Genomic DNA, 1,153,433 nt, shown 5'->3' on the forward strand with positions numbered 1-1,153,433 from the left:
TGATGTATATTCTCCAGTCCTAATGTCTCATGTGATGCATATCCTTCAGGCTCAGTGTCTCCTGTGATATACTGTATATGTTGCAACACCAATATCTCCTATTGTATATACTCAAGCCACAGTTCCTCCTATGTGATGTACAGTGGGTAAAATAAGTATTGAACACGTCACCAGTTTTCTAAGTAAATATATTTCTAAAGGTGCTATTGACATAAAGTTCTCCCTATATGTCGGAAACAACCCATCCAATCCAATGTCCATAAATTAAGTTATCTATAATAATGAGAAATGACACAGGGAAAAAGTATTGAACATGCTTACTAAAATTTATTTAATATTTTGTCCAAAAGCCTTTGTTGGTGATGACAGCTTCAAGACACCTCCTATATGGAGAAACTAGCCGCATGCGTTGCTCAGGCATGATTTTGGTCCATTCTTCCACACAATCATTCTTCAAATCCTGAAGCTTCCGTGTGCTCCTTCTATGAACTCTGAGCTTTAGTTCCTTCCATAAATTTTCTACTGGATTCAGGTGATTGCCTGGGCCATTCCAGAAGTTTTATTTTCTTTCTCTGAAACCAATTGAGAGCTTCCTTGGCTCTGTGTTTGTGATTATTGTCTTGCTGAAATGTTTCATCTTCAACATCCTGGTAGATGGCAGCAGTTTTTTATGATGAATGTCTCTGCATATTTGTCCATTTAATCTTTCTTCAAGTATATAAAGTTTATCAGTGACGTATGCTGAAATGTAGCCCTACACGATAATGTTCCCACCTCCAAACTTCACTGTTGCTATAGTGTTCTTGAGGTGATATGCAGTAACTTTTGGCCTTCAAACATGGTGTTTACTATGGCAAGTAAAGAACTTGGTCTCATCTGACCAGACTATATTCTCCCAGCATTTCACATGCTTGTCTAAATGTTGTTGAGCAAACTTTAAATGCGCTTGAATGTGCCTTTTGTTCAGCAATGGAATCTTATTTGGTAAGCGTGCATACTTGGCAGTGAGGTTGAATGCATTACTTATTATTTTCTTTGAAAAAAATTTAACCTGCTGATCCCAAACCTTTCTGTAGCTCTGCACAGATGGTCCTTGACTCTTGGGCAACTCTTCCGATAATATTATTTTCTCTCATCTGTCTGAAATCTTGCAGGGCGCACCTGGTCGTGGATGTTTTAAGGTGAAAGGATATTCTTTCGACTTCTGAATTATGGCCCCAACAGTGTATCTTACATACATCTATGGTAATTACAGAGAGCTGTTGGCTGAAAATGAGTTATTGATTGAGGGTGGAAAGGAATAAGGAAATTCTTGGTTTCTGCTCCATTACATTTCATCTGTATGCTGTTTTCAACTTTATTTCCACCTGTCTGACAAGCATAAGCAGAAAAACAAGGCTCGAGAACTTCATTGCGTGAAAAGTTGTCAGTCTTCTTTATTTATTTATTTTTACGTAGAGTTCTCTGACTGAAAACAAGGGGAACAAAGCTCATTATTTGGTTTCTTCTTTTGAACACAAGTTTGTTCAGGCTTTTATAAACTGCACATTTCTTCAATGCAATGAGGGGAGATGAGTCACTGGCAGTTTGTCTAAATGGATAATCCTTTCCTAATCTCAATGAAAAACATCCTGTTAACATTGTCATATTCTAAGGATTGTTCTTACAGAAGCAATAGCATTAAATGATTAATCCGACACCGCTGGGTCAGAATTATTGTCACAGAAGACAATTTCTCTATGGTTCAAAGATTTTGTAAGGAAAATTAAGTGAATGCGAATGTGTGCAGCAAGTTAACGCATTCACAATGTTTGACATGCAAGTTGAATACCTGGGCAAGTAAATCATTAGAATTGTAAAGAAAACATCAGTGAGTATGGGTGCAATAGGCAAGTAGATGATAGAATATGGATGGATCTAATGACTTGTGACCGCTTTAGCGAACACTGCCCAAAACTAAAATAAGTTTCCAAGAAGAAACAAACTATCAGCCAAAGATCAGTAGCTCTCAGACTATGAAATGATTCACAGATTCATACAAAAAAAACGTCAGTTTTAACTAAAATCTGCCATCTTGTAAAGAGAAGGACTTATTAAGTGAAAGATCTTGTTTCTCCCACATTTGGCTTCAGGAAACTCATTTGCCCAAATATACAGTATATATTGTGGCAGGGACTGGCTGGCAAATTTTGGCCTGGGGGGTAATCTCAAAGCATTGGTGCATAAGTTGTGGGGGGCTATTTTAACCTGCTGCATAAAATCAGCAGAAGTAATAAGGCTTCAGTTATTGGAATCGTACAGACGTGCAATCCTATTTACATTATCGAGCTGTTAGTAACATTATAATCAGTCAGAAGGAAAAAGAATTAGTTTTACTTATTTTCTATTAGTTTTAGGTGATGCAGAACAAATCCATCTGAAATATATAATTTATATACAGTACATAACCTTGCTTGTAAAAAACCTGGATACATTAACATACATGGTACGAATCTAGAATAAGGCGTTTTATAACAAGGGCTTTACAATAGCAACATCAGCCAAGTGAATACATTTGAAAAATACATAAAAGTATTTGATAAGTAGCTCTCTTTAGACTGAATCAGCCACGCTATTAATGCTGACATTCAACTGTATTTATGCCAGGTGTATGTTTTTTTAGCAGTATATTACAGTCATGACCGAAATGGTTGGCACCCTTTAAATTGTTGCAGAAAATGAAGCATTTGTTGCAGATTTTTACAATTACACATATTTTGTTACATAGATTTTTATTTTCTTTGAGTGTATTGGAGCAACAAAAAATGAGAAAAAAGGGAAAACTGGACATAATTTCACATTAAACTCCATAATTGAGCTGGACAAAATTCTTGGCACCCTCAACTTAATATTTGGTTGCACACCCTTTGGAATAGATAACTGCAATTAATTGCTTCCTATAACCATCAACAAGCTTCTGACACCTCTAAACTGGAATTTTGGACCACTCTTCGCAAACTGCTTCAGGTCTCTCATAATTAATGGGTGTATTCTCGCAATAGATATTTTATGATCTCTCCACAGGTGTTCATTGGCATTTAGATCCGGATTCATTGCTGGCTATTTCAGAACTCTCCAGCTATTTTTGGTTCCATTTATTTCTAGGTTCGTCTTGAAGTATGTTTGGGGTGATTGACCTGCTGGAAGACCCATTACTTGGACATAAACCCAGCATTCTGACACTGGGCAGTAGATTGTAACCCAGAATCTTTGAACCTCCACCATGTTTGACTGTAGAAACCATGTTCATATCTTTGTAGGCCTCATTCTGTTTCGATAAACAGTAGAAGGATGGGCTTTACCAAAAAGCTCTATCATGGTCTCATCTATCCAAAAGACTCTTTCCCAGAAGGATTTTGGCTTACTCACATATATTTTGACAAACTGCAGTCTAACTTTTTATGTCTCTGTGTCAGCAGTAGGGTCCTTCTGGTTCTCCTGTCATAGCGTTTCATTTGATTCAAATGTCGGTGGATAGTTCATGCTGGCACTGATGCACCCTGAGCCTGCAGGACAGCTTGAATATCTTTTGAACTTGATTGGGGCTGCTTATTCACCATCCGGACTATCCTGTGGATTTCCCTTGTGTCCATGTCAAGGGAGATTAGCTAAAGTTACATGGGTTGTAAACTTCTATGGGCAATTCCCAAGCCATTTAACTATCTCTTGCCCTTAGTGTACTAAATAGTTTAGGGCAAGAGATAAGTGTACTAAATAGGTTCCCCCCATGTACAGCCCTCCCCAATCCCCAGGGACGGCCTTGAGGTAGAACCTCCAGGAAACTGAGACACAAACCGGATTTAAGGATAAAATGCAGATTTATCCTTAAAAAAGCATGTAACAAGAAAACATACATATAAAATTGAATTCTTTCTTGCCACAACATCTTCTTGAGCACATATGCATACGTATATAGTTCAGGGTTGGACTGGGACTAAAAAAGCAGCCTTGGCAAGCAAACCCACAACAGTCTACATACAATATCACCCCTGCATAGTGCTCAGTGGGGTAATATTGCTTTATTTGGTCATTTAACCAGGAATATATAACTTAAAGAAAAAAATAGATTATTTATATTAAGACCTTTGCGATCTCTGGAGCTCCATTTGAGAATGAACAAAGCAGAAATGCGCATGCTCCACCGCTATTACGCTCATTCTTGGGATCATTGGGGGTCCCATCTGAAAATTATCCCCTACTCTGTGACCCAACCACTTTAAAGGGAACCTATCAGCTGATTCATGCTGCCCAAAATAAGAGAAAAAGTCCCCCAAATGATTTGAATACAAAATTAATATCTTTATTGAACGATACAGAACAATATCTTAAAAACAATAAAAAAACACATGGGCGAGGATTATGAACCATGAAAGAACAGTACACTGGACAAAAAAATAACATTCCACAGATGCAGTCTGGCTGAAATATCTTAGTCACATCTAAACAAATATATACACAATCAAAGTTAATTAGCCATAAAGTAGAGGCTTATAGAAAATGTCTAGAAAATAAGAATTATTCTTAATGCAATGACTCCCATAGACAAGGTATACATGTGCCTCCTAGTGGTTAAAAAGACATAAATTATAATGACATATACACATGCAATATAAGGGAATCAGTGCAAGAAAGATCCAGGACATCATCCATGGTGGTCAAAACCATGTAGCTTCATAAGGCATCTGGCGCATAATAAATGTTTTATGTTATGTAAGCAGGTCTATGAGGCAGGTCCTAGAGGTTCTATCACAGAAGCTAAGCATCAGGAAAACGGCAGTTATACATGGCAGTTAGTCAAGGAAGGAGTCAGGTAACCCACACTTTGCTCTCCCCTTTAACCATGTGCTTTATTTTTATCCTCCTGTGTTCCCTTGCCATCCACATTTACCACATTTACCACCCTATCCCCCTCCATCCCGACTCATACACATCAGCCCGTCTATACTTCCCTTTCCCATGTACAGCTCCCATGCACTCCTCACCTTTCTGAGAAACCTCAGCCCATCTTGCCCAAACACATCGCAGAAAAAAACTACTTACAATTCCAACAAATATTTGCTCTTTATCTTCCTACTCCTACTGATTTTAGGGGACATCTCCCCCAACCCTGGTCCACCATCCCCCAACCTCAACCCCTACCTTATCTCATATTGAAACCATAATAATCTTATTAATATTACTTGCACTCCCTCATCTCCATCTTTTAATTGTGCCCTCTGGAATCCACGGTCTGCTTGTAACAAGCTTCCTTTCCTACACAACTACTTTCTGATCAACTCTCTTAATCTGTTGGCACTCACTGAAACCTGGATTCAGAATTCTGACACTGTCTCTTCTGCTGCCATTAACTACGGTGGCTTACAATTCTCTCACTCCCCGAGACCCACAAACAGACATGATGGTGGAGTCGGCTTACTTCTGTCCCCACAATGCACTTTCCAGGTCATCCCCCCAATTCCATCACTCTTATTCCCTTCTTTTGAGGTCCACACCATCAGGCTCTTCCGTCCCCTCTCCCTCAGAGTAGCGGTCATATACCGGCCCCCAGGCTCACCCACCCACTTCCTTGACCACTTTTCAGCCTGGCTGCCGCACTTCATGTCCTCAGAACTTTCAACCCTTATCCTGGGAGACTTCAACATCCCCATTAACAGCCCTACTTCCACATCTGCATCCCAGCTTCTATCACTAACCACCTCTCTAGGCCTCTTGCAGCTTTCAACCTCTGAGACACAGAAGGACGGGAACACCCTTGATCTGGTCTTCGGCCGGCTCTGTTCAATCTCCCACCTAAATAACTCACCGCTTCCACTCTCTGAGCACAACATTCTCTTCTTCATGCTCACAAACGCTCACCCACCCTAGCTCACTCCTACCTACCACACAGTCAGAAATCTACAAGCCATTAATCCTCAGACACTTTCAGATTCCCTACACTCATCACTGTCCCCAATCTCCTCTTTTTCCTGTCCTAATCTGGCTGTTCATCACTACAAAGCACCCTTGACCAAGTAGCTCCCCTCACCCTCAGAACCTCCAAGCACAGAGTAAAACAGCCCTGACTCACATCGCAAACTCAACTTCTCAAGCGATGCTCTAGGAGTGCTGAACACCTATGGAGAAAAACCTGCACACCAGAAGACTTCATCCACTTCAAATTTATCTTAAGAACCTATAACGCTGCCCTTCACCTCGCCAAACAGACCTACTTCACCACCCTGATCTCCTCACTAGCCAACAACCCCAAGAAACTTTTTGACACTTTTCACTCCCTCTTCAGGCCAAAAGCACCATCCCCTATCACAGACATTTGTGCTGATGACTTGGCCTCCCACTTTACAGAAAAAATAGATAATATCCGTCAGGAAATCTGGTCCCAACCACCAAGTGCTGTGACTCCCATCCCTTCCTGCATCTCCCCTGGCTCACTTTCCACATTTGATCCCATCACAGAAGAAGACGTCTCCAGACTCCTCTCTTCTTCTCGTCCGACTACATGCACTACCAACCCCATTCCCTCACATCTCCTCCAGTCTCTCTCTCCAGTCGTCACAACCCACCTAACTACAATCTTTAATCTCTCCCTCTCCTCGGGAATTTTCCCATCCTCCTTCAAACACGCCATCGTTACTCCATTACTAAAGAAACCCACTCTCGACCCATCCTGCACAAACAACTACAGACCAGTCTCCAATCTCTCCTTCATCTCTAAACTTTTGGAGCGCCTAATTTACTCCTGCCTTACCCGTTACCTCTCCACTCACTCCCTCCTAGACCCTTCACAGTCCGGCTTCCGCCCCCTAAATTCGACTGAAACTGCACTCATCAAAGTGACCAATGACCTTCTGACAGCAAAACGTAATGGTAACCACTCTCTGTTCATTCTTCTTGACCTATCTGCAGCTTTCGATACTGTTGACCATCATCTCCTACTCTCTAGGCTCCAGTCACTAGGCATTAAGGACACTGCTCTCTCGTGGTTCTCTTCCTATCTCTCTGACCGCTCCTTCAGTGTTTTGTTCTCTGGCTCCACGTCATCTCCTCTTCCTGTTGCTGTCGGGGTACCTCAGGGCTCAGTCCTTGGCCCCCTTCTTTTCTCTCTCTACACGGCCCCAATTGGACATACCATCAGCAGATTTGGCTTTCGGTGCCATCTTTATGCTGATGACACACAACTATATACCGTACATCTTCCCCCGACCTTACCCCGCTGTACTACAGAACACCAGTGACTGTCCGCAGTCTCCAATGTCATGTCCACTCTCTATCTGAAACTCAACCTCTCCAAAACTGAACTTCTTCTGCTCCCGCCATCTACTAACCTCCCTAAATCTGACATTTCCCTCTCCGTGGGTGGTACCACAATAACACCCCGGCAACAGGCGCACTGTCTGGGTGTTATGTTTGACACCAATCTCTCCTTCACATCCCATATGCAATCTCTTGCCCGCTCTTGCCGCTTACACCTAAAGAACATCTCTAGAATCCGCCCTTTTCTCACCATGGAAACAACAAAAACCCTCACTGTAGCATTGATCCACTCCCGCCTGGATTACTGCAACACTCTATTAATTGGCCTCCCCATCACTCGACTATCCCCTCTCCAGTCCATACTTAATGCAGCAGCCAGGGTCATCCATCTGGCTAATCGGTACTCGGACGTGTCTGCTCTTCATCATTCATTACACTGGCTACCCATTCATTATAGGATCCAATTCAAAGTACTTGTTCTCACCCACAAAGCTCTCCACAGTGCGGCACCCTCCTACATCTCCTCCCTCATTTCTGTCTATTGGCCTAGCCGATCGCTGCACTCTGCAAATGACTTTCGACTAACCTCTGCACTAATCCGTACCTTCCACTCCCGACTCCAAGACTTCTCCCGTGCTGCTCCTATCCTCTGGAATGCTCTTCCCAAGAAATTAGGACTAACCACAATTTGCATAGTTTTAGGCGCTCCCTCAAAACACATTTGCTCAGAGCAGCCTATCACGTTCACTAATCAAAGTCATTCTATGTGTAAGTGTGCATGTGTAGCCCATTCACTATCTCATCCATCCTTCACTCCCTCAAGATGGCTGGACCTTTATTGTAAATACACAATTGTAAATACACACCTGTACTTTGTATCTCCCTAACCTCATTGTAGATTGTAAGCTCTCACGAGCAGGGTCATCTTATTTCGTCTTATTTTGCTTTAATTATTGTATTGTTAACATTGTTACTTATGACTTGTGTTTTTGAAACTGTTAAACTGTAAAGCGCTGCGGAATATGTTGGCGCTATATAAATAAAGATTATTATTATTATTATTATTATTATTATTATTAAACAAGCCAAAGAGGCTAGAGACCGAAATAGTAAGGTGCTTAAGTCCTATGTGATCTCAGTACATAGTTCATTTACCAAATCAGTAACTCATAACCTAGGAATCCAATGATAGCTCTATAAAACATGTATAATTAAATGTCCAACCCTTAGCAATAGAGTATAAAGTGCATAGTGCTGTAGTATCATAGTATGCCAGTCAGTCAATACCTAAGTTATCCAGGACTTGATAAAGAGCATAAAATACCCAAACATGCAGGTCCACCATGGTAATGTCTAATCCAGTACCCCTTGATGCACGTTTCACATCAAGCTTCATCACAAGGGGTTCCTAGACTAGATAGGTGCAGGAATGTATGTCTTCATAACCCCCTTCAAGCCGCTACCAATTTCCGTTATTGTGTTTCCTTTCTTACCTCCCCTTATTCTCAGAGCCATAGCTCTTTTATTTTTCTGTCCACATAGCCATATGAGGGCTTGATTTTTTGATGGACGACTTCTACTTTTACATAGTAACATAATAAAATAGTTATTAAGGTTGAAGGGAGACTTTAAGTCCATCACTTCAACCCATATCCTATCCTAACTTGCCCTAACATGTTGATCCAGAGGAAGGCAAAAAAAACCCATGTGGCAAACAGTAAGCTTCACATTGGGGAAAAAAATTCCTTCCCGACTCCACATACGGCAATCAGACTAGCTCCCTGGATCAACGCAATATTAAGGAAACTAGTGCATATGTGGCACCCCTGAGGCTTCAGTCGCCACAGAGGTACTGCACCTTCTCCTAAGGTGTAGTGCCCCACCATCCAGGTAGGCTGGGAACTCCTTTCCGCATTCCACACCTGCACCCCACACACAGGATAGTTCAGCAGGGACCCATCCATGCTTTAGGAGTTAGATATAAAAGCGAGGGAAGAGTGAAAGTTAGTGGTTAGTTGTTTAGAGGAGAGAGAAGAGAGAAGATGGGTGTCTGAGGGACGTGCTGATTGGATCTTTATGTCTGGCAACAGACACCGAAGGAGTAGTGAGCCGCTAACGCCTTGCTCCCATCATAGACTTGGGATACAACAGCAACTGAATAGAGAGCCGGGACGCAGTGAGGAGTCCCCGAAGCAGGCTACAGCTGTCTGTCATACAAGTAAAGACTAGGAACATCTAGAGAGAGGCATTCCAGGGTAACTAAGTACTGGAGTGCTTCAGACCTAAAGGCGCATTGGAGGAGTCGTTCAGTAAGGTATATGTTGGCAGAGTGTGGAAGGGAGAATCCTATCCTGCCTGGAGGTTGGCTGGAGCCCTGACCTGGAGAACACAGTACGGAGGCAGGCAGGTGTGTTAACTGCAAACAGTGAGTAAAGCTTTGGAACCGCATACTCTGGTGTCCTCCAGTTATTCCCGCACCGCTACATCTGGGTAACAACATCTGTGCCATTCAGCGCCTCTCCTCATCCATTGCACCTACACTGCCCTGGGACTACAGCTCCACCTGTGGGGAACTATACCATCTCTGCTGCACCTCACCATCAGTCCCAGTGGATCTGTATGCAGCGTTGGCTTACCATCTTACTTGCCAAACACCACGGGTGGCGTCACGAACTATTCATATAAACTTTAACACCATTAACATCACCGCCATTGATATTGGGCGCCCAGGGCCATGGACCGGGTCACCGCTGCTGTGACACATTCCCGCCTTGACACCGGCCCGGTATCGAGTACCCCGCTGCCCTGGGTGTGCGAGGGCGACCCATATATACCCTGTAATATTATACTTTTCAAGAAAGGCATCCAGTCCCTTCTTAAATTTTAGTAGGGAATCACTCATTACAACATCATATGGCAGAGAGTTCCATAGTCTCACTGCTCTTACAGTAAAGAATCCGCGTCTGTGAGTATGCTTAAACCTTCTTTCCTCCAGACGTTAGAGGATGCCCCCTTGTCCCCGTCACAAGTCTAAGAGTAAAAAGATCATTAGAAAGGTCTTGGTATTGTCCCCGCATATATTTATGCATTGTAATAAGATCACCCCTAAGCCTTCGATTCTCCAAACTAAATAACCCCAAGTGTAATAACCTGTCTTGGTATTGCAGACCCCCTAGTTCCCTAATAACCTTGGTCGCTCTTCTCTGCACCCACTCCAGTTCAGCTATGTCTTTCTTATACACTGGAGACCAGAACTGTACACAGTATTCTAAGTGTGGTCGCACTAGTGACTTATATAGAGGTAAAATTATGTTCTCCTCATGAGCATCTATGCCTCTTTTAATGCATCCTATTATTTTATTTGCCTTTGCAGCAGCTGCCTGACACTGGCCACGAAATGTGAGTTTGTCACCCACCCATACACCCAGGTCTTTTTTCAGTGACTGTTTTCCCAGTGTTTTACAATTAAGCACATAATTATACATCTTGTTCATTCTACCCAAGTGCATGACCTTACATTTATCCCCATTAAAGCTCATTTGCCATTTATCAGCCCAAGCTTCTAGTTTACATAAATCCTCCTGTAATATAAAATTGTCCTCCTCTGTATTGATTACCCTGCAGAGTTTAGTGTCATCTGCAAATATTGAAATTCTACTCTCTATGCCCCCTACAAGGTCATTAATAAATATGTTAAAAAGAAGCGGACCCAAAACTGACCCCTGTGGTACCCCACTGCTAACCGTGACCCAGTCTGAGTGTGCTCCATTAATAACCACCCTTTGTTTCCTATCCCTGAGCCATCTCTTAACCCACCTACACATATTTTACCCTATCCCCATTGTTCTCATTTTATGTATCAACCTTTTGTGTGGCACCATATCAAAAGCTTTTGAAAAGTCCATGTACACCACGTCCACTGCATTCCCTTGGTCCAGTCCGGAACTTACCTCTTCATAAAAGCTTATCAGATTAGTCTGACAGAAACGGTCCCTTGTATACCCATGTTGATATTGGGTCATAAGGTTATTTTTCTCCAGATACTCCAGTATAGTATCTCTTAGAAAACCCTCCAGGATTTTACCCACAGTTGAGGTTAAACTTACTGTACTGGCCTATAATTTCCAAGTTCAGTTTTTGTCCCCTTTTTGAATATTGGCACCGCATTTGCTATACGCCAGTCCTGTGGTACAGACCCTGTTATTATGGAATCTTTAAAGATTAAAAATAATGGTCTATTTATGACTGTGCTTAATTCCTGCAGTACTCGGGGGTGTAACCCATCCGGGCCCGGGGATTTGTCAATTTTAGTGATTTTTAGACGCCGCCGTACTTCCTGCTGGCTTAAGCAGGTGACATTAAATGGAGAATTTTTATCCCTGATCATGTTATCTGTCATGGGATTTTCTTGTGTAAATACTGTTGAAAAAAAGTCATCTAGCATATTGGCTTTTTCCTCATCCTCATCCACCATTTCACCCAGACTATTTTTAAGGGGGCCAACACTATCATTTTTTAGTTTCTTACTATTTATGTAGTTAAAGAATATTTTGGGATTATTTTTACTTCTACTTTTGAATGACACTATTCATTTTACCACAAATTCCAAGTGTGGTGAAATTGTGATGTACATTTTATGATAAAAATTACCCTGCAAGATGATTCTCCTCATTATCGCGATTATGGTGATACCCAACATGTCTAGTTTTTTTTATTATTTTAGTGGTGAAAAAAAATCAGAAGTTTGCAAAAAACATTTTTTGGGTTGTGTTACCATTTTCCAAGTGCCGTAACATTTTTATTTTTCGGCTGATGGAGCTGTGTCATGGCCTATATTTGTGGGCTCAAGACAATGTTTTTATTAATACCATTTTGGGATAGATGTGAATTTTTGATCACTTGTTACAACCTTTTTTGTGGAATTACGGAGACCAAAAACCGTCATTTTGTCAGTCTCAAATTTCTTCTATTTACAGTGTTTACTCATATATTTCTGAATGTGGTGTTATTTTTTAAATACGGTATTTATTTTCAATGGTGAAAAGGGGTGATTTGAACTTTTAGATTGCATACATTTTTTTCATTTTTTTTAAACATTTTTATTTACTTTTCACTGTTCTTGTTAGTCCCCATAAAAAACCTGAAGATGAGATTTTCTGATCGCTTGTGCTTTATACAGCGAAGCTACAGCAGCGCTGTATGTAGCAGAAATCACGGCCTCCTGTGAATCCCAGCTACAGGCAGGGATTCAAAGGAGCTATGTCATGATAACCCATCAGTGACTCATGATCATGTCACGGGCGCTCTGATGGGTGGAGAGAATGACGAACACACATGTCAGCTCGTGTTAAATGCTGCTGTCAGAGATTTATAGTGGCATTGAACAGCACAGATAAGCAACACTTCACCCACAATTGTCAGCTACACGTCCTGGCTGTATTACATAGCCATCATCTGCCAGGTTTGGGTTAGGCTTGCTGCAGGAGCCCATTCCATACACCCACTTCCAAAAAGCGCCGTACATGTAAGGCGATATACTAATGACACTCGGATCAACCTCTGCTGCGAGCATGAGCCGAGTGTTGTATGAGAGAATCGCAGCACAGGTGAGGAGGAGATGGAGAAAGTAATTTCTCCTTGTCCTCCATTGCTGGCGGAGGACTCTCATCTATGATATTCATATAAACTAATAGAAAAAATGATCTAATGAACTCCATATAAAACAAAAGAAAAACATAACTCTATTCTAGTCTTTTCTTCTTCACCATAGATGTTGAGTCTTTTTCCTTTCTTACTGTCATATCATAGCTGTGCTGTGGGATCTGAGACAATATTTTCCTTGTTGCTCTTTCTCTCTCTGTTATGCTATGTGAGAAACTGCTGCTTCACTATCCCCTTCTCCAACATACTCTCTGTATTCTATTTCTGACTTCAATTATGTAACACATACCTGTCATTTCAGATTACTTTTCATAATACGCTGTAGTGCGTGTACATGAAGAATAGCACTATATCTTAATATTACAAGACTCAAGTCACAGTTTTCCTCACTGAGGGCTCTATCTCTAATTTACTGTTGTCTCTAAGCTAGAGAGTGAACACTAGCAGCTATGATATCTTCCATACACAGCAAGATAATATTGTGGTACCATGTTAGACAAAAAAATAGATGTAAATACTTATGTCCCCCCCCCAAAAAAAAATTGAGAAAAGTATTCAAGGAGTGATACCTTTATTGGTTAACCAGATAAATTATATTTGCAAGCTTTCAAGGCTCAGAAGGCCCCTTCATCAGGCGTTTACTGAGAAGAAATGGCAATATTTATATAGGAATTATATGAAGACATGAGATGATGCTTGCTAGAGATAGGCCAAGGAAATCAAATTAAGGTTTTTGTTATACATGTAGATGAGGTGGATTAGACATCTGAAGATCTTCTTGTAGAGGTGTGAAATGGAAGTGTTCTGTTAGACATTTGGAGACCCTTTTGTGGAGGTGTGAACTGTGTCCATGTACTGAGTCATGAATCCATGTGTCAAATTGAGTCATATTGTTAGAGATTGAAACATATTTACAAATTTGAACTCCCAATTTTTTTTTCTCTGTCACTATTAAAATGACCTTTCAATATTAGAACTTTTAGATCTGCCATACTGTGCCCAGGTCTAGAGGCGTGTATTCCAACAGGTGTGTCCAGCTCATTTTTTATCGTATGTCTATGCAGATTCATCCTTGTTTGTAGTTTTTGTTTAGTTTCTCTGATGTATGTCTCTGCATTGCACCTTGTACATTGTGTATGGTACACCACATTGGAGGATGTACATGAAAAATAGTCCATGATCTTATAGTCCTGATTTGTGTTGGGTATGGGGACTTTATCTGTTGGTGATATATGGGTGCAGGTCTTGCATAATTGTCTTGCATAGCGATACTGCATTTATTTTTTTTTGTTATCTTTTGGTGATTTTACACAATAAAAACTATTTTATAGAAAAAAAGAATTGCTTTTGCATCATTTTATTCTGAGAGATATAGCTTTTTTATTTTTCCTTTGTTGGAGCTGTATGGTGGCATGTTTTTTTGGCAGGACAAGATGACGTTTTCATTGCTATCATTTTTATTTCAATTTAACTTTTTGATCACGTTTTATTCTGGGCGGTGGCTTAGTGGTTAGCACTGCAGCCTTGCAGCGCTGGAGTCCTGGGTTCAAATCCTACCCAGGACAACATCTGCAAGGAGTTTGTATGTTCTCCCCATGCTTGTGTGGGTTTCCTCCCACACTCCAAAGACATACTGATAGGGAATTTAGATTGTGAGTCCCATCGGGACAGTGATGATAATGTGTGTAAAGCGCTGCGGAATATGTTAGCGCTATATAAAGATTTTTCTACTTTTTGCTTGGCGACATCATGAAAAAGCAAAGGTTTTTGCTCTTTTTTCGGTGTGCACTGAAGGAGTTACTATTGTAAGAATCTTATAGGTCAGGTCACTACAGATGTGACAATACCATATATGTGTACTTTTTTGTTTTTACATAAATATATGTATTTGCAAGTGTAATATTTTTAATTATTTTTTTATTTATTTTGTGATTTTTTTATAGTTTTAAAACATTTTTTTACTTTTTCTTTTCTACTTTTTTACTTAGTCCCTGTATGGGACTTCATTTTTTATTTCTCTGATCACTGGTCTCATACAATGCAATATATGTATGAGACCTGACAGTTTTACACTGCCAGATCACTTGTGAGATTCAGCTGCTGGATGAGTCTAACAAGCCACTGTAGCTGGCAGACACAGAGGTTTTCACATGATCAATAGCTGTCATGACAGTGCGAGATGCTCCGTGATGTGATCAGATCTCATTACAGCGGCGTCGGAGAGGTGAGTACATTAGTGGTCTCTCTCTGCTATCTTCTAAGTGCCGTGATCACGGCATTTAGCAGATATAAAAGGGTTAACATTATGGGTAGAGATGTGGGAATATTTCAATGTTTGGTTTTGCTCACGATTGCCGAATTTGCAATATTCGTCGATTTAATTGTTGCTTAAATCACCGAATATAGCCAAAAATAGACTGTACAGTCCAAAAGCCGGTGTTTCCCAAGCTGTGAGACAGCATGGGAAACACCAACATAGCACTACTGATCGGCAGTGAAATCATCCCCACCGGACAGATAGCCACAGTTGCCACACTGTCAGAAGGCAGTGTCAGCCCGCAGCTGTGATCGGAGGTAAAAACTTTACCTCTGGTCACTAGTGTCAGCTGATGGGACTACAGCTCCCATCAGCTGCCACTAATAACAGTGAGAGCAGGAGAGGGCTGCTGTTTTTAGGCTGGGGGGCCTATATCAATGGCACTTTACCAGCCTGAGAATACAAGCTCTCAGTTGTGAGCTTTAGCAAGGCTGGTTGTCAAAAAGGGGGGGACCCCATTCCGTTTTTTTAATTATTTATTTGAATAATTTAAAAAAACAGCGTGGGGACCCCTCTATTCTTGATAACCAACCTTGCTGAAGCTGACAGCTGAGAGTTGCAGACACCAACTATGAGTTTTGCCTGGTTGGTTCAAGAAAATAGGGGGAACCCACACTGGGTTTTCATTAACTTATTTTATTATATCGCAGGCGGTGTCTGAGGAATACTCCAATCATCCGCTCCTGCTGTCACTGTTATTAGCGGCAGCAGGTGTTAGATGATGGGAGTAAGAGTCCCAAAAGCCCACACCTGCTGCCATCATTCTGACTTTAAAATAACTCTCATGAATCCCCTCTGCTTGCGCCGATCACCAGGAAAGCAGGGGAGAATGATGAGAGCGGTCTTCAGAACATGCCGCCGGGGAACAGCGCTTACTGTAGTGCTTCTCCCCCGGTGCCAATGTGTGTCACATGGAGGATATTAATGTGTGTTCTCTATGTACACGTGTGCGGAACGTTTTTCCGGTAAAAAACAGACATGTCTACGTGTGGGGCACATGGACACATGGTCCGTGGAAACACAGTGACATGTGCACAGATCCATTCATTTTAATGGGTCTACGTGTGTCAGTGTCTCTGGTACATGTAAAAACTGTCACCACACATACCAAAAACAGGGATGTGTGAAAGAGAGCTGGAGCAGATTATGGAAGTATTCATTAGCCGCTCCTGTGCTGTAAATACATAATTGGAAAAAAAACCTGCATGGGTTCCCTCTATTTTTGATAACCAGCCAGGCAAAACTCACAGCTGGGGGCTGCAACCCTCAGCTGTCAGCTTCAGCAAGGCTAGTCATCAAGAATAGAGGGTACCCCATGCTGTATTTTTTAATAAATAATAATATAATATTTCTTATAAATAAATAATTACAAAAACGGAGTGGTTTCCCCCCATTTTTGACAACCAGCCTTGCTAAAGCAGACAGCTGGGGGCTGGTATTCTCAGGCTGGTAAGGGGCCAAGTATATTGGCTCCCACAGCCTAAAAATAGCAGCCCACAGCTGCCCAGAAAAGGTTCTTCCCGCTTGCCCTGTAGCAGTGGCAAGTGGGGTTCATACTGTATTTGTGGGGTTGATGCCACCTTTGTATTGTCAGGTGACATGAAGCCCTTGGATAACTAATGGAGAGGCGTCTATAAGACATCTATCCATTACTAATCCTATAGTTATATGGTAAATAAATTGAAAGAATGACACAGACTCCTTTAATAATCTCAATTAAACCATACTTACAACCTCGCCTAATTCCACCAAAGCCCTCGTTCTTCTGTAATAAACCAAAAATAAAAAAAAAAAACACAATATACCATACTTGTCCATTGTTCTATCCCACACTGTAATTCATGTTTGGGGGATAATTAGTTTTCAACCTGGACAGTGCCAAGATGCAATGGTCCAGGCTGAAAACCACTGGTGAATAAACAGCTGCGAGCGCAGCCTCAGTGACTAGCGGAGACGTCACTGAGGCTGTAAGGAATAAACAGTTTGTGAGGATGCAATGAGTAATCAGAGACAAAGAAGCGGTTAACAAGGATTTACTGAACAGGCAATGACAAGTAGTACTCCATGCAGGGAGGAAAAGACAATAAGAAAAAGAATATACAAAACAAGACAACTTATCGTTTGCAGTTCTGGCAGGGGAAAGGCTGGAAAATCTCTTGGCGGCGTCTCAACTGATGTACAAAGTCTCTGGCTCTGCTATGGAGATACAAGTAGCACTGCCGCCCAACAGTGCTGATGGATTCAGTTCTGCTTGACTTGGGTGCGCCGAAACGTGGAAACAGTCCTTTATGTGGATTCCTCAGAAGTGGTGCCGGACACGGGTTTTGAGCACGTGTACAGGCCGCAACAGCCCGCGGTCTTACGGAGTAGTCTCTAAGCAGTTTGTCCGGTGTCTCGGGTAAAACAGGAGAATCCAACAGTGTGGGAACAGACGGTAACTTAAAAGCATCATGAGAAGTCTTAAGGTCAGCACACTGTTGGTATGGGAAAAGTGGAGTTGTCAGCGCAAGCAGCGGAGAGGGAGTCAACCATCTCCTGTTGTCTTCCCACCAAATCTGACCCATTCTCGTGCTCAGGTCTCCTTATATACCCCGTTCCCCCTGCTGTCTGACAGAGAGGTCTCTCCCTTTCAGAGGAAACCTCCCCCGCCAATAGTGGTGACAGCCCCGATAGTTCCGGTCTTAAAGGGCACCACACACTGCTGACTCCATCTCAACTCATCTTCTTACAAGGCTACGTTCCCAAACGGGATGAACTGACTGCGGTGACCTCTGTGAGATCCATGCTAGTACTGTGAGAAATTTGTAGGGTGCAGAGGCGAGTACCCTGGGAAAATCTCACCAGGAGAATTTCACTGTGGGGACCCTATGTCATTTTTTTTAGGGTCTCCCATTTTAATAGTCAGTAAAAGCTAAGTATACAGCTGTGAGCTGATATTAATAGCCTGAGAAGCTCCATGAGTATTACCCCCTTCCCAGGCTATAAACATCTGCCCCCAGCCTTCGGCTTTCCCTCTGCTAGTTACGAAAATTACGTGGGAGCCCAAGCCATTTTTTTTCAGAGAAATAATCTTTTATTAATTAAATACATATACAATAATTTGCACACACATTGTACTAATTGTATTTGTCACTGATATCTATATACTGTATCTGCCTATTCTATTTGTATTTACTATGTGTAATCCATCTCTTCTATCCTGTCGACTCCTGCTGTGATTTTACACTACTGCAGCTGTTGAATTATTGGCTTTTCTTCTATCCATTTATGTAATACATATACATGTGTGTGTCACTGACATCTATATATTGAGAGACAGTGACCGGCGTTATTGTGAATGGCCGGTATGAGTCACAGAGGTGAAGGTCGTCTGTGCTGTAAGCCTGGAATGTTACTCTGGAACCTGTAGTTCCATGAGCCTTGTTTAGTTTATAAGGGACTGGGCTTGCAGGGTTAAGCGGAGAGCTGGGCGGGTCTGGCTAATCACACACCTCCCATTAATGTGTGTGTCTCATTGGATATAATGAGACTGTTGTTTGGTCACATGGTCTCTGTGTTGGAAGGTCCTGCAAGGGGACAGGCTTCCTGGAAAACACATGGAGGAGGACATGTGCGTGCGGAGTCTGTGATGGCTATCTGTGTTGGGAAAAGCTACCGTCCTTTTGTGGGTCTGGAACTGACGGGGTTGAGCTTGTCGAGCAAGTCATCGTATGACTCAGTGATTCCAGTAAGGCAGCTTCCCTGGAAGCCAAGACTGACAAGAAGTCAGCGTGTGGAGCAAAGCTCCTGGAAGGCAAACTTGGACAACGGGGTTGTAGTAAAGATAGACAGGTGTATCTGATATTGCAACATACTGGTGGTCGTGTAGGGATGGTGACCTGGTGGACGGACGGAACTGTCAGTATAGAGAAGGAAAGGTTTGCATAGTTCAGATAGTTGTCAGTTACTACAGTGGGGAAACAGCTAGGAAAGTGTAGTGGACGTGCAGTACCTTGGGTTGACCATTAGAGGGCAGGGAGGAGTGTGAGCCAAGGACTTGACATCAGCTCAGGGCTTAGGAAACCATTGGTCATGGGGGGAGGAGTGACAGGGAACCAGGAAAGGTATAAATACTGAGGGAGGGTTCCAGAAAGTTCCAGTCCCCAGGGGGAGCTCAAGTGACAGGAGGACTACGACAGTCTGTGCACTCTGAAGAAAACCAAAGCAGGGGGGACTGAGGAGAGAGAACGTCAGGGGGGTGGTCCTGACAGGAAAGTACCGCAGAAAAGACGAGGCACTGAGGTTAAGCAGACCGTATTGAGAGAGACGACTGTTCAGTAGAAGTACTGTTGGTTTACGGGCCTAAGGCGGCCACAGTGACTGATCTGACAGGAGAGTCGAAGAGTGAAGAGGGGATGGTGTATACATACATGTCCCCAGTGTAAAGTACGGTGTGCAGGAAGCGGCTCTGGGAATGGAGGGCCGATAAGTAAAGTGAAGAAGTGCATTGAAGTGCGGTGTACTGCGGTGGCCGTCAAGTGGGCGGCAAGAGAGAATAAAACTTGGACCTGTTGTACCCGACATTTGCCTCTATCGTGTCTCTGTTACATCTCTGCGCGGTAAGAGAGGGACCACCCCCCAAATTGGCCCACCAACCCTACAGTACAGTCATAACAGGTTTCGTTGATGTAAAGAAATGGACTATGCTTCACGCGGCTTATGCTGTGTAAATAAGCCGAATAGACTGTTTAAATAGAAAATTGTTCCTTTGTGCCTTAATCTCTCTGCCAAGTGAGTGCTCCCCAACATATTCAGTGAGTGCTATCTCACAATATATATGTATTCTATGTCTAGATACCTATTCTATGTTTTGTATTCTAACCTGTCACGCTGTGATTTTACTGAGTTACATGAATTACCAGCTTTTATTCTATCTTTTACTGAATGTTACCGACTTTTAACGATCACGAATCCAAATGTACCATATTCGTGCCGAATTTATGTTTGGCGATCGTCTTCTGAACATATTCGCTCATCTATAATTGTGGGGTCCTGATCCAATCAGTTCCAGATAATGTCACCTGTCAGAGCTATTGCTCTGCACCGGAATTGCAGTGCTTGCAGGACAATAAGGGGTCCTGAACACTGCGAGACCACCAACTGCTGATAAACGTCGGTGCTGCACAGAGCCCAGCTAGCGCCAACGTTCATCTATAGTAAGCAGTCGGGAAAAGGTTAATGACCTGTGAGATGGCAGTCTTGATTTGAGCTAAATGTATTTTAGCTGTATTTCTTCGACTACAGTTTTTGCTTGCTATCTGGAAGCAAGACAATTGTCTGAATCATTCTTAATTATAATGTTTAATCAAGTGACTATCTGAAAGCAAAATATCATAAAACATCAGGAATGTTTATCCCAGCGGATAGATTGCCAGTTGGAAATTGATCCAATATTATGTATATGGCCATCTTACAAATAACTCTGAATGTAAAGCATTATGATTGACTTTCATTACAATAACACCTCGAAAAGGAAACTAAACAAATAGACATTTTATCAGTACATCGGTACACCTGGATTGATGTGATAAGCACTGACATTTCCTATAGCTGGAGCTTTCCAAGAGCTTTTAATATAAGATTCAGTATTGACCACATTGGTAAAGTGCACAAGTATATAACAATCTGTGTTTTTCATGATACATTATTTTCTTGTCATATTTCATTGTAAGCTGATTGATTTTCTGTTTTCATTCTTACTTTTAAATAGATCGCCCTTTTCCATGGTAATCAGCTTGATATGGCTTATTGATGTCATTTGGCTATTCTCAGAATATCACAAGCACATATGACAGCAGAATGGCAAGGTTCACCAGAAGGTTTTTGTTCAGCATTTGCTTCAAAAGGAGAAGCCACGTAGCTTGTACCAAAACTACCAATCCATTTTTTTCATGTGACTGAGGTTTTGATGTTGATGTTTTTAAACATCTATTCTGGATAATGTGCTCATTACAAAGAGCAAGTCAAGTGCATTCTTACACATCAAAACCGGCTTAGGGTATTAGGATGTATCTATAAAAAACAGATTTTTTTTATTTTTTAGATTCCCATACATTGATGAGAAAATGATTTCCCCCTACAAGCGGGCTCTATTATGACATTGAATGGATTCTAAATTCTAAACATAACTTAAATGTAACTAAAATATAAACATGACTAGAGACAAGATCAGCTCCAGGTTTCCGTGGGCCCCGGGCAAAAGAGTCTCTGTGGGCCCCTTCAACATATACCACAATTCATGATTAGAGTTTGGCGTCCATACAGAACACCTACTGTTCTGGCACAGACATTGAACACGTACTTCACCAGGAAGCCTGCTTTACTGTTTGAGTTCAGTCCCCAGAACACAGGGCGTTTGTTGCGCTGTCATGTGCATGACAGCATGGCAAACATGGCTTCTAATCAGCAGTAAAATCATTACCGCCGGTCAGACAACCGCAGTTCCCATGCTATCAAATGTTAGCGTGAGCCACCAGCTGTGATCGGAGGTATAAAGTTTACCTCCAGTCACTGGCGTGGGCTGATGGAACTGCTGCTCCCATCAGCTTATGCCTTCTGCAGCTAATAAGAGCGAGAACAGGAGCGGCTGATGGGAGTATTCATCAGTCAGAGCCTGGCTCTAAATAAATAGTAAAAAAAAACGTGGGTTTCCCGTTCCCCTGTATTTTTGATAACCAGCCAGACAAAACTGAAAGCTGGAGGTTCCAACGCTCAGCTGTCTGCATTAGCAAGGCTGGTTATCAAGAATAGAGGGTCCCCACACTGTTTTTAAAAAGAATTTTAAAAAACCGTGTAGGGTCCCCCTTGTTTTTGACAACCAGACTTGCTAAAGCAGACAGCTGGGGGACGGTATTGTCGTGCTGTTAAGGGGCCTAGGATATTGTCCACCTCAGCCTAAAAATAGCAGCCCACAGCTGCCCAGAAAAGGCTATTAGATGCATCAATTCTAGCACTTTGCCCGACTCTTTCCACTTGTTCTGTAGCGGTGGCAAGTGGGGTTCATATTTGTGGGGTTGATGTCGCCTTTGTATTTTCTGGTGACATCAAGCCCACGGCTTAGTAATGAAGAGGCGTCTATAAGGCAACTATCCAATACAAATCCTATAGTTATATTGTAAATAAACACACAGCCTAAATAAAGTCTTCTATTTGAAAAAAAACAAAACGTACTTTTCCTTTTTTATTAAAAAATAACAAACACAGTTCTACTCACCCAACCCTCAATCAATTGAATCCCTCGTCTCCTGTAATAAAACAAAAATAAAAAACAACAATATCCCTCACCTGTCCGTCCTGTCCCATGCCATAATCAATGTCTGGGAATTACTAGTTTCCAACCTGTACGGTACCAAATGCACCCATCCAGGCTGAGAACCACTGGAAGAATGAGATGCTGCGAGCACAGCATCAGTGAGCAGCGGTGACCTCATCAAGGGTATCGCAGGTAACTGAAGCTATGTTCACAGCCAGGCCAATGAACTGCAGTGACCCCCATCCGGTGAGATCACTGCTAGCATAGTGAGTAAGTTTTAGTTGTGGGAATCCCCATATGGGTTCAGAATAGACTGGTGGGTCAGGTTCCCACATTTGGCACCAGATTCTATTATAGCTTTTCGTTCTGACCCAGAGTGTCAAACTACAGGTTCACCAGTGAGGCCTAATCAGGGAGGAAAGCTTTATTCCATAAGACCTCAGAGAGATATTATTCATGCAGATTGTGGGCAAAGGGAATTCTGTTTTTTCAGTCTATAAGGACTTCTTATACCACTCACAGGCACATTAACACTATCTGATGCTTCTCACAGACAAGCCATGAAGCCATGAGATCCAGGGTGAAATATGAAGAGAGTTCATCATAATCAAAAGGGCAAGACAAATAAGTTAAAATGTCACAGTCTAAGGTCAGAATTCTGGGAAGGCAGCAGATTGAGACAAAAGGTCAAAGGCAATTTCCAAGGTTGGAACATAGCACTATAGAACAAGGCACACACACCAACAACTAGCAATGGTGTAACCATTGTCAGCTATCTAAATAGCCAGGCAATCATTCAGAATGGGAGACACATAGATAAAACCCAGCAGGCCTGATTTAAATGGGCATCTGCGTTGTCTCTTATAATACTGAGAACCAAGCATTCCCCTGTCACTGATTGTGCGCTTGAGCCGTCATTCATAAAACTGACAGATCAGCACGCTCCTGCAGTCTATAGAATGTCAGACGCATGAATGGCAGGATAATGGCAGTAATCCCTCTTCTAGGGGGGCACCAGACCCCCCAGGCTCCCCAAGAAAACTTAAATGGAAGGACCAAGCGATCGGCCCTCACAGATTGATTTGGAACTTAAGATCTCTCCTCAGGCCCTTATCCCCTAAAGTGAACAAAATATTGGACAGAATGTCAGTCTTTCCGAGAATCCACGATCCTCTGAACTTTGTACTCCAAACCTCCATCAGCAGAAACCAGAGGAGGCTGGGACAAGGGAGACACCACAGAAGGGACAAATTCTTTTAATATGGATCTCAGGAAGACATTCAGAATGTGAAGAGATGGAAGAAGTTTTATCGTAAAGGCCACTGGATTCACTACTTCAAAATCTCATAATGGTAAAACAAATTTAAGACCTAACTTCGCCAATGGTACTTTAAACTTAATATTTTTGAAAGATAAGCAAATCCTATAACCTATTTTAAATACAGGACCCTTTGAATGTTACTTATTGTCCTTCCATTTCTTACAAAGTTAAGACACCCCAACATTCTTTTGAACCTCCCTCCAAACATACTCAAGTTTTTGTATCTTTGCCTTCACTTCAGGACATCCAGAAATTATCCTAGGGAATTCACTAAAATGGGGATGAAAATCATAATTGCCAAAAAAGGTGAGGTTTCAATAGACGGAATGACCTGACACTGACACTTCATCCTCGAACCTGCTTTCACTTTCATGGCCGGGCCAAATTTTACAATTCTGACCATTGTTAATTTATGTGATAAAAACTCTGGGACGCTTCAATGGATACCACTACTTCTGAGAGTGTTTTCTTGTGACATATTGTACATTATAATAGTGGTAAAATTTCTTCAATTTGACTTGCGTTTATCTGTGAAAAAAATGTAAATTTGGCAAAAATGTAGAAAATATAGCAATTTTCAAACTTTTGATTTTGATGCCCTTAAATCAGAGCGTTATATCACACAAAATACCATATTTTTCAGACCATAAGACACACTTTTTTCCTCCAAATTTGGGAGGAAAGTGTGGGGTGCATCTTATGGTCTGAATGTAACATGTGGGGAGGAGGCAGCGGCAGAGTGGATCGCACTTGAGGAGGCAGAAATATGTCGCCGCTGCAGGAATCCAGCATGGTCCCTATGCTTAAAGGGAAGGAATATTCATTAGCCGCTTCCCCGCCCACCTGTCAGCGCCGAGCACTGGGAGGGAAGCACCAAAATATTCCATCACTTAAACAGTGGACACACATGGTTTCCCCAGCGCTGGATTCCTGCAGCGGCTGGGGAGATGGTGTGTCCAGTGGTGAAGGAGGGGCAGGAGCAGGGTGTCACAGTAGAGATCACTGCAATCGCATACCTGACAGCACAGCATTGGCTGATTGCTCCCATCATTATACAGTTGTGGCCAAAAGTATTGACACCCCTGCAATTTTGTCAGATAATACTCAGTTTCTTCCTGAAAATTATTGCAAACACAAATTCTTTGTTATTATTATCTTCATTTAATTTGTCTTAAATGAAAAAACACAAAAAGAATTGTCCTAAAGCCAAATTGGATATAATGCCACACCAAACATATAAAAGAGGGTGGACAAAAGTATTGGCACTGTTCGAAAAATCATGGGTTTGGGTTCCTGCAGAACTGGCCCGACTTCTCAGTTGGCTACAGGTTCTACGCTAGGGACGAGCTGCACCTCAATGGGGAGGGTGCAGCTGTGCTGGGGGAGAAAATGGCTAGAAGGTTGGAGGAGTGTTTAAACTAGGGACGGGGGGGAGGGTATTCCTTTTATAGGAGGGGAAGACAGTGCAGATAGAGACCTGGGCACAAATAATGACATTGGGGGTGGAGGTGGCATGGGGGGGTGGGGTTAGAACAGTTAATAATTTAAGAAAGAATAGAGGTACAGAGAGATACATAAAGTGCATGTATACTAATGCCAGAAGTCTCGCCAACAAAATGGAGGAACTGGAGTTAATGTTGTTGGAACATAATTATGACATGGTGGGGATATCTGAGACATGGCTGGATGAGAGCCATGACTGGGCTGTTAATTTACAGGGCTATAGTCTGTTCAGAAATGACCGTACAAATAAGCGAGGGGGAGGCGTGTGTTTATATGTAAAATCATCCTTAAAACCCATCCTTCGTGATAATATATATGAATCTAATGAAAATGTAGAGTCCCTGTGGATAGAGATAAGGGGAGGGGGGAAAAATAATAAATTACTGATAGGGGTTTGTTATAAATCTCCAAAAATAATGGAAGCTACAGAGAATATCCTCATAAAGCAAATAGATGAAGCAGCGACTCAAGGAGAAGTCATTATTATGGGGGACTTCAACTACCCTGAAATACATTGGGGAACCGAAACCTGCAGTTCCAGCAAGGGTAATAGGTTTCTGACAACGATGAGAGACAATTACCTTTCACAACTGGTTCAGGACCCAACAAGAGGGGGGGCACTGCTAGACCTAATATTAACCAACAGGCCAGACCGCATATCAAATGTAAGGGTTGAGGGTCACTTGGGTAATAGTGATCACAAATTAATAAGTTTTCATGTATCCTTTAATAAGATGTGTAGTAGAGGGGTTACAAGGACACTAAACTTCAGGAAGGCAAATTTCCAACGGATGAGAGATGATCTTGGTGCAATTAACTGGGACGATATCCTGAGACATAAAAATACACAAAGAAAATGGGAGACGTTTATTAGCATCCTGAATAGGACCTGTGCACAATATATACCGTATGGGAATAAATATGCGAGAAATAGGAGGAAACCACTATGGCTAAATAGAGCTGTAAGGGGTGCAATAAGAGATAAAAATAAAGCATTTAGAGAATTAAAGCAAGTAGGTAGTGATGAGGCATTAAATAAATACAGAAGATTAAATAAATTGTGTAAAAAGCAAATCAAGACAGCAAAGATTGAGACAGAGAGACTCATTGCCAGAGAAAGTAAAAATAATCCCAAAATATTCTTTAACTACATAAATAGTAAGAAGCTAAAAAATGATAGTGTTGGTCCCCTTAAAAATAGTCTGGGTGAAATGGTGGATGAGGATGAGGAAAAAGCCAATATGCTAAATGACTTTTTTTCAACAGTATTTACACAAGAAAATCCCATGACGGATAACATGATCAGGGATAAAAATTCTCCATTAAATGTCACCTGCTTAACCCAGCAGGAAGTAAGGCGGCGTCTACAAATCACTAAAATTGACAAATCCCCGGGCCCGGATGGGATACACCCCCGAGTACTGCAGGAATTAAGCACAGTCATAGATAGACCACTATTTTTAATCTTTAAAGATTCCATAATAACAGGGTCTGTACCACAGGACTGGTGTATAGCAAATGTGGTGCCAATATTCAAAAAGGGGACAAAAACTGAACTTGGAAATTATAGGCCAGTAAGTTTAACCTCAACTGTGGGTAAAATCCTGGAGGGTTTTCTAAGAGATACTATACTGGAGTATCTGGAGAAGAATAACCTTATGACCCAATATCAACATGGGTTTACAAGAGACCGTTCCTGTCAGACTAATCTGATAAGCTTTTATGAAGAGGTAAGTTCCGGACTGGACCAAGGGAATGAAAATAGAATTCAAAGATGGTTTAAAATAAAAATCACCAGGATGAAAAGGATGGTAAAAAATAATAACAATAATAATAAATAATACAATATAAAAATGCCTTTATTGGAATATTGGCACAACAATTAAATGCATTAAAAATGTGTATATATATAAAATAAAATAAGATAATATAATAGCATATACAACCACAAAAGCAATATATTTATGGACAATGGAAAAGCCAGTCCATAACAAAAGGCTTAATTAATGATCCAGGTACAAAAAAGTGCATAAATAAAGTGACATAAAATATCTAATAAATGTGCCCAAAGTGCATAAAAGTGCTGTTGTGCAAAAGAATTATGCATACAAATCGCCGTGAGGCGTGTGCAAGACACAAAATAAATAATACCTGTAAGCCAATTGGTGCTATATGGGTTGTGTAAGAACGCGTTCTTACACAACCCATATAGCACCAATTGGCTTACAGGTATTATTTATTTTGTGTCTTGCACACGCCTCACGGCGATTTGTATGCATAATTCTTTTGCACAACAGCACTTTTTTGCACTTTGGGCACATTTATTAGATATTTTATGTCACTTTATTTATGCACTTTTTTGTACCTGGATCATTAATTAAGCCTTTTGTTATGGACTGGCTTTTCCATTGTCCATAAATATATTGCTTTTGTGGTTGTATATGCTATTATCTTATCTTATTTTATTTTATATATATACACATTTTTAATGCATTTAATTGTTGTGCCAATATTCCAATAAAGGCATTTTTATATTGTATTATTTATTATTATTGTTATTATTTTTTACCATCCTTTTCATCCTGGTGATTTTTATTTTAAACCATCTTTGAATTCTATTTTCATTTATACCCGGATGGTCTGCCATCCTTTGTTTGGGGGATTGATTCTATCACACTTTTGATATTGATAATTGCATTATTATATACTCTTTTGAAATTATTGTATCTTATATAGGCATTGTGTGATTGGTTCTTTTCCCTTGTTTATTTGGACCAAGGGAATGCAGTGGACGTGGTGTACATGGACTTTTCAAAAGCTTTTGATACGGTGCCACACAAAAGGTTGATACATAAAATGAGAACAATGGGGATAGGGGAAAATATGTGTAGGTGGGTTAAGAGCTGGATCAGGGATAGGAAACAAAGGGTGGTTATTAATGGAGCACACTCTGACTGGGTCACGGTTAGCAGTGGGGTACCACAGGGGTCAGTTTTGGGCCCGCTTCTTTTTAACATATTTATTAATGACCTTGTAGGGGGCATAGAGAGTAGAATTTCAATATTTGCAGATGACACTAAACTCTGCAGGGTAATTAATACAGAGGAGGACAATTTTATATTACAGGAGGATTTATGTAAACTAGAAGCTTGGGCTGATAAATGGCAAATGAGCTTTAATGGGGATAAATGTAAGGTCATGCACTTGGGTAGAACGAACAAGTTGTATAATTATGTGCTTAATTGTAAAACACTGGGCAAAACAGTCACTGAAAAAGACCTGGGTGTATGGGTGGACGACAAACTCACATTTAGTGGCCAGAGTCAAGCAGCTGCTGCAAAGGCAAATAAAATAATGGGATGCATTAAAAGAGGCATAGATGCTCATGAGGAGAACATAATTTTACCTCTATATAAGTCACTAGTGCGACCACACTTAGAATACTGTGTACAGTTCTGGTCTCCGGTGTATAAGAAAGACATAGCTGAACTGGAGCGGGTGCAGAGAAGAGTGACCAAGGTTATTAGGGAACTAGGGGGTCTGCAATACCAAGACAGGTTATTACACTTGGGGTTATTTAGTTTGGAGAATCGAAGGCTTAGGGGTGATCTTATTACAATGTATAAATATATGTGGGGACAATACAAAGACCTTTCTAATGATCTTTTACTCTTAGACCTGTGACGGGGACAAGGGGGCATCCTCTACGTCTGGAGGAAAGAAGGTTTAAGCATACTCACAGACGCGGATTCTTTACTGTAAGAGCAGTGAGACTATGGAACTCTCTGCCATATGATGTTGTAATGAGTGATTCACTACTAAAATTTAAGAAGGGAATGGATGCCTTTCTTGAAAAGTATAATATTACAGGGTATATACACTAGTCTCCTTAATATTGCGTTGATCCAGGGAGCTAGTCTGATTGCCGTATGTGGAGTCGGGAAGGAATTTTTTTCCCCAATGTGAAGCTTACTGTTGCCACATGGGTTTTTTTTGCCTTCCTCTGGATCAACATGTTAGGGCAAGTTAGGATAGGATATGGGTTGAACTAGATGGACTTAAAGTCTCCCTTCAACCTTAATAACTATGTTACTATGCTTCTCTAATTTGTGTAATTAACAGCACCTGTAACTTACCTGTGGCACCTAACAGGTGTTGGCAATAACTAAATCACACTTGCAGCCAGTTGGCATGGATTAAAGTTGACTCAACCTCTGTCCTGTATCCTTGTGTGTACCACATTGAGCATGGAGAAAAGAAAGAAGACCAAAGAACTGTCTGAGGACTTGAGAAACCAAGTTGTGAGGAAGCATGAGCAATCTCAAGGCTACAAGTCCATCTCCAAAGACCTGAATGTTCCTGTGTCTACTGTGCGCAGTGTCATCAAGAAGTTTAAAGCCCATGGCACTGTGGCTAACCTCCCTAGATGTGGACGGAGAAGAAAAATTGACAAGAGATTTCAACGCAAGATTGTGCGGATGTTGGATAAAGAACCTCGACTAACATCCTAACAAGTTCAAGCTGCCCTGCAGTCCGAGGGTACAACAGTGTCAACCCATACTATCCGTCGGCGTCTGAATGAAAAGGGACTGTATGGTAGGAGATCCAGGAAGACCCCACTTCTTACCCCAAGACATAAAAAAGCCAGGCTGGAGTTGGCCAAAACTTACCTGAAAAAGCCTAAAACATTTTGGAAGAATGCTCTCTGGTCAGATGAGACAAAAGTAGAGCTTTTTGGGCAAAGGTATCAACATAGAGTTTACAGGAGAAAAAAAGAGGCATTCAAAGAAAAAAACACTGTCCCTACAGTCAAACATGGCAGAGGTTCCCTGATGTTTTGGGGTTGCTTTGCTGCCTCTGGCACTGGACTGCTTGACCATGTGCATGGCATTATGAAGTCTGAAGACTACCAACAAATTTTGCAGCATAATGTAGGGCCCAGTGTGAGAAAGCTGGGTCTCCCTCAGAGGTCATGGGTCTTCCAGCATGACAATGACCCAAAACACACTTCAAATAGCACTAGAAAATGGTTTGAGAGAAAGCACTGGAGACTTCTAATGTGGCCAGCAATGAGTCCAGACCTGAATCCCATAGAACACCTGTGGAGAGATCTAAAAATGGCAGTTTGGAGAAGGCACCCTGCTAATATCAGGGACCTGGAGCAGTTTGCCAAAGAAAAATGGTCTAAAATTCCAGCAGAGCATTGTAAGAAACTCATTGATGGTTACCGGAAGCAGTTGGTGACTGTTATTTGGCTAAAGGTTGTGCAACCAAGTATTAGGCTACATTTGTCTGGCCCATTTTTGGAGTTTTGTGTGAAATGATCAATGTTTTGCTTTTTGCTTCATTCTCTTTTGTGTTTTTTTCATTTAAGACAAATTAAATGAAGATAATAATACCAAAGAATTTGTGATTGCAATCATTTTCAGGAAGAAACTGAGTATTATCTGACAAAATTGCAGGGGTGTCAATACTTTTGGCCACAACTGTTGGTTCTGGGGTAAGGTAATGAAGAGTGCGAGTTGGAGCATCACATGACAGCACAGAGCTCTCATTCTTTATTATGTCACCACAGGTCCTGCACACACTGCACTAGAAACAATGCAGCTTCCTCTTACAGGACCTGTGGTGAGGTAATAAGAAGGAGGGCTCTGTCATTTGATGCTCCAGCCCTTCATTACCTCACCACAGGTCCTGTAAGCTGTAGAGAGAGATACTTTCTTTTTCTAGCGTAGCTGGATGGCTGGCTGCAGGACCTGCACTCAGCACAGCCTGTACAAGTAAGAATTAATTAAAAGTTTAGTAATTATAACACATAAAAAACACTCTGCCACTCCTGTGGTGAACTATAACTCCCAACATGCAATAGGATCTGCAGGACATGCTGGGAGCTATAGTTCTCCCATGGGATCTAAAAGCAGCAATCCAGTTATTTTTCAGTTCTGGAGTGGTGCTTTAAACATAAGCCCTGTGCTCCCATTCTTATACTCACTTTGCATCGTCTTCACATAGTACTTTACAGACATCACACTGCTCCCACAGCATTGTCTTCTACCTGTAGCTTCCAACATAATAACATACTATTATATACTGTATATTAACACCACATATAATAGTACGGTATATTATTTATGTTATTAGATATTTTACCACATTTTTTGCTTCAAAATTTTTTTCCCCATTTTCCACCTCTTAAACCTGGCTGGGTGCGTCTTATAGTCCAAAATATAAATAACATTTCCCATATGTCAGCTTTACATCAGCACAATTTTTGCAACATAGTATTTTTTGTTAGGAAGTTATCAAAGTTAAAAGTTGACGAGTGATTTCTCATTTTTTCAACAAAATTTACAAAACCATTTTTTAGGGACCACATCACGTTTGAAGAGACTTTGATGGGCCTATAAGACAGAAAATACTCAAAAGTGCCACTATTATAAAAACTGCACCCCTCAATGTGCTCAAAACCACCTTCAAGAAGTTGATTAACCCTTCAGGTGCTTCTCAGCAATTTTTCGAATGTAGAACGAAAAAATGAACATTTAACTTTCTGTCACAAAAATTTTACTGTAAAATTTTTTATTTTCACAAGGAGGTTTCTGGATGAGGTGAACCTATAGCACTGCCCATGAACATCCAGTAGATACTGAGTAGAGTAGGTTTTAAAAACTTTATTTGCTAAACGTTTCAGTGCAATTCCTGCTCCTTCAGGCAAGCTCCTTCTTCTTATGCTTGCCTGAAGAAGGAGTAGGAACTAGCAAATAAAGTTTTTAATACTTACTTTTCTCAGTCTGGACTGGATGTTCATGGGCAACGCTCTAAGATCACTTCAACCAGAAACCTTCCTCTTGAACACGTTCTGGATCCTGTGGGGATCCAGCGGGTGGATCAGCAGCTCTAATGATTCACATGTTTACGAAAGGGTTGCACCTGGAAGCACAACCACTAAAGGTGAGCCTTTGACTAACCTTTATCATTGGTGGTCTTGGTTGATATGCACATGTTGTGCTTTCTTTCCTTCTTTTATATTATTTTCACAATGGTAATAGGAAAAAATGAACCCCAAAATTTGTTTTGAAATTTCTCCTGAGCATGCCAATACCCTTTATGTGAGGGGAAAACCACTGTTTGGGCACACAGCACTTTCGGAAGAGAAAGAGCACCATTTGACTTTTTGAATGTAAAATTTGGTGGATTAATTAGCAAATGCCATGATGCGTTTGGAGAGCCCCTGATGTGCCTAAACAGTGGAAATCGCCCATAAGTGACACCATTTGGAAACTAGACCCCTCAGAAAAAATATCTAGGTTTGTTTTGAGCATCTTGAACTGCCAGGTGCTTCACAGAATTTTATAACATTGAGCTGTGAAAATTAAATCGCATTTTCCCCACAAACATGTTTTTAGCTCCAAATTTTGTATTATGACAAGGGTAACAAGAGAAATTGTGCCATAAATTTTTTTGTGCTATTTCTCCTGAGTATGTTGCTACACAATATGTGGGAGAAAAGTACTGTTTAGGCGTACAGCAAGGTTTGGAAGGGAAGGGGTTCATTTGACTTTTTGAATGCAAAATTGGTGCCTAAACAGTGGAAACACCCAACAAGTGACAAAATTTGGGAAACTAGACCCCTCAAGAAACTTATCTAGATATGTGGTGAGCACCTTGAACCCCCTGGTGCTTTACAAACATTTATAACATTGAGCCATGAAAAAAAAAATCACATTTTCCCCACAAAAATGTTTTTTAGACTACTTTTACACTTACCGTTTTTTTTGCGCCCCGTTTTTGCAGGCCGTATTGCCGCGATTTTTACGGTCTGCCGCAATAACGGACCGCAAAAAAGCTTGTGGATCGCTGTTTTTTCCTTTTTCCAATACTATGGAAATAGTATTGGAAAAAAGAACGGCGTTCCTCAAAACCGGAAGTGACGGTGCACCTCAACAACAAACTTCAGTTTGTTTTTGTGGCCCCATTGATTTTCAATGGGGGCCATGTCCGTATGCTGTGAAAAACATCGAGCAAGCTCGATCTTTTATCACAGCCGCAAATACAGCCCTCATGGCCGTACGGCACACAGCGCTCCGTAGAATTTTTGCGGGCCGATTTTGCGGCCCCATAGAAACCTAATGGGGCCACAAAATCGGCCCGCAAAAACACAGTAAGTGTAAAAGTAGCCTTACTCCCAAATTTTGAATTTTCACAAGGGTAACAGGAAAAATTGCCAATTTGTTGTGCAATTTCTCCTGAGTATGCAGATACCCCATATGTGGGAGTAAAATACCATTTAGGCTCACGACAGGGATCAGAAAAGAAGGAGTGGTGTTTTGAAACACAGATTTTGATGGAATGATTTGCCGACCAGTGTCATGTCTAGTTTCGAGAGCTTCTTATGTGCCTAAACAGTGGAAAAAGCCCACAAGTGACACCATTTTTGAAGCTGGACCCCTCAAGGAATGCATCTAAATCTGTGGTGAGCACCTTGAAATCAGAGATGCTTTCACGTAGAGCAGTGAAAATAAAAAAAAATAACATTTCCCACAAAAATGTTGTTTTGGTCCCTTTTTTATTTTCACTAGAATAGCAGGAGAAAATGGACCCAAAAATTTGCTGCGCAATTTTTTTTGAGGCACAGTGCAATGCTCAGAAGGGAAGAAGCGCCATATTGGAGTTTTACCAGACATGTCATATTGGCAGAGTTCCTGAGGTACCAGAACAGCAGAGCCCCCCCCATAAGAGACCCCATTTTACAAACCGTACCTCTCAATGAATTGATCTAGGGGTACAATGGTTATATTGACACCACAGTAGTGTCACAGAATTTGATACCATTGGGCAATGAGTAAAAAATGAACAAAAAAATAATTATATTTTTACCATCAAAATTTTGTTTTACTCCCAGATTTTAAATTTTCACATGGGGAAATGGGTAAAAATGGCGCCAAAAATATGATACGATACACTTTATTGATCCCGAGGGTAATTCTGGAAAAATTGTCCCACAATTTTTGCTGAATGTAGAAATCCCCCAAATGTGGCTGTACAGTACTGCTTAGCTATATGGCGAGACTCAGGACAGACAGAGCGCTTTAGACAAATAGGGCTCCGTCCCTCCTGAGTCTCACCGTATGTCTAAGCATTACTGTTTTACAGGAAGCATCCTGGAGTGCAGAATTTTCTATAATAATTTGTGGGCTCCATGTACAGAGCCCTAAGTGCTACATTCTGCTAAATGAGAAAACCAAAAATAAAACACAAAACAAATATCCTGGAATAAAAAAGTAAAAAATATATTGCAAAAATTGCATGAAGGTAGTAATAATATTGTTTCAGAGTTGGAAAATCCATCCTGTCTGGCCTATACTATTACTGGTGGTTCAGTCCCTCCGTCCTTGTTCACATTTACGTCACTTGACAAGTGGAAAGGTTTTAAATACAAGAGTTAGGACTGTCCCACAGGTGTTGCCTTGACGTGGCGGGATGGCTTCTACATTATTTTGATCAAAATTATGTTAACTAAATACCCTTATTATTACTATTATTACTACCTTCATGCAATTTTTGCAATATATTTTTTACTTTTTTATTCCAGGATATTTGTTTTGTGTTTTGTTTTTGGTTTTCTCTGTGTGAAGGTCATGTGTTCATATGCAATTACATTTTGCATGCACATTAATTTACTTTCTTCTGCTCAGACCCAGTTTCTCATTCTGCTAAAAGAGCAGAATCCCTCCAAAAGTTACCCCATTTTTTGAAATTATACCCTTTTGGGAATTTATTTACAGGCCTCGCAATGATTTTCACTCCATGGGAGTTTTCCAGAAACAAGCAGCAGTGGATGTTGCTAAGTGAAAATTGCAAACTGCCATTGTAGTGACCAGTGCATTGCAGTGACCAGTACGTTGTAGTGCCCATACATTGTGCCCAGATCATGCACCTGAAAATTAGGCAGGCTCTCATCGGTACTAAGATGCCAAACCTTTGGATACTAAATATGGATTAGGCAATGTGGCTCAGAATGGAGGGGGCATTTGGATTTGGAATTACAGAATTTGCTGAATTTCTTTTGGGGGGCGAGGAGCCATTTAATTTTTCCAGAGCCTTTGTGCTGCCAGTAATGTGGAAGCTGCCTATATTTCCATTAACAGATGATGGACCTGAGTGGGGACTTGGTTTTTTTGGATTGAGTTGAAGCTTTTATTGGGAACATTTTACATAACAACTTGGATCACATTTATCAGGCACTCTAAGGCACTCTAAAGAGAGGGTGCGCAGATCGCATGCGGCCATGTGCGATAATAGGCGGTGATGTCAGGAGGGGGTGCGGCAGGGGGCGGGGCTTATCGGCGGCCGTACGCAGACGGTAGAAACGCTAGTGTGAAACTAGCCTAAGCTGTGCACTTACATTGCGGTTTCTCTTAACTTTAAGTGACACAATTCAGATGAAACCACTGAGGGAGCTACTCACTATAATGAGGCAAAAGAGTTACTCTGGACTTCGACTTCACAAGTTGATGTTTTTATTGGTATCATTTTCAAGCTCATGACATTTTTGATTGCTTTCTTTTCTAATTTTTGGGAGGCAGAAAAAATCAAAACCAAATCAATAATGCAGGAATTGTTTTTGGTTTTTTTTATGCCATTCCGCTTGTGGTAAAATTGATAAGCAGCTTTTTTCATCGGGTCAGTACGATTACATCAATACCACATTCATACTTTTTTTCTATGTTTTGGTGCTTTTACACAATAAAAACTATTTTATAGTCTCAGGCCGACTTTTCAATGTTTGCGAGCATCTTGAATCAGATGGCAGGTGCCTTTGAAGGAAATTTCTTTATTAATACTTATGGCTAGAGTTGAGCGAAACGGGTCGAAAAATTTCAAAAGTCGCCGACTTTTGGCAAAGTCGGGTTTCATGAAACGAAACCCGACCCTAGGATGAGGTCGGCCACGAGGTCGGCGACTTACGCGCCAAAGTCGCATTTCAAAAGTTTGTTTTGCGCTCTTTTTCAGCCAATCAGGATCCACGGACACTGTGGGCAACGTGATGACATAGGCAGGGGTCACCACCATCTTTCAGAAGGGCATGCAAGTGATTGGCTTGCTTTGGTGGGCATCACAGGGGTTATAAAAGGGCGTGCACGCCGACCGCCATCTTACTTCTGCTGATCTTAGCATAGGGAGAGGTTGCTGCTGCTGATTCTGTAGGGAGAGCGTTAGGCAGGGAAGAAGAAAAAAAACTGCTTCTGCTACTAGCGATTTTGCCTGTACAATACACCAGTCACTGTGTGTGCAGTGCAAGGGGAGGCTATATTGTGGTGGATCAGAGAAAACAGAAAGCAAAAAACACAAATATCCTGAACTAAAAGTAAAAAATATACTGCAAATAATGCATAAAGGTAATAATAGTAATAAGGGTATTTAGTAAACATAATTTTGATCAAAATAATGTACAAGCCATCCCGCCACGTCACGGCAACCCTTGTGGGACAGTCCCTACTCTAGTATTTAAAACCTTTTCACTTGCCAAGTGGCGTAAATGTGAACAAGGGTCGAGCGGCTGAACCACTAGTAACAGCTTGGGCCAGACTGGATGGCTTTCCCAGCTCAGAAAGAGGGCGGTCACACCCATATATGCACTGAATGCACAATGAAATGAATAAAAAACAAATCTGAACTGAGAAAAGTAAGTTAATGTGTATGCACAATGTAAGTGCATATTAACACATGACCATTAACCAGAGAAAACAGAAAGCAAAAAACACAAATATCCTGAACTAAAAGTAAAAAATATACTGCAAATAATGCATAAAGGTAATAATAATAATAAGGGTATTTAGTAAACATAATTTTGATCAAAATAATGTACAAGCCATCCCGCCACGTCACGGCAACCCTTGTGGGACAGTCCCTACTCTAGTATTTAAAACCTTGTTGTTTTTTATTCATTTCATTGTGCATTCAGTGCATATATGGGTGTGACCGCCCTCTTTCTGAGCTGGGAAAGCCATCCAGTCTGGCCCAAGCTGTTACTAGTGGTTCAGCCGCTCGACCCTTGTTCACATTTACGCCACTTGGCAAGTGAAAAGGTTTTAAATACTAGAGTAGGGACTGTCCCACAAGGGTTGCCGTGACGTGGCGGGATGGCTTGTACATTATTTTGATCAAAATTATGTTTACTAAATACCCTTATTATTATTATTACCTTTATGCATTATTTGCAGTATATTTTTTACTTTTAGTTCAGGATATTTGTGTTTTTTGCTTTCTGTTTTCTCTGGTTAATGGTCATGTGTTAATATGCACTTACATTGTGCATACACATTAACTTACTTTTCTCAGTTCAGATTTGTTTTTTATTCATTTCATTGTGCATTCAGTGCATATATGGGTGTGACCGCCCTCTTTCTGAGCTGGGAAAGCCATCCAGTCTGGCCCAAGCTGTTACTAGTGGTTCAGCCGCTCGACCCTTGTTCACATTTACGCCACTTGGCAAGTGAAAAGGTTTTAAATACTAGAGTAGGGACTGTCCCACAAGGGTTGCCGTGACGTGGCGGGATGGCTTGTACATTATTTTGATCAAAATTATGTTTACTAAATACCCTTATTATTATTATTACTACCTTTATGCATTATTTGCAGTATATATTTTTTACTTTTAGTTCAGGATATTTGTGTTTTTTGCTTTCTGTTTTCTCTGGTTAATGGTCATGTGTTAATATGCACTTACATTGTGCATACACATTAACTTACTTTTCTCAGTTCAGATTTGTTTTTTATTGTGGTGGATCAGTGGTGTTGGTTGTTAGGCTGCCTTCTAAGGCTTCCTGACAGCTGCATTGCTGTTTACCAACTGCTCTGCAAACTGCCTTTTTAAAAGCAATCCCAATTTTTTTTTTGTCCTGCTGAGGTACTGAGCGTGCATTTTTTCACACCATACAGCGGTGTACGCTCCTCACACAGTACCATGTAATGGCTGTTATCACAGCCACAGTTAAGCTATCTGTGTGTCACTCTGTGAGAATAAGTCGAGGACATGTTCCGTTCTTAGAGACCTGCACCTACTAGTTTTGTCTAGCTTTCAAACAGTTAAATATATTTGCTGTTTGATCACATTCAAAACTATAGAGAGACAGCGTGTGTCAGTCCGTATACTTAAAAAACACGGAGCTTGACAATTTTTACATACACCGGACAGCCGTGTACGTGCACGCTCCTCTCAGTACCGTGTAACGGCTGTTATCACGGCCACAGTGAAGCTATCTGTGTGTCACTCTGTGAGAATAAGTCGAGGACATGTTCCGTTCTTACAGACCTGCACCTACTAGTTTTGTCTAGCTTTCAAACAGTTAAATATATTTGCTGTTTGATCACATTCAAAACTATAGAGACAGCATGTGTCAGTCCGTATACTTAAAAAACACGGAGCTTGACAATTTTACGTACACCGGACAGCCGTCTACGTGCACGCTCCTCTCAGTACCGTGTAATGGCTGTTATCACGGCCACAGTGAAGCTATCTGTGTGTCACTGTGGAAGGATAAGTGGAGGACTTGTTCCGTTCTTACAGACCTACACTCTAGGGAGATTCCTATTCTGCCCAATTCTACATACACCTTGTAGTTTGTGATACACTAGCCAATTTCTGCCTGTGACATAGCGCTCTGATATTCAGTGGGCCTCACACAATCCAAAAGTGTCCAGTGTCCACTAGTGTGTGCAGAAATTCAAAATCTCCCTTATCCTGTAGTCATTTTTTTCACACCTGTGCCATCGAGCCTGTGACATAGTGCTGTGATATTCAGTGGGCCTCACACAATCCATAAGTGTCCAGTGTCCACAAGTGTGTGCAGAAATTCAAAATCTCTGTGATCCTGTAGTCACTTTGTACCTTGTTTTACATTACTATATTGTTTGTTGGATTTTGTCTACATTTCTACAAAAAATGAGGAAGGCTGGTGGAAGAGGCCGTGGAATTGGGCGGGGGTTGGCAATTGGTAATGATGGTGTTGGTGGTGGATCTGATGGTAGTGGCAAGAGCAAAATAGGACCGAATGCAGGAGGTGTTGAGCCTGCGTCATCGTCTGGCTCCATAAGGCTTCGAAAGCTTAGTTTTCTAGGAGTTGGCAAACTGCTTTTAAAGCCAGAGCATCAGGAAAAAGTTTTGTCTTACATTGCTGACTCAGCCTCCAGCTCTATCGCCTCCTCTTCTGAAGTTGTAAAAAATAAAAGCACTAAGTCGTCATTGGAGGCTCATGTTCATGAACCACACCTTTCCTTGTGTCCTTCACCCCAACCAAGATTGAAGGATGACGCAGGCCATACTACTGATTACTCCATGGAGCTGTTTTCACATACCATGCCTGGATTATCAAGTGAAATGGTGAATTACCCAGGCCAAGATGAATCTGACATGGAGTGCACTGATGCACAGCCGCTGATAAATGATTCTGCTGGTACATTCACTCAGAGCACTACATTGTCCTCGCAGTGTACAGAGCCAGATTCTGACCCTGATGAGACTCAGGTGCCCCTTCCCGCACACTATACCACCATACACGGTGACACAGAGGAAGGTGCACATGACATTGAAGAGGAGGTGATGGATGACCCAGTTGTTGACCCAGATTGGCATCCATTGGGGGAAGAGGGTGCTGCTTCCAATAGCTCAGATGAGGAGCATCCACAGCAGACATCGACATCGCAACAGCTGTTATCTGGCAGGCCCGGAGCACTCCAAAGACAGGTTCCAAAAATCAAAAGAGTTGCTGGACAGCTTGTCCAGAGGGTCAAAAGATCACAGCGTGCTAGGCCGCAAAATGTCTGCCAAAGTAGGAAGAGTGCAGTGTGGCACTTTTTTGAACAAAATCCTCATGATCAGGCCAAGGTTATCTGTAAGAAGTGCGCAAAGACCTTTAGCTGAGGGAAAATTCTGAAAAATTTGAATACCAGTTGCATGCTTAGACATTTAACCACCATGCACTTGCAAGCGTGGACACAACACCAAACCTCAAGTGCCACATGTGCAACTGATCACAAAGAAGGTAGTCAGCAACGCTACATTGTTTCCCCCACTGTAAGCCCATCGGTTAGCACAGCAGCAAATGTTGAGGTGTCGTTGCAAGGCCACAGCAGTCAGGGAATCCCACTGTTATATCAACGAAATACTGAATCTAGGCCATCAGAAAGAACACCAACTCCATCACCATCATCAACCCTCTCTCAGTCCGCCCTGTCCACCGCTACTTCCACCATATGCAGCTCTCAAGTCCAGCTCACCATCCCAGACACTATGAGTAGGTCAAGAAAGTACTCAGTCTCTCATCCGCGTACACTGGGTTTGAACGCCCACATTGCCAAACTAATCTCGTTTGAGATGATGCCCTATCGGTTGGTGGAAAGCGCAGCTTTCCGCGAACTCATGGCCTATGCAGTACCACGCTATGACCTACCCAGTCGCCACTTCTTCTCTCGCAAAGCCATCCCAGCCCTCCACCATCATGTAAAAGACCGCATTGTCCATGCACTCAAGCAGTCAGTGAGTGGAAAGGTGCACCTCACAACTGATGCATGGTCCAGTCGGCATGGCCAGGGCCATTACGTGTCCATCACTGCGCACTGGGTTAATGTGGTGGATGCAGGGTCCACAGGGGACAGCGGTGGTGGGACAGTGCTGCCTAGCCCACGGTATAGGAAACAGTTGGCTGTAGGCGTTCGACCCTCCTCCTCCTCCTCCTCCTCCAGAAGCGAAAGCTCGTCCACAGAGCGCAGTCATACGAGCACTCCATCTGCAGCTGCCACTGTTGCACACGAGGTGTCCCCCTATCGAGCAGCTAGTGTAAAGCGTCAGCAGGCTGTATTGCAGATGATGTGTTTGGGCGACAGACACACCGCCGAGGTGCTGGCCGAGTACTTGAAGCGACAAACTGAGTCATGGCTGGGCAGTGTACATCTTGAGGCAGGCAAGGTAGTTAGTGATAACGGCCGTAATTTTGTGGCAGCCATAGCCCTTTCAAAACTCAGCCACATACCTTGCTTGGCTCACACCTTGAACCTGGTGGTGCAGTGCTTCCTCAAAAATTATCCGGAGTTAACAGCCCTGCCCCAAAAGGTGCGAAGACTGTGCGCGCACATCCGCCGGTCGCCTGTACACTCCGTTCGTATGCAGAAGCTGCAGCGATTGCTCCGCCTTCCCAACCACTGCCTCATTATCGACATTGCAACAAGGTGGAACTCCACCCTGCACATGGTGGAGCGGCTGTGCGAGCAGAGGCAGGCCATAATGCATTTGTGGGAGGATACACGGCCAGGCACTTTGAGAGCAGACATGAAGTTGACAGGTGTGCAGTGGTCGAAGCTGAAAGACCTCTGTAAAGTCCTTCAGTGTTTTGAGGAATGCACATGGCTGGTAAGCGCAGACGACGCCATCCTAAGCATGAGCATCCCACTTATGCGTCTGCTCATGCAAACTTTGACGCACCTTAAGGAGCAGGCGTCTGCAGCCAATGTTGACGAGGAGGGAATCCTTGATGACATTCAGCCATTGTCTGCTCAGGGACCTCTCCTGGACGAGGTGGAGGAGGATGATGATGGGGATGATTACTTAGGGGAGGAGGATGCATCTCGTGGGGCAAGTGAAAATGTGGTGTGGCAAGGTCTGGTACAGGGTTTGTGCGTGACTGGAGTGATGTGGATTTGCCAGAAAGTGCTCCTCCAACCAGCACTTGCAGTGCATCATTGACACCGGGAACATTGGCCCACATGTCAGATTATGCCTTGCAGATCCTAAAAAGGGACCCCCGCATTGCCAAAATGATGAACGATGACGACTACTGGTTGGCCAGCATCCTGGATCCACGCTATAAAGGCAAATTACAAAACATCATGCCACAGGAGAACCTTGACCTAATATTGGCTAATAAACAAGCAACTCTGGTAAATCGGTTGCTTGAGGCAATCCCAGCACACAGCAGCGGTGATGATTCTCACACGAGCCGTACGGGACGGGGGCAGCTTGGCAGAGGTGTTCATGGTGCACACAGCAGAAGTGGCGTTGGAGACAGGGGTTTCATGACAATGTTGTGGACTGATTTTTCAAGTACCGCTCACACAACTGGTAATACTGCATCGATGGAAAGTGACAGGAAACAGCAGTTGTCAACTATGGTTACAAACTTTTCCTCCCATATTGATGTTCTCCCACACAGGTCATTCCCCTTTGACTATTGGGCCGCTAAACTGGACACCTGGCCTGAATTGGCACAATATGCCTTACATGAGCTCGCTTGCCCAGCTGCAAGTGTGCTATAGGAAAGAGTCTTCAGTGCAGCTGGATCAATCCTGACAAAAAAAAGGACCCGTCTGTCAACCCAAAATGTGGATGATCTAACCTTCATTAAAATGAACCATGCATGGATTTCTAAGGATTTTGTCCCACCTTCCCCTGATGACACATAGGGTGACAGAAAAATGGCTTGCTTTGGTCCACCTCTTCCTGGGACTTGACCTATTTCGCCTTTTGCATCAGCTGAATGTCCAACATCAACATATGCCACTTTCTAAAACTCCCTAACTGTGCTGCCCCCCCCCATGGCCGGGGTCACCACCTAGCGCACGACACCGTGCGAGTGCCGTTGCCCTGGACAGGTGGGTAGGCCGACTCTTGGGCGCGGGTACTGGCACAGGGTCCCTCATAGTGCAATCAAGTGTCTCTGACGGTGGTGGTGCACACCCGCCGTCAGACACACCGCCGTACTATGAGGGGGCCAGTGCCAGTACCGACACCCACGAGTGGGCCCCCCTTGCTTGGGCAGGGCCCCAGCATTTGCAATCTTTACCTCTCCCTGCTCCTCCGCTGTGTAGTCTGGGCCGTCAAATCCATACTGTGCCTGACACCGTCTGAGCCTGCCTCCTGATGTATAGACATATATTTTGAATGTGTACGCTATCCATACATGTTATCCGGGGATACGGTACCCTTTCTCACCTTTGTGCAATCACGTGCAATCCATACTGGGCCTAACACCGTCTGAGCCTGCCTCCTGATGTATAGACATATATTTTGAATGTGTACGCTATCCATACATGTTATCTGGGGATACGGTACCCTTTCTCACCTTTGTGCAATCACGTGCAAGCCATACTGGGCCTAACACCGTCAGAGCCTGCCTCCTGATGTATAGACATATATTTTGAATGTGTACGCTATCCATACATGTTATCCGGGGATACGGTACCCTTTCTCACCTTTGTGCAATCACGTGTAATCCATACTGGGCGTGAGAACGGCTGGCGAGCTGTTAAGCAAGCTACAGCACCTGTGGTTTGCACATGTAAGTTTTTCATTTTTTCAGGAATGACGGTTAGGCCTAGTTCCGGAACTGCGGTTGACCTGCACTAACTGGGAAATCATCGTTCGCGGGTAATAATTGTAATCAGTGATCCCCATCACTAACGTTGTTCAGCGGGTTATCTGCACCTGTAAGCGACAAACGCTGGCCTTTTCAGTGTAGCGCACATGCAGCCACGGACATGTAAGGGCATGACACACCAGTTATTGGCCAATCTCATGTGCCAGAGCCTCACGTGTCCCTCTAGTAAGCCGGACTCGGACCGCGGGGCATGACGGAGTCTCGTTCGTTAACGGAATTAAGCTTGCAATGTGTGCATCTTTTCTGTAGCTGGCATGGTTGAGGTTTCCCAGGTGGAGTCGAATTTAACCGTAGGCTCCACTCCTGGTGGTGCCCTTCTGGACATTCCTTTAAGGTTCAGCTTTGCAACCATACTGCCCACATAAAACAAACACTTTGCCTTCATGAACGCTGTTTGGAGGGTCATGACTCGTGGGAATAATGCCGCCCAATCAGATAACCTGCTAGAGAGATCCTTCGTTGCTCCAAGCATGACATCACACTCCCTAGGAGGAAGGTAATGCCACTGTGGAGACCGTACTCCTGGGGGCGACACAAGTGCACTGATGCCCAGCCACTGCTCGATGAATCTGCTGGTACATTGACCCAGACCACTACATTCCCCTCGCACGCTACACGGCCTGAATCTGACCCTGATGAAACTCAGGTTACCCTTCCCATATACAGTTCCATCTTACACGGTGACAAAGAGGAAGCTGCAGATGAAAGTGCAGGTTCGGCCCACCCGCCATCAGACACACCACCGTACTATCAGGGGCCCTGTGCCAGTGCCGTCACCAACGAGTGGGCCCCCCCTGCTTGCTCAGGATCACAGCACTTGCAAGGTTGAAATACTGTGCAGTGATATGGAAGATGGGGACGACGAGGAGTCCAGACTAGTACAGGGATTCCCTAGCGAGGAGACTTATTTGATTGTTTTCAATGTTGGGACAGCAATTTTTGGGGAGCACTATACTCTGGAGAATGATAGATGGGGCCCACCATACACTGGAACATTCCAAAGGTGGACATCAGACACTGGAGCAGCATTTACAGGACCCATTATACACTAGAGCATTAGAAATGGGGCCCATTATGTTTGGAGCATTATTTGGGCCCATAAGACAGTGGAGCTTCATCCATGGGGACCAACATATACTGTAGCATTATGTGGAGCTCATCATATACTGTTTCAAACATTATATGGGACCAATGATTCTGTATGGAGAAATAGATGGGCCTCGTCATGAGATGTAAAAAGTGAAGTATTTTTCATTGTACTATACCGCTATTTCTCTGCCGTATCGGAGCATGATGAGTTGTGGTATGTGTTAAAGGGGCGCTCTTTGGCCCAGGGCACATGAAAACCTGGAGCCAGCCCTACCCCCCCACAACTTTAGCCAAATAACCCCCATTTTTCAGTGCGTAACTTGTATTATGAAGTTAATTAAGGTTGACCAGCTTAAGTAAGAAGAATTGATGCTTTTGGCATTCAAATGGGCACTGTAGGTGTGTTTCCTGTCCTCCTCTCACTGCCGACTTTTATTCCCCATTGACTTACATTGGGTTTCGTGTTTCGGGACGACCCCGACTTTTCCCTATAATTGGCCGATCTTGCAAGACCCGACTTTTGGAAAAGTCGGGTTTCACGAAACGAAACTCGACCCTAAAAAACCAAAAGTCGCTCAACTCTACTTATGGCTAAAATACTAGATTTTTTTCATTAGTATCAATAGCGTAGCTACCAGGAGGGTGAGGGGGTCTTGGAGTGGGCGATCGCCCCAGATACTGTGCTCTGTGGGGCCCGAACATAAAGTTGAATTCTGCGGCAGAGCATGGAGACTCGATCTTCCTGCACTGCAACACTGCCTCTATGGGGCTGTGTATCGGCTGGATGATGATACAGTTGAAAGCAATGATGAGAGAGGGAACATCACACTCCCTCTCCTATCATTCCACCTCTGTGTCTGAGGTCACTGAAGCACACACTGACAGTGGGCACGATGACATCAGTGCATGGCTGTGCTAAGGTGTGCGGGTGTACGAAGCAGCAGAGGAGCGAGGAGGAGATGTGAGTATTGTATTTTTTTATGGGGAGTGCATGATACTATATGGAGGCCCATTCAGAGGGCATTATTTACTATATACTTACCTAAAATTGTCCGTCATCCACTACCGTCTGAAGGTCCTAGAATTCCATAATTCATTGCGCCGACCGGAAGCATGCTGACCGCCATATTGGAACACCCATGTAATGGATGTTCCAATATGGCACCCGCTGGTGGTACCAGCCCCTTGCACAGTACCACCAGCGGGGCAACGCTGGACCCCCGCCGCTGGAACTCCCCCACCACAAGGACCCCTCCCCACCGCTACTATAGCTACCACCAGGAGTATAAGCTAGCAAGCCAGCAAGCCAGCAGGGGAGGGGAAGCGGCAGGAGAGAGTAGCTGTGACAGCATACTCACCCACTCCTGGCGTGGTGGCTGCAATGTCCATGCATCTGTCTCTGACTTCCCAGCTTCCAGCAGCACTTGCTGCATTCAGCAGACACGTGGTACCGCTCATTAAAGTAATAGTTTACTTTAATGAGCGGTATCCCCTGACCGCTGAATACAGGAAGTGCTGCTGGAAGCCGGGAAATCAGAGAGAGATGCAGGGACATTGCAGCCACTGCGCGAGGAGGACAGAGGAGGACCGGGGAGGACGAGTGAGGACCAGGGAGGACGGATGAGGACCGGGGAGGAAGAGTGAAGACTAGGGGAGCCGAGCCAAGGCAAGCCATGCATACAGGATGGGACCAGGGAGCCACGCATACAGGATGGGACCAGGGAGCCACGCATACAGAATGGGACCAGGGAGCCATATATACAGGATGGGACCAGGGAGCCGTACATACAGGATGGGATCAGGGAGACGTAAATACAGGATGTTGCCATGGAGCCATGCATACAGGATGTTGCCATGGAGCCATGCATACAGGATGGGACCAGGGAGCCATACATACAGGATGGAACCAGGGAGCCGTATATACAGGATGGGACCAGGGAGCCATACATACAGGATGGGACCAGGGAGCCGTACATACAGGATGGGACCAGGGAGCCATACATATAGGATGGGACCAGGGAGCCATACATACAAGAGGGGGAGCCACACATACCAGGACAGGGACGGGGGGTTCCACGCATAGCAGGACAGGGACGGGCGGAGCCACGCATAGCAGGACAGGGATGGGTGGAGCCACGTATAGCAGGACAGGGATGGGGGGAGCCACACATACCAGGACGGGACAAGGGGACAATGCATATCTGACTTATACTCAAGTCAAAAAGTTTACCCAGTTTTCCGTGGCAAAATTAGGTGCCTCGGCTTATACTCGGGTTGGCTTATACTCGAGTATATACGGTACACGTCTCTGCTATTCCCATGCAGGCGCAGTAACAGCCACGTCGTTACTACGCATGCATGGGAATAGTGGTGACATATATATCACTTGCGCAGGCGCATTTCGTGGCAGCAATTCTCACACATGCGCAGCAACAGTCACAACCGCGCTGCTCCTGTCAGCACCACTAAGCATACACAGATGTTAATTTCACTGCACTCCCGATGTGATAGCATCGGACCTTTTTCTAGTACTATATAGAGACATAAGAGGAGTTCATTACACTACAGAAGCTTATGGGGAGTATGGAGAGTACATTATACTATATAGAGGCCTATGGGGAGTACACTATACTATAGAGGCATATGGGGAGTACATTATACTATATAGGGGCCTATGGGGTGTGCATTACACTATAAAGACCTATGGGGAGTGTGTTATTCTATATAGAGACCTTTGGGGAGTGCATTATGCTATATAGAGGCCTATGGGGAGTGGAGCATACTACTGTATATAGAGACCTAGGAGGAGTGCATTATGCTATAGAGAGGCATATGGGGAGAGCATTATACTATATGGAGGCCTATGGGGAGTACATTATACTATCCCACCATCCTGTAAATTGTAAGCCCGCAAGGGCAGGGTCCTCTCCCTTCTGTGTCAGTCTGTTATTGTTAGTTTCTTTACTATAAGTGATATTTGTAATTTGTATGTAACTCCTTCTCATGTACAGCACCATGGAATCAATGGTGCTATATAAATAATAATAAAAATATAGAGGCCTATGGGAAGTGCATTATAATATATCGAATGTAGAGCTATGGCTGACGCCTCTGCATGGTGTCCCCTTCCCCCTTCATGCAGAGACGCTGGCATACTCATCACCCTGGCCCCATGGCATGGTTCCCCAGCTTGCTCCTGCTTCCTGTTTTTTGCGGCATGCTCCCCTGCTCTTAAAGGGGCAGCCCGAGCATATACTAAATACTTGTGAACTAAGAGACATTTAGTATAATTAGCACACCTGCTGGATGGCTCTCAGCCTATTGCTGCGAGTCATCCTGTATAAAAGACTCCCTCCCCATTAGGGATTAGCCAAAGCAACAATATTCATTAATGTGTAGTTTCCCCTACTAGAGAGTTGTTAGGTCCCCTGGTCCTGATGCAGCCAGTCCTGTTTCGTAGTTGTAATCAGAATTACCTGGTTTGAATGCCACTCAGAAGTTTTGCATCCCCTGAACCAAAATCCTAGCTATGCCTCTGATTAGTATACAACGTCAATCAAGTACATCCACAGTTAAAACTATAGATAGCAAATGTAAAGCAAGCAATATACATGCTGCTCCAGATGACCTTTTCAACTTTTCCTTCACCCTAACATAAGCAGATTTAGTTTGCCTTAAAACCTTTAGCTAAGCAGTATATTCTCTGTTTATGTCTGCAGAGTCTGCAAACTGGTTGGAGATGTGATAGGAGTCTTTTTATGACATCTGCCTTATAGTATTAGAGCACAGTGTTCAGTGAATTGCAAATACAAAACAAATGCAAACAAAATAGAAAACTAGTAGATTTTACTTAGAGATTACTTTGAAGGTTAAAAAATGGTGTCAAGACTGCAATTCAAAAAGTGCAGTTACACAAAGGTTGTCTGTTTCAGATAATCACTTTTTAAGACTCATACCCATTTGCGAGAAAAACGGACGAGTGCAATCGATAAAAAATTGGATTGCACTCTGACCAATGTTATTCAATGGGTTACATCTCATCTGCGATTTTTTTTGTCAGCTGAAATTGGACTGAGCGAAAAATCGCAGCATGCTGCGTATTGCGGCATATCTTGGATGAGACTCGCCAATGCAAGTCAATGGATATGAGAAAAAAAATCACACAGCACTCACACCATGCGAGTGCTGTCCGATTTTTACGCATTTGTGTGCTTTGAAAAGCCTGCAATTCATCTGCGGCTACTGTAAAAACACACTGACAGCTTGGAATAGAAAACATAGAATACATATATATACAAAGAATAGGTGACACACACACACACACACACACATATATATATATACACTCACTGGCCACTTTATTAGGTACACCTGTCCAACTGTGTGTTAAGACTTAATTTCTAATCAGCCAATCACATGGAGGCAACTCAGTGCATTTAGGCATGTAGACATGGTCAAGACAATCTCCTGCAGTTCAAACCGAGCATCAGTATGGGGAAGAAAGGTGATTTGAGTGCCTTTGAACGTGGCATGATTGTTGGTGCCAGAAGGGCTGGTCTGAGTATTTCAGAAACTGCTGATCTACTGGGATTTTCACGCACAACCATCTCTAGGGTTTACAGAGAATGGTCCGAAAAAGAAAAAAAATCCAGTGAGCGGCAGTTCTGTGGCCGGAAATGCCTTGTTGATGCCAGAGGTCAGAGGAGAATGGGCATACTGGTTCGAGCTGATAGAAAGGCAACATTGACTCAAATTGCCACCCGTTACAACCAAGGTAGGCAGAAGAGCATCTCTGAACGCACAGTGCGTCGAACTTTGAGGCAGATGGGCTACAGCAGCAGAAGACCACACTGGGTACCACTCCTCTCAGCTAAGAACAGGAAACTGAGGCTACAATTTGCACAAGCTCATCGAAATTGGACAGTAGAAGATTGGAAAAACGTTGCCTGGTCTGATGAGTCTCGATTTCTGCTGCGACATTCGGATGGTAGGGTCAGAATTTGGCGTAAACAACATGAAAGCATGGATCCATCCAGCCTTGTATCAACGGTTCAGGCTGGTGGTGGTGGTGTCATCGTGTGGGGAATTTTTTCTTGGCACTCTTTGGGCCCCTTGGTACCAATTGAGCATCGTTGCAACGCAACAGCCTACCTGAGTATTGTTGCTGACCATGTCCATCCCTTTATGACCACAATGTACCCAACATCTGATGGCTACTTTCAGCAGGATAATGCGCCATGTCATAAAGCTCGAATCATCTCAGATTGGTTTCTTGAACATGACAATGAGTTCACTGTACTCAAATGACCTCCTCAGTCACCAGATCTCAATCCAATAGAGCATCATTGGGATGTGGTGGAACGGGAGATTCGCATCAGGGATGTGCAGCCGACAAATCTGCGCCAACTGTGTGATGCCATCATGTCAATATGGTCCAAAATCTCTGAGGAATGCTTCCAGCACCTTGTTGAATCTCTGCCACGAAGAATTGAGGCAGTTCTGAAGGCAAAAGGGGGTCCAACCCGTTACTAGCATGGTGTACCTAATAAAGTGGCCAGTGAGTGTATATATATATATACAGTGGGGAAAAAAAGTATTTAGTCAGTCAGCAATAGTGCAAGTTCCACCACTTAAAAAGATGAGAGGCGTCTGTAATTTACATCATAGGTAGACCTCAACTATGGGAGACAAACTGAGAAAAAAAAATCCAGAAAATCACATTGTCTGTTTTTTTTTCATTTTATTTGCATATTATGGTGGAAAATAAGTATTTGGTCAGAAATAAAATTTCATCTCAATACTTTGTGATATATCCTTTGTTGGCAATGACAGAGGTCAAACGTTTTCTGTAAGTCTTCACAAGGTTGCCACACACTGTTGTTGGTATGTTGGCCCATTCCTCCATGCAGATCTCCTCTAGAGCAGTGATGTTTTTGGCTTTTCGCTTGGCAACACGGACTTTCAACTCCCTCCAAAGGTTTTCTATAGGGTTGAGATCTGGAGACTGGCTAGGCCACTCCAGGACCTTGAAATGCTTCTTACGAAGCCACTCCTTCGTTGTCCTGGCGGTGTGCTTTGGATCATTGTCATGTTGAAAGACCCAGCCACGTTTCATCTTCAATGCCCTTGCTGATGGAAGGAGGTTTGCACTCAAAATCTCACGATACATGGCCCCATTCATTCTTTCATGTACCCGGATCAGTCGTCCTGGCCCCTTTGCAGAGAAACAGCCCCAAAGCATGATGTTTCCACCACCATGCTTTATAGTAGGTATGGTGTTTGATGGATGCAACTCAGTATTCTTTTTCCTCCAAACACGACAAGTTGTGTTTCTACCAAACAGTTCCAGTTTGGTTTCATCAGACCATAGGACATTCTCCCAAAACTCCTCTGGATCATCCAAATGCTCTCTAGCAAACTTCAGATGGGCCTGGACATGTACAGGCTTAAGCAGTGGGACACATCTGGCACTGCAGGATCTGAGTCCATGGTGGCGTAGTGTGTTACTTATGGTAGGCCTTGTTACATTGGTCCCAGCTGTCTGAAGTTCATTCACTAGGTCCCCCCGCGTGGTTCTGGGATTTTTGCTCACCGTTCTTGTGATCATTCTGACCCCACGGGGTGGGATTTTGCGTGGAGCACCAGATCGAGGGAGATTATCAGTGGTCTTGTATGTCTTCCATTTTCTAATTATTGCTCCCACAGTTGATTTCTTCACTCCAAGCTGGTTGGCTATTGCAGATTCAGTCTTCCCAGCCTGGTACAGGGCTACAATTTTGTTTCTGGTGTCCTTTGACAGCTCTTTGGTCTTCACCATAGTGGAGTTTGGAGTCAGACTGTTTGAGGGTGTGCACAGGTGTCTTTTTATACTGATAACAAGTTTAAACAGGTGCCATTACTACAGGTAATGAGTGGAGGAAAGAGGAGACTCTTAAAGAAGAAGTTACAGGTCTGTGAGAGCCAGAAACCTTGATTGCTTGTTTCTGACCAAATACTTATTTTCCACCATAATATGCAAATAAAATGAAAAAAAAACAGACAATGTGATTTTCTGGATTTTTTTTTCTCAGTTTGTCTCCCATAGTTGAGGTCTACCTATGATGTAAATTACAGACGCCTCTCATCTTTTAAGTGGTGGAACTTGCACTATTGCTGACTGACTAAATACTTTTTTTCCCCACTGTATATATATATATATATATATATATATATATGTCTTTATATTTCATAGAGAGATATATAGAAGATTATCCGGTAATTCATTTGTCGGCTTCTGTAAAATCAATGCAGGAGCCGACAGGATAGAGGATATGGATTGCATACACTAAAGAGATGCAGAAAAGTTAGATATATACGAGGGGCGCCAGAAAACTCCGAGGCCCACCCATGAAATCTTTTTTGCATGGTCTTGTTTTGCAATGCAATATGTTATTTAGTTAGTTGAATGGTCTCATGAGCAATCTGGATTTATTTTGATTTTTTTGTTTCCGTTACAGCATTTTAAAGTTGGGTCGCAAGGCTGAAATATGGAAATGGAGAAGTTGGCAAAGTTCACACATCGGCTGCTGCAATTCACTCCTGTGGTTTCCAACTGCTTCAGCACCCACCCTGTTCCCCTGATTTGGCTCCCTCGGACTATCACCTATTCCCACAGATGAAAAAGCACCTTGGTGGAAGGTGGAATTGCAGCCATTGCAGCCATTGCAGCCATTGCAGCCGCCGATGTGTGAACTGCTATATTTTTCAGCAGGTGGATTATTATATCTAGAGACATTTTGAATCTGTCATCTTGTGTGTTTTTCTGATTAATACTCCATGTGTTTTCTATTTTCTCTTATTATGGAATAATGGATTTTTGGTGTGTGCTTAATATCTAATGTATTAGTGGATTGTAGTGGATATATTTGATTTCTCTGTAGATGTTTTTCTTTTGCAAATATAGGGGTATTTACCCGTTGGTCTGTCATGTGCAGCATATATTTTTTTGACTACGAGATAAGTCCAACTAAGCTGCATTTCAAACTTTTTTTGACTCCGAGATAAGCCCTGATTTTGGGGATATACAGTTGTGGCCAAAAGTATTGACACCCCTGCAATTCTGTCAGATAATACTCAGTTTCTTCCTGAAAATGATTGCAAACACAAATTCTTTGGTATTATTATCTTCATTTAATTTGTCTTAAATGAAAAAACACAAAAGAGAATGAAGAAAAAAGCAAAACATTAATCATTTCACACAAAACTCCAAAAATGGGCCAGACAAAAGTATTTGCACCCTCAGCCTAATACTTGGTTGCACAACCTTTAGCCAAAATAACTGCGGACAACCGCTTCCGGTAACCATCAATGAGTTTCTTACAATGCTCTGCTGGAATTTTAGAACATTTTTCTTTGGCAAACTGCTCCAGGTCCCTGATATTTGAAGGGTGCCTTCTCCAGACTGCCATTTTTAGATCTCTCCACAGGTGTTCTATGGGATTCAGGTCTGGACTCATTGCTGGCCGCCTTAGAAGTCTCCAGTGCTTTCTCTCAAACCATTTTCTAGTGCTTTTTGAAGTGTGTTTTGGGTCATTGTCCTGCTGGAAGACCCATGACCTCTGAGGGAGACCCAGCTTTCTCACAATGGGTCCTACATTATGCTGCAAAATTTGTTGGTAGTCTACAGACTTCATAATGCCATGCACACGGTCAAGCAGTCCAGTGCCAGAGGCAGCAAAGCAACCCCAAAACATCAGGGAACCTCCGCCATGTTTGACTGTAGGGACCATGTTCTTTTCTTTGAATGCCTCTTGTTTTCTCCTGTAAACTCTATGTTGATGCCTTTGCCCAAAAAGCTCTACTTTTGTCTCATCTGACCAGAGAACATTCTTCCAAAACGTTTTAGGCTTTTTCAGGTAAGTTTTGTCAAACTCCAGCCTGGCTTTTTTATGTCTCGGGGTAAGAAGTGGGGTCTTCCTGGGTTTCCTACCATACAGTCCCTTTTCATTCAGACGCCGACGGATAGTACGGGTTGACACTGTTGTACCCTTGGACTGCAGGGCAGCTTGAACTTGTTTGGATGTTAGTCGAGGTTCTTTATCCAACATCCGCACAATCTTGCGTTGAAATCTCTTGTCAATTTTTCTTTTCCGTCCACATCAATGGAGGTTAGCCACAGTGCCATGGGCTTTAAACTTCTTGATGACACTGCACACGGTAGACACAGGAACATTCAGGTCTTTGGAGATGGACTTGTAGCCTTGAGATTGCTCATGCTTCCTCACAATTTGGTTTCTCAAGTCCTCAGACAGTTCTTTGGTCTTCTTTCTTTTCTCCATGCTCAATGTGGTACACACAAGGACACAGGACAGAGGTTGTCAGCTTTAATCCATGTCAACTGGCTGCAAGTGTGATTTAGTTATTGCCAACACCTGTTAGGTGCCACAGGTAAGTTACAGGTGCTGTTAATTACACAAATTAGAGAAGCATCACATGATTTTTCGAACAGTGCCAATACTTTTGTCCACCCTCTTTTTATGTTTGGTGTGGAGTTATATCCAATTAGGCTTTAGGACAATTCTTTTTGTGTTTTTTCATTTAAGACAAATTAAATGAAGATAATAATACCAAAGAATTTGTGTTTGCAAACATTTTCAGGAAGAAACTGAGTATTATCTGACAGAATTGCAGGGGTGTCAATACTTTTGGCCACAACTGTATACTACGAGATAAGTTTATAGCACTTTAGCACTTTTTTTGAATGAGACTATAGTGTCTCCTCACTAGGGGTATTTTCGGAAACAACTAGGGTGCCAACCTCCGCAGTCAGGAAGGGACTCTACTAGGGCCCAATAGGGTGAGAGTAGTTTATTTGCCCCCCCTAAATATATATATATATATATATATATATATATCTATGCTGACATTGATCTTGTACTTTGTTATTGGCCTTAGACCCTCTGGTATTTAGAATTTGTCTAGTATGATGTTTTAATCATTGAATTAAAAGCTATTTTTAGGGGTTATGTTACTTGTGCTTTCTTGTGTTTTTTTTTTATTTTGTAATCCCAAACATTTTTTCTGAGGTTTTTTTGCAAACTGTATATTCACCAGATATGGATTACAGTGTGGGACACACCAACGGAGAGGTGTGGTATAGTGTTGCTTTTTATTTTATGTTTATTACAGGAGAACGAGGGCTTTGCATGGATTAGGTGTGTTTGTAAGTATGGTTTAATTAAGAATAATAATGGAGTCTGAGTGTTTATTTCAAACAAAGGATTTTTTAATGGGTGCCGCATTATAGATTGTAGACACCCGCGGCTGGTATGCTGACCGCCGTTGGACTGTGTCTACTTTGGTGAGCGATCATTTATGCTCTTTTCCCTGCTCTCACGCCATTCACGCGGGATCTATCACCATCAGAGAATTATCGGACATTTGCCAGCACCTGGAGCCTGTTACCGGCCGGAACAGAGCTCGGTGTTTTATTTTATTTTTTATTTTTTCTACTGATTGAGAGACTTCCTAAATGATTAGCAAGTATATGCCGCTGGCTTCTACCACTCAAAATCAAAAGTCCGCTCACAGCGGTGAATCTACTGTTTAAAAGTCGATTCACATTATTGAACCATCGGGCGTTTCCCACTGCACTCCTATTCAGAGGTAATAGTCACAGTGGGGGTATGTGCAAGGTACATTTATAGCACTTTATGGTTCCCCCAGTGTGTTTGTTTCTGTTTTTATTTATGTCTGCATAGTTAGTTTTTATCTACTAATTGAGAGACTTCCTAAATGATTAGCAAGTATATGCCACTGGCTTCTATTGCTTAATAGTCAGCTCACAGCGGTGAATCTACTGCTTAAACGTCTGTTCACATTAGTGAACCACCGGGCGTTTCCCACTGCACTCCTATTCAGAGGTAATAGTCACAGTGGGGGTATGTGCAAGGTACATATATAGCACTTTATGGTTCCCCCAGTGTGTTTGTTTCTGTTTTTATTTATGTTTGTATAGTTATATGGTAGGTGTTTTTAATTAACTATTAGAACGCAATACCGACCATGCTCTTAGTCACTAGAGTCTAACCTGGACACTTCACTTTTTTTTTTTTTTTTTTATCGCTTTGCATTTTCAGATTTAAAACTTATGCTTTGTTTTGTCTTTTTGTAGTTTGGTCCATCAATACTCAGTACCCTCTAACATCTAATGCTTATGAGTTTATTGCCTTGATCCTACAGGTAACTATATACAGTGGGGCAAAAAAGTATTTAGTCAGTCAGCAATAGTGCAAGTTCCACCACTTAAAAAGATGAGAGGCGTCTGTAATTTACATCATAGGTAGACCTCAACTATGGGACACAAACTGAGAAAAAAAAATCCAGAAAATCACATTGTCTGTTTTGTTTTCATTTTATTTGCATATTATGGTGGAAAATAAGTATTTGGTCAGAAACAAGCAATCAAGATTTCTGGCTCTCACAGACCTGTAACTTCTTCTTTAAGAGTCTCCTCTTTCCTCCACTCATTACCTGTAGCAATGGCACCTGTTTAAACTTGTTATCAGTATAAAAAGACACCTGTGCACACCCTCAAACAGTCTGACTCCAAACTCCACTATGGTGAAGACCAAAGAGCTGTCAAAGGACACCAGAAACAAAATTGTAGCCCTGCACCAGGCTGGGAAGACTGAATCTGCAATAGCCAACCAGCTTGGAGTGAAGAAATCAACTGTGGGAGCAATAATTAGAAAATGGAAGACATACAAGACCACTGATAATCTCCCTCGATCTGGTGCTCCACGCAAAATCCCACCCCGTGGGGTCAGAATGATCACAAGAACGGTGAGCAAAAATCCCAGAACCACGCGGGGGGACCTAGTGAATGAACTGCAGAGAGCTGGGACCAATGTAACAAGGCCTACCATAAGTAACACACTACGCCACCATGGACTCAGATCCTGCAGTGCCAGACGTGTCCCACTGCTTAAGCCTGTACATGTCCGGGCCCGTCTGAAGTTTGCTAGAGAGCATTTGGATGATCCAGAGGAGTTTTGGGAGAATGTCCTATGGTCTGATGAAACCAAACTGGAACTGTTTGGTAGAAACACAACTTGTCGTGTTTGGAGGAAAAAGAATACTGAGTTGCATCCATCAAACACCATACCTACTGTAAAGCATGGTGGTGGAAACATCATGCTTTGGGGCTGTTTCTCTGCAAAGGGGCCAGGACGACTGATCCGGGTACATGAAAGAATGAATGGGGCCATGTATCGTGAGATTTTGAGTGCAAACCTCCTTCCATCAGCAATGGCATTGAAGATGAAACGTGGCTGGGTCTTTCAACATGACAATGATCCAAAGCACACTGCCAGGGCAACGAAGGAGTGGCTTCGTAAGAAGCATTTCAAGGTCCTGGAGTGGCCTAGCCAGTCTCCAGATCTCAACCCTATAAAAAACCTTTGGAGGGAGTTGAAAGTCCGTGTTGCCAAGCGAAAAGCCAAAAACATCACTGCTCTAGAGGAGATCTGCATGGAGGAATGGGCCAACATACCAACAACAGTGTGTGGCAACCTTGTGAAGACTTACAGAAAACGTTTGACCTCTGTCATTGCCAACAAAGGATATATCACAAAGTATTGAGATTAAATTTTGTTTCTGACCAAATACTTATTTTCCACCATAATATGCAAATAAAATGAAAAAAAAAACAGACAATGTGATTTTCTGGATTTTTTTTTCTCAGTTTGTCTCCCATAGTTGAGGTCTACGTATGATGTAAATTACAGACGCCTCTCATCTTTTTAAGTGGTGGAACTTGCACTATTGCTGACTGACTAAATACTTTTTTGCCCCACTGTATATATATATATTTTTTATTCTCCATTGATTCATAGCGCGAGTATCATTTTGTTTAAATTGTTTATTTTCACCCCTGGTGGTGTGGGGGTTCCTTACTCGCTGCTGAATCAACCCTGCACACTAGCGCCTTTGGTATATTGTATATATATTTTATCCTTTTTTATATTTTGTCAGATACGTATGTTTCACTACTTCCATGCTCTTCACCTTCTTTTTTACTTCTCCCACACTTTCACCTTCGTGATCCTCAGCAGCAGCAGCATCTTTTTCATCAACTTATTCTTCACCTTATTCATCTTCTTCTTCACCTTCTTCCTATTATTCTTTTTTTTCATTCTTCATATTCTTCTTATTCAACTATTATTCTTCTTCATATTCTACTTCTTCATCTTCTTCCTATTCTTCTTCTTCATCATATTCTTATTTGTGACAGGCATTCCTGTAGTTGTTATCTATAAAAGTTTGAAGATTACACCAGCCGTTCTGCCTGTCACAAAAGATTTACAACAGGATTTGTCCGCGTTCAGTTTAGCCTGCAGTAGCAGGCATTTTCCAGGGGCACCACGAGGAGGAACGGACTCACCCCCATACACTGCTTAGTCTTCTTCTGCTTATAATTTAGATAATATCTTTTGCTCTGATATTTAGTCTTATGCTTAATGTTCTTATGCTTTTTGTTCTTCTGCTTTTTGTTCTTCTGCTTCTTGGTCTTCTGTCTCTTGTTGTTCTGTATCTTGGTGGTTGTCTTCATGTTCTTTGTCCTCTTGGTCATCTTCTTCAGGGTCATCTTTTTGGTCTTCTTTGGGGTGGTCTTCAGGGTCGTCGTCAGGGAGATCCAGAGTGATTACCAAAAACCATTTCAAAAAGTTTGAACTTGGAAATGTAGCAGAAGGTACAAGAAGGCTGAGGAACTGCCGAGAACCAACTGACTGTACTGGAACCCGGATGGGTAGCAGAAGGAACAAGAGCTAATGGAACTACCGAGGACCAGCTGATGGTACTGGAACCTGGTTACTAAGCAGGAGGTACCTGTGCTAGAAAGCACTACCAAGGACCAGCAGACGTTGCTGGAACTCGGATACCGAGATGGAGGCAACTAAGCCAAAGGCAGTGCCGAGAACCAGCTCATGGTGCTGGAACCCAGATGGGTAGCAGAATGTACCCATGAAAAACAAAGTTGCAAGGTCGCGAGCCGGCCGCAGTTACCAAAACCCACAGTCCTACAGGGGGTGCTTGTCCTATTGGCACTACGGAACCAGCCTTTATTGCCAGAACCCACAGCCCACATAGGAAGCACCAAAACTGCAGGCACCATAGAGTCGGCTAACCCGACCGCAACACAACAGGACAATGTATTGGTGCCAAAGTGACGTTGACAATACCGAGAACCAGCTGATGGTGCTGGAACCCGGAGGGGCAGCAGAAGGAACAAGAGCCAATGGCACTACCGAGGACCAGCTGACGGTACTGGAACCCGGTGACTAAGCAGGAGGTACCTGTGCTAGAAAGCACTACCAAGGACCATCAGACGTTGCTGGAACTCGGATACTGAGATGGAGGCACCTAAGCCAAAGGCACTGCCGAGAACCAGCTGACAGTGCTGGAACCCGGAGGGGCAGCAGAAGGATCAAGAGGCAATGGAACTACCGAGGACCAGCTGACGGTGCTGGAACCCAGATGGGTAGCAGAAGCTACAAGAGCCAATGGCACTACCGAGGACCAGCTGACGGTACTGGAACCCGGTGACTAAGCAGGAGGTACTTGTGCTAGAAAGCACTACCAAGGACCAGCAGATGTTGCTGGAACTCGGATACCGAGAAGGAGGCACCTAAGCCAAAGGCACTGCCGAGAACCAGCTGACGGTGCTGAAACCCAGATGGGTAGCAGAAGGTACCCATGAAAAACAAAGTTGCAAGGCCGCGAGCCGGCCGCAGTTACCAAAACCCACAGTCCTACAGGGGGTGCTTGTCCTATTGGCACTACGGAACCATCCTTTATAGCCAGAACCCGCAGCCCACATAGGAAGCACCTATACTGCAGGCACCATAGAGTAGGCTGACCCAACCGCAACACGACAGGACAACGTATTGGTGACAAAGTGACGTTGACACCTCCCGGAAACAGCTGGCGTGCTGGAACCAGGCTGGCCAGGAAGGACTACCTGTGCCAAAGACACTTCTGAGCAGCAACTGGCGGTGTTGGAGCCCAGGGATTACAGGTCAGAGTGGAGGAAGAGTCCTAATTGCAGCAAGTTTAAAATCTTTAGTTGTGTGAGTGTGGACAGAGGAGGAGACCTTGTCGTACACACAGCTGGGGATCAGCTGACATTACTGAACCCCAATAACACTGGAGCATATGTTGACTGTGCAGACAGCACTTCTGAGCAGCAACTGGCGGTGTTGGAGCCCAGGATCAATCATGGAGTAGGCTGAAGCCTAATTGGAGCAAGTTTAATATCTGATGTGGGGTGAATTTGGAGGGAGCAGGAGACATTGCCGTACACACAGCAGGGGAGCAGCTGGCGTTACTGAACCCCACTAACACAGGAGCTAGTGTTTTTTCTGTGCAGACAGCACTTCCAAGTAACGACTGTCGGTGTTGGAGCCCAGGATCAATCATGGTGTAGGCTGAGGCCTAATTGGAGCAAGTTTAATATCTGATGTTGTAGTGTGAATGTGGAGGGAGCAGGAGACATTGCCGTACACACAGCAGGGGAGCAGCTGGCGTTACTGAACCCCACTTACACAGGAGCTAGTGTTTTTCTCTGTGCAGACGGCACTTCCGAGCAACATCTGGCGGTGTTGGAGCCCAGGATCAATCATGGTGTAGGCTGAGGCCTACTTGGAGCAAGTTTAATATCTGATGTAGTTTGAATGTGGAGGGAGCAGGAGACATTGCCGTACACACAGCAGGGGAGCAGCTGGCGTTACTGAACCCCACTAACACAGGAGCTAGTGTTTTTTTCTGTGCAGACGGCACTTCTGAGCAGCAACTGGTCATGTTGGAGCCCAGGGATTACAGTTCAGGTGGTAGAAACATGAACACAACAGGATGCCTGGATACTGTTGCCAACCAATTATTTAATCTGGAAGAGGACTGGCAAATTCAGGCGAGATCCAGGCCTTGTTCATTTTCAGAAAAGTAAGCCGGTCAACATTATCGGAGGATAGTCGCATGCGACGGTCTGTTAGTACACCACCTGCGGCACTAAAGACGCGTTCCGATAATACACTAGCAGCAGGGCAAGCCAGCACCTCCAATGCATACTGGCTAAGCTCTGGCCAGATATCCAGCTTAGAGACCCAAAACTTGAAGGGGGAAGAGCCGTCTGGTAGTACATTGAGAGGGCAAGACATGTAGTCTGTCACCATCTGCCATCTGACGGAAACGTTGCCTCCTGCTGACTGGAGCCGTCTGTGATGGTGTAGACATTTGTGGCGGGCACACAAAACTTTGCCACATTTTGACCATACTTGTCTTGCCTTGTGCTGAGGCACTGCTTCTGCTCCCTCTTTGTGCAGCGCTTCCTCCACTGCCTCGACGCACAGAGCTGCTTTGTAAAGCACTAGCAGCACTGCTGTCAGGTGGAATGGAGAACATGATGGAATGCAACAGTGTGTCTTGGTACTCCCGCATTTTACGCTCCCGGTTCAACGGTGTTATGAGGCTTTGCAAGTTGTCCCGGTAGCTAGGATCTAGTCTCCACCAGCCTGAATGAGAGCATTTCAAGGGCCAGTAGTTTTGCAATGCCAGCATTCAGAGCCTGTGCTCGGGGATGGTTTGCCGAGTATGGCCGCCTTTTCTCCCATGCCTGTACTACCAATAGCTGTAGAGTGGCCTGGGAGTGTGAGGATGACAGGGAACGTGGTGCTGTGGGTGGAATGTCACTGGGTCTCTGGACAACAGTGCCAGAGGTTCTTCCATGGCAATCCTGTGAGGAAGCCAAACCAGCTGTGTGTGAGCTGGAGAAAGAGGCTACAACACGAGCTGAAGAGGTGGTAGGTGGTGCTGTAGGTTGGCCTACGTCTTCAATGTGTCTTTGTAACTCCACCACGTGCTTGGTCCGCACATGTTTCCACATATTTGTGGTATTGAGATTGCTGACACTTTTCCCTCTTTTGACTTTCTGATTACACAGCTTGCATTTGACAAAGCAAATGTCATCTGCAACTGTGTCAAAAAAGGACCACGCCCTGCAAGTCCTGGGAGCACCCGTTTTGGGTTTTGGAAGAGAAATGCTCCTAATGGGTGCCGAAGTGGAGGCTACAGGCAACCAAGTCTGCCCCCTCCCTCTCCCTCCTGTTTTGGCCGTTCGGGGAATCTCTTCCTCAGAGCTGCTCCCACCACCTTCCTGTTCCTCACGCCATGATGGGTCAAGGACCTCATCATCTACACTCCACTCTTCAAACACCTGCTTCTCCTGGGTAGTCGCACCAGCACAGTACGCACCAGCTAGTGGCACCTGAGTCTCATCATCTGATGCGTACTGAGGTGTGCTGACCATAGGCACTGGCCCACCCGCCTCTTCAGATTCAGAGGGACAAAGCAGTTGCGCATCACTGCATACTCCCTCTTCTTCATATTCTAAAATGCTGCTTGGCTGGCCCCCTGTTTCCAAGCCAAGAGATTCAGAGAACAGAAGTAGAGATGGCTCCTGTCCAGGGCTCTCTGACTGCCTGGGCAATTTGGCAGGTGGTGAAGAGACAGATGGTTGCTCTTCAGTGCTCTGGCCCTGAGAGGATGTGGAAGTGATTGAAGTCGATGCGTTAGCTGCCATCCATCCGACAACGGCTTCAATTTGTTCATCCCGCAGCAGTGGGGTACGGCGAGGTCCTACAAAGCTGCGCATAAAGGACTGTTCCCTGGTAAAACTGGGGGATGCTGAGTCACTGGTGCCTACAGCAGGCGCAGAATCCCCACGTCCTCTCCCTGCTGAAACTCCACGACCACGTGCCTTACTCCCTGCCTTCTTCATCTTGGTAGACTGATAAAGATAGGTATTAAAGTACTAAGGGGGGCTTAGTCTGCTTATTCCTGAACAGCTGCTAATAGGTATAAGAAACACTAATTTTATAAAGTGTGTGGACTACACTTTAATATGAGCTAATGTGGCCTACACAACTGTCAAGTGGAGTGTTTGGTGAACTTTATTTACGTGTTTTTTTTTCAAAAAAACAAAAAGGATGTGACCAAAAATGTGAAAGCGATAGTATCACAAACTTTTTGGAGCTATTACAATGCAGGAAGGTAACCTACAATGCAATAGATGAGGCTCCAAAAAATAGGCTAATACTAATCTGGCTGGGGCTGTAGGTCACAAGCCAGAAAAAAGGCTCCTCTACCTACTCCTATATAGTGTTTGCAACCAATCTAGCTGGATACAGATTGAAGCACACTAATAGGAGAAATTCAGGAAAATTAAGCAGCACTACAGCAAAAAAGGACAATGTATGAGGCAATGACGCACGCTGAGCGGAATACAACCAGAGGTGGCTGCAGAACACACTACAGCGTGAGCTGCACTCACACACAGAGACCTCACAAACAGCCGTGAACAGTGCAGAGAACTATGCACTAGCACTGAAAGGCTGCAGAAAGGCTCCGCTGTCTACTCCTATATAGTGTTTGCAACCAATGTAGATGGATACGGATGGATGCACACTAATAGGAGAATTAATGAAAAATGAGCAGCAATAAAACAAAAATAAATATGTATGAGGCAGTGACACACACTGAGCGGCCTACAACCAGAGGTGGTGCAGGACACACTACAGCGTGAGCTGCACTCACACAGACCTTGCAGACAGCTGTGAACAGCGCTGCAAGGCAAAAGAAAGCTTCTCACAGGTGTTGCTAAACTAGCCTGGGTAAAGCACAATCTAGCAAATCGATATTTCTAACTGTCCCTCAGAGTCAGAAGAGCAGCGTCCTGTCCCTAACTGAATTCACAGCAGACTGAACCCAAAATGGCGGCGGCGGCTTTTATAGTGCATCATGACATCATTTCAGCAGCCAATCACAGCCATGCCATTAGTTAACATGCCTACATGCCTAGCAGGATGTGCCCACACTTCTTAGGATTCCTCATTGGCTGAATCAAATCAAACTGGCTCATAGCATTATGGGAACTTCCGATTCCGGTATTCGATATGCAAAAAGTATCGGAACTCAGTATCGGAATTCCGATACCACGAATATCGGCCGATACCCAATATTTGCGGTATCGGAATGCTCAACACTACTCACAGGTCCTCAACTGGCAGCTTCATTAAATAGTACACGCAAAACGCCAGTGTCAACGTCTGCAGTGAAGAGGCGACTCCGGGATGCTGGTCTTCAGGGCAGAGTGGCAAAGAAAAAGCCATATCTGAGACTGGCTAATAAAAGGACATTAGACAAAGGAAGATTGGTAAAAAGTGTTATGGACAGACGAATCCAAGTTTGAGGTGTTTGGATCACACAGAAGAACATTTGTAAGACACAGAACAATTGAAAATATGCTGGAGTTACGCCCACAAGGCTTGAAGATGTATAGTGGAATCACTAGGCGACTGATGGTGCAGTGGTAGCTGTATACCTGATACACAAGAGACAGGAGAATGAGGGTGTTTATTAAAGGAAACAAACAAATGGAAAAGGTGCCTGAGAGAAGAACCCTCTGGACCACAACACAGAACCGCGTAGTGGAGCACCGGGCAAGGTGTACCCCTATACAGGTGCTCCCCCATCGCAACACCATGTGACCTTAATGCCACGATACCCGGACCAAAGGGACAACCCATACAGACCGTATAGAGGAGGTGGCAAGAATCCCGGAAGTTCTGTGTAAACTCAGAAAGGCTGATCTAGCCGGCAATGATATCTGGATGATTCCGAGAGGAGAGCCTTGGTCAGTCTGGGGTAGAAACCGGAGTGTCCAGAAGGATCCAGGAGAGGGAACTGCCAACAGAGGATTCTGAGGAGACAGAGGTATTAGAATATTGCAAACAATAGCCTTCAGAATGCAGAACACAGCAGCGTGTGGCCTGAGTGGGAGGCAGAGATCCCACAGAATGAACACGTTACTCAAGGGGAGGATGTCTTTTATGCCAGAACATCACAGCACAGACAGCCCTAATAGAGAACAGGTGCCCTGCTGTTTTAAGCATGTGCAGGAAGCGGGGCGCGTCTCCTAAAAGCATTACCAGGACACCTGCCAAGAGGATGCAGGTTCTTAGCAGAGAAAGGAGCCGCTGATTGTCTGGAGCCATGGACAGGGTGAATAGTACCAGTGGAGCTGCGAGATAGGTGCCGGTCTCCCTGCGCAGCAGAGACTGGGCCTGCGGCTAAGTGCATGACAGCTGGAAGAGTGCCTGATGCCATCTGTCAAGCATGGCGGAGGTAATGTGATGGTCTGGGGTTGCTTTGGTGCTGATAAAGTGGGAGATTTGTACAAGGCAAAAGGGATTTTGAATAAGTTGGCTATCACTCCATTTTGCAACGCCATACTATACCCTGTGGACAGCACTTGATTAGAGCAAATTTAAACCTACAACAGGACAATGACCCAAAGCACATCTCCAAATTATGCAAGAACTATTTAGGGAAGAAGCAGGCATCTGGTATTCTATCTGTAATGGAGTGGCCAGCACAGTCATCAGATCTCAACCCTATTGAGCTGTTGTGGGAGCAGCTTGACCATATGGTATGCAAAAAGTGCCCATCAAGCCAAGCCAACTTGTGAGAGGGGCTTCTGGAAGCAAGGGGTGAAATTTCTCCAGATTACCTCAGCAAATTAACTGCTAGAATGCCAAAGGTCTGCAATGCTGTAATTGCTGCAAAGGAAGCATTCCTTGACAAAAACTAAGTTTGAAGGAGAAAATTATTATTTCAAATAAAAATCTTTTTTTCGAACTTTGTCAATGTCTGGACTAGATCTTAAATTCATTTGGCAACTTATTTGATCAATAAAAGTATGAGTTTTCCTGGAAAACACAAACTTTTGAACAGTAGTGTATATTGTTGCACTCACCCTTTGGATGTCTTGTATGTACATTCAATTGATCATTATGATTGATCCATTCCTTATAATCTTCCGGTATGCAGCACAATTGCAGAAACTATGCCAGCCTTTATCCAAGGATTGCATGTGAATACAATGATAAAAAAAATATAGATATCCTTTCTTGGTGCTTCCGGAGGACAAGGATAGTTTAGAGGTTGAGATGATTTGCTCAGTAACAAATTTATTAGGACACTTTAATAAGAACAAAACAACGTGTTTCAGCCCACAACGGCCTTCATCAGGTATAATATGTGCTTTTAAAAAATTTTTAAAAGAAAGTTTTCTTTATAGACTGGTGACTCCTGACGGGGTGTGCCTCAATTAATTTAGATTAACACTCCACCCCAAGTGAGTCAGTGTGATCTTAAACCAATCCTGCTATATCAGAATGGTCTTATGGTATATGAAAAAAAAAAAACAGGAAAAAAATATAAAAAAAAAAATAAAATAATAAAAAATATATATGCAAAACATATTATAAATTGTAAAATTACACAGTGGATCCTGTAGTCCTTTCCACAAGTATTTATATTACAAGTATAATTGTTTTATTTTTTTTCTGGGGGAGGTTTTCAGCAATTTTTCATTTTTTTCAAAGAAATTTACAAAACTTACTTTTTTAGGGACCTATTCAGTTTTGAAGTGACTTTGGCTGACCTATATTTTGTAAAATCCCCAAAAGTAAGACCATTTTTAAAACAGCACCCCTCAACGTATTCAAAACTGCTGTCAGGTAACTAGTTTATTAACCGTGATTTTCAGTAATTAATACAAACTTACATGGCAGGAAGGAAAAATGTTAATTTACCACCTAAATGTTGCTAACTTCTGAACAGGTCACTGTAGCTGGCAGACTCTAAGGCCGTTATTTGGCAAACTTCAGAACCACACAATCAAGATCTCAGGGGGCTGATGGGGTTAAAGAAGGAGCCCCTACACTCTGTAAACCATAATCACTGTTGAAAGCAGCATCTAAGGGGTTAAAAAGCCATGCTTGGTACCAAAACCAGTCAAGGCTGATACAGTGAGGTGTCTGCTATAGACTACAATTGACAGCTGATGCATTTTCACCAGTCGGGGAATGCTATTGATATGTGAGGTTTGTAAAATGATGTATTGGTTGTCACTAAGCGGTTAAGATACCCGGAGTGATAAGGGCCCTACTCCTGCACTGAGTGCTGGATGTCAGCTGTCAGAATCAGCTGACACTCGGCGGTGATCATGTGCACAGCCTCTCTGCGGCAAAATCGCCTAGACCTACTGAGTATATACAAGTTTGATTAAGGGGTTAAAGCTCTTGAAAGGGGTTGATAGAGCCCTAATACTCCTCAGAGTGTTACACACATCTTTTCAGGGTAATTCGAGCCTTTGCAATATTGTGATTTTTGGCGAATTGATTCGCTGTTAGTCAAACTTTTTTGAAAATTTCATCCAACATAGTATATTTCAAAATATTTGATTATCTCTTAATAGGTGTTAATTCAGTATTGTATGTTAAGATAATTACATTTCAGTTTTTTAAACCTTTACTAGATTATGAAGAGCACACAATAACAGGAAACTGAGAAATGGGGTTACTCAAGTTCTCACTAAGGGATGTACATTTTTTAGTCTTATGTTTATATTACTAAATACAGATTTATTACTGAAAGAGATTTTCTGATGTTGTTTTCCCACATTTGGTACTAAAAAGGGAAATTATATGTAGGACACTATGACCTGAGAAAACTCCATTTCATATGAGTGTCCCATTTTTAGAATTAAAGAAGTTTGAGGAATGTGGAAAAATAAATTGTCACTTAGCTCCGAGAAAAATATTGTCTGTCAAAAACTTTTCGTCATCAAACTGACCAATTACTTTTCACCATAATATTAAATGCAAACCTTGTTATTTAAGGTTATGTGCACACGTTTTGGAATTGCCACGGAAATTTCCGCGGGAATTCCGGAATTCCATTCCGCGGGAAATATGCGAGAAAACTGCATTTTAATTCCCGCCTATTTCCCACGGAAAAGCTAGCGATTTGCAAGCGTAATTAGCTTGCAGAATGCCAGCGTTTTCCAAGCGATCTGTAGCATCGCTTGGAAAACTGATTGACAGGTTGGTCACACTTGCCAAACATAGTGTTTGACGAGTGTGACCAACTTTTTACTATTGAGGCTGCCTATGCGGCATCAGTAGTAAAAAGATCTAATGTTAAAAATAATTAAAAAAAATAAAAAATCATGTTTTTCTCACCTTCCAACATCCTGCGCAGCGTCCCTGATCATCGCGATGCTCCCGGCAGGTCCCGTTCCCAGTGATGCATTGCGCCAATGACCTTTGATGACGTCTCGGTCTCGCGAGACCGCTACGGTATCGTGAGACCACAATGTCATCTAAGGTCATTGGCACAATGGATCACTGAGAACAGGATTTGCCGGGAGCATCGCTGAGGCCTGCTGACGCTGCAAGGGACATCGGACGGTGAGAATGTGATGATTTTTTTTATTTTTCTATTTTTTTGCAGGGATATGGTACCCAGAGCCTGGAGGAGAATCTCCTCTCCTCTGGACCGTGGATACCATCCGCAAATGTTCTGCTTACTTTTCGCATGGTGGGAACAGCCACATGCAGAAAGTAAGCAGAACAATGCATTCCTATTTGTGTGGATTTTCCCACGATTCCGCACAAAGAATGATCATGCTGCGTATTTTTCCGCGATGCAATTCCGCCGCGGAAAAATCCACAGCATTAGCACAGCATGTGTGGAATGCCATAGGATTGCATGAGATGCTTTTTTTTTGCGTTTTCGCAGCAAAATCGCTAGTTTAAAATCGCAGTGAAAACGCAAAAAAACGCTACGTGTGAATACAGCCTAACTGTTCTATAAAAGTGCACTTTCAGCCAAAAAGACAATAGTGATTATCCTCCTGAGGGCTTATGTGTAGTCAGTGTGAGTAAACAAAAAGGTGTCCATATCCCTAAATGCATTCTAAAATGTATGACTATGATATCAGGATACGTTTTTACAAAAACTGTATACCACACAGTTATCAACAATGAATGAACAGCAACCTCTGCTGAATAAGAGGAAGAAATTGCATGACAGAGCATGGTAAAATATATTGGATCATTCAGTATGGATTGATAGAGTGCTAGTTAAAAGGTGTACAGCTAACATTCAAGAAGCTGTACTGCTCTCTCAAGCAGCCAATTCATTCATCTAATTAGCAAAGATGCAGAGTGATAGACCTTCATCGATCTGATATTAATGGCGTAGCCTATAGATAAGCCATAAACATTCTGATTCTTGCTAACTCATTTAAAGAGAACCTGTCAGCAAGGTTTTGCTATGTATTCTGATGACAGCATGCTGTAGGGTGTGAGGGGTTGCTACGCTTAGATGTTTCTTCAGGTAGACACCAGAACACTTTGGTGGTGAAACACCTACTGGTTTATTCATATCAGCATACACGAAGGCAGGGTTCAGAAAAACAAAAGTAGAGCTGGCTTAATGGAAAACAAAACAAATAAAGTATCACAGAGTCCTTTATCTGCAGGCTTCAACTGGCAGTTAGCCCACACTGTCCTTTAACTCCTCAGGGAGCTACCTTGGAGCTCCTGATCTCCCAAGACACGACACCCACTGACTCTTATGGCCAGGTTTTTAACATCCCATGTGATGATCACATGCAGTTTGGAGCACACTACAGGGCCTTAGGTTACTCGGTACCGGGCCAGTAAGGTTCTTAAAGGGGATGAGTCACGGTGGCAGTGACCCGGTCCATGGCCCTGGGCATCCAGTAAAGATGGATGTTCAATGAGGGTGATGATAATAGGAAATGGTAGGAAAAGGGAAATCGTGACGCCACCCGTGGTATTCGGCAAGGGTAACCGACGCTGCAATGCAGATCCTCTGGGACGGTGTTAGGGCAGCAGAGATGGTGAAGCTCTCCATGGGTAGAGCTGTGTCCCAGGGCAGTTGAGCCAGGAACGGTGATGGTGAATGCGGTGTAAAGCAGGCGAGATGTTAATAACATGAAGGACACAGTTGGGTGCAGTTTCTGGGTTTTTACTCACAATTCTTGTGCACACGATGACCCGCTTGGCACTGTGTCCTCCGGGGGAGGGGTCCAGCAAACTCTCAGGCAGATTGGTGACACCTTTTTAGGACTCCTCTTTATGTTCTCCTTTCTAGGCCGTGTCTCTGCGCTGATCTCTCCTTTCCCTCCTGCCCTGCGCCTTCACAAGCAGTGTCCCCAAGCCGGCAGCCTTGAACCTTGCCGAGCGACGTGGGTCAGGCCCCGGGGTCCTCTATCTCTACGGCTGCCTATTTGGGGAACACTTGTGACTGCGGCTGAGGCATCTGAAATTACCTCAGCCTCTGGCTTGCTAGCTGAGACTTTTTTGTTATTCTCCACTAGGCTTAGGGGCCAGCTCCCCCCACTGTGGCCTGGTCCTTCCTCATCTGGATACGGGCCCCATGTGTGGCTTATCGCACTACCCGTGCCCCTATGACCCCTTTTCTTCTCCTTGGAGCTTTTTTCCTTCTAGATGTTTCTCTCTGACCATTACTCTCCCCACGTCAGTCCTGCTCCTCCCCAGTCCCATCACCAACTGACTCTTTCTAGAATGATCTACCTTTTACCTCAGCCTTAACTCTGCCCATAAACTGTCACTGATTGGATACCCTCTCTCACACCACTCACTAAGCTCTGCCCCTGCTCTACCTTTCCCACTCACCTACCAACATCCTTTCCTAGCCAGCTTGGGATGAGGCCATCCTCCCAAAGGGTACAGCCAGATGCCCTGACTGAACTAGCATGTGTTGGGTGGTGCTCCCTCCTTACCTGAGGGTGGGATACCACACCTCTGGATGAGGTGCAGTATCTCTGTGGTGACTGGACCCTTAGGGGTGCCACACCTTGACATCACACAGGTCCTGTCAGGACTCTGCAGATGGAGATATGGTGGACTCCCGCCCACCTGCTCTATGGAGGTCAACTTAATACAGCAAAAACATAGGTTCCTATTAACCCACTCAGCACTTATTGTGCTGGAGGCAAAAACACTCTGGTTTTACATCGCTGACTGCAGTATGCGCAGTGACACGTATCTCCCTTTACATACTATGCCAGTGACTCTGTCACAAGGGGTTAAAACACAGATATATGTGTTGCCTCTCTTACAATGCTCCATGATTTTGTTTTCTTGCATTGATTATTTTTGCACCAGGAGCTTATCATTGCTTGTACATAGCAGCCCCTGTCTCCTGGTCCACTCTGCCCTTCTATGATATCAGCTCAGTGTCTATAGTCATTGTATTTAGAGAACCTGATAAGGAAGGGGTTAGCTTTCTCTTGCTCTGCTTCATGCTACATCTAAAAATTGGGAAGAAGACACCAAAAACTGCTTCTGCTGCTAGCGATTTTGCCTGTACAACACACCAGTCACTGTGTGTGCAGTGCAAGTGGAGGCTATATTTTGCTGGATCAGCGGTGTTGGTTGTTAGGCTGCCTTCTAAGGCTTCCTGACGGCTGCATTGCTGTTTACCCACTGCTCTGCAAACTGCTTTTTTAAAAGCAATTCCAATATTTTTTTTTGTCCTGGTGAGGTACTGAGCGTGCATTTTTTCACACCATACAGCGGTGCACACTCCTCACACAGTGCTGTGTAACGGCTGTTATCACAGCCACAGTGAAGCTATCTGTGTGTCACTCTGTAAGAATAAGTCGAGGACATGTTCCGTTCTTACAGACCTGCACCTTCTAGTTTTGTCTAGTTTTTGAACAGTTAAATATATTTGCTGTTTGATCACATTCAAAACTAAAGAGAGACAGCGTGTGTTAGTCCGTATACTTAAAAAACACGGAGCTTGACAATTTTACATACACCGGACAGCCGTGTACGTGCACGCTCCTCTCTCAGTACCGTGTAATGGCTGTTATCACGGCCACAGTTAAGCTATCTGTGTGTCGCTCTGTAAGGATAAGTGGAGGACTTGTTCCGTTCTTACAGACCTACACTCTAGGGAGATTCCTATTCTGCCCAATTCTATATACAAATTGTAGTTTGTCATACACTAGCCAATTTCTGCCTGTGACATAGTGCTGTGATATTCAGTGGGCCTCACACAATCCAAAAGTGTCCTGTGTCCACAAGTGTGTGCAGAAATTCAAAATTTCCGTTATCCTCTAGTGACATTTTTCACACCTGCGACATCGAGTCTGTCACATAGGGCTGTGATATTCAGTGGGCCTCACACAATCCAAAAGTGTCCAGTGTCCACAAGTGTGTGCAGAAATTCAAAATCTCCGTTATCCTCTAGTGACATTTTTCACACCTGCGACATCGAGCCTGTCACATAGCGCTGTGATATTCAGTGGGCCTCACACAATCCAAAAGTGTCCGGTGTCCACAAGTGTGTGCAGAAATTCAAAATCTCCCCTGTCCTATAGACACCTTGTACCTTGTTTTACATTACTATATAGTTTGTTGGATTTTGTCTACATTTCTACCAAAAATGAGGAAGGCTGGTGGAAGAGGCTGTGGAATTGGGCGGGGATTGGCAGCTGGTAATGATGGTGTTGGTGGTGGATCTGATGGTAGTGGCAAAAGCAAAATAGGACCGAATGCAGGAGGTGTTGAGCCTGCGTCATCGTCTGGCTCCACAAGACCTCGAAGGCTTAGTTTTCTAGGAGTTGGCAGACCGCTTTTAAAGCCAGAGTTCAGGAAAATTTTTGTCTTACATTGCTGACTCAGCCTCCAGCTCTATCGCTTCCTCTTCTGAAGTTGTTAAAAATAAAAGCACTGAGTCGTCATTGGAGGCTCATGTTCATGAACCACACCTTTCCTTGTGTCCTTCACCCCAACCAAGATTGAAGGATGACGCAGGCCATACTACTGATTACTCCATGGAGCTGTTTTCACATACCATGCCTGGATTATCAAGTGAAATGGTGAATTACCCAGGCAAAGATGAATCTGACATGGAGTGCACTGATGCACAGCCACTGATAGATGATTCTGCTGGTACATTCACTCAGAGCACTACATTGTCCTCGCAGTGTACAGAGCCAGATTCTGACCCTGGTGAGACTCAGGTGCCCCTTCCTGCACACTATACCACCATACACGGTGACACAGAGGAAGGTGCACATGACATTGAAGAGGAGGTGATGGATGACCCAGTTGTTGACCCAGATTGGCATCTATTGGGGGAAGAGGGTGCTGCTTCCAATAGCTCAGATGAGGAGTAGGAGCATCCACAGCAGACATCGACATCGCAACAGCTGTTATCTGGCAGGCCCGGAGCACTCCAAAGACAGGTTCCAAAAATCAAAAGAGTTGCTGGACAGCTTGTCCAGAGGGTCAAAAATATCACAGCATGCTAGGCCGCAAAATGTCTTCCAAAGTAGGAAGAGTGCAGTGTGGCACTTTTTTGAACAAAATCCTCATGATCATGGCAAGGTTATCTGTAAGAAGTGCGCAAAGACCTTTAGCCGAGGGAAAATTCTGAAAAATTTGAATACCAGTTGCATGCTTAGACATTTAACCAGCATGCACTTGCAAGCATGGACACAACACCAAACCTCAAGTACCACATGTGCAACTGATCACAAAGAAGGTAGTCAGCAACGCTACATTGTTTCCCCCACTGTAAGCCCACCGGTTAGCACAGCAGCAAATGTTGAGGTGTCGTTGCAAGGCCACAGCAGTCAGGGAATCCCACTGTTATATCAATGAAAGACTGAATCTAGGCCATCAGAAAGAACACCAACTCCATCACCATCATCAACCCTCTCTCAGTCCGCCCTGTCCACCGCTACTTCCACCATATGCGGCTCTCAAGTCCAGCTCACCCTCCCAGACACTATGAGTAGGTCAAGAAAGTACTCAGTCTCTCATCCGCGTACACTGGGTTTGAACGCCCACATTGCCAAACTAATCTCGTTAGATATGATGCCCTATCGGTTGGTGAAAAGCGCAGCTTTCTGCGAACTCATGGCCTATGCAGTACCACACTATGACCTACCCAGTCGCCACTTCTTCTCTCGCAAAGCCATCCCAGCCCTCCACCATCATGTGAAAGACCGCATTGTCCATGCACTCAAGCAGTCAGTGAGTGGAAAGGTGCACCTCACAACCTATGCATGGTCCAGTCGGCATGGCCAGGGCCGTTACGTGTCCATCACTGCGCACTGGGTTAATGTGGTGGATGCAGGGTCCACAGGGGACAGCGGTGGTGGGACAGTGCTGCCTAGCCCACGGTATAGGAAACAGTTGGCTGTAGGCGTTCGACCCTCCTCCTCCTCCAGAAGCGAAAGCTCGTCCACAGAGCGCAGTCGTACGAGCACTCCATCTGCAGCTGCCACTGTTGCACACGAGGTGTCCCCCTATCGAGCAGCTAGTGGAAAGCGTCAGCAGGCTGTGTTGCAGATGATGTGTTTGGGCGACAGACACACCGCCGAGGTGCTGGCTGAGTACTTTCAGCGACAAACTGAGTCATGGCTGGGCAGTGTACATCTTGAGGCAGGCAAGGTAATTAGTGATAACGGCCGTAATTTTGTGGCAGCCATAGACCTTTCAAAACTCAGCCACATACCTTGCTTGGCTCACACCTTGAACCTGGTGGTGCAGTGCTTGCTCAATAATTATCCGGAGTTAACAGCCCAGCTCCAGAAGGTGCAAAGACTGTGCGCGCACATCCGCCGGTCGCCTGTACACTCCATTCGTATGCAGAAGCTGCAGCGATTGCTCCACCTTCTCAACCACCGCCTCATTATCGACATTACAACAAGGTGGAACTCCACCCTGCACATGGTTGAGCGACTGTGCGAGCAGAGGCAGGCCATAATGCATTTGTGGGAGGATACACGGCCAGGCACTTTGAGAGCAGACATGGAGTTGACAGGTGTGCAGTGGTCGAAGCTGAAAGACCTCTGTGTAGTCCTTCAGTGTTTTGAGGAATGCACACGGCTGGTAAGTGCAGACGATGCCATCCTAAGCATGAGCATCCCACTTATGCGTCTGCTCATGCAAACTTTGACGCACCTTAAGGAGCAGGCGTCTGCAGCCAATGTTGACGAGGAGGAAGAGGTGGAGGGAATCCTTGATGACATTCAGCCATTGTCTGCTCAGGGACCTCTCCTGGACGAGGTGGAGGAAGAAGAGGAGGAGGAGGATGATGATGGGGATGATTACTTAGGGGAGGAGGATGCATCTCGTGGGGCAAGTGAAAATGTTGGCGTGGCAAGGTCTGGTACAGGGTTTGTGCGTGACTGGAGGGATGTGGATTTGCCAGAAAGTGCTCCTCCACCCAGCACTCGCAGTGCATCATTGACACCGGGAACATTGGCCCACATGTCAGATTATGCCTTGCAGATCCTAAAAAGGGACCCCCGCATTGCCAAAATGATGAACGATGATGACTACTGGTTGGCCAGCATCCTGGATCCATGCTATAAAGGCAAATTACAAAACATCATGCCACAGGAGAACCTTGACCTAATATTGGCTACTAAACAAGCAACTCTGGTTAACCGGTTGGTTGAGGCATTCCCAGCACACAGCAGCGGTGATGGTTCTCACACAAGCCGTACGGGCCGGGGGCAGCTTGGCAGAGGTGTTCATGGTGCACACAGCAGAAGTGGCGTTGGAGACAGGGGTTTCATGACAATGTTGTGGACTGATTTTTCACGGACCGCTCACACAACTGTTAATACAGCATCGATGGAAAGTGACAGGAGACAGCAGTTGTCAACTATGGTTAACAACTACTTTTCCTCCCATATCGATGTTCTCCCGCACAGGTCATTCCCCTTTGACTATTGGGCAGTTAAACTGGACACCTGGCCTGAATTGGCACAATATGCCTTACAGGAGCTCACTTGCCCAGCTGCAAGTGTGCTATCGTAAAGAGTCTTCAGTGCAGCTGGATCAATCCTAACAGAAATAAAGGACCCATCTGTCAACCCAAAATGTGGATGATCTAACCTTCATTAAAATGAACCATGCATGGGTTTCCAAGGATTTTGTCCCACCTTCCCTTGATGACACATAGGTTGCCAGAAAAATGGCTTGCTTTGGTCCTCCTCCTATTCCACGAACTTGACCTATTTCGCCTTTTGCAGCAGCTGAATGACCCACATCTACATATGCCACTTTGTAAACCTCCCTAAGTGGGCGGCCCCCCCCCATGGCCGGGGTCACCACCTAGCGCACAAAACCGTGCGAGTGCCGTTGCCCTGGACAGGTGGGTAGGCCGACTCTTGGGCGCGGGCACTGGCATAGGGTCCCTCATAGTGCAATCAAGTGTCTCTGACAGTGGTGGTGCACACCCGCCGTCAGACACACCGCCGTACTATGAGGGGCCCGGTGCCAGTACCGATGCCCAAGAGTGTGCCCCCCTTGCTTGGGCAGGGCCCCAGCATTTGCAATGTTTACCTCTCCCTGCTCCTCCGCTGTGTAGTCTGGGCTGTCAAATCCTTCACTGGGACTGCCACTACAAATTGATTGAACTGAAAGATGATGGTTAAGATGTAGCTATGCCCTGTCCTGCTGGCTGGGCTCTAGCTCCAGATGATCAGTGGCTTCCATTTCTTATGGACGTCGACTCACAATTACATGCAGTGGTGGTTTATCATCAGCTTTCACAGTTTTCCTACTCACAAACGTGTGACATTCCGGTGCACATTTCAAAATGTGCCCTCTCATGCCAATCAAATAGAATTGCCTACGGCCTGTGGCTTCTGTCTTTTGCACTCCAAAGTTACGTGACAGATCATGATAGCCAGTGAGCACCATGTTTACATCGCTCCCTGTGATAAAAATTGGATTGAGATGAGTAACAGTGATGGAATCAACGGAAGTGCGATACAGCAAGACTTTATTCACAAAAAAATGTTTTCACTGTCTCAACACACAAATTAATTGAGGGTCAGCATCGCCTATGAGAATTGTGACGGAAGTTTTTCCCGTGAATAATAATTCCTAGATTTCTGCAATCAATAGCCTTTATGTCACTAATTGTATGCATCTCATTTCCTATTGCAGAGAGGCTGGACTGTATTACTGAGACAGAAATATATATGAAGATTTAAAAATAACACCAAAAGTATATAGTTGTGTACGCCTCAAATGCATTTCCTTTTTTCCACTTTTTAGATTGCTGTGTAATCCATACTGAGAACACGGAGATTTTACATGTTTAAACTATGCTATATATACCTGCTATCCAGTGATAAAGTACCCTTTCTCAACTTTGTACAATCTGGTCAAATCCATACTGGGCCTGAGAACATCTGAGTCTGCCTCCTGATCTATAGACATATATTTTTAATGTGTAAACTAGGCTACATATATACGTGTTATCCGGTGAAACTGTACCCTTTATCAACTTTCTACAATGTCGTTGAATCCATACTGGGCCTGAGAACGGCTGCCGAGCTGTTAAGCAAGCTACAGCACCTGTGGTTTGGACACGTAATTTTTTCAGGAATGACGGTTAGGCCTAACTCCGGAATTGCTGTTGACCTGAACTTACTGGGAAATCATCGTTCGCGGGGAATAATCTGAATCCCAGATCCCCATCACTAACAGAGTTCAGCAGGTTATCTGCACCTGTAAGCGACAAAAGCTGGTCCTTTCAGTGTAGCGTGCATGCAGCCCCGGACATGTAAAGGAATGCTAGACCTGTTATTGCTCGATCTCACGTGCCACAGCCTCGCGTATCCCTCTAGTAAGCTTGACGCGTTCTGCGGGGCCATGCCGGAGTCTCGGTCGTTAACGGAATAAAGCTGAAAAATCGCTAGCACAACTACAAACGGACATACCACACCACACACAGAATCGACAAAGCTTGCAAACTGTCCATCTTTTCTGTAGCTTGTATGGTAGTAGTTTCCCGGGTACAGTCCAATTAAGCCACAGGCTCCACTCCTGGTGGTGCCCTTTTGGACATTCCTTTAAGGTTCAGCTTTGCAATCATACTGCCCCCAGAAACCAAAAACTTTGCCTTCAGGGACGCTGTTTGGAGGTTCGTGGGAATAACGCCGCCCGATCAGCAGTCGGCATATGGGTCGCCCTCCCAGGGCTGTGGGGTACTCGGTACCGGGCCGGTGTCAGTGGGATGTGTCACAGCAGCGGTGACCCGGACGGTGGCCCTGGGTGCCCATGTAAATGGCATGGTATAATGGTAAAGAGTTTATATAGATAGTTTGACGCCACCTGTGGTGTTCGGCAACATAGATGTTAGGCCGACGCTGCATGCAGATCCTCTGGGACTGATGGTGTTGTGCAGCAAAGAAGGTGAAGCTCCCCACAGGTGGAGCTGGAGTCCCAGGGAAGTGTAGATGTAGTGATGGGGGAAAGGCACAGGCGGTGTAGGTGCTGGTACCCAGATGTAGCGGTGCTGGAATAACTGTAGGACACCAGAGCGTGCAGTTCCAAAGCTTTACTCACAGTCTGCAGGTTACACAGATGCCTGCCTCCGTGCTGTGTCCTCCGGGTCAGGACCTCTGCCAACCTCCGGGACCAGAATGGAAAGCTCCCTTCCAACACTCCGCCAACATGTACCTTCCTGAACGTCTCCTTTCCAGCGCTTGTGGGGGAAGCACTCACAGGACCGTGGTTCACTGAAATGCCTCCTGTCAAACAGATGTTCCTCAGACTTTACTTGTATGGCAGACAGCTGTAGCCTTTTCCTTCTGCCTCGCACACGTCGATGCTGGGGCCTCCGAGCCTTAGTTGGGTACAGAGCATTTATAGCTGCTACTTTCCCCGGTTTCTGCTGCAGGAACGTCAGTGTCCCCACAAACTCGGAGACCGGAATCCGGACCATGCGCTCCAGCTAGGAGTGAGCCTTAACTCTGCTCATCCTCCAGCTCCCCTTCTCACGTCCACACACTTCCTCTTCCCTGCACAGAGTGCCCTAACTTACCTCCTCCCGACCACAGAGAGCAGCTCCTCAGCAGTCAGGTTCAGAGGTCTCCCTGCTGGCCTGGAGTGGGAAATGTGTTGTATGTTGGTTTCACTGCTAGAGAGATCCTTCGTTGCTCCCAAGCTTGACAACACACTCCCTAGGAGGAAGGCAATGCCACAGTGGCGACCGTACTCTTGGGGACGCCACAAGTGCACTGAGGCCCAGCCACTGCTGGATGATGCTGCTGGTACATTGACACAGACCACTACATTCCCCTCGCACTCTACACAGCCAGAATCTGACCCAGAGGAAACTCAGGTTCCCCTTCCCGCATACTATACCACCTTACACGGTGACAAAGAGGAAGGTGCAGATGAAAGTGCAGGTTCCTTGAGCAGGTGGGGGGGCATACTCATGGGCGATGGCACTGGCACAGGGCACCGCATAGTACGCAAAAGTGTCTCTGCCGGTGGGAGGGCGTAAACAGCCAAGTGCAGTGAGATGGAAGATGGGGATGACAAGGAGTTCAGAGTAGTGCAGGGATGTTGAGAAGGCTGAACTTTTAAATTCTTATTTTGCATCTGTTTTCTCTCAGAAAGGAAATGTAACATCAACTGTTATTCACTGTCCTATTAAGGCAATAGAAGAATCCAGGATATCTATAAACATAAAGATAGTGAGGAAACACTTAGCTAACCTAAATGAATTCAAGTCTCCAGGTCCAGATGAATTACACCTCAGAGTACTGAAGGAGATAGCAGAAGAAATTTTTGAACCCCTCTCCATAATCTTTGAAAATTCTTGGAGAACAGGAGAAGTGCCAGAAGACTGGAGAAGAGCAAATGTTGTTCCTATCTTCAAAAAGGGGAAGAAGGTGGACCCAGGCAACTATAGGCCGGTGAGTCTGACTTCTATACCAGGAAAGATCTTTGAACAAATTATTAAACAACATGTATGTCAATACCTGGATAAGAATGAAGTGATTAAACAGAGTCAGCATGGGTTTGTAACTAATAAGTCATGTCAGACTAACTTAATTTCCTTCTATGACGGTATCACTGATTGGGTGGATCAAGGAAATGCTGTAGATATAGTATATCTTGACTTCAGCAAAGCATTTGACAAAGTCTCTCATACAATCCTTATTGCAAAAATGACTAAGTATGGAATGGACAAGGCAACTGTTAGGTGGATTCATAACTGGCTTAGTGATCGGACCCAAAAAGTGGTCGTAAATGATTGCACATCCAGTTGGAAGAATGTCTCAAGTGGGGTACCACAGGGCTCTGTCCTGGGCCCTGTATTGTTCAACATCTTTATCAACGATTTAGATGAAGGAATTGAGGGTAAACTGATTAAATTTGCTGATGACACAAAGCTAGGAGGGATAGCTAATACTAGAGAAGAGAGAGAGAGGATTCAAAAAGATTTAAATAAACTGGAGAAGTGGGCAGCAACTAACAGAATGGTTTTTAACAGGGAGAAATGCAAAGTACTACATCTGGGCAATAAAAATGAAAAAAGCATATATAGAATGGGAGGAATAGGGCTAAGTGACAGCACATGTGAAAAAGACTTGGGTATATTAATAGATCACAGACTGAATATGAGTCAACAGTGTGATGCAGCAGCAAAAAAGGCAAATGCAATTCTAGGATGTATTAACAGAAGCACGTGAAGTCATTATTTCCCTCTACTCCTCTTTGGTCAGACCTCATCTGGAATATTGTGTCCAGTTTTGGGCACCACATTTTAAAAAAGACATCAACAAACTGGAGCAAGTTCAGAAAAGAGCGACCAGAATGGTGACCGGTCTGCAAACTCTGTCTTATGAGGAAAGGTTGCAGGATTTGGGAATGTTTAGTTTGCAAAAGAGAAGACTGAGTGGAGACTTAATAGCTGTCTACAAATATCTAAAGGGCTGTCACATTGTAGAAGGATCAACTTTATTCTCATTTGCACATGGAAAGACTAGAAGCAATGGGATGAAACTGAATGGGAGGAGACACAGATTAGATATTAGAAAAAACTTTTTGACAGTTAGAGTGATCAATGAGTGGAACAGGCTGCCACGAGAAGTGGTGAGTTCTCCTTCAATGGAAGTCTTCAAACAGAGGCTGGACAGACATCTGACTGGGATGATTTAGCGAATCCTGCTTTGAGCATGGGGTTGGACCAGATGGCCCAGGAGGTCCCTTCCAACTCTACGATTCTATGATTCTAGGGATTCCCTAGCAAGGAGACTTATGTAATTGTTTTCAATGTTGGGACAGCAATTTTTGGGGAGCACTATACTCTGGTGAATGATATATGGGGCCCACCATACACTGGAGCATTCCAAAGGTGGACATCAGACACTGGAGCAGCATTTACAGGGCCCATTATACACTAGAGCAGTAGAAATGGGGCCCATTATATATGGAGCATTATTTGGGCCCATAAGACAGTGGAGCTTCATCCATTGGGACCAACATATACTGTAGCATTATGTGGAGCTCATCATATATGGTTTGAAACATTATATGGGAATAATGATTCCGTATGGAGAAATATATGGGCCTCATTACTCTGTATAGCGCACTAAGCGCTGGCCATAATACTGTATGGAGTTATATACTGTCCGTTTTTGGAGGTATTGGAGAATTTAAAATGGATATCAGTCATGAGATGTAAGAAGTGAAGTATTTTTCATTGTACTATACTGCTATTTCTTTGCCATATCGCAGCATCATGAGTTGTGGTATGTGTTAAAGGGGCGCTCTTTGGCCCTGGGCCCACGAAAACCTGGAGCCAGCCCTCCCCCCCCCACAACTGTAGCCAAATAACCCCCATTTTTCAGTGCGTAACTAGTATTATGAAGTTAATTAAGGTTGACAAGCTTCAGTAACAAGAATTTATGCTTTTGGCATTCAAATGGGCACTGTTGGTGTGTTTCCTGTCCTCCTCTCACTGCCGACTTTAATTCTCCATTGACTTACATTGGGTTTCGTGTTTCGGGACGACCCCGACTTTTCCCTATAGTCGGCCGATTTTGCTCGACCCGACTTTTGGAAAAGTCGGGTTTCATGAAACGAAACTTGACCCTAAAAAAACAAAAGTCGCTCAACACTACCCGTCACGTGATCCGGGGTTGGCGTCACATTGCCTGGACAACCACAGGTTTCATAGAGACCTCTATGGTTGTTCCAGTCAGATGGCTTTGAGCGCTGCCCAGTGGTCGGCGCTCAAAGCACAGCAGTAAATCTGCTACATATGGGCGATCTGCTCATCGCCCATATGTAGCAGAGCCGATCGGGTTGTGCATGCTTCTAGCCTCCTATGGAGGCTATTGAAGCATGCCAAAAGTTAAAAAAATGTTTAAAAATTAAAAAAATTAAAAAAAACCTAAAAGTTCAAATCACCCCCCTTTCGCCCCAATCAAAATAAAAAAATCCCACATGCACATATTAGGTATCGCCGCGTTCAGAATCGCCCGATCTATCAATAAAAAAAATTAAAATGCAATAATGGGCGATCAAAAGATCATATTTGCACAAACGTGGCATCATTGAAAACACCAGCCCAGCACGCAAAAAATAAGCCCTCACCCGAGCCCAGATCACGAAAAATGGAGACACTACGGGTCTCAGAAAATTGCACAATTTTTTTTTTTTTTAGCAAACTTTGGAATTTTTTTTCACCTCTTAGATAAAAGAGAACATAGACATGTTTGGTGTCTATGAACTCATATTGACCTGGAGAATCATAATGGCAGGTCAGATTTAGCATCTAGTGTGGGATTGCACTTTTTTTGCAATTTCACCGCACTTGGAATTTTTTTCCTGTTTTCAAGTACATGACATGGTAAAACCAATAGTTTTGTTTAAAAGTACAACTCGTCCCGCAAAAAATAAGCCCCACATGGCCATATTGACAAAAAAATTAAAAAGTTATGGCTCTGGAAAGAAGGGGAGCAAAAAACAAAAACAAAAAATCGAAAAAAGCTCTGGGAGTGAAGGGGTTAAAGTACTCAACAATTAGTGTTTGTAACTGTGAAAATCAACATTACCCCTTCACGACCTTCGACGCCACATAGTCGTCATGAAAAGTCGTGTCAAAACGAACCATGATGCCTATGTGGCGTCATGACTTTAAAGCCCCCCTGCGGGTCGGGTGACCAGGGTCACTGAAAGGTCACCTGACCCGCACACAGAGGACACCTTAGAGTTAACCCTGGGGGGCGTGGCTTATCCCCCACGTGCCTACGATCGCTCTGATTGGCTGTTAAAAGTGAAACTGCCAATCAGCTATTGTAATATTCCATCAATGAAATTTGATGAAATATTACAAATCCAACCATGGCCGATGCTGAAATAGCATCGGGCATGGCTGGAGACACTGAACCGACCCCTCCAACTGACTTTCAGCGCCGTGCGCCCACCGGGAATCTGCGACGCTGCAGATTCATTCATTTATTTTGATCACTGTCACAGTGATCAAAATAAATAAAAAAGTAAATCACCACCTCCCTTATCACCCCCATAGGTAGGGACGTATAATAAAATAAAGAAAATATTTTTATTTTTCCATCAGGGTTAGGGCTAGGGCTAGGGTTAGGGCTAGGGTTAGAATTAGGGTTAGGGCTAGGGTTAGAATTAGGGTTAGGGTTGGAATTAGGGTTAGGGCTAGGGTTAGAATTAGGGTTAGGGTTGGAATTAGGGTTAGGGTTGGAATTAGGGTTAGGGCTGGAATTACGATTAGGGCCGGAATTACAATTAGGGCCGGAATTAGGGTTAGGGCTGGAATTAGGGTTGGGATTAGGGTTAGGGTTGTAATTAGGATTGAGATTAGGTTTAGGGGTGGGTTGGGGTTGAGATTACGGTTAGGCTTGTGGTTAGGGTTAGAGTTGGTATTAGGGTTAGGGGTGTGTTGGGGTTAGGGTTATGATTAGGGTTAGGGGTGTGTTGGGGTTAGGGCTGGAGATAGAATTGAGGGGTTTCCACTGTTTAGGCACATTAGGGGGTCTCCAAACGCGACATGGCGCCACCATTGATCCCAGCCAATTTTGCGTTCAAAAAGTTAAACAGTGCTCCCTCCAATTCGAGCCCAGATGTGCGCCCAAACAGTGGTTTACCCCCACATATGGGGTATCAGCGTACTCAGGAAAAATTGCACAACAACTTTTGGGGTCTAATTTCTCCTAGTACCTGTGGGAAAATAAAAAATTGGGGGCTAAGTAATAATTTTTGTGGAAAAAAAAATATTTTTTATTTTCACGGCTCTGCGTTATAAACATCTGTGAAGCAATTGGGGGTTCAAAGTGCTCACCACACATCTAGATTAGTTCCTTGGGTGGTCTAGTTTCCAAAATGGGGTCATTTGTGGGGGGTTTCCATGGTTTAGGTACATCAGCGGCTCTGCAAGCGTAACATGACACCCGCAGAACATTCCATCTAGTCGGCATTTCAAAACATCACTTCTTCTCTTCTGAGCCCCAACGTGTGCCAAACAGTGGTCCCCCCACATGTGGGGTACCAGCGTACTCAGGACAATTTGGACAACAACTTTTGGGGTTCAAATTTATCCTGTTACCCTTGTGAAAATAAAAAATAGTGGGCTAAAAATCATTTTTTGATGGAAAAAAAATGATTTTTTATTTTCACTGCTCTGCGTTATAAACTTCTGTGAAGCACTTGGGGGTTCAAAGTGCTCACCACACATCTAGATAAGCTCCTTGGGGGTCTAGTTTCCATTTTGGTCTAGTTTCCAAAATGGGGTCACTTGTGGAGGAGTTCCAACGTTTAGGCACACAGGGGCTCTCCAAACGCAACATGGTGTCCGCTAACGATTGGAGCTAATTTTCCAATCAAAAAGTCAAATGGCGGTCCTTCCCTTCCGGGCCCTGCCATGCACCCACGTGCACCCAGGTTTTGTTGTGCTCAGGAGAAATTGCCCAACAAAATTTAGGATCCATTTTATCCTGTTACTGTCATGATCCAGGCTGGATCTGACAGTTTAAATGGACAAAGTTGAACTTTTTTTCCTTTGGCTAGGTGCCAAAGTGATGTGATTGCCCCCGGTGGCCATTAGAATTATTAAACGTGGTGTTTCATTCTAAGTTGCCCGGTGGTGGTGAGTGGTATTGCACCTTAGTTTTAGGGTTAATGTGCACGCAATTACAAATCAGGTGTTAGGCTCTATAAAAGGGAGCCAGGTGGGTTCAATCACTGTTGGTGATATTGTGTGTTAGTCATTCACAAGGAAGCCTGGGTGAAAGAAGGAGCTGAACATGAGTCCTGCGCAGCCCAGCCAGAGGAGACGAGTGGCAGCTAGGTGGTCTGCAAGAAGGGCTGGCATGGCGTGGTGGAGTCACAGTTTATGGTGTTGGCAGGAAGTACTTGCATGGCTTGGTGGAGTGACGACTATGGAAAGAGTTGCACTCAGCATGCGGGATTTGGTTGCTGAGAGCTGGACTCAAGCATGCTTGACTTTTTGGGCAGGAGCTGAACTCATCTTTGGGACTCTGTTACTGGACTTCTGCAATTGGTGGTGGACTCTGCTCCAAGGCTGCACTATGGTGAAGGATCCAGTTATGGTGATGGATCCGGGTGGAGGAGAAGATGCACACAGGTGGTGGGCTCTGTTGCTAGGAGCGTACGCAACAGAGCAAAGCTAAGTGGTGTTTTCCCCTGTATTGTCATTTTCCCTCATGTGTGTTTTAGTGCAGTGGTGGGATTAGTTTCCGCACCGACCAATTCCCTAGTGAGGGTTTAGGTCAGGACGAGCTAGGGTTTTTAGGTTCCTGTTGCACGCCCGGTGCGGTACCGGCATAGGGAACGTTAGGAGTGCAGGGACACTGGCTCAGGGGAACTCAGGAGGTCTCCACTTCCCTATTCCCTATCGCAGGGCCCACCATTGTTAATATTTCCCAGGTTTCCCTTATTATTTAAATTTGCCTTACTGGAGGCGGGGTTTCCAGGCTTGTATATACGTGTAATGTCTAAATTCGCCAGTTGGAGGCGGTGTATCCAGCTGCACGTGTTTATTATTTAAATTCGCCCCACTGGAGGCGTATCCAGGGTCACGTGCGTCACATGGGTTCGCCTTGCGGTACTCGCTGCTTCCAGACACACGAGACCATGACAGTTACCCAAGTGAAAATGATAAATTTTCTTTTAGCATCAACATTATGTTGGAAAAATTAAAATGTCCATTTTTTTCCTCCACGTTGCTTTAGTTCCTGTGAAGCACCAGAAGGGTTAATAATCTTGAATGTAGTTTTGAGTAGCTTGAGAGGTGCCGTTTTTAGAATGGTGTCACTTTTGGGTATTTTCTGCCATATAGACACCTCAAAGTGACTTCAAATGTGAGGTGGTCCCTAAAACAAATGGTTTTGTAAATTTTGTTGTAAAAATGAGAAATCGCTGGTCAACTTTTAACCCTTATAACTTCCTAACAAAAAAAAATTTGTTTCTAAAATTGTGCTGATGTAAAGTAGACATGTGGGAAATGTTATTTATTAACTATTTTGTGTCAGAAAACTCTCTGGTTTAACAGAATAAAAATTAAAAATTTGAAAATTGCAAAATTTTCAAAATTTTCATCAAATTTCCGTTTTTTTCACAAATAAATGCAAAAATTATCAACCTAAATTTACCACTAGCATGAAGCCCAATATGTCACGAAAAAACAATCTCGGAATTGCTAGGATGCGTTGAAGCGTTCCTGAGTTATTACCTCATAAAGGGACACTGGTCAGAATTGCAAAAAACGGCCAGGTCATTAAGGTCAAAATAGGCTGGGTCATGAAGGGGTTAAAACAAATAGCAATTTTCCCTATATAACACTAATGTTCTTTTCACAAAGGTGGTGTGACCAGTCGTGGGTGTCACCATGTAAGTTCTCTCTGCAACTCTGGCCTTAACGAGGTAAAGTTTTCCTGCTAGGCTGCAAGTATCTCTTTGATGTAGTTTATTAACGCACTTGGGCCTCACACGCACCAACTGTCCCGCTCCAAACTCGTTGTTATTTATTTTTAATAAATGTATTTATTTAGCCCCAACATATTCCACAGCACTTTACAACTAAGCACTTAAGGCAATAAAGACATAATTAAAAAATTAAGATCCCCATGCCTGTCATTACAATACTCCTGTGAAAGCCAGCTCATGGCTGACATTAGTAATCTTTTTTAAGAATTTTATTTTATAGCGCTAACATATTCTGCAGCACTATACAATTGGCATTCATAGGAGACTGTGATTTTAACTATACATAGCAGTGTTGCACTGCTATGTATAACACAAGTGATTGGATGAGTGCAGCTTCAGTTCCCACAAGGGAACTTTAAATAACGAGTAAAAAGAGGAAACAAAAGTCGGGTGTTGATGCGAGAGACTCTCTTGCATCACACACAGTAGTGTGATCTCGGCCTTAGTTTTAAGAATCTAGACTTCAGTGTTTGGTGTGCTCCAACTCTGCTCTTGAATACCTATAGCTCAGCAGGTTAACCATCCTTTTTCCATGCCTGCATTCACCATTGCTTCATCCCACTGCAACTGTACGTCTGGTCCAGAGTCTCCTGTGTGTGCTGAGTTCTTGTTTCCTGCATGTCTTACCTGCCTGCTGCACTGATGCACATGGCCCATGTGCCAACCCAGACTTGGGGCTTCGAAGATCAACCTCACCAGGTGAGTTGAAACAGATTATATCAGCTGTAGAATCTGCCTAGGCATCCATTGTCTTCTACAATGTTCTGCTGTCTCCAGTGCTGATGGCCCACACCCAGTCAGGAATCTACTCCATGTTCATCATGTCATTCATGCCGCAGTAATGCTGCGTAAGCTGCCCGTTCTGACCCTTCACCTACAGATATCTGTCACGAGTTTACTGTGACAGAGACGGGCCAGAAGACCGCGGTGTCTGATTTCACATACTTCTACTGATTAGAAGCACTGCACTATTATATTATACAGTGCCGGTTTCTGCCAGCAGTGCAGGGGTTAATCTATTCAATTTAGAGCTCCTGGCGCTTTCCTGCTATAATGTTCTGTTGTCCAGTGTTGGCTTCTGCCCTCTGTTATATATACTCCCGTCTGGCAATCAGGGATTGTCAATGCTTGTTTCATACTTCCTGGTTCTGGAGCTGGAGGTGTTGGTTGTTTGAGGAGGCATTTGGAGTACTGTTCAGAGACTGTTGCCTGGTGGTTTGTCTGTGCGCATGTGGTGTTAGCAGGTACGCAAGATGCAGCGTCGAGTCACGAGACAACTACGGTGCTGTTAAAGATTCGTTTATGGGACTTGAGGGGACTTCCCTCTGTCACGGCCTGATCACCGAAACAGGGGTAACACAGGTTGCCCACGCAGGGGCTCTAAACCAACAAACACGGTAATGTAGAACACGACTACTTCCGGTAACAGCCGGTCACTATAGGGCCACGGTGTGGCTGACTACGGGTCCTTAAGTCTAGAGTCTACTTAGCTGTCCCGACGTCCCTCGCTGTTCTGGCTGCTGGCCTTTCGACGGAAGAGTTGCTGGGCCCAGTTGTTGAGGCGCTGTTGGAGTCTTCGCGCTCGCTGGCGCGCTGAGGCCTTTGGAACCCTACGGGCCCCGGCAGAGTCCTGGGACTACTAGGCCGCAGCCCCCGGAGCCTGGCAGGCAGCCGGGGTGTATGGTGGCGAGTGACAGGCCACCTGCACAGCTATCGGCTGCGACGGGGAGTCCGTGGTCAGGAGTGGCCCGGCCCCGGATGCAGCCCAGAGTGGGACAGTGGTGGCCGCCGACGGCGCGGTGCTGGTCGCGGCCACTGGTGTGCACAGGGTGGCTGCAGGTGACTGGGCACGGGCTGCGGATCCGAGCTCAGGGGAAGCGGCAGCTGCGGGCAGAGGAGAGATAACAGTGGCCACGAGCTATCCTGGGGCCGCAGTGGCCGCGGGCTGTGGAGAGGCAGCAAGTCTGGGACGATTTGCTGGATACCGTCCCCCTGGATTCCTCAGTCAGAGTCCTCCCTGGCACTGGTCAGTCACTCTGTTTGGCAGTCGCTCCCATGCTCTCCTATTCTCTCTGTCCCGGTCTGCTGACTCATCGTCTGGGGAATTCCCCACCCCCTTTATACTGGTCCCTCCCCTAGCTCTCCTGTCTGTCACCAGGGTGCGTCGCTGAATACTGTTCCCCGGGGACAGTTTCCCCCGGAACCCAGATGACGGCCCCCTAGGTTCCGGCCCGGGCATCTGACAGGGGGGGCCGCTTCTCCCACACGCATATTCTCATCCTTTCCTAATTGTTTTTTCCTTCCTTTAGGCTGGTTTCACATTTGCGTTTTTTTTCGCGGTATTTTAGCGCTAAATAGCGCATGCGTTTTTTTTTCCTATACTTTGCATGGGATGCGCTTATGTGCGCATACACATGCGTTTGTACGCGTTTTTCCGCGCATGCGTTTTTTTGCGGTATGCGCTCGGGCGCACAAAATGCAACCTGTTGCATTTTTTGTGCGTCCGACTTGCCTCAAAAAAACGCATGCACGCGCAATGCGTTTTTTTACAGCAAGACACGCATTATAAGTCTATGGTGAGCATATGTGCGCATTGGCATGCTTATGTATGCGTTTTTTTGCACATGCGTTTTTTTTTTTACCATTAGTTTAGACAATGGAATTTAGGGGTTTGGGTTAGAGTTAGGGTTAGTTAAGGGGGTTTAGGGTTAGGGTTAGGGTCAGGGTCAGGGTTAGGATCAGGGTATGGTTTGGTTAAGGGTTAGGGTTAGGGTCAGGGTCAGGGTTAGGGTTAGGATCAGGGTATGGTTTGGTTAAGGGTTAGGGTCAGGGTCAGGGTTAGGGTTAGGATCAGGGTATGGTTTGGTTAAGGGTTAGGGTTAGGGTATGGTTTGGTTAAGGGTTAGGGTCAGGGTCAGGGTCAAGGTTATGGTTAGGGTATGGTTTGGTTAAGGGTTAGGGTTAGGGTTAGGGTCAGGGTTAGGGTTAGGGTTAGGGTATGGTTTGGTTAAGGGTTAGGGTCAGGGTCAGGGTCAAGGTTAGGGTTAGGATCAGGGTATGGTTTGGTTAAGGGTTAGGGTTAGGGTCAGGGTTAGGGTTAGGGTTAGGGTCAGGGTTAGGGTTAGGGTATGGTTTGGTTAAGGGTTAGGGTTAGGGCCAGGGTCAGGGTCAAGGTTAGGGTTAGGATCAGGGTATGGTTTGGTTAAGGGTTAGGGTTAGGGTTAGGGTCAGGGTTAGGGTTAGGATCAGGGTATGGTTTGGTTAAGGGTTAGGGTCAGGGTCAGGGTCAAGGTTAGGGTTAGGATCAGGGTATGGTTTGGTTATGGGTTAGGGTTAGGGTTAGGGTCAGGGTTAGGGTTAGGATCAGGGTATGGTTTGGTTAAGGGTTAGGGTTAGGGTCAGGGTCAGGGTTAGGGTTAGGATCAGGGTATGGTTTGGTTAAGGGTTAGGGTTAGGGTCAGGGTTAGGGTTAGGGTTAGGGTTAGGGTATGGTTTGGTTAAGGGTTAGGGTTAGGGTTAGGGTTAGGGTCAGGGTTAGGGTTAGGGTTAGGGTTAGGTTTAGGGTCAGGGTTAGTTAGGTTTAGGGTTTGGGTTAGGGTTAAGTATGGTTTGGTTAAGGGTTAGGGTCAGGGTTAGGGTTAGGGTCAGGGTTAGGGTTAGGGTCAGGGTTAGGGTTAGTAAAGTCATGGTTTGGGTTAGTGTGAGGGCCACCTAATGTTTGGAAAAAACGCAAACGCGGTAAAAACGCATACAAACGCATAAAAACGCTGCGTTTTTTTCATGCATGCTCATAAAAATGCTTGAAAAAAATGCAGCAGTTGTATGCTTTTGTATGCGTTTTTTCAATGCGTTTTTTTGCGGGAAAAACGCGCTGCAAAAAAAAGCAAGTGTGAAACTAGCCTTACTTCCCGGTATTCCAATCTGTTTGTCAGTGCATATTTGTATGATTGGTATGAATTTTCATTCATAACTGTTCTTCCCTTGTTAGTCTGGTTTGTGTATTCCTATGCACTACTTTTCCTCACTCCTCTGGGAGGGACAGGGACAGATAAGTGCTGATTTAGGAGCTCAACAGGGCACAGGGCCCCACCATCTTCAGCATCAGAAGTAAGTGATAGCTAGTGCGCCACTAGCTTTAGGGATAGGGAAGGTACTCCTAGCCCTGGAATACCCTGCAACAGTACCATGACAACATCTTCTTGCCTGTCCCGTCATATTTTTATCCAATGCGTCTTCTGCCACAACCACTGCTCAGTCTCATCAAGTACAGATGAGCTGGCTGCCAACTGGACTTAATGTATACTATACTGTAATCTATATATATAAAAATGAAAGTGTGTGTGTGTGTATCACCAACCAATCACGAAGCATCTTTCATTTCACCAGAGCTGTTCAAAAGAAGCTGAGCTGTGATTGGTTGCTATGAGCAACAGTTTTCCTTGCAACCAGTCACTAAGCATCTCTCATTTCACCAGAGCTGGTTAAAAGAAGCTGAGCTGTGTTTGGTTGCTATGAGCAAGTTTTCCCACTTGACAACACCTCAGCAGACACTGGCATGGTGGGAGAAATCTAGCATCCCCGTAAACATAAGCTCCCAGCCATTGTCTTCCCCCAGAAAGGAGAAGAGAGCAGATAACAGAAATGAATCCCCCCTCCCGTGCTCATATACCCATCACACATCCTCCATCCCGTAGGCACATCTTCCCTCTTAAAGGAATCATTGGTATGGAAGTCAGAGCAAATCCATCCAGCACTTTGGTTTTGACCCCAGGCCTCTCTTAAAGGGATCTCCGGTATCGAAGTCATGGCAAATCCAGCACTTTGGTTCTAACCCCAGGCCTCTCTTAAAGGGATCCCCGGTATGGGAGTCAGGGCAATTGCCTTCAAATGCTCTGGTACTGACCCCAGGCTCTCTTAAAGGGATCTCCTGTATGGAAGTTAGGGCAAATCCCTCAGCACTCTGATTCTGACCCCAGGATTCTATTAAAGGGATCATTGGTATTCAAGTCAGGGCAAATCCACTCAGCGCTCTGGTTCTAATCCCAGGCTCTCTTAAAGGGATCCCTGGTATGGAAGTTAAGGCAAATACACTCAGCGCTCTGGTTCTGACCCAAGGCCCCTTTTAAAGGGATCCTCGGTATGGAAGTGAGGGCAAATCCACTCTGCGCTTTGGTACTGACCCCAGGCCTCTCTTAAAGGGATCTCCGTATGGAAGTTAGGGTAAATCCCTCAGTGTTCTGATTCTCACCCCAGGCTTCTATTAAAGGGATCATTAGTATGGAAGTCAGGGCAAATCCACTCACCGCTCTGGTTCTAACACCAGGCCTCTCTTAAAGGGATCCCCGGTATGGAAGTTGGGATCGTTCCACTCAGCGCTCCGGTTTTGACCCCAGGCTGACGGAATAATGTGGGATATTAGGGGTAGTAGTCCGGTGGCTCTGGCTGAAGGGATGATGTGGCATATTAGGGGTAGTAGTCCGGTGGCTTTGGCTGATGGGATAATGTGGGATATTAGGGGTAGTAGTCCGGTGGCTTTGACAGGATGATGTGGGATATAAGTAGTCCGGTAACCCTGGCTGACGGGATGATGTGGGATATTCTAGTGAATGTGGCTATGCGGAGTGGGTGGGGCTCTACACTCAGCTTTATATATCTAGATATAATCATTATAATTTGTTAGTTACTATGCCTGGGCAGCGCCGGGCTCTTCAGCTAGTGTATACTATAGTATTGCTGTTGCTGGGATTGCCAGAGGTGAAATGCTGGATGTTTCCTGTCTACCTTATCCTATTTTATACTGTGCAGTTGCTACCACTGTCACTATTACTGCCACTGATGCTAGATGCCTACACACAAGTCTTGTGCTTGTAAGCATCAGCTCCCAAAAAATGATAATCTTTGGACAATTTTTACAATTAAAGTCTGTTAGTGCTGTATGTTGTTAAACACGCTGTTGTTGCCACCTGTTATCACCTGTTTATATGATGAGGATACTTTGACATTTCAAACGCTGTGTTGCAAAAAGGGGTTCAATAAAGTTCTAGGAGACCTCAGACTGCAGTGTTTCTCAACTCCAGTCTTCAAGACCCACCAACAGGTCATGTTTTCAGGATTTCCTTAGTATTGCACAAGTGATGGAATTAATGATTTAGCAGGTGTTGAAATCACCTGTGCAATGCTAAGGATATCCTGAAAACTTGACCTGTTGGTGGGTCTTGAGGACTGGAGTTGAGAAACACTACCTCAGAGTGTTCCACATCTTTTCTGGGCTTTTAAAGAAATTCATATGCTTCAAATCAAGTTTTTGGAAAAAATTCAGTGTAGCTAGTGAATTCAAATTTCAAAAGGACGGATCATCTCTAATGACATCTACATGTATGGAGCTTCAATAAATTTTAATTATTAGTATTATATAAATTATTATAAAACACATACTGTATGTGTGTGTGTGTATATATATATATATATATATATATATATGTGTGTGTGCGTGGTAATTTTTTTTTCTGCTTAAAGGAGCATTACTATTTATAGATACTATGTCAATCATGAGATTGTGATGCCTTTGTAGGGCCCCTGAGGGTTCAGTTGCCACAGAGGTACTGCACCTCCTCCTGAGGTGTGGTACCCCACTATCCAGGTAAGGTGGAGACACCTGACCACACTTAAACACTCACATCCCACACGCACACCAGTAGTGTAGCAGAGCAACCTTTGTGGCTCCCTGCTTGGAACACGAAGAGTGCTGGGAGGTGGGTGGAGCTTAGACTGCTCAAGAGAGCGGGAGAATATTTGGAAAAGGTCGGTCTGTGAGAGAAGATCCCCTGAGAGGGATGGAGTGAAGGAAGTGCTGCAGCAGACTCCTGTGACCTGGAGCTGCTGGCACAGGAAAGAGCCATAGAAAGCTTGATTCTTCAGAAGGAAGATAGTTTAGTACGGAACATAAGGAGAAGAAGAGAACTAAGGACTAGGGTCAGAGCAGAGCCCTTCCTCAAGTTTGAAGCGCATGGCCGGGGTCCGGTCCCCGAGGTTGTATGGATACTGATGTTCCTGCAGCAGAAACCGGAGGAATAGAAGTGGTCACCACTTTATTCCCATCTAAGACTTGGGGGCACAACAGCAACATGGGTGAGCCAGGACACAATAGCAAGAAGTTCCCGAAGCAGGCTACGGCTGTCTGTCGTACAAGTAGCGTTCTAAGTAACATCAAGAAGGAGGAACTTGAGTTTAATACGCAACTACAAGTACTTCAGATTAGGCGCTAGTGTGGAGACGTTCAGAGAAGGCACATGTTGGAGGAGTGCTGGAAAGGTGTACTTTACCTTGCCTGGGAGTTGGCTGAGCCCCTGACCTGGAGGACACGGCACCGAAGCGGGCATCTGTGTGCACCAGACTGTGAGTAAAGCCTTGCAACTACATGCCCTTGTGTCCTCCACTTATTCTTGCGCCTTACACCCGGCTCTGCTACATCTATTTCTTTACACCATCTCCCCACTTGCCGACCTCATCTACCCTGGCCTTGGACTACAGCTCTACCCGTGGGGAGCTTCAACATCATTGCTGCACCACACCATCTGTCCCAAAGAAGCAACCCTGCAGCGCTGGTCAAACTGACCAGAAACCACAGGTGGTGTCACGAATCATCTCAATAACTTTATCCCCATCACTCTACCCCTTTTACATTGACCGCCTGAGGCCACGGACCGGGTCACTGGCACTGTGACATCTCCCATTGAAATCAACGGGCCCGGCACCGAGTACCCCACGGCCTCTGGGGGGCGAGTCACTTTTGCCAATCTGTATATTTCTCAATTCATTGTTAATGCAGTACCATCAGTGACAGATGATGGTACAGATAAAATGAAATTCCATTGGCATTGTGTTAATGAAATTGCAGTGCATACGCACAGGTGTTCACAATTCATCCGCTAAATTGACTTATTTACAGCTCGGAAATGTTAAAAATGCAGCCTGCAGCGTTTGATCTGTCTGTACACATGAGATATAGTATGGAAAAATACAGACTTAAACAAATATGTGAACCAGCTAAAAATGTTCTGCAATGCACATAGCTGAAAGTTATCTACTTTGCGTGATTGTTCAGGCATTAGTTCCCTTTACCGGAATTAGAAAAGCAAGATTGATATACAATCATCCACATTCCTGTCCAGGCAGATGTAATAATGTTTAGTATTTTATATTCTGCCAGCATATTACTACATAATCAACAAAAATTCTTGGAAAAACATAATTAAATGATTTCTGATTTGATTTATCATCACATTTCTAGATAAGGACAATGTCTGATTAGTTAGATTTGCATTAGTAAAATGCAAATGGTATGTTTATGCCATCTGCTTAACAGCTCAAAAAAATTGTCATTGTCATGGAGCCAAATATTTCATCTAGCACCAGAGCTTCACTCTTATCTGTACAGTGGAGAGATTTTAATATCTTGACCCTTAAGGATATTCAGTCATTATCTCAGTAAATTAGAATACTTTATAACACCAACTTGAAAAATAATTTTAAAATCCGAAATGTTGGCCTTCTGAAATGTATGTTCAGTAAATGCACTCAATACTTGGTTGGGTCTCCTTTTGCATCAATTACTGCATCAATGCGGCATGGCATGGAGGCGATTAGCCTGTGGCACTGCTGAGGTGTTATGGAAGCCTAAGTTGCTTTGATATCAGCCTTCAGCTCGTCTGCATTGTTGGGTCTGGTGTCTCTCATCTTCCTCTTGACAATACCCCATAGTTTCTCTATGGGGTTAAGGTCAGACAAGTTTGCTGGTCAATCAAGCACAGTAATACTGTTGTTTTAAAACCAGGTATTGGTACTTTTGGCAGTGTGGACAGGTGCCAAGTCCTGCTGGAGAATGAAATTTCCATCTCCAAAAAGCTTGTTGGCAGAGGGAAGCATGAAGTGCTCTAGAATTTCCTGGTAGACAGCTGCACTGACTTTAGCCTTGATAAAACACAGTGGACCTACACCAGCAGATGACGTGGCTACCCAAACCATCACTGATTGTGGAAACTTCACACTATATCTCCAGCAGCTTGGATTGTGTGCCTCTCCACTCTTCCTCCAGACTCTGGGACCTCGATTTCCAAAAATGCAAAATATACTTTCATCTGAAAACAACACCTTGGACCACTGAGCAACAGTCCAGTTCTTTTTCTCTTTGGCCCAGGTAGGATGCTTCTGGCATTGTCTATTGGTCATGAGTAGAGTTGAGAGAAATATGTCGGCCAGATTCATAAATCGCCGACTTATGGCAAAGTCAGGTTTCGCCGACCAAAACCCGACCACAGAGTGAAGTCGGCCATGTAGTCAGCAAAACGAGCGCCAAAGTCGGATTTCCCAGAATGCTTGCACGTGACTTTTTTCAGCCACTGAGCAAGGACGTACACTGTGGGCAACAAGATGACATGTGCAGCGTCTGGAGAGAGATAGAGAAAGAGAGATTTCGCACACTTTAAAAAAGCGGTCCAGCAAGTAGGTGTGTTTACTGTCCTCCATTCCCTGCCGACTTTGCTTCCCCATTGTCTTGCATTGGGTTTCGTGTTTCAGTTGGACCTTCGACTTTTCCCGATAGTCGGCCGATTTCGTTCAACTCGACTTCTGAGAAAGTCGGGTTTCATGAAACCTGACTCGACTCTAAAAAAGGCAAAGTCGCTCATCTCTAGTCATGAGTGCCTTGGCATAAGTAATGTGACACTTGTAGTCCATGTCCTGGATATGTCTGTGGGTGGTGGCTCTTGAAGCAATGACTCCAGCAGCAGTCCACTCCTTGTGAATCTCCCCCAAATATTTGAATGGCTTTTTCTTAACAATCCTTTCAAGGCTGCGGTTATCCCGGTTGCTTGTGCACCTTTTTCTACCACACTTTTTCCTTCCACTGAAGTTTACATTAATATACCTGGATACAGCACTCTGTGAACAACCAGCTTCTTTAGCAATGACCCTTTGTGGCTTACCCTCCTTGTGGAGTGTGCCAATGATTGCCTTCTGGACATCTGTCAAGTCAGCAGTTTTCCCCATGATTGTGGAGCCTACTGAAACAGACTAAGGGACCTTTTTAAATGCTTATGGAGCCTTTTTTTGTTAATTATTCTAATTTACTGAGATAATGACTTTTGAGTTTTCATTGGCTGTAAGCCATAATCATCAACATTAACCGAAATAAACACTTGAAATAGATCACTCTGTTTGTAATTACTCTATATAATATATGCGTTTCACTTTTTGTATTGAAGAACTGCAATAAATTAACTTTTTGATGATATTCTAATTTTGTGAGACACACCTGTATGTGTCATACTTCTTCTGAACAATAATAATAAAACACTAACAAGAATCTACAAAAACAGTCACGGTCCTGTCAAGCAGAGGGCCAATGCCCTGGGTTATTCATTGCGTGGTGTATTAAGATATTCCTGTGTCTAGAAGTACATATGAATAATCATAAAGGCAGGCTGGTATTAACAATTAACTGTCATACCAAACATCAGGGCAGTCCCATATGAGAAATAGGGTGTCAAGATTATTTCTGTGCGGGTTATTGGACTAAAGGCTCCGACTGTGGGAAAGAGTTGAGAACTGTAAAGGTATGTGCATACGTTGCGGATTTGGCTGCAGATTTTTCAATGCAGATTTTGCTAAATCCGCAGGTAAAATGACCTGCGCTTTACCTGCGGAATTAGTGCAGATTTCCGGTGGCTTTTCTGCAGATTTTGTGCGGATTTCACCTGCGTTTTTACACCTGTGGATTCCTATAATGGAAAAGGTGTAAAAACGCTGTGGATTCCGCACAAAGAATTGACATGCTGCGGAAAATAAACCACTGCAAAACTGCGCGGAATTTTCTGCAGCATGTGCACAGCGGATTTGGTTTTCCATAGATTTACATGGTACTGTAGACAGCATGGAAAACCGCTGCAGATCCGCAGGACCAAATCCGCTGCGGATCCGAAGCCAAATCCGCAACGTGTGCACGCACCCTAAATTCGTCTAACCTGATAGTAAGTAGACAGCGTAGGTTTGGTCGGTGCCTATAGAGTATTCTAGCGCTCCATGGAGAAGATGAATGAGTGCTGGAATACCTATTAGCAGTAATATGCAAAGCTGAGCATAGTACAAATTATCCCACCCATGGCCGGTGGCGCGTGATGAGGCAATTACTGCCGGTTGCACTCTTTACTCATATGGTCAAAAGTGCCCCTGATTCTTGCGGTATGCTCAGTTAGTCCTGCGTGATGTCACTGTAATTCAAGCTGGAAAAAATTTCTGATGTTTTTCAAAAGCTTGCGGATTTCTTCCTCAGGGATGGCTCACTAAAAAGATCACGTTTTTTATAATATCGGGTATAATTGCCTCGCTACTAGATGATACATGCACACCTATTGGTCAATAGGTACTCACATGTGGAGATTCTTCATTCACAGGCAGTCATCTTTCTATTCAAGAGTGATCAAATCTGTATTAATTGGGCACTGTATAGCAGTCATAGTTAGTCACTTTATGATTAAGGATGGTTCTCATCTGAAATGCGTAGATCTACATTGTTTTTTATGGATTATTGTACTTGACATTTGATGTCTGAAATTTAACCCTTGGATTTTCTGTTAAATACATTAAATACCAAAAACCTGGCCAGCACCTCCATATAGTATGAACAGGTGCCTACTGTAATGAATACATTGCAAAAAGGAGGAACACAGCAGCACTCTGTAGAAACCAATATATATGCGAACACAAAATCTGTCATAATTGCTGAGTAAACGGCAATAAAAAGTAAAAAAAATAAAAAAAATTACTGACAAAAGTGAAGGTTCTTAAATTGGCCAAATCATGTGAGCCCATTAACCTTGACAAAGGTGACACTTTTTGTTACTGCCTTCTTTCTGACTCTGCACCCCACCCATCAGCCCAAGGGTGTTTATAATAAACTCTTGTTCCTACCAGCTTACTTTAATGTGCAGGTTTGTAACCCAGGAGAGGCATGTTTGCCCATTCACGCTGCAGACGTTTATAGCACAAGAGAAACATTTATTAGATGACTAGATGGAGGCCCGATGCTATCGCATCAGGAGGGCGGTAATGTCACGATGGGGGCAGGCTTTGCAGTGATAAGAATCTCTCCCCCAGGAGCTCACCCACCTATCCGCTCTCTCTTCCCCATGTGCTGACTTCTCCCATCTTTGCTCTCTTTTTTGACCTGTCTACCCCATGTGCTATCCCCCTTGTCTGCTGTCTCTCTCCTTCCAGTGCTGTGTTCTCCCCTCATGTGCTGTCCATTTTGAGCTGTCTCCTCACTGTGCTCTGTCTGTCTCACCCCTGTGCACTTTCTCTCTCCCTCATCTGCTGTCTTCTCCTCTCATGTCATCTCTTGTTTGACCTGTGTACCCCATCACTAAACAGTCAGTACACAGCATGTCAGGAGGAATTTCTATCTAAAGGGGTTTTCCCACGAACGAAAGTTAATTTGAAAAATTGTCTGTGTCTGTCCATGTACAGAGCATACCACAGCTCCTGGGCAGGGGAGGAAGCAAAAGACAATACTGACATTACAGAAGGAAATCGTAGAGGATACATTTTGTGAGGTAAAATATTGTTTAAAAAGAGTCAGTTAAATATTTTACCTCACAAAATGAATCTTCTGTGATCCCCTGCTGTAATGTCAGTATTGTCTTTTTCTTCCTCCCCTGCCCAGGAGATGTGGTATGCTCCGTACATGGTTAGACACAGATAATTTTTAAAATGAACTGTCATTCCTGGGAAAACCCCTTTAATGTGACCGGCTTCATCTGCCAGTGTGTGCGTGTGGTGCGATGGTGTTCCGCTGGTGGTACCGAGCAGTAGGTTGGTACCAGCAGCAGTTTCCATATTAAGGCACCCATCACTTAGGTGTCCCCAATATGACAGGCGATGAACTTCCTCCGCTTGGAATTCTGGCATACGATGACATCTGGACAGAACAGGAAATGAAAATATTACAAGGCAATTATGTAAATCTACTAGATTAAGGCCCGATGCTATCGCATCGAGAGGATAGTGACACACCTCTTGCCATGTTAACCCTCAATACACACACACCTCCTCAACATACACTCCTCTCACCTTTCACCATCTCCACTCACATCCACTCACTCTTTCACTCCACATACGACCCTTTCTCTCACTCCATCTCTCATACTCACACTGTCATCGTCGCTGCTCCACGATCCCCGACATCGTCTTCCGCCGGCGCCATCCTGGATCCCGACGTTGTCCACGCCGGCGACATGTTCTTGCGGCCATGCCATCTTGAGTATTCTGAAATCCTGTGAGTGGACATTAGTGGAGATAGTGAAAGGTGAGAGGAGTGTGTGTTGAGGAGTGGTGTGTTGAGGGTTAACATGGCAAGAGGTGTGCTGTGACGTCACCAGTTACAACTGGACGGAAGTTGTTACAACCCGGAAGCTGCTTAGCGCATTTATTATAGTAGATTAAGGCCCGATGCTATCGCATCAGGAGGATAGTGACACACCTCTTGCCATGTGAACCCTCAACACACAGTCCTCCTCAACACACCACACCGCCTCAACACACACTCCTCTCACCTTTCACCATCTCCACTCACGTCCACTCACTCTTTCACTCCACATACGACCCTTTCTCTCATTCCGTCTCTCATACTCACACCGTCATCGTCGCTGCTCCACGATCCCAGACATCTTCTTCCGCCGGCGCCATCCTGGATCCCGACATTGTCCACGCCGGCGACATGTTCTTGCGGCCATGCCATCTTGAGTATTCTGAAATCCTGCGAGTGGACATTAGTGGAGATAGTGAAAGGTGAGAGGAGTGTGTGTTGAGGAGTGGTGTGTTGAGGGTTAACATGGCAAGAGGTGTGCTGTGACGTCACCAGTTACAACTGGACGGAAGTTGTTACAACCTGGAAGCTGATTAGCGCATTTATTATAGTAGATTAAGGCCCGATGCTATCGCATCGGGAGGATAGTGACACACCTCTTGCCATGTGAACCCTCAACACACACTCCTCCTGAACACACCACACCGCCTCAACACACACTCCTCTCACCTTTCACCATCTCCACTCACGTCCACTCACTCTTTCACTCCACATACGACCCTTTCTCTCACTCTGTCTCTCATACTCACACCGTCATCATCGCTGCTCCACGTTCCCTGACATCTTCTTCCACCGGCGCCATCCTTGATCCCGACGTTGTCCACGCCGGTGACATGTTCTTGTGGCCACGCCATCTTGAGTATTCTCAAATCCTGCGAGTGGACATTAGTGGAGATAGTGAAAGTTGAGAGGAGTGTGTGTTGAGGAGTGGTGTGTTGAGGGTTAACATGGCAAGAGGTGTGCTGTGACATCACCAGTTACAACTGGACGGAAGTTGTTACAACCCGGAAGCTGCTTAGCGCATTTATTATAGTAGATAGATGTATCACACCTATGTTTTTATGTGGATAAGATATTTACATAGTGAGCCTCAAGAAGGACAGTATTACTGATGTATGTAAAGTGCTATTGAAATAATAGTACTCTATTAATAAATAAAAAATTAATTATTATTACCTAAGTTATGTAGGTATGTGTTAGCTATGTAGTTGAAATCTACGTATGTTTGCCTAAATTTTTTTTGTTTTTGCCTTTTTTTTTTTAATCTATATATACCTATACCTATGTATATTTTTATGGATTTAAATATGTCTATGACATATATGTGAAAGAGATAATTAGTGTAAGATATATCTATCTGCTTAAAATATTTATATATATAACATATATCAAGCTATGTATAGAAGTCTTAGAAGTCTATTATCTATATTTATTTAGAATGTAACTATTATTTATATATCTATAGATCTATCAATTCCAGGACCAACTTAAATAGTTTAAAGTAAGACATTTTTGTAAACGACATTTCTAGTGAAGATTTTTGGGCTATTAGGTAGCAATTGTCCTTGAAGTGGTGTATCCACCACTTTGACCCTAACGTTGCTGCGTTGCTTTACTCGGGAGAATGCAACATACAATTGTCCATGGGCAAATACAGGTTCGGGCAAAAAAATTCCAACTCGATTGAGGGTCTGTCCTTGGGATTTGTTAATGGTCATAGCAAAAGCAGGTTTTAGAGGAAACTGTCGACGTTTTAATTTAAAAGGTAACCCAGTTTCTGAAGGACACAAATCGATGCGTGGAATAAACACAATGTCTCCTTCAGCTGAGCCAGTAATCACTTTAGCCTGTATGATGTTGCGGAGTAAGGCAATGACAATGAGGCGAGTGCCATTGCAGAGACCTTTCTTGGTGTTTAGGTTTCTTAATAGCATCACAATGGTGCCAATTTTAAGTTTTAAGAGATGTGATGGCATTCCTGATGGTGTCAGAGAGTTTAAAAATTCAACTGGGTAGTTTTCACATTCCTCTGCCTCATCAGCATCGACAGAATCATCACTTGTATATACAGTATAATCATCACTAATGCGATCCATTACTTTACAGTTCAGAAAATCTACGTCATCATTTTTTGGACATAGTATAGCATGTGATGCAGCAGTGTCGAGGCTTTGTTGGTCATTAACATCAATGCAAATATGGTCTCCAAAGATCTCGGTTACTATAGAGCCAGTGCAAAGCATGTCTGGAGGAATTTCAATGACATCCTCTCCAAGGTTATGTTCATTAGACAGCTCACCATTTCCAAGTTTAAGCAACCAAGTGCTGTATTCAGGATCAGTGGAGCGCATGTTGTTAATTAGCGGTAGTCTGGTAAAATGTTGCCAATGTTCTGAATATTTAATGCAGGAATCTACAATGTCTATTCTTGTTCCATGAGCGATGACGGGAAGACATTGTCTGAAGTCTCCTCCAAGAACAATAACTTTACCTCCAAATGGTGTTTTATTTTTTCAGCAACATTTGTTGTCATGATGTCACGTAGAAGTCTATCTATCACATTCAATGCATGTTTTTGGACCATAGTGCACTCATCAATAATAAAAAGTTTTGTACTCTGTAAATGTTTTCCTGCATTTGTATCGTTTTTAATCCTGGAAACAGATGTTTCGTTGATCGGAATAGGTATGCCATATAGAGAGTGGATTGTTCGGCCTCCTTGTATCAAGTTAGATGCTATTCCTGTAGTTGCTGCAGGTGACACAATTTCTCCTTGTCCTCTTAAATGATGTGTAAGTAGATGGTATAGGTAGGTCTTTCCACTGCCACCAGGTCCATCGAGAAAAAAGCACTTTGGTATTAAACTGCTATTTTGTAAAGCTTCAGTAATGACATCATAGGCAAAAAGTTGCTCCTGATTAAGAGTTTCTTTCATCTCTGCAGCTTTTTTTAACTCATAATCCTTATCATATTGTTTAAGGAGTTGTTTAATATTTTTTGCTGGGCGTGGTAAATTATAATCAGCAAAAGTTTTTCCATGGACTATGAGGACATCTTGGACATCTTTCATAGCATATCCTTCACAATCGATACACTCTTCAGTGTTGCTGTGGTATGTATGACAATAGTCTTGTAAAAAAATGGTCCTTAAATTCATTCCACAATTCAAGTGGATTACTGGGGGGGCCAAAAATACAGATATAAGCAAACATGTCTCTAAGTTGGGAAGGCATGTTAAGAATGCAAGCATCTGTTAAAGTATGTCTCCAGATGCTATCATCGAATAATAATCCAAGTGCTAACGCAGCATCCTTAAAGGTTTCATGCATAACTCCATTGACGGTTTTAATGCTGTCAAAACTGGTAGCAGCTTTTACATGCAGTAACAACAAACGTAAATAATAGCGTTCTTGGTCTTTCACACTAACAGTATACATTCTTCCAATAACTGTGAGACCCCCTCGTTTTCTTTGTTCCCATGTGCCTTGTTTCCAAACGTAGTGTTCTGGAATTTCACGGTAGAAATAGTTATGTGCATTGTGGTCGATCTTATTAAGGTTGAAATACGCCATAAGTGTAGAATTGGAATTGAGCTTTTGATGGATGTTGTCTGCAGAGTCATTCTCATGAAAATAGAGTGGTTGAGAATTAGGCAGATGTACGGCTAGGCGAATGATGGCATGAGATTGTTTATGCATAGGAAAAGCAAATATCCGCCATGCAGCCTCAGGTGCACTAACATATCTGGTATCCGTAAATTGGTGTCTTTCATCATGTTGGATGTTATTTTGGGAAATTTCAAGGTTGGCTTTGTCATGTCCTTTGTAAACGTATTTAAATAAATATTTTACACTTTGAATGGAAGCACATATTTCTACATTAATATGGCACTTGTATTTGGTGAGTAAAAATGGGTTATATGGAACTACCCATGAATTGTCAATCGTCTTAGAATGGTGTTCATATGTTTTGCCAATGGGTCTGCGGTAAGTGGGATAGCCATCCTTTTCTTTGATGGTATATGGTTGGTTTTGTTTTGGGAAACCTTTGCTACACTTTCCAAGATCCATACAGGGAGAATTAGGATTGTGTTCTCCACAGGGACCATGAATCATGTGTTGAAGAACAATGTTATGGAGCTGAGGGTAGATTGTTTCATCAGGTATTTCAGCCCAGACTATATTGTCTATGTCCGCCTCAGTCCGTAATTTAGACAGGCTGTCAAGAATAATTAAAATATGAGCGTGTGGGAGACCACGCTTCTGAAATTCAATGACATGGACCATTGCAGTGACGTTTCCAAATAATCCACTGCTAATGTCTTTTAAGAGGGATTCCAGTTTAATTTTAAAGACACGTGCAACCAAGTCTGGTCTGTGTTCAACACGCTGCCACGGTTCTAAATGTGTAGTAATCTCATTCCACTTAGGATTACATGTCATGGTGATAAATAGATCTGGTCGACCATACTTCGTAACAATAGCCATAGCATCCTGGTAGCGCTGCTGCATGTTTCTTGGACTGCCTTCAAAAGAAGATGGTAAAATGACGGTTTTCCCAATAGGGATGCCCTTTTGAACCGATTTTTTGAGTAGATGTTCTTGAAGGAGGCAGTAATCCTCCACTTTTAAATCTTTTTGGTGTTTGCGGATGTAATGTAGGCGATTAGCTTCGATTTTGACATAAGCATCTACTAAATATTGCTGTGTTAGCTTACCACCATTGAGGAGTGGATTAAACTAATTTCTGACAGATAACATATAGCAATAGTATTGGAGTTGAGTGATCCTCCTCGAACTTTTGCCTTGTTTGAGTCCATCATGCCATCCTTGGTCTCCATAAGGGAAAAATATTGGATAGAGGAGGGCATCCAAATTGCTATGGAGAATACTAATTTGTTGTGTTTTTGGAGCTAAAGGGTTATGTGGATCAGGTTTTAAATGAATTAATATGTCTCTATTGAAAGGTGGCTCACCATTGTCATTTTGAAACACGACTGCTACTTCACTGACAGTGGGATTATTGTAGCGTCGAGTACGATCTTGTTTAATAGCCATAGTGATGTTTGGCATGACAGTTCCGTTTTGTAGAGATTTAATTTTTTCTTGTTCTTCCACATCACGTAACATTTGATAAGCTTCCACAAAAGGATTAATAGTTTGGATTTGAAGGGCAATAATGTTCATCAATGTAGGATGACATTTTTGATTTTCTTTACATCGTAAGCGTTGTTCGTTTGCGGTAGTGGTATCGAGAATGTAAAGTTGGGCAAATGCACGTTGCTGGTCATCTGAGGGATGTAGTGTTCCAGTTCTATGATAGATCTGGCCATGTATGCGGAAACAGTATGGGCCATATCCAGGAGGTGGTGAAATATTTGCACCCATGGAGGCAAAAGCAAAGGAACTGTTAATACTTCGAATATTATCCATGAAATTTTTGCTAAATTCACTTTGCCCTTTCAGCAAACGTGTAACGACATCAGGATATTGTAGTATGGGTACATGGACTTTACCCTTCTGACAGCAGAGCGTAAAGTTGTTATCAGAAGGTATCTCTGCTGCAAAATGCAAAGCTTCGCAATGCTCACATACATGGGTCATGTCACCACAGCTGTGTTCGGTAATACTATTTTCATCATTAGTGAAAATGTGAGGTTGTAGTAGAAGTGCATGTCCAACCGATGGGGTGCGCCTAGTTTTAAGACCAACGTATATTTGTCTTGGTTGCACTTTCTGCGGGCTAACTGCAGCTTGTATGTGAAGAAACTGTGCGTTGGTATTGAATGGTGGTATTGATAGGGCAGAAACAGATTGCTGATTAGTTATGTCAGTGAACGGCATATAGGATGAAGTGTGGTAGTAACTTGTTCCACATGCTGATGCATCCTGTTGTGAGTCTACTAATAATGATGAGGAAGAAGCCGTCTGTTGTTGGCGGTGATGGCGTGTAGAGGCTTCTTCAGCCAATGTAATAGATTTAGAGTTAGGGGATTCGTGTGTGAGACGACGGCGTTTATAAGCCTTAATCTTGTCAAGTCGATGCTGTTTTTCCTCAGGAGTCTCATTAGCACGGCGTTGTTTTTGTCGTAGTGCTAAAGCTGCTTTCCTTTCACTGGCATTGGCATACTGTGCATCGGTATTGAATGGTGGTATTGATAGGGCAGAAACAGATTGCTGATTAGTTATGTCAGTGAACGGCATATGGGATGAAGTGTAGCAGTAAATTGTTCCACATGCTGATGTGGAAGCATCCTGTTGTGAGTCTAATAATAATGATGAGGAAGAGGCCGTCTGTTGTCGGATTTAGAGTTAGGGGATTCGTGTGTGAGGCGACGGCGTTTATAAGCCTTAATCCTCTCAAGGCGATGGTGTTTTTCCTCAGGAGTCTCATTAGCACGGGGTTGTTTTTGTCGTAGTGCTAAAGCTGCTTTCCTTTCACTGGCATTGGCATACTTTTTGTTATGACTCATGTTGGCACAGGTAAAGGAGTCTATTTGGCAGTTATCTGGCAGTGAAGAAGGCGTCCTGGAGTATTGTAGAGTAAACAGATACTAATTGACCCTGTAATTGCCCAGCAGTAGTTATGAAGTGGTAGTGGCAAATTGGCCCTGTAGTTAGACACCGGCAGAGGTGCAAGGCAGCAGTAGTTATGGCGGTAGAAGCAAATTGGCCCTGTAATTAGACACCGGCAGAGGAGCAAGGCAGCAGTAGTTATGGCGGTAGAGGCAAATTGGCCCTGTAATTAGACACCGGCAGAGGAGCAAGGCAGCAGTAGTTATGGCGGTAGAGGCAAATTGGCCCTGTAATTAGACACCGGCAGAGGAGCAAGGCAGCAGTAGTTATGGCGGTAGAGGCAAATTGGCCCTGTAATTAGACACAGGCAGTGAACAGTCAGAGGAGCAAGGCAGCAGTACTTATGGCGGTAGAGGCAAATTGGCCCTGTAATTAGACACCGGCAGAGGAGCAAGGCAGCAGTAGTTATGGCGGTATTGGCAAATTGGCCCTGTAATTAGACACCAGCAGAGGAGCAATGCAGCAGTAGTTATGGCGGTAGAGGCAAATTGGCCCTGTAATTAGACACCGGCAGAGGAGCAAGGCAGCAGTAGTTATGGCGGTAGAGGCAAATTAGCCCTGTAATAGACACCGGCAGAGGAGCAAGGCAGCAGTAGTTATGGCGGTAGAGGCAAATTAGCCCTGTAATTAGACATCGGCAGAGGAGCAAGGCAGCAGTAGTTATGGCGGTAGAGGCAAATTGGCCTTGTAATTAGACACCGGCAGTAAACAGGCAGATGACCAAAGCAGCAGTAGTTATGGCGATAGAGGCAAATTGGCCCTGTAATTAGACACTGGCAGAGGACAAAGGCAGCAGTAGTTATGGCAGTATAGGCAAATTGGCCCTGTAATTAGACACCGGCAGAGGACAAAGGCAGTAGTTATGGCGGTATAGGCAAATTGGTCCTGTAATTAGACACCGGCAGAGGAGCAAGGCAGCAGTAGTTATGGCGGTACAGGCAAATTGGTCCAGTAATTAGACACCGGCAGTAAACAGGCATAGGACCAAGGCAGCAGTAGTTATGGTGGTACAGGCAATGCCAAGCGTCCGCACAGCAAGTCGGCGTGAGGTAAATGATGCAATTTCACGAATGCAAGATGGCGTCGGCGAAATCTCGCGAGATTTCGCCGACGTCGTTAACACCTCTTGCCATGTTAACCCTCAACACACCACACCGCCTCAACACACACTCCTCTCACCTTTCACCTCCACTCATGTCCACTCACTCTTTCACTCCACATACGTTCCTTTCTCTCACTCCGTTTCTCATACTCACACCGTCATCGTCGCTGCCCCGACATCTTCCTCCGCCGCCGCGATCCAGGATCCAGACGTTCTCCAGGCCGCCGACATGTTCTTGCGGGATGCCATCTTGGATTTCGTGAAATCCCGCGATATTCAAGATAGCGTCGCCGCAACAACATGTCGCTGGCGTGGACGACATCGGGATCCAAAAAGATGGCGTCGGCGAAATCTCGCGAGATTACGCCGACGCCATTTTGGATCCCGATGTCGCCCACGCCAGCGACATATTCTTGCGGGACGCCATCTTGGATGTCGTGAAGTCCCGCGATATTCAAGATGGCGTCGCCGCAACAACATGTCGCTGGCATGGGCGACATCGGGATCCAAAATGGCATCGGCATAATCTCGCGAGATTTCGCCGACGCCATCTTTTTGGATCCCGATGTCGTCCACTCCAGCGACATATTGTTGCGGCAACGCCATCTTGAATCTCGCGGGACTTCATGACATCCAAGATGGCGTCCCGCAAGAACATGTCGGCGGCCTGGAGAACGTCTGGATCCTGGATCGCGGTGGCGGAGGAAGATGTCGGGGCAGCGACGACGACGGTGTGAGTATGAGAAACTGAGTGAGAGAAAGGAACGTATGTGGAGTGAAAGAGTGAGTGGACATGAGTGGAGGTGAAAGGTGAGAGGAGTGTGTGTTGAGGCGGTGTGGTGTGTTGAGGGTTAACATGTGCGTGTGTGTGTGGTGACGTCACCGGTTACAACTGGACGGAAGTTGTTACAACCGGAAGCTGGTTAGGGCATTTATTATTATAGATAGGACCCATCAGAGAAGTGTCACCTTGTCACGGTTGATGGGCTCACATGAATTGGCCAATTTATGCGCTAAGAACCTTCACTTTTGTAAGTAATTTTTTAATTTTTTTTTTACTTTTTATTACAGTTTACTCAGCAATTATGATATATTTTGTGTTCACATACTGTATACAGTATATTGGTCTATACAGAATGCTGCTGCGTTCCTCCTTTTTGCAAGTTATGCATTCATAGCAGTAGGCAAGGCACCTGTTCACACTATATGGAGGTGCTGGTCAGGTTTCTTGTTCTATGCATTTTTCTGTACAATGTAGAGCTGGAATTTTGCCTCTTCTGCTATCTGCTACGTCTAAACAGCACGTTTCCTTACTCCAACGTGTTGGAGTTCCTTATGAGTATGAGCTGGACGCTATATATTACTGTCTTAAGGGATTGAGTGAAATTTGTGCATTATATGAAAATTGTATTAAGACATAAACTGAATATTATATCAAGGTATTAACTGAGGTGGTCTTTCAACACTGACTAGCAAGGATTGTAGTAGCATAAGCAATAATCGGATATCAAAATGTCATAATATGTATTTCTTCATCATAAACATTCTGGAGCATCTGAGATATATTGGTGTGCCTTTCTTCTGTTAATCCCCCTAAAACTGTAGGATTAAATTGACTGTAAGTCACATTCCCCCAGGCATCAGACCTGATGCTTTTGAGTTATACTTGACATTGATCTTTCCTTTATTACTTTCATTCAATTCATTGCTAAATCCTGTTGGCTTCACCAAAAATGCCTAAACTAGGGATCAGAAACTCAGCAGTCATTTTACTATTGCATGCCACAAAAAAAAATTGCAGGTGTATTAGGGAAAATGAGCTACTTGAGGTTAGGTTGTCAGTTGTGTTACAACCTATATGGTTCATGTTTACTACATTAGGGATACAGCAGCCTTTGATTCAAAATGTATTTTCATAAATGCAAATCAAAATTATTTTGTCCCTTGATGTAGGTATTTAAAACTTAAGATAAAAAGGTCACTCTAAATGCTAGGCAAGGTGCCCGACACAGTGGCCGTTCTAGGCAAAGGAACCTGAGCCTAGCCTCAGACACACTTGTTCTTTTTATTCATTGGTATTTTACTATTAAATTTATCTTGGCAATGTACATCCCACCTGTCTGATATTATATCCACCAAGTATTCCTACCGATAAAGGTTACCATCCTACTACACAGTCCGAGTGATGATCAATGTGGCCAAAAGTTGAGAAATTCCAGGACAGTCGGTAAAAATAGGGCACTTATTTGTCCTGCTCATAAAAAATATGGCATTCATGATTTTTCTTTTAACCTTAAGATCTTTTACAAATTATTTTGACTGCAATTATTATCATTTTACATTGACTGCACCTAATGTCTTCATATTAGATTTATGGGCTGGAGACATGTATCACTTATAATCACAATGATTTATTTGGTTTTTCACTGTGTCCTTAAAGAATATTATCTGTCTGTGATTTTTTGATAAACTGTCTAAGAAAAATAAAAAGTCAAATTGGCAATCCTGCTGTGATGCCAGAGTTTTAATATAGAATCATAGAATCGTAGAGTTGGAAGGGACCTCCTGGGCCATCTGGTCCAACCCCCTGCTCAAAGCAGGATTCGCTAAATCATCCCAGTCAGATGTCTGTCCAGCCTCTGTTTGAAGACTTCCATTGAAGGAGAACTCACCACTTCTCGTGGCAGCCTGTTCCACTCATTGATCACTCTAACTGTCAAAAAGTTTTTTCTAATATCTAATCTGTGTCTCCTCCCATTCAGTTTCATCCCATTGCTTCTAGTCTTTCCTTGTGCAAATGAGAATAAAGTTGATCCTTCTACAATGTGACAGCCCTTGAGATATTTGTAGACAGCTATTAAGTCTCCTCTCAGTCTTCTCTTTTGCAAACTAAACATTCCCAAATCCTGCAACCTTTCCTCATAAGACAGGGTTTGCAGACCGGTCACCATTCTGGTCGCTCTTTTCTGAACTTGCTCCAGTTTGTTGATGTCTTTTTTAAAATGTGGTGCCCAAAACTGGACACATAAAGGAACCTTGTTGTTAAAAGGAATAGTAGCTTCCTGTTGTCAATTTATTAATACATTTCCAGGAGCAATAACAGAGGAATGGCACAACATAGAGTAGTAAGTAAATGTGCTCAAGAGAAAACAATTATTTATTAAAACAAGCATGTCATGCATCCTAGACAATCACTAGCATGCCTAAAAAACTCACCTGTAGAAGTCAATGAGTCAGAAGCTGTCTATTGCTGGATGTGTTCTATGTGTCAACTCTACAGCATATCTGTCATGATCCCAGTGCAGGTTTTTGAGCTGCACACCGGGGGTTAATGTCTGGAGCTCTGTGCAGGTTTTGACCTGCACACTTGGGGTTAATGATTGTGGCCTCTTTCTGGTTCTGGGAGAGCTTCTTAAACCCCTGGGAAGCTTCAATCCCTGCCAGTTATACTTTTGCCTTTGGCCTTGTGTGCTGACCCCCGTGTGCCTGTTTGTTGCTATAGCTTGTTTATATGGTTCTGACCCTGCTCTGTTTGTGAGTTTGCCTGTTGATTTTGTACTGCGTTATTATCTCTGTGTATGACTCATTGCCTGTGACCTGACTACTCTCTGCTCGCCCCTTTGGTAACTTGCAGCTATCTCTGTGTGTGACTCATTGGCTACGTCCTGACTACTCTCCCTGTCTATGCCCCTTGGTAACTTTATCTCGCAGTTACTCTGCTAGGAATTCTCTTGCAGCTCCTGGCTCTGTAGAGTTTAGGCCACGCCTCTAGCAGTCACGTGCTTCAGGTCCTGCGGCTCTGAATTACGCATCTACTCGGTTGCTGCCCGATCCACAGGTATCTTTGAGCACTGTTTCGCTTTACTCAGGACACGCGCACTGGCTCAGTGAGCAAGTTCAGTGCGGTGTTCCTGACATTTTTACTGGCTTAAAAATTTTTTTTCTCTCCTCACTTCTGCAGCATGGACCCAATGTGTGCTTTATCTGAGCAGGTGAAATGCTTGACTCAGTCACTGCAGAAGCTTAGTTTGGAACACCAAGCTCTGGCCCAGTCCCAACGTCAGGTTGAGGACTCAGTTCAGGGGGTACTTTCCGCAGGCTTCCAGCAGGTGGGGAATAGAGATGTCATTTTAGTCCCACCTGAATCCCCGGTTAAATTGCCAGATATATTTTCTGGTAACAAGGATGATTTCAGGGCATTTAAGGAGGGCTGTAAACTCTTTTTGTCTTTGAGACCCCGCTCCTCTGGGGATGAGAAACAGAGGGTGGGGGTGGTGATGTCCCTGCTTAGGGGGTCCCCACAAGCCTGGGCATTCTCGCTTTCCTCTTCTGCCCCTGAGAGAATGTCTGTGGATGTGTTTTTTTAAGCCTTAGGGCTTATTTATGATGAGCCTGATAGAGTGCGGTTGGCTGAGGACAAAGTGATGAGTGTCTGTCAGGGGGAGCACTCGGCCGAGTGGTTCTGTACTGAATTCAGACGTTGGGCAGCGGAGATTTCCTGGAGTGATGCCGCCCTTCGGGGGCTGTTCCACAGAGGCCTGTGTGAACATCTGAAGGATGCTTTGGCACTTCATCCTCCGCCTGACTCCCTGGAGGATGCCATGGTCCAAGCGGTTCGCATGGATCGCAGGCTGCGGGCTAGAGGCATTATGCAATGGGAAACGCCCTTATTCTTCAGTGGAGATGAGACCCGGACTCTTCCTATGGCTATGGAGGTGAGCACTGTCACCTGTGAGGGAAAGGAAAGAAGACGCCGCCGTGAAAGGCAGTTGTGCTTCTATTGTGGGAAATCTGGACATTGGAAGAAGGACTGCCCCTCCTGTCCGTCATCCTCCAAGATGGTGGGAAACGACTAGGTCTGGGTAGTAGTCGAGGAGGCTACCCAGACCTTCAGGTACAATTTTCCTCATGTGCAAAATTGGTGCTGCAGGTGGAACTGGAACTTGGTTATGGTCCTGTTCAGACTACTGCTTTTATTGACTGTGGTTCTGCTGTGAGCCTGATTGATACCAAGGTTATGACTCTTAATAAGATAGGGACAGTCAGGCTTCACGATCCTGTTAAACTTGTGGCAATTGACTCGTCTCCTCTTACCCAAGACGGTATCTGTTGCAGGTCTGAACTTTTTTCTCTAAAAGTGGGTTCCACTCATGTGGAGAAACTAAGTTGTCTGGTGCTAGATAACTTGCCTGCAGGACAGGTACTAGGGATGCCTTGGCTTCAACGCCATAATCCTACCATTGATTGGGTTACAGGGGAAATCACTCAATGGGGATGCAATAATAAATGTGGTAACCAGGGACATCTTGTTAATGCTGTTAAATCCGTGTCTGTGTCGTCTGTCGATCTGGAAGGTATTCCCGAGTACCTGAAGGATTTCGAAGACGCTTTTTCCAAAAGTGAGGCTGAGGCTCAACCACCACATAGACCCTATGATTGTGCCATTGATTTAGTACCCGGAACCAAGTTACCTAAGGCTCGATTGTTCAATTTGTCTGGGCCTGAGTGCCAAGCCATGAAGGAGTACATAGCTGAGAGCCTCCGTAAAGGGCATATCAGGCCTTCTGTGTCACCTGTGGCAGTAGGGTTCTTCTTTGTGAAGAAAAAAGATGGAGGTTTGCGGCCATGCCTCGACTTTCGGGAACTGAACGAGATAACGGTTAGGAACTCTTACCCGCTTCCCCTCATCCTAGACTTATGTAACCAGTTAGCTGGGGCCCAGTGGTTCTCCAAGTTAGATCTGCGGGGGGCCTACAATCTGATAAGGGTTCGGGAAGGGGACGAGTGGAAAACGGCATTCCTCACATTAGAAGGACTCTTTGAGAACCTGGTAATGCCATTTGGGTTAACTAATGCACCCGCTATTTTCCAAAATTTCATCAATGTTGTGTTTTCTGATCTGATAGGCCATTTTGTTATTATTTATTTGGATGATATTTTGGTGTATTCCCCGGACAGTCAATCTTACTTGCAACATCTAAAGACAGTTCTCCAGAGACTCAGGGAGAACCAATTGTTCGCTAAATTGGAAAAATGTTCGTTTTTTGTACAGGAGCTGTCTTTTTTGGGGTTGATTGTGTCCTGTGAGGGGTTTCGTATGGATCCTAAGAAGGTGCTGGCGATCGCTGACTGGGTTCAACCTCGAGATCTCAAGGGGCTTCAGCGCTTCTTAAGATTTGCGAACTATTACCGGAGATTCATTAAAGGTTTCTCACAAGTGGTTAAACCACTCACGGATCTTACCCATAAGGGAGCTGATGTAAAAAAATTGGTCTGTACTCGCTAAGGAATCCTTCTTAGCAATTAAGAAATGTTTCATGTCTGCCCCGGTGTTGGTACAACCTGACCCGTCCAAACCATTCATTGTGGAGGTGGATGCTTCTGAAGTGGGCGTGGGGGCTGTGCTGTCCCAGGGTCCGGCCACCCTTACCAATCTCAAACCCTGTGCCTTCTTCTCCAAGAAGTTCTCTTCAGCTGAAAAAAAACTATGATGTAGGCAATAGAGAACTTCTTGCGGTCAAGCTGGCGTTTGAGGAATGGAGGCACTTTTTGGAAGGGGCGGCTCACCCTATCACGGTTGTCACGGATCACAAAAATTTGGCATACCTTGAATCGGCTAAGAGGCTTACTCCTAGACAGGCCCGTTGGTCACTTTTTTTTCACGATTTCAGTTCTCAATTACTTTTCGACCGGGGTCCAAAAATGTCCAAGTGGATGCCCTGTCTAGAAGTTTTGATCCAGCGTCTCCCCCTGAGCCGCCGTCCTCCATTCTTCCCCCAGGGGTGGTAGTGGCAGGGGTCTCAACTGAGTTGGAACAAGAAATCCTAAGGTCTCAGGCCCTAGCTCCGGCAACCAGGCCAGGCGATAAACTGTTTGTTCCAGATTCATTGCGGCCTAGACTTCTGCAGGAGTTTCATGATTCTGGGCTGAGTGCTCATCCAGGTATCACGGCCACTAGAGAGGCAGTAGCCAGAGGTTTTTGGTGGCCTTCATTAAAGTCCGATGTCAAGGAATTTGTTTCTGCTTGTGGCATGTGTGCCCGTTCCAAAAGCTCGCATCACCGACCGGCTGGGGAACTCATACCTTTAACGGTTCCTGATAGGCCATGGATTCATATTTCCATGGATTTTATTACCGGACTTCCACCTTCCAGGGGCAATACCGTGATCTGGGTGGTGGTGGATAGGTTTTCTAAACAGGCCCATTTCATTCCTTTGGCAGCATTACCTTCAGCAGAAACATTGTCAAGGTTGTTTGTGCAGCATGTGGTCCGATTGCATGGGGTACCCCTGAATGTTGTGTCTGACAGAGGTGTGCAGTTTGTGGCCAAATTTTGGAGGGAGTTCTGTATGAAATTGGGCATCTCACTCTCCTTCTCGTCAGCATATCACCTGGAGAGCAATGGTCAGACAGAACGCACCAATCAATCCCTGGAACAAATTCTCAGGTGTCTGACCTCCGTCAGACAGGAGGATTGGTGTGATGCGTTACCGTTGGCTGAATTCGCTTTTAACAACCGGGTGAGTCAGTCAACCAACATGTCCCCATTCCTGATTAACTATGGCTTTAATCCGCATTTTGGGGAGTTTTCTCGGGTGGATTCCGGTTGTCCAGGAGCAGAGGGGTCCATTCAACGGTTAAAAAACCTCTGGGCTGAAGTCCGGCGTAATATCTCTCGGGCCCAGGGGAGATACAAATATTTTGCGGACAAAAAGAGCCTCGGGAGACATGTTTCAGGTTGGAGAGAAGGTTTGGCTCTCCACACGTAACATCAACTTAAAGGTACCATCAGTTAAGTTGGGACCAAAGTTCATTGGTCCGTACGAGATTATGGAGATAACCAACCCAGTGGCATATAGGTTGCGTCTCCCCGCCTCCTTAAAAATATCTAATGTGTTCCATAAATCTCTGTTGAAACCCGCAGGATCTGTCAAAGAGAACTCTGAGACTGTTGTTCCTCCAGTGCTGGTGGAGGGTCAATTGGAGTATGAGGTCGGACATATTGTGGACTCTCGGCGGGTGCGCCGCTCTTTGCAGTACCTGGTCCACTGGAAGGGATATGGACCAGAAGAGCGCTCATGGGCCCCTGCTCGCTTGGTACATGCAGATCGCCTGGTTCGGGCTTTCCATGCCAAGTACCCGGGGAAGCCTGGGGGTCCTGAGGCCCCCCGTTTAGAGGGGGGTACTGTCATGATCCCAGTGCAGGTTTTTGAGCTGCACACCGGGGGTTAATGTCTGGAGCTCTGTGCAGGTTTTGACCTACACACTTGGGGTTAATGATTGTGGCCTCTTTCTGGTTCTGGGAGAGCTTCTTAAACCCCTGGGAAGCTTCAATCCCTGCCAGTTATACTTTTGCCTTTGGCCTAGTGTGCTGACCCCCGTGTGCCTGTTTGTTGCTATAGCTTGTTTATATGGTTCTGACCCGGCTCTGTTTCCCGTTGTGAGTTTGCCTGTTGATTTTGTACTGCGTTATTATCTGTGTATGACTCATTGCCTGTGACCTGACTACTCTCTGCTCGCCCCTTTGGTAACTTGCCGCTATCTCTGTGTGTGACTCATTGGCTACGTCCTGACTATTCTCCCTGTCTATGCCCCTTGGTAACTTTATCTCGCAGTTACTCTGCTAGGAATTCTCTTGCAGCTCCTGGCTCTGTGGAGTTTAGGCCACGCCTCTAGCAGTCACGTGCTTCAGGTCCTGCGGCTCTGAAGTACGCATCTACTCGGTTGCTGCCCGATCCTCAGGTATCTTTGAGCACTGTTCGCTTTACTCAGGACACGCACACTGGCTCAGTGAGCAAGTTCAGTGCGGTGTTCCTGACAATATCATGTCAAATCCTACAGAAAACTGGAAGCATACACCAAATATTGAAAAGGAAAATACATCTTTATTTATAAATCACATTAAAATAAAAAATCAAGAGGATGATGGATAGTCACAAGCCATCAAACAAAGAACTGCTTTTTTTTGTGCCAGAAGCAGTGCGAAAGACTGGTGGAAAGCATGCCAAGACGCATGAAAGCTGTTTAAAAAATCATGGATATTCCACAAAATATTGATTTCTAAACTCTTCCTGGGTTAAAACATTAGTATTGTTGTTTCTAAATGATTATGAACTTGTTTTCTTTGCATTATTTGAGGTCTGAAAGCACTGTTGCTTTTTTTTTGTTTTTTTTTGACCATTTTTCTTTGTTAGAAAAAAAATACAAAATTTATTGCTTGGAAATTCGGATACATGTTGTCAGAAGTTTATAGACTAAAAGACCAATTTACATTTTACTCAAAAATATACATATAAACAGAAAAATCAGACAAACTGAACATTTGAAAGTGGTCTCTCTTAATTTTTGCCAGAACTGTATATATACATTTATATGGATTTTGTTTACTTATTCTCATTATTCTATATGTGACTGTCTCATTAGTGCATATAATTATGCACTAAGAACCTTCTGTTGTACTAAGTGGTCTTTGCATATAAGCAGCTACAAATATTTAGAATTAACATCCAAAAGGATTGAGGAAGCATATAGCCATAAAAACCACATAGCTTTATTAAATTCAATACAAAAAGACATAGACAAATCTAAAATGAGATACATATCCAATATGATACTACAAAGTGCTTATGTCATATAGCAATGAATTACAGGCAACAGTGGGCCTGATACTGCATTATAATCAACAGAACACCACCTGTGAGCCAATAAGTTACATAATTGGTGCTATAGTATAATCAAAAGACCATTGCCACAGATCATACATAATGGTATGTTAGGATGATCAATAAAAGAAACCTGTACCATAAAACTGCTGAAAAATATATAAATATATCTGCTCAAGTAGTAGAGATTACATATATAAAGGTACAATACCAATAAGGGGACAAATAAGTCCTGTTAGATGCTTTTCAATATCGCCCCTTTAAATGTAGATAACGGCAGAAAAATAAATCTAACTGCTGATATAACAAAGGTACAGAACAGTGTTCATATTGTATCGGACAAATAGTGCCTATAGCATAACACCAGTTGGGCATACAAAAGTGTGTATCAATATTCCTATTATTAAATAGTGTCTGCAGTCTAGAGACAGTAGGACAAATACATAAACGCCAAATGGATAGAGTAGATATATAAAGGTACAGTGCCTATAAGAAACAGATAAGTCCTAGTATTGACTATTAGTAAATGCCCAACAAATGGCAATGATTAGACATAAAGATATATTGCAGTGCTCCTCTCATATAAAAATAATGAGGCATATATATCATGGAATGGTAGACATGCTCAAAATTAGCATAGGTGCCTGTATAAATCATCCATAGGACCCATAATATCTACCGCTACCATTCCTATTGCATATGTGCACAACTCCAAAGTGAAAAATGCACAAAGAACATACGACCTTGTAGTATCCCGGTCCCCGACGCGCGTTTCGCGTTAGCTTCATCTCAGGGGGTAAGTGAGTGTGACTGCATCTCTGATGTAACTATATATACCAATCTCCAGCCATAAAATTACCTTTCACATGTGTGGACATAATGCAGAAGCTCCCAGTGTGTGATGTCATACCAGAATGCATCTGCCCGCCGCTCAGCAACGCCCCCATCCGACATGTCAGGACAAGGAAGTAGCCGAAGCAGGCAGAGCAGAGCGCATCTCCTGGGCAACGCACAACATTGCGAGGTAACGTCAGCAGCCACCTAGCCACTCCTCCGTCTGACGTGTCCAGACAGAAAAGCCGCATCAGCTAGCCGGCGACCGAATCGCCCACAATGTCTGCCGGAAGAATACGGGGCAGTACATATTAATTAAATATGAAAGAGTGAATTATAATTAAATAAAAAGCACCAGCTGAATAAAGTGGATATCTATACCAAATGCAAATATACTAATGTATAAGTACTGTGCCAATGTGAAATATTACGGTGCCAATTAAAGTGATAGTGCCTATATAAGAATTATAAATAAAATGACATTATTCAAAATAAAAAATAATAATAAAAGTAATAAAAAGTGATAGTAACAATATAAATCATCACCACATATATTATATATATTTTGCCCCTCATAAAAATACCCAATATGGAGGAAAAACCTCCCGTACCATATTCAACACAAAGGCAACTAAGTGTGGGAGAAGGTACCAACAGTGGACAGAGATAATTCTCATTTCATTAGCCTAATTTTTTAATTATAAGAGTAGCCTAATACTCCCATGATTTTTGGGAAAGACTATTGATCATCCTAACATACCATTATGTATGATCTGAGGCCATGGTCTTTTGATTATACTATAGCACCAATTATGTAACTTATTGGCTCACAGGTGGTGTTCTGTTGATTATAATGCAGTATCAGGCCCACTGTTGTCTGTAATTCATTGCTATATGACATAAGCACTTTGTAGTGTCATATTGGATATGTATCTCATTTTAGATTTGTCTATGTCTTTTTGTATTGAATTTAATAAAGCTATGTGGTTTTTATGGCTATATGCTTCCTCAATCCTTTTGGATGCTATGTCTTTTTGGAAGTGCCATTTTTCTAGGCCAAATAACTGGGATTTATTGTAGAAATATTTAGAGTGTTAATTTTTGGACAGAACTTGTCAGCTATTGGTCTAAGTGTCATTGAATATTTTTCATGTGTGTTAAATGTGATATAATTTTTTCAAAAACCATATATATTCAGTATTATGACAACTTGATTTGATTACATAAGTACTTTATGCATTAGGGTAAAAACTTTTTAACCTGTGATAAGCAGTATTTTTTGCACAGGTATCTCCGTTATTTCTTATTGTAATGTCATTTCTAAATAAAGGTGTATTTTCCTTTTCAATATTTTGTGTATGCTTCCACTTTTCTATAGGATTTGAGTGTATTTTGGGAAGTGCCAGAATTAGGCCAGTTTTTCTGATAAACATTAAATATGTCAGTAGGATCAAACCTCCAAAGCCGTCGATATGGGAACACAGGTCATAGGAAGCTGAATAAAATAATATATTGATATCAGCAATCTGATGTATTATTCCAGAGATATCCAAATATTTCTTATATGTAAATGAGCTGTTCCAGGCTATGGGTCGGACACTGATCTCGCTGAGAATCTGCCTCCAGAGATTATATTATAGATTGCAAGCTTGAGAGTAGGGCCTCACTCCTCCTGTAACTGTTGAAAATGTGTTACTTTGTATTGTTTTTATTGTTTGTACATATCCCTGCATTATTTTAAAGTTGTCACGATTCTGTTGTCTGATAACCCAGGGCCAGGGGCTCCTACCCTGTCACTGACACTAGGGGTGCCCTAGCTATCCCTGCCCACCAGGAAACTTCTGATGGTGAAGATGCTGGGGCCACATACTTTGCTGTATTCCTGAATAAGCCCTTGTCTGTCCCCTCCCCTTCCAAGGGAAGTGGGGAGGAATAGTGTATGTATATACACAAACCAGACAAACAAAGCAGGACATAGAGAGATAACTTAATATAGCAATCATACAAATATGCACTCACAGACAACAGAGGGGAACACCAGGTATAAATGGTAGGGAAACTAAACAGGAGAGGATGAGATATTGTACACAGCTGAAACACCTAGCAACAGTCACAGAACAACTCTCTAAAATGCCTGTACCCAACATCGAATTGTCCACTCCTTGATCAGGCAGTATAAGACTTAACACTGGCAATCCAGATTGCCAGAGGCAAGAATGTATAGGGGAGGGGAAAAATATTCAGGATTGAGAGTCCTCAGTAGTTGATACCTTTTAATGGCTAACTGAAAAGATGGTAACACATTGCAAGCTTTCGAGACTACTCAGGTCTCTTCATCAGGCTAGACTAATACAAAATCTGAAGTCACATATTTATGCACAATACAGCCTAGAAAAAATGCAATAGATAAGACAAGTGACGTGAAGCAGAACTATCAATATGGGAGAGGGAGAAACATAAATATAAACATTGGACCAGTTCGTGACTGATGCTGCAGAACTGAGATCCTTCAAGCAGGAAGTTAGAGACTCCAAGCTGAACAATTTAATCTCTGCACTGCTGAAAGACACCTGCAACAATATGAGAGAGAAGTGCTTTTATTCAGTCAGGAGTAAGAGAACTCAGACGCTGAGGTCTTTTGGCTCCTCTCTGTTGCCGCAAACCCATGACAAAAGTGCTATGGAATATGTTGGTGCTGTATAAATCCAATTATTATTATTTATTATTTTAAATAAAAGGAGGTGTTACCAATGTGATGTGTAGTGGCCACTCTCTGCTCTACTGATCTCACTGCAGAGCTCTATCTGCAGGTTCCTCTCAGCTTCAGCTGCCATATCACAGGCAGGCAGTGTTGCAAGCAATATTGTTGCAATACAGCAGAGCTGTGAGAGCTGCAGCACCTAAAGTGTTTTTTTATCAAAGATCAGTTCTATTTTTTAGTGTTAATTACATGTCTTGTACTGGTAAAGCTCCTTTCATTTATAATAAACTCTGGAGTCAAATTCTCATGCAGATCAGTGACTGTCCCATAGCCTGGAACAGCTAATTTGCAAATAAGAAAAATTGTATATTTCTGGAATTAGAGATGAGATTGCAGATATCTAGGCGACATTTTATCCAGCTTCTTATGACCTACATGTGTGGCGCCCCTGAGGGTTCAGTCGCCACAGAGGTACTGCACCTCCTCCTGAGGTGTGGTACCCCACCATCCAGGTAAGGTGGAGACACCTGACCACACTCCAACACCTACACCCCACACCAAAAACTAGTATAGCATAGCACCCCTTGGTGGCTCCCTGCTTGGAACACGAAACGTGCTGGGAGGTGGGTGGAGCTGAGTTCACATAAAAGAGCGGGAAGAGTTGAGTGCAGTCAGTCAGTCATTCATTCAGTCAGTGAGTGAGGATGTAGGAGGACAGAGAGTGAGACAGAGAAGATCCCCGGGAGAGGGATGGAAGAAGGAAGTGCTGCAGCAGGCCACAGTGATCTGGGTCTGCTGGCACAGGAAAGAGACAGAGAAAGGAATCTTGACTCTCCATTAGGAAGAAGGATTAGCACGGAACGTAAGGAGAATAGGAGGACTGAGGATCAGGGTTGGAAGAGAAAACCCTTACCAAGTTCACAGCGCAAGGCCGGGGTCCGGTCCCCAAGGTACTAATGGTCCTGCAGCAGACACCGGAGGAATAGAAGTTGTCATCACTTTATTCCCACACAAGACTTGGGGGCAGAACAGCAACATAAGAGAGAGCCGGGACTTAGTAGCAAGGAGTCCGCGAAGCAGGCTACAGCTGTCTGCCGTACAAGTAGAGTTCATAGGAACATCTGATAGGAGGAACTCCAGTGTAACTCAGTACTGTGAGTACTTTACTAAAGGCGCTAAGAGGGAGACGTTCAGAAAAGGCACATATGTTGACGGAGTGTTGGAAAGGAGTACTTCCTCTTGCCTGGAGGTTGGCTGAGCTCCTGACCCAGAGGACACAGCACGGATGTGGGCACCTGTACCTGCAACAGACTGTGAGTAAAGCTTTGGAACTACATGCCCCGGTGTCCTCAACTTATTCCTGCGCCAGTCCGCCCAGCACTGCTACATCCCTTGCGCCTGACACTACACCATCTAAGTGTCACTTCACCTACTCTGCCCTGGGACTACAGCCCTGCCTGTGGAGGGCTATAAAATCATTGCTGCACCACACCATCTGTCCCAGAGGATCTGTCTGCAGCGTCGGCTTACATCTTCATTGCCGAACACCACAGGTGGCGTCAAGAATCATTCATAAACTTTCCCCCTTTTACAATGGACGCCTAGGGCCACAGGCCGGGTCCCAGCTACCGTGACATCTCCCATTGAAGCTCATCGGGCCCGATACCGAGTACCCCACAGCCCTGGGAGGGCGACCCAATTTTTGGCATCACGAACAGGATGACGAAGCCCGGTGCCACCGGGTTCTGTGTGCCTACAATTTATTGGACTTGACAGTTTGTGGAAATGTGCAAAAGACCCAATTTGATAGACTGTAAAATGAATGCTAAAAATGGCCGCCAGCGCAGAGAAGAAGGGCGTGATAACATGGGTGGTCCTAAGAGAAGACCACGAACTGTCCTGGGCCTCCCCTGTCTGAACTTCTATGCGACAGCAGCATGGCCCACCCCCGAGGGGTTCGTATACTGGCATGGTATGGAGGAGTAGGAAGAAGATGCCGCCCCCAGAAGGAGGGGCGGGAGCCGGTGGCGGGAAAGGAGGCGAGACAGAAAGAGAAAGGAGAGAATGCCATGATGGAAGGAGAGAGGAGGCCTGAAGAGCGAAGGGAGGTTAAGCTGAACCTCCACTGCGCAATGGCTGAAGGCTCTGATCTGGCTTCCCATCTGGACCATCAGCAGCTGGAGGATGAGAGAGCCCAGCTGACCCGCCATCTGCGGCTGAGACAAGAAGCCTTCTGGACTCTGAACCTGCAGTGTGCCCAGGAGGGGCCTACACCTGCGGTACCTTCACCACCGGTACCCATCGCCGCTGCACAAGCTCTACCCCAGGCAGCACCCTTGGAGCCGGAGGAGGCTGCAGCGCCCAACATCATCTCCGCGCTGCAACCGGCGCTGAGCGTTGTCTGCCGAGAGGAGTCATCTGAGGGCCTGTGGCCTGAAGCAGAAAAAGCTGAGCCCCTGCCTGGACCTAGCATGGCTGCGCAGGTCCCAACGCAGATCACTGCGGATCCAGAGCCACCATCTGCTCCACCGCCATCTCCAGTACTTAACCAGGCAGTTCCTACCGCCACCGCTGCCACTGGGAGCCGCATCGTGCCTGCACCGGAGCCAAGACCGCACTGCCAGGAAGCACCAGGTATGCCCGTCGCCCCTGAAGCCACTGAGTGCCTGCCAGCTACAGCGGCCGGACAGGTAGTGCTGGACTTGGTCTGGGACCGGGATACTAGTTCATGGGGGAAACACCTGAACCACTAACAGTGGTGCCGCGGTCCACGGTGGACAGGGGCCGGTCCCGGGAAGAGGAGGAGGAGACGAGAGCCCGATGCCAGGAGACCATCTGCCAGCTGGCAGCGGAGCAGAGGGAGAGAGAACAGAAGAGGCTGGCAGTGCTGGGTCCTGACCTGGACCGTAAGGAGAAGGTCCGTGCGGGACATTATGGTCCCCGGGATTCAGCAGGATGGGGTCGGGTCCTCAATGTTAATCAAGAACGGGAGTTTGGGTTCATAGCAGACCCCCAGAGGCTCTCTGACCTATTTTTCAGCCGGAGGGATGTCGAGTCTCACCTCCGGAGGGGACACCCAGCGAGTGACCTACAGCCAGGGGAATATGTCACCTTTACCCAGCATGAGGGGCTACGCGGCTGGTACGCCCTAAACATACGCCGCATACTGGAGGACTTATTGGCAACTTATCTGAAGGAGAAAGCATGTGGTCCCCTGGCAGAAAAACCTCCCACAGTAGTTACCAAAATTGTGTTTGTACCCACACCAGTGGCTCAGTCTACGTCGGTACCAATCCAGCATCCTTTGGTACAAGTCACCACCCCTGCTGTTCCTCAGGCAGCAGCCATGCCAGCTGAATACCGTCAATTCATCAACCCATCAGGAGGTGGACACCCAGAGCATCTCCCCTGGAAGCAGCAGTCCAAATCATCAGCTTCCAGTACCCCAGGAAGGGAACACCATTAAAGATAAATAACTAACTCTGTTACCCAGGAGGGTATTTGCACCGTTGTGCTTTAAAGTTATTTTTGTTTATGCATCATGTTTTTCCAGTTTTGTTGCCCAGCTTTATTGGCAGCGTTTTCTTTACTGAACTGTGGAGATCATGGACACTGAATGATCCAGAACTTTAATGTATATAGTTGCACCTCTTTAGGTGCCCTCTCTTGGTTTTACATAGCCCTTTTATGGATAAGAACTACCTCATCATGGAGCATGGCTAATACCAAAAGGACACTGCAAGAGATCCCGGCTGGGAGCGGTGTCCAGCACTTACAAGAATTATTGAAGTTTTGCTGTGAATTATTTTATAATGTGACTTATGACAGTATTAATAGAGAATAGCTTTTATATAGAATCTAATTAATAGCAATGACTCATAGGAATGTTTTAATAAAGAAATTTGAATAAAGATGAAGATTTGAAAAAGAAAATGCAGGTGACGAACCAGGCATCAACGGTTGTCACTTAAGGTTAATAAAAGAAAGTAGAAAATGTGAAAGAAGAAGTGATGAATGATAATGCTTGAAATAGCACTTTGAATTAGGAACTGTAGTAAGATATAGATAGTTAGTTAAAATTGTTTGCAACGTTCATGAATGAGTACCTCTCATATTGAGAAGATTAGTTAAGAACTGTTTATTTTGCATTACAAAAATTTTGTATGTTCCTGTATTTGTCTCTTTGCTTCTTTTGCAGCCCGTGGACGTGCTGTGTTTAACGGGGGGGTATGTGGCGCCCCTGAGGGTTCAGTCGCCACACAGGTACTGCCCCTCCCCCTGAGGGGTGGTACCCCACCATCCAGGTAAGGTGGAGACACCTGACCACACTCCAACACCTACACCCCACACCACAAAGTAGTATAGCATAGCGCCCCTTGGTGGTTCCCTGTTTGGAACACAAAATGTGCTGGGAGGTGGGTGGAGCTGAGTTCATATAAAAGAGCAGGAAGAGTTGAGTGCAGTCAGTCATTCATTCAGTCAGTGAGTGAGGATGTAGAAGGACAGAGAGTGAGACAGAGAAGATCCCCGGGAGAGGGATGGAAGAAGGAAGTGCTGCAGCAGGCCACAGTGATCTGGGTCTGCTGGCACAGGAAAGAGACAGAGAAAGAAAGCTTGATTCTCCATTGGGAAGAAGGATTAGCACGGAACGTAAGGAGAATAGGAGGACTGAGGATCAGGGTTGGAAGAGAGAACCCTTCCCAAGTTCACAGCGCAAGGCCGGGGTCCAGTCCCCGAGGTTGTATGGATACTAATGGTCCTGCAGCAGACACCGGAGGAATAGAAGTTGTCATCACTTTATTCCCACACAAGACTTGGGGGCACAACAGCAACATAAGAGAGAGCTGGGACTTAGTAGCAAGGAGTCCCCGAAGCTGGCTACAGCTGTTTGCTATACAAGTAGAGTTCATAGGAACATCTGATAGGAGGAACTCCAGTGTAACTCAGTACTATGAGTACTTCACTAAAGGCGCTAATAGGGAGACGTTCAGAAAAGGCACATATGTTGGTGGAGTGTTGGAAAGGAGTACTTCATCTTGCCTGGAGGTTGGCTGAGCTCCTGACCCAGAGGACACTGCACAGATGCGGGCACCTGTACCTGCAACAGACTGTGAGTAAAGCTTTGGAACTACATGCCCCGGTGTCCTCCACTTATTCCTGCGCCAGCCCGCCCAGCACTGCTACATCCCTTGCACCCGACACTACACCATCTAAGTGTCACTTCACCTACTCTGACCTGGGACTACAGCCCTGCCTGTGGAGGACTATAACATCATTGCTGCACCACACCATCTGTCTCAGAGGATCTGTCTGCAGCGTCGGCTTACATCTTCATTGCTGAACACCACAGGTGGTGTCACGAATCATTCATAAACTTTCCCCCTTTTACAATGGGCGCCCAGGGCCATGGGTCGGGTCCCAGCTACCGTGACATCTCCCATTGAAGCTCATTGGGCCCGGTACCGAGTACCCCACTGGCCTGGGAGGGCGACCCACATGCACATATAGATGGCTGATTAATTCCCAGTATCAGAACGTCAGACATAATTATGTGCAGAAAACATATACAACAATCAGACAATATAAATAAGTTAGAGAAAAACAATATGCATCATTATATGATTTTAATTATTAAAAATACTGTAGATATATACTTAGTGGCAGGGCTGGCATTTAAGGGGTTTGAAAAATAGGACATTGGTGTCTGTATATGTGAGACTCATAGACAGTAATTGTTGAGAATAGCGCACAAGGATGTTCAAAGACTCAACAAAGCTCTTTCAGGACTCTGCTGCCAAACCAAATGTGTCATCTTTAACTTTAGTCCCTTTATAGATCATTTCATCTGAAACGTGCTTAACTGTTCACAATAACAGTAATTTTGTCCAGGGGTGCCCAAACTTTTACATGCCACTTTATGCTCTTCAGTGATCATTTAATACAGATATTTATGTTTTAGCTTCAAGAGCCAATCACATTGAAGACACCTCCGATATCAAGAAGCCACCAAAGTAACTGCAGTTAATGTATGTATGTGATGTAATGTATAAATGTAGTATAAGATCATGATGTAATTAATTTTTATATTTTATAAAGAGTTTATAGAATTTTTTTATAAATTGACATGCATGATACAGCAGTTATGTGTTTGGGGGTTTCCCACATTTTCCCAAATCTGCAAGGATTAAAACACCACAGAATCACTCCACAGTGTTAGCTGCTGTCACAAATACTAGGCACTGTTTCTATGAACACTAGATTTTTCATATTTTATATGATATTTCTATTTGTAAGGATGTGGGGATTATGATCAGTTTCAAAGCCTGTCCAGTTTTTCTAACAGTCCAATGAAATGCATAATTAAAGCCCACGTCTTGCTATGGCTGGTCTATTAGCTGCCTCAGGGAAATCTTTACAACTCCAGCAGATGTTTTTCAGTTACAATGTAATAAATGACTTTAACATACATATGGGGTACCATCTGTAGCTCACACCACTGTACAGCAATGATTATTCTGTAGCATCGTTGGTCAGCTAGGCATTTTTATTTCTAACAAGTTAGTGCTGTGTGGAAGGTAGGCTCACTTAGCTGCTCCACGAGTATACACAGGAACGCATTTGGTTAAAGTCTCCGGGTGGTTTATTGCGTCATAAACCAATAAGCCCAAACTGGTAACAGAAAACAGCCTTTCTGGCTCAAATGAAAGTAAAAAGTTCATATAAAGTCCTTCCCAGTACAGCTTCTGCTTTCTGGGACAACACATATGGCAGCTCTGGCAGGAGCTTCAGTCTGGAGGTTTCCTTCCTCCACACAACACGGACCGAGGAAAAATAATTGGCTGGATATTTAACTCCCTTCAGTCACACCCTGAAGGTGGCGATATGGTGGGTAGGCATCCCAGCCATCTCTGACCTACCCACCTTGAAAGCCAGACCCATATAGCGACTGAGTTGATCTCAGCACATATCATGCCAGAGGAAAAACTTATGGCTTTCACATCACGCAGGAAAGCAATCTTTGCGACACATATCTCCCCTCACTTTCTGTGCCAGTGACCTTCTCACAGATGCTACATCGGAACTAGAGATATACAGATCTACATATCAATGCATGCAACGTGCTTTAAAAAACTTATTTTTAAAATGTTTCCTCAGTGGTGGTGAATAGAGATGAGCGACTTTGCCTTTTTTAGGGTCGAGTCGGGTTTCATGAAACCCGACTTTCTCAAAAGTCGAGTCGAACGAAATCGGCTAACTATAGGGAAAAGTCGTGAAACATGAAACCCAATGCAAGTCAATGGGGAGAAAAGTCAGCAGTGAGTGGAGGACTGTAAACACACCTGGCATGAATATTAACCCTAGAGGCGGCGAAATCTCTCTCTTCTCTCTCTCTCCCTCTCTCTCTCTCTCCCACTCCCACTACGCTACGCTCTGCTTCTCTCATTGGCTGAAAAAAGTCACATGCAAGCATTCGGCAAAACCCGACTTTGGCGCTTGGGTCGCTGACCGCATGGTCGACTTCACACTGTGGTCGGGTTTCGTTTCATGAAACCCGACTTTGGCGAAAGTCGGCGACTTTTGAATCTGACCGACCTGTTTCGCTCAACTCTAGTGGTGAACAATTCCAGGTGAGATCTGAGATGGTTTCTTAAAGTGTTTAGGCTGGGCTAGGCATGATGGTAGACAATAAAGACAGCACTTACTTTACAGATCTTACCTAGCAGATAACCTCACAAGGCTCCGCTCCAGTTTGCTCAACAGTAGCAATTACACTTACAAAAGTAAGTGTAAATAAATGGGTAAAAGAGGGTAACTGAGTTTTATTTAAAATAAAGGACTTTATTTTTATGCTGTGTCTTTATTACAATATGACTATGGAGTTCATAATGGGGTTGTTTTATAAACGCCTCTCCATTATTAATCCCTGGGCTTGATGTCAGCTGACATTACAAAGCTAACATCAACCCCATAAATATTACCTCACTTGCCACCGCACCACGGTAAGTGGGAAGACCCGAAGCTAAGCACCAGAATTGACGCATCTTATCAATGTGTCATTTCTGGGATGGCTGAGGGCTAATGTTATTAGTCTGCAAAAGGGCCAATATCCATGCCCATTTCTTAGGCTATTAATATCAGACCGCAGCTGTCTGTTTAGCTTTGGTTGGTTATTGAATATAGGAGGGACACCACCTTATCTTTTGGGGATCTCCCCTATAATAACAAGTAAAAGCTAAGCAAACAGCTGTGAGCTGATATTAATAGCCTGGGAACCTTTATAGATATAGGCCCGTTCCCAAAATATTAACAACAGCCTATAGCCATCAGCTTTCCCTCAGCTGGTTATTAAAAATAGGGGGAGCCCATGTATTTTTTTTTCATTTATTTATATTAGTAACAAATAAATGATAAATGGAAAGCAGACAGTTGAGGGCTGCAGCACCCAGGTGGATGCTTTCCTTTGGTTAGTTATCAAAAATGGGTCCATCCAAGCATTCATCCCTCCCTCATCCAGCCAGCCATCATCCATTTCACATTTTTTAATGCAAATCAATTAAAAGAACAAAGACAAATAAACTAAACAAAAAAATAGAGCCATGATGTAGAGGTCCAAGTGCAGTAAGGGATAGAGGTGGACAAGGAGGTGTATATGGAAGAAGGCGAGGGGACCTACACTATTTTTAACAAACAACAACCAAAAAATTAACAAAAATAAAACAAATTGAACCATGATGCAGAGGTCCGAGTGGAGGACAATATAACAGAGCAAAAAATAATACAAAAATTAACAACAATAAAAAATAGAACCATGAAGCAGAAGTTCAAGTGGAGGAGGGGGTGGAGGTGGACCTGGTAGCGTATGGTGAAGAGGGGGAGGGAGGTCAACACTGTTTTAATTTTTTTTGTTTCTTTAAATTTTGTGACATAACAAAATGAAATAAATGCAAAATACTGGATGTGGCTGGTATAATTGTCTAGTCAGCCAAAGGTACGGTCATGTCCTTTGTGATCCACGCCTTGTTCATTTTTAAGAATGTTATCTTCCCCACGTTGTCTGTTGATAGGCGGATGCGTCTATCTGTGATGAAACCACCTATAGTGCTAAAGACAACTCTGACATGACACTTGCTGCAAGACAGGCCAGCACCTCCATGTGTCCAATTTTGACACCCAATAGTTAAATGGGGCAGACCCATCAATTAGTAAGCAGATATGTGTGTATACGTACTCTTCCACCATGTTCTGTAACCGCGGTCTCCTGCTGATAACAGCACTATCACTTGGTGTTGTATGTTGTGGCATGCTCATGAAATTTTGCCACATTGCAGCCATGCTAACCCTGCCTTTCGAGGTGGTGGCTGTGCCAGAGCTGTGTGAGAGACTTCCTCCTCCGCCTCTCCCTTGTTGTTCCACTGAGTGGCTGCTGTCAGGTGGGAAAGCCATTCATATTTTCTCTATCAGTGAGCTCTTGTATTGACATGTTTCTTGATCTCGCTACACAGATAAAAGCAATTATAGTATGTTGCCCTTGTTTCAGGGATTTAGCAGGGTGGCCACCTAAGTAATCTGCACTGGTGACAATATGTGCAACTCGGCTGTCATTGCTCAGGCACTGCAGCATGTATTGGCTCATGTGTGCCAGGCTGCCCAGAGGCAATGACAGGATGTGCTCAGTGGGAGGTCTATCATATGTGTCCTCACTATCCCCCATCCACACTCCAGTGATGCCTGTGACCTGCTCTGAGAGCCACTCTGCTATGAATACAGCTGTTGTTCCACCTCTTCCTCATCGTTCTCATTCTCCAAAACTGTCCCCTGTACACTTGTGTTGACGATGACAGGTCTGATAACATTGCAAACGGTCCCTTCCCTCTTTCTCCTTCTCCTCTTCCTGCTCTCCCACTTCCTCATGTATCATTGCCTGTAGTATTGTTTCCAGCAGACAAACAACTGGTATTGCAATGCTGATGATGGTGTCATTAGCACTGGCCATGTTGCTGGAATATTCAAAGCAAATCAACATGTAACACACATTCCGCATGGAGGACCAGTCATTGGTGGTGTGGTTGTTCTGCAAAGCGGCTCATCTATGTATGCTGCAGATGAAAGTTTCCAATTGCCTGCTGCTGCTCATACAGCCTCTCCAGCACATGCTGGGTGGAGTTCCATCTTGTTGGTACATCACAAAAAACAGAGATCCGAAGGAGAGTGGGCATTCAGTGGTATCCTCTATGGTCCATGGCTATCAGATTAGAGCTGCAAGGGACTGGTGTTTGTAGTCATAACCAGGGAGGCACATATAGACAGCAGACCATAGGTGAGGCATACACAGCAGGTTTCGGACACAACTATTTCCAATCCCACCAGCTCTACCTTGGGAAGAGGGCCAGAGAGAATGTATAACCACCACAAGAAACAGCAACTACAAGAGCTGTGTCAGCTTTGATGGATTAAATATCAGGCCACCGACACTCGAGAAGATTTAATCCATGAACCACAGGGTGTGAAGGACGCCATGTGTGGGCGCAATGGATACGAGTCCGTTCTCGTCAATCACGTATGAACTTTATTTACAATTAAGACATGGAATATTCTCTTAGGAAACTGGATGATACAAAGTTTTGTTCTAATGAAGGTGAGACTTTTTATATTCATGTCTGTGCTTAAAGACATGGTGATGGGCTGTCCCCGATAAGTGGAGAAGAATTATTGAAAGCCTTGCATCTGGCTATTTAGAATGGGGGAGCAATGTGATGACACAGCATTTAACATTAATTATCCTGATGTTTATTTTCAGTAAGCCAGGATACATAGACTGCTATCTATATGTTGACTTTTGAATTTATGTGTTTGTTCTTTTGGTTGGTCAAGAAAACACAGACTTTTGTTCTTTTAAACCTGTAATATTAACTTTTAAGTTGACGATAGTTGTAACATATTGTGTTGTTATCCTGGATGACAGAGTTGCAGGGTAATTGAACAATAGATGTTTGTTAATATGTTGATTACACATTGTCCAAGCCTGCTATTTTGTTGACCTGCAAAACAGAGAAGGACAAACTATGCAAACTGATTAAAAACTCAAACAATGCACGTTAAGTTCATTACACCTTCCTCTTGACTTCTGGGTGATGGCTTGAAGGACAAAAGTTGTGAACTATAAAAGTGAGCTATGCTCTGTAACAGATGAGCCAAGAGATCCAAAGAACCAGAATCTCTTTTCAAAACCACAGCTAGCAACACTCCACAGGACAGCAGCCAGATCATCATGACCCCATCATGGGAGACACAGATTTTACATTCTACAGGATGCCAGCTTAGGGGACCATGGCCCTGGCTAAAATCATACAGATTTGCTTCATTGACCATCACTGCAACCATGGAAAAGTTTGAGGAAGCCAGGATTTGGACTCATCAGTCACCTGAGCCCCATGGATATTTTGGGGAAAGCCAGGATTGGGGCCCACCGGTCACCTGGCTCCATGGAGATGTTTGAAAAAGCCAGGTTGTGACCCTCCGGACACCTGGCCTTGTACCTTAATGGATTGTCAGCTTCCTAAGCTTGTCTTTATCTCCTCTCTGTCCATGCCACAGGTAGTGGTATTCAGCCTTGGAAGCTCTGACGTCACAGATGCTTTAATCTTTATGCCATCGAGTCAGCGAAAGGATGAAACTATAATTTTGCGCCATCTTGGGTATTTTGCTGGGACTATTCAATGTGTTATTTGCCTGTTATGTGGTTCAATAATGTATGGCCACTGTTTTACCCTCACCTTGTGTTGTCTGAGAAGTATTATGTCCATGATAAAAGAAGAGTGGGTGTTTGGTGGGATGATCCTTGCACCATGCGGTCTCGAGCCAGCTGACTAGAGTCAATATTACAGGCTTATATAAACAGAAGTCTGTGTTTTCCTGACCAATGAAAGAACAAAAACATAAACTCAAAAGTCAACCAATAGATAACAGTCTATGCTTCTGGGCTTACTGAATATAGAAGTCTGGATAATTAAGATTAGACAATGTGTCGTTCCGCTGGGGCTTCTCACTGTCATTCATGTCATTATCACTTCAGTTGGTGGATGGATTTTTCACTGCTCTTGGCCTCAATTATGATGACCTGGACTGGGTCTCCCTTGCGGAATCTAAACTACATAAGTTCCAGCAGAAAGATCAATCAGCAGAGGAATTTTGTTCCGAATTCTGTATATGGGCCATTTACACCCTGTGGAATGATCCTGCTCGTAGGAGTCAGGGCCTGTTTGAAGTGCTAAAAGATACATTGACACAGTGCTGATTGCCTGAGAACTTTCTCACGAGCACTGGTGTCAGTTAGTCACCAGTCGTTCATTGACGTAATCTTATTGACATCACCTCTCAGTGCTGCAGCTGAGTTTTCAGACTCATTCCAGTGTCTCCTGGATTCACAGCTGAGCAGTCGCATCATGCCACCGCTCAGCCAAGCAATCCAGATGTAGCAGAGTTGAAGCGTGTTGTGAGACATATGGATTATCGCCAAATAGATGTGGAATATGGTGTTTTTTTATTTTAACTTTATAGTTTATTAATGAGGGTGTCTTTTACATGCCTCTCCATTACTAACTTGTGGTCTTGATGTCAGCTGACCTTACAAAACTGACATCAACCCCACAAATATTACCCCACTTGCCATCGCACTAGAGAAAGTGGGAAGAGCTTGACAAAGCACCAGAATTTCTGGGACAGCTGTGGACTGTCATTATTAGGCTGGGGAGGGCAAATATACATGACCCCTTCCCAGTCTGAGAACACCAGCTGTCTGCTTTAGCTTGGCTGGTTGTCAAAAATAATGTAATTAATTTAAAAAAACAGTCTGGGGACCCCTCTAATTTTGAAAACTAGCTAAGATAACACTGACGCCCCCATCACCCTTTGCCTGTGCCAGTTAGCAAAAATAGAGGATTCCACGCCATTTATTAAATTTATTATCTGTGTTTATTTCTTGCACAGGCACCGACTGATGAATACACTCATCATCGTACACTTGCTCTCGCTGATATGAGCGAGGCCGGGTGTACGATTATAAAAGTACTACTCTCATCACCTACGCCTGTGACTGGCAGTATCCTTTTTACCACTGGTCACAGCTGCTGGCTCACTGGTAATTGACTTGCTAATGCAGAATATTCCACTTCTATGCTTTAACCTCTTAATAAACAAAGGTATTTTCATATTTGCGTTTTTGTTTTTTTTGCTCTCCTTTTTCCTAGAGCCATAACGTTTTTATTTTTCTGTCAATATAGCCATGTGAGGGCTTGTTTATTGCGGGATAAGTTGTACTTTTGAACTACACCATTGGTTTTAACATATGTCCTGGAAAATGGGGAAAGAAATTCCCAGTGCGGTGAAATTGCAAAAAAGTGCAACTCCACAGTTGTCTTTTTATTTTTACCATATTCACTAACTGCTAAAACTGACTTGACATTATGATTCTTCAGGTGATTGCAAGTTCATAGACACCAAACATGTCTAGGTTCTTTTTCATTGAAGTGGTGATAAAAAAAATCCAAAGTTTATATAAAAAAAAACAGAGTCCTGCAGTGCGCAGGCGTCGGGAGAGGTCTGGCACCTGCGCACTGCAGAATTCTGCTCTGCCCTCAACAGGGCAGAGCAATGCGCCGGAGCCGGAGCCATTTCAGGACGGGAGAAGAGGGCATCATCACATGAAGAACGGAGGCACCAGACCGCCCACCTCGGTGAGTATAATATAAAGTGTTTTTCTTCTTTTTCAGGTTACATCGGGGGCTTATCTACAGCATTACAGAATGCTGTAGATAAGCCCCCAATGTCTATGCCAGCAGCCAATAGGGCAAAAAAGGGTGACAGATTCCCTTTAAATGCTATGTTTAAATCTTGTTTTCACTGAATAACATTATGCAGGGGTGGTAAGGCAGGAAATTTAGTCCTTCATAGGCAGCGTCGGACTGGCCCACCGGAGAACCGGAGGATTCTCTGGTGGGCCCTGGCATCTGGTGGGCCCTGGCACCTGCTGGCATACAGGACCAGCAGTTGCCTAGGCCCCCCACTGCTCCAGGGGCCCCCAGCCAGTGGTGTGTCACACACCATGCAGCTGCTATGGGGGCCCCTGCCAGTGGAGCAGCAGCGGGTGATAGGAGGCAGGAGCCCCTGTCCCCGCTGCTAAAGAGAAATGAATATTCACTGCGAAGCAGTGAATATCATTTCACAGTCTCCACCCCCAGAGGCCCCACCCCCAGCCCAGTAAGCCGCTCTGCATCTGTAAATCAGGGCCGGTGCCGCCCTCAGTCCCCTCTGCTCCTGACTCACAGCCAGTGCGCGATGATGTCACTACATCACGCACCCGCTGTGTGTCTGGCAGAGGGGGCAGCTCCTGACACTGAAGCCGGCTGCCGGAATTAGCGTGGGAGCGAGGAGGAAAGATGAGTATTGTGGTTTGTTTTTTTTATATCGCTATCTCTCTCTATCTATCTAGATATCTATCTCTATATCTATCTATCTCTATCTATCTCTCTCTATTATCTATATCTATCTATCTATCTCTATATCTATCTATCTCTGTCTATCTATCGCTCTATCTCTTTATCTATCTTTCTATCTATATCTATCTCTATATCTATCTATATCTATCTCTATATCTATCTATATCTATTATCTCTATATCTATCTCTATATCTATATTATCTATATCTATCTCTATATCTATCTATATCTATCTATCTCTATATATATCTATATCTATCTCTATATCTATCTATTATCTCTATATCTATCTATCTCTATATCTATCTATTATCTATCTATATTATCTATATCTATCTATCTATCTATCTCTATACAGTGGGGAAAAAAAGTATTTAGTCAGTCAGCAATAGTGCAAGTTCCACCACTTAAAAAGATGAGAGGCGTCTAGTGTTGAGCATTCCGATACCGCAAGTATCGGGTATCGGCCGATACTTGCTGTATCGGAATTCCGATACCGACTTCCGATATTTTTTCAATATCGGAAGTCGGCATCGGAATCGGAAGTTGAAGTTCAAAGTTGATTGACAGCCGAAATGACGTCATCATGATGCGCTGTGTGTGCGCATCATGATGCGCCGTCATTTCGGGCCTTCCGGGGGTGTCTGCCAGCCTGCCGGGGGGCTGTGCCGGCCTGCCGGGGGGCTGTGTGGACTGCCCGGGGTCTGTACCGGCCTGCCGGGGGGCTGTGCCGGCCTGCCGGTGGTCTGTGCACCCTGTGGGGGTCTGTACCGGCCTGCCGGGGGGCTGTGCCGGCCTGCCGGTGGTCTGTACACCCTGTGGGGGTCTGTACCGGCCTGCCGGGGGGCTGTGCCGGCCTGCCGGTGGTCTGTGCACCCTGTGGGGGTCTGTACCGGCCTGCCGGGGGGCTGTGCCGGCCTGCCGGGGGGCTGTGCTGATGTCCGGGGGTCTGTGCAAGCATCGTCCGATGGGACTATAAGTCCCATCTGGCGATGCTTGCTACCATGACAGTGATTGACACATTAGCCAATGATGGGACAGTAGTAGTCCCATCATCCGGCTAATGTGTTAAATGTTAAAAAAAAAAAATACTACATACATACTACATGCATGCTACATACATACTACATGCTACATACATACTACATATATACTACATACATACTACATGCATGCTACATACATATTACATGCTACATACATACTACATATATACTACATGCATGCTACATACATACTACATGCTACATACATACTACATATATACTACATGCATGCTACATACATACTGCATGCTACATACATACTACATACATACCACATATATACTACATACATACTACATGCATGCTACATACTACATACATACTACATACATACTACATATATACTACATACATACTACATGCATACTACATACATACTACATACATACTACATGCATAACACATATATACTACATGCATGCTACATACATACTACATGCTACATACATACTACATATATACTACATACATACTACATACATGCTACATACATACTGCATGCTACATACATACTACATACATACTACATACATACTACATACATACTACATGCATGCTACATACATAACACATATATACTACATGCATGCTACATACATACTACATGCTACATACATACCACATACATACTACATACATGCTACATACATACTACATGCTACATACATACATACTACATGCATGCTACATACATACTACATGCTACATACATACTACATATATACTACATGCATGCTACATACTACATATATACTACATACATACTACATACATACTACATGCATGCTACATACATACTACATGCTACATACATACCACATACATACTACATATATACTACATGCATGCTACATACATACTGCATACATACTACATGCTACATACATACTACATATATACTACATGCATGCTACATACATACTACATACATACTACATGCTACATACATACTACATACATACTACATGCATGCTACATACAATACATTCATACAATACATACATAGACATACAGTACATATAACATAGAGTAACATACTTACCAATACTTGTCACATTGTTCCCCGAAGCCATTGTCTTTTACGGAATAAATATTAACATAACAAACCACAAAAATACTCACCCACGATCCGAAGCAGTCCACGAGTGTGTCCCACGACGATCTTGGGTAGAGAACTGCAGCATCAGCTGATGCTGCCGTTCTCTACGGGCTGCAGGAATCCAATGACGGAAGGTAGGTATCCTTCCGCACTGTATTCCTCCGCCACTTAAAAAAAAAAAAAGTCCCTAGTCTCACTTTATGCCATTGCTGCATGGGAAATTCCCACACAGCAATGGCATAAAGTGAGACTAGGGACTTTTTTTTTTATAAGTGGCGGAGGAATACAGTGCGGAAGGATACCTACCTTCCGTCATTGGATTCCTGCAGCCCGTAGAGAACGGCAGCATCAGCTGATGATGCTGTTCTCTACCCAAGATCGTCGTGGGACACACTCGTGGACTGCTTCGGATCGTGGGTGAGTATTTTTGTGGTTTGTTATGTTAATATTTATTCCGTAGACGACAATGGCTTCGGGGAACAATGTGACAAGTATTGGTAAGTATGTTACTCTATGTTATATGTACTGTATGTCTATGTATGTATTGTATGAATGTATTGTATGTAGCATGCATGTAGTATGTATGTAGTATGTATATAGCATGTAGTATGTATGTTGTATGTATGTAGTATGTATGTAGCATACAGTATGTATGTAGCATGCATGTAGTATGTATGTGGTATGTATGTAGCATGTAGTATGTATGTAGCATGCATGTAGTATGTATGTGGTATGTATGTAGCATGTAGTATGTATGTAGCATGCATGTAGTATATATGTGTTATGTATGTAGCATGTAGCATGCATGTAGCATGCATGTAGTATGTATGTAGTATGTATGTGGTATGTATGTAGCATGTAGCATGCATGTAGTATGTATGTAGTATATATGTGGTATGTATGTAGTATGTATGTAGCATGCAGTATGTATGTAGCATGCATGTAGTATATATGTAGTATGTATGTAGCATATATGTAGTATGTATGTAGCATGTAGTATGTATGTAGCATGCAGTATGTATGTAGCATGCATGTAGTATATATGTAGTATGTATGTAGCATATATGTAGTATGTATGTAGCATGTAGTATATATGTAGTATGCATGTTGCATGCATGTAGTATGTATGTAGCATGTAGTATATATGTAGTATGCATGTTGCATGCATGTAGTATATACACTCACTGGCCACTTTATTAGGTACACCATGCTAGTAACGGGTTGGACCCCCTTTTGCCTTCAGAACTGCCTCAATTCTTCGTGGCAGAGATTCAACAAGGTGCTGGAAGCATTCCTCAGAGATTTTGGACCATATTGACATGATGGCATCACACAGTTGGCGCAGATTTGTCGGCTGCACATCCCTGATGCGAATCTCCCGTTCCACCACATCCCAAAGATGCTCTATTGGATTGAGATCTGGTGACTGAGGAGGCCATTTGAGTACAGTGAACTCATTGTCATGTTCAAGAAACCAATCTGAGATGATTCGAGCTTTATGACATGGCGCATTATCCTGCTGAAAGTAGCCATCAGATGTTGGGTACATTGTGGTCATAAAGGGATGGACATGGTCAGCAACAATACTCAGGTAGGCTGTGGCGTTGCAACGATGCTCAATTGGTACCAAGGGGCCCAAAGAGTGCCAAGAAAAAATTCCCCACACCATGACACCACCATCACCAGCCTGAACCGTTGATACAAGGCAGGATGGATCCATGCTTTCATGTTGTTTACGCCAAATTCTGACCCTACCATCCGAATGTCGCAGCAGAAATCGAGACTCATCAGACCAGGCAACGTTTTTCCAATCTTCTACTGTCCAATTTCGATGAGCTTGTGCAAATTGTAGCCTCAGTTTCCTGTTCTTAGCTGAGAGGAGTGGTACCCGGTGTGGTCTTCTGCTGCTGTAGCCCATCTGCCTCAAAGTTCGACGCACTGTGCGTTCAGAGATGCTCTTCTGCCTACCTTGGTTGTAACGGGTGGCAATTTGAGTCACTGTTGCCTTTCTATCAGCTCGAACCAGTCTGCCCATTCTCCTCTGACCTCTGGCATCAACAAGGCATTCCCGGCCACAGAACTGCCGCTCACTGGATTTTTTTTCTTTTTCGGACCATTCTCTGTAAACCCTAGAGATGGTTGTGCGTGAAAATCCCAGTAGATCAGCAGTTTCTGAAATACTCAGACCAGCCCTTCTGGCACCAACAATCATGCCACGTTCAAAGGCACTCAAATCACCTTTCTTCCCCATACTGATGCTCGGTTTGAACTGCAGGAGATTGTCTTGACCATGTCTACATGCCTAAATGCACTGAGTTGCCGCCATGTGATTGGCTGATTAGAAATTAAGTCTTAACACACAGTTGGACAGGTGTACCTAATAAAGTGGCCAGTGAGTGTATGTAGTATGTATGTTGCATGTAGTATATATGTAGTATGAATGTAGCATGTATGTAGCATGTAGTATGAATGTAGCATGTATGTAGTATGCATGTTGTATGTATGTAGCATGTATGTAGCATGTAATTTTTTTTTTTTTTTTTTTTTTTACATTCAACACATTAGCCGGATGATGGGACTCCTACTGTCCCATCATTGGCTAATGTGTCAATCACTGTCATGGTAGCAGGCATCGCCCGATGGGACTTGTAGTCCCATCGGACGATGCCTGCACAGACCCCCGGAGCCTGTACAGCCCCCCGGCAGGCCGGCACAGCCCCCCGGCAGGCCGGCACAGCCCACCGGAGTCTGCACAGACCACCGGCAGGCCGGCACAGCCCCCCGGCAGGCCGGCACAGACCACCGGAGCCTGCACAGACCCCCTGGCAGGCCAGCACAGCCCCCCGAAAGGCCCGTACAGACCCCAGAGAGGCTGTACAAGGCAAAAACAGGGTTTTTCTTATTCCGATACCGGAAGTCCCATAGACTTGAATGGGACTTCCGGTATCGGAATCGGCGATACCGATACTTTTTTTTAAGATCGGCCGATCCATTCCGATCCGATACTTTGAAGTATCGGACGGTATCGCTCAACTCTAGAGGCGTCTGTAATTTACATCATAGGTAGACCTCAACTATGGGAGACAAACTGAGAAAAAAAAATCCAGAAAATCACATTGTCTGTTTTTTTTTCATTTTATTTGCATATTATGGTGGAAAATAAGTATTTGGTCAGAAACAAAATTTCATCTCAATACTTTGTGATATATCCTTTGTTGGCAATGACAGAGGTCAAACGTTTTCTGTAAGTCTTCACAAGGTTGCCACACACTGTTGTTGGTATGTTGGCCCATTCCTCCATGCAGATCTCCTCTAGAGCAGTGATGTTTTTGGCTTTTCGCTTGGCAACACGGACTTTCAACTCCCTCCAAAGGTTTTCTATAGGGTTGAGATCTGGAGACTGGCTAGGCCACTCCAGGACCTTGAAATGCTTCTTACGAAGCCACTCCTTCGTTGCCCTGGCAGTGTGCTTTGGATCATTGTCATGTTGAAAGACCCAGCCACATTTCATCTTCAATGCCCTTGCTGATGGAAGGAGGTTTGCACTCAAAATCTCATGATACATGGCCCCATTCATTCTTTCATGTACCCGGATCAGTCGTCCTGGCCCCTTTGCAGAGAAACAGCCCCAAAGCATGATGTTTCCACCACCATGCTTTACAGTAGGTATGGTGTTTGATTGATGCAACTCAGTATTCTTTTTCCTCCAAACACGACAAGTTGTGTTTCTACCAAACAGTTCCAGTTTGGCTTCATCAGACCATAGGACATTCTCCCAAAACTCCTCTGGATCATCCAAATGCTCTCTAGCAAACTTCAGACGGGCCCGGACATGTACAGGCTTAAGCAGTGGGACACGTCTGGCACTGCAGGATCTGAGTCCATGGTGGCGTAGTGTGTTACTTATGGTAGGCCTTGTTACATTGGTCCCAGCTCTCTGCAGTTCATTCAATAGGTCCCCCCGCGTGGTTCTGGGATTTTTGCTCACCGTTCTTGTGATCATTCTGACCCCACGGGGTGGGATTTTGCGTGGAGCACCAGATCGAGGGAGATTATCAGTGGTCTTGTATGTCTTCCATTTTCTAATTATTGCTCCCACAGTTGATTTCTTCACTCCAAGCTGGTTGGCTATTGCAGATTCAGTCTTCCCAGCCTGGTGCAGGGCTACAATTTTGTTTCTGGTGTCCTTTGACAGCTCTTTGGTCTTCACCATAGTGGAGTTTGGAGTCAGACTGTTTGAGGGTGTGCACAGGTGTCTTTTTATACTGATAACAAGTTTAAACAGGTGCCATTACTACAGGTAATGAGTGGAGGAAAGAGGAGACTCTTAAAGAAGAAGTTACAGGTCTGTGAGAGCCAGAAATCTTGATTGCTTGTTTCTGACCAAATACTTATTTTCCACCATAATATGCAAATAAAATGAAAAAAAAACAGACAATGTGATTTTCTGGATTTTTTTTTCTCAGTTTGTCTCCCATAGTTGAGGTCTACCTATGATGTAAATTACAGACGCCTCTCATCTTTTTAAGTGGTGGAACTTGCACTATTGCTGACTGACTAAATACTTTTTTTCCCCACTGTATCTATTTATCTTTCTCTGTCTATCTATCTATCTCTATAGCTATCTATTATCTCTATCATCTATATCTATTTATCTCTCTATCTCTATATCTATATATCTTTATCTATATCTCTATGTCTATCTATCTATATATCTATCTATCTATTTATCTATCCATCATCTATCTCTATATCTATCTCTCTATCTCTATATCTATCTCTCTATCTCTCTCTCTATATCTATCTCTCTCTATATCTATCTCTCTATCGCACTATCTCTATATCTATCTTTCTATCTATCTATCTCTCTATCTCTATATCTATCTATATCTATCTCTATATCTATCTATCTCTATATCTATCTATATATCTCTATATCTATCTCTATATCTAGAGTTTAGGGTTGTGAGACAGGGAGGATATGAGAGATGCGAAGTAAGTTTGTTTTGCGGCAGAGAGTGTGGACTTAAAGCTGGCAAAGGACTGCTTGTATGCATTGAAATGCTCAGTAGAATGGGTTCTCTTCCATCTCCGCTCAGCGGCCCTGGAAACCCGTCTCAGTTCTTTGGTCAGGCTGGTGAGCCAGGGCTGCCTGTTGATTGTTCGACGTCAGGCTGGTGAGCCAGGTCTGCCTGTTGATTGTTCGAGTTTTGCTCTGAGTGAGTGGGGCAGCCGAATCAAGCGTTGCTGTTATTGTGGTGTTATAAAAGGTGGCAGCAGCATCTGTGTCATGAAGGGAAGCTATGTCTGTAAGAGGGAGAAGGGATTCAGAGAGTGATTGTAAATTGAGGTGTTTGAGATTCCTGTGAGGGTGAGCGAGTTTATGGAGCGGGGGTTGCGCAGTTGGAGAGGAGAGGGAGGAGAATGTCAGTAGGTTGTGGTCAGACAGGGGGAGGGGTGAGTTATTGAGATTAGTGAGGGAACAGAGTCGGGTGAAGATAAGGTCCAGCATGTGACCATCTTTGTGAGTGGCTGCAGAGGACCATTGAGTGAGGCCGAGGGAAGCCGTGAGTGATAGAAGTTTAGAGGCAGCCGGGGTGGAAGTGTCAATGGGGATGTTGAAGTCACCCATGATGATGGTGGGGATGTCAGCAGAAATGAAATGGAGTAGCCATGTGGTGGAGATGGCTAGTTGGAGGTTGGAGGGGGAATAGATGCGGACGGAGTGCACCTCGAATGAGGGAAGAGTAGCAGAGGGTGACAAAGGAATTGGGGTAAAGGAGTAGGTATCAGACAGGAGCAAGCCAACTCCTCCACCACATTTGTTGCTGGGGCGAGGGGTGTGAGAGAGATTGAATCCACAATAGGAAAGCGCAGCTGGAGAGGCTGTGTCAGAGGGAGTGAGCCAGGTTTCAGTGATGGTGAGGAAGGAGAGTTTGTTGGTGATAAAGAGGTCATGGATAAATGATAGCTTGTTGCAGACAGAGCGTGCGTTCCATAGGGCTCCAGGTAAGAGGGTTGAGGGAGTGGGGGCTGGATGAATGGGTATGAGGTTATCATGGTTGCGAAGACGTGTAGAGGATCGTGGCAGGGTGGTAGAAGTGAGTGTAGGGAGGTGTTGAAGAGGGACAGGATTTGGTGATACATCGCCAGCAATAAGGAGTAGTAGACAGAGCATTATCTCTCAGAAAACTCTCTTCTCGACCCTCTCCAATCCGGTTTCCTCTCTTTACACTCTACTGAAACTGCCCTCACTAAAGTCTCTAATGATCTACTAACAGCTAAATCAAATGGTCATTACTTCATGCTAATTCTCTTGGATCTCTCTGCAGCATTCGACACTGTGGATCATCAGCTCCTCCTCCCTATGCTCCGTTTCATTGGCCTCAAGGACACCGTTCTCTCCTTTTTCTCCTCCTATCTCTCTGACCGCTCCTTTACTGTATCTTTTGCTGGCTCCTCCTCTCATCTTCCCCTTACTGTTGGGGTTCCTCAAGGATCAGTCCTAGGCCCCCTCCTCTTCTCTTTGTATACTGCCCCTATTGGTCAAACAATCAGTAGATTTGGTTTCTCTATGCTGACGACACCCAATTATACGCTTCTTCTCCTGACATCACACCAGCATTTCTAGAAAACACCGTCAATTGTCTAAACGCTGTGTCTAACATCATGTCCTCACTATATCTGAAACTGAACCTGTCAAAGTCTGAACTCCTTGTGTTTCCTCCCGCTACTATACCTGACATTGCCATTGCCGTGTGTGGTTCTACTATTACTCCCCAGCAACATGCCCGCTGTCTCGGGGTCATACTTGACTCTGAGCTTTCCTTTGTCCCCCACATACGATCACTGGCTCGCTCTTGTTATCTACACCTCAAAAACATTTCTAGAATTCGACCTTTTCTTACTTTTGACTCCGCAAAAACTCTGACGGTTTCTCTTATTCATTCTCGTCTCGACTATTGTAACTCCCTTCTAATCGGTCTCCCTCTTACCAAACTCTCCCCCCCTCCAATCTGTCTTGAATGCTGCTGCCAGGATCATATTCCTTGCCAATCGTTACACCGATGCCTCTACCTTGTGCCAGTCAATACACTGGCTACCCATCCACTCCAGAATCCAGTACAAACTTATTACCCTCACCCACAAAGCTCTTCATGGCTCAGCACCACCCTACATCTCCTCCCTTGTTTCAGTATACCATCCTACCCACGCCCTCCGTTCTGCTGATGACCTGAGCTTAGCATCCTCAACCATCAGAACCTCCCACTCCCGTCTTCAAGACTATACACGTGCTGCGCCAATTCTTTGGAATGCACTTCCCAGGTCAATACGATTAGTCCCCAATCCCCACAATTTTAAGCGTGCCCTGAAAACGCATTTATTCAGACTGGCCTACCGTCTCAACACATTAACCTAATCTATCCCTATGTGGCACAGCCAAAAGTTTTTTACCATAACCAGGTTCCCCGCATTATGTTCCCACATGCTTTATGCATCCATTAGCCCTCTGCATCTGTACTGTTACACACTTAACATTATGGCTGGTCCATACAATCAGGGCAACTGTTACCACCCACTTTTCGTGTCTGCCTTTTTTCCTCATAGATTGTAAGCTTGCGAGCAGGGCCCTCATTCCTCTTGGTATCTGTTATGATCTATGTGATTATTGTTATGCTGTAATGTATATTGCCTGTACAAGTCCCCTCTGAAATGTAAAGTGCTGCGGAATATGTCGGCGCTATAGAAATAAAATTTATTATTATTATTATCTATCTTTATATCTATATCTATCTATCTCTATATCTATATCTATAGCTATCTATCTCTATATCTATATATTATCTCTATATCTATCTATCTCTATATCTATCTTTCTCTATCTATCGCTCTATCTCTATATCTATCTTTCTATCTACTGTATATCTATCTATCTCTATATCTATCTATATCTATCTCTACATCTATCTATCTCTATATCTATCTATTATCTATCTCTATCTATCTCTATATCTATCTCTCTATCTCTATATCTACAGTATCTATCTATCCATTATCTATCTCTATCTATCTCTATAACTATCTCTCTCTATATCTATCTATCTCTATATCTAACTCTCTCTATCGCTCTATCTCTATATCTATCTCTATATCTATCTATATCTATCTATCTCTATCTATCTCTATATCTATCTATTATATCTATCTATCTATTATCTCTATGTCTATCTCTATCTATCTATCTCTCTATCTATCTCTCTATCTCTATATCTATCTATCTATCTCTATGTCTATCTCTCTCTATATCTATCTCTATCTCAACTCTATATCTATCTATCTGTCTATCTATCTCTCTATCTATCTATCTCTACTGTATCTATCTCTATATCTATTTATTTATACAGCTATCTTTCTATCTATTTCTACCTAACTCTATATCTATATATCTATATAGCATTATACCCTATGAGGGGGTGCATTATACCCTATGAGAGGGATATATTCTATGAGATGGCTGCATTATATTCTATGAGGGGGCTGCATTATATTCTATGAGGGGGCTACATTATATTCTATGAGGAGGCTGCATTATACTATATGAGGGGGCTGCTTTATATTCTATGAGGGAGGCTACTCCAACTCCTGCTACATAATTAAGATTTGTACTGCCTTATATTATACCCTATTAGTGTGTTTTACCACACAATTGGTGGTCTTGTATTTATCTCTATGTAGCTACATAGTGGGCCCTAAGAATGATTTTCTCTGGTGGGCCCAAGGTGTTCCAGTCCGACGCTGTTCATAGGTGAATGATGCTGGGTTGGAGGGCATGTGGGACCTGACAGGTTCCCTTTAAATAGTTTTAATATGTATATCCCTTTGAATTAATGTTCCAATGAAGGATTTTTACATTAATCATTGAAGAAGTCTCTTTTTTCAGTCGGATCTATAGAGATAGATAATAGAGATCATAGATATCGATAGACATTTAGACAGACATATAGACAGAGCGACAGCTATATAGACATACAATTGCACACCTCCATGATATATTATAAAATTGCAACCTATAGAGCTTATTGAACAGCTTTTTATGATTAAATAAATTAATGAAAAAAGCACCTTGAGGTTTTCACTTTTTTTGTGACATGTAAAGGTAAAGCAGACAGCTGTGAGCTAATATTATCAGACTGGGAAGGTACATAGTTATTGTGACCTTCACGGCCTAAAATACCTGTCTTCAGCCTCCTCAGAAGTGACAAATCACATTAGATGCGCCAATTTTGTTGCATCGCCTTGTCTCTTCTTGATACCCTGGTGTGGTGGCAATTGGGGCAATGAAGGTTGAGGTTGATGTCAGTTGTGAATTGTCCAAAAAGACAACTAAAATCAAGCCCTGGTGCTAGTGATGGAGAGGATTATATCACACTCCCCCATTAATAACCCAGTAAGTAAAAAGAAAAAACACATACAAAATGTTTTATTAAAATAAAAACTTCCCCACACTTTCCCTTGTTCACCAATTTATTAGAAACAAAAGTTCCCATGCAGGTCCAGCGTAGTCCTGCGATTCCTACGAAGTTCCCAGAATCTGTTGTTCAAAGCCTATGAAGCCTCATTCTTAGACTTCATATCATTTAACAGCAGCCATTCTGGGGTCCCGCTGCACTGAATGAGACCAGCAGTCTCTGCAGAGCGGTGATGTCATTAACGTTACCGCTCATCAGAGTCGTCGGGTCACACAGAGTGCAGTGTGACCCAGTGACAGCGATAAGTGGTAATGTTATTGATGTCACCTCTGTTCAAAGCCACGGGTCTTGTGCAGCACAGCGTGTTCCAGAAGAGGCTGTTTTCAAAGACTATGGAGTGTCAGAATGATTCTCCATAGGCTTTTTAAGGAGGATTTGATGGAATCCGCTGGAATCGCTTGGACTACTTCTGATTCGGCGGGCTGCTTTGGATCTGGATGGGACCTTTTTTTCTATAAAGGGGCGAATAAGGGAAAGTGTCTTTGTTTTATTTCTCTGTGTTTTGTGTGTATGTTCTTTTCAGGTTTCCATTTGCTGGACTACTTTGGTGGTTTACTTCATTGAACTAGAGAGGGATTTTTATTTTTATTTTATTAAAGTGGTGAACCAGAGAAAGTGTTGGGGAGTATTTATTTAAATAAAGTATTTTTTTGTGTGTGTGTGTGTGTTTTTTTATTACTTTATTAGTAATGGATAGACACCTCTCCATTCCTAACACCAGGGCTCAATGTCAGCTGTGTTTTCAGACATTTCACAGCTGACATCAACCCCAAACCCCATAGCCCCAATTGCCTCCACAACAGGATATCAGGAAGAGCTAAGGTGAAGAGTTAGAAATGGCACATCTATTGTGAGCTCTTAATTTTAGGCTGGGAAGGGCCCAATAACGAGGGATCTTCCCAGCTTGATAGTAGCAGCCCACAGGTGTCTGGTTTAACTTTTGCTGATTACAAAAAATGGGAAAATGGGATAGAACCCATGTCATTTTTTCCCATTTATTTATTTAATTATAAAAAGCTGTCCAATAAGCTCCACAGGGTGCAATTTTATTATATGTCAGGGGGTGTGCAAGTATATGTCTGTCTATATTTTTGTCTGTATCTTTATATCTTTCTCTCCCTCTATCTATTTACAGTATATGTCACATTCATTGCCATCCAAAAACACTAGTGAGATACACATTGAATACACAGCAAAAACTCTGCATTTTTCCTGCCAAGAGATGCAGAAATTGGGAAGAAATTCCTGCATCCAAATACTCATCGTGTTCACACATTTACCCTAAGGTGTATGTATGCGTGCTAGTATCATTTGTAAACACATAGTAAAATAGCAGAGCAAAGAAAGCAACAATTAAAGATTTGCAGCACCTAACAATGAGATGCTAAATACAGAAAGAGATAACAGCAGTCTGCCATCACACATCTGTGAGATGCTAAATTTACCCAGCATACTCTGAACACAAATAGAAGCAAGAACAGTGCTTTGTTCTCAAGACCAGAGCGGAAGAACATTGCAATCACAAAATGTACCCGTGTTCCTTCCAGTCACTTCCAGAAGTACAGTATTAAATAATTTCATCATCTTGCTGTAATGAAGTCTAATGTATAACTTACCAAGCTATTCTGTGGACATTATAATAGACAGATAGGTAGATAGATAGATAGATAGATAGAGTGAAGGAAATAATTATTTGATCCCTTGCTGATTTTTTAAGTTGCCCCACTGACAAAGGCATGAATGGTCTATAATTTAAAGGGTAGGTTAATTTTAACTTTGAGAGATAGAATATCAAAAACAAAATCCAGAATATCACATTGTATAAATTATATAAATTTATTTGCATTTTGCAGAGAGAAATAAGTATTTTATCCCTCTGGCAAACAATACTTAATACTTGGTGGCAAATCCCTTGTGGCAAGCACAGCAGTCAGACTTTTTTTGCAGGTGATGTTGAGGTTTGCGCACATGTCAGGAGGAATTTTGGTCCACTCCTCTTTGCAGATGATTTTTAAATCAATAAGATTTTGAGGCTGTTGCTTGGCTTCAACTTTCTCCATAAGTTTTCTATGGGATTAAGGTCTAGAGACTGGCTAGGTCACTCCATGACCTTAATGTGGTCTTTTTGAGCCACTCCTCTGTTGCCTTGGCTGTATGTTTTGGGTTATTGTCTTGCTGGAAGACCCAGCCACGACCCATTTTTAATGTCTTGGCTGAGGGAAGGAGGTTGTTACCAATGGTTTTCTTGGTGACTGTGGTCCCAGCTGCCTTGAGATCATTAACAAGTTCCCTCATGTAGTTTTAGGCTGAATTCTCAACTTCCACATGATCAAGGATACCCCATGAGGTGAGATTTTGCATGGTGCCCCAGATTGATGTCGATTGACAATCATTTTGTATTTCTTCCATTTTCTAACTATGGCACCGACAGTTGTCTCCTCACCCAGTATCTTACTTTTGGTTTTGTAGTCCATTCCAGCTTTGTACAGGTACTATGATCTTGTCCCTGACATCCTTATAAAGTTATTTAGTATTGCCCATGTTGTAGAGGTTAGAGTCTCACTGATTGAGTCTGTGGACAGGAGTCCACACAACATCCACACACAATTACACACTTCCATTCATTTTTTAGTTTTTCACTTTTATTACTTTTCTTTTGCATATTCTTTACTTTTGTTTGTTTCTTAATTTTTTCATGTGTTCTAATTGATCAGGAACTCTCTATGTGTCATCTCCACAAACTCTGTGTTCTAGCTCCTGCGAGCTGCTCATGCGCTTTCTCTGTCTCTTTCTCCTGTGCATCACGCTGGCTTCATTTACCAGCGCACGTACACTGGTGTTCTATGGGCAGAGACGTCTGCCCTTACTATTTGCTTTTTCCTATCTGTTTCCGGTTCCGGTCCTGATTGCCTTGACACACCGGCATATGCTGACCACCAATGACTAAGGTATTTAAAGCGCCCATTGACATGTTTTAACACTTCCCCTGATGAAGCCGTCTGGGTAACAGCGACATGTGCTGGGTGTCCATTCCCTCCCCCTCCCCCTGTCTCACCATTCTGTCCTTCGGCATGGACTCGCTTTAGGTGATTCTTTTCTATTTGGTTCAGCAGTTCTTTTCATTTACCTTGCTGGGGGAGTCTGTGCATTTTCTCACAGGTATTTACATGCTTATTTGGTACTTCCTTTGTGGCTAGTTTTTGCCACCAGGCTTCTATCTGCCTTTCATAGTGTGTTGCCTACCTTATGATACTAAATGATATTTTGACTACATGTAGCATGTTATCAGCATCAATGTGCATTATATAATTGTACTTGCAACATGGTCATTTATGTACTTGCTGTTCATTATTGCTACTACTGATGTATTAGGGTGTTAGCATTTTTTCTTAAGAATTGTCACTTTTGGTAATAATACAGTGAGCATGGGTGAGAGGGATTCTATGTTTTTAATTATGTTTTAACTTATTGATGTCAACAAAGCTTTCCTTTATAATATACATTACTTGTGTGCATAATGTGCAGTGGTCCTTTTCTTTTCTCTCCTTTTGTGGACAGGAGTCTTGTCATGATTCATTTTTGGATTTGTGGCAGCTCTGGTTCCTCTCACATTAAAACTTGTTTCCTTTCAGGCCAGCGGGGGTTAAATGCAGTTTTTCCCCGCTGGCATGCTGGTGTTATTGCAGTGCTGCTGGGTCAGCTGTTGTTGTTGGTGACCACTCCCACATCCTTTAAAATGTCATCTGTAGCATCAGCTGACTGTTGGTGATACAGTTCCTCTTTGGAGACCAACCTTTGCAGAAGCAGTACTCTGGTTTCAGCCAAGTCTGGTGTTTTGAGTCTTGTTGCTGTGCTATCTATGGTGTGGTGTTAAGCAGTGGTGTGCACAAGCTAAGTGTTGTATTTTTGTTACTTTTTGTTACATCAGGTGGAAGTGTACTACTGGGACCTGGAGTTCTAGGGTGATCCGGCCATATCAGGTGTTGGCTATTCTCAGCCTGGGGACTTTCCAGTTGGAGTTACCCCCAGTTATGCATGTACACAACGCATTCCCCAGGTTGGCACTCTGGAGATTTGTGTCACGTTGTTGTCACCTCCATTAGGCTGCATTTGCCATAAACCTGAGGGTCAGGTGACTGCCAAGGTGAACTCTGGTGGACTGAGGCATCCTCACCGTATGTTATTGACTGGTGAGGTCCAGTGTTGAGAGTCTAGAGGCCCCTCATTGAAAAGGGGGTACTGTCACAATCCATTTATGGATTTGTAGCAACTCTGGTTACTCTCACATTAAAACTTTTTTCCTTTCAAGCCAGCGGGGGTTAAATGCAGTTTTTCCCCGCTGGCATGCTGGTGTTACTGCAGTGCTGCTGGTTCAGCTGATGTTGTTGGTGACCACTCCCACATCCTTTAAAAGGTCATCTATAGCATCAGCTGACTGTTGGTCATACAGTTCCTCTTTGGAGACCAACCTTTGAAGAAGCAGTACTCTGGTGTCAACCAAGTCTGGTGTTTGGAGTCCTGTTGCTGTGCTATCTGTGGTGTGGAGTTAAGCAGAGGTGTGCACAAGCTAAGTGTTGTATTTTTGTTACCTTGTGCCTTTGGTGTCTATCACTTCCCCCAGTCTGTTTTATCTGCAGAGGTGAGGCTAGAGCTACTTTCCGATCACAGCACTAGCCAGGGCAGATCTAGGTGACAAATAGGGACGAGGTATCCTGACGTCGGCAGGGGGAAGGACCTGCATAGGGTGTTAGGTGCGAACAGGGACGGGCTCAGGGTGGAGCTGACCATCCCTGATTCCCTATTGTCAGGGCCTTCCTCTCCCCTATTCTATTGGCATTGTGTTGTTGTGCCGTTTGGTGACCGACCAATCGTTGGGTCATGTCACACAGGTCAGTCACTCTGTGACATTATCACCAACCGTTCAGTTTTTTTCTGGTGAGCCATGGCTCAAATGCAGGCCTTTGCCCAACTGCTCCAGACTCTCACCGATGAGCCCAAAGTGCAGCGTGGTGAGGTGGTGCAGCAGCTGCAGCAGTTGATGGGGTCCTGGGACTCTTGTGCAGTACCCAGGTTGTTGGAGGCCGTCATATCCCTTGCCATCCAGGTGGATAAACGCTTCAGGGAGAGGCATACACCAAATGTGCCCCCTGTAGTCCTTGCTAGGGATGAGGACACACCTGAGCAGGCGACCGAACCCATGCAGGTGGAAGGAGTTGGTTCTCAAACAGGGTTGCCTGCGGTTTGCAGTGGTGTGGAGGCATGTTTTTTCTGAAGGCAGACTGGTCATTTTATCGGGGCCTTCCCAGCTCGCACCAAAGTAGTACCATCTAAGAAGCCACGTCCCCCTGGTTGCGTAGAGGGAGGTGACCAGGGAGTGTATATTTCCTCCATTTTTTGCCGTCAGTGTACCTTGTCTGCTGAAGTGGTGGATGGGGGTAACTGAGAGTATACTGGTGATTGTGGACAGTGGAGCAGGTGTCAATCTGGTGGATGCTCACTTTTTCCAGACCCATGGCCTGAGGAGTAGGACGCTAGTGAGACCACTAAGCACCCAGGCCATTGACTCCATCCCACTCAGCCAGGGGAGGGTGACCCAGGTCGTGGATGATATACACCTGTGTATAGGGACTCATCATGAGGAGTCCCTGTCATGCTATGCCTTAGGGGGAATGCCAATGCCCATTGTTTTAGGACTCCCTTGGTTGAAAAAACACAACCTGGTGATAGACTAGCGGTCCAGGGATGTAGTCAGCTGGGGTCAGTCATGTGAGGACTGCTTTCCAGGAGCTTTGATCTGTTATGGTCACGCGTGGCTGGACACAGCGCCACCAGCAGGGCGGATTTAGATGACACACGTGACCCTGGATACACCGCCTCCAGTTGGGTGAATTTAAATAATAAAACGTGCAGCTGGATACGCCGCCTCCAACAGGCAAATTTCGGAAATAACCGTATGTCTGAAAACCGCACCTCCAGTAAGGCGAATTTAAACAATAAAAGGGAAAACATGGGTAACAATAACAATGGTAGCCCTGCGATCGGGAACGAGGACATGGAGACCTCCTGCACTCCCCTGAGTCAGTGTCTCTACACTCCTAACGTTCCCTAGGCCGGTTCCGCACCGAGAGCCGATCAGGAACCTAAAAACCGTGACTCGCCCTGCACCTAAACCCTCACTAGCGAAGTGGACGGTGCGGAAACTAATCCCACCACTGCACTAAAGCACACATAAGGAAAAGAGACAAAACAGGGAAACACCACTTAGCTTTGCTCTGTTGCTTATGCTCCCAGCAACAGAGCCCACCACCTGCGTGCATCTTTTTCTCCGACCGGATCCAACACCATAGTGCAGACTTGGAGCAAACAGAGTCCACCACCTGCAGGCAGCTGTCCAGAAACAGAGTCCAGCATATGAGTCCAGTTTTCCAGCATCTTGAGTCCAGCTTTCCAGCAACCGAGTCCAGCATCATGAGTGCAGCTCTACACCATAGCTGCCACTCCACCAAGCCATGCAAGAACTCCTTGCTGACACCATAGCTGCAACTCCACCAAGACATGTCAGCCCTCCTCGCAGACACCATAGCTGCCACTCCAGGACTCTCACTGAGCTGCCCGGGGCTCTCCTTCAGCTCCATCCTTCACCCAGGCTTGCTTGTAACTGAGGACTATCACCCACAGTGATTACCACACCTGACACTCTTTTATAGAGCAATCACACCTGTTTTATAATTACGTGCACAAAACTAAAGTAACCAAAGTGCAATGACCCTAATGGCCACTGGGGGGAAACTAGAACTGAAACCAGCACAGTGCAATGACCCTAATGGCCACCGGGGGGAAACTAGAACTCAAACCACCACAGTGCAATGACCCTAATGGCCACCGGGGACAAAAACCAAACTTTAGCACACAGCTAAAGGAAAAAAAAGGTTACTTGTGCATTTTCTCTGTCATATCCAACCTGGATCATGACAGTATCTCTGCAATCCTTTTACAATGATCCCCTTCTTTTCTGGTGGGGGCAGCAGAGGTGCTGACAGGGAGTAGGGGCAAGTCTCAACCCTCACCCCAAGCTAACCCTGTGTCTCAGAGTCCTTTCAGGAGAAGTGGTCAGGGGAGGGTGGTGGTTCCCTCTGAGCATTGTGGGGGTGTGAGTGTTGAGACACAGGGGGACACCTCTGTTGTCGGTTCTTCTAAGACTTCACCATCTTGTGGCAGAGGTATGCATGGTAATAAACATTCAGGTCCGGACCTGTGTGTGAATGAGTACATGTGGGTGTCCACCAAAAACATCAGGTGGAAGTGTACTACTGGGACCTGGAGTTCTAGGGTGATCCGGCCATATCAGGTGTTGGCTATTCTCAGCCTGGGGACTTTCCAGTTGGAGTTACCCCCAGTTTTGCATGTACACAACGCATTCCCCAGGTTGGCACTCTGGAGATTTGTGTCACGTTGTTGTCACCTCTATTAGGCTGCATTTGCCATAAACCTGAGGGTCAGGTGACTGCCAAGGTGAACTCTGGTGGACTGAGGCATCCTCACTGTATGTTATTGACTGGTGAGGTCCAGTGTTGAGAGTCTAGAGGCCCCTCATTGAAAGGGGGTACTGTCACAATCCATTTATGGATTTGTGGCAACTCTGGTTACTCTCATATTAAAACTTTTTTCCTTTCAAGCCAGCGGGGGTTAAATGCAGTTTTTCCCTGCTGGCATGCTGGTGTTACTGCAGTGCTGCTGGTTCAGCTGATGTTGTTGGTGACCACTCCCACATCCTTTAAAAGGTCATCTATAGCATCAGCTGACTGTTGGTCATACAGTTCCTCTTTGGAGACCAACCTTTGAAGAAGCAGTACTCTGGTGTCAACCAAGTCTGGTGTTTGGAGTCCTGTTGCTGTGCTATCTGTGGTGTGGAGTTAAGCAGAGGTGTGCACAAGCTAAGTGTTGTATTTTTGTTACCTTGTGCCTTTGGTGTCTATCACTTCCCCCAGTCTGTTTTATCTGCAGAGGTGAGGCTAGAGCTCCTTTCCGATCACTGCACTAGCCAGGGCAGATCTAGGTGACAAATAGGGACGAGGTATCCTGACGTCGGCAGGGGGAAGGACCTGCATAGGGTGTTAGGTGTGAACAGGGACGGGCTCAGGGTGGAGCTGACCATCCCTGATTCCCTATTGTCAGGGCCTTCCTCTCCCCTATTCTATTGGCATTGTGTTGTTGTGCCGTTTGGTGACCGACCAATCGTTGGGTCATGTCACACAGGTCAGTCACTCTGTGACATTATCACCAACCGTTCAGTTTTTTTCTGGTGAGCCATGGCTCAAATGCAGGCCTTTGCCCAACTGCTCCAGACTCTCACCGATGAGCCCAAAGTGCAGCGTGGTGAGGTGGTGCAGCAGCTGCAGCAGTTGATGGGGTCCTGGGACTCTTGTGCAGTACCCAGGTTGTTGGAGGCCGTCATATCCCTTGCCATCCAGGTGGATAAACGCTTCAGGGAGAGGCATACACCAAATGTGCCCCCTGTAGTCCTTGCTAGGGATGAGGACACACCTGAGCAGGCAGCCGAACCCATGCAGGTGGAAGGAGTTGGTTCTCAAACAGGGTTGCCTGCGGTTTGCAGTGGTGTGGGGGCATGTTTTTTCTGAAGGCAGACTGGTCATTTTATCGGGGCCTTCCCAGCTCGCACCAAAGTAGTACCATCTAAGAAGCCGCGTCCCCCTGGTTGCGTAGAGGGAGGCGACCAGGGAGTGTATATTTCCTCCATTTTTTGCCGTCAGTGTACCTTGTCTGCTGAAGTGGTGGATGGGGGTAACTGAGAGTATACTGGTGATTGTGGACAGTAGACAGGTGTCAATCTGGTGGATGCTCACTTTTTCCAGACCCATGGCCTGAGGAGTAGGACGCTAGCGAGACCACTAAGCACCCAGGCCATTGACTCCATCCCACTCAGCCAGGGGAGGGTGACCCAGGTCGTGGATGATATACACCTGTGTATAGGGACTCGTCATGAGGAGTCCCTGTCATGCTATGCCTTAGGGGGAATGCCAATGCCCATTGTTTTAGGACTCCCTTGGTTGAAAAAACACAACCTGGTGATAGACTAGCGGTCCAGGGAAGTAGTCAGCTGGGGTCAGTCATGTAAGGACTGCTTTCCAGGAGCTTTGATCTGTCATGGTCACGCGTGGCTGGACACAGCGCCACCAGCAGGGCGGATTTAGATGACACACGTGACCCTGGATACACCGCCTCCAGTTGGGTGAATTTAAATAATAAAACGTGCAGCTGGATACGCCGCCTCCAACAGGCAAATTTCGGAAATAACCGTATGTCTGGAAACCGCACCTCCAGTAAGGCGAATTTAAACAATAAAAGGGAAAACCTGGGTAACAATAACAATGGTAGCCCTGCAATAGGGAACGAGGACATGGAGACCTCCTGCACTCCCCTGAGTCAGTGTCTCTACACTCCTAACATTCCCTAGGCCGGTTCCGCACCGAGCGCCGATCAGGAACCTAAAAACCCTGACTCACCCTGCACCTAAACCCTCACTAGCGAAGTGGACGGTGCGGAAACTAATCCCACCACTGCACTAAAGCACACATAAGGAAAAGAGACAAAACAGGGAAACACCACTTAGCTTTGCTCTGTTGCTTATGCTCCCAGCAACAGAGCCCACCACCTGCGTGCATCTTTTCCTCCGACCGGATCCAACACCATAGTGCAGACTTGGAGCAAACAGAGTCCACCACCTGCAGGCAGCTGTCCAGAAACAGAGTCCAGCATATGAGTCCAGTTTTCCAGCATCTTGAGTCCAGCTTTCCAGCAACCGAGTCCAGCATCATGAGTGCAGCTCTACACCATAGCTGCCACTCCACCAAGCCATGCAAGAACTCCTTGCTGACACCATAGCTGCAACTCCACCAAGCCATGCCAGCCCTCCTCGCAGACACCATAGCTGCCACTCCAGGACTCTCACTGAGCTGCCCGGGGCTCTCCTTCAGCTCCATCCTTCACCCAGGCTTGCTTGTAACTGAGGACTATCACCCACAGTGATTACCACACCTGACACTCTTTTATAGAGCAATCACACCTGTTTTATAATTACGTGCACAAAACTAAAGTAACCAAAGTGCAATGACCCTAATGGCCACTGGGGGGAAACTAGAACTGAAACCAGCACAGTTCAATGACCCTAATGGCCACTGGGGGGAAACTAGAACTCAAACCACCACAGTGCAATGACCCTAATGGCCACCGGGGACAAAAACCAAACTTTAGCACACAGCTAAAGGAAAAAAAAAGGTTACTTGTGCATTTTCTCTGTCATATCCAACCTGGATCATGACAGTATCTCTGCCATCCTTTTACAATGATCACCTTCTTTTCTGGTGGGGGCAGCAGAGGTGCTGCCAGGGAGTAGGGGCAAGTCTCAACCCTCACCCCAAGCTAACCCTGTGTCTCAGAGTCCTTTCAGGAGAAGTGGTCAGGGGAGGGTGGTGGTTCCCTCTGAGCATTGTGGGGGTGTGAGTGTTGAGACACAGGGGGACACCTCTGTTGTCGGTTCTTCTAAGAGTTCACCATCTTGTGGCAGAGGTATGCATGGTAATAAACATTCAGGTCCGGACCTGTGTGTGAATGAGTACATGTGGGTGTCCACCAAAAACATCAGGTGGAAGTGTACTACTGGGACCTGGAGTTCTAGGGTGATCCGGCCATATCAGGTGTTGGCAATTCTCAGCCTGGGGACTTTCCAGTTGGAGTTACCCCCAGTTTTGCATGTACACAACGCATTCCCAAGGTTGGCACTCTGGAGATTTGTGTCATGTTGTTGTCACCTCTATTAGGCTGCATTTGCCATAAACCTGAGGGTCAGGTGACTGCCAAGGTGAACTCTGGAGGACTGAGGCATCCTCACCGTATGTTATTGACTGGTGAGGTCCAGTGTTGAGAGTCTAGAGGCCCCTCATTGAAAAGGGGGTACTGTCACAATCCATTTATGGATTTGTAGCAACTCTGGCTACTCTCACATTAAAACTTTTTTCCTTTCAAGCCAGCGGGGGTTAAATTCACTTTTTCCCTGCTGGCTTGCTGGTGTTACTGCAGTGCTGCTGGTTCAGCTGATGTTGTTGGCGACCACTCCCACATCCTTTAAAAGGTCATCTATAGCATCAGCTGACTGTTGGTCATACAGTTCCTCTTTGGAGACCAACCTTTGAAGAAGCAGTACTCTGGTGTCAACCAAGTCTGGTGTTTGGAGTCCTGTTGCTGTGCTATCTGTGGTGTGGAGTTAAGCAGAGGTGTGCACAAGCTAAGTGTTGTATTTTTGTTACCAGGGCAGATCTAGGTGACAAATAGGGACGAGGTAGCCTCACGTCGGCAGGGAGAAGGACCTGCATAGGGTGTTAGATGAGAACAGGAACAGGCTCAGGGTGGAGCTCAGGAGGTGACTGTCCCTGATTCCATATTGTCAGGGTCTTCCTCTCCCCTATTCTATCGGCGTTGTGTTGTTGTGCCGTTTGGTGACCGACAAATCATTGGGTAATGTCACACTGGTCAGTCACTCTGTGACATGTCTTTTATAAAGGTGACTATGTAAGACAGCTGTTTTTAAGGCAGGTAACGAGTTGATTAGGAGCATCTAACTGGTCTGTAGGAGCCAGAACTCTTAATGGTTGGTAGGTGACCAAATACTTATTTCACACTGCAAAATGCAAATAAATTTATATAATTTATAAAATGTGATTTTTTTGGATTCTATTTTTGATATTCTATCTCTCAATGTTAAAATTAAACTACCCTTAAAATTATAGACTGCTCATGTCTTTGTCAATGAGACAACTTACAAATTTCAGCAAGTGATCAAATACTTATTTCATTCATTGTACAGGGTGGGCCATTTATATGGATACACCTGGTTGCGCCATGTATACACCTAATTTAAATGGGAATGTTTGGTGATATCAACTTCCTGCTTGTGGCACATTAGTTTATAGGAGGGGGAAAACGTTTCAAGATGGGTGGTGACCATGGCGGCCATTTTGAAGTCGGCCATTTTGCATCCAACTTTATAAATGGCCCACCCAGGTGTATCCATAAAAAATGGCCCACCCTGTAGATATATAATACAGAAAGATAAAAGTAGGCAGCACTCTAAAATATGAAAAAATAGTGGAGTTTAATTAGCCCATGGGGCGTGGTGACTAGTGATGGGCGTGCGTGCTGGGCACTGCTCAAGTTTCGATCGAGCATCCTGCTGCTTGAGATACTCAGCACTCAATCAAGTATCCAAGTATTCTCTTGCCATGTGCGATTCCCCGCCCTGCATGTTTGGCACCTAATTCTCAGCCACTAAACATGCAGGGATTGCCTGCCTATCACAGAAATGCCATAGCCATGTTGGCTCCTGGCATTACTGTGATTGGCCTGCTAAATAGTGTCATTGACGCAGTGTCGCCATTTTCCTTGCATACTTGTTACAAACGAACATGGGTATGTCTGGCTGACGACACAACATATACGTACAATGGGATGATAAAGGGAGAGGAAGAACCTAACAGTAAGTAGAGCGAAATGGGACACCTGACACCAACCTGTGCCTGTCCCTAAGCTCCCCTAATGCCTTTTGCAGGTCATTCCCCCCACCTCCGTCATGTGCCTAGTGCTTGTGCACTGGCCAGCAAGGACACTAGCCTTGCCACTGCAGGTAAAATTACATAGGGAAAGAAACAGACAAGGGACTGACAGAAATAATACTTAGCTCAAAATCTGCTGCTAAGCTCCACAGCAGCAGAGTAAACAGCACCAGGTAAAAAGGACTCAAACAGCAGCAATACCAATCACAGGTGAGCTCCACACACCTAGCTGGTCTGCATATAAGTTACTCTATAACCAATGATCAGTTGATGGGTCATGTGACTATTTTAAGGGAGGTGGGAATGGTTACCAACCAACATCAGCTGACCAGACGAAATTAAGTTGCCAGCAGTAGACTGACAATAAATCTTGCTGGACCAAAGGAAAAATCTACATTTAAATTCCAACAGACTCAGAGCTGCCACAAATCCCTTAATCATTTGTGACAGTACCCCCTTTTCTACATGGGGCCTCAGCATTCTTAAGACCGGACTTGTCCGTAGTCACTTGGTCCTAAAGGTCATAGCAAACGCAGACCAATGGAGATGGTAATAACTTAGGCTATGGAGGTGAGACAAAGCTGAGCAATGAACTGTATAACACGTTATAGATATGCATCTCTGGGGGTAGCTCTAACTGGTAGGTCATAGGACTGAGAATAGCCACCACCCTATACGGACCAATCACCCAAGAACTCAGAGTCCTAGATGCATACTTCCACCTGATGTTTTTGTTGGCAGCGGATTATTCAGGATACTCTCCAAGCGTGTGACAAACAGGAACACAATACAGGAACAAACAGGAACACTAAATGATAAGCTTAATAGATCAGGACTGAATCATTCGTGTGTTTCTATCTGTGCATCATCTACAGCAGGCTGCTTCTTCTTCCAAACACAGGATAAACAGGAAATACAGTCACATGGTATCCCTGTGTGGGAGTTTTTTTTTTGTTTTAACTTTATGAACAGCATACAAATCTAGCACCTAAACATTCATAGACAGGAATGGAGTTGTTGCACCAAACATATTCCAACACCCCCTCAACAATTACTTATCCTGTTAGTCCCATTGCGCTTCTGAAGTCTACAAACTTGGCTCTTGATAATGGCTTTGTCATACCATCAGCTATCATCTTGTCAGACTTGCAATAAACAAACTCAAGTACACCACGTTCCACAAAGTCATGCAAGTGGTGATGTTTTACATCAATGTGCTTAGGCTATGTGCACACGTTGCGGAATTCCATTCCGCAGTAACTTCCGCGGGAATTCTAGAATTCCATTCCGCAGGAAAATCGCATTTTAAATTCCCACGAGTTTCTCGCGGAAAAACTAGCGATTTACAAGAGTAATCAGCTTGCAGAATGCTAGCGTTTTCCAAGCGATCTGTAGCATCGCTTGGAAAACTGATTGACAGGTTGGTCACACTCGTCAAACATAGTGTTTGACAAGTGTGATCAACTTTTTACTATTGAGGCTGCCTATGCAGCATCAGTAGTAAAAAGATCTAATGTTAAAAATAATAAAAAAAATAAAAATCGGGTTATATTCACCTTCCGGCGTCCCGCGCAGCCTTCCCAGGCCTCAGCGATGCTGTCGTTCCAGGTAATGCCTTGAAAGACCTTTGATGACGTCACGGTCTCGCGATACTGTAGCGATCTCGTGAGGAATAGGGACCGCTACATTATCGCGAGACCACGACGTCATCAAAGGTCTCGCAAGGCATTACTGGGAACGGGAGCATCGCTGAGGCCCGGGAAGGCTGCGCGGGATGCCGGAAGGTGAATATAACACGATTTTATTCTATTTTTTACTGGGATATGGTACCCACAGCCTGGAGGAGAGTCTCCTCTCCTCCACCCACTGGGTACCATCCGCAAATTTTCTGCTTACTTTTCGCATGGTGGGCACAGCCACATGCAGAAAGTAAGCAGAACAATGCATTCCTATGTGGGCGGAATCCCTGTGATTCTGCAAAATTAATGAACATGATGCGTATTTTTCCGCGATGCGATTCCGCCGTGGGAAAATCTGCAGCATTAGCACAGCATTGCAGAATCCCATAGGAATGCATGGTATGCTGTTTTTTTGCGTTTTTGTGGCAAAAATGCACGCTAAAAACCGCCACAAAAGCGCGAAAAAACCGTGATGTGTGAACGCAGGCTTAGCCCTTGCGTTAATCTTCTCACTGCTAGCAAGTTTAATGCATCTTTGGTTGTCCTCATAGATAACTGTTGGTTGAGCTAATGGCTTGCCGAAATCTTCCAAAAGTTGTTTCAACCAAATTACTTCTTGACTTGCATAAGCAGCAGACATATATTCTGCTTCTGTAGAAGATAATGTGACTGACACTTGTTTTCTGCTGGACCAAGAAATTGAATCTTTTCCTAACTTGAACAAGTAACCACTTGTTGATTTCTGATCACTTGAATCTCCAGCCCAATCTGCATCCACATAACCTCTGAGGTCTCCCGATGCAGATATCTTAAGATTTAGCCTTTGAGTTTCTTTAAGCTATTGAAGAATTCTCTTAGGCTAGTTTCACCTTAGCGTTCTTTTGCGCAGCGCATCGGGCGCATAAAAAACGCAAAGAAAATCGCAAAACAAACGCGCGTTTTTTTTACGTCATGCGCACGCTGATGCGTCAAAAAACGCAGCGTTGCTTGCGTTTTACATGCGTTTTTGCATGCGTTTGCGTTTTTATGCGCATGCGTTTTTAGGTGTGACATTTTTTCCATTGTCTAGAGAACATTCTAGACTTGTTTAACTCAAAAACGTATGCGCAAAAAAACGGAAGCGTGCGCAAGACCATGCGCACGCATGCGTTCCCATAGACTTCAATGTGTTGTTTTTGCGCATTCCGTGCTCAAGCGTGCGCATGCGTTTTTTTGCCGAGACAGGGCGCACCAAAAAATGCAACATGTTGCGTCTGGCGCGCCTGGCGCAAAAGACAAAAAAACGCATGCGCACGAAAACGCAAGTGTGTGCAAGACCATGCGCACGTCATGTTAAACATAGGTGCGCAGTGCGCATGCGCACGGGTGCGCACAAAAGCGCTAATGTGAAACCAGCCTTAGTTGCATTCCAGTCTCTTTGGCGTGGCTTGCTTACACATCGGCACAGAATTCCAACTGTGGCTGTGATATCCAGACAAGTTGTGGTTGCTATGTACAGAAGTGCCCCCACTGCTTGTCTGTAACTCTCATTGCTGGGTAGCAGATTTCCTTCTCCTTCCAACTTTAAGTAGGACGGATTCATTGGTGTTGATGCACCTTTGGCTTCTGACATTCCAAACTTGTTTAGGAAGTGTTCTGACCTTATAAGGCGTCTAGCTAGGATACCTTTGTTTGGCCAATCTGATCTCCTGACTGGAGGTTGACTTGGTTCTTCTGTGTCTTCCTTGGTGGCTTTAGTGCTTATCCACACTTCAGTGTTTTCTTTTTCAGTGTCTGGGTTTGGTGATTGAGATTCTTGTTCTTGATTCTTAGGTTGAATAACTGGTGTATCTTCATGGAATTTGAGTGATACAGAGATTTCATCAATCACCACATCTCTGCTGATGTTACTGTGTTAGTCTCTGGGTGCAGGATTCTGCATCTCTTTTGAGCTTCGCTATAGCCCCCCAGGACTCCTTGCTTTGCATGTTTCCTACTTGGAACGGTTTTCTTTGGGAACATACATAAATATTTTTCTTCCAAATATCCTGAGGTGCTTCAGATTAGTCTTCTCGCAGTTCCATAGCTCATATGGAGTTTTATTTGTGGCTTTACCTGGCACTTTGTTTTAAAGTTAGCAAGTTGTCATGGCGTCTCCCCAATACGTTGTAGGTAGATTTGCATTAAACAACATACTTCTTCCACTTTCACAGAGAGGTTCTTTTTCTCTGCAAAATGGATTGCACCTTACCACTTGTATATTCGGTTCAATTATCTGCACACAGGGCTTTTGGCATTCTTCCAAATTTGTTAAACACTACAGCAAGATATTCTTCAAGTTTCTGTGGAACTTCATCCTTACTGTGAAGCAGGTAGGTGACTGTATATCTGGAATAGTCATCAATAAAGGTGAGAAAATATCTCTTCTTGCTAGGAGTTTGAACACTCATTGGACTGCATACATCTGTATATATCAGATCCAGAGACTGTGCAGATCTAGTGGTGCTTATTTTAGGAAAGGATTTTCTGGACATTTTCCCTTTAAGACAGCTAGTGCACTTCAACATTTGACTACACTGGTTGATTTCAATACCATTTGCAAGTTGAGCTAGCTTCCTTACTGCTTCTGGGTCTCTGTGCCCAAGAAGTCTGTGACATACATGGATACAGTTCTTATGTAGATCTTGACTAGCACTGTAGACTCTTTCTTTGCATTTTAGCTAATAAAGTTCATCTTGGATTTTTCCTTCTGCAAGAGTGTGACCCTTCTTTGAGATGATGCAGCTGTTATCTCTAAAAGTAACTATATTCTAGATTGCTTTCAAGGCTGGGAACATAGAGAACATCCATTACTGATATCTTTCTGCTTTTTGCTGAGGAAACTGGATAGTGGAGGTAGCCTTCTCCTACTCCTTCTGAAGTCATATAGTGAACATTAGCTAAGATGACCTTTTCTGACTTGCTTTTATTAAGGTCAGTGAAGAAATCCTTGCTATTTGCCATATGGCTGCTTGCATCAGAATCTATACACCATATATGCTTTACAGATGGACCTGTACTGGCATTAAATGCAGCTTCAACACATCCAGAATCTTCCTTTACAGTTGTTTTGACTGTTCTGCTTTTTAAACTGACTCATTCTTGCTTTCCAAATTCTGCAGTCTGCTTTTAGGTGGCCAGGCTTTTTACACACAAAACGTTCATGAGTTTCTCTTAGATTGCTCTTATATTTAGGGAAATCCTGTATATTTAATGCTTTATCTGCTCCGGATTCATTACTGCTACTTACATGGTGCATTTTTCTCTTGAACTCATTCACAAGTTTGCCTTTAACATACTTTAGTGTCAACTCATCATCTGGCCGAGCATCTAGTGCGGTCACAAGTGTGTCATAACTCTCTGGAAGACCACTTAATAGAAGTGCAGCAACATGAAAATCTTTAATTTCTTCTCCAATACCTCTGAGATGCCCCCCAATCTCTAGGGTGTTTCTTATATAGTCCTGCATTTTTGGTACATCACTTACTGATACAGCTTTCTCATGAGATAAAGCTTATTGCTGAGATTTGATCTTTCATGCACTTTCTGTGACTCATCCCACATCTCCTTTTCAGTTGCATACTTGCATATATGCACAATCTGATTATCATCTACACTGAGGGAGATCGTGCTTTCTGAACCTTCTCTAGCCAAATATCTGGTAATGGATGAGGCATTTGTTTCTGAGTATATTTCCTCGTACCTTCTCTTATGAGCAGCATCTTCATCTTGAATTTCCAGGACTGGTAGTTTTGGTTAGTGAGGCATGGCACTGAGAACTTGACAGGTTTGCTGCTAGTGGACATCTTCTCTCTTGCTCTGTGATGCTTTTGCTTTGGGCTTCTGTTGCTGTGTTACCCTGAGATTCTGTGTCACTCTGGGCCCATAACCTGTTGGCAGCGGATTATTCAGGATACTTTCAAAGCATGTGACAAAAGAGCTTCTTTATTTAGGGACAAACAGGAACAATATATGATAAGCTTAATAGATCAGGAATAAATCATTTGTGTGTTTCTATCTGTGCAGCATCTACAGCAGGCTGCTTCTTCTTCCATACACAGACACAGGACAAACAGGAAATACAGTCACATGGTATCCTTGTGTGAGCTTCTAGGAGTTTTTTTTGTTCTAACTTTATGAACAGCATACAAATCTAGCAACTAAACACTCAGACAGGAATGGAGTTGTTGCACCAAGCATAGTCCAACAGTTAATGGACATCCACACATACTCACTCACACACAGGTCCAGACCTGTATGTTTATTACCACATGTATGTTTGGAGCAAGATGGTACTCTCCATGAAGGACAGACAATGGAGGCATCTTCCTGTGTCACAAAACTCTTACTCTCAGGATACTCAATGGGAACCACCACCCTCCCCCAACAAATCTTCCTGGGAGGACACTGAGGTCTAGAGTTAACCTGAGATATGGGTAGAGTCTTGCCCCTATTCTCCGGTAGCATCCTAACTACCACAACAGGAAAATAGGGGTAGATCTAATAAATACAGCCGATATAGTGGCACCGAGGCAACTGTTTTTACAAAAATTGCCCCAACTATTTCTCTGGACTGCCAATCAATGACCGGATTGTGTTTCTTCACCCATGGAATGCCTAAGACGATGGGAGTAGGCAGACCTTCCAAGACATAGCACAACAGGAACTCATTAGGTAGCATCCCTATGCGTAAGTTCACATTATGATCATAAGAATATCCAAAAACATATCTTAACTATAAAGGGGCTTTTTAGACCATAAAAATCAGTATCCCCATCATAATCAAAAGAGGGTAAGCGGGTGCTTTATGAGTATATATAACCTAAGAGAGGATACAGAAGTATCCAAAAGACACCACTCAAAGAAAAGTTCATCATGGGTAAGCGCTACACTTTATCCCTTTCCATGTGGTTGTTTTAAATTTTTTTTATGATTTACATTTATGCACTTGTCTACCATTTCTTGCATCCCTACCAATATGAGTTCATGTACATTATTGCTATTTCTACCCGCAACTTGATTTCACTCCACTCCACCACCTATTTTTACTTGATTTCTTCCTCTACTTTGATTACTCTTATGTGTTATGTTTACCCTTGATTCATGTCTTTTGAATGTCTATTACTTTTTGAATAAAAACATTTTATTTTATCTGTATCTTCACGGTCCGTGTACGGCTCTCCCTGAAGCATCTATCCACCCTGACAGCAAGGGCCATGTTGGCCTTCAAAGACCTTGGAGTAGCATATTGAAACAGAGAATCTTGAAGCCCAGCTGACAGACCCTGACAAAAATAACTCCTAAGGGCAGGGTCATTCTACTAAAGGTCAGTGGCCCAACTCTGGAACCAAGCAGTACTCCTCAGCCGACCAGACCCCCGCTTGATCTTATAGAGTTTAGACTCAGCTAGGGAGACGCCATCAAGATCACCATACACCAGGGCCAAAGCTGCAAAAACTCAACCACCTACCGCAAAGATGGAGAGTTGGTTAGCAGGGAGAAGGGCCAGAACTGGGGGTCAGCCCCAAGAAGGGAGATCACAATCCCCACTCGTTGATCCTCACTCCCTGAAGAACAAGCGCGGAGCCTAAAATATAATTTACAGGCTTCCCTGAAAACCATACATTTATCTCACCCTCCAGAGTCGGGGAGAGATGTTTTGGGTCTCGGTTGAGCCTGGGCATGAGCCAAGACCTAAAACCCAGACATAAGCTGAAGCTGGTGCAACACCTGTGATCGCAGTTCACTAATCTCATCCGTGCGAGTCTGAATCAGGCATGCAAAAGCTTCAGCTTGAGCCATAGATAATCAAACAACGGTGCTATTATAATGTCACGAACGAACATGGGTATGTCCGGCGGATGACACAACACATACGTACAACGGGATGATAGAGAGGAGGGCCCTAACAGTGGGGAGAGAGAGATGTGATACTTCCTGACACCAACCTGTGCCTGTCCCTATGCTCCCCTAATGCCACATGCAGGTCCTTCTCCCCGCCTCCGTCACGTGCCTAGTCCCTGGCTGTCACCTCTACTAACCCTGGCTAGTGCACTGGATGGCAAGGATGCTAGCCTTGCCACTGTAGGTAAAACTACATAGGGAAAGAGACAAACAAGGGACTGACAGAAATAATAATACTTAGCTCAGAATCTGTTGCTTAGCTCCACAGCAGCAGAGTAAATTGCAACAATACCACAGTCACAGGCGAGCTCCATGCACCTAGCTGGTCTGCACAGAAGTAACTCGATTACCGATGATCAGCTGTCATGTGACTATTTAAAGGGAGGTGAGAGTGGTTACCAACCAACATCAGCTGATCAGCCTAAAAGAAGTTGCCAGCAAGAGACTGACATTTACTCTTGCTGGTGTGGGGAAGGTGACTTGACGGACAGACTAGACTGAAGGAAGAAGGGACGGCTTGTGCACTACACTGTGTTCCAAATTATTATGCAAAAAATATTTCCTCATATTTTCTCTAAATTACCTATATGAATTGCAGTCATTGTTATTTTCCAGTCATCTAATATTCTAGTATAATTGCAATGTTTTTGAGCAAACTTCCTATGAAAACAGTACATTTTTAAAAATAAGAAACACTCAAAATGCATGTTCCAAATTATTATGCACAGCAGAGTTTTCAACCTTTTTATTTTTATTTTGAACAAAAAAAATGGTCAATTGTGAAATTATAAGCATTATCAGCTTATTACAAAATATCAAACAGTTTTCAAGTCAAAACTTTATTCTAGGTGATGTTACATTTGCACATAGGACCCCTTGTTCGAAAGCAGCTTCTGAACTCTCTCGTCCATTGAATTTGTCAGTTTTTGGATGGTTTGTGCTTCAATTGTTTTGCATGTGGACAGAATACCCTCCCAGAGCTGTTGCTTAGATGTGAACTGCCTCCCGCCATCATAGACACTCCTTTTGATGATGCTCCAGAGGTTCTCAATGGGTATGAGGTCAGGGGAAGATGGTGGCCACACCATAAGTTTGTCCTCTTTTATGCCCATAGCAGCCAGAGATGCAGATGTGTTATTTGCAGCATGATCTTGCTGCGGAAAGCACGGTTCTTCCTCTTGAACCATGGCAGGAAGTGCTGTTTTAGAAACTCCACATAGATTATGGAGTTCATCTTTACCCCTTCAGGGATCCTAAAGGGGCCGACAATCTCTCTCCCCATGATTCCAGCCCAAAACATTACTCCACCTCCTCCTTGTTGGCGCCTTAGCCGTGTTTTCATGGGGTGTCCATCAACCAGCCATCCTCCACTCCATCCATCTGGACCATCGAGCGTTGCATGGCACTAATCGGTGAACAAAACAGTTTGGAAGTCAGTCTTCATGCATCGTTTGGCCCACTGGAGCCGTTTCTGCTTGTGTGCAGTGGATAGAGGTGGTCGACAGGATGGCTTATGCACAGCTGCAAACCTCTGAAGGACCATGCATCTTGTTGTTCGGGGGACGTTGAAGGCACCAGCAGCTTCAAAAACTTGTCTGCTGGTATGACAAGGCATTTTTGCAGCTGCTCTTTTAACCTGACGCAATTGCCTGTTGGAAAGAGTCCTCAATTTTTCCTTATCAGCACGCACACGTGTGTGCTGGGAATCAGCTACATACTTCTTGATTGTGCGATGATCACGATGAAGTGTCTTGGCAATGTTGATTGTAGTCATGCCTTGACCTAAATACTCCACAATTTGTTGCTTCTCAGCAGCCGACACATCCTTTTTCTTTCCCATTTTGGCAAAAAATGTAGGCTGCTTAATAATGTGGAAATGCCTTCTTAAGTAGTCTTGCCTTTATTTGGACACACCTGCCAAACTAATTTGCACAGGTATCTGCAATTGCTTTCAGTGATATAAAGAGCCCTGACACACATCACCATCAGTGAGTTTAAATGACAAACAAAAAAATTCTAACCTTATCACTCCTAAACTCTTTTTACATAATAATTTGGAACACAGTTCATAGACGGATATTGGCAATGACAGAAGGGAAACAGCTGGGGAAGGTGGAAAAGGAGTGCAGTACCTAGATTTGACCACAAGATGGCAGGGGGAGCGTAGAACAGGACTTGACAGCAGCTTAGGGCTACGAAACTGCTTAGTCATGGGGGGCGGGGAGATAGGAACCCAGGAGGGAAATTCTCAAGGAAGGGGATAAATAGGACAGGACAGGGTTCCAGGCTAGGCTAGTCCCGGGAGGAGCTCAGGAGGAGAAGACTCAGTACAGAAGACTGACAACAGTGGAGAGCTCGACCAGGGGACTGACAGGAAGAGACAGTCGGGGGGGTGTCCTTGACACGAGGAACCGCAGGACAGACGAGGCCCCGGGGTTACCGATTGGACGACGACCTCGGACTGGTGAAGCGCTGGTGGTAGATAGGCCTAGGGCAGCCACAGCGAAAGATCTGCGAGGAACATCACTGCGACTGAAGGAAAGGTGAACGTACCAGGGCCTAAATACGGAGAGCTGTAAAGTAACTGCGGTGTATGGCTACGGTCGTCAGGAGGACGGCCAATAAACTCAGACCTATTGCAACCTAAATCTGCCTCCGTCTCATCTCTGTGGCGTCTGGTCACGGTAAGCAGTGGACCACCCCCCAATCTGGGCCCCTTACTACACTGGACAAAAGGAAAAAACTACATTTAAAATTCCAGCAGACCCAGAGCCACTTGCTGTAATGTTCACATCTGAGATCCGTTGCTCAAGCCGGACTCCAATGTGAGACAACCATGCCCGCAAGCTAATTGAGGATTTCTTTCAATATCAACTCAATATTATTTTTAATCCGTTGTGCGGGGCCCCTAAAAGATGTGGGGCCCATAATCAGTAATACTGGAATAGACATCAATTCAGCCAATAACTGAGCTCAGCAGCTGTGCCAAAGTTATGCATGATCAGTATTATCAATGTAAATATTAAATATATAAATATTATTAATTTGACATGTGATTGATGCAGCCTGGACAGCGGGCATCATTGATCAGACAATGGCTGCAGTATTGCTGCCATGCCTATTTTCACCCTTAACAGCATTTTTGGTAAGGCGGCTGGCCACACTGGAATGCAGATTAGCCTTATATTTGCAGGTAATTTGCATTTTCCAAGATGACAGGTTCCTTTTAAGAAAAATATTAAAATGTGAAAGTAAACAATGGATGCTCACCTAATTGGGCTATGCTAAAGCGAGCGCAACTCTATTTACAGCATGCATATAGGATTGACTGCCATAGATGTCTTATTTCCTTCACTATGGATACCAAGGAGGTGATTCACAAACTCACAAGTGTGCATTGGTGCTTTCATTAAATTTGGGAATAAACATCGCTTTCGACACCGGATTTTGATATTATGGACTGATTTTGAGATCCTATCCTCAGATGTTAAAAAATCTAGAGGGAGCATTTGTATGCCCTCTTCAATTGGCGAACCTATATGTTACAACAGTGACAGATTAGATTAGTAAATAACAACATTCTCTTTTCATATTTTTACAGTGGTTGGCATAAAAGCGTGACAGTTACATTAAGGACATATAGGACTGGGGCTATGTTATTCTGAAACATCATAATATGTAAATATTCAGTGACATTATTAGATTTCTTATTTAAACTTACTGAAAAAGAGCATTAGCGCCACCTACTGGGTATTTTCAATAGTTTACAATAATGGTATCTTTGCTTCTTTGCTACATTGAACATATTATAACTTATAACTAAACAAAATATAATTTCCATAGCAAATAAAATACAGTCATGTTGTTTTTGTTGGCTTTGTAAAACATGAAGAAGGCTAGTCATACCTATCCATTCTTGAATGCTGTATCATTAAACCGGGCTTTCCACTGCTTTGTCTATGAATTCACTTATCTATATGTTTTCTGTTGTTTTTTCGCTGTTACAAACTAAAGAATAAAAAGTCACCATATTGCCTAAAGAAAACTGACCAGGAAAAGGGGAAACATTCAACACTGACACTACAAGAAAACAGTACAAAAGTTATGGCCTACATGAGTAAATTAAGTGACTAGAACAGGGATGTCAAACTGAAATACAGAAACGGCCAAAATAAAAAAAATTGGACGAAGTTGAGGGCCACCCTTGATATCTATTAAAAATGTCCACAATTGAGGAAGTTTTTCCTTATCATCAAATATATCGATTAACCTTTTCCTATGGAAACAAACTTAACAGGATTGTTCCACAGACAAAATATAATTTAAGTAACATATCTTAAAATAAATAATACACATAATGACAAATGGGGCATACTGGAATAATATATTATGTTATGTAAGAGCAGGAAAAAGCATATCCCCAATGGCATAATATAAATATGTAATAATAAAGGATAAAAAAACCTTTGAATTATTAAATAATATAGATAATAAAGTAAGATGCCAACAAAGTTCCCTCCCAAACACAGTATGATACCCCCACAATGAATTCCTCCAAAGTACCATCCGCATGCACTGTATGATGACCCTATTGTACCCCCCAGCAAAGTATGGTGACCTCAACACAGTGTGAAGCCCTAACTGTGATCCCCACACAGTATAATGGGCTCCACATATTCCTCCGTATAGTATAATGGGCCCCACATAGTCCTCCATACAGAATTGGCACCACATAGTCCTCCATACAGAATAATGTGTCCCACACTGTCCTCCATACAGAAGTATGGGTCTCACATAGTTCTCCATACAGTATAATGGCCTCACATAGTACATAATATAGTATATTTGGGGGTGCTGGCATTACGGACCAAATATAATTATCCTGTTTGCTATATTTGGCCTGCGGGCCAGAGTTTGACATGTGTGGTCTAGAAGAACTATCTTTCTATTTGACTTACACTTTAAATTAAACTTTCTTGTCACTTAATCCTCCTCCACTTCCTCCTATAAACTGCGTTACATAATGTCTAATCACACTTATGTGATTTTTAGGATGCATGCAGGGTCACAACTCCACATATTACTGATCAAGGTTACTTTGTGGCTAAGATATCTTTTTACGATTTATAAAATTTGTGACATCGTACAAGTCCTTAAAATAAATCCTAAAACTGAAAATTGTATTTTTGAGAACAGCATCACACTTAGTATAGTCAGTCAGTAAAAAAATACATAAGTGTTTATTGAAAACTGAATATTTCTGTTATGCACAAGAGCACAGGGAACCTTAACAGCTGTAAAAGGGTAGTTTGGAATTTCCATATAAAAACACTTGTTAAACATATACAATTCAAACACAGTGGTGACGAATCAAGTAGAGCAAAGAAAAATCATTAGATCATTAATAGTGATGAGCGAGTATACTTGTTGCTCGGGTTTTCCCGAGCATGCTCAAGTGTCTTCCGAGTATTTTGGCGTGCTCGGAGATTTAGATTTCGTCATCTCATCTGCATGATTTGCGACTACTAGACAGCTTGAATACATGTGTGGAATGCCTGTTTGTTAGGGAATTCCCACATGTATTAAGCCTGTCTACAAGTCGCAAATCATGCAGAAGAGACAAGGAAAACTAAATCTCAGAGCAAGCCAAAATACTGGGAGATCACCTGAGCATGCTTGGGAAAACCCGAGCAACAATGCTACTCGCACATCACTAATCATTAATGAGGGTGGTTTTCGATTAGAAACATTGTAACTAAGCCCATGAAGCGTTTTAACATACATATCATGAAGTTGACTTCAGAATAGTGATGAGAATTTACTACATCATGGGCAAATGAGCAAGGACTATGTTGTTTTGAATGTTGAATAATACATATATCTATAAAGTATAAACAATTATGTATTTAGGGGTGTTACAGGTAAGAGTGTTGTTGTATTCTTCTAAGATGTGAAAACATGAGAACTAAATTTCTTTATAAAATGTTCTATTATTAACTAAATACCTGTATGGAGAAGGATAACTCATAGCAAAAATGAAGACAGTCATACAGTTTGATTGGTGGCCACTAAAGATGTGTGGATCTTTTAATATTTGAATTTACCGGTTTTGACCTATTTTACACCTAAATTCGATTTGAGGCAAATAAATTTGTGTGAATCTCAATACTGAAAAGCTTGTAATTGCTTGGAAAATACAAGTGAGGGAGAAGAGCAAGAATCTTGCTCACCATAACAGCCTACACACTACAGAGGAGAGAGAGGATCCTGCTGACCATTAGAGCTTACACTCTACAGGAGAGAGCGAGGACCTCACTGATAAGTGATTACACTCTACAGGAGACAGAGACTCACCCAGTGACTCTGGAGATGAAAAACGACTCTGCTGTTAAAACTATGCATCGCTGATATGTGATGGACCAGGTACTGACCACCACTATACATGGCATGACAATCTGCTAGATGTCATAGTTGCAGGTCTTTATGGGGAAGCCTCCCCAGTAGTGATGAGCGAGTAGCATTGTTGCTCGGGTCTCCCCGAGCATGCTCAGGTGATCTCCGAGTATTTTGGTGTGCTCGGAGATTTAGTTTTTGTTGTCTCAGCTGCATAATTTGCGACTTGTAGACAGCCTGAATACATGTGGGAATTCCCTAACAAGCAGGCATTCCACACATGTATTCAAGCTGTCTAGCAGTCACAAATCATGCAGCTACAGCGACAGAAACTAAATCTCGGAGCACGCCAAAACACTCGGAGACCACCCGAGCAACGAGTATACTCGCTCATCACTACTCCCCAGCAATGTGAAAAAGACATTTGCCCCCTCTCTGGAGCTTTAGCAATGATGCCAGAAAAGGTTTTACTTTTTGCAAACTGCAAAACGAATCTCGGAATGTTCGAATTTGCTTGAAACTACAAATTTTAAGAAATTCGACTCCAATCTGATCCTCCTTGGATCGATCTGTTCATCTCTAGTGACCACGACCTATATTGGTAAACCAAGTCACAGATGGCTTCCCCATTTTCACAATTTCTGATACCCAATTGTAAATGATGACATTTTTATGGTATTCATACAGATGCAAGTGGTCAACTCATTTTGTAAACAGTCATAATACAGTAGGGAGCTGGTGGTCTAACAAGTGTTACATTATATATATATATATTTAAAAATGTACATATCAATTAACAAAATTAGTATATACTATATTGCTGACATAAATTACTAAAATAATAAATTCACTGCTGGAAAATTGTATTTTAATTATAAGTGAGTGCTGTATTTAGCATCTGCATATAAATGTATGCTCAGGAATGTGTTCCGCTGCATCATATAAATGATCATATTTTTGAGATTCCAAATACTATACTCAATGCTATAGAGAAATAGAAATGCAACTCTGAGAAAACTGTATCTCACATACACTCACTGGCCACTTTATTAGGTACACCATGCTAGTAACGGGTTGGACCCCCTTTTGCCTTCAGAACTGCCTCAATTCTTCGTGGCAGAGATTCAACAAGGTGCTGGAAGCATTCCTCAGAGATTTTGGACCATATTGACATGATGGCATCACACAGTTGGCGCAGATTTGTCGGCTGCACATCCCTGATGCGAATCTCCCGTTCCACCACATCCCAAAGATGCTCTATTGGATTGAGATCTGGTGACTGAGGAGGCCATTTGAGTACAGTGAACTCATTGTCATGTTCAAGAAACCAATCTGAGATGATTCGAGCTTTATGACATGGCGCATTATCCTGCTGAAAGTAGCCATCAGATGCCTGTTCTTAGCTGAGAGGAGTGGTACCCAGTGTGGTCTTCTGCTGCTGTAGCCCATCTGCCTCAAAGTTCAACGCACTGTGCGTTCAGAGATGCTCTTCTGCCTACCTTGGTTGTAACGGGTGGCAATTTGAGTCACTGTTGCCTTTCTATCAGCTCGAACCAGTATGCCCATTCTCCTCTGACCTCTGGCATCAACAAGGCATTTCCGGCCACAGAACTGCCGCTCACTGGATTTTTTTTCTTTTTCGGACCATTCTCTGTAAACCCTAGAGATGGTTGTGCGTGAAAATCCCAGTAGATCAGCAGTTTCTGAAATACTCAGACCAGCCCTTCTGGCACCAACAATCATGCCACGTTCAAAGGCACTCAAATCACCTTTCTTCCCCATACTGATGCTCGGTTTGAACTGCAGGAGATTGTCTTGACCATGTCTACATGCCTAAATGCACTGAGTTGCCGCCATGTGATTGGCTGATTAGAAATTAAGTCTTAACACACAGTTGGACAGGTGTACCTAATAAAGTGGCCAGTGAGTGTATATTCCATTGCTGAATCTCACATTAACGAAATGCCTTATAAACTATTTTCTCAAGTAAATTAGTTGCTGCTTATTAAGTAGATGAACTTCGGTCACGTTAGCATATTTTGCTCTCATTTCCATTTCAAATATCCAAAAGACACTAAAAGGGATTTTATGTTGTGTGCTACCAGTTACAACATACCTATGTTTTGTGCAGATAATGGTTATTTATATACTTCTCGAAAACATACAATGATTTTAACAAATATCTATATTTCTTAAACAAAATCTAAAATATAGTACAAAAATAAGAGGAGTCAACAGCATAAGGCACTGCATATCTCCTAGCACCTTATGAATTAAGGAATCAGCTTCTGCTGCTGGAAAGGATCAGTGCATTATAACATTATGTAATTTCAAAGTGCCATCTTGTATGTAATAAGAAATCTAGTCTTGGTTGTCTTGCCTTTGGACAAGGACCATGGACAAGGATCATTAAGAACACAGTTAGTTATGTAAGTTCCTATAATGCACTTTACTGCTTTTCTTGTACAATAGTGAGGTACATTGATATAGTATTTGGCTTCTTGTATAACACAAATAGCACCATGTGTTGTAAAACTTTGGTCTTTATGTCTGTCTCATGCATACTTGACAGCGGCTGACATGTGTACGGAGGTCTCCAGCTTTGAGAGTTGACGGAGTAGGTTTTCTGTATAAATTAAAATTAATAGCAAATTAGTCAATGTAAATTACAGCAGTATTTTAAAGAGGACTTGTAACATGTGATAAATCTACTAACCGGAAGATATAGTGTTAATCTGCATAGTTAATACTGGTTGAGAGGTGCCCAACAGCCATACTGAAAGCACAGACCCCCCCGAAGGTGATGACAGATTCCCTTTAATAAGTCACAATCTTTTAGTATAACTCAGAAGTTGCGCAAAAATATTGCAACTTTTGGTGTTTGTACACCAGTCCCGGCAAGCTACACCAACATAGGCACAGCATGATCAGGACAGGACATGGCTACACCTACCTGTCAAATTCATAACAAGTTATGCCACTTTAGTGGTGTAACTTACTCCTGAAATGTACTCCAGTCTTGTACTTGTAAAACTCCTAATTCATTTGACCTTTATCCAAATTTTTCATGTTGAGATGGAATTTGGTAATAAAATAGTGTGGAATAAATAGTTTGTTAGTAATTTCACATCTACATTATGGAGATATTCGCAATTAATGCACTTTTGCTTTAGTTAAAAGGGTTTTCCCATGAACAAAGTTGATTTTAATCAACATTTTCATCAACAAATTGCTTAATAATATTGCCCACAATTGGATGTGTTTAAAAAAAATGTTCATGAGCTGAGACAATCTTATAAATATGTCCCTGCAGTGTACTGTGTATTGGCCGTGTCTGACTGTACAGGAACATGGTCTGATCATACCACATCTCCTGGGCAGGGGGGGAAGTAAAAGAGTGTACAGACAGGATGGGATTGCACCTGATTCATTCTGGGAGGTAATACATTGCTTAAGAAATGTTTTGCCTCACAAAAAGAAACAGCTGCGATCCCCTGCTGTAATGTCAGTATACTCTCTCTTGCTTCTTCCCCTGCCCAGGAGCTGTGGTATGATCAGACCATGTTCCTGTACGGTCAGACACAGCCATTACACAGTACACAGCAGGGACACATTTATAAGATTATCTCAGCACAAGGACATTTTTTTAACATCTAACTGTGAAACTTATTATTATTACAAGACCTAATAATTAAAATGTACTTTGTTAATTGGAAAACCCCTTTAAGACTAAGTGGGTGTTTTTATTTTAGGCATGTACATCGTCTCCCTGTACAAATTGTTATCTAATAACACTTTCTATTACTTAACAAAACATAACTCATTAGGTGCCAAATACTTTCATTGCGGATAATCTCCATAACGTGTAGGAGAATTTTAAATAAGCAAAAACATTAAATTCCATTCTCCAGCCACTATTAGATAGTGTGGCCAATTCAACTTGAAAAAAATTCGGTGAAAGGTCCTCTTTAATAAATAATTCAAAATTTACTCCATCGCCCTATTCATTAACACTGGCTTCAGCCATTCTTAATGGATCAGGGTCTTATTGTTAATTTTCCAACCAGATTTGCTGAAACCTTTTTCTAATCATCTAATAAAATACAATATTTCTTAACGTGCAATTTTGGCAACACATGCAGGTTTTAAAGCTATAATTTTTTTTTGACAATCGGTTATTTCCAAAAATGATGCATTTTTTTAGTGACACCAGCATTTTTTTTTATGTTAATATAATATTGTCATTTTTTGTGATATTAGGAGAATCAATTTTTGTGCAGCTATAGACATCATACAGACATATAGCAACATATCTGTTAGAGCTACATGCGGACTAGCGCGACGTCTAGAGATCTAGAGATCACTGGTCAGACAGCTGAGATATTTCTTTGTTGGAAGCCACACATAAGAGAAACATTTTATTTATTCAGATCTGATATTTTGACTATACAATTCAACTAATTTTATTGAAATTAACTTAATGAAACCAAAGTTTTAATACTGAATTGTCAACTCACTTGAACATTTCATTCCTCTCTATTGTAGCGAGCCAAAAGCTGTAGGTATTGGCATAGTAGTTGCAGGTTCCTCGTCCATGGCACTCTATGAATGGCACACTGCGGAATTCTTCTAAACAAGAGCCTGGTGAGGCCAGAGCTTGGCCTGAGCCCTCCGCACCAGCACTGGTTTGCTAGAAGTGTTAATAAAATATACATGTGAGAAAATGTCTTTTTCATTACGCAAACTTTTATCATGAAATCTACTTTAACACAAGGTAGAAATAGTGCATGAACGCTCACCATTACAAATGAATATCCAATCCACAGTGAAATCCATCCATCTGGACATGCTGGTAACATAATTGTTTGGCTATGAACCGCCATTACCATTGCAGGGGCCTCACAAACACTGCACCTATTGAAAATATTCATTGATGTTCATCATCAGTAAAGTATGAAGCTATTAACAAAATACAAGCAAAAATAGACCTTTTAGTCTCGCAATGAATGAAAGTAATCATGACATACCGTTCAAGAAGAGGTCAACTAAACTTAAAGGTTAGAAAAATAACTTTGAAATGTTGGGATTAATATTTTCTCAGAGTTACAAATGTAGGAGGAACATATGACACCAAATATTAATTCACTTAAAGGGCTTGTTTGGTTTGGACAACATCTTACTACACCTACGATTCTAAGGGCTCTCCACAATCAACTGGTGCCATTGTGGAATGTGTTAGCCCTTTTAATCATGACTACATTTTGTACTCTGTACACAGTAGTCTACAAGCATGCTGCATAGAGGGGATGCCGATGGGGCAGATTTGATCCAAATTTGTATCCTATTTTGTTCCATAGGGAATGTGTCATGATCTGACAGTTTTAAATTGGACAAAGTGAATTTTTTTACTTTGTCAAGTGCAAAGTGTGACGTGATTGCCCCCGGTGGCCGTTGGAATTATCACACGTGGTGTCTTTCATTCTAAGTTGCCCGGTGGTGGGGAGTGGTATCGCACCTTAGTGGTAGGTTTAATTTGTAATTACAAATCAGGTGTGAGGCTCTATAAATGAGTCTCAGGGTATTCAATCACTGTTGGTGATAGTTGTTCATTTGCAACCAACCTTGGTGGTGGAAGGAGCTGGAGAGATTGCTCAGCTTAGTCTGAGTCCTGGTGTGGAAGGAGTCACAGAAGGGAGTTCTTTGCAGCGCTGACTGGACTTGGTGGCAGCTATTCAGGAGGAAGGCTGCAGTCGGTTGCTGGACTCTGTGCTGGAGCATTTGCACAGAGAGAGCTAAGTTTTCTATTTCCCCTGTTTGTGACTTTCCTTATGTGTGACCTAGTGCAGTGGTGGGATTAGTTTCCGCACCGGCCAATGCCCTAGCGAGGGACTAGGTTCAGGGCGAGTCAGGGCATAAGGTTCGCGTGCGGCGACAGGTGCGGAGCCTGTATAGGGAACGTAAGGAGTGTAGGGACGCTGCCTCAGGGGAGCTCAGGAGGTCTCCACGTCCCTATTTCCTATTACAGGGCCCACCACTGTAATTGTTCCTGTGTTTCCCCTTATTATTTAAATTCGCCAGCTGGAGGCGGGGTATCCAGTTTTACGTGTACTTTTTAAATTTGCCAGCTGGAGGCGGTGTGTCCGGCTGCACGTCCCGGTATTATTTAAATTCGCCCCGCTGGAGGCGCTGTATCCAGGGTCACGTGTGTCATAAATTCGCCCTGCTGGAGGTGCTGTGTCTAGTCACACGTTGACCATTACAGAATGATTGGATGGCCAAATCCACCATAGGATAGTTAAATCAGTTGCAGAAAAGAATATACTAACTTACTAATATTTACATAGAAACCTTGCAAAACCACAAATGGAGAGGTTTTGCATGTCAAGCTCAGTGTATTCTTTGTATGTCATAGTCATTTTTATTAAAAAACAAAACAATATATTAAAGATATAATAATAATAATAATAATAATAATAATAATAGAGGTCAGCTTGGTTACCTGCTGATGAATGGTTCAATATTCTCCCCAGTTACTGGAGCCATGCTCATTGGCATTGGTTCAGGAGTGGATAACCAGTAGGAATAATCATTCCTTGATGCAAAGTTGCACACATTATTAATATTGCAAAATAGGAAAGGCATTGTGCTGAATTTACGAAGACAGCTTCCTGCAGCACCTAAAATTGAAAAAATATAATTGTAGGTAACTCAAACTAAATCTGAAAGTTTGGCATGACTGTAGAATTTATACAGAGATTGTATATAAAAAGCCAATGTTAGTATGAATAAATACAACAGTAATGGACATTTAATATAATAATTTCTTACCAAGATCTTGTCCATGTGCCCTTTCATTTCCTTGTACATAGAGAAGTGAGTAGCCAATGTAGACTGGAACTGTACCAAAGGGACATTGTGGAACTTCAGTTGTTTGACTGTGCCTTGTCACTAGGAACCCATGAGCCATAGAAGCTGGACCAGGTAAACCCATTGGACCAGGTAAGCCATCTGTACCTGGTGGACCTTGATATCCTCTTGGACCTAAAAGTTTAAAAGCATTGATACAAATCTATATGTATGTAATTATGCTTTAGTGATAACATGTTATCCAACCTAAATAAAAAAAAAATGGGTTACATGATCTTAGAGAATCTAAAATGTACAATAACATACCTGTTGGCCCCGTGGGACCCAATTCTCCTTTTTGCCCTGGAATACCATTTATTCCTGGCACTCCACTTGGACCAGGGAAGCCAACTGAACCAACTGGACCTATAGAAAATTAGGTAAAATGTTTATTTACAAGCTAGGGATGTATTTATACACAATTAGATTGAAGTAAAGCGAACATACTAACCTTGCTCTCCTTTAGCACCTGGAAAACCAGGAAAACCTTTTGGACCAAAGGGACCCTGTAGTCCAGGTGGACCAGGTTCTCCTTTGAATGTCTGGAATGCACCTTCAGGCCCAGGAAGTCCTTGTGATCCTAAGAAGAACAAAGATTTGTCACCTATTATATAAGTACGTCATGAGAAAAACTAAGCGTTCTCTTTAAATTCTGTGATTTTATGTATCAGGACAATCATGACATAATAAAAACACATTTTGTCATTAGAAGGTCATAAAATTAGGGAACTACAACACATGAGACCAACAACACATGAGAAAATTATTAATTTAACAATGATCATAGAGAAACACTTGTTGCTGCCCTTCAATCACGTCTATAAAGCCATGTCCAAACAACTGGAGTCCATCATTGTACAGTAAGAAAGAAAATCCACAAGTGGAAATCGTTCAAGAGAGCTGACATTCTTCCCAGGACTTGAGTCCTCAGCAAATTCACCCAAGGTCAGATTGTGCTATGCTCAGAGAAACTGAAAAAGAAACAAGAGCTACCACTTACACTCTTAAGGCCTCACTGGGCATGTTTAGTGTTAATGTTCATGAAGCACAAGTAGAAAAAAGACTGATCAAGTATGGCATATGTGGAATGGATTACAGGAGAAAGTATCATGTCTAAAAATAACATGGCAGCGTGGCTAAAATGTACAAGATTGCATCTGAACAAACCACAAGACTTCTGGAATAATATTTTTGAACAAATGGGAACAAATTGTAGATGTCTAGCTATAATGTCATGTGCTACTTGTGGTGAAAACTAAAAACAGCATAACAGAACAAACACCTCATACCACATGTCTTGCCTGGTAGTGGAGGGATGATGATTTGGGCATGTTTTGCAGCCACAGGACCTGGGCATTTTTCAACCATTGAAACAATCTTAAACGTCTCTATATACTGAAGTTTTATAGAGTCAAATGTAAGGCATCTATCCAAATGCCACAGATTGCCTAAAAACTGGGTCAGGCAAAAGGACAATGCTCTCAAGCATACCAAGAAATCTACATCAGAATGGTTGAAAAGGAAAAGAATCAACAAGTTGCAATAGACCAGTCAAAGTCCAGAACTCATCCCAATTGAAATACTGTGATAAAGTCATACAAGTTTGCCCTCACCTATTGTATCCTCACCCATCCCTTGTAGATCGTGAGCCCTTGCAGGCAGGGTCCTCTCTCCTCCTGTACCAGTCGTGACTTGTATTGATTAAGATTACTGTACTTGTTTTTATTATGTATACCCCTTTTCACATGTAAAGCGCCATGGAATAAATGGCACTATAATAATAAATATTAATAATATTTACTTTAAGTTATTGCTTCTAAAGGTGGTTTTACAAGCTATTTATTCTTGGGATGTACTTAATTTAGCACATGCTATTTCTGCATTTTGCGGTAGTTTTTGTTGAATAAATAATAATGACACAATGTAATTTGTGAAGTCAAACCTGAGGTTGTATTTAGATTTATTTATTTTATCCTTTTATGTAGCGCCATTAATTCCACAGCGCTTTACAGACATCATTGGGGCTCACAATCTAAATTACCTATCAGTATGTCTTTGGAGTGTGGGAGGAAACAGGAATGCTGAGAATAAACACATCCAAATATACAAGCTCTTTGCAGACAATCTCCTTGGTGGGATTTTAACCCAGGACCCCAGTGCTACAATACTAACCACTGAGCCACTATCCTACGTAATACATCATTTTTAGACCTTCTGAGGACTATATTTTTATAATTGTGTCCTGATACTTAATATTATGCCCTGTACTTAGTTTGTCTCATGACTGTAAATAAAGCAGTATGACTCTACTCTAAAGAGATAAGTTCTTCCATTTCCATAAAATAAAAACTAAAGTACCAAAATGGTATAATGTAAAAACTATAGAAAAAAGAGAGTGCAATAGGGTCTTATCTGAGTTACTTTTTGAAAGAAATAAAGGAATACACTCACCTTTTCCAGGAGAGATTTAGACACATAGGATCAGTTATCAGCTTGCTGCACGTCCAAAGGTCCGCTCCGTGACCGTCATACATTAAAACTTAATGGAATAAAAATTCATGGACTTAAGTGCGCTGCTGAACAAATAATGAATCCAGATTAAATGAAGGGATTAACCATTTATTTCCCAACGCGTTTCGAAGTAGATAATACTTCTTCCTCAGGGGATGACAGCGCACTTAAGTCCATGAATTTTTATTCCATTAAGTTTTAAAATGGTATAATGGGAATTAATACAATTTAAAAAAAAATAAAATACTCACTTGCGCTATTCCAGTTAATGGGGTCATGGAGCAGTTTATTGCACAGTGAATAGCAAGGAGTGTCAATAACAAGGGAAAATTTTTACATGGAATGTAGGACCAAAAATCTTCCAGGTCCTTTCATTCTCTAAATTGATAACATTCTCAGTGTTCTGACCTCCACTAATAAAAAAGTTATCAACATACCAGGAAAAAGTGGACTTTATCTGCGCTGCTTGATTGCCAAATACATGATAAGAAGGGCAAAGGTTAATAAAAATGGTTTACTGTCAACATGTTTCAAAGTCAAATCGATTCCTTCTTCAGGACAACCACTTGATTTTTCAATGTGGTCATCCTGAAGAAGATGTCTTTTTGACTTCAAGACCCGCAAACTAGAGATGAGCAAATGTGTTCAGAAAACGTTCGCCAATCTCAAATTCGGCATGAACATAGCTCAGTCATTCATGTTCGGATACCCGAGCATTTTCCCTCAAGGTCGGCAAAATTTGAGTATAGTTCGGTAAATGATCACGTTTCCTCTAATGCTTTTGCTAGTACTTTGGCTAGGCTAGTGGTGCTGTATGATGAGTGGGGAGACATGTGTTATGAGGGGAGGGAGTGTGTAAAGGTCAGAGGAGCGGCAGATTTTTTTTTTTAATTAACTTGAAACCATCCACAATGTCCAGACACAACAGCTTCTGTCATTGGCTGCTGAAGTCACAAGTACCTCTCCATATAAAAAGCGGACCTGCTGTTTTGCTTTTCACAGTGTAACAGCACAGAGAGGCCGCTCCTACTGCTAATGCAAGTTGTCATATAATTAGAGAGGATCCTGTCCTGTGTGAAATCGACCTTCCAGTATCTAATTAGTTTGTGCTAATAGTATTGTATGACCAGGAGTCCACATTTCTTTCTCAAAATCATTTAGGCTAATACTGTGTTGCAGTTAGGACTGAGGAGGTCACATTTGCTAATCAAAATTGTTAGGGCTAATATTGGGGTGCAGGCACCAGGCCCCATTTCCTAATCCATATCGTTTGGGCTAACACTGTGTTGCAGTCAGGACTCAGGAGGTCACATTTACTAATCAAAATTGTTTTCACTAATATTGAGGTGCAGGCACCAGGCCCCATTTCCTAATTGAAATCATTTTGGCTAATAATGTATTGCAGTCAGGACTCAAAAGGTCACATTTATTAATCAAAATCATTTTGGATAATATTGGGGTTCAGGCACCTGGCCCCATTTCCTAATCCAAACAGTTTGGACTAACACTGTGCTGCAGTCTGGACTCAGGATGTCACATTTACTAATCAAAATAATTTGGCCACAGCCAGAGTTGAGGCTGAGGATGTAGTGCTTGTCATGGTTGCATCAATCCGTGTCTGTGCAGCAAGCTGCTACTTAACTTCTTTGTCTTCCTCCTCCACCTCATCTGCTCAACTGCGTGCCTCTGGGTTCACAACAAGTGGGATCTACAACCTCATTGTCATCCTCTATGTTCTCCCACTCTTCACCCTGAGAGTCACCCTCTTCCTCTACCTGCCCTGACAGCACAGTACAGGCCACATGCACGTCAAGTTTCTGACTCTTATCAGGATCACCTCCACTCCACGGGGTTTAACATCTGGTGACAAGGGTCTGGATTCTGCTCAGACCCTAATTTGTCCGGCCCCGGATACAAATGAAAAAATTTTGTGTCATTGGTGCAGATGTTTTACTCCTCATGAGTCTGTGAATCTTTGGAGCAGACCTCTGATGGCCATGAAATAGTATGTGAGAACAGCTCTGCAGACTCGCACATCTGTGGTTCCCCACAGTCAGGTAGGTGGTTGGAGAGTTGTGACGCGGGGGAACCAAGGGTAATTAGGGTGTCACCACTGAGGACTGCACTGTATGTGATGTTAAGGTGGAGGAAGAGGAGGAGAGGTCACTTGATGCAACGCTTGCCATCCACTGAAGCACATGCTCTTTCAGGACCTCATCTCCAAGATCAAGGTGTTCCGCAAGCTCGCTGCCTTGGGGTAACCCTGGACTCTGATCTCTCCTTCAAAACACATATCCATGCTATTTCTACTTCCGGATGACTACAAATCAAAAATATTTGCTGGATCCGTACATTCCTTAATCAAGAATATGCAAAAACTGTAGTCCACGCACTCATCATCTCTCGCCTCAACTACTGCAAGCTCCCACTTTGTGCCCTCCCTTCTAATAGTCTTGCACCCCTCCAATCTATCCTAAACTCTGCTGCCCGACTAATCCACCTATCTCCCGCTATTCTATGGCCTCTCCTCTCAGTCAATCCCTTCACTGGCTCCCCAAAACGCTAACCATGGCAACCAAAGCCATCCACATCCTGTCTCCTCCATACATCTGTGACCTAGTCTCCCAGTACTTACCTGCACGCAACTTTTGATCCTCACAAGATCTCCTTCTCTATTCACCTCTTATCTCCTCTTCCCACAATCACATACTAGATTTCTCCTGTCGATCCCCTCTACTCTGGAACTGTCTACCCCAACATATCATACTCTCACCTACCACAGGAACTTTCAAAAGGAACCTGAAGAACCACCTCTTCCGACAAGCCTACAACCTACAATAACCTCCGCTCCACCATACCACTGCACAAGCAGCTTTACCCTCACCTACTTCATCCTCACCCATCCCTTGTAGACTGTGAGCCCTCAGGGGCAGGGTCCTCTTTCCTCCAGTACCAGTCAATGACTTGTATTGTTTAAGATTATTGCACTTGTTTTTATTATGTATTCCCCTTGTAGTGCAGTGGGGTTGGTTCAGTGTGAGAGATAGGCAGGGACCACAGAAAGTTCAACATAAACAAGAGTGATATCCTCCAGATTGCAGCCGGGTTTCCACACATACAGTTCTTGTTCAAAGCCTGTTGCCATGGACAATGGCACCGCCTTGTCTCTTAGGGGTGACAGCCAGGAAAGCCAGTCCCTCACTCTGTGTTAGCGCCACACAGACCTGTGTTGCACAGAGCCTCCTGCTCTGCAGCTTGCAAACTCTAAAACTGACATACCCAAGGCAAAACTGACAGATTTAAATGGAATAGTGGCCATAGAGCCACTTCCAAAACCCAGAGTGGAGAGAGGGATTCAAACACTACCAAACCTGCAAATCCCTATAAAAATATAAGCCCTTGACAGGTTTTCCTAAGAAATCTGAGACTGGGTCAACTACTTGGACCCAATCCACTCTTTCTTTTATTTTGCCTTATGATTCACATGTGTTCTGCTGTGAACACAAGGCACTCCAGCGGGTTTAATAAGACTCCGTCCGCATCCTGGGGGACATATATCGACCCATGCATATGATGCCCCTCACTGCCTCACACCCTTTTCACATCTTAAGCGACAAGGAATAAATGGCGCTATAACAATACATAATAATAATACCAATGTGCGGCTGCCAAAGAAAGGGAGTCGATTAGCCTGCACCATAACAGAAGCTGTCAAAAAACTGCGCAATTATACAATTTCTACTCTGGAGAAAGTGATGATACTTTGGTAATGTGTGGCAATAATTTTGGGAAAGGTTTGTACTCCAAGTTGGGTCTCTTCCATGTGTGTTGCCTGTAGTAGTAGGGCTTCCAGACTAGCAGGCATACACAAACTTTCAATCATTTGAGTTACTATCCTTAAAAGTTTCTACCACTAGTAGTCGATGAGGCTGATATTTGTGCCACCTGAGTGTGGCTGAGTAGAAAAGCAGTTTGAGCTGTTGCATGAGGTATCACAGCTATCAGCAAAGCAGGCTTTTACTTGTCACTCACTCACCTCGTATTAATTTAAACTTAAATTAAAAACTATAAATGCTGTCCCAGACCCTGATACTTCATGCATGGCTCATGGCTGACTGCTGCTGTGTCATTATCAAATTTCTACTGTGGATCAATTGATGCCACTTTTCCAGTTGTCTTCCCCTTATTTTTGGTAGTGTTTGGTCTCCAAGTTGGGTCTCCTTCATGTGTGTTGCCTGAATTTGGCAGGCCTCTCAGAGCACCAGGCCTACACCTGTCACTCATCCACCTGTTACTGATCAATGTTTCAGCTAGAAATCCTTGTACAAGCCCTGTCTCAGGCCCAGTCCCATGCACCCGTACATCACATCTTTAATATTTAAATATTAATTTAATTAAGAAAAACTGTTTAAATTAAAACAATAAAATAAATTAGTTTAAGTGTGTCTGATATTATGCATCCTATAGCACAAAAAAAATTTGACATTGGAACCTTAAAGGGGTTATCCCCTTTCAGAAAATCCCGGCCATCAGGCACAGTTTGTTATATAAAAAAGCAAAACGCACCATACTCTTCATTCTAGGTCTACAGTTGAGTCTCGACCGCTACACCTGTTACCTGATATTGGCTGCAAGACTGACATCATGTCGACAGCTCGGCATCTAAATCACAGAGCTCATCGGCTCTATCCTGGGCTCACTAATCTGCTGTCAGGACTTCAGTCAACATCAGATACTGGAATTATCAGATATTGGAAGCAGTGGTGGAGAGCCAGAGCTGGACCCAGGGAGGGTGAATAATGCGCAATTTTCTTATTGTTATATAAAAATATGTGTGTGTATATTTATTGTAAATGATATATTGCACGCATATATACAGTGGGGCAAAAAAGTATTTAGTCAGTCAGCAATAGTGCAAGTTCCACCACTTAAAAAGATGAGAGGCGTCTGTAATTTACATCATAGGTAGACCTCAACTATGGGAGACAAACTGAGAAAAAAAAATCCAGAAAATCACATTGTCTGTTTTTTTTTCATTTTATTTGCATATTATGGTGGAAAATAAGTATTTGGTCAGAAACAAGCAATCAAGATTTCTGGCTCTCACAGACCTGTAACTTCTTCTTTAAGAGTCTCCTCTTTCCTCCACTCATTACCTGTAGTAATAGCACCTGTTTAAACTTGTTATCAGTATAAAAAGACACCTGTGCACACCCTCAAACAGTCTGACTCCAAACTCCACTATGGTGAAGACCAAAGAGCTGTCAAAGGACACCAGAAACAAAATTGTAGCCCTGCACCAGACTGGGAAGACTGAATCTGCAATAGCCAACCAGCTTGGAGTGAAGAAATCAACTGTGGGAGCAATAATTAGAAAATGGAAGACATACAAGACCACTGATAATCTCCCTCGATCTGGTGCTCCACGCAAAATCCCACCCTGTGGGGTCAGAATGATCACAAGAACGGTGAGCAAAAATCCCAGAACAACGCGGGGGGACCTAGTGAATGAACTGCAGAGAGCTGGGACCAATGTAACAAGGCCTACCATAAGTAACACACTACGCCACCATGGACTCAGATCCTGCAGTGCCAGACGTGTCCCACTGCTTAAGCCTGTACATGTCCGGGCCCGTCTGAAGTTTGCTAGAGAGCATTTGGATGAACCAGAGGAGTTTTGGGAGAATGTCCTATGGTCTGATGAAACCAAACTGGAACTGTTTGGTAGAAACACAACTTGTCGTGTTTGGAGGAAAAAGAATACTGAGTTGCATCCATCAAACACCATACCTACTGTAAAGCATGGTGGTGGAAACATCATGCTTTGGGGCTGTTTCTCTGCAAAGGGGCCAGGACGACTGATCCGGGTACATGAAAGAATGAATGGGGCCATGTATCGTGAGATTTTGAGTGCAAACCTCCTTCCATCAGCAAGGGCATTGAAGATGAAACATGGCTGGGTCTTTCAACATGACAATGATCCAAAGCACACCGCCAGGGCAACAAAGGAGTGGCTTCGTAAGAAGCATTTCAAGGTCCTGGAGTGGCCTAGCCAGTCTCCCGATCTCAACCCTATAGAAAACCTTTGGAGGGAGTTGAAAGTCCGTGTTGCCAAGCAAAAAGCCAAAAACATCACTGCTCTAGAGGAGATCTGCATGGAGGAATGGGCCAACATACCAACAACAGTGTGTGGCAACCTTGTGAAGACTTACAGAAAACGTTTGACCTCTGTCATTGCCAACAAAGGATATATCACAAAGTATTGAGATGAAATTTTGTTTCTGACCAAATACTTATTTTCCACCATAATATGCAAATAAAATGAAAAAAAAAACAGACAATGTGATTTTCTGGATTTTTTTTTCTCAGTTTGTCTCCCATAGTTGAGGTCTACCTATGATGTAAATTACAGGCGCCTCTCATCTTTTTAAGTGGTGGAACTTGCACTATTGCTGACTGACTAAATACTTTTTTGCCCCACTGTACATGTGTCATTGGGGAGGCTAGTCTACATGTTGTGTGTTGGAGGGAATCCTATGTGTGGTGGTGGGGGTAGAAATAGTGATAGATCATTTGTGTATCCTTGAATTTGTATTGACTGTTTTACGTCCACAATGTCTGTCTCATCCTTGTGTTTCCTGAAATGAACTACAGCTTCATAAACTCTATGTTCATATTTCTGTTAGTCCAAATCAAAAGACCCATCGTTAGGCCATTTGTTGCAGCTGTAAAATGGCGTAGAATACGTTTGTGTGATTGCACCCTTATAGATAATAAAGTCAATGTTAGAATTACTTTTGGGGCCCTGATTATTGAGCTGTATAAGACCCAAGATTTTCCAATGGCTGATTTATTTTTTGTTAGACTCATGAGATCACCAATAGCCTTTAATCCTTTACTAACTGTAGATGCTCCTGTATAAGGAAGCTTCTTTCTCTTGAGAGAATTTACTCACCTCTTGGTCCAGGCTCTCCTCGGTCTCCATCTTGTCCTTGCTCTCCCACTGGACCATCTGCACCTTTAAATCCTAAAACAGGGTAATATAAAACGTGTATGTTGTTTTCAGTTATAGTTGTGAATTAATATTAAAAGGCTTGGCAATCTTATAACCTACCAGTAAAGGATATTGGCTAAAAGAAGTATAGGTGACTTAATAGCATATTTTCTTAAGAAGTTCTGTGCGATTTTCTTTCTGTCTGCTATCAAGTCTCTTTTCTATCTAAGTCTTTCTACCATACAGCAATGCCCCTCATATACTGCAAATGGCTGTTGACAGAGGTGGTGCAATTGAGGCAACTTCATTCAGTAGAGTCTATTAAAACTTACTGCACCTGTGCCCTTGTCAAAATTATTGTTATTGTGAATTGTTAAGCAAGATGACACATTTCATTTGTATTTTAGGCAAAAAACATATGTATTGTCATTTTTTACATTTTAAAAATTACAAAAAGGAAAATGGGCCAATGCAAAAGTTTGGGCAACGTTGGAGATTTGTGTGCTCTGATAACTTTGGTTATGGTTTCAAACCTTAAATAGCCTGTAAAGAGTTATGGCTTGTTCACTGTCATCATTAAGCAAGACCAGGTGATGCAAATTTCCCAGCTTTATAAAAACCCATTCTCATCTTGCCTTGTGCCAAAAAGCTGCAGCCACGGGTTCTTCTAAGCAGCTTCCTAGCACTCTGAAAATGAAAATGGTGGAGGCCCACAGAGCAGAAGAAGGCTATTAGAAGATAGCAAAGCGTTTTCAAGTCGCCCTTTAATCAGTTTGAAATGTAGTTAAGGAATGACAGTTAACAGGAACAGCGGAGATTAAGATAAAGTCTTAAATTCCAAGTAAAATTTCAATGAAAGGTGCTTGTGGGATTACTAGAGAGACAAATCAGAACCCCTGTTTGACTGCAAAAGACCATCAGAAAGATTTAGCATAATGGAGTTGTGCAGTAGCAAGGGCATATACAGTATAGCAAATATCACTAAATTATACAGTGTGTACAGAAAGTATTCAGACCCCTTTAAATTTTTCATTCTTTGTTTCATTGCAGCCATTTGGTAAATTCAAAAAGTTTTATTCTCATTAATGTACACTCTGCACCCCATCTTGACTGAAAAAAAAACAGGAATGTAGGTATTTTTGCAAATTTATTAAAAAAGGAAAAACTGACCATCTCACCAACCATTGAGCGTGGTGGTGGATCAACCATGCTTTGGGGGGATTGTGTTGCAGCCAATGGCACGGGGAACATTTTACAGGTAGAGGGAAGGAAGGATTAATTAAAATCTCAACAAATTTTTGATGCAAACATAACACCATCTGTAAAAAAACGCTGAAGATGAAAAGAGAATTGCTTCTACAAATGGATAATGATCCTAAACACACATCAAAATCCACAATAGACTACCTCAAAAGGTGCAAGCTGAAGGTATTACAATGGCTCTTACATTCCCCTGACCTGAACACCATTGAAAATCTGTGGCTTGATCTCAAAATAGCAGTGCATGTTTCACAAAACTGTAATAATTTTCCAAGGAAGAATAGGTGAAAATCCCTCAAAAAAGAACTGAAAGATGCTTGACTGGCTAAAAAAAGCATTTACAAGCTCATATACTTTCAAAAGGGGTGCTACTAGGTACTAACTATGCAGGGTTCATAAATTTTGGCATCGGTCCATTTTCCTTTATGTAATTTCTAAAATGTAAAAGATGAAAATATATATTTTTTGCCTAAAATACAATGGGAATGTGCCATCTTTAACTTTAGGTCTTTTAGATATCATTTTTTCCTCAACTTGTTTACTGTTCACAATAACAGTAATTTTAACCAGGGATGCCCAAATGTTTACATGCCACTGTACACGCTATGTCTTTTCTTTTTTCCTTATAGTTAGTAGTTATGCAGAGAAGTAACTTAGAGTTCCTAGGCCAATACATTTTATCTGTCATAGGCCACTCACCTACTAAGTGCCATATAAAAAAAAATGGAAGTGTTTTACTACGTGGTAAAATAAGTACTCTTATATGGCCCATATAACAATACCTCTTTCCTTCATAGATAATATACTTAGTATGCTCGCTTGCATTTATTATTTATTTATCATTTTTTATCATTTTACCTATATCAGTACATTACTTTTACTTTCTGTACCTGGTAATCCTTGCACTCCTTGAGGTCCTCTATCACCCTTTTCTCCTGTTTGACCCGGAAAACCTGCGTCTCCCTACAAAAAAATTAATTAATTACCTTCTACTTATTGGAAAAAATAATGAAAAAGATTGAAAACAGCTTTTAAACTGGGAAAATTACTTACAGGAAGACCCTGATTTCCAGTTTCACCTTTTACTCCAAGAAAACCAGGGGCTCCAGGCCAACCTCTTTCACCTTTGTCTCCTTTTGCTCCCTCCTGTCCTGGAAAGCCAGCAACACCCACAGGTCCAGGAACACCTAGGAAAATAGAATATGTAACTAACAAGCAGTATCATCTTTTCAGAGTTTAAATTTCCAGAAGTTGTAAGTATGAGTGGTTTCTAAGCATCAGTCAAAACTACCAGCAAATAAGACTACTGGATTGTCATGTTGTGATAATATATTAGGCACATTCCTCACATAGGGCAAAATGGGCTCCATTCGATGCTGTGCCATATTAGCTGGTAAGAGTTTTTTCCTTTTTCATTTAAAAGGATTTTCTGAAATGGTACATATTTGTCCAAGTAGAGGAAATGGCATAAAGTCACAAATAAACCTAAAATCACCTGATAAATCACCCAAACTGTCCTCTGCTTTGTACCTTACAGCGATCACATGCCAACACTGAAGTCAATTAAGCCCCCGTTACACATAGCGATATCGCTGTAACATCACCGATTTCGTGACGTCGCAGCGATATCGCTATGTCTGATACTTACCTCCAACCGGCTCCCCCGCTGGTTATCACTGGTTGCGCGAGAACGTCCTGAATTATTTCTCGTCGGGCACTTCCTGCTGGGCTTCCTGTGGCGCCGATGAGCGACGCGTGGACACGGGCGGGAGAACGTCAGGATCGCCGCGTCTGACAGTTAAGTAACGACCCCCGACCCCTGCTATGTCGCTGGTGAGATCTGCCTGTGTGGCAGCTCACTAGCGACCACTTAGCGATGCACCAGCAATCCATATCGTTGTCGGGATCGCTGGTGCATCGCTAAGTGTAACAGTACCCTTACTCTGCAGTCATTTGGAGATAGACAGCATTAGACCGCTGAGCCCAGTAATTAGCTGCAGCAAAAACTAGCTGCAGAAATCACAGAGGGTCTATTTGATGAGCTGAACACAGCCGTTGAACAACTATTGATTGGGTACATACAAACTGTCCGCAGTCATTTAATGCCGTGTTTAGCCAGGTCAACTGCACTTTGAGTCCAGGACAATCAGGAATGTAATCATATTGGTTACATAGAACAACATGTTTTTGGCAGCACATCCCCTGTTAACACACGGACAACATGCTGCCAAGAACAATATTTTTTAACCTTGAATAAAAATCATCCCAACCCACTAATTGAGCATTTTACTTTTTCGTTGGGTGATCACTGGGAAGTTAGAAAGGCCAATAATCAGGAAGTATTTCCATGAACACTCATTCTTTATTATTATCCTGTCTAAATGAACCCATAGTTAGACAAGGGATAGCTACAGGGAAGTAAACCAAGGCCGGTGAGGACTTCCGGGGCTGCATTGGAATGAAAAAGGATGAATATAGTGTTTTTATTTTTTTTTTCTTGCTATTTAAGGTCATATCCTCCCTTTAGGTAATGGTTTTGCTATCTGGGAAAGCCTCTTGTAGTAAATGAAGAAGCATATTACTGATACACACAATTTAAATACATATATTAGTAATAAACTGATGTTATACTGTTTAATACTAAACATAGTAAAGATGCACATTGCTAAATTATTTATTTGTTCATTCCTTTACCTGGAAATCCTGAAGGACCAGGCTGTCCCTTGTCACCTTTTGGTCCATCCATTGCCATTCCAGGAAGTCCAGGAACACCCTGTTGGCCACGTACACCTTGGTTTCCAGGAAACCCTTGATCACCTTTAATACCAGGGAAGCCAGGAGCTCCAGGTGAACCAGGAAATCCAGCATCACCTTTGAAACCTATTAAGTAAAAATTAAGCAAATTAAAAAAATATATTACAGAGAAACATTACCGTATATAATTAATTTCATTATATCCAGATCTGACTTTCATTTAATTTTTTCTTCTTCTTTTTTTATTTCCTTTCTTGGGGATTTTTGTAATTGAATCCTTACCTAGATATTTGCCAATAATGTCAAGTCATAAAAAAGATTGTCACATTTTTACAGTTTCAAATCATGGTCTCCAGGATCTATAAAGCTGATAGATAACGTCATTAGACCTGTGGTTGGCCTGGGATATTCACTAGTAATATGTGCATCTGTAGCAGGCCTGAAATGTACACCATATACATGGCAGTGTACACAAAGCACAAACACTGTAACTGTAGCTTCACTGTTAACCTATGTTAATAAACCTACTGTGTTTTTTATTTCAATATAACTGATGTAGCATAGTTGGGTAGGGCAAGGTTAAAACCCAGATCTGCAGTGTTTGATTAGAAGCGCCTGCTGTATTTCTCTACGAAGCAGGAAGTACATTCACTGTGCAGCAGTCTCCTGAAGGAATGTCCGTCTGCTGGATGTAAAGTTGAGTGTGCTACTGGTGAATGACCAGCCAAAATCTGAAAAACATTCTTACATAGCTGTAGCAGTGAGAGAGAGAAAGAGAGATAAGCCAGGGTCTCTTTCTGAATTGAGACTGCGCTAAGCAGTCTTTTTGTGAGAGCTGCAGGGAACCCGTGTGGAAGCTACAACCTGCTCAGTGTGAACTGTGCCCTGAGTTGAACATTACTATTTGGCACTGGAAGCTGCTGAAGCTCAAACTAAAGGGGATACCGCATATGGTGGGATCATTCCTCTTCTGTGTATGAAGTCTCAACCAGGAAAAAGGACTGTAATAAGTTCGGGTGAGCCCGCACATACATATGTGATCATGATTAAATGCACAGGCCGTGTGCAGAGAACCGCAAGTATCACTGGTTGCAATGGACAATAGCTGTTTTGCTTGACCGCACTGGGACTTGCACAGCTGTGTATGAGCAGCCAGGGTCTGTTCTGCTTAGCTAGTGCATGGACAAGGCTAGGGATTTATGTTTACGGTTTTGTGTTTGGTGCTGGGCAACCTGTGGAAAGCAATAAAAACTGCTTGTGTTTGGACCAAAACTGGAACTTTAACTGAATCACTACACTGACTAGAGTTTGAAAAATATTTTAGTGATTTGCAAAACAATAGTCAGACCTATGTCAATGAACTTGCAGGCAATATAGTTGTACAGAATTTTACCTTTTTCTCCGCGTTCCCCGGGGTATCCAGGAACGCCCCTCCCAGGTATACCTTAAAATACATAAATATTATTCAAATTATATTACAAAGAACAAATACAGTCTTACATAAGCACATAGTGAATAATTAACAAAATAATAAAATAGTTTACTTCTCCAACACATTAATGTTCTATTATATTCTATTCTAATACAAAATCAGGTATTGTGGAGCAAAGGCTGATTAGTATATCTCAGTTTAGTACAAGGTTAAAGGAGTTCCTCACTATTTTTTTATTGATGGACTATCCCTAGTATAGACATTCAATATATGATTGGTGGATGCATCAACTGGCCCTTCCATCAATCGGCTGTTGCTGATGACAGGAAGTTTTCAGATGCTGGAAGAATACAGCAGCTACATCAAAACTATAGAAGCCACACCCAGGGACTGCAGCTAATCGACAGGGATGATGGGTGTAGCATGCCCACTGATCAAATATTGATGACCTACCCTAAATATAGGCCAACTCCTTTAACGGTTTTCCTTACAATTAGGAAATTGTGACTGTGAAGTATACAATTTTCTAAAGCGTTTAAAAATTTATGCTAACAATTGTAATTGGAAAAAAAATCCGCTCTTTGGTCATGAAAAGTAGGAAGAATGCATATTTATTTATGAAATAAGGAGTTTATGCCTTGCATATTTTTGCATCTATCTACAACACTGCTGTTCAACGTGAAAATACCACATCCAGATTTTTTTCCTAAAAACCCCATTTACATCCCATTTTTTAAGAAATGTTGATGAATGTTTCTCAATCAATTGATCAATTCTTTGATGTGCTTTCACTAGTAGATGAATGGTGCCAGATGTTTCTGGCTTCAGCTAACCCACCTCTCCCTGTTGAAATAAAACTCCAAACCAAACATTCTTTTATCTGGAAGTCTTAAGAAAAAAGCGAGGAAGGAAGATAACAAATATTGAAACAACTTGACTTACCTGGTTCACCCTTTTCTCCTGGTGTTCCCGGAATCCCATCATATCCAGGTTCTCCTTTTTCTCCAATGGAGCCAGAAGGACCCTCAGTTCCACGTTCACCTACACATTTGCCCAAACTAAAACTCAATCTAACAGATTTTTTTGGTAAAAGTAATATCTGAAACAAAATGCTCATGTAAAGCTCAGCTTGTTGCTGATGCTGAGCTTGACAGCAGTACAACTTGGCAGGTTGAGGGAATTCATCAGACCCTGAGCTACAATAGAAACCCTGCAATTATGTCTTTAAAGTGCCAATAAGCATCTAGAATGGCACGCTACCAGGACCATGCACCTTAAATGAGGGATTTAGCTTAGCTCTGAAAACTGCTATTACAAGCAGGTGCTGGATAACACATACAGCATCTTCTAGGTATTGCATGCTCCTGAGCTCCAAACACCAGAACCCTACAAGAACCATACTAGTATGAATGATGTTGGAAAAAAGGTGTTATATGGTATTTTACACTTGCCAACCTATCCAAAGGATAGGTTATCAATATGAAATCCGATACCCAACACCCCAATCAACCAGCTAATATCTTCTCCAACAGTGGCTTTTATAATTGCTGTACGGAGCAGAACATTATAGCCAATATGTTGCTTTGTGAACGATAATGGTTACGCTCATAAAAATAATAACATGGGGATAAAGCTCAGATACTCTTATGAAGACATCAGTAGTATTCAAAGTGATCTGTAAAATGATTGTAAATTACAATAATAACAACAATCTCTACAAGTTTCTCCAGCTTGAAAACAATCATGAAGGAATCAATTTTGTTCAATGAACAGAGTTTTAAAGGATCGCTAGGAGATTACAGTCAACCCTGGCCTTATTTACGGCAACCTTGCTCTAGATGTACATAGATGATAAATGTACTTAATCTGGAAAACCCCTTTCTGTTCTGTTCCTTTATGCTTCTCACCTTGTAGTCCTTTTGTTCCTGGAAAACCATCTTGTCCAGAGAAGCCCTTCTCTCCTTTCTCTCCAGGCATACCCGGGTTACCTATAACCATGTTAAAGCTATGTTAAAGTTGTACTTCTCCTTGTTATCAAAATGTGCAGCTCAAATCACAGGACATCTAATCACCTGGAAACCCTGCAGAGCCCGTTGATCCTTTTGGTCCTGGTAATCCAGGCATTCCAGGGACACCAATGTCACCTTTGTCTCCCCTTTCACCTGTTACACCTTGAAGACCATCAGTTCCTGCATCGCCCTACATTCAAATGTATTTTAAAATAAAATTTAGAAACAAAATATAGGTGATACATATATTCACTTGCAAGGAAAAGCTTTTATTCTATGTATCAAAAACAGGGTTCAGTAGAAAACAACATAAATTCTATTGTGTTCATTTTTGGATAAGTTGATGCAGTCTTGACTCCTTCTAGACCAGGCAAATTTAGTTTTTTCCAAGACCTATCATTTTTCTCATAGGACCAATTTTATTTTTTATTTGCACCATTTAATTTTACCATAGAATGTACTAAAAACAGTAAGAAACTTCTTAATGAGGCGTAATAAATAAACACAAATCCGCCATTTTATTTGGATTTGTTTCAATGGCATTTACTGTGCAGTAAAATTGATGCTAACTTTGCTCAACTGGAGGTTTATTTAAACTTCTATATTTTATTTTTCGCTCTTCATATTTTGTAAAAATCATGTATGTATATATATATATATATATATATATATATATATATATATATATGGTTAGGTCCATATATATTTGGTTTTCACCCAAGTACTAGAAATGAACATTTTATTTACAATTATTTCATCTGTCCAATTACTTTTGGTCCCTTTAAAAACAGGGTGGCACATGTTAAGGAGCTGAAGCTCCTAAACCCTTCATCCAATTTTAATGTGAATACCCCCAAATGAAAGCTGAAAGTCTGAACTTCAACTTCATCTGAATTGTTTTGTTTAAAATTCATTGTGGTAATGTCTAGAACCAAAATTAGAAAAATGTTGTCTCTGTCCAAATATATATGGACCTAACTGTATATATATATATATATATATATATATATATATATATATATATGTATATATATATATATATATATTTATATCTATTTGGTCACTATGGAACCCATCAATATCCCGCAATCACGCTGCATGAGAAAGCAATTGTGTGACTCAAAATGATGTTGGTCATATATCTAAGGATTAAGTAACCACATCAAGCCAAAGAAGTGAGAAGTAGGTTCTACTGATTCTTACGTGTGACAGACACAGTGTTCTATGCAAAATATCTAATAAAATACCGTATGTATTTTTAAGGTAAAGTATAAAAATCTTTAAAAATGTAAAGAAGATCTATTAATACTGGCGCTTTGCATGAGCATTGAACAAGTCTTTCTCCCAGTGAAGCATGCACCACATTTATCATCAGAATTCATGCTCACAAAAACTACTCTAAAAATTACTCCGAACTTTGTTTTATACCAAATTTCTAAACAGAAAAGATTAATAAATAAATTGCTTCACCCAAACCACAAGCTGGCATTACTATATTGATACATTTCCTTATCAGCCTTGCACAAGTAAACAAAAAATAACAACAAATTATCTTTATGTCATTAAATGAGGTAACAACATTTACTTAAAAACTTATTTTTGTTATTACCTTTGTGCCAGGAGGTCCTGGTATGCCAATGCCAGGAAGACCTTGTTCTCCTTTAAGTCCTTTATCACCTTTGATTCCAGTAACACCCGGAAGACCAGGAGTGCCGTGAATACCATGTTCACCCTTTGGTCCAGTTGTTCCTAAACATAAAATTTGTGTTTCCACAACAAATTAAGTCAGAGAACCCCAAATATCTATCAAAGTGAATGGTCAAGTACAGGTTCTAATGTAAAAAAAATTGCAACTAAAAATGTTTACCTGGCAAACCCATTTCTCCCACAGATCCTTTTAGTCCAGGCATCCCAGGAGCTCCTGGAGTTCCTTGAAAACCTTTCTCTCCTTTTGGTCCTGTAAATATGTAAGGATATTACAATATTTAGGTTAGGATTTAACAACCAAAGCTTTTTACGACTTCTTGTCAGCATACAATGAATGCATGTAATAAAATTGTCACCTTGTTTCCCAGGCATTCCTTGCTCCCCGTCTTTTCCAGGCATTCCAGTGGATCCCAAATCACCATGCAATCCTTTTTCTCCCTCAAGTCCAATTTGCCCTGAAAATAATTTTTTAAGTGTTGTTAAAAAAACAGCTTATATTAAATATTTTTTAAGAACACAGAGCACATAAATGACTCTACCTGTTATACCCTGATCTCCTTTATCACCCTTCATATGTTCCATGGGTGGAAGTGTTCCTGGGGGCCCTTGCAAACCATGTTCTCCCTTTTCACCTTTTGTACCTGGAGTTCCTGTTTCCCCACGGAATCCAGTTGGACCCAGATCACCTACAAGTAATAATAATTAATAATAACAATGGAACAATGGAAATATAGGACTGCATTGGATGGAATGGCAACCCTTAAAAGCAAAATGCAAAGTAAATTTACACTTGCACATATTTTATATTAACAAGTTATGTCTACTAAAAAGTCAAGAGTTATACACATTCATCTTTCTCATATAACAATAGACTTGCCAAACTAATGTTTAATGGCCATACCAATGAGATCTTTATTGGTAGAACATTCTGATTTCCGCAGAAGCAGCCATCCCTCTAACATGCATTCTACCTTGCCCTCTGGCCACTGAGGGTTTTTTTTAGTGTTTAATTTCCGTTTGTTTCAGGAAACAACAGATGTACATAGCCACAATAGTCAAACCCAACCCTGCCTTTGTGTCTTTAATGCAAGAGTCATTGTGAATAGAGGGGGAATATGATCATCCGTTTTATTCCCTATTGTGATTGGTGGAACCTGTGTTGTAAACTGTGCTTACAGGTATTATCTGTCATTGCAATGCTGCCTTTATAATATGGAGGGTGGTTAAAGAATCTTCTGGAAAGGACAGGAAGTATGAGCCTAAAAAGCACCTATGGGCACTGTGAAAATTGCAAGATTGCTAATTATGTTTTTTTTATAAATATATAATATAAAATATATTATATAATATAAAAAAAAATTGCCAACATCTCAGAACAATGTCTTTCACTTGCACCTTAGCTCCATGGCTTTTACAAAAGAGAGTGACAGCAGATTAATACAAAATGTACTGTATACAATGTGTACAGATGCCATGTTGTATATGCCAGACATCAGAGTAACTTGGAAAGAAGGGTATTAGTGTAACACTGCTTAGAAAATATTGCACTTACGACAAAGCAAAACTGCCGGGCGGCGCTCATAGCAATCCAGCAGTGACAACCATAGAGGTCTGCTGGAGACGTCTGGTTGTCATGCCAACCCATCGGGGCTCATGATCATGTGACAGAGTCACTGTTGGACGGGATTTCCGGTGTGCTTGCCGGTAGCGTGAGTTAAATGCCCCTGTCAGAGTTTGACAGCGGCATTTAATGGATTAACAGCCGCGGGTGGATCGTGATTCCACCCGTAGCTGTTAGAGGCACATGTCAGCTGTTCAAAACAGCTGACATGTGCCAGAATAGACGCGGGCTCACTGCCAGAGCACACATCAAAGTGAGGGAGTTCGACATCGGCGTATATTTACGCCCGATGTCGGAAAGGGGTTGGACCAGGCACTGTGTGTATTTTGTCAGTATGTACTGCATAAAATAATTTACAAAACTATAATACCAAGTATGGAAATTATTAAATAAAAAATAATTTAAGATAAAATTAAACTGATAATATTCAGTTGAACATGTTTCAAAAATATGTTATTTTTTTGTTACAAGTGACAATAACGGTGTCTTAGATTTAGTTTACCTTTTTCTCCAGGCAGACCTGGATTTCCTGGTGTACCTGTTTGGCCTCGGATTCCTGGCACTCCCATAAAACCCATATCACCTTTTTGTCCTATTATTAATAAAAAATCACTGTTTATGTTTCTTACACTTTTTAGCTTAAATACATTTGCAAATTATGTATCATCTCCCACAAATTTTATATATGCTTACCTTGAAGACCTGGAGACCCATCATTTCCAGGTGGACCTTGACTTCCTGGTACCCCAGGCATACCCATTATGCCAGGTATGCCTGATGTGCCTTTGTCTCCCTTTGGGCCAGGCATGTCAGTTCCAGGAAAACCTGGATAGCCTCTTTCTCCCTTTGCTCCTTTTTCACCTGTAGAATATAGCAAAGTCAGACAATAACAAATAGTGACACAAAATAAATTTACCTTTGTGAGTCACTATAATATACTATTTAGGCTCCCATACATATTAGTTAGCTGTCAGCCAAACAACTTTTCAGCCAACAGCTTTCTTCTCCAACTCCCTCATACACGGGAACATTTGGCTTAGCCGAGCACTCCTGTGTTCTCTATAAGAGAGTATCCTATAAGAGAGTATCCTCTCCTGACATCAAGAGTCAAGAGGCTCCCATATACAATAGACTGTTAGTTTGTCCCGTCGATATTGGTAGGTTTAGTATAATATATATGGTGGCCTTTAGAGTTGCACATAGAATCATATTACAATTTAGCACAATAAAGTGAATCCTTATCCATTAATTAATAATTCATTCTCATCTGGACTATTGTAACTCTCTACTAATCGGTCTCCCTCTTACCAAACTCTCCCCCCTCCAATCTGTCTTAAATGCTGCAGCCAGGATCATATTCCTCACCAATCGTTACACCGATGCCTCTACCTTGTGCCAGTCATTACACTGGCTACCCATCCACTCCAGTACAAACTTATTACCCTCACCCACAAAGCTCTTCATGGCTCAGCACCACCCTACATCTTCTCCCTTGTTTCAGTATACCATCCTACCCGCGCCCTCCGTTCTGCTGATGACCTGAGCTTACCATCCACTCCAGAATCCAGTACAAACTTATTACCCTCACCCACAAAGCATTCCACGGCTCAGCACCAGCCTATATCTCCTCCCTCATCTCAGTCTACCACCCTACCCGTGCCCTCCGTTCTGCTGATGACCTGAGGTTAGCATCCTCAATAATCAGAACCTCCAACTCCCGTCTCCAATACTTTACACGTGCTGCGCCAATTCTTTGGAATGCACTACCCAGGCCAATACGATTAGTCCCCAATCCCTACAATTTTAAGCGTGCCATAAAAACGCATTTATTCAGACTGGCCTACCGCCTCAACACATTAACCTAACTATCCCTGGGTGGCCCAGTCAAAAGTTTTACCATAACCAGTTTACCCGCATCATGTTCCCACATGCTTTATGCCTCTATCAGCCCTCTGTGTCTGTACTGTTACGCACTTAACATTATGGCTGGTCCGAACAATGAAGGCAACTGTTACCACCCACCTTTCGTGTCTACCTTTTTTCCTCATAGATTGTAAGCTTGTGAGCAGGGCTCTCATTCCTCTTGGTATCTGTTATGACCTATGTGATTACTGTTATGCTGTTATGTCTATCGTCTGTACAAGTCCCCCTCTAAAATGTAAAGTGCTGCGGAATATGTCGGCGCTATATAAATAAAATTATTATTATTAAACAGATATTATATTAATAACGAAAGCAGCGAACCTGTGCTACAAAAATTCTATGTATTTATACCTTATATTAACATTTATAAACTGGTTGTGTTTCAGAAACTATGCAGAAAGTGTTGTTACAAGAGGTACTAAAGCTAACGGGCTGCAGAACATTACAGCAAGTGAAAAGTAACAACTAGTTAATGATACAGAGATGATGCTTTGCTGCATAACATAGTCCAGAAATACAAAATGTTCACATTTCAGAGAAGGACTATTGTTATGATATAAAAGATAAATGGAAAGATACGGCTATGGATGTTCGTACCAGAAACAATCAATAAGTTCAGTGCAGGCTTCAAATGTATCTGTCAAGCATGCCACTTTTCTAAAAATGGGTTGAGCATAGTGAAAGAGGACATGCCCTCCCTTGGTCCAACAAATTTACTATAATTTACACCACAAATTGGAGTATAATATGGCTGGTGTGTATTTCATTTTCTGGTACATATGGTAAGAAATGCCTTTAATTTAAGGCTTGGTTTACGCTTACACTTTTACTTTTAATTGACTGCTGGTCAGGTACATATTTGCTGATGGCAGTTGATAGCCTGTTTATATAGGCTGACTATACAGCAATCAGTAATAGATTATTCTATGGCATAGGCTGTCACTGTACTCGGCAGTAACAATGTGCTGCTGCGAATGATGTTTTCTTAAACAAGCTTTTTCTTAAACAAGCTTAAATGGTAGTTTTATGAAGGTTTTCTTAGGAATGATCGTCCTGATAATAATGCAGTGTAAATGCACTTTAACTCCAGTAGGCTCTTTATTAAAACCTCTCTTGATAAATTCCCCCTGCCTCATAATATATAATTTTCATGCTGTCCCTAGCAGATTATTTTTTTTCTTAAATGTACTTGTTGTACTTGTTGTGGTATCCCGGTACCCGTTCACTTTTTATTTTTTGTCAGTAAATGCTAGAACTGACCTGTCATGATTCTCCAGGTCATTACGAGTTCATAGACACCAAACATGTCTAGATTCTTTTTTATCTAAGTGCTGGAAAAAAATTCCAAACTTTGCTAAAAAAAGAGCCATTTTCCGATACCCATAACGTCTCCATTTTTCGTGATCTCGGGTTGGGTGAGGGCCTATTTTTTGCACACCAAGCTGACGTTTTTAATTATATCATTTTCGTGCAGATTCCATCTTTTGATCACCTGTTATTGCATTTCAATGAAATGTTGAGGCGACCAAAAAAACGTAATTCTGGCATTTTTACTTTTTTCTCGCTACTCCATTTACCGATCAGGTTAATCCTTTTTTTTATTGATTGGGCGATTCTGAATGCGGCAATACCAAATATGTCTGTTTGATTTTTTTTTAATTGTTTTATTTTAAATGGGGCGAAAGGGCGTGGTGATTTGAACTTTTGTATTTTTGTATTTTTTAAATATTTTTTAAAACTTTTTTTTTCTTTCTTTTGGCATGCTTCAATAGTCTCCATGGGAGACAAGAAGCTGTCATAACCCAATCGGCTCTGCTGCATATAAGCGATGATCAGATCGCCTATATGTAGCTGAATTACTTGCCTTGAGCACCGACCATTGTGGCGCTCACAGCAAGCCGGAAGTGACAACCATAGAGGTCTCCAGGAGACCTCCGACTGTCATGCCAACCGACAGGAGACTCACGATCACATTACAGGGATCACTGGTGGGCGGATTTCTGGCCCAATGGCCGGAAACGAGCGGTAAATGCTGCTGTAAGAGTTTGACAGCAGCATTTAACGGGTTAATAGCTGCAGGTGGATCGCGATTTCACCCACAGCTGTTCTGGGCACATGTCCTTGGAAAGATGTGGGCTCACCACCAGAGCCCACATCAAAGGGAGAGAAGCGACATGCGCAGTACTAGTACAGTGCATGTCGCAAAGAGGTTAACTAGTAATTATTCCATATTGCCATGCACTTATGTATATTACTTTTCCTCTGTATTCCTAACTTTGTCATTTGTACAAGGCTTCACTCTCCAACTATATGCCAAGTACGGCTTTTCTTAAGAGGGGGAGTTTGTAGAATCCTGATGACTCATAGATGTGCTTTGCTGCCATCTACTGGCCAATGTGTATATGAAAGTTAAGTGATTATTCTCCTCACAAGCTGCCATAGAAACAGCTGTGAGGAGTCTCCCAGCTCAGGACACACAGACTAGCTGAGAGAACTCCCAGCTTAGGACACACACACAGTTCCTGGGGTAACTTCCAGTGCTGGGCGGTTCAAGCAACCTGAGGGAGCAAAGACAACTATTGTTCCCATCATAGTTTTCCATGCGAGTCCACGCAGAGCAGACATCTTTCTCTACATAATTTCCTCCACAAAGGAGTGAAGTCTCATCCTGTCAGAAGAGATAAAGCTGCAAATGTGCTCTCCTGCATGCTGGTTATCCTGTTTGCTTCTAGCCAGGACCAGATCCACATGGCTGCCACACCACTAACTTTGCTTAACCTATCCCCTGAGAAAGGGAATGGTAGGCTCAAAACTGTGAATACTTCCACACTTTAGTGTGTTTACACAGAGAGCCAATCTGTGAAGTGTAATAATTCTTGGACTGCGCAAAGCACTTCCTCTAACAGCAAGTGAAGAGAACTCTGCTCCTGCCACCCTGAGAGGCCATAACCTTGCTTGTCTCATGAGGAGAGAATCATTACTTTCACATGCACAATATTCTGTGAACTTTGCCTTTAAGAGAGAGACTATACCTTGCTACCTCTTTCGGTAAAATTGTTATGTTTACAAGTTCACCTGCATGTCTGGCTGCTTGAGATTGCACAAACACTATGGGCGCTCCTAAACCTGCACCCAGACACTATCGCTACAGGAGTGCCCTCAGAGGGTCCATACAATCCACAAGTGCCACTTCCTGCTATTGACAATTTTTGAGGACATGAGGGAAGTGTTGAGGGGTCCAGTGACCCACTTCAGCTACCGTGACATCATTATCTGCTGCCAGTGGGACTACATGCCCCAGCTGGCCCTTCTGCAACATCTGGTGCCTACCCAGTGGCCCACCACATTGTCACCTGGAACTCCTGAGGATCCTGGTGCTCCTTGAGGGCCTGGTTCCCCAAGTGGGCCAAATCCTGGTACACCTGGGTTGCCTCTCATGCCTGGTGCTCCAGCTGGTCCAGTGTCACCTTTATGGAAGTAATGCAAAAAAATTATTTAGTTGCACATGTTAAATAATGGCAGTAACTTTCATAACAATGGCTTAAACTTTACTCACTAGTGTACATCATATACTGTGTAAAGACCTTACCTTTAGCACCAGAATATCCTGGAACTCCTGGAAGACCTTGCTCTCCAGGGACACCTGTGAGTCCTGTGCTTCCCTTTTCTCCAGTGGCTCCAGGAGGACCTGGTGGCCCATGTGACCCTTTAGGGCCTGGAAGGCCTAGTCCTGGCTCTCCCTAGAGAGTGCAAGGGCAAAATAAACATTAAAAAAATAAATTAAAAAATGAAAGATGCCCTTTTTTTCCCCAAAATTTTTGGGGAAAATGGGGGAGCGTCTATACCTTACCGGTACCATTGCTGCAGGCCACAGGCTGAGATAAGGGGATGTTCGGCGGTGCTGCGGGTGACTGGCGGTGCTGCGAGTGCCCGGTGGTGCTGCGGGGGTCTCTGATGCTGCTGCGGAGGTCTCCAGTGCTGCTGCAGGTGTCTCTGGTGCTGCAGGGACTCTGCCGACATTTTGTGAAAGGCCAGTGCCCTGGCAGACCCATTGTTTCCTGTGCGGTGGACTCCGGGAAAATGGCCTCCAAGGTGGTGCATGCACAGATGGAGATCACGGCACCAAGCTCTCCATCTGCGCATGCGCTGGCCCCGGTGGCTGTTTTCCCGGAGTGCACGCTCAGGAAAACATGGAACTGTAGGTGCTTTGGCCTCTCACAAAATGTCGGCAGAGCCCTGGCAGCACCGGAGACCCCCTCAGCAGCATTGGGTAGAAGCGCCAGACACCCCCATAGCACCGCCGGGCACCCGCAGCCCCAGAGACACCTGCAGGAGCACTGGGTAGCACTGTTAGACACCCACAGCACCGAAAGCACCTGCAGCAGCACTGGGCAGCAGTATCAAATACCCGCAGCAGCACCAGACACCTGCAGCGGTGTGCCGCACATCGGAACACCCCCTCATCCCAGCCTGCGGCCTGCAGCATCATCCCACTCCTGCCTCATCCAGCAGCGACCCTGGGACGCTTCACTGCAGATACCACCCCTGGTAAGCAATAAGACGCATGGATTATAAGAAGCACCACCATTGTATTAAAATAATTTTTTTTCCTAATTTTCTTCTCAAAATTTAAGGTGCATCTTATAATCTGGGGCGTCTTATGATCCGAAAAATATGGTAATAAATAAAATGGTGTCCTACATAGTAAACATATGGTACTGTAGGTAGCCAATAAAACCTTAGAGAATTGAAACAGGCCACTTTACAGGTTTTTTTTAATGATAACTTACATTAAGAATCAAAGTCAAGAAACTTTATACTCTGTAAATTCAGCAGCAATGTTTCCTCAGCCTTATACATACTATATACATTAATGTCTCCTCATAAAAAAAAATTTTCTCTCTTCTACAGTATATCTCCTGAACAACTACAGTGTAAGTTTGAGACGATATTTGGCACTATTTCCACAGAATTTCTTTGCTATGGACCCAAAAATGTCAATGTTTTGTTTACTGAGCTCCTTAGTTATCATTTTTATCTTGTGATATGATGCTCCGTCATTCTAGAAAAAGCATTGTTCATCACCAAATTGCGCCTGGATTGTTGGGAGAATTTGTTCTTGGAGAATATTTAGACATCATTCTTTATTCATAGCATTGTTCCAAGGCCAAATTGTGATTGAGCTCACTCTGTTGGATGAAAAGCAACCCCACACAATAATGGTTTCAGGATGCTTTACTCTTAGGTTAGCATGACACAGCATTCATGGTAGCGCTCACCTTTTCTTTTCCAGAGAATTATTCTTCCAGATGTTTTAAACAGTCTGAAGGGGGTTTCCATCCGAAAAAAAAAATAACTTTACCCCCAATCCTCAGCAATACAAATCATGTACTTCCAACAGAATGTTGGTCCATCCAGACCAGCCTCCAAAAGCTTTTGCCTCACTGTGTTAACAGATGCACTGACATCTGCCTGCTACCATGTCTGAGCAAGCTCTGCACTTGAGGCGCCCCTTAGGCTCAGTCGCCACAGAGGTACTGCACCTTCTCCTAAGGTGTAGGGCCCCACCATCCAGGTAGGGTGGGAACCCCTTTCCACACTCCAACACTCACACCCCACACAACAGGGTAGTTCTACACAACCACATTGCGGCTCAGAGCTTAGAGAGTAGCAGAGCACCTTTGGTGGTTCCCTACTTGGAACACTGGATGTGCTGGGAGGTGGGTATAGTTAAGATACATAAAAGAGTGTGAAAGTGTAGGATGTGAGGTTCAGTCTGGCAGAAGGTCAGGCGGGTAGGAAGTCACTCGGACAGGAGTGAGGATCCCTGGAAGAAGGGATGGAGGAAGGAGTGCTGCAGCTGCCTCAGTGATCTGAGCCAGCTGGCACAAGAAAGGAACAGAAGGAGAAAGATGTAGAACTGAAACCTAAGCTTCCATAAGAAAGAGAGACAAGTACGGAACGAAGGAGGAGAGAGAACAGAGAGGACATGGGTTAGAAGAGGAACCCTGCCTATAGATTTTCAGCGCAAGGCCGGGGGCCGGTCCCCGAGGTTGTATGGACACTTATGGTTCTGCAGCAGACACCGGTGGAGTAGTTGGCTGTAAATGCACTACTCCCATCTAAGACTTGGGGCACAACAGCAATTGTATAGGGAGCCGGGACTCAGGAGAAGGGAGTCCCCGAAGCAGTCTACAGCTGTCTGCCGTACAAGTAGGTTCTTGGGAACATCTGATAGGAGGAACTCCAGCGTACCACGGTACTGGAGATCTTCACACTTAAAGGCGCTATTGAGGAGACATTCAGGAAAGGTACATGTTGGCGGAGTGTTGGAGGGGAGCTTTCCATCTTGCCTGGAGGTTGACTGGGTCCCTGACCCGGAGGACACAGCACAGAAGCGGGCACTACTGACTGTGAGTAAAGCATTGGAAATACATGCCCTGGTGTCCTCCATTCCTTCCTGCGTCTGTCTGCCTGACACTGCTACATCCCCTGCGCCGGACACTACACCATCAAAGTGTCCCCCACATCTACACTGCCCTGGGACAACAGCCCTGCCTGTGGAGGGCTATACCATCATTGCTGCACTACATCATCGGTCCCAGAGGATCTGTTTGCAGCGTCAGCTTAACACCTCCCTTGCCGAACACCACAGGTGGCGTCACAAACTATTCCATTCCACCATTAACTACATTCCCCCATTGCTAGGGCGCCCAGGGCCATGGACCAGGTCACCGCTGATGTGACACGATCCCCTGACACCGGCCCTGGGAGGGCGACCCACACTGGTATTGAACCAATTGTGTAGGTGAATCTTTTTTAGTAGACAGTCCTGGCATTTGCGGCATTGGTCTTTCTTACTCTGAAACCTTCTTCACAGCAACTGAACCAGTATTTTTGACGTTCTTGATCATCCATTAAATGGTTGATTTTGAGGCAGTCTTACAAGCCGCAATGTCATTACCTGTAAATCCCTTTTAATGCAAATCAATGAGAGCTGCACGATTCCTTGAAGGTAGCCATGGTTAACTGAAGAAGACAATGACTTTTAAGCATCAGCCACCTTTTAAAGAAACCAGTTGGTTCTTATAATTTGATCAGAATGATAGAATGGTTTCATATGCTTTGTCATTGTTAACACTTTCTCCAGAGCTAATGAGAAGATCACTGAAATGATGAAAGCAGGTCATTTTGTGTCATGGATGAAAATTGGTGGATATGGGGTCTTTTGGATTTAGTTTGTTTTCATGGCAAGGAATGATTTTGCAATTTTTTTTTAGAATTAACCGCATCCCTCTTCATAGCAATCTAATGTTAGCGCACATTACCTTTGCCACTATTAAACTTAAAGCAGCCAACTTTGTGAAAATTAACATTTGCATCAGTCTCAAAACTTTGGACCACAACTGTACAGTAAAGCCTTTTTCAATCACTTAAAATTACAGTGGCAAATGGCCTTCCTAAAAATAAAAAGTGTAAAAAGTGTAAGAAAAGCATACAAGATAATAAAATATCAAACACGTGTTTCATATTTTTAGAGAGAACCTGTAAGAAAAAATCATGCTTCCCTGTCTGAGTTGGTGATAGGGCATGGTAGTTTAAAGAGTTACTTAAAAAAATATATGTGCTATGTTTAAGAATAAACCACTTGTGCGCTGGGTCACATCCAGTCACTCTTCTGAAATAGTTTTCAACGTATGGCTCTCTAGAATTTGTTTAATTTCCACAATATCATACCAGTATTATAGGGCAGACGGATAGTTGTAGTTTCACAGCACCTGTGGAGTCAGGTGGTAATAAACACTGCAGTATAGGAAACTACCTGGTATACAGTTACTGTAAACAGCTTTCACATGCTATACTGTATACAGTGTGGTACTCTGATTCATCCACCTTCCACATGAACATTATTTCTCAGCTGAATTATATTTAATTTGTAAACTTACCTTTATTCCTGCTACACCTGGTTCACCACGTAAACCTTCACGACCTGGCTGACCAGGGCTACCATCTATACCACGTGTACCCTCCATTCCTTGATGACCTAGAAAATGAACACTATGCATCTAAATCTTGACATTGTTAGCCCCCACACACTGAGTTTTGTATTGGAAAAATGCAAAACAGTAAAGGAAACTTTACAAGTGTTTTCCATGCCATAAGTTCAGTTTCATGACTTGGATTGTTTTGGGCCTTGATATCTAGAGCAAAATTTCACTTTTTGGAATGCTGCATTCTAAAGATTAATATTTTTTCACTCAATAGGGCTTTCTGATATTAACTTTTTTTCAGAAGTTATCTAGGGAAAAATCTTTCAGAAATAAGTTTGATTCATGTATGTACATTTTTACTTAAGAATCTAAAGCAGATGAATGAGCAACAGAAATGTAAATCAAATCAATATATGGTGTGACCACCATCAATTCTTTTAGGTACATTTACACCCAGATTTTGAAGGATATCGAAAAGGTTGTTTCAAACAACTTGGGCAACTAACCACACTTCTTCTGTGCATGCAGACTTCAGCAGATTTTTCTATTGCTTCATGTAATCGCACGCAGACTCAACATTGATTTCAAGGCTCTATGGGGCAATAACATTACTTCCAAGACTCCTTGATCTTCTTTACTTGAAGGGGTTTTCCCAAGAACAAAGTTAATTTTCGTCAACAATTTAATCAATGGATCTTTGAATAATAATAAGTTCCACAAAGATGTACAATGGGGGGAAATAAGTATTTGATCCCTTGCTTATTTTGTAAGTTTTACCCATTGATAAAGACATGAACAGTCTATAATTTTAAGGGTAGGTTAATTTTAACATTGAGAGATAGAATATCAAAAATAAAATCCATAAAATCCCATTTTATAAATTATATAAATTTATTTGTATTTTGCAGTGAAAAATAAGTATTGATCCATCTGGAAAACTAGACTTAATACTTTGTGGCAAAACCTTTATTGGCAAGCACAGCAGTCAAACATTTTTTGTAGTAGATGAAGAGGTTTGCGCACACGTCAGGAGGAATTTTGATCCACTTCTCTTTGCAGATCATCTTTAAATCTTTAAATCATTAAATCATTTAGATTTTGAGGCTGTCGCTTGGCAACTTGGAGCTTCAACTCCCTCCATAAGTTTTCTATGGGATTAACGTCTGGAGACTGGCTAGGCCACTTCATGACCTTAATGTGCTTCTTTTTGAGCCACTCCTTTGTTGCCTTGGCTGTATATTTTGGGTCATTGTCTTGCTGGAATACCCAGCCACGATCCATTTTTAAAGTTCTGACGGAGGGAAGGAGGTTGTTACTCAGGATTTTATGGTACATGGCTCCATCCATTCTCCCATTGATGCGGTGAAGTAGTCCTGTGCCCTTAGCAGAGAAACACCCCCAAAACATGTTGCCACCTCCATGCTTGACAGTGGGGATGGAGTTCTTTGGGTCATAGGCAGCATTTCTCTTCCTCCAAACATGGTGAGTTGAGTTAATGCCAAAGAGCTCAATTTTTGTCTCATCTCACCACAGTACCTTCTCCCAATCACTCACAGAATCATCCAGACGGTCATTGTCAAACTTTCGACGGGCCTGCACATGTGCCTTGTTGAGCAGGTAGACCTTGCGGGCACTGCAGGATTTTAAACCTTTACGGCATAATGTGTTACCAACGGTTTTCTTGGTCACTGTGGTCCAAGCTGCCTTGAGATCATTAACAAGCTCCCCTTGTGTAGTTTTAGGCTGATCTCTCACCTTCCTCATAATCAAGGGTACCCCACGAGGTGAGATTTAGCATGGTGCCCCAGATCGATGTCGATTGACAGTCATTTTGTATTTCTTCCATTTTCTTATTTTTGCACTAACAGTTGTCTCCTTCTCACCAAGTGACTTACGCATGGTTTTGCAGCCCATTCCAGCTTTGTGCAGGTCTATGATCCTTAGTAAGCTCTTTGGATTTGTCCATGTTGTAGATGTTAGAGTCTGACTAATTGAGTCTGTGGACAGGAATCTTTTGTAAAGGCGACTATGTAAGACAGCTGTCTTTAATGCAGGTAATGAGTTGATTAGGAGCATCTAACTGCTCTGTAGGAGACAGAACTCTTAATGATTGGTAGGGAATCAAATACTTATTTCTCACTGCAAAATGCAAATAAATTTACGGTATATAATTTATACAGTGTTTTTTTATGGATTTTATTTTTGATATTCTATCTCTCAATGTTAAAATTAAAAAAATAACCTACCCTTAAAATTATAAAAAGGGACCAGGATGGAGGACATTATACCAGGAACTGAACCAGGAAGGGGACCAGATTGGGAAACATTATTACTAGAAGGAGCGTCCCTTATTATGTATAATCCTCTTTAGTTAAGTACTGTATGTGGCAGTCCCTTATTATGTAGCGTGCTCTGTTATTATGTATAGTTTTGTCCCATGATTTTATGGATTTTATTTTTGATATTCTGTTTCTCAATTTTGAAATTAACCTACCCTTAAAATTATAGACTATTCATGTCTTTGTCAGTGGGCAAACTTACAAAATCAGGAAGAGATCAAATAATTATTTCCTTCACTGTATATATGTGCCCCATACTCATATATATGTCCCCATGCTCATATAATGTGCCCCATTCTCATATACATGGCCCCATCTTTGTATAATGTGCTCCATCCAGGTATATGTGTCACCCATCCTCATATATATGTCCATTATCATGGTATAATGTGACACATCCTGGTATAATGTGCTCCATCCTCATATATATGTCCCACATCCTGCTATAATTTGCCCTATTTTATAATATATTAAAAAACAAATGATACTGCTCACCTTCCCCCACGCTCCCACACTACGCTGTAGGTCTACTTCACTTGCCCTTGAAGTATCTGCCTATATTTCTCAATATTGAGGACACCAGGAAAAGGACTGTAGACGTGGTTGTCCAAGGAAACTTAGAGCAGCAGATAAAAGACCCATCATGCTTACTTCTCTTTGAAATCAGAAGATGGCCAGCAGTGCTATTAACTGAAAACTGTCATTAAACAATAAGGTCCACCTACACCCATCTACTGTTTGGAGAACATTGACCTGAAGTGGTCTTCTTGGAAGAACTGTGACCGAAAATCATACCTTCAATATGGAAACAAAGCCAAGTGGCTGAACTATTAACCAGTACCTGGGTGCAGAAAGATGGCAGCAGGTGCTCCGAATTACTTACTCAAAATGTGAAGTATTTTGCTTAACAAAAACCAGTTTGTTAGCGGAAAGCCTGGACAGCGGTGCAATAAAGAGTGTCTGAATGCAACAGTGAAGAATTGTGGAGGTTCCTTTCATGTTTAGGGGCTGCATTTTAGCAAATGGAGGTGAGAATGTAGTCAAAATTAATGGTGTCTTCAATGCAGAGAAATATAAATATATACTTACCCATCATAAAATACTATCAGGACAATAACAGCAAAAATACTGCCAATATGATTAACAACTAATTAACATCAATTATATTTAGTGTAAAGAAAAACAGAGTCCTGAAAGTGATGATATGGCACCTACAGACTCCTGATTCCAACATTATAAAATCTGAATAGGATTACGTGAAGGGATAGAAATACTATATATGCTACAACCACAGAAGATGTTTGGAATAACCTCACTTCTGAGTTCCTTCAAAAATTGCCTGAAAGTGTGTCTAGAAGAATTGATGCTTTTATATTGTTTTGAAAGCAATGGGCGGTCATACCAAATATTAATTACATTTAGATTTTCCCTTTGTTCATTCACTTTGCATTTTGTTAATTGATGAAAATAAAGTATTAATGCCTCTATCTTTGAAAGCATTCATACTATGCGGAACTGTTTTCGTAACTGCCTAAAACTTTTGCACAAGCTGTAATTATATGTGTGCAATATATATATATATATATACACATATATATATACACTGTATATATATAAATTGTATATGCCAGGTCATTGGCCATGTGTGTAGATGTATACCAGACATGTGGTTAGGTATGCCACAAAAGACTTTTTCAAATAAAAAGTTACAGGACCGTTTTAAAGTGAAAAGTGAATATGTAGTGAAATCAACCAAAATATTTACTGCTACTAGGAGGTCTCGCCTCATACAGTGCCGCTAGTGGGATTGGAATATTTGTCAGATTCTGGTAGTTGAGACATGAGTGCAGCTATGTATTAGCTATCATTCAGTGATGATCAAGTAGGCACATTAGCAATGACCGCACAATCAGCTTGGTGTAGTAGTACATTTACTTAGCTCAACCATCTAATGCTTATGTGGCGTGGGTGTGGGAATGAATTATGGGTACATTTTTACTATGGGGCATAAAAGCATAGAACAAATTATAACAATGAGTAGATGGTAACAGTCCATTAGATAACTGTGCCAGTTATATGTAGTGTATAGAAGACGCAGATTGCAATGTGTCGGCATTCCTCCCAGCAACCTCTACACTGGGAACCCCTGTTGTGTCATTAACAACAAAGTTTCCTAGCAGAAAAGCATAGTGGTATCAATGGCAACATGTAAATTAACCACTGAATTTTGTAAAAATAGGTTTTTATTCTGTCCATTGTATATTTAAAACCCAGGTAAAAAAAAGATTAAATAAATAATAATACATTACAATTAAAGTTTAAATGCTAATAATTCCAGGGCTAGGAGACACATCAACTTTACATATATATAACTGTAAATTAATTAAAACAGACATTATAAAAAAGTAATACTAGAATAATATAACAACAAATGCTAATATTCTATATAAAAGGGTTAGAAATTACTGCCACAGTTTACTATGCCAAAAAGATAAGTAGTCAATGGCAGGCATCATGAGAAAGTGATAAGGTTATATGAGTGAACAAACCTTTTTCACCAGGAGACCCAGGAGTTCCTTTCCCTTCAAGACCAGGCTCACCCTTTTCTCCTGGAAATCCAGGTCTCCCTGGAAATCCTTGAGGGCCCTTGTCACCTGGAGATGGCACAAAGTTTCAAGAAGGTTTACTTTGTTGGCTTATCTTTAGATATTAAGAGAAAGCAAATAAAACTAAACACAATAAATCGCACTGACTTAATACTTAGTGTTAACTTACAATAAAAATATAAGTAGAAAGTTATTCAAACACCTTCTCCATAATAATATAGCCATGATCAATGACACATAAGAGGGTTGAAAATAGGTCACCCACCCTCTTACACAAATTTTGAATAAATGCCACTAAATGCTCACTGTAAGGACCGTATTAAACATTAATGTGCTAAATGGGAAGCATACAGACAGCACAACAGAGTAAGGAGTAGTTGAAGAGATTTCTAGTAATGTGTATAATGTGCTGACCGTGATATACCACTCTCGTTGAAAATACCAACTGTCTACCTCTGTTCATACAAAGCTATAGCCTTGCTGCTACATGTAAGACTCCATAACCATTAAGCATAGTGCTTTCTCTGTTAGTAGAGCTGTGGTTCCATGACCTAAAATGAGTGCCCTCAAATGGTACTAGAGCTCATATAATTTGTAAAGGGCACATCATTGACTAACTATTCTCCTACAGATGAGATTAGCTGAGACTAAGCAGGGAACCAAACGTGCAAATTTAAGATTCACATGTTGGAAGAAATTTTTCAGTCACTGCTACGAACTGTCTCTTTCAATTGTGCTGCATATCTGTTCTACTTTTCAGCGGTCTCCATTATTATGAAGAAGGTCTCGTCTGACCGAAACAACAAATAAAATTGATGCTTTGGACCACCCATTATTATCTACTCCATCATTTCATTTCCTCAAAGGAGTGACGTGATTCTGCACTTTTTAAGTGTATAGCAATTTCCTATTCGTTCACCCTTTTTCAAATCAAGTAGAGTGACGTGTGGTCAGATAAATCTGAGTTAGGCTTTGTGCAATTCTGATGCCACTCACACTTTTTCCAACAATATTGGTATAATATTAAGTTTAACAACATTGCTATAATTCAGAAAAAGTGGCCCAAGATCCTCTTAAAATTGGCATTAGACTTGTACTCTATAATTTTTATAGTAAAATCATCGTATCAATCTTCCCCATGCTATTCATCTCCATAATACAAGTACCGAGAGTCATTGCCATGTTTAAGTGGTTTCTCCATTTAACAGTTCCATTGAGTAAAGGGTAATAAAATGATGTCAGTATGCTGAATCTGTCCTGGTGGTGTCTCCATTTGACTTTTAGTAATGCACATGGGTAATATGGGATGAGAGGGGAAGATCTTAAGGTGAAAATGTCAGGACTAGGTAGGTGAACATGGAATTACAGTATATAGTAAGTGCAGCATGGGGGACACTGAAAATTGGGTAGTGTAGAAGAAGGGGACAATATGGAGATTGTGACAGCATAAAGTTGGAACAGTGTTGAGGTTATAATTCATAATGCAGGAGCAGTGTGGAGGAGGAAGTATATGGGCGATAGTTCATAATGGAGTGAGGCAGTTTGGCATGATAGTTCATACGGGATAGGTCGATAATCAATTCCTCATTATCAGCCAGTGTAAGGCTGGGTTCACACGTAGCATTTTTTTTTGCGTTTCGCTGCGATTTTAAATGCGCGATTTTGCCGCGAAAACGCAAAAAAACAGCATCCCATGCAATCCTATGGGATTCCGCAATGCTGTGCTAATGCTGCGGATTTTCCCACAGCGGAATCGCATCGCGGTAAATTACGCAGCATGCTTATTAATTTTGCGGAATCGCCGCAATTCCGCCCACGTAGGAATGCATTGTTCTGCTTACTTTCTGCATGTGTCTGTGTTCACCATGCGAAAAGTAAGCAGAACATTTGCGGATGGTACCCATGGTCCAGAGGAGAGGAGACTGTCCTCCGGGCTGTAGGTACCATATCCCTGTAAAAAATAGAATTAAAATAAAAAAATATTGTTATTCTCACCTTCCAGGGTCCCGCGCAGCCTTCCCGCCTCTCTCCACACTCCCGGCATCTTCCGGTCCCAGTAATCCTTTGCGAAAATGACCGCGATGACGTCGCAGTCTCGCAGGAGCGCGACGTCTCGCTGTCATTCGCGCAAAGGATTACTGGGACCGGAAGATGCCGGGAGCATGGAGAGAGGCGGGAAGGCTGCGTGGGACGCCGGAAGGTGAGAATAACAATATTTTTTATTTTTTTATTATTTTTTACATTCTATCTTTTACTATTGATGCCGCATAGGCAGCCTCAATAGTAAAAAGTTGGCCACACTTGTCAAACACTATGTTTGACGAGTGTGACCAACCTGTCAATCAGTTCTCCAAGCGATGCTCCAGATCGCTTGGAAAACGCTAGCATTCTGCAAGCTAATTACGCTTGCAAATCGCTAGTTTTTCCATGGGAAAATCGCGGGAATTTAAAATGCGATTTTCCCGCGGAATGGAATTCCGGAATTCTCACTGTAACTTCCACGGGAATTCCGCTACATGTGAACTTAGCCTAAATGCACCTTAAAGAGTAACTAAACTTTTAGGTGATTTTCTATGTTTTAGACTCTTTAATTCTCAGTAGATCGGTAGGGATCCCTGTCCTGAGATGCAATCAATAACTCAAAAGACCTCTTAGAAATGCACAACTCTGGAGACAGAAGTGTACGCACACGGCATAGTACCAATGCAATAGAAAGTAATAGGATTTCTGTGGACTACTTAGCTGCAAACTTCACTTCTAAGGTGCCATTTGGGCGATCAATGACTTGAAGAGCATCTGTCAGTAGGATCAACCCTGTTCGATCATCCATATTTGCATGCAAGTCATAGGAAGCTGGATTGTCACCTGTCGGGGTATGCTATTCTCTTATTTCTCAGGTCAGTAAAAAGATGTATTGGTGGTCACTAAGGGGTTAAATGTTTAATACTGCTACTGACTATGTTTAATCAGTACTGTGATTCCTGTATAGTCCTCACTCTGATAATGACTGGTAACAACCGTTCCCACCATAATCTTCACATTGTTATAGGGGACCTGTCACTATCTAAAACAAATTGAGGTAAATATTTTATAAAAATCCCTGAGCTTCCCTGATTCTGCTGCTTTTTTCAGTTTTGCACTGAATCACTCTATTGCAGAGATAGATATTTATATTTCTGCTTGCACTTCAACTGGGCAACTTCTCTGGGTGTGTGCACCTTCAAGCCTCCTTCCCAGATGCAGCAAATCACAGCATGGCAGCTGATCTAGCAGTCTCAGATGCTATGATTGACATAATCTGGGAGGGAAAGTTGAAGACGCACACTCCCCCAGAAGGCTTTGAAGAAATGCCTAGTTGAACTACAAGCAAATATTTCACATACTACCCTCTAAAAGCAATAAATGTGAGTATATTTGCAATGGAGCGACACAGAGAAAACCATACGAATCACAGAAGCTCGGGATTTTTCAAGGTATATTTCATTCAATTTTTTTTAAAAAGTGTCATGTCCTCTTTACGGTTATAACGAGACTTTCAGGTCCATATGATACAAATGAATTTTGCAGGGGCTGACCTGACACTGCAATTGATCACTGTAGCAACCTTAGTGATGTATTCAAGTACTGAATGATGATTCTGGTACTACTTATAGGGCAGCATGGTGACTCTGTGGTTAGTACTGCAGCCTTGCAGAGCTTGGGTCCTGTGTTTAACCCCTTCACCCCCAAGGGTGGTTTGCACGTTCATGACCGGGCCAATTTTTACAATTCTGACCACTGTACCTTTATGAGGTCATAACTCTCGAACGCTTCCATGGATCCCGGTGATTCTGACATTGTTTTCTCGTGACATATTGTACTTCATGTTAGTGGTAAAATTTCATTCAAATAACTTGCGTTTATTTGTGAGAAAAACGGAAATTTGGCGAAAATTTTGAAAATTTTGCAATTTTCCAACTTTGAATTTTTATGCCCTTAAATCACAGAGATACAGCACACAAAAAACTTGATAACTAACATTTCCCACATGATTACTTTACATCAGCACAATTTTGGAACCAAAATTTTTTTTTGTTAGGAAGTTATAAGGGTTAAAAGTTGACCAGCGATTTCTCATTTTTACAACACCATTTTATTTTTAGGACCACATCACATTTGAAGCCACTTTGAGGGGTCTATATGATAGAAAATACCCAAAAGTGACACCATTCTAAAAACTGCACCCCTTAAGGTGCTCAAAACCACATTCAAGAAGTTTATTAACCCTTTAGGTGCGTCACATGAAATTTTTTGAATATTTAAAAAAAAATGAACATCTAACTTTTTTTCATAAAAAAAATACTTCAGGTTCAATTTTTTTTATTTTACCAAGGGTAACAGGAGAAATTGAACTGCAAAAGTTATTGTGCAATTTGTCCTGAGTACGCAGATACCTGATATGTGGGGGGGAACGACTGTTTCGGCGCATGGCAGAGCTCAGAATGGAAGGAGCGCAGTTTGACTTTTTCAATGCAAAATTGGCTGGAATTCAGATTGGACGCCATGTCACGTTTGGAGAGTCCCTGATGTACCTAAACAGTGGAAACCCCCTACAAGTGACCCCATTTTGGAAACTAGACCCCCCCAAGGAACTTATCTAGATATGTGGTGAGAACTTTGAACCCACAAGGGCTTTACAGAAGTTTATAACGTACAGCGGTACAATTAAAAAATCATATTTTTTCCACAAAAATGATCTTTTCACCCCAATTTTTATTTTCCCAAGGGTAACAGGACCCTAAAAGTTATTGTGCAATTTGTCCTGAGTACGCTGATACCCCACATGTGGGGGTAAACCACTATTTGGGCGCATGGCAGAGCTCGGAAGGGAAGCAGCGCCATTTGACGTTTTTGGCTGGAATTGAGATTGGACACCATGTCGCGTTTGGAAAACCCCTGATGTACCAAAACAGTGGAAACCCCCCACAAATGACACCATTTTGGAAAATAGACCCCCTAAGGAACTTATATAGATGTGTGGTGAGAACTTTGAACCCCCATGGGCTTCACAGAAGTTTATAACATAAAGCCATACAATTAAAAAATCATATTTTTTTCCACAAAAATGATCTTTTCACCCTCAATTCTTATTTTCCCAAGGGTAACAGGACCCTAAAAGTTATTGTGCAATTTGTCCTGAGTACGCTGATACCCCACATGTGGGGGTAAACCACTATTTGGGCGCATGGCAGAGCTCGGAAGGGAAGCAGCGCCACTTGACGTTTTTGGCTGGAATTGAGATCGGACACCATGTCGCGTTTGGAAAACCCCTGATGTACCAAAACAGTGGAAACCCCCCACAAATGACACCATTTTGGAAAATAGACCCCCTAAGGAACTTATCTAGATGTGTGGTGAGAACTTTGAACCCCCATGGGCTTCACAGAAGTTTATAACATAAAGCCATACAATTAAAAAATCATATTTTTTTCCACAAAAATGATCTTTTCACCCTCAATTCTTATTTTCCCAAGGGTAACAGGACCCTAAAAGTTATTGTGCAATTTGTCCTGAGTACGCTGATACCCCACATGTGGGGGTAAACCACTATTTGGGCGCATGGCAGAGCTCGGAAGGGAAGCAGCGCCACTTGACGTTTTTGGCTGGAATTGAGATCGGACACCATGTCGCGTTTGGAAAACCCCTGATGTACCAAAACAGTGGAAACCCCCCACAAATGACACCATTTTGGAAACTAGACCCCCTAAGGAACTTATCTAGATGTGTGGTGAGCACTTTGACCCCCCCCAGTGCTTCACAGAAGTTTACAACGCCCGGGCGTGAAAATAAAAAATTCATATTTTTTCCACAAACATGATCTTTTAGTCACCATTTTTTTTTTTCCCAAGGGTACCAGGAGAAATTGGACCCCAAAAGTTGTTGTCCAATTTGTCCTGAGTATGCTGATACCCCATATGTGGGAGAAAACTACTGTATGGGCACACGTCGGGGCTCGGAAGGGAAGTAGTGACGTTTTGGAATGCAGACTTTGATGGAATGGTCTGCGGGTGTCATGTTGCCTTTGGAGAGCCCCTAATGTACCTAAACAGTGGAAACCCCCCACAAATGACACCATTTTGTAAACTAGACCCCCCAAGGAACTTATCTAGATGTGTGGTGAGCACTTTGACCCCCCCAGTGCTTCACAGAAGTTTACAACGCCCGGGCGTGAAAATAAAAAATTCGTATTTTTTCCACAAACATGATCTTTTAGTCACCATTTTTTTATTTTCCCAAGGGTACCAGGAGAAATTGGACCCCAAAAGTTGTTGTCCAATTTGTCCTGAGTACGCTGATTTCCCATATGTGGGAGAAAACTACTGTATGGACACACGTCGGGGCTCGGAAGGGAAGCAGTGACGTTTTGGAATGCAGACTTTGATGGAATGGTCTGCGGGTGTCATGTGCGTTTGGAGAGCCCCTGATGTACCTAAACTATTGAAACTCCCCACAAGTGACCCCATTTTGGACACTAGACCCCCCACGGAACTTTTCTAGATGTGTGGTGAGCACTTTGAACCCCCAAGTGCTTCACAGAAGTTTATAACGCTCGGACGTGAAAATAAAAAAATCATTTTTTTCCACAAAAATGATATTTTTGCCCCCAATTTTTTATTTTCCTAAGGGTAACAGGAGAAATTGGACCCCAAAAATTGTTTTGCAATTTGTCCTGAGTAGGCTGATACCCTACATGTGGGGGTAAAACACTGTTTGGGCGCATAGCAGAGCTTGGAAGGGAAGGAGCACCATTTGACTTTTTCAACTCAGAATTGGCTGGAATTGAGATCAGACGCCATGTTGCATTTGGAGAGCCCCTGATGTGCCCAAACAGTGGAAACCCCCAATTCTAACTCCAACCCGAACCCCAACACGCCCCTAACCCTAGCCCTAACCCTAGCCCTAACCCTAGCCCTAGCCCTAACCCTAGCCCTAACCCTAGCCCTAACCCTAGCCCTAGCCCTAACCCTAACCCTACCCTAACCCTACCCCAACACACCCCTAGCCCTAACCCTAGCCCTAACCCTAATGGAAAAATGGAAATAAATACATTTTTTTTATTTTACTATTTTTCCCTAACTAAGGGGGTGATAATGGGGGGTTTGATTTACTATTTATGGCGGTTTTTATGTTTGGCGGCTGTCGCACGCTAAAAGACGCTTTTTATTGTAAAAATAGTTTTTGCATCACCACATATTGAGAGCTATAATTTTTCCGTATTTTGACCCACTGAGTCATGTGAGGTCTTATTTTTTGCGGGACGAGTTGACGTTTTTATTGGTACCATTTTCGGGCACGTGAAATTTTTTTATCGCTTTTTATTCCGATTTTTGTGACGCAGAATGAACAAAAACCAGCGTTTCATGAATTTCTTTTGGGGGGGGTGCGTTTACACCGTTCCGCGTGCGGTAAAATTGATAAAGCGGTTTTATTCTTCGGGTCAGTACGGTTACAGCGATACCTCATTTAGGTCGTTTTTTTATGTTTTTGTCGGTTTTATGCAATGAAAACTATTTTATATAAAAAATAATTATTTTTGCATCGCTTTATTCTGCGAGTTATAACTTTTTTATTTTTTCACTGATGATGCTGTATGGCAGCTTGTTTTTTGCGGGACAAGATGATGTTTTCAGCGGTACCATGGATATTTATATGCGTCTTTTTGATCGCGCGTTATTGCACTTTTTGTTTGGCGGTATGATAATAAATCATTATTTTTTGCTTCGTTTTTTATTTTTGTTTTTTAAGGGGTTCGCTAAAGGGGTTAACTATTGGGTCAGTTTTATAGGGCAGGTCGTTACGGACGCGGCGATACCTAATATGTGTACTTTTATTGTTTTGTTTTTTTTATTATTTTCAAAAAATGAATTTATTGGGGAATATTTTTTTTTTTTTTACTAATTTATTTGGCGATTTTTTTTAATTTATTTTTACACTTTTTTTTAATTTTTTTTTTACTTTATTACATAGTCCCAGGTGGGACATCACTGTCCTGTGACAGATCGCTGATCTGTCACATCACAGATCACTGTGACAGATCAGCAATCTGTCACAGGCAGTGCACAAGGCTTCCTCATGCCTGCGCTTTGCAGGCACTGAGGAAGCCAGCTTCCCCAGGCCCCCGAAGGCCCCCGTCGCCATCTTGGATCCGGGGGCCTGGAGGAAAGGAGCCCCCCGCAGCAGCGCTGCACATTGCGCTGCCGTGGGGGGCTCAGGGAAGCACGGAGGGAGCCCCCTCCCTGCCGATGCTTCCCTTTAACCCCCGGTACACCGCGATCATGTTTGATCGCGGTGTGCAAGGGGTTAACGTGTCGGGGGCGGTCCGTGACCGCCCCTGACACATTGTGCCGGGTGTCAGCTGTGATAATCAGCTGACACCCGGCCGCGATCAGCGGCGCTCACCACGTGGGCGCCGCTGATCGCGGTAGACGTACTATCCCGTCCCCGGTCATACGGGCCCGGGTACCGTGGACGGGATAGTACGTCTCATGTCAGGAAGGGGTTAAATCCCACCAAGGGCAACATCTGCAAAGAGTTTGTATGTTGTCCCCGTATTTGCATCGATTTCCTCCGGCGGGAACTCCGGTTTCCTTTCACACTCCAAAAACATACTGATAGGGAATTTAGATTGTAAGCCCCATTGGGGAGAGTGATGATAATGTATGTAAAGTGCTGCGGAATAAGATAGAGCTATTTAAGCAAAGTATAATAAAATAATATTTCATTTACTGTTGATAGTGCTGTACTCATATAATGATTATGATTTGGTTGATGTATTCATGTACTGATAGTCGTTCTATGTTCATGTATGAATGTTTGTTCTGGTGCTGTATTTTTGTACTGATGGTAGTTCTGGTGCTGTGTTCTTATTCTGATGGTGGATCTGGTGTTGTATTTATGTACTGATGGTAGTTTTGATTGTGTAATTATGTACTGATGGTGGTTCTGGTGCTGCATTCCTTTACTGATGATGGTTTTGGAGCTGTATTGAGGTACTGATGGTGGTTCTGGTGCTGTAGTCATGTATTAATTGTGGTTCTTGTGCTGTATTCGTGTAGTGATGGTTCTGGTGCTGTAATCCTGTACTGCTGATGGCTCTGGTGCTGCATCCATGTACTGATGCTGGTTCTGTATTCATGTACTTATGGTAGTTCTTGTGCTGCATTAATGTACTGGTGGTGGCCCTCATGCCATATTCATGAAATGATGATTCTATATTCATGCATTAATAGTGGTCTTTTGCTGTATTCATAAACTGATGATGGTTTGGAACTATACTCATATACTGATTATTTTTCAGGTGATGTTTTCATGTAATGATGATTATTCTATGCTCCTGTTATGATGATGTTTCTGGTACTGCATTTTTGTACTGATGTTCGTTTTGGTGATATATTCCTGTACTGATGATGGTTTGGGTGATGTATTCCTGTACTGATGATTGTTCTGGTACTTTATTCCTGTACTAATGGTGGTTTTAGTACTGTAATCATGTACAGATAGTGATTCTTGTTCTTTATTTCAGTACAGAGAGTGGTTCAGATCCTGAATTAATGTAGTGATGATGGTTCTGGTGGTGTATTCTTGTATTCATGATGGCTCTGGTCCTGTATTCCTGCACTTATGGTAGTTCTGGTGATATATTCATGTATCAATGGTATATCTGGTGCTGTGTTCATGTACTGATAGTTCAGGTGATGTTTTCATGTATTGATGATTGTTTGAGTGATGTATTTATGTACTAATGATGGTTCTAATTCTGTAGTAATGTAAATGTAGTAATTCTTAATTTGTCAGATAAAGTACTGAGAAGTTATGAATTATTGCATCTATATTTACACTGAGAGCATTAACATTTTGTATTTCTGGGGTAGGCAGAAAGATAAGAGTCCTGCCTCAGTGTGCTATGTAATCTGTGATGATTCTGTAATCTAGTGAAATACTTTTATAACACCTACCATATTAACAGTATTGAAAGAGTTATCACTTAGTATTATTTGTGGTGTTATATAGAACCATAGGGAACATCTACCATATTGCCTGCATGAAAATGTGGCTTTTGTTTTGGTTACCAATACTTTAATTTTATGTGTGAAAGATGGGTGTGTAACTGGATGTGGTATACAAAAAAGGTGTGATCTAAAAAGGGGCATGGTTTCACACACTCAAACAAGGAAACTGTTAATATTTTAATTCAACCACTGGAAAGATTAATTATTCATTAAATCAACCACACTAATAGTCCACCGTACCTTGTTCTCCCGGAAATCCAGGAGAACCTGCACCTCCCATTGGTCCTGGTGGTCCAGTTACAACACTTAACTTGCCAGGTTCACCCTTGCTTCCTAAAGTGTAAACATAACAATGTAGACAATAATTATTTGAATGGATTTCAATAAAGTTAATGTTGTATTATGAAATATTCCTTATACATGTAGGAAATGTAAATTTGAAACTTCACGTGTCATGATAGCATGAGACAGAATTCTTCTAATTTGATTTTTTATGACATGTAACACGTTAAGTGTCATATTAACCTTTGCTACAACTGTAAATATTTATCGTACTTACCTGGGTTACCAGGTAATCCACCAAACCCTGGTACTCCAGGTTCTCCTCTTTCTCCAACCTGTCCTGCTGGACCAATTCCTGGAGGTCCTTGTAAACCTCGCTGTCCAGGAATCCCAGGGAATCCACTGTCTCCAGGGGGCCCACGCTCCCCTTTGGCACCAATTGTTCCCTGAATTGTAGAAGTAGCAACACAGACCTTGTATTTGGACCATTTCTTGTCATGCGTTTTTTATAATAAGTACAATGTAATATGTTCAAAATATCTACTGGCTGAACACTACAGAGGTACATGTTTGATACAAACAAGAGAAATAGGAATCATAGACACTTTAGAAAATTACACATTTTATTTAAATTAATTAAAAAACATAATTAGCATGATACAACTATGATTTAAAGATTGATCACTGGTAGTATAGTGATGCCACAATGCTACATGAACAATCCCAACTGAAAATTCAGGGTATATACAGTAGTCAAATATAACTTAGGTTGCCTATATAAACTAAGCAGTTATGTACAGTATAAGATTGCTTAGAAAAAGCCAAAACAATATACATTCATACATATGTAGTTATTATGGTTCCTAAGTATATGGTACAATAAATCACCGGCATTTGAAAAAATGCAAGAGGTCAATGCCTCAAGATATTAGGCTGTGCAGTAGGAAACAGTACAAAGCATATACAGTCAGAAAAATGCCATGCAAGTCTAAATTATATTTGGTTATATACCCTGGATTTTTATTGGGACTTGTTCATGTAGCATTATCATGCCATACTTATATTGTATTCGCTATGAGTGTCAATGGGCTCCTTTAACACATGCCACAATTCATGATCCTCTGATACGGCAGAGAAATAGCGGTATAGTACAATGAAAAATACTTCACTTCTTACATCACATGACTGATATCCATTTTAAATTTTCCAATAGCTCCAAAAACGGACAGTATATTACTCCATACAGTATTATGGCCACCGCATAGTGCTCTATACAGAGTAATGAGGCCCATTTATTTCTCCATACAGAATCATTGGTCCCATATAATGTTCCATACAGTATATGATGAGCTCCACATAATGCTACAGTATATGTTGGTCCCCATGGATGAAGCTCCACTGTCTTATGGGCCCAAATAATGCTCCATATATAATGGGCCCCATTTCTAATGCTCCAGTGTATAATGGGCCCTGTAAATGCTTCTCCAGTGTCTGATGTCCACTTTTGGAAATGCTTCAGTGTATGGTGGGCCCCATATATCATTCTCCAGAGTATAGTGCTCCCCAAAAATTGCTCCCAACCTTTAAAACAATTAAATAAGTCTCCTCGCTAGGGAATCCCTGTACTAGTCTGGACTCCTCGTCGTCCCCATCTTCCATCTCTCTGCACTTGGACTGTTTAGGCAGAGGGCGTACAGACGTGATGTCATCACGCTCTCTGACCAGAATGGCACTGTCAAGAAACGCAGAAGACGTCACGGCGGTGGAGCAGGGAGAGGTAAGTATTTCAACTTTGCAAGTGCTGTGATCCTGAGCAAGCAGGGGGGCTCACTCGTTGGCGACGGCACTGGCACAGGGCCCCTCATAGTACGGCGGTGTGTCTGACGGCGGGTGGGCCCTCCCGGCGGGTGGCCCACCCCTCCCGGCGGGTGGCCCACCCCTCCCACCGGCAGAGACACTTTTGCGTACCATGAGGGGCCCTGTGCCAGTGCCGTCGTCCATGAGTATGCCCCCCCACCTGCTCAAGCAACCTGCACTTTCATCTGCATCTTCCTCGTTGTCACCGTGTAAGGTGGTATAGTATGCGGGAAGGGGAACCTGGAACCTGAGTTTCATCAGGGTCAGATTCTGGCTGTGTAGAGTGCGAGGGGAATGCAGTGGTCTGGTTCAATGTACCAGCAGAATCATCTAGCAGTGGCTGGGCATCAGTGCACTTGTGGCGCCCCCAGGAGTACGGTCGCCACAGTGGCATTACCTTCTTCCTAGGGAGTGTGATGTCATGCTTGGGAGCAACGAAGGATCTCTCTAGCAGTTAAACCAACACACAACACAGTTACCACTCCAGGCCAGAAGGGAGAGCTCTGAACCTGACTGCTGAGGAGCTGCTCTCTGTGGTCAGGAGGAGGGAAGTTAGGGCAGTCTGTGAAGGGAAGGGGAAGTATGTGGATGTGAGAAGGGGAACTGGAGGATGAGCTCACTCCTAGCTGGAGCGCATGGTCCGGATTCCGGTCTCCGAGTTTGTAGGGACACTGACGGTCCTGCAGCAGAAACCGGAGGAAGTAGCAGCTGTAATGCTCTGTTCCCAACTAAGGCTCGGAGGCCCCAGCAGCGACTTGTGTGAGCCAGAAGGAAAAGGCTATGGCTGCCTGCCATACGAGAAAGTTTCAAAAGGGGGAACTTTAGTGAACTCAGTACTTCGAGAACATCAGATAAGCGCTAGAACGGAGGCCACACTACCTATCTGCAGAGACAGAATTCCTAATTTGCTTCCAGGCTGACCAACTCCTCCATCTGTACTCTGGGTCCTGTACGGCACTTACCAAGTACAAGTAAAGGAACTGCACGACTTGGTCTATCATCTTTCTCCTGCGCCTGGCGCACGGCTCTGCTACATCCTGCACTGTATACCATCTACCAACTCTTTCATCTACCCTGCGACTACAGCCCTACCTGTGCAGGGCTTCTACATCTTAGCTGCACCACAACATCTGTCCCAGAGAAGCGACACTGCAGCATGGGTCAATCTGATCAGAAACCACAGGTGGTGTCATGTATCATTCACCTATAAACGTTATTCACCCCTTTGCATGGACGCCCATGCCCACGGACCGGGTCACCACTACCGTGACACATCCCTCTGAGACAACGGCCCGGTACCGATTAACCCTACTGCCCTGGCTGGCCACCCACACCCGATGTCAGATTCATCTTGGACTGGGGAATTCACGATTTGACTTGATAACCCAGGCATGGTGTGTGGGAAAGAGCTACATGGACTAATGTGAAGTGTGGCCTGCTGCATCATTCACTTTTGGTGGGGGTGAAGGACACAAGGAAAGGGATCCTTCCTGACCAGGAGCCAGCACTTGACGACTCAGTGCTTGCATTTTTTGAAACTTCAGAAGAGGAGGGCATATTTGCTGGAGTCTGTTTCGGCAATGTAAGCCAAAACCAGTTCCTGATACTCCGGCTTTAAAAGCGGTTTACCTACTCCCAGAAAAGGGAGCCTTCGAGGCCTTGTGGAGCCAGACGATGACGCAGGCTCAACACCTCCTGCCTTAGGTGCTATTGTGCTTTTGCCACTATCAGCAAATGCACCACCACCCCCACCACCATCAGTACCAGCTGGCAACCCCCCGCTCACTTCCACGGCCTCTTCCACCATACTTCCTCATTTTTGGAAAAATGTACCCAAAATACCACCAGCTATATGGTACTATAAAACAAGGTACAAGGTGTATATAGTATTGGGGAGAATTTGAATATCCCTAGAGATTTTAGGTGGCTGAACTATTATCTCAGGCCCACTATAGATTACACCTCAATTTTACAGGCTGAAATTGGCTGGTGTATGACAAAGTACAAGGTGTGTATATAGTATTGTGGAGAATTGGAAGCTCCCTAGAGTTTTTATCAGGCTGAACTATTATCTCAGGCCACTATAGGTTACACCTCAATTTAACAGGCTGAAATTGGCTGGTGTATGACAAACTACAAGGTGTGTATATATATCAACAGAGATCCATGTCTCAACTATTAAGTGAAAATTAGGGACCAAAAGAGTTTTAGCATAAAAAGATATAAATTTTATTACATAATAATTAAAAATAACAACAGAGCAACAATGCTAAAGCAGGCAGTGGTAGACATAAATGGTAGATAATATCTAGAAAAAAAAAATCCAAGTGGAAAGGGCATTGCTCCCTCAAAGTACTCACTGATAAATCACATCCATATAATGTCAATATAATCTAGAGTGCCTTATTCATGAATCTGCCATATTTTATATAGTAGAGAAAATAAGAGTATATCTTTTGCCAAGGAATTTATTTTAATAAATTCACAAGAATGTTAATTGTACCTGACGCCGTGAGCAGAAACCACCACACAGAGAGTAAAATAATTGGGTTACAAAAAGCTGCACCAAACGTATACGCTCACATAAAGTGGCAAAGGTTACAAATAAATAAAAATAATTGCCACAATGTGAGCCGGCATGTTCACGAAGAGCAACATAAATAAACAGTTAGTTGCTCAGCAGGATAAACCACATATTAATGTGAAAAAAACTAGGCACAAATTGAAAATGCAAACAATGACCTCAGCGAATATTGGCACAGATAAGCCCATACAAATGACCGGACTAAGGCCAAAGCAAAGTATTCTCTACTAGGCAGAAGAAAAGACGCCTCCTGAGGAAGCCAAGGCGCAACGCGCGTAGAGGCGGCAGGCAGCGGCAGCACATAGTCACTTCATGTAAGTGTTACGGTACTAGATTTTAATAGGTCTTTTCTTCTGCCTAGTAGAGAATACTTTGCTTTGGCCTTAGTCCGGTCATTTGTATGGGCTTATCTGTGCCAATATTCGCTGAGGTCATTGTTTGCATTTTCAATTTGTGCCTAGTTTTTTTCACATTAATATGTGGTTTATCCTGCTGAGCAACTAACTGTTTATTTATGTTGCTCTTCGTGAACATGCCGGCTCACATTGTGGCAATTATTTTTATTTATTTGTAACCTTTGCCACTTTATGTGAGCGTATACGTTTGGTGCAGCTTTTTGTAACCCAATTATTTTACTCTCTGTGTGGTGGTTTCTGCTCACGGCGTCAGGTACAATTAACATTCTTGTGAATTTATTAAAATAAATTCCTTGGCAAAAGATATACTCTTATTTTCTCTACTATATAAAATATGGCAGATTCATGAATAAGGCACTCTAGATTATATTGACATTATATGGATGTGATTTATCAGTGAGTACTTTGAGGGAGCAATGCCCTTTCCACTTGGATTTTTTTTTTTTTTTCTAGATATTATCTACCATTTATGTCTACCACTGCCTTCTTTAGCATTGTTGCTCTGTTGTTATTTTTAATTATTATGTAATAAAATTTATATCTTTTTATGCTAAAACTCTTTTGGTCCCTAATTTTCACTTAATAGTTGAGACATGGATCTCTGTTGATATATATTGTCTTTTGAGTTATGTCATTATTTATTTTCCATTAACAGGGGATTTTTTTGTACTTAAGGTGTGTATATAGTATTGGGGAGAATTGGAAGCTCCCTAGAGATTTTAGGAGGCTGAACTATTATCTCAGGCCCACTATAGATTACACCTCAATTTAACAGGCTGAAATTGGCTGGTGTATGACAAAGTACAAGGTGTGTATATAGTATTGGGGAGAAATGGAAGCTCCCTAGAGATTTTAGGAGGCTGACAATGATGCTCTCAGTCCAAGTATGGCAGCAGGTAGCCTAATAAGCAGGACTGCTGACAAAAAAGTGTGGAAAAATGAATGTTTGGTAACTGTGCAGAAAAGAGGAAGAAAAGTATTTTTGCTTTTAAAAAAGCAGTTTGCACAGCAGTGTGCAAACAGCAATGCAGCTATCAGGGAGCCTTATAAGGCAGCCTAATAACCAACAGAGCTGATGCACAAAAATATAGCCTCCCCTGTCACTGCACACAAACTGTTGTGTTGTACAGTGAAAATCGCTACCAGCAGAAGCAGTTTTTTTGTTCTTCTTCCCTGTCTAACGCTTTCCCTTATTCAGGATCAGCAGCAGCAACCTCTCCCTATGCTTATATCAGCAGAAGTAAGATGGCAGTCGGCGTGCACGCCCTTTTATAGCCCCTGTGACGCCACACAAAGCAAGCCAATCACTTGCATGCCCTTCTCAAAGATGGTGGTGACCGATGCCCATGTCATCGCGTTGCCCACAGTGTGCGTCCTCCATCACTGGCTGAAAAAGGGCGCTGGAAGCATCATTTGAAACGCGACTTTGGCGCTCTGGTCGCCGACCTCACGCTATGGTCGGGTTTCGTTTCATGAAACTCGACTTCAGCGAAAGTCGGCGACTTATGAATTTGACCGACCCGTTTCGCTCAACTATAATAATGATTATATTGCACATAAAAACATTTCACATCATATATTCAACACTACAGATTTGCAACACAAATTAACTAAACGATTACCCAAGTATTAATAGTATTTTATTTTCAACTCATTCAAGAGCCTTTTGATAAACAACATGTGTATCTGTGTATCTAACCCTATCCTGTGTGATAATGTCTGCTGAGCTGTGTACCTAATCCTCTCCTGTGTGATACTTTCTGCTGAGCTGTGTATCTAAACCTATCGTGTGTTACTGACTGCTCAGCCGTGTATCTAATCCTATCCTGTGTGATAATGTCTGCTGAGCTGTGTACCTAATCCTCTCCTGTGTGATACTTTCTGCTGAGCTGTGTATCTAAACCTATCGTGTGTTACTGACTGCTCAGCCGTGTATCTAATCCTTTCCTGTGTGATACTGACTGCTGAACAGTGTATCTAATCATATCCTATGTGATACTGACTGCAGAGTCGTGTATCTAATCCTATTCTGTGTGATAATGACTGCTGAGCCATGTACCTAATCCTATCATGTGTGTTACTGACTGCTCAGCCATGTATCTAATCCTATCCTGTGTGATACTGCAAGCTGAGCCATGTATCTAATCCTATCCTGTGTGATACTGACTGTAGAGCCGTGTATCTAATCCTATTCTGTGTGATACTGTCTGCTGAGCCGTGTATCTAATACTATTCTGTGTGATACTGTGTGCTGAGCTGTGTATCTAATCCTATCCTGTGTGATACTGTCTGTTGAGCCATGTATCTATTCCTATCCTGTGTGATACTGACTGCTGAGCTGTGTATCTAATCCTATCCTGTGTGATACTGACTGCTGAGTCATGTGTCTAATCCTCTCCTGTGTGATACTGATTGCTGTGCTGTGTATCTAATCCTATGCTGTGTGATACTGACTGCTGAGCTGTGTATCTAATCCTATCCTATGTGATACTGACTGCTGAGCAGTGTATCTAATCCTAACCTGTGTGATACCATCTGCTGAGCTGTGTATCTAATCCTATCCTGTGTGATACTGGGCTCCCCCTGCAGTCTGTGTCAGAGGGTGGTCTGTGTTGGTACGGTAATAAATTGTGTTATTTCCAGCTTTACAGCAGTATAATAACACCATAGAAATGATAAGAATAATAGGCAAAATTGTTTGGTGACTTGGAACACGCAGGGTTAAAATTTCACCTCACAACATAGCCTATGACGCTCTCGGGGTCCAGACGTGTGACTGTGCAAAATTTTGTGGCTGTAGCTGCGATGGTGCAGATGCCAATCCCGGACATACACACATACATACACACACACATTGAGCTTTATATATTAGATTTTATTGGATTATATTTGATCATTTATATGATTTATTTGGTAGTCCCTATATATATTTATAATTATTTTTATGAGTTGGTGTGCTGCATAGGCACTTTTTTCTTGCACTATTTAATCATTTTTTTGCCAATTGATTTCAATAAAGGCTTTTTATAAAATTGAGCCATCCCTCTTTTATGTGCTACTAGATTATGGCCCGATGCTATCGCATCGGGAGGATGCGATAGCATCACACCTCTTGCCATGTTAACCCTCAACACACACACTCCTCAACACACACTCCTCTCACCTTTCACCATCTCCACTCACTCTTTCACTCCACATATGACCCCTTCTCTCACTCCGTCTCTCATACTCACGCCGTCATCGCCGCTGCTCCACGATCCCCGACATCTTCTTCCGCCGGCGCCATCCTGGATCCAGACGGTGTCCACGCCGGCGACATGTTCTTGCGGCGACGCCATCTTGAGTATCGTGAAATCCCGCGATAGTCAAGATAGCGTCGCCAGAAGAACATGTCGCCGGCGTGGACGACGTCGGGATCCAAAATGGCGTCGGCGAAATCTCGCGAGTTTTCGCCGACGCCATTTTGGATCCCGACGTCGTCCTCGCCGGCGACATGTTCTTGCGGCGACGCCATCTTGACTATCGCGGGATTTCGCCGATCCAAAATGGCGTCGCCGCAAGAACATGTCGCCGGCGTGGACGACATCGGGATCCAAAATGGCGTCGGCGTAATCTCGCAAGATTTCGCCGACGCCATCTTTTTGGATCCCGAGTCGTCCACGCCAGCGACATGTTCTTGCGGCGACGCCATCTTGAATCTCGCGGGATTTCACGAAATCCAAGATGGCGTCGCCGCAAGAACATGGCGGCCTGGAGAACGTCTGGATCCAGGATCGCGGCGGCGGAGGAAGATGTCGGGGCAGCGACGATGACGGTGTGAGTATGAGAAACGGAGTGAGAGAAAGGAACGTATGTGGAGTGAAAGAGTGAGTGGACGCGAGTGGAGGTGAAAGGTGAGAGGAGTGTGTGTTGAGGCGGTGTGGTGTGTTGAGGGTTAACATGTGCGTGTGTGTGGTGATGTCACCGGTTACAACTGGACGGAAGTTGTTACAACTGGAAGCTGCTTAGGGCATTTATTATTATAGATTATTTTTTAATATTATTCTGTTATTTTAATTTGGGTCCAGCATTGTGATTATATATCGTATACAGGGCAAGTGGGAAGAACCGGGTAAAGTGCCACAATTGGCGCATCTCTGGATGCGCCAATTGTGGGGTGGCTGCAGGCTGCTATTTTTAGGCTGATGAGGGCCAAAATCCATGGGCCTTGTCAGCCTGAGAATACCAGGCCGCAGCTGTCTGCTTTTTCCTTGGCTGGTTAACAAAAATAGGGGGACCCCACACTGTTTTTTTTTAAAGGGGATCCCACTATTTTTGCTAACAATCCAAGGTAAGCAGACTGCTGCGGCCTGGTATTATCAGGCTGGTAAGGTTCATGGACATTGGATCCTTACCAGTCTGAAATACCAGCCCCAGTATTCTGCTTTACTCTGGCTGGTTAACAAATATAGGGGGGCCCCACACCATTTTCTTAATTATTATTATTTATTTATTAAAAAACAGGGGACCTCTCTCTGTGTTTTCCTCCACTTTCTGTGTCATGTACTTCCGGCTGTGTCACAAGATTCACCACTATGTAAATTAGTACACATGCATAGTAAGCTGCGTTCCCGCACGTAATATTCATGTGTCTAGGAAGATAATGCGGTTTTACTACATCTAATGTAAGTGTATGGGTAATTTACGCAGCGGAGACAGAGCATCTCCACTACATAAATTGACATGCTGCGGTCTGGAAAGACGCACCGCATGTGCATCTCTGCAGGTGAGCCGCGGGCATCGTTGCTCACAGCTCACATAGTGGGCATGGGATTTCAACTTGGAAATTGCGGTTGTATGCAGCATCCAACCCACAGATTTACTGACCATGGGAACACACTCCAATATAACTGCAAACAGGAAATCACTTTTTTTCCTTCCCAGAAGCCAACTTTCAATTAGCTTTATTTCAAGAGACAAAAAAAAGCATGCAAAGAAAAAATGCATCAAAAACACATCAAAAACGCATGTAAAAAATGCATCAAAAACACAGGTCACCTGCCAGTGACCTCAGATGCAGACTTGGTACAGATTTCACCTGTATCAAATCCTGAATAAATACTGAGCCATTCCTGACCATGGAAACATACCCAATTTAAAGAATGCTGTCAAATTATTTTTTTATAATCTACATATGAATCAAAACAGCTTGAAATGTTTGTATTTTTTAAAATTAATACCAGCTTTTATTACAGTACATATAAGTTTATTTTCATGTGATAACTGTTAAATGTTAGTCTCTATTTTTAATGCAACACTGCTTCAGCAAACTATTTACTCCCTGAGAAGGCGGAACTTTTAAATTCCTATTTTGCATCTGTGTTCTCTAAGAAAGCAATTGTAACATCAACTGATCTTTGCAGTGTCATCGAAGGTATCAAAGAATCCACACTATGTATAAACAGAGAGATGGCGAGGGAACACTTAGCTAATTTAAATTAAGTTAAATCTCCTGGTCCAGATGAATTACATCCTAGAGTTCTGAAGGAGTTATCAGAGAAAATTGTAGAACCACTAGCCAGAATCTTTGAAAAATCCTGGGAAACAGGAGAAGTCCCAAAAGATTGGAGAAGGGCAAATGCTGTCCCTATCTTCAAGGATGGAAAGAAGATGGAGCCAGGAAATTACAGGCCAGTGAGCCTTACATCTATACTGGAATCTTTGAACAAATTATTAAACAACATTTATGTAAGTACTTGGATAAGAATACAGTATGCAGTAATTAACCAGAACCAGCATTGGTTTGTAGCAAAAAGTCATGCCAGACTAATCTAATTTCCTTCTATGATGGAATCACTGACTGGGTGGATTAAGGAAATACAGCAGATATAGTATATCTCGACTTCAGCAAAGCATTTGATAAAGTACGCACAAAAGAAAATAGAATGAGGCACAGCTCTTGGTATATAGTTATTTCAACTTACTCTGCTTGTCCCCTTATGTTGTGAGGTCAAGAAACTTTTCAAAGTGCTTTATGATCCATGTAGTGCTGGACATCTGTTTATCTGACCACAACATTTTATTGGGTCCTGCTGTCTCAATTTAGTAACGAGAAGAGAGAGAGCACAAAAAAAAAATCTAAGCCTTAGCCTCCTATATATTCAGACATAGCTTGGGGGAGCATTTATGCAGGGAGCATTTATGCACATGTAATCGAAGTACATGTATCAAAGTACTGGCAGTTACAACATGGATGTTAGACAGGGCAGGAGACAGGTAAGACATTTATATACATCTACGCCCTGTACAATAGCAGTACAACAAATATATATCATATACATTTGTGTAATTTATATCCTGGCCGCTGCATTCACACACATCCACCGCCCTGGCATTAACTCTCTACACTCCATCCATATCGGCCCCTCACTCCTTTCCTCTCCTATGTATAGCACTCATGCTCTTTTCACATTGTTAAATTGCACACAACCAGTCAGTCACACCATTCAATATAAGAGACGCTCTCACAAATCACTTAACCATCTGCTCACTCTTTCTATCCTCCTTCTCCTAGTCGCACGAGACATTGCTCCCAACCCTGGTCCCCCATGTTATAGAAAGTCAAACCCCCCAACTGCTACACTCAGAAACCCCTCTAATCTTATTAATATTCCCTGCATGCCATCTCTCTCTCTTAATTGTGCACTTTGGAATTCTCGCTCAGTGTGTAACCAACTCTCCTTCACTCATGACTTTTTCCTTTCTAATTCTCTTAAGCTCCTGGCTCTTACTGAAACCTGGATCCAGCAGTCAGACACTACTGCTGCTGCTGCTCTTTCATACGGGGGACTACACTTCTCTCATACCCCAAAATCAGACAATAGAGCAGGTGGAGGCGTTGGTCTTGTTAGGCGTCGGATTCCTGGCACTGCACAGCGGGAATCCAGAGCCAGACATCCTGCGGTCTCCCGTTCCTCTCCGACCGCTCGGACTCCTGCTCAGCAATCTCGGCTGGCCAGGCATCTCCCTCTGACTAGTTCTGTGAGCCTGGATGTTGCTGCCACCTCTGGTGCAGCAATGGTGACGCAACCTGCTTTGCAGGGAACTGCTCCCGAGGCTAAGTCCTCATGCCGTGCTACTGGGCATGCCCACAACTTGTCCTCTCAGTGGAGAGCAGGGGTCACATGTGCAGGTCCTATGTCGGATCTGATTGGTCCTTCCTATAGTACTGGAAGGTCCCAGAAGCGCATGGCTATAAAAAGCCCGCATGGCGGCTCGGCCATGTGCTAGTGTAGCATATTATGCTGTGTGTGTATGGTGATGGATGCATGGACTGGTGACTGACTCATTTGAAACCCCTTCCCTCGGTTATTACGAATGGTGACAGATTGTTGGGTAGTCAGCTCCAGGTTGTGGCCAGCTACACGCCACTGTGCCTCCTGCACGACACACTAGCGTCCGACGGTGCTCGGTCGTTCCGTCGCCGTCGCTCAGCAGCGACAGTTATTGCCGCGCTGCCGTTGCAGCGTTCTTGGCGTCTGCGGTTGCAGCGTCATTCGCTGGGTATCCTGTGAAGTAAACAGGGTCAGCGTCCTCATACAACTCTGTTGTTTTAGCGACTCTGTGTGTGAACAGAGCCGTACTTAGTGTTCGGGTGACATTAACCCGAGCGCAGTACCTCACCTTTCGGTGCATCCGCCATTACTCAGCAGCGGTCTTGTCACCTACCGCACGGTGGACCCCGGGCGGCGAACGCACCTCCTATTATTTATATCTGGTGCGTTCCGCCGACCCTATCATTACACTAGCGCCAGGGTCTGGCTAGTAATGGCGGATGAACAGCGACTGCTGCAGCACATTCGGCAGCTGCAGGGCAGGTTTGCGGCTCTCGAGCGTTCAGCCTCAGCTGCGGATGTTACTGCAGTCGATGTTCAGGCAGCCACAGAGGCTGTTTCCCGTGTGACCACTGCCATCCCTGCCCCGACTTTGTCCCACCTCCCGCTGCCCGAAAAGTTCTCGGGTGATAGTGCAGCTTGTAGGGGTTTCGTAAGCCAGTGCTCTATACAGCTAGAGCTGCTGGCCGCCCGATTCCCCTCCGAGCGGGCTAAAGTGGGATTTATTATTTCCCTTCTGTCGGGCAGGGCTTTGGAGTGGGCCACACCGCTGTGGGAGCGTGGTGATCATGTGGTGCAGGGTGCTTCGCGGTTCTTAGACACTCTGAAACAGGTCTTCCTGGGACCACGAGTCACCCATGACACCGCGCTCCGGCTGCTGGCACTGTCACAGGGCTCGTCCATGGTCAGTCACGTCGCCATCCAGTTCCGGACGCTGGCCTCAGAATTAGAGTGGCCAGATAAGGTCCTCATTCCGGCGTTCTGGAGAGGTTTGGCTGGCCATGTGAGGGACGCTCTGGCCACCAGGGAGATTCCCGCTACACTGGAGGAGCTTATCTCTGTCTCCACCCGAATCGATCTTCGCTTCATCGAGCGAAGGTTGGAACGGGACCAGTGTAGGCAGAGGTTTAGGTTGGCACCTTGCTTTTCTAGACCTCCGGAATCCCCCGATCGGGTGTCCGAGCGTCAGGGGGCTTCCCGTGAGGGATCTAGACTCCGGTCCGCTCGAGCTCCTGTGAGCTGTCATATTTGTAGGCAGGCCAGTCACCTCGCCAACCGGTGCCCACAGCAGCAGGGAGAACGCTCGCACCTAGTGGCCGTAGGAGGCGGCGCACTAAAGCCAGCGACGTTTTCCTCCAAGCTGTCCTTTAAGGGGACTCTTGGGTTTAATTCTTCCACTCTGGCGGTGGAGGTTTGCGTGGATTCCGGGGCGGAGGGCAATTTTATGTTGTCAGCCTTCGCCCAACGGCACGCTATACCTCTGGTTATGATGTCTACACCAGTCACCGTCAGAGTGGTAAACGGCACCACTCTACCCTCGCAGATAACTCACCAGACAGTCCCCTTGGTACTCTCTGTGGCTCCGTCTCATCAGGAGATGATATCCCTCTTCGTCATGCCCGAGGGTATTGACCAGGTACTTCTAGGGGTTCCCTGGCTGCGGTATCACTCCCCCCATATAGAGTGGTCCTCAAGGAGGATTATTGGGTGGAGTAAGTCATGTGAGGGTAGATGTCTGAGGGAGTGCGTTCAGGTTGCCTCCACCAAGGTTCCCGCTGATCTCTCCTCGCTCCCCAAACACTATCAGCAGTATGCAGACGTGTTCTCCAAAAAGGCGGCGGAGACCCTTCCACTGCATCGCCCCTATGACTGTCCTATTGACCTCTTGCCTGGTGCTGAGCCTCCCCGGGGTCGAGTCTATCCCCTATCTCTCCCGGAGACTGAGGTCATGTCTCAGTACATCAGGGAGAATCTGGCAAGAGGATTCATTAGGAAGTTAGTGTCACCAGCGGGGGCGGGATTCTTCTTCGTCCAGAAGAAGAGTGGGGAACTACGTCCTTGCATTGATTACAGGGGTCTTAACGCCATCACCGTTAAGAATAAATATCCACTGCCCCTGATATCAGAACTGTTTGATAGGCTACGAGGAGCGAGGGTATTTTCCAAACTTGATCTGCGGGGGGGCTTACAACCTGATTCGCATCCGTGATGGGGATGAATGGAAGACGGCATTTAACACCAGGGACGGGCACTATGAATACCTGGTGATGCCCTTCGGGCTCTGTAATGCCCCGGCCGTCTTCCAGGGCTTTGTGAACGATATCTTCCGGGATATGCTTACCACCTCGGTTGTAGTCTATCTGGATGATATTCTCATCTACTCTCCAGATATTGACTTCCACCGGAGAGAAGTTTGCAAAGTTTTCGATCACCTGCGGGCGAACTCCCTCTATGCCAAGTTGGAGAAGTGTGTGTTTGAGCAGGAGTCCTTGCCTTTCCTGGGCTATATCATCTTGGCCCAGGTATTGGCCATGGATCCTGCCAAGCTACAGGCGGTGATGGATTGGCAGGAACCTCATTCTCTCAAAGCGGTGCAGCGCTTTATGGGGTTCATAAATTATTATCGCCAATTCATCCCCCACTTCTCGACTTTGGTAGCACCCTTGGTAGCCCTCACCAAGAAGGGTGCAAATCCCAAGTTGTGGTCGGAGCCGGTCTCCAAGGCCTTCTCCACCATTAAGTCCCATTTCGCTAGCGCTCCCATTCTACATCGCCCCGATGTAGACAAGCCCTTCATTCTGGAAGTGGATGCCTCTTCTGTCGGTGCTGGAGCAGTCCTGTTCCAGAAGGACACGCAAGGTCGGAAGCATCCATGCTTCTTTTTCTCCAAGACCTTCACACCGGCTGAGAGGAATTATGCCATCGGGGACAGGGAGTTGCTAGCGATGAAGTTGGCCTTCTCGGAGTGGAGACACCTCCTGGAGGGGGCTCGTCACCCTTTCCAGGTGTTCACCGACCACAAAAACTTGGTGTATTTACAAACAGCCCAGCGGCTAAACTCTCGCCAGGCTAGATGGTCCTTGTTCTTTTCCCGGTTCCATTTCACCCTCCACTTTCTCTCCGGGGAGAAGAACGTCCGGGCCGATGCTCTCTCCCGCTCCGTGGTGTCATCGGAGGAAGAGGAGGAGGAGCCTCGGCTGATCGTCCCATCCGAAAGCCTGAGGACTGTGGCTCCGGTTGCCCTTGAGTCTGTGCCTCCGGGCAAGACATTTGTCCCTGCCCGTCTGCGACCGGAGGTCCTCTCTTGGGCTCACTCGTCCAGAGTGGGTGGACATTTTGGGACAAAACGGACCTCCGACCTTTTGGCGAGGATGTACTGGTGGCCACATATGGCCCGTGACGTCAAGGACTATATTGAGGCATGCGTCTCTTGCGCCCGGAATAGGTCTTCTCGGCAGCGGCCCGCTGGGCTTCTTTTCCCTCTGCCGATAGCAGACAGGCCCTGGGAGATGGTCGGTATGGACTTTGTGGTGGGGCTACCCAAGTCCAGCGGCAGCACGGTCATTTGGGTTGTCACCGACCATTTCTCTAAGATGGTGCACCTGGTACCTCTCTCCCGGTTACCATCAGCGCGGGGCCTGGCAGTCTTGTTCATCAAGCACGTTTTCCACCTGCATGGCATGCCGGACAAGATTGTCAGTGACCGAGGTCCTCAGTTTGCGTCCCGGTTTTGGAGAGAGCTCTGTTCTCTACTCAGCATTGAGCTGAATCTCTCCTCGGCCTATCATCCCGAGACGAATGGGTTGGTAGAGAGAGCCAACCAGACCTTGATAACATATCTTCGACATTTTGTCTCAGCCAGGCAGGACGACTGGGCATCCTTGCTGCCGTGGGCAGAGTTCGCGTTGAACAATGCTGTGGCCGACTCTACCGGTCAAACCCCATTCCTCCTAAATTACGGTCAGCACCCGCGCGTTCCTGTGCCCATGCCCGTGTCTTCCACCGACTCCAGGGTGGCAGACTGGGCGGTGGAGGCACGTGACATTTGGGATCGCACCCAGGATGCTATCCGAGCTTCCAAGGAGAGAATGAGGATCTCCGCCGACGCACACCGGCGTCCTGCTCCAAGCTTCTCCCCTGGCGACATGGTATGGCTCTCTACCCGAAACATTAAACTGCGGGTTGAGTCGCCCAAGTTCGCGCCACGATACATTGGCCCATTCAAGGTCCTTGAGCGACTTAGCTCAGGGGTCTACCGTCTGGCTCTTCCCCCACATTTGGCCATCTCAGACGTGTTCCATGTGTCCCTCCTCAAACCAGTTCACATGGCCGGTTTTCCGAGCCTTCTGCCGGGTCATCAGACTTATCGTCTGACGAATTTGAGGTTAATGCCATCGTGGGGCGCAAGTTTGTCCGTGGCAAAAAATTTTATTTGGTGGACTGGAAGGGTCATGGTCCCAAGGTTCGGACCTGGGAGCCGGTGGAAAACATTCACGCACCACTCCTGATCGCGGCTTTTGAGCGCAGTGAGGCTCAGAGGGGAGGGGGCCCTAGGAGGGGGGGTAATGTTATGCGTCGGATTCCTGGCACTGCACAGCAGGAATCCAGAGCCAGACATCCTGCGGTCTCCCATTCCTCTCCGACCGCTCGGACTCCTGCTCAGCAATCTCGGCTGGCCAGGCATCTCCCCCTGACTCATTCTGTGAGCCTGGATGTTGCTGCCACCTCTGGTGCAGCAATGGTGACGCAACCTGCTTTGCAGGGAACTGCTCCCGAGGCTAAGTCCTCATGCCGTGCTACTGGGCATGCCCACAACTTGTCCTCTCAGTGGAGAGCAGGGGTCACATGTGCAGGTCCTATGTCGGATCTGATTGGTCCTTCCTATAGTACTGGAAGGTCCCAGAAGTGCATGGCTATAAAAAGCCCGCATGGCGGCTCGGCCATGCGCTAGTGTAGCATATTATGCTGTGTGTGTATGGTGATGGATGCATGGACTGGTGACTGACTCATTTGAAACCCCTTCCCTCGGTTATTACGAATGGTGACAGATTGTTGGGTAGTCAGCTCCAGGTTGTGGCCAGCTACACGCCACTGTGCCTCCTGCACGACACACTAGCATCCGACGGTGCTCGGTCGTTCCAGCGCCGTCGCTCAGCAGCGATAGTTATTGCCGCGCTGCAGTTGCAGCGTCATTCGCTGGGTATCCTGTGAAGTAAACAGGGCCAGCGTCCTCATACAACTCTGTTGTTTTAGCGACTCTGTGTGTGAACAGAGCCGTACTTAGCGTTCGGGTGACGTTAACCCGAGCGCAGTACCTCACCTTTCGGTGCATCCGCCATTACTCAGCAGCGGTCTTGTCACCTACCGCACGGTGGACCCCGGGCGGCGAACGCACCTCCTATTATTTATATCTGGTGCGTTCCGCCGACCCTAACAGGTCTGCTCCTATCACCAAAATGTACCTTTCAGGTTATCCCTCAACTACCCTCACTAGTCTTCCCTTCTTTTGAGGTCCATGCCGTCAGACTCTACACCCCCTTCTCCATGCAAGTGGCGGTGGTGTATCGTCCTCCCGGCCCCTCCCATCAGTTCCTGGATCATTTTGCCACCTAGCTTCCACATTTTCTCTCCTGTGATATCCCTACCCTCATCATGGGAGATTTCATCCCCATTGCTCTCCCCCGCTCCCCATCTGCTACTCACCTTTTATCTCTAACCTCCTCGTTTGGCCTTTCGCAGCTTACTAATTCTCCAACGCATGAAGATGGAAACTCCCTCGACTTGGTCTTCTATTGGCTTTGTGCAGTGGATGATTTTGCAAACTCCCCTCTCCCGCTCTCTGACTACAATCTTCTTTCATTCTCTATCAAGAACTGCCAGGCTGCTCAGGTCACCCCCACTGTCCATACTTATAGAAACATACAGGCCATTAACACCCAGAAACTTATGAAGAACTTGCAGTCTTCATTGGCCCCTATCGCCTCCCTCTCATGTCCTGATTCTGCATTGAAGCATTACAAAGAAACACTTCAAAGTGCCCTGGATGAATTTGCACCCCCTATAAATAGAACCCCACAACACAGACGGCGACAACCCTGGCACACCCTGCAAACACGTTTCCTGCAGTGGTGCTCCAGGTGCGCTGAACGTCTGTGGAGAAAATCCAATCTACACGAAGATTTCATCCATTATAAGTTTATGCTTAGAACATACAACACTGCCCTTCACCTCTCCAAACAAACATATTTCAACACCCTCATCACCTCACTATCCAATAACCCTAAATGTCTCTTTGACACTTTTCATTCTCTACTCAACCCAAGAGTACAGGCCCCAACCACGGAGCTCCGAGCTGACGATCTGGCCAATTACTTCAAAGAAAAAATTGACCAGATTCGACAGGAAATTATCTCCCAATCACCTCATACCATGCACTGTCCTCCCTCCCCCACTGCATCTAGCTCACTCTCTGATTTTGAACCAATCACAGAAGAAGAAGCAGGCTCCTTGCATCATCTCGCCCAACCACTTGCACCAGTGACCCATTTCCGTCACATCTCCTCCAGTCCCTTTCCCCTGCTGTCACCCCTCACCTAACTAAAATATTTAACCTCTCTCTCTCTTCTGGTATCTTTCCCTCCTCATTTAAGCATGCCATCATACATCCACTACTTAAAAAACCATCCCTTGACCAAAACTGTGCCGCTAACTATAGACCTGTCTCTAATCTTCCCTTCATCTCTAAACTCCTGGAATGCCTGGTCCACTCCCGTCTTATCCGCTATCTCCTTGATAACTCTCTTTTGACCCTCTCCAATCCGGTTTCCGCTCTTTACAGTCTACTGAAACTGCCCTCACTAAAGTCTCTAATGATCTACTAACAGCTAAATCAAATGGACATTACTCCATGCTAATTCTCTTGAATCTCTCTGTAGCATTCGACACTGTGGATCATCAGCTCCTCCTCACTATGCTCCATTCCATTGGCCTCAAGGACACCGTTCTCTCCTGGTTCTCCTCCTATCTCTCTGACCGCTCCTTTACTGTATCTTTTGCTGGTTCCTCCTCCTCTCACCTTCCCCTTACTGTTGGGGTTCCTCAAGGATCGGTTCTAGGCCCCTTCCTCTTCTCCTTGCCCCTTGCTCCTGCCCCTATTGGTAAAACAATCAGTAGATTTGGTTTCCAGTACCATCTCTATGCTGATGACACCCAATTATACGCTTCTTCTCCTGACATCACGCCAGCCTTTCTAGAAAAAACCTGCGATTGTCTAAACGCTGTGTCTAACATCATGTCCTCACTATATCTGAAACTGAACCTGTCAAAGACTGAACTCCTTGTGTTTCCTCCCTCAACTAATGTACCTATACCCGACATTGCCATTTCTGTGTGTGGTTCCACTATTACTCCCCAGCAACATGCCCGCTGTCTTGGGGTCATACTTGACTCCGAGCTTTCCTTTGCCCCCCACATTCGATCACTGGCTCGCTCTTGTCATCTGCACCTCAAAAACATTTCTAGAATTCGAACTTTTCTTACTTTTGACTCTGCAAAAACTCTTACTGTTTCTCTTATTCATTCTCGTCTCGTCTATTGTAACTCTCTTCTAATCGGTCTCCCTCTTACTAAACTCTCCCCTCCCCAATCTGTCTTGAATGCTGCAGCCAGGATCATATTCCTCACCAATCGTTACACCGATGCCTCTACCTTGTGCCAGTCATTACACTGGCTACTCATCCACTCCAGAATTCAGTATACACTTAACATTTTGGCTGGTCCATACAATTATTATTATTATTATTTATTGTTATAGCGCCATTTATTCCATGGCGCTTTACATGTGAGGAGGGGTATACATAAAAACAAGTACAATAATCTTAAACAATACAAGTCATAACTGGTACAGGAGGAGAGAGGACCCTGCCCGCGAGGGCTCACAATCTTCAAGGGATGGGTGGTAATACAGTAGGCGAGGGTAGAGCTGGTCGTGCAGCGGTTTGGTCGATCGGTGGTTACTGCAGGTTATAGGCTTGTCGGAAGAGGTGGGTCTTCAGGCTCTTTTTGAAGGTTTCGATGGTAGGTGAGAGTCTGATATGTTGTGGTAGAGAGTTCCATAGTAGGGGTGATGCGCGAGAGAAATCTTGTATACGATTGTGGGAAGAGGAGATAAGAGGGGAGTAGAGAAGGAGATCTTGTGAGGATCGGAGGTTGCGTGCAGGAAAGTACCGGGAGACGAGGTCACAGATGTATGCAGGAGACAAGTTGTGGATGGCTTTGTATGTCATGGTTAGGGTTTTGTAATGGAGTCTCTGGGCAATTGGGAGCCAGTGAAGGGATTGACAGAGGGGAGAAGCTGGGGAATAGCGGGGGGACAGGTGGATTAGTCGGGCAGCAGAGTTTAGAATAGATTGGAGGGGTGCGAGAGTGTTTGAGGGGAGGCCACAGAGCATGAGGTTGCAGTAGTCAAGGCGAGAGATGATGAGGGCATGGACTAGGGTTTTTGCAGATTCTTGGGTGAGGAATGAACGGATGCGTGAAATATTTTTGAGTTGAAGTCGGCATGAAGTGGAAAGGGTTTGGATATGTGGTTTGAAGGAGAGATCAGCGTCAAGGATTACTCCGAGGCAGCGAGCTTGTGGGACTGGGGAGAGTGGGCAGTCATTTACTGTAATTGATAGGTTCGTAGGGGGGGTCACGTGAGATGGGGGAAAGATGATGAATTCTGTTTTGTCCATGTTGAGTTTCAGATATCTAGTGGAGAAGAAGGATGAAATAGTGGACAGACATTGAGGGATTCTGGTTAGTAGGGAGGTGATATCTGGTCCAGAGATGTAGATCTGTGTGTCATCAGCATAAAGATGATACTGAAAGCCATGAGATTCTATGAGCTGTCCCAGGCCAAAGGTGTAAATAGAGAACAGCAGGGGCCCAAGGACTGAACCTTGTGGGACTCCGACAGATAGGGGGCGAGGTGAGGAGGTGGTGTGTGAGTGGGAGACGCTGAATGTCCGGTCTGTTAGGTATGATGAGATCCAGGAGAGGGCCAAGTCTGTGATGCCGAGGGATGAGAGGGTCTGTAATAATAGGGAATGGTCCACTGTGTCAAAGGCAGCCGACAGGTCCAGGAGGAGGAGGACAGAGTAGTGTCGCTTGCTCTTGGCAGTTAAGAGGTCATTGGTGACCTTAGTAAGGGCTGTTTCAGTGGAGTGGTGTGACCGGAAGCCAGATTGTAAGCGGTCGAAGAGGGAGCAAGAAGAGAGATGGGAGGACAGTTCAAGGTAGACGTGTTGTTCCAGTAGCTTGGAGGCGTATGGGAGAAGTGATACAATCAGGGCAACTGTTACCACCCACCTTTCGTGTCTACCTCTTTCCTCATAGACTGTAAGCTTATGAGCAGGGCCCTCATTCCTCTTGGTATTTGTTATAATCTATGTGATTATTGTTATGCTGTAATGTCTACTGTCTGTACAAATCCCCTCTAAAATGTAAAGTGCTGCGGAATATGTCGGCGCTATAGAAATAAAATTTATTATTATTATTATTACTCCGTGATAACAAGTACCGTACAAACGTGACTACTGAGAGACACCTATGTCAAATAGACCGGGTGCACACCCACAAAAAGTCCATAGCTTTGCAGCATACATATGTGAAAAAAAAAGAGTAGATGGCACTCACTATCTTAAAATTCCAATGCTTTATTAGGACATTTTAAAATAGCAGAGGCAGGAGAGTTATTGTGCTGGATACAAAATTAGGACGACAGCTGTTTCGCGCGAGTGTGCGCTTTTACAGGTCCCTCAGGTACGAAGGATTTTAATCTGAAACGCACTTCGGGGCGTGTCTGAGAGGCACACTGCTATCCTTTACCCTTTGTCATACAGGTAATTGGCTTTGCTGCACCTTATTTTCCTATCATATCATTGTTGGTTCCTCACATGGAGATTATCTAGTTCATTTGCACTGTGGCACTTTATTAATTTTCTGTGCCATTGTTTGCAATTTTTGCACATTCTACACATGCAAATTTTTGTTTTTTGTTTTTTCTTTTGGGTCATACATCAGTTAATATGGCCAGTACGCTTGCACTTTATTATTATGGTCAAATTAACTATTGGCCATATTTAGCACAGTATCTTGAGATACATACTTTTTGTCTTTATTCATCTATACCTTTTTCTCACACAACTATTGAGTTTTAGGTAGAGACAATAGTATTTACACTTATTTATACATATTTAATGTTTTTTTTTGGTGCTTTTCCTTACCTGGTCTCATTAATCATGCCTCCCATTATATGTTAGGTTACCATGAGTTTATGAATTTTTTATCCTTGGTACCTGATTATTAATAACATTATTTATAAATGTGGTTCTGTTTGCCTCTTTTTATTATGATACATGAATTTATTATTGTCTTGTTTTTGTGCTATGATTTAATAATAAAATAATTATTTTAAATCATTCAAATTTTATTTTTTCTTTTATTTCTCATTTTATTATTTTTATTATTATTTTTTCATGTGATCCTGCTAGTCCTTTTTCTTCCCCTATTTTTTGATGGTTTTTGTTGCCAAATATCTGAAGGGATAGAGGGATCATTCTTATTCTCATTTGCCCAAGGAAACATGAGAAGCAATGGAATGAAACTGAATGGGAGAAGATACAGATTAGATATTAGAAAAAACTTTTTGACAGCGAGGGTGATTAATGAGTGGAACAGCCTGCCATTAGAGGTGGTGAGGCTGGACAGACATCTGTCTGAGATGGTTTTGTGAATACTGCATTGAGCAGGGGGTTGTACATGATGACCCTTGAGGTCTTTTCCAAGTCTAAAATTCTATAATTCTATGATTCTATAAACACAATGCTAACCTTGGTGTGTTTACTTCCTGATGATGGTCATTCCTTTGTCTTCACAAACTACACTTCTCATCAATCTTTTCCTTATCTGAGTACTTTCACCTCATCCCCGTGTTCCCTATATTACAGCTAGTGCAGTATGTGCTTCTCCTTACTTCTGCACATTGTGAGAATCTGCAATTGTATGCTGCTGTCTCAGATTGCCATTGTTTTCCTTGCTCAGCTGCATCCTACTTAAGACTTCAGTTCATCAGTCATCTTATCCCTTTCCCACAGTACATTGCTCCTCTCAGCCCCTTTATAAACAGTAGCATCCAATAGTATTTTACTCTTTTTAGCACCTTTATATACAGTAACATCCTGCAGTACACCACTTATCTCAGCTTCTGCATATACAGTAACATCCTAAAGTATATGGTTCCTATTAGCTCCTCTTTATAATTATACAGCATCATTCTGCAGTATATCCCTCCTCTCAGCTCCTCTATATACAAGTTTTCCTGCAGGACAATTGTCAGAAAAGTAGTATGTGTTTTAAGGCATTGACAAATACATGTTAAACAAAAGAGAAACAAATGCTAGACAAAAATACAAAAAATTGGATATCCTTTATTAAAGGAAACCTGTCAGCAGATTATGCATAATAACCTACACACAGTGTCAGGTCGGCGTCGTTATAATGAATAAAATTATTCCTTGGTTGATGAAATCCGTCTTGTGGCTGTTCCTTAATCATTATTTTCAGTTTTGTGTTAATGATATGCTTGTTCCCTAAGGCGGAGCTGGGTTATGCGGTGCTCTGATTAGATATTCATGATGCAGACTGCTGACAGGTCACTGATCCTTCATTGACCTGCCCCCTAGTTTGCATAATGAATACCATTACATACTGAATTAAAAAAAAACACTTCTACAAGCAGGTGCCGGCCGTGGCACCTGCCCTGCAGCATAATCGCATGGTTACTGTGCACCTTAATCTCTTTTTCAGATTTACTTGTGTGAGGAAAAAAAAAAGTAATTTTGAAAATGGCGCCCTACACGCCTGCGCAGTAGCAGCTATTGGTTTGTAAAGAGATCCGATAGCTGCTGTTGCATAGACGCCGGTGGCGCATCTTGCTGGAGAAGAAAAAAAACCTCCTCCTTCAAGATGGCGCCGCACACACCTGCGCAGTAGTAGCTCACAGAGATTGCTGACTGCTGCTATTGTTCATGCACGGGCAGCGCCATCTTAGTGGAGGACATTAACACAAAGCTGAAAATAAAAATTAAGAAACAGCCACAAGACGGATTTCATCAACCACGGTATCATTTTATTCAGTATAATGGTGCCAACCTGACACAGTCTGTAGGTTGCTATGCATAATCCTGCTGACAGGATCCCTTTAAGTAAATTTTAAAAGAGAATCACAACACTAAAAAAGAGACTATAGGCATGACCAGCATGGGAAACATGTACAACGTTGGATACAAATGGAAAATGGCCATAATAAAAGAACATAGAAAATACATAGACTGTATAGGACATGCAATATTTATACTTGGCTGATATGACGAGTTGGTTTGAAAAAAAAAACAACGAAGGAACATATATGTATTGGAACATACTGTATAACATTCAGAGGACTGTCATTGTAACAAGAAGATCATAAATTGTAATCTAAGTGCAAATGTGGTGAGAGTATATATAAATGAAAACAATAATTATTATCATTGATTCATCACACATGCGTAAGGATATATATATAGATGGACAATGTCAACCACATATGCAGAAATAAAACATGAATATCTCTAAGGGGTTAATACTTACTTTTTAACTGTGTTTTTCTTTGTGGCTGCTGATATATCCACAGTGCATTGTGCACTGTGGGATATATCCACAGTGCATTGTGCACTGTGGATATATCAGCAACCACAAAGAAAAACACAGTTAAAAAGTAAGAATTAACCCCTTAGTGACAGAGCCAATTTTGGTACTTAATGGCCAAGCCAATTTTTACAATTCTGCCTGCTGTCACTTTATGAAGTTATAGCTCTGGAACGCTTCAACGTATCCCACTGATTCTGAAAATGTTTTTTTGTGACATATTGTACTTCATGTTAGTGGTAAAATTTCTTCGATATAACTTGCATTTATTTAAGGATAAAAAACACGGGAATTTGGGAAAAATTTAGAAAATGTTGCAATTTTCAAACTTAATTTTTGTACCCTTAAATCAGAGAGTGGTGTCACACAAAATAGTTAATAAATAACAAGTTCCACATGTTAACTTTACATCAGCCCAATTTTGGAAACATAATTTTTTTTTGTTAGGACGCTATAAGGGTTAAAAGTTGACTAGCGATTTCTCATTTTTCTAACAAAATTTACAAAACCATTTTTTTAGGGACTACCTCACATTTGAAGAGAGTTTGGGGGTCAATATAACTGCAAATACCCCAAAGTGACACCATTCTGAAAACTGCACCCCTCAAGGTGCGCAAAACCACATTCAAGAAGTTTACTAACCCTTTAGGTACTTCATGAAAACTAAAGCAATGTGGAAGGAAAAAATGAACATTTTACTTTTTTCACAAAAAAATTACTTTGGAACAAATTATTTTATTTTCACAAAGGTATCAGGAGAAAATGGACCACAAAATTTGTTGTGCAATTTTTCCTGAGTACGCCAATACCTCATATGTGGGGAAAAGCCACTGTTTGGGTGCATGGCAGGGCTCAGAAGGGAGTGAGCACCATTTGACTTTATGAACGCAAAATTGTCTGGAATCAATGGTGGCGCTATGTCGCCTTTGGAGACCACCTGATGTACCTAAACAGTGGAACCCCCAATTCTAACTCCAACTCTAACTTTTACACACCCCTAACCCTAATCCCAACCCTAACCTCAACACACCCTAACCCTAATCCCAACCATAACTGCAATCCCAACCATAACCATAACCCTAACCCTAGCTCAACCCTAACTTTAGCCTAACCCTAACTTTAGCCCCAACCCTAACCCTAGCCCCAACTCTAACCCAACCCTTACCCTAGCCCAACCCTAACTTTAGCCCCACCCTAACCCTAACTTTAGCCCAACCCTATCCCTATCTTTAGCCCAACCCACTTTAGCCCAACTCACTTTAGCCCAACTCACTTTAGCCCAACTCTAACCCTAATGGAAAAATGGAAAGAAATACTTTTTTTATTTTATTATTTTTACCTAAGGGGCTGATAAAGGGGAGCTTGATTTACTTTTTTTTTATTTTGATCACTGTGATAGGGTTTATCACAGTGATCAAAATGAACCAATAGGTAAAATAGGTAAAATTTCCTATTGTTGCCTGGTACTGGCCGGCAGATCTCGGCTGGCGCACTGCCATTTTCTCCAGGAAGAAGACACCGGCAACCCAGGTGACTTCATTGGGGGGTTGCAGGGAGACCAGAAGTATCGGGGGGATTGGGCAGACCCTATTTCTCTCTCCTCTAATGTGCAATCACATCAGAGAGAGAAATTAAATGGAAAATCAGACTTTTTTTGCGGTCTCCGTTATACCGTTAATAACGGCGATCGCAATACTGGTGTTGGTAAAAACTGATCCAAATCATGTTCTCTAGGGTCTCACCTACCCCCGGTAGCCAAGACCCCAGAGAAATTCCAACTCTGAAAGCGGCGCTGAGGCATAAGTACCCTTAACTTCCGCTGTTAAAAGGCGTATTGGTGGTTGTTAAGGGGTTTATAAAGAAAGTAGAACCATATTATATAGAATACATATACCCATCCATAAGGAACACACCCATCATATGTTTCACTGAGGCTTTATCTGGAGTGATGGATGGGTATATGTATTTTATATAATATGGCTCTACTTTCCTTATAGATCCTTACTTTTTAACTGTGTTTTTCTTTGTGGCTGTTGAGATATCCACCATGCACAATGGACTGCATTTAAGGATATTCTTGTCATTTTACATCTGCATATTTAGTTGATATTGTCCTTTTATGCAGCGGCATGTAAAAGTTTGTGGGTATACATGTGGTTGTGTCCTGAGGAAGAAGTCATCTGAATTTCGAAACGCGTTGAATAAACCACTTTCTTTTATCTGGATATCTTGATTCTACATCATTTTCGGCAGCGCGGATTACATCCACTAACCTTTTACTTGTCATATTGTGAAGAGTTAAGCACGTTGAAAATGAAATGATCTCTAAAAGGTCTAAAGGTAAATATGACACATTTCCTTAACAGGTTAATTAAGGTCTGAAACCTTGGTTAAAGTTATCTGAACACACAAAACTCCAAGGGTGCCCATACTTTTGCAGCAACCCATTTTCCTTTCTGCAAATTTTAAAATTTAAAAAATGATAATATATATATTTTTCTAAAATACAAAGGAAATGTGTCATCTTTAACTCTCTCTGTCTCTCATATATATGTATATATACACATATATATATATATATATATATACAGTATATATATATATATATAATTTTGTTCCCTTAAAACACAAAGGAAATGTGTCATCTTTAACTTTAGCACTTTTAGAGAACATTTCATTTTCAAGTTGCTTAGGCCTGTTTCACACTTACGTTTTTCTCGGCCGTTGGCAGCCACCAAAAAGGCAGAGAACGGATCCGTAGCCGTGGAAACACCAACGGGAGCCACCGGACCGTTGGTGCGCCGGCATCCGCCGATGTGGGAAAGTTAAAGGAACCCCACGCAGAAAAAAAAAATACCGCCGATGTAGCGGGATGAAGATGTCGGGCTATCGCGGGAATCTCCAGGTATCGCGGGATGAAGAAGCCGGGCTATCGCGGGAATCCCCAGGTATCGCAGGATGAAGAGGCCAGCGTATCTCGGGAATCCCCAGGTATCGAGGGATGAAGAGGCCGGCGTATCGCGGGAATCTCCAGGTATCGCGGGATGAAGAGGCCGGGCTATTGCAGGAATCCCCAGGTATCGCAGGATGAAGAGGCCAGCGTATCTCGGGAATCCCCAGGTATCGGGGGATGAAGAGGCCGGCGTATCGCGGGAATCTCTAGTCATCGCGGGATGAAGAGGCTGGCGTAACGTGGGAATCCCCAGGTATCGCCAGAGAGAGAGATCATCCAGCCAGCAGCGAGACTGGATTCAGGGTTAAACATGTAGCAAAAGTCAAAAATGTGGATCCGGACACCAAAAAAACATTGCATTATCCGTTCAGTGATCTCAGCGGACGCCAAAATTTTGGCGGATCCACACAAATACGGATGCAACGGACGATCGTCAGTCAAAATCCGCCGATAATGAAAGTCAATGGGGAAAAAAAGGATCCGCCAAGAAAAATGGCAGATCCGTTTTTTTTTGCAAATTGGCGGATTTTGACTGATGGTGACAAACGGATGTGTGAAACAGGCCTTAACTGTTCACAATAACTGTAATTTTGAACAGGGGTGCCAAAAGTTTTACGTGCCACTGTATGTATCCTTATGCATGTGTGGTATATCAATCAATGACAATTTTGTCTTCATTTTATATATATATACTTTCATTACATATGCACTTAGACTACCATTCATGATCTTTTTATTACTATGACAGATCTCTAAGTGTTAACCGTTCCAATAAACATATGTTCCTTTGTTTTTTTTTCAAAACTAAGTTGTTATGTCAGCCAAATATAAATATAGATGATAATTTTGTGTCCTATACAGTCTATGTATCGTCTATGAACTTTTTCGATTTGTATCCATCTTTCTGCATGTTTCCCATGCTGGTCATGCTTATGGAAACCTTTTTTTAGCATTGTGATTCTCCTTTAATGATTACTTAATGAAGGATATGGAATTATTTGTATATTGGCATTTGTTTCTCCTTTCTCCCCTCTATATGCAGTAGCATTATGCAGTACGTCAATCCACTCTGCCGCTCTATATACACAGTCCTATCCTGTAGAGCATGGCTCCTCTCAGCCCCTCTAAATACATTATCATCCTGCAGTATATCATTCCTCTCAGCCCTATATATACTATACATTATCATTCTGCAGTATATCATTCCTCTCAGCCCCTTATATACTATACATTATCATCCTGCAGTATATCATTCCTCTCAGCCCCTTATATACTATACATTATCATCCTGCAGTATAGCATTCCTCTCAGCCCTTTATATACTATACATTATCATCCTGCAGTATAGCATTCCTCTCAGCCCTTTATATACTATACATTATCATTCTGCAGTATATCAATCCTCTCAGCCCTTTATATACTATACATTATCATTCTGCAGTATATCATTCCTCTCAGCCCTTTATATACTATACATTATCATTCTGCAGTATATCATTCCTCTCAGCCCTTTATATACTATACATTAGCATTCTGCAGTATATCATTCCTCTCAGCCCTTTATATACTATACATTATCATCCTGCAGTATATCATTCCTCTCAGCCCTTTATATACTATACATTATCATCCTGCAGTATATCATTCCTCTCAGCCCTTTATATACTATACATTATCATTCTGCAGTATATCATTCCTCTCAGCCCTTTACAGTCATATGTTAAAGTTTGGGCACCCCTATTAATGTTAACCTTTTTTCTTTATAACAATTTTGGTTTTTGCAACAGCTATTTCAGTTTCATATATCTAATAACTGATGGACTCAGTTATATTTCTGGATTCAAATGAGGTTTATTGTAATAACAGAAAATGTGCAATCTGCATTTAAACAAAATTTGACCGATGCAAAAGTATGGGCACCCTTATCATTTTCTTGATTTGAACACTCCTAACTACTTTTTACTGACTTACTGAAGCACTAAATTGGTTTTGTAACCTCATTGAGCTTTGAACTTCATAGCCAGGTGTATCAAATCATGAGAAAAGGTATTTAAGGTGGCCACTTGCAAGTAGTTCTCCTATTTGATTCTCCTATGAAGAGTGACATCATGGGCTCCTCAAAACAACTCTCAAATGATCTGAAAACAAAGATTATTCAGCATAGCTTTTCAGGGGAAGGATACAAAAAGTTGTCTCAGAGATTTAACCTGTCAGTTTCCACTGTGAGGAACATAGTAAGGAAATGGAAGAACACAGGTACAGTTCTTGTTAAGCCCAGAAGTGGCAGGCCAAGAAAAATATCAGAAAGGCAGAGAAGAAGAATGGTGAGAACAGTCAAGGACAATCCACAGACCACCTCCAAAAACCTGCAGCATCATCTTGCTGCAGATGGTGTCACTGTGCATCGGTTAACAATACAGCGCACTTTGCACAAGGAGAAGCTGTATGGGAGAGTGATGCGAAAGAAGCCGTTTCTGCAAGCACGCCACAAACAGAGTCACCTGAGGTATGCAAAAGCACATTTGGACAAGCCAGTTACATTTTGGAAGAAGGTCCTGTGGACTGATGAAACAAAGATTGAGTTGTTTGGTCATACAAAAAGTCGTTATGCATGGAGGCTAAAAAACACAGCATTCCAAGAAAAACACTTGCTACCCACAGTAAAATTTGGTGGAGGTTCCATCATGCTTTGGGGCTGTGTGGCCAATGCTGGCACCGGGAATCTTGTTAAAGTTGAGGGTCGCATGGATTCAACTCAGTATCAGCAGATTCTTGGCAAGAATCAGTGATGAAGTTGAAGTTACGCAGGGGATGGATATTTCAGCAAGACAATGATCCAAAACACCGCTCCAAATCTACTCAGGCATTCATGCAGAGGAACAATTACAATGTTCTGGAATGGCCATCCCAGTCCCCAGACCTGAATATCATTGAACATCTGTGGGATGATTTGAAGCGGGCAGTCCATGCTCGGCGACCATCAAACTTAACTGAACTGGAATTGTTTTGTAAACAGGAATGGTCACAAATACCTTGATCCAGGATCCAGGAACTCATTAATAGCTACAGGAAGCCACTAGAGGCTGTTATTTTTGCAAAAGGAGGATCTACGAAATATTAATGTCACTTTTATGTTGAGGTGCCCATACTTTTGCACCGGCCAAATTTTGTTTAAATGCAGATTGCATATTTTCTGTTAGTACAATAAACCTCATTTGAATCCAGAAATATAACTGAGTCCATCAGTTATTAGATATATGAAACTGAAATAGCTGTTGCAAAAACCAAAATTGTTATAAAGAAAAAAGGTTAACATTAATAGGGGTGCCCAAACTTTAACATATGACTGTATATACTATACATTATCATCCTGCAGTATAGCATTCCTCTCAGCCCTTTATATACTATACATTATCATTCTGCAGTATTTCATTCCTCGAAGCTAGTAACTCATTAAAAACAAAAGATGTATTCCCTAAGCATTGTACCTGATAAAATAAGAATGTACAGTTAATCAAGTTCTTGAGCAAAATGTAGTTTATGTTTATAAATCAGAATCTCTCCTTCTTTGATGTGAGTAAAGGTTCTCAAGTTTGATGTCAGCTAGAAGTATACTGCTGACTGGGTAAGTGTATGAAGGGTGTAACATCACATGCACAATGAAGGGAATCGTTTTTGTTGCTGATTGGGGGTCAATGTTGTGATCCTTGGCCCTTGTGATTCAAACAAAATAAAAAAATATCTTGGACAACCCCTTTAATGCAGGTAAATAAAACTTTACACAGATAAAACTCTCTGTGCAGCTCCCCTGTCATGCTCCGGTTTCACAAATAGGACGTGTACTATATGGACACTGTAATAAAGTCTGAAATAATGCCATGGACATTGCAATAATGTTATTTCTCTCGGAATTGTTTGATTGAATATCATTTCATTTTCCAGAAAGTGCACACATCCTGCTACAGTATATACCGGAAGGAAATTGTATTTCCAATACGGCCACCACCAAAATGTTGTAAAGAATAGTTGACGCATTTTAAGAAAAACTCAGTAATTATATTCTACATACTGTATTAACATCAAAGCAATGAAACAATTTGACATATGGGACCTTTAGTCTTTAGACAGAAAATGTGCTAAAAATAAATTTCTCATACCGAAACACCTTTGGGACCTGGTTGTCCAGGCTGACCATCTCTTCCCGGCCTTCCCTCTATACCAGGCGTACCTGTCAGCCCAGGTAAACCAGCATCTCCTTTATCTCCTTTTAGTTTTGGTTCAAAATAAACTTCACCAGGGGATCCTTTTGCTCCAGGTCTCCCCATAAGACCTGGTATACCTTGTGATCCCTACAAAAACATATATTATTATTATTATTATTATTAAGTAGAAGAAGAAACAGAACATTAAAGAAGGCTTAAGCCATCATATCTTGCAATTTACAGCAGTAAAATCTTTCTGAGTGCTCAGATAATAAGGGCATGAGCACACGTCATGTTATAGACACCAGCATACTCGTATAGTTTTTGCTACAGGAAGATGCTTTAAGAAAACGCTGGCAGTGTTTTCCCTGAAGCATCCTCTCTTGCGCCATATCTGTCGTTATTGCAGCAGCTTTGCCACTAGCAGTTATTTCATGAGCAGAAGACACTAAAAGAATGGACCAGTCACTTCTTTTAACAACTTCATGACTTTAGAAGCCGGAATTGGTTAAAAGAAGCTGTAGAAAGACTGAATTTATGATCAGCAAGTTGTTTTCACATTGCTGTGATTATGTGCTTCTCAGGTGGGCTCCAGGTGAAATCCTCCTGAAAGTCGTGTGTACATAATATAAAATGAAGATGTACAACTCATTATTTTATTATTATTTAAGAACACATGATCCACTACTTCCTACTTCTACTTATCTACTATTTATATCAACCATGACATTCTATTTGGCCTACTAATCAGAAGAGGCACTAGGAATGCACTTCTTAGGCTGGTTTCACATTAGCGTTGAAACAACGCTGCACACTGCGTCGGTAAGCCCCGCCCTGGCTCCCTGCCCGCCCCATCCGGGATCACCGCCTACTATCGCATTTGCACGCATGCGATCGGCGCACCCTATCTTTAGCATAGGGTGCGCAGATCATGCGCTGCCAGTGTGAAAGTAGCGTGCTGCGCACTTTTGACGGTGCGCCGTGCTCGCCGAAATGTTGCATTTCGGCGCGCACGGCGCACCGTCAAAAGTGCGCAGCACGCTACTTTCACACTGGCAGCGCATGATCTGCGCACGATCTGCGCACCCTATGCTAAAGATAGGGTGCGCCCATCGCATGCGTGCAAATGCGATAGTAGGCGGTGATCCCGGATGGGGCGGGCAGGGAGCCGGATCGGGGCGGGGCTTACCGACACAGTGCGCAGTGTTGTTTCAACGCTAATGTGAAACCAGCCTTAACTAGTTAACAAATACTCAATACTTACAGGTGAACCTGGGGGGCCATCATAGCCTGGTTCTCCTCTGTCTCCCTTGTTTCCGGGTTGACCAGAAATACCTTAAAAATACATGTATATATTATCAGAATGGGTTAATATTATCAGCTTTAAAAAAAAATATATATATACTTGGTGTTAAGTAATTTCATATGCAAAAAAGTGGACTTCCAATTTAAAGCGGTTTTCCATGTTTCAGTACTCATGACCTATCCTTACATGAGTTAATCAGTAGCAAGTCACTGAAGGTCCAACGCCTGCTACCCACATCAATCAGTTGTTATCAGATCCAACAGTAGCCAGATGAAAATTATGAAAACAGCTGAACGTTACAGATCCATTCAATGTGTAGTAGCCACTCTCAGGTATTGCAGCTTTGTTCCTACAGTAAGTAAGGTCATCAGTAAAGTAAACTACTAACAGCAGTCTGAGATGTCCAAAATTGCATGAGGTAATAACAAAGCCACTCTGGCCCCCCCCCGAGGAAGCCAACGCAAAACACGCATTGGGGCTGCGTGTTCCGGGATCCTGTGTAGAGGGACTATGGGTAAGAGTGGCTTTATTATTACCTCATGCAATTTTGGACATCTCAGACTGCTGTTAGAAGTTTACTTTAGCTATTAGGATCTCCCTGTAATCACCCACATTTTTCTTAGGGACTTTAGGGTTTAATCCTTATCACACATACACTTTATCACCTGTTAGCAGTGAAATATTTATTGCTTACATTACCATTTGTATCCTTAGCGGCAGCCGTGATGTATTCTATTTAGATGAATGTATGCTGCCACTCTCCCACCTCTATACATGTATTTTGTCAAGGCCCGGGTTTTACATGTTCTTTGCTTGTCTTTTTCCCCTCTTTCATGAACTCCATGTTTATGCTTTGGCAATATTATGAGATTGTATTTATATTTGAATAAAAAATTATATTTTTTATCTATTTTTGGATGTACACTCTGTCTTTATCGTATTCCAATATTTAGTGAGTGTTCCTAGTTACTAATCCTACTTCGGTCCCTGTGTAATGCACTCTGAGGACCATACATGATGCAGTAATAATGGATTTCATTCTAATTTGTATAAGTGATGGGGTGCTGTTGTCATGGTGCATTGTGGACAAGATAAGGGCTTCCCTCTTGTCCTTACACTTGACAACCAGCAGGTTGTTGCAAAGTTGTGCCCTACTCTCACCCTTTCTGAGCAGCTGCCCAGTTAGTGGCCTAGGGAAGCCTCTCTGATATTTAAGCACAGTGCCATATGCAACAATAACACTGGCTGAGTGGGACTTGAAGAGTGGATGCTAGTGTAGAAGTTACCCAAGTAAATGTTATAAAACCTGGTCCAGCAATGGGTACATCCCTTACCAAATAACTTTCCAACTCACTTCCAACACAGGTACCATTTTATGGGGTACCACAGGGGTCAGAATTGGGCCCTCTTCTTTTTAATATATTTATTAACCCAGTCATGACCGGAGGTATTTTCGTTTTTGTTTGTTGTTCCAATTCTTCCCAGAGCCATAACTTTTTTAATTTTCCATCAATATGGCCATATGAGGGATTGGTTTTTGCAGGACAAGTTGTACTTTTGAACGACACCATTGATTTTAACATATCGTGTACTGGGAAATGGGAAAAAAGTTCCAAGTGCGATGAAATTGCAAAAGAAGTGCAATCTTACAGTTGTTTTTTGTTTTGCCTTTTTACTAGGTTCAATAAATGCTAAAACTGGCCTGCCATTATGATTCTTCAGGTCATTACAAGTTCATAGACACCAAACATGTCTAGGTTATTTTTTATCAAAGTGGTGAAAAAAAAATCCAAACTTTGTTAAAAAAAAACTGCACCATTTTCCGATTCCCGTAGCGTTTCCATTTTTCGTGATCTCGAGCTTATTTTTTCCGCTCTGAGCTGACGTTTTTAATGATAACATTTTGGTGCAGATATGATCTTTTGATCGCCCGTTATTGCATTTCAGTGCAATGTCGTGGCGAACAAACAAATTTAATTCTGGCGTTTTGACTTTTTTCTCACTACGCTGTTTAGCGATCAAGTTAATCCTTTTTTTATTGATAGACCAGACTGTTCTGAACGCGGCGATACCACATATGTGTATGTTTGATTTTTCCTTTATTGTTTTATTTTGAATGGGGCAAATGGGGGGGTGATTTGAATTTTTATTTTTTTTATTTTTTAATATTTTAAAAAACATTTTTTTTTACTTTTGGCATGCTTCAATAGTCTCCATGGGAGACTAGAAGCTGCCATAACCCAATTGGCTCTGCTACATACAGGCAATGATCAGATCACCTGTATGTAGCAGAATTACTCACTTGAGCGCCGACCACTGTGTGCCAACCTATCGGTGACCTGCGATCACATGACGGGGGTCACCGATGAGAGATTTACGGCGCGATTGCTGGATGCTCATGTTAAATGCCATTGTCAGTGTTTGACAACGACATTTTACGGGTTATTAGCTGCGGGTGGATTGCGATTCCACCCGCTGCTGTTCCGGGCACATGTCAGCTGTTCAAAACAGCTGACATGTGCCGGGAAAGATGTGGGCTCACCGCCGGAGACCATATCAATGGGAGGGAGTCCGACATGGGCGTACTATTAAGACCAACGTTGGAAAAGGGTTAATGACCTTGTAGAGGGCATACAGAGTAGAATACTTGCAAATTATACTAAACTCTGCAAGGTAATCAACATACAGGGTGATAGTTTAATATTACAGGGGTATTTGTGTAAGATAGAGGATTGGGCTGAGAAATGGCAATTGAATATTCTTTATTGTAAGATCTGTTAGGCTATGGAACTCTCTGCCACATGATGTTTGAAAGCTTGAGTTGCTAAAAAAATGTTAAAGCAAGTACTGAATGCCTTTCTTGAAAAATATGACATTACATTTTACAGTTACTAGTTTCTGTGTTTTGGAATGTTAACCAAGGGAACCAGTCTGATTGCTGTATGTAAAGTCGGGAAGGAATTTTTATAACAACTGTAAATGTATTTCCTCTCTGTAGCCACAGCTCCAGTAAAACAGCGAGGCAGGATTTTAATGCTATTAACCTGCAGACCCACTCCATATATCTGCAGGTAAGTAACAATTTTTAATATGACAGATGCCCTTTAACCAGCCAATATATGTAAGCTACAGTAAATGAACATAAAAAGTGAACCTTTGCGAAAAAACAATTGGTTCTTCCCTCAGGGCATGCACATTTTTCTTCAATTGAGTTTTTTTCTTTACCAAGACAAGGAGGTTTGATACACTATAATGGCAGAAATCATACCTGGTTCGCCAGGAGGACCTTGAGGCCCTGGTGGTCCTGGTAGAGATGATGGCAATGTGTCACAAGTAGAGCAAGCATCTCCTTTGTCACCTATATGCAAAATGAAAATTATTTTTAATATCATAATAGCAAGGGTGCACATTTAAAAACCTGTTAATTGCATGATACCATGTGACGCACTACTATACAATCCTTTTGTTACTCACAAGTCCTGGCTCCTTCAGCGGGTTTTGTTTCCTTACTCTATGGCCAGCACCTTTTATGCTAGTGCACACCTTGTTACTGGGGTAGCCAAGCAAGCACCTCTTATGTCATCATTAGGGATGAGCTTTCCGATATTGAAATATCGGAAATCGGCCCGATACTTGTGATATCGGAATTCCGATATTTTTTTCACATCGGAAATCGGAAATCCCATAATCCTTCAGCCTCTGAGCCCCTAACCCTATCTATCCCTAACCCCTAACCCTTAACCCTTACCACTAACCCTAACTAACCCTAACCCCTAACCCTTACCCTAATCCTACTAACCCTAAACCCTAACCCTGCTAACCATAAGTATAACCGTAACCCTAACCCTACTAACCCTAACCCTAACCATAAGCATAACCCTAAACCCTAACCCTACTAACCCTAACCCCTAACCCTTCTAACTATAAGCATAACCCTAACTGTAAATCCTGACTCTACTAACCCTAACTAACCCTAACCCCTAACCCTTACCCTAACCCTACTAACCCTAACCCCTAACCATAACCCTGCTAATCCTAACCCCTAACCCTACTAACCCTAACTCCTAACCCTACTAACCATAACCATAACCCCAACCCCTAACCCTACTAACCATAAGCATAACCCTAACCCTATCTAACCCTAACCCTAACTAACCCTAACCCCTAACCCTAATCCCTAACCCTTACCCTACTAACCATAAACCCAAACCCTACCCCAACTAATCCTAACCCAAAGAAAAACACCGCTGTTAAGAAGATGGCGACCAGTTTTTCTGCTACAGCTTTCGCTCTGTGCATTTTTCTAGCGATTTTTTTGCTCGTCTGCCTCTGCAAACTCCTTCCCCATTATCCTAAGGTGTTTCCCCTCCATTTTATCCATTATATAACACTGTAGTGGTCATTTTGTAATTCCAATTTTTTTCTCCCATTGACTTGCATTGATATCGGAAATCGGAAATTCTGATATCCGATATTTTCCAATATCGGAAATCGGAATTCCGATACGATATTGGGCAATATCGCTTATCCCTAGTCATCATCTTAGGCTCTTTAAGATCAGCTCAGGCAGCTAGCAACCACCTGAATATTTAGGATATATGGCATCTTGCTACCAAGTTTTTTCGTGGACATAGCATCATTTTCCTTTACAATCTACTCCTGCCAGGTGTTTAATTATTTTCCCTGTCTGCAGTCTAGCAACTAGCCACTACTTCCAAGCTCGCTCCAGCAGTTTCCAGGGCTATTGCACTCTAAATGTATGTATCAAGTTATATTAACAAGCTTGTCTCTGCTATTTTGATGCTGCTCATATTTGTTCCTCTGCTAATTCTGTGAGTAATTGCAGCTTTGCAAGTTACCAGTTTGCCTACGTATCTCTAATATTCCTGTGTGTAACTGCATCTCTGAAATCAAGTTATTAGTTTGCCTATACATCTCTACTGTTACTACCACCGAATATCTGCAAGCAAGTTAACAGTTTGCCTACAGTTCTGCTATTCCTGTGTTTAACTGCACTTCTGCAAGCATGGTACTAGTTTACTTATATATCTTTACTGTTTCTGCTCAATATACACAATTGATAGAGCTGTATCCAGTGATCCCAGTCTTGGTTGCCCATCTGCCTTTCTTCATAATCTGCTATACTGGTTGTCACTGATCCAAAGGCAGTATGATAAGCCCAGCTCAGGAGCATCATTGCCTCTTTTCCATGCTGCCCACCCTAACTTATAGCATGAAAAATTCCCTTCACCAAAAGAGCCTTTACCATAATGAGCCTTTACTACCCTTATTAGTAGGGAATTAAAGGTGGAACTTAAAATAAAAATACTCTATTCCACTGTTTCTGCTCATTCCTCAAATCAATCTCAGACAGGCAGATTTCCTACAATCTCAGCACCATTTTCCCCTTTAGTCACTTGACATGAACAATGTCACCTGACCACTGCTGCTAATCGGTGCAGCCTGCCCTTCACTATTCTGTTAGACTGCAAGATCAGTGTTTCTTCCACTCTGATTGAATAGTGACGGCTGAATTATTAATAAAAATACCTCACTGAGTATATTTACTTTGATTTTAAATTTGCGGATTTGCAGATCAAGCCTGCCCATTGGAGGGAATGGGTCAGTGAAAAGAAATGTATAGCACCTGGATGCTATCCATGTGACATCCTACTGCTGACCACTAGTGACTGAGCTGTGGATTAGAAGAGCTTTGAAAAACCTTTACAAGCTTTTTAATTGTCATATAAAAAATGGATAACACATGGATTGTAAAAATTTACACATACATCAAAAATAGATCTAGCACACTGAAAAATGACAATCTGTTTCTCAAAAATGTGAAGGAAAAAATGGATGTCTGAATGAGATCTATAGAAAGTGCTTCGCTCACCCTCAAAACAGCACTCCAATACTCATGAGCAAGGAAATGTGCTGTTCAGACATGGTGGATAGCAAACAAGGAGAAATTCCAGCTCTACAGTGTTCAGAAAAATTTATTTAATAGAAATCCACGGGTAAAATTCAGACATCAAATGTCATGTGCAAAATCTATAAAAACAATGTAGATCTACACGTTTCAGATGAGTACCATCCTTATTCATGATGAAGGGTGATTCTCATATGAAATGCGTAGATCTACATTGTTTTGATGGATTTTGTAGATTATACTTGATGTCTGAAATTATCCTTGGATTTCTGATAAATAAATTTTTCTTCGCACCATAGAGCTGGAATTTCTCCTTGTTTGATATCTGAATGAGGCCTCATTGTTCATGATCTATTACTGTATCTTCAACTAAATGGTTCAGATTTTCCTTGCTAGTTATTCCACAAGTAATAATACAATAAAAATGTTCTTTATAAACTTTTTGACTGACTTTAATAACTGAAGAGTGAGTAAGAATTTGCAAATTATATATTTTTTGACTATTTAGACATAAAACAAAAATTGTACCTTTCTGACCCCTTTCCCCAGTGAAGCCTTGTTCTCCTGGAGTTCCAGGGGATCCGGGTTCACCAGGCCGTCCTGGAATGCATTCCTGTGTAGGGTCTATCAATAATAACAATTTTATTTAATGGGGCCAACATATTATATTCCGCAACACTTTACAATTGATACATGCACAAATAGTCAGACATTACAGAGTAACACATACTTCAACAATTCAAACAAGAGAAGTGAGGGCCATGCTCACCAGAATATATGAGGAAATATGGTAGACACAAAAGGTTAAATCCTACTTGTAGAGTATGGACCAGCCATCTTTTATACAAAATAAAGGTATTCATATAATGATACATTAACCGGTCACCAGCCAGTAACTGTATATGTCCGGATATATAGTCCTACTGCATATATGATATGTGTGCAAAACAATGATATGAAGAATAAAGAAATTATAATGTAAAACAGATTTAAAAAAGATTGAAAGGACAAGTAAAATGTATTACTGACTAGCACAGCTGCAGGTGAAAGGCATATGTGCTTGACCATGTGAAGGCATATGTATAGCCAGCGTTTCCTTTGAGAATGGTTGCTTTTCCACATTATCACTGTGTCCTTCATCAAACTAAACTGCCCAACCTGTAGTAATGATACAGGTTGAACAGTTTAGTTTGATGAATCGAGTACATATCGGGACACAGTTATTGATTTTATATATAGGTCCAGAATTATTTGTACAATGAGACAAGTTTTGGTATTTTAGCTGTTTAACAAAGCATATTCAAGATACAGTTATATAATGAATATGATTTTAAAGTGCAGACTCGCTGCTTTAATTTGAGGGTATCACATCCTAATTGGTGCAAGGGTTTAGGAATTAGAGCTCTTAAATAAGGGATCAAAAGTTATTTAATAATTATCTCAAAAGCTTTAATGGACTGCCTTGGCTATTCCCTTGTTAATCCATCGTTAGTTAAGCAGGTAAAAGACCTGGAGCTGATTCAAGGTGCTGCATTTGCATTTGGAAGCTGTTGCTGTGAACCCACAACATGTTGAAAAAGGATCTCTCAATGTAACAGAAACAGACCATCATTTTACTGAGAAAAAAAATCCATCAGAGAGATCTCAGAAATATTAGCAGTGGCCAGATCAACAGTTTGGTACAATATGAAAAAATAAAGAGGGCACTGGTGAGCTTGGGAACGTAAAAGGCCTGGACATCCACAGAAGACAACAGTGGTGGATAAGCTCAGAATCCTTTCCATGGTGAAGAAAAACACCTTCACAACATCCACCCAAGTGGAGAACACTCTTCATGAAGGAGGTGTTTTAGTATCTTAGTCTACCATAAAGAGAAGACTTCATGACAACAAAAACAAGAGGATTCAGCCCAAGGTACAAACCATTAATCAGCCTTAAAAATAGAAAAGCCAGATTAGACTTTTCCAAAAAACATATAAAGAAGCCAGGCCAGTTCTGAAAAAGCATTCTTTGGACAGATGAAACTAAGATCAACCTGTATGAGAATTATTGGAAGAAGAGAGTATGGAGAAGGCTTGGAACGGCTGATGATCCAAAGTACTCCACATCCTCTGTAAAACATGATGGAGGCCATTTGATGGCATGAGCATGCATGGCTTCCAATGACACTGGGTTACTAGTATTTATTGATGATCCGACCGAAGACAGAAGCAGCTGGATAAAATATGATGTGTTCAAGGTTATACTTTCTGCTCACAATCAACAAATGCTGCAAGGTTGATTGGAAGGTATTTCACAGTGTCTATAGATTTAACTACATTTCCACTAATGTAAGTAAAAAGATCATTTTTATCCCTCAGCATAACATCTTACCTATTGCACCGGGTGGACCAGGGAATCCAGGAGGTCCACGCAACCCCTCGCTACCTTTCTGTCCAGGTAGGGATAACCCAGGGATTCCAGGTTCACCTTTTTCACCTCTTTCCCCTATTAATCCTGGAGCCCCGTTTGGTCCGGGAATTGAAATACCTACATATAACAAAAACAACAAGCATAGATAAAGTTTTACATTGAAGATATTAAATATCTAAAAAAAAAAACACTTCTGATTGTTCCAACTAATATATTATATTTATAAGATAATTGATTTTTTCCCTTGAAATATAGCTCATACCTCAACTTAATGCTTTTAAATCAACAGACTGACTAAAAGACAATTGACCCAAAAACATTTAAAGCTACTTTATCAGTCCATCACCCAGACTTCAGCACCTACCCAGACTTTATCACCAAACACTTTACCATCCAGAAAACTAAATACCCAAACCTTCATCAGACCCCAGATTTCAGGATTAAACACTTCATCTGATGCCAAACTCTTATCACCTTAAAGAATAATCTTTATTTTAATTTTTATTACCGCAATACATAACACACAGTAACTTTTTTACAGTATCTTATCAGACAAGTTTGCTCCTTCCATCTCCAGATTTGATCTTTTACTCTCATCTTATGAGTAAAATCTGTAAAATCTGCATTCAGTGAAGATTTTCCAACTACTGAGATGACAGTTAGTGGCTTTCAAAATTCTATGGAGGAAGGAGGAGCTAGAGGCAGACACAGACATTCTGCTGCAAGTTCTCTGGAAACGACAGTTATTGCTCTCTGTAGAAATTTATCAGCATCAACTGTCATCTTCTAAGTAAAAAGAAAATATGTATTCAGTGAAGACAGATTTTAGCTGTGAATTGAGAATTTTGTGACAGAATGATCAGTTCAGGAGGAAAAAGCAGCAGATTTCAATAATAAGATATTTTTAAAAAGTTTCTTATTTGCATGTAAACTATAAATTTATAAATATAAAATAATTTGATGCTTAGTTTTTAAACTTCATCAGACCTAAGATTTCAGCACTTAGTAGTTCATCTAATTCCAGACTTTATTGAGACTTAAAACAATCCCCCATTTCAGCATCGTACAATAAATAAGACTTCAGAATCCAACAATGTATGAGATTTAAAGTGGTCCTTTCACCAGATTTCAAAATACAAAATATTATACATTATTTACATTTTAAATAGATCTTTCAGACCTGGTGAGACTTCAACTGTTCTATTGAGAGAAGCTGATGAGAATCTGGCTGGCAGATGATCTCCAGTTTGCACACTGCACACTGGTGTCACGTGACCATGAGCTTGATCTTTCAAATGAGGGGACTAATCTAATCTTTCAAATGATCCGCTAATCTCCAGTCACATAGGGTCACTGCCGAACTTCAGCTCAGGGAAAGAAAGGGAATCTGTCAACATGTTTTTGCTAAATAATCTAAAGACAGTAGGAAATAGAGGCTGAAATACTGAATTCAGGCATGTGTCACTTGTCAAAGTGCGTGCTGTTGTTTGTTAACTGTGAAGGATTTATCAATAAGAAATTAACATTGCTGGACTATACTAGTCCAGCAACTAAGCACCTCAAAGTCTATAGAGAACCTGGTGTGGGCGGGGTTAGCTTTCTCAGCTCTGCTTCATTGTAAATCTAAAAGCCCTGATTGTGTCAGAACGGCTGAACCCAGTAATCTAAGGGATACACTGATGTATTCAGCTCCTCTTTCTCTACATCATGCTGCTCTCAGATGAGGTAGCAAAAAACTGCTAACAGATTCCCTTTAAAGTTGAGCATTTTATCATTACGTCTGTAGAATGAGAGAACTCATGAGTCTCAAAGTTTTCATTCTCTGACCTTCATGTCTGACTGATATTTGCTGCTTATATTGTGTAGTGTGAGCTTTCAGCAGCAAGAGGATCTGTCAATAAGGCTACATAGGCAAAGAATAAGTTGAACTTTCATAAAGGATTACACAGTCATTCAGGCATGGATTATAAAAAATACAGCATCCTTATCAAGTCTAAGAGATCTATTAAACACTGCATGCAGTTTGTATTGTGAAATCTGATGATGGATCTGCTTTACCCATTTTCACCACAGACACAATGGCACGACCCAGACTGGCTGCATGACATTACTTCATAGATATGCTCATCAAGTTCCTATACAGATAGATAGCTAGATAGATTGCTAGATAGATAGATAGATAGATAGATATATTGTGCATATACAGTATATATACAGTATATAAATAAATATAGGTGTGTGTGTATATATATATACTGTATGTTTCACATTAGCTGCGGTACCACACCAAGTTGAAGTAGCTTTATGAAACATTGATTCATAGAAAAGTATTAGTATCACACTGAATTGATACAAGTAATTTTGAATTTAGTTATCCCAGCATAGGAAGGTCCATCTTTCTTTTAATCTAGCCTGGGAAAGTGTACCAACTCACCAGAGACCTTTATCAACTCATGTCTGTTAGATGGTTTGTAGAAATAAGAGGTAAAACGCGTTGGACTGCAAGAGGGATAGCGTGCTATATATACAGCACTAGGATATCCACTTCCCAAATTGTTTAACCAGCCAATGGATAGAATAATTAAAATATACCTTTTATTGATTTTTTAAAATTAAAGTGCAAGGTGCTCAAGTAACGTTAAACACAACAAAGAAGAACGCATAAATGAAAAAAGCTAGTATTGCCCATCGTTACTGAGTATCCCAATTATCAAGCATATTCATTGGGTACCCAATGAATATGCTTGATAATTGGGATACTCAGTAACGATGGGCAATACTAGCTTTTTTCATTTATGCGTTCTTCTTTGTTGTGTTTAACGTTACTTGAGCACCTTGCACTTTAATTTTAAAAAATCAATAAAAGGTATATTTTAATTATTCTATCCATTGGAGGGATAGCGTGCTCTTCAATCGGTGTGAGTACTTTTCCCTTTACATACTGTATTTGTGTCACGGATATAAAAAGAGCATGAGAGAGTTGCTTTGTAGTACTGGTGTAGGACTGCCAGTATCAGCACAGAGAAGGCAGGTGAAAAGGGAAAAGTTCTGAGCCTTATACACAGGAGGAAAGACAAGTCTTCTAACATTCCAGGAGAGCGCCCTATTTTTGGTTTTCTAGATATCTTTTATACCATACCTGGTTGTCCAGGGCTTCCGGGTATTCCATTTGTACCTTTAGAATAAAAACAAATAATGTTTGGTATAAAAAATTCTTATTATTATTAGATAAGGTACTGAAATTAAAAATCACAGCTCAGAACCAAAAACAACTGGGGTATCTGCAATATCAAGACAGGTTATTACACTTGGGGTTATTTAGTTTTGAAAAACGAAGGCTTAGGGGTGGTCTTATTACAATGTATAAATATATGTGGGGACAATACCAAGACCTTTCTAATGATCTTTTTACTCTTAGACCTGTGACGGGGACAAGGGGGCATCCTCTACGTCTGGAGGAAAGAAGGTTTAAGCATACTCACACACTCGGATTCTTTACTGTAAGAGCAGTGAGACTATGGAACTCTCTGCCATATGATGTTGTAATGAGTGATTCCCTACTAAAATTTAAGAAGGGACTGGATGCCTTTCTTGAAAAGTATAATATTACAGGGTATATACATTAGTTTCCTTAATATTGCGTAGATCCAGGGAACTAGTCTGATTGCCGTATGTGGAGTCGGGAAGGAATTTTTTTCCCCAATGTGAAGCTTACTGTTTGCCTCATGGGTTTTTTTTTGCCTTCCTCTGGATCAACATGTTAGGGCAAGTTAGGATAGGATATGGGTTGACCTAGATGGACTTAAAGTCTTCCTTCAACCTTAATACCTATGTTACTATGTTACTAAATGTAAACATTTGACAGCTTATTCTAATTACCTTTAGCACCCTTCTCTCCTTTGCTTCCTGGATAACCAGGTGGTCCCGTGTCTCCTTTTTCTCCAGTAACAGTATGTTGGCCATCATGTATTACCTCAAGTACATAATAATAAAATGGTCAACACAATTGTACTGTAAAATTGAATTATTCATGTTTTTGCTTTCTGTAAGATAATTCTGTGAGTACTGAATATAAATGCATGAAACAACATCCATGTGCAAAACCCACAACTTACTAGTCCTGGTGGTCCTGGTGGTCCAGAGTCACCCTTTTCTCCCTAACAAAACAAAAACAAAGTGGTTTCCTATTCTATCTAATGTAAGAATATTCTCTGTAATGTTTTATTACTTATTATTTAGTTTCTTAGATACAAGTCTAACAATTTTTACCACTACACATTGGAGCAAATAGTATTCTATACATATTGTGCACTAAAGATTTTGCTGTAGATATACTTTTGCAAAACAAAAAACAAGTAGATGAAGTGCTGTGAAATCTCTAAGGGTGAGCACATTGCACTTACTCTTTCTCCATCCTGTCCTCGGATTCCATCAAATCCTGGCCTACCAGGTACACCCTAAATATGTTAAGAAATACATTAAACACTGAAATTGCACATCAGCAATTTAATTACTTTTGCTAACATGTTTTAATTAATTTAATACTTTATTTGTCTTTAAAAAAATATATTATTTTTCAGATAATATATTAATTTAAAAAATGTTTTATCTGTTTTACTTTACAAATTATAACCATTTTTCACTAAAACATAATCCCCCTTGCAGTAGTTCCCGAGGGATAGAGGTTTCTATAGAATCACACCAGTGATGCAGCATAAGGGGCTAGAGCTAAAACTCAGTGCAGGAAGCCCCTCTATGGTTAGGGGAGATTAACCTTTGCATAACACGTGATACTGTTAACCATAAATCTATTACGGACCACTATACTTCGAATATGACATGAGGAAGATGCATGCATGTTTAATCTGGACAAATATAACAAAAATAACTAAACAATTCATAAAATTACCTAATAATATATTCTATTGCTATTATTTTTGAATAAAATACTTACATCATGTCCCCTTTGTCCCTTTTCACCATCTTTTCCAGGTTTTCCCTAAATAAAAGGCATGAAAAATATAAATCGAGAACATGCTGTGAGAATCATGTTGGGATAGTGGATGAGGGCAGGTATATCTCGCCCAGATACCTTTCCTATGTGGCCTAGTCTGGTCAGTGTCTCACCTGGTGACTAATGAGTAATGGGAAGCGGCTATAAAAGGATACCAGGTGGTGTGTTAGTTGCTCAGCCTGGGGAACACAGAGAGCATGTCTGTGTGAGCGACACTTGTGAGTGAAAGCTGTGCTTACGGTAACGCTGGTTTGGCTGGCTGGGAGAAGCCCTCCAGTTGGTAGTTAGTACGGATCCTGTTTAGTTAGTGCCGGACAGGCAAGGATATGTTTTATGTTTTATTTCCTGTATGTTTTGCTTTCATCTGAAATAAACCTGACCCAGCGTCAGTTATGTCCGAATCCCGGCTGTGCACCTGAGTTTCATGCTAAACCCACGTGGCCTTTGACCCCAGCAAAGGTGATCCCGGAGTGTTTTATCACAATGCATATATTTATGGTCTGATTTTTAAGAAAGATTTTTGGCTTGCTTCCTCCAATTTTATGCTTGCTAAAGGTGGTCATACACATTTGTCTCAGATTGAAGGGATTGTCCAGGCTTGTTGGTAAAGTCTGCAGTCACTCTATGTGACTGTATACTTGGAAATCTTCACAACTCACAGTCTGCGCGCTGTCAGGATTTTCCAGTGCTGAGAGCAGGCATAAGCAATTAGGATACAAGCCATCACATGCTGACTAGACGTGCGACGCCTCTCACAATACAGTTGAAGTGAGCAAGGCTGGACAAACCAAGTTGGAATGTGGCAGGAAGTATACAAGTTGTATGTGTGTGGTCACATCTCCTGCTCCTGAATTTGGCACTGGAGAATGTTGACAGCGCACACTGTGGACTGCGTGAGGATTATAGTAAGATTGTCACATATTGTAACACAGGAATGTTCATCAAATGAAATTTAACAATGAACAATCATTTTAACTGACCATATATTTTTCCATGAAAGAATATGCCCAGAACATTCCCAAAAAGATCATTTATCCTTGACTTCCTTCATCACACATGTATGGACCGAAATGTTTATGACTGTTGGTGCAAGATATGTGCAACAGATAATTACATCTTCAATGATTGTTCAGCCATCAATTTAATTTCTATCTAATATGTGTAGGCACGTTAAGAGGTGTCTTTAATAAATAGGCAGTTTAATACAATGCAAGGAATAAGGATAGTCCTTGGAGCCTTGGGACCACATGGAACATGAAGCACAATTAAAGGGGTATTCCCATTTCCAAGACCCTATCCCAATATTTAGTAGGTGTAATAATAATAATAATATCTCCAATTAGCAATGTAGTATAGTTTTTCTCATTCGTTATCTCGCTTTCCTCACGTGAAGGCATTGCAAGACCTTAGGTATCCATGGTTACAACCACTAGCAACTAGCTGACACTACTTTATATCAGTGGTCCATTACACCTACTATATATTGGGATAGGATCTTGAGATGGAAGTACCACTTCATTTCACCAGCCCACTGCAGTTTCTAGAATATATATATGCTTTTAGTTCTCAGTATTAAAGTTTAAATGGTGGCACTTACTCTGGGCCCTGGTTTTCCGGGTTCTCCTTTTTCACCTTTAATACTTAATCCAGGGTCACCCTAAAATAAAAATAAACAAAGATATGAGAAAGGAATGCTCAAATCTTTAGAAATTCAAATTTACCAGCCTAAAATGGCAGCTGCATTAGGCTTTTATACAGGATATGATAGTCCCTCCTGATTGGTTGTGCTATGACATGTGATGTGTAGTTGCAAGGTATTATGGGGAAGCCTGCTCGGTTGTGCTTGTGGTCATATCCACTTTCTTTTATTGATGCAATCTTCTCCAATGTGTTAAAAAGCAGCGGGTATTTTTAGGGGGACATGAGAGAATTAAATAGGTCATCTCTAATATATACAGTAAATAGTAAATATATGAATACATTTGCAATGGGAGATAGCCCATCCCAGGACAGTGACTGTAATAGAAAATGCATCCACCTAAGGCAGAGTTCTTGTTCCAGGACAAATATCCCTGTTCATGAATAATTAGGAATAATAGTTTTAATGCAAAGTCATCAGCTTTGATATCCCTTAGTATGTTACCCCACTGGCCTATCACAGGTTAGTATAGCAGGAGCAGGTGAGCCAGACGCACAGGTTAATGTAGTGGGAGCTGCTTTCAGCTGAGCTGCTGAGTGCAGGGCACAATGGAGAGAGTTTGGATGATATGGCTTCCTTCTCGTCCCTTACCCCTCGCTTAGTACTGCTCACATCATACTATACATTCTTCTTCAGCACTTTGATATGGGTGGTGACTGTAAGTGTAACAGGTGCCGCTCTCCTCTAGGTGAGTGGAGCAGCATCATTATCTCTCAACCCCAAATGCCCGGCTGGTGTGAGCCACAGCATCATCGACAGGATAAAAAATTACCTGCCAAGTGTAAGAGGGTTAAATAAAAACACCATGAAGAAACACTTACCCTATTGCCTTGATCACCTTTATCACCTTGCATACCCTTTTCTCCCTGTGATGTGTGACAAGATCATACAAAGCATTATAATAATTATTATACACACTTTGCTGCTGTGGTGAATTTTTTTTTCCGGCAACTGCGATAAAACTGCAACAGTTCTTGCTGCAATTTTGCTGAAATTGAAAATTACAGTTCTCACATAGAATAATGATTATGGTATTGTATAAAAAGATATATTACCTTTTCCCGATACCATACTGAACTGTTCTCAGCAGATGCATGGCCCTGCGGACCTGGAGGCCCTGGTGGTCCTGGTTCACCCTGTCAAAATGAGATTAAAATGACAAAGCGCTCACATTATTAAAAGCAAAAGACAAAAACATTAATAAGGTCCTCCTAAGGTGAGACACATGGATATTTGATTAACCTAAGTAGTCTACTCAAAGCTGTCAATGTCAGCAGTATAATACATAGAAAATAAAAAGGAAGCGCATTCTTGACTACTATTCAATGCAGTTGCCTGATTAGCAAACCAGATGTACTGAATATATAAACAGTTAGTTCCCATCTGGATCACTTTTACGAACTGCATGACAACTACGCTGAATTTTTCAACTATGCTTGTAAACAGTAATTACTATTAACAGCATTTTCCCTTGAACGAGCATCAAACAAGTAAAGGAGCATCATAACTGTGCTCAGGGAAATTCACTGATCAATTTCTTCAATTTCAATTTTTTGTAACATCGCACAATAAAAATTGTATTGTGCTGAAATGACTGTATATAAAGGAACGCTTGCACTTGGTCAATAGAAAAGGTTGTAAAATAGAGGGAGTGAAAAACTGAGAATGATCTAGACTTATAGGAATTAATGACTACTTATAGGTATTAATGATCATGAGCCTCAAATAAACCACTGAAGCCAGTATATGGCAGGGGAAGAGTCTTGAGGAGATCATTTGCATATTCCCAGTGCCTTCTGGGATAAGTGAAGAGTCTCCGCGAGCTCAACGATCACTGGGTTTTGGCCGTTGCAGCTGAAAAGAGGAAATCGGAAAACCAGGGGAAGAGTCTTGAGGAGATCATTTGCATATTCCCAGTGCCTTCTGGGATAAGTGAAGAGTCTCCGCGAGCTCAACGATCACTGGGTTTTGGCCGTTGCAGCTGAAAAGAGGAAATCGGAAAACCAGGGGAAGAGTCTTGAGGAGATCATTTGCATATTCCCAGTGCCTTCTGGGATAAGTGAAGAGTCTCCGCGAGCTCAACGATCACTGGGTTTTGGCCGTTGCAGCTGAAAAGAGGAAATCGGAAAACCAGGGGAAGAGTCTTGAGGAGATCATTTGCATATTCCCAGTGCCTTCTGGGATAAGTGAAGAGTCTCCGCGAGCTCAACGATCACTGGGTTTTGGCCGTTGCAGCTGAAAAGAGGAAATCGGAAAACCAGGGGAAGAGTCTTGAGGAGATCATTTGCATATTCCCAGTGCCTTCTGGGATAAGTGAAGAGTCTCCGCGAGCTCAACGATCACTGGGTTTTGGCCGTTGCAGCTGAAAAGAGGAAATCGGAAAACCAGGGGAAGAGTCTTGAGGAGATCATTTGCATATTCCCAGTGCCTTCTGGGATAAGTGAAGAGTCTCCGCGAGCTCAACGATCACTGGGTTTTGGCCGTTGCAGCTGAAAAGAGGAAATCGGAAAACCAGGGGAAGAGTCTTGAGGAGATCATTTGCATATTCCCAGTGCCTTCTGGGATAAGTGAAGAGTCTCCGCGAGCTCAACGATCACTGGGTTTTGGCCGTTGCAGCTGAAAAGAGGAAATCGGAAAACCAGGGGAAGAGTCTTGAGGAGATCATTTGCATATTCCCAGTGCCTTCTGGGATAAGTGAAGAGTCTCCGCGAGCTCAACGATCACTGGGTTTTGGCCGTTGCAGCTGAAAAGAGGAAATCGGAAAACCAGGGGAAGAGTCTTGAGGAGATCATTTGCATATTCCCAGTGCCTTCTGGGATAAGTGAAGAGTCTCCGCGAGCTCAACGATCACTGGGTTTTGGCCGTTGCAGCTGAAAAGAGGAAATCGGAAAACCAGGGGAAGAGTCTTGAGGAGATCATTTGCATATTCCCAGTGCCTTCTGGGATAAGTGAAGAGTCTCCGCGAGCTCAACGATCACTGGGTTTTGGCCGTTGCAGCTGAAAAGAGGAAATCGGAAAACCAGGGGAAGAGTCTTGAGGAGATCATTTGCATATTCCCAGTGGCTCATCCTTCATCGTTTTTAAGAAATCTCAAGATGGAAGAGGCCAGGAGCCATTTGGTGAGCTGCATTTCTTGCTACATGTTCACAGACTTACCAGTGGAAAAGCCAAACTTCACATGCCACAAATGCAAGCTTGTGTCCCTGTTGGAGGAAAAGTTGCAAAATCTCGAAGAGAGGTTAGCTACGTTGAAGATCATTAAGGAAGGTGAAGAGTTCTTGGACAGAGCAGAATTATCTCTTCATGTTACAGAAAGAGAAGAAATTCGAAGTGCACCTGAAGAAACAGAGGAATGGAGACATGTGACCCAGAGAAGCAGGAGGATCAGGAGGCAGTCAGCACCCATACTGCTCAGAAACCAGTACCAGGCTCTCACGCAGGAAAACAATGAAGAAATACATCAGGATAAGACTTTGCCAACAAGCAGCAACCTTGTACGCCTTCAGAGTCCTCCTGGATGGAGAAAGAAAAATGTTGTGAAGAAGAAACGGAGAGTGGTGGTCATGGGGGATTCCCTGTTGAGAGGAACAGAGGCCGCTATCTGCAGACCGGATATAACTTCAAGAGAAATGTGTTGTCTTCCAGGTGCAAAAATTAAAGATGTGTCTGACAGGATATCAGGACTCTTCAGACCTACAGATGACTACCCATTCCTGCTACTACATGTGGGGACAAATGACACTGCAAGAAACGACCTGGAAACCATCTGCAGAGACTTTGAAGACTTAGGCAAGAAAGTGAAAGAACTGGGAGCGCAGGTGGTCTTCTCTTCCATCCTCCCAGTGGATGGCCATGGAACAAGGAGGTGGAATAAGATTCTGCAGGTGAACAACTGGCTACGTCGATGGTGCCGTCAGCAACGATTTGGATTTCTGGATCACGGAGTGAACTACTTATACGATGGACTACTTGCTAGAGATGGGGTGCACCTTACGAAGACTGGAAAGCATGTATTTGGAAGTCGCCTTGCTACACTTGTAAGGAGAGCTTTAAACTAGAACAACATGGGAAGGGAAGCAAAAGACCAGAAAAAGCCATACACCTGACAAATGCTATTGAGAACTCTGCTATTAGAAGTGGAAAGGAAGAACAAAGACGAAAGAATCTAATTAATAAAAATATTGGAGAAAGAGAAACCAATCACAAACTAAAATGTTTCTATACTAATGCACAAAGCATGGGCAACAAACAAGGAGAATTGGAACTACTAACACAGGAAAAGAAATATGATGTCATTGGAATCACTGAAACTTGGTGGGACAATACACATGATTGGAATACAAGACTAGAAGGATACAACTTATTTGCAAGAAACAGACTTGATAAACGAGGAGGGGGTGTCGCATTGTATGTTAGAAACGCGTATATCTGCACAGAGATTGAAGCTTCAGAGACTGGGAGTTCTGTGGAAACTGTTTGGGTAAGAATACAAGGACAGAACAATGGAAAGGACACCATTGTAGGCATTTACTACAGGCCGCCTGTGCAAGCTGAAGATATGGATGAACTCTTTATGCATCAAATGGCCAAGTTCTCCAAAAAATATGACATAGTTGTCATGGGAGATTTCAACTATCCAGACATTTGTTGGGAATCTCTCTCAGGCAAAACTAACAGGTCAAGGAAATTCTTATCCTCTCTTGCTGACAACTTTATCTTCCAAAAGGTAAGGGAGAAAACAAGGGGAACTGCTACCTTGGATCTAATCCTTATAAACAGGGAGGAAATGGTTGAGGAGGTAAAAGTGGCTGGGACCCTAGGAGGTAGCGACCATACTATTTTAGAATTTTGGATAACTAGAGGCGGAAGACCTGTGAAGACTCAGACGTCAAGGTTAGATTTCAGAAAGGCAGATTTTAAGGGATTCAGAAAGAGAATTGGAGGGATCCAATGGCTGGATATCCTTAAAGACAAAAATGTCCAGGAAGGATGGGAAATCTTGAAAAATGAAATTCTCAAAGCACAGTTGTTAACAATTCCGAAAAGAGGGAAGAATAGGAAGCAGTTAAGGAAACCAGGATGGATGAACACAGAACTTAAGCACATGCTAAAAAGGAAGAAAAAAATCTTTATAAAATGGAAAGAGGGAGGCATATCTAAAGAAGAATATAATGCTGTCTGCAGAACTTGCAGGGCACAAATCAGATTAGCTAAAGCTGAAAATGAATTGAGGCTTGCAAGAGATGTCAAAAGCAATAATAAAGGATTTTGGGGATATGTCAAAAGTAAAAGAAAAGTCAAAGATGCTATAGGATTTTTACAGGATGAAAATAATGAAATGGTAAGACAGGATGTTGAGAAGGCTGAACTTTTAAATTCCTATTTTGCATCTGTTTTCTCTCAGAAAGGAAATGTAACATCAACTGTTATTCACTGTCCTATTAAGGGAATAGAAGAATCCAGGATATCTATAAACAGAAAGATAGTGAGGAAACACTTAGCTAGCCTAAATGAATTCAAGTCTCCAGGTCCAGATGAATTACACCCCAGAGTACTGAAGGAGATAGCAGAAGAAATTTTTGAACCCCTCTCTATAATCTTTGAAAATTCTTGGAGAACAGGAGAAGTGCCAGAAGACTGGAGAAGAGCAAATGTTGTTCCTATCTTCAAAAAGGGGAAGAAGGTGGACCCAGGTAACTATAGGCCGGTGAGTCTGACTTCTATACCAGGAAAGATCTTTGAACAAATTATTAAACAACATGTATGTCAATACCTGGATAAGAATGAAGTGATTAAACAGAGTCAGCATGGGTTTGTAACTAATAAGTCATGTCAGACTAACTTAATTTCCTTCTATGACGGTATCACTGATTGGGTGGATCAAGGAAATGCTGTAGATATAGTATATCTTGACTTCAGCAAAGCATTTGACAAAGTCTCTCATACAATCCTTATTGAAAAAATGATTAAGTATGGAATGGACAAGGCAACTGTTAGGTGGATTCATAACTGGCTTAGTGATCGGACCCAAAGAGTGGTCGTAAATGGCTGCACATCCAGTTGGAAGAATGTCTCAAGTGGGGTACCACAGGGCTCTGTCCTGGGCCCTGTATTGTTCAACATCTTTATCAACGATTTAGATGAAGGAATTGAGGGTAAACTGATTAAATTTGCTGATGACACAAAGCTAGGAGGGATAGCTAATACTAGAGAAGAGAGAGAGAGGATTCAAAAAGATTTAAATAAACTGGAGAAGTGGGCAGCAACTAACAGAATGGTTTTTAACAGGGAGAAATGCAAAGTACTACATCTGGGCAATAAAAATGGAAAAAGCATATATAGAATGGGAGGAATAGGGCTAAGTGACAGCACATGTGAAAAAGACTTGGGTATACTAATAGATCACAGACTGAATATGAGTCAACAGTGTGATGCAGCAGCAAAAAAGGCAAATGCAATTCTAGGATGTATTAACAGAAGCATACAGTCTAGATCACGTGAAGTCATTATTTCCCTCTACTCCTCTTTGGTCAGACCTCATCTGGAATATTGTGTCCAATTTTGGGCACCACATTTTAAAAAAGACATCAACAAACTGGAGCAAGTTCAGAAAAGAGCGACCAGAATGGTGACCGGTCTGCAAACCCTGTCTTATGAGGAAAGGTTGCAGGATTTGGGAATGTTTAGTTTGCAAAAGAGAAGACTGAGAGGAGACTTAATAGCTGTCTACAAATATCTAAAGGGCTGTCACATTGTAGAAGGATCAACTTTATTCTCATTTGCACAAGGAAAGACTAGAAGCAATGGGATGAAACTGAATGGGAGGAGACACAGATTAGATATTAGAAAAAACTTTTTGACAGTTAGAGTGATCAATGAGTGGAACAGGCTGCCACGAGAAGTGGTGAGTTCTCCTTCAATGGAAGTCTTCAAACAGAGGCTGGACAGACATCTGACTGGGATGATTTAGCGAATCCTGCTTTGAGCAGGGGGTTGGACCAGATGGCCCAGGAGGTCCCTTCCAACTCTACAATTCTATGATTCTATGATTCTATGATTCTAATTTTAATTTTTGTGAGACTGATTTCACACATCTGACATTCATGGATTGAGCAAGGACTGTGATGTCCAGATCATCCGCATGTAACCTGACCTCAAATCATCAGTCTCTTAGGTATAAATAAGGCTGTTGAGTTTGGGTCAGAAGACCCATGGATGGTGGACATGTGTAACCTGCTCCTATCAAAATGGCATTTGAGGAGTAATGCCAAATTTGCGAAAATTGGCAACCAGTATTAGATCAGAACTCTTTTTAATTGTGTTTAGGTGAAACTTTGAAAGACAGACTTGGTCAATTGCCTCTTTAGAGAGGAAGAGGACTTGAACTCTATAGTGCCACCTGTTGGTAGTAGAGATCCTAAAAGTCACAATCAACCCTTTAATGAGTCTTGTAATATGACTTAGGATAAAAACCAAATCAGAATCTCAATGTGCAGACATGGTGTTTCGAGCTATTGGCCCTCGTCAGTGCAAAGTATGAGAACTGATTTGGCTAGGTGAGAGGCTCTGGACTGAGGTCTAAGGGGTAAGGTTTCTCCTTGTGGAGAGTGACATGCCAGCGCTGGCTTGTCAAGGTAAGGAGGCTTATTCGCTGTGCAATGCTCCTCTGGGAAAATAATATGCAAATTGCCTCTTCAGAGAAAAAGAAGACTTAAACTCTATAGCGCCACCTGTTAGTAGTAACGATCCTACAAGTCACAATCAACCCTTTAACGAGGCTCTGGACTGAGGTCTAAGGGGTAATTACGTTTTCTCCTTGTGGAGAGTGACATACCAGCTCTGGCTTGTCAAAGTAAGGAGGCTTATTCGCCGTGCAATGCTCCTCTGGGAAAATAATATGCAAATCGCCTCTTCAGAGTGGAAGAGGACTTGAACTCTATAGCGCCACCTGTTGGTAGTAGCGATCCTACAAGTCACAATCGACCATTTAACGAGTCTTGTAATATGACTTAGGATAAAAGCCAAATCAGAATCTCAATTTTCATGATTTCATTAAGCCAAATGTCAGACTTTTTTTTTTGCTTTGCTTTGACTCAAAAAATAAATGACAAAAAAATCTGCAACAAGGCCCACTTACAGTGAAATCCAAAACTGAACTGCCTTGGGGCACAATTTATTTGATCTGGCACTGATTTATCTCCCCTTATCTACTTATAACAATGAAGACATTACTCACCTTTTCACCTGGTGGTCCATGAAAACCAAGTCCCATTTGACCCTGAAGAGGTACAAAATAAAAGATCCTTACAGGACAGTTTATGCTAACATTAACTGTTTTTATTATTAGGATATAACCTATACATACCTTTGGTCCTGGAGGTCCAGGTTGACCAGGTGCTCCCTGAAAACAAGACATAAAGAAAGTAATGTAAGTATACAGTTACAACATACAATAGTGCAGATGTATATTATAGTACCATAGATTGTAGTATCCAAAAGGGTATGGTATGTACCAGGTAAGACTGAACTTTGGTGTGAGCTTCACTTCATCCACCGTAGAAGTACAGTATCTAAGGAGAGGCTTAAGAGCTCCTTCACCTGTCAGTGATTTTTCTCATATGCAAAAAATAGTCTGAGTTTGATCATTGTTTTTTAACCGTTTGGTAAGTGTGTCAGTTTTTACCATTAGAGTGTGGTCAGAATTTCATCAGTTTTTCTTGAATTAAAAAATAATTACCATAAATAATGGATGTTTCTCAAGCTTCTCCTATCATACAGTTGGTTAAAAATGGACAGTACACTGTGTTGTCCAAATTTTTTCCAGATTCACTCGGATCAATATCAAGCAAGTCTCAAGGCTTTTCGGTCTGAAGAAAGTGTAAATTACCCCGTGGACTTTCATAGGTGCAAGACCTATTCATGAAATTCACATACAGCATATGAAAAACTGGTGTCTGAATGAGCCCTAAATGCTGTGTTAATACCTAATATGTATAATATAATATAATGTATAATATAATTTTTTTTACTGTAAATATTTGTTTAGTAAATAAATATCTCAAAACTTTTTTTTAGAATAGTGAAATGCTTTTGGGCCTCTTTTTGACCTCTGGATGCCATGGAAACTCATCGTTAGAAATGAGCAAATTTTTTCGGTTTTTGTCCCCAAATCTGATTTTGACATGTTCGAACACTATTTGTGCCGAATGTATGTTTAATGATCGTTTCAGAGCATATCCGTTAATTTCGACTCCAGTTCACTCTAATGACGCTCGGCTGTGTTTGACAAATATTGCAAAAACAATATTCAATGCTGATTGTATTCAGAACCGAATCCGAACACACTTCACTCATCTCTACTCATCGTCACCAAATAATGACATTGTAGGGCAACGAAGGGGTGACAGAGAAAGTCCCCTTCCTCAGTCTAATCTGCAGCATCTAAGGGACTAATTCAGTAGTGCTGTCCTGCGGCATTTTCCTTCTAAATGCTGCTATATACAGTGGGTACAGAAAGTATTCAGACCCCTTTAAATTTGTCACTCTTTGTTTCATTGCAGCCATTTGGTAAATTCAAAACAGTACACTCTGCACCCCATCTTAACTGAAAAAAACATAAATGTAGACATTTTTGCAAATCTATTGAAAAATAAAAACTGAAATATCACATGACCATAAGACCCTTGCTCAGTATTTAGTAGAAGCACCCTTTTGAGCTAGTACAGCCACAAAGTCTTCTTGGGAATGATGCAACAAGTTTTTCACGCCTGGATTTAGGGATCCTCTGCCATTCTTCCTTGCAGATCCTCTCCAGTTCCGTCAGGTTGGATGGTGAACGTTGGTGGACAACCATTTTCTGGTCTCTCCAGAGATGCTCAATTGGGTTTAGGTCAGGGCTCTGGCTGGGCCAGTCAAGAATGGTCACAGAGTTGTTCTGAAGCTACTCCTTTGTTATTTTAGTTGTGTGCTTAGGATCATTGTCTTGTTGGAAGGTGAACCTTGGTCCCTGCAGCTGAAAAACACCCTGTCACAACTCCCGGGTATAGCTGCTGCAGAGATGACTGCACGCCGCAGCCATGGAGGCGAGAGCAGAGCAGCGGTGAACTCACCGAGTACAAACAGGACCTGAAGCATGTGACAGGGTAACTGCTGCAGAGAATGCTTTAAACACTGCAGCCAGGGAACTGAGAGTAGCAGTTCAGCCGCCGCGATCCAGGAAGCCGGGTTCCCTCTCCAGCTTATTCGGCAAGCGCTATAGCTTGCCGAATAAGCGGAGAACCAAAGATATTCGCTCATCTCTACTTATGACCATCTGATATTTCAGTTATTTCAGTTTTTCTTTTTTAATAAATTTGCAAAAAATTCTACATTTCAGTTTTTTTTCAGTCAAGATGGGATGCAGAGTTTACAATAATGAGAAAAAAATGAACTTTTTGAATTTACCGAATGGCTACAATGAAATAGAGTGAAGAATTTAAAGGGGTCTGAATACCTTCCGTACGGACTGTAGAATAGTAGTGAAAACAGGCCTCAGCAATGCTGCCAGGTACAAAAACAGTGACGCAATAATACCAGCAGACAGGTGTGTAAAGTCACTTGAAATCTAGCTGTAGAGGATCAGTGAAGGTACATATCATTTCTATTATTACTTTTAATTGTAACTTTCATCAGCTGTAAACTTACCTGATTTTAAAGAGTACCTATCAGTAGGATCAACCCTCCAAAGCCGTCTATATGGGCATGTAGGTCATAGGAAGCTGAATAAAATGATACCTTGATATCTGGAATCTGATGTCTTATTCTAGCGAAATCCATGTTTTTCTTAATATGTGAATGAGCTGTTAAGATCTATCAGATGGACATAGATCCCCCTGACAATCTACCCCTGAGATATAAAACTTCCTATGACCTACATTCCAATATAGATGGCTTAAAAGGGTTCATCCTACTGACAGATTTCTTTTAGGGAAGATTATATATTTATTGCTTATGCACTGCAAACTTATTTCATTACAAGTTCTTTTATTCTTACAAACTCTGGTAAATTAGCTTATAAAAGTTGATTGAAGACAGATTACAATGAGTGACTATACCTAAATGTAATTATATATATATTTATATATTTATTTTTAATTCTGAGTGATTAATTTCCTAAAAAGGTTGTCCGGACTAAAGTGAAAGTCTGCATTCACTCTATTTGACTGCAGACTTCCGAACCGCAACCGTCTTTCATGCATACTCTGTTATGATTTTCCACGCGTCACGTGACAGCATGTGTGTGATCTCTCAATTCTCTTCTATTCGTAGAATCTAGTCAGTATGTGACCGCAAGTTGACAAATCACATAGATGTAGTCATGTGGCTTTCCATCCGCAGAAGAAATAAAGGGGAATGACGACAGTGTGCGCATCGCAGAATGTCACGGTTTGGCAGTCTGCAGTCACATAGATTGCAGACTTTTGATTTCAGCCAGACAACTATTTAAAGGGAACCTGTCAGCAGTTTTGGCCGACTTAAGATGCGGCCATCACATTTCAGGGCTGATATACAACAGTCTATAATTCTGTATATAAGCCCCCAACCCAACCTGGAAGAACTGAAAAACAACTTTTATTATACTCACCTGCGGGGTGGTCCGATCCGATGGGTGTCGCTGGTCCTGGTCTGGCGCCTCCCATCTTCTTACGATTGATGCCCTCCTGCTTGCTTCTTGTGCATGATGCAATCCTGCATCATCCACAAAGGCTCCACGTCATCACGCTCCTGGCAGGTGTACTTCTCTGCTGTTGAGGGCAGAACAAAGTCCTGCAGTGCGCAGGTGCTGGAAAAGGTCAAAGAGAACCCTGGCACTTGCACACTGCAGTACTTTGCTCTGCCCTCAACATGGCAGAGCAAAGTATGCCTGTGCAGGCGCTCGATGCCAGGGAACCTGTGTGGATGATGCAGGGTCGTATCATCCACATGAAGCAAGCAGGAGGGCAGTGACGCAAGCAGATGGAAGGTGCAGGTATTAAAAGCCCTGAAAGGTGCTTATATCTGCCAAAATAGCTGGCAGGTGCACTTTCAATACATCTGTCCATCAACCAAATAATAGTGTTTCTGATAGAGAGCTTGAAATAGCCAGCATACCTGAATATGAGAATTTAAAACATAAAAATCGAGTCTTTAAATTCTAACTGAAAAGATGATTACAGAGGGCAAGCTTTTAAGACCACTTACATTTCTTTATCACATATTAACTCCTACCCAACACTGAACGTACTAGTATTGGTACATGCAATGTAGATCCATTGTCAGCTCCCAGTGCCAAAGCTGAGTCTGAGTATTACACAGTCAAAATCTGCCTCTAACAGCAGCAGTATATATACGCATATCTTCACATTTTAGATAGAGGCACATTATTCTCTATAGACCAGACCAAGGAAAAGTGCGGCCTGCGGGCCACATCTGGCCTTCTGGCTGTTCGAGTCCGGCCCATGGACCGAGACAGTTGAGGGGATGAAAATAGTGGCCCACAAGCCGCACCATATCCTTTGTCACCCATCTGCCGCTTGCCAACTGTCACTGCTATCTGCATCTTCCATCGGTGAATACATTGGTGGAGAAAAGGTTCTCGGCCCCTTCTTACACCTATCAGTGTGCGAGCCCGCAGACAACATGATGTCACTTAATTGCGCTGCTGCAGAGACTTAGTGAACAGGAGACAGGAGCAGAGAACCGGGTAAGCATATGTTTACATGTATGTAGCAGGCTATGTGGGGGCTTATGCTGTATATAGGAGGCTTAGTGGGGGCTCATGTTGTATATTGGAGGCTATGTAGGGACTCATGCTGCATATTGGAGGATATATGGGGTTTCATACTGTATTTTGGAGGCTATATGGGAACTTATTTGTATAAAAGAGGCTATGTGTGATCTCATACTATATATAGCAGGCTATGTGGCTATCATACTGTATATATGAGGCTAGGCGGGTTTCATGCTATATGTAGGGAGGCCGTGTGAGGGCTCATGCTGTATATAGGAGGCTGTGTGGGGGTTCATGTTGTATCTCGGGAGGCTTTGTAGGAATTCATGCAGTATATAAGAGGCTATATGGAGGTTCAAACTGTATATATGAGGTTACAGTGGGGTAAAAAAGTATTTAGTCAGCCACCAATTGTGTAAGTTCTTCCACTTAAAAAAGATAAGAGAGGTCTGTAATTGACATCATAGGTAGACCACAACTATGAGAGTCAAAATGAGAAAACAAATCCAGAAAATCACCTTGTCTGATTTGGCAAAATTTATTTTTCAAACTATGGTGGAAAATAAGTATTTGGTCATTAACAAAAGTTCATCTCAATATTTTGTTATATATTGTTTGTTGGCAATGACAGAGGTCATATGTTTTCTGTAAGTCTTCACAAAGTTGGCACACACTGTTGGTGGTATGTTGGCCCATTCCTCCATGCAGATCTCCATTTTAGCAGTGATGTTTTGGGACTGTCGCTGGGCAACACAGACTTTCAAATCCCTCCAAAGGTTTTCTATGAGGTTGAGATCTGGAGACTGGCTAGGCCACGCTAGGACCTTCATATGCTTCTTACGAAGCCACTCCTTTCTTGCCCTGGTGGTGTGCTTGGGAACATTTTCATGCTGAAAGAACCATCCACATTTCATCTCCAATGCCCTTGCTGATGGAAGGAGGTTTGCATCACAATCTCACTATACATGGCTCCATTCATTCTTTCATGTACACGGATCAGTCGTCCTGGCATCTTTGCAGAGATACAGCCCCAAAACATGATGTTGCCAACCCATGCTTCACAGTAGGTATAGTGTTCTTTGGATGCAACTCAGGATTCTGTCTTATCCAAACACGACGAGTTTTGTTTCTACCAAACAGTTCTACTTTGGTTTCATCAGACCATATGACATTCTCCCAATACTCTGCTGGATATTCCAAATGCTCTCTAGTAAACTTCAGAGGGCCCGGACATGTACTGGCTTAAGCAGGGTGACACATCTGGCACTGCAGGATCTGAGTTCCTGGCAGCTTAGTGTGTTGATGGTAGCCTTTGTTATGGTGGTGTCAGCTCTATGCAGGTCATTCACTAGGTCCCCCAGTGTGGTTCTGGGATTTTTGCTCACCGTTCTTGTGATCCCTGTGACCCCACGGGGTGAGATCTTGCGTGGAGCCCCAGATCGAGGGAGATTATCAGTGGTCTTGTATGTCTTCCATTTTCTTATTATTGCTCCCACAGTTGATTTCATCACACCAAGCTGCTTGCCTATTGCAGATTCAGTCTTCCCAGCCTGGTGCAGAGCTACAATTTTGTTTCTGGTGTCCTTCTACGGCTGGTCTTCACCATAGTGGAGTTTGGAGTGTGAGGGTTTGAGGTTGTGGGCAGGTGTCTTTTATACTGATAAAAAGTTCAAACAGGTGCCATCACTACAGGTAATGAGTGGAGGACAGAGGAGCCTTTTAAAGAAGAAGTTACAGGTCTGTTAGAGCCAGAAATATTGCATGATTTTAGGTGACCAAATACTTATTTTACACCATAACTTGCAAAATAAATCTTGCCAAATCAGACAAGGTGATTTTCTGGATTTGTTTTCTCATTTTGACTCTCGTAGTTGTTGTCTACCTATGATGTCAATTACAGGCCTCTCTAATCTTTTTAAGTGGGAGAACTTACACAATTGGTGGCAGACTAAATACTTTTTTCCCCACTGTATGTGGCTGTCATACCATATATGGGAGGCTATGTGGGGCTCATGCTGTATATAGGGAGGCTGTGAAGGGGTTCATGCTGTACATAGGGGGCTGTGTGGGGGTTCATGCTGTATATAAGGAGGCTGTGTGGGGGCTCATGCTGTATATAGGGGGATGTCAGCATACTTAATTCTGCTCAATATTAAGTGATAGATTTCACCTCTCGCTTCCTAAAACTCAATGTAGACAAAACTGAACTCATTATCTTTCCTCCATCTCACATATCTTCCCTACCCGATCTATCTATTATGGTAAATGGCATCATGTTCTCTCCCGCACCTGAAATCCGCTGCCTCGGAGTAACTCTGGACTCTGCCCTGTCCTTCAAACCACACGTCCAAACTCTTGCCACCTCCTATCCAACTCAAAAATATTTCCAGAATCCCTCCCTTCCTCAACCCTCAATTTACTAAAACTCTTGTACATGCCCTCATCATCTTCCGCCTTGACTACTGCAACACTCTCCTCTGTGGCCTCCCTGCTAACTCTCTTGCACCACTCCAGTCTGTCCTTAACTCTGCTGCCCGACTAATCCACCTCTCTCCTCGCTACTCCCCTGGCTCTCCCCTCTGTAAATCCCTCCACTGGCTCCTAATTCCCCAACGAATCCAGTTCAGACTACTAACACTGACCTACAAAGCCATCCACAACCTGTCCCCTCCCTATATCTCTGAACTAGTCTCTCAATATCTTCCCTCACGTAATCTTCGATCCTCCCAAGACCTCCTACTCTCCTCCACACTTATTCATTCCTCACAAAACCGCCTCCAAGATTTCTCCCGAATATCCCCCATCCTCTGGAATTCCATGCCTCAACACGCCCGATTATCCACCACCCTCGGATCCGTCAAACGGAACCTAAAAACCCATCTTTTCAAGAAAGCATACAGCCTGCAATAACCATTCTGCCGCCTCAACACCGCCTGAGCTGCTGCCTCATCACCACCAGAGCTGCTGCATAACCATTCTGCTGCCTCACCAACGCCCGAGCTGCCGACTCATCACCACCAGAGCTGCTGCACCCCCGACCGTCTGTCTCTTCAACACTATCCCATAGAATGTAAGTCCGCAAGGACAGGGTGCTCTCCCCTCTGCATCAGTCTGTCATTGTAAATTTGTTTAATGTTAACGATATCTATAACTTTGTATGTAACCCCCCTTCTCATGTACAGCACCATGGAATTAATGGTTCATATAATAATAATAATAATAATAATAATAATAATAATAATAAAAATAGTATGAATATAATAATTATAATTGTAAGTAATTTGTTAATATTACCTTTGATCATAATTAGTTTCCGCCTATTGGTTTGGCCCTCGACAACAATCACAAACTCTCATGTGGCCCTTCTGGAAAATTAATTGCCCACCCAATCAATAAGCAAGTCTAGGAATACTACCTAGAGCTATTTTTTAAGCAAAAATCACAACCACACTTTCACAGCAAAGCTGTGAGAAAACTGTGTGTATAAATATGTTGTTTTGTCACCTTTTTTTGGGAAGGTTTAGAACCCAGTCTGACAGTTTTCCTACATTTATAGCTACAACACGTAACATAAAAAAAACTAGCAAACAAAAATGATAACAGACTTTATCTGCAACAAGGCAGTTTACTCAAGTTGAGAGTTACTGGAGAATACTGTCATGAAGTTTTATTATAATTATAACCTAATTTGTCTTCTTGTGATCTCATTTTATAGTCCTGATTCCATAAGATTAAATAAAACTGTGGTCCCAATTAGAGATGAGTGAACCCGAACTTAAAAGTTCAGAGTTCATACAGGACAGTTCGTGTCCAGTGCTAAATGCCAAATATGGACTTCTCCCAGAAGTTCGTTGAAATGTTCGGAGTTCCGGGGGAAGTCCGTTGGGGAAAAAGATAATTTTTTTCAGCTCCAAAGTCCGGGTCCCACCTGATATCAGTGAGGTGCGGATTCTCATTCAAGATTGGGTATAGTTCTGGTACCTGAACCAAACTTTGGAATAAAGTTCAGGTCAGGTACCAGAACCTGAACTTCCACGGGTCCACTCATCCCTAGCCACAATATATATTTTTCTCACATTTTTCAAATACTTACTGTACGCCCTGGTGGACCAGGGGGGCCGACTGGGCCTTCAAAACCTGGCAACCCAGGTGTACCCTGTATGAAAATGAAGAGTAAAGGTAAAATATGCAATATATTAACAATGTAAACATAATTATGATAACATATCTATCAATCTTATTTCATTATATACATTTAACTTACTGGTAATCCATTGATCCCTGGTAAACCTTTTTCACCTTTTATCATTAATCCCTGCATACCAATAACATCTCCTGGATCTCCCTGGAAAAAGATACAAATATTAGAATAAACTGAATGTAAATGACTGTAGTATGAGTGTAATTAATGCAAAAATGAATGGTAGGGTATAAAGAAGAAACAAATATTTATTTTTCAGAGTTCATTCACATTGAGTAAGTGAATCTCTTTGGAAAGGAAACATGTAACCTACATCTGCAGCTACACATATACCACTGGATGCCTTGTGTACATTATGAAGGTATTATCTTTACAAGTAATGTTTCTAGGGGAAAATTCCTCCATAAATATGCCATCTGACAAAATGAGCCACCACCTTTTTTCTTTTCATTTTTTGTGGTATCAGACACAATAAAAAACGGTCTAACTACACATAAAACTGGAAGCATATAGTAAAAGTCTTCTACTCATCTATGGAAGTTTAATTTCGGCTCATTACAAAATATAGTATGACAATGTGCACACTCCTTAAGATAATTTCTACAGACTCAACAAAAAACTCAAAAATCTCAGAAATCTAAGACACAAGAAAGGAGTTCATGTCCATTTGGTTCCCATCATTGTTATCTATACACTAATTCGAAAGGGTTTTGCTAAAAGGCCCCAAATCAACTTGAGCTGTTATTGACTGAAGAGTAGGAAAACATCCAACAAGTCTCCTCTTTCTTAAATTAAGGACAAAGATAAAACTTGTGGTACAAAAGAGGATCAATGAAAATGAACATAACATCTTCATTGTTGTTAATGTTTCTCTATCTCATCTGTGAATAACTAACCTGTCTTCATTATTTGAAAGGGACTGCTATTTTCCTATGATTTGGACCTTTCGCCTGTTTTAGCATGTTAAATTGGCCACATCATGGAATAGTGGCTACAGAGTTGAATAAAACATTTTATTTTCGTTAATTTCTCCTCTCCATTGTGGAGATATTAGCTTGTAAAGTTTAGGTTATAATTTATGACAAACTCAACTGGGCATTACCAGAGAGTCTTCTTGGGGGGGGCGTGTATTTCTTCCCCTGAATGAGTTTGACCGATCATAAGCAGGCAGCAACATACATGGGGAAAAAATAACATACTCACACAATAGCTTAGAATAGGCTTTCTCCTGTGGGAGAAGTGTAATGACAGACACTGATCTCACTGCACAAATGTGTGTGGTTACAAAGTGCCAGAAGTAGAGCAAAGATGAGTGTGATTACTAATACTTCATCAGCTTACATCTCATTCTTCCGAGCAAGGCATTAAGTGCAAAGCACCAATACAACAGTTTTCACAGACACAAAAGAGGGGCATTTCCCTTCCTGGTCCAAGTGATAAAAATCAATTTAAATGCAAAGTTTTGGAAATGCGTTCAGTATTAGACAGGCACTCTTTCACCGGTATACCCGGTATCTTCATGTCCTATCGCCTACTTTGAATTTTTTAATGAATTTGATTAAAGGAAATTGATTTTATCACTTGGAGCTGGATTCTTTTCCCTTCCATATGTGTAGATACAAGGCGTCTGGCAGAGACGCGAATCCATGCTCAAGATCTTTTGGAGTCAAAGAAACTCGTCATAACAGGGGTGAGCTGAATTTATTTATTTTTTACCTTGCATTTCCCTGCCTGCATTGTGCCCAATGTAGGAACAAACTCAAAGGCTATTAATTTACCATCCACAGACAGTGAAAGGTATCCCAATGAAAGGCTTCTATACATGTGACTCCAGATTTGTCATTTAAACTAGTATATGCCCTTCTAGCTATGTGCAGTATATGTGGGAGAAATGACCCAGCATGTGAAAGGTGAGATATTTCAATACAAATCTGACATACGCTACAGTAGAAGTATGTTACTGATCTCACATCAATTTCATATGGCAAGTCAGACAGTAGGATAGTTAAGGTACCAGGTACCTGAGCAAGTGTCCATTGCCACAGGAGGGGGGGGGGGGTGATCGAATCAAACACCTGAAACTGACACTGAAATTTTGGATACACCACTTACAAATAATGGCACATTGACAAACTATAATATTTCGAGCTACTAGTATGTTGATTCTCTAACATTTCATCCATTTTCTCAATAGAGACATTAGTCCACCTCTTTACTTCCACAAGACTGACCCTCATAGGACTGGTATACCTCTTTCTTCTATAACTTCATCTCAAGTTTGTGCTTCTCTTTCATCTTTCACATCCTTTTTTTCTCTTTTCCACCTTTTTCCCCTTCCCAAACCCTATTTTTCCAGCTTCTTTCCCTTACCCCTTTTCTTCCTTTCTTCTCCCCTCTTTCCTCCATGTCTTCTCCTTTGTGTATATTTGCTTTTTGTTTCGTCTATCATCTGCTCTCCACTTTTTATTTTTTATTTATTTTATGTTATTTTTAATTTTTTAATTTTCCATTTTATTGTTCATTCTTTATTTTTTATAATTTTCATTCTCACTTACATTTATATTTTTTACTCTTTATTTTTTGTTTCTCCTCCCCTAACTCTCTTCCTTCTTCCCTGTTTTTCTCAATGTACCATATTGTCCCAATATCTACACTTATATTGGACACAAGGTATACTTTTACTCTCAGCAACTTGTTCCTATACTTTCTATACAGTTGCAATACAGCTTTCCCATAGCAACCATTCTCTTTTTCAGAAACTAGTTCTTCCTGGTCATTAGTCCAGTTAGCTGTTCATCAGCTGCATCATTTCAAGTACATTCGAAACACACAAATTAGTCATTATACATTACTGAGCCCTCCGAACGAGATGTGTCTTCAGGCGCCTTGACTTTGATTTTTTTTACTTCATTTTATGAGTCTAGCCATATCTGTATCTTTATGTCTCATTTCATTTATTTATTTGTATTTTCTGCAGGATATATTGCTTATTTTTGCCTATTTTTGCTTATTTTACTTTTTTATATGTTATTGAAATTTTCCTTTTTTTGACACACATTTGTATTTGTATATATTCTTTCAGTCTAATGAAGATTTAATGTGGATCGAAATATTAAAATATTTGTTTGGATTGCATTATTATAGATATTCCTACACTAAGATTACAACGAGTGGTGGTCCTCTTCTTGAAAAATTGTATGGGGTGGTATCCCTCCTGAGCACCCACTGATACAGAGTAACGTGCACGACACACCATAACATTAAGACATTAATCAAAAAGGTTAAACATTATCAATTAACTCAAAAGTTACTTTACTTCTGCATTACTACATACCTTTATTCCTGGTAAACCTGGAGGGCCCTGAAATAACAAAACAGGATAAGTAAAGATTTTAACAGCATGTAAAGAGGGAAATATTACAAAGAAAACAAATATATTTACAGAAAAAGTTCACACTTTATATTTCAAGCAATTTGATTAAACGTTATTTTGGCATTTCATTCTTTTTTCTATTTTACATTGTTTACTGTATTGGTTAATAAATGTTATTCTTTGATAAATCGCAATTTTACGTGCATGGCAATATCAAATATGCTTATTTTGTTTTATATTTTATTTCTACTTTTTATATTTTTCCTTTTTTTCTCACTCCCCTTTCGGGACTTGGACCTGTGTTTGTTTGATTGTTTGTTCTATTTACTGAAATGCTTACAGTATATATTGCAGGATATAGTCAAAATGACATCCAAATCCATCATAAGTGGATTAAGATGGAAGCCATGGATACCTTCAGTAGGTCCTTAGCTGCCACGACAACTCATTGGTATCCCACAAATGTGCAGGAATGGTTGATGGGTGCGCACATGCAGTGGTAATCAGAGGCAATTTAAAGGCTGTTATCAGTGAATGAAAGTGACATTTAAATGGTTAAATTGAAACCTCCAGTCGCTGCTGTTAGAGGCAGATGCTGGCTGTGTAGCACAGCTGACATCTGTGAGCTCTGGTTCATCCCAACCCTGCTTCACACAAAGCACCCAATGTATGAAATACATATATGTCACACATGGGGAAGGGGTTAAAGCGACCATGCAGTCTTCAGCATGCAGTAACTGAAGGCGGTGCTTATGGGAAGTGTATTCTTTCCATGGATGATGGATATGCTCATTGCATAAAACAGCTGAGATCATGGCATACAAAGATTGAAAATGGGGGGACTGTCTCTTATGATTCTCTTGCAACCTGAACGCGGGTTGCTGATGATATTGTCATGCCCGCCAGAGGCTTACTGAACTTGTCATGTTTGTGCACCTAGTAGATCCGTAATTTTACAATACACGGCAAAATTACTGTTTTGCAGTACATTGTACAAGTCATCGCAGGTTCATGTGCTCCAAGGAAATTGATTAAAAATGTAAATTATATTCCAATTATTTAGAAAAAACAATTATCAAGTCTCAAGTCAAAATCGGAGAAAATAAGGAAAGAAAATATTTGGTATCGCTACCTGCATAACTGTCCAGACTAATAAAAGGTTATAATATCTACCCCCATAAAGTGAAAATTAAAAAACACTAGAACAAAAGAGAAGAATTTCTGATTTTATTGAATAAAAAGAGATCAGAAAGTCATAAAGATTTAACAATGGTAGTGATAAAGGCTACAGCTAGTACTGCCGAATCAAGCCCTCATACACCTCTATCAGCCGAAAAATAAAGCTAGAGCACTTGGAAGGCGAGGAGAAAAAAATGAAAAGCAAAGAAATCCCCATTGGGACTGTCACCCAAAAGTTTGCATAAACCTGGAGTAGGCCTTGGATGTATTCTTTCCAGTATGGTATATACCAGTAATGAATGTAAAAGTGAACCAGCTCCCTTCTCTATTCTTGACACTACAATTCTCGTCTTACGTATGCTTAGTCTGCACTGTACAGTATATATCAGTATGATATGGTATTTAAACCATAAAAGTATGTAGTACTTACCGGATAACCTATTAACCCCGGAAGCCCAGGTGGCCCCAATGGTCCTATTTCACCCTATGAGGAAAAGAAAAGTTGTTACTTAATCTAACAACATTACAAACCCCTGTTTTAATTAGAAAAAATGCATTATTAGTAAGTTACATCATTTACCTTTGTACCATTGCAGCCAGGAATACCAGGCGGGCCAGGAGGGCCATCTTGACCAGGAATGCCCTTTAGAAATGGAAGATTTTATAATAGATTAAAATACTATTTTCAAATGCAATCAATTATTTATTCAGAATGAAGCCAATACATACAGGGAGGCCAGGGTTTCCTGGAAATCCAGCAGATCCAGGAGGCCCCTGAATTGAATGAAAGGAAAAAACAATGACTTTGTGATTGAATGGCTTCAAAAAGCAAACCACTTGTAGAATGTAAAATGCACTGTGTAACTGATTTTAATAATATCTTAGCAATATTCAGTAGGGTTAGTGAGACAGAGAGGGAGAAGTCGAGAGAGTAAGAAAGATAGCGAGTGAGAGAGAATGAGAGTCATTCATTAGCCAACAAAAAGGCTTAAAAGGAGTTTAAAGAGGGTGTCCAGAGGGACAATTTAAAGAAGGTGTCCAGTGGAGATAAGTTATTACTGATCCACTGGATAGTTGAACAGTGAGAATCCAACAGTTGAGACCTGCACTAACCGGCACAAAGGGTCACTTTTAGGCCCATTGACCCGCTTCATTCTTTACGGTAGCCCCATAGAGAATGAATAGAGTGGCATTTTGGCATGCACACTCCATTCTAACAGGGACAAAAGTGTCCTATTCTGGATAGGTGATAACTTCTCTCCATGGGACAATATTTAATATTTAGTTTGGTTGTTCGATCTTGAAATACTTTACTGTTTGAGTCCAGAATCGGCTGTTAGATGCTTGTTATAGTGCCCTTTGTTGTTCATTGGATTCCCCATCAAAAGTCTGCCTAATGTGTCCATGGCTGACAAAAAGAAGCCTCTTCTAGGGCGCTGGTGGGTCTTGGCTGGCCTGCCGACTGTGTAATAGAGGATGTGTATGGTCGCGCTAACCTACTGAGCATGTGTGACTACTGGAGCTGGGCATTCAAAGGTGGGGGATGCCATTACAAATAATAGTAACAGTGAGAAACAACAAAAATCTAGACACAAGAGCATTTCTTTCAATAAAAAATTATATTACACCTGCGCTGGCTGACTATACCACGTGATGATACCTGAATAAGTCATGAAAAAGTACTTACTTCCTATGAACTGTAGGGCTGCGGGTGGATCCAGCGTGCGCCACTTGTGGGGGTGAATATACCACGGTATGACAGAAGACGCAGCACCAAGGAGGCGTCCCTCCTGTGGGCAGTGGTGCGGGAGCGTCTCTGAAGCTGACAGCCGCTGGGCGCGCTGAATGATGGCCCTGATGAAGAAGGTCCGTAGACCTTAGAAACGCGTTAGCTTCTAGTTTGGCCTGCACGCGCTTCCTTCCCCCTCTTTCGGTGACGTCACCTGATCTCCTCCCTCTCAGCCGCTGCACGCCGGCGGCGCCTCTCGGCCGGAGCGCGCCGCCATCATTCAGCGCGCCCAGCGGCTGTCAGCTTCAGAGACGCTCCCGCACCACTGCCCACAGGAGGGACGCCTCCTTGGTGCTGCGTCTTCTGTCATACCGTGGTATATTCACCCCCACAAGTGGCGCACGCTGGATCCACCCGCAGCCCTACAGTTCATAGGAAGTAAGTACTTTTTCATGACTTATTCAGGTATCATCACATGGTATAGTCAGCCAGCACAGGTGTAATATAATTTTTTATTTATTATTACTGTTTTTTCTGGGTGTGCACAGACCCAGGATATTCGCCAGCAGCGGCTGTATTGCACATATCCACCATCAGTTACAACAGGGAGCGCCGGTGTATTTTTGTTATTCACATTTAGCATTTCTTTCAAGTTATTTGGCAAAAATGTAATTTATATAATTGAAATGAATGTTTCATTTTCTAAGTTTTCAGTAAAACTGTGCTTTGGAAGCTTTAGTTTGAGATAGAACTGTGTGAATGTCAAAAAGGATTACAGTGAACATCTAAATGGTGGGGAAACGTGGGTTGTGGGGGTGCCATGTCTTCAGGAATAGACTATAGTAAGTACATACAGTATATGGACAGCCATATTATAGAGTTGCACTGATTTGCATGCATCTGACTCCTTCTGTCACATAGCAATGACCATTGCACCACCATACTGCTATTGCTAGTTTCTGTTTTTCCCTGATTAGGGTATTATCGCTGTTCCTAACCTCACTGTCATATGCAACAGTGTGTCACACTACGGTATCATGTATTAGCACTATACAGTTTTGCGTTTCCTACCTCATTTTAATAAGTTGTGTGTGTAATTTTGTTAATAAAGAGTTCATTTTTTTTATAAAACACATTGACCATCTTACAGTCTTTTTAGGTCGGATTTAGGTTTATATGCTGCAAAATAAATAAGCTAAGGCCCAAATTACATTATAGTTGAAGAATTGCTATGCACTATGTGTAATAGTTTGGAACTTACTCTATTTCCTTTGGTACCTGGAAGTCCTGGTTCACCCGTGTCACCCTGTAATAGTAGAAGATTGGATATGTTGCACTTGTATACATGGTGAAAGAAACTGAACTGGATCATCATATAAATCACTCACTTTTTGTCCAAATGGTCCAGGAGGTCCTTCTGGTCCTTGAAGGCCAGGAAACCCAATAACGCCATGTAGACCAGGAAATCCTCGTTCACCCTTGCAAAGAGAACAGGAACATGGTATAAAGTTACAAACGGTAGAAACGTCATAGTGTTTTTAGTCTCTAGCTTAGTTATGCAATTGTGGAGAATATTCTTTACCAAGTCCTAAAATGAACTTGTGTTTTACACACTGTTGATGTTGAAAGGGAATATTCCTAGCAGTAATATCACACCTGGGGGAATGTATTCGTAACACTGAAAATGCTTTACTCTTTATTATAAACTATAAAAGATGAAACACTGAACATAGATGAGTCTCTAAACCAAATGTAAGCTAAAAGTAACGTGAAGGATAATCATCACAATTCTGAATTCTGAATTTTGGCCACTAGAGGGTAGACAATGCATGGAGATCATTAGTGGGCCTCTGATAAGTATCCATTTAGGACCACTTGTACCTTTCCACCAAGCTCTTAGTTGAAGAATTATCGATCTAACTGAGCATTCTGAAACATCTGATTCATTTTATTAGCATCAGGTTAAAGTATAAAATAAATAAAAAAAAGGTATCCATGTCACAAGATAACTATTGCCTTTGAGTAGATTTCACATTATTAGTGTATAATATAGATATAGAATATATTATTTGGTGCATCTATTAACAAAAAAGGGAATGTTTAAATATTGAGACTACAGTTAACGTGACAATATTATTATTTATTTTTAAAGTACTATTGATTCTATTGTGCTGTGAATGTGAAGAGGGTTTACCTACAAAAGCATACAGAAATTGCAATGAACAAACTAACAGTGACAGACCGGTATAGAGGGGGAGAGGACCCTGTCCTCACGGGTCTAGGAGAAGACACATGTAATATCGGCTTCCAGCTTCAGCAGCTAGTAAGTCGTTTGTAACTCCAGTGGAGGTGTGGGGACAGAAGGCAGGTTGTGGGTTGTCGAATAGTGTGGTGATGACAGGTGGGAGAAAATTTTAGACGAGCTGTTCAAGTTGTTTTAAAGCAAAAGGGACTAGAAATATGGGGCAATAGGTGAAAGCAAAGGTTGGGTCAAGGGATGACCTCGTCAGGATTGTTACGTGTTTGAAAGCAGAAGAAAAGACTCTAGAGGTTAAAGGGAACCTGTCACCCCCCCAGGGCGTTTTTCAGTTAAAGAGCCACCTTCAGCAGCACTAAGGCTGCATTCTGTGAAGGTGGCTCTCCTTTTTCTGACCCCTAGTAACGCTGAAATATCAACTTTTATAAATAGCTCCTCATACCTGTAATGTGTCCCATAGATATGGTGTGTCCCCCTGTATCAGCCCCTACCATAGTACCATCCGTCCATCATGCCTGTCCGGTGTCTCGGCGCCGCCCACCATCCGTCCATCATGATGCCCCTGTGCGTCGCTGCCTCCTCCTATTTTGAATTCAGTTGTGGAGGCCCCAGATCCTGCCCTGCAGTGTGTTATGATGTATTCACACTGTGGGGCTGGGGCCTCCGCAACACACAGGCGCAATAGCCTGATGTTCTCGGGCAGCGCGCACTGCGCATGGCCGAGAACTCTTGTCACAGAGCAGGCGCCTGCATTCAAAACAGGAGGAGGCAGCGACGCACAGGGGCATCATGATGGACAGATGGTGGCGGCGCCAAGACACCGGACAGAGGCATGATGGACGGAGGGTAGGCGGCTGATACAGGGGGACACACCATACCTATGGGACACATTACAGGTAATATAAGCAGGACAAAGGCAGGGTCTCTGTCTCTACATTATGCTGCTCTCAGATTAGGTAGCAAAAATCTGGTGACAGATTCTCTTTGTGTTATATATAAATATGTGATTGTCACATGACTTTATCACCATTTTAGAGGTAGAAACATGCTAAAGACAGAAGGATCTTGGCTACATCTATAACTCCAGCTGCAAAAAAGTTGAGACACTGTGGAAAATGTAAATATGCAGCTTGAATGAGGGACAAATAGTGACTGCACACTGCAAAAAAAAAACCCGCTGTGTGTACTCTGCAACCCATATGTGTGGTAGTACTATGCTACTACTGTGCTAAAAACCGCTGTGTGCACTTTTCACCCCCGCAACCGTGGGAGTACTGTCCTTTAAGCAGCTGTGTGCACACTGCACCCCCCCCCCACCTGTGGGAGTACTGTGCCTTTAAGCAGCTTTGTGTACTCTGCATCCCCTCCTTCTTTGGAAGTACTGTCCTTTAAGCTGCTGTGTGTACTCTGCAACCCCCCGCCTGTGGGAGTACTGTCCTTTAAGCCACTGTGTGTATTCTGCACCCATATCTGTGGGAGTACTGCCCTTTAAGCCACTGTGTGTAATCTGCACCCCCTGCCTGTGGGAGTACTGTCCTTTAAACCACTGTGTGTACTCTGCATCCCCCCTACCTGTGCGAGTGCTGTCTTTGAAACAGCTGTGTGTACTCTGCACCCCCATGTCTGTGATAGTACTTTGCATATTCTTTAACCCATATCTGTGGGAGTACTTTACCAAAAGCCGCTGTGTGTATTCTATAACTCATATCTGTGGGAGTACTTTGTGAAAAGCCGCTGAGTGTATTCTTTAACCCTTATTTGTTGGAGTACATTATGAAAAGCTGCTGTGTGCATTCTTTAACCCATATCTGTGTGAGTAATGTGCCTTTAAGCCTCTGTGTGTACTCTGCAAGCCATCCTGTGGGGGTACTGTGGGCCATTGTCTGGGTGTGAAATTTGTTACCAGCTTCTGTGGAGAGAATGTGGAAACATGCTCTGTGGATGAAATTTTTAACTGGACTGCCGGTAGCAAGCCTTGCTGAGAACTGCCAGGTTGATCCAAGATCATACTACAAGCTTTCATTGGTGGCATTTGGAATGTACGCTACGGGAGCACACATTTTGGAGCTGTGAGGGTACTCTTCCCCATGCTCTGTGGATGAAATCTGTAAGGGTAGGGATACTCATCCCCATACAATAGTCCCGCTCTTACCCCCATTTAGCTTCCTTTTGCAGCCCTCTAGCCCTGACTATGACCATTTTACAGCCATTTTAAAGCACCAAAGTTCGGGTCCCCATAGATTTCTATTGGGTTCAGGTTCGGGGTCAAGTTCGAGGTCAAATTCGGACCCAAACCAAACTTTTACTGCATGTTAGTCGAACCCGGTGAACCCGAACATCCACAGGTTTGCTAATCTCTAGTCCTGGGTCTTCTTTGCTAGATTTTGCATTTCATAATGTGGCAACTGTTTTCTCTTGGTGAAAGGTCTGGATTGCAGGTGGCCAATTCATCATGAACTGTTCTTCTGCAAAGCCATGCTGTTATGATGGATGCAGTATGTGGTTTAGCATTGTCATGCAATATGCAAGATCTTCCCTACTATAAGCATTGTCATGATCAGCTCAACATTGATAACACCTTTCAATATATATCAAAACTGCTTATTCTATAGGCACTAACGAAAAGCCTGTTCCATTGAAGAAACAGATTTCTGAACTGTGCACTGATAAGCAGCTGGATGGTCCCTCTCCTCCAGAGTCAGCAGGACATGGCGTCTGTGGTTTCCATAAAGAATTTCAAAATTTTATTCATCTGACCACATTTCCATATTACCTCAGTCCATTTTAAATTAGCTTTGTGTTGATATATTGCTTTGTTTTTTGCACCTGAGAGCCTGTAGACCACGAGCTTCCAAAATTGACCTTCAGCCTCATTTTGTGTGTACATGGATTTCTCCAAAATCTTTGAATATTTTGATTATATTATGTACTATAGATGGTGGGATATTAAAAGTCTTTGCAATTTTATGTTGTGGAACATTTTTCAGAAATTGTTCACAGGTTGGTGAGCCTCTGAACACCTTTTCTTCTGAGGGACTCTGCCTCTCTGACATGCTATTTTTATACAGTCTATAACTTAGTTGAAAATTGACCTTCCAGCTGTTTTTCATTAATACCACTTACGGTAATTGTCCAGCATTTTGTTAACTTTGTCCAAACTTTTTTTTTAGATGTGTTGCTGCCATCAATTTCTAAATGAGTTAGCTGAAATCGAAACAGGTCTAACTTTCATCTTCCGATATGTGTCCTATGTTCCTTGTTGGCAAAATGTCTAGAAGAGATTTGAATGGTTGAGAAAGGGGAACGACCTGAAACGTCACAAGTGTGATCTTTTGCTGGATAAAACTTTGCCTCTGCTAGGGTCTCTGTGGAGCCCTGCACAGCTACTTCTATTGAAGGATTTTCTTTACGATAATGATTGGAATCTAAATATTTATGCTGTTGCATTACTGTTGCTTGATTTACTCATGAATGAATGAATGAATATGACTATAATTTGTGAAGTACCATGTTTTTGCATTTGTTCATTTCTAACATATTACAAAGTGTCTCAACTTTTTTTTTATAATTAGCGTTGTACATTACATCATATGTACAGTATATGTGTATTGATATTAATAGGATTTTCTGGGCCGAGAAGAGAAGTTTTCAGTTACTTTATGTGACTGCAGACTGGCGAATTGTGGCAGTATGCAGTGCACACATTGTCATGATTCCCCTGTATTCCCTGTGGGAGTGGGCGGTTGGATGATTACAAATATACATAGTTGCAGTTACATGCCGACTTGATTTCTCTTCTGCATCTCACAACTGTCTTATTGCATGGAGCCAGATAAATCTTGTCAGCATTTAACTACAAGGCTGGAGTCACACTAGCGATTAAATTGGACAAAGGTAATGAGATAAAAAATCGCATTGCATTCTTCCCTATGTTATTCTATGGTGCTGCTCCCATCATCCGTTTTTTTTCGGACCGAGACAATCGCAACATGCTGCGATTGTCACTGATTTTCGGATCGGATTCGCCAATGCAAGTCTATGGATGTGATTAAAGATCCCATTGAAAGCGCACCACACTTGTGACTTGCGATTAAATCGCAAGACTTCTCCAGGTCAACAGGAAAGAGCACCAGGCATTGGCATTGGATGTCAATTTGATGCTTAGATGCGAATAAAATCGGTTCATCGACGGAAATTCGGATGACAGACGGATCCCTGGACAAGAAATCTTTGTGCGATTTAGTACCGCTAAAATCGGACTGATTTTTTAATCGTTTGGTGTGACTCCGGCCCAAGTATAAAAATTGCATAGCTGCAGTCACATGACCACCACTTGCATGGGGAATACAGAGAAATTTGAACAAATCGTCAATTTGCAGTCACACATAGTGACTGCAGACTTTACTTCTCAGCCTGGAAAAGTCCTCTAAACATGCCTGCCTAGATCTAAGTATCATCGGACTTCATTCTGTGGTTTTATCTATCTCCATAACGTACTGTTTGTATATAACACAAAAAGGGATACGAAAAGAGGATGTGTCTTGTAGTGACACAATACACATATCAGTTCTGCTACAATGATTAGCTGCCACATGTTTTTGCAATTTCCTCAGTTTTATGGGACATTGTGCATGTCCAGCTGACTCACTGAACAGTAGGAACAAATCTCCCGAAAAAAATATATTGCATCTAGTTCCTGCTTTAAATAACTTATGCATCTGGATAATAGCTTTAATTGTCCACCGCCATAACAGAATTGGAAAGTAAATGACGTAAATAAGGGTAATTCCTGTCTGAAAATTAAAAAAAATAGCTTGTTAGGACTAGAAGTAAATATATGGTGTATTTAAGTAATATTCTATTCAAAATATACAATCAAAATGTGAATCTTTTATTCCAGTTTTGTAAAAATAAAACATAATAACTGCAAGAATGAAGTTTATCAAGACTGACGTTTTACACAACAGTCTTAAATCTATAGCTCGCTGAGTGACATGCACTTGCCTCTTTGGGCGGTCCAAGCACCAGAAATAAAATCTACAGTAGTCAGAGACTGGCGCAGATTTCTTCTCCAATGGATGACAGCGTTCTGGCATTTATTACAACAAATTTCTCTTACGATTATCGGCCACAACCTTCCACAAAGCTCGTCTCACTTTTTTTTTCACTAAAGTGCTATGAGAGTGCGGGGCAGAATTTTTTCTTTTTTTTTTAAAGTTGAACGTTATTGTGAAAATATGCCACGTGTCATTTTATACCAGAAAACTGTCGTAGAGGATGATAAATTCCACCATTTCCATTTTAATTTGTGAACATTTTCCAGATGTCAGTGAATAATAACACTTTTGTTTACATGCGGGGCAAAAAACTGGTGCATATCCTTCCTGGCCTCTGATGGAAATGCAACTGCCGGATGAAGCATTGTGGAACATATCAGTGAGATTCCTGCTGCTCATATATTTAGCTCACTGATCATTTCCTAGATTTGATACAATTGTGTCCACTGCTTGCGCCGAGCAGGCATAGGAATGTACAGGTTTCATGTCTCTTGTCTTTTGGGCAGTAAAGTATTTTCAACATGCTGGCTGGCATTAGCAATGCTACAGCATCTTGGCCTTCTCCATTCACAGAATACAGGTGGCCAAAAGGCTGAAAAGACACAATGGGCACAACGTGGCCGAAGTGCTTATATGTGGCCTTACTGCTCATGCATAGTGTTAATTATGCCTCTCATTATGTGTGTATCCTGTTCAAGTCTTTCTGGTAGATATTTCTTCACTTAGACTAATAAGTTCTTAAAGGTATTTCCTGGTTTGAACAAGTCACCAGATTGCCTGGTTCGGCCAAGTCCTAAGTCAAGTATTAGGACACACATATAAAGGGCCGGGTCCTCCAGTGATGACATCCTCTTTAAAGTGGCTTTGTCTTGTGAGTTCTAGATGATATCTTGTGGGGTTCAACTGTGGTACTTATTAGGATAGGTTTATTGACCTCCTATTAAAAGGTATCTGTTAGTGCGATCCAGCCCCCCTTCCCCAATTCCTTATATGGCCAATTAGGTATTTGGAAATAGAAGGCAATCTGTCGAAGCATTACCCAAAACTCTGTCTCTTCTGCTTTATTCCACATGTAGCTCCACTTCCTTCTGATTGACTGACAGCTTATCAACTTTGTAATCAAGCCAGTGAACTGTAAACCAAAAGATGGTGGCGCTAAATGTAACAGAGCGGGGGAGACAGAGGCTCGGGCACTGCTTTGGAAGGTCCACAGCACAACACCTTTGTTTTCATATGGAATAAAACATTATTATTTTTTTAGTAATGGAGCAATGAATTGCATGAGTAAAAGTACAGATTGCTTTACGTTTGAAGACCAACATGCCCACATAAGCATTTTGAGGGGGCTAGAGGTTACCTTCAAGCTGTCCCAACTATGTGAGGCTATCAGCAGAGAAGGAACTTAGATTTCACCACCACTGGGGACATGGGTTTTTAGTATGCATTTAGTATGTTCAATATATGGTAAAACTAACCTGGCAGTATGATTCCTCAGGTCAGTATGAGTACGCAGATACCAAACATGTATAGATTTTTATTTAAGTGTTAAGACAAAATTCTGTAACTTGTAAGACAATTTTTTTGCTTATGTCGCCATTTTCCAAGATCCGTAGCATTTTCATTTTTTGGGATCTGGGGCTGGGTGAGGGTTTATTTTTTTCAGCTTGAGATGGCATTTTTACTGATACCATTTTCGGGTACATACGATGTTTTGATAGCCTCTTACTGCATTTTATTGTAATGTTGCAGTGGCCAAAAAAAATTAATTCTGGAGTATGATTTCTTTTCTCCTTACCCCGTTTACTGATCAGATTAATTGTTGCTAGGGTTATCCCCACCCAGTCCCCTGATACTCACCTCCTCGCTCCTGCATCCTGGTGTGCTGCTGGACGGGGATCGTAGGGGACTCCTCCTGCACTCTCGGCCTCACGGTCGGCGGCGATACCTGTCACGCATGATCATTAGGACGTGGCCACGCGCACTGCCTGCACCATTAACCACTGCGGCACCCCAACCTGGAAGCTCCTCCTGGCCAATGGAGTCTCGCTGACAGGTTTATCAGGCCACCCTCCCTTAGTGGAGGCGCCTAATTATTGTGTTACTTTCCGTGCCATTATTTAGGCCCTTGATATCTGGTTTCCCAGTGTCTGTCTCACTTGAGGCCACCCATCTTTCAGTGGCTTGGTCCCTTTTTGTGCCTTCCCTGCTGCCTGTTTCCCTGTGGTCCTTCGCTGTTCCTCCTCATCTCTACTGCAGTTGCTGTCCTAGCCACCCGTCCCTGGTGGTCTCCAGACTTTGTTGTTCCCTCTGGTCTCTGACCTTGTCCTCTGATTCTTTCATTTCTCCTGTCTCTGTCGGTCAGTGTTCTGTGAAATACTTTCTCCTCAGTACCTCCCCTGTCCTGTATTATTTTGTTCCGTTTTTGGCTTTTATCTCCCTACGAACCGCCCTCTTGGTACCGGCTGTCGAGGTATTGGAGCCCCTGGCCTTGCCCCTAACGATCCCTGTATAGGGGTTGGATTCATCTGGTTAGCTCACCCAGTGGATGTACGGTACCGTGACCCAGAAGATCCACTCTAGGAAGCTCGCCTCTCTCAGGCGTTACAATTGTTTTTATATTTTGATAGATTGGACATTTCTGAATGCAGTGATGGCAAATATGTGAATTTATTTTCAATGGAGCAAAAAGGGGGTGATGTGAACTTTTGTGTTTTTCTACTTTTTTTCACATTTTTAAAAACTTTTTTCTCACTTTTTACTGACTTCAATAGGCCCCTTAGGGGACTTGAAACTGCAATCGTTTGATCACCTGTGCTATTCATAGCAGGGCTTCAGCTCTGCTATGTATAGTAGAAATGATGATCTCCTAGGAGATTCACAATGTCAGGTACGGAGGTCATCAGCGGACCCTCGCTGTCATGACAACCCCCCTGTCATGTGATCACAGGGTGCCATTGGGCAGGATTAATGACTTGCTTCCCGCCAGCACATGTTAAATCCCACTGTAAGTGATTGACAGCGGGATTTAACAGATTAACAGCCACTGGTAAGTAATAAGTAATAAATATGCCTTAAAATATTTTCTCCGTCTCATTATTCTGGCATCTGGCAAATATTAATAATTATGGCAATACTAATTGACCAAAAAAATGGGAAATGCTTATTCTGATTTCATATCAGATATTGAGAAAAACATGCATATGTGTCTTTTTATATAGTGTATGTAAACTTCTGGTCTCAACTGTATCTATCTATTATCTATATATCTAAGTATCTATCTATTCATCCCTCTATCTGTCTCTTTAACTAAGCCTATTTTCCTTTTTATTCAACTAGCTTTAAACAGCATTCATTGCTGTACAAAAACGCAGGTAAAAATCGCAATCAAAAACGAGGTTAAAACGCAATGTGTGTGAAACTTTAATGTTACCAGAGTTCCAACTGCGGGGAAACCTGGAGGCTGTGAACTAAGGTAAACAGAGTTCACAACCTCCAGGTGTACCAGCAGTTAGGAACTCTAGCAACCTTGAAGTCTCCCATAAAGGCTCCCTTAGTGTTACCAGACCTCACAGTTGCTGGGTCATGCAGAGCGCAGTCTGTCAGTCCGCGTGACCAGGTGGAATCACTGTAGTACATCGGACTGCACTCTGCATGACATGGCAGCAGTGTAGTCTGGCAGTCCGTTGTATTATAGCGATTCCAAAAGGTCACTTGTATTGCCGAACTGCTGGTCACGTTTTGAGCTGATGTAACCTCACTGACGTCACTGAGGTTACATCAGTTCATAGCCAGCCGGTCTTGCGGAGCAGTGTGCCTGGCAGTGGCGGTTGCAAAAGCCCACCGTGCTCCATACGCTTTAGACGACGTGGAACATCGTGGGATCAGTGGACTACTTTGGAACTGCATGGGATTTGCTTTTCTTAATAAATGGGAGAACAAGTGCATTAAAAATGTTTTACCTCAAAGAAATAATTATTTGCGACCCCGTGCTATCCCGTCTGTATACTTTTTTGCTCCCCTGCCCAGGAGATGTGTATGATCAGACCATGTTCCTGCATGGCCAGACACAACCATTACACAGTACACAGCAGGGTAATATTTATAAGATTATCTAAGCACAGGAACATTTTTATTTAACACATCCAATTCTGCTAATTATTATTCCAAGATATATTGATTAAAATGAACTTTGTTCATGTGACAACCCCTTTAATGACCAGGTCAAATGTTAGAAATCTGAGCAGTGTCACTTTATGTGGTAATAACTCTTAATGTTTCAACGTATCCAAGTGATTCTGGGATTGTTTTTTTTTTTCGGGACATATGGTACTTCATGATATTAGTAAAATTTGTTTGATATGACTTGCTTTCATTTGTGAAAATATCACAATTTTGATGAAAACTTTGAAAAGAATCACAATTTTCAAACTTTCTTTCTATCCTTAAAACAGTTAGTCATGCTGTATAAAATAAATAAATAACATCTACTATATAATCGTCTAATTCTGTCTGTCTGTAACGGAAATCCCGCGTCGCTGATTGGTCACGCCCGGCCGCGACCAATCAGCAACAGGTGCAGTCCGGCCTCGAATAGCCGCTGATCTCCCGACGGTTGCCGCAGGTCATCTCCTGCTGCACGGAGGTCAGCGGTGACGCAGCCAGGAGATGACCGGCGCAGCACTCAATGTGCGGATGGTACCCAGGGTCCGGAGAAGAGGAGACTCTCCTCCAGGCCCTGGGTACCATAAACCTGTAAAAAATAGAATTAAAATAAAAAATAGTGATATACTCACCTTCCGATGGCACCCGGACTCTTTCCCTCACTGATGACGTCGCGCTCTCGCGAGAGTGACGTCATCTCCGGTCCTTCGCGCTAAGCATTACTGGGACCGAAAGATGCCGGGAGCGTGGAAAGGAGATCGGAGGCCGTCGGAAGGTGAGAATAACAGAAGCAGAGAGACCCCATGTCCTTTTGATGCAAGTTTAGTAAACCAGAAAAAAAAGTCGTGTATGCAGAACTTTTTCTTCTATTGTAAAAAATCAGAAGCCAGAAACATCTCATAAAAATGTGAATGGAGCACCTGTTTTTTTTGCAGAAAGGATGCAATGGATCACTTTTGTATATGAATTCTATTTGTCTATGTCTAAAACAGAACAGACATATGAAATGTGCAAATGGAACTCAGCCTAAATAAATGATGATTGACCTAAAGCCAATTCCCCCTTTTTAAAGGAACCTTTTATCAGAAAAACATGGTGCTTACCTGCTGACATGGTGCTAATCTGCAGGTAAATACAATTTCAAACATGTTTCTCAGTATAATGTGATGTTTGGCTCGAGGAAGAAAATGAAATTATATTCTCCCTGCAGCCGTGCACTTCCAGACATTAGGGCGGCACTGGGACAGTGAGCAGCCATCGCACTTTACATGGAGAGCACGGTAATCACTCCCTCTGCTTCTTAACTGACATCCTGCATTGAACACATAAACTGCAGAGCAGGATGTCACTCAAGGATCAGTGGGTATGATCACTGTGCTCATAATGTAGAGCCCTTAATGTTCACTGCCTGAGCTGCTCCAATGACTGGAAGTGAGCGGCTGCAGGGAGAATAGAACTTCATTTTCTCTCTGCAGTTCCAAAAATGTTTGAAATGGTATTTATTCACCTGCAGGTTACCACTAATGCATACCAATTATTTCTGATGACAGGTTCCCTTTGAATGTAAAATAGCACTATATGTAATAATGAGTGGTGTGTCATTCTCATGAGCAGTAAAGTAGCAAATATGGCGCCAAATGAATTGTTAAAGGACTCGGCAGAGGATAAAGCAAATGTGTGCAACCTTTAGTGCCCTTCATAGGCCATTACACAATAGGCTCCTAACAATGAAATGACTGGTGGACTGGTGGATACACCCTTCGGGCCTAGATTTTATCAAGTATATAATTAGTGAATATGTTCTGCTTCTTGTATTGTTCCGAATAAGTATTAATACAACATTCTGACCTAGTAAAAAAACAATACTACGCTAGGTTCACACTGCTTTAAGGGTTTGCAAGCCTGACATACCCAATTATATGTATTTAAAAGTACCATTATACACAGCTGTAAAAAATAATGTATAATCCATGCTATAGATTTTTTATACTGGTATGCTGAAAATCACACTTGACCATGTTGTCATAGTTTTAATAAGAAAGCTGAGGCTGTAAACTGTAGCCAGCAGATTAATCCATGACAAATTAGCTGTCCAGACTGGTATTAATGTGCAGTGGGATGCCAGAACATCTTTCATGTCTTCTGGGATAAAATGCAGCTGGAAGACTGAGATGAAAATTTCATTGTATGATCTCAACCAGCCAGCTGCCAGGATTACCCCTGTGCATTATCATACATGGAATTCCACAATTTGGGAATTTTGAGTCTCTAAATCAATTTCTTTATGCAGTCAGTGTTCAATGGAAATTTCTTTCAAAGAATGGATCTTTTCTTTTCTGATCTGAAATAATAAACATGGGACTAACTAATAAGGAAACAAACTGTCCAATTCATGGTAGTACCCACCATATCTGCCAGCTTAAAGATTAATTAATAGTAGTATTGATTATAGAGTCATATAGCATCTTGTTATATAGATGTATGTGAGTATATATATATATATATATATATACAATTACCTGCTTGTTTTCTTCTATGCCCATTATGGACAGCACTACGCGCGGCCAGTCGGCATGGACGTGAGGATATGTAATGGGCATTTATACTACTTCACAGCTATTAAGACCCTCTTATTGGATCCACAGATGTCTTTTAACCTTTTTAGTGTAACTTACTGTCTTCACAATGTACAGCTGCTCTGATTTACTAAAATATTTTTCCTGAGAAAGTTCTAAATTGTAAATGTTAAATACGGTAAAGAATTTCATGGACTAGTGGCTCCACAACTGTGCACTCTTGTCACTGTCTTCTAAGGCTATGTTCACAATTTGCATTTTTGCTGCTTTTTTCTTCTGCAGGCAAAACCTGCTCTCTTGGCAGTAAAGAAGCTGCTTACAAAAAGCAAGTTTTGCTGCGTTTTTATTGTTTTTTATGCATGCTGATAAAGTTTAGTGCCACTAAAAAAGACATGATTCAACTTCCTTAGGTTTTTGCACCTGATACCTACGTTTTTTGCTGCGTTTTTGCACTTACTCATTGTTTCAGTGGGTGAAAAAACACGGAAACAAGAGACATGCTGCAGTTTTCAAAAACACAGCAGTTTTCCATTTCAGTTAGGAAAAACAAACTGTGTGTATGAGATTTCTGAAATCGCATAGCTTTTGCTGGTACTGTAAAACGCAGCTTAAAATTTGCCAAAAAAACCAAGCAAAAACGCCCAGTGTGATCATAACTTTAAACTGTTTTTCCAAGTTAGCAAGTACATGGGTTATATCTAACTAAAACTGACCATACATGAGAAAACTGTGAGCCAAATTTAGTGGATAGCTATATATGTCCCAACTCTTCCTCACACAAGTGCTCAGCCGGGCATTCATATGTTTTCACTGGCAAGAGAAGAGAAAGCTGCTGACAGAATTTCCTGACGGTGCCTTATCCCTCCTGAAAAAAAAGGATCGGCTGTTGAAATTCCTATTTGCCGCTACACATCAGAAGGTGAGCCAATCCTACCGGATCAGCAGATTCAGCTGACTTTCACTTAATGTGCATGGGGGTGTTAATACTATGTCAGGAATGCTAGCCGACAATTGGATATTGGGCCTTCTAGTGGTTATAACTAGAACTGTAGCGCATAGTCATTGAAAACCTAAACTATCTAAAAGCCTAATACTACTTCAAGAAGTTCTTTCAATAAGCTTAATATTAAGCCTTTGCTACAAAATCTAAATCTGGAAATTACAGGTGACAACAGGTAGTGGTAAACAATTAGTATGGACGGGGAAACGGTAACTAAAAGGTTCACTTTAAGGCCACATTCACATGCTTAGTAATTTAACACAGCATTTGTAAGCCAAAATCAGGAGTGGAACAATCGAGGAAATGTATAATAGGAACACATCGCCACTTCTGTATTTATCACCCACTCCTGGTTTTGGATTACGGATATTGAGTCAAAATATTGACCAAATACTGAACGTGTGAACGCGGCCTACAGTATAGGGAGTTTATCACTCAGGACCCCATCTTGTAGTCAGAGCAGAGAGTTCCCAATTAAGAGTAGCCCTCCCTCTGTTGAATCTGTGTAACGAGATATTGAAAAGCATATGACTTGCTGTAATGGAATTTGGTGCCTTGGTGATATATCAGATGTTTGTCAGGAGGTTTAGAAAGTGCAGCACTCACTCACCTTTTCTCCTTTTACTCCGCTACAGTCACATTTGCTAGTTGCACACCCGTTACATCCCTGAAAATAAAATAAAAATATTTGTGTTACTAATTTAGGCATGAATTCTCAGTCAATAAAAAAATGCAACTCAAGACTATAGACTCTAGACTGTTTAATAAAAACATAATCTTAATTGCTGAATATTGAACACTTAAAGTCCAATAAATATAATGTTAACAGAAAGATCAAAATAGCAGTCATATTTGGACCTGGTTCCCAATGGAGCCCAAAGATGGCACCAGTATATAACATGGCACATTGTGGGTGGAGGCATTGTTACAGATTTTTTAGTAAGAAAGTATTACATTTTCAGCAATTCTTCTGGAAAGACTTATGCTTCACCTACACTTATCTATATGAAATATAAGAAATAAAAACATGCAGAAAAAAATATATACAGTTTAGGAATCAGATTTTTATAGAAAATACCACAGTGTGGTGTTGTAAAAATGGCAAAAAAATGGTAAATGTGGTTGTGCAATGGTGTTATCTATTTAATGGAATGCAGAGAGGATCTGACGAGAAGAGCGGTCTTCTACACCTTGTAGCTTTCTCCATCTGTTTCCATTACGGCGCCATAATTCAACTGACTAATGGCTGGCACACAGGAATATGGGAGCAATGAACACAACTTCATTAACAAGCTTCATTCCATTTATTAAAACCATTTTACAACTCATTTTATACAAATCCTAAATCCTTCTATATATTTTGCTTTTCTAGAAACATCTCATGACGCAATATCGTGCACATTCCTCATCTAAGCAGTTGCACAGGCAGCAATTAATAGCAGCTGATATATATGCTACGCTCAGAATGAACTCCTATCTATATGAACTGTGGCTGATGAATGTGTCCGCCATCAGAACATATTTTTCCTACTATCTCTCAATGCAGTTTTTGCTGGTATTTTCAGAATATTCCATTTTTTTAGATATCTGATTAGAACTCCCTTGGTACTTTGATGTTGTGAATATTATAATAACTTCAACCTGCAACTTCTCCTCCAAATAAGGAGCTATGGATCTACGACTCTGCTTATCTCCGGAATGTCTAGTATCCTCTTCACTATGAAATTCTGATATGAAATATATTATAAGCTTGGCTGCCATCCTAGCTGAATGACAACATTTGTCACCTTAGAATCCCTCTGATGAGATTATAATTTATTTATAAATATTTGTTATACAATTTATTTTACGTTACATTTTTGTATAAAAAACTAATACAATACCGGTACAATACAGACTAGTACCATAACATTTTGGTATGTACTGCTAGGTCAGGAAACCACGTAGTGATCAACCCCTTCTCAATTCCTACAGTATATTCCTCCTTGTAAAATAACAACAGTCTACACTCACCTCCGGTGCCGACGCCGTTCCATCGACAGGGAGATCCCTGCAGCCAATCAGCAGCTACTTCACTCTCACTACCTTCTGACACAACTGACGCCCAAAAGGTGTCAGAGAGCAGCAGCAGCTCTCACTTTTTCCGGGTGTCAATTTCATTCGAAGGAAGTGGGAGTGAAGTGGCTGCTGATTGACTGCAGGGCTCGGGTGAGATAACAATATCGCGTGAGCCCCTGTACAGCCAAAGCCACCAATTCTGGAATGGCGTCAGAAATGGAGGTGAATATAGGCGGCTGTTATTTTATAACTGGGAACGTAGCAATTGACAGGGGGTTGTCTGAGTTATGGACAACCCTATTAAAGGGTTACTCCCCTCTCAGCCTTTCATGTGTTATATGTGAAAAACTCCATCCAGGTGATGGCAACAGGGACTGGGGGCTACAGAAACAGTTGCACGTGGCCAAGCTGTACTGTTTCCAAAACTTTCAGAGAAACAGATACGCAATTTACAAAACTGAGAAGATACACAAAAGTATGGATCACTGTGCAGCGCTCTTTTCGTAACTCCAGTTAATTTCTATGGGGGTTACAGGAAGAGTGTAGCTCAATTTCCAGAGCTAGGAGTTTGGATGAAGTTATTCCCTTCTCAGGTATAAAAGCTAAAATGAGAAAAACCTTTTGACAGAAATGAAAAAAAGGCGACAAGAAATATGCTGTGCTTACGGATGCGTAATATTAGATGCAGGACATGAAGCTTCATTTAAAAAATATATGTTGATGGGCTACAGGACCAATATACAACAAACATGCAACAGTACAATAGTCAATCACAAACTAAGTTTCTATTGTTGAAGACATTTACGGGACTTTTTACAGCGAACACATGAATCTCTGCAAAACTCTTAGCTGTAATGTCATCTTCACATCAGTAACCACTTGCGACACTTGCTATTAGCAAGATTAGAGGATTTAAGCATACTTATAGGGGGATTTACATTTAAGTGAATGGACTGAACAAAATACAACTAAATTTGCTGTATATTTCAAAATGACAAAGTACCGTACATTTCCAGTTTATGAGATGAGAGTGCATTAGACTATAAACATCATGAAGGACAAATGTGTACAATCTCATTATACTCTCCAAAGAAACAGCAGAATAATATATTGCTAGAATAGCAGACTAAAACAAATCCATGATGTGGAATGGGACTAGAGGTCATTGCCATTAACAATTGCATGTGAAGGTCAGCAAATTACATCTTACCTAAAGAAGTAACCCATTCCTTGCTGTAAGGAAAGGGGCCTTTCTAAGTAAAGAAGAGCAATTCTTTATATTGTGCAGAAATAGTGGTACAATAAAGACACTAATAATTATCATACATTAAATTAATGAAAGTAAGAACAAACTAAAGTATTTATCTTCCAGGCAGAAGGAGAAGGCAGAACGAACAAATTGAAAGCTGTACATGCTAACTTCTGTAATGTACGGTATGTTCTGTTAAATACATTTCATAAGTTTATACTAGTAAGTGACTTACAATAAATTTATAAGTCTATGCAAAATATGTTTTCTGCATATTGGTGGACTAATCAGGACCAGCACTCTCATTAGTCTTTGTACTGCTATATATACTGAGAAAATAGGCCCTTTATACTACGGTCTTCTAGGTTTATTTAACTTTAGCATTGTCAGCGACTGTGATATTGTGCCAGCTAAATAAACGCACACATATAAATACACATGAGAAACCAGAGATTTGTTTCATGATTTTAGGGCTTGAAAATGTCAGTCAAATCATACTGTATACATTAGCATTTCATAAATAGTCATTGTCATAAACAGTACTAATCAGACCATACTAGGCAATGCTAACAGAGGCATTAAATACTGTGCAGTAAATAAAGTAAAGTAAAAGCCTTCTACCGTGCTTCCCTGAAAATAAGACCAGTTCTTATATTATCTTTTGCTCTCAAAGATGAGTTAGGAATTATTTTCAGGGGATTTCTTATTTGTTTTTCCATGAACTGCAATCTACTTTTATTCTTGAACAAAAAATTCAACATTTATTCAAATATAATCATGTCGTCACTCACACTGTGAATACCAAAGTATATACAGTGGGGAAAATAAGTATTTGATACACTGACGATGTTGCAAGATTTCCCAACTAGAAAGAATAGAGAAGTTTGTGATTTTTATTGTAGGTACACTTTAACTGTGAGAGACAGAATCTTAAAAAGCCACAACCCATCTTCAATGCTCTTACTGAGGGAAGCAGGTTGTTGGCCAAAATCTCGCGATACATGATCCCATCTATCCTCCCTTCAATACGGTGCAGTTGTAGGGAAGGTGACCTGATGGACGGACTTATTAGTAAGAAGAAAGGAACGTTTGCACAGTTAGGCAGATAGCAGTTATGACAGTGGGGAAACAGCTAGGAAAGTGTAGATGACGTGCAGTACCTTGGGTTGACCACTAGATGGCAGGGAAGAGTGTAAGTTCAGGACTTAACAGCAGCTTAGGGCTTTAGAAACCGTTGGACATGGGGGCGGAGTTACAGGGAACCTGGAAAGTTATAAATTTGACAGGAGGGTTCCAGAAAGTTCCAGTCCCCGGGAGGTGCTCAAGATACAAGGAGTCTGTGACAGTTTGTGTGCTGTGAGGAGAGCCAAACCAGGGGACTGAGGAGAGAGGAAGTCAGGGGGGTGTTCCTGACAGGGAGTACCGCAGTACAGACGAGGCCCCGAAGAAAAGCGTACCGTATTGAAGACGATAACTGACCAGTAAAAGTGCTGATGGTGAACGGGCCTAAGGCGGCCACAGTGACTGCGCTGACAGGATCGTCACAAAGTGAAAAAGGGACGGTACGTGTAATTATGTCCCTGGTGGAAAAGTACGGTGTGTGAGTGTGTAATGGGGCCGTGAAGAGAATTGCGGTGTATCGTGAGGGCCGTCAGTCGGACAGCGGAAAATAAATTTGGACCTGTTGCACCCGAAATCTGCCTCCATCTTGTGTCTGTACGTCACTGCGCGGTATACAGAGGAACCACCCCCCAGCCCGGCCCACGACCCTACACTTGGCGTAGTAGGCAGGATCGCCGCCGCTAGTACGATATCTTCTGCGGCAGGCCTGCCTCTGAGGAATGGAAAAGGATTTGGACTACTCGGTTTGGATTATAAACACCTGTGGATTACAAATTGCTAATCTGTGGATTACAAATTGGGAATGCTGTGGAGGATCTGTGGTGTTGGCAGAGGATCCGGGGCGGTACCAAGTTCTGTGCAAGATGGCGGTGTTGCTCCAACGCAGGAGAGAGATCCGGGTGTTTGCAGTCGTCCCGGTTGGACTGGGACCCCCTCCAACGTACCCCTGGGGGAAGCGATATGTACCAGGGCGCCGATGCTCCCACATACTGGACCCAGGCAGCTGTGTGGAGAGGCCTGCCATCGCCCCACCCAGAAGAGGGAGTGACGCGGAGGAAGAGATTGGCTGTGGCTGCTTGGCGCCATTTGATTGCTGCCCACCGGACGGGATGCGACGCTTTGGTTGTCGAGGCATCGGGCACCTGGAGTGGCGATGGCATTGGGAGAACGAGCCTAGCCGGAAGACTTATCTCTTAGACCCATGGGCAGTCACTCGGATCTCGGGCGGAGTAGAACAATTGCGGGCCCCACGGGAGTGGCCGCCAAAGTGGACATCAGAGTGCCTCCCCGCAGAACCCCCGAGCCTGGAGGCTGGCCCCGCCAGATGGCGGGGTGAAGGACGGAGACTGTGGGAGGAGCCGGTGAAGGTGAGAGTTCCCCCGGTTCCGCCGGCGGCTCCGCAGGTGGCCCCCACCACTCGGCCGCAGCACGCGGCCTCCGGTGTTCCTGAAGGCCTGACTGCAGAGGGCCCTACGATCTATGCTGAGCTGAGTAAGGCCCCCGCTCCCACCCCCGAGCCACCCCGCCCGGTGTCACCAGTGCGGAGCTCGTCCGCGGAAGGCGCTGCTGTGTTTCCCCTGCCAGTAATGACCTCATCACCGAAACCGGCTGATATTCTGGCCCTGGCTGCAATTCCAGGTGCAGCCTAACCCGGCGCTGGAGACGGTCGCGGCCTATTTGTCAGGTTCTGCGGCCTATTCAACAGGAACTACGGCTGATCCTCCTCGCCGCCCCGGCCCCAGCGGCTGCTGGGCCGCTGACATCTACGGCCGCCTCTGCCCCGCACTCGACCACGGCTGAGTCCCGCCCACCGGACTACAGGGCCTATACCGGACCCTTCGTTTGGGTCGCGGAAGTCATCAAAAAGAAAAAGGCCAGGGAGCAGGAGATTTGGAACCTGCTCCATGAGAGGGGAGAAGCTGGCATGGCGGCTACACGATCCTTGGGACGGCTTGTATACACCAATATATCAAAGGGGTACGGGTTTATTCGAGACCTTGCGACCGGCCAGAAAGTATACATCAACATGGCATCGATTCGCCATGGCCGGGCCTTGCAAGAGGGGGACTTGGTATCCTATTACAAGGAATATTGTCCTCGCGTCTACTATGCAGTAGCCGTGCTCGCTGAACCTGAAGATCACGAGCCCCCGTAGAAAGGACTTTAAGGACACTCCCTGCATCCCGGAAGCTCCACGGCTGTGGGGTCCCTTGTTACCGGCCACTAGGAGATGGCGTGGACTGCCAGGAATTCGTTGTAACGTTATGCAGGTCATTGGGACAGTTTGCGTTAAGAAAAAAAAAATGTTTTGTTTTCTTTTGTTAAAATTGTTGAAGTTGGTTTGTCTGACATGGCGGGGGTAGATATATAAAAAAAAAAAGGGGAGTGCCAATGTTAAAGGAAGGGGGAGAAAGCCTGTTACCTTTTTTTGTTGGTTAAAAAAAAAAAGAAGCAGCAAATGAAAAAAGGGGTACTTATGTCATATTATAAAGTTTGGTTAATGTATAATATGCATAAGAAGATTGCAACAGGTCCGAGTATGGGGGGTCTGTGTGACCAAAGGAAATGTGTGACCAGAAGGAATGTGAGACCAAAGGGGTCTACGAGATAAGAGGGTCTGTGTGACCGGGACGCCGACCATGACTTGTTATTGAAGGAAAGGTAAAGTGATGGAAGATGTGAGGTGGATAGAAGTCCCAAGTCAGGTCCCTAACACCACGGACATTCCCGAAGAAGGAAGCGGACGCTGACAATGATCTGGTAGGTGTAAGACCTCGATCATGGCGTACCGGATAGTGAAAGGTGACAGAAGGGGAGAGAAGGGGAAGGTACACGCCGTAGAGAGAATCCGGATGTACCTAGCCCACTTTGAGAGATGTTGTCATGTGGCGTGCGCGCTGGCGAGTGGCGGTAGGCTGCTCAGAGCTTGGTGCTCCTGGTTTGGTTTGGCCCCCACAGATGGTGGGTATGGCCCAACCACCGGTCCGACAACAGAAAGTAGGGGAAGTTTCAGAACGACTAAGGTAGGGATGATGATTGTCAAGGACGACAATAGACAAAGGAAGGAGGAGTGTAGGGAAGGTGACCTGACGGACGGACTTATTAGTAAGAAGAAAGGAGGGTTTGCACAGTTAGGCAGATAGCAGTTATGACAGTGGGGAAACAGCTAGGAAAGTGTAGATGACGTGCAGTACCTTGGGTTGACCACTAGATGGCAGGGAGGAGTGTAAGTTCAGGACTTAACAGCAGCTTAGGGCTTTAGAAACCGTTGGTCATGGGGGGGCGGAGATACAGGGAACCGGGAAAGTTATAAATTTGACAGGAGGGTTCCAGAAAGTTCCAGTCCCCGGGAGGTGCTCAAGAGACAAGGAGTCTGTGACAGTTTGTGTGCTGTGAGGAGAGCCAAACCAGGGGACTGAGGAGAGAGGAAGTCAGGGGGGTGGTCCTGACTGGGAGTACCGCAGTACAGACGAGGCCCCGGAGAAAAGCGTACCGTATTGAAGACGATAACTGACCAGTAAAAGTGCTGATGGTGAACGGGCCTAAGGCGGCCACAGTGACTGCGCTGACAGGATCGGCACTAAGTGAAAAAGGGACGGTACGTGTAATTACGTCCCTGGTGGAAAAGTACGGTGTGTGAGTGTGTAACGGGGCCTGGACACGGAGGGCCGTGAAGAGAATTGCGGTGTATCATGAGGGCCGTCAGTCGGACGGCAGAAAATAAACTTGGACCTGTTGCACCCAAAATCTGCCTCCATCTTGTGTCTGTACGTCACTGCGCGGTATACAGAGGGACCACCCCCCAGCCCGGCCCACGACCCTACACAGTCATCCCGTCTCCTTTGCAGAAAAGCACCCCAAAAGTATGATGTTCTCGCACCATGCTTCACGAGTGGGATGGTGTTCTTGGGGTTGCACTCATCCTTCTTCCTCCAAAAACAGTGAATAGAGTTGATACCAAAAAGTTCTATTTTGATCTAATCTGACCACATGAACTTCTCCCATTCCTCCTCTGGATCATCTAGATGTCATTAGCAAACTTCAAACAGGCCTGGACACGTGCTGGCATGAGCAGAGGGACCTTGCGTGCCCTGCAGGATTTTAATCCGTGATGGAATAGTGTATTACTAGCCCCTCATGTTTGAGTCTGTGGACCCAGCTCTCTTCAGGTCATTGACCAAGTCCTAGTCTCAGTGTAGCTCTGGGCTGATTCCTGACCTTTCTCAGAATCATCCTTACCCCCATGAGGTGAGATCTTCCTTGGAACCCAAGAACAAGGCTTCTTCCATTTTCTTATAATTGTGCCAACAGTTGTTGCCTTCTCACCAAGCTGCTTTCCTACTGTCCCGTAGCCCATTCCAGAATTGTGCAGGTCTACAATTTTGTCCTTGATGTCCTTAGACAGCTCTCTTGTCTTGGCCATGGTGGAGAGGTTGGAGTGTGATAGACTGAGTGTGTGGACAGGTGTCTTTTATACAGGTTCAATGAGTTCAAACAGGTGCAATTAATACAGGTAATGAGTGCAGAGTAGGAGAAAACTAACAGGTCTGTGAGAGCCATAATTCTTGCGGGTTGGTAGGTGATCAAATACTTATTTCATGAAATAAAATGCAATTTAATTATTTAAAGATCATACAAACTGTTTTTCTGTTTTTTATTTTTAGATTCTGTCTCTTTGTAGCTGGGAAAACTTTCAAAATCGGCAGTGTATCAAATACTTATTTTCCCCACTGAACACACACAAGTCTATACAAACACACAACAAATACATACACATATATACACCCACACTGCACATACAGTACATACCAGGCTGTCTCATTGTCAGTTCTTCTAGACTCCCACAATTTAAGGACTTTTGGTGATACCAAACCTCTTAACCTCAAAACAGAAATGTTGTGGGCCCAAATATAGTGGGAACGATGAGAAATTTCCCACTCCCCCCCCAATGCCGGCCTTGACTGTAACAAGGACTTATTTTTGGAGTAGAGATTATATTTCAAGCATACTGCAAAAAATCCTGGAAAATCGTGCTGTGGTTTAGGTTCCGTGTAGGTCTAATTTTGGGGGAAACACTGTACCTCTTATGTTAGTAGAGAACAAGACCTTATTTTCCACTCATCAACTATAGTCTCTCCTCCTCTCGATTTAAAACTGAATGCATCTTCAGAAAGGCAGAGATAAGATGGATTTATAGTTTCAATGAGAGATCAAGTTACTGTTGCTGCCAACTGAAGTCGATGAAGAAGGGAGGGGTAAAAGAAAGAGCAGCTGCAGCTGTGAGAGATAAACACGCAGACGCAGATTTAGCTGCTGTTTCTAGTTTGTGTTCTGCCAGTGCTGAATTCACAGCTGCGCTGCTCAAGACTGCTGTATATCGCCTCCAACCTGTTGCTGCTTTTGAGGGCATACAGAGATATAGGACAGTAGGTTCTTCCCTTCTCTGTGCATCATAGAAGCTAATCTCTGCTCACTTTGAAGGTGTGTTGAGCAACAAATGACAATTATGAACATAGGGAAAAATTGGTGATATATGGAAGATTCAAGCCATATAATGGTCAGAAACAGTTATAATAATAATTGTATAAGAAATAGTATGGTTTCTCCAGCGATCAGGCCAATGGTGGGGTAAAATATAACTTTTATTTTTCCATTAAAAAGGTTCCAAGTTTCTTCAGTAACATTTTTGCAAAGTCAATCCCTTGTGGACGACATGTTTCGACACTAAATGTGTCTTCCTCCGGGTCCCAGGTAATAATTGTATATAGCGCCAACATATTCCGCAGCACTGTACAATTGAGTAAAGTATACACTCGACTTCTAAAAAAATTCCATGAGTCAGGTTTTAGCTAAACCCATTCACAAACAGAAGAAAATAAATCTTGTTGTATAAACCTAAAAAAGTGCATACCAACGGTTGAGCACCATAATGGTCTCACTTGTAATGTTAAATAAAGTGCATATTTTTACAGTATTAAATGATCCCAATAAATTTAGTAAAATAATATCAAACACATACAGTGGGGAAAAAAAGTATTTAGTCAGTCAGCAATAGTGCAAGTTCCACCACTTAAAAAGATGAGAGGCGTCTGTAATTTACATCATAGGTAGACCTCAACTATGGGAGACAAACTGAGAAAAAAAAATCCAGAAAATCACATTGTCTGTTTTGTTTTCATTTCATTTGCATATTATGGTGGAAAATAAGTATTTGGTCAGAAACAAGCAATCAAGATTTCTGGCTCTCACAGACCTGTAACTTCTTCTTTAAGAGTCTCCTCTTTCCTCCACTCATTACCTGTAGTAATGGCACCTGTTTAAACTTGTTATCAGTATAAAAAGACACCTGTGCACACCCTCAAACAGTCTGACTCCGAACTCCACTATGGTGAAGACCAAAGAGCTGTCAAAGGACACCAGAAACAAAATTGTAGCCCTGCACCAGGCTGGGAAGACTGAATCTGCAATAGCCAACCAGCTTGGAGTGAAGAAATCAACTGTGGGAGCAATAATTAGAAAATGGAAGACATACAAGACCACTGATAATCTCCCTCGATCTGGTGCTCCACGCAAAATCCCACCCCGTGGGGTCAGAATGATCACAAGAACGGTGAGCAAAAATCCCAGAACCACGCGGGGGGACCTAGTGAATGAACTGCAGAGAGCTGGGACCAATGTAACAAGGCCTACCATAAGTAACACACTACGCCACCATGGACTCAGATCCTGCAGTGCCAGACATGTCCCACTGCTTAAGCCTGTACATGTCCGGGCCCGTCTGAAGTTTGCTAGAGAGCATTTGGATGATCCAGAGGAGTTTTGGGAGAATGTCCTATGGTCTGATGAAACCAAACTGGAACTGTTTGGTAGAAACACAACTTGTCGTGTTTGGAGGAAAAAGAATACTGAGTTGCATCCATCAAACACCATACCTACTGTAAAGCATGGTGGTGGAAACATCATGCTTTGGGGCTGTTTCTCTGCAAAGGGGCCAGGACGACTGATCCGGGTACATGAAAGAATGAATGGGGCCATGTATCGTGAGATTTTGAGTGCAAACCTCCTTCCATCAGCAAGGGCATTGAAGATGAAACGTGGCTGGGTCTTTCAACATGACAATGATCCAAAGCACACCGCCTGGGCAACGAAGGAGTGGCTTCGTAAGAAGCATTTCAAGGTCCTGGAGTGGCCTAGCCGGTCTCCAGATCTCAACCCTATAGAAAACCTTTGGAGGGAGTTGAAAGTCCGTGTTGCCAAGCGAAAAGCCAAAAACATCACTGCTCTAGAGGAGATCTGCATGGAGGAATGGGCCAACATACCAACAACAGTGTGTGGCAACCTTGTGAAGACTTACAGAAAACGTTTGACCTCTGTCATTGCCAACAAAGGATATATCACAAAGTATTGAAATGAAATTTTGTTTCTGACCAAATACTTATTTTCCACCATAATATGCAAATAAAATGAAAACAAAACAGACAATGTGATTTTCTGGATTTTTTTTTCTCAGTTTGTCTCCCATAGTTGAGGTCTACCTATGATGTAAATTACAGACGCCTCTCATCTTTTTAAGTGGTGGAACTTGCACTATTGCTGACTGACTAAATACTTTTTTTCCCCACTGTATGTTTTCAGTATGTTGTGTTTATTGGTGCACTAATGAAGCCAAAACATTGGATGGCCAATTTGCTGAAGATTTCTGCTTCACAATGGGTAAAATAAGCTAGCAAATCTGCCATAACATCCACATGTACTACATGTGGTGCAGATTTTTTGGCTAGTTAATATATATATATATATATATATATATATATATATACTAGATGGAGGCTCGATGCTATCGCATCTGGAGGGCGGTAATGTCACGATGGGGGCAGGCTTTGCAGTATTGAGAATCTCTCCACTCCGATGTGCTCCCCCACCTATCCACTTTCTCTTTCCCCATGTGCTGACTTCTCCCATCTGTGCTCTCTTCTTTGACCTGTCTTCCCCATGTGCTATCCCCCATTACGGTCTATCTCCTTCCTGTGCTGTGTTCTCCCCTCATGTGCTGTCCCGTTTGAGAGGTCCCCCCCTGTGCTGTCTCTCTCACCCCTGTGTCTGACCGTGTACAGAACATACCACAGCTCCTGGGCAGGGGAGGAAGCAAAAGACAATACTGACATTACAGCAGGAGATCACAGTGGATACATTTTGTGAGGTAAAATATTGTTTAAAAACAGTCAGTGAAATATGTTACCTCACAAAATGAATCCTCTGTGATCCCCTGCTGTAATGTCAGTATTGTCTTTTGCTTCCTCCCCTGCCCAGGAGATGTAGTATGCTCCGTACACGATCAGACACAGACAATTTTTAAAATGAACTTTTGTTCATGGGAAAACCCCTTTAATGTGACCAGCTTCCTCTGCCTGTAGACACGTTGCGCATCTGCCACCGGGATCAGCCAAATGATTCACTGCGCCTGCATAGAATTTGTGCAGGTGCAGTGCAACGGTGTTCCGCTGGTTGTACCGCGCAAGAGGCTGCGTGTGTGTGAGTGAGTGAAAGTGTGAGTGAGTGTGTGAATGAGTGTGTGAATGAGTGTGAGTGCGAATGTGTGTGAGTGTGTGAATGAGTGTGAGTCAGTGAGTGTAACTGTGAATGTGAGTGTCAGTGTGAGTGTGACTGTGTGAATGCGAGTGTGAGTGAGTGTGACTGAGTATGAGTGTGAGTGTGTCAGTGTGAGTGTGAATGTATGAGTGTGACTGTGTGAATGTGAATGTGACTGTGCGTGTGAGAGAGTGTGTAAGTGTGTGTGGTGCGACGGTGTTCCGCTGGTGGTACTGCGCAATAGGTTGGTACCAGCAGCAGTTTCCATATTGAGACACCCATCTTTTGGGTGTCCCAATATGGCAGTCGGTGAACTTCCTGCGCTTGGCATTCTGGGATACGGTGACATCTGGACAAAACAGGAAATGAAAACATTACAAGGCAATTATATAAATATATATATATATCTTAAAACGAACCTGTCATGTTGAAAATACAGTTCAGTCTGTGTTGCAGCATGCTAAAGATGGAATAGGTAGCAGATTGATACACCTGTTTGTGGGAAAATATGCAGTATGACTTGTACTTTATAGAAATCTCTGCTTGGCAGCAGCCACTAAACAATATAAGGTCTTCTGTGTCCCTCCCCATAGATTGCTTAGTTATAGATACTGATGGAGAGATAGTCAGCTGCTCAGTAGGGGGGGCGCGTGTCAGACCCGACAATCTCATACTGATGACCTATCCAAAGGAAAGAGAGAGAGAGGTCATCAATATGTCATTCTCAGATAATATGTAGACTTCCTGCAGCCTCCACTGCACCGTAATGAGAATGGAAGCTTACTGCATACTGTCTTATCATTCAGTTAAATCTACTCATCCTGGCCAGATGGAGACAAAAGCGAGAACGCTCTTTTGGCTTCCGTCTGGTAAATGTGGGGCCATGGAAATAGTATACAATAGGGATTTTTTCCCAGTGTATTTGTTTGGCATAGTGCACACACGTATTACACCTAGGCTAACATCTACTGTACTTTAAGCCTTGGTTACAGAGTGACTCAGTAATGGAAAAAGTATTGTCCATTATTCTGGAAATAATGTTTGAATAGCGACTGTAGAAAAATGACATACATGGAGGCTCACATTGCTAACAAGCCAAATAAAAGAAAAACCCAAAAAACAAGACATAAAAAATAAAACAGAATTACATGAGGAGGAAGGAACTTCCACCTGCATCCTGCTGAGGAATGTGAAATTTCCTCTTATAAGAATAGGAAGGCAAAGTTACAAAAACTTCCCAACATAAATAATGACCTCCAGGTTTATATTCATAGGACAGTCTTATTATATGTCATGCCACTAAACACTTCATACCGCTGAGCTGGGGTTGGAGAAATACTGACAATGTCTTGTAAACTTAGCAAAAATGGTCAAATGTGACACGAAGTAAAAAATAACATTCAGCTGAATATTCTCAAGATAATATAGTGTAATATAATATTGAGTGCAATGAAAAAAAATGATTGTTTTTTAACTCTTGAAGCAATTTTTATAATATCTTTATGTGTTCTGAGAGCTGTTATATTTTTATTATACCACTGGCATGGCGACATGGGGATATGATTTTTGCAGAGAACTTTGTGTTTTCTAATGTCACCTTTTAGGGTACATTTCATGTTTTGCATCACTTTTATATTCTTTTAGAGGAATAGGGGAAGGAGAAAGCCAACAATTTAAAAAGTAAAATCCTCTAACCTCTCCTCACCCCAGTACTCTCAGCCATATTAATAAGAATGGTAAGGTAAGTATTATCACGCTTTAATATAATTGATGCATCGTCATTTAACATTCAGAATTTAATATTATAGTCCAATATTCATCCATTATGTGTCGCTTAACCAGAAATCTTATGGGTTAAGTATGCCTAAGTTATCTACAATTTCAGCCCTCAAATATCATTGGAGAACAACAAATTCATAAGCTTTCTGATTTGAACATCAGTCGAGAAATTTACAATAAAGGAACTCCATTTTTTTAAATCCTTTCGTCTCTGTATATTTATTTTGTCCAGTTTTCCAATTTATCAATATTTCATTTACTCCACCAGTTTTGCAATCTGAGGAGTAGTCAGACATATCCACTTGGCAAGCAGACATCTCTTAGCCACCAAAATAAGGACATGAGCAAACAGCAACAGAGACCCTGTAACTGAGTGTCAGGGGTTTCTCAGGAATAGTTCATTGGATGTCATTAGATATATGAAGTGGTCCTGGTATAAATGGGACCATACTTCATGAAATTGTAGGCAATGTTTCCCCTGTTTATATTAGGCAAGCAATATACACAGTACATATGTATATATATATATATATATATATATATATATACATATATATGATAGGTCTCTATATGCAAGGGAATCTTGTCTGTGATCTGAACACAGTGGCCGTATATAGGTGGGTTCAATCCTAGGTTCTGCATACAGATCTGGAGTCTGGCCTAAGGTCAATATCTATATTTATTGAGTCTGGTGTATGGACTATTATAATTTCTGGGTATGGTAAAAAAGATCTTCTATACTATCTGTGAATAAAATGCTATTGGTTAGGGTATGCCCTATATAAATGGGCAGGGCATAATGGAAAACTAATTTCTGCCTCATGTTCCCAAATGAACAGAAATCAAGATGCAGCATCAGTCCTGTCACACAGCAGTAACAATGGGACTCCACATGCCCTACTAATATATAATTGGGTCTGTCCGAGTTCTGCTGTAGTGTCTTTTTGACAGGAAGAATAGTGCTGAATGCTGCCCTATTCTTACCATCATCTGCGATGGAGCTGATGACAGCAGTTTAAACACAGCCTTATAGATGATTGCTTCCTTTGGGGTACTTGTATGGATCATTTTGTCACCAGGAGGTACTTGGCTTGAAAACACTAGAAAGTCAGAAAGGGCTCTCTAATTTGAAGAAGTGTTTTCTTCTTGCCAATCCTTAATAAAACTTGCATGCAAAAATGATTATAAATGACAGGTTATAAAACATTTGGTATAGTTACTGTCAATTTCAGCCAAGTGTTTAGGGATGTATGTATCATAGATATTAATAGACTATTAAATACTTTGACTAGCTAAGCCTATCCATGAGATGGTAATGTCAGTGCTGTCCAGGGTCCTGATTAATCAAGTTAGGACTCACAACTTAGTGAACAAAACATCTGTAATTTCATAATTATCAATTAATAATATCATGTAAATTAGCCTTGGCCTTCGTTGTTGTATAAAGACTTCCATGCATACTGGTTATTAAGGTGGAAAAGAATAAATAATTTGGCACAAAACATTCAATTCAGTCATGAACTGCATGACAAACGAGTGGTTTACATCTTAATTCTACATTTGGGTGAATTTCCTCTCAATCTAGACCTTTTCATATATGTGAAAAAGGGTAATGCAATATACTAAAGGAGCAGAAAAGCGCAATAGGGTCTTATCCGGGTTAATATTAAAAGAATAAAAGAGATTCACTCACCTATTTGTAGGAGAGATCAAGCACATAGGATTCGTAGTCAGCTGCTGCACATCTAAAGGTCAACCGAGTGACTGCTGATACATCAATTCTAATGGAAATAATTTATGGACTTCCATGCGCTGCTTGACAAAATGCAGAATCCCACTTATGGTGAAAGAATAATCATTTATTCCCAGCGCGTTTCGAAGTAAGGACTACTTCTTCCTCAGGGGATGACAAACAATGATGTTTGTCATCCCCTGAGGAAGTAGTCCTTACTTCGAAACGCGTTGGGAATAAATGATAAATCTTTCACCGTAAGTGGGATTCTGTATTTTGTCAAGCAGCGCATGGAAGTCCATACATTATTTCCATTAGGATTGATGAAAAAGGGTAATAACATAGTACTACAAGCTAGGGTCAAGAGTTAGGTGAAAACATTCTAGTATAAATCAAAATCCAAAAGCAATGCTATGCATGATGCATGGAAAAGCATGGTTAGTATTGAAAGGCTTGACCAACAACAGCCTAAAGCAACATCAGAAAGGTGCTGGGAAGTGCTCTGGATCATATTAGGTAATCATCAGTTATCAGTTACCATGCTCCAAATTGCCTTTAAAAGCAATCTGTGCAAAATACATGCTTGTCTGACATATTCAAAGACTAACTCCTCCCATCAAAGTTTTTATCCTCTTACTATATATCAGTCATCACATTATACAGCACTATGTTCTTACAGTAGCTCATTTTTCCCTTCTTCCCAGTTAATTCTTTTTCTCCCGGAAGTCCGTTTTAATGTTCAGAGTCCCAGGGGAAGTACGGGAGGAGAAAAAGAGATTTTCCAGATTAAAAGTTTGGATCCCCATTGTTTTCAATGGGGTTTGTGCTCTGGTTCAAGTTCGGGTACAGTTCTGGTACCAGAACCGAACTTTGGAATAAAGTTCTGGTTTGGTACCAGAACTCAAATTACCAAGAGTCAGCGCATCCCTCATCACTATACAATTTAGATGGTCTGCCAATCCCGCCGATCAGAAAGTTTGGCCAACATTTATCTAGAGTATTGGGAACTTGATCTTCAAGTTGTTCTAGACAAGTGGTTACAAAGTGTTGCCTGATGTGAAACAAGGCATTATGTGGCAACCACCTGTTATTCTTCATTGCTGCTCCCTGTAATCCACAATAGATTGCACAGAGTAGATCATCCTGAAGCATATGTGAACTATCTCTTGCAATTCCCCCACCACATCATTAATAGATAACATGACAGATTCAAAAGGTTAGTGATGTAGAAAGTCAGATAAGAATTATTTGCGTAAAGTTACCTATTAAACCATTTTTGGTGTAAATGTGAGCAAGCACTGTAGTTCAGAACGATTCTAAGAAATCTTTTCTTTCATTACAATAGCTTATTTTATTCTACTTGGCTAATCTAATATTTGGCTAACTATTGTTGTGTCTTAAAAATACAAACTTTTGTCACTATGGGAATATTTGGCTTCCTTTTCAGGACACGACTATTACTTTTTCACAATGAGCAATTTAGAAAACCTAGTAAACAAGCACAGACACAAATATTCTGTATGGAATTATACTCCCTAACTCAGGGTTGGCACAATGCCATGCAAACCAGCATAGGAATCCTTTAGAAACAGAAACAATATTTGCAAGATTAAATTATGCTTAATTCATATCTCTGCACATTCCTTTCCTGCACAGTTTTATTAATATGTGCCTTAAATGTTCTATATCAAAACTGCTTTTTACCCTATTATTAATTTTGAAGTTTGAATAAAAACATCCATATATACGATACGCAACAAGGTATTAGGATACTCTTACAATAAATCAGAAAGTTTTTCCCATTGTAGTGAGTAATGGAATATCTTGATCTTCAAAAACATTAAGACATACCTTGCGCCACATGGCTTCTTTCCCTCACTGCAGGCCGGGTGTACATGTCCTGGCTTCAGAGAGGCACATTGAGCATTATCGTAAGACCTGACAGATACCCTTCAAGTGACAACAGTACATACCCAAGAAATAAACTCTCCTGCTGGAATGGGGCCAGCCCTAAGGAATGTTGGCTCTACTTATATCATTCATACAATATTCTTCTATGTGATTGTACAAATAGTCTTTATATCATTTACCTCATACCCTCTCCTGCTGTCTATTTTACCATTTAATAGCTGTGTTCCCGTCCCATGATTTGTTTTTATTAATAAGGCCTTTTTGATATTGTTCTATATTCATGAGGCTTCTTATATTGTTGCATTTTATTAGGAAACACAGATGGAATTTAAGAGGTCTGCGCTTAAGGCTTTATTCACATTGGTGTTTTTGTCAGCTTGAGTTGCCAATAAGGCAAGAATATTGAAGCCTCTATTGCTATTACTGCAAACAAAATTTCCAGAGCTTCAATGAGAACCGGACGGACCCCATGATTCCTCTGGAAATGCATTTGGCATCACTGTCCTGACTCCATTATAAACAAAAGCCATGACGCTAGTATTAACAGCATGTAAAACCAAAAATCACTTGCATATTCTAAATTATTACTGCTTTGATCTTATTTCAATCTAAAATAAATATAAAAGACTTATTGTCTAAAGAATATAAAAACACCCATGGAAAGGAAACACAAGTAGCTTGTTTGAGGTTACTAGGAAAGAAAAAGTGCAAAAATTATTCATTTGGTGATATTTCGGCATTTGTCTCTTCACTTGTACCCATTTGAAGAATCTGATGGCTATTATGTCACTCCCGTTACTAATATTAACTGAAAGGGTCCAAACCAAATACCACGCTAATGCATAATAGTCATCTGCACTAAAGAAAGCTAAAGAACATTAGTTATAAATAATATGTTCCTGTTCATTTGTCCTTTCAAATGTTAGACACTATAGTTCAGCACGTAAAACTTGTAGTTTTATTTTCCGCCAAGACATCTGTAAAGATTTCTCAAAGAACTAAAAAGTTCAATGTGTACTCTATCTTGGCAGTATACAGTTCCTCACCAGATGTATTCCCTGCATGATTCTGCTTCAACAACAAAAGTATAAATTGTAGATGCTTTAAAATAATAAGTTTAAAATAGTTGTATAATACTTCAACCTATGTGCTAAATGGAAGGACTTCAACTAAAGCTGAGCAAAAAGAATATCAGAACCCTGGCTCAGCAGCCACGTCATCACTACTTTGTGGCACAATGCATTCATGACATTGCGTGGGCCTATTAATCAGAAAAGGCGCTCAAGATACCACAGATAGTAGAAGGTTTGCAGAGCTCTGGTCCAACAGCCATGCTCTACCAATGTGGCAGCCGTTCTTGCAAATCATTTTGCTCAACTCAAACTTCAACTTATGTGCTAAATGGAAAGGCTTCAACTAGGGCTGAGCCTTGCTCAGCAGCCACGTCATCACTACTTTGTGCCACAATGCATTAATGACATGGCAGGGGCCTAATAATTAGAAGAGGTGATCAGGATGTCGCAGTTAGTAGGAGGTTTGCAGAGCTGTGGTCCAATGGCCGTGCACTACCGATGTGGCAGCTGGACCAGGATCTTGCAAATCTTGTTGCTCTTCTCGAACTTCAACTTATGTGCTAAGTGGAGGGAACTTGAAGACACTGTATGTGCTAAATGTATTGTACTGTAAACTATGTGTTACATGAATAGTACTTCAAGCTATGTGCTAAATGTAAAGTGCAATAAAATTAAAATTTTACATATTTGACAAATTTCTCAAAAATTTGATTTGTAGCCATTTCATTTCCTGAATCTTAACTAATCCAATTGCTTTGGAATGGTGTTTAGAACATTTTGCCATCTCCAATACTGTATCCAATCTATTTTATTATTAATATATCCTAAGGGGAAAGAAAGAGAGATTTGAATTAATCAATGACACTGCTGTTGCCATATGCCATATCTCTCTCCCTATTGATGCAAATAAGTGTTCCTCAACACTAGTGCCTTTTTATTTTCTTAAGTAGAATGAGCTGTGTGCCTAACCCCTATCCTTAATCTATAAATGCAAGAAACGGCGCTGCTTGGCAAGCCCCCATCTTTTATACTGGCTGTGATAGTGAGCCATGATTGGCTGCACTAAAATTCCTGCAAATTTAGGAAATTTGACTCAAATTTGCATAACTGATCTAATCATCTCTAACTGCAACCCATGTGCTAAATTGAGAATACTTCAACCTATGTGCAAAATGTATAGTATTGCTACATATGTGCTAAATGGAAAGTACTGGTACCTATGTAGCAAATGGATATTACTGCATCCAATGTGCAAAATAGATATTACTGCAACCTACAGTATTTGCTAAATTTATAGTATTTCAACTTACGTCCTAATTGTATAGTACTTCAAACTATGTGTTAATTTTATAGTGCTATAAAGGGCGCACAATACAAGTACTATCCATATAGTCCATAGGTTAAGCCCACGCTCAGTAGTTGGTCAGTATTTTACATCAGCATTAATAAGCTAAAATCTGTATTGGGTGGTAAATGCAGAAGTAGTGATTAGAGATGAGCGAATATCTTTGGCTCCCTCCTTATTCGGCAAGCTATAGCGCTTACCGATTAAGCTGCATCGGTAACCTGGATACATGGAGCGCTTCGATAATCAGCTGTTCCGAGCCGCAGCTGCATGTGTCGAGGCTGTGTGACAGGCACAACACATGCATGGAGATCCCAACAAACAGGCTCTCCATGCATGTTGTGCCTATCACACAGCCGCGACATATGCAGCTGCGGCTCGGAACAGCTGATCGAAGTGCTCCAGTTAGCCGTGTTCCCGATGCAGCTTATTTGTTAAGAGCTATAGCTTGCCGAATGAGGAGCTGAAGATATTTGCTAATCTCTAGTAGTGATGTGCTTTATTATACTTTTCATCTGATTGTTCCACTCCTAATTTTGGCTTACAAAATACTGATGTAAAATACTGATCAAATACCGACGGAGGTTCTGGTGAGTTATTCATGTATTGCTGGTGGTTTTATTAAGGTATTCATGTACTGACAGTGGTTCTTGTGCTACATTCATGTATTGATGGTGGTTCTACACTCATGAGCTGAAGGTGGTTTAGTTTTTTGTACAAACACAGCAATCCATAATGTGCTTTATGACTATGTTAAAACATAAAAAAACTAAAAACTTTCAGATTATGAGGAAAATGTGGTGTGTTTCTGCTCCAAAACCTCAGTATGAGTTAGCATGTGTTCACAATGATTATTTTTGAGCTCTCCAAAACCTCCTCAAATGCACAACACTTGGTATTGGTGATGTAATAATGTACTCCTTTAATATTTTTGTACCCATGTGATTGGTTAAGTATGGCAATGTGGCCCTTGGACCAAAAAATGTTGTGTACTCCAGAGTTAAGCTGTGCGGTAGAGTAGAGAAACATAAACTTGTTGAACTACCGCTCTCAGTTCTGTAGACTGCAAGTCGCTTTAAACCTGTGGTCTCACTTGGGCATGCACAGGATGTCAGAGTCTGATGTCTTGTGAGTGCATCGGTGGCATGACAGCACGTTAGTCTGTCTGGTGGACTCATAAGGCTCCTGGATGAGAGAGAATATGATGCTTTTTAATTTATTTAAAATGTGTGGTGTGACTGTGGGGTATGATGCAGTTTGGGGGTTACTTTGAGGAACCCTTAAACTGTGTAGAGGGCCCTCATACATTGTAGGGATCACTTTAGGGGACCTTTTAAAATGTTGGGGTCATTATAGAGTTTGGGGGCTAATGTGGGGGCCATTATACAGTTTGGATGCTAATGTGTAGGCTGTTATACATTTTGGGGGTTTAATGTGGAGGTCATTAGACAGTTTGGGGGCTAATGCGGGAACGATTGTACAGTTTGGGGACAAATGAGGGGTCTGTTCTACCATTTGGAGACTAGTGAGGGGACCATTATAGAGTTAGGGGACTAATTTGGGGGCCATTCTAAAGTGTCAGACATTATTATGTAAAAGGCACATTGGTGGGCATTACTATGTGGGACACTACGATGAGCTCTGTTATTGTGCCAAAAAGAAGGTACATTAATAGAGATACATATGGCAGCAGTGATTTAGTTTTGGGGTATCAGCAGGATGAGGCAGTTGTACAAATTAGGAATAAATGGGGATGGTGCTGAAAATGTGAGGAGTCAGATGTATCCTTGTTGTAATCTCTGCAGACGGGTTGAGGCCAGAGAACGCGTCATGTTGGTCTGGGCCAGATGGAAAAGACAGTAAAAATGAACAACTCCATCAGAAAGAACATCAGTTGTAAGTCAATATCTATAACTCTACTGTAATCACCTGTATGTTCTCCAGGACTGGTATCTACCACTATATGGTCACCATATGGCAGTAATATCAGTATTAGTCTTTGTGTAGAGATTTATTTTCTGTAAGAGCCCGGTCATCTGCTGAAGTACCCCTTTACCCACAATTATGGTGCGCCACAATACTTGTAAATCAGGCTTACTGGTTAGAGGCCTATTCAGATGTTTTGCCCACCTTAAGCTGAACCCCTAGCTACGCCTCTGCCAAGTATATTTAAATAAAGATGGATTAATGAACTGCATCAATGGATTTGGACACTAGATATATGATTTTAATTAGTGCAATGTGCTTCTTTTGAAAAGTCATCTTGTGCTTGTAGACTATATGTAACCTATGTGCTAAATTTATAACACTTCAGTCTATGCTCTAATATATAGTACTTTAGCCTATATAGTAAACTAGCTGAAAAGCCCGGCGCTGCCCGGGCATAGTAACTAACTGTGGTTAGTTATAACAAATTATAATTATCCTCCATCCCATAGTCCTGTGCCCATATACCCATCATACATATCCACCACCCCATAGGCCCGTGCCCATATACCCATCATACATATCCTCCATCCCATAGTCCCATGCCCATATATCCATCATACATATTCTTCATCCCATAGTCGTATGCCCATCATACATATTCTCCATCCCATAGTCCCATGCCCATATACCCATCATACATATTCGCCATCCCATAGTCGAGTGCCCATATACCCATCACACATCCTCCATCCCATAGTCCCATGCCCATATACCCATCATACATATCCTCCATCCCATAGTCCCGTGCCCATATACCCATCATACATATCCACCATCCCATAGGCCCGTGCCCATATACCCATCATACATATCCTCCATCCCATAGTCCCATGCCCATATATCCATCATACATATTCTTCATCCCATAGTCCCATGCCCATCATACATATTCTCCATCCCATAGTCCCATGCCCATATACCCATCATACATATCCGCCATCCCATAGTCCCGTGCCCATATACCCGTCATACATATTCGCCATCCCATAGTCAAGTGCCCATATACCCATCACACATCCTCCATCCCATAGTCCCGTGCCCATATACCTGTCATACATATCATCCATCCCATAGTCCTGTGCCCATATACCCATCACACATCCTCCATCCCATAGTCCCGTGCCCATATACCCGTCATACATATCGTCCATCCCATAGTCCCGTGCCCATATACCCATCATACATATCCTCCATCCCATAGTACAGTGCCCATATACCCATCACACATCTTCCATCCCATAGTCCCGTGTCCATATACCTGTCATACATATCCACCATCCCATAGGCCCGTGCCCATATACCCATCATACATATCCTCCATCCCATAGTCCCATGCCCATATACCCATCATACATAGTCTTCATACCATAGTCCCATGCCCATATACCCATCACACATCCTCCATCCCATAGTCCCATGCCCATATACCCATCATACATATTCTCCATCCCATAGTCCTATGTCCATATACCCATCATACATATTCGCCATCCCATAGTCGAGTGCCCATATACCCCTCACACAGCCTTCATCTCATAGTCCCATGCCCATATACCCATCATACATATTCTTCATCCCATAGTCCCATGCCCATATACCCATCATACATATCCTCCATCCCATAGTCCCATGCCCATATACCCATCATACACATTCTTCATCCCATAGTCCCATGCCCATATACCAATCATACATATCCTCCATCCCATAGTCCCGTGCCCATATACCCATCATACATATCTGCCATCCCATAGTCCCGTGCCCATATACCCGTCATACATATCCTCCATCCCATAGTCCAGTGCCCATACATCCATCACACATCCTCCATCCCATAGTCAACCATTATGACATCATAATGAGCGGCGGGGCTTGCAACCTATGATGAGTCAGCGTCGCCATGGCAATCATTGTGACATCATAATGATGGGCGGGGCTTGATGCGCACATACTTTTTCCCCATTATGTAGACAGGGGCAAAATTGTTTGGTGAATTGGACCGCGCGGGGTTAAAATTTCGCCTCACAACATAGCTTAGGACACTCTCGGGGTCCAGACGTGTGACTGTGCCAAATTTTGTGGCTGTACCTGCGACGGTGCGAATGCCTATCCTGGACATACACACATACATACACACATACATACATACATACATACATACATACATACACACTTTGAGCTTTATATATTAGATGTGCAGTACTTCAGCCTGCATGCTAGATGTATAGTACTTCCTACAACTACTGTACGTTTGAACAATCCATGCCATGTATACGTCTTAGATGTATTAAGGGAATTCTCTATTCAAGATTTTTTAAACAGTGTAGAATAGGCTTAAATAGTAAGACGTAATATATTACACACAGCTCCTTTTCCATTGCTTCACAAGCACGTGAAGGTATTTGTACTTCTTGCTGTACTGATGACATTTCTTTATGGTTATGTTACCACTGTAGTCAATCACTAGTTGTAGCAGGTAACTGCTGCGGTCAGTGACCATCTGCAACTTGGAGGGGGATTTATTACCAAAATAAATCGTACTAACCTTACTGATCTTCTGACACCAATGTTCAAACACTTCACAAGCCTCCTAAGGTCTCTGTACTTCCTTCTGCAAGGACGTTATGTGACAGCTGCAGTCAATCACTAGCTGTAACTGATAACTGCTCTGAACTATGATCATAAGTCCATGCTAGGAAGTCGTCACTGCAGCAAGAAGTACCGAGACCGTGGGAAGGAGCGGAACGCATCATAATAAATTGGTGGCACATCAGTAAAGTGATCATGAATTATTTTATTATATCACCCATTATGAGTTGTTCATTAAGAAAAGTTTTTCCTGACTGGACAATTCCAATAGTATTTTTCATAATGTTAATATGTTAAGCATAAAAAACAGTGCAACTCTTGTCTATAAGCTGAGCCTGGTGTTACAAGTCAAGCCCATTTACTTTTTGCATGTGGCATCTATCCAGAATGCTGCACGATGGATGGGGTACCTAATCATGTGTGCACACAAAAGGTATCTCTATGTGGTTTCAATGTATTTTAATGTATGTGTTCTCTTTGCGTCATTCAATACATATTTAGATTTTTTTATATATATATTAGGCTGTGTGCACACGCTGCGGATTTTGCTGCGGTTCCGCAGCGGTTTTGGCCGCTGCGGACCCGCAGCAGTTTTTGCTGCGGTGTACAGTACAATGATTCCCTATGGGAATCAAAAACCGCAGTGCAGACGGTGCGGAATTTTCCGCGCGGATTATCTGCGGTTTTCAATCCGCAGAAAGAATTGACATGTCAATTCTTTCTGCGGATTCTCCTGCGGTTTGCCATCTCCTCCATTGAGGAGATGAAAAACCGCAGGGCAAAACCGCAGAGCAATCCGCAGGTAAAACCGCAGGTCTTTTGACCTGCGGTTTCACCTGCGGATTGTACAAAATCCGCGCGGATGAATCCGCACCTTTTCCGCAGCGTGTGCACACAGCCTTAGAGGTAAAGTTTCCAATACCCCACCTTCGTTTAAAGCTTTAGTGACAGGTCAAGTTGACAAACAGCAGGGAACTAAGGAGTTTTGATAAGCTGAAATTGAATATATTATAGTGCATTTAAGAATTTTCTTTACCTAATATTTAAATCTAAGACAATGTTTAGAATTACATAGTTTTTGTCTGTAAGGCAATGCACATAGACAAATGGTTTTTAAAAGCAATCTAGATAATTCTAGAAACTCAATTGCATGTCATATTCTGATTCTGCCCACACTATTTTGGAATGCTCCCATTTCTACTTTACACAAAGTACCATTTATATTGCAGACTTAAAGACGCTGCATCCATTCTTACTAAATAGCCAAGGGTAAAATTTTCACATAAAGGTCAATAGTCAATTGAACTAAGAAAGACAGATTTCCAAGTTAATGAAAGAAGAGCTTTATGGTCACTTTTAGAATAGAGCAAAGTACAATTACTCTCTATGCAAAGGAAAATGTCTTACACATAGTACATTACTAAACTTTTCAGTAACACCCCTAATATATGGAATTTATAACGCTGTAATATGTATGAGGAAAACTCATTGTATTCAATGGTAACATCTCCGAACACAATCTCTCTCCTTTTGTATAGTTTTATGACATTGGATCACAGTAGATAACTTTTTTCTTCAGTGTTCTACATAAAAGGCTCTTTCATGTCAAGGAAGAAAGCAAAACTCTACATACTCTACACAGCCACATACAATGTCATTTCCTGCCTAAATGTAATATCGCTAATACTCTAAGTTTATCAACTTGATTATTTAATTGTATTCACCATTTCCAGTTGATTTTTTACCCCCAGAAATTCACTACTACCTTTAAATGTGAAATAAAATAACAAACACCAGGGCTTCCAGTACAAATAGAAATAATGGGTATGAATGTATGATAGGAATCCATGCTCTCCCAAGTGGCAACGGGCAATAAGTGTGTATCTGCTCTCTCAAAGAGTAATATCAATAGTGTACAAGTTTAAGCTGACTCAATGTGTGCCACGCACTGTACATAATATTGCTTCGGGATATACTGCTATGCTAACCTGTACACCTCCACAAAGACCACAAGAAAGGATGATAGGTTCATCAGTCGTGGTACATGGTAGAGGGTAGATGTGTGATCAAACACCTGGATGAGATCTAGCATTTATAGTGCCCAGACCGGCAGCGTCTCAACACTGAATGTCATCACAGGGTTTGACCACATGTCCACCAGCTACCACCTACAGATTCCTTCACCATGACTGACAAATCTATCATACTCTCTTTTGAGAACTGTTTACAGGTGTATATGTCAGTCTGGCAGTATATCCCAAAGGAGAATTGACTTGTACTCATATTTTTTGGGCTATCATTGGAGAAGTGATATGGAGGTGTGGATTATATGACTCATTATGTAGAACTGAATAAACACATTGAGTCAGTGTATCTTTCACTGTGACCGCAATTTCCAGGAACTCTAGCAATGGGCATGCCTTATATAGGTCACCAATACCATTAAAATTGCCAAGTGAAGTCAATGACTTTAAATATACAGTCATGGCCTAAAGTGGTGGCACCCTTGAAATTGTTCCAGAAAATGAAGCATTTCTCCCAAAAATTATGGCAGTTACACGTTTTGTTATACACATGTTTATTTCCTTAGTGTGTATTGGAACAACAGAAAAAACTGAGGGAAAAAAAGGTAAATTGGACATAATTTCACACAAAACCCCCAAAATGGCCTGGAGAAAACTGTTGGAACCTATCCCAAATTGTGGCTGAACAACTTTGTTTCAAGCATTTGATGCCCGTTCAAACTCACCAGTGGCAAGTGACAGGTGTGGACAATATGAAAATCAAATCACATCTGAATCCAGATAAAAAGGGGAGAAGATGACTCAAACTTTGCATTGTATGTTGTATGTGTGCCACACTATGCATGGAGATCGGAAAGAGAGAACTGTCTGAGGACTTGAGAACCAAAATTTTTAAAAAATATCAACAATCTTAAGGATACAAGTCTATCTCCAAAGATCTTGAAATTCTTTTGGGACTGTGCACAACATAATCAGGTTTACAACGCATGGCACTGTAGCTAATCTCCCATGACGTGGACGGCAAAGAAAAATTGATGAAAGATTGCAAAGCAGAATAGTTTGGATGGTGGATATGCAGTTCCAGTCAAGTTCCAGAGAAATTCAAGTTGTCCTGTAGGCTCAGGGTGCATCAGTGTCCATGAGAACTATCAGTCGACATTTGAATGAAATGAAATGCTATGGCAGGAGACACAGGAGCTAGACTGCAGTTTACCAAAATGTACGCAAGCCAAAATTGGTAAAGCACATCATTCTATTGTTCACTGAAAACAGAAAGAGGACTACAAGGAAAATAACACAGTACATACAGTCAAATATGGTGGATGTCTAAAGGTGTTTTTGGGTTGTTTTGCTGCCTCTGGCACTAGGTGCCTTGACTGTATGCAAGGCATCACGAAATCTGAAGATTATCACATGGTCTTTGTTCGCAATGTAGTGCCCAGCGTCTGGATCTAAATCCCATTGAACACCTGTGGAGAGATCTTAAAATTTATTTTGGGAGAAGGCAACCACCAAATATGAAAGGCCTGGAGCAGTTTACAAAAGAAGAGTGGTACAAAATTCTAGCTGAGAGGCGTAAGAAACTTGATGATGGTTATATGAAGTTCTTGATTGCAGTTATTTATTCCAAAGGGTGTTCAAGCAAATATTAAGTTGAGGGAGCCAACAATTTTGTCTGGCTGATTTTTGGGGTTTTGTGCGACATTATTTCCACTTTGCTTTTTTCCCTCAATTTTTTTTTTTGTGCTGTTCCAATACACAAAAAGAAAATAAACATGTGTATAACAAAACGAGTAATTGCAATAATTTTCTGGGAGAAATATTTCATTTTCTGGAACAATTTCAAAGGTGCCAACACTTTTGGCCATGACAGTATCGTGAAAATAGCAAGAAGTGGTTATCACGTACAACATATTATACAATACTGTGTTGAACTTTTTTATGATATGGGGGCTTAAGTTCAATGTGCTATAGTATGATACACAGTGGCAAATGTCAGGCTTTACAGTTCTGGGTAGATCCATCTATCTATCTATCTATCTAAATAATTAAAGAAAATTTGGCAGCACTACCAAAATAAGCCGGGTGCTATGCGACAAAACATTGCTTGGACCTGTATTCATCTACGGGGCAGCTCCCATCAGCGTATTTTTCACGGCCGTTTTCAACGTGCGAGTGAAATTGCAACATGCTATGTTTATCACCGACACTCGGCTGAGTCTCGGCTCACTCGCACCCTTATAAGCCTATGGGTGCGAGTGAGACAACGCACATCATTCGGATATCATCCAAGTGATGTGCGATATATGCTGACCCTGGCAACGGAGATGGAGAAATTCATTTCTCCACCTCTTCCACAGCTATGCTCCGATCGACTTTGTGCGAGAGGCTCGGAGCACAGACGCATGACACTCGGCTCCTGCTCACAGCAGAGCAGGAGCTGAGGGTCATTAGCATATCGCATCCGATGCTCTCGCATCGACTGCCATACGCTATTCTGACCCCGGCCTTAAGATGATGTCCAAACCTCCAAAATAGAAAATCAGAAAAAAACAGTCAGTATTCCAAAAATTAAAGTGAAAAACCGTTGTTTTACTGATCCATTAGCAGCAACGTTTCGGCAGATTTCTCTGCTTTCTCAAGCTAAACCTGCCGAAACGTTGCTGCTAATGGATCAGTAAAGCCACGGTTTTTCACTTTAATTTTTGGAGTGCTGCCTGTTTTTTTTCTGATTATCTATCTATCCCATATCTATCTATCCCATAGCTATCTTTCTATTTTTGATCTATCTATCTATTATATGCATTCATAGTCAGGATATGCCAAGAATATGATAGGATAAAATACAACCTCTTAGACACTCATCCATTTTAAAATTGAGGGTCTCATGACCACCACTTACAGACTGTACTCTTCAATATACTGTAATAAAGAGATGGCCACTTTTGTTCAGGCTATGATTTTGAAAGTTTATGTGAGGTATGGAAACAGATAGATGCTGCTTGCTTCCCAGAGTTGAGAGTTATAAGTCATTAGTGCCTATAATGGAAATAACTTTTTAACAAGATATAAAATTAGCATTGTAAGCTTCCATGGACCATAAAGTATTAAGAATATGAAAGCATTTAAATGTTTATGTTGGAATAACAAATCCTCTACTGTATTTCACAAACTTTCCAATATTACACACCCTTGACTGTGGCATTTGAGATTCTAGCAAGAATTCTCATGAAAAGAGATATTTTTTTCCATTCTTCTCTGTAATGTGCACCTTAGAGCAAAGGCCAAAGTCAATTAAAACTCTTACCATATTATATACACACTCTTAAAGATTCTCTGGAAGATTCTCTAAACAACAACACATATGATGGATACACAAAATGATTGTTAGGGGTTTCCTTATGGCAAAACTGATTTTAAAACCAAAAAAGTTACGGTGATATACGTTGTCCCAGTAAGCTATGGTGTCCTGTTTTTTGGGTCACATGACCAATGAGGCCTGTGATTGGCTGCAGATGTGCATTGTCTAGAAGAGGACATCATCAGATGTACCGCAGATGATGTCCCAGTTCAGTCCATGGGGGTTAGAACAGGGGAGCATTCCTCGACATTTTATTGATTCAAACCATCCCTGCCATTTACAAGATTCTTTCCAGAAGTCAGACAACCACATTACTATAGTGGTTTCAAAAAACCACTATATTGTAATCCGAACGCTGCTAACTTAGGCTGTGTTCACACACAGCGTTTTTTTAGCGGTTTTTACCGCGGTTTTCACTATAAAACCGCTATAAAACCGCTAAAAATAAGGTGCACAGTCATTTCTATGCATTTTGCACTTTTTGTGCACATTGATGCGTTTTTTACCGCGAAAAAAACGCAGCATGCACATTAATTTTGCGATTTTCCGTGGTTTAGGCTTCTCCCATGCTTTTAGAAACCGCTAAAACGCATCAAAACCGCGCAAAAAACGCACAAAAACCGCCGTGGAAAAATAGGTGCGGTTTCTGGGAAGGGATTCAGGTTTTTGTGCTGAAATTTTCTGCAAAGTGTGCACATACCCTTATTCTTCTTCTTATTAAGTTGATTTCCGCAATTAATACAGCCCGAACCGCTACACGCACAGACTCCGTTGAGGTGTCGTTTCGAAGCCAGCGTCCATGAGAGGTGTGCTAAGTATTTTTCGTGTCGATCGGATTTGTAGTTTTTGCGCAATTTGCGTTTGAAAAATTTTTTTCCCGTCATTGGAATGCACTGTCTCCAATGCTTTTCAATGGGAAATGGCAAAACGTGCCCTGAGGCGATTGAAATGGCAGTAAAGCTCATTGATATGCGCAGGCACACCCAGTTACTATGCCAACGCCTACGAACATCACATGATGCCCCCAGGACAGAGCTTCTGCCACATAATATCAGCTCTTAAAGCGAAACCCACAGCACAAATGCAAATCTAGCTTCATCACATGACTAGTGTTGAGCATTCCGATACCGCAAGTATCGGGTATCGGCCGATATTAGCGGTATCGGAATTCCGATACTGACTTCCGATACTTTTGTCATATCGGATTCCGGAATCGGAATCGGAAGTTCAAAGTTGATTGACAGCAGAAATGACGTCATCATGATGCGCGGTGTGTGTGCATCATGATGCGCCGTCATTTCGGGCCTTCCGGGGGTCTCTGCCGGCCTGCCGGGGGGGGCTGTGCCGGCCTGCCGGGAGGCTGTGTGGACTGCTCGGGGTCTGTACCGGCCTGCCGGGGGGCTGTGCCGGCCTGCCGGTGGTCTGTGCACCCTGTGGGGGTCTGTACCGGCCTGCCGGGGGGCTGTGCCGGCCTGCCGGGGGGCTGTGCTGATGTCTGGGAGTCTGTGCAGGCATCGTCCGATGGGACTACAAGTCCCATCGGGCGATGCCTGCTACCATGACAGTGATTGACACATTAGCCAATGATGGGACAGTAGTAGTCCCATCATCCGGCTAATGTGTTAAATGTAAAAAAAAAAAAAAAATACTACATACATACTACATGCATGCTACATACATACAACATACATACTACATATATACTACATGCATGCTACATGCTACATACATACTACATATATACTACATGCATGCTACATACATACTACATGCATGCTACATACATACTACATGCTACATACATACTACATATATACTACATGCATGCTACATACATACTACATGCTACATACATACTACATATATACTACATGCATGCTACATACATACTACATGCTACATACATACTACATATATACTACATGCATGCTACATACATACTACATGCTACATACATACTACATATATACTACATGCATGCTACATACATACTACATGCTACATACATACTACATATATACTACATGCATGCTACATACATACTACATGCTACATACATACTACATATATACTACATGCATGCTACATACATACTACATGCTACATACATACTACATATATACTACATGCATGCTACATACATACTCTACATACATACTACATGCATGCTACATACATACTACATGCTACATGCATGCTACATACATACTACATACATACTACATGCATGCTACATACACACTACATGCTACATACATACCACATATATACTACATACATACTACATGCATGCTACATACATACTACATGCTACATACAAACTACATGCATGCTACATACATACTACATGCTACATGCATGCTACATACATACTACATACTACATACATACTACATACATACTACATGCATGCTACATACTACATGCTACATACATACCACATATATACTACATGCATGCTACATACATGCTACATACATACTACATACATACTACATACATGCTACATACATACTACATGCTACATACATACCACATATATACTACATACATACTACATACATGCTACATGCATGCTACATACAATACATTCATACATAGACATACAGTACATATAACATAGAGTAACATACTTACCAATACTTGTCACATTGTTCCCCGAAGCCATTGTCGTCTACGGAATAAATATTAACATAACAAACCACAAAAATACTCACCCATGATCCGCAGCAGTCCACGAGTGTGTCCCACGACGATCTTGGGTAGAGAACTGCAGCATCAGCTGATGCTGCCGCTCTCTACGGGCTGCAGGAATCCAATGACGGAAGGTAGGTATCCTTCCGCACTGTATTCCTCCGCCACTTAAAAAAAAAAAAATCCCTAGTCTCACTTTATGGTAAAAGCTGTGTGGGAAATTCTTTTATTCTGTAAAAGACAATGGCTTCGCGGAACAATGTGACAAGTATTGGTAAGTATGTTACTCTATGTTATATGTACTGTATGTCTATGTATGTATTGTATGAATGTATTGTATGTAGCATGCATGTAGTATGCATGTAGTATGTATGTAGCATGTATGTAGCATGTAGTATGTATGTAGCATGCATGTAGTATGTATGTAGTATGTATGTAGCATGTAGTATGTATGTAGCATGTATGTAGCATGTAGTATGTATGTAGCATGCATGTAGTATATATGTAGTATGTATGTAGTATGTATGTAGTATATATGTAGCATGTAGTATGTATGTAGCATGCATGTAGTATATATGTGGTATGTATGTAGCATGTAGTATGTATGTAGCATGCATGTAGTATGTATGTAGTATATATGTGGTATGTAGCATGCATGTAGTATGTATGTAGTATGTATGTAGTATATATGTAGCATGTAGTATGTATGTAGCATGCATGTAGTATGTATGTAGCATGCATGTAGTATATATGTAGCATGTAGTATGTATGTAGCATGCATGTAGTATATATGTGGTATATATGTAGCATGCAGTATGTATGTAGCATGCATGTAGTATATATGTAGTATGTATGTTGTATGTATGTAGCATGCATGTAGTATGTATGTATGTAGTATTTTTTTTTTTTTTTTTTTTACATTTAACACATTAGCCGGATGATGGGACTACTACTGTCCCATCATTGGCTAATGTGTCAATCACTGTCATGGTAGCAGGCATCGCCCGATGGGACTTGTAGTCCCATCGGACGATGCCTGCACGGACCCCCGGACATCAGCGCAGCCCCCCGGCAGGCCGGCACAGACCCCCGGCAGGCCGGTACAGAACCCCACAGGGTGCACAGCCCCCCGGCAGGCCGGTACAGACCCCCACAGGGTGTACAGACCCCGGGCAGTCCGCACAGCCCACCGGCAGGCCGGCACAGCCCCCCGGCAGGCCGGCAGAGACCCCCGGAAGGCCCGTACAGACCCCCGAGAGGCTGTACAAGGGCAGGAAAGGGTTTTTCCAATTCCGATACCGGAAGTCTCATAGACTTGAATGGGACTTCCGGTATCGGCATCGGCGATACCGATACTTTTTTTAAAGATCGGCCGATCCATTCCGATCCGATATTTTGAAGTATCGGACGGTATCGCTCAACTCTACACATGACGCATGCCCCTGAGAGAGAATGTGCGCCAAAGTTGATTTAGAAGAAGCCCAGTGAGCCAAACTAGCTCTTAAAGGGCTGACGCGCCAAAGTGATTGTTAAAGGGCCGGCGCACCGAAATGAGTCTTAAAGGCCGACACGCCAAATCGAAAGCTGAGTGACCCCAGGCTCCAAATCGGAGGCTGATCAACCCCGGCGTCCAAATCGGAGGCTGAGCCACCCCAGCCTCCAAATCGGAGGCTGAGCCACCCCGGCCTCCAAATCGGAGGCTGATCGACCCCGGGCCACCCCGGCCTCCAAATCGGAGACTGAGCCACCCCGGCCTCCAAATCGGAGACTGAGCCACCCGGCCTCCAAATCGGAGACTGAGCCACCCCGGCCTCCAAATCGGAGACTGAGCCACCCCGGCCTCCAAATCGGAGGCTGATCCACCCCGGCCTCCAAATCGGAGGCTGATCGACCCCGGCCTCCAAATCGGAGGCTGAGCCACCCCGGCCTCCAAATCGGAGGCTGAGCCACCCCGGCCTCCAAATCGGAGGCTGACCACCCCGGCCTCCAAATCGGAGGCTGATCGACCCCGGCCTCCAAATCGGAGGCTGATCGACCCCGGCCTCCAAATCGGAGGCTGATCGACCCCGGCCTCCAAATCGGAGCCTGAGCGACCCCGGCCTCCAAATCGGAGCCTGAGCGACCCCGGCCTCCAAATCGGAGCCTGAGCGACCCCGGCCTCCAAATCGGAGCCTGAGCCACCCCGGCCTCCAAATCGGAGGCTGAGCCCCCCCGGCCTCCAAATCGGAGGCTGAGCCACCCCGGCCTCCAAATCGGAGGCTGAGCCACCCCGGCCTCCAAATCGGAGGCTGAGCCACCCCGACCTCTAAATCGGAGGCTGAGCCACCCCGGCCTCCAAATGAGAGGCTGAGTCACTCCGGCCTCCAAATCGGAGGCTGAGCCAAACCGTCCTCCAGATCGGAAGCTGATCAACCCTGGGGTCCAAATCGGAGGCTGAGTGACCCCGGCCTCCAAATCGGGGGCTGAGCCACCCCGGCCTCCAAATCGGAGGCTCAACAACCCCGGCCTCCAAATCGGAGGCTCAACGACCCCGGCCTCCAAATCGGAAGCTCATCGACCCCGGCCTCCAAATCGGAAGCTCATCGACCCCGGCCTCCAAATCGGAGGCTCTTTGACCTCGGCTTCCAAATCGGAAGCTCATCGACCCCGGCCTCCAAATCGGAGGCTGAGCGACCCCAGCCTCCAAATCTTACCCAGAGTGGCCCCACCCACCAAATCGAACCCAGAGAGGCTCTGCCCACCAAACCAGACCCTGAGGGGCCCCGTCCACCAAATCGGACCCTGTGGGGCCCCGCCCACTAAATCAGACCCAGAGTGGCCCCGCCCACCAAATCAGACCCTAAGAGGCCCCACCCACAAAATCGGACCCTGAGGGGCCCCTGCCACAAAATCAGACCCTGAGGGGCCCCAACAAAATCGGACCCTGAGAGGCCTCGGCCAGAAAATCGGACCCTGAGGGGCCCCGCCCACCAAATCAGACCCGGAGGGGCCCCGCCCACCAAATTGGACCCAGAGGGGCCCTGCCCACCAAATTGGGCCCAGAGGGGCCCAGCCCACCAATTCGGACCCTGAGGGGACCCGCCCGCCAAATCAGACCCTGAGGGGCCCCGCCCACCAAATCGGACCCTGAGGGGCCCCGCCCTCCAAATCGGACCCTGAGTAGCCCCGCCCAACAAAACAGACCCAGAGTGGCCCCACCCACCAAATCGGACCCAGAGTGGCCCCACCCACAAAATCGGACCCAGAGTGGCCCCACCCACAAAATCGGTTCCAGAGTGGCCCCACCCACAAAATTGGACCCTGAGGGGCCCCAGCCACAAAATCGGACCCTGAGGGGCCCCACCCACAAAATCGGACCCTGAGGGACCCCACCCACAAAATCGGACCCTGAGGGGCCCCACCCACAAAATCGGACCCTGAGGGGCCACACCCACAAAATCGGAGCCTGAGGGATCCCCGCCAACAATTCAAGCCCTGAGGAGCCCAGGCCAAGGAATCAGATCCTGAGGCGCCCCACCAACCAAATCAGACCCTGAGGCCAAAGTGGCCCCTGAGAGGCACCCACAGTTAAAACGGATCCTGAGTTGAAAGTCTTGCAGGGGCAGCAGGCAAGTCTCTCTTAAAGGGGCAGCCCGGGCACCATTTCAAACCACTATCTGTACTTCCTTCAGGAAATACACATCTAGTTATTATTATATGCTATTTTGTATTAAAATAAAATAATGTATTACTTCCTATATGATACAAAGCTCTTTTATTAATGCGTCCTTAAATTAAAATTATGAATGCTCAAGTACCGTATATCCTTACACTCAAAGATTCACACAGAAATATTCTTCTGATTTGTGACTATATAGACCTCTGCTGAAATTGAAATGGACCCCATTTAGATATATTTTTGCACATCTTACTGGCTTTAATATTATAATTGAATATAGCAATTCTAACAAAACAATTTTTTACATTTGTTTAATTATAATTATGATGAAGTCTGGAAGAAAAAAAATGTGACTGACCATGAAAAACCTAGCTTTGTTAGCATCTTTAAGTGATGCACCAGGTCATGAGTAAGAGTTCATTGTGTCTGATGGCAGGACATGTTTCCTTTTAGAACTATTAATAAAACTTCTTTGTATTCCATTGTTGAGTCTAACTTAAGGGAATTCCTGATTCACATTGTTGCAAGATCTTTCCAAAAAAGTCCTGTGACATTTGCTCTAAAGCAGGCTGCATATTTTAGCTGACTAAAAAAATGTAGATGATTTTCATATACAGTCATATGTTAAAGTTTGGGCACCCCTATTAATGTTATCCTTTTTTCTTTATAACAATTTTGGTTTTTGCAACAGCTATTTCAGTTTCATATATCTAATAACTGATGGACTCAGTTATACAGTTGAGGCCAAAAGTATTGACACCCCTGCAATTCTGTCAGATAATACTCAGTTTCTTCCTGAAAATGATTGCAAACACAAATTCTTTGGTATTATTATCTTCATTTAATTTGTCTTAAATGAAAAAACACAAAAAGAATTGTCCTAAAGCCAAATTGGATATAATTCCACACCAAACATAAAAAAGAGGGTGGACAAAAGTATTGGCACTGTTCGAAAAATCATGTGATGCTTCTCTAATTTGTGTAATTAACAGCACCTGTAACTTACCTGTGGCACCTAACAGGTGTTGGCAATAACTAAATCACACTTGCAGCCAGTTGACATGGATTAAAGTTGACTCAACCTCTGTCCTGTGTCCTTGTGTGTACCACATTGAGCATGGAGAAAAGAAAGTAGACCAAAGAACTGTCTGAGGACTTGAGAAACCAAATTGTGAGGAAGCATGAGCAATCTCAAGGCTACAAGTCCATCTCCAAAGACCAGAATGCTCCTGTGTCTACCGTGCACAGTGTCATCAAGAAGTTTAAAGCCTATGGCACTGTGGCTAACCTCCCTAGATGTGGACGGAAAAGAAAAATTGACAAGAGATTTCAACGCAAGATTGTGCAGATGTTGGATAAAGAACTTCGACTAACATCCAAACAAGTTCAAGCTGCCCTGCAGTCCGAGGGTACAACAGTGTCAACCCGTACTATCCGTCGGCGTCTGAATGAAAAGGGACTGTATGGTAGGAGACCCAGGATGACCCCACTTCTTACCCCGAGACATAAAAAAGCCAGGCTGGAGTTTGCCAAAACTTACCTGAAAAAGCCTAAAACGTTTTGGAAGAATGTTCTCTGGTCAGATGAGACAAAAGTAGAGCTTTTTGGGCAAAGGCATCAACATAGAGTTTACAGGAGAAAAAAAGAGGCATTCAAAGAAAAGAACACGGTCCCTACAGTCAAACATGGCCGAGGTTCCCTGATGTTTTGGGGTTGCTTTGCTGCCTCTGGCACTGGACTGCTTGACCTTGTGCATGGCATTATGAAGTCTGAAGACTACCAACAAATGTTGCAGCATAATGTAGGGCCCAGTGTGAGAAAGCTGGGTCTCCCTCAGAGGTCATGGGTCTTCCAGCAGGACAATGACCCAAAACACACTTCAAAAAGCACTAGAAAATGGTTTGAGAGAAAGAACTGGAGACTTCTAAGGTGGCAAGCAATGAGTCCAGACCTGAATCCCATAGAACACCTGGGGAGAGATCTAAAAATGGCAGTTTGGAGAAGGCACCCTTCATATATCAGAGACCTGGAGCAGTTTGCCAAAGAAGAATGGTCTAAAATTCCAGCAGAGCATTGTAAGAAACTCATGGATGGTTACCAGAAGCGGTTGGTCGCAGTTATTTTGGCTAAAGGTTGTGCAACCAAGTATTAGGCTGAGGGTGCCAATACTTTTTGTCTGGCCCATTTTTGGAGTTTTGTGTGAAATGATCAATGTTTTGCTTTTTACTTCATTCTCTTTTGTGTTTTTCCATTTAAGACAAATTAAATGTAGATAATAATACCAAAGAATTTGTGTCTGCAATCATTTTCAGGAAGAAACTGAGTATTATCTGACAAAATTGCAGGGGTGTCAATACTTTTGGCCACAACTGTATTTCTGGATTCAAATGAGGTTTATTGTACAAACAGAAAATGTGCAATCTGCATTTAAACAAAATTTGACCGATGCAAAAGTATGGGCACCTCAACATAAAAGTGACATTAATATTTCGTAGATCCTCCAAAAATAACAGCCTCTAGTCGCTTCCTGTAGCTATTAATGAGTTCCTGGATCCTGGATCATGGTATTTGTGACCATTCCTGTTTACAAAACAATTCCAGTTCAGTTAAGTTTGATGGTCGCCGAGCATGGACATCCCGCTTCAAATCATTCCACAGATGTTCAATGATATTCAGGTCTGGGGACTGGGATGGCTATTCCAGAACATTGTAATTGTTCCTCTGCATGAATGCCTGAGTAGATTTGGAGCGGTGTTTTGGATCATTGTCTTGATGAAATATCCATCCCCTGCGTAACTTCAACTTCGTCACTGATTCTTGCACATTATTGTCAAGAATCTGCTGATACTGAGTTGAATCCATGCGACCATCAACTTTAACAAGATTCCCGGTGCCGGCATTGGCCACACAGCCCCAAAGCATGATGGAACCTCCACCAAATTTTACTGTGGGTAGCAAGTGTTTTTCTTGGAATTGTCATGATTCCAGTGCAGGTTTTTGAGCTGCACACCGGGGGTTAATGTCTGGAGCTCTGTGCAGGTTTTGACCTGCACACTTGGGGTTAATGATTTTGGCCTCTTTCTGGTTCTGGGAGAGCTTCATAAACCTCTGGGTAGCTTCAATCCCTGCCAGTTATACTTTTGCCTTTGGCCTAGTGTGCTGACCCCCGTGTGCCTGTATATTGCTATAGCTTGTTTATATGGTTCTGACCCGATTCTGTTTCCCGTTGTGAGTTTGCCTGTTGATTTTGTACTGCGTTATTATCTGTGTATGACTCATTGGCTACGTCCTGACTATTCTCCCTGTCTATGCCCCTTGGTAACTTTGTCTCGCAGTTACTCTGCTAGGAATTGTCTTGCAGCTCCTAGCTCTGTGGAGTTTAGGCCACGCCCCTAGCAGTCACGTGCTTCAGGTCCTGCGGGTCTGAAGTACACATCTATTCGGTTGCTGCCCGCTCCACAGGTATCTTTGAGCACGCTTTCGCTTTACTCAGGGCACGCGCACTGGCTCAGTGAGCAAGTTCAGTGCGGTGTCTCTGACATTATAACTGGCCTACAGTTTTTGGTTTTTTTTTCTCACTTCTGCAGCATGGACCCAATGTGTGCTTTATCTGAGCAGGTGAAAAGCTTGACTCAGTCACTGCAGAAGCTTAGTTTGGAACACCAAGCTCTGGCCCAGTCCCAACGGCGAGTTGAGGACTCAGTTCAGGGGGTACTTTCCGCTGGCTTCCAGCAGGTGGGGAATAGAGATGTCATTTTAGTCCCACCTGAATCCCCGGTTAAATTACCAGATATGTTTTCTGGTAACAAGGATGATTTCAGGGCATTTAAGGAGGGCTGTAAGCTATTTTTTTCTCTGAGACCCCGCTCCTCTGGGGATGAGAAACAGAGGGTGGGGGTGGTGATGTCCCTGCTTAGGGGGTCCCCACAAGCCTGGGCATTCTCGCTTTCCTCTTATACCCCTGAGAGAATGTCTGTGGATGCATTTTTTGAAGTCTTAGGGCTTATTTATGATGAGCCTGATAGAGTGCGGTTGGCTGAGGACAAAGTAATGAGTGTCTGTCAGGGGGAGCACTCGGCCGAATGGTTCTGTACTGAATTCAGACGTTGGGCAGCGGAGATTTCCTGGAGTGACGCCGCCCTGCGGGGGCTGTTCCACAGAGGCCTTTGTGAACGTCTGAAGGATGCTTTGGCACTTTATCCTCCGCCTGACTCCCTGGAGGATGCCATGGTCCAAGCGGTTCGCATGGATCGCAGGCTGCGGGCTAGAGGCATTATGCAACGGGAAACGCCCTTATTCTTCAGTGGAGATGAGACCCAGACTCTTCCTATGGCTATGGAAGTGAACGCTGTCACCTGTGAGGGAAAGGAAAGAAGACGCCGCCGGGAAAAGCAGTTGTGCTTCTATTGTGGGAAATCTGGACATTGGAAGAAGGACTGCCCCTCCTGTCCGTCATCCTCCAAGATGGCGGGAAACGACTAGGTCTGGGTAGTAATCGAGGAGGCTACCCAGACCTTCAGGTACAATTTTCCTCATGTGCAAAAATGGTGCTGCAGGTGGAACTGGAACTTGGTTATGGTCCTGTTCAGACTACTGCTTTTATTGACTGCGGTTCTGCTGTGAACCTGATTGATACCAAGGTTATGACTCTTAATAAGATAGGGACAGTCAGGCTTCACGATCCTGTTAAACTTGTGGCAATTGATTCATCTCCTCTTACCCAAGACGGTATCTGTTGCAGGTCTGAACTTTTTTCTCTAAAAGTGGGTTCCACGCATGTGGAGAAACTAAGTTGTCTGGTGGTAGATAACTTGCCTGCAGGACTGGTACTAGGGATGCCTTGGCTTCAATGCCATAATCCTACCATTGATTGGGTTACAGGGGAAATCACACAATGGGGATGCAATAGTAAATGTGGTAACCGGGGACATCTTGTTAATGCTGTTAAATCAGTGTCTGTGTCGTCTGTCGATCTGGAAGGTATTCCGGAGTACCTGAAAGATTTCGAAGACGTTTTTTCCGAAAGTGAGGCTGAGGCGCTGCCACCACATAGACCCTATGATTGTGCCATTGATTTAGTACCCGGAGCCAAGTTATCTAAGGCTCGATTGTTCAATTTGTCTGGGCCTGAGCGCCAAGCCATGAAGGAGTACATAGCTGAGAGTCTCCGCAAAGGGCATATCAGGCCTTCTGTGTCACTTGTGGCAGCAGGGTTCTTCTTTGTGAAGAAAAAAGATGGTGGTTTGCGGCCGTGCCTCGACTTTCGGGAACTGAACAAGATAACGGTTAGGAACTCTTACCCGCTTCCCCTCATCCCAGACTTATGTAACCAGTTAGCTGGGGCCCAATGGTTCTCCAAGTTGGATCTGCGGGGGGCCTACAATCTGATAAGGGTTCGGGAAGGGGACGAGTGGAAAACGGCATTCCTCACATCAGAAGGACTCTTCGAGAACCTGGTAATGCCATTTGGGTTAACTAATGCACCCGCTATTTTCCAAAATTTCATCAATGTTGTGTTTTCTGATCTGATAGGCCGTTTTGTTATTATTTATTTGGATGATATTTTGGTGTATTCCCCGGACAGTCAATCTCACTTGCAACATCTAAAGACAGTTCTCCAGAGACTCAGGGAGAACCAATTGTTCGCCAAATTGGAAAAATGTTCATTTTTTGTACAGGAGCTGTCTTTTTTGGGGTTTGAATGTGTCCTGTGAGGGGTTTCGTATGGATCCTAAGAAGGTGCTGGCGATCGCTGACTGGGTTCAGCCTCGAGATCTCAAGGGGCTCCAGCGCTTCTTAGGATTTGCGAACTATTACCGGAGATTCATTAAAGGTTTCTCACAAGTGGTTAAACCACTCACGGATCTTACCCAGAAGGGAGCTGATGTAAAAAATTGGTCTGTACTCGCTAAGGAATCCTTCTCAGCTATTAAGAAATGTTTTATGTCTGCCCCGATGTTGGTGCAACCTGACTCGTCCAAACCATTCATTGTGGAGGTGGATGCTTCTGAAGTGGGGGTGGGGGCTGTGCTGTCCCAGGGTCCGGCCACCCTTACCAATCTCAAACCCTGTGCCTTCTTCTACAAGAAGTTCTCTTCAGCTGAGAAAAACTATGATGTAGGCAATAGAGAACTTCTTGCGGTCAAGCTGGTATTTGAGGAATGGAGGCACTTTTTGGAAGGGGCGGCTCACCCTATCACGGATGTCACAGATCACAAAAATTTGGCATACCTTGAATCTGCTAAGAGGCTTACTCCTAGACAGGCCCGTTGGTCACTTTTTTTTTCACGATTTCAGTTCTCAATTACTTTTCGACCGGGATCCAAAAATGTTAAAGCGGATGCCCTGTCCAGAAGTTTTGATCCAGTGTCTCCCCCTGAGCCGCCGTCCTCCATTCTTCCCCCAGGGGTGGTAGTGGCGGGGGTCTCAACTGAGTTGGAACAAGAAATCCTAAGGGCTCAGGCCCTAGCTCCGGCAACCAGGCCAAGCGATAAACTGTTTGTTCCAGATTCATTGCGGTCTAGACTTCTGCAGGAGTTTCATGATTCTAGGCTGAGTGCTCATCCAGGTATCACGGCCACTAGAGAGGCAGTAACCAGGGGTTTTTGGTGGCCTTCATTAAGGTCCGATGTCAAGGAATTTGTTTCTGCTTGTGGCATGTGTGCCCGTTCCAAAAGCTCGCATAACCGACCGGCTGGGGAACTCATACCTCTACCGGTTCCTGATAGGCCATGGACTCATCTTTCCATGGATTTTATTACCGGTCTTCCACCTTCCAGGGGCAATACCGTGATCTGGGTGGTGGTGGACAGGTTTTCTAAACAGGCCCATTTCATTCCCTTGGCAGCATTACCTTCAGCAGAAACATTGTCAAGGTTGTTTGTGCAGCATGTGGTCCGATTGCATGGGGTACCCCTGAATGTTGTGTCTGACAGAGGTGTGCAGTTTGTGGCCAAATTTTGGAGGGCGTTCTGTATGAAATTGGGCATCTCACTCTCCTTCTCGTCGGCATATCACCCGGAGAGCAATGGTCAGACCGAACGCACCAATCATTCCCTGGAACAAATTCTCAGGTGTCTGACCTCCGCCAGACAGGAGGATTGGTGTGATCCGTTACCGTTGGCTGAATTCGCTTTTAACAACCGGGTGAGTCAGTCCACCAACATGTCCCCATTCCTGATTAACTACGGCTTTAATCCGCATTTTGGGGAGTTTTCTTGGGTGGATTCCGGTTGTCCAGGAGCAGAGGGGTCCGTTCAGCGGTTAAAAAACCTCTGGGCTGAAGTCCGGCGTAATATCTCTCGGGCCCAGGGGAGATACAAATATTTTGCGGACAAAAAGAGAGCCTCGGGAGACATGTTTCAGGTGGGAGAGAAGGTTTGGCTCTCCACGCGTAACATCAACTTAAAGGTACAATCAGTTAAGTTGGGACCAAAGTTCATTGGTCCTTACGAAATTATGGAGATAGTCAACCCTGTGGCATATAGGTTGCGTCTCCCCGCCTCCATAAAAATTTCTAATGGGTTCCATAAGTCTCTGTTGAAACCAGCAGGATCTGTCAAAGAGAACTCTGAGACTGTTGTTCCTCCAGTGCTGGTGGAGGGTCAATTGGAGTATGAGGTCGGACATATTGTGGACTCTCGGCGGGTGTGCCGCTCTTTGCAGTACCTGGTCCACTGGAAGGGATATGGACCAGAAGAGCGCTCATGGGTCTCTGCTCGTTCGGTACATGCAGATCGCCTGGTTCAGGCGTTCCATGCCAAGTACCCGGGGAAGCCTGGGGGTCCAGAGGCCCCCCGTTGAGAGGGGGGTACTGTCATGATTCCAGTGCAGGTTTTTGAGCTGCACACCGGGAGTTAATGTCTGGAGCTCTGTGCAGGTTTTGACCTGCACACTTGGGGTTAATGATTTTGGCCTCTTTCTGGTTCTGGGAGAGCTTCATAAACCTCTGGGTAGCTTCAATCCCTGCCAGTTATACTTTTGCCTTTAGCCTAGTGTGCTGACCCCCCGTGTGCCTGTATATTGCTATAGCTTGTTTATATGGTTCTGACCCGATTCTGTTTCCCGTTGTGAGTTTGCCTGTTGATTTTGTACTGCGTTATTATCTGTGTATGACTCATTGCCTGTGATCTGACTACTCTCTGCTCGCCCCTCTTGTACCCTGCTGCTATCTCTGTGTATGACTCATTGGCTACGTCCTGACTATTCTCCCTGTCTATGCCCCTTGGTAACTTTGTCTCGCAGTTACTCTGCTAGGAATTGTCTTGCAGCTCCTAGCTCTGTGGAGTTTAGGCCACGCCCCTAGCAGTCACATGCTTCAGGTCCTGCGGGTCTAAAGTACACATCTATTCGGTTGCTGCCCGCTCCACAGGTATCTTTGAGCACGCTTTCGCTTTACTCAGGGCACGCGCACTGGCTCAGTGAGCAAGTTCAGTGCGGTGTCTCTGACAGAAATGCTGTGTTTTTTAGCCTCCATGCATAACGCCTTTTTGTATGAGCAAACAACTCAATCTTTGTTTCATCAGTCCACAGGACCTTCTTCCAAAATGTAACTGGCTTGTCCAAATGTGCTTTTGCATACCTCAGGCGACTCTGTTTGTGGCGTGCTTGCAGAAACGGCTTCTTTCGCATCACTCTCCCATACAGCTTCTCCTTGTGCAAAGTGCGCAGTATTGTTGACCGATGCACAGTGACACCATCTGCAGCAAGATGATGCTGCAGGTCTTTAGAGGTGGTCTGTGGATTGTCCTTAACTGTTCTCACCATTCTTCTTCTCTGCCTTTCTGATATTTTTCTTGGCCTGCCACTTCTGGGCTTAACAAGAACTGTACCTGTGTTCTTCCATTTCCTTACTATGTTCCTCACAGTGGAAACTGACAAGTTAAATCTCTGAGACAACTTTTTGTATCCTTCCCCTGAAAAGCTATGTTGAATAATCGTTGTTTTCAGATCATTTGAGAGTTGTTTTGAGGAGCCCATGATGCCACTCTTCATAGGAGAATCAAATAGGAGAACTACTTGCAAGTGGCCACCTTAAATACCTTTTCTCATGATTTGATACACCTGGCTAAGAAGTTCAAAGCTCAATGAGGTTACAAAACTAATTTAGTGCTTCAGGAAGTCAGTAAAAAGTAGTTAGGAGTGTTCAAATCAAGAAAATGATAAGGGTGCCCATAATTTTGCACCGGTCAAATTTTGTTTAAATGCAGATTACACATTTTCTGTTAGTACAATAAACCTCATTTGAATCCAGAAATATAACTGAGTCCATCAGTTATTACATATATGAAACTGAAATAGCTGTTGCAAAAACCAAAATTGTTATAAAGAAAAAAGGTTAACATTAATAGGGGTGCCCAAACTTTAACATATGACTGTAGGTAACAACGGTAAACATGTTGCTTCTAACATATTACCAGTTTAACATATTTCCTTTGTATGATGCATCTTTTAGAACTTACAACTAGTCTAATTACACTGCCAAAGAAGCCATTACTTTTTTTTATCAGGGTGTTGGTACAAAATGAAACAGAAAAGTATATATTCAGTGCTTTGGCAGCTTTTTTATTTTAATTACCACCATGTATGGCCTTAAAATGCACCAGATTTACTATAATGGCAATGCTTTTTGCTAAGTTTGGTGCATCTTTAGACTGTGTAGTATACTGGTCATTTTAACAATCTATTAGTTAGCAGCAAGTAAGGTACACAGTGCTATATAAGATGATAACTGCACTATACCAAGAGAATAAAAACTTTGATGGGAGTTCCTCTGTAACTGGAACATGAGAAGCATGAAAATCAATAACCCTCTTTAATCCAAAATCTCTTCTTATGTATTGATTATTAAGTATGGATTAAGCTTCGTTTACACTGCCTGTGTTTTTTGCGGCCCATTTTTGCGGGTCTTTTTTGCGGGCCATATTGCTGTAATTTTCACAGTCTGCCGCAAAAAGGGCTGCAAAAATCTTCTCGAATTGCCATTTTTCTGTTTTGGATTAAGATTTGAAAAGTTGGGGGAAAAAAATACGGCGTTCCGCAAATACGTCTTCACAGTGTACCCCAAAAACAAGCTTCAGTTGTTTTTACGGCACCATTGATTTCCGTGTCCGTAAGCCGTGAAAAATAACGAGCAGGCTCGATATTTTTCACAGCCATACAATGTACGACGCTCCGACTAATTTTTTCGGGCCGGTTTTGTGGCCCCATAGAAATCTATTGGGGCCGCAAAAATGGCCCGCAAAAACACGGCAAATGTAAAAGAAGCCATAATTTGATATTCTTTCAGAAAGATCTTGCAGCAAGGTGAATGCTTTCTCTTTGGTTGGACAGAGCAAGGTATCTTAATATTTCAATTGCTTTACTTGTTCTTTATAAGCTTTTCACTACTCATTCCACCAGTAGTCAGAAGAACTTCATGTAAATGTAATTGTAAAACTCCTATTACACTCATCTGGCGGCTGTATTGACATTGACATATGCTGTCCCAGTTTTGAACTTTCGATCTTATACTTAGCAGACTCAGCATATGGTAATTGTTTACCACTTGATTCTTAGATTATTTTTTTACCAAACTAATTTAGTATATTGTTATATTCCTTGAATGCTACGCCTGATGCGTGGGCGGCAACTCCAGACCCATACTCTTGGCTATTCCAGACTATGCCCTTGTATTATTATCCCTGGGAATGCCTTACAATGTGCACCGCAATGCAGTCTATATAAAACATATTACGGTTTTCCGGTTAAAGGGGTAGAACAAAGTCCAAAGTAATTCTCCTCCTAAATAACTATCTATTTAATGCTGTAATCAAAACTATTTTCTATTATAATTGAGTTAAAAATTCCCAATTCTTCCTTCTAAAGGCTTTTCTATTTTTTTTCACTTCCTTTTTGATGATGCTTTGCTTGAGAATCCAAGTGCATGCTGGGATACTCAAACAAAGCATCATCATGGGGCAAAGCTGCAGTCTCTGCTGCAGTCCCTACCCCTTTCCTGAAATGACGCTTCATCAGTGATACTTGTTTCAGGGTCTGGGCTAGTCCCTGTGCAGTGTCCACTGTGTGATGTGCACAAGGACAACAAACTCTCTGTTCCTGGCTCAGAGCATCAGTAACAATATGGCAACAGAGTACACTGTTAGAATACCCGGCGTACAGAGACCAGTGACATCAGTGGTGCTCGTCTCTGTATGCTGGGATTTCTGATCATGCGCTTTGCTGCCAGATTGTTACTGCTGATCTGAGCTAGCAACAGAGAATTCGCTATCATTGTGCACATCGCATAATCGACAGTGCGCAGGGACTAGCCTAGACCCTGAAACAAGCATCACTGATGACTCTGCTTCAGGGAGGGGGTAGATACTGCAGTGGGGACTACAATCTCGGCCCCCTGATAACGATTAGTCTAAGTATCTGAGATTCTCAAATGAAGCATCAAGAAGGAAGTGAAACAAATATAAAAGCAGTTATATAATGTAGTTAGGGAAGGATAGAGAAATTTTTAATTCAAGTATATTAGAAAATAGTTTAGATTATGGCACTAAATAGATAGGAATTTAAGAAGAAAATTACTTTGGACTTCGGACCACCCCTTTAATATTTCAGGTGAGCAAACCTAACAAGTGCCCACTACAGTCAGCACTGACCATTAAACATCAGTATCGAAAAAGTAACAGCGGTGTAAAATGATTAAGAACACTCTATGCCCGGCGATGTACCCCCGAAAACGACTATAATGAGGGTAATCTTGCAATGCGCGCCCTCTCAGACTTCAGTTACTAGCTGTGATTTCCCAAATTGTAATCCACCCCGGGCTGAGAATGGTAAGAAATTGATGAATTTTTAAGACTGCTGAGTATAACAATAAAAATGTAAATAAAAATGTAAACTACAGGAGCTCAGTGGTTAGCACTGCAGCCTTGCAGCGCTGGGGTCCTGGGTTCGAATCCCACCAAGGACAACGTCTGCAAGGAGTTTGTATGTTTTCCAACATGCATGGATTTCCAACACTCCAAAGACATACCAACAGGGAATTTATATTGAGAGCCCCAATGGGGACAGCAATGATGATGTCTGTAAAGTGCTGTGGAATTAATGGCGCTATACAAGTGAGTAATATAAAAAATAAATAAATTCAACAAATAATTAGCAAAAAATATTTATGACTCTGAGAGAAAAACATACAGGATATTGATTGAGTAAGTTAAGAGTTAATCATGTAGTCTTCTTTATATATTATAGAAAATGTGCACAATAAAAAAAGGCATTATAGTATACATTGACTTCTCAGGAGTTATAAGATTTTGGCTGCTGTTCCAAGAAAAAAAAATGGCTGAAATGAAATATCCGTGCGAACTCCAGCTCCGCGCCAGAGCAGCCTTTGGAAATTTAATGCAATTTAGTTATTTGACAGATTTCAATAACATCTGTATTATATTTTCAGTCAGTTTCATGATACACGTTGCTCAGTGTTCTTTTACTAAACAACCATTTTGTGCATGTGTTCTCTAATGCATTTATACAAATCCTTTGGGAAGAAAGTATTTTCACTATCATAGTATGGCGGAGTTAATTGGCTATTTTATTGTGTATATGTTAGCCTAATTGAAGTTCGGCCTCGTGCAAATGTAAGATAATATTTTCACAGGGGTCCAAATAAGGGGCTTCATGGAATCTGAAGAAAGGCATATCGTCTGGTAGGAATTATGGCTATTACATTGCATCTGGAAATCTTTTCAGATGTCTAGGTAGCATGTGCTCTTAGCTCCGAGCAGCCAAGCAACCACATCACAACAAGAAAATCACTTACAGGAACTTGACTATAAAGTGAAGATGATTCAGAAAGTAAGACAGAGATCACAGCGGACCCTCTTTAGGGTCACTCATGGCATGAGAAATGTGCTGTAACAGCTGCTTTGTCACGGCAATAAATACATTGACAATACATTACTGTGTCATATTTCTGGAATTTGACAGTGGAAAGTTCAAAGTTGAAACTTAAAGTTGAAGTTTAACCACCTCTACTGACGAACCTTAAAGGGAACCTGTCACCTGTTTTGGCTGATATAAGATACGGCCCGCTGCCTTTCAGGGCTTATCTACAGCCTTCTATAATGCTGTAGATAAGCTCCCGGTCCCACGTGCAAGATAAGAAAAATAACTTATTATACTCACCCGGGGGGCGGTCCGATTCGGTCAGGTCCGATGGGTGCCACAGGTCTGGCGCCTCCTATCTTCTTGCAACGCCGCACTCCTGTTGCTTCATCGCTCCCCGGCATCGCAATCCTGCACAGGTGTACTTCTCTGCCCTGTTGAGGGCAGAGCAAAGTACTGCAGTGCGCAGAAGCCGGGAAAGATCAGAGAGGCCCAGCGCCTGCGCACTGCAGTACTTTACTTAACACTAAGGCAACTAAGAGTCGCATACAAAAAGAGGGTGCTGCTTTAATCCTTCATTACATATAGAGGTCAGGGCCTCCGGGATTAACAAACATAGGCACTCAGTAAGCCGTGCCTTATATCCTCATTGTATTTTATTTTTATTTTCATTTTTTTAGATGGATTTTTGTTTTTGGATTATTTACAGCAATTTAATACAAAACTATATAAATGTAGGTGGCGCTAAGTCATTCAAAGCTTTTGTAACCTATACATTTTAACATAAGGGGTATTCTCTATTGGTTGATATGGACCCAAAATCCCCTTTGTTCTGTTAAGAGGTCTGCCTCCCAACGTCATCGAACAAGAAATTTCCAGAATCCTGTATTTTGTAAGCAATATTTTTACAAGATCTGTTTTAGTATTAATCAATACAGAGCAAATCCCTGTGAAAAATGCCAACAGAACACAGACTATGGGTGCTGGAGGAGGAAGCGTAATGGTTACACGATACTTGGTTGGCTAGAAGCCTGCTGGCAAGTCCCAGCGCCTTCAGCATTGGTGGCTGAGTTTCCCTTGTCGGTGGGCCACCATGGCAGCTGCGAGAGCTATGGTGGGTCGGTGGGCCGCCATGGCAGCTGCGAGAGCTATGGTGAGTCGGTGGGCCCCCATGGCAGCTGCGAGAGCTAAGGTGGGTCGGTGGGCCCCCATGGCAGCTGCGAGAGCTATGGTGGGTCGGTGGGCCCCCATGGCAGCTGCGAGAGCTATGGTGGGTCGGTGGGTCCCAATGGCAGCTGCAAGAGCTATGGTGGGTCGGTGGGCCCCGATGGCAGCTGCGAGAGCTATGGTGGGTCGGTGGGTCCCAATGGCAGCTGCGAGAGCTATGGTGGCAGTGGTTCTGCCATTATACAGTGACTTTGAGATCATGTTTTTAAATTACATTTCTCCATTTTAATAAAATCTTATCTCGATCTTTTTGGTACAACCCTGACCTACATGAACCGAAGATATGGGAACAAGATACTGTGTTTCTAATGCATTTTCCTTCCACATCCCTGGGTAGACTGATGGTATAGTTTTGTCTTTCAGTATTACGTTAACCCTCCACATATGGTACATACAATAATGCCTAAAAAACGGTTAAAAAACGGTGACTACGGCTTCCAGAAAATTAAAGCACATTTTTTCCAATTAAACTAATACTTTTCCATAACAATTGTTATTCGTGTAATTAGGGCAGCAGCTGAAATCATGTATTATATGCCATTTTTCACATGAGTCATACATGCACATTTACACAAGGAATGTTGTTATGTAAAATTTGGATACTGTATCTCTTGACCATTGCAAGAAAATAAAACAGAGGGAAGAAAACATGAATAAAATGTGACCTTGACTTAAATTGGAAAGATACATTAAAAATCTTTGCATACATGAATAGTACAGTCAATTATAAGATACTCTGGCATACATTTTATAAAAGACTGCTGCATCTTTTTCCACTCATGAGCCACTTCTTCCTGTTCTCCCTACCTCCTGAATTGATAATCCCATCTGAAAGAAAAGTAAATCAACTTTGTCTTGCTCAAGACATTACAGACTGCTGTATGTGATACATCACAGCTTCCAGCATCTTCCCACCAGCTCAGAGTCAACTGCAAAATAGAGATAGAGCCTGCATAGTAGAAAACTGTTTAAAATGCAGGATACAAGTCATATAATGGCATGAACTAGAGTAATTCCTCATGCACACACGTGCTCTTAGTATGAGATGTTGCTTGAAAGTAAAGCTATCTTTTAAAGGGAATCTGTCAGTAGGATAAACCCTCCTATAATTTTATTCAGCTTCTATTCTGACTCCATAACCACCCTGCAAATGTAGGGCACTTGAGACACTGTTTCTAGACTGCCTCTATGACTGTTGCCCACACAGAGTGATGTCCTCAGATAACCTCAACTCGACTGCTGGAGGCACATATGAAGATTCCAGAAGAAGGTTTATTTTCTAGCTGAATTCTTGAAGCTATGCACACATACAATAGGCAAAAACCAGGGCTGCAAACACAGCTGATAGACAGTGAATGAGGAAGAAGTGAGGGGTTACTGACATCAAAGCTACATCAGAGACAGGGAGAGCAAAAGGGCAAAATTCTAAAGAGGGCCAACCTTATTGCGTAGCAACAAAACAGCACAATATAACAATACAATGATAATGCAATACTGTCTGTATTATTCCCAAATCATGAAATTCATATGACCTGCATGCCCCTATAGACAGCTTAGGAGGGTTGATTCCACTGACAGATGAAATAATTGGAGGCCAAACACTTGTTTGATGAGCAGCTATATTTCTCCTGCGTCCACTAATCTGTCCAAGCATGCATGTTGATTTTGTGGGGAAAGGGGAATAAGTCAAATATTGTCACGGGTGTGCCAGGTGTGACAGACATTTTGGATTCAGATGTAGGTCTTTGCGCTTGGCTTTGCAAGCACCTTCTTGATTTTTATCTTTTATGGAGTGATATCCTTCTCCCTTTAGAACCAAGCAGCGACCCCGTCTGCTGCTTATTGACACAACTTTGCTGGATGTATAAAATACTCTGAGTCCCTTCAGCAAAGTGCTTTTGTTACCTCTATTTACCTCTGTCTGTTGGAAGTTATAGAAGACTAGTCTAGTTTCTTCTTGGAGCCTCTTAAAGGATTGCTGGCATGAGCTCTCGTGTGTCATCTCAAACTAAGTGTATTCCCTCGTTTGTCTTCCTGCTTTGTCTTTAGTTTTAGTGAGCGCTGACTCGCGTTCACCCTGTCCCCTCTCTATCCAGGGCCTATTGCTAGGGGCAGTCAGGGAATAGATACCTACTCGGCGATATGTGCAGAACCTATTTAGGGATGTTAGGGCAGACAGGGTGTTGTTAGATCTGCCTAGGGGTCTCCACTCTCCCCTTTCCTAGTATTTGGGCTCCCCCACCCTCTTCCTGTTGTTGTGCACCTAGCTTCTTCATCACCCAGCAATACAAATATTTATTTCAATAGAGAGAGCATAATAAGACATTGCCACACCAAATGTTGAATTTCCGTTAAGCTTGATCCTCCGTTCACCTGACATCTGTTGGGTCACAGTTCCATACATTAATAGTTGGCTACATTTACAAAAACCTCCATTAGTGAATGATGTTTTTGTTATGCGTATGGCCAGCTAAAATTTACCAAGGTCTTTATAGTCAAATTACATGACTAAAATACGTCATAGTATATACATTGACAGGATGTTTACGAATGCTTATTATTCTAGACAAATCTAACTGTCCTTGTGCTAATAAATGACTTATCAACAACCATTGTATCACATGGGTGGAGTAACATGTTGTGACTAGGATGGCAGTGGACTGAAAACTAATCTTTTCTACTGCCAGAATGTATCTAATTAGTGAATCATATTGGGAATAACAAAGTTGAATTAACTAGCCTATCTTATGACCAAGTTTTATTCAACTGAAATCCATGAAAAAAGTGACAAATACAAAGTGTGTGACTATGTAATGAATGTAACAAGACAGCTATAATAAAATAAAAAGAGCCATCCTGAGAATGAATTATTCAGTCTCCCGGAAAATACAATAGGAATTGTGCCCCTACATTACATTCCAGCTTTGAACATCTGTTTATTTCTCTATACTGAGCACTTCCTTTGTGCTTCTATATAAATAAAATGAGTCTTTGTACTCTTAAGAATATTGTTTGAGGCAAAGCCACTTCCAAGACGCAGGCCAGGGCTTGATTCTTGCGCTACATCAAACGCAATGCATTTTCTATTGTTTTCTTAAGCTGAGCACACTTTCACATAATGACACAGAAAGAATACTTGCCAGGCTGGGGGTACTGAATTAACATATCTTCAGGGAAATGTAGTAACTTGCTTGCAAGAGATCTGATATTTCTTAACTGTAAATGTGGATTGTTATTACATTGCAGGATTTCTCCTGAGGCTTATATAATCAGAGTGTTGAAATTCAAGGGGTACAAAACCAAGTAAATAACTCCAAGCAGACATATCCCGGTTGCTCATCTGTGCTCAGATCTTAAGGCCCCTTTACATTTAGCGATGCACCAGCGTTCCCGACCACGATATGACCCGGTCAGGATCGCTGGTGCATCGCTAAATGGTCGCTAGTGAGCTGCCACACAGGCAGATCTCACAGCGATACAGCGGTCGTTACTTACCTTTCAGACGCGGTGATCCTGACGTCCTCCGTCCGCGTCCACGCATCGCTCGTCGGCGCCAGCAGGAAGCCCAGCAGGAAGCGCCAGACGAGAAATGGAGCTGCGCAATCTTGCGCGATCAGCGACAGACAGCGCGGGAGCCGGTCGGAGGTAAGTATCACACATAGCGATATCACTAGCAATATCGCTGCTGCGTCACAAAATCGGTGACGCTTTAGCGATATTGCTAGCGATATCGCTATGTGTAAAACCCCCTTTAGTTGGAGGCTCTGTTAAGATTTTATGGGGGTGAAATAGGGGTCCCTGTAATAGGGAAAACACCCTACTGACACATTAATAGTTAACAATGTCTATAAGACGATGGTGTTCATCATGTAATGGATTTCCGTTCCTGATTCAATGCAGATGTAAACACAGTTTGACCAGGGAAATAAATACTATTAATGGACCACATTGTCAAATGCTTGAGACCAAAAATATATGTCATGTTTGATTTTCCTCTTGGAGCTACATTGACATAATGGTGCATTGAGATGTGTAAACTTTGGTCCATCACTGTACCATAATGAGTGATGACTGACTATGTAGAAACCAATCAGCACTCATCTACTGGTCTATTTACACATACACGATGATGGGGAGAGAATAAAAGTTAACCAGACCGTTGTGCCCCCAAAAATCTCCCATGTTGACATTGGGCTATGTGCTACCAATAGCAATAAATTTTTTGGGTATTATAAACAAACCGATCTTAAGGGAAGATTTTGCTCATTTATTGACTGATAGCCATCTTGTCTTCATGCGCTGCTAATCAGGAATGAGCATTTTTATGAATTCTCTAGCTGCACCTCTAAGGATTATTGCCCAGGTCTCTTGAGCAGCGCACAGCTTTGCAGTCTCTTCCTCTTACAGGTTTCTATTAGGGCGGGCATCCTCCTTGAGTGACAGGTCTTGCGAGTAGCAGAGCTGTAGTATTAGGAGAACTATCTAATCTGTGGACTAAACAGTTTGGATGTCAGAATGAAACATTGTAGCAAACTAGCAGAGAGATATGCTCAGCTTCTGTACTTGCTGATAAATTTATCTTACGAGAGTCTAGACTGGATAGAATTGTAAAAACTAAGGCTAAGAACAGGATTACATTTATAACTAAGGTTTTAAGCTTCTGTCTACATTAACTAACTTAAAATGTTGAGATTAAAACGTAAACTATGTCAGAAAGTCATAGAACTTTTTTTATTGACACAGTTTTTAAACATTCTTGATCTAAATTCTGTTGTTTAAGAAACACTGGTGGCTTGGCCAAGATAACATGGGGGTGGAGATCATGTTCCTGAATTTTTCCTACGCAAATAAGCCCTCTGGGTAAAATGCTGGAAAAATACCTTGGAAACAATATTATTTGTCATAAATAAAGTTGTGAATATGTTGGATATGCTCAGAAGAAACATTACAACTCCTGAGAAAGAATTCTTTCTTTACTATCTCATAAGATCAGTTTAATGAACATATTGCCTCTGTAAAACATCATTCATAGAGTCTTTTGAAATAAACATATTTCTCACAACATAGAATTACATTCTACTAACCCACTGTATTAGAATTAAAAGGTTTGTACCAAGTTTAGATGTTATCACCTATCCATAGAATACAGTATAGCTTTCTAACCGCTGGGGATTCAACCATTGGAACCTCCACCAATCGGGGATTCAACCATTGGAGCCCCCACCAATCTCGAAAATGGAGCTTGAGATCTGTCAGAGTGGAGCAGAGATTGACATCAGCATTCCGAAACACTCATTCACTACAGGACTGAGAGAGACAGCCAGGTACTGTACCCAGAGGGCGGATTCTCAGGGATCAGAAAGTTATCTTCAATTCTATGGATAGCTATGCATCCTCTCACAGTACCCGTCTCCGATTGACCATTGTCTTTCTTTCGGTTCATGCTAAAAACTATATTGTTCTCACCTCACTTCTGGACACCCATGTCATGCAGTGCTGCCTGCTATTCAGACCTTACATCCATTTCTCCTCACACACAATGGGTCCTAAATAAAGTCCTGACAAGAAACTGTTTCTGTCACTTTATCTTACCCCTCCCACTCTGGGCTAGTACCAATCAATAATTAACTCTCCCTACTGATGGTAGATAACAATACCAACACTATTACCACATGTCACAGTTCACACTATACAATACAACAATACGCGTGTTCTTCAAGGACAATGGGGGCAGTATGTCGATCTCCTTACAGACACATAACATTAAGAATAAAAACTATTAAAAGGCATTCAAATGTTTGCATACAAGCAAGCACAGAATTAGGAGACCTATATTCTTTTCACATCTCCCAATGAACAAAAGTGGTACAGAAATGCACACATGACAATTAACAATGTTAATGGTAATAATAAAAAACATAGGTCATCATAACATAAAAATATACAAAATGTTTATTTAGGAGTTCCAAATAGGATACATTGAAACATGGATTACCAAATAGGATAAATTGAAACATGGATTAGAGAGGGTAATGGAGAGGCAGAGTTTCCGACTCATATTGTCACAGGCTGCAGCTTCTGCAAGGTGGCCTTTTCCTTGATAAAGCCACAGTTTGATAAATATCAGTCCAGGGGTGGCCATACCATCGGTGCAGCCTATGCTGCTGGGGCACAAGATGTAAGGGGGCCACTTACTACCTCCAAATCAGCATATTTCTACTCTCAGAAAGAGCAATTTATCGTGAATGTGCCTTATTCTGCTGAGACCTATGGCACATCTCAGATTACAAGATTGCAGTGATTAGCTGAGCACAGGCCCTCTTTTAACTTACACAGCCATTCATGAGTTAAGAGGTTTATTGTGGCTTGGAAATGGTTTAGAGTTCATTGTGATCTATTGGCTGTGCTGTCTATTGGAACCACACCCTTCTACTATGTACACCTGTGTCTGGCTTCCCTCCATGCTAGCAATAGAATTTTCATTCTGCTCCTGGCTTCATTTGAGAAAGTGAGATTGTTGCATGCAGTTTGTTGTGAATACCTCTACCTTCCTCTTTGGTGTTCTTTCATGTTGCTTTTCTGCCTCTTTATTGTGCACTCATTTTCCCATTGTATTTTATCCTGTGTGTCTGTCATTTGATTGTGCCTTGGTTTCCTCCTGTCTGTCCAGCCTGTGTTACGCCTTTTACTCCTGCCACTTTCCTCCCTAAGGGGAAGGCTGTGTAGTATTTTGTAGGAGCACAGAGAGGCAAAAGAACCAGGCAACTCCACCTTCAGGATAACCCTAAGGTTAGGGATAGACTAGAGCCCCCCTGGATTAAGGGACAGTATAGAGTCCCTCCTCCCCGGCATTGCCACGGTCACAGCTTGGCACTATTGTACTACAAAGAGGCCCTATCCTGTTTTTGCACAGGGGTCTTTGTCTGTCTGTGCAAAAACACCGCTGTATCCTCCTAGTGTGAAACTACCATGGGCTACTGCCACACAGGTTAGATATGCTGTAGAGTTCTGTCTGTATTCTTTTATGTCGAAAACCTGCAGCATATTAAAGTATGAGCTAAGCAGATGCAATTTTACTAAATATCATTAACATACTGCCGAAAGGATTTGCTCAGAAATAACATCTGTTGTGGATTCTAAATACTCGTACAGCATGTCAGTTTATGTAGCAAATTATCTCCATAAGGTTTAAAGCGGGAGTCAAGAGCCTCAACAGGCCCCAGTTATTGCGAATTTTTCTTCGGATAACCTGCAGGGGTGCTCATGATGACAAATAATAATCAGTTTCTTAGTCACTTTAGTTAGCTGCAGAACAAAATGTAAAGCAGAACATAACCTGTGCATCCTAATCTGCTAAATGCATTATTTCAAGTTAACAAACAAGTGCCGCATGCATAATCAACCCTTGGATATGTCTGCTGATGACTTCCATTGTACGTCCTATTTTCTGATAGGAAAGGCAAGTATGGTAGGGCATACTTTACAAACAAAATCCAGATGAGAAGAAGCTAAGCATATGCCAAAAGACGACTTAATATTAAAATTTGGCTTTATGCCAGGAGCCTAAAGGAGAGGAATACTAATGCAAAATGTGTTTAGCAAGGCGTTAAAAGAAAAAAAAAAACACTAATAAGTAAGGGAATAAATGAATCATGCGAATCTGTCTGTTTATTTGGAAACTTTACACCCACAATAAAGACACAGCATTGGTGCATATCAGCCCATGGAAGCCACATGCCACAGATAGGAAATAAACTCCAGACATTTTAGTTTACAAGTCTGGTTTTTTAAAAGTATCATTAACTAATGACATCCTTTTCATGTAAACTCATTTGTTGTCACAAATATATTCTAAATCAATGTATTACAGCCACTTAGGTCAAGAATCACTGACAGTCCAGGTTGTCAAGTTATTTATCTGACAATTAAAAATGTTAGGAAGGCATCATGATGCTGCTACAGGGTCAGCTCACAGAGGATGACTTGTGTCTTTGTATTCGTGTCACTATTTTATTATTTTGCTTTTGTTATGTGTACCGCTTAGGTATCTCTGAGCCACATAATTAGCATTTTGTATTATTTAGTGGCACAATGTCTGCATTTTTTATTGGGACATATGGTGGACATTATTTTTAGCCAAGTCACAGTATTTCCATCTTTTCTGGGGGCACAATGTGTCTGAGAAGTGTAGGAAATGTGCAGCCAAGCCAAGGAGCTGAAGATATCTGGGCAGCAAACTTGACAGAAGCACCATGACTAGGGAAAACAGTCATAGCTATCTTGGCTGGATAGAGAAAAAAAGAATGACTCCAATCGTTAGAAGCAGAGAAGGATGAGGATTGACCATGGCTACCAATTTGGGCAGAGATGAATGTGAAATCTGCTGGGCATTGGAGGAGGGACGCTACAGGGAGAACATGGGTTACCCACAAGAAAAGTCTATACGTGCATACTCACACTTAAGGCCCCGGCTCACATAGTGAGATCGCTAGCAAGATCGCTGATGCGTCACCGATGTGACGCAACAGCGATCTCGCTACATGTTGGCACATAGCGGTGACCGCCCCCCCGCTGGATATCGCTGATCGTGCTCGAATGTCCTGGGCCATTTTTTCATCGTCAAGTATAGCGTGGCACTACCACGAGGTGCACAAGTAGGTTATCCAGACCCAAGTGAATAATAATAAAGTAACTTGGCACTCAACTGAATTGTCCTTTTTAAGTGAAGTTTTTATTTATGTGCAGTCCTACAAAAAGATGTTTCGGCCTACACTTGGCCTTCGTCAGTCCAACTGCTGTCTATATAGTATGAACAAACGTATGTCCACGCGCAAAATAATTTTTTTGTAAATTCCTGCTTCCAAATATGGTGTAGGCATATAGCAGGCTTCCAGCTACCCTTAAGGCATGCTGTGCTGGTAATTTATTTAGATGCAATATATTCCATAAGGAAATGAGGAGAGGTTCCCGCTGCATTGCTGAAGCAATTTGCCTGTGGAAGATGTCTGTACTGAGACCGGTGTAAAAATATACCTGTAGAAAATGTCTGTACTGAGACCAGTAGCAAAAGGCCCGTATGGGGCATATAATAGTAGCTTGCAGGTGTGCCGGTGAGACCAGCAGCCTAAGGCTAATATGGGGCTTATAGAAGTAGGCTGCAAGTGTGCAGGGCTGAACGCGGTATCCAGGGCTTCCAAATGTCATATTCCATGACATTTACATGTGATAATCTCTTACTGTCTTTCGTGACACATTCCCTTTAAGGCTGGCCATACACATTAGATGGCCATGAGCTGACCAATGCTTCGGCTGATCATTCGGCCAACAGCCATGTCAGCTGACACTCCAATACACTCGAGTGCTCGCTGGTCCAAGCACTCCTGTGTTCTTTATGAGAAAGCCGCGGCTGACATGTTCGCCGACAACTTATCTCAGGGAGAACAATACAATCGGCAGTGCGAAATCAGACATGCCCAATGGACATCTCTCCCGACTATCAGTTGTCCGGTGCCCCCATACACATTAGACTATTGGCCAAACTCATTGATATCGCCTGGTTAATCCAACATTAGATTAAAATGTATGGGGGACTTAAAGCGAACCTGTCAGCAGGATTTTGCTAAGTAACTTACAGACACTGTCAGGTTGGAACTGTTAAACTGATTAAAATGATATCTGGGGTGAAGAAATCCGTCTTGTGGTTCTTGAGCAATCAGTGGTACAAGTTTGCAGCTAATGATATGCTTGTGCTCCAGGGTGGGACTGTACGCAGAGTCTTATCTTCCTGCTCTAAGCCAGAGAAACAAAGAAAGACCTGCCCACACGCCGCCCCGAAGCACAAACAGTCTGTCTCTATGATGAGGAACATGTTTGGGGGCGACCTGTCGGCAGCTCTCTCCTTGGATTCTCTGGCTTAGAGCAGGAAGATAAGACTGCCTACAGTCCCTCCCTGGAGCACGGGCATATCATTAACTAAAAGCTTCCAACACTGACTACAAAAGAACCACAAGACTGATTTCTTCACCTCAGGTATCATTTTAATCAGTTTAACACTGCCAACCTGACAGTGTCTGTAGGTTACTTAGCAAAATCCTGCTGACAGGTACACTTTAAGTCTTCTCCATTTACACTATTCATTTTGGAGCGGCTTTACACATATTTATAAAAAAAACAGGAGTGGATTCACAAGGAATGGGAAATGTTCGTGTTTATCTATACCAGAGCCGCTGGCAAAATCATCTTTCAATGGCTTAACTCTCTGCCGAATAAAAGAATTTCAACCGTGCAATCCTTATGTCCTCCAATATAATTTTATTCAGGTTTTCTTTTTTGTTACATGAACCCTGCTATCGATTATCCTGAGCTGTGCTCAGGCAAGAGGTGATGTACAGTAATAATAATAATAATAATAATAATAATAATAATAATAATTTTTATTTATATAGCGCCAACATATTCCGCAGCACTTTACAATTAAGCGGGGACATGTACAGACAATAAATTCAATACAAGTTAAGACAATTCAAACAATAACATTAGGAGTGAGGTCCCTGCTCGCAAGCTTACAATCTACAAGGAAATGGGGGGACACAGTAGGTGAGAAATGCTTGTTAATTCAGGTCTGGCAATTATAATAGGGATTTTCATATAAAGCTGCATGATCCGGTCATCAGCCCGTGTGTTTAAGTGCAATAGACAAGTATCAAGTGCAGTTATCATGTGCATGAAGGGTGTGGAGACAGATGAATAGTAGGGTGCAGATTCAGAATAATATTTGGAAGGAGGGAACAGGGCAAAGTTAGCTTGCTGAGTAGCTGATGTGATAGGCTTCTTTGAAGAGATGGGTTTTCAAAGCGCGCTTGAATAGGTCAGGGCTAGGTATCAGTCTGATCGTCTGGGGAAGTGCATTCCAGAGAGCTGGAGCAGCACGAGAGAAGTCTTGGAGACGGAGGTGCGAGCTTCGGATTACGGGGGATGTTAGTCTTAGGTCATTTGTAGAACGGAGGGCACGTGTAGGGCGATAGACAGAGATGAGAGAGGAGATATAAGGCGGTGCAGAACAGTGGAGAGCTTTGTGGGTGAGAGAGATGAGTTTATACTGGACCCTGTAGCGAATAGGTAGCCAGTGTAATGACTGGCACAAGATGGAGGCATCGGTGAAGCGGCTGGACAGAAATATGACCCTGGCTGCCGCATTCAAGATGGATTGGAGAGGAGAAAGTTTGGTAAGAGGGAGACCGATCAGAAGAGAGTTGCAGTAGTCCAGACGAGAATGAATAAGAGCGACAGTAAGAGTCTTAGCAGTTTCAAAGGTGAGAAAAGGTCGGATTCTGGAGATGTTTTTAAGATGCAGGTGACAAGAGCGACTGAGTGATCGGATGTACGGAGTAAAGGAAAGTTCAGTGTCGAAAGTTCAGTACCGCTAAGGTCAAATCAGATGAATGTATTTCATTTGCTGAAGGCAAAGTTGAAATTAAATTGACCCCCAAAGAGACAGAATGTACAAGCAGGTGGGGTAAAAACCTGGTAATATCTATTTGTTGCAGACATTAGGCATGGCAAGAATTTGCAGCTAAATATTCAACATTTTATAAAGATTAATTTATGATTGTTAGTTTGTTCAGTTTCAAATGAGCCTCTATAACTGAAGGGCTATATACTGTGTGAAAAGAATCAGAATTCTCGTACCATATCTGTATGTATACACATAATGTGAGGTGATGAACCAATATTATGTATGATATAAGAAGTACAACATGATTATATGTATTGGGCACTAAGTCACAGGCAGTGATCCGCCAGACTCCTATTTCAAGCCTACACCTTTCAGTTCCCTGTGCAAGACCTGTTCATGTTCTCATCACATCACATTGTCATTATGACATGTAGGGCAAAGTCATACAGACAGGTCAATGCTTTCCTTACAATCTATTCACTCACACCATGGTGTTGGGAACTTTCTGATTATCTGACATGCTCTCATTGGTAGTCTAGATAAAACACATATTTGCAAATGGATGGATATGGACATTTTATTTTTAGCATTATCATACATAACAATTATGCGTTTTATTTTGTAAATTGCACATATTCACTAACACAAATTTATTTCAAAAGAAATACAGTATATAAACAATGAGGATGAAAAAAAATCATGATGGGAGATTTTCTAAGCAATATGCAACACAATTCTGGTGCAATTTGTTCCTTGCACCACAATTATTATGTGTTTAGCCCCTTCACGACCTATGATTTATCGATACATCACAGGTCGTGTATCCCCTTTTACGCGGTCTCCTATGCTGAGTCCACATCTTTTCCAGCACATTGATTTGATCAGCTGTCATGTGCCCCTAACAGCCGCGGCTGGAATCGCGCCATTTAACATGATCGCGCGTCACAAACCCCGCTCATCGGCGCCCCTGTCACGTCACATGATCGGGCTAATATTTATATATTTCTATAAAATAGCTGAAGATAAGAAATCGTTTTTACTGCTTTTAGACTTCTACAAATACCTGGATATAGCTAGTCTGAATTCTTAGCGCATCAGACATCAAGACTGAGCATCACACATTTGAAGGGATTTCTAGGTCATTTTTCTTATTTTGGAGGCATTATCTTAGTAAAAACAGCAAAATGAACCATAATTATGCCCTGCTACTGAAGCATTAACTCTCTGCCATTGTGCCAGATCTTTGTTGACACAAATTCAGCGGCAATATCTTTACTACAACTTGCGACCGCTGCAGCCAATTATTAGGCTCAGTAGTCTTATGCTAACCACATTGTTGAGTCCAGTGATTGGCTACAATAGTCACATGCTGTAGTCATAATGTCACCACTGTAATTGTGTCAACAAAGACCGGGAGCGGCGCTGGAGCTGCAGGAAAGGAATATGGTTCATTTTAGTATTTTGCAAGCCACATGCCTATTAAAGGGAATCTGTCACCCCTTTTTTCGAATATGAGCTGCCGGCACCGACATCAGGGGCTTATCTACAGCATTCTGTAATGCTGTAGATAAGCCCCCGATGTAATCTGAAAGATAAGAAAAAAGAGTTAGATTATACTCACCCCGGTCGTCCGGTTCGGTGCAATGGGTGTCGCTGTCCGGTCCGGCGCCTCCCATCTTCATACAATGCCATCCTCTTCTTTCCTTCCTGTCATGGCTCCTGTGCAGGCGCACTGCTCTGCCCTGTTGAGGGCAGAGCAGAGTCCTGCAGTGAGCAGGTTCCGGGAGAGGTCCGGCGCCTGCGCACTGCAGTATTCTGCTCTGCCTTCAACAGGGCAGAGCAGTGCGCCTGCGCCAGAGCCAGGACAGGAAGGAAAGAAGAGGACGGCATCGTATGTAGATGGGAGGCACCGGACCGCAACACCCATCGGACCAAGACCGGACCGCCCCCCGGGTGAGTATAATATAACTCTTTTTTCTTATCTTTCAGGTTACATCGGGGGCTTATCTACAGCATTACAGAATGCTGTAGATAAGCCCTTGATGTCGGTGCCGGCAGCTCATATTCGAAAAAAGGGGTAACAGATTCCCTTTAAATAAAAAAAAAACTGGAAGACCCCTTTATTACTATTCAGTGTCTTTAACACTAAGATGCAGGAAGTCTAAATGCAGTTAATACATCTGCCAGTGCTTTTACATCTCACAGGAAAGGTATCCAGCACACATTAACGACAACACCAGGGTTTAATTACTTTCCCAAACTGAGATGGAAACACGCAGGATGTAATTATTTCCATATAAGGCTTCTTCATGTTTGCTTATCCATTGTTGAGTAGTTACAAAGTAGTGCAGGGTTGGACAATTATTATCTCTAGCAGGGATGTCAAACTTAAATACCCCAGGGCCAAAAACTTGGACAAAGTTGCGGGCCAACCTTGATATTTACTAAAAAATGTCTACAATTAAGAATGCTTTTTCTTATCAAATACAACAATAAAACTTTCCATATGGAAACAAACTTAAGGTTTGCTTAAACATTGAACCTGGAACAAGCAAAGCTTAAACAGAATCTATCAGGTTTTTAATACCCTATATAAAGGAAACATAATATAGGTGTAGAGTCCCTGACTCCAGCTACGTATCACTTAGTGGGCTGCTTGATATAATATTACTAACTTCAGAGTCAAGAAGGTAGTAAGTGAACAAAAAGAGCAAGATATCAATACATAAGGAAAGGATAACAATGCAATAAAAAATAAATAAATGGAGAATGCATGAACTACAGTAGAGCAATAGAAAAAAATCATGGCATGATCCAAAAGGCCTAAATGGGCAAAGCCCCACTAGAAGTGCCCCCTCTGTAGCATGTCAATAAAACTTAGCTTTTATTGCACTATGTAAAAAAAGTTATTTTATGGGATAATTAATTAAAAGTACAGGGGTAACTTCCTTGCAGGGAGCAACAAGGAATAAACAGGTAAAGAATGAGGTGTAAACGGGGAAAGAGTAAGGCTGAGTTCACACGTGGCGTTTTTTTCGCGTTTCCGCGGTGGTTTTAACCGCGCGATTTTGCCGCGAAAACGCAAAAAATAAGCATCCCATGCATTCCTATGGGATTCCGCAATGCTGTGCTAATGCTGCGGTTTTTACCGCGGCGGAATCGCTTCGCGGTAAAAACCGCAGCATGCTCATTAATTTGCGGAATCGCGGCGATCCCGCACCCATAGAAATGCATTGTTCCGCTTATTTCCCGCATGTGGCTGTGCACACCATGCGGAAAGTAAGCAGAACAATTGCGGATGGTACCCATGGTCCGGAGGAGAGGAGACTGTCCTCCGGGCTTTGGGTACCATATCCCTGTAAAAAATAGAATTTAAAAATAAAAAATATTGTTATTCTTACCTTCCGGCGTCCCGCGCAGCCTTCCCGCTTCTCTTCACGCTCTCGTTCCCAGTAGTCCTTTGCGAAAATGCTCGCGATGACGTCCCTTCTCGCGGGATCGCGAAGTCTCGCGGTCATTCGCGCGACGTCATCGCGAATTACCGCGAGACGTCGCGATCCCGCGAGAACTGACGTCATCGCGGGCATTTTCGCAAAGGATTACTGGGAACGGATGCGCGGGACGTCAGAGGGTGAGAATAACACCATTTTTTTAAATTTTTTTTTACATTCTATCTTTTACTACTGATGCCGCATAGGCAGCCTCAGTAGTAAAAAGTTGGTCACACTCGTCAAACACTATGTTTGACGAGTGTGACCAACCTGTCAATCAGTTCTCCAAGCGATGCTACAGATCGCTTGGAAAATGCTAGCATTTTGCAAGTTAAATACGCTTGCAAAATGCTAGTTTTTCCGCGGGAAAATCGCGGGAATTTAAAATGCGATTTTCCCGCGGACTGGAATTCCGGAATTCTCGCGGTAATTTCCGCAAGAGTTCCGGTACGTGTGCACTTAGCCTAATACAAAATGACAGTCCATAGATAAATTCCACTTAGTGTGACTCGGTTGTCAGTTTCTTTTCCTGTGTCAGATGATTGGTTGGTGGCCGGCTGAGGCTGAAGCTGGGTTCTTCCGAATTCCCCGCCTAACAAATCAGTTTCAGTTCTGGCCCAGTCTTAAACGCTAAGCCCCCAGTTCGTTATACTGCAGCGTAGCAGAGTGGAGTCCACCACAATCCTCCACTCGGCATGTGTTCCTCCACACGCCTGCCGAAACCTGAGAGTCCTCGCTGGACCCGGCCGCGATCGCTACTATGCAGCCTATCTTTCCCCGAAGCGCAGCGTCGGTCCTCTCTGACTCCTCGCTCTGGCAGGAAGCCCCCTTCTTTTCCCATGCAAGCCCTTTTATACCTCCCTGGCTCAACACGCCTCTTCTACACAGGTTAAGGGTCCCAACAGCTGCAGACAAGTATATTTCTAATTGTTATTGTCATTTATTGCATTACATGCTTCTAAACTGGCAACTTTCTGTCAGTCACATAAGTCAATGTGTCTTTCCAATGTTTTCTTCTATTTACTTTCCATCCTATCCATTCCTATTCCAGGCTTTGGATTTATCTATATTGTCACCACGCTCCATCACAATGATAGCAAAGGCTTGGTGACAATCTGTTTCTCTCCAGAGCCCAAAAGAGGGATGTATTAAATGGAAACAGCGGGAAAACGCATTAAATCACATGACCATCAGCAAGATGCTAGCTTAGAAGCATGTAATGTAATAAATGACAATTGCAAATATATTTGTCTGCAGCTGTTATAACAGATGGAGGGAAGATATAAAATAGCGGACAAGTATTTATAGTAGGAGTGAGAATAGCTGCCTTTACAGTGGAATTAGTAGCAACTTCCTACTGTGATCAGATTGGAGAAATTTCTTTGTTCAATGCCATGCTATTTGCTTGAAGGTCTACAGATTATTTTACAAATATAACTGGTGAATTTTCTTTAAGTGGTTGTAAGGAGGAAGACCGGGCTGCGGGCACCTGTACTGCACCGGGTCCAGATCTGTCAAGGCTGCATCCCAGATTGTCCGGGGGAAGGAATAGGGGACTGGACAGATCTTGTAACCCAGAAGCAGAGGGCGCGGCACAGAGGAAAGCATGCGAAGCAACGGACAGTTTCCCGCTGGCGGTGTCAGAGCAGGTGTGTGCGCAGCGTGCTTTGCTTAGTGTGCAGCAGCACCGCAATGTACCACAGGAGGCTACACACAAGCATACAGCTGAGACCAGCAGCAGAGGAAGGGTCATGGGCTCTGTTAAGCTGAGTGTCGTGCGAGGGAACAGGAACGGAGGCCTTGTTCAGGACATTTTGTTGTGGCCTTCTTTGCTGGACAGCACGCCGCAGTCCCCCCTTGTTAATAGACTGCACGCAATTCCCTTGATCTTGGCTGTGTAGGGGAAGTGGACTGACATACCGACCTGTCTGCAGTGGGAAGGTAATGGATAGTGTGCTTTAGGTGGACTGTTGTATTGAAAGAAGGGAGACAGCTGGAGATAGGGGAGATGGTTGTAATACTGAAGATTGGCCACAAGATGGCAGTAGAGAGCTGTGAGAAAAGGACTTAATATCAGCTTATGGCTACGAAACCGCACAGTCATGGGGGGGCGGGGTTACCAGAACTCTAGGGGGAATTCCCAGGGAGGGGATATATAAGAGAGAGAAGAGAGTTCCAGAAGGTCAGTCCAGGGAAGCTCAGGAGTGCAGAAGACTGGAGGGAGAGGCAGGACAAGAAGAAGTTCCAGGTAGAACTGGTGAGAGAGATGGTCAGGGGGGTGGTCCTGACAGGAGAGCCGCAGGACAGAGAGAGCCCAGGAGGTACCAGAGTTGAATGGACTTGGACGGGTGAAGTGCTGTGGTGGTAGGCCTAGGGCAGCCACAGTGAAAGCGCCACGAGGGACGTCAATCAGGGTGACCAAAGAAAGGGAAAGGTACCCGGGCCTGTGTGCGGAGCTCGTTGTGCGGCAGCTGTGTGGTGCTGCGGTCGTCACGAGGACGGCCAATAAAGAGGACCTGTTGGACGCACTTCAGTCTCTGTCAGTGTGTTCGCGGCGAAAAGAGGACCACCCCCCAATCGGCACTCCTACCTACAGCTGCACAAGTTTATGGACTAATTGGCTCAATGGGTAAAAACTGTAGACCGTCCGTTGCCACCAGAAGATATACTGTGAGCTGTGGAATCTCCTCTGAGGACACTGCACTGGCCGTTGCTGGGATTACAGCCCTCATCAGATCATCCGTGGCTGAGGAAGCTACGACACGATAAGTTGATTGCGTGGACCGATATCACATTGTGGTTGTCTATTTCCCTATCATTTCCCCTTTAACTGTTTATCTCCTTGCGAGGACTATCTTGACTGTTAAATTAAATTGTTATCCCTTGCTCTGCCTTTCTTGCGTCACTGCATCCCACAACCTGCTTACATGGTCACCCACTTTCAAAACAACCTGTTCTCATTTCATAATACATGTAACATAAATGAATACAGGATATCACTTTATTCAGAAATGCTGATGTTTTACTCCTGAAAAGTCTCTCTAAAGTGGCCACCAACAGGTTTCTCCCTCTCTTGTACTCTGAGATGTACTGACTGTTTTTAACCACTTCACCCCAAGCCTGTTTTCACCTTCCTTTCCATGCCTAATTTTACAATTTCGACCAGTGGCAATTTAAGTGGTAATAACTCTGAAACGCTTCAACAAAACTCAGTGATTCTGAGAATGTTTTTATGCAACACTTTGTGCTACATGTTAGTGATAAATTTAGGCTGATTTTTTGTGTCTATTTGTGAAAATGTCAGAATTTTGGATAAAATTTTAAAAAATTTCACAATTTTCAAACTTTTAATTTTTATGCCCTTAACTCAGATAGTTATATCACACAAAATAGTTACTAAATATCCTAATAATAATAACCACATGTTTACCAGTATCATTTTTGAAACATAATTTGCTTTTTGGGACGTTAGAAGGGTTCAAAAAGAAAAACAAAGCAAATTTTGTAGGGACCATATCACATTTGAAATTATTTGGAGGGGCCTATGTGACAGAAAATATCTAAAAGTGACACTATTTTAGAAAGAAAATCCTTCAAAGTGCTCAAAACCACATTCAATAAGTTTATTAACTTATTGAAGTTAACAGGGCTCAGAAGGGAAGGAAAACCAACTGAATTCTGGAGCTCAATATTGGCTGGAATAGATTGCGGATGCTATGTCACATTTGAAGAGACCCCTGACATTCCAAAACAACACAAATCCCCACAAGTGACCCCATTTTGGAAACTACACCTCTCGAGGAATTCATCTAGGGGTGTAATGAGCCTTTTTAACCTTTAGGCGATCCACAGAATTGTAAAGCATTAGACTGAGTAAATTGAAAATTACCATTTTTTCCACTAAAATGTTGCTTTGGCCCCAAGTTTTTAATTTTCTTTTCCAAAGATTTTATTCTTTTAAACAATGGGGAGAGGGGAAAACAAGGGGAAGAAAAAAGGGGGCGGACAAGTTTTTAATTTTCAAAAGGGAAAATAGGAGAAAATTAACAGTACAAATGTTACATAATTTCTCTTGAGTACGCCAATAGTTTATACACGGTAAAAAAAAAAAAAAAACAATTGAGGCACAGTGCAAATAGTGCCTCACAGTGGAAAAGGCGCAATATTGTAGTTCAGATTTTGCTGGAATGGTTTCCGGGTGATGTGTCACATTGGCAGAGCCCCTGAGGTGCCAAAACATCAGGATAGAATCATTACATTTTTACCACTAAAATGCTGTTTTAGCCCCAAGTTTTTCATTTTTACAAATTCTAATAGGAAAAAAAAACAGACATCTGTTTGTTGTGCAATTTCTCCTGAGTGCGCCAATACCCTACGTGTAACCGAGAAACACTTTTCAGGCACAGTGAAAATCTCAGAAGGGAAGGAGTGCCATATTGTAGAGCAGATTTTGTTATTATTGTTTGTGGGTGCCATAACCCCCTGGAAGAGGCGTGAGGTGCCAGAACAGCAGAACCCCCCATAAGTGACCCCATTTTACAAACTACACCTCTCAATTAATTCATCTAAGGGTACAATGATCATATTGACACCACAGGCTTGCACAGAAGTTTACACAATTGGGCAGTGAAAAAAAAAATAATTAAATTTTTACCACAAAAATGTTGTTTTAGCCTCGAATTTTACATATTCAGACTGGGAAATGGATAAAAATGGCACCAAAACTTGACACACAATTTCTGCTGCACGTGGCAATACTCCAAATATGGCTGTGTAGTACTGTTTAACCACACGGCGAGACTTAGGCAGGAAGGACAGCTATTTGAATCATAGAGAAAGAACGATCATATAATAGTTTGAGGACTCCATATACAGAGCCCTTAAATGCCAGAGGAGCAGAATCCCCTTTCATTTTGGAAATTACATAATAATAATCTTTATTTTTATATAGCGCTAACATATTCCGCAGCGCTTTACAGTTTGCACACATTATCATCACTGTCCCCGATGGGGCTCACAATCTAAATTCCCTATCAGTATGTCTTTGGAGTGTGGGAGGAAACTGGAGTGCCTGGAGGAAACCCACGCAAACACGGGGAGAACATACATACAACAAGGATTTTATACAGGAGTATAGCAACCTTTTTAAACCCACAGGTACTACACAGAATTTGATAACATTACTTTATGATATTAAAAATGTATCTACAGGTGTAGTGACGATTTTCCCGAAACAAGCAGTAGTAGATGTTGCCGAGTAAAAATTGAAAATCTGCCAAAGCAGTGCTCAGTACATTGTAGTGCCTAGTACACTGAAGTATCCGTACATTATGCCCAGTTCTTGCTGATGGAGACATGTACCCGTAAATTAATCATGCTCTCATTGCTACAGAAATGACAAACACGTAGACGCTAAATGTGGTTTAGGCACACTGTGGGGCTCAGAAAGGAAGCGGGCATTTGAATTTGGGTGCACAAAATTTGCTGGATTTCTTTTGGGGGGGTGATGAACCTTTCTACCTAAAAGTAACTTGGAAGCCCCCTATATTTCCATTGTCAGATGATGGATCTGAGTGGAGACTTGATTTTTTTGTGGATTGAGTTGAAGTTTTTATTGGGAACAATTTACATAATATTTTGGATCACGTTTATCCTGTGCTTTATGCTGAGCACTTACATTGGGTTTCCATCTAAATCTCCAAATGATATTGTAAAGCCGTTGTGTTTTTACTTTGTTTAACCGGCCTTAATCTGCATATCTTTGCTTTAACCCTTCGCTCTTTTCTCCATAATGAGCTGGAATGCTGTTGTCAGTTACCTGTATGAATGCTGCTCAGTTCCTGGCTCCGCTGCGTAGTCGTACATGCATGAGTGTCTCCACTTCGCCGCATGACCACCCGCCTATGCGGTCTCTGGCTGTCGCTGTGGAAGCTACTACGGGTTGCGAGGACCTCTGCAGTTGTGCATGACTTACCATGTGTGTCCAGGCTTGCAGCCGCTGCCAGGAGTCCTTTGCTATGGTGATTTGTTTCTGGCTGTGCTTAGGGTGCGTGCGGCCACACCTCCCCTGCTTTTATGAGGAATGGGTGTGTGCTTGAAATGCTGTCCCCAGCCTATCGCTGTGGGGTAGCTCCTATATAAAGTTCTCCTGCCCTGTGGTGCGTTGCCTGAGCTTCGCATTACGCTTCTGAGTCTTCCCATGTGTGTTTGATGTTCAGCTCCTGTTCTGCCTGCGTGCAGTTCTAGGGGAGCTGATGCCTGTTTTTCTGCCTGCTCTGGGGGCTGAGTACCCAGATCCGCCTTTCCTGGGGGCTGCATATCCAGGCCCATTTCTGTTGTGTTTTTCCGCCAGCTCTGGGGGCTGAGTACCCAGATCTGCCCTTGATGGAGGCTGCATATCCAGGCCCATTTCTGTTGTCTTGGTTTTCTGCCTTCCCTGGAGGCTGCATATCGAGGCCTGAACCCTTGACCCTGTATCTGTTCCTGTACCTGACCCTGTCTGAACTGTGTCCTCTGTGTTATGTTCCTGAAGTCCCTCTGTGTCCGGAATCCTGTACCCAGTGACTGTGAACTAACCTGGGCTCGTCTTTTAAAGATGGAGTCCAGTGTTTTTGCTGAGCGTTTACTATGCAGTGCTCAGCCTGCTATGCGGTGCTAACTCCATCCGGCCCCGTTTCAACCCGGTGTTGCTTGCACCATGATGCTTGAGTTCCTTCCTAGGTCCGATGCCCGGAGCCTGACGACCATAGTTTGGAACCTGACGACCGCTGCCTGGTGCCTAGAAGGTGTCCGATGTCAGGAGTCTGGTGACCGCTGTCTGATTCCTGGAGCTCCACCACCTGATCCTGTTCCGTCCGTGCCTCAGCTGATGACCTGAGCTGCCACGCCAGTGTTTCTGGTCCTGTGCCGTACGTGTCTCTGCCGATGACCTAAGCTGCCACGCCGGTGTTCCTGGACCTGCGCTGTCCGTGTCTCTGTCAATGATCTGAGCTGCCACGCTGTTCCTGGTTTTGTGCCATCCATGTCTCAGCCGATGACCTGGGCTGCCACGCCAGTGTCCCGATGTTTAGTCTGTGTCCAGATGTCCTGCATGTGTTCTGATGTTCTGCCTAAGCCCTGATATATCCTTTCCAGATGTCCTACCTGTGACCAGATGTCCTGATGTCCTTCCCGTGACCAGATGTCCTGATGTCCTTCCTGTGAATAGATGTCCTGATATCCTTCCTGTGACCAGATGTCCTGATGTCCTTCCTGTGACCAAATGTTCTGATGTCCAGCCTGTGACCAGATGTCCTGATGTCCAGCCTGTGACCAGATGTCCTGATGTCCAGCCTATGACCAGATGTCCTGATGTCCTGCCTGTGACCAGATGCCCTGCCTGTGTCCTGATGTCCTGCTTGTGTCCGATGTTCCGATGTCCAGTCTGTGTCCTGATGTCCAGTCTGTGTCCTGATATTCCACCTGTATCTTGATGTCCAGCCTGTGTCCAGATGTCCAGTCCGTGGTCCTGGTGGTCCAGCCTGTGCTCTTGAGTCAGTCCCGTTCGTGTTCCTGGATGGATTCCTCCTCTGTGGTTCTCGGGAGTCTCCAACACTGTTTCCCAGTGATGGCCCCGCCTGTGAGCCTTGGATCTGACCAGCCATTGCCCGATGCTGTAGTTCCAATGTTCCTGGATCTGTGCTATCCGTGTCTTGCTTATGTTCTGATGTCCTGCCGGTTCCCTGGGGTCTTACCCGTGATGGCTCCTGCCATTGTCCGAAGACTGTCCGAGTTCGGTGTCTGATCTTCTCCTGCTGTGCCTGTAATACGCCTGAGGCATGAGAGAGGCCATCCTAGTATGCCCATGCCAGACAACCCTGGACTGCATCAACCCGTGATGACCCTAGCCTTCGTCTGAAGTCTGCCCGAGGTCGGTGTCTGATGTTCTCCTGCTGTGCCTGTGCCTCTCCTGTGGGCCGAGAGAGGTCCTCCTTGGATGCCCGTGCCAGATGTCCCTGGACTGCGTCAACCCGTGATGACCTCCTACTTCATCTGGGTGAAATTTTTCAAGACTATTGGGAAATTTTCTGGAACAGGAGCCAAAAACAGGAGTAGCAACAATCGTTTCGCGCACACAATGCGCTTCCACAGGTCACGTAAGGGCTTGGTTTTTGCAGGACGAGTTGATGTTTTTATTGCTACCATTTTTGGGCACATAAAATATTTTGAGCACTATCTATTCTGTTTCTTGGGAGGCAGAATGAACAAAACACAGCAATTCAGGAATTTTTTTATGCCATTCATCATATGGTAAAAGTGATAAGACAACTTTATTCTTCTGGTCAGATTGATTACAGAGATGCCACATTTATATCGCTTTTTTATGTTTTGCCACTTTTACACAATGAAAACAATTTTATAGAAAAAATATTTGGTTTTGCATTGGTATATTTTGAAAGAGATAACTTTTTTATTTCTCCACTGATGGAGCTATATGGAGACTTGTTTTTTGCAGGACAAGATGACATTTTCAGCTATACAATTTTTATTTATATTTATCTTTTTGCTTGCGTTTTATTCCACTTTCTTTTGGTGGTATGATGAAAAAGCATAGTTTTTTTGCCAGGTATTTCTATTTTTTTTTACGGAGTCCACTGATGGGGTTAAATAGTGTGACAGTTTCATAGCTTGGGTAGTTCTGGATACCAAATATGTGTATTTTTTTGTTTTTCTTTACATGCATACAGTTGTGTGAAAAAGTATTTTCCCCCTTCCTGATTTCTTATACTTTAGCATCTTTGCCCCACTTAAATGTTTCAGATCACCAAACAAATTTAAATATTAGACAAAGATAACACAATATTATCACAAATATTCCCAAAAAATTATGGATATAACATTATCACCTCTTTAACTCCAGATACAATGCTATAGTACACAATTCTTCTAGCTGATTATAGCAGAAAGAAACGAGTATTTAGGAAAAAATATATAAACAATTTTATTGAAATATATTAAAAATATACATAATAAACAGAGTTTCCCACTATGCAGGCTAACAAGGGGTTAATCCAAAAATAGACAGTACAGATAGTGTAACATAGCTGAAACCATATACTATCAGCATACAATCATCCTGAAGTATTTCAATATTAGCATATGTAATGCAAATTTTCAACTTTTTCAGGAGGCGTTGGGGCGGCAGGCTTGGGGAATCCTCCACCACATATTAAATGTAAGTACAGTGTATAGTTTATCCACATGCATCACTATATGGGCCACAGTTTAAGCACTGGCAGCAGTACATAATTGTCCATTCATAATGGGCTTATCTAAATTGTATTATCCAGTTTGTATAGCTTATTTGCCGGCACTGGAAGATTGTATGATACTTTATTGCCAGTATAGTGATTAGTTCCATTTGCACAAGCACTCTTTGCACTTTAAACGTGGCCTGAATATGTAATGAGCTTATTCATAAAGTTGAAAATTTGCATTACATATGCTAATATTGAAATACTTCAGGATGATTGTATGCTGATAGTATATGGTTTCAGCTATTTTACACTATCTGTACTGTCTTTTTTTGGATTAACCCCTTGTTAGCCTGCATAGTGGGAAACTCTGTTTAATATGTATATTTTTAATATATTTCAATAAAAAAGATAACACAAGTAAACCCAAAATGCAGTTTTTAAATGAAGGTCTTTATTAATTAAAGGAAAAAGAAATCCTTTTTTAGAATATGCCACAGCATCTCAATTGTATTAAGGTCAATCCATTTCAAAGTCTTTTTCTCTTTCAGGAATTTTTGGTACACAGCAGAATTCATGGTTCCATTTACCACAGGAAGTCTTCCAGGTCCTGAAGCAGCAAAACAGCTCAGATCCTCACACTACCACCACTACATTTTACTGTTGGTATGATGTTCCTTTTCGGAAATGCTGTGTTACTTCTACACCAGATGTAATGGAACATACACCTTTCAAAATGTTCAACTTTTGTCTAATCAGTCCACAGAGTATTCTCCCAAAAGTCTTGGGAATCATCAAAATGTTTTCTGAAAAAACTGAGACCAGCCTTTATGTTCTTATGGCTAAGCAGTGGTTTTAGTCTTGTAACTTTGCCCTGCAGGCCATTTTTGCCCAGTCTCTTTCTTATGGTGGCATCATGAACACTGAGGCAAGTGAGACCTGCAGTTATTTGGATGTGGTTGTGAGGATTTTTGTGACCACGTGGATGAGTCGTCGCTGCACTCTTGGGGTAATTTTGGTCTTCCGGTCACTCCTGGGAACCACCAATCCATGTTTTCGCCATATGTGGATAATAGCCCGCACTGTGGTTCGCTGGAGTCCCAAAGCTTTAGAAATGGCTTCATAACTAGTGATGAGCAATCCTGCTCGGATAACATGTTATCTGAGCATGCTCGGGTGTTATCCGAGTATCTTGGGTGTGCTCGGATAATATATTCGAGTCCCTGCAGCTGCATGTTTAATCGATCTGCTTCCTCCTGGAATGTCCACTGGCTGCTGCAATACCATATGCCATCTTTCCTGATCCCAATCACCCTGTATCTCTCTGTTACTGGTATGTCCACTGGCTGCTGCAATACCATAACCCATCTTTCCTGATCCCAATCACCCTGGATCTCTCTATTACTGGTATGTCCACTGGCTGCTTTCTCACCTTATTTCCTTGATTCTAACACACAATTTGCCCTGTGTCTGTGTCCAGTCTTCCTGCTGCTCCTCCCTTCTGATCACACCTGGACCTTTTCATGTGCTGTTAAGTTGCTATAAATTCAGAGGCACAGGGCTGTCTTTTGCAAGGATGTCTTTTTTAAGGATAACATTAGAAATGAGCCAGAAGTGACCTGAAGGTACGACTACCCGCTGTGTTTACATGTACTAAATTTCTTTTGCCTTCAAACTTAATCTCACCATGCTGACATACGCTCTAACAGTTTTGGCTCCATTACTCCTCACTCTCCTTCATTATCCGCAAACCCCAGCACCCACTAACCAAATAATAATCTCGCCTTCCCTCTTGCCTCCCCACCTGACCTCCTCTGCTGTCCTGCTCATTGAATTCAGAGCTCTCCTAATAAAATACAAAACAAGCCACCCACCATCCTTCTCCCACATGCTTGCTCTCTCTCTGCTTCTCCTCACTGCTGGCGACATATCTCCCAACCCTGGACCCTCACAGCTCATACCTCCTATTATATTACCTCCTTCTTTCATTCCCTACCCAATACAAGCACCAGAAATCTTTCCCACCTCAAATCCGTGCCCTTGACAACCACCACCCAGCTCCCACTCTCTGGATCACTCTGGAATGCCCGCTCCGTCCGCATTAAACTCCATGTTATTCACGACCTCTTTACGTCTCGTAATTTCTCCTTCCTTAGCCTCACTGAAACATGGCTGACACCCTCCGACACCGCCTCCCTTGCTGCGCTGTGTTATGGTGGCCTCCACTTCACCCACACTCCTCGCCCTGGCAACAGACATGGTGGAGGAGTGGGCCTTCTCCTTTCTTCCAACTGCACCTTCAACCCAATCCCTCCTCTTCCCTCCCTAATTCTCCCCTCTTTTGATGTCCACTCTGTCCGCATCTACTCCCCTTCCAACCTCCAAGTGGCCGACCTCGGGGCCCGACCACTGCCTTTATTGACCAATTCTCCACCTGGCTCCTTCACTTTCTCTCTGCTGACATTCCCACCATCATCATGGGCGACTTCAACATCCCCATTGACACCCACCAGTCAGCAACCTCCAAACTCCTGTCCCTTACTTCATCTTTTGGACTTACTCAGTGGTCCTCCTCAGCCACCCACACAGACGGACACACATTAGACCTGGTCTTCACCCGCCTCTGCTCCCTATCTACTTCACAACCTCCCCTCTCCCTCTATCTGACCACCATCTACTCACTTTCTCATCACTGTCCTCCTCACCTGTCACCCATGTCCAGCAACATGCACACCCCTGCAGAAACCTCGCACATCTAGACACTCGCTCACTCTCTGACTCTATTCTACCACTGCCCTCCACAGCATCACTCCATGACACTGACACTAGTTTCTACAATGCTACTCTTGCATCAGCCATCGACTCAGTCACCCCTGTCATGCATAACAGAGTGCAATGAATCAATAGACAACCATGGCACAATAACATCACTAAGAAGCTTTGGCAAGCATCCAGAATTGCAGAACGGTGCTGGAAGAAAACACATTTGGAAGGCGACTTCACTGCACTCAAACAAGCAACACTCGCATTCAAATCTGCCCTCACCTCTGCTAAACAGGCCTACTTTACATCCCTTGTATCTTCCTTATCCCACAACCCCAAACAGTTGTTCACTACTTTTAACTCCCTCCTCCGCCCACCACTGCCCCCTCCGACTTCCCTAATCTCTGCCGAGGATTTTGCCGCACACTTCAAAAACAAGATAGACCAAACAAGGCAAGTTTTTATTGCTCAACAACCACAACCCCTTTGCATGCCAGACCAATGCCCAAAACCCATAACCTCCCTACCTAACATCACTGAAGGAGAGCTTGCTAATCTTCTCTCCAAATCGCACCTCACCAATTGTGCACTTGACCCTATTCCATCCCACCTCCTCCCCAACATCACCACCACTCTTATCCCATCTCTAACCCACCTCTTCAACCTATCACTAACTTCCGGTACCTTCCCTCCCACTTTCAAGCATGCCACAATCACGCCTATCCTTAAAAAGCCAACCCTCGACCCAACAGCCATGTCCAGCTATCGCCCAATATTGCTGCTCCCATTCGCTTCTAAACTCCTGGAACAGCATATCCACGCTGAACTTTCCTCCCACCTCTCATCTAACTTGCTCTTTGAAAATCTATAATCTGGTTTCCGTCCCGATCATTCCACTGAGACAGCCCTGACAAAAATTCCAATGACCTACTTACAGCCAAAGCTAACAGACAATACTCTATACTCCTCCTTCTAGACCTGTCCCCTGCTTTCGACACAATGGACCACTGCCTCCTACTACAGATCCTCTTCTCCTTTGGCATCAAAGACCTTGCTCTATCTTGGATCTCCTCATACCTTTCCAACCGCACATTCAGCGTCTCCTACTCCCACACTACCTCCTCATCCCACCCTCTCTCTGTTGGAGTCCCCCAAGGCTCTGTTCTAGGATCCCTACTCTTCTCAATCTATACACTTGGCCAGGGGCAACTCATAAAGTCCCATGGATTCCAGTACCACCTTTATGCCGATGATACTCAGATCTATCTCTCTAGCCCAGACGTCACCTCTCTGCTGTCCAGAATCCCGGAGTGTCTATCAGCCATATCCTCCTTCTCCTCTCGTTTGCTCAAACTCAATGTGGACAAATCTGAACTGATCATCTTTCCCCCATCTCACAGATCTTCCTTACCCGTCCTACCTATAACAATTGACGACATCACACTTTCCCCCATACCAGAGGTCCGCTGCCTCGGAGTAACCCTTGACTCTGCCCTGTCCTTCAAACCGCACATCCAAGCTCTCTCCACCTCCTGTCGCCTCCAGCTCAAAAATATTTCCAGATTCCGTCCCTTCCTCAACCCTCATTCTACTAAAATGCTTGTACATGCCCTCATCATCTCCCGCCTCGGTTAATGCAACATCCTTTTCTGTGGCCTCCCTGCTGACACCCTCGCACTTCTCCAGTCCATCCTTAACTCTGCCGCCCGACTAATTCATCTCTCTCCTCATTACTCCTCCGCTTCTCCCCTTTGCAAATCTCTTCACTGGCTCCCATTCCCTCAGCGTATCCAATTCAAATTACTAATACTGACCTACAAGGTCATATATAACCTGTCTCCACCATATATCTCTGCTTTGATTGACAGCTCATTGACCTGAGACTGAATGGTGCAGAGATTTCCACAGGTGCGCCCTGTTCTTGGTAATTGCCCTGCTATTTTGGTGAGCTGTCTGGCCCAGATCACTGCCAGTCAGAAAAGCTTGTTCTAAGCTTGTGCTCTCTGGTGTGTGTTAATCCCTGTGCTTTAAGTTCTGATCTTCTGCTGATGACCTTTGGACTGTGTTCTGACTACCCGTTTGTTATTGCCCCTTTGCTTATCCACTTTCTCTGGTATTCTGACCCTGGCATGTGACCTGGCTTATGACTTCGTATTTTCCCTTGGTTTACTATGTGCTCTTTTGGTATTGACTTCGATGACTCACGACTTGTCGTGGGTTGTGACGAGCATCACACATGAACAGTTTTTTCCCCAGTTACAGTAGAAATTCAGCCTCTTGGTTGCATAACAGCTGGGCTGGCGTTTGGGACAGGCAGACCAGGCAAATGCCTGGGGCCCCCAGCTACAAAAGAAGGTCACCTGTATCTGTAGCCCATTTATCAAGTGCCCAGAGGGTGTACAGTAGTGAATAATGCTGTGCAATGCTCTGAAGTCTTGGAGTGTTTCTCGCAAAGTCCCTTGAGCCCCCCTGTCTCTTTCTCCCTGCAGTTAGGTTAAAAGTTAAGAGTGAGGGGGAGGGGCCGATTACAGCACAGTGACAGCCAGGAAGATGCCTGAAGCCCTCTATGTCTCCTCCTGAGTCCTGATCATGGCTGCTCCTAGCACTGTCCTGAGAATGGATATGCCTAAGTGAAGCCACAGAAACTGGTAAGAGCAGCAGTAACAGGTCAGAGTGCAGTGATTTACTCACTGTGGTCCGGAGCTCTGTGCTGATTGCTGTAGGATCAGGATTCACAGCCACATACAGCAGCGATCAGCATCAGCTCTGACCACAGTCACAATCACTGCTTGTAATGTGACAGGGCGACCTCCTGTCACTACTGTCTGGATGACACAAGACAGGGATATTGTCTGCTGAATCAGGGGATTTATGATATAGAAATAAATGCTTTCCCATGTAAAATAATAAGGGTAAACCATACATATATTTAGCACTAGTACAGGTGTGCATTTGAATCATATGAAGGTGGCCAAAAGCTGCTTTTTAAAGCGCCAGCAAAACATATGAGATTTCCGAAATCTCCTGCATGCGCTTGTTTTTTTCTGACTGAATTTGAGAACTGTAGCGCTTTTTAAATCTGCAGCGTGTCACTTCTTTCAGTGTGTTTTCACCCATAGAAAGCAATGAAAGAATATAAAAAAGCTGCAGATATTGCAACGGCATTTTTCGCTGCAATTTTTTAAGTGTTTTTGGTGAATTAAACTATTAAGTGTCGTTTACACGTTCAGTATTTGGTCAGTATTTCGCATCAGGACTTGTAATGCAGAAACAGCAATGGAAAAAATCAGAGGAAAAGTATAGTAGAAACATGTCACCACTTCTGGATTACTCCCCCTCCTGGTTTTGACTTGCACATACTGATGTGAAATACTGACCGAATACTCAACGTGTGAACGTGGCCTTAAACATACTGTAGACAAAGCAAACATCCTCACTTTAAAAAACGCTGAAAAAAGTGTAAAGAACACCAGAAAACAAACTGAAAAACGGGTGTTTTGAATGCAACATTTTTACTGCCAATAGAACAGGTTTTGGCTACTGAAAAAAATGCTTAAGAACATAGCCATAGCGTTTCAGAATAAGACTATCTGTGGTGTTACATAGGACTGCAGGTGACATCTACTATATTATCTGTTCTCAGAGATTTATCACTGCTATCTCTGGTGTTACATAGGATGAGGTGACAGTCATATGACTGGTCACGTGAGCTGGGGAGGGCTTCTGTTCTGGAGTGTGCTGTGCATAGAGGGAATTGTATGGCGATCGGTACACAGTCCCTTCTGAAATGACAGGTGGGCGTGGCGGCTGATTTGCAGTGTGGGAAAACTACAATCCTGCAGGTGGGAGTGTCAAAATCGGGACTGTCACGCTGGATCCAGGACGGTTGGGAGCCCAGCTGTGTTATCTGCAGTGTTAAAAAAAAATAAGAGGGGGTTGGGGGACAACTCTTTGTCTTTGGGGCTTGGGCCCCCTAATCTTTTCTGACCCTAGCAACGCTCCTGTGTAATGCTAATAGTGGCAGACCCATCGGCCGATATAAGGCCCCTGAATATGGGGGCCACAGTGCCAGCACTGGCTCCAGGCCCCTCTGCCAACTGTTCATGTAATGTAACCTAAATGTGTGATTTTACAATGTTAGCATTTGGGGCCCCACTTTAAACTTTTGCCTAGGGCCCCACTTTGTCTAAAACCGGCCCTACTCCCTCTCTACACCCAGCGATCACATGACCAAAGAAGAATAGTGACCTTTAAGCACTACATATTACTTTTTCAGCACTGTGTATACAGCGAGCAGGAAGGCAAAGACGGTAATAAACCATCTCTGCTTTCTCCATAGGGAGTCCAGCTGTGAATGACAGCTGGATTCCAGCTCCTGAAGCAGCATGATCGTGTTCAGCTGCTCTACTATGCACTGCACATTTTGATGTAATTGAACTTCGTGCTATTTTAAACAACTGTCGCCACTTTTCAAAGAGAGTTGAAAAGGTAGGCATGGTTCGCTGTGAGCCTTAAGCCAGAGATATGAATTGGGACTTTTGAAAAATTTGTTAAAAAGTCACAAATTATAGTCAGTTATGTTCAAAAAAATTGATGCAAATTACAGCAACAGAGCCACAAATAGAATTTTGAATAGTCCCTTCGTGACACCTTCCTTCCACAGTACATAAAGATTCCAACATTTAACAATATAGTTACTAAAATATGACCATTGTATGTTCTCTGCAGCAATACCTACTGTGCATGTGACTGTACTTACGATGGGAACTTTCAGCAACATTTACATTTTATAACTGCTTACAATGGAAAAACATTTGCAAATTAGCTTTCAGTTCATGGTCCAGTGACCAGTTACATTTTAAAGATACCCCCTTGGGATACTTTAAATAGATTACCTATTAATGTTGGCCACCAGCAATAATGTTTGTACAGTTCCTAATATTTTGGCTTGTGTGAATACCAAGTACAATTCTCTTATATGCATACATGAATACATGATACAATCCACGTGATCTTCCAAAGGGTCTTATTAGCATATTAATATCTAATAGTTGGATTGCTTTTTCTATGTATGGGTTTTTAAAAACTGTATTCACAGATGCTGTTTTTGAACATGTTCTGTAGTATTTTTCATAATGGTTTTAAAAAATTGACACCCATGAAAACACTCTTTTTGACTGATCATTAATGAGTTATGAATAGCAGTAGGGGAATGAGGCATATCATGATCCAACAGCCTAATCTCTGTTTTCCCCACCATCTGCTATTGTACTATCATACATATTAAATGGTTGGCCAGTCTCACCAAATTGCACAGGCTTTGCTGATCTTTATAGGGCTAATAGACTGCAGACCTGAAAGGATGAAATCAGCAAAGGCCATATAACAACAACAGTTTATTGTTGTAATGCCACCCCTGCTGATTTTACCCTTTCAGGTCTACACCTTATTATCAGCAAATCTATGCAGAGTTGTTTTTTGCTTCCATGCAGTGACAGAAGATCTAAATGACGTGAATAATTCTACCGTTTCCAAAGATAAAACAGCAAAATGGTTGCATCAACAATAGAACACCGGTGATTGTCTAAACGCTGTGTCTAACATCATGTCCTCACTATATCTGAAACTGAAACTGTCAAAGACTGAACTCCTGGTGTTTCCTCTCAATACTAATGTACCTATACCTGACATTGCCATTTCTGTGTGTGGTTCCACTATTACTCCCCAGCAACATGCCCGCTGTCTTGGGGGTCATACTTGACTCGGAGCTTTCCTTTGCCTCCCACATTCGATCACTGGCTCGCTCTTGTCAACTGCACCTCAAAAACATTTCTAGAATTCGACCTTTTCTTACTTTTGACTCCGCAAAAACTCTTACTGTTTCTCTTATTCATTCTCGTCTCGACTATTGTAACTCACTTCTAATTAGTCTCCCTCTTACCAAACTCTCCCCTCTCCAATCTGTCTTGAATGCTGCAGCCAGGATCATATTCCTCGCCAATCGTTACACCGATGCCTCTACCTTGTGCCAGTCATTACACTGGCTACCCATACACTCCAGAATCCAGTACAAACTTATTACCCTCACCCACAAAGCTCTCCATGGCTCAGCACCACCCTATATCTCCTCCCTTGTTTCAGTATACCACCCTACCCGCGCCCTCCGTTCTGCTGATGACCTGAGGTTAGCATCCTCAATAATCAGAACCTCCCACTCCTGTCTCCAAGACTTTACACGTGCTGCGACAATTCTTTGGAATGCACTTCCCAGGTCAATACGATTAGTCCCCAATCCCCACAAGTTTAAGCGTGCCCTGAAAACGCATTTATTCAGACTGGCCTATCGCCTCAACACATTAACCTAATCTATCCCTGTGTGGCACAGTCAAAAGTTTTACCATAACCAGGTTCCCCGCATCATGTTCCCACATGCTTTATGCATTCATTAGCCTTCTGTGTCTGTACTGTTACACACTTAACATTATGGCTGGTCCAAACAATCAGGGCAATTGTTACCACCCACCTTTCGTGTCTCCCCTTTTTCCTCATAGATTGTAAGCTTGCGAGCAGGGCCCTCATTCCTCTCGGTATCTGTTATAATCTATGTCATTATTGTTATGCTGTAATGTCTATTGTCTGTACAAATCCCCTCTGAAATGTAAAGTGCTGCGGAATATGTCGGCGCTATAGAAATAAAATTTATTATTAATAGATTAGAATATACAGTATTTAACAGATTTGAAGAACTCACTAGAACGCTAAGATCTAATGTTTGGCAATCTTTTACAATATGCTGGCCAAATCAGACCGGAACTTTGTGTACTTCCTCATAGCTATTGTAGTACTGTCCTCAAACACAGACTATGAAGAATAAGATTTACCTTAAAGGGGTTGTCTGGCCTTGGGGTACAAGTCTGCAGTCATTCTGTGTGACTGTAGACTTGTGAATCAGCGCGCGCACTGCACATTTGTGAGGATTCGGTGGCGCCAGGAGATCATGTGTCGCAAATATATGATTTGCATTCCGACTAGACATGTCCGGCCTCACTCAATATACTTGCATTGAGTGAGGCTGCGAATGTCTAGTCTGCATGTGACCGCATGTATGCAAGTCGCATTCTTTTGGTCACAAGCTCACCGCTCACGGCACCGGAGAATTCTCACAGCGCATATGCGTGATTGCGCAGTGAGGATTCAAAAGCTTGTAGTCACATAAAGTGACTGCATGCTTGCAACCCAAGGCCAAACAACACATTTAAATGGTTATTATATTCTTTTTTGAGGAGGGCATTGCTCTGCAGTCTCATTACTTAATCATAGTCGGGGAGCAGGTGCTCTTGATTGGCAGCTTAGGTTAAAAGCATCATCACTCTTCTGAATGAGGCGCCTCTGCAGCATCTGAAGCTCGGTAGAACTGAAGTTGTCTAGGATATCAGGAGGCCAATAGTACTCCCGAAATCCCAGTCAGTCTCAGTGCACTGCTTATATTTTCACTATGTAGAGACGTGTAAGCACTGCGCATGTTGGGCTACAGTAGCTAGACAGCAGCAGTGGTCTGTCCCCTTGACAATAAGCAGTAAGCAATAAAAAGAGAGGATGAAATTTAAAAAAAAAGTAAATTGCAACTTTCCAAAAGCAGTTTGCAAATATACTCTTCTTAGGCTATGTGCGCACGTAGCGGAACTCTCGCGGAAGTTACCACGAGAATTCCGGAATTCCATTCCGCGGGAAAATCGCATTTTAAATTCCAGCGATTTTCCCGCGGAAAAACTAGCGATTTGCAAGCGTAATTAGCTTGCAGAATGCTAGCGTTTTCCAAGCGATCTGTAGCATCGCTTGGAGAACTGATTGACAGGTTGGTCACACTCGTCAAACATAGTGTTTGACGAATGTGACCAACTTTTTACTACTGAGGCCGCCTATGCAGCATCAGTAGTAAAAGATAAAATGTAAAATATAATTAAAAAAATAAAAAATATTGTTATTCTCACCTTCCAGCGTCCCGCACAGCCTTCCCGCCTCTCTCCACACTCCCGGTCCCAGTAATCCTTTGCACGAATGACCGCGAGACGTCACGCTCCTGCGACGTCATCGCGAATGACCGCGAGACGTTGCACTCCCGCGAGATCTCGACGTCATCACGGTCATTCTCGCAAAGGATTACTGGGACCGGGAGCGTGGAGAGAGGCGGGAAGGCTGTGCGGGACGCTAGAAAGTGAGAATAACAATATTTTTTATTTTAATTCTATTTTTTTACAGGGATATGGTATCCAAAGCCCGGAGGACAGTCTCCTCTCCTCCGAACATCTGCAAATGTTCTGCTTACTTTTCGCATGGTGGGCACAGCCACATGCGGGAAGTAAGCGGAACAATGCAATCCTATGGGTGCGGGATCGCCGCAATTCCGCTAAATTAATGAGCATGCTGCGTTTTTTACCGCGAAGCGATTCCGCCGCGGAAAAAACTGCAGCATTAGCACAGCATTGCGGAATCCCATAGGATTGCATGGGATGCTTATTTTTCGCGTTTTCACGGCAAAATCGTGCAATTAAAAACCGCAGCGAAAACGCAAAAAAAAGTGATGTGTGCACATAGCCTTAGAAGATGGGAGCAGCTAGAATTTGGTAGAAAGATCAGCGCTGTCTTGGTCCGGCATCCAGTCCTCTACTCCGTGGACTCCAGACTAGGGCAGTGCAAATCTTTTTGTCCAAATTTAGGAACAACAATTTAAACACAAAGAGCAGTTATAACATTAGCCCCTTATACAAAATCATTCAGTGCTTGATACTCAGAGATTCTAAGTATAATTCACTATTTCAAGTAAGGCCTCTTTCACACTTCAGTTTTTTGCATCAGCTCAAATCCGCCAAAAAGTCATAGAAGCGGATCCGTTCTCAACTGATGTGAACGGATGGCACAGGATCCGGAACTGCTGGCCGGGAAGGAGTGTCTGGAGGATCCGCCAGAGAAAAAAACGTTGCAAGCTCCGTTTTGAAATCTTTGAGGATGGTGACGGACAGCAACTTTTGGCGGATCCTGAAAAAAAATGGATGCAACGGACAGCAATCCGTCACAATCCGCCATTAATGCAAGTCAATGGGGAAAAAAAACGGATCCTCAAAAGAAAATTGAGGATCCGTTTTTTTCAAAACCTGGTGGATTGTGACTGATTGTAAAAAACTGAAGTGTGAAAGAGGCCTTAGCGTTTTTGTGTGAAGCGCATCGTGTGCATGCGTCATGCGTACCTATGTTTAACATGGCGTATGCATGCGTTCGTCTGCGTTTACGTGCGCATGCGTTTTTCCAGGTGTGCGTCTATTTGCGCCGGACGCAACATGTTGCATTTTTGGGTCCGCCCAAAGGTGTAAAAAAAAGCATGCTTGCGCACGGAATGCATCAAAACAACGCATTACAGTCTATGGGAATGCAGGCATGCGCATGGACATGCATACGCCTGCGTTTGCGTACGCATGCGTTTTAAAAGTAAACATGTCTAGAAACTGGTTAAAATGCATGCGCATAAAAAACGCAAATGCATGTGCATTTTTGCATGCGTTTCTACTTGCGCACAAAGACGCAAATGTGAAACTAGCCTAAGTAGAGTTGAGAAAGATGATTCACTGGACCCTGGTGCAGCAGACACTTCTGTAGTCCGTGGTCAACAGACCAGAGCCCTGCAGACCTCCTCCTACCTGCTGGCATCCCCAGGAAGTCTTCTCTGATTAGTAAACCCAGCTTGACATCATCATTGCAGTGTGATAATTCATGATGTCGTGCCGGGCCTACTAATCAGATCCACAGGTAGGAGGACGGCAGAGCACTGGGTCCAATGTACCATACCAGAGCTACTAGTTGGAAACTTTACAAAAATGCAAAAATTTTCTAAAACACATGAAAAATTTAGCACTCAAAAAAGACATGCACCACTGACCAGAAGGCAAAGAACTTGTAAATCAAGGTGAAAGAGTGGCATTTACGGTGTACTTTGTGGTTACATAAATGTTTTATATCGGAATACTCTTTTATATAGAACATGAAAATCAGTTCTATTTCAGAGGGTGTTTTCATGACCTCGTACTGTAGGAAAGCTGAACAAATGACCCGGCTTGTATTTTTTTCATAATGTAAGGGAGATATTGCAGCCTCCGACTAAGGCTAGTTTCACATATGCGGACGGAGGGCTGCGGACTTCCTCCGTGAAGCTCTGCCCCCCTTCCGCACCTCCTCCGGTCAGCGCTGCCTACGGCCGTATACTTTTGCATGCAGCCTGCGTACCCTATCTTTAACACTGCGTACGCAAGTCTTGCGGATGTATGTGGATGCCTCCGCATGCGTCGTTTTGACAATGTGGCCAGCAAAACAAATTCCAACATGCAGAAAACGACGCATGCGGAGGCATCTGCATACAGCGGCATGGCCTGCATACCCAATGCTAAAGATAGAGTACGCAGGCCCCATGCAGAAGTATGCAGCTGTAGGCGGAGCTAACCAGAGGAGGCGCGGCAGGGGGCAGAGCTTCACGGAGGAAGTCCGCAGCCCTCCGTCCTCAAATGTGAAACCAGCCTAAACTGCCCTCAGTTACATTTCTACCAGAAGCATGATGAGACTGTCAAGAGCCCCTTTGTGCTCAGTCTAGATGAACCCCATGGTTTAGGGTATGTTCACACATGTTGGATTTGCCATAGGTTTTTTTCCAGCTTTACAAACAAAAATCTACTCATATTTTTTTTTCAGTAAGTGTAAGCAAGGTTACAAAATCAGTCAGATTTTCAAATACCTCATGCATCTTGGTGGATAAATTAGTGAATAAGGCTACTTTCACACTTGCTTTGTTTTGCAGCGCGTTTTTCCCGCAAAAATACGCATAGAAAAAACGCATACAAATGCTGCGTTTTTTTCAAGCATTTTTATGAGCGTGCATGAAAAATCGCAGCGTTTTTATGCGTTTGTATGCGTTTTTACCGCGTTTGCGTTTTTTTCCAACATTAGTTGGCCCCTCACACTAACCCAAACCATGACTTTACTAACCCAATCCCTGACCCTAACCCTGACCCTAACCCTTAACCAAACCATACCCTAACCCTAACCCTGACCCTAACCCTGACCCTAACCCTTAACCAAACCATACTAACCCTAACCCTTAACCAAACCCTACCCAAACCCTAACCCTAACTAACCCTAAACCCTAACCCTTAACCAAACCATACTAACCCTAACCCAAACCCTAACCCTAAACCCCCTTAACTAACTCTAACTCTAACCCAAACCCCTAAATTCCATTGTCTAACTAATGGTCAACAAAAAAACGCATGCGCAAAAAAACGCACACATGAGCATGCCAATGCGCACATATGCGCACCCATAGACTTATAATGCTGTAAAAAAAATCGCATTGCGCGCATGCATTTTTTTGAGGCAAGTCGGACGCCCAAAAAATGCAACAGGATGCATTTTGTGCGCCCGAGCGCACACCACAAAAAAACGCATGCGTGGAAAAACGCATACAAACGCATGTGTATGCGCACATAAGCGCATCCCATGCAAAATATAGGAAAAACGCATGCGTTTTTTAGCGCTAAAATACAGCGCAAAAAAAACGCAAGTGTGAAACCAGCCTAAGTGCTGGAAAAGAGCCCGAAAACTGCACTGTATGTACCTGATCCTCCACATGTAAGGCTACTTTCACCGAAACGCATGAAAAAAACGCATCATGCGTTTGTGTGCGTTTTTTGCGGGTTTTGGTGCGTTTTTTTAAAAAAAAACGCATGCTTTTTATGCGCATACGTGTGCATTACAATGCGCACGTATGCGCATCCATAGACTTTAATGGGTGTTTTGCTGTAAAAAACGCATTGCGTGTGCATGCCTTTTTGGGGGCAAGTCGGACGCACAAAAAATGCAACAGGATGCATTTTGTGCGCCCAAGCGCACATTACAAAAAAACGCATGTGCATATAAATGCGTACAAACGCATGTGTATGCGCACCTATGCGCACCCATGTTAAAGTATAGGGGAAAAAACGCATGTTTTTTTTGCGCTAAAAAACAGCGCAAAAAAACGCAAGTGTGAAACCAGCCTAAGAATGCTTTAAAAAAATGAAAGTGTTAATAGTTTATTTTTATTAATGACAAAATATAATGTGAATGAACAAAAATGAAATATAAATTAAACCAATATTTGGTGTGACCACCCTCTGCCTTAAAAACAGCGTCAGTTCTTCTAGGCACACAGGTTTTGGTTTGAAGGAACTTGTCTGGAAAGTTGTTTCAAACATCTTGGAGAACTAACCACAGATCTTATGTGGATGTAGGCTTGCACAAATCCTTCTGTCTCTTCATACAAGCCCACACATACTCGATGATGTTGATATTAGGGCTCTGTTGGGGCCAAATCATCACTTGCAAAACTCCTTGTTCTTTATGTTGAAGATACAGCTTGTATTAATTACATTGGCTGTATATTTGGGGTCATTGTAATGGTGTACAATACATTTGGAGCCAATCAGACATCTCCCTGATGGCATTACATCTGCCTGCATGTGAACACCAAGAAATGTGAACTGTGGACCAAAGAAGCAGTAACTGGCCAAGAAGATGACTAGCAGTGCCATCAGCTCAGAACTGGTAGTAACCAGTGGGACCAAACTAACACCTCTCTATTATTTGAAGAAGTCTAACCAGAAATCTTCATGGAAGAATTGTAGTCAAAAGCCATACCAAGGGGGAACATGGGAACAAAACCATGCTACTCAACTATGCATGGAAATACAGGAACTGGGGAACAGAAAAACACTCTTGACTGAAATATTTGGCAGTAACAGAAGTCGAAGGAGTGTAGAGAGGTACAATAATGAGAGCCTGCATGAAACAGTGAAGCATGGAGAAGGATTCTTGGAAATTTGGGGCTGCATTTCAGCAAATGGCATTTGGCCAAGATTAATGGTGTCCTTCAATGCTGAGAAAAACAGACAGATATTTAGACATCTTGTAATATCATCATGGAGATGTCTGATTGACCCCGATTCATTATGCAGCAGCAAAACGACCCCCAAACATACAGCCAATGTCTTCAGCCTAAAGAAGTTCCAAGAGTCTTGGAGTCTTGGAAGTGATGATATGGTCCCCACAAAGCCCTGATCTCATCAAAGAGTCTGCCTATAAGGATACATGAAGAGACAGAAGGAATTGCACAAGCCTACATCCATAGAAGATCTGTGGTTAGTTCTCCAAGATGTTTGGAACCTCCCTGACAAATTCCTTCAAAAACTTTGTGCTTGTGAAGTGAAAAGACTATCTGCTGAATTGAAGGCAAAAGCTGGCCACTCCAAATACTGATTTGGTTTAGATTCCTCTTTTGTTCATTCACTTGGCATTTTGTTAACTGAAACTGATAAAACATAAACTATTAAAACGTCTATTCTTGAAAGCATTCTTACTTTGCAGTATTTTCCACACCTGCCTAAAACCTTTGCACAGTTCTGTATCTACATATATATTCACAGCACATAATCAATGTGGCAATCAGTGAATCAGTGACTGGTTTAATCAGAGAACTGGCACTAGCAGATTCACATGACCGTTTCTTGCTCTGGTGGCATCATTATGGGTATAGCTGCTGTATCTAAGCTTATTACACATCATTATGGGTATAGCTGCCTGTTGTATCTAAGCTTATTACACATCATTATGGGTATAGCTGCTGTATCTAAGCTTATTACACATCATTATGGGTATAGCTGCTGTATCTAAGCTTATTACACATCATTATGGGTATAGCTGCCTGTTGTATCTAAGCTTATTACACATCATTATGGGTATAGCTGCTGTATCTAAGCTTATTACACATCATTATGGGTATCGCTGCCTGTTGTATCTAAGCTTATTACACATCATTATGGGTATAGCTGCTGTATCTAAGCTTATTACACATCATTATGGGTATCGCTGCTGTATCTAACCTTACTACACATCATTATGGGTATAGCTGCTGTATCTAAGCTTATTACACATCATTATGAGTATAGCTGCTGTATCTAAGCTTATTACACATCATTATGGGTATAGCTGTTATATCTAAGCGTATTACACATCATTATGGTATAGCTGCTGTATCTAAGCCTATAACCAAACTTTCTGTAAGTATGAGTCCAATGTGACTCCCAGCTCACGGTGCCACCACACATGGCCACACACGCTGTCAGGCGACTGGGTGACGGACGGTGTGCACTCACCGCAGCCTCGTAGCAGCTGATGAGCTCCTGGAGAAGGCAGAGCAGTGCCAGCAGCTTGCAGCCCGTGGTCCAGCGCCCTGGCATGGTCTGTCCCGTCAGATCGGCTGGTATTACTGAGATGCCAGTGTCTGGCCTGGCAGCATCTCCTCACGAGTCCCCTGTTCTCATGTGAGGGCGCAATGTGAAATGGGCGCTGAGGAAAGTTCGCAGTTTGTTGGCGCTAACTCCCCTCCCACTGCAGCCCCCACCTCCTCACAGAATGCAGCGGGACCCCTCGTCTGTGCGCAGAGCTCCCGTCCCAGCACAAGGACTCACTTTCCACCTCGGAGGGAAGCGCACGGTGCCCGGCAGAGCTGGCATGAGAGGTTGCTGGTAAGTGACGGTGCCCGGGGCTGCCCCCCATGTTCTGCAGAGAAGAGGGGCTGCTGCTAGCTGGGGGGCTCTCACCTAATGAGAGATGTCAGGATAGTAGGCAATATCGCGACAGACACTGCATTATTATACCCACCGTATATGTGACTGGGTAGCGCTCTCCCAAGAGTGTGTGTAGAGCCCAGCTCTGCTTGCTGTCAGTGAAGTGGAGTGGACCTAGTCCATGGCTGTCAGAGGATTGCTGGGCTGGCACACTGTAGCGGACTGCAGCACTGGGACACTCGGTCAGTGCCAATTACATAACAAGTTTCCTTCCCTGAGGTGAGGGCTCCCCCAGCCCAGACACCCCCATTTATAGGGGTACACTAGGTGGGCATCAGGACACACTGCAAGGGGGAATCTCATAGTACTAATATTACACCGCGCCAATGTGTCAGCGCAGGGTGCGATCTCCCATCTACAGCACCATGGAATTAATGGCGCTATATAAATAATAATAGTAATGATCTGGGCACACAGAGTCTGCTGCAGTATGGGGCACCCGTCACTACTAGTTCTTATAGAAGGGTCATCCCATGAGTGCCCCCTTTAGATACGTTCCCCCGATGGTTGGTGTCACTGTGTATTTTTGCTGCATCACAGACGCAGCGTCTTACAGTTCCAGCAAAGTGGATGGGATTTATAGAGCGCTCATGCACACTGTGCTGCTTTTTTTACCCTGTGTAAGCTGACCCGCGGTGCGCGTTTCCCATCCGCAGCATGTGAATTTCTCCTGTGGGTACGCTGAGTTTTCTGTGTGGATTTTTCCCATAAACTTACATTAGATGCGGGAAATCCGCAGGTAAAAAATGGTGTTTCCACTGCGGAAAAGCATTAAAAATGCCTGTAATCCGCACATTAGTATCTCAATAAAGTGCCAGAGACCAGAAAGTATAAAAACAAAGCAGCTTGATTTAATTAAGGCTGAACTTGATGGACTTAGATGTTTTTTTTCAACCTATGTAACTATATGTAACTATGTAAAGTAGCACACCAGCAAGAAACAAAAAACAATGCTTAAAAAAGCAATAAAAACCTATGGTAAAAAACACAATGAAAAACCACAAGGTACCTAATAATGGGCGCAGAAATGTTTCTGCAGCATCAAATACCAGAAGCACATCATGGGAACGTGGCCTTAAGGTCTATTTACTACTTTAGTAGCACCCACAAAATAGGTCTAATTTAAATGTGCGCTAACTTTTCTATCCAGCAGTGGATATACTATGGGTGCAACCTGTGCACCCTGGGACCCAAGAGGTAAGGGGGGTCTCTGCCAGCTCCAAGGGTGGATTATGATGTTGGACTGAAAAGAGCCTACAAACTCTCCTTGCACTGTGGCCCTCTTCTGTCTGTGTTCACCCCTATTCCAATATATTGCAGCTCATGTATAAAAAATATCTACTGGATTTTGTGATCCTTACACTGCATTTCCATAAATATCGGTTCTGACCAGTCAGTATCTATTTATTAAAAAACTGACCGGCACTTCCAAACAGAAAGAGACAGGTGTGAACAGGTGCAAGCTAAGAGAGCTACTCTATATAAGAATCAAATTAAGGCTTCATTCTGTAAAGCTATAGTATGCAGACATTGAATATATAACATTAGAACTGCATTGCTGCAACAAAAAACATGTTAAAAGATGAAGGTGCTTAGCGCACAAATTGGCCAATTCCTGTGAGCCCAACAGCCGTGACAAGGTGTACCCCTTTGTTGGGACCCTAAGCCTAACATGATGCTTCTCCTGGGCTAAAAGCCTACAATGATATGAGCAGGTAGACTAAAGCGCTAATCAAAAACGCCTTAGGCCTGTTTCACACTTACGTTTTTCCTGTGCGTTGGCGGCGGATAACGGATCCGTGGGCGATGAAACACCAACGGGAGCCACCGGACAGTTGGTGCGCCAGGATCCACCGATTTCAGAATTTAAAAGGAACCGCGGCTGAAAAGAAAAATGACTACCGGCGATGTAGCGGTCAGAGGAGGCGAGATCTCGGGCGATGTCGCGGCGAGTGGAGGCGAGATCTCGGGCGATGTCGCGGTGAATGGAGGCGAGATCTCGGGCGATGTCGCGGTGAGATCTCGGGCGATGTTGCGGCGAGTGGAGGCGAGATCTCGGGCGATGTCGCGGCGAGTGGAGGCGAGATCTTGGGCGATGTCGCGGCGAGTGGAGGCGAGATCTCGGGCGATGTCGCGGCGAATGGAGGCGAGATCTCGGGCGATGTCGCGGTGAGATCTCGGGCGATGTTGCGGCGAGATCTCGGGCAATGTCGCGGCGAGAGGAGGCGAGATCTCGGGCGATGTCGCGGCGAGTGGAGGCGAGATCTCGGGCGATGTCGCGGCGAATGGAGGCGAGATCTCGGGCGATGTCGCGGTGAGATCTCGGGCGATGTTGCGGCGAGTGGAGGCGAGATCTCGGGCAATGTCGCGGCGAGAGGAGGCGAGATCTCGGGCGATGTCGCGGCGAGTGGAGGCGAGATCTCGGGCGATGTCGCGGCGAATGGAGGCGAGATCTCGGGCGATGTCGCGGTGAGATCTCGGGCGATGTTGCGGCGAGTGGAGGCGAGATCTCGGGCGATGTCGCGGCGAGTGGAGGCGAGATCTCGGGCGATGAGGCGGTGAGTGGAGGAGAGAGAGAGATTTTTTTATCCAGCAGCCAGATTGGACTTAGGGTTAAACATGTAGCAAAAGAGGAAAATACGGATCCGGAAAACAAAAAAACGTTGCATTGTCCGTTCGGTGATCTCAGCGGACGCCAAAATTTTGGCGGATCCACTGAAATACGGATGCAACGGACGATCCTCAGTCAAAATCCGCCGATAATGAAAGTCAGTGGGGAAAAAAACGGATCCGCCAAGATAAATGGCGGATCCGTTTTTCTTGCAAATCGGCGGATTTTGACTGATGGTGACAAACGGATGTGTGAAACAGGCCTTAGGCTGATGGGAGGAGAGTGCTCAGTCAGAAGGCATGTACTGCAAATATCAAAAAACTGACTGGTGCTTCCAACAGAAAAAGACAAGTGTGAACAGGTGCAAGCAAAGAGAGCCACTCTGTGTAAGAAACAAATTAAAACTGCACTCTGAAACACTATAGTATGTAAAAAAATCCATGCAACTGCCACCTAATACTGTGTGGTTTCAATACTATGCCATAGGGACAAAACAATAGATGGCTGCTTAAATGGAGGCAAGGCATTAACAAAAATGTCAAATACCTAAAGCAGTGCATGACGTATGTGAGGAGTATGTTGTGACCAGTACTTCTTCAGTAGACATTTGCTGTCTGACACTTTTGTATCAGATGATGTCAATAATTCTAAGCGATGACAAGCTACATAGCACACAAACTTCATGTTGTGTCTGATGTTAGTCTGTGTTCACATGTTTAGGATTTGCCTGTTTAAAGAATCCGTGGCAGAAGTCAGGTGTCGGACCCCACTGATGTGATTTAGATGACTTACTCTAAGTAGTGGACAACCCTTTAGTAATCTTTATAAAACAAACAGAAAGGTTTTAAAATGTACCACATAATAAAGAAGGTGACACAACAACAGATGAAGAGACAACAAGAAATCCTACGTGCCAAAAATCTCCATCAGTAATCTCATAATACAGTAAACATACAGAAAAAGGTGAAACCACAAATTAGACTGCATATAATATATAGTATATTAAATTACATACACTGTTAATAAAAAAGACAGCAAACAAACCCATGGATGCCACCAAGCCCCTCCGTAATTGGATAACAATCCATTGTTAGGTCAACTCTTACATCTCTGGGCAAACTGTGGTAATGCATTCTACTCTGGTATCATTTATCGCAGGCTTCAATTCTCCTGTATTTTTCACCACTAGGTCACGTTTATGGTCTTTTGTGGCATTAACCCCTTCACTCCCAAGGGTGATTTTCACGTTAATTCCCGGGCCAATTTTTACAATTCTGACCACTGTCCCTTTATGAGGTAATAACTCTGGAACGCTTGAATGGATCTAGGCGATTCTGACATTGTTTTCTTGTGACATATTGTACTTCATTCTAGTGATAAAATTTCTTCGGTATAACTTGCGTTTATTTATGAAAAAAACGGAAATATGGAGAAAATGTTGAAAATCTTGCGATTTTCAAAATTTGAATTTTTATGCCCTTAAACCAGAGACTTACGTGACACAAAATAGTTAATAAATAACATTTCCCACATGTCTACTTTACATCAGCACAATTTTGGAAACAAAATTTTTTTTTGTTAGGAAGTTATAAGGGTTAAAAGTTGACCAGCGATTTCTCATTTTTGCAGCAAAATTTACAAAACCATTTTTTTAGGGACCACCTCACATTTGAAGTCACTTTGAGGGGTCTATATGGCAGAAAATACTCAAGAGTGACACCATTCTAAAAACTGCACCCCTCAAGCTACTCAAAACTACATTCAAGAAGATTATTAACCATTCAGGTGCTTAACAGGAGCAGAAGCAACATGGAAAATTAACATTTAACTTTTTAGTCACAAAAATGATCTGTTAGCAACAATTTTTTAATTTTCCCAAGGGTAACAGGAGAAATTAGACCACAAAAGTTGTTGTTCAATTTGTCCTGAGTACGCTGATACCCTATATGTGGGGGGGACCAATGTTTGGGCGCACGGCAGGGCTCGGAAGGGAAGCAGCGCCGTTTGACATTTTCAACCTAAAATTGGCTGGAATTGAGATTGGACGCCATGTTGCGTTTGACGAGCCCCCAATGTGCCCAAACAGTGGAAATCCCCCACAAATGACCCCATTTTGGAAACTAGACCCCCTAAGGAACTTATATAGATGTGTGGTGAGCACCTTGAACCCCCTAGGGCTTCACAGCAGTTTATAATGCCCGGGTGTGAAAATAAAAAATCATATTTTTTCCACAAACATGATTGTTTAGTCCCCAATTTTTTATTTTCCCAAAGGTAGCAGGAGAAATTGGACCCCAAAAGTTGTTGTCCAATTTGTCCTGAGAACGCTGATACCCTATATGTGGGGGGGGGAACACTGGGTGCACAGCTGGGCTCGGAAGGGAAGCAGCGCCGTTTGACTTTTTCAACCTAAAATTGGCTGGAATTGAGATTGGACGCCATGTTGCGTTTGACAAGCCCCCAATGTGCCCAAACAGTGGAAACCCCTCACAAGTGACCCCATTTTGGAAACTAGACCCCCTAAGGAACTTATCTAGATATGTGGTGAGCACCTTGAACCCCCTAGGGCTTCACAGGAGTTTATAACGCTCGGGCGTGAAAATAAAAAATCATATTTTTTCCGCAAACATGATTGTTTAGTCCCCAATTTTTTATTTTCCCAAAGGTAGCAGGAGAAATTGGACCCCAAAAGTTGTTGTCCAATTTGTCCTGAGAACGCTGATACCCTATATGTGGGGGGGAACACTGGGCGCACAGCTGGGCTCGGAAGGGAAGCAGCGCCGTTTGACTTTTTCAACCTAAAATTGGCTGGAATTGAGATTGGACGCCATGTTGCGTTTGACAAGCCCCCAATGTGCCCAAACAGTGGAAACCCCTCACAAGTGACCCCATTTTGGAAACTAGACCCCCTAAGGAACTTATCTAGATATGTGGTGAGCACCTTGAACCCCCTAGGGCTTCACAGGAGTTTATAACGCTCGGGCGTGAAAATAAAAAATCATATTTTTTCCGCAAACATGATTGTTTAGTCCCCAATTTTTTATTTTCCCAAAGGTAGCAGGAGAAATTGGACCCCAAAAGTTGTTGTCCAATTTGTCCTGAGTACGCTGATACCCTATATGTGGGGGGACCACTGTTTGGGCGCATGGCAGGGCTCGGAAGGGAAGCAGCACTGTTTGACTTTTTCAACCTAAAATTGGCTGGAATTGAGATTGGACGCCATGTTGCGTTTGACAAGCCCCCAATGTGCCCAAACAGTGGAAACCCCTCACAAGTGACCCCATTTTGGAAACTAGACCCCCAAAGGAACTTATCTAGATGTGTGGTGAGCACCTTGAACCCCCTAGGGTTTCACAGGAGTTTATAACGCCCGAGCGTGAAAATAAAAAATCATATTTTTTCCACAAACATGATCGTTTAGTCCCCAATTTTTTATTTTCCCAAATGTAGCAGGAGAAATTGGACCCAAACAGTTGTTGTCCAATTTGTCCTGAGTACGCTGATACCCTATATGTGGGGGGGGGACCACTGTTTGGGCGCACGGCAGGGCTCGGAAGGGAAGCAGCACCGTTTGACTTTTTCAACCTAAAATTGGCTGGAATTGAGATTGGACGTCATGTTGCGTTTGACGAGCCCCCAATGTGCCCAAACAGTGGAAACCCCCCACAAGTGACAGAAGGGAAGAAGTGACGCTTTGGAATGCAGACTTTGATGGAATGGTCTGCGGCCGTCATGTTCCGTTTGCTGAGCCCCTGATGTGGTTAAACAGTAGAAACCCCCCACAAGTGACCCCATTTTGGAAACTAGACCCCTAAGGAACTTATCTAGATGTGTGGTGAGAACTTTGAACCCCCAAGTGTTTCACTAAAGTTTATACTGCCAGGCGTGAAAATAAAAAATCCTATTTTGTGCCCACAAAAATGATAATTTAGTCCCCAATTTTTAATTTTCCCAAACGTAACAGGAGAAACTGGACCCCAAAAGTTGTTGTCCAATTTGTCCTGAGTACGCTGGTACCCCATATGTGGGAGAAAACTACTGTTTGGGCACCAGTTGGGGCTCAGAAGGGAAGAAGTGACGCTTTGGAATGCAGACTTTGATGGAATGGTCTACGGGCGTCATTTTCCGTTTGCAGAGCCCCTGATGTGGTTAAACAGTAGAAACCCCACACAAGTGACCCCATTTTGGAAACTAGACCCCTAAGGAACTTATCTAGATATGTGGTGAGAACTTTGAACCCCCAAGTGTTTCACTAAAGTTTATACTGCCCAGGCGTGAAAATAAAAAATCCTATTTTGTGCCCACAAAAATGATTGTTTAGTCCCCAATTTTTAATTTTCCCAAGTGTAACAGGAAAAATTGGACCCCAAAAGTTGTCCAATTTGTCCTGAGTACGCTGGTACCCCATATGTGGGAGAAAACTACTGTTTGGGCACACATTGGGGCTCAGAAGGGAAGAAGTGACGCTTTGGAATGCAGACTTTGATGGAATGGTCTGCGGGCGTCATTTTCCGTTTGCAGAGCCCCTGATGTGGTTAAACAGTAGAAACCCACCCACAAATGACCCCATTTTGGAAACTAGACCCCTAAGGAACTTATCTAGATATGTGGTGAGAACTTTGAACCCCCAAGTGTTTCACTAAAGTTTATTCTGCCCAGGCGTGAAAATAAAAAATCCTATTTTGTGCCCACAAAAATGATCGTTTAGTCCCCAATTTTTAATTTTCCCAAGGGTAACAGGAGAAATTGGACTCCAAAAGTTGTTGTCCAATTTGTCCTGAGTACGCTGGTCCCCATATGTGGGAAAAAACTGTTTAGGCACAAGTCGGGGATCGGAAGGGAGTGACGTTTTGGAATGCAGACTTAGATGGAATGGTCTGCGGGCATCATTTTCCATTTGCAGAGCCCCTGATGTGCCTAAACAGTAAAAAAAAAAAACACAAGTGACATTGTTTTGGAAACTAGACCCCCAAGGAACTTATCTAGATGAGCCCCAACTAATCTAATATTTCTTGTAAAGTAATTTAGTAGTGCATTGAGGTGTGGTACAATTTGAAGCAATCCTTCATACACAGGCCAGGTTTTTCGGGGCAGGTGTCGCATTGATAAATGGTGTCCTTGCGTATTCCGTTTTTGTAACACACTCGGCACCTTTTTCCGATTTACCTTTTTTTCCAGTTTGTGGGACTTCCCCCGGGAAATGCTGACCTGGTACAATACGAGCACCTTCAGTTCCGGAAGTTCTGGGGCCAGCTCCTTCCAGAGTGCCAAACATCAGGGCCTTAACCACTACCTCCTGGAACTCAAGGTACGACGTATCGGTGTGGTGTGCACATTGTAACAGCAGGAATGCGTTGAGCATTGCCAATTGGACGATGTGCACGGCCAGCTTTTTGTACCACACCTTGGCCTTTCTCAAAGCATTGTACGGTTGGAGGAGTTGATCGAAGCGATCAACGCCCCCATGTTTTTATTGTACCGCAGCACACATTCTGGTTTGCTGACCTGTGCAGAGGTACCCCGTACAGTGCTGAGGGCGCTGCCATCACCGTGTATGGTGGTCAAGAGAAGGACATCCCTCTTGTCCTTGTACTTTACCACCAGCAGGTGGTCGCTACATTGGGCCCTGCGCTCACCTTTTCGGAGCATCTGCCCAAGTAGCGTCTTCGGGAGGCCTTTCTGATTTTTGCAGACAGTACCGCAAGCTGCGGTACCTCGCGCAGAGAGGGATTTGTAGAGTGGGATGCTGGTATAAAAGTTATCTGTGTAGAGGTGATATCCTTTATCCAGCAGTGGGTGCACCAAATCCCACACAATTTTCCCACTCACTCCCATGACAGGACACTCAGGGGGTTCAATCCTGGTCTCCTTTCCTTCGTACACTCTAAACCTGTGGGTGTACCCTGAGGTACTCTCACACAGCTTATAGAGTTTGATTCCGTATCTGGCCCTCTTACTGGGCAGGTATTGACGGAATCCGAGCCTGCCCTTAAAATGGACCAAGGACTCATCCACGCAGATGTTCCTTTGGGGCACGTACACTTCAGCAAACTTTTTGTTGAAGTGTTCGATGACCGGCCGAACTTTGAACAGACGGTCAAAGTTGGGGTCATCTCGTGCGGGACACTGTGCGTTATCGTTATAATGCAGAAACTTGTAGATGGCCTGAAAACGCGTCCGGACCATGACCATTCGGAACACTAGAGTGTTGTATAAAATATCAACACTCCAATATTGCCGAATTTCAGGCTTCTTTAGGATACCCACGTGGAGGACCAGGCCCCAAAACTGCGTCATTTCAACTGCGTCCACAGGAGACCAGTTAGTATAGGATGAATGCGGGTTTTGCTCCAAAAATTGCCGAGCGTACAAATTAGTTTGCTGCACCATAAGGTTAACAAAATCCTCAGAGAAAAAGACTTTGAAAAAGTCAATTTCTGTGAGGCCGGTCGTGTCAAACTTGATTCCTGATTCTGCCACAAAATCAGGAATCAGTGGCTCATAATTTTTGGGGGGCGAGGTCCACACAGGGTCTGCTGAATCAGCTGCGGGCATGGTGGGCGCTGCCTCATCTTCTGTCCTGGAGCTTCTGTGTGGCGGTTCTGCCGGACCCGAGGAGGAAGATGAGGAGGGGGAAGAGGAAGAGGATGAAGAATCCGAAAAATAAAGAAAAGTCGGATCGTCATCCTCGCTATCAGTGTCGGAGGCAAGGAAAGCATATGCCTCCTCCATTGAATAGCGCTGTTGGGAGGAACCTGATGGGCGGGACATTTTTTGTGTAAATATGGTGCTTGAGTGTACTTTATTTATAACTGTGTATGTGGTGGGGGGTAGTGATTGGTGCACACTATCCTGTAAGAAAAAGCTAAAAGGAAATGGGGAGCAAAATACTTGTGAAAAAAAGTCTAAAACAGCAGGTACTAGATATGATAAGTGAATGGCGTCACTTATCAAAATTTAGTGGCTGCTGGATGTGTTCGCGGAGGTGGCGCAAAGGGGGCTAAGGAAAAAAAGCGAGCACGAGTGTTGATCGGTGAACTGCGTCACCGATCAATGCTTGGGGGCTGCGCACGGAGGTGGTGCAAAAGTGGGGTGGAGGGGGGTAAAAATAGGGGGATGGGGGGGATTGGGGTGGATGAAGAGATATTGGGCAGGGATCAACAGTTAGGGTTGTAGTTAGGTGGCACAAAGGGGGGTGAAAAAAATGAAAAACGGCAGGAACAAGCTTGGATAAGTGACGTGTGTCACTTATCCAAGTTTTGCGGCTGCGGGATGTGTGTACGGAGGTGGCGCAAAGGGGGCTAAGGAAAAAAAAGCGAGCACGAGTGTTGATCGGTGAACTGCGTCACCGATCAACGCTTGGCGGCTGCGCACGGAGGCGGCGCAAAAGGGGGGTCGGAAGGGGGTAAAAGGGGGGTGAAGGGGGGGTGGAGGGATGAAGATAGATTGGGGGGGTGAAGATAGATTGGACAGGGGATCAGGGATCAATTAACACTTACAGTTGTAGTGTTCTTTCTTCTTTCTTCTGCAGGGATTGTGATGCTATAAGCTGTGGCACCACGATACCCAGCACAGGAGCTCTTGCTGCGTCCAACCTCTCTGCAGGAATCCTTAGCTAGAGTGAGGACCCCTGCAGACAGGTCAAAGGCAGGTCAGGGGCAGGTCACAGAGCGGTCACATCGTTGCTGTGACCTGTCATTGATGGGATCGAATGATTACATCGATCCCACCAATCCCTGCTCTGCCTGGTGACCATGGTTACTGCCTTGGATCGCAGCTCACAGCTCCGATTCCTAGGCAGGTCATGGTCAGGTCATCAGCAGGGCACAGAGCGGTCACAGCATGACCGCAGCTATGCCCTGTGGCAGGCGCGATCGCCGATCTAATCGATCGCGCTAACCACTTCCTGCAGGCCCTGCTGGGCCTGTCCTAGGCTCTGGCCTAGGATCGGTGCTATAACAGCACTGATCCAGGCCGGTACCGGCAGGGCACAGCGGCGATATTACGCCGTTGTGCGCTGCGATTGGCGCGATCGATTAGATCGGCGATTGCGCCAATCTGGGAGCTTTTCTCCGTTGCCAGGCACTGGTCCTAGGATCGAGTATATTGGTACTCGATCCTAGCCTAGGATCCTGTTGTTTCAGCCAATCTGATTGGCTGAAACAAAGAGAAGTGCTGTGATTGACTGTTCTGAATTGAACAGCCAATCACAGCTCACAGAGGGGCGGCGACTGCCCGGGATGCCAAGGCCATCTATCCTGAGGTAAGATGGTGTCGGCATTTTAATGCGATCACCGCGACTTAAGTCGCGATGTCACATTAAAGGGCATGACGTAATATTCCGTCCATGGGACTTAGGTCCCAGGTCACATGGACGGAATATTATGTCCTTTGTAGGAAAGGGGTTAAAGGGAACCTGTCACCAGTTTTGTCATATAACAACTAAAACTACGACCTTAATCGGCGCCTGTGCTGCGTTTCATAAAATCTTGCGCCTGCGCATAGAAATAGTGTTTTGCTCCTGCACACTATGCTTTTCACTGCGGGCAGAAAACATAAGTGCGAATGAGCCCGCAGTGACGCAAAGCATAGTGAACAGGCGCAAGATTTCGACCAGCAATGTGGATGACGCGAGGCATCATCCACGTCAATTAAAGGAGGACGATGAGCATCAGTGGGAGGAAGGGTTGGAGAGGCTCAAAACCACATTAAGCAGACCAGACCAACCCGATTTCCATACAGTGTGTGAGAACAGGGGGTTATATAACCATTTATAGAATGCAGCACAGGCACCAAACCTGTCACCAAAACTGGTGTCAGGTTCCCTTCAAGCTTTTTACCTGTAACATTATAGGTAGTTCAATATACTATATCATTTGCACTTTAATCCATGGTGCCACCATTGCTGTAGTTACATTGTATTATGTGATTACTGTCAGGAGGTTTTTTACAGCTGTTTGTTGTTACAGTCATGGTCAATATTGTTGGCACTCCTGAATATTAAGAGGGATCTGTCAAGTCAGTTTTGTAGATTTAAGAAATGTATGCTTGAAATAGGGATTGCTAAGCTTTTTCTGTACATGTAATTTTTATTGTTGTACTCACCCACTTTTTTTCTCTTTAAGCATGTGAAGTACTGAAATAGTGTGCTTATTACTTGTTACATGCCACCTGATCCTCTATATGCTAATGAATTGCTAAGGTACCCACCAATCCATAACCATACTTGATCCTTTAAACCCGACCTGCCATCAACCTTAGTATGTACACCAACAACAAAGTTTGAATCCCTAGCAAGATGATTCTAATAATAATGTAGACGCAGGGGTGGGCAATTAACTTTCCCAAGGGGCCACATGAGAAACTGGCACTGCTGTGGAGGGCCGAACCAATCGGCTGAACTTAAAGCGACGGTCTGAAACCAAAGGTGAATTTCATATTAAATGTATATCTATTCAGTGTAATAATCTAATCTCGTTTTCTAATATACTTCAATGAAAAATTCCCTAACGTACCCTCTCCTTTCTGACTTCCTGTTTTTTTTTTTTGGTTTTTTTTTAAGGTCTCATGAAATTTTGTTTGAGATTCACCAGTGCATGCTGGGATACTTGAATGAGCTGTCAGCAGGGGGCAGACGCCGCGGACACTGCCACAGCCTCTACACCCTCTGTGAAATGAGGCGCCATCAGTGATGTCAGTTTTGGAGGCTCGTCTAGTTCCCGCTCACCTGATAATGCGTTGTACGTAAATTATGACGCATACTCAGTATGAGCTCCCTGTGCTATATTCCTTTGAATGCACAGTGACAGTGCGCTCCCTTGCTGACTCTAAGGAGAAGAGATTACCCGGCAGGGACCAGTCCAGTCTCTGAAACAGATGATGCTTCTTTTCATGGTGGAGAAAGCAGCTGTGGCAGTGACCTCAGCCTCTGCCCCCTAATGATGTCCTGTGTGAGTACCCCAAAATGCACTGGGATTCTCATCAAAATGTCATTGGAAGATAAAAAAAAAAAAAACACAAGCAGACAGGAAGTTAGAGTAGAGAGGGAATTGTAGAAATTTTTAACTGAAATATATTAGAAAAGTGATTAGATTATTGAATTAAATTTAGTGTGAAAGTCACCTTTGGTTTCCGATCACCCTTTAATTCTGCATAATATTAATTTCATCACTTTATAAAAAGCAGTTGTGACTCGCCCCAGAGGCCGTGGGGTACTCGGTGCCGGGCCCGTTGATTTCAGTGGGAGATGTCACAGTGGCAGTGACCCGGTCCGTGGCCTCAGGCGGTCAATGTAAAAGGGATAGAGTGATGGGGATAAAGTTATTGAGATGATTCGTGACGCCACCTGTGGTTTCTGGTCAGTTTGGCCAGTGCTGCAGGGTTGCTTCTCTGGGACAGATGGTGTGGTGCAGCAATGATGTTGAAGCTCCGCACAGGTGGTGCTGTAGTCCCAAGGCAGTAGTAATAGGTGTTGAGGGAAAGGGTGAAGTGTTAGGCACAGGGATGTAGCAGTGCTGAGTGGGTTGGTGGAGGAAGAAGGCAATGAGACAGCTGAGTGCAGTTCCAGTTCTTTTACTCACGTTCCTGGCACAGACAGGTGCCCACTTCAATGCTGCGGTCTCCAGATAAGGGGCTCAGCCAACTCCCAGGCAGATGGAATTAGCCTTTCCAGCACTCCCTTTCATGTGCCTGTTCTGAGCGTCTCCTTTCTAGCGCTTATCTGAGGTACTTGCAGTACTGAGTTACACTGAAGTTCCGCCTGCTTGATGTTACTCAAACTCCACTCGCATGACAAGTGACTATAGCCTGCTTCGGGGACTCCATCCGTCATGTCCCGGCTCACACTTAGGTTGCCACCGTGTCTTCGAGTCTTTTTGTGGGACTAGAGTGGTCACAACTCCTATTCCTCGGGTTTCTGCTGCAGGAACATTAGTTTCACAAACAGCCTCGGAGACTGGATTCCGGCCATGTGCTTCAAACTTGAGGAAGGGCTCTGCTCTGACCCTAGTCCTTAGTTCTCTTCTCCTTACGTTCCGCACAAATCTTTCTTCCTTCTGAAGAATCAGGCTTTCTATTGCGCTTTCCCGTGCCAGCAGCTCCAGGTCACTGAAGTCTTCTGCAACACTTCCTTTCATTCCATCCCTCTCTGGTTATCTTCTCTCACCAACTGACCCCTTCCAAACATTCTCCCGCTCTCCTGTGCAATCTAACCTCCACCCACTTCCCAGCACTCTTTGTGTTCCAAGCAGGGAGCCACAAAGGGTGCTCTGCTATTCTAAAGTGTTTGTGTAGGATGTGAGTTGTGGAGTCTGGTCAGGTGTTCCATCTTACCTGGGAAGTGGGATACTACACCTCAGGAGGAGGTGCAGTACCTCTGTGGCGACTGAACCCTTAGGGGCGCCACAGTTGCTTATGTGATGAAATTTACATAAGCGTATAAAAAAAAATCATGATTTTTCATCCAGAAAAAAAGAATTTTCCATCTGTACTGTCATCTGTATGGCATCAATTTTTATACATCAGAAGTGAATAAAATTTAAAAGAAGAAATATAGAGTTCTGTGTTAGTAATTGAAAAAATCGTAAAAATTGGATGCTATATGGGTGATTCATATGGCATCCAGTTTTATTTTTGCACACCCATAGACTTCTACAGGTGGAACTTTGGAAAAAAAGTTATTCTCCCACCTCTATTCCACATGCAGAGATCCACATCACATATGGGGCTGGAGCTGACAGCAGGGGGTGGGAAATCCTTATTGCAGTCTATGGAGTGGATGTGATAAGCCACAGATCACAGGGGGAGCACTATGGGGGGACTTAACCCTTACCTCTACTGCACAGGACATACAACAGTACAAGCTGGGAGCAAAGAGGGAGGTAAGGGTTAACTCTCACAGAGGCGAGGAGGCAGCAGAGTACATGGTGGGGGCAGAATAGCAGTTTGGGAAGCACACAGAATATCCCATCTGGAGGCTGCATGTAGTGGAGGTGAGGGGGCAATTCACTGCTGGACCTAGTATTCAGAAGTAATACTCAGCCCCAGTGTTTTATCTCCTATCAGCTGACAGTAAGAGTCAGGCTGTGTGCCCACGATGCGATTTTTAAGCGTTTTTGCTGCGATTTTCGGCGCAAAAACGTTTAAAAAACTCGTACAGAACGCACCCCATGCATTCCTATGGCATTCCGCACATGCTGTGCTAATGCTGCGCTTTTTTCCGCAGCGGAATCGCATCGCGGATAAAACACAGCATGCTCATTCTTTTTGCGGAATCGCAAACAATTTCCGCGATTCCGCACCCATAGGAATGCATGAGAACCACTTACTTCCCGCATGTGGCTATGCCCACCATGCGCAAAGTTAAGCTTCTCATGTGCGGATGGTACCCACGGTGTGGAGGAGACTGTCCTCCAGGCCCTAGGTACCATACCCCCGTAAAAAAAAGAATAAAAAAATAAAAAATCGGGGTATATTTACCTTCCGGCGTCACGCGCAGCCTTCCCGGGCCTCAGCGTTCCCAGTAATGCCTTGCGGCAAAGACCTGTGATGACGTAGTCTCGTGTTACTCTAGCTGTCTCGTGAGATCACTATAGCAACGCGAGACCAACGTCATCACAGGTCTTGCAAGGCTTCGCTGGGAACGGGAGCGTCGCTGAGACTGCGTAGGACATCGGAAGGTAAATATACCCCGATTTTTTATTTTTTTATCATTTTTAACATTCTATCTTTTACTATTGATGCCACATAGGCAGCCTCAATAGTAAAAAGATGGTCACACTTGTCAAACACTATGTTTGATGAGTGTGACCAACCTGTCAATCACTTTCCAAGCGATGCTTCAAATCGCTTGGAAAGTGCTTGAATTTTGCACGTGAAAATCGTGGCAAAAACACAAACATAATTGCGGTAAAATCGTGCGGAAAAAACGTGCGTTTTCTGGGAAGGAGTCCGGTTTTGAATGTCCGGTTTAAAACGCTACGTGGGCACATATCCTCAGGGAGATTTTTGTGGCTACTAATTAGCTGCTCTCCCTGAACATAAACTACAGCCCCACAACTTTCATTCCACACTGTGAAAGGAGGCAACACAGGTGTTATGACCTACTCAGCACAGCAGACACTCAACGATGTCTCGCAGGTGATATCTGGGCTCCTCTTAGAATCTACTTGCCCATTATCTAAAGCAGATGAGTGTTGTAGTCCCTGATTCCCTCCTCTTGTCCTGACCGCTCTGCCTCCTGCACAGGTTTCATCAGCTCTGCAAGCCAGGAACTGAGCAGCCCTGCATCCACCAATGAGAAGACGGGGACGGGGCTACAATAGCTTCTGAGAAAGATCAGAATCATAAATCAGTCTGTCTCTGGCCCTCTGCCTGTGAGTGTCAGCGGGCCGCACAGAAACACTCAGGGGGGCCGAATGTGGCCCGCGGGCCATAGTTTGCCCATGCCTGATGTATATAGTCCTATAAGACAACAATATTTTGTAGCATCCAAGTAGGACTATCTACAGTGGGTACGGAAAGTATTCAGACCCCTTTAAATGTTTCACTCTTTGTTTCATTGCAGCCATTTGGTAAATTCAAAAAAGTTCATTCTTTTCTCATTAATGTACACTCTGCACCCCATCTTGACTGAAAAAAACATAAATGTAGAAATTTTTGCAAATTTATTAAAAGAGGAAAACTGAAATATCACATGGTCATAAGTATTCAGACCCTTTGCTCAGTATTGAGTAGAAGCAGCCTTTTGAGCTAGTACAGCCATGAGTCTTCTCGGGACTGATACAAGTTTTTCACACCTGGATTTGGGGATCCTCTGCCATTCTTTCTTGTAGATCCTCTCCAGTTCCATCAGGTTGGATGGTGAACGTTGGTGGACAGCCATTTTTAGGTCTCCAGAGATGCTCAATTGGGTTTAGGTCAGTCAAGTATGGTTACAGAGTTGTTCTGAAACCACTTCTTTGTTATTTTAGCTGTGTGCTTAGGGTCATTATCTTGTTGGAAGGTGAACCTTTGGCCAAGTCTGAGGTCCAGAGCACTCTGGAAGACGTTTTCATCCAGGATATCTCTGTATTTGGCAGCATTCATGTTTCCTTCAATTGCAACCAGTCGTCCTGTCCCTGCAGCTGAGAAACACCCCATAGCATGATGCTGCCACCACCATGTTTCACTGTTAGGATTGTATTGGGCAGGTGATGAGCAGTGCCTGGTTTTCTCCACACATACCGCTTAGAATTATCACCAAAAAGTTCTATCTTTGTCTCATCAGACCAGAGAATTCTATGTCTCATAGTCTGGGAGTCCTTCATGTGTTTTTTTAGCAAACTCTATGTGGGCTTTCATATGTCTTGCACTGAGAAGAGGCTTCTGTCAGGCCAGTCTGCCATAAAGACTAGGGATGAGCTTTCCGATATTGAAATATCAGAAATCGGCCCGATATATACGATATTTCCGATTCCGATATTTTTTTCAAATCGGAAATCAGAAAGCAGAAGAAGACTAAGCATGGTTTAAAGGGAGTGTATCCGTTCCTCCACGTGGTGCTCCTGGAAACTCCCTGCAAAGCAAGGTGAGCTGAACGCAGACACATGTCAGTCAAAGGGCATATTGACACCACCACTGACAGTTTTAATTTGATAATGTAAAATCACTAACCCTATCCCTAACTATCCCTAACCCCTAACTCTTAACCCTTACCACTAACCCTAACTAACCCTAACCACTAACCCTAACCCCTAACCCTTACTCTAACCCTAACCCTAGCCCCTAACCCTGCTAACCATAAGCATAACCGTAACCCTAACCCTACTAACACTAACCCTACTAATCATAAGCATAACCCTAAACCCTAACCCTACTAACTATAAGAATAGCCCTAACCATAAACCCTGACTCTACTAACCCTAACTAACCCTAACTCTACTAACCCTAACCCTAAACCCTAACCATAACCCTACTAATCCTAACCGCTAACCCTACTAACCCTAACCCTACTAACCATAACCCCTAACTCTAACCCTACTAACCTTAACCCCTAACCCTACTAACCATAAACATAACCCTAAACCCTAACCCTACTAACCCTAACCCTACTAACCATAACCCCTAACCCTAATAACCCTACTAACCATAAGCATAACCCTAACCCTAGCTAACCCTAACCCCTAACCCTTACCCTAACCCTACTAACCTTAACCATAACCCTAACTCTAACCCTAACCCCTAACCCTACTAACCCTAACCCTACTAACCATAAGCATAACCCTAACCCTAACTAACCCTAACCCCTTAACCTTACCCTAACCCTACTAACCATAAACCCTAAACCTTACCCTACTAACCATAAACCCTAACCCTACCCCAACTAATCCTAACCCAAAGAAAAAACACCGCTGTTAAGAAGATGGTGACCAGTTTTCCTGCTACAGCTTTCGCTCTGTGCATTTTTCTAGCAATTTTTTTGCTCCTCTGCCTCTGCAAACTCCTTCCCCATTATCCTGAGGTGTTTCCCCTCCATTTTATCCATTATATAGCACTGTAGTGGTCATTTTGTAATTCCGATTTTTTTCTCCCATTGACTTGCATTGATATCGGAAATTCCGATATCCAATATTTTTTCAATATCGGAAATCGGAATTCCGATACGATATCAGGCAATATCGCTCATCCCTAATAAAGACCCAACTGGTGGAGGGCTGCAGTGATAGTTGACTTTGTGTAACTTTCTCCCATCTCCCTACTGCATCTGTGGAGCTCAGCCACAGTGATCTTTGGGTTCTAATTTACCTCTCTCACCAATGCTCTTTTCCCACGATTGCTCAGCTTGGCTGGATGGCCATTTATAGGAAGACTTCTGGTGGTCCCAAACTTCTTCCATTTAAGGATTATGGAGGCCACTGTGCTCTTAGGAACCTTGAGTACTGCAGAAATTCTTTTGTAACATTGGCCAGATGTGTGCCTTGCCACAATTCTGTCTCTGAGCTCCTTGGCCAGTTCCTTGGACCTCATGATTCTCATTTGGTCTGACATGCACTGTGAGGTCTTATATAGACAGGTGTGTGCCTTTACAAATCAAGTCCCATCAGTTTAATTAAACACAGCTGGACTCCAATGAAGGAGTAGAACCATATCAAGAAAGATCACAAAGAAATGGACAGCATGTGACTTAAATATGAGTGTCTGAGCAAAGGGACTGAATACTTATGACCATGTGATATTTCAGTTTTCTTTTTTAATAAATTTGCAAAAATTTCTACATTTCTGTTTTTTCAGTCAAGATGGGGTGCAGAGTGTACATTAATGAGAAAAAAAGGAACTTTTTTGAATTTACCAAATGGCTGCAAAGAAACAAAGAGTGAAAAATTTAAAGGGGCCTGAATACTTTCCGTACCCACTGTATGGGGCTGCTTTGTTGCCTCTAGGACTAGATGCCCTGAACATGTTACAGGAACAATGAAATCAGAGGATTATCAAAGGATTTTTGAGATATAGGCTCCCAATCGTAAGAAACCTAGTTTTAAATCGAGCAAAATGGGTGTTACAGCAAGATAAAGATACAAACCACACTTCCAAGACTACAAAAGAAGGGTTAAGAAGAAAAAATGGACTGTCTTAAAATGGCCAGAAATTAGTTCTCATCTCAGTCCAATTGACAATGTTTAGACTGAGCTGAAATCTGCTATTGGGAAAAGGAACCTCGGACACATTAAAGGACACGTAAGAGTCTGAATAGAATGACCATGCAGGTCATGGCTCCATTATTAATAGAAGTCATAAAGTAATATGTAACATGTAGACAAGACAATTTGCTGTGGAATTAATGGCGCTAAATAAAATAAAAAATGTAAGCATGGGTTAAATTAATTTTTGCTAGAAATTTCACAACATAAATGGTAGAGCCTGCAGCAATAGTTGTCAGCCAAATTAATATTTGGTGGACAATTGGGATCTACTGTATGTCTAGCAACTATTGTCTTGAATAACTTAACTGAAAATAATAACTTTTATGCTCAGCTACTCCTAATCCCATCATAGACATTTATGACATACTGAGATTGTAACATTAATGTGTGATAGGTGTTGTCATATGCTGAGAGTCCACATCTGTATCAAGAACATTGGTCTTCTTACCCCATTTCCTGCCATTTAGATGCCACAATGGAGAGCTGGTCATGTCTGCGCAAACCTCTAACACTTCTTTGTGAGTTATAGAAACAGTAATTTATGTTCTAGCCTGGCTGTTTCCATTAAATGTACAGATTTAGGTCGCATTCACACATCCCAAGCCCAACAGCTTTAAAGGCATGTATGAGGCTTTCAAGTTGAGGTTAGCGATCACCAGGCCGGTCTGTCCATTGTAGTTCCTACTTGGACAGCAGCAAACGAATGCCTGAATACGTCATATCTAAACATTGTTGATTGACGTTTGATTCACTAAAACCATGGGGGCTGTCAGATTTTGGAGTTTCAATACGAGTGATAAATTGTATCCATTATATAGTCACTTGGGACATCAGACTGCTTTTCTTGGGTTATATAAATACTTGCAATTATGTTAACTTTATATAATTAAAGGTTTGTGAGCAATGTCAGTGTGTTTTACCTTTTTCCTGTTTCTTCCAATAGATAACCTGGGGAAAAAAAGCCAGGATGGTGGTCGCCGAAGGCATTACAAGATGTCATAGAAACCATCAGCAATGGAAGAAGAGTATGTCATGGTAAGTACAGCTGCTGTGCAAGTAAGCTGAGTTATACACTTACAACTTGTAAGAGTTCTTCCCTGCTAAGGCATAGTTTTAAAGAATACATTAAATCTTGAAATAGGATGAGCCTTTTCTACAAGAATATTTATAATGTGCTTAGATATACGCTACTAATTATTGTCTCCTGGTACTTAAGACTAAATTGTTATAACAGAGAGTGTAACTGTATACCCTATAAGTCATACGATCTGCCAGTCCAGTGTGCTTTTTGTGGTGTCAAATATCTGTTCAGTCCACTAATAAAAAACTCATTGTTTCCAGAAGGTTCAGTGCTATTTAATAGTAAATGCCTGGTCTAGATGCACTTTATTACCTTTATGTCACACTAGTTTATGGTTCTAGATGAAGGAAACCTAATTTTACACAAAATATGTACTTTCTTTTCAGAATTTTTATTGGATTGATATCAAAGAATTACTTTTGATGAACCTCTTAAAAACTATTCATACAAAAATAAATTGTATAATATAGAATTAAAATTAAGTATTCCGTGCTGCACATTTTTATATAAGGCAGAGTAGGACAGACTAAAATTACTAAAGCCTTTAACTTGTCTTTGAGTTAAGAACACACCGCCTATAAAAAATCATATAATTTTCATCAAGAAACAAGCAGACAATATTTCATCTGTACTGATATCCCTGTGGCTGTATGGCATCTGTTTTTATACATCAGCAAATATTTAAATTTACAAGACCAAACTCTGATTCTTATGTTAGTAACTGCAATGTATCCGTAAAAATTGGATGCTATGCGAATGATTGGTACTGGATGCAGTTGTTTTTGTACACCTATAGATTTGAATAGGCAAGTGTCATCCAAAATAGAAGAGACTTGTAACTAATGCAATTTATTTTCCAGTGAACATTCGGTATGTCACCTGAACAGCACAATTGAATAACATTGGTCCTACTGTTATTGTTTTGAGCTCAGTTTTTATCACAGGCAACTCTCAGACCGAAAATGCATTTGTGTGAGATAATCTGTCTTGACACAGCTGTCGGGTGACCCGGGACCAGGGGCTTGTTCCCTGTCCCTAACACTATGGGACGCCCTAGCTCGCCCTACTCCCCGGGATACTTCCGAAGCTGAGTTAGCCTTCTGTCTATCCTCTTCCCCTACCCAGGGAAGAGGGGCGCTACTTTGCACCGTAGTACTCCAACCCAACAAACAAGGCAACACAAAGAAGGGTTAACAGAAAACTCCAGGCATACAAAATATTCACTCACTTATAACCGAGGAATGCTCCGGGGTGTGAAGGTAGGGGAATAAGCCAAAATAGAGAAGGACAGGAAATTACCACGCATACAAACCAAACAACAGTCACTGAAAACTCCTCCAACTCTCCTTCTCAGATGTACTCCTCTCCCTTCATTAGCCATGCAGCAAATGCTTGCTCTGACAAGGATTTGCATCAGAGCCCAGATTATAAAAGAAAAAGGAGTGGCTAACTGAGCTCAGCTCTGAGCACAGGGATTTGTAACATGGCTGAATAACCCCTGTTCTGCCAGAAGAACTAAACACATTTAAAATGAAGAAGTGCTTCCCAGCACCGGAGTAGGAGCAATCATACGCTACGGTCTTCTGGCTCAACACTGTCGCGGTAATCCAATGACAGAATCTCTAAAGAGAACTTGCTCTCTGATAAAAGTCCTGTGATCAAAGCAAAATCTGCACAGGAAGTGGTGAGTATACTGTGAGCTAGCAGATTGCAGACAACGACCCAATTCATCAAGCCTGGCATTTTGTACACCATTCTTGACGAAGAGTGTACTGGGTTAAGATGCACCAAATTCTTTAACCCATTTCTGACATCGGACATAATATTCCATCCATGTGCCCTAGAACTATTTGACCAGGGAGGGAAATTTACGTCCGAGCAATCGCTCGCGCACACGGGGGGGTGTGTGGGTATTCGCCACTGGGTGTCTGCTGATTCTGATGGTTGACACCGGGCACTAAGTGCCAGGAGCAATCATAGACCATTCCCGGCACTTTAACCCCCGAAATGCTCCAAATGAACACGAACGCGGTGTTCTGGGTGCCGATCGTTGCCATGGTGACCCAATGTCATCATCACAACATCCGCGTCACCAGACCTAGCAAACTTGCTTATCATGCCCAGTGCATATAAATATAGTTCCAATAACCTTAAATCATCACAAACCACCAGAAAATAAATATAAATATAAGACAAGGGGGAGAGGTGTGCAACCAGTAACCGATAACAAATTATTTTAAGGGAGAAGACAAGGAAATATTTGGCCTAGATTCCCTATTTTCAACAGTCCCTGCCTACCAGCGGAGCTTTTTCACCCTACTTTGTACTGGTGCCCCCGCACCACGTCGACTGTCCCTTACTAGCCCTAAATACTCCTTACACATAAATTTGATGACACATAGGGAATATGGGACAATGGATTATATAGGGATTTAAATGGACTGTTGACCAGTTCCCTCTCGTTCTTCTCCACCAGCTAGATAAGGGCCATCATATATGAAGGCAAAAGAGCCCAAATCAGAAAAATGAGAAAGGAGCTATATCATATAATATTAACTCTCCTTTAGCCAATAATATCCCTTAATGCATACAGGGATTAGTATTCACGGGAGCATCAAAAAAAGATACCAAAGATGAAATCACCATGGCTCCCATATATCTGTAAACATATCAATGTCACTCTTATTGCTACATGCCAATGTAGGGGGGTGAAGCACCGAAGGAACCGAGGGGGAGTTGCCTTCCTAGCTCCGTGCCCGGAACCATCGAACAGGGCATTAGGTTCCCCAGGGGATGCTTTAGTGGACTGCATGAGCACCAGGAACAGGAAGAGGGCAGGACGGAGAGCGGGAGAATTGGGCGCGCTTTCAGCAGAGCAGCGCAGGGACCGGAGCAGAGAGGACGCTGACAGAGGAGAGGACAGGAGAAAGGCGCAGCAACTGAACACCGAGGGACCGCCGACACAGGTGGTGAGCACTGAGTACGAGAAGCCCGTTACTGCACCGCCTGGAGGGCTGGTTGCTCCCCTCCTGTTAGAGACTTTGTCACACCAACAGACTGCGCGCCTTAAGACACTCCCCTGCAGTGAGACCCTGCTTTATCCTGAGACGCTTCCCTGTGACCGAGGAACATACTGTAACGTGACACTGACCTGCCAAGAGAGACTGTCCCAGGCAGAGCCCCTGACCCTGGTGAGGGAACGCCGCTGCCGAAGCAGAGGGAAGAACGTTGCATACAGGGGGATACCGCCATCCGCATACCCCTTGAGCTCTCACGTTAACCCCCCATACGCCAGTTGGACTATACCTAGGACCCCAGAGAAAGACGAAATCAAGCACCCCTGGTGCCTGGGTGCCTACGTGGGAGAAGAGTGATCTCTACAAGCAAGATCTCCATGAAATGATAAGTTTCATCCCCATAAGAGAATAACTGTCTGTTGTTTTGCACTTCTGTTATTTCTTCAGTCTCTGATATCACCTGTTACAGCATTTTCTCTGTTATATTATATGTTCACCAGATATTCTCCCTGTAAACAAACCTCCCCTTTTACTGTTGGTCTGCCTGCTCCGTGGTGACATATATTCCTCCTGCACGTTATTACACCCTCATTGCATGATGCCCAAATTCAAGATCAGTCAATATACACATCCAATGAAACTTAGCTTATTGCTGATTTGAGTTTCGTCTCGCCTCTCCTCGATGCGTTTCCCTCCCGCACAAGGAGTTCCTCAGGAGGCACATGATAATCTCTTTGTGCTCACACTGAGCATCAGATATGGCGCCTGGTTGCAAGCCCCTACTCAGGTCTGTCATTGTTGCAACGGCTGGTTGGGTGCGGAAAATCTCCAGGAGTGGACCCTCTGGATCGTGGCACCGAGGGGCCCCAGGCGAGCTTACAGGTGGAGCCGACCCCTATACAGGGATCGTTAGGAGCAGGCCCAGGGGTTCGGAAACCACGATAGCTGGTACCGAGAGGGGCGGCTCAGAGTGGACTGAAGTAGGAGCACAAGACTGTAGGAGATAGGACCAGAGTGGGGTTGCGGGACTGGAGCATAGACAGTAGGACAGAGCAGGATAACTGGAGACAGGACCAGAGTAGGACTGCGGGACTGGAGCCTAGACAGCAAGATGGAGCAGGAACATGGGAGGCAGGACTGGAATAGGACTGCAGGGCTGGAGCATAGATAGCAGGACGGAGCAGGAACACGGGAGGCAGGACTGGAGTAGGACTGCAGGGCTGGAACATAGATAGCAGGACGGAGCAGGAACACAGGAGGCAGGACTGGAGTAGGACTGCCAGACTGGAGTGTAGATAGGACGGAGCAGGAACACGGAGTACAGGACTGTGGGACTGCGGCAGGAACCAAGGAGTACAGGACTGAGAGACTGCGGCAGGAACACGAGGAAGCAGGACCTCGTGTGCTAGCAAACACAACGATCAGGCACCTGTCACGATGACCCGTCCTGTGTGACGCGACCCACAGGCCGGTAACGGTAAATAACAAGACGTGGCACGTGATACTGTCCTGTGTGACATGGCCCGCAGGCCGGTAACTAAAACAACAAGACAAGGGGAAGGGATAACAGTTACAACGGTGGGCCCTGCGATAGGGAAAGGGGACGTGGAGACCTCCTGCACTCCCCTCAGTCAGTGTCCCTAGCGCTCCTAACGTTCCCTATGCCGGTTCCGCACCGGGCACCGCTCAGGAACCTGTCGCCCTAGCACACCCTACACCTATCCCTTGCTAGGGAGCTGGGTGGCGCAGGCACTGGCCCCACCGCTGTACTAATACACACTAAGGAAAAACACAAACAGGGAAACACCACTTAGCTTTACTCTGTTGCACTTGCTCCTGGCAACAGAGTCCACCACCAGAATGCAGCTCTCCTCCTGAAACGCTCCCACCAAGCTCTGTCAGAGCTACAAGGAAATCCCCTATGACTCCTTCCACACCAGGGCTAAGACAGTGCTGCAAGGAACGTTCTCCAGCTCCTTCCTCCACCAAGGATGGTTGAAATGAACACTATCACCAACACTGATTGCAACACCTGTGACTTTTTTATAGCAGAGCCAGCAATCACAGCTGCATTATAAACATGTGCACTTATCTAAAGAAACAAGAGTGCAATGACGCTCACCACCACCGGGGGGCAAATTTAGAACAAAAGACACCACAGTGCAATAATCCTAATGGCCACCGGGGCAAAAACCAAACCTAAGCACAGCTTAGAAAAAAAAAGGTTACCTGTGCTTTATATCAGTCCTGATCCAGCATGGATCATGACAGTATCCTCCCCTTAATGAGGGGCCTCTGGACCCTCAAGACCACTCCTCATCAGGGAACCACCTACAGCGGGGACGCCCAGACCCAGAGTTCACCCCAGCAACTACCTGCACATCAGGTTGATGACAAATGAGCCCGCTGGTATTGGCAACGTTTCTGGAGGCACCACACATCTCCGAAGAGCTGACCTGAGGAACAAGTTGTGTATGTGTATGTTTGGTATGAGCTGGTAACACTCCACAACACACTTCCACTGGATGTTTTTTGGTGGCCACCCATACACGCTCATTCACACACAGGTCCGGACCTGAACGTTTATTGCCACTCGTTCGTTTGTCACCATTTGGAGAACTCTTTCTGGGATCGCCAACAGAGGCGTCCCCCTGTGTCACCACACTCACACCCTCGCACTTCACCAAGGGGTACACCACCCTCCAACCCCTTCCACCACGAGGTCTGCACCTCCCAGGGTTGGCCAATGGCGAGGGTTGAGACTTGCCCCTACTCTCCTGCAGCACATCTGCTGCTCTCACCAGAGAGGAAGGGGTCCATTGAAGAGAGACGGCAGAGACAGTAGTTCTTAGGCAGCAGCCCTCACACGAGTGCCCCCAGCTGACCACTTCCCTCGCCCGCCAATCTATTACCGGGTTGTGTCTTTTCAGCCAAGGGAGGCTTAAAACAATACGTACTGGCATTCCCTCCAAGACGTAGTATGACAAGGACTCCTCATGATGTCCTATACGCAGATGGATATTCTCTACGACTTGGGTCAAGCTCCCCTGGCTCAGTGGAACAGAGTTTATGGCCTGGACGCTAATAGGTTGGGCTAGCGTCCTACACCTCAGACCATGAGTCTGGACAAAGTGAGCATCCACCAGACTGACTCCTGCTCCGCTGTCCACAAGCACTGGTATAATCTCCGGTACCCCACCAGCCAAGACCTCTGCTGACATGGTACCTTGGGAGGGCAAAATGGAGGAAATGTATACTCCCTGGTCGCCTCCCTCCAAGCGACCAGGGGAATGGAGCTTCTCAGATGGCACAGATAATTTGGCGTGCAATGGGCAAGCCTTCAGGACATGACCAGTCTGCCCACAGTAAAAACATGCCGACACCACTCCCCGAACCGTAGGCAGCTCCGAATACAAGCTAGCTCCTCCTACTTGCATAGGTTCGTCAGGAGACTTGGCATGAACTGGGCAGGCTCTCATAAAATGGCCAGGCTTCCCACAGGAAAAGCATACTCCCCCACCACGAATAGCCGCAGACACCCCCTTTTTTGTAACAACAACATCGGGCTTTCAGGGTTCCTCCGTCCGCACTGGTGGGTCCTCCTCCCTAGTGAGGACATCAGGGGGCACTTTTTGTATATGTCTTTCCCTGAGGCGTCTATCCACCAAGATGGCAAGGGACATGGTGGCCTCCAGGGACTTGGGAGCGGCGTACTGCACCAGAGTATCCTGAAACAAATCCAAAATGGAAAAAAATCCAAAGTGGAAAAAAAAGAGCCCTGATGAAGTGTCTGGTTTTGCCACGAAACGCGTAGGCTTATTAAAGAAGTTTTTTATTATATGGACTGCCGAAGGTGCATTTTTTTCTGGTCAGCGAGGTTTAGTCAGCCCGGCTCTTTTTTTTCCACTTTGGATTTGTTTCATTTACTACCAGCGAGATACCAGCGACGACCGTACTTTTATGAGGTGAGTCTAACTGATTGGGCTTGCTTGCTATTGTGGTTCTTCTAGAGGATACACCCTATGTGCGCTTTCCATCTTTGTTTTTTCTACCAGAGTATCCTGCAACTTTGGCAACAAACCCTGCAGAAATTGACTCCTAAGTGCAGGGTCATTCCACTGTTAGTGGCCCATCTCCTAAACTCTGAGCAGTGCTCCTCAGCCACCCGGGCTCCCTGTTTGCACCTACGGATTCGGGATTCCGCCAGGGCGACGCCATCAGGATCCCCATACACAAGCGCCAAAGCCACAAAAAACTCATCCACGGACACCAATGATGGAGAATCGTCCGGTAGGGAGAAGGCCCAGGATTGGGGATCCCCTTTAAGAAGCGACATAATGATTCCCACCCGTTGCGCTTCACTACCTAATGAACGAGGGCGCAGCCTGAAATATAATTTACAGGCTTGTTGAAAGACCAAGAATTGATCTGTCCCTCCAGAAAATCTGTCAGGGAGGGATATCTTGGGTTCTGGCTGAGCCTGTCTCTGAACCAAGCCCCCAAAGCCCACCAACTGCTGCAGTTGCTGCACCAACTCACCGCGCAGCCCCCTAATCTCAGTAAGGGTCTGCAGCATTTGGACAAAGGTCTGAAATGGGTCCATGGCTCAGCAGAGAAAAAAGTTATGGTTGGTGATAATGTCACGATGACCCGTCCTGTGTGACGCGACCCGCAGGCCGGTAACGGTAAACAACAAGACGCGGCACGTGATGCTGACCTGTGTGACATGGCCCGCAGGCCGGTAACTTTAACTAACAAGACAAGGGGAAGGGAAAACAGTTACAACGGTGGGCCCTGCGATAGGGAAAGGGGACGTGGAGACCTTCTGCACTCCCCTGAGTCAGTGTCCCTAGCGCTCCTAACGTTCCCTATGCTGGTTCCGCACCGGGGGCGCCGCTCAGGAACCTGTCACCCTAGCACACCCTACACCTATCCCTTGCTAGGGAGCTGGGTGGTGCAGGCACTGGCCCCACCGCTGTACTAATACACACTAAAGAAAAACACAAACAGGGAAACACCACTTAGCTTTACTCTGTTGCACTTGCTCCTTGCAACAGAGTCCACCACCAGAATGCAGCTCTCCTACTGAAACGCTGCCACCAAGCTCTGTCAGAGCTACAATGAAATCCCCTATGACTCCTTCCACACCAGGGCTAAGACAGTGCTGCAAGGAACGTTCTCCAGCTCCTTCCTCCACTAAGGATGGTTGAAATGAACACTATCACCAACACCTGTGACTCTTTTATAGCAGAGCCAGCAATCACACCTGCATTATAAACATGTGCACTTAACTAAAGAAACAAGAGTGCAATGATGCTCACCACCACCGGGGGCAAATTTAGAACAAAAGACACCACAGTGCAATAATCCTAATGGCCACCGGAGCAAAAACCAAACCTAAGCACAGCTTAGAAAAAAAAAGGTTACCTGTGCTTTATATCAGTCCTGATCCAGCATCGATCATGACAGCACCTCCCTCAAAGGAGGATGGCCTGATATGCCCCTGTCTGGACTGCCATTGGTTCGGTGGTGCTTCCGGGTCAGGGCATTGCCGGAACATAATTGACAGGAGGGAGGCGCAGAGTCGCCGTCGGCCGCGGACCTGTCAGAAGGGACCGCCGTGGATGTCAGACGGCGGGGGGCTGCGGCGCGGGAGTATGCAGTGGCGGCGTGACAGTCATCTGCTAATGGAAATATAGGGAGCTTCCACATTACTGGTAGAACAAAGGCTCTGGAAAAGCAAAATGGATCCTCATCCGCAAAAAGAAATTCAGCAAATTCTCCACTCTCTAATCCAAACGCTCCCCTCCCTTCTGAGCTCCACAGTGTACCTAAACCACATAATGCATCCGCGTTTGGCATTTCTGAAGCAATGAGAGCCTGCCCAACTTATGGGTGCATGCGTCCAGAAGCACGGGTTGGGCATGGCGTACTGGTTACAGCAGTGTACCGGTTACTACAGCATACTGGTCACTATATTGGCAGTTTGCAATTTTCACTTGGCATCATTCATTGCTGCTTGTTTCTGGAAAATACCCATGGAGTCAAAATAGTTACTACACATGTAGATAAATTTCCTGAGGGGTATAATTTCCAAAATGGGGTCACTTGAGGGGGATTCTGCTCTTCTAGCAATTAGGGGCTCTGTATATGGAATCCGCAAACTGTTCTAGGAAAATATGCGCTCCAGGACGCAAATAGCGCACCGTTCCTCCCGAGTCTCTCAGTATGGCTATGTAGTACTGTACATCCACATATGGGGCATTGCCACGTTCAGTAGAAATTGTGGGACCCATTTTGGTGTCATTTTTACCCACTTGTGTGAAAATGTAAAATCTGGGGCTGAAGCAAAATTTTGGTGATAAAAATTTAGTTCTTTTATTTTCACTACCCAATGGTATAAAATTCTGACATACCCATGGTGTCAATATGATCACTGTACCATAGATTAATTAATTAAGAGGTGTAGTTTGTAAAATGGGGTCACTTATGGGGGGTTCTGCTGTTCTGGAACCTCATGGGCTCTCCCAGTGGGTCATGGCACCTGCAGACCATAACAGTAAAACCTGGCACTCCTTGCCTTCTGAGCTTTGCACTGTGCCTAAAAAATATTTACCCATTACATGTAGGGTATTGACACACTCAGGAAAAAATGGACCTCAGTTTGTTGTAAGAAAAATTCCTATTAGCCCTTAGAAAAATTAAAAACTTGGGGCTAAAACAACATTTTAGTGGTAAAAATTTAATTTATTCTTTCTTTACGGCTCAGTGGTATAAAACTCTGTGAGGCACATGTGGTGTCAATATGACCACTGCACCCCTAGATGAATTCATTTGGGGAGTGTAGTTTGTAAAACGAGTTCTGTTTTGTCTTGCACCTCAGGGGCTCTGCCAATGTTACATGGCACCCTCAAACCATTCTAGTAAAATCTGAACTCTGAATATGGAGCCTCTTCCCTTCTGAACTTTGCACTGTGCCTCAAAAGTAGTATTCCCCAACATATGGGGTATCGGTGTACTCAGGAGAAATTGCACAACAAATTGTATGGTACAATTTTTCCTATTGCCCTTGTAAGGCTACTTTCACACATCAGGTTTTCGGCGTCAGGCGCGATCCGGCGTCGTGCCGGAATGCCGGATCCGGCAAATGTTTTGTAAAACCTGAAGTGCCGGATCCGGTTTTCTGCCGGATCCGTCTTGTTCTTGACAGACAAAACCGGATCTGTCTCATCCGGTTCATCCGTTTTTCTATCCGTTTTTATATTCGTTTTTCGACGGATTACGCCGGATCCGGTTTTTAAAATTTACCCTTGTGGCCTTCCGAACGGGATTGGCTACTGGAAAACTAGATATAGCATGTTCCTACAGCCCTTCTTTGACAGGTTGTAGAGAAGAAAGTGCAGGTTGGAGAGAAGAGCAAGTTACTGGCGAAGATGGATGTTGTCATTGGAAATATTACCACTAGAAGTTCTGTGACGGTTTCAGTAATGAGGGACAATTTTGCACTATACTTTATGTCACCTCAAGGCAGAGTACACTGGCAGGATGACAGAGTGTGAAAGATTTGTGCCCTAACCAAACTTGTGTACCTTCTGGACCAACAGTATATACCTTTGCCAACCAAAGTTGGCTATCTTGTCATGGTCTTACTATTTTTACCTTTAGGCCACAGGTGTGTACCTGGTTGTGTTTTATGCAAAGTATTTCACCTTTTAACAAAAGTTGTGTACATTGGTAGGAAATCACCAACAATAAACACAACTTTTTAGGTGAAATACTTTGCTTCAAACACAACCAGGAACACAACTGTGGCAAAAAGCTAAAATTTACCCACAGTTATATACCTGGTTTTGAATACCTTTTTACCTTTGAAATACCCTGTATTTAACCTTTTTTTAAAACATAGTTCGCCGCAGAAAGAAATGACAGACAACCATTGTGAAACGATAATTTAACTTTTATTTAAAATTTTTTTTTTTTTTGTAAAATGTTTTTAAAGTGCAAAAAACTTTTTTAATAAAGGTTTTAAACCTAATGGGCATTTTTATTACAAAAAACACACATTACAAATCTGTGTACTGTGGGGTGGAAATACTGCTGGAGGGGCTGCGGGACACTTCGACACTGGGTGTGTGGAGAGAGGACTGGGATCGTGGTGGGGAAGGAACAGTTAGAGGTGATGGTGTGGAAAAAGCTACAGAATGGGTGGACATGTGGGAGGCAGAAGAGGTGGTGGGCGGTGGAGTGGAGGGTTGGGCAGGGACTGTAGGAGCAGATGATGTTGATGGAAAGTTGTATGGGGAAGGAGTTTGGTACGGGGAAGGAGTTTGGTATGGGGAAGGAGTTTGGTACGGGGCAGGTTGCTGGAAGTGGGGAGATGTCTGGTACTGGGGAGGTTGCTGGTACTGGTGAGGTTGCTGGTATGTAATAGGAGGGGGAGGATGGAAAGTGGCTGGAGGGGGTGCAGATGTAATAGGAGGGGGAGGATGGAAAGTGGCTGGAGGGGGTGCAGGTGGAGGAACTACAGTGGTGGGAGGTGGAGGTTGGGAGGTAACCTGCTGTAGAGCACCGTGGCACGAATGCATTACATGCATCTGCTGGGTAGGAGATAGCGTTTCCATGCGCTCCACAACAGACCTGAAAAAGGTGTGGTTTGGCGAAGATCTTGCTTCTGAATGCATGGTTTGCAGAAGTGTCTTCACCTCCAGAATGCTGGAGTTGATCTGCTGAAAGCCTGCGGAGATTTGCTCTGACAAGACTTTGAGACAGTTCTGGAAAGATGCATTCAGATGCAAGAACTCTTGCGCATAACTCTTTTCCTGACCCCTCTGCCGCTGCCGCCCAGTACCCGCAGGTGTACTAGAGGTGGCAGGGGCAGAAGGGTGGGGTAAAGGGAAAGCGATCTCCTCACCAGCAGCTTCATGTAATGTAGGCGGCCACGATGCTCCTGTGCTGGTGGATGGGACAGATGGGTCAAATGTGTGGGAAGGCTGGGAAGGTGCAGATGTACCGGGGCGGTCGAAGTGTCCCTTGGTGCCGGTCTCCTCAGGGATCGCCTCAGAAGGGTCCAATCGTGCAGGCTCCCGAGTGCTGCTCACCGTGCTGTGTAATAAAGAGAAAAAAAAACAATTAAAATACTGACATGGTATGGCCCTGGCTGAAAAAAAAAAGTTACATCTAACATTCTTTTCACATGTGGTGTGTAATATTTACCTTCTGGTGAGCATTGTTTCCCGGAGGAACGACAGGGCTTGTGCGTACTTGTACTTGCTCCTGCGTCCTCCAGATCCACTCGGGGCCCGCATCTCTTTATTGAACTCCTTCTTGAAACGATCCCTCACAGACCGCCACCGATTCACAATTCTGTTCCCTGAAACGAGAAAGGAGTGGTTAGTATACAACATCAGTGTTTCACAAACTCCAGTCCTCATGGTCCCCAGGGGTCATGTTTTCAGGATTTCCATAGTAAATAGAAATCCTGAACACATGATCCGTGGGGACCACGAGGACTGGAGTTCGGGAAACACTGGTTTACATCAAGCAACCGGTGCTGTATATACTTACGCTCTTTAATCTGGGCCCGAGCTTCGAGGTCCTCCCAGCGGCCCACAAGGAAAGAACAGATTTCCTCCCAGAGTCGTCGGGTAACTATCAGGTCAGCGTGGCGGCGGTCAGCCATATTCCAGAGCGGCTCCCTTTCTCTGACGAGATCGATGAGGCGGTCCACATCAATCCCTCCATCCTCACCGTCAGAGTCGGGAGCACGCTGTGAAGGCTGTTAAAGAAAAAGACAAAAATAACATAATTAGCCTCCACAAAAGAAATGAAATAAAAAGTGCAAAAAAACAAAGCAAAAATATTTATACTTACACGCTGGTGACCGCCGCGTTGCTGTCGCCGACGACCCTGGGAGGCACTGCGAGGACCTCTTGGCCGAGCACCAGATTGGGAATACTAGAGAAGAAAACAAAAAATGTTATGTCTTTGGATGTAGGCATTTGTTTGCTGTGTGTGGTCTGCAGAACATTGTTTTCTATGTGTTGTGTGTAGTGTGATGTTGTGTTTCTGCGTTTGATGCAAAAAACTTACCAATTGTGAGCCCACTCCAGGTGTCTGTCCACCCCTTCCTTCTTCTTCTGGGAGCTCCTCTTCATCTTGTGATTCCTGTTTTGAAATAAAAGTCAATGAATAGACATATATTACAGAGATGATGGATTTTGGAAATAAAAACTTACCGTCAAACGCTGACGATGCGAGGGAGGGCTCCCAGAAGAAGATGTGCTGTCCTGTTGATGGCCAGACTCCATGGCTGTGGGTATTGCTGCTGCTGTTGCTGCTGCCAGTGATGCCATTTCTGCTGCTGCTGCTGCATCTCTTTGGCGGCTGTTGAATAAAGAGAAACAAAGGGCCAATGAATATCTTGATATTCCATGGCCCTAGTTTGGAGGAATGGGGGATTTGATAATTACCGTCTCTCATCTGCTTCTGGACTCCCCTCCTCAGAATGTTCCATTTGCTGCTCCATTTGGGGTGGTGGTGGTGCTGATGGTGCTGCAGATGTCTGCTGCCTTCTCCTGGTTCTTGGCTTGGGTGGCATGTTGGGTGTGGCTGTGGGTCCCACTGTCTTGCTTTTATATATGTCTTGTGGGCAGAGCTACTGAGCATGCTCAGACCAAAAAAAACGGATCCGGCCACCGGATCCGGCTTTTGCCGGATCCGGCGCATTGCGGCGCTCATAGGATTTCATTGTGTGAAAAAGCCGGACGCGCCGGATCCGGCGTGTCCGGCTTTTTCGCCGGAGACAAAAAACGTTACAGTAGACGTTTTTTCCAGACGCCGGATCGCGACACATTGCCGGATCCGGCGAAAACCGGATGAAACGCATGGCCATCCGGCGCGATCCGGCGCAAATGCAAGTCAATGGGGGGGAAACCGGATCCGGCATTGCATTTCGCCGGATCCGGTTTCTGTCAAAAGCGCCGGATCGCGCCTGACGGCGAAAACCTGATGTGTGAAAGAGGCCTAAGAATGGAATATTTTCTACTGAAAACATATTTGTGGGGAAAATTAGATTTTTTTTATTTTTACGGCTCAACGTTATAAACTTCTGTGAAGCACCTGAGGGTGCTCACCACACATCTAGACCAGTTCCAAGAGGGGTCTAGTTTCCAAAATGGTCTCACATGTGGGTGATTTTCACTGTTTAGGCACATCATAGGCTCTTCAAATGCGACTTGGCTTCCGTCAATTGTTCCAGCAAATTTTGCATTGAAAAAATCAAATGGTGCTCCTTTCATTCCAAGAGTGGTCCACTTTCCAAAATGGTGTCATTTGTGGGGGATTTTAAATGTTTCGGCAAATCATTGGCTCTCCAAACGCAACATGGCGTCCAGCAATTGTTCCAGCAAATTTTGCATTCAAAAAGTCAAATGGCGCTCCTTTACCTTCCGAGCTCTGCAGTGCTCCCAAACAGTGCTTTTCTCACTCATATAGGTTATTGGCGTACTCAGGAGAAATTGCACAACAAATTTTGGGGTCCATTTTTTTCCTGTTCCCCTTGTAAGATAAAAAAAAATTAAATCTGAAATACATTTTTTGTGGAAAGAAGCTAAATGTTAATTTTTTTATTTTCAAAAAATTCCTGTTAAGCAATTGAAGGGTTAATAAACTTCTTGAACGTGGTTTTGAGCACCTTGAGGGGTGCAGTTTTTAGAATGGTGTCACTTTTGCGTATCTTCTTTCATATTGACCCCTCAAAGTCACTTCAAATGTGATGTGGTCCCTAAAAAAATGGATTTGTAAATTTTATTGGAAAAATGAAAAATCGCTGGTCAACTTTTAACCCTTATAATTTCCTAACAAAAAAAATTTGGTTCCAAAATTGTGCAGATGTAAAGTAGACCTGTGGGAAATGTTATTTATTAACTATTTTGTTTGACATATCTCTGTGATTTAAGGGCATGAAAATTCAAAGTTTGGATATTGCAAAATGTTTCAAATTTTCTCCAATTTCCATTTTTTACATAAATAAATAAATTCAAGTCATAGCAAAGAAATTTTACTACTGTCATGAATTTCAATATGTCCCAAAAAAACATTCTCAGAACCATTGGGATCGATTGAAGCGTTCCAGAGCTATAACCTCATAAAGTAACAATGGTCAGAATTGTAAAAATTGGCCCGGTTATCAACATGCAAACCACCCTCGGGGGTATAGGGGTTAAGATGAGCGCAATTCTTCATGATTTTGGTACATTTTTCAGCTGCCATAATTTATGCGAACTTTTCTAGTGTAAACTATGATAAATTTGTCACACGGGCCACACCTTTCCCCGTGAAGCTCCACTCACTTTTCATAAAGTTAGTGGGGCTGGCGGAGACTTATGTAAAGACACCAAAATATGCAATTTTTTTGTGTCAGAAAAAATAAAGTTAATGTCCTCCTAGCAGCAGGGTTCTGAGTGTGGGCTCCTGGCAGCTTCAGAATGCTATTAACCTGCATATTAACCCCTTATCTGCTGGTTAACCCCTTCATGTCTGGGCCAATTTCCATCTTTGCGTTTTTGTTTTATCCTCCCCTTCTCCCAGAGCTATAACTTTTATTTTTCTGTCACACTGACATATGGGGGCTTGTTATTTGCAAGAGGAGTTGCACTTTTACATAACACCATTAATTTTACCACAGAGTGTAAAACGACACATTTAAAACTAACTATATCCCTACAGCCTTTCACTGGTTCCAGGTTTAGACAGCCCTCCTCAATCTCTGGGTTCGGCCTAAAGGTTGAACTTCCAGGAAACCAAAATATACACCGGCCATAAGGATAAAATACACTTTTATATGTAACATATTCAAATATGACACAACTTCTTTTTGAGCTACTGTTCACCCTATCACACATGTATGAGCAAGTTCCGGCACTGCACTGCATTGTGGCAGAGGTAAGATGGCTGTTGTTGTGATCGCTGTGATTGGCTGATCAATTCCACCCAATCACAGCATTTTACAATAAATTTTTAAAAACTATTCAAATTGGCATGCTTTGATTGGTGTTGTAGGCGGATTAATAGATGCTTCTCAATCGGCACCAAAAGGATTGATCTAAAATGATGAGCGCCACTCAGCATGCCATACATACCTCAGATCTGGCATGCAGCGCGGTTGTAGACCTCCTCTGTGAACCTGAGAGAAATACTTCATTTGTGGCCAGTGTGATACTCCTGCATCTTCTGTGATCTTCTTTGCTGTGCTGTATGCTGTGGGACTGATCTGTGATCTTTGTAGCAGTTCCAATACCCTGTTCCAACTCCCCCCATACTGCCCATCCCCCAACCCCATTCCCCCCACTTCCCTATTGCTTTTTTACACACTTTTTTGGGAGGAGTGCCTTTTACATGTGCGCATCCTGCATGCACACCTCAATTGCATTTTCCGCTGAGCATTCATTCTTAATTTTTGGCACAGATTTTTTTGCAACACTAAAATGTTCACTTTCCGCGGTCACAGTTCTCTGATCAGTATGGCTTATGATCAGAGTTTGTACCAAGGGACTTTTTGTTTTTTTTCCTATAAGTAGAGTAGCGGATGTCTCAGTGTTAGTGATGTCCAGTTTTCTTGTAGAATAAAAAACTAATAGTAGTACTGAGTAGCTTTATAGGTAGGGAGTTAGCGCATTAGAGGAGTGGATGTTTTAGTGATGGCTGTTTTTCTTTTGCAGAAAAAAATAACAGTACTGAGCAGCTTCATTGGTAACGCATTGGGGTGAGTGGACTTGATAGTGTTAGTGATGTCCATTTTTGTTTTGCAGGCAAGAATAGTTAGTTCCAAGTACCTTCGCCGGTAGGGCATTAGGGGACTGGACATCGTAGTGTTAGTGACATCCCTTTATCTTTTCGTGATCTTGATGTCAATATGCTGTTACAACAGCTCTGCTGTCGCTGTCTGAGGTGCAACAACCAAAGTCTCAAAGCCATATAGTATCCTGGATTGTAATAAGTTCATTGGAGTTGTAGATCTCTCAGATCAGGTCCTCAAACCATACAGTCCTATGCGAAAATCAAGTCTGGCACAAGAAACAGACCCCAAACTGCTAGAAAGGGAAGAACACAAAAAAAGATGCAGTGTATTCTCCAAGAGAGGAATCTGAAAGGACACTATTTTCCATTGTGAAACTTGCACTCAAAAACCTGGCCTTTGCATTGAGGATTGCTTCAAAGCATACCACACATCCATTAATTTTTAAAATTTGGTTTTACCCTGTTAACACCCTTTTTTAGTGTGATGTACTCCCCACAACTTACACATACTACCACATTATTAATTTGTGCACCAGTAAAACCAAAAGCATTATTATCATTACTATAACTATGCTTCTAGATAATTCCTTGAGGGGTCTACTTTCCAAAATGGGGTCACTTATGAAGGCTTCCACTGTTTATCCACCTCAGGGGCTCTCAAAACGTGACATGGCACCTGCAGATCATGCCATCAAAGTCTGCACTTCAAAATGTCACTCCCTCCTTTTGAAGCTCAGCAGTGTTTCCAAACAGTTGTTTCCAACCACACATGGGGTATTGGTGTAGAAAGTGCACAACAAATTGTAAGGCCAATTTTCTCTTGCTAAACTTGTGAGAATGAAATAAATTTGGTGCTAAAGCAAGATTTTTGTGTGAAAAATCCATTTTTTTTTATTTTCAAGGCTCAATTTTGTAAAATTCTGCGAAGCACCTGCGGGTACAAGGTTCTCACCACATGTCTAGATATATTCCTTTAGGAATATAGTTTCCTAAATAGGATCACTTGTGGGGGTTTTTTCCACTGTTCAGGCACACCAAGAGCTCTCCAAACATGACATGGCGCCCACAGACCATTCCATCAAAGTCTGCGCTCTAAAACGTCACTCATTCCTTTTGGAGCTCGGTAGTGTGTCCATTTAGTAGTTCCAACCGCATACGTTGTATCGGTGAACTCAGGAGAAATTGCACAAAAATATTGAGGTCTATTTCTTCTTGGTACCATGTGAAATTAAAAAATTGAGGTTAAGGTAACATTTTTGTGGGAAAAATGTGATTGTTTATTTTCACAGCTCAACTTTACAAAATTCTGTGAAGGACCTGGGGGTTCAAGGTGCTCACCACACATCTACATAAATTCCTTAAGGGGTGTACTTTCCAAAATGTGGTCACTTGTGATGGTTTTCGACTGTTTAGGCAGATCAGGGTCTCTACAAACACGAGATGGCGTCCACTATCAATTCCATCCAATTTTGTGTTCCAAAAGTCACATGGTGCTCCTTCCCTTCTGAGACCTACTATGCGCCCAAACAGTAGTTTTCCACCACATATAGGGTATCAGCGTACTCAGGAGAAATTGCTCAACAAATTTTACGGTGTATTTCCTCCTGTTACCCTTGTGAAAATAAAAAAATGGGGAAAAATCAGCATTTTTTCTGGGAAAAATGTGACATTTTATTTTCACAGCTATTTACTCACCACCGCAGCAGCATCCTCGAACTCCTCCACCTCCTTACCCTATGCACACCGCATAGACTTACAGCGGCGCGCCTAGTGCGCATGCTCCCCTGTTCTTTAAGGGGCAGCACACATGTCAGCAAAGTTGCCCCCAGCCAATAGCTGGGATGCATCTTGTATAAAAAGCACCCTCCCCAATAGTTTTTTAGTGGAAGTGAGTGTGAAACTGTTGCAAGGTCCCCCGTCCTTAGTTTAATAAAGTTATTTCCTTAATCAGTATTGGTTCTGTAGTCTTGTGTAGTTTATTAGTTACCATGAAGCCGGTCCAGCAGTATCTGAACCTTCTCCCGAGACTTGTGTGTCTGAGCGAGAGCCTGTCCCCAATGTCCACGTTGTCTACACTGTCCGTCAGTCTTCGAATCCTTCAAGTCTGAGACTCCACTGCTGTGTCCCCGTCCAGCGAAAATCCCTGAGATCAGCAGCTGCGGTACCGGGGACTGCCTAGGAATGGTATCTGGCAGCCACCAGCAGCTCCAGCCTGACTCCACCATCAGGAGATCCAGTGAACACCAGGTAGCTATGCCCCTATTAGGCAAGCATGGCACAGTGGGTGACACTCACCACACATCTAGATAAATTACTTGAGGGACGTAGTTTCCAAAATGGCATTTTGGGGTTTTCCACTGTTTAGGCACATCAGGGACTCTGCAAACAATTTTGCGTTCCAAAAGTCACACGGTACTCCTTTCCTTCACCCTGATGTGCATCCAAACAGTAGTTTTCCACCACATATGAGGTATCGACTTACACAGGAGAAATTGCACAACAAATTGTATGGTGCTTTTTTCCTGTTACCTCTGTGAAAATGCAATATTTGGAGCTTAACCCCTTCCTGACATCTGACGTACTATCCCGTCCGCGGGACTCGGGCCCCTATGCCCATGGACAGGATAGTACGTCATAGAGATCAGCGGTGCTCACGGGAGGAGCGCCGCTGATCGAGGCCGGATGTCAGCTGATTATCGCAGCTGAAACCCGGCATTATGTGTCAGGGGTGGTCACAGTCAAACACGATCGCAGTGTACTGGGAGTTTAGTGAAGCATTGGTTAGGGAGGGGGCTCCCTCCGTGCTTCCCTGAGACCCCTAGCGCAGCGCAATGTGCTGCGCTGCTCTGGGGGCCTCCTTCCCTGCAGGTCCCCGGATCCAATATGGTGGAGGGGACCTTTGGGGGACTGCAGGGAGGCGTCTTTCTCAGTGCCTGTTGAGAGCAGGCTCTGAGAAAGCCTCCAGCAGTGCCTGCAGATCGCCGATCTGACATACTGCTGTGCAAAGTGTCAGATCAGCGATCTGACATATTACAATAATGTTGCCCCCTGGAACAATGTAATAAAGTAAAAAAAATTTTAAAAAAAGTGTAAAAATAATTTATAAAAAAATCGCTAAATAAATAAAAAAAAAGTTCCCTAATTCATTTTTTGAAAAAAAAACAATAAAAGTGCACATATTAAGTATCACCGCGTTCGTAACGACCCGCCCTATAAAACTGTCCCATTAGTTAACCCCTTAAAAAATAAAAATAAAGAACAAAGCAAAAAATATTTCTTTATTATCATATCGCCGAACAAAAAGTGCAATCAAAAAGACGGATATAAATAACCATGGTACCGCTGAAAACGTCATCTTGTCCCGCAGAAAACGAGCTGCCATACAGTATCATCAGCGAAAACATAAAAAAGTTATAGCTCGCAGAATAAAGCAATGCAAAAATAATTATTTTTTGTATAAAATTGTTTTCATTGCATAAAAGTACCAAAACATAAAAAAAGACATAAATGAGGTATCGCTGTAATTATACTGACCTGAAGAATGAAATCGCTTTGTCAATTTTACCACACGTGGAATGGTGTAAACGCACCCCCAAAAGAAATTCATGAAATGCTGGTTTTTGTTCATTCTGTGTCCCAAAAATCGGAATAAAAAGCAATAAAAAAATGTCACATACCCGTAAATGGTACCAATAACGTTAACCCGTCCCGCAAAAAATAAGACCTCACATGACTCGGTGGGTCAAAATATGGAAAAATTATAGCTCTCAAAATGTGGTGATGCAAAAACTATTTTTACAATAAAAAGCATCTTTTAGCATATGACAGCTGCCAAACATAAAAACCCGCCATAAATATTAAATCAAACCCCCGTTTATTACCCCATTAGTTAGGGAAAAATAATAAAATTTTAAAAAAAAAGTATTTATTTCCATTTTCCCATTAGGGTTAGGGCTGAGGTTAGAGTAAAGGCCCTTTTACATTTAGCGATGCACCAGCGATCCGACCAGCGATCCCACCCGGTCAGGATCGCTGGTGCATCGCTAAATGATCGCTAGTGAGCTTTCATACAGAAAGACCTCACAGCGATTCAGCAGCGACGCAGCGCACGATACTTACCATTCACACACAGCGATCCAGACGTCCTCCCGCCCGCCTCCACGCGTCGCTGGACGTCACAGCAGGAAGTCTCAGCAGGAAGCGCCCGACGAGAAATGGAGCCGGACATTCTCGCGCGATCAGCGATGGACAGCGGGGGAGCCGGTCGCTGGTAAGTATCACACATAGCGATATCGCTAGCAATATCGCCATAACGTCACAAAACCAGTGACGTTTTAGCGATATTGCTAGCGATATCGCTTAGTGTAAAACCCCCTTTAGGGTTAGGGCTAGGGTTAGGGCTGAGATTAGGGTTAGGGGTGTGTTGGGCCACTGTTTGGGCACATCAGGTGCTCTCCAAACGCAATATGGCGTCTGATCTCAATTCCAGCCTATTCTGCGTTGAAAAAGTCAAATGGTGCTCCTTCCCTTCCAAGCTCTGCCATGCGCCCAAACAGTGTTTTACCCCCACATATGGGGTATCAGCCTACTCACGACAAATTGCCAAACAACTTTTGGGGTCCAATTTCTCCTGTTACCCTTAGGAAAATAAAAAATTGGGGGCAAAAATATCATTTTTGGTGGAAAAAAAATATGATTTTTTTATTTTCACGCCCGGGCTTTATAAACTTCTGTGAAGCACTGGGGGATTCAAAGTGCTCACCACACATCTAGATAAGTTCCTTGGGGGGTCTAGTTTCCAAAATGGGGTCACTTGTGGGGGATTTCAACAGTTTAGGCACATCAGAGGCTCTCCAAATGCGACATGACACCCGCAGACCATTCCATCAAAATCTGCATTCCAAAACGTCACTACTTCCCTTCCGAGCCCTGACGTGTGCCCATACAGTAGCTTTCTCCCACATATGGGGTATCACTGTACTCAGGACAAATTGGACAACAACTTTTGGGGTCCAATTTCTCCTGTTACCCTTGGGAAAATAAAAAAATTGGAGACTAAAAGATCACATTTGTGGAAAAAATATGATTTTATTCTTTTCACGCCCGGGCGTTATAAACTTCTGTGAAGCACTGGGGGTTCAAAGTGCTCACCACACATCTAGAAAAGTTCCTTAGGCGGTCTAGTTTTCAAAATGGGGTCACTTTTGGGGGGTTTCAACAGTTTAGGCACATCAGAGGCTCTCCAAACGCAGCATGGCGTCCGATCCCAATTCCAGCCAAAAAAGTCAAATGGCGCTGCTTCTCTTCCAAGCTCTGCCATGCGCCCAAATAGTGGTTTACCACCACATGTGGGGTATTAGCATACTCAGGACAAATTGCACAATAACTTTTGGGGTCCTGTTACCCTTGGGAAAATAAAAATTGCGGGTGAAAAGATCATTTTTGTGGAAAAAATGTGATTTTTTAATTTTACGGCTGTATGTTATAAACTCCTGTGAAGCCCTGGGAGGTTCAACGTTCTCACTACACATCTAGATAAGTTCCTTGGGGGGTCTAGTTTCCAAAATGGTGTCATTTGTGGGGGGTTTCCACTGTTTTGGCACATCAGGGGCTTTCCAAATGCGACATGGCGTCCGATCTCAATTCCAGCCATAAAAGTCAAATGGCACTGCTTCCCTTCCAAGCTCTGCCATGAGCCCAAATAGTGGTTTACCCCCACATATGGGGTATCAGTGTACTCAGGACAAATTGCGCAATAACTTTTAGGGTCCTTTTACCCTTGGGAAGATAAAAATTTGGGGTGAAAAGATCATTTTTGTGGAAAAAATGTGATTTTTTTAATTGTACGGCCGTACGTTATAAACTTCTGTGAAACCCTTGTGGGTTCAAAGTTCACACCACATCTAGATAAGTTCCTTGGGGGGGTCTAGTTTCCAAAATGGGGTCACTTGTGGGGGGTTTCCACTGTTTATACACATCAAGGGCTCTCCAAACGTGACATGGCAATCCGCTTAGTTACCAACCTCTCTGGTTTTCTGGTGGCTTAGCCTGTTCCTGCCATCCTCCTCAGTGACCCATTCATAACAGAATCACCAAACGCAGTACTGTAGACTCTAGGGTACTCAAAGAAGGAAAGAACTGTAAAAAAAAATAGTGTCAGAATTTTTTTTTGCATATTTTTTCCTCTTTTTCTCTGGGGCCGTAGGAGGATTTTTTGTCTAAATGGAGACTAAGCAATTGTGCGATCGTGTTAAGCAGCTCGCTGCTGAAGTGCGGGGAATTTCTGCCTATCTCGCTCAATCATATGCTGTTGAACCAAAAATCCCTACTCCTGATGTGTTTTCTGGGGATCGGTCTAAATTTTTGAATTTTAAGAATAATTGTAAACTATTTTTTGCTTTGAAACCTAACTCATCGGGGAGCTCTGTGCAGCAGGTTAAAATTTTCATCTCCCTGCTGCGTGGTGATCCCCAGGATTGGGCTTTTTCTTTGACACCCGGAGAGCCTATTCTTTCTAATGTGGATGCGTTTTTTCAAGCCCTGGGGTTGTTGTGTGATGAACCTAATGCTATTGATCAAGCTGAGAAAGCCTTATTGGCGTTGAACCAGGGTCAGGATTCTGCAGCGTTATATTGTCAAAAATTCCGAAAGTGGCGGTCCTTACTAAATGGAATGATGATGCCTTAGCAGCTCTTTCGGAAGGGTCTGGCAGACACCGTAAAAGATGTTATGGTGGAATTTCCTGTCCCCTCTGGTCTTGTCAACTCTATGTCATTGGCCATTCAAATTTATCGGCGTTTACGTGAACGTAAAATTACACAAGAGGCGGTGCCGCCTTTCGAACGACCTTCTGAACCCATGCAATGCGATAGGGGTTTGTCTAGGGCAGTGGTCCCCAACCTTTTTTGCACCAGGGACCGGCTTCAAGCAAGACCATTCTTCCATGGCCCGGCAGGGCGGGGATGGAGGTGTGGCAGGGGCGGGGCTTTGGACATAAGGGGGCGGGGCTATGAACGGATTGTAGTTTAGTAGTCAGTGCATACTTATCATTTAATATAACATTTATAATGTGAATGTGACTCAACTCACCATAGGTTTTCAATGAGTGGGAGCACCGGGTTTGTTTCCCTGTATCAGTGGGAGCACTGGGCTTGTTTTCCTGCAACAAGATGGTCCCATATTTGACAAATATTCAAAAGGTGTACCAAATGTCATGGTCACGTGTGTCAGGTCGCAGATGATACCGCAAGGCGGACCCATAACACACGTGACCCTGGATACACCGCCTCCAGTGGGGCGAATTTAAATAATAACACGTGCAGGTGGATACGCCGCCTCCACCTGGCGAATTTAGGTATTACACGTTATACATACAATAATCAAATAATAAAGGGGGAACCTGGGAAACTATAACAATGGTGGGCCCTGCGATAGGGAATGGGGGACATGGAGACCTCCTAAGCTCCCCTGAGCCAGTGTCCCTGCACTCCTGACATTCCCTATACAGGCTCCGAACCTGTCGCCGCACGCGTACCTTAACGACCTTGCTCACCCTGACCCTAAACCCTCACTAGGGAATGGGTCGGTGCGGAGACTAATCCCACCACTGCACTAATAACACACATGAGGAAAGAGACAATACAGGGGAAACACCACTTAGCTTTGCTCTGCTGCGTGCGCTCCCAGCAACAGAGCCCACCACCTGCGTGCGTCTTCTCCTCCACCCGGATCCATCACCATAACAGGATCCTTCACCTTAGTGCAGCCTTGGAGCAGAGTCCAACACCAGTTGCAGCTGCTTAGTACCAGAGTCCCAAGGATGAGTTCAGCTGCTGACACGAAGTCGAGCATGCTTGAGTCCAGCTCAGCGGCCAAGTCCCACATGGTGAGTGCCACTCTCCATAGTCGCCACTCCACCAGCCCATGCAGACACTTCCCGCTGACACCATCACTGCGACTCCACCACGCCATGCCAGCCCTTCGTCCAGACATCATAGCTGAAACACATCCCCCCTGGCTAAGCTGCGCAGGACTCCTCACCAGCTCCATCCTTCATCCAGGCTCTCCAAAAACAGAGTGAACACACTCTCACAATATCACAGGCAGTGATTGCACCCCCTAGCACACCTTTATAGGGTGTCACACCTGATCCCTAATTAAGTGCACAAAAACCAAAAGTGCAATACTGCTAACCACCACCGGGGACAGTCAAGACACCTTGGAACTTTCCAAAGTAAAAAAAGTTCACCCAGTGCAATTTAAAACTGTCAGATCATGACACCACACATATAATCCCCCATGTAAAGAAAGATGGTTCCACACATATAATACTCCCATGTATAGCAAGATGGTCCCACACATATAATCCCCCATGTATAGCAAGATGGCACCATACATATAATCCCCCCATGTATAGCAAGATGGTTCCACACATATAATCCCCCATGTATAGCAAGATGGCACCACACATATAGTCCCCCATGTAAAGAAATATGGTCCCACACATATAATACTCCCATGTATAGCAAGATGGTCCAACACATATAATCCCCCATGTATAGCAAGATGGCACCACACATGTAATCCCCCATATATATGATGGCCCCACACATGTAATCCCCCATATATATGATGGCCTCACACATGTAATCCCCCATCTATATCTATATGATGGCCCCACACATGTAATCCCCCATATATATGATGACCCCACACATGTAATCCCCTATATATGTGATGGCCCCACACATGTAATCCCATCCTGTATACATGGCTCTGCTCCCACTCTCCCATCCTGTATACATGGCTCTGCTCCCATCCGTATACATGGCTCAGCTCCCAGTCTCCCATCCTGTATACATGGCTCTGCTCCCATCCTGTATACATGGCTCTGCTCCCAGCCTCCCATCCTTTATACATGGCTCTGCTGCCACCCTCCCATCCTGTATACATGGTTCCGCTCCCAGTCTCCCATCCTGTATAAATGGCTCCGCTCCCACTCTCCCATCCTGTATACATGGCTCTGCTCCCATCCTGTATATATGGCTCTGCTCCCACTCTCCTATCCTGTATACATAGCTCTGCTCCCATCCTGTATACATGGCTCCGCTCCCAGTCTCCCATCCTGTATACATGGCTCCGCTCCCAGTCTCCCATCCTGTATACATGGCTCCGCTCCCACTCTCCCATCCTGTATACATGGCTCTGCTCCCATCCTGTATACATGGCTCTGCTCCCACTCTCCCATCCTGTATACATGGCTCTGCTCCCATCCTGTATACATGGCTCTGCTCCCAGTCTCCCATCCTGTATACATGGCTCTGCTCCCACTCTCCCATCCTGTATACATGGCTCTGCTCCCATCCTGTATACATGGCTCTGCTCCCACCCTCCCATCCTGTATACATGGCTCTGCTCCCACCCTCCCATCCTGTATACATGGCTCCGCTCCCATCCTGTATACATGGCTCCGCTCCCACCCTCCCACCCTTGTATATATGGCTCCACTCCCATTCTTGTATGCATGGCTGGGCTCCCCCTTCCTCTCCCATCCTCTCCCCCATCATACTTACCCTCACACCGTCGCTGTTGAACTTCCCTGCATTTCTATCCTGGCGCATCAGCTTCTTCCTGTGCAGAGCAGTCACGTGGTACCGCTCATTTATGGTCATGAATATGGACGCCACGCCTATGGGAGAGGAGTGGCGCCCATATTCATGACCTTAAATGAGCGGTAGCACGTGACCGCTCAGCGCTGGATGAAGCCGCTGCGCCGACAGGGACAGGGATGCAGGAACTGCGAGTGAGTATCCATGTGTTCTGGAAGCCAGCGGTTGCAGCTGTCACTACAGAGCTACAGCCGCCAGCTCCCCTTGTCTCCAGCTCTGCGGACCGACAAGAGCACTGCAATGGCCCGGTCCTGGGCCGCGGACCGATAGATGGGGACCCCTGGTCTAGGGCACAACGTCAGGAGTTTAGAAGGCGTAATAAGTTGTGTTTTTTTGTGGTTAATAAGTTGTGTTTTTTTTGTGGGGACGCCTCTCATACTATTTCTGTCTGCCCTAAATGAGAAAAACGTTTTGCTCACGCATTTGCGGTGGGCAGTGTACAGCCTAAGTTCCTTTTGGCGATTACCTTGATCTGCTCCTTGTCTACATTTTCCGCTAAGGCTTTTGTTGATTCAGGAGCAACTCTGAATCTGATGGATTTTGACTTTGCCAAACGTTGTGGTTTTCCCATGATACCCCTGCGGACGCCTATCCCTTTGGGGGGTATTGATGCTACTCCTTTGGCAGAGAATAAACCCCAGTTTTGGACCCAGGTGATAATGCGGGTCACCCCGGACCACCAAGAGAATTGTAAATTTTTGGTGTTGCACAATTTGCATGATACTATCGCTCTGGGTTTTCTTTGGTTGCAAACCCATAATCCTGTTTTGGATTGAAAATCTGTGTCTGTGGTGAGTTGGGGTTGTCAATGTGTTCTTAGTGACACTACTGTTTTCTCCACCTCTCCCCAGTCTCATGATATTCCTGACTATTTGGCTGATTTTTCTGATGTATTTAGAGAGAATAAGTATGCGTCTTTGCCTCCTCATAGGAGTTATGACTGTGCAATTGAGTTAATGCCTGGGTGTAAATTTCCCAAGGGTCGACTTTTCAACTTATCGGTACCTGAACATGATGCTATGCGATCTTATATCAAGGAGTCGTTGGAGAAGGGTCATATCAGACCATCCTCTTCACCTTTAGGTTCTGGGGGGTTTTTTGTGGCCAAGAAAGGTGGCTCATTAAGGCCATGTATTGACTATCGTTCCCTTAACAAAATCACTGTTAAATATCAGTACCCGTTACCCCTGATTTCTGATTTATTTTCCAGAGTTAAAAGTGCCTGTTGGTTTACCAAACTTGACCTCGGGGGGCGTATAATCTTATTCGCATCAAGCACGGGGATGAATGGAAGATGGCGTTTAATACCCCGGAGGGACATTTTGAGTACCTGGTGAAGCCTTTTGGGCTCAATAATGCCCCTTCCGTCTTCCAATCTTTTATGAACGATATTTTCCGGGACTTTGTGGATAAGTTTTTGCTCATTTATTTGGATGATATTTTGATCTTTTCCAGTGAGATTCTCATGTGGAACATGTCCGGACTGTGTTCCGGATTTTGAGGGAAAATACTCTGTATGTTAAGGGATCGAAGTGTCTCTTTGGTGTACAGAGGATTTCGTTTTTGGGATTCATTTTGTCCCCGTCTGCTATTGAAATAGACTCGGCCAAGGTACAGGCCATTTATGATTGGGTTCAGCCCACTTCTTTGAAGGCTCTCCAGAAGTTTTTGGGTTTTGCTAATTTCTACCGTAAATTTATAAGTAATTTTTTCTGGTATTGTTAAACCACTGACTGATTTGACCAAAAAGGGCGCCAATGTGGTGAATTGGTCTCCAGAGGCAGTCTCGGCATTTCAGGAGCTTAAGCGGAGATTCACTTCTTGTTAGGCATCGGGTTCCTGCAACTGCACAGCAGGGATCCAGAGCCTCACATCCTGCGGTCTCCCATTCCCCGTCGACCGCAGAGGAGCTTGCTCAGCAGCCCCGTTGTTCCCGATGCTCTGCTCAGACCAGCTCTGTGGGTCTGACTGTTGCTGCCACCTCTTGGCCAGCAATAGCAGCGCAGGCTGATCAGCAGCAAGTCTCTCCAGAGGCTAAGTCCTCCCATCACTCCACAGAGCATGCTCACGAGACGATCTCCCATTGGAGATCGGGAGTCACATGCACAGCTCCTTCTCCAGATCTGATTGGTCCATCTCAGGGATCTGGAAGCTTCAGGAAGGTCCTGGCTATAAAAAGTTCACATGGCCGCTCTGCCATGCGCTAGTATAGATTCTAGTTGCTACCTGTGTGAATGATACGGATGCATGAACCTGCGAATAACTCATTAAGATTCCACTCCCTCTGAAATTAAGTGTGTGGATAGGGACTTAGTGATAGAGTCAGCGCCAGTCAGTGGCACGCTACAGGCCACAGTGCATATCTCCACAGAACTAGCGTCCGACAGTGTGCCCCCTCTTGGTCATTGTCGTATAGCGGCTGAGTCAGTCGCCGCGCTGCAGTCAGCAGCACTTGTCGGCGTCCGAGGTAGCGACGCCGCATGCACAGTAGGTCTAGATGGACACTGACCCTGTGCCTTGGGCCCTAGTCCTGTGACCATATACCATGCATGCATTCCGCTGAGACCTGTGAGTCCAACAGGCTCGGTATTTATGTTTATTGCTTTGGCGCCTCTGTGAATCAACAGAGTACGCCCAGCGCACCCCGGGTGTCGTTCAACCCGTGTGCGATATACCACCATATTGAGTGTCCGCCATTACCTAGCAGCATTGTAACACCTTCTCAATGGTGGACCCCGGGCGGCGAACGCACTTTCTATTATTTATTATTTAGTGCATTCCGCCATCCCTAACACTTCTGCTCCGGTTCTATGGCAACCTGATGTCTCACTCCCATTTCAGGTGGAGATAGATGCTTCTGAGATTGGTGCAGGAGCCGTTTTGTCCCAAAGATATCCTGTAACTTCTAAGATGAATCCCTGTGCCTTCTTTTCTCAAAAATTTTCTCCATCTGAACGTAACTATGACGTGGGGAATCGCTAATTGTTGGCCATGAAATGGGCATTTGAAAAGTGGAGACATTGGTTGGAGGGAGCTAGACATCAAGTTGTGGTCCTCAACGACCACAAGAATTTGATTTATCTTGAATCAGCCAAAAGATTGAATCCTTGACAGGCTAGGTGGGCCTTGTTTTTCACGTGTTTTAATTTTGTGGTCTCTTTTCTTCCGGGCACTAAGAATGTTAAGGCGGACGCCCTTTCCAGAAGTTTCTTTGCGTATTTTCTTGATGTGACAGAACCTACTACCATTCTAAATGAGGGTATAGTTCTTTCCGCCATCTCTCCTGATTTGAGACGTGCCCTGGAGGAATTTCAGGAGGATGAACCTGAACGATGCCCTATGGGAAAATTGTATGTCCCTGACCAGTGGAGGAAAAGAGTAATGTCTGAAATCTAACTATCTACCTCCTGATGATCGCGTTGAGGTTTTGCCTATCCATCATTAAAATCTGAGTACCCCTCTATTTGTTATCAACAAATTGTATATATTGTTGCATTATGGATCAAATGCATGGTTTTGCCTTTCAAAAATATCATTATGTTACCCTAATGCTCCATCAATAGTTATAATAGGGCTTTTTTAGGGTAAACCGTCATGGAGCGGGGGCGCCATTCCGCTGACCAGTAGGGTGCCAACCTCCGCTGACAGGAAGGTTATCAAATACAGGGAACAGATAGTTAGGTACTTCAATCTGCACATGTCACTTTAATGTCTTGTCTATTTTGCACGATTTGTGCACTTCTTTTTATTGTTGCCTACCAAACTACCTTATGGCAACCCCTATACACTCCTTTTCTGAATAATTGAGTGACTATATGTGGCACTTATTCAGGGCTATCTAGGAGGCTTAGGGTACAGCCGTCGTGGAACGGGGCACCAATCTCGATAATGTTTAGGGTGCCAACCTCCGTTATTAGGCAGTTTGTGATATCAGGTCCCCATTGTAGGGTGTAGTAGGTGACACGGTTGTTTGTTTATTAGTGTGTGGTTGTGTTGTCTTATATTTAGACTTTATTAAAGGTTGTTTTTTTACATCTATATCAAATAAGTGTTGTAAGGATCAGTGTTTCATCTTGTCTCACGACAATATATGTTTGGGGGCTATCTATTCCTTTTGGGGTCTGCTCCGGGGCAGTTTAGATTTGACCTTTCTTGCTTTAGGCTTAGTTAGCTCTCCGGCTGTGCCGAGGTATCTTGGGCATCGTAGGTACGCTCCACGGCTACTGCCAGTTGTGTGGATAGGATCAGGGGTCTGCAATCCGCTTAGTTACCAACCTCTCTGGTTTTCTAGTGGCTTAGCCTGTTCCTGCCATCCTACTCGGTGACCCATTCATAACATACTTCCCTTCCAAGCCCTGACGTGTGCCCATACAGTAGTTTTCTCCCACATATGGGGTATCAGCGTACTCAGGACAAACAACCTTTGGGGTCAAATTTCTCCTGTTACCCTTTGGAAAATAAAAAAATTTGGGACTAAAAGATCATGTTTGTGGAAAGAATATGATTTTTTTATTTTCATGCCCGAGCGTTATAAACTTCTGTGAAGCCCTTGGGGGTTCAAAGTGCTCACCACACATCTAGATAAGTTCCTTGGGGGGGTCTAGTTTTCAAAATGGTGTCATTTGTGGGGGGTTTCCACTGTTTAGGCACATCAGGGGCTTTCCAAACGCGGCATGGCGTCCGATCCCAATTCCAGCCAAAAAAGTCAAATGGCGCTGCTTCCCTTCCAAACTCTGTCATGCGCCCAAATAGTGGTTTACCCCCACATGTGGGGTATCAGCATACTCAGGACAAATTGCACAATAACTTTTGGGGTCCTGTTACCCTTGGAAAATAAAAATTGGGGGTGAAAAGATCATTTTTGTGGAAAAAATGTGATTTTTTAATTTTACGACTGTACGTTATAAACTCCTGTGAAGCCCTGGGAGGTTCAAAGTTCTCACCACACATCTAGATAAGTTCCTTGGGGGTCTAGTTTCCAAAATGGTATCATTTGTGGGGGGTTTCCACTGTTTTGGCACATCAGGGGCTTTTTAAACGCGACATGGCGTCCGATCTCAATTCCAGCCATAAAAGGCAAATGACGCTTCTTCCCTTCCGAGCTCTGCCATGCACCCAAATAGTGGTTTACCCCCACAACATATGGGGTATCAGCGTAGTCAGGACAACTTGCACAATAACTTTTAGGGTCCTGTTACCCTTGGGAAAGTAAATATTGTGGGTGAAAAGATCATTTTTGTGGAAAAAGTATGATTTTGTAATTGTACGGCTGTACGTTATAAACTTCTGTGAAAACCTTGTGGGTTCAAAGTTCTCACCACATATCTAGATAAGTTCCTTGGGGGGTCTAGTGTTATTTATTAAGTTTTTTGTGTGCCTTATCTCTGTGATTTAAGGGCATAAAAATTCAAAGTTGGAAAATTGTGAAATTTTCAAAATTTTTGCCAAATTTCCATTTTTTTCACAAATAAACGCAAGTTATGTCAATGAAAATTTACCACAAACATGACGTACAATATGTCACGAGAAAACATTGTCAGAATCACCGGGATCCATGGAAGTGTTCCAGAGTTATTACCTCATAAAGGGACAGTGGTAAGAATTGTAAAAATTGGCCCGGTCATGAACGTGCAAACCACCCTTAGGGGTAAAGGAGTTAAAGTAATATTTTTGTGGGAAAAAGTAAAATTTTCATTTTTTTCTTTCACCATGCTTTTATTACTGTTAAGCACCTGAAGGGTTATTTAACTTATTTAATAAGGTTTTGAGCAGTTTAAAGGGTTCAGTTTTTAAAATGTGTCATTTTGGGGTATTTTCTGTCACATAAGCCCCTCAAAGTCATGTCAAATGTGATGTGGACCCTACAAAAATTGGTTTTGTAAATTGTGTTGGAAAGGATAGAAATTGCTGATAAACTTTTTACTTTTCTATCTTCCTAGCAAAAAAAAATTGTAAAAATTATCCAGATGTAAAGTAGGTATGTGATAAATGGTATTTATTAACTATTTGTGTGATCTAACTATCGAGAAAAAAAAAGAAAAATTTCAAAATTTCAAAATTTTCACAAATAAATATGAAAAACACAGTATCTAATTTTACCACTACCATGAATTACAACATGTTGAAAAAACAGTCTAAGAATCACTGGGATTTGTGAAGTGCTCTAGAGTTACTGTAACAACCCTGCTGGCATCACTGCATGGCCTCCCATCCCCCGCACACCAACTTACTTTCTGCTTCAAGCCATGCTGTGAATTCTGTCTGTTGCCAGCCCTGAGCTCCATGTGCTATGCCTCTTTTTTTCCTGCTTGCTCTCCATATTTCCTGACTGAGTGTATAGGGGGGCGGCGCCTGAACTCTATGGTTCTTATGCAGTCAGGGTGCACCTGTGTAATATGTCCCTTACCAATCACCTAGAGCCCTTGACTATTTAGTTTCGCCACTCCCACTGAAACATGGCCTGAGCAATGTCTAAACTCAGTTAGCGCCTTGCTGCTGAGCCAGCCACGCCCTGTCCTATGTCTTGCCTTCTCTGAAGGCTCTTACTGCGTATTCCTGTGTCTTGGTACCTTGCCTAGCATTTCTCTGTCCGCCTGCCAGGAGGCAGAATATCCTGGTCCTTGAGTCTTGTTCCCAGTGCCTTGTCTGTTCTCTGTCCGCCTGCCAGGAGGCAGAATATCCTGGTCCTTGTGTCTTTGTCCCTGTGTCTCTGTCTGAACTCAGTCTTACCTCTGTCTGTCAGTCTCCTTGTCTGTGGTTCCTTCTCTGCCGTGTCTTTCCTTGTGTCCTTCCTATCTGTGCGTCAGCTCCCTGGCCGCTCTGCCTGCTTGGCTCCCTGGCCGCTCTGCCTGCTCGGCTCCCTGGCTGCTCTACCTGCACTGCTCTTTTGCCGCTCTGCCTGCACGGCTCCTTAGCCGCTCTGCCTGCTCGGCTCCTTAGCCGCTCTGCCTGCTCGGCTCCTTAGCCGCTCTGCCTGCTCGGCTCCTTAGCCGCTCTGCCTGCTCGGCTCCTTAGCCGCTCTGCCTGCTCGGCTCTCTAGCCGCTCTGCCTGCACGGCTCCCTTGGAGCCCAGCCTACTCCGCACTCCTATGGCTCTGCCTACGCCGCACTCCTGCGGCTCCGCCTACCTGCACCTCCTGTGTGAACAGGTCCAAACCTGTTCCTTTATATTCCACTCCTTCCTGCCTATATCCATACCCACACCTCCTGTGTGAACAGGTCCAAACCTGTTCCTTCATATTCCACTCCTTCCTGCCTATATCCATACCTGCACCTCCTGTGTGAACAGGTCCAAACCTGTTCTCTCATATACCACTCCTGCTTGCCTTGTGTCTCAAGCCGTCACCTACCTGCCCAGTGTCTCCAAGCCGTGCCCGCTTGCCTAGTGTCTCCAAGCCGTGCCCGCTTGCCCAGTGTCTCCAAGCCGTGCCCACTTGCCCAGTGTCTCCAAGCCGTGCCCGCTTGCCCAGTGTCTCCAAGTCGTGCCCGCTTGCCCAGTGTCTCCAAGCCGTGCCTACTTGCCCAGTGTCTCCAAGCCGTGTCTCCAAGCCGTGCCTGCCTGCCAGTGTACCAAGCCGTGCCTGCTTGCCCAGTTTCTCAGCCTGCCTGTTAGTCACACCTGTCTAGGTGACTTGTCCCCGAGTGGGATCAGCACCCACAGCCAGACACCACCCTGGAGTGGCACCCGACAGCTACCTGCCGCACAAGCCTGACCTCACCATCAGAGGCTCCAGTGAAGACCAAGGTAGCTGTCGTAGTCACGCCCCTTCCAGGGTAGCCTGGTTTGTGGCCATTCAGCCAAGGCGTGAGCGTGACAGTTACACTACCGTTCGAAAGGTTACTTAGAAATTTCCTTATTTTTGAAAGAAAAGCACAGTTTTTTCCAATGAAGCTAACATTAAGGCTACGTTCACACGTAGCGGAACTCTCGCTGAAATTGCGGCGAGAATTCTGGATTCCATTCCGTGGGAAAATTGCAATTTAAATTCCCGCGATTTTCCCGTGGAAAAACTAGCGTGTTGCAAGCGTAATTAGCTTGCAGAATGCTAGCGTTTTCCAAGCGATCTGGAGCATCGCTTGGAGAACTGATTGACAGGTTGGTCACACTCATCAAACATAGTGTTTGACGAGTGTGACCAACTTTTTACTACGGATGATGCCTATGGGAGATTTGAACAATGTAAAAGGGATGTTGAATAAGGAAGTTTATCATTCCATTTTGCAACGCCATGCCATACCCTGTGGACAGCACTTTATTGGAGCCAATTTCATCCTACAACAGGACAATGACCCAAAGCACACCTCCAAATTATGCAAGAACTATTTAGGTAAGAAGCAGGCAGCGGGTATTCTATCTGTAATGGAGTGGCCAGCACAGTCACCAGATCTCAACCTCATTGAGCTGTTGTGGGAGCAGCTTGACCGTATGGTACGCAAAAAGTGCCCATCAAGCCAAACCAACTTGTGGGAGGGGCTTCTGGAAGCATGGGGTGAAATTTCTCCAGATTACCTCAGCAAATTAACTGCTAGAATGCCAAAGGTCTGCAATGCTGTAATTCCTGCAAAGGGAGCATTCTTTGATGAAAGCAGAAAATTATTATTTCAAATAAAAATCTTTTTTTCAAACCTTGTCAGTCTGGACTAGATTTTAAATTCATTTGACAACTCATTTGATTACCGTAATAAAAGTATGAGTTTTCATGGAAAATAAAATTGTCTGGGTGACCCCAAACTTTTGAATGGTAGTGTATTTTCTCATAAAGTGACTTGGTCAGAATTGAAAAAATAGGCTTGTCAGGAAAATGAAAACAGTCTTTAGGGTGAAGGGGTTAAAAGGAACCTGTCACTCGATTCATGCTGTCCAAACCACTGTAAGCATGACTCAGAGCGTTGCTGCAGATTTCAGAGAAAATTTACAATTTGTATTTTTGATGATTAATTTTATTATTAAACAATTAACATGCTGTCAAAATGTTAATAATCCTGAGTATTTATGAACGTAAAAGTGAGGTTTTTCCTTTCTTCAAAGAATATCTATGTGTGCATAATTATTGGGCAGCCATTAGGCTATGTGCACACGTTGCGGAATTGCCGTGGAAATTTCTGCGGGAATTACGCAACTCCCTGCCGCGGGAGATACGCTAGAATTCTGCATGTGTAATTCCCGCGTATTTCCCGCATTTTAACTAGCGTTTTGCAAGCATAATTAGCTTGCAAAATGCTAGCGTTTTCCAAGTGATCTGTAGCATCGCTTGGAAAATTGATTGACAGGTTGGTCACACTCGTCAAACATAGTGTGACCAACTTTTTACTATTGAGGCTGCCTATGTGCTTAATGAGCAATTATTTGGGTAGTACCAACCACAGCCTCTCAGATGCTGTTCAGAGAAGTGTACTGTTTTCATTCACCATAAAACTCTCTTTTCAGAAGAATCCATGAATTCTCAATAGGGCTTTGGCCAGGCGAGGAAGTTGGCCGTGTTATTATTCTTTCATATTTAAAGCTTTTACTGGCTAGCCAAATAGTAGAGGACTTTGATGCATGTGATAGAGCATTGTACTGCAAAAAATCATGGTTTTCTTGAAAGATGCAGACTTTTTCCTGTAGAACTGCATTAAGAAATTGTCTTCTATAAACTGGCAGTAGATTTGGGAGTTGATTTTAAGTCCATGTTCAATGTGAAACGGTCCAATTAGCTTATCTTTAGTAATACTAGCCCATAGCAGTACCCCATCTCCATCTTGATGGCATTTGTTGAATTGAAGGTCTGTGCCCGTTACTGATCCAACCATGGGCCGGTACATCTGGTCCATCAAGAGTCGCTCTTATTTCATCAGTACAAATACCTTTCAAAAATTTGTCTCCAGATATTTTTTGGCCCAGTCTTAATGTTTCAACTTACTGTACGTGTCTTGCTCAGTGGTGGTTGGTATTTCTTATCCTTTTAATGTATATCCAATAAATATTAAATTTTAGGTCTTCCTGTTTATGATATACCTATTCTCAGAGACTGTACTCATAATATTTACTCTTACTTTTTCAGTGGTGGATGGGATTCAGCCTTCCTTACCTTGGCCATGTATCTGAGCACCTTGTAGAATTGGGCACTCCAGAGAGGTTGCAGTTCTGGAAACTGACAGCACTGGAGGATAATGGGTTCCTTGTTGCTTCACATTTGATTCTTCTCAAATTTCACATTTTTAATAGTTAATGCACATCTTTTTTCTCAACACGTTTTTTCAATCCTGTTGACTTCTTACAACAAAACTTTTTATCTGAGCAATTTTAAGAGTGATGCATCTCCCATTAAGACTTTAAACAGATTTTGATTATTCAGTGTCGATTAAGTCTCTTTTTTGGTCTATTTTGCCTAAGGAAAATTATCTGCCCAATAATTCTGCACATCTTGGTAAAGAGTGTTGTTATCTTTATGCCAGAACCTTCCTCATTACCCAAATACACAACGCCTGATATTCTTCATGCAATAAGTTTTCATGTTTATACAGCTTGAAGTTGGAAAATATGAATAAAAGTGATGATATGGTCAAAATACTCACTTGCCTAATAATTGTACACACGGTGAAGCTTGAAGAGCTGGCCAGGTACTATAGTGAGAGAAGTGACTAGTGCAACGGCTAACTTCTCCCCTCACCACTATAGTTGATTGATAGGTATCTCCTTATGTACATACTGTACATGCCAGAGACATGCCAGTCAAGAAGACTGGTGCGGTGAGAAGCCAGACGGCAACTATTTTGAGAGACTGGACAAGTCTAGTGCCTCCCCTGGTCTGCTCCTAATCTCTGCTTGCCGCTGCTGCTTTGGTTCCCAGCTGGGTTTTCAGGCGCCAGAACATTTCAGTGAAATACTTTCTAGACTCTGATTCCTACTGCCAGTAGGGTGGGCAGCATGAATCGAGTGACAGGTTCCCTTTAACAATGTGTCCCATAATGTAGTGTTTTTTTATTGCCTTTGAGCATTCCTTTAACCATACTGAAAACCTGCAGAAACTAGAATTTTGTTATAGTCTTGAATAAAGAAGAAAATAAACTGTAAAATTATTTAAATCAAATCTGAACTTAAGATATTCACCAAGTTACAGTATTCAACAGCTTATGTTTATTTATTTTTTTATTTTACTCACTTATATAGCGCTATTAACTCCACAGCGCTTTACAGACATTATCAGCAGTATGTCCCCATTGAGGCTCACAATCTATGTTCCCTATTGGTATATTTTTAGAGTTAGGACTAACTGGTTTTGTGTCTTTATTTTGCTGTATTTCTTTGGGGTTGTTTAGAATAATTTAGAAACCCCTGTAAAAGTATTTGAAAACTGAAGATAGTGAGGCAGGTTTACTATTTTTGACAAATATACAAAATGATACATTTGATGCATATTTGGAGGGTTCCATTTAATATTACATCACTGTTAGACCAAAATTTCTGCCAAAATTTTGGTCCAAATTGGTGCATGTTAAAACATGCTTGCTGTGCAGCTAATCCATGCCCTCCCGGGAGGTCAAGTCTTCTTTCAAGCCAGCAGTAAATAAAATAAAATCAAAACTAGATTTGATAATTTGGTTTAGAATTTGGGGCATTTTTCTCAAAATAGAAGTCCTTTGTCAAACGTACATTTGCCCTATTATCTTTTTTATATTGCGATTAAGGCGGAAAGTATAATACTTAAATATTCTTAGGGCATTACCTGTTCTGTTTTTTGGAGTTCATGCCAGCATATATATGGTTTGTTTGTGTATCTCTATGGATATGTACATAGATGGTTACATAGACACACTTTCCACTTTGGGGCTCTCACAATGGCAGGCTCGGTAGCATCTCCTTATACTTTTGCCGTTGCTCAGATATCTTAACCTTGTAATGGATATAGAGTGAAAGTTATTAAAGGGGCTCTCCGGTCTTAAGCTACAAGTCTGTAGTCACTCTAAGTGACTGCAGACTTGTGACTTTTCACGTTGCACACACTGTGGATTCTATGGTGCTGGTGACGGGAGCAGACTGTCATGTTACTGCAAATATGCGATTTACATACTTCTGGCCACATTACAACTAGTTTGTATCCGGCCTCGCTCAATGTACTTGCTCTAAATGAGGCCACGCCCATCTAGTTGGCAATCTGCAAATCACATACTTGCGGTCACGGGCCCACCACTTCTAGCACGCGATGTGAGGATTCACATTGAGTGACTTCAGACTTGTAGGTTAAAGGCCCTTTTACATTTAGCGATGCACCAGCGATCCGACCAGCGATCCCACCCGGTCAGGATCGCTGGTGCATCGCTAAATGATCGCTAGTGAGCTTTCATACAGAAAGACCTCACAGCGATTCAGCAGCGACGCAGCGCACGATACTTACCATTCACACACAGCGATCCAGACGTCCTCCCGCCCGCCTCCACGCGTCGCTGGACGTCACAGCAGGAAGTCTCAGCAGGAAGCGCCCGACGAGAAATGGAGCCGGACATTCTCGCGCGATCAGCGATGGACAGCGGGGGAGCCGGTCGCTGGTAAGTATCACACATAGCGATATCGCTAGCAATATCGCTATAACGTCACAAAACCAGTGACGTTTTAGCGATATTGCTAGCGATATCGCTTAGTGTAAAACCCCCTTAAGACCAGGCAACCTCTTTATATCTAGCTAATCTCTTCCCTATCTGCCTTCTTAATCCAGACTCTCCCAGTTTTCCTAGTTCTTTTAAGTTCCTGATTAACACCATATGTAAACTTGCCACCACCCAGCCGATGACTGAACAAAATGCTCCTTTGTTGGCTGATCGGATCATCTATCCTGTCATATATCTTCACTGTCTGTTGCACATCACCCCGTGTAAATGTTTTTCTGAAGACATGAACAATGAACATGCATGGGTAGGGACAGAACAGTTGTAGTAACAATTGCCCTTATGCATAGAGATTTTGTCAACCTGTAAACCGAGCGCTGATCACCTAGTAGTCGATCAGCACTCATTACCAAACCAAAATCGACAAATACAAATAGGTCTTTAGTCTTTATAAAAATATCCCTTCAGTTTTCTACTTATTTTTTTTCTACTTTATTTTTGCGCAGCTTGTGGTTTTATATATGGATTGCATAACACATGCATTCAGTGCATTATTTTACCTATTTTACCTAATGTATGACCTTCTATGTAAATAGTCTCTATGATTTCTTGCTGAATGATGACACATACAATATATAACAATACGACATAATAAGTAAGTCCTTATGACAAGTGTAGAATTACGGTATAAAATAGAAAAAAAGTTGTGTTTGATTGTTGTTGTTTCACTACACTTAGAATAAAGCACAAAATGCTATATTTTCACAAATTTACATTTTAACCAGGAAAAAAACTCTCCATATTGTCAGCAACTTCGTGTCATCCATCTGTTTAATTTACTGTCCGCTACATGATGTCAAGTGTAATCCATCTCCACCAACAGAGATACTGATATGCAGTGCATGCTCAGAGGGAGGTATTGGAAATTACAGCACCTATAGCGCAGGTGGAATGCTGATGGAGAGAAACCATCCTCTATCAAGTGTTAGTGCATGATTATTAGGTCAATTTCTGAACTTATTAGACTGCAATGCACACCAAAAGCAGTTTTAACTTGCTGTGAAGGTATAAGGGCACAAAAACCTTGCTTTTACTCTTGTTTTGGGTAAAAAGACAGGTATGCATTCACATTGTTACATCTTTATAGCTATGTTCACAAGTACTTTTAACGGAAATGTTTTTTTCATGGTTTTTTTTTTTTTCATTTTTCACAGATTTTAGAAAAGATATTTTTTGAAAATCATGGAAATTACAAAGCATGGTCTGTGCAAGGGTGTTCCATTGTAGCTCTGCTCTAATATATATATATTTTTTTTTTTAGGATTCTCCTATCAGCTATGCTAGCAGGGTTGCTCCTCAGGACTGTTGATGCTGTAAGTATGTTAGAATCAAATTTAATAATAGATATGAAATGCATGACTGTGCTTAGTTGATGGTAACATTGGGGTATGATCACATTTGTAGATTTTCCAATCAAAAGCATTGATTGAGATACATAGTTGTGGAATGAACACTGCTCAGAACCACATGTTTTATAGCTAATTTTAGCTTGCCCATTCCCTAAAATACTTTACAATGTACAGTGGGGCAAAAAAGTATTTAGTCAGTCAGCAATAGTGCAAGTTCCACCACTTAAAAAGATGAGAGGCGTCTGTAATTTACATCATAGGTAGACCTCAACTATGGGAGACAAACTGAGAAAAAAAAATCCAGAAAATCACATTGTCTGTTTTTTTTTCATTTTATTTGCATATTATGGTGGAAAATAAGTATTTGGTCAGAAACAAGCAATCAAGATTTCTGGCTCTCACAGACCTGTAACTTCTTCTTTAAGAGTCTCCTCTTTCCTCCACTCATTACCTGTAGTAATGGCACCTGTTTAAACTTGTTATCAGTATAAAAAGACACCTGTGCACACCCTCAAACAGTCTGACTCCAAACTCCACTATGGTGAAGACCAAAGAGCTGTCAAAGGACACCAGAAACAAAATTGTAGCCCTGCACCAGGCTGGGAAGACTGAATCTGCAATAGCCAACCAGCTTGGAGTGAAGAAATCAACTGTGGGAGCAATAATTAGAAAATGGAAGACATACAAGACCACTGATAATCTCCCTCGATCTGGTGCTCCACGCAAAATCCCACCCCGTGGGGTCAGAATGATCACAAGAACGGTGAGCAAAAATTCCAGAACCACGCGGGGGGACCTAGTGAATGAACTGCAGAGAGCTGGGACCAATGTAACAAGGCCTACCATAAGTAACACACTACGCCACCATGGACTCAGATCCTGCAGTGCCAGACGTGTCCCACTGCTTAAGCCTGTACATGTCCGGGCCCGTCTGAAGTTTGCTAGAGAGCATTTGGATGATCCAGAGGAGTTTTGGGAGAATGTCCTATGGTCTGTTGAAACCAAACTGGAACTGTTTGGTAGAAACACAACTTGTCGTGTTTGGAGGAAAAAGAATACTGAGTTGCATCCATCAAACACCATACCTACTGTAAAGCATGGTGGTGGAAACATCATGCTTTGGGGCTGTTTCTCTGCAAAGGGGCCAGGACGACTGATCTGGGTACATGAAAGAATGAATGGGGCCATGTATCGTGAGATTTTGAGTGCAAACCTCCTTCCATCAGCAAGGGCATTGAAGATGAAACGTGGCTGGGTCTTTCAACATGACAATGATCCAAAGCACACCGCCAGGGCAATGAAGGAGTGGCTTCGTAAGAAGCATTTCAAGGTCCTGGAGTGGCCTAGCCAGTCTCCAGATCTCAACCCTATAGAAAACCTTTGGAGGGAGTTGAAAGTCCGTGTTGCCAAGCGAAAAGCCAAAAACATCACTGCTCTAGAGGAGATCTGCATGGAGGAATGGGCCAACATACCAACAACAGTGTGTGGCAACCTTGTGAAGACTTACAGAAAACGTTTGACCTCTGTCATTGCCAACAAAGGATATATCACAAAGTATTGAGATGAAATTTTGTTTCTGACCAAATACTTATTTTCCACCATAATATGCAAATAAAATGAAAAAAAAACAGACAATGTGATTTTCTGGATTTTTTTTTCTCAGTTTGTCTCCCATAGTTGAGGTCTACCTATGATGTAAATTACAGGCGCCTCTCATCTTTTTAAGTGGTGGAACTTGCACTATTGCTGACTGACTAAATACTTTTTTGCCCCACTGTATGCACTCCTTTAGGTATGGTATATCCTGACACCTCATTGAGAATTAGAATATAGCATAGGTGAACTCCACTAGAAAAAAAAACCTCCAAAAACAGATTGTAAGAAAAAAAAATGGTGCTTTAGTAGCCTTTTTCCGAGACCTGTAACTTTTTCATATTTTGGGATCTAGGAGTGTGTGAGGACCTTTTTTTGCATCCCGAGCTGACATTTTTACTGAAACCATTTTCGGGTAGATACAATGTTTTCATCGCCGCTTATTGCATTTTATTGCAATTATTTTATGCATAGCAAAAATCACAATCTCCTATGAACACTGGCCATGGGCTTTCTTTCACGGGAGTATAGTAATGGCAGGCACGAGGGTCATCAGCAGATCCCCAACTGTCATTACAACCCGCAATCATGCAATCATGTCATGGGCACGCTGATGTGAGCATGGAATAAAGTCCTCCCAAACCCTGCCGGTGCATGTTAAATACTGCTAACTCCAAGCGCAGCTGTCAAAGGCACATGGCGGCTGATCTCACCAGCCAACAAATAAAGTTGCACTCCGTAGTGCTATAGCATGAAAGCATGAAATTTGAATTGCATTAATGTTGTAGATAAAAAGGAAAAAAACGAAAATACTTAGCACATAAATTGGCCAATTTATGTGTACCCGACAGCCGCGATAAGTCAGTTTTCTTTCCTGGGAATCTATCCTAATGTGAATCCTCTCCTAGGCAATATTTATACAGTATGGATATATAGTATCCTGCTGTTATTAAAACCACTAGAGGCTGATTGGTGGAGTGCTCAGTCAGAGAGCCTATGTTTGCACCTGTAGACACCTGTTTTCTGTTTGGAAGTGACAGTCAGTCTTTTGTGATTTCATCAGCCATCATGTGTGGCAAAGATGTGGGCTCAGTGTGAAAGACGCATCAAAGTCAGGGACACTACTTTTGACGTACATATAAGTCAGATGTCATGAAGGGTTTAAAGTGTGGGAGGGGGAAACAAGACATTAATTCCACTAGTTATCCATTAATTCTAGAATCAAATTTTAAACCTATGGATGCTTTTGAAATGTAAATTAATTAACACCTTTATATCTTCTGTCTCTTGCATTCATGATAAATCTTGACAGAGCACCTAAAGAGTTGTTAACTGGGCCACCAGTCAAGTGCTTCACTGGCGACCATATTGTGCTTCCAACTGCCTTGCCAAGCGTGGTGCTTCATTACCCCGGGGTCGAGCGTATTCGTTACCTCTGCCGGAGACTTGAGCCATGTCTGAATACCTTAAAGAAAATTTGGCCAAGGGATTAATTCGTAAATCCTATTCTACAGATGATGCCAGCTTCTTTGTGATTAAGAATGACATGACGGCTCCCTACGCCCTTGTATTGACTATCAGGGCCTTAACAAGATCACCATTGTAAACATGTACCCCCTGCCTGTGATTTCCCAACTATTTAATATAATCTGTGGGGCAAAGGTGTTCATAAAACTGGATCTACAGAGTCAGCATGGGTTTGTAACTAATTCATGTCAGACTAACTTAATTTCCTTCTATGACAGAATCACTGATTGGGTGGATCAGGGAAATGCTGTAGATATAGTATATCTTGACTTCAGCAAAGCAATTGACAAAGTATCTCACACAATCCTTATTGAAAAAAATGACTAAAGGTACTGTCACACTTAGCGATGCACCAGCGATCCCGACCAGCGATATGACGCGGTCAGGATCGCTGGTGCATCGCTAATTGGTCGCTAGTGAGCTGCCACACAGGCAGATCTCACCAGTGACATAGCAGGGGTCGGGGGTCGTTACTTACCTGTCAGACGCGGCGATCCTGACGTCCGCCCGCCCGCGTCCACGCATCGCTCATCGGTGCCACAGGAAGCCCAGCAGGAAGCTGATGACAAGAAACAGCCCAGGACGTTCTCGCGCGATCAGCGATAACTAGCAGGGGAGCGGTCGGAGGTAAGTATCACACATAGCGATATCGCTAGCAATATCGCTATAACGTCACAAAAACCAGTGACGTTATAGCGATATTGCTAGCGATATCGCTTAGTGTGACAGGCCCTTAAGTATAGAATGGACAAGGCAACTGTTTGGTGGATTCATAACTGGCTTAGTGATCGGACCCAACGATTGGTCGTAAATGGCTGCACATCCAGTTGGAAGAATATCTCAAGTGGGGTACCACAGGGCTCTGTCCTGGGCCCTGTATTGTTCAACATTTTTATCAACAATTTAGATGAAGGAATTGAGGGTAAACCGATTAAATTTGCTGATGACACAAAGCTAGGAGGAATAGCTAATACTAGAGAAGAGAGAGAGGATTCAAAAAGATATAAATAAACTGGAGCAATGGGCAGCAACTAACAGAATGGTTTTTAACAATTCCGAAAAGAGGGAAGAATAGGAAGCATTTAAGGAAACCAGGATGGATGAACACAGAACTTAAGCACATGCTAAAAAGGAAGAAAAAAATGTTTATAAAATGGAAAGAGGGAGGCATATCTAAAGAAGAATATAATGCTGTCTGCAGAACCTGCAGGGCACAAATCAGATTATCTAAAGCTGATAATGAATTGAGGCTTGCAAGAGATGTCAAAAGCAATAATAAAGGATTTTGGGGATATGTCAAAAGTAAAAGAAAAGTCAAAGATGCTATAGGATTTTTACAGGATGAAAATGATGAAATGGTAAGACAGGATGTTGAGAAGGCTGAACTTTTAAATTCCTATTTTGCATCTGTTTTCTCTGAGAAAGGAAATGTAACATCAACTGTTATTCACTGTCCTATTAAGGGAATAGAAGAATCCAGGATATCTATAAACAGAAAGATAGTGAGGAAACACTTAGCTAACCTAAATGAATTCAAGTCTCCTGGTCCAGATGAATTACACCCCAGAGTACTGAAGGAGATAGCAGAAGAAATTTTTGAACCCCTCTCCATAATCTTTGAAAATTCTTGGAGAACAGGAGATGTGCCAGAAGACTGGAGAAGAGCAAATGTTGTTCCTATCTTCAAAAAGGGGAAGAAGGTGGACCCAGGCAACTATAGGCCGGTGAGTCTGACTTCTATACCAGGAAAGATCTTTGAACAAATTATTAAACAACATGTATGTCAATACCTGGATAAGAATGAAGTGATTAAACAGAGTCAGCATGGGTTTGTAACTAATAAGTCATGTCAGACTAATTTAATTTCCTTCTATGACGGTATTACTGATTGGGTGGATCAAGGAAATGCTGTAGATATAGTATATCTTGACTTCAGCAAAGCATTTGACAAAGTCTCTCATACAATCCTTATTGAAAAAATGACTAAGTATGGAATGGACAAGGCAACTGTTAGGTGGATTCATAACTGGCTTAGTGATCGGACCCAAAGAGTGGTCGTAAATGGCTGCACATCCAGTTGGAAGAATGTCTCAAGTGGGGTACCACAGGGCTCTGTCCTGGGCCCTGTATTGTTCAACATCTTTATCAACGATTTAGATGAAGGAATTGAGGGTAAACTGATTAAATTTGCTGATGACACAAAGCTAGGAGGGATAGCTAATACTAGAGAAGAGAGAGAGTGGATTCAAAAAGATTTAAATAAACTGGAGAAGTGGGCAGCAACTAACAGAATGGTTTTTAACAGGGAGAAATGCAAAGTACTACATCTGGGCAATAAAAATGAAAAAAGCATATATAGAATGGGAGGAATAGGGCTAAGTGACAGCACATGTGAAAAAGACTTGGGTATACTAATAGATCACAGACTGAATATGAGTCAACAGTGTGATGCAGCAGCAAAAAAGGCAAATGCAATTCTAGGATGTATTAACAGAAGCATACAGTCTAGATCACGTGAAGTAATTATTTCCCTCTACTCCTCTTTGGTCAGACCTCATCTGGAATATTGTGTCCAATTTTGGGCACCACATTTTAAAAAAGACATCAACAAACTGGAGCAAGTTCAGAAAAGAGCGACCAGAATGGTGACCGGTCTGCAAACCCTGTCTTATGAGGAAAGGTTGCAGGATTTGGGAATGTTTAGTTTGCAAAAGAGAAGACTGAGAGGAGACTTAATAGCTGTCTACAAATATCTAAAGGGCTGTCACATTGTAGAAGGATCAACTTTATTCTCATTTGCACAAGGAAAGACTAGAAGCAATGGGATGAAGCTGAATGGGAGGAGACACAGATTAGATATTAGAAAAAACTTTTTGACAGTTAGAGTGATCAATGAGTGGAACAGGCTGCCACGAGAAGTGGTGAGTTCTCCTTCAATGGAAGTCTTCAAACAGAGGCTGGACAGACATCTAACTGGGATGATTTAGCGAATCCTGCTTTGAGCAGGGGGTTGGACCAGATGGCCCAGGAGGTCCCTTCCATCTCTGCGATTCTATGATTCTATGATTCTTAACAGGGAAAAATGCAAAGTACTACATCTGGGCAATAAAAATGAAAAAAGCATATACACAATGGGAGGAATAGGGCTAAGCAACAGCACATGTGAAAAAGACTTGGGTATACTAATAGATCACAGACTGAATATGAGTCAACAGTGTGATGCAGCAGCAAAAAAGGCAAATGCAATTCTAGGATGTATTAACAGAAGCATACAGTCTAGATCATCTGAAGTCATTATTGCCCTCTACTCCTCTTTGGTCAGACCTCATCTGGAGTACTGTGTCCAGTTTTGGGCCCAACATTTTAAAAAAGACATCAAGAAACTGGAGCAAGTTCAGAAAAGAGCGACCAGAATAGTGACCGGTCTGCAAACCCTGTCTTATGAGGAAAGGTTGCAGGATTTGGGAATGTTTAACTTGCAAAAGAGAAGACTGAGAGGAGACTTAATAACTGTCTACAAATATCTCAAGGGCTGTCACATTGCAGAAGGATCATCTTTATTCTCATTTGCATAAGAAAACACTAGTAGCAATGGGATGAAACTGAATGGGAGGAGACACAGATTAGATATTAGAAAAAACTTTTTGACAGTTAGAGTGATCAATGAGTGGAACAGGCTGCCACGAGAGGTGGTGAGTTCTCCTTCAATAGAAGTCTTCAAACAGAGGCTGGACAGATATCTGTCTTGGATGATTTAGCGAATCCTGCTTTGAGCAGGGGGTTGGACCAGATGGTCCAGGAGGTCCCTTCCAACTCTATGATTCTATGGACCATAAAAATCTGATTTTCCTACAGTCCACCCTGCAGTTGATTCCTCGTCAAGCCAGGTGGGCTCTCTTTTTCACTCGTTTAAACTTCAAATTACACTTACATGTCCTACATAGAAGAATATCAAAGCAGCTGCTCTGTCTCAATCCTTTGATGTGAGCAATTCTGTGGAGGAGTCTCCACATATCATTGACCCAGCCAGAATTATTGAAGCAGCTCCAGTTCTTTTAAAAGAGATTCCTCCTGGCAAAACCTTTGATCCTACTGCTAAGAGGAGGAGAGTTCTGTCTTTAGGATACAAATCCAAACTGGCTGGCCATATGGGCATATGTAAGTCCACTGAGCTAATTGCTCATCGCTGTTTGTGACCTTCACTGGTCAAGGATGTTTGGGACTTTCTAATTGCTTGTCCACAGTGCGCCAGAAACAAGTCCTCCAGGGACAAGCTTGCCGGTCTCCTTGAGCCTCTGCCAGTTTCTTGTTTTCTCTGGCATCACATAGCCATGGATTTTATCATGGACCTGCCTCTCTCTGAGGGTTGCAACACCATCTGGGTCATGGTGATTCAGTTTTCCAAAATGGCTCACTTCATTCCTCTTGTCAGCCTTCCCTCTGTTCCCAAATTCACTACGATTAGGTTTGTCCTGATGAACAGGTCGTGTGCTGTCCTCAAAACACATTGACCTATGAAACCTGTTCAATAAAATTTTGAAATTATACCATCTGGCCATCTATATCCTTCAGCAGCGCAACAAGGTGACACTTTACACGGATTACTTTATTACCAAATTCACTACGTCTCAGATTGTGGGATCAAGTTCACTTCTAAATTCTGGAGCGCTCTTGTTGCTGAATGTCCAGTGTGATTTCTCCTGTGCTTATCATCCACAGACCAATGGGCTAGTGAAACAGAGTAATCCGATTCTTGAGACCTACCTATGTCATTTTATCTCTGCACGTCAGGATGACTAGGTACAACAACTCCCCTGGGCTGACTTTTCCCACAACAACCGCATTGGGGAGTCTTCCGCAGCATCTCCATTCTTCGAGGTATACTCCCAGTATCCTCAAGCGTCCTCCCCTATGTCTGCTTCCTCCCGGGTACCAGCAACTGATTCCTTGTATAGTGACTTCTTCCAGATCTGGTGGCAAACACAGACCTTCCTCTTTAAGGCCTTGACTCAGATCAAGACTCATGCAGACAAGAAGAGATGTTTGCCCCCTCAGTATCACTCTGGAGATAAAGTCTGACGGTCATCCTGATAAAATAACCTGTAGGTGCCCTCGTATAAGTTCACTCCCCGGTACCTCAGTCCATAAAAAGTTCTCAGGGAACTTAATCTGATGACCTACCATCTTCAACTCCCTGCAAATCTACAGATTTCTTTCATTTCTTGCTCCTGAAGCCTGTGGTCCTGAATCACTTCCCGAAGCCCCATGGTATCTCCGCTACCTCTGTTTCTGAGGATTCCATTGCTTAGTGTAGTTTTTATAAAAACATTTTTTATTCAGGATATTATCAATAAAAGATTACTTGACGTACTGCTATGTTATTCAACAAAGCCCCAGCCACTTATTGGCAGTTTTAAGCTTATACACAGAAAGCTGTCATTAGTAGTTGGGTGCGGGGTTATACAGAGCTCAACGTTCAGAGATCTGATAGATCTGCAGTAGGCAAAACAGTTTTTAGCACCCAGTAAAGTGAGTGATACATCTATGGAATCAGGGGCTCTGCCACTACATCTTGCAGTACTCAGATGGGTTAGAAAAAAAGCTGGGGACAGATTTCATTTAAGCTTGGTTGATAGTTCACTGTCTCGTTTCCTTGCCTGGTACCTGATGTTATACAGACAGAGAGCTATCAATCTAGCAAAAGAGGCTTCTGCAGGACCAGGAAGCAACTTGGGAAAGCAGTGATTTGCTAAGTGCTCTGTCACACCCAGAGCAATTAACACCTCATTTGAATGGAATGCAGCAACAGATTGAAATATAAATTATGAAACCTTTATATCTTTTAAGACCTACTTGCCCATGTATGTGGTTTAAGGGGGGTATCTTACTGACAGATTCTCATTAAGAAATGTCCAGAAGTGCCTCCATGTGCCTTGTAAATTACTGGGGTGTCTTGTGTCCCTTGTCAGGTAATGGAGTAGCATTTCCATTTCTGGCATAAGAAACGCCAAAACTTTTTGCTGAATTTGTCGAGTGGGTGTAGCCAAACCCTATAATACCCCAGCTCCGCCCATGTTTTACAAAACTGCTTTAAAGTGGTGTGAAAACACCCAAAGTGGTCACATTTTTTAAGAGTATCAATTAAAAGGTCCTGTGAAGTTATCACCCATCCATGCAGTAGGTAATAACTTATAGACCAGAGGATTCCTACCACTGGGACCATCATTGATCAGCCGAACAGGGCACTATTATTCCATTAGAATGGAGTTGGCAGTGTGTATTCATGACCACCGTTCCATTGATTCTCTATGGGGAATCTGAGAAAGCCAAGCACAACGTTTAGTAGTCCCACTGAAGAACCCCTTTAATATTTTCATTCTGGGATCAAAAGGCCTTTTTTTCATTAGGGTCACATAAGAATTCCTCTGGAATCTAGTGGCTCAACAGTGGAGATAATTAGATAAGAGTAATTGATGGTCAGCAAGGAAAGAAAATCAAATTTATGTTTGCACATTATATGCTTGGTAAATTATGAGAGGTGAATCTGCTTATCTTCAGGAAATAAATAACTTTACAAGACAAGAATAATCTTTAACCTTGCAGGTCAGTAGACTAACGTCTGTTTTATATTAGTGGAGCAGGCTGTTGGCTGGTGTTAAAGGGCAGGGAGTTTCACAGATTGTATCATGAGAAAAAGGAAATCATACCGGAATGTCAGATGTCATGTGGGAGAGAAAGTGCATGGAGACACTGTTTGGAAGCTGTTCATCCAAATTAATAGCACAACGGGAGTAAATGTGTGTGACAGGGGTAACTTACAAAGCTCATCATTAGTCATTACTAGTGATGAGCGAACATACTCGGATAGTGTTATCCGACATGCCCGTGTACTAACCGAGTGTCTTCGGCATGCTGGAAAAATATGTTCGAGTCCCTGCGCCTGCATAACTCGCTGCTGTCGACAGCCGCAACACATGCAGGGATTACCTGTATGTTACTCAGTTAACACACGGACATGCTCGGATAATACCTTATCCAAGCACGTTCACTCATCACTAATTATTACCATTATTTTCCTTTGAGTTACTTACACTATAGCATCAAAGCCATGTGGCCCAAAATGAAGGAAAGTCTAAATATAGACTGGTAGGTTCTTCATATGAAAATATTCTTAATTTTATCAATTGACATCTGCAACCTCTTTTGATTGTCCAAGAAACAAGAGGCAATGCCAGCTCCTTTACAGTGAAATATTATACCTAGTCATGTTTTCTACCAGCTTACAGATACTCAAACTGAAAAGATCTTGCCATCATGAAAGATTCATGTGCTGTTCTTATAGTACTTTGGAATGCTTTGGCAACCAATGGCACGAGCAACATAGTGTGGCTAGAGAGAATAATGGATTTTACCGATTGTCAATGAAGAAATTGTACAACAACATATTACAACAAGACGATACAAAACATATTGCAAAATCAACCTTTAACTACTTCAAGAAACTGTAAATTAAGGTTTTGGAATGGCATGCATAGTCCCCTGACTCGGATAATCTTCATCTGTGTGGGTAGATCTCAAACATATGCACGCAAGATGACTATAGAGCAAAGATTCCTAAAATTGGGCTAAAAGAACCATCTCCTCCTGCCACTTTTTTACACATGTTCAATTCATATTTATTTATTTCTATGATACGTTATATCGAGTTTCAAAATATACTATAATAGTGCAAATAATATATATTTCCATAAATACCTCTTATTTAAAGGAGGTGTATGAAGAGGAGAAACACTTCTAAAAAAATTATGTTTCCAAAGAGGATATTTAATAATACTTGCACCAAGAACGCTAGAGTGGGTATTTGCTTTTACATATAAAGTAGATACGCAGCATAAAAATGTAAAGCATAGCCTATAAAGTATTATTTTTAACCTCTTTAGCAGCCTGATTTTTGCGTTTTTGCCTTTTGCTCCCTTTCTTCCCAGAGGCATATTTTTTTTCCATCAATATGGCTATGTGAGGGCTTGTTTTTTCCGGGACAAGTTGTACTTTTGAACAACACCATTGGTTTTACCACATAGTGTACTGGAAAAGGTAAAAAAAAAATTCAAAGTGCGGGGAAATTGCAAAAAAAAAATGCAATTCCACAATTGTTTTTTTTACTATGTTCACTAAATGCTAAAACTGATCTGTGGCTATGATTCTCCAGGTCATTACAAGTTCATAGACACCAACATGTATAGGTTCTTTTATATTTAAGTGATTAAAAAAAATTCCAAAATTTGTAAAAAAAAAAAAAAAAAAAAAAAAAACAATTGTGCCATTTTCCGAGACCCATAGCGTCTCCATTTTTCGCAATCTGGGGCCAGATGAGGGCTTATTTTTTGCATGCCGAGCTGACATTTCTATATACAATTTTGGGATAGATAAAATGTTTTGGTCGCCCGTTATTCCGTTTTATTGCAATGTTACAGCGACCAAAAAAGCAATTCTTGTTACAATATGTTATAATTTTTTTACATTTTGAGAGATCAGCTGATTCACAACTCGTCGATACCAAATATGTGTATTTTTTATTTATTTTTATTTATTTCGTTTTGAATGGGTAAAAAGGGGGGTGATTTTAACATTTTTAAAAACTTTTTTTCTTTTCACATGTTTCAATAGTATCCTTAGGAGACTTGAACCTGTGATCTTCTGATCACTTGTGCAAAAATTCTCACCTGTTATGAGCACCCACCATGAGGCGGCGCTCATAGCAGTTCAGCATAAACAACCACAGGGATCTCCTGCACACCCCGGGTTGTCACACCAACCATCGGCGCCTCAGTTATGTGACGGGGCACACATCCGGGCAAGTTAAATGTCGCTGTCAGAGATAGACCGCAGCATTTAACATGTTAACAGCTGTGGGTGGATTGTGATTCCACTCATGACTGTTGGGTCACCCCCATCATTGCCCATTCCACCACATCAATCATTGCCCACTCCCCACCACCATGATTGTCCTTTACACCAAAACCATCATTGCTTTCTCCCCCATCACCCCATCATTGCCCATTTCAACACCTCCATAATTGCCTCCCCCCACCCCCATAATTGCCCATTTCATCACCTCCATCATTGCCTCTCCCCACCCCCATCATAGTCATAGAATCATAGAATCATAGAATCATAGAATCGTAGAGTTGGAAGGGACCTCCTGGGCCATCTGGTCCAACCCCCTGCTCAAAGCAGGATTCGCTAAATCATCCCAGTCAGATGTCTGTCCAGCCTCTGTTTGAAGACTTCCATTGAAGGAGAACTCACCACTTCTCGTGGCAGCCTGTTCCACTCATTGATCACTCTAACTGTCAAAAAGTTTTTTCTAATATCTAATCTGTGTCTCCTCCCATTCAGTTTCATCCCATTGCTTCTAGTCTTTCCTTGTGCAAATGAGAATAAAGTTGATCCTTCTACAATGTGACAGCCCTTTAGATATTTGTAGACAGCTATTAAGTCTCCTCTCAGTCTTCTCTTTTGCAAACTAAACATTCCCAAATCCTGCAACCTTTCCTCATAAGACAGGGTTTGCAGACCGGTCACCATTCTGGTCGCTCTTTTCTGAACTTGCTCCAGTTTGTTGATGTCTTTTTTAAAATGTGGTGCCCAAAACTGGACACAATATTCCAGATGAGGTCTGACCAAAGAGGAGTAGAGCGAAATAATGACTTCACGTGATCTAGACTGTATGCTTCTGTTAATACATCCTAGAATTGCATTTGCCATTTTTGCTGCTGCATCACACTGTTGACTCATATTCAGTCTGTGATCTATTAGTATACCCAAGTCTTTTTCACATGTGCTGTCACTTAGCCCTATTCCTCCCATTCTATATATGCTTTTTCCATTTTTATTGCCCAGATGTAGTACTTTGCATTTCTCCCTGTTAAAAACCATTCTGTTTGTTGCTGCCCACTTCTCCAGTTTATTTAAATCTTTTTGAATCCTCTCTCTCTCTTCTCTAGTATTAGCTATCCCTCCTAGCTTTGTGTCATCAGCAAATTTAATCAGTTTACCCTCAATTCCTTCATCTAAATCGTTGATAAAGATGTTGAACAATACAGGGCCCAGGACAGAGCCCTGTGGTACCCCACTTGAGACATTCTTCCAACTGGATGTGCAGCCATTTACGACCACTCTTTGGGTCCGATCACTAAGCCAGTTATGAATCCACCTAACAGTTGTCTTGTCCATTCCATACTTAATCATTTTTTCAATAAGGATTGTATGAGAGACTTTGTCAAATGCTTTGCTGAAGTCAAGATATACTATATCTACAGCATTTCCTTGATCCACCCAATCAGTGATACCGTCATAGAAGGAAATTAAGTTAGTCTGACATGACTTATTAGTTACAAACCCATGCTGACTCTGTTTAATCACTTCATTCTTATCCAGGTATTGACATACATGTTGTTTAATAATTTGTTCAAAGATCTTTCCTGGTATAGAAGTCAGACTCACCGGCCTATAGTTACCTGGGTCCACCTTCTTCCCCTTTTTGAAGATAGGAACAACATTTGCTCTTCTCCAGTCTTCTGGCACTTCTCCTGTTCTCCAAGAATTTTCAAAGATTATAGAGAGGGGTTCAAAAATTTCTTCTGCTATCTCCTTCAGTACTCTGGGGTGTAATTCATCTGGACCTGGAGACTTGAATTCATTTAGGCTAGCTAAGTGTTTCCTCACTATCTTTCTGTTTATAGATATCCTGGATTCTTCTATTCCCTTAATAGGACAGTGAATAACAGTTGATGTTACATTTCCTTTCTGAGAGAAAACAGATGCAAAATAGGAATTTAAAAGTTCAGCCTTCTCAACATCCTGTCTTACCATTTCATCATTTTCATCCTGTAAAAATCCTATAGCATCTTTGACTTTTCTTTTACTTTTGACATATCCCCAAAATCCTTTATTATTGCTTTTGACATCTCTTGCAAGCCTCAATTCATTTTCAGCTTTAGATAATCTGATTTGTGCCCTGCAGGTTCTGCAGACAGCATTATATTCTTCTTTAGATATGCCTCCCTCTTTCCATTTTATAAACATTTTTTTCTTCCTTTTTAGCATGTGCTTAAGTTCTGTGTTCATCCATCCTGGTTTCCTTAACTGCTTCCTATTCTTCCCTCTTTTCGGAATTGTTAACAACTGTGCTTTGAGAATTTCATTTTTCAAGATTTCCCATCCTTCCTGGACATTTTTGTCTTTAAGGATATCCAGCCATTGGATTCCTCCAATTCTCTTTCTGAATCCCTTAAAATCTGCCTTTCTGAAATCTAACCTTGACGTCTGAGTCTTCACAAGTCTTCCGCCTCTAGTTATCCAAAATTCTAAAATAGCATGGTCGCTACCTCCTAGGGTCCCAGCCACTTTTACCTCCTCAACCATTTCCTCCCTGTTTATAAGGATTAGATCCAAGGTAGCAGTTCCCCTTGTTTTCTCCCTTACCTTTTGGAAGATAAAGTTGTCAGCAAGAGAGGATAAGAATTTCCTTGACCTGTTAGTTTTGCCTGAGAGAGATTCCCAACAAATGTCTGGATAGTTGAAATCTCCCATGACAACTATGTCATATTTTTTTGAGAACTTGGCCATTTGATGCATAAAGAGTTCATCCATAGCTTCAGCTTGCACAGGCGGCCTGTAGTAAATGCCTACAATGGTGTCCTTTCCATTGTTCTGTCCTTGTATTCTTACCCAAACAGTTTCCACAGAACTCCCAGTCTCTGAAGCTTCAATCTCTGTGCAGATATACACGTTTCTAACATACAATGCGACACCCCCTCCTCGTTTATCAAGTCTGTTTCTTGCAAATAAGTTGTATCCTTCTAGTCTTGTATTCCAATCATGTGTATTGTCCCACCAAGTTTCAGTGATTCCAATGACATCATATTTCTTTTCCTGTGTTAGTAGTTCCAATTCTCCTTGTTTGTTGCCCATGCTTTGTGCATTAGTATAGAAACATTTTAGTTTGTGATTGGTTTCTCTTTCTCCAATATTTTTATTAATTAGATTCTTTCGTCTTTGTTCTTCCTTTCCACTTCTAATAGCAGAGTCCATTTCATCACCTCCATCAATGCCTCCCCCCACCACCATCATTGCCCATTTCATCACCTCGATCATTGCCTCTCCCCCACCCCATCATTGTCCATTTCATTACCTCCATCATTGCATCCCCTCACCACCATCACTGTCCTTCCACATCACCCCATCATTGCCAACACACACACACAACACTGCACCTCTCTCACACTCACAGACAAAGCACCACACCACATATACACACGTACGCACGCACACAGACACACAGCACCACTCACCTCTCGGCAAGTTCCCCGCAGCCTCTTCCTCATCGGCAGCTTTCTGTCTGAAACAGCACGCTGGATGATGACGTCATCCAGCTGGGCTGTCTCAGGCAGGAAGCTGGCATATGCGGCAAGGAACATGTGGAGAGGTGAGTGTGCTGTGTCTGTCTGCGTGCGTGCGTGTGTGTGAGATGCATTGGTGGGGCTTTATATGTGGGCAGCGCTAACTGCAGCCTGTTGCTAATGCTGCCCACTATTAAAGAGAAATCGTATTCACTCCTCTCCACGCCCATGGGGGTGTGGGGAAATGTGAATATTCATTTCTCTTTAGCAGAGGGGACAGGCTGGCACAGGACGGGCCCCCTTTACTCAGGGGCCCCAAAGCCACTGGCAGAGTGTACATTAATGAGAAGAAAAATGAACTTTTTTGAATTTACCAAATGGCTGCAATGAAACACAGAGTGAAAATTTAAAGGGGTCCTTAACCTTATTTGACTTGTTTCGCCTAATTTTTTGTTTGATTTTAAGGGAACCTGTTAGCAGGTTTTTAGACCTTAAACTTACGTCATCCATGTAAAACATCTGAAATATCGATTATCTTTAAACCCTTGAATCATAAGTCCATGCCTTCATTTTCTAGAAATTCACGTCTATGTAAAAGATCTCACAGGTGCAGGGGGCCTGGCCTTGCACTTACAGCTCTCCAGACCTCTTTCACCTTCCACCGCAAGCCCCATGTCAATGACTGACAGGACACTTTCTCTGTGATCTGATCTCCCACACAAAATATCATGAAGAAGTAGTCATTTCCGGGAAGAGTGCATGTCCAGTAAGGTCCTGATGAGGCATGAGATGTAGGGTTGGGGAGTCGGTCACAGAAAAAAAAGTGACTTGTTGGTCGCTGACAGTAGACCATGGACGAGAGGAGAAAGAGGGAGAGAGACTGGAGACCTGTAGCTACAGGATAAAGGACCCACAATTGTGAACTCATCTGCATTAACATTCGTCAATGGAGTTCTAGATGCACCCCATCTTGACTGAAAAAATAAACAGAAATGTAGAAATTTTTGCAAATTTATTAAAAACGAAAAACTGAAATATCACATGGTCATAAGTATTCAGACAATTTGCCCAGACACTCATATTTAAGTCACATGCTGTCCATTTCCTTGTGGTCCTCCTTGAGATGGTTCTACTCCTTCATTGGCGTCCAGCTGTGTTTAATTAAATTGATAGGACTTGATTTGTAAAGGCACACACCTGTCTATATAAGACTTCACAGCTCACAGTGCATGTCAGATCAAATGAGAATCATGAGGTCAAAGGAACTGGACAAGGAGCTCAGAGACAGAATTGTGGCAAGGCACACATCTGGCCAAGGTTACAAAAGAATTTCTGCAGTACTGAAAGGTTCCAAAGAGCACAGTGGCCTCAATAATCCTTAAATGGAAGAAGTTTGGGACCACCAGAAGTCTTCCTAGACCTGGCCATCCAGCCAAACTGAGCAATCGTGGGAGAAGAGCCTTGGTGAGAGACATAAAAAAGAACCCAAAGATCTTTGTGGCTGAGCTCCACAGATCCAGAAGGGAGATGGAGGAAAGTTCCACAAAGTCAACTATGACTGCAGCCCTCCACTAGTCGGGCCTGTCAGAAACACCGCACTGAACTTGCTCACTGAGCCAGTGTGCGTGTCCTGAGTAAAGCGAACTGTGCTCAAAGATACCTGTGGAGCGGGCAGCAGCCGAGTAGATGCGTACTTCAGAGCTGCAGGACCTGAAGCACGTGACTGCTGGGGCGTGGCCTAAACTCCAGAGAGCTAGGAGCTGCAAGAGAACTCCTAGCAGGGTAACTGCGAGACAAAGTTACCAAGGGGAATAGACAGGGAGGATAGTCAGGATGTAGCCAATGAGTCATACACAAAGATAGCTGCAAGGTACAAGAGGGGCGAGCAGAGAGTAGTCAGATCACAGGCAATGAGTCATACACAGAGAGGATAGCACAGTACAGAATCAACAGGCAAACTCACAACGGGAAACAGAACCGGGTCAGAACCATATAAACAAGATATAACAACGAACAGGCACAGGCACACAGAGGTCAGCACACTCAGCCAAAGGCAAAAGTATAACTGGCAGGGATTGGAGCTTCCCAGGGGTTTAAGAAGCTCTCCCAGAACCAGAAAGAGGCCACAATCATTAACCGCAGGTGTGCAGGTCAAAACCTGCACTGAGCTCCAGACATTAACCCCTGATGTGCAGCTCAAAAACCTGCACTGGGATCATGACAGAGCCTTTATGGCACAGTGGAAGCCTCTCCTCAGTGCAAGACATATGAAAGTATGAAAGGTCGCATAGTGTTTGCTAAAAAACACATGAAGGATTCCCAGACTATGAAAAATAAGATTCTCTGGTCTGATGAGATGAAGATAGACCTTTTTGGTGATAATTCTAAGCGGTATGTGTGGAGAAAACCAGGCACTGCTCATCACTTGCACAATACAATCCCAACAGTGAAACATCGTGGTGGCAGCAGCATGCTATGGGGGTGTTTTTCAGCTGCAGGGTCAGGACGACTGGTTGCAATCGAAGGAAACATGAATGCGGCCAAGTTCAGAGATATCCTGGATGAAAACCTCTTCCAGAGTGCTCTGGACCTCAGACTTGGCCGAAGGTTCACCTTCCAACAAGACAATGACCCTAAGCAGCACACAGCTAAAATTACAAATTGTGGCTTCAGAACAAATCTGTGACCATTCTAGACTGGCCCAGCCAGAGCCCTGACCTAAACTCAATTGAGCATTTCTGGAGAGACCTGAAAATGGCTGTCCACCAACGTTCACCATCCGACCTGACGGAACTGGAGAGGATCTGCAAGGAAGAATGGCAGAGGATCCCTAAATCCAGGTGTGAAACACTTGTTGCATCATTCCCAAGAAGACTCATGGCTGTACTAGCTCAAAAGTTTGCTTCTACTCAATACTGAGCGAAGGGTCTGAATACTTAAGCCCATGTGATATTTCAGTTTTTGATTTTTAATAAATTAGCAAAAATTTCTACATTTCTTTTTTTTTTTCAGTGACGATGGGGCGCAGAGTGAACATTAATGAGAAAAAAATGAACTTTTTTGAATTTACCAAATGGCTGCAATGAAACAAATCCTGAAAAATTTAAAGGAGTCTGAATACTTTCCATACCCACTGTAGTAGTATATAATAATAATGTGTATGTCCTAAAAAGTTGAATGGCACACCATTTCCTATGTTCCCTTTAAAGCACATCATTTCCATCACTTGACTTTATACACTCAGTGTCTTGCATCAGTACCTCAGTATCTGGTTCAGTGTTACAGTACAAAAAATGCTAATGTCATAACTTGCAATAAATTACAACTCATATACCCATTACAATTGTAATATAGGCTAGTTTGACAACTATTACATTTTTAATTAATTGCTCAGTGAAAATTCAGCCTTGTCAATGGATAAATGTTTTGCAAACCTCCATGCACATAGTTTATCACAACTACATCTGGTTTCTGTATACTTAATTACATCTTCTGTGAACTCTTGGTGATGCATACATAGGTATCCCAGAATTAAATTGTTTCCATACCACTGTAAACCTTCTGCAGGTGATCTACATTATATTATGTAAACAGGGAAAATGTATCCATTTTTACATATGTTTATAAGTATTCTTACAGTACATTCCCAGATATGCTTCTTCAAAAATTGCAACTTGGTTCTTTAATGTAAAACATGTTTAACTATTTATGGTTGCCTATAATTCATTTTATGTGAGCTGCAATATGTTTGATTAATTTTCAATTACTCTAACTAAATGCGTGTTATGTCTTATGCAAGAAAATGTGGGCAAGCTATAAAAAGATGCCATATAGTATGCCATAGACTATTTGAACAGACTTTACATTGCAGTCGTTTTCATTAATGCTTCCCAACATTTTAGATTAAAGCTGTGTGCACACGTTGCGGATTTTGATTGCATCAAATCCGCAGTGTGGTACAGTACCAATGATAGTCAATGGGAATTTGAGAATTGCTGTGCACATGCTGCGGAAAAATCCACCCGGATTTGCATGGTTTTATTTTCAGCAGCATGTAAATTCTTTGTACGGATCTGCAGCGTTTCTGCACCCATTGACTATACATTGAGTAAGGAAAATCCACACAACAAAAAACACATGACAATCCGCAATAAATCCACAAGAAATCTGCATCAATTCCGCATGAAATCCGCAAGCGCTTTGGTCTGCGTTTTCTGCCAAGAGGTACAGATTCTGTGCAGAAAATTGCACACACAAATTTGCAACGTGTGCGCACATCCTAAGTGTATGTGCACATGCTGCGGATTCTGCTGCGGATCCGCAGCGGTTTTGGCTCTGCGGGTCCGCAGCAGATTTTGCTGCGTTGTACAGTACCTTTATTTCCTATGTTAAAAAAAAAACGCAGTGCACATGCTGTGGATTTTTCCGCGGTTTACAATCCGCAGCATGTCAATTCTTTTGTACAGAACCGCTGCGGTTTCACACCTCATCCATTATGAGGTGTGAAACCGCAGGGCAAGACTGTGGAGACCTGTGTGTCTTAACCAGTGCCTTCCCCCCTCCTTCCAATCCCGTAATGAAACACAGACAATCCTAGGTGGGTTGAACAGGTCGGTCACAGTTTATTAATTACATAATCAGAGAAAGGCAATTACACTGCGTAACTTGCAGCTCATGCCGAGATCCTGTCCGCATTCGACAGGCAAGTTGGCCCAACGAGCGGTTACGAACCTTTGCCCTCCTTCTCCTTCTACCGCAACGGAGGATCCTGTGTATAACCTACATGGGACTCTGACCCCCACCCATCAGCGTTAGGGCCTGTTCAACCCCATCCTGTAAATCAGACAGAAAAATATCGAGACCAATGTCCGTCAGGTGAACTCCGTCCGGTCTTAATAGTCTTGTGTTATCCCATTGCAGGTGGTGGTGACGAATTACGATACCGCCTTTTCCTCTCACAAATTTTCCCATCCGGGCTTTGAATTTCCTCCTTGTGCGCTCTATGGCTTTTTTATCTCTTGCGCCTCGCCAGACAGCCCGTGGTATCATCTCTGACCACACCAGTATCATATTTGTGAATAAAGAGGGGAGCCGTTCTATATCCGTTGTCATCCATTTATACAGATCCGCCACCTTTTGCTTGCCAAGATCATTGCCACCCGCGTGTACCACCATTATCACCGGGCGCTTTGCCCTCCTTGATATGTCAACCATCTCTTTGAACACCTGTTTCCATTGGAGGCCTCTGATACCCCTCCAGTTAACCTCTAGGCCCGGGAGGTAAAGATTCGTTCCTCCCGGATGTAGTTTGGCCCTTTTTTCCGCCCAATAGACATAGGAATGTCCTAAAACCCAAACTTCAACTCCTGCAAGAGATAACATGTTAATTCAGCAAATCAGGTCTTATGTATCTGGCGAAGCATGGGGATTTCCAACGCCCTATTCTCTGCACCTCGGCCTCTGACACTCCTGCCCTAGCTGCTTCTGTGGCTGTCCTGATACGGAACGAGTGTGTCCCGAACTCTTTTGGATTTGCGCCGGTTTTCTCCAAGCATAGCTTAAAAATTGCTTGGAATTGGTACTTAGAGGGGATCCGTCTGTATGAGTGAGGAAAAATCTACTTGCATGCTTTATTACGACGTATCTTTCGACGATCTTTAGCGGCCAAAGAGGGCCATTTGATGAGTTAACCAGAACCCATGAGCCCCTACCAGTGGGATCACACTTGGATTTCCTCACCCGAATGCGCATAACGTCACTGCATATAACTATGTCCTCATTAATTAGGCCACCTTCCGACGCGTTTTTTAACCGTGGTAGTAATTTGCTGATGCATAGTGCTCCGAAAAAGGCGACTGCAAAGGCTGCAGATATGAGGACCGCCTTGTATTGCGATGTGCAGACTGATGGGGCTATGGAAATAATGTCATGCAATAATCTCAGTGATATGGAGCGGCAGCATTCTTGGCTTGGTTGATGCCTTTTCCATCCTTTGATGGCTTGCTTAATGAAAAAATACTTTGTAACGTCCGCCCATCCCATTAATTGAAAGAAAAAGGCTAACCCCGATAATTTCCGTACAATAGCACGATAGCTTCCAGTTGTCCGCTGGGAGGGAAAGAGGTAGTTAATGGCACGGACACCTGGCTTTAACCCCTGTAGGTGTGGCCGTAGGACCCTTCCCCTTTAAGAACCATTGGCCGGCAGGGTCATCCCAATTAGTGCATCACCAAGGGGAATGGTGTGAGGGGGGGGACTGGGCACTGGCCAAATTTTATTGTTGTTGTTAGATGGGCTCCACAGTTAGAGGCGCAATCCTTATACAGTTCTGCGCCTGCCAAACCACAGGCAAATCCACAGATAGGATTCATCTGCGATTTCACTACAAAATCTGCAGATCCAAAAAACTCTGTGTGCACATGCCCTCAAGCCAAAGCATAATATGTTAACACTAGTGATGGGCAAGCACTAAAATACTCAGGTGCTTGTTACTCCAATCGAACAAATTGTAATGCTTGAGGGCTCATTTCGAGTAACGAACCAAATGGAAGCCAATGGGAAACTCAAGCGTTTTTCAGGCAGACCCTACCAGGAGGTCTGGTGGAAGACGGAAAATTGCTGGAATGGAATGGGAACATCATAGGAAAACCCCTGGATGCATCTCTGACTCCCATTCACTGCTGGAAACAATGTTGTCAGAGTATTGCGCCACTTTTACAGACTGACAATAAAACATCCAAAATCGAAGATAAAATGGATTTTACAGGAAAAATGTTAGGAAACTATTTCCTATATAGTGACTTGTATATAATGCAAAATAAAAAAAGTATTTGTTAGGCGCCGGGATTCGCCTTCTGCACAGGAGAAATCCCAAGCCATGTCTTCTCCTGCGGTCTCCCATTCAGTCTCAGCGGATCCTGCTCAGCAGGTCTCAGAGTATTGCTCAGACACGTGCTGTGCAATTGATTGCTGCTGCCTCTCCAGGTTCAGCTATAGCAATCAACAGCAAACAGACCTCCTCTGACCACAATTTAGGATTAGCTCCCTTTTTGGTGAGGGCTACCAAAGGAGCTATGAGGGTGAAGAAATGAGGAATGAACTGACGATAATAATTTATGAAACACATAAAGCGCTGCACCGCTTTCAGGAAATGTGGTTCCTGCCATTTCATTACAGATTCCAGAATAGACGAGGTATTGTTGCTTCGGTGAAATCTCATTTCACCAGGGCTACCATGTTAACTCGCCCCAATGTGGATAAGCCCTTCATATTAGAAGTGGATGCCTCTTCCATCGGTGCTGGAGCGGTTCTGTACCAGAAGGACGCTCAAGGTCGTAAACATCCATGGTTTTTTTTCTCCAAGACCGTCACACCGGCAGAGAGAAACTATTCCATCAGGGACAGGGAGTTACTGGCATTGAAGTTAGCCTTCTCGGAGTGGAGACATCTCCTAGAAGGGGCTCGGTTTCCCTTCCAAGTGTTTACCGATCACAAGAATCTGCTGTACTTGCAGACAGCTCAGCCGTTGACCTCTCGCCAGGCCAGATGGTCCTTGTTCTTCTCCTGATTTAATTTCACACTTCATTTCCTCTTCTGGGAGAAGAATCTACGCGCCGATGCGCTGTCCAATTCTGTTCTCTCCTCTGAAGAGGGAGACGAGCCTCGGCTTATCGTCCCGTCGGAGAGTCTGCGTACGGTTGCCCCAGTTTCGCTGGAATCCGTGCCTCCGGGCAAGACCCTGGTGCCTCCTAATCTGTGGCCGGAGGTTCTTGGTTGGGCACACACATCTAGGTTGGGTGGACATTTTGGTACCAATAGGACATCTGAGATCCTGGCGTGCTCATATTGGTGGCCGCTGATGGCGCATGACGTTAAGGATTGCATCCAGGTGTGTGTTTCTTGTGCCCAGAACCAGCCTTCCAGGTAGAGACCCGCGGGGCTTTTACATCCACTGCCAGTAGCGGATAGGCCCTGGGAGATGGTCAGGATGGACTTCATAGTAGGTCTTGTTGAGTCTCATAATAATACCGTCATCTGGGTAGTCTCCGACTATTTCTCCAAGATGCTACATCTTGTGCCCCTTCCGTCGGTCCCGTCGGCATTGCGTTGGCTACGCTTTTTATTAAGCACATTTTCCATTTGCACGGGATGCCCTACAAAGTTGTCAGTGACTGGGGTCCTTAGTTCGCTTCTCGGTTCTGGAGAGAGCTCTGTAGGCTACTCAGTATTGAGCTTAATCTTTTTTCAGCGTATCATCCCGAGAAGAATGGGTTTGTGGAGAGGGCCAACCAGACTCTGGTCACATATCTTCAGCATTTTGTCTCTGCCAGGCATGACGACTTGGCATCTTTACTGCCATGGGCAGTTTGCCCTTAATAGCGTGGTCGCCGATTCTACAAAGCAGACTCCATTCCTCCTTAATTATGGTCAGCATCTGCGGTTTCCCATTCCCATTCCTGTCTCGTCTTCCGACTCTAGGGTGGTAGACTGGGCTGTGGAGGCTCGTGACATCTGGGACCCCACACAGGATGCCATCAAGGCCTCTAAGGAGAGAATGAGGGTTTCTGCTGATGCGCATTGTCTTCCCGCTCCTGTTTTCGCTCCCGGCGACTTGGTGTGGCTCTCTGCTCGGAATATCAAGCTGCACGTAGAGTCCACTAAGTTTGCTCCTGGTTTTTTGGGTCCCTTCAAGGTTCTGGGGCAGGTTAATCCTGTGATATATCGCCTGTCCCTTCCGCCGTGCCTTGGTATCACAGACACCTTTCATGTCTACGTCTTGAAACCCGTTTATATGTCTCGGTTTTCTGAGTCATCTGCCGAGACGTTGGGTGCGTCTTCGGACAATTTTGATGTGAACACAATTGTCGGTTCCTAGGTGGCAAAATTTTTTATCTGGTTGACTGGAAGGGTCATGGTCCGGAGGATAGGACCTGGTATCCTTCTTCACAGGAGGAATCCCAAGCCATGTGTTCTCCTGCAGTCTCCCATTCAGTCTCGGCTGCAGCGGATCCTGCACAGCAGAGACATTGGTCTCAGCATATTGCTCAGACCCATGCTGTACAATTGATTGCTGCTGCTTCTTCAGGTTCAGCTATAGCAATCAACAGCAAACAGCAGCGAGCAGTCGTTCATGAGACTAAGTCCGGGTCTCGCCCAACTGAGCATGCTCGTGTGGTGGCAACCTCTCTTTGGTGGTCGGCAGTCAGCTGCTCAGGTCCTCAAGCGAGCTGGAATTGGTTATCTAGCAAGGTCCTGGCAGACTGGGATCTATAAAAGGATCTCATAGCCGCACGGCCGTGCGCTAGTATAGACCATGTGGTGTGTGTGTTGTATGCACGTATGATTGTTTTTGGTGACTGACTCATTATGAACCCCTACCCTTGGTATGCATGTGTTGTTCAGCCCTGCTAGCTAGTGCCTCAGGCAGAGTCAGTGCCTAGCATCAGCGCCAAGTAGTGGCATCACATGTGCGACACTGTGTGCATAGTGGGTCTGGTCAGACTCTAGCCCCAGCGTTCTAGGGGTTGAGCCTAGAGACCTCACTCGTGCCAAATCTGCTGTGCCCTGTTACGTTCAACAGGGAATAGCATTCTTTTACGTTTTTGCTTCGTCTCTGTGTCCCTGTCCGGCATGTTTTGCTGCTGTTGGGCAGTAAATCACTGTGATTGGCCAGCCGCGTCATGTCATCGGGTCAATCTAAGACCTGGGGAGCCGATTCTCAGCCCACTGGCCCTATATATATATTTATATATATATATATATACGGAGACACAGAGATGAGGCTCCTTCTCCTTCTATGATTTTTATGATGCTGGCAGACACGACTGATATACGGGCAGGCTATGAATCCAGTTAAGACAGGACAAGCCAGAATGGTTTCAGAAGAACTGGGTCTCTGGCAAGGGGATACTGAACCACAACTGTGGACAGAAAAGGAATCGCAGATGCGGACAGACATGGAATTGTATATGTAGACAAACAGAAAATCACACATATAAACAGGCAGTGAACCACAAATACAGTCTGCAGACAGGCAGGGAACCGCAGATGCAGTGGACAAGTACACACAGGACTGACAGGACCAAGTTCACACAAGACCAATACAAGGACAGGTACACACATGACAGCCAGAGCCAGACTCACACAAGGTACTTACAATGAAGTAGCAAGAATAGATGCAAACACTAATGTTGCACAGAGGCAACAGATTAGAAATAGGTACAGGTTCAGACACTGCAGGTTTTAAAGATAGGTACAGGTTCAGACACTACAGGTTTTAGGGATAGGTATAGGTTCAGACACAGTGAATTTAGGAAAAGATCCAAACTTAGATACAAACAGGTTCAGGGATGGGTCCTAATTCAGACAAGGACAGTCACGGATTCAGGGATTAGGCCTGGATATTCAGTCTCCAGGCTTGCTGAAACAGGAAAGATCAGATACAGGTGTAGAATCAGGGTTCAAGCCTGGGTATTCAGCCCACAGGGTGGCAGGAGCACAAAAGATCAGATACAGGTACAGATTCAGGGTCCAACCCTGGGTATTCAGCCCACAGGGTGGCAGGAACAAGAAAGGACCTGGTAATTCAGCAGATGCACAAACACACTGAAAGATATTATTGCTCAGGCAGCTCCCAGCAGGTGGAGTTGCCTTAAATACTAAGTGCCTCCAAGATATTGACTGAGAATTCATTAGGAGTGCATGCACTGTCTCTTTAAGAACTAGGAAGCTCCCACACGTGCACCCTAAACATGCACAGCAAGCAGGACCAGAAGCTCACTGCATGGCCTGGAGTGGTGAGTAAGTCTGTGTCCCTGTATGGTAGTGGATGGGAAGCCATGCAGAGACAAAAGCAGTGGTGTTACACATTGGATTTCTGAAAGAGGTTAAATAGCATTATTTCTAAAAATAAAAAGCTTTAGCCCATCTTCAGTGTATACAGTGTGTCAGTAAAGTCATAGTGCACTTTTGACCAGTCACTGGGAAGCAACAAAAAAATATAGAAATGTGAAATTTGCTCCAAATAAAAGAAAAACTCCCAGTTTCATACCTATTCAGTGCAGTTCGATGTGGGCTCTATTTGTTGCCCTACACACATCCAAACGATAGTGAAGTTCTTGCCACACAAGGGTAAGGACCTCTGGTGTAACAGAGTGAATAATGTCTGTGATTCTCTGTTTTAAATGATTAATGTCGCTGATACGTTCAATGTACACTTGTTGCTTCACATAACCCCAAAAGTAAAAGTCTAAGGGCGTCAGATCTGGGGATCATGGTATACTTATATACTTTCCTGTGACTGTTCAAAATTGCACCATGACTTTACGGACACACTGTACTTAATCCTTAAATTGTGCATCCTCCAAAGTGGTGTCATTGAAACAAACATGTTGCAATGCCTTTATTCAGTGATATTCCTGAAATGACATAAAAGGTTATGATCCTTGGAATGTGGTTATACAAGAACAGGAAAGAAAATGCAATGTACTGAAGAGCCCAAAATAATGGCAATTCACAAAATTATTCTACCATTTTGTTTACAGCTTCTTTGCAGACCTATATATTTTTATCCTTGTGGGTTTCCAAGTCTGCTTGATTTATTTTGTTCCTTGTTTGTTGTTAATTGGATGTACATGAGAAGGAAGTAAAGGAAAGGTGCAGTAGATGGGATTTCGAATGCATTATCAGACTATACGGGGTCATATACTGTAGCTCTTCATACGAGACATTAAACAATTCTGTATTTTTAACTAAGATCTGCTTATTTGCTTTACTTGTAAATGTGTTGTAACAAGAAAAATAGGGTATGTATGCAAATATCTAAAAATCCCATAGAATACTCCTGCAAATACATAGTGCATACTGTACAAAGTATTCTGTTGTTAAAAAGAAGATAAAGTATTTGATTTCTTTGTTTCTCCTTTAAATGTATTTCCAAATTCCATAATACTTTCTTATTTTCTCTTCATCCCCAATGGATTTAAATGGAGTTAAAAAAATGAATGGAAAAAAATGAAAAGCAGTATAATTCTTATTGTTGGCATACCAGCAGATAATGGCGTCTGTGCATTTTGAGTGTGGACTTTCTAATGGTCACGACCTCTACAATGTGGATTCCCAGCTGTGCTGTGTGCTTTACATTTCAGAGGTTTCTTGCTGGGAGTCTCATATAGAATGCATATACAATGATCATGATTAGTTTATGAATTGCGCAGTCCCCATTCAGCTATTTATTTTAACATTTGAGGTTTTCCTTTAGTTCAGCAATTTCAAAACAAACAGAAAGTGTCAAGGTCAAGTGTAAGTTTCAACAGCGTAATAATGATTTCCGTGCTCGAACAGTCAACATGACCTGGCCCATATTGTCTGGTCTTCCTAGAGAAAGGTACAATAATGAGTGTCTGCAGGCAACAGTCAAGCCTGGTGGAGTTCCTTAAACGGATAGGATCAATAGAGTCCTCAGTGCAGTTACTTACGCATCATGCAGTATCATCAGTGAGGCATCGAATTGGCTCCAAATCCACAAACCTGCATCCACAAAAGGTCTGTGATTAGTTCACCAAGATGTTGGGAACAACCTCTTTGTTGAGTTTCTTCAAAAACCATGTGCCAGTGAACCTATAAAAAATGATGCTTTGATGCTGTTTTGAAGGCAAAGGACGGTCACACCAAATATTGATTGGATTCAGATTTATTTTTACGTCATTCACTATGCATTTTGTTAATTCCTAAAAATCAACTTCTATTTTTGAAAGCATTATTAGTTTGCAAGTTTTTTCCCCATGCCTGCCTAAAACTTTTGCACAATGCTGTTTATATATACTAGGCATTTTTCTATCTAGATGAAAGTAGTGAGGTTAAGGATTATCTAATGTGTATGGGCAAGTTAACTAGCCCCAACATCTACTGTCATTGAAAACATATTAAAATCCAGCGTGCCCATTTCTTTGTTCTTTGGGGACATAATAAGTCTCTGTCAGTTGTTTATTTAGGGCTCATACTCACATACAAGGAACTCAGACGAGTCTCACATCTTAATACCCGGCACTGCCGCCGGCACTCGGGAGCGGAGCGTGCGGCTGCATAGAAATACATGCAGCTAAACGCTCCTATCCGAGTGCCAGCGGCAGTGCCGTGTATTGACTTGCGAGACTCGGCTGAGATTCTTGCATGTGAATATGAGCCCTTACTCTCTATCTGGCAATACACAACCCGCTTTGCAAATTATTCATCAGTAAAAAATAATCACCTTATTAATGAGACACCTGGAATAAGAACTGGCTAAACAGCCATGTTACTTTGGATAATAATCATAAGAGCAAGGGCATAGTTTACTGACCAGAGAAACAATTTCTTGCGCAGCTTTTACTACACAACGCAGCTGCGCCCACTAAGATTTACAATGTATTATTCTGCAGCACGAAACAATCACTGACCTCAGGGAGACCAGTCAAAGAAAACACTGCGGCAGCCGGCAAAGGCGCTCAATCAGTGAAATCCTAGGTGCATTACTCCCTGGGAAATATGAATATGCAAATAAAGTCCGTGGAGCCTCATTTAAGAGTCTCAAACACGGGACTAGCCAGATCTTCCTCCAGGGAAGGACCCAGCCAAGGGGTGACTCCTTTCGGAAACCACCAGTACCACCATATTAAGAGGCCCTTTAAGTTAATATCCAGCTCTTTACGAGTTTACAGATATGACAAGGGAAATACCAAGGCCAGGTATCCATCCACAGACAGCTGTTTCAGGGTGTCTGTGGATGGATACCTGGCCTTGGTATTTCCCTTGTCATATCTGTAAACTCGTAAAGAGCTGGATATTGACTTAAAGGGCCACTTAATATGGTGGTAATGGTGGTTTCCGAAAGGAGCCACTCCATGGCTGGGTCCTTCCCTGGAGGAAGATCTGGCTAGTTCCGTGTTTGAGACTCTTAAATGAGGCTCCACGGGTATTATTCTGCAGGTATTTGTCAGGCGTGTTTGTTGCTTGCTCCATGATGGGGAAGCGCTCTCAAAATAAACAAAGCATGAGGGCTTAATAAAATGGATGTGAAAGATGTGTCAGCTGACATCATTTGGAGAAACGTAGAGGAAGCTAAATATTTACGTGTTTCTATCTTATTGTACAAGTTGTTTGTACAAAGATAGCTGCATTCTTGGTTCCTATGCACCATCACAAATCTCATGTTGGAGAAACCTCTTAATACCACATCAGTTTTCTTTTCTTAGCACAATAGCTGTAATTTATTCACTCATAATATAATTCGACATTTCAGGCTAATTATCCTTAAATAGCAAAATATTCAGTAGCTGTGATCTCATTATAGAAATCCTTAAGGGAGTCTATCACCGTCAAAACTCTTAATGAAACCTTTTATACATTCATAAAGTAGACTTTTGCCCCTAAAAAAAAATCATATCTGCAGTAAAAATTATTTTATTACTTATATAAATGAGTACTCAGTGCACACTTGTCGTGGCCAAGGGTTCCATTCAGCCCTTTCCCGGCACTTCCTGTTATGTTGATTGACAGCACTCACTGTGGAACACTAGATGAATTGCACTGTACGCACTGACACTGCAGGAGCTGATAGCACACAGCATCAGAGCCGGAGGGCACTCTCTCCCTCTCCTGTCAGCATTGTCTGCCCACTATTGTGTAATCCTAAATTCAGTCAGTGGTAAACAGGAGTGAACCTGCACTGACACTGTATGTGCTTTGTTCATTGTCTATTGTATTGTTGAGTACAGTGCTCCAGCAGTCCCATTCAGGATGTGGCTACAGAGCCCTGTTCTCGGGATTAGATAGCTCCTATCTTTTAGTATGGCTGGGAGTCCCAACTCCAGCCCACAGCAATCTTCAGGTTATTTCCTATCTTATCCTTATTTTTTAAGAATAACCTTTAAAGGTGTAATTTTATGGATTTTTAAAGAGAATATGGTTGGAGTTTGTATTCGTTTTCATCATACTGCAGAATCTTTACCTGCTGTAGTCCTGGTTTTCATCATGGTGGCTAATTTTTTTAAAGTGACCAATATAGCCCAATATTCAGGATTGAGAGTCCTCAGTAGTTGATACCTTTTAATGGCTAACTGAAAAGATGGTAATACATTGCAAGCTTTCGAGACTACTCAGGTCTCTTCATCAGGCTAGACTAATACAAAATCAGTAGTCTCGAAAGTCTGAGTAGTCTCGAAAGCTTGCAATGTATTACCATCTTTTCAGTTAGCCATTAAAAGGTATCAACTACTGAGGACTCTCAATCCTGAATATTTTTCTATCCACTGGCTAACACGGTACAAAGATATACATCTTTCCTGTATCAATATAGCCCATACATCTTTGAATCCTCTTTTGTATATATTCAATAGATTATTGTCATGTGGCCTGTACGCCCTAGGGGGCTCCCTGGCCTGTCTGAACATTTGAATATTTGCTTAGAATAAGAAAATTCAGGAAAAGCTGAACTGAGTATTAGGAGATTTTCAGGTACATCTTTAAGTTTCATAATTATAAATTTTCTAATGAAAACATGCAGGTATCCGTCAGCACACATCCTATGCCAATGCCATCCACCATGAAAATCTTTTTTAATTTTAAGAGCACCCTAAATAGATTAGTCATAGTCACTGCGTGACAATCCCAATCTGCAAATTCTAAAAAAAATTGTTAGTGCAGTGCTTCTCAATCTGTGAGGGTGGCATCACGCATAAGGCCTCAGGCCTCACCGGCTTGTTGTCTGAAGAGGTAGTTTTTATAAAATTGATCATATTTTGCACAGGCCTTTTTATGGCTGCAGCTATTTCTATTTCAGCAACAGATCTGACTGAGTTTACGAGGAAACAATTGTAAAATTAAGAGACATTTTTAGTTTAAGTGTCTGTTTACATGGATCAGCTGACAGCACTAAATGAGCACTGACAGATAAACATTTACCGATTAAAGGTAATTTAATAAAATTCTTACACAGGCAGACCGCGGTAAGTGATGCGCCCTAAACATAGTAACATGGTAACATAGTTATTAAGGTTGAAGGGAGACTTTAAGTCCATCTAGTTCAACCCATATCCTATCCTAACTTGCCCTAACATGTTGATCCAGAGGAAGGCAAAAAAAACCCATGTGGCAAACAGTAGGCTTCACATTGGGGAAAAAAATTCCTTCCCGACTCCACATACGGCAATCAGACTAGTTCCCTGGATCAACGCAATATTAAGGAAACTAATGTATATACCCTGTAATATTATACTTTTCAAGGAAGGCATCCAGTCCCTTCTTAAATTTTAGTAGGGAATCACTCATTACAACATCATATGGCAGAGAGTTCCATAGTCTCACTGCTCTTACAGTAAAGAATCCGCATCTGTGAGTATGCTTAAACCTTCTTCCCTCCAGACATAGAGGATGCCCCCTTGTCCCCGTCACAGGTCTAAGAGTAAGGCTATGTGCCCACGTAGCGATTCTCATGCAGAATAAACCTGCGCAGAATTGCACACCCTGCTCCCAGGAAAACGCATGCGTTTTTTGACACGCTTTTGTAAGCGTTTGTCAAGCGTTTTTGCCCATATAATTGATGGTATGTGGAATTGCGTGCGATTCCGCAAAATTAATGAACATGCTGCGTTTTTAACCGCTAAGGCTACTTTCACGCATCAGGTTTTCGCCGTCAGGCGCGTTCCAGCGTCGTGCCAGAGCGCCGGATCCGGCAAATGTTTTGTAAAACCTGATGTGATGGATCCGGTTTTCTGCCGGATCCGTCTTGCGCATGACAGCCAAAACCGGATCCGTCTCATCCGGTTCATCCGGTTTTCGATCCGTTTTTCGACGGATTACGCCGGATCCGGTTTTTAAAAAGGCCCCTTGTGGCCTTCCGAACAGGATTGGCTACTGAAAAACTATATATAGCGTGTTCCTACAGCCCTTCTTTGACAGGTTGTAGAGGAGAAAGTGCAGGTTGGAGAGAAGAGCAAGTGACTGGCGAAGATGGATGTTGTCATTGGAAATATTTTGAAGAATTTGGCGGATTTTACAGCGGAGGCGAATCGTTTGAGGGTGATTGTTCTGGAGAAGGAGAGAGCGAGACAGCAGCGCATCAGGCATCGTAGACGACGTTTGTGGATCCACCCCATCACAGCCAAGAGAATGACGCGTGGGGTCTATTCTACACTCTGCATGGACCGTAGACGAAACCCGGAGAAATTTTTTGGATATGTTTGGATGAAAATGGAGAATTTTGATTACTTGGTGGAGCGCATTGCACACCTCATAAGAAAATCGGACACCTATTGCCGCTTCTCTGTTTTACCCGCAGAGCATCTGATGGTGACTTTAAGGTAAGCCACATTTATTGGATACGCTCGCATCAGAGCACACTTTCACTGCAATCTTGTTGGTGGTAGTTTGTATGTCCAAGTGTTATAGCTGAGTTTTGGTATGTAATGCTGTTATTTTAAACTAATTGATTGTTTTTTAACTTCCCATAGATTTCTTGCAACTGGAGAATCCCTTTCGTCACTGCATTTCCAGTAAAGACTCGGGATTTCCACCATATCTGGAATAGTGAAGCACACATGCCGTGCACTGTGGGACTCCTTAGCTGAAGAATTTTTACCAGAGCCCCCCACCTGAGAGGTGGATTGAAATTTCTGAAAAGTTTCTACAGATATGTCGGTTTTCGAACTGCTTGGGCGCTGTGGATGGGAAACATATCCGCATTGTAAAGCCAGCTGGATCGGGATTGGAATATTTCAATTACAAGAAATATTTTTCAATTGTCCTCATGGCCATCGCTGACGCGGAATACAAATTTATTGCTGTTGATATTGGGGCCTATGGTCGCTCAAATGACTCTCAAGTTTTCAAACTGTCTGCCATGGGGCGTAAACTGTATGGAAACACCTTCCAGTTCCCATCCCCTAGACCGCTGCCGCAAACATCTGGACCACCTATGCCATTTGTCTGTGTAGGGGATGAAGCCTTCCAGCTGTCAGAACAGCTTTTGAAACCGTACGGTAGCAGAGGATTGTCAAGAGCAAAACGCATTTTTAATTACCGCCTCACAAGAGCAAGAAGAATGGTTGAATGTACCTTTGGTATTCTGACAGCCAAATGGCGGGTCCTATTGACTGCGATCAACCTCAAGACAGAAACTGTGGACGAGGTGATCAAAGCTTGCGTGGTACTCCACAATTTTGTTATCTGCAAGGAACCCATTTCCATTGAGGACACCTCTGAAGAAACCACCTTGCAAGATTACCAGAACATTACCACTAGAAGTCCTGTGACGGTTTCAGTAATGAGGGACAATTTTGCACAATACTTTATGTCGCCTCAAGGCAGAATAGACTGGCAGGATGACAGAGTGTGAAAGATTTGTGCCCTAACCACACTTGTGTACCTTCTGTACCAACAGTATATACCTTTGCCAACCAAAGTTGGCTATCTTGTCCTGGTTTAACTATTTTTACCTTTAGGCCACAGGTGTGTACCTGGTTGTGTTTTATGCAAAGTATTTCACCTTTTAACAAAAGTTGTGTACATTTTTAGGAAATCACCAACAAGATACACAACTTTTTTGGTGAAATAGTTTGCTTCAAACACAACCAGGAACACAACTGTGGCAAAAAGGTAAAATTTATTTACCTTTTACCTACAGTTAGATACCTGGTTTTGAGAACCTTTTTACCTTTTAAATACCCTGTATTTAACCTTTTTTTTACCATATTTCGCCGCAGAAAGAAATGACAGGCAACCAGTGTAAAACAATAATTAAACTTTTGTTGAAAATTTTTTTTTTTAGAATACTTTTTTGAAATTTAAAAACTTTAATAAAACTTTTAAACCACAAACTTGTTAATTTATTTAAAAACACACATTCTTATAAATTTGTGTAGTGTGTGGTGGAAATACTGCTGGAGGGGCTGCGGGACACTTCGACACTGGGAGTGTGGAGAGAGGACTGGGATCGTGGTGGGGAAGGAACAGTTAGAGGTGAAGGTGTGGAAAAAGCTAGAGAATGGGTGGACATGTGGGAGGCAGAAGAGGTGGTGGGTGGTGGAGTGGAGGGTTGGGCAGGGACTGTAGGAGCAGATGATGTGGATGGAAAGTGGTATGGGGAAGGAGTTTGGTACGGGGAAGGAGTTTGGTACGGGGCAGGTTGCTGGAAGTGGGGAAATGTCTGGTAATGGGGAGGTTGCTGGTACTGGGGAGGTTGCTGGTACTGGGGAGGTGGCTGGTATGTAATAGGAGGGGAAGGATGGAAAGTGGCTGGAGGGGGTGCAGGTGGAGGAACTACTGGGGTGGGAGGAGGAGGTTGGGAGGTAACGTGCTGGAGAGCACCGTGGCACGAATGCATTACATGCATCTGCTGGCTAGGAGAGAGCATTTCCATGCGCTCCACAACAGACCTGAAAAAGGTGTGGTTTGGCGAAGATCTTGATTCTGAATGCATGGTTTGCAGAAGTGTCTTCATCTCCAGAATGCTGGAGTTGATCTGCTGAAAGCCTGCGGAGATTTGCTCTGACAAGACTTTTAGACAGTTCTGGAAAGATGCATTCAGATGCAAGAACTCTGGCGCATAAGTCTTTTCCTGATCCCTCTGCCGCTGCCGCCCAGTAACCGCAGGTGTACTAGAGGTGTCAGGGGCAGAAGGGTGGGGTAAAGGGAAAGCGATCTCCTCACCAGCAGCTCCATGTAATGTTGTCGGCCACGATGCTCCTGCGCTGGTGGATGGGACAGATGAGTCTAATGTGTGGGAAGGCTGGGAAGGTGCAGATGTACCGGGGTGGTCGAAGTGTCCCTCGGTGCCGGTCTCCTCAGGGATCGCCTCAGAAGGGTCCAACCGTGCAGGCTCCCGAGTGCTGCTCACCGTGCTGTGGAATAATGAGGAAAAAAAATTAAAATAGTGACATGGCATGGCCCTGGCTGAAAACATTTTTTTACATCTAAACATTTTTTTTTTATATGTGGTCTGTAATATTTACCTTCTGGTAACCATTGTATCCCGGAGGAATGACAGGGCTCGTGCGTACTTGTACTTGCTCCTGCGTCCTCCAGATCCACTCGGGGCCCGCATCTCTTTATTGACCTCCTTCTTGAAACGATCCCTCACAGACAGCCACCGCTTCACAATTCTCTCCCCTGAAACGAGAAAGGACAAAGTGGTTAGTATACAACATCAGTGTTTCCCAAACTCCAGTCCTCATGGTCCCCAGGGGTCATGTTTTCAGGATTTCCATAGTAACTAGAAATCCTGAGCACATGACCCGTGGGGACCACGAGGACTGGAGTTCGGGAAACACTGGTTTACATCAAGCAACCGGTACTGTATATACTTACGCTCTTTAATCTGGGCCCGAGCATTGAGGTCCTCCCAGCGGTCCACAAGGAGCGAACAGATTTCCTCCCAGAGCCGTCGGGTAACTATCAGGTCAGCATGGCGGCGGTCAGCCATATTCCATAGCGGCTCCCTTTCTCTGACGAGATCGATGAGGTGGTCCACATCTATTCCTCCATCCTCACCGTCAGAGTCGGGAGCACGCTGTGAAGGCTGTTAAAGTAAAAGAGAAAAATAGCAAAATTAGGCACCACACTTTAAGACATGAAATAAAAAGTGTACCAAAATGTAACTGAAATATTATACTTACACGCTGGTGACCGCAGCGTTGCTGTCGCCGACGACCCTGGAAGGCACTGCGAGGACCTCTTGGCCGAGCACCAGATTGGAAAGACTAGAGAAGAAAAGAAAAAAATTTATGTGTTTGGATGTTGGCATATTTGCTGTGTGATGTCTGCGGTACATTGTTTTCTATGTGTTGTGTGTAGTGTGATGTTGTGTTTCTGCGTTTGATGAAAAAAACTTACCAATTGTGAGCCCACTCCAGGTGTCTGTCCACCCCTTCCTTCTTCTCCTGGGAGCTCCTCTTCAGATTGTGATTCCTGTTTTGAAATAAAAGCCAATGAATATAGACATATATTACAGAGATGATGGATTTTGGAAATAAAGACTTACCATCAAACGCTAACGATGCGAGGGAGGGCTCCCAGAAGAAGATGTGGTGTCTCCTGCTGGCCAGACTCCATGCCTGTGGGTGGTGCTGCTGCTGCCAGTGCTGCTGCTGCATCTCTTGGGCAGCTGTTGAATAAAGAGAAACAAAGGGCCAATGAATATCTTGATATTCCATGGCCCTAGTTTTGAGGAATGGGGGATTTGATAATTACCGTCTCTCATCTGCTGGTGCACTCCCCTCCCGTTGTTCAGCATGTTCGCTTTGCTGCTCCATTTGGGGTGGTGGTGGTGCTGATGGTGCTGCAGTGGTCTCCTGCCTTCTCTTGCGCCTGGTTCCTGTCTTGGGTGGCATGTTGGGTGTGGCTGAGGGTCCCACTGTCATGGTTTCATATATGTGTGCTGTGGGCAGAGCTACTGAGCATGCTCAGACCCAAAAAAATCGGATCCGGCCTCTGGATCCGGCTTTCGCCAAATCTGGCACATTGCGGCGCTCATAGACTTTCATTGTGTGAAAAAGCCGGACGCGCCGGATCCGGGGGGTCCGGCTTTTTCGCCGGAGACAAAAAACGTTACAGTTGCTGTTTTTTTTCAGACGCCGGATTGCCACACATTGCCGGATCCGGCGAAAACCGGACGAAACGCATGGCCATCCGGCGCAAATGCAAGTCAATGGGGGGTAAACCGGATCCGGCATTGCATTGCAAATGAAGATAATAATACCAAAGAATTTGTGTTTGCAATCATTTTCAGGAAGAAACTGAGTATTATCTGACAGAATTGCAGGGGTGTCAATACTTTTGACCACAACTGTATTTGGCCTAAAATACAAAGGAAATGTCATCTTTAACTTTAGGCCTTTTAGAGATCATTTAATCGTCAACTTTCTTAATTGTTCACAATAACAGTAATTTTAACCAGAGGTGCCCAAACCTTTACATGCCATTGTATATACAGCTCTGGCTGAAATTTAGAGATCACTGCAAAATGTTCAGTTTGTCTGATTTTTCCCTATAAACTTCTGACAACATGTCTCTGAATTTCCAAGCAATAAATTTTGTATTTTTTTCTGACAAAGAAAAATGGTCCAAATTGAAAGAAAAACGGTGCTTTCATACCTCAAATAATGCAAAGAAAGCAAGTTCAAAATCATTTAGAAACAACAATACTGATGTTTTAACTCAGGAAGAGTTCAGAAATCAATATTTTGTGGAATATCCATGATTTTTAATCATAGCTTTCATGCATCTTGGCATGCTTTCCACCAGTCTTTCACACTGCTTCTGGGCCAAAAATTTAAGCAGTTCTTTGTTTGATGGCTTGTGACTATCCATCATCCTCTTGATTACATTCCAGAGGTTTTCATTGGGGACCAGGACAGGGTTTTGATGTGGTCTCTTAATTTTTGCCAGAGCTGTATATATTTTAGAAAGTTTATAATCTTTCTGTGTAAGTGTACTTTAACCATGGACATCCACTAAGAATGCTTAGTCCCAGGCATTATGTTAGTCAATATGGTAGAAAAAGTGAGATGATCTCATCTACAGGAATTTCCTAGCATTTTTCAATTTGTTAAATAAAAGACTTGTTTTATTGGATATGGTTTTATAGACAGTTCGAGGCACATTATAAGTGCATGATATTAAGACAAAATGTACTCTCCTCCCACCTAGACAGTGAAAATTACAGTTTATGTGCCTTAAAGATATAATATTTTGTTCTTTGAATTCATGCATTGTATATCAAGTGAGCAAAAGACAATGGACCATTCTTACATAAAAGAATCAATAGGCGCGCTTTGTTCTTTCTATATATATACTACTGTGTTGTGGTTTACCCATCATTTACATAGAGCCTTAAGTAGAACCTCAGCAATAAAAAAGAATATAAGAAAGAGAGACTAAATGCATGTCTTTATTTCGCCTATCAACATAACGTATTCTTTCAACACAAAATAGATTCATCAGTGAGTGTGTGTATAAGGAAATGGACAAGGAGGTGCCCTTGTTCCCCCTTGAGGACACGCTTGTTGTTGTCATGTGTAATGTGTATTGTGACTTGCGTTATTAGTGATGGATTGTATTTTGCCCAACAGTAGGGAAGTTAGAGTTAATAGCTGAGACTAGCCCAGAGAGGGAGGTGCTAAAGCGAAGGGACAGAGACAATTTCCTGTCATGAGGACAGATAAGGCCCAGCGTGCAACAGAAGCAGACCTAAGGTCTCACTAGTCAGCAAAGCCACGTGACGTGGGTGTCCCTGACGTGAGTGGAGACCAAAACAGGGGATGGTGAGATCCAGAGTAGAGAAAGGAAAAGTACAGGACAGAGTGATGAACTAGTGATGGATCCTGGGACAGGACGCCTAACAGTAGGGCCCCAAGTTTCATAGATAGAGAGGTAATGGGCCAGAATGGAACAGGGAATGTGAGACGAAGAGAGAGCCCCGGGCTGTAGTTCCAAGGCGTTAGCAAGGAAAGAAGTTACGTAATGGCCATAGTGGCAAACTAGTTCGCCTAAGGGAAAGGAGGACGCAGAAACACTGGTTGAGGACAGGACTCCCACTTACTGAACTGTAACTGTAGCTATTGTACATTTTTCCCAGCAAGTTAATGTTAAGTAATGTTTATTTTTGAGTGGTGTTCTACCTCACTGAAGTGTTCAACATCTGGTCCTTGCCAGCTGAAGTCACCAGCATCATGTGGCGTGCAAGGGTGTAGTGCTTCCATAGACAAAGCCCACACACCCAGCCAGGACCCCCATCTTCATGTAGCATGTGGGGCATGGAAGAAGAGTACCTTGCCCACGGCTACCACGCCACGCTACATGTGGCTACCTATTTTTTTTTATTACTTCAAATAATTATAACTCCAGTAGTGCACGTATATTTTTTACTAAAACGAGAATAAACCCTTTCAGAAGGGGAAAAGAAGCAAAAACTTGTTATAGTATGTTCATGTAACTAGGACCTTGTTCTATTTGACTGGTGTTGGTCTACCACTCTACCTGATCAGGCTCTGTTTACTTCCAGTGCTACTTTATGCTTAGACGTCATCTGCCGAGGTTGGACTCTTGAAATCCCCATAATAAGCAGTAATCACCAGTCTTGTACTGTCCATACAACTGTGTCTGGTACTATACATGCCACTATTTAACATTGACAGCCATATGTCCCACTACAATGGCAGCTATTGAACTTACGTGACTGTCATTGTGCCCCCACTAATCCTGGGAGAAGTATGTGCTGCCTGCTTTCAACTACCCATAAAATTTTGGGATGATCGCAGTAAACGGAAAAATGGGTCTCTTGACTTCTGTCTTGGTTTGACAACAAACAACTTGAAATCCATGACACAGATCCTGTTTGCCAAGATCTGATAAGTTGGTAAAATCATTAGCCTTGCACATACCTATCATAAAAACACACTGTCATGTTATATTGTCAGGTGAAATGTTCCGCATAAGGAAACATTTACAGAACCCAAACTAGCTAGGAAAACGAGATTCATTCTGACATTAAAGCATACCTTTAGAGATCAACTGAAAAACCTAAAAAGAAAAGTAAAACAAATGAATGCTGCTTAGTTATCAATTCTATTAACATGCTGACTGCTTACTTAAAGGGAACCTTTCACCTTTCACGCTGCCCAAATTGCGTGTATCATTGAAACAAAGCCTGGCTGTAAGATTACAGGCAGGTATATTATTCTCTGAAGCATGTCGGACTTTAAGAGAAAATCTAATTTAAGGATCTGGAGACCATAGCTGCTCCTGGTCGGCTTTTCACAGCCCTTTTCACAGCGATTCTAGAGGTGATTGTTAGGTCTTTTGCTATGGAAGAGACATGTCAATCATCTGCAGTGGAGCGAAGAGAAGTTGGCCAGGGGAAAGTATACATTCACTGAAATACACTTTGGAGAAAAATATACTGTACCTGCCTGCAATTGTTCAGCCAGGCTTTGATTCATCATGCTGCATGCAGTTTGGGCAGCATAAGTTACTACAGGCCGTTCTGCATTTCTGGTGAGTTACCGACATCATGTTAAGAGCGATAGACAGCTGTTTAGATAGGTAATAGTTTAGAGAGGTAAAGAATTTAGAGATGAAATAATTGTCTAGTGGTTCTATGTTTACAGCAGCATTGACACTGATTAAGCAAATGTATCCCTTTTAGGATTAGGAGGAACTGCACTGTAATGACAATTACTTCAGCTTCATTTTTTCTGTAAGAGGGTAGACAATATGGTCAACAATGAAAGGGATTGTCCAACAGAGGAAAATGTCTGCTCTGTTCTAATGATGTGCTCTTCAAGTTACCTGATCGGTGCCCCACTCACAATCTGCAACAGTTCTCCATAGTAAAGACCATGGTTTTAGAGTAGGGTATCATAAAAGCTCCTCTTGGTGTCCTAATATCATTGTCCTTATGGTGTATGACTTCAAGCAACCTAATCGTCATTTCCCATGTACAGTTTTCTTTGGTCATATCTAGAACATAATTGAAGGACAATTGAGTGCATATCTGCTTAACATAGCAATCATTAAAAAAATGTATATTCACCTTTCCCCTGTATTTTGTTCTTAGGGCGGCAAGTCATACACCGGACCCTGTGGCGGACGAGATTGCAGTGGTGGATGCCAGTGTTATCCAGAAAAAGGCAGCCGTGTAAGCTATAATATATTGCTATTTTATTTGCGTTTGTTATAGTAAGTGGCATAATTTCTGCAGATTCGCTCTAAAGTGAATCAGCCACATCTAAACCGTCTTAAGCATTATTACTTATGCTTTGACTGTACAATCAAATTTCCTTATGTGTAACAAAGACTGTTCTTTGATTTCTTGGCTAAATTATGATGATGAAAATTTTGGGTGGATGAAGGGGGCCTTGCCATATTAGGCTTTTTTTATTTTAGCATTCGTCTATGAATAAAACAAATTATACATTAGGCATCAAGGTAAATTAGCTCAATAGAACTTTACATCTATTTTTTTTTCTAGTTTTAGACAATAAAAATTACTTGGCAACACAGATCCAAAAATATCAAGTTGTAGACCTTGGTAAAATTTAATAGAACTTAACCAACTACTGAAGGCTCTTTAGCAGGCATTTTCGTTAAGGGTACATTTAGTCAACAACCGGAAGTTTACTACCCTGTTTGGACAGGCCGACCTCACTTCCATACACTCAGAGTGATCATTAGAGGGAACCCGTCACGTTCTATAATGCTATTAAGGCCGGGGTCACACTTGCGAGTGCTATGCAAGAAACTCGCTCGAGTCCCTCACCTCAATACCCGGCACTACCACTGGCGGTTCGGACCGGAGCATTCAGCTGCATAGAAAGACATGCAGCCGCACACTCCGGTCCCGAGTGCCAGTGGCAGTCCCGGGTATTGAGGCGAGAGACTCGCGCGAGTTTCTCGCAGTGCACTCGCAAGGGTGACCCCAGCCTAACTTACAGATAAAATCTTCAGGTTAATAGCGTTAGGAAGGTGCCCAATGGCAGTACTGAAACTGTGCAACCTGAAGAAAATGAACTATATTCCTCTTAGTAGCTGCTGGCTTTCTTATACAGGTGTGTCGGCACGGCTATAGTCACGGTGGCGGCTGTAAGCACAACCCGGCACTTGGTTTGACTCTTTGCAGAGTTGGCTGTTAGCAGGGACTGTAGCCGCTCCAGCACACCTGTATGACTGAAAGCCAGCAGTTCCCCTCGAGGACTTTACTTTTCTACTGTGTGCCACACTTTCAGTGTAATGGCCAGGTAGCTTCCTAAAAGTATTAACACTAACTCTACAGCTGCAGGTTAAAACCATTATCTGACATGACAGGTTCCCTTTAACACATGCACATGAGCACATTGACTGTTCTGTGTGCATAGACTGTCATTGTTTTCGGAAGCAAATGTTTTGTTTATAGAGAAAATGTGCTGCCGAAATCTACCGTTTTAAGCAAACTTAATAATCGTTTAATTAGATGATCGTTTTGCTCATTCCTTGGATGATTGTCCGCCTTATTACACTGGCCAATTTTCATGAAACAAGTGTCTCTAGTGTAAATGCACCCTAAGTCTGCACTTTTCAGTCATTATGTAACTAAACAAGGCTATGGTTGTGCATTTGGTGCATATGGTGGGAAGGCTCCCTTCCTTTTGGCCTCTATCAGATTGGACTATCCTATTATTCCCTTTTATTTTATACTACTACACCAGTACCAACATTAGTACATGAAGACAGCACTTAGTACAGTGATCAATTGGAATGTTAGGTCAGCCCTTACCATATAGATTTGTATCGCAGGAACCTTCATCTCCCAATATGAGCCATCCCAATATGAGCCATGTTACGGAGATGCTTGGAGTTTTTGTTACCAGCCATCATCTGACTGCCAACAATACAGAAACCACAGCATTGATTCAATGCACTCAGTAGCATTATTAAACATTTACAGAGTAACAACCTTTGGGAGATTTTTTATATGTTATGTCTCTTTTATTATGAGCAGATCAGTGTGGATGCGGGTCATGATACCCCTACCAGTGTCTCAAAAGTTTCCTTTGCTGAATAATGCCAAAACTACATTGTACTACAATAACTCACAGCAAGTGATGAATCACCAAAAAATATTTGCGTGCTTTTTGAAGTAGTTAACATAATTTTCAAAATGTCCAGCAAACTTTATATTTTACCTGTATATAAACCCTTAAAGCATTTGTGAGAGTGCAAAAATATATGACTAATAGTGATGGGCGAACGTGCTTGGTCGGATAAGGTGTTATCCGATCATGCTCGGGTGCTATCTGAGTGTCTTCAACGTGCTTGAATAGTATGTTCGAGTCCCCGTGCCTACATGTCTCGTGGATGTTAAGACACCTGCCACACATGTGGGGATTGCCTAACAAACAGGCGATCTCTGCATGTATTGCGGCTGTCTAACAGCTACGAGACATGCAGCCACGGGACTCTCAGATAGCACCCGAGCATGATCCGATGACACCTTATCCAAGCAAGTTCACTCATCATTAATGACTAACACAAAAGCAAAAATCTTAAAGGTTACTAAAGATTTAAGTATACTGACAAAAGAGAAACATAGAGCCATGAGAGTGCATATAACGTCCACACATTCAAGAATTATATAATATTCTATATCAATTTGGATGTATATTTACAATAAGTATTCTAAATTGTCTGCAGTCATCTGTATATTCTTGTAGACTTGCGTATGGGAACAACACTGACAAAATCAGAAGGGCATGCATTGAAGTATTCCACTAATTGTCTAATTTAGTCCCAGAGCATGACCCTCGGGGAACATTATATTACTTGTGCACCCGTTCTTGACCAGGATGACCCAAAAATCTTAATACTCGTCATTTTATTAATGGGAAACATTCCTAAACCCCCTATACTTTGATGACTTTACTGTTTTTCCATATTTTAAGCTAGTTGATCTATTGCTTGAGCCATCTACCATCAGTTCCATAGTCAAACCAATTTGAAATTCTTCTACGACATGGAGAGAAGGCAATAAAACAAATGTCTCAATGTTGTGTTATAGCATCTTAAGTCTTTGAAGCCTCATGTTATCTGCCATATGTAGATTTATTCATATTAGTATATATATATTGATAGCTAACACCTCTACACAGAGATCATACATATTGTTCTGTCTATTTGTCTTTTACAATTTAAAATAGTCTATTGTATACTCTTGTCATAAATTTGATAAGACATCCCACCCTGAGTAAGTGGTGACAGTTTAAAATGTATGGTATGTCGGATTATTTTGGGCTCTCTAGCTGATTATGTCAGTACAAGCTCTACATCAGCACTATCACCCAAACTGATACATAGATGCTAAAGAAAATTAGCAACTTCCACATGAATTACATTTTTCAAACTGTATCTAAAAAATGTTGTCCATGTTCTTTCTTCAGAAGTGCACTTCTCCCCAGCCTTGCCATGAGGCAATGCACTCTCGATGACTAACAGATAAAATCATAGAATATTAGAGTTGGAAAGTACCTCGAGGGTCATCGTGTCCAATCCCCTGACAAACCAGTACTCTCCAGTGCTGAAAGCAGAAGCAGCTTTAGAGCCAGTGAAGCTCTATATCAAGGAACTTGTAAGTGCTGCGCTCCTTGCCTAGGAAATTGGTCAGCGCTGGCTGGTAACCTAGTCAATGAGCAGTAAACTATAAATTAATTCTAACCATTTCTGAGAATGGAGATGGTCTTTCAGAATAGGAAAGCAGCTAGTGCGTTTGATTTTACAAGCGGTTTGCGATTTTCCCAAATTCTATCTCCAAAAAATTGAGACAACCGATTTAAATATTCATATTTTTAAAGCGAAACTGTCAGCAGGATTTTGCTAAGTAAACTACAGACACTGTCAGGTTGTCAGTATTAACCTGATTAAAGTGATACCTGGGATGAAGAAATCCATCTTGTGGTTCTTGTGTAATCAGTGTTATAAGTTTTCAGTTAATGAGATTCCCGTGTTCTGGGGTAGGATTGTAGGCAGAGTCTAATCTTCCTGCTCTACGACAGAGAAACCAAGGAAAGACCTGCCCACAGGCCGCCCCAAAGCACAAACCTGTTCCTCATCATAGAGACAGACTGTTTGTACTTCGGTGTGGCTTGTGAGCAGGTCTTTCCTTGGTTTCTCTGGCTTAGAACAGGAAGATAAAACTCTGCCTATAGTATCGCTCCAAAGGACGGGCAAATCATTAACTGAAAACTTCTAATACTGATTACGCAAGAATTATAAGATGCATTTCTTCACCCCAGGTGTCACTTTAATCAGTATAACAGCACTAAACCTGACAATGCCTATAGTTTACTTAGCAAAATCCTGCCGACAGGTTAGCTTTAAATATACACCCATTGTATATATTATATTCAATATCCAATATTAAAGGTCCATTATTTCACAAATGGAACGCAATCATTGATAGCCGCCAGGAGGATGGGGCATTGCCATGATGGAGCAGGAAGCCACAGGGACCTGAAGTTTTTTTAAGTTGACTATTAACATTCTTTCTCACATCATGAAAAAGGGACATGGACCGCACATCCAAATATTATACATTGCTCTACTACTACTAAGCAATTGTGATGTAATCAGTGTTTTTTTAGATGTAGCATGTTGTATCGTATATTGACAGGAAGCCACTAATCAGTGTTGTGGGCATAGTTGCACAAGGCACCAGTCTGGCTGAGAAAACATTTATTGTACAGAAACCACAGTACACAGCCTAATAAGTTACACATTGCTGAAATCAGTGTCTCAGCCCCTATCTCAAGCTGCCATCAGTTTACATAGCAATAACGTGCTGAAAGATTCCCTTTAAGTGCTAATTTTTACCTACTTCACTAATTGTCTCCCATGATTCTTTGGGAGCTTGTCTTTAGGCTGCTCTGCATTATCACTCTGTGAGCCATGCCCCCTTTGTCAAGATCATAAAAATTAGCGCTAAAAAAGGCCCATATCTCTGGAACCATATGGAGCAGCGGGAATAAAATTAAAGCAAAATCTGGTCATTATGAACCTGGGCCCTCTATAAAGGGAGACACATACAAGGAATTCTTTGGCTCCTCACAAATGCTGACTTTCTCCTGTTAGCAGAAATTTATAGCCGTTTACTTCTGATGATATACAAACATTTAAGAACTAAAAATTCCTCCTTGACATATTTTTCACATTAATGAAACATCACAAGTTGAATGCCATTGATGTCATATTGTTCCAAGCTATCCCACTCACTCAGCTAAGTGCAGGGTATGAAGTTCTCATGAATTGCGGTCCTCCAAGTCAGTTGTTTGTACAACTTTTCAGAGTTTATTCATTGTTCCCTAAGACAAGGTTATTTCAGGGAAATGCTTACATTATATTTGCTGTATAATGATGTGTAAATCTTAGTGTGCTTTTTCTGTATGACTTAACAAATTGCCTGTTGTACATGTGTAGTGACTGTCTTAATGGGCTACCCACTTTTAGAATTCAGCTGGACATTCTACATGAAGTTCACTGAAATAAATGTGCCGCCATGAAATTCACAGTGACCTTGAGTTCTCTAAAGACGGAGTCACTATATCTGTCCCTTTTGGTTTGTAGAGGTGAATTCCTAGAAGGCTTGCTTGGCTTAGGCAACTTTATGGTGTCCTAAATTACTTCTGTAGAAATAGAAAACGCAAAGGGCAATTTCTTCCTGATCCCATTTCTTTTAGGATGACAGATGGCTTTGGTTTGGAGCTTGAGAAGAAAGGGAAGACATCAGTACTGTTGTCCTTAATGGCCTGTTTTACAGAGTGGTGGAAAAGCTCCTGCAGAAATTTGTATCAGGCATTGAGCTTTAAAACAAATGAAGATCTTAGTTGTATATGACAAACATTGTACATGTGCCGCCATTTTTAACCCAACATGACTATTTTCCATTTTTGCATTTATGTTTCTTTCCTCTCCTTGCAAAGAGCCGTAACTCTTTTGTTTTATTTTTCCATCAACATAGCCTTATGAGGGTTTGTTGCTTTTGAATGAAACTATTCATTTTACCATGTGATATACTGAAAAGCAGGAAAAGAATTCCAAGTGAGGACAAATTGCACAAAACGTGCAATTTCACAATTGTTTTTAGAGGTTTTATTTAGAGTGTTCATGATACAGTACAAATTACTGGACAATATTATTCTGCAGGTCAGTCTGATTACATTGGTACCAGACATGCATATTCTTTTTTTTTAAGTGGTGAATAAATTCGTATTTGGAAATTTGTAAAATAAATTATGCTTGTGTCATCATTTTCTGAGACCCATAACTTACAGTTTCAATTTTCGGTCAATGGGTCTGTGTGAGGAATTCTTTTTTTGCCCCCTGATCCAATATATTTTAATTAATACCATTTTGGGATAGATGCAATATTTTATCTCCTTTTAACTGTACTTTTTAGCAGTGTTGTCTCAGAAAAAAAAATGTAATTCTCGCATTTACAATTTTTTTCTCATTAAGCTGTTAACTAATCAGATTAATAAAAAATGTTATATTTTTGATAGGGTAAGCTTTTATGGTTGTAACAATACCACATATGTGTATATTTTTTTAATGGGGGATAGGGTGGTTAATTGGGATTTTTCATATTTTTAAAATATTTTTTTTTAACCTTTCACTCTATTTGTTAGTCCCCTTAGGGGATTGGAACCTGCAATTGTTATATCCAATATAGTTAGTCTTAGGTATTAAGGGACATATGCTTCAAATATTATTAAAATATGTACAGTTGTGCTCAAAAGTTTACATGCCCCGGCATAATTTTTGCTTTCTTGGCCTTTTTTCAGTGAATATGAATGATAACACCAAAACTTTATCTCCACTCATGGTTAGTGGTTGGGTGAAGCCATTTATTGTTAAACTACTGTGTTTTCTCTTTTTAAATCATAGTGACAACCCAAAACATCCAAATGGCCCTGATCAAAAGTTTACATACTCCATTTCTTAATACCGTGTATTGCCCCCTCTAGCATCAATGACAGCTTGAAGTCTTTTGTGGTAGTTGTGGATGAGGTTCTTTATTTTCTCAGATGGTAAAGCTGCCCACTCTTCTTGGCAAAAAGCCTTCAGTTCCTGTAAATTCCTGGGCTGTCTAGCATGAAGTGCACGCTTGAGATCTCCCCAGAGTGGCTCAATTATATTGAGGTCAGGAGACTGAGAAGGCCACTTCAGAACCTTCACTTTGTTCTGCTGTAGCCAATGACACCAATGACACGTCGACATGGCCTTGTGTTTTGGATCGATGTCATGTTGGAATGTCCAAGTACATCCCATGCGCAGAGTCCTGGCTGATGATTGCAAATTTGCCTCCCGTATTTGCTGATAATGTGCTGGATTCATCTTTCCTTCAACTTTGACCAAGTTAACTGTGCCTTTGTAGCTCACACATCCCCAAAACATCAGTGATCCACCTCTGTGCTTTACATTAGGAATGGTGTTCCTTTTATCATAAGCCTTGTTGACCTCTCTCCCAATGTAACGTTTATGGTTGTGGCCAAAAAGTTCAATTTTGGCCTCATCACTCCAAATTACCTTTTTCCAGAAGTTTTGAGGCTTGTCTCTGTGCTGTTTTGCGTATTGTAGGCAAGATACTTTGTGCAATTTATGCAGGAATGGCTTTCTTCTGGTGACTCGACCATGCAGTCCATTTTTCTTCAAGTTCCTCCTTATTGTGCATCTTGAAACAGCCACACCGCTAGTTTTCAGAGAGTCCAGTATTTCAGCTGATGTTATTTGTGGGTTTTTCTTTGCATCCCGAACAATTTTCCTGGTAGTTGTGGATGAAATTTTTGTTGGTCTACCTGACCATGGTTTTGTTTTTACAAAAGCTCCTGATTTTCCATTTGTTAATCACAGTGTGAACGCTGCTGACTGGAATTAGCAATTCCTTGGATATCTTTTTATATCCCTTTTCATTTTTATACAGTTCAACTACCTTTTCCCGTAGATCCATTGACAATTCTTTTGCTTTCCCCATGACTCACAATCCAGAAATGTCAGTGGCTGGATGAAATATGCAAGAGTCTGTCTGTATCCCAGAAACTCACTCAGCTTTTATGCACACACACAAGCAAACAGGTCACTGGTGAGGATGTTACGTTTAGTAGCCATTCAAACCCATTTGTGTCAACTTCTGTGCATGTTATCAAGCCAAAATTACCAGGGTATGTGAACTTTTGATCAGGGTCATTTGGATGTTTTGGGTTGTCATTAAGATTTAAAAAGAAAAAAAACACCGTAGTTTGACGATAAATGGCTTCACCCAACCACTTACCATGACTGGAGAAAAAGTTTTGGTGTTATCATTCATATTCTCTGAAAAAAGGCTGCGAAAGCAAAAATTCTGCCAGAGTATGTAAACCTTTGAACACAACTGTAGTTTTAATTGAAAATCCATACATTAAAAAATGTCTTAAAATTAAGCAGGGATTGCCCAATTCAAGCATACAGAGATCATGTAGAGATATACATTTATAAATAGCTGCTTATAAATCAATCCAAATAAAAAGGCATCAATAATATTTAAGTTAAAGTTCAAGTGCCAGTGTAAACCAGGAAATGTGTGTCAGCCTAAAATTGAATCTGATCAGGGATCATCATGGATGTGATCTATTAGGCTAAAGTGCAATTCCTAATGTAAACCAAGGAATTTATTTCAGCTTTAAGCTGAGTGTAATCAGAGATCACCATGGATGTAATTATCAATGTACGATTATTAGTTAGATGTACGGTACATTTACTTACAGCTGTAAAGAGTATAAAATGAAAGGGTCTGCATGTCTCATAGCTAGCGCTTCTTCAAGGTGGCGTTGACAAAAAAGTGAGCTCTTTAAATCCCGAACCGGAGCCAATGCAAATATGCCACTCTGAAAAGATATCCTAGTATCCAGGGAAATGTTGGCGCATGCAGCGTCAGCTGGTGTCTCTTGGTGATATAGTGACTTCCAGTTTCCAAGTGTTGGAACACAAGCATGGAACGCCGGGCGCTCTTAATGCGCAGGACCAGAAGTTGGCATAGTGCCAGGTGAATGGTGTGAAGGGTATAGTGTGACGTGGAAATGTAAGGAAATATACAAAATAAAAAGTATCAAAGTAAAATTAAAAATAAACCACAGTATTGCTGTACATAGGAAAAATCAGTCTCTTATAAACTGGCGTTCACAGGAGTTCCATCATGACAAACACAAGGGTCTTCAGTAGACCCCCGGCCATCATGGCAACCCATTAGCACCCCGCAATTGCATCGCAGGGCTCACTGATGGGCTCATAGCATGACCTGCCCCTCTGTTCAGTGCCCTGAAAATGCCACTTTTTGAGATTAACAATGACATTTAACAGGTTAACAGCCATGGAGCTCCTCTCCATGTGCGGCTGTTAGAGGCAGATGATGACTGAATATCACAGCCATCATACGCCATCAGTCCCTGAGCTTGCATCAAGGTCAGGGATGTAACTGTACGTCCTATATAGGTAAGAAGTTAAATGCATCCTCTACTTTAAGCGGAAAGGATGAACATTGCCATTCAGCAACTTTAAAAATTAGAACAATCATTTTTATTTACTGATTGTATTTTTTGTATGGGTATTAAAAAGGAAACAATATGTTTTTATTTCATTGTTAATTTCTTTACAAAACAAAATTATGAATATTATTACAAGGTAGTCTAGAATATGTAAAAATAGTTGATACATACACATATTTAACTGCAATTTGACAAATAAATTAATGAAAGAGGAGTAAAGTATTAAAACTGTTAGGTTTTTACTATACAGTTTTATATGCTTTCTATATTTCCTTTAAAGAAGCATTCCTATTAAAATGTTATGGGCTAAACCTGTGTGAATATACATGTAGTGTAGCGTATAGTGCGAGTTTATTAATACATCTACTCTAACTACATAAATGTTAAGACAGGTATTATTCATAAAATATTAATGGAAGTGTGTTGTGAGTTCATTTTCCCCTTCATTACTGAGGCCCGAGGAACTCCCTCTTCTGGTAAAGAAAGGTAGTGAGCCTGATTATCAAACACCTGAGGCTGATGATGATGACTGGCTGAGTGGAGTTACTGACTGGATATAAGGCTGCCGACGTCCTTCTGCCCTGCGGGTGATTTTTCTGCGGGATCCTTGGAGACCAGTCTGAATTCCTGCTCCTCTAAAGCTAAGTTTGCTGCTAGGCCTTTTGCTTTGGTGCTTTGACTTTGTTTTGCTTTGTTTTTCTGGATTTCTGCCATTCCCTGCTGGGGTGTGCTGAATTCCTTTAGCTCTGTCTTCTGAAATTACCTGAGTGCTGAATTAGTTTTTGAAGCCTAGCTGCTTCAGGGCCTTTTTCATATCAGCTTGTTGGCTTATGTCTTTGATAGGGTTTTGGCAGATTGCAGACAGCAGCCTTCCTGTCCTTTCCTATCTAGGTAGTTTTGGGCCCCGTCTTTGCTCAGTCTATCTTTCTGTCTGTGTTGGTGTTTTCATCTTGCTTCACCGACATTATATGTTGGGGGCTGCCTATTGCTTTGGGGTCTGCTCTGGGGCAGTTTAGATTTCCCCTTTCTTTCTTTAGGCCTATTTAATTCTCCGGCTGTGATCGAGGGGTCTAGGGCATCGTAGGAACCCCCCACGGCTACTGCTAGTTGTGTTGATAGGTTCAGGGGTCTGCAATCTGATAGTTGCCAACTTCTCTGGTTTTCTGGACTTAGCTTGTATTTCTGCTTTTGCCTCCTACGGTGACTCATTCATAACAGAATCACCCGCCATACCGCAGATCCTAGGGTACTCAATAGCAAGAAAGAATTGTAAAAAAAAAAGGGTGTGTATATTTTTTCCTCTATATCTCTGAGGCCGTAGGGGGAATTTTTTTTTTCTCTCAATGGAGATAAAGCAATTGTCTGATCGTGTGGAGCAGCTCGCTGCGGAAGTGCGGGGAATTTCCGCCTACCTTGCTCATTCACATGCTGCTGAACCAAAGATTCCTACACCTGATGTATTTTTTGGGGATCGGTCTAAATTTTTGAATTTCAAAAATAATTGTAAATTATTTTTTGCCTTGAAGCCTAACTCGTCAGGGAGCTCCGCGCAGCAGGTTAAAATTGTCATCTCTTTGCTGCGTGGCGATCCCCAGGATTGGGCGTTTTCTTTGAAACCAGATGATCCTATTCTGACTAATGAGAACGCATTTTTTCAGGCCTTGGGGTTGTTGTATGACGAACCTAATGCCATTGATCAGGCTGAAAAGACCCTGCTGGCATTGAACCAGGGTCGTGATTCTGCAGAATTGTACTGTCAAAAATTCCGAAAGTGGGCAGTACTTACTACCTGGAATGATAATGCCTTGGCTGCTCTCTTTCGGAAGGGGTTGTCAGAAGCCATAAAAGATACTATGGTGGGATTTCCTGTTCCCTCTGGTCTTGACAATTCTATGTCATTAGCCATTCAGGTTGATCGCAAACGCAAAGCTGCACGAGAGGTGTTGCCACCTGTTGAACAAATGTCTGAACCTATGCAATGTGATAGAGTTTTTTCCAGAGAGCAGCGTCAGGAGTTCAGAAGGCGTAATAAGTTGTGTTTTTTCTGTGGAGATGCCTCGCATATTATTTCTGTCTGTCCTAAACGAGAGAAACGCTTTGCACACACGTTTTCTGTTGGGGGTGTTCAACCTAAGTTTCTTCTGGCTATTACTCTGATCTGCTCCCTGTCCACATTTTCCGCCAAGGCTTTTGTGGATTCGGGAGCAGCCCTAAACCTAATGGACTTGGATTTTGCTAAACGTTGTGGATTTCCGATGACACCTCTGCAGACGCCTATCCCTTTGAGGGGGATTGATGCTACTCCTTTGGCTAAAAATAAACCTCAGTTTTGGACCCAGGTGGTAATGCGGGTCGCCCCAGACCATCAAGAAAATTGCAGATTTTTGGTGTTGCATAATCTGCATGATACTATTGTTCTGGGGTTTCCCTGGTTACAAATTCATAATCCAGTTTTGGATTGGAAATCTGTGTCTGTGGTGAGTTGGGGTTGTCGGTGTGCCTTTAGTGAGGCTCCGGTGTTTTCCACCTCTCCTCAGTCGCATGATGTTCCTGATTATTTGGCGGACTTTTATGATGTATTTAGTGAGAATGAGTCTGCGTCTCTGCCTCCTCATAGGAGTTATGACTGTGCAATTGAACTGAGCCCGGGGTGTAAATTTCCCAAGGGTCGGCTCTTCAATTTATCTGTACCCGAGCACGAGGCTATGCGATCCTATATTAAGGAGGCGTTGGAGAAGGGTCATATTAGACCTTCCTCGTCACCCTTAGGTGCCGGGTTTTTTTTTGTAGCCAAAAAGGATGGATCATTAAGACCTTGTATTGATTATCGTGCCCTCAACAAAATTACTGTTAAATATCAGTATCCGTTACCCCTGATTTCTGATCTATTCTCCAGAGTTAAAGGTGCTTGCTGGTTTACCAAGCTTGACCTCAGGGGGGGCGTATAATCTTATTCGCATTAAGCATGGGGATGAATGGAAGACGGCGTTTAATACTCCGGAGGGACATTTTGAGTACCTGGTGATGCCTTTTGGGCTCACTAATGCCCCTTCTGTCTTCCAGTGCTTCATGAACGATATTTTCCGAGATTTTGTCGATAAATTTTTGATTATCTATCTGGATGATATTTTGATCTTCTCCAAGGATTGGGATTCTCATGTGGAACATATTCGGACTGTGTTCCGGATCTTGAGGGAGAATTCCCTGTATGTCAAAGGATCTAAATGCCTTTTTGGAGTACAGAGGATTTCTTTTTTGGGATTTATTTTGTCCCCATCAACTATTGAAATGGACCCGGCCAAGGTACAGGCCAGTTACGATTGGGTTCAGCCCACTTCTTTGAAGGCCCTCCAGAAGTTTTTGGGTTTTGCTAATTTTTATCGGAAATTTATAGCAAAATTTTCTAGTATTGCCAAGCCATTGACTGATTTGACTAAGAAGGGTGCTGATGTGTTAAATTGGTCTCCGGAGGCTGTTTCTTCCTTTCAGGAGCTGAAGCGAAGATTCACCTCCGCCCCGGTTTTGCGGCAACCTGATGTCTCACTTCCATTCCAGGTAGAGGTGGATGCTTCTGAGATTGGTGCAGGAGCTGTTTTGTCTCAAAAGGATCCTGTAACATCTAAAATGAATCCCTGTGCTTTCTTTTCCCGAAAGTTCTCTCCATCTGAACGTAACTATGATGTGGGGAATAGGGAACTGTTGGCCATGAAATGGGCATTTGAGGAGTGGAGACATTGGTTGGAGGGAGCTAAGCATCAAGTCGTGGTCCTCACTGACCACAAGAATTTGATTTACATAGAGTCAGCTAAGCGCTTGAACCCTAGACTGGCTAGGTGGGCCTTGTTTTTTACACGTTTTGATTTTGTGGTTTCTTTTCTTCCTGGAACGAAGAATGTCAAGGCAGACGCCCTCTCTAGGAGTTTCTTTGCTGATTCTCCTGTGGTGACCAAGCCTGCTACCATCTTAAGCAAGGGGGTGGTTCTCTCTGCCATCTCGCCCGATTTGAGATGTGCTCTGGGGGAGTTCCAGAAGGACAAACCTGAGCGTTGTCCCAGTGGAAAGTTGTATGTTCCTGACCAGTGGAAGAAGAGAGTGATGTCTGAAGTTCATTGCTCTGCTTTGGCTGGTCATCCAGGTATTTTTGGTACTAGAGATCTGGTGAGTCGGTTTTTTTGGTGGCCCTCCTTGTCTCGTGATGTCAGGAATTTTGTGCAGTCCTGTGGGACGTGCTCCCGGTCTAAATCGTGTTCTCGCTCTAGTGGGTTGTTGATGCCTTTGCCTGTCCCCAAGAGGCCATGGACCCATATTTCAATGGATTTCATCTCTGATATGCCTGTCTCTCGAAGGATGACTGTTATTTGGGTGATTTGTGATAGGTTCTCTAAGATGGTTCATCTTGTACCACTCCCTAAGTTGCCGTCTTCCTCTGAGTTGGTGCCCCTGTTTTTACAACAGGTGGTTAGTTTGCACGGGATTCCTGAGATCATTGTATCTGACAGAGGAGTCCAGTTTGTGTCTAGATTTTGGAGAACTTTCTGTTCCAGGCTGGGAATTCAGTTGTCCTTCTCCTCTGCTTTTCACCCTCAGACCAATGGGCAGACAGAGAGAACAAACCAGACCTTGGAGTCATATTTGAGATGTTTTATTTCTGCTGATCAGGATGATTGGGTTTCATTTTTGCCCTTGGCCAAATTTGCTTTAAATAATAGAGCTAGTTCTGCCACTTTGATGTCACCTTTTTTTTGTAACTTTGGGTTTCATCTTCGATTTTCTTCAGGGCAGGTGGAGCCCTCTGCCTTCCCAGGTGTTGACACTGTGGTGGAAAGAATGCACCAGATCTGGGACCAAGTGGTGGATATGTTATCTCTCTCCCAGGAAAAGGCCCAGCGGTTTTCCAACCGACATAGGACCATTGGTCCCCAGTTTAAGGTTGGTGATATGGTGTGGTTATCATCAAAAAATATTGCTATGAAGGTGGCTTCTCCTAAGTTTAAGCCTAGATTTATTGGACCTTACAAGATTGTGGAGATTATTAATCCGGTCTCTTTTCGTTTGGCTCTTCCTGTCACATTTAAAATCCATAATGTGTTCCATAAATCTTTGTTGAAGAGGTTTGTTGAACCTGTTGTTCCGGGGGTGGCACCTCCAGACCCTGTATTGGTTGAAGGTAACATGGAATGTGAGGTAGAGAAAGTACTGGATTCCCGTCTGGCTAGACGGAGACTCCAGTATTTGGTTAAGTGGAAGGGTTATGGTCAGGAGGATAATTCCTGGGTCTCTGCCTCTGATATTCATGCCAAAAGATTGGTGCGTGCCTTTCATCGGGCTCACCCTGATCGCCCTGGTGGCGTAGTTGAGGGTTCGGTGACCCCTCCTCAAGGGGGAGGTACTGTTGTGAGTTCATTTTCCCTTCATTACTGAGGCCCGAGGAACTCCCTCTTCTGGTAAAGAAAGTTAGTGAGCCTGATTGTCAAACACCTGAGGCTGATGATGATGACTGGCTGAGTGGAGTTACTGACTCGATATAAGGCTGCCGACGCCCTTCTGCCCTGCGGGTGATTTCTCTGTGGGATCCTTGGAGACCAGTCTGAATTCCTGCTCCTCTAAAGCTAAGTTTGCTGCTCGGCCTTTTGCTTTGGTGCTTTGACTTTGTTTTGCTTTGTTTTTCTGGATTTCTGCCATTCCCTGCTGGGGTGTGCTGAATTCCTTTAGCTCTGTCTTCTGAAATTACCTGAGTGCTGATTTAGTTTTTGAAGCCTAGCTGCTTCAGGGCATTTTTCATATCAGCTTGTTGGCTTATGTCTTTGATAGGGTTTTGGCAGATTGCAGACAGCAGCCTTCCTGTCCTTTCCTATCTAGGTAGTTTTGGGCCCCGTCTTTGCTCAGTCTATCTTTCTGTCTGTGTTGGTGTTTTCATCTTGCTTCACCGTCATTATATGTTGGGGGCTGCCTATTGCTTTGGGGTCTGCTCTGGGGCAGTTTAGATTTCCCCTTTCTTTCTTTAGGCCTATTTAATTCTCCGGCTGTGATCGAGGGGTCTAGGGCATCGTAGGAACCCCCCACGGCTACTGCTAGTTGTGTTGATAGGTTCAGGGGTCTGCAATCTGATAGTTGCCAACTTCTCTGGTTTTCTGGACTTAGCTTGTATTTTTGCTTTTGCCTCCTACGGTGACTCATTCATAACAGAAGTGCTTCTTTAAAGAATTTACTAATGGCAACTAACAGAATGCAGTTTAATACTAGACACTTAACCAATGCTATGTAATTACTACCGTACTTCAGAGTTTGTTCTGTGATCTGAAAGAGACTCATGAGTATGTTATGAATGTGTGAGCCTTTAGGAGTAAAGTGCTTGACACTTTTAGATTAGGGATTCTAGGATACAGAAATATTTAGGTTGAGACACTTAATCACTTCAGTGATAAAGACTTATTTCACATGTCCTTTTAGAAGTACTCAAGGATCTATTACAGTTAGTGGAGGCCCAAGACAGAAAACTCCACAACTTTTATAACTATGCTGTCTTGCTGCAGTGAGGAAGCAAAACTATCTTTAACCTAGAAACATCTGCCTGCTTAACCAAAAAGCTCTCCAAGCACAATCTTATAGGTAAATGTCTGATGAAAATACACTAAAAAAAAGGTAAAAATGTTTCCAGCAAGACCAATCATTGCTTGGAAGTATCATTGTGTATTACAGAAATTGGTGCAATTGGCAAAGAGGGATTTGATACAATAATTTGTTGTTGGCTTCAAACAAGGAAATTTACTTTTTATTATGTTTAAAAATATTTTGTATTATTCACAATTATTATTTTTCATTCTTTCTTAAAAATTGGCAAACCACAAATACTGAATTAATGTAATCGAAAGGGTAAGGTTTCTCCTTGTGCATAGTGACAACCCAGGTCTGGCATGCTAATATGAGGAGACTTAAATGCTATGCATTCTCCTATGGAAAATTAAATATACAAATTGTCTCTTCTGAGAGGAAGCGGACTAGAACTCTAGTGTCACCTATTGGAAGAAGTAGCAATCCCACAAGTCAACGTCAATCCTGTAACGAGCCTTGCAATATGACTTAGGATAAAAGCCATACCAGAATCCCAATTTGCAAATATGGTGTTTAGGATATTTCCCTCATTAGTGCAAAGTATGAGATCTGATTTGGCTAGGTGAGAGGCTAAGAATGAGATCTAAGGGGTAAGGTTTCTCCTTGTTGAGAGTGACAAGTCAGGTCTAGCATGCCAGTATGAGACTTAAACGCCATGCATGCTCTCTGAAAAAATAAATATGCAAATTGTCTCTGCACAAAGGAAGAGGACTTGAAATCTAGCGCTTAAAAATAGCAATCCTACAATTCAATATCGTCCCTTTAACAAGCCTTGCAATACATTGTGTCTGCAAATTGGGATTTTGGTTTGGATTTTTTCCAAAGACATATTGACTTTACTTTTTTGGATTATTACTTCCAATAGGTGGCACTAAAGAGACAATTTGCATATTGAATCTGTGTAAGAAACGTATATCTTTAATTAACACTGAGCCATTCTGCCATCAGCACAGTATGAGGTTTCAGCCGCTTCAGTGCTGCTTGCAAGCAAAGACTGGGAGGATCACAGTAATGCGTCTGCTGCATCGGTGGAGGAAAGAATAGGCTAGTCATAAGTTTTATTTTTTGCAGCATTTGCTACATTTTCTTTCTGAAACTGTATAACTCCTTGAACTCTGTACCTATGCAAATGAGAAGCAGGAGCTCTGTAGAAAATCTACAATATAACATAATATTACTTATACGCCTGACACAAGTTATTTGGCTGTATGTTTTCTATGTACAAGTCTTATTTTAATATTTTATACAAGCCAGTAATCATACTTTTATTTAACATTTGGATTAATAATAATCTTTATATAGCACTAACATATTCCGCAGCGCTCTACAGTTTTGCACACATTATCATCGCTGTCCCCGATGGGCTCACAATCTAAATTCCCTATCAGTATGTCTTTGGAATGTGGGAGGAAACCCACGCAAACACGGGGAGAACATACAAACTCCTTGCAGATGTTGTCCTTGGTGGGATTCCAACCCAGGACTCCAGCACTGCAAGGCTGCAGTGCTAACCACTGAGCCACAATGCCGCCCAGGAACTTGTTCATTGAATAATCAATGAACAAAAATCGTATTTAATAACAAGTTTTAAAAATCCTTGATGTGTGGGCTGACTGCAGGTCTCCTGATAGGAATATATGAGGCTGTCTAGTGAGTGTCATGAGTCCACCGCCAGTCCGGGCATCTATACTCAGACCATATAATACCAGGACATCTAAATGAGGCCTAAATTGCATTTTTACATTATTTTATGGAAAAATAAAGTAGCTACTATTAAAATTTTTCAAAAATTCCATCATGTAAGAGATGGATAGATGCTCACTTGATTTTGAGAGTTTCAAGCTAATTAATGCAGTCCAACAGACAGCAATACAACATTAATTTTTTTATATTGACTTAAAAACGTTAGTGCTCCTAACATCATAAAATGTGTCCAAACAAAACTACAGGGATGTCATTTTTACAGATTAAAATATGTCAGCAGGTTTCTCAATACTAACTGGATCAATTAAATAGTTTTCATAGACCCGAAAACACTGGTGTAATTAGTTTAAATATCCATGTAAGAATGGTTCTATGATCCTTTTATTAAGATGAACATTTTATGAGCAGATATACAAGTCCAAGTGTCTTCAGCATCCGTCCACACAGGCTGACTGACAGCTGTGGCTTGTAATGAGCAGCGTGAGATCTCAGCAGCTGGAGGGACCCTGAGGAGCTGTCAAGCAGACATTAGGCCTAAGTTTTATAAAGGATTATGGGGCCATTCTAACACGGATGTTTAATGCACATATGGCCTCTGTATCAGATCTAAGAGATCTACTTATTCATTAATGCAGTTTGTATTTGAAAATCTGGCCGAAGATGTGTTTTGATTTTAATATTTTAGGTTTATATTTGTGGCTTTTAAGAAGCCAGGCCAAAACAGAAGTTTGCAAACCATAAAGTATCATGCTTTTTTTAGGTGTGCCACGTCACAATATGAGATCATAAGAAATGTATAAACCGTAATATCATTTTATTGAAATGTTTTCACAAACAATTTGTTTTTGCTGTCATCCTTTTTCTCTCTGTTCGACTTGTTAATAAATGGGTGTGGAATAGAGGATATTGTGAGCTCTGGTTCAGGGTTCACATGTTCCTGGCAGAACAGTTTGCATCATCTGTCTAATCTTCAGGGACACTGCGCTCTGTGCAGGCACCTGTTTCACAAGCTGGAGGTGGATCGAACTGATGGAAAACACATAAAACATTCATATCCGCAAAATTAGTCACACACAGATGTAAATGTACATCTGCATTGTCATGTCCCTTATGAATCAACTTATTTTGGAGTCAGTGTAACGAGGAAATAACACGTGTGTTGGAATAGGGTCCAAAAGTCTCTGACTTTTTAAGAACATTCTTCAGTTTTATGTCCTTATGTACCGTACTTTTAGGCCAAAATTGTGCATGTCAAGTTACATTGTCTGCATAAGGTTTTGTTTACACATGGAATTTCTGTAGATTTAAAAGAAAATGCAAAAAAAGCATCTTCCAGGCATATATTATCCAAAGATACCCCAACACTATCTTACTGCGGGTATGTTCCATTTTTGTAAACTCTTTGGGGGGAAATGATAATACGTGTTTCTCAAACTTTTAGCTGACATGGTTTCCAGAGGTTTGTGCACTACTTGATGATTCTTAAAGGGTTTGGCCATTTTATGTCTACTTTATCTTTATGATTTTTCAGCACTTAGTAATATCAAAGTATTGTATGTACTTCTCATGTTAGTTTAGCCTTCCTCACAGGCTGAATAGCTCTTCTCCTCTCAATATGGCTACTGATAGAGGAGCATGTCACCAGACCTGTCCATCAACCTCCACCAGTTCTCCCATTAACAGAATCCTGTTTCACTCTCAATCTTTCTCCACCAAGATCCAAACCAGTGGGATTTTTCTCTCTCAAGCAGTAGATGATTTGGTGTGATGTTTAATTCCAGAATAGGAAAAACATCGTAGAGATCTGAATATTCCTATGATGATGTTTTACTGTTGTTTTGACATACATTCCTCTCCTGTTAATGCAGTAAATATACATTTTATTGAAATAATCAGTAAGTAGGACTTTTTTCATCCATTCACTGTGAGATTGAGTAATGTCTTCGCATTGGCCAAGCGTTTGACATTGTTTCCTTTTTTGAGTGATGATTAGGTGACTGCTATTTATCCTTTGAGATCATAACTAGCTCATTCTTTTGACAGTACTTTGGCTGATTGGAGTCTCTAATTTTATGTTGTGGTCTTCTCAATTTGCATAACTTTACATATTACTCTGTTAGTTTCTCTTTTGCCTACTGACTCATGTCTTGGCTGCAATCAGTTATATTTGGCCAATACGTTTTAGAACACCGTTCATCATCCCTGATACAAGCAATGTATCAATTGCTTGTTTCCTTGCTGCATTTGTGATAAAATCACTGTTTTATCAGCAGGAGATTATCACTAGAGGGCTAGCAAACCTACTACCAGGTAAAAAAGCATATTCATGAGCTCTGTATAGCCTCGCCCCCATCAGCGATTGGCAGCTTTCTGTGAACACTGTGCATAGACAGAAAGCTGCCAATCAGTATTGTGGGCGGGGTTATACAGAGCTCTACTTTCAGACAACTGATAGATCTACAGGAAATAAAACCGGGATTTTATCAAAATCACAACAAGCAGCCAAGTAAGTTACACATTGCTGTAATCACGGTCTCTGCCCCTACATCCTTCTGCTCTCAGATGGGTTAGCAAGAACCTGTAGGACGATTCCCTATAATGCCATATCTTCCATTGTGACAATGATACTTTGTATAAAATGTCCTACTTAAAACCTGATGCATGTCCACATTGATAATGGCTGTAAGTTGATCACCTCAATCAATCAGATTAAATATTACTAAATAAATTAGTAAATACGACATATTGAGGTGTATTCTGAATTAGTGCCCTATGGCATAGGGTCCTGTTACATTTAGCGATGCACCAGCGATCCTGACAACGATACGACCCGGTCAGGATCGCTGGTGCATCGCTAAATGGTCGCTAGTGAGCTGCCAAACAGGCAGATCTCACCAGCGACATAGCAGGGGTCGGCGGTCGTTACTTACCTGTCAGACGCGGCGATGAAGACGTCCTCCCTCCCGCGTCCAGTGCGTTCTCGCGCGATCAGCGATAGCCAGCGGGGGAGCTGGTCGGAGGAAAGTATCTCACATAGCGATATCGCTAGCAATATCGCTGCTGCGTCACAAAATCGGTGACGCTTTAGCGATATTGCTAGCGATATCGCTATGTGTGAAGCCCCCTATACTGCTAGGACGTGCGTTGGCCCACTCTATCTACAGAGCTCCGACCTTTGAAACCTTTGCAGTTGCAAGAAGGTAGAGGATTATAGAAATGCATTAAACAGTCCTTGAAAGTGATAGGGATTAAGAAGTACTTTGCTTCCTCTTTAGTGGTTGTAACTGGACTAAATGAATGTCTCTGTAATAATGTAGCATTGTGGATTAGAGAAAATCTGCGAAGTTAAATACTTAGGCCATGTGCACATATTGAGTATTTGATGAGTTTTTTACCTTAGTATTTGTAAGCCAGAACCAGAAGTGGAACAATCAGAGGAAAAGTAGACTAGAAACACGTCACCACCTCTGTATTTATCACCCACTCCTGGTTGTGATGTAAAAAAACTCACCATATACTCAACATGTGAACGTGGCCTTGTAATGGACGATTTATGCCATGGTGTCTCGATGTATGCATTGCAATTATGTGGTTGAAATGGTATATCCTTTATATCTTTGTGTAGTAGCACGTTATCAGATTCAATATATCATACTGGATTTCAGATGTGATGATGCCCTTTTAGGGGAAGTACATTTGACAGTAAAACAATTATCAGTATTAGCATAGCGACTATGCATATATCATTTGCACTTTTATCATATTATCTGCAATATCTGGATATGTAGCTGGTCTCCCCTATCTTGTTGGGATGGTTTGTAAATTACAGGCCTTTGTAGTATTTAACAAGGCAAGATGAGGGTGAGCGGAGAAGCCAAGCTTGCGTGCTTTATCTAGAGTACCAACTTCCATTGCCAGCCAGAGTACATGACTGGATATAAGATATAGGGAAAGCATTGGGGCTTACTTATTTTCTCCTTCCATCCTGCTCTGACCACTTTAGTCCTGGTTTATGTTGCATGGAGAGATATCTTCAAATTGTGAATGCTACTATGGATAAGTGTTGTTTCATGCAGGATTTTTAGGAATCTCCTTTTTAAAGGGATCAGTAAAGGTTATTTTTTATTTAATGAGGATTTGATATGTTAGACGCTTTATTTACTCTCCACATTTTCATTTATGTTGTTAGTCTGTGTGTTGTGTTAGCAACAGGTATAAAGAGGACTTATTGCAAGGTCAAAAGTGGCCAGTTTCTGCTCTTACTGGATTTCCACTGCTCCCCTGTGTAATCTGCTTATTTGTTTGGTTGTTTGTTTTATTTGATTTCTTATTTTTATTCCCATCAAATTTACAAAACCTGTGTTTTAAGGACCACTTTAGTTTTGAATTGACTTTGATGGGCCAATATTTCAGGAGATCCCCAAACAAGACCCTATTTTAAAAATTGTAACCCTGAAGGCGTTTAACACCACATTCAGGAAGTTTATTAAACCATCCTGTGCTTCACAGGAGTTAACGCAATGTGGAGGAAAAACTAAAAAATTACATTTATTTTACAAAAATTTTACTTTAGATCCAAACATTTCATTTTAACGAGTAACATAAACCCTATAATTTGTTGTGCAATTTCTCCTCATATGTGGTTGAAAACTACTGCTTCGGCACATGCCTGGGCTTGGTGGGGAAGGAGCTCTGTTTTACTTTTGTAGCGCACATTTGGCTGGATTAGTTTGTAGATGCCATGTTGCATCTGGAGAGCCCCAATGATGCCAAAACATTAGAAACCCCACAAAAGTGTTCACATTTTGGAAACTACACCCCTCAAGGAATTCATGCAGGTTTGTGGTGAGTCTCTTGAATCTATAGGTGCTTCAAACTACAGTCATGGCCAAAAGTTTTGAGAATGACACAAATATTAATTTTTACAAAGTCTACTGCTTCATTTTTTCTAATGGCAATTTGCATATACTCCAGAATGTTATAAAGCGTGATCAGCTTATCAGCAATTACTTGCAAAGTCAATATTTGCCTAGAAAATGAACTTTATCCCCCAAAACACATTTCAACATCATTGCAGCCCTGCCTTAAAAGGACCAGCTAACATCATTTCAGTGATTGCTCCATTAACACAGGTGTGAGTGTTGATGAGGACAAGGCTGGAGATCAATCTGTCATGATTAAGTAAGAATGACACCACTGGACACTTTAAAAGGAGGCTGGTGCTTGGAATAATTGTTTCTCTTCTGTTAACCATGGTTATCTCTAAAGAAACACGTGCAGTCATCATTACACTGCACAAAAATAGCCTAACAGGGAAGAGTATCGCAGCTAGAAAGATTGCACCTCAGTCAACAATCTATCGCATCATCAAGAACTTCAAGGAGAGAGGTTCCCTTGTTGCCAAAAAGGCTCCAGGGCGCCCAAGAAAGACCAGCAAGTGCCAGGACCGTCTCTTAAAAGTTTCAGCTGCGGGATCGGGCTACCAGCAGTGCAGAGCTTGCTCAGGAATGGCAGCAGGCAGGTGTGAGTGCATCTGCATGCGCTGTGAGGCGGAGACTCTTGGAGCAAGGCCTGGTCTCAAGGAGGGCAGCAAAGAAGCCACTTCTCTCCAGGAAAAACATCATGGACAGACTGATATTCTGCAAGAGGTACAGGGAGTGGACTGCTGAGGACTGGGGTAAAGTCATTTTCTCTGATGAATCCCCTTTTCGATTGTTTGGGACATCTGGAAAACGGCTTATTCGGAGAAGACCAGGTGAGCGCTACCACCAGTCTTGTCTCATGCCAACTGTCAAGCATCCTGAAACCATTCATGTGTGGGGTTGCTTCTCAGCCAAGGGAATGGGCTCTCTCTCAGTCTTGCCTAAAAACACAGCCATGAATAAAGAATGGTACTAGAATGTCCTCCAAGAGCAACTTCTCCCAACCGTCCAAGAGCAGTTTGGCGATCAACAATGCCTTTTTCAACATGATGGAGCACCTTGCCATAAAGCAAAGGTAATAACTAAATGGCTCAGGGAACAAAACATAGAGATTTTGGGACCATGGCCTGGAAACTCCCCAGATCTTAATTCCATTGAGAACTTGTGGTCAATCATCAAGAGACGGGTGGACAAACAAAAACCTTCAAATTCAGACAAAATAAAAGCATTGATTTTCTAAGAATGAACTGCTATCAGTCAGGATTTGATCCAGAAGTTGATTGAGAGCATGCCAGGGAGAATTGCTGAGGTCCTGAAGATGAAGGGTCAACACTGCAAATATTGACTTGCTGCATTAACTCATTCTAACTGTCAATATAACCTTTTGCTACTCATAATATGATTGCAATTATATTTCTGTATGTGATAAAAACATCTGACAAACACACATAAAAACCAGAGGCCAGCAGATCATGTGAAAATATAATATTTGTGTCATTCTCAAAACTTTTGGCCATGACTGTATTTTATGACAGTGGGTCATGAAAATAAAATATTTTTTTTTCTCCACTAAAATGTTGTTTTAACCCCAAATTTTTCATTTTTACAAAGGTCACAGAAAAAAAACAGTTTGGTTTGCAAATTCTCCTGAGTACACCTCACTTTGTGGTAAAAAACTACTGTTTGGGCACACGCCAGGGCTAAGAAAAGCCCTTGAGATGCCAAAATAGCAGAAACCCCCACCAGTGACCTCATTTTGGTAAGTACACAATCCAAGAAATTCATCTAGTGGTGTAACGAAAATTATGAAACCACAGATGATTCACAGAATTTTTTAACACTGGAATTGATAAAGGAATTCTCAGAATTTTATAACCGTGGAGTATGAAAATCTAAAATTATATTTTTTCCACTAAAATGTTGCTTTAGTCCAAAAGTTTATAATTTCACACGGGGTCATAGAAAAAAATACACCCCAAAAATTTTAACAAAATTTTTCCTGAGTATGAAAATCGCCAAAATGTGGTCCGAAACTACTATTTGCAACAAAAGAAGGAGATGAAAGAACGGTGCTTAGTCAGTAAGCAAAACTGAAATGCAACAAGAAAAAAGGAGCATTATACAGCAATAAGCATACTTGTATAAAAGTATATAACTTTTATTAGGCTAAAAAACATGCACAAATAAAACCAATTAAAACCAAGATAACCCCAGAATGATAATACTGACATACACAAAAGATAATGTGGAAATCACCAAAATATAAAGCAGGGGTTCGAAAAGTTATATATAAAAATCCCTAATTCAGATCATATACATGTGAATGTATCCACAATGGAACCTGAATAAAGCACCTATAGATATGTACAATGATACATAAATCTAAAGTAGTACAAAACATAAATAAAAGTGTGGTAAGAATGAAAACAGTATAAAAATGTAGTCTTATGACTATGAGTAAGACAGTCGAAACTAGTAGGTCTGTATTTTATACTATATTGCCTGTATTTTTGGAGTTTTTTTTACACTTGATTAAATGCTGAATTTTACTTTTAAAAGAAAGCCTCCATTCCTGCTGGATCGTTTCTCCCTTCATTTTTGTACATGTGCAGCTGCTCTGACTGGATCCATGTGTGCCTTCTGACAGCTCCACTTCTACTATGCCCAACTATTTGGTGTAGAAAATGTCTCTAGGACAATGTACTACAACTCCAGTCTGCTAATTCTTTCTGAAGGTTTTTTGCAGTGAAGTGGGGGTTCTAATTTGCCTTCCTATAACTCCTACAAGCAGCTCTCACTGAAATTTTGTTTGGTCTTCCAGACATTATCTTGACTTCCACTGTTTACTGCGATTTCTTAATTACATTTCAAGCTGAGGAAAGGGCAACCTAAAAACGCTTTGCTATCTTCTTATAGTCTTCTCCTACTTTGTGAGCCTCCACCATTTTCATTTTCAGAGTGCTAAGCAGCTGGTTAGACGAACCCATGGCTGCTGTTCTTTGGCACAAGGTTCGAGGAGGCTGGGTTTTCATGAAGCTGGGAAATTTACATCACCTGACCTTTCCTAACGATGATAGTGAACAAGCCATAACCCTATCAGGCTAATTAAGGTCTGAAACCTTGGTCAAAGCTATCTAAGCACACAAATTTCCTTTTTGTAATTTTTAAAAAGTAAAAAAATGACAATATAAATATATATATAAATATTTGTCTGCCTAATATACAAAGGAAAATGTTGGCCTGTTAGAGATAATTTCATATTCAACTTGCTTAACTCTTCACAATAACAGTATTTTTGACCAGGAATGCGCAAACTTTTGCATGCTACTGTACACCATGCCCTACATTTTCCACTCATACCTTACTGGTGAATTTTGGATGGATGTATAGCATTGGTTAATACTACTTTTATAGTTGTCACACTATTTTACCTCTTTTGTACTACTTTATATTTATCCATGATGGTGATTGTGTATATTCTTCAGGTCAGTACGATAACAGCAATACCAGATTGATATAGGTTTTTAATTTTTGCTGCCTTTGCATACTAGAAATTGGAAGTTTTGCTGGAAAAAAAAAGGTTTATACATTGCCATATTTTGAGAGCTAGAACTTTTTGTTTTTCTGCTCACATAAGTGAATAAGGGCCTATATTTTGAGGAAAAATCCAACACTTTGTTTTTTGTGTTAAACGTAGGGGTTAAATAATGAAAGAAAGATCATTCTGGACACAGCAAACCCAGATAGATGTATTTTTTTGTTAATTTGTGTTTTTACATAAAAAATGCGTATTTAATGGTGAAACATTTTTTCTTTACTTTTTTACTTAGTAACTATAGAACTTAAAAATGTAATCTTATTGTTTGTCTTATACCTTGCAATACTTATGCATTGCAGGCTAATAGACCAGTCTGTGCAAAACAGGAGGCCTGTTAGACGCTGCTAACAAGCCACCCTATCAGCTTCACTTGCATTGACAACTATCGGCTTCCCACCATCAAGTCCCAGGGTGCCGATGGTTTGAGAGGAGAGGCCCTCTTTTTCTCCCAACCTTCTAAATTCCACGATCGCTATTGATTGTAGACACTGGTGTAACTAGAGTCCACTGTATTCCGGTGCATAATTTGGACCTGGACCGCCATCTACATGTTGATCAGATGTATTAGTCCTTGTAGCTTTCTAAATCCTATAAAGACATATGTTGTCCCCCATCCTGTACTAATGTCAAACATCATAGGCCCTCTCTTGGTATAATGTCCTTCATACTGTCATACTGGGCCCCTTCCAGTAATAATGTCCCCCATACTGGGTTCCTTACAGTAATAATGTCCAACATCCTGTGCCCCTTCCTGATATAATGTCCCTTATCCTCAGCCCCTTCCTGTAATAATGTCCCTACACTGGTTCCTTCCTCGTATAATATCGCTCATCCTGAGCCAGTTCCAGTAGTAATGTTCACCATCCTGGGCTCCTTCTTGGTATACTGTCCCCAATATTGGGCTCTTTCCAGTAGTATACGTCTCCCACCCTGGGCTCATTCCAGCAATAATGTCCAAATCCTGGTGTAATGTCCCTATACTGGCCCCTTCCAGTAATATATGTCCCCCATCCTTCCCCTTCCTTGTATAATGACCCAAATCCTGGGATCATCCTATAAAAATGCTCCCTATTCTGTGGCTTCTCTCTCACACATTTAAAAAAGACTTTTTTTGCCTTCCAGAATGCGTGGCCTTTTCTACAGCCCAGCGCAGAGGCTGGCAAATGACTTCAGCATGCCTGCTATGGGTGACACTTAACGTCACTGTTATTCACCACCTGTGACTGGCACACCGATATCAGCTGCTGACCTCTGAAATAGGTGAAGTCCAGCTAAAATAGGTGCTGGCATCGGCAAGTCCCCCTCTCACACGGGCCCAGTTGCGGTCGTACCCTCTGAAACATGATCTTTACACCCCTTATCGTGGTATTTAAAGGCTTAAATAGACAGGTGCTGACTGTTGGAGCTCAGCTATCAACTGAGCTCTCAATGGTGATTGTACTGGTACTACTGCTATGCCTGTATTTTCACCAGGACTATCACCATGACGTAACTATGTCATAATATAGGAACTCCTTCACCATTATGGATAGGGTTAAGTAGACAAGTAGCTGAAACATTGAAGTATATTTTCCTTCAGTTTTCTAAAACTACCTTCCATTAGATTTAAATGCATTCCTTGAAAAAAAGACAACAGGAAGTTTTTATTATCTTGTATCTATAGGGACAAAGAGGAATGTGCATGTAACTTGTTAATGACTTTGAAGATGTGGAAGAACTGAAAAACATTTTCCACATAGAGCCTCCCTTTGAAACTCTGGCCGTGGGGAGCCTGTTTTTCATGTTGTCTGGCACAGTTTTGGAAATCTCGTGATTGGTTGTTAAAAGAAGATCTCAAACAGAGGTTGCGTTCATAGCTCTCATAGAAAACTTTAGTGCTGCATTGTCTGTGTTTTGTCTGTGTTTATTTTTGTTCCATGCTCAAGTATTATAAAGTTTTTCTCATGACATTTGCAAAGCTATAGCTAAAACTTCCAGACGGACCATCTTTGACCGTAGAAAATTCTATTGAAAAGTGAGTTTATGCTAAAAAAAACTAAAATAAAATACATTTTAGAATGTCTCCTCTTTCTAGAGAGTTTAATGGGAAATGCATGCTTTTAACCTCTTTCCTGGTATTCTGATATTTTCTTATTTGGTTTTGTCACATTTTTGATAGAGAAATACATAGATAGATGCACCGTACATACACAAAACATAACAAAACCAGGTTCACATTGCATGTGTGCCTTATTTGGGCATTTCAGCACCAGAAGTTCTTAAAGGGAATCGGTCAGTAGGCTTTCACCCCCCCAAACTATTTATATGTGTATGTAGCTCTTTCAAAAGACAAAGACAAATCCAGCAATATTTTTACGTGGACAGTCTGTTCCGTTCTTATTAAGAAATCAGTGTTTGATTTGATACGCAAGTAATGTTCAAGAATTATTGTAAATATGAAGCCTCTATCGCTCCACTTCTATTCCCCACCAAGCGCCACCTCCTCCTGTTCACCTCTATGCTGCGTGTGACTTTAGGCAAAGGCGCCGTCAGTCAAGAAGGAGGAGATGAACCTGGCCAATGAATAGAACTGGAGCAACAGAGGCTTCACATCTATAATAGTTCTTCAGCCTTATTTACATATCGATTCAAACTGACTGGCCATATAAAGGTTCTTCTGAACTTGTCTTTGAAAGAGCTTGGGAGTGAAATGCTACTGATAGATTCCTATTACGGTAAATTGCAGTACAATGTACTCTGTCTATAGATTTTGTGTGATTTTAATGAGAGATATAGCATACATACAAAACACAAAATGTATGTTTTCTACATTTACTCCAAGACTGGCAAAATGGTGGCTCAGTGGTTAGCATTGCAGCGCTGGGGTCCTGGGATCAAATCCCACCAAGGACAACATCTGCAAGGAGTTTGTATGTTTTCCCCGTGTTCACTTGGATTTCGTTTCCTCTGAGTACTCCGGTTTTCTTCCACACTCCAAAGACAGAGAATCTAGATTGTGATCCCCAAAGGGGACAGTCCCGATATTGTCTCTAAAGTGCTGTGGAATTAATGGTGCTATATAAGTGACTAAAATAAATACCATAAATAAAATAGTAAGGCCAACAAAAACCTTTACTGAACAAAATTCTGGCGTAAATTACTTTGAAAATTTTCGAAACTTTACTGCACTTAGAGTTGCACAAAAATTATGTGAATTTTGTTGTTTTCACACCAGTTTCTCCAAGTTCTGCCAAAATAGATGGTGTGAGGGCTACCCTAATTTAGGACAAACTGTGGCATTCCGATGCGAGAATTCTTCCCCCCCCCCCTCCCCCCGTTCGTGATTGCAGTAAGATTTGTGATGAGGCACAAGGTGCACACACCACTTGTCAGATGTGCCCCTCTTAATGAATCAGGAGCGTCTGACTCCACCAAGCCCCTTGTCAAGTCTAGTATGAATATTTGTGGTCTATCTAGTTGAATTGGGAAATGTCTGATGTTTAAACTATATACTTTGCATGTATTATCAAAGCTCATCCAGTGCCCTACTTTTATAGCATTGTTCCTAGCATATCCACTTACAGCTTATGCTTGACACAGGAGGTTTCCTTTGTTTTCTGTGACATTTTGTTTTATGCAAGCTTAAGCAGCATTTAAGCTGCTTACAAAAAGCAGGTTTTGCTTAGCTTTTGCAGCGTTTTTTGCTTAGTTTTTTGCTGCGTCTTTATCAGGGTACATCTATCTAGTGTAAATGCTGATAAAGTTTAATAGATAATAAGATAATCTGATTCAGCTTCATCAGGTTTTGCCACCAAAACGCAGCAAAACCTGGTTCCTGCCTTTTTTGCAGAGTTTTTTGCACTGCTCATTGTTTTCAATGCAGCAAAAATGCTGAATCGCAGCTCTTTGACAAAACAATCAGGGAAAAAATCAAGGTGTATGCGTGAGATTTCTGAAACCTCATAGACTTTGCTGGTACTGTGAAATGCAGCTGAAAATTTGCATAAAAAAACTCTGCAAAAACGCAACATGTGAACATAGCCATAAATGTACACCACTGGGAGCTTGTAGTTGAAATCAAGCACCATGCTGGTATGACTCTGTTGCTGCAGAGACACAGCAGTTTTGTCCATGAGATCACCTGCGAGAAGAGGTGAATGTAATTTCCAGCCATTCTAAGGCAACATCAACACTCATGTTTTTTTCTACATCTGTTGGTTAAACTCTGCACTTCACTTATACACAGTATAATTACATCTATCTAGTGTAGTTCAGCCTTCTGTTTTTTGCCTTCAAGCTCTATCTTGATTCTTAGCTTTCCTCTTGATGTTATTCTTCTTTGCTCTTCTATAAATCTTCTGACAATTTTCAAAGGTCTGAGGGACTATGAGAACTGCAGACCATTAGCAGCCACTAATTAGCTGTCATGCTCATGTGGCATAACAATGTCATGGGATCCCTGAGAGATTTGGCATGGACATCGCTGGACTGTCACCTGTGCGGGAGGTGAGTATCTGTTATTTTCATTTTACGCTGGGGAATATAGTATTTAAGAAAAGGTTATCCGAGTAGCTGATAACTACTTTAAGGCCAGGATCACATATGCGAGAAATTTGCATCTTAATACCCAACACTGCTGCATAGAAATGCATGCAGCCGCACGCTCCGCTCCCGAGTGCCGGCGGCAGTTCCAGGTATTGACGTGCCAGGCTTGTCCGAGTTTCTTGCATGTGTGATCCCGGCCTAAGAAAGTGAATTCTGCTCCACACATAAACCCTTAAATGCATAATTCTTCCCAAAATTATTTACACGTTCCAAATACTACCTTTAAAAATACCAACAGCTTTCCTAACAAAACACTTGGCCAAAAGTTCTGAGACTGACACAAATTTTGGTTTTCACAAGTTTGCAGCTTCAGTATATTTAGATCGTCTAGTCAGATGTTTACAGTGTTGACCCTTATGTCTCAAGACTTTTGCAATTCGACCTGCCATGCTGAACATTAGCTTCAGCTGATGACAACCCATTCTTACTTAATCAGTGCTTGGAGTTTATCACTATGTTTCTGTTTGGTTTGTTCACACGCTTTTTGAGGATTCTTCTAGATGTCCCAAACAGTCTGAAAAGGGCTTCTTCAAAGATCAACTTCTAATTATCTAGGAGAAATTTGGCAATGAATAACAACTTTCCCAGAAAGATGAAGCACCATGTCACAAGGCAAAAGTGATAACTAAGTGGCTCTATGACAAAAACAATGACATTTTGGGTTCATAACCAGGAAACTCCTCTGGTCTCAATCCCATTCAGAACCTGTGCTCAATCCTCAAAAACAAGGTGGACAAACAAATCCACAGAAACGATCCTTGAATATCTCTGTTCAGAGTTTGATTAACTATTTTGCTGAGCTAGTCATCCCCTTTTAAGCTTGTCACTAGTTATACGCCAACACACAGAGAAGGTGTCACAAAACCCGAGAAATGGAACAAAGCTGCACTGATAAGCAAAAGCCATCAAGATTTTTCCTAATCACCTATTTTAGCTGATGTATTTCATTTATATACTTATGTAGCAATATTAAAATCAATATATAAGGAACAATACACCAATAAATTAGCGCAAGAGCGCACGTTCTATTTATGTTGGTGGCCACTCAATAGCTATGCTAGTAGTGTACTTGCTGTAGTGTAAGATGTAAACAGAGGGACCAATCTTTCTGTAAAGCCATGATCACACGGTCAGTATTTTACATCAGTATTTATGGGCTAAAATCAAGAGAGGAACAATCAGAGGAAAAGTAGAATAGAAACAGGTCGCCAGTTCGGTATTTCTTGGTTTTGGTTTACAAATACTGATGTAAAATACTGACCAAATACCGTACTACACGTGTGATTGTGACCTTATGGTGGTACTTTCTACACCTTGGCACATGGGCAGCACAGTATCGCATGTTTTTTTGCTTATGTGACCATTGGCGCCTTTTCAGCAAGCTATGAATTTGCATGTTTCCCACAAAACCCATTGCACACTAGAACTTTTTATTTTATAAGGATTGTCCTTTGTCCTTAGATGACATTTCTTTCTCTTGTCTGGCTGATTTCAGTGCACAGTTTATGTCCAATGATAGGAACATTTCTCCATTGGGAACAAAGGAATATTTTCCCTTAGACATTCAGCTGGGATTAAGATATTCCAGGGTCATTTATTTCACACACAAATGGTCGTCTTTCAGAAACTAAATATTTCCTGTTTTAGATGAATAAGCATCTTTATCTTTTCAGACTGTTTAAAATCTCTACAGAAAACCAGTACATGAACTTCCAGCTAATCTAAAAGCTGGGACTGTGGCCCAGTCTTTGTATGTGTACTGTATGTATCATCTGAGAAAATGGATTCTACCAAAAACATTCATTTAGGCTTGACTTGATATGCGCTACTGATTTTAATAAGGACAAGATCATTCAAAATAAGCATTTAAGAAAAAAATCAGTTTCATATTTTACAATGATAATGTTGTAGAGAGAAATTGTATCGTACATGTTTGTGTCACCACTGCATAATTTAGTCATTAACAAGTAATCTTTGGTAAAAGAAATATTGTAGCATAAGTTCAGAAAATGTTTCCGCTAGAACGCATATAGATGATGTAAAAAAGTCTACACGCTCCTATTAAATTGTCAGGTTTCTGTAAAAAAAAAAATCATACGAAGAGGAAACATTTCAGAACTTATTGAACTTTTAAGTTTCACCTGTAATATGAACAATTCATTTGAAAAGCAAACTGAAATCTTTTCTGGTGGAAAAAGAATTAAAATAATTTGGTTGCATAAATATGCACCTTTAGTTTTGTTAAAGTACCCTTTGAATTTTTGACAGCATTCAGTCTTTTTGGGTAAAAGTTTATCAGCATGGCACATCAAGAATTGGCAATCTTTGTCCAATCTTCCTTGCAGTAGTGCTCCAAATCTGTGAGATTGCAAGGACATCTATTGTGTACAGTGCCCTCTACAGGTCACCCACAGATTTTCAATTGGAACTTGGTCTAGGCTCTGAGTGGGCTATTTCAAAACTTTGATCTTCTGGTGAAGGCATTTTTTTTTTTGTTAATTTTGAGGTTACGCTTAGGGTTGGGCTAAAAGGTGAAATGCATCTTAAGATTTTTAGCAGACACCTGAAGACTTTGTTCCAAAATTGACTGTTATTTTAATGTTGCTGGCAGCTCCATAGACCAATTTTCTTTTTGACTTTTCATCTATTTTTGAGTGACGTCCAGTTGTAGGTATAATTAAGTCACTTTTTAATGACATCATCACAATATTCTATGGTATATCTAATGCGTTGGACATTTTTAAATCAATTACATGACTGATAATTTTCTACAGTGAGATCCCTTTACTGTGTTGTAAGCTGTTTTTGGACCATGGCTTTTGCTGTAAGCTTTATATGGGGTTAATCAGAATCACTGTGTACTAACTGCTACTTAACAAGAGAATAATTGCAATTGGCTAATTCTGAACACAACCACATCCCAATTATAATATGGTGTTCACACTTATGCAACTACATATTTTTGTTTTGATATTTTTATTCTTTCCTTCAAAATGATTTCAGTATGTTTCTCAGTGGATTTCTACAGATTATGGGTGATCAAATGTAGAAAAAGCTCTGAAATTATTCTTTTTTTTATATAATTTTTTTTTTTACGTTGCATTTTAACAAGGGCGTGTAGACTTTTTATATCCGCTTTATATGTGTAGGAAAATATGTGTAGGAGTATGTTTAAAGTCAGGGGCGTAACTACCAGGGTCGCAGCGGTCACAGCTGCGATGGGGCCCGGAGTGCTTAGGGGCCCTTTGCACTTCAGAGCTGCAGCCGCTCATTGGCTGTGCAGCTCCATGCTGCAATTGGCCTGATGCTGGTTCATCAGGGCAGCGAAGGTGCGCATTCAGGAGCACGCTCAGTCCCCGAGTCAGGCAGAAGGTGGAAGGTGTGCATTCAGGAGCACGCGATGGCTGTTCTGACTGTGTGCACAGGACCTGTGATGAGGTCACAGGAGGGGAGGAGTCAGGGGTCACATGATCAGGGCCCTCGTGTGTGCAGGACTCTGCTGTGCTGGTTGTCATGGTGCTGGATGAGGGTAAGTTTATGTGTGGGGTCAGGAGGGGTTTACAGGGTGGATGTAGCAGTGCCTTGTGTATGAAGTGTATGGAGCGCAGCCGTGTGTGTACAAAGCGGAGCCACGCATGTACAAAGCGGAGCTGCACATGTACAAAGCGGAGCCACGCCTGTACGAGGTGGATGGAGTGGAATCGCGTGTGTACAAGGTGAACGGAGCGGAGCCAGGCGTGTACGAGGTGGACGGAGCAGAGCCGCACGTGTACGAGGTGTATGGAGTGGAGATGTGCGTGTATTTTGGCATGGGAGGCCCCATTTGAAAGTTCGCATCGGGGCCCATAACTTTGTACTTATGCCACTGTTTAAAGTAATAATTTTCTATCAATTTAAAATTTGGATTCATTTACTTTTATTAAATAAAAGTAAGACAATTCAAGTTATAGCAACTTCATCTTAAAACTAGCTGAAGCCATAATTTGAAAGTTTCCAAGACATTTCTTCTTTTGATATTGCAGAAATTAAGTAAAACATTACAATGGCAAAACCAAAGAGATGAGCTGAAGCCTAAGTTGATATACAGTTGTGGCCAAAAGTATTGACACCCCTGCAACTCTGTCAGATAATACTCAGTTTCTTCCTGAAAATGATTGCAAACACAAATTCTTTGGTATTATTATCTTCATTTAATTTGTCTTAAATGAAAAACACAAAAGAGAATGAAGCAAAAAGCAAAACATTGATCATTTCACACAAAACTCCAAAAATGCGCCAGACAAAAGTATTGGCACCCTCAGCCTAATACTTGGTTGCACAACCTTTAGTCAAAATAACTGCGACCAACCGCTTCCGGTAAACATCAATGAGTTTCTTACAATGCTCTGCTGAAATTTTAGACCATTCTTCTTTGGCAAACTGCTCCAGGTTCCTGATATTAGAAGGGTGCCTTCTCCAAACTGCCATTTTTAGATCTTTCCACAGGTGTTCTATGGGATTCAGGTCTGGACTTATTGCTGGCCACCTTAGAAGTCTCCAGTGCTTTCTCTCAAGCCATTTTCTAGTGCTTTTTGAAGTGTGTTTTGGGTCATTGTCCTGCTGGAAGACCCATGACCTCTGAGGGAGACCCAGCTTTCTCACACTGGGCCCTACATTATGCTGCAAAAATTGTTGGTAGTCTTCAGACTTCATAATGCCATGCACACGGTCAAGCAGTCCAGTGCCAGAGGCAGCAAAGCAACCCCAAAACATCAGGGAACCTCCGCCATGTTTGACTGTAGGGACCGTGTTTTTTTCTTTGAATGCCTCTTTTTTTCTCCTGTAAACTCTATGTTGATGCCCTTGCCCAAAAAGCTCTACTTTTGTCTCATCTGACCAGAGAACATTCTTCCAAAACGTTTTAGGCTTTTTCAGGTAAGTTTTGGCAAACTCCAGCCTGGCTTTTTTATGTCTCGGGGTAAGAAGTGGGGTCTTCCTGGGTCTCCTACCATACAGTCCCTTTTCATTCAGACGCCGACAGATAGTACGGGTTGACACAGTTGTACCCTCGGACAGCAGGGCAGCTTGAACTTGTTTGGATGTTAGTCGAGGTTCTTTATCCAACATCCGCACAATCTTGCGTTGAAATTTTTTCTTTTCCGTCCACATCTAGGGAGGTTAGCCACAGTACCATGGGCTTTAAACTTTTTGATGACACTGCGCACGATAAACACAGGAACATTCAGGTCTTTGGAGATGGACTTGTAGCCTTGAGATTGCTCATGCTTCCTCACAATTTGGTTTCTCAAGTCCTCAGACAGTTCTTTGGTCTTCTTTCTTTTCTCCATGCTCAGTGTGGTACACACAAGGACACAGGACAGAGGTTGAGTCAACTTTAATCCATGTCAACTGGCTGCAAGTGTGATTTAGTTATTGCCAACACCTGTTAGGTGCCACAGGTAAGTTACAGGTGCTGTTAATTACACAAATTAGAGAAGCATCACATGATTTTTCGAACAGTGCCAATACTTTTGTCCACCCTCTTTTTTATGTTTGGTGTGGAATTATATCCAATTTGGCTTTAGGACAATTCTTTTTGTGTTTTTTCATTTAAGACAAATTAAATGAAGATAATAATACCAAAGAATTTGTGTTTGCAATCATTTTCAGGAAGAAACCGAGTATTATCTACAGAATTGCAGGGGTGTCAATACTTTTGGTCACAACTGTAAATGCAATATATAAGAGCATATGTGACCATATCACAGCCAAAACCCAAGAAAAAAACTAAATGAGCATATACCCTATAGTAAGTAAATAGTAAAAAGTACATGTAAATAACATAGGGTACTGGGTTAACACTATTTTGCTCAAAAACCGTAAAAGCCATCCCTCCGTGACAAGGTTTACCCAGTCAGGATAGTCCTATCCTGTCTCTAGTATTTAAACCTTACCTTGTGTCAGCTGACCTCAATGAAAAAAAGGGCAGGGCAGAAGAGGGGCCCAACTGTGCAGACGCCTGTCCATGGGAAGTTATATAGATGAAATGCATTGCTCAGAAATGGGCGCCATTCTCTTGTTTGTACAAAGCACAAAAAACTACAGCAATACCAAAGAAATGAGCCGAAGCATAAGTTGGTATATGTGCAATATGCACAGTAAGAGCACGTTCACACTGTAGCAAGAGACAGGATAGGACCGTTCCGACTGGGTACACCTTGTACTATTTACTTTTTGAAAGGTATATGCTCATTTTGTTTTTTTCTTGGGTTTAAAAAATTATAATGGTATAAAAAGGAAAATATTCTGTTTCTTTCTACTTCTGTATTCTGCTTAGGGTTCATCTCAAATTCCTCATTATATGGACTCAGTAAGGTCCTGCAAACGTTCCATAAAGATTTTTAGTTATTTTTTATGACATCATCAAACAGCTCATGACATGTTTTTACTGCCACAATCCTTACTTTCCACCCTCACGTCAAAGTTACCTCCAATAGAATCAGTTTAAGTGACTGTGCAAAATCATTGGAAAAAAAGGCTTCACTACATTTTTCTTTTTTTTTAAAAAAAAAAAAAAAACAACAGTTAACGCGGCCTTGTCATCAAACTGCCCTGTATAAGGGGAATAAAGCATAGATCCATCTTTAGTTTACAATATTTATTAGAGGACCACAGATACATTATTCCCAGTATTCTAAAAGTATTTAATCACAAGTTAAAAGTTGACCAGCGATTTCTCATTTTTACATCATTTTTTTTAGGGACCACATCACATTTGAAGTCACTTTGAGGGGTCTATATGATAGAAAATACCAAAAAAGTGACACCATTCTAAAAACTGCACCCCTTAAGGTGCTCAAAACCACATTCAAGAAGTTTATTAATCCTTCAAGTGCTTCACAGGAATTTTTGGAATGTTTAAAAAAAATTAACATTTAACTTTTTATCGCAAAAAATTTACTTCAGATCCAATTTGTTTTATTTTACCAAGGGTAACAGGAGAAATTGGACCCCAAAAGTTGTTGCACAATTTGTCCTGAGTATGCAGATACCTCATATATGCAGGTAAACCAATGTTTGGGCGCATGACAGAGCTCGGAAGAGAAGGAGTGCCATTTGACTTTTCAATGCAAAATTGGCTGGAATTGAGATTGGACGCCATGTCGCGTTTGGAGAGCCCCTGATGTGCCTAAACAGTGGAAACCCCCAATTCTAACTCCATCCCTAACCCCAACACACCCCTAACCCTAATCCCAACTCTAACCCTAACACACCCCTAACCCTAATTCCAACCATAATCCTAATTTTAGCCCCAACCCTAACTTTAGCCCCAACCCTAACCCTAACTTTAGCCCTAACCCTAATGGGAAAATGGAAATAAATACTTTTTTTATTTTATTATTTTTCCCTAACTAAGGGAATGATAAAGTAGGTTTGATTTACTATTTATAGCGCGTTTTATAGCAGATTTTTATGCTTGGTAGCTGTCATGCACTAAAAGAAGCTTTTTATTGCAAAAAATAGTTTTTGTATCACCACATTTTGAGAGCTATAATTTTTCCATATTTTGGCCCACAGAGTCATGTGAGGTCTTGTTTTTTGCTGGACGAGTTGACATTTTATTGATACCATTTTCGGGCATATGATATTTTTTGATCGCTTTTTATTCTGATTTTTGGGAGGCAGAATGGACAAAAACCAGCAATTCATGAATTTCTTTGGGGGGGTGTTTATACCGTTCCGCTTGTGGTAAAATTGATAAAGCAGTTTTATTCTTCGGGTCAGTACGATTACAGCGATACCTCATTTATATCATTTTTTATGTTTTGGCGCTTTTATAAAAGAAAAACTATTTTATATAAAAAATAATTATTTTTGCATTTCTTTAGTTTGAGAGCTATAGCTATTTTATTTTTTTTGCTGATGACGCTTTATGGTGGCTTGTTTTTTGTGGGACAAGATGACGTTTTCAGCGGTACCATGTCTATTTATATGTCTTTTTTTATCATCTGTTATTCCACTTTTTGTTCGGCGATATGATGATAAAGCATTGGTTTTCTTTAATAGTGTTCACTAAAGGGGTTAACTAGTGGGACAGTTTTATAGGTCGGGTCGTTACAGACTCGGCAATACTAAAAATGTGTACTTTATTGTTTACGGTAGATTTTTTTTATTCAAATATTTATTTTTTGATGGAATAAATATTGATTTTTTATTATTATTTTTTTATTATTTTTAAATATTTTACAATTATTTTAAAAAATGTTTTTATTTAATTCTTACTTTTACACTTTGTCCCACTATGGGACACTCATTTTGTGCAGGCTGCATGCAGATCTGCATGCTACAGAAGCTGTCAGCACTGCAGTTTCTATTACACTGACTTGAGAGACTTCCTGGTCATCCCTGTGCATGACAGGAAGTCTCTTAGGTCTGGAGACCCGGATGTCATCATGACGACATCGGGTGTCCATGGCAGCGATCGGGACCCCGTGTCACGCCGCGGGGTCTCCGATCCAAAGGTAGCATTCTGGGGGTTAAAGTGCTGGGTGTAAGCTGTGAGAATCAGCTGACACCTGGCCGTGATGAGCTGCGCTCCCCCGGTGAGTGCAGCTGATCACCCATGACGTATTATCCTGTCCATGGGCAGTTAGACCCCAGGGCACAAGGACGGGATAGTATGTCCAATGGCAGAAAGGGGTTAAATAGGGGATTTAGCCCCTATAAAAGTCATACCAGTAATATACATTTTAGAGTTGCAGTTGATTTTGATTAACTTTTTTCAGAGCAAGTGCTCCTCAAGCTCCAATACCTGTTCCTGCCCGTGCACACTAACACTGGAGGAGTTCTGATCAAAGCGTGCCATCACCCACACTGCGTTATCGCCCAGACCCTCCAGTATTGGCTCACCCGCACAGGAACAGAGATTTTAGCTATGTAGAGCACTCAATCTTAAGGCCCCGTCTCACATAATGAGATCGTTAGCGAGATCACTGTTGCGTCACCGATTTTGAAGGCGACCAGCCACCCCGCTGGATATCGCTGATTGTGCAGGAATGTCCTGGGCCATTTTCTGATCAATGGCGTCCCACTGGCCAGCATGCATCGCTGTGTTTGACGCCAACGAGCGGCCTCGTTGGCAACGCAAAACTCAGGGATGCAGGCATGAGTCGTCAGAATAGCTGCTGTGTGACAAGGTACCAACAACCGCCGAGGTCGTAATACCGATTGTTGCTGCGTCGTTGAGTAGATCTGTCTGTTTGATAGCTTACTAATGACCATTTAGCGACACACCAGTGATCCTTACCAGGTCGTATCGTTGTCGGGATCGCTGGTGCGTCGCTTAGTGTAACAGTACCCTTAGAAAGCCAGCACTGTCAATTAAGATAAAGGACAGTGTTAGAAATGCAAATTGGAGGGTGTAACAGAGCACTGAGCCATTGGCCATGCCAAGGTTGCACCAAAGCACCCTCATTCACTTATGGGTTAAAAGGAAATTTATCTGCTACTACAACACAAAAATGTATATTACTGGTAAGTGTAAGTCCACTATAGAAATGTATAAGTAGCTGAGTTTGCATTTTTGGGGGTGACAGACTCCCTTTATAGATTTACATTTTTTTCAGAAATATTTTTGAGCAACAATTGTCCCGGAGCTCTCTTGGTCTTTGTTACATACAGGTGGCACTCAGGGGCTGCAGCGTTCATGTGCCGACTTCTTGGCATCATGGCTCCCACGTCTGAGCAGTAATGCCAAGAGTGTATGGCATGCTGCGGTAAACGAAGAGCGGGATTGCTGCAGGAGGGTCATCTCTGGGTGGATGGCCTGGAAAGTAGGTGAGAACTGTGTAATTTATTACTTTAGAACAATTGGAGCAGTTGGTAAAAAAAAGTTCAGGAAGCTGGATAATCCCTTTTAATCATTCCTTATTAGAAACAAAAAACGCCTTAGATAGATAGAAGCAGCCTGGGAGATGTAAATGCATTACACATTACTAGAAAAGGGAAGGATTCTGAAGCGTCTGGCAAAGTGCATTTGTCTTTACCAATCAAAGCAGCAGGAATTTGTGAATGTGCTCTGTAAGTGGGAATCTCAGTTCTGCAGATTTTCAGACTGTCACACAGATAAATATTCTTGGAAGGAATGTGCTGAGACAAAACTTACGTCTTTTTTATCCAGGCTAAACACAGTGTCAGACTGAGGAAAACTAGCACATGGTGGTCGCATGCTAACGTTATAGTGTCATTAACATTACTTAGAAGGTAGCTTTGTTAATTTTACAGTTTAATGAAGCAGTAAGCTGCTGTCAGAACTACTCAGCTACTCCATTTCTGTCTAGCAGCTTAAATAACACTTTTGCTAGATTTGAGAACAGTCGCTAAAGTGAATTGTCAAGAATATGCGTCTGACTGTTGTGTTGCAGCATACATGATTATATAATGCGTATATATTTTACTATCTTGCAATCATGAACAGTTGGATTACATTTTTTATTCTATTAGTTTTTACAGAGATTTGCTTTGTAGCAGACATCTGGTCTTAGAGATGTTTTTGGGCATTAGTCACTTAGTGTGACTATAGATTATCGAATCACAACTGTGTGCATTGTGCACACTGTCACCATACCCCTGTATTCCCAGGACGAGTGGGCGGTCAAGTGACTTCAAGTATTGGAGGTTACTTTCCAAATAGATTCCCATCCGCTTCTTTCAATAGAAAATACAACATTGTCTCGTGACTGATGGCATGCAATGAGAATACAGGATACAGGAGAATCGTAACAGTGTGCGCAGTCAGGAATCTGTAGTCATATACTGTGACTGCAAAATTTTGTGTGGAAACCCCTATAAGAAAATAACCTATTGCTTTCTATAAGAAACAGTTTTAAGCAATCTCTGTCATAAAGCAAAGCCATAGCATTCAATCCGCCTGCCTAATGTTGTGCAGCCTTTCTATTGTATAGCCAAAAAACTCTGACCTCTCAAGTTATGGACTCAAATAGGTGTCTAAAGACGTTCTGCGGTATCAGGCAAATAATGCATGTCCTTTAAGGTGGAGCCTCTACGGATCAGACTTGTCTTTTCGGCACATCCCACAGATGTAGGTAATTTAGATTCTCTCTGTCATATTCTGTAAATTATATTAGTAAACATTTATTTGCAATTAGATATGTTGCATTCTTCTTAAAGTGGCTACTGCTATTCGGAAATATCATTGATATGATAGGATGGGCTTAGCAAATGTTTAGGTAGTTGGTTCTTGTCAAAGTAACATCCGCATAAATATTTCCTGTAATGCATCCTAGTGAAAAATTGTGGACTTTAATCCAGCACCAAGTGGTGCAACGTTTCGACCTCACAGCACGGTCTTTGTCAAGATAGATAGATAGATAGATAGATAGATAGAGGATAGATAGATATGAGATAGATAGATAGATATGGGATAGATAGATATGAGATAGATAGATAGATAGATACATATGGGATACATAGATAGATAGATAGATAGATAGATAGATAGATAGATTGATAGATATAGGATAGATAGATAGATAGATAGATAGATAGATCGATAGATAGATAGGGAGAGAGATAGATGGAGAGAGATAGATATGAGATAGCTAGACAGATATGAGATAGATAGATAGATAGATATGAGATATATAGATAGATAGATATGGGATAGATATGAGATAGATAGATAGATAGATATGAGATAGATAGATAGATAGATAGATAGAGAGATAGATAGATATGAGATAGATAGATAGATAGAAGAAAAGCAGCCAGCTCTCCAAAAGTAAATGTGAAAAAATTGACTTTTTATTAGCCTATATTGTGTGGTCACTTTTTTCACATTTACCGTATATACTCGTGTATAAGCCGACCCCCTAATTTTGCCACAAAAAACTGGGAAAACTTATTGACTCATGTATAAGCCGAGGGTGGTATTGCACAAGGGTTAATGGTGGTCCAAAAAGATGCTCCATAGATAAAAACCCCCATACAATGCTGCACAAGGGTTAATGGTGGCCCAAAAGATGCTCCATAGATATATACCCCCCATAAAATGCTGCACAAGGGTTAATGGTGGCCCAATAAGATGCTCCATACATAAATACTCTCCATATATTGCACAAGGGTTAATGGTGGCCCAAGATGCTCCATATATAAATACCCCCCATAATATGCTGCACAAGGGTTAATGGTGGCAAAGAAGATGCTCCATACATAAATACCCCCCATAATATTGTTGCACAAGGCTTAATGGTGGCCCAAGATGCTCCATATATATACCCCCCCATAATATGCTGCACAAGGGTTAATGGTAGCCCAAGATGCTTCATATATAAATAACCCGCATATGCTGCTGCCGCTGTTGCTATAAAAAAAAACACATGCTCACCTCTCCATCGCTGGGGGCCAGTTGCCGGTGTTTCCGGCACTGGCTATATTTACTGGTCCCCGCTCCATCGCTGTCTCCCAGTTTCTCTGCAGTGACGTTCAGGACATGGCGCGCACTGACTATGCCATCGCGCCCTCTGCTGAACATCACAGCCAGAGGACCAGGAGACAGCGAAGGAGCGGGGACCGGTAAATATTGCTCTGCTCCCCGTCCTCCCCCGTCATAATCACCCCTTCCTGGTGCACGGTCTCTTCAGCCCCTGCTTCCCCCATAGTCTCGGCGCCCCAGCTGCTCCTGCATTCAGCGGTCATGTGGTACCGCTCATTAAATATGCGCATATTCATGACTTTAATGAGCGGTGCCGCATGACCGCTGAATGCAAGAACACATGGGGCGCTGAGACCGGAGAAGCAGGGGGTGCAGAGACGTGCCAGGGGGGATGAGAATGGTCTGTCTCTGACACCCCTGACCCCCCTCCCCCGCCGACCCCCCGGTATATGACTCGCGTATAAGCCGAGAGGGTGACTTTCAGCCAAAAAAAATGGGCTGAAAATCTCGGCTTATGCGCGAGTATATACAGTACTTTTAGAGTGCTGCCTGCTTTTCTTATTATTAGGTATACTACAATATGATAGTTGTTTTGTAGACCTTGCATCCACTGCTCATTTTTTGGTGCTGTTCCAATATCTTTCATCACAGATAGATAGACAGACAGACAGACAGGCAGACAGACAGATAGATAGATAGATAGAAGTACATCCTTATATCCTTGTATCTAGATCATGATATTTGATATTTTTGTTTTGAATAACGTGTAAATACAATATGAAAACATTATTACTAGGAAACATGCCTTTATGATGTTTCTTGTGTAATTTTGATACAATCCTCGGTTAAAGCTAATTTACGTTACTAGAGATTGCCTTAATTATCCACAGTGACCTCAGCCATGGTAAATGTAACACCGGGTTGTCTGAATGGCACTATGTTCTTCTGAATTCTTCAGGTTGTTCAGCAACTGAATCCTGTGCACAGTAGTTGGGAGTTTTCAACTATCCTTTTGGGAATTGATAGTGGATTCTCATGCCCTTTGACTTCCCCACTTTAATTCAGACTGTCACATTCCTGGAATAAATTCAACAAAAGGATTCTTTATATCACAGATAGAAATGTAAAATAGAGACAACTGCATTTTAGCTTAGGTTAAACGGTTATTCCCTGTTGTTTTGTTATTTCTCAATTTATGAATTCCCACAGTATCCACCATTTGTCGGCATGGGTCATCTGAACTATGCAGCCTGTATATTACCTCTACTGTTGAAACTTAATGTACTTCAAGAAGAAACTAGAGAACTGGGAGCAATTAATATTACAGCTGCAGAGTCGTCATCATTGAAGACATATTTCAGTAGACCAAAACATGCAACATCCAAGTCCAGATATGGCAGTCTATTGGTGATTGCAGTAATCTGATGGATTTATGTGAGAACTTTGTAAAGCACATGTATGCAAGTGTATTGTATTAGGATGTAGTTTCTACAGTAGATTCATTCTAAAGATCGCACATTTCCCAAGATTTATTTGGGCTTGGAACATTTCAAAACACACTGTTCTCCCTACTGATACTGAGAAAATCAGAAGTGGTAACTGCAAAATAATACTACTTACCAAGGACCAGAGTCATGAAAACCCATGCAATCTATAAAAGCCACAGCCTCAATACAGCAAAGTGATTTTGCCAGAATTATCTTTGAAAAGTATCCACATTTTTTTGCAACTATTGACGCCACAACTCGTCTATTTCATGATATAGCAAGTGAGCGGGTAACTCAAATTAACCTGATTTTAAGGCAATACCACAAAAAACACGTGAAAGAAAGAAAAAAAAAAAAAAAAAAAAAAATTATATATTTTTTATATATATAACAATAATAATGAAATGGTTATAATTCTATTAGTATACCTTTTTCAACGTGTATAAGTATGTGCCACTGGAAGAATGGTAGACCATTCGAGAAAAGATTTGTAAACCGAATCAAAGAAAAACCCAAATTTTGGTCAAAAAATGTATATAAAAATTAAATAAGATATATGAATAATAAAAAAGTCATAAAACAGATATACGATTAAAATACCTTTATTAAGTAATAGTAATACGAATACATATAAAAAAGATGTGTGCTCAAAAGAATTTTATATATACACCTATATAGGTTAATAAAGCACGGCGTTCCCCATTAATAAATAACTATATTTTATCCCTCTATACATTGGCTCCTTAAAAAAGTGACATAAAATATATGGAGACCATATAGGCTCAAACAAGTGTCTGTGCATAGAACCATGTGGTGATGCAAAACAATCAACAAGGAGAGAAACCAATGTGATGGTATAAAGTGCAAAAAATGCAAATTCCAAAAATAAATAAAAGAGTGAGTGTAGGGGAAAGGAGGGAAGAATAGAGGGTATATACCTTGGAGGAACGCTGCTGGATGAGCTACACACGCCCGACGTACGTTTCGGAATGAATCCTTCGTGAGCGGGTGTATAGAGCACACACAGGGTGATCCCACCCCATACCTGTAATAATAGCTGGGATCTACCTGAAGTTATTAACCTGTTAAATGCTGCTGTCAATCAGACGGTGACATTAACAGCACTTCAGCATGTGGAGGTGTCATTCTATGCGCCAATAAGCTTTGGGCGCCATTGGATTGCTGTGACATCTAGGTGCCTGTTGAAGACCTCTGTGTCTGTCATCTGTAAATCCATTGAAACCCAGCGTGTGGCTGGGCTTCTTAGGAGACGGTGATTTTTATTATATGCAGAAATTCTGTGGCATTGCTGTATATAGTAGAGCAGTTAATTTTAAAAGGAGTCTGTCCCCAAATTTGTTTTAACCCTTTAGTGACAGGGCCAAATTTTTTAAATCTGACTAGTGTCACTTTATGTGGTAATAACTCTGGAACGCTTCAACAAATCCCAGTGATTTTTAGACTGTTTTTTTCGTGGCACATTATAATTTATGATAATGGTAAATTTAGGTTGATGTTATGATTGAGTCTCCGTAGGAGGCAAAAACAGAAATGCTAGCTAAGTCCAGAAAACCAGAGAAGTTGGCAGCTATCGGAGTGCAGACCCCTGAACCTATCAACACAACTAGCAGTAGCCGTGGGGGGTTCCTACGATGCCCTAGAACCCCCGATAACAGCCGGAGAAATAGCTAGGCCTAAAGAAAGAAAGGGGAAAACTAAACTGCCCCAGAGCAGACCCCAAAGCAATAGGCAGCCCCCAACATATAATGACGGTGAAGCAAGATGAAAACACTAACACAGGCAGAAAGATAGACTGAGCAAAGACGGGGCCCAATCTAGCTAGATAGAAAAGGACAGGAAGGCTGCTGTCTGCAATCCGTGAAAAACCCTATGAAAATAAGAGCCAACAGACTGACAGTGAAAAAGGCCCTGAAGACGCTAGGCTTCAAAAAAGGTATGTCAGTACTCAGGAATATTCTGAAGACAGAGCTACAGGCAAAAGGAGATTCAGCTAACCCCAGCAGGGAATGGCAGAATCCAGAAAAGCAAGGAAAACAAAAACAAAACACTAATGCAAACAGGCAAAGCAGAAAAACTTAGCTTAGAGGAGCAGGAATCAGACTTGATGTCCTAGAAGTCCACAGAGAAATCACCCGCAGGGCAGAAGGGCGTCGGCAGCCTTATATCCAGTCCGTGACTCCACTCAGCCAGTCATCCTCATCAGGTTCAGGTGCCTGATAATCAGGCTCATTACCTTCCCTCACCAGAATAGGGAGTTCACCAGACCTCAGTGACGAAGGGGAAAATGAACTCACAACAGGTTGATATGTCTTGTGCTTATTTATAGAAAATATCAAAAATTTTACAAAAATTTAAGAAAAGTGCAATTTTCAAACTTTGAATGATTATTCCTTTAATACAGATGGTCATACCACAGTAAAACATTAATAGATAACTTTTCCCTCATGTCTGCTTTAAATCAGCACCATTTGTAAAATGCCATTTTATTTTGTTAGCATTTTAGGATGTTTAAAAATGTAGCAGTAATTTTTAATTTTTTCAAGGAAATGTACAAAATTTATTTTTTAGGGCCCTATCCAGGTTTGAAGTGACTTTGGGGGTTCTTTATATTAGAAAACCCCCAAAAGTGATACTATTTTAAACAAAACACCCCCTGACATACTGAAAACTGCTGTCAGGTAGTTTATTAGTACTTTTCAGGAATTAATGCAAAGTGGCATGACAGGAATGAAAAAGTGTATTTTACCACCTAAATGTCGGTAACTTATGAACAGGTCACTGTAGCCGGAAGACTCCAAGGCCGCTATTTGGCCGTGAATTGCCATGGCAAACATCAGGACAACCCAGTCGTGATCTCAGGGTGCCGATGGTGATAAAGAGGAAGACCCCACACTCTGTTAACTATTTATATGATGTAGTCACTTTTGACAGCAACATCTAAGGGGTTAAACAGGTATGGACGGTGCCAACACTGATAGTGGCTGATAGAGCAAGTTGTCAGCTATAGTGGACAGCCGACAGTTGCTGAATTTTCCCCTGTATGGGGATGCTAGTCTCTTCTATCTCAGGTCAGTAAAAAGATGTATTGGCGGTCAATTTGGGGTTAAATGATCTATATCATAACATACAGGACCTAACCTTTATAAAATCCATATTATCACTGTACCTGTTACTGTTACAGTACCTGAGAAAATAAATTTCAGTATGTATGCAAAAGAACATGCCAACTGGCATCCTTCCCTTAGCCAAAAACCTGGTGCACAGTTACATCCCTTCTTTTTGCACGTTGGTGGCAATCCCTTCTTCTGATTGACAGGATTTGCTTCCTAAAGTCAGCGAGCATGTGGGCACTGACATTACTTGTATCCGCACCTCGCACACTCAGTGGCCGGGTGTATTCTCCTCCCTGGCTTCTTGTTGCTGATACAGATCTCTACACTTCTGAGCGTATCAGAGTAGCGAGTATTGTCTAAAGAGAGGGGCCAGGAAGAAAAAAACACCGGCCACTATGTGCATGAACCAATGAGCACAGGCAGTGGCAGGGTGTATGCGCACACATGCCAACTAACTGGCATGTGCTCACCACAAAATTAGAGGGATTCTACTACCATGGCATTTATATCTATATACGGTAATACACAGTATTTTATGAATGTTATCAATTTGAAGCTAATTACATTTTATCCTAATGATGACACCCCTTAAGGTACTGTCACACTTAGCGATATCGCTAGCAATATCGCTATAACTTGTGATGTTATAGCGATATTGCTAGCGATATTGCTATGTCTGATACTTACCTACGACCCGCTCCCCTGCTAGTTATCGCTGATCACGCGAGAACGTTCAGGACCGCTTCTCGCCGTCAGCTTCCTGCGGCGCTTCCTGTGGAGAGACGAGCGGGAGGACGTCAGGATCGCCTAGTATGACAGGTAAGTAGCGACCCCCGTCCCCAGCGATGTCGCTGGTGAGATCTGCCTGTGTGGCAGCTCACTAGCGACCACTTAGCGATGTACCAGCGATCCTGACCGCGTCATATCGCTGGTCGGGATCGCTGGTACATCGCTAAGTGTGACAGTACCTTTACTGATAGTGCCCACTTTGTACATCCATTTATTAGCCTTAGGTTGAGTGGTAAAACATGTGCAGTGTATCCAGACAGGAGATTCCACTGTGTGACCAACCCACCAAGAGTCTGCCTGAAAGGCTGATTGTCAGTCTTTAGGTGACAGGAGACCTCTTTAAAGGGCATAGAATTTACTCATTACATTACTTAAGTGTGTGAATTACAATTTATCCTTTTTATAGTGTGATATAATCCAGGCATTACTAACGTAAGTTAAGATTGTTGATAATTACATGTAAACTGCAATGAAACAGAGCATTGTTTAATAAACCGTTTTGTGATAATTCTCTTTCACTATTATTAAATTACGGTATTTATAGTGAGAAAGAATTGTTCTATTCTTTGTTCAAAGGAAGATTACATTGGATGTAATAAAGCGATGTACACACAATATCCCTTTTATAGAAGTACAGTAGTAGAGAACACTATATATGGCAAGACATTAGCACATTAGAAATGTCTTGGTATCTGTGGCATCTCTGCAGGCAGGAGACACACTTGAATCTGAAGTTTAGCTGTCAAATATATATTTCTTTCACTAAAGCACCACTGCATATTACACTAGACGTAATCTTCTAGATATTGTACATTTCCAAATAACTAATCACTTAGCAAGTGCTAACAAATCACTAACACTTTGGAGTTACCATTGCTGAAATTGCACAACTCAGCCAATCATTAGACACCGTGAATTCATTCCATCATTTCCATTTTTTGTACAATCATATATACTCTTCTAGTACCTTCAAAAGCCATTATTTTTCTCCCAAAACTCTATGACTCTTGACCTTATCATTGAATAGGGCAATGATAGGTTTTATAGGTCCTGTAGAGACTTCCTTTTATTTTGGCAATGTAATACCTTTAAAGTGGTTGTCTACTACTTGGACTACCCCTTCTCATCCATCATGTTTGTCCAGTTTAAAATAAAAATACCTATACTAACCTCCCGTTTCACAGATGACGGCATTGGCATTCTCGGGGCTCACGTGAGGTTGTTACATCACACAAGCCCTTCTCTTCACTGTCTCTGCCTTGGGCCGTACTGAACATCAACATGAAGTCAGGGCTGCAGCTGCTCTCTGACTTCCTCTTCATATTCAACTTGTCCGAAGACAGGGACAGTGACACCGGTGCTAATTGGGCTTGACTCATGTGAGCCCCGGGAATGCAATTGCGAGAATGGCGCCTTCATGTGAGGGGAGTATAGGTGTTTATATTTTAATGGGGTTAAGAGATGAGAAGAGGTAGTCCTAGTAGTGGACAACCTTTTTAAATATTTTCTTCTAAATTTTTCATTAAATGTTTTGAGTTTGCTATTTCGAATTTCAGTCAAGGTTTTCACTTTAAGGAGTTGTAGAGACGACTGTATTATCAGTCCGACAAATCATTAATTCACACCCGTACCAATGTTATGCTATGTGGCTGTGTACATGTCAGCGTTTGGTCAGAATGTGATTTGTATAATTGACCCGATTCTCTCCGATGAAAGAATACTTTGTTGTCTGCACCAGCCCTTAGGGAGATCCATCAATATTTTGTGTTTTTCATACATTGCAAATATACAGTATTTTAGAAAATAATATTTACAATATTGCATATATGATAAACTCTTGAACCTGGCCTAAAGCTATTCCACTCTCCCCGAGTATGTCTACAAATAAGATGACTGCTATCTTTTGATTTAAATGTCTGTGGTGACTTGGAATACCGTATGTTAAATAGGAAGCTAGGAAGGCCATTTTGTTATTGTGGAAGTGGGTGAGGAAGGAGATAGGCGACATATGTCGGAGAAAAACACTAAAAACTGTTGGGAGTATTCTTTAGAAATGTTATGTTCTGAATATTAAGACAATGCTAGTGGTTAAGATAAAATAAGCTAGCTGTCTTTTTATAGGTATTTGAGATTCTAAAGAAACAAGAGTTCAGGAGTAGCTTGATACCAATATTTTTTAATAAGATAATGATGGAAAGAATATTATGGCAAGGTTCACTCAGATACATTGCTCATTAGACCTGATCTAAGCCATGTGAATAGACCCTATCTATGATAATTGTTTTTTTTTTTTTTACTTTAATTTCTGAGTATTTAGAACTCTTTACCCAGTAAAGCTCATCATTGCTGAACACAGTTCCTCATGTTTATCGAAAAAGGCAAAAAATAAATTGTTTTTGATGGAACCAATATCTGTCACATGAACTGACTGGCCAAGGAAAACAGAACCACTGTTCAAAATATTAGATTTTTATTGGATGGGATCCTGCAGCCTCGTCCAACCCTAGAATCTGGTTTTAATTATCCTTTTATTGCTCTGTTTCCAAATATCCCAGCTGTTTACTTCACAACACGTGTGTCATTATTTTTTACAAATTTTTAAGAATTCATTTGTTTTATTTCACAAATATAAACATCCCATTATTGTTTGCCAATGGGCAGTTCTGTTTGTTTCACTTCCTATAAAGAAGAACAGTTATTTAATGTGAATTGAAGCACATTTTCTTCATGCATGCATCACCAAACAATCCAATGGCGCATGATTATCAATACAACTGTTACGGAGTGTGTTACGGATGGCAACACGGAGTGGACCCTCTGGGTCGCGGCTCCAGAGCCCCTGCGGACGAGCTGGACCAGGTGGAGCCACCCCCTATACAGGGAGTGTTATGGGCAGGCCCACAAGGGATGGAACCGCGACAGCCGGAGCCAAAGGGACGACTGGGTGAGCACCAGGGAACTATGGGGGAGAGTCAGCGGAGCAGCGGTACGGGAGTACAGTGATAGGAGCCTGAAGGACGCAGGGACTTGGAGGGGTACGAAGCAGGTGGTGGCTGGAGGCTGTAAAAGAGAGAGAGGGTAAGAGAAGGCACGGACGAGGAGTACACAGGGAAGTAGCACACCTGGGAAGAAGGCAGGGAAAACAGGACAGCCAGAGGAGCGCACCCAGGAAGAGAGCAGCAGAAGAACCTTAAGTAAGCGGAGCTAGGAGATGCAGCGCAGAGGGACCTGAGAACGAACAGAGTGCTGGCCAGAAGGACAGCAGCCCAGGAACGATACACAGGCGTCTTACCTGGGGAGACGCCTGGCAGAAATAGGCGATGGGCGCCGCCATGTTGGGGGCGGGGCCACCGCGTCACATGACGCCGTCAGAGCTCCGGCCAGAGGAGTGTGTGAGCGACGTCGGGGAGGCCGGAGGTCAGCAGCGGGGACGCGCCGGGGAGCGGGTGCGCGCCGGGAGGTGCGCACAGGACCCTGCGGGTAAGTTTCAGGGGCGGCTGTGACAGTACCCCTCCCTCTACTCCCTCCTCTCCTAAGGTTGTCGAGAAATCGTTTCATGATCCGAGGAGCATTAATGTTTTCCCAAGGTTCCCAGGATCTCTCCTCAGGGCCGAAACCCTTCTAATCGACCAAAAACAAAGTTCGACCTCTAACCGTCTTAGTGGCGAGTATATCCTTAACCTCAAAGATATTATCAGAACTGCTGGGTTGGAAATTTTGCGAAGCGGTTGAGTGGTAGTGATTAAATACCGCAGGCTTGAGGAGGGATACATGAAAAACATTGGGAATTCTTAGTGAGGCAGGCAATTTTAGTTTGTAGGCCACGTCATTGACGCGCCTTAGAATCTCAAAAGGACCGATGAAACGTGGACCCAACTTATAAGAAGGAACCTTTAATCTGATATGCCGTGAGGAAAGCCAGACCCTCTCCCCAGGGGAGTACGGAGGAGCATCTAAACGTCTCTTATCGGCGTAATCCTTCATTTTGCGACCGGCTTTCTCAAGGGCCTCCCTGGTGTCCCTCCAAATCTGGGAGAAATCTAGCGACACAGCATCCGCTGCCAGTACACCCGAGGTGGGGGAAACGGGAAGGGGAATGTCGGGATGTTGACCAAAAACCACAAAAAAAGGGGACTTGGTAGAGGCTTCACTGGGGTGATTATTGTACGCGAATTCAGCCCAAGGAAGAAGAGAAACTCAGTCATCTTGGTGCGCGTTAGAAAAATGCCGGAGGTACGAAGTTAGGACTTGATTGACCCGTTCCACTTGTCCGTTGGACTGGGGATGATAGGCCGAAGAAAAATCCAGAGTAATCCCCATCAATCCGCAGAGAGCCCGCCAGAATCGAGAGGTGAATTGGACACCTCTGTCCGAGACAATGTGCTGGGGAAAGCCATGGAGACGGAAGACGTGGAGCAAGAAAATCTTCGCCAACTCGGGGGCAGAAGGCAGACCAGATAAGGGAACAAAGTGAGCCATTTTTGAAAACCGATCCACGACCACTAAGATAACCGAACACCTCGAGGACTCTGGCAGATCAGTGATGAAGTCCATAGCTATGTGGGTCCAAGGAGTCGAGGGTACGGGTAATGGGTGTAGGAGCCCATAAGGTCGGGATCGAGGAACCTTGTTCCTGGCACACGAAGGACAGGAGGCGATGAAGTCCAGGACGTCTTGGCGAAGCGATGGCCACCAATAATGTCGAGAGACGAGATAGAGAGTCTTCTTTATTCCAGCGTGTCCGGAAAATTTAGATGAGTGCCCCAGTGTAAGACCCTAGCCTTGTCCCTACCCGGAACAAAGGTCTTACCGGGTGGTGGAGAAAGTACGCTTAGGGGATCCACAGCGATAATCTTAGCTGGATTGATGATGTGTGCTGGGTCATCTTCACTGTCCACAGGCGAAAAGGATAGAGACAGGGCGTCAGCCTTGACGTTCCTATTTCCTGGCCGGAAGTGGAGCTGGAAATCAAAGCGCCCGAAGAACAAGGACCATCTAGCTTGACGCGGGTTGAGCCTTTGGGCGGTCTGAACATAAGCCAAGTTCTTATGATCCGTGAATATGGTAAACGGATGGACAGCTCCCTCCAGAAGGTGGCGCCACTCCTCAAGGGCGAGTTTAATGGCCAGTAGTTCTCTGTCTCCGATAGCGTAATTACGTTCTGGAGGGGAGAAAACCTTGGAGAAGAACCCACAAGTGACCATGCGTCCAGAGGAGGTTTTTTGTAGAAGAACGGCTCCTGCACCCACAGATGAGGCATCAACCTCCAGAAGAAATGGCCGACTGGCGTCTGGACGGTGGAGTACTGGGGCTTTAGTGAATTCCCGCTTTAACTCTTTAAAAGCGGCTTCAGCCTCCCGTGGCCAGGAGTGGGGATTTACCCCTTTGCGAGTGAGAGCAGAGATAGGCTTGACTAGGGAGGAAAAGTGTGGAACGAATTGCCTGTAAAAATTGGCGAAGCCCAAAAAACGCTAGATTGCCTTCACTCCTTGGGGACGTGGCCACTTGAGAACGGCAGAGACCTTTTCAGGATCCATCTCCAAGCCAGTGCTCGAAACGATGTAGCCAAGGAACGGTAGCGAGGACTGCTCAAAAAGGCACTTCTCCAACTTAGCGAACAGGTAATTCTCCCTGAGAAGATGTAGAACCTGACGGACATCTCGGCGGTGGGTAGACAAGTCGGGAGAGAAGATCAAGATGTCGTCCAGATAGACTACTACACAGACGTAGAGGAGATCTCGAAAGATGTCGTTAACGAGTTCTTGGAAAACTGCCGGAGCGTTGCAGAGTCCAAATGGCATCACTAAGTATTCGTAATGTCCGTCCCGCGTGTTGAATGCGGTCTTCCATTCATCCCCGGACCATATACGAACCAGATTGTAGGCTCCTCGCAGATCCAGCTTGGTGAAGACTCGTGCTCCTCTCAAGCGATCGAAGAGCTCAGGAATCAATGGAAGTGGGTACTTGTTTTTCACCGTGATGCGGTTAAGGCCTCGATAATCAATACACGGACGAAGAGTCCCGTCTTTCTTCTTCACAAAAAAGAAGCCGGCACCAGCAGGCGAGGACGATTTTCGAATGAAGCCTTTGGCTAGGTTCTCTTGGATGTACTCCGACATAGCCTGCGTCTCGGCTAAAGAAAGAGGAAAAATTCTGCCGCGGGGAGGAGTGGCACCAGGAATGAGCTCGATAGGGCAGTCATACGGTCGGTGAGGTGGAAGAACTTCAGCCTCTTTCTTGTCAAAGACATCCGCGTAGGCCCGATATGCGGGCGGCAAACTAGAGGGACCAGGGGGAAGACGGGGAACACCTACGGGATGCACCGGCTGCAGACACCGAGACCGACAAGAGTCCCCCCAGCACAAAACATTACCATTATGCCAATCCAAAGTGGGTTCATGGAGTCGCAACCAGGGAAGACCAAGGAGAATAGGATGAGAGATACCGGCTAAAACAAAAAACGAGATTCTCTCCTTGTGCAAGGTGCCAATCTGAAGCTCGACCTCGTGTGTAACTAACTTGACGGTCTCTTGCAAGGGATTACCGTCTACGGATGCAAGGACTTGGGGGTTCTCGAGAGCCTTTACAGGGACCGAAAATTTGGAGACTACATCAAGTCTAATAAAATTCCCAGCGGCGCCAGAATCCACGTAGGCCGCCAAGGAGACCCGCTTGCCACCCACATGCAATAGGACAGATAGAGAAAGGGGTTGAGAGGAATCATGCACACCTAGGGAGGCCTCTCTTACCTGACCTAGGCGGAGAAGTTTTCCGGACGATCCGGGCAGGCACGGAGCAAATGAGACCCGCTACCGCAGTAGAAACATAAGCCCTGAGAACTTCTCTCCTTGCGCTGTTGCTCGGAGAGTCTCAAGCGATCTACTTGCATAGGCTCGGGTCCAGACGCGGAGGGAAAAGCCCTAAACCGAGCACTGTGTGGTCTGCGAGGAGATGGCAACGGGCGCGTGAGACTTCTCTCCCTAGCTCGTTCCTGGAACCACAGATCAATTCGGGTAGCCAACGAGATTAGATCCTCAAGAGCCGTGGGAGTGTCGCGGCCTGCCAACTCGTCCTTTATCCGACCCGAAAGTCCCCTCCAGAAGGCTCCTACCAAAGCCTCATTGTTCCAACCCAAATCGGACGACAGTGTCCGGAATTGGATGGCATACTGCCCCACGGTTAGGGACCCCTGACATAAACTGAACAGAGATTCGGTGGTGGAGGCGAGACGACCTGGCTCGTCGAATACGCGGCGAAACGTGTCCAAAAAATTTGACAAATGGGCAACCAGGGGGTCATCACGCTCCCAGAGGGGGTTTACCCACGCCAAGGCGTCCCCCTCGAGGTGGGAGATTATGAAGGCCACTCTAGAGCGATCCGTGGGGTATGCTTGAGGCTGCAACTCGAAGTGGAGGCGACACTGATTCAGGAAGCCTCGGCATAGTTTTGCGTCACCGTTATAGCGGGGTGGTTTGGACAACCGTGGAAGGGGATGGGAACCAGCAACGGGAGGAGGAGCGGCTGCGGCAGCCTGGAGCGCAAGTAAGCGGCCATCAACTGAAGCCATATAGCTGAGGATGTGACTTTGTGCGTCCCGCTGCTGCGCTAACTCTTGCTGTAAGCCAGCCAGCTGGGCCGCATTACCAGGATCGGCAGTTTGGAGAGCGGAGAGACGCGCATCCATCGATTTCATGAAGGACATTATGCGCGTTTGATTCTCGCGTAAGAAAAGTAACTCCTTCTGAGTAGCCGTGACTCCAGCGGGGTCCATGGCCTGTGTATCTGTTACGGAGTGTGTTACGGATGGCAACACGGAGTGGACCCTCTGGGTCGCGGCTCCAGAGCCCCTGCGGACGAGCTGGACCAGGTGGAGCCACCCCCTATACAGGGAGTGTTAGGGGCAGGCCCACAAGGGATGGAACCGCGACAGCTGGAGCCAAAGGGACGACTGGGTGAGCACCAGGGAACTATGGGGGAGAGTCAGCGGAGCAGCGGTACGGGAGCACAGTGATAGGAGCCTAAAGGACGCAGGGACTTGGAGGGGTACGAAGCAGGTGGTGGCTGGAGGCTGTAAAAGAGAGAGAGGGTAAGAGAAGGCACGGACGAGGAGTACACAGGGAAGTAGCACAACTGGGAAGAAGGCAGGGAAAACAGGACAGCCAGAGGAGCGCACCCAGGAAGAGAGCAGCAGAAGAACCTTAAGTAAGCGGAGCTAGGAGATGCAGCGCAGAGGGACCTGAGAACGAACAGAGTGCTGGCTAGAAGGACAGCAGCCCAGGAATGATACACAGGCGTCTTACCTGGGGAGACGCCTGGCAGAAATAGGCGATGGGCGCCGCCATGTTGGGGGCGGGGCCACCGCGTCACATGACGCCGTCAGAGCTCCGGCCAGAGGAGTGTGTGAGCGACGTCGGGGAGGCCGGAGGTCAGCAGCGGGGACGCGCCGGGGAGCGGGTGCGCGCCGGGAGGTGCGCACAGGACCCTGCGGGTAAGTTTCAGGGGCGGCTGTGACAACAACTTACCGTAGTGCTTGTTGGAAATTTAGGCTACACAGTCTTAAAATGCACCAAAATTATCATAGTGGTTCATGCTGTTTGCAAAATTAAGTGCATCTTTAGATTGTCTGGTGTAAGATTACATTATCTATTAGTTGGTTTATTTTAATCCAAAAAGGTAAGCCAAGATGTTGGCTATTTGTTTTTATCTCACAGTGTTGCACATTAAACCATAACTCTTAGCAATGAAGTCACGTTCATTCCCTTGAAATTGAAATAATTTACTCTTCACCATGAATAAATATTATTACATATAGTGATTGAGTAATGAATAATAATTTCTTCAATCTGCTGCTGTTGTTAACAAGATAGTGACACATCAATCTATGGATCCTTTTCTATTTTCTTTGACAAACTGATGTCAAAGTACATCAGCTTCCTGTAAACAGCAATGTACTGCGAATAAACACTTGTGTCTCTGAACCCTAGTATCACCATGACTACATAATACCATGATTAATGATGACCATCATATCAAGACGGAATGCAACACTACATCCTTTTTTTTGTCGCTTTGTTAGGCCATGTGCATATGTTGAGTATTTGGTGAATTTTCTGCCTCAGTATTTGTAATCCAAATGGTGCCAGAGTGGGACTGAGAACTGGTGAAGACAGCTACTTGTGAGTACGAGACTTGGAAGAGATTTAATTTGACAGAACTTTATTAATCCCAAAAATTCCTAATATCACATGCCTGGAGGGCCACGAGTACCACCAGCTGTGATCTTTGGAGTTAACAGCTCTCTTCTGCCCCCTAGCGTCTGGACAATTACACAATTGTCCAACGATCAACGGAGAAGGCCGCAGCCTGTTTGCACCACTAGGCCAGTTATAGGAAAACTAACAGTGAGTGTATAATACATACACCTCCGGATTCCAACACATGGAAAATGTGTATACACCCCGATATGGTCAACGATAACTCCACGATAACCTCAGACTATTCGACGCCACCACCAATCCGTCTCGGTCGATTGGATAGCATATAGACCGTACAGCACCTTATGACTTTGAGGCATAGTTTACAGAACAAAAGGAACAGAACTATTACATTTTATATTTAATCCAAAGGGAAGCAATGTTTATGAAAAATATACAAAAGATTTTACAAGGGGGACAAAACAATATAGCATAAACAGTTACATAAAATAAAAGGTATTAACAAGACTTACTACACCGATCACAGAGACGATTCAGTTTAGCTGAAGGAGAGAGCTTTGATTTGGCCGTCCCTGCATACACAATATGTATCTCTCTGCATGAACCCAAATCATAACTGTGCTTGATCTTTTATCTGACCCTGATAAAAGGCCAGGTTGTGGGCTTGTCTCAGCCCTTCATGATTTTAGGAAATCCCAACTTGTGGAATAACTTCTCATAGGACGATCATAGAAGCTTGAGACTGATATCATCTTTTGTATCCGGATTTTAACTACGCTTATAGACCAAACATGGCCAAGCTGTTGGTGTTTATATGGCCCCTATGGATGTGGGGCATTTTGGTGGGGGGTTATAATTATGAGAAAATATATATCTTCTCCTTTCTTCCAACTGCACCTTCAACCCAATCCCACCTCTTCCCTCCCTAATCCTCCCCTCTTTTGAAGTTCACCCTGTCCGCATCTACTCTCCCTCCAAGTGGCCAGCCGTCATATACCGACCTCCAGGCCCGACCACTGCCTTCATTGACCATTTCTCTACCTGGTTTTTTCATTTTCTTTCAACTGACACCCCTACTATCATCATGGGTGACTTCAACATCCCCACTGATACCCTTCAGTCAGCAGCCTCCAAACTCCTGTGCCTTACTTCATCCTTTGGACTTACTCAGTGGTCCTCCTCAGCCATCCACACAGACGGACACACATTAGACCTGGTCTTCACCCGTCTCTGCTCTCTTTCTAACTTCACCACCTCCCCTCTCCCTCTATCTGACCACCATCTCCTCACTTTCTCATCCCTGTCCTCCTCCCCTGGCACCCATGTCCAGCAACACGCACACCCCCGCAGAAACCTTGCACACCTAGACACCCACGCGCTCTCTGACTCTATTCTACCACTGGCATCCATATCCTCACTCCATGACACAGACGGTGCCACTGCTTTCTACAATGGCACTCTCGTATCAGCTATTGACGCGGTTGCCCCTCTCGTTCATGGCAGAATGCGACGTATCAACAGACAACCCTGGCACAATAACACCACTAAAAAGCTCCAGCAAGTGTCCAGGACTGCAGAGCGGCGCTGGAAGAAAACAAATTCGCAAGATGTCTTCACCACATTCAAACAGGCAACACTCGATTTAAAATCTGCCCTCATCTCTGCTAAACAGGCCTACTTCACAACCCTCGTATCTTCCCTATCTTACAACCCCAAACAATTATTCAAAACTTTTAACTCCCTCCTCCGCCCACCACTGCCTCCTCCAACCACTATCATCTCTGCCGAGGACTTTGCCACACACTTCAAAAATAAGATTGACCAAACAAGGCAAGTCTTCATCGCTCAACCACCACAACCCCTTTGTATACCAGACCAATGCCCAAACCCCATAACCTCACTCTCCAACATCATTGAAGGGGAACTTAATCGTCTCTTCTCCAAATCGCACCTCACAACCTGTGCACTCGACCCCATCCCATCCCACCTCCTCTCCAACATCACCACCACACTTATCCCATCCCTAACCCACCTCTTCAACCTATCACTAACGTCCGGTACTTTCCCTTCTGCTTTCAAACATGCCACAATCACGCCTATCCTTAAAAAGCCAACCCTCAACCCAACCGCTATGTCCAGCTATCGCCCAGTATCGTTGCTCCCATTCGCTTCCAAACTCCTGGAACAGCACGGCCACGCTGAACTTTCCTCCCACCTATCATCTAACTTGCTCTTTGACAATCTACAATCTGGTTTCCGCCCCATCACTCCACTGAGACAGCCCTGACCAAAATAACTAACGACCTACTTACAGCCAAATCAAATGGACAGTACTCTATACTCCTGCTTCTAGATCTGTCCTCTGCATTCGACACAGTTGACCACTACCTCCTACTACAGATCCTCTCCTCCTTCGGCATCAAAGACCTCGCCCTATCCTGGATCTCCTCATACCTTTCCAACTGCACATTCAGTGTCTCCCACTCCCACACTACCTCCTCATCCCACCATCTCTCTGTTGGAGTCCCCCAGGCTCTGTTTTAGGACCCCTACTCTTCTCAATCTATACACTTGGTCTGGGGCAACTCATAAAGTCCCACAGATTCCAGTACCACCTTTATGCTGATGACACTCAGATCTACCTCTCTGGCCCAGATGTCACCTCTCTGCTGTCCAGAATCCCAGAGTGTCTGTCAGCCATATCCTCCTTCTTCTCCTCTCGCTTCCTCAAGCTCAGTGTGGACAAATCTGAACTCATCATCTTTCCTCCATCTTACAGATCTTCCTTACCTGACCTAGCTATAACAATTAATTACATCACGCTTTCCCCAGTACCGAAAGTCCACTGCCTCGGAGTAACCTTTGACTCTGCCCTGTCCTTCAAACTGCACATCCAAGCTCTTTCTACCTCCTGTCGCCTCCAGCTCAAAAATATTTCCAGAATCCGTCCTTTCCTCAACCCTCAATCTACTAAAATGCTTGTGCATGCCCTCATCATCTCCCGCCTCGACTACTGCAACATCCTTTTTTGTGGTCTCCCTGCTAACACCCTTGCACCTCTCCAGTCCATCCTTAACTCTGCTGCCCGACTAATTCATCTCTCTTCTTGCTACTCCTCTGACTTCTCCCCTCTGCAAATCTCTTCACTGGCTCCCATTCCCTCAGCATATCCAGTTCAAATTACTAATACTGACCTACAAGGCCATCTATAACCTGTCTCCCCCATATGTCTCTGAACTAATCTCCCGATACCTTCCCTCACGTAATCTCGGCTCCTCCCAAGACCTCCTTCTCTCCTCCACACTTATTCGCTCCTCACCCAACCGCCTTCAAGACTTCTCCCGAACTGCCCCTATTCTCTGGAATTCTTTGCCCCAACAAGTCCGACTATCAACCACATTTGGATCCTTCAGACGGAACCTGAAAACCCACCTCTTCAAGAAAGCCTACAGCCTGCAATGACCCCGCTACCTCCTTCTCTCTCACCACTACCGGTGATATCACCTCAACCAACACCGGAACTGCTGCAACCCACCAACCTACTGTCTCCTTCCCCACCATCCAGTAGCATGTAAGCCCGAAAGGGCAGGGTCCCCCCCCTGTATCAGTCTGTCATTGTTAGTTTGTTTACTGTAAGTGATATCTGTAATTTGTATGTAACCCCTTCTCATGTACAGCACCATGGAATCAATGGTGCTATATAAATAAATAATAATAAAATAATAATATCTGTTTCCTTGATTAACCACGGTGCCGACAATGTACGTCTCCATAATATCGATGGATAGAAATTCCAATATTCTATATTTTCTTTTGGAGACATACTGTCTGCGCTGCTTTTTGTAACTGGAGTGACCATGGCTATACGTAAAGGGTGTTAGATCTTCCTTTCATCCACTCAAAACCTAATAACCTTTTCCTGTCTCTTGGTCTATGGCGAATACACATCCTCTTCAGTCACATGGGCATAAAGAGGGCTCCTTGCATGTTATTAAGCTGCTTCACACCTCTTTGTGCACTGCCCTTTAAAACATAAAGTCAGGTTTGAGTGCTAGCTTCTATTTCCTTATGGCAAATTGGAGAGGAAAGAAAAAAAGGGAGGGAGGGGGGATATGAGGTACCTCAAGGATTTTTAATATTTTCTATGACAGAGACTACAATGGGGAAAGTAACTATTTGATACACTGTTGATTTTGCAAGTATTGCCACCTACAAACAATGGAGAGGTCTGTAATTTTTATTGTAGGTACACTTCAACTGTGGCAGACAGAATCTTTTTATTTTATTGCATGAAATAAATATTTGAAATAATAGAAAAACAGAACTTAATATTTGGTACAGAAATCTTTTTTTGCAATTACAGAGGTCAAACATTTACAGTAGTTCTTGACCAAGTTTGCATACACTGCAGCAGGGATTTTGGCCCACTCCTCCATATAGATCTCCTCCAGATCTTTCAGGTTTCGAGGCTGTCACTGAGCAACATTGAGTTTCAGCTCCCTCCAAAGATTTTCTATTGGGTTCAGGTCTGAAGACTGGCTAGGCCACTCCAGGACCTTGAAATGCTTTTTATGGAGCCATTCCTTAGTAGCTCTGCCTGTGTGTTTCAGATCATTGTCATGCTGGAAGACCCAGCCATTACCCATCTTCAGTCGGCTTACTGAGGGAAGGAGCTTTTTGGCCAAAATCTTGCAGTACATGACCCCATCCATCTGCTCTTCAATACGGTGCATCCGTCCGGTCCCCTTTGCAGAAAAGCACCCCCAAAATATGATGTTTCCCCCACCATGCTTCACGGTTAGGACAGTGTTCATAGGATTGTACTCATCCTTATTCTTCCTCCAAACACCGCGATTGGAGTTCATACCAAAAAGTTCTATTTTGGTCTCATCTGACCACATGACCTCCTCTGGAGCATCCAGATGGTCATTTGTGAACTTCAAATGAGCCTGGGCATGTGCTGGCATGAGTTGGGGGGACTTTGCGTGCCCTTCAGGATTTTAATCCATGACCACTTAGTGTGTTACTAGCGGTAATGTTGAAAACTGTGATCCCATGTCTGTCTCCATCCATCCTAGCTCCCCACATGTCTGTCTCCATACATCCTGGCTCCCCCAAAATAATAGTGCCAAACAGATATTTCCCCACAATAGACCCCAGAAGGTAATAGTGCACTACACATTCCTATCTTTAGTATCCCAAACAGTAATGGGGCCTTCATTTGTGTTCCACAGATTAATATCAATGTTCTCAGCACCCACAGTGCTAGTGTTCCTCTTAGTGCATCACAAAGGAGTAGTGCCCTTTTTGTATAGTATTCATGTCCACTGTTGTACCCCTTACAAATTAATATTGACCCATTAGTGCCCTCTAGGCAGTATAAATGCACACTGTGATCGCCCCCAATAATGAATAGTAAACTCTGTGTCCTCTAGAAAGTAGTAGTACTCCCTAGGGCAGCACGGTGGCTCATTGGTTAGAAATGCAGCCTTGCAGCGCTGGGGTCCTGGCTTCAAATCCCACCAAGGACAACGTCTGCAAGGAGTTTGTATGTTCTCCCCGTGTTTGCATGGATTTCCTCCGGATTCTCCGGTTTCCTCCCACATTCCAATACATACTGAATGTATGTAAAGTGCTGTGGAATTAATGGCGCTATATAAATGAGTAAAATAAATAAATAAAATATATGCATGCCAGTTATATTCTCTAGATAATAATAAGACTCCTTAGTAGCAATAATGCCCCCAGTAAAAAGTAATAATATGAAAAAAATAATAAGTAAATAAAACAATACTCAACCAACACTGAAGGTGTGCAGTGAAGAGTCCTCTTCTGATGTGTATGGTTTGTAGCCTAAGATGAGCAGTAATGACATCGCACCATCTGCTCCGGAATGCTAACATCGGAGTCTTTTAGGCCAACAAGAGTGAGAGTGGTAGAGCAGGCAGCCTATTGCCAAGGTACCAGGTAAGTAGTCAAAGACATGTGCCTTGAATGATTAGTTCCACGACATCCTTGCCAATCAGGTTGTATTATCTACATATATTTTATTTATTTATTTTACTCACTTATATAGCTGCATTAATTCCACAGTGATTTACAGACATCACCAGCACTGTCCCCACCGGGACTCACAATCTAGATTAAATATGTAATAATGGAACTACCACTATTACCCTATGTCATCATTGGTTACTTTGGCCTCTGTTTCTGAAGTACTACAAAGAAAAGTATAAAGAGCACACAAGCATCTTTGAGTCTCTTTTGGCCATACAGCTACTCATTAATACGTCCATCAGCTTGTTAATTACAAACTACTGCACAAAACAGTCATTTCTTACTGTTTGAATAATAATATGCAAAAGTCTGATAAAAGTTTACTAGATTTTCTAGTATTACATTGGAATATTTTTTGTAGCTGGATTTCAGGATTAATAAATGGATATGCCTGAACCAGATTTTCCACAGTTATATCAAAATAAGTTGTTTAGCAGGGAAGAATATTGGATGGTTGGAGAATTTCTAAATTATCTTGTGTATTCATATGAGTTTGCCTGACATGAATAGTCTTTTGTGGCTAACATTAATGAGGGAGTACATAGGAATTGTGTGTGGGAGTAGAATCAAATGACAGACTGTGATGTATTTAACTCTTTCAGAGAAACCACAGAACTTCATCTACACCCTTTGCCAATGAAATATATACAGTATATGGAATGATTTAAACCAGAACAGATCTGTTTACTAATGGAGTCAATACTTGGTCTATATTTCCTTGCGGAATATTTTGTGCCATAAATGCCTTTATTGCGATATACACGATTACTGTTAATATTGCATTTTATCATTGAGAACTAGTTCACAGCTCTGGAGCAATCCAACAGGAGCCCTCACTAACAAATCCTAACATAAATTTAAATCAGCACCAAAAAAATTGATCACAAAGCGATGTAAATTTTTTAATATCTTTCTGCATTTTCTGGGAAGTATTGACACTAGCAGACTTGATCAACTGTCACATTGGTGGTTATTGGGAAATTATTATGAATTATTATTAACATAGGGCCCAATTTATCAAGATGTTTACGCCAGATTTCTTGCAATGTGGTGAATATAGATGGACGAACCCGAACAGTAAAGTTCGGCGCCCGTACCAAACACCTACTGTTCGGGCACGGACTCCGCACACGGACTTCACTAGGAAGTCCATGTTATTGTTCGGGTTAGGCCTCCAGAACACCAGGTGTTTCTTGCGATGCCATGTGCATGACAGCGAGGCAAACACTGCCTCTGATCGGTGGTAAAATCATTATCGTCGGTCAGGCAGCCGCAGTTCCCACACTGTCAAATGAGAGCATGAGTCCGCAGCATTTCATGTCCTGCATACAGTAAAATCACACTGACAGGTTAGGATAGAATAGATATATACACATTGAATTCATAGATATACAGTTGTGGCCAAAAGTATTGACACCCCTGCAATTCTGTCAGATAATACTCAGTTTCTTCCTGAAAATGATTGCAAACACAAATTCTTTGGTATTATTATCTTCATTTAATTTGTCTTAAATGAAAAAACACAAAAGAGAATGAAGCAAAAAAGCAAAACATTGATCATTTCACACAAAACTCCAAAAATGGGCCAGACAAAAGTATTGGCACCCTCAGCCTAATACTTCGTTGCACAACCTTTAGCCAAAATAACTGCGACCGCTTCTGGTAACCATCAATGAGTTTCTCACAATGCTCTGCTGGAATTTTAGATCATTCTTCTTTGACAAACCGCTCCAGGTCCCTGATATTTGAAGGGTGCCTTCTCCAAACTGCCATTTTTAGATCTCTCCACAGGTGTTCTATGGGATTCAGGTCTGGACTCATTGCTGGCCACCTTAGAAGTCTCCAGTGTTTTCTCTCAAACCATTTTCTAGTGCTTTTTGAAGTGTGTTTTGGGTCATTGTCCTGCTGGAAGACCCATGACCTCTGAGGGAGACCCAGCTTTCTCACACTGGGCCCTACGTTATGCTGCAAAATTTGTTGGTAGTCTTCAGACTTCATAATGCCATGCACACGGTCAAGCAGTCCAGTGCCAGAGGCAGCAAAGCAACCCTAAAACATCAGGGAACCTCCGCCATGTTTGACTGTAGGAACCATGTTCTTTTCTTTGCATGCTTCTTTTTTTCTCCTGTAAACTCTATGTTGATGCCTTTGCCCAAAAAGCTCTACTTTTGTCTCATCTGACCAGAGAACATTCTTCCAAAACGTTTTAGGCTTTTTCAGGTAAGTTTTGGCAAACTCCAGCCTGGCTTTTTTATGTCTCGGGGTAAGAAGTGGGGTCTTCCTGGGTCTCCTACCATACAGTCCCTTTTCATTCAGACGCCGACGGATAGTACGGGTTGACACTGTTGTACCCTCGGACTGCAGGGCAGCTTGAACTTGTTTGGATGTTAGTTGAGGTTCTTTATCCAACATCCGCACAATCTTGCGTTGAAATCTCTTGTCAATTTTTCTTTTCTGTCCACATCTAGGGAGGTTAGCCACAGTGCCATAGGCTTTAAACTTCTTGATGACACTGCGCACGGTAGACACAGGAACATTCAGGTCTTTGGAGATGGACTTGTAGCCTTGAGATTGCTCATGCTTCCTCACAATTTGGTTTCTCAAGTCCTCAGACAGTTCTTTGGTCTTCTTTCTTTTCTCCATGCTCAATGTGGTACACACAAGGACACAGGGCGGAGGTTGAGTCAACTTTAACCCATGTCAACTGGCTGCAAGTGTGATTTAGTTATTGCCAACACCTGTTAGGTGCCACAGTTAAGTTACAGGTGCTGTTAATTACACAAATTAGAGAAGCATCACATGATTTGTCGAACAGTGCCAATACTTTTGTCCACCCTCTTTTTTATGTTTGGTGTGGAATTATATCCAATTTGGCTTTAGGACAATTCTTTTTGTGTTTTTTTCATTTAAGACAAATTAAATGAAGATAATAATACCAATTTGTGTTTGCAATCATTTTCAGGAAGAGACTGAGTATTATCTGACAGAATTGCAGGGGTGTCAATACCTTTGGCCACAACTGTATAGATGTCAGTGACACACACATATCTTTATATGTATTTATATCTGCTGTGGTCTGTAAAATCACTACAGGAGCCGACAGGATAGAAGCGATGGATTACATACAGTATATGCATATAGAATAGGTCGATATATAGATGTCTGTGTTAAATACTATTAGCACAGTGTGTGCAAATTACTGTACATGTATTTAATTAACAAGAGATTATTTTTCAGAAAAAAAAATGGCGTGGGCTCCCGTGCAATTTTTGTAACTAGCAGAGGAAAAACCGATGGCTGGGGGCAGATGTTTATAGCCTGCGAAGGCAGTAATACCCATGGAGCTTCCCAGGCTATTAATATTAGCTCACAACTGTATACTTAGCTTTTACTGGCTATTAAAATGTGGAACCCACAAAAAAATAACGTGGGGTCCCCCTATAATTAATAACCAGCAAAAGCTATGCAGACAGCTGCGGGATGATATTAATAGCCTAGGAAGGGGCCATAACTACTGGCCCTACACTGGCTAAAAACATCAACTTTCAGCTACCCCAGAAAAGGCGCATATCTAAGATGCGCCAATTCTGGCACTTAGGCTCGCTCTTCCCACTTGCCCTGTAGCGGTGGTAAATGGGTGATAGTTGGGGGGTTGATGTCATCTTTGTATTGTGAGGTGACATCCAGCCCCAAGGTTAGTAATGGAGAGGCGTCAATAAGCTACATTGTAAGAAAATACAGACACCCAGAAAGAAGTCCTTTAATTGAAAAAATAAAGGATTAATATTCTTAACTAAACCATACTTACGACCTCGCCAATTCCCGTGATGCCCTCGTCATCTGAAAAAGAGGTAAAAAACAAACAATAGTATTCCTCACCTTTCCGCAGAGATTTTTAATTCATTAGTTCCACGAAGGGTCCAACTCTACTACATCTAGATGGCAGGCTGCATGAAAGCATGATGCGTCTATGCAGTCTGTCATCCAGTAGACACTGAGCACCGTGTACATAGTGTCTGTTGCTGTTCCCTCTCTGGTGCACTGCAAGCGTGAGAAAGTTCTCCTCCTCACGGTGCTGTCTGACAGGTCTTGTGAGTTCACAGCCAATGAACTCATTCACCTTTCTGATGTCAGAGTGAGTGCCGTGGGAAATTTTCGTCTTATTTTCCCACGTCACTCACACTGACGTTAGAAAGGTGAAGTGAGTTCACTGGATGTGAACTCCCGGGACCTGTCTGATGGCACCGCGAGCAGGAGAATTTTCTCATGCTCGCGGTGCCCCCAGACAGGGAATAGCAGTTCCCAGGGAGACACTGTGCACACAATGCTCAGTGTATACTGGATGACAGGGACATCCAGGACAGCAGATTTCCTTCCTCCTGGGAGTCTGGCAATGCTTCCTTGTGTCTTTTGGCTCAGGGCAGCAGATCCTCTCCTTCCTGGGAGTCTGGCAATGCCCCGGCTGCAGCCACACATCTGCTCAGGGCTGACGTACCTGAGCTTTCAGGGAGCAGCAGCTTCCTGCTGCCTTTTCTGAGTTGGCCCAGCCAATATCATTAACTCCTTGCTTTCCCTAATTCTACAACAGAGACACATATAGGAACATGGCAGAACAGGGCAAACACAGCACTGCATATTAAAACTACATGACATATGCAGTGCAATACATATATATAACATCAATATAAGGCAATTTGATGAATTTTACATGGCATTTACAGTAAGAACAATGTGAACACAGAAGTCAGCACAATACATTAAGAACATATTTATATCAAGTGCTCGGGGGCCACACAGGAAGGAGAGAGGGAGCACTGAGGTCCTCCACCACCTCCTTACCCTGTATCCAAGCATACTAATGGAAAGTTGAGTGGAAGGAAAAAGTGTGGTAGAAAAATGTGCACAAGCAACCGGCATAACCGCAGCCTTGAAAGGATTGTTAAGAAAAGGCCATTCAAATATTTGGGGGAGATTCACAAGGAGTGGACTGCTGCTGGAGTCATTGCTTCAAGAACCATCTCACACAGACATATCCAGGACATGGGCTACAAGTGTCGCATTCCTTGTGTCAAGCCACTCATGACCAATAGACAACGCCAGAAGTGTCTTACCTGGGCCAAGGAGAAAAAGAACTGGACTGTTGCTCAGTGGTCCAAGGTGTTGTTTTGTGAGAAGTACTTGTATGTACAAAAAATGTAATTGACAAATTGATTGAATGGATAGACAATTTGTGATCAATTAGATCAATAAGTACATGACAACCTTGGTCTGAAAATATCCTAATTATTAAAGTAATACGCCCCTGGAAAAAATGAGGGTTTACTTTCAAGACCTCAGATTTTCCTTATTTGCCTCCATGATTTTATATTGAACCAGAATATAGTTTTCACATAGACTTATGGATGTTTGTAGTCAGAGAAGTGTTAGGCTGTGTGCACACGCTGCGGATTTTGCTGCGGTCCCGCAGCGGTTTTGGCCGCTGCGGACCCGCAGCAGTTTCTGCTGCGGTGTACAGTACAATGATTCCCTATGGGAATCAAAAACCGCAGTGCAGACGGTGCGGAATTTTCCGCGCGGATTATCTGCGGTTTTCAATCCGCAGAAAGAATTGACATGTCAATTCTTTCTGCGGATTCTCCTGTGGTTTGCCATCTCCTCCATTGAGGAGATGAAAAACCGCAGGGCAAAACCGCAGAGCAATCCGCAGGTAAAACCGCAGGTCTTTTGACCTGCGGTTTCACCTGCGGATTGTACAAAATCCGCGCGGATGAATCCGCACCTTTTCCGCAGCGTGTGCACACAGCCTTAGAGGGAGCAGGTTTTTGCTATGTAATCTGAGAACAGCATGATGTAAGGAAGAGCCTGATTACAGCAATGTGTCACTTACTAGGGTGTGTGTTCTTTTAATAATAATCTTAAAATCTTTATTTTTATATAGCGCTAACACATTCTGCAGTGCTTTACAGTTTGCACACATTATCATTGCTGTCCCCGATGGGGCTCATAATCTAGATTCCCTATCAGTATGTCTTTGGAATTCTTTTAATGATATGAATGTTTTATCAGCAGGAAATTATCACTAGAAAAGTAATTGTCTCATGCCACGTAGTCCTTGTGCTTTCTGAAACCTTCCCCCCACCAATTAAAAGCATCTTTCTGCCTTTGCACAGTGTACACAGAAAGCTTCCAATCAGTTGTGTGGGCAGCATTATATAGAGCTCAGCACTCAGTCGACTGATAGGTCTGCAGCAGAGAAAACAGTGATTTTTTTCAAAATTACAGCATGCAGTCCAGTAAGTGACACATCAATAGAAATAGGGTCTCTACCCCAAAGCAACTATATAGTCGGTATCAGCACAAATCGTCGCTGATGCATCAAGTTGTCAGCTTTAAGTGTACAGCTGACAGCTACTGGGTTGTCACCCATCGGGGATCCTAGTCTCTTATATCACAGCTCAGTTAAAAGATGTATTGGTGGTCACTAAGTTGTTAAAGTGCTGCCATGATATGAGAAGCTAGATTATATCCATAAAGACTGGAGAAAAATGTAACTTCTTAAGGGGGGAAGAATAATTTGGCCCAACACGACATAACACCCAAGTACGTGCCGGAAGGACAACACAGTTCAAATGGAAATGTACTTACAAAACATGTTTGACTGTACTTGATTCAAGACATTATGGCATTTTCCCAGAAGCAGACGTATCTTGTAAATGTTTGCTGTGGATTTTGTTCACCATGTGGTATTTGAGAATAAGTGAAATAAATGCAAAATATAAACATAACTTATGGTAGTTGCATGACTACACCTGGAGAAATGTAAAACATGTGGGAAAATCATGACAATAAGAATTTAGACATATGAAACATATTTCAGCTGCTGCTCCATGATATTATATCTGAGCACAGAACAGATGTGACTGCCTGCCATTCTCCATTTCTGAATGCCTACATGTCACCAGGAAGATGTTTCCAATGAATCATAAAAATGGCTTAGGGAGGATCCATCTCCTAGGCTCATGGGAATGTTGTATGGTTGTATGTCTTATGAGAGATTCCGGGTGTGAGTCAGCAGACTCTTCAGGAAAAAACAGGGATTGCTGAGCCTCCATCTCACATATGCTTTAAATAAAGTAACATCACCCTACAGCATCCTCATCATCTCCCTTTAAATATGGGAACATGTGTATAGCTAGACTACCAGATGTCTGTGATGATTTTTGATGTGTTTCCTAAACAGGCTAGTTTATACATGGGAAAATTCACTAATCGCTTTCATACACATAACTTGAAAAACAAGAACAATTGCTAACATTTCTCTGGCTAACTCCCAGATATAACTAAATTCTCTTTCCTGTAGACATGACAGCCATAGCTATGTTGAAATAAGTGTATTCAAAGTAAATAAGCTACCTCAGTACTAGAGGCTTAAAGGGGTATTCCCATCTCCAAGATCATATCTCAATATGTAGTAGGTGTAACAATAATAATATTAGCAAATAGTAATATAGATTTTCTGATTCGCCATATCTCTTTCTTCATGTGCAGGCATTGCTGGAACTTAGGCATCCATGGATACAACCACTAATATAGTGACCGTTAGTTAGGTAGTAACTAGTGGTCATAACCATGGATACCTATGTTTCTGCAATGCCTAAACATGAGGAAAGAGACATAGCAAATCAGAAAAACTATACTATATTTCTAATTGGAGGAGGTATCTGCTAATATTATTATTACATCTACTACATATTGGGATAGGATGTTGGAGATGGGAATACCCCTGTAAAGCGAATTTGCCAAACTTTTGAGCTTTTTGAACAGATTGCAGACAGCTGAAATTAGTCATACCTGTATGCCTCCTGGATGGTGCCTTGTTCAGTAAAAAATCACCTTTTCTAGCTTCGATCTTTCAGGCTATGGGGCGCATGCTGCCTGGAGGATAAGAAGGCCTCAAATCTTCATTATACAAGATTTCTCATCACCTTTCTCTTCAGTGTCCCTTTGACGTCATGTGCTCGGGAAATCCCGTGCCTGTGCATTCTTCCTGCCGTCGCTCCTCTATAGTGAGGAATCAGAGTGTCACGCTATTTTTTTCCTGACATTATATTATATTATATTACACTACCAGTTTAGACACAGGTGTTTGTGCATATTTTGACACCTGTTCTTATTGAAATGTGCACATTATAGATTGAGTCAGCATATAAAATGTACACATATGTAAACAATGAGTAAAGATGCAAGTGTAAATCAAACCATACTATGTAGTAAACCTGAGATTCTTTGAATATGAATTAAAAGTTATTTTCTCAGGCACTGTACCAGTAACAGGTACAGTGCTACTATGGTTGTTAAAGAGACTAAGTTCCCAAAAACATTGTATAGTCCAATTAAAATGCATTTTGTGTCATCGCGCCCTCTGCTGAACATCACAGAGGACGTGGAGGACAAAGCGGCCGCAGCGAAGGAACGAGGACAGGTGAATATGGCTCCCCCGTCATACCCGCTCCTGGCGCTCGGTCTCTGCAGCCCCTCTTTTCCCATGGTCTCGGCACCGCAGGTCTACCAGGTTTCAGCGGTCACGTGGTACCGCTCATTAAAGTCATGAATATGCGCATATTCATGACTTCAATGAGTGGTACCACGTGACCGCTGAATGCAGGAAGAGCTGCGGCGCCGAGACCATAGGAGAAGAAGGGCTGCAGAGACCAAGCGCCGGGGGGTGAGTATGATCTCTGACATTCCGCTCCTCCTCCCCCGCTGTCCCCCATAAATGATTTGAGTATAAGCCGAGTCCTTCTGGGAAAGCATCTTGTGGACAGATGAGACCAAGATACAGCTGTTGCGTAAAGCTCACCTTTCTACGGCTTACCAAAAATGGAATGAGGCCTACAATGAAAATGGGATGGTTGGTCTTACTTATTGATTCTCTTTAAGTCAAATGGTATTGTCACTGGGCTAAGGTTTTAACATAATTTTGCAATTATACGTTTGGAGCAATTTAAGCAGATCTAAAAAATTATGGTTATAAATAATTTATACATGAAAGTACTTAACAATATTATATTTATATTATTTTTGAAGCTGGGCTATATGGGGGGGTCTGACAACAATATTATTAAAATGTTGACCAGTATAGGGCTCTCTGGGTAAAACATAAAAAGTCTTATAAGGAAGATATGCTGAAGAGTTATATTATTTTGTATTGTATGATTTCCATCAGATAAATTACCTAATGGCAATAAATCAAAATAGCAGACCACCAGCCATCAAAGTAATGAAGGCTATTAAAATCTACTGTAAGCATTTTAGGAATTTCTGTGTGGGCTGTTTGACATTTCTGGATATCATACTGTGCTGGTGTTGTTAAAGTTTATGAATGGAGGTCATCATGTTTAATAGACAAATGTTACAAGATTCGCTAGGGTCATGTCATATGAGATCTGTTTGTCGATATGGTAAACATATTATAATGTGAGAGTCAAATATCAAATGTCAAGATATTAGAAAGCGCAAAACACATCATGTACAATGTTGATTTTTATGGCACCCTACAATATACTGTGAGGTTGTACATACTGTTTACAATAACAACTTTTATTCTCAGATAATTATTTCTCCAATGCACTTGATACCGAGTACGAACAGTGCCATCTATGCCTAAGTTTACAATGCACAATGTGCCGCAGAATCTTCAGAAGATTAAAGGGGTTGTCCAGTCCAAATCGACAAGTCTGCAGTCACTCTGTTTGACTGCAGACTTGTGAATACATTAAAAACACATGTGACATGCACAAATGTGAACAAGCCGGTCGGACAGTGTTCACACCACCCACTGACTGAAACACAAAAAGAAAGCACAGAATAACAAATGTGCAAAAATACCCTGCAGTAAAAAATATGACAATAATCAGCAAGTACTGGTTAAAAGATGACAACAAATACAGGGTATTTAGTCGATACGTTTTTTTGCAAAAAAGTGTATACCAAGCCACTCCACCTCGTCAAGGTAACCCTTAATGGAGCAGTCCCTATCTAATGTATTTAAAACCTGAACATATGAACAGTGTCTAAATGAACAGGATTAAGACAGGCGCTTCCTAGTATGGGCACGTGGTGCATGTCACACAAGAGAGGGGTGGGGTCTCTCAAACCATGCAAAAGCAAGGAAAAAAATGGATTAAAAACACATGTGACATGCACAAATGTGAACAAGTCGGTCGGACAATGTTCACACCACCCACTGACTGAAACACAAAAAGAAAGCACAGAATAACAAATGTGCAAAAATACCCTGCAGTAAAAAATATGACAATAATCAGCAAGTGCATTCACTGTGCCCTGCGGGTATTTGACAGTTTCTGAGACAGGACTGAAGAGTATGTAAGAGTTGTACATACTCCTGGACAGGGTCTTACTAGAGGGCACGGCCTCGCTCCCTAGTGCAGAAGTATAGTATTCCATGTGTATGGAAGTGAGGACGTGCCCACTGGCCGGGAGTATGCATAACGCATACATACTCTCTGGTCCTGGCTCAAAGACTGGCATTCACGACTCACAAAACCTCTGAACCTCAGCATAAACTCTTTCCCTATCATGGTGACCACCTGCAGCAGGCATAACTGACTCGGTATCTTCGGGTTCAGCGCCCAGATACACCTTTACCTTGGTTAATTTTGCTTGGCCATTGAGACCAGAACATTGGACTCTGCAGAACAGGCCCGTATTGAAGGGTCTTTACCACTCCCAGTGTATATTTAATCTCCCCACAATGGGTGGAAAAGCCAACCTCCACCATCGGATACTCTGAGAGATCCCTATGTATACAAATAACCCCGATTTCTCAACCATTGGAGTTTTGCCCTTGGAAAAGTGTCACTAGGCTCCCTGAGACCAAGAGAATTTCTGCCTGGTACCCGTTGACGCATACGTGGCACAAATGAGATTCACTTCATGTGGCGTCTGCATTTGCGGTGAAGACAGTCTGGGCATACATAGATACAAATTGAGTAAACCTGCAGTCCATGGGCTCAGCAGTCAGGGGACAGTTGGCACCTCTGGTCCGCAAGACCAGTTTAGGGGATACTGGGCTCCACCCCTCAGTTTTGGCACGGTTCGGGCAAACTAGCATAGGGTCATACCCCTTTCCCAGTCTCCTGGGCTTGCAGGGCCTGGCGTGATACTCGCATTGGATCAGAGTCCCCTACAAAATCCTGGATGGCCACATAGCGCTCGATCAGGCTAACCTTCTAATCTAGGTTGCCCAGTTCCCCTTGCCCCAGCCAGTGCTGTATGGCACCGATTGGTCAACTACTACCCTCCCTACAATCTGTACTGGACTCAAGGTCTCAGGCTGGAGCCATTTTTTTTACTAACTGCAATAAGTCATGCGCCTGAGGCCTAGCGGGTCTGGTCAATGAGAGACCACTGGTACCCTCTTTGTGCTCATACATACGTATTAACTCCTAATTGGACAAGGATCTCACCTTTGCGTTTCCCATAGTTATGGGCATCCTCCCGGCTGAGGTCAAAATAAGCCTTCTGTGCATCTCACATAAGGAATAGGGCCACCACTTCAGCCCACTGGAAAATTGGCAAACTCTCTCGCTCCACTGTGCGTTCAAACACGGTAAGAAAAGCTTTTATGTCATCATCCGAACTCATCTTCTTCAGTGCTGACCTGACTTTGTCGCTGGCCTTGGGAGGTACCAGGGTCAATGGTGGTGATGTTTCTTGCAGGGCCTCAATCTGTTGCAGAATCAAGTTGTCCCAGGTTGTAGGTCTGCTGTTGCTGTTGCCGCTGGAACATATACTGTATATGCCATTTTTATAGCATTTTATTGCCATTTTTGGAATGTGCAGTGATGAAAAAATGTCAGTTTTCGAAAATGGTTTTATTTTATGTTTTGATAGTTCGTACTTTTTTGGATACGACAATGCCAAATTTTTTTTGCATTTTTTTTAATTTCTTTATTTTTGAAGAGGGAAAGAGAGGTGATATTCACTTTTTTATTTTTTAATTTTTAAATACATTTCTTTCTTTTAATACTTTTACTTTTTAATCCCCCGAGGACACTAATACCACAGTACTCTAGCATATAGTGTAATCAAAATTTCCTATGAAGTTGAGCCCATTGTGGAGTGATCGCGTATACTATATACTGCAATGCCACAGTCTATATTTTGAGCTTCACAGTAGGACTAACATGGCAATTACAGTGGCCTTTAGCAGATCCCTATCTGCCAAGGTAGGAATCAGATTCCAGAGATCATAGAGATTGATATCAACATTTAATTAAACTACAGCATCTAGGATATAGCTCTGATCACTACAGTTTCAGGCAGATGCTGGCAATGTAAAACAGCCAGCATCTGCCTAGTATGAAGCAGCGTCTGCCCCTGAGCCAGCTTTATACTTTGCTTAGCTACCTATGACAAAAATGTATCACACACATTAACCAGTTAAATGGGAATTTAGTAAATAAGGGTATAACAAGAACATACCTAGGGGAACCTAACTATGGGATGCAGATACCTTAAATATAATGGTGGATCAGGGAGCCAAACCATTCAGCCTGCGCCTGTGAGTCTGAGACTCCGAGCACTGCATGGCATTACTACACAGTGTCTGTAGTGTCGAGCTTCTGTACTCACACTGGACAGACCAGAACAGTGCATCGGGGAAACAGAACAAGGTGAGTAATGTTTTTCTTTTTAAATGTCAGAAATTATGTGAGCCATCATAATGAATGAGGTGGTGGTGGAGGCCAATCAAACTGAATGGGGGACTGTTGTGGTTTAATCATGTGAATGCTGGTAGTGGTGATCAATCATATTGAATAAGGCCAGGTGGGGCCAATCATACTGAATTAGGGGCTGGTGGGGTCAGTCGTACTGAATGGCAGACTGGTAGGGGCATTATACTGTGTGCGGGCTGGTGAAGGCCATTATATTGAACAGGGGCCATTGTATTGAGTAGTGTGCTGGTGGGGGATCATTATACTGAGTAGGGGAATGATGGGGCCATTGTAATTGGTGGGGTGCTTGTGGAGGCTATTCTACTTTAATGGGGGCTGTGGGAGCATCATAATGATTAATGAGTAGGGTGCTGTGTATACCATGGTACTGTGTGGGGTAGGGACTGTTGGGTATCATTCTGAGTGTGACCCACAATATGTGTTGGGGCTGTCAGGGCTCCAGTCTTGAGTTGGGGGACTGTGAGAGAGCTCCCATATTGAGTTGGGGACTGTGGGGGAGTCTCATACTGACTGTGGTGCTGTGGGGGTCTTTATTCTTAGTGGGGGTTGTGAAGGAAAAAATTGTGTGTGGAGTTGCTGTGGCTGACCTCATAATGTGTCAGCGGTTGTGGAGTCCTAATAGGGGACTTTGGGGGTCCTCATACTGCGTTAGGGGCTGTGGAGGTCCACATAATTTATGGAGGCTCTGGATGCTGTTGTACTGGGCTGTGGGGCCCTCATACTGAATAGGAGGCTTTGGGTACCCTCATGCTGAGTGAGGGGGTTTCTTCTGCCATAATACTGTGCAGTGGACTGCAAGGACCCTCATATTGTGTGAGGGGCTGTGAGGACCCTCATAGTGAGTAGGAGGCTGTGGGGGTCTTCATACTGATTGGAGGAATCATGCTGGCAGGCAATCATACTGTGTGGAAGCCATATTACTGTGTGTACTATAGAAGAGCACTTTAGTAGCATCATGCTATGTGTTGGTGGCAATATTGGGACATCATAATTTGCTTGAGGCACTGTGGAGTCATCACATACTATATTGTAGGTGTGGGGTGGTTTCACTGAGGGGCTACCATATTCAGTGTGTGGGGGGATTTTTGGGAACATCATATTTAATAATGGTCATAAAAAGGATATTGCTGGTGAGAAAACAAAGTCCCAATACATATTCTTCTGGTTTCTAAAAGTTGGGTGATATGCCAAATATGTATCCTTTTTTGGGGGTGGGAGGGGGCAATTAGAACTTTTGCTATTGGACCCTGTGATTTCTATGTACACCTCATATTTTTTCAATATACAAGGCTCTACGAATGCAACGTTCATCTATCATTAGAACAGAGCCCTGAAATGCTTCCCTATCTTTAGAGAGTTGGAATTCCTAATCATACAACATGGGAAATTGAACCATCACTTTACTGACAGTAATGACTGACAGGGCCCTGTTTTTGAAATGGCTATGGGTCCCATTGGTTGGGTCCTCATCTACTGTACATTTATGGCATATTTTTTGGATATGCTATAAACATAGAAGATGGGAATATCATTTTATGGGATTATATAAATCTGATGACCAGAAACTATGTTGGACATTTACAATTTTGTATATTATCTAATATAAATTTCCTATATAGTGTTCATATCACATTCCAATGCAAGAAACTAACTAGCCTTGTGTTTCTGAGCTGATGTTTGGTGAAATTCTGAGTACTGTTTGTACGGTAACCAATAGATGCCTTACTTCCGTATTCTACGTTTCTGCTGGCTGCGTATCTTGAGGAATTCCTTTAGAGTGCAGTATTTCTCATTTTCTTTCTGTGAGAAACTTAACTCTGAGTAATGTGTTTTCAGCTGCATTGATGATTTATATGGAAATGGAAAGTTAAATCATTGAGAAGGAACACGGGAAAACTTTGATAACAGTCAAGGTCTTGCATGCCTGGTCCCACGGACAGCATGAAATAATGCCATGTGTGGTCTTTTTGAATACTATTATTTAAAAAAATTCACAGCCATTAAAAGAAACCTGTCATTAGATTCATGCTGCACAAATTTATTTCTCCCTATAATCCCTGGCTGACTTATCAAACCATGCTTTCACTGAAACACCACAGCACTTCAGAGAAAGACATACCTGGCTGCAATCACGCTGGTCTGATACATGCTGCTCGTGGTTCACGCAGCATGAATTTAGTGACAGGATCCTTTAAAAATTACAAATGTTGTTATATAAATTTAAAATAGGCCATTACTGTTCTTATAACAGACTGATGCCGGCAGTAATGCGCAGAAATGCAAAGTCAAACAAGAGTTATATAAATAGCTCAACACAACTAATATAACAATCCAAAGACAAGGGCTACATGGTGGCATACTGCATTATTGTTATTATTATTTTATTTATGACCATTGATTCCATGGTGCTGAACATAAGAAGGTATTACATACAAAATACAAATTTCACTTTCAGTAAACAAGCTAACAATTTATACTGGTGTGATGCGGTTAAAAAAGATTGTTTTATTTTATTTATATGAATATATCATAGTGCAAAACATAATAAGGTACAAAGAGGACAAAAAGAGATCCATGGTGCCAACCAGTAGCCAAAACTAAGTAGTAAATAAAGTGGAGCAGAACCCTCTTTCATCAGTGTTTAGAAGTCTTAATAGTTTTAGTAGCTTAAGAGATTACAAATCAGAGCAAGCGTACCACTATTATAGCCGGGCTGTTGGAGGCACAGAACCGGATCTTAGAAAACCCAACGCGTGGGCGATGTTGGAAAAGTTTGGTGTAGGACCTGGGTTAAATTGCTGTATGGTAGAATTTGGGTAAATGGACAACTCTCCCCGGCTTTTGGACTGAGTAGAAGTATGAGGCAGGGGTGCCCGTTGTCCCCTCTGCTCTTTGCACTGGCCATTGAACCCCTGACATCGGTTATCTGGGAGCATCCAGGAATAGTTGGGTTTCGTAGAGGGGATAGTGAAGAGAAGGTCGCGTTATACGCTGATGACACTCTATTATTTTTTATATATTTTTGCTTCTGGGCACTGATTCGACCATGGAGGCCATTTCGAGACAGAATCCTACAAACTGTTCTAGTTGACACAGGTACTTGAGATGACCAGGCCTGTTGGAGCTCTGCTGCAGTGGAAGAGAGGCTTGCTTTGGATTTTCTAACCAACAAACGTTCCTCCTGAGCAGTTGTCTTGCGGGGTCTGCCGGACCTGCGCTTGTCAAACACATCTCCAGTCTTTTCAAATCGTTTTTTAATTCTTTGTACTTAACGCTGAGACACATTAAAGGTGCCAGCCACCTCTGCAGTGGATCTGGTCTTCAGCCTCTTGATATTCCAGGATTTGGTTGCAGGGTTGATTTTTGGCATGTTGTCAGAGCTCAAGTTGCAGCTCAAGTGAAGGTCTGGGGTGCTGGGTTTCTTTTTATACACACCCACTAATTAACCGATCATTTACTGAGCACAGGTGAGGATGTAAACTAGGATTGGGTGCATTATATGACCAGGCGACAAAACTTTTGTCTTGCCAAAATCTGATCATTCTGTGTCCATTAAATGATCAATATTTCTGCATTGATGCCAATTTATTTTCTAAACCAAAACGACATTTCAGAGGGTTTTAGCTTTCAAAAGAATAATTTATACAACCAATGGATGAAGTTAACGTCAGGTTATAAGCTTTTATTTACATAACATAGATAAGCGACATAACTTCTGTCAGGGAGTGTAAAACTTCTGAGTCTCTTCCTATTGCAATGGAAACAATAGAAACATTTTGAAAATATTCTGGTCTGAAGATAAATTGGAGCAAATCAGTTATACTTCCATTGGATAATACAGATGTGAATGCTTCCCACTACATTAACTCGGGTTTACAAGTGCATGAAAAAACAGAGGAATAGAGTCTATGCTATTTTACAAAAATATTCAGAATTGAGAGTCCTCAGTGGTTGATACCTTTTAATGGCTAACTGAAAAGATGGTAACACATTGCAAGCTTTCGACACTACTCAGGTCTCTTCAACAGGCATAGACTAATACAAAATCTGAAGGGTCACATATTTATGCACAATACAGCACAGAAAAAATGCAATAGATGAGACAAGTGACGTGAAGCAGAATTATGATTATGGGAGAGGGAGAAACATAAATATTGCTCCAGTTCATAGATAAGGAGTCCGGATGTTTTATTGTCCTCTGATTGGGGTCTCCTAATGTGTTGTGATGCCCCCACAAGGTCTTAGGAGCAAATTCCTTAATTGATGTAAAAAGACATAAATCTATGCGACACATTCATTCCAGCATTGAGAGTGTCAAAGGTCGTCATAAATTTATACTCACAGACTCTTCTCTCTCTCTGAGATGTGAAGTTACCTTTCAATACCAGTAATTTCATATCCCTGGTGTTGTGGTCCATCATACAAAAATGTTTTGCCACAGGTAGATCCATTCTTTTTTCTCTTGTTGTGTGACGATGAGCATTCATCCTTGTTCTAAGCTTTTGCCCTGTCTCCCCCACATACAGACCCCCAGTTGGACATTTAGTACAAATAATTAAGTACACCACATTAGATGTAATGCAGCTGAAAGTACCTGGGATCTTGTAGTCCTGATGTGAATTGGGGATCTTTATCTTGTCCGTGGTCATTATAGATGGACAGGTTTTACATTTTTTCTGGTTGCAAGAAAAGTTTCCTCCTGCTGTTGGAGAGGACAGGGAGCTTCTGACAATGATGCTTCTTAGATTTTAGATTTTAGATTAGTAATATAAAAAAATATAGTAAATATATAACAACTGGATTAAGGCCCGATGCTATCGCATCGGGAGGATAGTGACACACCTCTTGCCATGTTAACCCTCAACACACACACCTCCTCAACACACACTCCTCTCACCTTTCACCATCTCCACTCACGTCCCCCCCTCTTTCACTCCACATACGACCCTTTCTCTCACTCCGTCTCTCATACTCACGCCGTCATCGCCGCTGCTCCACGATCCCCGACATCTTCTGCCAGCGCCATCCTGGATCCAGACATTGTCCACACTGGCGACATGTTCTTGCAGCGACGCCATCTTGAGTATCGTGAAATCCCGCGATACTTTGCCTTTTTTCTATTACTTTTCTTTTAGATTAGGAGATGATCTATTAAAATTTATATTTCCAGTTGGCTTGTCCATAGTGCCTTATTTTTTATCCAGATCTTGCTGACTTTAGTGATTTGTGACTTACTTTGCCAGTGTGTAACATGTCTTATGTAAAAAAAACCACTAAAAAATAACACTAAAAAACTTCCTACATATCCTTTTAGCATGTTTCTTTTATATGTTAAGTCCCAAGTTGGCCAATTCTGTTGATCAGATGACTGTCTAATGTGTATGGAGGTCTCCCAACGCTGCCCCGATTGGTCTGGGTAGAGCAGGGTCGGCACTTTGGAATTCCAATGGTGGTTCCTTTAGTTCTCTGCGCTCATAAACTTCTGCCCAAAGAGTCACAGGAGTGCATGGCCGAATGCGTGTCTCTATGAGGGAGTCCAGGACGATAGCTGGCAGCTTTATAATGTGCGTTGGGTCCTTTTAGCTACAATAAAATGTACAGTCGCATTGTGTACATGTAGGAATATAAGAATCAGATAAGGGTCCCATACTTGCATTTACTGAAGGTGGTCATACACGTGAGAGGTCACAGTGAGGAGGAAAGAAGGGTCATGTATTTGAATTTCAGCACCCACAATCCTTTAGTTTGGAGAAAAGCCGTCCCCCGAGCATTCATCTGTATGGGGGATCGGAAGGAATAGCTGACAGATGACAGCCATCCAAGGTGAATGCCTACCGTAAAATTTCCATCAGACAATGTATTACTTTGTCAATGTACAAAATGTTCTGTTGATAATTGAAATACAAAACACACTCTATATTATCATTAATTTGTATGAGGATTTTACAGTAATTATTTTGTTTTGTGAACTGAAGGGTGCACAGACTTTTAAGCAATTTAACATGCTGTAAGTTGTGGGAAATAAAACTAACACGCTACCCGCCTGTGCCTGAAAGTGATTAGTCTCTGCTATTGTACATCTTAGCTGTGAAGTTTTGGCATGACGGGATCCAGGATGGCATCGGCGAAATCTCGCGAGATTTCGCCGACGCCATTTTGGATCCCGACGTCGTCCACGCCGGCGACATGTTCTTGCGGCGACGCCATCTTGAGTATCGCGGGATTTCACGATACTCAAGATGGCTTTGCCGCAAGAACATGTCGCCGGTGTGGACAACGTCTGGATCCAGGATGGCGCCGGCGGAAGATGTCGGGGATCGTGGAGCAGCGGCGATGACGGCGTGAGTATGAGAGATGGAGTGAGAGAAAGGGTCGCATGTGGAGTGAAAGCGTGAGTGGACGTGAGTGGAAATGGTAAAAGGTGAGTAGAGTGTGTGTTGAGGAGGAGTGGTGTGTTGAGGGTTAACATGGCAAGAGGTGTGCTGTGACGTCACCAGTTACAACGGGACTGAAGTTGTTACAACCCGGAAGTTGCTTGGCGCATTTATTATTATAGAAGATAGATGTATCACACCTATGTTTTTATGTGGATAGGATATTTACATAGTGAGCCTCAAGAGGGACAGTATTACTGACGTATGTAAAGTGCTATTGAAATAATAGTACTTTATTAATAAATAAAAAATTAATTATTATTACCTAAGTTGTGTAGGTATGTGTTAGCTATGTAGTTGAAATCTACATATGTGTGCCTAAATTTTTTTTGTTTTTGCTTTTGTATTTTTTTTTTTTAATCTATATATACCTATACCTATGTATGTTTTTATGGATTTAAATATGTCTATGACATATATGTGAAAGATTAATTAGTGTATGATATATCTATCTGCTTAGAATATCTATATATATATATATATATATATATATAACATATATCAAGCTATGTATAGAAGTCTTAGAAGTCTATTATCTATATCTATTTAGAATGTAACTATCATTTATATATCTATCCATTCCAGGACCAACTTAAATAGTTTAAAGTAAGACATTTTTGTAAACGACATTTCTAGTGAAGATTTTTGGGCTATTAGGTAGCAATTGTCCTTGAAGTGGTGTATCCACCACTTTGACCCTAACGTTGCTGCGATTGAGGGTCTGTCCTTGGGATTTGTTAATGGTCATAGGAAAAGCAGGTTTTAGAGGAAACTGTCGATGTTTTAATTTAAAAGGTAACCCAGTTTCTGAAGGACACAAATCGATGCGTGGAATAAACACAATGTCTCCTTCAGCTGAGCCAGTAATCACTTTAGCCTGTATGATGTTGCGGAGTAAGGCAATGACAATGAGGCGAGTGCCATTGCAGAGACCTTTCTTGGTGTTTAAGTTTCTTAATAGCATCACAATGGTGCCAATTGTAAGTTTTAAGAGATGTGATGGCATTCCTGATGGTGTCAGAGAGTTTAAAAATTCAACTGGGTAGTTTTCACATTCCTCTGCCTCATCAGCATCGACAGAATCATCGCTTGTATATACAGTATAATCACCACTGATGCGATCCATTACTTTACAGTTCAGAAAATCGACGTCATCATTTTTTGGACATAGTATAGCATGTGATGCAGCAGTGTTGAGGCTTTGTTTGTCATTAACATCAATGCAAATATGGTCTCCAAAGATCTCGGTTACTATAGAGCCAGTGCAAAGCATGTCTGGAGGAATTTCAATGACATCCTCTCCAAGGTTATGTTCATTAGACAGCTCACCATTTCCAAGTTTAAGCAACCAAGTGCTGTATTCAGGATAAGTGGAGCTCATGTTGTTGATTAGCGCTAGTCTGGTAAAATGTTGCCAATGTTCTGAATATTTAATGCAGGAATCTACAATGTCTATTCTTGTTCCATGAGCGATGACGGGAAGACATTGTCTGAAGTCTCCTCCAAGAACAATAACTTTACCTCCAAACGGTGTTTTATTTTTTTCAGCAACATTTGTTGTCATGATGTCATGTAGAAGTCTGTCTATCACATTCAATGCATGTTTTTGGACCATAGTGCACTCATCAATAATAAAAAGTTTTGTACTCTGTAAATGTTTTCCTGCATTTGTATCATTTTTAATCCTGGAAACGGATGTTTTGTTGATCGGAATAGGTATGCCATAGAGAGAGTGGATTGTTCGGCCTCCTTGTATCAAGTTAGATGCTATTCCTGTAGTCACTGCAGGTGAGACAATTTCTCCTTGTCCTCTTAAATGATGTGTAAGTAGATGGTATAGGTAGGTCTTTCCACTGCCACCAGGTCCGTCGAGAAAAAAGCACTTTGGTGTTAAACTGCTATTTTGTAAAGCTTCAGTAATGACATTGTAGGCAAAAAGTTGCTCCTGATTAAGAGTTTCTTTCATCTCTGCAGCTTTTTTTAACTCATAATCCTTATCATATTGTTTAAGGAGGTGTTTAATATTTTTTGCTGGGCATGGTAAATTGAAATCAGCAAAAGTTTTTCCATGGACTATGAGGACATCTTGGACATCTTTCATAGCATATCCTTCACAATCGATACACTCTTCAGTGTCGGTTATGACAGTGTCGCTATGACAGTAGTCTTGTAAAAAATGGTCCTTAAATTCATTCCACAATTCAAGTGGATTACTGGGGGGGCCAAAAATACAGATATAAGCAAACATGTCTCTAAGTTGGGAAGGCATGTTAAGAATGCAAGCATCTCTTAAAGTATGTCTCCAGATGCTATCATCAAATAATAATCCGAGTGCTAACGCAGCATCCTTAAAGGTTTCATGCATAATTCCACTGACGGTTTTAATGCTGTCAAAACTGGTAGCAGCTTTTACATGCAGTAACAACAAACGTAAATAATAGCGTTCTTGGTCTTTCACACTAACAGTATACATTCTTCCAATAACTGTGAGACCCCCTCGTTTTCTTTGTTCCCATGTGCCTTGTTTCCAAACGTAGTGTTCTGGAATTTCGCGGTAGAAATAGTTATGTGCATTGTGGTCGATCTTATTAAGGTTGAAATACGCCATAAGTGTAGAATTGGAATTGAGCTTTTGATGGATGTTGTCTGCAGAGTCACTGTCATGAAAATAGAGTGGTTGAGAAATAGGCAGATGTACGTCTAGGCGTTAATGATGGCATGAGATTGTTTATGCATAGGAAAAGCAAATATCCGCCGTGCAGCCTCAGGTGCACTAACATATCTGGTATCCGTAAATTGGTGTGTTTCATCATGTTGGATGTTATTTTGGGAAATTTCAAGATTGGCTTTGTCATATCCTTTGTAAACGTATTTAAGTAAATATTTTACACTTTTAATGGAAGCACATATTTCTACATTAATATGGCACTTGTATTTGGTGAGTAAAAATGGGTTATATGGAACTACCCATGAATTGTCAATCATCTTAGAATGGCGTTCATATGTTTTGCAAATGGGTCTGCGGTAAGTGGGATAGCCATCTTTTCTTTGATGGTATATGGTTGGTATTGTTTAGGGAAACCTTTACTACACTTTCCAAGATCCATACAGGGAGAATTAGGATTCTGTTCTCCACAGGGACCATGAATCATGTGTTGAAGAACAATGTTATGGAGCTGAGGGTAGGTTGTTTCATCAGGTATTTCAGCCCAGACTATATTGTCTATGTCTGCCTCAGTCCGTAATTTAAACCGGCTGTCAAGAATAATTAAAATATGAGCGTGTGGGAGACCACGCTTCTGAAATTCAATGACATGGACCATTGCAGTGACGTTTCCAAATAATCCACTGCTAATGTCTTTTAACAGGGATTCCAGTTTAATTTTAAAGACGCGTGCAACCAAGTCTGGTCTGTGTTCAACACGCTGCCACGGTTCTAAATGTGTAGTAATCTCACTCCATTTAGGATTACATGTCATGGTGATAAATAGATCTGGTCGACCATACTTCGTAACAATAGCCACAGCATCCTGGTAGCGCTGCTGCATGTTTCTTGGACTGCCTTCAAAAGAAGATGGTAAAATGACAGTTTTTCCAATAGGGATGCCCTTTTGAACCGATTTTTTGAGTAGATGTTCTTGAAGGAGGCAGTAATCCTCCACTTTTAAATCTTTTTGGTGGTTGCGGATGTAATGTAGGCGATTAGCTCCGATTTTGACATAAGCATCTACTAAATATTGCTGTCTTAGCTTACCACCATTGAGGAGTGGATTAAAGTAATTTCTGACAGATAACATATAGCAATAGTATTGGAGTTGTGTGATCCCCCTCGGACTTTTGCCTTGTTGTTTGAGTCCATCATGCCATCCTTGGTCTCCATAAGGGAAAAATATTGGATAGAGGAGGGCATCCAAATTGCTATGGAGAATGCTAATTTGTTGTGTTTTTGGAGCTAAAGGGTTGTGGGGATCAGGTTTTAAATGAATTAATATGTCTCTATTGAAAGGTGGCTCGCCATTGTCATTTTGAAACACGACTGCTACTTCACTGACAGTGGGATTATTGTAGCGTCGAGGGTCTTGAGTACGATCTTGTTTAATAGCCATAGTGATGTTTGGCATGACAGTTCCGTTTTGTAGAGATTTAATTTTTTCTTGTTCTTCCACATCACGTAACATTTGATAAGCTTCCACAAAAGGATTAATAGTTTGGATTTGAAGGGCAATAATGTTCATCAATGTAGGATACTTTTAAACTCTTTATTCCCAACGCGTTTCGAAATGAAAAACCATTTCTTCCTCAGGGGATGACAAGTAGTACTTGTCATCCCCTGAGGAAGAAATGGTTTTTCATTTCGAAACGCGTTGGGAATAAAGAGTTTAAAAGTATCTCATGTGGTGACTTTATCCTGATCTCAGCAGCGCACAGTAAGCCTAAATTATTCATCCAAAAGGAAATATATTGACGGTCACGGTTGTGAACCTCGGGCGTGCAGCAGGCTGACATTGATTTATATGCTTTTATTCACTCTGGAGAAGGTGAGTAGATTCCATCTGAATTTATTTCATTTTTTACCCAGATAAGACCCTATTGCGCTTTTTCTTTCCTTAGTTTTATCCCATCAATGTAGGATGACATTTTTGATTTTCTTTACATCGTAAGCGTTGTTCGTTTGCGGTAGCGGTATCGAGAATGTAAAGTTGGACAAATGTGCGTTGTTGGTCATCTGAGGGATGTAGTGTTCCAGTTCTATGATAGATCTGGCCATGTATGCGGAAACAGTATGGGCCATATCCAGGAGGTGGTGAAATATTTGCACCCATGGAGGCAAAAGCAAAGGAACTGTTAATACTTCGAATATTATCCATGAAATTTTTGCTAAATTCACTTTGCCCTTTCAGCAAACGTGTAAAGACATCAGGATATTGTAGTATGGGTACATGGACTTTACCCTTCTGACAGCAGAGCGTAAAGTTATTATCAGAAGGTCTCTCTGCTACAAAATGCAAAGCTTGGCAATGCTCACATACATGGGTCATGTCACCACAGCTGTGTTCAGTAATACTATTTTCATCATTAGTGAAAATGTAAGGTTGTAGTAGAAGTGCATGTCCAACCGATGGGGTGCGCCTAGTTTTGAGACCAACGTATATTTGTCTTGGTTGCACTTTCTGCGGGCTAACTGCAGCTTGTATGTGAAGAAACTGTGCGTCGGTATTGACTAATGGTGGTATTGATAGGGCAGAAACAGATTGCTGATTAGTTATGTCAGTGAACAGCATATAGAATGAAGTGTGGTAGTAACTTGTTCCACATGCCGATGTGGAAGCATCCTGCTGTGAGTCTACTAATGATGAGGAAGAAGCCGTCTGTTGTTGGCGGTGATGGCGTGCAGAGGCTTCTTCAGCCAATGTAATGGATTTAGAGTTAGGGGATTCGTGTGGGAGACGACGGCGTTTATAAGCCTTAATCTTGTCAAGTCGATGCTGTTTTTCCTCAGGAGTCTCATTAGCACGGCGTTGTTTTTGACGTAGTGCTAAAGCAGCTTTCCTTTCACTGGCATTACCATACTGTGCGTCGGTATTGACTAATGGTGGTATTGATAGGACAGAAACAGATTGCTGATTAGTTATGTCAGTGAACGGCATATAAGATGAAGTGTGGTAGTAACTTGTTCCACATGCTGATGTGGAAGCTTCCTGTTGTGAGTCTAATAATAATGATGAGGAAGAAGCCGTCTGTTGTCGGCGGTGACGGCGTGCAGAGGCTTCTTCAGCCAATCTAATGGATTTAGAGTTAGGGGATTCGTGTGTGAGGCGACGGCGTTTATAAGCCTTAATCTTGTCAAGGCGATGGTGTTTTTCCTCAGGAGTCTCATTAGCACGGCGTTGTTTTTGTCGTAGTGCTAAAGCTGCTTTCCTTTTACTGGCATTGGCATACTTTTTGTTATGACTCATGTTGGCACAGGTAAAGGAGTCTATTTGGCAGTTATCTGGCAGTGAAGAAGGCGTCCTGGAGTATTGTAGTGTAAACAGATACTAATTGGCCCTGTAATTGCCCAGCAGTAGTTATGAAGTGGTAGCGGCAAATTGGCCCTGTAATTAGACACCGGCAGTGAACATGCAGAGGAGCAAGGCAGCCGTAGTTATGGTGGTAGAGGCAAATTGGCCCTGTAATTAGACACCAGCAGTGATCAGGCAGAGGAGCAAGGCAGCAGTAGTTATGGTGGTAGAGGCAGATTGGCCCTGTAATTAGACACTGGCCGTGAACAGGCAGAGGTGCAAGGCAGTAGTTATGGTGGTAGAGGCAGATTGGCCCTGTAATTAGACACCGGCAGTGAACAGGCAGAGGAGCAAGGCAGCATTAGTTATGGTGGTAGAGGCAAATTGGCCCTGTAATTAGACACTGGCCGTGAACAGGCAGAGGAGCAAGGCAGAAGTAGTTATGGTGGTAGAGGCAAATTGGCCCTGTAATTAGACACTGGCAGTGAACAGGCAGAGGAGCAAGGCAGCAGTAGTTATGGTGGTAGAGGCAAATTGGCCCTGTAATTAGACACCGGCAGTGAACAGGCAGAGGAGCCATGCAGCAGTAGTTATGGTGGTAGAGGCAAATTGGCCCTGTAATTAGACACTGGCCGTGAACAGGCAGAGGAGCAAGGCAGCAGTAGTTATGGTGGTAGAGGCAAATTGGCCCTGTAATTAGACACTGGCAGTGAACAGGCAGAGGAGCAAGGCAGCAGTAGTTATGGTGGTAGAGGCAAATTGGCCCTGTAATTAGACACCGACAGTGAACAGGCAGAGGAGCAAGGCAGCAGTAGTTATGGTGGTAGAGGCAAATTGGCCCTGTAATTAGACACCAGCAGTGAACAGGCAGAGGAGCAAGGCAGCAGTAGTTATGGTGGTAGAGGCAAATTGGCCCTGCAATTAGACACCGGCAGTGAACAGGCAGAGGAACAAGGCAGCAGTAGTTATGGTGGTAGAGGCAAATTGGAGCAAGCCAACACGTCCGCACAGCAAGTTGGCGTGAGGTAAATGACGCAATTCCACAGATCCAAGATGGCGTCGGCGAAATCTCGCGAGATTTCGCCGACGCCATTTTGGATCCCGACGTCGTCCACGCTGTCGACATGTTCTTGCAGCGACGCCATCTTGAGTATCGTCCTCTTGCCATGTTTACCCTCAACACACACAACCTCCTCAACACACACTCCTCTCACCTTTCACCATCTCCACTCACGTCCCCCCCTCTTTCACTCCACATACGACCCTTTCTCTCACTCCATCTCTCATACTCACGCCATCATCGCCGCTGCTCCACGATCCCCAACATCTTCCTCCGCCGGCGCCATCCTGGATCCAGACGTCGTCCACGCCGGCGACATGTTTTTGCGGCGACGCCATCTTGAGTATCGTGAAATCCCGCGATACTCAAGATGGCGTCGCCGAAAGAACATGTCGCCGGCGTGGACGACGTCGGGATCCAAAATGGCGTCGGCGAAATCTCGTGAGTTTTCGCCGACGCCATTTTGGATCCTGACGTCGTCCTTGCCGGCGACATGTTCTTGCGGCGACGCCATCTTGAGTATCGCGGGATTTCGCCGATCCAAAATGGCGTCGCCGCAAGAACATGTCGCAGTCAATCCAGACCTTTACATTGTGGTACAAATATAATTCGGATGGAAACATTTTCCAATCTTCAGATCTTAAAACCTTGTCCACACATCTTGATGGAGATATACGCCCCCTGAAGAAGGATACTTACACCGAAACGTACGTCGGGGTCCGTGTTTCCTGCCTCCACGATCTGAAGCACGACGGGTAATTACCTATTTTTGATGTGCAGTCACTAATTTAACCGCTGCATCTGTCTTGCTATATACTTATGTACTCACATTTACCTCTGGACAAAGTTTCCCTGTTCCCCTTATTTCAGCGTTCCCTCAGCTTCTATAAAGATCTTAGTGATTTATACTATTGATCTGAAGCACCCAATTTTCATAGTTGATACTTTAGGGAGCTCTGAATACTGGGGTTGCACTATGCACTTTACTCATTGTTGGGGTCACATTTATCCATAGGAGACTAGCATCACTAGTAGCAGCTTGCTTGCCCCACATGCCCTCATTGTGGAAGCAGGATACCCATGCCATGATCTAGGATATTTGGGTCACTAAATGATATGTATTTACTCCTCTTTAATTTCCCCTGCTCACTAATGTTTACTATATTGTGTCTCTTTGCATTACCTATATTCTATGTCATATTTTATGATAAATAAAATTTTGTATTCTTATAAAATAGCATAGACTTTATTCCTCTGTTTTTTCATGCATATGTTAATGAGTCGCTGCTTCAATGCAATTTGTTAAAAAGGGTGGTATTTGCGCTACTATAAACTAATTAATTATGATTTGGAGAATTTTTGTTATTATCGGGTTTACAAGTGGTATCGGAGATTAAATATTTAGGCATCAGTATATTGGCAAAAATAAATGATTATGAGAAGTTGAATCTTGATCCAGTCTTAATTAAATTTAGAGGTAAACTAGGTGCCTGGTCTAAGTTACTGTTGCTAATCTTGTCAAAATAATCTGGATGCCACAATTGCTGTATGTTCTACACAACTTTCCAGTATGGATAAATCAGAGGTTTTTCTTTAAAGTCAGTCAGGAGTTTATAAAATTAATATAGGGCAAACAGACTCCGAGAATTAAACTGGAAACATTGCAAAGAAACAAAACAATGGGAGGACTTGTGGTCCCTAACCCATGGCTATATTATGTGGCATCTCAGCTTCAACATATTCGGGGATGGAAGGAGCCTGGGGAAGGAGGAGCTCAGCATATGTTGCTACAGCACTATTTCCAATCAATCTATGAGGCATTGGAGGCACATAAGTTTGGGACACTTGGAGGCAAAATACTGACTATGCTGTTATGTCATAAACTTTAGGGGACGGTGAAAAATTACAAGGAATAGAAGGTGTTTCACAATTTACCTCATTATGGAACACTCCATGGGTTACCTCCTTCTGAATTCTATAAATACTTACAATATAGGCACGCATATCGGGCAGAAGGCATTGTTTTGGAAGGATGGGTACCCCGAAATTCAATAGCACAGAGAATAGCTAATCTACTTTATAACATTCTCTTAGACATTATATTGACAAACCAGCCGATGTGATCAAAAGAGAAATGGGAGAGTGTAATGGGACCCATAGAGAAAAATCACTGGTCAGATATACTGAAAAGAGTTCCACAGCTGTCTTTAAGTGAATCCCATAGACTGTCCCATACATATGTGATACACCAGGTATACAGGAGACCTCAATTCTTATTTAACATAGGATTTCGTTCAAGTCCCTACTGTCATTGATGCAAAACTAACATAGCAGATGTGCTTCATATGCTGTGGAGCTGTCCTAACTTGGTGTCCTTTTGGAAGAGTGTTGTAGCAATGATTAATGGGGTTTATTCAATTGACGTAGAGCTTTCCCCATTAGTATGTATATTGGGATATGTCTGTTGATGAGTACGGCAAAATCGCGGCGCATGTATGTTATATATGGCAAGAAAATTGATAGCCCAACAATGGATAACAGATCAGGAGCCTATGATATCAGAATTTATTGATAAAGTTAACTGGCTAGTAAATTTGGAAAAAGGCATATACCTAAAAAGAGATACTATCTCTAAATTTTACAAGATATGGGGTCTATGGATTGATGGCTCTGGTTTGACATCTAGGGAATTGAGAAGAATGCGCAGTTCCTGTTATCATAAGAGTTCTCCCACCTCCCCACCCCCAGTGTGCACAGCTTATTTGAGACACTCCCCGCGCTGCCTCACACAGGTCTGCTAGTGTGTGCAATTTACAGATTGCTGAGAATCATGGAAGTGTGTGCAGTGATTTTTCCTCTGCGCTCACACAGGTCTTACACTTGGGTGAGATCATTCCACTTCACATGAGCGCGGCCAAAGCTGTGAGTCTGTCTGTAGTTGCGCTCACACAGTTCTGACTGCGCGTATATGAAGCACGATCTCGCCCAGATGTCAGATCTATTTGAGTGCAGGGGGAGAAATCATTGCACATGCTTCCGTGCTTGTCAGCAATCTGGATCCTACGCATGCTGTCAAACCTGTGTGAGGCAGCACAGTTTGCGTCTCACATAAGCTATGCCCACTGGGGGTGGGGAGGTGGGGGAACTCTTATGATGACAGGAACAACACATTCTCCGCCAGCTCATCAGGTACTGGGAGGATGGATTAGAATAACGCCAAGGGAGATACTTCACAAAATGAAAACTTGATATTTTTTGAACAGAGCATAATTTTTATTAACTGTAAATCACAAAACTATTTATTTCCACATTTCCATGAGGACAGTGGTGGGCAGAGGAGGGAGTTTTAGTATCAAACAATTCATGCAACTAAAAACATTTGTGCAAATTGTTGGCAACTTTCAATTACAATGACTGTCGCAAGGATTGAGTTACAGTCTGAAACGCATAGGAATGGAAAACTAATATAATCTTGGATGTACACACATTGTCAAAATTGTTGGTACCTGTCACGTGCCCCGTCCTGAGTGACACAGCCAGCAGGCCGGTAACTGATACAACAGGATGCGGCACGTGTAACTGTCCAGTGTGACGCGGCCCGCAGGCCGGTAACTAATACAACCAGACAAGGGAATAGGGAAAACCTGGGTAACAATAACAATGGTGGCCCTGCAATAGGGAACGGGGAAGTGGAGACCTTCTGCACTGCCCTGAGTCAGTGTCTCTACACTCCTAACGTTCCCTAGGCCGGTTCCGCACCGGGTGCAGATCAGGAACCTAAAAACCCTGACTCACCCTGCACCTAAACCCTCACTAGGGAATTGGTCGGTACGGAAACTAATCCCACCACTGCACTAAACACACATAAGGAAAAATGACAAAACAGGGGAACACAACTTAGCTTTGCTCTGTTGCTTACGCTCCCAGAAACAGAGCCCACCACCTGCGTGCATCTTTTCCTCCACTGAGTCCAACATCTGGGTGCACTGTCCAGCAACGGATCTTCTCAGCACCATAGTGCAGCCGTGGAGCAAACAGAGTCCACACCTGCGTGCAGCCATCCATAAACAGTCCAGCAAATGAGTCTAGCTTTTCTGCCAAAGATTCCAACATTTTGAGTCCAGCGTTCCGCAACCGAGTCCAGCATTCTGAGTGCAGCTCTACACCATAACTGCCACTCCACCAATCCATGCCAGCCCTCCTTGCAGACACCATAGCTGCTACTCTGGCACTCTGACTGGGCTGCCCGTGATTCTCCTTCAGCTCCATTCTTTACCCAGGCTTGCTTGCAAATGAGAAGCTTATCACCAACAGTGATTAACACACCTGATGCTCTCTTATAGAGCAATCACACCTGTTACCTAATCACGTGCACAAACTAAGGTAACCAGAGTGCAATGACCCTAATGGCCACCGGGGGTAAAACTACAACTGAAATCACCACAGTGCGATGACCCTATGGCCACCGGGGGCAAAACCACCTTTGGCAAACAGCCAAAGGAAAAAAAGGTTACTTTGTGCATTTAATCTGTCAGATCCGACCTGGATCATGACAGTATCCCTCATTTAATGACAGAAAAACCCACAATAGTCACAAATAACTTGAATCTGACAAAAGTAATAATAAATCAAAAACCTATGAAAATGAACAAATGAAAGTCAGACATTGCTTTTCAACCATTCTTCCACAGAATTTAAAAAAAAATAAAACTCATGAAATAGACCTGGACAGAAATGATGGTACCCCTGAAAATAATGTGACAAAAGGGACATGTTAAATCAAGGTGTGTCCACTAATTAGCATCAATGGTGTTTACAATCTTGGAATCAGTGAGTGGGCCTGTATAGAGGGCTACAGATACTCACTGTGCTGTTTGGTGACATGGTGTGTATCTCACACTCAACATGGACCAGAGGAAGCGAAAAAAGAGTTGTCTCAGGAGATTAGAAAGAAAATTATAGACAAACATGTTAAAGGTAAAAGTTATAAGACCATCACCAAGCAGCTTGATATTCCTGTGACTAAAATTGCACATATTATTCAGAAATTTATGCTTCATGGGACTGTAGCCAACCTCACTGGATGTGGCCGTAGGAAGAAAATTGATGACAAATCAAAGAGATGGATAATACGAATGGTAACAAAAGAGCCCATAAAAACTTCTAAACAGATTAAAGGTGAACTTCAAGCTCAAGGAACATCAGTGTCGGATCGCACCATCTGTCCTTGTATGAGGCAAAGTGGCTTCATGGGAGACGACCAAGGAGGACACCATTGTTGAAAAACAAATCATAAAATAGCCAGACTGGAATTTGCCAAACTAAATGTTGACAAGCCACAAAGCTTCTGAGAGAATGTCCTACGAACAGATGAGATAAAAATTGAACACATCAGCTCTATGTTCTCAGACGGAAAAATGAAACATCAAGAAAAGAACACTGTGCCTACTGTGAAACATGGAGGAGGCTCTGTTATGTTCTGGAGCTGCTTTGCTGCATCTGGTACAGAGTATCTAGAATCTGTGCAGGGTACAATGAAATCTCAAGGCTATCAAGGGATTCTAGATAGAAGAATTGTGCTGCCCAGTGTCAAAAAGCTTGGTCTCAGTCGCATTTCATGGGTCTTGCAACAGGATAATGACCCAAAACACACAGCATTAAACATCCAAGAATGGCTAAGAGGAAAACATTGGACTATTCTGAAGTGACCTCCTCTGAGCCCTGACCTAAGTACTATTGAGCATCTTTGAAAGGAGCTGAAACATGAAGTCTGGAAAAGGCAACCTTCGAACACGAGACAACTGGAGCAGTTTGCTCTTGAGGAGTGGGCCAAAATACCTGCCGAGAGGTGCAGAAGTCTCATTGACAGTTACAGGAATCGTTTGATTACAGTGATTGCCTCAAAAGGTTGTGCAACAAAATATTAAATTAAGGGTACCATCATTTCTGTCCACGCCTATTTCATGAGTTTTATTTTTTGAAAAATTCTGTGGAAGCATGTTTGAAAAGCAATGTCTGACTTTCATTTGTTCATTTTCATAGATTTTTGATTTATTATTTCTTTTGTCAGATTCAAGTTATTTCTGTCACCATTGTGGGCTTTTCTGTCATTTAATGAGGGGTACCAGCAATTTTGACCGTGTGTGTCAAAATTGCTACACACATTATATATACATACACATTATATATATATATATATATATATATATATATATATTCATCATTTACATTTTACAGATTACAAAAAAGAAATGGGTAGATCCAAAAGTTTGGGCACCCTTGGAAGATTTGTATGTTCAGATAACTTTGTCTAAGGTTTCAGACCTGTTAGGGGGTTATGGCTTGTTCACTATCATCGTTAGGAAAGGCCAAGTGATGCAAATTTCCCAGCTTTACAAAAATCCAACCTTCTCTAAGCTTGTGCCAAAAAACAGCAGCCATGGGTTCTTTTAAGCAGCTGCTTTATACTCTGAAAATGAAAATGGAGGAGGCCCACAAAGCAGGAGAAGGCTATAAGAAGGCAGCAAAGCATTTTCAAGTTGCCCTTTCCTTAGTTCAAAATGTAATTTAGAAATGGCAGTTAACAGGAACAGTTGAGGTTAAGATAAGGTCGAGAAAACCAAGCAAAATTTCAGTGACAGCTTCTCGTAGGATTGCTAGAGAGGCAAATTCAAACCCCCGTTTGACTGCAAAAGACCTTCAGAAAGATTTAGCAGACTCTGGAGTTATGGTACATTATTCTACTGTTCAGAAACACCTGCAAAAATATGGCCTTCATGGAAGAGTCATCAGAAGAAAACCTCTCCTACGTGCTCACCATAAAATTCAGAGTCAGAAGTATGCAAAAGAACATCTAAACAAGCCTGATGCATTTTGGAAACAAGTCCTGTGGACCAATGAGGTTAAAATAGAACTTTTTGGTCAGAGTGATGAAAGGTATGTGTGGAGAAAAAGGGCACAGAATTTCAGGAAAAGAACATCTTTCCAAAAATTAATCATGGGGGTGGGTCAGTCGTGCTTTGGGGTTGTGTTGCAGCCAGTGGCACGGGGAACATTTCATGGGTAAATGGAAGAATGGATTTAATAAAATTTCAGCAAATTCTTGATGCACACATAGCACCATCTGTAAAAAAAAGCTGAAGTTGAAAAGAGAATGGCTTCAACAAATGGATAATGATCCTAAAAGGTGCAAGCTGAAGGTTTTACAATGGCCCTCACAGTCCCCTGATCTAAACATCATTGAAAATCTAGCCAGACCTCAAAATAGCAGTGCATGCAAGACAACCCAGGAATCTCACAGAACTGGAAGAATTTTCCAAGGAAGAATGGATGAAAATCCCTCAAACAAGAATTGAAAGACTCTTGACTGTCTACAAAAACCGTTTCAAAGCTGTCACACTTTCAAAAGGGGGTGCTACTAGGTACTAACCAAGCAGGATGCCTAAACTTTTGCATTTGCCAATTTTCCTTTTTGTAATTTTTAAAATGTAAAACATTAATACTTATTTATATGGTTTGCCTAAAATACAACAGAAATGTGTCTTGTTTAACTTCAGGCCTTTTAGAGATCATTTCATCTTCAACTTGGGGTGCCGAAACTTTTATATGCCACTGTATATGCTGCTATACAAATGAATTGATCTCCTCAAATTAATTTTCCTGTCTAAAGTGCCTGTAATTCACCAAAAGTTGTTTTAATTAACTTTTGATTGTGTTGTGACTGTGTTTCTTCAGTTTGGAGTTGTGTTTGGAGTTGTTTTACATCAAGCTCTGCAGGATAATTTGCTTAAAGCCATATTTTCAATCTTCTGTGTATAAGAGTTGTGTGTGGTCTACTGAGATAAGCCAGTAATAAATGCTTTATTAAAATGATGGTTGGACAGAACTTTGTCAAATAGAAATGGAAAAAAGAGTGGGTGAAGCTGACGTTTAGCAAGTCAGTAAGTTGCCCCTTTTAGCATGGGAACTGCATTACTCGATCTGGTGATGGGTGACATTTGTATCTTCAGATCTAAAGTAATCAAAAGAATTCATCCAGATTGCATTTATTAAGGATTGCTTTTACCACATTGAATTCCCTTAGTGAAAGAACATCACATATCTTCCTTTAAAGGTTAATCATTCTTGCCTCAAAATAATCCCATTTCCGTTTTCATTTTCCTAGAGGGATTTTTTTCTAATTTCACATCCGCAGTGACTCATACATCTGAGTATTTCTTATTTTGAGAAGCTCACTATCATTCTGTACGCTGACGATGTTTAAAATTTCATTAGGGAACACTTCTAGTAGAAAAGAATGTTCTCACAAATATCAAACCCAGGACAGATGTACTTTAGCCCTTGGAGCTCCCAACGCCTGCTGACAGAAAACATCTGCTGGATGCTTTGTGAGAACCCTCCCACACACTACTACTGAAGTATTGGTTTGGCTGAACAGATTTCTCAATGTGTTACTGAAATTTGCGTCTTCAAAACAGGTGTAAGATTTTGCCAGAGATACCATGGATCTTCCGTGACAAATCTGACATTTCTTTGTATGTTATAACAAATGGCTATGCCATAATCTTTCCATGATTTCCTTATAAATTGCAGTTTTTATGAATGGTCATAGGAAATTTGGAAATTCTGAATGAAGCTGGTCACACACATACAATATCTGACCGCTGAATACTCATTCGGCTGCAAGCTATCTCTCCTGACTCATCCACACACATGAACATTTGTCTCATGTCCTGTCAAAGGGGAGAATGGAAAAAGTCTCTGAAAGTCAGCTATGTGGGCAACTCCTGAAAAGGAAAACTCAACAGTTCTGACTCCCTGACCCTTATCTCTCTCAACATCATTTGTTGGGGAAGAATCGTGAAGCCCTCATACACGACTGTTGGCGGATCCCACCAACATCGGCTGATCCCGCCAACATCGGCTGGTTTGACTGACTTTAGTGTAATGATTATTGGAGCCTTAAAATCTAATAACTACCAATTGCTGTGACATACATGTACATCACATGTCGGGAAGGATAATGCTTTTTATAATAATCAAATATTTTAATATTCATGTGAATGTTTTCAGGGGAATCTTATGCTTCATTTGCATTTCAGTCTTGGTCTTAGGGCATAAGAGATGTTGGATCTTTTTTTGGTTCCCCTCAGGGTCTGGGTATTTTTGACAGCAAAAACTGCACTGCAGATGACACTATTCTTATGATAAAAAATGCTGATACCTTTAACAAAAAAATGAAAAGGGTAATGTGAGCAGAACCAACCTATAATTATTGCATGTAAATTGGCTTTGAATGGTGTATATGATTCTCGAAAAACATGACTGCTTTCTTTCAGAAACAGTTTCTTTCCTGCCAATGAGCAATTTCTGGTATTGAAGTTCACTCACATTTATTTTTCTAATCTTATACAACCCCTATGGTAGATGTAAAGACAATCGTCCAAGTAACAGAATAATATGCACCTTTAAGACAGAGTTAAGTTCTCAATTTCCATGCGCTAAAATGTGAGAAACAAAGTATAGTGAATAATATATATACTGTATAGCTTCACCAGTTGCGTCATCACAATACCTTGATGTTTTATTTCAGAGATATGCATATTTTTGTTATAAGTAAATTATCTGTTCCAGGCTATGGGGAGGACTCCGATCTGCATGAGAATCTGCCTCCAGAGCTTATTTTACATGTAAGGGGAGTTACCAGTGTGATACGTAATGGCCGATCTCTGCTCTCCTGATCTCACTGCAGAGCTGTGTGTGATTGTAACACATCTGCAGGTTCCACTCAGCTTCCATCTCACAGGCAGACAGGGTTGTAATATTATTGCCATTCAGCAGAGCTGTGAGAGCTGCAGCTGCTATCGTGTTTGTAAGAACACAAAGTTCAGTTCTCACACTAGAAATGCTCTCTTTTATTAAAATAATTTCAATAATAATAAAGAATGAAAGGCAGGTTCTCATCAGTTTCCAGCCCGTAGCTCTGAACAGCTGATTTACGTATAAGAAAAACATGGATTTCTCTAGAATAAGACATCTGCTAGCAGATATCAAGGTAACATTTTATTCAACTTCCTATGACCTACAGTCACATCAATCACATATAGACGGCATAGGAGGGTTAATCTTACTGATAGATTTCCTTTAATAACTTTTGGAAATATGCTTTATAGCAGCTACGTGAACCCTTAGCAATCCATATTCTGGAGATGTTCATTAACTTCAATAGGAGAATTTTCTAGGTGTGCTCTGTGGAGATTTACTGTGCAGGATGGTAGAGATGGTAACTTGCAACAATTGTGAATGACGGATCTTATGTTAACTATATCTAGGTCAAACTTTTCATTATAATCCTGTCTGTGATGATACTGATACAACTGCTGAAATGTAATCTTTACAGAACAGGTGGTATCTGCCCAATATGAGACTAAGAGGAAATTGTGAAAATTACAATATTTTAGTTGTTTTTTAGTTTTTTTTAATGATAGTGATAGTTGTAAATCAAAAAAATCAGCAAACCTTTGAAAAAATAATTTTTATCACACAAGTGAATTTATGAATTACCGTATATACTCGTGTATAAGCCGAGATTTTCAGCCCATTTTTTTGGGCTGAAAGTCCCCCTCTCGGCTTATACACGAGTCATATACTGGGGGTCGGCCGGGGAAGGGGGAGCGGGGGTGTCAGATCATACTCACCCTTCTCTGCAGCTCCCCTGCTTGTTCCATGTTTGTCGGCGCTGCTCTCTTCCTGCTTCAGCTGTCAAATGGCACCCGCTCATTAAATATGCGCATATTTAATGAGCGGGTACCACGTGACCGCTGAACCAGGAAGAGAGCAGCGCCGATATACATAGAACAAGCAGAGGAGCTGCAGAGACAAGCGCCAGGACCCGGTGAGTATGAACGGGGGTTTGGAGGCATATTCACCTGTCCCTGCACTCTGCTGTCTTGCGTCCTCTGCAGTGACATTCAGGTTAGAGAGCGCTATCGCTCTCTGCCTGCACAGTCACTGCAGAGCGCAATGCTGATGAGCAGGGGGCAGCGACGGAGGTGAGTATGCAGTTTTTTTGTTTTTTTTTGTAAGGGAGTCAGGGGCAGCAGCAGCATAACAGGGGCCACTCACTGTGCAGCATAACAGGGGCCACTCACTGTGTAGCATAACAGGGGCCACTCACTGTGCAGCATAACAGGGGCCACTCACTGTGCAGCATTATCTGGGGCCACTCACTGTGCAGCATTATCTAGGGCCACTCACTGTGCAGCATTATCTGGGGCCACATACTGTGTAGATAACTGAGGCCACTCACTGTGCACCCTCGGCTTATACAAGAGTCAATAAGTTTTCCCAGTTTTTTGTGGCAAAATTAGGGGGGTCGGCTTATACTTGGGTCAGCTTATACTCGAGTATATACGGTAATCAGTTTACACAAGTTTTTTAATATCAAGAATTTTCTAATTTTATCTCATGTTGCTTTTGTGCAAAAATCTGCCTTTTTGCAGTTTTATGCTATTCTCTCCACTTTTAAGTAGTAGGTTGGAAATGGACATGGTTGTCTATGCAAATAAGTCTAAGATTTATGAATTATTACTTTTATAAAGACGTAAAAAAAAGTTGTAACTTTCACTCCAGCAGGACGGTGGAGTAAACAATGAAAAAAAAACCCACAACGGCTCTAGACTGAAATTATATATCGAAAGATGTGCCTAATAAAGGCAACGCAGCCACAAACAAAGCTGACTTCCCCTCATGATGAATTTTCCTCACTACCAAAACTTGAGTAAGAGAATAGGTAATTTTGTATTATAAATCCCCTGTAAAGGAAACCTGTCACATCATTCAAAAAATGATTACATGACTATGCAGGCCATGAAATATAAGAAATGCTGTGCCTTTATTAAACAAAAGGGCTGTTGTAGCATCAAGAAATCAATTTTAATAATGATATGCAATTTAGTCTGGAAGTGCTCTGGGAGGGACAGGAGCACTTCTGCTACCTCGGCTCCCAGCTCCACTCTCAGCCAAAGTCGGCCATACAAAAGGTGATTGACAGTTAGAAAGTTTGTTTCCGATAAATATTAATGTTAAAATTTCTAATTTTTTTAGGTTTAGACTATTACTTCCAACTTTGGGAGAATAAATTATCCATTGGCGTACATCAGCCTTTAACAACCCATGTTTCTTTTATTTCAGTATATGAAATGTTGGGTCTCTTACTAGCTTCTAATCTTATCGACTTTGGTTTATTTTTGTTGACAGTTAATAGCAGGGGATCTGGCTGAGCTCTCCGAGAAGTGATTTCTTCATGATGTGTAGCATAGAATGCTTCAGTCCCTCTCTGCTCACTTATCAGCACAGATAAAGTTTCTCTAATCTGCTTTCATTCAGTGCCAGTCATATACACAAATTTGTAAAGGCCCCGTCTCACTAAGCAATCTCGGTAGCGAGATCGCTGCTGAGTCACAACTTTTGTGACGTAACAGCGATCTCACCAGCGAGATCGCTGTGTGTGACAGCGATCAGCGAGCGGCCCCCCTGCCGGTATCGCTGATCGCTGCAAGAAATCTCTGGACATTTCTTTGGTCGCTGGTCTCCCGCTGGCCAGCACGCATCGCTGTGTGTGACAGCGGGAGACCAGCGATCAGGTGTAAAAAATAATTAAAAAAATAAAAAATATAGTTATTCTCACCTTCCGACGTCGCGTTCAGCCATCCTGCCTCTCTCCACGCTCCGGTCCCAGTGATCCTTTGCACGAATGACTGCGAGACTTTGTTATCCCGCGAGACCGTGACATCTCGCGGTCATTCGTGCAAAGGATCACTGGGACCGGAGCGTGGAGAGAGGCGGGATGGCTGAACGGGACGTCGGAAGGTGAGAATAACTATATTTTTTATTTTGATTCTATTTTTTACAGGATGGCCAGCGATGCCGGGCGCTCGGCATCGCTGTGCTGATCGCTGGTGAAGCTGTCTGTGTGACAGCTCACCAGCGATCACATAGCGACTTACTAGCGATCCTGACACCTTGATATCGGTGTCGGGATCGCTGGTAAGTCGCTTAGTGAGACGGGGCCTTAAGAGCTTCATAACTATACAAATTGGCTTAAACGAAGCATTTGGATATTAGGGCCCCATCACACACAGCGATCTCGCTAGCAAGATCACTGCTGAGTCACTAGTTTTGTAATGCAACAGTGATCTCACCAGCGAGATCGCTGTGTGTGACAGCTATCAGCGACCGGCCCCCCTGCCGGGTATCGCTGATCGCTGTTGAAATGTCTGGACATTTTTGGGGTCGCTGGTCTCCCGCTGGTCAGCACGCATCGCTGCGGGAGACCAGCGGCCAGCGAGCAGGAACTGGTAACTAAGGTACACATTGCTTTCATTCAGTGCCAGTCATATACACAAATTTGTAAGAGCTTCATAACTATACAAATGGGCTTAAATGAAACATTTGGATATTAGGGCCCTGTCACACACAGCGATCTCGCTGCTGAGTCACTAGTTTTGTGACGCAACAGCGATCTCACCAGTGAGATCGCTGTGCGTGACAGCTATCAGCGACCGGCCCCCATGCCGGGTATCGCTGACCGCTGTTGAAATGTCGGGACATTTTTGGGGTCGCTGGTCAGCACGCATCGCAGCGAGCAGGAGCTGGTAACCAAGGTACACATCGGGTTTCTAAGTGCTGCGCGCCCCTTAGAAACCCGATGTGTACCTTGGTTACCAGCTCCCTGCATCAGCGCGCTGGTAACTAAGATACACTGCAGGTAACTAAGCGACGTGCATCGCTTGTTACCCGTGTGTCGCTGGTCCTGATCGCTGGTGAAGCTGCCTGTTTGACAGCTCACCAGCGATCCTGACAAGGTGATATCGTTGTCTGGATCGCTGGTGAGTCGCTATGTGTGATGGGGCCCTTACTATTACTATTAGGGTGACACTAACGCTTGATCTGATGAGAGTTGCTGAACATTGTACAATTTGTGGATTAGCTATATCACGGTGATAACATAGTGATAGTTGTATTTACAAAGACTAATTCAAAATATTTTCCTGTGATATTTTGTGATTGCCGGAAAGTTTTTGGCCATATATTTGATGGAAATATCACTTAAGATTCATCTGGAAGATAACTACATGTACAGTATGACAAGGTATGACATTGGTCTTCTGAATACTTTGAACAAATGTTCTGAATTTTCTATTTTGTGAATGGTCACTCTCATTTTAATGAAGGTAGGCTCCTCTGATGTCAATGTAATAACTAATAAAATCATTAAGGGTACGTTTCCACGTACCGTAATGTCTGCACTTTGGACGGAGCGGAAATCCCGCTCTGCCCAAAGCCCTGCCCCCTTCTGTACGCGCAGTGATTCCGGATGTGCTCATTGAACACATCCGGAATCGCCGCAGCATATCCATAGTGTAGTGTCTCCGCAAGGTAAACAGGCATGCTGCAGACATGCTGCAGTCTAAAAAGACGCTCCACATGTCCAGTTTAGCGGGTGTGTCACCCGCATATTCGGACGCATAAAGGAGATGGGATTTCATAAAATTCCTCCACTATGCTGGAACATCTGGCCGCTGCTGATTAAACGCTGCGGCAGGACGCAGCGTTCAATCCGCAGCAAATACTGAATGTTTCCGCTACGTGGAAACATGCCCTAAGTCCTTTATTACTTATTTACAATGAAGTTTAGTCTGAAAACTCATTTAAAAGTGCAAACACCTGGGTGTCTCTTATTTGTGCAACTTGCTGTCTTCTGCCTATTGTCAAGTGTAATCCTGTAGTAGTAGAGAAACCTAGGCAGTGTACAGAAAGTGTCTCATTATCTCTAGGTTCTTAGTTATTACTCTCCTGTCTGTCCAACTGCATACGGGCATAACAGAAAGGCAGGCTTTCAGTTGAGGCTAGCTAGGGTATTAGACAGTGTCAGTTGCAATACATGCTGATAAATGAGTCAAAGGTAAGATGTAGCACCTAAGGTGCTGGCAGAATGTTTACGAGGACTAACTGCCCACTCAAAGGAGTGAATGGCAAGTTACAGAATATAAGAGTCAGGATATATTAGACTGGTTTAACGGTCATTAGAAGCAGTTTTAACTTGTGGGACATGAGAGCAGCAAGACCACGCTTTTACTTAGTTTGGATGAAATGACAGGTATGCTTTAAGCTTTCCATTATATCATTATTTATAGAGAAGACTGCAGCTGCACCTCCATGTTTTTAAAACCTGAAAGGGATACTATCAAATTGATATAAAGAATATTACAGTTCGTAAAGAAGTTGTCTCACTTAACTCACAAGGTCCTCAGGGCCTTATCTCCTCTTTATATACATACATGTTATCAGTGGGAGCTGAATCTGCTATGAGTTCTATTAAGGGGAAGTGGGAAGGGCTCATCCCTGATGTGCAGGAAGAGGAATCGGAAGAGATTTTGGAGTCTCCAATTAGGGTGTCCCCATCTATTAATAATAGAATGACCCAGTTATATATAATATACCAATCATACTTAACTGCGACACGACTCTTTAAGATGGGTCGATTCCAATCATCAGAATGTATGCGATGTCACTCATCAGATGCAGATTTTATACATATGGTATGGAAATGCCCTTTTACCCTTCTCTATTGGAAAGAGGTGACATCATTGCTGACCTCCCTGGTACAAACTCCTGCTCCTCTTGAACCGCTGGTCTGTTTATTTGGGGTATGGGATGAGGAAACTTGGGGACACCATGTTGGGATTTTCGTACGGAAGACGCTTTTTATGGCACAGAAGGTAGTGGCATTACGTTGGATGGGGGGCTCATGCCCCTCCCTCAGAGCCTGGATTGAATTAGTGAACTCGGTTATTCCATATGAGCGCACACTATATCAAAATAGGGGGTGTCCAGGAAAATTTGATAAAATTTGGGATAGGTGGAACTCTTTCCACCTTACCCTATTAATGCGTAATGACTCAACATCATCGTAAAAAGTTAAAATTTTCTCGTTTTTTTTACAGACATCACATTGAGGACAACACAATGTAAAATATTAGGTGGCAAAATAGTAGTTATTGTAGTTGTAGTTTAGGGACTTCATATGAAGCGTATTTTTCCGAACATGTACAAGATTGAATGATATTTTATGTTCCTTGTTTACCGTATATACTCGTGTATAAGCCGATCCGTGTATAAGCTGACCCCCCTAATTTTGCCACAAAAAACTGGGAAAACTTAGGGTTAATGCTGGCCCAAGAAGATGCTCCATAAATACCCCCCATAATATGCTGCTGCACAAGGGTTAATGCTGCTCCATAAGATGCTTCATAAATACCCCCATATGCTGCTACACAAGGGTTAATGCTGCCCCATAAATACCGCCATATGCTGCTGCACAAGGGTTAAAGGGGTTGTCCGGGCTTTTCACATAATCTCAGTACATATCTGGGCTGCAGAATTATGACAATAAGTAATTTACTTTCTGTCACTAGTTTGGACGGTTTTCTAGATATTCTGAACAGAACGTCTAAGGGGAGGTGTGTTATGGCATTGAAATGAGAACTAGTCGTAACCTCCTACTGTACTCCAAACATGCCCTATATAGCAACAACCCCACCCTCCATAGCTACAGGCCCTCCCCATCCACATGAAGAAGCCCTCATCACACAGTAACAAATCCTCCCCCTCTAGCAGCCTCACTGCAGAGAGCAGCTGCTCCTCCCCCAGACACACGCTGAACACTGATCTATGGAAAGTGATACTAGTGAGGAGGAGGGAAAATCGTCCTCTCGTGTAGTTTTATGTTCACGTAAACGACGATCAGTTTGACTGGCCAATGACATAGAGTCGTCAAGACCAGAGGGAACAGGAAATCCCACCACAACATCTTTTACGGTTTCTGCCAAACCCTTCTGAAAGAGAGCTGCTAGAGCATCGTCATTCCATTTAGTAAGGACTGCCCACTTTCGGAATTTTTGTCAATATAACTGCAGAATCCTGACCCTGGTTCAATTCCAATAAAGTTTTCTCAGCTTGATCAATAGCATTAGGTTCATCATACAACAACCCCAAGGCTTGAAAAAAAGCATCCACATTAGCCAGAATAGGATCTCCGGGTGTCAAAGAAAATGCCCAATCCTGGGGATCGCCGCGTAGCAGGGAGATGACAATTTTAACCTGCTGCACAGAGCTCCCCGATGAGTTAGGTTTCAAAGCAAAAAATAATTTACAATTCTTAAAATTCAGAAATTTAGACCGATCCCCAGAAAACACATCAGGAGCAGTGATTTTTGGTTCAACAGCAGATGATTGAGCAAGATAGGCAGAAATTCCCCGCACTTCAGCAGCGAGCTGCTCAACACGATCAGACAATTGCTTAGTCTCCATTTAGACAAAAAATATCCTCCTACAGCCCCGGAGGGAAAAAAAAGAGGAAAAAATATATGAAAAAAAATATTTTGACATTTTTTTTAATTCTTTCCTTCTTTAGAGTACCCTAGAGTCTACAGTTAGGCTGGTGATTCTGTTATGAATGGGTCACCGGGGAGGATAGCAGGCCCAGGCTAAGCCACAGAATACTAGAGAGGTTGGTAACTAAGTGGATGCAGACCCCTGATCCTGTCCACACAACTAGCAGTAGCCGTGGAGCGTTCCTACAATGATCCTAGACGCCTCAGCACAGCCGGAGAGCTAACTAAGCCTAAAGCAAGAAAGGGGAAATCTAAACTGCCCTGGAACAGACCCCAAAGGAATAGATAGCACCCAAACATATTGTCGGTGAGACAAGATGAAAACACAAACGCAGGTAGAAAAATAGACTGAGCAAACGATGGGGCCCACACTGACTAGACAGGACAGGAAAGGAAAGGCACTGTCTGCAATCACGCAAAAAACCCTGCAAAAAAGTCTAACACGTCTGATGCACAAAAACACTGAAGTCGCACGACTTCTCCCCCACTAATCAGCACTCTGGTATATTCTGAAAGCAAAGCAAAAAGAGACCAACATAAAAGGGGACAAAACAAACTGTCACATGCAGTAACATATGGGTGGTGATTCATCACAGCCCCAGCCAGAGCTAGCTGACCCACACAAAGCAGAGATAAACAAAACCAGATCAAATGCAAACAGAATAGCAAATTAACCACTTAGCTGAACATGCAGGGAAAGAGCAGGAGACATCAGACCTCAGGAGGCACAGGAAGAAAATCAGCAGGGATAGAGGGAGTCAGTTGTCTTAAATCCCAGTCAGAAATCCCAGCTCTCCAATCGTCTTCCTCATTATCAGGTGGCAAGCCTCTGTCAATCAGATCAGCTCCACTACCTCCAGTAACCACCAGAGGGAGCCCAGAAAGAGAACTCTCAATCTGACCAGCTCCACTATATTCAGTAATCACCAGAGGGAAGCCAGAGAGAGAATACACAACAGACCGCTCCAGGAAAGGAAGACCAAGAGTCACCTCTGCTGAGGAGGATAAGTTCATCCGAGTCACCAGCCTCAGAAATCACAGGTTAACAGCAGCTCAGATTGGAGACCAGGTCAATGCTACACAGAGTTCTAGCAGCAGACACATATCTACAACAACTGTTAAGAGGAGACTTTGTGCAGCAGGCCTTCATGGTAAAATAGCTGCTAGGAAACCACTGCTAAGCACAGGCAACAAGCAGAAGAGACTTGTTTGGGCTAAAGAACACAAGGAATGGACATTAGACGAGGGGAAATCTGTGCTTTGGTCTGATGAGTCCAAATATGAGATCTTTGGTTCTAACCACTGTGTCTTTGTGCGACACTGAAAAGGTGAACGGATGGACTCTACATGCCTGGTTCCCACCGTGAAGCATGGAGGAGGAGGTGTGATGGTGTGGGGGTGCTTTGCTGGTGACACTGTTGGGGATTTATTCAAAATTGAAGGCATACTGAACCAGCATGGCTACCACAGCATCTTGCAGCGGCATGCTATTCCATCCGGTGTGCGTTTAGTTGGACCATCATTTATTTTTCAACAGGACAATGATCCCAAACACACCTCCAGGCTGTGTAACGGCTATTTGACCAAGAAGAAGAGTGATGGGGTGCTACGCCAGATGACCTGGCCTCTACAGTCTCCAGACCTGAACCCAATCGAGATGGTTTGGGGTGAGCTGGACCGCAGAGTGAAGGCAAAAGGGCCAACAAGTGCGAAGCATCTCTGAGAACTCCTTCAAGATTGTTGGAAGACCATTTCCGGTGACTACCTCTTGAAGCTCATCAAGAGAATGCCAAGAGTGTGCAAAGCAGTAATCAAAGCAATAAGTGGCTACTTTGAAGAACCTAGAATATAAGACATATTTTCAGTTGTTTCACACTTTTTTGTTAATTATATAATTACACATGTGTTAATTCATAGTTTTGACGCCTTCAGAGTGAATCTACAATTTTCATAGTCAAGAAAATAAAGAAAACTCTTTGAATGAGAAGGTGTGTCAAAACTTTTGGTCTGTACCGTATGTACATTCTATTTTGTTGTTAATAAACTAATTAAAAAAAAAAAATAAGTTGTCACAAGGTTATCCAAGTCTCTTGAATTAAAATTTATACATACTTTGGGTCTGGAAATATACTACTATATTAAAATGCAGAATTTCTGTCTACAAATCTGGAAAATCATATATATATGCAACTGTATTCTATGAATGAAAGTCATTTGTTTAAAATACTCATATAGTGTCAAATGGGTGACCAAACTTTGAGTGAACTGAGGCTTTGTTCACATCTGTAAATTCTCTGTTGCAGATTCTGTCTTGTTTGATGGGAATAATACAATAGGATGCAGAGCTATTTTTCCATCAAAATGATGGATACCGTCAAAGGACCTTAAAAATCCCATTATCATAGAATTATAGAATGTTGGCGTTTGTAATGCAAGATTCACTAAACCATCTCAGACAGATGTCTGTGTAAACATTCCCAGATCCTTTAACCGTTCCTCATAAGACATACTTCGAAGTCCGCTCACCATCCTGGTAGGGTCAGTAGGTATAAGTCAGTAAGGTCGATTAATTTTGCTTTCTGCTTCAATGATGAAACAAAACAATGTGATTGGACAATGGGTGTGAACCCAGCCTAAACCTAACCTGACATGTAGTAAACATATGGTTCCTATATGCTAATACAACTTAGCATCATAAATTTGAGTTAATCTGATTCAAACTTAATTATTTAACATTTGAAACTATCCTAAACATTTTATTTTGCTTCTCATGTTATAAAAATGCCAGTTTCTATTGATTTTATGTGTTCTATTTTTTGTATACCTTATATATTTTTTTTAAGGGATTGATTTGACTTATTCATTCCCAAAACATTCTCTGTGTTTCAAATATTTATGCCCAATTTTTGATAGATACCATAATGATGCATTATTATGTGAACCAAAACCACATTACATACTGTATGTCTCCATTTGTACATCTGGGAGAAAAAAAATATTTTGAGATATGGAACTAGTTTAAACTTTGTCTAGAATTACAGTTTCCTGTCGGAAAGGCATAGCCTAAGAATTGTGTAATGGCCTTGATTAAGCAATTGAAAAGTGTTAGATCATTTTCAGATCTTTTCTATTAATGACCATTTCTTGGAACTCGCAATTACATTAGAGCTGAGGTGGGAAACCTTATTTCTTTCAAGGGCAATCTGGATATTTAATGCATCATTTGGGGGCCGTACAGAATGATCAACCTGAAAATCACCCTGCTACAGTATATTTGGTCAAACAACTAATTAACTCACTCCTAATGTGGTGACTGGAGCTGCTTCTCTTTCGTGCCGATGTGATGTTAGACAGTGACAATGATGTTGCCACATCCAACTGTTTTTCCAGATTGGCACCAGTCTGGACTCGTAGTCATCTCTTTGTGATAAGTTTTGAAAAAAACTCGCAGCAGTAAATTGTTCCGAACACAAATATAGATTATACAACATGTCTCCTCAAAGTGGGAAATTCACAGTCATGTGGGACTTGTACATGTACATCACATAGGTGACATTGGGACTGATGAATATACAGCGGGTGAAATACATATTGAACATGTCACCAATTTTTTAAGTAAATATAATTCTAAAGGTGCTATTGATATGAAATTCTCACCAAATGTCAGTAACAACCCATCCAATCCACACAGACAAAGAAATCAAACCATAGATGTTCATGAATTCAGTTATGTGTAATAATGAACAGCCAGAGAGCAAAATAGACCCTTAAAAATTAACTTTTATTATTCTATTAAAAAGCAAAAAGGACTCCACAACAACAGATCCCCTGTAAATTGAAAACACGGGGGGTTAACCTTACCCTAGTATGCCCTGCTGTCTTACCCTTCCTTTATGCGGAGGTTCACACAATAATGTTAAACATAGTTATAGGGAGCTGTAGATAAGCCCCTGATGTAACCTGAAAGATAAGAAAAAACAAGTTTTATTATACTCACCCAGGGGCGGTCCGGTCCGATGGGCGTCTCAGGTCCGGAGCCTCCCATCTTCTTGCAATGTCATCTTCCTTGCTTTGTGTCGTGGCTCCTGTGCAGGAGTACTGATTTGCCCTGTTGAGGGCAGAGTATTGCAGTGCGCAGGTGCCGGGTCTTTCTGACCTTTCCTGGCGCAAGCGCACTGCAGTACTTTGCTCTGCCCTCAACAGGGTAGAGAATTACACTTGCGCAGGAGCCGCGACAGAAGCAAGGAAGAGGACGTCATCGCATGAAGATGGGAGGCACCGGACCCGAACCTGTGACACCCATCAGTCCGGACCGCCCCCGAGTGAGTATAATAAAACTTGTTTTTCTAATCTTTCAGGTTACATCGGGGGCTTATCTACAGCATTACAGAATGCTGGAGATAAGCCTCTAATGGCGGTGGCCGCAGCTTATGAGGTGACAGATTCCCTTTAATTATTTTCATGTGTACTATTGATTTATGCAATAAAAAGTAAAATTGTGGTTACTCTATAACATTTAAAACCTAGATAAGATTGTTAGTTTACAGAGCAAGCAGAAAAAGCATTTTGAAAATGATAATTTGTGGATTTTCACAAAAATTACTTTAAAAGCATCTGTCATAGGAACAGATTGATTTAAATAAAGGCATCTGTTAGCAAGTAACACTTAGCTTCTAACTAATGGGAAGAACAAGCTTTTTATTGCTTCATTTTTTCCTGTCCACTTATGTCGCAGGCATGGAGTGTGTCCTAGTGAGCATGGGCACAATTCGCTAACTGCTTTTAGGTTCAAAGCAAGGAGTCTCTTTTTGTTACTTAAAACAAATTTGAAGCTAGAGTGCATTTTTGTGCCCCTCGTTCCTCAATGGTGTTTTAGGCAGCTGCATACTTCCATTTTCCTGACAATATAGTTTTCACCATAGTTTCCTATTAAAGGGGTTGTCTACTACCCAGATAACCTTTTCTTAAATAATATCTTCAATGTACTATATACTATATACAATGTAAAATAAAAATGCCCTATACTCACCACCTGTATCGGCGCCATTCCAGGCCTGAGTCACACAAGACAATCAGGGCAGCTGCATCATTACTTCTTTTGGGTGTCTGAGGTTCATCCAAAGGAAGTCAGAACACAGTAGCTCAATAGTGGCCACTGGTTGGCTGTTGGGCTCACATGGTCGAACAATATAATGTGAGACTCAGGAAACTCAATGCCAACATCACTGAAATGACACTGGTACAGAAGGTGAGTATTTTTATTTTACATTGGTTAGGATATAGCATTTAAGAAAGGGTTGTCTGAGTAGCGGAACACCCTTAAGGGTCCTGTTACACATAGCGACGCTCCAGCGATCCCGACAACGATACGACCTGGTAAGGATCGCTGGTACGTCGCTACATGGTCGCTAGGAAGCTGTCAAACAGGCAGATCTAAACGACGCAGCAACGATCCGTATAACGACCTCGGCAGTAGTTAGGACCTTGTCACACAGGAGCTATTCTGACAACTCAGACCTCGATAGGTGTGCTTCAGCGTTGCCTTTTCCACGCCCCTCTGCACAGATTGGTAGCCACTACTGCGCTATCACTAAGCGGTTTGCTTCAGCGTCCCTATCTGAGTCGCTAGTGCGCTATTTATTCGTGGATCCACATTCACTGACACGGGGACACGCAATTATTATAACTGTATATGTTATATGTTATGATTGCATATAATTGATAGCTGACCTATAAAAGGAAACGCTACAAAAATCCTAATTTGAGACCACCAATCGGAGCTGAGGGGGTGTTGAAAAGACAAAGCAAAATCACGCCTGCGTACCTGAGATCTGAGTAACCAACGAGGTCGCTCGTCATTGATATGGCATCAAACACAGCAATGCATGCTGGCCAGCGGGACACCAACGATCAAAAAATAGCCTAGGACATTCGAGCACGATCAGCGATATCCAGCAGGGGGGGCGGTCGCCGCTATGTGTCACACGTAGCGAGATCGCTGGCGAGGTCGCTGTTGCATCACAAAACCTGACGTTTCTGCCATCTCGCTAGCGATATCGCTATGTGTGAAGTACCTCTAAACGATTGTCTGGACTACCACTGAGAAAGGAAGTGCATAAAAACACACTCTGACTTTAAATTTGTTTGTAAAACAAGATGCATTGTGTATGTGTTACTGATCATGCTGCTGTGCCCAGGAATTTAACCATAGGGGGTGAAAATGCCTCTTTTCCACACTAGAAGACACAAGTATAATAAATACCACCGGACTCATTTCATTTGGTTCCATTAGCTTCAAAAAGATTTTAAGTTTGAATTCAAGCTGTTGAATAGTTCTCTCCTCCGACATTAATTGTCGAGATGCAACCATACTCATTAGATGGTGGGTGAGTCTAATGAGTATGAGTAATCTAATGTCTATGGGGGCCTTAGGAGACAGGAAACCAAAAGTTGTCACTTGTCATTTTTGATTTGTAATGCCATACGTTCTCAAACCCTTGTACTGTTCTGTTGTGGGAAACTGTACTGTATAAAATGAAGACATATGTCATTAAGCAGGAAAAGTTTAAGGAAATACATTATGGTAAGGGTAATAGTCTGTTTCTATTTTTCATTTTTCAATTTAGTTTGATTAAAAATAATATACCCCTATCTACAGGCTTAGTGTTGATGCTCCACTTAATTTTTTCCATAATTCGCATAACAGATGGGGTTTTTTTAACTGTACAAACAAGGGTTTCCCTCATTGTTATTACGGAAGTTACTTGGCTTGAGTATTATTATGTTGGATTGCCATCTGTTGTAAGAATTTTAAATTGCAATAGTAATACTTGTGTTATGAAATTTAAACTATTTTATTCGTCATTACAAAAATACTATAAAACTGATTTTAACGGCAGATTTATAAGCAAACCGAAATTCACAGTTTACTACATGATCTTTAAGAAGAGAAAAAGAAACAAATATCGTAAATAAAATAAGAATTATATATACAGTAGCTCAAACAGGGTGATATAGTGGGTTTAGTAAATCATACCTGTTTCGGTATAACTTTGCTCCATTGTTGGGCATCTGCAGTCATGTTTATCTGCAAATTTTAATGTCCAATTAGCATTCACCATGGCAATTTCTTTATCGACATTATAAGTGTATTATGAAAATCTGATGTAAAGGGACTATCATTTTGTAAGTGCAAAATTGGCAGAGAAGTGAACAATCACATTGGTACAATATGCTAAATAAGTTGAAGCAAAATAGAGGGGTCCCCACGTATTTTTTTTAACTTATTTTAACATAGTCCGTCGGCCAATCAGAGCCATGGCTGTGATGGTGCCAAAAGTGTCCACACCGGAGAATCTTGTTGATTGGTTGCACAAAAGTCTTTCAACAAGCTTTATTTGGGCTGTCAAACCCAAAACACTAACACGAACTTCCTGCCATCACTAATGGCCTGCATCTTTGGCAAGAAATCTTGGGTTCCTAGACCAGAGGGGCGCAAATCTTTTAGCTTAATTCTTAAATTATAATTGATGCCTAATCCAATTTATTTCCAGAAGATATCTGAGGGCAATACCCAAAATATACTGTTTGTGAAAATGTTTCCTCTTGTTTCTCACATCTCTTGCACAAATTTGATGTCAACAGGACCAATTTACATAGAGAGCAAATTATCCCATAACACTTGCTCTGTAACCTTTAGGAATGCTCTTGTTTTTAATCAAAATTTTAAAACATTTCTGTTTTGGCTTCACTAAGTTAGATGAAAATTATATGGAAAAAAAATGGAAAGAGAGGCGCAATGAGTGTACCTGTATTAAAATTGGCTTCCCTAACTGAATAAACAGGGTGCTCACCTTAGGGGGTTGTACCACCCTTGCACAACCCCGGTGTAAACGTTAGTGGTGGGTGGGAAACGTATTCTCTCACCTCGGGAGGGCACTGCACGTGGCTGTCAACAAACTCAACTCTCCTGTTCGGTCCGTCTCTTGCCGGCTTCCGGACGTAATCCTGTAGCTGGCCCCAGCCGTAGGTACGATACCAAGGATCCTGGAGTTTTTAAATATCGCCCAGCAACCACAAGTCCTCTCAAAAACAACTGTCCTCCAAGCTGCTCCTGCTGCTAGTCCTCAAAAAAGGAATTTTAGTAATGTGCTGCAAAAAAAAGCAGTCTATAGGAGCGCTAAAGGAGAGGCAAAGACCAATAAAAAGTTAAAAACTCAGCTTTTAATCTTCCTCCAGTACCCACAATGCGTTTCCATAGTCACAGCCGTCTTCCTCAGGTGGAATGAATCATTCCACTTTTTTTGCAGCAGATGAAAATTGTATATCTTAGTGAGATTTTTTGACTTAGGTATTTGAGTGTCCGTAGTAGTTCCAAGGGTATAAACTTCCTTTTCCTAAAAATACTTGCTTGTATCAGGAACACAGCACTATTGTATGAAGTTAAATTATATTTTTTCTTTAAAGAAACACACCCATCAAAATGTTATCCTATTAATATATTGCAGACATCTTATTATATAGCACTGTATACTTACAACTGCTAATTTTGCCCTACCAGGCAGTTAATTCTTCTGTTTTCCATTAGGTCTATGACATCACGTGTATAAAACCTGACTACCTGAATCCTTCTAATCTCTATGTAGAAACAGGAGGTCAATTTTCCCTTTATGACTCATCAATTAAGGCAAAAGCCAATAGCAGGGGGAAGGGCAGAACAGCTGAGTCAGATGTTGTAGAGGGGAATGATTTCTGCAGGGACAAGACACTTCCTGTTTCTACATAGAGCAGAGAAAAGAGAAGAATAAGGCTAGGTTCACACTTGCTTTCAGGAGGGCAGTGGATGGCTGCCTACTTCCTCCCTGAAGCTCTGCCTACGCTCCGCTTACTTCTGTATGCGTCCTCCGTTTCCCTGCAAAATTTTGTTTCCATGCGTTCGCCGCACACGTCAAATCGCTGCTTGTGGACGCATCTGCATACAACGCATGTCCCTGCATAACCAATGTTAAAGATAGGTACGCAGGGAAACACAGGATGCATACAGAAGTAGGTGGAGCGTAGGTGGAGGAAGTAGGCAGCCATCCGCAGCCCTCCTGAGCGCAAATGTGAATCTAGCCTTAGCTGGGTAGAAAGACAAAATGAGCAGTTGTAAGTACACAGTGCTGTATAATTTAACTGCAATATTGTAAAGGGGCAAAGTTCATTTTAATCAGTAGATCTTGGAATAACAATAATTTCCACAATTGGGTGTTTTGCTTTTTTTTAAATGTTCATGTGCTGAAATAATTTTATAAACATGCCCCTGCTATGTACTGTATAATGGCTGTGTCTGACTGTGCAGCAACAAATTCTAATCATACCACTGCTCCTGTGCAAGCAAAGGAGGGGTATGCAGACATTACAACACAGGATCACAAATAATTCTTTCTTTGAGGTAAAACATTTTTTAAAAACAGGCAGGGAAATGGTTTATCATACAAAAATAATCAGCTGTGATCCTGTGCTGTAATGTCTGTATACTCTCTTTTGCTTCTTGCTTCCTCCCGTGCACAGCCATTACATAGTACATAGCAGGGGCACATTTATAAAGCCCCCATCACACACAGCGATCTGCTGAGTCACTAGTTTTGTGACGCAACAGCGATCTCACCAGCGTGGTCGCTGTGTGTGACAGCTATCAGCGACCGACCCCCCTGCCGGGTATCGCTGATCGCTGTTGAAATGTCTGGACATTTTTGGGGTCGCTGGTCTCCCGCTGTTCAGCATGCATCGCTGCGTGTGACACGCGGGAGACCAGCGACCAGCGAGCAGGAGCTGGTAACTAAGGTACACATCGGGCTTCTAAGTGATGTGTACCTTAGTTACCAGCACGCTAATGCAGGGAGCTGTTAACCAAGGTACACATTGGGTTTCTAAGTGACGCACGTCCCTTAGAAACCCAATGTGTACCTTAGTTACCAGCTCCCTGCATCAGCGCGCTGGTAACTAAAGAACACAGCGACGCCATGCCCTCGGCATCGCTGGTGCTGATCGCTGGTGAAGCTGTCTGTTTGACAGCTCACCAGCGATCATGTAGCGACTCACCAGCGATCCTGACAAGGTGATATCGTTGTCGGGATTGCTGGTGAGGCGCTATGTGTGACGGGGCCCTAAGATTATCTCAGCACAGGAACATTTTTTTCAAACATATCCAATTGTGGAACGTATTATTATTCCAAGGTGTATTGATTAAAATCAACTTTAAAATTAACTTTGTTTGTGGGAAAACCACTTTAAAAACTTTCATGGGAGTATTTATTTAAAATAGTTGTGTCTTTAGATGTTTTAATTTTCTGTTTTATTGTTCTGTTTTATTTTTTGTTATTAGTATAACCTTGTGAAATTGAATATTGTCTACTCATATAATAAAACCATTTTAGACAAGATGTGACTATGTACTATTAATATACTTTATGTATCCTTCATATGTAGGGGCAACCAGGAGCACTTGGCAATCAAGGTGCCTCAGGGCCACCAGGACTTATTGGAATAGAAGGATTACCAGGTCGTAAAGGAGACAAAGGTGAAAGAGGTCATCCAGGGGTCACTGGGCCACCTGGAGATAAGGTAATATGGGGCATTATCATTACTGCATTTCTTTCAAATATTTTTTATTATTATTTTGCCATGTCATCTATGTTGAAATAAATGGCTACTAGATGTTTTTCCAAAACTAAACCAAAGATGATTGAGTAGTTCAAAAAGACTTGTAAAACACAGTGGTGTTTCACTACTATGATATTGATGATCCTTTAGGATATGTCATCAGTGTCAGTTCAGTGGAGGTCCAACACTCGACACCCCCTCTGATAAAATGTTCTCAATTCTACCAGCTCCCAGATGGATGTAAACAGTTGTGGATTTAAACAGTACAGCTCCATCAAATGATTAGGGACTGTTGCCGCTACTGCAGACCGACTTCTGTTCAAATGAATACGGTGCAGCAGCTACAAGATAGAGCTGTGATGTTCACTGTTTACATCCACTGGAGCTGAGAACAGCTGATCAGTGCGGACCTCCACCGGTCTAATATTTAATATTGAAGGCCTATCTGAGATAGATCATCAATATCTTAGTAGTAGCCACTCTTTAAGTATTGTTTCCCAAAAGTATCAAGGTATAATACATTATTCTTTTTAAATAAAATGATTAATTTTGACAAAATGTGAACCATGAACAGATATTTTAAACACACTAACTTTAATTTTGGCGATAGTTTCCCTTCTATCACCAAATCACATCTATGTGATTTTTGTGACTAATATAAAAAAGGTTTTGCTTAAAATATTTTTTCTTTTTTTTTTTCTTTCAGGGTCAAAGTGGTGTCACAGGATTTCCAGGGGCAAATGGTATACCTGTACGTATGACAACCTTAAACTTCTCTTAGGCTACTTTCACACTTGCTTTTTTTGCAGCGCGTTTTTCCCGCAAAAAAGCATGGAAAAAACGCATACAAACGCATACAAATGCTGCGTTTTTTTCAAGCATTTTTATGCGCATGCATGAAAAAAGTGCAGCGTTTTTATGCGTTTGTATGTGTTTTTAGTGCGTTTTTACCACGTTTGCGTTTTTTTCCAACATTAGTTGGCCTCACCAAAAAAATCAAGATAACCAAACCATCCTAACCCTAACCCTTAACCAAACCATACTAACCCTAACCCTTAACCAAACCCTACTAACCCTAACCCAAACCCTAACTCTAAACCCTAACTAACCCTTAACCAAACCATACTAACCCTAACCCTAAACCCCCTTAACTAACCCTAACTCTAACCCAAAACCCTAATTTCCATTGTCTAACCAATGGTCAACAAAAAAACGCATGCGCAAAAAAACGCATACATGAGCATGCCAATGCGCACATATGCGCACCCATACACTTACAATGGGTGTCTTGCTGTAAAAAAAACGCACTGCGCGCGCATGCGTTTTTTTGAGGCAAGTCGGACGCCCAAAAAATGCAACAGGAACGCACACCACAAAAAGACGCATGCGCGTAAAAACGCATGCAAACGCATGTGTATGCGCACATAAGCGCATTCCATACAAAATATAGGGGGGAAAAGTGCATGCGTTTTTTAGCGCTAAAATACAGCGCAAAAAAACGCAAGTGTGAAACCAGCCTTACAACTAGCGTGTAGCACTTTGCTATTTATTTTTTAAATTAAAATGTAGTTTAAAGACAATCTTGTCACTAGAATTGTGCTACTTCACCTGACTGAAGCATGTTGCAGGTGCAGAGATCCTGATTCAGTGATGTATATCACTTATTGTTCTGCTTGCTGTCCTTTTGATAAAATCAATATTTTATCTGCTGCAGATCTAGCAGTTCTCTGAATGCTGAGTTGTGTATAACTCCACCTACACTACTGATCGGCAGCTTTCTGTGTACAGTGTGCATAGGCATTAAGCTGCCAATCAGTGGTTGGTGAAGGGTTAAGCAGGGCTCATGAATATAGAGTCTGGTGACATATTCCCTTTAACATGATACTTTCAACAAGTGATACTTGAAGCAAGTGCCATGATGTTCTTGTGTGTAAAAATGTTTTCAATTATGATGTGCACAGGGTCATGTTGGACAAGGTGGTTCAAGAGGAAAACCAGGATTGGATGGTTGCAATGGAACAAAAGGAGATGCTGGCGAGCATGGGCCACAGGGTCCAGGTGGTTCTTCAGGTTATCCTGTAAGTACTATAAGAACTTTTAACAATTCGTAATGCCTTTATGAGAACTGGGTTCAGAGAAAGAACAACATTTAGTAAGCTGCAATAGACAATCAAAACGATTATATTAACAATATCTATCACTTGCTATACTTCATGCAGCAAGAACGTCAATATATGTTATTGCCTGAGCAGATTGTGCTATATAGCACTATGCCATTAAAGAGATTACCTTGATATTGTGCCCAGCCTGATCTTCTTGAAGTAACCATTGGCTGAAATGATCACTCCTCCCTGACTGCATTCATTTCTTGGAAATCCATGTTGTTGCAAGGAGAAAACTATAATCATTTAAGTGCATACAGATATATACTAGTAATTAAAAAATAAAAGCATTAGCAGGAAGTAAAAAACATAAAAAATGCAAATAAATTTCTTCAAACCCTTGCCTTAACTAAACGGCACTATTAGGAACCTTGGCATGAAAGTTGTGGACCTCTAGAATATCACAAAATATATGTTATATCAACATTATAAACTTCTAAGAGGCACCTGGGGGTTCAAGGTTCTCACCACAGATCTAGGTAAGTTCCTTGAGGAGTCTAGTTTTTAAAATGTGGTCACTTGTGGGGGGGTTTCCACTGTTTAGGCACATTAGGGGCTCTCCAAATGCGGCATGGCGTCCGCTAATGATTCCAGCAAATTTTGCATTCAAAAAATCAAATGGTGCTCCTTCCCTTCCAAGCCCTGCCGTGCACCAAATCAGTGGTTTTTCCCCCACATATGGGGTATCTGAGTACTCAGGAAAAGTTGCACATCAAATTGTACAGTGCATTTTCTCATGTTACCTTTGTGAAAATAAAAAAATGGGGTTAAAAGAACTTTTTTGTGGGAAAAATTAGACTTATTTTTATGGCTCAGCATAATAAACTTTTGTGAGGCAACACAGAGTTCAAAGTCCTCACCAAACATCTAGATAAGTTCCCTGAGGGGTCGAATTTCCAAAATGGGGTCACTTGTGAGGGGTTCCAATGTTTAGGCATCTCAGGGGTTCTCCAATCGCGACATGACGTCCACTAATTATTCCATCAAATTTTACATTCAAAAAGTCAAGTGGCAGTCCTTCCCTTCCAAGCTCTGCCATGCACCAAAACAGTAGTTTTGCCCGACATATGGGTACCCAGGAGAAATTGTACAACAAATTTTGGGGTCCAAGTTTTCCTGCTACCCTTGCAAAAGTAAAAACATTTGGGTCTAAATTAAAATTTTTGTGAAAAAAAGTTAAATGTTCATTTTTACCTTCCATATTCCATTAATTCCTGTGAAGCACCTGAAGGGATAATAATCTGTATGTGGTTTAGAAAACCTTGAGGGGTGCAGTTTTTAGAATAGTGTAACATTTGAGTATTTTCTGTCATATAGGCCCCTCAAAGTCACTTAAAATGTGATATGGTCCTTAAAAAAAATGGTTTTGTAAGTTTTGTTGGAAAAATTATAAATCGCTGGTCAACTTTTTAACCCTTATAACTTCCTAACAAAAAATAATAATGTTTCAAAAATTAAAAGTAGACATGTGGGAAATGTTATTTATTACCTATTTTGTGTGACATAACTCTCTGGTTTAAGGGTATAAAAATTAAGAATTTGAAAATTGCAAAATTTTCAAATTTTTTGCAAAATTTCCGATATCAAACAAATGTTACCACTGTCAATAAGTACAATATGTCTTGAGAAAACTATCTCAGAATCGGTGGGATCCGTTGAAACGTTCCAGAGTTATTACCACATAAAGCAATACTGGTCAGAATTGTAAAATTTGGCCTTGTCAGGAAGGGACAAACTGATAGTTGGAGGATGTACAAAATAACAATAACAACCCTTCCGGACTCCTGCATTCATATACATATTCTCTGCCAGGTCATAGAAGGGTTCCATGGCAGATCTTCCTCTGTTAGTCAAAAGAGGCAGCTGGAGAAATGGGCAGAGGGCCTATTTATTTCAATGAGCATCATTTAATAATTAATTTTTCAGCCTCATTGAGAAAAACTGGGGCAGATTTATTAATATTCTTCTTAATAAAGACAGCATGAACCTAGAGGAAACAAGCAAAGTTTATCACAGTGGTGCACGCCGTATAATAGACTTGGTACATCGTACGAGACATTAGACATTGACCGCTTCCTTACACCTTCCTTACTTCCTTTTACATGTTTTAAAAAGTGTACAGCGAGATGCAAAAAGTATTCAATCGGGCAACAAATCTGGTTCACAGCGTGCCCTCCAGAATTCTGCCACATACCCCTACAGTAAATATGGCTCTTGGGTTTTCTAAGTGAGGACAACGTTTCTTTGTAGTGTGTTACTTGTATATTAAATATACACTTATTTTATGCTACAGGGGGAACACGGCCTCAAGGGGCAGAAAGGTGAACCTTCTTATATATCAGGAGACTTGAAATTGAAACTAATGGTAAGTGCATCATTAATACAGATTGTACAGTCTTTGTACTGTAAGGAATATTTACTGTTAGGAATATATCAAGCTAATATGTATACAGGATACCTTGTGATAAGTATCTGCATATAGCATTGTGCCCTCTAGTAAAATATTGTCAACTAAAAGCAATTTTTTTTAGGAGATTACGTCTATATTAAATCATGCAGGGGCGCATTTTACAATTTTCCTAATGTGCCATTACTATATATTTCAACAGAAAAATCCTGTTTTCTTCTGGAGTCATACAGTATTGTCATATGGAGTCATATTGAGGTGCCCTATTTCAAATCTATATTATAGGGAGGAGCCATATTACCGTCATGTGCATAAAACTTTTTCATCAGGTCCTATTTTAGGGCACAAGGTGCAAACTGAAAAAAAATCATTGGGATTAGTTAAATGATTTTTCTATTATGTTTCGTGCCACAAAATATACAAACTATATTAATAGATTATGTCGACGTGCTCTAAAACATACGGTACTTGGTTATCTCGGGGCACCAAACATATGGAAATATTAAGCTGTGCTGTATTTTCAGCCACTACTACATACTTTGTTAATGTGGCTTGCTGTTTCTCCCTTTCTCCTTTTAGGGGGATCCTGGTGTACCCGGAATTACTGGAGTTCCAGTGAGTTATATTATTTATGGAATTTTCCTCTTCAATGTTTTTTATTGCTCAATTCTTATAATCTTTTGACTTTTACAGGGTGCCAGAGGTTCTCCTGGAATTAGAGGATTCATTGGCCCAATGGGTCAACCTGGATATCCTGTAAGTGCATTTGATGCAAAGGGACAATAAAAATACTCCAATATAAAACCACTAGATGTGTCTCTGCACTAAAATTTTCCCGTGAGACTAATATATTCTTGTTTTACTTGTATGATATTTGAAAAAAAAAATATAGACAACCAAAAGTATATCAGCTAAAAGTGTGTCAAAAGGATCCCTCTTTTAAACTCTTGGTGACATTAACCATACAGTAGGTACGGAAGTATTCAGACCCCTTTAAATTTGTCACTCTTTGTTTCATTGCAGCCATTTGGTAAATTCATAAAAGTTCTTTTTTTTTCTGATTAATGTATACTCTGCTCCCCCTCCTCATGACTGAAAAAAAAACTGAAATGTAGAAATTTTTGCAAATTTATTCAAAAAGAAAAACTGAAATATCACTTTCTGAACCCACTGTACATAGATAGTGGATACGTATGCTAAATTAAAGGGAAGGTGCCATCAAAGAAAATTTTTGGCCAGCAATTGAAAAAATGTAAAGAATTAATGTTTACATTTGTTAAAAAATATTATCATTTGTTTTTAATTTAGTAAAATCGCTGCGGGTCACAGTCAGCTGCGGGATCACGCAGTCATCTGCCAGCATAATCCTGCAGAGCTGTGACCGACAGTACCGGTGGTAGCGTAACCGTGGGTGACAGTCACAGCTGCGGGGTCAGGCTGCCATCTGCTAGCATGATCCCGCAGTGCTGTAACCAACAGTACTGGCAGTAGCGTTACCACGGGTAGCTCCTGTTATCGCACGCACTGAGCAGTATGTGCAATGGCTGGAAAATAAAGCACACAGCATACGCTATGGGCTACAACAAAATGGCCGCGATTTCATACCACAGCTGTGACCTAGACAGCCCAGGGGGACGTGCCCAGGTCACAGCTAAGAGACAGGAGGACCGGCTCATTGCAAGAGATGCGATTGGAGTCCAACCGCTGACTCTTATGCCCATGGCTGCCGTAAGTGAGGTGTGCAAGTGTCGTGCCCAGACACTTACACCCACACTAATGAAAATGGCAGCCCCCAGTGGCAAACATAAAAGTCAATAAATAAAAAACTATTAAAGTAGTTAATTTAATTTTGTTTTAAAAATAATTGATTGTATAATCAATAATTACTAATACAAAAATTAAAATCATGGCATCTTCCCTTTAATGGAGCAGGGCTTAGGAGCTGAGCATGTTCCAGCTCTGTTGAGAAAGATGTCTATGGTGCTGTCATGGTGTTTGCCATGTTTGTACACCTATAAAGACCAGCCTGTGGCGAGAGGTCATAAGAGATTGCAGGATTTACAAATGGTCAATTCATCACAGCTTCAAGTTCTTTAAGGGAAAATGATGAAAACTGTAAAAAAAAAAAAAAAAAAAAAAACTCCAAATATTTGTAAAAAATATTATCAAAAATATAAATGTTTGAGTTACCCCCTTTTCTTGAAATGTTACTAGACAATATACAAAATTTAATAAAATTAACAAATTTCACCGGATGCTTTTTTATTCAAACTAATTAAATATATTTATTCCATCCCATACACACAGTAAAAACTAGATCAGGAAGACATATAGACTAGATTGTACTAAATGGCACAAGTAAAAACAAATGTTTGTCAAACAAAAAACAAGCCCTTATATAACGCTATTGCCAGAATAATATAAACTTATGGCTCTCATAATATGGTGACACAGACTAATTTTGGGGGTATTTTTTTAAGTAGTAAAACATAAACTATATAAATGTGTTATAACTATAACCGTACTCATCCATAGAGCAAAATTAATATTTTTTTCACAAAATGGTTGTCGTAAATACAAAATCCAAAAAAAACAATGATACAATGGTGGAATTTTGGGGGGTAGGGGTGGTTTTGCCACACTACTTGGAATTCTTTGGTTGTTATTGAGTACATTATATATTAACAATGGTCTGTGTAATTCAAACATTAATGAGTCCTGCTACATACAAGCTCTTATATACCTATTATATACGGATACCAGTACCACATTGGTAGTGCACCTATATATTGCAATGACTCATATTAACGTATGTTGTAAGGAGGAATAGAGTCTGAATAGGTTAATAGAATATCAAAGTTTATTAGTTACAAAAGAAAATGATCACAAAATATATATCAATACATAATTATAGGTACAGTTGTGAGGAATAGTTTAGGACATGATAAGTAAGATACATGCAACAAAAAATCCTATAGTTTCAAAAAGAGCCACACAAAAGATAAAAAGAGTACAAAAAAGTTCCAGAAAAATAATATCAAATTTATTCAATAACAAATACAATACAAATAAATAAGTAGTAAAAATCAAGGGGCGATAAAGGAAAATTTGTGGGTATCCATGGTGTAAAATTTGATATTATTTTTTTAGGACTTTTTTGTGCTCTTTTTTTCTTTTGTGTGGCTATATTCCTTGAGAGTGTCCTTGGCTACTATAGGCCCCTTTACCATTGAGTTTAGGATATGATGGATTGAGAACATATTTTCTGATCTGAGGATTATCTTTATAGTTTCAAAAAGAGACATATGAGTTATCTGATGTCAATAATTAATGTAATCCAAACAGAGGCGTAGCTAGGGTTTCGGTTCAGGGGGGGGTGAAACTTCTGAGTGGGCCCCTAACTAGGTAACTGTGATTGCAACTCGGTGACGCACCCTAATAGTGGATGTAGGAGCTGACTGCGCTGTTACTGAAAATAATCCCTATATAAAGACCAACATGGATATTACCGCAATATGGTCAGTGGTAAATACCAGTGCTACAAAACATATGTGATTACTGCACAGGTATAGTTGGTGTCTTACCGCTGACATTCTTTCTGATGGAATCGGTCACTTTTCACGTCTTTTCCATCTGGCCCAGACCGATATGACAACTCCTCCAGCCAGGACTCTGCTACAGAGAATACAACAACGACACGTTTCCCTTCTCATATTCCAGCCCCATCACCATCTATCTCCAACCTGCACAAACCCCTCATCCTGCTAATACCCCAATACTGAACCGCTGCTGCCGTATGTGTCCCTATTACTGCACCTGATACCCCAATGCTGAGCCGCCGCTGTCGTATGTGTCCCTATTACTGCACCTGATACCCCAATGCTGAGCCACTGCTGCCGTATGTGTCCTTATTACTGCACCTGATACCCCCTATACACACACGGCTCTGCTCCGTACACCTTGTACACAAGCGGCTCTGTTCCGTACACCTTGTAAACACGCAGCTCTGTTCCGTACACCTTGAATACATGCGCCTCTGCTACGTACACGCTGTACACATGCGCCTCTGCTACGTACACGCTGTACACACGCGCTTCTGCTACGTACACGCTGTACAAATGCGGCTCTGCTCTGAACACCTTGTACATACCGGGCTCCGCTCCGTGCACTTGTACACATGCGGCTCTGCTCCGTACACCTTGTACACACGCGGCTCTGCTCCTTACACCCCGTACACACGTGGCTCTGCTCCGTACATGCTGTACACATGCGGCTCTGCTCCGTACACGCTGTACACATGCGGCTCCACTCCATACACCTTGTACACACACGGCTCTGCTCCGCACACCCCATACACACGCGGCTCGGCACCATACACCTCGTACACATACGTCTCCAATCCGTACACATTGCACACACGGCGCCACTCTGTACACCCCGCACACACACGGCTCTGCTCCGTACACCCCGTACACACATGGCTCTGCTCTGTACACCCCGACCCGTACACACTTGGCTCCGCTCCATACACAAACGGCTCTGCTCACCCCATACACACGCGGCTCCGCTCCTCTGTACACCTCATACATGCATATCTCTGCTCCGTACACCTTCTACACACACAGCTCCGCTCTGTACACCTCATACACACACAGCTCTGCTACATCCACCCTGTAAACCCCTCCTGAGCCCAAACAGAAACTTACTTCACCTCATCCAGCACCATGACAACCAGCACAGCAGAGCCCTGCAGCCGTTGAAGCCCCTGATCATGTGACCCCCTGACTCCGCCCCTCCCATGACCTCATCACAGGTCCTGTGCGCACAGAATAGCCCAGGACGACATTGCTGGCTGTAAGGTGGGGGGCGCACTGCTGGCATCGGGGCCTCCCACCGCCTTATCAGGGGCCCATAGCGGCAGGGCGGCAGAGTAGTGAGATCGATTCTCCCTGCTCTGCCGCAGACTGTAACTATATGGGCGCGCTATGCACGCCGATACAGTTACAGTAGTGTAGCTCTGATGCCCCCCCCCCGTAGCTACGCTGCTGAATCCAAAGATAGGAAAGGTTTAGATACTAGGATAACAGCGCAATGTCTGTTAGAAAGTAATAGCAGGTTCATGCTGGACGTATTATGTATTACGAAGGTAATGGTTTGAAAGAGTTATTTACCCATTATATTAAGTAGTCCTGTCTGCTCCATGGCCGAGTTCCCCAACACGCGTTTCGCGTCAATGTCACTTCCACCTGAGAGAGAATAATGATCACCATAACAAAGTCTTATGAATTTTCATCTACAGAAAACTGAGTTATACAGTTGTGGCCAAAAGTATTGACACCCCTGCAATACTGTCAGATAATACTCAGTTTCTTCCTGAAAATGATTGCAAACACAAATTCTTTGGTATTATTATCTTCATTTAATTTGTCTTAAATGAAAAAACACAAAAGAGAATGAAGCGAAAAGCAAAACATTGATCATTTCACACAAAACTCCAAAAATGGGCCAGAAAAAAGTATTGGCACCCTCAGCCTAATACTTGGTTGCACATCCTTAAGCCAAAATAACTGCGACCAACCGCTTCTGGTAACCATCAATGAGTTTCTTACACTGCTCTGCTGGAATTTTAGACCATTCTTCTTTGGCAAACTGCTCCAGGTCCCTGATATTTGAAGGGTGCCTTCTCCAAACTGCCATTTTTAGATCTCTCCACAGGTGTTCTTTGGGATTCAGGTCTGGACTCATTGCTGGCCACCTTAGAAGTCTCCAGTGCTTTCTCTCAAACCATTTTCTAGTGCTTTTTGAAGTGTGTTTTGGGTCATTGTCCTGCTGGAAGACCCATGACCTCTGAGGGAGACCCAGCTTTCTCACACTGGGTCCTACATTATGCTGCAAAATTTGTTGGTAGTCTTCAGACTTCATAATGCCATGCACACGCTCAAGCAGTCCAGTGCCAGAGGCAGCAAAGCAACCCCAAAACATCAGGGAACCTCCGCCATGTTTGACTGTAGGGACCATGTTCTTTTCTTTGAATGCCTCTTTTTTCTCCAGTAAACTCTATGTTGATGCCTTTGCCCAAAAAGCTCTACTTTTGTCTCATCTGACCAGAGAACATTCTTCCAAAACGTTTTAGGCTTTTTCAGGTAAGTTTTGGCAAACTCCAGCCTGGCTTTTTTATGTCTCGGGGTAAGAAGTGGGGTCTTCCTGGGTCTCCTACCATACAGTCCCTTTTCATTCAGACGCCGACGGATAGTACGAGGTTGACACTGTTGTACAAATAGAAATAGAAAGAAATAGCCAGCTCACCAGAGATCAAGCGCAGAAACTCGGAGCTCCGTGCGGACCAACGTCATAGACCATAGAAGGAAAGTTCTGCTCCAGCTGCTATTAAAATCTTCTTTAATGAAAAACCATTAAAACATACAATGGTGAAGACTCTCCATGTAACCACACCACAACAGAGATGACAGGCTACGCGTTTCGACCAGACGGTCTTTGTCAAAGCCATCATTGGCTTTGACACTGTTGTACCCTCGGACTGCAGGGCAGCTTGAACTTGTTTGGATGTTAGTCGAGGTTCTTTATCCAACATCCGCACAATCTTGCGTTGAAATCTCTTGTCAATTTTTCTTTTCCTTCCACATCTAGGAAGGTTAGCCACAGTGCCATGGGCCTTAAACTTCTTGATGACACTGCGCACGGTAGACACAGGAACATTCAGGTCTTTGGAGATGGACTTTTAGCCTTGAGATTGCTCATGCTTCCTCACAATTTGGTTTCTCAAGTCCTCAGACAGTTCTTTGGTCTTCTTTCTTTTCTCCATGCTCAATATGGTACACACAAGGACACAGGACAGAGGTTGAGTCAACTTTAATCCATGTCAACTGGCTGCAAGTGTGATTTAGTTATTGCCAACACCTGTTAGGTGCCACAGGTAAGTTACAGGTGCTGTTAATTACACAAATTAGAGAAGCGTCACATGTTTTTTCGAACAGTGCCAATACTTTTGTCCACCCTCTTTTTTATGTTTGGTGTGGAATTATATCCAATTTGGCTTTAGGACAATTCTTTTTGTGTTTTTTCATTTAAGACAAATTAAATGAAGATAATAATAACAAAGAATTTGTGTTTGTAATCATTTTCAGGAAGAAACTGAGTATTATCTGACAGAATTGCAGGGGTGTCAATACTTTTGGCCACAACTGTATATGATTTGTATACTCAATAAGCTAATGAATGTGATAATTGAATGATGTTACTGAATTTAGTAATAACATTTTGCAGACCTGTAGATTGCAAAGCACTTACTAGTGATTTGCTGTTCATTATAACAAACCATTCAATTTCTCTACAGGGAGTTGCGGGGCCTCCAGGAGCACCAGGACCACCCGTAAGTTTTTTAAAGACACAAATCACATAATATTTTAATATATACACTAAATTTAAATTGTTGATGCAGTAGAAATACCGTGAAGATAAACATCATTTATAGCTTCTTTGTAAACTTAGTAACTAAAAAAATCGGAATGATGTTTAATATGTTGACAGCAAATGTCTTGAGTTCTTTTAATGTTTCATTTCATATTAATTACTTTATTGAAATTAAAAAATGTTACCCTCTTACTTACTACACGTGAATATCGCTGCCTGAGCATCATGTAGTTTGTGTGGCGTATTAAATATGTTTTTCTCTACTTAAAATGTTGTTGTTAATAGGCCAAGGGTGGGATAATAGAAAAAAATTCCTTTACTGAGCTTCTAGACAAGTGAACCACCGCACATGCTACTCTGTCCCTTGCCGTTCTTGGAGCATCAACATTTGGAAGGGTAATATTGACATGACTGCTGCAGCTGCTGCCGATTGGCAGCAGCCTTCACATTTTACCTACACTGTAGAAGCTAGCGTGGATGGAAGAGAATTCTGCAGTCAGTGGTGTCTGATTGGTGCATCAATCATGTGGCCCTCCCTTCGGATGTTGATGACCTAAAACTGGCGGGGCATGTGTAGAGAAGCAGCATCGGCCTGGGAGGTGAATAAAGCATCTTTATTATCCCACCCTAGACTTATTGCTAATAACTTTTAAAGTAGGGGAAAAACAGTTTAAAATTGTTAGTACAAATTTACTTAACCGTCAAATTTAATTTTTTGGTTTCAGCTACATGAGATTTGTGTGTGTAACATAAAAGATAATATATTTAATATACTAAAATAAAATAGTTTAGTGATTTTAAAAAGTGTTGAGGAACATCTTTTTTTATATACTTTAGCATTTATTTTGTCTTTTTTTTTTAAGGGTAGTAAAGGCATTGGATTTTACGGACAGAAAGGAAAACAGGTAAATAACACTTTCATACATAAGAAAATATTCTAGGTAGTGATATTACGTAGTGATTGAAGGGGTTATCTCTTCTTAGTATATGTGTAAAATTGCATAATGCTGATAAAAAGCAAGCAACTTTATAATGTATAGCTCACAGGTCAATTCCAGGATTTCTGGTCACTTCTGCAGTCTTTAAGAGGTAGTCATTTTCTTAGGCAAAGAGCATGTGCTTGCAAGCTGTCTGCTATTGAATTTGCAAGTGTGGCTCTGAAGCCTTGCCAGATTTCTGGATCCTGCTAGCTTCTGTGCTCTTGTGCTCCTCCAGTGCTGCAAAAGCAATGCTGCCTCATATAGCATTGAAGATTGAACATTTCCATTGCCTCAGACATACTCAAGGCCCAACCTGTGAATTATCAGGATTGCATTATTTAAGCAGTGAGGCAGGGGAGCAGTGCACTACTGATGATAGGCTCCTGAGAAAACCTCTTCGAAAAAAATTTGTCACTCGATTCATGCTGCACAAACTACTATTATCAGTCTTACTACCTTAACCAGTGCACGATTGTAGCCAGGTATGTTTTGTCCAAAATTCTCTATAGTTTGAAGAGTTTGTTTAGGACTATATAGAGAGGTGGCGCTAGTCCAGCATCAGTGTAATGCAGATACTACTATGCTATAGGTCACGTACCATGTGGTGTGCAAATGTTACCACTTCACTATGGCAGGGACAAAAAATTAAAGAAAACAAAGTTTTTGCTCCCAGGGTGCACCTAAATAACCTCTGCTTCCTAATAGTGTGAAGTAATGTGGTGGAAGCGAGACTTCCTCTGCTTTGGCATGCTGTCCTGCAAATGGCTGAGGCACAATGAAGAAGGCAGGGCTTGCGTCTGGTGCTGTGCTTGTCCTTACTGCAACCATAAACACATTTACAGTTCAATAATCAAGCTCTGCAGTTACAATGGGCTGGGGCTCCTTGCGCACCTTTAATTTAGCAGGATCCTGTTCGTGGACTCCAGAAATTGTAATGCACACACTACTATTCCATAGATCATGGACCATGTGGTGTGCAGATGTTACCACTTCACTATGGCAAGGACTAAAAAATAAAGCAAAGTTTGTGACTCCAGGGTGCACTTAATTTACCTCTGGTTCGTAGTATTGTGATGTAATATGGTGCACTCCAAATAGTCCAGAAAACAGGGAGGCCGGAGGAGCTGTTGAGAACTTTTACTTGCTGAACGAATACACAGGTACATCCAGATAAATGATTATTTAATAGAGATTCAATTCCAATGCAGCAATCAGTTATTTTCCAGTATAGTAATGCAGATGTATAAATGGTGCAGTGATTCCTGAACAACTTCTGCTTAGATGCACAGTCCTTATCACACAGTTATCTGAAGAGGAGGCTGCTTTCTTTTATACAGGAGCTTTGGCTGCTTCCTTACCTGCTCTGTCACTACACTTGTGCACAAAATTTCTCCTTCTTTACCAAGCCCAGGAACCAGTCATGTGGTCTAACTATGTGACCTTATAGCCATATATGAAAAGCAGGGCTGATTTGTTAACTCTTTACAACCTACTGTTAGCAGAACATAATAAGTCCATCACTCTATGTATATATGAACCACTTCTATGTACTGAACTCATGTACATTATCTGCAAAGGGAAATGTGAACATTGAGTAAACATAATAAGGTAGCTGATAGCTCTTCTACGTCTACATCTTAAGCACATGCACTATAACTTTGGAGCATTACATCAGTACTGTCCGGAATCACTCCAATTTTTTGACTGGTCTGTCTCTACGTACAAATGTGGGAGAGACCTGTCAATCAACTAGAGCAGTGTGGAGAGGTACCAGCCATGTGCAGTGTGGGACTTGTTACGTCTCTCCCTATAATTCCCAGCTGGCTCTTCAACCTGTATTCTCTCTGAAATTCAAGAGTTTTTCAAAGAAAAACATGCCTGACTTCAATTGTGCAGGCTTATACTTTCATTTTCTGAAAGGTAAAGTATCATTTGTGATGACCATATAACACCATTGTCTAAATATGCAAGCAAACAATGCTTCCACACAGTTGCTTATTTGAAAATTCAATGCTTTTGATGTACAGTACATGGGAATTGTTACCTTATTAAATTATTCTCACCATATTTATATGCTTACATTACAGGGTGAACAAGGCAGTCCTGGACCTCAAGGCCTTCCATGTCAATTAGCAGTAATCAGATCATCAGTTTATATTTTTATAGTTCATTTATAATGTGTGTACAGTTTTCTGTCATAGTGTATGCCTACTGAGCAAATAGTTTCAAGGTCCTTTAAGATGTTATAGGTTAGTCTTCAACTGCGCAGAAATAAAATTGGACAGATTTTGAACAGGAGAGCAATTTCACAAAAATTTTGCAACATTTCAGAAAGTCGAAAATGATAAATTAGGCTAAAAGATTAGGAAAAGGAAAACCAAACGCATGTTGTCAAGCAAAACAAAAAACCAGACAAAACCAAATAAGTGAACTTACAATGACACAAGCTAAATAATGAATAACGCGCAAGCGTGAAGTCACTATTACAACCATTTCTTTTCCAGAAAAAAGTTCAAATTTAAAGATGAATCAAAACCTGTATTTAAGTATATAAGCTGTCATTTTTTATTGTCTGTAAATAGTTCACCATTACGATAGTATTTTTGTTCAATAGAACATCAATACCTTGATCAGTTCCCAAGCACAGATACCTTAATTAAGCACTCCAATCAAAATTTTTATCCTCTTAATATATTGCAATTAGTGATGAGCGAATGTTCTCGGACAAGGTATTATCTGATCACACTCGTGTACTAATAGATCATCTGCGGCGCTTGAGTACTATGTTCGAGTCGCCGCGGCTGCATGTCTCACGGCTGTTCAACAGCCGCAACACATGCAGGGATTGCCTGTTTGTTAGGCAATCCCTGCATGTGTTGTGGCTGTCAAACAGCCGTAAAAACATGCAGCCGCAGATGCTCTATTAGCATACGAGTGTGATCAGATAATACCTTAACCAAGCACTTTCGCTAATCACTAATTGCAATCGTCATAATATGTGGCACTGTGTACTTACAATTGCTCATTTTGCCTTTCTACCCATGTAATTCTTCTCTTTTCCATTAGGCGTTTTGACATCACATGATTAAAAACTGACTAGCTGAATCCTTCTAAGCTCTGTGTAGAAACAGGAGGTACATTTTCCCTGCATGAGTCATCAATCATGCAAAATTCTCTAGCAGGGAGAAGGAGTGGGCAGCTGGGTCAGGAGCTGAAGAGGGGAATGATTAATGCAGGACCAATAGGCTTCCTGTTTCTACATGGAGCAGAGACAAGAGAAGAATTAACTGGGTAGAATGAGCAAAATGAGCAATTGTAAGAATACACAGTGCCATATATTATGAGTGCAGTATATTAAGAAGAAAAACTTTGATGGGAGTGCTTCTTTGCATTATTTATGAATAGAAGGAATATTTACTGACCACCTGAGACCATAGGCTAAAAACAAGCTCTGTCCATGACACCTTATACTTTAATTTGAAATGGGACATGAGCTATTTTGTTGGCCACCATCACAGAATGATAGTCCTTGTCCTCTCTTTATTGACAGAATATTTGCTGCAACTTGATCAGTCATTGGGTGTGTGCACAGTAGTCATGGATATATAAGCTATGTCCTGGTTCCTTATGGCCTCACGTCACCTGAATCACAACTTCAAGGAGAATTCTTAGCTTCAAAATGAGACCAGAATGGCTCCTGGAGTCTCTACCCATCCCAAGATATTAGGGCTTAAAAGTCTAGTGGTCATTCCAACTTCAATCCTTGATATCTTAAGCTAAAATAACGATTCTGGTCTCAGGAGAGAGATGATGTGCGATTTTCTCCTGTTACTGGGTAACACTAGGTTTTATGCATCACACTTGAAAAGTAAAAAAAAAAATCATTTTTAAGAATAAAAATGCAAACAATTTAAATAGACCTTTTTTTTTTTAAAGAGGATGTGTCACCAGGTCAAAATTGTCCAGTTTCTACTTTTATTTTGTTCCTTATGCTCCCCCGAGTGTGCCGTTTTTGTTATATAAAAATCCACTCCATGGCTCCAGAGATATGGGCTGTTCTTATTTGGAGCTACTTGTTATTGTCTTTACAAAAGGGGCATGGCTCTTGGTATTATCTAGGTATTATCTTTACACCACTTTGCATTATTACCCTGCAAGCACCGACCACAAAAGACCACAAAAATTCACTGTAAATATAAAGCCCCATATCTCTGGAACCGTATGGCAGTTTAAAAAAACAAAACAGAATACTCAGAGGAGAAGAAGAATATAATAATCACATATACTGGCCACTTTTGACCTAATGACACGTCCTTCTTAGGGCCTTTATAATTAGAAAAAAATACCTACACAAATTTGGCATCTTGTTTCTGTAATCATCTGAACCGTAAAAGTTGTATGTTATTTGGCTAAACACATTAAAAAACAGTATTGAAAAGTCACAAGTCCGAAATTTATACCAACTTAAGATAGAGTTTTCAAGTAAGAAAAAAGTCGACACTCCATCTTTCTTGAGAAAACTCTGTGTTTATTGTAACTTTATTCTATATGTGCTAAAACCACTAAACACAGATCATCAAACATCTGGTCATATGTTTGAGGATCTGTGTTCAATGATTTTAGCACATATGAAATAAAGTTACAACATACATGGAGCTTTCTCAAGAAGGAAGGAGTGCTGGCTTTTCTCCTAGCACAATTTTGACAGTGTTTTACATCAGTATTTCTAAGCCATAAATGGGAGACGAACAGAATAGTAGACACACATGCATTCTGCATTTTTCACCCACTCCTGGATTTGGCTTACAAATAATTATGTAAAGGGGGGCGTGGCTTGAGCGCTGAAGATGGTGGCAGCTTGAGCGCTGGGCTCCTGTACAGTCATCCCAATAAAGCGACCTTCACGGTGCAACAGAAGACCTTTACCCCAGAGTACCTGAAAAAAATATTCACATACCCCTGAGGACCATCTATCTCCATTTCCAGAGAATTTGAGGAGCTATTTATAGTGGTGAGAGAAAAGAAGCGGCCGGAAAAGCCTGCTCACCAGCTGACAGGGAATTACCTCACACGCAGATTTACCTCACACGCAGTGGCGACGAAGCAACAAGATCCAGGAAGCGGCTGTGAGTCGGGTCTGTGGTAAAGAAAGGACGGAGGGACCTGTGGAAGAAAGCAGTGCTCTGGAGACACTGAGCACGGCAAGACAAAAGGAGAAGCCAGAGACCAGACATAAGGCAGGAAAATGGCGGTGACACCTGCTGAATAAGAAGGACCAGAGAGGCTGTGAGTGGCAGCAGCAGAGGCATAACTGAGAGACTGACATTAATCCCCTGTAAATAAACAGAAGGTGAAACAGCTTGGCTGCTTCAGAGTACACTTCTATTGTTAAACCTAGGGTCAGGCAGTGATTGATAAACCATACAATTAAAACTGGTGACCCTGAGGTACGTTAGGAGATACATAGGAACTGATTTGGGAGGCAGAAATCAGCCTGATTCAGCGTGAGCCAGAGGTCAGCGATATAACTGGACTGAGATAACTAGTATAACACAGCCATACTGTGTTGAATTCATATATTCTATGAACTCCTCATCGTCCCTGGCATATTTACATATATGTGCTTAATAGATCAAGCTGTTAAATAGAGAAAGATATTATTTACAACACTGCCATCTGTTGCAGAAGGATAACATTGAAGTCCTTCTAATTTCTTCGAACTGAACTGTTATTATAGTACTTATATAGTGCCTTTTTACATATACAGTGACTAACTTACTTATTGTAGGATTGCTTTCTCCTAATAAGCGAAATAAGTAATAATCCCCTCCCGCAGTGGTCAAAACATTTATTCTGAAGAAAACCATTGAGTTCCTAGGAATTATATGTGGGGTTTAATGTACTGTTGGAACTATAAGATTTCTAGGACTGTGACTTGCTAAATTGCTTTCAGAAGGAAGACCCTATAAAATAGCTCATACTGAGAACCTGCGACAGGAGCCCTGTAAATGGAAACTGGGGCCAATAGAGTTAAATCCACAAAAAAGAGGGACTCCTCCACTGCTAGGGCTTCAAAATTCAGGGGTCCCAATAATACAAGTCCAACATCAGATTCTTTAAAATCTATTAACTCCTTTAGGTCCAGATCTCCTATAAAAAAAGGAAATATGACCTCTAATGCCCTCAAAAAAAATTTATATATGACATCTTACAGTAAAGTAATACAAAAAGGGCTGGACCAAAGACCTCTGGACCCAAAATCTCAAAATGAGACACATGGTCCCCCACAAAACGCAAGCTCTATAGATATTAATGTAGGGGGGCAGATATCTTTGGAGGAGGAGATGGACAGCTCTAAGTCATATAAAAGGATGGGACCAGAGGAGGCAGCTTTGGGAGGCAGCCCTCGAGCAACGGGTTCAACCTGTGCGTCGCATAGTTGCTCCCCCAACCATAGTCCTACTAAACCACAACCAAAAAGGGGGTGCCCGGAGTCTACTGACTTGGCAGATCCTTCATTTTTACCAATCAATTTTGATAAGTTTTTGACATCGGACAAGGTAGCTACTGAGGGATTCATAGCTAATTTCTGCAAAGCCCTGACCGAGTCTATTAGACTCGGCTTTGAGGCGAACAAAGACTCCCTACAAGACGTATGTAGGAGCTTCACACAGAGGTTTGAAAGCAATGAGGCAAGAATAATAAAAGTGGAAAATAAATCAGAATCCCTGGCAAAAGAAAATTTGGAATTAAAAATGGAACTCCTATCCCTGAGATCAAAAATAACTGACTTAGAAGATAGGAGCAGAAGAAACAATATTAAGATCAGGGGAATCCCTGAAAATGTCTTGCAGAATGACCTTGCAGATTATGCCAAGTCCCTTTTTAAAAAAACAGCTCCTTCTCTATCTGAGCTACAGCTCACTATAGACAGGATCCACAGGCTGCCGCATCCACGAGGCATCGCCGCTGACAAACCGCGAGATACTATCTTGCGCTTACATTTTTTCCAAACGAAAGAACTAATCTTGAAATCCATTAGAGAAAAGGGGTCGTTCCCACCTCCATATAACAACCTCAAAATTTACTCGGATTTCTCAAAAGCCACAATGGAGGCTAGAAAGGCTTTTGGAGAAGTAACGTCCAAACTTAGAGATCTGGGAACTCCCTATAGATGGGGATTCCCAACTAAATTGCTGATTTGTCACAAGGGAAAAAATATCCCTCTCTTTACAATAGAAGAGGGTTTAGACTTTGTACACTACCTCCAAGAAGAACTAGCCCACAAAGATAAGGGATGAACACTATGCCTTAATCTCTTTGTAGGTATGGTCTACATGCCTTTGGTCTTATTACGTATAGTGTTGGGGTGACTGGGCGGGTTCTTTGCCACAATTCTTGTTTGTTCCCCCAAACTAGAGAGAGGTCTCACTGGAGGTGTGATCCCTCAGGAGAGCTCTACTCGAGTTGAACAAAGTTTTGTAAGAAATATTACTGAGCAGGTTTAGGCTTAGTTAAGAAAGTCTTTGATATTCTTCTTTGATTGTTCACATCCAGACTGTAATTTATAACTTGTAGGAACGTAGGCAGCAAATATGAAAGTAAAAATTCTATCATACAACGTTAGAGGCTTAAATAGCCCGTACAAACGTTTTGCCACTTGGAAAGAGATAAAACAAACACAGGCTGATATTATTTGCCTCCAGGAGGTCAAGTTAGCCAGGGATGGCCACCCTTACTTCCAACACAAAAACTACCCCCACATGTACAAATCACTTAATGACAAAAAAAGGGCAGGAGTTATCACAATTATAAGCAAAGATATCCCATTCCAACTGATCAGTGAGGAGATTGATCCTCAGGGTAGATTCCACATCCTGATTTGCAGCCTAAATTGTAAAATATGTACAATAGTCAATGTGTATGCTCCAAGTAAGAGACAATTTCCCTTCTTTAATAAACTTATTAAAAAAATAGAAGCCGCCAAGAGGGGAGAGCTACTAATAGTAGGGGATTTCAATATAGTGCCAAATGGAAATATGGATTCCTCGTCTACCGTACGTCATTTGGCTCCAACTCTAAATAACTGGATCACCCAAAATGAACTTTTCGATGTCTTTAGATGTCTCAATTCAACCTCACGAGAATTTACACATTATTCAGATGTGCATAAAACATCGTCCAGAATTGATCTCTTCTTAACTAATATTTTCTCATTACCTCAATTCAAAAAGCTTGAAATACTAAACAAATCATTCTCTGACCACTCCCCAGTTATGGGGGAATTTATTCTAGGTCCCCCGATAAAAAATACATTTCTTTGGAAAACCAACCTGACATTGCTAAAAATCCCAGAATATAGAGAGATAATTAGGAATACTATTGATAACTACTTCCTTGAAAACTCCTCATCAGATGTTGACCCATTTATACTATGGAAAGCGCACAAAGCGGTCATTAGAGGTTGCTTAATGCAACTTTCAGCTAGGCATAAAAAAAAAAGAAGGGAAAAAATTTCCAACCTGCAATCTCAAATAAAAATAAAAGAGGATCAACAAAATAAATCTGACTATCCATCTCATGCCATTCACTTAGAACTGATGAAGCTAAGGCAGGAACTTAGGGCGGAACTCTTAACAGACTATGACTCAATTATTCGGGCATCCAAATCTAATGCTTATACGTCCACGAATAAGCCAACTAGATGCATGCTTAACAAACTAAAGCAAGAACGCATACATAGGAGAATAGAGAAAATTAGATCTTCCTCAGGAGATCTTAAACACCATCCTTCGGACATTGCAGATGTATTTGCAGAATATTTTAGCAAGCTCTATAGTCTAAAGTCTGACTCTGCAATGCCTAGCCCAGATCAAGCTGCCATAGACTCTTTCTTCTCTGATCTAAACCTTCCACAGATAACTCCCTCAGATTTAGAGCTATTAAATTCACCTTTCAGTGTGAAAGAAATAGCAGGCACTATAACCAAACTTAAATCACTGAAGTCTCCCGGCCCAGATGGGTTTATAAACGAATATTTTAAAATATCCTCAGATATTATTTCACCTCATTTGAAAACCCTTTTCGACCATGCCTCGAATTTAGGAGCATTCCCTGCAGACATGTTGGAAGCATCTATAATAATGATACCAAAAGATACTGGAGACATGGAAAAAGTCCAAAATTTCAGACCCATATCGCTAATAAATGGTGATATTAAGTTATATGCCAAAGTCCTTGCAGAGCGTCTAAAAAATATCATGCCTTACCTGGTTAGAAAAGACCAAATTGGCTTCATTTCGGGCAGGCAGGCCTCAGATGGGACGCGAAGAATTATAAATTTGCTTAATCTGATAAAGACATCACACATCCCCTCTATGCTCGTAAGTCTAGATGCATAAAAAGCATTCGATAGACTGAATTGGCAGTATCTAAAAACTTCTTTATTTAATTTTGGCTTTGATAATAAATCTATCTCCTCAATCTTTTCCCTGTATTCTCAACCGAATGCAAGAATTTATATTAACAACCATCTCTCTACGCAATTCCACATCTCAAATGGCACTAGGCAGGGCTGTCCTTTATCACCCTTACTATTTGCCCTTGCGGTTGAGCCCCTGGCTGAAAAAATTAGGAGTCATAATTCTATATCTGGCATCAAAACACAGCAATGTCAGCATAAGATAACACTTTTTGCTGATGACCTTATCATTTCAATCTCAGATCCAATAAACTCAATAAAAGCTTTGACCCAGGTCCTAGAGCGATTCTCAAAAGTTTCTTACTTTAAGATCAATGCAGAGAAATCAAAAATTCTACCCTTCAATCTAAATAACACGGTAATTGAAAAAATCAAAAAGCAATCCAATTTTGTATGGGAAGAAAAGGGAATTACTTATTTGGGTATCACTATTACCACTAAACTTAAATCCATTATCCCCACCAATATAGATAACCTTATTAAAACTATTTCCAAAGATTTCCATAGATTCAAAACTCACGACCTGACCCTACTAGGAAAAATTTTAGTGGTAAAGGTCTTCATCTTACCAAAAATTCTTTATTTATTTAGAACTATCCCTTTAAACATACATGTCTCGTTTATAACAAAAATTCAGACTTTAATTCAGCTCTTTGTATGGAAAAATAAAAAGGCAAGGATTGCAGCGGATATTTTATACAAAACAAAGAGACATGGCGGACTCGCTTTGCCCAATATCTGGTCATACTACCAAGCGACACTCATCAAACTCAGTCAGGATTGGTTCAAAGAGAGTTCGCATCCGGCATGGCTGGATATAGAAAGAGCCCAAATAAATTATAATTCCATTCCAAAACTTCTTTTCAGTTACTTATTGGAATCTCGGCAGAAGGAGCACCACCATCCAATCCTCCAGGCCATATTCTCGGCCTGGAACATTCTGACTAAGCTACATAGGAAAGAGAATAAGGAGGATATGATTAGAAGACTCCCTCTCTCCTTCTTGGCCCAGATTTACAATTTCTCAATACCAGATACCTGGGATGAGGTACGCATAAAAAAAGTTGGAGACTTATGGGATGGGAACGAGTTTAGTACTTTTAGTGAGCTTAAATCCAAATATCATCTGCCCTCGTCAGAAATATATTCTTTTTTCACGGTAAAAGAGAATATAAAAAAGCTGTTACGCAGCAGGGCTAAGAATCTGGAAATTGTCTCTTCATTACTAGTTAATATTAATCATCAGTTTAAATGGAGTATTAAAAATATCTACTCACATTTTAACAAAGATACATCCTTTTCAAAAAACAATTATATGCACAAATGGGAGCTTGATTTAAATATTATAGTTCAACCAGAACAATGGGAGTACGCCATTAGGCATACCTATAAGTCTACTATTTCTATGGCCTTGCAGGAGTCCTTTTATAAAGTAATGAATAGATGGTACTATACGCCTATACGGCTATCCCATATTAATCAGGAGATCTCATCCCAATGTTGGAGAGGATGTGGAAACCCTGGCAATTTATATCATATCTTTTGGAGCTGTCCAAAACTAAAAATCCTCTGGAAGGAAGTCAAAATCCATATTAATACTTTACATGATAGTGAAATTACTGTAACCCCGCAGATGGTACTTCTCTCTTTAGATCTGGAGTGTATCAATCCTTCAACCAAATATATAATGATTCACATCTTTCTAACTATAAAAAATTCATTAGCATTTTTTTGGAAAAAATCAGATATCCCTTCCTTCTCAGATATTCTAGACACATTACGTTTCCATAGCTCTACAGAAGAAAGATTTGCTTTTAATAGCAACTCTTTGAATAAATACCACACAAAGTGGGCTCGGTGGAACTCAAAATTTTTGTAGTTACAATAAGCTGCTTATGGTTCCTACAGGAATGCGACTCAGGTTAAGCTTTAAGTCTGGATTGGTAGTAGTGTTAGGTTAGTTTATTCTTTAGTTTAATACTATTAAGATAAATACAACAGTAAAATGTTTAATGTTTACGAAGTATATTGTATGACATGTTTTGCAAAGCATCTATTATAAAAGAGTTCTCTAAGTTTTATATTATTCCCTTTTCTTTTTTGTTCACCCTTCCTTCCCTTATGAAAAATTAATAAAAATTATTTGAAAAACAAATAATTATGTAAAATGCTGCCCCATGTTTGAACGTGACCAAACTTAAAGGGGCTGTTCATTACTAGGACAACTAATTCTTGGTCAAAATGTTTGGCCCCCATAAAAAAATAAAGCCTATACTCATCTCATGGTCCCGGAGCTCTTGTGCGGTTGTTGTGATACATGATGCCAGCGCTCATTCAGCGTTGGAGTCACAGTCCTCGCCTTTAAAAAATCAAATATGCAGAGGACGGTCATGTTGCAGAGACTTCCTCTTCCTGCTCAATTCGACAGGAGACTGGGACAGTGATGCCAGCAGTGATTGAGTGCTGGCGTCATGTGTCACAATAACCGCACGGGAGTCCCGGGAGAATGAATGCCGACACCGCGGGAACAGCGCCGGCACGGGAGGTTAGTACAACCTTTATTATTTTATGGGGGCCAAGCGAGTGGTGTGAGAAGAAGTTGTTCAAGTAGTGGTTAACTTCTTTAAGTATACTGACACTCTGCTCAAGGTGCCAAGCACCCTAGGTCTGGCGAGATGCCAGTTTGCTTAAGTTAGAGGTTTTTTCCCTACAAAAAGCATGCATCCCTGTTACTGAAAAAATTAAAAGTTATGGCTGTTAGACTAAGGCGACAGTGTTTTTGTTTTCGCTGGGATGTTATTGTGAAAAAGTAGTAGTATTTCCTATACATGTGTGATATCACTGTGCCCATAATGACCCAAACTATAAAAAAGGATTTTATTGTAAAACAGTGATAAAATACAAATAAACTCTACAAATATGGTATCACCATGTCTATAATAACCCAAACTATAAAATGGGTACCCTGTTTACTCTGACCAGTCAATAGAATTTAAAAAAATGTCACAATCACTGTTTTTATGTCATGTTGTCTAACAAGTGTTCAAATATACTTGGCTCAGTCATATAACAGCCTCAAAAGTGGAAAACTGCTGTTTGTACAGTACTTCTTGCTGTGCCGTGCATCCTGTACTCTGGAACAGACGTCAGTACATGTTCCCTTTGTGTCCATCTGTGTTTTACTTTATTTTTGTTACTTTCTCTTAAACATCTCTATTTTGTTTATGAAAAACATGAGCAACTATGTCTCAAGATCTCATGTGCTACATGAATACTCATTCACAATTCCACACAGATCCAAAACAACAGATGTGAACAATACTTGTATTTTTATGCTTCTACAGGGTGAACCAGGGGCGACAGGACCCACAGGCGCGCCATGCCACCTAGAGTTGGTGAAGCCATCTGATATATCGCTATTAGATTATCTTGTAAGTACTCCATTCACTATTGAGAAGCTGACTTTTCTCTACTTCAGGGGTCCCCATTTCTGTACCTGCCTAATTGATCTAAATTGGATGTGCTAAAATCTGTGAACAACTGCATAAATAATTATTTAGTTATATTTGATAGATCTGTAGTTGCAGAAATCACTTTAACATGTCTGCATATAACATATTATTAGGCATTGAAGTGTTCGTGAAGATCCTGAAGATATACTGTATATATCAGTTCTAGAGGCCAGATTGTAGATATGTTAGGTGGACAAAATGGACTACTATTCATTATTCCTTGCTTTTTCTTTATGGAAAGCTATCATCAGAAAATAATCAGGTTTTTGCATTCAATGTATTATTAGTTGCCTTTTTTTCATTTCACAATCTGTATTAAAACTAAAAAATAGAAATCTTACAATATTCACACTGGCCTTTTGGAAATTTTTAGATTCTAATTTCATGCTGTTTCAGAAAACAATACACATACAGTAACCACAATGAACACAGTCTAAAGGCCCCGTCACACACAGCGATCTCGCTATCGAGATCGCTGATTTTGTGACGCCACAGCGATCTCGCCAGCAAGATCGCTGTGTGTGACGGGGATCAGCGACCGCCCCCCCCCGCCGGGCATTGCTGATCCTGCTCGATCGTCCTGGGCCATTTTTGATTGTTGCTCTCCCGCTGGCCAGCGCACATCGCTACGTATGGCAGCAGGAGCCAACGATCAGCGAAGCTCCCAGGGCTCTAAGCAGACACTGGGAGCTTGTCTCTAAGGTAAATATCGGGTTGCTAAGCGGCGCGCGTCACATAGTTACCCGATGTGTACCTTTATAAACCTGCGTGCTGGCAGCTCCCTGCGCCAGCACGCAGGTTTCTAAGGTACACATCGGGTAACTAAGTGACGCGCGCCGCTTAGTAACCCGATATTTACCTTAGAGACCAGTGTCCTCACTGGTGCTGATCGCTGATCACCATCGATCATGTAGCGATGCACCAGCGATCCTGACCAGGTCGTATCATTGTCGGGATCGCTGCTGAGTGATGGGGCCTTAACCCTCTGGAGGAGAAGGGTTAGCTGTGGAATCACCTATTATGATCAGTGGATTCTGTGTTAAAAGCTGCCTATAGAGATAAGGAGTCTGCTAAAACCTTCCTGGATGTATGAGATTACAAAAAGTCTAAGTGGTCATTGTGAAAATTACAAGATTAATAATTTTAGTTTTGATGAACTAATATAATATGAAAAAAAAATCTTTGACAATTTTTTTTAAAACATACATGTAGCACAAAAGTCTGATTTAAATAGTAGGTCCTTTTCTGATGATAGTTTATAGAGATGGGAAAATCGATTAACAGGGCACCCGTCCATTGGCCAGGTCAGTAATCAGTGGCCACTAGAAGGGGAGGCTTGCGAATCTCCTTACATCCTGGCTCTTCTTTTGATTAGCAATTCTGCACAATGTTGTGTGTGTGTCACACTGCAATGATGATGTCTCACCAGCCAGGTTAATCAAAAGAGGAGCAGGGAATGATGGGAGGTAATGAGAGTCGCAGGCCTCCCGTCCAGCGGTCACAGATTGCTAATATGGCCAAATGACCAGAGTCCTGAGAATTGATTTCCAATTTCTAATAGATTCGCTATAAAAAAAAAGTTGTCCAGCTGTGGCAAAATTTTCAGAAAGCTTCAAGGCTTTCTGTATCCTAACAGTGTGTATTATACATACTTTTTTCATTTGTCTCTGCTTGCCAGTTTGAGCAGTTGTCATGTGACCACGAGTATGATATTTGGGCACTTGCAGTCACATGCCGACTAGTTTCTCTCCAGCCTTTCTCAATAGAGCATTGAGAAAATCAGATGATAATCTAGTCGGTATGTGACCTCAAATGTGCAAATGATATATTTGCAGTCACAAAACAACCACTCAAACTGGCAAGCAAAGACAAATCTAACAATTACTGTATGTATATTGCACACTGATAGGATTTGGCAATCCCTGGAGCTGGACATATCCTTTAATGAAATGTCTTGTGTAATGTTTCTAGGGAGAAAAGGGTGTCAAAGGAGAGAAAGGAAATCCTGGATTAAAAGTAAGTTTTTGAATAACTATGTTGACTGATGTGTTACATCTTATGACTCTTTATGGTTTTTGCTATTTCATGTTCCTTTTTTCACGGAAGCAATGTCTGGCCTATAAGTCTCCCTGGCAGTGTCCAAAAGGAGACACAGTAATGTAATAATGCTTTTATTTTTTTAGGGACAGAGTGCTATTGAAGGAGAAAAAGGAGAAGAAGGTATAATGGGCTTCCCAGGAGCAAGGGTAAATTACATACTACAAAACATATCCAAAAATTAAAATTAATTGCTTCTTCCTGTTGCATATTCATTGCTCCAGGTTATCAGAGTCTTTCTGGCTTCAGGTGACACATTGTTCATATGACATTTCTCCATCCAACTTTTGAAATACAAATAGATTATATAGACATGAATTCATATGTACTAATAATAGTAATTAATTAGACTATATTTATGTATTGTGTTTGCAGTTGCTCTTTGGCATTTATTTTGGCAGTGCAGTAATTAAAAAATTAATCAACCCTCATTGCAAATTAGGTTTATTAGCAAACTGTACAAACCAAGTTGAAATAAGTTTAAACATACAGTATGATAGACAGAGTTAGGACAGCGGCATAGTATTGTCCTTATAATTAGGAAATTAGGAATGTTAGTAATATACAGTTGTGGCCAAAAGTATTGACACCCCTGCAATTTTGTCAGATAATACTCAGTTTCTTCCTGAAAATGATTGCAATCACAAATGCTTTGGTATTATTATCTTCATTTAATTTGTCTTAAATGAAAAAACACAAAAGAGAATGAAGTAAAAAGCAAAACATTGATCATTTCACACAAAACTCCAAAAATGGGCCAGACAAAAGTGTTGGCACCCTCAGCCTAATACTTGGTTGCACAACCTTTAGCCAAAATAACTGCGACCAGCCGCTTCCACTAACCATCAATGTGTTTCTTACAATGCTCTGCTGGAATTTTAGACCATTCTTCTTTGGCAAACTGCTCCAGGTCCCTGATATTAGAAGGGTGCCTTCTCCAAACTGCCATTTTTAGATCTTTCCAAGGGTGTTCTATGGGATTCAGGTCAGGACTCATTGCTGGCCACCTTAGAAGTCTCCAGTGCTTTCTCTCAAACCATTTTCTAATGCTTTTTGAAGTGTGTTTTGGGTCATTGTCCTCCTGGAAGACCCATGACCTCTGAGGGAGACCCAGCTTTCTCACACTGGGCCCTACATTATGCTGCAAAATTTGTTGGTAGTCTTCAGACTTCATAATGCCATGCACACGGTCAAGCAGTCCAGTGCCAGAGGCAGCAAAGCAACCCCAAAACATCAGGGAACCTCTACCATGTTTGACTGTAGGGACCGTGTTTCTTTTCTTTGAATGCCTCTTTTTTTTCTCCTGTAAACTCTATGTTGATGCCTTTGTCCAAAAAGCTCTACTTTTGTCTCATCTGACCAGGGAACATTCTTCCAAAACGTTTTAGGCTTTTTCAGGTAAGTTTTGGCAAACTCCAGCCTGGCTTTTTTATGTCTCGGGGTAAGAGGTCTTCCTGGGTCTCCTACTATACAGTCTCTTTTCATTCAGACGCCGACGGATAGTACGGGTTGACACTGTTGTACCCTCGGACTGCAGGGCAGCTTGAACTTTTTTGGATGTTAGTCGAGGTTCTTTATCCAACATCCGCACAATCTTGCGTTGAAATCTCTTGTCAATTTTTCTTTTCCGTCCACATCTAGGGAGGTTAGCCACAGTGCCATGGGCTTTAAACTTCTTGATGACACTGCGCACGGTAGACACAGGAACATTCAGGTCTTTGGAGATGGACTTGTAGCCTTTAGATTGCTCATGCTTCCTCACAATTTGGTTTCTCAAGTCCTCAGACAGTTCTTTGGTCTTCTTTCTTTTCTCCATGCTCAATGTGGTACACACAAGGACACAGGACAGAGGTTAAGTCAACTTTAATCCATGTCAACTGGCTCCAAGTGTGATTTAGTTATTGCCAACACCTGTTAGGTGCCACAGCTAAGTTACAGGTGCTGCAAATTAGAGAAGCATCACATGATTTTTCGAACAGTGCCAATACTTTTGTCCACCCTCTTTTTTATGTTTGGTATGGAATTATATCCAATTTGGCTTTAGGACAATTCTTTTTGTGTTTTTTCATTTAAGACAAATTAAATGAAGATAATAATAACAAAGTATTTGTGTTTGCAATCATTTTCAGGAAGAAACTGAGTATTATCTGACAAAATTGCAGGGGTGTCAATACTTTTGGCCACAACTGTAGCATATAGGCGTTGGTGATTAATTAATAGACACTAATAATGCTATTATTATTAAAAATTCATACAAAATAACATACACATGCCTCCCATTGAACAATTGGGACTTTTCATCCGTGCTGTTGATAAAAAAAAAGACATGTCCATGAATTTGAATAGCACCATAGATTATAGTGGGCATGTGTTGTATCCATGTAAAAAAAGGATAAAACACGTGCATGTAGCATGGTCGACTGAATGAAGCCTTAAGAAGCATTCTCCTAATAAAATAGGTGCTTATATCTTCCTCTGTTCTCTTCCCTTTGCACTTGCCGTCTTATTTCCTCTTACCTGTTCAAAGAAATAAACCGATCATCGCTGCTGTTTCTCATTGGAATTTTTTATTTTTTTTATGGAAATTGAGCAGAGAAAATCTCATATTAGGACTAGTCTGAAGTACTAGTTGAACGCAATAATAATAACAATATATCTCGTAGGGTTATTCTGGGAACGATGGGCAGCCTGGTGAAACTGGATACGACGTAAGCTTACCTCTTCTCAGTGTTACTATACCATTTACAGTATGCTTATAGTGTGAATTACAGACAATAGTGTTAATGGACATTTTTATATGGCAGTTGTGTGAAGCCTCATAAGCTACAAGTCCCAACCTGCTCCGACCATTAGATTTTGATCATGCTGGGAGCTGCGGTTTTAGGAGAAAGTCACAGGTTGTAGCCCTTTGATTTTCAAGACGATGAAGCAATGGTGTAATCCATGCCACTTATTATATTACTGTGCTCAGGGGCAGACACAGACAGAAGAGGGGCCCTGTCCAAGAACAGTATATGGGCCCTTTGCAGCCCAATAATGTGTCTGTGGCACAGGCTGCTTGATGCTTTTGAGGTCCCTGTGCAACTGCGCAAGTGATATATGTCCACCCCTGACTATGTCATTTCCATATATCCTTCATATGCCTTTTCCTATAGTAGCAGACTTATTGATATATTTATTTTCTTTGGGTAATGTCAACATCAGATACCTAGAAATCTAGTCTACATGTGGCACCTACTTACATATTTGTGCTTTAATTAATTTACCTTAATTCAAGTTCATTATTTTCTACTTTAATAGGGAATGCCTGGAAGATCTGGTTATCCAGGAATACCTGGCATTAGAGGAATTAAGGTAAATAGGTTTATATACATTCCCTTACAATAAATGTTGTTCTTTATCAGTATTATGTATAAATTATTACTTAGTTCTGTAATATTCTTTGTAGGCTCCTGTTCTGTGTGAATGAGCTTTACACCTACTGTATAATTCTTAACTCTTTCATTAGTAGTTTTGTACACTGTTAGCTATCAGTAGAGACAAACATTTTTTGTTAGCTTTTTGGATTTCAGATGCAAGCAAGGTCTACAGTATTTAGACGTTTTGTACTGCCTGTAAAATATAGCAAATGCCATAATCTCAAATATTACAAAATGCTGGCATTTACAAAGTCTAAAACAAGGACCAATACTATAATATTATAAACTAGTGCATGATGAGGTAATACATTTGGTGCAGAAAATACCTTATTTAAAGTGAACCTTTTGTGTCCCTAAACGCTATTAACCTGCAGCTGGGTTAATTTGCAGGTTAATAGCTTTCTAAAGTTGTGCTGATGCCATACTGAAAACCAGGATTCCGCTAGGATGTGATATTTATTAATCCCGTCAGCCTCTGGCTTTCAGTCATAGAGATATGGCCAGCAAGGCATCAGTAACCGCTCAGCGTACAGTGGCGAGATCGCTGTGTGTGACTAACTGTAACTGTAAGGAGGGATCAGTGCAGAGATGGCTGGCAGTCAGTGTGCCAGGGCATGCTCACAGCTGCCGCTCACTGTATACTGGGTGGTGACTGAAGCCCACCAGCACAACACTATGACTGAAAGCCGAGGCTGCCTGGAGGAATACAGTTCATTTTGTTCCCAGTAGTCAGATTTTTCAGTTCAGTGGCCGCATGGCTTTAGAATACTATGAATCTAACGATTAACCCTATATCTGCAGATTAATAGCAATTGGAGACATGACTGGTTTCCGTTAATTCTGTTCCGGAAAGATGTAGAATATGTTTTATTTGTCAACTTGCATAAAATTGAAACTTTTATGACTAATTTTGGTTTTGTTAAAAGTTTGATATATGAAATAATCAAAATAGTTATAATCTCACAAAATGTTAAAGAACACAAAAAAGTAGGGAATAAGAGAGCAGAATGCAGAGAAAATATCATCTCCCATTTCTAAAGTTACAGTTAAATGCAGAGTAAGTATACATATGAAAAATATAAGAAAACAAATCCCAATAATGTATCAGACAGGACGTTCATTGCAAAAAATAACAGAAACAGTTTCTCCAAGGAGCTATCTTTCTTTACCTTGTCAGATATAGGATAGCATTGATGTTTCCAGTTTGCTGGTGAAAAAGGAACGGAACCACAGCTCATTAGGATGGATAATATTAGGCTGAGAAGTGACTAAAACTGCTATATATAAGCACTAGTCTGAAGCTGTAGATGTTTCCTTCATTTCTTAACTGGAGCTGTATAGATGTCCATTGAGCAAAACATTAAAAGGACCCATATTCACATATTAGCAAACATTCTGTTACTGAGGCTTGTGTCCACCAAGTTACATGTCTTAATTATCTTATACAATGTACAGTTTAATGAAGAGAAAGAAAAAAATGGTGGTTGGGGAATTAGAATAAAACGTAATGTTCTTGGTATTTTCACGTACATTTATAGAGTGAGAAAACAAGTTGCCTGGTTCCCATATACTGTATACCATACATGGTTCCTGGGTCTCAGCCCATGGACAGCTTTTTGTCATTCAATTGAGTCATGGTGGTTAGCAAAACCATATGTATCTGTTATCTAGCAGAAGTAAAAGAGACAGGAGGTACAAGAGTAAATGTGCTCAAGCACACGGTAGATTTACCCGCATACTCCTCAGTGTGCCCGTTAGTTCCTAGCAGGATATAGCCTGCTCCAAACAGAAAATAAAAGAAGTTTACTAGCTGTCTAATGAAAAGAAACATTCAAAGGGAAGTCTGTTTTCTGGGAATCCCCTGCCTTGTTACAGACAAATAATAAACTCTAGAGTAGAACAAATGATTAAAGAATTAGTCAATGTCTGTTGTCTGTTGCCGAAAGCTATGGGACGTCTGCTCACTGCAAAAGAACAGAAAGAAGAAGGTGTACCTTGATGGAAATTAAAATAAAGGCCACTTTAGGAAAATGTTACAACGCTCTAAAACCATGAGATACAAAAGTAGCAAGTACAGGATTTTAGCATTGTATAACTTCAGGCAAATTAAAGTGTGATTATATCGTTCTTAAAGAGATACGTCACAATTGTTTGTATGAACATTTTTTTTTAGGGAGAACGTGGTGGAATAGGCGCTCCAGGACCTATTACCTATGTAACACAATCTGAAACACAAAAAGGTACTTGGCTGTTTTTAACAATCACATTCCTGGGACGACATTCTCTTAGGGCATTTGGCAAAGTATACGCAGGCACCCACCTCAATGGCCGTAGCTGGGGCAAGATGGGGTCGTGACGCCACTGCTCATCTAATTCATGGCGTACGTTACGTCAGAAATCTTATCGGAGTTTGCAGCGGTGTGCACGCCACTTGTCAGATGCTCTTTACAACATGCCCCCTCATCAAGCATCTTTTTTTCTTTTATACACTTAATTCATCAGAGTGTAGGATCAGTGTTTGATCCAGGTGTCAGTTTGTAATGTCACTTTTTCTAGTATGCAAAAAAAACTAAAGGAGGTTTCTTGCAAACAGTGAAAGCTGGACGTCATCAGAATGCTGCTACAGTGGCATCAGTCTACTGTTGTTTTTTCTCATTGACCCATTCACTTAAGTAGGGGGAGTTCAGACCAGAATTGAACACGTGTCTTTTTTTTATGTGGACTAACGATAAAAAAGAAGACAAACGTAACTAGCCCTGTAAACTGTAATGTGTCAGCGTGATGTCAGTGACTAGCACTACCAGCACATGTATGGCAATGAGGTGTGAATGAGCCTTAACAATTAATGGTTAAGTGTTCATAGCTGAAAGAAATGCGCATATTTTCTGTAAATTAAAAAAAAAAAACAACCTACACCTAAAAAGGAAAAAGTAAGAAATTTAAAGACTATGGGCCTGATTCAAGCTGTCTTGTGAGCTGGCGTACTGACGTCAGATGCTCCTGATTCATCAAGAGGCGCACACCTCTTCATGAATCAGGAATGGCAGATGATGAGTGCCGGGCACCTCTATGTTTGCCTTGCCACAAATCCTAATCCGGTCCCTGATGGAGTAAGATTCATGGAGTAGTTAACGCCGCTGCTCACACCCACCTTGTCGGACCTGATAACGTCAAAAGTCACATAATCTTAGCAAAACATCTAGCTGCACCCAAATTATGCAATTTTTCAAAAAGCTTTTTTTTACGCCAGGATACTGACGTAAAAGCTTTGATGAATCCGGTCTTTGTTTTGCTGAATTATTTTACTTTTGTAGTTTTAAAAATATTTTTAGCTTATGTTACTTATAAAAAGTTTTGTTCTAACAACATGAAGATTTACTTTTAAGTCCAAGATGTGACTATAAGTTAGCTATTCACGCTATTAAACCGCACCTTTCTGCTATATATGATCTGAATGTGCTCTTTTCTGTGCAGAAAGTCCTGACAGAGAAGTAGTGACGTATTTCTATTACATTGTTGTGTAAAAGTTTACACACCCGTGGTCAAAATTGCAGTTATTGTGAACAGTTAAGCAAGGTGAAGATGAAATGATCTCAAAAAGGTCTAGATTTAAAGGTGACACATTACCTTTGTATTTTAGCCAAAATGCATATAGTCATTTTTTACATTTTAAAAATCACAAAAAGGAAAATGGGCAGATGCAAAAGATTGGGCACCCTTGGAGATTTGTGTGCCCAGATAACCCTTTTTGGCTTACATATAATGATTTCAAATACTGACCAAATACTGAATGTGTGAATGTGGTTTTAAGCTTGAGTCACACAAGCGAATTAATTATCGGTCCCAGTATCATCCAGAAAAATTGGATGATTTTTTTCTCACTTGTCTTATATGTGCTGTCCATGTTCTGTCCATTTTTTACTCAGTAGCTATTAATCTTTTACATGACCATTTACAGTTTCATATGGTACAGAATTGTAATGTAACCGTAAAAATCGGATACTGACAGTCATAACGCGTCTGGTTTTCTCTCGCACCCGTCCGATTTTGTGGTAAAATCACAGTATGCTGTGATTTTTTTCCACAGGCCGAATACAGCCGAGAAAAATACAAAGCTCTGCACTGCCTCACTGAATAACATGAGTGCAGTCCCTTTTTTATCGGATTGCACTTGCCCGATTTTTACGCTTGTGTGAGGGAGCCCTTAAAAAGATTCTTTCAATGCACAGTGCGCTAGTCTTTTCCTTTACATTCTATGGGTGCACACAAAAATTTGATCCCATACAGATCATCTGTATTGCATTCGATTTTTCCAGATACATTGCAATTATTAACATAGAAAACTGTAATTATATTAACTGTTAATTTTATTAACTGTGGATATATAAACACGGATGCTATACAGATGTAAAATCTGGACACAGATGACAGAGAGCTGGAACACGGATGGCAATACAGATGAAAGCTGTGCAATTTTATCTGAAAATTACTGGTAGATGATTTTTCATACTCTTGTCTGAACTCAATCATGGGGACACTTTTAAAGGTATTTTTGTTTATAGGATCCAAAGGAGATGTTGGCTTCCCTGGAAATATTGGCCTTGATGGGGAAAATGGCGACCAAGGGGATATTGGACTTCCAGGTTTAATGGGAAGACCGAGCCCATTCCCTGGTAAATATTAATTATTAGCATTATGTTATATTCATAGTCTTATTTAACAAATGCTGCCAGTTTTCCTTTTCTTTATATAGGGCAACCAGGCTTTCCAGGCTTAAAAGGTGAAATAGGTCACAAGGGATACCAAGGGGATCCTGGATTTCCTGCCTTTCGACCTGGAATTGTCGGACAACCTGGAGAACCTGGACAACAAGGGCCTCCTGGCTTACCCGGATATCCTGGTAAATAGAAACAAATCTAGTAGATTCTAAATATGATGGAAGCATGCATCTTAAACAGTCTGGGAAAGGGGTATCGGCATGGTTTCTATAGGATGTTTTATTAACGTCAGAGAGACTGAAACATCACCTATCGGACTTACACCTATAGTTTAAATAGAATCCCCTGACCTGTATTCTGACAGGCAAAACATGGATCCTACTTACCTGTTTCTGTGTTTCTGTAACTTACAGAAACTTTGTCCCTGTTCATACTGTGTTCATCCATTGTGTCCACGGATTCTATCTGAATCCTCATGAAAATGGAAGCCAACTACGGCCTTGATTTATTAAGAGTGACATTTTGTACGCCAGTCTTTTTGGGAGGAATAATATGCTGCAAAATAATTATGAGGCGCATGCCTTTAATTAATTTGTTGCACCGTATCAGTGGATGTTACTCCACTCACGGAGTGGAGTACTATTTCTGACGTAAGAAACGCTTTCACTATTTATAAATTGGGTGGAAAGAGCTGCAGTTACATCTATTTTGATGGCGTTGCTAGAAGCTAGCATGTAAACGACAAAAGTCACAAAATTTGTGACTTTTCAAAGCATTTTATCCCAGTTTTCTGCTGTGAACACTTTGATAAATCAGGGCCTATGTTTCTGTGCCAGCCTGAAAAAATTTGTGTAGTGCCATGTTTTAACTGAGTTTAAAGCTGCTCTGTGCTACATCTATGTATATATTTATAGGAGGGCGCATTGGAGCCAAAGGTTTACCAGGACCTCCAGGAAAAGAAGGTCTAAATGGATTTCCTGGCCTAGCTGGCTCAAGAGGAGTTAAAGGTGACCTGAAAAATAAAAAAAAATAAAAACACAGAAAGTTTCCAATGTACATCTGATATCTGTGGTTATTTACAGTTATCACAATTATTTAATAGCTGATACTTTTGATACAGTATATATATCTGTGGATAGTGGTTTTCTTTTAATTTTTTTGTATGGTAAATTTGAGCTGGTTGATATCTTGCAGCTTTGCAGTGGAATCACTATGGTTCTATTTATGATAACTGAATCTTATACCAATTCTCATAAATATAAGCATATACTGAGCATCTCAATATTATGATTAATACAGGGGACCAAGGTGAATGTAGGTGCACTGCTGGTGATGACCCCTCAAGAGGTCCTGCTGGTGTTCCTGGTCCTGTAGGATTTTCAGGATCACCAGGTGAACTTGGATCCAAAGGAGAAAGAGGAGACAGAGGAGTTCCTGGTCTGCCCGGCGCACCAGGTATTGAGGTGAGCATTTTTTTATTTTCTGTTGTGCTAAAAGAAAACACCAAAGGTGTAATTTTTCACCAGTTACTATCTTTTAGGATGAACACTGTATCGGATTATATTTAAAAATTCACTGGGCTAGTTTCACAATTTTTACACAGGGAATTAATGCTATAGGGTGAGTTACCCTGTATTCCAGATTAAGAATTTTTATATTCAGTTATCAAATAGCTATAAAATCCATCACAAAGTAGTGTAAAGACACAACACCAACGATTTTACAAAGCATGATGCATCCCTAGTCTCGTCTTAGATCATGACTGACAACGCTTTGTGTAATACTAACCCTTTGGAGTTGTGTATGTACAATACTCTGTGATGGATTTTACAGTCATTTGATGACTTGGGAGAAAACTTTTTTTAATCCGGAGAGCTGTATACCCCTTTTTTTACTTTGAGTCTTATCAGTGCATTTTAAACCTTAAAACGCGCACCACTTCTACTTCTACTGGCTGTCTGCTGGCGGGGGCGGTGTGTTCCTGAGGATTGACAGGTCAGAGTAGCGGCATGGCTGTGCTGCTGGCCAAAACTATGTACTCTCTGATACTGCAGAAGAGGTACTTTTGCCCCTGCAACATTGGAGCAGTGCAGGGACACTAAAGCTGGTGGGATCCAGCAAGCATCAAAGCAGCGCAGACAAGCTCTATAGCATTCACTGGACTCCTTGCCTAGGAGACCAGCCACTGCTGATAAACTGCAGAGGTGGCCAGTAACCTATGCAAAGAGCAGTGCACAAAAGAAATAAAAATCCCTCCATTCTTGACAATTGAACCTTTTTTATCAAATCATTTTTATTCAAACACTCCAAATACAAATTTTCCATCATTCAAATAACATAACTGACAAAATTCCATAGTATAAAACATAGGCAAAGTATCTCAACTTCAATTCCTTAACCCACCCGAAACCCAAATCCCAACCTTCCAGAGAGGACCATTTTCATTTCCAGAGCAGTTCCAAAATAATGGAGTATAACATTTGTAGAATGGGGAGAAAAGGAAAATAAGAGGACTAACCATTAAGGGATAGCATAACTGAGCGGTTTTTAATAAGAAGTAAATTGCTGATTGCTTGTTTTTACAAGTACTTTGCAATTTTATCCATTTAAAAAGAGAGAAACCCTTTACCTGCTGTTACAAGTGCAGGTTGCCTAATAATGCCAACTTTGACATGTATGGCAATTGTAGTATGTACTGTAGATATAGGTCAAGTTTTACTTAATCATTGCTATGAGAATAAAAGTAAATTATTTTAGACCTATAAAATCCTTTAAAATCCATCAGCGTATACCAATATTACTAGCAGCAATTATTGTAAAAATATTTTTTAAGTGGATAATGGTTTTGGGACATTTTTTTTCAATATCTTATTTAAAAGGGACTTCCAGGCATCAATGGTCTTCCTGGATCTGATGGAGAAAAGGGAGACACAGTGTTTGCTACAGAGAAAGGTAATTAATTACTGTGCATGTCTACAATAGCTTAATTTATAATACTGTACAAAAATCTAAGATTTCAAAGTCACAGAAAAATGGTAAAGAAGATATTGATAACAAATCATTAATTCGTACATTAAAAGTAGCACATTTTTGAGTAAAATGCATTTTGGTCTAAAGTGATCTAAATTTCATGTTCATGACAAAATGTTTCCTGTAGTATGACAATATCTAGTCCTCAGCCATATTAATTTGTGCAGCTCTCATTTAGACCTCATACATCCTTTCAATAGTACCTTTGTCTATGACCGATTTCCTGTAAAGGTTTTTACTAAAAAAAAAACAAAAATATTGGGCTCCATTAAATGCTGTGCTATTGTGCTGTTCTGCGTGAAAACTATTCCTTCTTGGAGAAATAACCTGATAAAAATGGCGGCCTACAAAGCACGATATAACTGCACACTCCCCACGTGCCACAGGGAATCTAGATGCCACTGGACAGCCTCCAGCACATTACTCTGCTGCGTGTATGAGGCCTAAGGGTTCTAGAACAAGTGACAGATTAGTTGCAAAAATGTTTAGGAATGAAAATACAGTGTATACTTCTAAATGGGTTGTCTCTGTACCATGGGCATAAATTTTTTTAAACCACGTAATTGTCTGTGTATGCACGTGTTTTCAGTGAGGAGACAAGACAAACTTCTGCTATACTCTTCTGGTAGCAGCTTTTCTTCCTTAAGAATGTGCAAATTGTCTCTTCATAGAGGAAGAGGACTAGAACACTAGTGCCACCTATTAGAAGTAGAAATCCTAAAAGTCAATATTGATCCTCCAACAATATGACTTGGGGTAAAAGCCAATCTAGAATCTCAATTTGCAGTCACAGTGTTTCATAGTGTTGCCACTCATCAGTGCAAAGTAAAAGATCTGATTTGGCTAGGTGAGAGGCTCTGGACTCGGGTCTAAGCTCACTCTGATATGCCAGGCTTGGCTTGTCTCTCTCCCCAAGGAGAAATGTTACCCCTAAAGGCCCTTTTACATTTAGCGATGCACCAGCGATCCGACCAGCGATCCGACCCTGTCAGGATCGCTGGTGCATTGCTAAATGATCGCCAGTGAGCTTTCACACAGAAAGATCTCACAGTGATGCAGCAGCGACGCAGCGCATGATACTCACCTTTCACACACAGCAATCCTGACGTCCTCCCGCCCGCCTCCACGCGTCGCTCGTCGTCACAGCAGGAAGCCCCAGCAGGAAGCAGACAACGAGAAATGGAGCCGCCCGATCTCGCGCGATGAGCGATAACCAGCGGGGGAGCTGGTCGGAGGTAAGTATCACACATAGCGATATCGCTAGCAATATCGCTATAACGTCACAAAATCAGTGACGTTTTAGCGATATTGCTAGCGATATCGCTATGTGTAAAACCCCCTTTAGACTCCCTTCCATAAGAACAAAAGAAACAGGGGCTGAAATTCCACATATCTGAATGGGAAAGCCTCCCAGCCATAAAATCATCTGTATGGTGATTTTATGGAGTACTTAGATTGTACATCTGCTGTACTTTTAATTGGTAGCATATAATCACAGCTACGAGGGTCCATTTCAGTAATATTTTTGAGTAGCACATATTATTATTAATAGGCTACAAGTACAGCAAAGGCATTTTAATACAAGATCAAAAAAAGCCGGCACTCTATGCAAGTAACGCAAGGTGCGACACTAGCGCCGCAGCACAGTGCAATGAAGTTGCTTTGCCAATTGCAACGTCTGTACGTGTCTTGGACAGTTAATCACAGTTCTGCAATTAATGGACCATAGTTTATGATTAAGGTTGTTTTGACCTGTGCTATAAGTAAGTTTGTGAGAAAAATAATTAACACTTTACATTCTTTAAGGTGCAAAGGGTACTCCAGGAGATCCTGGCATATCCGGCATTGTAGGATTTGAAGGACCTCCAGGAAAAGATGGATCTTATGGAGTTCCTGGCTTCCCCGGTGCTCCGGTGAGTAGTTCACTGAAAGCTAATCTGCACTGAAAACTAAACACATAGAAATATTTTTTTTAAAATAAATAGTGACTATTAGAACCCTGGCGTATAATGTACATCGTCATCTATATGCACCTTCTACAGTATATAAAATATATACAGTAAGCATTTCTTACTTGTGTATATAGTGGCAAAAATGTTAGTAATGCAATTCAAAATGTATTCATAAAACAGATTATGCCTGCACTTAAAAGAAAACGTACTTTTGAGTAACCATATGTTATAAGAATACATACAAGGTCAAAAGAAACAAACAATAATTATGGGAAGCATGTAAGCATACGTAAATTGCTAGGTTCCCACTAGCTTTGCTAGAGTTAGTTTTGCACTTATTTTTCTGGTAAAAATGACAGAACTTGCTGAGGCTCCAATCCACGTGTGAACATAGCCTTAGCTGCAAATAACACTTTATTAGATATGGTAATTTGTGTTTTTAACAAAATGTAATGAAGTGTTTTGTAGCTGTATCTTCATCCTAGATGTTTATTAATATACAGAGAATTGATGTGAACTTGACAGTAGAGATGAGCGACTTTGCCTTTCTTAGGGTCGAGTCGGATTTCATGAAACCTGACTTTCTCAAAAGTCGGGTCGAACGAAATCGGCCGACTATAGGGAAAAGTCAGGGGTCCGACTGAAACACGAAACCCAATGCAAGTCAATGGGGAAGCAAAGTCGGCAGGGAGTGGAGGACAGTAAACACACCTACAGTGTCCATTTCAATGCCAAAAATATAAATTCTTATTACTGAAGCTTGTCAACCTTAATTTACTTCATAATAATAGTTACGCACTGAAAACTGGGGGTTATTTGGATAAAGTTGTGGGGGGTAGGGCTGGCTCCAGGTTTTCATGTGCCCTGGGCCAAAGAGCGCCCCTTTAACACATACCACAACTCATGATGCTCCGATACGGCACAGAAATATAGGTATAGTGCAATGACAAATACTTCACTGCTTACATGACATGACTGATCTATTTTAAATTCTACAATAGCTCCAAAAAAGGAGAGTATATTATTCCATACAGTATTATGGCCACCACATTGTGCGCCATACAGAATAATGAGCCCCATATATTTCTCCATACAGAATAATTGGTCACATATAATGTTCCATACAGTATATGATGAGCTCCACATAATGCTACAGTATATGATGGCCCCCGTGGACAATGCTCCAATGTGTTATGGGCCCAAATAATGCTCCATATATAATGTGCCCCATTTCTAATGCTCCAGTGTATAATGTTCCCCATAGATGCTGCTCCAGTGTCTGATCTGCCCCATTTAGAATGCTCTAGTATATGATGGACCTCATGGATGATGCTCCAGTGTCAGATGTCCCCCATTTTGAATGCTCCAGTATATGATGGGCCCCATTTTTAATTAACCCAGGCATGGTATGTGAAAAGAGCTCCATGGAGTAATCTGAAGTGTGTGCTGCCGCATCCTTCACTTTTGGTGTTGGTGAAGGACACAAGGAAAGTGGTTGCTCCTGACCAGAAGCCTGCACTTACGACTCAGTGCTTGCATTTTTTTAAACTTTAGAAGAGGAGGCGATAGAGCTGGAGGCTGTTTCAGCAATGTAAGCCAAAACAGTTCCTGATGCTCCGGCTTTAAAAGCAGTCTACCTACTCCCATAAAACGGAGCCTTACAGGCCTTCCAGAGCTACACCATGACGCAGGCTCAACACCTCCTGCCTTAGCTGCTATTGTGTTTTTGGCACTACCAGCAGATGCACCACCACCACCATCAGTACCAGGTGGCCCCCACGCCCACGTCCGCGTCCTCTTCTGCCATACTTCCTCATGTTTTAGAAAATTGACCCAAAATACCAGCAGATATATAGTACTGTATCAGAAGCGCACAGCTCTATACAGTCTAGGGATAACAGTAAATCTCCGTATATATTTCATGAGTCATACACAGACGCTCACAGGCTCAGTATGGATTACCCAATAAAATAAAAAGGTGAAAAAGGGTACAGTATCACCAGATACAAGGTATATATAGTATAGTGTAAACATTCTGAATCTCCGTATACATTTCAGGAGGCAGACACAAACGCTCTCAGGCCCAGTATGGAGTACACAAGAATATGAAAAGCTGTAAATGGGTAATGTAACACAAGCGTACACCTGTATACAGTGTAGTGCAAACTTGAAATCTCGGTATATATTTCCGGAGTCACCCTCAGACGCTCACTCAGTCTGGGTTTGACCATAATAAAAATGTTGTAAAAAAGGCACTGGATAACAATATAGCAAGAATATATATTATAGGGTACAATTGAAATCTACGTAAACATAGTTCCGTAGTCAGTCTCAGACGCTTACTCAGTATGGATTTAACAGTAATACTAAATGTCGAACAAAGGTACTGTATAACAAGATACAAGCTGTATCGAGTATAGGGTAAAAATTGGTATCTCCTATTCACGGTATATATAGAAGGCGTAAACCACACACGTTCACTCACTATGGATGATACCGTATTACAAAATTTGGAGCAAAGGTACTGTATCAGCACATACCGGGTGTATCCAGTCTAGGGGTAATTGTAAATTTTCGTCTATACTTCCGGAGTCAGACACAGATACTCACAGGCTCAGTATGTATTACACCAGAATTTAACAAGTAGAAAAAGTAAAAGGTAGTCAAAGCGTACAACAGTATACAGTGTTGTGGTACTTTTAAATCTTCGTATATATTTCAATCTCAGTAAGCCAGTCCAGACTCTCCGCTACTGGAAACTACATGGATACAAGTACAGACAGAAATTCAAGTGTTATCAGAAATTTGGGAATTACTCATCGTGGGAAAACCTTCCGGTAGATGTTGCAGAGGCGATGCAGACTCTCAATTACTGTGTCTGTGGAGATGGAAAAAACGGTTCTTTGTGAAGAAAGGATTGCTTTATCGCAGTAGCGTGGATCACATCACCGTTACTCGTCTCCATCAAACTGTGATCACAGGGAGAGATGTAGACATGGTCCTCACTGCCTATCATGATGTGTCTGGTCATTTTGGAGTGCCAAAGACAGAAGCCACAGGCCGTAGGCAATTCTATTGGATTGGCATGAGAGGAGACATTGAAAAATGGTGGCGGAATGTCACGTGTCTGTGACTATCACAACTGTGAAAGATGATCATAAAGCACCACTGCATCCGCCTGTAAGTTTACGTCCATTACAAATGGTAGCCATTGATCATCTGAAGGTAGAGGCCAGCAGGACAGGGCATAGCTACATCTTAACCATCATCAATCAATACACCAAATTTCTAGTGGCCGTCCCTGTGAAGAATTTAACTGCCCAGATTACACAGCGGTGGAGCAGGGAGAGGTAAGTATTGCAACTTGCAAGTGCTGTGGCCATGACCAAGCAGGGGGGGCACACTCATGGTCGACGGTACTGGCACAGGGCCCCTCATAGTACGCTGGTGTGTCTGACGGAGAGTGGGCCCCCCACCGTCAGAGACACTGTATTGCACTATGAGGGGCCCTGTGCCAGAGCCGTCGGCCATCTGTGGGCCCATCCACCTGTTCAGAGCAACGGCACTTGCCCAGGTGCGCCAGGTGTTGACCCCAGCCATTGGGGGGGGTGGGCAGCCCACTTAGGGAGGTTTAAAAAATGGCATATGTTGATGTGTTGGCTGGACATTCAGCTGCTGCAAAGGGCGGAATTGGGCAAGTCTGCGGAAGAGGAGGACAAAAGCGAGGCAGTTTTCTGGGAACCTATGTGTCATCAAGGGAAGGTGGGACAAAATCCTTTGCAACCCATGCATGGTTCATTTTAATGAAGGTTAGATCATCAACATCTTGGGTAGACAGACGGGTCCTCTTTTCTGTCAGGATTAATCCAGCAGCACTGAAGACTCTTTCAGATAACACACTAGCAGCAGGGCAAGTGAGCTCCTCTAAGGCATATTGTGTCAATTCGGGCCAGTTTAGAGGCCCAGTAGTCAAAGGGGAATGACTTGTGAGGGAGAGCATCGATATGGGAGAAGTAGTTTGTAACCATATTTGACAATTGCTTTCTCCTTTCACTTTTAATCGATGCAGTATTAGCAGTTATGTGAGCGGTACTTAAGAAATCATTCCACAACATGGTCATTAAACCCCTGTCTCCAACGCCACTTCGGCTGTGTGCACCACGAACACCTCTTCCATTGTGCCCACTACGGCTCGTGGGAGAAACAGCACCGCTGCTGTGTGCTGGGAAAGCCTCAAACAACCTGTTTACCAGAGTTGCTTGTTTGTTAGCCAATATTATCTCTAGGTTCTCCTGTGGCATGATGTTGTGTAATTTGCCTTTGTAGCGTGGATCGAGGATGCTGGCCAGCCAGTAGTCGTCATCTCTCATCATTTTGGAAATGCGGGGGTCCCTTTTTAGGATCCACAAGGCATAATCGCACATGTGGGCCAGTGTTCCAGGTGTCAATGATGCACTGCCAGTGGTGGGTGGAGGAGCACTTTCTGGCAAATCCACATCCCTACAGTCACGCACAAACACTGTACCTGACCTTGGAACGCCAACATTTTCTCTTGCCCCTTGAGAAGCATCCTCCTGCCCAAAATAATCATCCCCCTCCTCCTCCTCCTCTTCCTCCACCTCGTCCAGGACAGTTCCCTGACCAGACAATGGCTGACTGTCAGCAAGGCTTCCCTCCTCCTCCTGTGCAGACGCCTGATCCTTAATGTGCGTCAAACGTTGCATGAGCAGACGCATAAGTGGGATGCTCATGCTTATGATGGCATCGTCTGCGCTTACCAGCCATGTGCATTCCTCAAAACACTGAAGGACTTTACAGAGGTCTTTCAGCTTTGACCACTGCACACCCGACAATTCCATGTCTTCCCTCAAGCTGCTTGCCTGTGTATCCTCCCACAAATGCATTACAGCCTGCCTCTGTTCGCACAGCCTCTCAACCATGTGCAGGGTGGAGTTCCACCTTGTTGCAACGTCTATGATTAGGCAGTGCTTGGGGAGGTGGAGCAATCCTTGCAGTTTCTGCATACGACTGAAGTGTACGGCCGAACGACGGATGTGCGAGCACAGTCTTCGCACCTTATGGAGCAGGGATGTTAACTCCGGATAATTGTTAAGGAAGCACTGCACCACCAGGTTCAAAGTATGAGCCAGGCAAGGTATGTGTGAGAGTTTTGCAGGGCTATGGCTGCTACAAAATTACGGACGTTATCACTGACTACCTTGCCTGCCTCAAGATGTAGACTGCCCAGCCATGACTCTGTTTGTCGCTGCAAGTAGTCGGCCAGTACCTCTGCGGTGTTTCTGTTGTCGCCAAAGACATCATCTTTAACACAGCCTGCTGATGCTTACCACTATCTGTTCGATAGTGGGACACCTCATGTGCAACACTGCCAGCTGCGGATGGAGTGCTCGTGCGACTGCACTCTGTGGACGAGCTTTCGCTGATGGAGGAGGAGGAGCGAAAGCCTACAGCCAACTGTTTCCTATACCATGGGCTAGGCAGCATTGTTCCACCGCCGCTGTCCCCAGTGGAGCCTGCATCCACCACATTAACCCAGTGCGCAGTGATGGACACGTAACGGCCCTGGCCATGCCTACTGGTCCATGCATCTGTTGTGAGGTGCACCTTTCCACTCACTGACTGTTTCAGTGCATGGACAATGCGGTCTTTCACATGCCGGTGGAGGGCAGGGATGGCTTTTCAAAAAAAAGAAGCGCCGACTGGGTAGGTCATAGCGTGGGACAGCGTAGGCCATGAGGTCACGGAAAGCTTTGCTTTCAACCAAAAGGTAGGGCATCATCTCTAATGAGATTAGTTTGGCAATGTAGGCATTCAAACAAAGTGTACGCGGATGAGACGATGAGTACTTTCTTGTCCTACTCAGAGTGTCTGGTACGGTGAGCTGGACTGGAGAGCTGCTTATGGGGGAAGTAGCGGTGGACCGGATGGCGTGAGAGGGGGTTGGTGATGGTATTGGTGGTGATGGCCTAGATTCAGTGTTGTGTTGCAAAACCATTGTGATTCCCTGAGTTCTTTGACCTTGCGACAACACCTCCACATTTAGTGCTGGTGGTGTGCTTAACGGTGGCGGTGGTCTTACCGTGGGGGAAGCGATGGAGCGTTGCTGGCTACCTTGAGTCGGAGCAGGTGCACACGTGCTACCTGAGGTTTTGTAGTCCGTCCACGCTTGAAAGTGCATGTTGGTTTAATGTCTAAGCATGCAACTGGTATTCAAATTTCTGAGCTGTTTACCTCGGCTTAAGGTCCTTCCGCACTTCTTACAGGTAACCTTTGCCTCATCAGTAGGATTTTGGACAAAGAAGTGCCACACTGCACTCTTCCTACTATGGTATACATTTTCTGGCCTTGCACGCTGTGCTAAGTTGACCGTCTGGCCAAGCTGTCCTGCAACTATTTTAGTTTTTGGTCCACGTTTTTGGACAGCTACGGGCCTGCCAGATAACCGCTGCTGCGATGCCAATGCCTGCTGCGGATCCTTCTCCTTATCTGAACTATTGCCAGCTCCACCCTCCTCCCCCAATGGATGCCAATCCGGGTCAAGAACTGGGTCATCCATCACCTCCTCTTCAAAGTCATCTGCACCTTCCTCTTTACCTTCCTCTGTGTCACCGTGTAAGGTGGTATAGTATGCGGGAAGGGGCACCTGAGTTTCATCAGGGTCAGATTCTGGCTCAATAGACTGTGAGGGCAATGTAGTGCTCTGGGTCGATGTACCAACAAAATCATCTAGCAGTGGCTGTGCATCAGTGCACTCCATGTCAGATTCATCTTGGACTGGGGAATTCTGGATTTGACTGGATAACCCAGGCATGGTATGTGAAAAGAGCTCCATAGAGTAATCTAAAGTGTGGGCTGCTGCATCCTTAACTTTTGGTGGGGGTGAAGGACACAAGGAAAGGTGTTTTTCCTGACCGACCAGAACCCTGCACTGACGACTCCGTGCTTGCAGGTTTCGAACGTTCAGAAGAGGAGGCAATAGAGCTGGTGGCTGTTTCGGCAATGTACGCCAAAAACTGTTCCTGATGCTCCGGCTTCAAAAGCGGTTTTCCTACTCCAAGAAAAGGCAACCTTACAGGCCTTCTTGGGCCAAACGATGACGCAGGCTCAACACTTCCTGCCTTGGCTGCTATTGTGCTTTTGCCTGAACCAGCCGATGCACCACCACCATCAGTACCAGCTGCGCCCCCCTGCCCACGTCCGCGGACTCTTCCACCATACTTCCTCATGTTTGGGAAAATGTACCAAAAATACCAGCAGAGAGATGGTACTGTATGAGGAGCGTCCAGCTGTGTAAGGTGTATGAAAAAAATTAAATCTACTTATATATTTTGTTAGTCACAGACGCTCTCACTGTATGTATTGGACCATAATCCAACAAGCAGATATACGGAACTGTATCAGAAGTGTACAGCTGTATACATTTTTTGTGTAACTAACAATCTCCGTATATGTATTTATGGAGTGTCACACACACACGCTGACTCTGTATAGATGTTACTGTAATGCAAACGGCAGATATACAATACTGTTTGAGAATTAGACAGCTCTATAAGGTGTCTGTATGGAAAATTGTCAATCTCCGTCTATTTCTATAGAGACTGACACACGCTGTCTCTGTCTAGTTTTCTCCGTAATCAAACAGCAGATATATGAAACTGTTTGAAAAACGGACAGCACTCTAAGGTGTAGGTCTAGAAAAACGGAAAAACTCCTCGACGTTTTTTTCCAGAGTAACACACAGATAGCTTCTACTTGTCGGTGATACCAGCCGGTACACGGTAGTGTGTGAGGATCGTACACCGCTATACGGTGTCTGTATGGAAAATTGTCAATCTCCGTCTATTTGTATAGGGACTGACACACGCTGTCTCTGTCTAGTTTTCATCAGAATCAAACAGCAGATATATGAAACTGTTTGAAAAGCGGACAGCACTCTAAGGTGTAGGTCTGGAAAAACTCCTCTGCTTTTTTTTCCGGAGTAACACTCAAATAGCTTCTATTTGTCCGTGATACCTGCCGGTACACGGTAGTGTGTGAGGATCGTACACCGCTATATGGTGTCTGTATGGAAAATTGTCAATCTCCGTCTATTTCTATAGTGACTGACACACGCTGTCTCTGTCTAGTTTTCACCGTAATCAAACAGCAGATCTACGAAACTGTTTGAAAAGCGGATAGCACTCTAAGGTGTAGGTCTGGAAAAACGGAAAAACTCCTCGGCTTTTTTTTCCAGAGTAACACACAGATAGCTTCTATTTGTCCATGATACTGTCATGATCCATGCGGGATCATGTCAGATAAGAGCACTGGTAACCTTTTTTTTTTCCCTCTCGCTAAGCTTTGTGCTAAGAGATAGTTTTGCCCCCGGTGGCCAGTATAGTCATTGCACTTGTGTGCTTAGAGATAGTTTTGCCCCGGTGGCCAGTATGGTCATTGCACTGGTGTTTTTAGAGATAGTTTTGCCCCCGGTGGTGGTTAGTGTAATTACACGGGAATCACTAATAGGGTATTTACTCAATAAAGGTGTGTAAGTTGTGCTTACGCAGGTGATATTGTTGGGCTTTTCCAACCATCCTGGGTGGAGGAAGGAGCTGAGGAGAGTCCTGGAGTGGCAGTTATGGTGTCAGCGAGGAGTTTGTGTAAAGCATGGTGGCGTGGCAGCTATGGTGTCAGCGAGGAGTTCGTGTAAAGCATGGTGGAGTGGCAGCTATAGTGTCAGTGAAGAATTCTTGCAAAGCTTGGTGGAGTGACAGCTGTGGTGTAGAGCTGCACTCAGTTGCTGAATTCTGTTGCTGGAAGCTGCACTCAGGTGCTGGACTCCGTTGCTGGACAGCTGCACTCAGATGCTGGACTCTGCTGCTGGACAGTTGCACTCAGGTGCTGGACTCCGTTGCTGGACAGTTGCACTCAGGTGTTGGACACAGTGGGAGGAAGATGCACTCAGGTGTTGGACTCTGTTGCCAGGAGCAAGTGCATCAGAGCAAAGCTAAGTGTTTCCCTGTTTGTCACTTTTCCTCATGTTGGTGTTAGTACAGCGGTGGGGCCAGTGCCTGCACCACCCAGCTCCCTAGTAAGGAATAGGTGTAGGGTGTGCTAGGGTGACAGGTATCCTGATCGGCGACAGGTAAGGAGCCTGTATAGGGAACGTTAGGAGTGTTAGGGACACTGACTCAGGGGAGTGCAGGAGGTCTCCACATTCTCCGTTCCCTATCGCAGGGCCCACCGTTGTAAATGTTTCCCTATCACCTGTGTCTTGTTGTATTAGTTACCTTCCTGCGGGCCGTGTCACACTGGACAATTACACGTGCTGTGTCCTGTTGTATTAGTTACCGGCCTGCTGGCCGTGTCACACAGGACGGGGCACGTGACAGATACCAGCCGGTACACGGTAGTGTGTGGGGATCGTACACCGCTATACGGTGTCTGTATGGAAAATTGTCAATCTCCGTCTATTTGTATAGGGACTGACACACGCTGTCTCTGTCTAGTTTTCACCGTAGTCAAACAGCAGATATACGAAACTGTTTGAAAAGCGGACAGCACTCTAAGGTGTAGGTCTGGAAAAACGGACAAACTCCTCGGCTTTTTCTTCCAGAGTCACATCCAGATAGCTTCTATTTGTCCGTGATACCAGTTGGTACACGGTAGTGTGTGAGGAGCGTACACCGCTATACGGTCTGTGAAAAAATGAACGCTCAGTAACTCACCAGGACAAAATAATAAAAGTTGGAGTGCTTTGAAAAAAGCAGTTTGAACACCAGTGTGCACACAGCAATGCAGCTAGCAGGTAGCCTTGCAATGCAGCCTAATCACCACCAGCGCTGCTGCACAAAAGAAAAAATCCTCCCCTTTCACTGCACACTAACTGTACAGTGAAAAGCGCTATCAGCAGAAGCAGTTTTTTTTTCTTCTTCCCTGCCTAACGCTCTCCCTATTCAGAATCAGCAGCACCTCTCCCTGTGCTAAGATCGGCAGAAGTAAGATGGCGGTCGGCGGTCACAGCCTTTTATACTCACTGTGACGCCACACAAAGCCAGCCAATCACTTCAATGCCCTTCTCTAAGATGGTGGTGGCCGCTGTCTATGTCATCGCGTTGCCCACAGTGTGCGTCCTCCATCATTGGCTGAAAAAAGGCGCTGGAAGCATCATTTGAAACGCGACTTTGGCGCTCGGGTCACCGACCTCACGCTATGGTCGGGTTTCATTTCATGAAACCCGACTTTGGCGAAAGTCGGCAATTTTTGAAATTGACCGACCCGTTTCGCTCAACTCTACTTGACAGTATTCTCACACATGTGAGCCCTAAATCATTCTGTCTATATGCACATACAGGAGTTCTGCTGCCTTCTGAAGAGAGCGCATCGGGAAAGTGCTCTGAGCAGTGAGCGTCTAAAGATTTGGATCCTCATTGTTCTGCAGGATATTTAGGAACATAAAATATTATCAAAACCACTATTACGTGTACGTTCACTCTAAGATGTCCAAAGTATTCAGAAATCCATACAACACATATACTTTGTTTGTTATAGGGCGATGCTGTCAAAGGACTACTTGGCGACTCTGGGTTTCCAGGACTTCCAGGTTCTGAAGGACCCAGAGGTGAGACTGGTCAGCCAGGTATAAGATTTGAAGGCGCTAAAGGCGCACGCGGACTTCCTGGGCCACCAGGACTGAACGGGCTACCAGGAATTCCAGGATTGCCAGGCTTAACGGGTAAGAATTCTGAAAACTACTTTTCAGTAATTATGTGTAGATCATTACATTAATTTCACAAAATTTTGATAACAGATTTTATTAAGGATGAAGCTTGGTAGCTGAGCTTAATGACTACATTCTACTGATCACTCCTTTAAATGGCTTTATCGTAGTCCAAAATTATTCTTAAAAGATTAAATTACCCTCCAGAGCAGTACCTTAACCCCTTTACCCCTCAGGGTGGTTTGCACATTAATGACCGGGCCAATTTTTACAATTCTGACCACTGTCCCTTTATGAGGTAATAACTCTGGAACGCCTCAATGGATCCCGGTGATTCTGAGATTGTTTTCTCGTAACATATTGTACTTAATGATAGTGGTTCAATTTCTTTGATATGACTTGCGTTTATTTGTGAAAAAAAACAACAATATACCATACCTGTCTGTCGTTCTGTCCCACGCCGTAATCTATGTCTGGGGGATAATTAGTTTTCAAACTGCACGGTGCCAAGGTGTGACTGTCCAGGCTGAGAACCACTGGTGATTGAGCTGCTGGGAACGCAGCATCACTGACCAGGGGTGATGTCATAGAGGTTATCTCCGGTCACTGAGGCTCTGTTTCCAGCCGGGCTGAGCTGCGGTGAGATCCCCACTAGCACCGTGAGCACTCACGGTGCTAGTGGGGATCTCACCGAAGTCACCGCAGTTCAGCCCGGCTGGGAATGGAGCCTCACTGACCGATAGTAACTTCTATGACGTCACCTCGGTCAGTGACGCTGCATTCCCAGCAGCTCATACACCAGTGGTTTTCAGCCTGTTCGATCGCAGCATTTCGGGGGCTAAAGTGCAGAGAACAGTCTGTGACCACTCCTGGCACTAGTGCCGGGTGTCATTCTTCATTCTTACTGACTCTCTGTAGCCTAATGTGCTAGCCTATACAGTTGAGTAAATGGTAAGGAGATGTATACTTACCATATGAAAGCCAAAAGGACACATACTGTATCTGGAGTTCGTCAGGTATATGAGAGTTGTGGGTTTGAAATCACCCATTAGAAAGTGCACTAAAAGCAATTGTCATAGTGAGTCATCCATATTACCAATATGGATGGAATCCAAATTATGTAAAAAAAATGCTCTTCTCCAATGAGGACATTTGTAACTCAATGTTAGCTATTACATTATTTAGTAATCGGATGTGACATAAGGTTAAAAATGTGTAATATTAAGTTCCAAATTCAAACAATACTAGAATTATATCAGTATAACAGTGCACGTTATGAATGGTTCAAATTAGAACCACCATGACATAATGTTGACTTGATTCATCAGATATAATTTGTTGATAATAACGATGTAGTTTCATAAAGACTATAGGGTTTATTTGGTTACATTTTGACATCAATGTTAAAATAGTTTTTGTACTTTTTTATTTTAGGAGATTGTTTTAAGGAGCCCAGAGACGACGGACAAACAGGTAATTCTTGGCCTCCCCACTACCCGTTGTGCACAATAACGATGTTTCTTCTCTAAAGATTTCTGATAATTTTTATAGGTTGTTTCTAGAGATGGGCGAATTTATTGTGTGAAATGGTGGAATGGAATTCTACTCAGATTTTGCAAAAATCTGTGTTCTGCAGAATGTGGATTTTTTGTAATTTGCTACACGGGAATTTAGTAAGATGGTGGCTTACTGAACACCATTTGGCTGAACCATAGAGGGACAATGAAATATTAAAAAATAATTAAAAGAACTAATACTCATCTCAACATTCAATTCCCGGCCACCTCCACTGCATTCTCTTCCTCATACAGTTTTAATTGCCTCTTCTTACCAGTTCTGTGTGCTGATATCCATGGCCTCTTCATGCTAGACTGGGACTTCAGGATGTGTATCATAACCTTTTTATGACGGGTGTTCTAGGCCTGGACTGATGCCTTAACTAGACCAGGGACGTCACTGCGCATCCTCGTCTTAAGGTTGCTGTGAAGTCATGAAATCAGGATGTGCTACGACCTTATGATGAGCACTCAAGGCCGGAACTTCCACCGCTACTAAACTTGGGCCTAGTCAAGGCTAGAAGTCCCGACTAAGCATAAAGATGCCTGGAGTTTCAGTGCGAGGCAGTGGTAAGTATAGGTTGCACAGGACCGTATGGGTGACAGTGAGCAGCAGAGGGGAGTGGAGAGTTGAGTATTGGTTGTCATTTTTTTCTACATATTACGTATATTATGCTCCAGAGCATAGTAATGGTTGCTACATAGTTACATAGGTTGCAAAAAGACCTAGGTCCATCAAGTTCAACTTTTCTCCACCAATTGTACATCTCGTCACTAATTTAACTATAACCCACAATGTTATGTGTATCAAGGAGCTCGTCCAGCTCTTTTTTAAAAGCTGTTATAGTGTCTGTCATTACTACTTCTTATGGTAGGGCATTCCACAGTCTGACTACTCTAACTGTAAAGAACCCTTTCCTTTTTAACTGCCGGAATCACCTTTCTTCCACCCATAATGAATGCCCCCTGGTCCTTAGTATGGTCTTTAGAAGGAATAAGCCATGTTCCAGTCCTTTGTACTGGCCTCACATATATTTATACATGTAAATGAGATCTCCTCTGAGGCGTCTTTTTTCTAAACCAGTCCATCTTTTCCAACCTCTCATCATATGAGATGCCTTCCATCCCATGTAATAATCTAGTTGTCCGTATTTGAACTGATTCTCACTTTTGAATATCCTTTTTAACTCCTTAGTGACAGAGTCAATTTTTTAAATTCTGACCAATGTCACTTTATGTGGTAATAACTCTGGAACGCTTCAACAAATCCCAGTGATTTTGAGATTGTTTTTTCGTGACACATTATACTTTTTGATCATGTTAGGTCGATAGGTTTTATGTTTTTTATAAAAAATATCAGAAATTTGAGAAAAATGTAAAAAAAATTAGCAAGTTTCAAACTTTGAATGATTGTCCCTTTAATTCAGATAGTCACACAACACAAAAACATTAATAAATAACATTTCCCACATGCCTGTTTTACATCAGCACCATTTGTAAAATTTCCTTTTCTTTTGTTAGCATTTTAGGAGGTTTAAAATTGTAGCAGTAATTTTTCATTTTTTCAAGGAAATTTACAAAATTAATTTTTTTAGAGACCTATCCATGTTTGAAGTGCCTTTGGGGGTCATATATCTTGGGAAACCCCCAAAAGTTATACCATTTTAAAGACAGCACCCCTTGACATATTGAAAACTTCAGTCAGGTAGTTTGTTAACCCTTCAGGTGATTTTCAGAAATTAATGCAAAGTGGCATGACAGAAATGAAAATGTGTATTTTTACAACCTAAATGCAGCTAACTTCTGAACAGGTTGCAACAGCCGTCAGACTCTAAGGCTGCTATTTGGTCGTGAATTGCCATGGCAAGCATCAGGACCACACAGTCATGATCTGAGGGCACCAATGGGGATAAAGAGGGAGCCCCCATACTCTGTTAACCATTTATATGATGTAGTCAATATTGACAGCAGCATCTAAGGGGTTAAACAGATTTGGATGGTGAAAACACTGATCGTGGCTGATGCAGCAAGTTGTCAGCTATAGTGTACAGCCGACAGCTGCTGGATTGCCACCTGTATGGGGAGGCTATTTTCTTATATCTCTGGTCAGTTAAAAGTCGTATTGGCTGTCATTAAGGGGTTAAAATGTGGAGCCCAAAACTGGATCCCATTTTCTAAATGTGACCTCACCAATGATTTATAAAGGGGTAATAATACATTGGGATAGCTGAATTTTCTCTCTCTCTTTTTATACATTCTAAAATCTTGTTCGCTTTTTTAGCTGCTGCCTGACATTAAGTAATGTTGCTTAGTTTACTTGTAACCTGAATACCCAAGTCCATCTCCTGTTCTGTAGTCCCGAGTATTCTTCCATCTAATTTATATGCAGCAATAGGATAACTCCTTCCTAGGTGCATTACTCTACATTTATCTACATTAAACCTTATTTGCCAAGTGATTGCCCATTCAGTCATCTTTTTCAGATAGTTTTGCAATATTGAAATGTCAAGGTCAGATTTTAATATCCTACATAGTTTGGTGTCGTCAGCAAAGACTGACACTTTACTCTCAATCCCAACCACGAGGTCATTAATAAAGAGGTTAAAAAGAATCGGTCCTAGCACAGATCCCCGCGGTACCCCACTGCTAATTATATCCCATTTAGAGATTTTACCATTTATGACCACTCTTTGTTTCCTGTCATTTAGCCGTGACAACCCGAGCAAGCCTACACGAAACGCGTGTAGAGGTGGGCAGTCTGCTGACAAAAACTGAGACCAATGTAGGTAAGGATCAGTCTTGAGCCAGCCACCTTATTTGTTTGCCCCTTAAAGTCGTATACACACTATACAGTATATTATGGTCTATCCTCTTAAGAACTTGATTCCTCCTGTTATATACTTTTCAGTGTAGTGCTGTCTCCTGGGCTTTCTTTACCTGTGTCCTTCATAGTGATTATACTCATGTAAAATTTGTGTGTAATTATGTATACTCTAATATTTTAGTACTGTTTATACTTGAAATCTTTATATAAATAAACACAAATTTTTTCACATATTTTGAAGACAGATTTCATGACTCCAATTTTTTGAATTTCTTATATTTATGGGAGCTTTTTGTCATATTGGCAGCAAAAAAACCATTTCTGACGTCAGATACTGTATATTATTGTCTGTTCCTCTGATCCAATTTTTCATGTTAGTTAAACACGACTTATTCTTCATGAATCTTTGCTGGTTGTCAGTTATTATCCACAATATATTTCTGCAGGTCATTTCTTATAATGCCCTGAAAAATTTTGCACAGAACTGATGCCAGTCTTACCGGATGGTAGTTTCCTGAAGTCACCTTCTTACCTTTCTTAACCCCTTTACTCCCAAGGGTGGTTTGCATGTTAATGCCTGGGCCAATTTTTACAATTCTGACCACTGTCTCTTTATGAGGTAATAACTCTGGAACGCTTCCATGGATCCCGGTGATTCTGACATTGTTTTCTCGTGACATATTGTACTTCATGATAGTGGTGTTATTTCATTCCTATAACTTGCGTTTATTTGTGAAAAAAATGGAAATATGGCGGAAATTTTGAAAATTTTGCAATTTTCCAACTTTGAATTTTTATGCTCTTAAATCACAGAGATATGGCACTCAAAAAACTTAATAAGTAACATTTCCCGCATGTTTACTTTACATCAGCACAATTTGGGAACCAAAATTTTTTTTTGTTAGGAAGTTATAAGGGTTAAAAGTTCACCAGCGATTTCTCATTTTTACAACACCATTTTATTTTTAGGGACCACATCACATTTGAAGTCACTTTGAGGGGTCTATATGATAGAAAATACCCAAAAATGACACCATTCTAAAAACTGCACCCCTCAAGGTGCTCAAAACCAGATTCAAGAAGTTTATTAACCCTTCAGGTGCTTCACAGGAATTTTTTGAATGTTTAAAAAAATGAACATTTAACTTTTTTTCACAAAAAAAATTACTTCAGGTTCAATTTTTTTATTTTACCAAGGGTAACAGGAGAAATTGGACTGGAAAAGTTATTGTGCAATTTGTCCTGAGTACGCCAATACCTGATATGTGGGGGGGAACCACTGTTTGGGCACATGGCAGAGCTCGGAAGGGAAGGAGCGCCGTTTGACTTTTTCACTGAAAAATTGGCTGGAATTCAGATCGGATGCCATGTCAAGTTTGGAGAGCTCCTGATGTGCCTAAACAGTGGAAACGCCCCACAAGTGACCCTGTTTTGGAAACTAGACCCCCCAAGGAACTTATCTAGATATGTGGTAAGCACTTTGAACCCCCAAGGGCTTCACAGAAGTTTATAACGTACAGCCGTACAATTAAAAAATCATATTTTTTTCCACAAAAATGATCTTTTCACCCCCAATTTTTTATTTTCACAAGAGTAACAGGGCCCCAAAAGTTATTGTGCAATTTATCCTGAGTACTCTGATACCCCATATGTGGGGGTAAACCACTATTTGGCGCATGGCAGAGCTCGGAAGGGAAGCAGCGCCATTTGACTTTTCTGGCTGGAATTGAGATCGGACGCCATGTCGCGTTTGGAAAGCCCCTGATGTGCCAAAACAGTGGAAACCCCCCAATTCTAACTCCAACCCTAACCACAACACACCCCTAACCCTAGCCCTAATCCTAGCCCTAACTGTTATGAATGAGTCACCGAGGAGGAAAAAACAAAAAGCAAGCTAAGCCCTGAAAACCGGAGAGGTTGGTAACTAGCGGATTGCAGACCCCTGATCCTATCCACAACAACTAGCAGTAGCCGTGGAGCGTGCCTACGGTGGTCCTAGACGCCTCGTCACGGCCGGAGAACTAAATAAGCCTAAAGAAAGAAAGGGAAAATCTAAACTGCCCCAGAGCAGACCCCAAAGCAATAGACAGCCCCCAACATGTATTGTCGGTGAAACAAGATGAAAACACAGACACAGATAGAAAGATAGGCTGAGCAAACGATGGGGCCCTCACTAACTAGAAAGGACAGGAAAGAAAAGCTGCTGTCTGCAATCACGCAAAAAACCCTGCCAAAAAAAAGTCCAACACGTCTGATAGAAAAAGGCCCTGAAGTCGCTAGACTTCAAATCACTATATCAGCACTCAGGTATATTCTGAAGGCAGAGCAAAAGAGATCAACTGATCAGAGACAAAATGGGGATTCAGCCCAGTCCAGCCAGGGCTGGCTGAACACAAAAACTAAGTAAACCAGACAAAACTCATATGAACAATAGCAGAGAAAACTTAGCTTTAGGAAGGCAGGAACCAAACTGGAAATCAGAAGCCACAGTCAGGAAAAATCACCAGCAAGAAACTAGGGAGTCGGCTGCCTTAAATCCAATCAGAAACTCCTGATGTCCAATCGCAGTCCTCTTCCTCAGGTGGCCGGTTTCTGCCATTTAGATCAGCTTCATTACCTCCCTTCACCAACAGAGGGAGTCCAGATAGAGAACTCACTACAACTCTGTCAGCACAGCCAGCTCCCTAACCCTCACCAGAAGCCAGAGGCAAACCCGAAAATGAGCTCACAACACTTAACCTTAACCCTAATGGGAAAATGGAAATAAATACATTTTTTTAATTTTATTATTTTTTCCCTAACTAAGGGGGTGATAAAGGGGGGTTTGATTTACTATTTATGGCGGGTTTTTATGTTTGGCAGCTGTCGCATGCTAAAAGACGCTTTTTATTCTAAAAATAGTTTTTTTATTTTTATTTTTTAAGGGGTTCAATAAAGGGGTTAACTAGTGGGACATTTTTATAGGGCGGGTCGTTACAGACGCGGCGATACCAAATATGTGTACTTTTATAGTTTTTTTTTATTATTTTCAAAAAATGAATTTATTAGAGACTTTGCAGGCATGAGGAAGCCTGCTCCCTGCAGGCCCCTGAAGGTCCCCGCCGCCATATTGGATCCGGGTACCTGCAGGGAAGGAGGCCCCCCAGCAACGCTGCACATCGCGCTGCTCTGGGGGTCTCAAGGAAGCACGGAGGGAGCCCCCTCCCTGCGCACTTCTCTCCTATGCCACCGGTACACTGCGATCATGTTTGATCGCAGTGTGTCGGGGGTTAATGTGTCGGGGGCGGTCCGTGACCACCCCTGACACATAGTGCCGGGTGTCAGCTGTGATAATCAGCTGACACCCGGGCGCGATCAGCTGCGCTCCCCCCGTGAGCGCAGCTGATCGCGCTAGACGTACTATTCCGTCCTTGGGACTTAAGTCCCAAGTCACATGGACGGAATAGTACGTCTAATGTAGGAAAGGGGTTAATGATCAGTACCACGTGAGTCGTCCTCCAAACCCTTGGCACCACCCGTTACAAAATGATGTACTTCTTTTTGTGTTAAACTAGTTATATCAGGTAGTGAATTTTGATTTTTACCTTGTTAAATGATCCCTGTAACAGACAGTTCATTGGTGAACATCTATGAAAAGTACCTGTTTAATAGCTCAGCCTTTTTTTGTCCTCTGCAATTATCTTGTTATTGTCATCTTTTAAGGAGCTGATACCATCTGTTTTTTTTTCTTTTTGGCATTAATGTATTTATTTAAAAAAAATTGGGACTTATTTTAATGTCGTTGACGATTTGTTTCAAGTCACTGAAATAAATTTGCAGTGAGTCAAATCTCCCAGTGAAACCTAACAGATTTGGTCATTTCAAATCTTGTCAGATCTGCTCATCTCTCGTTATTCCTAAGCTTTGCTGCCATATTTTATGATCAGTGAAGCTCTGGAAAACTTCACCTATAATCAAAATGATGGGGATAGCACAAAAGTCTTTCAACACAATGTATGTTTGTCTGTCCAGGAAAGTAAAGCATGGAACCACACACATGAATACGACTATGCTGCGATTCCTTGCACAACCCAAAGCCAAGTGAGCCACTGTGCAGGGAAAACTTTGAAGTGAATGCAATGCTGTGTCTTTTTTATGCAGACAATCTGTGGGAGTTTCAGTGCTAGGACTCCCACAGATTATAATGTAATTGCATACTCTTGGAAAATGGAATCACTTTAATAAGAATAAACATTTAAAGGGACCTGACAGTTACTTCATGCTGCTTAGATCATAGGTAGTATGAATCAAGAGTCCGGATGATTTACTCTGAAATGCTGCAGCGTTTCAGAGAATACATTTTATGTGTGCACAATTATTAAGCAAGTATTTTGACCATACCACAATTTGTATACATATTTCTCCTTTGCCTCATTGGGGGACACAGGACTATGGGTGTTATGCTGCTGCCACTAGGAGGACACTAAGCAAAATGCACAAAAAAGTTAACTCATCCTCCACAGTATACACCCTCTGCTGGCTCTCTCGTGAACCAGTTCTTGCTTAGTGTCTTTAGGAGGCACTAGGGTCTGCTTTCAGACCCCGACTTTCTTATTTTATTTTTATTTTTTCCCTTTTTTCCAAAGATTGAAGGGCGACGGGGCCTTTCAAGGTTTCGATCTCCCAAAAACATCAACAGGCGTGAATGCCGAGTGTCACCTCCCCGTACCCCTCCTTCAACCTCCGTGTCTGTCTGGACTCATCTTAGGGGCCACAGATCGTTCAATGGGTCCGCTCTCCCCACACCAACAATGGACGGGAACATAGGGTGTCGCCCCCACGTACCCCCTTCTGGAGCCAGACCTGCAGTCAGACAGGCTTCCCATTTTGCGGCTTCTGAGTGGCCCTACAGCATCACCACTGTCAGAAAGTGGCTGGTGCCAGGAAGCAAATGAGCCCTTTCCACCTCCCTATCAAAGGGTTGGCAGATTGAGAAAGTGGCTGGTGCTAGGAAGCAAAGGACCCCTCTCCACCTCCCTATCAAAGGGATGGTGGATTGAGGATGAATGGCTAGATAGGTGCCCGGTCCCTGTGCAGCGGCCGCCGCTGCCTTCTTACTGCCATGGCCTTCTCACTGCTGCCATGGCCTTCTTAGCCACGGCCTTCTCTTTACCGCCGCGGCCATCCCGCGCCCCCGCTGCTGCCGCGGCCTCTAATTTAGTCCCCGGCTTCTGGCTGCGGTAGGCACAACAGCCGCCCATGATCCCGGCTGGCTCCGCCCCTTCCTGGCCAACTCCGCCCCCTTCCCAAGTGCTTCTGGCCGGGCTTGTACAGAGCGGGCGGGGACTGTCTCTGGCGCTTCTCGCAGCTCACGAGAAGCGCCAATTCTCCTATCAGACATCACTTCCTGGCGCATCCTAGGCAAGAAGATTGTGGGGGATGCCATTACCCTCTTCAGATCCGCGGCACAAGCACTTCTCTGGGGCCACGCAGAACCTGAGTAAGATAGCCACACACCACTGCAGGTGCACGCTGCTTAACCCATACACTGCAGGCACATCCCTGCAGCTTTTCAGCAGCCTTTTGCAGCTTCCTTCGGAAATTTGCATTATGTCTCAATCAAAGGCTAATAAGAAGGCAGATAAAACGCACATGAAAATCTATGCCTCATGGACCTCATGCAATGTTTCGCTACCTCGGAAACATCCTAAACCTCTCTGTACGGACTGTGAAGCCTCAGGCTCTCAGGAGCCCCCCGCTACGTTAAACACAGCGGTGCCAGCCTCCCTGAGTGGGCTTCTTCCTTGACACAGTCCATGGGCAGCACGGTGGCTCAGTGGATAGCACTGCAGCCTTGCAGTGATGGAGTCCTGGGTTTAAATCCCACCAAGGACAACATCTGCAAGGAGTTTGTATGTTATCCCCGTGTTTGTGTGGGTTTCCTCTGAGTACTCTGGTTTCCTCCCACATTCCAAAGACATACTGATAGGGAATTTAGATTGTGAGCCCCATCGGGGACAATGATGATGATAATGTGTGCAAACTGTAAAGCGCTGCGGAATATGTTAGCGCTATATAAAAATAAAGATTATTATTATGGCTTCTCACAAAGGCCATAGAATCCTTTCGTGATTCCTCCTCAAGCCTGGGCATCTCCTTACCTCCTGTAGAGGGTCCCATGGCCACACAATAGCTTTCTTCAGACAGGGGCCTCTAGGAAACGTACCTATGACACATCCCCACGAAACTCCGATGCCTCTGCATCCGCTAGCTCTGTGTCTTGTTCCCCTTCACCAGGGGTTCGCAGCTAGCACAACTCAGAATACGAATCAGATGTGGCCCCAGATCCGGACTCCACTGAGTTCCAGGAGTCTATAGATGCTCTCATCGAGGCGGTTAATCACGCTCTGGAAATAGGCGAAGAACCCGGTACTAATCCGGATCACTCAGTGTCCTTTAAACTAACAAGGCTGTGTGCACACGATGCAGATATGCAGCCGATCCGCAGCGGCTTTTTTCCTTAAAATCAATGAAAAAAATAAACGCTGTGCAGACGCTGCAGATTTTTCCGCGCGGCTTTCCTGCGGTACAAAATCCGCAGCATGTTACTTCTTTTGTGCGGTTTTCCACCTCCCCTGTCTCCAAATCTGCAGGGGGGAATCCACAGTGGAAAACTGCACAAAAACTGCAAGAAAACCGCAGGAAAAATGGAAGAAATCTGCAAGAAAAATGCAGGTCATTTGACCTGCGGATTTCTTCAATTCTGCGCGGAAAAATCCGCAGGGCTAAAAAGTCCGTCTGCACTCAGCCTAAAACTGCCTCACAGGCTTTTTGCTAACCACCCTGTGTTTACGGACATTGTTAAGAGGCATAGAAGTCACCCAGATAAGCGTTTCACGTGCCTAAAGCCGCTAGAAGCACAGTACCCTTTTGCACCTACTCTGAGACAAGAGTGGACTGAGTCTCCTGCAGTAGATCCACCCATATCGAGACTCGCTTCAAAAACTCTTCTGTCTCTAGCTGATGGATCTTCCATTAAAAATCCCACTGATCATCAGATTGACAGCCTGGCCAGGTCGGTCTTCGAGGCTGCTGGAGCAACTCTATTTCCTTCATTAGCCACCACTTGGGTAGCTAGAGCTATGGTAGGCTGGGCAGAGGCCATTGTGAAAACCAGTAGGGACAATAGCCTGCCATCCGAGGTGACCAGTCTCGCCTACCAGATCGCCCAGGCAGGGGATTACGTAATTCATGCCTCTCTAGATGCGGCTAATTGTGCCGCACTTGCGGCTGCCAACGCCGTTACCATCAGGAGAGCTTTGTGGCTCCGAGAATGGCAGGCAGACTCTGCTTCAAAGAAATCTTTGACTTCCTTGCCATACCAGTACGGGTGTTTGTTCTGAGATAAACTCGATCAGATTATCTCGGTTGCTACTGGTGGAAAAAGCAAATTTCTCCCTCAGCGTAGGCCTAGTTGCCCCTTTCGGAACCAATTCCAGGCTCACTTCCGACCTTTTCGCAATATCACAAGCTGGTCATCCACAGCTGCTTCTTCTAGCTCGTCTCGCCCCCACGCAGTGGCAGGGGTTCGCACCCTTCCTTCAGACCTTCTAACTCCTGGAGAAACAGATCTCCCAGATCCAGACCCAAAAGTGCCCCTTCCCGCAAGTTCTCTTCCCAGTGACTTCTTGCCGTGTCCAGAGGACACAGGCAGGGTAGGCGGCCATCTAGTTTTGTTCCGCCAAGTCTGGTTAACGGTCGTTCACGACCAATGGGTCATAGATCTCGTGTCATCCGAATACAAAATCGAATTCACGTCACCCCCTCCAATGTGTTTCTTCCAGTCTCGTCTTTCAAAGTCCAAGGCACAGGCAGTCCCCTTTTACCAGGTCTTTTACGCCCTCCGCCACAGCGCAGTCATCGTTCCGGTTCCTCCCATGGAAAGGTTCAAGGGCTTTTACTCGAACCTGTTCGTGGTCCCAAAGAAGGACGGAACCCATCCTAGACCTAAAGTTGTTGAACAAATTCGTCACAGTGCGCCACTTCAGGATGGAATCCCTCCGTACCATCATCGCTTCTCTGGAGAAAGGGGAATACCTTGCGTCAATCGACATCAAAGTCGCATATCTCCAAATTCCAATGTTCGAAAGTCATCAAAGATTCCTACGCTTTGCGGTCGGAGAAAAACATTTTCAATTCACTACTCTGACCTTCGGGCTTGCCACCGCCCCCAGAGTGTTCACAAAAGTCATGGCAGCCATCATGTCTATTCTACACTCCCGGGGCATGGTGATCCTACCCTACCTGGACAATCTTCTCATCAAAGGTCCGTCCTATCAGGCTTGCGCAGAGAGCGTCAGTGTCACCATCGACACTCTGTCTCGCCTAGGTTGGCTAGTGAACCTGGAGAAATCTTCCCTAGTTCCATCCCAGCTAATTCTCTTTTTGGGGATGGTCATGGACACTTCCCGAGGGTTGGTAATTCTCCCTCCGGAAAAGATTTCCTCTTTAGCCCAAGGAGCCCAATTGCTATCTCTGGCCCGCTCTCACTCCCTGCGGTTCGCCATGCAGGTCCTCGGGAAAATAGTGGCATCCATCGAGGCAGTGCTGTTTGCCCAATTTCACCTCCGTCCCCTGCAGCAGGCCCTGATCTCAGCCTGGGACAAGAATCCAGCCTCCTTGGTTCGCCGCTTTCGCCTGGCACCCATAATCAGGAGGTCTCTCTGGTGGTGGACTGCTACGTCGTCATTGGATCAGGGAAGGTCCTTTCTTCCTGTACACTGGCTGGTAGTGACCACCAACGCCAGCCTCCTCAGATGGTGTGCGATCTTTCATCACCACACGGCTCAGGGACGTTGGTCTACTCATGAAGCCAACCTTTCGATCAATATCCTCGAGATCCGAGTGATAAGGCTAGCTCTTCTTCAATTCCATCACCTTTTGGCAAGACGTCCCATCCGGTTCCAATCAGACAACGCCACGGCTGTGGCGTACATCAGTCGCCAGGGAGGCACGCGAAGAGCGATGATCGAGGTAACGCAATGGGCTGAGACACATCAATCGCTCATCTCTGCAGTTCATATTCCGGGAGTAGAGAATTGGGCGGCAGACTTTCTCAGCCGCCAGGGCATAGCCTCAGGAGAGTGGTCTCTTCACCCTGAAGTCTTTCATCAGATTTGCCAGCATTGGGGCACTCCAGATGTGAACCTCATGGTCTCCAGGCTGAACGCCAAGGTTCCGGCATTCATAGCCTGATCCTACGATCTGTTAGCCATTGGCTCAGATGCTCTAGTACTTCCATGGAGCCAATTTCGCCTCCCTTACATCTTTCCACCTTTTCCACTGATCCCAAGGGTCATCCAGAAAATCAAAGCAGAAGGCATTCCGGTGATCCTCGTCGCTCCAGACTGGCCACGCCGAGCTTGCTATGTGGAGCTAGTACATCTAGTCAACGATGTTCTCTGGCGGTTACCGGATCGTCCGGATCTACTCTCCCAGGGGCCCATTTGCCACCAGAACTCGAGAGCGCTGAGTTTAATGGCCTTACCATTGAATCCTGGATCCTAGCCCAGGCCAGGTTCTTGCGTCAAGTGGCATCTACCATGATCAACGCTAGGAAGCCTGTCTCCATGTGTATTTACCATTGCGTTTGGAAAACATTTTTCTCATGGTGCAAAGATAAGGGCCGTTCCCCGTTAGTGTTATCATCCCCTCCATTCTGGAGTTTCTTCAAGCGGGATTGGATTCAGGCCTAGCGCTGGCCTCTCAAAGGCCAGATCTCAGCTCTATCCGTCCTTTTCCAGTGACGGATAGCTTCCAAGCCACAGGTTAAGACTTTCATGCAGGGAATTTCGCATTTTGTCCCTCCATACAAGATGCCTTTGGAACCTTGGGACCTTAACTTGGTCCTCAGTTCCTTACAAGAGACCCCCTTTGAGCCAATACAGGATGTTTCTCTCTTCTTTCATGGAAGGTTGCCTTTCTGGTGGCAATAACATCCATCAGAAGGGTCTCGGAACTGGCGGCTTTGTCGTGTAAACCTCCATTTCTGATTTTCCAGCATGACAAGGTGGTGCTCAGGACGTCCCCATCATTCTTGCCTAAAGTCGTCTCTTCTTTTCATCTGAATGAAGACATAGTTCTGCCCTTGTTCTGTCCGGCCCCGGTCCATCGTACTGAGAAAGCTCTTCACACCTTGGACCTAGTGAGTGCTCTCAGAAAGTACATTTCCGGAACAGTGTTTTTCCGCAAATCTGATGCTCTTTTTGTGCTTCCGGAGGGACACAGGAAAGGCCACGATAGCCAGATGGATTCGTTCAGCAATCCAAGAAGCTTACCATGTCAATGGTCAGCCTATCCCTGCGGGGATTAAGGCACTCTCCACTCGGTCAGTGGGGGCTTCCTGGGCCATTCGTCACCAGGCTTTCACACAGCAAGTGTGTAAGGCTGCGACTTGGTCCAGTCTTCACACGTTTGCTAAGCATTACAACATTCATTCTCAAGCCTCTTCGGATATGACCCTCGGCAGACAGATTCTTCAATCGGCAGTTTCGCCTCTGTAGGCTTCATTTAATCTTTTAGGCATTGGGTGCGCGAGGTTTCACCTGTTGTGATGCTTTCTCCACCCAGGGACTGCTTTAGGACATCCCATGGTCCTGTGTCCCCCAATGAGGCGAAGGAGAAACAGGGATTTTTGTGTGTACTCACTGTAAAATCCTTTTCTCCTAGCCAATCATTGGGAAGACAGCACCCGCCCTGTTTGCCAGTTGGCTTCTAGTCTGTGTTGGTTTTGACATATTGCAATTCTGTTTGTGTGCTCCTACTGCTTTGGCACCGAACTGGTTCACGAGAGAGCCAGCAGAGGGTGTATACTGCGGAGGAGGAGTTAGCTTTTTTGTGTATTTTGCTTAGCGTCCTCCTGGTGGCAGCAGCATAACACCCATGATCCTGGGTCTCCCAATGATTGGCTCGGAGAAAAGGATTTTACGGTGAGTACACACAAAAATCCCTGTTTTCCAACTTCAAATTATATAAACTGGAATGCTTATTGGATGAAGCAGATCAGGTGATATGTATTTGTGTAATGAGGGACCTAAAGATACCAACACCCTTTATCAAGGTGTGCAGAATTATTAGGCAGATTGTTTTTTCCTCAGGACAAAAAGAGATTTAATTCTATCTGAAAAGTCAAACATTGTTATAAGTCTTGCAGAGTGTTGCAGTACTCTTGAAATTGCTAAGGTATTGGGTTGTGATAAGAGAATCATCAAAAGCTTTGTTGCAAATACTCAGCAGGGTCATAAAAAACGTTTTGAGAAAATAAGATGCACGTTAATTGTCAAAGATTTGAGAAAAATAAAAAGTGAAGCGACGAGGAACCCATTGTCCCCCAGTGCAGTCATATTCTAGAACTACAACCTCCTTGGAATGCCCAGAAGTACAAGGTGTTCAGTGCTCATGAAGGCTGAAAGCCAACAACCACTGAATAAGACACATATGTTGAAACTTATGGACTGGGCCAAGAAATAACTGAAGACTTTTTTCAATTGTTTTATGAACTGATGAGATGAGAGTGACTCTTAATGGACCAGATGGATAGGCTTGTGGCTGGATCAGGATGGGTACAGACCTCCACTTCAACTCAGATGCCAGCAAGGTGGAGCTGTGGTACTGCTATGGGCTGGTATTATTAGCGATAAGCTAATTGGCCCTTTTCATGTTGAAGATGGACTCAAAATCAATTCCCACACAAACTTCTAGTTTTTAGAAGACACTTTCTTCAAACAGTAGTGTAAGAAAAAGTCTGCATTTTTAAATAAAACCATGATTTTTATGCAGGACAATGCTCCATCGCATAGATCAAAGTCTCCACTGCTTGGCTAACCAATAAAGGCTGTCATGATCTAGACCGGGGTTAGAGTCCTGTTTTCCCTTTTTCCCGGTCTGGTCATGAAAGGGTTAACTTTTCTCAGCCTCAGTCTGGGTTAAGGTTTGCTGTTTATCGCCGCTGCTTCCTGCAGGCTATTTCGGTTATAGAGGGCTGCTGTAGCTCACTCTGATTGCTCTGATTTGTCCTCCTGCGTTTGCTGTTTTCCCCCTTTCCCGTTTTGACTCAGTGTCACCCTTTTGACCTCCCGGTTCTGACTTGGCTTGTATCCTGACCTGCTTTTGTCTTTTGGCTAATGCTCTGTCTTATTTCTGACCATGTGTATTGCTGTGACCTCTGGTACTTCGTTCCCCTCTGTTGCTGACCCGGCTTTTCTGACTTCTCTTCCGCCACCTAGTGGCTTCTGCCTGCTGCTCTGTGGTTTCACTGTGAGTGTACCTGTTTTTCCTTCACCGCACCCCTGGTGGAGGTTCTGTGCTACTGCGCTGCAGCAGGCATGATAAAGGCCTTAATGATGAAAAAAATAATTACCGTATATACTCGAGTATAAGCTGAGATTTTCAGCCCATTTTTTTTGGCTGAAAGTCCCCCTCTTGGCTTATACTCAAGTCATATATGCCAGGGGGTCGGCGGGGGAGGGTGTCAGATCATACTGACCCCTCCTGATGCGTCTCTGCAGCCCCTGCTTGTCCCACGGTCTCCCTTCCTTCCTTCAGCGGTCACGTGGTAGTGCTCATTCAACTCATGAATATGCGCATATTCATGAGTTTAATGAGCGGTACCATGTGACCGCTGAAGGGAGACCGAGGGAGAACAGGGCTGCAGAGACTGCTCCAGGAGGGGGTAAGTATATAAAATATTCACCTGTCCCCGGTCCATCGCTGCTTGCCGCTGTCTGCCTCGTCCTCTGTCAGTGACATTCAGGCAGCAGAAGGCACGGTGACATGGTTAGTGCGCGCCGCGCCCTCTGCTGCCTGAACGTCACTGACAGAACGCGGCAGACAGCGGCAAGCAGCGATGGAACGGAGACAGGTGAAAATCTCAGGTGCCGGGTCCGGAGCTAGCGGTGACACTGGCACCTGGCCCCCAGCGACAGAGAGGTGAGTATGTCATTTTTTCTTTCATTTGCAGCAGCGGCGGCATATGGGTCATAATCTATGGAGCAGCATATGGGGGCATAATATATGGAGCATCTTATGGGGGCACCATATGGGAGCATAATCTATGAAGCAGCATATGGGGGCAGTATAGGGGGGCATAATCTATGGAGCAGCATATGGGGGCATAATATATGGAGCATCTTATGGGGGCAGCATATGGGGAATAATCTATGGAGCATCTTATGGGGTCAGCATATGGGGGCATAATGTATGGAGCATCTTATGGGGGCATAATCTATGGAGCATCTTATGGGGCCTATTCTATGGAGCATCTTATGGGGGCATAACCTTTATGGAGCAGCATATGGGGCATATTATTCTATAGAGCATTTTATTGGGCCATCAACCTTTATGGAGCAGCATATGGGTCATATTATTCTATGGAGCATCTTATGGGGCCATTATTAACCTTTGTGAAGCATTATATGTCGAGTATTTTGTATGGAGCATCTTTTGGGGCCATCATGAACTGTATGAAGCATTATATGGGGTTCCTGATTCAATATGGATATTCAAAAACATTTAACCTACTTATGTCTCAATTAATTTTACTTTTATTGGTATCTATTTTCATTTTTTAAATTTACCAGTAGCTGCTGTATTTTCCACCCTAGGCTTATACTCGAGTCAATAATAAGTTTTCCCAGTTTTTGTGGCAAAATTAGGGGGGTCGGCTTATACTCGGGTCGGCTTATACTCGGGTATATACGGTACATGACCCCTTCCTCACCTGATCTAAACCTGATCTGAGAACTTGTGGGTCCTTCTTAAACATGAGATTTATGGTGAGGAAAATCAGTATACCTGTTTGAACAGTGTTTTGGAGTCTGTGGTTGGTGCTGCCCAAACAGTTGATTGTCATGATGACTGGAAGGCTTATGATAGCTATTGAAAAGAAGGGAGGCTATATTGGTCGCTGATATTTTTTTAAATGTCAGAAATTTATTTTTGTACGTTGTGAATTGTTTAGTTGTTGTTAGCACTTTGACGGGTACGAATAGACGATTAGGATGGGAAATTTTATGTTTTTGTTTAGTTGCATAATAATTCTGCACACTAATAGTTCCCCAATATTTATGGACACATAGATATTCTCCAAAGAAATACAATACTTCACTTTTACTTTCTTAAATATTCAGCTTTCAGGTTTATTCTGAATTGACTGACAGCACTGTAGTTGTTCAATATTAACCACTTCGCGCCCAAGCCCATTTTCGTTTTTGCGTTTCTGTTTTTTGCTCCCCTTCTTCCCAGAGCCATAACTTTTTTATTTTTCCTTCAATATGGCCATGTGAGGGCTTGTTTTTTGTGGGACAAGTTGTACTTTTGAAGGACACCATTGGTTTTACCATATTGTGTACTGAAAAATGCAAAAAAATTCCAAGTGCGATGAAATTGCAAAAAAAGTGCAATTCCACAATTTATTTGGATGTTTTTTACCATGTTCACCCAATGGTAAAAATGACCTGTCATTAGACTTCTCCAGGTCATTACGAGTTCATCAACATCAAACATGTTTAGGTTCTTTTTTATTTAAGTGGTGAAAGCAAAATCCAAAGTTTGTAAACAAAAAAAAAGGAAACTGCACCATTTTCCGAGTCCCATAACGTTTACATTTTTCATGATCTTGGGTTGGGTGAAGGCTCATTTTTTTGCGTGTTGAGCTGATGTTTTTAGTGATACCATCAGCCCATTATTGCGTTTTAAGGCAATGTCGCAGCGACCAAAAAAACGCAATTCTGGCGATCAGGTTAATCCTTTTTTTTATTGATAGATCGGGCAATTCTGACCACGGCAATACCAAATATGTATGTTTGATTTTTTTTTATTGTTTTATTTTGATTGGGGCAAAAGAGGGTGATTTGAACTTTTATTTTTTTATATTTTTAAAAACATTTTTTTTTTAACTTTTGGCATACTTTAATAGTCTCCATCGGAAAATAGAAGCTGCTATAAGCTGATCTCCTCTGCTACATACAGGCGATGATCAGATTGTCTGTATGTAGCAGAATTGCTGACTTGCTATGAGCGCCAACCACCGCACAGTCATTTACAACCATAGAGATCTGCAGAAGACCTCTGGTTGTCAAGCCAACCCATCGGTGACCTGCATTCGCATGACGGGGATCACCAATGGGCGGATATCTGGCGCGATTGCGGGAAGTGCATGTTAAATTCCGCTGTCAGTGTTTGTCAGTGGCATTTAACGGGTTAATAGCACAATTCCACCCACAGCTGTTCCGGGCACATGTCAGCTGTTCAAAACGGAGCCCACATCAAAGGGTGAGACACGACATGCTCTGCACTAGTACGGCGCATGTCGCAAAAGGGTTAAAATTATTCCGCAAAAAATACAAATTGCTTAATAATTTTGCACACATTGTACTTTTAAAAGCGATCCTGGGAATAATATGACTAAAAAGACTAGTTCTAAAGGCAGGTCCCTGGCTGCTTCCCTCAACCACTTCCTCTAGACTGACAGGTTGGTAAAATAGCACAATTAAAGTAATATTCTTAAGTTACCTCTTGAGAAGTCCAGAGTAATGCTATCTCCTTAAAATTTCCTTACTCTTCTCCTTGAGTGATAACTGGTGATTAGAACTGTAGTATTAGTACAGCTATAAAGGCTAGCACAAGATCTCCTGTACCACATTTAGCTATCAGTGAATTGCTCTGAGTTTAAACTGTTATCCCTGTATTTACACAAAGGGCTGCCACTAGAAATTGCGGGGCCCCATACTGGAAAATGTTTGGGGGCCCCTTGAGACTCTGCCCAGGCTCCACCCCTCGAACTGTCCATAGTCCCACCACCCTCTCTTGGAAAAACTCCATTTGTCCACCCCGTCCTTACCAATCACACATTAACAGTAGTAATGAGAGAGTATTCTCGTTGCTCGGGATTTCCCGAGCATGCTCGGGTGGTCTCCGAGTATTTTGGCGTCCTCGGAGATTTAGATTTCGTCGGCTCAGCTGCATGATTTGCAACTTGTAGACAGGCTGAATACATGTAGGAATTCCATAACAAACAGGCATTCCACACATGTATTCAAGCTGTCTAGCAGTTGCAAATCATGCAGCTGAGACAACGAAATCTAAATCTCCGAGCATGGCAAAATACTCGGAGTCCACCCGAGCATGCTCGGGAAAACCCGAGCAACGAGTATACTCGCTCATCACTAATTAACAGTTCCCATCACCAGATCACATACATAGCCAGGAGCTCTGTATGTACTGTAGTGTCAGAGTACAGGTAATACAGTGATCACTGGTGACATTATACACAGGAGCTCTGTATACAGTGTCAGTGTAAAAGTAATACAGTGATTACTGGTGACATTGTACATGGGACCTCTGTATAAAGTATACAGTGTATAGTGACAGTGTACAGGTAACACACTGACTCATCAGTGACGTCTCTAGGTGAAGTCCTTCATCTTCGCTTTTCATCTTTCATCCAGCACAGACCGCCATCACTTCTTCCAGCCAGGGCTCGTCTCTGCCGGAAATAACACAGTTATCTAGAGCACCGCTTGCAGAACACACTACTTAATTTTTTGTCAAATTCTACACTACACCCGATGAAGAAAAAAAGGTGACAGTGTTGCTCTGCACAGTAACAGGACCCCCCCCCCCCTCATTGAAAACAGTATCCTCAAAAAATAAAATACATGACTGCAGGGATAATATCCCTTAATTAGCCCCTATGGTAATAATATCCCCCATCCTGGCCCCCGTGTGTCTCATTCCTGGTTCCATCTGTAATGACCAAGCCAAACATTCCCTGCTATCCACCCCCACAGAATGTCCGCAGCCGAAGGAATTATGACACCACCGGTCTCGGGGATATCAGTTGCTTTTACTTCAGCAGAAACGGGACTTATAACTTGGAACAAACAAGGGTGGCTAGTCCACGGTAATTACAGTTCGCACTTAGATGCTGAGATGTGATTGGGGTCTGGAGCTTTAAGAGCACTGGACAATGTCTTTTGGTAGTTTACAGATGGAGGTAGACACAGCAATTAGAGGTTACAGACATGTACTCAGGGTTTTCTTCACTATGTGTCACGGTACGTGCACAAGTACTTATAGGTGAATGTAGAAACTGTGGTGAATATCCTGTCAGAAATACTTTAAATGTGGTGAATCTTGTCAGAAATACTTTAGATGTGGTGAATCCTGTCAGAAATATTTTAGATGTGGTGAATCCTGTCACAAAAACTTTAGAATGATTTCTGTACAGGCTAGAGGGAATTCAAGCTTTTAGTCCTGCAGGAGATCTTGAGGTAAAAACCTCCTCCACGTGTGTTCTGCTCTCTATGAAGGCATCCCTCAGACTAAAGAGCATTGTAGACTTGCCTGGAAAACAGCTCCTCCTATTGACCATGTGACTAGGAGCTGGCCAATAGGAGACCGAATTCACATCTCAGATCCTTACAAAACAATAATTGAGTCATTGTACACTTTCACCATTAGATGGCTACAGAACACAGCAAATGAGAAATGCATTGCATCTAAAATGGAGGTGACTAGAAATGGAGAATTACAGCTCACAAATAATGTAGAGGGCCAGTTAGAGTGGGAGCTGTAGTGTACAGAAGCTACTCACAATTCAGTATTACTTAAAGGGACGGACACACTCTGGACTGGGTCACTACATAATTTGTGAGCTGTAATTCTTCATTTCTAGTCACCTCCATTTTAGATGTAATGCATTTCTCATTTGCTGTGTTCCTTCACCATCTAATGGGGAAGTGTACAATGACTCAATTATTGTTTTGCTACATATCCATATGTTCTCCCATCCTGCCCTCATGAGTATCCATTCTGCCCCATATGATCTCCCCATCCTGTATTTATATATGTAGATTGGTAATACAATAAATTGTTTTGATAAGTAGAGGCCAAAAAATGTTTTCCGGTTGAGGTGCCACCTGCAGGTCATTGTGTCTTTCTGCAGGTTTATGAAAATGAATGTCTAAACTGTATTTAGTGATAAAATTGTGAATGTGTGATTTGTTTGGCTGTTTGCTTGCTGAAGGGAGCAAGTTTACCTTTCAAATGGTGTATCATGTGTGTGTGGGGCAAAGTAAGCAGCGAAAAAGCAGTACATGTATACAAATGTGTTGGTAGTGTGCTTTGGGGTTGTGTGGTGCCACTTGCAGGTAATTTTTCCTTACTGCAGGTTTATGAAAATTAATGTTTAAACTGTATTTTGTGATCAAATCGTGGATGTGTGGTTTGTTTGGCTATTTTCTTGCTGAAGGATGCAAGTTTACCTTTCAAATGGTATATCATTTGTGTGTGTGGGTGCAGTATGAACGTGGATACAAAGGAATGACCGAGAAACAGTGTTTAGAAATAATAAAATAGATAAGAGACAATAAAACACATGAAGGATGGAGTGAAACCAAACAACAATATATACGGAAACCACCGCAAAAAGATATTAATAATGGCTATAATGACTAAATGACATACTTCCATACAAATAGTCTATTATATATATAAATAGATGTAGGAAACATCATGCACATTAACATAATAGAGTAGGCATAAAGAAGAAAGGAAGTTCAATAGGATAATATATACCAGTAGTTAGTATCCCGTGGCTCCTGTGACTCCAACGTAATTTTCGCCTAGTGGCTTTCTCAAGGAGTTGATACGTGATACTCTCTCTGTACCCAGTATTATATAATATGATGACTGCAATATATTAATAGGATAAAATGGTGATAAGAGTGCTTCTTTAAGATATGTTAACAGTACTTAACCCTGTATGATATATTAAAGGATTATTCCCAGCCTAAGGCTCTAAAAAGCCCATTTGGAATGGAGCTGTAGCCACACATGGTGGGAGTCCCAAGTTGTCTTACTCCCAGCATTTAGCCTATCCTATGAATAGATGATAACTTTCCAAGTTGAGAATAACCTTTTAATTTTTTCAATGTAAGATAAAGTTGAAGCCATTGTATGGGAGTATAACTATATATATTTATTTATTTCCAGGAAATGGATGTACTTTAACACCTCCACCTGCACCAGCAGGAGCACCAGGACCACAGGGATTACCAGGATTTAATGGTTGGAACATTTATTTATATGCATTTAGATGAAAACAGACTTATATCCTTATTTATATTATTTGTAACATGTAAAGCTAAATGACACTGACAAATATTGAGTCACTGAATCTAGGCCCAGATCCGGCATTGCCTTTGCGCCCGTTTTTTTCCCTAATTTTGTGTGTTTATGCCTTTTTTTTATTTGTACCCAATTCATCATTCAATTTGCTCTTATTTTATTTTATATGTGCTCACCTATTTTTTTTACTTTACCAACTTCAGAAGCATTCGCCTGATTCAACAATTGTGAATTTTTAAAAAATCTCTAAATTTAGCAGAACTTTACTCTTGTCTATCCTCCATGGTGTATTTTTGAGTTTTTGTAAGGTCATTGGTAGGAATAAGTTATGTGCCAGTCCTTTGCATTGACCACACATGTATTTATAACTGGGAGTGTGTGGTCGCGGAGGCGACTGGGGACATACGCACGAGGAACCCTCTGGCAGTGGCCAAGGATGTGACTGGGGTAAAATGGATAGATCTCTCGCTAGACAGCAGCGTTGGGAGGCTCGGGTTCAGGAATGACGTGGTACGGATGTATGTCCGGAGTTGCTGGGGCGGACCTCGGCATTTCAGCGGGACATAGTCACCGAGGCACAGGTACGGGTATGGAGGAAACAGTACCAAGTGCCAGGAGGTAGGTACTTAGGCTACGGGATGAGCTGCGAGGTTATCGGACCCCAGATAAACAAAGTCGAGACCACCCAAGACTGGCCCAAATATACTATTAGTCAGGAAAGTGGGTGTGTCTTCTGCAATGGAGAATGGGGAGGTGGGTGGTCACGTAACAAAGTATGGAGGAGAAACGCGAAGGGGAGTGATGCTTGTGTCAACCAATGGTTTTGGTCCCTACTTTGGTTTCTCAGTACATTGTCGAGCGAAGGTGTCACAGGGTCATGCGGATGCCCTGCCACACGCCCAGGTTGGGTGACAAGTGTTCAACCCCACAGGTTTGAACAGAGGGAGGGGGTATGTGAGGCAGTGACCGGTGTCACATGTAGGGTTCGCTGTATGTTCCCCCTAGAATGAGCACGGAGGCGTATTGAGGCCATGGGAGTGCATTGTAGTCACAGGTGTAGCTGTGATTGCAATGCAGAATAAAAAATAAGTGTTAGTCTTGGGAAAACTATTTGTTCAAGGCCGATTTAAAAAAAATTGCTGGGCTTTTGTTTTTGAAACGGACTAGAGGATGATAGTGGGGCAGAACGTTTCTTTCCCAGCCCAGGTTTTCCATGTGGACCATGACCACAGATTCCAGTTAAAAGCCCTGCGGTAAAGGGTTTGGGTGTGTCAGGGTCAGTTTGGTGTTTGGAAGAGTGCAGAGCAGAAGGCTCTGCAGAGCTCCACTTGTGTGAGGCAACACAGGCAAGCGGAGCCAAACAGCCAAGGTAGCTGAAAGGCCTGGCACCCACAGCATACACAGCAGTGCATTCACCCACGACATCTGGTCTCGGAGGTGTACTGACTTGTGCCCGGCTGTGAACCAGAGGTAGACTGTCCTGTGCCCAGCTGCGATCCCGAGGTGGACTGGCATGTTTATTGACTGCAATCTGGAGGATATGGTTCCCAGCTTCAATCCGGAGGGTATCGTGTGCTGTGTTTTGCTGTGAGTTGAACATTAAAGAGACTTTTGTTTTGAACTTTGCTGGGTCACTGCCTCATCACTGCTTAGTGTTGATACTGCTGCACTACAACAAATAAATAAAGATGTAGATAGACGCCGAACACCGGCACCTCCTGGCAGAGAGAGAGAATTTGATTCCAGATCCAAAGTTCAGGTTTCCATTGTTTTTAATGGGGTTCGGGTTCTGGTTCAGGTACAGTTCTGGTACCCAAACCAAACTTTGGACTTACGTTTGGTTCAGGTACCAGAACCCGAACTTCCGCTCATCTCTACATTTAAATGAGATCTCCTTTGAGGCATCTTTTTCTAATATAAACAAGCCAACTTTTTCTAAACTGTCATCATATCCAAGGCCTCCATTCCATGTAATAATCTAGTTGCCCACCTTTGAACTAATCCTAAATTCCCAATATCCTTTTAAAAAATAGAGCCCAAAATTAGATCAATATGTGGCCTTACAAGTGATTTATAAAGGGGTAAATATCTTTTGGATAATAGGATTTTCTCCCTCTCTTTATACGCCCTAAAATCTTGTTTACCTTTGCAGCTGTTGTTTGACATTGACTACTGATGCCAGCTTATTTTTAACCAGAATACCCAAGTCCCGAGTATATTACCCTATATTGTGTAAGCAGCAATTTGATTATTCCTGCCTAGGCGCATTACTCTGCATTTATCAACATTAAAATAATCTGCCATGTGTTTGCCCATGCTGACATCCTAACCATATACGTTTGTAATATTATACTATGAAATGGAGTTTTTAACTCCTTCACGACATATGACATATTGTGACTTTAACAGCCGCTGGTGCAGCAGTGCTCCGCCAGTGGCTGTTAACCTGTTAAATCACACTGTCAATCTCTGAAAGCGGGATTCAATACACATCAAACGGGGGTGCATCAATCCACGCTCCCATCGCCGTGCCCATGACATGATCGCGGGGGCACCAATGGCTTGTCATGACAGCCTGGGGTCTGAAATGATGATCCTTGTTCCAATATATAAACAAGCGGTTTTTATTCCAGAATGCGTTTCCACACCAGACTGGCGCCTTTCTCAAGTGTAAAAACCAGCTTAGCATATTACCTGGTTTTACTATATCTTTTTTTATAAAGGTATCACCCTATGGCCTTGTGTGCTCTGTTTCCCTAGAGTGTTTAACTATCTGCAGGTTAATAGTGTTTTTGTACATGACAGGTTCCCTTTAAAGACTCTGGTTCTATTATTCTATCAGACATAGTAGAAGTCCCAGTAAGCACAATACCCAAGCCCATTTTCCTTGAACAAGGAGCAGGCAACACTCAGTATGCTAGTATATCATATTGATCAAGTCACAATTAAGTGGCATACAGATCAAGAGTGTTACTCATACTTGAATAAAATCAGAAAATACTTTATTTCAAAAATATAAAATTTGACATACATAACATATAAAGGGGTTGCCTCAAACCAATTGCCACCTAAGCTAGGAGAACAGCTACAGCAGCAGGGAAAAATACTGTATACAATAAAATAATATAGGGACTGAACTTATTTCCTGTCATATTCAAGGTAATCCTTTCCCTTCTGTAACCATATAATCCAATGGCTGTGTAACCAAACCTAGTAGTATGTAAATCCAAACAGGCCAGACTACTGCATTTTATTGCCAATATTTGCTAAAGTCCCCAGTGCAGAAATATTTATCCAGCTAGCAAATGCATGCAAGTTCCTGTGCCCAGTTCTACTTTAATAGTTGCTGTTGTTACAGAAGGGAAAGGATTACCATGAATATGACAGGAAATAAGTTTTGTTATTTTATTGTATACAGTATTTTTTCCCTGCTGCTGTAGCTGTTCTCCTTGCTTAGGTGGTAATTGGTTTGAGGCCACCCCTTTATATGTTGTGTATGTCAAATTTTATATTTTTGAAATAAAGTATTTTCTGATTTTATTAATGTATGAGTAACACTCTTCATCTGTATGTCACTTAATTGTGACTTGATCAATATGATATAATGACTAGAAGTCCCAATAGACTTTATACCTGCTGTGCGTTTATTCGGAGTCTTAGAAAAACAATTATGGTCTCATCCCAACAAAATTTTTGAGCAAAGTTATTGCTATGTGTTGGATAGAAGATGGATCGCTCATTTTAGCCCAATTGAAAAAAAAAACTACTAAACTTGTAAATAATGTAGTGTCCTATGAAAATATAGTTTTTAACAATTACAAAAGTGTGAGTGTCATGATCCAGGGTGGATCTGACAGATTAAATGCACAAGTAACCTTTTTTTCCTGTGAGCTGTTATGCTCAGGGTTGGTTTTGTTCCCCGGTGGCCAGTATGGTCATTGCACTTGTGCTTAGAGATAGTTTTGCCCCGGTGGCCAGTATGGTCATTGCACTGGTGTTTTTAGAGATAGTTTGCCCCCGGTGGTGGTTAGAGTAATTGCATGGGAATCACTAACAGGTGTGTTTGCTCTATAAAGGTGTGTCAGTAGTGCTCACTGAAGTTGGTGATATTATTGTTGGGCTTTCCAACCATCCTGGGTCAAGGAAGGAGCTGGATGGGGAGCTGAAGGAGAGTCCAGGGCGACTCATTCAGAGTCCTGGAGTGGAAGCTATGGTGTCAGCGAGGAGTTCGTGTAAAGCATGGTGGAGTGGCAGCTATGGTGTCAGTGAAGAATTCTTGCAAAGTTTGGTGGAGTGGCAGCTATGGTGTAGAGCTGCACTCAGTTTGCTGGACTCTGTTACTGAGAGCTGCACTCAGTTTGCTGGACTCGGTTGCTGGACAGCTGCAATCAGGTGCTGGACTCTGTTGCTCCAAGGCGGCACTCAGTGCTGGACACTGTTGCTGTAAAGCTGCACCCTGGTGTTGAACACGGTGGAGGAAGATGCACTCAGGTGTTGGTCTCTGTTGCCAGAAGCAAGTGCATCAGAGCAAAGCTAAGTGTTTCCCTGTTTGTCACTTTTCCTCATGTTGGTGTTAGTGCAGCGGTGGGGCCAGTGCCTGCGCCACCCAGTTCCCTAGCAAGGGATAGGTGTAGGGTGTGCCAGGGCTACAGGTTCCTGAGCGGTGCCCAGTGCGGAACCGGCATAGGGAACGTTAGGAGTGTTCGGGACACTGACTCAGGGGAGTGCAGGAGGTCTCCACATCCCTCGTTACCTATTGCAGGGCCCACCATTGTAAATGTTTCCCTATCCCCTTTGTCTTGTTGTATTAGCTACCGGCCTGCAGGCTGCGTCACACTGGACAATTACACGTGCCGGGTCCTGTTGTAGTAGTTACCGGCCTGCTGGCCATGTCACACAGGACGGGGCACGTGACAGTGAGGAAGTGGTGTAACTCACCTCTCACCTAGTCCTTAGGTGTAGCCCTTGCTGAAGCTCTGCTTATTTAGCCTGTAATTGTGACATTTTTTCCCTTCTGTATTCTTATCGTTATTTGGTCTAGATATAAATCATATGCTAAGTCATGTTAATAGTATCTGTAAAGTCATATGTTTTTATTAGGGTTTTATGGGGAATACATTATATGAAGAACTATGGGGTGCATTATACTATGGGAAGTAAATTGTACTACATGAATGACTATGGCAGTGCATTATACTATATGGAGCAGTATGAGGAGTGTATTATACTATATGGAGGACTGTGCAGTGTATTTTAATATATGGAGGGCTATGAGGAGTGTATTATACTATATGGAGGACTGAGGAGTGTATTATACTATATGGAGGACTATGGGGAGTGTATTATACTATATGGAGGACTGAGGAGTGTATTATACTATATGGAGGACTATGAGGAGTGTAATACTATATGGAGGACTATGAGGAGTGTATTATACTATATGGAGGACTATGAGGAGTGTATTATACTATATGGAGGACTGAGGAGTGTATTATACTGTATGGAGGACTATGGGGCACATTATATTATATGGAGGACTATGGGGTGTAAACTGTAGATGTGCTGCTGATAACATGATACAGTATGGGGACAGACTGATCCATTAATGATCGTTCTGCCCCACCATTCTTTCTCAGATGGTGGAAAGAGGCCGGGAAACAATATTGTTGATCACACTTCATTTAGCGTCCTGAACTCAGTGCATGTAACTACAACCGAAATGCTTCTGTCTAATGAGAAATATGTTAGCATTTGTGGCCCCATTTTAAACTTTGCCTAGGGCCCTTCTTTGCCTAAAACCGGCCCTGGTTGTGACTGTCACACAGCTGCGACACATGCAGCTGCAGCGCCAAACAGTTGATCGGGAGTGCTCCAGATATCCAGGTTACCACCGATGCAGCTATTCGGTAAGAGTTATAGCTATTCGGATAAGGAGTTATCCGAAGCTATTCGATCAACCCTAGTTTTTATGTTATTCCATTCTTCAATAAAGTGAATTTTAAAAAAGAATGGTCTGAGGCAGCAGAATTGTGATTCTCAATAGACCCATTTGTGTCTCATGATTTGGCCGGCTTCAAACATCACCCAGTAAAGAATCTTATGTTACAGACCTATGATATCTATGGAACGCTTTAAAACACTAGAACTACCGATGGAGTCATTTTAACTCCTCGCAATTTTTATGTCTCTTCTGTGGCTACAATTTTCCGAATTCCGGCTTGAGACTCAGTGACTTTTACTTATTTAGGATGCAAAAAAAGATTTTGTGACAATAAATAAATTTTGAAAAAAAAAGAGTACCTTTTTTTTCAAAATTTACCTTTAATTACTAAAGGTAGTCATTTTGACTCCCTATTATAAATATAGTAATTGAAGGTAAATTTTGAAAAAAGGTACTTTTTTTTTCTAGTCTTTGTCATTAAATGTTATTATTTCTTTTAGTTTTCATTTACTTGTATGTTTAGAATAAATAGAATAAATGCTGGCTTAGACTAATAATAATTAGCATTTTTGCAAATATACTTGACATACACAGGACCAGGGGCAGCCCCTGTGCAAGAAATGTGTCTGGGCCCCCGTCCTTTCATGGCGTCAAAGCTACATGTACGTATATATATATATATATATATCATACAGCCACACCCACATACATGTATATATATTACATAGTCTCCTTTATTATGTATATTGCTGTCCCTTTACACAGTGCCCTCTCTTGTTATGTACAGTACCGTCCCTTACATACTGAATTATATAGAGCCCTGTTTTTAATTACATACCGTCCTGTCTTATTAGCTGTATAATGCAATGATGGCTGATGGAGCATGGGAGAGGGTCCTTTCTAATGGAGGAGCTGATGGACTGGTAGTTTGATCACTGGCTCCTCCATCAGCAGTCATTATATATCTAAAAAGAGAAGTGACTATGTAATAAAAGAGGGTGCTGTGAATAACAAAATTAACAAGATTACACTATGTAAGAGACAGCACTATACATAACAGGAGAGGAAGCTATATAATAAGGGACGGCACCATATATAACTAGCAAGGATGGTACGTGATAAGGGACGGTGTTATACGTAATAAAAGAGTAAACTATGTAACTAAGGATGGTGTTATACGGAATTAGTGAGTACACTATATACTAAGGGACTGTGTTAGACATAATAAGTGATAACAATGTCTTCCTCCACCTCCCCCTGTTCTTAAGGCCATTATAAGTCCCCCTTCCTCCCATCCCAATACCCAAAACCCCTCATTGTACTCCTCCCTTGCATCCCATTATTGTCCTCTCCCCCATCCTTGCTCTATTCACCACCTCCATCATTTTCTTCTCCCCCACCACTATCTTTGCTTTCTCCCCCATCACTCCCATCGCCCATTCCACCACCTCCATCATTTCCTCCTCCACCACCCCCATTATTGCCCTTTCCACCACCACCATCATTGCCTTCTCCCCCACCACCCCATCATTGCCCTCTCCATCACCCCCATCATTGCCTTCTCCCCATCACTGCCATCATTGCCTTCTCCCTATCACTCCCATCATTGCCTTCTCCATCACCCCATCACTGCCTTCTCTCCATCACTCCCATCATTGCCTTCTCTCCATCACTCCCATCATTGCCTTCTCTCCATCACTCCCATCATTGCCTTCTCTCCATCACTCCCATCATTGCCTTCTCTCCATCACTCCCATCATGGCCTTCTCCCCATCACCCCATCATGGCCTTCTCCCCATCACCCCATCATGGCCTTCTCCCCATCACCCCATCATGGCCTTCTCCCCATCACCCCATCATGGCCTTCTCCCATCACCCCATCATGGCATTCTCTCCATGTCCCCATCATATCATTGCCTTCTCCTCCAGGGCCAGGCTTCACCTACACACACAGACATACACACATACGTACATATATACACAGACACACCCACACAGCAGCACCTCTCACACACAGACATACATATACACACACACATAAACACATATACACATACACACACACACACAGCAGCACCTCTCACCTGACCACAGCATCGCCCGCGCTTTTCGCTCTGGCACAGCAGCGGCCGCTGAATGATAACGCCATTCAGCGGCGCTCCTCTCTGTGTGTCAGAGACAGGAATCACGGGCGGCGGGCAGGAAGCAAGATGGATCCTTGCAGCTCCGTTCCTGCTATTTTCTCGTGCAGGCAGCGGAGCTGCTTGGATCACTCCCTGCCCGCCGCACATGACGGCAATCTGGCCAGGGGCCCCCAGAGACTCGGGCCCGGAGAAACCGGCCAGGTTGCCCTCATCATTAGCCGCCCTGCAGGGCCCCCTGGAGGCTCTGGGCCCCGGTGCAGTTGCACCAGTTGAACCGGCGGTATGTCCGCCCATGCACAGGACATATACAGGACATCCGTCAGTGAACTCTTGAGTGGATTACATAATTTCTGTAGAATATGGCCTGCAGTTTTGCTAATTGCTAATATGGCTAGAAGAAGTGCGCTAAAGCCTGACGATATTCTTGCTATTTTGCATTCTATACCATTCTATAAAATTATAAATTAAAAAAAGTAAACGACGAAAACAAGCCAGGAGTCAAAATGACTCCATTCGGTACTTCTAGGGGGGGTGAAAAGTCTTGTAGTCCTAGAGTTAAACACTTTTACTATAATAATCATGCAGAATTTAACTTTTCAAAGTTTGTTGTACAGGTTTAGTCTGTGTCTTATGGAAGCAATCCATAAGAATAAATATTTAATGCATATGTGTTTTATTTTTATACCAGGAATCAAAGGCCTGAAAGGCCGGCCAGGGTTACCTGGTACAGATGGCATGCAAGGTTTTAAAGGACTCAGAGGAGATCCTGGACCTGATACTTTGCCAGGGCGACAAGGTAATCCTGATTTCTTATTGATTCAAATGGGTTCGAGTTATAATAGATTATTATACAGGGTGGGCCATGTATATGGATACACCTAAATAAAATGGGAATGGTTGGTGATATCATCCTCCTGTTTGTGGCACATTAGTATATGGGAGGGGGAAAACGTTTCAAGATGGGTGGTGACCATGGCGGCCATTTTGAAGTTGCCATTTTGGATCCATCTTTATTTTCATGTGATACATCAAACTTATTGAGAATTTCACAAGAAAAACAATGGTGTGCTTGGTATTAACGTAACTTTTTTTCATAATGTGTATATGTTTTTCTGATTTAGAGCCCTAAATTTTGTGCAAAGATACAAATTTACTTACAGCTACCACAAAAGGAAGCTTTGTAGCTAACTGCAAACGTGTGTAAAATGAGTCAATGATAAGCATCCAGTAAGCTTCCATGCTTCTTCTAGTGGTAGCTGATGGTACAGGGGTGGGATTTAAATGTCCTAATTTGTGGCTTTGAATTGTTTAAGTATGATTTAGCATATTTTTAAACTGTTTTTTTCATGACATGGTGAATTGCCAATGGGCCAAGAATCACTAATTGAAGAAACAAGGGATCTGTACAGGTGACTGCACCAGGAAATCTCTAATACATGATCATTATCTTCAAAAATTCTCCTCCTGCAAATAAGGAATTGTGCTCATGGCACAAGAGTAATAGTTAAGTTTGCAAATATCCTCTTCGGAGAGCAATGGGACTGGATCTTGTGTGCCACCTATCTGAACTAGCAAAAAGTATTCTTCCAGTAAACATATCCATTGGGAAAAAACAAATGATTTTATTGACTATATATAAAATCATAGATATACAGTATATCACCAATGAAAACCGCAGGCACATTTCTAGCAGTCATGGTATGAGAATGCACTGCAAGTGGTCAGCGGTAATTTGGCTGTTCAAAAGGGTTTCCCCACCAAATGTTCATCATCGAGAAACCATGGCCATTATGCATGTGCACTACTGAAAGTACTAAGAGTACCAATAACTGCCAAGATTCCTGTGCTTCTTTGAAAAATAAATATTCTTGTTGTTCTGCCTTCTTCCACGTATGACGCTGTGTGGATTCCAGCATATGGCTAAACCATTCATCCACTCCCAGTAAAAAGACTGTATGGATGCTTAAGTCTATATTTATTGAGATGATGTGAACAACAATGGTAGATGATAATGGATGATATAGTGGAGGAGATTGGTGAACACAATAGTGGATGAGATCGGGTAAAAACTACAAAGAAACAGACAGTACAGTATATCAGTACTGGCAGATAACAACACAGCAATAATACTGGGTGCTATTATAACAGTAGCAGGCATTATTACAGAGGTTGAGTAATACACTCAATGCAGTGAAGAGAGATATCTAAGCAACTTAAGGCTGCAAGCATTGCACTAATTGAACAGGATACATCTAACTACATGCAGTGCAAGAGCATTACAAGGAGCTGGAAATGCATTGCACATATCATGTGGGCTGCATTATAGCTAGCTAACACAGATACATAGCACAACACATAACTGTATTAAACCCTCACTGGAATATGCTTGACAGAAGCAGTGATTTTGCAGAGAGCAGGACACATGTGAGTATCTCAGAGATCCGGGAGAAAATGGCTACAAGCTTCCAAGCCCGGTAAGATGAAGGGCGGTTCTAAACAGAACAACTATTAAAGGGAAAGGATTCTGATTCCATGAACAGGAAAGAGAAGGCAACTATGACATCTAATGGCCATAGCTGGAACAGCACTTAAGAAATTTATTGCTGCACATGAATGGTCAGAACACTTGTTTTGCACCAACAGGTATCTGCAACATTTCAGTAGGGCTACCATCCCCTGACAAATACCCTGAATATCCATGTTCTACTTTTCTATTTAGACATTGCAGAGTAGAAAACAAATAAAATGAAAAAGTAATTTCTGCTCCTTTTACAGTTGTGGCCAAAAGTATTGACACCCCTGCAATTTTGTCAGATAATACTCAGTTTCTTCCTGAAAATGATTGCAAACACAAATTCTTTGGTATTATTATCTTCATTTAATTTGTCTTAAATGAAAAAACACAAAAGAGAATGAAGAAAAAAGCAAAACATTGATCATTTCACACAAAACTCCAAAAATGGGCCAGACAAAAGTATTGGCACCCTTAGCCTAATACTTGGTTGCACAACCTTTAGCCAAAATAACTGCGACCAACCGCTTCCGGTAACCATCAATGAGTTTCTTACAATGCTCTGCTGGAATTTTAGACCATTCTTCTTTGGCAAACTGCTCCAGGTCCCTGATATTAGAAGGGTGCCTTCTCCAAACTGCCATTTTTAGATCTCTCCACAGGTGTCCTATGGGATTCAGGTCTGGACTCATTGCTGGCCACCTTAGAAGTCTCCAGTGCTTTCTCTCAAACCATTTTCTAGTGCTTTTTGAAGTGTGTTTTGGGTTATTGTCCTGCTGGAAGACCCATGACCTCTGAGGGAGACCCAGCTTTCTCACACTGGGCCCTACATTATGCTGCAAAATTTGTTGGTAGTCTTCAGACTTCATAATGCCATGCACACGGTCAAGCAGTCCAGTGCAAGAGGCAGCAAAGAAACCCCAAAACATCAGGGAACCTCCGCCATGTTTGACTGTAGGGACTGTGTTTTTTTTCTTTGAATGCCTCTTTTTTTTCTCCAGTAAACTCTATGTTGATGCCTTTGCCCAAAAAGCTCTACTTTTGTCTCATCTGACCAGAGAACATTCTTCCAAAACATTTTAGGCTTTTTCAGGTAAGTTTTGGCAAACTCCAGCCTGGCTTTTTTATGTCTCGGGGTAAGAAATGGGGTCTTCCTGGGTCTCCTACCATACAGTCCCTTTTCATTCAGGCGCCGACGGATAGTACGGGTTGACACTGTTGTACCCTCGGACTGCAGGGCAGCTTGAACTTGTTGAAAATTTTTCTTTTCCGTCCACATCTAGGGAGGTTAGCCACAGTGCCATGGGCTTTAAACTTCTTGATGCCACTGCGCACGGTAGACACAGGAACATTCAGGTCTTTGGAGATGGACTTGTAGCCTTGAGATTGCTCATGCTTCCTCACAATTTGGTTTCTCAAGTCCTCAGACAGTTCTTTGGTCTTCTTTCTTTTCTCCATGCTCAATGTGGTACACACAAGGACACAGGACAGAGGTTGAGTCAACTTTAATCCATGTCAACTGGCTGCAAGTGTGATTTAGTTATTGCCAACACCTGTTAGGTGCCACAGGTAAGTTACAGGTGCTGTTAATTACACAAATTAGAGAAGCATCACATGATTTTTCGAACAGTGCCAATACTTTTGTCCACCCTCTTTTTTATGTTTGGTGTGGAATTATGTACAATTTGGCTTTAGGACAATTATTTTTGTGTTTTTTCATTTAAGACAAATTAAATGAAGATAATAATACCAAAGAATTTGTGTTTGCAATCATTTTCAGGAAGAAACTGAGTATTATCTGACAAAATTGCAAGGGTGTCAATACTTTTGGCTACAACTGTACACTGAAAACGCTGGTTTTCGCTACTAGAAAACCCAAAGTTAAATAAATACAGCACCACAATAATATTACCAATCATAATGCCTCTATTACAAAGTCAGCCATATTACCCATATAACAGCATTAGTGCTGCCATAAAAATAATAGCTACAGTGCCCCTATAATAGAGTTATTCACACGTCCATGTTCCTGCACTGTAGGGTCAACCAAAGGATTCTACAAGTCAGTATTATTTATGTAGTAAGGTTTTTATTGTGTCTTATTTCTTGACCTTAAATAATTATTCAATCATCATTATCATTTAATGCTCATTATATAAACATATTATAACTTCAAACTGGCACTGAATTGCCAATTTAAAGCTGAGGATTCCTGCACTATGGTTGACACTATAATAATTACTTTATTGTATGAAGTAGTGATTATAGCTCTTGTACTGTCTTTGCAGGATTTCCAGGGAGAAGAGGAGACCGTGGTACTCCTGGATTACCAGGTTTGCCTGGGCTACCTGGCCTAGAGGGTAATCCAGGGATGCGAGGACCAGATGGTCAGAAAGGTGGCCCAGGTGATGTCTTAGGTGCTCCATCAGGATCTCGTGGAGATATTGGATATCCTGGCTTCCAAGGTTTAAAAGGCAAGCAAGGCGATCCAGGTTTATCAGGACTTCGAGGTACATTACTTTATTTTAATTATTACATCTTCATAATCCTGACATTTATGGAAAGCAGAAATAGTTTACATGTAATGTAATTTTAAGGCATTTTGTGGAATGACACATTTATATCTTTCTCACATTTGAAAGCCAGTGACCCCTGACTATGCTTCAAAGATGTTGATGTTTGTGATTTTCTTGCTGCATATGGTGAGATGTAGTAAGTCTGAAAAAGATAAGCATTCAGGTCTATCAACTTGTTTCCATTTTGTCGATTCCATAGAGGGCTAAAGAGAATCCTCTCGATAATTATAGGATAGGTTGTATATAGAGCATGAATATGTTAATGTTTTTATTAATTATTAAACTGAGTTAGGGTTACACGTCCACACATCAGTATTTTGTCAGTATTTCTTCTCAGTATTTAGAAGCCAAATCAGGAGTGCAACAGAGAAAAAGTTTCATAAAATTATGCGCACCAACTCTTCATTTTTGACCCACTGATTTTGGCTTAAAGATGCTGATGTGAAATACTAACCAAAGTGTAACCTTTCACGAGTAACCTTTAAATGCATAACACTTGATGTAATATCTACTTTAAGGGACCATGATCATGCCAGGCTATTGCCTGAGATTCCTACTTCAGTGATGCATTAATAATAAATATTTTGTTGGGGTTGCTGTATTTCTTGAATTGATCTATATTCTGTATTTCATAATCAAAATATTAATGAAATGTAGCTCCTTGATGTAAGATTTTATGATGTAGGTATAACGTGTGTTTGTGCTGTACATATTTCTTTTTCCTTTTTGGGTTACTATACTGCTCTTGCCTAGGTGTTAATGGAATATCTGGGACTCCAGGACAGAAAGGTATTCAAGGAGAACATGGAATTCCTGGTGTTTCTGGCTTGCCCGGACCTTCAGGAAATGGTGGATTTCCAGGAATGCCAGGAAAACAGGGACAGCCAGGAGCAGTTGGATCCCCTGGACTTCCAGGTGAGATTAAATAATTTTATATATTACAAAACAACTGTTTCACCCATAAGAGGAGGTTTTCTAAGGAAAATTGGAGCTGGCCATACAAGTGGCCACATCATGGCTATGGCTATTGCCCATTAAGCTTAGAAATACTACATTAATTTATGTCATATCTCCACACCATTGTGCAGTGTAACACGTCTCAACAAAAAAATACACATATATGGGAAGTAAACTGTCACTCAAGTGGAAGTGGGGTGGGAAGAAGCTGCAGGGCCTGCCATGGATTAGTCATCCTATTTGTATCATTCACAGTCCGTGTCTCAAAGTATGATTTCTCTAACACTCTGCAGCACAGCACATGTCTGCATTAATGTCTTTGTTTCCAGCTGCCCAACCATCAGCTGACAGGTTCTTTTAAGCTTAAGGCTGTGTGCCCACGTTGTGTTTTTTAAGCGTTTCCGCCACGTTTTTGCAGCTGCGGAAACGCTTAAAAACGCTAGGTAAAACGCATCCTATGCAATCCTATGGGATTCCGCAGTTGCTGTGCCAATGCTGCAGATTTTTCTGCTGCAGAATTGCATAGCGGAATAATCCGCAGCATGTCCATTAATTTTTTGGAATCGCAGCAATTCCGCCGCCATAGGATTGCATTGAAACGCTCACTTTACGCATGTGGCTATGCCCACCATGTGTAAAGTGAGCCCTTCATGTGTGGATGGTACTCTGTGTCTGGAGGAGAGGAGACTCTCCTCCATGCCCTGGGTACCATATCCCTGTAAAAAATAGAATTAAAATGAAAAATAGGGATATTCTTACCCTCTCTCGGCCCCAAAGTCCTCAGCAGTGCTTCCCAGGCGTGCTTTGTGGCAAAATGACCTTTGATGACATAGCGGTCATGTGTCAGCTACATCATCAGAGGTCATTCTTGCAAAGCACGCCTGGGAACGGAACTTGCCAGCAGTTCCCTTGAGGACCGGGATCACTGCTGAGGAGATCGGGGGCCGCCAGGAGGTGAGTATATCCATATTTTTTATTTTTTTTTATCATTTTTAACATTCTATCTTTTGCTATTGATGCTGCATAGGCAGCATCAATAGTAAAAAGTTGGTCACACTTGTCAAGCACTATGCTTGAGAAGTGTGATCAACCTGTCAATCACTTTTCCAAGCGATGCTTCAAATCGCTTGGAAAAGCACTAGCATTCTTCAAGCTAAAAATGCTTGCAAAACGCTTGTGTTTTGTGGGAAAATGCATGCGAATTCCGCATGCATTTTACCCGCGGCGGGGAGTTGCGGAAATGCTGCGGACAATTCCGCAGCATTTCTGCAACGTGGGCACATAGCCTAAGGCTAAGTGCACACGTACCGGAATTCTCGCGGAAATTACCGCGAGAATTCCGGAATTCCAGTCCGCGGGAAAATCGCATTTTAAATTCCCGCGATTTTCCCGCGGAAAAACTAGCATTTTGCAAGCGGAATTAGCTTGCAGAATGCTAGCGTTTTCCAAGCGATCTGTAGCATCGCTTGGAGAACTGATTGACAGGTTGGTCACACTCGTCAAACATAGTGTTTGACGAGTGTGACCAACTTTTTACTACTGAGGCCGCCTATGCAGCATCAGCAGTAAAAGATAGAATGTAAAAAAAAAATAAAAAACGGTGTTATTCTCACCCTCCGACGTCCCGCGCATCCGTTCCCAGTAATCCTTTGCGAAAATGCCCGCGATGACGTCAGTTCTCGCGGGATCGCGACGTCTCGCGGTCATTCGCGATGACGTCGCGCGAATGACCGCGAGACTTCGCGATCCCGCGAGAACGGACGTCATCGCGAGCATTTTCGCAAAGGACTACTGGGACCGGAGCGTGAAGAGAAGCGGGAAGCCTGCGCGGGACGTCGGAGGGTGAGAATAACAATATTTTTTATTTTAAATTCTATTTTTTACAGGGATATGGTACCCAAAGCCCGGAGGACAGTCTCCTCTCCTCCGGACCGTGGGTACCATCCGCAATTGTTCTGCTTACTTTCTGCATGGTGTGCACAGCCACATGCGGGAGGTAAGCGGAACAATGCATTCCTATGGGTGCGGGATCGCCGCGATTCCGCAAATTAATGAGCATGCTGCGGTTTTTACCGCGAAGCGATTCCGCCGCGGTAAAAACCGCAGCATTAGCACAGCATTGCGGAATCCCATAGGAATGCATGGGATGCTTATTTTTCGCGTTTTCGCGGCAAAATCGCGCGGTTAAAACCGCCGCGGAAACGCGAAAAAAATGCAACGTGTGAACTCAGCCTAAAGCTACTTTTTGCAGCGTGGATGAAAGTGTAGCATATGGTATAATTACATTGTAACTGCATGTGCACAAACTATATTGCAACATATTGATCACAGGCTCTCCTGGACCAAGAGGAGATGAAGGTGGACAAGGCCAACCTGGACAATCCTGGATAAAAGGACAGCCTGGAGACGGTGGAAAAGTAGGCATTATTGGTATAAGAGGAAGACCAGGAGATCAAGGCTTTCCTGGTTTGATTGGCATGGATGGATACCCTGGTTCAAAAGGTAAATTTAATCAGCCTTTAGCGTTTTAGTAAATGTTACTACTTTCCTGTCTTTTTACCACTTCTTTAGTTGGTCATGTACTTAGGAAATATTCACTATTTTCATATTCTAATTTCTCTCTTTTTTAAGATTTGTACAGGATTTTTGTATTGATGATCTATCTATAGGATAGGTCATCAATCCAGATTAGTGGGAGTCCAGCACTCCCAACAATCAGCTGTTTCCAGCTTTCGCTGTGACCATATGTATACAGTGTACAGAGCCTGATCAGCATACCTCCATACACTGTGTAGTGCTTGTTCTCAGATATTGCAACTCAGCTCTTATTCATTTAAATAGGAGCTAAGCTGCAGTACTATAAAACAGCCATTTTACAATTTATGGAGCCATGGTTGTCGGGCTCTGTACACCATGTAAATTGAAGATCAGCAGATGTTTCAAAAAGCTGATCAGTGTGACGAGGGCAGCTTACGCTGAGTCGACTTTTTCTTTAGAGTTGGACCCTCTGGGTCGTGACACCCACCCACCTAGGGCTTGCTGACCTTGTGAAGAGCCACCCCCTATACAGGGAGTGTCAGGGGCAAGACCAAGGGGGGTACGAGTGTCTGACGACAAAGGACGTGCAGGAAACAAGACAATACGTGAATTCAAGGTATCTTCATTAAGTCAAATTCAGGATAACATTAAGTGCAAAACGTGATAACAGGCAAACACAGCAAGGTGCGTGCGTGGCACGCCAAGGTCCAAGGAATGATACGTGCTAGAAGGCAAGCCCGGTTACCGGCAAGGACATGATGGCATCGAACTCCGGACAACTGGCAGGGATCGGGGCCATCAGGCTGTAGTCTTCATGCTTACGATCTCTGGCAGTGATGGCAGGTTCTGGGAATCCAGCAGGCAAACCAGGGTACAGGCAAGGAGGCACAACAGATCTCCAGGCATGGTGCGTGTTAGGGAACACGCCAGGGTCCGAGGCAAGGTCCTGCACGTGCCGAGGGACACGCCAGGGTCAGGGTACAAGGCAGAGTCCTGCGCGTGCAGAGGGGCACGCCAGGGTCAGGGTATAGGCTAGGACCTGTGCGTGCTAGAGGGCACGACAGGGTACATGGCAAGGCCTGCTCGTACTTTTACAGAAGCACGGGGTGGTATGCCACGGGGCAGGCGAGGGCCTGCGCGTGCTAAGAGAGGAGCACGCAAGCAGTGCAGAGACAGCGTGGGTGCAAGGAAGCACAGAGAGCACGGCTGGGGCACTGGCTAGCTGGTCGGGCTGCAGCACAGACAGGCGGGTAAGACTCCAGCGAACCCAGCTGGGGCATAACAGGCGACACAGCTGTCACTGAACAACGGGCACGGCTGAGGCACAAGCAGGCGGGCACGGCTAGGGCAGGCATGGCTGATGCACAAGCAGGAGGCTAGGAAGACCAGGCGCATGCAAAGGGTACACGAAGAAACAAGGCAAAGCAAAGCAAGAAACAAGGCAAGGCAAGATAAGGTACGGAACAAGGAGCAGAACGTAGGCAGAAGCACAGAGTGGGGTCAGAAGGAGAACAGAGCTAGCAGCGGAGCGTAGGCCGAGGCCCTGTAAAAAAACGCGTAATCTTATAAAATACTCAGGACTAGTTACCAGATAAAAATGTAGTGGTTTATTTGGATTCTTCCATCAAAGGAAAGATTATTACAGAAAAACATAAAAATAAGTGCATGATTATAAAGAGATTGTCCATTTGTTCATAGTAAAGCTTGTAACCTTCTTTCCTGGAACTCTGAAAAAGACGTCTGTCCTTTAGTACGTAGCTTCTCTCTTGAAGCAACACATGGCGATTAGGTTACATATCAGCTGTCCATTCAATGTCGTGGCCCAGCACAGATGACTCCTCGAATGTGTGTCTCATGGTGATAGGGAAGGAGAGAGCGAGCGAGCGACCCCTAGAGTAAGCCCCCACCTTATATATACGTCTTTTAGAGCACGTGGTCTATATATATGGAGTTGACCTTTACCATGAGCTAAACCTCCAAGAATAACCTATGTAGTGTCAGCTAAAGCAATGTACAGAACTGAGTGTAATAAGAAATTACCAATCGATTAATATTTAACAGGCCCAGAGCCGGGTCAAGGAAGAACTTTGAGACTAGCCATGAAATGTGCTAGAGAGCACAAAAGGTAAGAAAGGAGGAATGATGCGTGTGCCAGGAGGCACAACAGAGCACCATAGGTAAGAGTAAGGAAGAACAAGCAAAGACAGAGAACATAGGAAGGACCACAAGGCAAAGCATAGCAAAGGCAAGACATGGCAAAGCAGGCAAGGCAGAGAACACCGGAAGGACTACAAGTCCAAGCATGACAAGGACAAAACATGGCACAATGGACAAATACAAGACAAGGCATGAGACAAGAGGCAGAGTACAAGCTCATAGCGTGTGCAGAGACGCACTACAGAGCAGAGTGCAGGGGCACAGAATAAAGGGAGCGACTGAGCAGACCAAGCAGCCATGCAGGGAAGCAACACGATACTCAGGCCCCGACCATAGGAAGGGGCGGTCTGATATAGCACCATAGCACCTACACTTCCGGGTCAGGACCAGGGAAAGACTTCCGGTTCAGTCCTCCAGGATCATAGAGAGCGTTGCTGGATCAGACTGGGCTGGACCATAGAGAAGGTCACATAATCAGGGGCTCCAGGAATACAGAGAGGATTGCAGAATCAGATAGCGCTGGAGCATAGGAAAGGTCACATGATCAGGGGCTCCAGGAATACAAAGAGGATTGCAGAATCAGATAGTGCTGGAACATAGGAATGGTCACATGATCAGGGGCTCCAGGAACACAGAGAGGATTGCAGAATCAGAGCAGAGACGGATGGTTACCTAGCAACGGTGTGCAGCCATGAGGTAAGGCGCGCATGTACACTGCTCGAGGCATCTTGCAGGACAACAGTCACGAGGTGTGTGTGCACACTGCTTCCAGGGATCTTGCAGCTTGAGACATAACGGGCATGAGAATTCAGTGCACGTGCACACTGCTCCAGGAGTCATGCGGAATACCAGACATGCCGGGCATGATAGTTCAGTGCAAGTGCACACTGCTCCAGGGATCATGCGGCATAACAGACATGGCGGGGATGACAGGCATAACGGACATGGTGGGCATGACAATCAGTGTGGATGCTGCATGGCAGAACCCCATCAATCAGATATTATTTACCTTCCCTAAGGATAGGTTATCAATATAAAAGTCCTATACAAGCCTTTAGTGTGGTCTGTTAGTATATGTTCTCCATAATGCCTAGCTTTTGATTCCAAAACCTTTTAGGGTATGTGCACATGTTGAGTAAAATTTCTGCACCATTTCTGCATCTCATGGCAGCACAAACACAGCTGCAAAATTACACTTTTCTGTGCATTTTAGCCACATTTTTGGTGCCTTTTTACTCTGCGTTTCTAGTTACATAGGTTGAAAAAAGACCTAGGTCAATGAAGTTCAACCTTTCTCCACCAATTGTACATTTCGTCACTAATTTAACTATAACCCGCAATGTTATGTGTATCAAGGAAATCTCCGAACCCTTTTTTAAAAGCTGTCATAGTGTCTGCCATTACTACCTCCTGTGATAGGGCATTCCACAGTATGACTGCTCTAACTGTAAAGAACCCTTTCCTGTGTTTTGACTGGCTACACATACTGTATATTTATGCATGTAAATGAAATCTCCTCTGAGGCATCTTTTTTTCTAAGCTAAACATGCCCAACTTTTCCAACCTTCCATCATATGAGAGGCCTTCTACCCCTTATAATAATCTAGTTACCCATCTTTGAACTGATTCTATCTTCCTTTCCTTTTTAAAATGTGGAGGCCAAAACTGGATCTCGTATTCTAGATGTGGCCTCACCAGTGATTTATACAGGGGATTGCAGGATTTTATCTCTCTTTTTGTAATATCCTACATAGTTTGGTGTCATCAGCAAAGACTGACACCTTACTCTCAATCCCATCCACAAGGTAATTAATAAAGAGGTTAAAAAGAATCGGTCCTAGGACTGATCCCTGTGGTCCCCACTGCTGCCTGTATCCCATTTAGAGAACGTACCATTTATGACAACTCTTTGTTTCCTGTCATTTAGCCAATTCCTTACCCATCTGCATATAATTTCCCCCAGTCCTTGCTTCTGTAGCTTCAGTATAAGGCTGTTATGTGGAACTGTATCAAATGCCTTTGCAAAGTCCAGATAAATTACATCAGCTGCCATACCAATACCCAGATTTGCACTTACCTCCTCATAGAAACCCAACATGTTAGTTAGACATGACTTATCCTTTATGAAACTATGCTGGTTGTCAGTTATTATATTATTATATAATAATACACTATATATAATAATACACTATATTATTCTGCAAGTCATCTCTTATAATACCCTCAAAAATTTTGCACACTACTGATGTCAGATTTACCGAACAGTAGTTGCCTGAATCCACCTTCTTACCTTTCTTAAATAGTGGTACCACATCAGCCATCCTCCAATCCTGTGGCACCACCCCTTTTACAAGAAAGTCTAAGAATTTGATACAGAGGTCTGTGTCACGTCACCGCTTCCTTCTGCCGTGCCACCGCTCCCTATGCCCCGTCAGACTCACCAGATTGCAGCTTCCTGGCGCGTCTCCGTCTGTTCCCCTGCTCTGACGACAGCGCTTGCTTCCTCCCGGGCGCGCGCTCCCCGCAGCTCTCTCCATGCACGAGCACTTCCTCCTCTCTGAGCCGGTCACTCTTCCTGGTCTTCTCTATGGTCAGGAGGACCCTGATGCGGGAGCTCCTCCCCATGCTCCCATATCAGGCAGTCGCTCCGTAGTGACGCTGGCTGATCGTCGCTTGCCTTCCCTTGTGATTCTGGCCCCTCTTGCTGGCGTTCGCCGCCGCTACCTCCACGTCTCGTCCCCTGGCTTGCTCTCTCACATTTGTTACGTGTTCTCTTCTATGTTCCAGTGTTCCTGCCTTGCCAGCCCGCAGCTCCAGTCTCCTGTGCTCCCGCCGCTCTACCCTGGTCCAGTCTCCTGTGTTCCTGCCGCTCTACCCTGGTCCAGTCTCCTGGTTCTTTCCGCTCTACCCTGGTCCAGTCTCCTGTGTTCCTGCCGCTCTTCCCTGGTCCAATCTCATCGGTTCCTGCCGCTCTACCCTGGTCCAGTCTCCTGTGTTCCTGCCGCTCTACCCTGGTCCAGTCTCCTGTGTTCCTGCCGCTCTACCCTGGTCCAGTCTCCTGTATTCCTGCCGCTCTACCCTGGTCCAGTCTCCTGTGTTCCTGCCGCTCTACCCTGGTCCAGTCTCCTGTGTTCCTGCCGCTCTACCCTGGTCCAGTCTCCTGTGTTCCTGCCGCTCTGGTCTCACGCTACTATTGGTGGCCTACTCTTCCCCAAGATGTTCGTAGCTTGTTAGCCTTGTGTCCATCCTGTGCCAAAAACAAGGTTCCCAGGCAATTACCTTCTGGACTCTTGCACCTGCTTCCAGTTCCTTCGGCCCCCTGGCAGTACATTGCTATGGACTTTATCACTGACCTACCTCGCTCTTCTGGATGTACTGTCATTTTGGTCATTGTGGATAGATTCTCCAAGATGGCCCATTTCATCCCCCTGTCTTGATTCCCTTCGGCTCCTGAATTGGCGAAGATTTTTATCCACCATATTTTTTGTCTCCATGGCTTCCCTCAACGTATTGTCTCTGATAGAGGAGTCCAGTTCACCTCCCGATTTTGGAAAGCGCTCTGCAAGTTTATGAACATCACGCGGATTTCTCCTCCACTTATCACCCTCAGACCAACGGTCAAGCAGAGCGTACTAATCAAATTTTGGTTAATTACCTCCGTCACTTCTCCAACGCTCACCAGAATGACTGGTCTGACTTGCTTCCATGGGCCGAATTTGCGTATAACAACCACGCCAACGAATCTCCTGCCAAGTCTCCCTTCTTTATCGTCTACGGGCTACATCCAGGCGTGCCTCTACCAGTTCCTCCTGTCTCGGGTGTGCCGGCCGCAGATCTTCTGTCTGGGGAGTTCTCCAGGATCTGGCAGGAGACCAAAACCGCTCTCGAACAAATGCAGGTTCAGATGAAGAGACACGCAGACAAAAGGCGCTTGGACCCACCTCTCTATCATCCTGGCGACAGAGTGTGGTTATCCTCCAAGTTCATCCGCCTTAGGATTCCTTCGCACAAATTGGGTCCCCGGTATGTTGGACCCTTCGAGGTCTTGTCTTGCATCAACGACGTCTCTTACAAGTTAAAGCTCCCTGCCTCGCTTTGCATCTCCAATTCGTTTCATGTTTCTCTTCTGAAACCTGTGGTCCTCAACCAATTCCATGCCACTACCACCCGCACCCCCCTGCCTGTTTCCGCCGATGATGTCTTTGAGGTGAAAGACATTCTCGCCATGAAATGGCTAAGGGGAAAGACCTTGTTTCTGGTCGATTGGAAAGGTTTTGGCCCTGAGGAGAGATCCTGGGAGCCTCGGGAGAACATTCAAGCTCCCCGGATTTTGGCAAGATTTCTTTCCAGCCTTGGGAGGGGGGCGCGTAAGGAGGGGGGTACTGTCACGTCACCGCTTCCTTCTGCCTTGCCACTGCTCCCTGTGCCCCGTCAGACTCACCAGATTGCAGCTTTCCGGCGCGTCCCCGTCTGTTCCCCTGCTCTGACGACAGCGCTTGCTTCCTCCCGGGCGCGCGCTCCCCGCAGCTCTCTCCATGCACGAGCACTTCCTCCTCTCTGAGCCGGTCACTCTTCCTGGTCTTCTCTATGGTCAGGAGGACCCTGATGCGGGAGCTCCTCCCCATGCTCCCATATCAGGCCGTCGCTCCGTAGTGACGCTGGCTGATCGTCACTTGCCTTCCCTTGTGATTCTGGCCCCTCTTGCTGGCGTTCGCCGCCGCTACCTCCACGTCTCGTCCCCTGGCTTGCTCTCTCACATTTGTTACGTGTTCTCTTCTATGTTCCAGTGTTCCTGCCTTGCCAGCCCGCAGCTCCAGTCTCCTGTGCTCCCGCCGCTCTACCCTGGTCCAGTCTCCTGTGTTCCTGCCGCTCTACCCTGGTCCAGTCTCCTGGTTCTTTCCGCTCTACCCTGGTCCAGTCTCCTGTGTTCCTGCCGCTCTTCCCTGGTCCAATCTCATCGGTTCCTGCCGCTCTACCCTGGTCCAGTCTCCTGTGTTCCTGCCGCTCTACCCTGGTCCAGTCTCCTGTGTTCCTGCCGCTCTACCCTGGTCCAGTCTCCTGTATTCCTGCCGCTCTACCCTGGTCCAGTCTCCTGTGTTCCTGCCGCTCTACCCTGGTCCAGTCTCCTGTGTTCCTGCCGCTCTACCCTGGTCCAGTCTCCTGCGTTCCTGCCGCTCTACCCTGGTCCAGTCTCCTGTGTTCCTGCCATTCTACCCCATTCCAGTCTCTTGTGTTCCTGCTGTTCTACCCCGGTCCAGTCTTCTGTGCTTCTGCCCTAGGTACCAGCTGCCGCGGTAATAGTTTCCCCTGGGCCTGTCCCTAACACTCCCTGTATAGGGGGTGGTCCACCTGGTCCGCTCGCCCAGGGGAGGTTCGTTGCCGTGGTCCAGTGGGTTCACCTTCAGGGTTCCTAACAGTACGATCAGGCCATGAATCCCGCTGGTGCCTCAGCAGCCACCCAGAAGGAACTGGTCCAGCAACGCGATACTCAGGGCCATATTTTAAATTATATGGCCTCGGTGGACAATCGACTCTTCTCTCTCCAGTCTGCCGCGGCTGCCCCCGTTCAGGCGCCGCTTCCACACCCACCGCCCCGTTTAGCTAAGCCTCCGCGGTATGGCGGAGACCCCCGATTGTGCAGGGGGTTCCTTAACCAGTGCCAATTGCACTTTGAGTTGCTACCTCAGCAATATCCCACGGATCGTGCCAAGGTGGCTTTTATGTGGTTAAAACTAAAAGAGAAAGAGCGCAATAGGGTCTTACCCAGGTAAAAGAGATATAGTTCAAGCTGTTATACTCACCAAAGGCAGGAGAGTTAGAGGCATAAAGGAATAGAGGTCAAAGCTGCTGCACATCCAAATGGCCACGCCGTGACCATAAATCATCAGATATCAAAGAAATAATTTTCGGATTAACCGTGCGCTGCTAGACAAAACGACTCCTTTCCAGATAGTGTACTTGTATACTTTTATTTTCCCAACGCGTTTCGAAGTTACAAACTTCTTCCTCAGGGGATGATATGTACATATCATCCCCTGAGGAAGAAGTTTGTAACTTCGAAACGCGTTGGGAAAATAAAAGTATACAAGTACACTATCTGGAAAGGTGGCTTTTATGGTATCTCACTTGGAGGGCGAGGTATTGGCCTGGGTAAACCCCCTCTGGGAGCGAGACGATCCGGTGGTTTCTCAGCTTTCCACGTTCCTCGAGACCTTTCGCAAGGTCTTTGACGAACCGGGACGCCTGGCCTCAACTACGGAGTCCCTCTTTAACCTCCGCCAGGGTACTCTCTCGGTGGGCCAATATGCCATTCAGTTTCACACCCTGGCCTCTGAGCTCGGGTGGAATAACGAGGCTTTGGTGGGAGCATTTTGGCGGGGCTTGTCTGCTCGTATCAAAGACGAGCTGGCGGGTCGGGGTACTCCCACGTCCCTGGAGGATCTTATTTCCCTGGCGACTCGCATTGACCTGCGATTCCATGAGCGCTCCCGCGAGTCTGCCAGGGAGAGAAGACTTCCTCGTGTTTCCCTAGCAACCTGCAGCCCCTCCGGTCCGCGATTTGGTTCTACCTCCGCTGTCCCGGCGTCGGAACCTATGCAGGTAGATCACCTCAAACCGGCAGAGCAGCGCCGCCAGGAGAGGTTCGACAAGGGACTCTGTCTGTACTGCGGCAGTTCCTCCTATCTTCTGCGCTCCTGTCCAGTGAGGCCGGGAAACGCCTCCACCTAGGACAGGTAAGAGAGGCCTCCCTAGGTGTTAGTGACACCTCTCCCCCCTTGACCCTTTCTGTCCTATTGAATCTTGGTTCCTCCCGCGTCTCTGAGCTGGCCTATATTGATTCAGGGGCTGCCGGGAATTTCATCCAGCTCGAGGCGGTCAAAAAGTTGCGGATACCTGTCAGATCCTTGGAGTCTCCTCAGCAGTTAGCTTCTTTCGAGGGCGCTCCCCTGCAGGAGGTCGTTACCCTGGTCACCGAAGAGGTGGAATTACAAGTCGGAGCCCTACATCGGGAGAAGATAGCCTTCTTGGTATTGCCCTCGCTATTCCACACGCTCCTCTTAGGTCTTCCGTGGTTAAGGACCCATGAGCCCGTCCTCGATTGGCGATCTGGGGACATTCTTCGTTGGGGTCAGTCGTGCCACTCTTCGTGTCTTCTTCCCGTTCAGCCAATCAAGTCACCTAGGATTCCAGCGGCGCCTGTGGATTTGCCTTCAGCCTATTGGTCCTTCGCGGACGTTTTCAACAAAAAGGAGGCAGAGTGCCTGCCCCCACATCATCCTTATGACTGCCCCATCGATCTCGTGCCAGGTTCTACACCACCCCAGGGCCGAATTTATCCCTTGAATCCTCTCGAATCTCGAGCCATGTCCAAGTACGTCCAGGAAAATCTGGCTAGAGGCTTTATCCGGAAGTCTTCCTCACCTGCAGGCGCAGGCTTCTTTTTCGTGAAGAAGGATGGGGCTCTTCGTCCGTGCATCGACTACCGGGGCCTCAATGATATCACTATCAAGAACAAGTACCCGCTTCCCCTTATTCCTGAGCTGTTCGATCGATTGCGGGGGGCACGAATTTTCACCAAACTAAATCTCCGTGGGGCCTACAATCTCATCCGCATTCGCCCTGGTGACGAATGGAAGACCGCGTTCAACACCAGGGATAGCCACTACGAGTATTTGGTCATGCCCTTCGGCTTGTGCAATGCTCCCGCAGTGTTCTAGGAATTCGTGAATGACATTTTCCGAGATCTCCTGTACTCTTGTGTGGTAGTGTATCTGGACGACATTCTTGTCTTTTCCTCGGATTTGGCTACCCATAGGAAGAGTGTTCGTCTAGTTCTCTCACGCCTAAGGGAGAATCGCTTGTATGCGAAACTGGAGAAATGCTCCTTTGAACAAACCTCTCTTCCGTTCCTGGGGTACATTTGTTCTGATTCAGGCTTAAGCATGGATCCAGAGAAAGTGTCAGCCGTGCTCAACTGGCCGCAACCTCATGGAGTCAAGGCAATTCAACGATTCCTGGGTTTTGCCAATTACTACCGGCAATTCATCCCTCATTTTTCGTCCTTGACTGCACCCATCTCCTCTCTGATTCATAAGGGGGCCAACCCGCATGTTTGGACCTCAGAGGCCGAAGAATCCTTCCTTGCCCTGAAGCAAGCCTTTGCTTCTGCTCCAGTTCTTCACCACCCGGAGACTAACAAACCTTTTATTTTGGAGGTGGATGCTTCTGTCATCGGGGCCGGAGCCGTACTCTCCCAGAGATCCTCGTCCGGGTGACTGGTCACCTGCGGCTTCTTCTCGAAGACGTTCTCCTCTCCGGAACGCAATTACTCCATTGGTGACAGGGAGCTTTTGGCCATCAAGATGGCGTTGCAGGAGTGGCGGTACCTTTTGGAAGGAGCTGTGCATCCTTTTAAGATCTACACGGACCAAAAGAACTTGGCTTACATCCGATCGGCACAGAGACTAAATCCACGACAAGCAAGATGGTCTTTGTTTTTCGCTCGGTTCGATTTTGAATTGCACTTTTTCCCGGGTAGTAAGAACCTCAAGGCTGATGCGTTGTCCAGATCCTTTCCTTCGACCGATGCCGAGGAAGACCCTATGCACATCCTGGATCCCTCCAAGATCATCACAGTGGCACCCCTCTGGTTGTGTACCCTACCACCGGATAAGACCTTCGTCCCAGTGACCAACCGGAAACGAGTCCTGCATTGGGGTCATGCTTCCAAGATTGCAGGCCATGTTGGGTTGAAAAAGACCCTTCGGCTGGTCTCACGCTACTATTGGTGGCCTACTCTTCCCCAAGATGTTCGTAGCTTGTTAGCCTTGTGTCCATCCTGTGCCAAAAACAAGGTTCCCAGGCAATTACCTTCTGGACTCTTGCACCTGCTTCCAGTTCCTTCGGCCCCCTGGCAGTACATTGCTATGGACTTTATCACTGACCTACCTCGCTCTTCTGGATGTACTGTCATTTTGGTCGTTGTGGATAGATTCTCCAAGATGGCCCATTTCATCCCCCTGTCTTGATTCCCTTCGGCTCCTGAATTGGCGAAGATTTTTATCCACCATATTTTTTGTCTCCATGGCTTCCCTCAACGTATTGTCTCTGATAGAGGAGTCCAGTTCACCTCCCGATTTTGGAAAGCGCTCTGCAAGTTTATGAACATCACGCGGATTTCTCCTCCACTTATCACCCTCAGACCAACGGTCAAGCAGAGCGTACTAATCAAATTTTGGTTAATTACCTCCGTCACTTCTCCAACGCTCACCAGAATGACTGGTCTGACTTGCTTCCATGGGCCGAATTTGCGTATAACAACCACGCCAACGAATCTCCTGCCAAGTCTCCCTTCTTTATCGTCTACGGGCTACATCCAGGCGTGCCTCTACCAGTTCCTCCTGTCTCGGGTGTGCCGGCCGCAGATCTTCTGTCTGGGGAGTTCTCCAGGATCTGGCAGGAGACCAAAACCGCTCTCGAACAAATGCAGGTTCAGATGAAGAGACACGCAGACAAAAGGCGCTTGGACCCACCTCTCTATCATCCTGGCGACAGAGTGTGGTTATCCTCCAAGTTCATCCGCCTTAGGATTCCTTCGCACAAATTGGGTCCCCGGTATGTTGGACCCTTCGAGGTCTTGTCTTGCATCAACGACGTCTCTTACAAGTTAAAGCTCCCTGCCTCGCTTTGCATCTCCAATTCGTTTCATGTTTCTCTTCTGAAACCTGTGGTCCTCAACCAATTCCATGCCACTACCACCCGCACCCCCCTGCCTGTTTCCGCCGATGATGTCTTTGAGGTTAAAGACATTCTCGCCATGAAATGGCTAAGGGGAAAGACCTTGTTTCTGGTCGATTGGAAAGGTTTTGGCCCTGAGGAGAGATCCTGGGAGCCTCGGGAGAACATTCAAGCTCCCCGGATTTTGGCAAGATTTCTTTCCAGCCTTGGGAGGGGGGCGCGTAAGGAGGGGGGTACTGTCACGTCACCGCTTCCTTCTGCCGTGCCACTGCTCCCTGTGCCCCGTCAGACTCACCAGATTGCAGCTTTCCGGCGCGTCCCCGTCTGTTCCCCTGCTCTGACGACAGCGCTTGCTTCCTCCCGGGCGCGCGCTCCCCGCAGCTCTCTCCATGCACGAGCACTTCCTCCTCTCTGAGCCGGTCACTCTTCCTGGTCCTCTCTATGGTCAGGAGGACCCTGACCCGGGATCTCCTCCCCATGCTCCCATATCAAGCCGTCGCTCCCTAGTGACGCTGGCTGATCGTCACTTGCCTTCCCTTGTGATTCTGGCCCCTCTTGCTGGCGTTCGCCGCCGCTACCTCCATGTCTCGTCCCCTGGCTTGCTCTCTCACATTTGTTGCCTGTTCTCTTCTATGTTCCAGTGTTACTGCTTTGCCAGCCCGCAGCTCCAGTCTCCTGTGCTCCCGCCGCTCTACCCTGGTCCAGTCTCCTGAGTTCCTGCCGCACTACCCTGGTCCAGTCTCCTGGTTCTTTCCGCTCTACCCTGGTCCAGTCTCCTGTGTTCCTGCCGCTCTACCCTGGTCCTGTCTCCTGTGTTCCTGCTGATCTACCCTGGTCCAGTCTCCTGTGTTCCTGCCGCTATACCCTGGTCCAGTCACCTGTGTTCCTGCCGCTCTACCCTGGTCCAGCCTTCTGTGTTCCTGCCGTTCTACCCTGGTCCAGTCTCCTGTGTTCCTGCCGTTCTACCCCACTCCAGTCTCTTGTGTTCCTGCCGTTCTACCCCGGTCCAGTCTTCTGTGCTTCTGCCCTAGGTACCAGCTGCCGCGGTAATAGTTTCCCCTGGGCCTGTCCCTAACACTCCCTGTATAGGGGGTGGTCCACCTGGTCCGCTCGTCCAGGGGAGGTTCGTTGCCGTGGTCCAGTGGGTTCACCTTCAGGGTTCCTAACAGTCTGTCAATTATTGAGCTCAATTCCCTCAGTATCAGTGGATGAATGCCATCCGGGCTGGGGGATTTGTCAATGTTTAAATTGTTCAGATGTAGATGCACTTCTTTTTGTGTTAAACTAGTTATCTCAGGTTGTGAATTTTGATGTTTGCCTTGTTGAATGATCCCTGTAACAAAGAGTTCATTGGTGAACACGGATGAAAAGTGCCTGTTTAATATCTCAGCCTTTTCTTTATCCTCTGTAATTATCTTGTTGTTGTCATCATTTAATATTTTTTTCTTTTTGGCTTTGATGTATTTATACAAAAAATTTGTAATTTATTTTAATGTCTTTGGCGATTTGTTTCTCCGTAGATAACTTTGCTAGCTTGATTTCTTATATACATTTCTTATTTAGATCTTTATACTGCAGAAATGCTATTTCAGTATTCTCGACTTTCAAGATTTTGAATCCCCTTTGTTTGTGTCTTATTAAACTTATTACATTTTTCTGCAGGACTTTAGTAGTATTTCCTTAAAAATGCCCCATTTATGTTCGGTATCCCCAGTTACCATGACATGGTCCCAGTCTACACGATTAAGCTCTTCCCTTAATTTGTTGAAATCCGCTTTCTTAAAGTTGCAGGTTTTGGCATTTCCCCTTTTGAATGTTTGACTGAAAATTACATTGAAACTTACCATGTTATGATCACTGCTTCCCAAATGCTTCCTGACCTGTACATCTGAAATTGCATCTGGTCCATTTGACAGAACCAGATCCAACCGATTACCTCTCTTGATTGGTTCATCAACCAGCTGAGAGAGGTAATTGTCCTGAACTGTGGAAAAGAAATGTAGCTTCTAGCACAACCAGAAGATTCTATGTCCCAATCAATGTCTGCATAGTTAAAATCCCCCATTATAAGAACCCTATTACTGTTTGCTGCCTTTTTAATTTGCTACAGCAGTTCATCCTCTACCTTTTCAGCTATATTAGGAGGCTTATAGCAAACCCCAATTAACAGCTTTCCATTATTGCCATTCCCATGTACATTTACCCATAGTAACTCAACGTTGCTGTAACTCCCCCCAATGTCTTCATTGAGCACAGGTTTTAATGTGGATTTTATGAATATGCGCACCCCTCCACCTTTATCTTTCCTGTCCTTTCTAAATGTAGTGTAACTCTCTTACCAATTCATGGCTCTCGTCAAGCCAGGTTTCCGTTATGCCCACCACATCGTATTCTGTGACCGTCACAAGAGTCTCCAGTTCATTCATTTTGTTTGCTAGACTTTTTGCATTTGCCAGCAGACATTTAATATTATTAGCACATTTGTTACTCCTACTCAGCACCCTGCTTTTAATGCATATCCCAGCCCCTCAAATCCGCTTTTACCCCTACTGCCTACCTCCTCTCTCTTTTGTCTACTCTATCCTCTTTTTAACACAACTACCATCCCTCCCCCAGATCCTATCATAAAAACTCCTATATCCGTCTTACCATTTTTTCCCAAGCACAGCTGCATACTCCCCAATGAGGTGCAGCCCGTCCCTACCATAAAGCCTGTAGCTGACAGAGAAGTTGGCCCAGTTCTCCAGGAACCCAGACCCTTCCTTCCTTCACCAATTTCTAAGCCACTTATTTATCTCCCTAAGCTTCAACTGCCTATCTAGTGATGCTTGTTACACTGGCAGTATTTCTGAAAACACATTGGCACCAATGTGTACCATGACCGCTGGGTTTTTCCCAGCCCCACCCAGCAATCTGTCTGTCCGATCCGCAATATGTCAAACCCGAGCACCCGGCAGACAACACACTGTTCGGCATTCACGGACTCAGCGGCAAATGAGTCCCCTACCCCCAACATCTTTCTGGCCTTTGCGGCACTCCTATTTCCCTCCTTTCTACAGCAGTCATTTTCCTGGTTGCTAGGAGCAATGTCCTGCTGCAGTGATCCTAGTCCTGGTCCTGCATTCCTAATATCAACCAAACAGGCATATTTACTAGGTTGTACCAGATCAGGACTGGGCTCCCTGACACTTTTCCCCCTACCCCTTCTTGTAACATTTATCCAGCTGCATACTTCTCTGTCCTGATCTTCCCCACCTCCACCCTCCTCCACATCACTGGCCCCAGCCAGTGCAACCTCAGTGAGCTCTAATCTTCTCTCCAGATTTGTAATGCAGTGGCAATGAGTGTTGCCAGCTGCACATTTAAATCCATTACCTGGGCTTCCAAACATGTAACTCGCTAGCTTTGAGTGCAGACATATTCACCCTCAAACAGCTGTTCAAGGCATGCATACATCTCACAAGATGCACATTGAGTAGCATTGCACGTGGAGCACATAAGGTCCATATATATTTGGACAGAGACAACATTTTTCTAATTTTGGTTCTAGACATTACCACAATGAATTTTAAACAAAACAATTCAGATGCAGTTGAAGTTCAGACTTTCAGCTTTCATTTGAGGGTATCCACATTAAAATTGGATGAAGGGTTTAGGAGTTTCAGCTCCTTAACATGTGCCACCCTGTTTTTAAAGGGACCAAAAGTAATTGGACAATTGACTCCAAGGCTATTTCATGGACAGGTGTGGGCAATCCCTTCGTTATGTCATTCTCAATTAAGCAGATAAAAGGCCTGGAGTTGATTTGAGGTGTGGTGCTTGCATCTGGAAGGTTTTGCTGTGAAGGAAACATGTGGTCAAAGGAGCTCTCCATGCAGGTGAAACAAGCCATCCTTAAGCTGCAAAAACAGAAAAAACCCATCCGAGAAATTGCTACAACATTAGGAGTTGAAAAATCTACAGTTTGGTACATCCTGAGAAAGAAAGAAAGCACTGGTGAACTCATCAAGGCAAAAAGACCTGGGCGCCCACGGAAGACAATAGTGGTGGATGATCGCAGAATAATCTCCATGGTGAAGAGAAACCCCTTCACAACAGCCAACCAAGTGAACAACACTCTCCAGGAGGTAGGCGTATCAATAGCCAAATCTACCATAAAGAGAAGACTGCATGAAAGTAAATACAGAGGGTTGACTGCACGGTGCAAGCCACTTATAAGCATCAAGAATAAAAAGGCTAGACTGGACTTTGCTAAAAAACATCTAAAAAAGCCAGCACAGTTCTGGAAGAACATTCTTTGGACAGATGAAACCAAGATCAACCTCTACCAGAATGATGGAAAGAGAAAAGTATGGCAAAGGCGTGGTACAGCTCATGATCCAAAGCATACCACATCATCTGTAAAACACGGCGGAGGCAGTGTGATGGCTTGGGCATGCATGGCTGCCAGTGGCATTGTGTCACTAGTGTTTATTGATGATGTGACACAGGACAGAGGCAGCTGAATGAATTCTGAGGTATTCAGAGCCATACTCTGTGCTCAGATCCAGCCAAATGCAGCCAAACTGATTGGTCATCGTTTCATACTACAGATGGACAATGACCCAAAACATAAAGCCAAAGCAACCCAGGAGTTTATTAAAGCAAAGAAGTGGAATATTCTTGAATGGCCAAGTCAGTCACCTGATCTCAACCCAATTGAGCATGCATTTCACTTGTTAAAGACTAAACTTCAGACAGAAAGGCCCACAAACAAACAGCAACTGAAAACCACCGCAGTGAAGGCCTGGCAGAGCATCAAAAAGGAGGAAACACAGCGTCTGGTGATGTACATGAGTTCAAGACTTCAGGCAGTCATTGTCAACAAAGGGTTTTCAACCAAGTACTAGAAATGAACATTTTATTTACAATTATTTAATCTGTCCAATTACTTTTGGACCCTTTAAAAACAGGGTGGCACATGTTAAGGAGCTGAAACTCCTAAACCCTTCATCCAATTTTAATGTGTATACCCTCAAATGAAAGCTGAAAGTCTGAACTTCAACTGCATCTGAATTGTTTTGTTTAAAATTCATTGTGGTAATGTCTAGAACCAAAATTAGAAAAATGTTGTCTCTGTCCAAATCTATATGGACCTAACTGTACTAATGGAGATAAACCGTACAGGTAAAAGCAAAAAAAAAACACCAAACTATGCTCTTGTGTTAAACTATAATATTGTGTTTTGATTGATTTGAGTGAAGTCAATGGTGAAAAACACAGGGCAAAAATATACAGAGAATTGACATGGAGCAGATTATTTTCTGCACCAAATCTGCAAGTCAAACGTACTCAACGTGTGCATGACACTTCAGGTTTCTCATTCACTTTGTTGGCATTTGTTTCGTAACAAATTCGTGCAGAAAAAAACGTGACAGAAATGCACCAAATCTGCAATGCGTGCACACAGCCTAAGAGTGAAGTTTTTTTTTACCATTACCTTGTAATAGGAGCAAAAGGTTCACCTGGCATGGCAGGATTTGAAGGAATGAAGGGAGAAAAAGGAAGTCCTGCTTGGAGTGGAGTTAAAGGAGAACTTGGCAATGTTGGTTTACCAGGACTTAGCGGGCTTCCAGGAGCTTCAGGAGCAAAAGGTAAATTGTAAAACAAGAGAATAAATTCTACCACTTTGTTACTTTCTATCTCTATATCCATATCGAGCTTTTGACATTTCAGTTATTCATTCTAAAATGTACTAAGTGCATTTATTATAAAATATCTGCTGCAGGCTTTGAGATTCTATATAACAAATATACAATATACTGTATTTTTTGGACTATAAGACGCATCAGACCATAACACGCACCCCAAATTTTCAGAAGGAAAATAGGGGACAAAAATGAATGTGTCAAATGGGAGTCTGTCTTACATTCCGAATTCAGTTTACCGGGGATATCGGCAGCGCTGGTGGAGCATGGTCACAGGCGGTGTTCGGTGGTCCGGTGATATGACTCCCATCCCAGACTGGTGCAGCAGGTTCGGCGGTGCTGGTGGTGCAGGGGCTCCTCTGACATTTTCTGAAAGCCCGGAGCTCCCGCACATCCATTGCTGTAATGCGATGGCTTCCGGGAAATCCCATCCCAGGCTGGTGCGACAGGTTTAGACATGCTCTATGGTTCAGCAGTGCTCTGAGCATGCCTTGCCCTGGTGGCCATTTTTCCGGAGGCCATCACTGCGCAGCAATGGATGTGCGGGTTATCACAAAATGCCAGCTGATCCCCAGCACAACAGAGCACCGCCAAACCTGCCGCACCACCGCACCAGCCTGGGAAGGGAGTGTGATTGCCCTGCAGAGTCGGACCGGGACCGTCACAGAATCGCCCGACTCCTGCTGCCGCCACACTGCTTGTAAGTATATTCCGACTATAAGACGCACCCCTATTTTCCCCAAAAAATTTTTGGGGAAAAAGTGCGTCTTATAGTCCAAAAAAATACAGTAGTCCTAATTATATTTTTTTTATCTGGAATTTTTCAACAAAAAAATTTACTGATAGTAATAAGTTGACTCCTCTCCCACTGTACTATACATTATACCTATATCTTATTATATTATCAGTTTCATGCCTCAAAAACAATACCAATGATTTTGTTTTTTTTAGGATGCTTTGAACAGCATAGTTCATAGTCAATGACCCTCCCTGAAATGTGCCTACTTTCCTTTTATTATTTCTATTGTTGCTTTAGGCTACTTTCAGACTAGCGTACTGAGACGCAGCGCAGGGCCGCTGCTAAGCCCCGCCCCTGGCTGCGTCTCCTTCGGTCAGCTCCTCCTATGGTCGCATGACACTGCATGCGATCAGCCTACCCTATATTTAGCATTGGGTACGCTGACGTGCGCTGGTATGATTTTGCCGGCATGTTTTTGTGCGCTCGGCGCAGCGCCAAAAGGGCGCAAGCACCGTCAAAATCATACCAGCGCACGGCCAGCGTACCCATCGCTAAATATAGGGTACGCTTGATCGCATGCTGCGTCATGCGATCATCGGAGGAGCTGACCGGAGGAGGCGCGGCCGGGGGCTGGGCTTAGCGGCGGCCCTGCGCTGCGCTTCAGTACGCTAGGCTGAAAGTAGCCTTATACTGTACACTGTTTCTTCTTTAGATCAGATAAGTGGTTGCTGTTGTTTCAACAAACTTTTCATAAATCAATAGTAAAAACAAGAAGAAACATTCAGAGAAATCTGCTTCATCCCCCACTTAAATGTTATGTCTTCTCTCCCCGTCTCCTGAAATAATCAAATGATCATTCACTTTTAAAAAAAAAAGTTAATTGAAGGATGAGATTACAACTATTGAAGTCTATGGAGAGGGGAAGAGAAAGGGAGTGTGGTGGAGTGAGTGTAGGGTCGTGGGCCGGGCTGGGGGGGTGGTCCCTCTATATACCGTGCAGAGACGTCGCAGACAAAAGATGGAGGCAGGTTTCGGGTACAACAGGTCCAAGTTTATTCCTTACCGTCCGACTGACGGCCTCAGCAGTACACGTAATACCTTCACGGGCCTCCGTTTCCAGGCCTCGCTACCCACACCGTACTTTTCCACCAGGGACGTAAACACACGTACCGTCCCTTTTTTCACTGAGCAACGATCCTGTCAGCACAGACACTGTGGCCGCCTTAGGCCCGTACACCATCAGCACTTTTACTGGTCAGTTTTTGTCTTCAATACGGTATGCTTTTCCCCGGGGTCTCGTCTGTACTGCGGTAATTCATGTCAGGACCCCCCCCCTGACTTTCTCTCTCCTTAGTCCCCTGGTTTGGCTCTCCTCACAGCAAACACACTGTCACAGACTCCTTGTCTCTTGAACACCTCCCGGGGACTGGAACTTTCTGGAACCCTCCTGTCAAATTTATAACTTTCCCGGTTCCCTGTAACTCCGCCCCCCATGACCAACGGTTTCTAAAGCCCTAAGCTGCTGTTAAGTCCTGAACTTACACTCCTCCCTGCCATCTAGTGGTCAACCCAAGGTACTGCACGTCACCTACACTTTCCTAGCTGTTTCCCCACTGTCATAACTGCTATCTGTCTAAAATGTGCAAACCCTCTTTCCTACTTGCTGACAAGTCCGTCCGTCAGGTCACCTTCCCTACATGAGCACAGACCCATGCTACCACATTCTTCTGTTTTATTTACTCAGGTGCTCGATTCATAGCTACACTGCTAAGTATAATGTCTTCCATGCAACTTTCAAATCCACACACTGGTTCACAAACAACTGAAAAATTAAATGTAGAGCCTGCTGGTAAAAAATGCAGCATACAAATCATATGATGGCCAGAATCACCTAACAGTTTATTCTGAAAAGTCACCTTACAGATGCACTTTAGATTTCTAGATCAAGAACTTTAGCATAGTAACAAAATAAAGTTAAGTTTTATCCACTTGTACACCTTAAGGTAATCGAGGGGAAAGCGGCCCACCTGGACGTAAACCTGAAGTGGAGCCAGAAATGTTAATGAAAATGAAAGGACAGAAAGGAGATGAGGGACTTTATGGATTAAAAGGGTTCACAGGACCTAAAGGTAAGAACATTGTTATCTACTAAACATTAGCTAAACAATATTCTGACATTTTGCATTCTTATTTTAATATTATTTTCTTCAATGCTTGTACAGTTTACTAAATATGACTTGTTCTTTAGGCGATAAAGGTATGCCTGGTCATCCTGGGCAACCTGGACAGCCTGGCTCACCTGGAATGCCCAACTATGACGAAGGTGTTAAAGGGGAAAGCGGAGATTTTGGAAATACTGGTTTTCCAGGGGTTCCAGGCCAAAGTGGCTCACCAGGCATTCGTGGATTCCCAGGATTTACTGGTCCCAGAGTAAGTTTGTCTCACTTGGAAATGTTTTTTTTTAAAAACAAGAAGAAACATAGATAATTTCTCCATTCTGTGTATGTAAAATACAACTATAAAAGAAGACTTTTGGGCATAATAATAGTATAATTGTATTCTGTTAGCCTTTATGACCATTTTAAAGGCTACGAACACCTTCAGGACTGTGGTGGGGCCATTTTTTTAATTATATGCATGTATTTTGAGAACAAAAAAAAAAAAACATTTTTGCAATTGGGATTCATTCATTAAAATTTGTAAACATTTTGCTTCTCCTTCTTCTGTGTTTTACAGTACATTTCAGACTTAACCAGACTGCAGGATCAGGTGACAGTGAGCATATTGTGATGAGTTTGTAGCTCTTATCTTTCTTCTTATGACCACATTTTTTATGTAGTCGTAAATCAGCGTAGAGGATTTCAGTAGAAGAGAGATAAGGTTACTAAAGATACCATCAGGACTAGCTCATTCTACAGCAGCTGTGTACAGTGAAATGTAGAAGCCAAATAGCGCAAAACTTTGATTGAATTCCAATTGCACGATATTTAGCTCAAAAACATGTATTCTGGTGTTTAATTATCCCATATTTCAATGATTGACTATACAGTATTTCTATAGCATTCATACACAAAAAAAAAAACCATGTCATTCACAAAGCAAAGATAAGTAGGGGTTAGGATAACCCCAATATATTACTATGGTGTTCCAATAAAGGTGCTTAATAAGACTTACATATGTTATGGACATTGTCATTCATTGTTTTCACACACACAGGGCTCCAAGGGCATGCCTGGTATGTTTGGCCTGCCAGGGGAAAGAGGTACTTTTGGAGATAGAGGTATGTTCGCTCTATATTTTGTTTTCTTTGCTGACAATAGAATGTAGTGCAAAATGATTTATTGCTGTATTGTATTTCTTGTCATAGGACAAATAGGAGAAACAATGGAAATTCCTGGAGAGAGAGGAATCAAGGGTCTGACAGGAGACACTGGCTTACCAGGTATACATTACGTAAAGACATGCTCAGCAAATGTAGAAGAGCCATCATATGAAGAGTTTTCACCAATGTGAATATTGTGCACCAGGTCGATCTCTTACCTTTGATTCTCCAGGTCATTACAAGTTCAATCCAAAGTTTGACATAAAAAAGTCACCATTTTCCAAGATCCGTAGCGTCTCCATTTTTCACTATCTGGGGCTGGGTGAGGGCTTATTTTTAGCGTGCCGAGCTGACGTTTTTATTGATACTATTTTGATGTGGATATGATCTTTTGATCTTCCGTTATTGCATTTTAATGCAGTGTTGCAGTGACCAACAAAACATAATTCTGGTGTTTTGATTTTTTTTTTTATCGTTATCCCGTTTACCGATCGGATTAATTCTTTTTATATATTGATAGATTGGGTGATTCTGAACACGCCGATACCAATTATGTGCATGTTTTTATTGTTTTATTTTGAATGGGGCGAATGGGGGGGTGATTTAAACTTTTATATTTTTTTATTTTTTTTATACTTTTAAAAACCTTTTTTTACTTTCTTCAATAGTCTACATGTGAGACTAGAAGCTGCGATCATCCGATCGCGTGCTGCACACAGCAGGGCTTAAGCCCTGCTGTGTTTAGCTAAAATGATCACCTGCTTTGAGCACCATTCGGCGAAAGGCGCTCATATCTTTCCGGCTATGACAACCATAAGGTTCTCCTGCCAACAGATCAGTGCCTGTCATGTAACAAGGGCGCCGATGGGCAGGATTTGTGACTCGTTTCCGATGCTATCATGTTAAATGCCGCTGTCAGAGATTGACAGCGGCATTTAACATGTTGACAGCCGCGGGTACATCGCGATTCCACCTGCGGCTATTAGGGGTACATTTCAGCTGATCAAATCAGCTGACGTGTCAGAAAAGTTGCGGGCTCATCGCCGGAGCCTGCACCAAACGGGGAGGCGACCTTGGACGTACCTATACTTCTATGGTTGGAAAGGAGTTAAATATGCAATTTTGGGATTAATATAATGTTTTGATAACTTTTTATTGCATTTTTTGGGGGAATTGCAATAACCAAAATTGCCAGTTATAGTGTTTCCATATTTTTTCTGTTCAGTCGTTCACCATGCAGTATAAATATTTTTATATTTTAATATGTACAGAGCAATTCCAAATATGTTATTTTTTTTTTTTATTTAATGGGGGTATTCCCATCTCCAAGATTCTATCCCAATATGTAGTAGGTGTAATCTATAATATAACGCTGTAAGCGTCACTCTGTCCGAAGCCTTTATAGACTGCGCAAGCGTGACGCGCCTGCGCAGTCTGACTCCAGACAGAATGAGGAATCCAGCGGTGAGGAGTGTGTATGGCATCGGAGATGGCAGTATGCGTACACACTGCATACCGCCATGTCCGGCGCCATACTTACCTGACCGGGAGGAGCGTTGCCGCGGCGCTTGTCTTCGGCCGGAGACCGGGGCAGGAGTGCCTTCAGCTCTTGCAGTGTGTCTTCAGCAATATGGCGCCGGATAGCGCTATGGGCATGCGGGTACTCCGGCGCCAGACTCCTCCCCCAGCCTCCAGCAGAACGTGGTGACAGCGCTGGAGCACAGGAAAGAAGGGTGAGTATACATGGTTTTTTTTTGTTTGTTTTTTTTTGGTATGTGTGTAGTTTTAATAGGAATGAGGGGACCATGCATACCAGGATAGGGGGATGAGGGGACCATGCATACCAGGATAGGGGGATGAGGGGACCATACATACAGGAATGGGGGATGAGGAGACCATTCATACCAGGATTGGGAGCGAGGGGACCATGCATACCAGGATAGGGAGTGAGGGGACCATGCATACCAGAATTGGGGGATGAGGGGTACCATACATACCAGGATTGGGGGCGAGGGGACCATGCATACCAGGATAGGGAGTGAGGGGACCATGCATACCAGGATTGGGGGATGAGGGGTACCATGCATACCAGGATTGGGGGATGAGGGGTACCATGCATACCAGGATTGGGGGATGAGGGGTACCATACATACCAGGATAGGGGGGTGAGGGGACCATGTATACCAGGATAGGGGTGAGGGAGTACCATGCATACCAGGATTGGGGGATGGGTACCATACATACCAGGATAGGGATGAGGGAGTACCATGCATATCAGGATTGGGGGATGGGTACCATACATACCAGGATAGGGATGAGGGAGTACCATGCATATCAGGATTGAGGGATGGATACCATGCATACTAGGATTGGGGGATTGGTACCATGCATACCAGGATAGGGGGGTGAGGGGACCATACATACCGGGATAGGGATGAGGGAGTACCATGCATACCAGGATTGGGGGATGGGTACCATGCATACCAGGATAGGGAGGTGAGGGGACCATACATACCGGGATAGGGATGAGGGAGTACCATGCATACCAGGATTGGGGGATGGGTACCATGCATACCAGGATTGGGGGATGAGGGGTATCATGCATACCAGGATAGGGGGTGAGGGGACCATGCATACCAGGATTGGGGGATGAGGGGTACCATGCATACCAGGATAGGCGGTGAGAGGACCATGCATACCAGGATAGGGGGTGAGGGGGCCATGCATACCAGGATTGGGGGGGTGAAAGGACCATGCATACCAGGATTGGGGGATGAAGGGTGCCATGCATACCAGAATTGGGGGATGAGAGGACCGTGCATACCAGGATAGGGAGTGAGGGGACCATGCATACCAGTATAGGGGGTGAGGGGACCATGCATACCAGGATAGGGATGAGGGCGCACCATCCATACCAGGATTGGGGGGTGAGGGGACCATGCATACCAGGATGAAGAATCTGGTGCCATGCATACCAGGATTGGGGGGGGTGAGGGTACCATGCATACCAGACTCCTCCCCCAGCCTCCAGCAGAACGTGATGACAGCGCTGGAGCACAGGAAAGAAGGGTGAGTATACATGGTTTTTTTTTGTTTTTTTTGGTATGTGTGTAGTTTTAATAGGAGTGAGGGGGCCATGCATACCAGGATAGGGGGATGAGGGGACCATGCATACCAGGATAGGGGGATGAGGGGACCATGCATACCAGGATAGGGGGATGAGGGGACCATGCATACCAGGATAGGGGGATGAGGGGACCATACATACCAGGAATGGGGGATGAGGAGACCATTCATACCAGGATTGGGGGCGAGGGGACCATGCATATCAGGATTGGGGGATGAGGGGTACCATGCATACCAGGATTGGGGGATGAGGGGACCATACATACCAGGATTGGGGGTGAGGGGACCATGCATACCAGGATAGGGGGGTGAGGGGACCATATATACCAGGATAGGGGTGAGGGAACCATGCATACCAGGATAGAGATGAGGGAGTACCATGCATACCAGGATTGGGGGATGGGTACCATACATACCAGGATAGGGATGAGGGAGTACCATGCATATCAGGATTGAGGGATGGGTACCATGCATACCAGGATTGGGGGATGGGTACCATGTTTACCAGGACAGGGGGGTGAGGGGACCATACATACCAGGATAGGGATGAGGGAGTACCACGCCTACCAGGATTGGGGGATGGGTACCATGCATACCAGGATTGGGGGATGAGGGGTACCATGCATACCAGGATTGGGGGATGAGGTGTACCATGCATACCAGGATAGGCGGTGAGAGGACCATGCATACCAGGATAGGGGGTGAGGGGGCCATGCATACCAGGATTGGGGGGTGAGAGGACCATGCATACCAGGATTGGGGGATGAAGGGCGCCATGCATACCAGAATTGGGGGATGAGAGGACCGTGCATACCAGGATTGGGAGTGAGGGTACCATACATACCAGGATAGGAGGTGAGGAGGCCATGCATACCAGGATTGAGGGTGAGGGGGCCATGCATACCAGGATTGGGGGTGAGGGGACCATGCATACCAGGATAGGGGGTGAGGGGACCATACATACTAGGATAGGGGGTGAGGAGGCCATGCATACCAGGATTGGGGGTGAGGGGACCATGCATACCAGGATAGGGGGTGAGGGGACCATGCATACCAGGATAGGGATGAGGGAGTACCATCCATACCAGGATTGGGGGGTGAGGGGACCATGCATACCAGGATGAAGAATGGGGTGCCATGCATACCAGGATTGGGGGGGTGAGGGTACCATGCATACCAGGATAGGAATGAGAGGTGCCATGCATGCCAGGATAAGAGGGTGGCAGCACATACCAGGATGGGAGACCATATACCAATAAAAATGCTCGCCACCCGGGCGTAGAACGGGTTCATAGCTAGTAAATAATATTAGCAAATATCTCCAGTTAGAAATAGCATAGCATAGTATCTATGTCACTTTTCTCATGTGCAGGCATTGCAGGACCTTAGGTATCCATGGTTATGCCCACTGATATAGTGACAGGTAGTTAACTAGTTACTAGTGGTTGTAACCAGGGATACCTAAGGTCCTGCAATGCCTGCACATGAGGAAAGAGACATAGCGAATCAGACAAGCTATACTACATTTCTAATTGGAGGTATTTGCTATTATTATTACACCTACTACATATTGGGACAGGATCATGGAGATGGGAATACCCCTTTAACAGGGGGGTGATTCAAACTTTTTATGTATCTTTCTTTTTTAATTAGTCCTCTTTGGTCTCTTGATCACCTATACAATACACTGCATAAGCTGTGCTGCATAGATCTCACATGGTAGACAGAGGGAACTTCAGAAACAATTGGCAATCGGTGATCACATTATGTGGGGTGTGAAAGCCATACAATGAGACAGCCGCCATACAATGAGACAGCCGCCATGTTGGAGCCTGAAAAGTACTACAGTTACACTTTTCAGCAACTTTTAAGGAGTAAAATTATGTGATTGAAGATAGCTCTGATTGCATCAGTTACTGTCGGGGAAGGCTGTATAACACGGCCTGCATCCGCACTGCATGTAGCAGGCTCAGCTCCTGTGATTGCTCTATACTGTGATAGTAAAGCGCATGGAACATAAGATTAGCTGAAAACAAGCAATATGGTGCGCTTTCAAGCATTTTTCCCATTTAGCTAATTGCTTAAATATTTCCACGTTTCCATAAATCACAAGACTATTGCTAGTATGTGGTGCATCAGTCTTAAGTTAATCCAAGTCAATGGGCCCCCCATTAACAATGTAGATATCTTTCTCAGATATTAGAATCAAACCGGTCATACACATTAAATTAATGTTGGACAAACTTGCCGATTTCAGCTGGACCATCTATTTTCTGCAGACGGAGTACATTTATCCCCTAAGCATTAATGTTCCTGTCACTGTTGTATGTCTAGTACAGGATGCCCGCTTTAGTTAAAAAAAAATATGTGAAGACTAAAAGAATCATAGAATCTTAGACTTGGAAGGGACCTTCAGGGTCATCGCTTCCAACCCCCTGCTCAAAGCAGGATTCACTATACCATTTCAGACAGATGTCTGTCCAGCCTCTGTTTGAAGACTTCCATTGAAGGAGAACTCACCACCTCTCATGGCAGCCTGTTCCACTCATTGGTCACCCTTAGGGATGACCGAATCAAATAGCTTCAGATAGCTCCTTATCCAAATAGCTATACCGCTTACCGAATAGCTGCATCGGGAACTCGGATACCTGGAGCGCTCCCGATAATAAACTGTTCGGTGCCGCAGCTGTGAGTGTCGCAGCTGTGTGACAGTCACAGCACATGCATGGAGAGCCTATTTGTTGGGCTCTCCATGCATGTGTTGTGACTGTCGCACAGCCGCGAACATGCAGCTGCGGGGCCGGACAGCTGATCAGCCGGAGTGATCCAGGTATCCGGGTTCCCGATGCAGCTATTCCCTAAGCGCTATAGCTATTTGGATAAGGAGTTAACCGAAGCTATTCACTCATCCCTAGTCACCCTCACTGTCAGGCTATGTGCCCACGTTGCGTGTTAAAACGCACACTGAAAACCGGACTCCTTCCCAGAAATCGCGCGTTTTTTTCTGCGCGATTTCACTGCGATTCTGTTCGCGATTTTGCCGCGATTTTCTCAAGCACTTTCCAAGTGATTTGAAGCATCGCTTGGAAAGTGATTGACAGGTTGGTCACACTCGTCAAACATAGTGTTTGACAAGTATGACCAGCTTTTTACTATTCAGGCCGCCTATGCGGGATCAATAGTAAAAGATAAAATGTTAAAAATGATAAAAAAATTAAAAATCGGGGTATATTTACCTTCCGACGTCCCGCACTGCCATCCCGGGCCTCAGCGTTCCCAGCGATGCCTTGCGAGACCTGTGATGACGTTGGTCTCGCGTTACTATAGCGATCTCGCGAGACCACTAGAGTCACGCGAGACTACATCATTACAGGACCTTGCCGCAAGGCATTACTGGGAACGCTGTGGCCCGGGAATGCAGCGCGGGACGTCGGAAGGTAAATATACCCTGATTTTTTTATTTTTTATTCTTTTTTTACAGGGGTATGGTACCCAGGGCCTGGAGGACAGTCTCCTCTCCTCCACACCGTGGGTACCAACCGCACATGAGACGCTTAACTTCCCGCATGGTGGGCATAGCCACATGCTGGAAGTAAGTGGTTCTCATGCATTCCTATGGGTGCGGAATCGCGGCAATTCTTTGCGATTCCGCACAAAAGAATGACCATGTGCGAAATGCCATAGGAATGCATGGGGGGCGTTCTGTACACGATTTTTAAGCGTTTTCGCGCCGAAAATCGCGGCAAAAACGCTTAAAAATCGCATCGTGGTTACACAGCCTCAAAAGGTTTTTTCTAATATCTAATCTGTATCTTCTCTCTTTTACTTTCATTCCACTGCTTCTTGTGTTTCCATGTGCACATGAAAATAAGGATATACAATAATAATAACAATCTGCTGACTGTAAATGCAACATGCTGGTATCGACAAATCAGCTGATTATAAAATAGGAAAAATAAATCGCAAACATTTTAGTTAATATTTTGAGATTTAACAAGTATAAAATCAGTGTAAAAATTGCTAATTTTATTTCTATGGAAAAGAAGATAAAATTTCCATCGTACTTACATTTAGAAAACACCTGTCTTTATTTTCCGGAGTACCATTCCAATGCTGTTGACCGACCCAGAAAGAAATGTCCAATATACAAGAAAAAAAAGCGGATTAAAAAGAGAATTGTGGAGCATATTTACAATACCAATAGCAAAAATATCACTTTCAGCAGCAGTTCAACATTTTTTGGAAAAACATGAGGGCAATTTGGATAGCTTTAGGTTTATTTTGTTTGGAGAATGTAATGAAACCTAATCGAGGTGGTAGTTGGAAGCAAAAGTTTTGTTATGAGAGAAGCCTTTTGGTAATTTCACTGGTCACTAAACAAGCAAAGGGAATGAACAACAGAAACAACACAATGTTTATATAGTAAATGAATATTTGCTCTATATATGTACGGTATATATGCTGGTAACTATTAATACACTTTATTTGTATATATGTTATCTGTGTTTTTTTCTTTTCTTTGATTGTAGGTGGTGTTTTTCGTGGTTGCTACATGTGATTTAATTAATTAGCGGATGATAGGATGTGGTCTGGTCTTTTAAATGTGGAAGCATACCTCAGTATTCATACTCTATAACTAAAAGCGTGGTAGTCAGAGTGGTTCCTGTACCACATCATTCCTGTATGGATTTTTAAGGATATGTATTTGGAATAAAGGTTGAATAATTGTATTGCTGATCTGTACTTGCTTTACATAAACCTAGCACATAACTCCATTCATTTTGCATTTGTAGGATTCAGAGGAAGAACCGGAGACAAAGGATTGCATGGAAATGAAGGGTTTACAGGCATTGAAGGAATGAAAGGAAAAACAGGACAGCCAGGAGACAGAGGCAGCATAGGTATTGTCTGTGCATATAGCAGTATCATATATACTTTAATTGTTGCCTTCAATTCAAATTTATCCTTTAATCAAAAGGGCACAGATCTGTGAACTTGTCGCAGTGTATAATATGTGTAATAATGTGTTTATTTCTTGTAAGGGTTACCGGGCCTTCTGGGATTGCCTGGAGCACAGGGTGACCCTGGTTTCCCTGGCATTACAGGTGAAAAAGGAAGTATTGGTTTTCCAGGTGTGCCTGGTCAGCAAGGTAAAAATCAGTTTAATTTTTCATTTTTAATGTTCAAACATGAGAGACTCTGAATAAACAGAAATGTATTTTAACCCCTTAGTGACGGAGCCAATTTTTAAAATTCTGACCAATGTCACTTTATGTGGTGATAACTCTGGAATGCTTCAACAAATCCCATTGATTTTGAGATTGTTTTTTCGTGGCACATTATAATTTATGATAATGGTAAATTTAGGTTGATATGTTTTGGGTTTATTTATAAAAAAAATATCAGAAACTTGACAAAAATGTAAAAAAAATTGCAATTTTCAAACTTTGAATGAATATCCGTTCAATCCAGATAGTCATACCACACAAAAACATTAATAAATAACATTTCCCACATGTATGCCTTACATCAGCACCATTTTTAAAACGCTAATTTATTTTGTTAGGCTTTTAGGAGGTTTAAAAAATGTAGCAGTAATTTTTCATTTTTTCAAGGAAAGTTACGTACAAAATTTATTTTTTGAGGGACCTATCCAGGTTTGAAGTGCCTTTGGGGGTGCTATATATTGGAAAACCCCAAAAAGTGATACAATTTTAAAAACAGCACCCCCTGACATATTGAAAACTACTGTCAGGTAGTTTATTAACCCTTCAGGTGATTTTCAGGAATTAATGCAAAGTGGTATAGCAGGAATGAAAAAATGTTTGTTTACCACCTAAATGTTGCTAACTTCTGAACTGACCACTAAGGCCGCTATTTAGCCATGAACTGCTATGGCAAACATCAGGACCACACAATCATGATCTCGGTGTGTCAATTAGATTAAAGCGGAAGCCCCTACAATCTTTTAACCATTTTTCCAATGTAGTCACTTTTGACAGCAGCAACTAAGGGGTTAAACAGATATGGACGATCACAACACTGGTCGTTTGTGATACAGCAAGTTGTCAGCTATAGTGGACAGCCGACAGCTGCTGGATTGTCACCTGTGTGGGGATAATATTCTCTTATATCTCAGGTCAGTAAAAAGATGAATTGGCTGTCATTAAGGGGTTAATAAGCTTCAGAGCAAAGATATTTCTTTACATTTGTTCTATCTCTGAATCCATTTCTTTACATACAGTAAGGTAACTGCCTCCTGACCTTAGTTACTTTAAGTCCCACCATACACATTAGATGTCTGTCAGCCAACAGCCATCTCGGCCGGCTCTCCTATACACAGGGTGTGTTAGGCCTAGCGGTCCTGTGTTCCTGATCTGTCTTGCAGCAGCTTTATTTCCAGGAGAAAATATGATCGACAGTCCAAAAACGGACATGCTGAATCAATATTTCACCCAATACTGAATTATCTGGGACTCCAATAAACATTACACTGTCAGCCAAACCTGTTGGTATAAGCGGGTTTGGCAGACATAAGACTGCGGGAGATAGCCTGGTACAATGCTCAGCTATCTCTGACAGTCCGGTAACAGCAGTCAGCAAGCTTATGTTTATCCATTGCATAGGTGTAACAACCTCTTTAAGGTTCTTTCATAAGCTGAAAGGCATAAAATTAGCGGCAGAAAATTACTTTTTTTATTAAATTGTCAAAACATCACATCAAATATTAAACATCTTTATTTTAATCCCCTGCATCCCTCCTATCTCTCCCCTGACTGGATCAGAAACAATTAAAAAACCTTCTACCACTCATTTACATCACCTGAGCCATGTTTTCTCCCACTCTGTAATTTTGCCTCTGCCAAAATCAGATATACTCATACTCCACTAATTATATACATAGGATTATACAATTCCTCTGCCGTCATAACCATCTCAGAAGGCCAAACTTTAGGTATTAATACTCCATTCCCCATAAATATTGGTCACTTACCTATACAGAGGGAAAGCACTGATTTCCCTCAGTTGATTTCAAGTACAGAAATGTAGCAATAGTTCAGTACTAAAGTAATAAACATGGATAGCAATCTACGGAGGATGTCAACTAAATATAGCATAATCGAATCCCTCTCCTCATCACATGTAAACCCAATAATATCCTTGGCAACATACAAAAGGGGAAAAAAGGATTCTACAAATAACAAAACAGTAACGTTCCCATTAATCTCAACCCTAGCCTAGGTTGGTAATACAAAATCTGTACCTACTTGATATATTTAGGACAAATTCTAAACATCTCTAATGTCCTCCAGAAGAAGCACCCCTCCACCCTTTTAAGGGGTTAGTCGCATCCAATAACAGTGCCACCCATGACAGATCTCTATAGAAGAATTTGTGTAGATTCAAGAGCACATTCCTCCACAGTATAAACCCATTTTGGTCAACATAGGCAAGGTTAGAATAAGTATTTTCAGGCCAATCATCAGTATGTTAGCAACAATTTTGATATTGGTGTTAATTAATGTACCGTAATTGGTCTATACTCTTCCTCCTTTGGGTTTTTTCGATCCTTTGGTATGAAAACTATTGTTCTTTCCATCATTGAATTATGTAAAGTTCTCTCCTTCCAAGAAGCATTCAGCACTTCCAACAAAAGAAGTACCAGTAGGTCTTCTTATTATATTTCCTGAGGTTTCAAGGAAAGCTCATCCGCTTCAACAGCAGAATTAACAAAATTTAAGTTAGCACCTCCTCTAGTTGTAGGAGCATAATTGAGGCTTACACCTGGTTTTTAAGTGCCTCCCAAATATCAGAAAGACCAATCTTCTCCAAATATATTTCTGTTTTAGAGATGAGCAGATCGATCTATTCAATTCCACGCAAATTCAAACAATATGCGATTCATAGTTACATTGTAACTTAGTATTTAAGGTTGAAGGAAGACTTTAAGTCCATCTAGTTTAACCCCTAGCCTAACATGTTGATCCAGAGGAATGCAAAAAAAAAAAAACATGTGGCAAACACTATGCTCCACATTGGGGAAAAAGAATTCTTCCTAACTCCACATACGGCAATCAGACTAGTTCCCTGGATTAACGTCCCATCAAGGAATTATCTATATATATATATATATATATATATATATATATATATATATATCCTGTAATATTATACTACTTTTCAAGAAAGGCATCCAGGCCCTTCTTAAATTTTAGTAGTGAATCACTCATTACAACATCATATGGCAGAGAGTTCCATAGTCTCACTGCTCTTACAGTAAAGAATCCGCATCTGTGATTATGATTAAACCTTCTTTTCTCCAGACGTAGAGGATGCCCCCTTGTCCCTGTCTCAGGTCTATGGGTGAAAAAGTCATTAGAAAGGTCTTTGTACTGTCCCCGCATATATTTATACATTGTAATAAGATCACCCCTAAGCCTTTGTTTTTCCAAACTTAATAACCCCAAGTGTAATAACCTGTCTTGGTATTGCAGATCCCCTAGTTCCCTAATAACCTTGGTCACTCTTCTCTGCACCCACTCTAGTTCAGCTATGTCTTTCTTATACACCGGAGACCAGAACTGTACACAGTATTCTAAGTGTGGTCGCACTACTGACTTGTATAGAGGTAAAATGATGTTCTCCTCATGAGCATCTATGCCTCTTTTAATGCATCCCATTATTTTATTTGCCTTTGCAGCAGCAGCCTGACACTGTCCTTTAAATGTGAATTAGTCGTCCACCCATACACCCAGGTCTTTTTAAGTGACAGTTTTGTCCAGTGTTTTACAATTAAGCACATAATTATACATCTTATGTCTTCTGCCCAAGTGCATGACCGTACATGTATCCCCATTAAAGCTCAATTGCCCAAATTGCTAGTTTACATAAAACTTCCTGTAAGGCCTGTTTCACATTTCCGTTTTTGACCATCAGTCAAAATCCGCCGTTTTTGCAAAAAAACGGATCCGCCATTTTTTTGGGCAGATCCATTTTTTTCCCCATTGATTTGCATTACCGGCGGATCTTGAGGGATGGCCATCCGTTGGATCCGTTTTTTTGCGGATCCGTCAATTTTTTTGCATCCGCCGAGATGCCTGGATGGACCATGTAACTTTTGTTGTGCTGCAGGATCTGCACTTTTATAGTGCGCATGCCCGGAGGAATGAAGTCAGGCAGAAATTTAACCCTGAAATCATTTCTGGCGGACAGAAAAAATTCTCATTCTCTCTCTCTCTCTCATTCTTCATTCGGCGGATCCGTCAAAAAAAACGGACCGGTGGCATCCGTTCACATCAGTTAAAAATGGATCCGCTTTCTGCCATTTTGGCGGATTTTAACTGACACAAAAAAACTGATTTGTGAAACAGGCCTAATATAAAATTGTCCTCCTCAGTATTGATTACCCTGCAGAGCTTAGTGTCATCTGCAAATATTGAAATTCCACTCTCTATGCCCCCTACAAGGTCATTAATAAATATGTTAAAAAGAAGCGGGCCCAATACTGACCCCTGTGGTACCTCACTGCTAACGGTGACCCAGTCTGAGTGTGCTCCATTAATAACCACCCTTTGTTTCCTAACCCTGAGCCAGCTCTTAACCCACTTACACATATTTTCACCTATCCCCATTGTTCTCATTTTATGTAACAACCTTTTGTGTAGCACTGTATCAAAAGCTTTTGAAAAGTCCAGGTACACCACGTCCACTGCATTTCTTTGGTGCAGTCCGAAACTTACCTCTTCATAATAGCTTATCAGATTAGTCTGACAGGAACGGTCCCTCGTTAACCCATGTTGATATTGGGTCTTGAGGTCATTCTTCAGATACTCCAGTATAGCATCTCTTAGAAAACCCTCCAGGATTTTACCCACAGTAAAGATTAAGCTTACTGGCCTATAGTTTCCAAGTTCAGTTTTTGTCCCCTTTTTGAATATTGGCACCACATTTGTTATATGCCAGTCCTGTGGTACAGACCCTGCTATTATGGAATCTTTAAAGATTAAAAATAATGGTCTATCTATGACTGTACTTACCGTATATACTCGAATATAAGCCAAGATTTCCATTTTTGAGGGCTGAAAGTCCCCCTCTCGGCTTATATTCGAGTCATATACAACAGGGGGTTGGAGGGGGTGGGGGTGTCAGGTCATACTTACCCGTTCTGGCGCTGTCTCTTCAGCCCCCAGGTTCTCCGGGATCTCCCTTCCTTCCTTCAGCGGTCACATGGTACCGCTCATTAAACTCATGAATATGCGCATATTCATGAGTTTTAATGAGCGGTACCATGTGACTGCTGAAGGCAGGAAAAGAGATCGCGGAGAAGCTGGGGGCTGAAGAGACAGCGCCAGGATGGGTAAGGATAGCGATACTCACCTGTCCTGCGTCCATGGCTGCTTGCTGCTGTCTGGCACGACATCTGTCAGTGACGTTCAGACAGCAGAGGGCGCGGTGACGTGGTTAGTGTGCGCGCCGCACCCCCTGCAGTTTGAACGACAGTAACAAATGACGTGCCAGACAGCAGCAAGCAGCCATGGACACAGGACAGGTGAGTATCTCAGGTGTCAGCAGTGACACCGGCACCTGACACCCAGCGAAGGAGAGGAGAGTATGTCATTTTTTTTATTTTTAAATGCAGCAGCAGCGGCAGCACATGGGGCCATAATCTATGGAGCATCTTATGAGGGCAGCATATAGGGGCAGCATATAGGGGTATAATCTATGGAGCATCTTATAGGGGCAGCATATAGGGGCATAAGCTATGGAGCATCTTATGGGGGCAGCATATGGGGGAATAATCTATGGAGCATCTTATGGGGGCAGCATATGGGGGAATAATCTATGGAGCATCTTATGGGGGCAGCATATGGGGGCATAATCTATGGAACATCTTATGGGGGCAACATATGGGGGCATAATCTATGGAGCATCTTATGGGGGTATAATCTATGGAACATCTTATGGGTCCATAACGTATATGGGGCATATTATTCTATGGAGCATCTTATGGGGCCATTATTAACCTTTGTGCAGCATTATATGGGGTGTATTTTGTATAGAGCATCTTATGGAGCTATCATGAACTGTATGGAACATTATGTGGGGCTCATGATTCAATATGGATATTTAAAAACATTTAACCTACTGATGTCTCAATTAATTTTACTTTTATTGGTATCTATTTTTATTTTTTAAATTCACCAGTAGCTGCTGCATTTTCCGCCCTAGGCTTATACTCGAGTCAATAAGTTTTCCCAGTTTTTTGTGGCAAAATTATGCGGGTCGGCTTATACTCGAGTATATACGGTAATTCCTGCAGTACTCGGGTGTATCCCATCCGGGCCCGGGGATTTGTCAATTTTAGTGATTTTTAGACGCCGCCTTACTTCCTGCTTGGGTTAAGCAGGTGACATTTAATGGAGAATTGTTTTTATCATTGATCATGTTATCCGTCATGGGATTTTCTTGTGTAAATACTGTTGAAAAAAAGTCATTTAGCATATTGACTTTTTCCTCATCCTCATCCACCATTTAACCCAGACTATTTTTGAGGGTGCCAACACTATCATTTTTTAGTTTCTTACTATTTATGTAGTTAAAGAATATTTTGGGATTATTTTTACTTTCTCTGGCAATGAGTCTCTCTGTCTCAATCTTTGCTGTCTTGATTTGCTTTTTACGAATTTATTTAATCTTCTGTATTTATTTAATGCCTCATCACTACCTACTTGCTTTAATTCTCTAAATGCTTTATTTTTGTCACTTATTGCGCCCCTTACAGCTCTATTTAGCCATAGTGGTTTCCTCCTATTTCTAGCATGTTTACTCCCATACGGTATATACTGTGCACAGGTCCTATTCAGGATGCTAATAAACGTCTCTCATATTCTTTGTGTATTTTTATGTCTCAGGATATCATCCCTGTTTATTGCACTAAGATCATCTCTCAACTGTTGGAAATTTGCCTTCCTGAAGTTTAGTGTCCTTGTAAATCCTCTTCTACAGATCTTATTAAAGGATACATGAAAACTTATTATTTTGTGATCACTATTACCCAAGTGACCCCCAACTCTTATATTTGATATGCGGTCTGGCCTGTTGGTTAATATTAGGTCTAGCAGTGCCCCCCTTCTTGTTGGGTCCTGAAACAGTTGTGAAAGGTAATTCGTTTATTATACCACAAATGGAATATACAGCATACATACTTGTATATGGTGATAAGCACTGTATAGAATATATATATTTCACATAGCATTAGATGCAAAGCAAAATGTGCATACCGGTTTACATACGGGATAAAACATAATGTCAATTAAATTATACAACTGTAACTACAAAACTACTATTTCGCAGCCTGATTCCACACAATCAACTATTTATTATGCGATGTCTCCACACTACAGAGTAAGATGAGAGGAATTCCACCTCTCCCAGATCTTCCCAAATTTACCCAGGCATCCTCTGTTTCGATACAGTGTACACTCATATGGGATAATCGAATTCACCAAATCAATCCAAATCCAAAGGGAGGGACGTGAGCCCCCCATCCACCGCAGTGCCAGTACCTTTCGTGCCATAAGTAGCATCTCGCGCAAAAAGATCCCAGCATAGTGACCCCATGTCTCCTCATCCCATACCCCAAACAAACAAACCAGTGGCTCAAGGGGAACAGGAGCTTGTACCAGGGAAGTTAATAATGACGTCACCTCCTTCCAATATTGTGCGATAATAGGACACTGCCAGATCATGTGAATAAAGTCTGCATCTAATGAATGACACCTAAAACATGCCGATGATTGGAATCGGCCCATCTTGAAGAGTCGAGTCGGAGTCCGATATGATTGGTTTATTATATATATGTGATATTAATAGACGGAGACACCCTGATCGGAGTCTCCAGAATTTCTTCCCACTCCTCTCCCTGTATATCGGGGATGAGCCTTTCCCATTTCCCTTTAACCGAGTTTATGGCGGATTCCACCCCTACTGACAGCATATATGTATAAAAAGAGGAGATGAGACCCTGGGGACCCTGCGATTTAAGAATTCCTATCAAGGGTAGAGACGAAATAGCATTGTTTACGCCCACACATCTCATGTGTGACTGAAAGGCTGACCTTAATTGCAAATAGTGGAAGAATTGGGATCTCGGGACATCGTATTTAACCTGTAATTGTTCAAAAGACAACAAGGTTCCATGATCATGCAAATCACCTATCGAGGAGACATTATGTTGAGTCCAGAATTCTGCGGACGGGTGTTCAACTAGTACCGGAAGATAACTATTATTCCACAAGGGCATTTCAGCTACAATGTCCCCAAATCCAACTACCCTCTTAATCTGCCTCCACACTGATCACGCCAGATGAAGTAGGGGCAGCAAACGGGGGACATTTATTTTTCCCAATTCCAGAAAGCCCAGTGGGCAATTAGCACGTGCGGCATGGAGCAGGTGATTTTCAGAGTTAGGCTGGAGTCACACTAAACGATAAAAATATCGGTCCAATTTTGACAGACCGAAATCGCACAAATGTTTCTTCACCAGGGATCTGTCTGTCAGCCGAATTTCGTGTGATGATGCGATTTTACTCGCATCTAAGCATCCGTTTGACATCTTTCTGGCGAGATTTTCTCGCAGGCTAGCGAGATGGACATATAATGGAGCCCAATGACAGGTTTTCCAACACAAACTAAAGAATAGATCTAGACACATAGAATATATATATATATATATATATATATATATATATATATGAGAATTGGGATCCAGCAAAAAGATGAAAGTTCACCAGAATTATAAAATCTTCTTCTTTATTTATCCATCAATTCATAAAAAATAGATGAGGAACTCCAAACAATTGGTAACATTCCAGCAAGGGACTACATGTTTCAGCACTATGTGCCTTCTTCACGGTCCTATTTGAACTGAGCTCCAACACTGGCAATATATCCTCCTTTGTGAAACATATTCAAATGACCCTTAATTAAAAGCAGTGAAACAAACCAGTTAAAAACACCTGAGTAAATTGTTGAAACTCAGTTCAAAAATATTGCTGGAAAAATACATATATTGAACATATTTTATAGATAGACCAATTATATAAACATTAAGTAATAAATCAACAGTGATATGGAATAACTGCTGCAAAAATAAAGAAATTTTTATATAAACATATATGAAAAAATGCATCATGTAGTAGGCGCGATCTAAGTATCAGAGACCATCACAAATATGACTCTCAAAAGAATAATATATTGGAGTAGGTTTAAGATAGAGATATAATCTTTAGAAACTAATGTAAGCACTCTATCTATAAAAAAAAAAAAAAAAAAAAAAAAAAAAAATTTTGATAGTTGCTTACTTAATATTGTGTAATGAGATCCATTCTACTGTTCAATCCGTCAGGAACTCTAGTCTCTAATAAAAAGATCCACCTACTTTCCCTAGAGAGGATTTTACTTTTATAGTCACCACCCCTACGTGGTTTTGTAACCACCTCTATTCCCCTAAAGGAAAAGCTTTTTAGATCTCCTTTATGCACATTGGCAAAGTGTTTGGAAACCGCAGAGGCTCCTGCAATAGGCAAATTAACTGCATCCGACAAATGTTTTCACATACGCTGTTTCAATGAATTAGTGGTGCAACCCACATATTGAAGTCCGCAAATATTGCAATCAATAAGATATATTACATTTTCTGTATTACAATTAACCCCTTCACTACCAAGGGTGGTTTGCACGTTAACTACCGGGCCAATTTTTACAATTCTGACCACTGTACCTTTATGAGGTCATAACTCTGGAACGCTTTCATGGATCCTGGTGATTCTGACATTGTTTTCTCGTGACATATTGTACTTCATGTTAGTGGTAAAATTGCATTCAAATAACTTGCGTTTATTTGTGAAAAAAACGGAAATTTGGCGAAAATTTCGCAATTTTCCAACTTTGAATTTTTATGCCCTTAAATCACAGCGATACGGCACACAAAAAACTTAATACATAACATTTCCCACATGTTTACTTTACATCAGCACAATTTTGCAACCAAAATTTTTTTTTGCTAGGAAGTTATAAGGGTTAAAAATTGACCAGCGATTTCTCATTTTTGCAACACCATTTTATTTTTAGGGACCACTTCACATTTGAAGCCACTTTGAGGGGTCTATATGATAGAAAATACCCAAAAGTGACACCATTCTAAAAACTGCACCCCTCAAGGTGCTTAAAACCACATTCAAGAAGATTATTAACCCTTTAGGTGCGTCACAGGAATTTTTTGAATATTAAAAAAAAATGAACATTTAACTTTTTTTCACAAAAAAAATACTTCAGGTTCAATTTTCTTTATTTTACCAAGGGTAACAGGAGAAATTGGACTGCAAAAGTTATTGTGCAATTTGTCCTGACTACGCCGATACCTGATATGTGGGGGGGAACCACTGTTTTGGCGCATGGCAGAGCTCAGAATGGAAGGAGCGCCGTTTGACTTTTTCAATGCAAAATTGGCTGGAATTCAGATCGGACGCCATGTCACGTTTGGCGAGCCCCTGATGTACCTAAACAGTGGAAACCCCCCCAAGTGACCCCATTTTGGAAACTAGACCCCCCAAGGAACTTATCTAGATATGTGGTGAGAACTTTGAACCCACAAGGGCTTCACAGAAGTTTATAACGTACAGCGGTACAATTAAAAAATCATATTTTTTACACAAAAATGATCTTTTCACCCACAATTTTTATTTTTCCAAGGGTAACAGGACCCTAAAAGTTATTGTGCAATTTGTCCTGAGTACGCTGATACCCCATATGTGGGTGTAAATGACTATTTGGGCGCATAGCAGAGCTCGGAAGGGAAGCAGCGCCATTTGACGTTTTTGGCTAGAATTGAGATCGGACACCATGTCGCGATTGGAAAACCCCTGATGTACCAAAACAGTGGAAACCCCCCACAAATGACACCATTTTGGAATCTAGACCCCCCAAGGAACTTATCTAGATGTGTGGTGAGAACTTTGAACCCCCAAGGGCTTCACAGAAGTTTATAACGTACAGCAGTACAATTAAAAAATCATATTTTTTCCACAAAAATGATCTTTTCACCCTCAATTCTTATTTTTCCAAAAGTAACAGGACCCTAAAAGATATTGTGCAATTTATCCTGAGTACGCTGATACCCCACATGTGGGTGTAAACCACTATTTGGGCGTATGGCAGAGCTCGGAAGGGAAGCAGCGCCATTTGACGTTTTTGGCTGGAATTGAGATCGGACACCATGTCGCATTAGGAAAGCCCCTGATGTACCAAAACAGTAGAAACCCCCCACAAATGACACCATTTTGGAAACTAGACCCCCCAAGGAACTTATCTAGATGTGTGGTGAGCACTTTGAACCCCCCAGTGCTTCACTGAAGTTTATAACGTCCGGGCGTGAAAATAAAAAAATCGTATTTTTTCCACAAACATGATCTTTTAGTCCCCATTTTTTTATTTTCCCAAGGGTAACAGGAGAAATTGGACCCCAAAAGTTGTTGTCCAATTTGTCCTGAGTACGCTGATACCTCATATGTGGGAGAAAACTACTGTATGGGCACACGTCGGGGCTCGGAAGGGAAGTAGTGACGTTTTGGAATGCAGACTTTGATGGAATGGTCTGCGGGTGTCATGTTGCGTTTGGAGAGCCCCTGATGTACCTAAACAGTGGAAACCCCCCACAAGTGACCCCATTTTGGAAACTAGACCCCCTAATGAACTTATCTAGATGTGTGGTGAGCACTTTGAACCCCCCAGTGCTTCACAGAAGTTTATAACGACCGGGCGTGAAAATAAAAATATCGTATTTTTTCAACAAACATCATCTTTTAGTCCCCATTTTTTTTATATTCCCAAGGGTAACAGGAGAAATTGGACCCCAAAAGTTGTTGTCCAATTTGTCCTGAGTACGCTGATATCTCATATGTGGGAGAAAACTACTGTATGGGCACACGTCGGGGCTCGGAAGGGAAGTAGTGACGTTTTGGAATGCAGACTTTGATGGATTGGTATGCGGGTGTCATGTGCGTTTGGAGAGCCCCTGATGTACCTAAACTATTGAAACTCCCCACAAGTGACCCCATTTTGGAAACTAGACCCCCCACGGAGCTTATCTAGATGTGTGGAGAGCACTTTGAACCCCCAAGTGCTTCACAGAAGTTTATAACGCCTGGGCGTGAAAATAAAAAAAACATTTTTTTCCGCAAAATTATATTTTTGCCCCCAATTTTTTATTTTCCTAAGGGTTACAGGAGAAATTGGACCCCAAAAGTTGTTTTGTAATTTGTCCTGAGTAGGCTGATACCCTACATGTGGGGTAAAACACTGTTTGGGCACATGGCAGAGCTTGGAAGGGAAGGAGCACCATTTGACTTTTTCAACGCAGAATTGGCTGGAATTGAGATCAGACGCCATGTTGCCTTTGGAGAGCACCTGATGTGCCCAAACAGTGGAAACCCCCAATTATAACTCCAACCCTAACCTCAACACACCCCTAACCCTAATCTGAGCCCTAGCCCTAACCCTATCCCTAACCCTAACCCTAACCCTAGCCCTAACCCTAGCCTTAACCCTAGCCCTAACCCTAGCCCTAACCCTAACCCTACCCTAACCCTAACCCTAGCGGGAAAATGGAAATAAATACATTTTCTTTTAGTTTTATTATTTTTCTCTAACTAAGGGGGTGATAACGGGGGGTTTGATTTACGATTTATGGCGGTTTTTATGTTTGGCGGCTGTCGCACGCTAAAAGACGCTTTTTATTGTAAAAATAGTTTTTGCATCACCACATATTGTGAGCTATAATTTTTCCATATTTTGACCCACCGAGTCATGTGAGGTCTTATTTTTTGCGGGACGAGTTGACGTTTTTATTGGTACCATTTTCGGGCACGTGACATTTTTTGATCGCTTTTTATTCCGATTTTTGGGATGCAGAATGAACAAAAACCAGCTTTTCATGAATTTCTTTTGGGGGGTGCGTTTACACCGTTCCGCGTGCGGTAAAATTGATAACGCGTTTTTATTCTTCGGGTCAGTACGGTTACAGCGATACCTCATTTAGGTCGTTTTTTTATGTTTTGTCGGTTTTTTGCAATGAAAACAATTTTATATAAAAAATAATTATTTTTGTATCGCTTTATTCTGCGAGCTATAACTTTTTTATTTTTTTGCGGATGATGCTGTATGGTGGCTCGTTTTTTGCGGGACAAGATGACGTTTTCAGCGGTACCATGCATATTTATATGCGTCTTTTTGATCGCGCGTTATTGCACTTTTTGTTCAGTGGTATGATAATAAATCATTATTTTTTGCTTCGTTTTTTATTTTTATTTTTTAAGGGGTTCGCTAAAGGGGTTAACTAATGGGACAGTTTTATAGGGCAGGTCATTACGGACGCGGCGATACCAAATATGTGTACTTTTATTGTTTTGGTTTTTTTTTATTTTCAAAAAATGGATTTATTGGGGAATATTTTTTTTTTTTTAACTAATTTATTTAGCGATTTTTTTAAAATTATTTTTAACACTTTTTTTTTTTTTTTTTACTTTATTACCTTGTCCCAGGTGGGACATCACTGTCCTGTGACAGATCGCTGATCTGTCACATCACAGATCACTGTGACAGATCAGCGATCTGTCACAGGCACTGCTGCAGACTTCCTCATGCCTGCGCTTTGCAGGCACTGAGGAAGCCAGCTTCCTCAGGCCCCCGAAGGCCCCCGTCGCCATCTTGGATTCGGGGGCCTGGAGGAAGGGAGTCCCCCGCAGCAGCGCTGCACATTGCGCTGCCGTGGGGGGCTCAGGGAAGCACGGAGGGAGCCCCCTCCCTGCCGATGCTTCCCTTTAACCCCCGGTACACCGCGATCGCGTTTGATCGCGGTGTGCAAGGGGTTAACGTGTCGGGGGCGGTCCGTGACCGCCCCTGACACATTGTGCCGGGTGTCAGCTATGATAATTAGCTGACACTCGGCCACGATCAGCGGCGCTCACCACGTGGGCGCCGCTGATCGCGATGACGTAATATTCCGTCCATGGTAATTAGGTCCATGGTCACATGGACGGAATATTACGTCAATTGTAGGTAAGGGGTTAATAAAAGAAAAAATCTCAAAGTTTTTTCCATTTTTTATAGAAGAAAATGTTTCGTTTTAACAATATATTTGCAACACTTACAAATTTTTGCACCACAACCATAACAGCCTACACTTTTCATCCAATTTTGTTTCAATTTTTTGTCTGGATCAGTAAATAAGCTTGCCGTCAACATAGATCCTATAGTAGGAGCTCTCCTCGCAACAAATTTAATTGAATATTTTTTTAATATTTCTTTCAATTCACCACTTTGTTCTAAAATGGGTAAATGTTTTTTAATAATGGAGACTATTTCTTGATACTGTGGACTAAATTTAGTGCTGAAAACTATACCCAAATCATTGTTATGTTCTTTGATATTGTTATATTCCAACAATTCCTGTCTATTTAAATTGTCTACTATGCCTCTCGCTCTTTTTAGAGACCAGTTTGGGTAACCCCTGGATTTTAATCTTTTTGCCAAAAATTCAGATTCTTTCATATAAGTATCTTTTTCTGTACTATTTCTTTTTGTTCGAATCAGTTCACCTGTGGGTATATTCCTAATTACATGGTTGGCGTGACATGAATTTGCCATCAATATACTATTCACAGCTGTAGATTTGCGATAAGGTTCCACCAACACTTTTTTCCGATTTGAATCTATTTTCAAGGTCAAATCAAGAAAGTTAATTGACAGCTCCTTCATATGACATGTAAATTTGAGATTGAAACTATTTTTATTTAAATATGAAAAAAAGGAAGATGCTAAATCCTTGTTCCCCCTCCACACAAAAACCAAATCATCAATGAAGCGTCCCAACCAAAAAATGTTATGTCTAAATGGATTGTTAAAATGAAAAATATACCTCTCCTCCCATACTGACATAGTTAAATTTGCTAAAGACGGTGAGAACTTGGCCCCCATGCTCACTCCCTGTATCTGCAAATAATATTTCTCATCAAAAATAAAATAATTATGAGTGAGCAAAAAATTAGTTGCAAGCAATAGAAAATGTTGAATTTCAAATGTATACTCACTGTATTTAGATAGATAATATCTGAGGCTCTCCAATGCAACAGAATGTGGAATTGATGGATATAATCCAAGAACATCACATGAAAGCCACGGAAAATCATTCCCCCATTCTATTTTTTCTACCATGTTAATAGCTGCTTTGCTATCTCTCAAGTGACTAGGAGTTAAAGCCACCAGGGGTTGTAGATAATGATCCACCCACTCTCCAAGGCGTTCACTAAAAGATCCTATCCCTGAAACATAGGTCTTAGTGGGGGAGGAAAAATTTCTTTGTGCACCTTGGGGAGTGAGTGGTAAATGGGTATAATGGGATGGTCACAATACAAAGCTTCACTCAATTTCTCTGAAATCGCTCCTGTAAATACACCTTCCTGCAAAATTTTTTTCATTTCCTTATTAAAAGGGAGAGTGGGATTTTCATTTAATTCCCTGTACACACTGGAGTTTCCCAATGCGGTTAAATTAAGTTTCTTATATAAACCTACATCCAGAATGGTAATTGATCCACCCTTACCCGACTGGACAATTTTTAGATCTTTATTCTTACTCAATTCCTGAAGAGCTTTATGCTCATGAAATGTCAGATTATGATGGGTCAGTTCCACTCTGTTATTTAATTCTACCAAATCCCTTTCCACCGCTTCTTGAAAAACATCCAGCATCGGAGGTCTAGATTTAAGTGGGTAAAATTTTGTATTTTTTACATGAAAAGAATCATTTAAATTAACCTGATATTCTTTGGAGCTTTCAGATTCTAGTTGTCTCAAATTATACAAACCCACCTGTTCCTCAAACGTAAGTAACCTTTCAACATCCCTATTTTCTACAGAACAAAAATTGTCAGTACCAATATTATCCCCAAAATGACATTTTAAGGTTAAACTACGTGCTAGACGATTGACATCCATCACTGTGTCATATACATTGAATTTACATGCCGGGGAAAAACCAAGTCCTTTTGACAAAAGTGAAAGTTGCGGTGCTGAAAGTATATAACTGGAGAGGTTGTAGACTGGTACAGTTACTTCTTCCGTTTCCGGAGTTTGTCCTGATAAGCCTGTTCTCTTATGGCGTCTTCCTCCTCTCCTTCTAATCCGTTTTTTGGTTTAGCTCCCTCTTTGTTGTAATTTCTTTGGTAAGATTTTTTTCTTTTTTCCATACCTTTATTAGATGCACAAGCCACTGATGAATCTGAATAATCATCTGAAGTATCTCCAAAAGTAGTGTCCATATTTTCTTGAGTTTTTTGAAAAGTCACTTTATGTTGCTGAACCAAGGATTCCGTTTTTTTAATATTGATGACGGATTCTTACTCCAATTATATACACATTTATTGTTATAATCCTCCAAATCTCGTGTATATTTTCTTTTTTTAGTCTCAATGATGGTATCCTCTAGTTTATTTAATTTTTGTTGCATTTTTTCATATAATAATTTATAAGAATCATTGTCTTGATAAATTTCCAGAGAATCTTTCACAATCTTAATTTCATCACTGAGTTTTTTAAGTTCAGTCTCCTCCTCTTCAATGATTAATTTTATAAGACTGAGAGAGCATTCACTAAGAACATTTTCCCACCTGGTCTGGAACTCATCATTATAAGCTGTTGTAGCCACTTTTTTTAATCTCAGACCACGTGGGATCATCTTCCTCTCCCAGTAGCAGCTGAGAGAATTGTGGTCCCACCATAATTTCTGTTCCTTGATCATAATACGTTCCAAATTGTACATGATGGAATTTAATCCCCCAGGTGCTATATCCACTCCATTGACATTGTCATTGAATATCAAGGCAAGTTTATTGCGTCTTGTGTTGCAGTAATCCACTTCCATAGCAAAAAAGGATTTTTTACTAATGGGATCAGTCATATGTAATAAAATTTCAAGTTCAATACTTTGATTATGGGTGCTCGGCTAATACTCCCAGAGGCAATATTCAAACAATGTAAAAAACATATAGCCAGCTCACCATAAAGGAGTTCCTCTTAATGCAATAGTCGGTGTTCACCTTATATTCTGCACGGATCCAGGCAGGGAGTGTGCCCCAACAAATAGAAATATGAGAGAATTGGGATCCAGCAAAAAGATGAAAGTTCACCAGAATTATAAAATCTTCTTCTTTATTTATCCATCAATTCATATAAAACATAGATGAGGAACTCCAAACAATTGGTAACATTCCAGCAAGGGACTACATGTTTCAGCACTATGTGCCTTCTTCACGGTCCTATTTGAACTGAGCTCCAACACTGGCAATATATCCTCCTTTGTGAAACATATTCAAATGACCCTTAATTAAAAGCAGTGAAACAAACCAGTTAAAAACACCTGAGTAAATGGTTGAAACTCAGTTCAAAAATATTGCTGGAAAAATACATATATTGAACATATTTTATACATAGACCAATGATATAAACATTAAGTAATAAATCAACAGTGATATGGAATAACTGCCGCAAAAATAAAGAAATTTTTATATAAACATATATGAAAAAATGCATCATGTAGTAGGCGCGATCTAAGTATCAGAGACCATCACAAATATGACTCTCAAAAGAATAATATATTGGAGTAGGTTTAAGATAGAGATATAATCTTTAGAAACTAATGTAAGCACTCTATCTATAAAAAAAAAAAAAAAAAAAAAATTTCAGAGTTGCTTACTTAATATTGTGTAATGAGATCCATTCTACTGTTCAATCCGTCAGGAACTCTAGTCTCTAATTAAAAGATCCACCTACTTTCCCTAGAGAGGATTTTACTTTTATAGTCACCACCCCTACGTGGTTTTGTAACCACCTCTATTCCCCTAAAGGAAAAGCTTTTTAGATCTCCTTTATGCACATTGGCAAAGTGTTTGGAAACCGCAGAGGCTCCTGCAATAGGCAAATTAACTGCATCCGACAAATGTTTTCACATACGCTGTTTCAATGAATTAGTGGTGCAACCCACATATTGAAGTCCGCAAATATTGCAATCAATAAGATATATTACATTTTCTGTATTACAATTAATAAAAGAAAAAATCTCAAAGTTTTTTCCATTTTTTATAGAAGAAAATGTTTTCGTTTTAACAATATATTTGCAACACTTACAAATTTTTGCACCACAACCATAACAGCCTACACTTTTCATCCAATTTTGTTTCAATTTTTTTGTCTGGATCAGTAAATAAGCTTGCCGTCAACATAGATCCTATAGTAGGAGCTCTCCTCGCAACAAATTTAATTGAATATTTTTTTAATATTTCTTTCAATTCACCACTTTGTTCTAAAATGGGTAAATGTTTTTTAATAATGGAGACTATTTCTTGATACTGTGGTCTAAATTTAGTGCTGAAAACTATACCCAAATCATTGTTATGTTCTTTGATATTGTTATAGTCCAACAATTCCTGTCTATTTAAATTGTCTACTATGCCTCTCGCTCTATTTAGAGACCAGTTTGGGTAACCCCTGGATTTTAATCTTTTTGCCAAAAATTCAGATTCTTTCATATAAGTATCTTTTTCTGTACTATTTCTTTTTATTCGAATCAGTTCACCTGTGGGTATATTCCTAATTACATGGTTGGCGTGACATGAATTTGCCATCAATATACTATTCACAGCTGTAGATTTGCGATAAGGTTCCACCAACACTTTTTTCCGATTTGAATCTATTTTCAAGGTCAAATCAAGAAAGTTAATTGACAGCTCATTCATATGACATGTAAATTTGAGATTGAATATAAAAATAGTTTCAATCTCTGAGACAACTTTTTGTATCCTTCCCCTGAAAAGCTATGTTGAATAATCTTTGTTTTCAGATCATTTGAGAGTTGTTTTGAGGATCCCATGATGCCACTCTTCATAGGAGAATCAAATAGGAGAACTGCTTGCAAGTGACCACTTTAAATACCTTTTCTCATGATTTGATACACCTGGCTATGAAGTTCAAAGCTCAATGAGGTTACAAAACCAATTTAGTGCTTCAGGAAGTCAGTAAAAAGTAGTTAGGAGTGTTCAAATCAAGAAAATGATAAGGGTGCCCATACTTTTGCACCGGTCAAATTTTGTTTAAATGCAGATTGCACATTTTCTGTTAGTACAATAAACCTCATTTGAATCCAGAAATATAACTGAGTCCAAAATTGTTATAAAGAAAAAAGGTTAACATTAATAGGGGTGCCCAAACTTTTACATATGACTGTATGTTTATATAAAAATTTCTTTATTTTTGCGGCAGTTATTCCATATCACTGTTGATTTATTACTTAATGTTTATATCATTGGTCTATGTATAAAATATGTTCAATATATGTATTTTTCCAGCAATATTTTTGAACTGAGTTTCAACCATTTACTCAGGTGTTTTTAACTGGTTTGTTTCACTGCTTTTAATTAAGGGTCATTTGAATATGTTTCACAATGGAGGATATATTGCCAGTGTTGGAGCTCAGTTCAAATAGGACCGTGAAGAAGGCACATAGTGCTGAAACATGTAGTCCCTTGCTGGAATGTTACCAATTGTTTGGAGTTCCTCATCTATTTTTTATGAATTGATGGATAAATAAAGAAGAAGATTTTATAATTCTGGTGAACTTTCATCTTTTTGCTGGATCCCAATTCTCTTATATTCCTATTTGTTGGGGCACACTCCCTGCCTGGATCCGTGCAGAATATAAGGTGAACACCGACTATTGCATTAAGAGGAACTCCTTTATGGTGAGCTGGCTATATGTTTTTTACATTGTTTGAATATTGCCTTTGGGAGTATTAGCCGAGCACCCATAATCAAAGTATTGAACTTGAAATTTTATTACATATGACTGATCCCATTAGTAAAAAATCCTTTTTTGCTATGGAAGTGGATTCCTGAAACACAAGACGCAATAAACTTGCCTTGATATTCAATGACAATGTCAATGGAGTGGATATATAGCACCTGGGGGATTAAATTCCATCATGTACAATTTGGAACGTATTATGATCAAGGAACAGAAATTATGGTGGGACCACAATTCTCTCAGCTGCTACTGGGAGAGGAAGATGATCCCACGTGGTCTGAGATTAAAAAAAGTGGCTACAACAGCTTATAATGATGAGTTCCAGACCAGGTGGGAAAATGTTCTTAGTGAATGCTCTCTCAGTCTTATAAAATTAATCATTGAAGAAGAGGAGACTGAACTTAAAAAACTCAGTGATGAAATTAAGATTGTGAAAGATTCTCTGGAAATTTATCAAGACAATGATTCTTATAAATTATTATATGAAAAAATGCAACAAAAATTAAATAGAGGATACCATCATTGAGACTAAAAAAAGAAAATATACACGAGATTTGGAGGATTATAACAGTAAATGTGTATATAATTGGAGTAAGAATCCGTCATCAATATTAAAAAAACGGAATCCTTGGTTCAGCAACATAAAGTGACGTTTCAAAAAACTCAAGAAAATATGGACACTACTTTTGGAGATACTTCAGATGATTATTCAGATTCATCAGTGGCTTGTGCATCTAATAAAGGTATGGAAAAAAGAAAAAAATCTTACCAAAGAAATTACAACAAAGAGGGAGCTAAACCAAAAAACGGATTAGAAGGAGAGGAGGAAGACGCCATAAGAGAACAGGCTTATCAGGACAAACTCCGGAAACGGAAGAAGTAACTGTACCAGTCTACAACCTCTCCAGTTATATACTTTCAGCACCGCAACTTTCACTTTTGTCAAAAGGACTTGGTCTTTCCCCGGCATGTAAATTCAATGTATATGACACAGTGATGGATGTCAATCGTCTAGCACGTAGTTTAACCTTAAAATGTCATTTTGGGGATAATATTGGTACTGACAATTTTTGTTCTGTAGAAAATAGGGATGTTGAAAGGTTACTTACGTTTGAGGAACAGGTGGGTTTGTATAATTTGAGACAACTAGAATCTGAAAGCTCCAAAGAATATCAGGTTAATTTAAATGATTCTTTTCATGTAAAAAATACAAAATTTTACCCACTTACTGTAAATCTAGACCTCCGATGCTGGATGTTTTTCAAGAAGCGGTGGAAAGGGATTTGGTAGAATTAAATAACAGAGTGGAACTGACCCATCATAATCTGACATTTCATGAGCATAAAGCTCTTCAGGAATTGAGTAAGAATAAAGATCTAAAAATTGTCCAGTCGGATAAGGGTGGATCAATTACCATTCTGGATGTAGGTTTATATAAGAAACTTAATTTAACCGCATTGGGAAACTCCAGTGTGTACAGGGAATTAAATGAAAATCCCACTCTCCCTTTTAATAAGGAAATGAAAAAAATTTTGCAGGAAGGTGTATTTACAGGAGCTATTTCAGAGAAATTGAGTGAAGCTTTGTATTGTGACCATCCCATTATACCCATTTACCACTCACTCCCCAAGGTGCAAAAAGAAATTTTTCCTCCCCCACTAAGACCTATCGTTTCAGGGATAGGATCTTTTAGTGAACGCCTTGGAGAGTGGGTGGATCATTATCTACAACCCCTGGTGGCTTTAACTCCTAGTCACTTGAGAGATAGCAAAGCAGCTATTAACATGGTAGAAAAAATAGAATGGCGGAATGATTTTCTGTGGCTTTCATGTGATGTTATTGGATTATATCCATCAATTCCACATTCTGTTGCATTGGAGAGCCTCAGATATTATCTATCTAAATACAGTGACTATACATTTGAAATTCAACATTTTCTATTGCTTGCAACTAATTTTTTGCTCACTCATAATTATTTTATTTTTGATGAGAAATATTATTTGCAGATACAGGGAGTGAGCATGAGGGCCAAGTTCTCACCGTCTTTAGCAAATTTAACTATGTCAGTAAGGGAGGAGAGGTATATTTTTCATTTTAACAATCCATTTAGACATAACATTTTTTGGTTGGGACGCTTCATTGATGATTTGGTTTTTGTGTGGAGGGGGAACAAGGATTTAGCATCTTCCTTTGTTTCATATTTAAATAAAAATAGTTTCAATCTCAAATTTACATGTCATATGAATGAGCTGTCAATTAACTTTCTTGATTTGGCCTTGAAAATAGATTCAAATCGGAAAAAAGTGTTGGTGGAACCTTATCGCAAATCTACAGCTGTGAATAGTATATTGATGGCAAATTCATGTCACGCCAACCATGTAATTAGGAATATACCCACAGGTGAACTGATTTGAACAAAAAGAAATAGTACAGAAAAAGATACTTATATGAAAGAATCTGAATTTTTGGCAAAAAGATTAAAATCCAGGGGTTACCCAAACTGGTCTCTAAAAAGAGCGAGAGGCATAGTAGACAATTTAAATAGACAGGAATTGTTGGAATATAACAATATCAAAGAACATAACAATGATTTGGGTATAGTTTTCAGCACTAAATTTAGTCCACAGTATCAAGAAATAGTCTCCATTATTAAAAAACATTTACCCATTTTAGAACAAAGTGGTGAATTGAAAGAAATATTAAAAAAATATTCAATTAAATTTGTTGCGAGGAGAGCTCCTACTATAGGATCTATGTTGACGGCAAGCTTATTTACTGATCCAGACAAAAAATTGAAACAAAATTGGATGAAAAGTGTAGGCTGTTATGGTTGTGGTGCAAAAATTTGTAAGTGTTGCAAATATATTGTTAAAACAAAACATTTTCTTCTATAAAAAATGGAAAAAACGTTGAGATTTTTTCTTTTATTAATTGTAATACAGAAAATGTAATATATCTTATTGATTGCAATATTTGCGGACTTCAATATGTGGGTTGGGGGGGCGTGGCCTGCTTGCTAATGGCACCGGTCACTTAGCTGCTGAGCTCCAGCCACTTCGACTCCTAATCGGCTCATTGCGGCTCGCCAGCGGCACCAATCTCTCTGCACATGGGGGGGGAGTGCTGCGGAGGTATCCAGGATCGTAGCATGCCAAGGGGAAAATCCCAGAAGAAGCCGTCCCCGGCGAAAGTTACAGACTTCTTCTCCAGCACGGGGCGAGGGAAAATGGCGGCAGCATCCTCCTCCACAGCTTCCTCACGCTCATCCAGGAGGGGATCCACAGCAGGCCCAGACTTGGACACAGACGCTGCAGATATACCGCTTACCAAAGGTACAATGCAGAAACTGCTCAGTGCCCTCCGCTCATCACTGCAGCAGGATTGGAAAGATATGGTTGCTGAGCTGAGGGGAGATATCACTGCCATAGGCAGCCGTACAGCACATATTGAATCTAAAATGGGGGAGCTGACAAAGTCACACAATAGCCTCATTGATGCCAATGCAGCACTGGAGGAACAAGTGCAAAAGCTCCATACCAAGGTCTTGGATTTAGAGGACAGGTCCCGCCGAAATAATATAAGAATCAGAGGAATTCCAGAGGCCATACCAGACAAGGGGCTGCAGAGTTTTCTGGGCTCCTTGCTGCAGGAGCTGCTCCCAGACCTGACTGCAACTGATTTCCTGGTGGACAGAATACACAGAGTCCCTAAGCCTAAATCCCTCAGTGCTGATGTCCCTCGGGACACTTTAGCTCGCCTGCACTTTTACAAGACCAAAGAAGCCCTGCTGCAAGCCCTGAGAAAGAGACCCCCTCTGTCTGAGCAATTCCGGCACCTGTCCATTTTTCCAGATCTGTCTGCAGGAACCCTGGCAAAAAGGAGGGAATTTGCTCCTTATACCAAAGTTCTCAGGGATGAAGCTATATCCTATAGATGGGGTTTCCCTGTAAAGATCCTGCTTTTCCGAGCAGGAAGTACCCACTCCTGCCATTCCCCACAGCAGTTGGCAAAGCTCCTATCCTCATGGAACTTGGCAAATCTCCCGGCCAGATCTCCAAGAGCTACAGGATCATCCCAACAGGATAAAGTGAATGAAGATTGGTCCGTCGTGTGAGTTATGTGATATGTTTGAGTCGCGGCTGAGACTTAGTTGCTACTTTTAAGGTCCGCTGGTTCTGTTCAACCAGGACCCTGAACCCCCATGGCGGTAAATTTCCACCATACCGCAGGCCCCTTTTTTGGGCTTTTTTCTTTGTGGACTGATGCTCCCTACATCAGTAATGTTAGTGATGTCAATATTGTTAGTGTTATCTCTTTCCTGCCTAACCTTCCTTTTCCCCCTGCAGCTCTAGGCAAGAGACTTTTTTTTCATGTACAATGGTACTGAACTGTATGTCTATAAATGTTAGGGGTCTGAACTCGCCAGCCAAGAGATCCATGTTTTGGCGGGAAGTGGTTAAATCCAAATGTGATGTAATATGTGGTCAGGAGTCTCATTTCCTCCAAGGGGACTCGCACAGGTTAAATAATGCTAAATTTCCTTTCATACTGCTGGCTTGTGGAAAAAAAAAAAAGGCTGGAGTATTCATTTGTGTAAAAAATACTGTTGCGTTCACACTACATTCACAACATTTAGACCCTGACGGTAGATACGCCATTATTAATTGCTCCATAAATGGATCTAAGTATACTATTGCAACCGTTTACGCCCCCAACTCTGGTCAGATCAGCTTTTTGCGGAGGTTTCTTTCCAAGCTTTCATCCGTTAAAGAGGGTAAGCAAATAATCTGCGGGGATTTTAACATGGTAATGTCCAGTACTCTGGATTGCTCCAATACTGCTGTAAAGAGGAAGGAGATGAGCACAATAATTTCAGAAAGGCATCTCCATGATATATGGAGATACCAACATGCAAATGAGAGGGACTACACATTCTTCTCGCCTCGGTTCACCTCTTACAGCAGATTGGACTACTTTCTGGTTGATAGCTCACTTATTATGGATTGCTCAGATTCAAAAATTGGACTTATAGCTTGGTCGGACCACGCCCCCATATACCTGACAGTTCAGGAGCAAAACCGCGCACCTGTTTTTGCCCGGTGGCGCATGAATGACTCCCTCCTAGCCTGTAGACAAATCTCTGAGGAGTTGCAGGCCGACCTCGCAGAGTTTTTTAACTTTAATGATAACAAGGAGGTGACAGAGGAAACTCTTTGGTCTGCACACAAGGCCTATATTAGGGGGTCATTCATCAAAATTGCCACTAGGGAGAAAAGGAGGCGTCAGGCAACTTACAAAGCTCTACTGTCCCACATAGTACTTTTGGAAGCCCACAATAAATCTGCCCCAAACTTGTCGACATCTGACGAACTCAGGAAACTAAGAACACAGCTCCGCCAGGTGTTGATGGCAGACTATGAGAAAAACTTAAGATCCCTCAAACAGCGGTACTATGTGATGGGTGACAGGGCGGGTGCCTTACTAGCCAGGAGGGTTAAAAAAACGAGAAATGCAAAATAAAATTGAATACCTCGTGACGGGTTCTAATGCCACAATACGCAACCCAACGGAAATAGCCAACGCATTCGCTGAGTTTTACCAGTCTCTCTACAACCTTAAAAATGACCCCACTGCCCCAAAGCCTACCCAAACGGCAATTAATTCCTTCTTAAACAATACTAATCTTCCTCGGTTATCTGCAGTACAGCTGGAGCAACTAAATTCTCCTTTTTCTCTGGAAGAGGTTCGCCAGGCGGTGACCACAGCCAAAAGAAATTCAGCTCCAGGCCCAGACGGCCTCACTAACTCCTATTATAGGCAATTCACTGAAACCCTGTCTCCTTTCCTCCTGAGACTTTTCTCCTCTTGGCGAGCCACAGCAGATATTTCACCAAATAATCTAGAGGCCATTATAACTACCCTGCCAAAACCAGGAAAACCCCCTATTTCACCAGGAAACTTCAGGCCAATATCCCTCCTAAACTGCGACTTAAAATTGTACGCCAAAATAATCTCAGCTAGAATACATAAAGTTCTTCCATCACTGATTTCCCCGGATCAAGTGGGGTTTGTGGCGGGGAGGCAGGCGAAAGATGGGACGAGACGTATGCTGGATCTGATTGCGGTGGCTGAGGGGAGGAAAATCCCCAGTGTATTCCTGTCCCTGGACCCAGAGAAGGCGTTCGACAGGGTGCACTGGGGATATCTGAAATCTGTTCTGGCCAAGTTTGGTTTCAAAGGCCCCATACTTAATGCCATAATGGCGCTGTACTCTAACCCTAACGCCAAAGTTCTGGCATCCGGATTTATATCTCGGAGTTTTGAATTAACCAATGGGACACGTCAGGGGTGTCCACTCTCCCCTATCATCTATGCCCTTGCTATAGAGCCTCTGGCGCAGACTATCCGTGAATGCCCTCGGATCTCGGGGATTCGAGTGGGGAGTATAAATCATGTGGTCAGTCTATATGCAGATGATGTGATTTTATCTTGCACTAATGTAGAGGTGTCCCTACAACACGTAATGGAGATCCTGTCCTTCGCTCAAGTCTCGTATTACAAGCTTAATATTACCAAGACCTTAATTTTTCCGCTCTTCTTGCCAGCCTCTACCAGAGCCACTCTTTCTCATCTTTACCCTTTCAAATGGGAAGACGAGGGAATCCCCTACCTGGGTATTATACTGGCCCCGCTACACTCCGTGATCCGGAAAAATCTGCTGACCCTGCACACCTCATTGGATAAAGAACTTACTCGCCTTTCTCTTCTCCCGCTCTCTTGGGTGGCGAGAATGCAGACTTTTAAAATGATCTGTCTCCCAAAAATTACTTACTTCGGTGCCTGCCCCTAACAATTCCGCAACGGTATCTCACCAAAATTCATTCGCTAATGAGTAAATTTATATGGGCTGGGAAAAAACCTAGAATAGCCCTGAGATGTATGCATGCCCCGTTCAGTGGTGGAGGAATGGGTATTCCTAATATTCTAACATATCACAGAGCTGCTATCCTGGAACCGGCTCGCGATTGGTGGAAGAATGATTCAGACTTGAGATGGTTACAGATTGAGTACACCTGGGCACAGGCCCACTCCCCTAAACAATTCATAGACTCCCTGCTCCTAACCCCTTCGCCCCCCGGCGATCTTCTACCCACCACAGCAGCTCTAAAGAAAGCTTGGTCCTTATGGAGCAAGCCAGTGTCACAGGCTCTAGGTCCCAGCCTTCCCCTTAGATCGCTGGAAGCCTTCATTCCGAATTTGAATCTTTCCGCCTGGACACGTGGAGGTCCAATTACCCTAGCAGATCTCTATAGAGAAGGCGTCCTACTCCCGTACTCAGAAATGTGTGTTAAATTTAACCTCCCCCGACACAGTTTATTCCAGTATTTTCAAATACGTCACTTCATTCAGTCCGCTCCTCACCTACCGGTTCCCACAACAGCCGACCACGCCGCAATTAAAAAATTCTTTCAAAATAGCAAAATCAAAGGCCTTTCATACATCCATAACCTGCTAAACTCCCCGGAACCGGACAAACAATTGCCGTATATGCTCAAATGGGAAAAAGATCTAGCCTCTCAGCTTCCGTCGCAAGAATGGTTTGCGGCCTCAAAATGGATCCACAAATTCTCTTCATGTCTCAATCACATAGAGCAATTAAAAAAGGTTCATCTGCGGTGGTACAACTCCCCTACTAAACTGGCTTCTTTTTCCCCACATATGTCACCTTTGTGCTGGAGGGGATGCAACCACAGGGGCACCTTGTGTCATATGTGGTGGTTTTGCCCTAAGTTATCTAACTTCTGGCGGGAGGTGTTCAATCTAATCCATGAGGTTACTAGTCTCCGTCTTTCCCCAAACCCAACCTTAGCTGTGCTACACATTGGCCTAGATGGAATCCCGGATCTTTTAAAAAATATCATTTCTCACATTCTCATAGCCGGCAGGTACTGTGTGGCATACAAGTGGAGGTCGGTGAGCCCCCCTACAAAAACAGAACTAATTGAGAGGACCAACCTACACTGGCTATACGAAACCAACTTGACCCCCAATCTAGAGAAGAGAACGGTGAGACTTAAACAATGGCATCCGTGGGCCACTTTCCTTTATGCAACGGCCCTCCCCCAGATACAGACACCTACACCATAAATAAATTGATTGTGCCTAAGAATGCCATGCATGTAGAGCTGCTTCCCCTTCCCCCTCCCCCCCCCTCTCCCCGCTTCTATGTTCAAGTTGTTGTTGGAAGGGGTATTTAATGTCCCAGATTGATATTCTAATAATGGCTCGAGGTTATTCCACCTCTTGCTACTCATTGCTCCTGTTCTTGATGTTTTTGTATGAGAAGTTTGTATTTTTTCTGAAAACTCAATAAAAACCTTTATGATAAAAAAAAAATAAATATGTGGGTTGCACCACTAATTCATTGAAACAGCGTATGCGAAAACATTTGTCGGATGCAGTTAATTTGCCTATTGCAGGAGCCTCTGCGGTTTCCAAACACTTTGCCAATGTGCATAAAGGAGATCTAAAAAGCTTTTCCTTTAGGGGAATAGAGGTGGTTACAAAACCACGTAGGGGTGGTGACTATAAAAGTAAAATCCTCTCTAGGGAAAGTAGGTGGATCTTTTTATTAGAGACTAGAGTTCCTGACGGATTGAACAGTAGAATGGATCTCATTACACAATATTAAGTAAGCAACTATCAAAAATTTTTTTTTTTTTTTTTTATAGATAGAGTGCTTACATTAGTTTCTAAAGATTATATCTCTATCTTAAACCTACTCCAATATATTATTCTTTTGAGAGTCATATTTGTGATGGTCTCTGATACTTAGATCGCGCCTACTACATGATGCATTTTTTCATATATGTTTATATAAAAATTTCTTTATTTTTGCGGCAGTTATTCCATATCACTGTTGATTTATTACTTAATGTTTATTGATGTTTAAAGGGAATCTGTCACCCCTTTTTTGAGATATCATATAATGATATCATTGAATTGTGTGTCACATAAGGATTCTCTTAGTACTTTTGCTTCTCCCTGACCCCACACCTTTCATGCATAAATACCTTTTTTATATCGGTTCAGATGTATGTAAGCTGCCGATGTCCGGTCTGCTGGGTGGGGCTTATTCACCTGCTCCCCCCCTCCCTGTCTTGCTCTACACAAGAAGAAATGCGTAGTGGAAGACAGGGAGGGGGGAGCAGGTGAATAAGCCCCGCCCAGCGGATCGGACAGCGGCAGTTTACATACATCTGAACCGATATAAAAAAGGTATTTATGCATGAAAGGTGCGGGGTCAGGGGGAAGCAAAAGTACTAAGAGAATCCTTATGTGACACACAATTGAATGATATCATTATATGATATCTCGAAAAAGGGGTGACAGATTCCCTTTAAAGCTTCATTTAGATGTCGGTGATGTTTCTCGTATCGTTGTTCTTCAGTGTTTTGGATATGAATTTCATCAGTGTTTGGTCCATTTGTGAATTTTTAGCCATCCGTTTGTTATCAGTGATTTTCATGCATAAAACATAAAAAAATATATTACAAAGCTTCTCCTATTCATTACAATGTTAATCACGGACAGTACATGGACTATACACTGATGCCATCCGTGTTCTGTCAGTGATTGTCATGGACCCAAAGACTTGTGCTGGTAATTTTGATCCATAGCTTAGATAAAAAATGAGCATGTCTCTGATTTTTTTTGCAGACTCACAATCCACGAAAAAAATATGGACATTAAACCATTAAACATTAAAATACGGACATGTAAACCACTTCGAAAATTATAATGTACCGTATATAAAAATCAAGATACGCACCCATGCCCGCTTGCATCAAAGTTAATAAAGACAGCTGATGCAACAAATGGTTATGCATTCACCTGTCTGTGTGCATACAAGTATTAGAAAACCAAAAGAAAATAAGGTGGGCAACCACTGCACTTAAGGATTAAATAACCTGGAAGATAATATGAATATATAGTGCACATCAACAACTGCAACTCAAGCAAAGTGGAACTAATGCTACATAGTATTAATCAAATATAAAAAGTCTAAAAAATCAATAGAAAAATATCAATAGCAATAAATAGCCGGGGGCTTCACCTCAATATCAAATTGCGGATTCCTGCAGCAAATCTATTAAGTCCTGAAGCGCAGTAGTTACCGTAATTAATTCAAATTTTTCTCTTTAGATTACAATGTGTTTATGTTCTAACCATGAAAAACACGGAAAACAAATGAAAAGCGGACGACGGAATAAGGCCTTAGACTCAGGGGACTTCAAAAATTTGTTCAGTTTATAGGTTTTATTTTTATTACGCAACACTAACGAAACTGAAGAGCATTACAAAAATGTAGTCACTCATCAGATAAAGTGATATGGAACAAAGGCCGGACCACCACTCTGACCACGACGCGCATTTCACCGTCAGTCTTCTCTTTGGGTTCATCCAGCTTACAGGTTCCACTGTTATTAACCCCCTGGTCTGTTTTCTAGATGACAAACCTCCTAACTTTCCTCTTGTAGGCTGCTATCCACATTCCGCTAGTAGTTTGCACAGATTTCCAGTACGTCCATCCACCATAATGTTATGTTTGGCAGGAAGGACTGGACTCTCCCTTCACTAATAAACCTCAGGTCTCTGTTGTATCTCAGTCCCTGCACCACCCAGACTAAGCTAGTTACCACGGGTGGTGAAGGAGTGTGTCATGGCATGCCACTATATCATGCCATCAAGTGCCAGTGATAGAAAATAACATTTCTTTGTCTGTACCTTAATAGATGCCAAAAGGAAATGAGGTGTAACAAAATGCCATTAGAATTTATCAGAGTATTACAGATTTTGTATAATGTTCACAATTGTGAGACATCTGTGAGTAGCTATTGTTTTATATTTTCTAATAGTTACACTATTTCAAATGTGACCATATTCCCATAGTTTGCAGCACATCTTTTTATGCTGTATCTGTATCTTATATAATGTTTCCCTTTTCTATGTTTTTATCTTTATAATTTTACTGAGAATGAATTAATAAACTTAAATATATTACTCTGAATCACAATTGCATATACCGGACTTCATTATCTAAAGCTTCTTGTTCTATGTAAGATTAATACTAATTTAAAAACTCATACTATCGGGGCTTTTCGGTTTATGATTTAAACGCTGTTTACCTGCAGATTACTCCTATATCTGCAGGTAAAAAGAATTTTTGGAGGTGACAAGTTCCCTTTAAGTAAAATTCATGTATCTAATTTTATCATTGCAAGCTTTTTCTGAATCATAAGGGCAAAATGCATTTTTGCAGTGCAATTACTTTAGCTGACCACTAGGAGGCAGAAGCTTTGTCAGCGAAAGGTGATTGTCAATGTCAAACAGTTTTGCAACCACATAAAGGAGATAACTCTATGGCAACAATCCTAGTTACTGTGCAATAGTTAGGACATTGTGCTCGTGCTCAATATTTGCTCAGGAATTGGTGTTGCTTATTCTCAAGTTTCTCTACACTGTAACATATCTGGTCCATCTGTCACATAAGTGGACATCAAATCAAGCTTCCCTCATTGAGTAAGAGATACAGCTCCAGTGCCTAACTATCTGGACAACCACATGGCCCCCATAAGAGTCGCAGCTCCAGTGCCCTATAACATTTACAACCTGAAGCATCTTCAGTCCCCATAAGTATGAGCTGCAGTGCCATCACGCACCACACTAAGTGCTGAAACAGAGCGCAATATGACCTCACGTCCTAACAATGGTGTACAAAATAACCCAACCGCAACTCAAAAGCCCAACAACCCCCATAGCTTTTACTTTTCATTGTATCATTTATAAATCGTTCCATTATTCATCATAATACAGGCTTTCCTGGGCTGCGCGGACGCTCCGGAGTTGAAGGTCAAACGGGGACTAAGGGACAGCAAGGCACCTCAGGTACACATAGCATCCACTCTTCAATTAATGCTGATCACACGTTTAGAACTGCGTACAAGTGTCTGGATACTATCATTTTTTAATAGGCACAGATTCATTTGGTTCACTGGGCTTCAAAGGACCCATAGGTGAAACAGGTGACAAAGGAGAGCAAAGTAATGTTGTTGGATTACCAGGAAATACAGGTGTTAAAGGAGCCAAGGGAGACCCAGGTCAGTGCTATTTTGTCTATGAATTGTTTGTTTCTAAATTTTATTAAAAATTAAATCCTTTCACTTTCTCAGGATTAGCTTTTTTATTATTTACGTTAAATAATGTAAGCTTAGAGTGTAAAAAGCGAAGGTGTGAAAAGGACATGCTCATATTGTCTGAGGTCAATTCCAACATATTTTTTTTAAAGTATGGTTAATGTAGATCCAGAACATCTGGTCTCCATAATTATAGCTACTCTGTATTCCACAATCACCCAAATGAGTGCAGGTTTCCAGATTTCTAAATAAGAGCACAGGAGCAGTTGAGTACTATGTTGGGTTAGTGAATTGTGGCTAGAGGTGATTTTAGCTACCCTCCAAAATAAGAAAACCCTCCCAAGTTCCAGGAAATCTTGGTGTCTTGGCATTTCACCATATACAACAGTCTGATTCCATTATGTACTGGAGGAAGACAGTCCACTACTATTATTATATACTGGAGAAAGATAGTCAACAACTATTATTATATATGAAGGAAGACAGTCCAATATTATTATTATATACTGGCGGAAGAAAGTCTACCACTATTATTACATACTAGAGGAAGATAGTCTTCTAATATTATTATATACTAGAGGGAGACAGTCCACTACTATTATTGTTATATACTGGATGAAGACAGTACACTACTATTATTATATACTAGAGGAAGATAGTCTACTAATATTATTATATACTAGAGGGAGACAGTCTACTATGTTTATTAGTTTATACTGGAGGACGACCGTCCACTACCATTCTTATATAATAGAGGAAGACTGTACACTACACTTATTATAATTATATACTGGAGGAAGACAGTCCACTACCATTATTATATTCTGGAAGAAAACAGTCCACTACGATTATTATATGCTAGAAGAAAACAGTCCACTACTATTATTATGCACTAGAAGAAGACAGTCCACCACTATTATTATATACTGGAGAAAAACAGTCCACTACTATTATTATATACTAGAGGAAGATAGTCAACAACTAATATTATTTATGGGAAGAGAGTCCAGTACTATTATTATATAGTGGAGGAAGACAGTCAACTACTATTATTTTATACAGGTGGAAGACAGTCCAGTAGTATTATTATATACTTGAGTAAGGCAGTTCCCTACTATTATTATATACTGAAGGAAGGCAGAACCCTACTATTATTATATACTGGAGGAAGACAGTCAACTACCATTATTTGATACTAGAGGAAGACAGTCCACTACTATTATTATATACTAAAGGAAGACAGTCCATTATTATTATATACTGGAGGAAAACAGTCTGTTACTGTTAATATATATTGGAGGAGGACAGTCCACTACCATTATTATATACTAGAGGAAGACAGCCCACTACTGTTATTATATACAGGAGGAAGACAGTCCACTAATATTATTATACACTGGAGGCTTTTTGTTGAGATGAATCTGTGCTATACTTTATGCACATGCTAGGTAGTGAGGCAGTGCTGTGGAGTCAGGAGTCAGGGAAAACGAGAAGTCGGAAGTTTGACTTACTGATTCCACAGCCCTTCAATCCACTGCTGTCATTGTATACTAGAGGAAAACAGTCCACTACCATTATTATATAGTGGAAGAAAACAGTACTCTTCCATTATGATATACTGGAGGAAGACAATCTAATATTATTTTCATGTATTGTAATAAAACAGTCTTCTATAATATGTGTTTAGTATTTATTACAATTTGCCTATTCAAATATGTCATTAGGAAATTAATTAAAGTTCTCTTTTTATCAGGTAAGCCTGGTGTTATGGGTCTACCTGGATTAGATGGCGTTCGTGGAGTTCCTGGTGTTTCTAACTACACAGGAATCCCTGGAGATTATGGTTCTGCAGGTGTTCCAGGGCAACCAGGTATGTTTTGTCTTTACAAATAGAGATGTTAGGATTTTCACACACATTTCGGCTTTATGATCATGCCTTTAACAAGTGTCTTTAACTAAACTTTGGCTCTGATGCATGACTTATGTTTAATTTTGTTCAGGTTCTCCAGGCCCCCAAGGAAGACCTGGTGTGTCCGCACAACCCGGTGCTAAAGGTGAACCAGGACCATTTGGGTCACAAGGAAAAGTTGGTGATAAAGGAATTCTAGGTGACAGAGGGCCACCAGGATTTACTGGTATCCAAGGATATCCTGGCGGGAAAGGTAATGAGCATGATATTTCTATAGCTGCGCCATTGCACTTCTTCCATATACTTAATATAAACCTAGTTTTTATCGTCAAAAGGTAAAATAGGAGTGCATGGTAGTGAAGGTGGACTTGGATTACCTGGATTCCCAGGAGACAGAGGTCCTAAAGGCCCAAAGGGAAGACGGGGATCAGAAGGTAAGTACCAAAACAATCATCTTCCCCATTATTACCAAGTTTGTAATTGTATCTGTTACATAAAGTAAATCAAAATGTATGATCAACCATAATGTCTTCCTTCAAAGCAGTGAAGCATTCATTACGACTTTGGAGACCTTCCTGACTTTATATTCTTTTACAGGTCTGCAGGGTCAACCTGGATTACCTGGAGTTGCTGCTGAACCATTAAATATACGTGCAGAACCAGGTCCTATTGGTATAACAGGAGTTATAGGTCCTGAAGGCATCAGAGGGGACGTAGGACCTCATGGTCTCGTTGGTGATAAAGGTATAACTATTTTCAGCAGTGTTAGCAAACTATAGACAGTAGAAAAAAAATGATCCTCTGATTTCTAGACTGAAGGGTCTCCATTGCACTGCTGAATTTCATGCCCCTTTAAGCTCTCTTGCTTAGCAGAGTTCAATATATGCTATGGCTATTCCACAGGATACATTTGCATAATTTTCCTTTCTATACACACTGCATGTATATTCATATTTGTTTCATAGCACATACATGTGGTGTCCAGCCAGACGAAGTAACATTAAATTTGAGCTTGATGCTAGTAATGAAGATCACGTGTCCAAAGTTTTTCTCTCTCATCTGAGAGCACTTTACAGACATCATCATCATCATCATCACTGCCCTTATTGGGGCTCACAATTTAAATTCCCTATCAGTATGTCTTTGGAATGTGGGAGGAAACCAGGGAACCCAAAGGAAAACATGGGGAGAACATACAAACTCCTGCAGACATTGTTTTTGGTGGTATTCAAACCTGTGACCCCAGTGCTACAAAGCAACAGTGCTAACCACTGAGCCACTGTACTACGCAGGGGCAGAAACTTTGATTCTAGCAATATATCACTTCCTTTACTGGTTGCTGTCATTTTGATTACAGCTGTTTTACCTGCTGCAGATCTGATTGACAGTTTTCTGTATACACTGTGCGCGGGCAGAAAGTGGCTAATCAACGTTGGGGATGGGGTTATACAGAGCTCATGAATATGGAGGACTACATGGCAGCAGGTTTAATAGTTCCCTAGTGATAATATCCTGTTGATAAAACAGTGATTTTATGAAAACTACAGGAAACAGCTCAATAAGTGACACATCATTGGAATCAGGGTCTCTGCTCTTATATCGTGCTACTTACAGACTAAGTGGCAAAAACCTAGTGACAGATTTCCCTAAAGTAAACCCACGTAGCTATAGCAGTAATTCACCAGTAATTGAAGGTCAGGTTGGATGGAATGAGCTATTAAGATCGAATTCAGATATCCGTGAAGGATGATCCGTGTACACTCTGTGCACCCGAATTTGACAGTCTAATAGAAATATTTGAGACTGTTTAATTTCGGATTGGGAGAATCGCGGAGAGTCTGAAAATGTCATGGCTTAGCAAATAATTACCAAAATCTGATTTAGAAACTTGTTTTCCAGGAGCACAAGGTCCACAAGGTAAACAAGGTGTGCCAGGTGTAGCTGGAAGGTCTGCAGCGCCGGGCACCCGTGGAGACCAGGGGATAATGGGACAGAGGGGTCCTTTAGGATTTCAAGGTAAATAAGAAAGTTTACTTTGCTGATTGACTGTGCAGGTTCCTAGATTTTCAGATGTTTCATTACTTTGCTGATTGACTGTGCAGGTTCCTAGATCTTCAGATGTTTCATTACTTTGCTCAGTGACTGTGCAGGTTCCTTGATCTTCAGATGTTTCATTACATTGCTGATTGACTGTGCAGGTTCCTAGATTTTCAGATGTTTCATTACTTTGCTGATTGACTGTGCAGGTTCCTAGATCTTCAGATGTTTCATTACTTTGCTGAGTGACTGTGCAGGTTCCTAGATCTTCAGATGTTTCATTACTTTGCTGATTGACTGTGCAGGTTCCTAGATCTTCAGATGTTTCATTACTTTGCTGAGTGACTGTGCAGGTTCCTAGATCTTCAGATGTTTCATTACTTTGCTGATTGACTGTGCAGGTTCCTAGATTTTCAGATGTTTCATTACTTTGCTGATTGACTGTGCAGGTTCCTAGATCTTCAGATGTTTCATTACTTTGCTGAGTGACTGTGCAGGTTCCTAGATCTTCAGATGTTTCATTACTTTGCTGAGTGACTGTGCAGGTTCCTAGATTTTCAGATGTTTCATTACTTTGCTGATTGACTGTGCAGGTTCCTAGATCTTCAGATGTTTCATTACTTTGCTGAGTGACTGTGCAGGTTCCTAGATTTTCAGATGTTTCATTACTTTGCTGATTGACTGTGCAGGTTCCTAGATCTTCAGATGTTTCATTACTTTGCTGATTGAATTGTGCAGGTTCCTAGATCTTCAGATGTTTCATTACTTTGCTGATTGAATTGTGCAGGTTCCTGAATCTTCAGATGTTTCATTACTTTGCTGATTGACTGTGCAGGTTCCTAGATCTTCAGATGTTTCATTACTTTGCTGAGTGACTGTGCAGGTTCCTAGATCTTCAGATGTTTCATTACTTTGCTGAGTGACTGTGCAGGTTCCTAGATCTTCAGATGTTTCAGTACAGTACATTGCGACCGCTGTTCGTTTTTTGCAGTAATTGTAGTAAAAGGGCAAAGTTTTTGCTGCAATTTTCAAAAGTTGAGGAAAATGGTGCAATTTTTATCGCTGTGGCAAAAATGCACCCTTGCTGCAACATGTGAATGCAGCCTACACACTGTTTCTTTTTATATTGGATGCGAAACTGCACAGTATGTGTGTGACAAGCTTTATGTACTGTAGGTTCTACACAGCGGCTGTCCAGCTCTGCCATCTATAATATTTTTTAGTGACACCATTAGGATGGCTGCTGTATTAAGTTGCAATTTCAGCTCAACACAATTGATATTTATCTGCAGTACTTTGTATTATTGGGACACATAGCAATTTATCTAATGTGACAAGTACGGTATTTGTGTAATCTACACATCACAAAGTCTTAGGCCTCTTTCACACTTCAGTTTTTTACAATCAGTCACAATCCGCCAGGTTTTGAAAAAAACGGATCCTCAAATTTTTTTTGAGGATCCGTTTTTTTTTCCCCATTGACTTGCATTAATGGCGGATTGTGACGGATTGCTGTCCGTTGCATCCATTTTTTTTCAGGATCCGCCAAAAGTTGCTGTCCGTCACCATCCTCAAAGATTTCAAAACGGAGCTTGTAATGTTTTTTTCTCTGGCGGATCCTCCAGACACTCATTTAACCCGAAATTCTTTCTGGGTGCCGGACAAAAAAAAAAATCTCTCTCTCTCTCTCTCTCTTCCTTTAAATTTCCTCATTTTCAGGATCCGTCTAAAAACGGATCCTGTGCCATCCGTTCACATCAGTTGAGAACGGATCCGCTTGTCTGCCTTTTTGGCGGATTTGAACTGATGCAAAAAACTGAAGTGTGAAAGAGACCTTAGGCACAAAAAATTGTCATTTTTATTGGGCGATTTGGGAAAATGACCATATACAGGTGCATCTCACAAAATTATAATATTATCAAAACGTTAATTTATTTCAGTTCTTCAATACAAAAAGTGAAACTCATATATGATATAGAGTCATTACAGAGTGATCTATTTCAAGTGTTTTTCTTTATCGCCTTATTGGGGGACACAGAATACCATGGGTGTATGCTGCTGCTGCTAGGAGGCTGACACTATGCAAAACAAGAAAATTAGCTCCTCCCCGGCAGTATACACCCACCGACAGGCACTAGGCACCTCAGTTTGTGCTTAGTGTCTAGGAGGCGGACCGGGATCTTCCCAGATCCACAATTAACCTTTCCTTTAGGTATTCTAGTGGAACTTTTTAATTTTTTGTCTTTTGTTTTGCAGATTCAAGTCGGGAAACAGGGTGGAAGTTCACCCTGCTTTCCCATATCAGGCGGCTGAGCGAGCAGTGTGGCTGATCCCACATCGCAACTCTCAGTACGCTGGCAGGACTTTTTCCATATTACCTTCTGGTGCTATGGGATGTGGACAGGTGACTGGTCCTTGCCATATCCCCCTCCTCACCCCTCTCTCGGGACAGGGCTGAGAGGAAGACAGCGATCTCAAGATTTTCCTCGCCATCAAGAGGTTAATGCCATCTTCTGCAGGATGCGGGTACAGAGGACAGTTGCCAGCGGCTTGCTGGGAGCGCAGGTGGTCTTCTCTTCCATCCTCCCAGTGGATGGCCATGGAACAAGGAGGTGGAATAAGATTCTGCAGGTGAACAACTGGCTACGTCGATGGTGCCGTCAGCAACGATTTGGATTTCTGGATCACGGAGTGAACTACTTATACGATGGACTACTTGCTAGAGATGGGGTGCACCTTACGAAGACTGGAAAGCATGTATTTGGAAGTCGCCTTGCTACACTTGTAAGGAGAGCTTTAAACTAGAACAACATGGGAAGGGAAGCAAAAGACAAGAAAAAGCCATACACCTGACAAATGCTATTGAGAACTCTGCTATTAGAAGTGGAAAGGAAGAACAAAGACGAAAGAATCTAATTAATAAAAATATTGGAGAAAGAGAAACCAATCACAAACTAAAGTGTTTCTATACTAATGCACAAAGCATGGGCAACAAACAAGGAGAATTGGAACTACGAACACAGGAAAAGAAATATGATGTCATTGGAATCACTGAAACTTGGTGGGACAATACACATGATTGGAATACAAGACTAGAAGGATACAACTTATTTGCAAGAAACAGACTTGATAAACGAGGAGGGGGTGTCGCATTGTATGTTAGAAACGCGTATATCTGCACAGAGATTGAAGCTTCAGAGACTGGGAGTTCTGTGGAAACTGTTTGGGTAAGAATACAAGGACAGAACAATGGAAAGGACACCATTGTAGGCATTTACTACAGGCCGCCTGTGCAAGCTGAAGATATGGATGAACTCTTTATGCATCAAATGGCCAAGTTCTCCAAAAAATATGACATAGTTGTCATGGGAGATTTCAACTATCCAGACATTTGTTGGGAATCTCTCTCAGGCAAAACTAACAGGTCAAGGAAATTCTTATCCTCTCTTGCTGACAACTTTATCTTCCAAAAGGTAAGGGAGAAAACAAGGGGAACTGCTACCTTGGATCTAATCCTTATAAACAGGGAGGAAATGGTTGAGGAGGTAAAAGTGGCTGGGACCCTAGGAGGTAGCGACCATGCTATTTTAGAATTTTGGATAACTAGAGGCGGAAGACCTGTGAAGACTCAGACGTCAAGGTTAGATTTCAGAAAGGCAGATTTTAAGGGATTCAGAAAGAGAATTGGAGGGATCCAATGGCTGGATATCCTTAAAGACAAAAATGTCCAGGAAGGATGGGAAATCTTGAAAAATGAAATTCTCAAAGCACAGTTGTTAACAATTCCGAAAAGAGGGAAGAATAGGAAGCATTTAAGGAAACCAGGATGGATGAACACAGAACTTAAGCACATGCTAAAAAGGAAGAAAAAAATGTTTATAAAATGGAAAGAGGGAGGTATATCTAAAGAAGAATATAATGCTGTCTGCAGAACCTGCAGGGCACATATCAGATTATCTAAAGCTGAAAATGAATTGAGGCTTGCAAGAGATGTCAAAAGCAATAATAAAGGATTTTGGGGATATGTCAAAAGTAAAAGAAAAGTCAAAGATGCTATAGGATTTTTACAGGATGAAAATGATGAAATGGTAAGACAGGATGTTGAGAAGGCTGAACTTTTAAATTCCTATTTTGCATCTGTTTTCTCTCAGAAAGGAAATGTAACATCAACTGTTATTCACTGTCCTATTAAGGGAATAGAAGAATCCAGGATATATATAAACAGAATGATAGTGAGGAAACACTTAGCTAACCTAAATGAATTCAAGTCTCCAGGTCCAGATGAATTACACCCCAGAGTACTGAAGGAGATAGCAGAAGAAATTTTTGAACCCCTCTCCATAATCTTTGAAAATTCTTGGAGAACAGGAGAAGTGCCAGAAGACTGGAGAAGAGCAAATGTTGTTCCTATCTTCAAAAAGGGGAAGAAGGTGGACCCAGGCAACTATAGGCCGGTGAGTTTGACTTCTATACCAGGAAAGATCTTTGAACAAATTATTAAACAACATGTATGTCAATTCCTGGATAAGAATGAAGTGATTAAACAGAGTCAGCATGGGTTTGTAACTAATAAGTCATGTCAGACTAACTTAATTTCCTTCTATGACGGTATCACTGATTGGGTGGATCAAGGAAATGTTGTAGATATAGTATATCTTGACTTCAGCAAAGCATTTGACAAAGTCTCTCATACAATCCTTATTGAAAAAATGACTAAGTATGGAATGGACAAGGCAACTGTTAGGTGGATTCATAACTGGCTTAGTGATCGGACCCAAAGAGTGGTCGTAAATGGCTGCACATCCAGTTGGAAGAATGTCTCAAGTGGGGTACCACAGGGCTCTGTCCTGGGCCCTGTATTGTTCAACATCTTTATCAACGATTTAGATGAAGGAATTGAGGGTAAACTGATTAAATTTGCTGATGACACAAAGCTAGGAGGGATAGCTAATACTAGAGAAGAGAGAGAGAGGATTCAAAAAGATATAAATAAACTGGAGAAGTGGGCAGCAACTAACAGAATGGTTTTTAACAGGGAGAAATGCAAAGTACTACATCTGGGCAATAAAAATGAAAAAAGCATATACAGAATGGGAGGAATAAGGCTAAGTGACAGCACATGTGAAAAAGACTTGGGTATACTAATAGATCACAGACTGAATATGAGTCAACAGTGTGATGCAGCAGCAAAAAAGGCAAATGCAATTCTAGGATGTATTAACAGAAGCATACAGTCTAGATCACGTGAAGTCATTATTTCCCTCTACTCCTCTTTGGTCAGACCTCATCTGGAATATTGTGTCCAGTTTTGGGCACCACATTTTAAAAAAGACATCAACAAACTGGAGCAAGTTCAGAAAAGAGCGACCAGAATGGTGACCGGTCTGCAAACCCTGTCTTATGAGGAAAGGTTGCAGGATTTGGGAATGTTTAGTTTGCAAAAGAGAAGACTGAGAGGAGACTTAATAGCTGTCTACAAATATCTAAAGGGCTGTCACATTGTAGAAGGATCAACTTTATTCTCATTTGCACAAGGAAAGACTAGAAGCAATGGGATGAAACTGAATGGGAGGAGACACAGATTAGATATTAGAAAAAACTTTTTGACAGTTAGAGTGATCAATGAGTGGAACAGGCTGCCACGAGAAGTGGTGAGTTCTCCTTCAATGGAAGTCTTCAAACAGAGGCTGGACAGACATCTGACTGGGATGATTTAGCGAATCCTGCTTTGAGCAGGGGGTTGGACCAGATGGCCCAGGAGGTCCATTCCAACTCTACGATTCTATGATTCTATGATTCTATGATTCTACCCTTGTGAGGCCCCTGCGATCATCCTCTTCAGGGACGTCAGGTAAGTGTCTGTACGATCCCTCCAGCCTGCAGCATTACCAGAGGAACATCGGTAACACATCAGGCTGTTTGAATCTCCCGCCCCTCTCCCTGCCTGACGGGCGCCGCTCTCATCAGCCGCGCGCATCTCCACATATATTCAAGGGCTAAATACAGGGTTTTCTCTCCCCGTTGTCACAGCTGGGCAGGGGTTTCGAAAGCTTTTCTGCGCGCACAGTACCTCCCCTTCTCTTCTCCTTCCTGGGCGATTCCATCACGGGGCTGCGGTGCCGGCTCTTTCACTTTCGCTTTCAGCTCCCGCTCTGAGCGCCTCCTCCTCCTTCTGAGCGCGCTGTCCTCGCGCCTTTTTTAGCCCATCACAGGGCTCCTTTTTCTCTTTTTGTATGTCATCTCCAATTGCGGCTCAGCCGCTAAGCTCCACCCACCGCTCACCTCATCAGGCATTTCCTGTTTTTTCTGTCCTGACTTTCTGCGCTGCTTGGGGGACACTTCAGCGGTTCTGCTGCTCGCCGGAACTAGGTAGGCTCTGCTCTAGGCAGAAATATTAGCTCTCCTCCGCAGTTCTTCCCCAATTCCCATGGCCATTCAGCGCAGTTTTCCTTATGCCCAACTCTGCAAGGGAGCTCTGTTTCAAGCCCACCGCTACTCATTACGCCTGTGCGCGCTGTAAAAAGAAGTGGGCTTCGGGTCAGCCATCTCCTTTCTGCCCGTCCTGCAGTCCTTCAGCTATGTCGGCCTCTCAGGAGCACACAGATTCCCGTGATGAGGGCACTTCCCCTCTCCCAGAATGGGCCATTGCTGTCTCAGTCGGTCTCCGATGTGACCAAAGTCTCTCAGTCCCTGGTCCAGGTCCTAGAACATTTGCCTCAGCTATCTACAGCCACCCTCTGCACCGACCGCCTCTCAAGGTGAGTCGTCCGCACCTGACCACGACCTTCAGAGGGACAAGCCGAGTAGGATGTCTAGGAAGCGTCTCCTATCGGGCTCGTCTTCCAGTTCGCTAGGCCCGTCTGCTTCACCCAGGTGTCCGTCTCCTTCAGAGGACGACCTTAGGTCAGACGACGATCCACAATCAGGATCTAGTTCAGAAGCAGATGACATGTCTAAAACACGAAATATGGTCGATAGTCTTCTTTCGGCTATCTTCCAAACCCTGGAGATTAAGCAGGACAAGCCCCTTCCTCAGGAATGTTCTGTTCCATTTAAACGATCAAGGCCTCCATCCAAAACTTTTCCAAACCACAAGGAGTTCGATACTACTCTAGCCAAACATTGGGAGCACCCTGAGCAACGCTTTTCGGGCCGCAGGTATTTAGATGTTCTGTACCCCTTTGAGGCTGATTTGCTTTCAAAATCGACCAAAGCCCCTGAAGTGGACCCTCCCGTTTCTCGCATAGCCTCTAAGACGGTTCTGTCCCTTCCAGACGGAGCATCGCTTAAGGATCCAACAGACAGGCAGTTAGAATCTCTGGCGAAGTCTATCTTTGAGGCCTCTGGCACCTCCCTCTGCCCTATTTTTGCCTCCTCCTGGGTGGCTAAAGTCATTTCGGCTTGGGCAAAAATTCTTCGCAGGGGCGTCTTAGCGGCAGCTCCCCAGGACGAGCTGGCAGATCTAGCAGATCAAATTAATCATGCGGGTAAATACCTTTTTGCTGCCTCCTTAGATGCGGCCGGTTGCGTAGCAAGGGCTAACAGCAATATAGTGGCTGTACGCCGAGTTCTTTGGTTAAAGTCATGGAATGCGGATACCACCTCTAAAAAGTCGCTCACCAATCTGCCCTTCCATAGTTCTAGGCTCTTTGGGGCCAAGCTGGATAAAATAATTTCCGATGCCACTGGGGGTAAAAGTACTTTCCTCCCCCAGTCTCGACCAAGACACCTTTTTAACAGAAAGGGTTTTCGGCCCTTTAGGCCTTTTCATCCATTCTCGTCCACAGAGAGATCTGTCCAGCAAGAGCGCCCTTCCGCATCTAGGGAGCGAAAACAGAAGAAACCATCTTACAAGCCCGCTCCCCGCTGAAGATCTAGAGGACAATACTCCGGGTCCTCAGGTGCCCGTTCCAGTAGGTTTGCCTCCAAGTGACGGGGCACCCCCACCTGGAAGTTTTTCCGGGGTGGGAGGCAGACTTTCCTTTTTCGTGGACGCTTGGCTGTTGGTTGTCGACGACGCTTGGGTCGGGGAAATCATCGCATCCGGTTACAAGACCGAATTTTCTTCCCCGCCAGACAGGCGTTTTTTCCTGTCTCGACCTCCAAGACAACGGTCCCACATTCCAGGATTCTTTCAGGCCGTCTCCTCCCTTCTTTCCGCCGGAGTGATTGTTCCCGTTCCCTCAGACGAACGGTTTTCAGGGTTCTACTCAAATCTCTTCATAGTCCCGAAGAAAGACTGCTCCCTGCTGCCAATCCTGGACCTCAAATTGCTCAATCGCTACGTGAAGATTCTTCACTTCAAAATGGAGTCTCTTCGATCGGTGATAGCCTCAATGGAGCCCGGAGAATTTCTCTGCTCTGTGGACATACGGGATGCCTATCTTCACAACCCTGTTTGCTTGCAGCATCAGAAATATCTCAGGTTTGCGATTAAGGAAAGTCATTACCAGTTCACGGCTCTTCCCTTCGGCCTAGCCTCCGCCTCCCGTGTTTTCACGAAAGTGATGGCGACGGTCATGGCCATCCTTCAATCCAGAGGGATTCTCATCATTCCTTATCTGGACGATCTCTTAATCAAGGGCTCGTCCCGTCAAGACTGTCTCCTAAGTCTTCAGATAACCCTGGATACTCTCGGCCGTCTCGGATGGTTAGTCAAAGAAAAGTCCATTCTCAGCCCCACTCAGCGTCTGACCTTTTTAGGCATGGAATTCGACACGAATTTGGCCCGGGTGTTTCTTCCGAGGGAAAAATTTGCGTCTCTGTTCAAAGGGATTCGAGCCCTCAAATGGCCAACGCCCATTCCCCTTCAATTCTGCATGAAAGTTCTGGGGAAGATGGTAGCTTCCTTGGAAGCAGTGCCCTTTGCACAGTTTCACCGTCGCCCTCTTCAGCTGTCGCTCCTTTCAGTCTGGGACAAGACGACGAGGTCCTTAGACCGGCCCATTCTCCTACCTCTCAAAGTGAGGCAATCCCTCACTTGGTGGACAATGTCTACGTCAGTCCTCCAAGGGAGATCCTTCCTCCCGCTTCAGTGGCAAGTCATCACCACCGATGCCAGCCTCCTGGGTTGGGGAGCGGTTTTTCATCAGCGGAAGGCCCAAGGACACTGGAACCCACAGGAAGCTCTTCTTCCTATCAATCTGCTCGAGATCAGAGCAATCTTTCTGGCCCTTCTTCGCTGGCAACCCCTTCTCGTCGGCAAGCCGATCCGCATTCAGTCGGATAACGCCACATCACATCTCATAAACCATTAGGGCGGCACGCGCAGCCACCAAGTCATGTCAGAAGTGGCCAGGATTCGGCGCTGGGCGGAACGTTACGTCACAGCAATCTCCGCCGTTCACATTCCAGGGGTGGAAAACTGGGCAGCCAACTTTCTGAGTCGTCAAGGCCTAGCGTCAGGCGAATGGTCTCTCCATCCCTCAGTCTTCGATCAGATATGCAAGCGCTGGGGTTATCCGGACGTCGACCTCATGGCATCTCGGATGAACCACAAAGTTCCGCGCTTCGTAGCCAGGTCCAGGGACCCTCTAGCCGTCGCTTGCGACGCCCTAGTAATTCCGTGGTCCCAGTTCCAACTCCCTTATCTTTTTCCACCTCTTGCCTTGATCCCAAGAGTGGTCAAGAAGATAAAATCGGAAGGCGTTCCAGTAATTCTTGTGGCTCCAGACTGGCCAAGAAGGCCTTGGTATGCGGAACTGGTGAACATGCTCGCGGACGTTCCCTGGAGGCTTCCAGACCGTCCGGATCTTCTCTCGCAAGGCCCCCTTTACCACGAGAATTCTCGGTCTCTGAATTTAACGGCATGGCCGTTGAGGCCGCAATCCTAAAAGAATCAGGTTTTTCCAACCAGGTGATTCAGACGATGATCAAAGCCAGGAAGCCAGCCTCTTCCCGCATTTACCATAGGCATTGGAAGACTTTTTTCCGTTGGTGCGACGATAAAAAAGTTTTTCCAATGTCCTTTTCCATTTCGTCCATACTTGTTTTTCTCCAGTCTGGCTTAGATTCGGGTCTGTCTCTCAGTACCCTCAAGTTCCAGGTTTCTGCCTTGTCTATCCTCTTTCAAAGAGAGCTCGCTTCCTTACCGCAGGTTAAGACGTTCCTCCAAGGAGTCGCTCATGTGGCTTCTCCTCATCATTCACCAATAGAACCGTGGGATCTCAATCTCGTTCTTAGCGCTCTCCAAAAGGCGCCGTTTGAGCCCATCCAGGACATTCCTTTGTCACTTCTGTCATGGAAGGTAACCTTTTTGATCGCCATTACATCCATCAGAAGAGTTTTGGAGTTAGCGGCCTTGTCATGTCGTTCTCCTTATCTGGTGCTCCATCAGGATAAAGTCGTCCTCAGGCCCGTTCCTTCCTTTCTTCCAAAGGTGGTTTCCTCCTTTCACATCAACGAGGATATCGTTCTTCCATCGTTTTGTCCTGCTTCTTCTCACCCTCTTGAGAAGTCGCTCCACAAACTGGATGTTGTTAGAGCCTTGTGTGTCTACCTCGCTAGGACTGCTTCACTTCGTCAATCCGATTCATTGCTGGTCATCTATGAAGGTCACCGGAAAGGGCTTCCGGCATCCAAATCCACGATCGCTCGCTGGATTCGTTCTACCATTCAGGAAGCATACCGACTTCAAGAAAAACGGCCCCCTCCGGGAGTGAGAGCTCACTCCACCCGGGCTGTGGCAGCTTCGTGGGCCGCTCGAAACCAGGCTTCGGCTCTGCAAATTTGCAGGGCCGCGACCTGGTCGTCCTTGCACACATTTGCGAGGTTCTACAGGGTTCATACCCAGGCCGCGTCTGATGCAGTTGTTGGTAGGAAGGTTCTGCAGGCGGCGGTGGCGCACCGGCCGACCTAAGCCCTTCCTGTTCTTTCATTCCTTATTGCTGTTCCCGCCCTTGGGACTGCTTTGGAACGTCCCATGGTATTCTGTGTCCCTCAATAAAGCGATAAAGATGGATTTTTTGGTTCTTACCGTAAAATCTCTTTCTTGGATTCTTCATTGGGGGACACAGCACCCTCCCTGTTTAAATTGTACCGTGTTGGGTCTTTGAGTCCCTTGTTGGGTTGGTACATATGTTTAGAGTGTTCCGTTGCTTCTCCTACTGCTTTTTCACCAACTGAGGTGCCTAGTGCCTGTCGGTGGGTGTATACTGCCGGGGAAGAGCTAATTTTCTTGTTTTGCATAGTGTCAGCCTCCTAGCAGCAGCAGCATACACCCATGGTATTCTGTGTCCCCCAAAGAAGGCTCCAAGAAAGAGATTTTACGGTAAGAACCAAAAAATCCATCTATTTCTGTTAATGTTGATGATTATGGCTTACAGCCAATGAAAACCCACAAGTCATTATCTCAGTAAATTAGAATACTTTATAACACCAATTTGGAAAAAAATGATTTTAAAATCCAAAATGTTGGCCTACTGAAATGCATATTCAGTAAATGCACTCAATACTTGGTTGGGGCTCCTTTTGCATCAATTACTGCATCAATGCGACGTGGCATGGAGGCGATCAGCCAGTGGCACTGCTGAGGTGTTATGGAAGCCCAGGTTGCTTTGATAATAGCCTTCAGCTCATCTGCATTGTTGGGTCTGGTGTCTCTCATCTCCCTCTTGACAATACCCCATAGATTCACTAGGGGGTTAAGGTGAGCCAAGTTTTCTTGCCAATCAAACACTGTTGTTTTTAATGCAGGTATTGCTACTTTTGGCAGTGTGGACAGGTGCCAAGTCCTGATGGAGAATGAAATTTCTATCTCCAAAAAGCTTGTCGGCAGAGGGAAGCATGAAGTGCTCTAAAAATTTCCTGGTAGAGGGCTGGGCTGACTTTGGCCTTCATAACACACAGTGGACCTGGTACACCAGCAGATGAAATGGCTTCCGAAACCATCATTGATTGTGGATACTTCACACTAGACATTGGAAATCAAGGTCAAAGAGTCTGGCGGAAGAGTGGAGAGACAGACAATCCAAGATGCTTGACGTCTAGTGTGAAGTTTCTACAAACAATGATGGTTTGGGAAGCCATTTCATCTGATGGTGTAGGTCCACTGTGTTTTATCAAGACCAAACTCAGTGCAGCCATCTACCAGGAAATTTTAGAGCACTTTATGCTTCCCTCTGCCAACAAGCTTTTTGGAAATGGAAATTTCATTCTCCAGCAGGACTTGGCACCTGTCCACACTGCCAAAAGTACCAATACCTGGTTTAAAAACAACAGTATCACTGTGCTTGATTGACCAGCAAACTCGTCTGACCTTAACCCCAGAGAGAATCTATGGGGTATTGTCAAGAGGAAGATGAGAGACACCAGACCCAACAATGCAGATGAGCTGAAGGCTGCTATCAAAGCAACCTGGGCTTCCATAACACCTCAGCAGTGCCACAGGCTGATCACCTCCATGCCACGCCGCATTTATGCAGTAATTGATGCCAAAGGAGCCCCGACCAAGTATTGAGTGCATTTACTGAACATACATTTCAGTAGGCCAACATTTTGGATTTTAAAATTATTTTTAAAGCTGGTGTTATAAAGTATTCTAATTTACTGAGATAATGACTTTTGGGTTTTCATTGGCTGTAAGCCATAATCATCAACATTAACAGAAATAACCACTTGAATTAGATCACTCTGTTTGCAAATGACTCTATATAATATATGAGTTTCACTTTTTGTATTGAAGAACTTAAATAAATTAACTTTTTGATGATATTCTAATTTTGTGAGATGCACCTGTAGGTACAGTGCTGTGCAAATTAATTGGGACACAGCATTTTTTTAAGTAAAATAGTAAGTTGGTTACCAGTCAGTGATTCAAACCAGTTTTAAGGCTATGTGCACACGCTGCGGATTGGGGTGCGGATTTGGCCACGCGGATTTTCTAAAATCCGCAGGTAAATCTGCAGGTCAAAAGACCTGCGGTTTTACCTGCGGATTAGCCTGCGGTTTTTCATCTCCTCAATGGAGGAGATGGCAAACCGCAGCGCAGCATGTCAATTCTTTCTGCGGTTTCAAAACCGCAGAAAAACCGCGCGGAAAATTCCGCACCGTCTGCACTGCAGTTTTGTATTCCCATAGGGTATAATGGTACTGTACATCGCAGCAAAAACTGCTGCGGATCCGCAGCGTGTGCAGACACCCTGACTGCTTTGAACAGGCTCTCACACCTGTTCAAAGCAGTTAAAACTGGTTTGATTCAGTGACTGGTAACCAACTTACGATTTTACTTAAAAAAAATGCTTTGTCCCAATTAATTTGCACAGCACTGTAGCATCATATGGTCCTTTACAGGCACAGAGAAGCAAGAACATTGCCTGCATTGGTTTTTATGCACTTGAACCAGTAAAAATGGCAATTTATTACTGACTTTAAAGGGTTATCTCCCCTCTTCAAAAAAAACAAGGTATCCTCTATCTTTTTAATAGGGGATAACTTGATGATCACTTGAGTTTCGGCCAATAGGATCCACAGGGATCCCAGGATCAGGGCTTTAGAACCTGCAGAACGGGGCTGAATGGAGCAGAGGTATGAATGAATGGCTTTCTCTCAATTCATTGTCCAGGGGACTAGCCAAACACTGCACTTGTCAGTGCTATAGACAATGAAACCCCATTTTCTGAGTTCTAAAGCCTCCATTTCTGAGTTGGTGGGGTTTCAGTGGTTTGACCTCCAGTGATCAGAAAGTTATCTAATTTCTTGTTTGTTTGTTTTTTTAATTAGGACTACCTATAGCAGAACTAAACCCTGGCACAGGCGCTTTATGGGTTTCTCTTGGGTACTTCCTTCAAATTGATTTGTGCAGTGTCAACAATGTACATTTTTAGGACGATATTTACTGCAGCATATTAAACTATCTTCTGTTTGTCAGGAAACCCCGGTGTACCAGGTACTGTTGGTTTGCCAGGAATGCCAGGAAGAAGTGTGAACATTGGCTATCTCCTAGTAAAGCACAGCCAGTCTGACCAAGAGCCTATGTGCCCTGTGGGCATGGGCAAGTTGTGGAGCGGATACAGTCTGTTGTACTTTGAAGGGCAGGAGAAAGCGCACAACCAAGATTTAGGTAACATGATTTCTATCTTTATTTACATTTTCACACTAAGGTAAGAAAAAAATATAACAGCTAGAAGTGCAATGATAAAAATGTGAAGCCCGGCAGTGTTAAAGGAGTACTCTGCTGATTTTTTTTTTTTATTCTGCCTTTGGTTGCAAATTAATGATTTGTGCGTTTGTAATGATGTAATGAGTGCAGCATTTGTATTTAGAATGAGTTCAGCAATACACTCACCAGTCATCATCTTCTGCCATTTTTAGTGGCGCTCTGCATGACCTCATTTGTGGCCTGTGTCTTCTGTGTGGAGAGGAGGTCACTTTATACATTTTCTCGAGGTAAGTCTATAACACTCAGAATGAAGCTAGATTTGCATTGAGAAAGTAACTGCCGCTCCACACAGAAGACACTGTGATCTGGCTGGTTTCAAATACGGTCACATGCTGCCAGAAGAGACTTGAGGGCTTCTAAAAATGGCAGAAAATGGCTCCCAATGAGTATATTACTGACCTCATTACATATAAACACTGTTAGGCCTACCTAGTGAGGTGGATCCACTATGCCTCAGGTTCAGGTGGGCTCGCGGACCCCAGGCAAGGGTGCTGCAGGCATGAAGGCATGTGTGCAATACAGTAAGAGCCTGGAACATGTTATTCCTCAGAAGGACGCAAGAAAGTCTAAAACAACCAAGGTAGCAGATATACTGGGTTACAAGGCAGATGCTGACAAAGAGCTGACAGAGGCACAGCGCAAACAAATAGGACTAGGAGTAAGGCCGGGGTTACACTTGCAACTGCAATGCGAGAAATTTGTGCGAGTCTATCGCCTCAATACCCGGCACTCAGGATCGGAGTGTGCAGCTACATGTATTTCTATGCAGCTGAGCGCTCCGGTCCCTAGTGCCGGCAGCAGTACAGGGTATTGAGGAGAGAGACTCGCACAAATTTCTCGCATTGCAGTTGCAAGTGTGACCCCGGCCTAATACAAAGACTCAGGTGTGTCTTAGTGGGCCTTAAATAGGCCAAAGGCAGATAATGACATGGAGGTACGTTGGGCCACTTGTAAAACTCATCATGGAGCACAGCAAAGGGCAGTGGCCATAGGGTAAGGTGGTGAAGCCCTGCTGAGCCACGCTGTCACATAACATACACATTGCTACCAAGGGGAGAAATTAAAAAAAAATCACCAGAGTCCTCCTTTAAGGAAAATCATAGCTGTTGCAATGTGTGCTTTAACTGTTAACTTAATAACTAAATGGTCAGTAATGATCAACTTGTTTTATATAGCTAAGATGTGGAAAGCAAAATGCCTTAGCAAGGAAGTCTTACTACAATCATTGTATGAGGCCTTTAGAGGGATCAGAAAATGGCCTATTGTTTAAAGCGAATCTGTCACCCCATTTTTTGAGTATCAGCTGCGGCCACCGCCATCAGGGGCTTATCTACAGCATTCTTTAATGCTGTAGATAAGCCCCCGATGTAACTTGAAAGATAAGAAAAACAAGTTAGATTATACTCACCCAGGGGCGGTCTCGGTCCTGGTTTTGGTCCGATGGGTGTCGAGGTCCGATTCGGCGCCTCCCATCTTCTAACAGTGACGTCCTGTTGAGGGCAGAGCAGAGTTCTGCATTGCGCAGGCGCTGGGAGAGGTGCCCTAAACGGGGCAGAGCAGTGCACCTGCGCAGGAGCCACGACAGGCAGCAAAGAGGACGTCACTATTAGAAGATGAGAGGCGCCGGACCGCAACACCCATCGGACCAAGACCGGAACCCCCCCCCCCCGGTGAGTATAATCTAACTCATTTTTCTTATGTGTCAGGTTACATCGGGGGCTTATCTACAGCATTACAGAATGCTGTAGATAAGCCCCCGATGGCGGTGCCGGCAGCTCATAGTCGAAAAATGGGGTGACAGATTCCCTTTAAATCAAGTTTTTATGTTAAATTTATTTTTTTTATTTTGGGGGCATATTTTTATACATTACAATCTGTATTAAAGAGAAAAAACTGAACTCTTGCAATTTTCACACCTAATATTGGGGCTTTTTTGGACTGTAATCTCCTGTTGTTACAATAAAAACACATGCATATTAAACACAATGGTCAGACCCCAACCCGTTCTTTTGTATGGAAGTGTCCAAAGAGCCCATAAAAAGATGATTGTAAAAGAAAGGGGAGCAGGGTCATCTGTGACATAACACAGGATACACCAATCACAGAAGGCAATCATCTGTGTACACAAGGGTTACTTGTCATTGTAATCCTGCCTCTGATGATAAAGAACCTTGCTGTAAACTGTTCCTGAAAGGAAGGAAGGAATCTAAAGATGCCCCAGTTGCCAGGGTGAAAATTGCAAGACTACTATTTTTTTCTTTTATGAAGATCATGGTATTAAAAAAACAAGAAAATATGCCAAATTAAAAAAATATATAAATGTAAAACAAAAACCTGATTTAAACAATAGGTGATTTTTTTAAAGCTAGCTTCCCTTTACCCTGAGTCTGACAGTTACTACACATCCAATGTACACCCACTCTTATGTTAAAGCATTTATCCCTATTTTATAATCACATTTGCTGTGTTTCCATAGGTCTGGCTGGATCTTGTCTGCAGCGCTTCAGTACAATGCCTTTCCTGTACTGCAACCCAGGTGATGTGTGCTATTATGCCAGTCGTAATGATAAATCCTACTGGCTGTCAACCACAGCTCCTCTTCCCATGATGCCTTTAGTAGAAGAGGAAATTCAACCCTACATAAGTCGTTGTACAGTTTGTGAGGCTCCTGCAGTTGCAATTGCCGTCCATAGCCAAGATAGTTCCATCCCATTCTGTCCCGACGGCTGGAGAAGCTTGTGGATTGGATATTCATTTCTTATGGTTTGTATTTTTTAGTTGGTTAAATGTTGTCTTTACTCACTTACTCCAGATATTCTACAGGGGGTTTTGTACATATTCTACAACTGAAAATCTAATATAATAGATTTTAAGGTCCATTTACTTGTTGAAGATTATGGTTTACATCCAAATATGAATCTTTCGATTTTTGTTTTTACTTATATGATGCTTTTATACGTCATAATAATTGCATGTACATGTAAAAAGACATCTTAATGTATCATTATTCCCATAGTCCTACATTTATGAAGGCTATATACACTTCAGGATGCTAAGCACAAACATAATCTATTATGGAAGGTGCCATAACGATAAGAAGTGAGGAGAACCAGAAGAATGAAATTAAAAATATATCTTCATTAGTTACAGAAGGTAAAATAACATATTAAAAAGACAGGGCAACGGGATGGCCTCCAATAGAGGGATGGAAAGCAGCAAATAAATAGTACAAAAACGCATGCACTGTAAGCCAGTAGGATTAGAAAAATATATAGCAAACCAGGCAAATCCCTAAAAAGAGTCCCCACACAATCAGGTGCTCAGCTATTTCCCATAGAGATTGAAAAAATAAATAACATAAAGCCCAGTGGGCCCCAGGGTGTTACTTAAAGGAGCTTCCAGTGCAGAGTTAGAGAAATCTCAATGGAGAAAATTGAGCCCAGTAAGTAGGATATACAATATGGGGATACATCCATGTATTATAGGAAACATATGTTCAATCCATACCTAGCAAGCCAAAAGAACAACAAAAACCTGTATACTGGTATTATATAGTGATATTTTACCTGTTGGGTATGAAGTGTTGCTGTGGGACAGTGCGGCTAAGAGAGAGCAGCTTTCCAGCCCTGCGCCCGACGAGTGCCGTTTCGCTGTGATGCTTCTTCTTTAGCGCGTGCCCAATGTTAAGGTTCAATGCTATTTAAATTAGGTGGTGCTCAGGATTGCTTTGATGAGGCAAGAGGTGTGGACCCTGGTTTACATGGCGCTTGGTGTAGCTCGTGCGGCCAGAACCCTCCTACCAAAACTAAGGGGACTTCTTGAATCGCGCTCTGTGACACGCAGTGGAACGCACCACGGTAACGTGTAGATCGCTTCCAGAAGTCAAAGAGGGATGAGGTCTGGTGCACGCACTGAGAGCGTCAGGAAAAGGAGAGGGGAGACTATTCATTAGGTACTCGGGGGGGGGGGGGGGGATGAAAACAAAAGACTAGGAAAAAAACAAACTGAGGTGGAGTGAGAAAGAAAGGGGAGGAAGAAGAGGAGGGGGATTGACGGTGGGGATGTGGTAGGAGGAGGGGGGTGGGAGGATGGGAGATGTGGGGAGAAAATGGATCTGATGGTAAAAAATACCAAAGTGTACAGAAAAAGAAAGACAAAACACATGGCAAAGTGCCTGATGAAAGGTGAAGAGCAAAAGGGCTGCCCTGATAAAGGAGGTAAAATTATTATACTCCAAAGTAGAAGATATGGCAGATGGAAGTAAATTGAAGCGTTATAAAAAATAAATCAATATCCAAAGTGTGGTGTAATTAGGGATGTGGACTATGATCTATTCCAAAGGTGCCAACATAAAAAAATAAATAAAAACATATGAAGAATATTAAAATACGGGAAGAGAGGATGGGAATTTGGTAGTAGTGCTGTGGGCCATAAATAGGAAAAAGGATGGGGCATGTAGGTGTGTAGTACATGCCCTATGTAAAAAAGTGAAGCAGTGGAAGGGAATATTGGTGCACAATACTAGCCATATGTAATTAGTGGAGCAATAGTGGAAGGTAGTAAATATGGCAAAATGGTAATCAAGGAATATGAAGTGCAAGGTGCATCCATTTGTTCTTTACACATAGTGCTATTATTTCGTTATAATGTCCATAATTGAAGAGGGAGAAAAATTCTTCAATTTTACCATATTTCAATACCATTTATGTCCATAGTTAAATAGAAAAAGAGATAGTAAATGGATCCTTCGTTTTTTATTCCAGACAGAAACCAAGTTTAGAGTATCATAGTCACTGGGAATTTGCACATGGACCCAAGAAACGGTAGAACATCAGCCAAAGCGACGTTATCACATAATGGCATGAGAAAGGGAACATCAGATGACATGAGCCACCATGGCCGCTGGGGATATGCGCATGGACCAAGAGAGGTGGAGCATCAGTCAAAGCGACGTCATCACAAAATGGGATAAAAGAGAGAGCTTCGGATGACAAGAGACACCTAAAGTAAATAGCAACAATCAATTAAAGGGAAATTAGAACGTTAAAATTCCAAAACAGTAATGAAACCATGTGTGGTGAGAATAAAAAAAATAAATAATAAAAGAACCTTAACACCAGACCCAAGGAAAACAGCTGTAAAAAGGAATTAGAACCTAGAAATTCATTCAGACCTAAGGGAGTCATGGTGCCCAGCCAATAAATCCATCTACTTTCCTGTTGGGCTAGAAGCTTACCCAGGTCTTCCACACGTATACCTAGGTCAATTTGATCGATGCCTATGAAGGTCAGGCCGTTGGGGTTGGAATTGTGGTAGGTTTTAAAATGGTGGGGTAAAGTTTTGAAAAGTGAGATAACCTCAATGGTTTTAGCTTTCTCAATATCCCTGATATGTTCCCTCACTCTGATTTTTAATTCCCATGTTGTCAGGCCAATATAGATCAAACTACAGGGGAATGTGGCATGATATATTTACTCCCCGGGATGAACATGTAAGATGTTTCCTGATGGTAAAAGACTTTGATCCATCAGAGTTGGGGAACTCAAATTCCTTCCTCAAGATTCCACAGGCTTTACAAAGGCCACATGGGAAAAACCTTGCTGTAAGGGTCTGTTTGGCAAGGTAGATGTTGAGTTATAGTGACTGTGGACCAATAGGTCCTTCAAATTCCGACTTCTCCTTGCCACTATAGAGGGATAGGAGGGAATAATTTTGCGAAGAATCGGATCTGTCATGAGGATGTGCCAGTTTTTTAAGGAGTTGCTTGAGATCCTCCCATTGGATTTTAAAGGTGGAAATAATTATTACCCAACCGTCCGTTTGTCCCGGATTCTTTGGGGCTGGATATACAAATTGGTATATCCAGCCCCAAAGATCTGGAACAAATGGACGGTCAGGTAAGATTTACCAATTGGTATATCCAATTTTACCAATTGGTATATCCAGCCCCAAAGAATCCAAGACAAACGGACAGTCAGGTAAGATTTACCAATTGGTATATTAAATTTTACCAATTGGTATATTCAGCCCCAAAGAATCCGGGACAAAAGGACGGTCAGGTAAGATTTATTTCCAACATTAATACCCAATGGGAGGATCTCAAGCAACTCCTAATAAAACACTGGCACATCCTTGTGACGGATTCGATTCTTCGCAAAATTATTCCCTCCTACCCCTCTATAGTGGCAAGGAGAAGTCAGAATTTGAAGGACCTATTGGTCCACAGTCACTATAACTCAACATTCACCTTGCCAAACAGACCCTTACAGCAAGGTTTTTTCCCATATGGCTTATGTAAAGCCTGTGGAATCTTGAGGAAGGCATATGAGTTCCCCAACTCTGATGGATCAAAGTCTTTTACTATCAGGAAAAATCTTATATGTACATCCCAGGGGGTAATATACCACACCACATTCCCCTACAATTTGATCTATATTGATCTGACAACACGGAAATTAAAAATCAGAGTGAGGGAACATATCAGGGATATTGAGAAAGCTAAAACCATTGAGGATATCTCACTTCTCAAATCTTTACCCCGCCATTTTAAAACCTAAAACAATTCCACCCCCAACGGCCTGACCTTCATGGACATCGATCAAATTGACCTAGGTATACGTGGAGGAGACCTTGGTAACCTTCTAGCCCAACAGGAAAATAGATGGATTTATTGCCATGACTCTCTTAGGTCTGAATGAAAGTCTGGGTTTTAATTCCTTTTTACAGCTGTTTTCCTTGGGTCTGGTTTTGAGGTTCTTTTATTATTTTTCTTTTTTATTCTAACCATACATGGCTCCATTACTGTTTTGGATTTTTAATGTTCTAATTTCCCTTTAATTGATTGTTGCTATTTACCTTAGGTGTCTCTTGTCATCCGATGCTCTCTCTTTTATCCCATTTTGTGATGACGTCGCTTTGGCTGATGCTCCACCTCTCTTGGTCCATGCGCAAATCCCCAGCGGCCATGGTGGCTCATGTCATCTGATGTTCCCTTTCTCATCCCATTTTGTGATGACGTCACTTTGGCTGATGTTCCACCGTTTCTTGGGTCCATGCGCAAATTCCCAGTGGCTATGGTACTCCAAACTTGGTTTCCGTCTGGAATAAAAAATGAAGGCTCCATTTACTGTCTTTTTCTATTTAACTATGGACATAAATGGGATTGAAATATGGTAAAATTGAAGAATTTTATCCCTCTTCAATTATGGACAATATAAGGAAATAATAGCACTATGAGTAAAGAACAAATGGATGCACCTTGCACTTCATATTCCTTGATTACCATTTTGCCATATTTACTACCTTCCACTATTGCTACACTAATTACATATGGCAAGTATTGTGCACCAATATCCCCTTTGACTGCTTCACTTTTCATATGGCATGTACTACACACCTACATGCCCCTTCCTTTTTGCTATTTATGGCCCACAGCACTACTACCAAATTCCCATCCTCTCTTCCCGTATTTTAATATTCTTCATATATTTTTTTATTTATTTTTTATGTTGGCACCTTTGGAATAGATCATAGTCCACATCTCTAATTACACCACACTGGATATTGATTTATTTTTATAACCCTTCATTTTACTTCCATCTGCCATATCTTCTACTTTGGAGTACAATAATCTTACCACCTTTATCAGGGCAGTTCTTTTGCTCTTCACCTCTCATCATCACGTACTTTGCTGTTTGCAGTTTCTTTTTCTGTACACTTTGGTATTTTTTTTCCCACATCTCCCATACTCCCACGCACCTCCCCACCGTCACTCCCCCTCCTCTTCTTCCTCCCCTCCCCTTTCTTTCTCACTCCACCTCAGTTTGCTTTTTTCAGACTTTTGTTTTCATTTCCCCCCGGAGTACCTCATGAATAGTCTCCCCCCTCCTTTTCCTGATGCTCTTAGCACATGCACCGGACCTGCATCCCTCTTTGACTTCCGGAAGCACTCTACGCGTTACTGTGGTGCGTTCCACTGCGTGTCACAGAGCGCGATTCTGGAAGTCCCCTTAGTTATGGGAGGAGGATTCCGGCCGCACGCGCTACACCAAGCGCCATAGAAAACAGGGTCCACACCTTTTGCCTCATCAAAGCAATCCTAAGCACCACCTCATTTAAATAGCATTGAACCTTTATACCAGTTACGCCCCATGGAAAAAGCATCACTGCGAAACAGCGCTCGTCGGGCGCAGGGCTGGAAAGCTGCTCTCTCTTAGCCGCATTGTCCCACAGTAACACTTCACACCCAACAGGTAAAAAACTCTATATAATACCAGTACACAGGTTTTTGTTGTTCTTTTGGCTTGCTAGGTATGGATTGAACATATATTTCCTATGATACATGGATGTATCCCCATATTGTGTATCCTACTTACTGGGCTCAATTTTCTCTCAATCTCTGTGGGAAATAGATGAGCACCTGATTGTGTGGGGTCTCTTTTTAGGGATTTGCCTGGCTTGCTACACATTTTTCTAATCCTACTGGCTTACAGTGCATGAGTTTGTACTATTTATCTGTTGCTTTCCACCTCTCTATTGGAGGCCATCCCGTTGCCCTGTCTTTTTAATATGTTCTTTTAACCTTTGTAACTAATAAAGATATATTTGTAATTTCATTCTTCTGGTTCTCCTCACTTCTTATCGTTATGTCACCTTCCATAATAGATTATGTTTGATCTTAGCGTATCAGTAGATTTACCACGATAAGTCTAGTAGTGAAATGTAACTTTGCTATCTTTATCACAGCACACCGCCGCCGGTGACGAGGGAGGTGGACAGTCCCTTTCTTCTCCTGGCAGCTGCTTAGAAGACTTCAGAGCAACTCCATTCATTGAATGCAACGGTGGTCGTGGAACTTGCCACTATTTTGCCAACAAATACAGCTTCTGGCTTACAACTATTGACAAGACATTCCAGAGCTCCCCGTCTGCGGATACACTGAAAGCCGGCCTGATCCGAACTCGTATCAGCCGTTGTCAAGTTTGCATGAAAAATTTGTAAATGAAATTTATACGTATTACCTTTTTTATAAGTAAACATTTAACAAATTATTGGTGCTCAATGTTAACTTATTACCTCACTACTTGATTTCACATTTGTTAAGAAAATGTTATTTTGTTTACCCATTTAGTTGGGATCAGTGCCATTACAGAGAACCCCATTTATACATATGTTAGTACTTTATCGGAAAAGTGTTTGAATTGGTCTGTATAGATAAAAATAAAATAATGAAGTGACACATGGATGAAATGGCTGGTGCACTTAACATTTACCTTACTGTACTTTCTCTATTCTGGTTTTAATTTACTAGGACCGTGTGGATTGCGGAATGAGAACAAAGGGGTTGGGACCCACACCCATTAATAATTTCCGGTGAAGCATTAGGGATATCAAATTTTATTCTGTAAATGGATTGCATTTGCCATACATTAATAGGCATGTTGCCAGCCTCTGTCGGTGCCTTTATTACTGGTTACTGTAGGGCAAAAGACGAAAATTTGATGTTACTGATATTAGCTGGATTTATCCAACTGTAGAAAGGCCACAACACTTACTCCTATTAATCTTCTGAATAAAACCTCAGCTACTGATAGACATTTCTGGCACGTTTTGTGGGAATATCAGGTATATTGAAATACATTGGGGAAATTCATAACACCCCCCTAACATAGTCAAAATCCTTGGGTTATGCCAGTTATCTTGCGTCACTGATAGATCACTAGAAGAGTATACAATTGTAGTTTATTTTTGGTTTAGTAGAACCAAGGATAGAATAGGTGAATGGCCAAAATAAAAAAAAAAACTAAAATGTGAACACAGTAAAGCAATAACAAAAAGGCCTTAAATGCTACATACAACTTTGAGATAGAAATATGTATTTTACATACTGTATGTTAGTGCTTACCTAAAATTGCACTATTTTCCAGTCTTCAATCTTCATTTATTTTCATAATAGTTCGTATGCATTTTCAAGCCTGATCCAAGTTTCAGATTTGTCTCTTGTGTGTGTCCCTTCCTGTAATATAGGCTGTATGTGAGGTCTGTATCAAAGGTGCTTCTGCCTTCACATCTCATATTAGCACAGCTTCTGTCCTGCACTTATATTCTCATCATGTTCCTAGTTTTCTCTGCTCTACCGAATATTCTTTTTCCCCTCTATATGCTTCATGTGTACAGCCTCTTCCTTCTTCCTGCTGCTATATCTAACAATGAGAGAAGGGAAGGAGAGCAGAGGGAACTGAGCTGCTGGAACTCTGATGATTTGTAACATTTTGTCAAAAGCAGCCGGAAAGTGGCAGAAATGTTGATTAAAATTACTTAGAAAGTTATTTAACTTTGCATTTAGGAAATAAATGAAAAGTAAAAACTAAATAAGGGTGTAATAAGTAATACATCTGTTATATGAAGACAACGGGTGAGGCTAAAAGAGTTCCTTTTTAAAGACCACACAGCAGCATACCACACTGGTTTTAGATATTTTTTATATAGCAGTTTCATATATTTTCTTTACTTCTATGCAAATATATGTACCGTACTTACATTGTGATTGCAACACTATCGTTAAAATTTCAGTTTTCATAAATCATTTCTAAGTCACGTATCATTTATATATTATTATTTGCAATTTAAAGGTCCCTAAAACACTTGCAAATTGACAAAAGAATTTCTAAAATCCAATTTACTGTGCTAGACTAAAATAATCCCAGTGTAAATATAATGAGTGTAAGTGGCATTGCCTTCACTTTCGGCCACTTTGTCAGTATTAGCAGATATTGGGCTACACAACTAAGCAATGCTACACGTTATCCACCACGGGGCATCAACAACTGCTTGTGAACAGCCATATACAATTCCTTCTCTGCACAGTACATAGTTTACCAGCAATAGTTATGAGAACATTAGTCTATGATTATTGTGCCATTTTATTGTATACTGATGTGAAACACACCATTGGTCCAGCGACGTCAGGCATGTTCATAAGCTTCTCTTTGACTGGACCAAACTGCTCTCCCATAAAAAGCTGCAAGAAAAAAGTGCAGTGTCCTATGTGAATAGGAGTAACATTGTCGGAGGCACATTTCTCTATGCAAATCAATTTTCTTGCAATTTTACAGTGCCTGCTGACAGCAGTTGAAGCATTATATATTAATAGGAAGATATGTGCATCACTAGTACATTTTTCTGCAGTGTTCTGTCCAGGTCAAGACATTATATAATCCATTGATTTATTCATACAAGAAATATAGGTGCAAAGCATAAAGATCATTTATACAACAGCAAACACTGGTCCAGGTATTGGTAAAATGGTTGTGCTGCCTAGAAAACCCCTTATTGGTGCATCCTGAGCCGATAGATAGACCACTCTCCCAATATGCCAAGAATGATGTTCCATGTGTTTCTCGGACGCAGGCATCCATATGGCTGAAAACCTATGCTACAGCGTTGGTGTTGCAATGATTTGGCACCGCACGAAAACCATGTTCCCCAATGAGCTTCTGAGCATTGGGCTCCCAGTAGTTGGTTTCCCCTTGGTCTTAGTGGGATTCCCAGTATGTTTACAACATTACCTTGGGATTCTGTAACTGGGGTCTAAACTGAGACCATCTACTTGTGGGTGACTATTTTATCTCAAACTGTAGGTACAAATGAGAGAAACCTTTGCTTGTCACCAGTCACACTTTAGGCTGTACAGTATTACTGGAATCTATGGCTAAATGACATAAAATAATATAGAATATTTCAAGATGAGCCATCAGCTCTTCTAACTTATCTGTTTAGTAAAGAATTCCATTTCCCATAACCTAACGATGCTGGAGCACGTGTACTTACCACTCAATATGATGTCCCACTGATAGTCTTCCTGGAATTGTGTGCATAAATGGACAGTGTTTCTACCTCTACTCAATGGATGTGTCCCCAGTCACTTCCACTGTTCAACCAAGGCTGACAGTGTCAGGTCTCAGTCACACTTGCAGAATTTATCCAGTTTTTAAATCCATATTTTTAGACCAAAAGAAGGAGCTCTGGACCAAGACAAAGACGAGGCACAAATTTGCTGTTTCACTACAATATGTTTATGCTCCACTCCTGATGTTCACTTGTCAAATACAGACATATTGTAGAATACATTCATAACTAAAAAGTTACGCCCAGTTGTCAACTTATTTTTACATTATTAGGGAGATTAATAAAGGAATCACAGAACTCACGAGTTCTAAGAAAAGATGCTACAGGATGCTTAGCTCATGGAGATTATTTGCTTAAACACGTCAATTCAGTTGACAAGAAAACCAAATGCCCACAGTTCAGGTTCCAGTGTTGTAATCACAATTGTTACCGGTGTTTCTTTTTCTCAGAATTTGAGTTTGTAGATTTCCCAATATGATGCTGTTGTAATTATCCTAAATAAAAGTATATTTTATAATTAATTTTGTGTCTATTTTATGTAATAGCCTTCAAAGTTGAACAAAAAGATTTGCAGGACCCTGGTCCGGTGGCCGTGTGTGTAGTCCATGGCCGACACACCAATGCCCTGCGAACTTCCTCTTTCTGGCCACTATCCCCAGCACCTCTTCTTTATTAGGAGTTCCAGCATGAGAACTTTGTTACAGTACGATACATGCATGACATTGTGTCCAACCTATTAGTCAGAGGAGGTTCAATGGGCTCTGGTCCGGCAGCCATGGACTACTAACATGATCTCTAGACTTAGGGTCCTGGAAATATTAAAGCTCTACGCTACAAAGTTCACCTGTAACACACATACATCACATTTATCTGTTAACCGCTGACGGATTCTGCTTGTCAAATGGTGTGTGTGCCGACAATGTGATACCGTCACCATTGATTCATCAGTATCAGACTGTTTAAAGGGAACCTGTCAGCAGGATTATGCATAGTAACCTACACACAGTGTCAGGTCAGCGCCGTTATACTGAATAAAATGATACCTTGGTTGATTAAATCCGTCTTGTTGTTGTTTCTTAATCTTTATTCTCTGTTTTGTGTCCTAATGCTCGTGTCCTAATGCGGGGCTGGGGTATGTGTGCTCTGATTAGATATTCATAATGCAGACTGCTGACAGGTCACCTATCCCTCACTGACCTGCCCCCTAGTTTGCATAATGAATATACTAATATGTGTAGTAGAAAAAAAACATGTCACTTCATCAAAATGGCGGTGCCTGCGCACTCTCTCTTATCGGTTTAGTGCCTATTATCTTCTTGTGTTTCAAAGAAAAAAAAAATCACCATCAAAATGACGCCCCCCTCTCCAACTTGTAACACCTTTGTGTCAAATTAGACCTCACAATTCACACTTCTATGAAAGGCTGCTCCAAAATTGTTATTCCGTGAAGAATCCCAGTAATTACTAGAAACAGGTCCTCCTTAAAAAAAAATTTAAGATGACATACAGTGGCTTGCGAAAGTATTTCTCCACTTGGCTTTTTACCTAGTTTGTTACATTACAACCAGTATTTAAATATTTTTGCCATCCGATTTGTCTGTGATGCATCAGCACTAAATAGTCTAAGGCTAATTTCACACTTGCTTTTTTTTGCAGCGCTTTTTTCCCGCAAAAAAACGCATTGAAAAAACGCATACAAACGCATACAAATGCTGCTTTTTTTCAAGCATTTTTATGAGCATGCATGAAAAAAACGCAGCGTTTTTATGCGTTTGTATGCGTTTTTAGTGCGTTTTTACCGCGTTTGCGTTTTTTTCCAACATTAGGTGGCCCCTCACACTAACCCAAACCATGACTTTACTAACCCTGACCCTAACCCTGACCCTAACCCTTAACCAAACCATACTAACCCTGACCCTAACCCTGACCCTAACCCTTAACCAAACCATACTAACCCTAACCCTGACCCTAACCCTTAACCAAACCATACTAACCCTAACCCTGACCCTTAACCAAACCATACTAACCCTAACCCTAGCCCTAAACCCCCTTAACTAACCCTAACTCTAACCCAAACCCCTAAATTCCATTGTCCAACTAATGGTAAAAAAAAAAAACGCATGCGCAAAAAAACGCATACATAAGGCTAGTTTCACACTTGCTTTTTTTTGCAGCGCGTTTTTCCCGCAAAAAAACGCATTGAAAAAACGCATACATAAGCATACAACTGCTGCGTTTTTTTCAAGCATTTTTATGAGCATGCATGAAAAAAACGCAGCGTTTTTATGCGTTTGTATGCGTTTTTAGTGCGTTTTTACCGCGTTTGCGTTTTTTTCCAACATTTTTAGGTGGCCCCTCACACTACCCAAACCATGACTTTACTAACCCTAACCCTGACCCTAACCCTTAACAAAACCATACTTAACCCTGACCCTAACCCTAACCCTTAACAAAACCATACTTAACCCTAATCCTGACCCTAACCCTGACCCTAATCCTTAACAAAACCATACTTAACCCTGACCCTAACCCTGACCCTAACCCTTAACAAAACCATACTTAACCCTAATCCTAACCCTGACCCTAACCCTTAACAAAACCATACTTAACCCTAACCCTGACCCCAACCCTGACCCTAACCCTTAACAAAACCATACTTAACCCTAATCCTGACCCTAACCCTTAACCAAACCATACTTAACCCTGACCCAAACCCCAACCCTAACCCTAACCCCCCTTAACTAACCCTAACTCTAACCCAAACCCCTAAATTCCATGGTTAAAAAAAAAAAACGCATATGCAAAAAAACGCATACATGAGCATGCCAGTGCGCACATATGCGCATCCATAGGCTATAATGGCCATTTTTAGTGCAAAACGTGCGCATATGCTTTTTTGCAGGGCCAAAAAATGCAACATGCTGCGTCTGGAAAATACCAACGCACACCCCAAAAAAACGCAGCGCATGAAAATCGCATACATGCGCTTACAAGCGCGCAGGTATGCGCACCCATGTTAAATATAGGGGAAAAAACGCATGCGCAGGTATGCGTTTTTTTCCAGCGCTAAAAAACGCAAATGTGAAACCAGCCTAAGCATGCCAATGCGCACATATGCGCACCCATAGACTTATAATGGGTGTCTTGCTGTAAAAAAACGCATTGCGCGCGCATGCGTTTTTTTGAGGCAAGTCGGACGCCCAAAAAATGCAACAGGATGCATTTTGTGCGCCCGAGCGCATACCGCAAAAAAACGCATGCGCGGAAAAAAGCGTACAAACGCATGTGTATGCGCACATAAGCGCATCCCATGCAAAGTATAGGGAAAAAAAAACGCATGCGCTATTTAGCGCTAAAATACCGCGAAAAAAAACGCAAATGTGAAACCAGCCTTTGTGAAGTTGTGAGAAAAATATAGGCATCAATTAAATTTATGGGATCAAATAACTAAAAATTGGCATGTGTGTATGCATTTACCCATTTTGTTATGAAGCCCCTAAAAATTGCTGGTGCAAACAATTACCTTCATAAGTCACATGCTTAGTGAATAGAAGTCCACCTGTGTGCAATCTGGTTTCACACTTGCGTTTTTTTGCGCTGTATTTTAGCGCTAAAAAACGCATGCGTTTTTTTTCCTATATTTTGCATGGGTGCGCATATGTGCGCATACACATGTGTTTGTATGCGTTTTTACGCGCATGTGTTTTTTCGTGGTGTGCGCTCGGGCGCACAAAATGCATCCTGTTGCATTTTTTAGGTGTCCGACTTGCCTCAAAAAAACACATGCGCGCGCAATGCGTTTTTTTACAGCAAGACACCCATTATAAGTCTATGGGTGCGCATTGGCATGCTCATGTATGCGTTTTTTTGCGCATGCATTTTTTTTGTTGACCATTAGTTAGACAATGGAATTTAGGAGTTTGGGTTAGAGTTAGGGTTAGTTAAGGGGGTTTAGGTTAGGGTTAGTATGGTTTGGTTAAGGTTTAGGGTTAGTTAGGGTTAGGGTTAGTAGGGTTTGGTTAAGGGTTAGGGTTAGGATGGTTTGGTTAAGGGTTAGGGTCAGGGTTAGGGTATGGTTTGGTTAAGGGTTAGGGTCAGGGTTAGAGTCAGGGTTAGTAAAGTCATGCTTTGGGTTAGTGTGAGGGGCCAACTACTGTTGGAAAAAACGCAAACGCGGTAAAAACGCACTAAAAACGCAAACGCATAAAAACGCTGCTTTTTTTCATGCATGCTCATAAAAATGCTTGAAAAAAACGCAGCATTTGTATGCATTTTTTCCATGCATTTTTTTGCGGGAAAAATGCGCTGCAAAACAAAGCAAGTGTGAAAGTAGCCTAAGTGTCACACGGTGTGTCAGTATATACACACCTTTTCTGAATGACTACAGAGGTTACAACACCATTAAGCAAGAGACACCACTAACCAAACAACACCACGAAGACCAAGGAGATTTACAAACAAGTCAGGGGCAAAGTTATTGAGAAGTACAAATCTGTTATGATCCCCAGGAGCACCATCAAATCCATTATCATGAAATGGAAAGAACATAGTACCACAACAAACCTGGTAAGAGAGGGACGTCCACCAAAACTCTCAAGCCCGGGCAAGGAGGGTATTAATCAGAGAAGCAGCACAGAGACCAAAGGTAACCCTGAAGGAGCTGTAGAGTTCACAAGCAGAGACTGTTATATTTGTCCATACTACCACAATAAGCCGTACACTCAATAGAAGTGGCCATTATGGAAGAGTGAGCACCACGAGAGAGGGGATCCGCCCTTCAGGAACAGGAAACCTACAGATACAAAAGGGCGGCACCTCTCCCACACATCAGTTGGATTAGAGCTCGAGAGGACCACCATGGTTAATGGCAAAATTATGTACAATACCCTAATGGCTAACAATTTCACCCACGTGAAAACTTATAAGAGGAAGAAGTGCACACCCACACGTGAAGGGAGGGAATCTAAGGGTGCTGTCATGGGCTCAGAAAAATTCCATTACCGGTAAGTAACTAAGACTATTCGGTCTCCCATGGCAGCACCATGAGAGAATTAGAGAGGTAATAACTACCTTAGGGAGGGACTACAGCTTGCAGCACCCTTACACCGAAGGTGAGATCTGAAGAAACACCCATATCTAACCTATAATGATCATAAAAGGTGGAAGGAGAAGACAAAGTAGCTGCCTTACATATCTGGTCGATGGAGACTTCCGACCACTGCCCATGAGGCTATCATGGCTCGAGTGGAATGTGCCCCACAGCCCTTCCGATGCCGATGTGCCACTCAATGTATACCCTAAAGAAATAGCCTCCCTAATCCACCTAGCTAAAGTGCTCTTTGACACTCTAAGACCCTTCCTGGCACCTTGATAGGAAACAAGGCATTGTCCTTCCAAGAATCAGTGGTCGACAGGTACTCTAGAAGGAATCTAACATCTAAAGTGTGGTGCTTCCTTTCTTTCTGGTTAGGATTGGGAAGGAAGAACTATCTCCTGCAACCTGTGAAATCTGGAGGCTACCTTGGGCAAGCAAGCTGGATCTGGCCTAAGCACCACCCTGTCATGCAGGAACTGTGTATATGGAGGGAGTTTAGCAAAAGCCTGGATATCACTCACCTTCCACGCCGATGTTAATGCGACTAAGAAGGCTACCTTGAAGGAGAGTACTTTTGCTGAGACAGATGTAATGGGCTCAAACGGGGCCTCCATCATGGCCTTGAGTACTAAGTTCAAGTCCCATGGCATACACCTTTCTCTATGCATGGGTCTAGACCTGCCTGCTGCTTTAATAAACCTGACAACCCAGTAGTTATTAGCGATGTCACAGCTAAATAAGGCCCCCAAAGCTGACACCTGCACCTTAATGGTACTAGTGGAAAGACCCATGTCCAGACCCCCCTGAAGGAACTCCAGGATTTGGCCTATTGGCACCCCCTCCCAAGCTCTAAATTGTGAGGTAGCTAGAAATTTCCACCAAGTCCTAGCATAGATCCTGGTTGTAATTATCTTCCTACTTTTTAGAAGGATGACTACTAAATTTGGGGAGAATCCTCTACCCCTCAGTAACACCCTTTCAAATTCCACGCCATCAGGTGGAGTCCAGTCACTTGTGAATGGTAGACTGAACCCTGGGAGAGGATATGCAGATGTTCTGGCAGCACCCATGGATCAGAGACCGACATGGTCCTTAGCCACAAGAACCATGCCCTTCTAGGCCAAAAGGCGGCAATTACTAAAATCCTTGCCCTGTCTTCCCTGATTTTCCTCACCACTAGAGGCAACAGAGATAAGGGGGGAAATGCGTAGGCCAGGTTGAAGTTCCACTTCATCAGGTAGGCATTCACCACCAGAGGACTCTCTCTGGGGTCCAGAGAACAGAATTGTTTCACTTTCCTGTTCCTCCTGGTGGCGAAGAGGTCCACGTCCAGCCGACCCCCATCTGGTCAAAGATGGCACCTTTCAGCGTCCATTCTTCCTGCCTTAGTAGGTTGCGGCTCAGAAAGTCTTCCCTGTCATTGTCTTTTCCTTTTTGGTGCATTGCTGTTAAAGATAGAAAATGCTCCACTGCTATCTGAAACAGGCGCTATGTTACTTCCATTAGGGGTCTGGATCGAGTCCCACCCTGGTGGTTGATGTAGGCCACTGCCACCTGATTTTCCGAGAGGATCCGTACGTGATGACCCTGAAGATATATAAGGAGTCTTTTAACTGCCAGTTCTACCACTGTTAGCTCCTTCAGGTTAGATGAACTCTCTATTTTGTGGTGACCCCATAGGCCCTGGATCCTGACTTCACCCATATGTGCTCCCCAACCAGAAGGGCTTGCATCCATGGTGACCACTCGGGTTATGCAATTCTCCCAGGGAACCCCTTTGGACAGGTTACCCCAGTCTAGCCACCACCTTAGGGACCTTACAGAAGCCTGGGATAAGGTCAGCTATCCCTGCAGGAACCCTCCAAGGGCCCTATCATTAAGATGTTTCTTTGTAGGGTCCTTGTATGAAATTGTGCCCACTGGACCACCGGGATGCATGAAGTTAGGGAACCCAACAGGGATATAGCCTGCCTAAGGGACATGGTGGGATTGTTGGATGCCTTACAAACCTGGTGACGAAGGCGAACCAGCTTGTCAGATGGTAGACAACACTCCTGTTTTTCTGAGTCCAAAATGAGGCCCAAAAACTGCTGCACTCTCAAGGGGTGTAGTTGGGATTTTTCTAACGTCTAATAACCACCCCAAGCGCTCTAGAGTGGACATTGTCCTCTCTACCTGGTGAGCTCTCAAACAGGCAGATTCACCAGCGATCAGGACCAGCGAGGACGCTGGTAACCAAGGTAAATAGCGGGTAACTAAGCGTGCGCGTCCCTTAGTTACCCACTGTGTACCCTGGATACCAGCGTGCTCGTGCTGAAAGCTGGTATCCAAGGTAAACAGCTGGTATCTAAGCACGCGCGTCCCTTAGTTACCCGCTGTTTACCTTGGATACCAGCTCCCAGCGCGAGCACGCTGGTATCCAGGGTACACAGCGGGTAACTAAGGGACGCGCGCGCTTAGTTATCTGCTATTTACCTTGGATACCAGCTCCCAGCGTCTGCTTACAGCGCAGGGAGCTCGCTGATCGTTGGTCTCCGGCTGCCACACGCAGCGATGCATGCTGGCCAGCGGGAGACCAACGATCAAAAAATGGCCCAGGACATTCCTGCATGATCAGTGATACCCGGCGGGGGGGGCAGTCGCTGATGCGTGCCACACACAGTGGGATCGCTGGCGAGATCGCTGATGCGCCACAAAATCGGTGACGCATCAGAGATCTCGTTAGCGATCTCTCTTAGTGTGAAGCTCCCCTAAGACACCTTCAGGTATCTTAAAATGGTACCCAAGGATGAACCAGACTTGTGCAAGTCTACAATTCTCTTCCTGATATCTTGGCAGATTTCTTTAGACTTTCCCATGATGCTTCACAAAGAAGCTGCATGTTTCTGGTGTGCATTAAAATACATCCACAGGTGTGTCTAACTCAAATGTTGCAAAAAAAAAAAAAAAAAAAAAATGAGTAGAAGCTTCCAAACACATGACATTATCATTTGGGCAGTCCAGAATTGTTTAAAGGCACATGGTAATCTTAGTGTATGTACACTTTTGACTTTGCAGTAAGTAATAAAAATGCCTTGAAACATTCTCTCTCATATTATTCTGGCATTTCGCAAATAATAATTATGGCAATTCTAATTGACCAAAAATGGGAAAGGTTTATTCTGAATTCATGTCAGATATTGAGAAAAACATGCATATGTGTCTTTTATATAGTGTATGTAAACCTTCTGGTTTCAACTGTACATACATACATAAATACATACACACGGACATGCGTTCTTGATGACAGCATGATCTAATGTATGCCGTCTGTATTGCCAGTTTGAAGTGGTTTGTGTAGTTGGAAAATATTCGTTACCATGTATCATTAGTGAGCTGCGGATGACCATTTTATTACTTTACTTGTGATCTTATGCAGATCCTGCGCAGCCAACTTTTATTACTTATTATTACTAAAAATAAACTGAACATAAAAATAGAAGTAAGAAAAATCAGAATTTTAATATCAGGTCAGTCATTGATACAGGTTAGTGACAAATCGCATCAACAACGATGGTCAAATTACTTCCCTCCCCCCAACATATTATTCATCATACGTGTATATACATTCATTACATACAGAACAGTCATTGTACATGTATTGCTTGTTTTTTTTGTTGTTTTTTTTTTTAAACACCCATAATGGACATAACTTTCCTGATGGACAATTCATTTTTCAAAATTATTTTGCTCAAATAGAAATAAATGATTAAACGTGAATGATTCTTGAATCAAGTCAGAAATATTTTATGAAGCTGAAAATCAGCTGAATCTTATAAATAAATGTACTAAAAATGTGTGAGCTCCTATGACATGAACACAAACAGAATCTGTGGAGTGATCCTTTGGACTTTATGTGCAATAAATTAACTGCTGAAGGAAGAAATATGGACAGATTTAGTCCAAACTAGTAGGTAGTCGTTTAGTAAGGCGGTTGTTTTTTTTTGTGCAAAAATCTAGTTTTGGGTTTTTATTTTTTTTTTTACTAAGGCAGTATATGAAGGTAAAACAGCTGGGCAGTACGATCATAGTCTTGGAAGAAATGCAAAGACCTAACTTTTAACAGCAGCCGCTTTTAGTCTTTTTCTCGTGATGATTCTGTGTGAGATTGACGGTATCATCCGGTCCACTTGATTTCTTCTTCACAATCAGTGGTATAACCATGTTAAAGACACTATCAAACAGGAAATCAACATTGTGTCCCGTCTTTGCGCTGGTTTCAAAGCACATCTTGTCTGCGGCTGGAGCATGGCTCTCCTCTACCATTTTATACTTGATAATTTTCTTGTACAGAGCAATAGCATCTTCGGTAGAAACCTGTTTGCGAAGCTTAGAAGCACTTCCCTTACGCACCGCTTCTCCCCCAAATTCGCCTCCTTCTTCATGTTCATCAGTGAGGTCGATCTTGTTGCCCACTACAGCGTAGATGCAGTCATCACTGGCTGTGTCCGTCAGGCCCAAGAACCTGTCCTCAAGCTCCACGAGACTCTGCCTGTGACACACGTCATAGGTGAAGATGATCGCGGAGGCCGACCTGCAGTACAAAGAGCCCAAGCCATGGAACTGTTCTCTCCCTAAAAACAGAAAGGAAACACGATAAGTATCTGGAAGACAGTGCAAGAACGTTGTGACCTCTCTCAGTGACGTCACTAGCAGGGTCGGCATTTTCACTCCATGGAAACCATACAGAAAGCTGCTGAACTAGTTTCAAGGGGAGCTCTTTCCTGTGTGTTTGGTGACAAACCTTGAAAAGACCTGTATATGTAGCACATCTGGGTCTACAAGCTGTCGCTAGTGATACTTCTCCATCACTGGAAGGATCCGTACAGTGACAGAACATAAGACTGCATTTATTGGATAGTTATACATTGACATTATCGTTCTGATGCATTTAAAGCAAAATACTGTAATTTTGCAATAAAAAAACCTTTCATTTTGTATATGCAGTTACTATACAGAACTGTGTCTCCAGTGTTACCAAGAAGACTGCAAGATCATCCTGCACAGGTTATGTCTTACACCCCAACAGTCCTCCCCCTTATACCCTTTGCAAAAATAGGAAGAATAAAAGCTATTCAGTCAGATTTTTAGGCAAGATTATTATTAAAGAGAGATGACCATTTTTGCAACCAACACATTTAACTGCAAAAAATGAAGCAATGTTACTACATCAAGGGGTTGTCTCAAACTTGGAAGTCAACCCCTATCCATTGGGTAGGGAATAATGCCCCGAGTGCTGGGGGTTCGAATGCCAGTTTTCCCACCTCTGTCGAGAACTGGTGCTCTATGTAACAAACTGTAAACCACATTCAGTTCTTTACCTCAGTATCTGTAAGCCAAAACCAGGAGTGGGTGATAAATCCAGAAGTGGTGACGAGTATCTATTATACTTTTCCTCTGATTGTCCCACTCCTGATATTAGCTTACAAATACTGGGGTAAAATACTGACCAAATACAGAATGTGACCTTAATGGAATGATGGTCGATCATGTGTACTGCCGCTCCATTCATTTATGGGAGTGTTGAAGACCAGCCGAGTGCAACAATTAGCCATCAGTGGCAGTCGCATTAGGAATGAATACAGCGGCAGTGCACGTGATCCACCACAGCTCCATTTGCTCAGGACTGGTCGGGGTATCCCAGCAGTCAGACCCACTGCGACTGCCATGTTATTTTCGATAGGGGTAACATCCAACCTTGAGAAAAGCCCTGAAAATAAAAATGCTTCATTTTCGCATTTTCAATTCATTGCACGAGTCAACGTCCTTTTATAATTATAGCAATTCATTTTTACAGCGCCAACATATTCCACAGCGCTTCACAATTTTAGAGGGGACTTGTAGACAAAGACATTACAGAGTAAACGTAACTCAGACCAGGAGGAGAGGTAATCACAAGCTTACAGTGTATGAGGGAAAGATAAGTGACAAAACGTTCTTATAGTGTAGGATACTAGAATATACTAAACTAGATGGTGGCCTGATTCTAACGCATCGGGTATTCTAGAATATGTATGCAGTTTATTTTTGAAGATTCAATAATAATGCACCCCCCAATCCTGATATGTATGGTTCCCTCACCCCCAATCCTGATATGCATGCTACCCCTCAACCCCCTATCCTGGTATGCATGGTCCCCTGACCCCCCAATCCTGGAATGCATGGTCTTCTCACCCCCCCATCCTGGTATGCATGGCCCTCTCACCCCCCCTTCCTGGTATGCATGGTCCTCTTACCCCCCTTTCGGGGTATGCATGGTCCCCTCACCCCCCAATCCTGGTATGCATGGTCCCCTCACCCCCCCTTTCTTGGTATGCATGGTCCCCTCACCCCCATTTGCTGGTATGCATAGTCCTCTCACACCTCAATCCTGGTATGTATGCTCACCATCACCCCCTTTCCTGGTATGAATGCCCCCCCCCCCCCAATACTGGTATGCATGGTATCCTCACCCCCTTTTCCTGGTGTGTATGGTCCCCTCACCCCCCCAATACTGGTATGCATGGTATCCTCACCCCCCTTTCCTGGTATGTATGGTCCCCTCACCCCCCCAATACTGGTATGCATGGTATCCTCACCCCCCTTTCCTGGTATGTATGGTCCCCTCACCCCCCCAATACTGGTATGCATGGTATCCTCACCCCCCTTTCCTGGTATGTATGGTCCCCTCACCCCCCCAATACTGGTATGCATGGTATCCTCACCCCCCTTTCCTGGTATGTATGGTCCCCTCACCCCCCCAATTCTGGTATGCATGGTATCCTCACCCCCCCAATCCTGGTATGCATGGTATCCTCACCCCCCCAATCCTGGTATGCATGGTATCCTCACCCCCCCAATCCTGGTATGCATGGTATCCTCACCCCCCTTTCCTGGTATGTATCGTCCCCTCACCCCCCAATACTGGTATGCATGGTCCCCTCACCCCCCTTTCCGTGTAGCCGCGACCAATCAGCGTCGCGGCCCTCTGTCCGCGACCAATCAGCAAAGCGGCCCTGTACAAAAATATTAAAAAAAAAAAAAAAATTATTCTCACCTTCCGACGGCCTCCTGACTTCTTTCCACGTGCCCGGCCTCGCGTTCCCAGTAATGCTTTGCAGCTTAGACCGCTGATGACGTCGGTCGTTCTCGCTCTCGCGAGCGACGTCGGTCTTCTTTCTTGCTCTCGCGAGAGTGACGTCATCAGCGGTCTAAGCCGCAAAGCATTACTGGGAAGGCGAGGCCGGACGCGTGGAAGGAAGACAGGAGGCCGTCGGAAGGCAAGAATAACTTTTTTTATTTTAATTCTCTTTTTTTACAGATTAAGGCCTGCGCCTGCGACCAATCAGCGGCCCGCGATTTCGGTTACAGACAGACACGATAAGGCATATATATATATATATATATATATATATATATATATATATATATATATATATATATATATTGCACACTTTATATTTCTGCATAAAAAAATCATTAGTACATGTGAAAATAAGCAATTTTAATATATCTTATCAGAGAAAACTGCTTCTTTCTCCACCAGGGCCGATCATTCTCAATATTCTCAAATCCAGGGTAAATCTGTATTCAGTGAAGACAGATATTTACATTACTGAGAAAATCGATGGAAATACTTTTATACCCAAAAAATTCTAGGAGGGATACCTTTATTGGCTAACCAGAAAAATTATATTTGCAGGCTTCTTCATCAGGCAAGTTTACCAATGGTTAGCCCATAAAGGCATCACTCCTGGACTAATTTTTTCATTTTGGGCATGAAAATATTTCCAGTCTAATTATTATTGTACATTGAGATAGGAGAGGAGTTACTATTGATAAGATTCTATGCACTGTAAGTGGGAGAAGAGCTCTGCCTTCAGCTCATCTCTCCTCCTCCTAAGGCTAAGTTCTCACATGTACCGGAACTCTCGCGGAAATTATCGCGAGAATTCCGGAATTCCATTCCGCGGGAAAATCGCATTTTAAATTCCTGCGATTTTCCCGCGGAAAAACTAGCATTTTGCAAGCGTATTTAGCTTGCAAAATGCTAGCGTTTTCCAAGCGATCTGTACCATCGCTTGGAGAACTGATTGACAGGTTGGTCACACTCGTCAAACATAGTGTTTGATGAGTGCAACCAACTTTTTACTACTGAGGCCGCCTATGCAGCATCAATAGTAAAAGATAAAATGCAAAAAAAAAAATGGTGTTATTCTTACCTTCCGACGTCCCGCGCAGCCGTTCCCAGTAATCCTTTGCGAAAATGCCCGCGATGACGTCCGTTCTCGCGGGATCGCAATGTCTCGCGGTAATTCGCGATGACGTCGCGTGAATGACCGCGAGACTTCGCGATCCTGCGAGAACGGACGCCATCGCGGGCATTTTCGCAAAGGATTACTGGGAACGAGAGCGTGGAGAGAGGGCAGGACATCGGAAGGTGAGAATAATATTTTTTATTTTAAATTCTATTTTTTACAGGGATATGGTACCCAAAGCCCGGAGGGACAGTCTCCTCTCCTCCAGACCGTGGGTACCATCCGCAAATGTTCTGCTTACTTTCCGCATGGTGTGCACAGCCACATGCGGGAAGTAAGCGGAACAATGCATTCCTATGGGTGTGGGATCGCCGCGATTCCGCAAAATTAATGAGCATGCTGCGGTTTTTATCGCAAAGCGATTCCGCCGCGGTAAAAACCGCAGCATTAGCACAGCATTGCGGAATCCCATAGGAATGCATGGGATGCTTATTTTTCGCGGCAAAAATCGCACAGTTAAAACCGCCGCGGAAACGCGAAAAAAACGCCACGTGTGAACTCAGCCTTAAACTTTTTTGGTTGAAAACAAGTATTTGGCTAACCGCCATCTAATGTGAATGGCCAGCCTTAGCACATTTCATTTGATTTCATCCAGGCAGACATCAATAGTTAAAGGGAACCTGTCACCCCCTCCCCAGGGTTTTTTTTTTTTTTTTTAACTAAAAGAGCCACCTTCAGCAGCACTAAGGGTACTGTTACACTTAGCGATGCACCAGCGATCCCGACAACGATATGGATCGCTGGTACATCGCTAAGTGGTCGCTAGTGAGCTGCCACACAGGCAGATCTCACCAGCGACATCGCAGGGGTCGGGGATCGCTACTTGCCTGTCAGACGAGGCGATCCTGACGTCCTCCCACCCGCGTCCACGCGTCGCTCGTCGGCGCCACATGGCCAACACAAAATGACACGTACACAGGGCTGGCGTTTGGGACAGGCAGATGCCTGGGGCCCCCACCTACAAAGGGGGTCCCCTGCATCTGCAGCCCATTTACAATTATTTAATCTGTCCAATTACTTTTGGACCCTTTAAAAACAGGGTGGCACATGTTAAGGAGCTGAAACTCCTAAACCCTTCATCCAATTTTAATGTGGATACCCTCAAATGAAAGCTGAAAGTCTGAACTTCAACTGCATCTGAATTGTTTTGTTTAAAATTCATTGTGGTAATGTATATAACCAAAATTAGAAAAATGTCTCTGTCCAAATATATATCGACCTAACTGTATATTGTCAACTGCTGCAGCCCCACGGGTTACAAAAAAACACAGTTGCTGATAAAAATCCAAAGAAACTCCGAAGAAACAAGATTGATAGTGATGCGCGTTATTATCAACGCATTTCAAAGTCATCCAAACTTAATTGGGAAAAAAACACTTCCTTTTTTCTGAGACAGAATGGCTTGGAAACACATCGATAATAAACCACATCGCTAACAATCTTATTTCCTGTAATCTTCCTTTGGATTTCAATCAGCAGCGCAGAAAAATGGATAGAACTCGTCCGATTTTTACGGTTGTGTGCACGGGCCATTAAGGTAAGCTTCCAATACATGATTTTGCAGAGTTAAAAAGATCGATGTGTAAGTAATTACCAACCAGCAGTCATTTCCACAGGAAGACCACGCAATGAACGATCTTCTCGGCAGCACAAGTCCTGTATATACAGATGATGTGCTAAACAGAACGGCGCTCTTTGTATAAACCATGATGAAACTGATGTTACCTGATGAACAAGTGTTAGGCTGGGTTCATACTGCGTTCAGGCAGTCCGTTTAACGCTGCCATTAACCCCCATTACCGAGCGCATCACCAACGCATGCCATAGTCGGCATGCGCTAGCGATGTGCCATGATTCTGTGACGGACCCTCGGACGCGGGCTGCAGCATCCGAGGGTCCGTCACCTCTAGCGCAGATGAAGCATCTGCGATCGCATTATGCTATAGTGTTAACGCAGTATGAACCTGGCCTTAAGCTCATTTGTCAAGTGATCGCCAGCCTACCGTGATACGAGTGTTCCCAGAACACTTTACAATAAATGGACTTTTAGAATTTCAATAATAGAGTCCCCAAATCCCATACTGGGGTAAGGCAGAACATGGGCTCAAAACCCTACACTGAATTACAGTACCAGCTGAAAATGCATAATCGGAGATGCTGGGTGTTTAACTTCGTGAAAGGAGCACTGAACCCAAACCCTCAAGTGAGAAATTCACATTTCAGCCTTTATTATAGTTCCAGTCCTGCATACAAAATAAGGACAGCAGTAACAAAGAAGCCATTGCTCAAATATGTCAGTGGGATGTAGAATTTTTATAGCAGTGGGAAGAGCAGGAATGTAGAGCATGTGAGCAGTATAAAGCCTGTCAGTATAACCGCAGCGTACACTTATTTATAGACTATCGGCCACTGCAAGGGCTAATGGTCAGGAATAAACACTCAGCACTGATAATCAGCATTCTACCTACCTACTGACTGTCACCATCTAGCTGAATAATCCCAGGCATGTAGGGGTCCAGCCATCCATAGCTGGCTTGTGGGGATATTAGGAGGAATGGGCCATATCTATACCGGAATGCAAGGAACCTTCATTTACCTACAGGCTACAGGCATGTGCCTATGGGTAGCCGAGAGGGAACACTTCTGATGTTTACTCAAGAAAAATCAGCGAGTTGCGCATTTATACGAGTCTAACATGGCAGACATCCTGGTACTAACTATACTGCTAAAGGGGACTGACATTTAAGAAAATCTATTATTTTACGATGCATGAGATCTTTGATAACGTCTGTTATACGAATAGGGAGCAAATATTCAGTATATTTGAAAGGTTCAAATTTTGGACTCATTCCCGTCACTGCCTATTGTTAAAGCTCTCAACTATTTCTATTAAGTATTAAAATCACACTAAATGCAGAACTCCATCAAGATGGCCATGGGTATTTCTACTTAAACACTATGTAATGTGATCAGTAAGGAACAATGCATGAAAGGTAAGACAAGTAGACACGTCGGCAAGGAAAACAGACACCGTAACCAAGAAAAACATGCTCTGCAAGTATTCAGCATCTGGAATGCATGCCGGCCTCGTGTGCTGGTGTATACCAGTGTCCGGTTCCGTGTAGCCTCCTGCCGAACAGAGGGTGCACAGATACAGCATACAGGTGATGAGTACAAGAGGAAGCCTGCTGCTACTACTGGAGGAAGAAGGGTGGGGGGGCAACTCACAAGGAAGGTCAGGCTCAAAAAGTAATACAAAAAGTAGTAGTCAATAAGTCCCATGGTTCCGAATAACCATTTACATTTTCTGTACACCTTTTAGATAGATTACTCTGAAACACACATTTCCAATTATTTAACCCCCCATTGTAAATAAGATTTATTAGCTCAATTTACAAACTAGGTTATACAATAAACCAAACAAAAACTATGGCAATAGCTCAACACAAATAACATGTGGTTTCTCCAAAATCAACACAAAATGACAAGTACACAGGGCCGGCGTTTGGGACAGGCAGATGCCTGGGGCCCCCACCTACAAAGGGGGTCCCATGCATCTGCAGCCCATTTATCAAGTGCCCAGGTGGTGTACAGCAGTGAATAATGCTGTGCAATGCTCTGAAGTCTTGGAGTGTCTCTCGCAAAGCCCCTTGAGCCCCCCTGTCTCTTTCTCCCTGCAGTCAGGTTAAAAGTTGAGAGTGAGGGGGAGGGGCCGATTACAGCACAGTGACAGCCAGGAAGATGCCTGAAGCCCTGTATGTCTCCTCCTGAGTCCTGAGCATGGCTGCTCCTAGCACTGTCCTGAGAATGGATATGCCTAAGTGACGCCACAGAACCTGGTAAGAGCAGCAATAACAGGTCATAGTGCAGTGATTTACTCACTGTGATCCGGAGCTCTGTGCTGATTGCTGTAGGATCAGGATTCACAGCCACACACAGCAGCGATCAGCATCAGCTCTGACCACAGTCACAATCACTGCTTGTAATGTGACAGGGCGACCTCCTGTCACTACTGTCTGGATGACACAAGACAGGGATATTGTCTGCTGAATCAGGGGATTTATGACCTAGAAATAAATGAATTCCCATGTGAAATAAGGGTAAACCATACATACTGTATATATAGTATTAGTACAGGTGTGCATTTGAATCAGTGTTTTTGGTGCTTTTTTTTTTTTTTTGCTGCCAAAGCCTGCTCTCATGGCAGTAAAAACAATGCTTTCAAAACACCCATTTTTTAGGGTATGTGCAGACGATCCGGAAATACCAGCACTTTGGACGCAGCGGACATGTGCTCCGTCTAAAGTGCTGCCATGTTTTGAATGCAGGTGATTCCATATGTGTTCATCCCATCCACTATGCTGTAACCAGGGCTGTGGAGTCGGTAAGCCACAGTTGCGACTCCGACTCCTGGATTTTATCAGGCTCCGACTCCTTCATAAGTGGCCAATTCATAACAACAAATTTACTGTTGTAAAATATTAAACATCGTGCTTATTCAGTTTCTCACCATCATATAAGTAATCAGACCACTTAGAGCAAAAACTACATTTATTAGAATACAATTAGAATATAGCAAATAACTTTTATAAACTTTAATAAACTGTAAGTAAATATGCAATAAACACTTTTATGCAGTTAATAAGAAGAAATCTATAAATTTGTCCTCAGAAAAAGTATTGCCTCTGTCAGATCCTCCTTCATGGATGCCCTCAAATCTGATCTAATTATTTTGAGAGCAGAGAACAACCTCTCTACACTAACTTGTGTTGGTGGCAAAGCAGTAACCACTCGGGCAACATCTCTGACAATGTCAGGATACAGAGGAATCGCTTGTTGCACTGTTATTTTTGATGAACGGTCAAATTTCTCAATTTCTTTTAGTGCACATGAAAAATTCTGCTGAAATGTACTGGCTGTGTTTCTTGATGGGGATGACTCTTCTTCTATGCGGGAACGCTTTGCACGGTCCTTGTGATCCAAATATTTTTCGAAATTAAATTCTTCATCAGTTGATGATGAGGGTGAAGATGTGGCAGGACGACCAAATTCTTCTTGTTCCTCCTGACTGTTCTGCAACCCTTTCATCCTTACTGCTATTTCAAACAGAGCTTCTTTTCCTTTACTTAGCTGTTGATCATCTAGAAGAATCCGATGCATTGGGTCTACATAAACAGCTGCCAAAAGAATGTTATTTTGTAATAGTAGCTCCTCTCTCCGTTTCATTGATGTAGCAATGCCACTTGCAATTAACCCTCCTCTTTGGGACAGGCGAAACATCAGGTTCTTCCACTCCTTTAAGAAAATACCTGGAGTTAAGTCCTCTGCTTGTAATTTTTTATTCACTGTAAATGGGTGTTCTAGCAATTTTTCCAGCTTAGTCACCTGATTCCACTGACTTTCATTTAGCGTCAGTTGAGGGTTAGCCATGTCTACAAGAAAGGTTTTCAGTTCAACCAAGCGCTGAATCATTAAGTACTGCCCCATCGTATGGCTTGATCAATAATTGCCCCTTTTCCAGCACGTCTCTTCAAAATTGAGTCAACTTTAGGGGTTCTGGCAACAGTAGCCAATTTTCTCACCTTGCCATTCAGTGCAGCAGCATGTCCTTCTTGCAGACTGTCTCTTATAGCCAGCTGTAGCGTATGCACAACACAGCGCATGTGATGAATGAAAGAACATATTGACACAGTTTCAACAAGATCATCTAAACTATCATGTTGCTGTTCATCTGAAGCAACTTCAGTTTGCTCCTCAGTTACAATACTGTGTTCCTCTATTTCAAACATTTCTGTGTCTGTGGACCCAGAATGTTCTTCTAGCTGCTGGTCACCATCATTACTCTCATTCATTAGCTTAATAGTACTTATCATATTTGAAGCATTGTCAGTTACGACAGAAAGAACTTGCTCTTTTTTAAGTTCATAGTCTTGCAGAACCTTTTCCACCAAGACCTGGAGAAACTCACTGGTGTGATGAGCTTTGGTGTCTTTTACTGCCAATGTCTTGGTAACTATTTCATTTTTGTCACAAACAAATCGGACATTGATGGCAAAATAGTTCACTCTGTGACGTGTGCAGGCATCCATTTTAAGAAACAGAAAGCGTCCCTTGAGAGTTTTTTTAAGTTCTTCCTTTTGTTTAAAAGCTTCTTCGATTACTAATTTTCTAATACTCTCTCTCTCCAGAGAAACACCAAGCTTGCGGGCCATTTTCCCATTCAGACACATAAAAGCTGGTCGTGAAAATAATGAAATAGGGACACTATCCTTTACAACAAGCTCTATGATCTGTTTTTTAAATGTATCTAATGTCATTGTCACAGTAACTTTGTCACTGACAAAATATCTTGCAACTGATGGCTGCAAAGTTCTCTGCTCCTTTGTTTGGCTGGAAGAGCTGGGCACTGGTTCATTGGTTTGGATGCAGTCTCTCTCATCCACTGCTTTCAGTACTTCTGGATGAAAGCGCTGTAAATGTCTCTTTAGATTAGAAGCTCTGGTAGGAGCATTTTTATCTTTGCCTGAATATGCACTCATCTTGGCTTCACAGCATTTGTTTTCGTCTGGATCATTTGTCATACACTGACAGACATAATGTTTTCTATCTTGAGTGATGGTGAAATGTTCAAAAACAGCTGATTTAATGTGATGCTTCTTTGACATTCTCAGGTTTTTAATTCTGCATTCACAATCCAAATGACAATTGTTTTTCCTAAAAACAATTGTACAAAATTATTGCCAGGTCGTACAACTGATATAGTGGTCAGTAATACTGTTATTATTCCTCATGTACTCACAGTTAACTGATGCAAAGTTTGTTGAAAGGATAATACTTCTTACAGTCTTCCTCTTCTGAGTAGCAGGCAGCTGTGAGATGCTTGGAAGACGCACACCTAGTATGATCTAGTCTAGAGGAGGAGCTTTACTACTAAGAATTTGCAACACATTTTCACTTTCAGTTTCATACATTGTAAGTAGGGGGGTTGGGGCAGCATGAGGTTAACCAAGTATAAGATTAGATAAGGGCAGTGGAGAACAGTGACACACAAGAAGTAAGAAATGTCTCTATCTCCAGCAGAACTGCTTATCACTGTTGTTCATAGTTTGATAGAACATATATATTTGAGTAACATTTATAAAATTCATATGAAAGTTCAATTATGAAATATTAATACATTTTTTTTTAAAGCTGGAGTCGGAGTCGGTACATTTCTACCGACTCCAACCAAAACTAACTCCGACTCCACAGCCCTGGCTGTAACATAAGGCCGCTGCGGGTTGGATGCTGCGGGTGTACACAGCATCCAGAGTTTACAGAGATTGTGGACACACATACCCTTAGAGCTTTTGCTGTTTTTTTTTGTATAGTATTCATTTTGTCTACAGTACATGTTTAATAAAGTTCGTTTTATTCACCAAAAACACAGCGAAAAACAACGTTGCGACATTTGCAGCTTTTCTAAAACTTTTCATTGCTTTCTAGAGGTGAAAAAAATTGCTGAAAGAAGTGACACGCTGCGGATTTAAAAAACTCTGCAGTTGTGAAATTCAGTCAGGAGAAAATAAAAGGGTGTGCAGGAGATTTCTGAAAATCTCCAGTCTTTGCTTGTTCTGTAAACTTCTTATTTGCAGAAGAAAAAGCTGCAAAAATTCTGCATATGAATGTGGTCAAAAGCTGCTTTTTAAAGTGCCAGCAAAACATATGAGATTTCCGAAATCTCGGCAGGCGCTTGTTTTTTTTCTGACTGAATTTCAGAACTGTAGCGCTTTTTAAATCTGCAGCGTGTCACTTCATCTGTAGAAAGCAATGAAAGAATATAAAAAAAGAAAGCTGCAGATATTGCAATGGCATTTTTCGCTGCAATTTTTTAAGTGGTTTTAGTGAATTAAACTATTAAGTGTCGTTTACACATTCAGTATTTGGTCAGGATTTCACATCAGGACTTGTAATGCAGAAACAGCAGTGGAACAATCAGAGGAAAAGTATAGTAGAAACATGTCACCACTTCTGGATTGCTCACCCTCCTGGTTTTGACTTGTGTATACTGATGTGAAATACTGACCGAATACTCAACGTGTGAACATGGCCTTAAGGCTCCTTTACATTTAGCGATGCACCATCGATCCCGACAACGATACGACCCGGTCAGGATCGCTGGTGCATCGCTAAATGGTCATTAGTGAGCTGCCACACAGGCAGATCTCACAGCGATGCAGCAGCGATCGTTACTTACCTGTCAGACGCTGCGATCCTGACGTCCTCCCGCCTGCATCCACGCGTCGCTCGTCGGCGTCACAGGAAGCCCCAGCAGGAAGCGCCCGACGAGAAATGGAGCTGTGCGATCAGCGATGGACAGCGGGGGAGCCGGTCGGAGGTAAGTATCACACATAGCGATATCGCTGCTGCGTCACCAAATCTGTGATGCTTTAGCGATATTGTTAGCGATATCGCTATGTGTAAAACCCCCTTAAAACATACTGTAGACAAAGCAAACATCCTCATTTTAAAAAAGCTGAAAAAAAGTGCAAAGAACACCAGAAAACAAGCTGAAAAACAGGTGTTTTGAACGCAACATTTTTACTGCTAATAGAACAGGTTATGGCTACTGAAAAAAATGCTTATGAACATAGTCTTACTCTGAAACGCTATGGCTATCTGTGGTGTTACATAGGACTGCAGGTGACATCTACTATATTATCTGTTCTCAGAGATTTATCACTGCTATCTCTGGTGTTACATAGGATGAGGTGACAGTCATATGACTGGTTACGTGAGCCGGGGAGGACTTCTGTTCTGGAGTGTGCTGTGCATAGAGGGAATTGTATGGCGATCGGTACACAGTCCTTTCTGAAATGACCGGTGGGCATGGCGGCTGATTTGCAGTGCGGGAAAACTCCAATCCTGCAGGTGGGAGTGTCAAAATAAAGACTGTCCTGCTGGATCCAGGACAGTTGGGAGCCCTGCTGTGTTATCTGGAGTGTTAAAAAAAAAATTAAGAGGGGGTTGGGGGACAACTCTTTGGGGCTTGGGCCCCCCAATCTTTTCTGACCCTAGCAACGCTCCTGTGTAATGCTAATAGTGGCAGACCCGTCGGCCGATATAAGGCCCCTGAATATGGGGGCCACAGTACCAGCACTGGCTCCAGGCCCCTCTGCCAACTGTTCATGTAATGTAACCTAAATGTGTGATTTTACAATGTTACCATTTGGGGCCCCACTTTAAACTTTTGCCTAGGGCCCCACTTTGTCTAAAACCAGCCTTGCACGTACATGTAAATTATTGTGGAGGCAATTGTGTGGAGAGGGCTCAGGAGTTCTCTCCATACATGTCTGAGGCTGCCTAAATTACACAGTTGGCATTTGGGTCTTAAAGGGGTGCTCCGAAACAAAAATTTTAATTCTAAATGCCTATCTAGACAATATCATAATCTAATCTCTTTTCTAATATACTGTAAAGCTGGAGTCACACATAGCGACTTACCAGCGATCCCGACAACGATATCAACGTGTCAGGATCGCTGGTAAGTCGCTATGTGATCGCTGGTGAGCTGTCAAACAGACAGCTTCACCAGCGATCAGCACAGCGATGCCGAGCGCCCGGCATCGCTGTGTTCGTTAGCGCTGATGCCATATCCCTGTAAAAAAATAGAATTAAAATAAAAAAATATTGTTATTCTCACCTTCAGACGTCCCGCGCAGTCATCCTGCCTCTCTCCACGCTCCTTTGCGAGAATGACCGCGAGAATGTCACGGTCTCGCGGTCATTCGTACAAGGGATCACTGGGACCGGGAGCGTGGAGAGAGGCAGGATGGCTGCGCGGGACGTCGGAAGGTGAGAATAACAATATTTTTTTTATTATTTTTTACAGCTGATCGCTGGTCTCCCGCCTGTCACACGCAGCGATGCGTGCTGGCCAGCGGGAGACCAGCAACTAAAAATATGTCCAGAGGTTTCTTGCAGCGATCAGCGATACCGGCAGGGGGGGCCGGTCGCTGATCGTTGTCACACACAGCGATCTCGCTGGTGAGATCGCTGTTGTGTCACAAAAGTTGCGACTCAGCAGCGATGTCGCTAGTGAGATTGCTATGTGTGACTCCCGCTTAATCGAAAATTTCCCATCCTTCCCATAAACTACTCCATCTGCTTTATTTATATATTTTTTTTTTTACTATCACCTCTTTGACGGCGCTATATTTGAGAATCCCAGTGCAAACAAGTGGTCATAAGAAGGCAGAGGCTGTGGTTACTGCCACAGCCTCTGCCCTGACACAAACCGCGCATTATCAATGATGTCCTTGTCAGGGACTGAGTCAGTGCCTGCTCTACTGAGCATGCATTGATTGTTAAATCAGATTTATGCTGAGCAGATTCTGGTCAGTGCGCTCCCTCGTCAGGTCTGATCAGTACAGTGAAAGTAGTAAGTATTTGATCCCTTGCTGATTTTGTAAGTTTGCCCACTGACAAAGGCATGAACAGTCTATAAATTTTAAGGGTAGGTTACACTTTAACATTGAGAGAGAGAATATAAAAAATAAAATCCAAAAAGTCACACTGCATAAATGATATAAATTTATTTGCATTTTTGCAGTGAGAAATAAGCATTTGATCCCTCTGGCAAACAAGACTTAATACTTGATGGCAAAACCCTTGTTGGCAAGCACAGCAGTCAGACTTTTTTGTAGTTGATGATGAGGTTTGCGCACATGTCAGGAGGAATTTTGGTCCACATCTCTTTGCAGATCATCTCTAAACCATTAAGATTTTGAGGCTGTCGCTTGGCAACTCGGAGCTTCAACTCCCTCCATAGGTTTTCTATGGGATTAAGGTCTGGAGACTGGCGAGGCCACTCCATGATCTTAATGTGCTTCTTTTTGAGCCACTCCTTTGTTGCCTTGGCTGTTTGTTTTGGTTCATTGTGTTGCTGGAAGACCCAGCTACAACCCAGTTTTAATGTCCTAGTGGAGAGAAAGAGGTTGTCACTCAGGATTTTACGGTGCATGGCTCCATCCAAACTCCCACTGATGCAGTGAAGTAGTTCTGTGCCCTTAGCAGAAAAACACCCCCAAAACAATGTTTCCACCTCCATGCTTGACAGCGGAGATGGTGTTCTCTGGGTCATAGGCAGCATTTCTCTTTCTCCAAACACGACGAGATGAGTTAATGCCAAAGACCTCAATTTTTGTCTCATCTGACCACAGCACCTTCTCCCAATCACTCCTTCTCACCCAGCGTCTTACTTATGGTTTTGTAGCCCATTCCAGCTTTGTGCAGTTCCATGATCTTGTCCCGGACATCCTTATAAAGCTCTTTGGTCTTGCCCATGTTGTAGAGGTTAGAGTCTGACTGATTAATTGAGTCTGTGGACAGGAGTCTTTTATAAAGGTGACTATGTAAGACAGCTGTCTTTAATGCAGGTAACAAGTTGATTAGGAGCGTCTAACTGCTCTGTAGGAGACAGAACTCAATGGTTGGTAGGGGGATCAAATGCTTATTTCTCACTGCAAAATGCAAATAAATTTATATAATGTGCTTTTCTGGATGTTATTTTTGATATTCTATCTTTCAATGTTAAAATTAACGTACCCTTAAAATTATAGACTGTTCATGTCTTTGTCAGTGGGCAAACTTACAAAATCAGAGTAAATAGTAAATTAATTGTCAAATCTCATTGGACCCAATATTCTGCAAACCCTGTCTTATGAGGAAAGGTTGCAGGATTTGGGATTGTTTAGTTTGCAAAAGAGAAGACTGAGAGGAGACTTAATAGCTGTCTACAAATATCTAAAGGGCTGTCACATTGTAGAAGGATCAACTTTATTCTCATTTGCACAAGGAAAGACTAGAAGCAATGGGATGAGACACATTAGATATTAGAAAAAACTTTTTGACAGTTAGAGTGATCAATGAGTGGAACAGGCTGCCACGAGAAGTGGTGAGTTCTCCTTCAATGGAAGTCTTCAAACAGAGGCTGGACAGATATCTGACTGGGATGATTTAGCGAATCCTGCTTTGAGCCGAGGGTTGGACAAGATGGCCCAGGAGGTCCCTTCCAACTCTACGATTCTATGATTCACAAAGTGTTCACCACTGCAAGATAGTAGATTAAAGGCTGTGTGTGCGCCCATTGAGTATTTGCTTGCAGAATTTTCTGCACGGTTTCTGCATCTCTTGGCAGGAAGATGGATACAGCAAAAACACGCATTTTTTGTAAGTGTTTTTGTACAGCAATGAAGGCTTTTTTAGAGCTAATTAAAGATATTTTAAAAAAGTTTTGTGATGTAATTTCTTGATTCAACACCACCTTTTTCAATCTGCTACAGTAGTATCAGGGTAATGGGATTAGCGCTTAGTGTCAGCAGCTGTTATTGACACCTAGTTCTAGGCTTAAGGCCCCTTTACATTTAGCGATGCACCAGCGATCCGACCCGGTCAGGATCGCTGGTGCATCGCTAAATGATCGCTAGTGAGCTGTCACACAGGCAGACCTCACAGTGATGCAGCAGCGATGCAGCGCACGATACTCACCTTTCACACACAGCGATCCCGACGTCCTCCCGCCCGCGTCGCTCGTCGTCACAGAAGGAAGCCCCAGCAGGAAGCTGACGACGAGAAATGGAGCCGGACATTCTCGCGCGATCAGTGATGGACAGCGGGGGAGCTGGTCGGAGGTATCACACATAGCGATATCGCTTTAACATCACAAAATCGGTGACGAATGAAAAGGTCACAACCATGCTAGGGTTTTAATTACATCCAATCACATTTGGTTCCAACCTTCCTATAAATATAGGCTTTACCAAGTTATTAGCCAGAGGTAAGTGTTCACACTAGGCAGTTAGGTCAGGGACCCATTCGATAAGATTACCTTGACGTTGGTGAATGGGCTCACATTTTTTGGCCAAATTTTGTGCTAAGCATCTCATCTGTTTTTCCTAAATTTCAAAAGCCATTATGCTATTCACACTTCATGTATTTCATATTGTCATGCCTTAATGCAATTGAATGCAACCATTTCCTCATTTTGATCTGTAACAAGCTGTTTTTTGGTATGAACTTGTTCAGACTAGTTCTTGATGTGCCGTCAGTTTTCTGTTATTAGTAATTAAAAGGTGTCAGCACGACACCCTCATTATTAAGCCGATAAGTAAACACAAACACACATTGTCACCAGCCTATGTAGGAGCATTACAGAACTGTAGGCTGTAACCTGACAGCGACTGTTAATTTTAACCCCTTCATGACATTCGCCGTACTAGTACGGCGCATGTCGTGTCTCCCCCTTTGATGTGGGCTCAGCGCCGGAGCCCACATCTTTTCCAGCATGTCAGTGACCGGAACGACCGCTGGTGGAATTGCGATCCACTAGCGGCATTTAACGCGCACTTCCAGTAAGCGTGCCAAAAATCTCACTCATTGGTGACCCAGTCACGTGATTGCGGGTCACCAATGGGTCGGTATGACAACCAGAGGTCTCCTGGAGACCTCTATGGTTGTCACTGCCGGATTGCTATGAGCAAGTGAGCATTTCTGCTACATACCGGCGATCTGATCATCGCCTGTATGTAGCAGAGTAGATCGAGTTATGGCAGCTTCTAGTCTCCCATGGAGACTAATGAAGCATGCAAAAAGTAAAAAAAAAAAAAAAAAAAAAGTTTTTAAAAATATTAAAAAAAAAAAAAATGATAAAAGTTCAGTTATAAAAACTTAATTCCAGCTCACCCAGTTGCTCTATGCTCATCCACCTGGGGTTCAGACATCGGCCTCGCCCTGGCCTCACATCAATGATAATAGAAAAAATTGAAGTCCGGCTCAACAGGACTGGATTTTCCTTTTCTTTTTCAAAAGAAATTATAACGCATACAAAAGAACATTTTCATGGTCGACATAACCCAGTCAACCCGTTTCGACTGCACTAAGCAATCTTACTCATGGCTCATAGTGCAATCAAAGCGCGTCGACTGGGTCATGTCGACCATGAAAATTCTCTTTTGTATGCACTATAATTTCTTTAGAAAAATAAGAGGAAAATCCAGTCCTGTTGAGCCAAACGCCAATTTTTTCTATTATAAAAAGTTCAAGTCAGCCCCCTTTCGCAGCACCATTCAAAATAAAATAAAGTCAAACTTGCACATATTTGGTATCCCCGCGCTCAGAATCGTCCAATCAATATAAAAATAGAATTAACCCAATCACCAAATGGCTTAACAAGAAAAAGAAAACGTAAAAAACACTTGAATTACGTTTTTTGTTCACTGCAACACAGCATTAAAATGCAATAAAGGGCGATCAAAAGATCTTATCAGCACCAAAATGGTATCACTAAAAATGTCAGCTCAGCACGCAAAAATTAAGCCCTCACTCAACCAGAGATCATGAAAAATAACAGATAACAGAGTGGGAAACACCATAGGAAGCCGGTAAAACAAAAAAATTGAGCAAATCAGCAAACATTTTTATAGATGTGTTTTTGTTGTGGATTTGACTGATTCAATTTAAGTCAATGAGTGAAAAATGCTTCAGAAACTCAGAAAGAATTGACATGGTGCAGAAAAAAAAAAAAAAAAAAAAAAACACACTGCAAATACTTAAGGAAATTTACTGATCATGTGCACAACACTTTAGGATTGTCATTGAATTAGCTTGCGAAAGGATTCCATAGGGTTTTAGGCCCATTTCCGTGCAGAAAAACAGCAGTGAAAACACATAAAAATGTACTGTGTGCACATAGCTTAAAAGGGAAGGGATAAGGTGAAAAGATGTAATTAAAAAAAAAAAAACCCACACTACTTGATAAATTACGTAAACGTCATTACAGCGAAAAAGGAACCGGAATGATGTTTACCAGGCGCTCGTTAGTTATATTTTGTGATCTGCTCATATAGGGCAGAGCAAAATGCACCTGCAATAGCCAATGATGCTAATGAGCAAGCAAGAGATCTCTTTCGGCTGTGTGGATGACGCTGGACATGTAAAAGAGAAATGCATTTACATAGAGTGTGGAAGAAAATAAAAAAGGTATTTTTGGTGGTAAACGGGGAATTAGGGAACGATCAACACATTTAAGTAATCCAGTTCAGGTGCTCAAAAAAGTGGTGGCATTGGTTCACACACGAAAAAAAAAAAAAAAATTGGCGACAGGTTCCCCTTAACCAGAGTCTGTTTTCACCTTCATAACCAGCCAGACCAAATTTTACAATTCTGATAAATGTCACTTTATGAGGTAATAACTCTGGAACGCTTCAACGGATCCCACTGATTCTGAGAATGTTTTTTTGTGACATGGTACTTCATGATAGTGCTAAAATTTGTTCTATATGATTTGTGTTTGTTTGTGAAAACATGGGAAATGTGGCGAAAATGTACCAATTTTCAAACTTAATTTTTAAGCCCGTAGACCAGCGTGATATCACACAAAATCGTTATTAAATGACATCTACCAAATGTCTTTACATCTGCCTCTTTTTTTTTTTAAAGGGAACCTGTCGCCTCATTTTTCACATATAAGGTGTGGACACCGCCATTAGGGGTTTATCTACAGCATTCTGTAATGCTGTAGATAAGCCCCCGATGTAACCTGAAAGATAAGAAAAACAAGTTAAGCCCCCATCACACTAAGGCCTCTTTCACACTTCCGTTTTTGACAATCAGTCAAGATCCGCCAATTTTGAAAAAAAACGGATCCGCTATTTTTCTTTGCGGATCCGTTTTTTTCCCCATTGACGGATCCTGACTGATTGCCGTCCGTTGCATCCATTTTTTTGAGGATCCGCCAAAATCTTAGTGTCCGTCAACATCCTCAAAGATTTCCAAACGGAGCTTGCAACGTTTTTTTTGCCGGCGGATCCTCCAGACACTGACTTAACCCCAAAATCTGTCTAGGTGCCGGACAAAAAAAATATTCATTCTCTCTCTCTCTGCCAGCGATTCCTTTAAATTTCCTCATTTTCAGGATCCGTCTAAAAACGGATCCTGTGCCATCCGTTCACATCAGTTGAGAACGGATCCGCTTGTCTGCTTTTTTGGCGGATTATAACTGATGCAAATAACTGAAGTGTGAAAGAGGCCTAAGCGAGATCGCTGCTAAGTCACAAGTTTTGTCACGCGCCAGCGATCTCGCTGTGTGTGACACATATCAGCGACCGAACCCCCCCCCCCCCATTCTGTAATGCTGTAGATAAGCCTCCGATGTAACCAGAAAGAGAAGAAAAACACGTTATATTATACTCACCGAGGTGGGCGGTCCGGTCCGGCGCCTCCCTTCTTCATACGATGCAGTCTTCTTCTCCCGTTCCGAAATGGCTCTGGCGCATTGCTCTGCCCTGTTGAGGGTAAAGCAGAGTCCTGCAGTGCGCAGGCGTCGGGAGAGGTCTGGCGCCTGCGCACTACAGAATTCTGTAACGCGTTTTTCTTCTCTTTCAGGTTACATCGGAGGCTTATCTACAGCATTACAGAATGCTGTGGATAAGCCCCCGATGTCTATGCCGGCAGCTAATGGAAAAAAAGGGTGACAGATTCCCTTTAAGCTCAGCAGCAGAAGCCAGAGATTCAGCCTCAGATTTCTTCCATAGCTTCCAGTGCAGCATGTGGGATTTTTAAACCCCCTTACTGTACTGTCACATGTCAGAAATTGCTGCAGAACTTCCTGTGACACCTAGAAAGCAGAATGGAGCATGATGAAATTCATGTGTTTGCTGCCAAAACAGCTCCATTCAGCAGAAATATTAGTAAGATGAATAGGCCTAAAGATTCATATATAAATAGCAGAGGAGGAAAATACCCTCCAGGGTTACGGAGCAACTATTCTGCATCTGAGTACCCACAACAGATGGCGTCCAGCTGTCCAGGAGGCACGTACCCGGGCAGCGCAGCGTCAGTATTGCTGTTCATGCAAGTCTAATTTTTGATAAGCGATATCAAGAACTACAAGACTCAGCATCACAGGAAAATTAGCATGTCTAACTTCTACTAGTGATTGACCGTTCTAAAACCCTACTGGTGAGACATGGATTCCCATTGCCATCATACGGCGTCTTCAAGAAAACAATCTCATTTACACATTTCCCGAAAAGCCCCGAACGCACATTTCTTAATCAGTCATGATAACCATAAAAGCAAGTGATGATTTTGCATCCCACCAAAGAGGAGCTGACTTGACTTGGCTACTTCTGCATTTGGGTTGCACAATAAATGGAAATTTTGACATGTGATAACGCTTTATAGAGCAAAAGGCATTGTATGCAGCTGTACTGTCTCATGGTGGAGCAGGTAAGGTACAAGTGGAATAGACAAGTATTGACATCTAGAACGACACAAAGCCTGCACCAGGAGATCACTTCAGGCAACGTCTGTGCAGTACGGGGTGGGGGACTTGTTATTTGCATTCATCAGCAGCTAATCTGCAAGCAGGAGGTGAAACATTCACCAAGTCTAGAACTAAAAAATAACATTCGGAAAGCTGGATTACTAATATTGTTGGCACACAAGTGTAGGTTTAGGAGTTGCACCTAAAACGGATTCCATGGAAAAGCTGATCATTGCACATCAATGTGCTAGTTCACATTTTTATTTTTTATTTTTTTGTACAAACAGAGCAATGGTCTGAATCTTAAAAAAAAAACAAACAAAAACAAAGCAGGACGCACGGCTTTGATTCGGATCACATGCAGGTTAGCATCCAACTGTCGTGCGATTGTTTTATTGATCCATTACAGTTATTAACATTGAAAACTGCATTTGGCTGTTATTACCGACATGTAAAATCTGGACCAAGACCTCGATTCATCAGGACTAGAGTTTTGCACACATTTCTGGTTGAAGATGAGAATGAGAAAGATGTAAAATTCACTAAAAAGTTTGCTCCTCCTAATAAATGTGGCATATCTTTTAGCTGCCGTGTGACACAGCAAGAAATGAAATACATTGACCGACTATATTTTTACTGTAATTTATGCCAATTTTGCGGTGAAAACCATGCGTTTTTGCGACAATGCCCCCCACCAGCTAAGCTCCATACTCTCCCACCCTTTCCTATGTTGGCGCAGCTGGCATAGACCAATATAAAAACGGCAAAAGACACCAAATGTTTCGATTGTTGGACAAAAAAAAAATTGACATTGTTACTCCTTTTATCTCAAAATGTTTGGGAAAATTTTTCGATGACTGAGGCCAATGTGCTTTATTGCAGCACAATTAAAAATGGATTAAAGGGGATCTGTCACCCTTTTTTTCCCCTATTAGCTGCCGGCATAGACATCGGGGGCTTATCTACAGCATTCTGTAATGCTGTAGATAAGCCTCCGATGTAACCTGAAAGAGAAGAAAAACACGTTATATTATACTCACCGGGGTGGGCGGTGCGGTCCGGCGCCTCCCTTCTTCATGCAATGACGTCCTCTTCTCCCGTCCTGAAATGGCTCCAGCGCAGGCGTATTGCTCTGTCCTGTTGAGGGCAGAGCAGAATTCTGCAGTGCGCAGGCGCCAGACCTCTCCCGACGCCTGCACACTGCAAGACTCTGCTCTGCCCTCAATAGGGCAGAGCAGTGCGCCTGCGCCATTACAGGACGGGAGAAGAGGACGTCATCGCATGAAGGGAGGCGCCGGATGGGACGGCGACACCCATCGGACCGGACCGCCCACCTCGGTGAGTATAATATAACGTGTTTTTCTTCTCTTTCAGGTTACATCGGAGGCTTATCTACAGCATTACGGAAAGGTTACTTTTTCGGGCAGTAGAGCGTAACTAACATCATACAATGCGCTCATTGTAAACAGGCTACCAGTCACCTGTTGAACAAACAAAGCTTGCTCATGTAAAGATTTCTAGGCTTACTTTGAACGCTGACAAAAACTATGATTTCTATGAAAACAGGACTCGTGCTGCCGAGAAGACTGATACTCTGTGCACACAGAACGCTCCTATTACCAATCATTCTGTGCACATGGAAGCGCGGATAGCCCATCTAAATGAGTTATTTAATGATTGCCCATTAGCTTATATGCAGCCAATAGTTTTAATGGCCATAAGTCAATAATTTAAAAGCACTCTTAGTGGAGCAGACACTAATAAATAAATAAAATGATAATATTACTATTCTTAATATTTATTTATATCCAACATTACTGATTAGTGGAACATATGGCCATGTGCACACGGTGTGGATTTGGCACTGCGGATCCGCAGCAGAACTGCATGTGATGTACAGTAGCATTAAAGGCCATGTAAAACAAAATCTGCTGTGCACATGCTGCGTTTTTTTCTGTGCGGATTTGGTGCAGAATGAAAAATGTAGAATGTCGCTTCTTTTGTGCGGTTTTGCTGCAGTTTTCCACCTGCTCCATTCTAGAAATCTGCAGGTGGAAAACCGCACAAAACATGCAGTAAAACCGCACAAAAAATGCACTAAATCCGCAGGTAAAATGCAGGCCATTTGACCTGCGGATTTAGTAAATTCTGCGCGGAAAATTCCAAAGCAGAATACGCACCGTGTGCACATAGCCTATAACAGGCTATTCAAGCAGGAAACTAGAAAAAAATGGCAATCACCAAATTCTTGCAAAAATAAGTTTCTTCAATCCCTAAGGGTATGTGCACACATTGCGGATTGTGCTGCGGATTTTTCTGCAAGGATTTTGCTAAATCCGCAGGTAAAATTACCTCCGTTTTACCTGCGGATTTAGTGCAGATCTCCTGCAGATTTGGTGCGGATTTCGCCTGAGTTTTTACACCTGTGGATTCTTATAATGGAGCAGGTGTAAACTGCTGCAGAATCCGCACAAAGAATTGACATGCTGCGGAAATGAACCTGCAGCGTTTCTGCTGCGGATTTTTCCGCAGCATGTGCACAGCGTTTTTTATTTTACATAGGTTATAATGGTACTGTACAACGCAGGAGAATCTGCTGCGGATCCGCAGGGCCAAATCCGCTGTGGATCCGCAGCAGAATCCGCAGCGTGCACAGACCCTTAGGCTCGAAGGCTTAGGCTGAGTTCACACGTGGCGTTTTTTTCGCGCTTCCGCGGCGGTTTTAACCGCGCGATTTTGCCGCGAAAAATAAGCATCCCATGCATTCCTATGGGATTCCGCAATGCTGTGCTAACGCAGCATGCTCATTAATTTTGCGGAATCGCGGCGATCCCGCACCCATAGGAATGCATTGTTCCGCTTACTTTCCACATGTGGCTGTGCCCACCATGCGAAAAGTAAGCAGAACAATTGCGGTCCGGAGGAGAGGAGACTGTCCTCCGGGCTTTGGGTACCATATCCCTGTAAAAAATAGAATTTAAAATAAAAAATATTGTTATTCTCACCTTCCGACATCCCGCGCAGCCTTCCCGCCTCTCTCCACGCTCCCGGTACTCCTTTGCGAAAATGCCCGCGATGACGTCTGTTCTCGCGGTCATTCGCGTGACGTCATCACGAATTACCGCGAGAACGTACGTCATCGCGGGCATTTTCGCAAAGGATTACTGGGAACAGGAGCGTGGAGAGAGGCGGGAAGGCTGCGCGGGACGTCGGAAGGTAAGAATAGCACCATTTTTTATCTTTTTTTATTATTTTTTACATTTTATCTTTTACTACTGATGCGGCATAGGCGGCCTCAGTAGTAAAAAGTTGGTCACACTTGTCAAACACTATGTTTGACGAGTGTGACCAACCTGTCAATCAGTTCTCCAAGTGATGCGCCAGATCGCTTGGAAAACGCTAGCATTTTGCAAGCTAATTACGCTTGCAAAATGCTAGTTTTTCCGTGGGAATTTAAAATGCGATTTTCCCGCGGAATTGAATTCCTGAACTCTTGCGGTAATTTCCACGAGAGTTCCGCTACGTGTGAACCCAGCCTTAGGATACAGGCAGGGAGATTGGACGGCGTGCACACTGTCCCTGCCAGTTGGCATGTTTGTATCCCTAAGCCTTCGAGCCTAGGGATTGAAGAAACTTATCAAGAATTTGGCTAGTGCCATTTTTCTAGTTTCTTACTTGAATGTCTCCAATGTGTCACACATCGGTGGGGGGTGTCACAGCATTGTGTTCTCAATTGAATAGAACAATGGTACAACACCCTCCTCCACTGCTGCCACATTGAAGAGTCTCCTGAGGAAGGTTCAAGGAGGGATTGCTAATGGCTACATCATGCCATGGGGTATTGTTTGGAGGCTCCCAGTCACAATGGCTAGAGATAATGGCTGGGGGAAAGTCACTGATAGAGTCACATATTGTATTCTTGGTAGGTCTTTACAAATACCTGTTGATGATTAAAGCTATGTCCACATGTCCTGTAATCAGTTAGGACTCAGCAGTAATCTGGTAACAAAAATGTTGTGCTGCTAAAAAAAAAACAAAACACCGATTTCACCTGGATCCATTTTAACATTGAAGTCTATGGAAACCGGATCAGTTAACTAGCCATCTGTTTTGTTTCAACTGAAACTGATCCAGTAAGCAGAGAACGGATGGTTATCAAATGAAAGAAAAACCGATGGCTACCGGGATCACCTGATCACTTCCCATAGAGGAGAATGTTCAAAAACGGATCCTGCAGAAAATCAGGTTTTTTTGCTGGACAAAAAAGTTGTGTCTGTGCAATGTTTGTTGCTGTTGGATCCGTTCTTCTAATTACTGGAAGGTCTAGGACCACCCAACGGGAGGAATGTTATGGGGGGACTCGGGTTTTATGTTCTATTTTGTATTGTTCTAAGGCTGGGAGGGGACGGCCGTCACTTAGGCCTCATTCACACGTCAACATGCACATGAAACAATGGTGCCATCAGGGTCAGGTCCGCATCAGTGCTTCTCCTGGATGCATAGATAAATATGAAAGCTTCTTCTAGCCTTTGCCATCACACACAGACGCTAGATGGGAGTCTATGGCTCAGTGAGAAAAATCAGGGACAAGACCCGGCTGCTCCAGGTGACAGGAAGCAGAGAAAACGGATGGTAAAAGCGGGGCCCAGCCGTGAGAACGAGGGCCGACATGGCCTGCACTGGGGGACTGCACTGGGGGGGCCTGCACTGGGGGGGCCTGCACTGGGGGGGGCCTGCACTGGGGGGGGGACTGCACTGGGGGGGGGACTGCACTGGGGGACTGCACTGGGGGGACCTGCACTGGGGGGGCCTGCACTGGGGGGGCCTGCACTGGGGGGGCCTGCACTGGGGGGGCCTGCACTGGGGGGGCCTGCACTGGGGGGGCCTGCACTGGGGGGGCCTGCACTGGGGGGGCCTGCACTGGGGGGGCCTGCACTGGGGGGGCCTGCACTGGGGGGGCCTGCACTGGGGGGCGCCGCGTTACCTGCTGTGTCCCAGATGGAGATGTTGTAGGGGCCCCACTGCTTCAGGTAGAAGGCTCCCCCGACCGTGCTGACCGTGTCCGCGAACCTCCGCTCCATGTAGCGGTGCAGCAGGGACGTCTTGCCCACGTTCATGTCCCCCAGCAGCACCACCTTCACGTCCGGCTTCTTCATCATGATGGAGGCGCCCTAGTGCGCGGCCCGTGGCGAGCCGGGGTGGCGGGGCGGCCGGCAGCACATAGTGGGGTCCGCGCTCCCCTCACACTTGTGCAAAACTTCAGAAGCTGGGAAGTTCAGGAAGTTGTTTGGCTCATGCCTCCCCGCGCCACGCTCCGCCCCTCCCCGCGCCAAGCTCCGCCCCTCCCCGCCCCAGGCTCCGCCCCTCCCAGGAACCACGCTCCGCCCCTCCCCGAGTCACGCTTCGCCCCTCCCGCGCCACGCTCCTCCTCCCCCGTGCTGCGCGCGCCCGCATACTTAGCGCCTCATTACCGCCAGGGAGCCGCCGACATCTTGCTCGCTCTCAGTACGTATGTGCGGCGCGGGGCAGGGTTAGCACACGGCAGTACATGATGACAGGCAGCAGGAAATGACAGTGCACTCTCTTGCAGGTGACTCACCCTGCCGTATGACCGAGCAGCACGGGAGGCGGCACCCGGAAACAGCGGCCGATACTGAGGAACACTAGCCTCCTGCAGCAGGACGCGGTGCAGTCATGGCCGCCTTCATCTCCGTGCCCCTGAAGAAGACGTCGGACACCGACCTGGTGAAGCCGCTCACCAAGTTCATCCTGAACACGTACCCGAGCGGGGAGGAGCAGGCCGAGTACGTGCGGGCGGTGGAGGAGCTGAACAAGCTGCGGCGGAGCGCGGTGGGGAGGCCGCAGGACAAGCACGAGAGCTCGCTGGAGGCCGTCATGCGCTACTACGACCAGCTCTGCTCCGTGGAGCCCAAGTTCCCGTGGTCGGACGGCCAGCTCTGCCTCAGCTTCACCTGGAAGGACGCGTTTGACAAGGGCTCCCTGTTCGGCGGCTCGGTGAAGCTCAGCCTGCCCAGCCTGGGCTATGAGAAGACCTGCGTGCTCTTCAACGTCGGGGCCCTGGCGAGTCAGATCGCCTCCGAGCAGAACCTGGAGAACGAAGAGGCCCTGAAGGCCGCCTCCCGCTTCTACCAGCTGTCCAGCGGGGCCTTCTCCCACATCAAGGACACCGTGCTGTCCTCCCTCAGCCGGGACCCCACTGTGGACATCTCCCCCGACACCATGGGCACCCTGAGCATCATCATGCTGGCCCAGGCCCAGGAGGTCGTCTTCCTCAAAGCCACCAGAGACAAGATGAAGGATGCTGTCATAGCCAAGCTGGCCAACCAAGCTGCTGACTTCTACGGAGATGCCTTCAAGCAGTGTCAGTACAAAGATGCCCTGCCCAAGGAGGTGTTCCCCGTGCTGGCTGCCAAGCACTGTCTCATGCAGGCCCATGCGGACTACCACCAGTCAGTCCTGGCCAAGCAGCAGAAGAAGTTTGGGGAGGAGATCAGCAGGTTACAGCATGCCGCCGATCTGGTGAAGACTGTCACCTCCAGGTACGATGAATACATCACTGTTAAGGATCTGTCTGACAAAATCCACCGAGCACTGACAGCTGCCAAAAAAGACAACGACTTTATCTACCACGATAGAGTGCCAGACCTGAAAGATCTTGATCCTATCGGAAAAGCTCCTCTTGTCAAACCCACTCCAGTCTCTGTCCCCATGAGCCAGAAGTACACAGACCTGTTTGAGAAGATGGTACCTGTATCTGTACAGCAGTCAATGAGTCTTTATAACCAGAGAAAGGCTGATGTGATCAACAGCACCATTGCTAGGATGAGAGATGCCACCACTTTATGTAATGGGGTCCTTGCCTCTTTGAATCTTCCTGCTGCCATCGAAGATGTTTCTGGTGACAGTATACCTCAGTCTATTTTGCAGAAATCCAAGGCTGTGATTGAGCAAGGCGGGATCCAGACTATTGATCAACTAATCAGAGACCTTCCCGATCTGCTCGGGCGGAACAAAGAAATTCTGGACGTATCGCTTAAGTTTCTGGATGAGGAAGAGGCGACCGATAATGAACTGAAATCAAAATTCAAAGAAAGGTGGCAAAGAACGCCTTCTATTGAACTGTATAAGCCTCTGAGAAGTGAAGGCGCCAACCTGAGTAATATCTTGGATAAAGCCATTACAGCAGATGCACAAGTGAAGGAGCGTTATCAGTCTCAGCGTGAAGCCATCACAATCCTGTGTAAGGGAGAAGCCGATCTCAATGCATCCATTCCTTCTGCCAACCCTGCAAAAACCATGCAGGGCAGTGAGGTGGTCATCACCCTGAAGTCTCTGTTGGCCCAGTTAGATGATTTAAAGAAGGAGAGGGAGCAACTTGAGAATGATATAAAATCTGTTAATTTTGATATGACAACCAAGTTTCTCACTGCTTTGGCACAAGATGGAGCCATCAATGAAGAAGCTTTATCAGTGACTGAGCTTGATAGAATCTATGGAGGCTACACAGACCGAGTGCAGAAGAACCTGAACAAGCAGGAGGAGCTGATTGGTCAAATTCAAGTTTCTCACCAGGAGTTTTCCAAGATGAAGCAGTCAAACAGTGAGGCCAACTTAAGAGAAGAAGTCTTGAAAAAACTAGCTGCTGGCCATGATAGTTACATCGAACTTGTAGCTAATCTGAAGGAAGGAACCAAATTTTACAACGACCTGACAGAAATCCTTCTGAAATTTCAGGTTAAATGCAGTGATATTGTATTTGCCCGGAAAACAGAAAGAGATGAGTTACTGAAAGATTTGCAGCAAAGTATTGCAAGAGAGCCAAGTGCTCCATCAATGCCCGCTGTACCAAGTTACCAGACTGCTGCCTCATCGTCTGCTGCAGCTGCTGGTGGCACATCGAGCCTTCCAACACCAGCTCCAAGGACTGTCTACACCAACAAGCAGCCTCCACCACGTCCTCCTCCTCCAGCGGTCCCCACAAGTGCTCCTGTCCCTTTTAGTGCAGCTCAGAATGTGAACCCTGCCCTAGGAGGTGCCACTGCTCCACCACCTGTACAGCCTGCTCCAGGCACTATGCCATCGCAGGCACAGGGTCCTCCATTCCCGACCTACCCAGGATACACAGGGTATTACAGTATGCCTATGCCTGTTGGCTATAATCCATACATGTATGGCCAAACGATACCCCCTTACCTATACCAACCACAGGCTGGTCAGGCACCTTACCCAAATCAACCATCTGGTTACCCCTGCCCACAGCCTCCGTTCTTCCCACCTCAGCAATAAGTGTGTAGACAAAAAAAAAATTCTTAAAACTGAAAAAAATATTTTTCAGTGGCAGTAAGTGCACTGTATAATATAAGCCCCTAATTCTTGTTCCGAGAGCTGTTTGAGCTAAACTTCTGGTTGCACTAAGCCATTTCTGCCTGCCTGTTTTCAGCTGAGACATGATTAAAATGAAAGTGACTCAAGTTTTGCCTGACAAAAAGAAACTCTTGAGCTCGACGCAGAGATTTTTTTTGGTAATGTGCAGATATCTCTGGTAACACTATGCTCTTTCATATATAGAATTTTGGTTGTCCTCTATTTTTCTTTCTCTATTTTTACTTTCTTTATATTTAGTTATTGTATGCTATTTTTGTCTAATAATCGAAAGCCTTGTAAATCATAATGAAAATAAATGTACAAAAGCACAGCACTGTTTGAGAACGTCAGTCTAAGATGCATCATTCAGGGCTGATTGGGGGATAGACATGACACAATTCCTCCTGTCTGACCTTTGCTCCAATGTGGTAAGTGATGATCATAGATGTTATCACCATTTCTCAGTAATGGCATTGATTGGGTTAACGAGGCAGCATAAGGGTAAGTTCACACAGGACTTTTTTTGCTTTTTTTTTTTTTTTCCATTTTTTTTAATACCCTAAAAAGCAGCTGAAAATGAGTATGTGCACACGCTGCAGATCCGCAGCAGTTCTGCGTACAGTGTAAAGCTAAGTGCACACGTACCGGAACTCTCGCGGAAATTACCGCGAGAATTCCGGAATTCCAGTCCGCGGGAAAATCGCATTTTAAATTCCAACGATTTTCCCGTGGAAAAACTAGCATTTTGCAAGCGTAATTAGCTTGCAGAATGCTAGCGTTTTCCAAACGATCTGTAGCATCGCTGGGAGAACTGATTGACAGGTTGGTCACACTCGTCAAACATAGTGTTTGACGAGTGTGACCAACTTTTTACTACTGAGGCCGCCTATGCAGCATCAGTAGTAAAAGATAAAATGTAAAAAAAAAATAAAAAATGGTATTATTCTCACCCTCCGACGTCCCGCGCATCCGTTCCCAGTAATCCTTTGCGAAAATGCCCGCGATGACGTCCGTTCTCGCGGGATCGCGATGTAATTCGCGATGACCGCGAGACTTCGCGATCCCGCGAGAACGGACGCCATCGCGGGCATTTTCGCATAGGACTACTGGGAACGGGAGCGTGAAGAGAAGCGGAAAGACTGCGCGGGACGTCGGAGGGTGAGAATAACAATATTTTTTATTTTTAAATTCTATTTTTTACAGGGATATGGTGCCCAAAGCCCGGAGGACAGTCTCCTCTCCTCCGGACCGTGGGTACCATCCGCCATTGTTCTGCTTACTTTCCGCATGGTGTGCACAGCCACATGCGGGAAGTAAGCGGAACAATGCTTTCCTATGGGTGCGGGATCGCCGCGATTCCGCAAATTAATGAGCATGCTGCGGTTTTTACCGCAAAGCGATTCCGCCGCGGTAAAAACCGCAGCATTAGCACAGCATTGCGGAATCCCATAGGAATGCATGGGATGCTTATTTTTCGCAGCAAAATCGCGCGGTTAAAACAGCCGCGGAAACGCGAAAAAAACGCCACGTGTGAACTCAGCCTAAGTCTATGGGATTTACAATCTGCAGTGCATATGCTGCGGTTTCTTCACTGCGGAAAAGCTGCTGTTTTGAATTCCATTGTCCCAATTCCATTGTACCTATTCCATTGTCCAGGTGTCAAACCGCAGGGGAAAGCCGCAGGTCAATTTACCTGCGGTTTTACCTGTGGATCTGCACGGAAAAATCCGCTGGTGAATCCGCAGCATGTGCACATAGCTTTTGCTGGTACTGTAAGGCTATTATATTTCAGAAATCTCATGCATAGTTTTTTTTGTGTGATCAGGATTTTGTGCTTTGCAGCGTTTTTTGGACATAGAGCATGTCACTTTCAGCGTTTTTGCTGCGTTTTTCACCCATTGACTTGAATGGGTGTTGAAAAAAACGCTGCAGAAAGGCAGATGTCATTATTTGCAGCAGAAAAGTTATGGACATTAGCATGGACAAAGAGACAAAAAAAAAACACACCTAAGGCTATGTGCACACATAGCGATTTTTAAGCGTTTTTGCCGCGATTTTTGGCGTGAAAACGCTTAAAAATCGTGTACAGACCGCCCCCCATGCATTCCTATGGTATTGCGCACATGCTGTGCTAATGCTGCGCTTTCTTCCGCGGCGGAATCGCATCGCGGAAAAAATCGCAGCATGCTCATTCTTTTGTGCGGAATCGCAAAGAATTGCCGCGATTCCGCACCCATAGGAATGCATGAGAATCGCTTACTTCCCGCATGTGGCTATGCCCACCATGCGGGAAGTTAAGCGTCTCATGTGCGGTTGGTACCCACGGTGTGGAGGAGAGGAGACTGTCCTCCAGGCCCTGGGTACCATACCCCTGTAAAAAAAAGAATAAAAAATCGGGGTATATTTACCTTCCGATGTCCCGCGCTGCATTCCTGGCCTCAGCGTTCCCAGTAATGCCTTGCGGCAAGGCCCTGTAATGACGTAGTCTCGCGTGACTCTAGCGGTCTCGCGAGATCACTATAGCAACGCGAGACCAACGTTATCACAGGTCTCGCAAGGCATTACTGGGAACGCTGAGGCCCGGGAATGCAGCGCGGGACGCCGGAAGGTAAATATACCCGATTTTTTTTAATTTTTTTTAGCATTTTTAACAGTCTATCTTTTACTATTGATGCCGCATAGGCGGCCTCAATAGTAAAAACCTGGTCACACTTGTCAAACACTATGTTTGACAAGTGTGACCAACCTGTCAATCACTTTCCAAGCGATGCTTCAAATCGCTTGGAAAGTGCTTGAATATCGCAAGCGAAAATCGCGATCATAATCGCGGTGAAATCGCGCGGAAAAAAACGCGCGATTTCTGGGAAGGAGTCCGGTTTTTAGTGAGCGTTTTAAAACGCTACGTGTGCCCACAGCCTAAATCTGTGTTTTTCCCGCAGCTTCTTTCCTGCCAAGATCATCAGGTTTTGCTGCAGAAAAAAAAGTCCTGTGTGATCTTACCCTAAATGTGGATTTCTTCTGGTAGAACGTTTCACAGGTAAAAAAAACCCTGTAGATAGTTTTAGCAGAGATTTACATTTTTGTATATGATTATATAAGGTCTACAAATCTGAAGGATGGATCCCTATAGCGTGGTTACAGCTGTCATCTTGGGTTTTGTTTTCATGCATGTTTGCCTCACTATCGCTTTATACTGTTAATGTATGAAAGAAAAAAAACATTAGATTTTTCACAATTTTCTGCAAGGGCCAGATCATAAGATTGTATATGTTGTGATTCAGCCACTGCGTCGGCATCTGTCTGACACAACTGATGAGTCGGACAGATTGAGCAATCCCATTGAAAGCAATAAGATCCATTTCTTCATCAGTGTTCATTAGTTTAAGGGCATCTGTCACCAAAATCTCTGAAAGCAGCTTGATGTGGGGACGGAGACTGATTCCAGTGATATATCACTTACTAGACTGCTGTCAGTTTTATAAAATCACTGCAGATCTACCAGTTTTGTATTTTGAGCTCTAAAACCCTACCAACACCTTCGATTGGCCGCTTTCTACCTATGCACAGTATATACAGAATTCTGCCAATCAGTGGTGGGGTTCTATAGAGCGCATTAATATTTTCAGCTGCATGGCAGCAGGTTTACTAGTTCTCCAATGATCTCTTGCTGATAAAACTGATTTTTTGAAAACTACAGGAAGTAGGACCAGTAATCAAGACATCAATGGAATCATGGTCTCTGTCCTTACATTATGCTGTTCTCAGATTTGGTGAAAAAAGAACCTGGTACATACACTCCCTTTTATAACAGATTGAACAACAAATGCAAGGGGCATGACATTGTGCCATAAGCAACATATTAAATTCAAGTGAAGTGTAGCTTTAAATTAACTGCACGTTTATTTGTATGTGCTGAGCAGAGTTGACTTGTATTGTGCTGGTTTCCCATGTTCAATAGTAGCTAGCAATGTACCTGCCAGGGAAATAAGCAGGTAGAGAGTTTGTACTTGCTTCTCTTCAGTGGTCTGCTCAAAAGCCTTACGTGCCATAATTGTATAAGAGTTGTCACCAATGACATTCGTATCTACCTCTAGAACGGGCCTCTGATGTGGGTCACTGTCAGTGGAGAGTTGGTCGTAATTCCTTTTGATATGTTCAGGAATTGCTTCCACCTCTCTGACAGCAGCAAACTATGGGCCTTGTTCTTGAGATGGATGTGTGTGTGCTTCCTGTGGATTTGCCTTAGGCTGGAGTCACACTTAGGCCGGTTTCACATTAGCGCTTTTTCAGCGCGCGCACGGCCGGGGGTAGCTCCGTCCCCGATCCGGCTCTCTGCCCGGCGTGCCCGCCCCTTGCTTGTAGCGCCGCCTACTAGCGGACAGCGGCGCCTGCGATCGGCGCACCCTATCTTTAGCATAGGGTGCGCTGATCGTGCGCAGGCCGTGCGCTAGTTGCGCTTTGACCTGGCGCTGCGCACTTTTGACGGTGCGCCGTGCGCGCCAAAATCAAACTTCGGATTTTGGCGCGCACGGCGCACCGTCAAAAGTGCGCAGCGCCAGGTCAAAGCGCAACTAGCGCACGGCCTGCGCACGATCTGCGCACCCTATGCTAAAGATAGGGTGCGCCGATCGCAGGCGCCGCTGTCCGCTAGTAGGCGGCGCTACAAGCAAGGGGCGGGCACGCCGGGCAGAGAGCCGGCTCGGGGGCGGAGCTACCCCCGGCCGTGCGCGCGCTGAAAAAGCGCTAATGTGAAACCGGCCTAACCTGCGCAAAAAACGCTCTGTATTTTACATGCGTAATACGGATCAATGACCACTAAATAGTGGTCCGTAGGTCATCCGTAAGCAAGGTGAGGTCGCGTATTTTGCGCATGTGTATCCGTATGCAATCCGTATGGCGAGATTTTCTCGCAGCCTTGCAGAATGGACATTTAACGGTTTTGAGGCCTGCAAACAATTTAAATCATTAGCCTGCACCCTATTTAGACACTCAGAAACAGGTGGCTGCCTACATTCTGTACATTTGTCACCTTGCTTTCACGAGGTGTGTTGGTGTTCTTTGTGCAGCATGGCAGAGGGTCTGACATTCAATACAACTGAGCAGGTTCTCTTTACCTGGCTTTTGTCACGGCGCTTTGGGCAACCATATCCTGTGATAGTGGATCCGCGGAGGAGGAGACGCATGTGGGTCCATCCACTTTTGAGGCAACGACTCACAAGAGGACATTTTCACCGCCTCTATTCGTCTCTGCGGGAGCATCCGGATAAATTTTACCAGTACTGTCGAATGAGCATTTCCACATTTGATCGCCTCTTGGAGACAGTGCGCCCTGGGATCACCTTTCAGGACACTAGGATGCGCAAAGCCATATCTGCAGAGGAGCGACTTCTACTCACAATACGGTATGTACTACACAACCACATTCTCTATGTTCATAATGTGTGTGTTAATTTATGTTTTTTGGCCTTCTTGGACAAAGTTTAATACCCTCATCTTACTCAAAATATGTTTCACCTGACACAGCAGAATGTTACATCTAATAGGTACTGCATATCACTTAGTCATTGTGCCACCAAATATGTGTGTGTTCTCTCTCATTTCCTACCAAGTTTGGTCGGCATGTAACTGATTTTTTTTTTTTTACTTTAGCCATTCTAACCTGTACTATTTCTGTTGTTCTACAGCTTCCTGTCCACTGGCCTGTCTTATGCCGCCCTCCACCATGAGTCTCTCATTGGGAAGTCAACCATTTCAGGCATAGTGAGGTCTACATGTGCAGAAATCTGGACAAGACTCCATCAGGTGGTCCTACCCGAGCCCAGGGTGGAAGACTGGTTAAGGATTTCAAGGGACTTTGAGGAGGACTGCCAGTTTCCAAATTGTATTGGGGCCCTAGATGGCAAACATATCCGGGTGCGTAAGCCGCCGAACTCAGGCTCCCAATTCTTCAATTATAAGCAATACTTTTCTGTTGTATTGTTGGCTCTGGTAGACCCTCAATACAAGTTTATAATTGTTGACATTGGGGCCTATGGAAGGACGGGAGACTCTAGAGTCTTCAATACTTCCATAATGGGTCGGCGGCTACGCACCAACCAGTTGGATCTACCACCACCACGCCAGCTACCAGGCTCCCCCGAACAATCAGTCCCTTATGTCCTTGTGGCAGATGAGGCCTTTCAGTTATCACGCAATGTCATGAGGCCATATCCCCGGCGCAACCTTGACCACAGGCGCAGAATTTTTAACTTGCGCCTATCACGTGCTAGGCGACTGGTGGAGTGTTCCTTTGGGATTCTTTGTGCCAAATGGCGGGTACTCCAGTCTGCCATTCAGTTGAGTGAGCAAAATGTGAATGAAGTTGTCAAAGCCTGTGTTGTTCTGCATAACTTCACCAGGATACATGATTGTTCCTCCTCTGATGGTGTTGTGCGTAGGCCGGACAATGTGCGCAGGGTGAGACCACCTATCATCCCTCAACGTAGACCGCTTTCTGGCCTCAAAGTGCGTGATATATTCACGAATTACTTTATCTCACCTGAGGGGGCAACTTCTTGGCAAGAGAATGCTGTGTCTATGTTATAATTTGTTTTTTTCAAAGTGTGTCTAAATATATATTACTCAAGCCTTTTTACGATTCTATGAGTGTTTCTTTGCATTGGTTGGTGTCTGTTAGTATGTTCTGAGGGATAGTGAAAAATCACACAGAGACGTTAACTAGAGTAGACAAATTTTTAGTTTTGCCTTTTTGTTTTTGTTTTGCTTAAAGGCAAACATAATTTTGCCATAACACAAATTTGGCAATGGCCAAAATGACCCTTTGTGCCTTCTTTAACTTGGTGTAACATTAACATTACAGAAAAAAACTGCAAAAAACATTATGCAATAACAACATTGCTGCATGCCTACATTAACCTTGATTAGGCAACAAAGGGTGAGCTCCATCACCTAAATAAAGTCAATAAGATAACTCACATTTCCTCATAATGTTTTCCAATCATAGAATGATTCCACCATGACAGGCAAGGCTACCTCACATCTTTCACACAGATATTACCTGTCTGTAGAACAGACAATATTTAAGCATGCTATACTGGAAAGGATGAAAATACAAAACTCACTTGTTAAGACATAGAGAGAGCGTGATATTGTGAATGCTGGTCGCCTCAAATTGGTTTACTAGGGAATGCTAATAACTAGAGTTGAGCGACTTTGGTCGGATCGGGTTTCGTGAAACCCGAATGAAACAAAATAAGTTTCAGATGAAACTCGTCCGACTAGAGCAAAACAAAGTCGGAGTTTCGTCCGAAACCCGACCCCAATGCAAGTCAATGGGAAATAAAAGTCGGACGAAACTCCGACTTTTTTTGCTCTAGTCGGACGAGTTTCATCTGAAACTTATTTTGTTTCATTCGGGTTTCACGAAACCCGATCCGACCAAAGTCGCTCAACTCTACTAATAACAAAGTTGACTACTTAACTAAAGGCAAGCACGCCTTTCCTATGCATTAGCAAGTGATTAGTGTATTTTCATCCTTTCAGGTAACAGTATAGCGGATTTAAATATTCTCTTTTATACACACATGTAATATCTGTGTGAAAGGCGTGAGGTAGCGTTGCCTGTCATGATGGATTGTTTCATATATTTGGAAAACATTGTTTAAAAATGTGAGTGTTAAATTATGTTCTAAATGTTGGTGAAGGAGAACACCTGTTTTTTTGTCTAGATTAGAAGCACCAATTCCATGTAACTGGACATCTCCAAATTTTTTATTCATAAATCCTCATATGTAGGGGAAGGGGAACGGGGAGGAACAGCCTGTGGGTGCTGCTGGAAATTGTGGGCAACATCGCCCTGTGTGGGGCCATACTGTTGCCCATGATGCTGTTGGTGTCCAGCCTCCTGGGCCTGTTGGTGATACTGGCCAGAGTAATGATGATGGTGAGGGGCTTCTTGTTGGCTCTGGTAGGCCCGTGGCTCATACCCACCAAGATAGCCAGATCGTCCCCAACCAGGTTGGGACCAGCCTCCAACACTGGGTGGGTACAAGTGGCCATATTGATGGGGTTGGCTTGAGGAAGACATTTGGGGCTGCGGAATAGAAGGATGGGTAGGGGGAGGAAGGGCTTGAGGTGTTGGCCCACGTATTAGGGGCTGTTCAGACCCTGCTTGACCAAGCATCTGTGTGGATGGTCTCATGCGCATTAAATTTCTGGGTGAGAGCTTTCACCTCTCCAGAAATTCAAACACCTCATATGGGGGGGGGGGGGGGTGCTTGCATCAAGCAGGATCTGAATACATCCCCTAATACGGAGCCTGACCTCACGGGTAAGGGCACGGAGATAAAGGGTGAGGCTACGTGCATAGGCCTCCTCACCATCATCTGTAGTGACTCTGGACAAGTAATTCAGCACCCCAGTGTCCACATTGGTCCTGCTCTCTTGAATGGTGACCTGGCGCCGCCTTCTTATTCGCCGTGATGCTAGAGCAGCCTGTGGGGAGGGCCTGATCTGGGCAGTTGGGCTGCTGCTCAAGTTGCCCATCTCTTCCAGGATGGGTGAGGTTGCAGCTGCAGACCGTCCTGGTGGTGTGTTGTGTAGGGCAGCCATTGTGTGTTCTGGTGATGCCTCCTCTTCAGCCATCCTTCTTGTAGGGGGAGAAGATGGGCCAGCCACCTAATCCCCTACAGGATCTATAATGGGCTCTGCCTCTGAGGCCGTTCCTCGATCCGTAAGGTTGGATTGAGTTCTGTTATGAAATAGAACAGAGGCAAAAATACATCAATATTTTTGTCCCTGTAAAGTATTTGTGTAATGTTTTTGTGTCATGTGGTGTGAGGTATGTACTTACGGTCTCAGAGCCAAAATTGGGGCGAGGAAGTTCAGCTGGTCATAGTATATATATTTGTGCTTTACATGGCCAGCATCCCCACTCCTGGACTGCTGCTGGCGTTCCCGGCGGTACTGGTCCCGGATGCTTCTCCACCGTTTCATCACATCTTCAACTGCAATGTGACAGGAAAGATTGTCAAAATCACATATTTGAGAGGTCACATTTTCAAACGGTAGTCTAGGCATGGGGCCTTCTGGGGTGTGCGTTCTACCCATGGTGGCATATGTAATTGGGCTGATACCCAGGGTCTCATTAGCTCCCCTGAAACTAATTTTAGTGGCTAGGAGGATGAGGAGCTTGTGGCCTAACCCCTAATTATGGCTGTGTGAAGCCACGTGTCACATCCTAATGTAACGGCCTCATGAGGCTAATAAAAGTACATGCACAGGAAGGGGGTGGGGCTGATTGTAGATTCATTTTATAGCGCGCGCTAACGTTTATTATATTTTTATGGTTGCACTTACAAATTTTATGCTGCTCATCACGTGGTCTGTCACCAAAGTCATGGTACATCTGGCGACAGATGCGCCTCCATGACGCCTCCTTTCTTGTGCGGTTCGCATAGTTTGCGTCGCGTGGGTCCCATATTTCTGGACGCTCCTGCACCAGCACAATGAGCATCTCTACATTAATATATGTGGACGCCATGCTGCTGCTGTACTCCGTGGAGGCGTACTTCCTGGATGTCTGGAGCGCTTTTTGAGCTCATTTGCATGTCTACGCTTCCTGATGATGGATTGGCCCATTTCCTGTTCACCAGCCAAAAGACCTGCGTATTGCTCGCAGGTCACACGTGTGTTCCATGTGTAATGCGTATTTTTTGCGCACCCATAGACTTGCATTGGCGTACTACGGGAGTAGTACGCTGACAATCGCAGCATGCTGCGAGTGGCACGGAGCGTAGGTTACGGAGGAGAAATATACGCCTGGTGCGAGTGACCCCATAGAGAATCATTTGTCCGTGTCTAATGCGTGCTTTTAGCGCCTCTCACTCTCCCGTATTCCTCGCCAGTGTGACTCCGGCCTAAAAGGGAATCTCACCCATTTTTTTGTGATATCAGGTAAAGATATCACCCGATTGTGCGTCCCATAAGTATTCTAGTAGTACCTTTCATAGCCCCTCATTCCCCCCCCACCTTTGATGCAAAAATACCTTTTTAATCTGTCTTTCGATGTATGCAAATCTCTGCGGTCTGATGGGCGGGGCTTATTCCCCCCCTCCTGTCTTACCCTACGCACTTGTTTCTTATTACTGCGTTCACGTAGGGTTTCCGAGCGTGCGCATTGAAAAGGGCCCTCGCGTGTGGGCAAAGCATAAAATTAGTATTGCGCATGCGCTGGTATTTTGCATCACTTTCTATGCCCTGGAAAATACCGACGCATGCGCAATACTAGTTCTATGCTTTGCCAACACGCGAGGGCCCTTTTCAATGCGCACGCTCGGAAACCCTGCGTGAACGCAGTAATAAGAAGAAACAAGTGCCTAGGGCAAGACAGGAGGGGGGGCATAAGCTCCGCCAATTGGACCGGACCGCTGCGATTTGCATACATGGAAAGACAGATTAAAAAGGCATTTTTGCATCAAAGGTGGAGGGTCAGGGGCTTTGGAAGGTACTACTAGAATACTCATGGGGCGCACAATTGAGTGATTACCTGATATCACAAAAAATGGGTGACAGATTCCCTTTAAATGTAGGGAACCCATCAACATTTTTTTTTTTTTTTTTTTTTCCCCCTCCACATCTCAACTAAGACTAGCACCTTAATCGGCGCCTGTGCGCCATTCCATAAAGGGTATATAATACCCTGACTCTCCCTGTTAACCCCCCAAAATCTTTTGAAAGTCTGCCGCGCTCTATGTAAATCCTGCAGGTCCAGTCTAATAGGTATCCTTGCTGAGGCGTCTTTACCTCCCAGCTGCTGATCGCAGTCCTCCAGCTCTCATTGATGTGGATGATGCTTCCTGCGTCATCCATGTAGCTGGGCAACATGTTGCACCTGCGCAAAGATTGCTGGCTCGCGTCTGCATACGTCGCTCTGTCCTACTGCAGGCAGAGCCTAAGACATAAGGACGCATGTGCCCTTATACTTTAGGGTGTGTGCACACGCTGCGGTTCCGCAGCGGATTTGGCTGCTGCGGAACCGCAGCAGTTTTTGCTGCGGTGTACAGTACCATAATATCCTATGGATATTGAAATCCGCAGTGCAGACGGTGCAGATTTTTCCGCGGTTTCTAAACCGCAGAAAGAATTGACATGTCAATTCTTTCTGCGGAATCCGCTGCGGTTTGCCATCTTCTCCATTGTGGAGATGAAAAACCGCAGGTCTTTCGACCTTAATATTTACCTGCGGATTTAACAAAATCCGCTCGGCCAAATCCGCACCCCAATCCGCAGCGTGTGCATGTACCCTTAGGCTCTGCGCATAGTAGGGAAGAGTGGAGTGTGCAGGCGTGAGATGTGAATAGAGTTCAACAGAATTTCAAAGGGTTTTATGGGGGAGTCGGGTTAGGTAGCACAATTGCTGTTTTAACCCCTTCACTACCAAGGGTGGCTTGCACGTTAACTCCCGTGCCAATTTTTACAATTCTGACCACTGTCCCTTTATGAGGTAATAACTCTGAAACGCTTCCATGGATCCCGGTGATTCTGACATTTTCTCGTGACATATTGTACTTCATGTTAGTGGTAAAATTTCATTCAAATAACTTGCGTTTACTTGTGAAAAAAAAGGAAATTTGGCGAAAATTTTTTAAATTTCGCAATTTTCCAACTTTGAATTTTTATGCCCTTAAACCACAGAGATACGGCACACAAAAAGCTTAATAAATAACATGTCCCACATGTTTACTTTACATCAGCACAATTTTGGAACCAAAATTTTTTGTTAGGACGTTAAGGGTTAAAAGTTGACCAGCAATTTCTCTTTTTTGCAACACCATTTTATTTTTACGGACCACATCACATTTGAAGCCACTTTGAGGGGTCTATATGATAGAAAATACCCAAAAGTGACACCATTCTAAAAACTGCACCCCGTAAGGTGCTCAAAACCACATTCAAGAAGGTTATTAACCCTTCAGGTGCGTCATAGGAATTTTTTTTGAATATTTAAAAAAAAAAATGAACATTTAACTTTTTTTCACAAAAATACTTCAGGTTCAATTTTTTTTATTTTACCAAGGGTAACAGGAGAAATAGGACTGCAAAAGTTATTGTGCAGTTTGACCTGAGTACGCTGTTACCTGATATGTGGGGGGAACCACTGTTTCGGCGCATGGCAGAGCTCAGAAGGGAAGGAGCGCAGTTTGACTTTTTCAATGCAAACTTCGCTGGAATTCAGATCGGACACCATGTCACGTTTGGAGAGCCCCTGATGTACCTAAACAGTGGAATCCGCCCACAAGTGACCCCATTTTGGAAACTAGACCCCCCCCCAAGGAACTTATCCAGATGTGTGGTGAGAACTTTGAACCCACAAGGGTTTCACAGAAGTTTATAACGTACAGCGGTAGATTTAAAAAATCATATTTACACAAAAATGATCTTTTCACCCCCAATTTTTATTTTCCCAAGGGTAACAGGACCCTAAAAGTTATTCTACAATTGGTCCTGAGTACGCTGATACCCCATATGTGGGGGTAAACCACTATTTGGGCGCATGGCAGAGCTCAGAAGGGAAGCAGCGCCATTTGACTTTTTTGGCTGAAATTGAGATCGGACACCATGTCGCGATTGGAAAACCCCTGATGTACCAAAACAGTGGAAACCCCCCTCAAATGACACCATTTTGGAAACTAGACCCCCCAAGGAACTTATCTAGATGTTTGGTGGGAACTTTGAACCCCCAAGGGCTTCACAGAAGTTTATAACGCCTGGGCGTGAAAATATAAAAATCGTATTTTTTCCACAAACATGATCATTTAGTCCCCAATTTTTTTATTTTCCCAAGGGTAACAGGAGAAATTGGACCCCAAAAGTTGTTGTCCAATTTGTTCTGAGTACGCTGATACCTCATATGTGGGAGAAAACTACTGTATGGGCACACGGGGCTCAGAAGGGAAGTAGTGACGTTTTGGAATGCAGACTTTGATGGAATGGTCTGCGGCTGTCATTGCGTTTGGAGAGCCCCTGATGTACCTAAACTATTGAAACTCCCCACAAGTGACCCCATTTGGGAAACTAGACCCCCCACGGAACTTATCTAGATGTGTGGTGAGCACTTTGAACCCCCAAGTGCTTCACAGAAGTTTATAACGCCCGGGAGTGAAAATAAAAAAAATCATTTTTTTTCCCCAATTTTTTATTTTCCTAAGGGCAACAGGAGAAATAAGACCCCAAAAGTTGTTTTGCAATTTGTCCTGAGTAGGCTGATACCCCATATGTGGGGGTAAACCACTGTTTGGGCGCATGGCAGAGCTTGGAAGGGAAGGAGCACCATTTGAATTTTTCAACGCAGAATTGGCTGGAATTGAGATCAGACGCCATGTTGCATTTGGAGAGCACCGGATGTGCCCAAACAGTGGAAACCCCCCAATTATAACTCCAGCCCTAACCCCAACACACCCCTAACCCTAATGGGAAAATCGAAATAAATACATTCTTTTAATTTTATTTTCCCTAACTAAGGGGGTGATAACGGGGGGTTCATTTACTATTTATGGAGGTTTTTGTTTGGCAGCTGTCGCACGCTAAAAGATGCTTTTTATTGTAAAAATATTTTTTGCATCACCACATATTGAGAGCTATAATTTTTCCATATTTTGACCCACCGAGTCATGTGAGGTCTTATTTTTTGCGGGACGAGTTGACGTTTTTATTGGTACCATGTTCGGGCACGTGACATCTTTTGATCGTTTTTTATTACGATTTTTGGGACGCAGAATGTGCGGTAAAATTGATAAAGCGCTTTTATTCTTTGGGTCAGCACGGTTACAGCGATACCTCAATTAGGTCGTTTTTTTATGCTTTGGCGCTTTTATGCAATGAAAGCAGTTTTATATAAAATTATTTTTGCATCGCTTTATTCTGCGAGCTATAACTTTTTTTTATTTTTTTGCTGATGCTGTATGGGCGGCTCCTTTTTTGCGGGACAAGATGACTTTTCAGCGGTACCATGGATATTTATATGCGTCTTTTTGATTGCGCGTTACTGCACTTTTTGTTCTGCGGTATGATAATCTTTATTTTTTGCGGGGTTCGCTAAAGGGGTTAAGAAATGGGACAGTTTTATAGGGCGGGTCGTTACGGACGCGGCGATACCAAATGTGTACTTTTATTTTTTTATTTCCAAAAAATGAATTTATTTGGGAATATTTTTTATTTTTTTTAATTTAGCGATTTTTTTTTTTATTTTTTTTTTTTTAAAATATATATTTTTACACTTTTTTTTTAACTTTATTGCATTGTCCCAGGTGGGACATCACTGTCCTGTGACAGATCGTTGATCTGTCACATCACAGATCACTGTGACAGATCAGCGATCTGTCACAGGCACTGCACAGGCTTTCCTCATGCCTGCGCTTTGCAGGCACTGAGGAAGCCAGCTCCCTGCAGGCCCCCGTCGCCATCTTGGATTCGGGGGCCTGCAGGGAAAGAGCCCACCGCAGCAGCGCTGCACATTGCGCTGCTGTGGGGGGCTCAGGGAAGCACGGAGGGAGCCCCCTCCCTACTGATGCTTCCCTTTAACCCCCGGTACACCGCGATCGTGTTTGATTGCGGTGTGCAAGGGGTTAACGTGTCGGGGGCGGTCTGTGACCGCCCCTGACACATTGTGACGGGTGTCAGCTGTGATAATCAGCTGACACCCGGCCGCGATTAGCGGCGCTCACCACGTGGGCGCCGCTGATCGCTATGATGTAATGTTCCGTCCATGGAAATTAGGTCCAGGGTCACATGGAAGGAATATTACGTCCATTGTAGGTAAGGGGTTAAGGTACTAATCTTAGTTCAGACATGAAAAGAACAGGTAACAAGTTCTCCTTCAAGACAAAATACCTATAACGATAAGACTGTGTGTCTAAGGGCAAATGACACTGATCAGAGTGTGGTCCCAGTGTGTTTGAATTCATTTGTCTGAGGAGAAGAGGGGGAGAAAAAACTTCTCCCATTGTGACAGTCAGTGAATATCAGACTCATCTGATCCCTCCCTTCAGAAACATGTGCATCACCCCATAAAATAACGTAGGTTCGAGAGTGCAAATCCGCATGTCATATGTTTAAAAACTAATATAAATATAATATATAAATTTATACAGCTCCACCCTTTAGACTGGGATATGGGAACTATTGAATGTTTTTTTTTTGTTTTTTTTAATTATATAGCCCTTAGTTACTTTGGTAGTCATACACACGAGTACAATAGCACTCTAGGCACTAAGATATATTCTTAAAGCCTGGGAGAGGCATGCTGGAAAAATATTAGGTTTAGGGTCCCATCAAAGAAAGTTACGCCTTGTCATGGCTGGTGGATTTACTTGAATTGACCAATTTGTGCGCTAAGTACCCTCATTTCATAGGAGTATTTTATATAGCAGTAATGCAGAATAAATGCATACAGAGAGCTGTTGTATTCTGTTTGTATATTATGCAGTAGCAGTTTGCACCTGTTCACACTTGCTTTGTGCTTGTCAGTTTTGTTTTATTTTTTTGAAACTTGATATTTTTTTTTATGACTAGGATGTCTTACCCAGCAGTAGACTTAGAAATGAGATGGGTAAAGATTTTAAAAGTATTCAGCCCAAAACTCTAGCGTTATTGTTCGAATGCTTGTAAGTTGGTAATATTGTCAATATGATGCACACTAGTTTTCACTGAATATAAACCTTTTCAAAGTGTTTATTTTCGCTTTTTGCAATAGAAAACTAACACTGGCTACAAGCATGCTGCACCTGCTGATTCTGCTTCGGAGGATGGTTTCTTTTTGTTTGGTGCAGTGCCAAAGCCTAATGTAAATCAGTTGTTGGTTTCATCATGCTTTCAAGAGCTGCTCTGGAGTTTGCTGCTTACATGCCCTTGATATAATCTAGCAATGCTCTGTCTGAGCCATTTAGGCTATGTCCACATCACATCTTAGGAGCGCATTTAACTTGTACTTGGTTACGGGCTACTGTTTGAAAACCATAGTCAACTGTACTGTTCCAAACTATGGTAAAAGACCCATTCAATGAATGCTTCATTTAGAATGGTTCCCTATGGTGATGGATGCCCTGCGTGACATGCAGCTGGAACGTATGTAATGCAATGCTTCTCAAACTGAGGCTGCCTGCACCAGCTAGCTGTTGACGAGCTACAGCAGAGGTGGTAGTTTTCATGGTGATCTTATGTTGAACTTATGTTTGTCATGCTTAAAGAAATTGTTCACTACTAGGAGAACCCCTTTTCATACCCTGCGCTTGGCCCCAATAAAATAAAGCTTATACTCTCCACCAGTTCTGACGCCATTCCAGTGGTGTTGGCACTCGTTCTCCCCAGAACTCTTGTGCGGTTATGACCTGTAGTGCCTGGCGCCCAAACAGCACTGGTGTCACTGTCCCCGCCTTTTTACAAATTGAACATGAAGAGCAAGTCCGAGATCAGCAGCCCTGACTTCATATTCAATAAATACAAAGGCAGAGACAGCCAACGCTGATTGGGTGCTGGAGTCACGTGTCATAACCATATGAGAGCCCCAAACATTTAGATCAAAAAGGGTTGTCCTAATAGTGGCCAAAGCCTTTTAAACCCTTCACGACCTTGGACGTATGGATACATCCAGGTGATTTTACGCACACAGGACCTGTGTGATCGCCATTGGCTGTTGAGCTGACGTGACAGCTTAAGCACGGCACTCGGAGCCAGGAGCAGCAAGTGCACGCACCACTTTCTGCAGTTTAACACTCTACAACAATGCAGCAATGGAAAAATACTTATTTTTTTATAAAAGTTTGTGTAAAAGCGCTTAAACCATATAAATGTGGTATTGCTGTAATTTATGCAGAACTGCATAAAAAGAACCCCCCCCAAAAAAAAAACAAACCTAAATTGCTGTTTTTTGTTCATTTTGACTCCCCAAAAATCAAAATGGAAAGTGATCAAAAAATGTCATGTGCCCAAAAATGGTACCAATAAAAACGTCAAGTTGGCCCGCAAAAAAACAAGCCCTCACATGATTGTTAGAAGAAATATGGAAAAATGATAAGAAAGAAAAAGGTCAGTTTCTCCCCCCGCCCCCCATCCTCCAAGAGCCCAAGCACGAAAGATCTGTAGTGCAGCAGGGAGCTCAATCATAAGAGGGGAAAAAAATCCAGCTCTTGGGCCCTTCGAAATTCATCATTTATTAGAAAAACTTTTAAAACTCCAACTTCATAACAAAAGCATAATCACATAAATCCCCAGGGATGATAATCAGATGCGAATTTGTGATTATGCTTTTGTTATGAAGTTGGAGTTTTAAAAGTTTTTCTAATGACGAATTTCCAAGGACCCAAGAGCTGAATTTTTCTGTCCCTCTTTTGATGGGGAAAATGATAGATCTCAAAATGTAGTGATGCAAAAACTACTTTTTGTGGGGGGAAAAAAAGCATCTGTTAGCGTGTGACAACAGCCATAAAAAAATATGAATCTGGTATTGCTGTAATCACACCAACCCGAAGAATGAAGTCGTCTAACCGTATACCGCATGAGAAACGGTGTAAAAAAATAAAATTAACTGTTTACCTGTTGTTGATTTGTTCATTCTGCCTTCCAAAGATTGCAGTAAATCTCGGCTCATAGCCCAAGCTCTAAATCTCTAAAATACGTGATTCAGATGGAACCCCATTTTGGTGTCATTTTACTCATTTCCCTTGTGATAATGTAAAATCTGGGGTTACAACAAAATTTGTGGTAAAAATGTAATTCTTTATTCTTCAGTGCCCTAGGTGTGTCTGAATGGCACAGGAGCGAGTACAATTCTCCCACCACTTCCTCCCAGCAGAGGCAGGCTGTGGTCATGTTGGGATTTACTACGCAGAAGAAAGGTCTTATCTATCCTTACACAGAATCATCTCTTGTCTGGTTACCTGCTGGGACTTCTTCAGACCACCCACTGCACTGTCCAATTGGAGAAGTGTAGCAAGTAACATGACAATCACTGTGCACAGGGCAGCTCCCTCAGACTGCAGGGGGAGGGAGGTCTGCCTTCCTCAAGTACCAAATGTTATCAGCTTGTGGGCCAGAGTTTAACATGTGATCTAAACTACTGGAAGTATGCTTAGGGTCATTGTCCTGATAGAAGGTGAACCAACACCCCAGTCTCAAGTCCTTTGCAATCTCTAACAGGTTTTCCTCTATGATTGCCCTGTGTTTAGCTCCTTCCATCTTCTCATCAACTCTGACCAGCTTCCCTGTCCCTACTGAAGAAAAGCACCTCCACAGCAGGATGCTGTCACCACAATGTGTGACTTTGGGGATGGTGTTTTCAGGGTGATGTGCAGTGTTTTTTTTTTTGTTTTTTTTTTTGTTTTTGTTTTTTTTCCCTCCTCTTCTTTCCTCCACACGAATCTTTTTGCATTTAGCCCAGAAAGTTCTACTTTTGTTTTATCTGACCAAATCATCTTGTGTTATTTTTGGAGGCAATTGGTTACTCAGGATTTTATTTAGGCTTGTCAAAAAAAAGCTAAATACAAATGTATATCACAATGTTTCAATTTATATTTATGAAATAATTAGAAAGCCATGCATCATTTCCTTTACACATCCCAAATGCTTTCTACTTTTTGTTTGCATATCACATAAAATCACAGTAAAATGCATCTAAAGGGTATTCCCATCTCCAACATCTTATCGCAATATATAATCGGTGTAATAATATTAGCAAATACCTTTAATTAGAAATGCAGTTTAGTTCTTCGCATTCACTTTGTCGTTTACCCCATGTACAGGGCATTGTAGTAGCTTTGATATCCATGGTTATGACCGCTAACCACTAAATATAGTGATAATCATAAATAAGCTACTGCAACACCCTGCACATGGGGTAAGCAACATAGCAAATCATAAGAGCTATACCACATTTCTAATTGGAGGTATTTGCTAATATTATAATACCTACTACATATGGTGATGGGATCTTGGAGATGTGAATATCCCTTTAACCCAGTGTTCCCCCAACTCCGGTCCTCAAGGCCCACCAACAGGTCATGTTTTCAGGATTTCCTTAGTATTGCTCAGGTGATAATTGCATCACCTGGACAGGCAAGAATTCCATCACCTGTGCAATACTAACGAAAGGCTGAAAACATGACCTGCTGGTGGCTCTTGAGGACCGGATTTGGGGATCACTGCTTTAACCCCTTTCTGACGTCAGGCATAATAGTATGCCGACGTCTGATTCCCTTCCATTGATGTGGGCTCCAGCGGTGAGCCCACATTAATCCCAGGACATGTCAGCTGTTTTTAACAACTGACATGTGCCTGGAATAGCTGTGGGTGGAATCGCGATGCACCCGTGGCTATTAACTCGTTAAATGCCTCTGTCAAATGCTGACCGCAGCATTTAACTTGCGGTTCCAGCCATCGGGCCGGTGACCCCCGTCACGTCATCGCGGTGGTCGGCGCTCATATCAAGTGAGTAATTCTAAGCCGTAGAGGCGATGATCACATCGCCTCTATGTAGCAGAGCTGATCGGGTTGTCATGAAGGTGTTAAGTTTGTTGTTGTGGAAAGGTTCAAGGGATATGTACTTTTTTAAGGAAGAGTGTATGTAAATATATATATATTTTTTTTGTTATATTTTAATTAGTACATCTCAGGGATTTGAACTTGGGCCAGTGGGAGTGGAATGCAACAAACATTTGTGAGTGGGTTCATATTCTGAGCCCCCTCTGCACTTGCAGAACCTAACATAGGCATACAGTTATGTCCATTTGCGCTATGGGATTAAACACATACAAAACATGATGTGAATATTAAGAGGCTACACGCCACCATAAAACTAGTACACTGAAGCCACACAGCTATTTTAGGATGTGAATTAGGTCACGTCAAATTGCATGTAGTTAATAGAGTGCAAATTTTTTTCTCTTTATTTAAATAGGTTTTTCTAGACAAAAAAAACAAGCATTGAAACAGCTATTTTGGGGTGGTTTTGTTTTTTCATAATGTGTTTTGATGGGTTTTTTTTTTTTTTAGGGGGGGATGTGGTGGGGGGCAAATTTGAAGACAAAAATAGTGGGGAAGGGGGAAACTGATGTCAATGGGAAACTTATTTCCAGAGCGTGTCCTGTATTATTGGTGTGAATTTTAGAGCAGAATCCATTACGCAAAAAAATTTGGATCATATAATTGAGACACACCACTATTCTTCTGTATGCTAATGGGCTACTTACTTTATAATGAAGCTTCGTTTGAGAATCCCCCTGCATGTCGCAGCCTCTGCACCCTCCCTGAAACAAGGTTATTGATGACGCTTAATTTCAGGGGCTGGTCTAGTCCTTGAAATGAAGGTCACTGACGCTTAGGGCCCCGTCATACATAGCGATCTCGCTAGCGAGATCGCTGCTGAGTCACAACTTTTGCCGGTATCGCTGATCGCTCTGGGAAACCTCTGGACATTTCTTTGGTCACTGGTCTCCCGCCCGATCTGCTGGTCTCCCGCCCGATCTGCTGGTAACATACACATCCGGGTATCCAAGGGATGTGCGTCCCTTAGATACCCGATGTGTACGTTAATTACCAGCGCGCTGATGCAGGGAGCTGGTAACTAACGTACACATCGGGTATCTAAGGGACGCACGTCCCTTGGATACCCGATTTGTGTACGTTACCAGCTCCCTGCATCAGTGCGCTGGTGACTAACGAACACAGCGACGCCGCGCTGATCGCTGGTGAAGCTGTCTGTGTGACAGCTCACCAGCGATCACATATCAATGTGTCAGGATTGCTGGTGAGTCGCTATGTGTGACTCCAGCCTTAGTTTGTGTCTGGGCTAGTCCCTGCTCTGTCACTGAGCGATGTGCATAGACAGTGCAACAGAGCACGTTGTAAAACGTCACTGATGCTTTGTTTCAGGGAAGGGGCAGTGGCTGCAACAGTGACCGCAGTCCCCGAGCCCCTGATGTCATCCTGTTTGAGAATCCCAGTGCATACTGGGATACACAAAGTGTCATCAAAAAGAAAGTGGGAAAGAAATGGTAGATAGTGTAGTTAAGAAAGGATAAAGAATTTTCAATTTTTCAATGAAAGTAGATTAGAAAATTGTTTAGATCAGGGATCCTCCGACCTGTTGCTTGAGAGCCACTGCTGTGTGACTGTCTGTTTCTGCGCATTAGTGCCAAGCAAACAGACAGGTGCAGGAGAAAGATGAGCCATGATGGGGTTAAGGCTGTCTCCTCCTCCTTGCTGGTGATGTAACTCCAGTGCTGCTGGCTCTGCCTCTTAGGGCTCATACTCACTTGCAAGAGACTCTCTCGTGGGAGTCTCTCGCATGAAAACCCGGCACTCGGACCAGAGCGTGCGGCTACATGTATTTCTATGCAGCTGCACGCTCTAGTCCAAGTGCCAGCGGCAGTGCCGGGTTTTCAGGCGAGAGACTTGCACGAGAATCATGTGAATCTCACAAGTGAGTATGAGCCTTATGTGTGCTAGCTCCTCTCAACTGTCCTGCAATGCTGAGTAAATCCAGACCCATTAGTGAGAGCACAGACACTTTACATGGACTGTCTGCACTGCTTATGTAGTGAGTGTTAGTAGAAGCCCATGGAGACACTGAAACTGCTCTCCATAGTAGTAGGCTGGTTTCAAAGGGTATGTGCACATGTTGCAGATTAGCCTGCGGAATTTTCTGCAGAGAATCAGCATCTCTTGGCAGAAAACGCAGGGCAAAACGCTTGCGGTTTTCCTGTGGATTTTAGTGCGTTTTTGCTGTGTGGGTTTAGTTTGTGAACTTTCCCTTGTGCTGAGAGAGAGAACTTTGTGTGCCAGAATGTAAACCGCAGCTGCGGATCCGCAAAAAGAATTGACATACTGCGGAAAACAAACCGCTGCGATTCTGCGTGGAATTTTCCGCAGCATGTGCACAGCGTTTTTGCATTTCCCGTTCATTAACATTGTGTGCACTCTGCACTGTGGATTTGTGGCAATTCCGTGTGTCCAAAAATGCTGCAGAAAGGCATCAAAATCTGCATTGTGTGCACATACCCTAATGCTGCTGATGAGTAGTCACTGCCTCTTTGGGCCAGGTGGTAGCACTTGTTTGATAAGCACTGGACACCGCACATATCGTCCTCAACTCCTTCATCACTTCGGGTAGAGAACTGTAGATCCCTCCTGTGTCTGCACATGGTATGAGCATGCAGAGCTACTAAACGGAGAGACCTGATGGATTTATGGCTCCGTCCCGTTCACTCAGATAAGCAGCATATTGTAGCCATGCTGAATGGTCCTCAGCCCCATTATATTAACGGGAATGTCCAATTTCAGTAATGTAGTCACCCAAAGTGTAAAAGGTACATAAGACTCATCAGGTTCTCCCCTCACACTACTGGGGTCCAGCACCAGCTTCCCGCCACAGCTTCGGTCCCAGTGTTGTGACTAAATCAGTAACGTCAACACATCACCGCTCTGGTCAGCCAGTCACTAAGCTCAGTGCTTGTGTAGAGGGTGACGACACTGAGCGCAGTGACGTGTTCTTGACATATCAGCCCTTTAGTCACAACACCAGGACCATAACAGTGGCAGAAGTTGATATTCCACTTTGGGTTGGACTTTTTGTACTGTACATACTTTGGGGAGCATTTGAAAGTTGACAACCCCTTTCAGGTATGGCAAAACTAAGAATTGGTGATCTCACAGGGAATCCAAATAATAGTATTTCCCTTTTTGTGTGAGAAACTGTATAATTATGTGCTTCAGAGTCGGAAATGATAAAGTGCAGTGTCAGCCTTATGCGCACAACCGATTTTTCTTGCATGAGTGCTATCTGTGGTTTTCATGGATAGCACTTGTACCTATGGTATACTGTGGGACTCCACACATGTCTGATTTTGATCTGAGTGCCAGATCAAAGTCGGCAATGAAAGTCTGTGTCTGTAAAAAAAAAAAAAAATTGACCGCACTCTTGCAAACTGATGCGATGCTACCCTGATCAGAATAACTGCACCATTCTGTGACCCTACTCTTCGGCAGAATTCAGATATTTACAGTGGGTGCGGGAAGTATTTAGACCCCTTTAAATTTTTCCATCTTTGTTTCATTCAAGATTCACCTTCCAACAAGACAATGACCCTAAGCACAGAGGTAAAATAACAAAGGAGTGGCTTCAGAACAATTCTGTGACCATTCTTGACTGGCCCAGCCAGAGCCCTGACCTAAACCCAATTGAGCATCTCTGGAGAGACCTGAAAATGGCTGTTCACCATTCAACCTGACGGAACTGGAGAGGATCTGCAAGGAAGAACGGCAGAGGATCCCCAAATCCCGGTGTGAAAAGCTTGTTGAATCATTCCCAAGAAGACTCATGGCTGTACTAGCTCAAAAGGGTGCTTCTACTCAATACTGAGCAAAGGGTCTGAATACTTCTGACCATGAGATATTTCAGTTTTTCTTTTTTAATTAATTTAGAAACATTTCTACATTTATTTTTTCAGTCAAGATGGGGTGCAGCATGTACATTAATGAGAAAAAAATGAACTTTTTTGAATTTACCAAATGGCTGTAATGAAACAGAGACAAATTTAAAGGGGTCTGAATACTTTCCGTACTCACTGTATATCAAAGTCTGAAACTGTGACTTAATGACTGACTGTGGGTCTCTTCTCTCAAACATAACATATTTTTCATGAGGCTGTTGAGTTCAGGCAGGAGTCTAGTGGTCAGTCCGAGAAATCACAGTCGTCCTGGAACCGTGATATATGTAAAATTGGGAAAATAAGTATGATACACCTGCCAATTTTGAAACTTTTCCAACCAACAAAAATTAATTTTGTTTTTGTAATTTTTATCGTAGGTATACTTCAACTGTGAGACAGAATCTAAAAATAACAGAAAATCACATTGTATGATTTTTACATAATTAATTTACATTTTATTACTTGAAATAAGTATTTGATACAATACAAAAAATATTTGGTACAGAAACCTTTGTAATTACAATATTATTTGTTGCAATATAACTTTCTCCGTATAGCTTGTGTCTCGCGACTATCTCTCAGGGAGCAATGTGGCTCTCAAGGTAAAAAATGTTGGGGACCACTGGTTTAGATTATGACAATAAATAGGCATTTAGAATGAAAATGAATTTGTATTTTGGACCGCCGTTTAAGTATTCAGCATGGCTAGTGGTGGCTCTCACTGAGAACATAAGAACACTTGGCCGGTGGCCATCTAAGGCTACTTTCACACTTCAGGTTTTCGGCGTCAGGCGCGATCCGGCGTCGTGCCGGAACGCCGGATCCGGCAAATGTTTAGTAAAACCGGATGTGACGGATCCGGTTTTCTGCCGGATCCGTCTTTTTCTTGACAGACAAAACCGGATCCGTCTCATCCGGTTCATCCGTTTTTCTATCCGTTTTTCGACGGATTACGCCGGATCCGGTTTTTAAAATTGACCCTTGTGGCCTTCCGAACGGGATTGGCTACTGGAAAACTATGTATAGCATGTTCCTACAGCCCTTCTTTGACAGGTTGTAGAGGAGAAAGTGCAGGTTGGAGAGAAGAGCAAGTTACTGGCGAAGATGGATGTTGTCATTGGAAATATTTTGAAGAATTTGGCGGATTTTATAGCGGAGGCGAATCGTTTGAGGGTGATTGTTCTGGAGAAGGAGAGAGCGAGACAGCAGCGCATCAGGCATCGTAGACGACGTTTGTGGATCCACCCCATCACAACCAAGAGAATGACGCGTGGGGTCTATTCTACACTCTGCATGGACCTTCGACGAAACCCGGATACATTTTTTGGATATGTTAGGATGAAAATGGAGAATTTTGATTACTTGGTGGAGCGCATTGCACACCTCATAAGAAAAGCGGACACCTATTGCCGCTTCTCTGTTTCACCCGCAGAGCGTCTGATGGTGACTTTAAGGTAAGCCACATTTATTGGATGTGATCGCATCAGAGCACACTTTCACTGCAATCTTGTTGGTGGTAGTTTGTATCTCCAAATGTTATAGCTCAGTTTTGGTATGTAATGCTGTGATTTAAAACTAATTTATTGTTTTTTAATTCCCCACAGATTTCTTGCAACTGGAGAATCCCTTTCGTCACTGCATTTCCAGTACAGACTCGGGATTTCCACCATATCTGGAATAGTGAAGTACACATGCCGTGCACTGTGGGACTCCTTAGCTGAAGAGTTTTTACCAGAGCCCACAACAGAGAGGTGGATTGAAATTGCTGACAAGTTTCAACAGATATGTCAGTTTCCCAACTGCTTGGGCGCTGTGGACAGGAAACATATCCGCATTGTAAAGCCAGCTGGATCGGGATCGGAATATTTCAATTACAAGAAATATTTTTCATTTGTCCTCATGGCCATCGCTGACGCGGAATACAAATTTATTGCGGTTGATATTGGGGCCTATGGCCGCTCCAATGACTCTCAAGTTTTCAAACTGTCTGCCATGGGGCGTAAACTGTATGGAAACACCTTCCAGTTCCCACCACCTAGACCGCTGCCGCAAACATCTGGTCCACCTATGCCATTTGTCTGTGTAGGGGATGAAGCCTTCCAGCTGTCAGAACACCTTTTGAAACCGTACTCTAGCAGAGGATTGACAAGACCAAAACGCATTTTTAATTACCGCCTCACAAGAGCAAGAAGAATGGTTGAATGTACCTTTGGTATTCTGACAGCCAAATGGCGGGTCCTATTGACTGCGATCAACCTCAAGACAGAAACTGTGGACGAGGTGATCAAAGCGTGCGTGGTACTCCACAATTTTGTTATTTGCAAGGAACCCATTTCCATTGAGGACACCTCTGAAGAAACCACCTTGCAAGATTACCATGACATTACCACTAGAAGTTCTGTGACTGTTTCAGTAATGAGGGACAATTTTGCACTATACTTTATGTCACCTCAAGGCAGAGTACACTGGCAGGATGACAGAGTGTGAAAGATTTGTGCCCAACCAAACTTGTGTACCTTCTGTACCAACAGTATATACCTTTGCCAACCAAAGTTGGCTATCTTGTCATGGTCTACTATTTTTAGCTTTAGGCCACAGGTGTGTACCTGGTTGTGTTTTATGCAAAGTATTTCACCTTTTAACAAAAGTTGTGTACATTGTTAGGAAATCACCAACAATAAACACAACTTTTTAGGTGAAATACTTTGCTTCAAACACAACCAGGAACACAACTGTGGCAAAAAGCTAAAATTTACCCACAGTTATATACCTAGTTTTGAATACCATTTCACCTTTTAAATACCCTGTATTTAACCTTTTTCGCCGCAGAAAGAAATGACAGACAACCAGTGTAAAATAATTTAACTTTTATTGAAAAATGTTTTTTTAGTAAACTTTTTTAAAATTTTAATAAACTTGTTTAATAAAGCTTTGAAACCATAAAACTGGTCATTTTTATTTAAATACACACATTATAAATCTGTGTAGTGTGTGGTGGAAATACTGCTGGAGGGGCTGCGGGACACTTCGACACTGGGAGTGTGGAGAGAGGACTGGGATCGTGGTGGGGAAGGAACAGTTAGAGGTGAAGGTGTGGAAAAAACTACAGAATGGGTGGACATGTGGGAAGCAGAAGAGGTGGTGGGTGGTGGAGTGGAGGGTTGGGCAGTGACTGTAGGAGCAGATGATGTTGATGGCAAGTTGTATGGGGAAGGAGTTTGGTACGGGGCAGGTTGCTGGAAGTGGGGAGATGTCTGGTACGGGGCAGGTTGCTGGAAGTGGGGAGATGTCTGGTACGGGGCAGGTTGCTGGAAGTGGGGAGATGTCTGGTACGGGGCAGGTTGCTGGAAGTGGGGAGATGTCTGGTACTGGGGAGGTTGCTGGTGCTGGGGAGGTTGCTGGTGCTGGGGAGGTTGCTGGTGCTGGGGAGGTGGATGGTGCTGGGGAGGTGGATGGTATGTAATAGGAGGGGGAGGATGGAAAGTGGCTGGAGGGGGTGTAGATGTAATAGGAGGGGGAGGATGGAAAGTGGCTGGAGGGGGTGTAGATGTAATAGGAGGGGGAGGATGGAAAGTGGCTGGAGGGGGTGCAGGTGGAGGAACTACTGTGGTGGGAGGAGGCGGTTGGGAGGTAACTTGCTGGAGAGCAGCGTGGCATGAATGCATTACATGCATCTGCTGGGCAGGAGAGAGCGTTTCCATGCGCTCCACAACAGACCTGAAAAAGGTGTGGTTTGGCGAAGATCTTGCTTCTGAATGCATGGTTTGCAGAAGTATCTTCACCTCCAGAATGCTGGAGTTGATCTGCTGATAGCCTGCGGAGATTTGCTCTGATAAGACTTTTAGACAGTTCTGGAAAGATGCATTCAGATGCAAGAACTCTGGCGCATAAGTCTTTTCCTGACCCCTCTGCCGCTGCCGCCCAGTACCCGCAGGTGTACTAGAGGTGGCAGGGGCAGAAGGGTGGGGTAAAGGGAAAGCGATCTCCTCACCAGCAGCTTCATGTAATGTAGGCGGCCACGATGCTCCTGTGCTGGTGGATGGGACAGATGGGTCGAGTGTGTGGGAAGGCTGGGAAGGTGCAGATGTACCGGGGCGGTCGAAGTGTCCCTCGGTGCCGGTCTCCTCAGGGATCGCCTCAGAAGGGTCCAATCGTGCAGGCTCCCGAGTGCTGCTCACCGTGCTGTGGAATAAAGAGAAAAAAAAAACAATTAAAATAGTGACATGGTATGGCCCTGGCTGAAAAAAAAAAGTTACATCTAAACATTTTTTTGTCACATGTGGTGTGTAATATTTACCTTCTGGTGAGCATTGTCTCCCGGAGGAACGACAGGGCTCGTGCGTACTTGTACTTGCTCCTGCGTCCTCCAGATCCACTCGGGGCCCGCATCTCTTTATTGAACTCCTTCTTGAAACGATCCCTCACAGACCGCCACCGCTTCACAATTCTGTTCCCTGAAACGAGAAAGGACAAAGTGGTTAGTATACAACATCAGTGTTTCCCAAACTCCAGTCCTCATGGTCCCCAGGGGTCATGTTTTCAGGATTTCCAAAGTAAATAGAAATCCTGAACACATGATCCGTGGGGACCACGAGGACTGGAGTTCGGGAAACACTGGTTTAAATCAAGCAACCGGTACTGTATATACTTACGCTCTTTAATCTGGGCCCGAGCTTCGAGGTCCTCCCAGCGGTCCACAAGGAGCGAACAGATTTCCTCCCAGAGTCGTCGGGTAACGATCAGGTCAGCGTGGCGTCGGTCAGCCATATTCCAGAGCGGCTCCCTTTCTCTGACGAGATCGATGAGGCGGTCCACATCAATCCCTCCATCCTCACCGTCAGAGTCGGGAGCACGCTGTGAAGGCTGTTAAAGAAAAAGACAAAAATAACATAATTGGCCTCCACAAAAGAAATGAAATAAAAAGTGCAAAAAAAACAAAGCAAAAATATTTATACTTACACGCTGGTGACCGCCGCGTTGCTGTCGCCGACGACCCTGGGAGGCACTGCGAGGACCTCTTGGCCGAGCACCAGATTGGGAAGACTAGAGAGGAAAACAAAAAATGTTATGTCTTTGGATGTAGGCATTTGTTTGCTGTGTGTGGTCTGCAGAACATTGTTTTCTATGTGTTGTGTGTAGTGTGATGTTGTGTTTCTGCGTTTGATGCAAAAAACTTACCAATTGTGAGCCCACTCCAAGTGTCTGTCCACCCCTTCCTTCTTCTTCTGGGAGCTCCTCTTCATCTTGTGATTCCTGTTTTGAAATAAAAGGCAATGAATACACATATATTACAGAGATGATGGATTTTGGAAATAAAAACTTACCGTCAAACGCTGACGATGCGAGGGAGGGCTCCCAGAAGATGTGCTGTCTTCCTCATGGCCAGACTCCATGGCTGTGGGTGGTGTTTCTGCTGCTGCCATTGCTGCTGCATCTATTGGGCGGCTGTTGAATAAAGAGAAACAAAGGGCCAATGAATATCTTGATATTCCATAGCCCTAGTTTGGAGGAATGGAATTGATAATTACCGTCTCTCATCTGCTGCTGGACTCCCCTCCCGTTGTTCAGCATGCTGCTCCATTTGGGGTGGTGCTGATGGTGCTGCTGCTGCAGATGTCTGCTGCCTTCTCCTGCTCCTGGTTCTTGGCTTGGGTGGCATGTTGGGTGTGGCTGAGGGTCCCATTGTCTTGCCTTTATATATGTCCTGTGGGCAGAGCTACTGAGCATGCTCAGACCAAAGAAACCGGATCCGACGCATTGCGGCGCTCATAGGCTTTCATTGTATGAAAAAGCCGGATCCGGCGTGTCCGGCTTTTTCGACGGATACAAAAAACGTTACAGTCTCTGTTTTTTCCAGATGCCGGATCGCGTCACATTGCCGGATCCGGCGAAAATCGGATGAAATGCATGGCCATCCGGCTCTAATGCAAGTCAATGGGGGGGAAACCGGATCCGGCATTGCATTTCGACGGATCCGGTTTTAGTCAAAAGCGCCGGATCGCGCCTGAAGCCGAAAACCTGATGTGTGAAAGAGGCCTAATGTGTCGTCTGAACCTGCAGTTTTATTTGGTACTAGAAAACCATGTGATGTGCATAGGTATCGCCTGATTTTACCCTGATGGCAATTGTGATAAGAAAAAAATGTCTATCTATCTTACCCATACCAACTTCGCAGGCATTTGTGGGGTTTTGTTTTAACCCGGCAAAGCTAAGTCTTGTAGAATAATGTCATTTAGTTGCTCCAACCGATGTAGTACGCTCTCTTAGTCATCAGACCTGTGATTTGAGCCTGCACCCTGGTTTCCTTGTGATGTCAGCTGGTGGTGGAGACTACTGCAGCATGACACTCATGCTATGCCTATAATTTGCATTCTCGTACAGAGGCACAACTGTTCAGTGATTAACATATCAGGAAGAGAAACCAAGGTGTTGCACGTGTATCAATTGTTAGGACTAGTGTGAAATAAAGCGGGGCTTGGGGTCCAGTGAGATTTCTGGTAGCGCTACTGCCGTTACACAAGACTACATACAAAAGTATATTCTTATGTACAGACTATACAGAGTTGTCATGCAAAAAAAGCAATATACATATGGGAACTCCACAGAAATGTACAAAGGGTTAATTTTTTTATACATCAATATCTGACACAAAACCGCAAAAGACATTAAAAACAGATTAAAAGATGCAAGAAAATTGCAATCATCTGAAATCATGAAATGATGATACTCCCCCACATAACGATAATGACATTGAGTAAGTATCAAACAAACCACCTCAACATATTGGATATCACAAACAATATATATTGCTCCCCTACCCCACCAGCTGCTTCCAGCATTTTTTGGTATTATACTTTCATGCTGAATATCGCTTGGTCCCCATGTATCTACAGGGTTTATAAGCTTTCCTTTCTGGGTCAGGTATTGAATTATTGTGTGGGCTCTTTTTGCCCTGTTAATAATTTTTTTTTTTTTTGGCTCATATGGTGCTGTGAATAGCGTTTTTTTTTACACCTCACATACACAGACCTTTTGGTCCATGTATGACTACACTACTTTATATATATTGTTATATATCATTATGTCATGATTTGTGATTGCAATTTTCTTGCATCTTTTAATCTGTTTTTAATGTCCTTTGCTGTTTTGTGTATGTCAGATGTTGATATATAAATAAAATTTACCCATTGTACATTTCTGTGGAGTTCCCATATGTAGATATATTGCTTTTCCTTTTTGTTTTTTGCATGATGTATCTTTGAATATATCTTTGGGAACCCACTTTTGACAAATTTGGCTGTGCCCTCCGTCCATATATTATTACGACTATACAAAGTTGTGCTGCTCCACTGACGCCCCAGGACCTGTGGAAACATTATATAGGGAGGTCCGTAACTGAGACTCCCCTCTATTAGGTAGGGCTTGTTATTGTGCTTTTGCAGAGGGCGCTACATAGGAAGTTGTCTGGCTATGGTCATACCTTCTGGACAGCTTTCACAGAGCTGACAGCTAAGTATACCAGCAGCCAAACCTGTGATCATTGTCCCATTGTTACTTCCCATTGGGATGTCCTTGAAATGTTATATTTATCCTAAGATGGAAAAACAGCATACAGAGTTTTAATTTTCAGAGACATCGCTGAATGAATCTATTTCATTTCAAGGCAGTGTTGATAAATGTTTAGGCTTTGTTCATACACTCCCAGATTAGCTGTCAAGCTTCAATGAGCTTTTTAGGCTGGGGGTTACATGATGACTTTGTTTTGTATTAGTCACTACTGTATACAGCGGGGGGGAAAAAAAGTATCTAGTTGCTCAGCCACCAATTGTGGAAGTTCTCCCACTTAAAAAGATGACAGAGGCCTGTAATTGACATCATAGGTAGACCACAACTATGAGAGTCAAAATGAGAAAACAAATCCAGAAAATCACCTTGTCTGATTTGCCAAAATTTATTTTGCAAATTATGGTGGAAAGTAAGTATTTGGTCATTAACAAAAGTTCATCTCAATATCCTTTATTGATGGAGGTCAAACGTTTTCTGTAAGTCTTCACAAGGTTGCACACACTGTTGGCGGTATGTTGGCCCATGGTAGCACAACACTCACACATTCAAATATCAAAATAAATACTCCAGACACAGAGATATGGATTGAGAATAGGGCGTGATGTGTTTTATTAAGAGTTACCATAAATAAATAATTTAATAAATATTAATATACCATATAACACAACCATAAATACTCATAAAATCCACCATTAAAAATTTCCAACGACCAACTCCACCCAGCAAGAGCTGGGCGATTATCCCTCTTAATAAAAACATCACGACAATTGAATTAACAGAACATCGGGGCGGGTATCTTCTGTCTTGATCCGACGATGACTGACACCCGTCAAGCTAATCCCTCCTTATATAGCATCTGTCAGCCCCACCTACAATGACAGCTGCCAATCAGATCACACAAGAAAAACGGGAACACACTAACGGTCAGAACCAATCAGAATCTGCTCGTGCAGTGCGCACAGCTTACACATCTGACCTTTTTACGTATAACTGACTGAAAAAACACCATTAATAAACTCTGTTCAGAGGACCTTATCATTATAATAAAAATAATTTGTTTAGAAGTCTGTGCGACCATGTACCCCCCAGTCTAGAACTGGGGGGCCCAACATGGTAGCACAAGACTCACACATTCAAATAGCAAAATAAATATTCCAGACACAGATATGGACTGAGAATAGGCAGTGATGTGTTTTATTAAGAGTTACCATAAATAATTTAATAAATACTAATATACCATATAACACAACCATAAATAATCATAAAATCCACCATTAAAAATTTCCAACGACCAACTCCACCGAGCAAGAGCTGGGCAATTATCCCAACAGCCAGGGCCAAATTATTGGACCTTCCCCCCCCCCCCCCAAAAAAAAAAAAAAAAAAAACAACACATCACAGCCAGTTCTCGACCAAATTCTGCAGACCCAAATTAAAGATATCCAGTCCTATGTCTGTTAAATGAACCCTATCAGCTCGGAAAATACAAGAAGAAAATCCTTCGAGATCCACGTCCCTGTAAGAAAAACCACCTAATCTCCTTGTGAACTTTTTCATCGGTCTATTAATCCTTTTTCTGATTTTTACAAAAAATTTACAACCCTTTCCAGACCAGCACAGCCTAGGAACTATCTCAGAAAATGCTATGCTGGCCGATGGGAACCAACATTTAATCAGGGATAAATCCCTCTTCATTACCCCAAGAAGATCCAAGGTTTTTACTTTACCTAAATCATTTCCCCCAGTATGCAGAATAATTAAATTTGGACTAGGCCAAATCAAGGCTAATTTTCTTTTTAATTCGCTAATGGTATTCACCCACTTTAAACCTCTCACACCATGCCAAAATATATGAACACTGTCCTTGTCAAAAGACAAATTCTCGGAGTAAGATCTCTTGGATGCCCTCTTCTGGGCCCAATGAATATAAGAATGGCCCACAATCCAGATAACATGCGGACCTAAAAATGGATATTTGCCTTAAATAACGAGATTAGGTCTTACATACAGCTTATATCTATTTGAGTTCCATCTTCCTAGACGTTTGATCAGATTCTCACTCAATCCCGATCTCGCAGCTTCAGTCGCTGCACCAATCCGAAAAGAGTGAGAAGAAAACCTCAGATGAGACAGACCCAACTTACCCAAACTCTTTTAAGGACTGCATTAAATTGAAACTTTGCAGAAAAATTTCCTTTTTTATGAATGAATAAAGGACCGCTGATTCCAGGTCTTACAGATAACCATCTGGATGTATTATACACAGGACAAATAGTTTTATTATACTTTACCTGGCTGGTCGGTTTTTGATCTCCTTATGAAAATAAATCATCAATGTTCGTTAATATTAATGTCATTGACTCTCAGTCCTGATACCTCATTCTTATTAAGGCACCTTAATTCTCTAATTCTTAAAGCTGCAAAGAAAGCCAATAAAAAGGCTGCTCTAAACAAAAAGCTTTGAAACTCATCCAGACAAACCTCTGGCAAAATTAGACAATTTTTGCAGTAAATTAATGGACCTCGGGCACCTAACATCCGATTTAGCCGAACCGCGTCTATATCCTTTGAGGGCTTGCTTTATAGGGAAAAATTAAGTAAAGAATCTCCTCCATACAGCCGTAAGAAAAGGAAATTCCTGCTAACATCTTAGATATGGAGGATATACCCAAATTTTTCTAAGCAAAAACTTTACAAAAACTAAGCCTGTATCCACATTACTTTTACTATAATCCACAATTCAAAGAGCTACAGAATTCTTTCCAAACTTTCCATGCGGCTGAATAGCCAGCTCAAGTATTTGAAGCAAGTGAATTCCTAATGAAAGATGGAATTAATCCCCTATAAGATCCCAGAGGTGGTCGGGCACTGCGTCCCTTCCTTCTTGGCTCCTGGTACCAGAAAACTAAGAATTTCCCACTGACAGAGAGAAAGAGCAACAGCTACACTACTTTTAAAACCATCTACAAAGCGAGATTTACACCAAATATTCAGATTTAAACATATTAGAACCAGATGCCTAAGAAATCTAACTGACCATTTACACATGGAGGACAAGGTATTTAAAGCAAACACGACACACTGGTTGGTTGGATGAAAGAAACAAAATCCTCCTATTTTTTAATTGAGGACCCCACATGACTATTGATACCATAATGGAGAACTCAAAAATAACTACTAGGCTCCTGGTTACCTTAATAGAAACCCAAGAAGCGGCTGACTACTTACCATCAAGAAAGGTATCATAGCCTACACTTTCATACACATCTATGAGAAGATTCAATGACTTTGCAGAAGAAAATTCAACTTGCCAACAAGTACGTCCGTTAAAAGAACTAAGAAATTCCAGCCAAATTCCCAAATCCTTTCATGGCTGAATTAATTTATATATGACACTTGGGGGATTTTTTTTTTTTTTTTGGTCAGGTCATACAATCTTCTTAAAAATACCCTACCATAGGTAAAATGGGACGGGCAAAACTCAACAAACCAAGAACAGACTGAAGTTAGTCTTTCCTTTACATAGCAAAAACAAAATCTGAGTAGGCAACTGCTGAATTTCTGATAAAGGAAGCCTGGATTCCATAGCTGACGAGGCTATAGATAAACCTAAAAATTCCAAGCATGTACAAGGAAAAGCGTTATTTTTATCCACTAAAGGAGCTCCAAACCAAGCAGAGGTTTCATTAAATTTCAAAAACAAATTTAAACATACATTAGAACTACCACTACCTATGAATAAAAAGTCATCAAGTAATGCAGTATTCCTCCTTCTTTAATCTCCTACTGCAGCACCCATTGTAAAAATGAAGAAAAAGCCTCAAAATAGAAGCAGGATAAAGCAAAATCCATCAGCAAATTATCAAAATAAAAACTCCTTCTAAATTGGAAACCCAAATGAATTATAACCTTGTGGGTCAACTGGCAGCAGTCTGAAAGCTGATTTTATAACCGTTTTCGCTAGATGAGCACCTTCCCGAACGATCTAAGCAAATCTACTGCTTGATGGAAGGATGATCGAAGGATGCATATATGACAAACCACATCTTTATTGACCTCATAATTCAAAATGAACCTTCTAGAAAGGAAAGATGATGGACAATAGGAAAGCTACCCAATTCATTCACTACCCCTGACAGGGATAACCTAAATGGAGGAGAGAAAGGTCCTGCCGTTCTCCCCAGCTCCATTTGATTTTTTTTTTTTTGTTTACAACCTCATCAAACATTAATACAAGAAAGATTTTTAACCCAGCAACAACCGGAATCCAAAAACCTCAGGTACATCAAAAGCAAAGGCAGACCTTTAACCCTTTCGCGCCTGAGCCTGTTTTTGCCTTCGTGACCAGGCCAATTTTTTCAATTCTGACCAGTGTCACTTTATGAGGCCATAACTCTAGAACGCTTCAACGGATCCTGCTGATTCTGACATTGTTTTCTCATGACATATTGTACTTCAGGATAGTGGTAAAATTTCTTAGATATGAACTGCGCTTATACGTTAAAAAAAATCGAAATTTGGCGAAAATTTTGAAAATTTTGCAATTTTCAAACTTTTAATTTTTATGCCCTTAAATCAGAGTGTGATATCGCACAAAATAGTTAATAAATAACATTTCCCACATGTCTACTTTACATCTGCACAATTTTGGAAACATAATTTTTTTTTTTAGGAAGTTATAAGTGTTAATAGTTGACCAGCGATTTCTCATTTTTACAACAAAATTTGCAACACCATTTTTTTTAGGGACCACCTCACATTTGAAGTGAGTTTGGGGGGTCAATATGACAGGAAATACCCAAAAGTGACACCATTCTAAAAACTGCACCTCTCAATGTACTCAAAACCACATTCAAGAAGTTTATTAACCCTTCAGGTGCTTCACATGAATGAATGGAATGTGGAAGGAAAAAATAAACATTTAACTTTTTTTCACAAACATTTTACTTCAGAACCATTTTTTTATTTTCACAAGTGTAAAAACAGAAAATGAACCACAACATTTTTTGTGCAATTTCTCCCAAATACGCCGATACCCCGTATGTGGGGCTAAACCACTGTTTGAGCACACGGCAGAGCTCAGAAAGGAAGGAGTGCCGTTTGACTTTTTCAATGCAGAATTGGCTGGAATTGAGATAGGACGCCATGTCGCATTTGCAGAGCCCCTGATGTGCCCAAACAGAGGAAACCCCCCATAAGTGACCCCATTTTGGAAACTAGACCCCTTAAAGAACTTCTCTAGATGAGTCGTGAGCACTTTGAACCCACAAGTGCTTCACAGAAGTTTATAACGTAGAGCCATGAAAATAAAAAATCATTTTTGTTCCACAAAATGATCTTTTAGCCCCCAATTTTTTATTTTCACAAGGGTAACAGGAGAAATTGGACCCCAAAAGTTGTTGTCCAATTTGTCCTGAGTAGGCTGATACCCCATATGTGGAAGAAAACTACTGTTTGGGCACACGGTGGGGCTCGGAAGGGAAGTAGTGACGTTTTGGAATGCAGACTTTGATGGAATGGTCTGCAGGTGTCATGTCGCGTTTGCAGAGCCCCTGATGTGCCTAAACAGTGGAAACCCTCCACAAGTGACCCCTGTTTGGAAACTAGACCCCCCCAAGGAACTTATCTAGATGTGTGGTGAGCACTTTGAACCCCCAAGTGTTTCACTAAAGTTTATAATGTAGAGCCGTGAAAATAAAAAAATCATTTTTTTTCCACAAAAATGATCTTTTAGCTCCCAATTTTTATTTTCACAAGGGTAACAGGAGAAATTGGACCCTAAGAGTTGTTGTCCAATTTGTCCTGAGTACGCTGGTACCCCACATGTGGGGGGGAACCACTGTTTGGGCACACGGTGGGGCTCGGAAGGGAAGTAGTGATGGAATGGTCTGCAGGCGTCATGTTGCGTTTACAGAGCCCCTGATGTACCTAAACAGTGGAAACCCCCAATTCGAATTCCAACCCTAACCCCAACACACCCCTAACCCTGGCCCTAACCCTGGCCCTAACCCTGGCCCTAACCCTAGCCCTAACCCTAGCCCTAACCCTGGCCCTAACCCTGGCCCTAACCGTAGCCCTAACCCTAGCCCTAGCCTGCCTACCTGCTTTTTTTTTCTTTACTTTTTTTTTATTTTTGTGTTTTTTATTTTTTGTATTTTTGACTCATAGTAACGCCACTTCTCCTCTGATCTCACACTGACAGATGATCAGAGGAGAAGCAGCGTTACTATGTGACAAGATCGCTGCCCGGCACATAGTAATGCCACTTCTCCTCTGATCTCACACTGACAGATGAGCAGAGGTGAAGCAGCGTTACTGGGTGACAAGATCGCTGCCTGGCACAGCTGTGCCAGGCAGCGATCTAGTCACACAGTAACGCTGCTTCACCTCTGCTCATCTGTCAGCATGAGCTCAGAGGAGAAGTCGCGTTATAATGAGGGAGATCGCCGGGAAACAAGCAGCTTTCCCAGCGAGCTCTCTCATTGGCTGCTGTGACGCGACGTCATCAGGACCTGAACCAATCAGGTCTCGATGACGTTGGGGGTCCCAGCATGCATTGTGCACCAGGATCCCCGCGTTATAAGGTATGAGGGGGTCCCGGGGGGCACAAAACCGCCGACAGTAGATAAACGTCGGCGCTGCACAAAGCCCAGCAAGCGCCAACGTTTATCTACTGTGGGCGGTCGGGAAGCGGTTAAAATTCAACTCAGCCTGGTCCCGATCTGGGAATAGCTCCAGTCATGGATGAATTTTTTTTTTTTTTTTTTTTTTTTTTTTTTAGATTAACTGGTGTCACTACTTTTTTAAAGAAGTTCCCTGGAACCCGGCTGTTGCTGAGCTGATTGTGCACTCTTTTTAAAAGCACTTTGACATGGTGTGAAACCCCTGCAGAAAGAGCATTCATGCAGAAATCTGCAACTGTTCTTCCATTTGCAGGTTGCCTCATTGAATGCAAAAACAGAATCCTTTCATATTCAATAAACCCTGGAGCATTCTGTCTGGTAAAAGTATTCCTCTGGGGTAGCATGAGGCTAATCCACAATCCCACAGCTTTTACACCCCACCTTAGGGAGGGGTGAACAGAAAGCTTCTGCCTAAACATTTTGTATTAATTGCACCAAGCCACACCGCTGAAAAATCGATATGCCTCCAGTACAATAACTACATGCTGTAATAGACCTGAACAAGAGGGACGCTTTTCACCTAGCACTGCTGCATAAATGCAGAAGGCTTGTACCCAATTACTAAAAGATCTGTTTAGCCACCTCTTTTTGTCCTCCTGCTCCATCCTACCATCTTTTCTCTCCTGTCTAACAAAATATTCCCTGATAGGCAGCAGAGAAAAAATATCTATATATTCTAGGTTATACATTATCTTTCACAGATTTACACAGGTGGAAACCTAGAGGAGAAACCCCACATGCTATTGCCTCCTTAAGACATAATCCAGAGACCCCGATCCTTTTCTTAGGTCTTGGATCCATAAACCCGTCCACAGGAGGATCAACAGCAGCGCTACTCTTCATCTCAGGCTCCTTAATCTAACATCAATAAATTTTAATAGAGCCTGCTTAAAATTAGCTACCTTAATATTCCTACTATTGACAGACAAACATTGAACCTCTCACCCATCCTGTTCAGGGAAGGCCTCACTGTGGTACCGTCTTCAGGGCTAGAAGCCAGGTATGGAGGAGAGCAGCGACGCTTCCTCCTGCTGTCACTGGACACACTGACCAGCGGCTGGAAGTCTCCCCGGTCACTCATCATTACTTGCTGATGCCGCCTTATGACATCGATGACAGTACTCGCCCATTGAGCTGGCGGTGGGTGGCTCTGGCATATTCTTCTTGGCGCTGTTCTTCTTCTGGGACACAAGCTGAGGTGTGTAAGCGCTACAGACTGCCTCTCTCTTTTTGGTTTTATAGCATACTTTTGCCCGCTCTTCTCAGCCGCTGCTGGCCCCATCACTGCATTCAGAGGATCATCACCAGCCAGTACTGCTCCTCTTCTATCTCTTCTATCAGCGCTGACAGGAACTCTGTATCCCCTAGGCATCTCTTCAGTCACTCTTCTCCACTGGCTTCTCCCGCTCTCCTCAGCAACTGCTCCAGGAGGGTCTCCATCTGTCTTCTGTCATGATCCGACGATGACTGACACCAGTCAAGCTGATCCTCCTTATATAGCATCTATCAGCCCCGCCTACAATGACAGCTGCCAAGCAGATCACACAAAAAAAACCGGGAACACACCAACGGTCAGAACCAATCAGAATCTGCTCGTGCAGTGCGCACAGCTTACACATCTGAGTTTTTTAAATATAACTGTGACTGAAAAAACACCATTAATAAACTCTGTTCATAGGACCTTATCATTATAATAAAAATAATTTGTTTAGAAGTCTGTGCGACAATGTACCCCCCCAGTCTAGAACTGGGGGGCCCCTCATTTCTGCATGCAGATCTCCTTTACAACAATGTGATGTTTTGGGCCTGTCACTGGGCAACACGGACTTTCAAATCCCTCCAAAGGTTTTCTATGGGGTTGAGAATTGGAGACTGGCTAGGCCACTCCAGGACCTTCATATGCTTCTTGCGAAGCCACTCCTTCGTTGCCCTGGCAGTGTGCTTGGAATCATTATCATGCTGAAAGACCCTTCCACGTTTCATCTTCATTGCCCTTGGTAATGGAAGGAGGTTTGCACTCAAAATCTCAGGATACATAGCCCCATTCATTCTTTCATGTACACGGATCAGTGGTCCCTTTGCAGAATCACAGCCCCAAAGCATGATGTTGCTTCACAGTCGGCATGGTGTTCTTTGGATGCAACTCAGCATTCTATCTCCTCCAAACACGAGTTTTGTTTCTACCAAACCGTTCTACTTTGGTTTCATCAGACCATATGACATTCTTCCAATGCTCTTCTGGATAATCCAAATGCTCTATAGCAAACTTCAGACGGGCCCGGACATGTACTGGCTTAAGCAGGGGGACACATCTGGCACTGCAGGATCTGAGTCCCTGGCGACGTAGTGTGTTAATGATGGTAGCCTTTGTTACGGTTGTCCCAGCTCTATGCAGGTCACTCACTAGGCCTACCCGTGTGATTCTGTGATTTTTGCTCACCGTTCTTGTGCTCATAATGACCCCAAGGGGTGAGATCTTGCGTGGAGCCCCAGATCGAGGGAGATTATCAGTGGTCTTGTTTGTCTTCCAATTTCTTATTATTGCTCCCACAGTTGATTTCATCACACTGCCTATTGCAGATTCAGTCTTCCCTGCCTGGTAGGGCTACAATCTTGTTTCTGGTGTCCTTTGACAGCTCTTTGGTCTTCACCATAGTGGAGTTTGGAATGTGACTGTTTAAGGTTGTGGACAGGTGTCTTTTATACTGATAAGTTCAAACAGGTGCCATTACTACAGGTAATGAGTGGAGGACAGAGGAGCCTCTTAAAGAAGAAGTTACAGGTCTGTGAGAGCCTGAAATCTTACATGATTTTAGGTAACCAAATACTTATTTTCCACCATAATTTGAAAATTAAATATCACCAAACCAGACAAGGTGATTTTTCTGGATTTGTTTTCTCATTTTGACTCTCATAGTTGTGGTCTATCTATGATGTCAATTACAGTCCTCTCTCATTTTTTTAAGTGGGAGAACTTGCACAATTGGTGGCTGACTAAATACTTTTTTCCCCACTGTATGGGACTTTATATCATGTCAGTTTTTATAATGAAAAAAGTTAGGTTATAGGTTGAACACAATGGTGTCTTCTTTCAATGTTAAAGGTAGTCTGTTACCACAGAATGTCTGTTCAAACCAAATACACGCACTCCGTGCAACCGTGCCGTGGCCATAAATTTAAGTGCACCTTCTCATCAACTTATTGCTCATCTGTCTCTACCTTTCTCTGGTTCTATAAAAATAGAGTTGTTAAAGAACTGGGGGGTTGCACTTATGTGTTCGGACACACCAAGTATACACTGAGCTCTTGCACTTGGTTTGAACAGTTATTCTGTGTTGACACTCATATTAAGGCAGTGTCTGGTACTTTAATATTGATGGCCTATCTTTAGGATATGTCATCAATAGCAGATCGATGGGGGCGTTACAGCTGATTAGCTGCGCCGGGTGCCGATAGCGGCCTGATGTAATCATTTGTGGAGCCCTTATTCAAGTGCATAGAAATGGATCTGCAGTATACTGTTGCAGTCACTATGAAGTTGACGAAGCTGTGCTGTTCCTCTCTGCAAACAAGCACATTGGCTGCTGTCAGTGACAGGAATGGCTGATAATGAGTGGTACAGAGTATTCCACTTGTAAGAGGAAGTGATGATACCTCTGAAGAGTCCCTGCCTGGTGTGCCATTAGTGATGAAAGACTGCCATCTGCTGACTGAATAAAACCAGGCGAAAGCAACTGACACCAGAAGAATTGCAGGGGGAAGCCAGTTCTTGTGCAGGACCTGGTCAGGTGCCTTGCATGACAGAGATCCTGGACGTAAAAGTCGTGTGTGCCAAACCACAGGGGGATTGCTGAAGCCAGTGTGAGAGGCCCCAGCGAAAAGCGTTAGCCACCAAGGTGCTGGTCACCGCCAGACAAGGCCCAAACAATGCCCAGTGAGATCCAGAGACCTGACCTTCGCCGGTCAAGACCCAGAGTCAAGGCCAGAACTGTTGATCCATGCTGATCAAGTTCCAGAGGCTAGAAGACGCCTGTTGAAAATCGTGAACCGGTCCTCTCTGCCTAAGGCCTAGGAGGCACCTGCCAGCGGTCATGCACAGAAGATCCGCTGGAGACATCAATCAGAGAAGGACTCCTACAGTTACAGAAGAACGGCACAATTGAGCAGGGCCGTCACTTCCAGCCATAACGTACGATACAGGGTTTAGCCTGGGTTATAACAACACATGGGGTGAAGGTATGTTGGTACACAGGAAGCTCAACGCTTTTTGATAGACTTTGCCAGGAGAACCTGTGGCTCCACTACTGTAAATTCCCGCTGTGTTTGAAAGAATTAAACCGTTCATTGACTGTTCATGCCTCGTGCCTTCGGTGTGTTGCATTCGGTCGCCTGCTTACACACTCCCACCAATCAATAAGTACTGGGCAACCTCTTTAAGATGATTAAGTATTGGAAAGTGTTGCAACAGTGTGTGTGTGTGTGTGTGTGTGTGTGTGTGTGTGTATGTATGTATGTATGTATGTATGTATATATATATATATATATATATATATATATATATATATAGTGGGCCATTTATATGGCTAAACCTGGGTGGGCCATTTATATGGATACACCTAAATAAAATGGGAATGGTTGGTGATATAAACTTCCTGTTTGTGAACATAAGTATATGGGAGGGGGAAAACTTTCAAGATAGGTGGTGATCATGGCGGCCATTTTATAAATGGCCCACCCTGCATGTATATTTTAATAGAGATAATAATAATTTAGTAAAGTTAACTGGAAAGCTATTTTAGCTGTCATGGAAAATAGAGAGTGAATATTCAATCTCCACAGTCCTATTTTGACTTAGTCACAAGTCTAGCATGACATTATTGTAGTAGACTACCCAACCCAGATCAAAGATCATACTGACATCATCAGCACATGACAGCTATCCGCTGAGCTGCAAAGATATCACTAGTACTGACTGACATGACACTTGTAACAGAACACATTACATAGTAATTACAGTAATGTAAAACTCTTGCTTCTTGTACATGTGCATTAAGCACCATGACCTTTAATTTACATTGCTGGCTACTACCGTACAGAATTGTTGTTCATGTTCATTTTTTTCTGATGTTTTTTTAAAGGGGTTTTCGCATTCAGTAATCTCGCAGGGCAGCTCTAAGTGATTGCTCTGAATTTGCCAGACTGACATGCAGCAGCCCTCAGCTCTGGATAAGGTACAACGACTGTTGGCGTGGCTGCTTGTCCATCTCCTGTGATCCAATTCATACTAGCTCTAGTTATATTCTGTTATGCAGGATTACTATATATACTCGTGTATTAGGCTACTTTCACACATCAGGTTTTCGGCGTCAGGCGCGATACGGCGTCGTGCCGGAGCGCCGGATCCGGCAAATATTTCGTAAAACCGGATGTGACGGATCCGTTTTTCTGCCGGATCCGTCTTGTTCTTCACAGACAAAACCGGATCCGTCTCATCCGGTTCATCCGGTTTTTGTTCCGTTTTTCGACGGATTACGCCGGATCCGGTTTTTAAAATCGCCCCTTGTGGCCTTCCGAACGGGATTGGCTACTGAAAAACTATATATAGCATGTTCCTACAGCCCTTCTTTGACAGGCTGGAGAGGAGAAAGTGCAGGTTGGAGAGAAGAGCAAGTTACTGGCGAAGATGGATGTTGTCATTGGAAATATTTTGAAGAATTTGGCGGATTTTACAGCGGAGGCGAATCGTTTGAGGGTGATTGTTCTGGAGAAGGAGAGAGCGAAACAGCAGCGCATCAGGCATCGTAGACGACGTTTGTGGATCCACCCCATCACAGCCAAGAGAGTGACGCGTGGGGTCTATTCTACACTCTGCATGGACCTTAGACGAAACCCGGAGAAATTTTTTGGATATGTTAGGATGAAAATGGAGAATTTTGATTACTTGGTGGAGCGCATTGCACACCTCATAAGAAAAGCGGACACCTATTGCCTCTTCTCCGTTTCACCCGCAGAGCGTCTGATGGTGACTTTAAGGTAAGCCACATTTATTGGATGTGTTCGCATCAGAGCACACTTTCACTGCAATCTTGTTGGTGGTAGTTTGTATCTCCAAGTGTTATAGGTGAGTTTTGGTATGTAATGCTGTGATTTTAAACTAATTGATTGTTTTTTAATTCCCCACAGATTTCTTGCAACTGGAGAATCCCTTTCGTCACTGCATTTCCAGTACAGACTCGGGATTTCCACCATATCTGGAATAGTGAAGTACACATGCCGTGCACTGTGGGACTCCTTAGCTGAAGAGTTTTTACCAGAGCCCACAACAGAGAGGTGGATTGAAATTTCAGAAAAGTTTCAACAGATATGTCAGTTTCCCAACTGCTTGGGCGCTGTGGACGGGAAACATATCCGCATTGTAAAGCCAGCCGGATCGGGATCGGAATATTTCAATTACAAGAAATATTTTTCCATTGTCCTCATGGCCATCGCTGACGCGGAATACAAATTTATTGCTGTTGATATTGGGGCCTATGGCCGCTCCAATGACTCTCAAGTTTTCAAACTGTCTGCCATGGGGTGTAAACTGTATGGAAACACCTTCCAGTTCCCACCCCCTAGACCGCTGCCGCAAACATCTGTTCCACCTATGCCATTTGTCTGTGTAGGGGATGAAGCCTTCCAGCGGTCAGAACACCTTTTGAAACCGTACGGTAGCAGAGGATTGTCAAGAACAAAACGCATTTTTAATTACCGCCTCACAAGAGCAAGAAGAATGGTTGAATGTACCTTTGGTATTCTGACAGCCAAATGGCGGGTCCTATTGACTGCGATCAACCTCAAGACAGAAACTGTGGACGAGGTGATCAAAGCTTGCGTGGTACTCCACAATTTTGTTATCTGCAAGGAACCCATTTCCATTGAGGACACCTCTGAAGAAACCACCTTGCAAGATTACCATGACATTACCACTAGAAGTTCTGTGACTGTTTCAGTAATGAGGGACAATTTTGCACTATACTTTATGTCACCTCAAGGCAGAGTACACTGGCAGGATGACAGAGTGTGAAAGATTTGTGCCCTTAACCAAACTTGTGTACCAACAGTATATACCTTTGCCAACCAAAGTTGGCTATCTTGTCATGGTCTTACTATTTTTACCTTTAGGCCACAGGTGTGTACCTGGTTGTGTTTTATGCAAAGTATTTCACCTTTTAACAAAAGTTGTGTACATTGTTAGGAGATCACCAACAATAAACACAACTTTTTAGGTGAAATACTTTGCTTCAAACACAACCAGGAACACAACTGTGGCAAAAAGGTCAAATTTACCCACAGTTATATACCAGGTTTTGAATACCTTTTGACCTTTGAAATTATTTAACCTTTTTTTGTAAACATATTTCGCCGCAGAAAGAAATGACAGACAACCATTGTAAAAGTAATTTAACTTTTATTTAAATTTTTTTTTTCTTTGTAAAATGTTTTTAAAGTTAAAAAAACTTTTTGAATAAATGTTTGAAAACAAACAAATGGCCATTTTTATTAAAAAACACACATTACAACTCGGTGTAGTGTGGGGTGGAAATACTGCTGGAGGGGCTGCGGGACACTTCGACACTGGGAGTGTGGAGAGAGGACTGGGATCGTGGTGGGGAAGGAACAGTTAGAGGTGAAGGTGTGGAAAAAGCTACAGAATGGGTGGACATGTGGGAGGCAGAAGAGGTGGTGGGCGGTGGAGTGGAGGGTTGGGCAGGGACTGTAGGAGCAGATGATGTTGATGGCAAGTTGTATGGGGAAGGAGTTTGGTACGGGGCAGGTTGCTGGAAGTGGGGGGAGTCTGGTACTGGGGAGGTTGCTGGTACTGGGGAGTTTGCAGGTACTGGGGAGGTTGCTGGTACTGGGGAGGTTGCTGGTGCTGGGGAGGTGGATGGTATGTAATAGGAGGGGGAGGATGTAAAGTGGCTGGAGGGGGTGCAGGTGGAGGAACTACTGTGGTGGGAGGAGGAGGTTGGGAGGTAACGTGCTGGAGAGCACTGTGGCATGAATGCATTACATGCATCTGCTGGGTAGGAGAGAGCGTTTCCATGCGCTCCACAACAGACCTGAAAAAGGTGTGGTTTGGCGAAGATCTTGCTTCTGAATGCATGGTTTGCAGAAGTGTCTTCACCTCCAGAATGCTGGAGTTGATCTGCTGAAAGCCTGCGGAGATTTGCTCTGACAAGACTTTTAGACAGTTCTGGAAAGATGCATTCAGATGCAAGAACTCTGGCGCATAAGTCTTTTCCTGACCCCTCTGCCGCTGCCGCCCAGTACCCGCAGGTGTACTAGAGGTGGCAGGGGCAGAAGGGTGGGGTAAAGGGAAAGCGATCTCCTCACCAGCAGCTTCATGTAATGTAGGCGGCCACGATGCTCCTGTGCTGGTGGATGGGACAGATGGGTCGAATGTGTGGGAAGGTGCAGATGTACCGGGGCGGTCGAAGTGTCCCTCGGTGCCGGTCTCCTCAGGGATCGCCTCAGAAGGGTCCAATCGTGCAGGCTCCCGAGTGCTGCTCACCGTGCTGTGGAATAAAGAGAAAAAAAAACAATTAAAATAGTGACATGGTATGGCCCTGGCTGAAAAAAAAAGTTACATCTAAACATTTTTTTGTCACATGTGGTGAGTAATATTTACCTTCTGGTGACCATTGTATCCCGGAGGAACGACAGGGCTCGTGCGTACTTGTACTTGCTCCTGCGTCCTCCAGATCCACTCGGGGCCTGCATCTCTTTATTGAACTCCTTCTTGAAACGATCCCTCACAGACCGCCACCGCTTCACAATTCTGTCCCCTGAAACGAGAAAGGACAAAGTGGTTAGTATACAACATCAGTGTTTCCCAAACTCCAGTCCTCATGGTCCCCAGGGGTCATGTTTTCAGGATTTCCAAAGTAAATAGAAATCCTGAACACATGATCCGTGGGGACCACGAGGACTGGAGTTCGGGAAACACTGGTTTAAATCAAGCAACCGGTACTGTATATACTTACGCTCTTTAATCTGGGCCCGAGCATCGAGGTCCTCCCAGCGGTCCACAAGGAGCGAACAGATTTCCTCCCAGAGTCGTCGGGTAACGATAAGGTCAGCATGGCGGCGGTCAGCCATATTCCATAGCGGCTCCCTTTCTCTGACGAGATCGATGAGGTGGTCCACATCAATACCTCCATCCTCAACGTCAGAGTCGGGAGCACGCTGTGAAGGCTGTTAAAGAAAAAGACAAAAATAACATAATTAGCCTCCACAAAAGAAATGAAATAAAAAGTGCAAAAAAACAAAGCAAAAATATTTATACTTACACGCTGGTGACCGCCGCGTTGCTGTCGCCGACGACCCTGGGAGGCACTGCGAGGACCTCTTGGCCGAGCACCAGATTGGGAAGACTAGAGAAGAAAACAAAAAATGTTATGTCTTTGGATGTAGGCATTTGTTTGCTGTGTGTGGTCTGCAGAACATTGTTTTCTATGTGTTGTGTGTAGGGTGATGTTGTGTTTCTGCGTTTGATGCAAAAATCTTACCAATTGTGAGCCCACTCCAGGTGTCTGTCCACCCCTTCCTTCTTCTTCTGGGAGCTCCTCTTCATCTTGTGATTCCTGTTTTGAAATAAAAGGCAATGAATAGACATATATTACAGAGATGATGGATTTTGGAAATAAAAACTTACCGTCAAACGCTGACGATGCGAGGGAGGGCTCCCAGAAGAAGATGTGCTGTCTTCCTGCTGGCCAGACTCCATGCCTGTGGGTGGTGTTACTGCTGCTGCCATTGCTGCTGCTGCTGCTGCTGCATCTCTTGGGCGGATGTTGAATAAAGAGAAACAAAGGGCCAATGAATATCTTGATATTCCATGGCCCTAGTTTGGAGGAATGGGGGATTTGATAATTACCGTCTCTCATCTGCTGCTGGACTCCCCTCCCGTTGTTCAGCATGCTGCTCCAATTGGGGTGGTGGTGGTGCTGATGGTGCTGCTGCAGATGTCTCCTGCCTTCTCCTGCTCCTGGTTCTTGGCTTGGGTGGCATGTTGGGTGTGGCTGAGGGTCCCACTGTCTTGCTTTTATATATGTCTTGTGGGCAGAGCTACTGAGCATGCTCAGACCAAAAAAAACGGATCAGGCGCATTGCGGCGCTCATAGGCTTTCATTGTGTGAAAAAGCCGGACACGCCGGATTCGGCGTGTCCGGCTTTTTCGCCGGAGACAAAAAACGTTACAGTAGCCGTTTTTTCCAGACGCCGGATTGCGACACATTGCCGGATCCGGCGAAAACCGGATGAAACGCATGGCCATCCGGCTCGATCCGGCTCTAATGCAAGTCAATGGGGGGGAAACCGGATCCGGCATTGCATTTCGCCGGATCCGATTTTTGTCAAAAGCGCCGGATCGCGCCTGACGGCGAAAACCTGATGTGTGAAAGAGGCCTAAGATGACCCGTGTATAAGCTGACCCCCTAATTTTGCCACAAAAAGCTGGGAAAACTTATTGAATCGTGTATAAGCCAAGGGTTAAAGGTGGTCCAAGAAGATGCTCCATAGATAAAACCCCCATATGCTGCTGCACAAGGGTTAATGCTGGCCCAAGAAGATGCTCCATAAATACCCCCCATAATATGCTGCTGCACAAGGGTTAATGCTGCCCCATAAGGTGCTCCATAAATAACCCCCATAATATGCTGTTGCACAAGGGTTAATGCTGCCCCATAAGATGCTCCATAAATACCCCCATATGCTGCGGCACAAGGGTTAATGCTGCCCCATAAGATGCTCCATAAATACCCACATATGCTGCTGCACAAGGGTTAATGCTGGCCCAAGAAGATGGTCCATAAATACCCCCATATGCTGCTGCACAAGGGTTAATGCCCCATGAGATGCTCCATAAATACCCCCCATATGCTACTGCACAAGGGTTAATTCTGCCCCGTAAGATGCTCCATAAATACCCCCCATATGCTGCTGCCAGTGCCACTGCTGCAATAAAAAAAAATTACATACTCACCTTTCCGTTGTTGGGGGCCAGGTGCCGGTGTCTTGAGCCCCCCGACACCGGCGATATTTACCGGTCCCTGTTCCATCGCCGTCCATCGCCGTCCACCGCTGTGTCTCCCAGATCTCTGCAGTCAGTGACAGCAGAGGGCGCACATTGACTACATCATCGCACCCTCTGCCGTCACAGCAGGAGGACCGGAGACACAGCGGTGCACGGCTTGGAATGGGGACAGGTGAATATTACTCTGCCCCCATCATACTCACCCCTCCTGGTGCAAGGTCTTCTCTGCAGCGGCAGCCCCTGCTTCTCTCTCTGTCTGCTTCCTGCATTCAGCTGGTCACGTGGTAACGCTAATTAAACTCATAAATATGCGCATATTCATGAGTTTAATGAGCGGTACCACGTGACCGCTGAATGCAGGAAGCAGACGGCAGAGGGAGAAGCAGGGGCTGCAGAGATGTGCCAGGAGTTGTGAGTATGGTCTCTGACCCCACGCTCCCCCTCCCCTGCCCACCCCCGGTATATGACTCGTCTATAAGCCGAGAGGGGGACTTTCAGCCCCAAAAAATGGGCTGAAAATCTCAGCTTATGCACGAGTATATATGGTAATTGACTGATTCACCAGGTGTTTCCTGTTTAAAGTGCAGTAAAATGGTGAAGACCCTTATATTAGAGAGGGTATGAGTATCTGAAGCTTAGCAGTGGGCAGAGGTGTATCTAGGCATTCTGGCACCAGGAGCAAGAATGCAGTTCGGCGGCCACCCCCCCATCCAAATGTAAGAAGAAGGACCGGACCAGGGGTACCTCTCGGAACAGTCTGGGCTGTCACCGTTGTCTAGGGGAAAGCTTAGAAACCCGGACCGACCTTTGCACTCGACAGCAGAGGGCGTAGCTCGGCTAAAAAGGACAGAGCGCGTGAAAAAGCGGGGAGACTTGGCGGGGGCACCCAGCACGCAGCAGGGGAAGTTTGGTGAGCACCGTGACAGTGCAGGCCCAAGCTATAGAATCCCTGCTGCCACTTACAGAGACTGTGACCGGAAAACTGCCTTTTGCCCGTTGGCTCCCGCTGCTGAAGGTACCCATGCTCCGGGTCAGGACATACCACGCACGTGCCGCCTAAGAAAGATGGGGTGACTCACCGAGAACTGTTCCCTCTCTCACCCGCATACTTTTGCCGAGCTCCGTCAAGCATTGTAGACTGCACTTCACTTTGTAACCCAAATCCTGGACCTAGTTGCTCTACCTAATGCTCTCAATGTTCAGTGAAAAAGTGAGAGAAGCAGGAAGAGAAGCTCGTTGTCACAGGACAATAAGTCTGAAAATCGCATATGAGTGATGTGTCCATGTGATGACTACTGATGACATTGCAGGCTTCTGAATTCTCACAAATAATGCACTGCACACTTTTAGGATTCTCCATTGCCAGTGGCAAGAGTGGACAGTCATGTCAGTACAAGCATGTGATTTGTATACATCTGTCCACATTCCGACTAGACATGCCCAGAATTGATCAGTTCATTTTCATTGAGTGAGGCCACACATGTCTAGTCAGCACGCGACCACATGTACAGTGGGGCAAAAAAGTATTTAGTCAGTCAGCAATAGTGCAAGTTCCACCACTTAAAAAGATGAGAGGCGTCTGTAATTTACATCATAGGTAGACCTCAACTATGGGAGACAAACTGAGAAAAAAAAATCCAGAAAATCACATTGTCTGTTTTTGTTTCATTTTATTTGCATATTATGGTGGAAAATAAGTATTTGGTCAGAAACAAAATTTCATCTCAATACTTTGTGATATATCCTTTGTTGGCAATGACAGAGGTCAAACGTTTTCTGTAAGTCTTCACAAGGTTGCCACACACTGTTGTTGGTATGTTGGCCCATTCCTCCATGCAGATCTCCTCTAGAGCAGTGATGTTTTTGGCTTTTCGCTTGGCAACACGGACTTTCAACTCCCTCCAAAGGTTTTCTATAGGGTTGAGATCTGGAGACTGGCTAGGCCACTCCAGGACCTTGAAATGCTTCTTACGAAGCCACTCCTTCGTTGCCCTGGCGGTGTGCTTTGGATCATTGTCATGTTGAAAGACCCAGCCACGTTTCATCTTCCCGGATCAGTCGTCCTGGCCCCTTTGCAGAGAAACAGCCCTAAAGCATGATGTTTCCAACACCATGCTTTACAGTAGGTATGGTGTTTGATGGATGCAACTCAGTATTCTTTTTCCTCCAAACACGACAAGTTGTGTTTCTACCAAACAGTTCCAGTTTGGTTTCATCAGACCATAGGACATTCTCCCAAAACTCCTCTGGATCATCCAAATGCTCTCTAGCAAACTTCAGATGGGCCCGGACATGTACAGGCTTAAGCAGTGGGACACGTCTGGCACTGCAGGATCTGAGTCCATGGTGGCGTAGTGTGTTACTTATGGTAGGCCTTGTTACATTGGTCCCAGCTCTCTGCAGTTCATTCACTAGGTCCCCCCACGTGGTTCTGGGATTTTTGCTCACCGTTCTTGTGATCATTCTGACCCCACGGGGTGGGATTTTGCGTGGAGCACCAGATCGAGGGAGATTATCAGTGGTCTTGTATGTCTTCCATTTTCTAATTATTGCTCCCACAGTTGATTTCTTCACTCCAAGCTGGTTGGCTATTGCAGATTCAGTCTTCCCAGCCTGGTGCAGGGCTACAATTTTGTTTCTGGTGTCCTTTGACAGCTCTTTGGTCTTCACCATAGTGGAGTTTGGAGTCAGACTGTTTGAGGGTGTGCACAGGTGTCTTTTTATACTGATAACAAGTTTAAACAGGTGCCATTACTACAGGTAATGAGTGGAGGAAAGAGGAGACTCTTAAAGAAGAAGTTACAGGTCTGTGAGAGCCAGAAATCTTGATTGCTTGTTTCTGACCAAATACTTATTTTCCACCATAATATGCAAATAAAATGAAAAAAAAACAGACAATGTGATTTTCTGGATTTTTTTTTCTCAGTTTGTCTCCCATAGTTGAGGTCTACCTATGATGTAAATTACAGACGCCTCTCATCTTTTTAAGTGGTGGAACATGCACTATTGCTGACTGACTAAATACCGTATTTTTCGCTTTATAAGACGCACTTTTGTTCCCCCAAATTTTGGGGGAAAGTAGGGGGTGCGTCTTATAATCCGAATATACGGGGGAGGGGGGGTGTATATATATATATATATATATACTGCAGGGTCCAGGGGAGGTGGGGGCAGCTTTGGAGCGGTGCTGTGAGCTGGTAAAAGCTGCCGGAGGGAGCCTTTGATCTCCTGCTCCCGCTCATATAATATGCACTGCCGCTGTCCATCACCATGGTGCTGAAACCGCACCTCGGTGACTGGCTGGGGGAGCGGCGCATATTATAGCTGCCTGTGCCCTCCTTTGATCGCACATGAACCCCTGTGTTAGATATCGCCCCCATGCTGCTGCCCATAGTAAAATAAAAAACTCTTTCCTTACCTCCTCCAGCTCTGATCTCCCAGTGTCTCGGCTGCCACTGTCATCAGGCACGCAGAGATGATATCACTCTGCTGTGCTGATCACATGACCAGCACTGAGAACCAGGAAGTGGAGGAGGAGCTCAACCACACTGAGGGAGACACGAGGAGGGACAGCGCTGAGAAGGTAAGGAAAGAGTTTATTTTACTAAAAGCAGCAGCATGGAGGCGATATCTAACACAGGGGGCCGTGTGTCAGCCACAGGGGGCCAGTGTGTCAGCCACAGGGTGCCAGTGTGCCAGCCACAGGGGGCCATGTGTCAGCCACAGGGGGCCAGTGTGCCAGCCACAGGGGGCCAGTGTGCCAGCCACAGGGGGCCGTGTGTCAGCCACAGGGGGCCAGTGTGTCAGCCACAGGGGGCCGTGTGTCAGCCACAGGGGGCCAGTGTGCCAGCCACAGGGGGCCGTGTGTCAGCCACAGGGGGCCGTGTGTCAGCCACAGGGGGCCAGTGTGCCAGCCACAGGGGGCCGTGTGTCAGCCACAGGGGGCCAGTGTGTCAGCCACAGGGGGCCAGTGTGTCAGCCACAGGGGGCCAGTGTGCCAGCCACAGGGGGCCATGTGTCAGCCACAGGGGGCCCGTGTGCCAGCACAAGGGGGCTATATTCAATATAAGGTGGCCATATCCAGATTAAGGGGGCTAATTTTAGGATGGGGGGCTATGAGGGACATATACCCTATATGATTTGTTAGACGGACACTGGCATTATAAGACGGACCCCATTTATTAAAAAATTCACTATTCCTTCACCACATTTGGGGGTGCGTCTTATAATCAGGTGCGTCTTATAAAGCGAAAAATACGGTACTTTTTTGCCCCACTGTATGTAAATCGCCAGCACCAGAGATTCCGAACAGCGTTCAGTGAGCACTGTGAGAATTCAGTAGTCTGCAGTCACATAGAATGACTGCAGACTCATCACAAGCCTTGATAACCCCTTTAATGCTCCTAACATAAATAAAAACATGAGAATAAGTCAGTTTCACAAATAATATTTACATCCAGATACCTTATAGATGGCATAATCTCTGGAGTTGTTCTGCTTCTTCTCTTCATCTTGTCCAGACTCCATGATGAGTTTTCTCATCCACAGCCATCTCTGCAGACTTCCATCTTCTCCAGTCTTCAGCAGCAAATCTCTACATGATGCCCTTAAAGATACCAGTGTCATTATAATGCTCCTAAATAAAAATATCTGTAGTATGCTGAGCCCCAGAATAAATAATTGCCCCTCACTATATTGTCTGCACAAAATATGATCCCACACTGTCCCTCTCATGGTACATGCTCTTCACACTGACCTCTCCTTTCTGCCAGGGTCCTGTCAGCGCCGGCGTGCAGCCTCTGTTGAGCAGGGACTCCCCCGCACTGTAGGGGAGCCCGGGATCAGGTACGGCCGGAAAGTACAGAGAAACAGGACCTGGGGACGCTGAAGTTTAGCTAGCAGTGAAGGACCTATGATCATGTGACTGCAAGGGGCGGGGCTTAGCGTCCTGCTTCCAGAGATCAGCAGGACACTATACAGAAATACTCAGACTCCTTGATCGGAACCTTGAGCCTAACTGTCCCTATCTTGCAGTGTGACCAATTGGGAGTCAATTAGATTAATGGATGATCCGCAGTCCACGAAGGCTGTAGAGGGAAAAGAACTACCGTCCACAAACAGTTCCACATGAAGTAAAACTTTAGAAAACGAGGAAAAGGGTACCTGAGGGTCTGAGTAGTCTCCCCGCTGACTACTCAGACCTAATCGTTTCCCGCCGACCGGGTCGAAGACGGGCAATCAGGACACTCCCTTTTCCAATGTCCCGTTTTACCGCAGTAAAAGCATAACTGCTTGTCCTTCTGGCGTTTCCTCTCCATATCCTTCAGGGAGAGGGCGCCTACATCCATGAGCTCAGGGGCAGTCTCTTTTCCACTGGGGAACAATGGAGTCTCCACCTGCATCACCTCTCTGGCCCGCAGCCTGCGGTCCATCCGGACGGCCTGGGTCATGGCACCCTCGAGAGAGTTAGGTGGGGGATGTAATGCCAAGGCATCCTGCAGCCGCTCGGACAAGCCTCTGCGAAAGAGACCTCGAAGCGCAGCGTCGCCCCAAGTGATCTCTGCAGCCCAGCGGCGGAATTCAGTGCAAAACCACTCAGCCGAGTGTTTCCCCTGACAGACGCTCATCACCATGTCCTCTGCCAATTGCACTCGGTCAGGCTCATCATATATGTGCCCGAGGGCCTCAAAGAATGCATTCACAGACACTCTCTCAGGGGCGGTGGGAGGAAGGGAGAAAGCCCAAGCTTGTGGGGACCCTCTTAATAAGGACATAATGACCCCTACCTTCTGGTTTTCGTCCCCAGAGGAACGTGGTCTCAAACTAAAAAAAAGTTTGCAACCCTGCATGAAGATCCTGAACTCCTTTTTGTTCCCAGAAAAGAAGTCAGGCAGTTTAACAGGTGGTTCTGGGGACACCAAAACAACATCACTTGCCCCAGCCCCCAGAGACCCAGCACTGCCAGCAGATAAAGCCCCTCGCACTGTCTCAGAAACCTGCTGCTGAGAACGAGCAAGAGCTTGCTGCTCCAGAGATAAACCCTGAAACATCTGACTCAGATTTTTCATCTGGTCAGCCAGAGACTGTATGGAATCCATAATTCTCTGAGCAAAAAACCCCCAAAAACTTACTGGTCAGTTATAATGTCAGTGTCCTGTCAGCGCCGGCGTGCAGCCTCTGCTGAGCAGGGACTCACCCGCACTGTAGGGGAGCCCGGGGTCAGGTACGGCCGGAAAGTACAGAGAAACAGGACCTGGGGACGCTGAAGTTTAGCTAGCAGTGAAGGACCTACAGTCATGTGACTGCAAGGGGCGGGGCTTTGAGTCCTGCTTCCAGAGATCAGCAGGACACTATACAGAAATACTCAGAGTCAGGCAAAACGGAGGTCATACACAGAGATAGCAGTAAAGTACCAGGGATGAGACAGAACGGATAGTCGGGGCCAAGCAGGGGTCAAAACCAAACCGACATAGAAGGTACCAAGCAGAATCCAACAAGCAATATCCAGAGAACAGACCGAGTCGTACACAGAGTATCAAGCAACCAGAACACAGCACAAACACACTCAGGGGTCACCACACTATGCCAAGGGTGAAAGTATAACTGACGGGGATGGGAGCTTCCTGAGGCTATAAGAAGCTTTCCCAGAACCAATGAGAGGCCACCATAATAAGTCCCAGGTGTGCAGGTAAGAGTCTGCACTGAGATCAAAACATTAACCCTAGAAGTGCAGGTCCACCAGCACTGGTATCATGACACTTTCCATATTAGGACACCTTTTCACACTGTCCACTCACACTCTGACCTCCCTATAGGGCTCAGTTTCAATACTGTACCCTTTCATCACACTCCCTCTCCTTGGTATACTGTCCCCTCCTGGCTGTACCCTTACACTGTCCCCCCCATGCTACGCCCCACTACTCAGTCTCTTTTCTGTGCCCACACACACTTCTCCCCCATACTGTTGCCTCACACTATTCCTCTCCCTCATACTGTCTCCTCTCAAATCCCCCTGTTCACCATACTGTCTCCTCATATATTTGCCTGCTCATACATACCCCTGGCTCCCCATACTGTGTCTGCACACATCCCATCACCCTCACTCCCCATACTGTGTCCACATATATTTTTCCCATCGCTACTCATACTGTGTCCACATACATTCACCCGTTCGCTCCCCATACAGACTGCACCCAGGCTCGGTCAGGCTCACTGACGAACCAGAGGATTCTCCGGTGAGCCCAGGCACTGACACCTTCTGGCATACTAGCCAGCTGCTGGCATACTAGCCAGCAGCTGCCTAGGGCCCCCACTGCTCCAGGGGCCCCCAACCAGTGGCTATGGGGCCTGTGCCCGCGTAGCAGCAGCTGGAGACAGGATCCTGTTCCCACTGCTAAAGCGAAATGAATATTCATGCTTCCCCATGCCCCTATGGGCGTGTAGAGGCGTGAATACCATTTCACTTTAATAGCGGGCAGCGTTAGCCGCAGGCTGCAGCTAGCAGTGCCCGCATGTAAAGCCCCACCACCGCACCACATACACACACGCAGGCACACAGACAGCACAGCACATCCCGACTTCCTGTCCGGCGCTTCCTGTTTGAGACAGTCCAACTGGATGACATCATCCAGCGTGCTGTCTCAGACAGAAAGCTTCCAGCGAGGAAGAGGCTGCTAGGATGTGCTGTGTGCCTGCGTGTGTGAGTGCGAGAGAGTGATGCGGTGCTTTATATGTGTGTGTGTGTGTGAGAGAGAGAGGGGTGGTGGGGAAGGACAATGATATTGGTGGTGGGAGGCAATGATGGAGGTGATGGTCAATGATGGCGGTGGGGAGAGGCAATGATGAAGGTGATGGGCAATGATAGTGGTGGGGGAGGCAGTAATGTAGGTGATGGGCAATGATGGTGGTGGAGGAGGCAATGATGGAGGTTATGAAATGGACAATGATGGTGGTGGGGGAGGAGGCAATGATTGAGGTGGTGGAATGGGCAGTGATAGGGGTGGTGATGAGGACAATGATGGGTACAATGATGGGGGTGGAGAGGGGCTGCATTATACTTTATTAGGGGGCTACATTATATTCTGTGGGGGGACTGCATTATTCTCAGGGGACTACATTATATTCTGGGGGGGCTACATATCACTATATGATGGGGCTACAGTATCCAGTATGGGGGGGTTGCATTATTTTGTCAGGGGACTACATCACACTATATGAGGGGCGCAGCATTATGCCCTATGAGGGGGCTACAGTATACTCTATGGGGGGCTGCATTATATTCTGTGGTGGGGCTGCATTATACCCTATGAAGGTGCTACATTATATTCTATGGTGGGGACTGCGTTATACCTTATGAGGGGGTTGCATTATATTTTGTGGGGTGCTGCATTATATTCTATGAGAGGGGGCTGCATTATATTTAATGAGAGGGCAACCCCTCTATGATTCTACCCCAACCCCTGCTACATAATTAAGATGTGTACTACCTTAAATTTTACCCTGATACTAGCATATGTTTTATCACACAATTGGTGCTCCTCCATTTTGTGTCCTCAAATCTCTCACACACATTAAATCCCCCATCCCCACCCCAAATCTCTGCTGGTTAATGCCTATACACAGCGCTTAAACTGCTTGTTGGTGAACTGTATTCTGTAAAATCCCTGCTCTGGCCAGAAGTGATCAGGTTGTTTTAGGCTTCTTTTACACTTACCGGGTTTTTGCGTCCCCAATAAATTTCTATGGGGCCGCAAAAACAGGCCGCAATAATTCCACTGAGCGCAGTGCGCCGTATGGCTGTGAGGTCCGTATTTACGGCCGTGAAAGAAGATCGAGACTGCTCAATCTTTTTCATGGCTTTCGGACACAGCCCCCATTGAAAATCAATGGAGCCGTAAAAACAAAGGAAGTTTGTTTTTGCGGCGCACCGTGACTTCCGGTTTTGCAGAACGCCGTTTTTTTCCCAATACTTTTTCCATAGTGTTGGAAACCTGAAAACGGTGAGCCGCAAATTTTTTTCGGTCCATTATTGCGGCAGACCGTGAAAATTGCGGCGATACGGCCCGCAAAAAGGTCGGCAATAACGGGACGCAAAAAATCCGGTAAATGTAAAAGAAGCCTTATTCCTGCCATACAACTATCTCATTATTGGAGCTGAGCTGCAATATTAGACATAACCTACAGTTGTGGCCAAAAGTATTGACACCCCTGCAATTCTGTCAGATAATACTCAGTTTCTTCCTGAAAATGAATGCAAACACAAATTCTTTGGTATTATTATCTTCATTTAATTTGTCTTAAATTAAAAAACACAAAAAGAATTGTGCTAAAGCCAAATTGGATATAATTCCACATCAAACATAAAAAAGAGGGTGCACAAAAGTATTGGCACTGTTCGAAAAATCATGTGATGCTTCTCTAATTTGTGTAATTAACAGCACCTGTAACTTACCTGTGGTACCTAACAGGTGTTGGCAATAACTAAATCACACTTGCAGCCAGTTGACATGGATTAAAGTTGACTCAACCTCTGTCCTGTGTCCTTGTGTGTACCACATTGAGCATGGAGAAAAGAAAGAAGACCAAAGAACTGTCTGAGGACTTGAGAAACCAAATTGTGAGGAAGCATGAGCAATCTCAAGGCTACAAGTCCATCTCCAAAGACCTGAATGTTCCTGTGTCTACCGTGTCATCAAGAAGTTTAAAGCCCATGCCACTGTGGCTAACCTCCCTAGATTTCAACGCAAAATTGTGCGGATGTTGGATAAAGAACCTTGACTAACATCCAAACAAGTTCAAGCTGCCCTGCAGTCCGAGGGTACAACAGTGTCAACCCGTACTATCCGTCGGTGTCTGAATGAAAAGGAACTGTATGGTAGGAGACCCAGGAAGACCTCATTTCTTACCCCGAGACATAAAAAAGCCAGGCTGGAGTTTGTCAAAACTTACCTGAAAAAGCCTAAAACATTTTGAAAGAATGTTCTTTGGTCAGATGAGACAAAAGTAGAGCTTTTTGGGCAAAGGCATCAACATAGAGTTTACAGGAGAAAAAAAGAGGCATTCAAAGAAAAAAACACGGTCCCTACAGTCAAACATGGCGAAGGTTCCCTGATGTTTTGGGGTTGCTTTACTGCCTCTGGCACTGGACTGCTTGACCGTGTGCATGGCATTTTGAAGTCTCAAGACTACCAACAAATTTTGCAGCATAATGTAGGGTCCAGTGTGAGAAAGCTGGGTCTCCTTCAGAGGTCATGGGTCTTCCAGCAGGACAATGACCCAAAACACACTTCAAAAAGCACTAGAAAATGGTTTGAGAGAAAGCACTGGAGACTTCTAAGGTGGCCAGCAATGAGCCCAGACCTGAATCCCATAGAACACCTGTGGAGAGATCTAAAAATGGCAGTTTGGAGAAGGCACCCTTCAAATATCAGGGACCTGGAGCAGTTTGCCAAAGAAGAATGGTCTAAAATTCGGCTGAGGGTGCCAATACTTTTGTCTGGACCATTTTTGGAGTTTTGTATGAAATGATCAATGTTTTGCTTTTTGCTTCATTCTCTTTTGTGTTTTTTCATTTAAGACAAATTAAATGAAGATAATAATACCAAAGAATTTGTGTTTGCAATCATTTTCAGGAAGAAACTGAGTATTATCTGACAGAATTGCAAGGGTGTCAATACTTTTGGCCACAACTGTATGTATGGGTTTGGTACTGTCTGTGCAAAAAAAAAAAAAACTGCGGTTTCTTTCTAATCCTACCACTAGTGCACCCTAAAAGGGGTTCAGGGATTTGAGATTATATAAGTAGGTAGGTTTCCCGATCAGCTGAATTTTGCTACCACATGAGAAGACCCTTTGTTTGCAGGAAATTGACAGAGCCCAGGCTGCAGTATGCAGCACCTCTCCATACTTACATGTGGTAACTAGTCCTCATGGCACTTCTCTAATGTACACATTATGATCGCTAACCATAGGAATGCTATGATTCACACCTACGATACAAGACTCTTGTAATAATAATGGCCTGGTCAAACAGGTTGTAGAGTTATAAATATCTGGTATATTTGCTTTTGGCAATTCACTTATGCTATACACCTCTGCTGACTTTTTTTAGTGAATGGAATAATGTATATATGGGCATGTGGGTGAGACAAAGAGGGCATTATACACAGATTAAAATAATAAGGAAATGCTCATGATATATGGTACTTCATGTTAGTGGTAAAATTTCTTTGATATTACTTGCGTTTATTTGTGGAAAAAAAACGGAAATTTGGCAAAAAGTTTGAAAATTTCACAATTTTCCAACTTTGAATTTTCATGCCTTTAAAACAAAGAAATATGTCACACAAAGTAGTTAATAAATAACATCTCCCACATGTCTACTTCACATCAGCACAATTTTGGAACATTTTTACAACTCCATTTTTTTTTAGGGACCACATCACATTTGAAGTCACTTTGAGGGGTCTATATGATAGAAAATACCCAAAAGTGACACCATTCTGAAAACTGCACCCTTCAAGGAGCTTAAAAACAATTCAAGGAGCTTATTAACCCTTCAGGTGCTTCACAGGAATTTTTGGAGTGTTTAAAAAAAAAAATGAACATTTAACTTTTTTGTCAATTGGACCCCAAAAGTTGTTGTACAATTTGTCCTGAGAAGGTTGATACCCCATATATGCAGGTAAACCACTGTTTGGGCACATGACAGAGCTTGGAAGGGAAGGAGCTTTTCAATGAAAAATTGGCTGAAATTGAGACCGGATGCCATGTCACGTTTGGAGAACCCCTGATGTGCCTAAACAGGGGAAACCCCCCAATTCTAACTCCAACCATAACCCCAACACACCCCTAACCCTAATCCCAACCCTAACCATAACTCTAACCACAAACCTAACCCTAACACACCCCTAATCCCAACCCTAACGCTAACTTTAGCCCCCAAACCTAAGGGGAAAATGGAAATATTTTTTTTATTTCATTATTTTTCCCTAAATAAGGGGGTGATAAAGGGGGGTTTGATTTACTATTTATAGCGGGATTTTATGTTTGGTAGCTGTCACACACTAAAATACGCTTTTTATTGCAAACAATAGTTTTTGCATCGCCACATTTTGAGAGCTATAATTTTTCCATATTTTGGCCCACAAAGCCAAGTGAGGTCTTGTTTTTTGCGGGACGAGTTGACGTTTTTATAGATACCATTTTCGGGCACATGACTATTATCGCTTTTTATTCCGATATTTGGGAGGCAGAATGAACAAAAACCAGCAATTCATGAATTTCTTTTGTGGGGGGGGGGGTTATACCGTTCCATGTGTGGTAAAATTGATAAAGCGGTTTTATTCTTCAGGTCAGTACGATGACAGCGATACCTCATTTATATCATTTTTTTATGTTTTGGCGCTTTTATGCAATAAAAACTTTATAGAAAAATATTTTTTTGCAATGCTTTATTCTGAGAGCTATAACTTTTTTATTTTTCTGGTGATGGAGCTATATGGAGGCTTGTTTTTTGCGGGACAAGATGACGTTTTCAGTGGTACCACATTTATTTATATCCGTTTTTTGTTTGCGTGTTATTCCACTTTTTGTTCGGCAGTATGATGATAAAGCATTGGTTTTTTTTGCCTTATTGTGTTTTTTTTAATGGTGTTCACTAAAGGGGTTAACTAGTGGGACAGTTTTATATGTCAAGTTGTTACGGACGCGGCAATACTAAATATATGTACTTTTATTATTTAGATTTTTTTATTTAAATATTTATTGATGGAATAAATATTGATTTGTTATTATTTATTATTTTTAAAAATATTTTTACAATTATTTTAATTTTTTTGATTTAATTCTTACTTTTACACTGTGTCCCACTATGGGACACTCATTTTGTGCAGGCTGATCGCTTCTATAGCATGCAGATGTGCATGCTGTATAAGCTGTCAGCGCTGCACCTTCTGTAACACTAACCTGAGAGACTTCATGACATGCACTGCGCATGACAGGAAGTCTCTCAGCGCTGGAGACACGGATGTTGTCATGACAACATCGGGTCTCCATGGCAGCGATCAAAGCCCTGCGTCATGACGTGGGGTCTCTGATCCAAGGGCAGAGGGGCTGACAGCGATCATGTATGACTGCAGTGTTTCGGGGGTTAAAGTTCCAGGAGCTGTCTGTGGCTGCTCCTGGCACTTACAGTAGTGTTGGGTATCTGCTGTGAGAATCAGCTGACAACCAGCCACGATCAGCCACGCTCCCCCCCACATGACGTACTATCCTGTCCATGGGCATTAAATCTCAGGTCACCTGGACGGGCTAGTACGTCAAATGTCACAAAGGGGTTAATTTTCTGAATTTATTTAATGCCTCACCACTACCTATTTGCTTTAATTCTCTAAATGCTTTCTTTTTGTCACTTATTGCGCCCCTTACAGCTCTATTTAGCCATAGTGGTTTCCTCCTATTTCTGGCAAGTTTATTTCCATAGGGTATATACTGTGCACACGTCCTATTTAGGATGCTAATAAATGTCTCCCAATTTCTTTGTGTACTTTTATGTCTCGGGATACTGTCCCAGTTTATTGCACTTAGATCATCTCTCAACTGTTGGAAATTTGCTTTCCTGAAGTTTAGTGTCCTTGTATCCCCTCTACCAGGGGCTGGCTGGCACATTTTAGCCTGGGGGGCAAGCACACAGCAGTGGCCCATGAGTAGCGGCCCATCGGTTGTCCATCTTAAGCTACAAGTCTAAAGTCACTATATGTGAATCCTCACATTATGTGCGCTGTGAGGATTCTCTGGTGCTGGCGGTGGGAGCGGGCACTTATGTGATCAAGTATGTGATGTGTATATTCCCGGCCATATTACAACTAGACTGTTTCTGGCCTTGCTCAATACAGGTGTAATAAGTGGGGCCGAGCAAGGCTAGTTGTCATGTATGCAAATCACATACCTGCAGTCACACGCCCGCCGAATCATGACAGCACTGCGAGCAATGTGAGACTGGCTTGTAACTTAAATCTGGACAACCCCTTTAACATGTTTATCTCCGGCTGCTTCATAGGCTATATGCCTACTACTGTATTGACTGAGAGCTGTTCAATGAAAAACCAGAAAGTACTGGGATCAGCTCAGATGAGCGTTTCTATTGATCAGACAAATCACATATTATGCTCATGTATTAGTAATTTTAAACTGGATATACATTTTCAGATATATAGTAAAGCAAAGTATGCTATGCTTCTCATCATTACCTAGGATTTTTTTTGGTTTGCTACATGTGTACATGTTCAGAACCAGTAGTAGAATGAAGTGACAGAACCGTCAGTAGATACATGCAGCACCAGAACCACCGACAAGTAGATAAATGCAGCAACAGAACCACCATCAGTAGATGAATGCAGCAACAGAACCACCATCAGTAGATGAATGTAGGGCCAGAACCACCATCAGTAGATGAATGCAGGGTCAGAACCACCATCAGTAGATGAATGCAGGGCCAGAACCACCATCAGTAGATGAATGCAGCAACAGAACCACCATCAGTAGATGAATGCAGGGCCAGAACCACCATCAGTAGATGAATGCAGCAACAGAACCACCATCAGTAGATGAAGCAGCAACAGAACCACCATCAGTAGATGAATGCAGGGCCAGAATCACCATCAGTAGATGAATGCAGGGACACAGCCACCATCAGTAGATGAATGCAGGGTCAGAATCACCATCAGTAGATGAATGCAGGGTCAGAACCACCATCAGTAGATGAATGCAGCAACAGAACCACCATCAGTAGATGAATGCAGGGCCAGAACCACCATCAGCAGATGAATGCAGCAACAGAACCACCATCAGTAGATGAATGCAGCAACAGAACCACCATCAGTAGATGAATGCAGGGCCAGAATCACCATCAGTAGATGAATGCAGGGACACAGCCACCATCAGTAGATGAATGCAGGGTCAGAATCACCATCAGTAGATGAATGCAGCAACAGAACCACCATCAGTAGATGAATGCAGCAACAGAACCACCATCAGTAGATGAATGCAGGGCCAGAATCACCATCAGTAGATGAATGCAGGGACACAGCCACCATCAGTAGATGAATGCAGGGTCAGAATCACCATCAGTAGATGAATGCAGGGTCAGAACCACCATCAGTAGATGAATGCAGGGCCAGAACCACCATCAGTAGATGAATGCAGCAACAGAACCACCATCAGTAGATGAATGCAGGGCCAGAACCACCATCAGTAGATGAATGAAGCAACAGAACCACCATCAGTAGATGAATGCAGCAACAGAACCACCATCAGTAGATGAATGCAGGGCCATAATCACCATCAGTAGATGAATGCAGGGACACAGCCACCATCAGTAGATGAATGCAGGGTCAGAATCACCATCAGCAGATGAATGCAGGGTCAGAACCACCATCAGTAGATGAATGCAGCAACAGAACCACCATCAGTAGATAAATGCAGGGCCAGAATCACCATCAGTAGATGAATGCAGGGACACAGCCACCATCAGTAGATGAATGCAGGGTCAGAATCACCATCAGTAGATGAATGCAGGGTCAGAACCACCATCAGTAGATGAATGCAGCAACAGAACCACCATCAGTAGATGAATGCAGGGCCAGAACCACCATCAGTAGATGAATGCAGCAACAGAACCACCATCAGTAGATGAATGCAGCAACAGAACCACCATCAGTAGATGAATGCAGCAACAGAACCACCATCAGTAGATGAATGCAGGGCCAGAATCACCATCAGTAGATGAATGCAGGGACACAGCCACCATCAGTAGATGAATGCAGGGTCAGAATCACCATCAGTAGATGAATGCAGCAACAGAACCACCATCAGTAGATGAATGCAGCAACAGAACCACCATCAGTAGATGAATGCAGCAACAGAACCACCATCAGTAGATGAATCCAGAAACAGAACCAGAATCAGTAGAGACATGCAGGGCCAGAACCACCATCAGTAGATACATGCAGGGCCAGAACCACCATCAGTAGATGAATGCAGGGCCAGAACCACCATCAATAGATGAATGCAGGGACACAGTCACCATCAGTAGATTAATGCAGCAACAGAACCACCATCAGTAGATGAATGCAGCACCAGAACCACCATCAGTAGATGAATACAGCAACAGAACCACCATCAGTAGATGAATGCAGCAACAGAACCACCATCAGTAGATGAATGCAGCAACAGAACCACCATCAGTAGATGAATGCAGCAACAGAACCACCATCAGTAGATGAATGCAGCACCAAAACCACCATCAGTAGATGAATACAGCAACAGAACCACCATCAGTAGATGAATGCAGCAACAGAACCTCCATCAGAAGATGAATGCAGCAACAGAACCACCATCAATAGATGAATGCAGCAACAGAACCACCATCAGTAGATGAATGCAGCAACAGAACCACCATCAGTACATGAATACAGAATCAGAATCAGTAGATACATGCAGGGCCAGAACCACCATCAGTAGATACATGCAGGGCCAGAACCACCATCAGTAGATGAATGCAGGGCCAGAACCACCATCAACAGATGAATGCAGGGACACAGTCACCATCAGTAGATGAATGCAGCAACAGAACCACCATCAGTAGATGAATGCAGCACCAGAACCACCATCAGTAGATGAATGCAGGGCCAGAACCACCATCAGTAGATGAATGCAGGGACACAGCCACCATCAGTAGATGAATGCAGGGTCAGAACCGCCATCAGTAGATGAATGCAGCAACAGAACCACCATCAGTAGATGAATGCAGCAACAGAAGCACCATCAGTAGATGAATGCAGCAACAGAACCACCATCAGTACATGAATGCGGGGCCAGAATCACTGTCAGTAGATGAATGCAGTGACACAGCCACCATCAGTAGATGAATACAGGGTCAGAACCACCATCAGTAGATGAATGCAGGAACAGAACCACCATCAGTAGATGAATGCAGCAACAGAACCACCATCAGTACATGAATGCGGGGCCAGAACCACCATCAGTAGATGAATGCAGGGACACAGCCACCATCAGTAGATGAATGCAGGAACAGAACCACCATCAGTAGATGAATGCAGGGACAGAACCACCATCAGTAGATGAATGCAGCAACAGACCCACCATCAGTACATGAATGCAGGGCCAGAACCACCATCAGTAGATGAATGCAGGGACACAGCCACCATCAGTAGATGAATGCAGGATCAGAACCACCATCAGTAGATGAATGCAGCAACAGAACCACCATCAGTAGATGAATGCAGCAACAGAACCACCATCAGTAGATGAATGCAGCAACAGAACCACCATCAGTAGATGAATCCAGAAACAGAACCAGAATCAGTAGATACATGCAGGGCCAGAACCACCATCAGTAGATACATGCAGGGCCAGAACCACCATCAGTAGATGAATGCAGGGCCAGAACCACCATCAATAGATGAATGCAGGGACACGGTCACCATCAGTAGATGAATGCAGCAACAGAACCACCATCAGTAGATGAATACAGCAACAGGACCACCATCAGTAGATGAATGCAGCAACAGAACCACCATCAGTAGATGAATGCAGCAACAGAACCACCATCAATAGATGAATGCAGGGCCAGAACCACCATCAGTAGATGAATGCAGGGACACAGCCACCATCAGTAGATGAATGCAGGGTCAGAACCACCATCAGTAGATGAATGCAGCAACAGAACCACCATCAGTAGATAAATGCAGCAACAGAACCACCATCAATAGATGAATGCAGGGCAAGAATCACTGTCAGTAGATGAATGCGGTGACACAGTCACCATCAGTAGATGAATACAGGGTCAGAACCACCATCAGTAGATGAATGCAGGAACAGAACCACCATCAGTACATGAATGCAGGGCCAGAACCACCATCAGTAGATGAATGCAGGGCCAGAACCACCATCAGTAGATGAATGCAGCAACAGATCCACCTCAGTAGATGAATGCAGGGCCAGAATCACCATCAGTAGATGAATGCAGGGACACAGCCACCATCAGTAGATGAATGCAGGGTCAGAATCACCATCAGTAGATGAATGCAGCAACAGAACCACCATCAGTAGATGAATGCAGCAACAGAAGCACCATCAGTAGATGAATGCAGCAACAGAACCACCATCAATAGATGAATGCAGGGCCAGAATCACTGTCAGTAGATGAATGCAGTGACACAGCCACCATCAGGAGATGAATACAGGGTCAGAACCACCATCAGTAGATGAATGCAGGAACAGAACCACCATCAGTAGATGAATGCAGCAACAGAACCACCATCAGTACATGAATGCGGGGCCAGAACCACCATCAGTAGATGAATGCAGGGACACAGCCACCATCAGTAGATGAATGCAGGAACAGAACCACCATCAGTAGATGAATGCAGGGCCAGAACCACCATCAGTAGATGAATGCAGCAACAGAACCACCATCAGTACATGAATGCAGGGCCAGAACCACCATCAGTAGATGAATGCAGGGACACAGCCACCATCAGTAGATGAATGCAGGGTCAGAACCACCATCAGTAGATGAATGCAGCAACAGAACCACCATCAGTAGATGAATGCAGCAACAGAACCACCATCAGTAGATGAATGCAGCAACAGAACCACCATCAGTAGATGAATCCAGAAACAGAACCAGAATCAGTAGATACATGCAGGGCCAGAACCACCATCAGTAGATACATGCAGGGCCAGAACCACCATCAGTAGATGAATGCAAGGCCAGAACCACCATCAATAGATGAATGCAGGGACACAGCCACCATCAGTAGATGAATGCAGGGTCAGAATCACCATCAGCAGATGAATGCAGGGTCAGAACCACCATCAGTAGATGAATGCAGCAACAGAACCACCATCAGTAGATAAATGCAGGGCCAGAATCACCATCAGTAGATGAATGCAGGGACACAGCCACCATCAGTAGATGAATGCAGGGTCAGAATCACCATCAGTAGATGAATGCAGGGTCAGAACCACCATCAGTAGATGAATGCAGCAACAGAACCACCATCAGTAGATGAATGCAGGGCCAGAACCACCATCAGTAGATGAATGCAGCAACAGAACCACCATCAGTAGATGAATGCAGCAACAGAACCACCATCAGTAGATGAATGCAGCAACAGAACCACCATCAGTAGATGAATGCAGGGCCAGAATCACCATCAGTAGATGAATGCAGGGACACAGCCACCATCAGTAGATGAATGCAGGGTCAGAATCACCATCAGTAGATGAATGCAGCAACAGAACCACCATCAGTAGATGAATGCAGCAACAGAACCACCATCAGTAGATGAATGCAGCAACAGAACCACCATCAGTAGATGAATCCAGAAACAGAACCAGAATCAGTAGAGACATGCAGGGCCAGAACCACCATCAGTAGATACATGCAGGGCCAGAACCACCATCAGTAGATGAATGCAGGGCCAGAACCACCATCAATAGATGAATGCAGGGACACAGTCACCATCAGTAGATTAATGCAGCAACAGAACCACCATCAGTAGATGAATGCAGCACCAGAACCACCATCAGTAGATGAATACAGCAACAGAACCACCATCAGTAGATGAATGCAGCAACAGAACCACCATCAGTAGATGAATGCAGCAACAGAACCACCATCAGTAGATGAATGCAGCAACAGAACCACCATCAGTAGATGAATGCAGCACCAAAACCACCATCAGTAGATGAATACAGCAACAGAACCACCATCAGTAGATGAATGCAGCAACAGAACCTCCATCAGAAGATGAATGCAGCAACAGAACCACCATCAATAGATGAATGCAGCAACAGAACCACCATCAGTAGATGAATGCAGCAACAGAACCACCATCAGTACATGAATACAGAATCAGAATCAGTAGATACATGCAGGGCCAGAACCACCATCAGTAGATACATGCAGGGCCAGAACCACCATCAGTAGATGAATGCAGGGCCAGAACCACCATCAACAGATGAATGCAGGGACACAGTCACCATCAGTAGATGAATGCAGCAACAGAACCACCATCAGTAGATGAATGCAGCACCAGAACCACCATCAGTAGATGAATGCAGGGCCAGAACCACCATCAGTAGATGAATGCAGGGACACAGCCACCATCAGTAGATGAATGCAGGGTCAGAACCGCCATCAGTAGATGAATGCAGCAACAGAACCACCATCAGTAGATGAATGCAGCAACAGAAGCACCATCAGTAGATGAATGCAGCAACAGAACCACCATCAGTACATGAATGCGGGGCCAGAATCACTGTCAGTAGATGAATGCAGTGACACAGCCACCATCAGTAGATGAATACAGGGTCAGAACCACCATCAGTAGATGAATGCAGGAACAGAACCACCATCAGTAGATGAATGCAGCAACAGAACCACCATCAGTACATGAATGCGGGGCCAGAACCACCATCAGTAGATGAATGCAGGGACACAGCCACCATCAGTAGATGAATGCAGGAACAGAACCACCATCAGTAGATGAATGCAGGGACAGAACCACCATCAGTAGATGAATGCAGCAACAGACCCACCATCAGTACATGAATGCAGGGCCAGAACCACCATCAGTAGATGAATGCAGGGACACAGCCACCATCAGTAGATGAATGCAGGATCAGAACCACCATCAGTAGATGAATGCAGCAACAGAACCACCATCAGTAGATGAATGCAGCAACAGAACCACCATCAGTAGATGAATGCAGCAACAGAACCACCATCAGTAGATGAATCCAGAAACAGAACCAGAATCAGTAGATACATGCAGGGCCAGAACCACCATCAGTAGATACATGCAGGGCCAGAACCACCATCAGTAGATGAATGCAGGGCCAGAACCACCATCAATAGATGAATGCAGGGACACGGTCACCATCAGTAGATGAATGCAGCAACAGAACCACCATCAGTAGATGAATACAGCAACAGGACCACCATCAGTAGATGAATGCAGCAACAGAACCACCATCAGTAGATGAATGCAGCAACAGAACCACCATCAATAGATGAATGCAGGGCCAGAACCACCATCAGTAGATGAATGCAGGGACACAGCCACCATCAGTAGATGAATGCAGGGTCAGAACCACCATCAGTAGATGAATGCAGCAACAGAACCACCATCAGTAGATAAATGCAGCAACAGAACCACCATCAATAGATGAATGCAGGGCAAGAATCACTGTCAGTAGATGAATGCGGTGACACAGTCACCATCAGTAGATGAATACAGGGTCAGAACCACCATCAGTAGATGAATGCAGGAACAGAACCACCATCAGTACATGAATGCAGGGCCAGAACCACCATCAGTAGATGAATGCAGGGCCAGAACCACCATCAGTAGATGAATGCAGCAACAGATCCACCTCAGTAGATGAATGCAGGGCCAGAATCACCATCAGTAGATGAATGCAGGGACACAGCCACCATCAGTAGATGAATGCAGGGTCAGAATCACCATCAGTAGATGAATGCAGCAACAGAACCACCATCAGTAGATGAATGCAGCAACAGAAGCACCATCAGTAGATGAATGCAGCAACAGAACCACCATCAATAGATGAATGCAGGGCCAGAATCACTGTCAGTAGATGAATGCAGTGACACAGCCACCATCAGGAGATGAATACAGGGTCAGAACCACCATCAGTAGATGAATGCAGGAACAGAACCACCATCAGTAGATGAATGCAGCAACAGAACCACCATCAGTACATGAATGCGGGGCCAGAACCACCATCAGTAGATGAATGCAGGGACACAGCCACCATCAGTAGATGAATGCAGGAACAGAACCACCATCAGTAGATGAATGCAGGGCCAGAACCACCATCAGTAGATGAATGCAGCAACAGAACCACCATCAGTACATGAATGCAGGGCCAGAACCACCATCAGTAGATGAATGCAGGGACACAGCCACCATCAGTAGATGAATGCAGGGTCAGAACCACCATCAGTAGATGAATGCAGCAACAGAACCACCATCAGTAGATGAATGCAGCAACAGAACCACCATCAGTAGATGAATGCAGCAACAGAACCACCATCAGTAGATGAATCCAGAAACAGAACCAGAATCAGTAGATACATGCAGGGCCAGAACCACCATCAGTAGATACATGCAGGGCCAGAACCACCATCAGTAGATGAATGCAAGGCCAGAACCACCATCAATAGATGAATGCAGGGACACAGTCACCATCAGTAGATGAATGCAGCAACAGAACCACCATCAGTAGATGAATGCAGCACCAGAACCACCATCAGTAGATGAATACAGCAACAGAACCACCATCAGTAGATGAATACAGCAACAGAACCACCATCAGTAAATGAATGCAGCAACAGAACCACCATCAATAGATGAATGCAGGGCCAGAACCACCATCAGTAGATGAATGCAGGGACACAGCCACCATCAGTAGATGAATGCAGGGTCAGAACCACCATCAGTACATGAATGCAGCAACAGAACCACCATCAGTAGATGAATGCAGCAACAGAACCACCATCAATAGATGAATGCAGGACCAGAATCACTGTCAGTAGATGAATGCAGTGACACAGCCACCATCAGTAGATGAATACAGGGTCAGAACCACCATCAGTAGATGAATGCAGGAACAGAACCACCATCAGTAGATGAATGCAGGGCCAGAACCACCATCAGTAGATGAATGCAGCAACAGAACCACCATCAGTACATGAATGCAGGGCCAGAACCACCATCAGTAGATGAATGCAGGGCCAGAACCACGATCAGTAGATGAATGCAGCAACAGATCCACCTCAGTAGATGAATGCAGGGACACAGCCACCATCAGTAGATGAATGCAGGGCCAGAACCACGATCAGTAGATGAATGCAGCAACAGATCCACCTCAGTAGAAGAATGCAGGGCCAGAACCACCATCAGTAGATGAATGCAGGGACACAGCCACCATCAGTAGATAAATGCAGGGACAGAACCACCATCAGTAGATGAATGCAGGGTCATGAATACCATCAGTAGATGAATGCAGCGACAGAACCACCATCAGTAGATGAATGTAACATTAGAACCACAGTCAGTAGATGAATGCAGCACCACGTTTATTACAGTGGTCAATTTCAGTGTTAGATCAGCCCCATGATACACTTGTATGACATGAACATGTAGCTCCCAGTATGTCCTTAACTATGGTAAGAAGATACTGGGAGTTGTTGCTACCTTTATCATCAGACAGAGGACCATACAGGAACCTCACTACTTATGAGATGTAGTCAGTATTAGAGATATCACTGAATTGGCACCCTTACACCAGATATAAATCCAACCAATTACCGAAATTGCAAAAATCACTGACTGTGGTGGAAAAATAATAAAACTTAACTTTTAATAAATTGTGAATAAATAATATATCAAATCATCCACCGTGTGTGCAGTCTGTCCAATCAACCCCTACCACAAGAGGGGGTCATAAAGCACACTAATATAATTATACAACATTGTATTCATGGACTCTAAGACACCCTTTAACGAGGGAAAATCTCACTAGGCATCCTTTTTTAAGGGAAGTGTTTAACAATTATTGCATATATGGATATACCATTGCATCATTCTCAATCATTAATAGCCAATTTTACACTCCAATATCCGTAGACTAAAGTGCTTATGCTATTGCACATTGTCCCCAATAGAATAACGGAATCTCCCTAATACAGTGTCATCCGTTGACTACACAAAGGCTCCTTTTCCCAATTGAAACAGATGCCAGCCAGTGACCGAATGATTTATCTCACTCACTCAGTCCGTAGATGTCACCTCTCACATGCACATGCTATCCCCTTATTCACATGGGAGTAACATTAATATAGTCTACCAGTATACTGAGCCATAAACTTAAGGCTCTACCACATCCCGGCAATTTTGCCTCATCCCCGAACTCATAATGGGATTAATATGTCCACAATGTGCCTGAGATGTTAAGCCGTGATATTAAGCTCTGACACACCTCAGCAATGTTGCCTCAACACGTTTCGCCCTACACTATCATATTAGGGTACATCAGGAGCAGGGCCGTGGAGTCGGAGTCGGAGTTAGTTTTGGCTGGAGTCGGAGTCGGAGTCGGTAGAAATGTACCGACTCCGACTTCAGCTTTAAAAAAAATGTATTAATATTTCATAATTGAACTTTCATATGAATTTTATAAATGTTACTCAAATATATATGTTCTATCAAACTATGAACAACAGTGATAAGCAGTTCTGCTGGAGATAGAGACATTTCTTACTTCTTGTGTGTCACTGTTCTCCACTGCCCTTATCTAATCTTATACTTGGTTAACCTCATGCTGCCCCAACCCCCCTACTTACAATGTATGAAACTGAAAGTGAAAATGTGTTGCAAATTCTTAGTAGTAAAGCTCCTCCTCTAGACTAGATCATACTAGGTGTGCATCTTCCAAGCATCTCACAGCTGCCTGCTACTCAGAAGAGGAAGACTGTAAGAAGTATTATCCTTTCAACAAACTTTGCATCAGTTAACTGTGAGTACATGAGGAATAATAACAGTATTACTGACCACTATATCAGTTGTACGACCTGGCAATAATTTTGTACAATTGTTTTTAGGAAAAACAATTGTCATTTGGATTGTGAATGCAGAATTAAAAACCTGAGAATGTCAACGAAGCATCACATTAAATCAGCTGTATTTGAACATTTCACCATCACTCAAGATAGAAAACATTATGTCTGTCAGTGTATGACAAATGATCCAGACGAAAACAAATGCTGTGAAGCCAAGATGAGTGCATATTCAGGCAAAGATAAAAATGCTCCTACCAGAGCTTCTAATCTAAAGAGACATTTACAGCGCTTTCATCCAGAAGTACTGAAAGCAGTGGATGAGAAAGACTGCATCCAAACCAATGAACCAGTGCCCAGCTCTTCCAGCCAAACAAAGGAGCAGAGAACTTTGCAGCCATCAGTTGCAAGATATTTTGTCAGTGACAAAGTTACTGTGACAATGACAGTAGATACATTTAAAAAACAGATCATAGAGCTTGTTGTAAAGGATAGTGTGCCTATTTCATTATTTTCACGACCAGCTTTTATGTGTCTGAATGGGGAAATGGCCCGCAAGCTTGGTGTTTCTCTGGAGAGAGAGAGTATTAGTAATCGAAGAAGCTTTTAAACAAAAGGAAGAACTTAAAAAACTCTCAAGGGACGCTTTCTGTTTCTTAAAATGGATGCCTGCACACGTCACAGAGTGAACTATTTTGCCATCAATGTCCGATTTGTTTGTGACAAAAATGAAATAGTTAACAAGACATTGGCAGTAAAAGACACCAAAGCTCATCACACCAGTGAGTTTCTCCAGGTCTTGGTGGAAAAGGTTCTGCAAGACTATGAACTTAAAAAAGAGCAAGTTCTTTCTGTCGTAACTGACAATGCTTCAAATATGATAAGTACTATTAGGGCTAATGAATGAGAGTAATGATGGTGACCAGCAGCTAGAAGAACATTCTGGGTCCACAGACACAGAAATGTTTGAAATAGAGGAACACAGTATTGTAACTGAGGAGCAAACTGAAGTTGCTTCAGATGAACAGCAACATGATAGTTTAGATGATCTTGTTGAAACTGTGTCAATATGTTCTTTCATTTATCACATGTGCTGTGTTGTGCATACGCTACAGCTGGCTATAAGAGACAGTCTGCAAGAAGGACATGCTGCTGCACTGATTGGCAAGGTGAGAAAATTGGCTACTGTTGCCAGAACCCCTAAAATTGACTCAATTTTGAAGAGACGTGCTGGAAAAGGGGCAATTATTGATCAAGCCACACGATGGGGCAGTACTTACTTAATGATTCAGCGCTTGGTTGAACTGAAAACCTGTCTTGTAGACATGGCTAACCCTCAACTGACGCTAAATGAAAGTCAGTGGAATCAGGTGACTGAGCTGGAAAAATTGCTAGAGCACCCATTTACAGTGACTAAAAAATTACAAGCAGAGGACTTAACTCCAGGTATTTTCTTAAAGGAGTGGAAGAACCTGATGTTTCGCCTGTCCCAAAGAGGAGGGTTAATTGCAAGTGGCATTGCTACATCAATGAAACGGAGAGAGGAGCTACTATTACAAAATAACATTCTTTTGGCAGCTGTTTATGTAGACCCAATGCATCGGATTCTTCTAGATAATCAACAGCTCTTACAGAACTCCTGATAGACTGTTCAAGATGGGTTTGAAGTCCGATTCTGAGTGTCCACGATGTTCGCAGGAACGGGCAGACATGCTGCACATGCTGTGGCATTGCCCTAGATTGTCTACGTACTGGACAGTCGTATTGAGTCGGATTGAATTGATATATAGTTGTGCAGTCCCCAGAGACCCTTTGGTCTGTATATTAGGGTATGTAGAGGAATTAGTAGCGGTATCCATGGTCAAACTGGCGATTGCTAGACTGTTGTTCATAGCAAGAAAGTTGATCGCTCGGTTCTGGATCAGAGAAGAGCCTCCGACTAGATGAGACTTTCTTACACAGGTGGAGCATATAATTTCATTGGAAAAAAGTATTTATACTAAGAGAAATAAACTCGATGTATTTCATAAGGTATGGCAGCCATGGGTAGAATGGAGTTAGATTTGTGGGGAGGATGTATTATGATATAGATGATGTTCATAATAAACAATTATATATGGAGGTGGGAAAGAGTATCGGAATAGAAATGAGGAAGACACTGAAGGGGTCTCGGAGGGGGGATGGGGGGGAGTTTTGTTCATAAAAATTTATGATTATATGTGAACAACTGCTTGATGTCATATGATATAATTGTTATCATTTAATAAAAATTTATCTGATTAAAAAAAAAAAGATGATCAACAGCTAAGTAAAGGAAAAGAAGCTCTGTTTGAAATAGCAGTAAGGATGAAAGGGTTGCAGAACAGTCAGGAGGAACAAGAAGAATTTGGTCGTCCTGCCACATCTTCACCCTCAAATAAATGAAAGTCAGTGGAATCAGGTGACTGAGCTGGAAAAATTGCTAGAGCACCCATTTACAGTGACTAAAAAATTACAAGCAGAGGACTTAACTCCAGGTATTTTCTTAAAGGAGTGAAAGAACCTGATGTTTCGCCTGTCCCAAAGAGGAGGGTTAATTGCAAGTGGCATTGCTACATCAATGAAACAGAGAGAGGAGCTACTATTACAAAATAACATTCTTTTGGCAGCTGTTTATGTAGACCCAATGCATCGGATTCTTCTAGATGATCAACAGCTAAGTAAAGGAAAAGAAGCTCTGTTTGAACTAGCAGTAAGGATGAAAGGGTTGCAGAACAGTCAGGAGGAACAAGAAGAATTTGGTCGTCCTGCCACATCTTCACCCTCATCATCAACTGATGAAGAATTTAATTTCGAAAAATATTTGGATCACAAGGACCGTGCAAAGCGTTCCCGCATAGAAGAAGAGTCATCCCCATCAAGCAACACAGCCAGTACATTTCAGCAGAATTTTTCATGTGCACTAAAAGAAATTGAGAAATTTGACCGTTCATCAAAAATAACAGTGCAACAAGCGATTCCTCTGTATCCTGACATTGTCAGAGATGTTGCCCGAGTGGTTACTGCTTTGCCACCAACACAAGTTAGTGTAGAGAGGTTGTTCTCTGCTCTCAAAATAATTAGATCAGATTTGAGGGCATCCATGAAGGAGGATCTGACAAAGGCAATACTTTTTCTGAGGACAAATTTATAGATTTCTTCTTATTAACTGCATAAAAGTGTTTATTGCATATTTACTTACAGTTTAGAAAAGTTTAGAAAAGTTATTTGCTATATTCTAATTGTATTCTAATAAATGTAGTTTTTGCTCTAAGTGGTCTGATTACTTATATGATGGTGAGAAACTGAATAAGCACGATGTTTAATATTTTACAACAGTAAATTTGTTGTTATGAATTGGCCATTTATGAAGGAGTCGGAGTCGGAGTCGGAGCCTGATAAAATCCAGGAGTCGGAGTCGGAGTCGCAACTGTGGCTTACCGACTCCACAGCCCTGATCAGGAGGCTTAGCCCTTTTGCTGTGCGCTTATGATTTTACAACGGTGCAAAATACTCCTGGCCACGATGAGAGCCGCATGCGGCGGCGCGGACGCCGAGCTTTTATAAACAACGTGCGTGGCTCTCATCATGGCCAGGAGTATTTTGTGCCGTTGTAAAATCATTATACTGCCAACAAAGTATAAATATCTACCATGTTGTGCCCCTGACGAAATAATTGCCCTTCAATGTGCTTCCTGCACAAAAAATCCCCCTAGACTGTCTCTCTCCATAATATCCCTCCCACACCACCCTTCCCCATAATATACCCCCTTCCCCACCCCTCACCATAATATACCCCCTACACCACCCCTCACCATAATATACCCCCTACACCACACTTCCCCATAATATACCCCCCTACCCCGCACCTCCCTATAATATACCCCCTACACCGCACCGCCCCATAAGATACTTCCCACACACTGCACCCCTCTCCATAATATACCCCCACACCACCCCTCTCCATAATATACCCCCCAAACAACCCCTCTCCATAATATACCACCTACACTGCCACTCACCATTATACCCCCCACACCACCCCTCTCCATAATATACCCCCCACACCACCCCTCTCCATAATATACCCCCTACACCGCCCCTCACCAAAATATACCCCCACACATGCCGCCCCTCCCCATGATAAATGTCCCTCTCCATAATATCCTGCCTACACCACCCCTCTCCATAATATCCCCTTCGCTGACTCTCCCTATAATATACCCCATACACCACCCCTCTCCAAAGCATACCTCTCCATCCCATAATATCCCACCTACACCGTCCCTCTCCATATTGTTCGTCTCCATAATGTCCCCCACATACTGCCCCTAGTCTCTATAATGTCCTCCCTCCACACTGCCCGTCTGAACACACACACATACACACACTCACTTACACATACTCACACACACACACACTTACACATACTCATACACACACACTCACTTACACATACTCATACACACACACTCACTTACACATATTCATACACACACATACACACTTACACATACACACACACACACACTTACACATACTCACTTACACATACTCATACACACACACTCACTTACACATACTCATACACACACACTCACTTACACATACTCATACACACAGTCATACACACTCACACATACTCATACACACACACACACATATATATATATATACACACACACCACACTTACACACACTCATACACACATACTCTCATACACACAATGCTGTGCGGCTGCCCTTGTGGACTAACATCATGGATTCATGCCCCATACCTTATGCATGCACAGCAAATGACAGCTCTCCAATCTTCAGCAGCTCAGCTCCTGCACCTCATTGGAGAGCTGCTGCTCACCATTTTTCCCGCCGGCCGCCTTGTCCCCGCCTCTTCAGCCCTGCTCTGCGTCGCCAGCAACAGTGTGAGGAGGTCGCAGCATGATGACCTCATCACTCTGCTGCACGCTAGGCCGCGGAACAGCAACAACGGCTCTGCTCTGCTCTGTGCCAGATATAATGCATTCAAATGTATTCGCGTCTCAAAGATGCAAATACATCTGGATACATCATTCATGTGCGATCAGGAATGAGTCTGCCAGCCCGGCAACAAATTAAGTTTTGGCAGCCGCAATAAAAAGTATAGTGCCAGGCCTCCGGCGGCCCTGAACAGCCGTCTGAGGACCGGCCCGGGGGGGAAATGCCTCCCTGCCACCCGGCCCAGCCCGCCACTGCCCTCTACTACACATCTTATTAAAGGATACATAAAAACTTATTATCTTGTGATCACTATTACCCAAGTGACCCCCATCCCCTATATTTGATATGCGGTCTGGCCTGTTGGTTAATATTAGGTCTAGCAGTGCCCCCCCTCTTGTTGGTCCTGAACCAGTTGTGAAAGGTAATTGTCTCTCATAGTTGTCAAAAACCTATTACCTTTGCTGGAACTGCAGGTTTCGGTTCCCCAATGTATTTCAGGGTAGTTGAAGTCCCCCATAATAATGACTTCTCTTTGTGTCGCTGCTTCATCTATTTGCATTGCTTCCATTATTTTTGGAGACTTATAACAAACCTCTATCAATAATTCATTATTTTCCCCCCTCCCCTTAACTCTACCCACAGGGACTCTACATTTTCATTAGATTCACATATATTATCATGCAGGATGAGTTTTAAGGATGATTTTGCATATAAACACCCCCCCCTCGCTTATTTGTACAGTCATTTCTGAGCAGACTATACCCCTGTAAATTAGCCGCCCAGTCATGTCTCAGATATCCCCACCATGTCATAATTATATATCAATATAATTATTTCTAATTCCTGCATTTTGCTGGTGAGGCTTCTAGCATTAGTATACATGCACTTTATGTACCGTATCTCTCTTTACCTCTATTCTTCCCTAAAATCTTAACTGTTCTAACCCCACCCTCCATTCCACCTCCAATTTCTTTATTTGTGCCCAGATCACTATCTTCCCCTCCTATAAAATGAATACCATCCCCCCAATTCCTAGTTTAAACATTCCTCCAACCTTCTAGCCATTTTCTCCCCCAGCACAGCTGCACTCTTCCCATTGAGGTGCAGCCCATCCCTAGTGTAGAACCTGTAGCCAACTGAGAAGTCGACCCAGTTCTCCAGAAACCCAAACCCCTCCTTCCTACACCAATTCCTGAGCCACTTATTTATTTCCCTAATCTCCCGCTGCCTCTCTGGCATGGCACGTGGTACAGGCAGTATTTCAGAGAATACCACCTTGGAGGTCCTTGCTTTAAGCTTGCAGCCTAATTCCCTGAAATCATTTTTAAGGACCTACCTCTAACTTTGTCATTTGTGCCAATGTACACCATGACCGCTGGGTCCTCACCAGCCCCTTCCAGTAATCTGTCAACCCAATCAGCGATGTGTCGGACTCGAGCGCCAAGTAGGCAGCACACTGTTCGACGATCCCTGTCTTTGTGACAGATTGCCCTATCTCTTCCCCTAATAATTGAGTCCCCCACTACCAGCACCTGTCTGGCCTGCCCTGCTCTCCTATTTCCCCCCTTACTGGAGCAGACACTCCTCTGGCTTTCAGAGGACATGCCTTGCTGCATCAGTGCTACTCCTGCACTGACACTCCCCTCATCTGCCAACTTAGCAAACTTATTGGGGTGTGCCAGATCAGGACTAGCCTCCCTGGTGCCCTTCCCTCTACCCCACCTTCAGTCACCCAGCTAGCTGCCTCACTGTCCTGCAGCATTGCTTGCATTGAGAAACATGTGATGGTGTCTACGCAGCTTCTGTTTTGCATGTTTTGCATATTTCCCATAAGGGATGGGGGCAGTGCTCTAGAATCACTGCGTTGAGAAACACGTGATGGTGTCTCCGCAGTGTTGGATGTTGATCTCCATGAGGTCAATCATCCTCATTTTTCACAGTCTTCTACTAGGCATTGCTCCTACTAGCCAGTTTCCTACTCCACACTGATGAGGGGCAAATACCCCGAAACAGCTGTCTGTGGATGGATACCATGTTTTGGCATAGGTGGTTTCCTTCATTGGAGACTGCCCTTCCCGTGGTTGTTCCTTCCCGTTGAAAGACCTGGCTAGTCATTGCTTGCGTTGAGAAACATGTGATGGTGTCTCCGCAGCTTCTGTTTTGCATGTTTTGCATATTTCCCATAAGGGATGGGGGCAGTGCTCTAGAATCACTGCGTTGAGAAACACATGATGGTGTCTCCGCAGTGTTGGATGTTGATCTCCATGAGGTCAATCATCCTCATTTTTCACTGTCCTGCAGCGACATACTAACATCCTCCCCCACATCTATTCCACTGAGCATCTGCTCAGTGAGCAGCACACTCCTTGCCATATTGTCTATGGATCTCAGTGTTGCCAACTGCTCATTTAGATCCAGTACCTAGGCTTCCAGATGCACAATGTGCTCACATCTCGCACAGTAGTATGCACCCTCGACCAGCTGTTCAAGGATTGCATGCATGTGGCAAGATGTACGCTGGATGGCATTGTCAATAATGGAGCCCATTTCCTAAAGGGGATGGCACCAGATAGAAATGTTAAGTAAAAAGAAATATAAAGTACTAGCTGAAGAAGCCGGCACTGCCCGGGCATAGTAACTATCTACGGTTAGTTATAACAAATTATAATGATTATATCTATATATATATATATATATATATATAAAGCTGAGTGTAGAGCCCCGCCCACTTTGCGTAGCCACCTTCACTATAATATCCCAGATCATCCCGTCAGCCAGAACGACCGGACTACTACCCCTAATATCCCACATAATCCAGTCAGCCAGAGCCACCGGACTACTACCCCTAATATTCCACATCATCCAGTCAGCCTGGGGTCAGAACCAGAGCACTTAGTGGAACGGTCCTAACTTCCATACCGGGGATCCCTTTAAGAGAGGCCTGGGGTCAGAACCAGAGGGCTGAGTGGATTTGTCCTGACTTCCATACCAATGATCCCTTTAATAGAAGCCTGGGGTGAGAATCAGAGCACTGAGGGATTTACCCTAACTTCCATACCGGAGATCCCTTTAAGAGAGGCCTGGGGTCAGTACCAAAGTGCAGAGTGGATTTGCCCTCATTTCCATAGCGGGGATCCCTTTAAGAGAGACTGGGATCAGAACCAGAGTGCTGAGTGGATTTGCCATGACTTGCATACCAATGATCCCTTTAATAGAACCCTGGGGTCAGAATCAGAGTGTTGAGGGATTTGCCCTAACTTCCATACAGGAGATCCCTTTAAGAGACCCTGTGGTCAGAACCACAGAGCTGAGTGGAACGGTCCTAACTTCCATATCAGGAATCCCTTTAAGAGAGGTCTGGGGTCAGAACCAAAGCGCTGGATGGATTTGCCCTGATTTCCATACCGGAGATCCCTTTAAGAAAGGCCTGGGGTCAGTACCAAACAGCAGAGTGGATTTGCCCTAACTTTCATACCGATGATCCCTTTAAGAGGGAAGATGTGCCTACGGGATGGAGGATGTGTGATGGGGAGATGGGCAGGGAGGGGGGATTCATTTCTGTCATGTGTTCTCTGCTCCTTTCAGGGGGCAGACAATGGCTGGGAGCTTATGTTCACGAAGATGCTAGATTTCTCCCACAATGTCAGTGTCTGCTGAGGTGTTATCAAGTGGGTAAACTTGCTCATAGCAACCAATCACAGCTTAGCTACTTTTAACCAGCTCTGATGAAATGAGAGATGCTTAGTGATTGGTTACAAGAAAAACTGTTGCTCATAGCAACCAATCACAGCTCAGCTTCTTTTGAACAGCTCTGGTAAAATGAAAGATGCTTTGTGGTTGATGATACACACACACATACATACATACATTCACTTTTATATATAGAGATTATAAAAAGTATTAATAAAATACAAACAACAATTCAGTAATTTCTCCCTTGCAAATTCCTTGAATCCAAAGTCACTGAATCACAAGTCACACACTTACTACCATTCGCACTTACGCTCCGGTCACATTCAGCTCGTTCACACTCACTAAGGAAGAAATTTTAAAGAGTTTTTTTTTTCCTTAAGCAGCAATCCAACCTAGAGTTCAATGCACTTCCAAGGGGATGCCAATGGTAGACCGACTAATTCTGGCGTTCTCTGGCAAATGCCAATCAAGCTGTACAGTGCTGGACTAAGAGTCAAAGTTGACCTACTGGATGTCAGGCCATCATACCACCATCACGGAGTCTGTTTCTTACAGATTGTTCAAAATCATGCACACCAGTAGCAGATAATTTTGCATGGCGCTTTGTTGTGAGTTCATTTTCCCCTTCGTCACTGAGGTCTGGTGAACTCCCTATTCTGGTAAAGGAAGGTAATGAGCCTGATTATCAGGCACCTGAGTCTAATGGGGATGATTGGCTGAGTGGAGTCACTGACTGGATATAAGGCTGCCGACGCCCTTCTGCCCTGCGGGTGATTTCTCTGTGGACTTCTAGGACACCAGTCTGATTCCTGCTTCCCTAAAGCTAAGTTTTCTGCTTTGCCTGTTTGCATTTATGTTTTGTGTTTGTTTTCCTTACTTTTCTGGATTCTGCCTTTCCCTGCTGGGATGAGCTGAATCTCCTTTTGCCGGTTGCTCTGTCTTCAGAATATTCCTGAGTACTGACATAGCTTTTTTGAAGCCTAGCGTCTTCAGGGCCTTTTTTACTGTCAGTCTGTTGGCTCTTATTTTCATAGGGTTTTTCACGGATTGCAGACAGCAGCCTTCCTGTCCTTTCCTATCTAGGTAGTTTGGGCCCCATCTTTGCTCAGTCTATCTTTCTGTCTGTGTTAGTGTTTTCATCTTGCTTCACCGTCATTATATGTTGGGGGCTGCCTATTGCTTTGGGGTCTGCTCTGGGGCAGTTTAGATTTCCCCTTTCTTTCTTTAGGCCTATTTAATTCTCCGGCTGTGATCGAGGGGTCTAGGGCATCGTAGGAACCCCCCACGACTACTGTTAGTTGTTGTGATAGGATCAGGGGTCTGCAATCCGATAGCTGCCAACCTCTCTGGTTTTCTGGACTTAGCTAGCATTTTTGTTTTTGCCTCCTACGGTGACTCAATCATAACAGAATCACCCGGCATACCGCAGATCCTAGGGTACTCAGAAGCAGGAAAGAATTGTGTTTAAAGAAAAAAAAAAAGAGTGTGTATATTCTTTCCTCTATATCTCTGAGGCCGTAGGGGGAATTTTTTTTTTCTCTCAATGGAGATAAAGCAATTGTCTGATCGTGTGGAGCAGCTCGCTGCGGAAGTGCTGGGAATTTCCGCCTACCTTGCTTGTTCGCATGCTGTGAACCAAAGATCCCTACACCTGATGTATTTTTTGGGGATCGATCTAAATTTTTGAGTTTCAAAAATAATTGTAAATTATTTTTTGCCTTGTAGCCTAACTCGTCAGGGAGCTCCGCGCAGCAGGTTAAAATTGTCATCTCTTTGCTGCGTGGCGATCCCCAGGATTGGGCGTTTTCTTTGAAACCAGATGATCCTATTCTGACTAATGTGAACGCATTCTTTCAAGCTTTGGGGTTGTTGTATGACGAACCTAATGCTATTGATCAGGCTGAAAAGACCCTGTTGGCATTAAACCAGGGTTGAGGTTCTGCAGAGTTGTACTGTCAAAAGTTCCGAAAGTGGGCGGTCCTTACTACCTGGAATGATAATGCCTTGGCTGCTCTCTTTCGGAAGGGTTTGTCAGAAGCCGTAAAAGATACTATGGTGGGATTTCCTGTTCCCTCTGGTCTGGACGATTCTAGGTCATTAGCCATTCAGGTTGATCGGCGTTTACGTGAACGCAGGATTGCACGAGAGGTGTTGCCACCGGTTGAACTGACGTCTGAACCTATGCAATGTGATAGAGTTTTGTCTAAGGCGCAACATCAGGAGTTCAGAAGGCGTAATAAGCTGTGTTTTTTCTGTGGAGATGCTCTGTGGACATATTATTTCTGTTTGTCCTAAACGAGAGAAACGCTTTGCACACACGTTTTCTGTTGGTGGTGTTCAACCTAAGTTTCTTCTGGCAATTACTCTGATCTGCTCCCTGTCCACATTTTCCGCCAAGGCTTTTGTGGATTCGGGAGCAGCGCTAAACCTAATGGACTTGGATTTTGCTAAACGTTGTGGATTTCCGATGACACCTCTGCAGACGCCTATCCCTTTGAGGGGGATTGATGCTACTCCTTTGGCTAAAAATAAACCTCAGTTTTGGACCCAGGTGGTCATGCGGGTCGCCCCAGACCATCAAGAAAATTGCAGATTTTTGGTGTTGCATGGTCTGCATGATGCTGTTGTTCTGGGGTTTCCCTGGTTGCAAATTCATAATCCAGTTTTGGATTGGAAGTCTGTGCCTGTGGTGAGTTGGGGTTGTCAGTGTGCCTTTAGTGAGGCTCCATTTTTTTCCACCTCTCCTCAGTCGCATGATGTTCCTGACTATTTGGCGGACTTTTATGATGTATTTAGTGAGAATGAGTCTGCGTCTTTGCCTCCTCATAGGAGTTATGACTGTGCAATTGAACTAAGCCCGGGGTGGAAATTTCCCAAGGGTCGGCTCTTCAATTTATCTGTACCCGAGCACGAGGCTATGCGGTCCTATATTAAGGAGGCGTTGGAGAAGGGTCATATTAGACCATCCTCTTCACCCTTAGGTGCCGGGTTTTTTTTTGTGGCCAAAAAGGATGGTTCTTTAAGGCCTTGTATTGATTATCGTGCCCTCAATAAAATTACTATTTAATATCAGTATCCGTTACCCCTGATTTCGGATCTATTCTCTAGAGTTAGAGGTGCTTGCTGGTTTACCAAGCTTGACCTCAGGGGGGGCGTATAATCTTATCCGCATTAAGCAGGGGGGTGAATGGAAGACGGCGTTTAATACTCCAGAGGGACATTTTGAGTACCTGGTGATGCCTTTTGGGCTCACTAATGCCCCTTCTGTCTTCCAGTGCTTCATGAACGATATTTTCTGAGACTTTGTCGATAAATTTTTGATTATCTATCTGGATGATATTTTGATCTTCTCCAAGGATTGGGATTCTCATGTGGAACATATTCGGACTGTGTTCCGGATCTTGAGGGAGAATTCCCTGTATGTCAAAGGATCGAAATGCCTTTTTGGAGTACAGAGGATTTCATTTTTGGGATTTATTTTGTCTCCGTCAACTATTGAAATGGACCCGGCCAAGGTACAGGCCATTTATGATTGGGTTCAGCCCACTTCTTTGAAGGCCCTCCAGAAGTTTTTGGGGTTTGCTAATTTTTATCGGAAATTTATAGCAAAATTTTCTAGTATTGCCAAGCCATTGACTGATCTGACTAAGAAGGGTGCTGATGTGTTGAATTGGTCTCCGGAGGCTGTTTCTTCCTTTCAGGAGCTGAAGCGAAGATTTACCTCCGCCCCGGTTTTGCGGCAACCGGATGTCTCACTCCCGTTCCAGGTAGAGGTGGATGCTTCTGAGATTGGTGCAGGAGCTGTTTTGTCCCAAAAGGATCCTGTAACATCTAAAATGAATCCCTGTGCTTTCTTTTCCCGAAAGTTCTCTCCATCTGAACGTAACTATGATGTGGGGAATCGGGAACTGTTGGCCATGAAATGGGCATTTGAGGAGTGGAGACATTGGTTGGAGGGAGCTAAACATCAAGTTGTGGTCCTCACTGACCACAAGAATTTGATTTACCTGGAGTCGGCTAGGCGCTTGAACCCTAGACAGGCTAGGTGGGCCTTGTTTTTTACACGTTTTGATTTTGTGGTCTCTTTTCTTCCTGGAACTAAGAATGTCAAGGCAGACGCCCTCTCTAGGAGTTTCTTTGCTGATTCTCCTGTGGTGACCAAGCCTGCTACCATCTTAGGCGAAGGGGTAGTTCTTTCTGCCATCTCGCCCGATTTGAGACTTGCTCTGTAAGAGTTCCAGGAGGACAAACCTGAGCGTTGTCCCAGTGGAAAGTTGTATGTTCCTGACCAGTGGAAGAAGAGAGTGATGTCTGAAGTTCATTGCTCTGCATTGGCTGGTCATCCAGGTATTTTTGGTACTAGAGATCTGGTGAGTCGCTCTTTTTGGTGGCCCACCTTGTCTCATGATGTCAGGAATTTTGTGCAGTCCTGTGGGACTTGCTCCCGGTCTAAATCTTGTTCTCGCTCTAGTGGGTTGTTGATGCCTTTGCCGGTCCCCAGGAGGCCATGGACCCATATTTCAATGGATTTCATCTCTGATATGCCGGTCTCTCAAAGAATGACGGTTATTTGGGTGATTTGTGATAGGTTCTCTAAGATGGTTCATCTTGTACCACTCCCTAAGTTGCCATCTTCCTCTGAGTTGGTGCCCCTGTTTTTGCAACAGGTGGTTCGCTTGCACGGGATTCCTGAGAACATTGTATCTGACAGAGGAGTTCAGTTTGTGTCTAGATTTTGGAGGACTTTCTGTTCCAAGCTGGGAATTCAGTTGTCCTTCTCCTCTGCTTTTCACCCTCAGACCAATGGGCAGACAGAGAGAACAAACCAGACCTTGGAGTCGTATTTGAGGTGTTTTATTTCCGCTGATCAGGATGATTGGGTTTCATTTTTGCCCTTGGCCGAATTTGCTTTAAATAATAGAGCTAGTTCTGCCACTTTGATGTCACCTTTTTTTTGTAACTTTGGGTTTCATCCTCGATTTTCTTCAGGGCAGGTGGAGCCTTCTGCCTGCCCAGGTGTTGACACTGTGGTGGAAAGAATGCACCAGATCTGGGACCAAGTGGTGGATAAGTTATCTCTCTCCCAGGAAAAGGCCCAGCGGTTTTCCAATCGACATAGGACCATTGGTCCCCAGTTTAAGATTGGTGATATGGTGTGGTTATCTTCAAAAAATATTGCTATGAAGGTGGCTTCTCCTAAGTTTAAGCCTAGATTTATTGGACCTTACAAGATTTTGGAGATTATTAATCCGGTCTCTTTTCGTTTGGCTCTTCCTGTCACATTTAAAATCCATAATGTGTTCCATAAGTCCTTGTTGAAGAGGTTTGTTGAACAAGTTGTTCCTGGGGTGGCACCTCTAGACCCTGTATTGGTTGAAGGTAACATGGAATATGAGGTAGAGAAAATACTGGATTCCCGTCTGGCTAGACGGAGACTCCAGTATTTGGTTAAATGGAAGGGTTATGGCCAGGAGGATAATTCCTGGGTCTCTGCCTCTGATATTCATGCCAAAAGATTGGTGCGTGCCTTTCATCGTGCTCACCCTGATCGCCCTGGTGGCGTGGTTGAGGGTTCGGTGACCCCTCCTCAAGGGGGAGGTACTGTTGTGAGTTCATTTTCCCCTTTGTCACTGAGGTCTGGTGAACTCCCTATTCTGGTAAAGGAAGGTAATGAGCCTGATTATCAGGCACCTGAGTCTAATGAGGATGACTGGCTGAGTGGAGTCACTGACTGGATATAAGGCTGCCGACGCCCTTCTGCCCTGCGGGTGATTTCTCTGTGGACTTCTAGGACACCAGTCTGATTCCTGCTTCCCTAAAGCTAAGTTTTCTGCTTTGCCTGTTTGCATTTATGTTTTGTGTTTGTTTTCCTTGCTTTTCTGGATTCTGCCTTTCCCTGCTGGGATGAGCTGAATCTCCTTTTGCCGGTTGCTCTGTCTTCAGAATATTCCTGAGTACTGACATAGCTTTTTTGAAGCCTAGCGTCTTCAGGGCCTTTTTTACTGTCAGTCTGTTGGCTCTTATTTTCATAGGGTTTTTCACGGATTGCAGACAGAAGCCTTCCTGTCCTTTCCTATCTAGGTAGTTTGGGCCCCGTCTTTGCTCAGTCTATCTTTCTGTCTGTGTTAGTGTTTTCATCTTGCTTCACCGTCATTATATGTTGGGGGCTGCCTATTGCTTTGGGGTCTGCTCTGGGGCAGTTTAGATTTCCCCTTTCTTTCTTTAGGCCTATTTATTTCTCCGGCTGTGATCGAGGGGTCTAGGGCATCGTAGGAACCCCCCACGGCTACTGTTAGTTGTTGTGATAGGATCAGGGGTCTGCAATCCGATAGCTGCCAACCTCTCTGGTTTTCTGGACTTAGCTAGCATTTTTGTTTTTGCCTCCTACGGTGACTCAATCATAACAGCGCTTATAGCAATCCTTCTGTTTCTCAGCGCACAAAGGGCAAATGCCTATCTTGCTGCTGGGTTGCTTCCCTCCCACAGACCAGGTCTACTCATGTAACGGCCCAGGTCCTGGTATCTTCTTTCTGTTCTTGAGACTGTGCTGGGGGATACAGAAAAACTTTTTGCGATGGCATGTAAGGATGTGCCACGCTCCTGGAGGAGATGGACTACCTGTGCAACGTGAGTGGGCTGCAGGTATCTCCTCATTCTACCAGGAGTGACAAGAATACTAACAAAACACAAAACAAGGGACGAATTGGTCAGGAAGGATGAGAGTGTAATTGTCTGTGACGAGCACCTGCAAAACCATTCCCTTTTTGAGAGTTCTCTTGCTGTTACCTCACCAATCTGACTGTTGTCACTATCAAACATGGTAGTTTACCAAACATGGTAAAATGTATTCTCAATAACTTGTGCTTTAAAGGTAGTGCCAGACTTCACAGCTGGCTGCACTTGGCTGAAATTCCATAAAGCCATGATGGCCAAGGGCTGCATGATTTTGTGATTTTTATTTCATGGTCATGTTGTGGAGCCTCAGTCTCACTGTCACTGCACTGATGATGCACTATCTGGCCCTACCGTGACTGGGCAGAGTGATTTCCCTTAAGTTTAACCCTTAGTGACATTGCCGCTTTTGGCTTTAAAGACCATGTCCCATTTTTCAAATTTGACGTGTCACTTTATGTGGTAATAACTCCAGAATGCTTGATCCAATCCAAGTTATTGAGATTGTTTGTTTGCTTTCATGTGTGTGTTTTTTTTTGTTTTAAATATCTGAAATTTTAGGAAAATGTGCAATTTTCAAGCTCGGCTGGTAACCTTAAATCAGACAGTCATGCCACACAACATTTCCAATATAGTGGCTTGCAAGAGTATTCACCCCCTTGGTATTTTCTGTGTTTTGCTACCTCACAGCCTGTAATTTCACAGTTTTTTGGAGGGTTTGCATCAGTTCAAATAAAGAACATGCCTACAACTGTGAACATTTGCTTTTCTTTTTATTGTGAAGCAAACAACAAATAGAACAAAATAACTGAATACTTCACTGTGCATAACTATTCATTCCCCCTCAAGTCAGTACTTTTTAGAGCATCGTTTTGCAGCTGCAAGTCACTTTGGATACCGCTCTATGAGATTTTTGCCCATTCCTCAAGGCAAAACTGCTCAAGCTCCTTCAAGTTAGTTTCCTCTGGTGAGCAGTAATCTTCTAGATTCTCTATTGGATTAAGGTCTGGGCTTTAACTAGGTCTCTCCAAAACATTTACACATTTCCCCTTAAACCACTCAAGTATTTAATTTTGCAGTATGCTTTGGGTCATTGTCTTGTTGGAAGGTGAACCTCCATCCCAGTCTGAAATCACTGACAGACTGAAACAGGTTTTGCTTAAGAATATCTCTGCATTTTGCACCATCCATCTTTCCCTCTACTCAGACCATTGTCCCTGTCCATGCTCCTGAAAACTATCCCCACAGCATGATACTGCCACCACCATGTTTCACTGGGCAGATGGTATTCTTGAGGTGATGAGCTGTGTTTGTTTGGTGCCAGTTATAGTGTTTACCTTTGTGGACAAAAAAGTTCAATTTTGATCTGATTTGACCACAGCACTTTCCTCCATACATTTGAGGAGTCTGCCATATGTCTTTTGGCAAATTCAAAACAAGCCATACAATTTTTGGGGGTAAGTAAAGGCTTTTTTCTGCCACTGTTCCATAAAGGCCACCTCTGGAGTATAATTATATAAAAAGTTCCAAGACTATTGTTTTAGGCACTTTAACAATATACATATACTACACTTTGAACAAAATAATGGATTGAATACCGAAGAGATCCATAATAAAAGTGCTTTTATTTATAACTAGCTGAAGAGCCTGGCGTTGCCTGGGCATAGTAACCAACTGTGGTTAGTTATAACAAATTATAATGATTATATTGCACATAAAAACATTTCACATCATATATTCAACACTACAGATTTGCAACACAAATTAACTAAATGATTACCCAAGTATTGATGGTATTTTATTTTCAACTCATTCAAGAACCTTTTGATAAACAACATTTTTGGTTTTTCCTTTCGGTACAAAGATGAACAGATTTTTGGCAGTTCCAACTCTTGAAGAGACCACGTAAAGTTGACCATAAGAAAAGCATAGAGATTGCAAATTGATCCCTACCACTTTCAAGGACTGTCCCTGAGCATTGTTAATGGACATTGCAAATAGCAGTTGAACTGGAAACTGGAGGCGTTTAAAATCAAAAAACAAATCAGATGGAATGAGTGGAATTCTTGGAATGAAAATGGCCTCTCCTTTGGCTCATCCTGTTTCTGAGCTGTGTATCTAACCCTATCCTGTGTGAGAATGTCTGCTGAGCTGTGTATCTAATCCTATCGTGTGTTACTGACTGCTGAGCAGTGTATCTAATCCTATCCTGTGTGATACTGACTGCTGAGCAGTGTATCTAATCCTATCCTGTGATACCGTCTGCTGAGCCATGTATCTAACCCTATCCTGTGTGATACTGACTGCTGAGCCGTGTATCTACTCCTATCATGTGTGTTACTGACTGCTCAGCCGTGTATCTAATCCTATCCTGTGTGATACTGACTGCTGAGCCGTGTATCTAATCCTATCCTGTGTGATACTGACTGCTGAGCCATGTATCTAATCCTATTCTGTTTGAACTGGAAACTGGAGGCGTATTCTGTGTGATACTGTCTGCTGAGCCGTCTAATACTATTCTGTGTGATACTGTGTGCTGAGCTGTGTACTTAATCCTATCCTGTGTGATACTGTCTGCTGAGCCGTGTATCTATTCCTATCCTGTGTGATACTGACTGCTGAGCTGTGTATCTAATCCTATCCTGTGTGATACTGACTGCTGAGCTGTGTATCTAATTCTAACCTGTGTGATACTGACTGCTGAGCCATGTGTCTAATCCTCTCCTGTGTGATGCTGACTGCTGAGCCATGTATCTAATCTTATTCTGTGTGATACTGTCTGCTGAGCCGTGTATCTAATACTATTCTGTGTGATACTGTGTGCTGAGCTGTGTATCTAATCCTATCCTGTGTGACACTGACTGCTGAGCTGTGTATCTAATCCTATCCTGTGTGATAGTGCCTGCTGAGCCATGTGTCTAATCCTCTCCTGTGTGATACTTACTGCTGAGCTGTGTATCTAATCCTATCCTGTGTAATGCTGACTGCTGAGCCGTGTATCTAATCCTATCCTGTGTGATACTGGGCTCCCCCTGCAGTCTGTGTCAGAAGGTGGTCTGTGTTGGCACGGTAATAAATTATGTTATTTCCAGCTTTACAGAAGGACGATAACACCATAGAAATGATAAAAATAATAGGTAAAATTGTTTGGTGAATTGGAATGTGCGGGGTTAAAATTTCGCCTCACAAGATAGCCTATGGCGCTCTCGGGGTCCAGACATGTGACTGTGCAAAATTTTGTGGCTGTAGCTGCGACGGTGCACATGCCAATCCCGGACACACACACATACATACATACTGTTAGGCGTCAGGTTTCTGCGTCTGCTCTGCAGGAATCCAGAGCCTCACATTCTGCGGTATCCTGCTGTCTTTCTACTGCAGAGGAGATTACTTTGCAGCAGACCGCTCCAGAGACTAAGGCTACTTTCACACATCAGGTTTTCGGCGTCAGGCGCGATCCGGCGTCATGCCGGAGCGCCGGATCCGGCAAATGTTTCGTAAAACCGGATGTGACGGATCAGTTTTTCTGCCGGATCCGTCTTGCTCTTGACAGACAAAACCGGATCCGTCTCATCCGGTTCTTCCGGTTTTCGATCCGTTTTTCGACGGATTACGCCGGATCCGGTTTTTAAAATCGCCCCTTATGGCCTTCCGAACGGGATTGGCTACTGAAAAACTATATATAGCGTGTTCCTACAGCCCTTCTTTGACAGGTTGTAGAGGAGAAAGTGCAGGTTGGAGAGAAGAGCAAGTTACTGGCGAAGATGGATGTTGTGATTGGAAATATTTTGAAGAATTTGGCGGATTTTACAGCGGAGGCGAATCGTTTGAGGGTGATTGTTCTGGAGAAGGAGAGAGCGAGACAGCAGCGCATCAGGCATCGTAGACAACGTTTGTGGATCCACCCCATCACAGCCAAGAGAATGACGCGTGGGGTCTATTCTACACTCTGCATGGACCTTAGACGAAACCCGGATAAAATTTTTGGGATATGTTCGGATGAAAATGGAGAATTTTGATTACTTGGTGGAGCGCATTGCACACCTCATAAGAAAAGCGGACACCTATTGCCGCTTCTCTGTTTCACCCGCAGAGCGTCTGATGGTGACTTTAAGGTAAGCCACATTTATTGGATATGCTCGCATCAGAGCACATATTCACTGCAATCTTGTTGGTGGTAGTTTGTATCTCCAAGTGTTATAGCTGAGTTTTGGTATGTAATGCTGTGATTTTAAACTAATTGATTGTTTTTTAATTCCCCACAGATTTCTTGCAACTGGAGAATCCCTTTCATCACTGCATTTCCAGTACAGACTCGGGATTTCCACCATATCTGGAATAGTGAAGTACACATGCCGTGCACTGTGGGACTCCTTAGCTGAAGAGTTTTTACCAGAGCCCACAACAGAGAGGTGGATTGAAATTTCAGAAAAGTTTCAACAGATATGTCAGTTTCCGAACTGCTTGGGCGCTGTGGACGGGAAACATATCCGCATTGTAAAGCCAGCTGGATCGGGATCGGAATATTTCAATTACAAGAAATATTTTTCAATTGTCCTCATGGCCATCGCTGACGCGGAATACAAATTTATTGCTGTTGATATTGGGGCCTATGGCCGCTCCAATGACTCTCAAGTTTTCAAACTGTCTGCCATGGGGCGTAAACTGTATGGAAACACCTTCCAGTTCCCACCCCCTAGACCGCTGCCGCAAACATCTGGTCCACCTATGCCATTTGTCTGTGTAGGGGATGAAGCCTTCCAGCTGTCAGAACACCTTTTGAAACCGTACGGTAGCAGAGGATTGTCAAGAACAAAACGCATTTTTAATTACCGCCTCACAAGAGCAAGAAGAATGGTTGAATGTACCTTTGGTATTCTGACAGCCAAATGGCGGGTCCTATTGACTGCGATCAACCTCAAGAGAGAAACTGTGGACGAGGTGATCAAAGCTTGCGTGGTACGCCACAATTTTGTTATCTGCAAGGAACCCATTTCCATTGAGGACACCTCTGAAGAAACCACCTTGCAAGATTACCATGACATTACCACTAGAAGTTCTGTGACGGTTTCAGTAATGAGGGACAATTTTGCACTATACTTTATGTCACCTCAAGGCAGAGTACACTGACAGGATGACAGAGTGTGAAAGATTTGTGCCCTTAACCAAACTTGTGTACCTTCTGTACCAACAGTATATACCTTTGCCAACCAAAGTTGGCTATCTTGTCATGGTCTTACTATTTTTACCTTTAGGCCACAGGTGTGTACCTGGTTGTGTTTTATGCAAAGTATTTCACCTTTTAACAAAAGTTGTGTACATTGTTAGGAAATCACCAACAATAAACACAACTTTTTAGGTGAAATACTTTGCTTCAAACACAACCAGGAACACAACTGTGGCAAAAAGCTAACATTTACCCACAGTTATATACCTGGTTTTGAATACCTTTTTACCTTTGAAATACCCTGTATTTAACCTTTTTTTTAAACATAGTTCGCCGCAGAAAGAAATGACAGACAACCATTGTGAAACGATAATTTAACTTTTATTTAAAATATTTTTTTTTTTTGTAAAATGTTTTTAAAGTGCAAAAACCTTTTTTAATAAAGGTTTTAAACCCAATGGGCATTTTTATTAAAAAACACACATTACAAATCTGTGTAGTGTGGGGTGGAAATACTGCTGGAGGGGCTGCGGGACACTTCGACACTGGGAGTGTGGAGAGAGGACTGGGATCGTGGTGGGGAAGGAAGTTAGAGGTGAAGGTGTGGAAAAAGCTACAGAATGGGTGGACATGTGGGAGGCAGAAGAGGTGGTGGGCGGTGGAGTGGAGGGTTGGGCGGGGACTGTAGGAGCAGATGATGTTGATGGCAAGTTGTATGGGGAAGGAGTTTGGTACGGGGAAGGAGTTTGGTACGGGGCAGGTTGCTGGAAGTGGGGAGATGTCTGGTACTGGGAGGTTGCTGGTACTGGGGAGGTTGCTGGTACTGGGGAGGTTGCTAGTACTGGGGAGGTGGCTGGTATGTAATAGGAGGGGGAGGATGGAAAGTGGCTGGAGGAACTACTGGGGTAGGAGGAGGACTTTGGGAGGTAACGTGCTGGAGAGCACCGTGGCATGAATGCATTACATGCATCTGCTGGGTAGGAGAGAGCGTTTCCATGCGCTCCACAACAGACTTGAAAAAGGTGTGGTTTGGCGAAGATCTTGCTTCTGAATGCATGGTTTGCAGAAGTGTCTTCACCTCCAGAATGCTGGAGTTGATCTGCTGAAAGCCTGCGGAGATTTGCTCTGACAAGACTTTTAGACAGTTCTGGAAAGATGCATTCAGATGCAAGAACTCTGGCGCATAAGTCTTTTCCTGACCCCTCTGCCGCTGCCGCCCAGTACCCGCAGGTGTACTAGAGGTGGCAGGGGCAGAAGGGTGGGGTAAAGGGAAAGCGATCTCCTCACCAGCAGCTTCATGTAATGTAGGCGGCCACGATGCTCCTGTGCTGGTGGATGGGACAGATGGGTCGAATGTGTGGGAAGGCTGGGAAGGTGCAGATGTACCGGGGCGGTCCAAGTGTCCCTCGGTGCCGGTCTCCTCAGGGATCGCCTCAGAAGGGTCCAATCGTGCAGGCTCCCGAGTGCTGCTCACCGTGCTGTGGAATAAGGAGAAAAAAAAACTATTAAAATAGTGACATGGCATGGCCCTGGCTGAAAAAAAATTGTTACATCTAAACATTTTTTTTTCACATGTGGTGTGTAATATTTACCTTCTGGTGACCATTGTATCCCGGAGGAACGACAGGGCTCGTGCGTACTTGTACTTGCTCCTGCGTCCTCCAGATCCACTCGGGGCCCGCAACTCTTTATTGACCTCCTTCTTGAAACGATCCCTCACAGACCGCCACCGCTTCACAATTCTGTCCCCTGAAACGAGAAAGGACAAAGTGGTTAGTATACAACATCAGTGTTTCCCAAACTCCAGTCCTCATGGTCCCCAGGGGTCATGTTTTCAGGATTTCCATAGTAAATAGAAATCCTGAACACATGATCCGTGGGGACCACGAGGACTGGAGTTCGGGAAACACTGGTTTACATCAAGCAACCAGTACTGTATATACTTACGCTCTTTAATCTGGGCCCGAGCATCGAGGTCCTCCCAGCGGTCCACAAGGAGCGAACAGATTTCCTCCCAGAGTCGTCGGGTAACGATCAGGTCAGCATGGCGGCGGTCAGCCATATTCCATAGCGGCTCCCTTTCTCTGACGAGATCGATGAGGTGGTCCACATCAATTCCTCCATCCTCACCGTCTGAGTCGGGAGCACGCTGTGATGGCTGTTAAAGTAAAAGAGAAAAATAGCAAAATTAGTCACCACACTTAAGACATGAAATAAAAAGTGTACCAAAATTTCACTTAAATATTATACTTACACGCTGGTGACCGCCGCGTTGCTGTCGCCGACGACCCTGGGAGGCACTGCGAGGACCTCTTGGCCGAGCACCAGATTGGGAAGACTAGAGAAGAAAAGAAAAAAATTTATGTGTTTGGATGTAGGCATTTGTTTGCTGTGTGTTCTGCAGAACATTGTTTTCTATGTGTTGTGTGTAGTGTGATGTTGTGTTTCTGCGTTTGATGCAAAAAACTTACCAATTGTGAGCCCACTCCAGGTGTCTGTCCACCCCTTCTTTCTTCTTCTGGGAGCTCCTCTTCAGCTTGTGATTCCTGTTTTGAAATAAAAGGCAATGAATAGACATATATTACAAAGATGATGGATTTTGGAAATAAAAACTTACCGTCAAACGCTGACGATGCGAGGGAGGGCTCCCAGAAGAAGATGTGCTGTCTTCCTGCTGGCCAGACTCCATGCCTGTGGGTGGTGCTGCTGCTGCAAGTGCTGCCAGTGCTGCCACTGCTGCTGCATCTCTTGGGCGGCTGTTGAATAAAGGGCCAATGAATATCTTGATATTCCATGGCCCTAGTTGGGAGGAATGGGGGATTTGATAATTACCGTCTCATCTGCTGCTGGACTCCCCTCCCGTTGTTCAGCATGCTGCTCCATTTGGGGTGGTGGTGGTGCTGATGGTGCTGCTGCAGTGGTCTCCTGCCTTCTCCTGCGCCTGGTTGCTGTCTTGGGTGGCATGTTGGGTGTGGCTGAGGGTCCCACTGTCATGCTTTTATATATGTGTCTTGTGGGCAGAGCTACTGAGCATGCTCAGACCCAAAAAAACGGATCCGGTGCATTGCGGCGCTCATAGGCTTTCATTGTGTGAAAAAGCCGGACACGCTGGCAAAAAAGACAAAAAACGTTACAGTAGCCGTTTTTTCCAGACGCCGGATTGCGACACATTGCCGGATCCGGCGAAAACCGGATGAAACGCATGGCCATCCGGCACGATCCGGCGCTAATGCAAGTCAATGTGGGGGAAACCGGATCCGGCGAAATGCAATGCTGTCAAAAGTGCCGGATCGCGCCTGACGGCGAAAACCTGATGTGTGAAAGAGGCCTAAGCCCCTCTGTGCTCCTACTGGGCATGCTCACGAGACGATCTCCCATTGGAGATCGGGAGTCATGTGTCCAGGTCCTGTTCCAGATCTCATTGGTCTATCTCGGAGATCTGGAAGGTCCCGCATGGCTATAAAAAGTGCGCATGGCTGTTCCGCCATGCGCTAGTATAGACTATACTGCTATGTGTGAATGGTGACGGATGTATGATTCTGGTGACTGACTTATTATGAAACCCCTTCCCTCTGATATTACGCATGTGGTTAGGGAATTAGTTCAGTAGTCTGCGCCAGTCTGTGGCAAGCCTTAGGCCACTGTGCACACTGTGTAGCTGTGTCGTCCAGCGGCAGTGTCCTGCGCCGCGCTGCAGTTGCAGCCCTTCTTGGCGCTCGCAGTAGCGACGCCGCACACACGGTAGGTCTAGACAAACGCAGCCCCTCTGTCTTAGTTCCTGCTCCTGTGACCTTATACCGTGTGTGCATTTACCTGAGGCCTGGGACTCTAACATGCTCAGCCTTTCTGTATGTTTTTGTTGCGGCGCCTCTGTGTGTGAACAGAGCCCGCTCTGCGCACTTCGGGTGATATAATTCGCCATATTGCTCGTCTGCCATTACTCAGCAGCGGTTGTAACACCTACTGCACGGTGGACCCCGAGCGGCGAACGCACTTTATTATTATTTTTATTTAGTGTGTTCCGCCGTTCCTAACACATACATACACTTTTTCCATATTATGTACTTAGGGGCAAAATTGTTTGGTGAATTGGAACACGCGGGGTTAAAATTTTGCCTCACAACATAGCCTATGACGCTCTCGGGGTCCAGACATGTGACTGTGCAAAATGTTGTGGTTGTAGCTGCGACGGTGCAGATGCCAATCCCGGACATACACACATACAGTACATACATACAAACACACACACACATTAAGCTTTATATATTAGAGTAAAACATAATAAAATAAGCAGAGATTTCACAATAGGGGATGCTTAGAGGTGGCACACAGAATAATAAAAATATAATCTATATGCTTGCATTTAAATTTATAATGGCTTCAATACACCATAAGGTGCAATGAAAAAAAATGGAATGCATCAGGTAGTGTGCACTTACATAATTTGATACACTCACTAGGCAAACAATCAATCACTATTATGGTACAATGATTTAGACCATAAAAATCACAACTGTACTGGTGCCGAGTTGAAGGTATGTAAACTTAGTGCCTCCCTCATGAATATGCCCAAAAGCTGTAGAATAGGAGACTATATTAAGCAAATGTCCCGCATGGAAAGTCGGTGGATTTTTAATATGGACAGTCTTGCACCTAAGGGGTTAAACTGTGAGGTTGAATTATTTGGATTCAATTAAGGGTTGTACCAGAAGATATTTAAGGTGACAAATTCCTCCTTTGGACCATCCCTGATGAAGGAAACCGTGTTTTTTCCAAAACTAGTCGGAGAGGAATTGGTCCACTGTGCTCCCTGTAATCTATCACGTGACTGGTGACATCACGAAGGTCCTATTGGCTCATCTCAAGCCACAGCTTCACATCGTGCACCCTGCATGCCGGCGCGCCGCTGGAAGAGAGGAGCGTGGAGTGTCTGTCACTGGCCGGGACAGCACTCCTGAAGAGCTGTGGTATTAACCCACGTTTATCTGGCAAATATAATTTCATGTGACTTCACATCAAGATACAGTATACAGCACTCACTACTTTACTGGTTCTCTGGAGTCCAGACATCTGCTCAGATTACACCTTAAGGTAATAACTACCTAATTAGGAGCAATCCAATTTATTTGTGTGTACTTTAAAGTTCACTACAAGCTAAAGGGGTTAATTATTAAGCGCAAATTTTTATTATTTATTTATATTTTATTGATCACATTGGTGGTGTGTGTTCCTAATTTGCAGCAAGTGTTCCTCTCTTTTTTTCTAGCATTACTAGCACCACCTACAGTTTATACACATTTTAAAAACTGCACCCCTCAATTATTCATAACTTCTGTCATGAAATTTGTTATCCCTACTTCACATGAATTTCAGCAAAGTAAAAGAAAATATATTTTTTCCACTAAAATATTGGTTGAGCGCCACCATTTTTCATTTTCGTAATGTTAACATGAGAAAAAGAATCCTTAAATTTGTTACTTAACTTTTCCCGAATGTAGTAATATCCGATAGATCGTAAAATACTGCTGTTTTGGGCTCACAGAAGGAAAGAAGCACTGTTTGATTTTTGTAGCACAAATTTGACAGGGATTACTTTCTGGCTTATAGACACCTCTCCATTACTAAGCCGTGGGCTTGATGTCACCTGACAATACAAAGGTGACATCAACCCCACAAATATTAACCCCAATTTTCACTGCTACAGGGCAAGTGGGAAGAGCCGGGCAAAGCGCCAGAATTGGCACATGCATCTAAGGCTGCTGTTTTTGTAGCTGGAGGGGCCTATATCAATGGCCCCTTACCAGCCTGAGAATAGCAACCCCCAACTGTGAGCTTTAGCAAGACTGGTTGTCAAAAATGGGGGACCCCATGCCGTTTTTTAAATTATTTATTAAAATAATTAAAAAAAAAAAAACAGCATGGGGACCCCTCTATTCTTGATAACCAACCTTGCTGAAGCTGACAGCTGAGGGTTGCAGACCCCAGCTGTGAGTTTTGCCTGGCTGGTTATGGAAAATACAGGGGAACCCATGCCGTTTGTTTCTTTCATTTATTTATAGCACAGGCGACGGCTGATGAATACCCCCCATCAGCTGCTCCTGCTTTCATGGTTATTAGCGGCAACAGGGGTAAGCTGATGGGAGTAAAGGCCCCGTTACACATAACGATGACCCAGCGATCCCACCAACAATCCGACATGGATGGGATCGCTGGGACATCATTAGGCTGATTGCTGGTGAGCTGTCACATAGACAGCCCCTCCAGCGATCAGGACCAGCAAGCAAGCTGGTTTCCAATGTAAACATCGGGTATCTAAGAGCCGCGCGGCTCTTAGATACCTGATGTTTACATTGGAAACCAGCGTCGCTGATCGCTGGTCTCTCGCTGCCACACGCAGCAATGCGCGCTGGCCAGCAAGAGACCAGCGATCAAAAAACGGCCCAGGACAATAGTGCACGATCAGCGATACCCGGCGGGGGGGGGCGGTCGCTGATCCCCATCACACACAGCGATCTCGCTGGCGAGATCGCTGTGGCGTCACAAAATCAACGATCTCGCTAGCGACATCGCTGTGTGTGACGGGGCCTTAAGAGTCCCAAAAGCCCCAATCTGTTGTCATCGTTCTGACTTTAATATAACTCTCATCATTCTCCTCTGCTCGCGCCGATCGCCGGCAGAGCAGGGGAGAATGATGAGAGCTGTCTTCAGCACCTGACGCCGGGCAACGGCGCTTACTGTAGCGCTTCTTCCCCAATGCCGATGCGTGTCACATGGAGGACATCAATGTGTGTTCTCTGTGTGCGGGACGTTTTGCCATCCATGCTGACGGTAAAAAATGGACATGTCTACTTGTGGGGCATACGGACACATGGTCCGTGGAAACACACTGGCATGTGCACAGATCCATTCATTTGAAAGGGTCTAAGTGTGTCAGTGACTCCGGTACGTGTGAAAACTGTCACCACACATACAGGAGACAGGGATGTGTCAAAGAGGCCTTAGAGAGGCCTTTCTGTGGCGTTACTCAGAGTCGGATCATGGGTCAGATTAAGGTCTGCACAAGGAATTGGCATTCCTTGCACAATGGGAGAGCTGTATCAGGTGGAGGACAAATTTATTGAGCCTATAGAGCACCATCACATTCCGCAGCAATTTAAAGACATCATCACTGTCCCTATTGGGTCTCACAATCTAAATTCTCAAGCAGTTTGACTTTGTAGTGTTTGAGGAAACTAGAGCACCCGGAGGAATCCAAACACGGGAAGAACATACAAACTCTTCGCTGATCTTATACTTGTGCGATTTGAACCCAGCACCCGAGCACTGTAATGCAACAAATTGCACCTGGTCTTGGTTAGGGACGTAGGCATTCATTATAGTGAAAATGTTGTTCTCAATTCATAGGACAAGTATCATGTATGCTGCCTCGGGGTCCTTAAAGCAACTGAGAACTTGACGAGTGAGATTTCTATGATTAACAATACTTTATTTTTACGCCTTTCATTTAGGCTGGGGATTATTACGTAAGTACCAGTGGATATTATGTTGGTTAGCAAGTTTTCTTTAACCTCTTGACGACCGCCAATACAATTTAGCAAAAATAATTTTTTTCTATAAAAATAGTTTTTATTGTGTAAGGGCACCAAAACATAAACGATATAAGGATTCATTCCCACTTGCGATGAAATCAGGCGAATGTAATTCTATAATTGATTGTTCACCTGCGCTTTTTTTTCCAGATCGGATCACGATCGGACTGGAAAAAAGTTGCAGCATGCTGCGATTGTAATTGTGAATCGGAATCGGATCACATCCCGCAATAGGAGTCAATGGGTGTGAGAAAAAAAAAAATCACACAGCACTCAGACCCTGCAAGTGGGATAGTACGTCTACCGCGATCAGCGGTGCCCACGTGGTGAGCGCCGCTGATCGCGGCCGGGTGTCAGCTGATTATCACAGCTGACACCCGGCACAATGTGTCAGGGGCGGTCACGGACCGCCCCCGACACGTTAACCCCTTGCACACCGCGATCAAACATGATCGCGGTGTACCGGGGGTTAAAGGGAAGCATCGGCAGGGAGGGGGCTCCCTCCGTGCTTCCCTGAGCCCCCCACGGCAGCGCAAAGTGCAGCGCTGCTGCGGGGGGCTCCTTTCCTGCAGGCCCCAGAATCCAAGATGGCGACGGGGGCCTTCGGGGGCCTGCAGGAAGCTGGCTTCCTCAGTGCCTGCAAAGCGCAGGCATGAGGAAGCCTGCTGACCTGTCACAGTGATGTGATGTGACAGATCAGCGATATGTCACAGGACAGTGATGTCCCACCTGGGACTATTTAATAAAGTAAAAAAAGAAATAAAAAAAATTGTTAAAATAATTTAAAAAAAAAATCGCCAAATAAATTAGAAAAAAAAAAAAAATATTCCCCCAAATAAATCCATTTTTTGGAAAAAAAAAATAAAAAATAAAAGTACACATATTAGGTATCGCCGCGTCCGTAACGACCCGCCCTATAAAACTATCCCATTAGTTAACCCCTTTAGTGAACCCTTAAAAAAAAAAAAAAAAAAACGAAGCAAAAAATAATGATTTATTATCATACCGCCAAACAAAAAGTGCAATAACGCGCGATCAAAAAGACGCATATAAATATCCATGGTACCGCTGAAAACGTCATCTTGTCCCGCAAAAAATGAGCAATCACACAGCATCATCAGCGAAAAAATAAAAAAGTTATAGCTTGCAGAATAAAGCGATGCAAAAATAATTATTTTTTATATAAAATAGTTTTCATTGCATAAAACCGACAAAACATAAAAAAAGACCTAAATGAGGTATCGCTGTAACCGTACTGACCCAAAGAATAAAACCGCTTTATCAATTTTATCGCACGCGGAACAGTGTAAACGCGCCCCCCCAAAAGAAATTCATGAAACGCTGGTTTTTGTTCATTCTGCGTCCCAAAAATAGGAATAAAAAGCGATCAAAAAATGTCACGTGCCCGAAAATGGTACCAATAAAAACGTCAATTCGTCCCGCAAAAAATAAGACCTCAATGACTCGGTGGGTCAAAATACGGAAAAATTATAGCTCTCAATATGTGGTAAAAACTATTTTTACAATAAAAAGCGTCTTTTAGCGTGCGACAGCTGCCAAATATAAAAACCGCCATAAATAGTAAATCAAACCCCCCGTTATCACCCCCTTAGTTAGGGAAAAATAATAAAATAAAAAAAATGTATTTATTTCCATTTTTCCATTAGGGTTAGGGCTAGGGTTAGGGTTAGGGCTGAGATTAGGGTTATGGGTGTGTTGGGGTTCGGGTTGGAGTTAGAATTGGGGGTTTCCACTGTTTGGGCACATCAGGTGCTCTCCAAATGCAACATGGCGTCTGATCTCAATTCCAGCCAATTCTGAGTTGAAAAATTCAAATGGTGCTCCTTCCCTTCCAAGCTCTGCCATGCGCCCAAAGAGTGTTTTACCCCCACATGTAGGGTATCAGCCTACTCAGGACAAATTGCAAAACAATTTTTGGGGTCCAATTTCTCCTGTTACCCTTAGAAAAATAAAAAATTGGGGGCAAAAATATCATTTTTGTGGAAAAAAATGATTTTTTTATTTTCACGTCCGAGCGTTATAAACTTCTGTGAAGCACTTGGGGGTTCAAAGTGCTCACCACACATCTAGATAAGTTCCGTGGTGGGTCTAGTGTCCAAAATGGGGTCACTTGTGGGGAGTTTCAATAGTTTAGGTACATCAGGGGCTCTCCAAACGCACATGACACCCGCAGACCATTCCATCAAAGTCTGCATTCCAAAACGTCACTGCTTCCCTTCCGAGCCCCGACGTGTGTCCATACAGTAGTTTTCTCCCACATATGGGGTGTCAGCGTACTCAGGACAAATTGGACAACTTTTGGGGTCCAATTTCTCCTGTTACCCTTGGGAAAATGAAAAAATTGGGGACTAATTGATCATGTTTGTAGAAAAAATACGATTTTTTTATTTTCATGCCCGGGCATTATAAACTTCTGTGAAGCCCTTGGGGGTTCAAAGTGCTCACCACACATCTAGATAAGTTCCTTAGGGGGTCTCGTTTCCAAAATGGGGTCATTTGTGGGGGTCTCCACTGTTTAGGTACATTAGGGGTTTTCCAATCGCGACATGGTGTCCGATCTCAATTCCAGCCTAAAACGTCAAATGGCGCTGCTTCCCTTCCAAGCTCTGCCATGCGCCCAAATAGTGGTTTACCCCCACATGTGGGGTATCAGCGTACTCAGGACAAATTGCACAATAACTTTTAGGGTCCTGTTACCCTTGGCAAAGTAAAAATAGGGGTGAAAAGATCATTTTTGTGGAAAAAATATGATTTTTTAATTGTACCGCTGTACGTTATAAACTTCTGTAAAGCCCTTGCACAAAGCATGGGCAACAAACAAGGAGAATTGGAACTACTAACACAGGAAAAGAAATATGATGTCATTGGAATCACTGAAACTTGGTGGGACAATACACATGATTGGAATACAAGACTAGAAGGATACAACTTATTTGCAAGAAACAGACTTGATAAACGAGGAGCAGGTGTCGCATTGTATGTTAGAAACGCGTATATCTGCACAGAGATTGAAGCTTCAGAGACTGGGAGTTCTGTGGAAACTGTTTGGGTAAGAATACAAGGACAGACCAATGGAAAGGACACCATTGTAGGCATTTACTACAGGCCGCCTGTGCAAACTGAAGACATGGATGAACTATTTATGCATCAAATGGCCAAGTTCTCCAAAAAATATGACATAGTTGTCATGGGAGATTTCAACTATCCAGACATTTGTTGGGTATCTCTCTCACGCAAAACTAACAGGTCGAGGAAATTCTTATCCTCTCTTGCTGACAACTTTATCTTCCAAAAGGTAGGGGAGAAAACAAGGGGAACTGCTACCTTGGATCTAATCCTTATAAACAGGGAGGAAATGGTTGAGGAGGTAAAAGTGGCTGGGACCCTAGGAGGTAGCGACCATGCTATTTTAGAATTTTGGATAACTAGAGGAGGAAGACCTGTGAAGACTCAGACGTCAAGGTTAGATTTCAGAAAGGCAGATTAAGGGATTCAGAAAGAGGGATCCAATGGCTGGATATCCTTAAAGACAAAAATGTCCAGGAAGGATGGGAAATCTTGAAAAATGAAATTCTCAAAGCACAATTGTTAACAATTCCGAAAAGAGGGAAGAATAGGAAGCATTTAAGGAAGCCAGGATGGATGAACACAGAACTTAAGCACATGCTAAAAAGGAAGAAAAAAATGTTTATAAAATGGAAAGAGGGAGGCATATCTAAAGAAGAATATAATGCTGTCTGCAGAACCTGCAGGGCACAAATCAGATTATTAAAGCTGACAATGAATTGAGGCTTGCAAGAGATGTCAAAAGCAATAATAAAGGTTTTTGGGGGTATGTCAAAAGTAAAAGAAAAGTCAAAGATGCTATAGGATTTTTACAGGATGAAAATGATGAAATGGTAAGACAGGATGTTGAGAAGGCCGAACTTTTAAATTCCTATTTTGCATCTGTTTTCTCTCAGAAAGGAAATGTAACATCAACTGTTCTTCACTGTCCTATTAAGGGAATTGAAGAATCCAGGATATCTATAAACAGAAAGATAGTGAGGAAACACTTAGCTAACCTAAATGAATTCAAGTCTCCAGGTCCAGATGAATTACACCCCAGAGTACTGAAGGAGATAGCAGAAGAAATTTTTTAACCCCTCTCCATAATCTTTGAAAATTCTTGGAGAACAGGAGAAGTCCCAGAAGACTGGAGAAGAGCAAATGTTGTTCCTATCTTCAAAAAGGGGAAGAAGGTGGACCCAGGCAACTATAGGCCGGTGAGTCTGACTTCTATACCAGGAAAGATCTTTGAACAAATTATTAAACAACATGTATGTCAGTACCTGGATAAGAATGAAGTGATTAAACAGAGTCAGCATGGGTTTGTAACTAATAAGTCATGTCAGACTAACTTAATTTCCTTCTATGATGGAATCACTGATTGGGTGGATCAAGGAAATGCTGTAGATATAGTATATCTTGACTTCAGCAAAGCATTTGACAAAGTATCTCATACAATCCTTATTGAAAAAATGACTAACTATGGAATGGACAAGGCAACTGTTAGGTGGATTCATAACTGGCTTAGTGATCGGACCCAAAGAGTGGTCGTAAATGGCTACACATCCAGTTGGAAGAATGTCTCAAGTGGGGTACCACAGGGCTCTGTCATGGGCCCTGTATTGTTCAACATCTTTATCAATGATTTAGATGAAGGAATTGAGGGTAAACTGATTAAATTTGCTGATGACACAAAGCTAGGAGGGATAGCTAATACTAGAGAAGAGAGAGAGAGGATTCAAAAAGATATAAATAAACTGGAGAAGTGGGCAGCAACTAACAAAATGGTTTTTAACAGGGAAAAATGTAAAGTACTACATCTGGGCAATAAAAATGAAAAAAGTATATACAGAATGGGAGGAATAGGGCTAAGCAACAGCACATGTGAAAAAGACTTGGGTACACTAATTGATCAGACTGAATATGAGTCAACAGTGTGATGCAGCAGCAAAAAAGGCAAATGCAATTCTAGGATGTATTAGGCTGAGTTCACACGTGGCGTTTTTTTCGCGTTTCCGCGGCGGTTTTAACCGCGCGATTTTGCCGCGAAAAATAAGCATCCCATGCATTCCTATGGGATTCCGCAATGCTGTGCTAATCAGGGCTGTGGAGTCGGTAAGCCACAGTTGCGACTCCGACTCCGACTCCTGGATTTTATCAGGCTCCGACTCCGGCTCCTTCATAAATGGCCAATTCATAACAAATTTACTGTTGTAAAATATTAAACATCGTGCTTATTCAGTTTCTCACCATCATATAAGTAATCAGACCACTTAGAGCAAAAATTACATTTATTAGAATACAATTAGCATATAGCAAATAACTTTTATAAACTTTTCTAAACTGTAAGTAAATATGCAATAAACACTTTTATGCAGTTAATAAGAAGAAATCTATAAATTTGTCCTCAGAAAAAGTATTGCCTCTGTCAGATCCTCCTTCATGGATGCCCTCAAATCTGATCTAATTATTTTGAGAGCAGAGAACAACCTCTCTACACTAACTTGTGTTGGTGGCAAAGCAGTAACCACTCGTGCAACATCTCTGACAATGTCAGGATACAGAGGAATCGCTTGTTGCACTGTTATTTTTGATGAACGGTCAAATTTCTCAATTTCTTTTAGTGCACATGAAAAATTCTGCTGAAATGTACTGGCTGTGTTCCTTGATGGGGATGACTCTTCTTCTATGCGGGAACGCTTTGCACGGTCCTTGTGATCCAAATATTTTTTTAAATTAAATTCTTCATCAGTTGATGATGAGGGTGAAGATGTGGCAGGACGACCACATTCTTCTTGTTCCTCCTGACTGTTCTGCAACCCTTTCATCCTTACTGCTATTTCAAACAGAGCTTCTTTTCCTTTACTTAGCTGTTGATCATCTAGAAGAATCCGATGCATTGGGTCTACATAAACAGCTGCCAAAAGAATGTTATTTTGTAATAGTAGCTCCTCTCTCCGTTTCATTGATGTAGCAATGCCACTTGCAATTAACCCTCCTCTTTGGGACAGGCGAAACATCAAGTTCTTTCACTCCTTTAAGAAAATACCTGGAGTTAAGTCCTCTGCTTGTAATTTTTTAGTCACTGTAAATGGGTGCTCTAGCAATTTTTCCAGCTCAGTCACCTGATTCCACTGACTTTCATTTAGCGTCAGTTGAGGGTTAGCCATGTCTACAAGAAAGGTTTTCAGTTCAACCAAGCGCTGAATCAGTAAGTAAGTACTGCCCCATCGTGTGGCTTGATCAATAATTGCCCCTTTTCCAGCACGTCTCTTCAAAATTGAGTCAACTTTAGGGGTTCTGGCAACAGTAGCCAATTTTCTCACCTTGCCAATCAGTGCAGCAGCATGTCCTTCTTGCAGACTGTCTCTTATAGCCAGCTGTAGCGTATGCACAACACAGCGCATGTGATGAATGAAAGAACATATTGACACAGTTTCAACAAGATCATCTAAACTATCATGTTGCTGTTCATCTGAAGCAACTTCAGTTTGCTCCTCAGTTACTATACTGTGTTCCTCTATTTCAAACATTTCTGTGTCTGTGGACCCAGAATGTTCTTCTAGCTGCTGGTCACCATCATTACTCTCATTCATTAGCTTAATAGTACTTATCATATTTGAAGCATTGTCAGTTACGACAGAAAGAACTTGCTCTTTTTTAAGTTCATAGTCTTGCAGAACCTTTTCCACCAAGACCTGGAGAAACTCACTGGTGTGATGAGCTTTGGTGTCTTTTACTGCCAATGTCTTGGTAACTATTTCATTTTTGTCACAAACAAATCGGACATTGATGGCAAAATAGTTCACTCTGTGACGTGTGCAGGCATCCATTTTAAGAAACAGAAAGCGTCCCTTGAGAGTTTTTTGAAGTTCTTCCTTTTGTTTAAAAGCTTCTTCGATTACTAATTTTCTAATACTCTCTCTCTCCAGAGAAACACCAAGCTTGCGGGCCATTTCCCCATTCAGACACATAAAAGCTGGTCGTGAAAATAATGAAATAGGCACACTATCCTTTACAACAAGCTCTATGATCTGTTTTTTAAATATATCTACTGTCATTGTCACAGTAACTTTGTCATTGACAAAATATCTTGCAACTGATGGCTGCAAAGTTCTCTGCTCCTTTGTTTGGCTGGAAGAGCTGGGCACTGGTTCATTGGTTTGGATGCAGTCTTTCTCATCCACTGCTTTCAGTACTTCTGGATGAAAGCGCTGTAAATGTCTCTTTAGATTAGAAGCTCTGGTAGGAGCATTTTTATCTTTGCCTGAATATGCACTCATCTTGGCTTCACAGCATTTGTTTTCGTCTGGATCATTTGTCATACACTGACAGACATAATGTTTTCTATCTTGAGTGATGGTGAAATGTTCAAATACAGCTGATTTAATGTGATGCTTCGTTGACATTCTCAGGTTTTTAATTCTGCATTCACAATCCAAATGACAATTGTTTTTCCTAAAAACAATTGTACAAAATTATTGCCAGGTCGTACAACTGATATAGTGGTCAGTAATACTGTTATTATTCCTCATGTACTCACAGTTAACTGATGCAAAGTTTGTTGAAAGGATAATACTTCTTACAGTCTTCCTCTTCTGAGTAGCAGGCAGCTGTGAGATGCTTGGAAGATGCACACCTAGTATGATCTAGTCTAGAGGAGGAGCTTTACTACTAAGAATTTGCAACACATTTTCACTTTCAGTTTCATACATTGTAAGTAGGGGGGTTGGGGCAGCATGAGGTTAACCAAGTATAAGATTAGATAAGGGCAGTGGAGAACAGTGACACACAAGAAGTAAGAAATGTCTCTATCTCCAGCAGAACTGCTTATCACTGTTGTTCATAGTTTGATAGAACATATATATTTGAGTAACATTTATAAAATTCATATGAAAGTTCAATTATGAAATATTCATACATTTTTTTTAAAGCTGGAGTCGGAGTCGGTACATTTCTACCGACTCCGACCAAAACTAACTCCGACTTCGACTCCACGACTCCGACTCCACAGGCCTGGTGCTAATGCTGCGGTTTTTACCGCGGCGGAATCGCTTCGTGGTAAAAGCCGCAGCATGCTCATTAATTTGCGGAATCGCGGCGATCCCGCACCCATAGGAATGCATTGTTCCGCTTACATCCCGCATGTGGCTGTGCACACCATGCGGAAAGTAAGCAGAACATTTGCGGATGGTACCCACGGTCCGGAGGAGAGGAGACTGTCCTCCGAGCTTTGAGTACCATATCCCTGTAAAAAATAGAATTTAAAATAAAAAATATTGTTAGTCTCACCTTCCGACGTCCCACGCAGCCTTCCCGCCTCTCTCCACGCTCCCGATCCCAGTAATCCTTTGCGAAAATGCCCGCGATGACGTCCGTTCTCGCGGGATCGTGAAGTCTCGCGGTCATTGCGAATGACCGCGAGACATCGCGATCCCGCGAGAACGGACGTCATCGCGGGCATTTTCGCAAAGAATTACTGGGAACGCCTGCGCGGGACGCCGGAAGGTAAGAATAAACACCATTTTTTATTTTTTTTTTACATTTTATCTTTTACTACTGATGCTGCATAGGCGGCCTCAGTAGTAAAAAGTTGGTCACACTTGTCAAACACTATGTTTGACGAGTGTGACCAACCTGTCAATCAGTTCTCCAAGCGATGCTACAGATCGCTTGGAGAACGCTAGCATTTTGCAAGCTAATTACGCTTGCAAAATGCTAGTTTTTCCACGGGAAAATCGCGGGAATTTAAAATGCGATTTTCCCGCGGAATGGAATTCCGGAATTCTCGCGGTAATTTCCGCGAGAGTTCCGGTTCGTGTGCACTTAGCCTTAACAGAAGCATAGAGTCTAGATCACGTGAAGTCATTATTTCCCTCTACTCCTCTTTGGTCAGACCTCATCTGGAATATTGTGTCCAGTTTTGGGCACCACATTTTAAAAAAGACATCAACAAACTGGAGCAAGTTCAGAAAAGAGCGACCAGAATAGTGACCGGTCTGCAAACCCTGTCTTATGAGGAAAGGTTGCAGGATTTGGGAATGTTTAGTTTGCAAAAGAGAAGACTGAGAGGAGACTAAATAGCTGTCTACAAATATCTAAAGGGCTGTCACATTGCAGAAGGATCAACTTTATTCTCATTTGCACAAGGAAAGACTAGAAGCAATGGGATGAAACTGAATGGGAGGAGACACAGATTAGATATTAGAAAAAACTTTTTGACAGTTAGAGTGATCAATGAGTGGAACAAGCTGCCACGAGAAGTGGTGAGTTCTCCTTCAATGGAAGTCCTCAAACAGAGGCTGGACAGACATCTGACTGGGATGATTTAGCGAATCCTGCTTTGAGCAGGGGGTTGGACCAGATGGCCCAGGAGGTCCCTTCCAACTCTACGATTCTATGATTCTATGATTCCTTGTGGGTTCAAAGTTCTCACCACATATCTAGATAAGTTCCTTGGGGGGTCAAGTTTCCAAAATGGGGTCACTTGTGGGGGGTTTCCACTGTTTAGGTACATCAGTGGCTCTCCAAACGTGACATGGCGTCCGATCTGAATTCCAGCCAATTTTGCATTGAAAAAGTCAAACGGCGCTCCTTCCATTCTGAGCTCTGCCATGCGCCGAAACAGTCGTTCCCCTCCACATATCAGGTATCAGCGTACTCAGGACAAATTGCACAATAACTTTTGCAGTCCAATTTCTCCTGTTACCCTTGGTAAAATAAAAAAAATTGAACCTGAAGTATTTTTTTTTGTGAAAAAAAGTTAGATGTTCATTTTTTTTTTTTAAATATTCAAAAAAATTCCTGTGACGCACCTACAGGGTTAATAAACTTCTTGAATGTGGTTTTGAGCACCTTAAGGGGTGCAGTTTTTAGAATGGTGTCACTTTTGGGTATTTTCTATCATATAGATCCCTCAAAGTGGCTTCAAATGTGATGTGGTCCTAAAAATAAAATGGTGTTGTAAAAATGAGAAATCGCTGGTCAACTTTTAACCCTTATAACTTCCTAACAAAAAAAATTTTGGTTCCAAAATTGTGCTGATGTAAAGTAAACATGTGGGAAATGTTAGTTATCAAGTTTTTTGTGTGCCGTATCTCTGTGATTTAAGGGCATAAAAATTCAAAGTTGGAAAATTACGAAATTTTCAAAATTTTCGCCAAATTTCCGTTTTTCTCACAAATAAACGCAAGTTATTTGAATGAAATTTTACCACTAACATGAAGTACAATATGTCACGAGAAAACAATGTCAGAATCACCGGGATTCATGGAAGCGTTCCAGAGTTATGACCTCATAAAGGTACAGTGGTCAGAATTGTAAAAATTGGCCCGGTCATGAACGTGCAAACCACCCTTGGGGGTGAAGGGGTTAAAGTGTCATAGGTCCTGCTTTCAACATGGCACCAGGTGGCAATTTCCTATCTAAGTGCATTCAGTGTGGCCGAACATTCCTCAGACAACCATTAATAACGCACCAAGGCGTGTACAGGGGTGTATTTCTGTGTAGAGCACTCATACTTGATACTGAATAAATTGAGATGTTTTGAAAATGTTGCTTCTATTTTCTCACCATTTGCATATCAATAACATGTCTATCAATCCTGTGATTATCATAATTTTACGACTTTTTATTCTTCATGTTGCAGTTTCAATGTAAATACATTTGGGTCTGGCAGCAGATTTAGCGAGAGATTTGTCTGCTGCGCTTGTCTAAAGACTCTCGCCTGCACAAGCCAGAAGCTTGTGATAATGGGAGATGAAAGCTGTAAACCCTAGGACCAAGGTAAGACCTGTTAGAGCAGGGCTCCTCATAAGTTAGAAAGTAATGCAAATAGTCCAGCCCTTATGGAGAAAAAACGATAATTCCAGAAAAAGTGGAGGTATAAAATGACTTACACAGTTTATACATAACCCCTTAACGTCCATTGACGGGCATAGCCCATCATGGCAGGATGCAACAGCCCGTCATGCCTTTGAACTACCACTGTGTGTAAACACGCAGTGGTAGTTCCGTGCCGACAGCTGTCATAGCTGAGAGGCACGGAAAGGGGTGCAGGGACCCTTGAAGTTGGTCCCTGCACCCAGAACGCTGTGATAGATCAGTCAATCTGACTGACCGATCACAGCATGAGTGGGCAAGAGGTGCTGAAATTTCAGCATCTCCTGCCCTGTATGTGCAGGAGCTCAGCGCTGCTGGTGGCTGAGCTTCCTGCACTAACAGCCAGGAGCGGCGTCCGTGCTGTCCCTGGCTGTTACCCCCCCGACTGCTGCGGTCAAAGCGTTCGGGGGGGGGAGGACGAGGGTCGGGGACTCCCTCTTCCTCAGATCGGCCTCTCCGCAATATAATCCCGGGCCCGATCTCAGCCATGATGACCCGGGGTTGTCATGACATGTCATCAAGCTACGGAAAGCCTCTGATAGGCATAATGCACTGCAATGCTGGAGCATTGCAATGTATTATACCTGCAATCAAACTGTAAAAAGTGAAAGTCCCATAAAGGGACAAGGTAAAAAAAATACATTTTTTAAAAAATATGTAAAAAAAAAAATAAAAATAATAAAAATAATTTTAAAAATCCCCTAAAAAATACACATTTTTATGTAAAAAAGACATGTTTGGTATCGCCGCGTCAGTAAAAATCCCATCTTTTAAAGTGTCACCATAGTTAACCCTTCAGTGAACGCCGTAACACAAAAAAGTAGCAAATTATACTTTTTCCAAGCGGTATCATCATACCGCTTGGAAAAAGTGGAATAAAACGCAATTAACAAAAAGAATGGTAATAAAAATACTGAAAGCGCCATCTTTTCCTGCAAAAAACAAGCCGCCACACACCTCTATCAGCTGAAAAATAAAAAAGTTATAGCTCTCAGAATAAAGTGATGCAAAAATAATTATTCTTTCTATAAAAATTTTTATTGTGTAAAAAATGCCAAACATAAAAAAAACTATATAAATGAGTTATCGCTGTAATCATAGTGACCCAAAGAATAAAACTGCCTTATCAATTTTACCACACGTGGAACGGAGGAAAAAAAAAAACAATTGCTGGTTTTTCTTCATTCTGCTGCCACAAAAATCGGAAGAGAAAGCGATCAAAAAAAGTCATGTGCCTGAAAATGCTACCAATAAAAATGTCAGCTCGTCCCGCAAAAAACAAGCCCTCACATGACTGTCGGCCGAAATACGGAAAAATTATAGCTCTCAAAATACGGCGATGTAAAAATTTCTTACAAAAAATTCTTACAAAAAAAAGTGTCTTTTAGTGTGTGACAGAAGCTAAACATGAAAAACGGATATAATTCTGATATTGCTGTAATCGCACCAACCCAAAGAATAAAGTTGCCTAATCACTAATACCGCATGAGGATCGGCGTATAAAATAAAACCAATTCTTCACCTTTTGTGGATTTGTGCTTTCTGCCTCCCAAGGATCGCAGTAAGGGGATCACAGTGGTTTCACCCCACATATGGGGTATCAGCATACTCAGGACAAATTGCACAACTACTTTTGGGGTCCTATTTCTCCTGTTACCCTTGTGAAAATAAAAATTTTGGGACAAAAAACATTTTTTGTGGAAAAAAATGATTTTTTTTTTATTTTCACAGCTCTACGTTATAGACTTCTGTGAAACACTTTAGGGTTCAAAGTGCTCACCACACATCCAGATAATCTCCTTGGGGGGTCTTGTTTCCAAAATGGGGTCACTTGCGGGGGATTTCTACTGTTTAGGCACATCAGGGGCTCTGCAAATGCAACATGACGCCCGCAGACCATTCCATCAAAGTTTGCATTCCAAAACGGCGCTCCATCCCTTCCAAGCTCTGCCATCAGCCCAAACAGTGGTTCCTCCCCACATATGGGGTATCAGCGTATTCAGGAAAAATTGCACAATAACTTTTGTGGTTCTGATACCCTTGGGAAAATAAAAATTGGGGATGAAAAGTTCATTTTTGTGGAAAAAATATGATTTTTCAATTTTATGGCTCTATGTTATAAACTTCTGTGCAGCCCTTGAGGGTTCAGAGCTCTCACCACACATCTAGATAAGTTCCTTGGGGGTCTAGTTTCCAAAATGGGGTCACTTGTAGGGGGTTTCCACTGTTTAGGCACATCAGGGGCTCTCCAAACGCAACATGGCGTCCAATCTCAATTCCAGCCAAAAAGTCAAGTGGCACTCCTTAACTTCTGAGCTCTGCCATGCGTCCAAACAGTGGTTTACCCCCACATACAGGGAATCAGCGTACTCAGGACACATTGGGCAATAACTTTTGGGGTCCTGTTACCCTTGGAAAAATAAAAATTGGGGATGAAAAGATCATTTTTTTGGAAAAAATATGATTTTTAATTTTTCAGCTCTATGTTGTAAACTTCTGTGTTGCCCTTGAGGGTTCAGAGCTCTCACCACACATTTAGATAGATAAGTTCCTTGGGGGGTCTAGTTTCCAAAATAGGGTCACTTATGGGGGGTTTCTACTGTTTAGGTACATCAGGGACTCTCCAAACGCGACATGGCTTTCACTCTCGATTCCAGTCAATTTGACATTCAAAATCTCAAATGATGCTCCTTCCTTTTTGAGCACCGCCGTGCGCCTAAAGATTGGTCTTCCTCCACACATGGGGTATCTGTGTACTCAGGAGAAATTGCACAACAAATATTGTGGTTCATTTTCTCCTGATACCCTTGACAAAATAAAAAAATTGTGTCCAAAGAAAAATTTTGGGAAAAAAAGTTAAATGTTAATTGTTTCCTTCCACATTGCTTCAATTCTTGTGAAGTACCTGAGGCTGTGTGCACACATTGTGGATTCTGCTGTGGATCCGCAGCGTTTTGGGCCCTGTGGAACCGCAGCGGATTTTGCTGCGTTGTACAGTGCTATTGTATTCAATGGAAATTAAACGCAGTGCACATGCTGTGGATTTTTCCGCGCGGATTCGCTGCGGTTTCAGATCCGCAGCATGTCAATTCTTTGTGTGGAATCCGCAGTGGTTTTACACCTGCTCCATTGTACAGGTGATTAATCCGCAGCACCATCCACTACGTGTGCACATGGCCTAAAGGGTTAATAAACTTCTTGAATATGGTTTTGAACACCTTGACGGGTGCAGTTTTTAGAATGGTGTCACTTTTTGGTATTTTCTGTTATATACTGACCCCCCCAAACTCACTTCAAATGTGAGGTGGTCCCTAAAAAAAAAAAATGGTTTTGTAAATTTTGTTGGAAAAACGAGAAATCGCTGGTCAACATTTAACCCTTATAACTTCCTAACAGAAAAAAAATTTTTTTCCCAAAATTGTGCTGATGTAAAGTTGACATATGGGAAATGTTATTTATTAACTATTTTGTGTGACACCACTCTCTGATTTAAGGGTACAAAAATTAAAAGTTTGGAAATTGCAAAATTTTTGCCAAATTTCCGTTTTTTTCCACAAATAAATGCGAGTTATAGCGAAGAAATGTTACCACTAACATGAAGTACAATATGTCACGAAATCTCAGAATCAGTGGGATCCGTTGAAGCGTTCCAGAGTTATAACCAGATAAAGTGACAGTGGTCCGATTTCAAAATTAAGGCCTGGTCATTAACCTACAAAGTGGCTTGGTCCTTAAAGGGTTAATGCGTTCTCAAAAAACTACAGTGGGGAAAAAAAGTATTTAGTCAGTCAGCAATAGTGCAAGTTCCACCACTTAAAAAGATGAGAGGCGTCTGTAATTTACATCATAGGTAGACCTCAACTATGGGAGACAAACTGAGAAAAAAAAATCCAGAAAATCACATTGTCTGTTTTTTTTTCATTTTATTTGCATATTATGGTGGAAAATAAGTATTTGGTCAGAAACAAAATTTCATCTCAATACTTTGTGATATATCCTTTGTTGGCAATGACAGAGGTCAAACGTTTTCTGTAAGTCTTCACAAGGTTGCCACACACTGTTGTTGGTACGTTGGCCCATTCCTCCATGCAGATCTCCTCTAGAGCAGTGATGTTTTTGGCTTTTCGCTTGGCAACACGGACTTTCAACTCCCTGCAAAGGTTTTCTATAGGGTTGAGATCTGGAGACTGGCTAGGCCACTCCAGGACCTTGAAATGCTTCTTACGAAGCCACTCCTTCGTTGCCCTGGCGGTGTGCTTTGGATCATTGTCATGCTGAAAGACCCAGCCACGTTTCATCTTAAATGCCCTTGCTGATGGAAGGAGGTTTGCACTCAAAATCTCACGATACATGGCCCCATTCATTCTTTCATGTACCCGGATCAGTCGTCCTGGCCCCTTTGCAGAGAAACAGCCCCAAAGCATGATGTTTCCACCACCATGCTTTACAGTAGGTATGGTGTTTGATGGATGCAACTCAGTATTCTTTTTCCTCCAAACACGACAAGTTGTGTTTCTACCAAACAGTTCCAGTGTGGTTTCATCAGACCATAGGACATTCTCCCAAAACTCCTCTGGATCATCCAAATGCTCTCTAGCAAACTTCAGACGGGCCCGGACATGTACAGGCTTAAGCAGTGGGACGCGTCTGGCACTGCAGGATCTGAGTCCATGGTAGCGTAGTGTGTTACTTATGGTAGGCCTTGTTACATTGGTCCCAGCTCTCTGCAGTTCATTCACTAGGTCCCCCCGCGTGGTTCTGGGATTTTTGCTCACCGTTCTTGTGATCATTCTGACCCCATGGGGTGGGATTTTGCGTGGAGCACCAGATCGAGGGAGATTATCAGTGGTCTTGTATGTCTTCCATTTTCTAATTATTGCTCCCACAGTTGATTTCTTCACTCCAAGCTGGTTGGCTATTGCAGATTCAGTCTTCCCAGCCTGGTGCAGGGCTACAATTTTGTTTCTGGTGTCCTTTGACAGCTCTTTGGTCTTCACCATAGTGGAGTTTGGAGTCAGACTGTTTGAGGGTGTGCACAGGTGTCTTTTTATACTGATAACAAGTTTAAACAGGTGCCATTACTACAGGTAATGAGTGGAGGAAAGAGGAGACTCTTAAAGAAGTTACAGGTCTGTGAGAGCCAGAAATCTTGATTGCTTGTTTCTGACCAAATACTTATTTTCCACTATAATATGCAAATAAAATGAAAAAAAAACAGACAATGTGATTTTCTGGATTTTTTTTTCTCAGTTTGTCTCCCATAGTTGAGGTCTACCTATGATGTAAATTACAGACGCCTCTCATCTTTTTAAGTGGTGGAACTTGCACTATTGCTGACTGACTAAATACTTTTTTTCCCCACTGTATATATCTCCTCAGCTCCCCTTCTGTATATCCGGATGCCAGCAGATTGAATTGCATTTTTATGGTGAGATTCCCTTTAAGGGCGTGTGCATCATTTAATTGACCATAACTTAGCGATTCTGTTGCCAAACCATACAACGCGTGGCAATTGCGTATTAGCGGAGACCAATTATTTACCATACCAGGAAACCTTTATAGTTAATTCCACGTAACAATATGATGATTAAAGACAATAGATCATGTAATTCATTTGTAAAGCACAAGATGAACTCCTAAACCTGGGAAAATTGGAACCCATGAATACATATACAACTCGTGGTATGATCGACAGGGCCGAGCTCATACACTGCTGTGCAGCTCATGGTCAGAACTGCAAAAAAATAATAAAATAAAAAACACTCACAAAAGAAGAAACTCAACCTTCTCAGGCTCTCTCCGCTGTAGATCCACCTACAAGAATATGGTGGGGTGTAGGCCTTAGTACTGGCTAAAATCAAGGCAAAAATTAAAAAAAAATATTTGCTTAGTGCATCTTTCATTTGTCTCATAAGCTCAATAAAATTAGCAGAAAAGCAGTCAATTACTTTAATAAACTAGAGCTATAACAGTAGACTAGAATTAATTATTATGCAGGAGAAAAGTCTCGTAGTAGGGGTAAAAACCTAAATAGAAATGCCCTGATTCATCAAGAATGGCGTTGTTCACGCCGGTGCAGCTGCCCCCGATTCACTAAGAGGTGCACGTCTGTTAACACACCAGGAACGACGACGTACAAGTGGCGTGCGCCTCGCTACAAACCTTACACCAGTCTGGGACCGGTGCGAGATCTGTGGCGGAAGGAAAGCAGCTGCTCTTAATGGATTTAACGACACACCCCTCCCATCCCTGCTCCACCCACATTGTCGGAGCTGGGCGGAAACGGTGTCAGACGCCATCAATTACAACATTTTAGCGCAGCCCCGTTTTGTGCCAAAATGTTCTGATTTTTCAAAGCTTTTTACACCAGAATTCTGGCATGGCTGAACCAGGCCAAAATCCCAAAAATAATACTCCAGTTTTCTACAGGAACAGATGAAGCGAGTGGTTAGCACCCAAAGCCTGTTAACTCCTGGTGTAAACGTCATAATTTCCCATATTGCGTCCAATGGAGAGGAGGAAAATCCGCAACAAACCCCAACTGAGCCGGTTTGGCTGCAGCTAATAGAAGTGCAGCTAGGGTTAAATTGGAACCGTTTAGGCTGCGTTCCCATGTTGTGTATCTGGTGCATTTTTGCTGCAGATTCTCATTGCGCAAAATACACAATGTATTACAGTTCCTGGCAGACCCAGGTCTTCTCTGGACAGTCTTGGCATGGAGCTGACAGACTAGGGAATATGGGCACTTGTCTATACTTACTGCAAGGTGTTTCCCTTGCGTGCTACGTGTTTACTGGTCCATCTTTTCAGAAATACTCTGTATTTATTCATTTTTATTTAAGTATCAGTAATATGCACATTATCTTATACTTCAGGCTTCCTTCTCCTGCATTCCCTTTCATTTACCTGTGCCGTACTATCGTGTGCGCACAGTGGCCTACAATCTGCTGTGTATGTTTTCTGATACCCTCTTTGTGCTGTATTCCCTGCACTCTGGGCAGATGTTCATAAGATCTGTGGTGTAGTAACCACTGTGGCCACTAGGGGGTGCTGCGTGGATGTCCCAAGAGAGAGGATGAGTGGCAGAATCCTGAAGGATGGTTATGTATCTCAAGGTTGGTGGCCTTGAGATGGAGACTTAGGTATGTGTGTTGATCAGCAGTGATACTGCTGAGGTGCTGGTTCAATGTGTCAGGGACTAGTTACCTACAAACCCACCCAGGGGGTGTGTTTAATAACGCTATTGTAAAGTGTATATGTGTGTGTGTGAAGGACCTGTGATGAGGTCATAGACATGTGACCCGGTGGGCGTGGCTATGGACCATATAAGGTGGCCAGGGTAGGTCACATGGGGTGAATGCTGGGACCTGGTTGGTCCAGTGTGGAAGGTCCCGTCTGAGTGAGATGGGGCTGCCTTCTGACAGCAAGTGAACGCTGTGTTAATGGCTGCACGTGCCTGAGAGTTCCCTGGAGGGAATGGACGTCTGCCGGATGGTGAAGGAACATGAGTGACCCTGACATGGGTGAGATAACTGAGGCTAGAAAGCCTGCGTATATATAACCTGTGTGACCACAGGGATTACAGAGCTGAACTCTGTCATGGACGCTATGTTGTTATATGAACTTTATGTTGCTGGTCATGGTTTATGCTGCTAAATAAACCGCATGGACTATGAGGTTGTATGGAAAACCTGTACCGGATCTGACTTAGTGGCTGCTGAGCGAGTATCCCCTACTTGAATGACAGCGCTACCTCACAGACCTCTTTTAGTCACATAATGTCCTCTATTGCTTACATCAATACCTTTTGATAACCTCACTGCATCTCTGTGTTGACATAGCAGGAATTGTTTTTTTTTTTTTTTAGTATAGATGACATTAACAACAATTTCTATAGAGTCTGCTCCTTGGTGTGCTGCCCATATATGCTTAAAGTAACATTGCTTGTTTGTATATCTAATTGTAGAATTGTGTTCCAGCTGCTTATGTCTCATGAGTAAGGGCTGTGGCTCTATTGTGAGCTTTGTTTATAACATCAATGTAATTTTGTGAATTTTAAATGTTTTTGTGTTTTTTTAGTTTTCTATAGTACCCAATAAAATACCCGTTTATTTAGGTGATCCCTGTGTACATGGCTTGTCACTGTTTGTCTTTTCTCCAAAATCCCCAAACATGTTACTTTGTTGTAAAATAGGCTGAACCCCATCACCTGTATCAGGTATTGTTAATTGTGCACATGCAAGCCGATGACTAAAAGGGCCGTCACACTAATGGCGGAGCAGCTCGGCCAGCATCTCCTGAAGAAACAGCAAAATCCATATGTCAAAGTAGAACTGCCGCACCTGTTCCATCACCAACAACTCAAGGGGAAGCCTCACCTCCCTGTGCCTGCCGTAAACTTGGTGGGAAGCCTCTCCTCGCCTCCCAGTGCCTGCCATAAACTTGGTGAGAAGCCTCTCCTCACCTCCCTGTGCCTGCCGTAAACTTGGTGGGAAGCCTCTCATCACCTCCCCGTGCCTGCCATAAACTTGGTGAGAAGCCTCTCCTCGCCTCCCAGTGCCTGCCGTAAACTTGGTGGGAAGCCTCTCCTCGCCTCCCAGTGCCTGCCGTAAACTTGGTGGGAAGCCTCTCCTCGCCTCCCAGTGCCTGCCGTAAACTTGGTGGGAAGCCTCTCCTCGCCTCCCAGTGCCTGCCGTAAACTTGGTGGGAAGCCTCTCCTCGCCTCCCAGTGCCTGCCGTAAACTTGGTGGGAAGCCTCTCCTCGCCTCCCAGTGCCTGCTGTAAACTTGGTGGGAAGCCTCTCCTCGCCTCCCAGTGCCTGCCGTAAACTTGGTGGGAAGCCTCTCCTCGCCTCCCAGTGCCTGCTGTAAACTTGGTGGGAAGCCTCTCCTCGCCTCCCAGTGCCTGCCGTAAACTTGGTGGGAAGCCTCTCCTCGCCTCCCAGTGCCTGCTGTAAACTTGGTGGGAAGCCTCTCCTCGCCTCCCAGTGCCTGCCGTAAACTTGGTGGGAAGCCTCTCCTCGCCTCCCAGTGCCTGCCGTAAACTTGGTGGGAAGCCTCTCCTCGCCTGCCGTAAACTTGAGGGGAAGCCTCTCCTCGCCTCTGTGTCTGCCGTAAACTTGGTGGGAAGCCTCTCCTCCCTGTGCCTGCCGTAAACTTGGTGGGAAGCCTCTCATCACCTCCCTGTGTCTGCCGTAAACCTTTTTCTGGCTGCGCATCTCTAGAGCCAAGATTTGAAGTAAAAAAAAAAAAAAAAATCAGAAGAAACTCCAGCACACTTGACACTGCTGAACTCCGCCAGCAGGTGGCGCCAAAACAGCAGACTCCACATCTCCTGCAATAATGATATTCTAAAACACACCAGCAGATGGCGCTGTACCCTCACTCCTATAATCACTGCCTACAGCTCCAGTATCCATCTAGGGAAGGAGAGCTCTGTCACACAGCTGCAGTGTGCAGTAGCCGGAATAGACGTGTCAGCCATGACTGGTTTCCGCCTTATTTGACAAGTGCTGGCGGCCGGACTGCAGTTTCTGCCTGCAGAAGCCGTGCGGCTCCCTCCACTCCCGACATGTTCTGTGCTGCCAGCCTGAAGCACTGTCACAGCTTCACCTGGATCCCGCCTAGTGATTGGCTCTCCTCTCTGACAGCTCCCATGATAAGACCGCCCACAGTAAGGCTCTCCTCTGTGATTGGTTGGTGACACTCACGTGGCTTCAGGCTGCTTGCTGGAGTGAGATCCCGGAAGTAGCCTGATGCAGCTTGCTGCTCGGTGCACGGCGATAGGTAAGGCGCGCGGCCGTCATGGCGTCCTGGGGCTCCCTCGCTACGCTCACGGTTACGGCCGCTGCGGGCGTCCTGGCTGCAGGTCTGCTGTACGGTCTACGGGAAGCAGGTACTTCCGGCGGTGGGGCTGCCTGCACGGTGCGCCTATGAGCAGAGCCCTCACCTGCACGTGTGATCATAGCGGAGGATTGCCTGGAGGGGAATCCTGTGTAATCAGGGCAGGCTTGCAGTGTGTACAGGGATCCTGTGTAATCAGGGCAGGCTTGCAGTGTGTACAGGGATCCTGTGTAATCAGGGCAGGCTTGCAGTGTGTACAGGGATCCTGTGTAATCAGGGCAGGCTTGCAGTGTGTACAGGGATCCTGTGTAATCAGGGCAGGCTTGCAGTGTGTACAGGGATCCTGTGTAATCAGGGCAGGCTTGCAGTGTGTACAGGGATCCTGTGTAATCAGGGCAGCCTTCCAGTGTGTACAGGGATCCTGTGTAATCAGGGCAGGCTTGCAGTGTGTACAGGGATCCTGTGTAATCAGGGCAGGCTTGCAGTGTGTACAGGGATCCTGTGTAATCAGGGCAGGCTTGCAGTGTGTACAGGGATCCTGTGTAATCAGGGCAGGCTTGCAGTGTGTACAGGGATCCTGTGTAATCAGGGCAGGCTTGCAGTGTGTACAGGGATCCTGTGTAATCAGGGCAGGCTTGCAGTGTGTACAGGGATCCTGTGTAATCAGGGCAGGCTTGCAGTGTGTACAGGGATCCTGTGTAATCAGGGCAGCCTTCCAGTGTGTACAGGGATCCTGTGTAATCAGGGCAGGCTTGCAGTGTGTACAGGGATCCTGTGTAATCAGGGCAGGCTTGCAGTGTGTACAGGGATCCTGTGTAATCAGGGCAGGCTTGCAGTGTGTACAGGGAGGGTCCGGGACCCACACACCAGATCTGGGCGCCTAAAACGAAAGTGTCCTCCCAGAGTATATGTAGACAGTGAAGGCGCGTGCACAGGGCGGACACATAGGAGCTGGGCTGCTTAGTGCAAAGATCAACTTCCAGCTAACAAACATGACCGGTACACGGCGTTAGGCCACCAATGCAAGCCGCATGTTATTATACATTTTTATAGCAGTGTGAGGAAGGGCCAGGGCTATAGTCATGGCCGCGGACACCGGGGCTGCTAGGCCCTGGCCTCCCATCACATGAAAATAATGTCCGTCAGCATACCTGTGACTTTAGGTCCAGTATCATCAGGATCTCTTCTGTGCCACTGAAGACTATCTGCGAACAGTTCTGCGTGAACTGAGACACCGTCCATTTCAACTTGAAACTGAACAACTTTACTGTTTTCGTTTCTCCGCACATCCAAGTACTTCACAGCGTTAATCACATGTTCCACATTACACATCTCTTCCTCTTTCCCTGTACTTCTCTCAATGTCACACAGCACGTTCCCGGGTCGGACCGTTTCATACGGTTCCTCAGCATCCTCCCTGTTTAGCTCTGCCACGGTTGGACACTCCACTGCCTGTTTTGCCCCAGACATCAGATCATCTGTTCCTGAAGTCAGTTGTCACATGGCGAGTGACCTGCCCTTTCATGCTGCTTTCTGTGGTGACACAGCATTCTCCTAGTCCAGACTTACTGCCTATGAAAGTTTCCTCAACTGTTTCGCCCTGGATCTGATGGCATCAGTCCATGCTGTAAGCTGCCATATAATGGAGCCACCTGCGTCCCCATGTTGCCACTGATTCTGCCCTATGCTTCTGGTTCCAAGCCTGCTGCGATCCTCCACTGTTCTGGCCTGTAGTTGTGAATGGCTGGGCTTCCCCCTTGAATGCTGCGTGGTCACTGCTGCGATTCTGGACGCTTAAGCCGGTGCTACAATTCTGGGCCCTAAAGCCCATGCAGGCGGTATGGTACCGTAGCCCGTCTCACTCTCAACAGGAAGTCCCCCTATCTTAACTGCAGTGACCCCTCCTAAATTATTTACTATATGGAGCTCCTACTATACTATGTACACTGCTATACCTAAAACTACAATGTACCCCATCTGGTGGCTAAATTTGGGTACTGCACTTTCCCTATGTCAGTACTATAATACATAGAACAAGTACAGTACATTTATACAAGTACCACATGATATAATTTACATATCACATGGTCCGGTATACCCCTTACAGCGCCACTAATTCAATGGCGCTTTACATATGTGTGAAAACAAAACATTTTAGCAAAAAAAGGGAAATTTAGCGGAGAATTTTTTTTTTTTTTTTTTACTATCGATCCAATTAAACTTTTTTTTTTTTTTTTTTTTTTTTCATCTTTGTCTCAAAAAATAGTGACTATTCTGATCAAAAAAAGCTTGGTTCATGTATGAAGTCCCGCCGTGAGCTAATGTTCTATCAGAGCATGAAAAAATACACAATTGAAAACAGCGGGGACGTTGAATTGGCCGAGCTTTGTTTAGCACGTATTAGTAATATAATTAGATTGTTCTTGGAATGGGGGAAACCATAGAATTGCTTTAAAAAGTTACAAATAAGGTCAGATCACAAGACAATAAAGTCCTAACATCCATGGGACGATACCAGGACGCTATGGGTTATACTTGGGGACAATTGCAAAAATAAATGGGTGTCACATCCAGTTGCACCTGTTGTTTTTTTTCCTCCAAAAATACTGCAAAATGATAGCGTATTCGCTGTGATTTTTGCGCTTATTGTTTTCCATGGGTGAAAAAACACAAAGAATTGACATGCTGCAGATTGTAAGGAAGCAGCAGTTTTCCAATTACCATATATACTCGTGTATAAGTCGAGATATTCAGCACCCCTCCCCCCCCCCCCCCCGGCGTATACGCGAGTCATATACCTGGGGTGTCAGAGACCATACTCGCCCCTCCTGGCACGTCGTCTGCTTCCTGCGTTCAGATGTCACGTGGTACCGCTCATTACTCATGAATATGCGCATATTTATGAGTTTAATGAGCGATACTACATGACCGCTGAATGCAGGAAGCAGACGACCGATGGAGAAGCAGGGGCTGCAGAGAAGACCATGCGCCAGGAGGGGGTAAGTATGACGGGGGCAGAGTAATATTCACCTGTCCTCGTTCCATCTCCGTGCACTGCTCTGTCTCTGGGTCCTCCTGCTGTGACAGCAGAGGGCGCGATGACTTAGTCAGTGTGCGCCCTCTGCTGTCACTACTGATGCCCGGGAGACTCAGCGGTGGACGACGATGTAACGGGGACCGGTAAATATCGCCAGTGCCGGGGGCTCAGGACACCGACACCTGGCCCCCAGCAATGGAGAGGTGAGTATGTCATATATTTTCTTTTTTTTTTTTTATTTCAGCAGCGGCAGCAGCATATGGGGGTTTTTATGTAGCATCTTATGGGGCAGCATTAACCCTTGTGCAGCAGCATATGGGGGTGTATTTATGGAGCATGTTATGGGGCAGCATTAACCCTCGTGCAGCAGCATATGGGGGGTATTTATGGAGCATGTTATGGGGCAGCATTAACCCTTATGCAGCAGCATATGGGGGGTATTTATAGAGCATCTTACAAGGCAGCATTAACCCTTGTGCAGCAGCACATGAGGGGTATTTATGGGGCAGCATTAACCCTTGTGCAGCAGCATCTTATGGGGCAGCATTAACCCTTGTGCAGCAGCATATTATGGGGGGAATTTATGGAGCATCTTATGGGGCAGCATTAACCCTTGTGCAGCAGCACATGAGGGGTATTTATGGGGCAGCATTAACCCTTGTGCAGCAGAATATGGGGAGTTTTTATCTATGGAGCATTTTCTTGGACCACCATTAACCCTTGGCTTATACATGAGTCGATAAGTTTTCCCAGTTTTTTTTGTGGCAAAATTAGGGGGGTTGGCTTATACACGAGTATATACTGTAAGTCAGGGGGGGGGGAATCTTTAAAATCTCCTAGCTTTTGCTTGCATTGTAAAAAGCGTTTAATTTATGAGGGCAGGGCACCTACTGCCCCCTGCTCATTATAATGACCTCAACTCTCCACTCAGTATGATGGTCCCCCATCCCTTCCACTCAGAATGGGGACCCTCGCAGTTTCCAACTCAGTATGGGGGCTCTCAGTCCTCCACACATTATTATGGTTCCCACAGCCTCCCACTTAGCATAATGGTCACCTGCTCATTATAATGGCCCCCACCAGACCTCACTAAGTAACTACTTTCCTTGCCTCCGTTCCCCCCCCGGCACATTGCTTCCGTCTGTGGAGGTACTGAGCTTTCAGCACGGCAGGAGTAATGTAGTGACATCCTCATACCTCCAGTGAGCAGAGTCTTGGCCTCTCACGCCTTCGACTCCCTCATCCACCACTCTATTCAATGATATCCATGTCCTGAAGATGCTGAAACTGTGGGGAGAGGGGTCCCCATGGTGGCACGTGGGCTGCCAATATGGACAGTATGCTCCTGATACGCAGACTTTGGCCCATATTTGGCTATATAGACAGCCTGCTGGATCACCACCTCCCACTCCGTAAAACATTGTTGCCTAATAATCCATATTCTAGCAATAGTAATCAGAATTAGGGCTTGCTCAGACTGGCGTATAGCTAACATATACTGTAACCCAGACGAGTGCTGTCCGATGTTTTATCAGATAGAACTTGCTCCAGTGTTATACTATGGAGCACTGCAGACCACCATTTATTTTCTCATACCTTGTCGACATGAGAAAAAAAATCGCTGCTTGCTGCCATAGACAGTGTAAATAGGACGGTGCACGCACATACAAGTCTATGGGTACGTGCAAAACATCAGTCTACGCTCAGATGTCACCTGAGTGCAGTGCGATTACTGTGGATGCAGGCAGTGGAGGAGATGGAGAGATTACTTTCTCCGTCTCCTCTGCACCTGTGCTGCCATTCTCTGATGCGAGAGCACAGAGCACTGAAACTCTGTTCCCACTCACAGCAGAGTTAAGGCTAAGGCTGTGTTCACACACAGCGGTTTTTACTGCGGTTTTCACTATAAAACCGCTAAAAATAAGCTTCCCAGTCATTTCTATGCATTTTGCACTTTTTGTGCACATTGATGCGTTTTTAACGCGAAAAAAACGCATCGCGGTAACAAACGCAGCATGCTCATTAATTTTGCAGATTTTTCTGCGGTTTTGGCTTCTTCCATGCGGTTTGAAACTGCTGCTGAAAAAACCGCACAAAAACCGCCGCGGGAAAAATAGGTGCGGTTTCTGGGAAGGGATTCAGGTTTTTGAGCCGAAATTTTCTGCAACGTGTGCACTTAGCCTTAGTGTCATTAGCACAACAATCCGATGCTCTGAAGCTGCTGGATCTCGGTCTGCATGCCATATAAGCGATCAGCCAGCACAAAATGAGTGTCCCATAGTGGGACACAGTGTAAAACATAGCATGGGGAAAGAAAAGTAAAAATCTATATTCTATCATTAAATCAATATTTTAATCAACCGGACCTATAAAACTGTCCCACTAGTTAGCCCCTTTATTGAACACCATTAGAAAAAGGCAAAAAAACAATGCTTTATCATATACATTACCTCCAAACAAAAAGTGGAATAACACGCGATCAAAAGGACGGATATAAATAAGCATGGAACCGCTGAAAATGTCATCTTGTCCCGCAAAAAAACAAGCCGCCATGTAGCTCCATGACCGGAAAAATAAAAAAGAGCTCTCGGAATAAAGCGATGCAAAAAAAATTTCTTCTATAAAAGTTTATATTGTATAAAAGTACCAGAAGATAAAAAATGATATAAATGAGGTATCGCTGTAACTGTACTGACCTGAAGAATAAAACCGCTTTATCAATTTTATCTCACGCAGAACGGTGTACACGCACCCCCAAAAGAAATTCATGAATTGCTGGTTTTTGTTCATTCTGCCTTCCAAATATCGGAATAAAAAGCGATAAAATGTCACGTGCCCGAAAATGGTACCAATAAAAACGTCAACTCGTCCCGCAAAAAATAAGACCTCACGTGACTCGGTGGGTCAAAATATGGAAAAATTATAGCTCTCAATATGTGGTGATGCAAAAACTATTTTGCAATAAAAAGCGTCTTTTAGCGTGTGACAGCTGCCAAATATAAAAACCGCCATAAATAGTAAATCAAACCCCCCGTTATCACCCCCTTAGTTAGGGAAAAATAAAAATTAATTCCATTTTCCCATTAACCCATTTACTACCAAGGGTGGTTTGCACGTTAACTCCTGGGCCAATTTTTACAATTGTGACCACTGTCCTTTTATGAGGTTATAACTCTGGAACGCTTCCATGGATCCCGGTGATTCTGACATTGTTTTCTCGTGACATATTGTACTTCATGATAGTGGTAAAATTTCATTTATATAACTTGCGTTTATTTGTAAAAAAAACGGAAACTTGGTGAAAATTTTGAAAATTTTCCAACTTTGAATTTTTATGCCCTTAAATCACAGAGATACGGCACACAAAAAGCTTAAGGAACATTTCCCACATGTTTACTTTACATAAGCACAATTTTGGAACCAAAATTTTTTTTTTTGTTAGGAAGTTATAAGGGTTAAAAATTGACCAGCGAGTTCTCATTTTTGCAACACCATTTTATTTTTACGGACCACATCACATTTGAAGCCACTTTGAGGGGTCTATATGATAGAAAATACCCAAAAGTGACACCATTCTAAAAACTGCACCCCTTAAGGTGCTCAAAACTACATTCAAGAAGGTTATTAACCCTTCAGGTGCTTCACAGGAGTTTTGTGAATATTTAAAAAAAAAAAAAAAAAAAATGAACATTTAACTTTTTTTCACAAAAAAAAATACTTCAGGTTCAATTTTTTTTATTTTACCAAGGGTAACAGGAGAAATTGGACAGCAAAAGTTATTGTGCAGTTTGTACTGAGTACGCTGATACCAGATATGTGGGGGGGGGAACCACTGTTTCGGCGCATGGCAGAGCTCAGAAGGGAAGGAGCGCCGTTTGACTTTTTCAATGCAAAATTGGCTAGAATTCAGATCGGACGCCGTGTCACGTTTTGGAGAGCCCCTGATGTACCTAAACAGTGGAAACCAGGGCTGTGGAGTCGGAGTCAGTGCTCATTTTGGTGGAGTTGGAGTCGGTATAAAATGGACCGACTCCTAAAATATATAATAAATTGGGTACAGTAGTTGAATGCAGAATATGCTGAATATTTTTTCATAGGAGTTTGGGAAGGTTATGAAATGTCCTATAAATGACTGTTCTATTCCTGATCTAAGGCTACATTCACACACAGCGTTTTTCCTGCGTTTTTGAGGATACGTTTTTCAGTTGCAAAAGCAGATCAGCTTTTTTAAAAAACCGCATCACCTGAAAGGCTTTTGAGCTCATAGATAATGTTTTCAATTGCAAAAGCATATTAAAAATCTGCTCTATCCACTTATCCATATCTGTCTAGCCATATCTTATCTGTACCAAAAAGAATGAAAGCCGGGTAGCACACAGACTTAAGGCCCTTTTACATTTAGCGATGCACCAGCGATCCAACCAGCGATCCGACCCGGTCAGGATCGCTGGTGCATCGCTAAATGATCGCTAGTGAGCTTTCACACAGAAAGATCTCACAGCGATGCAGCAGCGACGCAGCGCACGATACTTACCATTCACACACAGCGATCCTGCGTCCTCCCGCCCGCGTCCAGCGTCGCTCGTCGTCACAGCAGGAAGTCTCAGCAGGAAGCGCCCGACGAGAAATGGAGCCAGACATTCTCGCGCGATCAGCGATGGACAGCGGGGGAGCCGGTCGTTGGTAAGTATCACACATAGCGATATCGCTAGCAATATCGCTATAACGTCACAAAACCAGTGACGTTTTAGCGATATTGCTAGCGATATCGCTTAGTGTAAAACCCCCTTAACACTCCTTTTTTTTAGCACCAGTTAGGTACACCTCATAGCTGCCCAAAAGGACGCCCAGGACAGGCATTGCTCATCTTCAGTAACATCAACTGATAGTTGGAATAAATAGACTGCATTCATCACCACATCTTCTTAAGGTGCAGGCTTTATTTTCAAGTGTAGGGGTGTGAAGTATGAGGTTCTGCAGCAGCTGAGGTGTGCAGTATGAAATTCTGCGGAACAGTATGAGATTCTGCCCCCCCTAGGTTTGATCCTGGCTACGCCCATAGTGTGAAAGTAGCCTGAGAATCTAGGCTTTATCTTAGCCGAGATAAGTCAGTGTGTGTGTATGTATATATATTATACACACAGTACAGACCAAAAGTTTGGACACACCTTCTCAAAGCGTTTTCTTTATTTTCATGACTATGAAAATTGTAGATTCACTCTGAAGGCATCAAATCTATGAATTAACATGTGGAATTATATAATTAACAAAAAAAGTGTGAAACAACTGAAAATATGTCTTATATTCTAGGTTCTTCAAAGTAGCCACTTTTTGCTTTGATTTCTGCTTTGCATACTCTTGGCATCCTCTTGATGAGCTTCAAGAGGTAGTCACCGGAAATTGTTTTCACTTCACAGGTGTGCCCTGTCAGGTTTAATAAGTTGGATTTCTTGCCTTATAAATGAGGTTGGGACCATCAGTTGTGTTGTGCAGAAGTCTGGTGGATACACAGGTGATAGTCCTACTGAATAGACTGTTAGAATTTGTATTATGGCAAGAAAAAAGCAGCTGAGTAAAGAAAAACGAGTGGCCATCATTACTTTAAGAAATGAAGGTTAGTCAGTCCAAAAAATTGGGAAAACTTTGAAAGTGTCCCCAAGTGCATTGGCAAAAACCATCAAGCGCTACAAAGAAACTGGCTCACATGAGGACCGCCCCAGGAAAGGAAGACCAAGAGTCACCTCTGCTGCAGAGGATAAGCTCATCCGAGTCACCAGCCTCAGAAATCGCAGGTTAACAGCAGCTCAGAATAGAGACCAGGTCAATGCCACACAGAATTCTAGCAGCAGACACATCTGTACAACAACTGTTAAGAGGAGACTTTGTGCAGCAGGCCTTCATGGTAAAATAGCTGCTAGGAAACCACTGCTAAGGACAGGCCACAAGCAGAAGAGACTTGTTTGGGGTAGAGAACACAAGGAATGGACATTAGACCAGTGGAAATCTGTGCTTTGGTCTGATGAGTCCAAATTTGAGATCTTTGGTTCCAACCACCATGTCTTTGTGCGACGCAGAAAAGGTGAACGGATGGACTCTACATGCCTGGTTCCCACCGTGAAGCATGGAGAAGGAGCTGTGATGGTGGGGGTGCTTTGCTGGTGACACTGTTCAGGATTTATTCAAAATTGAAGGCATACTGAACCAGCATGGCTACCACAGCGTCTTGCATGCTATTCCATCCGGTTTGTGTTTAGTTGGACCATTTAATTTTCAACAGGACAATGGCCTCAAACACACCTCCAGGCTGTGTAAGGGCTATTTGACCAAGAAGGAGAGTGATGGGGTGCTACACCAGATGACCTGGCCTCCACAGTCACCAGACCTGAACCCAATCGAGATGGTCTGGGGTGAGCTGGACCGCAGAGTGAAGGCAAAAGGGCCAACAAGTGCTAAGCATCTCTGGGAACTCCTTCAAGACTGTTGGAAGACCATTTCTGGTGACTACCTCTTAAAGCTCATCAAGAGAATGCCAAGAGTGTGCAAAGCAGAAATCAAAGCAAAAGGTGGCTACTTTGAAGAATCTAGAATATAAGACATATTTTCAGTTGTTTCACACTTTAATTATATAATTCCACATGTGTTAATTCATTGTTTTGATGCCTTCAGAATGAATCTACAATTTTCATAGTCATGAAAATAAAGAAAACTCTTTGAATGAGAAGGTGTGTTCAAACTTTGGTCTGTACCGTATACATGTATACAGTGTATTACATATTTACAATTTATTACAGTTTTTTGTGTTCTAAAGTTGTATTCCAATAAATAGATATTCTATCTAAATATCTTGATTATTGGATCATAGAAATGATTAAATGTCTGATGTTCACATTGTACTACAATAAATTTTTCACTTAAATATAAGCAATATATGTGGGAGTTGGAGTCGGTGTAAGGGAAATTGAGGAGTCTGAGTCGCAGGTTTGGCTTACCGACTCCACAGCCCTTGTGGAAACCCCCCACAAGTGACCCCATTTTGGAAACTAGACCCCCCCCCCCCCCCCAAGGAACTTATCTAGATATGTGGTGAGAACTCTGAACCCCCAAGGGCTTCACAGAAGTTTATAACGTACAGCCGTACAATTAAAAAAATCACATTTTTTTTCCACAAACATGATCTTTTCACCCTCAATTCTTACTTTTCCAAGGGTAACAGGACCCTAAAAGTTATTGTGCAATTTGTCCCGAGTATGCTGATACCCCATATGTGGGAGTAAACGACTATTTGGGCGCATGGCAGAGCTCGGAAGAGAAGCAGCGCCATTTGACGTTTTTGGCTGGAATTGAGATCGGACACCATGTCGCGTTTGGAAAGCCCCTGATGTACCTAAACAGTGGAATCCCCCCACAAGCGACCCCATGTTGGAAACTAGACCCCCCTAAGGAACTTATCTGGATGTGTGGTGAGCACTTTGAACCCCCCCCCCCCAGTGCTTCACAGAAGTTTATAACGCCTGGGCGTGAAAATAAAATCGTATTTTTTCCACAAACATGATCATTTAGTCCCCATTTTTTATTTCCCCAAGGGTACCAGGAGAAAATGGACCCCAAAAGTTGTTGCCCAATTTGTCCTGAGTACACTGATACCCCATATGTGGGAGAAAACTACTGTATGGGCACACGTCGGGGCTCGGAAGGGAAGTAGTGACGTTTTGTAATACAGACTTTGATGGAATGCTCTGTGTTATGATTTGAGTCACCGTAGGAGGCAAAAACAAAAATGCTAGCTAAGTCCAGAAAACCAGAGAGGTTGGCAGCTATCGGATTGCAGACCCCTGATCCTATCACAACAACTAACAGCAGCCGTGGGGGGTTCCTACGATGCCCTAGACCCCTCGATCACAGCCGGAGAATTAAATAGGCCTAAAGAAAGAAAGGGGAAATCTAAACTGCCCCAGAGCAGACCCCAAAGCAATAGGCAGCCCCCAACATATAATGACGGTGAAGCAAGATCAAAACACTAACACAGACAGAAAGGTAGACTGAGCAAAGACGGGGCCCAAACTACCTAGACAGGAAAGGACAGGAAGGCTGCTGTCTGCAATCCGTGAAAAACCCTATGAAAATAAGAGCCAACAGACTGACAGTGAAAAAGGCCCTGAAGACGTTGGGCTTCAAAAAAGCTATGTCAGTACTCAGGAATATTCTGAAGACAGAGCAACAGGCAAAAGGAGATTCGGCTCATCCCAGCGGGGAATGGCAGAATCCAGAAAAGCAAGGAAAACAAAACATAAATGCAAACAGGCAAAGCAGAAACTTAGCTTTAGGGAAGCAGGAATCAGACTGGTGTCCTAGAAGTCCACAGAGAAATCACCCGCAGGGCAGAAGGGCGTTGGCAGCCTTATATCCAGTCAGTGACTCCACTCAGCCAGTCATCCTCATTAGACTCAGGTGCCTGATAATCAGGCTCATTACCTTCCTTTACCAGAATAGGGAGTTCCCCAGACCTCAGTGACGAAGGGGAAAATGAACTCACAACAGCTCTGCGGGTGTCATGTTGCCTTTGGAGAGCCCCTGATGTACCTAAACAGTGGAAACCCCCCACAAATTACACCATTTTGGAAACTAGGCCCCCTAAGAAACTTATCTAGATGTGTGGTGAGCACTTTGAACCCCCCCAAGGGCTTCACAGAAGTTTATAATGCCCGGGCGTGAAAATAAAAAAATCATTATTTTTTCCACAAAAATGATATTTTTGCCCCCAATTTTTTATTTTCCTAAGAGCAACAGGAGAAATTGGACCCCAAAAGTTGTTTTGCAATTTGTCCTGAGTAGGCTGATACCCCATATGTGGGGGGTAAAACATTGTTTGGGCGCATGGCAGAGCTTGGAAGGGAAGGAGCACCATTTTGACTTTTTCAACGCAGAATTGGCTGGAATTGAGATCAGACGCCATGTTGCGTTTGGAGAGCACCTGATGTGCCTAAAGAGGGGAACCCCCCCCCAATTCTAACTCCACCCCTAACCCCAACACACCCCTAACCCTAATCTCAGCCTTAACCCTAACTCTAGCCCTAACGGGAAAATGGAAATACATTTTTTTTAAATTTTATTATTTTTTCCCTAACTAACGGGGTGATAACGGGAGGTTTGATTTACTATTTATGGTGGTTTTTATATTTGGCAGCTGTCACACGCTAAAAGACGCTTTTTATTGTAAAAATTGTTTTTGCATCACCACATATTGAGAGCTATAATTTTTCCATATTTTGACCCACTGAGTCATGTGAGGTCTTATTTTTTGCGGGACAAGTTGACGTTTTTACTGGTACCATTTTTGGGCACGTGACATTTTTTGATCGCTTTTTATTCTGATTTTTGGGACGCAGAATGAACAAAAACCAGCGTTTCATGAATTTCTTTTGGGGGGGTGCGTTTACAACGTTCCGCGTGCGATAAAATTGATAAAGCGGTTTTATTCTTCGGGTCAGTACGGTTACAGCGATTCCTCATGTCATTTTGTTATGTTTTGGTGCTTTTATGCAATAAAAACAATTTTATATACATTTTTGCATCGCTTTATTCTGCGAGCTATAACTTTTATTTTTTCTCTGATGCTGTGTGGCGGCTCGTTTTTTGCGGGACAAGATGACGTTTTCAGCGGTACCATGGATATTTAGATGCGTTATTGCACTTATTGTTCGGCGGTATGATAATAAAGCATTATTTTTTGCTTTGTTTATTTTTTAAGGGGTTCGCTAAAGAGGTTAGCTAATGGGCCAGTTTTATAGGGAAGGTCATTACAGACGCGGCGATGCCAAATATGTGTTCTTTTATTGTTTTGGGTTTTTTTTATTTCCAAAAAAATGAATTATTTAGGGAATATTTTTTTATTAACTTTATTAGGTTGTCCCAGGCGGGACATCACTGTCCTGTGACAGATCGCTGATCTGTCACATCACAGATCAGTGTGACAGATCAGCGATCTGTCACAGGCACTGAAGCAGACTTCCTCTTGCCTGCGCTTTGCAGGCACTGAGGAAGCCAGCTCCCTGTAGGCCCCCGAAGGTCCCCGTCGCCATCTTGAATCCGGGGACCTGCAGGGAAGGAGACCCCTGCAGCAGCGCTGCACATTATGCTGCTGTGGGGGGCTCAGGGAAGCACAGAGGGAGTCCCCTCCCTGCCAATCCATAGAATCGTAGAGTTGGAAGGGACCTCCTGGGCCATCTGGTCCAACCCCCTGCTCAAAGTATATCATCCCAGTCAGATGTCTGTCCAGCATCTGTTTGAAGACTTCCATTGAAGGAGAACTCACCACTTCTCGTGGCAGCCTGTTCCACTCATTGATCACTCTGTCAAAAAGTTTTTTCTAATATCTAATCTGTGTCTCCTCCCATTCAGTTTCATCCCATTGCTTCTAGTCTTTCCTGGTGCAAATGAGAATAAAGGTGATCCTTCTACAATGTGACAGCCCTTTAGATATTTGTAGACAGCTATTTAGTCTCCTCTCAGTCTTCTCTTTTGCAAACTAAACATTCCCAAATCCTGCAACCTTTCCTCATAAGACAGGGTTTGCAGACTGGTCACCATTCTGGTCGCTCTTTTCTGAACTTGCTCCAGTTTGTTGATGTCTTTTTTAAAATGTGGTGCCCAAAACTGGACACAATATTCCAGATGAGGTCTGACCAAAGAGGAACAGAGGGCAATAATGACTTTGCGTGATCTAGACTGTATGCTTCTGTTAATACATCCTAGAATTGCATTTGCCTTTTTTGCTGCTGCATCACACTGACTCATATTCAGTCTGTGATCTATTAGTATACCCAAGTCTTTTTCACATGTGCTGTTGCTTAGCCCTATTCCTCCCATTCTGTATATGCTCTTTTCATTTTTATTGCCCAGATGTAGTGCTTTGAATTTTTCCCTGTTAAAAACCATTCTGTTAGTTGCTGCCCACTGCTCCAGTTTATATCTTTTTGAATCCTCTCTCTCTTCTCTAGTATTAGCTATCCCTCCTAGCTTTGTGTCATCAGCAAATTTAATCAGTTTACCCTCAATTCCTTCATATAAATCGTTGATAAAGATGTTGAACAATACAGGGCCCAGGACAGAGCCCTGTGGTACCCCACTTGAGACATTCTTCCAACTGGATGTGCAGCCATTTACGAAAACTCTTTGGGTCCGATCACTAAGCCAGTTATGAATCCGATGCTTCCCTTTAACCCCCGGTACACCGCGATCGTGTTTGATCGCGGTGTGCAAGAGGTTAACGTGTCGGGGGCGGTCCGTGACTGCCCCTGACACATTGTGCCGGGTGTCAGCTGTGATAATCAGCTGACACCCGGCCGCGATCAGCTGATCGTGAGCGCAGCTGATCGCGATACACGTAATATTCCGTCCATGGGAATTAGGTCCCAGGTCACATGGACGGAATATTATGTCCATTGTAGGAAAAGAGTTAAGGTTGGGGTTAAAGTTTTGTAGCAAATAAGATTTTTTTTTTTTTCTTTTGTTTCCTTATTCATCCATTGGTCGACAATCTAATTATTACAGTGACGTACAAAAATTAAATGATACAAAAATTAATAATTATCTATGTCACTAATTAGATTTTTACTTGCTAAAAAAAAATCTTTTATTAAATAAAATATATATGGTTGCCTGGATAACGGTATACTTGCCTTTTAGTTACCTTTTAAACTACCATTCAAAAGTTTAGGGTTACTTAGAAATGTCCTTATATTGTAAAGAAAAGCACAGTTTTTTTCCAATGAAGCTAACATTAAATGATTCAGAAATACACTCTATACATTGTTAATGTGGTAAATGACTATTCTAGCTGCAAACGTCTGGTTTGTAATGCAATATGTTCATAGGTGTTCATAGGCCCATTTCCAACAACCATCACTCCAGTGTTCTTATGGTACTTTGTTTTCTAACTGTGTAAGAAGGCTAATGGATGGTTAGAATACCCTTGAAAACCCTTGTGCAAGTATGTTAGCACAGCTGATAACAGTTTGGCTGATTAGAGAAGCTATAAACCTGGCCTTCCTTTGAGCTAATTGAGAATCTGGAGCATTACACTTGTTGGTTCCATTAAACTCTCAAAGTGGCCAGAATAAATGAACTTTCATGTGAAACTCGACAGTCTATTCTTGTTCTTAGAAATGAAGGCTATTCCATGTGAGAAATTGCCAAGAAACTGAAGATTTACTACAAAGGTGTGTATTACTCCCTTCAAAGGAGAGCACAAACAGGCTCTAGCCAGAGTATAAAGAGAAGTGGGAGGCCCACACTGCACAACTGAGCAACAAGACAAATTAATTAGAGTCTGGAGTTTGAGAAATCGAAGCCTCACAGGTCCTCAACTGGCAGCTTCATTAAATAGTACATGCAAAACGCCAGTGTCAACGTCTACAGTGAAGAGGCGACTTTTAGATGCTGACCTTCAGGGCAGAATGGCAAAGAAAAAGCCATATCTGAGACTGGCTATTAAAAGGAAAAGATTAATATGGGCAAAAGAACACAGACATTGGACAGAGAAAGATTGGAAAAAAGTGTTATGGACAGACAAATCCAAGTTTGAGGTGTTTGGATCACACAGAAGAACATTTGTGAGACGCAGAACAACTGAAAAGATGCTGGAAGAGTGCCTGACGCCATCTGTCAAGCATGGTGGAGGTAATGTGATGGTCTGGGGTTGCTTTGGTTCTGGTAAAGTATGAGGTTTGAACAAGGTAATAGGGATTTTGAATAAGGAAGGCTATCACTCCATTTTGCAATGCCATGCCATACCCTGTGGACAGCGCTTGATTGAAGCCAATTTCATCCTACAACAGGACAATGACCCAAAGCACATCTCTAAATTATGCAAGAACTATTTAGGGAAGAAGCAGGCAGCTGGTATTCTACCTGTAATGGAGTGGCCAGCGCAGTCACCAGATCTCAACCCCATTGAACTGCTGTGGGAGCAGCTTGACCGTATGGTACGCAAAAAAGTGCCCATCAAGCCAAACCAACTTGTGGGAGGGGCTTCTGGAAGCATGGGGTGAAATTTCTCCAGATTACCTCAGCAAATTAACTGCTAGAATGCCAAAGGTCTGCAATGCTGTAATTGCTGCAAAGGGAGCATTCTTTGATGAAGGCAAAGTCTGAAGGAGAAAATTATTTCAAATATATCTTTTTCGAACCTTGTCAATGTCTGGACTAGATTTTAAATTCATTTGGCAACTCATTTGATTAAAGTATGAGTTGTCATGGAAAACCCAAAATTGTGTGGGTGACCCCAAACTTTTGAACAGTAGTGTAGGTAGTGATAGTGTGGTCCGAAGAGGATCATGTGTTGCGCTTGGGAGCTATTTGATGTCCGGAGACAGCTTGTACAAAGTGCCGTCTGGATCATCGGGGTGAGTTAAAATACCTTTAAAAGTCCTATTGGCATCTTATATATTTTGCACTTAAGAAAAAACCTCAAAGAATAATCGGGGTTCAAGAATCAAATATGAAAACCAGAGAGCACCAGAACAGAAAAAACCCTTTAAAATGTAACCTTTAATAGAATCCTTAAAACAACCCATTTAATTGGACATATCTGAATACCAGGGGGTCAAATGTAAACCACTAATGTAGGCAGTTAAGTATATGGTATATAGCAGGGAAAAAAATCTACAATGCCCTAGTAGGCCCCAGAATGACCCTTCCTAACTGGTTGCGTATACAAAAAGGGACACAAAAAGATGGTACCGAAAAACAAAAGTGAAGAGACAATAGGTCTCATATAAAAGTGCTGTAAACCTTATCTCGTAGTAAAAATACAGTCTTATCTCGGAGTTTAACCCCTTTCTGCCATGTGACTTACTATCCCGTCCATGTGCCCTGGGACTTAATTCCCAGGGACGGGATAGTACGTCACAGCGATCAGGGGCGCCCACGTGGTGAGTGCCGCTTATCGCGGCCGGGTGTCAGCTGATTGTGCCGGGTGTCAGCTGTGATAATGTGTGACCCCTTGCACACCGCGATCAAACACGATTGCGGTGTACCGGGGGTTAAAGGGAAGCATCGGCAGGGAGGAGGCTCCCTCCGTGCTTCCCTGAGCCCCCCACAGCAGCGCAATGTGCAGCGCTGCTGCGAGGGGCTCCGTCCCTGCAGGTCACCGAATCCAAGATGGCGACGGGGGCCTGCAGGGAGCTGGCTTCCTCATGCCTGCAAAGCGCAGGCAAGGAGGAAGCCTTGTGCAGTGCCTGTGACAGATCGCTGATCTGTCACAGTGATCTGTGATGTGACAGATCAGCGATCTGTCACAGGACAGTGATGTCCCACCTGGGACAATGTAATAAGGTAAAAAAAAAAAAGTAAATTTAAGAAAAAAAAAAAACACTAAATTCAAAAAAAAAAAAATTACCTAATTCATTTTTTGGGAAATAAAAAAACATAACAAAAAAAGTACACATTTGGTATCGCCGCGTCCGTAACGACCCGCCCTATAAAACTGTCCCATTAGTTAACCCCTTTAGCGAACCCCTTAAATAAAAAACGAAGCAAAAAAATGATTGATCATACCGCCGAACAAAAAGTGCAATAACGCGTGATCAAAAAGACGCATATAAATATGCATAGTACCGCTGAAAATGTCATCTTGTCCCGCAAAAAACGAGTCGTCATACAGCGTCATCAGTGAAAAAATAAGTTATAGCTCGCAGAATAAAGCGATGCAAAAATAATTTTTTAAATAAAATAGTTTTCATTGCATAAAAGCGCCAAAACATTAAAAAACTACCTAAATGAGGTATCGCTGTAACCGTACTGACCCGAAGAATAAAAGGGCTTTATTAATTTTACCGCAGGCGGAACGGTGTAAACGCACCCCCCAAAAAAAAAAAATTCTTGAAACGCTGGTTTGTTCATTCTGCGTCCCAAAAATCGGAATAAAAAGCGATCAAAAGAGGTCACGTGCCCAAAAATGATACCAATAAAAACGTCAACTCGTTCTGCAAAAAATAAGACCTCACATGACTCAGTGGGTCGAAATATGGAAAAATTATAGCTCTCAATATGTGGTGCTGCAAAAACTATTTTTACAATAAAAAGCGTCTTTTAGCGTGTGACAGCTGCCAAATATAAAAACCGCCATAAATAGTAAATCAAACCCCCCATTATCACCCCGTTAGTTAGGGGAAAATAATAAAATTAAAAAATGTGTTTATTTCCATTTTCCGGTTAGGGGTGTGTTGGGGTTAGGGTTGGAGTTAGAATTGGGGGTTTCCCACTGTTTGGGCACATCAGGGGCTCTCCAAATGCATCATGGCGTCTGATCTCAATTCCAGCCAATTCTGCGTTGAAAAAGTCAAATGGTGCTCCTTCCATGTGCACAAACAGTGTTTTGCCCCCACATATGGGGTATCAGCCTACTCAGGACAAATTGCAAAACAACTTTTGGGGTCCAATTTCTCCTGTTACCCTTAGGAAAATAAAAAATTGGGGGCAAAAATATAATTTTTGTGGATAAAAGATTTTTTTTATTTTCACGCCCGGGCGTTATAAACTTCTGTGAAGCACTTGGGGATTCAAAGTGCTCACCACACATCTAGATAAGTTCTGTGGGGTGTCTAGTTTCCAAAATGGGGTCACTTGTGGGGAGTTCCAATAGTTTAGGTACATTAGAGGCTCTCCAAACGCACATGACACCCGCAGACCATTCCATCAAAGTCTGCATTCCAAAACGTCACTACTTTCCTTCCGAGCCCCGACGTGTGCCCATACAGTAGTTTTCTCCCACATGTGGTATCAGCGTACTCGGGACAAATTGGACAACAACTTTTGGGGTCCAATTTCTCCTGTTACCCTTGGGGAAAATAAAAAAAAATTGGACTAAATGATCCTGTTTGTGGAAAAAATATGATTTTTTTTTTTTATTTTCATGCAAGGGCATTATAAACTTCTGTGAAGCCCTTGGGTGTTCAAAGTGCTCACCACACATCTAGATAAGTTCCTTAGGGGTCTAGTTTCCAAATTGGTGTCACTTATGGGGGGTTTCCACTGTTTAGGTACATTCGGGGCTCTCCAAACGCGACATGGTGTCCAATCTCAATTCCAGCCAAAAAAGTCAAATGGCGCTGCTTCCCTTCTGAGCTCTGCCATGCGCCAAAATATTCGTTTACACCCACATATGGGGTATCAGCATACTCAGGACAAATTGCACAATAACTTTTAGGGTCCTGTTACCCTTGGGAAAATAAAAATTGGGGGTGAAAAGATCATTTTTGTGGAAAAATATGATAATTGTACCGCTGTACGTTATAAACTTCTGTGAAGCCCTTGTTGGTTCAAAGTTCTCACCACATATCTAGATAAGTTCCTTGGGGGTCTAGTTTCCAAAATGGGGTCACTTGTGGGGGGTTTCCACTGTTTAGGTTCATCAGGGGCTCTCCAAACGTGACATGGCATCCGATCTGAATTCTAGCCAATTTTGCATTGAAAAAGTCAAACGGCGCTCCTTCCCTTCTGAGCTCTGTCATGCGCCGAAACAGTGGTCCCTCCCCCCCCCCACACATATCAGGTACCAGCGTACTCAGGACAAACTGCACAATAACTTTTGCAGTCCAATGTCTCCTGTTACCCTTGGTAAATTAAAAAAAATTGAACCTGAAGTATTTTTTTTGTGAAAAAAAGTTAATGTTCATTTTTTTTTTTTTTTAAATATTCAAAAAATTCCTGTGAAGCACCTGAAGGGTTAATAAACTTCTTGAATGTGGTTTTGAGCACCTTAAGGGGTGCAGTTTTTAGAATGGTGTCACTTTTGGGTATTTTCTATCATATAGACCCATCAAAGTGGCTTCAAGATGTGGTCCGTAAAAATAAAATGGTGTTGCAAAAATGAGAAATCGCTGGTCAAGTTTTAACCCTTATAACTTCCTAAGAGAAAAAAAATTTAGGTTCCAAAATTGTGCTGATGTAAAGTAAACATGTGGGAAATGTTCCTTAAGTTTTTTGTGCGCCTTATCTGTGATTTAAGGGCATAAAAATTAAAAGTTGGAAAATTGCAAAATTTTTGCCAAATTTCTGTTTTTTCACAAACGCAAGTTATATGAAAATTTTACCACTAGTATGAAGTACAATATGTCATGAGAAAACATTGTCAGAATCATCGGGATCCATGGAAGCGTTCCAGAGTTATTACCTCATAAAGGGACAGTGGTCAGAATTGTAAAAATTGGCCCGGTCATGAACGTGCAAACCACCCTTGGGGGTTAAGGGGTTAACAATGAATATACAAAAATACAGCTTTAATATAACTTATCTCGTAGTCAAAAAGACACAAAGCTGCAATAGACACACACCTGGGCTTAATACCCTATTCAGAAATTTGAAAAAAAAAGTCTACATAGGGGTTAAAGTTGGATAATAGAAAATGCGGCTTGAAATAGGACTTATCTCATAATAAAAGAAATAGCAGGCGGCAATACCCAGATTCAATACCCCATTCACAGATTTGAAAGCCTGAGATGCTCAGTAGCACATATAACACAGGCGTACCTGTATCAGGACGCACGATTAAGCCAGAACAAGCTGCACATTTGAAATGACAAATAATCACTGGGATATAGTCACAGATATAATCTCTGCATGAATATGAATTGCAGAAAAAAGCAGAGGTATGTGATCACCCAGTATTCTATGCAACAAAAAAAGGGAGAACAATAAACAATGGCCCCAGAGGTACCATCTCTGTCACAGTCACAATAACAGACAGACATAATATTATGTATAGACTGTGCAGTAGTTCTTGCTACAACCACAGGATTGTCTATACACCTGTTTAACATGAGATACACAACTTCACCTCAGCGTCCATTAATGGAGTCTGCCAATACAATATGCAGTAAAGGTACACATCAGCCTTTGATGGAAATGGGACCCGACGCGTTTCCCCCTCAGGATTGATGAGGGTTCATCAGGGGTCAGAAAAAGGGAGTCTTATCACCCTTGGCCGTCTGGTCAGTGCAGCGTGCGGCTTGCTCAATACGCGTTCAGCGCTGTCATTTGAAAATTCGGCATCGATTTTAGAACGCCCTCTTCCGGTCTGTAAGATATCAAGATGGAGGTCAAATGGAACGCAGTCTGCGTTCCACAGAGCGGAAGTCTGTCATAGAGGGGAGGGACAGGAGAGCTGAATAGCGTTCATAGAGGATTGCATGCTGAGTAGCGTTAATAGAGGACTACATGCCCAGATGACGTCAGTATGAACGCTCACACACTGGAGCGCACCTTCTCAGTTCCATAGTAACGAAAATCCAGCTGTAATCATAATATTCTGGCTACTACCCAGCATAATGTCAGATTACCCGGTCACATACTATAGAAAAACAGCTGTGTATCCTAAGAATAGCTTATTCCGCACTTTTTAGGTGGGAAAGGTAATACATGAAAGAAATATTACTAAATGCTTATGGCTATTTCAGCACTCTTATCCAAAGTTTATGTACCCATAGGTCCCTAATAGAACCCCCCCCCCCCCCCCATAGAGAGCATAAAGCAAGAAGTCTGTGTCCTTAAACAGAAAATAATAGATATAATATTGCACCATTATTAGGTATTAATCATCACAAAAGCTCGCTCGGAGCAATAGAAGTAGGCTGGAACTGTACGAGACCACATTGATCATAGAGAACTAGTAAAATTCAGTTGTTCATTTAACCCTTTAGGGTTCTGTGATTCGAGCCAGAAGATCCAGCGTGTTTCTCGCTGTAAGATCCTCCTATCCCAATCTCCCTGTCTTTCTGCAGGCTGAACCCTCTCAATCACGCGAAAGGAGATCTGTTTGACATCACCTCCATATACCAAATTAACAGACGTGCCAGGGGGTATCTCTACAATGTTTAAGATCACCCAAGTGCTCGCCTATACGGACTCTCAACTCACGTTTGGTCTTCCCCACATAGTCCAGGGGACACGAGCAAGTACACAAACATACCACACCTGTGATTTTACAATTGGCAAAAAATCTCATAGGTCCTTTACGTATATGAACTGCAGAATGTCTGTGTTGGACACACAAATTTACAAACGCTGCAGTGTCCACACCTAAAAGTGCCAATTGACCTGGTCTGCGACCATGTGCCTTCTTTTTTACATGGTTCAAGGTGGCTATTCACCACTTTATCTTTTATTGACTTGCCCTTTCTGTAGGTCACTGACGGTTTTGAGGTAATAAAATTACAGATATCTTGATCAGTCCTAAGAGTTGCCCAATGTGCAAAACCTTACTAGATTGATCATCAAAAGTGCCTATTAGTCTGGTCACATTATTCGAGTCCTCGTTCTCTCTGGGAACGAAAAGAGATGCCCTCCTCACTTGTTTTGCATGTCTGTATGCAGGTTCAATAACCTTAGTCGGGTAACCCCTGTTCCAGAATCTTCCCCACAGATGTATTGATTGAGTCACAATCAATAGATCAATGAGTCACAATCACCCCAGTCCGAACAGTTCCTCCGAACTCGGAGGAACTGCCCTCTGGGAATCCCCCTCTTAAAATACTCTCAAATTGAAGACGGCCGCTGATTTTGCAGCTAAAGAGGAGAATCTGAAAAATACCAACTGTATATTAAAGAAAGGAAACAAACGTTTTATAGGAGATACTACAGAATTCAAAGAAAAACGGGCACACCCTGCTCTACCAAATAGGGGGAATCCTACAGATCTCATCCTTGGATATTGAATCCTCAGACGCAGAAGGGAGTTATAGATCGCAGACATCTAGGCCTTATTTTAAGAATAGGGGACGTGGGAGAAGGGGAGGATTTAGAAGATGGCAGGAAACAGATCGCTTCTACGCAAGAACCTTCAAAAAAAAAAAAAAAACCCACACAGGATGCAAATCCTCCTACAACTACCAATACATCCTGCTCTTCTGCATCTTTTCTAGAGACCAGAGGTTTAGCTCCGTACAAGCTACGGGAGCGAACCAATCAGATGAACCTGAAATAGATGGCTTTTTTGAAAGAGGGGAATGACAATCAGATCATAGACTTATCCTCCTATACTTTGTCTGATGTAGAAACAAGGGTCCTCGAAAGGGGACTCTCGTTTGTTCCGACTACTAGGTTTGACCCCTTTGAATGGATTAAAGACATTTAATTTACACGTAAACTTAGATGGAAAACATTTTTTGCGATGACTGACAAAATTAAATGTCAACAACTTGGGATCACGGAAGATGAGCTTCCGGATGTGAGGCTCCAAGTCGATCTGGCTGAGGAAGGACAGAGGGATATTGGGGCGGGACCCTTCTCTGATCTAAAACTTAGAAGTAAAAAAATGCCACCATTAGGTGAAGTAAGCAGCATTGATATTTTCTTACAGCTGGTCTCTGATGAGATTTGTAAGATTGATCCAAAGAACAAGAAGGCCCTACCTAACCTTCCCTTCCGTGAAAGGAAAGCACAGGAGGGACTTGGAGCTAATGACCGGATTATTTTGAAACCCTCAGACAAAAGGGAGGAATACGGTCATCCTCAATAGAGATAAATATGTCCAAATGTGCTTAACGATTTTATCTGACAAATCCACGTATGAGATACTCAAGGGGGATCCTACCAAGGAGTACAGCTCTAAATTGTCAGTGTTACTTAAAGGTGCACTGGAATCTAAATTGATCTCGAAAAATGAGCATAACTATCTATTGCCAAAATGGCCAGTGACGGCGACTTCCTACTCTCTGCCCAAAATACATAAGGGCATCGACCCTTTAAAAGGGAGGCCAATTGTATCTGGAATTGATGCCCTATGTCAGAGCTCGAGCGTCTATTTGGACAAATTGAGACCTTTAGTGCTCTTTTCCCTCCTATTTGAGCGATACAATGGACCTTCTCAATAAACTTGAAGGGATTACAGTTAACCCAGGTACTATATTGGCTTCTATTGATGTTGAAGCACTATATAGCAGCATTAGGCACATTGACGGCCTTAGAGCGGTCAAACATTTCCTAAAAGGGAGGGGAGTACATCTTGGAGCACATAATGCCTTTTTGGCAGAACTTCGAGTTCGTACTATGCCATAATTATTTTTTATTTAATGGCAAGTACTACCACCAGCTCAGGGGCACAGCGATGGGGAGCCCTTGCGCCCCCACTTACGCTAATTTGCTCCTGGGTTGGTGGGATACTACAGTTTTTAGGGACGAGGATGTCTGGTCCCCAAGGATATTATTCTGGGAACGTTACATTGACGACATTCTCGTCCTTTGGTCGGTGAGTGGAGAGTCGCTTGGGTCCTTTGTGGACACTTTGAATAAGAACGATATGGGTCTTTTCTTCACACATGAGGTGGGGGGGGTGACCATATCACTTTCCTGGACCTAAGTATATCTATTTCCAGGGAGGGCTTCCTGAAAACTTGTCTGTATCGAAAACCCACCTCTACAAACAGCCTTCTTAGGTGGGAGAGCTATCACCACCCCCCTTTGAAGAGGGAGATTCCCAGAGGGCAGTTCCTCAGAGTTCAGAGGAACTGTTCGGACTGGGGTGATTTTGAGTCACAATCAATAGATCAATGAGTCACAATCAATAGATCTGTGGGGAAGATTCAGGAACAGGGGTTACCCCACTAAGGTTATTGAACCTGCATACAGACATGCGAAACAAGTGATGAGGGCATCTCTTGTTTCCCAGAGAGAAAGAGGACTCGAATAATGTGACCAGACTGATAGGCACTTTTTGCCAATTGTAAAATCACAGGTGTGGTATGTTTGTGTACTTGCTCGTGTCCCCTGGACTATGTGGGGAAGACCAAACGTGAGTTGAGAGTCCGTATAGGCGAGCACTTGGGTGATCTTAAACATTGTAGAGATACCCCCTGGCACGTCTGTTAATTTGGTATATGGAGGTGATGTCAAACAGATCTCCTTTCGCGTGATTGAGAGGGTTCAGCCTGCAGAAAGACAGGGAGATTGGGATAGGAGGATCTTACAGCGAGAAACACGCTGGATCTTCTGGCTCGAATCACAGAACCCTAAAGGGTTAAATGAACAACTGAATTTTACTAGTTCTCTATGATCAATGTGGTCTCGTACAGTTCCAGCCTACTTCTATTGCTCCGAGCGAGCTTTTGTGATGATTAATACCTAATAATGGTGCAATATTATATCTATTATTTTCTGTTTAAGGACACAGACTTCTTGCTTTATGCTCTCTATGGGGGGGGGGGGGGGTTCTATTAGGGACCTATGGGTACATAAACTTTGGATAAGAGTGCTGAAATAGCCATAAGCATTTAGTAATATTTCTTTCATGTATTACCTTTCCCACCTAAAAAGTGCGGAATAAGCTATTCTTAGGATACACAGCTGTTTTTCTATAGTATGTGACCGGGTAATCTGACATTATGCTGGGTAGTAGCCAGAATATTATGATTACAGCTGGATTTTCGTTACTATGGAACTGAGAAGGTGCGCTCCAGTGTGTGAGCGTTCATACTGACGTCATCTGGGCATGTAGTCCTCTATTAACGCTACTCAGCATGCAATCCTCTATGAACGCTATTCAGCTCTCCTGTCCCTCCCCTCTATGACAGACTTCCGCTCTGTGGAACGCAGACTGCGTTCCATTTGACCTCCATCTTGATATCTTACAGACCGGAAGAGGGCGTTCTAAAATCGATGCCGAATTTTCAAATGACAGCGCTGAACGCGTATTGAGCAAGCCGCACGCTGCACTGACCAGACGGCCAAGGGTGATAAGACTCCCTTTTTCTGACCCCTGATGAACCCTCATCAATCCTGAGGGGGAAACGCGTCGGGTCCCATTTCCATCAAAGGCTGATGTGTACCTTTACTGCATATTGTTTTGGCAGACTCCATTAATGGACGCTGAGGTGAAGTTGTGTACCTCATGTTAAACAGGTGTATAGACAATCCTGTGGTTGTAGCAAGAACTACTGCACAGTCTATACATAATATTATGTCTGTCTGTTATTGTGACTGTGACAGAGATGGTACCTCTGGGGCCATTGTTTATTGTTCTCCCTTTTTTTGTTGCATAGAATACTGGGTGATCACATACCTCTGCTTTTTTCTGCAATTCATATTCATGCAGAGATTATATCTGTGACTATATCCCAGTGATTATTTGTCATTTCAAATGTGCAGCTTGTTCTGGCTTAATCGTGCGTCCTGATACAGGTACGCCTGTGTTATATGTGCTACTGAGCATCTCAGGCTTTCAAATCTGTGAATGGGGTATTGAATCTGGGTATTGCCGCCTGCTATTTCTTTTATTACGAGATAAGTCCTATTTCAAGCCGCATTTTCTATTATCCAACTTTAACCCCTATGTAGACTTTTTTTTTCAAATTTCTGAATAGGGTATTAAGCCCAGGTGTGTGTCTATTGCAGCTTTGTGTGCAAATTAACTTGGCACACACACGTGGAGATGCAAGTGACAATGAAATTTAATGAGTGCAGTACATACAGTAAACGTTTCGGTCAATAATGACCTTCGGCATTGTACTGAAACAAAGAGATTACAAAAAATAAACAGAAGTATATACAACATAATATTGCTGGGTACAATCGTGTTTTAAATAGCATTTTTTTGCCGCACACCATACAAATATTACAGCAAACAAGCAGGATAATTGGAAATAGGAATCGTATTTGCACTGAAGTACACCAAAATAACAGAGCACGTACCTATATACTGTACGGAATGTACATGTTTAATAAGGCCATCTGTCCTATAAAAGAACAGTATTGTTGTTTAGCTGTTGAGTTAATTATCCCCCTAAGATCCCAGTGAGCCCATAGTGATATAATCATTTTACATACCGCAGGTAACTGTGACTAGATATAATGGACTAGTTATCTGTGAAGTAAGGAAAAGCTCAGGATTAGTGGTGTTATCCTAAGAGGGACTTGGTGAGCACTATGCTACTTAAGGACTACTGTGCCTTACCGGTAGAAGGGTTGAATGATGAGAGGGCATATGGACGCAGTTTCCACCGCTTGTCATCCGTGCTGCATGAAGTGCGCCTGTTAAGTGCTGGTGTCATATATATACATAGAGGCTATTATCGCCCACAGGAAGTTCGGGGGCGGAAGTACCCTAGCGTGTGGTTCATCGGCGCCATGCTGCGTTCCACAGCCAGGAAGGGCATGGGAGGGGAGGGGGCGTATACCATCACTGTCAGTCATGGTGGATTGTTGTCATGATCACAGCGCTAGGGTGCTCAGTACGTGTTGCAATAGATATACCGGACATATATGCAATAAGCAGTGCATAGGGTGACGTGCTCAGTGTTGGTCCGTGCTCACAGATAGTGTTTCATAACATTCAATTCCGGGCATTCTGAAATAGAGATTAAGATTGTCAGTTTTATAAGAAGAATAGTCTTATCATAAAATATAGCATATTCATGGTTATATATGCTGAAAAAACATCTGAGACAAATTAAACAGAAAGAGAGAGACATCAGGAGAACCATTGTGCGAATAGTAATATATAGTAGTATGTTAAGATGTCAAAAAGGATTGCAAATCGTATTCTTTGTTTAACCCCTTCGGTGCCAATGAATTCAATTCATGAATCCAATATGCTTCTCTCCTTTTTAATAAATTAATACGGTTGCCTCCCCTGCGTGGTATCTGAATCTGCTCTATTACCTGAAATTTTAGTTGGGCAATATTGTGACCCGCTGTAACAAAATGTAATGGGATAGGAAGAAGTAGATTTTTACACCTGATAGAGGAGTCCACATGGACATTTTATCAGATATACCACAAAAGATGTATTGCAGGTGTAATAATCCTTAATGTCATATCTTTTACCCGTATAGGGATGGAAAAAATGATTACCTTTAAGTACATTATTGCACTGAGTGCATTGTAGGCAGGGGAAGGTGCCTGATTTTGGATTCATTAAAAAACGTTGTTTTTTAGGAGAACCTGCGGAGCCAATATCTGCTCTAACTAGATGGTCTCGCTTTTCCTTACTTCAGATAACTAGTCCATTATATCTAGTCACAGTTACCTGCGGTATGTAAAATGATTACCGTATTTTTCGCTTTATAAGACGCTCCGGATTATAAGACGCACCCCAAATTTTGAGGAGAAAAATAGGAAAAAAACTTTATTTTTAATAAAATGGTGGTGCATCTTATAATCCATGCGTCTTATTGCTTACCAGGGGTGGTGATGGAGGAGGCCGGAGTGGAACATTGCTGCTGGGATGAGGGGGTGTTTTGATGTGCAGCGTGCCGCTGCCGGTGTCTGTTACTGCCGCCGCCCTCTGTCCCCTGATGCTTGCCACCACCGCCACGCTCTGTCCCCCGGTGCCTGCTTGCCACCACCGCCACGCTCTGTCCCCCGGTGCCTGCTTGCCACCACCGCCACGCTCTGTCCCCCGGTGCCTGCTTGCCACCACCGCCGCGCTCTGTCCCCCGGTGCCTGCTTGCCACCACCGCCGCGCTCTGTCCCCCGGTGCCTGCTTGCCACCACCGCCGCACTCTGTCCCCCAGTGCTTGCCACCACCGCCACGCTGTCCCCCGGTGCCTGCTTGCCACCACCGCCGCGCTCTCCCCCGGTTCTTACCGCCACCACCACGCTCTGTCCCCCGGTTCTTACCGCCACGCTCCTATCCCCCGGTGTTTGCCGCCATCGCCGCACTCTGTCCCGTTCTGAGGGTACTTGCCGTGGCACTCTGTGCCCTGATGCTGCCGCTGCGCTGTCCGCCACCGCCGCGCTCCTGTCCCCCGGTGGTTTCTTCCGCCGCGCTCCTGTCCCCCGGTGGTTTCTTCCGCCCCACCGCCGCCACCGCGCTCTGTCCCGTTCAGCGTGGGGGGGTCTCTGTCGCTCCATGCCTGCTTTCTTCCTGGAAAATGGCCGCCGCGCATGCGCAGACGGACATCTCGGCACTGAAATCTCGGGAGATGAGATTTCAGCGCTGAAATCTCATCTCCCGAGATTTCAGTGCCGAGATGTCCGTCTGCGCATGCGCGGCGGCCATTTTCCAGGAAGAAAGCAGGCATGGAGCGACAGAGACCCCCCCACGCTGAACGGGACAGAGCGCGGCGGTGGGGCGGAAGAAACCACTGGGGGACAGGAGCGCGGCGGAAGAAACCACCGGGGGACAGGAGCGCGGCGGTGGCGGACAGCGCAGCGGCAGCATCAGGGCACAGAGTGCCGCGGCAAGTACCCTCAGTGGCAGCGCAAATGTATATCCTCTTTGTAAGACGCACCCCCTTTTTCCCCTCAATTTTGGGGGAAAAAAAGTGCGTCTTACAAAGCGGAAAATACGGTATATCACTATGGGCTCACTGGGATCTTAGGGGGATAATTAACTCAACGGCTAAACAGCAATACTGTTCTTTTATAGGACAGATGGCCTTATTAAACATGTACATTCCGTACAGTATATAGGTACGTGCTCTGTTATTTTGGTGTACTTCAGTGCAAATACGATTCCTATTTCCAATTATCCTGCTTGTTTGCTGTAATATTTGTATGGTGTGCGGCAAAAAAATGCTATTTAAAACACGATTGTACCCAGCAATATTATGTTGTATATACTTCTGTTTATTTTTTGTAATCTCTTTGTTTCAGTACAATGCCGAAGGTCATTATTGACCGAAACGTTTACTGTATGTACTGCACTCATTAAATTTCATTGTCACTTGCATCTCCACGTGTGTGTGCCAAGTTAATTTGCACTTGTATACGGATTGGGACCCTACTTGTGCACCACCATTTTGAGAAGTTGTGCCAACGGTCTTTATATTGCAGCTTTGTGTCTTTTTGACTACGAGAAGTTATATTAAAGCTTTTTTTTGTATATTTGTTAAACTCCGAGATAAGACTGTATTTTTACTACGAGATGGTTTACAGCACTATAGCACTTTTATATGAGACCTATTGTCTCTTCACTTTTGTTTTTCAGTACCATAGGTGTGAGTGTGTTTTCTTTTTAATTATGCAAATTGTCTCTTCTGAGAGTAAGAGGACTAGAACTTTAGTGCCACCTATTGGAGGTAGCAATCCTAAAAGTCAATGCTGACCCTTTAACGAGCCTAGTTACATGACTTAGGATAAAAGCCAAGCCAGAATCTCCATTTGCAGACACTGTGTTTCGGGGTACTGCCCCTCATCAGTGCAAAGTGGGAGATCTGGTTTGGCTTTTTTGTGTCCCTTTTTGTATACACAGGGTGTTCTAGGGCGTAATCGGGGACGCCGACGTTGAGCGGGGGCGCCATATCGTCTACAATTAGGGTGCCAACCTCCGCAGTTAGGAAGGGTCATTCTAGGGCCTACTAGGGCATTATAGATTTTTTGCCCTGCTATATACATATATACCTAACTGCCTACATTAGTGGTTTACATTTGACCCCCTGGTATTCAGATATGTCCAATTAAATGGGTTGTTTTAATGATTCTATTAAAGGTTACATTTTAAAGGGTTTTTCTGCTCTGGTGCTCTGGTTTTCATATATTATGCACTTCTATGAATAAGAGGTCACAAATATGAGAACACTATGAGAAGCATTGTGGACCTTAGAAGTGACTTTGAGGTGCAATCTGAACAGGAAGTCTGTATTTATTGGTGCATATTTAAAATGCACTATATACTATAAAGCACCACCTCCTATAAAGGAATTTTTGTCTTAGGTGAGTATATAAGATAAATGTGCACCTTTTTGTAACACCCACTGCTTGAGAGGCTCAGTCAGAGCCAAAACGTTGCCCAGACGTGGGTCTGAATATATTTACCACTTTTTTCAACACATGGAATATGGAGTGCCGCCTTCAGTTTTGATAGATAGATATATTTTATATATATATATATATATCTATGTATGCACACTGCTCAAAAAAATAAATGGAACACTAAGATACCACATCGTAGATATTACTGAATGAAATATCACAGCTGCAAATCTTTATTCATTACATAGTGGCATGCGTTGAGAGCAAGAAAACATAAAATTGATCAATGTAAATCAAAACTAATATCCCATGGAGGTCTGGATTTGGAAGGATACTCAAAGTGGAAAATCAAATTACAGGCTGATCCAACTTCAGTGGAAATGCCTTAAGACAAGGAAATTATCCTCAGGTGTGTGTGTGTGGCCTCCACGTGCCTGTTTGACCTCCCTACGACACCTGGGCATGCTCCTGATGAGTCGGCGGATGTCATGAGGGATCTCCTCTCAGACCTGGACTAAAGCATACGCCAACTCCTGGACTGTCTGTGGTGCAACGTGACGTTGGTGGATGGAGCGAGACATGATGTCCCAGATGTGTTCAATCGGATTCAGGTCTGGGGAACAGGCGGGCCAGTCCATAGCTTCAATGCCTTCATCTTGCAGGAACCTGCATTAAGAGGAAACCAGGGCAAACCACGCCAACATATGGTCTCACAAGGGGTCTAAGGATCTCATCTCGGTACCTAATGGCAGTCAGGCAACCTCTGGTGAGCACATGGAGGGCTGTGTGGCCCTCCAAAGAAATGCAACCCCACACCATTACTGACTCACTGCCAAACCAGTCATGCTGAAGGATGTTGCAGGCAGCAGATCGCTGTCCACAGACTGTCACATGTGCTCAGTGTGAACCTGCTTTCATCTGTGAAGAGCACAGGGTGCTAGTGGCAAATTTGCCAATCCTGGTGTTATGTAGCAAATGCCAAGCGTCCTGCACAGTGTTGGGTTGTGAGCACAACCCCCATTTGTGGACGTTGGGCACTCAGACCATCCTCATGGAGTCGGTTTCTAACAGTTTGTGCAGATACATGCACATTTGTGGCATGCTGGAGGTCATTTTGCAGGGCTCTGGCAGTGCTCCTCCTGTTCCTCCTTGCACAAAGGCTGAGGAAGATGTCCTGCTGCTGGGTTGTTGCCCTCCTACGGCCCCCTCCACTTCTCCTGGTGTACTGACCTGTTTTCTGGTAGCGCCTCTGGACACTACGCTGACAGACACAGCAAACCACCTTGCCACAGCTCGCATTGATGTGCCATCTTGGATGAGCTGCACTACCTGAGCCCCTTGCGTGGATTGTAGTGTCCGTCTCATGCTACCACGAGTGTGAAAGCACAACCATCATTCAAAAGTGACCAAAGCATCAGTCAGAAAGCATTGGTACTGAGATGTGGTCTGTGGTCCCCACCTGCAGAACCACTCCTTTTATTGACGGTGTCTTGATAATTGCCAATAATTTCCATATGTTGTCTAGTCCATTTGCACAACAGCATGCGAAATTGATTGTCAATCAGTGTTGCTTCCTAAGTGGACAGTTTGATTTCACAGAAGTTTGATTTACTTGGAGTTATATTCTGTTTAAGTGTTCCCTTTAGTTTTTTGAGCAGTGTGTATATTTGAGCCCCACGTGGCAGTATGGTTTGAACAATTAAATTGGTTTAAAAATTTTGTTTTTCAAAACTGAAGTTAATTTGTACTATTTTGCAATTCTATTTTTATTTTATTTACATTTTTCATAAAAGGGGTAAAGTACCGTCGTTTTCTGGGCTAAACTTATATTTATACGTTGCTTTTTTCGCACTGCAGGGAACCATAACGGAGCTTTCTTGTGTTTTCTGTGAGCGCTTTATCTGGATGGAGCTTGAGCAGTCCTGTGATCAGTTATGCTTTTCACTATAAGTCAATAGGAAAGCTCAAAATACGCCAGGAAGGTGTCCTGATGTCATTTAGAGCATTTTTCTATCCTTTTTGCTTTTTTTAAAAAAAAAAAAAAGTGAAAAAGGCATTGCAAAAAACATGGAAAATTCCAGTAGCCAAACCCATCAGATAATGCCCAGGAAACAACAAAATATGACACAAAACGGGGAAAAAAACGCTCAGTTTCCTGATGTCTGATGTGTGCAAAACTGTGGTTTGCAAGTTTTAAAAGGGATCCTGGCCACATACCCTCCATACATGTTAGAAGTTACCCACACTCCAGTGATTGCAGGGGGATCAGCCGACCACCTAATTCATTTGGGGGCCTCAGTCAGAGGAGCGAGCGTTCTTGTGTTTGGGGACATTGGGAACCATAGCTGACAGATATCTAATCATCCGTAATCAAGGTGTGGTCGTGTATTTTGCGCATGTCCGCATCCGTATGGCGAGATTTTCTCGCAGGCTGCAAAATGGACATACAATGGAGCCCTATGACAGGGTTTATAACAGAAACCAAGGAATAGATATAGACACATAGAATGTATGTATATATATATATATATATATATATATATATATATATATATGCATTCTATGTGTCTATATCTATTCATTCGTTTCTTTATTAAACCTGTCAGTGTGAGTTTACTGTATAGCACACTGAATTGCCGGCTTTGCTAAAAGACACCGGGTGCGTATTTCTCGCAAGTCACATGTGTGGTCCCTGTGTAATCCGTATTTTTTGCGCACCCATAGACTTGCATTGGCGTAGTACGCTGACAATCGCAGCATGCTGCGATTGGCACGGAGCGTAGAATACGGACCAGAAATATACGCCTGGTGCGAGGGACCCCATAGAGAATCATTGGTCCGTGTCTAATGCGTGCTTTTAGCGCCTCTCACTCGGCCGTATTCCTCGCCAGTGTGACCCCGGCCTTACAGTTCCTCCGTTCTGATGGTCCATGCAGCTATGAGGCCTCGTCCATCATCCACATCAGTGATGTGCCAATTAGTGACCTCAGCGCTGACGTGTCCATGCACAGCATATTCGGTGCCCCGTTGGGACCACTGAGTTGTGTGTTTTTTTTTTTGTTTTTTTTTACAATTCTAGCAGTCAGAAATTTACAAAAAAAACCTTCCTGCATCCGCGCAGATATTTTGCGGTTTACTTGTCTGTTTCTCTGTTTGTTTTTCGCAACTCAAGAGTGTTGCACCATATTTTCAACAAAAAAAAATACTACAGGTTAGATAATCTGGGAATAATAAACCAGGGCTGTGGAGTCGGAGTTAGTTTTGGTCGGAGTCGGAATCTGTAGAAATGTTCCGACTCCAGCTTTAAAAAAAAATGTATTAATATTTCATAATTGAACTTTCATATGAATTTTATAAATGTTACTCAAATATATATGTTCTATCAAACTATGAACAACAGTGATAAGCAGTTCTGCTGGAGATAGAGACATTTCTTATTTCTTGTGTGTCACTGTTCTCCACTGCCCTTATCTAATCTTATACTTGGTTAACCTCATGCTGCCCCAACCCCCCTACTTACAATGTATGAAACTGAAAGTGAAAATGTGTTGCAAATTCTTAGTAGTAAAGCTCCTCCTCTAGACTAGATCATACTAGGTGTGCGTCTTCCAAGCATCTCACAGCTGCCTGCTACTCAGAAGAGGAAGACTGTAAGAAGTATTATCCTTTCAACAAACTTTGCATCAGTTAACTGTGAGTACATGAGGAATAATAACAGCATTACTGACCACTATATCAGTTGTACGACCTGGCAATAATTTTGTACAATTGTTTTTAGGAAAAACAATTGTCATTTGGATTGTGAATGCAGAATTAAAAACCTGACAATGTCAAAGAAGCATCACATTAAATCAGCTGTATTTGAACATTTCACCATCACTCAAGATAGAAAACATTGTCTGTAAGTGTATGACAAATGATCCAGACGAAAACAAATGCTGTGAAGCCAAGATGAGTGCATATTCAGGCAAAGATAAAAATGCTCCTACCAGAGCTTCTAATCTAAAGAGACATTTACAGCGCTTTCATCCAGAAGTACTGAAAGCAGTGGATGAGAGAGACTGCATCCAAACCAATGAACCAGTGCCCAGCTCTTCCAGCCAAACAAAGGAGCAGAGAACTTTGCAGCCATCAGTTGCAAGATATTTTGTCAGTGACAAAGTTACTGTGACAATGACAGTAGATACATTTAAAAAACAGATCATAGAGCTTGTTGTAAAGGATAGTGTGCCTATTTCATTATTTTCACGACCAGCTTTTATGTGTCTGAATGGGGAAATGGCCCGCAAGCTTGGTGTTTCTCTGGAGAGAGAGAGTATTAGAAAATTACTAATCGAAGAAGCTTTTAAACAAAAGGAAGAACTTCAAAAAACTCTCAAGGGACGCTTTCTGTTTCTTAAAATGGATGCCTGCACACGTCACAGAGTGAACTATTTTGCCATCAATGTCCGATTTGTTTGTGACAAAAATGAAATGGTTACCAAGACATTGGCAGTAAAAGACACCAAAGCTCATCACACCAGTGAGTTTCTCCAGGTCTTGGTGGAAAAGGTTCTGCAAGACTATGAACATAAAAAAGAGCAAGTTCTTTCTGTCGTAACTGACAATGCTTCAAATATGATAAGTACTATTAAGCTAATGAATGAGAGTAATGATGGTGACCAGCAGCTAGAAGAACATTCTGGGTCCACAGACACAGAAATGTTTGAAATAGAGGAACACAGTATTGTAACTGAGGAGCAAACTGAAGTTGCTTCAGATGAACAGCAACATGATAGTTTAGATGATCTTGTTGAAACTGTGTCAATATGTTCTTTCATTCATCACATGCGCTGTGTTGTGCATACGCTACAGCTGGCTATAAGAGACAGTCTGCAAGAAGGACATGCTGCTGCACTGATTGGCAAGGTGAGAAAATTGGCTACTGTTGCCAGAACCCCTAAAGTTGACTCAATTTTGAAGAGACGTGCTGGAAAAGGGGCAATTATTGATCAAGCCACACGATGGGGCAGTACTTGCTTAATGATTCAGCGCTTGGTTGAACTGAAAACCTGTCTTGTAGACATGGCTAACCCTCAACTGACGCAAAATGAAAGTCAGTGGAATCAGGTGACTGAGCTGGAAAAATTGCTAGAGCACCCATTTACAGTGACTAAAAAATTACAAGCAGAGGACTTAACTCCAGGTATTTTCTTAAAGGAGTGGAAGAACCTGATGTTTCGCCTGTCCCAAAGAGGAGGGTTAATTGCAAGTGGCATTGCTACATCAATGAAACGGAGAGAGGAGCTACTATTACAAAATAACATTTTTTTGGCAGCTGTTTATGTAGACCCAATGCATCGGATTCTTCTAGATGATCAACAGCTAAATAAAGGAAAAGAAGCTCTGTTTGAAATAGCAGTAAGGATGAAAGGGTTGCAGAACAGTCAGGAGGAACAAGAAGAATTTGGTTGTCCTGCCACATCTTCACCCTCATCATCAATTGATGAAGAATTTAATTTCGAAAAATATTTGGATCACAAGGACCGTGCAAAGCGTTCCCGCATAGAAGAAGAGTCATCCCCATCAAAGAACACAGCCAGTACGTTTCAGCAGAATTTTTCATGTGCACTAAAAGAAATTGAGAAATTTGACCGTTCATCAAAAATAACAGTGCAACAAGCGATTCCTCTGTATCCTGACATTGTCAGAGATGTTGCCCGAGTGGTTACTGCTTTGCCACCAACACAAGTTAGTGTAGAGAGGTTGTTCTCTGCTCTCAAAATAATTAGATCAGATTTGAGGGCATCCATGAAGGAGGATCTGACAGAGGCAATACTTTTTCTGAGGACAAATTTATAGATTTCTTCTTAACTGCATAAAAGTGTTTATTGCATATTTACTTACAGTTTATAAAAGTTTATAAAAGTTATTTGCTATATTCTAATTGTATTCTAATAAATGTAGTTTTTGCTCTAAGTGGTCTGATTACTTATATGATGGTGAGAAACTGAATAAGCACGATGTTTAATATTTTACAACAGTAAATTTGTTGTTATGAATTGGCCATTTATGAAGGAGTCGGAGCCTGATAAAATCCAGGAGTCGGAGTCGCAACTGTGGCTTACCGACTCCACAGCCCTGTAATAAACACAAGCCTCAAAAGGTTCATAAAAGTGTTAAAGGGCTGTGCAGGCAAGAGAGGAGGAAAAAGACCCTACATAGCAATGAGCACCCCAAAATGAGATTTATAATGTCAGAACATTAGGATCCTGGATGATGGATTTATTTCCTAATATTAATTATAACCTGTGGACGGGTGCTAATAACTGGCACAGTATTGCTCAGGGGGTGGTTACAGTGGTGGTAGATGTTTATATATGGTCCTTCATTATATTTTTGGGGTGCTCATCGGTATGTACTGTCTTTTCCTCTTCTCATGCCATTAGTTGTTCTCTACCCGATGTAGAACCCTGTTTTTGATACCCAATTGTGGTGCACCCTGTTTTCGTATATAAAATGATTGTGCAGGAGCGCGCCGCTCTCTAGCCTCCATCTCAGGTTTCCTGGTCAGTCTACTCCTGCGTGAATGATAGTTTGGACCAGTGGCACCATTGCACTGCTAGCCCGGACTCCCCGCTCTCCCATGGTGATAGGGGCCACACGCTCCTAATCATGTATACCTGAGGCATCATTGTACCGCTAGCCTGGACTCCCCTCTCTCCCATGGTGATAGGGGCCACACACTCCTAATCATGTATACCTGAGGCATCATTGCACTGCTTGCCCGGACTCCCTGCTCTCCCATGGTGATAGGGGCCACACGCTCCTATTCGTGTGTTCCTGAGGCATCATTGCACCGCTAGCCCGGACTCCCCGCTCTCCCATGGTGATATGAGGGGCAGCGTGCTCTTAATCATGTATACCTGAGGCATCATTGCACTGCTAGCCCGGACTCCCCGCTCTCCCATGGTGATAGGGGCAGCGCGCTCCTAATCATGTATACCTGTGGCATCATTGCACCACTAGCCCGGACTCCCTTCTCTCCCATGGTGATATGAGGGGCATCGTGCTCTTAATCGTGTGTTCTTGAGGCATCATTGCACTGCTAGCCTGGACTCCCCGCTCTCCCATGGAGATATGAGCCTGGGGCAGTGCGCTCCTAAGGGTGTGTGCACACTAGGGTGACCGGATCTCATATGGGGGGGGAAAATGTCAGAATCTTGTTCGTCTGGACCCCACAAAGCGATTCCCCTTTCCAGATATTGAGATAGCCAAAATTTGAGCTCGATCAAACGACGTTAACCTGTGCCGCTCGTCGCTCAAAGTTTTAAAAAATCCAAATTGAGGTATTTTAAGATTTAGGTATTTTGCATAGTCTGTTAGACTATAAAGAATGTGACAACAACATTGCAGAAATAGCCCTGACCAAATTTTCAAACCATTTGTGGTATTTGAATGCAGAGTTGGTGGGATTATCATTTTTTGATCCCACCATTACAGACAATGAAAAGTTGTTAATGGCTAATAAATTGCTCAGTAGCACAGATGAACCATCAGAGCACGCTAGGGTTGTAAATCCAAAAGTTAGGAAAGAAAAATTAAAAGAGGTAGGAAGTAACCGACTTTAATGACCTTCTGACAAAAGATGAAGAACAAAGCAATATGTCCTGCAAGTTGTAAGCAAATGCCGAGCATTATATTCTGACGTTTCAAAAACTACTTTAACAAAAGGTCTAGAATAGATTAGATAACTATGTAAAATTATCAACTCATGTAGGTTAGCGTGCTCTGATGGTTCATCTGTGTTACTGAGCAATTTATTAGCCATTAACAACTTTTCATTGTCTGTAATGGTGGGATCAAAAAACGATAATCCCACCAACTCTGCATTCAAATACCACAAATGGTTCGAAAATTTGGTCAGGGCTATTTCTGCAATGTTGTTGTCACATTCTTTATAGTCTAACAGACCATGCAAAATACCTAAATCTTAAAATACCTCAATTTGGATTTTTTCAAACTTTGAGCGACGAGCGGCATGGGTTAACGTCGTTTGATCGAGCTGAAATTTTGGCTCTCTCAATATCTGGAAAGGGGAATCGTTTTGTGGGGTTCAGACGGACAAAATTCTGACATCGATTTTTTGCGGTCACCCTAGTGCACACGCTGCGGATTCTGCTGCGAATTTGGCCCTGCGGGTCCGCAGCAGTTCTGCAGTGTACAGTATGTTATCCTATGGGTTTTCAAATCCTAAGTGCACACGCTGCGTTTTTCCCGTGCGGAAAAGCTGTGGTTTCAAATCCGCAGCATGTAAATTCTTCCTGCGGATTCCGTTGCGGTTTGACACCTATTCCATTGTCCATGTGTCAATCCGCAGGTCACTTTACCAGCCTAGTAGTGTGCCAGCAATATGGCTGGCCCCTGAGGCGCAATTATGGCTCTATTGGAAAGGTCTCTTTTAGCAGTGGTGGCCACATGCCCAGAGCTTGAGTGCAGCAGTGGCCCGAAATCCCTTCTTTCTTGCCAGCGGAGATTTTTAGTAGTAATCACTAGCCTTTACCCATAAAGGTGTGAATAACCCCATAAGTGCTGGCTGACGCATCACATGGCTATAGGGCCAGAGGTCTCAAACTGCATTCCTCAAGGGCCGCACACAGGTCATGTTTTCAGGATTTCCTCGTATTGCACAGGTGATAAATTTAATCACCTGCACAGATAATGATTCCAGCACCTTGTGCAATGCTAAGGAATTCCTGAAAACACGACCTGTTTGTGGCCCTTGAGGAATGCAGTTTGAGACCTCTGCTATAGCCTGACCCTTATTTATAATCACTAATGCTAGTGTAGCTGCTGCTCATGTCAACCAATCAAACGCCTGCTCTTACTTTTCTAGAACTGGTTACAATATGAGAAAATCTGATTGGTTGCTTTATACTGTACGCACCATGTGCACACTAATCTGCTGACAGGACGGGTAGTTACGTCACTGCACACCCGCGTGGTGTTTTTGTTTATAATAATGTGTCAGGATTTTGACTATCCAAAGCTTTATTGAAAAGTGACAGCATGGAATGTGGACTCCCCGCAGGTCTTCAGCGGCGCAGCCATGCATGAGTCCGGGAGCTGCTCCTCGCTGCCGCCGCGCTGTGTGACCAGGTCACTGCTCCAGTAATGTGTGCGCCGGGCACGTCTGCTGCTCGGAGCCGGTAGCCTCCCGGGGGTGCCGGCTGCGGATGTGAGGGCTCCGTTCCGTGTATCCTGGGGACTGTGCGGGCGGGCGGGATGTCGGTGTGTATGCGGCGGCTCATCACAAGCACCCGGGGCTTCCTGTGGTCGGACATGGAGACCCGAGCGCTGCTGGACATCTGGGGGGAGGCGGACGTGCAGTCGGCCCTGGACGGGAATTTCCGTAACAGCCATGTGTACCGGGACGTGGCCGGGCGGCTCAGCGAGCTGGGCTTCGAGCGGACACCGGAGCAGTGCCGCATCCGCATCAAGGGCCTCAAGCGCCAGTACTACCAGGCCCGGGAGGGCTTCCAGAAGAACGGGCACGCCCGGAAGATCTGCCGCTACTACGACGAGATGGACCGCATCCTGCGCACCCGGCCGGCCCCGGCTACCGGCGTAGAGCCCCCCGGGATCCTGCTCCTCCGCCCAGAGCCCCCCAGCAGAGAGGAGCTGCCCGCAGACCCCGAGGAGGAGGACATAGAGGGCGACGGGGGGCCCGAGTCCTCCCAAGACAACTTCACCGAGGACTCGGGGGAAGGCTCGTCCTGCTACACGGAGCTGCCCATCAAGGTGGAAGATGGCCCGAGCTTCGCCATCCCGCTGCCCCCTGACGAGGGTGAGTGCCCCTGTGTCACTAATGTGCCCTGTCGCCATAGTAACCACACACCTTACAGCATGGAGGAGGGGGCTGTGATCTGGGTCAGGTGATGGGCCCCCTTATTAATGGGCTACTGCGGAGGACGGCCCCCTTATTAATGGGCCACTGCGGAGGACAATCCCCCTTATTAATGGGCCACTGCGGAGGACAATCCCCCTTATTAATGGGCCACTGCGGAGGACAATCCCCCTTATTAATGGGCCACTGCGGAGGACATCCCCCTTATTAATGGGCCACTGCGGAGGACAATCCCCCTTATTAATGGGCCACTGCGGGGGACGGCCCCCTTATTAATGGGCCACTGCGGAGGACAATCCCCCTTATTAATGGGCCACTGCGGAGGACAATCCCCCTTATTAATGGGCCACTGCGGAGGACAATCCCCCTTATTAATGGGCCACTGCGGAGGACAATCCCCCTTATTAATGGGCCACTGCGGAGGACAATCCCCCTTATTAATGGGCCACTGCGGAGGACAATCCCCCTTATTAATGGGCCACTGCGGAGGACAATCCCCCTTATTAATGGGCCACTGCGGGGGACGGCCCCCTTATTAATGGGCCACTGCGGGGGACGGCCCCCTTATTAATGGGCCACTGCGCGGGATGGCCCCCTTATTAATGGGCCGTCTCGGGGGGGGGAATGGGCCATCGTGTGTGGCTGCCTCCTTGTTAGTGTGCCATCGTGGGGGGCTGCCTCCTTGTTAGTGTGCCATCGTGGGGGGCTGCCTCCTTGTTAGTGGGCCCAAGGAGGTAAGAAAAGTAAAATAGTCCAGCTCCTACATACTCAGAGCTTCGCCCCCCTCCAGTCTACTAGCATCGATATCCAGTGGAGTCATCACATGAGTGCAGCAGCCAATCGGTGACAGCTGATCAGCTGCCACCATCATATTTGACTTTCCCCAGTGATTATGCTTGGACAGAATATAAATTGCTGCAGTGCTCACGTGACGCCCTCCTGGATGTTGGTGTCAGCGGCTGCAGTACATGTTCTGAAGGTGAGTAGTGTGTGGGGGTTTTTTTCTTCGGCTCCTCGGGTCCATTAATAAGGGGTTGTCCAATGGGTGTTCAGTTACTAAAACTAAACCCATCACCCTGGGACCGAGGTTGGTAAGAAGCTGGCAGGGTCTAGTGCCCTGGATTAGCGCCCCGCAGTGCTGTGGATGTGGCTACCAGCTCCTGTTCAGTTTATCTCCCATGCGGACTAGACTAGTATCTGCCTAGGATCAGCTGGCTTGTTTAGCACCGCTGACAGATCCCCTACCTTCCAAGGGTCCATCATGGTGGCCAATATTTGTGGAAGACCTTCAGGCAGTCATGGGAGATCTGTAGCGTTGTTCCAGTGCGTTGATGGACAAGGGCTGCAGTCCCCAGAATGTCACTTGCATGCTTCTGAGATTGCAGGTGCTTATTGCTTGGCTAATGCATGTAAATAAGGCTGGTCACCTGCATTCTGATCATCAGCTAGAACATATTAGTGGATTTGTACTGTAGTAGTGAGATTTCCAAAGAGAAGGAAGACGAGAATAAGTCCGGCACAGCATGCAGACTGGGCCGAGATCACGGCGATGCGATGTTCTCAGACTGAAGGCTCTCATTGTGCCGCTATCTGATAGTGATGGCGACCATATTACTGGCACATCTCGACCAACGTGCAAATGTAAGGCCTTCCTTAGCAGACAGGCCGCTCTTCATTTTATGTTTAATGCACTTCTTGAAGCATTAATAAACCATGTCTAACTTCTTCTCACCTCAGGTTATAAATCTGTTCATGCTAAGACCAATCCATCTCAGATACCTCAGCTTAAAAAGTCTAAGAAGCGCCACTTGGGCTTAAGTTTGGACAAGATGATGGAGCGTTTCCTTCAGCAGAGTGTGAATGCAGAGGAAAGGTTTTACAAGTATGAAGAACAGCGGCTGCAGATTGAAGACAAGCGGCGAGAATCAGAGCACAACCGAGAAATCCAAATGCTACAGATGCTGGGACAGTTACTAAATGGCATCTCCTCCAGCGCTCAGATGGGAGGTCACAGCCGGGTCAGCAGCCCCATACGAGGCAATGTGCGGACGTATGGGGACTCAATGCACTTTACTACTGCTTCACCATTTTCTCCTCCAATAGGTACAACTAGTATGTTTCAGTTATGTCAGGCCGCAGGGTCTAGTCGCACGCGGCCGCAGGGTCTAGTCTTGTGTACAACACACAACCCTTTGAAGCACTGAATTGTGGGCAGTGAGTAAGGCTCTGTTATAGGTTGCATTTTCCTTCAGGGGTACTGAAATCAGAGGTTCTCAGGGAGAAGAGACAGTGAAATCAAGATGGGCACAAAAAGGGGTGAAAACCGCGCTGTTTAGTATGGTACGCAAATTGTTAGGTCATGTGACATTATTGCTGTTACTTGTTACCAGTACCGGTCTGTTCAGTAAAAGATGTCCAATTTTACTGCTAAACAGTTTTGCTCAAATTCATAGGACCATTAATAATCCATTTTAAAACTGCGCCAAACTGCTTGTCTGCATGGGTTTTGGTCACCTGGAGGCATCTCTCCGGCATTGTCGCGATAACCCTCTTTTTCCTGAAAGAACAAATAATTGGGGTGAGTTACAATTTCTCGGTCTATCATTGTTGGTCCAATAAAAACATTGCATCAGAGGCAAGAAAGCACCCAGCGTCTGTCAGTGTACAACGCCCTGTGTGATTGGTTATATGAATAACGCTTATAAAGCGAATACAAACACAGAGTTATCAAAGATATATAAATTGACTAAATGATTATAGAAAAGTATAAAATAATTACCGTAATAGCATTCACTAAAATCATGTAATACAAGTCTCAAGTACGCTCGTGTGGATGTAACAGCAGCTTGGGTCACCTAAGGCTGTGTTCACACGTCGCGTTTTTTTCCCGGCGGTTTTTAACGCTCGTTTTTGCTGCGAAAACGCAAAAAAAAAAAAAAGCATCCCATGCATTCATATGGGATTCCGCAATGCTGCGCATCGTGGAAGAATCTGCAGCATGCTCATTAATTTTGTGGAATCGCGGGGATTCCGCCCACATAGGAATGCATTGTTCTGCTTACTTTCCGCATGTGCCTAAAGACAGTTATAACCCTCATTTATTGGGAAGGGGCTAAAAGGCACTTGGCAACCACAAGGAAGCCAGCGGTAATGGCCAGGACCGGAGATCGCTCTGATTCCTGCAAGGAAGCCAGCTCTCGGGCATAGAGGCACATCTGTGCAGAACAGTCATAGCTCTCCCGCTCCCCGGAGGCAGTAAGCGCATGTCATCCTGGTAGCCACACTTTCAGTAAGGAGGACTGGCAGCATTGGCACTATATTCACATACAGAGCTAATACTGTTTGGGGAATTAGGTTCCCTTTACCATGGATAGGAAGCATTATATATACAGCAGTTTTGTCGTTTAGTATATTAAGCTATCAGAGGAGCATGTTCCAGAGCTAACTGCTGAGCGTATACAGAAATAAAGCAGTAGGCTGTGACTCCATTTACACCAGACAGAAAGAAAATGAGACCTTTGGCTTTCATTGGACTCCTCATATAGAAGGCCATTATAAAAAAAAAAAAAAAAGTCTTATCTTTCTATAGGAGCTGAACTGGTTACATCGGACTGCTGCTTGATAACAGCTGATTAGTAGGGGATGCGGGGGGCTGGACCCCAACTAATCTGATAATGGAGACCAACCTTCAGGATAGATATTCGTTATAAACATTTTTATGTTGCGCATTCACCTGCCATTTTCTTCCAGAAAGAAGATGTGGAGGGATGGAGCAGGAGGGCCCGCGGATGGCGGAGTTACCGGGGGGGGGGCTCAGGAGACCCCACACCTCTCTCTGATATGCTAGATCATATCAAAGGAGAGAGAAATGAGTGGAAAATCAGACCTTTTTTTTGTGATTGCCGTTATTCAGTGAATAACAGCAATCACAAGACTGGGGACAGTAAAAACCAACCCGCATCATGTTCTCTGGGGTAGCAGAGACCCCGGAGATTTTCCGGCACTTGGTAGGGCACTATACCCTTAATTTCTCAGGGTTGTTAAAAAGCGGCGCTGAGGGAAAAAGACCCTTAACTGCCGCCTTTAAAAGGCGTATCGGTGGTTAAGGGGTTAATACGTTGTCTGATTTTGTCCATAAAGTGGATAATCCCTTAAACTAAAGTTTGGTGTTAGTTGCATTGTGAGTTGTAGTTTCTAGTACCAGAAGGATAACCGATTCCCGCAGACGAGAATCCCTCGCTGCCTCTACATGACACTGAATGACTTCCATATCACTATCATGTAGCGTCAGTGAGTGTAATACTAATCCTGGGCTCGCAGCCAGGACTCCTTAGGCTTGGAGTCTATGAACTTCTGCCGCAGTGGGAAAGAATGTAGACCTTTTGAGAAATAAGCAGATCTTCTAATATTTTTTTCTTAGAGCATTATGCAGTGCTTTTTGTTTCTTTATACATCACTTTCCATATTTTGGTGTTAATGGGAGAGATTCCAGAAAGGCAGGTGCATTGCTGGGGACGGGAAGAGATCAGCTTATGCTGCAGACACTTGGGGTATGTCAGCTTTCTGCATGGAAGGCAGCCACTTATTTTGGTCCGGATTCTTGTCAGATAAGTTATGGGAGTGAAGATTATCAATTTCCCATGAGCAATCTAAACAATCTTATGATGAAGAATTAGAATTGTCCAATGTATAATACAACAAAAAGGAAAGTCATATTCCTGGGGGGAAAAACTAAGTATTGAAGAAATGAGTTCTGTACACATCAGTTTATTGCAAACTGTGTTTTTTAGGAGATTTTTGATCAGACCCCCGTCCAAACTATTATTTTACATAGAATCGTAGAGTTGGAAGGGACCTCCTGGGCCATCTGGTCCAACCCCCTGCTCAAAGCAGGATTCGCTAAATCATCCCAGTTAGATGTCTGTCCAGCCTCTGTTTGAAGACTTCCATTGAAGGAGAACTCACCACTTCTCGTGGCAGCCTGTTCCACTCATTGATCACTCTAACTGTCAAAAAGTTTTTTCTAATATCTAATCTGTGTCTCCTCCCATTCAGCTTCATCCCATTGCTTCTAGTCTTTCCTTGTGCAAATGAGAATAAAGTTGATCCTTCTACAATGTGACAGCCCTTTAGATATTTGTAGACAGCTATTAAGTCTCCTCTCAGTCTTCTCTTTTGCAAACTAAACATTCCCAAATCCTGCAACCTTTCCTCATAAGACAGGGTTTGCAGACCGGTCACCATTCTGGTCGCTCTTTTCTGAACTTGCTCCAGTTTGTTGATGTCTTTTTTAAAATGTGGTGCCCAAAATTGGACACAATATTCCAGATGAGGTCTGACCAAAGAGGAGTAGAGGGAAATAATGACTTCACGTGATCTAGACTGTATGCTTCTGTTAATACATCCTAGAATTGCATTTGCCTTTTTTGCTGCTGCATCACACTGTTGACTCATATTCAGTCTGTGATCTATTAGTATACCCAAGTCTTTTTCACATGTGCTGTCACTTAGCCCTATTCCTCCCATTCTATATATGCTTTTTTCATTTTTATTGCCCAGATGTAGTACTTTGCATTTCTCCCTGTTAAAAACCATTCTGTTAGTTGCTGCCCACTTCTCCAGTTTATTTAAATCTTTTTGAATCCTCTCTCTCCTCTAGTATTAGCTATCCCTCCTAGCTTTGTGTCATCAGCAAATTTAATCAGTTTACCCTCAATTCCTTCATCTAAATCGTTGATAAAGATGTTGAACAATGCAGGGCCCAGGACAGAGCCCTGTGGTACCCCATGTCAGCGTCGGTACCAAGTTCAGAAATGTCCGCAGTTTTGTGCAGATTCCCAGGGTACCTGTGCGTACCAGTATGTTGCCTTATCTCCAACCCCACCCCCCTTCAGCCTTTTTTTTTTTTTTTTTTCCTTTATAATACCCAAGTTATTTTACTTGGCTAAGTCACCTAAAGGGTTTTTCCATCCCCATGATCCTATCCCAATATGTAGTTGGTATAATATTAGCAAATGCCTCCAATTAGAAATATAGTATAGTTCTTCTGATGAGCTATGTCACTTACCCCTTGTGCAGGCATTGCAGTAGTCTAGGTATCCATGGTTACGACCACTAGATGTCACTATGAGTGGTCATAACCATGGATTCCTAAGCTACTGCAATCTTTTGCACATTGGGTAAGTGACATAACAAATCAGAAGAACTGTACTACATTTCTAATTGGAGGTATTTGCTAATATTATTATTACACCTTCTACATATTCGGATAGGATCTTAAAGATGAGAATATTCCTTTTTATCTCCCATACACCTTAGATAGCTGTTGGTCAACTGATGGTTAGGCCCATAGCTATCTCGCCTGTCTCTCCCATACACAGGAACGCTCAGTACAAGCACTCTGGTGCTCTCTATGAGAGTCTGGCTGTGGCTAATGCCAGATCCTTAGCTCCCCCGACAATCATCTCTCCGGGCCCCCCATAGATATTGGCAGCTATGTCCGAGCTTAGTCTGTATTGTGGTGTAACTCATGATGCCCCCAGGGTGTATAGTCAGGCAGTTCATCTATATGGTGTCTGGAGGAAGCCTCTGGAACTGGTGCACATGGATTTTTGCTTATCCTGGTTTCTGGAAAACTAATGTTGTCCTTTTCTTTAGTTTTAGAGAGATCGTTCTCTCTGCGTCCCACACGGCCTGCCAAGGACATGGAGAATATCTTCCAGCTGGTCAGAAATGTCATCCCCCCGCTTACATCGAAAAAGCACAAAGGTCAAGATGGAAAGATTGGCATTGTTGGCGGCTGTCAAGAGTAAGCACATCTATGTCCTGGGCTCCTGGGGGTCTTTGGTTAGCGAACGCAAAGGGCGATAACGGGATATCTGTATACTTGTAGAGTTCTTATCCAGAGCAAGGATCATCTATATAGGTCGGACTCAAACGTGGGCGGACATCATGCCCAGCCGAGGCAGCACACATGGGGTCTGTGCTGCCGCTCAGGGATTTGTTTCATGCAGCTTCACTTACACTTGTATGGGGGGAAAAAACCCTTAAGGCTGTGTGCACATGATGAGTCAATGGATGCAGAAATTTCTGCACCGTTTCTGCATGTCTTGGCAGGAAAACGCTCGTTTTTTATGCGTTTTTGAGTGAGGTCAATGGTTAAAAATGCTGGCAAGAAAACACAAAGAAATGACATGCTGAAGATTATTTTCTGCACCAAATCTGCAAGTCAAAAATTCTCAACGTGTGCACGACCCTTCAGGCTTCTCATTCACTTTGCTGGCATCAGGATTGCTTTAGGTTTTGCTAGCAAATCTGCGACGTGTGCACAAGCCCTAAGACTGCATTCTTGCCATGAGCTTCTAATGTTGCAGATTTTCTGCACCTATTATGTAATTTGGGTTACGTGGTGTTTTTTTTTTTTTCTACATGCTTTTTTGTGTTATCGACTCTGCAGTTTTTGTTTCTTGCTGATATGTCGTGTTTAAATGAAGCGGCTTTTATTTTTGATACTTCCTGGCATTTGGCTGTGACAAAACTTTGATCAGTCATGTGCGGATTACATGCGTTTCAGATGCGCGTCTGCAGCGGAAAACACTAAAAAAAAAATAATTTTTTTTTACCTGTGGATTTTCCACATCTAATACAATCCTTGAGAAAAATCCGCACATAAAACTCTGCATACCTGCAAGAGAAATTCTCATGTTGCGAATTCGAAACTCGCACCGCGGGTCAGTGTACGCTGAGTAAAGAAGCAGCACAGTGTGCATGAGTGCTCTATAAATCCCATCCACTTTGCTGGAACTGTAAGACGCTGCGTCTGTGATGCAGCCTCAAAAACTCCTCGTGGGCACACAGCCTATGGGATAAAAATGTTTTAAAAAAAAAAAAATAAATAAAAAAAAAAATAAAACCTGCAATCATTAACGATTGTTCTGTGCACATAAATATCACTTTATTTGCATGTCTTCTCAGGATGATGTGTTGCTGGTGCTGATGATTTTTACACTGACTTGGGGGAAAATCTGTCTGCAGGTTTTTGCCTTTTAATCTGAGGGCAGCAATGAGATGGGGGATGAGACACTGACTCCAGTGATGTCACTTATTATGCTGCTTGCTGTTGTTTTTAATACAATGAATGTTTTATCAGCAAGAGACTAAAGGTACTGTCACACTAAGCGATATCGCTAGCAATATCGCTATAACTTGTGACGTTATAGCGATATTGCTAGCGATATCGCTGTGTGTGATACTTACCTACGACCCGCTCCCCCGCTGGTTATCGCTGATCGCGCGAGAACGTTCAGGACCGCTTCTCGTCGTCCGCTTCCTGTGGAGAGACGAGCGTGGAGCCGGGCGGGAGGACGCAGGATTGCCTAGTGTGACAGGTAAGTAGCGACCCCCGTCCCCAGCGATGTCGCTGGTGAGATCTGCCTGTTTGGCAGCTCACTAGCGACCACTTAGCGATGCACCAGCGATCCTGACCGCGTCATATCGCTGGTACATCGCTAAGTGTGACAGTACCTTAACACTACAGGACTACAGCTCATGTTTATCCATGTCCCCACCACTGATTAGCAGCTTACTGCCAATATTATACACAAAATGCTGCTAATTATGGGTGGGGACGCAGCTTTCTTGAGCTCTGCTACATTTAAAAACTCTGTCACAACAGCCGCATCCATTAAACTAACACATTGCTGGAATCAGGGTCTCTTTTCCTACATCATGCTGCTCTTGCATGAGGTAGCAAAAAATTGGTGACCGATTCCTTTGAGGGTTGTTCCCAAATAAACTTGTTCTCTTCTGTCCATCACTCAGCATATAGACCTTTTTACTCCTCCAACATAAAGGCTTTAGGAATCCGATAATGGGGCTCTGCAGCCCAGTCTTCAATAGAGCAGAGATGTTCCTACTCTACCTTTACTTCAAAGGTATGAACTAGTTAGTGTTAGGACTGTTCCAATTACGGTCACTGTGGAGTGGTGGGGTGACTTTTGCATTTTTGTTCATCAAAAAGCATAAAAACGTTTTAACTAAATATCGTATATTATTTTCATGCACTATGTTGTTTATTTACTGCAGGGTTATTTAATCATTATATCTTCAAAAATCATGGCACCCAAACACTTGTTTGGTTGACTCATTAGGTGTTTACCGCCCTGTTTACAAGGGCTGATAGTTGGAAACCAGCATTCCTATGGACATTCTTTTCATTATTATTGGCTTGTCTGTGGGCCTTTAATTTCTTATTTGCCCTGGTGTTTTAATAAATTGCTGTAGTTGCCATGAGGTTACATTTTTATATCTTTTGATGACTAGTTGAACAAGGGCCACAGGCTTAAAAAAAAAAAAACAAAACATGAATATTGTAGTTTTCAATTTTAGTGAAAAAAAATCGGAAAATGTTTCTTCTTGGGCATATCTGCCTGTGTTCAGCAGAGGCAGGCCCGGTGCTAGTTTCCACTTCTGCCTGTGTTCAGCAGAGGCAGGCCCGGTGCTAGTTTCCCCTTCTGCCTGTGTGCAGCAGAGGCAGGCCCGGTGCTAGTTTCCACTTCTGCCTGTGTGCAGCAGAGGCAGGCCCGGTGCTAGTTTCCACTTCTGCCTGTGTGCAGCAGAGGCAGGCCCGGTGCTAGTTTCCACTTCTGCCGGTGTTCAGCAGAGGCAGGCCCGGTGCTAGTTTCCACTTCTGCCTGTGTGCAGCAGAGGCAGGCCCGGTGCTAGTTTCCCCTTCTGCCTGTGTTCAGCAGAGGCAGGCCCGGTGCTAGTTTCCTCTTCTGCCTGTGTGCAGCAGAGGCAGGCCCGGTGCTAGTTTCCCCTTCTGCCTGTGTGCAGTAGAGGCAGGCCCGGTGCTAGTTTCCACTTCTGCCTGTGTTCAGCAGAGGCAGGCCCGGTGCTAGTTTCCACTTCTGCCTGTGTTCAGCAGAGGCAGGCCCGGTGCTAGTTTCCACTTCTGCCTGTGTTCAGCAGAGGCAGGCCCGGTGCTAGTTTCCACTTCTGCCTGTGTTCAGCAGAGGCAGGCCCGGTGCTAGTTTCCACTTCTGCCTGTGTTCAGCAGAGGCAGGCCCGGTGCTAGTTTCCACTTCTGCCTGTGTTCAGCAGAGGCAGGCCCGGTGCTAGTTTCCACTTCTGCCTGTGTTCAGCAGAGGCAGGCCCGGTGCTAGTTTCCACTTCTGCCTGTGTTCAGCAGAGGCAGGCCCGGTGCTAGTTTCCACTTCTGCCTGTGTTCAGCAGAGGCAGGCCCGGTGCTAGTTTCCACTTCTGCCTGTGTTCAGCAGAGGCAGGCCCGGTGCTAGTTTCCACTTCTGCCTGTGTTCAGCAGAGGCAGGCCCGGTGCTAGTTTCCACTTCTGCCTGTGTTCAGCAGAGGCAGGCCCGGTGCTAGTTTCCACTTCTGCCTGTGTTCAGCAGAGGCAGGCCCGGTGCTAGTTTCCACTTCTGCCTGTGTTCAGCAGAGGCAGGCCCGGTGCTAGTTTCCACTTCTGCCTGTGTTCAGCAGAGGCAGGCCCGGTGCTAGTTTCCACTTCTGCCTGTGTTCAGCAGAGGCAGGCCCGGTGCTAGTTTCCACTTCTGCCTGTGTTCAGCAGAGGCAGGCCCGGTGCTAGTTTCCACTTCTGCCTGTGTTCAGCAGAGGCAGGCCCGGTGTTAGTTTCCACTTCTGCCTGTGTTCAGCAGAGGCAGGCCCGGTGTTAGTTTCCACTTCTGCCTGTGTTCAGCAGAGGCAGGCCCGGTGCTAGTTTCCACTTCTGCCTGTGTTCAGCAGAGGCAGGCCCGGTGCTAGTTTCCACTTCTGCCTGTGTTCAGCAGAGGCAGGCCCGGTGCTAGTTTCCACTTCTGCCTGTGTTCAGCAGAGGCAGGCCCGGTGCTAGTTTCCACTTCTGCCTGTGTTCAGCAGAGGCAGGCCCGGTGCTAGTTTCCACTTCTGCCTGTGTTCAGCAGAGGCAGGCCCGGTGCTAGTTTCCACTTCTGCCTGTGTTCAGCAGAGGCAGGCCCGGTGCTAGTTTCCACTTCTGCCTGTGTTCAGCAGAGGCAGGCCCGGTGTTAGTTTCCACTTCTGCCTGTGTTCAGCAGAGGCAGGCCCGGTGTTAGTTTCCACTTCTGCCTGTGTTCAGCAGAGGCAGGCCCGGTGCTAGTTTCCACTTCTGCCTGTGTTCAGCAGAGGCAGGCCCGGTGCTAGTTTCCACTTCTGCCTGTGTTCAGCAGAGGCAGGCCCGGTGCTAGTTTCCACTTCTGCCTGTGTTCAGCAGAGGCAGGCCCGGTGCTAGTTTCCACTTCTGCCTGTGTTCAGCAGAGGCAGGCCCGGTGCTAGTTTCCACTTCTGCCTGTGTTCAGCAGAGGCAGGCCCGGTGCTAGTTTCCACTTCTGCCTGTGTTCAGCAGAGGCAGGCCCGGTGCTAGTTTCCTCTTCTGCCTGTGTTCAGCAGAGGCAGGCCCGGTGCTAGTTTCCTCTTCTGCCTGTGTTCAGCAGAGGCAGGCCCGGTGCTAGTTTCCTCTTCTGCCTGTGTTCAGCAGAGGCAGGCCCGGTGCTAGTTTCCTCTTCTGCCTGTGTTCAGCAGAGGCAGGCCCGGTGCTAGTTTCCTCTTCTGCTGTGTTCAGCAGAGGCAGGCCCGGTGCTAGTTTCCTCTTCTGCCTGTGTTCAGCAGAGGCAGGCCCGGTGCTAGTTTCCTGTGTTCAGCAGAGTATGTGTATTGCGTATTTTTAATGCAGCTGGATTTAAAAATGCTTTGACTTTGTTATAGGTATACCGGTGCTCCGTACTTTGCAGCAATTTCAGCACTTAAAGTGGTGAGTAAATTGTTACAAATGGAAAATCACATCACTTTGTGTATAAAGAACAATGCAGTATCGTATAGCTGTCCATACTCATTAGGGGAAAATTATTAAAAACTGGCCATTTAATGGGGTTGACCGCTACTAGGATAACCCTTTCTCGTACCTCATGTTTTGGCCCATTAAAATAAAAACACTTAGGGTGTGTGCAGAAGCTGCGGATTAATCCGCACAGATTTTGCAAAAACCGCAGGTCAAAAGACCTGCGGTTTAGCCTGCGGTTTCCCCATCTCCACAATTTATCCGCACCGTCTACACAGCGGTTTTTGGTTACCATTCATTTGAATGGTACTGTACACCGCAGCTAAAATACCCTGCACATACCCTTATACTCACTCACCTCCGATGCCGGCACTCGCGATCTCGAGGCTCATAATGAGGTTATGTCACATCAGCCAAGCGCGCAGTCGGTGCTGGCGTCTGTCTCCGCCTTCAGATAAATCACACGATAAGAGAAAGTCAGAGAGCAGTCGCAACCCTGGCTTCCTTTTAATGTTCAATACGTGTGAAGGCGAGGACAGTGACACCAGTGCTGATTGGGTGCTGGGCTGACGTGACATAACCTCAATATGAGCCTCGAGATCGTGAGTGCCGGCACGGCACCGTAAGGTGAGTGAGTATAAGTAGACAACCCCTTTAAAATGTTTTCCCTGATGATGGCTGGCGACTTACCAGTGTTGGTCTTGACAGGTTATCAACCATTTTGGCTATTATTGGAGATTGGGTTAAATTATGAAGGAGATTTATGAAACCCAGTGCAAAAGAACATAAGAACAGTTGCTCTAAAAAAAAAAAATAAAAAAAAAAATTGGATTTCAATATTCAGTTGCAAACGAGAGCTGGAATCTGGATGTCCTATACACTAGATATGATACATTTCCCTGTATGTATGCAGTAAATTGATTTAATGATGACCCCGATCCACAAGGTCAGTCATACATGTTGGCGTTGGCCATATTGATCCTATGAATCACTGTGTAATGTGAATGGCCAGCTTGAACTATAAAACGTTTAATATTACACACGTCTGTCTCTTTTGTGCCAATAAGCTGTTATAAAGCCATACAATATGTAATATGGTAATGGCTGGAAAGCTCTCATCCTTGATGTTACAAAACTATTATATTGGCATTATATTGTATTCTCCATAGCCCAGGCCTGCGCTCTGACCTCCTGTATATTACTTTTCATAGGGTGCAGATTTGTCCCAGGTATTTTGTACCAAAGATGCAGCGACGGTGATAAAGTCGTACAGTCCAGAGCTGATTGTACATCCAGTTCTGTAAGTGTTCATCAGTACCATTAATAATGGATTACCTTCATGTTCTCACTGTACATTGCTTATATATGATATTCACACAGTGATCATCCCAATGCATTGCATGAGATAGAAAAATGGCTTCCAAGACTGCACACTCTAGTAATAGGACCGGGTTTGGGACGAAATGATTCCATGCTGGACACGGCAAAGGTATTACTATCACAGCGAGAACCAGTGTTAGCCTCAAGTCATTACAAGTTCCATGTATAATCCTTATGACGTATTCATGCCCATTTTTCATCCCCAGGGTATCATTGAAAAAGCCAAGGCGAAAGGCATTCCGCTGGTTATAGATGCAGTGAGTATGCCGCTTTTATTCTTCGGACATTTCTAGATTTCGTTTGGCACCAAGTAGATGTTTCCCTGTCTTTTAGGATGGACTTTGGCTGATTGCCCAACAACCTTCCGTTATTCAAGGCTATCAGAGGGCTGTCCTCACCCCAAACTTCATGGAGTTCAGTAGACTGTATGAAGCGGTGGTAAATATATTCAGTGACAATGCTTGTTCATGTAAATGTTAGATACTTGGCTCCAGAATACTCTGCAGATTCTGCTTTTATAGAAATACTTTACATTCATATGATTATAGGATTCCCCAGAATCTTGGGCTCATGAAGGGACAGCTAATGCAAGTGGTGCTACTAGGAAGAGAACTCTATGGACTAATCCTTAAAGCGGCTTTGTTAGGTGTCCTGCCACCTGTAACTAAGGGCAGCATAGTACAGAGGCTAACCTCTGTCATCTTAGTGCCAGATACCACCGGACATCTTGAGAAGTCTTCTGGAGTCCAAGCCTAGAAGTGTCAGAGCTGTTCTGGTGGTACCCAGTGGGTTCTAGTGTTATGGCTGATCTCTCTCTAACTTGTTACTACCTACAATAAGATAGCATGGGACCCCAGTTTTTTCTTATATTATGGAGGTCCACCGTTTTACAAATATATATTGTATATACAGCCAGAAAATTCTCTTTATAAATACATTTTGAAGGAACCTGCCACATGCTTTTTATGCTGCCCCAACCACAGGCAGTATGAATCAGGCGCAGACCTCCATACACACCATATGTTTCACTAAGGCGACTCAGAGAAACATGGTTGTAAATGTTTATGAAGTAGCTAAAGCTAGTCACAAAGGTGCAAAAACAGCTGGCTGGTGGCCGGTCTTCAATTCTTGCTGGCTTTGGATCGGGCAGCATTAAAAAGAAATGTCAGTAGGATCAGCCCTCCTAAACCTTCTATATCTGCATGTAGGTCATGGGACGGTGAATCAAATAATTCATTATCTGCCATCCGATGCCTTATTCCACAGAAATCCTTGTCTTTATTATATGTAAATGAGCTGTTAAGATCTATGGGCCCGACACTGATCTGCTTGAGAGTCTGCCTCCAGGGCTTATTATAAATAAAAGTGTCTGTTACCAGTGAGATACAAGTAATGATTGCTGCTTTGCTCTTGTGCTGATGCACAGCTCTTCAGTGAGATCTGAACTAACACAGTGCAGCAGACTGTAATGAGACAGTGTTCACTTCTGTTGTGCAAACACATTTGTACTGCAGGTTCCTCTCCTAGTGCGTCAATTTCCATCTAACAGGCAGCCAATGTTGGAGGTAGAGGGGCAGTACAACAGAGCTGACATCACTGCCAATATGAGTGCAATGAGACAAGGCTAAACTCTGCTGTACTGTGCAAGCTCTGCTGTGCTATGTAAGCAGAGCTGCCAGTCCTGCTGCAATGTTTGTAATGAGATACAGTTCACTGCTGCTGTACTGTTAGCGCTGCTGTACTGTGTTAGTTCTGACCTCTCTGCAGATTAATGTATAATTACATGTCTAACACTGGTAATGCCCCCTTTCATTTACAATAAACTCTAGGCAGTTTCTCGTGCACAACAGTGTCCGGCTCATAGTTAACAGCTCGTTAGCATATGAAAAAACGTGGATTTCTCTGGAGTAAGGCTAGTTTCATACTAGCGTACAGCTGAGGTGCGGAGGGCTGCGGGCTTCCTCTGTGAAGCTCTGCCCCCAGCCGCGCCTCCTCCGTTCTGCCCCACCTCTGTCGGCATGTGGCTTGCGTACCCTATCTTTAGCATTAGGTACGCAGGCCGTGCTGATGAATGCAGATGCCTCTGCATGCCGACAGGCGGGGTAGAACGGGGGATGTGTGGCCTGGGGCGAAGCTTCACGGAGGAAACCCGCAGCCCTCCGCACCTCGGCCATATGCTAGTATGAAACTAGCCTAAGACATCAGAGTGCAGATATCAAGGTATCATCTTTGGTTGATCCTAATGATAGATTCCCTTTAATTATATGACAGGTAGGATTCTGACTGCCTGCTGAAACAAGAGTCGATCATTATACTGAACTCAATAATATGTTTTCTTTATCGCCTTATTGGGGGACACAGAATACCATGGGTGTATGCTGCTGCTGCCAGGAGGCTGACACTATGCAAAACAAGAAAATTAGCTCCTCCCCGGCAGTATACACCCACCGACAGGCACTAGGCACCTCAGTTTGTGCTTAGTGTCTGTAGGAGGCGGACCGGGATCTTCCAAGATCCGCAATTAACCTTTCTTTCCTTTAGGTGTTCTTGTGGAACCTTTTAATTTTTTTGTCTTTTGTTTTGCAGATTCAAGTCGGGAAACAGGGTGGAAGTTCACCCTGCTTTCCCATATCAGGCGGAAGTTCACCCTGCTTTCCCATATCAGGCGGCTGAGCGAGCAGTGTGGCTGATCCCACATCGCACCTCTCAGTACGCTGGCAGGACTTTTTCCATATCACCTTCTGGTGCTATGGGATGTGGACAGGTGGCTGGTCCTTGCCAAATTCCCCTCCTCACCCCTCTCTCGGGACAGGGCTGAGAGGAAAACGGCGATCGCAAGATTTTCCTCGCCATCAAGAGGTTAATGCCGTCTTCTGCAGGATCCGGGTACAGAGGACAGCGGCCAGCGGCTTACCACTACCCTTGTGAGAGGCCCCTGTGGTCATCCTCTTCAGGGACGTCAGGTAAGTGCCTGTACGATCCCTCCAGCCCGCAACATTACCAAGAGGCACATCGGTGGGAAACTGGACAGCCACACACATCAGGCTGTTTGAATCTCCCGCCCCTCTCCCTGCCTGACGGGCGCCGCTCTCTAGCCACGCGCCTCTCCACTTATATTAAGGGGCTGAATACAGGGTTTTCTCTCCCCGTTCTCACAGCTGGGCAGGGTTCTCCAAAGCTATTCTGCGCGCACAGTACCTCCTTACAGGCTTCTCCTCACAGGTGATTCCATCACGGGGCTGCGGTGCCGACTTTCACTTTCGCTTTCAGCTCCCGCTCTCAGCGCGCCTCCTCCTCTTTCTGAGCGCGCTGTCCTCGCGCCTTTTTTTTAGCCCATCACAGGGCTCCTTTTTCTCTTCTGGTCTGTCAGCTCCAATTGCGGCTCAGCCGCTAAGCTCCGCCCACCGCTCACCTCATTAGGCATTTCCTGTTTTTTCGGTCCTGCCTTTCTGCGCTGCCTGGGGGACACTTCAGCGTTCCTGCTGCTCGCCGGAACTAGGTAGGCTCTGTCTATGCAGAAATATTAGCCCTCCTCCGCAGTACTTCCCCAATTCCCGTGGCCATTCAGCGCAGTTTTCCTTATGCCCAACCCTGCAAGGGAACTCTGTTTCAGGCCCACCGCTACTCATTACGCCTGTGCGCGCTGTAAAAAGAAGTGGGCTTCGGGTCAGCCATCTCCTTTCTGCCCGTCCTGCAGTCCTTCAGCTATGTCTGCCTCTCAGGAGCACACAGATTCCCGTGATGAGGGCACTTCTCCTCTCCCAGAATGGGCCGTAGCTATGTCTCAGTCGGTCTCCGATCTGACCAAAGTCTCGCAGTCCCTGGTCCAGGTCCTAGAACGTTTGCCTCAGCTATCTACAGCCACCGCTGCTCCGACCACCTCTCAAGGCGAGTCGTCCGCTCCTGACCGCGACCTTCAGAGGGACAGGCCGAGTAGGATGTCCAGGAAGCGTCTCCTATCGGGCTCGTCTTCCATCTCGCTAGGCCCATCTGCTTCACCCAGGTGTCCGTCTCCTTCAGTGGACGACCTTAGGTCAGACGATGATCCTCAATCAGGATCTAGTTCAGAAGCAGATGACATGTCTAAAACACGAAATATGGTCGATAGTCTTCTTTCAGCTATCTTCCAAACCCTGGAGATTACGCAGGACAGGCTCCTTCCTCAGGAATGTTCTGTTCCATTTAAACGATCAAGGCCCCCACCCAAAACTTTTCCAAACCACAATGAGTTTGATACTACTCTAGCCAAACATTGGGAGCACCCTGAGCAACGCTTTTCGGGCCGCAGGTATTTAGATGTTCTGTACCCATTTGAGACTGATTTGCTTTCTAAATGGACCAAAGCCCCTGAAGTGGACCCTCCCGTTTCTCGCATAGCCTCTAAGACGGTTCTGTCCCTTCCAGACGGTGCATCACTTAAGGATCCAACAGACAGACAGTTAGAATCTTTGGCGAAGTCTATCTTTGAGGCCTCCGGCGCCTCCCTCTGCCCTATTTTCGCCTCCTCCTGGGTGGCATCTTAGCGGCGGCTCCCCAGGACGAGCTGGCAGATCAAATTAATCATGCGGGTAAATACCTTTTAGCCGCCTCCTTGGATGCGGCCGGTTGCGTAGCAAGGGCTAACAGCAATATAGTGGCTGTACGCCGAGTTCTTTGGTTAAAGTCATGGAACGCGGATACCACCTCAAAAAAGTCGCTCACCAATCTGCCCTTCCATAGTTCTAGGCTCTTTGGGGCCAAGCTGGATCAAATAATTTCCGATGCCACTGGGGGTAAAAGTACTTCTCTCCCCCAGTCTCGACCAAGACGCCTTTTTAATAGAAAGGGTTTTCGGCCCTTTAGGCCTTTTCGTCCGTTCTCGTCCACAGAGAGATCTGTCCAGCAAGAGCGTCCTTCCGCATCTAGGGAGCGAGAGCAGAAGAAACCTTCTTACAAGCCCGCTCCCCGCTGGAGATCTAGAGGACAATACTCCAGATCCTCAGGTGTCTGTTCCGGTAGGTTTGCCTCCAAGTGACGGGGCACCCCCACCTGGAAGTTTTTCCAGGGTGGGAGGCAGACTTTCCTTTTTCATGGACGCTTGGCTGTCGGTTGTCGACGACGCTTGGGTCAGGGAAATCATCGCATCCGGTTACAAGATCGAATTTTCGTCCCCTCCAGACGGGCGTTTTTTCCCGTCTCGACCTCCAAGACAACGGTCCCACATTCCAGGATTCTTTCAGGCCGTCTCCTCCCTTCTTTCCGCCGGAGTGATTGTTCCCGTTCCCTCAGACGAACGGTTTTCAGGGTTCTACTCAAATCTCTTCGTAGTCCCGAAGAAAGACGGCTCCCTGCGGCCAATCCTCGACCTCAATTTGCTCAATCGCCACGTGAAGATTCTTCTTTTCAAAATGGAGTCTCTTCGATCGGTGATAGCCTCAATGGAGCCCAGAGAATTTCTCTGTTCTGTGGACATACGGGATGCCTATCTTCACATCCCTGTTTGCTTGCAGCATCAGAAATATCTCAGGTTTGCGATTCAGGAAAATCATTACCAGTTCACGGCTTTTCCCTTCGGCCTAGCCTCTGCCCCTCGTGTTTTCACGAAAGTGATGGCAACGGTCATGGCCATCCTTCGATCCAGAGGGATTCTCATCATTCCTTATCTGGACGATCTCTTAATCAAGGGCTCGTCCCGTCAAGACTGTCTCCTAAGTCTTCAGATAACCCTGGATACTCTCGACCGTCTCGGATGGTTAGTCAACAAAGAAAAGTCCGTTCTCAGCCCCACTCAGTGTCTGACCTTTTTAGGCATGGAGTTCGACACGAACCTGGCCCGGGTGTTTCTGCCGAGGGAAAAATTTGCGGCTCTGTTCAAAGGGATTCGAGCCCTCAAACGGCCAACGCCCATTCCCCTTCGATTCTGCATGAAAGTTCTGGGGAAGATGGTGGCTTCCTTGGAAGCAGTGCCCTTTGCACAGTTTCACCTTCGTCCTCTTCAGCTGTCCCTCCTTTCAGTCTGGGACAAGACGACCAGGTCCTTGGACCGGCCCATTCTCCTCCCTCTCAAAGTGAGGCAATCCCTCACTTGGTGGACGATGTCTTCATCAGTCCTCCAAGGGAGGTCCTTCCTCCCACTTTGGTGGCAAGTCATCACCACCGATGCCACCCTCCTGGGTTGGGGAGCAGTTTTTCACCAGAGGACGGCTCAAGGACGCTGGAACCCACAGGAAGCTCTTCTTCCTATCAATCTGCTCGAGATCAGAGCGATCTTTCTGGCCCTTCTTCGCTGGCAACCCCTTCTCGTCGGCAAGCCGATCCGCATTCAGTCGGACAACGCCACGGCTGTGGCGTACATAAACCATCAGGGCGGCACGCGCAGCCACCAAGTCATGTCAGAGGTGGCCAGGATTCTGCGCTGGGCGGAACGTTACGTCCCAGCAATCTCCGCCGTTCACATTCCAGGGGTGGAAAACTGGGCAGCCGACTTTCTGAGTCGTCAAGGCCTAGCGTCAGGCGAATGGTCTCTCCATCCTTCAGTCTTCGATCAGATATGCAAGCGCTGGGGTTCTCCGGACGTCGACCTCATGGCATCTCGGATGAACCACAAAGTTCCGCGCTTCGTAGCCAGGTCCAGGGACCCTCTAGCCGTCGCTTGCGACGCCCTAGTTATTCCGTGGTCCCAGTTCCAACTCCCTTATCTTTTTCCACCTCTTGCCTTGATCCCAAGAGTGGTCAAAAAGATAAAATCGGAAGGCGTTCCAGTAATTCTTGTGGCTCCAGACTGGCCGAGACAGACTTGGTATGCGGAACTGGTGAACATGCTCGCGGACGTTCCCTGGAAACTTCCAGACTATCCGGATCTTCTCTCGCAAGGCCCCCTTTGCCACGAGAATTCTCGGTCTCTGAATTTAACGGCATGGCTGTTGAGGCCGCAATCCTAAAAGAATCAGGTTTTTCTAGCCAGGTGATTCAGACGATGATCAAAGCCAGGAAGCCAGCCTCTTCCCGCATTTACCACAGGTGTTGGAAGGCTTTTTTCCGTTGGTGCGACAATAAAAAAGTGTTTCCAATGGTTTTTTCCATTCCGTCCATACTGGGTTTTCTCCAATCTGGCTTAGATTCGGGTCTGTCTCTCAGTACCCTGAAGGGCCAGGTTTCTGCCTTGTCTATCCTCTTTCAAAGAGAGCTTGCTTCCTTACCGCAGGTTAAGACGTTCCTCCAAGGAGTCGCTCATGTGGCTCCTCCTCATCATTCACCAATAGAACCGTGGGATCTCAATCTCGTTCTGGGCGCTCTCCAAAAGGCGCCGTTTGAGCCCATCCAGGACATTCCTTTGTCACTTCTGTCATGGAAGGTAACCTTTTTGATTGCCATTACATCCATCAGAAGAGTTTGAGTTAGCGGCCTTGTCATGCCGTTCTCCTTATCTGGTGCTCCATCAGGATAAAGTCGTCCTCAGGCCCGTTCCTTCCTTCCTGCCAAAAGTGGTTTCCTCCTTTCACATCAACGAGGATATCGTTCTTCCATCGTTTTGTCCGGCTCCTTCTCACCCTCTTGAGAAGTCACTCCACAAGCTGGATGTTGTTAGAGCCTTGCGTGTCTACCTCGCTAGGACCGCTTCACTTCGTCAATCTGATTCATTGCTGGTCATCTCTGAAGGTCACAGGAAAGGGCTTCCGGCATCCAAATCCACGATCGCTCGCTGGATTCGTTCTACCATTCAGGAAGCATATACCGACTTCAGGAAAAACGCCCCCTTCCGGGAGTGAGAGCTCACTCCACCCGGGCTGTGGCAGCTTCGTGGGCCGTTCGACACCAGGCTTCAGCTCTGCAACTTTGCAGGGCCGCGACCTGGTCGTCCTTGCACACATTTGCGAGGTTCTACAGGGTTCATACCCAGGCCTCGTCTGATGCAGTTGTTGGTAGGAAGGTTCTGCAGGCGGCGGTGGTGCACCGGCCGACCTAAGCCTTTCCTGTTCTTTCATTCCTTATTGCTGTTCCTGCCCTTGGGACTGCTTTGGAACGTCCCATGGTATTCTGTGTCCCTCAATAGGGTGATAAAGAAAGATGGATTTTTGGTTCTTACCGTAAAATCTTTCTTGGAGCCTTCATTGGGGGACACAGCACCCTCCCTGTTTAATTTGTACCGTGTTGGGTCTTTGAGTCCCTTGTTGGGTTGGTACATATGTTTAGAGTGTTCCGTTGCTTCTCCTACTGCTTTCTCACCAACTGAGGTGCCTAGTGCCTGTCGGTGGGTGTATACTGGCGGGGAGGAGCTAATTTTCTTGTTTTGCATAGTGTCAGCCTCCTAGCAGCAGCAGCATACACCCATGGTATTCTGTGTCCCCCAATGAAGGCTCCAAGAAAGAGATTTTACGGTAAGAACCAAAAATCCATCTATTGCAAAATAATCATTCTTCTACAAGCTAATGGGATTCTTGCTGCATGTGCACTGGTGAGAGGAGGTAATATTCTTTGTCAGATGCAGGGGATATTCTTTGGCTCTGGAAAGCCCAGTGATGGCTTACCATCAGACTATGGCATTGTAAATGCATGCTCATTAAAAGCTTTTTAGCGGTTAGTAGATCCGGATGTGTTGTGAGCTGTTCTGCAAGAAAGCAAACGTTAATTTTGCAACTTCTAACTTAACTCCTGTAAAGAGTGAATGAAAATCAGCAATGCTGAGAAGATTCTTTTCTATTTGCAGCTCTCTGAGCCAGTGGATAGTGGCGATCAGCATGGAAGTGTACTAAGGCTCAGCCAAGCAATGGGCAATATTACCATTGTTCAGAAAGGAGAGTGGGATCTAATCTCAGACGGGGATAAAGGTTTGTGCACATACTGGTAAAACGTGTGTCCAGAATATAGCAAGGGGGATTATCGTAACGTGTAATATCACTTGTATAATTGTATCAGTGCCATTTCTCTGAACAAGTGAGGGGTGAAAAAAAGCGATGTTAGCAATATGGCAGTTACTTCTCCAGTTAGCATTCTTACACTGTAGTTTTCATACAAAATATATTAAGGTCATTTATTGGCATTGTGGTTATTAATGTAATAATATGGAAAATGTGTACATGTAGTAATTTTCAATATCATTAAAGGAAACGTAAGCAGATTCCTTAAAAGGGTATTCCCATCTCTAAGATCCCTTCCTAATGTGTAGTAGTAATATTACCAATTACCTCAAAAAAGAAATGTAGTAGTTTTTCTGATTCGCTGTCTCTCCTCATATGCAGGACCTGAGGTATCTATGGTTACGACCACTAGCAACTAACTGTCACTACATCAGTGGTCGTAACCATGGATACCTAAAGTCCTGCACATGAGGAAAGAGACATATCAAATCATAAAAACTAGACTACATTTCTAATTGGAGGTATTTGCTAATAGGTATAATAATATTACACTACACAGCTGACGTTTGTCTTTAACAGCAATAGCAGGCGCTTCCACCAATCTTTGCTGTTAACCTCTTCAATGCTACTGTGAATCATTGACAGCGGCGTTTAGGCGGTTGATCAGTGCAATCTAGCCTGATCATTTCTTCACTGTGATGTGATTGTGGGGTGTCGATGGGTTTCTGTGACAGCCGCGTGTCTACTTAAGGTTTTTGTGCCAGTCATATTTTGTCCTATGACATCACACCACAAGCTGGTCTCTATAGGGTACTGTCAGTTTTGCTATGGGCATCAATACTGTTGTATATAGTACAAGCAATCAAACGATCACAGGCTCAAATCCCCTAAAAGTAGTGAAAAATGAGTAAAAAAAACCCCATAAAATTTGAATGAAGGCAGATTCTAATTGACTTCCTCTGTATTTAAAGTTTTAGTGTGCAATCATGAAGGTAGCAGCCGGCGCTGCGGAGGACAGGGCGATCTCTTAGCTGGTTCTCTTGGCGTCTTGGTACACTGGGCATTTCTTGCTGGACCAGAAAAAATAAATGGGTATGTTTTACGTCAAATCCAAGCTTGTCCCTGTCTACAGAATTTCACAGTTGACTTGAAAATAATTTACAGTCATATGTAAAAGTTTGGGCACCCCTATTAATGTTAACCTTTTTTCTTTATAACAGTTTTGGTTTTTGCAACAGCTATTTCAGTTTCATATATCTAATAACTGATGGACTCAGTTATATTTCTGGATTCAAATGAGGTTTATTGTACTAACAGAAAATGTGCAATCTGCATTTAAACAAAATTTGACCGGTGCAAAAGTATGGGCACTCTTATCATTTTCTTGATTTGAACACTCCTAACTACTTTTTACTGACTTCCTGAAGTACTAAATTGGTTTTGTAACCTCATTGAGCTTTGAACTTCATAGCCAGGTGTATCAAATCATGAGAAAAGGTATTTAAGGTGGCCACTTGCAAGTAGTTCTCCGATTTGATTCTCCTATGAAGAGTGGCATCATGGGCTCCTCAAAACAACTCTCAAATGATCTGAAAACAAAGATTATTCAGCATAGCTTTTCAGGGGAAGGATACAAAAAGTTGTCTCAGAGATTTAACCTGTCAGTTTCCACTGTGAGGAACATAGTAAGGAAATGGAAGAACACAGGTACAGTTCTTGTTAAGCCCAGAAGTGGCAGGCCAAGAAAAATATCAGAAAGGCAGAGAAGAAGAATGGTGAGAACAGTCAAGGACAATCCACAGACCACCTCCAAAGACCTGCAGCATCATCTTGCTGCAGATGGTGTCACTGTGCATCGGTCAACAATACAGCGCATGCATAACGCCTTTTTGTATGACCAAACAACTCAATCTTTGTTTCATCAGTCCACAGGACCTTCTTCCAAAATGTAACTGGCTTGTCCAAATGTGCTTTTGCATACCTCAGGCGACTCTGTTTGTGGCGTGCTTGCAGAAACGGCTTCTTTCGCATCACTCTCCCATACAGCTTCTCCTTGTGCAAAGTGCGCTGTATTGTTGACCGATGCACAGTGACACCATCTGCAGCAAGATGATGCTGCAGGTCTTTGGAGGTGGTCTGTGGATTGTCCTTGACTGTTCTCACCTTTCTTCTTCTCTGCCTTTCTGATATTTTTCTTGGCCTGCCACTTCTGGGCTTAACAAGAACTGTACCTGTGTTCTTCCATTTCCTTACTATGTTCCTCACAGTGGAAACTGACAGGTTAAATCTCTGAGACAACTTTTTGTATCCTTCCCCTGAAAAGCTATGTTGAATAATCTTTGTTTCCAGATCATTTGAGAGTTGTTTTGAGGAGCCCATGATGCCACTCTTCATAGGAGAATCAAATAGGAGAACTACTTGCAAGTGGCCACTTTAAATACCTTTTCTCATGATTTGATACACCTGGCTATGAAGTTCAAAGCTCAATGAGGTTACAAAACCAATTTAGTGCTTCAGGAAGTCAGTAAAAAGTAGTTAGGAGTGTTCAAATCAAGAAAATGAAAAGGGTGCCCATACTTTTGCACCGGTCAAATTTTGTTTAAATGGAGATTGCACATTTTCTGTTAGTACAATAAACCTCATTTGAATCCAGAAATATAACTGAGTCCATCAGTTATTAGATATATGAAACTGAAATACCTGTTGCAAAAAACAAAATTGTTATAAAGAAAAAAGGTTAACATTAATAGGGGTGCCCAAACTTTTACATATGACTGTATTTACCATCTTTGCACTGATTTTAATTACAGTGTTGGTAACCCCTAATTATCTGGAATCCACCATTTACCAACTTGACAGATGTTTACAGTACTAATATTTTGTATAAACTAGTTAACCAGAATCGAGCAGTACTCGCGATAGCGGCCCTAGTCTCTGTCTGTATTCTTTCCTAGTGTAAGGGGTGTGCGGCATCCAGTTTCGCTGCCCTGGCTCCTGCTTGCGGCCTGACGCAGCTTCATTCCCACATCTGTCACATAATGATGCCAGCCATATGAATGTGTATTTGGAGTGCTAAAGGAAACAAACTCCTCGCACACAGAATCCAGTCACGTTGGCCTTAAAATGTGTCTATGCAGAGGTGTGAATGAAGTCTAAAATGATCGGGCAGAGCAAAATACAAGTCCCGGCATCCCTATAATGCCACTTTTATGAATATTTGTCAGACACTGTCCGCCCCACCCGACCTGCCATAGGCTCGCTTAGAAACTTTGTGGATAGAAACTTTTGCACATTTTTATAAATGTACCAAACATTTCAGAAATGATGAAACATGTTGAACAGATGATTAATAAAAAATGTTTGTGTCATTTTCAGCGTTGTTTATAAATGAACTCCTTGGTATCTTCTTAATACTACACGTTGTGAAATACATTTTTTTTTTATGGACCCATTTTCCCGTGGTCTTTCCAGACCTGCATGTTGAGCAGATGGATTAACCCTTTGATATTATTCTGTTGCAGTCAGAATCCTTTTGTGGTGGCAGCATTCGGAGCCTGTTCTCTTACAAGGCAGTGCAATCACCAAGCATTTCAGAAATATGGCCGTTCCATGACCACGACTGACATGATTTCGGAAGTTGGGACAGCTTTTAACAAGCTCTTTGAAACCTGATCTTCTTGTGGTGAACAAGTGACTGCTTTATGCATAGGACTGGCATTGGAATGCACTAAAGACGCTTGTTCCTATGCAGCAGCTGCATGGAAACCATGCAACACTGCATTTTCCTGGATGGAGGAACTCCCATTGAAGAGTCCAGATTGTTGTTTAACCCTTTACCAAAAAGAGAGCACTGAATTGCAGGCAGAAGAGGAACATTCAGAAGATGACTGGATTTTCTTCCTATCACCTCTGAACACTATTAGGATATACAGTTATATATGGGTGCTCTGATAATGAGCTTCATGAAAGGCATTAAAAGGGTTGTCTGAGATGTTAACATTGATGAGCTGTCCTTGGGATAGGGTATCCATGTCTGATCAGTGGAGGTCTGATCAGTGGAGGTGCGAAATCCGTGTCGGTGGACATCAGAACTGCTCAGCTGCACTGCGCCATTGACTATAGTGGCCTCAGCTGGGTACTGTATACCATACCCCAGTTTGGATCCATAGTGCGGTACCCTGTCGTGGCCACTATGCAGGTGAAGTTGTGCTGTACAGCTCTGCAACTGAGCACTTCTGTCCGGCTTTGGAAACAGCTGATCGGTGGTGGTACCAGGTCTCGCACCCCAACCCATCAGACATTGATGACCTATCCTAAGGACAGGCCATCAATGTTAGTCCTGGACAAGATCTTTAATTGTAGTTGATCACTGCCCAGCGACTCCAACTTGCCCATGGTGATAAGTGCCTGCAATTAGGTTTCATTTGTCTCCACTTTGTAATGTTGTCAGAGCTTCTAATGCATTGTTCTAAATACACATAGTTTGTATGAAATTTTAGAAAATCTTCACAGGAAAGTAAAATATATCCAGTGAAAAGCTCTGTTGTCTTTGAACTTAGTTATTTTTACTTATGTACAAGCAGGGCTGTGGAGTCGGTAAGCCATACCTGCGACTCCGACTCCTCAATTTCCATTACACCGACTCCGACTCCAACTCCCACACATATTGCTTATATTTAAGTGAAAAATTTATTGTAGTACAATGTGAACCTCAGACATTTAATGATTTTTATGATCCAATAATCAAGATATTTAGATAGAACAGAATATATATTGGTGTACTACCCGGTTTTCATTCTTTTTGGTACAGATACGATATGGATAGATAGAGCAGATTTCTAATCTGCTTTTGCTATTGAAAACATTATCTATGAGCTCAAAAACCTTTCAGGTGATGCAGTTTTTTAAAAAGATGATCAGCTTTTGCAGCTGAAAAACGTATCCTCAAAAAAACACAGGAAAAACGTTGTGTGTGAATGTAGCCTTAGATCAGGAATATAACAGCCATTTATAGGACATTTCATAACTTTCCCAAACTCCTATGAAAAAATATTCAGCACATCCTGCATTGAATTACTGTACCCAATTTATTATATATTTTAGGAGTCGGTCCATTTTATACCGACTCCAACTCTACCAAAATGAGCACCGACTCCGACTCCACGACTCCGACTCCACAGCCCTGTGTACAAGACCTACAGTTCTAGGTTACTTACAGTTGTTTCAAATGAAAGGAAAATAAATATTGTCATTTCGGACTTTTTTTTTTTTTTTTTTAAATAGAATCTCTTTACAGGAAGCAAAGACTTGTGGTAAGTCACATGCTCGCATACATACAGTCCCAGCTGTTAAACAGTTAAGAGGATTCTCGGAAAATAAAGAACTGGGTTCTCGATTCGTCTTTGTATATAAAGTGGTAACCGGCGTGCACGACTACTGCACGATTCCCTGTTTATGGCGGGTCTTGTGATTTCCCAGGAAGCTCTAAGGTGCATGTACACCGCACGAATATTGTGACTCAATGATCCTAGAAACGCTCTAGACTGCATGATTATTGTGAATAAACAGGATGCCAATCACCTGATGAACAAGCAATATGTGCATTTGTTCTCGGCAGCACATAATCTTGATTGAGCAGGACGCTGCCTATAAACGCTGAATGATCTGCTGCTGATAGTACAGCGTGCATCTGAAGAACTGTCTGTTTAACCAGGCTGTTAAATGACGACAGATGTTGCTTCATTTCACACCGCATCGCTCAATGTAAACAAACCCCTAAACCAATGCTACAAAGCTGTTCCATGCTACTTTATCCATGGTGGTCGTAGACTCTGCAGGATCATCTTTATCTGTAGTTTGAGGAAAGGCACCTACATTAATATTTGCCGCAGACAGCTTGGGGGGTAAAAGGCGGCAAGGTTAATCTAAGCTGTGAGAAAATGTTTCAAAGACCAACTTCATATGCAGTAATAGTGTTGGCACATTCAAGGAGTCCACCAGTGGTTCCCATTTGATTCTCCCAACGTAGATAATGACTTCCTTCAATTATCTTGAAGACCCATCGGTACCACCACCTCATGACTTTGGATTCATATGTTTGTTTTTTGTCGTTTTTGATTTTTCCCGACTTGAACGAACAGATTATTATTTATATAGCGCCATTAATTCCATGGTGCTGTACATGGGAAGGGGGGTTACATACAAAGTTATAGATATCGTTAACAGTAAACAAATTTATAGTTTTAGAGATGCAAATTCACATGTTATCTTATTAAAAATTGGTACCTTTTATAATATTGCTGGCCTGGTGACAAAAATAATTTTTTTTCATACTTGTAAAAGCAAACAAATACCATTTATGCCACAAAAAAGGAAAAATCAGAAACCATGTTATTCTACATTTGTAGCCTTTGAATTTTATTGCATCTTTAGTATTAAAAAAATCTTTTAAGGCCACAAAAGTAGATACTTATGTTAAAACGTTTGCCTGGGATGCCCAGACTTTCTTCTTCCTCTTGAGCTTCACTAGACTGGTCCCCTCCACCTGTGGTCCAAGCCTTTGAAGAATGCTACTTACAGTATTTTTAACTGTATCCTGAACTCTGTCCAACATTAAAATAAGTAAAGTACTTAACCAGAGTTTACTGACATTAGAAAAAGACCTGGGCAACTTAATACCCTCAGTGAAAATCGGCTTCCAAATGCTACATTAATAACGAGGTGGCATTTCACAATTTGAGACGCAGGAAGGGTATTAATCAGAGAGGCAGCACAGAGACCAGAAGCAGAAAATGGAGTATCTGTCCATGCAGGTGGGATTTATGGAAGAGACGGCAGAAAAAAAAAGCCTTTACTTTGACACAAAAATTGTAAGGCTCTCTTTGAGCTTGCCAAAAGACATGTAGGAGACTCCCCAAATGTACGGAGGGAGGTGCTGTGGTCAAATGAGACCAAAATTTTACTTTTTGGTCACCAAGGTGAACACCATGTATGGTGCCAAATCAATACCGCTCATCACCCCAAGAACACCATCCCCGCCGTGCAACATGGTGGGGGTAGCATCATTCTGTAAGGATATTTTTGGCAGCAGGAAGAGGGAAAATGGATGGTGCAAAATACAGGGATATTCTTGAGCAAAACCTGTTCCAGTCTGTTAGTGATTTGAGACTGGGACGCAAAGCATACTGCTAATGCAACATTCGAGTGGTTTAAGGGGAAACGTAAATGTTTTGGAGTGGCCTAGACCTTAAACCAATTTAGAATCTGTAGTCAGACTTTGAAGATTGCTGTTTATCAGCTCCACCAAACTTGGTGGAGCTGGAGCAGTATTGACTTGAGGAATGGGGAAAAACCCCAGTAGCAAGATGTGGAAACTCAAAGACTTATCCACAGCTACTTGCAGCAAAAGTACTGACTTGATTGGGGGGGGGAATGAATAGTTATGCACACTGAAGTATGTTATTTTATCCTATTTGTTATTTGCTTAATAATGAAAAGAAAACCAAATGTTCACAGCTGTAGGCATGTTCTGTACATGGGCTGGTACAAACCCTCAAAAAAGGCAGTAAAATTCCAGGTCGTGAGATAGCAAACCACAAAAAAATGACCGGGGGTGTTGAATACTTTTGCAAGACACTGTATATACACATACATGCCTATACAATATACCATCCAAGAACTATAACTTATTTATTTTCTAATTAAGTTAATTATGGTTTACACTGCCAAAATGTAGGCCAAATAGCATTGCTTAGTTATGAAATAACACGTATTCTGAAAAAACATACATAATTGCAATGTGACATAAAGGGCAGCACATAAGAAATGATCTGACTAGTCTGGGTTTTCCTTTTTGTTCTGCAGCTCCCATGTAGACACCGTCCCTCTGTCCTGAAAAATATGAAATAATCCAAAGACATGACATGTGCAGTTGGCATGGAGTTTGGGGATAACATTCGGTGAAAAGTTATAATACAAATGAGGCAACAATAATGATCAGCGATAGTAATTTACCTTAATGGTTACACCAAGCCCGGCTAAATTCAGGCGTACTCCATCACAGGCCCTCATTAGGGGCTCCCTGTCTTTAATCATCTGCTTCCTCCTCTCCTTCTGCTGCCCCCTCTCTTCCTTAGAATCCCCGCAGTCTTGCCCGGTCTCCTCGGTTGCTAGAGCGTAATTACGAACTTGGCTTCTGAAGTCTACAATCTCATCAACCACGTTTATGAGAAGTGCAGTATTTTCCCCTTCCACTTCAACCTATTGAGAGACGAGCAAGACAACAGAAACACGTTGTTACTATTCTATCTATGAGGAAGCAACTTGCGCCGGTTTTTGGGTGGAAAAAAGCAGCAAGTTTTCCTGCATGTGATCTTGTGACGTTTTTTGGTTTTGCGACATTTAAAAAAAATAAAGTGTGCAGCATTTGTGGGAGGCCAGGGGCCTTTATCGGGACAAATTTACTAACATTTACACCCAAAATTGTAATAAGTTGACAGACATATCTACAACATCCCAAATCCAGTGACTTCTTTTTCTGGCTCAAGAACTGGCAAAGATTGTCACAGTCACACGTGGTCTGCTGTGATGAAGATCTTATGCATGGCTGCACATTTCAGTAGATTTTCATCCATAAAGTCTGTTTATGATCTGTGAGAAGGAAAAGGAGGTGCACTGAACCTACTGATCGTTTCTGCCTGCTCATACCATCACGTTAGGAGATGAAAACCCCCTTTATAGCCTATCCGTGCTGAGCACTAGTCTTACACTGCTGTGGTGTGATCCCACAGGCCGTATCCACTGAGGAATTTCTCTAGAGGAAAAACCACTGCAGAGTTCAATGCGGAAATATGGCACATTTCTTGCCCATTTTACCATGTACGGCAGAGGGGGTTAAATCCGCAGCTCAGATTGATAGCGCGTTAATTTACACTGCAGATATTTTAATTAAAAATAATCATCCACAGTGCAGCTACTGTAACCAGTAAGTAGTGTTTCACATAGCCGTATTATGGCTACAAGACCCCAACCCTCTCGTGCTGCTGCATGTAATTTATTCTATGGAGATTTACACCGCGTCTTGCAATAGTAACATGCCGCCACATTGCGCTTATGCATCTTCTTTAGGCTATGGGCCCACGTTGCGTGTTAAAACGCACACTGAAAACCGGACTCCTTCGCAGAAATCGTGCAGTTTTTTCCGCGCGATTTCACCGCAATTCTGTTTGCGATTTTGCTGCGATTTTCTCAAGCACTTTCCAAGCGATTTGAAGCATCGCTTGGAAAGTGATTGACAGGTTGGTCACACTCGTCAAACATAGTGTTTGACGAGTGTGACCAGGTTTTACTACTATTGAGGCCGCCTATGCGGCATCAGTAGTAAAAGATTAAATGTTAAAAATGATAAAAAAAAAAATTAAAAATCGGTGTATATTTACCTTCCGACGTCCCGCGCTGCCATGCGAGACCTGTGATGACGTTGGTCTCGTGTTACTATAGCGATCTCGCGAGACCACGTCATCACAAGTCTCGCAAGGCATTACTGGGAATGCTGAGGCCGGGAATGCAGCGCGGGACGTCGGAAGGTAAATATACACTGATTTTTTTTTTTTTTTTTTTTTTTTTACAGGGGTATGGTACCCAGGGCCTGGAGGACAGTCTCCTCTCCTCCACACCGTGGGTACCAACCGCACATGAGACGCTTAACTTCCCGCATGGTGGGCATAGCCACATGCGGGAAGTAAGCGGTTCTCATGCATTCCTATGGGTGCGGAATCGCGGAAATTCTTTGCGATTCCGCACAAAAGAATGAGCAGGCTGCGATTTTTTCCGCGATGCGATTCCGCCGCGGAAAAAAGCGCAGCATTAGCACAGCATGGGTGGAATGCTATAGGAATGCATGGGGGGCGTTCTGTACACGATTTTTAAACGTTTTCACAGAGTTTTCGCGCCGAAAATCACGGCAAAAACGCTTAAAAATCGCATCGTGGGCACACAGCCTCAAAGGGGTTATCCACTACTAGGACAACCCCTTCTTGATCAAAATGTTTGGCCCCGATAAAATAAAAGAGCCTATACTCATCTCCCATGCCGGGACCGTTCCCGCGGTGTCAGCACTTGCTCTTCCTGGGGCTGTGATGTGGTGTTGTGACATGCGCCGCCGATGCCCAATCAGAGCTGGCGCCACTGGCCCCGCCTTTGGACAAATTGAACATGAAGAGGAAGTCCGGGCTGCAGCTGATCCCTGACTTCCTCTTCATACGAAGGCAGGGCCAGTGACGCCAGCGCTGATTGGGCGCCGGTGTCACAAGACCGCACGAGAGCCACGGGGAGAGCGAGTGCTGACACTGCAGGAACGGGAAGGGAGTATAAGCTTTTATTATTTTGCCAAACATTGGGAATGAGAAGAAGTTGTCCAAGTAGTGGACAACTTCTTGACGGCTACATTTCCATGAGTATTTGTCGAGTTTTTGACGTTGCAGCATTTCTTTGCTTCTACTTTTTCCCATTAAGCTTTTGAGTGCATTTTTTTACTTGCAGGTTTAATGTCTGTTTTTGGTATGTCGTGCTTTATATAAAACTGCTCTGATATAGTCATATGCAGATTACATGCATTTGTGGAGCATTCCTGCAATGGAAACACACTAAGCATGGGGATTTTCTGTATCCCGAGCAATTTAGCTGGGAAAATCTGCACATAATCTCAGCGTAGACACAAGGGAAACTGACATGATGGGGATTTACATGTGCACCACAGGTCAGTTTTCACTGAGTAAAAAAAGCAGCACAGTGTGCATGAGATTCCTATAAATCCCATCTGCATGAGATTTCAGAACATTCACTTTACTGGTTACTGTAAAGCGCTACATATTTTTAGCACCAAATCCGTGCAGAAGAAACGCAATGTGTGCACATAGCCTTATGGAAGAAAATTCACCGTTCAGCCAAGTAGTTCAGAGCCCCCACTGAACAATCAATCATCATCTACTCCAGGAATGGGTGATAAAGAGGTTCTCCGATGAACTTAAGAAAGAGGGTTGTTCTGTAAATTATGCTCCCGTTGAGTTGGGGGTAGATAACATATCAAAGACATGACGTTACCTGCTTCTCCTGCTGCGAGATTCCCAAAAGATGCAAAAACTGCTCCACGTAGGATACAATGGCACCGTACACCACAGGGCTGCGAGCCGCGGGTATTCCCTGCAGCGGATAAAATATATTGTGTTTTGTTTCGTTAAGAGACACTGATGCAATGTGAAGTCTGATCTATACAGATCCCGTGGTGTGAAAAGAAGCATTCATCCGACATCTGAACGGTGTCATGCAATATCCACACACACATGATGACTGCCGACCACAGGCTAGTGTTGCTTCACCCCGGGAGATGAGCATGGCCTTCAAAAATCACACACATTCCTTCCATTTTGCAAATCCTTAAATGTGTCAAAACATTGAAGACCTTATGATCATTGTAATGTCATGGCCTAAATTATGTCCGATCTTATTATATTACAGATTGCAATTGAGTAATAACACTACAAATATGTAACTAAAAAGGGCTAAACTCTTAAAATGATCGAATACTAGAGAATAAGTCTATATTTGTGTTCTTTCTATACACACCTTTCTCAAGGATCTCACTCTGTTGGAAGCCAACATGGGCAAATTTTCACAACTTGTGAATAGAAGCTTAAAGGGAATCTGTCACCGCGTTTTTTATATACCATGTGAGAGCAGCATGATGTAGGGGCAGAGACCTTGATTCCATCAATGTATCACTTTACTAGGTGCTGAAGTTTTGATTAAAAGCGGTTTTCTCTGCTGCTGATTTCCTAGTTCTCTGAATGTTGAGTTCTGTATAACCCCACCCCACAGTGTACACTGTGCATAAGCAGAAAGCTGCCAATCGGTGGGGGGGCGTGGCTGGACTACCTGGCAGCAGGTTTACTAGTCCTCTAATGATAATCTTTTGCTGATAAAACAGTGATTTTATATAAACTACACTAAGCAGTCCAGTAAGTGACACATCGCTGGAATCAGAGATTCTGACCCTACAATATACTGCTCTCAGATTAGGCGGCAAAATCTGGTGCACGATTCCCTTTAAATATTAAGTGATCTATATGTTTCAAAAACAAACCTGAATATCTTGGACATTCCATATTATACAACCCCTTTGTTTCCTGGGAATGAAGTGGTTCAAAGATAAAAGCTGGACTACAGAGTCCACTGGTTGTGAATGCTGGTCAATGCCATGGCTTCGGATGTTTTATGTCTAGACTAGTCCAGGGAATCTATGATATGATCTTCTGAATGACTTTCAAATCTCTAATCAATCCTGAACCTAAGAGCGGCATCTTCAGAAGATGTGACACTGAACTGCTTGGTATTACATGGCTGACGCTTGAGTGTGAAGCGGATATATAAAAGGCAGCACACAGAGACAGTAAGGCACTTCCCGCTTTCTCCAACCCCCCATATACCGTACATGAACATGGAAATACCCCATTTATAATAAATCCACTTTTAGAGACCCTGTAGATATTGGTGTAATTATTAACTTGCACCCCAAAACTCTGCAGATTCCATACAATCACAGGATTGAGTGCACATTTGTAGGAGCACAGACCCTGATGCCAGTGATGTGTCACTTACTGGGTTGATTGCTGCAGTTTTGATAAAATAACTTTTATCAGCAGAAGATCTACTATATATCTGAAGAATGAGTAAGGTTGGTGTAAATTTATTAGCCCATCCCAATCCATCAACCACGACCGTGGTCAATGGCTTCATGATAGGGGGAGTACCACATCTTACCTGACATGTGTACGCCACGTTGCAATAATGCAGTGCCAGGCTGGCTAATCAAAAGAAGAGCCAAAGTTGTCACCAGGTAAAAGGTTGTACTCCCTCTCTTGTCCAGAAGCCACAGACCAATGTTGTGGTCAATGGAATGGGATGTGCTTAATGATTCGCACCGACTTGAATTCTACATTCTGTAACACAAAGGCCACACCACAAAAATGGCAGCTTTCTGCCTATGCGCAGTATACAAAGAAAGCTATCAATCACTGGTTGGCGCAGTGTTATACAATTCTTGAGTATAGAGGGCTACATGGCAGCAGGTTTACTAGTTCTCAAGTGATAATCTCCTGCTGATAAGACAGTAATTTTATTAAAAAAAAAAATACAGCTAGCAGCCTAGTAGGTAACACAGCACTGGGATCAGGGTCTATGTCTCTGCATTATACTGCTCTAATGCAGCAAAAAACTGACAAATTTCCTTTAAATGGAGTCCGTCACCCCGATAATGCAAATTCAGCTACTTACACAATTATATAAGGTAGTCCTATGAAAGTATACCATTAATATACAGTTAGGTCCATATATATTTGGACAGAGACAACATTTTTCTAATTTTGGTTCTAGACATTACCACAATGAATTTTAAACAAAACAATTCAGATGCAGTTGAAGTTCAGACTTTCAGCTTTCATTTGGGGGTATCCACATTAAAATTGGATGAAGGGTTTAGGAGTTTCAGCTCCTTAACATGTGCCACCCTGTTTTTAAAGGGACCAAAAGTAATTGGACAGATTAAATAATTGTAAATAAAATGTTCATTTGTAGTACTTGGTTGAAAACCCTTTGTTGGCAATGACTGCCTGAAGTCTTGAACTCATGGACATCACCAGACGCTGTTTCCTCCTTTTTGATGCTCTGCCAGGCCTTCACTGCGGTGGTTTTCAGTTGCTGTTTGTTTGTGGGCCTTTCTGTCTGAAGAGTAGTCTTTAACAAGTGAAATGCATGCTCAATTGGGTTGAGATCAGGTGACTGATTGGCCATTCAAGAATATTCCACTTCTTTGCTTTAATAAACTCCTGGGTTGCTTTCGCTTTATGTTTTGGGTCATTGTCCATCTGTAGTATGAAACGACGACCAATCAGTTTGGCTGCATTTGGCTGGATGTGAGCACACAGTATGGCTCTGAATACCTCAGAATTCATTCGGCTGCTTCTGTCCTGTGTCACATCTATAATAATAAATGCCCTAAGCAACTTCCGGTTGTAACTTCCGTCCAGTTGTAACCGGTGACGTCACCGCACACCTCTTTCCATATTAACCCTCAACACACACTCCTCTCACCTTTCACCATCTCCACTCACTCTTTCACTCCACATACGACCCTTTCTCTCACTCCGTCTCTCATACGCCGTCATCGCCGCTGCTCCACGATCCCCGACATCTTCTTCCGCCGACGCCATTTTGGATCCCAACGTCGTCCACGCCAGCGACATGTTCTTCCGGCGACGCCATCTTGACTATCGCGGGATTTCACGATACTCAAGATGGCGTCGCCGCAAGAACATGTCGCCGGCGTGGACAACGTCTGGATCCAGGATGGCGCCGGCAGAAGAAGATGTCGGGGATCGTGGAGCAGCGGCGATGATGGCGTGAGTATGAGAGACGGAGTGAGAGAAGGAGAGAAGGGGTCGTATGTGGAGTGAAAGAGTGGAGATGGTGAAAGGTGAGAGGAGTGTGTGTGTTGAGGGTTAACATGGCAAGAGGTGTGATGCTATCGCATCCTCCCGATGCGATAGCATCGGGCCATAATCTAGTCATCAATAACCACTAGTAACCCAGTGCCACTGGCAGCCATGCATGCCCAAGCCATCACACTGCCTCCGCCGTGTTTTACAGATGATGTGGTATGCTTTGGATCATGAGCTGTACCACGCCTTCGCCATACTTTTCTCTTTCCATCATTCTGGTAGAGGTTGATCTTGGTTTCATCTGTCCAAAGAATGTTCTTCCAGAACTGTGCTGGCTTTTTTAGATGTTTTTTAGCAAAGTCCAGTCTAGCCTTTTGATTCTTGATGCTTATGAGTGGCTTGCACCGTGCAGTGAACCCTCTGTATTTACTTTCATGCAGTCTTCTCTTTATGGTAGATTTGGATATTGATACGCCTACCTCCTGGAGAGTGTCGTTCACTTGGTTGCCATGGAGATTATTCTGCGATCATCCACCACTGCTGTCTTCCGTGGGCGCCCAGGTCTTTTTGCATTGATGAGTTCACCAGTGCTCTCTTTCTTTCTCAGGATGTACAAAACTGTAGATTTTGCCACTCCTAATGTTGTAGCAATTTCTCGGATGGGTTATTTCTGTTTTTGCAGCTTAAGGATGGCTTGTTTCACCTGCATGGAGCGCTCCTTTGACCGCATGTTTCCTTCACAGCAAAACCTTCCAAATGCAAGCACCACACCTCAAATCAACTCCAGGCCTTTTATCTGCTTAATTGAGAATGACATAACGAAGGGATTGCCCACCCCTGTCCATGAAATAGCCTTGGAGTCAATTGTCCAATTACTTTTGGTCCCTTTAAAAACAGGGTGGCACATGTTAAGGAGCTGAAACTCCTAAACCCTTCATCCAATTTTAATGTGGATACCCTCAAATGAAAGCCGAAAGTCTGAACTTCAACTGCATCTGAATTGTTTTGTTTAAAATTCATTGTGGTAATGTCTAGAACCAAAATTAGAAAAATGTTGTCTCTGTCCAAATATATATGGACCTAACTGTATATTGTAATGTGGTAGTTTCCGATAATATTACTTTTAATCCATATGCAAATGAGAGCACTTTGGCGCACCCCGGCGTGGCCAGTGGCTTGGTGCTCAGGTATGCCCTCCAATTTGCTTGTCAGCACTGGCTTTCTCACCACGATCGTTCCCTAAACGCAAAGCTCTGTTCCTGCACACTGACACTAGAGGAAATCCAGTGACATGCTTGCACACTGTGTGGGCACGCTCTGATTTTCAGGTCCTCCCAGAAGTCACTCGCTCCACTACAGAGTGGCAGAAGCTAGAGCTCGGAGCACGTCTGCACCCACACCGAGTATGCGCCCCGACGGACACTGTGAGCATGCTGCTGGGTCCTCCAGTGTCAGTGTGCATGCGCAGGAACAAAGATTCCAGCCAATCAAGATCAGGGACAGTGCTGGATACGCAAATTGGCGGGCGTAACGGTGCACCGAGACATTGGCCACGCCAAGGGCGCACAAAAGTACTCATTTACATTTGGATTAAAAATGAATCAATCTCAAAACAAAACACTAAAATGCCAGATACAAATGTTTAAGTAGCTGAATTTGCATTTTGGGGGCAACAATCAGAAGACATTTAATGATTTCTTTTTTTCTGATGCACACAATATTCTCACAGCTGAACTGTAAAAGACACACTGTATTATCAGCAAAGGACCCGGGAAGTAGAAAGTATCACATCTACGGTGATTCAGTGCATATCCAGCCCAGAACTAGCTGCAACCCATAGGGCACCCCTGAGCCTGCTGCTGTGGACAGCTGCCATCTTTAGATTACATCCTGATGAGTTACCTTGGAAACGGCCTTAAGCTGTCGGTTGCCGTGGTGAATGAGGTCCAGAACAGCATTGACAGCTCCTAGGGTGTCAAAGTCATCTGCAAACGCTGCTTTAACAGTCACTTTTGTTTCATTCAGGCTTTTTGACAAGGGAGGAAAAACATTCGTGAGAAAAGCAAATCCAGACTGGCATTGTGCTAGGGTCACAGTACAATCTATCTAAGCAGGCGGAGAGGTGACAGGTAGGACAGCACGTGGCTTACCTCTGCCATAGGACATCCTCCTGGACAGGCTCACAGAGGAGCTGACCTTTCACATAGGCACGGGCTTCGTTCAGAAAAGAGGAGATTATTTTCAGGATGTTCGTGGCTTCGCTCATGGAATCCTTACTGTATTCAACAGCTAAGCATGGAGAGTAAAGTAGGTCAGAGCGGGAAACAGGCAGTGTATAATCTGGCGGTCCGTCCTGCCCTGCCATGGATGTAGCAGTTGTGTCATGTCACAACATATCATGACAATACCTGATCTGTATTTAGTGCGTAAGCAAAACATCCGAAATTCATCAGACGAGAAAGACTGTAGGAAGTCCTGGAAAGAAAACGACATAGAAAAAGAGTCAGAATGTGCAGTCAGTGGGGGGCTGCAGGATTAGAGAAACAGCCATATTCTGCCAGAAAGTGCGCCACACTTGTGCACAGGTTGTGTTTGGTATTGCAGCTGGGCTTTGGTAAAGTGAATAGATTTGAGCACTAGTAATTCTATGCCTGTACAATGCTTTTTAGCCTACACACGTGATGGCTACAAACTGGTGGGTTATCCAAGAAGCTTGCTATGCTATTAGTATGACAGGGGAACATAGCCTTGTGAATGGGGGCATTGGAACTGGTCTCACTACTAGTCTGCACAATATACAGTACAATAAAGGGGTCTTCCAGTTTTGTGAAACTCCTTTTCCCCAGCTGCAGTTTTCAGCTGTACTGCCCCTGCTGGCGCCCAACGCCAAGTCTGCTGCTCCTGAGGTCCGTTATTGTCTGCAGCCAATCGGTGAGCTCACAGGCTCTTGACGTGAACTTGGACGGAACCGCTGAGCTCAGTTACTGGCTGCAGCGCTGTCACCTGACATCAGTGTTGCAGACAATAACGCACAACTGGGATCAGCAGCAGAGGCTACGCGCTGGACCCTGGGAGGGTAGGAAAAAAAAAACTTCAGTTAAGGGATAGGAGTTTTCCAAAACTGGAAAACCCGTTTAACTTTTTATTTTGTTTTGCTGGTAAAGGGTAAATAAGCTGCCAGGTTGGAAAAAAAATATAGATTTAGAAGACCTTTAGGTTATGTGCGCACAATGTCTTTTTCAGGTGGATCTGGGGAAGTGCCACAAAGTCACAGGTTTCTGGAGTCATTTGTTCTTTTTTTAGTAGCTTTAGTATTATTGTTCCTTATTCTCTTTTCGATTTGCACCATTTTTTAAGTTATTTTTCCTTCAAGTCTTTATGCTGATTTTTCTCCACATCTTTGCTTATCCAGATGCTTTAGATATATTCATGAAATGCGACTTTTACCAAATGTCACATTTTTGGAGCATCTCACTCCAGTCATGGAGATTTTAATTTGCAAGATTTCCAACTTTTTAAGGGTTTGAAACTTTTGCCGCTAAAAAGTTGCAAAAATAAAGAGCATTTTTCCTTTTTCCCGTGCACCATTTTGAAGAATTTGGTGAAAAAAAAAACGCCAGTGAATAACGCAAGACAGAAAAAAAACCAACAAAAAAAAACCAACAGAAAAGTGAGTTCAAGAAATTGCAAAAGATGAATTGGTTTTTAATGGTAAGTGGGATCTATGGGCCGCTGTTGATATCTTGCATATGGTACTGGTATATGAGAACTTTTCAGCCTGGGAAACTGATAAAAGAATGGACATTATGACTGCAGTAATGTCAGGTGTCACCGATAGCACCTGCAGTTCTCTTATGGGCCGGAGGGGCTTCTGGCCCTCGTTGTGCACCGGGGCAACATCAACTGTAACCTGTGTCTCCCTCCAGTCTAGATTCATCTTCTACATGTAGGGCTACATGCCAATCTGTTGTATTCTATATTGTCAGACATCAATTTATTTATAATGTATGGAGATGTAACGGGTTTAATAGAACAGCAATGAACAACTGGCTTTGGTAAAACCCGGATCACCGGCATATTCCACAGCAACTGCCATTAGCATTCAGTATGTCACCAGTGATAAAAGCTGTATTACAAAATGATCTACAGACATTTCCCGAGACAAATTACCTGGACTGTAATGTAGTTTTTCAAAGACTTTGACATTTTATCTTCTTTTCCTTTCAGACGTAAATGCCCTAGGATGAAAAGTAATTATCTCATGGTCTTGTTTTCGTCATTGGGGATACAGCGGCTTTATTTAATGAGATGGTTAGATTGTGCCGACACATAGGGATGGGCGACTTTCGGCCCATTTACAAGAAGTGATCAACATTTAGATCCAAGCCATTAAAAGCAATAACACGAACTGCCCTGTGTCCGTTCTACACTATCCTGAAGATCAATTTCTATATCGGCACCCCCCCCCCCCACATTGGTGAAAGAGATGGTGAGACGGAGGAAGGAAAAGATGAACAGAGGCGCCCTGATTGAGGCTCGCTCTGACGAGGGTCTCATACGTGTGGATTAGTATCTGATGGCAATGTTATTCAGTAGGGCGGTTCAGAGCAGATGGACCAAAAAAATGAAAGCAAGTGCTCGTCTATGGGTGTGCAAAAAAAAGAATCCGACTCCATATGGATCATATGTATAGCATCTCATTGTCATGGATACTGTCATGATCTGACAGTTTTAAATCGCACTGGGTGAACTTTTTTTACTTTGGAAAGTTCCAAGGTGTCTTGACTGTCCCCGGTGGTGGTTAGTGGTATTGCACTTTAGGGTTTTGTGCACTTAATTATGTATCAGGTGTGACACCCTATAAAGGTGTGCTAGGGGTGTGCAATCACGGCCTGTGATATTGTGAGATTGTGTTCACTCTGAGTTTGAGAGCCTGGTGGAAGGATGGAGCTGGAGAGGAGTCCTGCGCAGCTTAGCCAGGGGGGACGTGTTTCAGCTATTTTGTCTGGACGAAGGGCTGGCATGGCGTGGTGGGGGTCGCAGTGATGGTGTCGGCGGGAAGTGTCTGCATGGACTGGTGGAGTGGCGACTATGGAGAGTGGCACTCACCATGTGGGACTTGGCTGCTGAGCTGGACTCAAGCATGCTTGACTTCGTGGCAGAAGCTGGACTCATTTGGGGACTCTGTTACTAAGCAGCAGCAACTGGTGGTGGACTCTGCTCCAAGGCTGCACTAAGGTGAAGGATTCTGTTATGGTGATGGATCCAGGTGGAGGAGAAGATGCACGCAGGTGGTGGGCTCTGTTGCTAAGAGCGCACGCAACAGAGCAAAGCTAAGTGGTGTTCCCCCTGTATTGTCTCTTTCCTCATGTGTGTTATTAGTGCAGTGGTGGGATTAGTCTCCGCACCGACCCATTCCCTAGTGAGGGTTTAGGGTCAGGGCGAGCAAGGGGTTAAGGTTCGCGTGCGGCGACAGGCGCGGAGCCTGTATAGGGAATGTTAGGAGTGCAGGGACACTGGCTCAGGGCAGCTTAGGAGGTCTCCATCTCCCCATTCCCTATCGCAGGGCCCACCATTGTTAATGTTTCCCAGGTTCCCCCTTATTATTTAAATTCGCCTTACTGGAGGCGGGGTTTCCAGAATTATTGTATAACGTGTAATACCTAAATTCGCCAGGTGGAGGCGGCGTATCCACCTGCACGTTTTATTATTTAAATGCGCCCCACTGGAGGCGGTGTATCCAGGGTCACGTGTGTTATGGGTCCGCCTTGTGGTAACATCTGCGCCCAGACACACAGTGACCGTGACATTATCACCAGCCTCACAGTTTTTTTTCTGGTGAGCCTTGGCCATGTGGAGACCTGTGAGTAATTGCTGCCGGGCCTCACTGAGGTGAGTGAGGAGCGGCATGGTGTGTTAGAGCCGCTGCAGCAGCAGTTATCAGGGTCTGGGGCCTCTGCTCAGATAACCAGGAAATCAAAATGGCGGCTGTGATCTTGCTAAAAGCCCCTAGAGTCGCTGCTGGGGAGCGGGACTTGCTCATGCACGCGGGCGTACCCAGGCAGGTGGGAGGAATGGTGCCCCACGGAGCTGCTTGGTATTCCCCGAGGAGAAGGGGTACGTCCCGGTGATGAGCAGACTGGTGTTGAGTCCGCGGGGTTTACGCCATATCTTCTATACCATCGAAGAAGCCGCCCCTCCTGGTCGTGTGGAGGCGACCAGCGAGTGTATATATTTTCCTCCATATTCCTGCGGCTCTGGTACTAAAGCCCCCTAGAGTCGCTGCTGGGGAGCGGGACTGGTTCATGCATGCGGGCGCACCCAGGCAGGTGGGAGGAATGGTGCCCCACGGAGCTGCCTGGTATTCCCCGAGGTGAAAGGGTACGCCCCTGTGGTGAGCTGACTGGTGTGATAGTCCGCGGGGTTTACGCCATATCTTCTATACCATCGAAGAAGCCGCCCTCCTGGTTGTGTGGAGGCGACCAGCGAGTGTATATTTCCTCCATTTCCCGTCCCCTTCTCCTCCTGGTGTGTGCAGCAGGTGTGCTGCGGGGGAGTAGGGACAAATCTCAACCCTCGCCATTAACCAACCCTGGAGGCGCAGACCTCATGGTGAAAGGGTTGGAGGGTGGTGTCCCTTGGTGAATAGCGGGGGTGTGAGTGTGGTGACACATGGGGACGCCTCTGCTGTCTAGTTCAGAATGAGTTCACCAAATTTATGACAAACGAATGTGTGCAATAAACGTTCAGGTCCGGACCTGTGTGTGAACGAGCGTGTATGGGTGCCACCAAAAAACATCTTGTGGAAGTGTGTTGTGGAGCCTGATCAACTCATAACAATCATACACATACATAAACTCGTTCCCCAGGTCGTCGCTGTGGAGATGAGTGGTGCCTCCAAAATGAACTGTATTGCCAATACCAGCGGTGTGTTTGTCATAAACCTGAAGTGTCAGGTAGTGGTGGGGTGAACTCAGGATCTGGGCGTCCCCGCTGTAGGTGTTTCCCTAATGAGGGGTGGTCTTGAGGGTCCAGAGGCCCCTCATTAAGGAGGGGGTACTGTCATGATCTGACAGTTTTAAATTGCACTGGGTGAACTTTTTTTACTTTGGAAAGTTCCAAGGTGTCTTGACTGTCCCCGGTGGTGGTTAGTGGTATTGCACTTTAGGTTTTTGTGCACTTAATTATGTATCAGGTGTGACACCCTATAAAGGTGTGCTAGGGGTGTGCAATCAAGGCCTGTGATATTGTGAGATTGTGTTCACTCTGGGTTTGAGAGCCTGGTGGAAGGATGGAGCTGGAGAGGAGTCCTGCGCTGCTTAGCCAGGGGGGACGTGTTTCAGCTATGGTGTCTGGACGAAGGGCTGGCATGGCGTGGTGGGGTCACAGTGATGGTGTCGGCGGGAAGTGTCTGCATGGACTGGTGGAGTGGCGACTATGGAGAGTGGCACTCACCATGTGGGACTTGGCTGCTGAGCTGGACTCAAGCATGCTCGACTTCGTGGCAGAAGCTGGACTCATCTTGGGGACTCTGTTACTAAGCAGCAGCAACTGGTGGTGGACTCTGCTCCAAGGCTGCACTAAGGTGAAGGATCCTGTTATGGTGATGGATCCAGGTGGAGGAGAAGATGCACGCAGGTGGTGGGCTCTGTTGCTAAGAGCGCACGCAACAGAGCAAAGCTAAGTGGTGTTCCCCCTGTATTGTCTCTTTCCTCATGTGTGTTATTAGTGCAGTGGTGGGATTAGTCTCCGCACCGACCCATTCCCTAGTGAGGGTTTAGGGTCAGGGCGAGCAAGGGGTTAAGGTTCGCGTGCGGCGACAGGCGCGGAGCCTGTATAGGGAATGTTAGGAGTGCAGGGACACTGGCTCAGGGGAGCTTAGGAGGTCTCCATCTCCCCATTCCCTATCGCTGGGCCCACCATTGTTAATGTTTCCCAGGTTCCCCCTTTATTATTTGATTATTGTATGTATAACGTGTAATACCTAAATTCGCCAGGTGGAGGCGGCGTATCCACCTGCACGTTTTATTATTTAAATGCGGCCCACTGGAGGCGGTGTATCCAGGGTCACGTGTGTTATGGGTTCGCCTTGTGGTAACCGCTGCGTCCAGAGACACGTGACCATGACAGATACAACTTGATTGTACTACAGGAAACTATTTGGTGTTATCCGTTAGCGTAAAATTGAGGTTGTATTGATGTAAAAAGCAGACACACAGATTACACAAGGGTGAAAATTGTCCGTTTTTAATCAGGATGTAAATCAGATGATTTTTCATATGCCGGTTTGCACTTCACCTACAGCAGACTTTGCTACACCTCATCAATAGCAGAAGCGGAGAGGAAGAAGCTGTTCCAAGGAAAGATCCATCTTCATTGTGCCCAGAAGAGTGTACAGAATATCAGCCACGTTTCCAGTCTTTACAGTAGTTGAGTCTTTTTTTCTTAGAACATAGGGAGAGTTCAGACGTTGTCTGGATATATTCAGCAAAATCCTTATTGCAGATTCATATAAAACATTCCCAGTACTAAAAAAGTATTAACTAAATCCACAGATCCAAGGACTACGTTATAGTTCAAAATGCGTGGGTTTAGTTCACTTTCTTTTTTAGTACTGGGAATGTTCGGTTTTATACGAATCTACAATAAAGTTTTGGCAGATTTTTTTTTTCCAAGAGACGGCTAGATTCTTCCTACCTTCTACTTGATCGCTTCCACCCTAGCAGGAGTGTCCTTTTCATCCAAGCCGAGGACCGCTGGCAATTTCAAACCGGGTGAGCTGGACCTTCAAACCGGGTGAGCTGGACCTTTTCTTATATTTAGGGTCTTTTTTTAAGCAAGTAAAACGCCAGCCTAGTGTAATGTGCTGAATCATTACTGTTATTTTGGGCTCTTTTCTGGCCACATTAAAGATGGATCATTAGAAGGACGATGTCGCCATGATTTTTTTGGGGAGCAAAAATTTTAGCAATCAGTGATTTCAGCTTTTTTTTCCAATCATTCCAATTGCCACAGGCTTGTACAACCAAGCAGCTAGCTATGCAGTCCATTTGTGTAAATGGGATGGATCATATTAAATTTGACCACTGAATTTGAGCAGGGCACTGTGATAGGATCCCACCGCTGTAATAAGCCAGTTCATGGAATATTTAGGAGGAAAAAATCTGACTATGACCGGAGTGTTATTATTGAGTGAAAACATTTAGGACCGTCAACAACTCTGTAATTTTACATGGTCTGCCGTTTCATCACTGAGTGGCGTCGCCGAATTCTGAGATGCAAAAGTCACCAACACTCTGCTGAATCAACAACTGTAGAGTTCCAAACCTCCTCTGCAATGAATATCAACACAAAACTGTGTGCTGGGTGTAACAGTGCTGACTTGGCATCTACCAGGTCTTTACTAGAGCCTCTGGTGGTGAGGATAAGCTGGGCAGCCAGTAGACACCAGGTTCCACTCCAGGCCAGTCCCCGTAACTGCAGCAGCCAACCTGAGGGTAAGAGGCATGGGTACGAAGTGCAGGAGGGCAAAGACATGGTCAGATGGTCCAAGGTCGGGGTAGGCAGCACAAGATCAGAATGCGTAGCCGAGGTTAGGAGCGGAGAGGTCAGCACGGGGGGTATAGGAGCCGGGTCAATAACGGGTAAAACAAAAACACAAACGAACAAACAGGACACTAGCAGGCAAACTGATAAAGAACCAATGTTCAGGCCAGGAGTAGTGGGAGAAGCTGACTAATAAAGAGCCTGCTGGCACAGGATAGGCCTGGGAACTGTATCTCTGCAGGACACAGCAGGGTTAAATTCCTGTAGAGACTGGTCACGCCCCCCCAAAGCCAAATGGAAACACAGATGCAGGAGTGCTGCAAAAGGCAAGACTTTGCTGTGGTGAGTAGGGTGGTGCTAAAAATGCATGCAAATTCCCGCTGTGACACTGGGGGCTTCAAAGCATGAGTTTCCATGGCCAACAGCCACGTGTAAGCCTTACATCACCAAGCACAATGGAGCAATGTAAATGTGGTTTCTGCAGTGCTGAATCACGCTTCCTATATCTGGCATTCTGATGGATGAGTTTGGCTTTGGCAAATGCCAGGAGAACGTTACCTGACTGACTGCAATGTGCCAATTGTAAACTTTGGTGGATGAGGGAACAAGATATAAGGTTGCTTTTTTTTAGGGGTTGCATTGGCCCCTTAATGCTAGCTAAGGTAAATCTTAATGTGTCAGCACACCAAGACATTCAGCATAATTGCATCATTTAAACTTTGTGGGTTTAGTTTGGGGAAAGGTTTTCTTTAAGTGTAATGTGTAGGTGTTCCGATACTTTTGTCCTACAGAATATGACAAATCACATGGCTTTTCCCCTAGCATTAACTGTAATTGATACATATTCCAACATTGTCCACGTTTCATTAAACATCTTTGGTGCTACTAGAGAAATTTTGTTTTCTGACCAACCCTATTAACTACACAGAATAGAGAGTTGTGTTTCCATTGTAACAGCTGATAAAAAAAACTAAACTCTGTCTCCCTCTAGTGGTTTATTCTATCGCTTTAATGCATAATGAAAGAAAAAAAATGTATCTCCTGTATTTTGCCTCAAAATCTTGGAAACTGGCAGCAGAGATTGCCTGCAGGGGCGGACACGGTGCGCGGTGAGTGGACGGCAGCTGCAGCCAATAGCAGCAGGGCACTGACGGATGCGGCTCTGATCGCTGACCGCTGCAGTCAGGAGACCAAAGAATGGGACATGATCACTCCTGGGAGGGAGCCACAGGGGTTACAGCCTCAGTATACACTACACCATCTCATTTTTTTTTTTATTGGGGGAAAAAAGATAATCTTGTCTGGATGTTATGAGCAACTGCTTTGTATTCTTTATCGGTCTTTACACAAACTGTTATGGAACATTCTTACTGACGCTATTAAATCACTTTTTCCATTTATTCTTGCCATCAAGAATACTCTGAAAAGTATATAACACAAGTATGAAGAAGGTTACCACCAATCCTCACCTGCAATTTATTGCCTAAAGCAAAGCCTGGGGTTTAGCTCTGCGGCATTAGCGCACAACTATGATGTGTGACCCGCAGGTTAGTTATTAAGCATGTGATGCCATCTGAACTCCACCATCTGTCTCATCAGAACATGAGGCTGCTGTCCCTCCGCCATGCTTTACACTACAGTTGTTGGCTGCTGTGTTTAAGGCCTGTTTCACACTTCCGTTTGTCTCCATCAGTCAAGATCCGCCGTTTTGCAAAAAAAAAAACGGATCCGCCATTTTTCTTGGCGGATCCGTTTTTTTCCCCATAGACTTGCATTACTGGCGGATCTTGACGGATGGGCATCCGTTGGATCTTTTTTTTTTGCGGATCCGCCAAGATTTTGGCGTCTGCTGACAAGACTGGACGGACAATGCAACGTTTTTCTGGCTGGCCGGATCGGCACTTTACACTGCGCATGCCAGGCAGAATCGCCTTTGCAGAAAATTAACCCTAAATCCCGGTCTGGCGGCTGAGAAAAAAAATCTCTCTCTCTCTCTCTCCAGGACAGCAGTTCCGTTAAAATGTGGAACAGGCATCAGTGTGTTTTGCTCCCTATATCCCCAACATCATCAGCATATTATGAAACAGACATAATATAAGCATTGGGATCCTAGCTAATTTACAAATGGATGTGAAGGAATCACAAGAATTCCTGGTTTCTAATACATCCTAAAGTACAGTGCTGCGGAATATGTTGCCGCTATAGAAATAAAATTCGTATTTAACCCATGCCCCAGTCACATTTATGCATCACCCAGACCTACCAGAATGGAGGAAATAGTTCCCCCACCGATCGCACTGATGATAGGCCTCACATTGAGCAATTTCATTTTCATGATGAGGAAAGGCCAGGTCAATTCCACCAGTATGAATGTCCAGCTGTTCTCCAAACACTGTACTAGAGAAGAAAAAGTCTCACACCATGAGGAGACGTGCACAGAAGCATCATTCGTCATATGGAACGCTTATCTTTAGGCATTACAAAGGGCACAGTTTGAAGGTTTTATAGATGTAAAACACTCAAGGAATACTTTCAGATGAAATGTTTTAAGCACCTTGCAATAGTGGAGCACTCGATATGCCAGCCAGGCCTTCCGTTACCCCATGGCGAGACCCAATGTGGCTCATCAGGTTTAGCGGTCTTCCATAATGCAAAGTCTCTGGGGGACCTCTTGTCACTTACAGCTGTCATACACAAAAACAGCACAAATCAGTGAGGGAACCAAAGAGAAATATAAACCAGAGCAATATTTGGCGTGACCATCCAGTGTCTTCAAAACAGCATCGATTCTTCTAGGAACACTTGCGCAGGTGGAATATTAGTCAGGTGTATGAGTAAAAAAATATACCAAACAGGTGATAATGATCATCAGTCTCCTAAGTAGGTTGAACACAGTCATGAACTTGACTAGAAAGAGCTGTGTAGGAGGCTAAAACCTGGGTGAGGAACAGCCAAACTATGTTACAAAAGTGAGGTTGTAGAAGACATTTTCACATTGGAGGTCATACACCATGCTAAAGCGGAGCACAGAAACCAGACCGACACAAGGTAGTTATACTGGATCAGCATCGTCTCTTACAGGCAACAATTTCAAAGCAGACTGAGGTTTCAAAGTGTGCTGTTCAAGTTCTGTTGAAGAAGCACTAAGAAATGGGCAATGATGAGAACTGTAGACCCATTGGTCGGCTATGGAAACTTAGTACAGGAGATGAAAGACACATCATGCTTACTTCCATTTGAAATCAGAAAAATATCCAGCAGTGACATCAGCTCAGAACCAGCATCAAAAAGTGGGACCCAGCTACACCCATGTACAGTTGGGAGAAGTTTGTTCAAAAGTGGTCTTCATGAAAGAATTGCGTCAAAAAGCCGTAGCTTCCTAAAACATGGAAAAAAGGTCAAGTGACCCAACCATACACAAAAACAGAGGAACTGGGAGCAGAAAAATGGCAGAAGGTGCTCTGGACTGAGGAGTCAAAATTTGAAACATTTTGCTGTAACAGAAGGCAGTTTGTTTGCCAAAAGGCTGGAAAGAAGTACAATAATGGGTGTATGCAGGGAACAGTAAAGCATGGTGGAGGTTGTTTGCAAGTTTGGAGTGGTGGATTTGGTGAGGATTAATGGTATCCTCAATGCTGAGAAATACAGGCAGATAATTATTATCCATTATGCAGTACTATCAGTACTATGAGAGAGGCATCTTACTGGCTCTAAATTTATTCTGTAGTTGGACAACGACCTCAAACATACAGCCAATGTCATTAAGAACTATCTTCATCAATAAAAAAGAAAACAGAATTCTGTAAATGATGATATGATCCCCACAAAGTCCTGATGTCATAATCATCAAGTGTCTGTCTGGAGCAACATGTGTGTAGAGAAGGATTTGCGCAAACTTACAACCACAGAAGATCTGTGGATGGTTCTCCAAGATGTTTTGAACAATCTCTGCTGCGTTAAGTCTACCTAGAAGAATTGAAAGCAACGTGAGGTCACACCAAATATTGATTCGACTTAGGCCTCTTTCACACATCAGGTTTTCGCCGTCAGGCGCGATCCGGCGCTTTTGACAGAAACCGGATCCGGCGAAATGCAATGCCGGATCCGTTTTCCCCCCCATTGACTTGCATTTGCGACGGATCGCGACGGATGGCCATGCGTTTCATCCGGTTTTCGCCGGATCCGGCAATGTGTCGCGATCCGGCGTCTGGAAAAAACGGTGACTGTAACGTTTTTTGTCTCCGTCGAAAAAGCCGGACACGCCGGATCCGGCGCGTCCGGCTTTTTCACACAATGAAAGCCTATGAGCGCCGCAATGCGCCGGATCCGGCGAAAGCTGGATCTGTCGGCCGGATCCGGTTTTTTGGTCTGAGCATGCTCAGTAGCTCTGCCCACAAGACATATATAAAAGCAAGACAGTGGGACCCACAGCCACACCCAACATGCCACCCAAGACAGCAACCAGGCGCAGGAGAAGGCAGGAGACCACTGCAGCACCATCCGCACCACCACCACCCCAAATGGAGCAGCAAATAGAACATGCTGAGGAGGGGAGGCCAGCAGCAGATGAGAGACGGTAATTATCAAATCCCCCATTCCTCCAAACTAGGGCTATTGAATATCAAGATATTCATTGGCCCTTTGTTTCTCTTTATTCAACAGCCGCCCAAGAGATGCAGCAGCAGCAGCAGCAGCACTGGCTTCACTGGCAGCAGCTGTAACACCACCCACAGCCATGGAGTCTGGCCAGCAAGAGGACAGCACATCTTCTGGGAGCCCTCCCTCGCATCGTCAGCGTTTGACGGTAAGTTTTTATTTCCAAAATCCATCTTCTCTGTAATATATGTCTATTCATTGCCTTTTATTTCAAAACAGGAATCACAAGATGAAGAGGAGCTCCCAGAAGAAGAAGGAAGGGGTGGACAGACACTTGGAGTGGGCTCACAATTCGTAAGTTTTTTGCATCAAACGCAGAAACACAACATCACACTACACACAACACATAGAAAACAATGTTCTGCAGACCACACACAGCAAACAAATGCCTACATCCAAAGACATAACTTTTTTTGTTTTCTTCTCTAGTCTTCCCAATCTGGTGCTTGGCCAAGAGGTCCTCGCAGTGCCTCCCAGGGTCGTCGGCGACAGCAACGCGGCGGTCACCAGCGTGTAAGTATAAATATTTTTGCTTTGTTTTTTTGCACTTTTTATTTCATTTCTTTTGTGGAGGCTAATTATGTTATTTTTGTCTTTTTCTTTAACAGCCTTCACAGCGTGCTCCCGACTCTGACGGTGAGGATGGAGGGATTGATGTGGACCGCCTCATCGATCTCGTCAGAGAAAGGGAGCCGCTCTGGAATATGGCTGACCGCCGCCACGCTGACCTGATTGTTACCCGACGACTCTGGGAGGAAATCTGTTCTCTCCTTGTGGGCCGCTGGGAGGACCTCGAAGCTCGGGCCCAGATTAAAGAGCGTAAGTATATACAGTACCGGTTGCTTGATGTAAACCAGTGTTTCCCGAACTCCAGTCCTCGTGGTCCCCACGGATCATGTGTTCAGGATTTCTATTTACTATAGAAATCTTGAAAACATGACCCCTGGGGACCATGAGGACTGGAGTTTGGGAAACACTGATGTTGTATACTAACCACTCCTTTCTTGTTTCAGGGAACAGAATTGTGAATCGGTGGCGGTCTGTGAGGGATCGTTTCAAGAAGGAGTTCAATAAAGAGATGCGGGCCCCGAGTGGATCTGGAGGACGCAGGAGCAAGTACAAGTACGCAGAAGCCCTGTCGTTCCTCCGGGAAACAATGGTCACCAGAAGGTAAATATTACACACCACATGTGAAAAAAAATGTTATATGTAAAAAAATTTTTCAGCCAGGGCCATACCATGTCAGTATTTTAATTGTTTTTTTTTTCTCTTTATTCCACAGCACGGTGAGCAGCACTCGGGAGCCGGCACGATTGGACCCTTCTGAGGCGATCCCTGAGGAGACCGGCACCGAGGGACACTTCGACCGCCCCGGTACATCTGCACCTTCCCAGCCTTCCCACACATTCGACCCATCTGTCCCATCCACCAGCACAGGAGCATCGTGGCTGCCTACATTACATGAAGCTGCTGGTGAGGAGATCGCTTTCCCTTTACCCCACCCTTCTGCCCCTGCCACCTCTAGTACACCTGCGGGTACTGGGCGGCAGCGGCAGAGGGGTCAGGAAAAGACTTATGCGCCAGAGTTCTTGCATCTGAATGCATCTTTCCAGAACTGTCTCAAAGTCTTGTCAGAGCAAATATCCGCAGGCTATCAGCAGATCAACTCCAGCATTCTGGAGGTGAAGACACTTCTGCAAACCATGCATTCAGAAGCAAGATCTTCGCCAAACCACACCTTTTTCAGGTCTGTTGTGGAGCGCATGGAAACGCTCTCTCCTGCCCAGCAGATGCATGTAATGCATTCATGCCACGCTGCTCTCCAGCAAGTTACCTCCCAACCTCCTCCTCCTCCCACCACAGTAGTTCCTCCACCTGCACCCCCTCCAGCCACTTTCCATCCTCCCCCTCCTATTACATCTACACCCCCTCCAGCCACTTTCCATCCTCCCCCTCCTATTACATCTACACCCCCTCCAGCCACTTTCCATCCTCCCCCTCCTATTACATACCATCCACCTCCAGCCACTTTCCATCCTCCCCCTCCTATTACATACCATCCACCTCCCCAGCACCATCCACCTCCCCAGCACCATCCACCTCCCCAGCACCATCCACCTCCCCAGCACCATCCACCTCCCCAGCACCAGCAACCTCCCCAGCACCAGCAACCTCCCCAGCACCAGCAACCTCCCCAGCACCAGCAACCTCCACAGTACCTGCAAACTCCCCAGTACCAGACATCTCCCCACTTCCAGCAACCTGCCCCGTACCAGACATCTCCCCACTTCCAGCAACCTGCCCCGTACCAGACATCTCCCCACTTCCAGCAACCTGCCCCGTACCAGACATCTCCCCACTTCCAGCAACCTGCCCCGTACCAAACTCCTTCCCCATACAACTTGCCATCAACATCATCTGCTCCTACAGTCCCTGCCCAACCCTCCACTCCACCACCCACCACCTCTTCTGCTTCCCACATGTCCACCCATTCTGTAGTTTTTTCCACACCTTCACCTCTAACTGTTCCTTCCCCACCACGATCCCAGTCCTCTCTCCACACTCCCAGTGTCGAAGTGTCCCGCAGCCCCTACAGCAGTATTTCCACCACACACTACACAGAATTATAATGTGTGTATTTAAATAAAAATGACCAGTTTTATGGTTTCAGTTTTATAGTTTCAAAGTTTTATTAAACAAGTTTATTAAAATTTTAAAAAAGTTTACTAAAAAAAACATTTTTCAATAAAAGTTAAATTATTTTACACTGGTTGTCTGTCATTTCTTTCTGCGGCGAAAAAGGTTAAATACAGGGTATTTAAAAGGTGAAATGGTATTCAAAACTAGGTATATAACTGTGGGTAAATTTTAGCTTTTTGCCACAGTTGTGTTCCTGGTTGTGTTTGAAGCAAAGTATTTCACCTAAAAAGTTGTGTTTATTGTTGGTGATTTCCTAACAATGTACACAACTTTTGTTAAAAGGTGAAATACTTTGCATAAAACACAACCAGGTACACACCTGTGGCCTAAAGCTAAAAATAGAGACCATGACAAGATAGCCAACTTTGGTTGGCAAAGGTATATACTGTTGGTCCAGAAGGTACACAAGTTTGGTTAGGGCACAAATATTTCACACTCTGTCATCCTGCCAGTGTACTCTGCCTTGAGGTGACAAAGTATAGTGCAAAATTGTCCCTCATTGCTGAAACCGTCACAGAACTTCTAGTGGTAATGTCATGGTAATCTTGCAAGGTGGTTTCTTCAGAGGTGTCCTCAATGGAAATGGGTTCCTTGCAGATAACAAAATTGTGGAGTACCACGCACGCTTTGATCACCTCGTCCACAGTTTCTGTCTTGAGGTTGATCGCAGTCAATAGGACCCGCCATTTGGCTGTCAGAATACCAAAGGTACATTCAACCATTCTTCTTGCTCTTGTGAGGCGGTAATTAAAAATGCGTTTTGGTCTTGTCAATCCTCTGCTAGAGTACGGTTTCAAAAGGTGTTCTGACAGCTGGAAGGCTTCATCCCCTACACAGACAAATGGCATAGGTGGACCAGATGTTTGCGGCAGCGGTCTAGGTGGTGGGAACTGGAAGGTGTTTCCATACAGTTTACGCCCCATGGCAGACAGTTTGAAAACTTGAGAGTCATTGGAGCGGCCATAGGCCCCAATATCAACCGCATTAAATTTGTATTCCGCGTCAGCGATGGCCATGAGGACAATTGAAAAATATTTCTTGTAATTGAAATATTCCGATCCCGATCCAGCTGGCTTTACAATGCGGATATGTTTCCCGTCCACAGCGCCCAAGCAGTTTGGAAACTGACATATCTGTTGAAACTTGTCAGCAATTTCAATCCACCTCTCTGTTGTGGGCTCTGGTAAAAACTCTTCAGCTAAGGAGTCCCACAGTGCACGGCATGTGTACTTCACAATTCCAGATATGGTGGAAATCCCGAGTCTGTACTGGAAATGCAGTGACGAAAGGGATTCTCCAGTTGCAAGAAATCTGTGGGGAATTAAAAAACAATAAATTAGTTTTAAATCACAGCATTACATACCAAAACTGACCTATAACACTTGGAGATACAAATTACCACCAACAAGATTGCAGTGAAAGTGTGCTCTGATGCGATCATATCCAATAAATGTGGCTTACCTTAAAGTCACCATCAGACGCTCTGCGGGTGAAACAGAGAAGCGGCAATAGGTGTCCGCTTTTCTTATGAGGTGTGCAATGCGCTCCACCAAGTAATCAAAATTCTCCATTTTCATCCTAACATATCCAAAAAATTTATCCGGGTTTCGTCGAAGGTCCATGCAGAGTGTAGAATAGACCCCCACGCGTCATTCTCTTGGCTGTGATGGGGTGGATCCACAAACGTCGTCTACGATGCCTGATGCGCTGCTGTCTCGCTCTCTCCTTCTCCAGAACAATCACCCTCAAACGATTCGCCTCCGCTATAAAATCCGCCAAATTCTTCAAAATATTTCCAATGACAACATCCATCTTCGCCAGTAACTTGCTCTTCTCTCCAACCTGCACTTTCTCCTCTACAACCTGTCAAAGAAGGGCTGTAGGAACACGCTATATATAGTTTTCCAGTAGCCAATCCCGTTCGGAAGGCCACGAGGGTCAATTTTAAAAACCGGATCCGGCGTAATCCGTCGAAAAAACGGATAGAAAAACGGATGAACCGGATGAGACGGATCCGGTTTTGTCTGTCCAGAAAAAGACGGATCCGGCAGAAAACCGGATCCGTCACATCCGGTTTTCAGAAACATTTGCCGGATCCGGCGTTCCGGCACGACGCCGGATCGCGCCTGACGCCGAAAACCTGATGTGTGAAAGTAGCCTTAGATTTCTCTTCTGTTTTTATAAATAAACAAAATGTAAAGTGAATGAACAAACTAATAATACTTAAACTTTGCAGCATTTTCTCCAGATCGCCTAAAACTTTTGCACAGTTCTGTATGTCTACCAACAGCCGCCTAAAAGACACTCATTGGGCTTCTGTGGGGAAAATGAGAGCCCATGGATATGCTTCATGCCTGGAATGAGAGCTTTTATGCTGCATAGGGAAAATGAACACTGAACATCCGGTGTGAATGTAGTCTTTGAGGGTAAAAGGTTAGGGTTCATTTTACACTGTATGCATTGCAGATATCCCTCCCACATTTCCACATCATGTAAGCACATGTATACGTAGACCACAGGCTCCTAGGTTGAAAAAAAAAAAAGATGTATATTGCACAGTGTACCTTTTTTTTTTCCCGGATGCCTCTACATAGAATTGCACAGTTGTACAATTTTAGAAGGCTTAAAAGTATACCAGCACGGCAGAGGTTAAAAAGGACACTGTTTTGGGCATCTATGGCCAAGTGGATACTTTTGATGTATGTAATAGCAATGGCAAGTCACATCCTCATCCATGGTGCTGATGCCCCCGCTGCCCCACATATTCAGTGAGGAGAGGAGTAGGAGCGGTAACTCATCCTTCTTTCTTCCCCAATTCACTGATCTGCAGGGAAGCTGTGCTGAATGGCCACTAGGGGGAGACAGCAGGGTCAAGGCTAAAGGCTCTGTCCTGTACCCGACAACCCCAATTTAATCAATTTATGACCCAAAATAAAATAAGAACAGTGTAGAGTCACCTACTGCAGCAGCGCTGTCCCCGATGGTAACGTGACATTGTTTGCTCAGATGAATAGCATAATGTTTTGTTATATACCGGCATTTAGAAAAATGTTTAATATTTTTATTTATTTAGAGATAGATTATTAGACTACAGAGAATTTGATAAAATAATAGGTTCTGAGAAAGGGAATATTGCACCAGATTGTTGCCACCAGTGCAGCATAATATAGAAACAGAGACCCTGATTCCAGCAACGTGTCACTTGCTGAGCATGATGCTGTGGTTTTGAGAAAATCATTGTTTTCTCAGCAGGGACTTCTCATTGGACTGGTAAACCTGATTCCATGTAGTCCTCCATATTAATGACCTCTGTACAGGCCCCACTGCCCCACCACCGTTTGGCAGCTTTCTGCCTATGCACAGTGTGCACAGAAAGCTGTGAATCAGCGGGTTTATACATAACTCAGAATTCAAAGAACTGGTGGATCTGTAACACAGTGATTTTATCAAAACGGCAGAAAACATCCTAATAGGTGATACATCGTTGGAATCAGGGTCTCTGCCCTTATATCATTCTGCTCTCGGATGGGATAGCAAAAGCATGCCGACAGATTCTTTTAAAACCGAGCATGGTTTTGGCATTGAATGTTATACTGGGATCTATACACTATTAGAGGGTATAACAAAGGCTGGGAAGATTTTGGTTGAATGGTCTGTGCTTGCTTAGGAATGTGCGAAATATTATACTATATGTGATGGATGAGAATAGTTTAGTAGTTGCAGGTAGATACATGTAATTATAGTGTGGCTAATGAGCTTTCAAATTGAAGGCTGAAGAAGAGCACAGCTGTGTGGAGAATGCATATGGTATTACACACATACTGATAATGCCTATAGGATGTTACATATGTACGGTATTTAGCGTCCATAGTAATATATTGTGCAGGGATATACTAATTGCTGATTATTGGGGCAGGAACATTTCTCTACTCCGCAATACACAGCAGGGGTCTAACACACAAATAGGGAACCTGTGGTTAAAAAAGTGAATCCCGCCACTGTAAAAGTGTAAGTGACCTGAAGAACAGACGGTTTGTGCTGCCACAGAGGGAGCCCATGTACCTGGTGTGATTACATGTATTGGTTACACATCTTGTCATCTATCACTGCGGCTGTACCTGGCTCTGAGTTCGTATCGGAGAAAGAACCAATGAACTTTCCATATCTTTTGCCAATGGACTGGACATCAAAATACACATTTCCTAAAAAACAAAAAAAAACCTGTTGAAATAGTGAATAAATCACCAACATAGGCCAGTGCAAAGCCTTATAAGTGAAGGATCCCCTGGGATAAGGGCTCACCAAGCACACCGTCAGTATAAGAAGAGAGCAGCGTCTCATGGGCACTGCTGGAGGTGGTGGACCATAAGAGGCTAGCCTTGGCGTCTGTGTGGACAGGCCATCAGTGTGTGATCGGAGGAGGGGTCCAATCAATTTCATGGAGACCTTATTTAATGTAGGTATTTTTAACTCTGATAGTAATTTCTACTTTTACTCATTGTTAATCCATACGTCTATATGTCAATCTCTAAATAGTATCTAGGAGTCCAGGAAAACTCACCGATAGTCTAGAAACAATGCATCGCGAAATAGCCAGGTACATTACCGCATTAATGACCAGGCGGGTTTAGCTCTAAGACTAAGCCTAATTTTTCAATTTTTTCATAGTTGCAACGGAAGATGCATAGCCTCTTAATTTTTCTGTTAGTGTAGCTGTATGAGGGCTTTTTCTGGGGTTGAGTTAAATGTTACTGGCGCCATTTTGAAGTACATATATCTTTATATCTCACGCTGGGGCCACGTGCACACTTTCAATTTTCGGTGAGGTTTTTTTAACTCGGTATCTGTAAGCCAGGAGAGGGTGATAAATCCAGAAGTGGTGACGGGTTTCTATTATACTTTTCCTCTGATTGTTCCTCTCCTGGTTTGGCTTACATATACACACATTTTCCGCTTTTTTTTATTTTAGTTTTTTCCTCCCCTTCTTCCCAGAGCCATACATTTTTTATTTTTCCATCACTAGGAGGGCTTGTTTTTTGTTGGACGAGCTGTACTTTTGAATGATGCCATGGATTTTACTATATAGTGTACTGAAAAATGGGAAAAATATTTCAAGGGCGGTGAAATGTAAAAAAGTGCAATTCCACTTTTTTTTTTTTTTAATTTACCTTGTTCAATATATGGAAAAACTGACCTGGCGGTATGATTCTCCAAATATAAAAAAAAACTGACCGTAACTTCCAAACATAAATTAAGTGTGTACAGGTGCTTACTAAGAGCTGTCTTCATATATAAAGCAGAACTCTGTGGTGCTATAGCATGCAAACATGAAATAGATGAAATATGAATTGCATTACTGCTCTACAAAATAGGAAAAATTGAGACTATTTATTATTATTTATATAGCACCATTGAGTCCATGGTGCTGTACATGAGAAGGGGTTACATACAAATTACAGATATCACTTGCAGTAAACAAACTAACAATGACAGACTGATACAGAGGGGAGAGAGGACCCTGCCCTTGAGGGCTTACATGCTACAGGATGGTGGGGAAGGAGACAGTAGGTTGGGGGGGTTGCAGAAGCGGTAGCTCTGGTAGTAGTGAGGAGATAGCAGGGTCATTGCAGGCTGTAAGCTTTCCTGAAGAGGTGGGTTTCTCAGGTTCCGTCTGAAGGATCCGAATGTGGTTGATAGTCGGATGTGTTGGGACACAGAAATCCAGAGGATGGGGGATATTCAGGAGAAGTCTTGGAGGCGGTTGGGTGAGGAGCGTACAAGTGTGGAGGAGCGAAGGAGGTCTTGGGAGGAATGGAGATTACGTGAGGGAAGATATCGGGAGATTAGTTCAGAGACATAGTATGTAGGAGACAGGTTATGGATGGCCTTGTAGGTCAGTACTAGTAATATTAACTGGATGCGCTAAGGGGATGGGAGCCAGTTAAGAGATTTGCAGAGGGGAGAAGCGGAGGCGTAGCAAGGAGAGAGATGAATTAGTTGGGCAGTAGAGTTAAGGATGGACTGGAGAGGTGCAAGGGTGTTAGCAGGGAGGCCACAGAAAAGGATGTTGCAGTAGTCGAGGCGAGAGATGATGAGGGCATGCACAAGCATTTTAGTAGATTGAGGGTTGAGGAAAGGACGGATATTTAGCGCATAAATTGGCCAAATCATGTGTACCCGGCAGCCATGATAAGGTGATTCTCTCAGCTGGGACCTATCCTATTGGGACTCCTCTCATGGGCCGATAGCCTACATTTATATGGGAAGGTAGGATCCTGCTGTCATTAACAGTCAGAGGCTGAGGGGTGGCGTAGCCATCTCCATATAAAACCAACAAAATAAAGTAGCACTCCTGCAATGAGAATCGCCTTATCGGGGCTGCCGGGCACACATGAATTGGCCAATTTATGTGTTAATTATTCTCAATTTTTCCCATTTTCTAGAGCAGTAATGCAATTCAATGTTTATATTTTTGAAGTTTTCATTCTATCACACAACAGAGTATGATTCTTCAGGTCAGTACAAGCACTCAGATACCAAACGTGTATATATTGTAAGGTAGCATTGTCATTCAAGGTTGGGGACACTCGCTTGGCAGCCAAATAATCACGTCCTGATGAGAAAATGGAAACGGTCTTAGGAGCGCAGGAAAGAGACTCAGACAAGAGATGGGGTTAAACCACAATGCGTTTCGACGGAGGATCCGTCTTCATCAGGTGGAAGTTCCTTCCTAAGAGCTCCTCTATGACCGCTTATCACTGACTCTTAAATAATCACGTCCGGCACAGATTTTCCATAAAACCATAACAGTCCATGCGGTTTATTCAGGCATCATAAACCCACAGCACCAACCTAAAGTTCACATCAACAGCATAGCGTCCATGACAGAGCTCCACTGTTATCCCTGTACTCACACAGGTTATGCAATGTCCATTGCGCAGGCTTTCTAGCCTCACAGTTCTCACCCCGTCAGGGTTATCTCATGGTTGCTTCATACTCCAGACGTTCATTCCCTCCCCTGGGAACTCTCAGATACTGGCAGTCATTAAACACAGCGTCCACATGCTGTCAGGAAGGCAGCCACGTCAGCCCAGACGAGACCTTCCATACGGACCAACGGGGTCCAAGCATTCACTCATGTGACCTACCCTGGCCGTCTTATATGGTCCGTAGCCACGCCCACCGGATCACATGGTTATGACCTCATCACAGGTCCTACAAGCACACTCACATAGTCTTTACTATAGGCGTTTGTAAACACACATCCCTGGCACATTGGAATGAAAGATCAGCTCTGCTGATCAGCACATAAGCAAGCCTTCATCTCAAGGCCACCCACCTTGAGATACATTACGATCATTCAGCATCCTACTCCTATCAGGACACTGGAAATGCTTATACGCCTGTCCTGGGACACCCACACAGCGCCCCCTAGCGGACACAGTGGTCACTACACCACAATATGTATATTTTTTTTTTAAGTTGTGAAAAAATACTCAGAAATTTGCATGGAAATTTTTTTTTTTTTTTTTTGCTTTTGTAGACAAAATATTTAAAAATTTGCAAGAAAAAAAATATTGCATTTGTTGCAATTTTCCATGTTTTCAATTTTCGAGATATGGGGCTGGTTTGGGGCTGTTTTTGTGCCCTGAGCTGACGGTTTTACTCATACCATTTTGGGGTAGATACAATGTTTTGATTGACTCTTATTGCATTTTATACAATATTGCTGCAGCCAAAAAACATAATTCTGGTGTTTCAATCTTTTTCATCATTGTGCTATTTAATTTACTGTTGTTACTGTTTAATTTATTTTATATTTTGACAGATTGGACATTTCTGAAAGCAGCGATACCAAATGTGTATTTTTCTTTTATTTTCAATGGGGAAAAAGGTGGTGATTTGAACTTGTGTTATTAAAAACTCTTTTTTGTCATGGTCATGTGAGACTGGACGCACCGCCTCCAGCAGGGCGAATTTATATGACACGCGTGACCCTGGATATACCGCCTCCAGCAGGGCGAATTTAAATAATAGAACATGCAGCCGGATACACCGCCTCCAGCAGGCGAATTTCAGTAGTACACGTATGTCTGGATACACCGCCTCCAGCAGGGCGAATTTCAGAATAAAGGGGAAAACCAGGAAAACAATTACAATGGTGGCCCTGCAAAAGGGAACGGGGACGTGGAGACCTCCTGCACTCCCCTGAGTCAGTGTCTCTACACTCCTAACGATCCCTAGGCCGGTTCCGCACCGGGCGCCGATCAGGATACCTGAAATCCCTAGCTCGCCCTGAATCAATCCCTTACTAGTGAAGTGGACTGTGCAGAAACTAATCCCACCACTGCACTAAAACACACATTGAGGAAAGTGACAAACAGGGAAACACCACTTAGCTTTGCTCTGTTGCTAATGCTCCAAGCAACAGAGTCCGACACCTGAGTGCATCTTTTCCTCCAACCGGATCCAACACCTGAGTGCAGCTTTACAGCAACAGAGTCCAGCATCCGAGTGCAGCTTTCCAGCAACAAAGTTCAGCATCTGAGTGCAGCTTTCCAGCAACAGAGTCCAGCATCTGAGTGCAGCTCTCTTCTGGCAACAGAGTCCAGCAACTGAGTGCAGCTTTCACCATAGCTGCCACTCCACCAAGCTTTGCAAGAACTCCTCGCTGACACCATAGCTGCCACTCCACCAAGCTTTGCAAGAACTCCTCGCTGACACCATAGCTGCCACTCCACCATGCTTTACAAGAACTCCTCGCTGACACCATAGCTGCCACTCCTCCAAGCTTTGCCAGAACTCCTCAGTGACACCATAGCTGCCACGCCAGGATTCTGACTGAGCTGCCAGGAACTCTCTCTAGCTTCTTCCTTCACCAAGGATGGTTGGAAAACACCAATATCACCAACAGTGAGAACACCTGACACACCTTTATAGTTAGGAGCCAGAGTCTCACACCTGTTAGAGATTACCGTGCAATAACGCTCACCACCACCGGGGGCAAACTAGAACAAAAGACACCACTGTGTAATAACCCTAATGGCCACCAGGGGCAAAACCAACTCCAAGCAACCAGCTCAAAGGAAAAAAAAGGTTACTTATTCAAAACCAGTCATATCCTACCTGGATCATGACATTTTTTTTTACTTTTTACTTTATTTAATAGTCCCCTTAGGAGTCATGAAGCTGTGATTGTCCGATCGCCTGTGCTATACATAGTAGTACTTCAGGTGCGTGTGTAATCAGCAGATCCTCGGCTGTCATGGCAACCCATCGGCACCCCGTGATTACATGACAGGGGCGCAGATGGGCAGGAAGAATGACGCGATTCTGGCCTGCGCGTGTTAAATCCGACTGCCAGTGATTGACTGCGTAATTTAACTGGTTAACAGAGACGAGCAGAGCATCACTCCACCTGCGGCTGTTAAATTCACATGATGACTGATTACATCAGTCATCATGTGCGGGGAAAGTTGCAGGCTCACAAGCTGAGCCCGCATCTTTCCCCACACATGATGGCTGATACAAGTCAGTGACCTGACATATGACGTATATATACGCCACGTGTCGTGAAGCGGTTAAAGGGGATTGCCAGGCTTAGGACTTCGGACTGCTGAATCGCGATGCCATGTGGTGTGCATGTTGTCACGATTCCACGATATTCCTGGCAGTCACGAGACTGTGTTTATTTGATTTCCATACTTGGAATTACGGTATGTGCCAATAGATGCATTTGGCTTCTCTCAGTATATGAGAACTGAGAGAAGCTGCATGAGACTAGTCGGCAGTAATTCCAAGTATGCAAATAGCATACACACAGTCACGTGACCACCTGCTCGCACCAAGTATACCGGGGAATTGTGACAGCATGCACAGTGTGTATATGAAGATGTGAACTTGTAATATAGCTATGGCAGTAAAATGTGCATTTTAGAATAAGTAAGGGTATATTTTACTTCCATATACATAGTGTATCCCTCTACTTTCCTGTCATGTCAGTGGAGTGACAAGCAGACGTCTGGGAAAAAACATCTCACATGCTATACAGGCAGATGGTGGTAAAACAGCTATGAAAAGTAATGAAATACTCCGTATTATTATGCTACAAACTGAAATAAAATCAAGAAAAAAAATGTGATAAATATATTTACTGATCTATTAAGAAAAACACAAAAAATGATTGTGATCATATTAAGCAATGGAGAAAAAGAAAAATAGAGTTGGCCCACTTTTGTTGCCCAAACAATTAAAGCAACCACAGGTGTCAGTGCATTATTTTGGGGGAAGAGGAAGTCATAGGCTAAGCTCACACGTGGTGTTTTTGCTGCGTTTGTTTATGTTAATTTTCAGCTGCTTTTCACAGCAAAGCCTGTGAGACTTCAGAAATCTCATGTACAGTACACACGTTGTTTTTTTTTTTTTTTCATCAGTATTTTGTGCTTTGCATGGGTTTTTGGACATAGAGCATGTCACTTCTTCCAGCATTTTTTTCAACATTTTTCACCCATTAAGTTGAATGAAGAAAAAAAAAAACGCATGAAAAACCACAGCAAAAACACCCAGTGGGAACTTAGCCTTAAAGGGTTTTTCCCATCTCCAAGATCCTCTCTCAATATGTAGAAGTTGTAATAATAATAATATTAGCAAATACCTCCAATTAGAAATATAGTATAGTTTGTCTGATTCGCTAGTCTCTTTCCTCATATGCAGGTATTGCAGGACCTTAGGTATCCATGATTACGACCACTAACAACTAACTGTCACTTTAACAGTGATCGTAACCATGGATACCTAGGGTCCTGCAATGCCTGCACATGAGGAAAGAGAGGTAGTGAATTAGAAAAACTATACTACATTTCTAATTGGAGGTATTTGCTAATATTATTATTATTACACCTTCTACATATTGAGAGAGGGTCTTAGAGATGGAAAAAACCCTTTACATCAATACACATGGAACAGCAAGCCATCTATATGGGCCTGTATGTCATAGAAAGTTGAAAATAAAATTATATCTTTATATCTGATCTAAAGTTTTGTCCTATTAACAAAAATGTCAGACTCACGACTACCGTGGAAACCTTCAAAAGGAACCTGAAGACCTACCTCTTCCGACAAACCTACAAACCTGCAGTAATGACCAAACCGCTACACGACCAGCTCTACCCTCGCCTACTGTATCCTCACCCATCCCTTGTAGATTGGGAGCCCTCGCAGGCAGGGTCCTCTCTTCTTCTGTACTAGTCATGACTTTTATCGTTTGAGATTACTGTACTTGTTTTTTTATTAAGCATACCCCTCCTCACATGTAAATCGCCATGAAATAAATAACACTTTAATAATAATATTATTATTTATTATGTAAATGAGCTGTTAAGATCTATGGGCCATACGTAGATCTCCCTGAGAATCTGATGCCAGAGCTCATTATAAATGAAAACGTGGTGTTACCAGTGTGAGACATGCAATGACTGACAGCCTGCTCTCCATGTCTCACGCCGAATTTTATTTTAAATAAGCAGTGGTGGCAGGTTCTCTGGGAGATCTATGCCCGGCCCATAGATCTTAACAGCTCATTTACATATGAACAAAAATGTGGATTACGCTAATAAAACATTGGATCGTAGATATCAAGGTATCATTTTATTCAGCTTCCTATGAACTGCATGATCTTCTCTTTAATATTGCTATTCTACCCTGAAAATCTGCAAAGTGTCTGCCATACCAGAAAATATGGTATGTAAAAACATGAATTGTATATACCTAAAAAGTGTTGGGAGGCCAGCGCTATTTGAAACTTTGCAAATCAACAACTTTTCTCTTTTACTGCTCATGTTTTAGCCAGGTATGAAACTTCCAAACACTTACCTTGTGAGGTAGGGTAGGCATGGCCATTACCAATGATCTTCTCTATGAAGGGTAAGATCTGTGGAATGTGTTCAGTAACTCTCATATATATTGTGGGAGGGAGAACCTAGAGGAACACAAGAACATAGGTATGGATGTGACAATGCATATCTCTACAAATGCCAATAACTGTAAAAACACATATAGAGGAGACGATCAGGGAAGGCCGCCGTGAAAATAAGAGAAGAATCAAAAGTAGGATGGAATGACTCAGACTGTGGTGGCCTTTGCGTCCCTATCTGACGGTACATGTAGATGAGCAGATAATTGACGAATGAATTCTTAAGAGTGATCAGTACCAATCTTCAACCTGTGTAAAACTGTCAACGATCACCCAAGGAATGAGTGCAACGCTAGTTCCTTGGGTGATCAGAAAGTTTATAATCGTGTACAGTCATGGTCAAAAGTTTTGAGACTGACAATTTTTAGTTTTTACAGAGTTTGCTGCTTTGGCGTGTTTAGATCTTTGAGTCTGATGTTTCTATGGTTACTGAAGTCCAATTATTTGCATTTCACACGTTTTTACAGCTTTTATTGACAAATACATCAAGTTAAGGCCGGCTGCAGATGAGTGTATGAGAAATTGTCCAAGTTTCATCCAGAAAACGAGACAATTGTTGCATAATTTATTTTCATCCAGTTTGTGCTATATGTGTACAATTTTTTACGTTCGTGCGACATCCATGCCACCCAGAAACGAGTGCAAGCTGTGATTATTTTTCTTAAGGGCAGTCGGACCAAGAGAAAAATAATTCCCCTGTACAGGCCTATGGAATAACATGGGTCAGTGAGCTGTCCAAACATCTGATAGCACAAGCCCAATTTATAAGCTCGTCTGCACGAGCCCTTAAGTAAAGACTCAATAACTTCACCCAATGATCCAGGAGCAATTTGCTGATTATTGGTGTCTAAATGGTTTTAATTAACATTGCGAAAATTTTGACAAGTCCGGCAATCGTAGAGATCAAAAATGTATATTTCTTAATTCTAATATTTTAATGACTGATTTTTATTTACTAGAGGACATTTAAAATGTAGATTAGATGCCAACCCAAAAACTACTACTGTATATTGTGAACTAGTGGTATGGTGTAATGTACATATGAGATGAGAGCCCCATCCCCAATGCTGAGGATCATCAATGTCCTAAGTTATCTTATCCACCCTTTCCCATACATCCTGGTTGGACAGCTGTGTAACCGCACACATAGACCATATGCCCTGGCTACAGGAGGCTGTAAATGACTGTGACTCTGGATACTGTGCAATGAATCCATTGTTCAGAAACCATGGCCATGATCCTGATGGAACCCTCACGTGTCTGGTCAACTTTACCATCAGGTTCCGTTTTCATAATCATGTTTTGCCGATGATATTTTTCCTTTATGATGAGGTCTATTGGAGAATCAGCAAATAGCCAGTGTGACACCCGGATTTTGGTTGCAGATTTGCATTGTGATATTGTGTGGATCCATTCATCGGGGCTAATCTGCTTGTAGATACCTGGAATGGATTCAATAACTTAGTAGTCTAGGGACTGACAAAAAGTGCACATAGGGCAGTAACCAAAAAGCATGCAGTATTATTGCATTTTTCGCTAATCTTGTGATGCTGTGAAACCACAGCAATTGAATAGCCTGAGATGTCACTACCCCAGCTGCTGCTCTGCTGGCTGGACGAACCAACGTCGATCTGTTCCAAAGGGAGAAATGCGGGTGTGCTGCCCTGCTATTAAGGAATTCACAGAATTCAGACGAATAGAAATAGTTTGTAGTTTATTCCCAACGCCATTCTAGGCCGATCGCACCTCTTCCTCAGGGAAACCACAATAAAGAAGCCCTGAAGAAGAAGTCGAACTAGAAACGCATTGGCAATAAACCACAATCTATTTCTATTAATCTGAATCCTGTGAATTCCTTACCAGTGCAGCACACCCGCTTTTCTCCCTTTGGTATATGATTTCAATAAGTGACATATCATTGTTTTTTCTCTGTAACAATGATTTCTAATCCGACCTGAAAAAATAAATGGTGCGCTAATGAAGACTTTCTATTGAAATGGTTTGTGGGTAGATTTCAAGTTGTTTTTAGCACAGAATACCTGTTGATATCTGTATGCAATCCTCAGTGTAAAGGTATTGCAAGTAATAATAATAATAATAATCTTTATTTATATAGCGCCAACATATTCCGCAGCGCTTTACAGTTTAACAGTTTCAAAACACAAGTCATAAGTAACAACATTAACAATACAATAATTAAAGGAAAATTAGACAACCCTGCTCGTGAGAGCTTACAATCTACAATGAGGTGGGGGAGATACAAAGTACAGGTGTGTATTTACAATGATGGTCCAGCCATCTTGAGGGAGTGAGGGATAGATGGAGCATAAAATGACTTTGATTAGTGAACGTGATAGGCTGCTCTGAACAAATGTGTTTTCAGGGAGCGCCTAAAACTATGCAAATTGTGGATAGTCCTAATATCTTGGGGTAGAGCATTCCAGAGGATTGGCGCAGCGCAGGAGAAGTCTTGGAGTCGGGAGTGGGAGGTACAGATTAGTGCAGAGGTTAGTCGAGAGTCGTTTGCAGAGCGCAGCGGTTGGTTAGGCCGATATACAGAAATGAGGGAGGAGATGTAGGGGGGTGCTGCACTGTGGAGAGCTTTGTGGGTGATAACAAGTACTTTGAATTGGATCCTATAATGAATGGGCAGCCAATATATCGATTAGCGAAGAGCGGACGCGTCCGAGTACCGATTAGCCAGACGGATGACCCTGGCTGCTGCATTAAGTATGGACTGGAGAGGGGAAAGTCAAGTGATGGGGAGACCAATTAATAGAGCATTGTAGTAGTCCAGACGGGAGTGGATCAAGGCGACAGTAAGGGTTTTTGTTGTTTCCATGGTGAGAAAAGGGCGGATTCTAGAGATGTTCTTTAGGTGTAGGTAGCAAGTGTGGGCAAGAGATTGCATATGGGATGTGAAGGAGAGATTGGTGTAAAACATAATACCCAGACAGCGCGCCTGCTTCCGGGGTGTTATTATGGTGCCGCCCACGGAGAGGGAAATGTCAGGTTTAGGGAGGTTAGTAGATGGCGGGAGCAGAAGAAGTTCAGCAGAGGTTGAGTTTCAGATAGAGGGCGGACATGATGTTTGAGACTGCAGACAGATAATCACTGGTGTTCTGTATACAGCGGGGGTAAGGTCAGGGAATGGCGTGCATAGTTGTGTGTCATCAGCATAAAGATGGTACTGAAAGTCAAATCTGCTGATGGTCTGTCCAATTGGGGCCGTGTAGAGAGAGAAGAGAAGGTGGCCAAGGACTGAGCCCCGAGGTACCCTGACAGTGAGAGGAAGAGGAGATGAAGTGGAGCCAGTGAACAAAACACTGAAGGAGTGGTGAGAAAGATAGGAAGAGAACCAGGAGAGAGCAGTGTCCTTAATGCCTAGTGACTGGAGCCTAGAGAGTAGGAGATGGTGGTCAACTGTGTCGAAAGCTGCAGAAAGGTGGAGAAGAATGAGCAGAGAGTGGTCTCCGTTACGTTTTGCTGTCAGAAGGTCATTGGTCACTTTGATGAGTGCAGTTTCAGTCGAATGTAGGGGACGGAAGCAAGACTGTGAAGGGTCTAGGAGGGAGTGAGTGAAGAGGTAACGGGTAAGGCGGGAGTAGACTAGGCGCTCCAAGAGTTTAAAGATGAAGGGGAGATTGGAGACAGGTCTGTAGTTGCTTTTGCAGGATGGGTGGAGAGCGGGTTTCTTTAATAATGGAGTAACGATAGAGAGTTTGAAGTATTAGTATTAAAAATAGGCACCAAGAACAGGAAAGCCAAATAGACCTGTTCTGCATTTTTGGGTAACACACCTCTGCCATCACCAACCTCCGACTCCTGTTAGAAAAGAGTTTAAAAGGATACTAAAGCCCCGATTCATCATTGCTTTTGCACCGTTTTTTTGTCTCGTATTGTGCGTTTTGCACCTTTTCCTTTGCACCCAATTCATTATTCTATTTCTATTTTATACGTGCTTGTCTCTTTTCTTTTTTTCACTTTATGGGAAAAGTTTAGCAATTTCAGATGTTTTTTGTCTGATTCATCAAGTTCAACTTTTAAAAAGTTGCAAAATTTAGCGTAACTCCAGTCACTCCAGTCGCCCCCAGGTGTATATTTCAGTTCTATTTATTTCTATATAATTCCAAGTTTTATGAGAAAATAGGAAACAAAAAAAACAGAGAAAGTGATGGGATATTTTTTTTACATTTTTATATGTAGTTTTCCTTAAAATAAATTTCTGTAAAAAGCAAATCAAGGCAGCAAAGATTGAGACAGAGAGACATTGCCAGAGAAAGTACAAATAATCCAAAAATATTCTTTATCTACATAAATAGTAAGAAACTAAAAAATGATAGTGTTGGCCCCCTTAAAAATAGTCTGGGTGAAATGGTGGATGAGGAAAAAGCCAATATGCTAAATGACTTTTTTTCAACAGTATTTACACAGGAAAATCCCATGACGGATAACTTGATCAGTGATAAAAAAAATTCTCCATTAAATGTCACCTGCTTAACCCAGCAGGAAGTACGGCGGCATCTAAAAATCACTAAAATTGACAAATCCCCGGGCCCGGATGGGATACACCCCCGAGTACTGCAGGAATTAAGCACAGTCATAGACAGACCATTATTTTTAATCTTTAAAGATTCCATAATAACAGGGTCTGTACCACAGGACTGGCGTATGGCAAATGTGGTGCCAATATTCAAAAAGGGGACAAAAACTGAACTTGGAAATTATAGGCCAGTGAGCTTAACCTCTACTGTGGGTAAAATCCTGGAAGGTTTTCTAAAAAATACTATACTGGAGTATCTGAAGAATAACCTCATGACCCAATATCAACATGGGTTCCTGTCAGACTAATCTGATAAGCTTTTATGAAGAGGTAAGTTCCGGACTGGACCAAGGGAATGCAGTGGATGTGGTGTACATGGACTTTTCAAAAGCTTTTTATATGGTGCCACACAAAAGGTTGATACATAAAATGAGAACAATGGGGATAGGGGAAAATATGTATAAGTGGGTTTAGAGCTGGCTCAGGGATAGGAAACATAGGGTGGTTATTAATGGAGCACACTCGGACTGGGTCACGGTTAGCAGTGGGGTACCACAGGGGTCAGTATTGGGCCCGCTTCTTTTTAACATTTATTAATTACCTTGTAGGGGGCATAGAGAGTAGAATTTCAATATCTGCAGATGACACTAAACTCTGCAGGGTAATCAATACAGAGAAGGACAATTTTATATTACTGGAGGATTTATGTAAACTAGAAGCTTTGGCTGATACATGGCAAATGAGCTTTAATGGGGATAAATGTAAGGTCATACACTTGGGTAGAACAAACAAGATGTATAATTATGTGCTGAATTGTAAAACACTGGGAAAAACTGTCACTGAAAATACTGCTGCAAAGGCAAATAAAATAATGGGATACATTAAAAGAGGTATAGAAGATGCTCATGAGGAGAACATAATTTTACCTCTATATAAGTCACTAGTGCAACCACACTTAGAATACTGTGTACAGTTCTGGTCTCCGATGTATAAGAAAGACATAGCTGAACTAGAGCGGGTGCAAAGAGCGACCAAGGTTATTAGGGAACTGGGGGGACTACAATACCAAGACAGGTTATTACACTTGGGGTTATTAAGTTTGGAGAATCGAAGGCTAGGGGTGATCTTATTACAATGTATAAATATATGCGGGGTCAGTACAAAGACCTTTCTAATGATCTTTTTACTCTTAGACCTGTGACGGGGACAAGGGGGCATCCTCTACGTCTGGAGGAAAGAAGGTTTAAGGCTATGTGCCCACGTTGCGTGTTAAAACGCACACAGAAAACCGGACTCCTTCCCAGAAATCGCACGTTTTTTTCCGCGCTATTTTGATCGCGATTTTGCAGCGATTTTCGCGTGCGATATTCAAGCACTTTCCATCGCTTGGAAAGTGATTGACAGGTTGGTCACACTCGTCAAACATAGTGTTTGACAAGTGTGACCAGGTTTTTACTATTGAGGCCGCCTATGCGGCATCAATAGTAAAAGATAGAATGTTAAAATGCTAAAAAAAATAAAAAATTGGTGTATATTTACCTTCCGCCGTCCCGCGCTGCATTCCCGGCCTCAGCATTCCCAGTAATGCCTTGCGAGACCTGTGATGACGTAGTCTCGCGTTGCTATAGCGATCTCGCGAGATCGCTAGAGTCACGCGAGACTACATCATCACAGGGCCTTGCCGCAAGGCATTACTGGGAACGCTTAGGCCGGGAATGCAGCGCGGGACGCCGGAAGGTAAATATACCCCGATTTTTTATTTTTTATTCTTTTTTTTACAGGGGTATGGTACCCAGGGCCTGGAGGACAGTCTCCTCTCCTCCACACCGTGGGTACCAACCGCACATGAGATGCTTAACTTCCCGCATGGTGGGCACAGCCACATGCGGGAAGTAAGCGATTCTCATGCATTCCTATGGGTGCGGAATCGCTGCAATTCTTTGCGATTCCGCACAAAAGAATGAGCATGCTGCGATTTTTTCCGCGATGCGATTCCGCCGCGGAAAAAAGCGCAGCATTAGCACAGCATGTGCGGAATGCCATAGGAATGCATGGGGGGCGTTCTGTACACGATTTTTAAACGTTTTTGCGCCGAAAATCGCGGCAAAAACGCTTAAAAATCACTACGTGGGCACACAGCCTAAGCATACTCACAGACGCGGATTCTTTACTGTAAGAGCAGTGAGACTATGGAACTCTCTGCCATATGATGTTGTAATGAGTGATTCCCTACTAATATTTAAAAAGGGACTGGATGCCTTTCTTGAAAAGTATAATATTACAGGTTATATACACTAGTTTCCTTGATATTGCGTTGATCCAGGGAACTAGTCTGATTGCCGTTTGAGGAGTCGAGAAGGAATTTTTTTCCCCAAAGTGAAGCTTACTGTTTGACACATGGGTTGTTGTTTTTTTTGCCTTCCTCTGGATCAACATGTTAAGGCAAATTAGGATAGGATATGGGTTAAACTAGATGGACTTAAAGTCTTCCTTCAACCTTAATGACTATGTTACTATGTTAGCATCCACTTGATCATCCTTACCTTTAAAGCCATCATATCTTGTTTAAACTCTTGTTCATATGTACGAGCCAAGGAAACTGGAGACAAATTAAGCTGTTGGTAAAAGAAAATACAGGAATATACTTAAACATGATCAAAGTACCAGACCCCTAACTACAATCATACCTCGAAATGACAAAAAGCCATCATAAAAGGGAATAGATGTATAAAAAAGTACAGAGGAACATCTTATGCTTTCTCCATTCTGAATCAACTTTGTTACACATACATATATACACATGAGATGTCAATTCATCATTCATGGAAAAAAATGATCAGCTGTTGAAATTCAGTATGGCCAATCAAGTTAAGATACCTACATATATAGTATTCAGACCCCTTTAAATTTTTCACTGTCTCATTGCAGCCATTTGGTAAATTCAAAAAAGTTCAATTTTTTCTCATTACTGTACACTCTGCACCCTATGTTGACTGAAAGAAAAAAAAACAGAAATGTAGAAATTTTAGAAAATGTATTAAAAAAGAAAAAACTAAATATCACATAGTCTTAAGTATTCAGACCCTTTATTCAGACACTCATATTTAAGTCACATGCTGTCCATATCCTTGTGATCCCCCTTGAGATGGTTCTACTCCTTCATTGGAGTCGAGGTGTGTTAATTAAACTGATAGGACTTGATTTGTAAAGGTACACACTTTCTATATAAGACCTCACAGCTCACAGTGCATGTCAGACCAAATGAGAATCATGAGGTCAAAAGGAACAGGCCAAGGAGCTCAGAGACAGAATTGTGGCAAGGCACAGATCTGTCCAAGGTTACAAAAGAATTTCTGCAGTACTGAAGGTTCCTAAGAGAACAGTGGACTCCATAATCCTTAAATGGAAGAAGTTTGGGACCAACAGAAGTCTTCCTAGACCTGGCCGTCCAGCCAAACTGAGCAATCGTGGGCGAAGAGCCTTGGTGAGAGAGGTAAAGAAGAACCCCAAGATCAATGTGGCTGAGCTCCAGAGATGCAGTAGGGAGATGGGAAAAAGTTCCACAAAGTCAACTATGACTACAGCCCTCCACCAGTCGGACCTTTATGGCAGAATGGCCCAACAGAAGCCTCTCCTAAGTGCAAGACATATGAAAGCCCGCATAGACTTTGCTAAAAAAACACATGAAGGACTCACAGACTATGGGAAATAAGATTCTCTGGTCTGATGTGATGAAGATAGACCTTTTTGAGGATAATTCTAAGCGGTATGTGTGGAGAAAACCAGGCACTGCTCATCACCTGCCCAATACAATCCCAACAGTGAAACATGGTGGTGGCAGCATCATGCTATGGGGGTCTTTTTCAACTGCAGGAAAAGGATGACTGGTTGCCATTGAAAGAAACATGAATGAGGCCAAGTACAGAGATATCCTGGATGAAAACCTCTTCCAGAGTGCTCTGGACCTCAGACTTGGCTGAAGATTCACCTTCCTACAAGATAATGACCCTAAGAACACAGCTAAAATAATAAAGGAGTGGCTTCAGAACAACTCTGTGACCATTCTTGACTGGCCCAGCCAGAGCCCTGACCTAAACCCAATTGAGCATCTCTGGAGAGACATGAAAATGGCTGTCCACCAACATTCACCATCCAACCTGACGGAACTGGGGAGGATCTGCAAGGAAGAGTGGTAGAGGATACCCAAATCCAGAGGTGAAAAACTTATTGCATCATTCCCAAGAAGACTCATGGCTGTACAAGCTCAAAAGGGTGCTTCTACTCAATACTGAGCAAAGGGTCTGAATACTTATGACCATGTGATAGTTCAGTTTTTCTTTTTTATTAAATTAGCAAAAATTTCTACACTTCTGGGTTTTTTTCAGTCAAGATGGGGTAGAGTGTACATTAATGAGAAAAAAAAAATAATTTTTTTGAATTTACCAAATGCCTGCAATGAAACATAGAGAGAAAAATTTAAAGGGGTCTGAATACTTTCCGTACCCACTGTACATTAGTTATATGGGCACCACTACTTCATATACAGCAGATCTGTGGTAGAAATTGGTGTAGCTGTCCCTGTCATCTGAAGGGACTGTAGCAGAAACCCATGCACATGCTGGCGGAACATTCCCCTCCAGATTTACAGAAGGGGTTTTTATTCGCAGAATTAATGTGTTGTGTGAAAATTCCCTTATAAAATGTATTCTGTGCTTAAAGGGAAAATATTTTTTTAGCTAGAAAATATTTTTCAACTAGAAGTTATTTTTCAAAGGATTCGGAGTGGCTTAAGAAATAAAAAAAAAAAAAAGTAATATGCTTCCCTAACCAATCCCCGCAGATCCTCTTTCAACGGCTATATAGTCCCTTCTGGTCTATACTACCTTGTCCCATTTTGTAACAACAGAAATAGCCAGAAATACCTTCTCAGCCAATCACTGGCCACAGCAAGGATGCATTTCAGCCAATGAATGGCTGATCAGGCATTTTGTGAGCACTTTTCATTATGAGAAAATGGGACAGGGAAGTAGAGACAAGTAGGGACCGGGTAACCAGACCTGGAGCTACAGGAGACTGGAAAGCGGGAATGATATATCATACAAGCCTATTCCAAGGTGCTTTTCTTTATTCAAAGGATAAATAAAAATTTCATCCCCAAAGCTTGGAGTACAGAGAATATGCCATAAATGTCTGCTTAATCAGGGTTTATCTCTGGGAGCCCTAGCTGGGAGAACGAGGGTCCTATGAGAGGTGGCGGCATTGCTCCTGTAACTCCCAAAGACTAGAAGAGAGAGAACCACCTCTACAATTTTCAGCAGATGGCCAAAGCCACTCTGCATGGATATGCTGTAAATGTCTATCTTGGGGATGATTTTGACAGATTTATTACCCCTACAATTAAAATTGACATATGATGACCTATCATGTAAAGCAGGATCTGTCTGGTCAGTGCCATATTACAGAAATTTAAACCAATTATAAAATATACCTTCTAGATATGAACAATTAGATTCTCCCAGGACTGCAGTCCAGTGGCCACATCAGTAGTCCGTGACCACCAGAAGGGATCCCTGTGAATTGCATCCTAATTTCATGTTGATATGCTATAGCGCTACAGTGTGCTACTTTATTTGTTTAGTTGTATACGAGATGGCTACTCTTAGTAAGCACCTGTTCAGACCTAATTTCTGTTGGATGTGATGGCCAGTCTTTTGATATTTTTATTCATCAGCCTTCTGACTGAGAACTCCACCCCTTAGCCTCAGGCGCTTTTAATTGCAGCAGGACCCTACCCTTCCATAGAGATGCAGATTTCAGTCTAAGAGATGATTCACATTAGGTTCCTATAGAGATGTAGGACTTCAGTCTAAGAGAGGATTGGAATTAGGTCCTGGCAACGAGAATCGCCTTATCGTGGCTGCCAGGTACACATGAATTGGCCAATTTATGCTCTAAGCATTCTCAATTGCTCTCTATTGCAGTAATGCAATTCAATTTTCATATTTCATGTTGATATGCTATATCACTACAGTGTGCTACTTTATATGTTTAGCTGATTAAGAGTTCATAGACACCAAACATGTCTAGGTTCTTTTTTATTTAAAAAAAAAAAATCCAAAAGTTTGTTTAAAAAAAATAAATAAAAATTGCACCATTTTCCGAGACCCATAGCGTCTTCATTTTTTGTGAACTCGGCTTGGGTGAGGGCTTATCTTTTTGCGTGCCGAGCTGACTTTTTTATTGATACCATTTTGTTGCAGATATGATCTTTTGATCGCCCGTTATTGCATTTTAATGCAATGTCGCTGCAACTAGAACGCAGCAATACCAAATATGTTGTATGCTTCCTTTTTTTTATTATTTTATTTTGAATGAGGCGAAAAGGGGGTGATTTAAACTTATTTTTTTTATATATATTTTTAAAAACTTTTTTTAAAACTTTTTGCATGCTTTAATAGGCTCCTTGGGAGACTAGAAGCGCCCATAACCCGATCGGCTCTGGTACATAGAGGCGATGATCTGATCACCTGTATATAGCAGCATTACTCACTTGCTATGAGAGCCGACCACCGGGCGATGCTCATAGCAATCCATCACTGACAACCATAGAGGTCTCCATGAGACCTGTGGTTGTCATGCCAATCCATCGGTGACTCACGATCACGAAACAGGGGTCACAGGTGGGCGGATTTCCAGTCCGATGGCTTGAAGCACTCGCTAAATGCCGCTGTCAGAGTTTGACAGTGGCATTCAACAAGTAAATATCCGCAGGTGGATTGTGATTCCACCTGCTGCTGTTCCGGGCACATGTCAGCGATTCAAAAAACTTTAAATAACTCAACATAACCGATATAACAAGTGGCTTCTCCAAATTCATCGAAAAATGCCACTTTTACTAACAAATGCAGTCTCAACATTTTTCAAACTTTTATGGCAAGTGTTTATTATTTTGTTGAGCCCCTTTGGCACATATAACCTGCTGTAAACGTGAGCGAAACAAGACGTCAGCTTCAAATTGTTCTTGTTTATTGCAAATAGCAGAAAATTTGTACATTTTGCTAACAAACGTAATTTTCTTTGGTGGCTGAATAATTTTTATTTAAACTGTATAAATCTACCCATTGTCTCCTGTACCAGGTTACATTACATGGTACCATAATTGTTATGAGGTTCATTCTCTGTGACAGGGGAACTAATATTGTATATATCATTCACAATTTGCTACCTTTACCCCTTCCCAACATATGACGTACTGGTAGGTTATATGCCAGCTCCTCGACTATGATACACGTTTCCTGGCAGATGACGGCTGATTTAATCAGCCATCATGTGCCTTTAACAGCTGTTGGTGGAGACTTAACCAGTTATAACCCCACTGTCAATATAAAACAGTGGTATTTAATATACGCCGGCAGGGGGTGCGTCATTCCATTCTCCTAGCTACGCCTGTGACCTGATCACACGGCATCGATGGGTTGTCAGTACAGCCTGTCATTATGATCCTCCCGTGAAAGCCAGCCAATGGGTGGCATTCATCGATTGTGATTTTCTCTATACATAGCTGTGAAGTTGTACTGCTATGTAGTTCACAAGTGATCGTATGATCAATGCTTCAAATCCACTAAGGGAACTATCAAATACAGAGAAAAATGGAAAAAAAATGTTTTTAAAAATATTTTTAAAAAACCCACAAAGTTCAAATCGCCCCGTTTTGTCCCATTAAAAAATAAATAAAAAATACACAATTTGTTATTGCTACATTTGTAAAAGCTCAATCTATAAAAATATTGAATAAATTAATCCGATCCATAAACAGCGCAATTAAAAAAAAATTGAAATACCAGAATTAATTTTTTGGGCTGCCAAAACATTGCAATAAAATGCAATATGAATAAGGATGTTTCAGGGCACTTCCTTCAGAGGATCCTTAACCTAATTTAGAATAAGAGCGTTATATAGCCAAAGAATCAAGATACTTGGTACATCATATGATAAAATTAATAGTGAAAAGTACAACTCGCCCTGCAAAAAAACAAGCCTTCACATGGACAAAAAATAAAAGTTACAGAAGCGGAAGAAACAACGAAAACTGAGAAATGGAAAATCGCCCTGTCAGGAAGCCCGGGACACAGCATCAGAATATAGTAGGCACAGCGGGTTTTCAATAAAAGCAGGACACTGATTAAAATGGAGAGATTCACAGGGGTGCAACAAGTAACAATGTGGCCCTTGGACAAAACCTGCAAGAAGGCCTCACTTTGCAATCGCCACTATCAATGGCTCACATTTACGAAAACTTTCATGCGATAACTTATCACCCAAACTTGGGATAAGAAGCATAAGCACCTAATTTATTAAAAGGCGCAGGTCTCTTAATAAATGTGACACATTCGAAACTATCCTACAGACACGTGTTTACATTTACCCAGCTCCTATATCGGCCACAACCAGAATCCTTTACTGACTACACATAGCTCCCTCCGCACAAACATATATGCCACCAACATCCTACACAACTGGAGAACTGGTCCAGGCTACTGGGTGGTCTACACAATTCAAGCCCAAGTGTGTTTAGAGTGACAAGGGTACAATCTCTTTACGAGAACCATGCACTGGCAACTTGGAACAGCAGTAACGCCGTAACACCACAAAAGTACTGGCAGAAATCCACATACAGGGCTATTTTTACACAATCCCAAGATACCTTTAAATATATCGAGACATAATAAGTAGTGATGAGCGAACATGCTCAGATACGGTGTTATCAGATCGTGCTCGGGTGCTAACCGAGTGTCTTTGGCATGCTCGAATAATATGTTCCAGTCCCCGCGGCAGCATGTCTCTTGGCTGTTAGGCAAATCACTGCTGTCTAGCAAACGGGCCATCCATGCATATGTTGTCAAAGTCGAACAGACCTTGTACAACTCCAATGAGGTAAAATTAAAAAAAAATTAAAAAAATTCCTTAAAGAATGGAGATACAATTTTTTAACATATTTTTTTAAATGACTTTTCACTACTAATAAAAAAAAAAGTTATACCACTTTGTTTTCACCCCAATCATACCGACCTTGAAAATCTTGTTGCCAGGTCATTCTTACTTCACAATGAGCAACTGACAAAATCTCAGAAACAATGGCAAAATTGCATTTATTTAGCCATTTCAGTGCACTTGGATTTTCATTCTCCTTTTTCAGCACATTTTTATGGTAATATGAATCATGTCCTTCAAAACTGAAGGACACTTCAATTTATAATATTTGAAATGAATCACCTGAACTAACAATTTTCATGCCAGTTTTTATTAAGGCACCGCTACCTAATTCATTAAGAGACACGTTTCACTCAAAGAGAACCTGTCAGCATGATTTTGTAATGTAAAGACATGGCTGTAATGGCGCTGTGAAGGTTCGTGAACATGACCAATATACTCCTTTGAGCAATATCCATGGTTTTCACAGAGAGCACTTGTACATAGGATATTCTACGGGGCTGTGCACATGTCCGATTTTTCCTCGGATCTAGTGGTCCGCCATAAAAATGAAGACGTCACCTTTTGCTCCAAGTGTTGGGCAAAATCAGCAATGCAAGTCTATGGGTCCGTGAAAAAATCGGACAGAACTCAGAATGCGGTCTGATTTTCACAGACCGGCAGAATGGAGAGTGTGGAGAAACTTTTTTTTTTCTCTCCAAGGCTGAGAAAAACTGATACCACCCTGATCAAATTCTGCTTAAAGTGTAATCAGAGACTGTTTTTGTCGGATGTGGAGAAATTGGTTATGTGAACCTACCATTATGCTGAATAAATTGATGCATTGGGTGAAGAAATCCGCTTTATTGTTCTTGAATCAAATTTTCTGCTAATTAGACTTTGGTGCAGGACTGCACAGGGGTCTTCTTTCCCTGTCTGTGATCCCCGATCCTTCAGCTGCTTCCAGTCTTTGAATGACAGGTCAGTGACTCCCTTCTCCTCATTCAAGGATGGGAGGCATGTAGAAGTCTGAGTATGTTTGCATGTAAGTATTCATGGACGTTCATTTTTCCCATCAAAATTGATCATTCATTTTTTTTTTTAACTTATACGCATTTCAAATGAGTTTTTATTTGTTATTGTTAGAATATTTGTAACAATTATTTATTACTATACTTTTTATTTTTTCCCCATTATTAGGGAAGGTAATACGTCCTGCATTTTTTTTTACAATGGTCTTAGGATATGTGCACCCAGCATCTTTTTGTGGCAGATTCTGCCTGGAACCCGCTCAATAAATGTTAAACATAATGAACCTACACACAGCAATGTCAAAATGACTTGTTGTGCATACGTTCTGTCTTTTTTAACTTTTCAGGCTTTAAAGCCCATGAACTGCTTAAAGATTTGACCTGACCATTCTTAAGGCAGATTTCGCTTGGAAGCCACCACTATTTTATAGATAAAATGTGAAAAAAAGACACTTATGGCAAAAAAGACGAAACAGGAATAACGCCACCGGCATTTTCTTGAAGCTTCTTCTGCTTCAAAAACAATGAGGGCACCCCAGCGTTTATAAGGCACACATAGGATAATAGAGAAGGATCCAGCTCCACGGACATAAAAGCTTCATTTTTATTTGTGAGACTATAAAAACTTTTGAATATGACTTACCGTAATATGAATATGTATACAGTGGGTGAAATAAGTATTGAACATGTCGCCAATTTTCTAAGTAAAAATATTTCTGAAGCTGTTATTGACATTAAATGCTCAGCAGATGTCAGTAACCACCCATCCAATCCACACAGGCAAAGAAATCTAAGCACAGATGTCCATAAATTAAATCATGTGTAATAATGAGAACTGACAGAGGGAAAAAGTATTTAGCACGCTTACTGAAATGTATTTAATATTTCATACAAAAGAATTTATTGCTGATGACAGCTTCAAGACGCCTCCTTTATGGAGAAACTAGTCGCATGCATTGCTCAGGTGTGATTTTGGTCCATTCTTCCACACAAACATTCTTGAAATCCTGAAGCTTCCGTGGGCTCTTTAGTTCTTTCCATAAAATTTCTATTGGAATCAGGTCAGGTGATTGGCTCTGACATTCTAGCAGCTTTATTTTGTTTCTCTGAAACCAATTGAGAGTTTACTTGGCTGTGTGTTTGGGATCATTGTCTTGCTGAAATATCCACCCTCATTTCATCTTCTTCATCCTGGTAGATGGCAGATTTTTATCAAGAATATCTTAGTACATTTTCTTCCTTCCTAAAATTATAAGAAGTGTGTCAGTGCCGCATCCTGAAAAACAGCCACTCGCCATGTTTCCACCACCAAACTTCACTGTTGGTATGGTGTTTTAAAATGGTGTGTATTATGGCATCCAAAGAGGTCGATTTTGGTCTCATCTGACCAGACAATATTCTCACAGTATTTCACAAACTTGTCTAAATGCTAACGAGCAAACTTTAGAGTCGCTTGAAGATGCTTTTTGTTCAGCAATGGAGTCATGCACGGTGAGATTGCATACAGCAATGTACAGTTAGCTCCATATATATTTGGACAGAGACAACATTTTTCTAATTTTAGTTCCAGACAGTACCACAATGAATTTTAAACAAAACAATTCAGATGCAGTTGAAGTTCAGACTTTCAGCTTTCATTTGAGGGTATCCACATTAAAATTGGATGAAGGGTTTAGGAGTTTCAGCTCCTTAACATGTGCCACCCTGTTTTTAAAGGGACCAAAAGTAATTGGACAGATTAAATAATTGTAAATAAAAAGTTCATTTCTAGTACTTGGATGAAAACCCTTTGTTGGCAATGACTTCCTGAAGTCTTGAACTCATGGACATCACCAGACGCTGTGTTTCCTCCTTTTTGATGCTCTGCCAGGCCTTCACTGCGGTGGTTTTCAGTTGCTGTTTGTTTGTGGGCCTTTCTGTCTGAAGTTTAGTCTTTAACAATTGAAATGCATGCTCAATTGGGTTGAGATCAGGTGACTGATTGGCCATTCAAGAATATTCTACTTCTTTGCTTTAATAAACTCCTGGGTTGCTTTGGCTTTATGCTTTGGGTCTTTGTCCATCTGTAGTATGAAACGACGACCAATCAGTTTGGCTGCATGTGGCTGGATCTGAGCACACAGTATGGCTCTGAATACCTCAGAATTCATTCGGCTGCTTCTGTCCTGTGTCAGATCATCAATAAACACTAGTGACGCAGTGCCACTGGCAGCCATGCATGCCCAAGCCATCACACTGCCTCCGCCGTGTTTTACAGATGATGTGGTATGCTTTGGATCATGAGGTGTACCACGCCTTCGCCATACTTTTCTCTTTCCATCATTCTGGTAGAGGTTGATCTTGGTTTCATCTGTCCAAAGAATGTTCTTCCAGAACTGTGCTGGCTTTTTTAGATGTTTTTTAGCAAAGTCCAATCTAGCGTTTTTAATCTTGATGCTTATAAGTGGCTTGCACTGTGCAGTGAACCCTCTGTATTTACTTTCATGCAGTCTTCTCTTTATGGTAGATTTGGATATTGATACGCCTACCTCCTGGAGAGTGTTGTTCACTTGGTTGGCTGTTGTGAAGGGGTTTCTCTTCACCATTGAGATTATTCTGCGATCATCCACCACTGTTTTCTTCCGTGGGCACCCAGGTCTTTTTGCATTGATGAGTTCACCAGTGCTTTCTTTCTTTCTTTCTCAGGATGTACCAAACTGTAGATTTTGCCACTCCTAATGTTGTAGCAATTTCTCGGATGGGGTTTTTCTGTTTTTGCAGCTTAAGGATGGCTTGTTTCACCTGCATGGAGAGCTCCTTTGACCACATGTTTCCTTCACAGCAAAACCTTCCAAATGCAAGCACCACACCTCAAATCAACTCCAGGCCTTTTATCTGCTTAATTGAGAATGACATAACGAAGGGATTGCCCACACCTGTCCATGAAATAGCCTTGGAGTCAATTGTCCAATTACTTTTGGTCCCTTTAAAAACAGGGTGGCACATGTTAAGGAGCTGAAACTCCTAAACCCTTCATCCAATTTTAATGTAGATACCCTCAAATGAAAGCTGAAAGTCTGAACTTTAACTACATCTGAATTGTTTTGTTTAAAATTCATTGTGGTAATGTCTAGAACCAAAATTAGAAAAATGTTGTCGCTGTCCAAATATATATGGACCTAACTGTAGGTTGAGTACATAATTTATTGTTTCATTTGCAACAATTGTACCTGCTGCTTTCAAGTCTTTCTGTAGCTCTCCACAGGTGGTCCTTGGTTTTTGGACAACCCTTCAAATAATTCTTTTCATTCCTCTGTCTTAAATCTTGCGGGCAGCACCTGGTCGTGGCTGGTTTATGGATAAATTATGTTTTTTCCACTTCCGGATTATCGCCACAACAGTGCTCACTGAAACCTTCAGGAGTTTAGACATTTTTCTGTCAATGCCATCAGTATGTTTTGCAGCAATGAGGTTGCAAAGGTATTGAGGCAGCTCACTGCTTTTACCTATGATGAGATGCCTTTTGCGTGGCACCTTGGTAATGAGACACCTTTTTATAAGCCATCAATTGAGCTAGATGATATTTTTTACTAAGTGACAGGATTGCTTTCTATTTACTAATAGATTTCAGCTGGTGTCATGATTTTCATGGTTTTTTGCACCTCTCTTGCTTCATGTGTTCCAACACTTTTTCCCTGTGTCATTTTTCATTATTACACATAACCTAATTTATGGACATCTATGGTTTGATTTCTTTGCACGTGTGGATTGGACGAGTTGTTACCGACATCTGGTGAGAATTTCATGCCATTAGCACCTTTAGAAATATATTTACTTAGAAAACTGGTGACATGTTCAATTCATTATTTCACCTGATATATATATATATATATATATATATATATATATATATATATATATATAAGATATGGTTTTTTCATAACCATTCCATCATTGCCTGTCGATAGTCCTATTCATACTAGACTGTCATGCATCTTTATCGCCTTAAGATTACTATAATGAATTATATTTGATTGGTTCTTATTGTAAATATTAATCATTGCTCTTTGTATATTTTTTAACTGATTTATTTGTATTTCTTCACTAGTTTTTTCCTTTGACTCGCATTTTCTCCAGCCTATGCATACCAGGTCTAATAATATATTATATGTGCAATCCATCTGGCTGGAAAACCGCAATTTAAACAAGCCATTCTTTAATGATTGGATTATGGTACTGGTGTTCTTCAAGGAATGGTAAATTATGTAAGTGCACTCTCAATCCCGCTAATACACCATTGTAAAGGTGCTGTTTGCACCAGAAATACAACAGTGTTTCTGCACATGAATTATCACTTGGATGTAAAAATGTTTTTGAGTTCTCACAAAAAAAGATGAAGATTTTATGTCTATGAAGTTGGATCGTTCTCTATTATCTGATGATCAACTTCCTCCTTGGCAGTGACGTCGCTCAGTGCTCTGGCAACTACGGTGAGCTGGTTTTCCTGTATTAATTTTGTCATGTGCACATACCATTACAAGGTTTTCTATCACCATTCACTTAAGAGGAGGAAGGATGCAAACATCCGATTCTAATAATGCAATGTCATATCAGCAGCACTCACCTGCCGATGCAGAAATGAACGGTGCCAGATAAAAGCTTTAAAGAAGAACCTGCTGGAGTAAGGTGTAATCAATTTATTAGGCAGTGCACTCTTCAAAAACAAATTGGTGGACCTCTTACTGTCCATGAACCAGAAAACCTAATCCACAACAGTCATGGCAATATATTTGACATCAATTTCTCTCATAAGTTATGGCAAAATTTCTTTATCGGTGAACGGCCATACTCTCTCACTATGTCACAGCCATTTTTAAGAAGTATCCTGTAAGCGTTAGAAAACAAAATATTTTTGTAAATATCCCATTTGTTAGAATTTTAGACTTTTTTACACCAAAAAATAGGATTAGTCAGAATGATACATTTTCACTTTTAGTACCTAGGTACTGATTCATCTGTTTAACATGAAGAATATTTAGAAGTCCTCAGTGGTTGATACCGTTTAATGGCTAACTGAAAAGATGGTAACAAATTGCAAGCTTTCCAGACTACTCAGGTCTCTTCATCATCTAATATTTATGGCCACAACTACTTATGACTCTCCATTAATGATAGTTCTGCTTCACGTCACTTGTCTTATCTATTGCATGATTTCTTTCTGTGTTGTGTATAAATATGTGACTCTTCAGATTTTGTATTAGTCTATGCCTGATGAAGAGACCTGCGTAGTCTGGAAAGCTTGCAATGTGTTACCATCTTTTCAGTTAGCCATTAAAAGGTATCAACCACTGAGGACTCTCAATCCTGAATATTCTTCTATCTACTGGCTAACAAGGGGCAACGGTATATATCTTTCCTGTATCTGTTTAACATGAACATCCATCTTGTTGTTGTCTCTAATATATGATCAGTTTTTAATTTATAAAATGTTCATTAAAGTATTAATTTTTAGTGATTTGTGGGATTAGGTGTGTACGATCTCTTTTCCTAACCTCAAACCTTGTCATCAAAGTATCTAAGGTAAATTTATGTGAGTCTTGTTAGTCTCTTCAGCTGTGAGCTTTCCATGACTACCTAGTTCAAGAACCTTAAAAGATGAAAGGATAAGTATTTATAAAACGGAGAAGTTTTGGTTTCATCTTAGCAACAGAGCTATTACTGCTGTGAAACAGCATTGGATGGCTGGTAAAGCCTTTGTACACTTTAATGCAAACATGTTTTTAGCTGCAAGCTGTGAATAAAATGTGCCACAAAGTCTTCGCGGCTGGTCTCGTACGTTCTGGGAGTCTTTGTATCCTTTCAAGTCTTCCGCAATCATCGTTACTATAAAAAGCCGTAAGGGGACGAAACGACATTTTCTCTTTTAAAAAGACTCAAACAATAGTATTGAAGCTGGCCATACATGCACGGATAATATGTCGGCTGATCTGATTCAACTTATCATTTGATTGTCCACTTGAAGAAAAGGATTTACATCCCATTTAAATTTACCCATATGAAGCCTTTCTCAAATACTCAAGTATATCACATAATATTCTGTGCAATTAGAGCTGAAAGAAGTATTCCCATCTCAAAAATCCTATCCCAATATGTAGTAGGTGTAATTATATTAATAATAACATTAGCTAATACCTCCAATTAGAAATGTAGTATAGTTTCTCTGATTCGTTATCTCACTTTCCTCATGTGCAGACATTGCAGGACCTTAGGTATCCATGGTTATGACCACTGGCAACTAACTCACTATATTAGTGGTCGTAACCACGGATACCCAAGATCCTGCAATGCCTGCACATGAGGAAAGAGAGATAGCGAATCAGAAAAACTATACTACATTGCTAATTTGAGTTGTTTTATTTTATTATTATTAAATCTACTACATATTGGGATAAGATCTTGGAGATGGGAATACCCCTTTAATTGATTTTATATACAGTAAATCTGACATCTCCCACTCAGTGGGTGGCACCGAAATAACGCCTAGGCAGCTGGGTGTTATGTTTGACACCAATCTTTCCTTCACCTCCTATATTCAATCTCTTGCCCACTCTTGTCGCTTGCACCTAAAGGACATTTCTAGAATCCGCCCCTTTCTCACCATGGAAACAAGAAAAAAACCTCACTGCTGCCCTGATCCACTCCCATCCCGACTGCTGTAATTCTCTATTTAATTGGTCTCCCTCTCACTCAACTTTCCCCTCTCTAGTCCATCCTTAATGCAGCAGCCAGGGTCATCATTCTGGCTAATCGTTACTCGGAGGCGTCCGCTCTGTGCCAGTCATTGCACTGGCTGCCCATACATTATAGGATCCAATTTCACTGCTTGTTCTCACCACCCAAAGCTCTCCACAGTGCGGCACCTCCCTACATCTCCTCCCTCATTTCTGTTTATCGGTCTACCAGCTCATTATGCTCCACAAGGGCCTTTCGACTTACATCCGCACTAATTCGTTCCTCCCACTACTGGCTCCCAGACATCTCCCAAGTTGCACCAATTCTCTGGAATGGTCTACCCCAAGAAATTAGGACTAACCACAATTTACATAAGTTTAGGAGCTCCCTAAAAACACATCTGTTTAGGGAGGCCTATCACATTCCCTAATCAAAGTCATTTCATATGTAGCCCATTCACTATTTCTCTGAACATAACTCTCCATCAAACTCCAGCGCACCCAAAAGCATTGCAAGTACTGGCTGGTAACTAGCTCGAGTAGCCTTTATCTATCCGCCACTCCCTCAAGATGGCTGGACCATCATTGTAAATAAGCACCTGTATTTTGTGTCACCCCCACCTCATTGTAGATTGTAAGCTTTGAAGAGCAGGGTCGTTATTTTTTGCTTTAATTATTGCATTATCTTTAACTATGCTACTTATGACTGGTGTATATGAACCTCTGAATTGTAAAGTGCTGTGGAATGTTGCGATATAAAGATTATTATTATTATCATCATATCCAAGTTGCTATGTGCAGAAATTTGACATACTGGATAGTTATGTGCATAAATTTTGTTGGTGTCCTGAAGGGAATTAACTTAATATTTGCTTTTGCAATACGTTTTGTTGTAAATGTGCGCAGTTTGTAGAGCTGAACAGCACAGCCCCATTAATGGTTTACTGGCCGCAAAACAGTATCTGCAGTACCTGGCAGTAGTCAAGAGACAGGGGACAAAGCTGGGCTGTTCAGCTCCCCAACTGTTAACATCCAGCCTCCACCAACAGATCTCAAAACTGCCGATCAGTCTCAGTGCCAGGTGTTGATTCCCTACCGATCTGATAGTCATGATTTATCCCAAGGATAGTAATATCATAATACTATTGTAATGGAACAACCCTTTAAAGGGATTTTCTGAGCTTATATAAAATAAAGAAAGGTACTCCTATGTGCCCAAATGCTGGCCGGAAGATACCAACCAGAAATTTTGATCTAAAGGTTTATGGCTCAATTAGGTGTTCTTACTTGTTTTAAGTTGTGACCCCTTCTAAGTTATCACTGTACAGCCAAGAAGCCAGACACTACTTTGCAGGAGGAAAAAAAAAATCATTAAAAGGGCAGTGCAGAGTGACCTTAATTCTCTGATCTGAATATGAATTGGCAAATCCCCTTTGTTCAATTTTTTTGTAGAAATAAAGGGAACTTATCAAGTTCCCTGATCACTCTACACCGCCGACATGTAGTTGCTCTACTCTATTTCTACATTCTAATAAGATTCTTGGTATGCCTTTGCAATTACTCTAGAATTGTAAAATCCAGCAGCCACTCTGCAATTCTGTGAAGAAAAGGGGCATTGATTCCCTGGATTAATCCTAATTCCCATCTTGTAAGAATGCCCCCCCTTATGGCATGATTAAAAACGTTTGCGAGAGCAATGTCACCATCAACTACCGTATATACTAGTGTATAAGCCGAGATTTTCAGCCCATTTTTTGGGGCTAAAAGTCCCCCTCTCGGCTTATACACGAGTGATATACCTAGGGTTCAGCGAGGGAGGGCAAGCGGGGGTGTCAGATCATACTGACCCCCTGACGCGTCTCTGCAGCCTCCCTGCTTCTCCCACAATCTCCCTTCCTTCTTTCAGCGATCACGTGGTACCGCTTATTAAACTCATGAATATGTGCATATTCATGAGTTTAATGAGCGGTACCACGTGACCGCTGAAGGAAGGGAGACCGGGAGAAGCGGGGAGGCTGCAAAGACCGTGCCAGGAGGGGGTATATCCAATATTCACCTGTCCCTGGTCCATCGCTGCTTGCTGCTGTCTGCTGCGTCAGTGACGTTTAGGCAGCAGAGGGCGCGATGACGTGGTTAGTGAGCGCCGCGTCTTCTGCTGCCTAAACAGTCACTGACAGATGACACAGCAGACAGCGGCGAGCAGCGATGGACCGGGGACAGGTGAATATCTCAGGTGCCAGGTCCTGAGCGAGCGGCGACACCGACACCTGTCCCCCATAGCACGCCGGTGTCCCAGCGAGGAGAGGTGGGTATGCCATTTTTTTGCGGCAGCAGGATATGGGGGCATATTCTATGGAGCATCTTATGGGGGCATATTCTATGGGGCAGCATATGAGGGCATATTCTATGGAGCAGCATATGGGGCAGCATATGGGGGCATATTCTATGAGGCAGCATATGGAGGCATATTCTATGGAGCAGCATAGGGGGGAAAATTCTAAGGAGCAGCATATGGGAGCATATTCTATGGTGCAGCATATGGGGGCATAATCTATGGAGCATCTTATGGGGGCATAATCTATGGAGCAACTTATGGGGGCATAATCTTTGGAGCAACTTATGGGGGCATAATCTATGGAGCAACTTATGGGGCATAATCTATGGAGCATTTTATGGAGCATCTTTTGGGAGAATAATCTATGGAGCATCTTATGAGGCATATTCTATGGAGCATCTTATGGGGCCATTATTAACCTTTATGCAGCATTATATGGGGTGTATTTTGTATGGAGCATCTAATGGGGCCATCATGAACTGTATGGAGCATTATATGGGGTTCCTGATTCAATATGGATGTTCAAAAACATTTAACCTATTGATGTCTCAATTAATTTAACTTTTATTGGTATCTATTTTTATTTTTGAAATTTACCAGTAGCTGCTGCATTTTCCACCCTAGGCTTATACGCGAGTCAATACGTTTTCCCATTTATTTTTTTTGTGGCAAAATTAGGAGGGGTCGGCTTATACACAAGTATATACTGTAATTGCAAATCTTGCACATGCGTGTGACGCTTAACCTCCTTGGACATGCGCAGTGAGCTGATGAAGCCGGGGAGCTTATACCCAGCTTAATTGACATAGCCAGGTTGGCAAAATGTTGCACACATGCGCAAGAGTTGTAAATGGCCAACAGAAATGTTGTCCTTGAAATCATGTCAATCACATACTGGGGGGCATGCTTATAACATGGGAGGGAAGATTAGTCCGGGAAAAACAATGTTTCGCTGAACTATTCCTCATGCGTGAGCATGGTTTAAAACTTGATTTTACAATTATAGAGCAATTGCTAAGGTGTAAGAAGTAGCATGTCAGAAAGTAGAAATAAGCTACAGCAAGGACATGTTGGCGGTTTAGGGGGGGTAGGGAAAAAAAAGAAGAAAACTGCTAAAGATTTGAAAAGAATCAAATGTGAAGGGACCAGTAACCCTTATCTGCTATTGAAGTCATATTCCAGGACTGCAATCTCCATGAAGTGTCCAGAAGTACTAGGTACTCAGTCGTCAGAGACATGGCCAAGGTAAGGGAGGCTGAAACCAGGCCACCACTGAACAAAGTCTGAAGACAGATTTTTCAAAGGTTTTATGGACTGATGAGTTGAGAGTGACTCATGATGGACCAGATGGGTGGACCCATGGCTGAATCAGTAATGGGCACAGGCCTTCACTTTGACATACAGTAGACGCCAGCAAAGTGGATGTGGGGTATTGCTATGGTGTGGTATTGTTAAAGATGAGGTAGTTGTACCTTTTCAGGCTGATTATGGACTCAAATTCAACTATTAAACCTACTGCCAGTTTTTAGAAGACACTTTCTTCAAGCAGTGGTACAGGAAAAAGTCTGTATCTTTCAAGAAAACATGATTTTTATGCAGGACAATGCTCCACTGCATGTATGAAGTACTTCACTGCTTGGTTAGCCATTAAAGTCCTTAAAGATGAAAAGTAATGACATGTCCCTCTTCCACACCTGACCAAAACCCTATGGAGAACTTGTGGGCCCTTCTGTCAGCACGTAATGACTATTCAAACCAAGTACAAGCGCTCAGTGCTTCACAACGGAGCCAATCATTTAAATATACCTTACTACCTGCTTGCTTTACATCTATCTCTACCCTTCTCTGACCCTATCAAGCCAAAGCTGTCAATCATAGAAAGGGGGTGAAAATTGAGAGAAAACCGCAGGTGGAAAGGTATATTAAATTTTTTTGCCGGGCCATGGAGCACCGAGAGGCGGTACTTAGTTTGAAAAGTCATTCCATGCTGAGAGTGTCCCTTTAAAAGAGAGATTTACGGTGAAGGAAAACAGTACAGCTCTCTGACTGGGGTCAGGGAGAATGGTTGGTGCTGTCCAAAAAGGGATCATCAACAGATTAAGAAACTGACAGACACCAAATATGGAAGACTTATGATTGTTATTGAAAATAAGGGCAACTATACCAGTTGCTGATATTTTTTTCAAATAGTCAGAAATATATTTTTGGACATTTTGAGTTCTTTACTTATTATTCTAACTTTAACAGATGAAAATAAACAATTGATGGGTAAATGAAGATTTTGGGTACTCACCGTAAAATATATTTCTTGGAGCCTTCATTGGGGGACACAGGAAACAATGGGTGTATTCTGCTGCCACTAGGGAGGCTGACACTATGCAAAAAGAAGCTAGCTCCCCCAAGCGTGGAAAAATGTACAGTGCCTTCAAGTCTGAGTTCTGGCTAAGGATCGCATCAGATGAAAAGTAGGTGTGAACCTTGTAGAACTTTGTGAAGGTTTGAATGGAACCATGTATCAGCTTTGCAAAGCTGATGCCAGGTGACAGACAGCCCAGGAGGCCCCCATTGCGCAACCGGAATGAGCCGTGACCCTGACTGAAAACGCCATGTCACTTATCTGATAGGTTTCTAGAATGGCAGAATGGGTCCAGCAGGCAATGATGGAACTGGAAGCAGGAAGGCCTCTGAATGGATTTATGAACAGAGAGTCCGATAGTCTGAAGGGTGCCAAGCTGGAGTGATAGAGACATAGAGAATTGAGCAGGTCCAGTTTGTTTAGTGATTGCTCCAAAGGATGAGAGGGAGACGGACCAAATGAATGAAGTACGATGTCTTCATTGAGGTGAAATGAGGAAACCACCTTAGGAAGAAAGGATGAGATTGGACACAGGACAAACTTGACCTGATGGAACACCAGGTAGGGGGAACGATAAGAAAGAGCTAGGAGTCTGGACACTCATCTGATTGAGGTGAAGGCTACCAGGAAGGCAAATTTCCAGGAGAGAAAGGAGAGATTTCTTGTAGCGGTTCGAATGGGGACTCTTGAAGGATGTCCAGAACTAAGTTGAGGTCCCAAGGGTCTACCAAGGGCAGTTAAGGAGGAACAGACTGTGCGACCCTTTGAAGGAAGGTCCTGATCTGAGAATGAGACACCAGATTCTTCGCTGGAATCTGACCCTTAAGGGAATTATAGACAGGACGAACTCACGGCCAGACTGCAAAAATGCCAAAAGAGATGGCAGAGCAAAAACCATTGGAGCAGCTTGGTTGGCTTCGCACTAGCGGAAGAAGGCCTCCTGTATATGGCGGTAAATGTGAGATGAAGACTTTCTCGCTCTAATCATGGTCTGAACAAACTGATCGGAGAAACCAGCGGACTTCAGTACCGCTGCTTCAACAGCCATACCATTAAATTGAGCCACTGAGAATTCTGGTGAAAGAGAGGCCCATGCAAGAGATCTCGATGATCTGGGACTTTCCAATAAGTGTCAGCAAAAATATTGATAACTTCTGCATGCCAAGATCTTCTGTGCCAGTCTGGAGAGACGAGTATGAGGGGCACTCCTTCTGCCTTGATTTTCTTGACCACCCTTGGAATCAGGGGCACAGGAGGAAATAAGTATAGAAGGAAGGACTGGGACCAGGACATCACCAGTACGTCAGCAATGACCGCTGGGGGATCAAGAGATCTAGAAACAAATGGGGGAACCTTGTGGTTTAGTCTGGACACCATCAGATCGACATTGAAAGTTCCCCATCTGGGGAAGAGCTTGTCGAAAACTGATGAGTTCAGGGATCATTCGTTTGCGGCGAGTCCCTCTCAGCTTAGCAAGTCGGCGGCCCAGTTGTCCACTCCTGGGATGTATACCACTGAAAATGTCAGTACGTTCCATTTGGCCAGTGACAGGATCTGAGCCACTTCTGACATCACTGATCAACTTTGAGTTCTTCCTTGGTGGTTGATTTATGCCATCATGGCATTGTCAGATTGGACTCGTATTGGACGGCCGGAAAGAAGGTTCTGCCAGTGAAGAAGAGCAAGGACGATTGCTCCGAGTTCCAGAATATTGATGGGAAAGCACGATTCCTGAGCGTTCCATTGGCCCCGGACCGTTAGGTCTTGAAAAAACTGCTCCCCAATTGAGAAGACTGGCATCCATTGTTACGACCTTCTGCATTAGCAGAAATTATCTTGTGCAACGGATGAGGAGGGAGCGTTGCCAACATTCCTGGGACTTCTTGATCAGGGAAGGGAGTGTGACAAGCCGGTCTAGGGAGTGGGTGGACTTGTCCCACCTTGATAGAAGAAAAGGCCGTAGAGGGCGTGTGTGGAACTGAGTGACTGGAACTGCTTTCATTGAGGCTACCATCTTGCCCAGTACGCTCATGCAGAAGCAGAGAGAACGTGAGGCGGGACCTCTGAGAGAGCAAATCCTGCATAGTATGGCTGAGTACATTTCTTTGGGCAGAAAAACACCTGCTTGTGCAGTGTCTGACTGCAGTCCAAGGAAAACTATGCATTGGGTCGGGATCAGAGATGACTATGAGCTGTTGATGATCCAGCCAAAGACAGAGGGTGTCCAGAGTGCTCTGCAGACTCTCCCGACATGATGAGGGTGAAGGAGTCTTGATCAGAATGTCGTCCAAATGGATGATGAGGATGCCTCTGCTTCAAAGAATGGCCATTACATTCTCCATTATCTTCGTGAAAACCCTGGGTGCTTCTGTGGCTAGACCAAAAGGCAACGCTGTGAACTGAAAGTGAGCTTCCTGGACTGTGAAGCGGAGGAACCTCTGATGAGGTGGGAAAATGAGTATGTGCAGATAGGCATCCTGAATGTCCACCAAACATAGGAACTCCTCGAGCTTCATGGTGGCAATCACAGATCGAAGGGACTCCATCCTGAAGTGACGTAGACGAACATGTCTGTTCAATAATTTCACTATGGGGCAAATAGTGCCATCCTTCTTTGGGACCACAAACAGGTTTGAATAAAAACAACATGAAAAGTATTTCTGCGGGAGAACAGGAATGATCATGTCAGCCTTGTAGAGCAAATCGATAGTCTTAAAGAAGCCAGGAATGAGAAATAGGTTCTTTTGAGGACAAGACTTGAAAAAAAAAAACAAAGTGGAAGGGTGGAAAATTCTATTTTGCATCCATAGGAGATGATGTCCTGGACCCAAGCTAGGTCGACTACTGAGAGCCATGAAGAAGACAGCCCACCCACCCCGAGAGGCTTCCCATGTCGAAAATAATCTGTTACATGCGGGTCTGGATGATCAGCACTGGTGAGTTCATGCATGCCAGGAAGAGGCTGGCCTGATGGAGGGTCTTCTCTTTTCCTGCCAGACCGGAGATTTACCTTGCGGTTGCTGTTCCGAATGGAGCTAAACTGGATTGTGCACCTTTGGGAGGCGGGCATTAGGTCGCATGTGAAATAATTTTGTCTAGCTCTTCTCCGAAAAGCTGGGAGCCCTGGCAAGGAAGACTGGTGAGAGACTTCTTTGATGCCGAGTCCGCATTTCGTGTCTTCAGCCATAAGACCCCGTGGATAGTGACAATGTTGCCAGTGGCAAGGACTGAATAGGCGACTGCATCAAGAGAAGCTGAAAGGAGGTACTTCCCTGCCTGTCCAATCTGTTCCGCCAGATCCACTAATTCAGTAGCTGGTGTGCCCAACAGAATACCTTGCCGAGGTAGTTTTGCCCAGGCCAAAATCGACTTGGATTCCCACGTTGTGACAAAAAACTGGGAAAGGGCTGAACCCGCAGCCTCGAAGGCAGAATTTTGAAAGAGCCTCAGTGTGTCTGTCAAAGGGATCATTCAGCAAGGCCCCATCAGAAAGGGGAAAGATCGTGTTAGTGGAGAGCTGGGAGACCGGTGGGACCACGGAGGAAGACTCTGCACATTTCTGTAGCAGGTCGGACACAAATGGGTACAAGACCTTAATGGGTTTTCTTCTATACAAATGCTTTTCTGGGTGCTCCCATTGCCTGGTAAAGATTCCATCAAATTCTTCATGGTTGACGAAAGCCTGGGGAAGACAAAATCTTCCTAAAACATACGGTCTGCTTAGAGGGAAAGGCTCCACGTCCTTTACGTAGGGGTCTGATTAACAGCCAGAATCAGACTATCCACCACATCCCATAGTTTTGAGATTTGCTTGCAGTCCTGATCGGACTCGGAACAGGAGTCTGACTGCTAAGCCGCTGAAGCATCGGAGGAGGGACAGTGAGACAGAGATGCTATCTTAGAAGACATTGAAGGCGATGGAGAACTGACCGATGTGATAGAGTGGGCATGCTTTTTAGAACCTTTGCGTGATCTACCATGGTGGGATTGTTAAACCGGAAGGTCCAGAACACCCAGGCAAGAAGACGGGACCTCGTGGCGGTAGCAGGATTGATCAGTCAGTATATGACCGAGACCAAGGTCTGGGACATCTTGGTCAGGTCGGCAACTAATTAAGACAAAGCTGCGGCCACTCAGGGGGAGGGGAAGCCCTCTCGTTGCGGGCAGTGTGGGGCTCCTGGGAGGATAGCATGGTGGGTGTACTGCACTCTGGCAGATGTCTGACCAGAGGAAAACGTCCTGTAAGAGGAAAAACATACAAAGTGCAAGACAATAGCCGAAGAATGGGAGCGAAGCTCCCTGGGGTTAGGTATAAAGGAGAAGAAAGGTGCCAGAGAGAGCATTGCATGGGATAGAAAATCTGTCCATTGGTGGCAGAATTTAGTCAGGTCCTGGATCCTGTGTCCTTGAGAAACTGGACACAACGGTGGATCAGCGGTTCCAAGCTGTGAACTGCAGAGCCTGCAGCGGTTGTGTACTAGCTGACGGCTATCAAATTGCGCCATAAGGAAGAAGTGGTGGCGTCAGAAAGCGCCTGCAGGGTTCCTGCGTGTCTAAATGAGAGGCACACCCTGATAAGTTGAGAGTGGTCAGTGGAGGGACTGAGAGAGGTGGCGCGTGCAATTGTCTGCCGGGGGGCGTGACTTAGTGCTTGGCAGTCTGCCGGGGGCTAAATTTGTAAGTGAAGCCACCGAATAGAACCAGAGCGGCGTGGAGGCCGCAGCTGGTCTACGTGGGAGAAAATTAATGGCAAAACGGATAGGAAATCTTCCCAGTGGGTGAACAGACCATGTCACAGAGAAGGAAAGAAAAGGCTAGAGCCCTTTTCTTTTTTTGTAACCCACCTAACTGCCACAGATTAGCCTTCTTCGCAAGCCAGTAATGGAGGACAGTAATAAGACATCCCAGACGCTGACTATTGGGTGGCTGGAAGCTAATGGATCCGTCTTCCTTCCTTGCTGCATCTGGCTATGGGGGGCGAGCAGGCATAGGAATGGTGGCAATGACCGTAGGCCGGGAAGCGTCAAACACTCTTACTGTGTTATGGAGTTAGGGTCTTGCCTCGTAGACCAGAGAGGATACAGTAGTAACATTGTGCTCTCAGTGTATACAGTAGGTAGGAAATCAGAGTAACACAACACCCCCCTGCTGACCTTACAAGCCGTATATGAAAGAATAAGGGAAATCGTTAATTAAAAAACAATAAAATCTAAGATAGAAACGGACTGGGACCAGACCCGTGTCTGCCTCCTACTGAAACTAAACTAAAACTAAGCTTGAACTGATTAACTTCATGCTAGTTGGTGGGTGTACACTGGTGGGGAGAAACTAACTTTTTTTGCATAGTGTGAGCCTCCTAGTGGCAGCAGCATACACCCATGGTTCGCTGTGTCTACCAATGAAGCGATAGAGAAATATATTCTTTTCATTTAGTTGCATAATAATTCTGCACACTAACAGTTGTCCAATAATTCTGGGCATATAGACAAAGAAAGACAAAGCGTCACTTTAACTTTCCTAAATATTCAGGTTTATTAACCTTTTGGATTGACCGACAGCACTGCAGTTGTCCAATAATTAACCCCTTAATGTCCAATGACGGACACAGTCCGTCATCAGACATCTCCCCTGCTTTGATGAGGGCTCCGGCGCTCAGCCCGCATCAAAGCCGGGACATGTCAGCTGTTATGAACAGCTGACATGTGCCCACAATAGGCGCGAGCAGAATCGCCGTCTGCCCGCGCCTATTAACTAGTTAAATCCCACTGTCAAAGCTGACAGCGGGCATTTAAATAGCATTTCCGGCTGCCAGGCCGGAAATGACGTCATCGCCGACCCCCGTCACGTGATCGGGGGTCGGCGTCATGTTGCCTGGACAACCAGAGGTCTCTATGAGACCTCTATGGTTGTTCCAGGCATATGGCTTTCAGCGCCACCCGGTGGTCGGCGCTGAAAGCACAGCAGTAAATCTGCTACATATGGGCGATCTGCTCATCGCCCATATGTAGCAGAGCCGATCGGGTTGAAGCATGCCAAAAGTTAAAAAAAAAAATGTTTAAAAATAAAAAAAAAAAAATTAAAAAAACCTAAAAGTTCAAATCACCCCCCTTTCCCCCCAATCAAAATAAAACAGTAAAAAAAAAAATCCCACATACACATATTAGGTATCGCCGCGTTCAGAATCGCCCGCTCTATCAATAAAAAAAAGCATTAACCCAATTGCTAAACGGCGTAGCGAGAAAAAAATTCAAAGCGCCAGAATTACGTTTTTTTTGGTCGCCAAGACATTGCATTAAAATGCAATAACGGGCGATCAAAAGAACGTATCTGCACAAATGTGGTATCATTAAAAACGTCAGCCCGGCACGGAAAAAATAAGCCCGCACCCGACCCCAGATCATGAAAAATGGAGACGCTACGGGTCTCTGAAAATTGCGCAAATTTTTATTTTTTTAAGCAAACTTTGGAATTTTTTTTCACCACTTAAAAGAGGACATAGACATGTTTGGTGTCTATGAACTCGTAATGACCTGGAGAATCATATTGGCAGGTCAGATTTAGCATCTAGTGAACCTAGCAAAAAAGCCAAGCAAAAAACAAGTGTTGGATTGCACTTTTTTGGTAATTTCACCGCACTTGGAATTTTTTTCCCGTTTTTGAGTACACGACATGGTAAAACCAATGGTGTCATTTAAAAGTACAACTCGTCCTGCAAAAAATAAGCCCTCACATAGCCATATAGACGGAAAAATAAAAAAAGTTATGGCTCTGGAAAGAAGGGGAGGGAAAAATGAAAATGCAAAACCAAAAATACCCCTGGTCGTTAAGGGGTTAAATGAATCATCAAAAATACAAATTGCCTAATAATAATTGTACGCACACACATACAACCTACCAATGTAGTCCTCAGATACAGAGTAGAAAAATATATTTATCAGTAGGACCAAAGAAAAAAATACAATAGATGCGACAATGACAGGCATATGATTTATACCTTAAATTAAGTAATGCCTTATGTTGAAGGTAAGCACTTTTGTAATAGTGAACACACCTATATAATATAGGATCATACGAGTGACTTTTTATACTCTGATTAAACACTAAGGGTCTACTGCTGATCTGGTCCTTGATGTCCTCTTTCTCTCTTTCTTCTTAATATGTAGATAACTGGCAGCAGGAGCCCGAGGGGGAATAGAAATGTCACCAGCAGCCGACAGCTGTGTGAACAAGCCCTAAATAACTGCACGGAGTCAGATGGGGCAGAGCACTCTGGAGACCACGGCTAAATGCTGCTCATTGATATCTGGCAGCTACACGGCAGGATCGCTGGAACAGGAGACTTCGATAGGCTCTTGGAGAAAATCTGCGTCATTGATTCAGCAATGTAACTGGCGTGTCTGTAAATGAAACTGAACAGTGCAGCAAGCAGAAGAAAATAGAATTTACTTCTTTCTTCCTTGTAATTCTATTTTCTCACACTGGATATCAATGAACTGGCTGCGGGCAACGATTGCATAAAAGTTGTGAACATACAGAAAGAACGTGGTATTTTGAGATGTAACCCAGTCAATTCTGCCAAACTTTCAGAATACAACTAGTAGCAATAACGTCAGAAAAGATTTCCTAATTATTCATTATCTTTTATTTTATTTGCTCATCCAATAATATAAATATATTACTTTCCTCTCACATACATTCCCATCTCTTCTCCTTCCAATTTTGGACTTATTAGGGAAGTCGTTTTACATTTTACTATGAAACTATTCTTCATAGATCACAGACAATAAGACAGAGGTGGGTATTGTAGTCGGTTTGCTTGGTATGTGTGCTATCCTTTACTTTATCGGATACATCACAGTGCCATCAGAACCAATGCACCCTTTTATAGGTCTTTTATTTATTACCGGACAGGTTGACTTAGAAAAAAAAAAAAAAAAAATTACATGTCCTAATGTAATCCGAATTGAGGATCAAAATCGACAACGCAAGTCAATGGCCCAAAGAAAAAAAACGGATAGAATAGGGATATCATTTATGTGCTGTCCCTATTAGTGATGAGGGACTGTGCTCGGATACATTGTTATCCGAGCATGCTCGTGTGCTAGCTGAGTGTCTTCGGCGTGCTCAAAAAATATGTTCAAGTCTCCGCAGCTGCATGTCTTGCAGCTGTTCGACAGCTGCAACACATGCAGGGATTGCCTGTTTGTTAGGCAGGGATGGCCTGTTTGCTAGGCAGGGATTGCCTGTTTGCTAGGCAGGGATTGCCTGTTTGCTAGGCAGGGATGGCCTGTTTGTTAGGCAGGGATGGCCTGTTTGTTAGGCAGGGATGGCCTGTTTGCTAGGCAGGGATTGCCTGTTTGCTAGACAGGGATGGCCTGTTTGCTAGGCAGGTATGGCCTGTTTGCTAGGCAGGGATGGCCTGTTTGCTAGGCAGGGATGGCCTGTTTGCTAGGCAGGGATGGCCTGTTTGCTAGGCAGGGATGGCCTGTTTGCTAGGCAGGGATGGCCTGTTTGCTAGGCAGGGATGGCCTGTTTGCTAGGCAGGGATGGCCTGTTTGCTAGGCAGGGATTGCCTGTTTGCTAGGCAGGGATTGCCTGTTTGCTAGGCAGGGATGGCCTGTTTGCTAGGCAGGGATGGCCTGTTTGCTAGGCAGGGATGGCCTGTTTGCTAGGCAGGGATGGCCTGTTTGCTAGGCAGGGATGGCCTGTTTGCTAGGCAGGGATGGCCTGTTTGCTAGGCAGGGATGGCCTGTTTGCTAGGCAGGGATGGCCTGTTTGCTAGGCAGGGATTGCCTGTTTGTTAGGCAATCCCTGCATGTGTTGCGGCTGTTGAACAGCCTCGAAACATGCAGCCGCGGGGACTAGAGCATATTTTTTGAGCACGCCAAAGATCCTCTATTAGCACTCAAGCATGCTCGGATAAGTCTTATTCAAGCACATTCACTCATCACTAGTTACTATCTTACTGTTTAAGAAGATAATGGATGTAAAAATAAGAGATAAATATAATTTGTACCATTTATGCTGAGCAGTTAGCTAATGGTATGTGCAGCAATGTAACACCGAAATACATTATTGTATATAATATATTGCTGTCGTTTGTGTTGTACTTGCTCTAACATGCAAACAATTTTCATAAAAACCTTCTTTCTGTGAGATAAAGAACGGTCCGAAGATTGCCTTCTATAAACACAATCTAATCCGCGGCGGAACATTTCTCATAAATAGAATAAATGTATTTACCTCACTGGCCCTCTTGATTATCTTGTCATCAATGTCGGTTATGACCATCACCATGACCACGTCTATTCCAAAATATTGGGTGAGAATTCTACGAATGATATCAAATCGAACATAGGAACTGGAAAAGGAAAGGTGTCAGTTTTATTAAACAAGACACTATAGTTTTCAAAAACAAAGGCCACAAAAACCTCACCCAATCTTTAGCTTTTCCAAAAATAGTCAATTAAAAAAAAAACTTGTTATTCCTACAGCAAATAAATTCACCATTTCTACACACATTCCCACCACTTTTCCTCTTTTATATTGTGGTTTAGGGCAGTGGTCCCCAACCTTTTTTGCACCAGGGACCGGTTTCAAGCAAGACCATTCTTCCATGGCCCGGCAGGGCGGGGATGGAGGTGTGGCAGAGGCAGGGCTTTGGTCATAAGGGGGCGGGGCTATGGACGCGGTTGTAGTGTAGCAGTGCATACTTATCATTAAATAACATTTATAATGTGACTCAACTCACCATAGGTTTTGAATGAGTGCTCCATCACCCCCTTCTCCCCATCATTGCCTTCACCCCATCACTGCCATCTCTCCATCATTGCCTTCACCCCATCATTGCCTTCACCCCATCACTCCCCTCTCCCCATCACTGCCGTCTCCCCATCACTGCTGTCTCTCCATCATTGCCTTCACCCCATCACTGCTGTCTCTCCATCATTGCCTTCACCCCATCACTCCCCTCTCCCCATCACTCCCCTCTCCCCATCATTGCCTTCACCCCATCACTGCTGTCTCTCCATCATTGCCTTCACCCCATCACTGCTGTCTCTCCATCATCGCCTTCACCCCATCACTGCTGTCTCTCCATCATCGCCTTCACCCCATCACTGCTGTCTCTCCATCATCGCCTTCACCCCATCACTGCTGTCTCTCCATCATCGCCTTCACCCCATCACTGCTGTCTCTCCATCATCGCCTTCACCCCATCACTGCTGTCTCTCCATCATCGCCTTCACCCCATCACTGCTGTCTCTCCATCATCGCCTTCACCCCATCACTGCTGTCTCTCCATCATCGCCTTCACCCCATCACTGCTGTCTCTCCATCATCGCCTTCACCCCATCACTGCTGTCTCTCCATCATCGCCTTCACCCCATCACTGCTGTCTCTCCATCATTGCCTTCACCCCATCACTGCTGTCTCTCCATCATTGCCTTCACCCCATCACTGCTGTCTCTCCATCATTGCCTTCACCCCATCACTGCTGTCTCTCCATCATTGCCTTCACCCCATCACTGCTGTCTCTCCATCATTGCCTTCACCCCATCACTCCCCTCTCCCCATCATTGCCTTCACCCCATCACTGCTGTCTCTCCATCATTGCCTTCACCCCATCACTGCTGTCTCTCCATCATTGCCTTCACCCCATCACTCCCCTCTCCCCATCACTCCCCTCTCCCCATCATTGCCTTCACCCCATCACTGCTGTCTCTCCATCATTGCCTTCACCCCATCACTGCTGTCTCTCCATCATTGCCTTCACCCCATCACTGCTGTCTCTCCATCATTGCCTTCACCCCATCACTGCTGTCTCTCCATCATTGCCTTCACCCCATCACTGCTGTCTCTCCATCATTGCCTTCACCCCATCACTGCTGTCTCTCCATCATTGCCTTCACCCCATCACTGCTGTCTCTCCATCATTGCCTTCACCCCATCACTGCTGTCTCTCCATCATCGCCTTCACCCCATCACTGCTGTCTCTCCATCATCGCCTTCACCCCATCACTGCTGTCTCTCCATCATCGCCTTCACCCCATCACTGCTGTCTCTCCATCATCGCCTTCACCCCATCACTGCTGTCTCTCCATCATCGCCTTCACCCCATCACTGCTGTCTCTCCATCATCGCCTTCACCCCATCACTGCTGTCTCTCCATCATCGCCTTCACCCCATCACTGCTGTCTCTCCATCATCGCCTTCACCCCATCACTGCTGTCTCTCCATCATTGCCTTCACCCCATCACTGCTGTCTCTCCATCATTGCCTTCACCCCATCACTGCTGTTTCTCCATCATTGCCTTCACCCCATCACTGCTGTCTCTCCATCATTGCCTTCACCCCATCACTGCTGTCTCTCCATCATTGCCTTCACCCCATCACTGCTGTCTCTCCATCATTGCCTTCACCCCATCACTCCCCTCTCCCCATCATTGCCTTCACCCCATCACTGCTGTCTCTCCATCATTGCCTTCACCCCATCACTGCTGTCTCTCCATCATTGCCTTCACCCCATCACTGCTGTCTCTCCATCATTGCCTTCACCCCATCACTGCTGTCTCTCCATCATTGCCTTCACCCCATCACCCCCCTCATGGCCTTCTCCTCATGTCCCCATCTCCTCCAGGGCCAGGCTACACAAACACAGACCAACACACACACACACACACAGACATACATGTACACACACAGACAGACATACATACACACACACCACCTCTCTCCTCTCACCTGTCGCAGCATCGCCCGCGCTTCCTCGCTCTGACACAGCAGCGGCCGCGCTCTTCTCTGTGTCAGTCAGAGACAGGAAGCGCGGGCGGCGGGCAGGAAGCTGGACGCAGTGGACAGGTCCTTGCAGCTCCGCTCCTGCTATTCCCTCTTGCAGACAGCGGAGCTGCTTGATCGCTCCCTGGCCGCCGCTAAGAACTGCTGCGCGCCGCCCCAGCCCCCGCTACGCCACTGACCGCCCCTGGCTCCCCTTGTGTCCGCGGACCGGCAAGGGCACTGCAGCGGCCCGGTGCTGGGCCGCGGACCGGCGGTTGGGGACCCCTGGTTTAGGGGATGAGTAATCTTTAGGCCTGGTCATCAATATGAAGGTCAGTGGGGTCCAACTCCTGGTACCCTCATCGATCAGCCGATTGAAGGTGCTGATACAGCGCCATACATTGTGTAGTGGCTGTGAATGGAACTGCAGCTATCTCCTACTCACTTGTAAGATCAAATGTAAATTACTTTTCATCTCAAAGTCAAAACAATTCTTTACTTCTCAAACTAAATAACTTACTGTTATTTAAAAGGAACCTGTCACCTCCCATCTTCTTGCGACGCCGCCCTCCTGCTTGTTTCATTGCTGCCCGGCTTCTGTGCAGGCATACTTATCTGCCCTGTTGAGGGCAGAGCAAAGTACTGCAGTGCGCAGGCGTTGGGCCTCTCTGACCTTTCCCGGCATCTGCGCACTGCAGTACTTTGCTCTGCCCTCAACAGGGCAGAGAAGTGCGCCTGTGCAGGAGCGCGATGCCGGGGAGCAAAAATGCAAGCAGGAGGGCGGCGTTGGACCTGGACCTGCGACACCCATTGGACCGCCCCCCCCCCCCACCTTTCCACGTATAAAAAAAAAGTATTTTTCTTATCTTGCAGGTCAAATCAGGGGCTTATCTACAGCATTATACAATGCTGTAGATAAGCCATGAAAGGCGGTGGCCGCATCTTATAGCGGCTGTGAGTTAACGCTGTCATTCGGGTAGGGGATACTCACTTGGAAGCCAATAAATCACATCCGGCACAGGTTTTCCATAAAACAATCACGGTCCAAGCGGTTTATTTACGCATCATAAACCATGACCAGCAACATAAAGTTCATATCAAACGGCATAGCGTCCATGACAGAGCTCCACTCTGATTATCCTGTACTCACACAGGTTAAGCAATGTCCATTGCGCAGGCTTTCTAGCCTCACAGTTCTCATCCAGTCAGGGTTTTACCTCATGGCTGCTTCTCCATGCTGCAGACATTCATTCCCTCCTCTGGGAATTCTCAGACACGTGCAGCCATTACACACAGGCACTTCAGGGAGGCAGACACATCTCCCAGCGAGATCTTCCAAACAGACCAACCAGGTCCCTGCATTCACCAATGTGACCTACCCTGGCCACCTTATATGGTCCGTAGCCACGCCCACCTGGTCACATGGCTATGACCTCATCACAGGTCCTTGAACCATCCTCACACTTTACACTATCGTTCTTAACCACACCCCTGGGTGGATTTGTAGGTAACTAATTCCGCCCGCCTCCCCAGCTACCTGGAGACTTCTCCCGGACACATTGAAACAGCACCTCGGCAGTATCACTGCTGATCAAAACACACACAAGTCTCCATCTCAAGGCCACCCACCTTGAGATACACAATGGTCATTCAGTACTCTGCCATTCATCCTCTCTCTTAGGACATCCACACAGCGCCCCCTAGCGGACACAGTGGTCACTACACCACACGGCCAAAACAGGTGACAGGTTCCCTTTAAGAGTCAATGTGGACAGATTTTTTTTTTTTTTAGGAATGTTATTTGGACAGAGCCTCCAAGTTACTAATACAGTGAAAACCTCCCAAAGTGACCGATTTATGACACTAGACCTCTCAAGAAATTCAGCAAAGGAAGTAGTGAATGTTTTTACCCCACAAATGTTTCATAAACTTTTTTTTTTTTTTTTTTACATTGGGCCATAAAAATGTGAAAATGTTTATGTCTCTGATATGATGTTATTTTAGGGATACTTTTTAGTTTTTACAAAAGTAAATGGAGAAAAAAATGCTGTTTGACGTCATTTGCAACACATATTTTACAAAGAATATTAACTAGACAGCAGCACTGTGTACAATAGTCATTGGTCAGTGAAGGCGAAGGTATGAAATTAGATGTCTTAAAGGCTAAGGAAATATTTGCAATCATATATTTTCAGCATTTGTTTCCTGATTTCAACATTTAGCATCTTTCTAAATAGTCTTCATTGAAAAGTTTCACATCATTTCATTGCTGTGGTCGGATACTTCTGACAGCACACTGCTCCTGGCATTGCTCACTCCTCTCATAGTAGCCCATCGTTACCAGAATGGAAGACAGATTGTATGCAGCAGGGGTATGTGAAGAGGAAGGAAAGCACCTAAGTCTTTATGGAGGGCAGAACACACAAGCTGCAGTCTATTAGTGTACAGACTAGGAGGAAATGGCAGGGGGGAATATTAAGGCTGTGTCAATGTAGAGAGAAAGCACCCATAACAGAATGTGCAGGTGGTGAGAGAGGAAAAATCACATTTTCTTCAGCATCAGTTTATGCCAGAACAGGGAAGACAAGATCAATCATGAGCTGTAGAACTGGGAAGTTATGCAGGAATGGACATGTGCCGATACATGACAGTGAGTGATGGCAGCTGCTTGCTGGACACAAATAGCCCGTTGTAGTGTTTTTCCTCATCACACTTGCTGTTCTTTATGCGATCTTAATATATTTCACTTGCACATTTTCTGTGTATGTATTTGGCATCTCATATATAGAAGACGGACAGATCACATGCTTATGAAATTGGTATAATGCATATTTATTTTTTACATTTGTTAATGTGTGTCAAACCCTGCGTACCCTGACCTGCTGCCAATTTGTACTCTTCTGCAACAGGCAATTTACGCTGTATTACAGATTTTCCATCTGGAAGTCAGACCCACAAATCTGCTGCATCGCCCTGTGGGAATGTGCCCCCTTACAGGGCTATGGGCAAGTGTTCATCAGGCTTTCAGCTTCTAACACTAAACAATAAAGGCCCGATTCAATATTGCATTTGCTCCTATTTTTTATCTACTTTTTCCTACTTTTTTGTTTTGCTCCAAAATTACTCTCAAGTTGCACCTATTTTTACTCTACTTTCTACTTGTTCATCTTTTTTTTTCATTTTTCTCGGTTTGGCATAGTGGGGGGGGGGGGGGGGGGGGGGTTTGCAATCTTGATGTTTGCAGCCGATTCGTAATGTGCGACTTTTTAACCCCTTCATCCCTGGGCCATTTTCCGTTTTTGTTTTTTTATTCCCCCTTCTTCCAAGAGCAAGAGAAAAAAATTCCACAATTGGTTTTAGGGGTTTTATTTACCATGTATACTATATGGTAAAACTGACCTGGCAGTATGATTCTCCAGGTCAGCACGAGTACGCAGATACCAAACAGGTTAAAAAAAAAAAAAATATTTAGTTATCGTATTTTTCGGACTATAAGACGCACCCCTATTTTCAGAAGGAAAATAGGGAAAAAAATAATAATGTGTCAAATGGGGGTCCGTCTTACAGTCCGAATTCAGCTTACCTGGGAAGGGATCCGGCACAGGTGGAGAAGTAGTCACAGGGGTCATTCAGTGGTCCAGGCTCGTGCGGTGGCTCTGTGCTTGGGCAGCTGCGCTGGGGCAGGGGCGGGTGGGCTGTGCTGGGGCAGCTGTGCTGGGGTAGGGGCAGCTGTGCTGGAGCAGGGGCAGCTGTGCTGGAGCAGGGGCAGCTGTGCTGGAGCAGGTGGGCTGGGGCAGGGGCAGCTGTGCTGGGGCAGCTGTGCTGGGGCAGGGGCAGCTGTGCTGGGGCAGGTGGGCTCTGCGGTGGTGGCAGCGGGCGGCGCTCTGCGGTGCGGTGGTGGGCAGCGGGCTGTGCTCCGATGCAGGGGTGGCGGCTCCGCCGGCGTTTCTTCGCAGCCCGGAGGCCCCCGCACACCCCTTGCTGGGCGCCGCCATGTTGCGGTGGCCTCCGGGAGCATGGACGCCGGCAAGATGGCCGCCGGTCCGGGGACGGCGCATGCGCAGCTTCAGATCGCGTGCCGAGATCTCGGGGGACGAGATTCAAATCTCCGGGCTGCGAAGAAACGCCGGCGGAGCCGCTGCCCCTGCACCGGCGCACAGCCCGCTGCCACCACCGCACCGCAGAGCGCCGCCCGCTGCCACCACCGCACCGCAGAGCCTCGCCCGCTGCCACCAGCGCACCAGGTACCGTGCATTGCGACCATAAGACGCACTCCCCACTTTCCCCCAAAATTTTGGGGGAAAAAAGTGCGTCTTATGGTCCGAAAAATACGGTAAGTGGTGAAAAGAAATTCAAAAATTTGTATGAAAAATAGTTTTTGCTTTTGTTGCCACTTTCCCTGACCACTGTATGGAAGGTTTCAGTGACTTGTATATAAGACTTAAAGAATAATTCCCCGCGCGGGCTTTAATGGAGATTACGTTTAGTGGGTGCACTCTAACGTTGTCCAGTACACCCCACAGTACCAAGCCTACATAATGTCTAATTTGAGCAATAGTAAAGCTATCTCCCACCAGGATTGGGTATTTAAAGACAGTGTCTTCCAGAGTAAGAGGACACTGATTGTACGCCAACATGTCCCAAACCTACATCCATTATTCCCAAGCACACTATAGATGGGAGGTGGCCTGCCCTGTAGAAAGGAGGGATTGCCTAAGAAGGGAAGAAACACCGAGATATGGGGGTCAAGTCCACTAATTTGTCTAGCATGGCGCCATCCCAGGATTACTGACCACAATAGGGGGTTATCCCTAACCTCCACTGGGACCTCGGCTTGTCGTAGGTGAAGCAGAGCAGGGAGACTAAAAGATCTACACATCGCCCCAACTATTGGAGTATTGGTGCAGCGGGTGAAGGCATAGATCCAGTCCAAGGAATGGCGGAAGACAGCCGGTATACTATATAGACGTAAATTAGGGAGATTAAGGCCACCAAAGGATTTTGTTTGTTGCAGCTTAAAAATATTAATTCTAGAACCTCAATATGATCCCCAAATAAATTGACAGAAGACTTTTGTTGAAAGCCTAAACAATATAAAAAAGTGAGGACAGCGCTTCCCAAGTTGGTGAAAGTCAATCACTTTATTCTGCCATCTGTTGCGACGTTTCGATCTATGCAGATCTTGATAAAGATGGCAGAATAAAGTGATTGGATTTCACCAACTTGGGAAGCGCTGTCCTCACTTTTTTTTTATATTGTTTGGACTTTTTACCAAGGACTCCTTGGACATGAGGAGCGCTTTCAATGTGGGTAAAGTTGACCCTTTGCTTACATGAGGTGCTGTGTACTACCACTTATTCAAATATTTTGTTGAAAGCCTGTCATCAGCTTTAGATAATAGAACCGGCAGTGTCTGTAAGGGAAAAGAGATCGTTTTAATCAGATGGGCTTTGCCCGCAAAGGACAGTTTTAAGAGATTTCCAGGATTGTATTTCCGGTATAACCGCAGAAATGAGGGGTCGAACATTCAGTTTATAGATGTTATGGGGGGGTTGAGGGTAGGTAGACCCCAAGATAACTCAGGGAGTCTCTCCTCCACTGAAAGGGGAAAGGGAACGGCCACTGTTTCTGAGCAGCTTTGAAGATAGCTAAAGCATGAGATTTGTCGCAATTTATGCGAAATCCCGAAACTGCTCCAAACTCGTTAAAGCATCCATTGGAATGGATTCCTTAGGGTTGGCTATCATGAGTAAAATATCATCAGCAAATGCCAATGTTTTAAGCATATGGTGACCGATCCCATAGACTGACCATGGACAAAACCCATTTGATATGGGGTGAGAATATCAGGAAGTATAGACTGAAGTTTATTAGCCATGATTTTGGTAAGCAATTTAATATCAACGTTTAGAAGGGAGATCGGACAGTAAGAGGCAGGGAGGAGCAGGTCCCTGCCTGGCTTTAGCAACACAGATAAACAAGCTTTGTTGTATCAGTCAGGCATAGAACCCGAATCAATAACATGATTAAAAAGAGTAAGGTGGGATGTGAGCAAAGGTTGTAACATTTTATAAAATTCAACCGAAAACCCATCTGGGCCAGGTGCTTTATGCAACTTTGAAGACTTGATGACTGATCCCACTTTCCCAGAAGAAATCGGTCAATCAACCTTATGTAAAAATTTGTATCCATCCTCCCGGGAATCTAGAGATGGGCCATAAAGGTCTGCGTAAAAATCTCTAAAAACCGTACAGATTTGAGTCGGGTCACGGGTAATAGAGCCAACGGGTAATGCAATATTAGAGACTCTAGTAGCCACTTTGAGTGGCTTCGTGAGGGATGCCAAAAGACAGCAAGGTTTATTACCCCACTGAAAATATTGATTGCGTTGATGAGCGAACTGATTGTGTACCTGTTCATGCAGTAGGGTGTTTACGTTTTCTTTAGCTGTAAGGTAAGCCTCTCTGAAAGAGGGAGTATTATGTAATTTAAAATCTCTATAAGATTGAGTAAGCCAGTCTAAGGGTCCCTTTTCACATAGCGACGCACCAGCGATCCCGACAACGATACGACCTGGTAAGGATCGCTGGTACGTCGCTACATGGTCGCTAGTAAGCTGCCAAACAGGCAGATCTCTTCAACGACGCAGCAACGATACGGAGATCCGTATAACGACCTCGGCAGTCGTTGGTACCTTGTCACACAGCAGCTTATCTGACGACTCACGCCTGCGTCCCCGAGTTCTGCGTCGCCAATGAGGTCGCTTGTTGGCGTCAAACACAGTGATGCATGCTGGCCAGCGGGACGCCAACGATCAAAAAATGACCCAGGACATTCGAGCATGATCAGCGATATCCAGCGGGGGGGTGGTCACTGCTACGTGTCACACCTAGCGAGATCGTTGGCGAGGTCGCTGTTGCGTCACAAAATCGGTGACTTTTCAGCGATCTCGCTAACGATATCGTTATGTGAGACGGGGCCTTAAGAGAGGCCACAAGGAGGACAACAATTTTTTTTTTCTGGGACACAAAAGGAGATATCATCTCCCCTAAGCACTGTCTTAGCAGTGGCCCAGAATAAAGGCCCCGTTACACATAACGATCCAACATGGATGAGATCGCTGGGACATCGTTAGGCTGATCGCTGGTGAGCTGTCACATAGACAGCCCCTCCAGCGATCAGGACCAGCGAGCAAGCTGGTTTCTAATGTAAACATCGGGTATCCAGGAGCCACGGCTCCTTGATACTCGCTGTTTACCTTGGAAACCGCCTTACACGCTGGTTTCCAAGTTAAATATCGGGTATCTAAGAGCCGCGCGGCTCCTGGATACCTGCTGTTTACCTTGGAAACCAGTGTGTACGCCGGTTTTCAAGGTAAATAGCGGGTATCCAAGAGCCGCGGCTCCTGGATACCCGATGTTTACATTAGAAACCAGCGTCCAGCGTCAGTGATCGCTGGTCTCTCGCTGCCACACGCAGCGATGCGTGCTGGCCTGCGGGAGACCAGCGATGAAACAATGGCCCAGGCCGATCGAGCACGATCAGCATACCTGGCAGGGGGGCCGGTCACACACAGCGATCTCGCTGGCGAGATCGCTGTGTGCGACGGGGCCTTAATTTTATATAATCTAAGTGTTCCGGTTATCCTCCATGAAAGTCTCCCACCAACCAGTTATATAGCGTTTGAAGTCATCCGAAGTGTAAAGATATGAGGGAAAATGCCAATGAAAAGATACAGTTCTACTAGTGGAGAGTTCCAAAGTAAGTAAACCTGGAGAGTGGTCAGAAATAACCGATGGAAGGATATCAACTGTTTTTAAGAAGGAAAGATTAGGGGCAGAGATTAACCAATACTCAATACGAGTATGAACGTAATGTACTCTAGAATAAAAGGTGCATTCTCTCTCTGTAGGGTGACAGCATCTCCAAGCATCAACTAGATCAAGCCTATCTAGTAGGGTAGAAATCGCTCCAGTTGAAGAATGAGATGCAGGCAGAGCTGTAGACCTATCAAGGAAGACGTCATAAAGGGTATTTAAATCACAACTAATAATATATTAGTGGGATGCCAGACATGAACAGTTTCCAAGAGTCTAGCAAAAAAGGAAGGATTGGCAGTGTTGAGCTTATAAACATTAATGAGGCAATATTCCTGCTGTTTAATAAGGACTCTGACTAGTAAATATCGTCCTGTCTTATCTTTCACTACATCTTGTATAGAGTAATCGAGGTCTTTATGAAACAAAATGGCCACCTCATGCTTCTTCCTTGAAAGGAAGCCTCCAAGCACTTCAAAGAGTGTATATTATGGAGCAATGGGTGACCTCTGCAAAGCCAGCGAGTTTCTTGTAAAAAGATGATATGCGGGCGTAAGGCCTCTTTCACATTTCAGCCTTTTGACATCAGTCGAAATCCGCCCTTTTTAGAAAAAAATCGGATCCTGCGGTTTTTTAAGTGGAATCCGTATTTTTCTCATAGACTTGCATTAGCGACGGATGGCCGTCCGCTTCATCCGCCATTTGACGGATCCGTCGGAATTTCAGTGTCCGTTGTCTGGAGAAGATGGACTTCGTAACTTTTTTGTCTGCGTTGAAAAGATGGATTGCGACGGATCCTGCGCTGTCCGTTGTTGGCTAGAATGGAAGCCTATGAGCGCAGGATCCGTCACAATCCGTCAAATGACGGAATCCTGCAACGGATTCCGTTTTTTTGAACTGAGCATGCTCCAAATTGTTGCTAATTTTTCAGACAGCACCAAAACTATATAAACCTGCCAGGTAGGGCTTCATTCCTCAATTTGCCAGCCAGCAAGAGAGTCCTGCCTGCCAGCAAGCGAGTCTGCCTGCCAGCAAGAGTGTCTGCCTGCCAGCCCAGCCAGCAAGAGATTCCTGCCAGCCAGCGTGAGTGCAGCGTGTATGTGAGTGTGTGTTCTGCAATTTTTTTTTTTTTATACTGTACTTGTATTTCCAACAGTGCTGCGACATGTGTGTGAGTGTGTGTGACTGTGTGGCGTGTGTGTGTGTGTGTCCTGCAATTTTTTTTCCGTTCTCATACTGTACTTGTATTTCCAACAAAGTGCTGCAGCGTGTGTGTGACTGTGGCGTGTGTGACTGTGTGTGTGTGGCGTGTGTGTGTGTCCTGCAATTTTGTTTTTTTTTCTCCTGGTGTACTTGTATTTCCAACAAAGTGCTGCGCGTGTGTGTGACTGTGTGTGTGTGGCGTGTGAGTGTGTGGCGTGTGTGTGTGACTGTGTGTGTGTGGCGTGTGAGTGTGTGGCGTGTGTGTGTGACGTGTGAGTGTGTGGCGTGTGTGTGTGACGTGTGAGTGTGTGGCGTGTGTGTGTGACTGTGTGGAGTGTGCGTGTCCAACCATGTGGTTTTTGTTTGTTTTCATTTACTGTACTTGTATTAGGGAATCGGTCACCCATTTTTTGTGATATGATGTCATTCAATTTAGTGTCACATAAGCATTATAGCAGTACTTTTGATACCCCGACTCCCCAACTTTGATGAATAAATACCGTTTTTAGCTCTTCTGCGGTGTAGGTAAATCTCCGTGGTCCGGTCCGATGGGCGGGGCTTATTCTCTCCCCCCTCGGCTTGCTGAACACATTGTGATCTGTGAATATCACAGATTCCGTAGAGTTGCTGCGCGTGCGCATTAAAAAAACGTGCGAGAGGCCATTTCAATGCGCACGCGCGGCAACTCTACGCGATCTGTGATATTCACAGATCACAATACGTATAGCAAGCCGAGGAGGGGGGGAAGAGGAGAATAAGCCCCGCCCATCGGACCGGAACACGGAGATTTACATACACCGCAGGAGAGCTAAAAACAGTATTTATGCTTCAAAGGTGGGGAGTCAGGGGGTATCAAAAGTACTACTATAATGCTTATGTAACACTAAATTGAATGATATCTTTACATCATATCACAAAAAATGGGTGACAGATTCCCTTTAAAATAAAGAGCAGTGTCCTCCTACATGCCAACAAAAGTAAAAAAAAAAAAAAAAAAAAAAAGTAATAAAAACTGTCTCCAAAAACTGTCCGTAGTATCACTTAAAACTAAGGTCATTTTAAAATTGTGGGTTTGCCACACAGGAAAGCACTACATGCAATACAGAGGTTTGAGGTTGTATTTTTTTTTTAACAAAAGGTGTATACAAATGGGGAATGCAGAAATTTTATTATTTCAATTTTTATCTGGGTTTTTAAAACATTGACTCTATGGCCAATAGATTTTCAAGTGGGGGTTTAGGTATTTAAAATTGGAAGGAGGGTAGGTGTTTGCAAGGTATGTTTTGTTTTGTTTTTTTTTGGGGGGGTACAGGAAGTGTAGGGTTTGCCAGCTTGCGCATCGCGCATATCAAGATTGAAGGAGGTTATTAATTGTTAAATTACAGAGGGGGTTAGAAAACGACTCAAGTACTTAGCATTTTTTTGTTTTGTGGGGTCGTAGGTTTATTTTTTTTTGGGGGGGGAAGGTTTAGAAATCCAAATAGCTCTGGACCTAACTTTTTTTTTTATTTCCTAACAGCGGATAACACATAAATAATCAGTATAATAACAAGTGTCTTTATATTTGCAGATCCTTCGAGGGAGCAAGCCAGGCCACCAGTGAAAGTAGTGATGTAAGTATAAAGGCCAGAAAGCTTAATATATAATTTGTATAGTAGCTAACAAGTGTCTTTATACTTGCAGATCCTTCAAGAACAGTGACAATGTCTTCTCCTGGGAGCCCCCCATGACAGCGTCAGCGAACTGAGGTCATCAAAAAAAATTTTTGTTTTTCTCTGATGGTAACAGTTTTTGTAACCCTATATGCATTTATCCTGTTTTCAAAGGAAGCTGAAGCAGAGGGGCTTCCAGAAGGAGACGGACGGGGTGGAGAAATGCCAGGAACAGGCGCGCAGAGTGTAAGTTTCGCAGAGACAGATCCTCACGTACATCACACTACACCCAACACAAACATTCATCACAGCACACACAATACATATTCTCCATCCAAGCACATAATCATTTTTTTTTATAGTCTTCACAATCCGGGACTCAGCCTAGAGGTCCTCCAAGCACCTCCCAGGGTCGTCGACATGAGCATCGCGGCGGTCAGCGAAGAGTAAGTAACCTTTTTTGTTTTGGGTTGTTTTATTAATTCTTTACTTCATGTGGATGAATTGAGTTTAATTTCTTTTTCTTTTTTCACAGCGTGCTCCCGACTCGGATGGTGAGGAGGCAGGGATGTACGTCGACAGCCTCATCAACGAGGTCCGAGAGTGGGAGCCGCTGTGGAACATGGCGGACCGCCGCCATACTGACCAAGCCATCACCCGTCGGCACTGGGAGGAAGTTTGCTTTGTAGTTATTGACAACTGGGAGGACCTTGAACCTCGGGCCCAGGATAAAGCGCATAATATTCACAGTTCAGTAAGTTATGTTGCAGGATGTAATGTGTTGTATACCAACCAATTTGTACTTTCACTTTCCATGTGACAGGGTTATCACGCGGTGGCAGTCACTCAGGGATCGCTTCAAGAAGGAGTTCAACAAGGAGATGCAGGCCCCGAGTGGATCGGGAGGACGCAGGAGCAGCCGTTATAAATACGCCAGAGCCCTGTCGTTCCTCCGGTCGACGATGGTGAGCAGAAGGCAAATATTCCACACACCATTTATTCAGTCAAAATGTTTACATGTCTAACCTTATTTTTTGGTTTCAGCAAGGGCAATGTGATATCATTATATTAATATTTTTAATTTTTTCTTTGACAGGATCGTCTGCAGCACTCAGGAGCCTGCTGCTGAGTTGGACCCTTCTGGAGCGATCCCAAAGGAGTCTGCCACCGGGGACCATATCCAGAGACCCAACCCCTCTGCACCTTCCCTCATGTCTGGTCCCTCGGCCCCATCCACCATCGCTGGAGCAGCAGGGCAGACTTCGTCACATGAAGCTGCTGGTGACGAGGTGGCTTTCCCTTTACCCCACCCCTCAGACACTGCCGCCACATCTAGAACACCTTTAGGCTGAGTGCACACGGTGCGGATTCTCCTGCGGATTTTTCCGCGCAGATTTTGCTGAATCCGCAGGTAAAATGACCTGCGGATTTAGTGCAGTTTTAATGCAGATTTAGTGCAGTTTTAATGCGGATTTAGTGCAGTTTTTGTGCGGTTTTCCACCTGCGGATTTCTAGAATGGAGCAGGTGGAAAACTGCAGGAAATCCGCACAAAAGAAGTGACATACTGCAGTTTTCAATCCGCAGCAAATCTGCACGGAAAAATCCGCACCATTTGCACAGCGAATTTTGAATTACATTGCCTTTACTGGTACTGTACATCACATGCAGTTCAGCTGCAAATCCACAGGGCCAAATCCGCTGCGGATCCGCAGCAGAATCCGCACCGTGTGCACATAGCCTTAGGGGTTCTGCACAGCAGCGCCAGAGAGGTCAGGAAAGGAGCTATGCGCCTGAGTTTTTGCATCTGAATGCAGCCTTCCAGAACGCTATCAAGCTTTTGGGACACAAGCATAATGGAACTCAGCAGTCGTCTGGATAGGATGCATTCAGATGCAAACAAGTCGCCAAAACATTGTTTTTTTCAATCAGTACTCGGGCACATGGAAAATCTAACTCCTGACCAGCAGATGCATGTAATGCAAGTCAATGATTGACAGAGGGATTTATTGGTTAACATCCGCAGCTCTGCTCCATCCGCGGCTGTTCATGGCACATGATTACTGATTAAATCAGTCAACATGTGCGGGGAAAGATGCGGGCTCAGCATGTGAGACTGCATCAAAGTCAGGGACACGACATATGATGTAAATATACAACATATGTTGTGAAAGTGTTATAAATTCGCACAGTAGTTGTGCAAATATACTATGTAAAAATCATTCCTCTCTTGTAGTGTCCCAGTGCTGAGGAATTGAGCTTTGAAGGCACATGCAAATTAGACTGGAATTTCATTGGGGGCGTGGCGGTGTACTTAAGAGTTCATTAACACGCCCCAATACAGCTCCAGGCTAATTTGTATGTGGTTTGGAAGCATGATTTCTCATCTCTGGCACATTGGCTTACTACAAGACCGTTATCATTTTTCCTATTGTGCTAGGACCTATTCAGCCATTGCACTCCTTTCAGTAGTAAAATTGTGCTGACAGGGCAGGTTACACATATCTCACAGCAGTAAGTGTAAATCTCTTGGTCTGTGTCCGATATATATCACCGCTGATCTAGTATGTGGTATCTTTACCAGTGATCAAACAAAGCACATGCACACTGCATTTTGTATAGCTCATTATCTATGTACTACTTACTATAGGTTACTCATATGTAACCATATTTATTTTATCCTGGCTAAATAATCCCTTTACTACCTGTTGGCTTACTTTATCACATTTCCAGGTTGTATGTACAATGCATCCTCTTGTTATTTGAAATGTTTTGCACTGGCACTTACTTTTGGTATTTAAAATTTCTTGCACTGTCACCTGGAGCCACATTACCAGTAATTATAGCTATCACTTTCTTACTTGTTGATAAGTTTGTTAAAAGAGGGTTGCTGTGTAACTTATTTTTTTGTAACTTTGGCCCCTGCAATCTGGTATCTAGCAGACTTTTAATTATCTACATAATATATTGTATATCTATTTATTTATTTTTTGTATATTTAAATAAAGATTGTACCTTTTGGATTATACTCTGTAGTAAGCAAAAGAAGTCCCTAGTCCAGTAAGAACCTGTACATAGGATTACATTGTGGACAGTTACAGAAATCTTGCAATCTGTTTAATAGAACTTCTCATTCTGGAGACATGTTAGAGGGTTGGTCCGGTTCCTAAAATGTCCTTTCTAAATATCTATCTTTACACCCTAACTACTTTAGGTTTACAGCCCCAGCCTCCTATGACGTCACATTTGAGACTCCTCTCAAACAAAATGCAATGAAAAAAACACATTTAGGGATTAGAAAGATACAGAAAAATGTAGGGTATTGTGTAATAAAGGAAATGACAGACATGATAGAAAGAAAGAAGACATTAATCCCAAGTTTCCAACATATCTTTGGGCAGTTTTCCTTACTTTGCTGCCTACCATGGAAAAGAACACACGATGACTTACCATGCATGTCCAAGATGTGCGTGATCATAAACTGTAGGCCCACAGCTATACCTAAAACAGCAGTACAGATAATATTACCATGAGAACAGTTTGGATTTAGGATGTCAAATATATATCTAAAAATATGTAGTTCAAAAAATCAAGTATTGCAAGTTAACACGAGTCAACATTACGGCTCTTTACCCAAATGTTAACGGTTTCTTTTATTTCATCTCCATCTCCTTCACAGCTTTCTAAAACCAGTTTAAGTCCTCGCCATTTATGACGTGCTTGCTGTCAGTGAAAGGAGATTCAGTTACATTCAGAGGCTGGAAGCTTGTCCTCCTCATGAACAAGTGACATGAGCTCATTAAAGTTTTATTTTGCCTTTTTAGTAGGTTATAGTACTTTACATAAGTTATAAGTTTGGAAAGTGTAAAATGTCAAAATCACTCTGGAATAATGAACTAAAAGGATTCTCTATGAGGTTACAGCAATTATGGCTTTTTGGATCATTATGGGTGATTAGAGGTGTCACAGTATGACAGTGTGTTTTTCATTATCTTTACATTTTTTGGGGGGTGATCAGTTGTACATTTAGGATTTGATTGTGGCAGATTGTTACCTCAACGGAGGAGTGGACATACTGTAACATGGGTGCAATTTGTGCAGCCGCACAGGGCCCAGGAGCTAAGGGGGCCACAACTAGCTCCAAAGCAGCATCAGCCATAGACACATCACTGGGTGCACTATGAGGAACTACTGGAATGCAATGGGCCCATATAGGAAGGGGAATAAATAGGAATGGATGCAAAGTCACATAGTGCAAGCTGCAACGAATCTGACACTTTTCTGTCTGATGGCAGGGAGCTGCGAAATGCAAAGGATTTCTCGTGGATTCTTCCCCCATTCATGACAATTAGGTTTCTTCAACCCAGTTCACTCATTGGAAAATTTCCAGATAAAATTGTGCTACTTATTCCTGCAGATTCCGAGCCTGAAGACGCTGTACCAGCCCCACTTAGAATATGTGCTTGTTTCCATCTAGCCGCTGATGTACCCAAGTAGCCTTTGAGGCGAGAGATGCTCCAATAAAACGCTGGCGACGGTTTTTTAAAATTCCGCATATAATATAGTGACGGCTTCCAAGCAGAAGCCGCCAGAATCACGGATTGGTCACTTCTTTTTGCCTCTTAACAACTTTTGAGGCCTGAAGTAATTAGAAGAAGAGACAAAAGACGGAACACAGCTAGCCGCTTTGAATAGAATATGTTCTGTCTTTTTGGCGCTTTTTCAGCTGACATACACCTGATAAATCTGTTTTTTTTCAGCTGAAATGCACCTGATACATCTGTTGTGTGCACATACCCTTAATGGGGTTATTCCTCACCCCAATCCCTGCAGAACCTTCTACATTAGTCTTTATTCTCTCCCAGTTTTCTGTAATGTTCATTTTCTCTATAAGAATACAGGACAGCTACACCCCCGCACCCTGTAAGATGGGGGCCTCATTATGGACCCATGGCACTACCTGGGCCAGGACAGCTACACCCTCACACTCTGTAAGATGGGGGCCTCATTCATTATGGACCCATGGCACTACCCAGGCAAGGACAGCTATACCCTCACATCATGTAAGATACAGAACTCATTATGAGTTCTGAGGCCCCCATGATGTGACAGCTACACCCTCACATCCTGTAAGATGGGGGCCTCATTCATTATGGACCCATGGTACTACCCAGTCAAGGACAGTTACACCCCCACATCATGTAAAATATAGAACTCATTATGGACCCATGGCACTACCCAAGCCAGGACAGCTACATCCTCACATCATGTAAGATACAGAACTCATTATGGACCCATGGCACTACCCAAGCCAGGACAGTTACACCCTCACATTATGTAAGATACAGAACTCATTATGGACCCATGGCACTACCTGGGCCAGGACAGCTACACCCTCACACTCTGTAAGATGGGGGCCTCATTCATTATGGACCCATGGCACTACCCAGGCCAGGACAGCTATACCCTCACATCATGTAAGATACAGAACTTATTATGAGTTCTGAGGCCCCCATGATGTGACAGCTACACCCTCACATCCTGTAAGATGGGGGCCTCATTCATTATGGACCCATGGCACTACCCAGTCAAGGACAGTTACACCCCCACATCATGTAAAATATAGAACTCATTATGGACCCATGGCACTACCCGATCCAGGACAGCTACACCTTCACATCCAGTAAGATGGGGGCCTCATTATGGACCCATGGTACTACCCGGGCCAGGACAGCTACACCCTCACACCCTGTAAGATGGGGGCCTCATTATGGACCCATGACACTACCCGAGCCAGGACAGCTACATCCTCACATCATGTAAGATACAGAACTCATTATGGACCCATGGCACTACCCAACCCAGGACAGATACACCCTCACACTATGTAAGATACAGAACTCATTATGGACCCATGGCACTACCCAGGCCAGGACAGCTACACCCTCACATCCTGTAAGATAGAGAGCTCATTATGGACCCATGGCACTACCGGGCCAGGACAGCTATACCCTTACATCATGTAAGATAGAGAGCTCATTATGGTCCCATGGCACTACCGGGGCCAGGACAGCTACCCCCTAACACTCTGTAAGATGGGGACCTCATTATGGACCCATGGCACTATCCGACCCAGGACAGCTACACCCTCGCACCTTGTAAGATAGAGACCTCATTATAGGGCCCATGGCACTAAATGGGCAAGGATGGCTACACCCTCACACCCTGTAAAATGGGGGCCTCATTATGGACCCATGGCACTACCTGGGCCAGGAAGGCTACACCCTCACTCCCTGGATATTGTATATACAGTAAAGCTTCCCCAAACTGGTGTTTCACTGGTTGGGCCCAGTTCTTTTATCTGCCCTTATTGACACTGAGTTCAACTTTGACACATGGTAAGGTTTTTAATATTCGGCAGTGTAGGACTGTCCCGATCAGAGTTACCTTGTCGTGGTGGGATGGCTTTTATGCTATTTTTGATTAAAAAAAAGTATTACTAAAAACTCTTATTTAATTGCACTTTTACTTTTTATTAACTTAGTTACAGCAGGGTTATTGCTCATTTTTTCTCTGGTAGGTTTTATATATTTTATGGCCAATGTGAACATGCGTTTAAATGCTGCATGTATACCAACTCAAACCAAGCTCAATTTTTGTTTTTTTTCTTTGAATTATTGCATCCTGTGCAAGCCGTGGTGTGGCCTCCCTCTCCTGAGCTGGAAATTGTATATAAGGCTTCACCAGACTGGTTTTCCACTGGTTGGGCCCAGTCCATTTGTCTGCCCTTATTCACACTGAGGTCAACTTTGACACGATAAGGTTTTTAATATTAGACAGTGTAGGACCGTCCCGATCAGAGTTACCGTGTCGTGGTGGGATGGCTCTTATGTCATTTTTTATGAAAAAAAAGTATTACTAAAAATTCTGTTATTTAAATGCACTTTTCCTTTTTATTTTAGTTACAGCAGGGTTTATGCTCATTTTTTCTCTTGTAGGTTTTATACCCTCACACCCTGTAAGATAGATAATATAAGAAAAAAATCCGGCACTCCCGAATGCAAAAAATAGAAGTTCCTTTTTATTTTTCACAGCTTAATAATCCACATGATGTACATTCAATAACGTTTCGGTCTCTATAATGGACCTTCTTCAGACTGAATGTGACACAACGAAAGGAAAAGGAAAACAAAAAATTACATAAATAAAACAAAACTGGTTTTCAAAATGCCTATCAAAAAACAAATACAGTCAATGAGGACTAGATCTGCACAGGAAACCAGATTATATAAGAGTGAATCATATATGCATCATATTTATCTAGTAGTCACAGAAATAAGAACACATAGTAATCATATACACATTTTAGAGAGGTAAAGTATCCCATATGAAACAACAACAAAATATCATACAGCATAATACAGAGAAATACAAATACAGATGGGACTCCCAATACACGGGTTACTAAAGAGATATTCCATATAGCTATCAAATCGTCATTTAGCTAATATCATTAACAAAGGCTAGTGATAAAATGACCAAAAGACTGACATCAGAGATCTTTTTTTTTTTTTCTGTATTTCTCCTGTATTTTTTCAAGATCTCTGATGTCAGTCTTTTGGTCATTTTATCACTAGCCTTTGTTAATGATATTAGCTAAATGACGATTTGATAGCTATATGGAATATCTCTTTAGTAACCCGTGTATTGGGAGTCCCATCTGTATTTGTATTTCTCTGTATTATGCTGTATGATATTTTGTTGTTGTTTCATATGGGATACTTTACCTCTCTAAAATGTGTATATGATTACTATGTGTTCTTATTTCTGTGACTACTAGATAAATATGATGCATATATGATTTACTCTTATATAATCTGGTTTCCTGTGCAGATCTAGTCCTCATTGACTGTATTTGTTTTTTGATAGGCATTTTGAAAACCAGTTTTGTTTTATTTATGTAATTTTTTGTTTTCCTTTTCCTTTCGTTGTGTCACATTCAGTCTGAAGAAGGTCCATTATAGAGACCGAAACGTTATTGAATGTACATCATGTGGATTATTAAGCTGTGAAAAATAAAAAGGAACTTCTATTTTTTGCATTCGGGAGTGCCGGATTTTTTTCTTATATGATTTATTGGGACTGGTATCCTGTTCTGAGCACCCCTCATCTAATTATCGGAGTGACGTGTCTTTTTGTTACCCTGTAAGATAGAGACCTCATTATGGACCCATGGCACTATGCAGCCCAGGACAGGTACACCCTCACATCCTGTAAGATAGAGATCTCATTATAGACCAATGGGACTACCCGGGAAATGCATAGCGCGTGTCCCAGGGATCTGTGGGACATGCATAGCGCGTGTCCCAGGGATCTGTGGGACATGCATAGCGCGTGTCCCAGGGATCTGTGGGACATGCATAGCGCGTGTCCCAGGGATCTGTGGGACATGCATAGCGCGTGTCCCAGGGATCTGTGGGACATGCATAGCGCGTGTCCCAGGGATCCGTGGGACATGCATAGCGCGTGTCCCAGGGATCCGTGGGACATGCATAGCGCGTGTCCCAGGGATCCGTGGGACATGCATAGCGCGTGTCCCAGGGATCCGTGGGAGATACATAGCGCGTGTCCCAGGGATCCGTGGGAGATACATAGCGCGTGTCCCAGGGATCCGTGGGAGATACATAGCGCGTGTCCCAGGGATCCGTGGGAGATACATAGCGCGTGTCCCAGGGATCCGTGGGAGATACATAGCGCGTGTCCCAGGGATCCGTGGGAGATACATAGCGCGTGTCCCAGGGATCCGTGGGAGATACATAGCGCGTGTCCCAGGGATCCGTGGGAGATACATAGCGCGTGTCCCAGGGATCCGTGGGAGATACATAGCGCGTGTCCCAGGGATCCGTGGGAGATACATAGCGCGTGTCCCAGGGATCCGTGGGAGATACATAGCGCGTGTCCCAGGGATCCGTGGGAGATACATAGCGCGTGTCCCAGGGATCCGTGGGAGATACATAGCGCGTGTCCCAGGGATCCGTGGGAGATACATAGCGCGTGTCCCAGGGATCCGTGGGAGATACATAGCGCGTGTCCCAGGGATCCGTGGGAGATACATAGCGCGTGTCCCAGGGATCCGTGGGAGATACATAGCGCGTGTCCCAGGGATCCGTGGGAGATACATAGCGCGTGTCCCAGGGATCCGTGGGAGATACATAGCGCGTGTCCCAGGGATCCGTGGGAGATACATAGCGCGTGTCCCAGGGATCCGTGGGAGATACATAGCGCGTGTCCCAGGGATCCGTGGGAGATACATAGCGCGTGTCCCAGGGATCCGTGGGAGATACATAGCGCGTGTCCCAGGGATCCGTGGGAGATACATAGCGCGTGTCCCAGGGATCCGTGGGAGATACATAGCGCGTGTCCCAGGGATCCGTGGGAGATACATAGCGCGTGTCCCAGGGATCCGTGGGAGATACATAGCGCGTGTCCCAGGGATCCGTGGGAGATACATAGCGCGTGTCCCAGGGATCCGTGGGAGATACATAGCGCGTGTCCCAGGGATCCGTGGGAGATACATAGCGCGTGTCCCAGGGATCCGTGGGAGATACATAGCGCGTGTCCCAGGGATCTGTGGGAGATACATAGCGCGTGTCCCAGGGATCTGTGGGAGATACATAGCGCGTGTCCCAGGGATCTGTGGGAGATACATAGCGCGTGTCCCAGGGATCTGTGGGAGATACATAGCGCGTGTCCCAGGGATCTGTGGGAGATACATAGCGCGTGTCCCAGGGATCTGTGGGAGATACATAGCGCGTGTCCCAGGGATCTGTGGGAGATACATAGCGCGTGTCCCAGGGATCTGTGGGAGATACATAGCACGTGTCCCAGGGATCTGTGGGAGATACATAGCACGTGTCCCAGGGATCTGTGGGAGATACATAGCACGTGTCCCAGGGATCTGTGGGAGATACATAGCGAGTGTCCCGAGGATCTACAGGAGATACAGAAGGGTGAGCACAAGCTACACGGATTGGTGCTGGCTGCGATGAGGGTCCTGGGGGGGGGATCAGCCAGAGGTCATCAGGACAGGTATTCAGCCTCTGGATACTTCCATTCTCTCACAGCCCGACCTGGTGTTATAAAGCCGCGGGGTGTAGACAGCGCCTCCATCCCACATAACTGTCGCCACATGTCATGATATACAATACAGGCAGGGTCTGACCATGTCGCCAGCGCCGGTCGGTGCAGTGTGAGCTCTTCCTTCCTTTTAGTCAGGCTGTTGTACACTTGTATTCCCGTGTCATATCCACTAGGGGGCGCCCAGTGCCCAGCTGTAGAGGTACATAAGCCTCCGGCCCGAACGTTCACGGTCACTCCGGGGAGCCGCCGGCAGCAGAGGCGCGCTATGCTCTGCATCCTCCCTCTGACACCCGACAACTCGCATCCAGCGCGGCAGCCTCTGTGTTGTCAGCCGTACGGTGCGGTATTAGGAGCGCTGTCAGTGTGTCCACATGCACCCTGATAGAAGCCAGCCTCCCTCCATGAAACCAAGCCTCTTCCTTTGCCCCTCCCACCGTTAACCCTGTAGCTCTCATAGAACAGGAAAGAAACTGGCGCCACTTTATATAGAGGCTCACGTTACCTGTACTGTGACAGGATTACACGGATATTGTGTGTATGGTTGCCCGGGCCAATACTGTACTGCTTCCATAGGCTCACGTTACCTGTACTGTGACAGGATTACACGGATATTGTGTGTATGGTTGCCCGGGCCAATACTGTACTGCTTCCATAGGCTCACGTTACCTGTACTGTGACAGGATTACACGGATATTGTGTGTATGGTTGCCCGGGCCAATACTGTACTGCTTCCATAGGCTCACGTTACCTGTACTGTGACAGGATTCGGCTTCTTTCAGACATCAGTTTTTTAGCATCAGGAGTGATGCGGCGAAAAATGTAAAAGCCGGTTGCCACCGGATCCGGCTTTTATCCCATAGACTAGCATTACTGCCGCATTGCGCCTGATGGCCATGAAGCGTGTCTGGCTTTTGCCGGATACGGCAAAAAATGCCTGTCCGGCGTCTGCAAAAAACGTTCCCTGCAACGTTTGGCCGCTTTCACACTTCAGGCTTTCGGTATGGTGCGGCGAAAAACCGGACTGCCTGATCCGGGCGCAAACGCAGACACCGAATCCTTCTTTCTGCCGGATATATTCCTGGCAGACAAGGTTTCCAGGCATGTGCAGTGCGAAAAACCGGTCCGGCGTTGGGAAAAAACGTTGCATGTAACGCTTTTTCCAGACGCCGGATCGGCTATTTTCTCCGGATCCAGAAAAAAACGGACGCGCCACATTGCCATCCGGCGCAATGCGGCAGCAATGATACAGCACGGGGAAAAAGCCGGATCTGGTCGGAACGGCTTTTTACACAGCGCATGCCCGGACACTGTGAGTGTTAACCCCACAAGTGCTCGGCAAGAGAGATCTCTCTCACCCGGACACTTGTGAGAGATCTCTCTCGCCGGGCACTTGTGGGTTAACACTCACTGTGTCCGGGCGAGAGAGAGATCTCTCTCTCTGTCGCCCGGACTCTGAGTGTTAACCTCACATGTGTCTCTCTCTAACCGCCCCCCCATACCCTTCGGCGGCTGTCTCTCTCGTCCCCGATGTATCTTCCTCCTGCAGCTCCTTTAAATCCTGTCCGAGCCGTATCAGACGCCGCATACACATCCGGTGTCACCGCTGCAGGCCGTATCCGGCAGCTCGGCTTTTCGCTGCACGCCGCCGGACCCCACACACCGGATGTCTGAAAGTAGCCTTACACGGATATTGTGTGTATGGCAGCCTGGGCCAATACTGAACGGCTTCCGTAGCCCAGGCCAATACTGTACGGCTTCCGTTGCCCGGGCCAATACTGTACGGCTTCTTTAGCCCGGGCCAATACTGTACGGCTTCCGTAGCCTGGCCCAATACTGTACGGCTTCCCTAGCCCGGGCCAATACTGTACGGCTTCCGTAGGCCGGAACAATACTGTATGGCTTCCATAGCCCGGGACAATACTGTACAGCTTCCGTAGCCCGGGCCAATACTGCACGGCTTCCGTAGTCCGGGACAATACTGTACGTCTTCCGTAGCCCGGGACAATACTGTACGGCTTCTTTAGCCCGGGACAATACTGTACGGCTTCCGTAGCCCGGGACAATACTGTACGGCTTCCGTAGCCCGGGACAATACTGTACGGCTTCGGGAGCCCGGGACAATACTGTACGGCTTCTTTAGCCTGGGCCAATACTGTACAGCTTCCGTAGCCCAGGACAATACTGTACAGCTTCTGTAGCCCGGGACAGTACTGTACGGCTTATGTAGCCCGCGCCAATACTGTACGGACTCCCTAACTCGAGCCATTACGGCTTCCATAGGCCGGGACAATGTTTTACGGCTTCCATAGGCCGGGACAATGTTTTACGGCTTCCCTAGCCCGGGCCAATACCGTACAGCTTCCCTAGCCCGAGCCAATACTATACGGCTTCCATAGCTTGGGACAATACTGTACAGCTTCCCTAGCCCGAGCCAGTAATGTACTGCTTCCCTAGCCCGAGCCAATACTGTACGGCTTCCATAGCCCTGGACAATACTGTACAGCTTCCCTAGCCCGAGCCAGTACTGTACGGCTTCCCTAGCCCGAGCCAATACTGTACAGCTTCCCTAGCTCGGGCCAATACTGTACGGCTTCCCTAGCCCAGGCCGGTACTGCACAGCTTCCATAGCCTAGGCCAATACTGTACAGCTTCCCTAGCCTAGGCCAAGCACGAGGACTACAGGTGAAGCCCACGCACCTTTTGACCGTCGAATCACTCCCAGCCTTAACATCTCATCGACCTCTTGGCGCATGACTTGTTGCACCGTTTCAGAGATCCGATAAGGTGTTCGCCGTAATGGGGCATGATTCCCGGTGTCCACCTCATGAACCGCTAACTCCGTCCTCCCAGGACGGTTGGTGAACACGGGCCGGAAGAGTTCCAGGGTGGCCATCAACTGCAACCGCTGGGACACGGTGAGCGAACCACTTATCTCCATGTCCTCAATGGACCCATTGGCCTTGGCCTGGGCCAGCATGTCCAGGAGGGAATCTTCCTCCCCATCCTCTGGCAGATTGCAGACCGGTAGGATGCAAGCTTCACGTTCGTAGTGCGCCTTCAGCATGTTGACGTGAAAGGCCTTGCGCCTACCCCGAGCATGGTCAAGCGTGACCACGTAGGTGACCGGGTTGAGCTGTTGGTGGACGACGTACGGGCCTTCCCAGGCTGCCTGAAGCTTATCCGTTGGTACCGGGACCAACACCCACACCTTTTGACCCACCTGGTAGGTCCGCTCCCGGGCGTTCTGGTCGTACCAGCGCTTCTGGTCAGCCTGAGCCTGCGTCATGTTGTCATGCACCAACTGCGTCAAGGTCTGCATCTTGTCACGGAAGCGCATGACATAATCCACGATGGACACTTCTGTGGGGTTTGGCTCATCTTCCCAGGATTCTCTTATCAACCCAAGGGGTCCCCGGACTCGCCTGCCATACAGGAGCTCGAAGGGGGAGAACCCGGTCGAAGCCTGCGGAACTTCTCTGTAAGCGAACAGCAGGTGTGGGAGGTACCGCTCCCAGTCGCGCCCTTGGGTCTCAACCAGTATGCGGAGCATCTGTTTGAGGGTACCGTTTAAACGTTCACACAAACCGTTAGTCTGTGGGTGATACGGACTCGATACCAGCTGCGTCACCTGCATTTTCTCACAGAGAGCCTCCATTAGGCGAGACATGAATTGGGGCCCTTGATCGGTAAGCATCTCCCTGGGAAATCCTACTCTCAAAAAGATGGTCACCAGTGCGTCAGCCACCTTATCTGCCCTGGTTGAAGACAGAGCTACTGCCTCTGGGTACCGGGTAGCGTAGTCTACCACGGTGAGAATGTATCGCTTTCCGGAGCTGCTGGGGACGGACAGCGGTCCTACAATGTCCACCGCGATTCTCTGGAAAGGCTCCTCTATCACCGGCAAAGGAATAAGGGGAGCCTTAAGAGCAGGCCCCGCCTTACCCACTTTTTGACAGGTGGCACAGGAGCGGCAGTAGTGTGTTACATCTGTCCCCATCTTGGGCCAATAGAAGTGTTGAGACAGCCGTGCCTTTGTTTTGCTGATCCCCAAGTGTCCAGCGAGTGGAATCTCATGGGCAATCCGCAACAACTCAGTTCTGAACTGATAGGGGACGACCAGCTGTCTTTCCCTCAACCACTCCTTTTTAGGATATCCGGGTACTGTCTCCCGGTACAACCTTCCTCGTTCCCAGAACACCCTCTCCTTATCAGACTTGGAGGTGGGCGTCTCGGCGAGACCTCTCAATTTCTCCAGGCTGGCATCTGAGTGCAGAGCAGCCTGGAACTCCATGCTGGAGGCTGCCAGAAGTGACGTCAGGGTCCCCTCTTTACTGGGACCCTCTGGAACCGGCTCTGGGTTCACCTCTGGTTCAGTCTCTCCTGTAGCAGCAGAGGGTCCAGAAGACAGTGCGTTACCTGCGATCTGGGCACTCTGACTGCGTGAGACAGCTGCTATGTATGCTGTCTCCCTGGGGATTTCTTCAGACCCACCAGCTGGTGCTGCCCTGGGCTCTACCTCCCCATCCACCCCCAACACTTTAGGAGCAGTGCTACTTATGGGCCAGTTACCTTCCTCGGTGGCACTGGTCAGCTGCATGGCATTACCTTCCTCATGGTCCCCATGCACCTCCCCATTCTCTTGAGCACCGTTGCTTGCTCCTGCCAGGGGTTCCTCAGCCGTCTCACTCCGCAGAGTGACGGGGCTGAGCACCTCGGTACCTGTGGACACATCTACCGTTTCAAAGAAAGGGTTACCGGGTTCAGTCGGCACAGATACATCAACATCATCATTCCTAGGAAAAGAATGGTTATCAGTTTGCTTTGGTACATTCACATCAGCATCAGCATCATACCTTGGGAAAGAATGGTTGTTAGTTGCATCATTACTCATCAAGGCATTAGCAGGTAACACATTCAGTTTCCCATCATCAACATCATCAGGGTTAACGTTACCCTTATTATCAGTTTGGGGAAGGGTGTCAGGGACATAGTATGCAACCATCCTCCCCAAGTCAGTCCCCAATAAAACATCAGTGGGCAGGTTTTCAGACACTCCCACCTCCCTCAACCCGCTCCCGGCACCCCAGTCAAGAAAAACTCGTGCCACTGGCAAGGGACAACGGGTGCCTCCAATCCCGGTGACAGTCAGGGTTTTCCCCTCAACAAACTCTTCAGGGGCCGCCAGTCCAGGACGGATGAGGGTTCGTTCAGCCCCGGTGTCCTTGAGGCCTGTAGCAAGACGGGCCCCCACCTGAACAGGTTGAACGTTGTCGTCAGCCCTCCCAACCACACCTCCCACCAAAAGAACAGAGGCGTTGGGCCCGGGGGCCTTGGCTGGGGGGTTCTTCGGCCTATTCGGACAGGTGTAAAAGAAGTGACCAGGCCGCTGGCAGTGGTGACACAGGCGACTGTCAGTAGCCGGCCTGCTGTTGGCAACAGGGACTGGGCCTCCGGAGGGACGGCTAGCTGGGGCATTGGGGTTGGTTGCTGGCTTACCCCCTTTCCAGCTGGTGGCGACTGGCCTCCGCGTCTCGGGCTTCCGGTTGGCCTCGTGGTTGTCGGCGATCTGCGCCGCTTTGTCCGCGTTCGTTGGTTCGCGGTCCAGGATGAACTGTCGGACCTCAGCTGGGCAGAGATGCAGGAACTGGTCTTTGATCATCAGGTCCCGTAGCTGCTCAAAGGTTTCAACGGACAGTCCATGGATCCACTGGTCAAAGTGGGTCCTGAGTCCTTGCACCACATCACTGTAGCTATCGTGTGGGCCACGTTGGAGGTGTCGGAACTTCTTTCGGTATACCTCAGGTGTCAGCCGGTATTTGGCGATCAGCGCCTGCTTTATGGCGTCATAGTCGTCATCGGCTTCTGGCGGAAGAGAAGCAAATGCCTCCAGGGCTTTGCCTTTTAGCCCTGGGGTCAAGTACCTTGCCCATTGGTCTCTAGGCAGCTGGTACTGTCTGCAGGCTTTCTCAAAGGCTCGCAGAAATGTGTCCAAGTCCCCATCCTTTTCCATCACGGGAAAATGCTCTGGCCGGGGTTTAGGAGTCTGGACGCTGCTGGGCTCACTGCTTCGGGCTGTGGGGGCATTCCCACCCCGCTGGAGTACCTCCAGTTCATGGGCCCTCTGCGCCTCCCTCTCGGCTCGCTGCTCTGCTCTCTCAGCCTCCGCTCGGCGCTCAGCTCTCTCAGCCTGGGCTTGACGCTCGGCTTGGGCCTCCTGCCGATATTGCTGGATCAGCCTCACCCGCCCATCACTGTCTTCGGCGGGGAGTGCGTCCAAGGCCATTTGCAGATAGGGGTCCACCCCGTCCTGGTTGAATGTGGGGCCAGCGCTCAGGAGTGGAGCCTCTGCTGCAGCCCCATTGCCACTTGGGCCAACTTCTGCGCTCGCTGGATTCTGGTCGTTGTCCAGCTGCACTAGAGCCGCGATCATTTGAGCTCTGTTTTTGTTCGTGGCGTCAAGGCCTTGGTACGTGCATAACCCAGCAAGAACTTCCTTTGTCTGCCGGTTGTACCAAGGTTCTCCTTTTGCCGCCATGGTTGCCAAATAAAAGATAGAAAAAGAAAAACGAAGAAATGGGAGGGAATACTTGTATGTACACACAAATGTCTCAGAACTAGTAACCACTGAGTCTGTTCTCCAAAACCTATGATGCAGGATTCCCGCAGGAACCGTGCAGGTTTTTAGTGACTGTATAGTAATTGAGAAAATGGCAACTTGAGTTCAGCGAGAAACATCAATGGTTTGAGGCTTCTGGTGAACGTATTCCCTCTATAGTACTCACAAAGGTATTTTTGGGCACTGCAGATAGCTATTCTGTATTATTGAGGTCATGCACATGGCTGCATTGTGGCTTAGGTTTGCACACAGACAGACTTCCTGCATCATAAACTAGAATGGATTTCACACAGACCCGACGCCTAAAAACTGTGGCACGGTGATCATAACTTCCGGCTAAACCTTACAGGCCTCAGTGAGTGGTAGGTGGACATTTCTGGTGTCTTGATTACGGGACCAGGAAGCATAGACCAGTGGGGAATAGGGGAGCATGGGAAAACAGAGGATAGTGGGAGGATATTATTTATTTTATTATTTTTAACCAGTCTGAGTTGTTGTTTTTTTAAGAATAAATTCTGTCAACTGGAAAACCTACAGTATTTAATGGTTGAGTGAAGCTGTAGGGACCTCCTAAACAAGTACAGGAACATGGAGATGAAACATTCTGAAGATCTGACAGAGGCCATAAGATCATTCACACTCAACTTTGTGTATGATATAACGGGGCCTGACAGGGACCATATTACGGGGTGGATGTATACAAAATGCATCCCTAATACCATTTGGAAAAGAGGTCGGTCAAACAGTCTCTTCAGGGTTGTGACAGAGATAAGGTAACTAGGATCTCGTAGACCTTTCACTTAGGCCAGGATCACACTTGCGAGAAACTCGCACAAGTCTCGCACCTCAATATACGGCACTGACACCGGCACTTGGGATCGGAGTGTGCGGCTTCATGTATTTCTATGCAGCCACACACTTCGGCCCGAGTGCCGGCGGCAGTGCCGGATATTGAGCTGGGAGACTCGTGCGAGTTTCTCGCAAGTCTGACCACGGCCTTAGCTTTATTTCTTCTTAGCTGAGACTCAAGGTTTTCCATTATACTGTATAGCCAAATTTTTAATATATAGAATACACAAGCTACATTAAGTTACATTCTGTAGAAATAAAGAAGCTCACCGTGCCAATGTTGTTTGGGATACACCGGAAAGTTGCTGAATGGCTGCCAATTCCTGCTGATGAAGCTAAGCTATTTTACAACCAATGAAAAAAATAGGATTTTCCAGCACTTTCACCCATAAAATTAAAAATTAATTTGAAAACAGTAGGATCCATCATGACGATAAAAACGCCTTTCTGACGTACACTACGCCCTTAATCATAGTTGATCATAGTTCCTATGGCCAAGGGCATAGTCTACGCCAGATTAATTTTATGGATGGAAGTACTGGAAAATCCTTCTTTGCTGGTTCTAAATTACATTGTGATGTACCTCTGAGCAGCACAACAACATTAGTAAATATGCCCCAAAGCAGAATTAGCAACGATACAAAAGTTAGAGGTGATTAATGTGTTAATATTGCACTGGCAGATGACAGATTCATAGTGTTGGTTCAACCAAAGGTGCACAACTGAAGGAAGCCAAGAAAGAAGCATGATGGTCATCTACACATGTTGAAGGGAAAGCAGTGTAGGACATACCTAGAATACCACGTGAACGACTGATGTATTTAATACTACATCCCCAACAGGTTTCTACTGTATGAAAGTTTCACAGTTGAGGCCAGAAGTTCTGAGACTGACAGAAATTTTGGTTTTCACAGTTTACCCGCTTCAGTGTTTTTAGGTCTTTTATATATTGAAGAATATAAGTATTTCATTAGTTTTTATACTTTTATTGATAAATACATCAGGTTTATGCAATGGCTCAATATTTACAGTGTTGATCTTTATATTTCAAGACTTCTGTAATTTGCCCTGGATATGGGCCAAATCCTTGCTGATGGCAAGCCAGTATTGCCTAATCAATGCTTGGAAGTTATCCTCATGTCTGCAGTCAGATTTATGCAGCCAATTTTTGAGGACTGACCAAAGATTCTCAATTTGATTGAAATCTGCACTTTCTTGGCCATGTCCCCAGTAAGTCAATGTTGTGTTCACCGAGCCATGTAGTCACCACTTTTGCCTTATGACATGGTGCTCAATCATGCTGGAAAAACATTATTCATGGTCAGATTACTCTTGGATTGTAGGGAGAGGATGCTCAAGGATGATAAATATATACCATTCCTTATTCATATAAAAAATGAGCCCACTCTCTGGGATGAAAAGCAACCCCACACATAAATGTCCTCGGGGTGCCTTACTGTTGGCAGTACAATCATTCTTCCAGATGACCCAAAGACTCTGGAGGGGGCTTCATCAGAGAAAATATCTTTGCAAGAAATACAGAGATTGGACAGGGGTAAAGTCATTTTCTCTGATAAAATCCCTTGACTGTTTTGGACATTATTTCCTAGAAAAGGTGAGCGCTACCGTGAGTTCTGTGTGTCACACCAACAGTAAAGACCATTCATGTGTGTGGCTGGCTTTCATGAAAAGTACTGGGACCACTCACAATTTTGCCTAAGAACTGTCATGATCCCAGTGCAGGTTTTGACCTGCACGTCAGGAGTTAATGTCTGGAGCCCAGTGCAGACTTTGACTATTCTCTGCTCGCCCCTCTTGTACTTTGCAGCTATCTCCGTGTATGACTCATTGGCTACGTCCTGACTATCCTTCCTGTCTAATCCTCTGGTTTTGTCGTGCTATCTCGTGCTTTGACCCCGGCCTGATATGTTTTCGTCCCTGTCTATGCCCCTTGGTAACTTTGTCCCGCAGTTACCCTGCTAGGAGTTTTCCTGCAGCTCCAGCTCTCTGAGGTTTAGGCCACGCCCCCAGCAGTCACGTACTTCAGGTCCTGCTGCTCTGAAGCACGCACCTTCTCTGTTTCTGCCCGCTCCACAGGTATCTCTGAGCACAGTTTGTTTTACTCAGAATACGCGCACTGTCTCAGTGAGCAAGTTCATTGCGGTGTTCCTGACAAGAACGATGCCATAAACAAAGAATGGCACAGACTTATCCTCCAAGAGCGACTTCTACCAAAGATCCAGGAGCGATTTGGTGATGAACAATTATTCATCCAGCATCATGGAAAACCATGTCAGAAAGCAAAAGTGAGAAGGGGCTCAGTGTACAAAACATTGAAATCTTGAGTCCATTGTGGAAAAATGGCCAGATCTCAATCCCATTGAGAACCTGCAGACAATCCTCAAAAAGCAGGAGGACAAACAAATCACAGAAATGGTGATTAAACTCAAAGCAGTGGTTAGACCTGACTTGGCGGCCATCCACCAGCGGAGCAGCAAGTGGGCCGGCAACACAGACTGGAGACCAGGAAGCTGGTCCATCAGGTGTTCCCCTGTCCCAGGCCTCTGCCACTGGTTTTTCAGGGTATTCCCGCCAGCGGCAGAAGGCCTCGGACAGGACACTCATGCCCGAGTTCATTCACTTGAGGTCGATCTTCCAGAATGGCCTCAAGGCGCTGGGAGACAGACTGGAAAGGGGTTTTATCCATATTACTACACTTTTCCAGGATGTCAACCAATGCCTTGAACATCTGAAAGCCGACCTCCAGAGACCAGCACATCATTTTTTTAATCAAATAGAACAGGGCATGTCGGAACACCTTACACCTGATCTCCAGCTCATTATCATGCAGGCCTGCAATGCTGCTTACATGCAGGCTATGCCTCAGACTCGGTACTTGCAGCAGTCAGTGGTGGCATTTCCACGTGTGCCAACACTGACACGCTTGACCTCAGTACCGAGTTCTGCTGCATACCACTGCACGGCCACCACCATTCCAAGCCCTGCCGGACACCACTACAGCGCCACCACCATGCCGAGTGCTTCTGCCCAGTCCGCTGCCACCACCATGTCGAGTGTTGCTCCTGCTTGGACCTCCTGCACCACCACCGACATGCTGCAGCAACAGGACCCTGGCAAGACATCCACCACCAGCATGCAGCAGCAACTGGGCCCTGGCAGGCCGTCCACCAGCACCAGGCCACAGCAGCAGCACCAGGATCCTGCCAGGCCGTCCACCAGCACCAGGCCGCAGCAGCACCAAGATCCTGCCAGGCCATCCACCAGCACCAGGCCGCAGCAGCAGCACCGGGATCCTGCAGGCCGTCCACCCACACCCGGCCACAGCAGCAGCACCAGGATCCTGCCAGGCCGTCCACCCGCACCATGCCGCCAGAAGACACCACGCCAAAGCTCCCCAGAAGACAGCAGTGCAGAACACAGGACAGGGAGAAAAATAAACAACGGACTCTCGCACTCCCTCCCCCCTCACCTCCCAATGTGTCTCTGATGTCCGGTTTGTCTCTCCCTTCCAGTGTGTCTGTCCCGTCCCATGCCTCTACTCCCATCTCTAACCTCCCTGACCCCACTAGTTTCGTCGCCCCTTCCCCTGCAACCCCTTCGTCGTCTTTACCCAGTCAGTCGTCTCAGATCAACACACCCCAGTTCCGTCACATTTCCCCAAGTCGCCGTAGTTAATTTATTTATTTATTTTTTGTAATAAATGTGAGGATATTTTTGCCCCTACTACTGTTTGGTTCTTTGTATTTCACTGCCGGCAACACACACCATGCACTGACTAAACACACTGCGCCGTACACTTTGTGTTTTTGCCACCTCATATCTCCAGGAATGAAACTTGAACACTGCAGCTTTGCTTCTTGTACCAAAACCATATTAAGGATAAAGAACCCATTAGGATGAAAATTGATTCCATAAAATGCATACATATGTAGCCATGTATAATGAGTTTTACTTAATAGGATCAATAAGGACAATCGCATATAACATGTAAATAACCACAAGAACAAATGAAGCGATCAAAAAAAGTCCAAAAGACTCAGTATTACAAAAAAATAAGATTAAATCTTTATTGTAATGTGAACAGGAATAAGGAAAAAGGGGAGATATTGAGTCAGAAATGACCATAGCAGCACAAAGGCGAACACCTGGGGCATACTTGGGATGAAAGGACCAAGGGATGAGGCATAACTAAAGCATTATTACAATATAATATTTGTTGATGCATTGCGCCAATCCAAAATTGTAAAATACGACCAAACAGGTTAAATAGGAGTAAACATTAACATTGTACACAGTTAGACAATGGAAAAACCTTACCTGTTGGGACTGCAAGTGGAGGTCCACCCACGTATGTATCCCCCAACGCACGTTTCGGCAAATGGCCTTTCTCAAGGGGTGATGGGAAAGGGGAAGTGAGGGATATTTATGATATAGTCGACCAATCACATTGTGGATCACATACATGTGACCAAATAAACCAATGATGTATGTATGGCGCAAGTACCTCCCAACAATGGCTCCCATCACCATAGTGATATCAAACATACACAACAACCAGCTAATATGTGACCTTCATCCATCCAAAGACATTCAGAGTAGACAGGGGAGTGAAACCGCCCAGATTTTAATAGAGTGAGCCACACCATAATTGTGCTAGGGAACGCTACATTGCCCATGCAGCAGTATCCAATCGTGCCCCGTCCCCTTACAATGATGCTGACGTTACTGCGGTCACATGACCAGCTCCACGTCACAGAACTCTTCCCCTCACTAAATGTAATGACGACGCGACTACTCATGATGCCGCGACGTAGTGACGTCACGGGCGCGTGATGCCGACGCCGCTTGTTGTGTCTTGGCTGCCGGGACAACACGCGCGGCATCATGAGTAGTCGTGTACCGAGTCTGAGTCATTTCTGACTCAATTTCCCCCCTTTTTCCTTGTTCCTGTTCACATTACAATAATCTTATTTTTTTGTAATACTGAGTCTTTTGGCCTTTTTTTGATCGCTTCATTTGTTCTTGTGGTTATTTACTGCTTTGCTTCTTGTGTCTGTCATGGAGCTATGAGTTGTCAAAAACAAATATGACTTGTATTTTCTCCAGCATCTCTTCAGTCTGTGTAATCTATTGGACGCAGACTGAAGAGACGATGGAGGTAATACAAGGCATATCTATACTCACCTGGCCAGGTGTCAGAAATAGTGATTTCAGGATGCACAAAACCCAGCATCCTGAATTAACTATTTCTGACACCTGGCCAGGTGAGTATAGGTATGCCTTGTATTACCTCCATCATCTCTTCATTCTGCGTCAAGTAGATACTGCAGACTTAACAGACGTCACCTATCGAATCAGACGTCACCTCCTACCATAGCACTGACATCATAAGTGGATTTGAGTGGATTATAGACAGAGGACACTCGGTACAGGTATCAATACAGGTTTTTTAGTTACACCAAACATTACAGGAACATTTTAACATTACAGGTACATAAACAAACACAACAGAACATTTTATTAAACCATTTAATCTTGCCATGCCACACGTCCCATAACAGAAACAAAGTAGGCAGCAAATTGGTCCCTCATTTGGGCAACTTCAACTGTTGACCGCAGAGGGTGATGCTGGTAATCTGGCAATGGGTTTGCAACTGGTTCATCCAGTTCAATGTTGGGTTGCTCCTTAGCGATTATGTAATTGTGGAGAACCACACAGGCTTTGACAACCTCATCGACTGTCTCCATTTTTAGATTAATGGCTGTTCCAAGAATGCGCCATTTGGAGACAAGAATCCCAAAGGTACACTCAACAATTCTTCGGGCCCTGGTCAGTCTGTAGTTAAATTTTTTTTGGTGTGGTTCAAGTCCCGACTGGAGTAAAGTTTCAGTAGGTTTTCACACATCTGAAAGGCCTCATCCCCAACCATAACAAATGGCATCGACGGGCCTTGAGTGTTGGGAAGAGGTCGTGGCAGGGGGAAATTAAAATGATTCCCATACAACTGTTGACCCATGTCCGAGTTTTTAAAAGTCTGGGAGTCAACAGCGATAAAACGACAGTCCGCATCCGCTATTGCCATGAGCACTACAGAAAAATATTTCTTGTAGTTGAAGTACTCTGATCCGGCTCTGGCGGGTTTGGTAATCTGTATGTGCTTTCCATCCACTGCTCCCAAACAGCTGGGGAAATTACACACTCGCCAGAAATTTTCTGCAATTTCCAGCCACATTTCTGCAGTGGGTAAGGGGATAAATTCATCCCGGAGAACGTTCCACCAAGCTCGGCATGTGTCCGCAACTATTCCAGACAGGGTGGAAATTCCTATCCGGTACTGAAAATGGAGTGATGATAGTGTCTCTCCGGTAGCCAGGAATCTGCCAATCAGAGAAAGAAAAAAATTGCTAACAATAATATTTATGACGGGGTTTGTTTAGAATTATGACGTGCCTTAATGTGACCAGGAGTCGGTCCTCTGCAGGAATCGCTCTACGGAGGTGGGTGTCCTGTCTCCAGATGACTCCTTGGACACGACCAAATAACGGAAGGTCTCTTGAGACATCCTGGTTTATGCCGGAAATGTCTCAGGTTTGGCATTGAGCTCACTGTATAGGGTGTGGTAGGCTCCACGGCACTCCCGGACTTCAATAACAGGGTGTCTCCAATAACGCCGATGCCGTCTTCTCCGTTGCTCATCAAGCAAAGGCAAGAAACAGCTTTATATGCAAATCCAAGTTGAAATAAAAGCTCTCCATGCGAAGATCCATCGTGACACAGGATACAGGAGCAAAATCTGAAGATTGCAGCTGTCCAAGGGTCTATAGAAAGAAGTCCCATAACACCAGCCCATTGGTGGTGTCTGTTTATCTAGATTTTTCTCCTGGGAAATTTTTCACCTTTAGAACTCATGCGCATAAAAAGCGCAAACGCATGAAAACCGCATGCATAAGCTGATGCGGATAAAACCGCTGTGTTGGCATGCGGTATGTCAAGCGTTTGAGGTTGCGGACAATACGCTGCAGACACAACCGCAAAGGTGAAACTAGCCTTACAAGTCTAAACACCGAAGATCCAAACCTGTGTCAGGGTCACAACTGACTGAATTCTAATTTATTAGTATCGCAATTCTGACCCGACAGTAGAACACGACGGCACCATATTCTCGACAAAGCTATGAGACCTGCACAATACAATGCTGCCATAGAGTGTGGAGATTCCATTACTGTACAAGAAGGGAAAAGCCCTCACTAGGGGAGTGACGGCTGGGTGACACATTCCATATGTGAGAGCAGCAGGATGTAGGGCAGAGACCCTGATGCCAGCAATTATGTGCAGGGCTGAGCTCTGTATAACCCCACCCACACCACTGATTGGCAGCTTTCTGTGTACACTGTGCATAGGCAGAAAGCTGCCACTCTGTGCTGGAGGAGGGGTTACAAACAGCTCATTACTATCTTCTAGTCCTCTAGTGGTAATCTCAGTCCCTGGCCCCATCATGTAACCTGCTTCCACCTCTCCAGCACAGGCTGCGCCCTCCCCCTTCACACATTAACCCTGTATATCCCAGTGTGGAGCTGCCATGGCTGACTACAGAAGGCCCTGCACAGCCTGCGCTCATCTCCGTTACTGTGGCTGCTCCTCACTGCGGGGTCTCTGCACCCCCATTATCGGCCCGGAGCCTACAGCTGGTGGCTCCATGTATTTCTCTCTCTCTCTGGCAGTAGGTGGGCGGGCCGAGGGCCGGGCTGTTGGCGTTGTTGTCATGGCTACACTAAGGCCTGCCAATCTCCTCCCAGCTCACCAACTCCCGCCCACCTTACTATAGCCACTTCCGCCCCTTGGCTCCGCCCCCTGCAGGGCGCGCGTTGCGCGTTACCTAGTGACTACTAGGATGAAGGCTTCGTGGGGCGGCGCTCCCCAGGCCCCGCCTTCGGATGGCGAGGGGCAGCTGCTATTCGCTGTCTCTCAGTGACAGGTGGCTTCTGGGATTGATAGTTTTCTAGTGACAAGAGCTGCGCTGTCAAAATGTTATATCCGCGTTCACGGGCAGGGGGCGTGCACGAGCAGCGCGGAGAGTCCGCACGGGTACACGCCGATGCCTCCTAGTAGGAGGAGCCTGGCACTGAGCGCTGTAAATAAACCGGCGGCAGCGCCGAGGCTACACTGCGCATGCTCCGGAGGCACAGGCAGGAATGTTTCCCAAGTGTGTGTGGAACGTAGCTGCTGCCTGTCCGTGCTGACAGCGGGCACCGGCCGCACTCCCCGAGCTCCGGCGCTCACTCTCAGCACACTTCATCTTCCTGCTGCATTCTCCGGCCGGCGCCGCCCCCTGCCCGCCCCCTTACACACACACACCCCGCAGCCGCCTCCACTGTCTTGTGCCCGAGTTGTCCAGATAGACAGCCATTCAATCAGCTGCTGAGCCCCCGGAGTTCTGCGCCGTCCTGGAGGCTGGATGCCCGGCCCCGAGGCTCGTGTGCCCGGCCCGCCGCTCTCCTTTGTGTTCCCTCTCCGCGGTCTCCGGGAGGAGGTGCTGGCATCCACAGGCTGGAGCGGCACAGGATGCTGAGCCCGGCCAACGGCGAGCAGGCGCCCATGGTCACCTACGTGGAGGATTACCTGGACTCCATCGAGTCGCTGCCGTTCGACCTGCAGAGAAATGTGTCCCTGATGCGGGAGATCGATGCCAAGTACCAGGGTAAGCGCCGAGTACCGGGGTAAGCGCCGAGTACCGGGGTAAGCGCCGAGCAACTTTTGCGGCTGTTGTGGCACGGAGCAGCCGCTCACAGGGCGGAACAAAAGCCCCGCAGCTCCCCGGCGCGGAGTGTAGGGTGGGAGGGCTTCTCATTGTGTGCTCCCGTCTGCTCGCCGCCTCCCCGGCTGGCTGGGCTCGCAGTGGCCGGTACTCGCTCGCCCGTGCATTGTTCCCGGGAGCTCCCCGTGTGTGACATTGTGCGGGGCCGCAGTGCGCCGCCCGCAGCCCCCTCCTCCCCCGTACACCGGCAGCGGGTCACTCGCCTCCCCTGAGACAGCCCTGGCTCGTGTACATGCGTCACATTCGGGGTGTCTCCGCACGGTAACTTCTAGTGGTAACCTCCGGTACAATGCTGGCGGCGGGGACGCTCTCCGCGCTGCTGGGGACGCTGTTATGTGCTGCAGCACCATTCTATGTAGAGGACATAGCTGTTTACTGCTTCGGAAATAAACAACCGGAGTAATTACTACAAACGCCAGCCGCGCTTTAACCTGGCGAGTGCTCACACTGCTCCTTTTATAGCGAGGACGGTGTTTACGTCATCCTATCGGTGCCGCCTCTTCATGCTCATTGGACGTTACTTACTACTTTAGAACGTCCCGGGTGCTGGCTGTCTTCTCATTTGCTCTCAATTAGCCCCGCCCCCTTCTGGATGCCCCGCCTTCGTTTTCGCAGTTTAGTAGAGCCTTTACATTCATTTGGATGTCTCTGCCCGCCCCGTTGCTCTCATTGGCTGGCGGTTTTTAGAGGGGCGGTCCCTAAAGCCTACTTTCCTACAGTACTGATATGGGCAGAAAATACAGGAAAGTATAGACGTATGTGGCGGCCATGTTTTCTGTGGGCATGATGAGGGATTTCCTTCCACAATGGCTATTGTTGTGTGCGGGGCTCCGCTCGTTGTTTGGCCTTCTGTCTCGTAGTCGCACCGGTGTCGGCATCACATAGTGGCCGGCAGAGAGCTGCCTTTCCGGGGTTCAGGGCTCCAGCTGTCACTT

General features: G+C 43.4%; 8 protein-coding genes and 1 long non-coding RNA gene across 16 annotated transcripts in view; 5 read left to right on the forward strand and 4 right to left on the reverse strand.

Annotated features, from left to right (window-relative positions):
- Positions 1–173,407: 173,407 nt before the first annotated feature.
- COL4A1 (collagen type IV alpha 1 chain) lies at positions 173,408–405,468 on the reverse strand. Its single transcript, XM_073556826.1, has 52 exons — positions 405,336–405,468; positions 313,497–313,553; positions 299,224–299,313; positions 299,097–299,141; positions 296,836–296,880; positions 296,687–296,749; positions 296,537–296,590; positions 294,889–294,915; positions 291,618–291,698; positions 291,447–291,509; positions 282,971–283,006; positions 282,842–282,883; positions 275,661–275,741; positions 275,427–275,471; positions 274,504–274,563; positions 272,847–272,891; positions 272,296–272,349; positions 272,008–272,049; positions 271,772–271,865; positions 271,032–271,067; positions 267,854–268,009; positions 266,009–266,104; positions 262,820–262,909; positions 259,510–259,580; positions 258,201–258,392; positions 226,409–226,577; positions 226,090–226,182; positions 215,744–215,848; positions 210,811–210,908; positions 206,454–206,604; positions 206,218–206,331; positions 201,635–201,802; positions 201,444–201,533; positions 199,860–200,006; positions 199,677–199,775; positions 199,481–199,570; positions 199,223–199,362; positions 197,677–197,803; positions 197,512–197,592; positions 196,547–196,645; positions 195,566–195,616; positions 194,113–194,298; positions 192,472–192,605; positions 192,309–192,381; positions 190,120–190,191; positions 181,105–181,233; positions 180,921–181,019; positions 180,576–180,788; positions 180,247–180,424; positions 178,547–178,661; positions 178,265–178,437; positions 173,408–176,373 (listed from the first exon to the last, which is right to left on the reverse strand). Exons 1-52 carry the CDS (start codon positions 405,417–405,419, stop codon positions 176,292–176,294), a joined length of 5,025 nt encoding a protein of 1,674 aa, XP_073412927.1. The 5' UTR covers positions 405,420–405,468; the 3' UTR covers positions 173,408–176,291.
- On the forward strand, positions 262,561–283,606 carry LOC141060545 (uncharacterized). Its single transcript, XR_012222719.1, has 3 exons — positions 262,561–262,622; positions 282,953–283,033; positions 283,430–283,606. It is a non-coding gene; the product is annotated as an uncharacterized lncRNA (long non-coding RNA).
- On the forward strand, positions 405,437–810,681 carry COL4A2 (collagen type IV alpha 2 chain). 2 transcript variants are annotated; one of them, XM_073556824.1, is made up of 50 exons: positions 405,437–405,707; positions 426,043–426,134; positions 466,569–466,620; positions 507,769–507,849; positions 625,974–626,108; positions 626,854–626,898; positions 628,109–628,225; positions 630,603–630,674; positions 631,296–631,331; positions 631,410–631,472; positions 638,071–638,106; positions 639,011–639,052; positions 641,215–641,262; positions 651,953–652,039; positions 654,092–654,136; positions 654,304–654,366; positions 656,881–656,925; positions 657,518–657,571; positions 659,810–659,876; positions 662,199–662,309; positions 662,390–662,536; positions 663,269–663,361; positions 663,654–663,817; positions 665,234–665,306; positions 667,191–667,297; positions 677,888–678,071; positions 679,491–679,529; positions 682,321–682,398; positions 701,469–701,543; positions 710,377–710,484; positions 714,489–714,710; positions 715,530–715,691; positions 718,065–718,235; positions 735,656–735,799; positions 738,596–738,721; positions 738,841–739,022; positions 739,809–739,872; positions 739,960–740,034; positions 747,834–747,941; positions 748,083–748,190; positions 779,830–779,901; positions 779,988–780,113; positions 781,903–782,019; positions 782,150–782,311; positions 782,394–782,492; positions 782,656–782,802; positions 783,958–784,074; positions 797,963–798,154; positions 800,730–801,016; positions 806,999–810,681. In XM_073556824.1, exons 1-50 carry the CDS (start codon positions 405,522–405,524, stop codon positions 807,251–807,253), a joined length of 5,481 nt encoding a protein of 1,826 aa, XP_073412925.1. In that variant the 5' UTR covers positions 405,437–405,521; the 3' UTR covers positions 807,254–810,681. The 2 variants fall into 2 exon arrangements, with proteins under 2 accessions (XP_073412925.1, XP_073412926.1); XM_073556825.1 differs by lacking the exon at positions 682,321–682,398.
- LOC141060528 (uncharacterized) lies at positions 437,016–438,994 on the reverse strand. Its single transcript, XM_073556802.1, has 2 exons — positions 438,411–438,994; positions 437,016–438,299 (listed from the first exon to the last, which is right to left on the reverse strand). Exons 1-2 carry the CDS (start codon positions 438,626–438,628, stop codon positions 437,261–437,263), a joined length of 1,257 nt encoding a protein of 418 aa, XP_073412903.1. The 5' UTR covers positions 438,629–438,994; the 3' UTR covers positions 437,016–437,260.
- An 8,056-nt stretch (positions 810,682–818,737) lies between the features above and the next one.
- RAB20 (RAB20, member RAS oncogene family) lies at positions 818,738–846,208 on the reverse strand. Its single transcript, XM_073556829.1, has 2 exons — positions 845,881–846,208; positions 818,738–819,868 (listed from the first exon to the last, which is right to left on the reverse strand). The coding sequence occupies exons 1-2, from the start codon at positions 846,053–846,055 to the stop codon at positions 819,354–819,356; spliced, it is 690 nt and encodes a 229-aa protein (XP_073412930.1). The 5' UTR covers positions 846,056–846,208; the 3' UTR covers positions 818,738–819,353.
- A 43-nt stretch (positions 846,209–846,251) lies between these two features.
- Positions 846,252–849,612, forward strand: PDCD6IP (programmed cell death 6 interacting protein). The gene is made up of 2 exons (XM_073556827.1): positions 846,252–846,401; positions 846,487–849,612. The coding sequence occupies exon 2, from the start codon at positions 846,591–846,593 to the stop codon at positions 849,201–849,203; it is 2,613 nt and encodes an 870-aa protein (XP_073412928.1). The 5' UTR covers positions 846,252–846,401; positions 846,487–846,590; the 3' UTR covers positions 849,204–849,612.
- Positions 849,613–971,300: 121,688 nt separating this feature from the next.
- Positions 971,301–1,039,559, forward strand: NAXD (NAD(P)HX dehydratase). 5 transcript variants are annotated; one of them, XM_073556830.1, is made up of 11 exons: positions 1,011,379–1,012,215; positions 1,014,013–1,014,378; positions 1,018,933–1,019,083; positions 1,024,012–1,024,057; positions 1,025,296–1,025,384; positions 1,025,465–1,025,573; positions 1,025,671–1,025,721; positions 1,025,798–1,025,902; positions 1,034,151–1,034,271; positions 1,035,273–1,035,393; positions 1,037,823–1,039,559. In XM_073556830.1, the coding sequence occupies exons 1-11, from the start codon at positions 1,011,654–1,011,656 to the stop codon at positions 1,037,971–1,037,973; spliced, it is 1,872 nt and encodes a 623-aa protein (XP_073412931.1). In that variant the 5' UTR covers positions 1,011,379–1,011,653; the 3' UTR covers positions 1,037,974–1,039,559. The 5 variants fall into 5 exon arrangements, with proteins under 5 accessions (XP_073412935.1, XP_073412934.1, XP_073412933.1 ...); XM_073556831.1 differs by lacking the exon at positions 1,011,379–1,012,215 and adding an exon at positions 1,012,989–1,013,009 and having other exon boundaries at positions 1,037,823–1,038,842; XM_073556834.1 differs by lacking the exons at positions 1,011,379–1,012,215; positions 1,014,013–1,014,378 and adding an exon at positions 971,301–971,495 and having other exon boundaries at positions 1,037,823–1,038,842.
- Positions 1,039,560–1,041,966: 2,407 nt separating this feature from the next.
- CARS2 (cysteinyl-tRNA synthetase 2, mitochondrial) lies at positions 1,041,967–1,136,635 on the reverse strand. 3 transcript variants are annotated; one of them, XM_073556835.1, is made up of 15 exons: positions 1,136,279–1,136,635; positions 1,129,507–1,129,557; positions 1,112,855–1,112,972; positions 1,084,753–1,084,824; positions 1,077,567–1,077,672; positions 1,069,814–1,069,897; positions 1,060,894–1,061,023; positions 1,060,603–1,060,736; positions 1,052,964–1,053,031; positions 1,051,202–1,051,268; positions 1,050,944–1,051,082; positions 1,050,696–1,050,819; positions 1,045,402–1,045,500; positions 1,042,315–1,042,560; positions 1,041,967–1,042,191 (listed from the first exon to the last, which is right to left on the reverse strand). In XM_073556835.1, the coding sequence occupies exons 1-15, from the start codon at positions 1,136,470–1,136,472 to the stop codon at positions 1,042,135–1,042,137; spliced, it is 1,689 nt and encodes a 562-aa protein (XP_073412936.1). In that variant the 5' UTR covers positions 1,136,473–1,136,635; the 3' UTR covers positions 1,041,967–1,042,134. The 3 variants fall into 3 exon arrangements, with proteins under 3 accessions (XP_073412936.1, XP_073412937.1, XP_073412938.1); XM_073556836.1 differs by lacking the exons at positions 1,060,603–1,060,736; positions 1,060,894–1,061,023 and adding an exon at positions 1,062,240–1,062,305; XM_073556837.1 differs by lacking the exons at positions 1,060,603–1,060,736; positions 1,060,894–1,061,023.
- Positions 1,136,636–1,151,829: 15,194 nt separating this feature from the next.
- ING1 (inhibitor of growth family member 1) overlaps positions 1,151,830–1,153,433 on the forward strand; it is a 9,734-nt gene continuing 8,130 nt past the window's right edge. The window contains exon 1 of the mRNA XM_073556838.1: positions 1,151,830–1,152,381. Coding sequence (XP_073412939.1) covers positions 1,152,246–1,152,381 — 136 coding nt within the window. The 5' untranslated portion in view covers positions 1,151,830–1,152,245. The remainder of the gene's footprint in view (positions 1,152,382–1,153,433) is intronic.

Source organism: Dendrobates tinctorius, unplaced genomic scaffold (assembly GCF_039654945.1).
Source record: "Dendrobates tinctorius isolate UK_male_01 unplaced genomic scaffold, ASM3965494v1 ptg000240l, whole genome shotgun sequence".
NCBI lineage: Eukaryota > Metazoa > Chordata > Amphibia > Anura > Dendrobatidae > Dendrobates > Dendrobates tinctorius.

Coding starts and splice junctions, on each gene's coding strand:
- COL4A1 (XM_073556826.1), bottom strand. CDS start 405,419: ATGCCAGGGCGCTGGACCACGGGCTGCAAGCTGCTGGCACTGCTCTGC. Junction 196,646..197,511: donor AGGAACAAAAGGACTACAAG/GTGAGAAGCATA, acceptor GCAAATGTGTAG/GTGAACGTGGAACTGAGGGT. Junction 194,299..195,565: donor CGGGGAACGCGGAGAAAAAG/GTAAAATTCTGT, acceptor TTTACTTAATAG/GTTTCAAAGGTGATGCTGGA.
- COL4A2 (XM_073556824.1), top strand. CDS start 405,522: ATGGGCGCTGAGGAAAGTTCGCAGTTTGTTGGCGCTAACTCCCCTCCC. Junction 405,708..426,042: donor GCTGGCATGAGAGGTTGCTG/GTAAGTGACGGT, acceptor TTCTTCCAATAG/ATAACCTGGGGAAAAAAAGC. Junction 779,902..779,987: donor GGGACAGCAAGGCACCTCAG/GTACACATAGCA, acceptor ATTTTTTAATAG/GCACAGATTCATTTGGTTCA.
- LOC141060528 (XM_073556802.1), bottom strand. CDS start 438,628: ATGAGGACTGGAGTTTGTGAAACACTGATGTTGTATACTAACCACTCC. Junction 438,300..438,410: donor GAAACAATGCTCACCAGAAG/GTAAATATTACA, acceptor TTTATTACACAG/CACGGTGAGCAGCACTCGGG.
- RAB20 (XM_073556829.1), bottom strand. CDS start 846,055: ATGATGAAGAAGCCGGACGTGAAGGTGGTGCTGCTGGGGGACATGAAC. Junction 819,869..845,880: donor CTCCATCTGGGACACAGCAG/GTAACGCGGCGC, acceptor TTCTGTTTTTAG/GGAGAGAACAGTTCCATGGC.
- PDCD6IP (XM_073556827.1), top strand. CDS start 846,591: ATGGCCGCCTTCATCTCCGTGCCCCTGAAGAAGACGTCGGACACCGAC.
- NAXD (XM_073556830.1), top strand. CDS start 1,011,654: ATGTCGGTGTGTATGCGGCGGCTCATCACAAGCACCCGGGGCTTCCTG. Junction 1,019,084..1,024,011: donor ATTGTTGGCGGCTGTCAAGA/GTAAGCACATCT, acceptor ACTTTGTTATAG/GTATACCGGTGCTCCGTACT. Junction 1,025,722..1,025,797: donor TTCCGCTGGTTATAGATGCA/GTGAGTATGCCG, acceptor CCTGTCTTTTAG/GATGGACTTTGGCTGATTGC.
- CARS2 (XM_073556835.1), bottom strand. CDS start 1,136,472: ATGCAGAGCATAGCGCGCCTCTGCTGCCGGCGGCTCCCCGGAGTGACC. Junction 1,112,973..1,129,506: donor GCACATCTTGGACATGCATG/GTAAGTCATCGT, acceptor TTCCTTTTCCAG/TTCCTATGTTCGATTTGATA. Junction 1,051,083..1,051,201: donor ACGCACTAAATACAGATCAG/GTATTGTCATGA, acceptor CTCCATGCTTAG/CTGTTGAATACAGTAAGGAT.